The following is a 1153433-nucleotide window of genomic DNA, read 5'->3' as shown; positions in this document are numbered from 1 at the left end:
ATGTGCAGAAATTCTCTTTTTTACAGTTTCTTTGTTATTCCTGAAGAGCTAAGCTGTGGGTGTTTCTCAGACTCACAACATGTTTGAGTTACAAACATATAGCAAAATTTCATAACTCCATACCCAGTGTTGATGAATACATTATAATGAGTTAATAATACTCAGCAGATTACAACGTTTCCAATGATACCTTACAAGGCATACTTTGTACAAGGTTTATCAAAATTCTGTAACAGTGGTGACCATATTAGTGTAGATGGTCACCTTCCCCTTTAGACAGCATCTCACTGAGGACAAGGTGAGGCTGCAGAATGTTTACATATGTGAAATGAGGGAGTGTGGCCTCGGCTTTGAGGTTGACGGGAAGGAACCACTCTCCATCCCCTAGTGCAGTGTTTCCCAAACTTGGGACGCCACTTGTTCAGGGAAAGCCCCTGGCGGGCCCGGTTGATTTGTTTACCTGCCGTGTCTGCAGGTTTGGCCGATCGCTGCTCCCATTGGCTGAGGTTCACTGTGCCTGGCCAATGGGGGCTGCAGGAAGCGGTGGCCAATACGTCCCTCGGCCCGCACCATTCCAGCAGCCCCCATTGGCCAGGCACAGCAAAACGCGGCCAGTGGAAGCCGCAATTGGCCGAACCTGAGGATGCGGCAGATAAGCAAACCTCCTGCTTGCAGCTGTGCCTGGCCAGAGCCCTGAAACTGCTAATCCCCGATTGAGCCTTATATCCATAGGCGCACGGTAGTGAGGGGGCATGGCTCCCTTTGAGACTGACGGGGAGAGATGGCCACAGACCTCTACAATATGGTCTTGGCTTGTGCTGTATAGAACAGCTGGCAGGGTCAAGCTCTGCCAATACTTTGTTTGCAGAGTTTTAGGTTTTTTCTTGTTTACTCAGATCTTAATGATGCAAAACAGGATGAACGACTTGTCAAAATCAGATCATAAATAATTCTGGTTTTAACAGCCAACCTTGTATTCATCAGCAAGGTATTAAACTCCTAGCTGGGGACATGAGGTGTTCTAAACCACGGTGATGTAGGCCCAGCTGCAGTCAATGGAACTAGTCAGCTAGACCTGGCTACAGGATATTCCCTAGATGAGTATCCTTCGAGGGTAGTGCTTCTGGTTTCTTGCAATTATTTCAGGTTCAAGAGGTCAGGACCATTTTGTTTCCTTCGTTTTGTCTGCTACAGTTCTAGTCTGGATTAATGTGGCTGAACTTTCCAGGAAGGTGCCATGGCAAGGTAGCCTACAAAAGGGCATAGCTGGTATAGGAGTGCGTGCATAGTAGAATGGTGGGTGTTCAGTGGGAGGCGTTTTGTGTGCGTTTGTCATGTTAATATCTTGTACTGCTATAGATCCTGTGGTGGACCTTTGAAAAACTAGTTTTTTCTGTCCTTAATTTCTAGTATACTTCAGATGAGTGAGATCTTATCAGAAGTTAGTACAATCCTGAACCATTTAGAGGAGATCAGATAAATAGTGTTAAGTAGAGTTTAGTGCTAATGGAGTGTAGAGAGTAATGCTGGTCTAAATTTGATCATCCCCATTATGTTTTGCTTATGTATGTAAAACAGGATAGAAATGTTAAATGTTATCATTTATTTGTCTGCTGGGGGAGGGAAGGGGGGAAGTGGTCCTTGAAAGAGGCCTTTGATGTGACTAATAATTATGTTGCATTTTATGGTTTTTACTGGAGATATAACATATTAGTTAAGACAGAATTGGTCTCTGGGTTCAACAACCTCTTTAGATCCCGGATTGAAAGATGCGAAGATGCGTCTGTTGTACTTCTCACATGCAGAATACTAGGGGCCAAAAACAGATTATGAGGCTAACTGCCTGCCAGAGAGAATAAAATAGAAAGAGAAGAGCACTTTCTCCATTGCCATTAAGGAAAGGGCAAAACGAGTTTGACACAATATCAATATTAATCTCATGAAGATCCGATTTATTTTTAAGCTGTGCCACCACTGCTATTTCTCGTTTTCCCCAGATTTCTTCACCTGCAAAGCATTCTTCTGCACTCTTAGCAAAGGCACAGTGGGTCCAGTTATAGGGCACAATGCCACAAGAAGTTGGCACCTCTGAGTCTCATCACCACCTTTCATTGGATGACAGCGGTGACACTGCTGCGAAGTTTAGTAACAGGATTTTTTGACAGCATTGCCTGCAATAGCAGGGGATTGGGCTCAATAACCCAAGAGGTCACTTCCAGGTCTCATGTTCCTAAACTAGAAATGATTTACACAAATCCTCTTCCATAATGATGGGGCCATTATCACTGAAAAGAGCATGTCTTTCTCGCATTCATGTTCAGAGAACGACATTCATTAAAATGAGCAAATGCCTGTTTCCTACAAATATGCCTTGCAGCAGGTCTCTGATCCAAGGATTCAAGTGAAAGAGGAGATGAGAAGGGTAATGATAATGAGAAAGTGGATGGAAGTTAAAAAGCTGTTGCCATTGGCATGTTGTTGTTATTTTTGGGGGGGTTAAGAGGAGAAGGCTGGTGTGTGAGTGAACTTTCAGCGCTGCACTGAGATGAAAGTAGAAGTTATGGTAAATAAGTGTAGAAGCAGAATTACGCAGGCAATCATTCAAGCTGATGATACACAAGATTTATTTGAAAAGTAAAAATTAACCATTTTCTAATGTACTATAGCTGCTTTTTGGGGGTATCCCATTAATAATAATAAATACCTAGCTCTCTTAGCAACACCTCCCATTGCAGAATATGTCAGCTGTTGCAGGTTGCTCTTTAGTATAGTTATGTAGGGATGGGAGGAGACAAACACTTTGGGTCCAGTTACATTCCTAACTTATCTTTTGTAATATTGGAAAATATGAGCCTACAGTTGTTCTTGCACAGGATGATAATTGTATGTTATGCTTCCTTCAAATACATAATAAACCAAATGTCAGTATTTTGATCAAAATATTTTACATACAGAGATTTATTGGTTTTTTTTTTTAATAAACCTGAATAACTTTCACTTATACCACTCTTATTTTCATGTCATTTCAATGGAGTTTGGTAGGACTAATTCTCACTGATGTAAATCAGGAGTAGTTCTGTTGCAGTAAATAGAGTTTACGCTAGAGTAAAACTGTTGAAGATGACAGGAGACTCAGGTCTGATGACTTCAGCGGATCTACTCCTGCGCTAATTTTGTGTAGGAAAGAGCAGAAGCAGGCCCATTATTTTTGTATAGATGTGTGCCAACATATGACAGGGTGTCACACGTTTGTGTTTGTGGGGAGGGAAATCAAAAACAAAGAGTAGATAATTATGGATTTTTAGAAAGACTCGAGAGATTGTTTTCTGTTTGTAAGGAATCTTTGCTAAACTAGATGACAAAGTGACACCTTGCAGGAACCCAAGTGCCACACTAGTGGGCTAGCTTTGCATTGTAGCAAGCAGATGCACACTGTCTAAGAAGAACAATCTGAGTATAAATCAAGGTGGCCCTCTTCATTTACTGCCAAAAGAATGACCAAATATTACACCCATAATGATCCAGTAGAAAAAGCCACTTCAGTCAGTGCACGTTGGGATTTATAGGGCCTAACTTTAGTTTACACCACTCTGGCAGCATAATTGAGGATGGGGCGCATAGTCTATCATGAACTGCATGTCCACTTTAAGGATGAGGTGGCCGTCACCTGTACTTTGGACAATTCTGCTCTGGCACTAAAGAGGAATAAGGAATTATATATATATTCCCCTTTAGTGCCAGAGCAGAATGTATATATAAGTTATATATATAGAAGTTGCGCTGCAAATAGGGGAAAATACATATTTCAGACGGTAAATTGCCTGCAAAAGATGTTCATTGAAATAGGTTTCTTGCAACATCCAGTATTCTAAGGGGAGCAAACCAACTTAAAAGCATCAAACATAGTAAGAAAATGACAATGGACATGCTTTAACGATACCATCAACATGACTTTCACATCAAGTGATAACATGGACACCACCTGGAAACAGAAAAAGAGGGTGATCTAGAGAAACTTTACACAGAACAATAAAGAAGTAATCCAGATCCATCAACATGACACTCAGAAGCCTGAACAGACCAGCACAACACCAAAATAAATGCCCTCTGCACCCGAGGGTGCTGGAAGATAAAGAAGAACATGCATAGCAACATTTTCAGCTGAAAAATTATATTCAGCATAATGAACTCATGTTAGAGTTTACTTTGTTCATAAAAGCCGTCCAAATAAAGACACTTTCTTTACATCCAGATTTTCTTGTAAATTAGAAATTGTGAATGTTTGAGACACAATTTCCCTACTTGGATTGAGTGAACATTTATGCAGTGAGCAGGTGGGGTGAATCCAGAAAAAGTTAAGATGAATCATTTTCCTGAAGGACTAGTTCAATTTGGATCTCTTTGGCCAAATTAATCTTTGGTGTAATTCCAGTAATTTCAGTATAACTTCACTGATGTTACATTAATGATGCATTAGGGCATTTGGTATTGTTAGATGTAAATGAGCTCTCACGCTTACTGTAACAAATGTAGTGAGATGGGTATTGAAGATCAATAGGTTTAAGCGTGACATCGTGTTTTTTACCAAGCTTAGCTCTGCTACCTACCAACTCCATTCTTCACTCTATCTAAATAGGACTACATGGAAATGACCTTCTCTATTAGATCTACAATTTATATAGTATTTTTCTAGTCCCTATTGGCTTTCATGGCACCCCAAGAAGTTCTTCCAGACGAAATTGACTTCACAAATTAAATATCCCCATCTAGCAATAAGAGTCATTCCAATGACTTCAGCGAACACTGGATCAGGCCCCAAACCAAGATGCTAATGTGAATTCCATGTAAAATTCGAACCCTTCAGAACTCAATGGGGAAAAATTTTCAGGCCTATCTTGCCACATTTGCTACAAAGGAGCACCCTCATTGTTCTTCTAAATCAGTGTTTCCCAAACTTGGGACACCGCTTGTTCAGGGAAAGCCCCTGGCGGGCTGGGCCGGTTTGTTTACCTGCCACATCTGCAGGTTCGGCCGATCGCGGCTCCTACTAGTCGCAATTCACTGCTCCAGGCCAATGGAGGCTGCGGGAAGTGATGGCCAGTACGTCCCTCGACCACGCCGCTTCCAGCAGCTCCCATTGGACTGGAGCAGTGAACCGTGGCCAGTGGGAGCCGCGATCGGTCGAACCTGTGGACGTGGCAGGTAAACAAACCGGCCTGGCCCGCCAGGGGCTTTCCCTGAACAGGGTGCATCCCAAGTTTGGGAAACACTGTTCTAAACAATATAGGAATGATATCAGGCCTCTGAAAGATCCTTAGGAAAACAAATTCTGCTCCAAAAGGATTTGTATTGATCCTATCCATGTCAGGTGAATCCTAGGAGTTGAACTCTTAGTCTATGTCTGCACTACACAGCTTTTAGTGACATGGCTCTCCTGCTGACAAGAACTTCCATGCCCAACAAGTGGGGTTTGTGTTGTCAGCAGGAAAGCACTCCTCCTGACAACTCGTTGTTCACACCGGTGCTTGTTGCGGAAAAACTTTTGTCTTTCGGGGGTGGGGTGGGGGTGGAGTTAACATCTCTGAAAGACAAAAGTTTTGTCGTTCAATTGCCAGTGTAGACATGGGTAGGAATGCATTGCTCCCTCTCATCTTGTCTGGGCTGAGAGAAAAAGCTGAGCAGAACTTCCTTGTTGACTTAACACTTGCTTTGAATAGCTCTCATCACACCAGTTAAGGTAAAATCATAAGGCTCTTACTGTGTCTCCTCTAAGACGAGGCAGGGAGAGTAAATCCTTGCGTCTGGGAGCTGGGAGGGGGGACTCTGGTAAACAGGCCAGTGTTTAATGTTTTGATTTTGACTGTAACTGTTAACCAAAAGGTTGAAAATACAGTGAGCAAAATTCTACACTTACACTAGGACAACCCCCATTAAGTCAATGGGGTGGTATTATGTTTTACACACACAAACTACATATTTTCACTCTGAATTACATTAATTTTAGACTAAGGAAAACATCAAATCAGGGCACAAACTTAAAGTCTCCAAGTACAGCGTGTGCTCTCTGTAACATGTTGTAAAACTCTGCAAGGGGTGGGGCCAGTTTGTGAGGCAGACTGTTGGAAATTTAAAGATACACCACAGAAACATTCATAACAATTACCTAGCCATATACACTGCAGATTCACTGCTGTAATTTAGACGAATAGGCCTGTTTCTCCATTGCTTCATTTTAAATGGGCCACTTCACCTTAAATGGTCCCTTGACATATCTGTTAATTACTTATGCTAAACAATCTGTTCCACATAGTGTTTAGCTGTGACACTCTGAGTACATTTCCCAGCCCTAAAGAAGAGCACTATGTAAGCTCAAAAGCTTGTCTCTCTCACCAACAGAAGTTGGTCCAATAAAAGATATTACCACACTCACCTTCTGTTTCTAATATCCTAGGACCAAGGTGGCTACAACACTGCATGTAATCTTTTTTCATGTAGTTAATTAAGTGGATGTAACATGCAGGTTAGCTTGCCTGCATTTTTATATTTATTCCTTACTCACTTTGCACAGATGCAAATGACTTCACAGATATAAGGCAGAAGAGAGTCATGCCAAATGATTCCAGGCTATTATTGTTATTTGAAGCTACAAATAACAATAGTATTTATTACTAGTAAATAAGTAATAAATAAGTAGAATAAGCCAGAAACTTATAGTAAATAAGCCAGAAACTCTAAAGTTTATAGTAAATAAAGCCAGAAACTCTAAAGGATTTCTTTTTGCAGCCTTTATTTCTTGAGTAGTGTGTCTGTCTAGCTCAGTTGACCCCAAGGAGTTGTCACCTACACAAGAATCTAAAGATCCCTGGAGGTGGGGGGTGGGGGAATGGGGGAGGCACCATGGATTAGTTTTACCATTGTTTCTTATCTGAAGACCTGAGCTCATTCTGTTTAGGTGACAAGTGAAATTATGCTGGTGGCTTCATCCTAGTTCCCCTTGGTGCATGACTGGTAGTGTTATCGCAGAAGTGCCAGGATTGGGATAAACAGAGGCTGTGCATATCAGGAATGATGCACACTGGCAGAGATGTGTGTGGGGAAGCTTGAACAGTTTTCCCATCATGTACAGCTACTATCAGTGGCTCGTTGTTCCCTGTTGTGATTAGTACCATATTATTATTATATGAAGATACTACACATCAGCCTCAATCAGGATCTCATTGTGACAGGTGCTGTATGAACATGAAAGATAGTGTCTGACCCAAAGAATTTATGAACCAAGAAGACAAGCAATATATGCAGGAAGAAGGAGGCAAATATATATATAATTGTATGTGCATATGTGTATTTGCAATTTTTTGTTTTATTCATGTTTTTATAATAAATGATAAAATAAAACAATGGCATCACTTTTTTGAGCAGCACAATGGTGTTGCATGTTTGAATTTAAAGAGAACTCTAGATTGTCAATGACAGACTCAAATGAAATTATTTAACCAAAGTTTATCAATCAGACTAGTACAGCACTATCCAGAAAGAACAGATATTACAACTCTTGGTGTAAGGTAACAAGCTTGCCTCTGTGTGTCTCTCCTCTGTAACTGGTGGGATGCTGGCAGTTTGTATTCCCCAACCTAAATTCCAAAACCTCTGTCTCTTCATAGGGTATAAGACAAATCTCTTTTTTTGGAGGGAAAAATACTTTCCCATGGTTAAGTTTACCATGTGGTTTTTTTAAATTATTTTTGGAATGGAATTTTATGGTCCTCAGTTTACCTGATTGAGTAAAAAAGAATCTCTCATCCAGTCATTATTGACTACTGTGAAAACAGTTCTTATTGAGTTCAAAGCATCTTTCAATGGGTCATTTTTTCATGTAGTACTGAACCCACCTGTAATGACAATGATTCCTTACTGATCACCCCATTTTGTTTATAACATACTTCTGTAGACACCTTTTAATAGTTTGATAGGGTCTTTTCCTTGAACACCTCATAGAACCATAGACTATCAGGGTTGGAAGGGACCTCAGGAGGTCATCTAGTCCAACCCCCTGCTCAAAGCAGGACCAATCCCCAATTTTTGCCCCAGATCCCTAAATGGCCCCCTCAAGGATTGAACTCACAACCCTGGGTTTAGCAGGCCAATGCTCAAACCACTGAGCTGTCCCTCCCCATCTTTAGGTCTGTATTCCCACAGACATAAAGATGCTGAGGATAATTAGATACAGCCCAACACTTAATCACATAAAATTCTTGAAAACAACAAGGAGTCCGGTGGCACGTTAAAGACTAACAGATTTATTTGAGCATAAGCTTTCGTGGGTAAAAACCCCACTTCTTCAGTTGCATGGAGTGAAAATTACAGATGCAGACATAAATATACTGACACATAAAGAAAAGGGAGTTACCTCACAATTTGAGAACCAGTGGTGACAGGGCCAATTCAATCAGGGTGGATTAAGTCCACTCCCAACAATAGATGAGAAGGTGTCAATTCCAGGAGAGGCAAAGCTGCTTCTGTAATGAGCCAGCCACTCCCAGTCCCTATTCAAGACCAAATTAATGGTGTTAAATTTGCAAATGAATTTTAGTTCTGCTGTTTCTCTTTGAAGTTTGTTTCTGAAGATTTTTTGTTCAAGTATAGCTACTTTCAAATCTGTTATAGAATGTCCAGGAAGATTGAAGTCTTCTCCCACTGGTTTTTGTATGTTACCATTCCTGATGTCCGATTTGTGTCCATTTATCCTTTTACGTAGGGACTGTCCAGTTTGGCCAACATACATGGCAGAGGGGCATTGCTGGCACATGATGGCATATATAATATTAGTAGATGTGCAGATGAGTGAGCCTCTGATGCTGTGGCTGAGGAACAAACCATCCCGATGTGCAGAAAGAATAGCAAATATGGCAGGTGACCAGCTTGGCTTAACGAGAAATCTTCAGTGAGCTGAAACACAAAAAGAAAGTTTAAAAGAAGTGGAAACTTGGAGAGATGACTAGGGAGGAGTATAAAAATATTGGTTGAGTGGCCAAACCACAATTGGAGTTGCAGCTAGCAAGAGATGTGAAGGGTAACAAGAAGGGTTTCTAAAGGTCTGTTAGTAACAAAAAGAAGGTCTGGGAAAGAGTGGGACCCTTACTGAATGGGGGAGGCAACCTAGTGACAGATGATGTGGAAAAAGCTGAAGTACTCAATGCTTTTTTTGCCTCCGTCTTCAGAGACAAGGTCAGCTTCCAGACTGCTGCACTGGGCAGCACAGTATGGGGAGGAGGCTAGCAGTCCTCAGTGGTCAAAGAACAGGTTAAGGACTATTTAGAAAAGCTGGATGTGCACAAGCCCATGGGTCCGGATGCAGTGCCTCTGAGGGTGCTGATGGAGTTGGCTGATGTGATCGCAGAGCCATTGCCCGTTATCTCTGAAAACTCGTGGCGATCAGGGGAGGTCCTGGATGACTGGAAAAAGGCCAATGTAGTGCCCATCTTTAAAAAAGGGAAGAAAGAGAATCCAGGAAACTAAAGACTGGTCAGTCTCACCTCATTCCCTGGAAAAGTCATGGAGCAGGTCCTCAAGGAATCCATTTTGAAGCACTTGGAGGAGAGGAAGGTGATCTCCATTGATTCACCAAGGGCAAGTCATGCCTGACCAACCTGATTGCTTTCTATGATGAGATAACTGGCCCTATGGATATGGGGAAAGTGGTGGATGTGATATACCTTGACTTTAGCAAAGCTTTTTGGTATGGTCTCCCAAAGTATTCTTGCCAGCAAGTTAAAGAAGTATGGATTAGATGAATGGACTATAACAGTGATGGGCAACCTGCAGCCCGCGGGCCGCATGCGGCCCATCAGGGTAATCTGCTGGTGGGCCACCAGATAGTTTGTTTACATTTGCAAGGCTCCCTGCAGCTCCCAGTGGCTGCGGTTCGCTGTTCCCAGCCAATGGGAACTGCAGGAAGCAGCGGCCAGAACATCCCTGCGGCCCACGCCACTTCCCTCACCTCCCATTGGCTGGGAACGGTGAACTGCGGCCACGGGGAGCTGCGAGTGGCTGTACAAATGTAAACAAACTGTCCGGTGGCCCATCAGCGGAGTACCCCAAGGATCGGTCCTCGGACGGGTTTTGTTCAACATCTTCATTAATGATCTGGATGATGGGATGGATTGCACCCTCAGCAAGTTTGTGGATGACACTAAGCTGGGGGGAGAGGTAGATATGCTGGAGGGTAGGGATAGGGTCCAGAGTGACCTAAACAAATGGAAGGATTGGGCCAAAAAAATCTGATGAGGTTCAACAAGGACAAGTGCAGACTTCTGCACTTAGGAAGGAAGAATCCCATGCACTGCTACAGGTTGGGGGCCGACTGGCTAAGTGGCAGTTCTGCAGAAAAGGACCTGGGGATTACAGTGGACAAGAAGGTGGATATGAGTCAACAGTGTTCCCTTGTTGCCATTAAGACTAACGGCATATTGGGCTGCATTAGTAGGAGCATTGCCAGCAGATCGAGGCTCAGGGATTCTCATTAATGATAATGATGTCTGTGTGACTGAATCCCCATAGGCTACAATTAATATGTATGCCTTAGAGGCCAATAGCCCTAATTTCAGAACTGAAGAATACAGGACAATTGTCAGAGTTATATAACAAAATTATTCCACTGTTCATGAGTTATTTTTGTTACAAAAAAATTTGAGCGGGAGAAAATGAAAGGAAAAAAGAATACATTTGCAAGCCAGTTTGAATTAGAAGGAGAACATTTAGTTTGAGATTTCTTTGTAGAAGGTTTTTGGAGTCCAGGAACTTACTATCACTATTAAGGCCCTAGCATGCAGGTGGGAGTATATAAATAAATATCAACTGTTAGCAGATTCCAGATACAACTTTACCATGATGAATGCGGAAGACCAGGGCCAGTTGTACTATACAGAACAAATAGATTATTTTAAAGTGCTTTCTTGTGTGTCATTCTCACTTGACCTTTTGACCAGATACTGTGATCCAAACTCTTAAGTGGTGCAAAATGACCTTAAGTGACCTGAGATGACCAAAGACTCCTCCCTGTGCAAAAGGATTCTCTGTTGACATAAATCTGGTGGAGGAGGTTCTGTCACTTCTTATGCTACCTGTCACCCTATCCCTGGTTAAGGAAAGGAAGGGGGCAAAAAGGGGCATTCTGAGAGTGGGATGTGAAAGGGACAGGGAGGGGAACTTACACCAACTGCGTAACTTAGGACTGTTTCTGTGCAGCCCTAACTTGTGCCAACTCTGGATGGCTCTGAGTCTGACGGTTCTGCAATTGGCTCCCTGCAACTGCCACTATGCACTATGTCGGAGCACAGTTCCGGTGCAGTGGAGAATCAGGGGCTGTCATAAATATAAAGGGAAGGGTGTCATAAATATAAAGGGAAGGGTAAACACCTTTAAATCCCTCCTGGCCAGAGGAAAAACCCTTTCACCTGTAAAGGGTTAAGAAGCTAAGACAACCTCGCTGGCACCTGACCAAAATGACCAATGAGGAGACAAGACACTTTCAAAGCTGGAGGGGGGGAACAAAGGGTTCTCTCTGTCTGTGTGTTGTTTTTGCCGGGACCAGAGCAGGAATGCAGGTCAGAACTCCTGTAAAAAGTCAGTAAGCAATCTAGTTAGATATGTGTTAGATTCTGTTTTGTTTAAATGGCTGATAAAATAAGTTGTGCTGAATGGAATGTATATTCCTGTTTTTGTGTCTTTTTGTAACTTAAGGTTTAGCCTAGAGGGATTCTCTATGTTTTGAATCTGATTACCCTGTAAGATATTTACCATCCTGATTTTACAGAGGTGATTCTTTTACTTTTTCTTTAATTAAAATTCTTCTTTTAAGAACCTGATTGCTTTTTCATTGTTCTTAAGATCCATGAATTTGGGTCTGTGTTCACCTATGCAAATTGGTGAGGATTTTTATCAAGCCTTCCCCAGGAAAGGGGGTGTAGGGCTTGGGGGGATTTTGGGGGGAAAGACATTTCCAAGCGGGCTCTTTCCCTGTTATATTTGTTAGACGCTTGGTGGTGGCAGCAAAAAAGTCCAGGGGCAAAAGGTAAAATAGTTTGTACCTTGGGGAAGTTTTAACCTAAGCTGGTAAAAATAAACTTAGGGGGGTTTTCATGCAGGTCCCCACATCTGTACCCTAGAGTTCAGAGTGGAGAAGGAACCTTGACAGGGACGTTCACCCATTGTGCAGAAGTAGTATAGACTGTATCATAGGTGTGCTTATGCTTTTCTCAAATTATGACCATGTTGTGAAGAGGCACACTTTTATCTAGTTTGCATTAATTGTAATAAATTGCAGCTGCCCTCATCTTTGTCCATGTAGAGCTTGTGTAGACCCCTGCCTGTAGCTGTCTTTCTTGAACAGAGCAGCTTGCACTGTACATTGCCATGGACTGCACTTGGCCAGTGGTGTTATATCATTAAATAAATTCACACATATTATGGTACAATAAAATAAAGCACAAACTATATATGCTGAGATTGCAGATGTATTACACTCTGGGCAATTTATAATATCACTAAACCAGCTCTGAGATCAGAATTTCATTCAGTTCAGATTTTCTCTAAACCATCGGACCTTGGATTGTTAGCTCCTTGGGGCATGAGTGTATCTTCCGTTATGTTTCCATAACAGTAGTACATGAATAGCCATCAATCAATAATAGTTACTACAGAAGAAAAGAAATATTATCCAGAGAAAGTGTTACACCATCTCTATGAAAAATTGGTATGCAAGTTCCTGTTAACCCTAGTAGATTTTAACTTTGTCATGTAAGCACAGCCTCTAATTAGTGAGGGTGTTGAGCAGCGGCACCTAATAGGAGCATTCTGCCTCAGGAAATTAGACTGTCTTCCAGGGCTCCCTAGTATGCAGAGGCTGTGAGCCTGTTACTTAACCCCATTTGTGGTATGCAGCTTATTTACCTTGCACAGATGGCCAGTTTTACTGGCTGTTGTGGGGGAGTTGGAGTTTATAGCCTTGCCACCTTCTCACTCCATTTAGGGTGTTATGTGCCTTTCAGGACTAGGAAGAGAGCAGTCCCTGCATTCCCTTAAGAAGATAGAGAGAAGGTAGTAGGGCAGGTTCTTTACAGCAGTGGCTTTCAACCCTTCCAGACTACTGTACCCCATTCAGGAGTCTGACTTATCTTGTGTACCCCCAAGTTACCCCTCACTTAAAAACTACTTGCTTACAGAATCAGACATAAAAATACAAAGTGTCACAGCACACTGTTACTGAAAAATTTTTTACTTTCTCATTTTAAACATATAATTATAAAATAAATCAATTGAAATATAATTATTGTACTTACATTTCAGTGTATAGTATATAGAGCAGTACAAACAAGTAACTGTTTGTATGGAATTTTAGTTTGTACTGACTTTGCTAGTCCTTTTTATGTAGTCTGATGTAAAACTAGGCAAATATCTAGATGAGTTGATGTACTTCCTGAAAGATCTTTGTGTACCCCCAAGGGGTTCGGGTACCCCGATTGAGAACCACTGTTTTACAGCCTCTGCTCACCACAGAGCACCCATGACAGAACCAGGAAGCATCTGGCCCGCAATGAAAAGTTCTCATTGCAAAATGGATGAGATAATGGAGATTAAACATACTGTATAGATATTCTGGTCTGGTGTGCACTTTGGTTTATAAATCAGATAGTTCTATGACTCAGACACAAATCAGTGTAATTCTGCCCTTTTTCTGTATTTTCCAGAAATAATTGCAGAGATCTGACCTTCCAGTAATGCCACAAAATACTTTGCTGAGTTCTACAGAAAACAAAACATTGGTTTCCATCTCAAAATTCATAATAATGCAGAGAGATACTCTACTAGAGACCTTTAAAAAGATAGTTCATGGGTTGTTGTAATTTTTAACAAAATATTTCTAATGTTGCACTTTTAAATTGCTTACTGAAAGCGGTACGCTTTTAAAGGAGATCAGTGTGACTGCCTTATATTGACGGGGCATTTTCCTGGTTATGTCTCTAACAAAGTATACAAGCCACATTTGTATCTGGCAGAGACGACAGAATCGGAAATGAAAGGAAAGCACTTTATTATGGTGGTACCCATTAACTTGTCAGCTTGCTGGAATTATTTTAATGAGAGATATGAATCTGTCAAGAAATTCATGCTTACAAAACAGCTACTGAATACTTGCAAAATCTAGTTATTGTTTTGGTTGGCATGAAATGTGGTATGTGGACAGCTTAACCTAGCACAGACTGTGTTAAAACTTTTAGACAAGTTAAGTAGCAAGTAACATGGGAAAGCTAAGAAAGGATTGCTTAACATTCAAACAGATAAATCAATATTAGGGTGTCAATTAAGCGGAGTTAACTCATGAGATTAATTCAAAAACATTAATAGCGATTAAAAAATTAATCACAATTAATCACACTTATAACAATAGAATACCAATTAAAATGTAGTAAATGCTTTTGGATGTTTTTCTACATTTTCAATATTGATTTAAATTACAACACAGAATACAAAGTGTACAGTGTTCACTTTATATTAGTTTTGATTACAAATACATGCATTGTAAAAATGATAAACAAAAGAAATAGTATTTTTCAGTTCACCTCATACAAGTACTGAAGTGCAATCTCTTTATCTTGAAAGTGTAACTTACATATGCAGATTTTTTTTTGGTTACATAACTGCACTCAAAAACAAAACAGGGTAAAACTTTAGAGCCTACAAGTCCACTCAGTCCTACTTCTTATTCCAATTGCTAAGACAAACAAGTTTGTTTACATTGATGGGAGATACTGCTGACTGCTTCTTATTTAATATGTCACCTGAAAGTGAGAACAGGCATTCGCATGGCATTTTTGTAGCTGGCATTGCAAAGTATTTACATGCCAGATCTGCTAAACATTTGTATGCTCGTTAAAAAAATGTGTCAATTAAATTTGTGACTGTATTCCTTGAGGGGAGAATTATATGTCTCCTGCTCTGTTTTACCCACATTCTGCATATATTTCATGTTTTAGCAGTCTCGGACGATGACCCAGCACATGTTTGTTTTAAGAACACTTTCATAGCAGATTTGGCAAAATTCAAAGAAAGTATCAGTGTGAGATTTCTAAAAATAGCTACAGCACTTGACCCAAGGTTTAAGAATCTGAAGTGCCGTCCAAAATCTGAGAGGGACGAGGTGTGGAGCATGCTTTCAGAAGTCATAAAAGAGCAACACTCTGATGCGGAAACTACAGAACCCAAACCACCAAAAAAGAAAATCAACCTTCTGCCGGTGGCATCAGACTCAGATGATGAAAATGAACATGCGTTAGTCCGCACTGCTTTGGATCATTATTGAGCAGAACCCATCATCAGCATGGAAGCATGACCTCTGGAACGGTGGTTGAAGCATGAAGGGACATATGAATCTTTAGCACATCTGGCGTGAAAATATCTTGCAACGCCAGGTACAACTGTGCTATGTAAACGCCTGTTCTCACTTTCAGGTGACATTGTAAGCAAGAAGCAGGCAGTATTATTTCCTGCAAACTGTAATCAACCTTGTTTGTCTGAGGTATTGGCTGACCAAGAAGTAGGACTAAGTGGACTTGTAGGCTCTAAAGTTTTACATTGTTTTATTTTTGAATGCAGGTTTCTTTGGACATAATTCTACATTTTTTAAGTTCATAGATTCATAGATATTTAGGTCAGAAGGGACCATTATGATCATCTAGTCTGACCTCCTGCACAAGGCAGGCCACAGAATTTCACTCACCACTCCTGCGAAAGACCTCTCACCTATGTCTGAGCTATTGAAGTCCTCAAATGACTTCAAGGAGCAGAGAATCCTCCAGCAAGTGAACCGTGCCCCATGCTACAGAGGAAGGCGAAAAACCTCCAGGGCCTCTTCCAATCTGCCCTGGAGGAAAATTCATCTCTTTCATGATAAAGAGATTGCACTGCAGTATTTGTATGAGGTGAATTGAAAAATATATTTTTTTGTTTTTTACAGTGCAAATATTTGTAATCAAACATAAATATAAACTGAGTACTGTACACTTTGTATTCTGTGTTGTAATTTAAATTAATATATTTGAAAATGTAGTAAACATCCAAAATATTTAAAATAAATGGTATTCTATTGCTGTTTAACAGTGTGATTAATCGTGTTTAATTTGTTTAATCACTTGACAGCCCTGATCAATATACCACCATGCAAACACCTGATAGTTAAGTACTGTAATAATTTGAAATCTCTAAGTGATACTGAGTTGTAATATGTTAATATAGGAAAATATTTTTACTTTCAGTTCTAATTGCAAATGTTTCCATATTGCCTTGAAGTACTATTACTATTACTCTTTTTTGCACACTATACAATAGGAATGTAGTACTGCTCTAATACCAGAACCATTTTCCGTACTTGCTTTTCTCTTGTATGCTGTCATGTTGAAATTCACCGTAGTACAGAGGCTCTGCACAGTGTGTTCTCTGCATCACATAAGCCCTTAACACCTCTGTGCCTGTCTGTAGATGTTATTAGGAATAAAGAGAACCATTGGTGAAAACCAGAAGGCATGGAAAATACATTGTGACATAGCCTGCAAATGAAGACCCAGGACCAGACACACAAATGGGATGTTCGGGGAAAATATTGTTGTCCCAAGAGGTTCTTGCTCCTCTCACCTTCAGGGACTCGCTGTTGTGGATTGCTCACAAAGAAATCAATAGTAATGCTTTTACATGGATGTGTACAGCGTGCTGACCTACCCTATATCTTTGTTTGGAAGCTACCACTTTTTAATAACCATTCTCAAACAGGCCTCATTCAGTGTCCATTCAAAAGAACAGCAAGATTCCTATGGACAACAATGATCACTGGATCAGGCCTATAAGACTTGACTCCATGGGGCAGTGCTATCAATAATCATTAATGTCAATACGTCAGCCGTAGATTTACTGTGTAGTTTTAGCACCCACATCAAGATCATACCACATTTTTGCAAGTAAAGCTGGCTGAATAATGTGAACAAAATCCCATAAATACTTGTTAGGATTTTAAAAGAAATTTGCATTGGCTAAGATCATGATCATACTGTATTCACATCTGCAGGATGTTGAATGAGCTAATGGGCATGAATGTTCACCAAAACAGGACATTATAATCAAGTGTTGGAGAATATTCATAGAAAGGGAATTTTGAAAGTATAAAGATAAGTATTTGCACTGCAAACTTGACTAGTAGTTATTCGTATACAGTCAGGGTATAGAAACATACCTGTGCTGTACAGTATACATCCAATCAAAAGTAACCAACACAGCTCAAATTTTTAATAAGGAATACCTGCAAAGATCTAGGTCACTGAAATATTACTAATTCTAAATGCCTGACATAGATAAATGGGTCATGTCCTCAGCTAGTGTACCTCCTTCAATGAAGGGGTTTTCAAGAGACCTACACCATTTTAAACTAGGTAAGGAGCTGGCCCAATGTCTTTGTACTTTATGGCAAGTGATCTACAGACGAAGAATTATTGGCAGAAGATATTCAGTGACTAATTCTGAATACCAAATATGCCTGAGGACAAGAGCAATCATCTTCATGAACAGATGGAGGCAAAATGGGTTGAGTAGAATGCTTTTTAATGATTAATCTATTTACACATATGACACTATAATCCAGTCCCCTTTAGGTGTCACTGACTGCTGTAGTAGAGCAACCTTTTTCAGCTAGCTAGCCGTGAGTTCAGAGGCAACTACTGTTTCACTAAAGCTACTAGCCTTTGGTGAGTTCCCAACACTCAAACATCTGTTAAATTATAGATTTATATATATGTTTACCAGATTTTCTGGCAGAAAAGAAAGGATGCAAATAACCTATGCACAATTCTTAGACAAGTACAGTCACACACCCAGTTCAGTTAATTTCTGTGGCCCAGAAGCAGAAGCTAAGCCTGATTGGTAACCTGACTTTTCTTTGTATTTTTTTACAGAAGGCCTCTGTATTCTAAAAGTATGACAAACTAACATGTTGAGAGGCTGCAGAGTCTAAGGGTATGTTTTCACTACCCACCAGATCGGCAGGCAGCAATTGATCCAGCGGGGATCGATTTATCGCTTCTAGTCTAGACATGATAAATCAACCCCTGAGCGCTCTCCTGTCAACTCCTGTACTCCGGCGCCATGAGAGGTGCAGGCAGAGTCAATGGGGCAGCAGTCGACTCACCGCGGTGGAGACACCACAGTAAGTCGATCTAAGTACGTTGACATCAGCTACATTATTCACGTAGCTGAAGTTGTGTAACTTAGATTGATCTCCCCCCACCCCAGTGTACACCAGGGCTAAGCAAAGGCATGCTATAAGATATTTGTGACTTGGACCGTGAAAATGAAGAGGCTGGGTAGTTTTAAGCTGAGTATAGCTGAGCAATGAAAAAGAAGAGCAGGTCCAGCCTGTACAAATTGAGTCCTTGATCATCTCAGTGTTTGTGACTTAGCCCTGGTCTACGCTAGGGGTGGGGATCGATCTAAGTTACGCAACTTCAGGTACATGAATAACGTAGCTGAACTCAACGTACTTAGATCAACTTACTGTGGTGTCTCCACCGCGGTGAGTCGACTGCTGCCACTCCCCCGTTGACTCTGCCTGCACCTCTCGTGGTGCTGGAGTACAGGAGTCGATGCGAGAGCGCTCGGGGGGGTCAATTTATCACGTCTAGACTAGATGCGATAAATCGATCCCCGCTGGATCGATCGCTGCCTGCCGATCCGGCAGGTAGTGAAGATATACCCTATCTTTCATCTTCTGCATGCTGACAAAGGTTTGAAATGTAAAACCAAAGCAACAGTTCTTGGCTGGAGCCTGAATATCCAATCCAAAGTAAGTGACTGAAGTGGCACACAAGATCTTATCAGTGAATTTCCTAGCTTTTGTTTGTGTCCATCTCAAAATACAAAATACAAGCAAACCAAAACAAAAGGTCCTACAAATCATCCTCCTGCATAGGAATTATAGAATAAGGAGTACTGGAGATCAGTGATTCTCATTATTTTGTCTATAGCTAACCAAAAGAGACTTTTTGTGTAAGTAACATGTCTTTACATGCCTCTGTTGCTCTTTGCTGCTGTACCTGACACTGGGGAAGGTCACTGCAGAAGAACAGAAGGCCAGATCAGGAATGAGAGAAGGAGGGTCCCTGAGGCAGAAGGGAAGAGCCCTAGGAATTTGTATCAGACTCTTCAATGAGTCCAGGGTCACAGTGGAGCTTGAATTTCTATGTGAGGATGGTGGAAGAGACAGGACATCAGGCCTGTGGGGCTGTCTTTGCAAGTCAAAGCACACCCTGGTTGATGTTCATGGAACCAGATTCTGCTTGATAGTTGTTCTGAAGCTCTTTCCACTCTTCCTCCTTCCTTCCAAAACATGAAACTGTAGACTATGAGTGAGGTGATGCTCCAAGTAGGGGGCATACTTGGATTCTTGGGCTCTTTGACATGGGCCTGGCTGCGTTAGAAACATAATAGTGCTCTCAGTTTAACAGGACTCTTGTTTGTTTATTTAGTCATATTTTTTCAATGGAGCCTTATATGTTCTCCTATCCACTAGTACATGAATGGCCCTTCCTATATTTCTATCTTTTAGATGCCAGGGTCTAGTTTTCAATAGCCACAGAACACACTTTACTTTTATCCTAAGTGTCTATACTATGGCTTTCTGGCCGTAATCAAGAAAGATAAACTCAGACTGGAGCAGGTGCAGAGAAGGGCTGCTAGGGATGATCAGGGGAATGGAGAAGCAATCTGACAAGAGGAGACTTGGCTTGTTTAGGCTGGCAAACCGAAGGTGGAGAAAGGAGATGATTGCCTTCTATAAATACATCAGGGGGATAAACAGCAGGGAAGGAGAAGAGCTATTTAAGTGAAAGGACAATGTTGGCACAGGAACAAATGGGCATTAACTAGCTATGAATAAATGTAGGCACAAAGTTAAAAGGTGGTTTCTAACCTCAAGAAGTGTGAGGTTCTGAACTGCCCCCTCAGTATGAGTAGTGGGGCAAAAAGCCTAACTGGCTTTAAGATGGAGCTTGATAAGTATATGAAAGGAATTATAGGACAGGGTTGCCTGCAACATCAGGGGACTGGACTCAAATGACTCAGGATTGGTTCCCTTCCAGTCCTATGTTCTTATGTTCCAGCTATGTTATCTTTTAGAGTCAGCTGCAATCATTGCCCTTAAATGGGCAGCACTACCCTTCACCTTTACTAAGTTGACAGATTCAAATGGGTCTTGGCACTGGACTTTGAGCACTGTGGCAGAACTTTGAACTACAGATAACAGGAAATCTGATAGTGCCTCTGTGTCCTGGTGCAGCAGAATTACACTTGGCATAAGAAGAGAATAAAGTATGGATGGGAAAGAAACATGCATTAGACTAAAAGAAAAGAAGTATTTGTGGCACCTTAGAGACTAACAAATTTATTTGAGCATAAGCTTTCGTGAGCTACAGCATACATCCGATGAAGTGAGCTGTAGGTCACGAAAGCTTATGCTCGGATAAATTTGTTAGTCTCTAAGGTGCCACAAGTACTCCTTTTCTTTTTGCGGATACAGACTAACGCGGCTGCTACTCTGAAACCATGCATTTAGACTGCCATTGCACTCGATGAAACAGATGAAACAGAAATAAACTAAGGGCTAGGGCTGTGCCAAGTTTATTTATACCTATTTTCCCCAAAGGGAAATTCAATAATTAAAAAGCACATTTCTCTGTGTAAAGAAGAGCCACTCTCATGCATTACAGATTGAAGAATGGACTTCCTAACAGCTAAGCTGGCCCAGATGGTGGCATGTACACGGGAGATATATTCTGGGCAAAATTCACCTCCCCATTGCCATGGTGTAAATCCTGATTACTTCCATTGAGGTGAGTGGAGCTATTCAAGATTTACACCAGTGTAACTGAGCATAGAATTTAACTCACTCTTTGTTTTTTAACTACACTTTTTCCCTTTCTCTACTCCATTTTCACCCTACTTGTTAATTAGATTTTTCTCTCTTCCTCCACAGTTTCTCCAAACCAGGCTGTGAATTCCAAGAGAATTCATGTATTCAATGAACTTTCAAACCTGCAAAGTTTGAATGGGTTTGAAGTTAAACAAAATGAGTTCACCCATCCCTAATAATAAAGTTGGAATGCAAGTGGACCAATGCACAGAATTAGGATTTAAGGCCTGCTCTATCTTTAATTCAGTCTTTTATCGCTTTTGTGCATATTGTAGAACCTATGGTGCATGAAATTCTGAAATGATTTAAGATCCTTTTAATCACAAGATCTAATCAGTGAATTTCCTGGCTTTTGTTTGTGTCCATCTCAAAACACAGAATACAAACAGACAACTCCTCCTAGCTAAATTGAATTAAAATCACATAACACATTGAATAATCATTATAGGGACTTTGTACAGGTGCACCACCCTATTGGGAATTCCTGGAGGAAGGACTTTCTAGTACTCGGAGGCACAATCCTTCCCAGAGTGGCAGGGAGGATTATACAGGCCACACCATCCTGTAGCATAGTGCAGCCAGCTACCCTTGATGTAACAGGTCCACTTTGCCTTGGCGCCACTTCCTTTTGTTGCTCTTGTGTGTTGACTAAAAGTGAGCAGTCCCTGAACTCTCTTCCAAGCCTCGGGTCTGCAGTTGTGACAATCCCTTGGCTGTCCACACTAGGGGAGAGACTCCTCATGTTCCCCACCCCAGACCTCCTGTATCAGGGCTTGTTACTGTCTGGCCCTTGTCAAACACATTGATACATTCTATAAATGCACTAGAAGTAAGAAGGAGGCAAAGGAAAGTGGAAATATCTTCATTACTTAATGGATAAGCAGAGCAAATAATGGATGACACAGAGACGGCTCAAGGGCTTAATGCCATTTTTGCTTCAGTCTTCACTAAAAAAAAAGGTTTAATTGTGTTAAGTATCTGGTCACAATTAATATTACTAACAACGTGGGTGAGGGAACACAAGCCAGAATAGGGAAAGAACAGGTCAAAGATTATTTAGATAAGTTAGGTGTATTCAGGTTGGCATGGCCTGATGAAATTCACCCTAAAGCACTTAAGGAACTAGCCAACACAATCTCGAAATCACTAGCAATTATCTTTGAGAACTCATGGAGGATGGGTGAAATCCCAGAAGACTGGAGAAGGGCAAGCATAATACCTATCTTTAAAAAGGGGAACAAAGAGGACCTGAGGAATTACAAACCAGTCAGCCTAACTTCAATACCTGGAAAGATACTGGAACACACTATTACACAATTGATTTATAAGCATCTAGCAGTTAATAAGGTGGTAAGCAGTAGCCCACAAACCATGCCAAACCAATTTAATTTCCTTCTTTAATAGAATCATAGAATATCAGGGTTGGAAGGGACCTCAGGAGGTCACCTAGTCCAACCCCCTGCTCAAAGCAGGACTGATCCCCAACTAAATCATCCCAGCCAGGGCTTTGTCAAGCCTGACCTTAAAAACTTCTAGGGAAGGAGATTCTACCACCTCCCTAGGTAACGCATTCCAGTGTTTCACCACCCTCCTAGTGAAAAAGTTTTTCCTAATATCCAACCTAAATCTTCCCCACTGCAACTTGAGACCATTACTCCTTGTTCTGTCATCTGCTACCACTGAGAACAGTCTAGAGCCATCCTCTTTGGAACCCCCTTTCAGGTAGTTGAAAGCAGCTATCAAATCCCCCCTCATTCTTCTCTTCTGAAGACTAAACATCCCCAGTTCCCTCAGCCTCTCCTCATAAGTCATGAGTTCCAGTCCCCTAATCATTTTTGTTGCCCTTCGCTGGACTCTCTCCAATTTATCCACATCCTTCTTGTAGTGCGGGGCCCAAAACTGGACACAGTACTCCAGATGAGGCCTCACCAATGTCGAATAGAGGGGAACGATCACGTCCCTTGATCTGCTGGCAATGCCCCTACTTATACATCCCAAAATGCCATTGGCCTTCTTGGCAACAAGGGCACACTGCTGACTCTGCTGACTCTGCTGACTCTGTATCCTATCCCTACCCTCCAGCGTATCTACGACTCCTCCCAGTTTAGTGTCTTCTGCAAACTTGCTGAGGGTGCAGTCCACACCATCCTCCAGATCATTTATGAAGATATTGAACAAAACCGGCCCCAGGACTGACCCCGGGGCACTCCACTTGATACCGGCTGCCAACTAGACATGGAACCATTGATCACGACCCGTTGAGCCCGACAATCTAGCCAGCTTTCTATCCACCTTATAGTCCATTCATCCAGCCCATACTTCCTTAACTTGCTGGCAAGAATACTGTGGGAGACCATGTCAAAAGCTTTGCTAAAGTCAAGGAACAACCCGTCCACTGCTTTCCCTTCATCCACAGAGCCAGTTATCTCGTCATAGAAGGCAATGAGATGAGTCAGGCATGACTTGCCCTTGGTGAATCCATGCTGACTGTTTCTGATCACTTTCCTCTCCTCTAAGTGCTTCAGAATTAATTCCTTTAGGACCTGCTCCATGATTTTTCCAGGGACTAAGGTGAGGCTGACTGGCCTGTAGTTCCCCGGATCCTCCTTCTTCCCTTTTTTAAAGACGGGCACTACATTAGCCTTTTTCCAGTCATCCGGGACCTCCCCCGATCACCATGAGTTTTCAAAGATAATGGCCAATGGCTCTGCAATTGCATCTGCCAACTCCTTTAGCACTCTGGGATGCAACGCATCCGGCCCCATGGACTTGTGCTCGTCCAGCTTTTCTAAATAGTCCCGAACCACTTCTTTCTCCACATAGGGCTGGTCACCTTCTCCCCATGCTGTGCTGCCCAGTGCAGTAGTCTGGGAGCTGACCTTGTTTGTGAAGACAGAAGCAAAAAAAAGCATTGAGTACATTAGTTTTTTCCACATCCTCTGTCACTAGGTTGCCTCCCTCATTCAGTAAGGGGCCCACACTTTCCTTGACTTTCTTCTTGTTGCTAACATACCTGAAGAAACCCTTCTTGTTACTCTTAACATCTCTTGCTAGCTGCAACTCCAGGTGTGATTTGGCCTTCCTGATTTCACTCCTGCAAGCCCGAGCAATATTTTTATACTCATCCCTGGTCATTTGTCCAATCTTCCACTTCTTGTAAGCTTCTTTTTTGTATTTAAGAGCAGCAAGGATTTCACTGTTAAGCCAAGCTGGTCACCTGCCATATTTACTATTCTTTCTACACATTGGGATGGTTTGTCCCTGTAACCTCAATAAGGATTCTTTAAAATTCTTTAAAAATAGGGTAGCTGGCCTAGTGGATAAGGGGGGAAGCTGCAGATGTGATATATAACTTGATTTTAGTAGGCTTTTGACAGAGTCCCACACGACGTTCACATAAAGAAACTAAAGAAAAAATGGTCTAGATCAAATGGTCCCTCGGCCTGCGCCGCTTCCAGCAGCTCCCATTGGCCTGGAGCAGCGAACCGCGGCCACTGGGAGCTGCGATCGGCCGAACCTGCAGACAACAAGGTAAACAGGTAAACAAACTGGCCCGACCCACCAGGGGCTTTCCCTGCACAAGCGGCAGAACAAGTTTGGGAACGACTGGTCTAGACCATTGGTTTTCAAACTGTGGGGCAAACCCACCTGGGCTGCATGATGAGGTTATTGGAAGGGGGTGGGTGCAAGGACCTGTTGTAGTTTCTGCTGCTTCTGCCAGGCTGGAAGAACAAGGAGGAGGAAGGGATGGATGAGGAGGGAGGGGTGTTACCTTTCCCAGCACAGGAGGCGAGGAAGGACCCATTCCTGCTCCTTCGCCTCTCCAGAGGATGATGCACATGCGCCCCCTTGGAAGGTAGTTTCTCCCTGTCCACACAGGATCTTGCACATGCATCACACCAGGGCCAGAGGAGCCTGCAGTCTGTGAACGCGGATAGGGGCATGACGAAAGGAAAGGGGCTGTCTGTATCCTGCTGGCACAGCCTACCCGGAGCGTGTCCCGGGGAAGGAATGCTCACAAGCCACAGAGCAGCAGGCACCCTGGCCAGGATGGCCTCCTGGATCCTCGGCATTCATGGAAATACTGGTTCTTAGAAAGAAGGGGGTGCATATGCGACATGAATCTCTGAAAGGGAGATCAGCAAAAAGTGTTCAAGAATCTCTGGTCTGGGTGAAATCACTATAAGGTGGATTCACAGCTGGTTTCAAAAACATATCAAAGAACAGTTACCCATGGTTCTCTGTCAAGGGGAGGGGTACTGGGTCTGTCTGAGACTGGTAATATTCAATATTTTAATTAACAACTTGGATGACAGAATGAAGGGTATGCTTATAAGACTTGCAGATGATTCCAGGCCTGGGAAGAGGTCGCAAACACATTGGAGGACAGGATTAGAATTCAAAATTATCTTGATAAATTGGAGAATTGCTCTGGAGAATAACTAGCTAGGCATTAGTATGGCTGAAAAGGATTTGGGGGCAAGTATTGACTCATGAATTGAATATGTCAAAAATGTGATGCTGTTGCAAATCAGGCAAATGTCATTCTGGGATGTATTAACAGGAGTGCCATATGTAAGACATGGGAGGTAATTGTTCTGCTCTAATTAGCATAGGTCAGGCCTCAGCTGGAGTACTGTGTTTAGATTTGGGCACCATACTTTAAGAAAGTTTTGGACAAATTGGAGACAGTCCAGAGGAGAGCAACATAAATGAAAAGAAGTTTAGAAAACATGATCTACAAGGAAAGGTTGAAAGATGTGGGCAAGTTTAGTATACAGAAGAGAAGACTGATAACAGTCTCCAAATATGTTAAGGACTTATGAAGAAGATGGTGATCAATTGTTCCCCATGTCCCCTGAAGGTAGGACAAGAAGCAATGGGCTTAATTGTCCTGGGTTTAATCTGCAGCAATGGAAGATTTTAGGAAAAACATTCTAACCATAGGGATAGCTAAGCACTGGAACAGTGCTACCTAGGGAGTTACCTAGGGAGTTTATTGAATCCCTGTCACTGGAGGTTTTTAAGAACAGGCTAGACAAACATCTGTCAGGGATGGTTTAAAGGTGTTGGACTAGATATACTCTAGAGGTTCCATCCAGCCCTACATTTCTGTGATAAATCCTTGGATGGAAGGTGCTGTTTATAATAGGATCAAGTCCTGAAGTTCTTTCTTAGTCTTTATTTGAGTCAATGGGAGTTTCATCTGAGTAAGGAGTAAGAACTTGAGAATTTGGCCCATTAGGTTATTAATATCTAATAATACAATATCCACTATGGTTTGCTTTATTTACTTGCAGAAAGCTTTAAACTTGTCGAGGCATCAGCAAGCAAAGCATAACTGGAATAATTCAGTTTCTCATGCATGTGTTGGGAACCTGATCATAATTAGATATGATGCATTTTCAGTCAAAGCCACATTAAATCCTTGTCTATATATCAGGTTGGAGTAAGGAGGTTATTTAGGATTTACAAAGAAAAAGATTTAGATTGGATAAAAAATACTCGATTGATGATTCATGATCACAGGTATTGTGTTTAGAAATCTGAACCTAAGCTTGCTTAAATATCAGGCAGATGTTGTTTATCTGTAGGATTAAACCTTCAACTATTTCTTCAGGCAATTTTTACTGAAACCCACAGATTACCTTTGCTTCACAAAAAGGCTACTGGTTACTAGATATACAGTATGTGCAAACAGCAAATTACAAACAGAGACACATGTCCACCGCATAACAAGCTATTTTTAATACTCTCTAAGAACTCACCTAAAGGTTGCAACTGGTTAACAAACTGATTGACAGTACATGTAGAAAAGTGAAAAGGAAACCCAAAATGCTGAGCTCTGCACTATCAAAAACTTTTAAAAGCATATGAATTTTTAAATAGCATAAATTGCCTTGCCCTAAATGTACATGCATAAAACAGCATCCATAACATGGTTAATAGATTACAAGAGGGCTTAAAACAAAGAGCTGCTGACACGAATTTTTAAGACAACCGCAACATTACAGTTCATTGAAGGAAATTCACTTCTGAGGTATATATATTAGGGCAGGTGAATAACTCAGGCAGGAATATCAGCCAGCTTGAACCAGCTACATTCATGCTGTACAGTGCCTCACCATTACAAGCTGGGTTCAGCGGACAAGGGATAACCTTTTAGCAAACATCACCACATTATAACAACCACTTTTGCCCTGCCAGCCCAGTGAAGCCCATTCTTTAGGCAGGTCTGACCCTGACAACTTGTAACCACAGGAGGCTCTCAATTCTCAGGGATCATTCAATGAAAGGAGGTGTGGAAGACAGTACAATATGTGCAGGGTGTATTCACTCCTGATTTCATAGAATCATAGAATCATAGAATATCAGGGTTGGAAGGGACCTCAGGAGGTCATCTAGTCCAACCCCCTGCTCAAAGCAGGACCAATCCCCAATTAAATCATCCCAGCCAGGGCTTTGTCAAGCCTGACCTTAAAAACTTCTAAGGAAGGAGATTCTACCACCTCCCTAGGTAACTCATTCCAGTGTTTTACCACCCTCTTAGTGAAAAAGTTTTTCCTAATATCCAACCTAAACCTCCCCCACTGCAACTTGAGACCATTACTCCTTGTCCTGCCCTCTTCTACCACTGAGAATAGTCTAGAACCATCCTCTCTGGAACCACCTCTCAGGTAATTGAAAGCAGCTATCAAATCCCCCCTCATTCTTCTCTTCTGCAGACTAAACAATTCCAGTTCCCTCAGCCTCTCCTCATAAGTCATGTGTTCCAGACCCCTAATAATTTTTGTTGCCCTTCGCTGGACTCTCTCCAATTTATCCACATCCTTCTTGTAGTGCGGGGCCCAAAACTGGACACAGTACTCCAGATGAGGCCTCACCAATGTCGAATAGAGGGGAACAATCACGTCCCTTGATCTGCTGGCAATGCCCCTACTTATACATCCCAAAATGCCATTGGCCTTCTTGGCAACAAGGGCACACTGCTGACTCATATCCAGCTTCTCATCCACTGTAACCCCTAGGTCCTTTTCTGCAGAACTGCTGCCTAGCCATTCGGTCCCTAGTCTGTAACTGTGCATTGGGTTCTTCCGTCCTAAGTGCAGGACCCTGCACTTATCCTTATTGAAACTCATCAGATTTCTTTTAGCCCAATCCTCCAATTTGTCTAGGTCCCTCTGTATCCTATCCCTGCCCTCGAGCGTATCTACCACTCCTCCTAGTTTAGTATCATCCGCAAATTTGCTGAGAGTGCAATCCACACCATCCTCCAGATCATTTATGAAGATATTGAACAAAACCGGCCCCAGGACCGACCCCTGGGGCACTCCATTTGACACCGGCTGCCAACTAGACATGGAGCCATTGATCACTACCCGTTGAGCCCGACAATCTAGCCAACTTTCTACCCACCTTATAGTGCATTCATCCAGCCCATACTTCTTTAACTTGCTGACAAGAATACTGTGGGAGACCATATCAAAAGCTTTGCTAAAGTCAAGGAACAATACATCCACTGCTTTCCCTTCATCCACAGAACCAGTAATCTCATCATAGAAGGAGATTAGATTAGTCAGGCATGACCTTCCCTTGGTGAATCCATGCTGACTGTTCCTGATCACTTTCCTCTCATGTAAGTGCTTCAGGATTGATTCTTTGAGGACCTGCTCCATGATTTTTTCGGGGACTGAGTGGCCTGTAGTTCCCCGGATCCTCCTTCTTCCCTTTTTTAAAGATTGGCACTACATTAGCCTTTTTCCAGTCATCTGGGACTTCCCCCATTCGCCATGAGTTTTCAAAGATAATGGTCAATGGGTCTGCAATCACAGCCGCCAATTCCTTTAGCACTCTCGGATGCAACTCATCCGGCCCCATGGACTTGTGCACGTCCAGCTTTTCTAAATAGTCCCTAACCACCTCTTTCTCCACAGAGGGCTGGCCATCTTCTCCCCATGTTGTGATGCCCAGTGCAGCAGTCTGGGAGCTGACCTTGTTAGTGAAGACAGAGGCAAAAAAAGCATGGAGTACATTAGCTTTTTCCACATCCTCTGTCACTAGGTTGCTTCCCTCATTCAGTAAGGGGCCCACTTTCCTTGGCTTTCTTCTTGTTGCCAACATACCTGAAGAAACCCTTCTTGTTACTCTTGACATCTCTTGCTAGCTGCAGCTCCAGGTGCGATTTGGCCCTCCTGATTTCATTCCTACATGCCCGAGCAATATTTTTATACTCTTCCCTGGTCATATGTCCAACCTTCCACTTCTTGTAAGCTTCTTTTTTATGTTTAAGATCCACTAGGATTTCACCGTTAAGCCAAGCTGGTCACCTGCCATATTTACTATTCTTTGGACTCATCGGGATGGTTTGTCCCTGTAACCACAACAGATTCCTTGAAATACAGCCAGCTCTCCTGGACTCCTTTCCCCTTCATGTTAGTCCCCCAGGGGATCCTACCCATCCGTTCCCTGAGGGAGTCGAAGTCTGCTTTCCTGAAGTCCAGGGTCCGTATCCAGCTGCTTACCTTTCTTTCCTGTGACCTTCTTCACAGAGGTCTACATTTGGTCACAGGCCAACATTACCTAAAGGGTGGTAAGGAGAAGACTAACTAGTTGATGATGGCCAGGTGAATGGCCACTCTCCACCCTCCAGATACCAGCATAGATTTCCAGTGTAAATTATGCTCTTCCTCTTCTCAGAATGCTAATGTACTTTTGCCTGAGCATTGTATAATTTGGCCCATTCTTCTGTCATGTGACAGACTGTACATTGACACAAATTCCTACTGTGACCCTGACCCTCTACATTTTCCTTGCTCAGTTGTCAGGTGGGTGAAAAATGCATGATGTTATGCTGGCATATATTTTTGGAAGGTGGAATAAAATTTCAGAACTTTCTGAAAAGTACAAACTCTGAACAAATGCCAATTACTGGTGATGGCATGAACTTTTCATACAATAAATACAGTGTTTGAGACCTGTACCACTGACAAGGGATTGGCATTGTTTGGGAGGAGCTCCTTTTTTTATCTCTGAGTGGTTTAAAATGTATGATTATTCCTGATATATAAAAGATCACTTTGGGAATCTGTAGGGAACCTGTCTTGGCAAGTTAGTAAATAGGATAGACAATCCTTGGTTTTAGACTGGATAGGTACAGCATTTCATGTGTGATATTACTGGGCTTCCATTCAGTGGCTATAAAATGGTTCATCCCATATTTTTGGAAATGTATGTACCCAAGAGGTCCCTGCTCAGATACAGCACCTGATTTTCAATGATATATTGCTTTTACCCTGCTCTCTAGCTTGCCTGACTAATACACACAAGATGGTAGCAGAGACTTGCCCAATACCGTCATGTAAGTGTCTCAAAACAGATTACAATCAATACTGCTTCTGTGTCTGAAATCTCTTTCTGTGGCCATGAAGCCATATGGCCCCCTTTGCACTCTTTATATTGTTTTAAGTGGATTTATTGCTTAGGAAAAGAGATGGATTGATAGCCTTGGAACTCAAAGTTTTCTATTTCTCCCCAAACAGATGTAGCATGGATAAAAACAGTGCATATTTCCGCACAACAATATATTTACTTTTAGAAGCTCAGATTTTATGTCTAATAACTTTGAGCAAGATTGTGCAATTTATGCACAACCAATAAGGGGACATTTTGGAGCTGCAGTATCCCAGATGGAGCACTGTAAGGCTCCCAGGTGCATACAGGTGCTGTGTTTGGTACAACATTCATTTATGGGGGTCAGTAGCTGGAACAAAGGGTGACTTGCCCCCCTCAGCTCTGCTGAATGGTGACCAAAGGAGGCATCTCCCTGTTCCCTTTGGGATTCTGTGTGCCCAGGGGGAATGGGGAGTAGGGACAGGGCAATCCTACACTCCCCTGATTTCAGAGCCTACTGTGCCACCTGGCCCTTACACAGGCTGTGAAAAGGAAGGAAGGATGCTTCTTCAGCCACCACCGCCCCTTGAATGTGCAACTGCACAAGAGCCAGTCTAATCTGTCCCTTTGATAGTTTCCCTTTTAAGTACCAATACCACATTTAGGGCCTAAGCCTGCAAGCTTTATTCCCATGAGTATTCCCTCAAGTCTCATTAAAGTCAAATGTTGAATGCTCCCGAAATCAATGGGACTATTAACCTGGGAAATATTTTCAGGATCTGGCCCTTATTTTGTACAACACATTACCAAAATCCTTTGCAAGATTGAATAATAACTAACTGTAGATGGAGGCTATGATATATCAGGGCACAATCCAGACTAATGAGCAGCTGTGTCACCCCTGCCCTGCAACCTTAGAATGCCTTACAATGCTTGGTGAAGTAGCTCCCACCTGGGCTGCTCACAAACAGTCTTCCAGCCTGCAGGCCACACCTTGAGTATCTGCATGTAATTGCAGCCTGCCAGCCACACTTGGGTTACACTCTGGATTTCACCAGCCTTAGTTATAAAGCAGGGTGACCCCAACACCCCCAAAGGCTGAGATATCTCCCCAGATCTGTATGTCCTGAACTACCCATCCCTCTCCCAGGCAGTACAAGTTATATTAAGTCTGTTATTCCTTTAAGAGGATAATATGCACACAACTCGTCACCCCAAATGAAGTTACCCAGGCACTTCAAGTTAAACACACTGGATTAGATAAAACAATAAAACAAGTTGATTAACTGCAAAGAGAGAGATTTTAAGCGAGTGCAAGTAACGATACTTAAAAGTCAGAAATGGTTACAAGAAAAACAAAGATAAAATGCTTATTAATGCCTAACTTAACAAACTATGTAAGATTCAAGCAAAGTTTTTCACCACATGCTTTGACCAGTCTCACTGACCAAACCATGTGGGTCAGGACTTCTCTCCCAGAGTCCAACGAATTCTTCCTTTGTCCTTCAGATGCTGTGAATACGATAAGCGGGCGGGTGCAGGAGTGTGTGTGTGTGCTTTGGGTGTGGTTGTCCCTCCTTTTTATAGTTTCAGTCCCTCTCCTGACAAACATTTCTAGCTGAGCACCAGGAGATGGAGAGTCTATGTAGGAGGATGTTCCCTGTTTCTCACCTGTTTGAGCTTTCTTTATTTCCCTTCCTGCTTGATGATTCTGTTTACTGCTTAGATGCAAATTAAGCAAAGCATGGATTCCTTTTTTAGGACTCTTTGCCAATTTCTGTTGGGCAGGGCTGTGGGGTTTGGGACATGTGTTAATAACATCATATAGGGATATCTTATAACTTCACATGCAGTGTTGACACAAATTTTACCAGGACAATAATGACCAGCAAATTATGATTTTACAGATGACACCTCACAAGACATAATTTGTGCAAAGAATATTACAGAAGTGCATAGGGTGTGAGTACAGGGAAGTATTCTGTCACAGAGACAAAAAGCTAGAAGTGAGAAAACATATGGTCTGGGTGACATTAGAAATGAGCTGGAGAGCTGAGAATGGAGGAAGATAAGGCAGGCTTTTCCAGGAATCAGGAAAAGCCCCAAATTTTAAACAGTGAGGGTGATTAACAATTGGAATAAACCACAGCAGAAGTGATTGCTCTATATTTCTTGATGTCTTCAAATCAAGATTAGATGCCTTTCTGAAATATATACTTTAGCCCAACACAAGTTATTGAGCTCAATATAGAAGTAAACTTGATGAAATGTAATGGCCTGTGGTATACAGCAGGTCAGATTAGATGATCTAATCATCCTTCTGTGAATCTGTAAAATACAAGATTGGAAGGTTCCTGCATTATCAATGGCCAGATGATGTGCAGGGGTATTGTGATGGGGTGGACTAGGTCTGGAGGCCCCCTGCTGGAGGCAGGGAGAAGAGCAGAAGAAAAGACCTCCAGGCTGCCTAGAGGGGCTGCAAGGGAGCAGCCAATCAGAGGGGCTGCTAGAGCAACCAGTCAGTGGCCAGGAGCATATAAATAGCTTGAAGATGGAGATCTGGGTGACTAGAAGAGCAGCGGGACTGTGCACAGCTCACTGCAGGCAGAACTGAGCCTAGGGAAGGCTGCCAAAGAATGGGCGCCTGGGTGGCCGGAAGAGCAATAGGACCATGGATGGTCAGTGGAGGTAGGCTGAGCCCAGGGGACTGAGCCCAGAACCTAGCCAGATACTGTGATGGGACCTGCTGGTATGGTTGAAGACTGAGCCAAGGGAGGGCTGCCGAAAGGACACCAACTGAGAGTACTGATGGGCTGTTAAAGAAGGCAGTGTTTCCAGGGAGGAAGCCTTAGTGCTACAGTCCCATAGCAGGGCCGCAAGAAAGAGCTAGAGACTGTATACCCCTTAAGGTGAGACAGTATGTGTGAGTCAGCCGGAGGGCTGAGTTGTTGAAGGCCTGCTGAAAAAACATTGGCTGCGTGGGGAGGAGGGGAGTGCTCGCGAGAGGCGGATGCCATCCCGTTGTAAGAACTGGGGAAAAAAAAACAGGCTCACACGCAACCAGAAAGGGGTGCCTGTGAGAGGTGGGTGCCACAGGGTGAAAAAGACTGAATGATTGCAGGCACATATTGGCCAGAGAGGGGGTGTTTGCAAGAGGCGGGTACCAATGCTGTTACAGGAAGAAAGGAAGCCAGTGCAAGATGAGTGGAGAGAGCAATGAGCAGAGAAGAGGTAGACCAATTAATACAACTGTAAATCAAGTGATTTTGCTGACATCAATAGTTACACCAGTGCAACATGAGAATCGGGCCTACCGTGTGTGTGTTGACAAGGCTTTCAAGCAAAGGAATAAAGGTTCTGTTATGACTTTTAGAAAGGGAAACCTGAGAACGTACATTGATAATACTGTCTCTTTTTAGATCTCTTAACACATGCAAAATAACTACTTACGTGCATTATGTGAACTGTTCAGGGAATCTGGTATCCCCTGGATGAACATGTGTTTTTCCCCAGTATCAAATGATCTTTGGGTAAACATAGTATTTTTTCCATTTACCTACTCATTGTTAGTAGTACTGATGATAATATATGTGAACACTGCAATAACACAAGTTAAAATATTGCAGTGCATATTGCAGAAAACCAATAAACAGCTTGTATGTATGGATAGGTGTGAAATTATTGCTTACTCTTCAACCATGCTCCAGCAAAATTGTGATTTCAGATATCTGTTCAGTCAAATTAAAGTTTGGTGACCGCCTCCAGATATCCATTTATCATCAAAAAACAAATCAAACAGAGAGAACGGTCAAGAATACATAACTGTATTCAAAAGCAACAACAACAGCACCGGTGGGTGAACTTTCCAGCAGTAGGCAGATAAGAGAAGCAGGAAATAAGAGTACCACAATAGATCGCATTAGGACAGGATATTATAGGATCTCAACCTTATTCACTAATATAAAATTATGAGCTACAGCTTTCATAGCCATACCTGTCAAACTATATTAAAAAGCTAGAAAAATGTGATTATTTCCTTTCGCATGTGGTGATTTGGTCAAGAAATTAGGTGTGTATGGTAACAAAAATACAATATGTCCTGCATAATTCAGAACTGCCCCCCCTCCCCCCGCATCATATTATAATACTAATTTTGTATCTCATCAGGTCCCCCTTGGCTCCATTCACTGTATTCAGATGAATATCTTGCAGACCTTTTCTTCATCCTTAAAGCTGAAGATCCACTCAGTGCAGGAACTAGGAGTGCTGGGGGTGCTTCCGTACCCCCTGGCTTGAAGTGGTTTCTGTTATATACAGGATTCACAGATTGGGTCAATGGCTCTCAGCACCCCCAATTTACAAATTGTTCCAGCACCCCTGGGTACACTAGTGAGTAGAGTTGTGCCAGTAGAACATAACCATCTGGCTCTTTGGACTGTGGTACCAGTTCATACTCTATAGAGTTGAGAAGACTGCAAAAGCTAAAGAATTTGCAATCCCTCTGTTACCGTAAGTAACTTATTTTCACTTAATCTATTTTATTAGCTGGGAGATGTCTGAACCTTTTTATATTCTTAATCTTAGGGTGTGAAAGTCTGGCTGGTGGCATGCATGTGTGTATGAACTCCCCAAAAGTCCTTATGGGTAAGGCACCATAAAGAAATTCTCCAGTTTAAACAGCCCTAAATTGTCTCTTATGAGATTAATCATTAATGTGTGTTCTATATTTAGAAGTCCTGAGAGATTGTCATCTGACATTTCTGGTAAATAGAACATGTGAAATTTCTGTTTATCAGGAATGTTCTGTTAAAGTGGCTATTATGATATCCTTATGAAGGGGGAGAGAGGGAAGAAAGGGTTAGCCACCATAGGAGTTTTAAACTAACAAGGAAGCTTTATAATTGGTTCTGAGACATATAATTGGTTCAGACATAGATAATAACTTGGTTTCAGAATTAAGATATTTAACCAGCTCCAAGGTTTGATTTTGGGAAAATTTCTTAGTTAGGATTTGTAACCAATTGGCCAACTTCCTCCTTAGACTCCTTCTTAGAATTTATAAGGATTTATTATTTTTGGTATTACTTTGATATAACAAATGTGATTTTACTACAATCCAAAATTGAGACTAACTTGTTTGCTATATTGGTTTAATTTTGCTATTAAATTGATAGTTGTATTCCTTTATTTCTAGTTCAATTTAATATTACTAGCTTATCTTTTGTGAGGTTTCCTTGATTTTTATGTAGTTTGTTTCAATGAAATATTAAAAAAAAATACTGAATCACATGTCTTTCAACAAGCAATCCAGATCCAGCCCCTTTAAGGACCAGAGTGGACATCAACTGGACAGACAAAAAGCCTGACAAGCTCCCTCCATGACCCTTCCTCCTCCCCGGTAGTGTTTGGTTCTCACAAAGGTGTAATGTTAAAATGTCCCGGCATCACACTGAAAATGTATTTCATAACCTTGCATTAAGGTAATATTTTCTTTGGGGTTTTGTGTGTGTGTATGTGTTCAAATACATTTGATGTGCTACTGTATGTATCACAAAGAAAATATGAAGCAGTAGTAACTGAGGAGATTTTATGTAGATTAGTTAAACCGCTCAGCAGGTAGAAAAAGCAGAGACTAGATAAAAAATGTTTATTTGAACCAAACAATATGGATATTAAAATGCCCATATATTTTTAGCTAGTAACTGAAAAATGGACATGGATTTGAGTTGCCTAACCTACTCCTCTCATGTCTGCAAAAGAGTCTGTATTTATATACCCATAGGGTTATACTAACATGTTTGTAATTAAAATCCTATTTTAATCCTATTCCACTTGGTAAGACTATGATTTATGATTACTATTCCTTATTTGGACACTTTGTCTATTGCTTAAGCCTTCTTCTTTGGAATACTTAAGAGATGAAGACAATGAAAGAATCCCAAGTGAGAGTTGGAAACTATACATGTGCTATCTTGGAAAGAAAGCAAAAGTCAGTTTGCTGGAGGTATTTAATCATCCTGTTGAGCATATAATATGTGCACCCTCACAAAAAAGCATTTTAATTAAATGCTAAAATGTAGGATGAATGCTAATATGACAAGTATTGAAGTGTCTTTTTCCTTGTGACAAGATCATATTGTTGTGGAAAACGAGTCACACCATCTGTTTGGTTCAAACAGTCTGAGGTCCTTTTATTGAATACAAGCATGCAGGGAGATGGAGATAGAGATGGTCACACGGAGGTGCCATCCTGGTCTCTCTCTGCCCTGCCCCTATAATACCAGACTTTATATAGGTCCAAATTCAAGCCAAATGATACATCTCCTCACCACTCAAGCATTATTAATAAAGCCTTATAAGGAATTAATGGAAGGGCAGTTTCATAACTAGCACAGTGCTGATGCACCGTGTTATTATCAAGATCTGCGGTTTGCTGTGGCAGTGTTTTGACTGGGGACTTTTGCAGGGTGGAGGGTGCACATAATGGACAGCTAGGGACTCTTTCTGAGGCCCTTTTGGTTCTTTTCTAGTTAGAGATTGGCCTAGTCCATTATCTGGGTCAAGTGCCGCAGCCTAGCACACATAAATGCTTTAGTTTAAGCCAAGTCTTACAGGATACAGCCCTGTAGGCCTCTTGTGTTACAGCTCTTGTATATGTTGCATATAGTACATAGATTTTTGCCGCAGAATGGGATGGGGTCAGTTTCAACACCAAGGTTAACAGCAATTTCCCCCACAATACCATTGTGAGCACCATGCTATATAGCTGCACATAATTATATGCATATTGAAAAAGAAATGTTATCAATACCTTTGACAGCTTGATGTATGCACTCATCTGTGAATGACCTTTAATCTCTTTTTAAGCTAAAAATTATATTAGAGTTGTGCAAACAATTTTGCAACACAGACAATCTTTTCCAGGACTTTCTGGTAACACAACTTACTGCTGAAAAGTATTTCACCCTCCCCCCAGACTCTTGTTGGCATCTGGGGAGTTGATTTGCACTGCACATCACTGAGGTGAGCTGTTGTGAGGCTGAAAATTCAAAAATTACTCTGCTTTTGGTGTTGCCTGGTTTGAATCTACAACTTTCCAAGATAAGTAGGGTTTACTCTTGCAGACAGACAACACAAGGAAAGGAGCTAAACTGAATGAATGATGGGCTAATCAGGGGAAAAATGCAAGGAGCACCACAAATTTGTTTCCTGATTTAAAAAAAAAAATCACTTAATGGGTGAGATTGTTTAGTACACAGATGGTGTAAAAGATCCAAATAGCAGCCAGAACTGCCAGCTCAGAATTCCACAGTGCATGGGAGCTCTCGCTTGGTAAAGAGATGGCAGGCAACATACTCCACCTAACCCTCACATGGGGTCAGAGAAAGGCATACCCAGTCATTCATCTGCTCAGTCTATACTGAGCTAATTTATTGCCTCCTGGGCACTCTTGCCAGCTGGCATAGGTTAAAATAGCCCCACTCTCTTTACCTGCCTCACACATTTGTTTAACTCCTCAGAGGTCCCCCAAACCCATATTTCCCTCAGCCCATAGCCATACTTCCTGCTGTCTGGTCTGGCTCTCAGGCTTATTAGGAGTGTGTGCAGATCCCAATCAGTGAGACAGAGGCCAGTTGCCAGGATTGTTCAATGGAAGTAGCTAACAAACCAGAGAGGTTTTAATAGCTAATCTTTGCATCGCTCAGAACCATTATTCTGAATAATAGAAAAAGCTTCTTGCACATAGGCCACTTTCAAATGTTACCATTAAACATGAAGAGTTATCAGAGTACATAAGAATGGCCATACTGGGTCATACCAAAGGTCCATCCAGCCCAGTATCCTGTCTACCGACAGTGGCCAATGCCAGGTGCCCCAGAGGGAGTGAACCTAACAGGTAATGATCTTGGGATCTCTCTCCTGCTATCCATCTCCACCCTCTAACAAACAGAGGCTAGGGACACCATGCCTGGCTAATAGCCATTAATGGACTTAACCTCCATGAATTTATCCAGTTCTTTTAAACCCTGTTATAGACCTAGCCTTCACAACCTCCTCAGGCAAGGAGTTCCACAGGTTGACTGTGAGCTGAGTGAAGAAGAACTTCCTTTTATTTGTTTTAAACCTGCTACCCATTAATTTCATTTGGTGGCCCCTAGTTCTTATATTATAGGAACAAGTACATAACTTTTCCTGATTCACTTTCTCCACACCACTCATGATTTTATATACCTCTATCATATCCCTCCTTAGTCTCCTCTTTTCCAAGCTGAAAAGTCCTAGCCTCTTTAATCTCTCCTCATATGGAACCTGTTCCAAACCCCTAATCATTTTAGTTGCCCTTTCCTGAACTTTTTCTAATGCCAGTATATCTTTTTGGAGATGAGGGGACCACATCTGTACACAGTATTCAAGATGTGGGTGTACCATGGATTTATATAAGAGCAATAAGATATCCTCCGTCTTATTCTCTGTCCCTTTTTTAATGATTCCTAACATCCCATTTGCTTTTTTGACTGTCACTGTACACTGCGTGGACGTCTTTAGAGAAATATCCGCGATGACTCCAAGATCTTTCTCCTGATTAGTTGTAGATAAATTAGCCCCCATCATATTGTATGTATAATTGGGGTTATTTTTTCCAATGTGCATTACTTTACATTTATCCACGTTAAATTTCATTTGCCATTTTGTTGCCCAATCACTTAGTTTTGTGAGATCTTTTTGAAGTTCTTCATAGTCTGCTTTGGTCTTAACTATCTTGAGCAGTTTAGTATCATCTGCAAACTTTGCCACCTCACTGTTTACCCCTTTCTCCAGATCATTTATGAATAGGTTGAATAGGATTCGTCCTAGGACTGACTCTTGGGGAACACCACTAGTTACCCCTCTCCATTCTGAAAATTTACCATTTATTCCTACCCTTTGTTCCCTGTCTTTTAACCAGTTCTCAATCCATGAAAGGATCTTCCCTCTTATCCCATGACAACTTAATTTACGTAAGAGCCTTTGGTGAGGAACCTTGTCAAAGGCTTTCTGGAAATCTAAGTACACTATGTCCACTGGATTCCCCCTTGTCCACATGTTTGTTGACCCCCTCAAGGAACCCTAATGAGTGAAGCTTGGAATTTGCAGCAACTGTTTAGCTATAGGAACCCAAAGAAATGTGAGGGGGAAATAAGGCAACATTTCAAACAGGGAGCACTTTTAAATATTTCCTCTGCAAAAGCTAGCAACATTTCACTAAAAATTACAAAGAAATTAAATCTTCCTATGACCAGTTATTGTGCCAAATCCAGGGATTAAACTCCATCTTCAACATGTGAAACAAAGTGATTTCAACTCTGCTTTAAGTGCAAATCACAGTGCAGTCTCAACTATGGAGTCACTATTGACATGTCTATGAATATTCAGTCTTGTCATCTAATTCTCGTGTATATGAAAGCCACTTGTGACAACTCACATTTAGTGAGATGACTAGATGATGTAATATTCTTGTGTTTCTTTAGATCGTCTTGAACATCGGAGGCAGGGTACTGCCTGCTCTCTCAAAGTCTTGAGACAGTGGAATGCTCTACTCTTCATCATATGTCAGAGAGAACCTGTGGCATCCTTCCAGGTACAGATGGGTGGATATTACCAAAAATATTCTGGTTGAATGTTTAAATGTTTAGGCCATTCTCATGCCATCTTTTAAGTTCACACTAAGCACACATGCTGGAAGTACTTGCACAGTCATTCAAACAGGCATGTGACTTATTTGACCAATCAGAACAACCACTGATCAAATAGCAAATGTTAAATACTCTCAGAGTCTTGTTCATAATGAATACAGCAGTGGGGGAGTCAGAATACAATTTTTTTTTGAATAATTTCACACAACAAATAAAATCAAGGCGGTCACAGTCTGATCTCGGATATTCCAGGAGCAAAGGAAACAGCTAAGTTTATTAGATAAACTATTTATTGCAAATGATTAATCTAGCTTGACTTCAAGTTGGAATTGTTCTAGTTTTGTTGAGATGTCATTTTATTTTTGTACATTTTAAGATGGGTCATGCCAGGTAATATCTGACATTATAGGTTGTTTGTTTGAACTCTATACTGGATAGGAGATGTATTTATTTTGGCCATGTTGCCATTGTTTTTCAAATTTGTTTTATTTTATAGTTGTGATAGGTGCTATGAAGGTTTGGGACACCATATAATTCAATCTTGTAACGTTAATTATGTGCATGCGCACATACATAAAACTACATTAAAAGCAATTATTAAGGTGGGAAAGTCAAGTACTCAAAAGTTAGGATATGGCAGAATTAAGGTAGCCTGTATAACCTTTAATCTGGTCCCTTGTGCATATGCATTACAATACAGTCTTTAATTACATGATCTCATTATTTTTTTTCCACCCTTGCCTTATTCAGCACACAGAATGGACATGCTCTGGTGGTGGAGCATGGGTGTGCAGTGTCATAAATATAAAGGGAAGGGTAAACCCCTTTAAAATCCCTCCTGGCCAGAGGAAAACTCCTCTCACCTGTAAAGGGTTAAGAAGCTAAAGGTAACCTCCCTGGCACCTGACCAAAATGACCAATGAGGAGACAAGATACTTTCAAAAGCTGGGAGGAGGGAGAGAAGCAAAGGGCCTCTGTCTATATACTGCTTTTGTCGTGTATAGACCAGGAATGGAGTCTTAGAACTTTTAGTAAGTAATCTAGCTAGGTACTTGTTAGATTATGATTTCTTTAAATGGCTGAGAAAAGAATTGTGCTGAATAGAATAACTATTTCTGACTGTGTATCTTTTTTGTAACTTAAGGTTTTGCCTAGAGGGATTCTCTATGTTTTGAATCTAATTACCCTGTAAGGTATCTACCATCCTGATTTTACAGAGGGGATTTCTTTACTTCTATTTACTCCTATTTCTATTAAAAGTCTTCTTGTAAGAAAACTGAATGCTTTTTCATTGTTCTCAGATCCAAGGGTTTGGGTCTGTGGTCACCTATGCAAATTGGTGAGGCTTTTTATCCAACATTTTCCCGGGGGAGGGGGGTGCAAGTGTTGGGAGGATTGTTCATTGTTCTTAAGATCCAAGGGTCTGGGTCTGTAGTCACCTAGGCAAATTGGTGAGGCTTTTTACCAAACCTTGTCCAGGAAGTGGGGTGCAAGGTTTTGGGAAGTATTTGGGGGGAAAGAAGTTTCCAAAGAGCTCTTCCCCAGTAACCAGTATTTGTTTGGTGGTGGTAGTGGCCAATCCAAGGACAAAGGGTGGAATATTTTGTACTTTGGGGAAGTTTTGACCTAAGCTGGTAAAGATAAGCTTAGGAGGTTTTCATGCAGGTCCCCACATCTGTACCCTAGTGTTCAGAGTGGGGAAGGAACCTTGACATGCAATGTAAGAGACTCTCGTCTGCAGGACCCCTGCTTCATTTGTTGCAGAAGTTGGAATTCAATAAAGTGGGAGATTGCAGGAATAGGAAGGATGGTCTCATGGTTAAGTGAATTGAATGCAGCCGTGGTCAACTGGATTCTATTCCTGTCTCTGCCACAGAGTTCCTATGTGATGCCAATAATGCAGATAAAATCAGTTCAGAGTTCTGTTTAGCTACCTTGAAACAAGATTCTGCAAACAACATCATGTGGAACATAAACTATTGTGTTTTAAAGGTATATTATTAATCTTTCAAAACTAATATAATGAATTACTACTCTGTAGCTCTATTTACTAACATTCCAAGGCAAAAACAAGAAGTAAATGATCTAAGTACAGCTAGTACCAAACCAACTGCCAGTTACTTATCCTAGTCAGCCTTACTATTTTAACTAAGGCAAGCCTCCACGTTCAACTCAGGATAGTTAGTCAAAGCTGCCATTTAAGTCACTGACAGAAGGTCAATGCAATGACCCTATACTATACAGTGTCATTAGAAGATGATTGCAGGGCAGGAGCTCTGCTGTTGTACGCTTTCATAAGCAATATGTTTCTCATAAGTAGCAGTTCACTTTTACTAAATGCACTAGAAGAACCTGTTCCTGGTCTTTTGGTATAAGACAGGATATACCACTCAAGGTGGTTAAGCAGCATAGAGTCATGTGACAGCTGCAACATGAGCTGTGTTTTCATCTCTGCCAATCCTCCTATGAGATATGGCTAAACGTATTCCTCCTTTATGGAATATGTGCAATTCAATAACTAAAGCTTCTGGCATTTCTGTTTAGACCTGATTGGAAAATGGAATTTCCACTCCACAATTTTTTTTTTAGATTTTGAATTTGTTTTGTTCAAAATTAAGATTAAGAAGCCATTTTTTTAAAAAAACTGAAACAAAATTATTTATATATATATTTGGAAATCAAAATGCTTTGTTTAGATTTTGAGATTTTACATTTTTTAATATAACAAATTTTGAAATTAGAAGTGTTTTAGAAAAAACACTGACATTTGTTGAAATTGATACAATTTTGTGCAAAAAAAAAAAAAGTTTGTCAAAGAGCATTTTCCAACTGATTGAGCCTGGTATAAATACATAGATAGACATGCCAACCCCATATGTTTAAAAGAAAAACAAAACACCATGAGTCACAGCCCCAAAATAAATGGCTTAATTTTTAATTGGGTTGTTTTTATTTGCCATGTAGTTTCTGAACCTTTAGAGTGCACTGGCCACACATTTTCAGGCTTTTCTCCGCACTTAGGAGCGTTGGAAACTAACTTCTTCAATGAAAGCTGAGTCTCTTATCTAATCACAGGATTTCAGAAGCTGGGGTTTTGAGAAACGCATCGCATATCACAAGACCCACGATGAAGTTGTGAGAACTGCTGGCAACTCCCTTCTGCAAATCCTCTCCCCGTTGCCTGCTTAAAACAAAGGTCTTTGAACAGCACTTTGGGGCGGCTAATCTCCCCCCCCCCCACCATGCAACCCCAATAAATGGACTGAATGTTAGGGGAAAGGGTGGGGATGAGCTAGAAGCCTCTCTTTTGGGCGTGAGATCATCAGCAGTGGAGTGATTGTGCGGGAAGGGTCTCCTCTTCCAACCAGGGAGGGGGAAAAGGAAGGAATGAAGGGGTGGCTCCCCTGTCTCCACCCTCCCTCCCTCCGTGCCGGGAACCACCTGCTGTAAGAGGTGTGCGCCCCCCAAACCCTGCCCAACCCCACTCCTTGCAGCACTTCCACAGCTGCAAGGACTGGGGGGGAGGGGGAGACTGTCCCTCAGCAACCCTCTCTCCTGCTAGGGCCGAGCCCTCTGCGCCCCGCGCTCACACAGGCCGGGGCAGCGCAGCGCAGCGCAGCTAAGCTCCCTAGTGCCCTTAGTGGGACGTTCCCAGCCCGGGCAGCACGCGCTCCGCCCCGGCTCCTCAGCTGGGCAGCACGTGCGCATGCCCACCCCCTGCCCAGCGCCGGGATGTCACGCCGCCCGCCTGGCCCGGGCCGGGGTTGAGTCAGGTCACCGGGTCAGGGGAGGTGCCCCGCCGCTAGGGTTTCAGTCGCGCGCCTGGGCTCCTCTATATACAGCCGCCTCGCGCTTCCGGGCCACTCAGCGCGCGCGCGCGGAGCCAGAGGGGCGCTTGATGCTGGGGAGGGCTCGCGTGTGCATCCGGAGCCCCGTCCCGTTTGCTGGCTGGGCGGCAGCGCTGCAGAGGGGGAAGCCTTTCTGGGAGCGTGGGCCATCCAGGTAAGGGGAGCAGGATTTCTTCTTCTGCAGAGGCAGCGGGGAGCGTGGCTGGGGGCTTACGGTCAGAGCAGCCCGGGCGGGCAAGTGGGGCAATTTGCCTGAAGCCCCGGGCCAATATACTATACTATACTATAGTATTGCAACTTTTTTTTATGGACGGGGCCCCCGAAATTGCTTTGCCCCGACCCCCCTGAATCCTCTGGGCCGCAATGCTTACGGTTGCTTTGCACAAGCCGCCAGGATAGCTGCTGGGGCGTTAAGTTGGGTTACCCAGTGAGTGCTGTTGGTGCTCCTTAGAAGTCTGATGCGTTGCAGATTGGGAAGGACCTGCAAGCGTTTTCTGGCCTTATACGTTTAAGGTTTTTTGGGGCCATATTTTCCCCTTCCCTTACACTGGTATAAATCTGAAGTTTATTTAATTAAAATCTGCTGAGTTTCATCAAGGTTAGAATTAGCCGAAAGATCAGAAGGGCCCCAATAAAGGTGTTGCCCCGCACCTTGGTGCGAAAGACACTTTACACTGGAGATCATTATTGTCAACATATTTATTTTTTTTCTGTTGCTCTCCTGCAGATTGTTCTGAGCCAGTCTGCTTGACTTTTGCCCCAGTCCGTGCCTTTACTATGGCATCTGTGCCTTCAGCTGGCTGCCTCCTGGCCAAGAATCAGTACTACAGAAGTAAGGTGTTTACAAAAAAAAAAAAAAATCTTCAAACAAAACCTGGTGCATGTTTCCTGTTTCGTGGCAATTTCTTCTTGTTTATGAAGGAAAGAGTTACATGGCTGAAAATCCTCCATTCTTTGGATAGGAAACATCTCAAAACTGATGCTGATTCTGAAAAAAATTTCAACACCTGTCTATACAGTGTTTAAATCACTTCTGAGGGTTTTGTAGGTTTGAGGACTGTTCTATTTATTTTGTTATTGTCTACGGAGGCGGGGGGATAATCTTAATTTTTAGGGGGCTTGTATATTTCTGTGACGTAGTCTCCTACTTCTCCTTCCTCATATTAAGGGGAAAGACTTTTTCTTCTCATGAGGCATGTGTAACTTGCATTTGACATTAATAAACATCAAAAGGAAGGATGTGTAATGAGTCTGTTGCAGGTCCCCCTCTTTGCCAATCCCTAGTGGATATGAGTTCTTACATTAGCCAACTGTAGAGTTTTACTTCTTTAGCTCAAGTTGTAGCAACTTTTGCTTTGAAATCTGGAGGTCCTTGGTAGGTCATTACATAAAATCTTATGGTTAACGCAGAGGACTAGGAATCAAGTGATTTGGCTTTTGTCTCTGTTCCAGACTTCCTTTGTGGGTGGGTCACTTAATGTCTCCATGCCTTTGTTTCCTCATCTATAAAACGGGGAAGTGCTACTTGCATGCCTCTCACAGGTAGTTGAGACAAAATGTTCTGATGCTTTGAGATTCTTGGATGACACACTGTAATGTAAAGCATTATTGGTATTAATTTTATTATGAAAGCATAAGGAGAAAAAAAGTTCTAGTATAATGTGTCTTATTTCTTATGTGCAGCGTTGTTGTAGCTCTGTTGGTCCTGGGATATAAGAGAGACCGTGTGGGTGAGGGAATATCTTTTATTGGACCAACTTCTGCTGGTGAGAGATAAGCTTTTGAGCTTACACAGAGCTCTTCTTCAGGTCTTTGGAAGCTTGTCTCCCTCAACAACAGACGTTGGTCCAATAAAAGATCCACCTTTTCTCTCCTATTAGTTATATCAAAGGTCAGTATTCTAGAACTGAATCTCTTGTATTAATAGCAATATATATGCCTGATCCTAAAATACATCTTGTGGCCTTAACTTTCATTTAGCTTCAGTGAAAGTTACACCAGCAGATTACGTGTCAGCATGCCTCTCTGGTGAGGAATAAGTGGTAGCAGTAGGTGAACTCGTAAAATATTTATCCTGCTGTCATGCAATGTCCATAGCGAAATGGGGATATAAAAATACTGGAAAATTAGGTTTACTTACATTTTTTTTTTTTTAATCTTTAGCTATACAGTGTCGTCTTTGAGGCATCGGGGGTCTGTAAAGTCTTGAAAAAATCTTTAGTGTGGAATTAATGTATATTCTGTAATTTGAGACCATTGCTTTGTTTTCTACACTCAGCTCGATTGAATTCTGAATCCAGTGTTTCATCAGGCAGTTCATCATTCTGTTCTGATCCTGTGAACTTCTCAGACCAGGAAAAAGCCCATCATGGTATTGCCTCTTTCTTTCAAACATACGTTTTTCTCATTTTTGGCACTTTGATTAAATGCCAATCACTGCCATTATGTCTCCTTTTGTAGGGTTACCTGAATTATTTGATAAATGCTGGTGGATAAAAAACTTTTTACACTCTGAAACATCTGCTTCTCCAAATATGAGTGGAAAAACATCGACCAGCAGGTAAGTCTTGCTTTTTGAATGATTGAGATAATTTACTTGTTTTATTTTTCTTCTTTACTTTTACTGATTGGAATACCCCTCTCTTTGCCCTGCCCTCCACATCAACTTTAGGAATACAATATCTTGGTATTGATTTAAGTGAAATATAGTGGAAATGCAAGGTCACAGCTGAATGCCTGTGGAAATTTCCAGTTGTTTCTTGTTAGTGAAGTTAGTCAAGTCCGTACAAAAGTTTACAGTAAGGAGAGAATAGTGACCTTAACTTTTCTTTACTTTTCTGATTGCTTGAAGTGATAAAGCAGTGGTTCTCAAACTTTTGTACTGGTGACCCCTTTCACACAGCAAGCCTTTGAGCCCTTATAAATTAAAACCACTTTTTTATATATTTAACACCATTATAAATGCTGGAGGCACAGTGGGGTTTGGGGTGGAGGCTGACAGCACACAAGGCCCCATGTAATAACCTAGCAACCCCCTGAGGAGTCCTGACTCCCAGTTTGAGCCAACTCCCAGTTTGAGAACCCCTGTGATAAAGCAATATTTTGTTTGTTGGTATGTTTGTAAGATAGTGCTTGGCTACCTAGCAAGGCTTAGAAAATGTACTGATATAGTGTCTTAGCTAGAGGCCATAGAGTACAGTACAATACATACAAATGTTAAAATCTATTCAGTTCAGTAAAATTAATACAATTTTTAAAAATACAAAAGATAAAAACTTAAGGTCAGCCATTCCCCTGGATCAGTTACACTTTAAAATCACAACCTCTAAAACAGTATACGCTTGGGTACCTAGATATCCATTTCCTCTTCACCCTAACTTAGTTGACTTAAATACATATTTCATAATTTTGTTTACACTGGATATTATCCTGTTAATAACTTGTCTTTATCTGTTTACAGTGTTGCAAGTTGACTTTACCTGCAGTAGTGATACGTATACAGACTACTCCTTTCTCTAAAGCTCAGGGTCTTTCAGATGGCTGCATTCAGCTGTGTGAAGAAAATACGCTGCTTGGAACTTCATTTCCACGCGAGAAATTAGAATTTCACAAAGATTTGTCAGTAGCTTAAAAGGAAATTAAATGGATTTAATATCCTAATGACTAACGCGCATCACTAGAAGAAATGACGGTAAAAAGTAAGATCAGCATAAAGTGGCCAGTGACTATCTAGGTTTTATTTCTGTAAGTTGAAAAGCTTCTGTGGACTGTCCGTGTTAAAATTTTTCAAGGGTGCTGTGACTTAAAACAGACAAGTTTGTGTTTTGAAATGTCTATTCAGTAAGTAGTATTTTTCCATAAGTTTACATTTTACTATATCAACTATGCTGACATCAAATGGATATAAACTAGTTTCAGGCGAACAGATTCCTGTTATATAATGGATCTGGCACATCTTTCCCAAATGCCCAGTATAGCAGTTACATACTGTTAAGAAGGAAGTTTACAGAACAGTTAATAGCTTTAATTGTGGAAAATCCTATTAAACAACAATCATAAGCTCTGTCCCCTTGTTATGGCTGAATATGGATTCTGACCTTAAATACAGGTGTGTAATTCTCATTCACATGCATGCACCTAAGTATTTGAGGGCAGAACATGAGGACTTGGTAAATAGTCTGACTTTCATGGATTTTGACCTTTTGATTTGCAGCCATACTTCACTTTTTTTATGCTACTCTTACTTGTTCTAGTGTTGGTTAAAGAGCCTCTTGTTTTGTATTAAGTGCTCTCTATAAACTAACCTTATTGGTTGTGAACTCTTTGACAGTTCCAACTCCTTAAATAATCACAATTCTGGTATTCACAATCATTTCTGTCCATTAAATATATTTTTACACTAATTATGGTTTCCCTTCTTAACATATCCCAAGCTGCTTAAATGAATTATTAATATAATCACTTAACTCAGTGATGAATTGAAGCCCTCTCTGGTGTGAAGTATGGTAGTTTAACAGTGCACAGTTCTACAACAGCAGTTATGTTTTGTGAGCAAAATTGCTTAGGTGCAGGGGGTATTGCAAATATTTGTCTTGAGCATTTCATATCCATAAGTTTCAGGACTATTTCTCTATGCAACTTTATGATGCATCAGGTCTGTTCAGGTCACTTACTGAATTTATCTGGTACATTTTTAAACTCTTCAGGTATTAAGTAACAATGTATTCTTTTAAAGTAAACATGTAAACTTTATCATGACATACAGATAGTGCTATAGATGTCCATGGCACTTGAGAAAATAATGAAGTAGTCCCATCCCCAGAACATTTATAATCTAGCTTGAGACAGTATACACAGGGTAGGTGAGAATAAGGATGAAGACAACTGTTAAAAGAAATAGTGTGTTGGAACTCTATTACATGAAATATAAGAAAAGCAATTTATCAATTTACTTGTTTAAAATGATTGCATGATTTGATCTTAGGATTATTTTTAAATGTATGTTATAAGCTACTCTATTTTTATACTAAAATTTTATATTAATAAAGTTTAATTATTATGAGGTCTGAAATGTTTCTTCTCTAATACAAAATGGTAGTCACTGTTGCATGTGAATTTGTGGCAAAAATCTACAAAATGACCATGAACAGAAATTAAAGAAGTCATCTTTCAAAGTAATTTTTGAAACAATCATAACAGGAATGTGAGAGGAAAGGAGGAGTTTAAATAAAGAAAGCAAAACCAGGAGGGGAAAATTGCTTTAATGTCTTAGTGAAAACAAAGTAAAAGAATATGGACTTGTAACTACAAGTTTTGAAGATGATCTTCTCCTAATTTGTCTTTTTCTTTTCACAAAATGTGTGCAGGAGTTGGAAGAGGAAGTTTGCCTACAACTGCTAGTAGCAAATATCCCCAATGGCCAGAGATGGGACACTAGGTGGGGAGGGCTCTGGAGTTATTACAGTGAATTCTTTCCCAGGTATCTGGCTGGTGGATCTTGCAGAGATGCTCAGGGCTAGCTGGTCATCATATGTGGGAGTAGGAAGGAATTTTTCCCCAGTTCAGATGAGCCGAGACCACACAGGGGAGAGGGGGTACACCTTCCTCTGCACTATGGGTCACTTGGTCAACATAAGAACGGCGATACTGGGTCAGACCAATGGTCCATCTAGCCCAGTATCCTGTCTTCCAACAGTGGCCCCTGCCAGATGCTTCAGAGGGAATGCACAGAACAGGGTAATTATCAAGTGATCCATCCCCTATTGTCTAGTCCCAGCTTCTGGCAGTCCGAGGCTAGGGACTCCTAGGGCATGGGGTTGCATCCCTGACCATCTTGGTTAGTAGCTATTCATGGAGGATGGGTCCATCTATTTATTTCTTTTTTTGAACCCAGCTATAGTTTTGGCCTTCGCAACATCACTGGCTACAAGTTCCACAAGTTGACTGCATTGTGTGAAGAAGTGCTTCCTTTTGTTTCTTTTAAACTAAAGCCTGTTGATTTCATTGGGTGACCCTTGGTGCTTGAGCTAGGTGAAGGTGTAAATAACACTTCCTTATTCAATTACTCCACATCACTCATGATTTTGTTAGACCTCTATCATATGCGCCCCTGCCTCTCCCCCGAGTCGTCTCTTTTTCCAAGCTGAAAAGTCTCAATTGTCTTAATCTTTTCTCATATGGAAGCTGTTCCATACCCTTAATCATTTTTGTTGGCCTTCTCTGTACCTTTACCATTTCTAATATATTTTTTTTGAGATGGGGAGAACCAGAACTGCACACAGTATTCCAGGTGTTGGCGTACCATGGTTTTATAGAGTGGGATTATATTTTCTGCTTTATTATCTATCCCTTAATGATTCCTAGCACTATTAGCTTTTTTTGACTGCTACTGCACATGGAATGGATGCTTTAAGAGAACTGTCAACAATGACTCCAAGATCTTTCTTGAGTGGTAACAGCTAATTTAGATCCCATCATTGTGTATGTATAGAGAGGATTATATTTTCCAAGGTGCATTAGTTTGTATTTATCAACATTGAATTTCATCTGCCATTTTGTTGCCCAGTTTTGTGAGATCCCTTTGTAACTCTTCACAGTCTGCTTTGGACATAACTATCTACAGTAATTTTGTATCATCTGCAAACTTTGCCACCTGATTGTTGATCCTTTTTTTCCAAATAATTTATGAATATATTGAACAGCACTGGTCCAAGTACAAATACCAGGGGGACACTGCTCTTTACCTCTCTTTTCTGAAAACTGACCATTAATTCCTACCTGTTGTTTCCTGTCTTTTAAGCAGGTACTGATCCGTGAGAGGACCTTCCCTCTTATCCCATGACTGCTTTGCGTAAGAGCTTTTGGTGGAGGACCTTGTCAAAGCTTTCCAAGTCCAAGTATAATATTTCTGGTTTAAATTAGAGTAAATCGTGGATTCTCTGTAATTTGAGGACTTCAGTACTCAGCCAGAGGTTATTGGTCTATTACAGGCATGGGTAGGTGAGGTTCTGTGGCCTGCAAGGTACAGGAGGTCAGACTACATGATTATGATGCTGTCTTCTGGCCTTAAAATCTGAGTCTAAAGCTGCTTTATGCCACTGGTAAAGCTTCCTACCTTAAGATGAGCCAACTGGGGACAGCTACTTCAGCTTTAGGCCCACTTTATGATGCAATGCAGTGCAGGCCAGGATCAAGTCGAGCATATCTAACTGATGATAATTTGAAGTAATTTGTATACTTTCCCCAAGTATTGATGGAACAGAACACATACCCTTGATCAAATCTGCAAAACACATTTATTGCCACCCATCTAGAAACAGTTAACAAATAGCAGAGAAATTCAATAGGAAATGCAAGTTAAGTCAGCATATTGCTATTAATTTAGATCTTATTCAGAGGACAGGCAGCTTGGCAACTGAAATTAAGATCTTGATTTTCCTCCAGCATTCCAGTATCAATGGTATATAATAATTCCTCCCAAAAGCAATAGCCAAAGCATAGCTGGTTGATCCTTGTAAGGTCCCTTTTTGGCACTGATACTTACAAACATGCTGCTATCACAAAAGTCAGCGGAAAAATACTATTCACTTCAACAGGAGAAGGATCAGGCCCTATTAATGCATTTTAGCTATGGTAGCTCTGAGCAGCTAAATTCATAACCCTGATACGGTTTCCCAGATCGTATATCAACTCCATGCCATTCTCAGCATCGCCCAGGTTAATATTAGGTTACATGACTGACTCCTGCATAATATAAGGGTCTTTCTGCTTGCCTACATTTGAGGGGTTTTTCCCCATCAAAACAAGGGTTGAGGTGCTGTGCATATTAGACCTGGAAATCTGCAGAGATATTAAGTTCTTGTGTGTGAAATATATTACTGGCTGAGTTTTAGCAATTCTACATTATTCTTGGATAAGTAGTGAGTACATTGTTTTAATGCATTTAACTTGAGAAGTGTTAACTCCAGTACTACAGATTGTGGAACATCGTGTAATAATATTGACAGTCACCAGATAGCCCTAAACAAGTTCTAATTAACAGAATGTGTAGACAGCTAGAACTTGGAAGAAACACTGTACTGCTAACAGCATTTTCCCTACAAGATCTAAATGCCTGTTAAACAGAAATTGTAAGAGTATTTGTAATAGCATTGTTGCATATTATGTATAAGAGAATGAGTTTAAAGGGGGGCAGGGAACTACTGCCGTGATATAAGTTTGTGTTTCCTTCTTTGTACAGTTCTCTGCATAAGAGTCTTAAATAAAAAAGATTCTAAAATAGTTTTTATGAAAATGCAATAGAAAACTGCAAAGGGAGCTAGTGTAAGGTGTTTGAAATAAGCATATCCTTTTCTGCACATGTGCAGTCATAAAGACTGTCACAAATAACATTTTACATCAGGACTTATTTGTAGCTTTCCCAGAAGGGCCATGCCACCTATGCCTTCTGGTTAAGGTATAAAGCATCATATACATCAGTATGAATTCTGCATTGTTAATGAGTTACTGTGTCAGTAAACTGCTGAGAATGCACTAACCCCAAAAGAAAAGGAACTATAAAAGCTAGCTAGTTTTGTGGCTCCTTGACACTAAACAAAGAAAGGCTTCAACAAATCTGAAGCCTAGGATAGATTAGCTTTAGGGTGTTGTAATTTATGCAACAGACACTTATGTGGCATCTTACTTTAGTGTTCACTAGCACTGGCAGTTTTATATGGGTGGTGTTTTTTTGAGGATCAATAGTTATTACACTACTGTTCCCATGTATGGATTATTTTTGTACAAGTTACATGAACATATTGCCTATGTCTCCCTCACACCCTTGATGCAAAGCTTCAACAAAATCTTTCTGAATAATGAATTTGCATGACAAAAAGGTGAACATGAGAGAGCAAGTATGTATTTTCTACCATCTGCAGAAAGAATTTCACACTCTCCGTACTGATGTTCATTTTATTGGTCTTTCATACCTTCTTCCAACAACATGGAAAACTCTAATGGATTTTACTAGACCAATATTTTTAATGAGAAACTTTTATTTTTCTATTTGTGATGACACTGCAAAATTATGTTACAAAATAGAAGAATTCCTGCCTTAATTTATGAGATTCCCCCTGTTCAGGGGGAGGGATAGCACAGTGGTTTGAGCATTGGCCTGCTAAACCCAGGGTTGTTAGTTCAATCTTTGAGGGGGCCATTTAGGGATCTGGGGCAAAAATTGGGGATTGGTCCTGCCTTTGAGCAGGGGGTTGGACTAGATGACTTCCTGAGGTCCTTCCAGCCCTTATATATTTTATAACCTTTATAAAAGGGCATTCAGGACATAGCTAATTGGGTATTTTCTTTCTGGAGAAGCAAGATGTGTCTAGCATTCTCATAGCTCTGCAAATGAAAATCTGGTTCACTGCTCTTCAGTTTGCAACAGGATTAACATTGTTTGGAAAATGTTTCTCAGATTGTGTTTGGCAGCTGGCCACTGAAAATTCTGACCATGTTAATGCCAAGTGCCCTGCCTTGTCTTTGAGTGTTAGAGGATATCCAATTTCATGTGCTCTGTCATCTTGCCATTTTAGACTGCTCCTGCAGTAGCAGATCTGAAATATGCTGTTCAATAATCACAGGAAGATATGTCTGTGCAATAGGAGGAGGAAGCTATTCACAACAGGGGAGGGAATCCAGTCAGAATATTGGGAAAGGTGGAGGAACAAACTTTTTTATACACCCTTTGTCTCTGACAGTTATTAGGTAAAATACATTTGTTCTCCACCTATTCTGAGCGTATGGGTTACATTCTGATCCCAAATGCTGTACATGAATGTAAATCCAGAGTAACTCAAATGGCTTGGACAGCATTACTCCATTTCTACACTTGTATAACTCAGATCAGAATCTCCCCCACCGGCTATGCCTGGGCTGGTCGTGTCAGGTGCGAGGGGATATTCTTTGTCTGCTAGTGTGTAGCACGAGCTGCAGACTCCACAAGGACAGCCTGAAGATTTATAGTCTGTGTGGTAGCAAAAGGAGTGGGTCAGGGCATCCAAGATAGATGTGCAGTAGTTGGAAATATTTTGTGTGGTTACTAAAATTTCCTTTTGTCCTTTGCAGCAACTGAAATCACTAGCATATTAGAATGTATCTGATCCATTTTGCAGTGTGTATGTGGATGATAATTTTTGAACAGTAGTCAAGAGATTAATCAAGAACTTGTGACACAAATAAGAGATTTTTAGAGCCTGATCCAATGGGAGTCTATATTGATTTTTCAATGGGAGCTGTGTTATCCCACTGATTTTCTGACAACAGTAACAGCTATACAGTTAATTGTTGAGCTTACAGATGACAGTGAGGATGCTGCGCTTAGATATGGCATTTATTATTGAGCACATTTTTAAAGCATGTAGGTGTTCTATACAAATCTGTTCTTTACTAACCCTTTTTGCTACTATGTGCTAAAATGAAGAACCAGTTTTTCCAGCGTCTAATCTCTATATTTAACCCGCAGTTTAGATCACTTGGACAGCTGAATGACAAATCAGATATGTACATGGCCAGTGACCTAAGCTGCTGGCAAAAATAATTGCAGGTTGTAATATTGCAACCACAGCCACAAAAATGGAGGACAGACTGAAAGTTGGGCCTTAAAACTATAAATTGTTGCCTGCAGCCTGCTTCACTTAAAGGTAGGATTTAAAAATCTTGCGGCTTCAACTGCACAATAAAATAGTGCTAAGGGCATGTTTGTATGACCATAAAAAAGATGCATCTAAATACATAAATTGTTTTACACCATTGAACCCATTTCATCCCACTTGCCCTTACAACACGAAGGATTCTATGCAGCTCCTTCCAGAGACCTTTCAGTGCTGCTCCCAAAACAATAAGAGCCTCTTCCAAGTGCAATGTTCACTCTGTTCACAAGGGTACATCTACACTGAGGGGGGTGAAGAGTCAGGGTCAAGCCGGAAAGTGTATTAATTCACGTTAGTGAACCCAAGCTCCCCTCTAGGCTTTAACTTGAATTGCTAACCCAAGTTAAAAACTGAGTTGCTGTGTCTTCACTGCTATTTTTAACCAAAGTTAGCCAAGCTCACTGTTCCCACAGGTCTCTTGGCTGGGCTGTTGAGCTGGTTGCCTGATGTAATCAATCTTGTTGAAAACTTTTAAATTATATTACTGTAATTGCAAATGATTCAGTGTTTCATAAAAGCAGAGAAATTAAAGAATATTTTTAATGGCAGAATATCTAATGAAGTAGGTTCCTTTAAAGAGGTATAGTTCCATTACATTTGAATCAGGTTAATTTAATGCTAGCTTGACTCCAGTTCAGATCTGCAGTACGTTTTAAGTGTAGGTGAAATCTAGAATTACTATTTGAATTACAACCGCCTGGATTTGTTTGTGAATGTCTAGTACTTAGCTATGCAATCATAGCAATACAACTGAAGTTTTGAACATACAAAGCAGACTAAATATAAATTATACTTGGCAACTCCTTTGTATTCTATCAAAATAAAATGCCTGCCCACAAAATGTATGATCTATCTTTTAAAAACTCTTTTCTCATTATGTTCTTTTTTTATAAATATTCCTTTTTCCAGGTGAAGCATTGGTTGCTTCATATTTCACACTGAATTTACCTAGTAAAGACCAAGATGAATGGATAAGGTAATATCTTTTATTGGACCAAATTCTGTTGGTGAGAGAGACAAGCTTTTGAGCTTATATAGTAGATTATTGCTTTCTGTCCTTATTTGTTTCAGTTGTCATAATTTTTGTTCATATTCTGTCATTTAATGTATTTGGTGAGGGAGCTATTTGTTCTGTTTATTGCTATATAGTTCATGTAGCATCAGTGGTATTGGAAGGAGACAGCTCTGTGCTTTCTACATCAGGTTTTAAATACCTAGACACCTTGGAATTACAGCTTCAAATCCTAGGAGGGTCAGATCAGACCTTCAGGCTTCTGAGATAAATGTAATTAGACTGTAACTCTGGTGCAGGGACTGTCATTAATTCTGTGTTCTTACAGCACCTACATATAATGGGGATCCTGAGTGCTATGATAACACATAATAATATTGTCATGTATCATACTACTGTGTCGATTTTTTTCTAATTAAACCTTTAAATGGTAGCCCTCTATGTAGGCATTAAAGACTCCATGGCACTTTTAATAAGAGAAGGGTTTTGCCCTAGTGTCCTTGACCAAAATTTCTGTCACCGTGCACAAAATTGTGGGCAATTTGTAATATGGCTATACCCTTACAGTATCTCATAACCTAAATGTATTTATTGTTGTCACTGATTTCTACCATTTATCTTAGTCAGTAAATTAACTTTTAGTTTTCAGTGTTTAAGACTGAGTGCTAATTCAGTTGCTAAATCTCAAGGTCCACTGGAGTAAAGGCTGCTGTTCATAATAGATTGATGAAAATTCTTTGTTTCAGTATAGAAAATGAACATAGCTTATCATGGGCTCAGTGGTTGCTACCCACTCCCTATTACTTAAGGTCTTGAGCCCACAAAAATTAATGGCTTCAACAGAAGAAAGTCACAGAAGCTAAATGTGCAGGGTAACTGCACATTTGACTCACTCTGCGGTCTGCTCTAGGAATGCCTGTAATGCTTCTAGCCATCACCTTTCTGTGGGTAGAGACCTGCATCCCTTCTCTCTCCAGACCAGAGTTTCAGACAATATGGTCCCTAAAGGTACTGCATGTGGTTGCAATATCTGCCACAATATCCTCTACCCTTAGACAGCTAATTTATTTTGGATAGGGCTTCCAAGCATATTAAGATGTGGATTCAGTTGGGAGGCAGAGATTGCACCAATGAACTCTTTCTTCCCTGTACATAGTTTTTTGTTTTTTAATTAACCCAAGCACATTCTGGTTGCCCACAGAATATAAATTGGAGTCACTTCAGATCTGCATTAGGGTATCTCCTTAGCTCCTCCATATATAGGTGATACAGAACTACTATTTTTACCTTGCCACATCCTGTCCTCCTCTGCACAGCAAAACTACACAGATTCCTTTGCTTCCTGGGCCTTCTCCACCCATGGAAAGGATCAAGGACTGGAAGTATTCCTCAGAGCTGCAGGATAGGATTAGCACATCTAGAGGACATACATTTCTTCCTGGCTTGTGTTAGAAATAGACCCGACAGTTTCCCAAGGAAGAGTCCAGGCCTACATTTAGAACGCCACATACACTTCACTGAGCACGTCCTAGGTAACCTTTATATTCAGCCAGTTGTCATGGATAAAAATCAGATTCAAAAGACCTATAGTCTGTTTAAAATAATAGTGGGTAGAACTGGATGGAAGATATTCCTCCCCCCCCCCCCAAAGTCCCAAGGCTACAGTATCTCCTAGGAAATGAGATCCAGTTGAGGGTTCATAGACCAGTTGGGGAGTCTGAAGCAAATGAACTACAACTCCCATGGGACAATATCCAAATCAAAATAATTTGGATTTTGGCAGAAATATTTCAGGGTTAGAAAAAACGTTTTTCAGCAAAAGTCAGTTTTCCATGGAAAGTTGACAACTTAATTTTCCATTGAAAAATAGCTTTGATGGGCTTTTTGTTTTGATTATGTCAAACAGTGTGGGCTAATGATGTTGGAGAGAAATGCAGTGTGATGAGTAAGCCTAATATCCTGTTCAATTGCCATGTCAAAGAGGGGAAAAATTTTAATTAGGAGAGTAACGCTAACTTCCGTGGCTATCTGCATATGTGGTTATGTCTACACTGCACGTGGGTAGTGTAGATGGACTCATGCTAGTGGGACGTTAAAAATAGTAGTGTGAATGTTGAGGCTTGGGTGGCAGTTCAGACTTTTCAAGCCCACCAAACCTACTAGGTCTAAGCTTGGGTGTCAACACTGTTGTTTTCAGTGGATTAGCTCAAGCCCCAGTAGCGTGAGTCTTTCTACCTTGGCTGGAAGGCTCGCTTCTATCTGTCATGTAGACATACCCCTGAGCCTGATTCTCCCATTTTTTTTTTATATGCAGAACTGGTAGCTATGCCTATAATTAAGGTTGCCCCCACACTTTCCATTAAAAGACCCTGTTTTCAGTTCCTTATAACTTTATCATACATTAACAGTTTGGGCTGAAATTTTCCATGCCCATCGTCTCTCTTAGGCTGAATTTATTTTTGGAAAAGCTGTTGCACAGGCAACCCTAAGCCTGGCATTTCCTAACTTTGGATTGCTTTACTTTTCCACCCAAATCCCAGCCCACCAGTCATCCTCATTTCCATTTCGCTTTTGTGTAGAGGAGTGGTCTATAGAGAACATTGCTTATTTTTAGCTTTCTCGGATACAGTCTTTCCAGTTTAGGAGGAGGAGTTAATCACATGTAGTCTTCTATTTCCAAGAAATGAAAGAGCTGTGTAAATATTACATAAGCTAGCCAACATACCTTGGTTAAAATCTCTGCTGTGTAGCTTGCATAACTATATTCTATAATTAGCTGACAGGTAAGTAGAACATTTATTACAAGAACATGAAGGAAAAGCAGATTCATAAATAGATCATGGGGATGCATACATTGTCCAAACCCATTTGTTTATATAGTGGTTTTAAAATATATATTTTTCACTGAAAGCATGGACTTGCACGTTTCTGCTTGCAAGCCAACATATTGCAAGTATTAATTTTTTATTTCAACTACTATGTTTGCAGTTAAAATCTCACATGATCCCTCATTCTTCATATTTATAGTACTGTACTGTACAGTAATGTTTAAAAGTGCACATTGGAGGGAGGGAGAGAGCCTTGTGTACCTTGATAGAATTATCCACAATCTAGCCTTTGAGATTTGTTGGGGGAAGGCAGGTGGATGGAATTTTAATAACAAAAAGTTATAAGCTGCTGAAACATTGATTCTGAGTACACAATATTTCTTTTAGCAGAAGCTGATTAGGCCCTGTTCTCTTTGTGCCATCATCCGGGGGCTGCTACTGTCAGGCTGCTCCTGGCATAGTTTGTGAGAGGGAGATTGGAAATGTTGCATTGGATCATTCATGCAGAAATTAAAAGGAATAAAAGAAAAACCCTAACCTTCCTTGGTATCTAAACCAAGAGAAAATCATAGGTGGGGCAGGAGGGAATGCAGATCCTATGACTTTTAGTTTTAGTTTTCCAGTTTTTGCTTCATCCTGAAATATTCTGCACATTCTAAAATTGTCAATTAAAAGTAAAGTCTGTCTTTTTCCATTGTTAAGTTATAGCCATTATAATAATTCTACTGTTTTGCTAACCAGTCTTTGCTGCCACCAGCTAAACAGCACCAGCACACTCCCCCCACCCTTAACCTCAGTGATTTGTGAAATACAAAATCTTAGATCATTTAAATGCTAACATTATTAAGCCCAAACATTTTCTCTAAAATAAAAATAAGATAAATGCAAAAACTACATTCACAAAAGGATAAAGTTACGCAGTTAAACTTTAACAAAATGAAAAAAATAGCACCGCTCCCCGTATACTAGCTTATGCATTTTACACAATCCTCTGTATTTTATGGTGCATATTAAACACAGATATGTATTGAAGTTTGTGTGTGTATGTAATACACACACACACAAGAAAAAATAGTATTGAAATATTACTTATATACAACATAGTCAGGACATCATCATTGTAGGAATTTGCATTTACTGATAAAATGTTTACTGTTCAATTTTAAAATTGTATTAAGATTTTTTTATTTAAAATGGATACTAATGTGTGTATTTCATAATGCAATCTGTTTAGTCTTCTATATCATGTCAAGTTGCCAAAACCACCACCAATGATACTTTTTCCTAATTAGAGGACTTCAATTAGAACAAGTTTATATCCAAAAATTGCATTGCAATGGTGTCTGCATTTCTGCAGGGAGAATAGTTTCTGAATACTGTAAGTCATTATAATACACTATTACTATGAGAGATTTTCTTTTTTTCCACAGAGAATTGTCTCAATTTGTGTACCATGTATGTAAAATTTATTTCAGAGGAGACCATTGAGACATTTTTTTTTACATTTTTCATTTTATTATAACTATTTATTTGGAAATAGTTTCTCCTTTTTCTTCTCAGGTATTTGCCTTTCCCTTGGCAAATATCCCTCCCCCCTCCCTCCAGTGTTTCTACTGAACTGTTTAATTTAAATAAAACTTTGGTTTTCATGTGATTGTCCATGTCATATCATCTCTGTCCATACAACAGCATGGTTAATGATGTCACCACAGCTCTGGGAATGGTATTTGTGAGTTAATAACCACTGCAAAGCCAGCAGAGGGAGCACAATAAAAATTTTCATGTTTTCGGTGATGGTGGTAGATTTAAAAATGTATATATTCACAACTGTTGTCTGAGGTTCTAATGATGGGGTGAAGTACTTTGGCCTGTCTTAGGCAAGAGGTCATAATGGTCCCTTCTGGCCTTAGTCTATGAATTTACAAACCTACAAACTAACATATTACACGGCAGGGGCACTGTTTTTTAGTTTTTACAGATGTTTATCCCACTGATTCAGCATGGCTGCACATTCTGAAAGGGATCCTAGCTTAAAAAATGAGGGGATCTCTAAATAAATATGTGGCTATGGGATCCGTCATCAAGTGAAGAGATTTCTGCAGCATGTTAGGTGCAGTGATCAAGTCCAAGCAATGGTGTTCCAATATTCACATCATGGCACTATGCCAAGCCATTGCACAACAAATACTATATTTAAAATCAGCAACCACCATGGCATCATAGGGGGAGTTATTTCAGACACTGCAACAATGCTGTGATTAAATTAGCATCACTGCCAGAAATCTTCTGGCCTAAGTTTTATTCCCTGTCTCTGCTAGTTGGATTTGCAACCTGTTGTTCAGTACCATAAGCATCAATCATTATAGTCAATGCATGTGGCCTGTGTGCATTCCTTTCTAAGGGTCTCATCCTACTTCCATTAAAATCAGCAGCAGGACCATGCGCAGGAATTTAAACTTAACCACGTTTGGAGGAGTATGTTCTGGGTTTCTGCCACAGCCCTGGGGCCAGAGGAGCTTGCTCTCTCCTCCCCAGCCCTGGGGGTGGAGGAGTTCTGCACCCCTGATTATTGCGGGAGCCCATGTCCCTATTCCCCTCCCCCCCACCCCCAGTGCATGCCCCTGATCAATAGTAAAACTCCAACTAACTTCAGTGGGGCAATCCTATAATAACGGCTATGCAGGAAGGCAAAATCTTTGTAGAGTGAGAATTCATCTCAGCAGATTTTTAACTGGCCTTTCTGTGACTTAATGCAATACACTGATTTAATCTTGAATATATGATTTGCCCTTACATTCGTCATGGGAAAACATTCTTTTTTACATAAGAAGCCATATGTGTATTTAGGGCAATTTGCTAAACATGGCAACTTCATGAGGCTGGAAAGGCTGATGTTCCAGGCACTGAATACAGCTGTAGATCAGTTACTTTGTCTTCTTTTCTGAGCAGGCATAGCACTCAATGGTTGTATCATCAATCATCATCAATAATAATAAATACTGAATATTTATATGGGACCAGATTCTGCTGGGTCTTTATGCTGCTGCTCAGAGGAGAGAAGCATAGCTTGTACAATGACCAGGCAGAACTGCAGTCCCAGCTATATAGTATTTAATAGAATATGCTGTTGTGTAACTATTTTTACTGTAATGGTGCTTCACTACTTTTTAATTTCCTTAGATGTGGACCTTGTCTTTTTCCCAATGGAGTCAATGGGAGCAGGAAGCAGGGCTTTTGCTTATAGAGTCCATGTAATGTTTTTATGTATGGTTGTTTTTTTTTTCCTACAAATGCTTCAGTTGATTTGTCTTTTGGAAAATATGTCACTGAGGACTCCCTCGTCCGTTTCAAGCATTCAAGGTGTTCTAAATGGCAGTGGGGAAAGGAGTGAATTTAAATAGAAATAACTTCACGTTTCTATGTCATCTCCAGCCTGAGGGATTCTAAACCACATTCCATACAGGAAAATCTGCAGCAGGTTTCTTTTGGGAAGTGTAGTAAAGAATAACTTCTCTAGTTTAAACCAGAGGGGAAATTATAGGTAAGTAGAATATCAATACCCAAATTGGATTTTTTTCCAGTATGTCAGGGTCAGTGCTGCTATTATTACATTCTGTACTATTTATTAAGTGCTGACATTGTCCTCAGAACTGTGCAAAATGCAAGAGACAGCATTTACCGATCCCAAAGTCTTAAAATCAAAACAAGACAGATACAGAGAAGATTGAATGCCCAGGAAAGCCCCAAGCAGAAAATAATTTGAAGTTTTATCTTATTCACCTACTTATTACTCTTATGAAAAATACCCCAGGATCTTTTAATGATAATAATTGTTCTGGGTCTTGATTTTACTTCTTATCTGAAAGATGGCACCTCCTGGAGCACACTGCCCTCTAGTGTCTATGTTAACTCTAGTGTCCAGAGTTTCAAAGTAAGATATGTACAATTTCCCACATACATGCCTAAATTATGCATGAAGCTACCGAATATAAGTGAATTGCACACTCTGCCAGCTACAACCTCGTGCTCTATGTACCTGCACAGATACCTGATTTATACACACACACAGTGTTGGTACTTAGAAGTGAGGCACATACAAATGTATGATGGGAAGTTGCACCTTAGCTTTGAAAATCGGACCCAATGGGTATTACCAAAAGGTAGCTGCAGATGGTAGCACTGGGAGCCATCAAAAAAGGGAAACCCAACAAAAGGGAAAGAAAATATACCTTTAGATTTTGAGCATCTTTGCTCTGGTCAGTTTTAGAGCTGTGGTTCAGCTCAAAGAATTCACTGTCAGACTGAGGAAGGCCTGCTTCAGCCAAAGGAAATAAACAGCTTTATCTCAGGGTACGTCTACAATGCAATAAAACACCCGTGGCTGGCCTGTGTCAGCTGCCTCAGGCTTGTGGGGCTATAACATTTCAGTGTAGATGTTTGGCCTCAGGCTGGAGCCCAGGATCTGGGACCCTGCGAGGGAAAAGGTTCCTAAAGTCCAGGCTCCAGCCTGAGCCTGGATATCTACAATGCAATTTTATAGCCCTGGAGCCTGTGTCAGCTGACATGGGCCAGCCATGGGTTTTTTATTGCAATGTAGAAATACCCTCAGTGTCTCTCGCGCAAGATGTACAGGCTCTGGTGGCAATGGTATAGTCAGCATCCCAGGTTCTCCATGCTCTTAGACCAAAGCATTGTCTGGAAATCTCTTGGGTTTCTTTACTTTCCTGAAATTGGAGGCAAAGAAGAATACCCCTTTCGAGTGACTAAGCAATCAGTTTCCCACAAGTTTCATGCCAGCGTATCAGGGCCTGCTCTAGGTTTCTTTTGTGAGTATTGCCTTCCTAGACTGGATGAAAACAGAGGGTGAAATTTTGTCAATAGCAAAATTCCCATTGGCTTCAGAGAGGCCAGGATTTCACCTAGAAATAATTCCTGTCTTCCAAGAACTCTTGGAAGGGAATTAACTTCTTCCCAACCTGATTTAGTGTAGAATATGCACACACAATCCCTTATCCCTTAATTGGAACAAGAGTATAGTTGGAACAACAAATATATGAAATGACTGAACACTGTACCAATCCCATGACTGAAAGATATCACATGAGAAAGGCATAATACGATCCAATGGCTGGAAGTTGAAACCAGACAAATTCAGACTGTAAATGAGGTGTACATTTTTAGCAGTGATGGTAATTAACCATTGGAGCAATTTACCAAGGGTTATGCTGGATTCTCCATCACTGGCAGTTTTTAAATTGAGATTGGATGTTTTTCTAAAAGCTATGCTCTGGGAATTATTTTGGGGAGGTTCTGTGGCCTGTGTAATACAGGAGGTGAGACTTGAGATCATCCCTTCTTCCCTTGGAATCCATGACTCTATGACTGAGAGAAAGTTGTAAGTCCATTTCTACAAAATTAACATCTAAAGGGTGATCTGTCATTAAGAATTTAATAACCAATTTTGCAAAAGCCACTAATTAAGGGATAAGATGTGAAAGTCAAACAGCAATAAAATCACACATCTAAAAAATGTGAAGAATAAAACATCAGATTAGTCAAGGGACATCTGGAGGGGAGAGCTGTGATCATGAATTATTAGTGCTAGCAAAGCAAGAGGTTCAACTTATTAACAACAACAAAAACCATCCCACTGATGCTTGTTCAAGATCATAAGGTAACTCCTGCATTAATTATCATTCAACGCTTCCAAATCAGGTGCAAAGGAATTGAAAGAAGGGCAACTCAGAATGATAGTTTGTTTGCATTTTAACTTTTCAATTATATATATCTTTACTAAGTAATAAATAATGACATTATTAAAACTCCCACCAGGGAACTTAGTTCTTTTGAAGATTGCTCATTATGAGCTATTTTACATTTCTGGTAAATGTGATGAACAAGATTTTCTTGTCATACCAGTTAGTTGTTAGTGTAACTCCATTGATTTAAGTAGAGCTACTCCTGCTTTGCCCCAACATGAGAGACCATACATGTGTTTTTCACTCGGGCTGTGTTTGTATCAAACAGATGAACTTCATAATAAAGGGAGTGGAGGGCAATCAAACCTGGGAAGGGCAGGAAGGGAGGGGGAAATTAGTCTATTTGTTTTATCAACAACTAAAAAAATTAAGGAATTTTTGAATAAAATGAATTGTTTTAAAATGGAAAATACAATTTTTTTGACTAGACCCTAAACATGAGGGGTTTAGCTCATAGGAAAGGCTGTTCTCTACAGTATTATACTCACAAAGGATTTCCCAGCTCAAAATAACACTGATCCCATCATCATTATCTTTCACAGTGATCCCTCTCTGTGAGCCCCTTGAAATAGCACTAAAAGGCAGCTGCTAGCAGCCCCTGAATGGGAGCCTAGCCCTGTGGGTGTTCCAAGGTCTATATACCTCTCCGGACTCTGTGGGTTTATGGGACCAAGCCCCCGGCTGCTCCTAAGGAGATGCAATCTCTACCCACCAGTGGGGTGATTCAGAAGAAACTTTGCAAGGCAGGCCTAGCAGATTTTCCACCAAAATGCACCCCTTTCACAGGTTTTTCCTTAGAAAAGGCTGATAATAGACCTAGCTCATGGGATAAAACTGAATGTTTACACTGTGGATTTCTTTCCAGAATTGGAAAGCTATTCAGCTGTGTACTGTCCTTCCAGTGGAAGTTCCCTCTTCCAAACTTTTGCACACATTTTTGTCAATAACATGGTCTGATGGTCAAACATACTTGTGAAGGGGTGTATGTCCCACAATGACAGTAGAACAGGGAAGATGAGCTGAAAAGCTCAATTAGGGCACCTGCTAGGAAATACAGGGCATGACAGGACCAATTAAGAATAAGACCCAGCTGGGGAGGTAGTGGGTGACTATTTTAAAGGAAGGACCTCATCAAAGGAGGTAGAAAGTCTAGGGGGAAAGATGGGGAAGTACTGTCTTGTATGCTTTCTTGTATGGGGGACCATACTAAAAAGTCAGGAGAGCTATGGAAAAGCCACTGGAGTGTGGTAAGCCTTGGTTAAAGGGCAATATTTGGATCTTTTGGGAGCTGTTCAGCTGAGGAACAGAGCACAGGGGAAATTTAAGAGGGCCTGAAGTTATTGCCTGAGGAGGGCAGAAATGGTTTGTCTATATTTTCATTTGGGATTTTTGGGGGGACTTCAGGTTGGAGCCCCATGTTGGAAGGAAAAGTGTGCCTTGAGGTTGTGGTGCCTGAGAAGAATACAGGTGCACAATAGACCCAGGATGGTGTGTGTGAAAATCTTTCAGGTAGGGTGAGCTGTGATGAGAGATGGTGAGAGTCTGAATAGGCTTCCCTTGCCTGCTTATTACAGGGTTCCTGTGCCGGAACCCAGAGGAGAGGACCGGACTGGATTCTTCTCCAACCTCACTGGGAAAGTTATGTGAAAGTCCTGAGACTAGGTATGGAAGGACTACTGAGTTTGGACTTTGATCAACAATTCAGCATGAGGCTTTTAGACTCTTGTTTGTTGCACTCCATATTACCCTAAAAAGGGTGGGACAGAATATGATCTAGCCAGAGAGCTGAGTCTTCTGCACAGGCAGACCACAGAGCTGTAGGGAGTGGGTGCCAGAGGAGGAGAATATGTCCCAGCCACAAGGGGTTAAAACAAACAAACCTGTTTTAAAAGCTTCTATTTATTCTTCTACCACTAAATGCTGGGAAACGGATATATGATGATTGAATTCACCTTGAACTGTTAGGAAGAAATTCAGGTCCAGTTGAAATCAATTGGTAATGCTAACTTCAGTGGGGCTGCAATTTCACTCTGGATGCTTGATACTTTAACCACCCCTTTAAAACAGTGTAACTCCCTGGACTTACACCAAGGTGTACAAGAAGAAGATCAGGCTCATGAACATCACCTCCACTTACTGTAGACAGGGAACCAAAACTAAGCAGAATTTATATTTCTGGAGCCTTCTGCCGCATAATAATCCTGAAGCCTAAATTAATAGATTTGTCTTTCGGGGTTATTAAACAGGACTCTTCTTGCTTGTTTGCAGTATTGTTGTAACTGTTGGTCCAAGGATATTGGCACTAAGGTGTATGAAGTAATATATATATTTTTTTTATTGGACCAACTTCTGTTGGTGAAAGATGCTTTTGAGCTACACAGCTCTTCAGGTCTGAGAAAGATACTCTGTATCACAGCTAAATACAAATTGGAACAGATTAAGTATAAAATCTTAACATGTGTTGCAAGAAACCATTCAAGATTAAGTGGGTGATTAACAACTTTGTAGTCACAGGACAAAGGAGGGTCTGATGGGTTACAGATTCAGTAGAAATGCTGGTTTTATACCAATCTGATTTTTAGTGCCCAAACAAAGTTAGGAATTTAAGCTCACGGGCTTGTCTTTTGGAGCTGATGTGAATGAGGACTCAGAGGTCAAATGCAAAGAGATTGCTTTGTCAAAAGTGTTCAACCATTGGTGATAGACTGTGTGTGTGTGTGTGTGTGGGGGGGGGTTCTGTTATTTACTTACTGTATTGCTTTACAGGACTCTATTTCAACCATGTACCCATCTTACGATTTAACTAAATAGCCACAGGACATAAAGACAAGTTCAATGCCACATTGGTCCACAGTATTTATGGAAAGGTGGCATTTTCAGGAGTGAAAATGTGCCGGTAACATTTGGACATGAGTTCCTTACTGCTGCTGGAGTGGAAAAAGCTATTGTGTTGGAAAGTCCACAACAGGTAGAACATGTACTGTGCTCACTTCTTGAGAAATACAGTGAAGGCAACAGAGCTGGTCAATGTAGAGACAGCAGGACCTTGCCATTGAAGAAAGTCTGTCGTGAACTAGCACTTAGTTGTTTCCTCCTATTATACCTGGCAGTTTGAAGGTGATTGTTTTATGGTATGAGGATAGAAGAATACACTGTCCCATCCACCAAAGAATTTACAATCTAAAAAAAGATGGATAGGAGGGGGTAGAAATACAAAAATAAATAGCAATTGTTTTTATTTTTTTTCTCTACCAATAAAGGCTGCACTTCTTATCCTGGCAACTCAGCTTTACCCATCTCTTCCTGCTAATGTTCATTAATTCACCACTGCTTGCCTTCCCTGCCTTCTTGTCCCTACTGATATTGACTGAAGGCTGAACGACCAGAGAAATTACAGCTAATTCACAACTGTTAAAGGCCCAATTGTCCAAAGGTGCTGCAAGTCTGAGTCCCACAGACTTCTGCCATTCCTCACACCAAACTGGAAGGTGGGGGAAGCTTAGCGTAAGGGTGAGGGAATCCTCCACCTTCCAGCTGCCTTATGCTGGGTGAAAGGGAATGTACAGACTAATGGTGCCGTATCTAGCTGGGGGAGTCTCTACAGTTCCTGTACCAGGGGAACAGCTATAGGGCTCCTCACAGAGACACGCAAGCCCTGGCATAGGAGCCAAGGACAAGACTGGGAGGGGTGTTTTGGAGGGTGAGGCCACAGTGCACAGAATTGTGGAGGTTCAGAGGGCAGCCTGGCAAGGCTGCTGTCACTGGGCTGTCTGTCTGCCTCTTGGGCCCTTGGAGCACCCTAGAATTGGCATGTTTAAAGTCACTCTAGTGCTAGCCTCCCCTCCCCTGGGCTGTGAGTGCTGTGCTTCTTAAGGTACATCTACTCTGCAGTGGGGTGGTGTAATTCCCAGCTTGGGTAGATGTATGTGAGCTAGCTCGGAACGGCTGCCCTAAGATTGGCAGTGTGGCCTCAGTGGCCTGGGTGTCTGTACTTGGGCTGCTAGCCTCAGTAAACCTGTCTGAGGTGCTAGATGCACACTCTAGGCATCGCTATTTTTCACATGTTAACTCAATCAGAGTCTGATTGTGATTATGAGTCTGTCCGAGCTGTGAATTACACCTCTCAGCTACAATGTAGATGTACCCCCAAAAGTACAGCATAGGCTCTTACAGTGGCTCTCAATATATGGTTTGGGTAGGAGCCTCTATACCGCCTCTCCTGCCCGACAGATCTTAAAAGCAACACTTCCTGCTGCTGTTCCTGAACAGCTGAGACCTAATGTGCAGTGGTTACAGGATGGAAATCACACCTAGGATTTTTATGTGCTGCTCTGCTTTGTCCTTGTCTGAGAAATTAGCAGTTAACTTCCTTTTTCTGTGTGTGTCAAACACAATGTGTCAATCATTTATGATGACAGTTGTGCTTGTCACAACAGCAATAGTTAGAGGGCTAGATTCACTGTATGTAGCACACCAGCCTGTTGTGCTGCATCAGAGATTCACACAGAGGAGCAAGAGGTCCTACCTGCCCTCTCTGAGGATGTCCTCAGTGGGGAGGTGGTGGTTTCTGTCTTCTGAAGTCTCCATGAGAGCTCTACTGGTGGAGGCTGCACTGAATCAGTGCATCTTCAGCCATAACAGTGACAGCACCCCTTGCTGCCCCATCATCTTTACCCAGAGATTAGATTGTGGTCACTTTGTGCTGCGGTCACCCTTCATTGTGACTTATTAACCACCAGGGGTTTGATGATTGAAGTTATTCTAGGCAGGAATCCTTCATAAAACTCTCAGTGTTAGCAAAATGATTTCCATTCTAACTCCATGGTTTCAAATGCTTAACAGTCTGAAAATACTAGTTTTGTCTTGAAATTTTCATGCTTGGTGTCTGCCCAAAGATGAATCACTTTAGAGAGTTTAAGCAATAGATCTCCAGCTGTTCTGGCATAGGCTGAACATGAAAACCACAGTCTAGATGTGTAAATATGAAAAGATGTATTCCTCAAACTCCTACCTGTTTTCTTCCCAAAAGTCAAGTATTATGAATATGCACCATGAAATTCAATTAAGCTATGAGCTCATCTATTTACCTAGGCATATTTAACACCCAGCATCTGACCTGTCTCCATAGGAGCCAAAAGAAGAATCCTCCTTCCATGACAACAAAGCAGCTGTAGAATAACTCTGCAGAGGTTCCTACAGTCAAACTAGCCTTGCCTTGCCTCCCCAACGGTGGCAGGATCTGTACATCGGCTGTTTCTGGTCCTCCCTTGGGCATCACATGTCCTGCACCTGCTCCCTCTTGCAGGGAGCTCATGGAGAGCCAGGCTCCACTGCACTGCATGCTCTCTGCATACCCCAATCCCTCTCCTGTTCATCAGCCTCCTGCCACAAAGGAACCACATGGGTTTTTCTGCCATGTGGTCACCTGTGGCTGCAAATTAGAGGGGGCTTCATTTGTCCCTTAAACACTGCTTAATTTGTGCCAGGGCTTGCCAGTTCATAGCCCGGGCACCTCTGGGCTTGCTGCATCAGTTACAAATGTAAAAAATATTGCTTGAGCCCCAGCACCTCTTTTGTTACAAATTAAGCACTGACCTAAAAGATGGATGTAGTGTGGTTAGCTAGGTAACCGCAGCTATTTGTAACTTGTAACCTTCTTTAAAAAAAATTGTAGTAACTCAGAGATGGAGTCTTAAAATCAGATGGCAGAACTGTTTTGGGATTTAGTCCTCTGTTTGCAGTCCCCAGCTCCCTTCCCTCTCCCTTATATCACAAGAATATATGCCTTTAAAATATTTGCATACAAAACAAGAATGTGGTGATTTATCTGCACAGTTTATTAGTTGTGAGATTATGACCTCTGTCTGTGTCTCCATCAAACTGGAAACTCCATTTTGAATGTGCAGCCCTGTGCCTCCTCTCTCCTTTTACTTGTTGGACTGAAACTCCAACAAATAGTGCGACAGGGCTGATAACTGAAAGTTGTTAAAATAGTGCGGTCCGCAATTCAAATACAAACCTCCTAGAACAGGGGTTCCCAAACTGGTATGTTTACTCCTGGGGTATGCGGGGCATCACTGGGAATGAGAGAAATTGTGTAATAGTGGATTTTATTTATTGGATTTTCATAATATGCTACTCGGACAAAGCTTTAAACCTCTGGGAATTTGTTATATTAAAATACAGTAGTTAATTCACTTCAAGCTATATCAGTGAGAACACAGACACGGAGCCCTCACCTCCAATCACCATACAACATGGGGTCAGTTGTCTAGCAACTGTCCTGTCTGAGCTCAGAATTTAGGGTTTTTTCAGTTGTATACATCTCACTATAACTAAATCTGTACATGACAGATAGCTAAAACATTGTGTTCTTAACACTACCTGTCATCTGGGTACGTGGACAACTGGTAGATCTGGAAGTGGGTACACAATAAGAAAAGCTTGGGAACCTTGTCCTAGACTTAGGCTGGCTTCCACCGGAGAACTGGTTTGTCAAAGGAGAGGTCACTTAACAATGAAGTCACCTAGAACAGTGGTTCTCAAAGCTGGTCCTCCGCTTGTTCAGGGAAAGCCTAGCTTGCTGGACTGGTTTGTTTACCTGCTGTGTCCGCGGGTTCGGCCCATCGCGGCTCCCACTGGCTGCAGTTCGCCGCTTCAGGCCAATGGGGGCTGCAGGAAGGGTGGCCAGCATGTCCCTTGGCCCGCACCACTTCCCACAGCTGCCATTGGCCTGGAGCGGTGAACCACGGTCAGTGGAGTTGCGATCGGCCGAACCTGCGGACGCGGCAGGTAAACTGGTCTGGCGTGCCAGGTGCTTTCCCTGAACAAGCAGTGGACTGGCTTTGAGAATCACTGACCTAGAAGGTGGCTAATCTGGGAGGTACCTGACAGAGGGACTAGAATATTATAAAAGGACAGGAACTGGTTTATTCAAGTTCTTTGGCCACGTTCACCAGCTCAAGCAGAAGGAATCTGCTGCAAGAGTCTGAGGCAGGGGAACCTTGCCTATGTGAACTGAGATGGTCTCCTAAGAGAAGAGTGAGCTAGAGTGAGGGGCATTGCATTCAGGCCATTTGTTTTCAGTATGATTTGTGCTCCCTATAAAACTATCATGCCACTAAGTAAGGAGCAATGGTTTATAATTCAGTGCAAAGCATGCCTCTGTGTTGGGTATGTATGTGCCCCTTGAAGAGGTACACTTTTGGCCCAGAACACCATCTTGGCTGGAATAGTGGGAGACTGTGGTTAAGCTATGGGGAGATCCTGAGGGGTCCGCACTGGTTGTAGGGGCTAGGCAGTGGGCCACATAGTTGTAGCTCTCAGGAGCGGGTGCTAGGACGGGTCTGTACCTTGAGCCTAGGGACCCCAAGACCACTGGACTCCATTCAGACTCAGGGGACTTAAAACACACAGGATCTAGCGACTGTGTCCCTCACATTAGTCTGGTGAGCAGCCAAGAGGGGGCACTTGACTGGAGCTGTGGCAGTGCAGTTTTTTCTCTGAATGTTGCCTTTCATTACTCAGCAGTCCTACTGGGTCTTGAGCAGGAAGAACTTTGCCTTTCTCATGAGCTTTGTGGCCCAATTTGCAGTCCTTTTGTTAGGATTTGTTCTTTTTCAAAGTGCCTAATGGATACACATGTACTTGTCATGTAGAGTGAAAAACTAGGCCCATGGCCATCCAGTGATGTCTCAAAGCCTGAAGGGATTACTGTTCAGTAGAATTAACTGTTGGCCTCTTGATCAACTTGCTTCATCTCTTGCTTTGAATCAAACCAGAAGCCTTATTCTTTCCTCCATCTGTAAACTATCTTTTTCTTTTGCCTTTCAAAGTCATAATGAGAGAAGGGACCTGGATGAGCAGAATGGACTCTGAAATTCCCTATTTATCCACTCACTGAATTGTTGCCATCTTGTCTAGAGCTGGCCAGAGGCTGACAATTCCATTCTGCAACAACTTGCAAGGTTTCAAAACTTATCTTTGTTCCACACTGGAATGAAAACAAAACCTTTCAGTGGGTTTTGTGAAATTGAACTGTGTTGAAATATCTACCTGATCTCTTTGATCTTGGTCTCTCTCAGAAGTGGCTAGAGAGTCAGTCCACCCTGGACTTCTGAAACATTTCTATTGGAAACTTGATCAAAACTGATACATTTTCAGGAAATTTTTGACTTTGATAAAAACAGATTAAAAAGTACACCCAGTTTGTAACAGCTCATGTTTATAGGGATGTTCTGAAGTGGTCATTTTGTTTGACCCTTTTGATGGTGGTGGTTTCCTTCTGAACATATTCTCTACCACCTTTCTTCATTCAGTGTTTCTGAATGAAGGATTAGCTAATATATTCCACCTTTCAGCTAAACTCAGTTAAGTAGAACCTTTTTAATTGTTTTAAATGGAGTGCTTCAATACACCTATCAATGGGGCAGAAGCTTGGTCCCCCTAAAGCAGTGCATGCATGTACCTCCTACCTCACATATGTCCGGCCTTGGTAACTTCCACAGCAATGTACTGCTCTTGGCCACTTCTACAGCACTGTTCTGCCCTCCCCATGGAGGGCACTCAGCAGGTTCAGGGTCCACAAACAGGAGAGGAGGTGGAGGCTTGGTAGCACAGTAGGAAGAGGAATGGGTGGGGCTAAGGGAAATGCACATCTCTTCCCTTTTATCCCTGTAGAAAAAGTTAGCCAAAGGAGAGTCTGTGGTAGGGCAGCTTTAAGATACCTGTTCTGCCAGGTAATAAGTGGAACAGCTGGGCAAGACACAGCTAGCGAGGAGGTAACTGTCCATTTTGGGTTGCCTGGTCTCCCTCAGATCCCTGAGGATCTGCCAGCTTTGGGTGCCAGGCATTGTGTCCTTTTCCACAGGGGAGCATACACCACCTCTGATGAGATGGATCAGATTCTCCCCCCCCCCCCCCCCCGCCATTTTGTGGCTTTTCCTCTGAGAGAGGAAAAGATAAAGGCATGGATTAAATTCTGCTCTCAAACAGGTGTAGAACTGAAGTAACTATTAAAGTCAATAGTCACTCCAGATTTACACTGGTGTAACTGAACTTAATTCAGACCTACAATTTATAAACTAGAGGATCAGTTAGTGACAGTTTCTGGTGGTAGATTTAATGATATGAGCACTTGTCTGCAAAGAAATCAAGAGAACCATATTTAATTTCCCACTGGACCACAAACAGCTTGCCGATGCTAGTATATATGTTGAAGATGAAGAACAAGTCATCCAAAATAGATTAGATCTTATCACTTTAACTGTGACACGGCCACAGAACAAGAGATTTGCAACTTGTTGGAATAGTTTTAAACTGGATGAGCACAGGGCAGACTTACCTGAAAATACTTTCTTGCACTGAGCACTCAGCTAGTCTAGATTCAACCACACATCTACTTATTAAAATCATTAATCCCAGGGTTTTTTTCTATTGCCACCTTATTCCTGAAAACATTACTATCACCAGATTAGATTTAGGTGTTTGGCAGCATTGATTTATGTGGGTATCCCACTGAAATAAATGTTTGAAAGCAGAGTGGCAGCAGCTTGAATAAGAGGTTTCTGAAGCAGATTTTTTTTGTTTTGAGAAAATGAAAATTTCAGCTTCATAAATATTTATTGTGGAATGCTCTTCTGTTTCACCTAACACAACCATGGTTGATGCAGTGTTCTGAAGTTACACCTTGTTTAGAATTCTGCATTGCTCAGATTGACTACACCCAGTCATCTGTTAGCTTGACAGACAGCGGTAGCACTGATGAGACACTTATTCTGCAGTGCATTGAGGTTGGCTTTTCTAAAGAACAGACAGCAAGTTATTTAACCTCTTATCTTTTTGGTCTTGTACACATCATATCTATGGGCATTTCTTAACTCTAATTGTCAGTATCTGCCCAGAGAAGTAGAAGAGTGAAATGTTAATCTGTTTCTTGAATTCAGGTGCAGAGATCTTTCCAAACACTCTCAAATCACAACTTGCCTACTAGCTGACTCAAAATAGTCTGTGGGAAATATTCTGCTAAATGATCTTCTGATGCAGATCCTGTCAGAATGCCTAGGAGAAAAGAAAATCAACATTACACAGAGGTGTCTGCGAAGAGTTAAATGGGTCAGGGTGGTTTGAGACCAGCTGTGATATTAACCGAAGACAGGAATTACATTAGAGTGCTCGGGGACTGTGAACAGACACTACCAGTGCAGAGGTGGTGTGAAGTGCCTCACTAATACCCCCTTTAGGGTTACAGTAGCTGAAGCTATCAAAAGCCAATCAGCCAGAAGTAGTAATTATGATTAATTGAGAACACCCTATCATTGTCACATTACAGTCTGGGAATAACTGGGAGAAAATGGCTTTGCATTTATACTTTAGGCTTCATTAATAAGGGCACCAATCAACTATGGTGAGTTTGAGGATTAGGTTCACATTGGAATGGTTTCTCCAAATAGAAAACCAGGATTCACAGAAGTGTTGCCTCCAAAACACTCTTGCAGAATCTTATAACACAATTGTTGTCCTAGGCTCTGATTCAGCAAAGAACTTAAGGACTTGCTTAAACTTAATCATGTCCTTAAATCCTATTAACTTCAATAAGCATGCTGAAAGTTAGGCACATACTGATGTACCTTACTGAACTGGAAACTCACTGCTCGCATACTCTTTGAAAGAGAGTTTGGGTACATGTACACAGCCCGAGTAGCAAGCCTCCCAGCCCCGGTCACCAGGCCTTGTACCCGTACTCTAAAAATAGCTGTGCAGATCACACTTTGAGGTTGCGGCTTGGGTTTGGAAGCCTAGGGAGGAGGCCGCAACCTGAGTGCAACTTCAAAATGCAATCTACATAGCTATGATTAGATTGTTAGTATGAGCCCTGCCAGCCCAGGTCTGTCCACCAAGCTGGAAAGCTTGGTGCCACAGGCTGTGTGTGGACAAACCCTTAAAGCATCATGACAACACTTGTATCTGAGGGGACGGGGAAACCTTCACATTTTCCTCTTTTCTCTTTATGAAATATTTTGCTTGAATTTCAGAATGGTTTTGGAAAATAGGCACTCTTACTGGAAGGGTAAAGATAAAGCATACCTCATGTTTCAAGTAAAAGTGTTGTGGTGGGAGAAACAAACCCCAGGGCCTTAATCTCCACTGCCTTTTACCCTCTGGAGTGTTACACCCATGTAAACTGAACATGCCACTCAGAATGGGGGTGTCTTACACCCGCTAGTCAGGTTTAAATCACCAAACAAGTGGTAGAGCACTGAAGGAGTAGGCATATGCTCTTTTTGATTGGAGCATCTGCAAGGAGTTGCCTTGCTGATGATTTGCAGTGTGGACCATATCTTGACATGACAAGAATGATGGTGGCTTTTTGGTAGGTGACCATATTTCCCAAAGGGAAAATGAGACACTGTGTGGGGCTGGCCTGAGCTGCTCATCCAAGCTCTGCCCGTCCCTGCATGTGGGGCTGGCCCGTTCCTTGCCTCCCCACACGTGCAGGGCTCTTGTCTGAGCCCAGCCTGCTCCTCCCCCACAGCACAAACCCTCCCCCCCAACTATGTTACCAGGGTCCCTGCTCATCCCCCTCACATTTCTCCACATCCAGCTAGGTGTGCATGTCCCACTTTTTTTGGCAAAAGTGGACATTTGTCTCATTGGTTCTTGCCAACTGATCAATGCCCACTTATGCCAAAAACGTCAGGATGGCTGGGACAGGCCTTAAAAAAGGGACTGTCCTGGCCAAAATGGGAGGTACAGTCCCCCTAGTTTTTTGTAATTTAAAAGTTGCAGGTTTGAAAAAATGCTAAATATTAACATGTTTTTTCCTTGTTCATGTAAAATTTGTTCTGCTTTGCACTTCTTTGGCACCTTCAGTCCAGCAGTCAGAAAGCCCTTTACAAACATTAATCTGACAGCACTCTTGTTGATCAAGTTGTCTACCACTGAAGTGTATCCATGGCATAGGGGCAAGACTATGACATGTTTTAACAGTGTACAGCCACATTAAATAACAGGAAGTGAAGAAGAATCCTTTCCCCAATAAAACAGCAGGGCTTGTGACACACAACTTTCAGATCATTAACCCTTAGCAAGCTGGCTAAACCTTAAGCTTCCTACCCTTTAAAGACTAGTCAACTGGGTCACTGCTTGCTGTCCAGCCCTATTCCATTTCTTAGCCTTCCTTTTTCCCTGCATTTAGTTTCTCCTGAAGTCCTTCCATCAATTAGGAAAAATTAAAGTACATCAGCACTAGAAATCAAGGAGAGAACTGGGTCCAATCTTTTTTTATTTAGGATTTATAAAAAGACAAATTTAGGAAACCTGGTTACCTTTCACATGATATTAAGTTTTAGTCAGATATGCTAGAAAGACTTCTCTGAGTGTGTTTTACTATGTACCACATAGCCCTAGAGAAGCAAAGTCATTTAATCTACTGGAGATAGGCATTAATGTTTTCCCTGTAGAAGAAAATGATAGTTCTTGAAGTTAAAATTATGAAAGAGGAAAAAATTAACTTGTCAGTTAAATCAAATAATTACAGTAGGAAGTAAAGTGATATAATTCAGCTTTACAGAATGAGAATCCAGGAATTTGGAAATAATAGGAAAGCTATCAGTGGCTTATTAGTTGTTATAGCATCAGGGAGCCCCAGTTATGGGGGTCAGCCCGAGGACCCTGTTGTGCTAGATGAGTAAAAAAACATAGAACAAAACGAACAAGGTGGTGGTGAAAGCAGGCATCTCTACATAAATGTCAGGTGTATCTCTGGACACTTGGAGGCTTATGACAACTTCAGAAGTGCTGTCAGAGAAACAGCAGGGTCTATCATAGAAGATTCTGGTTGGAAGAAACATCAATAAGTCATCTAGTTCAACCCCCTGCTCAAACAGGACCAACCCCAACTAAATCATCCCAGCCAGGGCTTTCTCAAGCTGGGCCTTAAAAATCTCTAAGGGTGGAGATTCCACCACTTCCCTAGGTAACCCATTCCAGTGCTTCACCAACCCCCTAGTAAAATAGTTTTTCCTAATATCCAACCTAGACCTCCCCCCACTGCAACTTGAGACCATTGCTCCTTGTTCTGTCATCTGCCACCACTGAAGACAGTCTAGCTCCATCCTCTTTGGATCCCTCCTTCAGGTAATTGAAAGCTGCTATCAGATCCCCCCTCACTCTTCTCTTCTGCAGACTAAAGAAGCCCAGTTCCCTCAGTTTCTCCTCATAAGTCATGTGCCCCAGCCCCTTGACAATTTTTGTTGCCCTCCACTGGACTCTCTCTCCAATTTTTCCACATCCTTTCTGTAGTGGGCCCCCCAAAACTGGACACAAAAAAATACTCCAGATGTGGCCTCACTAGTGCCAAATAAAGGGGAATAATTACTTCCCTCGATCTGCTGGCAGTGCTCCTACTAATGCAGCCCAATATGCTGTTAGCCTTCTTGGCAATAAGGGCACACTGCTGACTCATCCAGTTTCTCATCCACTGTAATCCCCAGGTCCTTTTCTGCGGAACTGCCACTTAGCCAGTCAGTCCCCAGCCTGTAGCAGTGCATGGGATTCTTTCTTCCTAAGCGTAGGACTCTGCACTTGTCTTTGTTGAACCTCATCAGATTTCTTTTGGCCCAGTCCTCCAATTTGTCTAGGTCACTCTGGACTCTATCCCTACCCTCCAGCATAGTGTCATCTGCAAACTGCTGAGGGTGCAATCCATCCCATCATCCAGATCAGGGGTGGCTAACCTGAGCCTGAGAAGGAGCCAGAATTTACCAATGTATGTTACCAAAGAGCCACAGGAATTCATCAGCAGCCCCCGCATCAGTGCCTTCCACCCACCGGCAGCCCCACTGATCAGCTCCTACCCCTCCCTCCCTCCCCACACCTCCCAATGAGCTGTTTTGTGGCATGCAGGAGGCTCTGGGGGGAGGAGTGAGGGCATGGCAGGTTCAGGGAAGGGGTGGGGTGGGGGCAGAGCCAGGGATTGAGCAGTGAGCACCCCGTGGTACATTGGAAAGTTGACACCTGTAGCTCCAGCCCCGGAGTCAGTACCTATACAAGGAGCTGCATATTAACCTCTGAAGAGCCACATGTGGCTCCGGAGCTACAGGTTGGTCACCCCGATCCAGATCATTAATGAAGATGTTGAACAAAACCGGCCACAGGACAGACCCCTGGTGCACTCCACTTGATACCGGTTGCCATCTAGACATCAAGCCGTTGATCACTACCCACTGAGCCTGATGATCTAGCCAACTTTCTATCCACCTGCTCCATGATTTTTTCCAGGGACTGAGGTGAGGCTGACCAGTCTAGTTCCCTGGATTCTCCTCCTTCCCTTTTTTAAAGATGGGCACTATATTTGCCTTTTTCCAATTGTTCAGGACCTCCCACAATTGCCACAAGTTTCCAAAGATAATGGCCAATGGCTCTGCAATCACATCAGCTAACTCCCTCAGTGCCCTTGGATGCACTAGATCCAGCCCCATGGACTTGTATATGTTCAGTTTTTCTAAATAGTCCTTAACTTGTTCTTTTACCATTGAGGGCTGCTCATCTCCTCCCCATACTGTGCTGCCCAGTGCAGTAGTCTGGGAGCTGACCTTGTCTGTGAAGACAGAGGCAAAAAAAAGCATTGAGTATTTCAGCTTTTTCCACATCATCTGTCACTAGGTTGTCTTCCCCCATTCAGTAAGGGTGCTACAGTATCCCTGACCACTTTTTTTTTTTTTTTTTGCCAACATATCCATAGAAACTCTTCTTGTTACCCTTCACATCCCTTGCTAGCTGCAACTCCAATTGTGCTTTGGCCTTCCTGATTGCCCCCGGCATGCTCGAGCAATATTTTTAAACTCCTCCCTAGTCATCTGTCCAAATTTCCACTTCTTGTAAGCTTTCATTTTGTGTTTCAGCTCACTGAAGATTTATCTATTAAGCCAAACTGGTCACCTGTCATATTTGCTATTTTTTCTACACATCAGGATGTTTTTTTTTCCCCCTGCATGCTCAATAAGGCTTCTTTAAAATACAGCCAGCTCTTCTGGACTCCTTTTCCCCCTCATATTAGCTTCCCAGGGGACCCTGCCCATCAGTTCCCTGAGGGAGTCAAAGTCTGCTTTTCTGAAGTCTAGGGTCTGTAATTTGCTGCTCTCCTTTCTTCCTTTTGTCAGGATCCTGAACTCTACCATCTCATGGTCACTGCTGCCCAGGTTGCCACCCACTTCTACTTCCCCTACCAATTCTTCCCTTTTTGAGCAGCAGATCAAAAGGAGCATGGCCTCTAGCTGGTTCTGCCAGCACTTGCACCAGGAAGTTGTCCCCAACACTCTCCAAAAATTTCCTGGATTGTCTGTGCACTGCTGTATTGCTCTCCCAGCTGATGTCAGGGTGATGGGAGTCCCCCATGAGAACCAGGGCCTGTGACCTGGAAACTTCTGTTAGTTGTCTGAAGAAAGCCTGGTCTACAGTCTGAAGAAAGCCTGGTCATCCTCCTGGTCTATAGCAGACACCCACCATGACATCACCCTTGTTGCTCTCACCTCTAAACTTAATGCAGAGACTCTCAACAGGCTTTTCTCCAGTTTCATACTGAGCGCTGAGCAGTCATACTGCTCTCTTACATATAGTGCAACTCCTCCACCTTTTCTCCCCCTATCCTTCCTGAACAGCTTATACCCATCCATCACAGTGCTCCAGTCAATCATTAAAGACCATTAGAAGACTAACTTCCAGATGCTTTTGAACCACATAAGACCTTATTCTGTTAAGTGTCTTTAAAACAAAATTTAGTTTGAAATTTACTGACTGCTCTGGTGATTAAACTTTCCAGGCAGTGTTATCATTTAATTAGCTATGTTGAGCAGCTTTTCTCCCAGCCCAGGATGCAATCATGAAGAATTCATTTTGTGAAAATTCTCATGATGTACAATTAAAACTGTTTAAGAACTGTCCCCTCAAACTTATGGCAGAATGACACAGCTCAACTGTATTCCATTACAAAAATTATATAAAATAATTGGAATTTATATGCAGTAAGCTTTTAGACCTTTAGGTATCCAGTTTGATAAATTGTTTAATCATAAAAATGTCAGGAACCTAAAATTTGATACAGAAGAGTGATATGACCATCTTGTACACAACAAATTTCAGGTTTCCCATACATTATTTTCTTAGCATGAAAATACAGCTCCAAGAACTGACAAGTCTCTTTATTGAAAGAGGAACATTTTGATTAGCTTTCTTCCATCCTCCTATATTATTTCAAGTGTGTGTTTGAACACAGCAGCATGTTTTGATGTCAATGTATTTAATAACCTATTTGAGGGTACCATCTTGATTTTATTTTGCTGTGTCATCTTAAAGGTGAACCACTTTGTTTTTGGTTTTATTTTTTTACTCAAAGGCCCCAATCAAAACCTGGCTTCAGAGTTAAAATAACTTTGTAATGGCATTTAAGAGTAAACGTAAGCATTGCAAATAAACACATTTTTCAAAGAAAATGTCTCAAATTCAGCTCCTCACCCACCTTCTCAAGGATATCCCAACTGCTGCTGATGTCATGTGATGATCCTAGTGGATGTCGCATGCAGCTGCATGTCCTGCATGGAACCAAGGACTGGCTTTGCTGTCACATGGTGGGCAGTGCTCTGGCCTTATGCTGAACAAGGCCAGTATGGGATCTGTATGCCTTTCAAGTAGGCACCTCCAGTTTCAGGGGAGCTATCCACAGTTCTGCAGTGTCTGTATGTTCACACATTAGTGTTTTTGGTTACTCTGTCATAACAATATTTGGGAGTGTGCACCCAGCCATTATGTATGACTATGTAATGGGGTCAAATTTCATAACACATAACTACCCACCTGCACATGTATTTGATCCTTTGCCAAAGAGTCCTGTGGATGCTCTACCAATGGAAGCATGAAGGTATATAGTCAGCTATCCACCATAACATCTCTGCTGTCACATATCTATGTATGTGCATGTCACTGAGGACAACTTAGCATATTGCATTAACAGGTGGCATCTGGGGTAGGAGTTGAGATTGGCTTCCTCACAAGCTGCTTTGTGAGGAGATCAGTTCTTTGTGGTTGCCTGTAATCATCTCCCACCACAAATATCTAAGTTTAGCTTCTGTTTTAGCACAGATTCCCGCAAGCACCCTGGCAGGTGTGTCCAGGATACTATCTGAATACAGTGTGCTTTCCTGTGAAAGTAATAGGAACATCTTCTTCCTTTCTGTCTTGCAGCTCCTGATTGTGGATAGACTCTTAAACCAAGATGTGATGATCCATGGGCTCATTTTTAGCTTCTAACTTTGCCAATGACTTCCTCCTTGAACCAGGACAGCAACTCTGGCATACATTGGCATATTATGACTGTATCTACATATTATTTTAAATACAACTGCCAAATCATAGATGTCTTCCAGTTTACTTCATACTCAATGTAGCTGCATTTCTCTTTGAAATGTCATCTGCAGGGGCTGCCTGTCTACTTTCTCTGTGATACACTGATCTTACTGGATTCTTTAAAAAAATCAAGGCCCTGACCCTGCACTATGTCCAAGCAGAGCTGAGTTTCCATGCTCTGATACAGAGCCACCCAACCCCAGCAAAAGTGAGGCTGCATAAGGGCAACCCTAATTTACACCAGAAAAGGATTTGGAATAGCCAAGCTCCTCTCCACTCTGTCCCCTCTCCTCCCCATCTTGCCCATTCCCTACCCCTAGAATGCTTCCAACATGCTCCCTCCTTCCTCTTACACTGAGACTGGTGAAGGGTGACTGGCTTAGAAGCCGAAAGCTGCCTCTGACAACTTATGCCAGCAGAGGGTTCCAATTCACATGTGGAATTTTCCACTAGTCAACCCTGGCTGTATTAATGCTGCTTTACCCTGGCTGCATTAATGCTGCTTTACCCTGCTTATGTGGTACAAAGTAGCATTAGTGGATTGGAGAATATGGACCTCACTGAGGGCCCACTGTGCAGGCTTTAACTGAAATCAGTGGGAGTTTTGCCTAGTACTGAAAAGCCGTATCTATGCAACAGTTATAGGAAATTCCTTTCCTTTCTTCACACTAATGGATTCTGGCTGCTGCCTAGGTAGAGAGAATATAGAAGCTGATGTGCACATTTACCAAATATAAACAACTTTAAGTGTGCAATTTGTTGATCCTACTGAAGTATAAATCAAATACCATTTGCTTTCTGAGAGTAGTTTAGATAAGGATCAATAAGTCTGGAAGTTCACATTACAGTTAATGTTTTTCTTTTTTTATCTCATCTGCTTCTCATATATTCATATTTTTTTCTTCAGCTGCTGATGGTGAACATTGATTACTTAAAGAAACAATATTAAGGAAAAATTCTTCCTACCAGCCCACACTTTCAAGGTATCCAAGATAAGAGTGTGACACATCACTCTTCTGACATCTGCACTACTTAGAATCACATGGGCCAAATTCTTTCCCTGAGTAGCATGGCATTAAAGTCAGTGGCGTTTCATCAGCAATGAATTTGGTCCTTTGTCCCTAGTCTTGTCTTTTGCTTTCCTTCCTTTATCTTACTGAATGTCTCATTTGCATCTGCTATAAGTAACATCTGTGTCCAGACTCTGTTGATGTAATTTATTTCATGCTGTTATACACAGTATTTTGTATATAATGATATATGCATCTTACCATCCTTAATTTTATTCTATTCTAATCTGTGAGCTTCCCAATACTGATAGATATGAATGATAGTTTTAATTTGATTTATGCCATTCAAGCTCTTTCTTCCAAAGAATCCTATCTCTAATGAGGTGAGTTCATCACCATCTCTTTCTTTTCTGATGCTAACACTATTCCATTTTCTTCTATAAGGAAACCTATTTAACTGGAAGCATTTACATGCTTGACAAATGAATAGCTGCTTGTAGTTGAAATAAGAGCTGTGAATTTTCATGTCTCCTTGGATGGGCAATGGAGACCTTGCATCTCATCAGCTAATTCTAACAAAGACCTTTTAAAATACACACTTGAATTTGGTTATTCTGAAAATGAAGGACTAATACTGTAGCATTAAGACCCCAATCCTGCATCAATTAAATTAGTGGAGATATGCCATTCACTTTGATGGATGACTAATCAGGCCCTAGAGGCACAGTGATCTAAATTCTGCTTACATTTTACACCCTCCCAATTTCATTGCCTTCACTGGGGTTGCATCAGTATACATGAGCGCAGACTGTGGTACAGAAGGGATAAGTGCTTTGGAAAAGGAAGCATCGTCTAGTGTAAGCACTGGACTAGGAGTCTGCAGAATTGCATTCTATTCCTTGCTCTGTGACTTTGGGTCAGTCACTTCAGCTATGAATGTCTTGGTTTCCCTTCCCATCCTTTTGTCCAGTGTATAGATCTTCTTCTATTCTAAATAGATGGGGAAGGGATGCTTCCTCTGTGTCTTTTACAGTATTTCACACAACAGGGCTCCAATCTAGGTTAAAGCTGTCCTACAGTGACTCTAGAGCATGAATACCAACCTCAGCGCAGACTGTTAAGAAGCAGGGCACAAACCTCAAATTGGTTGTGAATTCTATATTTAGATTTCACCAACCAGTTATAATGTATGAACTCCTCAGGTATAGTAACAGCCTTAACACACTGTCCCCTTGGGTACACAAGCCTATCTTTGTGACAGATGGTCCCTTACACCAAGAATCACAGCAATTTTCAGGTTAGCCCCAATTCCAAAGGACCAGTCACTTATTCCAGGTCAATTGCACCTTAGATCTCACATCAAAGACAATGTTTGTAGTTTATTATAGGAATGGCTATCTAAAAATTTAAATAACTCATTTCCTTTCTGATTTACAAGGCTAAAGCAGGTTAACACTTTTTTGTGTGTATATATATGTTTCAATTTTAAGTTTCAAAAGGTAATATATTAAGCAAGCTCTAGGGCTAACCTAGGCTAAGTAGCTGGCAATCCCTTGCTTATGCCTAAAAACCTTGCCCTCTAGAATTAAAGTGACATAAAGATACAGATCCTTCTTATGAGGGGAATAAAACCCCCTAACCCCAGTTACTCTAAGCTGTGAACTCAGCTGATGGGAGGAATCCACTTGCATGATCCATCTTCATGGAGAGGTAGAAGGAGAACAGACCGAAAGTCTTTTTTCCTCTTTAATGTTCCACAATAGTCAATCTGATATTAATGTGCCTTCCCTGTTGGCCAGGATGTAACCTCTTTAGTTGGAGACCAGCACTTCACACTATTTAGGACAGGTCTAAGCTACAAATGCTGCATGGGTACAGCTGCACTACTGTAGTGCTTTGATGAAGATGCTGTAAGCCAACAGGACAGAGCTCTGTCAGCTTAGTTACTCCACCTCCATGAGAGGTAGTAGCAATGCCAGCGGTAGAAACTCTTCCACCAACATAGCTCTGTCTACACCAGCATTTAGGTCTTTTGCCTGTCTGGTGATCTACACAGTCAGGGGCTTACAATACAAATGTTTAAATATTACATTACAATATGGATACAGATGCTGTAAGTGAGACTATTGAATACTTATGAGTTGCTGCATGCATTATAGTCTAAACACATTCTTATAACCTAATAGGGAGGAGGGTGAGCTTCAGAGCTTGAGCTCCAGTCTCAGCTGCAACTTCAGCTATTTTAGCAAGGTAGTGCAAGCCAAACTTTGTTGACTCCCAGCCCAGGTCTTACTGCTGCAGAGTGTGTAGACATACTGTGGCCTGATCTATAGATTATATATTAACTATATTGATTAGTTAAGAATCCCCAGATATCGCTCTGAGGTTTGACAGGTTTTTGTCGCAAGATCAGGCCCAGTATTATCAAAATTACTGTTTAGTTGGGAGCCCTGATGTGCACAGCTACAACACTCACACTATAGGAATCCTTCTGTATTTACAATAGTTTGCTAATACATTTAGCAAAGCCAAACACTCTAACCTGATAAGATACCTAGAGATACTACAGAAAGTACATCTGAACATCCATATATTCAACCATCCCTTGCAGAGCAACCTGAAATGTTAGCTGTTATCTTTCTCATCACCATCGCCTTCCTCCTCGTCACCAGTGGCCATCATTCTGGCACCTCCCAAGGGCTACTAAATCTCTCCTTCTGTATTCAGGCTGGGGCACAACTTTTATAATATGGTATGCTGATGCCACTATATCTAATGCATATTCAGTAGGGGGTTCTCCCTTCTGACTTATTTCTATTTTCTCATCCTACTAATGTTAGTGTCCTTCTCTTGTCAGGTTAGTAATATTAATGATCTCAACCTATTATCCTATCTGTCAATTCATTGCTGGCACTCTTCTGGTTAGATATCTGTAGATGTTCTGTCCAGAAGCTGGTGTTAGCTCATGTTCCTGTGGTTGGCTGGTGTCATCATAGGAAAAAAAAAATCCCCCTTATGCACTCTATTTTCAGTTCCCCAAATGTTATGGGTGACCACTAAGCCATTTATTTGTGCCAAAGTTCACAATCCTCAAGCCTTATGCTAATTGCTGAAGTTAATATTTTGGGTCTCTAGGTTCCTTGCATTACTGCTGAATAAAATAAATACTAAAGCTAGCTCTAAGGACTACAATACCTGAATATCCACTGTAATACAAATAACAAGATCACATCATGTATAAGCTAGGACAGAAGTTGGCCCTTATACAGTATCTCCTTACGAGAGCACCTGAGCTTCTGTGTAATACTTCATTTAAAAATGCATAAGACACAATAAAAATAAGGGCATAGTACAACCACACTTACAAAACTGCAAACAAAGGAGATGCATTTAAAGGAGTCATTCAGATGAAGGGGAAAGGTTCTAGATATTGGGGCAATGACATGGAAAAAATACAACTGCTCAAAACATTTCTGAATTTTCCTGATGCGGAAAACAGGGACAGCATTTTGGCTAAAATGTTTATGGAAAAAGTCTGTCCCCCCCACCCTTTGTTTTTTTGGGTCATTAAAGACTTAAACTTATTTTAATGTTTTGGAAACAAACCCCAGATCTCTTCTGGTGAAAAATTGTGGCCATGGTTCTCAACACCTGCCCAGGGTACCTTCTGCATTTACTTAAACTGTAAGATGTTTGGAGGCAAGGCTGTTGTCATAAATATAAAGGGAAGGGTAAACCCCTTTGAAATCCCTCCTGGCCAGGGGAAAGCTCCTCTCACCTGTAAAGGGTTAAGAAGCTAAAGGTAACCTCGCTGGCACCTGACCAAAATGACCAATGAGGAGACAAGATACTTTCAAAAGCTGGGAGGAGGGAGAGAAACAAAGGGTCTGTGTCGGTCTGTATGCTGGGTCTTTGCCGGGGATAGACCAGGAATGGAGTCTTAGAACTTTTAGTAAGTAATCTAGCTAGGTATGTGTTAGATTATGATTTCTGTAAATGGCTGAGAAAAGAATTGTGCTGAATAGAATAACTATTTCTGTCTGTGTATCTTTTTTGTAACTTAAGGTTTTGCCTAGAGGGGTTCTCTGTTTTTGAATCTAATTACCCTGTAAGATATCTACCATCCTGATTTTACAGGGGGGATTTCTTTATTTCTATTTACTTCTATTTTTTATTAAAAGTCTTCTTGTAAAAAACTGAATGAATGCTTTTTCATTGTTCTCAGATCCAAGGGTTTGGGTCTGTGGTCACCTATGCAAATTGGTGAGGCTTTTTACCAAACCTTGTCCAGGAAGTGGGGTGCAAGGTTTTGGGAAGTATTTTGCGGGGAAGGACGCGTCCAAACAGCTCTTCCCCAGTAACCAGTATTAGTTTGGTGGTGGTAGCGGCCAGTCCAAGGACAACGGGTGGAATATTTTGTACCTTGGGGAAGTTTTGACCTAAGCTGGTAAAGATAAGCTTAGGAGGTTTTTCATGCAGGTCCCCACATCTGTACCCTAGAGTTCAGAGTGGGGGAGGAACCTTGACAGCTGTCTTTCTGTTTTGTGCTTGTAAAGTGCCTAGTGTGGTGGGATCTGTGACTGGGGCTTGTAGGCTGTACTGCAGTACAATAATAAATACTAATAGGAAAATTATTGTGCAGAGCCTCTGTAATAGATCCTCGTTACCCACTTTCTGGCTGTCATTGTATGGGATGTGGCTGGGAAAACAGGAGTGTAAGCAGGCCTTCCTTGCACCCAAAGGACAGAGAACACCCAGCTGATGGAATAAACTTTGGGACCTCTGACAGCTGTCATAAATTAAATCAGCCCTTAGGCTGCTCTATTTTAGGTCAGGGACACAAACTTGCACCAGATAGCCCCAATCTTGGGGCTAGCAAAAAAGTGGGTTAAAGCCACCTTTGTATCCCCCATCTCAAACTGTGCTGAGTGCTCCTTGGTCATACTCCTGCATCTGATCCTGTTAATATTAACCAATAAAGATAGTAGATCTTCAGATTATGTTTTTTGGCAATGCTTGCTGTGCCACAGTGGAATGGTGCCATATTTCATGCTGTTATATAGACTCTTTTGAATGTATATTAGAAAAAAATGTAAGTACATCAGAACCAAGAAGCCCACTAAGCAATCAGTGGGGCCACTGGATAATCAAGGTCCTAAAGATGCATTCAAGGAAGATAAGGTAAGTGTGGAGAAACTAAACTATTTTTTTGCAATGGTCTTTACTATGGAACTTTCCCAGATTGAGGTGTCAATTGAGAAGGTTTTGGAACAAATTAAATAATAGTAAGTCACTAGGACCAGAGGATATTCACCAGAGTTCTGAAATAACTCAAATATGAAATTACAGAACTATAACCGTGGTATATAACCTATCGCTTAAATCTGCTCTGTACCTGATGACTGGAGGATAGCTAATGTGACAACAATTTTATAAAAAGGCTCCAGAGGCGATCCTGGCAATTACAGACCAGTAAGTCTAACTTCAGAGCCAGGCAAATTTTTTTGAAACTATAGTAAAGAACAGAATCATCAGACATGTAGTTGACTACTATTTGTTGAACAGACAACATGACTTTTGTAAAGGGAAATCATGCCTCCTCAATGTACTAGAATTCTTTGAGGGGGCCAACAAACGTGGACAAGGGTGATCCCATGGATACAGTGTACTTAGACTTTCAGAAAGCCATTGACAAGGTCCCTCCCCGAAGGCTCTAAAGCAAAGGAAGCAGTCATGGGATAAGAGGGAAGGTCTTCTCATGGATCAATAAGTGCTTAAAAGATGCTCAATTCTCAGAAAAGAGTGGTAAATGGCAATGTCCCTAAGGGATTTGTACTGGGACCAGTGCTGTTCAACATGTTCATAAATGATTTGGAAAAAAGGAGTACACAGTGAGGTGGCAAAATTTGCAACTGATACAAAACTACCCAAGATAGTTAAGTCCAAAGCAGACTCTAAGAGTTAAAAGGAACCTCACAAAACTGGGTGACTGGGCAAGAAAATGGCAGATGAAATTCAGAGTTGATAAATTCAAAGTAATGCACATTGAAAAACATAATACCAACTGTACATATACAATGATGGGGTCTAATTTAGCTGTCACCACTCAGGAAAGTTCATGGAGTCATTGTGGATAGTTCTCTGAAAACATCTGCTGAGGCTGCAACAGTAGTCAAAGTTAACAATGTTAGGAACCAGTAGGAAAGAGATAATAAGACAGTAACTAGAATGACACTATATAAATCCATGGTACACCCACATCTTGAATACAAAAGCAGTTCTTGTCTCCCCATCTAAAAAATGTATATTAGAATTGGAAAAGGCACAGAGAAGGGCAACAGAAGACTCCACAGTGTGGAACTGCTTATATATGAGGTGAGATTAAAAAGACTGGGACTTTTCAGCTTGGAAAAGGTACAATTAAGGGGGGGATATGATACAGGTCTATAAAATCATGAATGGTGTGGCAAAAGTGAATAAGGAAGAGTTATTTACCCCTTTACAGAACACACAAAGCAGGGGTCACCCACTGAGATTAATAGGCAGCAGGTTTAAAACTTTTTAAAAAGGAAGTATGTCTTCACACAATGTACAGTCAATCTGTGGAACTCATTGCCAGGAAATGTTGTGAAGGCCAAAAGTTAAACTGGGTTCAAATAAGAATTAGATATGTTCTTGGAGGATAAGTCCATCAACTGCTTTTAGCCAAGATGCTCAGGGTCAGCAACCATGTTCTCTGGGTGTCCTAGCCTCTGATTGCCAGAAACTGGGACTGGATGTCAAGGGCTGGTTCATTGGATAATTGCCCAGCTCTGTTCATTCCTTCTGAAGCACCTGCCATTGTATCCTGTCTAACAGTGAGTTTGGCCATTCTAATAGAATAACCAGCTTGAAGGGCATGGTGATGTGTTAGAGATGACTAAATCCTTTACAGACAGAAGAGCATGAAGGATGCAGAGGGATTGTAATGTAGATTTAGTTAAAGGAGTAACACGCTCAACTGAAGTTTCCCATAATAGCTTAGTCACCATTCACTGTAATTTTGAGAATTCAGATAGGGAAGGTATGTATTGTTTGAAATACCTCTTTCCACCAAATCCCCCTCTGCTAGAGTTGCCATCAGGGGTTTTCAACCATTGCCTTCAAAATTTTCCTTGATCTACTGTGTGGAAAATAGAAAGCCAAAGATGCATCTCAGAACTGGGGAAATAAACTTCTTCGGGCTTTTGGGTATCCCAGACCATCAACCATTTCAACAATCCCAACAACTCATAGAAAGAATCTTCATCTTATCTTCCACAAGCACTCTGTCAGTGGAGTATCATGAGGTTTAAAAACACAATTATCTATTTTGCAAAGAAAATATAGAATTTAGGGTTCATCTAGGTATGTTAACCTGGACACATTCACACATCAGGGGTTCTAATGCTACAGTATTAGTTGTTACTTATTAATATTTAGCTTAATACATTAATAGGAAAAACAAAAATCTCAACTATTACGTATGTGCCTCTTGCTCATTTTAAGGTACAGTTGGAATCTTTTTGCATTTCCAGATGTTTTAATTTAAATTTGCACGCAACATTGCACTGACATAGCATTTTTATTTTAACTGAATATCCTACTAGCCAAAGGATGCTGTTGTACAGAGGATAGTGAGTTTAATTGCAGAGCTATGCAGACAACAAGGTATTCTGGTAATGGCAAAGTAACCACAAAAACAAGATCGCCATATCACATACTGTCACAATTTTCCTATACTTCTCCTTTGGTTTCATAGGTGAGTATTGTATTCTTAATTCATTCTTTTATTTAGCATGTGCATAATCATCTAGCCAAGTTATAGCATCTAGGCCACCACTGAACCTAGTCAGCAGGCATTCATTGACAATGTGCATTATTGTCTATATTGAACCACAGCTGCACAAAGGGCTGTCACGAAGGCCCCAGCAATATTGGTTGGCTGCACAGAGACCTTGCCCAGTCTGGAAGCTGTTCAACAGGGACCACTGGCAACAGGGCAGGTCAAAACCAGGTGGGCAAATTGTGGGGTCAGCGACAAGGGACTGGTTGGGGATTATAACTGATATCTATTCCTCTCGCCAGAGCGTTTCCGCCCTCTCATCCTGGCATGGCAGATGAGACCATAATGGGCAACGTGACTGCAAACGTGCAGCTGGTGGTTTAAAAAGGTAATTGTGCAGTGGCAGGCTTGGGCTGGAGTGTATTTTCTCTAATAACTTGCCAGTGGCAACCTCTTGTCTGATATGAGGAGGAGCAATATTGCTCTCAACTGGAAGTCATGGGAGTGGAGTTGGACGCAGGGTGCCGGATATGATGCGCATGTGGCATGGGGGCAATGGATCAGCATCCTCCTCACACCACCCGCCAGTACCTGACAGCAGTCAGGGAAGCTAATGATCCAACAAGCTAGACGAATTCCACAAGCACCAGCTCAACGAATCCTAGCACTGTCATCACCAACAACCCCAATGTGCAGCCTGGTGACTTTTATGTCATTGGTCCAGCTCTGTGCGTGTTACAACTTAACATGGAGGGTTTGTCAGTTGCCAAGCATGATTTACTCGGTGTTCTTAATTCATTGAATCAATGTTATGTTGAATTATGTGCTTTTATAATTAAGGTGAGCAGTAGTTACTGTAAACTTCAAAAGAAACCTCCTTCTGGAAATCTACTGATTACACAGCCATTTCTGAGCAGTAAGAGCTTTTTTCTTTATTTTACACAGTGACGGTATTATATTTAGTTCACATGTCGCATCAAATACCACAGGTGTCTTAGTAAAGTAGTTGACTTGAGTTTATAATACAATTAAGGTGATGTACAAAGGCTTATGGGACTGTCACCCAGTTGTTTCAGAATGTCTGTGGAGGACTTGCGGGGAGGGGAGACAGAGGAAGCAATACAAAACCGATGAGGAAAATCTGCTAAAGTACAGGACCATTCTCTTCAGACCTATGAAACTGGGATTAGTGTGTCATTTTAATTGACTGCTTGGATGTAGCCTTTCACACATTAAAGGGAGTGTGTCACAATGACACTGGCCCTTTAAAAGGGAAGAAGCCATTGCATCTGTGACTGGTCAGCTGACCCCAAATGGGCTTAAAGGGCACCTGGGCCCCATAAAGAATAGAATATGGGAGTTCTCCAGCAGATGGCCTGGAAAGTGGAGCCCTGGAACAAGGGCATAAAGAGTCTAGTTTTCCCTCAGTCCAGCCATAAAAGGAATAGAAAGGCGGATGAGCTTGTTGCGCCATATACTGCTGATGGAAGGCACTGCAGGAAGGGGTTGCCTTATGACAGTGTTTATGAACAATATTCATGGGGAAGTATTCACAGTTTAAGATGCATGTAGAGAAAGTAAGAGGTTGGCTGCCAAGGAATCTGCTTTCTGGATATTCGATAAAAGGGAGTCACTACAGAGATAATCTCCGATAGTATCTTTGTGTGATCTTTTGGAGAAACAGGACCAGATGCTCTGGTGCCATGTAGCTGCTTTGCACCTCAGCACTAAGATTTTAATCTATATTGGCATAACTAGTCGCTGTGTAAGGGGAATATTCTGATAGCATAGAACTGGCAGAGAAGACCCTAAGCTACTCCCTTCTCTGTCAGGAAGGGAGTGTGGGAAGAAAAAAAGGGTGGGGGATGATTTCCACTGACCATTTTGGCCATTTACAGCTGACCTTGAAGGCACCCACTATACTGCCCTGGCTTATGCCCAGGGAATAGCACTGCACACTGTGGTGAGTTTTTGAGCCATCTTTTTACACCCAAATAGTGCTATGTGCATTGTCGGTATAGCTGAAGGTCTTGGCCTCAGTTTGCAAGTAATGTATGGTACATGCAAGGGTGGCTCTTCTGTTTTACAGAGAGAGACAGCTAGTCATCTAGATATGACATGAAATCCTGGGTATTCCATCCAGTGGAATTTGGGCTTCCTGTGGTTAGCCCTACTTAGCAAAACTCCATATTTCTATAAGAATTTTCCAATTAAAAAAGTACTTAAAGCTTCAGAACAGTCATGGAAGACTTCGACCTCAGTGAGGAGAATCCAGGATGGTTGCTGTCCAAGAGATGCCATAGCTGGCTTAAAAGTTGTAAAAGTGTGTGTTTTTAAGTTTCACTTTCCCTGGAAAACTTTTCAGTTGAGCATTAGTACTCAACTAGGATTGCAACAGTGAAAGTTAAAGGTTTTAAGCTTCAAAAACAGGCATGTGGCTGTTCTCCAGTTCAGAAGCCAATCCAACATGTCCCCTCAGAGTGCAGTGGAGCGCTCTGGGAGACAGTCAAACTATTAAACTGACAACATGCAGGAACAAAATGTTCCTGTATTTGCTTCACACTTCAAAAATGCCTAATAGCGGTGTCCATGGAGAGCGTATATGAGAGCTAGTGAATTATAGTTCTCCGAAGGCATTGCAGATCTAAAGTATAGTTTTTCTTTTGCTGGCAAGCTGTGGGGTTTGGGCCTTTTTAATTAAATTTGGAATAATGTGCACTCAGCTGTATGTAGCAAGGCTGTAATTCCATCAAGGAGTTATGCATCAAGTGAAACATGAGAGAAAACACTGTTAATATTAACCCTACTCTAAGGTGGAATAACAATCTTTACACACATTCTTGTTGTATGTAATTACTTTTACATCACATTTCTGTTCTATTTCGATCTCTATAGCACACTCATCACCATAGTATGAGTGCCTTCTAGTTGGACATTAAGTAATATGACTACATATCTGTCAAGTGTGTGTTTGTACTCTCATCCTCTCTCCAGAGGGAGAAGCTTGTGCAGTGGAGTGTCTTGTTTTGGAAGGGTTTTTACTTATTTAAAGAGATACCTCTTGCTATGTCTTTGTATTAGAGAAAGCAAAGTCAAAGAAATGTGCCTTGCACTTGGAGCAGAAAGTGGTGAGGTTTGTGATGGTCTTCAGTTCCTGGGGGTGGGGGAAGTTTATTGTATAGTTTTGGACTACCTCCAGAGAAAGTTCCATCTCCCATACAGACGAGCTTTACTCTTATTGCGGAACATTCTATTGTGCCAGAGGAGCGAAGCTGTCAACAATACTTCATCTCAGAACTTTAGATGTCTTTGAGGTATCCTTGGACCAGGATATGGAGTGCTTTGAAAATAAAGACCAAGGCATTGAACTTGATTAAAAATTCTAAGGCAGTGTAGAGAGTAGCGGATAGGTGTGATGCTCTCATGATAGCCTGTGTTGCTGAGGAGATGCACTTCAGCGGTTTGCACAAGCTCGAGTTGCCTCATGTCGAAGGTTTCATGTCCAGGTATAGTGCATTGCTGTAGTCCCAGTCAAGAGGTGATGAAGGCATGAACAACTGAGGCCAGCTCTTTGTCAACCAGGATGGGATGGAGTCTCCTAGTCAACTGGAGAGGATAGGAAACAGTACCTGTGGCTGCTGTGATGTGAAAGCACAGCATCAGCAAAGGATCGGAGTGTGCACTACACCACCACAACCTGATCTGCCCAGTTGGTTTCTGCTGCCAGGGTTGTCCTCCACCATTTACGTCTGTGTAAGCTGAGGTGACCCACTGGGCAGTTTGGCCTATTGTTTCTAGTATATAACCATTATTTAAGAATTTACAATTGAGACCTTACAGATGGCTATTAACAGCAGTTAGTCATTATTTTCCAGAACATAATTTGCAATGAGATTATTTTTACTTTTATGGTCTGTAAATAACTAAAAAGGACCAGCAAGTAGAGCTGGGCAAAATTTTTTGGCTGAAACTCTCACCAAAAAAATGCAGACTTAGGTTGACTGAAACATTTGCAAATTTGTGTTGGATTTCCCAAATTGTTTCAGTCGGGGAAAACCTCTTAAAAATGTCAAAACATTCAATTTTTGACATTTTTTGAAACAAAACATTTTGCTATGTGATTCAAAATGTATTTTAACTTTTCCATTCAAAATGACTTTTCATTTTGAAACTTCACTTTTTATTTTAACTTTCCTTAAAAGGGTCATAGATCAAATGAAATTAACTTGTTTTGGGTTGAAAAAAAATATTTTTTTCAACCCCAAAACATTTTTTTAGTTCACCAAATGAGTTCACCAAATGAATTTTAAAAAAAAACAAACAAAACCCACCTTCTTTCAGGTTCATCTAAAACAGTGAAAGTGTCCTATAATTCTCTTTAAATACAGAGGTTTCTGTCTGAGGATTTATTAGTCTCTTCCAGTCCTGCGGAATATCTTACTCATTTCCCTTCAGAAAGAGCAATAACTACTAAAGCTAAGATTGTATGATCTAATTTTTCTTAATCATTAATACAATAAGTTCTCGTTTTATATTTGCATAAAGTTTGAACTGGTGAGGGCCAAATCCATCTCTCATTTATACTAAATATTTCCAATGGCTTGTGATGGATGCTAGATGGGCACAGCTCTGCATTACTTCAGAGAATTCTTGCCCACATGCTCAGGGTCTACCTGATCGCCATATACACAGTTGGGAAGGAATTTTCCCCTGGGTCAGATTGGCAGAGACCCTTAGGGTTTTTTGCCTTCCTCTGAAACATGGGCTGCAGGTTTAAACTAGTATAAATTGGTGGATTCTCTGTAACTTGAAGTCTTTAAATCATGATTTGAGGACTTCAATAACTCAGCCAGAGGTTAGGGATCTATAACAGGAGCAGGTGGGCGAGATTCTACGGCATGCAATGTGCAGGAGGTCAGACTAGATGGTCCCTTTTGGCCTTAAAGTCTATGAGCATAACATAACTCCATTGACTTCATTGGCTGTACTCCTGATTTGCTCCTGTTTAAAAGAAAATGGAATTTGGCTCTAAATATTTAACATGAGGAATCTCTGCTTCCCAGTTATCTATCTAGATTTATTAAATTGTTTTTAAAATAATTTAACAAGAACTCTTATTCCCTGTCCCTTCCCACATCTATTTCCCCATCTATTGGATCACAATGTTGACCAACCCATATCTGATTGCTTATGCACACAGTTCTCCTGGTGCAACTTCAAAACATATGTGGTGGTGCAGAAAACATATAAGAGCTTGTATACCAGATGCTGGTCAGGTCTGTTTATATGCATGAATAAAATCCTGAGCACCTGCAAAATGTCCACAACTCCCACGGAAGTCAATGACTCAAATCCTGAGGTCCTTGCTCAGTTTTCATTCCTTACTCAGGCAAACTTCCCATTTTCAGAAAAACAAAACAGAAATTGGCCAAAATCTGAAGTCATTACTCAATGTATGTTGCAGATGTTCAACACTTCTTGGGATCTGGTGCTGTAATCTTTCAGTTTACATTAATACTATCTCTAATGTAATGCTATGAGCTGTGTCCGCAAGGCCTAGTCCAGTAAGCCTTCATCTTCAAGACCACCCTGAACTATAATTGCTAAATTGAGGGTATCAAAGATCATAGAAAACACCCCTTCCTGGATACCCATTAGGACTGCAGTGAGGGGAATCCAAGCCCCTGTCTCTCAATTCCCAGGGGTGTGTTAAGCTCCTGGAGCCTGAATGGAGCCCAGATACTGCCCTATCTCAGGGTCTGTAAGCACAATCCCAGGGTGCAGATCTTCTATCTGGCACACACTGCCCCCCACTCCCCAAACATGGGGTGGAACTTGCTGTCCAGCTGCCTATTCCCTCTGGAAACAGCTTTTGATAAGAATTTTATGAATTTCTGTGTTTTTTCCACAGGTTGCTTTAAGAATTCTTTAAATAGGTGTGCATGACTCAATTTTTTAAGTGTGTGCATTGTCCTGTTAATGTAGTCTAGACTGGCTAGTGTTGAGTTTATCCTTTGGCTGTTTAAAAGGAAACTCTTTTATAGTTGTGTGTAGTGCATGTACATTTTCCCAGTTCCCCATGCGGCTCCTAGGATGTAGTCACTGCTGTCCTATACACAGTGTACAGAAGTGGCCCCCATTTCTCTATTAAATCCTTCCTATCTCAAATTCTTCATAACCATTCCTTCTTTTACAGTCCATTGCCTTGGACACCTCACACATCTAGAAAGCCATTCAATAGATATTAGTACTGGGTTACATCTCAGTCTCAACCTCTGGCTACCTTGCCCATATTAGTTTTGTAGCATTTTCTTAAATTGAATAGATAGATCTGTGTTAAACCACAGTGTTCCTAATCAATAATTCTGGCTCCTGTGTTCTTACAGTTTTAAGATCAACAGGTTCACAGTCGCTTTTAGCAATTATCCTAGAGTCAGTCAACCTAGGAGTATATGAAGAATGAATACAGTGACCACAAACACATTTACAAGTAAAGAATCTTGTTTGCATTATAAATTACTCAATACATACATACAAAACCTGAGAGAGCCCATATGATGGTCAATGTTGTATTCATACTGTGATACAGCATGGCCAGAAGGTGGCAGAAGAGTGATATAGGAGAGATATGCAAGTCCCAGGATGAGGAGAAGCCTTATTCCCTGTAGAGGGAAGAAAGGTTTCTATAGATTAATGAAAAGCACAGAAGCCAATTAGAGCACCTGAAGCTAGTCACCTGATAAAACCCCCTTGCTTCAATCAGCCAGGGGAAGGAGTTGGAGCAGAGTGCAGTTTGAAGGAGTTGAAGTAGAGGAGAATTTGGAGAAGTGGCATGGCTGGCTAGAAGACCAAGACCCTAAGTAAAGAGACACCCAGCTTGTGCAGGGGGGCAGGAAGCCCCACAAGCTGATGAGCAGGAGAGGGAAGTAGCCCGGAGGAAGGAAGCACTAGTTCAAATGGCTTACCACTATTCCTAGGGCCCCTGGGCTGGGACCTGAAGTAGAGGGCAGGCCCAGGTCTCTCCCTCTCCACTACCCTTCTCTGGGTTACTAGTGGGACAGTAGATACCCTAGTTCAGGGGCAGGAAGAGGAAGCGTGGGACCCATCACAATTGTACCGGCAATTTGCCACAATACTCAAATACCCAAAGATATCAAAGAGTTGGGTGAATCTCTCAACAGGGAGTCAACTATAGAGGGGTCTTCCCTGATGGAGTTTTTTCCTTGGTGGTCTTACCTTATCTATACCAGAGAACCCTTTTTATCCTCTGTTATGACCATGCCTATCGCCTTATGCATATGCCTTATGCATATCTCCTTTTCCTTATCTGTACTTCCACACCCCATAAATGTCAGGGTGCCTTGCTTTTCATAGGCTGCTTTTAATTCTTTGTTCTCATTAGCCTCTTGTTAACATGTTTATTCTCATGGTAACCTTCAGTCAGAGCAAAACTTTCCATGATTTAACAATCAAGTGTCTTGCAGTCAAGATGGGTAAATTGTGGCATATTTTCCTGGACATCACATATTGGCACTTTCTTTACAGTAATTTTGTAACTTTTACTGCACCAGGGCTATTCCTGGGTCACCTACTAACGACAACCCTCCTGATGCCTAAGCAGAAATCTTACAGACTTTAGCTTGTAGGCCTCACATTAGAGCCTTACCTTGCATACATACCTAATACACACTCACCATGCATAATACTTGTCAATCTGGTATTCCTATAATCCTATCTACTTGTATCTATATCAAGCTGTCTGGAGTGGCTCTAGAGTGTGAGTACCAACCTCAGAGCAGACTGTTTAAAAAAAAAAAAAGGCACAAACCCCAAGTTGTGAGGCTGATTATGAGTTCTATACTTGGTTTTCTCTAGCCAATCATCAAGCATGAACTCCTCAAGCACTGTAGCACCATAACCGTGAAGTCCCAGACAGTGCCCTTGGGTAGCTGAGTACCCATCTTACCACCTATGCAAACTTGCCTTTGTGCTATATGGTCCCTTACACCAACACAACAATATTCAGGTTAATCCGAGTACCAAAGGACCAGTCATTTACTCCACGTCAATTGCATTTTAGATCTTACATCAAAGACAAGGCTGGTAGCCAATCCTGTAATAAACTAACTGAAGATTTCTTAACTAAGAGAAAGAAGTAAGTTATTTATAAGGTTAAAGCAAGTAAACACACACACACACGAGTCTTGGGTTCCAAAAGGTAATAGAAGATTCTATAATAAGTAAGCTCTATATGTTCTTTAGGGCTAACTCAGACAAAGTATTGTGGATCCTTTTCCTTATGCTTAGTAATTCTTGCCCCTCAGAGTCCAAGCAGCATAAAGATATAATTCCTTCTTGTCATAGATTTTTATTCCCTTCCCCCAGAATTCAAGCTTATGGGAGGAGTCCACATGCATGTCAACTCTTCATCAGTGTCGGGGGAGCAACTAACAAAGTCTTTGTTCTTTGATGTTTCACAATGACTCGCTTGGTTTCAAAGGCCTTCTTGGTGGGCAGGACCAAACATCTTCTGTAGGAAGCCAGCATTTTACATTAGTTAATGCCTCTTTCCTATTTGATGACTTACACAGAGGTTTACAATGCAAACACTTTAGTACCTTATAACATGAGATACAGATATTATATGAGATTAATGCATGTAGCAATTTAAAAGCATTTCATAACATCTAAACACATTTTTATAAATCTAATACCTATTTTACCAATACTAACACACAGGTGAGCTAGATGGGCTTCCAGCTATACATTTCAGTGTTCAGTTGAGGCTTGGGGGCCTTGGCATGAATTGGCACCTGGTCTGCCAGCATCACAATCTATACCTTAAACTTTAATGTATTCATCACACATTGATCGCAAAAGAACATGAGTTAGCTATAACAATAGATAACACAATGAAATGATATAAACAACTAATTAGCTACAGTTTCCACCACTGAGATTATGAACTTCAACAATGTATGGCATCTCTGTAATGTCATTTTAATTAATAATTCTGTAAATAAGGTCTTGGTACACTGCTAGGTGCATGCTAGCCATTGTGTGCACAGATTATCCAACAAGTTCTTGGACTGTATTGGAGGCAATTTTTTATTTCAGAAGATGGAGAAAGCCACTAGGGGAGACGCTGTTCTAGATTTTATTTTGACAAATAGGGAAGAACTGGTTGAGAATTTCAAAGCAGAAGGCAGTTTGAAAGTGATCATGAAATGATGAGTTCATTATTCTAAGGAATAATAGGTGGGAAAACAGCACAATAAAGAAAATGGATTTCAAGAAGTCAGTCTCTAGCAAACTCAGGGAGTTGGTAGGTAACGTTCCTTAGAAGGCAAGTCTAAGAGGAAAAACAGTTCAAGAGATTTGGCAGTTTTTTCAAAGAGACATTATTAAGGGCACAGGAGCAAACTATCCCACTGCATAGGAAGACAGGAAGTATGGCAAGAGACCACCCTGGCTTAACCAGGGCATTATCAATTATCTGAAACTCAAAAAAGAATCCTACAAAACGTGGTACCTAGGTCAAATTACAAAGGATGAATAGAAACAAATAACAAGTATGTAGGGACAAAATGAGTATAAACTAGCTAGAGACATAAAGGGTAACAAGAAAATTATTCTACAAATACATTAGAAGCAAGAGGAAGACTAAGAACAGGTAGTCCTGTTACTCAAGGGGTGCGGGGGGAGGACAATAACAGAAAATGTGGAAATGGCAGAAGTGCTAAATGACTTTTTTGTTTCCGTTTTCACCAAAAAGTTTTAGTAGCAACTGGACACTAACTTAATGAATTACAGTGCAAATGAGGTAGGATCAAAGACTAAAATAGGGCAAGAACAAGTTAGTTAGATGTCTTCAAGTCACCAGGGTCTGATGAAATACATTCTAGAATACTCAAGGAGTTGACTAAGGAGATATCTGAGCCATTAGCAATTATCCTTGAAAAGTCATGGAAGACAGGTGAGATTCCAGAGGACTGGAAAAGGGCAAATATAGTGCCAATCTATAAAAAGGGGAATAAGGACAGCCAGGGGAATTAGGGACCAGTCAACTTAACTTCAGTACTGGGAAAGATAATGGAGCAAATAATTAAGGAATCAATTTGCAAACATCTAGAAGATAAGAACAAATAAAGTCAAACCAACCTAATATCTTTCTTTGAAAGGGTAACAAGCTTTGTGGATGGTGGGAAAATGGTAGATGCAGTATATCTTAAATTTAGTAAGGCTTTTTGATACTGTCTCACATGACCGTCTCATAAACAAACTAGGGAAATACAACCTAGATGGAGCTACTATAAGGTGGGTGTATAACTGGTTGGAAAATCATTCCCAGAGAGTAGTTATCAGTGGTTCACAGTCGTGCTGGAAGGGCATGTTGAGGTGGGTCCCGCAGGGATCAGTTCTGGTTCCGGTTCTGTTCAATATCTTCATCAATGATTTAGATAATGGCATAGAGAATATATTTATAAAGTTTGTGGATGATCCCAATCTGGGCAGGGTTGCAAGTGCTTTGGAGCATAGGATTAAAATTCAAAATGATCTGGACAAACTGGAGAAATGGTCTGAAGTAAATAGGATGAAATTCAATAAGGACAAATGCAAAGTACTCCACTTAGGAAGGGACAATCAGTTGCACACATAACAAATGAGAAATGACTGCCTAGGAAGGAGTACTGCAGAAAGGGATCTGGGGGTCATAGTGGACCACAAGCTAAATAAGTCAACCATTTAACACTGTTACCAAAAAAAGCAAACATTATTCTGGGATGTATTAGCCAGGAGTGTGTTGTAAGGAAGACATAAAAAGTAATTGTTCTACTCTACTCCACATTGATTAGGCCTCACCTGGCATGTGGTGTTCAGTTCTGGGTGCCACATTTAAGGAAAGATGTGGACAAATTGGAGAAAGTCCAAAGAAGAGCAACAAAAATTATTAAAGGTCTAGAAAACATGACCTTTGAGGGAAGATTGAAAAAATTGAGTTTGTTTAGTCTGGAGAAGAAAAGACTGACGGGGGGGACATAACAGTTTTCAAGTATGTAAAAGATTATTACAAGGAGGAGGGAGGAAAATTGTTCTCCTTAACCTCTGAGGATAGGTCAAGAAGCAATGGGCTTAAATTGCAGCAAGAGTGTTTTAGGTTGGACATTAGGAAAAACTTCCTAACTGTCAGGGTGGTTAAGCACTGGAATAAATTGCCTAGGGAGGTTATGGAATCTCCATCATTGGAAATTAAGAACAGGTTATATAAAAACCTGTCAGGGATGATTTAGATAATACTTAGTCCTGCCTTGAGTGAAGGGGAGTTGTACGAGCCTATGATTCTCAAGGAAATGAACAAATGCAGGTGATATTGCTTGGGTTTTGTGCATTGTCATTGTAGTCTCAGCTCCTGCGTGTTTTTTGTGCACATAAAGGTGCAATTAGGCCTACAGTAATGGAAGTAATCTAATGAGAACAATTTAATCAACTTTCTTTTTCTCATCTTATTTAAAAGCAAATGGGCTTGCAAATTTAATTTCCAAGTGGTTTCATCTGGGCGGAAACAATCTTTTGATAACAAAGTTGGAGTGATGTTTTAATTAGTGGATCCACTAGGGACTCTGAAGTAAGTACCGGGTCTACAAATGCACCTTCAGTTAATCAGTATAATGCACTGTCATTTTTTTAAAATGAATTTTTTTCTCTAAATCAGTAAGATTTACAAAGGAAGAGTAAGATGAGGGTTTTAATTATACACTTTGTGGAATTTGTTCTTAGACTGTCCCAAGAATGATTGAGGATGCTAAAGTTTGACCCTGAGTTGCCAGGCTCCTTCTTCCAGTGTTGTCTATGGGATTTAAAAGTGCTCATTACCTTGACTGATTTGGCCTTCAATCAATGTCTGTCTAAATCTACTAAAATTACTGGATGATGTAATGTTGGATGATGTGAGTGTATATATATATATATGCTGCATCTTCTAGGACTGCATATATATGTATCTATTTCTTAGTATGGATCTGAGACAGATATGTAGCTATGTGGCTAATTATATGGTTTGATCATACCCAGACTGGTATAACACTCAAGTATTGGGTTAATCATGGAGAAAGTGTGAGGAAACAGGCATACTTGAAGATCCTGAGATGATGGAGATAATACATAATGAGTTCATTTGATACACAATAGTGGAGAAAGTGACTAGTAAAATGGTCTGTGAAGCCGCTAAGTCTGCATTAAAGGGGAAATTTATTAATGTTGTTTACATAAAAAGAAAAGGAGAAATACTAAATCAATAGATGGAGGAGTTAACAGCTTTGGAAACTGAACATAAAAATAAGTCAAAAGAAGGCCGTATATAAAATTGTAAAGGTGAGGTGCAAATTCAATTCTTTTATTATGTAAGACTGAGAATTTCCATGAATGCTTGCCATGGATGCTTTATAAGGGAGAGAATAAAGCAAATAGGATCCTAACTTGAAAACTTAAGGCCAAACAGAAGCATTGGACAAAGATCATAAACGATTTTAACACATGCTTCTACACTAGAAATTAGCAGAGTGTCTGTAGAATTTTATTAAGATTTCTAATCCTCTCCCCTGTAAGGCTTCTGTTGGAAACTAGAAGTCTATTTGTGAGAGTCTAGTTTGAAAACTTTGGCTGAAAAGCAGGCTGGCTGTCAAATCAACTACTGAAATTGAAGTCGTAAATGCAAATGTTGGGGACATCTGGTGCTTATAGATACACTAGTGATGACTTGGATGTGGAAACACACACTTTAAAGCATTTGGCTATATATAATATCTATTTATATTTTAGGCAGGGTATAGTGCAGATAAAGACTCCAAAAACCTTCTCAGAGTCGGGAATCACATTTTCATGAAAATATGGAAAAATGTATCAAATTTCTCTTTCACCTTGTGTTCCTTTTTAGTATTTGGATACTAATATTTTAATCAAAGTTAATGTGGGGATTAAGGATCATCTCCCTAGTCTGATAAATAAAAATAAAAAATAACCCATCCAAATCTTTTCTCCATCTCTGAAATGGAACTAAATTTATTTGCATACTTGATTAACGTGTGTGTTTGCATTTTAATTCTTCACTGGTTGTGTAAGTAGAAGGGATGAATAACTAACTGTAGAGGAAAACACTGTTCCCATGGTATTTATGTCCCAATCAAATTGTAATTCTTTATAAGCCTATCTTTATAATCATTGCCATTTAGGGGCAAATCTTGGGCCAGTTCTGACTATTTGGCATGGGTTGAAGTAGAACGTAGTCTCTACCCTGAGCCGGAGAGAGTATGAAGCCACTCGGGGCCATAATTACTGCCTTTGCTTTGTAGCCTGTTCCCTCTCCATGCCATCTTATCAAACACCTTCTGGAGAGGAACTACACCACAGCTGGATTTGTTCCATGTTACACAATAATGCAAAAAGTTGCCCATATTTTTCATCAAACCACGTTTTTTCCCCCAAGAGAAATATAACAATCCATGGATTATTTTTTCATGGGTTGATTTCTTTTTAGTGCATCCAGTATCAATTTTTTCTGTCTAAAATTATTTTAAGTGTTTTACTTGTTAGAACTGTATTCACTACAATGATGATGCCAATGTTATCATCCCAAAATGGAGAAAACATTTTCTATCAAATCTAGGATTACATACAATTGCACCAGTCAAGAATAGCCCTTAAACCAACTTGCATACTGCTGTTAATAGTGTTTCTTAAAAATACTACTTGTGTATAGAAGAAGGAAAATGTAACAATCTAGGCAAAATTTTGGATTCCATTGCATTTTAGGGCCTAGTTCTCCTTGCTTTTCAGCTGTTGTAAATCAGGAGTAACTCCAGTGGGGAAAAAACAGCGTTACATCAGAACAAAGGATAGAAAACACCTATGAAATCACTAGGCTTATTTTGGATCTGACCTACCCCAGTAGTTCATTATTTTAATTGATTTGAAGTGCTAACAATTTGTGTGGTGCTATTCTGAATATTAGTTTTTGTTTTTTATCTGACCTGTTTCCTAGAAATTTCATATATTTCTATATTTATCTTTCAGCAGAGAAATATTATGGCTCATCCCCAATGAAGTTATTGAACATTTTGTGCCATATTCACAAGAACTGATTAACAACTACTTTAAACCTTCATTGGTACAAATCAATCTTAAACCGCAAGGGTCATGGGTTCCAAAACTCTGTGAATTGAGAGAGGCTGGGGACAAGTATTAATACTTGGTGGTATGGGCGCCTTGGTGAGGGCCTTACATGCTAATTGCACTTCCTCCTCTCTCCACTGTGGAATATCAGAGCTAGTTTTGATTCCATTAGGAGCCTAGTCACAGGCTGCTGAGCTCACTTTGGGGCTAATGGTGCACCAGCACTGAGGCTCCCCTAGTACAAGCTGAATTCACCAAAGAGCTGAACAAATAAATGAGGCTGACTTTTGAAGTGTATATTTCACTGGGGGAAAAACAAAACAAGAAACAAAGAAAAAATATGCAGTACCATGTCTATCTCAGAAGTAATTTAGTCTCATTGATTCCCAATTTACCATTAATGTTGTACAACAACATTCATGCAGTACATCAACAAACACTTTGAAAAAGCAATGTACAGATGTTAGTAATCCACTACTACAATTTCACTATCTCACTAGACTAAAATTCCTAAACCAGAGTGCCTAAAGTTAGGCACTTAAATATATATTTTGGCACCTAAATAAGTGTCCTGATTTTCAAAGGTGCTGTACAACTCCCATTTAAGTCACATCTGAAAATTAGGCCACGAAATTAGGTGCCTAAATATAGATTTACATGCTTGCCTTGAGGCACCTGGGTGAGATCCTCAAGCCCCTTTATGCCAGGTAAAAGAGCCGGAGCTCTGTAAAAAGTCTCTCCAAGCCCCAGATCTGGCTAGTAGAGGATTCTCTTGGCTCAGAAACTGAGGAAGACAGCCATAAGGATGCCTTCTGTGGACTCTTGAAAGCCATGGTGTGGAGGGCGAACCAGGGGCATGGTGAGGCTGAAACTGCAGCATATGATACTGCAAAGTTTCCAGAAGGTGCTGGAGTCCATAGGTAGAAGGGGACAGGCTTTATAACTTAGACAATCTTGTATACCTAAATTCTGCTGTGGACTGTGGAGAAGCCCAAGATCAGGTGAGAACAGAGGTGGCTGAAAACCCCAGGTCAGTGCAGTGTCACCCCAACATTTGAAAATATTCACCATTATATCTAATCTGCATGGGAGATTTTTCAAAGGTACAAACAGGAGTTAGGCACCCTTGACTTCCAAAAGGAGCTGGGGTCCTAGCTGTCCATTGTGTCTTTGGTAATTTTCCCCTATGTCCTTTTAGCATTAAGGCAAAATTGTGTATTTAAGCTTGTCAACGTTCCTTCCCCACTCTGAACTCTACAGATGTGGGGACCTGCATGAAAGACCCCCTAAGCTTATTCTTACCAGCTTAGGTTTAAAACTTCCCCAAAGTACAAACTTTGCCTTTTCCTTGAACTGTATGCTGCTACCACCAAGAGTTTTAAACCAAGAACTGGGAAAGAGCCCGCTTAGAGACATCTTCCCCCAAGCCCTACACCCCCTTTCCTGGGGAAGGCTTGATAAGAATCCACCAATTTGTACAGGTGAACACAGACCCAAACCCTTGGATCTTAAGAACAATGAAAAATCAATCAGGTTCTTAAAAGAAGAATCTTAGTTAAAGAAAAGGTAAAAGAATTAATTAAAGTAAATACCTTACTGGGTATTCAGATTCAAAACATAAAGAATCCCTCTAGGCAAAACCTTAAGTTACAAAAGACACACAAACAGGAATATACATTCCATCCAGCACAGCTTATTTTACCAGCCCTTACACAAAAGAAAATCTAACACATTTTCTAGTTAGATTACTTATAGATTACTTACTAACTTTACAGGAGTTGTAAGGCTGCATTCCTGATCTGTTCCCGGCAAAAGCATCACACAGACAGACCAAACCCTTTGTGTCCCCGCCCCTCCAGATTTGAAAGTGGGGGCAAAAGATCTATCTGGCTTTAAGATTAAACTCGATAAGTTTATGGAGGAGATGGTATGATGGGATAAGATGGTTTTGGTAATTTAAATATTCATGGTAAATAGGCCCAATGGCCTGTGATGGGATATCAGATGGGGTGGGATCTGAGTTACCCAGGAAAGAATTTTCTGTAGTATCTGGCTGATGAATCTTGCCCATATGCTCAGGGTTTAGCTGATCGCCATATTTGGGGTAGGAAGGAATTTTCCTCCAGGGCAGATTGGAAGAGGCCCTGGAGGTTTTTCACCTTCCTTTGTAGCATGGGGCACGGGTCACTTGCTGGAGGATTCTCTGCTCCTTGAAGTCTTTAAACCACGATTTGAGGACTTCAATAGCACAGATATAGGTGTGAGGTTTTTTGCAGAAGTGGTGGGTGAAATTCTGTGGCCTGCGTTGTGCAGGAGGTCAGACTAGATGATCATAATGGTCCCTTCTGACCTAAATATCTATGAAAGAATCTTGTCCCCTCATTGGCCATTTTGGGTCAGGTGCCAGTGGGGTTACCTTAGCTTCTTAACCCTTTACAGGTGAAACGGTTTTGCTTCTGGCCAGGAGGAGATTTTATAGCACTGTATACAGAAAGGTGGTTAACCTTTCCTTTATATTTATGACAAAGCTACTGCCTGAATTGGGGAAGAAGGCTGGCAGAAACTATTCCTTAATGTCTTCTCCACCCTTCCCCACCTCCCGTCTAATGCTACCTTCCAAAAATAATGGTGAGGGGACTGTTTAATCTTTTCCTGAAAGATTCATTCTGTGTTGTGTCCACCTTCTTGCTGACTTAACTTTTTTCTCTTTCCTAAATTTGCTATTTTTGACCCTAGTCACTTAATTGTCCAATTCCCTAACATTCCATTTCTTTCCCTGAGGCCAATTAAAACATTCAGATATATTGTATCTATCACTTTTCGAGGCAATTCACAAATCAGACTATTAGCTAATACCTCATTAACTTGAGATGTCTCTCTTCACTTTGCCATACACCACTTTTTCATATATAATACCCCCAAAATATCAGTTCACCAGAGCACAACACAAGCTAATCCTTACTGATCTGTAAGGATTCCCCGGCTCCACTGCCCGATGTGGAGAGCACTATCAGGTGGAGAGCACATGGAGCCATGCTGTAATGAGGACCGGGAGAGACCTCCTCAAAGATTGTTGTGGCCTCTAATGGATTTCCAAGATTCACAGATTTCAATCCAAAATTTGTTCTTTGGGGATGGGTAAATACTGTCCAGTTGATAGCAAAATTGCAAGGAAATTCTGAAAACAACCTATCCCTTATCATTGTAGACAATGATGAGGATAATGTGGCATATGTTTTTATACTTAGTTGTGTAAAGTTTGCTTTAACACACATTTAGTAGGCAGCACGCACTTATTGATGGGTTCTGAATAAACTGTCATGCACTCTTAAATTTACAAGAGGTAACACTGAGAGACACAAAAAGGTAAGGTAACCTCTCTTATTGAAAGAGGTAACATTGGAGTTTGCAATATTGTGTGCAATTTTTCTTTGTATTTGTAATTATTCAGTGGGAGCAAATTAATTCTAAATTATGTTGGGCTTTTTTGCTATGGACTGGGTGTTCTAATCCTGTGTTGAATATTGTAAAATATATGTGCTACCAAACAAACATTGCCTCATTAAAACATTATCTCCATAATCATTCTTGCTAATCTAAATTCAAATGATCACGAACTAGCATTACTTAAGTATCCTACTATAATTGCATACATCTTTTAATTTTAAAATATTAACGTCAAAGCACTTAAGCCCCAATCCTGCCATTTTTGCACATGGCTGGACTGCTGTATCTCACACAGATTCCCATTGACTTCAGTGGCCTGCACACTCAGAATTTCAGGAATAGGACAATATGCAGATACTTTGGGTGAAATTCTGGCCACATTGAAGTCAATGGCAAAACTTCCATTCACTTCATTGGGGTCAGGATTTCACCCTGTATGATTTCCATTGTGAGTTTAGCTCTTGTCATACCCTCAGTAAAATCATTCTTAAATTCCCAGTGCCTTATTAAAAACATTCATTGACTTCTCCTTTTTATTATTAAAGAGAAATGGAGATGATTGTACTTGTTTGGCGTTAATAGGCTAAATTTTGTTACATCAAGGCAGAACTTACCTTTCTTAATCCTATATTCTCTTGTTTTGAGCTCCGTTCTGCAGGACATCGAAAGCTGTTAGATCCATCAGGATAAATAGGAACTGAAGGTTCTCAGTACCTTAACAGGAGGTATTCAGGCTAGGAATACAGGTCTTTTCAGTAAATCATTAGTAATGCTGTTTGCTATGATTTTTTTTTTTCTTGTCAGTGAGGTGCAATTCATCTGGCTTTTGGGTACAATCTGTCTTTAATTTAGTTTAGATTATTTTTGCCTTTTTAAATGTTTCTTTTCTGTCTTTAATTTAAATACTAATTCTTCACCCCAAAAGAATAATAGAAAACATTTATTTTTTTTCCTTTTTCTTTAAAGGAAAATTGCTTAATGCAATTGTCTCAAACTCTGATGAGAACACAATCATTAAAATCTGCTCCCAAATAGTCCATGGTATTTTTTTGTAAAATCAGTACATAATTTCTGGAGAAGAGTTACAATTAATTGCGTTTTCCTAATAAGTTAAAAGAGAACATTATCTAAGCCAGTATATATTTGATGCTAAACTTCAGATTTAATATCCCATTTTAGGCTGTAAAATTCTTGACTAGAGCATTTAGCTATCTAAATTGTGCTTGGATTTCTAAATTTAGTTAACAATTTCAATCTTTTGTTACAGCAACGACATCCTTCAGTGTCTGCTTTCTATATTTTGATTTATGCAGCTCTAATCAAACTCGGCATGATTGTTGCGGGTTTTTAAATATAAGATCTAATGGTTTTTTACGTTCCTCTTTGCTACAAACATGGTACCAGGTTCATTGTCTCAAATATATGCATTGCTGTTCTACCATGTCAATCTTAATTCTATATCTTCATATCTGGGATCAGCCTACTGGCATATCTACTGGGCCAACACTGAATCTTTTGGTGCTTTCTGAAACCCTCTGGCAAAGTCTGCATTTAAAAAAAAAATTCCTAATTTTGCTGTATATTTTTGAACTTTTGTTGCTAGAGAGAATCACAAGCCAAACCCTGGGTCAGAGCATGCCAGACTCTATACATGTTTAGATAAGATAAGGAGAACATAGCCCCCACTATCCAATTTCATTGGTCAAGTCTTTCTCTACCTTATACTCTGCATGGTGCTGTTTTGGCAGTGCTATTTTTTGTGGAGTTTTTTTTGTTTGGGGTTTTTTTGGTCTGCAATATACTTCAGCTCCATTGAATGACTAATATATTAATGTATGTATCAGATGTCATCCTGTATATGCAACATCACCCATGGTGCTGAATGGACACCCACCTTCACTGTCCTGTAGAAAAAGTGCCAAATCTTGGCCGTAGTTGATATGGTGGTAAACGGCATGTAAGTTCCATGTGTATCAACTCAGCAATGGGCTGAACAATTCTGAGGATGATTGAGCCTGTTTTGCAAGTGGAAAGAAGGAGACCGCCTGCAGGGCAGTGCAAAGGTACACAAGGAGCCAGGGAATTTATGCTCCCTAACCCAGCTATTCCCTTCGGAGCAGACCCATTCCTGATTGGCTCTCTTCCCTGCTGGGGTTGTGGAGGGGTAATGTGGTTTTACTGTAATTAGCTATGGAATAAATCTTTCCACAGTCCTACCAGCCTGCAGAGAAACTGCCTTTCAACATGACAGAAGGGTTTGTAAGAATCTGTACTTATGCCTGCATCCTGCTAGCATGTGTCTGAATACAGGAAATTGGTAAGTGGCTTACACATTATTTTACAAGTTTTTAATACATGTATATTGGTCAATACAACTAGTGCTCGGCACAATTTTTGTATATAGAAAGCTATGGGATATGTATAAGGGGAGTCTTTGAGACTACATTGGACGTAGACAGGATCCTATAGTTCTGCTTGGCTTTTTAGCTCCCAGACTTTAAAACAAAACAAAAAAACCCTTGTGGTTCCTGGCTTCGACTTAATAGTCAGCCAGCACTGTTGATTACATTATGGTTTTTGTTAAGCCCAGTGCTTAATATTACTTCCTGTGAATAAGAGTTAGAATCATAGTTATGAAGAGAGACTGAAACACTCCATAAAGAAATGGAATAGGTCAAGTAAAATTAAATGGATTGTAAATGTCAATATTACGCTCATCAGGTCCTGGAGCCTTCCCCATCCTCAATCTTATTACTACCTTGTAAAATTTGGTTTATGCAATAGCTGTCGTTCATCACTTACCACGAATATTCTTCACACTGTCCTTCTAGGATAAGAATGGAGAATGCATTGCTTACCTTACAATTCCATAGGAAGGTTCTCAGATTTGTTTGCTATTCTCATTAATGTGATGTATACTGAGGTTGTGGCCACATCCCTACAGTGTGGTAGGCATGCTCCCAACACAAATGAAGCCCTTGCTCTGAAGAACTTACAATCAAAATTGCAATCTATTGCTGTGGAAATAGTTCCAAACCCATTACTTTGTTACTGCTGGGTTTTGGTGTGTGTATGATTGGGGTGGGGGTTGGTTAGCACTGGAATATTTGCCATAGTGAGCTGATTAATAATAACTGTGTAATTGTTCAACTGGGTTAAAAGAAAAGGAGTACTTGTGGCACCTTAGAGACTAACCAATTTATTTGAGCATGAGCTACAGCTCACTTCATCGGATGCAGTGTTCCAGTTTTCTCAGGGCTAGACTGACTCTAGGCACAGTCCTGGGTATACACCTCTGATAGATGGTTTCAGAAGCAACATGGGCCAGGTTCAAATAGCTAGGGGTCCCTCTTAAAAGTAACAAACACTGCCGGCTCAAGCCCCCAGCCAGAATTTCTGGGATTACTAAGTGTTCTTAATGGGCAATACTTCCCCCATTTGCAAGCACAGAGTCTGTCAGTTTATGAAACAAAAAAACAACTTCATTGGGGGGAAAAGGAAACATAGATCAACTTGGTTGAATGCAGCAACAATCTATATGAATGATAAATAAAACAGTGGTACATTTGTCAGTAGTTTAATTCAGTTCCCCACCTGCTGGTTGGAATCCACTTAGGCAAGTATTCTTTACCACAGGTTTCAGAGTAACAGCCGTGTTAGTCTGTATTCGCAAAAAGAAAAGGAGGACTTGTGGCACCTTAGAGACTAACCAATTTATTAGAGCATAAGCTTTCGTGAGCTACAGCTCACTTCTTCAGATGCATATCGTGGAAACTGCAGCAGGCTTTATATATACACAGAGAATATGAAACAATACCTATTCCCACCCCACTGTCCTGCTGGTAATAGCTTATCTAAAGTGATTTCCAGCACAAATCCAGGTTTTCTCACCCTCCACCCCCCCACACAAATTCACTCTCCTGCTGGTGATAGCCCATCCAAAGTGATAACTCTTTACACAATGTGCATGACAATTAAGCTGGGCTATTTCCTGCATAAATCCAGGTTCTCACATCCCCCCCACCCCCATACACACACAAACTCACTCTCCTGCTGGTAATAGCTCATCCAAACTGACCACTCTTCAAGTTAAAATCCAAGTTAAACCAGAACATCTGGGGGGGGGGGGGGGTAGGAAAAAACAAGAGGAAACAGGCTACCTTGCATAATGACTTAGCCACTCCAAGTCTCTATTTAGGCCTAAATTAATAGTATCCAATTTGCAAATGAATTCCAATTCAGCAGTTTCTCGCTGGAGTCTGGATTTGAAGTTTTTTTGTTTTAAGATAGCGACCTTCATGTCTGTGATCGCGTGACCAGAGAGATTGAAGTGTTCTCCGACTGGTTTATGAATGTTATAATTCTTGACATCTGATTTGTGTCCATTTATTCTTTTACGTAGAGACTGTCCAGTTTGACCAATGTACATGGCAGAGGGGCATTGCTGGCACATGATGGCATATATCACATTGGTGGATGTGCAGGTGAACGAGCCTCTAGGCATGTGCCAGCAATGCCCCTCTGCCATGTACATTGGTCAAACTGGACAGTCTCTACGTAAAAGAATAAATGGACACAAATCAGATGTCAAGAATTATAACATTCATAAACCAGTCGGAGAACACTTCAATCTCTCTGGTCACGCGATCACAGACATGAAGGTCGCTATCTTAAAACAAAAAAACTTCAAATCCAGACTCCAGCGAGAAACTGCTGAATTGGAATTCATTTGCAAATTGGATACTATTAATTTAGGCTTAAATAGAGACTTGGAGTGGCTAAGTCATTATGCAAGGTAGCCTGTTTCCTCTTGTTTTTTCCTACCCCCCCCCCCCCCCCAGATGTTCTGGTTTAACTTGGATTTTAACTTGAAGAGTGGTCAGTTTGGATGAGCTATTACCAGCAGGAGAGTGAGTTTGTGTGTGTATGGGGGTGGGGGGGATGTGAGAACCTGGATTTATGCAGGAAATAGCCCAGCTTAATTGTCATGCACATTGTGTAAAGAGTTATCACTTTGGATGGGCTATCACCAGCAGGAGAGTGAATTTGTGTGGGGGGGTGGAGGGTGAGAAAACCTGGATTTGTGCTGGAAATCACTTTAGATAAGCTATTACCAGCAGGACAGTGGGGTGGGAATAGGTATTGTTTCATATTCTCTGTGTATATATAAAGCCTGCTGCAGTTTCCACGATATGCATCTGAAGAAGTGAGCTGTAGCTCATGAAAGCTTATGCTCTAATAAATTGGTTAGTCTCTAAGGTGCCACAAGTCCTCCTATTCTTTACCACGTCACTTCCCTTACCCATCTGCTAAACCCCACTTGTGGTTTGGTGTCAGTGGCTAACACAGTCCCAGAGTCCTGAGGTCCACAAGGGCAGGCCTGAATCCAGTCCCTTCTCTGGCCCCCTGGGGAAGGCTGCTTGGTCCTGTCTTAAGGCTCAACCACCTAACTCAGTGATAGAGATTTGAGCTTTATTTAGGGGCTGCTGCTGTCCTTGGCAACTTCAGCAAAGAGATTACCCCAACTGTAACCTCAAATGTATAAATTATATAAAAGGTAATAGGTAAATGAAATTAATAGGTAGCTAGTTTAAAACAAACAAAGTATTTCTTCACACAGCACACAGTCAACCTGTAGAACTCTTTGCCAGAGGATGTTGTGAAGGCAAAGACTATAAACAGGGTTCAAAAAAGAACTAGGTAAGTTCCTGGAGGATAGGTCCATCAATGGCTATTAGCCAGGAAGGGTGGGAATGCAAAACCATGCTTGGAAGTGTCCCTATGCTCTCTTTGCCACAAGCTGGGTATGGGCATTAGGGGACTGATCACTTGATAATTATGTGTTCTGTTCATTCCCTCTGAAGCACCTGGCATTGGCCACAGTCAGATGATAGGACACTGGACTAGATGGACCATTGACTTGCCCAAGTATGGCGACTCTTATGTCTTTTGCTGGCCTGTTTTGGCTGGGAATGTTCTGACTTGCTGGGAATATCACAGTACATGCAGGGAACTGTGCAGCCTGCAAAAAATTCAGTCAGCATGGAGAGAGATGCAGGTCTGTGCCTAAGAGAGGTGCTGGCTGAGGAGCCAGAAGCCTAGAAAGGGTTGCCTTAAACCCTTTCAGTTCTCACTCTATGAAATCTGTTTGCCACAGTGATGAATTCATGTCCCCCAAATTGATAACCCATGTTCTGGTTTAATGCTACTCAACAAGAGGTTCTTTATAGCCATAAATGTAGCTCTCTTCTTGGACTTAAGAGAAGAACTATGTGAAGTCTTACTCCTAATGAAGGTGATGGCACTAAGGAAAATGGCAACACAAACAAGAATACAGACCAAGCTAGATGCATGCACACACAGTATTCCAATCTATACTTGTGTTGATAGAAAACCAAGTGAAAACTTAGACTTTTTAATGTTTTACCATAAAGAAAATTGCTCTAATGGAGGATGATTATTTTAAATGAAATTAGTATGAAACCATAAGCACAGAAAACTGCTGTGATTGGATATTTTTCAGACCTTGTCATTCTGGAATAGCTCACCACTGGTACTACAGCTGGGAAGAGAAAAATAATTTTTTTTTGTAAAGGATTTTGATATTGCAAAATTTGGTTTTGTTTCACTTGGGGATGAAACCCTCAAAATTTAAAATTATCTGTGAAAGGAAATAGATCCTGTCTTTCTGGTCCGGAGTTAACAACTGGTGCCAAAAGCACAATATCCAGGAATTTCAAACACTCTGGACTCTCTCCAGGCAGGCATAGACAGAGGCTTTCAGCCCAGTACCATTGTACTGCTCTTAGTAGGGTGCTATTCTTAGGATCCTCAGGCTCCCTGAGAGACAATCCACAGGTAGCCAGATTCCTTCCAACAATCTGATTAGGAAGACTGGCGATCAGGCCACTCTTTCCAAAATGGGGCCTTCAACTAACTTTGAGGGTCCTGACAAGTCTTCCCTTGAAGACTTTGACTTCATTCTCAACCTTTTGTCCATTCATTAAGACTTGTTTCTTGAGTAGCTATTGTGTCCAGCAGACACATGTTGGAGCAGATAGCCTTATCTACACAGGATTCTTAATGCATGTTGGACAAGATGGTGTTCATGACACCAGAATATTTTATTCCTAAAGTAAATTCCTCCTGCCATAATTCCCAAGAGGTTATGCTTCCTTTGTTCAGGAAACAAAACATCCAAATGAAAAGGTATGGCACATCTTTGTGTCAAAAGAGCATTGAAAATCTATCTCAAACATACAGAATTCATTAAAAGATCAGATTCCCTATTCATGTTCTTCCACCTGAAATGCCAGGGACTCAGAACTTCCACATTCTCCTAGGTGGATTAGACTATGTTGTGGAAGCCTACAAATAATCAGAGGTTCCTGTTCCAGAAGGGATCAAGGCACATTCCACAAGATCCTTAGCAATTTCATGAGTGAAACAAGAAAACGCATCCACTTTGGAAATTTGTGCAGCAGCCACTTGGAACACCTTTAATAAGGACTACAAGGTGGACCTTTTATCTTCCACAGAGGCCTCCTTTGGCAGGAAGATGCTGCAGGTGAAGATAAGTCACTCCAATAGAACTTTTGTTCACTGGTCATTACGTCCCAGATGTCCAGGTCTGTGGGAGATGCTGGGCTGCAGAACAGAAAATGTCTTACTGATTTTCTTTCTGCTAGCAGTGTGTTCCACAATTCTATCCAACCCCAGATGGCTCATGAGTCGAAGATCAGTTGCTAGGTGGAATCATTATCACATGACTGTCTTCCTTGGTCTAATGCACATAGTTATTTAGTTATCTCTGGAATATTTGTTAATGATGTTTTACATCTTGGGAACCACTCATCCAGCAGCAAGCAGGAGCAGAGCGGGTGTGGCCAGACAATGGCACCAAAACGCTGATCTGCTTCTATGAGCTGTAGAGAGGAAAGCAGCAAGGCATCCAGAACTGTGGGAAGCACTGGCAGCAGAGAGGAAAATACCAGTAAGAAGTCGTCCATTTCTCTGTCAAGGGGGTGGGGGGGAATTGTGTTTTGGATTTTCTCTTTATGATTTGCTATGTTCTGGTAGAATAGTGGCCAAAAAATAGAGACTTTGCACTTGGTACAAAGCAAAGTTTTGAGGTGTTTCTTATTCCCTGTGGGAGTAGATTAGTCCTTGAGAAACTAGTGGGAGCCAGTGTGTGGAGAATAGGTTTGGTATACTTTGCAGTAGCTCTTGTTGCTAAGGAGCCAGGCAGATGCATTCTTTGCCAGTTGCAGTTTTCTTAGGGTTGTAGCTTGCATGCACATCTAGAGTATATCTACATTGCACAAATCTTGTGGCAGCATGCATACACTTCAAGCCCCCCTTATCACAAGTGAGGCACTGCTGAGGTGAGCAGAGTTCAGGCACACTACAACCTTAGAGTACGTACTTTCACAGCTCTCTATGCATCTTCCCTGTCTACACGGCTATTTTTAGCAGTGTAGGGCCCTGTTGCCTCCCCTTTGCAAGAGCCTTTCACTACCATGTATACCTACACACCAAAGCTGGCTTGTCACTTTTTTGTGTTGCTACAAGTATAGTGCCTGTAGCCTACATGATACCACAGTGTAGTACATTGCTATAGTCCAGCCAGGAGGTAACAAAGGTGTGTATGTGGAGACCAGATCATCATCTTCCAAGTTAGCATGCAGCTTCCTCGCTGATTATAGATTGGAGAACATGTTTCTTGTGGATACTGTGATGTGAAATCTTTGTCAGTGAGGAGTCCAGAAATTTTGAACTGTGGACTGATGTCTTCAGTTGTGAGGATGTGTCTTCAAGTAGGAAATCCCTCACCATGGCTGCAAACTCTTTAGTGTTTTCTTTCTACCAACCATTATAAATTCTTGCTACTTAACCAGCTCTTCAGATCTCTTCATTTTCTTATCCCTGTTCAGAACAAAATCCCAGGAAAATGGACCAGAGAAAGTATCTGTCCCACCTTTATTGGTGATTGCACAGTATAAGGATGGCAATGTAATGTGTTTTTGAAGAATTTTGTCATGATTTCTTTCTCTATTATGTGGTCTGAAATGGAAATTTGAACCAGATTTTAAAATTGAAATAAAATGGGCATGGGCATGTGTAAATATCTATCTGGTAACTTTTTGCCCTCGTAAATCAAATTAAGAGCAGTGGACTGGAGTCGCCTCTCTGAGCGGTGGTAGTTAATATATGTAGAAATCAATGCAGGTTTAGACAAAATCTTTATTCAGCTAATGCAAAATGTTAAAGCAACAAATTAAAATCATGCCTGCTGTTGCTAGCAGCAGCAACATCAGAGGAAAAACAAGGCTTAACAAGCCTTCACTTCTAAACAAGATCTAAAAAGCATCCAGGAGAACACATGAACGTAAAATTCTCTTATAAAACTTATAAAAGTAATAGACTCAGTATAAATCAAATTGCAAGTAAAAACACAGGTACAGTAACTTTATAAGTGCCAGAAAACAATATTAGAGTTAATGTAATAGGAAAAAACAAATTAAAATTATGCCTTTTTGTAGTAGCATATGCTCACCACAAGAGAAGCAACAAACAGGCTTAATTGGGGTTCAGATAGGGAATACATGAACAATCTGATGGACAGGAATATAACACAGCTGGAGAACCTGCAGTCATGTATTGGGCTACAATTAAATTATGGTCTCTCTTACAAACATTCTGCTTGTGTGTGTTTTACCATTAAATCAAAATTACATCAAAACATACATCAAAATTCATTTCTTCCCTTTCTCCATCCCTAAAAAAGAAACTCTAAAAAATCAGGGGCAAAAAGTACTCTGAAATAAAATAGCTTAATAATAATAATAATAATAAATCTTGTAACTTACTATCTTTTTTCTTTTTAAAGCTACATTAACATCTTCATATTTCTGTAACATCTCATAATTTAACAAAATAAATACAGAGTTAGTATCTAACTGCAGGCACAGTCCTGAGCAATGGCCGGCATATAACTTATTTTTCTTAGGCACAGTTCCTCCCTGAGCTGCCAAGGGGCTGGGTAACATTTCACCAGGCCAATGGCTAACTTAGACTCTTGAGTTTGACTGTAAAATGCTTTGTTTGTTCAGAATTATTTTGCTCAATTTATTACAATAACAGCATTTTTATTGCACCAGGTTTTTCTGTAGCAAGAATTTCACTACAAGCTCTGTTTCTTTTATGATCGTATCCATCTTTCCAAATCTCATATGAGAATAAAGTAAGTAATCTTGTCTGCTTTCTGTGATAGATTTAAGAAGGTGGCTGCTGCCATAGAAAGCAGTGGAAAACAAAGCAATAATTTAAACACTGGTATTCTGAACAAGAGGTACCATGGAATATGAATATATCAACACATGAAAATACTAAATAAGACAGAAGTTCCTTTACCTTGCAGCATCCTAAATGATCCCCTCAGTTCATGACACTTTCTTATCAAATACCAAAATGATGTTAATGCAATATTTATGATTATAATTTTAATCACTTAGAGGTCAATACAAATAAAAGCTAAGGTTCTAAGCAACATTAACTCATCCATATTGCACATATTTGAGGCCCAATTTTGCCCTTAGATACAGGCATACAGCTCCTGCCAAAGTCAGCTGGAGTTCTGCAGATATATCAGAGTACAGGACCAGGCACCTTAAGTATTAAGATATGACTAGTGATAAATTGTGCCTGTTCCTGCATAGGTATAACAGAAGAAGAGGGCACAAGGAGCACTTTTCCCTGTAGTGCACTTGCACAGGACGGTTTAGTTTCTAGTGCTATGGGTGGCCAACAGCAAACCGCTACTGGGTGGGAAAGCACTGTGGCCTTAGGGTATTGGTATGTGACTGCATCACACATAGACTTACCTGAGCAAGCTTTGATCTAGGTAGCATGATTAACTGTAGCACTGAAGCCACAGCAGAGCACACACTAGGTGCTCGGGGTCCCAGGCTGGGCTGCCTCAGTTTCACTGCTGTCATGGCTTGAATGAGCCACATCAAATCTAATTCAGAAATGTCCATGTGTGCTGCAGTCAAACGTCTAATCACAGTGGCTACACCCAAAGTCCCACCAAACGTTAGACAGTGCGAGGATGGCTGCTCTGGAGAAACCATATACTACATCTTTTTAAAAGTACGTGATAGCAGGGGCTGTCTCTCACCAGACACCCCTCAGCACCTCTATCCGTGTTGACTCAGATAAATCTTATGATAGAGAAATGTTCTGACTGCTATTTGGAGCCTGCACCATGCAGAACCAAATTCCTTCTTGGCTGCCTAGGTATTCTGAGCCTTCATGTTATGGACTTAAAAACTAGTCAGCACCCATTTATGTAAGACTGACACATGAGATATTATTGCTATTGCTACATGCAAAGTGTGCTTTCCAGTCACACTCAGTCCCTTTTCCAACCGTGTCATCTATCCACAGCCGCCGCCTTTTTCCACTGCCACCAGCATTTTCAATATTGGCAACTTAAACTGCCTCCAAATCCTAGGTCAGCACCTCAGTATCTAATATGGACTTAGGTCCCTAGCTTTAGGCATCCAAGTTTGAAAATTTTGGCCTTAGATTTATACCTCTGATCCATATTCACTGGATATAGCTGAGGCTTGGTTAAATAAATCCAAGAGAGGTCATAATATAGAGATATAGATAAATGATGTTGCCATCTTTTCTATAGCTAATTCTTTCACCTCTAGAGGACTAATAATTTATATAAGCCCCCATAAAATGACTGTTTTTTGAGAGATGAAGCAATCTCTAAAACTGTTAATTGTGAACACCCATTCATCCAAAACCTGTTTCTTTATGAAGCCATATTCCGGCATTTCATTAACTGAGAGTTGTTCTGTGAATTTATTACTCCCTATCCTAATCATAGTTCATCTGCTTGGAGTCCTGGATAAGGACATGAATAAATCTAAGAATTTAGTTAAACTTTCCTTTGATCCTATATATTTCTTAGTTCAGTAATGACTAACTAGTCTTAATTTAAACACTTCCATGAGTTCATCTTTAACTGATTTAATCCTTACAAACTCCTCTACATGTATGTCTGGATGTTTTTTGTCAGAACACAATGTTCACTTAAATACCCTATCTATGTAAAAATCTGACAGAAGTGTCAATAAATTGTTGTTTTAGTTATTTAGGTGTTTCTAAAAGTTCCTGGGAGAATTATGTGGCACTAAATTTTAAATTCCATCAGCTGAAGACTCTTTGAAATGTGTCTTTTCTATGCTGTTGTTTAAAAACATTTTTTAAAGATTGTTGGATGTTTTTGCATTTATGAGTTTTGCAAAGGAGATGACCTACAAAATTAGAAGAGATTTGCTTAATTTCTAAGTATAGCAGAAATAACTGGAAATAATAATTAGAGAAACTGATCTTGTAGTGCTGTGAGTAATTTACAATTTTCTAATCTATTTGCTATTCAAACTGATTTATTTACAAAAATCTAACAAAATTATGAACAGAACTGAGGTCAAGATTGTGTGAAGATTTATTTCTTTACAAGTAAATACCTACCAGGATTCAGGATACTCCTAGTGCACTTTAGAATATTACATCCAGTGAAAATAAACCCACTTCATTTCTTTTGCCTATAATTACTTGCAGCTTGAACTGATGTTGGTTGTCCCTAAGAAGCAACAGATGGTAGAGACTTTTTTAGTATCATGCCAGTCATAGTTGCGTATGAAGATGACGCTTGGAATTCTGATTTGTCTGAAACTAGCTATAAAGGATATCTGTCATCCCTAGAAATACTTTAAAAAAATTATTTGGTACTTGATAGCCCCACCTGCAACATGCAAAGCCTCTCCCTTCAAACTGGATCTGAAGGTGGGACAAAAAAATTATTCTAATTAAAGGAACGGTCCAATTTCCTTTGAAGTCAAAGGAGTCTTTCCATTGCCTTCAGCGAGCACTGGATCAGGCCCTAAATATTTAATATTAACAAACTCAAAATAAAAAAACTCAATAAGGTTTAGGGCTTGATCCCACAACTCCTATTCATGTGAGTAGCCAGTCTGAGGTCAGTTACTCACCTGAGGAAGGGTCATAGGCCAGGCCTTTAAATATGATGGATTTACCATTTAAAAAAATATTCCCAGTGACAAAAAGCATAATCTCAAACAAAGAGGGTTGAATGGAATGAATAGCAATTTTTAGGGCTGTTCATTAATTGCAGTTACCTCATGTGATTAACTCAAAAACATTAATCGGATTAAAAAATTAATCAAGATTAATCACACTTATAACAGTAGAATACCAATTGAAATGTATTAAATATTTGTGGATGTTTTTCTACATTTTCAATATTGATTTCAATTACAACACAGAATACAAAGTGCACAATGTTCACTTTATATTACTATTTTTGTTTACAAAAATGTGCACTATAAAAATGGTAAAAGAAACAGTATTTTTCAATTCACCTCATACAGTACTCATACAAATACTGTAGTGCAATCTCTTCATCGTGGAAGTGCAATTTATAAATATAGATTCTTTTGTTACATAACTGCACTCAAAAACAAAACAATGTAAACTTTAGAGCCTACAAGTCCACTTAGTCCTACTTCTTGTTCAGCCAATCGCTAAGATAAACAACTTTGTTTACATTTATGGGAAATAATGCTGCCTGTTTCTTATTTGCAATGTCACCTGAAAGTGAGAACAGGCATTCACATGGCACTTTTGAAGCTGGCATTGCAAGGTATTTACATGCCAAATATGCTAAATACTCTTATGTCCCTTCATGCTTCAGCCACCATTCCAGAAGGCATGCTTCCATGCTGATGACGCTTGTTAAAAAATGCATTAATTACATTTGTGACTCAACTCCTTGGGGAGAATTGTATGTCTCCTGTTATGTTTTGCCCGCACCCTGCCATATATTTCATGTAATAGCAGTCTTGGATGATGACCCAGCACATGTTTGTTTTAAGAACATTTTCACTGCAGATCTGACAAAAAGCAAAGAAGGTACCAATGTGAGATTTCTAAAGACAACTAGAGCACGCAACCCAAGGTTTAAGAATCTGCAGTGCCTTCCAAAATCTGAGAAGGACGAGGTTTGGAGCATGCTTTCAGAAGCCTTAAAAGAGCAACGCACCAATGCAGAAACTACAGAACCCAAACCACCGAAAAAGAAAATCAACCTTCTGCTGGTGGCATCTGAATCAGATGATGAAAATGAACATGCATCAGTCCGCACTGCTTTGAATCATTATTGAGCAGAACCCGTCATCAGCATGGCTGTATGTCCTCTGTAATGGAGGTTGAAATATGAAGAGACGTATGAATCTTTAGTGCATCTGGCACATAAATATCTTGAGACGCTGGCTACAACAGTGCCATGTGAACACCCTGTTCTCACTTTCAGGTGACATTGTAAAGAAGAAGCAGGCAGTGTTATCTCCTGCAAATGTATACAAACTTATCTGTCTGAGCAATTGGCTGAACAAGAATTGAGTGGACTTGTAGGTTCTAAAGTTTTACATTTGTTTTATTTTTGAATGCAGGTTTTTTGGTACATAATTCTACATTTGTACATTCAACTTTCATGATAGAGACTGCATAAAGTACTGGTATTAGGTGAACTAAAAAATACTAATCTTTTGTTTTTACAGTGCAAATATTTGTAATAAAAATATAAATTGAGCACTGTACGCTTTGTATTCTGTGTTGTAACTGAAGTCAATATATTTGAAAATGTAGGAAACATCCAAAATATTTAAATAAATGGTATTCTATTAATGTTTAACATTAATTGCATGATTAATCATGATTAATATTTTTAATTGCTTGACAGCCCTAGTAATTTTAAATTTTTTATGCAGCCTATGTTCTTTCTGAGCTTCATAACTCTGTCTCAAGAAAATCACCAGGCTCTGACAAATTTGATGCCGTATTCTTTATTTGCACATACTGTATTTGAAAAAAAAATGTAAATGTCACTTCCATTTGTGAAGCCTTTTAAAGGAAAACTCACTTGTAATATCCAAGAGATTTTAAACACTGCACCTATTAACAAAGTAGAGTAACATTCTGCCATCTGTAAGTAGAGAACTGGTCAGTTCAGCAGTTGGTATCACAGATCCTGGCTTAACCCAAAGAAAGAAAGAAATGGATCCAAAGAATTTGCCACACAGCAGCTTTGAAATGTTCTGATTTCATCTGGCAGCAGCTGTAGGGGAAAGTACACATGGGAAGTAAGGGCCATGGCTGAGTGTGCCACCCTCAGGAGCTCACAGAGCCATTTTGTCTGCACAGGCACAATGGGTTGGGGAATTTCCACTCAGGTGCTACAGTTCCAAATTCTCTTCTCTTCTTGTCATGGGGAAAAGCCAGAATAGGGCAGGACCTCAGACATAGCAAATTACTGTAGACCTAGAACAGTCACATCCAAAATTATGGAAAGCTTAGTTTAATAGAGACTGAATTATTAAAAAGCAATAATCTTTTGAGATAATCAGAGTTTAGAGTTAATGTGGAACTATAGCACCAGTACATTAAATTAACAATATTAATGCTTTTAATAAAACTCTAGCCAGTACAGCCATCTTCTTACATAGCTAAAGAATTAGATACAGGAGCCAATTCTAGTGTACTATATTGACTTAGGCTACGTCTACACTACACACCACTTTCAGTGGCATGTAGTGAACGTGTAGCTATGTGTCTCAGTGAAAAGCACACTGAGTCCACATCATAGTGTGTAGCTGTACATGTCACTGAAAAGCAGAAGCAAAGGAGAGGCAGGGAGGAAAGGCTTCAGGTGCTCCCCACTGCCAAAGTCTTTCCATGCAGCGGTGAAGGGCTCCAGCAGCAGGGAGCCCTTGCCCCAGTGGAACAATGCCCCACTGCCTCCCTGCTGCCAGAGCCTTTCCATGTGGTGGGGAAAGGCTCCAGCAGTGGGACACTACACTGTTAAAAATGGTAGTGTAGGATTCATACAAGGTTTATGTGCTTGGCAACATTCAGGGCACACCCGGAGTGTTATGCTGGACCTGTGCACACACAGCTCCTTTCAAGGGCATCAACCTTGGAATCTCGCCCAGATGTTGTGAATCGTGGGAAGCCTCCCAGGACTGGGCTCAAGGCCCGAGAGCAAGGAATGCGGTTGATAGAAACTGGTAAATAAGAATGTTAAACAAAGCCAGTGTATTCCTTTTATCTGTTGGAGAATGTAATGCACGGGGGGAGAGAAAGAATAAAGGGGAAGGTGGAAAGCTGACAGGCAGAAGCCTGTTAGCAGACCAGCCGCTTGCTTGCTAAAAGCTCTGTGCTGTCTTGTCATTGAACCGCCACATGGTAGTGTAGATGGGGAAGCATGGCTTGGGCCAGTAGAAAATATGTAGGGTACGTACCTTGAGAACACCCTTCAGGGATGTCTTTGCTCTACATGGCCATTTATACTTGTGTTGGGGGGAAAGAGGGCATGCGTGTATGTATACGACATGCTGACAAAAAGAATCCTGCAGTGTAGACTCACCTTTAAGGAGGCATGGCCCATGTATTCTGGAGATGGCTCACAGGCTATTTGAATCCATATTAACATTAAACTGGATCCTGGAGACTAACTCTTCTGTACTTTGGCACTGTGAGACATGTGTGCTACCCACCTAATCCTCAGCAGTAGGATGTTGGTCCAGCCCTGAGAAGTTTACAATAGCTGAAGAGCAGCAGAACTGCAGTTCTCAAAGCCTGAAATACTTGATCCTCCTTGATCCCACCATTTCTGTAAATAGAAATCTGAATAAATAAAAGTCAAAAATGTCAGCAGTAATTCTTTGCCCAGAGACAGCTGGCTTATGGATCCATTAGCCCATGTGATTGATCACACTGCCAGTGCAGAATCATTTCCTATTTACTAGCATTACTTGCAGTCTAGCTTTATATCTTCAAGCAATTGGCCTGCCACTACTCCTTTGAGTGTTCAATAGGCTAATAGATCATGTCAGGAAGTTTTTCCTGATATTCACTGTGCCAAAGCCAGGCCAGACAGATATCAGAGAGTGGTGGAAGGCAGGTATATCAGCCCTAGAATTATCGAGTCTCTTTTCCCTGTGAGCTGAAAAGAGTGTACCTCAGGTCAGCTAGGGATACCTGATTCCAGTTAAGTGCTGCCTATGACCTTTAAATTCCCTTCTTCTAGTGGGAAAAAAAGGGAGGAGAGATGAGCAACAAGCTGCAACAAGGGTAATGGCAACAGGGAGAAAAGGTATTACTGTTGCCGGCACCCAGTGCCGAGAGGCTGAACAACAGCTTGAGTTGGTTCTGTCAAGGTTCCTCCCCCACTCTGAACTCTAGGGTACAGATGTGGGGACCTGCATGAAAAACCTCCTAAGCTTATCTTTACCAGCTTAGGTCAAAACTTCCCCAAGGTACAAAATATTACCCCCGTTATCCTTGGAATGGCCGCTACCACCACCAAACTAATACTGGTTACTGGGGAAGAGCTGTTTGGACGCGTCCTTCCCCCCAAAATACTTCCCAAAACCTTGCACCCCACTTCCTGGACAAGGTTTGGTAAAAAGCCTCACCAATTCGCCTAGGTGACTACAGACCCAGACCCTTGGATCTTAAGAACAATGAACAATCCTCCCAACACTTGCACTCCCCCTTTCCTGGGAAATGTTGGATAAAAAGCCTCACCAATTTGCATAGGTGACCACAGACCCAAACCCTTGGATCTGAGAACAATGAAAAAGCATTCAGTGTTTTACAAGAAGACTTTTAATAAAAAATAGAAGTAAATAGAAATAAAGAAATCCCCCCTGTAAAATCAGGATGGTAGATATCTTACAGGGTAATTAGATTCAAAAACATAGAGAACCCCTCTAGGCAAAACCTTAAGTTACAAAAAAGATACACAGACAGAAATAGTTATTCTATTCAGCACAATTCTTTTCTCAGCCATTTAAAGAAATCATAATCTAACACATACCTAGCTAGATTACTTACTAAAAGTTCTAAGGCTCCATTCCTGTTCTGTCCCTGGCCAAGACGACTACAGACAGACACACAAACCCTTTGTTTCTCTCCCTCCTCCCAGCTTTTGAAAGTATCTTGTCTCCTCATTGGTCATTTTGGTCAGGTGCCAGCGAGGTTACCTTTAGCTTCTTAACCCTTTACAGGTGAGAGGAGCTTTCCCCTGGCCAGGAGGGATTTCAAAGGGGTTTACCCTTCCCTTTATATTTATGACACGCCCCCCAAATCTCAGCTAGGGTGAAACACTGGCTGGGATTTCTTCCTGGAGCTCTAGGAAAACAGAGTTAATAAGACACATGCATCTCTAAATATACTACCAAGTACATAAAGACTAACAATATTTTCCACATCTCAAGGACGATTTTAACCAGTTGATTCTGGGAAACTTTCACGGGAGAGTGCATCAGCCACTTTGTTAGAAGCTCCTGAGATGTGTTGGATGTCGAAATCAAAATCTTGGAGAGCTAAACTCCACCGAAGAAGTTTTCTGTTAGTTTCTTTGACGGTGTGAAGCCACTTTAGTGCAGCATGGTCGGTTTGCAGGTGGAAACGCCGTCCCCAAACATATGGGCGTAGCTTTTCCAGAGCGTAGACAATGGCATAACATTCTTTTTCAGTGACTGACCAGTTGCTTTCCCTCTCAGACAGTTTTTTGCTGAGAAACACTACAGGGTGGAATTCTTGATCAGGTCCTTTCTGCATTAAAACTGCTCCCACACCACGCTCGGATGCATCTGTGGTTACTAGGAACGGTTTGTCAAAGTCTGGGGCCCTTAGTACAGGGTCAGACATGAGTGTCGCTTTAAGCTTGTTAAAGGCCTTCTGACACCTTCCGGTCCACTGAACAGCATTTGGCTGTTTCTTTTTGGTTAGGTCTGTCAGTGGGGCAGCGATTTGGCTGTAGTGCGGTACAAATTGTCTGTAATAACCGGCCAAGCCTAAGAAGGATTGAACCTGTTTCTTTGACTTTGGGACAGGCCACTTTTGGATAGCATCCACTTTGGCCTGTAGGGGGCTGATAGTTCCTTGACCCACCTGGTGTCCAAGGTAAGTCACTCTGTTTAGGCCTATTTGACACTTCTTAGCCTTAACAGTTAGTCCTGCCTCCCTTATGCGCTCAAGGACTTTTTGTAGATGTTCCAGGTGGTCTGCCCAGGAATCTGAAAATATGGCCACATCGTCAAGGTAGGCGACTGCATATTCTCCTAATCCCGCTAGGAGACCATCTACAAGTCTTTGGAAAGTGGCGGGTGCATTTCGCAGCCCGAAAGGGAGTACATTAAATTCATACAGCCCGAGATGTGTGATGAAGGCTGACCTTTCCTTGGCAGATTCATCTAGCGGTACCTGCCAGTACCCCTTGGTTAAGTCCAAGGTAGAGATGAACTGGGCCCTTCCCAGTTTCTCTAATAGTTCATCTGTGCGTGGCATGGGATAGTTGTCTGGGCGAGTTACAGCATTTAGCTTACGGTAGTCCACGCAAAAACGTATTTCCCCATCTGGTTTGGGAACTAGAACCACTGGAGATGCCCATGCACTTTCAGAGGGGCGGATTACACCCATCTGTAACATATCCTGGATCTCCCGTTCTATAGCAGTTTTAGCTTGAGGAGACACCCGGTAAGGGTGGACCCTAATTGGGTGAGCATTACCTGTGTCAATGGAGTGGTATGCCCGTTCAGTCAGTCCTGGGGTGGCTGAGAACGTTGGCGCGTAGCTAGTGCACAGCTCCTGGATCTGCTGTCGCTGCATACGCCCAAGGGTCATGGAGAGGTTCACCTCTTCCACACCACCAGCACATTTCCCTTCGTAGTAAACACCTTCAGGCCACTCAGCGTCGTCTCCTCCCTGGGCTGTAAACTGACAAACCTTTAATTCTCTGGAATAAAAGGGCTTTAGAGAATTAATATGGTACACCTTAGGCTTTCGGTTGGAGGTGGGGAATGTTATGAGATAATTAACAGCTCCCAGGCGCTCCTGGACCACGAATGGCCCTTCCCACGATGCTTCCATTTTATGGGCCTGGAGCGCCTTTAAGACCATGACCTGGTCTCCTACTTTGAAGGAACGCTCTCTGGCATGTTTATCATACCAGGCTTTTTGCTCTTTTTGAGCATCCTGTAAGTTTTCTCTAGCAAGGGCTAAAGAGGTTCGGAGGGTGTTTTGTAGGTTGGTTACAAAGTCCAGAATGTTAGTTCCTGGAGAAGGTGTAAATCCCTCCCATTGCTGCTTCACCAACTGCAATGGCCCCTTAACCTCACGGCCATATACAAGTTCAAATGGGGAAAACCCTAAACTGGGATGTGGTACAGCTCTGTAGGCAAAGAGCAACTGCTGCAATACTAGGTCCCAATCATTGGAGTGCTCATTTACGAATTTACGTATCATGGCCCCCAAAGTTCCATTAAACTTCTCCACCATGCCATTTGTTTGATGATGGTAAGGAGTGGCAACCAAGTGATTTACCCCATGAGCTTCCCAAAGGTTTTTCATAGTTCCTGCCAGGAAATTAGTCCCTGCATCTGTGAGGATGTCGGAGGGCCAACCTACCCTGGCAAAAATGTCTGCTAGTGCCTGGCACACACTTTTAGCCCTGGTGTTGCTTAGAGCTACTGCTTCTGGCCATCGGGTGGCAAAATCCATGAAAGTCAGTATGTACTGCTTTCCTCTGGGTGTCTTTTTCGGAAAAGGACCCAGAATATCCACAGCTACTCGCTGAAATGGAACTTCAATGATGGGGAGTGGCTGGAGAGGAGCTTTGACCTGGTCTTGGGGTTTTCCCACTCTTTGGCACACCTCACAAGACTGGACATAGGTAGAAACATCCTTGCCCATTCCCTCCCAGTGGAATGACCCCCCCAAACGGTCTTTGGTCCTGTTCACCCCAGCATGGCCACTAGGGTGATCATGGGCTAAGCTCAAGAGCTTGGCCCGGTATTTAGTTGGAACTACCAACTGTCTCTGAGGATGCCAGTCTTCCTGGTGTCCCCCAGAAAGAGTTTCCTTGTATAAAAGTCCTCTTTCTACAACAAACCTGGATCGATTAGAAGATCTGAGAGGCGGTGGGTTGCTCCGTGCCGCCGTCCAAGCTCTCTGGAGGCTTTCATCTGCTTCCTGTTCGGTCTGGAACTGTTCCCTTGATCCTGGAGACATCAGTTCCTCATGGGATTGTGGACCTAGGCTTGGTCCCTCTGGAAGCGATATAGGGGATGGAGCTGTTTCTGTTGACTGTGAACCGCTCTCCGCTGGTGCACTATGTTGGGATTCAGGCTCCGGCTGAGCCTCTTGTGTAGGGTTATCGGCTGCTGCCAGTTCAGGTTCGGTGGGGCCCTCTGGTGTTGAGGTTGCAAGTACTGGATTCAGTGCTGACACGGGGTCTGGTGTTGGTTGTTCGGCTGGTTCCGGTTCTGGGACTGGTTCCGTCTGGGTCTCTGGGACTGGATCCACTACTGCTGTTGCAGACATTGGCCTGGGGTCCAGGTCCATCACCTCTGACTGGGTCCTGATAGAAGTTTCCGGAACAGAGCTAGGCCTCACGGCTTGTTTAGCCTGGTTGCGGGTGACCATTCCCACCCTCTTGGCCTGCTTCACATGATTGGCCAAGTCTTCCCCCAACAGCATGGGGATGGGATAATCATCATAGACTGCAAAAGTCCACATTCCTGACCAGCCCTTGTACTGGACAGGCAACTTGGCTGTAGGCAAATTGAAAGAGTTGGACTTGAAGGGTTGAATCGTCACTTGGATCTCTGGGTTGATTAAATTGGGGTCCACTAAGGAAGCATGGATAGCTGACACTTGTGCTCCGGTGTCCCTCCACGCGGTGACCTTCTTCCCGCCCACACTCACAGTTTCCCTCCGCTCCAAGGGTATCTGGGAGGTATCTGGGCCTGTGGACCTCTGGTGTGATTCCGGTGCAATGAACTGTAATCTGTTGGGGTTCTTGGGGCAGTTGGCCTTTACATGCCCCAGCTCGTTACACTTAAAACATCGTCCAGCTGACGGGTCACTGGGACGAGGAGGGTTGCTGGAGAACGGGGTGGTGGGACGATAAGGGGTCTGGAGGGTTCTTTGGGAGGTAGGTGGGGCTTTGGGCGGCCCCCGGTAATAGGGTGTGGTCTGGGGTGGTCCCTTCTGGTCTCCGCTCCAACTGCGACCAGTTTTCTTCTTCTCTGCCACCTCCACCCATCTGGCTCCAATCTCTCCTGCCTCGATTACAGTTTTGGGTTTCCCATCTAGGATGTATCTTTCTATTTCCTCAGGAACACCCTCTAAGAATTGTTCCATTTGCATTAGGAAGGGCAAATTTACTGGAGATTCAACACTTGCTCCTGATATCCAGGCATCCCAATGTTTCACAATGTGGTAGGCATGTCGGGTAAATGACATGTCTGGTTTCCACCTTAGGGCTCGGAACCTCCGACGAGACTGCTCGGGTGTTATCCCCATTCTGACTCTCGCCTTGGATTTAAACAGTTCATACTTGTTCATGTGTTCTCTAGGCATTTCAGCTGCCACCTCAGCTAAGGGTCCACTGAGCTGCGGCCTCAGCTCTACCATGTATTGGTCAGTAGAGATGTTGTACCCAAGGCAGGCCCTTTCGAAGTTTTCTAAGAAGGCCTCGGTATCATCACCTGCCTTGTAGGTGGGGAACTTTCTGGGATGGGAAGTGGTACCTGGAGAAGGATTGTTAGGGTTTGTTGGTATGTTCTGCTGGGCCTTTATTCTCTCCATCTCCTCCACATGCTTCCTCGCCTCCATTTCCCTCTTGTGGGCAGCCTCCTGTACCTCCTTCTCCAGCCGCATGAGTTCTATCTGTCTTTCATGTTCCCTTTGTTTTTCCTCAGCCTGAAATTTGGCTAATTCCAGCTGTAGTCGAGCCGAGGATTTGGCCATTCTAACCTCTCTGTTTTTAACTAACTTTACACCCGAGGTTTAGAAATAAACAAACAAAACTTGGCTGTAATTTTTTGCTGTGCTGGAATAGAATACCTATTCTCTGATAGTGATTGTCAGCCTACAGAAAAAGACAATTCCCTTGTCTCTGCTCTGGGCCCAAATTAAAGCAAAAAACCTCGAACTACTTGGGAACCTGCTTACCCAGCCCAAAGAAAAAAAAATTTCTTTTCAAACCTGTGCTCCTTGTAAAACAAAAAAAAAAATCAAAATCCTAAAAAAAACCCTGCCACCTTTGTCTCCAGGCAAATGGGTAGAGCACACACCCCCTATTTACTTTTAGGAAGAAAAGAAAAAAAAAAACAAACCTCTGGGTTGGAAGACTGTGAATTTCCCTGCAGGAGTTAAGTACCCTGCCTCCAGGCAAATGAAACCTGCAATTCACAAGATAATCCCCTTTTGTCTCTGCTTGGCCACAAAGCAGAGAGAAACCAAGCTGCTTTCAGTTTCAAAGCTGCCTTCTGGACTTCCTAAAAATTCCTTTTTAAAATCTGTATTTCTAGTTCAAAAAATCTCAACTGGATCTCAAAATGATTTCAGGTTAATCCCACCGCTGCGCCACCATGTCAAGGTTCCTCCCCCACTCTGAACTCTAGGGTACAGATGTGGGGACCTGCATGAAAAACCTCCTAAGCTTATCTTTACCAGCTTAGGTCAAAACTTCCCCAAGGTACAAAATATTACCCCCGTTATCCTTGGAATGGCCGCTACCACCACCAAACTAATACTGGTTACTGGGGAAGAGCTGTTTGGACGCGTCCTTCCCCCCAAAATACTTCCCAAAACCTTGCACCCCACTTCCTGGACAAGGTTTGGTAAAAAGCCTCACCAATTCGCCTAGGTGACTACAGACCCAGACCCTTGGATCTTAAGAACAATGAACAATCCTCCCAACACTTGCACTCCCCCTTTCCTGGGAAATGTTGGATAAAAAGCCTCACCAATTTGCATAGGTGACCACAGACCCAAACCCTTGGATCTGAGAACAATGAAAAAGCATTCAGTGTTTTACAAGAAGACTTTTAATAAAAAATAGAAGTAAATAGAAATAAAGAAATCCCCCCTGTAAAATCAGGATGGTAGATATCTTACAGGGTAATTAGATTCAAAAACATAGAGAACCCCTCTAGGCAAAACCTTAAGTTACAAAAAAGATACACAGACAGAAATAGTTATTCTATTCAGCACAATTCTTTTCTCAGCCATTTAAAGAAATCATAATCTAACACATACCTAGCTAGATTACTTACTAAAAGTTCTAAGGCTCCATTCCTGTTCTGTCCCTGGCCAAGACGACTACAGACAGACACACAAACCCTTTGTTTCTCTCCCTCCTCCCAGCTTTTGAAAGTATCTTGTCTCCTCATTGGTCATTTTGGTCAGGTGCCAGCGAGGTTACCTTTAGCTTCTTAACCCTTTACAGGTGAGAGGAGCTTTCCCCTGGCCAGGAGGGATTTCAAAGGGGTTTACCCTTCCCTTTATATTTATGACAGGTTCGTTACCCGGTGTGCTGCACCCAATAATCACAACGGGGTGGAGAAGCAGAAAAGTTTATTTGAAGCTTCAAAAAGGTACAGGGAGATTTGAATCTCAAATCCTGTACAACAGAGCAGGAAGTTACACAGGCTTTTATACATCCCTTTTCCCAGCATACTTATCCAATAGCAAGCTGCTCCAAGTATCCATATAGCCAGCCAATCCAGTTCCCAGCTAGTTCCCTGATTCTCTGTATCGTTTGTTAAACTATACATAAAGCTGCTTTATTCAGCATTGTTCTTCCATATCTCCCCTGTTTGGCCTTGCTTAGTTTCAGGCAGTCTGACTCTGCAACATACTGTTGCAGATTCTTAGCATAACTGCTGTGTGTGCCTCCAGGCTGGGGGGCCAAGGACACTTGGGCCTAGCACGCAGAGCTGCTGCGCGTGCCTCCAGGCAGGAGGGGGGGGGGGCAAGGACACCGGGGCCTAGTGTGAGGGGGCTTCATCGACACTCGTGGTCTTCCATCCCCTCGAGTTACCTAGTGGCCATGCCCCAGTGTTCCCAACATTACCTTTGTGGAAAGTTTCTCTCCTCCCTACAGCAGAAGCAACCAAGCTAGCTGACTGTTTGGGGAAGGACTGGCAATGAGAAGCCAGCATAATAAGGCAATACCCTACAGACTGGGCAGGAAAAGGTATTCCCTTTTTTGTTATGAATGTTTTTCTTTGGCTGAAGAGTATTGCTTGGGCCTTCCCTGAGACCCACCTTGTAAATATTGGAAAATAAACCCAAATGAGGAATAAAATCAGTCTCCAGACTGATTTACTCCAGGCCCTCCTCCCCCCCCACTGCCAGACGGGCAAACGCTGAGCCTGATGAGGTGAAAGAAGTGCCTTGCAACATCACTCATATTTTTCCTTTCTTAATTTCATCTCCACGTTTTGACCCATTTTATCATGCTAAATAATTCATTTCCTTCACAGGTCTTTACTAAAGATTGACAAAATATTTTTTACACACATTTTTTCAGAGAAAAATGTAGATTTGGGTTGACCAAACTATTTTGAGAGTTTGTGCAAGAATTCACAGAATTGTTTCAGCTGGGCGGGAAAAAAAACCTTAAAGAATCAGAAAAAATCCAAAACATTTCAATCGGACATCTTTGAAACCACAAGTTTTGACTTTTCATTTGAAACAATTTTACATTTAGAAATGTCGCTCAATTTTATTTCCGTTAAAAATATATAAAAATGAGTGGAAATTGAATCTGTTTCAGGTTGACATAAATGTTTTAGTTGATCCACAATGAAATCTTTCAACTTTTTGATTCACCTAAAATTATGAAAAATATTTTTGGGTTCACTGGAAGTTTTTTGTATTTTTAGAATTGCCAGTGAACTGAAAAATCAGCTGTAGCCTTTACAACCTTCAAAGTGTGTGTGTGTGTGTGTGTGTATATATATAAATAAATTTGCTTATCAGTAAGCCAAGCCATCCATACCAGCATTTAATTATAAAACATTTTCCTCATAAATCAATCTTTTCAACTCACTAATTGTTTTTATTACTTTTCTCTAAACTCTCTCCTGTTTGTCAGTATCTCACTGGTAGTGAGGTACCCAGAGCCAAACTTTGTTTCTAGTCATATCAGTATTAAACTGCACTTTCCTTGTGGCACATTCCCTCACCAGAGCTGTAGCTCAGGACCCTGATGTCTCCATTCTGCCTTATGCACCAGCTGAAAAGGTTCCCTGGCAGGATTACATCTCTAATGATCTAGACTCTCTCTTGATGCACCATGCAAACAAAACATTTCCGATCAGTTCAACAAAACAAACTATTTTGATGAGAGTCTGGCTGACCCAAAACCAAATATTTCAATTTGATTTTTTCCCAATGGAAAATTGAAAACTTCTGTCAAAATTGAAATTTCCCCTTGCACAATTTCCCTGTTGTAGAAACTACATTTTCTGACAGAAAACCATTCAGATGGAAAATTTCCCAACCACCCGAGGCATTGTTTCCTCTTTGATATTTTGCTAGAGACAGAAGTTCGATTTATTGTGATGGTAGCTTTCAGGTTAACTCTTCCTTCCTATTTTGAAGATTGATGTTATCTTTCTTCTTCTCAGATCTTCCATGTCTTGTCCAGTTTCCATGGTGTTTCAAAAATAATTCTGAGGTTCAGAAAGATCACTTGCTAATTCTCTTAATCCCTAGGATATCTACTAACTGGAATGCCTGATTTTCATATTTTAAAGGAGTCCTCCATATGCATTTTATAAACGGCTATTTTTGAATGGCGTTTCTTATTTCCTAATATCTAAACTCTTTTTTTTTCTTGGTGAAGCCAGATTTTAAAAAGTAGTTCAGTAACTTACTATCAACACGAGCTCCCTGCTGGAATATTCTTGTATCTTCCTCGGGCTTAATTAGCAGAAAAAAGAAGAGCCAGTTAGGCATTAATAACAGAATAGAGTTGAATAGCTCACAAGTGACAAATTAGAGGATTGGGCCAAAAGAAATCTGATGAGGTTCAACAAGGAAAAGTGCAGAGTCCTGCACTTAGGACAGAAGAATCCCATGCAGCGCTACAGAGTAGGGACCGAATGGCTCGGCAGCAGTTCGGCAGAAAAGGACCTAGGGGTTACAGTGGATGAGAAGCTGAATATGAGTCAACAGTGTGCTCTTGTTGCCAAGAAGGCCAATGGCATTTTGGGATGTATATGTAGGGGCATTGCCAGCAGATCGAGGGACGTGATCGTTCCCCTCTATTCGACATTGTTGAGGCCTCATCTGGAGTACTGTGTCCAGTTTTGGGCCCCACACTACAGGAAGGATGTGGAAAAATTGGAAAGAGTCCAGTGGAGGGCAACAAAAATGATTAGGGGACTGGAACACATGACTTATGAGGAGAGGCTGAGGGAATGGTAGTCTTCAGAAGAGAAGAATGAGGGGGGATTTGATAGCTGCTTTCAACTACCTGAAAGGGGGCTCCAAAGAGGATGGATCTAGACTGTTCTTGGTGGTAGCAGATGACAGAACAAGGAGTAATGGTCTCAAGTTGCAGTGGGGGAGATTTAGGTTGGATTAGGAAAAACTTTTTCACTAGGAGGGTGGTGAAACACTGGAATGCGTTACCTAGGGAGGTGGTGGAATCTCCTTCCTTAGATGTTTTTAAGGTCAGGCTTGACAAAGCCCTGGCTGGGATGATTTAGTTGGGGATTGGTCCTGCTTTGAGCAGGGGTTGGACTAGATGACCTCCTGAGATCCCTTCCAACCCTGATATTCTATGATTCTAAGTGAAATGGGAAGAAGACTAAAATATAACATTTTCAACAAAGATATAGGGTCTTATATTAAGATCTGCCTATGAGTTTGCTAGAGAGGCTAAATTAAAACTGAAGCAGTGCAAAATTCTTCCCCATCTTCACTGATTAACAAAAAGATTTAAGCAGCTTAACAGCTATGTTCTACTTGGTGCTGAGCATCTCTTGGTACTGAGTGCCCTCAATCCCAACAAATTGCAGTGTGAACTGAGGGCATTCCCCAGCTCAGAAATACAATGCTGTAGGGATTAAATGTAACTAAGATTACTCTAAAAATATATAGGGCGAAATACCCAGCTGTGATAGGACAGCTTTGTTCTGTTTCCTAAATTTGAGAAGAAACATATTGCATGTTGCCATAGAAGGCCGCCTCTCACTCTCCTCCTCTGCCACAGGTTATGGCAATAGACTGTGGACAAAATACAAGGGAGGTTGTATGTGAACCCTGTTGCCCATTGTGAATGGGTAAACCAGTTAGAAAAAAGGTTAAGGGCTATCTACCTGTCACATGACCCAGCAGAGGATTGAAAGAAAGGTGGCGTCATCCTTCCCTTGGCTGAAAGGCAAGGGCAAAGCCTATGTGGATGGCAGCTCATATTTGGCAAGAATTGCTTTGTTTTGGTGTTACCCATGAGTTTTCTGTTTAACAAACAGAATTTTTGCCCTGAAGCAAGGGTTTGAAACAGACTAGGGTATGGCATTGGTTCTCTACTGGTTTGGTGAGATCTCCCACCTGCTTTTACCCCTGTATAACTTGCTTCATTCATTGCCTCCACCTAGTGGTGAAGGCATCTGTGAATGGTGTGAAAGCAAACAGTGTTCTTGGATCTCTGCCTGTTTCAACCAGTCACATACACTGTATGCCATGTTCTCCAAGAGCTTCCTTACCATCAGATGAAACAGGAAATGATAGCATGATGCAATTATGTTGTCCACACCTTCATGAGCAGTATACTGTTATCCAAGACTTCATGCATGTGGTTTCACTTAAGCCCAGGAAGACAGAGGATTGCAGTCTGCACTGTCAGAATGGCCACTAATGATTCAGTAAGCCATCCTTGAAGATTGGGGTTTGTCATTGGAAGGGACAATGATGTTAGGTCATTCTATTGATTTGCCTACTGGAAAAACCCTCCAGGTGAAATCCTGGCCGCATTGAAAACTCCCATTGATTTTAATGGGGTCAGGATTTCACCCACTTTCTCTATGACAAAGCAGTGAAACAAAGAAAACAGACAACACAGGTCTAGTACTAGTGGAAAAAATACTGGATATGTTTGACAAGTAACCACAATCCCAGAGAAATATATGAATGGGGTGTTTTATTGTGGCTATATGTGTTCACTCTGGTTCTAAAAATACCATGTGTTCCTTCCTCTTTTCCGAGGAAGAGAAACAGACAGATGAACAAAATTCTGGAAGGAAAGACTAATTTATCTGGCAGTTGAGTGCATTCATTCAGGCCTTACTGCAAACCCTAGGCAGTCTCATCATTCTTGAAGAGAAGCATAGCAGCAATTCAGAGGGGAGAAGTTCCCTGTAGGATAGATTTGGAGGACTTTGGCTTTGTCAGCCAAAGGAGGATTCAGCTGATGCTAGGACCAGGCTGATGTTAACAGATCTCTTCAAGATACTGTTGTGGTATTGGTGTTTATTATGTGTATTACATAGTGCTTAGGATCCCTTAGTCAGAGACGAGGCTCCTATTGTGCTAGGTGCTGTACGAACACAGAACAAAAAGATGGTCCCTGTCCTAATGAGCTTACATTGTGCTAATACAGACCTTCCATCGTAACGGCAACTCAAGAGGGATCTACAGTTGGCCCTATGTCTTTTTTAGCTCTTCAGTATCTAAAACTCTCCCCCCTCAAGCTTTTATCCTGTGAGTGGCATTTTAGCACAGCAGGTGAGATAATCCCCAATAGATAGAACTGTGTCTCCACTGATAATGTGGAGAGACTGGCCTTCATGAAATGGATAAACAGGTGCTTCCACCCAATTACTGAATGCCACACTATATGGCTATTAGTAGTTGTTGAGAATAGTGGGACCTAGAGGAAGAAGGTTACATAAGGGACTCTTGAAGCACCAGATGTGGGTAAATATCTTGTGCACATTAAATCTGATATGTTTGCAACCCTTTTCAACTGACTCTTCATGAACATTCATGGGAGCAAAATTTTGTTCATACAAATGTCTGCCTAAATGATTTTCAGGTCCATGGTTGAGATTAATTTCATGATGAAACTTGCATAAATTACCAATGCACTTACTGTGCAGATCCAGTGAACGTGCACTTGACACAGCTTCTTTTTTGGTTCCATGTAATGTTTAATGAGCACTTAGTGCTCCAATCAATGTGATGCCTATTATTAGCTGCATGAGCACTCCACTATCGCTGAGTCTGCCAAGACTTCTGGAAATGTTTATATCCTATTGGTCATGAGTTCCCAATTAACGGTATATTATCTTATGTAGCCACCCCAATATTAGAAACTCAAATACCTCTCTTTATGCTGCCAGTATGCCTCAGCCATGATCAGTAGATGGCAAGTTACAATTCAATAGGAACATAACTATGATGACTCCTCCAGTGTGCACTCACCAGTTTACATTCATTATAACAGTAGGAAGCTGTTGAGAGCTTGCCAGAAGACAGATATTTGGAGGCATCTGTGCAAGACAATTTTTATTTTTAACAGAAATAGCTGTCTAGGAGGTGGACCAGCATTGTAGTAGCTTGCCACTATTTTTTGTTTTCCTAAGAGAAGTTCTCTCTAAGGGCAAACTACTCTATACTGCCCTCATTTTTCATAAATATATGGACCATAATTGAGCACAGTGACTGTATAGCTTACAGGGGGTATTTTAAGGTGAATGTACTACTCCCTGGTTGGCTTCAGAAATAGTACTGTATTCTGTCTGGGTGAAGGAACAGTAAATCTATACAAATAAGATCGTTTTCTCCATAATCCGATTTTGAGGCTCAGAGCCAAGAATAAGGATCATTATTATTTAGCTATGACTTTACAACCTCTAGGACTGTTTACTACAGAACTCTGACATTTATGAAGCCTTTATACTTTTTCTAAGGCTGCTGCAATAGTAAAAAGATAAAAGTATCATTGCTAAATACATCATTTTTTGCTGAAGCCACAGTGCTTGCTTCACTCTGGTAAGTATCTACAGTTCCCCACTCCGGGTTTTTTTCATCTAAAAGAAGCAGAGTTTTTGAGGAATGACTTGTGCTGAGATATGACACAATGATGTACTCTTTAGAAAGAAAAAAAGAGAGATTATGGTCCTGAAATGTATATCCGTTCACCTACAGTATTATTTAGAGGTCTTCTTAAATGCGGGAAAGTGCACTTGATGACAATTCAAAGATTTGCCAGTGTAGGAAGCAATTCTTTTATAAAATTGCAAATAAGGTCTGCTGTAACTTCATTGTTAACTTCTATGCACTAGAGAGTTTTCTAAAAATAAAAGCACCATGATCTATATTCTATAGACATTCCTACGGATGTGTTGCTTTCCTGTACCATAAACACAAGGTGAATTACTAGCAACCTGCTCCTACCCATTTGTATGTTGTTTTATTTACATTTCATATTTAACTGTAGGATTGTTAAAAATTATAGACAAAAACTAGAAATGATCATTCTGGGTCTAAAGTAACAATGACACTATTACTCAATAACTCAGTAATCAGTGCAGTTGAGCAAATAATTAGTTTTGTTCCATTTGTTGTGTGTTTGATCCAAAACGAAGGGATTTTCTTTTGTTTTTGTTAAGTTTTCCCTTTTCAAAAAGTAAATATAGTTAAATTTTCAAATGACATGTTTCAAAACAAATAATTTGACACATCATTTTGTCTTTTAAAAAAAATCACAGTTTTCAACTAAGCTTATTTACTGAATTCAGACTGAATTTGTCATTAGTTTTGGTGGCCTCAAAAATGCATTTTTTTTTTTTTTGGCAAACTTACTATTCACTGAAAAAACGTGCCCAGCTTTCATTACAGGACTCTGGACTTCTGAAACTAAAATAAACGTATTTTAAATCACTAGAGACAAAGTGCTGACATATACAGCAAGGAAATCTGTTCTCTTGATATTTTCTGCAAAGTCAGAGTTAGAAAGTTCTGGGAAATCTTATGACAGGGCTTGTTCTTCTAAGATTTTTCAGTTCAGTTGTGCAGATTCAATAGGTTTAGATAGTTTCTTAAGCTAAGAACATTTGAAAAAATGATCAAATAAATATTAAATTAACATTGACTTCAGTGGGAACAAGCAGGCCTATACTGAATGCTTTTGATAATCCCATCCTTAGGTGCATATCTGAATGGAACCCAAATTTTCAATTTTAGGTTCACCAATATCATTTAGAAGTTTAAAAGCAGGTAAACTGAGATTGTATTAATCTTCCTAGGCAAATTTTCTCTCATATTGTTTCTTTATTGTCTTTAATCTCTTTGCCCTGTAAAACCCATGTCACTGTGTGAGAGAGGATTGGTGTATGCACCATCATCAGAATGGTTGACTAGACTCCAAATACTGAATCATTTTAGCTGGTGGTGATGTATGAGCCAGAAAGAACATAGCTTGATTGTCTTTCAGATCCCAAGTTGAGTCTGCAGTTCTGGCAGTTAAAAAGAACATCCATTCATTTGTAAATTAAATATGTTTGATCTGGAAGTTACCTAAAAGCCACAGAAATGGAATCCCAGATTACCATGTTTTAGAGAGTGAGATTTAGAGAGTCACAAATTGTTCTTTTTTTCTGTCATTTGTATTAAATATTTATCATATCATGATGTTATATAATATATCCTCTTGTCTGCTTTGGGAAAACTTGCCAAAAAATTTCCAGTACTAATATTTATCACACAAATTTATACCCCAGACCTTTTTTAGCCTTCCATTCTTCACACCTTCATTTTGTTGTTTTTTAAAAGCTATTTTTATAGTAATTCTTTTTTCAATACATATGTCTTTAAAGACTGCTCTGGCTAAAAGTCTCTTTTAAGCTATTACCAGCAGGAGAGTGGGGTGGGGGGAGGTATTTTTTCATGCTTTGTGTGTATAAAAAATTTTCTACACTTTCCACAGTATGCATCCGATGAAGTGAGCTGTAGCTCACGAAAGCTTATGCTCAAATAAATTGGTTAGTCTCTAAGGTGCCACAAGTACTCCTTTTCTTTTGAACTAGTCTAGCTGCCTCTGGTGTTCGAAACTGAAACTGCTAAGGATTCACTAAGCTCTTTTTGAAAAGTAAGTTATGCATGGGATCAAGTTCCTGTTTGTTTTGGAGAGAGAGATTCCCCATTTAAATATTTTAGAGTAAGAAATATCACACATCCCCAGAGAGGTCAGCCGTGCTCCATTATGTTTGCCTTAATGGTGATATCAGTAATGTCACAATTCATCATATCACTTCAGTAATTACATTACTATATACAGTACCTGGGAGCCTGTATGATTTGATTTAGCTACCTGCAGTAGCTGTACAGAGTTACCATCCGTGACCCCAAAACTCCTCAGCGCCAACCAGTGAGTGGGTTGCAAGAATAAGCTGATTATCTGGTGTGTGCTTTATGGTTCACCAAAGAATGTCATGTGAGATCCTTAATGAAAGTCAGATCATTTAATATCATTGTGACATGTATGTACAGATAGTATGCAAGGAGTTATGTATGTGTACTGAAAATTTGTTCATAGATTCTGTGTCACAAAAGAGATGCAGAAACAGGTTTGCTGTCAGAGAAAGGATGCTTATTCACTTGTGTCTCTGTCAACATGTAAATTAAGCATTGTAAGCTAATACAATGGAGGCACATTTACATACAAAGTCAACAGAAATATGAGATTAGGAAGAAAGAGCACACAATAGGGGAAGAGAACCTTATCTGAGATTCACTTCAAGGTTTGCTGTAATATATTTGGGGAACAAAGAAGACACCCCAACATCCTGTGTCTAGGAAGTGAATGGGCAGTGTATTCCCATTCATGAAAATGGGATCACAGCTAGCCTTGGGTGATGCTGCTGCAAAAGACTTTGAGAGAGGTAAACTTCATTAGACAGGGGATTAACCTAATAATTAAGATTTGTCTCTAGAAAGCATGTTACGATTTTGCTTTTATATGTAACCCTTTTGTTTCCATTCTTCTTAGTCCCTATTTTTGGAATCTTGAATCTTTGATGATAATCTTATTCTTACTACAAAGATATCTCAGTCCTGTCATATTAAACAAGGGGCTGATCCTGAGTTGAATCATACAAGCTGGGGTGGACACTGTTCCCTTGGAGACCGCACATCTGATGTGTCTGTGAGAGTTCAGTGGAGAAGGTGCTGAACACTATTGGGGAATGCTGCATGGAGACTCTGTGTCTGGGGTACATTAATTGATAACCTGCATGGTAAAGTAAGGGCTGGCATAGCCCAAAGAGTACTTGTGTGGCTGACAGGCAGGCGGTGTCAGGGAGCTGACACCCCGATAAGCACAAGCAAGTCTTCCTCATGCTGGAGGTGGGGGTGGGATGAAGGTGTAACAAGGGGACTCAAAGAGTTGGGTGCCTTGAGAACCATCACACCATCTTCTTCTGGCTTATATACAATTTTTGATGTATGGATCTTTCTGTCAGGTGAAAACCTGAAATTAATTTTATATGCATAGTCTACAAAATTCATCCAACATTCAGGCTTTGTAGTGTGTTTTGTTTTTCATTTACTTCTGACTCTAAATAAGTATTCTCTGAACTGATTTCTTTTAAATGAATATACTTAAATGTATTTTTAAGTTTTTCAGTTAGAGATGCTGTATGCTTCCTTAAAGTAGGTAGTGAAAATCTTGGAAATCATTGCCAAGGCCATAACAAAGAATATGTTCCTCATCTAAGCGCAGTAAAAGACTGACAAATGTTGCCTCCTCCTGAAATGTTTCCCTTCTGTTTGTACTGTGGGAGTGGATTCTTTGTGCATCTAATGGGTAATACCATATGGCACATGCCACTATTCTGGTATATACAACACCACAATTGAACATAGGATCATGGTACAATTAATCAATGGCTTAATATAAATGTTTCTAAACTAAATGAGAAAAACATATCTGTTATCTGTTAAACTGAAGTGCATCCTAAATACATAGGCCAGAACCTTAGCTGATGTAAATGGCCACAGCTGCATTGGATTGATGGTGAAATCCTGGCCCCATTGGCTTCAAAGGATTTCACTCGTTTGTGTTACTGTAGCAACAAAGGGCCCCAGCGATGGACCAGGATCCAATTGTGCTAGGTGCAATAGAAACAGAACAAAAAGCTAGAAAACTAAATATAAGATGAGACAACAGATGAATGCAGACTGACCGAATGTGGAGTACAAGAGATTGGGAAAGATTTTAGTTTGGACCTTAATTCTGGTTCTCAAGTTTGACTCTCATCCAGGGTACATAACTGGTTTTGGTAGGATATAAGTGGAAAGATTTAACCCTTGATATGGGATAGGGAACACTTGAGAAGCAGATAAATGAACAAAGTAATGATGACAAAGAACGACAGTAAAGAAAAGGCACAAAGGAAAAAAATCAAACAAGCAGAGAAGAAAGACAGTAGGTTAGAAAATGAAACTTGCAGAGGAATACAATAGGAGGAATATGGAAAAATGGAAAATGATTGATTCTATGGGACTTTTCAAGGGTTGGTTAGTATCATTGTCCTCATTCTGCAAATGGAGAAACTGAGGCATAAATAGGCTGAGAAATTTGACCAAGGTCATATAGCCTATAAGTGGCAGAGCTGGGAATTGAACTCAAGTCTTCTGCCTCCCAGTGTTGTGCCCTGTACACTGGATCATAAATGGATGCCAAGGAGTATAATGAGGATGAAAATGATCAAAAGAACATAACATTGAGTATAATGGGGTATACTGGTCCTTTAAGTTGAGACTACCCTATTTCAGGAATTCCGGTGTAGATGAGGGCCTTAGAAATGGCAGAGACAGGTGCTGGGAGAGATGAAGTGGTTTCAGGATGGGATAGTTAGTGCCTAGGAGAAAAGCAGGTTACTATTTCTTTAAGGGCCCAGGACAGGAGCCTTGTGGTTTAAGGTAGGAAAAGGGTTTCCTTTCTATTTCTCAATCCCTCACTCACCAAACCAACCAAGATATACCACAGAGAGGGAAGAACAGCACAAAGGGCCTCCCTGCTTTCACTAGGTGTGGTAGGGAGAGGAGAGAGAGACCTAGCCCTGGTCTACACTAGGACTTTAGGTCGAATTTAGCAGCGTTAAATCGATGTAAACTTGCAACCGTCCACACAATGAAGCCCTTTATTTCGACTTAAAGGGCTCTTAAAATCAATTTCCTTACTCCACCCCTGACAAGTGGATTAGCGCTTAAATCGGCCTTGCCGGCTCGAATTTGGGGTACTGTAGACACAATTCGATGGTATTGGCCTCCGGGAGCTATCCCAGAGTGCTCCATTATGACCGCTCTGGACAGCACTCTCAACTTAGATGCACTGGCCAGGTAGACAGGAAAAGAACCGCGAACTTTTGAATCTCATTTCCTGTTTGGCCAGCGTGGCAAGCTGCAGGTGACCATGCAGAGCTCATCAGCACAGGTGACCATGATGGAGTCCCAGAATCGCAAAAGAGCTCCAGCATGGACCGAACGGGAGGTATGGGATCTGATCGCTGTTTGGGGAGAGGAATCCGTGCTATCAGAACTCCGTTCCAGTTTTCGAAATGCCAAAACCTTTGTGAAAATCTCCCAGGGCATGAAGGACAGAGGCCATAACAGGGACCCGAAGCAGTGCCGCGTGAAACTGAAGGAGCTGAGGCAAGCCTACCAGAAAACCAGAGAGGCGAACAGCCGCTCTGGGTCAGAGCCCCAAACATGCCGCTTCTATGATGAGCTGCATGCCATTTTAGGGGGTTCAGCCACCACTACCCCAGCCATGTTGTTTGACTCCTTCAATGGAGATGGAGGCAATACGGAAGCAGGTTTTGGGGACGAAGAAGATGATGATGAGGAGGAGGTTGTAGATAGCTCACAGCAAGCAAGCGGAGAAACTGGTTTTCCCGACAGCCAGGAACTGTTTCTCACCCTAGACCTGGAGCCAGTACCCCCCGAACCCACCCAAGGCTGCCTCCTGGACTCAGCAGGCGGAGAAGGGACCTCTGGTGAGTGTACCTTTTTAAAATACTATACATGGTTTAAAAGCAAGCATGTGAAAGGATTACTTTGCCCTGGCATTCGCGGTTCTCCTAGATGTAGTCCTAAAGCCTCTGCAAAAGGTTTCCGGGGAGGGCAGCCTTATTGCGTCCTTCATGGAAGGACACTTTACCACTCCAGGCCAGTAACACGTACTCGGGAATCATTGTAGGACAAAGCATTGCAGTGTATGTTTGCTGGCATTCAAACAACATCCGTTCTTTATCTCTCTGTGTTATCCTCAGGAGAGTGAGATATAATTCATGGTCACCTGGTTGAAATAGAGTGCTTTTCTTCAGGGGACACTCAGAGGAGCCCATTCCTGCTGGGCTGTTTGCCTGTGGCTAAACAGAAATGTTCCCCGCTGTTAGCCACAGGGAGGGGGGAAGGTTGAGGGGGTAGTCACGCGGTGGGAGGAGGCAAAATGCGACCTTGTAACGAAAGCACATGTGCTATGTATGTAATGTTAACAGCAAGGTTTACCCTGAAAGAGTGTAGCCACTGTTTTATAAAATGTGTCTTTTTAAATACCGCTGTCCCTTTTTTTTTCTCCACCAGCTGCATGTGTTTCAATGATCACAGGATCTTCTCCTTCCCAGAGGCTAGCGAAGATTAGAAAGAAAAAAAGTTCTCCGAGCTCATGCTGTCCTCCCACACTGACAGAGCACAGACGAATGCGTGGAGGCAAATAATGTCAGAGTGCAGGAAAGCACAAAATGACCAGGAGGAGAGATGGTGGGCTGAAGAGAGTAAGTGGCGGGCTGAAGACAGGGCTGAAGCTCAAATGTGGCGGCAGCGTGATGAGAGGAGGCAGGATTCAATGCTGAGGCTGCTGCAGGACCAAACCAGTATGCTCCAGTGTATGGTTGAGCTGCAGCAAAGGCAGCTGGAGCACAGACTGCCACTGCAGCCCCTCTGTAACCAACCGCCCTCCTCCCCAAGTTCCATAGCCTCCACACCCAGATGCCGAAGAACGCGGTGGGGGGGCCTCCGGCCAACCAGCCACTCCACCACAGAGGATTGCCCAAAAAAAAGAAGGCTGTCATTCAATAAATTTTAAAGTTGTAAACTTTTAAAGTGCTGTGCTTAAAGTGCTGTGTGGCATTTTCCTTCCCTCCTCCACCACCCCTCCTGGGCTACCTTGGTAGTCATCCCCCTATTTGTGTGATGAATGAATAAAGAATGCATGAATGTGAAGCAACAATGACTTTATTGCCTCTGCAAGCGGTGATTGAAGGGAGGAGGGGCGGGTGGTTAGCTTACAGGGAAGTAGAGTGAACCAAGGGGCGGGGGGTTTCATCAAGGAGAAACAAACAGAACTTTCACACCGTAGCCTGGCCAGTCATGAAACTGGTTTTCAAAGCTTCTCTGATGCGTACCGCGCCCTCCTGTGCTCTTCTAACCGCCCTGGTGTCTGGCTGCGCGTAACCAGCAGCCAGGCGATTTGCCTCAACCTCCCACCCCGCCATAAATGTCTCCCCCTTACTCTCACAGATATTGTGGAGCACACAGCAAGCAGTAATAACAGTGGGAATATTGGTTTCGCTGAGGTCTAAGCGAGTCAGTAAACTGCGCCAGCGCGCCTTTAAACGTCCAAATGCACATTCTACCACCATTCTGCACTTGCTCAGCCTGTAGTTGAACAGCTCCTGACTACTGTCCAGGCTGCCTGTGTACGGCTTCATGAGCCATGGCATTAAGGGGTAGGCTGGGTCCCCAAGGATACATATAGGCATTTCAACATCCCCAACAGTTATTTTCTGGTCTGGGAATAAAGTCCCTTCCTGCAGCTTTTGAAACAGACCAGAGTTCCTGAAGATGCGAGCATCATGCACCTTTCCCGGCCATCCCACATTGATGTTGGTGAAACGTCCCTTGTGATCCACCAGAGCTTGCAGCACTATCGAAAAGTACCCCTTGCGGTTTATGTACTCGGCAGCTTGGTGCTCCGGTGCCAAGATAGGGATATGGGTTCCGTCTATAGCCCCACCACAGTTAGGGAATCCCATTGCAGCAAAGCCATCCACTATGACCTGCACATTTCCCAGGGTCACTACCCTTGATATCAGCAGATCTTTGATTGCGTGGGCTACTTGCATCACAGCAGCCCCCACAGTAGATTTGCCCACTCCAAATTGATTCCCAACTGACCGGTAGCTGTCTGGCATTGCAAGCTTCCACAGGGCTATCGCCTCGCCACTCGCTTCTCAACTGTGAGGGCTGCTCTCATCTTGGTATTCATGCGCCTCAGGGCAGGGGAAAGCAAGTCACAAAGTTCCATGAAAGTGCCCTTACGCATGCGAAAGTTTCGCAGCCACTGGGAATCGTCCCAGACCTGCAACACTATGCGGTCCCACCAGTCTGTGCTTGTTTCCCGAGCCCAGAATCGGCGTTCCACAGCATGAACCTGCCCCATTAGCACCATGATGCATGCATTGGCAGGGCCCATGCTTTCAGAGAAATCTGTGTCCATGTCCTGATCACTCACGTGACCGCGCTGACGTCGCCTCCTCGCCCGGTATCGCTTTGCCAGGTTCTGGTGCTGCATATACTGCTGGATAATGCGTGTGGTGTTTAATGTGCTCCTAATTGCCAAAGTGAGCTGAGCGGCCTCCATGCTTGCCTTGGTATGGTGTCCGCACAGAAAAAAGGCGCGGAACGATTGTCTGCCGTTGCTCTGACGGAGGGAGGGGCGACTGACGACACGGCTTACAGGGTTGGCTTCAGGGAGCTAAAATTAACAAAGGGGGTGCCTGTACATCAAGGAGTATTTCAGGCAGGACTTCACGGAGGGTTCCAATAAGAAATGGTGCACCTAAGTTATCGTTCTTATGGAACAAGGAGGTTAGCCTGGCCTCTGATTGATACATGGCTAGATTTACCTCGCTGCACCTTCTCTGTGAGTGACTGCAGTGTGACCTAGAGGAATGAGTCCCCTAGACAGGGGAGGAGGCAAATGAGTACAAAACAAATCTGGTCTATTTCTTGTTTTGACCCACTCCATCTATCTTTTACATCTTTGGCTGGCAGCAGACGGTGCAGAAGGACTGCATGCCATCCACATCTCATGGCTGCTCGGCAGAAGATGGTACAGTACGACTGCTAGCCATCCTCCTCTCTTGCCTGCCTGGCAGAAGATGGTACAGTACGACTGCTAGCAGTCCGTATCGCCTGCCCGCTCACCATAAGACGGTTCAATAGGACTGACTGCAGGACTAAAGAGAATGACCTGGTCAAGTCACTCCAAATTTAGTCCCTGCGCCCATGTCTGCCCAGGCACTCCCAGCCGACGTGGCCAGGAGCACCTCAAACACGACGAGGACGACTACCAGTCATATTGCACCGTCTGCTGCCAGAAGGCAATGGGTTGCTGCTACTGTGCAGCAAAGCCGTACCGCGTCTGCCAGCACCCAGGAGACATAGGGTGACGGTTACCTGAGCGGGCTCCATGCTTGCCGTGGTATGGCGTCTGCACAGGTAACTCAGGAAAAAAGGCGCGAAATGATTGTCTGCCCTTGCTTTCACGGAGGGAGGGAGGGAACGGGGGTCTGACGATATGTACCCAGAACCACCCGCGACAATGTTTTAGCCCCATCAGGCATTGGGATCTCAACCCAGAATTCCAATGGGCAGCGGAGACTGCGGGAACTGTGGGATAGCTACCCACAGTGCAACGCTCCGGAAGTCGACTCTAGCCTCGGTACTGTGGAAGCGCTCTGCCGAGTTAATGCACTTAATGCACTTAGAGCATTTTCTGTGGGGACACACGCACTCGAATATATAAAACCGATTTCTAAAAAAACGATTTCTATAAATTCGACCTTATTCCGTAGTGTAGACATACCCTTAGAGAGTCTGTTGTTTTTTTGCCAGGGGATCTTCATACCCCCAGGAGGAAAAGGGGTGACCCTGATTCTCCTTTCTAGGCTGTGGATGAGGGATGGAACTCCCTCCACCCCAAAAATTACAGGGAGGGAGGACTTTGGCGATTAGGTTTTCATGTTTGAGAACTTTATTTTGGAAGATTTTTGTGGTCAGCCCAGGTGGAGCTGGACCTGGGAAACTTAAAGGGCTTGCTGAGAAAGAAAAGTGGCTTGGCATAGTAAGCCTGTAACATCAAGAAATAAGGGGAGAGGGAAGAGAAATACAACTGTATCAATAGAAATGTACTTGTGTGGGCATGTATCAAACACCAACATTTTTTACCTGGGATTCATGTGGATCTTCCAGCAAATCATGAAGCTGGAAGATCCAGGATTTGGGGAAAGACCATGATGTAGATGCCAGGAGAAGAAAAGGGCAGGCCTTCAGGCAACATACAAATAGGGTCTTTGGACCCATTTCATATACTGGACCAATAAAAGCTCCTGTTGGATGTAAGCATGAGGAGAAAAGGGAAAAATATGGTGTGGTGGCAGACAGAGAGAAGTGTGTAAAAGGGGAAGTGTTGGTCCTCAAGGGACAGAACATGTAGGGAGAGACAGAAAGGAGGAAGAGAGAGAATAATAAAATGAGGGGGTAAATTACAGAGGTGATGAGTTGGATCACAGAAACACCCTTGGGAACTGCCCACTGATGTGACGAGACTACTTCTGCCCCTGCTTTCCTTGCCTGGCAGCTTGGGACTTCAGTGCCCTGCCTAGTTTGAGGCAGACCCGCTAGCCTGCTGCAAACCCAGACCCAGGTCTGAACCATGTCCCACAAGCTGCAAGCTTAATTAAAGCAGCGTAAGAAGTGTTTCTGTCTTTAACACTCAGGTGCCCAACTCCCAATGGGGTCCAAACCCCAAATAAATTCATTTTACCCTGTAAAAAGGTTATACAGGGTAAACTAATAAATTATTCGCTCTCTATAACACTGATAGAGAGAGATGCACAACTGTTTGCCCTCCCCTCCCCCGGTATTAATACATACTCTGGGTTAATTAATAAGTAAAATGTGATTTTATTAAATACAGAAAGTAGGATTTAAGTGGTTCCAAGTAGTAACAGACAGAACAAAGTGAATTACCAAGTAAAATAAAACAAAACACGCAAGTCTAAGACTAATACAGTAATTGTCATAAATATAAAGGGAAGGGTAACCACCTTTCTGTCCCCAGTGTGATAAAATCTCTCCTGGCCAGAGGCAAAACCCTTTCACCTGTAAAGAAGCTAAGATAACCTCGCTGGCACCTGAACAAAATGACCAGTGAGGAGACAAGATACTTTCCAAGCTGGGTGGGGGGGGGAGAACAAAGGGTCTGTCTGTCTGTGTGATGCTTTTGCCAGGAACAGATCAGGAATGCAGGTCAGAACTCCTGTAAAAAGTTAGTAAGTAATCTAGCTAGAAATGCGTTAGATTTTGTTTAATGGCTGGTAAAATAGCTGTGCTGAATGGAATGTATATTTCTGTTTTTGTGTCTTTTTGTAACTTAAGGTTTTGCCTAGAGGGAGTCTCTGTTTTGAATCTGATTACCCTGTAAGGTATTTACCATCCTGATTTTACAGAGGTGATTCTTTTACTTTTTCTTTAATTAAAATTCTTCTTTTAAGAACCTGATTGCTTTTTCATTGTTCTTAAGATCCAAGGGTTTGGGTCTGTGTTCACCTGTACAAATTTAGGTGAGGATTTTTATCAAGCCTTCCCCAGGAAAGGGGGTGTAGGGTTTGGGGGGATATTTTGGGAGGAAGACGTCTGTAAGTGGGCTCTTTCCCTGTTCTTTGTTTAACACGGTTGGTGGTGGCAGCATAGGATTGAAGGACAAGGCAAAATTTTTACCTTGAGGAAGTTTTTAACCTAAGCTGGTAAGAATAAGCTTAGGGGGTCTTTCATGTAGGTCCCCACATCTGCATCCTAGAGTTCAGACTGGGGAGGGAACCTTGACAGTAATAAAACTGAATACAGATAAAATCTCACCCTCAGAGATGTTTCAATAAGTTTCTTTCACAGACTGGACACCTTTCTAGACTGGGCACAATCCTTTCCCCTGGTACAGCCCTTGTTCCAGCTCAGGTGGTACCTAGGGGATTTCTCATGACTGCAGTCCCCTTTGTTCTGTTCCACCCCCTTATATGGCTTTGGCATAAGGCAGGAATCTTTTGTCTCGCTGGGTTCCCCCCCCACCCCCTTTCTAAATGGAAAAACACCAGGTTTAAAATGGATTTCAGTACCAGGTGACATGGTCACATTTCCTGTGAGACTCCAAGCCTTCATTCCTCCCAGTCTGACACAGAGGAAGGCCTGCCTGCAAACAGACCCATCTACAGTCAATTGTCATGGCTGTTGGGAGCCATCAAGATTCCAAACCACCATTAATGGCCCACACTTTGCATAATTACAATAGGCTCTCAGAGTTATATTTCATATTTCTAGTTTCAGATACAAGAGTGATACATTTATACAAATAGGATGACCACACTCAGTAGATTATAAGCTTTGCAATGATACCTTACAAGAGACTTTTGCATGAAGCACATTCCAGTTACATTATATTCATACTCATTAGCATATTTTCATAAAATCATATAGAGTGCAACATCACAACAGAAAAGTAGTAAATGAATAAAGAAGATAAAGACATGGGAAAGGCAAAACATTCAGCAAGCAACAAAGGGGATTTTTAAAACTATATCAAGGAGAATGCAGGGGAAAGGATAGGTGCTCCTTTTAACTGAACGAGTGTATAAATCAAAATGTGTAAATAAGAATTTTACCAAAATCATATTAAAATTGATTGATTTCATTTGTAGTTTATAAATTGTTTTCCTGGGAAAGTGCACCTCAAATATCTCTAAATAAAACAATCCTCATGCATTGGTTCTCATGACAACCTAGATTTTAAACTCATATGGAAACACCAATAAACTCTGCAAGTAACTCTGCAAAGTAATTTCCAAATGAAAACCTCTTGAATGTAACTTGTAGGGTGGTTTGCTGGTGGAGATACCATAGCTAGTAGTAATGGATGGAAGACACTTTAGGCAGGCCCCTCTTCCAGTATCCTATGCTGAAGACTAACTTTTCATACCTCTTTGTAATGTTTACTGCTGTTTGTATCAAAGCCACTACATCTTTGTACCACTGAAATGTTGCATAGTGTGATATACACTTATCACACAAGCACAGTTTTCACCACCTTAAAAATACCCCAGTTTTGAATCTCATTGTGTGCTCTTTTTTTTTCCTTGGCCACACTAACTCTTATTGAAGAATTAAAAGATTAAGGATCTTTACCCCACACTTTATACAAAAATGAGTTTTACTCATTTTGAGTTTTATTTTTTATTGGTGAATTAGCCACAGGGGAGAGATCAAATTAAACTGATTAAAGGACTGCATCTGCTACATTTTTAACTAACTTTTCTATAGGTCTTTCTTGTTGCCTCTCTGATGATCCTCCACTCTTGTGCATCTTTCCAATGTCAGGGAATTGAGTAATACTCGAGGAGAAAAAGCTTCATAAATCTAGGAGGTTATTGCTAAAAATCTGAGAGAGTGAGCTTAAAACTGGAGACTTAAGTGTAGGGTGTTAGCAGAAGAAGCAGTCATGGAGTACGGTCCTGAGCAACAGAAATAAAGGCACCTGAATCTGGCTCTAAGGGAGTATCTTTAAGGAAGAGGGGAAAGCCTGTCTTTCTGTGAGGCAGGGACAGCTCAGGTTTTCAAAGACTTAGCCCCATGTGCTTAAAATCCTTATGTCAATTTATTTTCCATTGATATTAAGACTCTAAACTAAAAATCTAGATGCTTTTGGGGCATCTGTGGCATCATGACCTTAAAGTTCACCAGCACAGAATCACAATCTTAGAAAATTCTAGAATCCAATTGTATGTTTTCTGTTTGTGATGATCTCTTGAGATCCTGTTCTGAAGCTTTTGTATGTATAACTTTACTGAGCAGTGGTTACAGAGTTCCTGGACCTCCACAAGTTACCAGAGAGGACCAGCCAGTGCTGCAGTTGCACTGGGGAGCATAATAAACTTAGGAACTTCCCAGTCAGGAGTTCTCTAGTTTCTGCTCAAAGCATGGCTCTTTGTGTTTGTCCTCACACTAGATTGACACTTGCTGGGGAATGGTGGTGGGTAAAGTTTATGTGGAACCTACAGAATTGAAATTTTCCCTTCTTCAGAAATCTAATGATTTGTATATTCATCTCATGCTGTTATAAACGTGTTAGATATCTCTCTCTTTAGAATCTTAAGTATTCATCCAAAACACAATAAGATACAATAAGAAACACAAGACATAGGTATTTTTTAGGCTCTATGCACATGAACCCCTCATAGGCTATCATTCTCCCTCCCCACCAGTCTTCCATTTCCCCACAACAGGGTTACTCAGACAGGGCCTCTCATTGACTTCAATGAGCATTGACTGAAGCCCCTGTTCTCCAAATATCTCAAAGGCTCCTAGCATTACACAGCTCTCCCATCCTCCTTGGTAGGCTCTGGTACCTCACAATGATCCTTTCCCTTTCTCTGACACACAACCAACAGGCTTCTGGGGATGTCACTCGAGCATTTCCCTACCAGACATTCTGCAGCAACTTCTTAGGATTCAATATTTGTTTTCATTCTGAATGAATGAAACCAAAACCTTTAAAACATTCTTACCAAAACTGATTCATGTTTGAAATGTCAGTTTTAGCTCAAAACATAAGCTTTTCGATTCGGGATTGTTTTTTGAGTCCAGGGCTATCTGATCAGATACAGACACTCTCAGTGACCAGAGAGTGCTAGACCAAAAACATTGTAAAAACGGAAACATTTCAGCTTCGGAAAATGAAACTTTCTCAACTCTACTCCCTACATTTGAATTTTGTAGCTCCATTTTGACTCTAAATCTTCTTCAGAGAGGCAGCTGAGGAAATCAGGCTAGGAAAGAACAGTTCAGCTAAATAAAGACATTGGGCCAAGTTATCAGCTGGTGTAAATTGGTGCACCTCTATCAAAGACAATGCAGCGACTATAAATTACTTCACCATGGTTTGACCCATAATATCTTTATATGAGAGAGGGGAAAGGAGCACTATCTAGTATTCATTGCACTGGACTGAGTTAAAGTTCTATTCTGATCTCTGTGAACAGGTGTACCTTAGCTTCCCCATATGTAAAATGAAGGTAATGATAATCATCCACCTCACAAGGGGGTTGTTGTTAATGCTCAGAGAGCTTTAATTACCCTTAGATGACAGATGCAATATTAGGGTACTGTTATGTATAAAACAGCCATGTTCAGAAAGGGTTAACTCTTGAACTGGTCAGAAATTTTTTTGTGGAACATTTTCTTTCAGAAAGTGCCATTTTGTTTAAATAGAAATGTTTTGCAGAAATGTGTCCGTTTTCAACACAATTTTGTTTTGTTGATAGAAAAACATCAATGTGAGGTATTTAAATAATGAGATTATCAACATTATTAGAATGGAATATTTAGGTTTTTCGTTCTGTAGCAACTTTTCAATTCAGTTTTTTATTACTTTCTATTTTTTTAATAAAACTTGAAACAGTGTTTCACATGACCTGAAATTAGATGTGTTACATTTTTATTTTGTGGGAAATTTCTAAAATGTTTTTGGTTTTGTTCTGATTTGGAAGGAAAACCAATTCCAAAGTATTGGAATTTCCTGTGGAATGGAAATTCCAACTTTTGACCAGCTTTAGCTAGCTGTTTAAACTTAAGAATGGACTTTCTTGGATAATTTGGTTTTGCACATAAACCAAACATAAAAGCCCTCAATTAAGGAAGCAGATCAAGTTATCGCTAACTGAGTTTGGTTTAAATGAATAATATGCCTATTTAATAATATGCCTATTCACAGATATGACTGTAACCTAATTTGATTTTTGAAATATTTTGATGTAGACACAAATACATTTTTTTGCTTTAGATAAGTGGCGAGAATTAATCCATAATCTGAGGGGATATTTATAAAAGTGATAAAAGGTATAATAGCTTTGGAATATGAAGATACTTTTCCCACTAAGGTACATAATTGTGTACCTAAATCTGTAAAAATACCTGTATGATATTACACTGGATTATCTAAGAAATGGTATATGATCACTTAATAATATACTTTATCAAATGTGTCTGGCCTATTATTATCTGTATTGCATTAAACTTAAAATGTGAATGTTAGTTTTCCCCCACACAAACAAGACAGGACAATCCAGACTCCAAAGAAATTCCAATGCAAATAGAATAGACAATCAAACAACAAAGTAGCAAAATGGATCAGGTGATGTACATGTCTTGTTAGGGGTACTTTTTGGAGGGGTGAGGGGAAAGTAAGTGGATAATGGGTGAGGTGAGAAGAGACTAAGAATGATGGAATAAGGAAGGAGGGAAAGGATCAAGAAAGAGGTGGGAGGCAGGACAATGTTGAGGGAGGGAAGAGATAGTGGAAAGAGACCATGGAAAGATCAGAGTTTACAGACTTAAAAAAAGTCCAAGAAAAGATTTGTGGCCTAAAGCTGGGAGGCAGGATTGTCTGAAGGTTACTTTTTAATTCAGCTGCTTTAATCATGAATATGAGGTTCTGGGCCTTCTTATAGGCCTGTTGGAAAGCTCCATCCCCTTCAGACTCTGTGGATGGGGTCAAGGTGGCCTGTTGCCCTGCAGCTGTGTCCAGTGTAGGGGATGGGTTGGTTACCCATGACCTCACATTGCCACCCCCCACTGCTTCTGTGGTTGCTGTTGCTGTAGGGCACAGTTAAGGTTGCTCATGCAAACATAACTTTGGCATTTACTGAATTCTGAGTACTTAAGCATTTACTTAATGTAGCTTTTGTAAGGAATTATAATTCAAACAGACTATTACAATATGTATTTGTTTTTTATAATATTACCAATGTAATGAGATTGAAAAATAACATACAAAGGTCTTGTGCCAGAAGACAACTGAATATGTCCATGAGAAAGACGAGGTTGCAGTAATGGGCACGGTTATATATTCAAATCTTGAATGAGCTCTTGGAGCCTTTCACATAATGCATAAGATTTTAGCAGTAAGAGCAAGCCAACATTTGTTAGGGAAGAAGCTTGTAATGAAACTTTTACCTATTAAATAATGTATTTGCACTCCTCCCAAGAGTGGTGTTTGCATAAACTTGTGGCCTTGCGTCTCACTTTAAATTGCTTTTGATTTTACTAGCTTGATGATCACGAAGGATGATGAGTAATGCAACGATCTTACATTTGTAAATCCCTCAACCTTGAAGTATACAGTTCTGCAGCCTCATGAATGTTGTATCAGCCTGTTTTCAAGTCATGTTTAGCCACTCTAAGATGATCCTTCTAATAGTTTCACTTGCTGAAAACAATTTATCTGCATCCCCTCAGCCCCTAGAGACCAGCATCAATACATAGTTGCTTATTTGGCACCAAATGGGATTTATACAAATGCTTCAGCTGTATTGAAATCTAATGATTTTAGATCTTCAGTATTCCTAATTCTCTTCTTGTGTTCATTATATTACTTACTGAGAAAATAACTGTCTAACCAAGCATGCTTTTCTGCAGGATTGACTCTTTGTCCTTAAATAACAATAATGCCAAAGAGCATGATATTGCAATGTTGCCCATTTCTAAAGTACATTATGAAAGTGTCACTCACCTGAATCACATTGACAAGCAGCTTATTTTGGGAGCTTGTAGCTAGTGTATACTTTTAAAACCTACTTTTTGCACTATTTTTACCACTGACCGTGTCTTCAGGTAGGTAGTGGCTCCCTGACTTCCACCGCTGTTGTTCAGTGCAAGAATCGTTCTTTCTGAAAGCTTTTCTTAATATGGGAGCAGATCCTGAAGTGGTGTAAATCAGTATTTCAGCAGTGCTTAGGAGCCCCAGGCATAGACCAGGACCCCCTTGTGCTAGGCACTGTACATACACAGAGCAAAAAAGATGTCCCCACCCACCCAAAGAGCTTACAATCTAAATAAATGGAGCGGCACTGAAATCAATGGAGCTGTGCTGACTTACAGCAGCCTGGGATCTGGCCTCTGGGATGCTTTTGTTAGCAGTGTATTCTGTGTCTGTATGCGGTACTCATACATACCCTACACAGTACAATGCAGCTTTAATGTGTACAACTTCGGTATCCCAAAAGACTTTACTGTGAAATAATACAGTGAGGGTAATTGCTTTTTAAAATCTGAGAGAGAATTTAAGAGCTATGGAGGATGAAAAGGAAACATTTACAGATGAGATTTGAATACAGAGAGAGCGAGACAAGGAGGCTGCTCCAGATGGAATGTTCTGCACTAATGGCAATGAGACTGTAGGTGGTCTAGAAGTCTATGCCAGGGGAGGCACAATGGACCCATAGCCTGCCTGGAATACGCTTCCTCCCTGCTAAAAGAGAGCAGTCAATGCTTCCCTATGGAAGTATTCTCATACCCCCCCTGAAACATGCCCCTATTATTAAAAAAAACCAAACCACATGATGTGACATTAACTCCTTGTCAGTAAGGCTTCCACAGCTGCACCTGCTCAGTACTCCTGACACCCTAGCGAGCTAGGTGGGCTGCTGATGGACTGCCCTGCCTGATGGCTGAGGAAGCTAGCAGGCTAGGTCTTAAGCTCAGCAGCAGCAGGTCACTGGCTGCTCAACACACATGGCCCCAGACTCTCTGCCTTCCTGTGCTCATCTCTTGCCAAGCCCTGCTCCTGCTCTGCTCCTTCACAGCTACAGCCCAGATTCTGCCCTGTACCCAGCCACGATCCCAGCATTGCTCCTGTCTCAGAGCCCTGCTCTTGCGCTCCCTGATGCCTGGTAATCCAGTTCTGACCCTCAGCTCTGAGTTCTGACTCTTCTGACGCTGTCTAGATCCTAGGCTCTGGTGTTCAGACTCTGATTCCAGTTCTGACCTTTGGCCCTGATTCTTGGTTCTGGCCCTGTTTCAACCCCTGGCTCTGGGATTTGGACTCCAACCACTAGGCTTGTCTCCTGCTCCTATGACCTGGTCTCCTGACACTCCCTCACTTATTACCACCCAGTTTCTAATCTCCCAATTCCTCAGCAAAAAGGCAGCAATGAGAGATCCAGCCGACATCTGCTGCTATCTTAGGTTTTTCCTAATAGGCTGTAAATCAGGATATAGCATGGGAAAAGATCTGGTTGTTCCCATGGATGACCTCTGATGGCTCAGTGCAGAGGTACAGCATCTCTGATAAAAATACTTAATGCATTTGCTGCTCTTGACACCTTCGGTTGCTGCTGACTGGCCCGTGAAACCTGGTGAGGGTGGATGGGGCTGTTTTTGTTTGACAGAACCTGGAGAGCACATCAGTGCTGATCAGCTACTTCTGCATCCTGAAGGGCATCTGTGAAGTCCCACCGGGCCCAATTTCATCTCTGCTCTTAATCAACATCCTGGTGAAACCACCATCGAAGACAGTGAGACAAGAACTGTGCAGTGCTAGCAACACGATGATGTTACACAACTGATTCTTTCTCAGCCTGTGCAGACAGGACTATTTCTTAGCTACTCAGTACATGAAGACACGGGAAAGTGAATAAAAGACAAGTGGCTCTTCCTAATCCCAGGAAAGACTAGGAAACTGATTATTCATGGCCTTGAACGTTATACAGCCTTAATGTCTGTGCAAATAGTGCAGGGTGGTTGCGAAATGCTACCATTCTGATTTGCAAAGGGACTAGAGAGGAGCCAATATGTCATGCACATGATTTGATTCATGCAAGTTGAAATTCAGGAAGCTAGTATAGTTGTAATAAATGAACTTTATGTTGGTGACCTGTGTTGTGGTTGTTTGGGTGGGAGGAGTGGCACAAATCCACTTCTCCAGTCTGGGGAATGTGGCTGACCTGAACTAACTAACTTTCTTTTCTTTTCTTTGATGGCTTTATAGTGTCCCTTCTCCTTCTGTGCATTCCACTTCAGGGGTTGTGGTCATTGGATTTACATGACTGTAGATGGAATGGTCTTTCCCCTTCATCCTCCTAGTTTATTTGGAGCTAGCATGAAGCCTACATCCCTGATGTGTAGAAAGCATCATGTCTAGATGTGCTGCCTGCAGCCTGTGTGCTAACAGACAAGCAATACATTGTAAGGCCAGAATGGCTCATTATGTTAATCTCATCTGACTTCCTGTATAACATAAGCCATGGATCTTCTATGGCACATAGAGCCTGACACAGGCTCTCCACAATGCTGTAGATTTCCCCCTCCTCTATTGCCTCATACAATGTTCACTGCGTTCTGTGACTGTATCTATTTCATGTGCATATTTCAAATGTCAGTGCACTTACCGTTTTGTTGAATGGAAAGAGTTGATTAACTTCTAGGTCAAATTGGTCTGTAGATGAACAAACATCTTCCAGGTATCCTTTTGAAACACAGGTTCAAACCGCCACCCCACCCCACCCTGGACTTGCAGTGGTATTGCCTAAACTATTTGATAGGTATACATTTGGAAGACACTCAAGGAGAGGGAGGATGTTCTTATGACTAAAACACAGAACTGGGAATTAGGAAAGATGCGTTATTCGCAGCCCAGTCACCAGCTTCCTGTGTGACCTTGGGCAAGTCACTTTAAATATGGTTCTACTCTGAAAAGTATCTGTCTAAAAACAGCACCTCTGGCAATAGACCAGCTGCCTGGGTATATTCAGACAAATAACTGCTGACTTCAGTGACAAAAATAAGCTTTTCCTGTGTTTTTAAAATTTTATTAGCTCTGAACAGGAATTATGGTATGGGAAGAGGGAGCATGAGTGTATTCCTTCTTGTGCATCATGAATTACTGGCTAGATGGCAGCACTGCTGAAAAGGATCTGAGGCCTATAATGGATCATAAATTGAATATGAGTTAACAATGTAATGCAGCTGAGAAGAAGGCTATTGTATGTAAGAAATGTTGTAATCTACAAGAGTGTTGTATGTAAGACATGGGAGGTAATTGTTCTGCTCTACTTGGCGCTGGTGAGGCCTCAGCTGGAGTGCTGGGTCCATTTCTGGCTGCCACTCTTTAGGAAAGATATGGACAAATTGGAGAGAGTCCAGAAGAGAGCAACAAAAGGGATTAAAGTTTAGAAAATCTGAACTATGAGGAAAGGTTAAAAAAAACTGGGCATGTTTAGTCTTGAGAAAAGAAGACTGAGCGGGGATGGGAGGGGGGGAACCTGATAAGTCTTCATATATATTCAGGGTTGTTATAAAGAATTGTTCTCTGTGTCCACTGAAGGTAGGACAAGAAGTAATGGGTTTAACCCGCAGGAAGGGAGATTCAGGTTAGATGTTGGGAAAGATTTTCTAACTATAAGGGTAGTTAAGCAGGTTTCCAAGGGAGACTGTGGAATCCTTGTTACTAGAGGTTTTTAAGAGATTAAGCAAATAACCTGTCTGTCCTGCCTCAGTGCAGGACTAGATGATCTCTCCAGGTCCCTTCCAGCCATACATTTCTATGATTCTATCTATTGAATGTTCGCTACATACCAACTGCAGGGCTGATGTATCTTGAGTTAATCTTAAATTACACCTGTTCCATGTTTCAGGTACACTCACATTCACACCTTACCCCGCCTATAGTGGCATTTTGAGATGGGGCCAAACCAAATGCTCTGGAACTGAATACACTCAAAATCTGGATTTGGTAACCCAGTTTGAATTAGACTGGCAAAAGGGAAGAGTCTCCCAATCAACTTTGGTATTTTCCTTTGTGATTAAACCACCAATATTGCCACTATAGTGATTACAAGCCATTCTGTTTGTGTACAGTATATGTACTCTATATTGTCCCATATTTTATTGTGTCACATTGCTTTGTATTATATTGTAGCTGCTCATGTCCCACTCATTTTAAACATTTCAGGGGCCAGGGTTTTGTTCAGTACATTCTGTATTAAAACATAGTACATTGGCTGGCACTGTATAAATAAAGTTAATGCTTTTCATGGCTATAACCAGGTTGGATCATAACAGACAGTATCTATGAAAGGCAACGAAATGTTACCTTGTTCTAAGCAGATGCTGTACTGTTTCATGCCACTGGACTAACCAGCAGCTAGTCAAAATCAGAAGAACTCTCCCCACTAACAAAAATGAAAAAAAAAATAAAAACCTGCCTTTAAAACATGACTCCCAGCATATTTATTCCAAGTAGAAATATATAGAGAGCAAGGGGACGAACAAAATATGCAAACTTCAGTACTAAACTTGAGGAAAAGTCTAGAACAATGGAACAAACAGCCAGTCATGCCTTGTACGCAAAGCAGGTATGACATTGATTGATTGATTGATCGATTGATACACCTTTTACAGAATATGCACTCTACCACATAACATGCTTTACAAAGCTTACTGCTTTAAACAGTCCCTTAGAGACAGGGGCACCTGAAAAATCAAATGACTGGAACTGATGGAAGTTTTTCAAGAGAAAAGTTCTCCTGATGAAAATTAACATTTTTCATGGGAAAATCACTGATTTTGATGAAATTGTCTTACAATTTTCTCACTGAAAAATTAACATCTTGTTTTGAAATGATATTTCAAAAGAAAACGTTCTGTTTTGATTGAAAATCTAAAAATAATAGTCTTGATATTTCCAAATAGAATTTTTTTGGAACTCCTTATTCTGTGGGAAAAAAAAATCTATTTCTATTTATCCTGTTTGGGGATCAATTTTTTTCCATAATATCAGAATTTTCCAGAGGATGGAGACTGTATTTTCTGAACAGTTCTAGAAGTGACTATGCAAATTCTAGAAGTGAATCTATAGATTCATTTCGACAGGTTTCAGAGTAGCAGCCGTGTTAGTCTGTATTTGCAATAAATTGGTTAGTCTCTAAGGTGCCACAAGTACTCCTTTTCTTTTTATAGATTCATTATTAGTTTTGACTTTTTAGAATTGATGTTAAGTCATCTAATATTTTACACTGAAGAGTGAGACTTACATAGAGAGCCTATGTTTTTTTTTCTTTATATATACAGAATGGGCTTTTCATTGCTAAATGAGCTTGTCAAGTTATACTGTGAGTTACAGAATGTGAAGTAATTTGGTCGAATGAATTTTTTGTTGTCATTTTTTTCCTTGTGTACCGTGCCCTGTATTTTGATAGTTATTTTTAAATAAATGTTACAATTATTACTAATTCAAATGGTAATCATGAAGATATGGAAAGAGTGATCAGGAAAAAAATACTTGACCATCCAGGCAATGTTTCCAGTTTTGATTACATTTTGGTTTTGGGGAGACATCCAGATGTGGCAGGTGCAGAAAGAAACAATGCCTCAAGGAAAGGAATTCTACTAATTGCATGTTCTATCAGGAAAACTTCAAAGTTGTTTCAAGGAAAAAACTATTGCTCTAAAGCTGAAACCATTGCTCAGGAAAGTCCACAAATAGAGCATGAAATAAAACTTACTTCAAGAAATGGACACAGATTTTCTAGGAGAAAGAAAAAACTCATTTGATGATTAGGACTTAAGGCTCAGCTTTAGCTTTGATATATCCTCCTTTAAATAGATGAGATGTGTGATGGTGCTAAGGGCTTTCAATGTATGGGTACCAATAGGTCCAAATTATGTAAATTTGTGAGGGTGTTAGAGAAAGTGGGGCCAAATTGACTAATATATTGATGTTAATATGCTGTTCCAGAGTTTCAGCACCGATTTTGATGAAAGTTTCTGAGCATTATTAAAAGTTGAATCCTAATTGGCTTGAGCTTTTATTGAATGTCCGGTGTAAAGGCATATGTTACTCATATATTGCCTTTATTTTGTCTACTAAGGAATGAGGGAGACAACTTGTATGTTCCTTCTTGGATGGATAGTTAGTTAAAAAGGACAAGAATACTGCATTTTCAGGATAGAGAACTTTTTCATTTTTCTGCTCTGAGTAGACACTGTTCAGGTGTGAATTTAGTCAGTGTTAAAGAACTAAGAGGAAGATGTTATATAATATATATGGAGTTTGTTGTGTGAGGGGGCTAGAAACATTTGCTGAAGTGAGTACATGTTGCTGTAGTGTTGGAAGTCACCAGATGGATAGGACCCTGGATTTCTGTAAAACATTTTTGGAGGCTGATCAGTAAAGACAAATACAGTTTGGTGAAACACTACAAGTATTTTGAACTTGATATGCAGTTCTACAAGAGGGACATGGTTGAAGTGACAGACGAGATTATTTTGGCAGCAGGCTTTAGAAAGGACTAGAGTGGGACGAGGTTAGAATTTAGTATGTCAGAGCCTTAGGCTCATGGGACCGCAGTAACGAGCAAGTGCTGAGAGAATGAGGAATCGGTCAACGCTACACTCGACTGATGCAGCAACTCATGGTGTTGGATGCCATCAGGTGGTCGAGGGACACGTACATAGAACACATCACTGAACATCGGCAATACCAACAGGGATGGGCTGGAGTGCTGATGAGAAGCGCAGAAAGTAACAAATACTTTTCTCATGGATTGTATTTTCTAAATGGATAACCAATCTAATTCTCAGTTACTGAGGGACAATCTACACTCATTGATATATTTTGCTTTCTATAACCAACTCTTGTATAACTTTTCATGAGTGATGTACCCGAGTATTCGGATTCTAAACTGTATTGTTAAATCTATTCACCTAAATTTGGGTTATTGCTGATTATGTACTGTGATAACCCAAATTTAGATACATTTAACAATACAGTTTAGATATTAGAATCCGAATACTCAGGTACATCACTCATGAAAAGTTATACAAGAGTTGGTTGTAGAAAGCAAATATAGGAATGAGTGTAGATTGTCCCTCAGTAATTAAGAATATAGGATGGGTTGTCCCTTAGTAGATATAAACCATCAGAGAAGTATTTCAGTTACTTTCAGATTTTGCTTCTCATCAGCACTCCAACGCATCTCTTCTGGTATTGCCGATGTCAGGTGATATGTTCTAGATAGATGTCCCTCGACCACCTGATGGCATCCAACACCTTGAGTTGCCGCATCAGCTGAGGATAGTGTTGACCGATTCCGCATTCCTGCAACACTTGCTCATTACTGAGGTCCCATGCACCCAGGGCTCCAACGATCAGCACATGTGTCTGAACCTGGTAACCCTTAGCTCTAAAGGTTTTGGCCAGAGTGGTGTTTTCTCCACCTTTTGAGCTCGGGTGTCATGGAAAGCCAGGATCCTGTTCTCAAAGGGCACTGTGATGTCCACCATTATGATCTTCTTCTGGTCCTCGTTGGTGATGCCTATGGCCCATCGCAGTTGGCTGTCAGTTCTGGGGATGGCAAAGTTCATGGCCACCTTCCCTACAGGTGGCAGGATGGCTCTGACTAGGTGACCTTGGATGGCGTTATGTCACAGCTGCCAGGCTCTGGAATGGGGCTTGCAGCTACACAGGATGTTAGCATAGCTGCACTTCCTGCATCGCCTGTCCCAATTTTCATGATGGATGGCTCTGTTCAGTGGAACGCAGTTGAGCTGGGCCCTGTGGATGAACCTCCAGTAGGCAAATTGGGTGAAGCTGCCCCTGGGGAGGAAGTGGATCTTAATTCTGGAACCTTAATTCAATCTCTGTGGTGTATGAATTAAGATACAATTTTTAATTACATGATCACTTACTAGTTATTCCTGGACCCATCTCATTCAGTGCACAGGATGCACAGTGCTCACCTTTTGAGCAGCTGTTCAATAATTTATTTTCTCCTTGTTCAGTGTTTGTCCCTGGGCCCTATTTATTTCACGCTATTCAAACCCTGCTCTGAAGACACAATTATTAATTTCCTCATGGATTTTTCTATCATGCTTATCAATATAGTGATGTCATCCAAGTGCTTCACAATTAATTTATTTTCACAACACTCCTGTGAGATGAAGGGCGGATGGGGAGGGATATTAACCTCATTTTACAATGGGGAACTGAGGCACAGAGAGACTATGGTCAAAAGTATACACCATAAAGCTCATTGCCACAGGAGGTCACTGAGGTCAAGAGCTGCTGTCAGTGAGAAAGGGTTGGTGGGGGGAAGGCAGAGAGGCAGGGAGAGCAGGGACAGTTTATGATGAACCCTGTACTTATCAGCTCAACCTCTACAAATATTGACTCTGGAAAGAGAAAGGTCCTGTGGTGTGTATGTGGAGGGAAGAGGGAGCAACTGCCAGCCAGGGAGGAGGGGAATTCTAGTAGGGTAGGGCAGTGAACTTTTGGGACAAATTAACAAGTGAATAGAGGGTAGGTAAAAGATAAAGCACACGCATTATATATATAAACGTTGGTCTTAGTTGTTAAGCTAACCAGCTCGGCTTGCTACAATTAATCTAACTGTGAATATAGCATGGATGAATGATATGCAGTAAAATGATCATTCTTTCTATAAAATCAGTTTAGATCATTGCAGTTTGATGCAGCTTGGAAACACAGACTGCACTATCTGACTGGAGCAATTGATAAGAGTGTCTGGGTCTCAGCCTGAGAACAAGCAACAAATTGATGAGCAACAAGCGCAGTAAGGAAGGGAAGAATGAGTACTGAACAAAAGATGTGCCTCAAATGAGCTAGTAAGCCAAAATGGGAACAGGGTCCATCAACATACATTGGAACCAGGTCTTTGCTCATATACCTCTGGTAAACTTTTGATCATTTGTAAACTACAGTACTATTAGCAGACAGTAACAGAGTAGGCGAAGAATGTCATTTAAACATTGAACTTGTATAAATACAAAGCAGCCAAAATGATTTAAGCTTTTAGAATGTGGTTGTTTTTTTAAAAGAGTGTACATGCTGGCTTAGACCTTGTTTGTTTGTTTCAAGTTATTGTAACAGAAGATTATAATGGACAAAGGTGCATTCCACAGCCTGCATTCACTACAGTGGTAATAGGGAATTCTGAGCATTGTTTTCTAGGTCCTAATTTTGCAAATTGATACCTGTGTATGGTCCCGCTCACTTCAGATTACAAGACTGGGATCTGAGATTGTGGCAGTAAAAGGCATAGAGGCAGGGAAAGGCTTAAAAGACCAGTCCCCATACATTAGTAGTTTACCACAGAATTTTTTTGCTTAGTTATACTTTGAAGACTGCTGTGATCAGAGGCAGATTAAGGTTTCCTGGGGCCCTGGGCCAGAGCAAGTGGCCCCCTACCATCTGCAGCCCCACCCCCATTCCACCCCTTCTGCCTATGGCCCTGCCACAGCCCCACCCCTGTCTGCCCCTTCCCCGGGACCTGCCCCTGTTCCACCCAGCTTCCCCCATTCTGCCCACCCCCCCCACACTGCAGCCTCCTAACTCTATTTGCTCCTTTCTGCCTCCCCACACTGTGGCCCCAAGACTGGAGAAGCTCGGTCCCCACACCACGGCCCGGGGAGCAGCAGGGAATGAGAGCTGCACCAGTCCCAGGGCTGCAGTGGGGGGTCCAGGTGCAGGGGCTTCCCCTGCCACCCCCGCGCTTCTGTGGGAATCCAGGGTCTGGGCGCTGGAGCTTCTCCCGCCTCACCTGCCTGCTGCATCTACTGGAGAGCGGGTCGGGTGCAAGGGCTTGCCCAGCCACTCTGCAGCTTGGGACGGGGATGGTGTCTGCTGGGGTAAGGAGGCTTCCCAGTCCCACGGGGTCGGGTCCCCGGTCTGTTGCAGTCAGGGAATTGCTCATGTCCCTCTGTGATTGCAGGGTTGACGCACTGCTCTGTGCACCCTGGTTTGTTATTGTAGGGCTGATGACTGGTGCAGGGATACTGCAGGCTGGTTGCAATAGCATTGGGCGGTTGTTGCTTAGGGGTGCAGGGTTGCTTATGGGGGCCACTGGGGGGGATTCCCCGTTCCACAGCTTCTGCCGAGGATGGGGTCATGAGGCCGCTGGGGAGGGCTTCCCCTGTCCTGCGGCTGCTGCCGGGTATGGTGTTGGGGGGCCGCTGGGGAGGCAGGGCTTCTTCCCCAGTCTCACAGCTTCTACCAGGGATTTTTTCTGCCCCCGCCCCGGGTTCCTCAAGTGTTGTTTTGACTTTCTACTATCCTTTTTTGTTGTATTTTTATCTCTGGCGAAGATATGAATAAGATCCTTTGCGTAGCACTGAGAACAAACCAAACCAAGCACTAACCTTAGTTTAAAGTGTAGCCTAAGGTTTTCATTTTATTAATTGTACAGTAGGTGATACTTAGACTGAGGCTTGGGGGTGGTAAGTAGCTCTGTGCTGTGTCTTCTGCGGCTCTTTGCAGAGCATAATATAAAAACACTGTTTTAATTATTAGCCAATCAGGATGCTTTTATTATGTTATTAACCAATTCTAGCTGATAAAATAAGGATACTTGGTCAGTCATTTTGCTGTGAGAATAATATATAATATAAATATGTCCCCATCATACTGTTTAAATATGAATATATACTACTATAGTAAATCATAGAATCATTGGACTGGAGGGGACCTCAAGAGGTCATCTAGTCCAGTCCCCTGCACTCAAGGCAGGACTAAGTATTATCTAGACCATCCCTGACAAGTGTTTGTCCAGCCTGCTCTTAAAAATTCCCAATGATGGAGATTCCACAGCCTCCCTAGGCAATTTATTCCAGTGCTTAACCACTCTGACAGGAAATTTTACCTAATGTCCAACCTAAACCGCCCTTGCTGCAATTTAAGCCCATTGCTTCTTGTCTTGTCCTCCGAGGTTAAGGAGAACAATTTTTCTGCCTCCTCCTTGTAACAACCTTTTATGTACTTGAAAACTGTTATCATGTCCCCACTCAGTCTTCTTTTCTCCAGACTAAACAAACCCAATTTGTTCAATCTTCCCTCATAGGTCATGTTTTCTAGACCTTTAATCATTTTTGTTGCTCTTCTTTGGACTTTCTCCAATTGGTCCACATCTTTCCTGAAATGTGGCACCCAGAACTGGACACAATACTCCAGTTGAGGCCTAATCAGTGTGGAGAAGAGAGGAAGAATTACTTCTCATGTCTTTTTAACCTTTTTACAATACTCCTGCTAATACATCCCAGAATGATGTTTGCTTTTTTTTTTTGCAACAGTGTTATACTGTTGACTCATATTTAGCTTGAGATCCACTATGACCCCCAGATCCCTTTCTGCAATACTCCTTCCTAGGCAGTCATTTCCCATTTTGTATGTGTGCAACTAATTGTTCCTTCCTAAGTGGAGTGCTTTGCATTTGTCCTCATTGAATTTCATTCTATTTACTTCAGACCATTTCTCCAGTTTGTCCAGATCATTTTGAATTTTAATCCTATCCTCCAAAGCACTTGCAACCCCTCACAGCTTGGTATCACTCACAAACTTTATAAGTGTACTCTCTATGTCATTATCTAAATCATTTATGAAGATATTGAACAGAAACGGACACAGAACTGATCCCTGCGGGACCCCACTTGTTATGCCCTTCCAGCATGATTGTGAACCACTGATAACTACTCTCTGGGAACGATTTTCCAACCAGTTATGCACCCACCTTATAGTAGCTCCATTTAGGTTGTATTTCCCTAGTTTGTTTATGAGAAGGTCATGCGAGACTATATCGGAAGCCTTACTAAAGTCAAGATATACCACATCTACTACTTCCCTCATCCACAAGGCTTTTTACCCTGTCAAAGAAAGCTATCAGGTTGGTTTGACACATTTGTTCTTGACAAATCCATGCTGACTGTTGCTTAACACATCATTATCTTCTAGGTGTTTGCAAATTGATTTCTTAATTATTTGCTCCATTATCTTTCCAGGAACAGAAGTAAAGCTGACTGGTCTGTAATTCCCCAAGTTGTCTTTATTTCCCTTTTTATAGATGGGCACTATATTTGCCCTTTTCCAGTCTTTTGGAATGTCTCCCATATTCCATAACTTTTCCATAACAAAGATAATTGTTAATGGCTCAGATATCTCCTCAATCATCTCCTTGTTAATGGCTCAGATATCTCCTCAGTCAGCTCCTTGAGTATTCTAGGTTGCATTTCATCAGGGCCTGGTGATTTGAAGACATCTAGCTTGTCTAAGTAATTTTTGACTTGTTCTTTCCCTATTTTAGACTCTGATCCTACCTCATTTTCACTGGCATTCACTATGTTAGACATCCAATCACCACCAACCTTCTTGGTGAAAACTGAAACAAAGAGGTAATTAAGCACCTCTGCCATTTCCACATTTTCTGTTATTGTCTTTCCCTGCTCATTGACTAATGGGTCTACTCTGTCCTTGATCTTCCTCTTGCTTCTAATATATTTGTAGAATGTTTTCTTGTTACCATTTATGTCCCTAGCTAGTTTGATCTCGTTTTGTGCCTTGGCCTTTCTAATTTTGTCCCTACATACTTGTGTTATTTGTTTATATTCATCCTTTGTAGTTTGACCGAGTTTCCACTTTTTGTAGGACTCTTTTTTTGAGTTTTAGATCATTGAACATCTCCTGGTTAAGCCAGAGTGGTCTCTTGCCATACTGCACCTGGAGCTGCAGCTAGCAAGAGATGTCAAGAGTAACAAGAAGGGTTTCTTCAGGTATGTTGGCAACAAGAAGAAAGCCAAGGAAAGTGTGGGCCCCTTACTGAATGAGGGAGGCAACCTAGTGACAGAGGATGTGGAAAAAGCTAATGTACTCAATGCTTTTTTTCCTCTGTTTTCACTAACAAGGTCAGCTCCCAGACTGCTGCGCTGGGCATCACAAAATGGGGAAGAGATGGCCAGCCCTCTGTGGAGATAGAGGTGGTTAGGGACTATTTAGAAAAGCTGGACGTGCACAAGTCCATGGGGCCGGACGAGTTGCATCCGAGAGTGCTAAAGGAATTGGTGGCTGTGATTGCAGAGCCATTGGCCATTATCTTTGAAAACTCGTGGCGAACGGGGAAGTCCCAGATGACTGGAAAAAGGCTAATGCAGTGCCAATCTTTAAAAAAGGGAAGAAGGAGGATCCTGGGAACTACAGGCCAGTCAGCCTCACCTCAGTCCCTGGAAAAATCATGGAGCAGGTCCTCAAAGAATCAATCCTGAAGCACTTGCATGAGAGGAAAGTGATCAGGAACAGCCAGCATGGATTCACCAAGGGAAGGTCATGCCTGACTAATCTAATCGCCTTTTATAATGAGATTACTGGTTCTGTGGATGAAGGGAAAGCAGTGGATGTATTGTTTCTTGACTTTAGCAAAGCTTTTGACACAGTCTCCCACAGTATTCTTGTCAGCAAGTTAAGGAAGTATGGGCTGGATGAATGCACTATAAGGTGGGTAGAAAGCTGGCTAGATTGTCAGGCTCAACGGGTAGTGATCAATGGCTCCATGTCTAGTTGGCAGCCGGTATCAAGTGGAGTGCCCCAAGGGTCGGTCCTGGGGCCGGTTTTGTTCAATATCTTCATAAATGATCTGGAGGATGGTGTGGATTGCACTCTCAGCAAATTTGCGGATGATACTAAACTGGGAGGAGTGGTAGATATGCTGGAGGGGAGGGATAGGATACAGAAGGACCTAGACAAATTGGAGGATTGGGCCAAAAGAAATCTGATGAGGTTCAATAAGGATAAGTGCAGGGTCCTGCACTTAGGATGGAAGAATCCAATGCACCGCTACAGACTAGGGACTGAATGACTAGGCAGCAGTTCTGCGGAAAAGGACCTAGGGGTGACAGTGGACGAGAAGCTGGATATGAGTCAGCAGTGTGCCCTTGTTGCCAAGAAGGCCAATGGCATTTTGGGATGTATAAGTAGGGGCATAGCGAGCAGATCGAGGGACGTGATCGTTCCCCTCTATTCGACATTGGTGAGGCCTCATCTGGAGTACTGTGTCCAGTTTTGGGCCCCACACTACAAGAAGGATGTGGATAAATTGGAGAGAGTCCAGCGAAGGGGAACAAAAATGATTAGGGGTCTGGAACACATGACTTATGAGGAGAGGCTGAGGGAGCTGGGATTGTTTAGCCTGCAGAAGAGAAGAATGAGGGGGGATTTGATAGCTGCTTTCAACTACCTGAAAGGGGGTTCCAAAGAGGATGGCTCTAGACTGTTCTCAATGGTAGCAGATGACAGAACGAGGAGTAATGGTCTCAAGTTGCAGTGGGGGAGGTTTAGATTGGATATTAGGAAAAACTTTTTCACTAAGAGGGTGGTGAAACACTGGAATGCGTTACCTAGGGAGGTGGTAGAATCTCCTTCCTTAGAGGTTTTTAAGGTCAGGCTTGACAAAGTCCTGGCTGGGATGATTTAACCGGGAATTGGTCCTGCTTCGAGCAGGGGGTTGGACTAGATGACCTTCTGGGGTCCCTTCCAACCCTGATATTCTATGATTCTATGATTCCTATCTTTCCTACACAGTGGGATAGTTTGCTCTTGCGCCCTTAATAATGTCTCTTTGAAAAACTGCCAACTGTCTTCAGCTGGTTTTCCCCTTAGACTTGCTTCCCATGGGATTTTACCTACCAACTCCCTGAGTTTGCTAAAGTCTGCCTTTTTGAAATCCATTGTCTTTATTGTGCTGTTCTCCCTCCTACCATTCCTTAGCATCGCGAACTTTACCATTTCATGATCACTTTCACCCAAGTTGCCTTTCACTTTCAAATTCTCAACCAGTTCCTCCCTATTTGTCAAAATCAAAACTAGAACAACCTCCCCACTAGTAGCTTTCTCCACCTTCTGAAATAAAACATTGTCTCCAATACATTCCAAAAATTTGTTGGATAATCTGTGCCCTGCTGTGTTATTTTCCCAACAGATGGCTGGTTAGTTGAAGTACCCCATCACCACCAAGTCCTATGCTTTGGATGATGTTGTTAGTTGTTTAAAAAAAGCCTTGTCCACTTCTTCTTCCCGGTTTGGTGGTCCATAGAAGACCCCTACCATGACATCACCCCTGTTTTTTACCCCTTTTTCCCTTACCCAGAGACTTTCTTATTTCTATCTCAACCTCAATGAAATAATGAATTAATGAATAATAAACCTCAATGAAATAATGAATTCACACAACTGTGGCTCTTTTGGATAATGTTATCGCTAATTTGGCTCCTGAACCACTGAGGTCTGAGTAACGGCTTGTGTAAAGTAAGGATGAAATAAAAAGGATGAAATAAACTGTTGTATGTTAAATACCAATTTATTTGTAAAAATATATTTACTAAGATTTAACCATGCAGGTAATTATCTACCATATTGTTGTTTTCAAAAGCATTAATTTGACAGCCCGGGAAACTTAAACCCTTTATTTAAGTTTATTGGGTAGTGATACTGGTATGCTCAGTTTCATTTATCATGTGAATATTTGCCATGTTTTTTATGCTATTTTGTAAAGCAATCCTTGAGCTACGTGACAGTTATAGTACACATCATGAAAACAGATGTCCGTTACATGTCATATTTTCTTGTACTGAACTGAGCCTACATGAGTTCTGTTCTGGCCTTTATTTCCATGATCCATCCCCATTTGGGATCTGATTAGTACTAGGGTTAGAGGTGCAATGGGAGAATTGGAACCTTTTTCATTATATTTCATGAAAATAAGAACACATGTGGGACCAGATGTTAGGCTCCGCTCCACCCACTTGGTAACACTCCAACCCTACGAAGGAAGATGAGGATTCCCCTGATGTAGCAGTGGTATATAAGTAGCATAGTTGCCCACCCCTTGGTAGCCCTCAACATAAGGCGAGTATGATCAGGAAGAAGGCAAGGTTGGAGTGCTGTTTCATTAGCATGATCTTTGACTTTGTAAGAGCCCCTTGTCACCCATTATGAGCTGGTTTAAATTACAGCTATCAGTAAATTGCTCTAACTTCTGCTGGGGGGCTAAACTGGCTTGCCTCAAGGCCAGGAGTGCATAAAGGTGGTGTAGAGCCACCTTTACTACTGCCTTAGGACCTGTGACAAGTACAGCTTGGCCAGATCTAAGGAGCTTGACTATAATTTCATTATGTCTTCCCTCTTAGTTATCCACAATGTATATATATAATATGGGTCCTGATTCAGCAAGCATACTTAATTTTGAGCTTCAATGGGACAACACATATGCTTAAAGTTAAGCATTCACTTAAGTCCTTTGCTGAATCATGATCATATACAGCAAGCAACTATAAAACATGTGGCTACTATGGAGGTTCAGTGTCAAACTAAGAGCATGAAGCTCAAGTGATCTGCATTTCCCCCCAAATCTAATGTTGAAGTTGTAGCTCCAACTCAGAATTATAGATATTTAATACACACTACAACATAACTGTTCCTGGGGCTTACAAACTCGCATATGGGAGCTCTTGACTGTGAAGAGTGAACAAATTAACCATAAACAGACGTGACATCTACGGGGAAAGAAGAATGCTAGGCAAAGGTTGTCTAATTAAGATAAACCAAACATAACTGGGATTTAACTCAGGTGGTACCCCGATGCAATGGAGATTGGGGCAATGCAAGTGGATGGATTAGAAACTGATTAGAAATTGCTACTTAGAAATTAGAAATTGCTACTTTTAATGTCATTTTTATATGTGAAAAGGTTTTGGATTGCATTTTTATGTGATCCAAAACCAACTCTAGTTATCAAGAAAACATATTTTATGGCTTGATGTCATCAGAATTTATGCCTTTATTTTTGCATTTTCCTGCAAAATTTTGATGCTGATAATTTATAACGATCAGACAGCACTATATGAAGAATTAGGAAAGCCTCTCTGAACTGGCAGGATACTTTCCACATCAAAGAACTTCAGCAAGAAATAGGATTCTTTTAAGTAGTATTGAAATATGAGGGATGGAAGTAGTTTATTATCTAGGATGGGCAGCATCTGTTTGTCTCTGTCGTATCTGAAAGATTACTTTTGTGATGGAATAAGTGCACTACTTCTTCTCTTGTATGGTGATAGTGAAATAGTGAATGCAACGGCGTGACTATAGTTGGATCTCAAGGTCTCTTATCCAGTCCAAAGCAGAGGGGGTAGCCATGCGAATGGCTGTGACACCTCCAGGAAGAACATAGATTGCACAATCATCCGTAATGTGTCTGGCAGTTTGCACCACACACAGTTGCAGTTTGGTGATTCCCTCACTTTCCATCTATGGAGTAAGTATGCCCACCTTCCATGTCAGGTGCGGATGTGGTGTACAGCTGTCCATATGCACTGTGGGGAGGAGAAGCCTGGTACTTGCACAGTTGGGTTGTTGATTAGATTTTTGTTTGGAAAGTCGGCAGTCACTCAGGCTTCAGACCATCTTCTGTGAACATCCTTACCTTCTGCAAGGAGAGCTGTGGTCTGAGGCCAGAAGAGTTTTTTTCTTAATTTTGTTGGTGATAAGGTGTGGGGGGTGCTCTAGGTCATGGTGGAGCAGTAGTGTGGTGTTTGCCATGATCTTTACGTACTCGCTAACTGTTGTGTACTGACATCTAAATACTTGAAATAACTTTGTACATAGGAGTTGCCTTGCTGGATCAGAGCAGCAGTCCAGCTAGTCCACTGTCCTATTTTTGACAGTGGTGAGTACAAGCTGCCTCAGAAGAAGGTGCAAGAAACTCTAAAGCAGGAGTTTATGGGCTAATTGGACCCTCAAAAAAGTTTCTTCCTAATCTCCATAGAGATTGGCTTATGCTCTGAAGCCTGATGGTTTTTATTTTTAATCTTTGCTATTACCATTTTATATATGCTTGATATCCATATAAACATCCTGTGCTTTTATGAATTCTGCTAAGCTGTTGTCCTCAATGATTTCTTGGGGCAATGTGTTTGAATTTCTGTGACCATATCAAAATTTTGGTTTTGGTTTATAAACAGGAAGTTCAGTGTGGAAATAAATATATAGCCACACAAAGACACCTGGAAAAAACACACATGAAATGACCCATTTTAGCCCTGGAAGGATACTAAACAAGCCCAGGTTCTCCATTTGTCACACATTTAAAACTCTTGTTGACATCAATGAAAGATCTGAACACACAGTAAAGTCAATATCCAAAATACTCAAAATAGTCAAACATTGTTATTTTATAGTATGTGTTCTCTCTTCCTCTGATGCCTCAATATGATGGGCATTTCATGTTTGCCAAGCTCCAGTAAGGTAACTACAAGAAAATGGTTTTCTACTAGTAGTATGAGACTCTATAATAGCTCTTGGAACTGTGGGATCCCCTATGTATATTTGTTCCATAGTTCCTAACTTAGTGACACTCATGTTGACCATTATAGGAAATTGGTCATAGTGTTCTCTGAATTTGTCAAGCAAACGGAAATGAGCATTGGAAATTATGACCATACTTCCCCTAAATCCCTGAACACTGACTTCTGCCTAAATTGAAGTACTTTAGAATCACTGGCCACATCTCTAGCACTTTATGATAGAATGGTTATTTGCACTAAAATAACATTCATAGTTGCTTTTTATAGCACAGAAAGCTGGTCACTTTCTACAGTGCAGGCAGTGAAGGGGGTGGTGTTTTGTTTTGCTTTTTTTGGTAAGGGATTCATGGTTAAGCTAGATAAATAACTGTAAAAATAGAGCCCTAGAAATCATGCATTTTTAAGAAGTTAACTTAATCAAACCAATAAAATCAAATTAATAACAAAAACGCAAAAAATCCTCCCTCCCCTCAAAAAGCCATAGGCTTATACCCTTCTCAGATACAGCAATTAGCCACAGCATGCATGTGTATGAGCCTGATTGCTCACTTGCACCAGTTTTACACTGGTCTAATTTTATTGACAATGGTTCCCAATTTAAAGAGGTGTAATTGAGAGCAAAACCTGGTCCATATTTCTCGATTGGCATTGTCAGGGCGTGATCTTATGAAATTCCAAGAGCTCTAAATCCCTCCACTCTCACTGACTTTTCACAATCCTTTGGCCTATTCTTCAGAAATGCTTAACATCCCCATCTCCCAGTGTTGGGAGCTGTTGCTGTTCTGGCACCATAAAAAAATTGGCCAAACAGTTACATCACTGGGGATAAAGTTGTCCAGAACCTTTCAAGAGGCTGTGACAGCACCCTCAAGATCAGGCCTGTAGGATCCATATAGTTTTATCTGATAGAATTACTTAGTAAAGTTTGGCCTATTGTATGCCTGAACAACAGAGTGAGAAAAAATGATCTATGGTGTTTTGTAACAGCTAATAGCAATAACCATTTAACCTCTTCTGCTTATGCACTTACACCAATAATGCCAGCATTGTGATGTCTATATGTATAAAACCAGTCCTCAATAAATATGGTACTACTATTAGTAATAATTTTATTCATAAAGCACTCTTCCCTCATTAAGGCACTGTACAATGTAATCAATTAAATTCCTTAAAATTAGAACAGATAAATTCAAACTGGGGTGTGACGGGTTTGGTCACAGAGACCCCCTTGGGACTGTCACCTGATGTGCTGAGACTACCTCTGAGCCTGTTTTCCCTGCCAGTTTGGGCCTCCAGAACCCTGTCTTGTTGAGCTAGAGATGCTAATCTGCTGCAACACAGACGCAGAGTCTGTCTCACGCCCCCAAAGCTGCAGACTTAACTTAAGTGCTTAAGAAGTGCTGCTGTCTCCAGCGCCCAGACACTCAGCTCCCAATGGGATCCAAACCCCAAATAAATCCGTTTTACTCTGTATAAAGCTTATACAAGGTAAACTCATAAATTGTCCACCCTCTATAACACTGATAGATATGCACAGCTGTTTGCTCCCCCAGGTATTAATTGCGTGCTCTGGGTTAATTAATAAGCAACAGTGATTTTATTAAGTATAAAAAGTAGGATTTAAGTGGTTCCAAGTAATAACAGGCAGAACAAAGTAAGCTACCAAGCGAAATAAAATAAAACACGCAAGTCTAAGCCTAATACAGTAGGAAACTGAACACAGGTAAATCTTACCATCAGAGATGTCCCAATAAGCTTCTTTCACAGACTAAACTACTTCCTAGTCTTGGCCCAATCCTCTTTAGACCAACGTTATGGTTTATGGCCTGGGTCCAGCAATCACTCACACCCCTGTAGTTACAGTCCTTTGTCCCAGTTTCTTTCAGGCATCTCTTTGGCGTGGAGAGGCCATCTCTTGAGCCAGCTGAAGATAAAATGGAGGGGCTTCCATGGCCTTTTATATTCCCTCTCTTGTGGGTGGAAACTCCTTTGTTCTTCTGTGCAAAATCACAGTAACAAGGTGGAGTTTGTAGCCCCCTGGGCAAGTCACATGTTCATGAATGATTCATTGTTTACATGTTAGTTTGAACATTCCCAGGAAAGCTCAGGTGTGGATTGGCATCTCCCAAATCCATATCCCAATATTCCTTTCTCAAGAAGCTGACCAAATGCTTTACTGAGGCTACTTAGAATCAAACAGATTGAGATACAAGTACATAGCCATTATTCATAACTTCAAATACAAAAATGATACACACATACAGGCAGCATAATCATGACCAGCAAATTACAACCTTTCTATAGACACCTAACTTGACCTCTTTTGTACAAGATTTGGTGCAACTATAGGACCCTGGTTGCAACAATAATCTATACAGTCACAGTTCATGTCAATAACGTTACATGGGGGATCCAATTAAAAAAAGAGCTGGAGAGTGATGTGGGAGGTGATATAGTAGATGTACGGCCAAACTGAACATAATTAAAATCACCTTCATGTAGTTTTTCTAAAGTAGGGAGAGCTGGAGAAATATGGATATTAAAAGGGAATATATTTCAAATATAATAGAGACAACAAAATGCAGATAATCAGAATACATTTCAGAATCATCATTTTAACAATGATAATATGGAGAAGTTATCAAACTAAGACAAACTCTATCCTGAGACAATTATGTGTTCTAGTCTCTTGTGTCTTAATCAATACACAAGTTAGTGCATGAAATATCATATTCAAACTGAATATAGCACAAATTGTAATGCATTTAGATCTACAATTAGTTTTTTTCCTCTGGAACTTGACTCAGAGCTTATCTGAATTCAAAACTACTGCTTTGTCAACCTACATCTTAAAATGAATAAATAAAGTTTACATGGTGGGGCAAATCCTGTTCCAATTGACCTCACTGGGTATAGCTGGGCTTTCTCTTGTCTCTTGGTCTGGATGACTCCAGGAAAATAATAACAATAACAACAATAATATAATACAACAACAATAATTAATAAATAATAAATAATTATTAATAAAACAACAATAATGTTTAATAAAAAATAACTTCTTCCTTTGGTCACAGCTAAGAATGATTCGGTAAATGTGTAATGACAATAATTCTTCAAGCAATTATATCCTTCAGGCCTTTCCCTTAAGGTAGCCAGCAGTGGAATAACAATACACAGTAAGCAGGATATTCAGAATGATAAAGAAGAGGATTTACTTCAAAACTACTTCCTCATTAACTCCACAAATCTTGTTTTGTATGATTTGATTCACCCATAGTATGATGTGTTTATACCAAGGCTTATTTTCCTTACTTTGCCTACTAAATAAAGTCCTTACATTTGATTAACTGTCAGAAATTATTATCTAAGGCTGTGACAAATAGTCGAACTCATTCAGGTTTATGATTAATTTCTTTTAACAAGCACAGAAAAGACTTCTGTGGTAAACAGGGATCAGTGTCATCTATTTATGTGTTGCTATGCTAATCTGATTGTTTTGGGTACAATCCTGGTTGCTGATTTTAAGTTTCTGTAATAAATTGATTTAGGGCCAAATCCTGACTTCACTTACACTTTATTCAGGCCTATTGATTTCAATGTGTTTGCATGGTATAAGAGAGCAAAATGTGACCTTTGACATGACCAAACTATAATTTTGTAACCATATGCACCCTGTAAAAATACCAGCATTAATGCAACATTTAGAATGAGAACCCAAACACATGCAAGAGTTGGGAAAGAAACATCTGAAATTCCTAAACAGTCATCCTCAACATCATCCCCTTCTGTATATACTTTAAAACATGACAAAATCATTCTAAATTTATCAATTAATACAGTACATAATAGAAATGGGACTTTCTTATAAAGCCTTATGCAGTCAGAGACCATTGCAGAAAATACATTGTTTTGTAGACATTGTTTGACATTTAAGTCTCAATGAGATCTATAAAACAAGCCAAGTTTGAAGAAAAATAGTTCAGTAGATTTAAAGCAATGAAATATGAACATTGAACACAGTGATTGAACATAATTGTCTGAGAATTGGATGCTTAGCTAAATTTCACTTTAATGATTGGAATTTTGATGAGTGTACAAAACTGCTGGATATAAACTGTTACTGTTGTTTACACTGTTGTATAATGGTATGGATGAATCCAGCACAACCACATTGTAGGGAAGTTTTCCCTATATATATGCCTATTCATGTTTGTGTCTTGGCTTACATTGAATTTACTGTGTTTCATAGTGTTGTGTTTGTAATAATGTAGTTGGTTGTAATATGTTGTGGTTAATGGATTCCATTTTCCAAGATGGTGTCAGGCCTGAAGGAGTGAACAACAACATAGACTCCATCTTTGCTACCCTCCTTCACAGACTTTCACACCCTTTTTCCTTTGGCGGGAAGCAGAAACTGCCTCTGAGGAAACTGGGTCAAACTCGTTGGAATTGGAATTTTCGGGCCACAGAGGCTACAAAAGGACTGTGCACCCTGTCAGTTGGCCTGTCTATCAGAGAGGCAGCCAGTAACTGTCACTTTGCACAGGTGTCGGAGGATTCCTTCACCTGCCACCTGATCCATATTATCAATTGAGACATTTAAACACCTGAGTCTAGGTACTGGTTCCTGGTTCCAGTGACTTGCCTATATCATTGGTTCCAGGTTCCAGCTGTGAAGGTCCTGTGTTCCTCCTGTCCCCAGCAGCCACTGGAAGACAGTTGCAGGTCGAGGATCCAACGCACCCTAGCAGCAAAAGAAAAGACAGTTACTTACCATCAGCAGCTGTGTTCATATCCAGTTAATCCGTTCATCTCGCAAGGGTCCAGAGGAGACTTACAAGTACAGTTTTAGAGTTTTACTTTGTATTTGCCATGGGTCATTCGGGGACCGGGTTTCAGGCCCATTTTGGGACAACCACAAAGTTGTTTTACTGTTTATCTGCTTTTTCACACCCTCCATTATATTGTTAACATTCCCTCAATAAGCCCCAGTTTTGTTTTCAAAGTACATCATTCTGTCTAGTCTTCTGTTACTTACCTGGTGGGTTTTGGGAGGATTATTGGTTACTTACTCCCTAGGTGATCAAGATACTGGTTTGCCAGTCCAAGAACCTGGCCCTGTTACTGAAGAACATGTAACAGTTGTGGCAACCACGGCAGGACTGGCAGAGGAGTAAGTTCCGGCATTAGCCGAGTATCTGCCAGTCGGCTTGTTTTGATTTTGTCTTTTCTGTACCTTGTTGTCTGCTTTGTGGTTATGTTTGGTCCAACGACTCAGGGAGGGAAACCCGCAGGGTTTGGGATCGGCGGTTGCGGTGAACCGCCAGGTAGTTACCATTCTCCTACTGGATGGGCAATTGGATCTGGTCACCCTTTGAGGTTGCCGGGGGACAGTCCCATCAGCCTTGTTGGCTGACAGGCTTGAATCAGTAGTGGCCGGTGGGCATTGGCCCATTTGGATTTGGAAAGGCTTGGGTCCTAGGGAGCAGGCTTGGCCAGCCTGACTGCCTGTAGGGGCTTGGTGAGCCATGACGCAGGTTGGGTGAGACTCCCACTACAGTGCTGTTGTGAAGTGTTTCAGCCCAGGGCGTCTGAGAGATGCAGACTGCAACCAGGATTCTCAACAGAGCCCGGGGGTTGGCAGTTTATGCCCCAGCTGTAAGCGGCTGGTGGGCTAAGGTAGGCCCACACGTCTGGGAGTTACCTGTTAGTACCTTGTAATGGCTGGTGGTAAGGCGACATCCACATGGAGAAGGTGTTCAGGATCTCAGGATGGACACAGCAGCTTAATAAAACTTCCCTGGAGTATTGTCTCCTTATTTGGGAAAGGACATAACGCATGGGAGGAGGAGTTATTCTCAGTGGAGGATGCCCTCCAAAAGCTTGGACATACCTGGGAGTGGTGTATGATGTACAAGCCACTGCCCAAGAGAAAGGCACAAAAGACAGCATTGTTGTACAGGCTGGCTGTGGTGGGGAAAGAACTTGATAGGCAGTTAAGTTGCAAAAGGAGGCAGCTACCCAAGGAAAATGCCAAGGGCAAGACCAAGCCCAAATAAAGGAAAAAGATCTTGAGCTAGAAAAGCTATCACTTAAGCACAGTGCAGCTGCTGCCCAGGTCACTAACCAGACTCTGCAGCTGACTCAGCTTGAAGAACAGCTGAGGGATTTAAACAAAAGACTGGTAACATCAGAAAGGGAAGGATTTAGCCTCAGTAAAAAACTGGAGGAATCATAGGCCACTGTGCGTCAGCTGGTTAAAGAAGCCAAGCGGTCTGGGGAAGGTATTGTAAATCTTGATGCCTGTTTTAAAAGGCTACAGGAGCTCAAAGATCAGCTTCAAAGGTCACAAGGAGTCATTCATGCAATCGAAGCTAGTCCTCTAGCTAGGTGTACTACTCATGGGTCAGAGTCAGAAGGGGAAGGCTCCGAGGGTGAAAAACTACACTCACCACCTGGCTATTCTCCACACATCAGTGGTATTGGCTCTATACCATCAGCCCCTGTTAGCCACGAGGAGAGCCAGGAGGGGAGGCAATGCCCCCCATATGCCCCCATCACTACCACTGCAGTGCAATATGGCCCAAATTCGCTGCCTGAGACCACGTAGGAGATCAAAATATTACACCTGAGCAGGCAAGAGCTGTTGGAAAGCAGATGGGCCTCTCAATAGAGAGAACACACTTGACTAGCAGCACTCCTGCGCTTAGCAAGGAAGATATCATTACAATGGTTAAAGAGGGTACTGGTACAGATGATTTCAATGCATTACCAAATGAAATCCCCATGGGTAATGTGGCAAAAATGGTGGATATCTACATGGGTATCATTAAGCTGTGATGATGTAATGAAAATCTAATGGGGAAGTTGTATTCAGAGCGGCAGAAGCCTTCTGAATGACCAGAAAGATACTTAAGTAGGAAAATACTCCTATATTGGTTAATAGGACTTTCCCCTCTGGTAAACGGGTTTGCCATGCCTGACACACCAGAGTTCAGGGAAATCTATATGCAAGGGCTTTTACCAATCTTAAGACTGTCCATGGGTCCAGTAAACCACTGGTAGTGGGTATTAAAAAACTGGAGGTTATGGCCTGTGCAGCTTATAAACTAAACAAGGAGGCTCATCCTGGGCAAAGTAATAAAAAGAAAATAGCATCCCTTAGTACCCCTGCTGCTAAAATGCCTGACTTCCAGAACAGAAATCTGAATAGCAGCAGCTATAATCTGAACTGCAAAGGGAAAAATCCCTTTGATCAAGGAGGGTTTGCAAATCCAAAAGACATGAAAGTGGATGGTCCTTACCAAGCCACTGCTGATAAGCTAAAGATATTTAGAACTATGCTTTGGAAAAGACTGCTAAAATATAAGTGAAAAGCTCAAATTGATGGCCTACCAAATGAGGAGCTGTTTAAAAGGCTTTCTATACATGAAGGGAATGGAAAGTCAGGGATTGGTGCCCACTTTGATCCAGGGGCACCACCTCAACATGCATTTTGAAATGGCCAAGCTCTCCCTCCCCCTGGATTTGTTGTCCATTAAAGAATGACAATTGGGAAAGGCCAGTAACAACCATCACATTGGCAGAAGGGTTTGGAAAATTACAGCAGGAAATGCTGGTGGATACTGGGGCCTCCATATCCTTGATTTGTACCCGAGCTGCTCCACAAGCAGGAAAGATCCCAGTAAAAGAGATGATAACTCTGGAGAGCTATAACAAAAAGGAGAGCATTATTCCATTTACCATACCATTACAATGTACTGTGGGCTCTCTTATAACACAAGCCTCACTGGGACTGCAGGCTTTAGATGGCTATGGAATTCTTGGAGTTAACATCCTGAAGGATTTAAAAGTAATTGTGCACCTACCCAACAAGATGCTTTGCATAAATCCTAATGAGGAGCATGGACTGAGGGACACAGAGTGAGTGCTCTGAAAGTGCCAACCAAATTGGACATACCTATCTGGGATAATGATGTGATGCTGGTTATCAACAGACACTGGGAAGTGTTTGCAAAGGATAAGATGGACTGCAGGAGAATTGATGCTGCTATTAGAGTGGAAGGTCCAGACCCTAAGCCCTAGCATCAGTACAAATATCTGCTGGAGGCCAAAGAAGGCATCAGATCCACAATAGATAAAGTGAATAAACTGGCCAAAGAGGCAGCTCTATTGGGACCAGGAAGACTTTGGAAAAATGCTGAGAGTGCTATCAGCCAGATCAACCTGGTTGATATCCAAGTACAACTGGACATCAAACAATTACAAATGAAAGACTGAGTTACAAGAGCTTCTGCAGAAGCAGCATTGCAGAACATATGTCATCTTTCAGCACGAAAGAAGCTTGGTAATGGCTAGTAAAAAGGACAGAGAAAATAAGGTACTAGTGTTGGTGATGCCATCCTGTTTGAGGAAAGAGCTGCTAACTTTGGCCCACCAGCAAGGACACTTTGAACCAGAGAAGACGGTCCAACGAGTGCTGACCATTGGATGGTGGCCTAACATTATGAAGGATACTGAGGAGTTCGTAGAAAACTACCTTAGATGTGCAGAGAACAATCTGGACCACCAGGTAAGAAAGGGTCCTGTCCTGCACCAACCACTGGATGGACCCTAGCAGAGGAAACAGGTCGATTATATAGGACCATTGCCCAGAACAGGAAGAGGTCATGTATACTCCCTTGTCATCGTCAACCCCTTTACGAAATGGGTAGAGGCATATCCAACCAAAAATAATACTGCCACAACAACTGCATGTGTGCTCCTTGAGCAATCTTTCACCAGGTTCGGACTGCCACTTGTTATTGACTCGGACTAAGGGCCCCATTTTATTGGTGAATTGATGAAAAACGTATGTGTAGTGCTGGGTATCCGTCAGTATTTTCAAGTTGTAGGTCACCCAGAGTCATCTGGGTTGGTCAAACGGACCAACAGGACCATTAAGACTGCACTACATTAAGTTATTGAGGCATCAGGAAAAGATTGGGATAGAAGGTTACCCTTCGTACTGATGGTTATAAGGTCGCTGTGGGGGCATGAAGTGTTCACCAGAAGACCAGTGAGGACCCCAAAGCTTTGGTGGATCCAAGGAGGGGTGCCACTGGATCAATACAGGTCCAGAGTTAATATGGACCAATATATCAGGAACATGTTGGAAACCATCAGTGAGGTCCAAAGACAAGTTACAGTAAACCTTAAGTGCGATATACGGCAGGTCGACTGTCATCTGAATAACAATCTGCACTTTATTGAATGGGATGTGGGGGACAATCTGCACTTTATTGAATGTTAATGTTACTGTTTTGTCTAATGATTCTGGAACCTGGTATATCACTGGACCATATGGTGTCAGAAAAACCTTTGAGGTCCTGGTAGTTCCTAAGCCATATACCAGTAAAACGGGCCCATTTTGGGGCAACCACAGTTATTTCACTGTTTATCTGCTTTTCCACACCCTCCTTTATATTGTTAACATTCCCTCAATAAATCCTAGTTTTGTTTTCGAAATACATCATTCTGTCTAGTCTTCTGTTACTTACCTGGCAGGCTGTGGGAGGATTACTGGTTACTTACTCCCCTGGTGATAGAGATACTGGTTTGCCAGTCCAAGAATTTGGCCCTGTTACCGAAGATCACATAACAACATAGGGCTGTATGGCTCAACCTGATCAAGGTGACCCTGTACTGGAGCGAGTTTCAGGAAGAACTACACAAGAACCAGTCTGAAAGGAAATGGGAAACCGCAGTCAATTATCTCAAAATAAATAACATAGACTTATTCTACCATACGGTTTTCTATCCATTTCCCATTACTATATAGATATAGTCCCACCCTTGTCTAGATTTGGGCATGTTATTGAAGACAAAAGGAAAGCATTTATGTATAGGCATAGTCTTGTAATATTTACAATAAAAAAAGTTAAAAACAAAGAAGAGTCTTTCTCATGAGAGATCTGGCACTTATGCTTCCTATCCAGCTGGAAATACCATAAGAGCAGCTTTTCTTATGGTAATTCATAAAAGCTAAAGTGTAAGAAAATGGAAAAATGAAGGGAAAAGCATCTGACTGCTTCAGAACCTCCAGTTTGAGTTCAGTTATATTCCCTGGTGAAGGTCTGGGGTGAGGAGTTATTCTCCTTGGAAGCATTTCACCTATCCATACAAGAGCAAGCTTCTTACAAACAAAACCCACAAAAGACAACACAGTGACAGCCATATCTAATGATGCTAAAAACAGAGGGACCAGATCCCCAGCTAGTGTAATGTGACATAACTGCACTGGTTTCAGTGAAGCTGTGCTAACTTACAACAAGCTAAGGATCTGTCTAGAATCTTTAATCATGGGAATTCAGTTATAATTTTAAAGCTGTCCCTGTTCTGTTGCTCCAAAGCACCACTTTCTCACATACCTGTCTGATAATGTTCACTATATTTCATAATGTTGTGAGCCATAACAAAGTGCTTAGTATTGCCCTGGTCTGCAATTGCAATCTCTGTAATTCACTTCCCCTGCAGTTTCAGAATCAGAAAATCTTAAAAGATTATATCTACCAGGATCTATAACTGCCAACTTTTAAAACAGACTGATCTCAGTGCTCAAGGCAACAATTAACCTCTGTCCATTCAACATTCTGGTTAAGCCTTTTCCAAGAAGGATTATCCACAGTTATTTATTTTTCTTTTTTTCAACATTAAAGTCAAATAACTAAAGGGCTGCAAAGGACTTTTCTGAACATTTTAGAAATCACACCAAATCTTTGACTGTCAAAATTGGAGCTGGGCTAGTTATTAAAATTGACTGAGAGGTGAAAGTTACCATTTGCCACACCACAGTGCGTATGGTAGTCATCTTCTCAACATAGGAAGAGCTGGTTATTGCTAGTATTTGGGATGGTGAATGTTGACATTTTAAGGGACTCACTATGAATAGCTATTTCATCCATTCAATTACCTGTTTGTGCAGGTTATAAATTATTGATCTCTGTGTCCAGAAATATTATTTATGACCAGATTTGGATTTTGTATTGAAGCCGGTTGCAACATGACTTCAGTGAGGTCAGGATTTCACACCTTAGGTTCCCCCCAGGGTTCACCTAAGAGATCCCAAATACCTGTTTGCTGCCTACAGGGAAATAATTGTAATCTAGGAAGAGCTTACTGTCAGAATCTCAGTCCTGGCACAATACTTCCATAGAATTTTATTTTATTTAAAGTGTGTGCTTTTCACAGAGAAGAACCCATATAAAAACTAACCTTGAAATTTCTTATTTTTATCGCAATGTATTTGAATTTCTCAATTTTTTATATTGATTCCAAACTCTGCACAGTTTATCTTTCTCCTCACCTTGGATAGCAACACATAGCTACTTGTTATTTTCTCTTGAGTTAGAGCCAGCCCAGGACAGATGCTTGGCATTAACTCTGCACTCTGGTATCCATGGAAATCACAAATTCTATTAAACTGAGAATAGTCTACAACTAAGATTAGATATCATCTATTCAGTTGTCTTCTCCGGTTATTTATAACTCGTCAGAGAATGAGCTACTGTACTTACTTGCTGACAGTAGGACTCTTATTTAAACTAAGACCCTGAAGTGGCATAAAGGCTTACTCATCATGTCTTTTTTAACTGCAGTCACTATTTATAGGATCTTTCCTCTTATACTGTTATTACCTATCAATGCCACAGCTTTCCTGATTTTCAGGGCTTTTCTTGTTTTTTCTGTCTCTAGCCATGTCAAGGTTCCTCCCCCACTCTGAACTCTAGGGTACAGATGTGGGGACCTGCATGAAAAACCTCCTAAGCTTATCTTTACCAGCTTAGGTCAAAACTTCCCCAAGGTACAAAATATTCCACCCGTTGTCCTTGGACTGGCCGCTACCACCACCAAACTAATACTGGTTACTGGGGAAGAGCTGTTTGGACGCGTCCTTCCCCCCAAAATACTTCCCAAAACCTTGCACCCCACTTCCTGGACAAGGTTTGGTAAAAAGCCTCACCAATTTGCCTAGGTGACTACAGACCCAGACCCTTGGATCTTAAGAACAATGAACAATCCTCCCAACACTTGCACCCCCCCTTTCCTGGGAAATGTTGGATAAAAAGCCTCACCAATTTGCATAGGTGACCACAGACCCAGACCCTTGGATCTGAGAACAATGAAAAAAGCATTCAGTTTTTTACAAGAAGACTTTTAATAAAAAAATAGAAGTAAATAGAAATAAAGAAATCCCCCCTGTAAAATCAGGATGGTAGATATCTTACAGGGTAATTAGATTAAAAAACATAGAGAACCCCTCTAGGCAAAACCTTAAGTTACAAAAAAGATACACAGACAGAAATAGTTATTCTATTCAGCACAATTCTTTTCTCAGCCATTTAAAGAAATCATAATCTAACACATACCTAGCTAGATTACTTACTAAAAGTTCTAAGACTCCATTCCTGTTCTGTCCCCAGCCAAGACAACTACAGACAGACACAGACCCTTTGTTTCTCTCCCTCCTCCCAGCTTTTGAAAGTATCTTGTCTCCTCATTGGTCATTTTGGTCAGGTGCCAGCGAGGTTACCTTTAGCTTCTTAACCCTTTACAGGTGAGAGGAGCTTTCCCCTGGCCAGGAGGGATTTCAAAGGGGTTTACCCTTCCCTTTATATTTATGACAAGCCAGCATTATTTTCTATGTGGAGACTTAATAATTCCTTGTGTAGAATTTTATTTTAAGATCTTCCCTTCTATAGCTGCCTGGCTTAGTTTGACTTATTTCCCATAATCTCCATGACCTTCTTCAAATATGATGATGATTCCTTTCAGATTTCCAGTTATTATTGACCTCAATGTGTCATTCATCTTCTGATATGCCTATCCATGAATCAACTTGGCCAATATACATTACCAATGATCTCTACTGTCTTCAGTGTCTGCTTTTTCATTTTATGGGAAAGTATATCTTTTTGATATCATCTGGCTATGATTTTTCTATCCTATGTATTTTTTCTGATCTCACTCAAGCATGTCCTGACAATAAATCACTCCAAATAAAAAGTTATTTTGCAACTAGAAAGTGAAGCAAAAAAGTTCAGTGTAGAGAAAACAAACAAACAAGAACCCTCAAATGCTCTTGAAGTTTGAGAACCTTGAGTTTTAGCCAATAAATCACTCAATAGCTTAGATTTCATGCTGATGTTGAAAGTACACTAAATAGCCTCCAGTCTATTTATTTTATAGCCTTCTTTGCCCATACTACACCTTGTAGATAGAGCAAAAAGCTGGGAATCAGGAAACATGGATGCTCCTCCTGACTTAGCCACTGACCTTGGATAAGTCACTTAAACCTCTCGGTTATCCCATCTGCAAAAAAACAGAAATACTAATGATTACCCGTCTTTGTAAATCACTGTGAGATCTATGTGAGTAGAGTTCTAATTAGGTGCAAAGTAACAATATTATTATGTAGTTGTTTTTGCTGAAGATGCAGGAGAAGATGGATGAAAATAGATATAAGCTATACATAGAGACCTTTGTTTTCTGTTTTTATTTTATTTTTCCTGGGAACTTATTGGTGTTTATTACTACAACAACAAAACAGGCGAAAATTGGTGCAAAATATTAATAATTTTAATTATTTTGGGTCTATTTTGGTGGACAGAAGGATGGAGAGGAAAATTAATTAGATTAATTCTTTGATGAACAGAATTCAATGTAGTTTGCTGCAGAACTAAAACAGAACTCAAAACATAATGCCGACTCTGAGTTTAAGAAAACAATATATCTCTAATCCCCAAATAAAACTTTCATTTCAGATGCACATGAACTTCAGAGCTCGCGTGCGTGCCTGTTTGTTTATTGGGTGTCTTCTAGACTAATACTAATACATAGCCTTACGTCAACAGGCAGCTTTGCATATACACACAGACTAATGTAACATCAAATACATATATCTCATCCAATGTATTTTATTTTCCTAATAAAACAAGTTTTCTTTACATATTTGAATGATAAAAAAAGTAGAGTGAAAATCAGAAAAAAAACCTTTTTGTAAAACCCGCGACTTTTTTTTATAAAAATCAGTTTAAACTGAAAATGAAGGGGCTTACCTGTACAGTAATAATAATAGTATCTATAGTAAAGTGCTTTCTAGCTGTAGATTTCAAGGGAGGTAAGTATCATTATCTGCATTTTACAAATGGGAAAATGGATGCTCATCACTGCTGTATGAGAAGATTGAGTAAAGGGCCAGGATGTTAAAATGCCGAACAAAAGAATTATATTTTTCCAATGGTACAGATCAACCTACTTCCATTTTTGGCACTTATAATGTATAGAAGAACCAGTCATTCTTATTTATTTTTCTACCATTGTCTCCTTGTGTATGCCAGATCCCATCTAGCTAGGATCTAGGCAGGACCACCTATTAGCAATACTGAAATGGCAGGATGGCCATAACACCCAGGTAGATAATCCCTGATCTATCTATCTATCTATCTATCTATCTATCTATCTATCTATCTATCTATCTATCTATCTATCTATCTATCTATCTTAAAAAATGGGTTAATTTCATAAAACTGAAATTATATTTAAATTTTTTAAATATATTTGAATTGTTGACTCTTGGCTAATTAAGAGAGTCCACTCCTATATTTTATAGTTACAGAACTACTCAATTTTGTTTTGAGGTCCTCTTACCCTAAATTTCTGAGAGAGCACAACTATTGCTGGGAGAATTTTTTTTCAGCAAAAACTGTATTTGTTATACCTCTTTTGTCTGTTGATGACACAACATGATTCTTACAGGTATTTTTTCCATGTTCAAAGTGATCTCAGAACTGTATTGTACAAATTTAATTAAGGTGATAGACTGCTCAGAAATTAACAATGAGTATTACATATTCATAGTTCAGAATTTGAGCTATTTCATTGGGCATATAGGTCACACAGGGTGTTTTTGTTACCTGATTAGCAGTATGTAATTCTTAGAATCAGGTTTCCAGTGCAGATACTCATAAAAATGAATTTGAAACCTGTTTCTCCAATATTTGTTTATCCTATCCTATTTCCAAGCACATCTTGCGCCAGAAAATTCCCTGTGCTAGGTCATTTAGAGACACAAAGACTAGAAATCAAATGTATATTTCTCCCATGGGTCAGATTCACATATATTGTATTTTTAAAACAATCACAGTAGTTGTCTTTAACATTAAATGTTTACCATACTGTAGCATATTGTGCTATATATCGCAGTATACCATAGTGTGGTATCCATTCTAATATAAATATAATAAATACCATGGCAAAGTCATTATGTGTGAATAATAAAGGAAAAGGTGTGTGGCTTTTTAAAAATTATTAGAATTACATTAAATACCTGTGTATGTATGTGATGAATGGACTTGGGGACTAAGGCTTCAATGGGAATTACAGAGATGTTTAAAGTAAGGTACATGCTTAAATAATTTATGGAATCAGGATTCAGATGCCTCAGCATTTTTATCCTTATACAGCATAACAGTTGTTTCATATAATTTCCATGAAAAAGCTGTGCAAATTTGTGGATTCACTACTGGTACATCATAATCAAAGGCCTGTTCATTCTATGTGCTGAGGGCCTTCTGCTAGAGTATGCGTACCCTCAACTTCTACTGAATCATCATACCATAAGTTAATGGGAGTTGAGATCACTCAGGACCTTGAGGGCTTTTCATTATGCAGTCCCAGTTAGGGTATCCATAAATTTACATGGCTTTTGTAATGGAAGTTATAGGAAACAACCTTCATGCTTCAAGGATTTTAAAAAATGAGACATCTCGTTCTAAAGTGCCCAGTTCTATTCAACACATTCAACATGCCGTATGTATGATAGCTATACTAATTACAGTATAACATTTTTCTTTAATAAGACATTCAGTTGAACATGTGGTTGCTGAAATGATTCTTCTGGAGCGTAGTTAACAATATCTAACTGAAAATGCTTAAAATGGGGTTACATGTTGCCACTTCCATCTATTTCTATTAATACGGTCTCTTTTTTAAATCTAAGTTATGTGTTGACATTTATGTGCTGTGTAACCTAAATATTTGTTGGTTGTCTTTTGAGATTCAATTTTGTACCAACACTTTTGAAGTATCCATACTTTATCTTTTCATTTGCTACAGGATGTCAAACAAAGCCATTTATGCCATGGTTTACAGTTTTGCCACAAACTAGAAAAGCCAGACCACAACCTTAGTGACATATGATGGGATATTGTTCTTAAAATGTGTAATAACTTAAGATGAATAGTGTCACAGTTCAGGGCAACTTCCCGTTTGTGGTCCAGCAAGGGCACATACTCTTTTAAGGGCTTTTGGGTCCCCAGCCATCACCTAAGCAGGCCTGCTCTGCTTCTACTCAGTCTACAAAGGCTATAAACAGTGTAATTGCCACAATTATAACTTAGCACACAGCTCTTTCTAAGCAAGTACTTTTACTTAAGGTAAAAGCATTACAGAGACAACATATATAAACAATATGAGAACCTGCATGTATAAGCTTACCAGAAATGAACCCATCTTCAACAAGGGCTCTGGACTGTAAACAGACCTGTAAACCCTAGCAAGGGGTTTTCTTGTGGTCACAAGTTTATTACTGTTTTGGCTCAGAACAGCCACACCCAGGAATCTGAGAGTCATTCTTTAATTCAGTTAAGGCCTTTTTGATCTTTCCGCATGTAACAGATGATCAGCAGACAAAAAGTCCCCTCCTTCTCACAAATCTTCAAAGGCTGAGTTCTTGCATACCAAGAGGAGTTTATAACTGTATACACCTCCCCCTATAGTCTTCCTGGGAAACTCACTTAACTTTAAAAAACTCATTTTTGTTTCAAATAGTCCTTTGGAGCTCATAACACTTCCCAGGGTTTTACATTATTCAGGTCTCCTCCTTAGAGATGTTACACACATTTGCATTTTTAATATAATGAACTACTAAGATACTTAATTCAATAAAGTTTGTCCAGGATGTTGTAGGAAATTGTCATATCACTAATAGTAATTGCCATGTTTCGTAGAAATAGTTAGCTAATCTAATTAATTGCTTCCATAGGAAAAAAATGATGCATGACACCACCATTGCCACTGCTGTTTGCTGAATGAGTTCCAGAATTCTCATCTCAAAGGAATTATCAGGTTCTTAATTTAGCTGTGTTCAAGAGCCAGCTTGACACAGAAGTATTTAGATAGATAAACTGTTCCTGTGATGAGCTCTTTTAGGCTTCTTAAACTGAGGCAAAGTGTGTTTTTTGTAATGCATGATTTTCTAATATGTAGTGTACAGGACATTCACTTTTTGGGAGGAAATTTTTAGACTTTTTCTTAATACTTTAATACTGAACTATCATGTTGGCAGCTACAAAGTGGTAAAAGCTGCATATATAAATGTTACAAATATTTAATTTTAATTAAAAGTACACTCATGAGATTTTCTCCCTTCAGAGGTACCATTTATGCACATGAATAAACCCAACACCCTCTCCTCCCCCAAAGCCACTATTTTACTGGTCTTTAAATTCCTCCTTAAAGATTCATCTCTGCCATGATACATATAAAACACTTCCAGCTGAAAAGGGCTAGACAACAGGTGAACTAAGACTTCATCTTATTGTACAATAATTTGCCTACTTTAGTGCTTCCTCATTCCCTCCTCAGGCCCTGTTTGTTTCATCCACATATTACATTTTATCATAACTTAGATGGTGAGTATTCTACGAAAGAAACTTGTCTGTACAGCACTTACATTTGGAGGGTCCTAAACCTTTACAGTGCTGTTGTAATACAAATAATAATGATAGATGTGTCATGTATGGGTAGAGAGCAATAGAGTCTTTATCTGTAGGTTGCCAAGTCAATGCCATTTTAGGTTGTTGCTAACCAAAAGTTGCCATGGGACGGCAGTTTAATGTCGCAATTTGGGGACTTTGGTCTGGTTAGCAGTGGCCAAAAACGGCAGACACAGTTTACCAAATTAGATAGTTCATTTTCCATGGTCCAGTTTGCCCTATCGCCTCATGTTTTCAGGTAAAAATTGAAGAAAATAATATGAGTAACCTTGTAACCTCACTGAGAATGCTCCCACCTGTTCTGGGGTTAAATACTGGGTTTTAATCTCTAAGGTTGTCAAGGGGATGCTTCTCATCAGCGTGAGATTCACACACAATCAAAATACCATGCTGCCTTCCTCCATCAGCAGTACCAACAGAAAAAAACATACTCTGGCATTACTCCACTTACTTTTCTTGAGGCTTTGAACTCGCAAAATATCAGTGGTACAAGTTTGTAATTACCTGGTGTGACAAGACTATAAAGTACAGTGTTCTACTTTTAGACCAGCACAGAACTTGTTAGAAAATCTTGATTGTTTTTTTCCCCCCAGAACAACTTTTAATTCTTCTCCTAAGGGGAAAACAGGATGGCATACAGAAGAGTCATTGCAAATCTGAGCTTCCAGTTGCTGCCAGTAAGTACTTTTTCTGCTGTAACAGAGCTACTTTGGAACTGTTTCAAAGAACAGACCTTTATCTCTGCTGTTCCCAGGTAAAACAAACTTGGATTTTAAAGAACCTCTCATTCTTCTGTTATAAATAATTGAACATGTTGGATTATTAATGCACTTTTATGTCACAATGCGCTGACATGCATGACATGACATTGGCTATAGTTTTGCATAACACATAATGTAAATATAATGAAAATTTGCCTAATCTGGGCAGGTATCCTCATGGCAGCAAAGAGCCTTATCCTGAAGACATCCTAGAAACACACAGCTACAGTAAAATATATTATTTAAAAATATAGAGATTTAAGAAGCACTGTTAAAAACTAGGTTTTTACTGTGTAGTACTCCTCATACCTAGATAAAACACCTTTTAATATTATGCCTATTATGAGTGAGAACCAAATAGCCCTGATACTCCCAGAGCTTCAGACCTCAAAATCCAATAGTACTCATGCTACATGATCCACTCTTCTTTCTACCCTAGATAAGGGTTGTCCCACTGAGGTCACCATTATTCTCTGTTTATGTTTTGAGGGTGGTCATCTGGGCCCAGATCCACAAGGAGACTTAGGTGCTGTCTCTGGCCTAATTAATATTTAACAATTTAGTTAAATTGGAATGGATTCAACAAAATAGAATGAGAGAGAAATCCACATCAGAATATCCCATGGTCCAGTGACTAGGGCACTCACCTAAGAGGTGGAGTATCCCTATTCAAATCCTTTCTCTTCATCAGGCAGATGAGGGGGAAGCAAACTGAGGTCTCCCTTGTCCTGGGTGAATACCCAAACCATTGGGCTAAAGTTTATAAGGGAGGCCAACTCTTCTCTCCTCCCCCCCTCATCTCCTTTTGTGTAGAGTTAGGTCTACTCAGATCAGGCCCTGGGTGGGAAGGTAGTCATCGCTCTGCCTATCTTGTGGCCCATGATCAGACTTAGGCATGCAGTAAGTGTCTGGGCACCTGCCTGAGACAGCAATGCATATGCTCAGTACCAGAAACTTAGATGTCTTGGGAGCTGTCACAGCAAAAGCATAGGCACCGAGAGAGTTTAGGTGCCTACAGGGTTTAGTGGCAGCCAAACAGAGGTTTTGTGGATCTCAGTGATTTCTAAAACTGGGCTTTCTGTGCTTCAGCCCCTTTGTGCACCTGGCATCTGAGGCCCCATCACTGGGGACCATGTGAGAGAAAGCTGCTACCAGTTAACATAACTGAGGTGGACACCTTGGAAGAGGAGGTTTCCCCCTTTAAATTGTAATCATAACATAAAAGTATGTAGTTCAAACAACTGAATGGAAAGAAATAGTTGTGACTAGATTGGAGTGAAACAAGGTGAATGAGGAAATTTGATGGAGGGTATGGAATGAGAGTTGCAGTTGCAAGTCTCTGAGGCAAAGGGATAAACTGGAGAGTGTGAAGAAGCATAGAGGGTAGGGAATGTTTTAAAACTATTTGGAGAGAACAAATACGGGCTAATATTTTGAAAAAGTGTGAGCTTTACACATAAGGGTTTGGCAACTTGATGAAGTTTGTGGAATAATTAGTGTCATAGGAAACAAGTGTAACGAGTGCTTGGCTCAGAATACTTTCACTGAAGCAAGTAATAATGCTAATTAGCAATTTACCAATCAGAGCCATTAGCCCTATGAAGGGTGAGCATGAATGCGAGCTGAACACCACGCTAGCCCTGGAAATTTACTGTTAATATTTATATCTGTATTATAGCCAGATCTCAGAACCACCCAGCAACCTGAGCACTATTGAAAAATCTGGCCAGTTTAAGTTGGTGCCCAAATAGGAACTGAGCTTTTTTGAAGATCTAACCTCAACTGAGCACTCTGGAAATCTTGCCATTTCATTTACATTATGGGACAGGTTCCAACAGCACAAACTCCTCAGTAGAGAGGTGTCGGTTTTGTTGAAAACCTGTCCCATAATGTCAGTCCTGATCATTATTGTTATGGGCTGAAATATAGCCTGTTAAAAACCAGAAGTAGACAATTTCTACCAAAATCTTAATGATCACATACTGTATCATTGCATCCACTTAAAACTTCAGATCCTGTCTATCGGTATTAAGGAAGTCTTCTCACTTCACTTTGTGCACCTGGTTACATAGCTCTTCCTTTATATACCTGCCCTGGGTTCAGGCATCTATGAATCTCACATTTAAATAAAAGAAAAAAAATAAAAATGTACTTGAAATTAAACTCAAAAACATAAACAAACTGGAAGTAATCTAATTAAAACTTTATTAGGATGAAAGTGCAAAAAACTAACTTGTTGCATTTTTTCTTGTATTCTTAACTCGCTTAATTTAAAACAAAACAAAAACCAACCCTGCAATTTCGCAGATCATTTGTTTAACAGGAGTTAGTATTTTGCTTTGTTTTTATTCTGTATGGTTCGAGATCAGTGTTATAAATACAAGAAGTGCTATTCTGAACAGGTTACTTCCCCTTCCCACACCCCCGCAGTCAAAAATTCAGATGGTTTTCAGTTCTTGAGCTACATGTAAGTAATAGCCAAAGAATTTGCAAGGTCTTAGAAGCCACACAAGCGGTGGCATGATAATGTTTAATAGTGCTAAAGAAGTTGTTACAGGCTTTTGGATCATATCTGATTTGAAACCATCTCTAAACATTAGCAGCACAGTCTCAGCCTGCAAGTTGCTCTATATTCGTACACTTTGTACCCAAGAAGAGCCCACCTGAAGTCACTGGGTTCTAGGGTAGGCAGGTGTCTGCTGATTGGAATAGTTTGCATGATTGGGGCTATGGACGATAGTAGCTGAAAATAAAACTCACATTAAAGTACTAAACTCTTAAAAAAATAAAGAGAATGAAGACATCAGAGTACTTCAGAGACATGACAGAGCTTTGAATCAAGTTTTAAATGCTAGGAAAAAAATAAATAAAGCTGGCTAAAAATAGCAACTGTTTTTTTCAGAAAATTTAGATTTTTTTCATGAAAAACAACTTTTTGGTTTTCAGGATTTTTTTTTTAACTAAAAAACCTGAAACTTTTAACAAAAAAGTTTCCCAAGACAAATTTCAGTTGAGAAAAAAGCCATTTTTGATATTAAAAAAAAGGTTTGAGAAAAATGTTTTGACCAGGTCTACAAATGAACTTCTGCTTTAGCATGTTGTTCCTTCTAGTTCCCAGGATCCTCCTTCTTCCCTTTTTTAAAGATGGGCACTACATTAGGGTTTTCCAGTCATCTCCCCCGATCGCCATGAGTTTTCAAAGACAATGGCTCTGCAATCATATCCACCAACTCCTTTTGCACTCTCGGGTGCAGCGCATCTGGCCCCATGGACTTGTGCTCGTCCAGCTATTCTAAATAGTCCCGAACCACTTCTTTCTCCACAGAGGGCTGGTCACCTCCTCCCCATGCTGTGCTGCTCAGTGCAGTAGTCTGGGAGCTGACCTTGTTCGTGAAGACAGAGGCAAAAAAAGCATTGAGTCATTAGCTTTTTCCACATCCTCTGTCACTAGGTTGCCTCCCTCGTTTAGTAAGGGGCCCACACTTTCCTTGACTTTCTTCTTGTTGCTAACATACCTGAAGAAACCCTTGTTGTTATTCTTAACATCTCTTGCTAGCTGCAACTCCAAGTGTGATTTGGCCTTCCTGATTTCACTCCTGCATGCCTGAGCAATATTTTTATACTCCTCCCTGGTCATTTGTCCAATCTTCCACTTCTTGTAAGCTTCTTTTTTGTGTTTAAGATCAGCAAGGATTTCACTGTTAAGCCAGGCTGGTCGCCTGCCATATTTCCTATTCTTTCTACACATCGGGATGGTTTGTTCCTGTAACCTCAATAAGGATTCTTTAAAATACAGCCAGCTCTCCTGGACTCCTTTCCCCCTCATGAAGTGATTATCTCCTCTCCTGTCCTCATAACAGCTGTGTGATTTCCTATTTTCTTGTTTCTAGCCTAGAGACGGTGCTTTAGAAGTCATTAAAGTTCCAATTTTCAAAGCAGTGCAGGGGATTTAGCCCCACATCTTCCATTAATTCCCATTTCTGCAGATCACATGATGAAAAACAGTGCATGTAAATTATAAGACATATAATGGGGAATTTAAAATATAATTACCAGTGAAATGTTTTTGCCAGATAATAGTTGGCATCACTAAAAGCACATTTCCAATTCTCTCATTAGTAATATTGTTATGGAAACCAAAATCAACTCATCTTCTTTTAAGATTATTTTTTGCAGTCATGAAGTTTGGGTTAAACAGTATTTGCTTATGTGGTAGGAAGAATAATTTACTCCACTGTCGAAACAGCTGGGTAAAAGTCTATGGCCTGTGTTATGGAGGAGGTCAGACTAGATGATTATGATGGTCACTTATGGCCTACAAATCATGTAGTAATTCTGTAGATAGGTAACAGAATCAATGAAAAATAAAATAAAGAATAACATAATCACCATGTTTTCTGTTTTGTGCAGTTCCTCCTCTTTTATTTAAGTCTTATAACTAACGAGTTAGAAAGATACTTTGTCATATAGATAATATGGCAAAGCCCTGACTTTTTTGCCCAGTCCTGCCTTTGCACATGCAGTCTTGCTACCTCTTATGCACAGAGTAGCCTCACAATGTATATTTGTGTAACCCTTCTGCCTGTCAGAGTTGGTAGCAACAAGGGCTGGGTTCAGTATCTAGGGGTTCCATTCCAATAACAGAATGCAAAACCGGCTCGAGCCCCCACCCAGTGACCTGAGACAAATATATACCGCCCCCACTGGGCGCCTCCAAGAGACAATAGTTCCCCTCTCGCAAGCACATAGTCTGAGTGTAGCAAAAAGCCTTTTAATAACAGAGAAAAACAATGTGGCATTATGTTGGGGAAACACCACCAACAGGATTCATAACACAAGCCATGAGCAAAAAAAAAAATACCCACCCCAAGCAAATTGGGGCATGTCCTTTCCCTTTGGTTCTTGAGTCCAGCAACCCAAAATCACCCAAAGTCCCAAAAGTCCAACAACCCAAAAGTCTCTATCCCTGGTCAGGGCAGCCCCAGAGTTCAAAAGTTTATCTGCAGAGTCTTACCTCCCAACCTGGGTGGAGATTGGGGCGGGGGGGTGTTAAGGGGCACCTTACATGGTCCAAAACTGATGGCTCCACCTCTCCATGGGGCTCTGCTCTGCTAGCCACCCCCATGAGCTGCTCTGGGCATCCAACAAAACCGCTCTGCTCTACCAGCTGCTCCACTCTGCTCGCCATCCCGCAAACTGCTCCGCTCCAGCAGCCCCTCTGCTTGTCATCCCGCAAACTGCTCCACCATATATCTTCAGGCTCCCCCACTACTTAACAAAACACTCAGTGATTTCAGCTCTTAGTAAGTTTAGCTCTTTTGTGATTTCAGCTTGTAGTAGGGGATCCTCAGTGCTAGTGTACCATTAGCCCAAAATGAATTCAGCTCAGCAGCCTGTAACTAGACTCCTTAATGGAATCAAAATTAGCTCTGATATTCCATAGTGGAGAGAGGAGGAAGTGCAATTAACATGCAAAGCCCTTACCAAGGGGCCCATACTACTAAATATTAACACCTATCCCTAGCCTCTCTCAATTCACAGAGTTTTGGAACCCATGTCCCTTGCCTAGCAAGTGCTACTTCGTTGATGGCGAGTCCCTCCATCATAACAAAAGGCCAAATACAGTTCCACTGTCCTTGATTCCCATAATCAGGGTAATAACAATTTATTTTTCCTGTCCCAATAACAGAGATACTGGGGATCCCACAGCAGCCAAAGTGACCATTTGGGCAGCTATGGCCTCATTCTAGGCGGGGTGGGTGTGCCTATGCAAATGAGATCAGCCCCTGAAGTTCTTTTCCACAACTTGCCACACCTCACCACCAGATGTCAGAGTGGAGCTCATCCTGACTCTGCTTACATTTGACAAGCACCCTCCAAGTACTCCTTCCAAAAAAACAATTTAAGTTTATCCATTCCATGAAATATTCCAGCTATGACACTCACACACCACATTGTTTATTCTGTTTTCTATTTCACTCCCTCATGCTTTTTGTCTGTATAGTCTTTGGGTCATGGTCTTTGACTCCCCCGCTCCTCCATTTTGGGCACAACTAACCATTGTGTAATGTGTTGTACAGCATGGTGCATTATACATCTCTCTCTACATATTCCCTCTTACAGTGTTCATCAGGATAATTCTGACAGAATGGTGTTCTACTTAGGCTCCTGTCCTGTCACAGTCTACTATAAACTCCTTCTTTATGGTATATATTAATGTGCAACAATCACCTTCCATCTTCCCTGCCCAAAAATACAACAAAAAATTGCAAATGGATAGCTTTGTCTCTTGGGGAAGTGTGGGCTTGAGTTTAAGTATAAGAGAAACATTCCAAGATCTTAATGTCTCCTAAAAATAGCATCTAGAAATGTCATTTTACTGAGCTGTTGTTTTAGACCAAAAGGCAAACTTTTTATTTTAAAAGAAAGTTAACAATCTGGGCACTTGTGATTATAAATAACGTTCCATGTTCTGCTGGCCCTAAAACCTGAATAAACAGGGGCTTTTAAATTTTCAGGGCTGTGATTGAGTATGAATTGCCTGCAGGACTGAAAATGGAATAGTATCGACCCTCTGCATCTTTATTTCAATTTATAAAGACCAAAAATTAAACACACATAGAGCAAGGTATTGTAGATCCTTTGGCTTGTAATTATAATCTCATTCTTTAGACCTCACATAAAATATTGCAATTTCCTAATTTGTTAAGAAGTAGGAGCTAAATTGATTTGTACGGAACTTTTGGGGGGAGCATTTTCAGAAGTTTTAAATGTTTTCTTTTATATAGGCTGCAGAACCTAAGCAAAAGTGTTGGGAGGAGGAAAGTATATGATTGGCTAAATACTAGAGCAGTGATACTCAGACTGAGGCTCATGAGTCACAAGTGGTTCTTTAATGTGTCTCCTGTGGTTCTTTTCAGTACATGATATTAAAACATGGTGTGATTTAATTATTAACCAATCAGGATGCTTTTACCATGATAAAATAATAATATTTGGTCAGTCATTTTGCTGTGAGAATACTATATATAAACTAAATATTTCCCCATCAGACTGTTTAAAGAAGACTATATAGTACTATGGTAAATGAAACAATGAATTGACACAACTGTAGCTCTCTTGGGTAATGTTGATTGCTAATTTGGCTTCTGAACCACTGAGACCTGAGGGCTTGTCTACACTTACATTTTATAGTGCTTTAACTTGCTGGCTCAGGGGAGTGAAAAATCACCCCCCTGAGCGCAGCAAGTCTGAGCGCTTTAAAGCCGGGCTCCCAGCGCTTTGAGCTAATCCCCTCATGGAGGTGGATTACTAGGCGCACTGGGAGAGCTCTCTCCCAGTGCTCGCACGCAACCACATTCACACTTCAAAGCGCAACTGCGGGAGCGCTCCCGGGGCAGTGCTTTGAAGTTTCTAGTGTAGCCATGCCCTTACTATCACTGCACTAGAGCTAAGATGATCAGGCAGATTGGCTCATTCTGTGCATTTACTTTAACGTTGCCCAATCCACTTCATGCTTTATTGAAAGCCAGAGAAATACGCACCTGCCTATTTATGGGGCCCAGTCTTCCTCCTAACTTCAATGGCACTATGATTTCAGTTCCTTCTTCATTTCTATTTTGTTTTTATCTATCAATTTTCCTAATGCCACCTTTCAATCTTATATCTTGCAGTTCCTCATGGGGTATAAGTAGCTGAAAGGAAATGTTACCTCACTGTTTTCCCTGTTTTGTGTGCAGGATTCCTTGGCTGCTGAAGGGGCAGCTGCCATTTTGTGTTTCAATTCAGTTGCAGAATGTTACAGAGTGAGGTACTCTGTACATATTCTCTCCTATCTCATGGTGACTTTGAGTAAGATCCTCACTCCTGCCCCATCCTCTTTATGCTGTGTAAAAATGGCAGAGTGGCATAAAGGGGTCGTGGAAGCCTTGTATCTAACCAGAGGCGGATTCCTCTGGCACAGACACTGTAGAAGACAACTATGCCCTACAAGAAGTCCCTCATAAACCCAGGCATAGTATAGCCCATGATGCTAGTCTGCTAGCTTGCTATATTGCATATCGTGTTTTTTTCATTGGTTTGATTGATTATATTGTTATTTTCTCAGGGTTTAGTTTATATTGAATTCCAGTATATATTACTCATAATAGTTGACTGTAATGCAAGGAACCTACAGGCCTGTATTCTGTATGATTAAGCTAGAGCAAGTTATCATTAAGTGTTTATAACCTTTGGCACAGATAAATGGCCTACCGGTTACCCCCTTGTCTTTGGAGAACTGAATGGCGAACCAAACAGGGAACTGAATGTGTTTACCATGAGTCTGGAACAGACCAGTAACCACAGGGTACACCACAGAACATGGAAGTCATGATTTAGGCCAAAGGTAATGGTTTCGGGGATGAGATAATTGATATTAACACATATGAATATATGTCATAAAACTATTTCACTAGGAGGTTGGTGAAGCACTGGAATGGGTTACCTACAGAGGTGGTGGAATCTCCATCGTTAGAGGTTTTTAAGGCCTGGCTTGACAAAGCCCTGACTGCAATGATTTAGTTGGGGTTGGTCCTGCTTTGAGCAGGGGGTTGGACTAGATGATATCCTTAGTTCACTTCCAACCCTAATCTTCTATGATTTTGTGTTAGCCTGTAGGATAGGTGTACCTGAAAATTTATCTGAGTGAGGAAATAAGATTTGGGCATGGTAGGTTGGGCACTGATATGAATATTCAGGGCATTGCCAGGACCCTATAAAAAGGAAAACCACCATGTAGAGGGGTCGCTCTTTCTATCTTCTGCTAAGCTATCAGCTCAGCTTTGGCAATATAGCTTAGCTATTCAACACTCAAACCTCATCTCTACCAACCAGGTCTCCAGGGAAGGGTGTGAGTAGGATAGCTTAAATAGTCATTTAGAATAGAAATGTTACCACCAGGGACCATAGAATTGTATTACTTCTTTGTGACTCTGTGTTTTATATCTTTGATTATCCTTTCATTCATTTTAAGAAAGATATTGAAATTTTGGTATTGTCCTCAGTATGTGTCCTTGTTACACACCCTGAAAGTCCATCCATGACATAGAACTCTCTGTTTTCCCTAATCCTGTAGCCTAAATTGGGACAAGAACCTAAATATCTTCCGTTCAGATCATTGGCAATCTGTAATGAACTAGCCCCATAAATTCATGGCACAGTATGGGGGCGAGACTGAGGTCAGGACTGAGGCGGAGATTCCAGGCAGTGCTGTGGGTTGGCCATAGGGCACTTTGGAGGGACTGCCCAGGGGGCTCTTCAGCTTCTGAGGCAGCCCAGGGTCAGGGAGTGCAAATTTGGCTTCAAGTCACATTAGCCTTCACTTCCCCTGTGCTGGGAGTTCTATGGTGCACTTTTCAGAGGTACAGAACAGAATCTCATCCTTTTATATTGGTTTGTTCTTTGTTTGGTTGATTTTCTGTGTCTCCCTTCACTGGAAATAAGTCAGGTAGGCTGCGATACCTGTTTTGTTCTTTGTACCAGAGATGGGGAAACATTAGTGCCTTGTGAAATCCCTCTTCAGATTAGTTCCTCTTTTCTTCCAGCTTTCCAAATGACTTAGTCCTCCAGCATCTCTCCTCAATGCGATTAACGTCAAAATTGGATTGTAATTATTCTAAATTCATTAGAACTTTGTACTAACAAAGTTTGCACCCTTGCCACCATATATTCCCCCTTCTGCCTAGGAATTCCTTAGGTGACCAGGCTGGGTAGCACCCTCTATCAACAGCAATAACTTGCTCTTTCTGCCAGAGCACCCCTCCTAACATAGCCACACACACACTGGATGATGCTTCTAAATGTAGCAGTCTGATTTTTAAGCATCTTGAATCTTTGGCTTTAACTTTGTTTTAATGAGACCTAATCTATTCAGGTCTTGACAGAATCAGCAGGAAGAGAGGCAGAGTGGCGGCAGGGGAGCAATCGAACCAGTAATATGCTTTTCTATTTGCTACCTTTTCTCCTTCATTCCGACAGTGTTTTATAGCTCACTCCTCCCTCCCCTCCTCTCAGACATTTGGAGAAAAAAAAAAGTGCACACATTAGCATATCAATTTAGTAAATGCTTTAAAATGAAATGTTGGAACAAATATATTTAATGAAGAAAAGAGTGCGTATATATGCAGCTGATGGTATCCTAAAATGAGCCATCTTCTAAGTGAAGTGCATATGCTACTTGCTGAGCCAGAAAGGGTTTATAGTTCTGTTTTCAGTCCTTCAGGGATAGAGAATGGCTTTGGCAGCAGCCTATGTTAGAGCAGCACTGGGAGTTTAGCTGGCTAAAATTTTCCTGCCCCCCAAAAATTGCATTTTTTTGAAGGAAAATGTCATTTTTAACAAATTATTAGGAATTTTTTCCAATGGAAAATTTCAAAACAAATATACATTTTGGACATTTATTTTGAACTTCATTTTGTTTTTGAAAACCAGATTTAAACACTTGGACTAAAATGAAAACAAAATGAAAATGTTTACTTCATTGTGAAATTTTGCACAAAAAAATCAAAACATCTGAATGCAAATTTTTTATTCTAAGTTTTTTTGAAAGCCTGTCTCAGAGATCAATGTGTGACACCTTTTTAAGCATACTCTATTGTCTCCACTACATGTCACGTAGGAGGCAGAGACATGACTCTCCCTACTTCTCCTTGCAATAAGGTGCACATGCAGAGAATATTTCAGTAGCACTCCCCAGCATTCCCTCAAGTCAAAATGAAACTGGCCTTTTCAATAGTCAAACAGGAGAAGGAGGTTTCTTAGTTCCTCCTCATCCCATCCAACTATATAGTCATATAAGGGAGGCCCACAATATAGCCCTGAATGACTGTAGAACCAAAATGCCCCTCCCTCACCCCGTACTCATGCTGAGTGGTATCTCATTACATAATCCCATTGAAATGACTGGGACTGTCTGCTTGAATGGTAAGGTTCTATTCAACATGATTATGGGTAGCAGAATCAAGCCTGGTAATTCCTTACATGATCAATAATGTCTTCTAACCATTCCATTCTTCCAAACTAGCTGATCACTAATCAGAAGACAGGAGGAGGTACCTGTTGCCATGTTATGGCTTTTTACCCCTCTTCATCAATCATGAATATGTCCTGAAGAAAGAAAACAATAGTATAAGTTAAATTGTGAGGCATTCAAGTGTAGCTCAGATATAATCAATAGCAAATTCTGAATACTTCTGAAATTTGCTATAAAAGTTCCCAGGTCCTATACACTGCAGAAATCCAGGAAAGTGTACAGTCATACTCATGAATGAGCTGTCTAGGTGAAAAGATGCTCAATAAATAAATTAAAAAGTAAAACTAAACATGTCCTGAGGTTTAAATACATTTGCGGCCTATTTCTAGGTTACTTTGTAATTATTATTTTTGTTCTCCTTTTATATTCAAATTGCAGTTTTGAAATATGGTCCCAGATGTAATTTGTGCTTAGCCTAATGTAGATTATCTCACATCAGCAATTTTATCAAAGCAACACACAAACATCAAAAAGTGATTTTATTTGACTTTTATAACATATCCCTTCCTTCAGCTTCTCACTGAATGGTGACATTTTTTTCTGCCATTGCAAAATTCTGTGATTTTACCATGTAATTGAGTGTATTCTAGTTGAGGTTTTTCCATTCTGGGGACCACTTCCTAAGTGAGATCATGTCATAGACTGCTTTCCCCCAGTCACAATCTCACTCCATCCCTGTCCCAAGTATAACACATACTGAATTTCTAGAAGTACAGGTAACGTTAAAATCCAAGCATTTGATCTCATGAATATGGAAAGATACAGGTAATAAACTTTTAAAATCAAATTAGTTCTCTTTCTAAAAATATATTGTGCTCTTTGTTAGAATCATAGAATCATAGAATATCAGGGTTGGAAGGGACCTCAGGAGGTCATCTAGTCCAACCCCCTGCTCAAAGCAAGACCAATCCCCAATTAAATCATCCCAGCCAGGGCTTTCTCAAGCCTGACCTTAAAAACTTCTAAGGAAGGAGATTCTACCACCTCCCTAGGTAACACATTCCAGTGTTTCACCACCCTCCTAGTGAAAAAGTTTTTCCTAATATCCAACCTAAACCTCCCCCACTGCAACTTGAGACCATTACTCCTTGTCCTGTCATCTCCTACCACTGAGAATAGTCTAGAACTATCCTCTTTGGAACCACCTCTCAGATAGTTGAAAGCAGCTATCAAATCCCCCCTCATTCTTCTCTTCTGCAGACTAAACAATCCCAGTTCCCTCAGCCTCTCCTCATAAGTCATGTGTTCCAGAACCCTAATCATTTTTGTTGCCCTTCGCTGAACTCTCCCCAATTTATCCACATCCTTCTTGTAGTGTGGGGCCCAAAACTGGACACAGTACTCCAGATGAGGCCTCACCAATGTCGAATAGAGGGGAACGATCACGTCCCTCGATCTGCTCGCTATGCCCCTACTTATACATCCCAAAATGCCATTGGCCTTCTTGGCAACAAGGGCATACTGTTGACTCATATCCAGCTTCTCGTCCACTGGGTCACCCCTAGGTCCTTTTCCGCAGAACTGCTGCCTAGCCATTCGGTCCCTAGTCTGTAGTGGTGCATTGGATTCTTCCGTCCTAAGTGCAGGACTCTGCACTTGTCCTTGTTGAACCTCATCAGATTTCTTTTGGCCCAATCCTCCAATTTGTCTAGGTCCCTCTGTATCCTATCCCTACCTGCTACCGTATCTACCACTCCTCCTAGTTTAGTATCATCCGCAAATTTGCTGAGAGTGCAATCCACACCATCCTCTAGATCGTTTATGAAGATATTGAACAAAACCGGCCCCAGGACCGACCCTTGGGGCACTCCACTTGATACCGGCTGCCAACTAGACATGGAGCCATTGATCACTACCCGTTGAGCCCGACAATCTAGGCAACTTTCTACCCACCTTATAGTGCATTCATCCAGCCCATACTTCCTTAACTTGCTGACAAGAATACTATGGGAGACCGTGTCAAAAGCTTTGCTAAAGTCAAGAAACAATACATGCACTGCTTTCCCTTCATCCACAGAACCAGTAATCTCATCATAGAAGGCGATTGTTCTCTTCATTCAGTGCACCTTGCTTACAGCAATTTTCTGACAAAATAGAGTTTGGTTGGAGAATGCCGATTCATCAAATCTGAGATAATTTCACAGAATCATCACAAGTGTGATGAGATTTTGTCAGATCACAGCCAGGATTCCTGGCAGGTTGCTGGGGAGCCTGGGTTCCAAGGTCTGCAGCTCCAATTTGAAATGAAACTAAATTTCAAAAGATCAGAATTTCCCACAAATCCCAAGTTTTTTGGCCAGCTCTGTCCTCACTTTTTTGTTCTGTTGGTTCCAATTTCCCCTACCCAGCATCTCCTCCTTGTTACAGTCGTGCCTTCCCTGTTCTGCTTTGCAGTGCCTTATTGAGGGTCCATTTGTGCAATCCTTACACAGGGTAAGCATTTATTCATGAAGTTAACATTGAAGTCAATGGAGCTATGTGTACAAGCAAGTGCTCACTGATGCATGTAAGGGTTGCATATCTGGGTCCTGTGGAAGCTCCTGGTTCTGGCCTTATTGATGATTTTTTGGCAGTTTTTCTAATAGTGGCTTTTCATTGCTTCTCCTCTAATGGTTGCAGTAATCCCTAGTGGTGGCTGATAGGCTTTCAGCTCTTTCTTTAAATCTGTTTCTATAGCTAGGTTTGCAAGGATGCCTGCAGGAGTAGCTGTAAAGAAACAAACCCCAACAGCATGTGACCAGCAGACCCCAGACTGAAAACCATCTGTCTAGTTGTTAGGTCAGAAGGCTGGGAGTCATGAATTCTGTTCCCAGTTCTGAACAATGGCTTGTGTGGCCTGGAATAATGGGTATGATTCTCTGAGCCTAGGTGTAAAATGTGAATAATAATACTTTATCTAACATGGGTGCTGTGAGGCTTTGTATTTATAAATACATTGCACTTCCATCACACTTTCCATTTCAGGCTCTCTCTCTCACTCTCTCTTTCTCAGAGTTTTGGTTTCCCATAATAATGTCTACAGTCCCACGTTCAACAGTTTCTGTACATCACTGGAATGTCAGTACTTTGATGCATTAGTATGGTATATCATGACAATGAGGCACTCTCAGCCAGTGCCACTTAAAAGATGATCCCGTTCAGCAAGGATACCCAGTAAGTTTGAATATATTTTGGTTATTAAGTGAAGTGGGAAACATAAAATGTGTGAGGATCATTCAAATCGTTTAAACAATACACTTTAATTCTGCAGAGTTAAATCTGCCCATTATTTAAATGTTTTGCATTTTTAAATTTAAATTTAATATTTATCTCTATGTAACGTGCATACACACATGTGCGTATATATGTGTGTGTGAGTGCATATAAATATAACACAAACAGTAGCAGCTGCAACCACAGTAAAGTTGCGGATGTACTAACTGTTCTGCTAATATGTTTTTTTATTTAACTAAATTATGGCCTACTAAAATACATTTTCTCTTAATGCACAGTAAATTTTTCAGTTTTCTTCCTAGGCTTTTAAAAGATTCTAGCTCAGTAGGATCACCTCACGCATGCAAAGCTAATTTAGCTACGTAGTAAAAAATGCAGTGAAGCAGCACGGTGATTGAGGTTGGTGCACAGGAGAGAGGCTCCTTATTTCAGACTTCATAGGGTTTGTGGGATAGGGGGGTCTGGTAGTATCTAGCCAAATAGCTTAATATTATAGAATTGATTTGTCTCTTTCAAGAAAACCTAGCAAATAAACAGACTCAAATTTCTGAATGAGATAAAAGCAAGGCCAAAGAATTAGTATAATACTGAGCGATACGGGGCCAGATATACAAAGGTATTTAGAGGTCTCAATATGCAGATGGGTACATAGTGAGATTTACAAAAATAGCTAAGAAGGTTAGGCGCTAACTCCCATTGATTTTCAGTGAAACACCATCATCTCTTTATTATTATTATTTTATTATTATTTTTTCAGAAGTGAAAAACTGAAACGTTTCTGCAGTCGGAATGTTTTGGTGTTTCCAAAATGAAATATGTTTCCTGGGAACTCTGGCTGTGCAGCCGCCTGTCAGGTTAGCTGCTGAGAAGCCAGAAGCTTGAGAACTGGTGTGCTGCAGCGACCTGCCAAGCAAACTGCTAAGGAGCTCAGAAGTTAGGAACTCAGAAGCCCTGGGAGCCCTGGAGTTTGGGAAAAGGCAGGTGAGCTGGCAGGAAACACGAGTTGATTCCACTGGAAGTTTTGTCAAAATTGACAAGTTCCCATGGATCATTTTCATTTGACAAATAGGCATTTTCCAACAGAAAAATGTTCCCTTGGACAATTTCCCACTAGCTTTACATAAGTATAATAAGATCCACTTCTTCAATCAAATTCCAAAGTACTAAAGTTGTGAGAACTATTTCCAGCAAATACTCTGTTCAACCAACATAACCCCTTTTACTGTTTGCCACTATCCATTCACTTTTTTTCTAGATTTGCTTGGAAATGAAAAAGACTTAAGAAGTAGTTTATGTAACAAGAGCACTAGTTGCAACCTATATTTACCATTTTATTTGAGCATAAGCTTTCGTGAGCTACAGCTCACTGAATGCATCCGATGAAGTGAGCTGTAGCTCACGAAAGCTTATGCTCAAATAAATTTGTTAGTCTCTAAGGTGCCACAAGTACTCCTTTTCTTTTTGCGAATACAGACTAACACGGCTGCTACTCTGAAACTTATATTTACCATTGTAATCCACTCTTTGTGTTTGTGCGATTGGTCACCAAAGTTATCTGTTATCGTTTCAGCTTCCTGACTGGATTATTCCAAAGCTCAAAAAGAGCTCCCAAAATGACCATATGAATATTTCCATCACATATTCCCATAAGTAGTTACAATATATTCCTTTTTTCATTAATATCATTCAAAAAAGTGACTAAAAGTGGTTATGAATATTGTTGTCCTAAATTCATGTTTTTTTTTAAAAAACTTGAATGAAATATTTGTGAATACTTACAATATTTGCCAACTTCTAGAAGGCAATGTACAGTGTGTCTTATAATTTGTCAACAATAATTTATGTTCTAATTTATCACATCTATCACCATTGCTAAACGCAGATGCACCCCCCCACACACACACACGTAAAATGATTAAATCATAACTGAACAACATCAACTCAAAGCAAGCTCCCCAGACCACAACAGCATCTCAGCAGAAACACATGTATGCTTCAGACCATGAACCCAGTTGAAATCTGGAATAAATAGATAGGTCTTGCAGTGTTCCTAAAGATCAATTTACTTGGTCTCTGTCATACCAATGCGTAAACTGAATTCCAGAGTCAAGGTGATCTTGGAATGCTTATCTTCCACCAACTTTAGCATCAGTCGGTGGAGAGGGAGGCGGCCAGATTCTTTACTGCATTATGGTCTATGTGCATTGCTCATGCTATCCAAAATTATTGGAATATGGCTACAGATTCCCAGCAGAGAATTCCTCTGTGGAAAGGAAAATCCCTGCTAGCACAAATGTTCCACAGGTAACCCTATGCTTATGTTTCACCTCCCAGGCTATGCCAGTCATCTACTGGTGTAGGGTCACTCTATTATGTACCTTATAACAGTGACACAACTCAGAGTAGCCTAGCTGCTGCTCTAAATTGTGTGAGTCCCTGAAAATTAGGGTGCTATAACTGGTTTCCTGACATTTCACACACACAAAACTGCTCCAGGGCCAAGCAGAGCTCTAGTGCAGGAGAAAAATCAAGACTTTTGAGTGCTGTGAACAGTAAAATACTCTTCAGTGCTGTGAACTTAATTCGCAGCTCAATGTGATCAATCCTGAAAATAGGGTTTATAATGGAAACAGAAAAGTAGCCCTTAATTGTAGATGCAATGCTTCAATACATCTGGATACAAAACGTTATTTGAAGTCGATGGATGCTGAATTGTAATTTACAGTATCAAGAAGTATTATTTTTTCAAATAGCCAAAATATGCATTACCCTAATAAACTGAAGCAATTGTTGATGAATACTAAGATTATGGAGGATCACATATTATTATCTAGGAAAGATATTAACAAACTGTGCAGTACAGTTGAGCTCTGGCTCACTGCATATTTGCTACTGCTTCTATTCTTCAAGAGTAATGAAAATCCTTCTATTGGTGTCAGCTCCTTACTGGCGGTGTTCTCACCACAACAATGCCTCAAAGCCTTTTGATATGCTGAGTGCATTTTCCTTCTGAATAATAATGCCATCTAAGTAGTCCACTCAGTTTTGCGTTTTATTCAATATTTCACAAACTGGAAAGGGCTGTGTGTTCCAGAATAAATTATATTAGGCTCATACCACAGAACCCAAAGGATGTCTGAAATGATTTTATTCTTAAATATGTATTCTGTTCAGTGGTAAATCTAACAGGGAAGCTCACTTAAGGGTATACCTGTTAGCAGAATAAAGAAGTTAAAAGGAAGTACTGTATATCTGTGTTTTTTAAACCCCAAGTTATCTAAAACAATATAGAAACCTCTTGAACATAATATAGTACCAGTTAAAAGACTAAAATATCTGTCTAGCCAAGTTACTTACATTTTGTGTGTGTATGTATGTACATATAGATTCAAGCAAAGATTAATGGTATGATGGAACAGATATTAACTGATTTATATTGTTGCTGACGTGCCCAGTGACACTCAAAACAAGCATACATACCCCCTCTGTACACACCACTGATATGAAATAAGATACCTATTCAAACTGGTAAATCTACTGTCTTTAACAGCTATACAAGGCCTATCGGTTATTTTACCCTGCCTACTTCCCAGAAGTGGAATCCTGGATTGAACCGGTTAGTTATTCAGAAATTGCATTGGGGGATTCTCACACCAGTGCTGAGACTTCCAATGCAGGGGAGGACAGATCCTTCCCCAGATGATCACATATCATTTAGCCTAGGAAAATGCTTAAAGGGACAGCATTGTATAGGCATGAAAACAACAGAGTATTTGTAATACAATACAGAGCCTTTCACTGCCAGCTCATCAGTTCAAATCCATCCCTAGTCAGTAGTTTACTCTTGTGAACTATGAAAAATAAGTTTGTGGTTTTAGTCTATTCCTCATTACATAGGTGTCCATGTCACAAAACCCATAACTAACTACTTTTGTGAATAAAGTCTTGGTCTGTAATTTGTTCACAAGCAACTGATTGGAAGTAATGATAGCCAAAATGTTTTGGTTAGCTTACACTGGACTCATTAGTCAAGTGCTTAGACTCATGTTTCTGGTGCACATACTCACATTCAAGTTTAAATTAATTTCCTGTGAATATTTTCTATTATTCAAATTAAAAGTGCTATTGTCATAAATATTCCTGCCAATAAAAACTCTGTCTCTGGAATTTTCACACTGGTAAACAGAATGCTATTTGTTTTTACTAATGCTAATGGTGTTTGGTTGGTTGATCATACCACAGCACCGCACTAGAAAAATCTGAATTTCAGGTTGATGCTACTCTGTCATCAGAAGTATACATATTCTTCAAGACTGGAGCACTGACATTCTCCCTTGGAAATATTCCTTTTGATTCATTGTATGTAGTTATCAAATTCTATAATAACAGTGAAACATTCTTTTTTCATTAATAGAGCAAAGGCACCAAAAATCCCTTCATACCTATCCACAGAGAAATTTAATAAATTCCTAAGTTTATTGTGTCTCCACAGAGAGCTTTGGTCTGTTACTTGGATTTCTGACAATAAAAATTGTGAGCTCTTAAAAGACATCATATATTTTACTTCAATATAATAAGGTCGGAAATTCACATTGACAAAAGCAGCTTATTTTTCTATAAAACATATGAAGAAGGTATAGAACAATAGCTTGGTCAGAAGCAGCATCAGCAGTAAAGTTGGGTGAAATTTTTTTGACAGAATTTTTCTTCAACTGAAAAATGCAGATGCAGGTTGACCGAAATCTTTTGCAAATTTGAGACGAATTTGCCAAATTCTTTCACTTAGAACAAAAATTCCAAAAAAATTGAAACATTTTTTTCAAGGTTTTCAAAATGAAATGTTTTGATTTTTGATTAAAAATGACATTTTATTTTGAATTTTACTTCAGCTTTTGTTTATTTTTGTTTTCTTAAAAGTAAAAAAAATTCAAACAAAATGACATTTTATTTTGAATTTTACTTCAGCTTTTGTTTATTTTTGTTTTCTTAAAAGTAAAAAAAATTCAAACAAAATGTTTCATTTTGGGTCTAAACAAAATGATTTTTTAAAATCTTTTTGGTTTACCAAAATGTGTGATTTTTTTTATTTTATTTTGAGTCAGCCGGAAATTATTTCTTTTTCGCTTGGCCACCGAACTGAAAAATTGTTTTTCAGCTATCAAAAAATTTGGCTTGGCAACAGTGGCAAAGAGAGGTCTATTTTTAAAGTAGTTGCTTCATTATCAAGGCTAGTTAAAATACATCACCTTTCCTTCTGTAAATTTAATTTTGTAATATAGTAATATGCATCAAGTTCCATTTTGGGGGTAGAGGGGATGAGTGTAGATAAGAGACACCTCAAAAGACAGAAAGCAGCATATAACCACATTCCTTCTTTAAGCTTAAATGAAATAGGCCCCAATCCTACAAAGAATTACTTCTGAGACTGTAAGTCAGTACACTCATATTGTACTTATCAGTAGTGGCTTCAAGGAAAACAAAGAGCTAACATTGCCACAGATAAACCAGGGTCCCACAGAGTCAGTGGATTATGGTGTGTATATGTGTGTGCATGTTAGGGGGTCTCATATATACAAATGCCAACCATGGACTATGTGAATTTACGCTGGAAAGAATGTAGAATTTCAGGACCATTGGCTTCTGTCAATCTAGAGATTGATTTTTGGAAAAAGTACAAATCCAAATGAAAGAAATTACTTATCTGTTAATTCTACTCTCATCAAAAACTTTAAGAGAATGTTGAGAAAAAATCCTCAAACTGTAGAGGTTTATGTTTTAACTCTGGAAGTCTGGTTCAGTCTCTGTGCATAACCAAAATGGTGGTCATTACAATAGCACTGCTGCAAAGTGTAAAGGATTATTCCTGATTATTTAAAAAACAAAATATCTGATTTACGCTGTATATAACTTCTGTCATCACTCAGGTGGTGGTATACAATCCCCTGGTAGAGCCCTTTCACAGGGATGATTTCTGCATGGCTGCTCCCCTCTTCCATTCTTATCCTTGTGCTTAGAAGAGATGGCCTTCTACCTCTTTTCCCTCTGGTATCTTCCGGGAGATGCTAGCCCCTACTCAGTCTGTCTAGATCAGGGGTGGGCAAACTTTTTGGCCCAAGGGCCACATTTGGGAATAGAAATTGTATGGCAGGCCATGAATACTCACAAAATTGGGGTTTCGGTGTGGGAGAGAGGGAGGGCTCTGGTTGGGGGTGTGGGATCCGGGGTGGGGTCAGAAAGGAGGAGCTCAGGGTGCAGGAGGGGGGCTCCGGGCTGGGGCGTGGGAGTGGGGTGGGGGCTTCAGCTGGGGGTGTGGGCTCTGAGGTGCGGCTGAGGATAAGGAGTTTGGCGGGTATGAGGTGCTCCAAGCTGGGACTGAGGGATTCGGAGGGTACGAGAAGGATCAAGGCCGGGGCAGGAGGTTGGGGTGAAGGAAGGGGTGCAGGTTCTGGCTGGGGGTGCAGGCTCTGGGGTGGGGCTGCAGATGAAGGGTTTGGGGTGCAGAAGAGTGCTCCGGTCTGGGATCAAGGGGTTTGGAGGGTGGGAGGGGGATCAGGGCTGGGGCAGGGGATTGGGGCATGTGGGGAGGCTCAGGGCGGCACTTACCTCAAACGGCTCCCAGCAGCAGTGGCATATCTGTTTTCCGGCTCCTCTGTGGAGGTGCTGCCAGGAGGCTCTGCACACTGCTCCATCTGCAGGACCATCCCTGCAGCTCCTATTGGCCATGGTTCCTGGCCAATGGGAGCTGCAGGGGTGGCCTTTGGGGCAGGGGCAGGGGCAGCATGCAGAACGGAGCCCTCTGGCTGTCCGTACCTGTTGGAGCCAGAGAGGGGCCATGCTGCTGCTTCTGGGAGCTGCATGGAGTGGCCCCCGACCCTACTCCCTGCTGGAGCACTGGAGGGGGGTCATGCCACTACTTCTGGGAGCCACGTGGAGCAGCACCCAAGCCTGCTCCCCGGCTGAAGCTCTGGACTGGGGCAAGCCCCAGACCCTGCTCCTCAGCGGGAGCTCAAGGGCCAGATTAAAATGACTGGTGGGCCAGATTCGGCCCCCGGGCCATAGTTTGTTTACCTCTGGTCTAGATTCATATTTGGCCTCCCTCACCATTGTATGCAAGTACCTGCCATGTTTTAGAAAAGAGTAATGGAATACTTCTCTTTCTTTCCCACTTGTAGGAATAAATGTTATAGTTAGGAGAGGGTTGTTTGTGTGCATGAGAGAGATTGAAATTTCTGCAACTCAAGACTTTGTCTGGACTGGTAGGAAAAAAGAGTAGTGGCTTCTTTAAAGATAGTCCCTCCTTTGGGGATTTGGAGGGGGCTGGCCAGGAAGTGTGGGGAAGGGATCACTTGAGCTCGTGGGCCTGCTAGTAGGGCTTAGGTAAATGTGTGTGTAGGAGGGAGGGTATACAAACCCTGTCCCCTCTCATTCCTGGATTAGCAGCTCTCACCATCCCACCCCTGGGCTTAGCATATGACTATGTTTTTATCTTGCTGTGGGGGGTTAGGAAGGAATTTTTTCCTCACTGCCAGCCTGGTTTGAGTCATGTTTTTTTTAACTTTCTCCACAGCAGCTCACAGATCCATCAGGCTAGTCCAGTTGGTTAGAATCCAGCTGTCACAATTTAGCAGGTGGCAGGTGTCCAGTTCAGGTACTCGTTCCTGGTTCTCTGATAAACTGGAATTGGAAGTAGACATAAGGGAAGGCATCCCCTAAAGAAGTTGCGGAACAGGGTTTGTGCTCCTAACCTGTATCTGTCTGAAGATCTGGTACAGTGAGGAGACAACCAGCTTTCCTCAACTCTTAACCCTCATATGCGGGGAAGGTGGTGGGGTCCTGGTGAGGGGCTGGAGACCAGCTGTTGGGGGGTGAGTGACTGCTGGCAGCCCTCCACCAGCTAAAACAATTAAGGAAGGAATCATGACCTGACCTGTATAAGTTATTGGAGAATAGTTGCCAGATGAATTAAAGTTTAATCTTGTCTTTCTTCTCCAGGAAACAATGGGTGTATCTGTCTGAAGATCTTATTAAGGACAAACTTAGTCAAAAAGATGAGTTTTGCTTTATTTCTGAACACACTCAGGGCATGTCTATACTTCAAGCTGGGGGTGCACGAAAGTTAGAATGTAGGCATGTTGCAAGCGGCAGGAAGGGCTAGCTGCCCCAAACATGTGCTTTTCAGAGACAGAAGGTACGTACTTGGTGTGGTAACTTCTCAGACCACAATGGCTACAGCCTAATTTTCTTCTTTGACAGTGTTACTGGCCTAGTGCACAGAAGGGAAGAGGTAGACATGATTTTAGAAAGGCTTTTGACAGTCCCACATGACATTCTCACAAGCAAACTAGGGAAATGTGATCTAGATGAAATTACTATGAAGTGGGTGCAAAACTGGTTTAATGACCATACTCAAAGAGTAGGTATCAATAGTTCACGGTTAAACTGGAAGGATGTATCTAGTGGGGTTCCACAATTGTCAGTCCTGGGTCTGGAACTATTCAGTATTTTTATTAATGACTTGGATAATGGCGTGGAGTAAATATTTATAAAATTTGTGGATGACACCAAGATGGGAGGGATTACAAACATTTTGGAGGACAGGATTAAAATTCAAAATAACCTTAGCAAATTAGAGAATTGGTCTGACATCAACAAAACGAGATTTAATGAAGACAAATGCAAAGTACTACACACAGGAAGGAAAAATCAATGCACAAATACAAAATGGTGAATAACTGACTAGGAAGAAGTATTGCTGAAAAGGATATGGGGGTTATAGTGGATCACAAATTGAACACCAGCCAACAATGTGATGCAGTTCCAAAGGAGGCTAATATAATTTGTGGCTTTATTACAGGACTATTGTATGTAAGACACAGGAGGTAATTGTCCCACTCTACTCGGTTCTGATGGGTCCTCAGCTGGAGTATTGTGTCCAGTTCTGGGTGCCACATTTTAGAAAAGATGGACAAATTGGAGATAGTCAAAAGGAGAGCAACAAAAATAATAAAAGGTTTAGAAAACCTGGCGTATGAGGAAAGTTTAAAAACCTGGGCATGTTTAGTCTTGAGAAAAGAAGAGTGAGGGGGGAACCTAATAAAAGTTTTCAAATATGCTAAAGACTGTTACAAAGAGAATGTTGATCAATTGTTCTCCATGTCCACTGAAGGTAGGGCAAGAAGTAATGGGCTTAGTCTACTGTGAGGGAGATTTAGGTTAGATATTAGGAGGGCAAACTTTCCAACTGTAAGAGTAATTAAACACTGGAATAGTCTTCCAAGGGATACTGTGGAGTCCCCATCATTGAGGTTTTTAAGAGCAGGATGGACAAACACCAGTCAAGGGTGGTCCAGGCTTATTTGGTCCTGCTCCAGTATCCGTGGCTGGACTTGATGATTTCTCAACGTCCTTTCCAGCCCTACATTCCTATGATTCTATAAATGTAGTGAATTAGAGAAATGAAAGCTACAGCGGGTATGTCTTGAGCTGGGAATCACACCCGTAGCTCAAAGAATAAACATACCATCACTCTAGTCGTCATTCTCATCTCTTTTGGGAGTGAGTTCCTCGTGTTGTGAGGTGTTTGTTTTAGCCAGCAGACTGGCTGCTGTATCTCCATCCCTGGGGAATTATCTTCAGGGAGGCAGAAGGCCTCCTCAGCCCCCTGTTCTAAAGTGGAGCTGGCAAACACTACTTCAGGTCCCTCTGCGACAGGCACTTTAAACTGCCTAGGACTATAATCTCCCAGAGAACTCTGCACTAATGGAAAATCTAGCCTAGCCTAAGGGGAAAATATTTGAAACATATCTGAACAATTACTGGTGAGGTAAGACAGTTTACAACTTTCCTTGGAACAGGAGATGGAAGAGATGTCTACAATAATAATCTATCTGAAAGAATGTAAACCAACAAGATGATATAAAGGTAGTAGCTCTGGCTCTAAATTTAAAGGGCACTGTTCCAAACTGTTGATAAAAAGTATGTTGCTGTGGAAAAACATTGAGAGCTGCTAAAAGTCCAATACACTCCTGATAATCTAAATCCTGCCTGGGAATGAGTTGCCTAAAGGGTGATATTTACCACCTTTTGCTCACCCTATTGAATATAAACATTAAAGGTAATATGCTTTGTGCAGGGAAGAACTGTCGAATTCCAAAGAGGAAGCAGGATGTGAAAAACTCGAGGACCATTATTGTTTCATTCTTAGATGCACCAGACTGTGAATGACTTGCTGTCAGGGCCTAACGGCAAAAACAAATTAATCTATGAGAGAGCAAAAGAGTTTTTTCCCCTTGTTCTTAATCCTGCAACACAGGCCTAAAGGAATGACTTTAAAGAAGCTAAGCAAAGTTTCACTGTAGAAGACATGGAGACAGTGCCATTATTCCCTAACTGTAACCTTCCAGTTGTTTGGAACAACAGTCCTTTCCTCAAAAATCCTGAATCCTCTCTTGAGTGGAATCCGGGTGGAAAACACAGAAAGTGAGCATTGGCTGGTGGGGACACCTCAAATGGGGTGGATGACATTTCTTAGAGACTGAGCTTTTTTGATATGTTCATGTTTCAAAATGCTTCTGAGAGCAGTATTTCATATTCAACAATTATAATCAACAATTTAAAATTTGCTTGGCCTAAAAGTTGGGTAGAAAATGAATGGAGTATGTTAGGTTAATACGACTGCAGGAGCAACAGCAGCATGAAGATGAAGAAAACTGGTATGTTGCCATCTTAAAATTATGCTTGATTAACTAATTTCTGTAAAGTGCTTTGGGAATGGAAAATGCTGCGTAAGTGCTCAGTATTTTCTACGATGAAGATTGCTAACTCTTTGATTGATCTGCTTATAAGGAAGAAACATTGTTGAGATTCAGGAGATTATGATGATGTTCCAAAGCAGGACATAACATGTGACGATTTGTCACTCTCCTAACAACACAGACATCCATTTATAGAAAGAGTTGATTGATTTGTTCATTTCAGATTAACCTGTGTTGCTCTGGACATAAAATATGACTGTTGATCTGAAAGATCAATGCTAAAATTGATGCTATACAAGTGTTACATAATAAGAATGGGAAGGATAATTTAATGGGGAAGCGCCTATATACTGTGACACAAGATCCCTTGATGCCCCAGTGAGGAAAACAGGTATTTGCTTTTTTGTTTTTTTAACAGCACTCCTTTGAATGCACCCAATCTGAGGGGAACCCTCTGGTGCTACGTTAAAGCACTGTTTAAGTGCAGACCAAAGGGGATTGTGATGGGGTGGACTAGGCCCAGAGGCTCCCTGCTGGAGGCCTCAGGGTCCTGCCACAACCATCCCAGGAAAGAAGCAGAGAAGCTAAGTCCTCCAACTGTCCTAGAAAGACTGCAAGAAAGCAGCCAGTCAGGGGGGAGGCTTCAAGGGGCTAACCAATCAGAGAGTTGCAGGCTAGGATAAAAGGAATTGCAGTGCAGACCACGGTTCCTTGTTGGGGGCCAGAGGAGCGCACATGGTGCTTCTGGCTGGTCAAAGGGAATTGAAGCACCATGGACAGCTTAGTGTTGGCAGGGACCTGGGGAGCAAGGACCAGCGGCTTTCTAGCTTCTGGGCCTGAACTTAAAAGAGCCCTGAAGTCAGAGTGAAGCTTTTGTGAAGGCTGGGGCTGTGGGGAAGTGGCCCAGGGAACTGAAAGCATTTTTATTAAAGGGACATGGTGGTGTGAGGCTGCTATTCTGAGTGTCCCTGGGCTGGGGCTCGGAGTAGTGGATAGTAGTGAGGATCTAAACTGCTTAGTGGTCCAGCTGGGGCCAGAAGGGCCCAGAGAGGGCAAAAGCATTGCCTCTAGGGGTTCTGGCTGGATACCAGGGCTGGAACTGTTTAAAGACTGTAGATGCACTTGACCAGAAGAGAGCACATGCAAGAAGTGGGCGCCATGCTGTTATATGGATGTAGGAGGGACCTTTCCATCTCTTTTATCTGTGTACAGGTCATTAAAACATCCTGTTTTTTAGAAGCAGCAAGTGCACACAACAGCCACTGAAGCTAATAAAATCTGCAAGCACTCAGCACCTCTGAAAATCAGGCCACAAGCTTTATTTATTGTAACTTTAAAAATGTGACTGTAATGGGGTGTACTGGCCTATTAAGCTTAAGGGTGTGGGGGGGGGGGGAGGGGGGAAAGATCCTGTTTCAAGGATACTGCTGTGAGCACAGATTCAAAAATTGGCTGAAACCAGAAGAGAGGAGGTAGGACCAAGGAGTTGTCAGTGGGATGGAAAGATCTGAATATAGTTGTTTTATGGGCTGAAGATCAGAAGCCCTGTAGTGTAGGGTAGGGCAGAGTGCCCCTCTCTCCAGAAACTGGGAGAAACTTTCAGAAGAAATGTATTATATATCCTTCCTTGCCTTGCAGAGCAGAGAGTGTGTGTGTGCTAGATGGTAAGGTTTTTGCTGAGCAATCTAGGGTCTCTGTGGATGACAGGAGCATTGGAGATGGCATGAACTATGGGATTATTATGATGAACTTTTTGAATTACTTTGGACTACTGACCCAGTTTTGTGGAGAGATGGTGATAGCCCTGAAAACAACTACGTGGTGCTCCCAAGGGATCCTGGAAAGGAGAAGCAGATAGGGAGGGTCCTGAAGAAACACCTCTGGGCACAAGTAAGAGTCTGGTAAATGGTGACTCAGCTACAGTGAGATTTGTTAAATATAGCTTAAATAACACAAGTTTATGCCATGGAAAAACAGTATTAGATCCTACCCAGAAGCAATTTGAATGCTGGAGGATTAATCGCTTGGTAAATGGTTCTTAGCAACTTTCAAACTTGCTTTCCTCCTGAGTCTAATAGATGAATGGCAGTGAGTTTGTGGGCTTTTCCAATAATAGATCTTGGAGGACCTCATTTGCAAGAGTATCAATCTCCATTGAGCAGTTGGCTGCAGATTGACTTCGGTTCATATTCTGGGATCTCAGGAGAGTGAAGAGTGATCGAAAATGCACTGTACCTTTTATCCCATGGCAGAATTTCTGTAGAATAAAATTTGCACAAGGGAATCGCAACCCTCAAGTTAAAATGAGGCTCTTTCCATTCATAGTCTTCCCTCAACCGTAGTTTCATTTTGTGCATGCTGTACGTTGCCTATCATTCCTTTACAGTTATCTACACTCTTCTCAATTTCTTCGCCATTTATGACTTGCTGTAATGATGTAAAGAGTAGACTTTTTATCGTCTCTCTACAACACTGCAATTTGGGATCATGATTTCACCTATGGTTTAGAGACTTATTTGTATCTTTTCCTTTCACAAAATTACTTTTTCTGTCTTTCATTAAAACAAATGTAGTGCTTCTGATAATGAAAGCCCTGGTAAATGAAGTTCTTTGTCCAAAAAAAAAAAGATATCATGAGCAGTGGTGATGTAGGCTTCCCATCTCTGGCCTATTATGGGCTTTAACTCTGTCAAAAGGGGCCACCTCTAAGGAACCTCTAAAGATAGTTCAGTGAGACAGTGGAGTGATGCCAATTATAGTGGCATGTTTTGTGATACTGACACCTACATGCTAAGGTATGGCTTGAGATCACCAATGCATTTCATGTAGGAAAATGAACAGACAGCACATGATAATGACTTTTGCTAACAGGCTCGTTTCAAATAATAATCCATCACCCCTCTTGCCTGTTATAATATTTTCTCCCTATTGCTGTCCTGTATGCCAAAGAGTCAGTGGACAAAATAACTGGATCTGTGCCAGCTTATTCAGGCTTGAATTTGGCCCACACCGCATAGTCGAACATGGCGTGGGTCTTACATGGTGTGACTTTTCTCACAAGCTTTGTTGGATAAAGATAAAACTAAGATATAACTCTTTTCAGACAAAAATGTTGTTACATGAGGTTAGTTTGCCCTGTGAATCCTCTTCACTTCCCCTGTTTTCCTCTTTCACAAATGTCTCCACACCCTCTCCTGTGCTGCCCATTATCCCGGAACGTCTTACCTTTTCATATGCACCATACAGCTTCCTCCTCCACTGACTAATATCCTCAAAACCCACCTTTCCTCTGTAATATCTTCAACAAGGATTCTCCCTTCTGTGCTAAACTTCTGAGCAGTTGCTGATTATATAAAGAATTGCTGTGCAAACATAGCAACTTCAAACTTTTTTTTGTTTTCCTTCCCCTTTCTAGATGTCTTTGTGTGTGTGTGTGTGTGTGTGTGAAGCCATATCATACCTAACCTAAACCAGTGGTTCCCAACCTTTCATATGCTCCCTGTTACAACAGAGTCTAGACAAAGTTTCAGGAACAAACTCCTATTTAGCCATAAAGAAGTGGAGGGTGGGTGCAGCCCCTCCCACCAGATGTGTTTGCAACACTGCCCTGAGGATCACAACCCCCATGATGACCTTGACTGGAAGCTCCAGCCTGTCTGCATTATATGTGTAAAGCACAATTCACATGATTGGCCCGATATACAAATGTTAAATAATTCATGTATTGACAAACTAGCTGTCCCAGTCAGGCTAACATAAATAGGCTTTGCCAGTGTGGTTTGAAGATGCACATTTTCATTAGTTATCCTCTGCCCTCCCTTGGGAAGTCATGTTTGGAAAATTTTCTCTTTTAAGCCTTTATCTTCTAATTGAATCCATGGTCAGGAGTCCTGCTTGAGCCAATAACAAAAGCTTTTCCATTAACGTTGGTGCAAGTAATGAGCAAAACTTAGCGGGGCATGTGTATATCTCCATTTTCCTGCACCATGTTATCATGGTAACTATACAGGTCTCTTTTTACTTTCACTTTTGGGGCTTGATTCATCTCCAGTGGAAAGGGTGTATAGTTTGCACTCCTCTGCCAGCAAATACAATTGTGCTCCTTGGAGGATTAACCGCAGGAGAGGACAGTTTGCATTTCCATCCTCTGGAGTGTACTGCTAGGGAAAGCATCCTTCTTTATCTTTGTATATGGGGTTCAAAAGGAGGCTTGCTTGTGGAAGCCATCTGGATGTGATGAATCAGCTGTGCAAGGGATACTGTGAAGCTGCCCGCAGTAGCTCTCTGGTATAATGAGGGAGGCAGGTGGATCTATCACTGCTTATGCCCACTGCCATTCTCCTCTCCCCTGGACCTGAGTGCAGTAGGCACAAAATCTGCCAAAGCTACTTCAGCCCAAAGGCTGGAGTAGCAACAACAGAGTGGTGTGTAAGAAAGATGGGGGTATAAAACAAACCTTAGTTAAACAGCCTTTCTTAGGGATCTTTTTATTTTGATTGCTTAACTAAAGAAAAGGACTCAAGTTTAATTTTAGTTTTATAGAGCTTTATTAAATATCCTTAACAAAAGTAACTAATAGTATAGGATATTAGAAGACAAGTAATATTATTGGACTATGATTTGGCTAACAAATAGAATACTGGCCAATACAGTCATTTGGGTTTTCAGTGACAAATCACAGTAGAAAATAGCATTTATACTCAATCACTGTGTTGGGAAGATTACTTTGTTTAGATTTGTGCCAACTGGTTATCAACTCCAGTGTTGCTAAAACAGAGGAAAAACAATACAAAGATAGATCATAAGACAACTTGGTCAATTACTTACAAGATTCACCAAGGTCTCCTTCACAATGGATCTACAGTAGTCTACCCTTGTTACTTTTGCCAGTGATTGATATTAGCCCCAAGATCTGATTAACACTCCTAACTACCAAAGATAAACTCCTATATTTATGAAACACTATATAGAATGAGTTCAGTTCAAAAGGCTTTGTCTGTTGTATGGGTGCAGACACCTACAACTCGAAAGGCAATGTAAAATCATTAACTATAACAGACCTATGTACAGTGTTCTACAAACTTAGTTAACAGTAACTAGTTCATTATCAAAGCTGCTTTACAACAAATTTGATTGGAACCTGTTACAAAACACGAACACAAATGTAAATCTATGACAATCTTTAAAGCACATACACTTGGTTAGGTACCCAGTTTCAGGAAGTGGTTGGTTGACTTTCTCTTGGGTGATGACCCAAAACAGTCTATGTGATATTTATCACCAGATCTTTCAGCCATCAGCTTTCAGCTTAGTTATCCTTCACAAAAGAAATTGACACTAGAAACGCAGGTGGAGCAAAGGACAGGCATGACTATAGTCTTTTTCCTAGTGTGCTAGTGGGCAACTTGATTTGCTGGAAAATAGACAGTCAACAGTGCCCATCCAAGACAGGTACTAAATGTCGCCATGAAGACTCTCAGGTAATGAGAAACTCCTTTTGAGGTTTATATCATCTTTAGCCTACAACACATTAACTTTAAATCAATTAATTTTTAAGAAAATGTAGCCTTTGTATGTCCTAATTATACATTTTACTGACTGTGTGGTTATCATTTCTCTCCATCAGGAGTGAGATTGATCTCAGTTTCTGAGTATCCCACTTCCATATTATTGTCCTATTCAGTTAATTTTGAAAGTTATTAGACTTGTCATGTAAGTGAGCAGTGAAGTTGAACAAAGATGCAAGAAGTCTCTGGTAAGTAATTAAGTTTCAAAGATGAAATGCATCCCTTGAAAACTACCAGTATATAAATGCTATAAATACCTTTTATTTTTTTCTTTCCTTTACTGCCATTTAGTGTGGTGTAATGTAGAAAGAGATGCTTTTGAATTTTCTTGGAAGCTATGCAGCATGTACATGTACATTCCATTAAGCTCTTTTGGTTAGGAAGCCTGACAGGTTTCATTAACTATGGCCCTGTTAAAGTACTTTCCAGTAGTTTCAATACAAATTTTGCTTTTCACCTCCAATCTAGTGAAGAGAGGTACTTTTAAGTATTGATTAATAAAATTCACCTAGCTACAGAAGTTTGGTTAGAATGACACCCCAAAATATGTCTGCTTATCAAAAGAATATGAACCTCTTGGAGCTGCAAAATTAGGTTGTAGATCTGTCAAGAAAGGGAATTCTTCCCTACCTGGAAAATGTGTTTCCATGAGAACTAAGTCCAATAATTCATAATAACGGGCTTTCCTCACTACACAGGCATTTGACAGATAGATACTTTAGAAGAAATCAATCTCCCACCACAAGGATTAATTGCTGCCTGTGCACACAGAAACCAGGACACAATTAACACAAACATCAGCACAGAGGTGCTGAGATATTACAATAGCAGCTCTATAAGCAGGGCTCCTACTCTTAATTCTTGATTTTGGGGATAAACTACCACTATAGCTTTGACTGAATGAATTAGGACTAGATATTATAATATTTGAGGCTTGAAATGCAGAAGTACCAAATGAAATGTTTATGATCAGTCTATTGACATGAAGGTGTTTCTCACTTCTTGATCACTGGCTCTTCAAAGATATCTGGTTCATGCGGGTGTTCCATTTGAATAGTCCTACGTCTGTCATTTCAATAGTCCATCTGGCATCTGACTGAACTGTCTGAAGCTGAGCAGATATGATTCAGCAGACCATGGTGTCCTTACGCCACAGAGAGAAGAGCTGGCTGGGAATTGTTGACAATTTTCTGTGTTGTAAAATGCTGATTCGTCAAAAGCGCAGAAATGTATTGCTGTCAGGTTTCACAGAAGGTTTCTGAGGTCCAGAATTTTTGATGTGGGAGATCCAGGTCCAAGTTCCTATTCTGCCTGATTTGGAGCAGGGACTGGAATCTAAAATAGCCTGAGTGCTTCCTGGAGGAACTAGTGATGTGGGGTATAGTATAAAAACCTATACAGAATGGAACCTGGATCTTCCCCATCCCAGGTAAGTTCCCTAACCACCAAGCTATTGGCTATTCTGGGAAGGGGCTCTCTCTCCCCCTGTAAAAATGTGAAAGGTCTAGGTTTTGTTCTGTTGCAAAAGAATAACAAATGTTAAAACCTCAAATTTTTTGCAAAAGGAGAATTCTTGTTTTCTGGCCAGCCCTAATGGAGAACTTCTCCAAAAAGTGAATGTATTTGTCACACTGCGAAAATAGAGAGTTAAGTAAGGATCTTCTCTGCAGGCAGGATCAAGGCACTAAATCAAATCAGGAAGTTATTTGGCTTAAAATGCCATCCCAGTCACTCGTGAAAAAATGTTCTGAAGATTTTTCTGATTAAAATATTAATAGCTCAGAGCATTGAAGCAAACTCCATCTACTGTACCCTGAGATGATTGCAAAGAACACACTTTTGAAGATTTACAATGAACCCCAGTGACGGAAGACCAGAAATCTCACAAAGAATCAGTAGCTCCAATAAGTCATATTAAAGAGCCCACTTATGAGTGATTGACAAAGCATATGAACAAGTCTAAAGAAAGAAGAGTCTTCCACCATTATGGGGTCACTGCAGTTAGTGCGTAATTCCTGCTCAGCCTCAGAGAGGAGCCTATGGCCATATACAGCTGTCCTTGGAAAAGACTTTTTTCTTCAGAAGATTAAAAAAAATAGTACTTCTGTTCAAAATGGTAGCAATTTTGCAAAAATCTCTTGATATGAATTTTGCTTCACAGGTTTCCAAAAGGAATGTTTTTTTTTCATTTATTCAGAAATGTAATTGAAAATTCTCAGTTTCAAGAGTGTTTATTTCTATTTTTCCATTGTTACTCTTCTCAACTAACCCCCCCCCCCCGAGTCTTGAATCCAAAAGGGGCAGATTCCTTGATTGGTCATTCCTTTTTCAGGTTGATCAGAAATAGGGAGTGCAGAGGTGGGTAAAAAAGAAAGAGTTATTTCTCAGACCTGAACACATTTTTTCCAGCCTTCGCAGCGTGCAAAGTGTCCCAAAAGTTATTTTGCACAATTTCTATTTTAAAAACTGTGTTTATTTCACATCAAAAGATGGGTGAATGTTAGAACCAGTTTGTCCATTCCTGTGTTGTTGGGCTGTGATAATAATGCAAATAGGCTGGCAATGACGGTTGGAATATAGTCAAAGTGACAGTACGGTACAGCCAATTGAGAAGGGGGCTGAACATGTGTCCATTTCTGAGGGAGCTGAGAAATCCTCACGGCCATCTTGAAAGCTCAGCCAGAGAAAGGGAAACTTCTCCATCCGCTTTAAAACCTTGATTTTTCTGTTACAAACATGTCTCCTTGAATGGGCCTTGTAACAAAACTGAAACTTTAAAGCAGCTGGGCTATTCTTTGTTGTTCAGTTATTTAAGTGGTATAAGCAGGACTGATTTAGTGTTGAAATTTGCTAAGAACTGCCAAGGCTGAGTGCTAGGCTCTCTTGTGATGGAAGGTCAGATTAAATGAAAGATGTTTTCTTTCACATCCTCTCCCATTGTTCTGATAACTGAGTTCCAAAGCCTGGTAAATTGTGCCAGAAAACAGCTTGTCCAAGGATTAAGGATTTGGAGAAAACAATGAATATTTGCTGCCACTCTCACACACGTGTTACAAGTCGTTAAATCAAATTCTATGTGAGCCTCAAAGAACTTAGTGATTAGCAGTGTTGGCTTTAGGTTGTACAATTTTACTGATTTGTATTTTTTAAAATTATTTTACTGAAGAGAAAAATGAAGAGACTGTGAGTGCCAGTCAGGACTAGAATAGAAAAGGGGGGAGGGACTAGGGATCCAGAAAGGGACCACAGGTCATAGTGGCTGCCTTATGCTTTTGTGTGTGGCAGCAATATGCATCAAGAGAGAAGAATATAAACATAGGCAGGAGAGAATGAGACCTAAATTGGCAAAAGCTTATTTGTGTGATTTGTTCTAGGGACCCATGGCATTACTAATGCCCATTTTGTCATGAATCAGATGGCCATGACATCTTCAAACAGTGCCTCCCCCTCTTCTACAGCAACAGCAAGGGTTGCAGTAGTCACTGCACCAACACTACATTATCCGGGACCATAGCTATTATATCTATACTACGCACCACCCAATGGCGTGTAGTGTACATGTAGCTACACACCACAATAAAAAGCAGGCTGTATTCACATGGCAATGTGTAGCTATGTGTGTCAGTGAAAGGCTCTGGCAGAGGTGAAGCAGTGGGGAAAGGCTTCAGCAGCAACCCCGTATGAGACCCTTTCCTCACTGTTGGAGCCTTCCTTGTTGTCTCCCCACTGCCAGAGCCTTTCTCTGTGGCGGCAAAAGGCTCCAGAGTGGGGAGCTTCCCAAGCCTCTCTCCCCCGCCTCCCCCATGCCAGAGCCTTTCCCCACTAGGGGAGTCTTTCCTGCAGAGGGTAAAGGCTCCAGCAGTGGGGAGGCAGCAGGACACTACACTGCAAAAAATAGTGTAAATGGGGAGGCAGGCTTGGCCAACCACAGAGTATGTTCTTGAATACATACACACATGCTTCTGGCATGTCTTACTGTTCTTGCCTATGCTGTGCCTCACCAGCTACACTGTTGTTTATACCCATGCTAGGGGGGCTATATGGCTGTGTATTCTACCCACTCCTGAAAAAAGCATGTGTTATAGATGTACCCATAGACAAGAGTGAGAATAGAAAACTAAGGGAAGGACTGCTTTTTGACATTTATCACAGCACGCTCATTTAGTATCAGTGATGATGCATAGAGCTATTTGAAATATAAGCTGCCCTCATGGGCACCACCATGGTGGCATATGTTGCAAGCTATCTTGACTGTCATTCTGTTCAAACAAGTCATCTCATTGTGTGAATGGTACAGCTGATGACAACCACCTGGGCCCAGTAGAAAATTGAGTCTGGCCTGGGAAATGAAAATATTTAAAAGGCTAAATTATGAGAATATACTGGTTTTGACCAATGGTCCTTTAATACAAAGAGAGCTTCTAGGGCTCTGTTGCCAGTATCTGATATTTCAGTATCTGGTAAGAAGGCAAACTACTATTAGTGCACCCAGGCAAATTGTGCAGTGCAAGTGAAGGTCCATTCAGTGATGGATAAGGTATTAACTTACACGGGTTGATTAGAAAGACAATTTCTTTTCAGGTTTCAGAGTAGCAGCCGTGTTAGTCTGTATTCGAAAAAGAAAAGGAGGACTTGTGGCACCTTAGAGACTAACCAATTTATTTGAGCATAAGCTTTCGTGAGCTACAGCTCACTTCATCGGATGCATAAAGTGGAAAATACAGTGAGGAGATTTATATACACACAGACCATGAAAAATTTCTTTTCAGAAGCTAAAAGGTGGACATTGTCAGCAAGGCCATCTACAAGGCATCTTGTAATACGTCTTTACAATGTTCCAAAGTGGGGGGGGGGGGGTTTAAATCTCTTCCAGAATCAGACTGACCTTAGTCCCATCTTTAGTTTTAGGTACCAACCACCTCATTTATGGATTTGTTCAGGTGGCAGGGGCAAGTGAAAATATCTTCCGGCTTCTCTTTAATTTGCATAAATACGGGTCTGTAATAGAAGCAGATAACTGTATTTCAACCATGATGACTACATTAATGTGCAAACAGAATGCCAGAGATACATTGTAATACTCGTTTATAGAATCATAAAACTTTATGGGGACACTGCAAGTACCATCGTCAGTACACACAGTTGGGACTGAACTTCATGCTAACTCCCCAAGTCAGATTAACAAGACAACATAAAAGACCACAACTTAACACTAATATAAGGATAGAGCACCATCTACTGGCGGAGGTGCTGTCTACACTAAACATTACAACTCCCCCAACCCCCTCCTGCCCCCTTCCACTTAAATAAGAATTTAAACAGTAACTTCTAGAAATCCAGGTAGTTTGCCATCCATTCAGGTTTTCATGTTTGTCTGCCCACTTGTGTCCTATTTTCAGTCATGGACGTTTTACTTGTAGTTGGATTTAGATTACCAGCAAATGCAAGGTTCATGTCCTCTAAATCAGGCTTATCTGTTGTGAACAGACTGTTGAAGGCTGCAGTGTGTTGAAATCCTGAGACTACCCCAGTAATTCCTCCTCCACAGCTAGTCTCCCATTATGAGCCTCAGGAACCTGCTGGAGTACCTCCAAATCCTCTTCTGCATCCCTCTGGGATAGCTGTTGAGCATCCTCGCTGTTTGCCCTTTCCCTTCTTTCAATAGATCTGTGCATTAATTCTCAATGCACTGCAAAGGGGTGAGTTCTTGCTTTTTGTATTAGCAAGGATATGGTTTTTTTAATCAGTGTGTAAACGCCACTCCAAAAAAAAGGAGCAAGTTTGGGATTTTCCCAGGGTGCTTTTTCCAGTTGCATAGCCACATCTCTCCTTCCTGGGTGGGCACATACGTTTTCTTTTTCCTGGCATCTTGTGGCTGGCATGCTTTTTTCCAGCTCATTTGTCTTCCACATTCAAAAATGCTGTCCTCAGGTCACTCATATCAGACTGCCACATTACCCTCCTGTGTGGATACTGAGGGCCTTGCCAGTTCTTCCTGCCTGACCATCAAGTCACAGGGAAGCATGGGTTTGTGGCTTACAAAAATAATCTCATATGTAAAGTAAAAGATACCTGAGTGATGGCTGGTGATATTTGCAAAGATGAGAAGGTGTCTTCATATCCCAGTCTTGTTGGTTTTCAGTGACTAAGGCTTTAAACATGGAGCCAACTGAACTCCTCCATTAGCCCCAGGGTGAGCAACACTGGTCCTCACCTTTGTTAACCGGAGTTGTCAGCAAACCTCATGTGATAACCATGATTCATTTTTTTCCCTTGATCACTGCATGTGCAGCTTGATGGACTGAACTGCAAACACCATGTGCTCCATCAGTGCATCCATAACTGTCTCCATCCTTCTAGCCTTTAGTGGCTGCACCACCGCATACTTTGAGACAGTGTCAGACACTACCAGCAAACTGGTTTCCATCTGGTGTTTCTGACAGCCAGCCTTTCAAATCAACAAGAATGGCCATACTAGGTCAGACCAGTGGTCCTCTAACCAAATATCCTGTCTTCCAACAGTGGCCAGTGGCAGATGCTTCAGAGGGAATGAACAAAACAGGATAGTTATCGAGTGATCGATCTCCTGTTGTCCAGTCCCAGCTTCTAACGGTCAGAGGCTTAGGGACACTCAGAGCATGGGCTTGTGACCTTGACCATCTTGGCTAATAGCCATTGATGGACCTATCCTCCAGAAACTTATCTAATTCTTTTTTGAACCCATTTATACTTTTGGCCTTTAGCACATTCCCTGGACAGGAGATCCTCAGGCTGACTGTGTGAAGAAGTACTTCCTTATGTTTGTTTTAAACCTACTTCCTATTAATTTCCCTGTTTCTTGTGTTATGCTAAGGGGTAAATAACACTTCCTTATTGACTTTCTCCACACCATTCATGATTTTATAGACCTCTATCATATCCACTCTTAGTCATCTCTTTCTCAAGCTGGACAATCCCAGTCTTTTTAATCTCTCCTTATATAGAAGTTGATCCACTCCGCTAATCATTTTGGTTGCCCTTTTCTGTACATTTTTACAATTCTAATGTGTATATCTAATCTAGTCTAATCTAATCTATCTATCTGTCTATATATATTTTGGATGGGGCAACCAGAACTGCATGCAGTATTCACGCATACCATGGATTTATATAGTGGCATAAAGCCCTTTCCTAATGGAGCCCAGCATTCTGTTTTAGCTTTTTTGAGTGCCACAGCACGCGAAGCAGATGTTTTCAGAAAACAATCTGTATGACCTGCCAGGACTCGCCATGCTGGGGCATTCCCCGAAAGGAGTTCCTGCCTCTTCTTGCCAGTGCTTTTCTCTCTTGACTGGTAAGACAGGAAATTACCCAGTTTTTAGCATCTGTACCCATGCGGAGCTTAAACAAATCTGTTGGATACCTGGCTCAATGTCTTTTCATACCCCAGATGGCCTGCCACTTCATGTTCCATTCTCTGTAAGCTTGCTGGCAAGACAATGCTGTTACCTTCACACAGCAGCAAGCTGGTAGCTGGATCACTGGATAATCATTCTGAATTGCACTGAACCTCACCCATCTGGATCTCATTTGGTATATCTGTTGATGCACTGAACATAACTCAGGGTCTTTAGATTGTTCTTGCCAGATGTCCTCAAAAGACCATGCTGAGTCTATTCTCAGTGCCCTTATCTGGCTGAGATAATTTGCAACCACATTTTGCTTTCCAGGTTTATAGTGTAGTGTGAATATATATTCAGACAGTTTGTGAATGAATCCATCTCCATAGGTGTCCTTGTTGGTTGTGCTTCATAAGGAGCCACACTGCAGGGCACTGTGGTCTGTCTACACTGTGAATTTTGTACCTAGTATAATATGGATGATAGGCCTTGAGGGCCTCCACAATAGTTAGACACTCCAGTTCTGTAGCTGAATACTTTGTTTCCCTCTTATTTAACTTGTGACCTCCAAATGCCACCATTTTGCATCTACTGAGCTGGTCATAGAATCATAGAATATCAGGGTTGGAAGGGGCCTCAGAAGGTCATCTAGTCCAACCCCCTGCTCAAAGCAGGACCAATCCCCAACTAAATCATCCCAGCCAGGGCTTTGTCAAGCCTGACCTTAAAAACCTCAAAGGAAGGAGATTCCATCACCGCCCCAGGTAACCCATTCCAGTGCTTTACCACCCTCCTAGTGAAAATGTTTTTCCGAATATCCAACCTAAACCTCTCCCACTGCGACTTGAGACCATTACCCCTTGTTCTGTCTTCTGCTACCACTGAGAACGGTCTAGATCCATCCTCTTTGGAACCCCCTTTCAGGTACTTGAAAGCAGCTATCATATCCCCCTCATTCTTCTCTTCTGCAGATTAAATAATCCCAGTTCCTTCAGCGTCTCCTCATAAATTATGTGCTCCAGCCCCCTAATCATTTTTGTTGCCCTCTGCTGGACACTTTCCAATTTTTCCACATCCTTCTTGTAATGTGGGGCCCAAAACTGGACACAGTACTCCAGATGAGGCCTCACCAATGCTGAATAGAGGGGAATGATCACGTCCCCCAATCTGCTGGCAATGCTCCTACTTATACAGCCCAAAATACTGTTAGCCTTCTTGGCAACAAGGGCACACTGCTGACTCATATCCAGCTTCTCGTCCACTGTAACCCCTAGGTCCTTTTCTGCAGAACTGCTGCCGAGCCGCTCAGTTCCTAGTCTGTAGCAGTGCATGGGATTCTTCCGTCCTAAGTGCAGGGCTCTGCACTTGTCCTTGCTGAACCTCATCAGATTTCTTTTGGCCCAATCCTCTAATTTGCCTAGGTCCCTCTGTATCCTATCCTTACCCTCCAGCATATCTACCACTCCTCCCACTTTAGTGTCATCTGCAGACTTGCTGAGGGTGCAATCCACACCATCCTCCAGATCATTAATGAAAATATTGAACAAAACCGACCCCAGGACTGACCCTTGGGGCACTCTGCTTGATACTGGCTGGTCAATTAGTTCAAGTGCAAATCTGACAGTAACCTTTGAGGCATCTGTGATGGGTTCTCCCAGGGTGCCACCTGAAACTGGGGTACCACCGAGCTCTCTAACCCACCAGCCTGGGCTCCCTTTTGACTGTACTCCTGTGACAGACCCTCAAGCCTCCACCAGCTCACATACAGGTAGGACACACCCAGCTGCAGCAACACACACAGATGATGAGATCAAAGCTCTGCATGGGCAGCTCAGTTGAGGCACCTCCCAGTTGCTAAGACATGCACCCCACCCTCCCTCTGGAGTGCAAAACCAAAAGTATACCATCTTGCACTGTACAGCGTAAGCTCATAAAATTCATCCCGCCATCAATGTGGAGAGTGATATGCAACAGCTTTCTGCCCCAAGTTATAATTTCCACACAATGGTTTTGACAAAACAAAACCAAGTTTATTAACTACAAAGTACAGATTTTAAGTGATTATAAGTGATAGCAAACAGATCAAAGCAGATTACCTTTGTAAATAAACAAAACCGCAAACTGATCTTAACGCACTAGATAGGTAGGGTATGAATTAGCAAATTCTTACCTGAGTGGTAAACAGGCTGGCAGATTCTTAAGGCACAAGCTACTTTGGCTTTGCAGCTTGAGTTTACCAGGTTTTCATACACAGGCTAAAAATCCCTCTAGCCTGGGACCATCACTTCCCACAGTTCAGTCCTTATTGCTCAGGTGTTTCCAGGTGTGTTGTTGTAGGGAGAGTGAGGTACCATCATGATGTCATTGTCCCCCTTTTGTATCTTCTTTCCACTTGCTGAAAAGCCTTTTTGCTGTGATCTGGGTCAAACTGTTCCCATTATGTAGTTCTATCTCTGAGAGGTTTCTATTATTCACAGTTCCTGGGGTAATCCTTGTGCGCATTTCCTCAATACGCCATGAACATTGTTTGGCCTTATTATGGTTGTAGCTGAAAGGCTGCTTGAGGGTGTTTTCAACCTGACAACACATTTTAGTAACACACACATAGCCAAACTTCATTACTTCACAGACGACGGTAGCTCATACAATCCAACGAGATATTAATGTCTAGCAGATCAAGACTTTTAGATTGATACCTCACAATGTATAATTTGTACAAAATATATTCTAATTAAATGATAGTGGTGAATATTGCGGTGCCAGAGTATCACAGCATCACAGCTTACCACGAATGGATTTGATGCATCCAGGAATTTAAGCATAGCATGGCTTAGAAATCCTTCCTTCAGTGACTCAAATGCTTTTGGTGTTCCTCCATCTAAAGTCTCTCTTAGATAGTTGGTATAATGGCAGTACCTGCTCTGCAAATTTTTTAACAAATCTCCTGCAGAGGTCTACACACTATTGTGCCTCCTCCAGGTCTGTAGGAATCTTCCAACCCTTTATAACATTCAGTTTCTGGGGATGGGACTCCAACCAATTCTTGCTGACTATGTGTCCTAGGAAGGTGATGCAATTCCTCACAAACTTACAATTTGTTTCCAGCAAGTTTAAACCCTGAGTCCTTTAAAACACTTTAGAATCCTTTCCACTCCTACCAGATGTTCCTCCCTTCTTTTTTGGAAACAAATGAAGTAATCTAAATACATGAGGATGTCTTCAGTTCTCAAAACTTGGGTTAGATCATTTACTACCCTCTGAAACTTACCTGGTAGATTTGTGAGTCTGAAAGGTGTTCTGTGGAATTGAAACAGTCCATTGGAAGTCACCAGGGCTTTTTTTTTCTTGATCCTCCATTGTCATTTTAATCTGATGCTATTTACATACCAAATCAAAACCAATGAAATATTTTTCTCTTGACATTTTATCCAGTATGTCTGCTATGTGAGAAAGTGGGTGGCTATCTTGAACTATCTGTGAGTTAAGTCTCCTGTAGTCAATGCATATCCTCAAGTTTCTGTTGGGATTTTTCACAATTAGTATTGGGGATGCGAAAGGAGATATCAGTTGCTTAGTCAGGCCATCCTCCAGCATGTGATTCAGCTTCTTTCACTGTGACCTGATACAGTGGGGATTCTGACAAGGAGGCTTCCTCACAGGAACTCCTCTTGGCCTAAGCACAAACTGATGTTGCACCCAATCATATATCTTCCAGACTTTTCATTATTCCAGCCTGGAGAAGACACTATGATATCTTAATCGCACCTGTTCTAATTGCTTCCTTTCATTGCTTGCTATGGCTGCTTCTGTCAAGTCAATCCCTAGCTTTTTTACTGACTGAGCTGCTTCACAGCTCTTGATCACTGCCCCTGAGAGAGGCTTTGGGACACCAGCTACATTGGACACTGTCCCCATAGTCTGAATTTTTTTTTTAACTAGCTGCACTTCCTGGTCTCAGTCACATTAATTGCTTTTACCCAGAACCCTGCCTTTGGCCCAGCTTGCTGGTTCTAAACACCAATCCTGACTAGATCTTGATATCTTCAAACACTCCTACAGGTTCACTGCAGCAGTCTTTTATCCTGAGGGATTTTACTGCATAATGACCTGTCTTCGCCACAACTTTACTCTGAGCCACCACAGGGAGCAGTTTCTCTCTATCACCCTTTAGGCATGGTAGAGCCATCTCTAAGGCCCCTAGAATTGGTCCCCAGGGTCCACATTTCCTCCTACCTACAGCGAGCAGGGATTTCTGGATATTATCTAGGGCAGTGGTTCTCAAACTAGGGCCGCCGCTTGTTCAGGGAAAGCCTCTGGTGGGCCAGGCCAGTTTGTTTACCAGCCGCAGGTTCGGCTGATCACGGCTCCCACTGGCCGCGGTTCGCTGCTCCAAGCCAATGGGGGCTGCGGGAAGCAGCGCAGGCTGAGGGATGTGCTGGCTGCCCTTCCTGCAGTCCCCATTGGCCTGGAGCGGTGAACTGCGGCCAGTGGGAGCCACAATCGGCCCAACCTGTGGACGTGACAGGTAAACAAACCGGCCTGGCCTGCCAGGGGCTTTCCCTGAACAAGCAGCGGCCCTAGTTTGAGAACCACTGATCTAGGGACAAGTGTGTTCTGTTAGCACCCCAGGAGTTCTCATGATGCCCTTTAAGGAAATCCACACTCTGTACAACAACACTAGAAATGCTGGTCACCACAGCAACAGTCCATTTAGTAGGCAAAAATCCCAAGTTCAGAGGGAGGTGGATTTCTGCTGTGGCTGATGATTAATAGCCACCAATTTAACTCCTTTCACACAAATTTTCTTCCTTTTCAGCACAGAGTGTTCACCATGGATCAGACTTATTTCAGATCCTCAGTCCAATAGTATTATGGTTTTCCAGCCGTTGATGTCTTTAGGCACATAGTAACAGTTATCTAGGCAGCTCTGCACACAGGTCATTCTAATACGTGCTGACTGGTGGGCCAACTGCATCAGCAACTTCCAGTTTCCCTGGTGTCTTCCCTCTGCTTGGGCAATTCATCTCCAATTGACTTTGTCTCCAGGCCACCTGTACGTGTGATCTAGTCTGGGACCCAGTCAGGAACTAGTCTCTCTCTTCTAACCCATGGAATACCTGCAAATAGCTTACACTTGGGCCACCTCCAATTTTATAGCTACTTCACTAGCAATCATTTCTTGAAATGCTGCATCTGGTATAAAGAAGTCACCCTAAGGCTGGGAATTAACAGCTGCTACCTTTAAAAACCCCAGTTTCTGCTTCCACATTTTGAATTCTGCCTATAATCTGGTCCATAAATTTATTCATTATATTATTATTCTTTACCAGCAGAAGATGTGAAGATCCCCTGCTAAACCATTTATAAACGGACTTTTCAAATAGGATTCTCTCATGGCTTGCCACTGGGCACATGCCCCTTTCTGCATTGCCAATTCCAGATTTAGCACAGTGGGTTCTGCTTCAGTTGAGGCATCTCTCAGACAGAGTGGTGCAGGGACAGCCCTATCAAACAATCTCCTTAATGTACACAAATAACCATGCAGGAATTCCCCTTCCTGCCTATGCCTGGCTTGGCATTCCCTCTGGTATTTCAAAAAGGCCAATCTCCCCCCATAGCGATCATGTAAGTGTTTGCATAATGGTCTATAAAACCCACGATTCACAGTGGGAAGCTGCTGGTAAAATGCTTTGGCATCACCATCCAAAATCATTACTAGGTATTATGCCTCTTGTCACTGTGCCTCAGTGGGTCACTGCTGAGGATGCCAAATTTAGGACAGACTGCTGACAAATAGGGCACACTCACCGCAAACTATTATTCGATTATACCAAATCAGTAACCAAACTAAACGTCTGTCTCACCACACTGGCTAACAAAAAGCCAAAAATGCAGTCTCCTTAGGCGTGTCAGTCCTTGGCTCACCATCCAGGCAAATGCCTCTCTGGAATTACCCAAACAAATTGGGAGTCATCAGTCCTTGTTAGAAATCCAGTCCAAAGAAATGAAGCAGGAAATGTAGACAAAATGGAGATCTCTCAGGGGTCCTTTTATATCCTCTGCCATATACATGTAATTTTATTGTCCCAAACAAAGCCCACAGTCCAACTGCATGGAAAATTACTGGCCCAAGATGAAGTCCAGGGTCACATGAGCATACCACATGTCCATATATACTTTGATGACTCACAGAGGCAGCCATTGCCATATTGTTTCTGAGGCTGCAGCGGGGAGTGAGACCTCCCCCAGTCCTGAGGCCACAGCAGGGTCTGGGCACTGAGACTTCCCCCGCCACCACACGCAATTCTGTAGCGGACGAGGATCAGGATGCTGGGGCTTCTCCTGGCCTGCTACACCCAGCACTTCTGCTGGGGACCAGGGTCGGGGACTGGGGGATGCCCCCGTCCCACCCGGCACTTTTGCGGAGGACTGGGGTCAGGGTGCTTGGGCTTCTCCCAGCCCCACCTGCCCGGCACTTCTGCCAGGGACCAGGGTCAGGGACCGGGGCTTCCCCTGCCATGCTCTGCCCCACCCGGCATTTCTGCAGGGCCTGGGATTGGAGACTGGGAGCTTCCCCCATGCCACCTGGCAGTTCTGCCGGGGACCAGGGTCGGGGGCTCTGCCACCCTGCCCTGCCCAGCGCTTCTGCTGCCCTGTGGTGGATTTCTGCTGGGGGGGAGTACCCATTTTTACAGCCCCCCCCAATTGGCCAGGGCCCCTGGGCACAGAACCTGTTGGCGCATTAGATAATCTCACTGTCTGCGTGGCCAGTAACTTTCTTCTCAGGCAAAAGTGCTTTTTGCCATCTTGGAGCTGCTGCCACCAGTTGTAATACTCACTTACAGAATAATAGAGATTTTTGGGGGCACTGCAAGTATCAACTCCAGTACACACAGGCAGGACTGAACTTCCTGCTAACTCCCCCCCATCAGATCAACAATGTAACATACAAGAAAAAACTGAACACTGAAGATAAAATGAAGATAGAGCACCATCTACTGGTGGAGGCTCTGTCTATGCAAAACATAATGATATCTCTTTTTCTCTAGTATGATAATGGCAGTTCAAATATTTACTTATTATATTTACTGTTCAAGTTAACATAAAGTATTCTGTCCAACATGTTAAGGCACAAATCACCACAAACATCCACATCCCCCCATGCCTCCCCACTAAACACTATTAAGGAATATAGAGCTATATTCTACCCACTGTCTTTACACACACATACTTCCATTGGCAACAGTGGAAGCCACAGGAATAGAAAAAGGAGTGAATGTGTTTATTTTCTTTCTGGCTTATACAGTACTTGCTGAATCAATTTTTAATCAAAATTAAATGCTTTTGGGATTATAAATGCAATAAAATCCACTTATCTAATTACAGAATTATACCAGCACTAAAAATCTTGAAGAAACGGGTAAGAAGACCCGAAAGATAATGCTGAATGACCAAGTGGTTATTTGAGGCAAATCATGCTTGTCTCCTCTTTTATAGCAAGTTAAGTAATATCTCATCAAACGTTATGTTCTTCATAATTTCAGAAACTCTTTTGTAGGGTACTTTGGTGGCAAAAAGACAGAGCTATGTCTTTATATTCAGTTTTACTTTCTTCCCCTCAATGCAGTAACATGAGTCAGTTTGAAATATTTCCAGCAGTATAACTAATGTACTCAGCCATTGCTGAGTACATTAGATTGGATATAGCTGCAGGTCTCTAAAAATCTGACACTAGCTTCCCAAGGCTCTGATTATCAGCTATTTATCTGGTGAAGACTGAATTACCATAACTGCAGTTTTAAAGGTGAAAAGGATAGGTGATCAACTGACTAATGGTGATGAGAGGATGCTATGGGTGCTACTGCTGTAAGTAGCTGCATATTAGCACAAAGCATTTAAATTAATGGATTTAACACATAGATGGAAATTACTTTCTAGGGGAGGAAGAGATTTTGCTTAAGAAATACTTATTTGAAATTGTTCAGGATTATCACAGAGTCCATGATACAAGCAATTGGAAGTGGAATGTTTATTATTATACTAGAAGAGTGACTGTGGGCTTTATTAGGTTAGATAACTCTGTAATCTCTAAAAGGTTTGAGGAAAATATCTCATTTTTCCACAGATGACAAAAAATTGATTATTCATAAGGGGAAAGTGTTAAAAAAAGTTCTGTTAAAACTCTTTTCTCACCTGTAGATTAATTTGATTAACATGATTAACCTGTGGTTAATGACAGAGCTGTGTGAAATGTCTGGGTTTCAATTTAGGAAAATGTCACAAATTATTTATTTATTCAAATTTCTAAAATGCAACTGTAGGTGCCCGCCCAGTACTCTGGGGGCCCATCTCAAAAAACATGCTGTTTTAAAAAAAAATAAAATAAAACTGTTCATAAAATATATCCAGGTCATCTCCCACCTCCCTCAACAGACTGAGAACATAAGAATGGCCATACTCTGGGTCAGACCAAAAGTCCATCCAGCCCGGTATCCTGTCTTTCAACAGTGGCCAATGCCAGGTGCCCCAGAGGGAATGAACAGAAGAGGCAATTATTAAGTGATCCATCCTCTGTCACCCATTCCCAACTTCTGGCAAATAGAGGCTAGGGACACCATCCCTGCCCATCCTGGCTAATAGCCATTGATGGACCTATCCTCCACGAAGTTATCTAGTTCTTTTTTGAACCCTGTTATAGTCTTGTCCTTCACAACATCCTCTGACAAGAAGTAGCACAGGTTGACTGTGCATTGTGTGAAAAAATACTAGCTTTTGTTTGTTTTAAACTTGCTGCCTCTTAATTTTATTTGGTGACCCCTAGTTCTTGTGTTATGAGAAGGAGTACATAACACTTCCTTATTTACTTTCTTCACACCAGTCATGATTTTATAGACCTCTATCATATGCCCCCCCCCATTAGTTGTCTCTTTTCCAAGCTGAAAAGTCCCAGTCTTATTAATCGCTCCTCGTATGGAAGCCGTTCCATACCCCTAATTATTTTTGTTGCCCTTTTTTGAAACTTTTCCAATTCCAATAAGACAGAAGAAAGAACAAAGAAAACAGAACAAAGATGATCCTTGGAGCCTGCTTGGAAGCTTTAATAAATCTGGTCTCTGGTGCAATAAGGTGAGGACCTGGATTCCGAAAACCAAGGGCCCCAGAACACCCTGCCAGCAGCTCCCTCTCAAGTGCCTCTTACTTATGGATTTAACTCACAGGGAGAGTCCTAATCTCCCAAATAGCCAGGTACCAAACAATTTAGAACTGCATAAATTAAAAACAACAGCTTGAGGTCCACCCAGAAGCTTATTGGAAGAAAGTCCAGATCTTGGAAGGCTGATATAATTATGCACCGAAAAAAATTGCCAAAGCTAAAATCTACTGAGTATTGATCTAATTAAATACCCGTGATTTCACTCCAATAAAGTTCAAACTTTCTGTGATCGTCTCATAATTTTGTGCAAACTTTTTTACCAGCAATTTTTTACACATTTTTTTCCATTTAGGGATATTGTCATGGACATTCAGTAGAGCCAGAAATAGGGCAGGAACCAACCCTTTTATAAACATAAGCCATAACATTTGAGAGATGATTCAAAGCCTATTGAAGTTAATGGGAGTCTTTCCACTGACATCACTGTCTTTGAATCAGGTCATTCGGATGTCTTCCCTTTCAACTGTTTTTGAATGATATTCTGTCAGTAAAGGAAAGAGAGAAAATAATGTAATAGGCAGTAGCCAAAAAGAAAACAGAGTAGTTAGACAAAGAAAAGGAAACCCTGGGCCTCCTGCAGAAGCAAAGGACTCACACACCTCCACCAGAATTAGTTTTCAATACTAAAAGCAGAATTATTATTTTTTAAAGGTCATTTTCCCTGTTCAGCTACAGATATCTGAATAATCCAACAAATGCAACTAGTGCACTCGGGTTAGGGTTGCCACCTTTCTAATTGCTGGCAACTGCTCCTCCAAGGCCCTGCCCCCTTCTCCTCAAGGCCCCGCCTCGATCACTCAGGCCTCTCCCTTCCTCCCCCTATTGCTCTCTGGATCATCTCCACTTCTGTCCCCCACCCACAGCTGAGCTCTCTCTGCTCTCAGATTGGGACAGGAGCTGCTGTAGCCTGCCTACAGGTAGGAGGTGGTCCTGACTGAACAGGGACCAGTGCAGGTTAATGACCTGGCAGCTCCTCCCGCCCTGCGCTAACAGACTTTTGGTGTCATGTTGATACATCTGACCGGACACTGCCAGGTATCATTTTTGACCGGACTTCAGTCAAAAACCAGGCATCAGGTAACCCTAACTAGGATGGTGTTTGTATGATAGTTATGTGACCCTTATTCTCATTCTCGTTTTTAAAAAACCTAGAAAATAATGTTAACTTGGTGGTAAACTTTTAAAGTAAATGCAACTTCAGTTACTTACTACTGCAAGATGCACAAAAAATGATGTTAAACAAATAGCTTAATAACTTCAGGCTTACAAAACCAGCAAAACAATGGTTTCTATAGTTGCTGCCATTCCTCATGTATAATCAAAGCAGGAAGTTGGAAGGCTGCACCTGCCGTATAATCATAGTGAAAGGAGACAGGAAAATGCTCACCATACCCCTGCTCTATAATCATAGCAGGAGGGGGAGAGAAGTTGCTCTTATTGTAAGTCAGCTGCTGCCATGTTCTCTGCAGAACTGTCTCTGCCCCTTCTGATCCTTCTCCTTTTTTATATAAAGGAGAAAACAACTTGAGCTCTATTTCCTTTACTCCTGTGTAACCCTTGACAGTGTTCTCTGCTGAATCCTGATGCAAATACTTCATTGACATCACAGGCACCTTAGAAGGGAAGCAATGCTGCCTTTTGTTCTATCACTAAGTTCTCAATCACGTATTATGATTAATTGACTGAGTGCTGACAGTGTGATTGCATTGTACAAACAAAAGGAGACAGGATCCCTCCCCCCATGAAGCTTACAATATACTCTACAGACATAGACTAAACTGTTTGGACACATTATACGGGGTAGTGGTATGATGCCTAACGCTCCCCATGATAGGCCTTTGTTCTAATTGCTAAAGACTTTGCCATAATTGTAAGCATTCACGCTAAAATGTTCCATGCTTTGTCTATTGCCTAAGGTGGCATTTTTGGTAGGTTTAAAAAAATCCCCAAACCCAAAAAACCCCGAAACCAAACCCCAAATCAAATCAAACAAAAACAAATAAAAAACACAGTGCTGGTTAAGGCAGGGGTCCTGTTTATTTTTTTTGATAGAGTATCATTAAAAATCTATATTGTGATGCCTGTGCACAAGGGGGAAGAATTAAGGTTGCACAGAACCATTAATTCTGGGATTTCCCAATTTTCAAAGGCATGGCTTTACTACTTTGAAAATATTCCTTTAACATGTTTTTGGTAGGTAATATAATAAATCAAGATGGAGGAGGCATCTTTCACAGATCACCTTTGAAATGGTGGGAGAAGAACTGTGTTTTGAAGAGGGGTTGGAGGAGAAGAGGAGGTTTTTGGTGTATGAGATGAAAACTGTTGCAAGTGGCACATGCCAAGGGACTTAATGAGCAAAGGATATAAAGATGACGAGCGAGGGAATCTGGAGAAAAGCAGAGGGTGTAGGACAAAATGTGAGCTCTAGCATGTAAGCAAGAGGGGAGCTGTGCAACACCTTGAACAGATGGTATAGATGCGTGAACCTCAGGCAAAGGGAAGCCAATGAAGGGTTTCAAAGAGGGTGGTTGCTTGATTAGAGTGGCAAGATGCAGCAATCACTTTAGCAGCAGAAAATTGGGTGTGGGAGTCTGAGGTGAGATGTCTCAATTTTACAGGAGCAGTACAGATATTCAGGGCTTTATCTTATATAGGCACCTATTATACCCTCCCCCCATCCCAATGCTTTCACACTTGCTATCTGGTCACCCAAGTAGCAGAGGAAGAGGTTGCAGTAATCTAGGTGAGATGTCACCAAGGGTGTTGTCACTGGTGTTCTAGAAATAGGATTGGGGATGAAATGTCACATTTTAAAAATATTGTATATGAAGGACTGAGAGAATGTGGTGAGAATCCTGAGATTCTCAGGGTCTGGTGAGAGGATTGTACAGTTGTCAAAAGAGATGGAGAAGGACAGAACAAGGGGCAGAGGGAGCTGAAAAGAAAGATAGAAACGTATTATTTCTCACTAATCTTCTTGAAGGAGATAGTCTAGTCCATAGTTTTAATTCCAGATGTTTACTGTGATTCCTTTGCTATTCTTCTTCTGTGATGAAAGCATTGTCATGACTCCTAGCCTCTTGTATAACTGCAGAATAAATGGGATGCTAAAATCAGATGGTACAGAAGGTACTTCTGCCCTTGGGCTACAGTGAATTAAGCATCATTCTTTCTGACACGTTTTTAAAATTTTGAGGTTTGAAATATTAAATATGAATATTTTACATGTTAAATTAGGAATGTACTATTTGTGCTTGGCTCCCTGCCCTTTTGCATTCTGTAGCTTTATAACTGAGAAGTCTCATTGCTCAATCATAAAACTGGAAAGTTTATTTGGTTGAAGCGAATACATTTTCCTGCATACAAAACCAGTGTTTGTTAGCATTTAAATGCCATTTTGTAATGAATTCAGCTGTCAGTCTTTGTAATTTTAATAAATATTTTAATGTCTAGGCTCATCCCTTTTGCACTTCACTTTCTAATTTGCTGAAAAACAGAGCCCTGGTCCTCGCACAGTTTGTTAGTGTATTCAGAAAGGGTGGCTGACAGCACCAATGAAATAAGCCAAAACAAGATTTGAAGCCTTTGAATTATAACCTTGTTGACATTCCGAAGTTGATTCAAATGTCAAACAATTGATGAAGGGATTCAGTGACTGTGGAGGAAAAATTATTTCTGTGAGGAACAGATCTCTAAAGCTTAATTTCATGAGCATGTTGCAGGAGTGTGATGGGGTGAACCTGGCCCTTTGAGACTCCCTGCTTGAGGCCCTGAGGTCCTACTACACCCTGCCCGAGGAAGGAACAGCAAAGGTGGGTATTTTTGTGGTAATAGGTAGAAGTTCGAGTCAGGGAGCAGATATTCATTGTACTAGGCACTTGATAATCATAACAAAAAGATGGTCCTCACCTTAAGAACTTAATCTGAGGTCAGGTCTATGCTAGAAACTTTTGAAGATACAATAATACAAGTTAGGCAGTGAGATTTTTTTTAATGACATTTCTGTACCACCAAAAAGTACTTTTGCTGGAGTAGTTTATTTCGTTGGGGGGGGGTGGGTATAAAAGTTATAATGGGGAAAGCACTTTTTTGCCAGAATAAAACAGCTTATTGTCTACGTTATGAAGGTGTCTACACTATGGAAACTTCACTATATCTGCACTAGGAGGGTTGCTGGTACAGTTATATCCAACTTTTCTAGTGTAGGCTAGGCCTGAGTATCCTACTGATCAGATTTAAAATCACCCATCTCACTCCCTACTTTTGATGAGACATTTTTTTCTCACATTAATGTATTGGGTTTTTTTCAATAATTATAAGGTATGCAGTACTTTGTTTCTATTTTGTGTATTTAGGCATTCATTAGAGATGGTCAGGAATTTTATATCAAATGTTTTCTGACAGAAAATGCAGTTTCTGTAGAACAGACATTTTCCACAGGAAAATTTCAATTTTGCTGATAACTTTTTTGACTGAAAATCAAAAGATATCTGATTTATGACTTGTGATACTAAATGAAACTCTTGTGAGTAATCTCAACATTCATCTCTGTTTGCTTGAGCTGCTCCTTTGCCTCACACAGGAGTTGTTGTTTGGGTGCATCATGCATCCATTCTTCTCTATGGGCTGGGCTCCTTGGTGGAACTAAATTTCCTATGATGCACTGCAGCCCCCCTTCGGCTGAACTGCAGTGCATCATGGGAGTACCATGGTCATGATGAATTTTGGGAGATCCTACTTTGTTTCTCACCAAAAAATTGATATTTTGACTGTCTTCCCAACTGAGGACAAAAACAAATGTCAAAAATTGGAATTTTCCCTGGCATGGAAAATTCTGATATTTGATGGCTCTAATGTTCAACTTATTTCAGAGGGTTTGCTTATTCTCCCTGAAATGTTTGAGGGATTTTTTTCTATATCAAGACATGCCTTTTTTTATTTTATATATGCTATATCTCCTGATCTTGGCATTATAATTTGTTTTTTGGAATAATATTTAATTAAAAACAAAACAAAGTAAAATATAATCCTGCTGTCACCTCTAGTGCAAACTCCTCTACTGTATTTCACTCTCTTGGATCTTTAGCAAGTCCTAAGCAAATCTCCGGTTTTAGAAAGGGATACTAAGTGATGAATAACTAATGTACCACTGTGGAGAATCTCCCTTTCGTCAGTCCATAACCACATGCTGTTAAATCTCATGCTAAATGCTCCTATGGCGTTTGTTGTTCTACTGTTGAACCTCATCACCATATGTCTGCGAAGTGAGACCAGACATTCTGCTGCATAGTACATTCTATATTAATTGACCTTCCTTGGGCCAGTCTTTTGTTCCAGAAATTCTAATATACATTAGTTACAAGTGTGCTGTAAAAATGAAACCCATGAACTGCTACTTCATTTTAAAATGGAAGCATATACATACATGTAAAACTGTTAAATGTCATATATAATACTTGTGCAAATAATAGACAACTATATAAGCGGTTTATACAGAACAACACTGAGCGATTTTTAGGTAACAAGGGTTTATTTAAAAATATTCCTGGAGAAATCTTCTCTGATATATTTTTTAAAAATGTAATAACAAGACCAGTTAGAAAAGGGGATTGGACTAGAGCAATCACTGATGTAACCTTTGTCTTCACAAAGTTACACTGAGATGATTTTTTCCTAAATCAGCTAGGTGGGAATCAAAGTTTTTGATATGGTTCCACATATGAACTTAATTGAAGAAACAAGCATTTGTTTGGAAAAGAAAATTGTGGAATCAGTATGTAACCAAATTCCCCAGTATAGTGTTAGGACATGTCTGGGCTCTGCTGGAAGTATTATCTAACAGACATTGTGCAAAAGAGAGATTCTAGCTGCTATGGTGTAGGGGCAACGCTGGGGAAGATTGGCGAGGAGCTAAGTGGAGGACTGAGTACATGACTGGATGTAAGCGGAGGATGCAGGCAATTTCAATGAAATTTGTCCTACAGACCCTGCCAAAAGGTATTGTAGCATAGCTCAGCATATTTTTGCCTATAAACAAGTTAGTTTATGTAATAAGCATAAATCATACATATAAGAATGTAACCAGTTTGACCCCATGTAACCCCGATATAAGCGTGGAGAATATAGCGCCGCAGAGGACTCCCGCCCGGCGGAGTCCTGCCTGGTCAGCTGTCCCGAACAGCCAGAGTCCCCTGCAGCCCCTCCGTGCGTCCTAGGGGCTCCCCACACAGATTGGAGGGTAAGTTCTTCCTTCCTTCCTTCCTTCCTTCCTTCCTTCCTTCCTTCCTTCCTTCCTTCCTTCAATAAAGCATAGTTTACTATTCTTAGGCCTGAGTGTCCTCCCCCCACCCCTTGCAGGCACATATGGTTATTAAAGTCGCATAGCAGTTTTCAAAATTGCAGGAAGGCTGGCCCTACTGCCCTGGTGAAATTTCTCTTTGAGTAATCATATTATGACTGTCTAAAATAAATTTCAATTATATATTTGCTTCCTCTTCTAATCTATAGCATTGTGTTATTGGGTTCTGTTTAATGACTTCATTGTTTCATCCCAGATGTGTTTGCATTTCAGTGGTGAGTGGATGAACTCTTTTATATATGCATATACCTATGCTGATAGTAACTTATTTAGAAAGAGTGGGATTGTGGAGGAAGCTTTTAAAGCACTTTAGGTTCCTCAGGGATGAAAACTGTTACGTAAATGTAAGGTAGTTTAGGGCACTGTAGTGTCTCACAGCGAGTTTGCCTAAGAAGAGCTCTGCATGTGATTTCTATTTAGTAATGTACTTTGGTTGGTTGAAAAAAAAATTTTTTTTGAAACATTTGTGTAGCTTGGAAAATCATGATGGCAAAATATTTCCTCCCTAACTACAAGTTCAGGTCAGATTATGACCTTGAGGAAAAGTCAGGGAGGGCAAAGACTCTGCACCACACTGCTTTCTTCATCACCACTTCCCTAAAATGTTGAAGGAGCAATGCTCCCGCCATCCTTTGTTTTTGCCAATACCACATGGCTCATTTTCCCCATCTTAATTTCCTCTCTCAAACAAGGCGCCAGATCCTCCGCTAGTGTAACTTCTTGTAGCTCATTTGTGACGATGACGTGTGTTCAGAGGTATCTCCCCCTTCCATAGCTTTAGTCCCCTGTTTTATATTTAAAGTCAAATATGTCTTTTCAGAGTAGAAATCTGGGGTAAATTGAAATCAATAGGCGTTTTGCCCTGACTCCAATGGAGCCAGGATTTCATTACTGATCTTCTCAGGGGGCTGATATTTACTTATGTAAGTGAAATTATAACAACAAATGTTATCAGTTGGGAAAAAATACTACAAACTTTGATGTACAAAGATTTTTAAATGAGTAATCATTTTGTAATCTGTCTATGATTAAAACATTCTGGCTGAGTGCAAAGAACAGACAGAGCGAAGGAAATGGTTATATTAAACTGATATTCAATTATGGAAAATTTAATTCTAACCTGAAGATGTAATATTCACACAGGGGCAAAAATAGTAATTGTTTCTAATTCATAGACATTAATTTCCCTGCTGCCATTAGGAGATGTGAATTGGCACATCAAAGAGAATATGATTTATCTGGGTTGGAATTATCAGTACATAAAGGAGCTTTAAAAATTCTTTTCTTATATTATTAGGTAAATAATCATCTCCTGTTATGTGACCTGTATGTCAGTTATATAAGTAAACAAACTTCAGAGTGCACTCTTTTCAGTCTAGAAGAAAGTACATAGTGGAAAGGTAGGAGTTCTGTATACTTTTCAGACAGTTACTATGGCTTACACATGAATGAATTCTTTAAATTTCGGGAAAGATTCATTTAGAATTCATGACAATAGAAAAATATAGTAAATGAGGAACAGTTTATTGTAAAGTTGAATCTAATAATCAAACTAGAAATGATTAACATAGAACTGATTTTTTCCCTGTAATGTACACAGAGAGTTTTTCATAAACGGTAAACAACTATAGACATTTGTATTTTTTTTTTTACTTCCAGAATGTGTGCTGCAGTGAAATATCTTAGGAGACTGAAAAAAGTTCAGTGCTGGCTGAAAAACAAACATATTTTCAGGAATGATTGTTTCAAACTTGATGTTTCTTCTTCATGTTTCATTAAAATGAATATGCCATATCTGTATCCATTGCTTTTTAAACTTTCATTTGATTACAGTATCAAAGTTAGAGATGGACCTGAAGTAAACCATCCACTCCAAACACCCTCAAAGTTAGAAGGGAAGGGTTGGAACCCAAGCTACGATCGGGTCCCAGATTTTTCTAGTTGTCCTTATCTCTAAAATGGGCTCCACCAAAACCCCAAATCCAAACAATCCGGGGGCGAGCGGGGGGAAGAGAGGGTGTTTTGCAATGTGGATATTAACTTTTGTTACTCAGGCCCCTCTCTAATCAGAACACTGACCTATTAAAACCATGCCATGTGTCATGGTTACAGAATTAGCTGGACCTTTGATTCCAGTCCCATTTCTTTCACGGGGCAGGCATTACACCTTCACACCTCTCATGGTGGAATCTGCACTTCTCCCACTTAGACTGGGTCCCTGGGCTACAGCATCCCTGTTTGCTAACAGTGATAACAGATGCAGCTGGGTGTGGCCCTGCAAGACACTCTTGTTTTCAAGCTGGGACCATTTCGTAAGTGCAGTGACTCAGCTTCTGCAAAAGCAAGTGTTTATTTATTTATTTATCCATAGAAACATGACAATCAGAGAAAGGGTTTAAATAGAAAAGGCCTACATGCATATGACTTATCTAAAGTTCTGTCAAACCCAGTTGCTTATGACAAATCTCATAGAGTCTCTCCCTCTACATCAGTCTGCTGTCCATGACCAATTCCCTCACTGAGGTTCTTCGGTAACCATTTGAAGTGAGTCTTTTTGAATATTGTTCATGTTATGGTAATATTCCCCAGCATACCTCAGTTTTCTAACTTGTTCAGTCTCCATAAATCCGAGCAGTAGAATGGAAATCCTTTGGTTCCCAAACTTGTTCCGCTGCTTGTGCAAGGAAAGCCCCTGTTGGGCCGGTTTGTTTACCTGCTGCGTCCACAGGTTCGGCTGATTGCGGCTCCCAATGGCTGTGGTTCGCTGCTCCAGGCCAATGGGAGCAGCTGGAAGCGGCGCAGACTGAGGGAAGTACTGGCCACCGCTTCCAGCAGCTCCCATTGGCCTGGAGTAGCAAACAGCGGCCACTGGGAACCGCAATCGGCCAAACCTGCGGACACGGCAGGTAAACAAACTGGCCTGGCCCGGCAGGGGCTTTCCCTGCACAAGCGGTGGAACAAGTTTGGGAACCACTGGATGATGCCTGGCAAGTAGGGAATTCAACTCTTCTTGCCTAGTCAAGTTCTTATGTTTGATCATCTTAGTTTCCAGAGCACTTCTGACTGTCCTCCATAGGCCTGCTCATCAGGGTACCTGATAAAGTACATGATCAGGATTATTATTATCCTAATTCACATTGTATTCTCTTTTCTTGATTCTGGGCACATGCACAAGTGCTATTTCAGATGTATGCATGTTTCTACAACCAAGATGGAGTGGAGAGTAATACCATGAGAGAGAAGAGAGGATTGCTGATAAGTGCCTGTTTTGCATTAACTGAAAATTACCTGGGTAAAGGCAAGATCTAGGGCTGGTGAAGTGTGGCCACTTCAATCCTATATGCACGAAGGAAAATATCTGCAGGTATTTCAAACTTGATGTTTCTAACTCACATTCCTTTAAAAATATAGCTTCAAATTCTCTCAAACTTTGAGCTAATCAATTAATAGAACTATACTACTTTAATAACGTCTGCTGAACAACCAACAGAAGGATTTTATTGCAAAAAGATAGATACCTATTTAAAATCTACATAATTAGTTACAAAAGAGGCAAATTAAAACAAACTGCTTCATAAAAATTCTGAAAATAATCTAATTAGAAAGAAAATCTGTACAGACAGGGAAAGCAAAAAAGGAAAGGGAAATTATAGACGTAAAGATGCAAATCTAAATGTATTGGGGTGTGAAACATTTTAATTTGCATGCAAATTAAATATAGAATTAAGAAACTTTAAGAAAATTAATGTGTGAGCTACAATAGAAATACGAAGACCAAATCAAGAAAGCTGAGAAATTTTTATGTTTCTTTTCAATTCCCCTTGGCATATATGTTTTGATGGTGATTATTCCCATTTCTGTTAAGGAAGAATAAAAGAGAACAGATTTGACTTGATAATGTCAACCCACTGGCAATGCAAGTATAATCATTAATACTTAGTGACTAATACAGTCTCCTAGATTCAAAACCCAAGAAGATTAAAAAAAAAGAAAAGATTAAGTTTGAAGAGCCTGGTCAGTTAGGGTAAAATCTGTATTTTGAATAAAACATTGAAAGGTTCACTGTATGAAAATATTTATTTTATTTATTTTTGTTTTAAACACACTTGAAAATGGCAATAAATAAATGTTATTGCCATTGGAAATTACGTAATGATAGTTGCTATGGAAAGGAATGTCTGTTAAAGCAATATGACTGATATTACACTTTGCCTGCTTTTACCTGTCTATAATATAAATTTATATCTATTGGCCAAGCCATTATACTTTATGAATTGCTCCTTTATGCAAAAATAAGACAATCTATTACTATAAACTGCAGCATTTTCAGTGCATGTACAAGAATATCTCTGTTAAGTCTATTAGAAGCCTTTGCTTTTGACTATAGAAAAATGATATAGATTGAATATGAAAATTAATAAAACATTTTCAGGGAAGAAAATAATGCACTGTTTAAAATATCCACACAATGGTCTATTCCTCCCCGAGCGTAAGTATGTTAATCCCATTAGTGTCAAGAGGAGACATATTTGTCAAGGGGAAAACAGCCCTGCAATATCATTCATTAGATTAGATTAGATTTTAGGCTTTATTTATTGGGCTTTCAGACTGTGAATGATTTACTATAGATGAATAATATTGCATGTTTTGTTGAAGAAACAAATCAGGATGATTAAATACAGTGATTATTATTTTATTTTCTACCAGATCCAACTACCATTGAGGTTTTCCGTTGGCTTCAGTGGGAATTGGACTGAGCCTTTGTGTTGTATCTATGACTAGAATAGACAGGAACTTATTTTCAATGCATAGAAAAAATACAGGTTGGCATTTATGAATCACCACAGTGGGTTCCGAAATATGAGCAACTGTTATGAATAAAAATAAACACAAACAGCAAAACAGACTGCAGCTGCAAGCCAAATTAATATGTCTTTCACTCTGGGTTGAACGAACAAAGACTATGAAACAAGACTCCAATGATGCAATTAGGTCAGTTTGCCCATTTGACCCCACCACAGCCTCAATGGGTTTATGAGTTTGTAAGATAGGGGCTTAAAGCTCTGGTAGAATGCCCTGCTGTTATTCCTTGAAAAGTTTGATACAAGGAACTGACAGCAAGACCCCAGTCTGAGGAGAAAACTGCTTAATGGTTGACTAGATGTTTAAAAATGCCTTGTATAAAATCATGGATTCATAGTTTCCTAGGTGATCAACTAGTCTCACCTCCTGTATAACACAGGCCATAGAACTTCCCAAAAATAATCACGAGAACAGATCTTTTAGAACAAACATCGAAACTTGATTTTAAAATGGTCAGTGATGGAGAATCCAGGATGACCTGTGGTAAGTTGCTCCAAAGGTTAATTACTCTCACCGTTGAATATTTATATCTTATTTCCAGTCTGAATTTGTTTCGCTTCAAATTCCAGCTATTGGATCTGGTTATACCTTTCTCTGCAAGGCTGAAGAAATCATTATTAAATAATTATTAATAATTAAATATTAAATAATATCATTATTAAATATTTCCTATGAGGTACTTATAAACAGTGATCATGTTACCCCTAAACTTTCTCTTTGTTAAAGCTAAATAGACTCAAGGAACTCCGTCTATCACTATAAGGCATGTTTTCTAGTCCTTTTATTGTTGCCTTGGCTCTTCTCTGAACCCTCTCCAGTTTATCAACATTCTTCTTCAATTGTGGGCACCAGAATTAGATACAGTATCACACCAGTGTGAAATATAGAGATAAAATAACCTCTCTATTCCTACTTGAGATTTGCCTTTTTATATATCCAAAGACTACATGAGCCCTTTTGGCCACAGTGTTGCACTGGGAACTCATGTTCAGCTGATTATCCACCACAAGAGCCAAATGTTTTTCAGAGCCACTGCTTCCCATACAGTCTCCCATTCTTTAAGCATGGCATACATTCTTTGTTTCTAGATGTATATATTTACAATAAGATGTATTAAAACACAATTTGTTTGTTTGCACCCAGTTTATCAAGACATTCAGATTCCTCTGAATCAGTGACTTGTCCTCTTCATTATTTACCACTTCCCCAATTTTTGTGATAGCTGCAAACTTTATCACTGATATGTTTTCTTACATGTTAAGTAGCATAGGGCCAGGAACCAATCCTTCAGGAACCCACTAGAAATACACCTGCTTATTGATGATTCCACATTTACAATTACATTTTGAGATCTATCAGTTAGTCAGATTTTAATCCACTGAACGTGTGCCATGTTAATTTTATATCTTTCTCATTTTTTAATTAAAATGTCATGTCAAGTCAAATGCCTTACAGAAATCTAAATATATTACCTCAACATATTACCATTATCAACCAAACTTGTAATATCATAAAAAAATAACAAGTTAATTTGGCAGGATATATTTTCTATAAACCTATATTGATTGACATTAATTATATTACCCTCCTTCAATTCTTTATTAAACAAGTCTTGTATCATCTGTTCTATTATCTTGCCTGGATCAAGTCAGACTGACAGGCCTATAATTACCCAATTCATTCCAGTTATCCTTTTTAAATATTGGCACAACAGCAGCTTTCCTCCAATCTTCTGGAATTCCCCACTGTGATAAGACTTATTGATAATCAACATTAACGGTTCAGCAAGTTCCTCAGCCAGCTCTTTGAAAACTCTTGAGTGCAGGTTATCCCTTGCTGATCATTTGAGAATGTCTAACTTTTGTAGCTTCTGTTTAGCATCCTCCTGAGATAACATAAGTATGGCCAAATTGGGTCAGACCAAAGGTCCATCTCCAGTATCCTGTCTTCAGACAGTAGCCAATGCCACGTGCTTCAGAGGGAATGAACAGAACAGGTAATCATCAAGAACTCTTTCTATTCCACTGTTATCATATGATATGACTATAACATCTGTTTTTCCCAAATACAGAACAAATATTAATTGAACACTTCTGCCTTTTCTGCATTATTGCTAATAATTCTGTCATTTCCACCAAGTAATGTACTAATACCATTGTTAGGATTCTTTTTGATCCTAAGTATCAGAAAGACAGACATGTTAGTCTGTATCCACAAAAACAACAACAAGTTTGGCGGCACCTTAAAGACTAACAAGATTTATTTGGGCATAAGCTTTTGTGGGTAAAAAGCCCACTTCTTCGGATGTAAAGAAGTGGGTTTTTTACCCATGAAAGCTTATGCCCAAATAAATCTGTTAGTCTTTAAGGTACCACCCGACTCCTTGTTGTTGTTTTTTATCCTAATATACTTTAAAAGCTCCTTTGTATTGTCCTTAACTCTGTTGGCCTTAAATTTCACCTTGTGTCCCTTTGCTTCCCTTATCAATTTTCCACAAATCCCAACTTCCGATTTATAGTCATTTCTATCAAATTCCCCTTTCTTCCATTTGTGTTATATGTTTATACCTGCCTTCACTTCCCATCTATACCAGGTCAGTTTTTTTAACCAATATGGCCTTCTTTCTCAATTGTGGCCTTTTGGGCATCTAGTAAAATTTTCTTAAATAATTCTCAATTATCATTCACCTCTTTCTGATTAAATTCTTCCTCCTAACTGAGCTGGCTCAATTGTTCTCAGCTTTGTGAAACTGAGCCTTTTAAAGCACTAAATATATATGTAAACTGGTGCGTACTTTATTCTGTTTGCGTGTTATAAATGTGATCGAGTCATGATCATTTGTATGTAAGCTTCCATTAATTTTTAGTTCCGTGATCAGTTCCTCTTTATCTGTCAAGATGGGCTCTAATATAGAATTTCCGGTTGTTGGATGCAACACTTTTTGAATTAGGAATTTGTCATCTATAATGTTTAGAAATTCCAAGGATGTTTTAATTCTGGCAGCATGAAACCTCAAACTCAGATTGAAGTCCCCTATGATAAAACAGGGTGTTTTTTTTCCTTTTCTTTCCCTATTATAGATAGGTGCCTAAGAACCTGGTCATTCTGTTCCCTAGTGTGAACTGAAACAGACACCAACTAATGCCCCATCTTGTGCTTTATCTGTTAGGGCATTGATCCATAAGCATTTATGATCACTGAATCACTTGGATTGCTGAAAGCCTAAATTTCTCTCTCTGTACTAGATTTCTAGAATAGTAAATTCAGTAATAATTCTTGTTAATAAGCATGGCATACTATACATAGTTGGATGGGTTATTAGACAATTCCTCATGAGTACTGCACTTTAAACTGTTACTCTAACTTGAAGAACCTGTTTCCCCATGCAGATAATAAAGCTAGCTATTAATATAAATGCATACATAAACAATAAAATATATTATAAATAAAATATTCACATATTGAAAAATATTTCAACAGGGTAGTAGGAATTATGAGGCATATACTATATTGTTTTATGGCCCTAGAGGAAAAAGGTCTCTCATTTTTAAGCATATGGACACTCAGACCTTAGAGCTGTATTTGCTAATAGAATTTTTTCTCCAGTGCCATCCTACAAACACCTATTATCCTTTATAGACGTTAAAATGGAATCTTATAAATAAAATCAGGAGATTCTTTAAAAAACTGCAATTGATCACTCTCTAGCTAATATGGGAAATGTGCCTCGATCTCTACATTTATTTAATTATAATCTGCCTATGGTGGATTATTTAAAATATAATTTTAAATTCATAATAATAAATTCATAAATTTTATATTCATAATCTTTCAGAACAGCATATATTTGGATTATTTTAGTTTAATTCTTTTTCTTTACAAGAAAATATTTTTTTGTTTTTTTTACAGAAAAGCACCAACTATGATATTATACCACAAACTGAAGATTGTTTTTGGCTGTGTGAAATCATACCCAAAATGTATGCTGTTCTGAAAGATTATGAATATAAAATTATATTTTAAATAATCCTTTAAAATGAAGTTAAATGGAAGAACAGGCCAATTCACCTGTGACCAACAAATTGGTCAATTCCTTCTCTCTTCAGTTTACTCATTTTGAAATTGTTAAAGCTTTTGGAGTTGCCACAATTTGGTTGGTTGAACAAATTGTAACTTACTTGGTTGCAGATATGCATCAGTTGTCAGTTTGGCACTGAATTACTTGCCACCTCAACGTGATATCACTCCACCAGCTCAACTCAATCAGGATTATTAACTAGCATGTCCCTTTAGCACCATCAGCAAGGTATAACCATCCTGCAATGTCCCACACCTAATACCCAAACTACACTGACCTATGAAAAAGTTTGGGAGTCCAAGATGTCTACTTAACTTAATCCGTTACAAAAATACCAAAACATCATAGACTTAAGCACAGAATGTATTGAATTACCGTCTCATGCTGCTTGTATTTTCCATTGGTGCTCACAAAATGTGTATTATACCACTTCAGTTCCTCTGGTATTTTGGGCCACTCCTTTGAAAGCAATTTTTTTGATACTACCATTGGACTCTTCGTCTCCTTCCACCAGACTTCATCCACTTCATTATCCCTAGAGAAAATGTCAGCTGGAGAGAAAGTTAAAAATCCCTGCTCACTGCCACTGCTTCCACTGGGCATACCTCCACTAATCCCTTCCTTACTAGAGACAATATATCAGAAGGAAAGGGGAATTAAAAAAAAATCCCTTTCTTCTCCTGAAATCTGGTCATCACAGGCCCTGCCCTCTCATTAATGCCAATCATTATGTCAGTGAGTGAGGAGTTGAAGCCCCTTGTCATGGGATGACACTGGCCCTTTAAGAGGAAGCAGGGCCAGGGCACCTGTGATTCATCAGCTTACTCCAACTAGCCTGGAGAGAGTTAGGGACCAAGGAACTCAGCTGTGTCAATCAGGAAAAGGTAGGTGAAAGCACCCAGAGATTGGGGAAGGTCCCAAAAGGAACTGAAGGAAGAAGCCTACCTGGGGGAAGGCTAAAGGCAAGCAGACAGCAAGAGGAGGTTGCTGGGTGACTTCCCCAAGCCAGGGTCACAGGGCTAAAGGCAGGAGAGCGGCGGAGGGGCTTATCTGCTGACATTTCCATGGCAGAGATCAGGTGAGAGGGCTGGGGGGCGGAGTGATGGGTGCTTCTTGCCCAGTTAGAATGTTCTCCCAACAAGGAGGCTTAGAAGGGAGGTGGTTCTCATTGGGAAGAGCAGGGTTGAAACACAGCTGGAAGAGCTGGGGTGGCTGTCCTGGTAGAGGAACAATGAAGAGTGCAGGCATGGTGGAAGACACAGGAGTGTGGTATGTAGTACACTGTGGGATTAGATGTCCTAAAATTTAAAGGACTATATACACTGGAGATGAGAAATGAATTGCATTGGGGCTCATGTTTTAGATTATTTGTGCAATGTTTTGTAAAAACAAACAAAAAAACAGCTCCAAGGAGGCATATTACTGAGGCAAGAGATCCCGATACGAAATTACTGGGGTATTTGAAGCAGGGAAACTGATGCAGGCACACTTTTCATGCCAGGGCCTGTGCAAGGAAGATGTTCTAGGCAGGGTATCCTATCACACGCCTGCTCAGTTCCTGTGCTGCTGTTACATATTTTACTTAGATTGAAATTATGGCATTGTTTGTTCATTTTATTGTAGGAATTATCATTATCTGTGTTTCATTTTATTATTTGTGTGTATTTATAGGAATAAATTCATCAGCCAAGGCTAGCCTATTTAGTTTTTAATCTCCTTAGCGACTATCTGTTTGTTATGTTTGTATATCACTCAATGGGGCTTGGGCTTCTAGGTGCTACCACAATACAGCTAATAACAATTCATAATGTTTTGTGCCTAGGCATTGTAAAATTTCTCTTTTTGTATCATTGCACTCTCACAAGGTTCCTTTCACCTCCTTCTTTTTCCTAAAGAGAACCCCAGAATAAGCTACTGGAATTAAGAAGCGAGGTGTGACTGGCAAATGTTTATCTACATACAGAAATAACTGTGGGAACTGCTGAGATTATTTCTGCCATCATTGCTACAATTTCTGCTCTTTGTAACTACTAAAGAATCTATTCAGTCAGCAGAGAGGATCTTCTTCTGAACAGCCAACTAGAAGAACTATTTTATACGAAATTCAATAATAGCTAGGTACTATAAGTCTCTGATTCTTTTAGATATAAAATAGGTTTTGTTTCCCCTAAAATAATCTTCAACACAGTGAATTGAACAAAAAAAAAGGCAGATTTTTGATTAAGGATTAAATTTTAGGATACAGGAAATATGAGGTATGGGCAATTTCTGAGCAGGTTTTAATCACAGTGTAGAAATCACAGTGTAGAAAACCCTGACTATGGTTCGTCTAAGACTACTTTTGCAGGAAAGCTACACCCAGTGCCAGTCCCACTGCACCTGTTGCAGATGCCTGTTTTCAGCAGGCAATTTTCTTAGTATAGGCAAAACTTGGATATTTTTAAAAGACTCTGCGTCTGGGTCTGAATGATCTTTCCCTTCTGTCCTCTTTTTCTTAGAGATAGTTAAATAATGGAAACTTTATTTGGAAAAAAAGCTAAAATTTTCAGTGAGTTATTCAACCAGCTCTACTCCCTACAATGTATGAATTGAACTAAATTCATTCATTTTCATCAAATGGAATTATATTTCCTCAAGCTTTGCTGATGCTTCTTTTTTAAAATCATCATAACAAGATTCCAGTTTTTTCTGAATTTCCCAGTCAAAATGACACCCTTTGCTATTCAAGAATCTGCATTTAATTCTTCATTCAAATTTTAGACTCAGACATCTAACTTTCAGTCTACTTTATTGTTTCAGCCATTATATCTCCTATTTGATTTGCGTCCTTCTATTCTCTTATGACCTCCAGAGCCCCATATTTCTCAACTACTGAAATAGACCTTGTTCTGGTCAAGGGAGTCCATTAACTTCAGGGTTCACAGATTCGGACTGCCCAAGTCTTCAACAGCACCTATGATTCCAGATACTGCAATTTCCTTTGGCATTTCAGTCAATGCTTTTATATCAACTTAAGATGGAAGCTTATATTTTTCCTCACTTCTCTTCTTTATCACTTTTTAATGAGGTTCAAATGATTTGGTCTTGATCTTCATTCTCCTCTTTACAATCTTTTAGACCTTATATTTTTGTATCCTGCTGCATCCATTACTGGCATCTCTTTCTCTCTCCATAAATGACTTGTTTTCTAACTCGCAGTGTTTGTTTTCATCATCCAATCCCACAAGGTGCCAATATTAACCTTTAACTTGGTAATCCCTCTTGTGAAGCAACTTGCAGATGGCACCAAAGGGGAAGGATATCTCTGTAAGTTTCTCCTCCTGGAGGTGTCTCCCCAACTGCCCCTTCGGTGTGGGTCCCTTGGGATCTGTATGTTTTCCTCCACAGCAGCAGCAGGAGACAAGGCTATGTCTCATACATCTATGCAGGCTCTGTTTTCCTGACACCTTCCACCCTCACTTCCAGTTCCGGAGATAGTCTAACATTTAAAGTGTGTACTGTGGTTGAGGAGTATGTATGTATACATGGGGGAATCTCAGTTACAGAGAGGGCATCAGAAAGATAATACAGCCTGGGGTCTGTATTATCCTTGGGGTAGAATTTCTTCAGGGCCAATGTTGGAATAATATGCTCCCTGCAACCTTACCTATTCCTTCCCATCCTGTCTTCTCTCCCCATGTGGCTCCCTGGACTCATGAAGAGTACCCTGCAAAATCCAAACAAAGATCAAATGCTGCCTTAAAGCTGGCCACTTTCTTTCATTGGAAGGAGGTGATTTTTCCATGGAGAAGCCCCTCCACACACAGATCTTGGTGGTTTGATCTGGTCCTTCTGTGTTTAATTTGTTTGGTATTGGACTAGCACAGTGGTTTCCAAACTTGTTCCACCATTTGTGCAGGAAGAGCCCCTGCCGGGCCAGGCCGGTTTGTTTACCTGCCGCGTCCATAGGTTCGACCAATCACTGCTCCAGGCCAATGGGAGCTGCTGAAAGCGGTGGCCAATATGTCCCTTGGCCTGCACCGCTTCCAGCAGCTCCCATTGGCCTGGAGCAGCGAACCGTGGCCACTGGGAGCTGCGATTCCCCGAACCTGCGGACGTGGCAGGTAAACAAATTGGCCCAGCCCAGCAGGGACTTTCACTGCACAAGCGGCGGAACAAGTTTGGGAATCACTGACTAGCAAATATTTTGACTTTTTCATGGCTGCCCCACATTCTCAGATTCCCTGTGTTTCAAAAAATTGAGCACTTCCAGGATTTTTCCTTGCTTGGCTACTTATGATGGAAAAATAATAACATGAAATGGTAGAGCATGGAAGTAAATATAGACCGATAATAGTGTCCACTCATAAATGAGCATTCTGTACATGTGTGTGCTGCTTATGCTGTGCAGACAAGTTACATGCATACTGGGGTATGGGGAGCTCCCTCACCAGCCAAAGACATGAGATTTACCTCCCCTATTCTCCAGACGAGAGTGGCTGTTGTATTCATTTAGATGAAATATAAGGGTCAAAGAATCAAACATCTTAATATGACTAAGAAACTGTCCAACATTAGGTTTCAGAGTAGCAGCCATGTTAGTCTGTATCCGTAAAAGGAAAAGGAGTACTTGTGGCACTTTAGAGACTAACACATTTATTAGAGCATAAACTTTTGTGAGCTACAGCTAACTTCATCGGATGCCTATAGTGGAAAATATAGTGGGGAGATTTTATATACACAGAGAACATGAAACAATGGGTGTTACCATACAGACTGTAACAAGAGTGATCAGGAAAGGTGAGCTATTACCAGGAGGAGAACAGGGGTGGGGAGAGACTTTTGTAGTGATAATCAAGGTGGGCCATTTCTAGCACTTTACAAGAACAGTAGGAGGGGAAATAAACAAAGGGAAATAGTTTTACTTTGTGTAATGACCCATCCACTCCCAGTCTTTATTCAAGCCTAAGTTAATTGTATCCAGTTTGCAAATTAATTCCAATTCAGCAATCTCTCGTTGGAGTCTGTTTTTGAAGTTCTTTTGTTGAAGAATTGCCACTTTTAGGTCTGTAATTGAGTGACCAAAGAGACTGAAGTGTTCTCCGACTGGTTTTTGAATGTTATCATTCTTGATGTCTGATTTGTGTCCATTTATTCTTTTACATAGAGACTGTCCAGTTTGGCCAATGTACATGGAAGTGGGGCATTGCTGGCACGTGATAGCATATATCACATTGGTAGATGCGCAGGTGAACGAGCCTCTGATAGTGTGGCTGATCTGATTAGGCCCTATGATGGTGTCCCCTGAATAGATATGTGGACACAGTTGGCAACAGGCTTTTTTGCAAGGATAGGTTCCTGAGTTAGTGGTTTTTTTGTGTGATGTGTGGTTGCTGGTGCGTATTTGCATCAGGTTGGGGGGCTGTCTGTAAGCAAGGACTGGCCTGTCTCCCAAGATCTGTGAGAGAGATGGGTCGTCCTTCAGGATAGGTTGTATATCCTTGATGATTCATTGGGGAGGTTTTAGTTGTGGGCTGAAGGTGATGGCTAGTGGCGTTCTGTTATTTTCTTTGTTGGGCCTGTCCTGTAGTAGGTGACTTCTGGGTACTCTTCTGGCTCTGTCAATCTGTTTCTTCACTTCAGCAGGTGGGTATTGTAGTTGTAAGAATGCTTGATAGAGATCTTGTAGGTGTTTGTCTCTGTCTGAGGGGTTGGAGCAAATGCGGTTGTATTGTAGAGCTTGGCTATAGACAATGGATTGTGTGGTGTGGTCTGGAGATTGTCTGGCTATGTAGACTCCCTCCTCAGGCCCTACGCTACCAGCACTCCCAGCTATCTTCAAGACACCACTACTTCCTGAGGAAACTACAATCCATCGGTGATCTTCCTGGAAACACCATCCTAGCCACTATGGATGTAGAAGCCCTCTACACCAACATTCCACACAAAGATGGACTACAAGCTGTCAGGAACAGTATCCCCGATAATGTCACAGCAAACCTGGTGGCTGAGCTTTCTGACTTTGTCCTCACCCATAACTATTTCACATTTGGGGACAATGTATACCTTCAAATCAGTGGCACTGCTATGGGTACTCGCATGGCCCCACAGTATGCCAACATTTTTATGGCTGACTTAGAACAACTCTTCCTCAGCTCTCATCCCCTAATGCCCCTCCTCTACTTGTGCTACATTGATGACATCTTCATCATCTGGACCCATGGAAAAGAAGCCCTTGAGGCTTTCCATCCCACCATCAACCTCAGCCTGGACCAGTCCACACAAGAGATCCACTTCCTGGACACTACAGTGCTAATAAGTGATGGTCACATAAACACCACCCTATACCAGAAACCTACTGACCGCTATACTTACCTACATGCTTCCAGCTTTCATCCACGATCGATTGTCTACAGCCAACCTCTACGATACAACCGCATTTGCTCCAACCCCTCAGACAGAGACAAACACCTACAAGATCTCTGTCAAGCATTCTTACAACTACAGTACCCACCTACTGAAGTGAAGAAACAGATTAACAGAGCCAGAAGAGTACCCAGAAGTTACATATTACAGGACAGGCCCAACAAAGAACCCCCTAAAGGGAGTGATGGGTGGATAACCCATCCATTCATTATTTTGTTCATCAGTTAGGTTCAATTTTCACTGATTTTAGTTCACTGATTTCTGGTCTCACAAAGTTCTTGTTTAACATTGCCAAGCAATATAATTCAAAGACTATCTTTGTCTCTTTTTTGCTTTTCCCATTAACACCTGTTGTTATAGGTTGTTACATTTTGTGAACTTTCACTCACTTTTAACGGTTGAATTCACAGGGTAAATTTGTAGGCCCAGTTACCACTACATGGCCCAATATTTTAAGTTTAAATAAAGTAACTATTGAGAAAAATTATTAATTGAGTGCTGTCATTAATATTAAATATTACCCATTTTTTGCACACAAGTATATTTTCTTTAAACTATTTGCAGATTATTAAAAATTGAGGTAATAAACATAATTGTAATTCATCGTAAACAAATCAAATAACGTTTGAGTTTTGTGATGCTCTTACCCACAGTCAGTTTAAAATCCCACTTTCCTTGTCTCCGGCTTCCCGCAGTCTTATAATCACATTTTTTTTCAGTGTAGCTGCCCACAGCCTCAGTCTCAATCACTCCTTTCCCCCTGCTGGTTGCAATTCCCGTATAGACATTGGAGTTTAAGAATCTGCACCACTCTTATTATTCTCTTTTCTGCTGCCTCACAACAGTCTGCTCCAAATGACCATCTCATCACTCTTGGAATCCTCAGGCCCTCAAGAAAGAGTATCATCAACATTTAAAGAAAACTAAAAGATGTTTCCTTTGTCATTATCAGTAGCCCATGAAGAGTTCCTGAGAAAAGAGAGCAAGAATGAAGAGGACATTACTAAAATAAGAATAGGTTCTTCCCTTGTTTCTTTCTTTTTAATGTACTCCTTCATTGCTGATCCTCCACTTACAAACACTGTGCTTCGGACATTCTATTAATTCAACTGAAATAGGTCCAAGAGCACAGAGGATGCTTTCTACCGGTGTCTAGAATCTTTGGCAGCAGTCAAGTATCTAAGTAATTCTGATGAAGGAAGTGCATGATTTTGCATCTGGAAGGCAGGGTGAAATCAGAAATAAAAATAAGCAGTTTGACAGTTATAGTAACTTTGTAGCCTAACAAATGAGGACACTCCATTCTTTATTTCCACAGTAATCTCACAGAATGCTTTTATATTCCAGTTTGATGCTCAAGCAACTTATCTTTTCAGTTAGTCCTTTTCAGCCTAATTCTCCCTCCTTTTAATGTTTCTATCAGCTAGAAGTTCTTTAGCCTAGTAAATGGCAACCTGTAACTTTTTATATCTTTACATGTTCCACAGGTAGTGATCAACAGCTTGAAGTCTAGTTGGTATCAAGCAGAGTGCCCCAGGGGTCAGTTCTGGGGCTGGTTTTCTTCAACATCTTTATTAAGGATCTGGATGATGGGATGGATTGCACCCTCAGCAAGTTCACAGATAACACTAAACTGGGGGCAGGGGGAGAGGTCGATACACTGGAGGGTACGGATAGGGTCCAGAGTGACCTAGACAAATTGGAGGATTGGGCCAAAAGAAATCTGATGAGGTTCAACAAGGACACGTGCAGAATCCTGCACTTAGGATGGAAGAATCCCAGGTACTGCTACAGGCTAGGAACTGACTCGCTAAGCAGCAGTTCTGCAGAAAAGGACCTGGGGATTACAGTGGATGAGAAGTTGGGTGTGAGTCAGCAGTGTGCCGTTTTTGCCAGGAAAGCTAGCAGCATATTGGGCTGCCTTAGTAGGAGCATTGCCAGCAGATCAAGGGAAGTGATTATTCTCCTCTGTTCAGCATTGGTAAGGCCACATCTGGAGTATTGTGTCCAGTTTTGGGCCTCCCACTGCAGAAAGGATGTGGACAAATTGGAGAGAATCCAGCAGAGGGCAACGCAAATGATCCGGGGGCTGGGGCACATGACTTACGAGGAGAGGCTGAGGGAACTCGGCTTGTTTAGTCTGCAGAAGAGAAGAGTGAGGGGGGGGAATTGATAGCAGCCTTCAACTACCTGAAGGGGGGTTCCAAAGAGGAGGGAGCTTGGCAGTTCTCAGTGGTGGCAGATGACAGAACAAGGAGCAATGGTCTCAAATTGCAGTGGGGGAGGTGTAGGTTGGATATTAGGAAACACTATTTCACTAGGAGGGTGGTGAAGGATTGAAATGGGTTACCTAGAGAGGTGGTGGAACCTCCATCCTTAGAGGTTTTTACGGCCCAGCTTGACAAAGCCCTGGCTGGGATGATTTAGTTGGTGTTGGTCCTGCTTTGAGCAGGGGGTTGGACTAGATGACCTCCTGAGGTCTCTTCCAACCCTAATCTTCGATGATTCCCTGTTTTATTAATATTCTCTTGTCTATTTATTATTCCACTCCTATTTGTAGAACCCTTGAAGGCATTTCTTTTCATATTTTATGGTTTGCTTTAGTTGCTATTGAGAAATACTAAAGTGAATACTAAAGAGAATACTTTATATTCTGCTCTATATATTTGTGTAGTTGAATCCCTGGTTCATTTCTCAACCTCCAGGATGGCTGTGACTGTGCTGCTTCTGCTGTTTTCCTCCAAAGATACTCGTGAAATTGCACTTTTCAGGCAGAACATTTCACTAGATTTTAATAAAGGCATAGAAATCAGGGATTGTAGAAGCACAATAAATAATTCAAGGAATGTAGTAGATTCTCCATCACTTGAAGTCTTTAAAATCAAGATAAGCTCTAGCTCAACCAGAAGTTAATGTGCTTGCTGACAGAATTACTGGATGAAGCTCTATCTATCTATCTAGTCCCTGTCTTATACAGAAGGTCTGACTAGATCATAATGGTCCCTTCTGGCCTTAAAATCTTGAAGCTGTTAATTTATTCATCTTCCTAGCAGTGCCAGATTTAGTTTCTTGCAGATCATTTTTAGGGTCAGTATCATTTTCACAGCATCTTGTAATGAATATCTTGACCATCTGTCAACCAGCCAACGTTTGGATTTATCACATCATATAACAGCTATCCGAATCCAGAACTATCTTGATTTAGCCATGGTTTGCGCTGATATTTTGCAAGGTTGTGGGCAGCCTTTGACTGAATGGGCAGCATCCCCAGCCTACTGTTGAAATAGTACAAACATTGAGTTAAAGTTCAGTCTTACCCAGGGGTTTGCCTTTATTGTTAACTTGACAACCAGCCAACGTTTGGATTTATCACATCATATAACAGCTATCCGAATCCAGAACTATCTTGATTTAGCCATGGTTTGCGCTGATATTTTGCAAGGTTGTGGGCAGCCTTTGACTGAATGGGCAGCATCCCCAGCCTACTGTTGAAATAGTACAAACATTGAGTTAAAGGTCAGCCTTACCCAGGGGTTTGCCTTTATTGTTAACTTGACTGACAATAAAATATAAAACCTCAACTTACGCTTTCTTCAGAGATATGCTGTTCCTTGGGTTTCAGCCTTCCGGTCCTGCTGTCCTTGACTTAATTCCTTTCCTTCAGAAAGAATCTCAAAAGCTTTTGTATATCCTCTAAGTTGGAGTTAATATGACTTGTCTGGTCTGCTGAGTCAGCAGAAATAACTCTTCTTTCTAGCCAGGATCTGAGAACCATACAACCTGTCAAACTTGGCTATGCATGGACAGCCACTGTCACAGAGCTCTAGAGAAGGCTTTGGAAGCTGGATCAAAATAATAGGTATCTGTCACTAGATGGCACTGTAGAGGAGTTTTATTGTATTTGTGTTAATGGTTTTCATTGCTTGTGTTCTATTCAAACCAAATAATTCAAAGGGTATGTCCACACTACCCGCCGGATCAGCGGGCAGCGATCGATCCAGCAGGGGTTGATTTATTGCGTCTAGTCTAGATGCGATAAATCAAACCCCCGAACGCTCTCCCATCGACTCCTGTACTTCAGTGCTGTGAGAAGCGCAGGCAGAGTCAACAGGGGAGTGGCAGCAGTCGACTCAACGCAGTGAAGACACCGTGGTGAGTAGGTCTAAGTACATCTACTTCAGCTACGTTATTCATGTAGCTGAAGTTGCGTAACTTAGATCGACCCCCTCATCCCCCATTGTAGACCAGGCCAAAGTTTTTTTCTCTTAGCAGAATCAAAATAATAGATCTACTAAATGGCATGAATATTGGTGTTATCAATTGAACTGTACAAATGAAGTCCCTCCTGCACTGCATGCCTCTGTGATGGGGTATACGAGACCCTCTGAGGCCCCCGCTGCAGGCCTCATGATCCTGCCTCACCCCATCCCAGAAAAGGACAGTGAAGAGGGTCCTCCAAGCTGCCTGGAATGGCTGTGTGGGACACAGCCAATCAGGGCTCAGCAGGTCAGTATAAGAAGAGCTGCAGGGCCAGTGTAAGTTCAGTTCCTTGCTAGAGCTGGAGGATAGTGTGCCTAGCTGGCTGAGGGAGCTGCAGGACCTTGGACAGGGCAGTACTGCCAGAAGCTGGGGAGAGCAAGAAAGAGCCTTGAGCTGGTTGCTGGGACTCCATCAGGAGAAGGCCCAGAGGTAAGGGTGAAGATGGTGTGGGGCTGGGGGGAAGTGACCCAGGGAATTGTAGCAGTGACACAGTTTATTTAAAGAGACATGGTGGATGGCTGCTATATTTAGGGTCCCTAGACTGGGACCTGACATAGATGGAGGGCCTGGATCCCCACTATGAGCCATGGGGAAAGTGGCCTGGACTTTGATATACACCAGAAGGGGAACTGAACTCCTTTAGTGGCTCAGCTGAAGAGTTGGGGCCAGAAAGGTCAAGAGTCTCCAGCAAGGGAGCCCTGGGGCACATGGCCCCACACCAGGGCCAGGACTGCTTGAAGAGCAGGGACAAATTGAAGGAGCCCAGAAGTGGCTGAGAGATGGTTTGAAGCAGGATACTGTGAGAGGCCCAGCTGGACTGATTGAGGAGTGAGCCCAGAGATAAGGCTGCAGATTGAATGACCTTACAGAGGGTCCTGCAATAGGCCCCCCTTTTAGACCCCTATGCTGGAAGGGGTTTGATTTTTATCTCCTACAAGCTATGTGACTCAACTGGAGGATTGAGTTGCTGAAGACTTACCACAAACAGAGAGTGTAGGCATGCACATTGAGACAGGGGCATTCACAAGAGCTGAGTGCACCCCATTACAGCTGCCTTCCCCTAATTCAGCTAGCCTACATCCTAGAAGCCCTGATATATATTATTACTTACTCCTGCCCATCTGTGTGGAAGAATACCCACCAATGGCTTCTGTCCCTCCAGAAGATGTTGTATTAGGCTTGTATTAGCTAAGAACTCTCTTCAAATTGTGGCCTCTTCTAGCAGACTTAAGACCTCTATTTGGACAATGTATCCTGAAGTCTGTCTTTACCTGGAGCTGTCTTCTGGACAGACTGATCATTGGTTTCCTGGGATTGCCTGCTGCCTCAACAAATCCATGTTGTTAAGGATTCAGACACTCTGGCCTCCCTGCCAGCATGTTAGAAACACTCTTTCAGGTTGTGCTGAAAATAGTCCTATGGTTTTGTTGTAATTATCAATCTCTGGTGTCTAAGTATTGTTCCTCTAATATTGTCTTGATATAAATCACATTATCTTTACAAGGAAATAACAAGTTTAGCTTTAAAATACCTCTATTGTGTTGTATCCTGATTTGGCTGCTCGGAATTATAAAATAGTCCAAATTAGAGCATAATGGACCAACAGTCTGATCCAGTTTAGCAAACTGGTCTTAAAACTTTTTCTTCTTCTTATGCATCCTGTGTCTCCCACCCCCCTTAATCACTTCTTCTTCTCTAAGAAGAGAGGAGAAATCAGGACTCCTTATTCTGAGGCTGGTTATCTTGCCATCCTGCCCCAGCCAAACATATTGAAAGCCAAACTGATTTAACTGTTCCATTATACATTCCATTGTTCAAACAGAGTGACTTTTGCCCCACATTCCTAAAGTATAACGGACTCTAGTCTCTTAAATTAAAAGAATATAGCTATATTAAGAACTTACACAGTGTATCATGATCTGACTACTGATAACTGGAAATACACTGTAGTGGCTACTTAAAGATGCAAATACAGTATAGTTCTGTGATAGATGGTCAGAACAGCCTGCTGAATTTAAGAAGCCAAGCCTGTGTATTCAGTTCAGCTCTGAGCCAAATACATCTGATGTAGGCCCACTGAAATCAATGGAGTTTCATAAGAGATTAGTTTATACCAATACCTTTTTCATCATTCAAAGGCAGCTAAAAAAAGTATGTAGAGAATAAAGATTTGAAGGATTACCTTTACTGCTCAGAATAAAATCCTTATATATTGGATATATTTGCCAATTCAATTTGTTCCTAGCATCTGTTCTAAAAATCCTTGTTTTGCAGTGTCAAGACTGAGGGCCTGCAGCTATACTTGCCCAGTTGCCAGACAGCCAATGAGTGCAGTTGAGCCACAGCAGAATGACCTGGTGGGCTAAGGTAGTTCAGGTGGCTTGCTCTTAAGTCCAGCAGCAACAGAGGATCAGTGGCTGCTCAAAGTACACACCTGTAGAGCCTCTGCTTCACTCCAAGCCCTGCTCCGGCATAGACCCTGCCCTGCATCTGTCCTTGTTCCAATCCAATCCTGTCCCAGCCTTGCTTCTGTTTCCGCCTCCACTGGCTCCCAGCAATCTGGTTCTGATCTTTGGCTCCAATCCCTGGTTCTGCCTTAACCTTGGACTTTGGCATTTGGACAACAACTAGACCTGACTCCTGACATGTGGTCTGGCTAGCTCTTTAAGGAGAGTTGGGCCCAGCCTGTGACAGATCAACTATTGTCCTAGCTGATCCTGATCAGCTAGAGATCAAATGGCTCTGGTCAGTTATTAGACCAAGCTGGCCAAGGGGTCATGGGAGATGTACAAAAGGGTCTTCTGCCGCTCTTGGGCTGAGCTCTCTCAGCTGGGTCTCTTGCCTTGAGGTCCTCAACTACCTCTTTCTCAGCATTGGTGGATACCGGTCCTTTCCTTCTGCATGATCTCAAAGATCAAGCTGCTCAAGATCCCAGATCTAGCAGCCTGCAGAAGGGATCAAACTGGGATGGTATCACAACCACAGTTGCAGGTTGTCTGGGATCTTTGTGCTCCCTCTGATTAAGAAAGGATGATGGAGCCAAAACGCACTGAAGCCTTTCTTGGCTGTGCAATCTCCACCTTCCCAAGTCAGAGTTTACAGGGATTGCAAGAGTTCCAGCTCCTATTTCTGGAGGTGGCCAAACAGCAAAAGCAGACCCATGCAGCCCATGTGCAACTCCTAGCAGCCCAGCAGATGCAGCAGAAGGCACAGTTAGATCTGTGGAGGTGATTGACAGTGCTTGAGGCGCAGCAGTGTTACCTTCTGGAGATCTTGTAGAAGGGTCAGTGTCAAGAGAGGGATTTGAGGACCAGAAGGCCAGAGCCCCAGCCAAGAGAGTTGAGCCCAGAAGGGGTGGAAGACCCTTTTGTAGACATCCCAGATGTCCCCACTGATTAGGGCTATCTGATCCCTAGCTGATCAGGATCAGCTGGGAGGATAGCCAATTAGTCACAGATGAGGCTGGGTCTGACTGCCCTGAAACAGCCAGCCTGCCTATCATAGTTGGATATTTTATGACCAAAGACAAATTCTCATTCTTCCCATTTCCCTTTCCATCTATTCCTGTTAACACAACTCTGATTACAAAAAACATAAATGTTCCTGTAGGATTGAAAGGGGTGGCTTTTACATTTTTGGATCCAAAGTAATTTCCTTTCAAAATTACTAAACATTTTAGTTTAGAGAAACAAATTGTAGGATAGCTCTTACTAATTTGTCTTCCTGCCAATTCAGAAGCATGACTCCCATTATTTAGTCACAAGAGTTCTTCTACATACCTTAGGGGACTCTATACTCAAGAAAAAAGCAAAATAATCACAATGATTTTTTTCAATAATAAAATAAATCCACAAATAACAGTAAAAATGATAAAACTGGTTACTTTTGTCACAATGTCTTTTGCATGCATTTCTGTGGAGAGCTTTTAAGAGAGATCCTTGAGCGAACCTGCCTTTGATGGGTCACTCTGCCCTTGGTAAGTTAAGACCAAAGTATACTGTCATAAAATTATTGTGAATTCGATTTTAGTATTACATTATTTTGCCACATATAAACAATTTTTTAAGTGCTAGTGATGCCTGTCAAGTTACTAATAACATGAAGAGTTCATAGTGGCAAAAGTAAACAGTCATCTAAATCCTATGAAATTGAAGACTATATTTAAATTAGTTCTCTTGAAGAAGCCATTTGAGGAGCTGTTTTAAGATAGGCCAGTTAAGAATATTAAGAATCCTAAATCCAATTAAATGCCACTATTTCTCTGTTTACCTAATGTATAGCCCGCATCTCCTCTCCAGGATTACATGATCTAACTTTTTGGTGTTTAACAGGAGCAACTGGAAATTAAGTTACAACAACATTTCAATATTCTAGTAATATCATTGCAAGAGATTTTTAATGCTAATCCCTTGGCAGTGTCTTGTCTTTATCTGACCAATCCATGTTGAAGTCTTGAGGAGGCTTCCTTGGATTGGTTTCTTCTTGGGTCTTATCAATTTTTTTCTTGCCTGTCTGTGGCAGTGTAGCGGGGTGGCTACCCGCTACTGCCTTGAAGGGCTTGAAATCAGCCCTGGGAGAGGGCTGAGGCTGCGAGAGGGCTGCTGCTAGGAAAAGCAGCAAGCCTTGGCTGATTGGGGAACCAGCCACCAGATAAGAGGGCAGTGGGCCAGGAGCAAATAGTCAGTCAGTGTGTCTCTCTAGATGTGGAGAGGGATGGGCTTGGCTGCTAAGAGCTAAACAGGGTACCAAGACTGGAGTAAGGCTGGGGGAAGGCAAGAGGAGCTGGGGAGCTTTGGCCTGGAAACAACAAGCCCCCCTTGTTAAAGGCCAAAGAAAGGTACTGAGGTTGCAGAGGGCAGCAGGTCCAAACCCCTCTTGCCGGTGATGAGTGGCACTTACACTGCAGTCTGCCCCAGGGAATGGGGGCTAGTTGATGACTGGCAATGGCCATAGACTGAGGTGGGGATAGGGGTTCCCTGGGGGAGGGAGACCCAGATCTGTGGGGGTACTGACAGCGGGCAGCACCCCTGCCTAAAATAGGTACTGGGGTCCAGGAGGGACTCTGGCCCAGCAGCAAGCAGGATGCCAGCCTGCCAAGGGCACTCCGGAGGTTGGAAATGCTAATTCTCTGGACGGCCAGTAGAAGGCACCACAGGGGTGAGTCCCAGCCCGCTACATCATGGTGGAGAATGCAGGCATCAGTGGTCCACCCCTGATACAAGGGGCAAGGGCACAGACTGTGGGACTATTGCCTGAATTCCAGAGAGGAAGAAACAGAAGTTGAAGAAAATGGACTTTTATTGAAGGGCCTGGGCAGCCAAGCTTGCCGAGCAGCAGAGGGGGATGCTCTGGCTGCTGCAGGGGTGGGCACCCGGACCCTATAGGAGACCAGGCACCAAGGGTGAGAGGCCAGGGCCTGGACTCAGCAGCTGTTTCGCCTGTGGGTGACTGGGACACTTCAAGAGGGAGTGCCCCTACTGGGAGGGAGTAAAGAGATCCCACTCAGTAAAATTGCCCCCGTGAGGGTAACAGGGATGTCCCAAACTTGTTGGGCCTGTGGGGAGCCTGGGCACTTGAAAAGGGAGTGCCCCAACAGGGCCCAGGCTAGTCCTGTGGGGAGGGCTAGGCCTAAAACAAGTTGTGGGAAGGCCGGGGGCCCTGGAAGATGCAAGAAGTGTTTCCAGTGACGCAATAAGGGTGATCTAAAAAGGGGGAGTGCTGATCCAGGGGCTCAGTCAGAACCTGACCAAGAAAGAGGGACAGGGAATGCTGGAGCTCAAAACAAAGAATGGTCGGGGGCAGAAAGACCCCAGACAGATATGGGAACCCACATAAGGGCCAAGAGGGCTACAGTGGGAACCCAGACAGAGAAGGAAATCCATGTGGGGCCAACACAGACCATGGTGGAGACCCAAACAGAAAGGGAAACCCATTTGGGAGTCAAGCAGGCTACAGTGGGCTCTCAAACCCTTCAGGAGGGAGGCCAGATGCTCCTCATGCTGGAGCACCTGCGGCAGGAACGGGATGTCCTGTGGGCCCAGCTGAGGGGAAACCTGGGCTCTTGAGGTGGGAGGTGTGTACTGGGGTGGGCACCCACTACTGCCCTGAAGGGCTTGAAATCAGCCCTGGGAGAGGGCTGAGGCTGCTTTATTGAGATCCAGGAAGTGGGCGGGCGAAGCTCACCCACTGCTAAAGGATCCCCCCCCAGCCTAAGGGGGAGATCCACAGGGCCTGGAGAGCCAACTAATTACGGGGGACAACTAATGAAAAACAGGGACGGGAGTGCGGTCAAAGGGTCAAACGAAGGGAACCGGACGGGGACACCGAGCAGAGAACCCCGGACAGCGCCCACCGCTCCTCAAAGGCGTCAAGGGAGTCGGTGGACGTCGCCCAGAGGAACTCCGCTCGGAGGCGTGAACGGACAGAGAATCGGAAATAGGCCCCGCAGTCGCAGGAGACTCCATCGGCCAACCTCCTCACCCTGGTTTTATAGATGGCCACTTTAGCCAGGGCCAGGAGGAGGTTGACCAGGAGGGCTGAGGCTGCTCCTATTGGGAATCCAGGACGTGGGCGGGCAGAGCTCGTCCACTACAAAAGGATCCCCCCACAGCCTAAGCGGGAGATCCACAGGGCCTGGAGAACCAACTAATTACGGGGGACAACTAATGAAAAAAACAGGGACGGGAGTGCGGTCAAAGGGTCAAACGAAGGGAACCGGACGGGGACACCGAGCAGAGAACCCCGGACAGCGCCCACCGCTCCGCAAAGGCGTCAAGGGAGTCGGTGGACGCGGCCCAAAGGAACTCCGCTCGGAGGCGTGAACGGACAGAGGAGCGGAAATAGGCCCCGCAGTCGCAGGAGACTCCGCCGGCCAACCTCCTCACCCTGGTTTTATAGATGGCCGCTTTAGCCAGGGCCAGGAGGAGGTTGACCAGGAGGGCTGAGGCTGCTTTTTTTTTTTTTTTTTTTTTTTCACTACGAAAGGAGCCCCCCCCAGCCTAAGGGGGAGATCCACAGGGCCTGGAGAGCCAACTAATTACGGGGGACAACTAATGAAAAACAGGGACGGGAGTGCGGTCAAAGGGTCAAACGAAGGGAACCGGACGGGGACACCGAGCAGAGAACCCCGGACAGCGCCCACCGCTCCTCAAAGGCGTCAAGGGAGTCGGTGGACGCCGCCCAGAGGAACTCCGCTCGGAGACGTGAACGGACAGAGGATCGGAAATAGGCCCCGCAGTCGCTGGAGACTCCGCCGGCCAACCTCCTCACCCTGGTTTTATAGATGGCCGCTTTAGCCAGGGCCAGGAGGAGGTTGACCAGGAGGGCTGAGGCTGCTGCTAGGAAAAGCAACAAGCCTTGGCTGATTGGGGAACCAGCCACAGATGTGGCCATGCCCCAGTCAGGGCCCAGCTGGCCCTTATAAGAGGGCAGTGGGCCAGGAGCAAACAGTCTGTCCCTCTATATGGAGAAGAATGGGCCTGGCTGCTAGGAGCTAAACAGGGTACCAAGACTGGAGCAGGGTTGGGGGAAGGCCAGAGGAGCTGGGGAGCTTTGGCCTAGAAACCACCCAAGGCTGCAGGCCTTGTTAAAGGCCAAAGAAAGGTACTGAGGCTGCAGAGGGCAGCCCAAGGGTAGGCTGAGGCAGCAGGTCCGAACCCCCACTTGCCGGTGATGAGTGGCACTTACACTGCAGTCTGCCCCAGGGAATGGGGGCTAGTTGATGACTGGCAGTGGCCATAGAGTGAGGTGGGGATAGAGGGTGGGGGTTCCCCAGCAAGGGGAGACCCAGATCTGTGGGGGTACTGCTAGGGGGCAGTACCCTGGCTTGAAAGGGGCACCCAGTGGCAAGTGGGACACTAGCCTGCTGAGGGTGCTCTGGAGGCTGGAAACACTCATTCCCAGGACCACCAGCAAGAGGCGCCGCAGGGGTGAGTCTGGCCCCGCTACAGGCAGCTTGTTTGTAGAGATGGACAGGATGAGTTGTGGAGGCTTGCTAGCTAAATAGAGCAGCAGGATGTGTGTGTGTGGGGGGGAAGAGTGGAGAGTTTGGGGGGTGTTCCCCTTTCAGTCTTTTATACACTTAGTTTTATAAAATATAAGAAAAAACAGCTTTTATGCCTGTTTAGAGTCAAATGTCATTAGGTTGCTGTCACCCTTTCATTGGCTCCAAGCCTTTGAGGTTGGTTCAGGTGACACTTTCAGCTCCCGAATATGCAGTCTGGTTAACAAATATTCAACATTTCTTTCATTGGCTTTGTTTTTCATTTGGCAGGAAAGATTCAGATACCTTTTTTAAAGTTAATTTTTAACTCTTTTCTTTCTTTGTATTCAGTCCATTTTCTGAGATTTTTATTAGTTTGACAGAAAATTGAAATTCTATTTTCAAAGTCTGAACATTCCCATTTTTATGAGTGTTTAGTTCTCAAAACAGTCTTTTAAAATTATACAACTCATACAAATTCTTTAGCCTAAACTGTTGACTCTGTGACAATTTTGGAACAATGATATATATTTGTGTTGTCGTCTTGCATTGGGTGAGGATTTGCTTGTGCACGGCCAGTAATTGATTACGCATTAAAATAAATATTCTATATTTAAATGGCTTCTTAAACTTTTTAGTTTAGCAAAATCACCTGGTGGACCATAAAGCACTTTACCATTTACACAGCATGACATTAGGAACTATGCATTTAGCTAACAGATTTGTAAGTATGCATTTTACAGAAGAGTTTGCCAGTACAACATTTAAGGAAAAAATAAAAGTTTAAAACCTCTCTAGCTACACAGGCTTTTTTTTTTTCAAAGCTTTTAAGAACATAAACAGGTTTTCTTGCTGGGGTGGGGGTGGGATGTCAGAAGAGCCCACTTCACCTAGTTTTATTACTCTGATAACACAACAGTGCCTTCCTTTCACAATCGGATTTCTCCCTAAAGGTGTTTACATGATTTGACCAAGTGATGTTTGCTTGACCTTGGGAGGTAGAAGCAGAATCTTCTAGAATGTCTGATTAGTTTTAACACTTTGTAGCATAATTAGCTAAATATGCACTGTTATCTCTAAGCATCCTGGCTATAACCTTCTTGCAGCTCTACTTTGATGTTCAGTAAGGTACAAACAAGTTTGTAACAACTTAAATGTTACAATCATTTTATTATTTTTGCATCAGTATTGAGGCCTCTTCCCCAAATTCCCATATAAGAAATTGATAGTAAACCAAGCTTTATTACCTTTTTGTGTTCTCTTGGAAGAAGAGGCAAGGAAAAATAGAGCAGTGATCTTTTGTTTCTAATGCTTTTCTTTAGTTCACAAAGGGGGGGAACCCAGCTACATATTGAAACACTTATTCCTACTATTGGCTCCCCTCTATAGGGTAAGCATAACATTTAGACAGTAGTTTTATATAGATTAGGCAAATACAATACTTACATCATGCACCTTTTACATGATGCAATCCAACTTTGTTGATATGCAATTGTTCACATGCACTGTATTGCAAGTCCTCAATCTTGCAATGTATCGTGTGCTGCAGCTGCATGGAGCCATGGAAATCATTGCATTTTATTCTTTTGCTTCTCAATTTCTCTTTCCCTCTGCTGTTTACCTCTGAAACTCAGAATTGGGTCAGCACCCAATCCTGCAATTTGCATCTAACCGTCAGACTGCTGTGTCTCCACAGAGCCCTATTGAAGCCATGCTGCACATTGCAGAAACAAGGCCGAAAACACTTGAGTTTACTCTGCAAATTAAGAGCAAGTAACTTGGAATGGGAGGTACTTGGTAAGACGTGGCTGATTCCAGCACCTGAAACAAATCTGCTGGTGGAGATTCTGCAGGAACTGTGGTGACCATTTCCTTGCCTCTCTCACAGTAATTGGACAGGACTTCAAATCTTGTTCTCAGTTGGCCCAGTTCAAGCCCCACCATGAGCTCTCTAGTTGTCTTCCCTTTCACTTCAGTTGTCTGTAAACTGTAGTGACCAGTGAGGCCAAAGCCATGAAGAGGATGCCTAGGGGCAGCTCCCTCAAAGGTTGAGGACAAGTGTTTTAACCCATCAGTCTGTTGCAGCCTACGTGGACCATCTTCTCCCACAAAACACTCAAGAACTACTCTGGTTCCATTGGGTTTCTGAGTGGGGACCACCAATACAGGGCCTTTGTCCGGACAGGAAAGTTGAGCCCCAATCTGAAATCAAAGCAGGCAATGATTGCTCCATAACAAGTGAATAATTTCAGCACTTTCCCAACTCCATTCCCATCCCAAGCACTAGACCAAGAGTGTACCTGCTGTATGTTTAAGTTAAAATTGTTGGGAATTTCACAATGGTGCTCTCAGGTGATGGGAGGCACAGAGGGGTAGGCTATTGCCCCAGCAGTGGCATGATTTGCTTAGAGGGACAGACAGCTCAGTGTTAGATGAGCAGAACAAGCAGGAAGGATGATAAATGATCATAAGATAAAGTGGAGTTAGTCTAGGGAGGATATTTTATTTCTAATCAGTGGATACTCAGATTTTCTTACATGATCAGCTGAAGTGATCTGCACCTTTGTGACATTCAGCTTGATAAGCTATAGTTCCAAATAGTTTTAGTGTCATTATAGTAGCATTTGGGGCTTGAAACTCTTGTTCTATTTCTATTCCCAGTTATAAGTAACAAACAACCCTCACCCCCAGACTACCACACAACTTGGTTAAATGTCATATCAACATTTTATCCCAGGGCCAGCTGCTATGGAGTTTCTATCAAACTCTTCTCTGTGACTTCATTTAAAGCAGACTAGCAGATGGTGTGGGAACCATCTCCTAAAGTACACTTAGTCTTCCTTTGTCTATAGGAATTGTTAAAGATTAAGCCTATAGATCACTATGAGCTATCTACTCTGTAAGAACAGAGATGTATGCTGAGTAGAATGATCAATTAATGGTAAAAATCCTGAAGACCTTGCTCACTTTATTGTACTTGATTCCTTACTTGAACAAAATTCTTATTGAAGTAACAAGCATTGCTGGAGTAAGGACTGCCTAAAAAATGGTGTCTAGAGTTCAGAATTTGCCCTAATGAAGATACAATTTTATCAAATCTACCTGCAGCTTGAGCATGGCTTATATGGTAGACTCCTTAAACACTTATTTTCAGAAGTGCCTTTTACCCTGAGAGCCAAGTCCTGGAGTCTTTACTGAAGCAAATCTCCCACTGATTTCAAGGTGAGTTGAAACATTATGCAGTTTGTAAAGGAGTCAAATTCCTAAAATACTTAGGGCTGCTCTATGCTAAGAATTTACATCAGTATAGCTATATCCCTCAGCGGTGTGACCCCCTGCTCTAGACAGTCCTAGGTGGATGGAAGAATTTTTCCTTTGACCTTGCTAATGCCTCCTGGGGGGGAGAGATTACCTAGGCCCTTGACATAAACCACTACAGCTGAACCACTGCAGCTGTGCTGCACTAATGTTTTTTAATTGTAGCCATATCCTTAGTCATTTTAAAAATTGTTACCACTGTCTATTAAGTTCTCACATGCATGTAGTCTGTAAAATGCTGGAATTCTACTGTTTCATAGTTAAACTTGGGCAAATGACTGTTTTCTGTGAATATTTGCTCAAATAAAAATGAATTCGTCATCTGTGTTCACACCTCTTTTCTGTTTACTTTTTGTAAATAGTCTGATGAATGAGGTTAGTTGTAGCAATATTTGCAGAAATAATTAAAATTAAGTGATTATTACAGAATAGTTAGAGTAAGTAAATTCTGACTATTCAGATCCAAGTGTGTTCATTAGGAAAACTGATTCCAAACATTATGTTCACCCAGTCAGGGAACAGTGACAATTTCGTGTCTCTTGTCCAACCAAATCTTAAACAACCCAAATTTTGAATTTGGGATATTGAATAATCAGTTTAACAGTTGATGAATAATATACAGATAAAGAATTATTTGCAGAGATTATTTTGCCAATTTTGAATAATGAACAAATCCAAGGGAAAGCTGGAAAATGCTAATATACAGTTTGAAAATCAAGAGGCTAAATTTATCAAGTTCTTTGCTATGGATTATTCCATCAGTTTTAATAGGGAACACAGCAAATGAATTTGATTACAATCAGAAGAGTACAGTGCTGGTTCATGACTGGGCCTCTAGGGAACTATGATATAAAAATTAATAAACCTGCTCCAAGCTCAAAATGAAACTTTTTATTTGGGTTTTAAACTTTAACTCTTTTTTAAATTCATTTTTTGCATTTGTTTATTAAGACAAGGATTTAGGAACAGTTCTAGTACAGAGAATCATGTGGCTTTCATATATAGCTGTGATCAGGAAGTCACTCCATAAGTAAGTTATGTAAGCAAGGACATAAAACACTGGCAGAAAAATATTCCAGCACTCTGCAATAGTCTAAATGAGGTTGTGGTACAAGTCTAACATGACCTGTTTTGAGCACTCTATTTAAAAAAGAGAGAAGACCTGGAAGAGTTAGGTGTGGTATTCATGGCACAAATGCAGATAGGTTAGATCTAACCTTCCAGCAAAATTAGTTTTATGTTTTAACAACTCTACTTGATTGCTTAGAATTCAAACGCTAACACACACGAACCCCACACAGACACAAAGCAGGCTGCTCCCTCAGGCAGACAGGAATAACTTACCCACCGTTTTCTAGGCTGGCTCTTTCCTTTCTGACTTTGATCACACACATCACTACACAGTCCCCTAGCCTGCAAGCAGGACAAGGGAAAGTGATAACTTGAAGTCCAATACAGTTCTCAATAAATCACATTAGGAAACATCTTTGAGAGGACATGGAATTAAGTGATGGGGCTTTGATAGTTAATTGTGCGTCAAGGCTAGCTATTTTGGAACTGTGTTTGCTGGAACATGGACAATTGAATCCAGACAAAACTGGAGTGTTCAAAATGTGAGAATAAGATGGTGTATAAATAAAAAAACAAGCACTGGAGAATTTAGGTCCACATTATAAAGTTTGTGGCCATTACTTGAAAATGCAAAACATAAATGATCTGATTCCCTTTGACGTCAATGGCAAAAATCCTATTGACTTCGACAGTGTGAGCCCAGACCCCAAATTAATACATGTAAGACAGGCATTTGAACATGTGCAACCCCTTGTATACTTCATTGGGTGTTTTGCTCAAGCAAACACTCTTCAGACTTTGGGGTTTAGTAGCTAGTGAGATAATGGTTGGATTGAAAAACCTTCTGATCTTCCTTTCATCATAAACAAAATGAAATTCTCTCCCCACTGAAGTTAATGGGAGTTTTGACTTCAATGGGGCCAGGATTTCACTCCCTGGTCCAATTTGTAGCTTAAAATAGAGAAAAATCAAACACTGTGTTCTAAATGGCCATAGGGATGGGTTAGTTTAACTTAAACCATCTTAGATCTTCCTATTAGTAGCTTTTCTTGCTATATCCCTCTCTTCTGAATCCCTCAGTGCCTTAGACTAGTTCAGACTACTTTACACTCCAATTGGGGACTAGATTCAGAGGTGTTATTTAAAGGAGCAGGGATTTAAACCAGAAGTGGGCGGGGGTGGGGGAGCGGGATGTCTAAGTAATTTATTTGGTCAGTCAAAGGAATCTAAAGGGCTGGTGAGTCAGAAGGTGTAAGTTACACTAACTTGAACTCACTCTAGACTTAAACTAACTTCATAATTTGTCCCTCTTGCATATAGGAAAGAAATTTGCACATGTGAAGACAAATCCCCTTAAAAGGAAAGTTTTTTTTTTATAGCCGAATCCTGTCACTTTACCTCAACAAAACTGATATTGACATGTCACAACTGAGTCAAATGAATGAATACTTTTTCCAAGGTACAGTTTTACTTGTATGTGTTTCCTAGAAACAGTTGTAGCCAATTAGTTCAGGTTATCAATCCTTTATTGTGTGTGGTATGAGTCACTCATACACTGTCATATAATTGTATGCTAAATAGATTTAAGTTGTAGGATCACAGAAGTATAAGAATGGCAAGTATTTAGAAGTGATGAGTGTATTAGGTATCTAAGCAAAGCTGGGCTAAAATGCAAGGCCTAGAGGCAGAGGCTTGTAAGATTTTTAGCTTAGCAATACTAGGCCATAGGATTAAGAAATGCTTGACATAAGTGACAAAAGACTGACCTTATGCCATAGGATCACAAGAACGATGTGCCAGTGGGTGGTGGTATGAAACATAGACTGCAACGCCCTGTTGTAACCGCTCTTTCAACATCTGTCCTGACAGCAGGGTACATGTTGTGCATAGATGCCAATGAGAATAAATATGAAAAACAGGTTCCCCAATATTCTGGGAGGGGGGCACAATACAGATAAGAAAAGAGGGTTGACACCTTTATGCACATGTGATAAGTGTGGTCAGAAACTTATGATAAAAGAGGGCTCCTGGATGGGGTAAAATGGGTTACCTTTGAGGAAAAGTCCAGCAGGAACTATCCCTCTACTAATGATCAATTGGTGAGGCCTCCATCAGGCCCTAAGGATATCTTTGAGGATGTGAGTATGACCATACTTGTAACTTGTGCATGGGTATTTGTAGGATTTATATATTCTTGGATAATTATAACCTTGCTTGTGACCTTAATAAAACATATTAGGCAGACTAGACTTGTAACTGTGGATGTATGTGTATCTTTCCATCGTCTTGTGTTCCTAGATGCTCTAAATTTGAAACAAGTGGCAGAGGTGACTTTCACTCTGAAAACTGTTGAAACTGTAGCAACCAGAGTTGAATCCGTGGTAGTATAACACACTTACAAAATTCACTTTTAAAGGCAAACAATGATATTTCCTCATGCTTAAAATATATCTATTTAAAAGGGCTTTTCCCTTTCTCATGTCAGGCTAGTTTTTCTTACCTTACCCGCTATGTGATTTGTTTTGCCCTTATTTTTGACTTGCCACTCTGCTGCTTGTGCACATTAACTCTCTTCTTGCAATACCAACATCCAACACCAAGGTTCAGAGACCAGAACTTACTGAAGCAAACATTCCCATTATCAACCCTCTATCTTCCAGTGGAAATGGGGGAATGGCTAGGAACTACAGTTTGTGGATATTAGTGTGTGGCTATCAGTATAGTTTCAGAGTAGCAGCCGTGTTAGTCTGTATCTGCAAAAAAGAAAAGGAGTACTTGTGGCACTTTAGAGACTAACACATTTATTTGAGCATAAGCTTTCGTGAGCTACAGCTCACTTCATCGGATGCATACAGTGGAAAATACATGGGGGAGACTTATATACACAGAGAACATTAAACAATGGGTGTTACCATACACACTGTAATGAGAGAGATCAGGTAAGGTGAGCTATTACCAGGAACAGTGTCCCCGATAACACTATCCCCAACAGCAAACCTGGTGGCTGAACTTTGTGACTTTGTCCTCACCCCTAACTATTTCACATTTGGGGACAATGTATACCTTCAAATCAGCAGCACTGCTATGGGTACTCGCATGGCCCCACAGTATGCCAACATTTTTATGGCTGACTTAGAACAACGCTTCCTCAGCTCTCATCCCCTAATGCCCCTCCTCTACTTGCGCTACATTGATGACCTCTCCATTATTTGGACCCATGGAAAAGAAGCCCTTGAGGAATTCCACCATGATTTCAACAATTTCTATCCCACCATCAACCTCAGCCTGGACCAGTCCACAGAAGAGATCCACTTCCTGGACACCACGATGCTAATAAGCGATGGTCACATAAACACCACCCTATACCAGAAACCTACTGACCGCTATTCCTACCTACATACCTCCAGCTTTCACCCTGACCACACGACATGATCCATCGTCTACAGCCAAACTCTGCGATACAACCGCATTTGCTCCAACCCCTCAGACAGAGACAAACACCTACAAGATCTCTATCAAGCATTCTTACAACTACAATACCCACCTGCTGAAGTGAAGAAACAGATTGACAGAGCCAGAAGAGTACCCAGAAGTCACCTACTACAGGACAGGCCCAACAAAGGAAATAACAGAACGCCACTAGCCATCTCCTTCAGCCCCCCAACTGAAACCTCTTCAACTCATCATCAAGGATATATAACCTATCCTGAAGGATGACCTATTACTCTCACAGATCTTGGGAGACAGGCCAGTCCTTGCTTACAGACAGCCCCCCCCCAACCTGAAGCAAATACTCACCAGTAACCACACACCAGAACCACTAACCCAGGAACCTATCCTTGCAACAAAGCCCGTTGCCAACTGTGCCTACATATCTAAGGGCTTAATCACATCAGCCACACTATCAGAGTCTTGTTCACTGCACATCTACCACTGTGAGATGCCATCATGTGCCAGCAATGCCCCTCTGCCATGTACATTGGCCAAACTGGACAGTCTCTACGTAAAAGCGTAAATGGACACAAATCAGACGTCAAGAATTATAACCTTCAAAAACCAGTCAGAGAACACTTCAATCTCTCTGGTCACTCGATTACAGACCTAAAAGTGGCAATTCTTCAACAAAAAAACTTCAAAAACAGACCCCAAGAGAGTACCAAATTGGAATTAATTTGCAAACTGGATACAATTAACTTTAGGCTTGAATAAAGACTGGGAGTGGATGGGTCATTACACAAAGTAAAACTATTTCCCCATGTTTATTTCTCTCTCTCCCCCCCCCTTATCCTCAGACGTTCTTGTCAACTGCTGGAAATGGCCCACCTTGATTATCACTACAAAAGGTCAACAACTCCCCCCCCCGCTCTTCTGCTGGTAATAGCTCACCTTACCTGATCAATCTCATTACAGTGTGTATGGTAACACCCATTGTTTCATGTTCTCTGTGTATATAAATCTCCACACTGAATGCATCCGATGAAGTGAGCTGTAGCTCATGAAAGCTTATGCTCAAATAAATTTGTTAGTCTCTAAAGTGCCACAAGTACTCTTCTTTTTGAGTATAATTTCGGTATTCTGGAAAGCACTCAGATACCACAGTGATGGGTAAAGTGTAAAACTGAACTGACTCATATAATTATTATTAATTACTTCTATTATTAGAGTGCCTAGGATTCCCAGACACAGACCTCCCTGTGCTAGCTGCTGTACAAACACAGAACAAAGAGTCCCTGCCCCCAAGAGCTTACAGTTGAAGTGTAGAATAGGGACAGATCCCTATAACAGAACTAAGATTTCAGTAGGTAAATTCCATCATGTTTCAAAGGCATTCTGCTGTACTCTCAAATACCCTATTTAGCACGAATTAAAACATTGACCCTCTAAGGTAAAAGTCATGTGTCTATTTCCTATTTGCCAGAGTGTTAACAATTTTATTAGGAGTAAGGTTCTTGCCCACATTACCATCCTCCAGTATTTCAGGAGGTGCTTATTAATTGGGATTTATACAGAAGTTTAAAACTACAGAATATAAATGATGCCTCTACTCCACTAAAACATTGGGTGCTACCCAGGTTTTTATCACCACGCAAATTTACTTTTTTGTAATCATGTGACAGTCAAAATATTCTCTTCACAAGCAGTCGAACAGGCTACACCTGTCAGCCTATGTCAAAGTGGGCAGATTAACCAGATTACACTGCTTGTATTGGGATAGCAAGGTCTCTATCATATCATCATCCGCTAATATAAATAGGCTACTAGAATTAATGAGAAATAAGACATACACAGAATTAATGCTATGGATCTATTCTGAAACATCTCTCTGCCATGTTCAAAAAATAGAAAATACAGTCCCTGGGTTTCATAAGGACTTTTAGAAAAGGTATGAGAATAATTTTAAGGGGAGGCAGTTTTCCTGAGTCCCTCACCCTTCCCTTAGTCTCCTAAATTTCACCCCATTTCCACCATTCTCTGTCATATAGGAAAATGTACTTTTTTGCTACTGCTGCTAGCCTCAGACACTGAGAGGGTACTAGGGGTCACATAGCACCATCTGACAGCTGTCCCTAAAAGTAACTGCTGCTAGGGGCTTAGATTTTGTTTTGTGCTAGTTTTCAGCATGTAAAGGATTCAGAGTGTGGAAGTGGCATCATTACTGCATTTATTCCAGGAAGCGTATTGAAGGGCTGCCTGGCACAAATGAAAGTTACCAACTACCTCAGATGAGGTTCTTTCAGCAAGAGTGATAAATTTCTTCCCAAGGGTATGGTCCTTCTCAGAATTTCTTTGAGCCTTGGCCTTTGATGAATTCCATCCCCATCTTTAGAGCTTAATATATAGGAATTGATGTAATATGTATATACATTTGCCACAGATTCAGGTTGAACTGCACCTTTGACCCTTCCTGCCCTTGGCCTCCTTCAAAGCCACTTAGGGTTTCAGGCTCCCAGCTGTCTCCTCTGAGTGGACACCTGCATATCTCTTCCTTCAGACCATGGTCTAGGCTTGCCATACCTCTGGGGTTGCTTGGCTGAGAAGCCCCTCTGCAGAAGCATCAGCAATGCCAGCATAGGGCTCATGCCGCACAGGACTGGCAGCCACTGAACCTGACTGTGCTCTCGAACTGATGTGCTCTCGAACTGTTCCTATTGCATGGAATTTGCTGATGCTATCCTCTGGCAGAGGTAGCTGCAAGGTGGTGTCATCAGAGCTGCAGGCAAAATTTCTTGTTCCTCTAGCAGAGCAAACTCTCACTTCTCAGCAGGGTGGCTGACATTGGAAACTGCCCCCGCCACAGACCTGCCTCTGCCGCTCTCCCTTTCGGTTTAAAAGCTACAGGAGGCTAAACCCCACTGTGTGAGCCTGGCCAGTGAGGAGCTGTTGGAAAAACCTGGCAATCCTGCTTCCATCTCTGGCTGCAATACTGCAGACTTGCTTGCAGCCAGGCTTTCATGTGGAGTGGGGTTACGAGGGGCCTGCCAGACTGCATGTGCACACATACACACACTGCAAAGTTGTCAATAAATGGCAAACCTGTTGCCAAGAATCTGGAGAGAGTCTTAACCTCCAACTTTATCAGCTATGTCATCTTGTGGAAACAAACTGCATGTGTGTGATTTCTACATTCCCATACCGTTGGATGCTTCTGTTGCAGTAGTGAGCCTCTTTATCAAAGTTTCCTCCCCCCTAAAAACCCAGTGGGCTCTTACACATTGAAAAGCACTTTTTTTTTTCTAGAAAGGGAGGTGCAATTTGAACATGCATTTTCATGCCTACAGTAAAATTGTGGGACCAAATCAGATGTTCTATGTGTATTTTCCAAACTAATTGGAGATTGAGGGGTTCATAAAATTGAACATCTCAATTACAGTTGGTAGATTTCATAAAATGCAGAAATATGCACTTCATTGCTGCTTTCATGTCTTGCAAGAAATTTCCAGTGGAATGCAAAGGCATGCCGATTTGTTCTTCACTGACAACTCTTTCAGGTTTCTTTTCTTTATATATATATATATATATTTTGCTGGAGAAAAATGGTTTGGTTTGTATAACTGGTCATTCATCAGTTTGGTGCTCATAAAACTGAGGTGCTACTGTAGTTAAAGTGCATGTTCTCAGATTTACTCCTGCAATACATTTTGTAAGCCCAGAAATAGGGGCACACATTTTGTGGGTGCAATTTGCACCCATAAACAAAGGAACATGAAACAACTGTCACAGATGAAAATAGACACTGAAGTAACAGATGTCTCTTGTCTCAAACATGGGGCCCCTCTAGCACATAAGGGGAAGAGCTCAAACTTAATTAACATGTAAAAAGTGCTCTGACATACTATTGTGGAGGTTTGCCATAAAAGTTAAAATTATACTAAATAAATTAAGAGAAATTTTACAATATGGACTTCTATACGTTACTTTCAGACCCCTGCTTTTCCTGCACAATAAATAAAAACACACAATTGTTGTTCCCAGAAAAATCTATAGCAATCTTTACAAAATAAAGTATTTTTACATAAATACCTTTGCAAAATATGGGCAAGATAATGGAGTGGCTGTTGCAGGACTCATTTAATAAAGAACTATAGGATGATATGGTGATCAATGCAACTCAACACTGGCTTGTGGAAAATAAATCCTATCAAACTAAATCTTTTTTTTTCCTGATAATATTACTAGTTTGGGTGATAAAGCTAATAGTGTTGTGGTATACTTAGACTTCTGTAAAACATTTGACTTGATACTGCAAAACATTTAGATTACAAAATCTAGAATGATATAAAATTAACTTAGCCAGTTTTTAATACATTTAATGCGTGCCAGTTGATAGGTCTCAAAACGTAACTGTAAACAGGGAATCCTTATTTAAAGCGGGTCTATTTCCAGTGGGTTTCCCGAGGGCTCAGTTCTTAGCCCTATATGCTATTTAACATTTTTATCTATGAGCTGTAAGATAATATGAATCAGTGACCTGTCCTCTTCATTATTTACCACTCCCAATTTTTGGGTCATCATCTGCAAACTTTATCACTGATTTTAGAGTGATCTAGAGTTCTTAGTAAGCTGGATGCAAGAAAACAATGTATTTTAATAGGTTTAAATGGATATATCTAGGAATAAAGAAGGTGGACCATACTTACAGGATGAAGGACTCTATCCTGGGAAACAATGACTGAAAAAAATTTAGGTGTCATGGTGGAACTAATGCAATTCTGGGATGCAAAATTAATCTTGAGTTGGAATAGGCTATTTTTATCTCTGTATTTGACATTGGTGCAGCCATTCCTGGAATACTGTGTCCAGTTCTGGTACCCACAATTCAAGAAGGATGTTGATCAATTGGAGAGGGCTCAGAGAAGAGCCAGGAGAATGACTAAATGGTTAGAAAACATGCCTTATAGTGATAGGCTCAAGGAGCTCAATCTATTTAGTTTTAACAAAGAACATTAAGGGGTGACTTTGTTACAGTCTGTAAGTATCTACATAGGTAACAAATATTTAATAATGGTCTCTTCAGCCTAACAGAGAAAGGTATAACATGATTCAGTGACTAGAAGTTGAAGCTAGACAAATCCACACTGTAAATTTTTAACAGTGAGAGTCATTAACCACTGGAACAATTTACCAAGGGTCATGATAAATTCTCCATCACTGACTATTTTAAAATCAGGATTGGATGTTTTCTAAAAGCTATGTTCTAGTAATTATTTTGGGGAAGTTCTATGGCCTTTGTTATACAGGAGGCCAGATTAGATTACAATGGTTCCTTCTGGTTTTAGAATCTCTGCATTTGTCATTTGAACAAATCAACCCTCCTAAAAGAGTTACATTTAGAATTTAATTCTAAGATTAATTTCATCTGTTTATGTTGTAAATTAGATAATTTTCCTTAGTGGAAAATGATCAGTTCAGCAGAAGTCTCTTGAGGGCAAGATGAGGGAATTGCTTTTATGTACTAAATTGTGCTGAAACAATTTTTTATCTAATCCTTCCTTTTACTCCACCATGGAAGAAAGGTGAAAGTATGTCAATTCCAAATACTGGTAAACTTTTTTAACTCTGTCAAAGATTTGCAGAAAGCTAGACAAGTTTGTGAAAATGCAGCATCTTAATCTTGCCTAACAATATTTTTGTCAAGAGTTTAGCATGTAAAACAGTACTTATCTAAGCCAATAAAAACATTACTATATGTTGTCAGAAGGTGATCAGAAGTAAGGGAGGGTCATTTTAGGAGAACTAAATCTGTCAAGTGTTGGCATACTGCAGCGTTATTTTTGCTGATTTATTCACATGTCCAGCCAGATGGGTTCTATTATTCAACTCTGAAATATACTAAGGGATGGGATTATCTCTAAAGCAGTGAGAACTAAGCATCTCCTCAAAGAAAATTCTAGTGATAGCTAGTAGTAAACTGCCTGCTGGGTTTGGCTTTATTTTGTTTTTGTTTTGTCTACCTTGGTAATAAAGGGAAGCCCCAGGAAGCTGGTACATTTGGCCTGTTGTATTAATTTGGATGAAATATATGGGCCCAAATATTCAAAGAAGTTAACATGACCCTGTCACTGCCCAGTATTAAACATTTTTAAATGAGGTCTGACAAACAGAGACTTCACTCTGCTTAGTACCATGGCAAACACCATTCTTTTAAAGCTTTTATTGAAGATACAGAAAAAAGGAAAAACTTTTACAGCATTAGAAATATGAAGTATTAAATAAACCTGTTGCAGTTCAATCCTGTTTCCTAGAAGAGTAACACACAAAGTCGATAGACAAGAACAGCAAAGATAGAAAATGCACTCTGTCTCTGGTGTTGACTGTCACTTGCAGCTTTACTGCTGGAAAAACACAGGCAGGCCACATAGTCTTATTAGCCACTCTGAAACATGACAAACTTGTAGCAGGATCAGACTTTGTCAGCCATTGCTTTTAGTGGCCTTTTTCTGGTCAGAGGCTCAAAGCAATGTTGCAAAATATACAGTCTCAGCCAGGTAAGCCAAACTCATATTTGACCAAAGGCAAAAGAAGAGGAATAGGAAGAAATAAGTGGCGGAGGAAAAGAAAAACAAGGTGTAGGTGTGTGTGTGTGTTCAGAATTTTGCCAAAACAGGTGGAGGTGACCATATCATCTGGGTCCTCTTTTTGGCTTGGTCTGATCTGGATATCTCCAAGATCAGGAGGACAAAGGTCTAACAGTGGTATAATAGATGATGTGTGGGCAGCCATGATGGTAAGGCTTGCTCCTTTCTTGTTCATCTGTCTCCAGCCATCAGTTGTTGTCAGGCAGATGCTTCTTGCACTAGTTTTCCCCAAAAAAGTATTTGCTTTTGAAGAATCCTTAAAAGGAGTTATGGGTTTAATAGCCCATCCCATCGTTATTTTGTTCATCAGTTATGCCTATGCCATATCAATTTAGGTCATTGATATATTTTTATATTCCCTTCCCCCCAGCCCCAGTCCCAGGCTTTTCTTGTGTACCAGGCATGATTTGAACAAGTTATATCAATAGGCCTTTTTGTTTGCACTAATTCAGACTCCCTTTTGCGCTTTTTCTCACCAACATTTGTTAGAAGTTATTGTAACATTTTATGAATTTTAATTCACTTTGTAGTTGAGCTCACAATTGGGGTAAATTTGTAGGCCCAATTATCACATGAGACCTAATAAGGATCTGACTAGTAGAAGTACATTCTGCACAAGCTAGAGTTTCTGCAGTATCTGCCTGGGACAGGCCACTGAACACATCCCCCTTGTGCTCCAGACTTCTTCTGTTGTCAGTTTACTGTCTTCGTCCTGATCTTCAAAGCCATCATCAGCTCCAGACCAGTTGTATCAATGACCATGTCAAGATCCGTGAGTTGAATAGACCATTTTGCTTTCCTTGAATAATGTAAAATATAACGCTCAGGCTGAAGCACGTTGGAGATAACATATTCTCAGTTGTGGGATTCTGACCATGAAATGATCTTCCAGAGGAGGTCAAACTAATATATAGTCTTTATTGCTTAAAATGGATTAATGTGGTCATAGGTCTGGTGCTAGCCTTCTGCATGAAGTTGAATTTCACCAATAGGGACTAATTCACCAGTCATTTTGAATTTATTTGGGAAGGGCCTATATACAGTGGCAGTGGACTCTACAGAAAACTCTAGGACAGAGGATGAAGTCTATGGAACATACTGTGGTGTCAGTGAGGAGTTCTGCCAAAAAATCAATCGCATGTTGATTGTGGTCCTTAAATTAACGGTGGTGGTAGTATTACGAATAAATTGATGTAGGTGTACATTGCAGATTAAAAACATATAGAAAGACAAGCTCCCTGCTTTGGAGAGCTGTCAGTCTATTTCAGGCAATAAAAGTACATGAGAGAACAGTTCAAATGCAATAACGTATAGAGAAATTGCTATTGAGGAGATAACATTCGTTGAATAATCCATGTAAGACTGTAATATCCACAAAGCTTCCACATACCAGAGTATTGCAATACAGAAGGGCGAAGTTAAAATCTAGTTATCTAATATACATAGTAACTAAGCTAATGAAAATTAAGTCATTTAATTGAGAGTTTCCAAACATTTGACATTCTTTTCACTGATATTTTAAGTAGGGAATAATTTAAAAGCTTTTAACATTAACAAAACTTTTTGTCTATGGATCACAAAATCTTCAGATTGCAAAAACTACTTTATAGACCCTCCCCAAATGGGAACTTGATTCCATTCTTCAATAAACATAGCATATGTAAATAAAATATTAACTCAGCAATACAGCAGGTAGCACTTCAAGGTGAACAGAGGATTAATGAATCAGTAGCCATAACAGGCACAGCATTATTACTGTCTCACAAACGTTTTTACTGAAAAATTGCTTGCTTTTTCCTTTTGTCGGTATGAAATTTTAGTTGTACTTCCTTTGCTAGTGCTTTTTATGTAGCCTGTTGTAAATAGGTAAATATCTAGTTGAGCTGATGTACCCCCTGGAAGAGCTCTGCATACCCCTGGTTGAGAACCACTGCTGTAGATAAACAGGGCAGCAGAATCAGACTTGTGTAGTCCTTAATCCAAAAACTACATGGATTGTGATTGCGTTCAGATCATGCAGAGGTGGAAAAGGAGGGCAGAGGTTTCTTTTTTTATCTGTTTAAATCTAATCTGTACAGAAGCTCTAGACATCTTGATGACTAATTACAGCCACAATCCACCTAGGAATACACAAAACACTCAGCAGCATAACACTTCACCCCAGAAAAATAGTCATTTGATGTGCCAATAAATCGAAATAGCAAAATATACATCATCCCACCTCACCAAAACCCCATTATGTTCTCTTCTCTATCTTGCTTTGTGCACACATGCAGGGCCCCTAGTTTCTGTACAGAGCTATTAAATGCTCAGATTTATAATCCCTTTTTTCAGGAGGTATATGTGAGATACAGGGAGTGATGTACCATGAACCACAGGCAAAGTGTAGAGGATCTTTAGGGTCACTGTAAGTTATGTTTCATACTATAAATAAATAGTGCTCAATGTTCTGCAGTGGAATACTGTATGCCAAGTATTATTCATCAATATCTCTTTTTCTAGCATTCCTGCTATGGTGATTTATAGACTATATTTGTCGATCACATATGGGTTATTCCTTTGGGGCCCATAAGACCGCTCTTGCTGCCGGCCTGATTCATACTTAAAATTTACCTCATTTTTGGAAAACAGTGGGGCAGCACTGAGTAGAATAAGAGGTAGGGGGTTATATCACACCTCTTGGCATCCCACTTCCATAACAAGAACTGCATAGGAAAGCCATGTTGGCGTAATCCCTTTGCAGCATGCTATTTTTAAAAGCAAAAAGCTTGTTCAGTATCAGGTAGAAATCAGGCAAATATGATTGTTTTCTTAGATTAAAGCATACATTTTGTGTGTTGGGAAGATTTATCTTTTGGTAACCAGTGCAAACTTGCATTTAATAGGACTATCCTGCCACAGATGGGAGTTTCACTAGTGGAGTAAATTAAGGTAAAGGGAGAACTGCATATTAAACTATAATTAATAGCTTTGTGTAATCTTGAATTGTTTCAGAGAGATGGAGACCACCACAATTCAAGCGCAGCATTAAAAATCCAGCATGCTCTGTGAACAATTTTTTCTAACACATATAAAATATTAAATAGCAGTACATAAGTTGTCAACCAAAAACCTGGCTATTCATATTGACTTTGTTTATATTACCTCTCCAAAAATTCTAACTGTATATCCTTCTGATTTGTGTATGACTAGTTAAAATTGTTAACACAGTGTCTTCTCTCAGTACTGATGATGGAGTCTCTCATTCAGGAAAGCACCCCCTACTCAGGGTAGCATTTGAGCAAATCCAACTAAATGGGATTTAAGTATGCGCTTAAATGCTGTCCGGAATGAGTATGGAATTACACATGTACTTGGGTGCTTTTCTGCCCCAATGCTGGAATTATGAAGCCAGTATTGGTCTACTGAAGAACATAAAGGAGTTTTAAGTGGTTTTTAGTCACAGGACTCGGAGAAGACAGCACACTTAGAATGATGTAGGGAAATGATAATACAGAAATGGCTGCCCACTGAAGCTGGAGCATATTTAGAATATCTAAAACTGTTTGTTCAGAGAGATGCTATTTCCTCTTACTAACAAAACTTCACCTAGTAGCTCAGTTTCAAAGTGCTCTGATTTATCATGTTTAGACTTGTAAATGGAAACAACTAGCTGCAGTGCAGAGGAAAAAAATCTATGAGAATGGAGAGTCATGTCATAGTATGTGTTTCAGTAGATGTCAGTTGCAACTGTGGACTGCATAATAATTACTAGCATGTTCATCTTGGCCCTGAGTCTTCATGGCTTTTAAACCTTGTGCAGAGTGTATTTAAAATGCTAGAAGATCAGAAGATTAGCATTTTGCGCCCACTTTGCAGAAGTACAACTGAGTACACAGGATACAAGGAAGAGGAGAATCAAACCCTCAGGTCAGCTTTTGTAGTCTGGTCCAGCTATACTCCGTTCAGGGCCATAGATGGGAAGGGGTAAAGGTGGCTTAAAGCCTGGGGCAGGTCATGGGCCAGCTTGACCCCTGCATAAATTAGGACACCTTGGAGGCTGCTCTAATTTTACATCAAGCTGCTTATGGCTCCCAGGAATTATTCTGGCAATGGGGAGTAGAATCACTTAGATCTACTCCTTTGCCTCGGTAGATCGGAAAAGGATGATATAGAATGATCCACTATGGCAGCTTTGCCACTCAGGATTCATTTGCACGATCAGTGGACAGATCTGCCAGGTTAATGACTACTTCTTGTCACCAGAGCTAGATCTCAATGGAGAATCTGCACCCCAATGTCTAGAAGTCCTTAATGCCTGCTTGTCAGGGTGTTTTTCTTTCAATTCTTTAATGTAATGAAGTAGCAGAATGTACTGAAATAATATACATCGATCAAAGGCCGCAGAAGGGGGAAGCAGACATTTTTGCTGCATGTATTGATTTTTCATGTGAAAACTGAAATAAATAGGATTTGTTACACTTGTTTTGAACACTGATTCTTCTAGTTCAGCAGTAGCTAAAATTTGCTTACAGGTGGATTGCAAAAGAAAAGGATGTAGCTATGTGACCTCTTTTGGTGCTTGGAGATGTATACAAATGGTCAGAAAGGTAATAGAGAGGGGGAAGGGTTGTTCGTTTATATTGAGCTTGGATTTTTACTTCAAAAATATCTGGAATGACAATTGTTGTCTCCCTTGTTTTTATTACACAACCCTTAGGGAAATAGATAACAGGAATGGGTGTTTTCTTAGAAGTTGATTCTTCAATAAAGAGAGCCTTTTCCCCAGCTACCTGCAAGGCATTCAAATTAAATAGCAAAAACAAACAAAATCCAGTGTTTTAAAAATAGTCTGTCTTCTAATCCTTTCCTCCTCCTATTGTTTCAAATCCTGAATGGTTGAGTTCATATTCCTTCTACTTCCCGTGTGTGTGTGTTTTGGGTTAAGGGTTAAGAATCTGAATTTCTAATATAAAAATAAGTTAACCTCCCCCCCCCCCAAAAAAAAACAACCCTCAAAACAACCCCTCATTCAGGCATTCCTTATACATCAGAAAGAAACAAAGTCCAACTCCTTTTCCCGCTTTGCTGGTTGGCTACAGCTCAACAGCCTTTACCTTCTGTCTCCCACTGCTATACCTTTGTTTTTCCTGTGCCATACATGGCAACAGGACTCTTTGCCTGTGTCAGGAAGGCAGAATCAGATGTATTATTAGGAATGAAACTTTTTTAAGTGAAAAAAGAGCTGGTATCCAGAACATCTCTAAATTCCTCTCTCTCTTGCTGGTTATTTTAAAACCTGATTCTCTCCCTTCCCCCTCTCCCCCCATGTGTTTCTTGTATGTAGCAGGAAATAACTCAATATTAAGGCCCCAGACTAGCCTAGGACCCTGCACCGATACAGAATTCCATTGAAGACAATGGATGGAGTGTGTCACCTCAATATCAAAGACTTAGATTGAGCATTTAGGGTCAGCCCTGAGCAGCGTGCAACATGTGCTGGCAGCTGCACTGAGCTCGGAGAAACTCCTGGAAGGGATTGTGACTCAGCCACACTTCCTTCCTGATCCCCACTTGCTACAAGTGAGGAAGAGGTTACTTACTGCAGGTCTGAAAAGGCTGCTGCTTGCTTCCCACCTCAAGCCCAGCCAGCAGGAAAGTGCAGAGCCATGGCTCCAGCCACTCTCCATCTCCACCCTGCTTGCTTGATGATGCAGGGAACCCAAGACCACAATCCCTGTAGCCCTAATACAGCTGCACTGAAGAATTGAGTCTTTACTCCCTTCAACTCTCCTGCATAGCCATGTTAGAGCAAGGCTTTTACACCCATGTAACTCCATTGCCTTCAGCGTGGTTAGTTCTGATGTGACTGAGATCAGGGTGTAGACCATTAATTATTTCTTTAAATCAGCAAAGTGAGCTGCTTGCTGCTATCCACTAATGTTGGATATTGCACATTTCTAGAGGCACCAGTACTTTACCTCCTAATGGCCTATTACAACAGCAGTGGATATCAATGAACATGGATGCTGTGCTATGAGACAATACTATGGGTGACTTGGCATAGAAAAAGGTAGAGCTGTTTAGAAAATGGCCCTTTTTTTTCTGAAGAAAATTTTTGACTTTTTGGTGAGAAGTTTAAATCTTAAGTCTTCAAAAGCAAGACAAAAGAATTGTTTGAGGAATGCCCCTAGAGTACTTCATGGGGTTTGTGGCTCATGTGCCATTCTCCTCCGTGAGCTGGGATACCTGGATGGAATCTATCACTCATGATGCACCACATTCTTTGGTCTTATTGAGACGCCAAGGATACATAAGAGACAAAGTCTGTCTGGGGAACCAGCTTGTAACACTGTGTGCTGACTCAGGAGCTAACTCAGTGCTCTCACTTAAATCCCCACCTGTTTACACTAGTTGAGCTCTGACTGAAAGATAGGCAATTGACTGAGGGTGTCAATTAACAGAGTAGAACTACAACTGAACAACTAATTGAGGGGGAAGCAAGCCCAACAGCTGGGATTATATAAGCAGACAAGAAGGAAGTGTTGTAGGAGGGCAGGCAGCCTGAAGGAAGGTAGAGTGGGCAGGACTGGCTGCTGTTAGTACTGTTCCCTTCACCAGAGGCAAGTGGGGAAGCTAAATACATGTAGATACCAATATAGACCAGTGGTGGGCAACCTGTGGCCCATGAGTGTAATCTGCTGGCAGGCCGCCAGACCGTGTATTTACATTTGCACGGCTGCCTGCAGCTCCTAGGGGCTGTACTTCGCCGTTCCTGGCTAATGGAAGCCGCAGGAAGCAGCAGGCAGCATGTCCCTGAGGCCCGCGCCACTTCCCACAGCTTCCATTGGCCGGGAATAGTGAACTGTGGCCACTGGGAGCTGCAGGCGGTCGTGCAAATGTAAACACTCTGTCTGGTGGCCTGCCAGCAGACTTCCCTGATGGGCCGCAGGTTGCCCACTACTGCTGTAGGCTGTGGGCTGCTGAAAGAGTATACTAAAGCATGGTGGTTGTCAGGAGTGCTAGAACAATTTGCATAGTGGGGGTGCTGAGAGCCATTGAACCAAACCATAAATCCTGTATATGATGCCAAATCCCCTAGTTGAAGGAGTTTTCAGCTCCCCAGCACCTGTGGTGATGGTGAAAGGAAAGCGGGAGTGGTCGTGGTCTGTGATTAAAGCATGAAACGATTCTCAGGGGAACACCCTATGACACCACCCCATTAAGGAGAATGGAGGACTGAGGCTCCTGAACAACATCTCCCATGAGGTACCATGACAATATTTCTAATTGAAATGTTTTGGGTTTTCACTAGATACTTTTGGTTTCTGTTCGAAAACCAAAATCTCTTTGTTTTTCAGCTATGCAGTTTTTTGAGGGAAATGTCAAAATTTTCCATGGTAAGCAGAGATTTCCCCCCCCACCATGGAAAAATTTTCTTTAATCAAAACCAATTTTCTAGTCAAAACAGTTTTTGACAGAAATTTTTTGACCAACCCTAACATTAGGCCATTATAATACCCTATATTGATATTCCTTTTTCTTGGTAAGCACTACAGACCATTATTTGTGTAATCTTGTGCATTTAATTCAATAGTAAGCAGAAAATGCTGAGTTTTTACTTCGGTTTTATTCAGGGAAACTCATTGTTTTATTGTGAGTCTTGCAATATTTGTAGTTTATTCTTAAAGCCACACCTCCTGTTGTCAGGTGGTTACATGAGAAACTATCTATTTAAAAAAAATAGTTGAGATTCTCATCTTCATGATTACAGAGAAGCTTAAAAACATGATATCTAAAGGCTCAGAGAAAAGCAAATAAAGAACTCCAAACTAATTTTTAATATCTCATGGATTTTGGGAGGTCAGACCTCTGATTTTTGAATACATGGGGCTGGTAACACTGCATTAAAATGTGCAGGACTTTGAATGAATACTAAGTAGTAGGACCAGCAGATTCAGCTCAATATAAGGAGGATATCATTCTACTTAAAACAAATAAAAACACAGCTATCTCTCTGTTATACATTTCTGAAACAGCCTTTTTAAATCAAAATGTCTTACACAAAGTTTTTAAACACCTGACACTTCATTCTGCCTTTTCCTCAGTGGTGACAAAAGGGCAGAACCAATCTTGTTGTTAAGAAGCAGAGAATACATTCAGTGTTAGCAAGTGGAAAGGCATGACATGAATAAGGACTCTGTGTACAAATAATCCCCACATATCCATTCAGCCAACTAAGCTTTAACATTTAACTGTACATGAAGCTGAAAAATAGAATTCTGTTCTTTTAAACTCAATGTTTAGAATAATTCCTTTGAATTTGCCTTCCATTAATAATACACTGAATCACAGCTCCCTTCATGAGCTTCAGACCTTAGTTTACTCAACTCCGAAGTCCATCATGAAAATACATTCATAGTTTTACTTGAAATAGAACTATTATCTAATTATTTTCATTTAGAAATGTTCCCTTATGCTTCATGCAAAATGTTTGCATCTGCTAGTGGGATATAAATGACATTTTATTTAAATATAAATTATACCTGAGACGCTGAGGGAAGCTGGAGCTTGGATAGTAATTATAGTGGTTCTGCAAGTATAAGGATTCACCAGTATATGTTCTGGAGCAAAGGCAAGGGAGGAATGGCAAGGATAGGGTGTAAATGAAAGGTGCACAAACATTTTCATAGTGAGGACCACTTATTAATGGATTGGCTTATGGACCACTTCTTCTGCCATACATTAATGTACCAACCACCTTGTCTCTCATTTCAGATCATATAGCACCCCTCTGACTACTACAGCAAGTGCTTACATGGAAAATTAATATTAGGAAAGAATTAGTGATCACATAGCATTTAGAACATCTACATGTAGAATATATTGGTGGCAGGTTGGAAGACATTTGCTCCCTAGAGCCCTGTGAACTGGAGTTGGAGACTCTCAGCCCCTCACAGGGGGTCAGACTGGACTGGTGCCCTTCCCATTTCCCCAGCAGCCCGCACAAATACTCATCTGGTCATCACCAAGGTACTGGCAATCAGCATCCAACACAATCCAACTCCCCCACCCCTCTCTCAGGCATCCTGCAAATCCTGACACCAGTGCCTCTAGGTTGGTGGGCTTGAGTGCCTGAACCAATCTCATGTATCTGGACTTTGCCCAAGCACACAAGAACCCCACCAAGTGTAAGGACTTCCACAAGTTACTGGAGTTCATAGATGGGTCACTCATTTTCTTGGGACTGGTCACTCACCAGATGGCTCCCATAGATGATATTGGCATTCAAGGCCATCAAGAAATCCTCCTGTTTGGGGTAATTTGTACATTCCATAATCACTACTTCTTAGTATCCCACTGTTCATTGCCTATGACCTGCTCACCTTCTGGCAGTCAGACCTGGTATGTTTTGAGTGCCTGTTTTGCTGGCAATCCTGTTTCCTGGGACCTGACTGGGACCAACAACCAGCACTGACCTGGGACCAGCAACACTTTGGTTTACTCGATCATCCAAAGAATTCAGAAACACAAAGACAGGATCCAAAGTCTACCTTGGCAACCACCAGTCTCCGATGGCTCCAGGGATTCCTGTTAAATATTAACACTATGCCTACATCTTTGACAAAAAAAAAAGCTTACACCCTACCATTCCATTGCAGTTATGACTGCTCCATCAACTTCCAGCCAGGAACAGATGTTCCCTTTGGGTGCACTTGCTTCCTCACTGAGTCCAAACTACAGGCATTCCAGAGCTACCTGCGGAAGGGGTGTGCTCCTCCACATTACCAGCAGGAAGCACTGCTCTTCTTAATTGCTCCTTCTAGCCTTTGTGTGCGCTACTGAGATCTGAACAAGATGATAATCCAGAACTGGTACCCTTAATGATCTGTTTGAAAAACTCTACTCTGCCAAGCTCTTCAAAGTTAGACCTCTGTGGCGTTTATAAACTAGTAAGGATCTGGGAAGGAGATAAGTGGAAGACTACCTGCTGTGCCATGTATGGCCACTTTGAGTATTTGGTTATGCCATTTGGGTTGCGCAAGGTCCCAGAAACCTTTCAGAATTTTATAAATTACATCTTTAGGGATACTCTGGAAAAATTTATCATTTACCTGGACGACATCCTCATTTTCTCCAAAACTCAAGCTCTACACTCTCATCAAGCGTACATTGTCTTGGAGAGACTGCTGAAACCACCTGTATGCAAGACTCAAAAAATGTGAGTTTGCTATGTTGTCTTGCCCAGGGAACTCACCATTTGACCTGCATCAAGTGGTGTCAATATCTGACTGGCTGCTCCAAGGATGCATGTGAGGTTCAGAGATTCCTGGGGTTTGCCAATTTCTACTGGTAATGTATTAAACTATTCTCTAGTCTAGTTGCACGCATAGTGGTGCTCCTTCAAAAGGGGGGCCCAGTTCAGATGGTCCACAGAGGCTCAGTCAGCCTTTGATTGACTGAAGAGGGCATTCATCTCAGCCCGATGTTCCCTCTAATTTTTTCCATCCATGTGCAAAATAAATTTTGTTATGTGCACTGAGGTAATGTGTGGATGGTGCCACCAGTAGAAACAAAAAAACTGGATATGATATAAAACTTTGAAATGGGAGCTGTGGCTTTAAAGCCCAACATCAGACCAACACATAATCCCAGCAACAGTTTGATGATTGCTCAAAGAATTTGCCCACAGCTGTGATAGCTCCTGTGCCTTCTTATTCCCAATTTTGTTCCGGCCCTGCTCCTGCCTTGTCTAACTCCAGGTTACCTAGCTCTGACCTGTGGCACAGGCAACGTCTATACTAATGGGGTAAATTGACCTAAATTACTCTACTCCAGCTATGTGAATGTAGCTGGAGTTGATGTAGCTTAGGTCGACTTACTGTGAAGGCTTCACAGCGCTGCATCAATGAGAGATGATCTCCCATCAATTTACCTTCCTCCTCTTGTGGCAGCGGAGTACCAGAGTGGACTGGAGAGCGTTCTGCAGTTGATTTAGCGGGTGAATTATGGCATCGGTAATGAGTGTTAAAAAATGCCTTTCAAATTACAAATTAAGTACTGGTTACATATTTAATCTGGACAGAGGAAATTTACCACAGCTGTTCAAATCCAAGGCAAGCCCCCAGTTAGGCGAGTACCACCATCTTAGCCAGAAATGGAAATTGAACTAGAAAGTGCTAGAGCTGAAAGCATAAGTCTCTTCTGCTCGAATTAAGGATCCCAGTCTGTAGCTGGGGGCTAAAACAGACTCCTCCTCTACGGATTGAGCACAGAGGGGAGCATAGAACACTGGCAAAGTAGGTTACATTTGTAGTACACTTTAAAATATAATTTCTCCATGTCACATCAGCTAATTATATATGTGCAGAGCTTGTTAAAGCTGCATGTAGCTCCCTGTCTAGAGCTCTGGTCATTGGTTTTGCATAGCTCTAGCTATGAAAGGGTTATTCATATCCCATTCTCTGTATTGTTTAATTATGTGAATGTCGGACCTGTGACCTGAGGTTTCTGGAACAGCACAGAACCTGCTGAGCTGAGAAGTACTGGGTCTCATCCCTTTTACAACAATATTTCATATCTACTTAGTGCTGAGCCTCTTACAACTGGACTGGCATGGTGGAACACCTAGATATCGCAGACCAGAGGCCAACACGAATGCAGGAGCCTGACTCTGGGTAAAGCAAGTGCCCTGGGGAAGGAACCCAGTGTTAGGAATGGAATTTTTTCTGACAATTTTCATAGGATGTAAAAACTGTTTCCTGCCAAGTTCTAAAATGAGTCTAATTACAGTTGAATGAGCCTGATGGCAAAAATAACAATTTTTAGAAGAGAGGGTTAAAGAAGAGAACTGAACTGAGCGCAGACTTTTCTGATTAAAAAGTAGAGCTTCTAAAACCAACTTAGAAATTGAAAAGACACTACTATAAAGAAAACAGAGGAAAAATGAAAGAGGTCAGACTCTGCACATATTCTCAAAGTTTCAGTAAATTTGAGCAAAAACAGATGAAGGTATTTGGGCTGCTGTCGAAATGCTGTTCATCAGCATATCTAAGAACTATTTTTGGATTGCTAACAGGTACATTAACATCCATTATTTTACAGTTTATGATTGAAGTAAATAGATATACTACATTATCTGAAAGTGAATGCATTGATTATGGAGATTTAGGATGAGTACATTTACAAGGTTGTATAAAACATTAAAAGCACAATATTGAATCATTTGTTATTTAGACTAGAACAAAAGATATGTCAGCTTGTGGTTAAAAAATTTGCTTTTTCATGCAAGCTAAGTTCAAATAGATTCTATTTTGAAAGAGAAAAGCCTGAGGAGAAAAGCAATTTTTATTTGTTATTTTTCAGTACATGCTGGGAATTCAGAAGGTCCTCCAGACCTGGAGCTGATGAAATAGCTTTGCATCTGTCTAAAGCAAATTCATGAGTAAAACCCAGATTATTTTTTTCAGATAATTTGTTGGCAACATTGATCACGTTTCATGCATCATGCACATTTCATACAAGAATTGTACAGTTATTTTCCGGAGAGATACACTGAACAGTGCAGGGAAAGTTGAGGAAAGGGGTGCACAGGTCATTGGCAGTGCAAAGTATTGTATTACATTGAAGACATTTTTATTTGTATGAAATATGCAGGCTGGATTATGCCATCTAAATAAATACTGTGTGGCAGGTCTGATGATGAAAGTATGTTTCATTGGTTTCCATTTCATTGAGTTATGCATGAGATCACACTGTTATAGGTAAGAAAATTTCAATAGCACTCAAAACCTTTCTTTCTCACAGTTTAATAGCAAAATTTTAGTCCAAGATACAGAGCACAAAGCTCACACCTGACGAGAGTGGCCTATCCTGGAGACTGTGTCAAGCGTGGGGTGGAATAGGAATGGAACTCTCTAACTGTGACTCAGAGAACTGCTCATTAGGACAGAGCATTTATGCAAATAAGGTTCCTTCCAGTTATCCCTCTTCAGGTTTTGGTCTCATTGTTTCCAAAAATGAGACTGCAATAGATCCCATGGAGCAGAACCAAGGAGGATGGGAGGGAGAGGGACCATGACTGATACCTTAATGGGGAGAGCTGGATTTGAATGGATTGTAAGGGAAAAAGGAAGAATGTTCTCACCCTCTTTCCTCATTTCCATATTGTGTGTGTGTTTTTTCTTTTTTTTTGTTTACCCTGATGGGGTCCACGCTTCACTCTCCCGGTTGACAGTCCTCTTCTGGCACTGTCAGCCCAGAGATCACTGTCTTGAGTTGTCACTCATTCAGTCTTTCTTATTATCAATGTGGAGGAAATCTCTCCTGTTAGGAAATGGGAAGATTCTGCATGCACAAACAAGGTGCCTCCTCAACATCATCTCCTCACTGTCAGAGGGAAGAGTTATGAATTCTACTCCACTGCAAGGGATGCGGATAATCATTTACAGCGATTCTACGGCATAGGCAGAAGGGTTTTGTTCTACAGGATGTGTGGGAAGCTCCAGGCAGATATGCTACTTGGAAGAGCCATGGGCTATATTTAGCCCTAAGATAATACCCTAAGGTGATGTGATGTATTTGGCAATCTTTTGCAGAAATTAGTAGGGTACTTTTTCTCCACAAGACATATTGCATATTCAGTATATGGAGTCTTCACTCTAGGTCAGAGACTGCATTAGCAAAAACATCTTCCACTCAAAATATCAGAAGAAATGAGTAAGAAGAAAACTATATTGACAAAATACACATGGAGAGAGATACTAGACACTCATTCTAAACACAAACTAATGAGCCTTTAATTCCATATGACACTACATCCCACCGCGGTGCTGAAAAAAACCAAGCGACACTTTCAAATGACTTACAGTCAATGTTTGGAATTACAACTACTGTATTTTTGATTGTTTAAATAGTAAAGTCTGAAACAAGTGAGTTGCAAACATTTTATTTTATGGTATAAAAAGTATCATGGTCTTATTTGGATTCCGCAGTTTAGGAGAAACTCAGTGAGTGACATGATACATCATTTTGGAATAATAATTCCATCTGTGTCATGAAGATACTCCTGTCCTTTCTGTCTGCTGAAGGAGCCCATTGTATTTTAGCATAAAATTTGACAAGGACATATTGCACAAGTTAATTCAATCACATTTAAATATTCTTCAGTATTGTCAAATTTTGGTTAAATAACTGAACTACCAAAACTCACAATGGTCACAATTTTCTTTCCTAAAGATCCTTTTCACTAATAGTTCTTTCAGGAAGAACAAGTATTTCATTAGAACATCAAAAGCTCAAAAGACTGACAACCTTTCATTGAGGTAAAAGCTTGTCCTGCAGTTCAGGAAAGTTCTTCTGCACTTCTTTACCCATGCTAGTGCATATTATGCATGGCAAACTCATTCGATTTGCTTCATAACATTGCTGTAAATATTCAGATTGTGTCACCACTCCTGTTGTTATAGCAAATGAAAAGTCGCCTGGATCTGTCTTGAATTTGTTGGAAGGTTTATGTCTTGGGAGAGCAGAAAATAGACTCTATTAAGAAGAGAGAGGAAATGTGGATTTTACTAGAGTGGTAGAAGAAAGTGTTATAGGAAACTCAGGAGAATGCTTGCTATTGACAAAGAGGAGAAGACTGTGTGTGTTTTGTTTTCAAAGCTGCAGAGGCAGGCTTCTGAGAAGAAAAAAGTTGAAGAAAGAAGCTATAAAATGGGTGGCAGATATTTGCAAAGAAAGAAGCCTGTGATAAACAAGTATTAAAGGTCTTTGAAAAGATTTTTTTTTGTTAATGTAACCATACAGAGAGCTTGCATAATGAAAAAATGTATTAAATATGCCTACAGGAGAAAAGAACTTGTGTCAAAAAGATGCCAATTTGCAATAAACATCTTCAGTCTTTGCATTGACGTTTACTTTTTCAACTTCCGTAAGATCTTGGAAATATCATACTGACATATGAAGGGACAAATTGCCTTTTAATTTTCTGGCATACAAACAGGATGTTGTAATTTTTGAGTGACTTTCCACTGTGTAGCACTTCAGAAGAGTTGCAGTAGCACAAATAATCTTTTCAGGGTTTTCATTGTGTCATCTTCCAGAGGCACATCCAGGGACAACACCCCTACCCCGGCCTCACCAAAATCTGCTTTAATAACATAATGTGATGAAATGTTGGATACACATGAGAAAGATACATGTGAATAAAAAGGGTAACTTCTCCCTTGCCTTTTAATTTCTCTTCTCTATAAAGAAGAGAGGAAGGATGGTTGTGGTCCAGGCACAGGACTGGGCTCCGATCTTGATTCAATTGGTGGGTCTGTCACAGGCCCTCTCTGACTTTCAGCAAGTGATTTAACTTCTGTGCATTCTGCTGCTCTAAAATTGGGATAATAGCTCTTCTTTTGTTATCTTAAGGTATGTTTACGCTGCAATCAGGTGGTATGATTGCAGCATGTGTAGACATACCCATTAGATCAAAGCTAGCTATTAACAATAGCAACAATAGTAACTTAGCCATGGCAGCAATATGAGTTAGTCTCCCAAGTACATACTTAGGGTCTTGGGAGGGGTTCTACTCAGGAGTTTATCCCATGCCACTCATAGGCATGGGAACTAGGGGTGCAAGGGGTGCTGCAGCACCCCCAGGTTTTACGCAGGGCTCCACTGCCAGCCCCACACTGCTGGCTGCCAGCACCGCACCCGGAGTCCCACACTGAAGCTGGGAGATATGATTCCTAGATCAGCCTGATCTAGCATGCTAAAAAAAAACAGGGAGGATCTTGCGGCACTCAGGTTAGCTGCCCAAGTGCAAGCCCACCCAACTGCCTGGGGCTGCCCAAGCTGGGGCTTCCACCTGCGCCAAAATGCCCACTGTCGTTATTTTGAGTTAGTGTAAGTCTGTCTACCTGTGTGGGAGTCACACCTCATATCCCCAGGGACTTGCCCAATGTCATGCTGACCCCTATCTAGAATCCAGATCTCTTGACTCACAGTCCTGTGCTGTAATTCCCAGAAGAACCAGACACTGATATCCTAGGATTTCCCTTTCGAATTGGTAATATAAGAGGCTAACAAGGTTCTGAGATAAAGGTCTGATGTACTGTTAGAACTATTCCTTCTCTGAGAAACTTTTAGATGAGGACACACTTATTTTGTGAGTTTGTGTTTGGCTTCCCCCTTGCTTGGATCCTCTACAGGGAGATAAAAACATACACGTGGAGAAGTGTTTTGTACTAAGTTCAGGATGTACCTTATGTTGATCACTTCTGTTATCCATTTTGCTATATTTCCCCTCTATTCCCCTAGGAAGAAAAGATCCTCTTCTCTCTTCCCTATTTGAATTTGACAGAAGGGAGCTGGAGGCTATAATTTGTTATTTGATAACACTTCCTCTCCATTGTTAGAGAGAAAAAGAAAAGCTCTCCACAGTATTACCTCCCACGAACTTGCTGATGAGCAATTGCTTAGTGTAATTGCTCTGCTTTTTATGTTAATACTGGTAGCTGAAATTGTCTACACTACATTTGAAGCAATGGCTCTTGCAGAGAACTTGATGGTGTCACGGCATGTATCTGACAAAGACTGCAGCAAGCAAAATCTTCCTTAACACTCATATTACCTTTTTGTTCTTAGTTGACTGGGAGCCTTTAGAATGGGTAAAGGCTGCCTCCACAAAAGATGTAGCAGTGATTGATGGTTGTGTGGCGGCTACTGAGGCTACAAAGATTTTCCTCAATTAACATTTTACTCAATTAACATTTCTATCTGGTCTCCAGCTGAAAAGCAAATGCCTTTGGCAAGTAATGCTAGTGGCTTATCTACCAGGGCTATATGTACTGATGTTTCTCTCCTCTTTTGCAGCTTGTAAAACTGTACTTGCCTGTTGGAGCTTTCAGAACTCACAGGTGTCTCTGTCATTTCAAATGGCCCTTTGTACGGAATTATCAATGGGAAAGAAATGACTGGTGCCAGCAACTTTGTATCTGATGGAGGTGGGACTTCTGAGGCTTCAACAAGAGGTTGATCCTTCCCATGATGGGAGTGCTGAGTGGTAGCTTGTCAGCTGTCCCATGTTAGACTTGGTGATTTTAACTCTACCTGAAGGAAAGCATGGAAAGGTAAGTAAATGTAGTTTTTATAAATTGAGGTGGTTCTGCAATTAAGAGAAAATCATACAAGTTGGTGTTTTAGGCCAATTGTATTATTGGGAGATGTAATATTCCAAAGTAACTTCATTTCTTTTCTTTTTATTAGTTATTGGCCTTTTCCCTTGTACTATAATAAAAACAACAACCTAGTCATCACAGGGGGAAAAGTGCTTCTGTCACAGTGCAAATTTTCAAAACAGAAAAAAACCGCAGCATTGCAATTTGCTACTTAAATGTACAGTCATCAGTAATAAGAGGGGGAATGTGATAAACCTGTAGAGATCGCACTAATTATTCAGAAATAGGGGCTGGGGAAGGTGAACTAGACTAATAGATTTGCAAGAACAAAGGAATGAGGGGGAAATATGAGCGTTATAAATACATAATAACGCAATATTCCTATCATAGCCCAACCAGGATTATTACATTAAATATCTTTGATGTTAGAATATGCTGCAGGTCATGACAGCCTGTGAAATATAGCATCTGTAAGATGAGATCCATGTATAAAAATTGGTTGAGTCATTTGTATTCTTCGTGGAGAAGTAGTCACAACACAAAATCCACCACGGCACTAACTGACTTCCTTGCAGGCAGTGTCAGCAGTGAGGCAAAGGATAGAATGGATGCAGAGACATTACTATCTTGTCATCCCTAAAAAGATCTCTCAAAATCAGGATTATGAAGTCATTCCTCAAAGTCATGCCTGACATTGCCATGTCAAGGTAGGAAAGGCCAGTCCCATAATTATTATGTGGAATTCATTTCCAGGACAGCTATTGCTATATCTTCTACAGAAACCAAATTCTCTTCATTTAATGGGAAAGAACTCCTGCAGAACTTAACATGTGAAGCACTGTGAAGGAAGTTCAGATAATTAGAATTACATGAAAGCAGAGGAAAACATTAACACACTAAAGAATAGGCTACATGATGTGAAAAATGAGAAGGAAAAAGCTTTGAATAGATCTGGAAACTCAAACTTTTGCAGTTGCAATTTGAGATCAAGGTCAATAAGATTAACTGTAAAGGCTAAAAAGAAAAGGAGGACTTGTGGCACCTTAGAGACTAACAAATGCATTCAGTGAATGCATCCGATGAAGTGAGCTGTAGCTCACGAAAGCTTATGCGCAAATAAATTTGTTAGTCTCTAAGGTGCCACAAGTCCTCCTTTTCTTTTTGCGAATACAGACTAACACAGCTGCTACTGTGAAACCTGTAAAGGCTAAGCTTTACTGAATGAACACAGCATGGGAAGTGTCTGCACCAGTCATGGTGAAGCAGTAGAACGCCATCTTGGAAATTGTGAAGTGCACTTACAGTTCCACGTAAGGAAAAAGCATGGATATCAGAACAGCTACACTGATGCCTATGGGGTCAAGGGTTTATAAACCTACATGGATTATCAGAGACAAAATAAATCTGAAGACATGAAAAAGTGAAGGTATTTTTTTTTAAAGAAAGAGCAAGAAAAACATGGCTTTATATCATAACAGAGAAATTGCCACAAGGAGGCAAAGCACTTTGGATACAGAAGACCCTGAAAGCTTTGGAGATAATCAGTATCTAGTACTCCTTAATAAACATATCAAAGTTAAAAAACCAAGAGAATATATAACATTGTGCATAGAAATGAGTAATTATTTTATCCTGCTTAGCCAGTTCAAATAAAAATTTCTGAAGTGCAGCGTAAAGGACTAACATATGCTGGCTCCCCAAATGTATGTCATTTGAAATATCCTAGCTAAAAAAACACATGAGCCATGTGCTGCTTCATACAGTGTCTTATTCAGATTTTACACTGGATTCATAATTGGTGCCACAGAAAAACCCATGCTGTAGAAAAGATCAGGGTATAGAACACTGTGAACTAAAAACCAATTTTAAAAAAAAGCATTGATTTGTAGTTGTTGTTAATACCTCATCCTATGAGGGAAGAGGAATTTCTGTTTCATGAGAAATTCCATGATTGCAACATTCATTAAATTCTGAATTGCAACAAAACCAAATAATTTTGAAACTTCGTGAATGAAATGAAATAAAATAAAAAAATACAATACGTAATTTTAATAAAATATTTCAATTTTGATAACATTTCAATTTTGACATTTGCATATTTTTACATTTTTAATATCAAATTTAAAAATAAATTTTGAAACAAAAAATCATTTCCAAACAAATCAAAATGTTCTGTTCCAAAAAAGTAAGAGTGGAATGTTTTGACCTTGTCAAAAGCCATTTTCATTTTTTTCCTAAATGAACTGTCAACAAAATGAACATTTTCCCACTGCAAGCTATGTTTCAGTGAAACATTTTCCAGTGGAAAAACATTCCCATCAGAAAATTTCTGATCAGCTCTACTATTAACACCAGGTTATCTAAAAGGGACATTGCATTAAATTTCTGTCTTCAAATTGGCAAGATCATGATTGCTTTTCCCTTTGTGAAAAGAATTATTCCATAGTTAGAAATGAGCGCTGCCTGTAGGGTTATGTATGTTCCCACAAAGTTTTTCAGAAATATGGAGTGAAGTCCCAGAAATGACCATTGGCTTCAATGGAAACAGGATTTCACCCAGGATCCATACCCATCAGATCGTGAAGCTATGTGTGTTCTAAAGAGATTTAATGTCCTCTAGTTGAGAACGAGCTAGGCGCTGCTTGGAGTAACATAACGATGATGGGGGATTTTATGTTCTTGAATTTCTAGTTGAAGTGCTTTAAAGAGGAGAAAGAAGCCAATCCCTGGTATAAAATAGAGAATTAAGTAGGCTCCCTGGTTCTGGCTCTGGTCTCTCATCAGATGCCTGTCAGGTCTAGTTCTTTCATTATGTTAAATGTGTTTGATCCTCTGCCTTCTGACTACCCAGTGAATAATCTGTCTAAAGAGGAGTATGGCACAGAATTAAAGTCCCAACCCCAAACGAGATTAAAGTTGCATTGGGCAGTGATGAATTTAGACTTCTCATTTTTTAAAAATGCAGGATTTTTATTCACTATGTATTTCAGCCCACAATGAGGAAGAACTCAGTTTTATTACATAGCTATAATATTAAAATAGCTTTCTTTACCATAGACTTTACAAAAGTAGAAGAAAGAAAATAAAGAACTTAAGCCAACAGGGCTTTTGTAGCCATAGTTTCCCTAAAGGAGACTGGTAATAATAAGGCCTACTGTCTAATTTGTGGTGTGCTTTTAAATACTATTCCCAAAAGCTAAAACACAAATTTACCTAAGTAATGGTTCATAATCACCAACTCTCTTTTGGAGATATGCACGTATTTCCTAGCAGTCCTTTTCTAGTGTTGAATTTGCAGATAAGTTTATTCAGTATTTAGAGCTGGATTCAGAACTCATTGAAATCTGTAGAAAGACTGGCATTAGAGCAGGCTTGTTGTTCCAGAAGCAATCACTTATTGGTACATTCAATGTAATATATGTTTAGTAGGAAGAGCTGTCCATGCTCACTTTCTCCTGGTACTCTGTCTAAAAGATCTGACTGAAACCTGGTTGTCTGGAAGGTATATATTCTTATTCATAAAACTATAACTATTGTTGAGTCAGCATGAGAGGAGTAGAACAAGTGTCCTATACAGCAACTTTTAATGGTGGGTTTTTTCCTGTGATTTCTGTGGTGATTTGCAATTTTGCTATGAATGCAATAGAAAATATAGCACTTTCAGATTATTTAACATTTTCCTTTACACTAGGTTATTCAGTTTCCTAACATTTAGAGTGATAAGTTTAGTCTGTCCAATTATCTATTTGAAGTGTGCCCAACAGGGCACTTTTTGACACTCAATATCACTCTCTTCTCTTGCTACTTGAAAGATGGGTCAGTGGGAGTGTGTCTGTCTCTCTAGCTCTTTTCTTCTCAGTTTCTCCCCTTTATTTGCCTTTGCCACTTGCAATGCATGGTGTTACACAAGCTGTTGGAACTCAGAACTTGTCTTGAATACTGGGGTAAGTCAACTTAAGTTACACTACTCCAGCTACATGAATAATGTAGCTGGAGTTGGTGTAGCTTAGGTCGACTTACACTGGTGTCTTCACTGCACTGCGTCGACGGGAGACGCTCTCCGGTCGACTTACCTTACTAAGGGAGCTGGAGTACCGGAGTCGACCGGAGAGTGCTCTGCTGTTGATTTAGCAGGTCTTCACTAGACCCACTAAATCAACACCTGCTGCATCGATTGCAGCAGTGTAGATCTTCCCAGTAGTGAGGACCAGCCCTCCGTGATTTCCACTGAGAGCCTTGATTGTGGAGCTCTCATTATGTTGGGTGCTTTTAACTCTCAGTTGTCAGGGAGCTGACTGTAGGAAGAATATTTACTCTCCGCTCTTGCTCCACTGTGACCAGCTGCCTAAGGTCATCCTATTGCAGAATGAGTTCTTTTTTCCCTGTAGAGGAAAGAAAAGTGCCTGGATTTGTTATGCCTCTATCCTCATACTGCTTGACTTCCTCTGTTCTGGTCTGGAGGGATTTCATTGTGTTTTATTCCATAGGCAATATTTCTTAATCCTTTGTGCTCCCCAGTCACTCCTTGTCTGAAGGAATGAATCTCCACTCGATGCACTTCACCTCTTCGATCATCTCTGTGAGTGCAGTCAGAAAGGCCATACATGTAACTAGAGAGCCTTGCTGTCACCATCACCCCGCTACTCTTGTGTCAGGAGATGTCACCCTTTTCAGAAACTGTTATCGATTTTTTTCCAGCTAGTCACAACTTCAAACAAGAGGGATCACTTCTTGCATGGGAGTGGCTTTATTTTTAGCAAGCTAGAAGGGGGTGATTTTAGACCAACAGTGGCAGGAGTGATTCCCTCGACCAGCTATCTTTTTCAGCTACACACAGCTAAATCTAAAGTAACCTTTTCGAAAGCACCTAAGTGATGTGAACTTCTAAGGGCATCAAGTCATTTTTGAAATTTTACTCTAAGACTATTGAGTCACTTAGCTGCTTTGGAAAATTTTACCCACAGTCATTTAAGAACAGACTCACTCCCTAACTTCCTGATCCTATGTAAAAATGTGCTTGGACATAACGAATTTAATTATTTATTGACCAGTTCATTTTTCTGTATGATATATTAATTTATTATTGGCATGTTCATATTCCTTATGTAAAATTAATTACTTAAATCTTTCTGGAGCTTTTCAGAGGTTAATGATTTGGGGGGGCAGGAAATCATCTTTTTTGCAGGGGAAACAAAACCAATTTTGTCTCATGCTCTACTGTGCTAGCAAGTGCCAAGTTCGCCAGACCTTTCTGGTTCTGGTCCATTTGTTGGAATGCTTTTTGCCCCACGATAGTCAGGTTGCTAGTTACCTCTTTAAAATGTTTTGCCATTCTGGGTGGGGCAGTTTATAGCTGGGCTTCCACATCTATCTGTCAATGTTGTAGCTGCTGATCAGCAAAGTTTGCATTGTTTAGCTGCCTAGATCTGATCTGTGCCATCAGGCAATCTCTCAGTCCTTTCTGAGAAACCTCCAGATCTTGTTTAAGTCCTTCTGAGACGATACCTGATTTCATTGTAGATCCTACTTTAATTCCATCTGGCCCATTTTGATTTATTCCAGTGACTCGATGATTTGTTTCATCACACTTGAACAGGGCAATGACAGCTCACAATTTCTCTCCTTGAAAACCCTATCACATAGATGACAACAGTGTTGCCTCTGCTGAACTTCAGCAAATTTTCAGGGGCTTATAAGTCAGTTTCCCATGTTGGAGCAGAAATTAGTGATCTAGATCCTGGTTAACCTCTCTGCAAAATTTGATTTTCGCATGTATGGAAGGCTTTTTTTTTTTAAGCCAGGACAGTCGCATATAGTCTACCCCCTTTGGCAGAAACATCAGGCCAGACTCCTCTGCCCAGCCCCAAAAAGCCAGATCGCCTCCTCTGCCTCTTTCCAAGGATCTATACAGCCCATATTGACTCTTAACATACATCATATTTGAAAAAACTGCTTACTGGTAGCTAACCATGTCTTCACTGGAAAAATAATTGTGTACATAAGTAGTTAGGTACTTGGGGTAAATATTTAATGAAGACAAGGCAGTTTGTAGTTTTCACAAAAGTTAATAGGTTGAGTTAAAGACTAGGAGGGTTGCCTAGGTTTCACCTTGTCCTGCTAAATCATGTAAAAACTACAAACTGTCTCAGTTTCACTAGGATTTTATCTCAAGTTAGTTAACTTGAATTTAAAAAAAACTCCTCCCCCTCCCCATGAACACAAGGCCTCAGTCTCCATAATTAGTGTTTGGATGCAGTGATTACATTAACGACCCCTAATGATAACCCACTCCTATGCCCCTTTCTCATCTCTATCCATCATCTGATGGTACCTAGGGCAAATTCACTATAATTTTCATTGGCATCCCCAAGAATGCATGTCACAAACAGAAGAGAATCAAATTAACAAATACAAATGCTAAAAGTTTAACTGTTTTTATATGTACACAGTGGTTTTTGCCTGCCCATGTTGGTCATTCCCCTAATCAATTTACTCCCATCCCAAATCTCTTTGGAGCCTTTCTTTCCCAGATTTTAATCTCAACATATGAGAGAGCAAGACTGTTGTGCTGTATACCCACTTTTTGCCACAATACTGGCCTGATCCGTCTTTAAATCCACTGTAACCAGTTCATCCAGGTAATCCTGCAGTGACATAGAGCCAATCCTGCAGTGACATAGAGGGACGCAGATACCTCTGAAACACACTGCTGCTCATGTATAGGGAAGTGTTGTGGCTGTGCTTCCTCTATGACAGGTACATTTTCAACTCTCTGTGCCCATTAGAGTCTGGCACGAGTTTGAGAAGCCTAAGGGCTGATTTAGCACAGTGCAAGGGATACGGCCATATGCAAAGTATCCTTTCACCGTGGATAGGTCAGTTCAGACTACAATACTGATTGCTATAACTGCACCTCGATTTGACAAATGTAGGGCCTGATTCTCCTCTCATGTATAGTATGCTGACAACACAAAGACTCCATTGCTATAGTGGAGTTACTCCTGAATTACACCAGTCTAAGGAAGAAGAGATTCAGGCTAGAACTGGAATTTTAGGACAAAACTTTTTTTTTTCTTTTGTGGAAACTGAAATGTTGTGTAAACACATATTGGTTTCAATGACACGTTCATTGGGAAGGTTTCTCAGGTCCAGGATGAGATTTCTGGAGAAAGACACCCCAGAATAGGTTAGGGACTGGCCTGGGATATGGGCGACCCCACTTCAAATCCCTACTCTGCCTGATTCAGAGCAGGGACTTGACCCTGTCTCTCCCATGAAAGTATCTTAACCACCACGCTAAAAGTTGTTCCTCTTGGTATAAATAATTAAATATTCTCTGGACTAGAAAGAGGGAGACTGACTCTACCTTGTAGTTCGGGCACTCACCTGGAATGTAGAAGACACAGGGCCATTCCCTACTTTGCCTTGCCTACTGGGCTATTGGCTATTTGGGAGTGCATGTCTCACTCTCATTTTGTCACCAAAAATTCAAAATATTGTGGTTTTGTTCTCCTAGCTGCGTTGGGTACTCACCCCTACCTGAGGGCTGGAGTCCTAGACTGGTGGTACCCTGGCGTGCTTCAGGGTCAGGATCCCCGGATTATTCACTGCTCTGCCCTGGGGTTGCCAAGTTTCTAATCACACAAAACTGAACACCCTAGTCCTGCCCCTTTGCAAGGTTCCCACTCTGCTCACTCCATCCCTCTTCCTCTGTTGCTCCTTATCCCTTACCCTCGCTCATTTGCACTGGCCTGGGGAGAGTTCCTTTTCGACCAGGTGTTCCTGCCTGAGGGTTTGGGCCCTAGACTGTGCTTGGTACCCTGCCCTGTCTGAGAGCCTGGGTTCCCAGACTATACCTGGCTCTACCCTGCCTGAGGGTTGGGCTTTAGACTGTTGGTGCCCTGCCCTGTCTGAGGGCTTGGGTCCTTGGGCCACTCATTGCTTAACCCTACTGGAGGGATTTAGCCCTGAAACTGCTAACTTTCCCCTTGTTGAAGACAGTTATTCCTGGGGCATGACAGCCAAAAGGCATGGCCTCCCTTGGAGACTGATGATAAGGGAGGGTCACACGCCTATGTGTTTACATCCACTAATGTAACTTTAGTGTTTGTTACATAAAGAACATAGGTACCATCATCACTGGTATCTGTGATATCACAAATGTTCAATCTCTTTTTATATAGAAAAATTACATTTTTTTGGTCTTGAAAGATGTTATAAATCAAAAGAGACAACAGAATAGAACACGCAGCTTTTAGAAAGCAGGGTCTTTGCAGATTCACATCATCTCTGAAATTTATTGCTTGCTAGTTGAATAACAACTAGACATGCACATATCTTGTTAGCAGAGATGAACTGCCATAGAAGGATTTGTGATATGCTGGTGTTACACTGTGGGTAGTTTGTACCTACCTGCAGCATAGCAGATCTTACAAAGAGGTTTTGCACTTAGACCTTGAACCAAAATCCAAAAAAGGAAATGTCTGAAAGTGTGATAATCCTGCTTTATTAGCGTACGCAACATTATGCAATGGGTGAGGGTGGTGATTGCTGAAGGTGAGTAGTGTCAAACCTTTTGACAAAATGTTTCAGAAATTTCGAGTCTTGTGGGGCCCATCATAGCTCCTGGATCTGTAGCCTATACTGAGTTCATAATCTCCAGCTGGCCAGGAAGCTGTGACCATTGCCTTGTAATGTGCATGTTCAGTGGTCATCCACACCTCCATAGGAAATCCCTTGAAACCTCCCTTGGAGGCTTCAGCATTCAACTGCCCCCCTCCTGAGTGGGAGGTGCTGCTGTGAATTTATAACACTTGTGCTCAGATCTTTTCACTGGCTCTCTGTTAATTTCCTGGTAATTCAAGGGGCTGAGGTGGTCTTTAAAACTCAGAATGATTTAAGACACAATTATTGTGCCTGAGAGTGTCTCTTGCCCTCATGGAGATTAAAATCAGTGAGGAGGCTCTTGCTGTGTGTTCCTGTGGTTAAAATTCCCTGTCACCGGTCCTGGGGTTTTATCATATGAGGGCACCAGCCTGTGGAACTTGCTCCCTTTTACAATCTACCAGGCCCCAGAGCCAGAGCATGTTACAAGACACTATTCTTTGGTGCATCATCTCTTACTTAGAATTTGTTTGAGTTTTATTGGGTTTTGGTTCTACTTGGATTTATTGCTAAAAAAACGACTTTCATTTTTTAACTCTTTTTAGGTGGTTTATTTTTATTTTTTTTTAAATGTGGAAAGGGATTTAGCTTCTATGGTGAATGGTGTTCTAAAATTTAACACAATGAGATTGTGGGGAAAATCTGCCCAGTAGTTGTGCTAGTTCAGGAAAAGGACAGACAGTGTCTCCTCCTCCCCAGCCCTGTACCAGACAACAGCACTAGTGCATCCAGATTGTGCTAGGTTGGAGGTCTGAGTAACACCCAATTTACTGCATTGTACCTCCAAGTGAGCATGCCCTGCTGGTCGGACTTAGATCTCCTTGTGTGCCCCCATCTGCTGCAGTTTGCAGCAAGCTCTAGAAAGTTCCTTTTGGTGCTTCTTTAAAAAGTAGCAGCACAGCATACCATGCTACGCCCATTTACTTTCTTTCTTCACTCCCACTACCTTGAGCCAATCTGTCCATCTCCTTTGTGGCCAGATTCCTCTGCTCTGCTGCCCTCCTTCCCTGGTGAGCTACTATAAGCAAGGGTATACTTTAACCCTACATTTAAATCTGCTTTGAAGGGCACTGACAATAGGAAGGTGATAAGGAAATGAAGTCAGAAGTTTTTCATTTTGGGGCAATGATTTTGGTGCTTGGTACTAATATGAGCTATGTTGGGGGCGGGGGGGGGGGGGTTTACTATCTGTTTAAGTTGCCTGAATCTGCTATCTCTGTACTGTAGGGATTGATCTGTGGTAGGAGAAAGAAAGAGACTGAAAGCCATTTCTTTGCCCAGAGCAAAGGCCCATGTTTTCCCAGACAGCCCTCAGACCCTGGCCACCACTAGATGGCTCACCCAGAATTACTGGAAGTGAGAGAGTAACAAAACTGACCCCTCCCAGAAGCACTGTCCATATGGATACTGACTGGGGACGATGATGGGCCCTATCAATTGGCCAGACCATTTTTGGCCAGACCACTATTTAAGCCAGAAGGAGGCACAGTAAGTTGTCCTAGCAACTGGGAGACTTCATGACTGGTTGTTGAACTGTACCTAGTTCTTGTCTGATTCCTGGTTTCTGATTTCACAGGGAAGAAAGGTAAGCAACAGGATATGGACCCTGGACTTCAGGAAAGCAGACTTCGACTCCCTCAGGGAACAGATGGGTAGGATCCCCTCGGGGACTAACATGAAGGGGAAAGGAGTCCAGGAGAACTGGCTGTATTTCAAGGAATCCCTGTTGAGGTTACAGGGACAAACCATCCTGATGAGTCGAAAGAACAGTAAATATGGCAGGCGACCAGCTTGGCTTAACGGTGAAATCCTAGTGGATCTTAAATATAAAAAAGAAGCTTACAAGAAGTGGAAGGTTGGACATATGACCAGGGAAGAGTATAAAAATATTGCTCGGGCATGTAGGAATGAAATCAGGAGGGCCAAATCGCACCTGGAGCTGCAGCTAGCAAGAGATGTCAAGATTAACAAGAAGGGTTTCTTCAGGTATGTTGGCAGCAAGAAGAAAGCCAAGGAAAGTGTGGGCACCTTACTGAATGAGGGAGGCAACCTAGTGACAGAGGATGTGGAAAAAGCTAATGTACTCAATGCTTTTTTTGCCTCTGTCTTCACTAACAAGGTCAGCTCCCAGACTGCTGCGCTGGGCATCACAGCATGGGGAGTAGATGGCCAGCCCTCTGTGGAGAAAGAGGTGGTTAGGGATTATTTAGAAAAGCTGGACGTGCACAAGTCCATGGGGCTGGACGAGTTGCATCCGAGAGTGCTAAAGGAATTGGCGGCTGTGATTGCAGAGCCATTGGCCATTATCTTTGAAAACTCGTGGTGAATGGGGGAAGTCCCAGATGACTGGAAAAAGGCTAATGTAGTGCCAATCTTTAAAAAAGTGAAGAAGGAGGATCCTGGGAACTACAGGCCAGTCAGCCTCACCTCAGTCCCCGGAAAAATCATGGAGCAGGTCCTCAAAGAATCAATCCTGAAGCACTTACATGAGAGGAAAGTGATCAGGAACAGTCAGCATGGATTCACCAAGGGAAGGTCATGCCTGACTAATCTAATCGCCTTTTATGATGAGATTACTGGTTCTGTGGATGAAGGGAAAGCAGTGGATGTATTGTTTCTTGACTTTAGCAAAGCTTTTGACACGGTCTCCCACAGTATTCTTGTCAGCAAGTTAAAGAAGTATGGGCTGGATGAATGCACTATAAGGTGGGTAGAAAGTTGGCTAGATTGTCGGGCTCAACGGGTAGTGATCAATGGCTCCATGTCTAGTTGGCAGCCGGTGTCAAGTGGAGTGCCCCAGGGGTCAGTCCTGGGGCTGGTTTTGTTCACTATCTTCATAAATGATCTGGAGGATGGTGTGGATTGCACTCTCAGCAAATTTGCGGATGATACTAAACTAGGAGGAGTGGTAGATACGCTGGAGGGCAGGGATAGGATACAGAGGGACCTAGACAAATTGGAGGATTGGGCCAAAAGAAATCTGATGAGGTTCAATAAGGACAAGTGCAGGGTCCTGCACTTAGGACAGAAGAACCCAATGCACCGCTACAGACTAGGGACCGAATGGCTAGGCAGCAGTTCTGCGGAAAAGGACCTAGGGGTGACAGTGGACGAGAAGCTGGATATGAGTCAGCAGTGTGTCCTGGTTGCCAAGAAGGCCAATGACATTTTGGGATGTATAAGTAGGGGCATAGCGAGCAGATCGAGGGACGTGATCGTTCCCCTCTATTCGACATTGGTGAGGCCTCATCTGGAGTACTGTGTCCAGTTTTGGGCCCCACACTACAAGAAGGGTGTGGATAAATTGGAGAGAGTCCAGTGAAGGGGAACAAAAATGATTAGGGGTCTGGAACACATGACTTATGAGGAGAGGCTGAGGGAACTGGGATTGTTTAGTCTGCAGAAGAGAAGAATGAGGGGGGATTTGATAGCTGCTTTCAACTACTTGAGAGGTGGTTCCAGAGAGGATGGTTCTAGACTATTCTCAGTGGTAGACGAGGACAGGACAAGGAGTAATGATCTCAAGTTGCAGTGAAGGAGGTTTAGGTTGGATATTAGGAAAAACTTTTTCACTAGGAGGGTGGTGAAACACTGGAATGCGTTACCTAGGGAGGTGGTAGAATCTCCTTCCTTAGAAGTTTTTAAGGTCAGGCTTGACAAAGCCCTGGTTGGGATGATTTAATTGGGGATTGGTCCTGCTTTGAGCAGGGGGTTGGACTAGATGACCTCCTGAGGTCCCTTCCAACCCTGATATTCTATGATTCTATGATTTCTGGCTCTGACCTCTGGTTCAACTACTATGCCTCATCACCCCTCCTCTGACCACTAGATCAGCTCTCAAATGTCCCAGTTCTGACATCCACTGCCACATCTCCAGTCTGTTTGTGTGAGCATCATCGAAATAGAAAAGGGCATCAGTCACAAGAATAGAACACAGAATGATCTGGAAGCTCCAAAGGGATGTATTAAATTTGTGTGTCACAAATATAACTGTCTAGCATACAGCTGATTGAGGTACCTCTTTATATCGTGCCTATATAAATAAATGCTGTACTCCTGTGGGAATTCTGCACCACTGTGAATGTGCAGAATTCATGCCTCAACAGATTTCTTTGCTTCCCCAAAGAAAAATTACCCCAGAAATCTCCCCTGGCTGCAGGAAGCTCTGCATTATCTCCCCCCCCGCTCCCTTCCCCCATCGCTCCTCAGCTGGGGGCAGGGGAGGAGGAGTGACTGTATGGGGAGCTGCCCTCCATCTGCCCAACCTCCTTGCATCTGGCCTCTCCACACCCAGAACTCCTGCCAAACCTCACCCCTCCACACCCAGAACCCCCTGCTGAGCCCCAACACCGCTGCACCTTGACCACCCTGATGAACTCTCCACACCTGGACCCTCATCCCACTGAGCCCAACCAGCTGCACACAGACCTCTACCCAACCAAGCCTCACTCCCAGCACCCGGATGTCCCCACTGAGCCCTTCTCCCCTGCATCCAGACTCCCATTCCTGTGTCCAGACCACCCCTTGCTGAGCCTCCCACACTTGAAATCCCCACTTCCCCAGCACCAGCCCCCCTGCCCAGCTCTATCTCCCCTGCACTCAGACCCCCCTGCTGAGCCCCAACCAGCTTCACCTGGACCCCCTGTAGGGTCCCATTCTTCCTATATTCAGAACCCTCTAATGAGCCCCATGCATCCAGATCCCACACAGACCCTCCCCCCCACACACACATGAAGCCTCTCCACACTTGGATCCTGCTGGGCTGAGCCTGCCTGACCCACACCTGGATTGGGGGCCAGGGGTTAGCATGCGTATGAGACTCTGTCCTGCTTGCTTGCTTGCTATCTTGGCCCACCTGGTGCGGAGGGCAGGGCCCCAGGTTGTTTCTGGGGCAGGCCTGGCCCTTGCTCTGTGTCAGGGTAGGGTGCAGCCTCACTGAGTCCATGTCCTGGGGGTGGAGTGGGGACTGCAAAATGATCTCCCACCTCTGTGCAGCCAGAGGCCTGTGCTCCTGTCAAGGTTCCTCCCCCACTCTGAACTCTAGGGTACAGATGTGGGGACCTCCATGAAAAACCTCCTAAGCTTATCTTTACCAGCTTAGGTCAAAACTTCCCCAAGGTACAAAATATTCCACCCGTTGTCCTTGGACTGGCCGCTACCACCACCAAACTAATACTGGTTACTGGGGAAGAGCTGTTTGGACGCATCCTTCCCCCCAAAATACTTCCCAAAACCTTGCACCCCACTTCCTGGACAAGGTTTGGTAAAAAGCCTCACCAATTTGCCTAGGTGACTACAGACCCAGACCCTTGGATCTGAGAACAATGAAAAAGCATTCAGTTTTTTACAAGAAGACTTTTAATAAAAAATAGAAGTAAATAGAAATAAAGAAATCCCCCCTGTAAAATCAGGATGGTAGATATCTTACAGGGTAATTAGATTCAAAAACAGAGAACCCCTCTAGGCAAAACCTTAAGTTACAAAAAAGATACACAGACAGAAATAGTTATTCTATTCAGCACAATTCTTTTCTCAGCCATTTAAAGAAATCATAATCTAACACATACCTAGCTAGATTACTTACTAAAAGTTCTAAGACTCCATTCCTGGTCTATCCCCAGCCAAGACCCAGTATATAGACAGACACACAGACCCTTTGTTTCTCTCCCTCCTCCCAGCTTTTGAAAGTATCTTGTCTCCTCATTGGTCATTTTGGTCAGGTGCCAGCGAGGTTACCTTTAGCTTCTTAACCCTTTACAGGTGAGAGGAGCTTTCCCCTGGCCAGGAGGGATTTCAAAGGGGTTTACCCTTCCCTTTATATTTATGACAGCTCCCCACTGCCATGTTGGAGCCTTGACATTTGACGTTTAAAATTTTGCAAAATTCTGAATATTTTATAATATTGTGCACAAAATTTTATACTTTTTTGGTGCAGAGTTCCCTTAGGAGTAATGCTCAATCAGTGTAATCATAACTACATTATAACTTCATGAAATGCTTACAGACATTCTGTGGATTTACAAACTCTGAGCTTGTCTGTGTCAGCATACCATCTCTCACAGCCATACTCTTGTTGACATGACATTTTCTCTTTTCAAATTGAGGTTTGCACTTTTAAATTATTTTTTTTATAATCTCTAGGATAAAAATGACAAGGTTTTAAATCAATAAAATGTTAATCATATACACCTTGGGGAAATGGTTTTTCACTACATTTTCACACAAAGAACAGAAGTGTGAACCTCCTCTTTCCCCGCTCCCTTGCTATTCTTTACTTAGTTCACTCAGGATTTGAAAAGCTTTCTACCATATTTTCTCTCACTTTGGAAACAAGTCTGACTCTACAGAGAGGTTTCTTCTCTACTTGCTAGCACAATGATAGATCCAGAAACAACAACATCAACATATTAGACTAAAAACATATACTAGAAAAAAGGTAACTTTTCTGGGAGAAAATTCCAAGTTTTAAGGGAATGTTGCTGAAAATAACATGATATACTATAAGTAATTCTCTGCAAAAAGCTTTTATGAGGTCCAATGCTTACTGAGAAACTTTGAATGTGAAACATATTTCTGGAGCCCTGATGCTCTTTTGCATTCATTATTCTAAGCTTTCAGAAAGGAAAGATGGCTTTTGATTTACGGGCTGTGACACCTTCTTGTTTCTTCAAGCTTCTATTTACAACTGAAATGCATTGAAAACTAAAAGGGAGGGAGAGAGGATGTTGACAAAAAAATCCCCTTATTTTCCTCAGCAAACACATTTTTCCCCAGGAGCACTTCACTTAGCAGCATTTTGCGCAGTTTGTTTTATCTGTTTGATTGTTGATATAGTACTCCTTGGTAACAGTTTGAAAAATAGAGAACAGTGATGCTAAGGGGCTTATTCTCTGCATTCATTTCACCCCTTTTCTTGAGAATTAAGTATTTTGAATATTATTTGTATTGCCAGAGCGCCTAGGCACTCTAGTCATGGACCAAGACTCCATTGTACTAGAAGCTGTGCAAACACAGAACAAAAAGACAGGTTTCAGAAGTAGCAGCCGTGTTAGTCTGTATCCGCAAAAAGAACAGGAGTACTTGTGGCACCGTACAGACTAGCCAATAAGTAAATTTGTTAGTCTCTGTAGAACAAAAAGAGACAACATAGGGATGTAGCCAGATAAGGGAGTACAATGAAATGAGACCATATTAGTCAGCATAACAGGCAGTGGTCTGAGCACACCAGCAGCCTAATCATTGTCAATATCTTTTGAAGGCATATTGGAAAATGAGAGTTTCAAGGAGAGTTTTGAAGGCGAATAATGTGTTTGTTTTGCAGATGTTTATGGGGGGCTCCTCCCAAGGTGTGAGAGAGAACATGGGAAAAGGCATGGAAATGTAACCCATGGGTGATTGAGGCTGGCATCATTGGCCAATTGGAGGAAGAAGTCTACTTCTCAAAAGTGAAAGAGAGATATTAGGTAGGGTGAGGATAGGCCATGAAGGGCCTTGAGAGAGAAGACTAGTAGATTATGCTTGATCTGATAGAGAAAAGGGAGCCAGTAGTGGGATGCAAAGAGAGGATTATCTGTAGGGTGACCAGACAGCAAGTGTGAAAAATCGGGATGGGGGTGGGGGGTAATAGGCACCTATATAAAACAAAGCCCCAAATATAGGGATTGTCCCTATAAAATTGGGACATCTGGTCACTCTAGTTATCTGTGACCCTAAGAGCATCCCAGTGCCAGAGGGAAAGTGGCTCACTTGTCTCAGATTTCAGCTGGCCTGACCAATTCAGTGTACCCCAAATCACTGTGGTTATAATCTGTATCTAAAATGTAATATGTCATTGGAAAACTAATAACTCACTGATCATTAATATTCTGGGGTGATGTATGTACGGGATATGTATTAAGAGCTATGATAATATGTTAGAATTATGACTACATGTGTTTAAGATTGACACGTTAGGGAGAGTTGGTAAAAAAAAAAAAGTCTGTGAAACATGGATCCTTCAACCAAGGGGGTTTGGGGTGGAAATCTCTGGGAACTAAATTATATATAGGTAAGCAACCTTCTTAGGCAAAGATCTTTCACCTAGGAAGACAAGGGAAGCCAGCACCTTGTATTTCTATGTAAGGTCTGACTGAGGGAAAGCCAAACATAGTTGGAAAGATGAATGATTTGTGACAGAAATCATCTTGAATAAAGCCTGTGCTTTCCTAGATTAATTTTTAAAATTACATATATATGTTTTCACTTTTATTTGCTTGTAACAATCTCCACTTTTATTTCTTTTATTTGACGTCTTATTTTTACTATAAATCAACTTAAAGCTTTGTTTGAAGGGAAAGGTTTATTTACCCCAGTGAAGTTACAAAGTGGTAATGTGCTTTTTGTCTCTTATTATTTCTCTGAGTGGGCTAGGAGAGGGCTGGACACTTCAGGCCACATGGTCTTGGGACAGTTTGGGACTGGGAGTATGTTGGAGTCACCCTACAAGTATAACACAGGCTGGTGGATGCCAGAGTGGGGCCGTTGTGCTGATGAAGGCAGGCTGGCTATAGGCAGGCTGATGAAGTCAAAATTGCTCATAGATTCATAGACTTTAAGACCAGAAGGGATCATCTCATCTGACTCCTGCACGTTGCAGGCAACAGAACCTCACCCAACTCCTCCTGTAACAGACCCATTACCTTTGTTTGAGTTACTGAAGTCCTCAATTCATGATTTAAAGACTTCAAGTTACAGAAAATCCACCATTTATTCTACGTGAAACCAGCCAAGTGATCCATGCCCCATGCTACAGAGGAAGATGAAAACCCCCAGGGCCTCTGCTGACCAGAGATGTAACCTACACACACACACAGAGCAATGGGCTGGGAAATTTATCTTTGCATCAGCCTTCTTAAGGGATGTGAGAGGAACAAGGTAGAGGAATTGTTTCTTGTAGCAAGGGTACTGGAATCAGAAGAAGTCCGAGCCAAGCTCAGAACAATGTAATGCTTTTAGAGCATTTCAACGGGGATACGTCTCACTAAAGAGAGAAGATATATATTGGCATAATTCATTTTAACCACTATATACAGCTGCTGTAATTAGCAAAACTCAATGGCTTAAAACTAGCAGCACATATCTTCAATCACAGTCTTGTAGCTTGAGAGGAAAGTGTGCACATTTTATCAGACACCATATTTAAAACCCTCAAAACAATAATCAGCTAGGTAAAAGTTGTAGTATTTCTGGTCATGTTTAATTGGAAGGGGACAACTCTCAAAAGTCAGCACCTAATTAAGCACATTGGGGTGGTGGTGGTTTAAATATTTAGCACAATAAAATAAAGCTCAGTATTTTGCATTAGAAAAACTACTTATTGTTTTGAAACTTCATGATTCCTCACATCAAACTCCATCTGAAAAGAAATCTGAAGTCTTTCTCAAAAGAGAAATCACTCATGTTGTTTACATTAGCAGTATGCAATTGGTCCAGGCTGAGATGCCTGACCGTCATCACTCCACAGCTGAGTGGAAATGCTTATAATCCCAGGAACTTGATCTAGATGATAAAGGCTTGAAGTAACGTTCTTGTTGGGAAAACAGAAATGCATGAATAACAAACCTTGAATGGATGATGGGCTTTTGGATTACTGCCATGGAAAGAAGCAGCAACAAAAGGTCCATTCCTTTAAAAATTATGAGCAAATTTCTTATAATGGGAAGCTGCTGATGACATATTTAGTGGCTCATATGAATTTTTTTCATATCAAAAGTCTAATGATAGATCTTTCGTATGTGTTCTTAAAACCTTGACTTATGACAGACTCTGAAAACTGAATGAGGGAACCATAGAAATCCCTAAAATGAAGACCACTTACAAATACACATACTTACTCTGGCTATCTTAGAACAACAACATAATGAACACAGTAAATAGTACATCTTGTCTTGACTACAAGGCCCTGATGATTCTTCCTACCAGGGAAGTTTAACTTTACTGTATGAGGTTCATCAAACGCACTTGGTAATTATCCACTCTGGGTATTTCTTTCCATTTTCTTTGTGCACCCAATTCACAGTTTCAGATATTCGGTGTGTGGCTTGATATGTAGTTAGAGGCTGGCAAGCTTTATTGTTAAGGAAAAAGCTCCCTTTCGTGGTATTTTGATGGCTAAATATGTGTATGAATAAGTTCACGAGTTTACATGAGTGCTATAGGACAATGATCCTGAATGGAAGATTATGCTTTCTAAAAGCCCTGTAGATAGTAGTCTTTCTAGACTTTTCACTTCTTGAATCCCAGCTAGGACCTTATTTTTAGCTTTAAATATAGTTGTCTAAATACATAATGCTCAAAACCAGGAAACAAAACTTTTGCAGGATTTCAGGCATTGGACACACATTTAACAGTGTTACGCACCATCCACTTTGGCACCAAGAACTAATCTGCTCTTTGTGCTGCAGTGTTGACAGTAGTCCAGAAAACCAGTGTATTGCCACAGTAAGAGATTTCCTCCATTTGTGGAAGATTCTCCAGCTAGTTTTGGCTTCTATACACTGATCTCCTGAAACACCCAACATAAGAGATGTATATGGAATGCTACTATCCTCCAGCAGTCCTCAGGTGACACCATTCCCTTGGAGGCCACAGTCAGTGGCATGGCTCTGAGGTATTCTGGGGCTCAGACTGGGAAGGATCAACTCTAGAATCAGGGTTTGCAAATAGCTTCTTTGTAATTCACTTCAGCTGCCTCCTGATTGATTAACTGAGAATTGTCAGACCTGGTGCAGAAAGAGGGCAGAAGGGATCTACATCTTCCTGGGAGCTAAGTGTGGGATTGTTCAGTGAGCACTGAGGGCTGAGTGAGGTTCTCAGCAACAGCAGAGCATGGGAAAGTCTCAAAAGGCACAGCTGTTTCCAGGAAATAGTCTACATTTGGAGCCTGATGAGAGGGCTGGAGGATTGCCTTTATATGGCCAGAAAATGTACTAAGAGCAACTGAGCAGGAAGTTGGTGACCTGGAGAACACAGTACAGATGAAAGAAGTGTTCTCAGTGATTGGAGAAAAAGCAGGAGGGAATTCAGAGAGCAGTGAGGGATCTGGGGATTACTGGAGTCAGTAGTGGAGAAAGAGACTGGAGCTGGAGAAAGAAAGTGACTTGCTAAGGGAAAGAAATAGTATGCAGAGCATGAGGGGCAGCACCACAAGAAACATTGCCAGCATCAACTGGAAACAGATTACATAGCCAGCATCCAAATAGTTTGATAAGTAGAGGTATAAACTGACATCTAATGTACAGTCTAGATAAATTGTTCCCTGATATAGTGACAGACAGTTGAGATGTTTACTGAAGATATTCAAAAGGAGGTGCACACAAAATGGTGGCGGGGAGGGGAGAGAGACTGAACTGGATATATTGAAATTCTCTTACTGAGCAATAAGATATTTACAGCATAGGTATACATGCACAGATGTCTAATGAGGATTGCCTGGATTATGGTAAATTTTAAACTGCCTTGAACTGCCCCCTGAGGATTATAGAAAGAAATTTCAGGTATCAGAAAATGAGTGATGAGATTTATGTTACATTTGCAAATCCATTAAAAAATACATAAAAGAGGTAGATGGGAGTGCAGTTTCCACAATACAGGGAACTTTAGAATCAGTGCTTATGGGACAATTTTCCAAACAGACTTCATATTTGAGAGCACGAACCAGTGATAACGCCGCCCCCCCCCCCAAAAAAAAAAACCGTGGCTCTAAAGTCTTAGATCCTGCAGTGCTTACTCTGACTGCAAGACCAGGGCTCATACTATTAATGCTGGAGATTGCCACCAGAAGCATCTGGAGGACATGTACAAAAGTGTGAATAAACCCTGCTTAAAATTGTCTACCCAAAAATGAATGGTGATGAGAAGAACTCTGAAGCAATATTACAGTTGTAAAGGTATTTTAAAACTTCACATTTTCATAGCACATATCTACTCCCTGTGTGTATTTTCCTCCCTTTTTTTCCTGAGTCATCATCTTAATGTATTAATGTATACTGCAGCCAGCAATTTCGCAAAGCTATTATAAGAATCTTCTGCTGTTTCAGTCTCTATTCTGCTTCTTGCAGGATCAGCACAATTACCAGCAAAGTCCAGCACCTTTTGTTATTAGTGAAGATGAGAGAATGTTTTTCTCAGCTTGACTTTCAGAGCTCATGATGAATTTGCAATGGAGGTGGTTAAAAATATTTGTTGACTTCCAAATAGAGCACATTTAGGATCGAAGTCATTTGTGAAGAATAAATATGGAACACCAATGTCACTTTCTTACAGTTTCTCATCTGCTTATGACTAGACTTTAAGATAAATTAATACCTTTTTTGGAAATTATGAAATGAAGGTTTTGAACATGACTGATCTAATAAAGAGGCAGCTTCCACAGCACCAAAGGACTTGGAAACGTAGAGATAACCATTGTTTGCCAATGTACTTCTTTATTAACAGTCTTTTAGACATTAAATGGGAATGGTCTTTTGGACATCAGTATACATGGCACACTTTAGGAAGATAATTCTCAAACTACAGCCTAGATAGGGGCAAAGGGGCACAAACCTCCCAATAAAGGAACAGAGAGGGGGCCAATGATTCCCTACATTTGTGCTGCTTTTCTTTGGTGATTGCTCTGCCACATCAACCCCATTGAGAGACCAGTATGGAGCAGAACCACCATTGACAGAGATCAACCTTTCTCATAGAAGGCTAAGCCCTGGTCTACACTAGGACTTTAGGTCGAATTTAGCAACGTTAAATCGATTTAAACCTGCACCCGTCCACACAGTGAAGCCCTTTATTTCGACTTAAAGGGCTCTTAAAATCGATTTCCTTACTCCACCCCTGACAAGTGGATTAGCGCTTAAATCGACGTTCCCAGCTCGAATTTGGGGTACTGTGGACACAATTCGATGGTATTGGCCTCCGGGAGCTATCCCAGAGTGCTCCATTCTGACCGCTCTGGACAGCACTCTCAACTCAGATGCACTGGCCAGGTAGACAGGAAAAGAACCGCAAACTTTTGAATCTCATTTCCTGTTTGGCCAGCGTGGCAAGCTGCAGGTGACCATGCAGAGCTCATCAGCACAGGTGACCATGATGGAGTCCCAGAATCGCAAAAGAGCTCCAGCATGGACCGAACGGGAGGTACGGGATCTGATCGCTGTTTGGGGAGAGGAATCCGTGCTATCAGAACTCCGTTCCAGTTTTCGAAATGCCAAAACCTTTGTCAAAATCTCCCAGGGCATGAAGGACAGAGGCCATAACAGGGACCCGAAGCAGTGCCGCGTGAAACTGAAGGAGCTGAGGCAAGCCTACCAGAAAACCAGAGAGGCGAACAGCCGCTCTGGGTCAGAGCCCCAAACATGCCGCTTCTATGATGAGCTGCATGCCATTTTAGGGGGTTCAGCCACCACTACCCCAGCCGTGTTGTTTGACTCCTTCAATGGAGATGGAGGCAATACGGAAGCAGGTTTTGGGGACGAAGAAGATGATGAGGAGGAGGAGGTTGTAGATAGCTCACAGCAAGCAAGCGGAGAAACCGGTTTTCCCGACAGCCAGGAACTGTTTCTCACCCTAGACCTGGAGCCAGGACTCCCCGAACCCACCCAAGGCTGCCTCCTGGACCCAGCAGGCGGAGAAGGGACCTCTGGTGAGTGTACCTTTTAAAATGCTATACATGGTTTAAAAGCAAGCATGTGAAAGGATTACTTTGCCCTGGCATTTGCGGTTCTCCTAGATGTAGTCCTAAAGCCTTTGCAAAAGGTTTCTGGGGAGGGCAGCCTTATTTCGTCCTTCATGGTAGGACACTTTATCACTCCAGGCCAGTAACACATACTCGGGAATCACTGTAGAACAAAGCATTGCAGTGTATGTTTGCTGGCATTCAAACAACATCCGTTCTTTATCTCTCTGTGTTATCCTCAGGAGAGTGAGATATAATTCATGGTCACCTGGTTGAAATAGAGTGCTTTTCTTCAGGGACACTCAGTATAGCCCATTCCTGCTGGGCTGTTTGCCTGTGGCTGAACAGAAATGTTCGCCGCTGTTACCCACAGGGAGGGGGGAAGGTTGAGGGGGTAGTCACGCGGTGGGAGGAGGCAAAATGCGACCTTGTAACGAAAGCACATGTGCTATGTATGTAATATTAACAGCAAGGTTTACCCTGAAAGAGTGTAGCGACTGTTTTATAAAATGTGTCTTTTTAAATACCGCTGTCCCTTTTTTTTTCTCCACCAGCTGCATGTGTTTCAATGATCACAGGATCTTCTCCTTCCCAGAGGCTAGTGAAGCTTAGAAAGAAAAAAAAAATGCACTCGCGATGAAATGTTCTCCAAGCTCATGCTGTCCTCCCACACTGACAGAGCACAGACGAATGTGTGGAGGCAAATAATGTCAGAGTGCAGGAAAGCACAAAATGACCGGGAGGAGAGGTGGAGGGCTGAAGAGAGTAAGTGGCGGGCTGAAGAGAGTAAGTGGCGGGCTGAAGACAGGGCTGAAGCTCAAATGTGGCGGCAGCGTGATGAGAGGAGGCAGGATTCAATGCTCAGGCTGCTGCAGGACCAAACCAGAATGCTCCAGTGTATGGTTGAGCTGCAGCAAAGGCAGCTGGAGCACAGACTGCCACTGCTGCCCCTCTGTAACCAACCGCCCTCCTCCCCAAGTTCCATAGCCTCCACACCCAGACGCCCAAGAACGCGGTGGGGGGGCCTCCGGCCAACCAGCCACTCCACCACAGAGGATTGCCCAAAAAAAAGAAGGCTGTCATTCAATAAATTTTAAAGTTGTAAACTTTTAAAGTGCTGTGCTTAAAGTGCTGTGTGGCATTTTCCTTCCCTCCTCCACCATCCCTCCTGGGATACCTTGGTAGTCATCTCCCTATTTGTGTGATGAATGAATAACGAATGCATGACTGTGAAGCAGCAATGACTTTATTGCCTCTGCAAGCGGTGATTAAAGGGAGGAGGGGAGGGTGGTTAGCTTACAGGGAAGTAGAGTGAACCAAGGGGCGGGGGGTTTCATCAAGGAGAAACAAACAGAACTTTCACACCGTAGCCTGGCCAGTCATGAAACTGGTTTTCAAAGCTTCTCTGATGCGTACCGCGCCCTCCTGTGCTCTTCTAACCGCCCTGGTGTCTGGCTGCGCGTAACCAGCAGCTAGGCGATTTGCCTCAGCCTCCCACCCCGCCATAAACGTCTCCCCCTTACTCTCACAGATATTGTGGAGCACACAGCAAGCAGTAATAACAGTGGGAATATTGGTTTCACTGAGGTCTAACCAAGTCAGTAAACTGCGCCAGCGCGCCTTTAAACGTCCAAATGCACATTCTACCACCATTCTGCACTTGCTCAGCCTGTCGTTGAACAGCTCCTGACCACTGTCCAGGCTGCCTGTGTACGGCTTCATGAGCCATGGCATTAAGGGGTAGGCTGGGTCCCCAAGGATACATATAGGCATTTCAACATCCCCAACAGTTATTTTCTGGTCTGGGAATAAAGTCCCTTCCTGCAGCTTTTGAAACAGACCAGAGTTCCTGAAGATGCGAGCGTCATGCACCTTTCCCGGCCATCCCACATTGATGTTGGTGAAACGTCCCTTGTGATCCACCAGAGCTTGCAGCACTATCGAAAAGTACCCCTTGCGGTTTATGTACTCGCCGGCTTGGTGCTCTGGTGCCAAGATAGGGATATGGGTTCCGTCTATAGCCCCACCACAGTTAGGGAATCCCATTGCAGCAAAGCCATCCACTATGATCTGCACATTTCCCAGGGTCACTACCCTTGATATCAGCAGATCTTTGATTGCGTGAGCTACTTGCATCACAGCAGCCCCCACAGTAGATTTGCCCACTCCAAATTGATTCCCAACTGACCGGTAGCTGTCTGGCGTTGCAAGCTTCCACAGGGCTATCGCCACTCGCTTCTCAACTGTGAGGGCTGCTCTCATCCTGGTATTCATGCGCTTCAGGGCAGGGGAAAGCAAGTCACAAAGTTCCATGAAAGTGCCCTTACGCATGCGAAAGTTTCGCAGCCACTGGGAATCGTCCCAGACCTGCAACACTATGCAGTCCCACCAGTCTGTGCTTGTTTCCCGAGCCCAGAATCGGCGTTCCACAGCATGAACCTGCCCCATTAGCACCATGATGCATGCATTGGCAGGGCCCATGCTTTCAGAGAAATCTGTGTCCATGTCCTGATCACTCACGGGACCGCGCTGACGTTGCCTCCTCGCCCGGTATCGCGTTGCCATGTTCTGGTGCTGCATATACTGCTGGATAATACATGTGGTGGTTGATGTGCTCCTAATTGCCAAAATGAGCTCAGTGGCCTCCATGCTTGCCTTGGTATGGCGTCCGCACAGAAAAAAGGCGCGGAACGATTGTCTGCCGTTGCTCTGACGGAGGGAGGGGCGACTGACGACACGGCTTACAGGGTTGGCTTCAGGGAGCTAAAATCAACAAAGGGTGTGCCTGTACATCAAGGAGTATTTCAGGCAGGACTGCACGGAGGGTTCCAATAAGAAATGGTGCACCAAAGTTATCGTTGTTATTGGAACAAGGAGGTTAGCCTGGCCTCTGATTGATACATGGCTAGATTAACCTCGCTGCGCCTTCTCTGTGACTGACTGCAGTGTGATCTAGACAGGGGAGGAGGAAAATGAGTACAAAACAAATCTGGTCTATTTCTTGTTCTGACCCACTCCATCTATCCTTTACATCTTTGGCTGGCAGCAGACGGTGCAGAAGGACTGCATGCCATCCACATCTCATGGCTGCTTGGCAGAAGATGGTACAGTACGACTGCTAGCCATCTTCATCTCTTGCCTGCCTGGCATAAGATGGTACAATACGACTGCTAGCAATCCTCATCTCTTGCCTGCCTGGCAGAAGATGGTACAGTACGACTGCTAGCAGTCCGTATCGCCTGCCCGCTCACCATAAGACGGTTCAATAGGACTGCAGGACTAAAGAGAATGACCTGGTCAAGTCACTCCAAATTTAGTCCCTGCGCCCATGTCTGCCCAGGCGCTCCCAGCCGACGTAGCCAGGAGCACCTCGGACACGACGAGGACGACTACCAGTCGTATTGCACCGTCTGCTGCCAGAAGGCAATGGGTTGCTGCTACTGTGCAGCAAAGCCGTACCGCGTCTGCCAGCACCCAGGAGACATAGGGTGACGGTTACCTGAGCGGGCTCCATGCTTGCCGTGGTATGGCGTCTGCACAGGTAACTCAGGAAAAAAGGCGCGAAATGATTGTCTGCCCTTGCTTTCACGGGGGGAGGGAGGGTGGGAACGGGGTCCTGACGATATGTACCCAGAACCACCCGCGACAATGTTTTAGCCCCATCAGGCATTGGGATATCAACCCAGAATTCCAATGGGCAGCGGAGACTGCGGGAACTGTGGGATAGCTACCCACAGTGCAACGCTCTGGAAGTCGACGCTTGCCTCGGTACTGTGGAAGCGCTCCGCCGAGTTAATGCACTTAATGCACTTAGAGCATTTTCTGTGGGGACACACACACTCGAATATATAAAACCGATTTCAAAAAAACCGACTTCTATAAATTCGACCTAATTTCGTAGTGTAGACATACACTTAGATCTGTGGGAATGGGATAATTTCCTATGGAAATTGGTCTAGTCACATCCCCATATTCCCTTTCCATCCCCAGTTCTTTTAGAGGTCCAGTGGAGCAGTGCTTTGCCTCCTCTCATGTCGTTGACTGGGCTTCCACTAGTCACCTGACTAGACCCCTTCCATGTGTGTGAAAACCCTAGCAGTGGTGTTACTGCTGCTCAGGTAACGTTTTTTTTAATGAAACTTTTCTTACTTGGGATTTACAGTGCACTAGAGAAATTTGACAGAGAATGGCTGTTCAGACTCCCAACTCCTGTCTACTCTTGTCCAACTCTAGGTATGTGGAACTGAGCTCTTGGGCTGCAGTAGCTCAGTGGCCATGCAGTCTGGTGGATGTATGTTTCCATCCACATAACTCCCTTGCTCACAACCCCTTTCCATTATCCTTGATTCTCTTCTTCATTGTGCAGTGGAGAGGGGAGAGGTCCACCAGAGAGCTTATAGAAATTTCTGCTCTTTTTATATAAAGCTGGTGAGTTTTTTGCATGTTCCCTATTTGACACCCCCCTCACGTTCCCCCCCTTGGAATTTGCCAGCTCCTGGAACGGAGTCTTTAGGGGTCCTACCCAATGGAGTGCAACAATAATGACTAGTAGAGTCCTTTGACACCATTTCCCAGCATGCTTGTGTAACCTACATTGAGGGGAGAAAGTCAGTTTCTTTTGTCTGACCTAAATTATTTGCACGGACCATGAGTTCATATACTTGAGAGGGACTACAGCTTGATTTTTCTATAGGTACCCAGTAACCGTCTTTATCATAAGATGCTTGCACACACACACAAGATTACTTTTACTGAATAACACTCCAAAAACAAACTGTTCCAGCACAGCAGTTGCAGTGCACCCTACCTAGACTAACATCACTAACAAGAGATTTGATATTTTCCTTTAAAATGAAAAATAAATATAACACAGGGCCTAAACCTTAATATATATAAACCTCATGAAATAAGTACAGGGCCTGGGGCATCTGACAATCAGAGATCTTCTGCTTTCACATAGGATCACCCTTGGTATTATATTGATAATTAGATAAAACATTTGGTTGTAAAACATAACCAGTTGTTTCAGCATCCACAATATTGAGCAAATACACAATTTTAAATAAGAAAAAGCTGACAATTACTGTAGCTGTTAGGCACAGATGGCATCTTTGGTTCAATGATGTAATAACTCATGAAGACATCTGGCCACCAACCTGAGTCCTCCTTTATGGTGTTTTCCTAGTCTCAACCCCACTGACTTCTGTAAAATTACAGGAAAACGTACTGAGATCCAGCCCATAGATTTCCCCCTGCAAGTCCTATCTTCTCCCTGAAGGGCTGGGCTGGTTCTGATCAGTTTTGCAACCCTGATAGAACTCACTATTGATTGGAAAGAGCTTCCAGCTTCTAAGTAAGGGTGTGGGACGTGTGTACATGCAGTCATGTCTGCCCTTAATGAAGCCTTGCACACGAGCTTCAAAACAGCTGCAGAGCATGGTTAACAACCTCCTGCATTCCCTCTAGTGTGCTGAAATAGCAACTGCTTGTGAGCAGTGACTCAAGCCTCTATACTGCCATCTTGTCTGGGAATGTTTCCATATCAATTCAGAGCAAGTAGAAACAGCAGCTGTAATTACAGCAATAAGGTTTTTGGCTGAACACCAGAAAAAAAAAAGACAAGGGGGTTCGATCAGGGTGGGGACAGAATAGACTAGAAACTCCTGCTGAGGAGAATAAGGAGGCTTTTGCATGGGGTGATAGGGACAAGTAATTTGTTGGGCCAATGATGAGCCAGGGCTGCTTAGCTTCTCAATGGGAGGAGACAGACTGACTCAGAATCAGAGATTAATTTTAGTTTCAGTGTTGAGCTTTGAATTTGGGAACTGAATGAGAAGCAGAACAGTCTTTGAATGCATAGGATCTGGTGTGTTGCTCAGGCAGTTCCAGGTCTGAGGAGACCAGTGTCCTGAGTTGCAGAGATTTGACCTGGTGCTGGCTACTGAAAGCCAACTGAGACCGCCCCAGGATTCCAGACCAGGAAGCAAGGAGAGAATGCTTTCCCAACCTGTGGCAAAGACACTGTAAGGGGAGGCCTTTTTTCGTTTAAGCCAGCCAACATTCACACTTCTGCAGTACTCCTCTCCAGACTATCCTCAGTGTTCCACCTGTCTGGGGTGGTTCCAGGAAGGGAGTTAGGAAGAGTTGGGAGTCTTGGGAACTGGGAAATTCTTAATATTTTAGTGCTTATTAGTTAACCTTAACTATTTCCTTCCTCAGACCCTATTTTCCTGCTTTCAATAAGGTCTCCATTTGTCTTATTGTTTTGGGGTGAGTCATTTCTTTACCAGGATTTCATGTTGATGTACTTTGTTTCTTGTGTTGTATTCTATACTCCTTGCCAGTAGAGAAATCATTATTCATTTTCCAAAGGGGCAGCACCTGTGTGTCTGAATCACAGTGAGGTGTTACCTTGGGTGGAGACACGAGCCGTCATTAAAAAAAACCCAGACCAAACCCATGCGAGAAGGGAGAAGTTGCTTTAAGTAGGAAGCACTAAAGAGTAGGCTTCAGCCACACCTCAGGGGATGGGCTGCACCTATTCTTAGTCAGCTTCACAAGTCTACACTCTTTAAAACCATGGGCACACAACTATGGGCACCCAAAACCACATTAAGTGGAGGTAAAAAAGCTTTGAATGTACTGTAAATGTATTCAGCCACTCCATCACCACATTCTATTGTTGAACAGGCAGAAGGAGATTCTATGCTGATGGGGTTTTTTTCTGCTTCAAGGACTCTGCGAATCCTCTTACCTCTGGTCTTATTTAGAGCAGTGAACTAGAGAAAGCTGTTATTTTTCATGTGTTTGTACATTCTTCCAAAAGCTTGTCCGAGGTTGCGAGGCATGTCAAAGCAAGCTGACATCCCAGAGTAGTAAGAACACTGATGAAGTTCACTTTAGCTTGGAGACCAGCCCTTGTATGGCCAGCATGAAGGAATCAGGTGGCTGAGAAATCTGAAGCTTGTTCTTCATTTTTCTTTGATGTACTCATCTACAGCAACTACACTGAGGGAAACTGTGAAACCTGCATCATGAGTGAAGTGGAGAGTACCTGAACTATACAGAAAAATCTATCAAACCCCAGGGTTAGCTAAAAGCTTCCTGAACAATTCAGACAACAATAGGTCAGACAGATTTCTGCAGCAAAGCAGGTTTGACTAATGTGAGGTGCTGCTTTTTGTCTTCTACAAAAAGGAAATTGATGTTTTTTGACATGTGAAATAATAGGACAGAGGATGACCTAAGTGAGTTAGAGCATTCAGTACGTGTCTAGGCAAAAAAAGGGAAGAATGCAATCATAAAGGTTCAGCAAGGGAGCATAAGGCATTTTGTCTGATAAAATTTGATGTAGTAGAAATTTGACTTGCTGCCCTGCAAACAAAGAAACAAGTAAATAGATAGTGGCTTGTGTTTAAGTATAGGCAGTGTCTATCAAACTAGCTCAAATACTAATTATAGTATGTCAAAGGCTTTTGATTGATCAGAACCACAAAGGTGATAATACTAATGCCACTATCAAATGCATGGCACCTGGGTGAAATAGGACAGGCTTTCCACAGCAAAGCTAATGGAACTGACTGCAGACAGCAGTGATAATGGCAGTGCAGAGACTGCTATTATTACTGATTTAGCCATTGCTAGCAGGCACTTGCTGTTTAGGATACAGCTGTTATTTTCTCCAATATAAGATGTACCAGTGTATGTAATTGTTGCAGAGGAGTACAGTTAATAGTAGCTCATTATTAATATAACAAGTGGTGGAATTTTTGAATGACTGAGCAATCACCCAGTGGCCAAATTATTTTCTAGATGCAAAGGACCTCTTAAAACGTTTGGTAGGAGAGAAGCACAAGAATGGTTGTTTGACTTTATTTTTTGAAAGCTAATAAATATTCCAGATAAATCAAGTGAATGGGATCTGGAATTGAACATAAAGGATAAGATCATACATTTTGTTTGCTCTATCAGGCAAATCTTTGATAGGTAGAAATTCTTATTTTGGAGAGTAAACTGTCATAAAGCAGCAGACTGGCCACCCTTGGGTACAAAATACGCCGTGTAATAATTCAGGCAGGCTTTTAGAGTATTGTTCCAATACTGACATTTATTTAAGTATGCTAATTTAAGTGTGAAGACTGTAACCTCCCCCATCTTACTGCTTAAGAAACGCCACCTGTCACACCTGACAGGATTCTTTTCTGCCACTCTGGACACCTTATGCTTGAAGGAGCAGCATGTGCATGAACACTGTATACAGTGTGAAAAGCTCTTGTTCAAAATCTCTTGGATGATACCTTCCTGTTAACATTGACCATTGCTTAGCATCTGAAATGTACTGCTTTGTTTTTTCTAAAACCTGACAATATTCTTTAAATTGTGGGGATGGTAACATTTTACCAGAGTAGAATGTGACTGAAGGAAAATATACCATCTAAGTAGAGAACCATTTTTGCATACTTCTGAATATAAAAGAGTGACTTGTCCAAATAATCTATGGAGTATTCCCATCTTATAGTACATTTATAGTAAATGTATCATTAAAAAGAGTGCAATAAAGTCAGGATGCTAAAATCTGTTTGGTTATAGAAAGTATGGGTGACTAGGTACCATAGCTAGGCATCAACTTGATATGATCTAACCAGTGTTTCTAAGATATGAAATTATTGTTGGAGACAAATGAATTACAGCCTTCCAAAACCACAAACTACACCCATTCCCTATCTGTCTCAGACCATTCGCTCCCTTGGGGGAGCTTCAGATTTCAGTCCCTACACCCTGCATGGGATCCAAAGCCAAATTTTATGTGACCTTTACATGCCTGTACAAGGGTGGAATTGGGATTTTACCCCTCTTCCTTCCTGGTGTGGCTCTATTGGGGTTAGTTACAATGTAAGCCTAAGAGTCCCAAACCCTTAACTCCAGCTCCCCATTTGAAACTATCGCAAAGCAGCCAGTGTCCTAGCTTCGTCATCCCTATTAGCAGAGATGCAGAAAAACCTTGGACTGTATAAATGTGTTATGGCTATGAAAATGTGCAAGACTTATCACACTGACAAATCTCACAGTGCAGGAAGCACGTGGACAGCAATTTCCTTCTTTTTGTGCAGAATTCAGCTGAATGCAACGGAGTTCTTTAACACTGCATTTGTATTTATTGTCTTGGAGCAAAACTAATTATTACACAATTCTGTATATGACCGTATAGAACTAAAAGAAGGGCAAAGTCAGGGAGCAGTCATTGTGCTCAGGGTAGAGCAGGGACTGCAATTCTTCCATTACACAAGCTGAATACAAACCCACACCACAAATGCAGATATGATATTCATGTGATAAGTTGGTGTGTGTTGAACCTTTGACCTCTTCATCTGCCCTGTAAGCCCTACAACATTTCCCTGAGACTTTAAACCCCTTTGAGTGGCTACGGACCATTTTCTTTCTATTCATTTTTCCCACAAATATTGAATTCACCTATGATCCAGACCAGGTAATATTCAGTGTACTACTGATAAGTTTCTATGCGTGTAAATGTCACAGCTTTAAAGCCTGTGTCTCGTAACCCTGTAGAATGTTATACAATTTGAAAAGGGAGTTTCTCAATGATTCTAGTCCAAGCTATTGGACTTTAAATTCATGGCATTCTTAGATATGGAATACAAATTTTAGGCCAGTTTCACAGATTTTTATAGTTTCTGCTAAGCTCTCTAGAGTTGGACTCCTAATAATTATTTGGCTTTACAGATTTAAAAATGAGAGATTGTCCCAATAACTTTTTTTTTAAAATCTCTACACTATTCTTAGTGGGTTTTATTCTGTAATGTATGTGGAATGTATAGAATACATGATGGTAAGGTGTGTAAGGTTTCATCAGCTGTCATTTAAAATGCATGTACAGTTCACGAAGGCACCCTCTGAGTGTGACACAAAAAGGGTCTCTACACTGGCCCTCATAGTGCTATTGCAGAAATACATGGTGGGACAGGCCTGTGTCACAGGATCTGCACTTATATACCTCTGAAACCTAAAGAATGCCATTCTGTGCTGTTCCAGTGATTTAAATGATCCCTCTCAAACAAAATTTTCCCGGGGCTAAAATATTCAAGGAGAGATTTTTTTTTAAAAGAACATTCTCTGAAGAAATCACAAGTTCAGACCTAGCAGCCACCATAATGTTAGCTATTTTTTATTTTATATCCTACCTTATTATTGTATGCCCTGTTGCTTATAGCTTTATACCCCCAAACCCTTCAAGTGTAAATTAGAAAAGGAAGATCTCAGGTAACAGTTATGGAGGATACTTTGCGGCAAGTTTCTGAACGTAGAACATGAGAACGACCATACTGGGTCAGACCAATGGTCAATCTAGCACAGTATCCTCTCTTCTGACAGTGGTCAATGCCAGATGCTTCAGCGGAAATGAACAGAACAGGTAATCATCAAGTGATCCATCCCCTGTTGCCCATTCCCAGCTTTTGGCAGAGGCTAGGGACACCATCCTTCCAATCCTGGCTAATAGCCATTGATGGACCTATCCTCCATGAACTTATCTAGTTCTTTTTTGAACCCTGTTTGTTTCTTGGTTTTCATGACATCCTCTGGCAAGGAGTTGCACAGGTTGATTATGTGTTGTGTGAAGAAATACTTCCTTTTGTTTTAAACCTACTACCCATTCATTTCATTGGTGACCCCTAGTTCTTGTGTTAGGAGGAGGAGTAAATAACACTTCCTTATTTACTTTCTCCACACCAGTCATCATTGTATAGACATCATCATATTCCCCTTTAGATATCTCTTTTCGAAGCTGAAAAGTCCCAGTCTTATTAATCTCTCCTCATATGGAAACTGTTCCATAACCCTAATCATTTTTGTTGACCTTTTCTGTACCCCCCTTTTTTTTTTTTGAGTTGGGGCAACCACATCTGCAGGCAGTATTCAAGATGTGGGCATACCATGGATTTTATAGAGAGGCAATACAATATTTTCTGTCTTATTATCTATCTCTTTCCTAATGATTCCCAACATTGTTAGCTTTTTTGACTGCTGCTGCCAATTGAGCTGGGCAAAGATAAAAACAAAAAATCTTTGAGTATTGAAATGAATTTGTTTCTGCCATGTTCTGGCTCCTTTAGACAGAAAGTGAATTTTGGTATTCACATTAGAAGTTCTTTTGTATTCATCCAAGTCATATGATTTTATTTACTATCTGACCAATCACAATTAATTAACACAGAATTTAGAATATTGATGACCATACATGTAAAGTTGAAAAATTATTTTAATCAATTGAAATAAATACATCCAAGGAAGTAATACTCACTCGTATTTTCACAAAGAAATTATATTTTGTTATCTTTCACTTCTTCAAGGAATAGTAAAAGTTCCTACATATTCAGCACAAAAGGACAAAATGTATTTATTCTAACAATGTCATTGGGAAGTTGAATCAACAGATGTCATACTTAGAACATTGTACTGACAGTATGCAATTACCAAGGAAACTTGGCATGCGGATTCTAGAAACTCTGGGAGAGAATGGAAAGACTGTCTTGGCTCAGTCTTTGCAGGGATTAGAAACAGAAGTCCTAAATCCCATTAGTGAATAGATGGAAAAGCTCTGTATTGTACCCAGCCTAAAAAAAGCGCAGTTGTCTTACCCAATGTGAAAATCAGGTCAAGCTGGCTGTGAGAGTATATAGGCTACCATGTGGAGGTATCTTCAAACCTGTAGACTAAGAATGGGGATAAAGTAAGGTAAATAATACCCAAATGTAGGTAATTTTATTATTCCTGTATTTTCCCTCAAATATTGGATTTTTAAAATAAGTTATTGCTGCTTGCTCTTGCCAACCCATTCCAAGTTTCCTTGTTCACTTACTTATATGTATCTCATTGTGCCCCTTCTCCTAGCATTAGTGTTCTGTTGTAACAATAGTGTTACTCCTCTGCTGAGCGCAGTACCAGGTGTCCAGGGCATTGGAGGTTAAAATTCCAGTGGAGGAGAAATCAGTGGTGTGGAGTCTGGGTATATTCTTTGTGTAACTTGCTTTAATTTACAAATATACATCAGACCTGAAATAAGATGGTCAAACAGCATGCAGGATAATCTTTTTCCAGTAATAATAACCCAACACCACTGCTCAGCTCCATGGGAGCAACTCCTTGACAAGAATTGATTCTAATCAGAGTCTAAGGCAGAGAGAGAACTATCTTGCTGCTTGCACAGATCCTCTCTTCCAATGCTGCCTCTACACACAGCCCTGCATAACGCAAAACAAGTTAGCATGGCTTCCTAAGAGTCAAAAATTGCATGCACACTAAGAAAAAGACTGCATGTAACATGTAAAAAGACTGCATGTAAAAAGACTCACCATGCAGTTAATAATGTTACAGTCAATAAATGTATCTGTCTGCCATGCACCTCATTTTAAAAACCTATTATTATATGGCACAGAAAGAAAGAGAGAGAGTCTAATATGATTGCCTTTACAGTGGTTTACTTGATAGTCAAAGAGGGACCACGGGAGACTTTTGTTAGTTTTAGAGAATTTAGAACACGTAAAATAAGGGTCAATTTGATGAAAGTGAAAACTTAAATTATTTTAGTTATTAACAAAAAGTTCCATTACACTGTACTGCATGGCCAGCTGATTGTGTAGGGATCAGTAGTCATCAGTTATGGGTGGAACTAATCTTTGATTTCTTGTCTACTAGAAAGCCAGAAGGTCAGGAAGGACACAAGTATGTATCTACTCTAAAACAAAACAAACAAAAAAAAGATTTTATAATGGAAACACCAGGGGACCTTCAACTGTATGTACACTCAAATCATAAGTAACCTCAGACTGGGAACAAGAAGACAATCAACTGTGCCATGAAAGAAATAGAATAATATGAAATACATCTTACCTACAGTATCATTTATTCCTAAAAGCTCTGCTCACCTTTTCAAATAAATGGCCTGCTGTTTAGAGGTAGAATAAGCAGTAACTCGGATTTATAGCTGAAAATGGTTATTGCTTTTGAAAGTTAAACAGTAGTTCCATTTTTCTTCAAAGTTATCTTTATGGCTTCAAAATGAACCACACCATGTTCTGTATATATTTCTGTTAAAATCAGTTATGAGAGATTTTACTTTTAATTAATCAACCACTATCAGATAACAATTTGCAGCAAAACAAACAAAAAACAAACAAACCAGCAATCAGTTTAAGCTAATGGATGCTTTAGTAATCCTTAGTAAGCTTTTTTTCTGTTTCTTGATTTCACTTTCTGTAAGTACAGTCTTTTCAGTAGTTAAAAATAAGTTGCACTGATTTTAACACCTTCTTCCTTGCAGCAGACCCAAGGTGTGCTAGCTACATGTAAACATGCTAGTGACATGTAAACTTTATGGGTAAACCTCCACCTTTTGATGATACTGGTCTTAAATTCTCTCTCTTCCTATGACATTTGTGAGAGCTTTTGTACTAATTATGAACAAGTTGGAACTCAGATAACCCTATGTGAATAGAATTTTGGATTTCACCTTAGTTTGTTTGTCTGTTTTAATAAATATTCCTTGAGTTATATGATTGAATACATGGGCATATTTTTGTGCTTCAATAGTATATTGGTCTGTTGAGGAGCATAGTAGTTTAGAAAATAATTTTATAGTTAAGGTGGAGTTATTTCCTTTCCATCTGACATAAATATCACACATATTTCAGTTTACACTGTATTAGAACAGGTCATCCAGCATATAGGTGGCAATATTTTAAAGTTATAATCTGTTGTCAAACTTAATTTTGGAATCAGTCTCTCTGTAAAGATTTTTAATCTTCTGAAAAAATAACTTTTGAAAAAAACAAAAGAATTTTAAAGCAATCTGAATCTGTGATGGTTTTGGTGGTTTGTTTTTTACATAGCGCTGAAAGATCACAAAAAGAGAAGCATTTTTCATCAGGTCTATACTCTCCATTGTACTTGGAAAATAAAAAGGCCCAATCTATTCCCACTTCATTTTTTTGAGCTCATACATCTCATGGTAACACTCATATGGAGTATCAAAATAATTCCTATTAATGGATCGAAGGTCCCCCCCAATTTTTTTTTAAATTTAATTTTAGAGGCAAATCACTCTCATTAAAATGTAGCCAAGGATGAAAATGTATGCAGTATTTTACAGTAATGGCTTGTTGTTTATACATTTAAACATCTTCTCTTGCTTGCTGCCTGTTCCTATACTATAGCTCTCTTGGGGTATGTCTACACTATGAAATTAGGTGGATTTTATAGAAGTCGATTTTTAGAAACTGATTTTATACAGTCGATTTCATATGTCCACACTAACAGCATTAAGTTGGCAGAGTGCGTCCTCACTATCGTGGCTAGCACCAATTTAGAGTGGTGCACTGTGGGTAGCAATCCTACAGTTTCCTCAGTCTCCGCTGCCCATTAGAATTCTGGGTTAAGCTCCCAATGCCTGATGGGACAAAAACATTGTCACGGGCAGTTTTGGGTACGTCTCAGGCCCGTCTCCCTCCCTCCGTGACAGCAATGGCAGACAATTTTTTCACGCCTTTTTTCCTGGGTTACCCATGCAGATGCCATACCATGGAAAGCATGGAGCCCATTCAGCTCACCATCACTGTACGTCTCCTGGGTGCTGCTGGCAGACGCGGTACTGCATTGCTACACAGCAGCAGCTCCTTGCCTTTGCTGCAGATGGTGTAGACATACCCCAAGAGAGCTATAGTATAGGAACAAAACAAAAACCCCACACGCCCTAAAGCCCCTAGGCCAATTGGCAGTGAGGGAAAAAATTCCTTTCAATCCCAAAAGATGTCTAGCATGATGCCCACAGCAAGGCTTAAAATACAGTCATACCCTAAGCCTGAGAGGAGGAGCTTTTCTTCCTAGCACAAAATGGAACCCGGGGAAGTGCTATAGCGATAGAATCTCCATTCCCAACCCACAAAGAGGGGAGGAGAGGAGAGGAGAGGAGACTGGTGAGGGATTGCAAAAAAAATAGAAAAAAGAAAAAAAAGGTCCCCACTGAGGTCATGTGCAGCACCTGAGGTCAATAAAGAAAGAGACAGAAATCAAGGTGGATATAATGGATGTATCGGTGTCTAAACATGAGTTAAACAAAGTAAGTTTTCCTGCCAGTTAACTGCATGAGCCAGTTGCAGTTAGGAATCAAGGTAGAAGTTGAATCCCTTGAGGCATCCATTAAGCAAATGTTTGGAGTGACTCTGGTTTTTTTTGATACTGTAAGTTTGGACTGCTACCAAAACAAAGGAGGTTTAGGCGGATATAAGTCTCTCTCTCTCACACACACATATATGCATGAACCCATAGAATAGTGCTTAAGAAATAATCCTTTTTCTAAAAGAATGAAAATTGAGTGCCCCAGCCATTCATGTCTGACCTCAAATTAGATGAACATTACTGGCTAAATTTCCATAAAGTTAAGCCTGAGTTTCATAGTCAAATTGTCCAACTGTATGTGTGATTGGGCTAACTAATGCACATCTGCACACTTGAATATTTTTAATTTATGAGCACAGAGCTCAGTCCTCAGGGTGTGCAACTGAGCTATCGGGGGATGAAACAGTCCCCAAAGTAATTTTGGCTGCTCTAAATTACACCTATGAGATCACCGTGCTGGTGGAGGATCAAGAGGAATGTCATGCAGTCCACCATGCACTCCCCCACACTGTTTCATCTTCTGCAAAGGGAATCCTCAGCTGTGCCTGTAGGGCAACTTGCTGATCCTTTACAGTGCTGAGGAAGTGAAAAAACAGCTGATGGGGTTAGGGGATTGTACCTACAATGCCTATTTTGTGATTAAATGTATGACTAAATAAGTGGGCCTGGTACCACAGCCTTCCGTTAAGCATGCAGTACATTTTCAAACCCTTTGCTTAGGTTGATGAGGTAAGATGAAGAGTAAAATGTTTTCTACCAAACAAACCTGAGAACCAAATTCAGACTTGTCTTCCTTTTTATTCAAAATGTGTGTGAATAGGTATACTGGTTCTTTGGATTTCAGGGGAGGGATACTTCTGGACCCACACCCCACGATGGCCCTAGGAAAGAAATCTTGCTTTGCCAAACTCTACATCAGCATTTTATCTAGGGTCAGCAGGAGTTAAACAACTGGATTTATTTGGCAGGTGGGCCTTGTTAGCCTTTCATGGAGGAGCTATTTAACCTCCTGATGTTGAGTAGGTAGGCAACTCAGAGAGCTCACAGCAATTTTTTTTAAGCTGCGAGTCTGCTATACCTTAACTTACTGCTGTTATTGTTTGTTAAAGAACCACTGCACCTGGGAGCTCAGGTAAAAGAAGTCAGTAGTGGCCCTTATGTTTTTTGGCTTGTTCTTTTAACAGCCTAAATAAAACCTAGTACCTCAGGAAGTGGGACTATATATCTTTATTAATACGGAGATTCTGGTATCTTTCTTCTGAGGGGGAACCTTGATTCCATTAAGATGCTGTTTTCAGTTGCTTTTAATATTGCTAACCTTAAAACCATTCAGGCTGACGTTTTCCAGGCTGGGTCTCTGCTTCCAGTGGAATCTTCTTGGGAAGACTCAGCAAAACTAGTCCCAGATATTTCTGAGAACTACATTGTGGGAGGTGGGGGAGAATATTGTCTTGGCCAGCCATTTCACTGAGAAGCTGTACAGCTCCATTGTCTAGATCAGGGACTTGATATTTGGCAGCAGGGGTTGTCCTAGTACCAGAAATGTGCCTTAACTGTTCTCACGAAAGACTACACACTTGGCCAAGTAAGACCCTTTTATTTTTTTAAAGTGGACAAGCTCAGAGTTGTTAGTTTGATGGCTAAAATCTCTGAAGATTCCCTCAGTCTGAGTGTGCTCCAGTCTAGGGAAGCAGTGGTTGAGCAGGACTCTCTTGCAATTGCAGTGATGGGCACAAGATCTGGGAACAAGGCCACTGTCTCGTGGGCAAACAGTTCAGCTTTTGCTGGTTCCCAGGCAGATTGGAAGAGAAGGAGGCAGCCTAACTACAACGTGGAGACAGGGGAAAGAGCTGGATGTGGGATGATAAGGTGGGGGTGGGAGGAGAGAGAGTACAGTGTCTTGGTTAAGGCAGTTGGATGCTACTCTGAATAATTGGATTCATCCCTCCGTCTGCCACAGAAATTTTATGTGAGGATAGGCAAGTTTCTTATACCAAAACTTTTCACATGTGGCCACAAATTGTGTGTTCCTCTCTTTCTGGATGCCTTTTTTTAGAGGCATTTACATCCTCTTTTAGAGGTTTACATCCATGGGTCTGATTTTCAGAAGTTCTGGGCACTCGTTACTGCAGCTACAGTCAATAGAAACTGTACTTTTAACATAAGTGCTATATAATGGTACGTATTCTGAAGAATGGGTCATGAAAATCCTCAAATTGGGCACCCAAAACTAGTGGATACTGTGACCTTACTCTTTATTCCTTGTCTATGAAATGGAGATACCACTCCTTCATCTCACAGGATGTCTGAAGAATTCAAATACTCCAGTGATGAGCGACATAGAAAAGTCCATAAGGAAATCACCGATTCTGCCTCCAGAGACAAGTTTGAATAGTCTGCAGTAAATAAGGTATCTGACCACAAGTTGAAGAATGGGGGGGGAGGGGGGGGAGATGGGGACAGAGGGCTGACAGAATTAGAATAGCAGTTTATTAACGGAGCATTGTCCACTCAGTGCACTGAAAGAGGTAGGGAGCCTGTGGAAAAAGTAGTGTGTGATCATGTAATTAAAACTGTATCAATGTGTATGCTTATAAGAGGGGCAAATTACAGTTGCAGAAGCAACCTTAATTTTGGCATTTCTTAACTCTTGAGTTCTCAGCCTTAATGATCTTTTAATATAGCTTTTGTCTGTAATTGTAGAAATAACCTGAGATGAGGAGCAGCAAATGTGATTTAATGTGTACTTGGATCAAGCTGCTCCCTCACTCATCTATAATTTGTTTCTTCCTCCTGTCTAAATGTGTGAGACAATAGAACATTGTAGTCTACAGCAGGCAACCCTTCTATTGTAATTCTAGCTGTCCAGAGAACTGTGGATTTAAAATCCTATAAATCCTGGATGTAAATGAGATCAGAATCTGGCCTACTGTTTTAGTCCACACAGTGTCATGAATAGTAAATCATCCACAAAATTCTTGAAAACTATAAAAGTCAGTATTCATGTAATGGTTATTTAAAGATATAGCTTTTCAAACAAGGAAACCTTACTTGGTGATAAAACTCAGCTACAGTTTACATTTAGTTACTTGATTTCTAATACCTTATTTAGCATCTTTGGAAAACACTGAATCTATGAATTTCTACATAAGCTAAAATTATCTCCCAAATTCTATTGGGGACAACTATACATCTGTACTGACCATGACTGAAGTATTGTATTTAATCTATCAAAATAATTGGATTGAAAGAATATCACTTTTGTTATAGAACAACAATCTTAAATAAGCATTGTGGTGGTTTCCTCAGTGAACCTCAGATGAGGGTAAATATTCCCAAAGATCAGACTCCTAAAGGCCACATTTTTGAAAGAGCTTTGCTCCTGTTTATTCTTCTAAATGAAATGGCCTGATCGTCAAGTGTGGTGAGCACCCAGCAGCTCCCATTGAGATTCAGCTGTTTTCAGAATCAGGCCACTTATTTGGGTGCGTAAATATGGGTTTGGGATCCAAGTTTTTGACACCTGCTTTTGAAAGTATGAGCTGAACTTTTCATAGGCTAAGGCTTCCTGGATTGGGAGAGAGAGAATGAACTCTGTCTCCCTCCCCCCACCACTAAACCTGGTCATTATGCCAGCAGATAATATCTAATCAGATGCATTTCTTGGGTTAGAAACAACTTGAATTCGTCTCTCCTTTGAGGTAGGAGAAGGGAATGCTGACTCATTACAATATACTGCTTTTTCTAACTGAATTCTAGTAGAGTTTAAATGCCAGACATGACAACTATTAAAATATATAAAACTTCGTACTATCACCAACACGCAAACATGATCACATAACCTTAATTAAGAAAATCACATTGACTTGTGTTTCCTCAAACAGTCAGAGAAGCTTATCCTTGTGTTAGGTATTTCATGTATCTTGCCTGTCTTAGAGGGAGCACTAGTAGATCTTAAACTCAAATTGATCAGCTTATCTTGCTCTTGTGAAGGAGACAACTTCTAATCTTCTGTCTAGTAAACATGCTCACAAGAAGCATTTGGTGTAGCAAGAGCAACACACTCAAATATATTTTTTTCAGAGTAGCAGCCGTGTTAGTCTGTATTCGCAAAAAGAAAAGGAGTAATATATTTTTCGCTCCTTTTAGCTTATAAGACTCAGAGTAGAATCTTGTAGAAGGGGGAATAGCTTGTTAAAGGCATTGCTGATTCATATATCAAACAAATTAATTATGCATTATCTAATTGGGCAAAAAAATGCTAGATTTTTATCTTCATGATATAATCAACATTGTAAAATTAAAACACTTCAAATAAAATTGATTCTGAAAGTGCAGGATTTGTAAGGCCTGCATCCACAAAGGGACAAAAAGAAATTGTGATGTTGAGTGTCACAACACCCAACTTCTAGGCACCTAAACTAAAACTTCCTGTAACACTGTAATCTACAAAACTCCAGTTAGGTGCTTAGGCTCCCTACCCAATGCATTGGAGAGGTAGGCATCATAGAATACAATTAACAAAAGCCAGCATGCTAGGCAGGGATCTGTCAATGAGCAAGCAGGGCTTAGGATACAATATCCCAAGTCCAGGCTGCAGGGAGGCACATGTCTGCTAGTAACCCACAACTGGAATCAGGTGGCTTACTCATCTAAACTGTTTGTTGCAGAACAAACTAGGTGCCTTCTTTACTCTGTGTAAAATAGCAAGAGGAATTGGTGATGGAAGCTGGATACTAACTTGGGATGTGAGAGACACCAGTTCAATTCCCCACCTCTGCCTGAGTGTGACAGGCTTTGAACAGGGGTCTCCTACAATGCCGGGTGCTCTGACCACTGAGCTATGGCATTCTGATAGGGGACTTCCTCATTTACCCCTGTTAAACTTTTTCCCACTGTGCATAACTACTTAATCATCAGACGAGAGAGTGACTCTATTGCCTAGTAGTTAGGGCACCCACCTCACCTACTGTAATTACTCTAATATTACTCCATATTGGAACAGCTTCAACAGACTCAGGAAGACCCACATCAAAATATCTTGTAACTTAGCAGTTAGAGCACATTCCTGGGACAATATGAACAAGGGTCTCCGCCCGCTGCCTGAAGAGAAGAAAGGTATGGGACTTGAACCTGGGTCTCTCACAGTTGAGTGTTCACCTTACAGCTCAGTATCTCCTCCTCCGGCAGTCAGATTCTGAAGAGGATCTGACCTAGCAGGCAACCTCTGAGCATGCCTACCAGACCGGGGCCCCACAGATAATGTAAGTGCTCCTCTGCCTATCTTCCACAGTTCATGGATTGAATGGGGGCTTAGGCAGGAGTTAGATACCTGGGTGGTTTGAGTGAGGCAGTAGCGCACATGCCAGGAAGCAGAAAGTTAGGGACCTTTACTAGCAGAAGCCTAAGCATGGGATGAATTTAGGTGCCTACAGTGAAAGGCCCAACTAAGTGGGGGGGTTGTGGTTTGCAGTGGAGCCTAAAACTGGGACTTGGGTGGATCTGGGCCTAAATCATTCTATTAACATGGGTTTGCTTGCGCTGCAAGGTACAGCTTTGTGTCACTACAGGAGGAGGATGCCTGCTGCTACACCCCTTCATGATGTGTACCCCCCCCTCACAGGACACCCAGCAAGTTTTGTTGCCTGGTGAATTGAAGGCTGCACCCTCCTGCCTGGTCCCGCTAGGTGTCTTATGCCCTCAGAGTTGTAGAGAGAGCAATAGCGGGGCTTGTATTTGCATTCCTCTGCTGTACAGGCTTGTCATGCTCTCCCAACTACTTGCGTATCTACAGAGCACCAGGGTGCAAACTCTTCATAAAATTAGAAGACTGCCACCTGCTCGAGCAGGTTCTAACGTCATCCAGTGGGGAACAGTTGTACCATTGTAATGTGAATTATTTAAACTATAACTTCCCAAGAACAGGACATTGTTTTATTGTTCCTTGTGAATTACAAGTTACCTCTGTTTTGAGAGGCATCAAATTGCTGTGAGAACCAAGAATCCTCCTTGGGTAGCTAAGTGCTGTCTACCATGTTAAAAGGGAGCAGTAATGGTGAGGACACAAGGAGAAGATAGAACAAGGAGTGGGGGGAGTCTCCCCGCATCTTTCCTGTTCCTGGCTCACTCTGCAGAACTTACAGCCTGTCCTCTGGAAGTAATCTTAGCCATAGTGCGTGGTGCGTTACATCCCACCATCAGCTGAAACAGTTGTAATTTTGTAATACTTTATATTAAACAACTTTTTTCTATCCATTGAGTCTTTTGGAAACCCTTATCCATTCATCTAACTCAACATTCAGTAGTTTCCAATATCCAATTAAAATTATGGCTAATTTAAGACTTAATTCCTATTTATTATCTCTTTATTCAACAGCCCTGGACCTGCAAAAACAAGTAGCTGTTCTTGAATAATTATCTTGTAACTCTTGACAGATATTCATAAAAGGACATTGAGTCAGTCTCACATCACTTCCATAAATCCTCCACTGCCTTATTGGACTCCCTCTTCGAAGAAAATTTAGGGTTGGTCAGGAATAGAGAGGTTATTTTACCTTTGTTCTTGGCACTGGTGTAACTGCTGCTGGAATGCTGTGTTCAGTTCTGGTGTCCACAATTCAAGAAGCATGTTGACAAATTGGAGAGGGTTCAGAGAAGATCAGCCAAGCAAAAGGCCCTGCCGCTACACCTGCTCAGTCTGACAGCCTAATAAGTACAGCTGAGCTGCATCAACTAGACAGCCTGATGGAATGCTTTGCCTGATTTGGCTAAAGAAGTGATCAGGCTTGCTCTTATACACAACAGTGGTAGTTCACTAGCTGCTCAGAGTATTCACCTGTTGCTGTGTTAGCATCTTATTTCTGCCTTGTTCCAGTCCTTCTCTTGTCTCTGACCTGAGCCAGCTCAGCCTTTCCTCGCCTCACTCCAGGCTACCTGGTTCTGACCCCAAGCTTCAATTCATTGCTGTTGAATCCTGGTTTAAGCATTAGGCATGACTACCCACATCCCAGTTGCCTGACAAGAGCATTGAGAATGATTAAAGGATTAGAAAACATGCCTTATAATGATTGATTGAGCTTCTTGAGTCTATTTAGCTTAAAAAAACAAAGGTTTAGTCTAGAAGTACCTAACTGGGAATAATATTTAATAAGGGGCTCTTCAGTCTAGCAGGGAAAGGTGTAACAAAATCCAATGTCTGAAAGTTGAACCCAGACGCATTCAGACTAGAAATGAGGTGTACATTTTTAACAGTGGGAGTAATTAACACCTGGAACAATTTATCAAGAGTCATGGTGGATTCTACATCAGTGGCAATCTTTAAATCCAGATTGTATTTTTTTGCTTGGAGTTATTACAGTGAAATTCTGTGTCATACAGAAGGCCAGACTCGATGAGTGCAATGGTTCCTTCTGGCCTTGGAATCTGTGAAGTCTGCCTTCTTGACTTCCAGCAGTGTGTGGTTGGTTTATTTGTGTGCCTCCTCCCCCTTACTCCCTGTAGACTCCTAAACATTTGCTGTTGCAATGCTAAGCATCACACCTCCTACGCCCTTTATGAATATGGTTGGCAGGGCTGGGGGAAGGACCCATACCATGTGAGGCATGGGGTGTGGCTGTTCTAAATATTGGCGATACCAAGCACCTGAGAGAGAGAAAAGGGAGGAGGCTTAAGCCACCTTGTGGGGAAGGGGGGAAATACATTTCACATAAGAGCTTAATGTTAACTTCATTTAGGTCTCTGCAGGAGATTCTATTGTGCAGCAGTGATCTCCATACCTCTTTCTGATCTGATAGATACATGAGAGCAAACATTTATATGCAAACTCTAGCATTTCTCAATCAAAGAAGATCCTGGGTTTACATTCTACTGTATGTTAAATAAAAAAAAAACATGTTTACTTTCAGATGCAAATTGATTTTTAGAATCATCTGGTTGTCAATTTATTAAAGACATGATGTAACTCCATAAAATACATGTCCAAGTACCTTTACCCTAACCCCAATACCTTTGGTAAATGGAAGAGAAGGGGTGTATTTCTTCCAACTTTATGTGCCCTAGCTGATTTGTGTGTGTGTGTCAGGAGCTCTTTCTTACAGAAGCAGGCCAAAATTCTGTCTCATACAAAAATGGATACTTAAATTTTTGTGGCATTAAAAAAAACAACCTGAATGGGACACAACTCTACAGATACTACTTAAGGTAAAATTAAAAATGGGCCCCTCTGAATAACAAACTAACTACCTCCAGGAAATATAGCACACTGGGACTAACCTGAGTTAGGGAGTAGTCAGTTACTGTTCTTTACACTTACAGGGGCTGTGAGAAATAGCAGTGAAGCCTTCATCACTTCCGTTGTCTTAGATCTAGCTCCCCCGCTCTCAAATTTTAATGCTGTAGAAAATTTCACTGAGAGATTTTCAGTTTCTTAAATCTTTGTCAGCCCTGAAGAAGAACATCTGTGTTATTGTAACTTATGTTGAATGCTGGTAGCTTTTTAACGAGACTGGCTTTCACAGTGTGTTATGCAAGCAATCAATCCATTGGTTAGCTGAAATCATAAATCCTGTTCAGGCAGTGATGTTCTCCATATGGGACTGCTGGCATGACGAAAGTATGTGTTCTGGCTTCCCTTTCTGCCATGTATCTGAAGAATTGACACTCACTTCTCTCATGGTCTGTCTCTAATCAGGCTCATAATATGAATTGTTGAGCTACTGTATATGAAGTTGGTGCTGTAAAAACAGCACAACTCCTTTTCCATTGTTAGTTAATATGTATCAGAAGCTGCAGGAAAAAATAGTGCTGCGTACAAAATCTTCAAAGAGATGACGGTCAACTTTGCTACTCTGACCATAATTTAAGTAATCAAATAATTCAATACATGGTAACTCTTAGTAGTCGTTGCTCCTATATTGTAGTATTAAAAAGACCTGGGTTGGGGGAGGGTACAAAACAACAGTGTTTAATTTTTGCCACAGTGCCCAAAGGCCAGAAATACATCTCTCTTTTTTTTTTTCATTTCTCTGTAGGTTTGAATCTGATCTTGTTTCTCTAGAAAATCTGGATTAAAACGGGCCCCTTCTTGAGGAGACAGATCAGTCTTTTTAGCCAAATTGCTTTCATTGTAAAATCATGTGGTATATGCAGCTTAATATGTCTCAATAAAAATTTGCAAAAGATGAAATTCTAGAGACACACAGGTGAATTGACAGTGAAGAGAACTTCATGGAAAAATTGTGTTTAAATTGTAGAAAGCTTTTATCAAATCCTTAAACAATATTGGTAGGGATCAACTTTGTTTTTTAATAGTCTGATGGGGTACCTAGGATGGCCCACACTCAGAATGCCACACTTTGGGAGACAGCAAGAATTTTGATAGGAGCAAACCACCAGTTTGGGGGGATTATCTATGATTAGATTCACCACGCCAGTAACAAGTGCTTCTGCAGTAACACACTGGTTAACCAGAAGCCAAACACAATCCCCTGTAGGCCATCCAGCCCTTGGTTCCCATCTAGACAAAGAGGTCTGTTATAGAGAGGGGTGATTGAAAATTGAATTCACCATATGTGTGGAGTTTTTTCCTAATCCCAAAGGATCAGACACTTACTCCAGGTCCATATGCATTACCCAAATATCACACTGTCACCATCCCTTAGTAAACTAACTAAAGATTTATTAATAAATCATAGACATACAAATAATTGCGAAGTCGTTATTTCACTTGTAGCAGTGATGGAATAGACTGCTGGCTTGCAAAAGTCTCTCTGGTAACTTTCAAAAGATTGGAAGGTCCTCAGTTCATAATTCAAGATGCTCCTTTTAGTTGTACATCCACAGTCCAGAAAATTAGAGCAGAAAAGAGGCAAAATGGAGTTGTCTGCTGTATCTCTCTCATAGCCTTTGCCATGTGCATGGAAACTTTCTGTCCCAAACACAGCCCACAGCCGCTGTGTATGGCAAGTTACTGGCCCAAGATGGAGTCCAGTATCACATGGATTCAACAAGGGCAAGTCATGCCTGACCAACCTGATTGCCTTCTATGATATAACTGGCTCTGTGGGTATGGTGAAAGCGGTGGATGTGATATTTCTTGACTTTAGCAAAGCTTTTGACATGGTCTCCCACAGTATTCTTGCCAGCAAGTTAAAGTATGGATTGGATGAATGGACTACATGGTGGATAGAAAACTGGCTAGATCATTGGGATCAACAGGTAGTGATCAATGGCTAGATGTCTAGTTGGCAGCCAGTATCAAGTAGAGTGCCCAGGGGTCAGTCCTGGGGCCAGTTTTGTTCAACATCTTTATTAATGATCTAGATGATGGGATGGATTGCATCCTCAGCAAGTTCGCAGATGACACTAAGACGGGGGGGGGAGGGAGATATGCTGGAGGGTAGGGATAGGGTTCAGAGTGACTAGACAAATTGGAGGATTGGGCCAAAAGAAATCTGATGAGGTTCAACAAGGACAAGTGCAGAGTCCTTCACTTAGGACGGAAGAATCCCATGCAGTGCTACAGGCTGGGGACCGACTGGCTAAGCGGCAGTTCTGTAGAAAAGGACGTGGGGATTACAATGGACGAGAAGCTGGATATGAGTCAACAGTGTGCCCTTGTTGCCAAGAAGGCTAATGGCATATTGGGCTGCCTTAGTAGGAGCATTGCCAGCAGATCGAGGGAAGTGATTATTCCCCTCTATTCATCAATGCTGAGGCTACATTTGGAGTATTGCATCCAGTTTTGGGCCCCCTACTACAGAAAGGATATGGACAAACTTACAAATGTACAATTATGTACAAAAATAACTGCATTCCATAACAAAACAACTTAAAACTTTACAGCCTACAAGTTAACTGAGTCCTACTTCTTGTTCAGCCAATCTCTCAGACAAACAAGTTTACTTACATTTGCAGGAGATAATGCTGCCCACTTCTGGTTTACAGTGTCACCAGAAAGTGACAATAGGTGTTTTGCATGACATTGTTGTAGCTGGCGTCTCACGATATTTACATGCCAGATGCGCTAAAGATTCACATGTTCCTTGATGCTTCAACCACCATGCCAGATGACATGTGTCCACACTGATGATGGGTTCTGCTTGATAACTATCCAAAGCAGTGTGGGCTGGCGTATGTTCATTTTCGTCATCTGAGTCAGATGCCACCAACAGAAGGTTGATTTTCTTTTTCGGTGGTTCGGGTTCTGTAGTTTCCGCATCAGAGTGTTGCTCTTTTAAGACTTCTGAAAGCATGCTCCACACCTCGTCCCTCTCAGATTTTGGATGGCACTTCAGATTCTTAAAGCTTGGGTCAAATGCTTTAGCTATCTTTAGGAATCTCACATTGGTACCTTCTTTGTGTTTTGTCAGATCGGCAGTGAAAGTGTTCTTAAATCAAACAACATGTCATCATCCGAGACTACCATAACACCAAATATATGGCAGAATGTGGGTAAAACCATGGAGCAGGAGACATACAATTCTCCCCCAAGGAGTTCAGTCACAAATTTAATTAACACATTTTTTTTTTAAACAAGCATCATCAGCATGGAATCATTTCCTCTAGAATGGTGGTTGAAGAATGAAGAGGCATACGAATGTTTAGCATATCTGGCACATAAATACCTTGCAATGCTGGCTACAAAAGTGCCATGTGAACACATTCTCACTTTCAGGTGACTCTGTAAATGAGAAGTGGGCAGCATTATCTCCCGTAAATGTAAACAAACTTGTTTATCTGAGCAATTAGCTGAACAAGAACTAGGACTGAATGGACTTGAAGGCTCTAAAGATTTACATTTGTTTTTGTGGGGTTTTCTTGGAGTGCAGTTATGTAACAAAAAAAATTCTAAGTTGCACTTTCACAATAAAGAGATTGCACTAAAATACTTGTATGAAGTGAACTGAAAAATACTATTTCTTTTGTCATTTTTACAGTGCAAATATTTGCAATCAAAAGTAATATAAAGTGAGCATTGTACAGTTTGTATTCTGTGTCGTAATTGAAATCAATATATTTGAAAATGTAGAAAAACATCCAAAAATATTTAATTTCAATTGGTATTCTTTAATTGTGATTTTTTTATCGCGATTAATTTTGAGTTAATTGCATGAGTTAACTGCGATTAATCGACAGCCCTACTAAAGGATATAAGATATATATGATATTTTAAAGGTAGAACTATTGGCTTAACTCAGCTTCCCATTGACTTCAAAGGAAGCAAAGTGATTCTGAAAATCCTACATTCCTTGTTAAATACAAGCAACACTTCTTATGTGGGTGTGGTATAAAATATTCTGAGTGAAACCATCCTGCTGCCTATTGACTTCAATTTCCTTTATTTATTATATATAATACATAGACAAAACACTGTCGGCCAAAGTTTAATACCACTGTGTTAGTTGCTGGTACTCTCCTCCCCAAGGATTGTTTGAACGTAGTAGTTCCCTCGATTTAATTAAGGGTCATATTTGCAGTTACTATTTGAAACACCTGTTTTAATTACCTGTAAAATGAGGGTAGGAGCTCCATTTGTAACCTAGCGATACATCTTTCATAGCAGATGTCTCCCTACACTTGCAGCCAGAGCTATAGCATCCAGTCCCATAGCAAGCTGCCAAGGGTGACCCAGACAGAATTTATTCCTGGTACTCTCAGTATACACAAAAAGAAAAGGAGGACTTGCGGCACCTTATAGACTAACCAGTTTATTTGAGCATAAGCTTTTGTGAGCTACAGCTCACTTCTCACGAAAGCTTATGCTCAAATAAATTGGTTAGTCTCTAAGGTGCCACAAGTACTCCTTTTCTTTTTGTGAATACGGACTAACATGGCTGCTACTCTGAAACCTGCCAGTATACACAGTTACTGCAGAGTGGAGAAGGTAGTAACCACATGGTAATAATAAAGCATGTAGCCAAACATTCTTTGCCCTCTGTGAAACAGGGCAAAAAATAAAAGGCTTAAGTTAGAAGTTATAATTTTTTCTGCATAATTAAATAGATAACACTAAAGAGATGAAACAGATCATCAAGAGAGGGCGACACCAGACTTGACTTCAACTCAGACAGTGAACCGGGGCTGTTCATAGGGGAATATTCCTCCTGTTCTAGAAGAAGAAAGTATTCACTTGTGTGCTTTTCTTTATAATCCTGCCCCCACACCCCCCAAATAAATTATAAATGAATTTCTACTCCTAAAATCTCTCAACAGGCTTACTGGAAGAAATAAAACTCAAAATTGAATCTGAAATCGATATTGAAGGGGTGAGACTTTCTGTGTAGGGCTGGTTGAAAATGTTTCAAACATTTTTTTTTCCAATGGAAAATTAGATTTGTTGACTAAATAAAGTCTTACCTAGAAAGTGTCTGTTTTCTGTGGAAAACTTTAATTGTACTGAAAATAAAACAAAACCAGTCTTCAGCACAATTTTTTGCCTAACAAGTCAATGGAAAAATCTGACCATTTTTCTTTATTATTAAAATGAGGGGGACTTAACTTCTACCCACTGCTATTGGAAAGAAATAACTCAATAAATGCTAAGTCATTATGCAAGGTAACCTATTTCTCCTTGTTTTTTCCTACACCCCCCCCCCCCCCCCCAGACATTCTTGTTAAACCCTGGATTTGTGCTGGAAATGGCCCACCTTGATTATCATACACATTGTAAGGAGAGTGGTCACTTTAGATAAGCTATTACCAGCAGGAGAGTGGGTTTGTGTGGGGGGGAGGGGCGAGGGGGTGAGAAAACCTGGATTTGTGCTGGAAATGGCCCAACTTGATTATCATACACATTGTAAGGAGAGTGATCACTTTAGATAAGCTATTACCAGCAGGAGAGTGGGGTGGGAGGAGGTATTTTTTCATGCTTTATATGTATAAAAAGATCTTCTACACTTTCCATAGTATGCATCTGATGAAGTAAGCTGTAGCTCACAAAAGCTTATGCTCAAATAAATTGGTTAGTCTCTAAGGTGCCACAAGTACTCCTTTTCTTTTTGAGAATACAGACTAACACGGCTGTTACTCTGAAACCTGTCAATAAATGGTGTCATTCTTGTTGCACTTGGTGCTGTAGAAAAATGTGATTCCTATCCCCCTGGGTCAAGCTGTGAGAATAAAGATTTTTCAGTTTGCTGGCAATTTCAGGCGTGGGGTGGGGAATGACCCAGAACAAACCAGTTTGTTTTGATTTTGAGCATACTTTATTTCTATATAAATTAAAAATAAAGGAAACTTCAAAACAGGCATCTTGAATTGAAAAATCAAAATGGCAAACACACACAAAAAAAATCTTGACCTCTTTGTGATTTTTAGGGTTGTTTTTTTTTTAACCAAAACAATCCAGTGTTGGTTTCACTAAGTTGCAAAATATTGTGTTGCCAAATCTGCATTTTTTCCCTCTTTGAACATAATTTTGATAGAAAACCTTCATCCAGCTTACAATCAACTCTGAAATAACTCACTTATGTGAGTAATGGATAATGGGGAAAAATTGGGAAAATGAGGATCACAATATCAAGCTGTTACATAGGTTAGTTATTGTATAATAGCATCTAGACAAGCTTGGTGGCTGTTAATTCTGTTTTTATTGTATCCTAAATAACTTAGGGTCACTTTTTTAAATGTCAACAACAAAAAACTTACCTTACAGGACTAATAATGACTCAGTTGTAAGAACATGCATGATGCAACATTGGACTAAGCAAGCTATCTCAGTGTCTGCTTGGATTCAGGGTATGAATCTGGGTATGCCATTAAGGCCATATCACCAGTTCAGATGTTATCCAAGGCCGTTAAAAAAGGATAAGACCCATATGATATTTAACTTGTAAACGTAGTGTTGAGAGAGCACTTTCTTGAACACTTTTATTAAATTCAACTAATTGTAGATATCTTAAATGTATAAAAGTTTATTAAATAAGTTTATAAAAGTTTGTTATATTTCATAAGATATTTAAATATAACTTATTAAAATAATTACTACAAATGGATAACCCTTATAAATATGTACACTGACTACATCCTTCTGCATGTAAAACTTATTAGAGCCTCTCACAAACTTCTGTGGAAAAACTGTTTTTTGGGGGTGGTGTGCGGTGGGGAGAGTATCAACTCTAAAAACTTAGTGTTCCATCCTCCAAGGCTGGATCCTACACTTCTTGAAATCAGTAGGAGTCAAATCAGGCCCTGGGAGGGCAAATGAACAGAATATTATAATGGGGAGAGGGGGGAACGGGGATGGATGTCACATAATAGCTAAACCCCTAGCACAACTTTCATGTTTTAAAGTTAAGCATGTTCATAAATGTCTGCAGATTTGGGGATTGTGACAGTTTAACAAACAGCTCAATATTAGTCAGAGCTTTTCAATTTCTTGGGTGGGATTCTGATCCCTCTGAAGTCTGCTGGAGTATTGCCATTGTCTTCAGTGAAGTCAGGATTTCACTCTTGTCTCTTCTTGGTTGTCATCGAAAACATCCTGTTAACTGCACAAGATACCAAACTGATAGAAACCTATATTATACAGTTTTATTCATTCTTAATTACATTCAGGTTGACTTGATTATAATATATATAGCATGGCTTTCTCTCATCTCAAACTCACAAATGTGAGTTATAAGCCCTTTTTGACCTCTGGGTTTATTTAATATATCTCCTCTCCTCTCAGTACTCCGGTATCTTTTCACTTGCCAAACCTCTTGAAGGACAGAGGACAAACTATGAAACTAGCAAAGTTTATCTTCTAGCTGTTTTTTAAAGACTCTCTAATGAGAATGGGTAGACATAAGAGCTGGGAAATCTATTCTACCTTAGATGCATGCATATAACTCCCATTAACTTTAATGGGAGTTATGTGCATTTTGAGGGAAGATTACATCCCTGGGGTCCTGTAAGTGAGAGTACTAGTTCAGTGGATGTGGGAAGTTTCAATCTTTTTCACTTGAAGGCATTTGTCTGAATTGCCTGTAATAAAAACAGTCTGTCACTTCTTAAACCTTTCTGTGCACTGTTGCATTATTTAACAATCCCCCCCCCCCGCAATAAATTCTTCATACCTCTTTCATTGAAGCTACAGATTAAAGACAGTAACTTCTATTTTGACTTCACATCTAAATTCCAGTATCAAGCTGTAAGTTGTTCAGTGGCATTAATCTTATTCATATGGTACATGAATGGGGTCCTGAGGTACTTTTTTTAGAGGTCATTCCCCATAATAGTAGTCATAGCACCTGGTTTTGACTGGAAATTCAACTTTTTCACCCCCAGCTTAGTTTTCTAAAGGCAGGCCAATTTGATTTTGACTACTTTGTTTTTAGTGAGCTGTTTCACAATGTGCCGTAACTGAAGATTGCATGTAGTTTGCAAGGAAGCCTAGGAAAAAAAATATTTTATTGGCTCTCTGTGCTTGTCTATGGAAACATATCACGGTTTTATTTTACCTTATGCTTTTTTGGGGTGGAGGGATGACCCACTTACCAGATAGTGTTTATATAGAAAGCATATGAGAAGCATTGCCTTGCAAGTAAACAAGTATTGCTTGCCTTATATACTAGATGGCTACTGGCTCTCATAAATGTTAGTCATAACATTTTAGTGTGTAACACTGCAGTCTGGCAATTCATGCTTCCTATGTAAATGAGATAGGTCATCCAAAGATCTGAACAACCCTCAGGAAGGCAATTGTGGAGAGATGTTCTACAGAATATAGGCTAAAGGAAATTAAAGACCATGATCTGTTCTTCACCTCTCAGGAGATGAAGGAGCACAAAGGTGACTTTAAGATATCCTGTCTCCTCCTGGATTCTAGACTGCTGAAGAGTTTGATGCAGCTCCCAGCATCAATGAGAAGCCCCAGAGCTGCTTTAATTAAAGCAACTTCCTCACAACTGCCCCCGTGCTGCTCCACAAGTCAGAATAGCAGAAGAACAGAACATTTGGCCTGCTCCCTCTTGCGCTGCCCTCTACTGTTCCGGAATGCTGCTCTGCCTGGGGCTGTGAGGTGGCTGGTCTAGGGGTGTTGCTACCTACACCACCGCTGTGCGGGGAGGTCGTCTCTGGAGGCGACTTCCTCTACTGTTTGTCTCTCCACAGCTCTGTAAAGCTTTAATGCGGGGGAGAGCATCTGACCTCAGATCTTCTTTTAGTTGTGATGCCTGGTGCAGAAAGTTGTTCTTGAAAGATTTCAGCCCAGTTTTGCAGCCAGGAGAAGTTTGAATAAACATACAAAATTTTAGTTTCTTAGCCACATTTAATCAAAACCCTGAATCTACCAATGGCCACCAATCACTGCTTTCTCTTGTGTATTTCATCAAGTGCACTTTTTCTTAAAGTTCGCAGACACCTCTCTCCTACCCCTACAGAGTAATTGGCTTTCCCAGCTGTTGTATGATTACTGCAAGGGACAGAGAATCCAAATTCAGCTGCCAGTATCTTGTGAGGCTCTTCTGTATGAAACAATGCACAGTGAATTATGACAGCAATAGTCCCTTTGACAATATTTGTTAACTGCTCTTACAGCAGTTTAGCTTGGCTTTTTCCCTCCTGGGAGTCAGGCAACAGTAACTAAAAGTAACTAATGCTTTGAGGTCCATATCCATAGAAGCTTAGGGTCAGACCTTCTTAAAATGGATCCATAGTAACTTTATCATGGTATAAACAACAATCACAGGAGCATACTAAAAATAGCACTTCATTTGATAAATTGTATATCTTCCTAACACTGAAGGAATTAGCATGTAACACAAGTAGTAACCACTTACACTTCTGTTTCCTGTCCCAAAAGTTCCTCAAAGACTTCCACTCACATTTTGTCCCCAATGTAAAACATCCCTCTAAGGTAATGCATCATAGTGACTTTTTATTTTTCAACTAAGAAGGGCTAGGTAATTTCTCTGGAGCCCAATAAGGCTGCTTAGAGATGAGATGGAGGTGTCAATGAAGTGGCACAAAATTACCTCAGTCCCTTGCAGCTCAGATTGTTTTAATTTTGACCATATGGATTTGACGACATTACTGTACACGTCCAAATGGTAAGACAAAATAGAACTCCCTCTAGTCATAATCTTAAACTTACAGTTCTTTAGAGTCTCTATTGTATTGGCTCACAAGGTCTTAAATGGTCACAATGCCTCAGTCAGCAAAACTCCAAAATGCGGGGAAATGCCATATCTAACTTGATCTTCCTGGGATAAGCAGGCTACTGAAAAGACACTAAAAAAGCTCTTTTCACTTAAGCCTAGCTGTAGGCAGGCATATGCTATAAAGCTTGGAATGTAACTGGAGTCTTGGAGGAGGGGGGGGCAGACTCTTTTGTTTCTGAATCAGGACCCTTAGTAACATGCTGTTGCTATAGATTTGGATAGCTAATTGTGCATACACTGAGAGTTGTGGTGTCTTTCCTCCGATAGATTGGATGGATGCTGCGGATGGGCTGAGAGAGGAAACAACCTGATCAACTAATTCGTGAGTTTTAAAGATTCTAAATTGCTAGCTATATCCCTGAACTCAGACAAAATTATATTCCCATGAACTGCTTGAAATGATAGACTAGTGCAGTTTCTCTCTGGTCTCTGTTGAATAAAGCATTTTTTTTATTTTTTTAAGTAGGTGTTCACTGGTCACTGAAAGAACTCTATTGCAATTTATTATCTCAATTTTCTGTGCTCTATAAAATGTCCTATCATTAAAAGGACTTTCCCTTGTATTTTATAAAATGACTTTTCTCCCTAGTGGGATGTGTCAGTTGAACTTCAGGCAATTAACCTCCACACATCATCATCAGAGTCCCGGTAAGAACTCATGGCAAACAGCTGTAAGTCTCATCATTCTAATCACAATCTATTGATGGACAAAATGCTGTGACCTAAATATTAAGTGCAGAAGATATGTAGCAATAAAAGGTAGTCTGCCTAAAGAGAAACACTGATATAGGATCAGGCTTTCGAAGAAGGCTGCTCAAAGCTTTTAAAGTGCTCTGTTTTTTCAGTTTCTCCACAAATTGCAGGAGGCAGCTCCATAGATCACCCAGAAATACTGGGTGAGAGTCTCAGATGGGGTAAATGTGCTCCAATCGACACCCAACTAAACCATATGAGAATCTAGCCTATTATTTAAAGGTTGTAGTACAGACTCTACCGCTGTTACAACTCAGTTGTGCCACCTGGATGGCATGAAGTGGTTGTGATCTAGTTACTAACTGCCAGCAGAGAAGTTCCCTGGAATAGGGATGCATTGATTGATGCATCTATACTTCTGGTAGGCCTTAGTCTGCTGCTAACTGCCTCTGCCCTCCCACTTCTGGCCTAGGGGCTTGGTGGCACTTTGTTTTGCCAATCCTTCACTCATGTAGAGGTAGTTATATGCTGCTACTGGTATAGTATCCTCAGAGATGGCCAGCAGTAGTTCTATGGGGTGCTAAGGCCAGGCCTCTGAACCAGAGAAGCAGAACCAGTACCAGCTCTCTGACTTTTTTTTCCCCATCCAGTCTCCTGTGCTGAGCACAGCTGTGGTACAGGGAGGAATCTGTCCCTACATTATATTTTAACAACAAACTATTAACCTTTCTCTCTAATTTGCCCCTTTTAATTTTAAAGTGGCTCTGAAGCAAGCAGCTGTCCCAGAGGAGAAGCTCTGTGCCTGAGGGCCCAAAGACTAAACTGCCCTTGAATTGACAGACTGTTCTCTCCCCCCCCCCCCCAACCTGTGCTCACAACTTTTCCAATTTAATAAGAAGAGTTTTTTCTGTTGGCAGTAGAATCTCCTACACCAGGCACCAAAGCCACCTTGCATTTCTCTGTCATCCTGCATCAGGAGACAATATGTCAAAAGGATGAACTTGCATCTGATGCTTGGAAATAGCTTAACCGTCTTAAACTTTTGGGGCGGGCGGGGGAGGAGGAATCTCTCTGACATGCCAGATTTCCACAGAAAGGCAAAACTTGGAGAGAGCTTTATATAATCGTCAGTTTGATTTCTTAGGACTTGTCTATACAGCACGTTACTGCATGGCAAGCCAGGTTGTGAATGCACAGTACCATTCTTGCTGCTACAGTGCAATGAAAGTCTGAGTGTTGAGCAAGTTACTGGGCTATAGATTTACACCCTGGATTGCTGTACAGTAACTTGCTGAACAGACAAGCCCATAAATATTCCATTGTAACCAACCTTAACTCTAGGTATTGCTATGTGCACCACCTCTTCTACAGAAATAAACCCCTCTCGCACCCCAAAAAGCCAGTCTTGCCAATGACTTTAGTGGAGCGAGGATTTCACCCAGGGAGGTCAATACAAAAAATACACTAAGGGTACAACGTGAAACACACAGACTACATGTGGTGGTGGTAGGGTTGTGTGGAAGTTGCTGAAACTTGTAATACATTTTATTACGAAATTCTGACCATCTCACCTGCCTTCTGCTCTCTCATGTCTCTCCCGGGGCCTGTTCTAAACTTCTAAATCAGCTGAAGTTTCATTTTATTGCTGCTGTTGCTTTATTGTTTCTGATTCTTAAGTCTGCTTTACTTGTATTTGCCACAAACGGTAGGGGAGGCATCGGCTTCAGAGTTTTCAGAAAGACATTAGCAAAAACTGATGAAAGTTCTACTAGGCTAACAGAGTACAGGAAAGTCCAATATTTAATATGTGTAACTCGCTAATCAATGGGAAAAACTCCCACAGCTGGGCAGAGGAAGGTATTTCATTTCACAGAGTTTAATTATTTTGAAATTTTGGTATCAATCCAATTCAGAAGGAAAAGCAAAAATTTCCAAATGGTCCATGAAAAGTGCAGCCCCAGGGCAACCACATGGTGGGTTATCCTGGAGCTGCAAACCCAGGAAGCCCAGACTCCTCACAACCCACCAGGTAGCTTCTGGGAGAACTTCATCAAAATAGAACCATTTCTGTCAAATGCTTTAATGTTGACCAATTGGAAAATCCTGAAAACACGTTTGTTAGAATTTTTCCAACCAGCTGTACTCATAGGCCATTCAGTCAATCCCTGGCACTGCTAGATTCTCTCCTACTTTAATTTCTAGTTCCTGGTACAGTCTAGTCTGAAACATCCTCACTACTGTGACTTCTATTATGCTATACAGCCCTGGTTGGAAGCTACTCCACAATCAAATGCCTTTCTGTCATGGAGCTTTTCTTGACATTCAGCATTTCTTCCTTTTTAGTTTTACTCCTAGTTATACTTGCATATCTTTAATTCCTTTCCATGGTGTTTTACACACTTCAAATATAAGGATGGCCATTATGTCACAACTTGGTCAATTATGTATAGTGTTACCTCTCAATTATGTATAGTGTTACCACCCAAGCAGTCAGTCAATATTTGGGGCCTTGTGGGCCTCTTTTCATTAAGAGGAAAAACTGATGATGTAGGAGAAAGAGAGAGCCTGAAGTACTGGGCCTGGTGCAAGATCTGAGGCCTGAACCAGAAGCTGTGACCCAAAGTTAAGCCGTATATTAAAGCAGATCTTTACAAGTTCACTATTTGATCTTGGCAAAAGTATTGCTAGCGTGGCTAAAACACAGGCACCCCTAAGAAGCAACAGTTCTTGGGTATGTGTGAGAAGACACTCCAGAAGTTTAGCCCAGGGACATCCTAGCCTAATACCAGATAAGAGGGTCTGCTAGAAGTAATGAATAAGGATTTGTGCCCAAGACACCAAGAGCATGATACAAAGGGAGGTAACAAGCAGATGTCATGAAACATGTAAGATGGTATGAGAGTTGTTTGTCTCAGTCTATAAATATTGGGGTGCCTTCCTTTAAGCCTTTGTGAGGCCCTGGGTACAGCAGAAATTCCCTCTGCTGACTGAGCCATTCCTTGCCACTGGACACTCATGTTAGTGTACCTGTAACCATAGAGCCAGGGTGCTAGTACTGTGTCTTGAGGGCAATAAACCTGGCCGAGTGTCTTTGTCATTGAACCATGCCTCCAAAATCTGTGTCCTCAGGACAAAATTTTAGTTTCTTAGCCACATTTAATCAAAACCCTGAATCTACCAATGGCCACCAATCGCTGCTTTCTCTTGTGTATTTCATCAAGTGCACTTTTTCTTAAAGTTCGCAGACACCTCTCTCCTACCCAGGAACCAGTGGTCCTTCTTTCTGAATAATATTATTGAGGTCTGCTGAACCAACTATCTGCGCAGGGCTTGGACGGCATCTGGAGAGAGCACAGACACACTTAACTGACAACAGATAATAGTCCAGTATTTCTTTGCTGCGATCCTGTTTAATTATAAAGTAGGTGCACAAAGTCTAGTTTCCCTGAATACAGTAAGAAGGTTCCTCATTCATAATTCCAAGCCTGCCTTTCCAGTCAGTAAAAAACCTTCTAGCTTTCTCTCCAGGCTATGCTACTAGTCTTCCTTTTGCTGCATCATATGGACACACATATTTCTACCAATCAGTACTCAGCCACTGCATTTGCTTTCAATCCTCCAGGGAAAAACCACAGATATGGCTCACCTTCTAATTAAGCTTTGCTGTGCAGGTCTGTGACTTGGGTGGTGGCTTCTATAGGTTTCAGCTCTTGCTAAACAAAGCAGCATTTAACTGCTTCCTAACTTAGTCTGAGTGAAAGGACTCTATCCTGCCTATTGGCTTCAACAGAACTGTCTCTGCTCATGGATCAAAAGCATAGCTGCTGAGAGCCACCCGACTTCTAGCATAGCATTAATTAGCTTATTTTTTTCTCACATAATTCTATGTGGCCCCTTAATCCTATAGTGCTTCAGTACCTCCTAGTCAATGCATAGTTTACTATGACAAAATACTGTCTACATAGGCATGGATGCATCAATGTGACAGATATAGTATAGGCATGTTGGCCATTTTAGAGCTTTAGCCAATGCTTATTTAAGTCAGTGGAAATACTTCAGATGGCATTGGATCAGGCCCTTTCTGTAGGACCCATTGGTTTTAGAACAGCTAGCAATGGCCAACACTTTTGGCTGGCTAACTCAGGCAATACAGATTAGACTGCTAGCAGTAGCCAACCAATTTTGCCCTCCTTTTTTTTTTTTGGGTGGGGGGGGGGGGCTCTTCTGGCAGGTGGCTAGTAGTTCCACTAGCAGCTTTCTCTGAGCTCAGCTGTGCAGGAGATGGTATACGGTATATTGTACCACATAAAAGAATGCCACTAGAACTCACTAAAATGGATCTCTTAACATGGAAAACTGCCTACTACAGTATTCTCTCTTGCTTGAAAAATCACATCATTCAGAGTCTTTCAGCATATGCAAACTCCAGGTTTCAATCTTAATGAGTGACTGTATTTTGGGAACAAGCAGTAGCTTGAATTAAGATTCATATCCCGAATGAAAGCTAGAGACAGAGCTGTGAAACAAAGCTGAACAGGGCTGACATTTGTACTGTGAGCTAAATGTGTTTATAAGAAAAGCAGTGCTGCTAGCACTTTACTATGCATTAATTAATGATTTACAATATTAACAGGGATTTTCCCCCCAATGGAAACAATTAATAGAAAATGACACTTTCGTTAGGCTCTTTTAAAGTGTTCTGCAGGATTAAATAGAAAACAGTATGTTTATGTAATACAGAAATCTGTAGCTAGCTAAATATTCACAGAAAGTATTTTATTTTCTAATTATGATGGGACTGCTCTTCTGAAGTATTCCACCAAGGAATAAACAATTTTATACTTATATATTGCTATGCAACTTCAAAATGTCTACCAACATTGCCGAGTCATCAGCCAAAACAATGGGGTCCTAACTTTAATTGAAAGCCTGGGGGCTGTACTACAATCTATGAAGTCTGAGGGGGTGGGAAGGGAAAGAGATGCAGTCACCACTTTAAAAAACTCTGGGGACCAAATTCCACCAGTGAAAACAATGAGGTTGCATTAGTGTACCGAAAGGAAGAATACAGGTCTGCAAATAGATCTTTCTTAACAACTTGTATTAAGATATCTCCATTTGAAAAGTGGGGACTCCACACAATTGTGGGCAGCAGAATACTGTTTATTTGTTGCTGAGTGAAAGGGACAAAACGGAAAAATAGCTCTAATTGTCAGGTAAGATGGCCAAGTCGTGAAATATTGGCCTCCTTATGCACATACATTATGATAGCCTTCAATTACATGAATACACAGTATCTTTTTCTACCTGCTTCATTGAGTCCACTGCCTCATTCAGTGCTCAGGCTAGCTGGTGCTCATAGAATAGATCACTGTTCAATATTTTTTCATCCTTCAGTGTGTGGCCCTGTGCATTATTTACCACACACCTTCAAACTTTGTATTAGACACAGAACTATTCATTTCCTCTTGGGCTTTTTTATGATGGACTCACCATAGGATCTTTTTGATTTCCTGACCACTCACTAATCTCTCTATTCACAGCACCCCTTTAAGATAAAATGTTATCTCCATTTCTCGGATGAGAAACTGAGGCATAGAGAATATGGCCAAAAATTGAGCACCCAGTGTTAATGGATACAACAATTAAAGATGTTAAGACTTTTAAAGGGTGCTTAGAGTTATATAATATATCAGATGTTCAGAGGTCAATGGGATCTGCGCACAGTAGCTGCTGGGAGTGCTCAGCACTTCTGCAAATCAGACTCCAGCTTCCTCAAATTGGGCACACAAGTGTGGCTCACTTGACTTGCCCAACATCACAGAGGAACTCTGTAGCAGAGGCAGGCATATAATCCAGTTCTTCAGAGAACCCTTCAACTGCCTTAACCAGGAGACTATCCTCTCCCTAATTCATTGACCCCACACCTTTCAACTTCCTCAACAAATGAGGCTGAGCTCCTACAAACAAGTCTACTTCACAGAGCACAGTCTGTCCTGCACATTGACTGAGGCAGGGGTCCTGTGGGGAAAAAATGGATATGGTCATATAATTAAAGATTGTCATACAGCATAAGATTAAGGATGCTGAATTAAGTTTGCACAGACAGCCTCAATTCTGGAACTTCCTAACTTCTAGAGTGGCTTGTCTCTGCAAGCTGAACATTCCTGTAAAAGAGATGGCTTTGGCTTTTCTATGGCTGCTTTAAAAAAATAACTAGGAAAACAAATTCTCTTATGTAGAACCATAATAACCCTTGTCTCTGTCATCTCAAAATCTGGGAGTGTTAGATCCACAAAAGAGCCCAAGAGATAGAGGACTGAAGGAATAACAGGCAGCAGTAGAGGCAGTTGAACTCTATCCACTAGAGGAGAATAAGATGCACGCTTTGCTAGTGGGTTTTGCAGCTATTTGCTAGACTCTGGAGGAGTGTAAATACTCAAGAATCCTGCAGTAAATTCCAAGTTCCAGAAGGGAGTGTATCCAATTAGTTTGGTACCCTTAGGCAACCTTAACTGTAAGCATCGCAACCAGCTCTGTCTCCTCTGATTTTTCTGATAAATGTATGGCTAGTATGGTCATAGCCTTCCAACTCATTTAGTTAAAATAAGGCCTCAGTAACTTAGGGTTTTATGCTGGTGCCCAAGTCCCAAATTCGTGCCCATGAGCTTGGCTTCTCTAACAAACTCAAAAGAACTCCGTGATTGCATAAGAATGCTGATTCTGGACCCTGTGCCTGATGCTTCCCCACCCCTCCTTTCCCTTCCACCTCAGTGTTGGGGGAAGACTGACTAGAGCTTATGCTCAAATAAATTTGTTAGTCTCTAAGGTGCCACAAGTATGCCTTTTCTTTTTGGAGAGGTAGTGTGTGGCAGGCCCACTCCATTTATCCTCCACTGTCTTTATTCCATTAAAGATCCTGTTTCAGTGACAGAAGCAGCTCTAACTCTCACTGGCACTCAGGCTGGCTCGGAGAATCAGGGCAGCAGAATCCACTCTGGTTTCCTCCTCCCATCCTATGCACCAAGCCTAGGAAAATATAGGAATAGGAGCATCAAGGCCAATATATTCTGCGAAGCAACAGAGAACTTGAAGCATCTGTCTTGTTCAGGATCAACAACAAAAATGTCATGTTACCAGGTAACTTGCCCCTTGCCTCTGTTAGCAAACTTAACTGGTGTATTGCCGGAGCTGTATTAACATCATTACTGATGCTGGTGAACTGAATAAAACAAAACTGCCATGTTAAACCCAAACCCAGTTACCTCATTTCTCTAGACTCTTCCTTTTCTTCTTTCAATATTTGTTTTGGAAGTGTTTACCAGTAATATAGTCCAATTGCCCCATGCCACGGAATTTAGAATCATCTAATAGGGAAAACACAGGAGTTCAGCAATGTTGCTTGCAAGCATAGAAATCACTTGAGCTATTCAGAGGGAGCTCTGGTACTCTGGGTGAGATCCTTGCCACTTCAAGCCCTGAGAGAGGGAGATGAGGGAGAGGTGCTGAGGAGTTTCAGGATAGGGTTGCAGCATGCAGTGCTGTACAAATTCCAGGCAGTACTGCAGCTTATGTGGCTTGCAGGGTTCAGCCCCTGGAACAGTGGAGGATCAACAGGGTACAAAGGTGGCTATAAGCAACTTTCCCCAAACCTCTCACTGCCGCAGGTTATGCTTTTTATGCTGTGCCTCGATCAGGTGCAGCACAGAATCTCATCATTCCTGATGGGGGATAAAGGGAGGGAGCTACTATGTATACGAAAAATGAGTGATCTTTGCAGAGAACTTTAGAGTAATACACCTTCCAGGCTGAAGATAACCACATGGAATCTTTAGGCTGGTAATATGGGACTTGGACCACCTCAGGCCTTGATTCAGCAAAGCATTTAAGCATATGCTTTGGTGAAGGGGTGCTTTGAAAATTTCACACTAAGTCTGACTCAACAGAGAATCTCATCATAGACTCTAAAATTGCAGGTGCACATTTTTTCACAAAGACTATCTCTAAGTTTTATAAGCAAATTGCATTTCTACTTACAAAAGAGAGATGCCTAACTACCCACTCTGAATCTACAAAGCCATTTTCTCACTATTCTGAGGTTCTGCACTTTGATTTTTAGAGCCTGCTATTGCAAACTTGGCCAGAAGTGCTCTCTAATTTCAGATTTAACCAGCTAAAATACTTTACATTAATACTGTAGTTGGAAGGCTTTAATGATATATTGTTAGTGCATTTTTAAATCTTTCTCTAGAATAATATAGACTTCAAATGAATCAGTAAAAACAATTCAGCCCCAAACAAATAAACTGTTTATTTCTGTTAAAGCAGTACCTAGAGACAACAACTGATGTCAGGATGGGCCTCATTATGTGAAACATTCTGGGAGACACAACCTGCCTGTAATGAGATATACTGGTCATTTAAGGAGGGGGGTAGAAACACTGTTACAGGAAGCTGAAACAAAGTCCCAGGAAATACCCCTGTAGCTGAAGAGAGAGAACAGTCTCAGGGAATTCACAGTAGGAGAAGGAAACCGTCCCTTTAAAGGCCTGGGGCCAAGAGCCCAGTAGTGTGGGGTGGGGCATGGCTTCCTCTCTTCCAGCCAATCAGGAAGCTCTCTGGAGGGGACTACATATGCTCCATGTGGGGTGGCAGAAGAGCCAAAGATAAGTGAGTTCCTTTGGTTTGCAGTAATGGTGAGGACTACTTGGAACTGTGGGCAATTATCAAACAAGCCCCGATGGAGAGTGGTGATACTCCTCTATTTTAAAAAACAAACAAACCCAAAACTATGGTGTTTATAAGCGCCCTGAAGAGGTAAAACAGAGAGGATGCTGCGGAGAGTATCTGGCCATGAGGGAATGTTCAATAAGCGGCCACCCTGTTACACTGCCCCAAAGAGATTGCAATTTAAATAGACAACACATCTATAGTAGTATCCCTATTTTACAAGTGGGGAACTAGGCCACTGGACCATTGTATATAGTCCTGTCCCTTTAAATGGTTGAATGCAACCCCTACCCCATGCAAAGCTTCATTTTCATCATAGGTGGTGGGTGAAATTCCCCCTGGGGGAGGCTAGCTCCTTACCCTGCCTCTTCTGCCCACGGCCCCATCCACACTCCACCCCTGGTCTTCCTCAGGCCCCACCCCCACTCCCACCTGCTGATGACTTGCAGCTCACCTCTTCACCCCCCGCAAGCTTCCCCCCTCTGCTCACCTCCACACACCCCCGCCTGCCATGCTGCTGGCTTGCCACTCGCCCCCTCACCCTGCCGCTGCCCCCTCCTGCCCCAAGACCCTCCCCACTTCTCACCTTAAAACACTAATAACATTCCCCTAGGGGAACTGAACAGCTATATAACAATTGCCAGATGGATTTTCCTCTGCATATCATGGAGTTTGGTATACATTGTATACAGAGACACGTGGCTTTTCAGGCTACCTGTGCCAAACTGAAGCCTAATCTCTCCTTTTTCAAGTGTTTGTCATTGACAGCCTGCATTAAGGCAGTGGTTTAATAACCTTTCTTACATAGAATTCCCTGCCAGACTCGTTTACTTAAACTGGGTTTGAATAAAACCACTAGATCAGAAATAAACTCGCTGGCTATGTCAGCTCCTCTTTCAGTGAGGTTAGTCAAAATTACTGCTGGGTACAGAGAATAACTCACATAGCATGGAAATTACTGATGGATTGTTTGGAAATTGTTTATAACCCAAATAACACATTTTTCTACAATATAAAAGCCAGCTGAATGTGGCCAAAGGGATCCTGCACATTGGCAACTGCCTGTTAAATTATTGCATTACCACTTTAATGGCTCCTTTAACAGTTTCAGTGATCTGCTGCTAGGTCTCTGGAAGGCTTTTTCACTTGTGTAAAGTTCCTCAGGGATCCCCTTTGCTTGCTTTTTCACACATACATCCTGGCTCCCGGATGGAGAGGGAATGAGGAGAAGGGATGCAGCCAGCTGCAGGGACCTCTGAAGGGAGGAGGTAGAGAGGAGGAAGACTCACCAGGCAGCCGCAGGAGGCAGTGAAGAACCTTGGGGAAGGGTCAGAGCAGGGAGGGGAAGAGGCTGGGCGGGTGGGGAAAGAGCACCACAGCACATGTGTCATGCAACAGGGATGGCTGTGCTAGAGGACGCACAGCCTAGGGTTGCCAACTTTGACTGAAGCTATTCCAGGAGGAGTTGTTCCCCTCCTCCCCCCCACAACATGATATAACGTCATTTTCTTAAAATATCCTATTAAAATCTCCCAGATTGCTTACAATAGTCACTGGGAGATCGATACCGATTTTGGGAGGCTCCAGGCCAATCCTGGAGGGTTGGTAACCCTAGCACAGCTTCCCCTTGCCTATTATACTCGCTGCCCATGATTTTCATGTTTGGTTTCAGTTTTGCAGTCAGAACAGTCGGCTAGCTGCTGTGGAAACCTAAATGAGCTCCCTGTGTTTGTATCACTTCCCCTGCTGCATCCAGATATAACATTTAGCAACAAAGGATTTATGCTAGGGTTGCCAATTTTGGTTGGACATATTTCTGGAAGTTTCATCACATGACAAAGAAAGCTGCAGTGTTGGTGTACAGCCAGAAGAGGCGGATGGAGTACAAATGGTGCACAGTTTTAAAAAAAAAAATCCCTGTGGCAGAAAACGGGTCCTGGAGGGTATGAAGTCCAACAGGAGAGCTGAGAAATGGCAACTTTTGTGGGCAATGTTGGTGAATTTGATGACAACGGCAAGTCGTGGGGGGTGTACCTTGAATGTTTTGAGCAACTTGTAACCTTCAATACCATTCCAGATGGCCAATGAATTTCAACCTTGATGACAAATATCAGGGGGTAGCTATGTTAGTCTGTATCCACAAAAACAGCAAGGAGTCCAGTGGCACCTTAAAGACTAACAGATTTATTTGGGCATAAGCTTTCTTGGGTAAAAAAAACAAAACACTTCTTCAGATGCATGGAGTGAAAATTACAGATGTAGGCTTTACATAATGACACATGAAGAGAAGGGAGTTACCGCATAAGTGGAGAACCAGTGTTGACAGGGCCAATTTGATCAGGGTGGCTGTAGTCCACTCCCAATAATAGATGAGGAGGGGTCAATTCAAGGAGAGGCAAAGCTGCTTTTGTAATGAGCCATCCACTCCGAGTCCCTATTCAAGCCCAAATTAATGGTGTTAAATTTGCAAATGAATTTTACTTCTCCACTAAAGTCATTTTGGCATTGAATAGATGAAAGCTATAGTCTGGAGTCAAGTCTGGTGGTCAGGGATTGTGACGGGGTTGGGACTCACCACCACAGCACCTCCCGCTGGCACATCTGGGAATTAGCTCTCTCCTTTGCCGGGCGCCTTTTGCCCCATTTGTTGTCTGCTCCCCCGTTGGTATCCGGACCCACGTTGCTCCCTGCTCAGTGACATCTGCTTCTTGTCACTGCCCTCTTACTGTGCTCCTTAGTCCGTCCTCTGACAGTGCCCCTTAGTCTGGGGTTGGTGGGGGGGTTTAACAGCAGTCTTTCCAGTTTGCTCCTGCCGCAGTGACCAACCACAACCCCCAAAGGTCTAGCCCCTCTGCTCAAGGGCCAGCTGTGGTCTATCACTGCCACTCTTCCACGGCCAGGTGCAGTACAAGGGGGAAAGGGGGGAACCCAAGCCTGCCCACCACTCTGGATCCCGACCCAGGGACCCTCTAGTGACAGCCTCTCTGCCCTCCTCCTCTCCCCTCGTCTATCCGTCCTCCCTGGGTCACTTCCCCTCTGGCCCCTTGCACCCTCTAGGCCCTTCTGGTCAGGTCCCAGAGTCTGACAGGTATAGAGCTGCTCTCCCCTGCTCTCCAGAGCCTGCCCAGCACTGTGCTGTCCAAGGTGCTGGTCTCCTTAGCTCAGGAGACTCACTGCTCCTCCCCTGGGCAGCCTTTTTATAGGGCCTAGCCTGTCCCTGATTGGCTTCCCTCGGCTTGGCACTGATTGGCTCCCCCACAGGCCCTCTCTGATTTGACTGCCGTTCCACACAGCCGCTCTGGCCTGTTGTAGCCCAATCTTTCCCGGGGGTGGAGCACCGCCCCACCACAGGGATCAACAAAGATACTGAGAGAAGGTGAGGTGCTGTTCTACTTGTCAGTCAATTCAGCATGATCCTAGCCCAGCTTGTCTACACACTTGAGCATAGCCTGAGTCTCCATGAGTGTGTATTCACATGGACTTTGCCAGATCACTAGAAGGGTATATGTTTTTGGTCAGTCAATGGCCGCTCAAAATGGCCAATGTTCAGAATGACTTCTACTACAGTGACCGAGACCATTGGACATCTTCACACCTGATTTAGCCAATTTTGGTTTACTGTTACAGTTCGAGTGACAATGGACCTCAATTCTGTTTTAAAGAATTTTGGAGATTTCTAGTTTCAAATGGAATTCAGCACATACAATCTGCTCCATAGCATCCTGCTACAAACGGACAAGCTGAATGCTTCATACAGATACCTAGGCAAGCCTTAAAAGCTAACAAGTCTATTTTGAGTCATCTGCAGAAATTGGATAACTTCTTGATTGTCCACTGACACGCACCATATGTTGCTATCCAGGAATCACTTGCAACTCTTTTTCTGAAGCAGTCTTTACATACCTGTTGGGACTTGCTACATCCTGATATTGCCTCATATGTAGCCAAATCCCAAACTATACAAATGGATTATGAGACTTGTCATTGTTCTTTTCAAGTAGGAGACTTAGTCGGGACTCACAACTATGGTTGTGGAATGAAATGCATACCTGAAGAACATGTAAAATACCACAAACTAAACAGGTCCGGTGCAAAACTAGCTGCTGGTATTATGGACACAACATATGGACCAGCTGAAGCCTTGATCAGGACCAGAGTGCCAGGATGTTACCATAGGACTTTCTATTCCTCCTATTGAACTCTCTGTTACAAGTCAGAACTTTGATGACATGTTGGGAGAATCTTTTTATTCCTTACCACAGACTATTCCTGTTGTTGAAGACGCTACAATGCCACTATCACCACATTATCCCAGGAGAGCATTAAAACCAGTTGTGCAGCTGAACTTAGAAATTTAGTTAGTGAGTTGCTATTTCAGGTCAGAATAATCCCTTGCAAGTTGAGTCTGTGGTAGTCCACCTGCAAGTTTTAGGAGTGTGTGTGTGTGTGTGTGTGTGTAGGAATGTGATGTCCTGTCCCTTTATTAATGTTTTGAGGTTCCCCCACCTCCATTCCAAAGCATCACTTTTCGTATGTTCAGCCAGAACAATAAAAGTTTCCCCAGCAGCTAGTTGTGTTTAAATGAGCTCCTCTGTGTCTGTATCTCTTTCTCTGCTGGGTCCAGATATAACACACAGGTTAGTGACTTGCCCAAGGTCACATAGGAAATGTATTGCAGAGACAAGATTTAAATCCATATCCCTTGAAGCCTAAGACAGAGCTTTAACTACAAAACCATCCTTATCCAGTACACAAAAAGAGGCAGTTATAAGTCCATGAACCCTCCAATCTAAAAGTATTGTTCTAATTAAACTTGGCCAAGAGAGTTGGTTCTAAATAATCTATTCCCCAATGTATCTAGGTTCAGTGCTAACCCCCCCTGAACTTCACTATATTGGGCATTCCTTCAGAATTCTGATGCCTTTTGAGCTGCACTCCATTGCACATATCTTTCATTTTTTATTTCCATTTCACTCATTTAACATGATACTGTATAATGTACTGTAAGCAATATGGGTCTGATCCTGCATTATTAACTTGAATGAGAGTTTTGCCACTGTCCTCAATGGGTGGAGGATCAGGCTTTGAATGTGAGCAAAGACTATCTTTTTTTTTCCCCTTCCCCAAAATATTATTTTCACTTTGGTCATAGACATGTATTCACTTTGCCTGCCTTCTCTCATCTCTACTCTTAGCCCTGGAGCTCACTTCAATACCTCCTGCAGCCAAGCCTTCCTCCCTGAAAAAACAGCAGCAATCTCAAAAGGAAACAGAGTGTGGTGTGTAATGGTCTTTATCTAATCTTATCATTGGAGGGTAGAGACAGGGTGAGGCTTTCCAACCCTGGGGAAGTGCCAAAAAATAACAGCTTCATTCCCATGGAAGGCCAGCCATTCTGCTGGCTCTCACTCCCTCTTGGAAGAATTGCTTCTGACCCTGATGATTCAGTCTGTTCCTCCCCACTCAAAAGGGGTGCAGATGATGAGCCTAAATCTTGATGCTATGTAAAGTAGCATTATCTTTGGGGTGGGTATCTCTACTTCTCTTGAGAGAAGCATAGGGTGGAGCCCCTCATGTGAGATAAATGTTGTGTGAAATCTTAGGGGCAGGAACAAACATGTTTTCAAGGAAGGAGGTGGCTGTAATGTTGAAAACTAGCTAACATCAATCTTAACGGTAAAGAGGTTATCATTGCTCCATAATGATTTTTTCTGTCAGACTAGCTGACACCAAAAATACCTGAGTTGGAGTTTATTATTGGTATTAATAACATCCCAAGGGCTTTACTTTAAAGTAATGACTTCATAAACCATTTATAACAAAGAAACTGTTGTAGAATGGTCATTTACTGTCCTGTTCATAGCTAGTATCACATCATTTAATTTGAGCCATAGACCATTTAAAGTCCATTAGATTTATTGTGGTTGTCTGTAATCTTGTTTACTTTATAAATTAGAGTCAAGTTATAGGTTAAAAGAGTAACTTGGTGTACTTGTGCAATATATATCTACTATATAAAACTACTTTTTTAAAAAAAAAAAAGCATCTAAAAATCAGACTCTTAAGAGCCATACAGTTCCACCTTGGGACATGATCTTACCACATCCTACGAGGTAAGAGCTAAGCAGCATTAAACCTGACCACTGCTTAGATGGGAAACCTGCTAATAATACCAATCCTGGTAGAGAATCAATGTCACAGCATAAAGGCAAGGGATATTGTTTCCAGGAATGCCTCTCTTCAGATAATATCCAGGCCATTACTGATATTCATGTTTGTTACCCCCTAGCCACTTGTGATAATTGAAGATAAATCTGCACTTTGCAAGAGTTGGGGGTGGAGGGTGTGTGACAGGTTGGATCACAGAACCCCCCTTGGGAACTGCCCACTGATGTGCCAAGACTACTTCTGCCTCTGCTTTCCCTGCCCTCCCAGCTTGGGACTTCAGTGCCCTGCCTGGTTTGAGCCAGACCCGCTAGCCTGCTGCAAACCCAGACCCAGGTCTGAACCACATCCCTTAACAGCTGTAGGCTTAAACTTAAAGCAGCTTAAGAAGTGTTCCTGTCTTTAACACTCAGATGCCCAACTCCCAATGGGGTCCAAACCCCAAATAAATCCGTTTTTACCCTGTATAAACTTATACAGGGTAAACTCATAAATTGTTCACCCTCTATAAGACTGATAAAGAGGCATGTACAGCTGTCCCCCCCAGGTATTAATACATACTCTGGGTTAATTAATAAGTAAAAAGTGATTTTATTAAATACAGAAAGCAGGATTTAAGTGGTTCCAAGTAGTAACAGACAGAACAAAGTGAATTACCAAGCAAAATAAAATAGAACACGCTAGTCTATGTCTAAGAAAACTGAATACAGATAAAAACCTCACCCTCAGAAGAATTCCAGTAAGCTTCCTTTTAAAGACTAATCTCCTTCTAGTCTGGCTCCAGCAATCACTCACACCCCCTGTACTTACTCTCCTTTTTCCAGTTTCCTCCTTTGTTCCCTTGAGGGTGGAGAGGCTATCTCTTCAGCCAGCTGAAGACAAAATGGAGTGGTCTCCCACAGGCTTAAATAAACTTTCTCTTGTGGGTGGAGACCCCCTCCTCTCTCCTATGCAAAGTCTAGCTCCGAGATGGAGTTTTGGAGTCACCTGGGCAAGTCACATGTCCATGCATGACTCAGTTTTTACAGGCAGCAACCATTGCTCACCTGCTACCTTGAACGTCCTCATGTAGACTTCTTATGTGGATTGGAACCTTCCAAGATCCATTGTGCATTAAGTGCTTCTTGATCGGGCACTTAACTTGCAAATTCCTTTCTAAAGAAGCTGACCAAATGCCTTACTAAGGTTATTTAAAATCAAACAAGTATACAGCCAATATTCACAACTTCAAATATAATAATGACACATGCATACAAATAGGATGAATAGATTCAGTAAATCTTAACCTTTACAGAGATATGTTACATGGCATATGTAGCATAAAACATATTCCAGTTATGTCATATATATCTTCATAAGCATATCTCCATAAAGCCTTATGGGGGGGGGGCACCATCACAGGGTGTTAATCCAACTGTTCTGACCAAGTTCAAATTTAGGAAGCTATAGGGGGCCTACCAAACACTCTCCTGCAGGGATGTACAGGCAGCAGCTGCAACTCACATCCACAGATCAATAATAATTATAGGTGTGGTTAAACAACATACTGCTTACCTAAGAGAAGAAAAAGAGACCAATAAAGAGAACCACTAACTTAATTTTGCAGATACACAACTATGTGAAACTGTTCTGCTGGGGGTTGGCAAACAAAGTACAAAGTTTATGGGTTTTGCCCTTTTGCTGCTAAGCAATCTGTTAGATTTCAGAAATGTAATGCTGTACTGTAAGTGCTGTATCTTTGGAGAACTATCTCAAATCATATACACCATTACATGCTGTCACAATGCTAAATCACCATTTTAGTCTGAGCAAATAACAGGCCTGCAGCACATGGTTCAGGTCATGTGCCCATGTCATGGCACAGATCTGCAGCACATGACTCAATGGGAGTCACATGGCCCAGCCAGACTCAGACACTATCATATGACCTGCCTAAGTAAGTTGCTGAACACCTCACTATTCTAGAAGTCTTATATGCCCCCCCCTCCCCCCACCTTGCAAATGACTACAAATTCCTGTTCTGGTTAGGTGTGAAGTCTTTGTGCTTTTGTCCCACTTGGTGACTTAGGTTCCATCCAGGCTGAAGAACACTTTCCATTTCCTATCCACCTCTCTGGAAAATCCAACAAAAGATGACAAACTCTGCCAGTCATATCTTTCACTTCCCTTGGCAGCTCTATGGAACTTCCAGAAGTAACTTCTATGGGTCCAGTGTTGGGAAAAGAGAGGGTCAATATAAAAAGGTGACTTACGAAAGTTTCCAACTTGATCCCTAAGCATGATGCATTCCAAATACAGGGAGCTGACCTCTTCCAGCACTACCATCATCTTTTCAAGCCTTCAGGATATGTTAGGTCAATGTCCTGCTGCAGTATATGGCAGGGGAGAGAGCGTGTCCCTTACAGCTTTGTAACCAATGGTCAGGATTTGTTCCTGTCTAACCTAGATTACTATGGCCTCTCCCAGTGTTTTTCAAATGAATTAGCTTACATAATTTTTCTTGCAACAGAACCTTCACTGCCTGTGATTTTTGTCCAACAAAAATCACATTTGAGTTTGTTTTATGGTTGCACTGTTCCTCTCTTGTTTGTATTAAAGAATTTGTTATATTATCAACACTGTCAGCTTATTATGTAGTATTGCTGTTCTGTCAATGTATAGTAAGTTAAATAACCCTTGTCACTATTTAAAACTTCCGGATTCATTCCAAAAGCTTTTCATTGAACAGGATGAAATGAAAGGATATCTTTATTTGTGATACCACAATAAACTCAGTACATGATAAAAAAAAAAGAATACTAAGAAATCCAACTCAGAAACACATTTACAGTTTTGTTTTATTCTTCAAGTCTTAAATCACCCTTCAATTGAATTCAATCGTACTCATACTTCTTAAGCATTTATCATGGCAATCATAATATTGTTATTTTCTGCACAGCATTTTTTCTCATGAATAGGAAATGTCCATATCTACTTCCTATACTGGACGAGACTGTCAGGACTGATTTAAAATTGTAATTGTAACTCTGGTATTATACAGTACAAAACTGAGTTGAAGAAATAGAAATCATTGCTAAAGGGGGAAATGGGAACAGGGAATGGGGGTGGGGAAATTGGAATCATGTTTGGCTAAGGGCAGGAATGGGAACAGGGACACAGGTGTAAGGCTCTGTGGTGTCAGAGCTGGGAAGGGGGACACTAAGGAGGGAAACTGGAATCATGCTTGCTGGAAGTTCACCCCAATAAACATCGAATTGTTTGCACCTTTGGACTTCGGGTATTGTTGCTCTCTGTTCATGCGAGAAGGACCAGGGAAGTAAGTGGATGAAGGAATAAGCCCCCTAACAGCAGGCAAAGCATGTCTATTCACCTATCCTTGTCTCTGATGTAAATTAAGCATTGTAAGCCAAACCCAATGGGAGCTACATTTGCATTCCAAGGCAACATGGGGGGCCATCACAACGGAGAAGAAACAAGAGGGCAATTCAAAGGTTTACTGTACTGTAACTGGGGGACAAGTAAAATATTTTGTTATCCATTCATGGAGGAAACTCCTTGAAGGTCATGGGGTGTTCATGAAAGTTTGGATCCTGGTTATAACTGAAAACGAGCAGCTCTGTCAAAGATTGAATCCTTGGGAGAAAATCTACTTTATTAAATAGGAAAGGTCACTATTAAGTGTAGACCTAGGATTACATTTTATGGTTTGTTTTATATGTGTAACTTCCCCCCCACACACACACACTTACTTGCCTTACTCACTCTCTAAGTTTCTTATCAAAGATTACATTTTATGATTTTCACCATTTATAAATTCCAGTGCTGTAATATTATGACGGGCTTGGTCATGAGTAGCACCAATCAAGCTATAGGTTCACTGTTCCTTCAGAGAAAGGTAACCTGGCAATTTCTGTGGTTGTCCGATGGTGGGCTGGACTCTACTTGGGGGAACTATAGTGGAACACGGGTAGTGGAGCACATCAAGGATTAACCATCCAGGGAAAGTTAAGGGCTGGTAAAGCCTTCAGGAGATTGTTTGGGTGGCTAGCAGAGTGGTGGTGGTGTGAGGGAGCTGACACCCAGCCTAGCACCAACAAGTCTCTATATTGCTGAGGCAGGGGGATAACACAATGACTCACTGTCGTGGGCACCCTGAGGAAGTGTCACAGGATCACTCTTGTGCTTTCTAAAAACTGTGGGAGATCCCTCTGAGTTACTGACCTCAGAACGATAACAATCAAACCTTTTTGTGTGCCTTCCTTGTAAAGCTATCTGTGAGTAGCTACGAGTCCAAGTGTTGTATGCATGAGAGGCTATTTGCTTGGCTTAAAGTGAGATGAGAGAAGAGGAAATTTAAAAGTTGCCTCTCTTTTTCACCTCATATCTATGGGTGCTAGGGCAGTAGAGGTACTACTGCCATTGCTGTGGCAATGGTGCTGATGAGAGACTAATCAAAACCTGACGAATTAGTTTTGGAATTAACCCTTAACTCACCATATTTTATTTTTTAATATACAGGATGGATCAAGTCATGTTATGTGGGTAGCAGTGAGTGTTTTGGTGTTGGCCGCGGGTATCAAGGCAGCTCAAATCTTTTTTCCCCCTAGCATTTTCTCTTTATTATTTATTTATACTACCATAATGCATAGGAGCTCTAATCAAGGATCAGGACCCTATGGTGCTAGGGATTGTACAAAAAGACTGTCTCTGCCCTAAGGAGCTTATAATTGAAGTATAAGACAAGAGACAACAGATGGAGGCAGATAAGCAGATGGAGTATTGTTTTATTAGCAGCCTTGCTTCTGCAGAGAAGATGGAAGAGGTAGGAGACAGCAAATCAGCTGCCAGACTTTTAAGAAATAAATATTCACAGCTCTTAATTTGTATTCTTTTTCATCCAAAAGAGGTTTTTTGTTTTGTTTTTTTTTTTAAGTTGAGAGAGCTAGAGGCATCTCATTAGTAACCACTGTATTGGAAACATTTCGCAATGCTGAAGTGTCACAGATTTCTAGTCCTGTGCTTTAATACAAAAGTTGAAAGTAGTAGTCCATTCAGGGCTTCTATGTAATGACCTATACTGATAAACCACTTATATTATTACAAATGCTTATTCTTATAGTACAGAATAGAGAAAACGTGCATCATCTTGAAAAATATATGCTGCCAAAGGAAAGGGCCTTGTGTTTTCTCTCTGCCTACCCCATCCACTGTTTACTATATACAAAACCTCATTTGCAAAGACACAGTATATCTGTTACACATACACACATGCACAAAATATGCAGTCTTGTGTAAATAGAATGTCCCCTAGTATTTTTACTGAGTGTGCAATCCTCAAAAGTACTTGCAAGTCAGGGATTTGTCCCACTGTAGTGCAGAAATTTTACTACATACACAGTACCCCGGCTGACCTGCCCACATTGCCTTTTCCTCATGACCCTATGTGAACAGGGCTCACGTCACACAGGGAGGAATGAGCTCAGAGGTTCCTGGGTGTTTACCTCAATCTCTCCATGGGCAACTCTGGGAAGAGACAAGGGTCCCCATATCCCATGATATTCTTGACTTATTACCCTTTCAACCTGTAATCACTCCAGTTCACTTCATAGATTCATAGATATTAAAGTCAGAAGGGACCATTATGATCATCTAGTCTGATCTCCTGCAAAATGCAGGCCACAGAATCTCTCTCACCCACCCATAATTTATTTACACGAAAACTGTTTTTTGGGGGGATTAAAGAACATTTTACAGGGTAAGCATTGTGAGGAAATGGCTAGGGTGAGGTTCAATGCAGCAGTATCTAAAGTGCAATAAACTTTACAGTTACAATCAATGTAGGAGTGTGGTGTTGTCTTCCTGGACCTGGATGTGCTGCAGTGATGCTGCTGCTGCAGCCCTACCCCAGGATAGGTTTGGACTTTATGCAATGGAACCCATTCTCCACCTTTTGGTTCTGGCTGCTGATGTTCCCCTCTGTGTCTGGCTCTTAACGTCCTCTGGAGCTGCTTTGGGAAAGGGACCCATCTCTCCCTAGATCGGTGCACATGACCCTGTGCAAGAGCAGGAGACTCACCCCACCACTATGACTCCAGTACTTTTTGATTCCCACACTGGCCTGCCTGCCCGTCAATCTGGCTGACTTGAAGTGCTAGCCTCTCCTCGTTGGCTCTAGGGTTAGAGCTCTTCTGATTCAGCTTCTCTTTGGCTCTTCCCCTTTCTTCTGATACAAGGACAGGGCCAGCCAAAAAAACCCCAAGTTTCATAAGGGGTCAACAGCTCCCTCACATACCGTGACACACAAAATCAGAGAGACAACATGGTTTAAACCCCATATTTGTTTTTAAAATACAAGCTTGGGTTAAAAAGGGGTGGTATGCCTTTCTCACTGGATGGGGGACTTTGGAGAAAACATTTGCCCAGTCTGTCTCCAGTTGATTTGCTTTTTTTGTTTTTCAAAATTGTTTGGCACATCATAAGGGAAATCCAGAGGAAAAGGCCTTTAAAGACTGTAGTTTGGGGCATTATTTCCATTTCCAGGCTGGTAAAACTGCTTCCTGGCTTGCAGGACCAGTTAACTTAAATTCCATGTAAATAGCATTTTGAAGAGTGGAGGGGGTGTAGAGTTTAAGGAGAGATTATATTCCTCTGTAGCATTGTAACCCCAACTACAGTGGTGCTAGCTAGTATAGGAAACCTACAAAATGAAAGTGATCATACACAAAAGTTAACCGTAATCAGTCTATTTCTTTTAGCCAAACTGGTAGGCATGGCCTACAGAAAGTATACTGCTTAGTCAACGACTAATTATGGTAGAAATTAACTTTTTCAGTTTAAGTATTTTCAGGTTTGAATAACATTTTTTAAATGTATTTTCTTTACAGTGTCCTTTTGAAGGCATATTTGAACACTCATTTTATTACTATAATAAGTTATATAAAAGCAATATAAATTGCCAGGAGAAGATAAACAAGATTTTTGCCAATTAGATGGGCATATAACAGTGCTTGTAATGTTTCAATCACTTTTCTAAATTTCCCATGTGCAAATTGTTGACATTTGTGAAATAATCCATTAAATCTTTCTTTATAGAGCTATTTCTTGGCTACCAACATATAGTTCTACTGCATACTGTCACTCGTTTCTAATGACTTTTTTTCCCCAGCACTCTTTATTAGCCCAAATGGGAGTCTTTGTAGACTGCTCCCATTATACTTCAAATTCATAGCCTAGCTATTGTGACACCCAAATTTCAGCATTGTTGGGATGATCTAGCGTCTGTTCAACGAGTTGAGTGCCTTCTAAGGAAAAACAAAGGAAGAAGTAAAAGTGACTTACAATCTTTGAATTTATGACTAAGAAAAATTATACCGTGTCCTGAGATCTCATCTTTCATAAACTATCATCTCTGCTCAGTGCTGTCAGTGTTTTATAAGATGCTTCAGTGTACCATGAGAGCAAGTTTAAAGGCTGCCACAAAACTATATATATTTGTGCATGTGCTGTGTTTTTGCACTGCCAAGATTTAAAGCACGGTATTACAGCTAAATAATAGCTGCTGAAGACAAAATCAGGGGGTGGGATGGGTAGAGACTGAGACAGTCTACCTGACAACTACCTAGCTCAATGCACTTTTTCACATAGGCTATACTGGGTTCAATCCAGATGAGAGGAAGGGTGATCCAATAATTAGGGCACTAGCATAGGTCCTGGGATATGTGGGTTCAAGTCCATGCTCTACCACAGACTTCCTGTGTGACTATTGGAAAATCTTTTAGATTCTCTGGGCCTCAGTTCCTCATCTGTAAAATGGGGTTAATTGCACTTCCCTACCTCACAGGGGGATTGTGAGAATAAATACAGGAAAGGGTGTGAGGCACTCAGATACTATAGGACCCCCATTTCCATAAGTACCATGGATAGGTAACCTCACTTGAGAGCTGACCATCAATTTAACTGTCTACCACCTACTTTAACTTATAATTATGAAGGCTTAAGAGAAGAGGGCAAACACGTATGTTGCCTAGGCTTTAGGAAGTTTAGAAGGACCCTCCTCTTTAAAATCTAAGTGTGGTCTGTCCTGCTGTATGGAACTCTGTAAACACACTGAATGAAAACTTTTTAACCATGTACGTTTTAGTCAGAGATTGTAAGACATAGAATCATAGAAGATTAGAGTTGGAAGAGACCTCAAGAGGTCATCTAGTTCCACTCCCTGATCCAAGCAGGACCAATCACCAACTAAATCATCCCAGCCAGGGCTTTGTCAAGCCAGGCCTTAAAAACCTCTAAGGATGGAGATTTCACACCTCCCTAGGTAACCCACTCCAGTGCTTCACCACCCTCCTAGTGAAACAGTTTTTCCTAATATCCAACCTAGACCTCCCCCACTGCAACTTGAGACCATTGCTTCTTGTTCTGTCATCTGCCACCACTGCGAACAGCCTAGCTCCATCCTCTTTGGAAACCACCTTCAGGTAGTTGAAGACTGCTCTCAAATTCCCCCTCACTTTTCTCTTCTGCAGACTAAATAAGCCCAGTTCCCTCAGCCTCTCCTCGTAAGTCATGTGCCCCAGCCCCCTAATAATTTTTGTTGCCCTCTGCTGGACTTTCTCCAATTTGTCCACATCCTTTTTGTAGTGGGGGGCCCAAAACTGGATGCAATACGCCAGATGTGGCCACACCAGTGTCGAATAGAGGGGAATAATCACTTCCCTCGATCTGTTGTCAATGCTCCTACTAATGCAGCCCAATATGCTGTTAGCCTTCTTGGCAACAAGGTCACACTGTTGACTCATATCTATCTTCTCATCCGTTGTAATCCCCAGGTCCTTTTCTGCAAAACTGTCACTTAGCCAGTCGGTCCCCAGCCTGTAGCAGTGCATGGGATTCTTCCGTCCTAAGTGCAGGACTCTGTATTTGTTCTTGTTGAACCTCCATCCGATTTCTTTTGGCCCAATCCTCCAATTTGTCTAGGTCACTCTGGACCCTATCCCTACCCTCCATCTTATATACCTCTCCACCCAGCTTAGTGTCATCCGCAAACTTGCTGAGGGTGGAATCCATCCCATCATTCAGATCATTAATGAAGATGTTGAACAAAACCAGCCCCACGACCAACCCCTTGGGCACTCCACTTGATACCGGCTACCAACTAGACATGGAGCCATTGATCACAGCCCGTTAAGTCCAACGATCTAGCCAGCTTTCTGTCCACTTTATAATCTATTTATCCAATCCATACTTTTTTTAACTTGCTGGCAAGTTAAAAAACCCATCTCTGAAGACAGGTGAGTGACCTTCTTATTGAGATCAGAGTAGTAACTTAAAAATGCTTTAATTTAAAAAAAACCTTAAATCTGTACTTTGACACAAGTATACAGATTTGGCTCCACTCTAACTTTTTTTCATGGGGTCAGAGGAGCTCCTGGGGAAATAAGGATTCATCCAGTTAAATCTTAATTTGGACCAGAAAGAGGAGCTGGTGCTGGGGAATTTCTGGGTGTCCTGTTCCTCCCCTTTGGAGGAGGAGCAGCACCAGCTCTTGATAAAAAAAGAATTAGCAAAGTTGAGAGTGCCCTATCTACCTCCTATGTCCTCCAACTGCCAATCCTTCCCAGTGCTGAAAGGTGGAGAGCCCACAGCCTCTAGCAATCCTTCCCTTCCAGGGAAATGGGGATACCCTGCCACCAGCTTCTTCCCCCACTTGATAGAATGAGAATCGTCCTGTTAGTTCCCTTTAACACTCAGGAGTGGAGTGGAGTGGAGTGGAGTAGAGTGGAGTGGAGTGGAGTGTGTGTGTGTGGGGGAGGAGAGGTTGGGTACACAAGACACGTTCCCCTATACAACTCCACTCACTGGCTGCCATCCTTCTCCTGCCTCTACTGAATTTTTTCCCAGCACCAAATTTAACACAAATGTATATTTGACGTTTTTGGAAGACTACCCCCCGCACCCCCAAATCCAAACTGATTGAAAAACAAAACCATCAATTTCAATGGAGCATTTTTTAACTCAAGATGTTCCTTATTATTTGTACAGTTTCTCACTTGGAGTTAGTACTGCAGCAATACTTGGTGTTTCAGCAAATTCTGGATCCACCATGTTCCTACAGTAGTTACAAACCCATTGTAGGGAGCGGGGGCAGGAATCTCCTGTAATTAAAATGTGCCAATGAGTCTTAGGAACACACGCATGCAAAAGGAGCTAGCATAGCATATCAGTCAGTTTAGTACCTGATATACATCCCCTTTCTGGGCACTACAGCATGCCCTGAGGAAAGTGGATGCAAACCTGGTGATTTACTATTGGTTCCACCTCTTACTTCTGTGAACCCTGTGATAACGCATGCAAACCCCACTCTGGCCAGGAAAGGATTAATGATCGATGGTGGGCTCAATCAGCCCAGCCCGGCTACACCTGCAGTGGGTGTCAAGCTTAGAGGGAAAGGTTAAAAGGGAGAGCACAGGTTAGTAAGGGAATGACTGGGAAGGGGAGCAAATCTTCAGTTCTTATCTATGGGGGAGGCCTGGCTGGGACTGCTTAAGAAATGGCTGCCTGTCAGAGCCTCCTGGGGGGAAGGTAGGCCTGATGCGTGATTATCATTCTTCTGATTTGCTACCAGTGACGTGCCTGCAATTACAGAAGCAGGTGATTGCAGAGGGTGCTCCATCTGAAAGTGGCAAGAGCCAAATAATACCACTTTTGTTTCTTTACCCCACCCAAGGACTTAGTAGTAGTGTAGCCCAAGCTCAGGTCACAATTTGCCTTCAAATGCTAAACTTGCTTGAACAGTGCCCAGAACCCTTACCTTTTTAAGGGTTAGAGTGCAACAAGTACTCCCTTGTATTTGTAAATAACCAGAGAACTACACTGAGGTCTCAACAGATCCATCAGTCACTGCTGGACACTGTACTGTCTCCAGATATTGGGCCCCAGGGTTTTCTCATCTGGGGACAGAGGTTTCATGTGGTTCTGTGGGAGTGTCTCCTTCTCCCATTTATTCTTGGGTGGTGCTGATTGGGGAATTTTATGTCACTTCCTTCCCTTCCCCATTCTTTTCTTGCCCCTTACCACCCTCCCTACCCACCCCACCCCCCAAAAGATCCTTAACATCTTCAAGGGAAAAATTCAGTTTTTACCAGAAAAGCTCTAAATCTTTCCCTCAGGGAAAAATAAAGTGAAATATCTCACTTTGTGTTAATTAGAAACAAAACACGCTTTCAGGTCCGTTTGACATTATAGCAAAAGGCCTATGTGGGGATGGGTATTACGTAGTTGGCTATTTTGGAAAAAGTTTAAGGGTATGTGTACACTGCAGCTGGAAGAATGCTTCCCAGCTGCTGTGGTAACTCATGGACCTTGCACTTGAGGTGCTGCATGCCTCCATTTTTTTCCTCAGAGTCAGGCTTCTGGGCTGGACTACATCAATCTTCCATGATGCACCACAGTGTCCCCTCTTGCTGAGCCACTGTGGTGCATTGTGAGAGATATAGGCCATCTTGGAGCCAAATTGCTGTCGGAGGCAATTTAAACTAGTGGACAGGATTAGGGCTGAAATCCAGCCTGTACTCAAGTGCAAGGCAAAACTTCAGCTGAATTCAGTGGGTTTAGGATTCAGAAAATCTGTGCTAACTTGAATTAGCTTTTCTGTGCTTCAGTTTCGCCATTCTAAAATGTGGATAATAGCATTACCCCATCCCCATGGGAAAGTGCTATGAGATTTATAGATGAAAAGTGCTGTCAGTATACTAAATTACAGCTGGAGTAAATAATTGTTTGAAGTTTTGTCTGCTCTCAGTCTGTAAATTTTGTCTTGCCCTCGATCAAATAAGTCCAGAGTTAACATTCATGTTCTGTGCGTGTTTCTTAGCATAAACCTATTCAATTGAAATTATGACAAATTATAAACAAACTTGGGCATATACATGTTAGGGAAATATATTTGCAGTTCTGTATAAAATACAGTTTTTCACTACACTTATTTACTTAGTGTTGGCAGCTATAATTTAACATGATTCATCTTTGAATAGAGACATTATTTAAAAAATAAGTCACTTTTTTTTTGCTTAATGGTGAAGCACTGACTTAATTTGTTTTTATATAACTTCACTGAATGAAATAAAGTTTGCTGGACATTAATAATGTACCAACTAAAATTAGACAGTAGTCTGGCAACCTTTTATTTGATAGAGGCTAGAGGAGTAAAGACCTAAGTTGTGTGCATGTGTACTGCGCCTGGGAGTGTGCTTCCCAGCACTGGGTAGACAGACATGCTCCAGCTCTGTTTGAACTAGTACACTAAAAACAGCAGTGTAGCTAAGGTTGCACAGGAAGCTGCTCAAGCTAATCACCTGAGTATAAACACACCCAGACCCTGTGCTCTGGTGGGCTAGCCTGAGCTGTTGTGCTACCCCCAGCTACACTGCTGTTTTAGTGTGCTAACTCAGGAGAGCTAGCACCTACCTACATGGGCTGGGAAGCTCTCTCCCAGCTACAGCAGCATCCACATACCCTTAAGCTTTTTCCAAAATAAGTGATGCTGTAAAATGTAATAACCTTCTCCCCCGCTCCCCAAGACCTTTCGCTGTGGGGTTATTTATTAGCCTTCCTAAATGATAATAGGTGGATTTTAGATCACACCACTCAGTGTATATTTTTCCTGTATAACAGGAACTAAATCTCTAATAACTGACAACATACTTTATATCAGACAAAATGGCATGTCTTCCCCAAACCCATTTTTAGCTGCTAACATAAATATGATTGTTTCCTTTTAAAAAAGAAAATTATTTTTAATAAATTTACAATAAATGACTTAACACCAAGTGAGTCACTTGCCATTTCTGAGGTGACATATTTCCAAAGAGAAAAGTTGTCTGTAAAATGTGATCCTGTGGTTTAAAAACAAACAAACAAACAAACAAAAAACCAGTTGAACCATTTTCTCCTAACTTTCCCCCATTCATCCCCAGACATACCCTCAATCTTTAAGAGCAGCCAATATCATTTTTACAATATATTTTGTAAAGAAAGTAGAATGACTAAGGATTTTGTTACACGCCTATTAAACGGACTTTTTGTTTTGTTAGCAACCTTCCCTAAATTTAGCCTCTTTGAAAACTGTGATCAGATTTTCTAATATGTAACATGGACTCAGCAAGAGTAGCTTGGTTTTCCATTATCCTTTGGGTGCTATACTCTTGTGAAAATTTTAGACCAAATATGTTAGAAAAATAAACCAAATATGGTAAGGTCAGCTTTACTACATGTCCAGTCATCAATCAGATTTAGCATTCTGATTTATTAATATATTTAATATTTCTTGAAAAAAGTATAAAACATGAAAATAAAAGGAACATGGAAAACAATGTATTGTGATTCTTGTTTAAATATTAAATTAATCCTAAATTTGGGAAATACCAAAGTTTCTCTTTTGGTCTCTTAATTTTTGCTTAACTGCACACCTTTCTGGCATTCTTCTGTCTTTTGCCTGCCACCTTTCCTGGTATCTTTTTTAAGACAGAGCCTTACACTGTGTCTGCAAAACCTTTGTGAGCATATATGGATGCATAAATGTATGGTGCATACATGTGCAAAACTCAGACTTGCATTCATAGACTGGGTAACTTTGCATGTCTGTAACCACCTTTTAAAGACTTAAGTCTTACTGAGCAGCATATCTTTTCTAACTTTGGGTAAAATTGTTTGGTTTCGTTTGGATAGCACTGAGCTATAACCTACAGTAGAGACAAAATAATAATATGATGGGACAAACCAGGGAATGTTAACTGCTTAAGTGTTACCCATTCCCACTCCCTGAGGGCACCTGAGGCTATAGCCTAGCAGACATTCATGTCCTTCTCATCTGGTGAGGGCCCATGGTAAATACAGCATCTGGTGGTGGTTGAAGTTAATTTCCCCTATATGGGAGCAGGGTGCCAGCTATAATTAAAGAAGCTATTATAAAATCTCTGCTAAGAATTCAATTCTTGACATTGATGGTCTTGGCAACTATCTCTAATTTGGTATTCTTAGGCTGGTCCTTGAGTGAGTTGAAGCAAGATAATGAGTTGCAGCAAGATGCTTCTGGCATCTCTGCTTTCCTTGACATCTTCCTCTTTCCTCCTCTCAACCCTGAAAATTGTAGATTTGGATGTGGGATAGAAACTGTACTGCTTGCATTGTTGACGATCTCCTAGAAATAGGTGTGGTGGTTTGTTCTTTCAGCTGCCTTCGATACCCTTGATGGCTAAGTTTTATTCATGTCTGTGATTCTTAACAGGTGTGGCTAGAGCAGTCCTTTAGTGACTTTTCTTTCTGAGTGGTCTTGGAGCATAGTTTTAAGTAATTACTGTGCTCCAGTGGGAGAGGTCCCTTGGGTCAGAAGAGAGAGAGAGAGAAAAAAGACCTGGTCCCTCTATGCCACAATAATTTGGTGCTGCCTTCTGGATAAGACTCAAATAATAGGTTGGGGAAATACAGCCAAATGCACAGTTAGAGAAAGAGAGACCACCATAGGACCAGACCAGGGGGTGCCAAATGGGGAAGAGTCTGCTACATTACACACATCCATGAGGGTGTGTTCTATAGTGGTGCATGAATTCTTCTCTGCATACACAAAAGCAAAGCAACCTTTCATAGTTGCATACTTTATAAAATTGGCTCGCTCATAATTAAAAATGTACTTCCTGTGAAGATGCAATGATGAATGGGTCCTCTGCCAAGTGATGCTTACTATTGACTGGAACACTGACTGGCACATTTTTCGAGTGAAGACTATTTCTCTGCAAAAGCTAAACTTTCTGGGTTAGTCTCAGTTTGTCTAAAATTACATAAGGCATCAAAAGAATTACACCAATTGCCTCACTTGTGATTCTGACCCTCTCTCCAGTTATTTTACTACTTGATTTTTGGGGAAAAATCACAAATGTCTGTTCATGCCTGGCACACACTTTTACCCCTTGTGTTGCTTAGAGCAAATGCTTCCGGCCATCGGGTGGCAAAATCCATGAAAGTCAGTATGTACTGCTTTCCTCTGGGTGTCTTTTTCAGAAAAGGACCCAGAATATCCACAGCTACGCGTTGAAATGGAACCTTAATTATGGGGAGTGGCTGGAGAGGGGCTTTGACCTGGTCTTGGGGTTTTCCCACTCTTTGGCATACCTCACAAGACTGATATAGGTAAAAAAGTCCTTGCCCATTCCCTTCCAGTGGAAGGACTTCCCCAAACGGTCTTTGGTCCTGTTCACCCCAGCATGGCCACTAGGATGATTGTGGGCTAAGCTAAAGAGCTTTATCCAGTACTTATTTGGAACTACCAACTGCCTTTGAGGATGCCAGTCTTCCTGGTGCCCACCAGAAAGAGTTTCCTTGTATAAAAATCCTCTTTCTACAACAAACCTGGATTGATTAGAAGAGCTCAGGTGGGTTTTTCTGTGCTGCCATCCAAGTTCCCTGGAGGCTTTCATCTGCTTCCTGCTCGGCCTGGAACTGTTCCCTTGATGCTGGAGACATCAGTTCCTCACTGGATTGTGGACTTGGGCTTGGTCCGTCTGAAAGTGATGTAGGTGATGGGGCTGTTTCTGTTGACTGTGAACCACGCTCCGCTGGTGCATGATGTTGTGTTTCAGGCTTCAGTTGAGCCTCTTGCGCAGGTTTAGCTGCTGCTGCCAGTGTGGGCTTGGTGGTGCCCTCTGGTGTTGGAGTTGCCGATGGAGTTGCAAGCGCTGGATTCAGTGCTGGCAATGGTTCTGGTGCTGGTTGCTCCGCCAGTTCCGGTTCTGGGACTGGCTCTGGTTGGGTCTCTGTGACTGGATCCACTACTGCTGTCACAGACGTTGGCATGGGGTCTGGTTCCACCACATCAGTCTGGGTCTCTGGTAACACAGACTTGGCCCTTGTAGAAGGCTCAGGAACAGAGCTAGGTGTGAAAGCTTGCTTAGCCTGGCTGCGGGTGACCATTCCCACCATCTTGGCTAGCTTCACATGGTTGGCCAAGTCTTCCCCCAGCAGCATAGGAATGGGATAATCATCATATACTGCAAAAGTCCACATTTCTGACCAGCCCTTGTACTGCACAGGCAACTTGGCTGTAGGCAAGTCAAAAGAGGTTGACTTAAAGGGTTGAATCATCACTTGGGCCTCTGGGTTGATGAATTTGGGGTCTATGAGGGATTGGTGGATAGCTGACATCTGTGCTCCAGTGTCCCTCCATGTGATAACCTTCTTCCTGCCCACACTCGCAGTTTCCCTTCGCTCTGAGGGTATCTGGGAGGCATCTGGGCCTGAGGACCTTTGGTGTGACCCGGGTGCAATGAAAGTAATCTGTTGGGGTTCTTGGGGCAGTTGGCCTTTACATGCCCCAGCTTGTTACATTTAAAACATTGCCCAGCTGACTGCTCACTGAGGTGAGGTGGGTTGCTGGAGAATGATGTGGTGGGATGATAAGGTGTCTGGGATTTTCCTTGGGGTGTCGGGGGGGCCTTGGGCTGCCCCCGGTGGTATGGGGAGGTCTTGGGGTGCCCCTTCTGGTATCCCCCCCCCCCCCAAACTGCAACCAGGGTTGTTCCTCTCTGCTATCTCCATCCATTTTATTCTGATTTGCCCCATCTCTCTGACGGTCTGGGACTGCTCCTATTGATCAGCATAAGAAGCAAGGCTTTCTGCTGAATCCATTTTCTTTTCCCATAAACACTGTTTTACATCATCATTGGTCATAGTCAGGAACTGCTTCTGGACAACCAAATCACACATTCATTCAAAGCTAGTTACACCCTGGCCTTTGACCCATTTATCTAACAGATTCTTCATCTGGTTTACATAAGTCACATTACTTAGTGACTTAAGGGCTAGGATGACAGAAAGTTCTTCTCGTAGGGGCTCTAAATTTCACTCTGTAAGTTTCAGGTATAATTTCAAATTGCTGCAAAACCAAATCCTTAAATTTACCATAGTCAGAAGCATCCTCAATAGCCATCTTGTTGAATATGTCTAGAGCTCTTCCAGTCAATTTTACTACCAATGTGGTCATCTTGTGATCTTCAGGAATGGCATGGAGGATGCACAGTCTCTCAAAGGTGATGAAATTTTCAGCAATATCACTTGATTCATCATACTGTGGACATAGTTGCTCCCATTTGTGGATTTTTGGGAAGGTGGAGCCAGCTGCTGAAGGGTTCTGTTGTTTCCACTCTATCACCTCCAGTTCATGCTTCCTCTCTTTTTTCTCTCTCCTTTTCAGCATGCTGCCTCTCTTTCCCTCTTCTCCCCAGCAGCTTTTTCTCTGGCCACTTGTGCATCAATCTCCATCTGTTTTAATTCCAGTTGTCTTTTGTGTTCCTTCTTTCTTTCTTCAGCTTCCAGTCTAGCTAAATCTAATTTCTTTTTGACATAACTTTCCATCATCCTAGCCTCCCTGCGCTTAGCCTAGCCTAACCCAAGAGCTAGAAAGAAAAAAAAAAAACCAACAGCCTGTGAATTCCCTTGCTGTAGCTTAACTACTCTGCCCTGAGGCAGAGTAGAAAGGGAAGAAGAAAAAAACGTTCCAGATGCTCTCAGCTTAAAAAAAGTGTCCTTTTAAAAACAACCAAACAAACAAAGAAACAAAAAACAACCCTCCCTGACTTCAAGCAGCCAAAAGAAAAAAATATTTTCTTTTTAAAATCCTAAGGTTTGTGCTTTTGATTCAAAATGATCCCACCACGCTGCCACCATGTCAGGGTTCCCTCCCCACTCTGAACTCTAGGGTAAAGATGTGGGGACCCTCATGAAAGACCCCCTAAGCTTATTTCTACCAGCTTAGGTTAAAAACTTCCCCAAGGAACAAATTCTTCCTGGTTCTTGCACGGTATCGTTGCCACCACCAAGTGAGTTAGACAAAGATTTAGGAAAAGGACCGCTTGGAGTCCTGTTTCCCCAAAATATCCCCCCAAGCTCCTTCACCCACTTTCCTGGGGAGGCTTGAGAGTAAACAAGGTAGGCACAGACCAGATCCTTGGATTTTTAGGACACTAAAAACCCCAATCATATTCTTAAAAACAGAACTTTATTGTAAAGAAAAAAAGTAAAAGAAGCACCTCTGTAAAATCAGGATGGAAGGTAATTTTACAGGGTAATAAGATTTAAAACACAGAGGATTTACTTCTAGGCAAAACTTTAAAGTTACAAAAAACAGGAATACACCTTCCTCTTAGCATAGGGAAAATTCACAAGCTAAAACAAAAGATACTCTAACGCATTTCCTTGCTATTACTTACTATTTCTGTAATTTTAGATTTATCATTCAGTAAGAGCTGGATTACTTGCTTGGTCTCTCTCTTTATCTTGGAAAGAACAACAAAGAGCACAAAACAAAACCTTTCGAAATTTGAAAGTATCTTCTTTCCCCATTGGTCCTTCTGGTCAGGTGTCAACTAGTTCAATGGAACTGATTAACCCCTTACAGGTAAGTGATTCTGTACCTCTGGCCAGGAGGGATTTGATGTTACTGCATACATAAAGGTTTTTATCCTTCCCTTATTTTTATTTTTATGACAGCTTTCTAGTCCGTAACGTGGCAGACATGGCTAAGGGCAGAACAGCATGGAGACACATGTGTTCAGTGGTATCTGTGCTAGCAACTGGTAGCATGAGAGCTAACCTAGTGTAGAGAAACATCAATAAATATTCATGAGAATGCTGCATATTTTCTCAAATTACTTGTAGGTCATTTGCATTGGGTTCTTCACATCAGACTTGTGTCTAGAAAAAAAGCAGGCCCTCAAAATCCTAAGAACAACTTGACATGGCTTATGATACTAAACTGTATTGTCTGGGTACAAGACAAAATATTCCAGATTAGACTTGCTGTTATTGGGGTTTGTCATAAATATAAAGGGAAGGGTAAACCCCTTTAAAATCCCTCCTGGCCAGGGGAAAGCTCCTCTCACCTGTAAAGGGTTAAGAAGCTAAAGGTAACCTCGCTGGCACCTGACCAAAATGACCAATGAGGAGACAAGATACTTTCAAAAGCTGGGAGGAGGGAGAGAAACAAAGGGTCTGTGTCTGTCTGTATGCTGGGTCTTTGCTGGGGATAGACCAGGAATGGAGTCTTAGAACTTTTAGTAAGTAATCTAGCTAGGTATGTGTTAGATTATGATTTCTTTAAATGGCTGAGAAAAGAATTGTGCTGAATAGAATAACTATTTCTGTCTGTGTATCTTTTTTGTAACTTAAGGTTTTGCCTAGAGGGGTTCTCTATGTTTTTGAATCTAATTACCCTGTAAGATATCTACCATCCTGATTTTACAGGGGGGATTTCTTTACTTCTATTCTTTACTTCTTTATGATTTCTTTAAATGGCTGAGAAAAGAATTGTGCTGAATAGAATAACTATTTCTGTCTGTGTATCTTTTTTGTAACTTAAGGTTTTGCCTAGAGGGGTTCTCTATGTTTTTGAATCTAATTACCCTGTAAGATATCTACCATCCTGATTTTACAGGGGGGATTTCTTTACTTCTATTCTTTACTTCTATTCTTTACTTCTTTATTTATTTCTTTACTTCTATTCTTTACTTCTTTACTTCTAACAGCTCTTCCCCAGTAACCAGTATTAGTTTGGTGGTGGTAGCGGCCAGTCCAAGGACAACGGGTGGAATATTTTGTACCTTGGGGAAGTTTTGACCTAAGCTGGTAAAGATAAGCTTAGGAGGTTTTTCATGCAGGTCCCCACATCTGTACCCTAGAGTTCAGAGTGGGGGAGGAACCTTGACAGGGTTGTTTTGTCACTCATCTGTGTAGGGTTGCCACTTGTTGTGATGCTGCAGTCATCCCTTCTCCTAAAGGATGATAGCTTATTTAAGAACATCACAGGCAACATCTAGGGCATTACTGAAGAATGTACCAATATCCAAAATATGTAGGGCTGCTTCATGGGCTTCAATACATACGTTTTTAAAACCATTACACCCGGATCCATGTTGTCGCATCTCAGAGGGGCAGCCGCGTTCATCTGTATCAACAAAAACAACGAGGAGTCCGGTGGCACCTTAAAGACTAACAGATTTATTTGAGCATAAGCTTTTGTGGGTAAAAAACCCACTACTTCAGATGCAAGGAGTCATCTTCAGTCTTCATGCATCTGAAGAAGTGGGTTTTTACCCACAAAAGCTTATGCCCAAATAAATCTGTTAGTCTTTAAGGTGCCACCGGACCACTCGTTGTTTTTGTTGTCACATCTGACATTTGGTTCTGCAGTACTATCTTCAGTTCTGGAGTCTAATCTGAAGCTCACTCCATCTGGGGATACTGCTTTGAAGTCACCTGAAGAGGAGCACCCATAGGACACTATTTAAAGAAGAAGGTTACTCAGTTTGTGCTGTAACTGCATTTCTTTGAGATGTGTGTTCCTCTGGGTGCTCCACTACCCACCCTCCTTCTCTGCTTTGGACTGCTCTTTAGGGAATGTTTGGGTGGAGAAGGAACTGAGGGCAGTTCACCCACATGCCCCTATATAGCCTTGTTATCCAGCCTGAGGAGGCATAGGGCACATGTGGGAGCTGAACAGATGCTGCTAACTGAATTTCCAATCAAGGGCTCGCAGCACATGCACATGTGAGGTGGAGCACCTTCAGGGGACACATCTTAAAGAACTGCAGTTCTTTTTCTATGAAAACTCCCATTCAGACGGGAAAAGGCAGTGTGGTTTAGAGCAGTGATTCTCCACTGGGGGTACGCATACCCCTGGGAGTACACAGAGGTCTTCCAGGGCCTACATCAACTCATCTAGATATTTGCCTAGTTTTACAATAGGCTACATCAGTGCTCTTCACTATTTTTGAAGTGGGGGCAACTTTGGCAAAAATCTTTCAATGTGAGAGCCACATCAACTATGTTGCTTACTAATTATTAATGATGTAATGTTACAGAGCTACTCGTGTAACTAAAACAGTCTACTTGTACAATAAAATGATACTACTTTTATAAAATAATAACAAGTAAAATATATGGAATTAAGAAGGCACTTATGCAAGTAAACTTTTTAAGAGCAGAATAATACAAAACTTACTTTAAAAACTGGATGAGCGAAAGTGTGCTTTCAGTTTTCATCTTCTGAAGCACGTATGGTTTTTTTTGTTTGTTTTGGGTTTTTTTGGCTGGCTCTGGGAGGGGGTTCAGTGCTGGGGCAGGCATTTTGGGTGGAGAAGAGGGTATGGAGGGCTGGCCCCGGGAGGCTGCAGATTGGCTGGTGGAAAAAAAAATGCTGGTCCAGCATAGCTGGGCCTGCTGTTCTCATGCTACTCCTGGTCTTAATGCTGCAGAGCCATTCAGAACCTGCCCATTGAAGAGGGTGGCACTTACTTTGGGCGGCTCCAGCCCCATGCCGCTCCTGGAAGAGGCCAACACTCTAGGGGGCACATGGCTCTGAGTGCTACCCCTCTCTGCAGGCTTTGCCTCCACAACTCCCATTGGCCACAGTTCCCTGTTCCCGGCCAATGGGAACTGCAGGGGTGGTGCTTGCAGGCAGGAGTAATGCGCAGAGTCCTCTGCTCCCCCCATCTGGGGCCACAGGGGCGTACTGGCCACTTCCGGGAATGGCATGGGGCTGGGGCAGGCAAGGAGCCTTAGTAGCAGCCCCGCTTCACCGCTGGGTATCACAATCGACAGGGAGCTGCACGTAGAGTTGATGGGAGCCGCCACTGGCTCGTGGCCTTGCAGTGAAGAACACTGAGTACGTAAAAAGCACTAGTGAAGTAAGTACAAACTAAAATTTCATACAGGCAATGACTTGTTTATACTGATATTGTATTTACATTTCAGTGTGTGTGTGTGTGTGTGTGTGTGTATACAGTAGTCTGTAAAGGTTGAGAGACACTGGTTTAGAGATGAGGGCCCTGCTTTGGGAATCAGGAGACCTGGATTTGATTCCCGGCACTCTCATTTAACCTGCTGCCTGACCTTGAATTAAGGTCACTTTTAAATTCTCTGTGCCCTTACTTCTCATCCCCAGATCCCTTTGTCTTGTCTATTTACACTACTTTTGTTTGGGATAGGGCACATGTAAACTGCATGACCCATTGGGTTCTGATCTTGGTGAAGACCTTGAAGCACTACCGTAATACTACTGGTAATAATTAGGAGTAAAAGCAACACGGACTTTCCTCTCTTGTGCGGCTTCTGTCACAAGATGAGATACCAAAGATTGTTCTGAACTTGGATAAACAGAATGGCCTACAGGAGATCAGACGAGAGGATCACAACGGTCCCTTTGGGACTTAGAATCTATGAACAATACTCTTACTACTAAAATAAAAAAAAAATCAAAATATTCTTTAAATCCTTGTTTCAGACCATACTAGAATGGTTACCGGCTGCAGTTACCAGAAGGTCCATCTTTGTAATAATTTGTAGTAAAAATGCATTATGCAGATTTCACACCTTTTATATGTGGATCATTGTCAACTGGGTTACAATCAAGATGAACTACATTTCTTCAATTTACCGCTTCATTCTCATTTCCTCTCAGTTACACAGTCCAAACTGAAGCAAATGCATGTAGGCCCAAATCCTGTGCGTGCTTCCATGTGTATATTAGTGCCAAAAGAAACAGGCCCAGCACTTCCACCTCTGAAGCCTCCACTGGGGACTTCCCCCAATGCCCCACTGTATGCTGTGCAACTGAGCTCACAGAGGCTTTCTATGTCAGAACTAAAAAGAAAAGGAGGACTTGTGGCACCTTAGAGACTAACCAATTTATTAGAGCATAAGCTTTCGTGAGCTACAGCTCACTTCCTCAGATGCATATCGTGGAAACTGCAGCAGGCTTTATATATACACAGAGAATATGAAACAATACCTATTCCCACCCCACTGTCCTGATGGGGTGGGAATAGGTATTGTTTCATATTCTCTGTGTATATATAAAGCCTGCTGCAGTTTCCACGATATGCATCTGAGGAAGTGAGCTGTAGCTCACGAAAGCTTATGCTCTAATAAATTGGTTAGTCTCTAAGGTGCCACAAGTCCTCCTTTTCTTTTTGCGAATACAGACTAACACGGCTGTTACTCTGAAATATGTCAGAACTAGTACTTCCTGTACCATCCATTTGTAGTTGCTGCCCCACTGTGTGCTCGCTACTGTAGTCTGGCTCTGCTGATTCAGTTGCTCAGAGCTGTGGTGTTAGACCTGCAATAGAGGTCTCCCTATGGGATGGGGAGCAGGCAGATACTGGACACAGTGTTGATACTTGTGTTTTAATACTTTAAACGCTCTTTATTGATTACAAAACAAACCTTACTTACTCCACATTCACACCCCAAACATATTATACCAGAGTCCAAAAAAAAGTTTTTCTATACCTTTTTTAATTACCATATTTTAATTACCGAATTTTAAATTTTACCTTGAAAGGTGGTGTTTTTTTTTTTAACATCGGTTTTGTTTGGTCCTGTTTTTCCCATTTTGTCCCATGAATAGTTGAATGTATTATTCCCTTTAATTCATATGTTCATTCTAGAGGTGCTTTTATATGTATACTTATGTACTCATAATTTTTAAAAAAATATTAAAACATAAAAGCCCAAACCCATATTTTACCCTTTTTGAATTATGAGGATTCTTATTATTGAAGCCATTACATAGGAATAATGTCCAATGCTTCTGGCCATATTATTTTAAATACCTACACTATCCTCTTTTATCTTTGCTAAAGGTCCGGTATTATTATTTTTTTTAAAATATAACGCGCACACAAAACAATATTTTTACTAAGCACAAAATGCAAAGCAAAGCATAAGCAATAAACCAAGTGCAAAAATTGTAGCACCATACCCACACTTCAAATCCAAGATCCATACAGGATAATTTCTGGTGTAATTGGGCATTTCTTTTCCTCTGTAAGATAAATTAAAAGAAAAAGAAAGGAACATTATTTAATTTATAGGCCATAACTTCAATTGTGATGTGTGAACCCATTTCCCCCTTCTTTTTCTTGTTAATTTGCACTAAAGTAGGTGAAATTTTATTCATGATGGAAAATGGTCCAACCCATTTTGACTCCAGGACATGATTTTTTTATATTAATTTTAAATACATTACTTGATCTTTGATTTTTTTTTATAATTTACTGTCCTGAGCCACATGAGACTTCACCCTTTTTTAATGGCATTAGTTAGTTTAAATTTCTTTTTTTTTTTAAGTTTTATTAGTAACTCCCTTATCCATTGAGTAACTGATACCTCCTCTTCTTTTTCTTCTTCTTCTGAGTACAAGAGAGGGCTTCACAATCTTATAGGCCTTCCAAAGAGAATTTGGTAAGGCTGCTAGCCAGTACCGAATGGATTACTACTTTGGTTGGCCGCCAACACCACTGGCAATTTATCGTTGCAATTTTTATCAGCTTTTTGCACTGCTTTGCTTAGAGCTTGTTTAAGAGTTGATTTATTTTTGTTACTGTTTCTGATGGTTGAGGAGGATAGGGGATGTGTAGTTGTTGCTTTCTTTTTAAAGCTTTTAGTAAACTTTTACTTTTTTAAAAAAAAAATACTGCACATTATCTGAATCAATTACTTTTGGAGTTTTATATTTACTAAACACTACTTGTTACAACTTTTTGGCAGTGGTTTTTGCAGTATGATTTCTGTTGGGAATTGTCTTTACCCATTCAGAAAAGGAATTTACTATTACTAGTAAAAAGAAAAGGAGTACTTGTGGCACCTTAGAGACTAACCAATTTATTTGAGCATAAGCTTTCGTGAGCTACAGCTCACTTCATCCGATGTGAAGCTCACGAAAGCTTATGCTCAAATAAATTGGTTTGTCTCTAAGGTGCCACAAGTACTCCTTTTCTTTTTGCGAATACAGACTAACACGGCTGTTGCTCTGAAACTATTACTAGTAAATACTGATTTTCCCTTTGGATCTCAGGCAATTTATTAATATAATTAATCTGTATTTTAGTTCATGGCCCCACAATTTTTTGGTGTGACAAAGGTTCCAAATTTGGTGGTCTATTTCCATCTGCTGCACACCTTATGCAGTTTTTAACAAAGTCTTTTACGTCCTTTTGCACCTGAGGCCATATTCCAATTAGTTTTACCGTAAAGAGAGTAGTTTTTATTTCTTAGTGGGTCATAAAGTGACACGGGTTAATAATTTTTTCTCTTTGAAGTTTGTCAGGTACCCACTTTCCCTTTCCTGTTTTTTCTTTTTTTGCTTGTTTGTTTTTTAATTTACAGCATAGCCACCTTGTATAGTTTAGTTTCCTCATCTTTCCTTAGGTTTAGCCTCCTGTTTTATGGCTTGAGCTTTAGTAACTACCATAACTTCCAAAGGTTTCTTTGCTGCTAATTTAGCTAAAGGATTTGCTTTATTATTTTAATATTTTTTATTTTCTTTTGGTTACCTTCAATATGTCTTACTCTTAGTTTTCCTGGGTGTTTTTTTTTTTAAACCAATTACAGATTTTCAGTTTTTCTTTTGGATCAAATTTTTCCCCTCAACTATTTCTCAATGATTCTTTTTCAAATCCAATTTCAGTATAACAGTCCTTGTATCACAAAGTCTGAATTCATATAGACATAAAGACAGTCTGCAACATTATTTTTCTGTTTCAGCAGATCACTAAGAGCTCTGACCTCTGCTTCCTGAGCTGAAGTTATACTTATAGGACCAGAAATAGTTTCCCCATTAATTTGTACAGCAACATATCCCGTATATTGCTTAGAGTTCTCATGGTATGAACTACCACCTGTAAACCAAACCTCTTTTTTTTGGATGCTTAACACTTCATCTGCCAAAGGTGCTTCTTCAACTAACTTTGGTTTGGTTTTTGGAAGTGGGCATTCATGCTTCTCTTCTCCGGTTAGGAGGGCATAAGGGAACATCATTGCTTGTTTATTACTTTAATAAGTAACATCTCTGCTAGTTAACATCAAGGTCCATTGGGCCATTCTAGTATTTGATAGTCCTTTCCTCCACAGTTTTTCTGATAAAATATACTTCAGGGGAGAGTGAGGTGTTTGTATTATAATAGGGGCTGTGCCAGTAGTCAAAGCAAAAGCTTTAATGGCCCACACAACAGCTAAACATTTTTTTTTTTACAGATCCCAAACTACTGCTCCGTACAGGTTAATCTTTTAGACTTGTATGCTACCAGTATTAACTTTCTGTCAATTTTCTGCATTAATACTGCTGATAAACTCTGTTGGGTTGCTGCCAACTTAATTACAAACAGCTTGTTTATCTTTGTGAATTTCAGTGCTGGAGCTAGCATGAAGGCATGTTTTAAATTGCAGAAAGCTTCTTCTTGTTTTGGCTCCCACTCGCATTCTACTTTTTTTTTTTTTTTTTTAGTAAACGCCACAAAGGTCCAGGTATAATGGCAAAATTCCAGATGTTTTAAACATTATTACAATAACACCACGGGGTATTTTTCCACCATTTTTTAAAACATATTTCTTACAAATTTTACAAATAAGGAGTCACCCTTATTAGATTTAAATAATGATTCCCCCAACACTGTAAGACCCCATCTCGAAATCCGGCACTCCTTAATATCTCTTCCCCCTCCACATTCTCCGCCACATGCTGGATCTGCAATAGAGGTCTCCCCTATGGGATGGGGAGCAAGCAGATACTGGACACAGTGTTGGTATATAATACTCTAAATGCTCTTTACTGATTACAAAACAAACCTTACTCACTCCACATTCACACCCCAAACATACTATACCAGTGTCCAAAGGTCAGAATGATCTCAATGGCCAGTCGAGATTCCTTCCGATCATAAGATGCGGGGAGCCAGCAAAAACCACATCTATATCCACAGAGGACTCTGGATCAATAAATGACTTTGATTTGCAGAAATCATAGGCAACCATTTATAGTCCGTTCCATCGTGTCATCAGTTCTTTGCCTTTGTTCACTAGGCCTTCAACCCACACAATTCCAAACAGACAATCCTGGGCGGGCCGCCATGATCCAAGATGTGCCGTTTCCTCCGATTCTTATACAATTTTATATCAGTCCAGCTGGTGTTTCCTTTTCTGCTAATTTTCTGTATTTTCCTCAGAACATAGCAAGATTGTTTTTGCACAAATAGTTCTAATAGTCCTTGAGCTTAAGTTCTTGCTTCGGTTGCCAAATTGCAATGCATGTATTCATGTCAAGCATGCATCATTCATACCAGGCCTCAATGACCTATAACATATTACACAAATACATGAATCACAATATAATAACAATAATGTGTGTGTGTGAGTGTGTATGTATATGTATGTCTATCCCAACAGTGGCACTCGACTGGATTGGCATTCAGAACAAAGCCTTTTTATTTGGGCTTTGCTGCCATGTTATGTAACTTGGCCCAGAGAAGAAATTCCCTAATTTCATTCTGACCTACTTGTAATACAACCAACAGCTAGCTCTTTGCGTGGGCTTCTTTAATAAAAATCAAAGGATACCCTGCAGCTATTAAGATTTGAACTAACCCTTAAATCTATTTTAATATCATTACTGGAATTGTGGCGCACATGTAGCATTTCTGGAATATTTGGTATAAGAACAAATTGTAACCAGTTGAAACAACCAATATGCATATCATAAATATTAATACAGTAGTAATTCTCCATGGAAGACTATTCACTGAGAACATCAATATAAAATATGTTGTAATCTTTCTTTCAAATGCAAGGTTTTAAAATATGCTTAATTAACATGGATTTTTTTTCCCCTGGTAACCATGACTTTGAGAGTTTTTACAGCACTCTTCTCCTTTATAATCAGGCTGATTAGGTTTTTAATCTAATTTCAATTTCAATCTTGTATCTAAGGAAACATAATATGATAATTTGAATGTTGTGTATTGCTTTGGTTTTTGAAAAAAATGTTATTTTTAGATGCTAATGACAGACAAAATGCAAAACTTTTTTTTTTTGCTTTAGCAATATGGAATGCTTCTCTGCATTGTACAAAAGTATATTTCCCCCTGCTAGCCATTTTGTAAAGAAAGTTTGGTCACAAACCCCCAGAAAGAATAAAGGAAAAAAAATTGTATTAATTTGTAGTGTGATGTGAATATATTCTGCACAAATTGCTTTGGTTTCATGTGTGGCTCTGGCATTGATGTGTAGGGCGAGTTGCATGCAGACTGATGGCAAGATGTTTCCTTTAATCAACAGTGTCCCATTACTTGCTCAGTTTTCATATAATGTGTCGTTACAGCTGTTCATTCATATCCATCCTGCCCTCAAACAACAAATTTCCAAAGTTTCAGCATACTTTTGTTCATAAATAACAAGCACAAAAGAAATTTCATTGAAGTCTAGGAACAAAGAATTTAGGCCATACTTGCAGGATGGGGACTAGATCCTGGGAAGCAATGCCTCTGAAAAGTATTAGAGGGTCATGGTGATGACCTATTTTTTGCTACCACATTTGGAACTTCAGTGAACAGTCCATTTCAACTTGCAGCATCAATCTATTTCTAGTATGAAATTAAGTAATTTTCTACTTATACAATAAGTTTTATCTACATCGTTCTTTTGATTTTGATGCATTGCAGCAAAGGCACTGTACATCAGCAGATCCACAGACTTAAAGATTTTTTTTAAAGCATTCAGAAAAAAAATAAAGTCACAGATCATAGCTCAGTTGAACATGAGCTCCCAGGGTGATTCTCTGGCCAGAAGGGCTAATGTGATCTTTGGATATGTAAACAGGGGAATCTGGAGTGGGAGTAGTCAGGTTATTTGACTTCTATATTTGGCACTGGTGTGACTGCTGCTGCAATACTGTGTCCAGTGCTGGTCTCACAATTCAAGAAGGATGTTGATAAACGGGAGAGAAGATTTAGAAAAGGCCACGAGAATAATTAAAGGATAAGGAAACATGTCTTATAGTGATAGAGTCAAGGAGCTCAAGCTATTTGCTTGATAAAAGGTGACTTGACCAGTTTATAAATACCTACATGGTGAACAAATATTTGATAATAGGCTCTAAGGTATGACATGATTCAGCGGTTAGAAGCTGAAGCTTGATAAATTCAAACTGGAAATAAGGTGTAAACTTTTAACAGCAAGGGTAACTAACTATTGGAACAATTTGCCAAGGTTTGTGGTGGATTCTTCATCACAAGCAACTTTTAAATCAAGATTACATTTTTTCTAAAAACTATGCTTTAGGATATGTTTGTTTTAGGGACTTTTATGGCCTGTGTTACAAAGGAGGTCAGACTAGATGATCACGATGGTCCTTTCTGACATTGAAATCTCTGAAGGTCAGAGGAAAGACACAATTTACACTGTCTGAGGATCTGGACCTTGGTAATATGTTCATTTAGTAGCTTTGCCATCCAAGTGTATGTGTACGTGTGTGTATCCATGTCCATCTGTTGGCTCTCATTTTATACTTTGACCTTTTTGTTCTGTTTGTACAGCACCTATCATAATGGGGTCTAGTCCACAACTAGGGCTTCTAAGTGCTATAGGTAGTAATAACATTACTAAATAATATGGTAATTGCTACTTATAGCACCAAACTTATGGCTATTCCATGAATTTCAGTCAGTCAGGAAGGTGCCCAATAGTTTTAAGGCAGGTATGGAAGCAAATCAAAACAAAGTCTAATAATTAAGTCAGACACCACACACATGGATTCAAAAAGGGAGGGATTTGGGGTTCCAAATGACCAAAAAGGTCTGATGATGTATTTCTGATTCTGTGTTTAATGTAATCATTGATATATAGTATTAATCAAAAGGACATAAAACACAGCATACACCTCCTCCTGCATCACCCGGAAATCTAAAATATCCTTTCCAGTAAACATTCCTGTGCTGGAGATGAGAAACTAGATTCTGAATTCCTCTAGACGGGTGTAAATCCAGAATTACCAAGATCTGTATCTGGCCTTGTGTATATAAACTCAAACTTTAACTCAGAATTTCTGGGAGTTACCTCTTATAGAACAATTTTGGATAAAGATAAAATGATGGAGGATATTAGAGGTCACTAAAATTTTCTGCTAAGACCTTTTTTATTGGGTGGTTGCTCAAGTGAAGAAAGTTCTGTTTTAAGGCATTTAAAAAGAAATTGATTGACCTACTGGTATAGCTACAGAAAACCTTTCATAAACGAGAAATTCATCATCTTCAAAGACCTCTGAACAGTTTTAATGAAGTGACACCGAGCAGCATTGTACTGTAAAAATTGAGAGCTCCTTTTCATCAGAGAGATATGGAAAAAGCTACAATGTGAGATACATAAAATGTGTAGCCAATTAGTTCGTTTTGACATTCATTTATCATTGTTACTGGTCAACATGTTATTTCATGTGTAATCAATGTGTGCAAAATAGATTTAAGTTGTAGGTATTGATAGAAGTAAGATAGGATTATAGAAGTATAAGACTGACAAATGTTTAGGAGTGATGAGTGTGTATTAAGTATACAAATAAAGTAAGGTTGTAATGCAAGGCCTATAGGCTGAGGCCTGTAAGATTTCAGCTTAGCCATGGTAGGCTTAAGGAAACTTGACATAAACGGATGACCTAAGAATAACCGTATGCAAGTAGAATCACAAGATTACTGAAAAGAATGTGCCAATGGGTGATGTTCCAGAACTATATTGTAATGTCCCTGTCTAGACCGCAAGACACCTGATTGTAACATCATAGATAGTTCTGTTCTGACAACAGGGTACCGTGGAAATAGGTTGATGCAAATGTTAATAAGATGCCAATAAGAAAAAGGGGAACTGAGAGTCCAACCTATGAAAAGAGGGCACCCCATAATTTATGGGGTGTGGAAGTACAGATAAGGAAAAGGAGGGTTAGAACCCTCATGCATATGCATAAGGTATATTAGGTGTGGTCAGAACAATAAAATAAGAGATTCTCTGATTGGGCTAGAGTGGGAAGACTTCATTGGGAAGGCTCCAGGAGGACCCACCCCTCTATTGATGACCACCTGTTGAGAGATCCACCCAAATCTATGAAATCTTTGGGTATGTGAGTATGGCTATGGCATTGGCCAACGCATGGACTCTCTCAAGTTTTGTATATGTGTAACACATAATACAAACAATATTTTTTACTTGTAACTGTACTTGTGGTTACCTTCCTTTTTCTTCATGTATTCCTACAGCCTCCAAATCTAAGGGTGATTGCCACCCTGTTTATCTGTGAACTGTAGCAGCAGGAGCCAGATTCACTGTAACTTACCATAGAACTATTGATTCATTCAATTTAAGTAAGTGGCTACAATGTCTTGTGTTTTAAACCTTAGGGAACTTCCATTGAACCATGAGTATGTATCCCTGTCTCTTCTTGCTCTGTGTGTGTGTGTGTGTGTGTGTGTTATTACAACTGACTTGAGAATATGGGTCCTATCCATGAATCTAAGTACTGGAATCTAAGTACTGGACCCAAATGAGAAGGACACAAAGATTACTTAATCACCAGTATGCTCTCCCCAGTTCAAAGGGAGCTAGGCATGTGGTTTGGCTCTTGGAGTAAATTAGAGCAGTTCAAGGACTGTTCTAACATACATGGGCTGCAATGGGGCAGTAGGAGCTATTCTGCCAGTCCAAGTTGCTTCAACCATACCCTCTTTAGCCCTCAATATGCCTGCTACATTATTGTGGAGGGCTGATGGGATTGCTTAGAGATACACATCTATGGCACCCAAGGATTCCCATATATAAAGGGAATCCACAGCTGTCTTCTTAGGACAGCTGTCTACTGGGTGCAAAGGGGGCTGAGTGTCTGTCCTGTTTTGTGTTAAAAGACTAGGGAAGCAATAAGCTATGTATTTGATGGTGATATCTTCAAAACAATTAAAGGGTGTAATAAGAAGCCGTATTTGCATTAACATGGAATAACGCAAAAGAACTTTTAAATGTCAGCCTTTTTCTAACACATTTATCGTCAAGTTTTGAAAATAATAGACTATCTCCCTATTTATGGTGCATATTTATTGCACCACCTACTCATAAGAGGAAAGACAAAATTTGAGAAGGTTGAGCTTGTCTTTTAAATGTCAATCTAATGCTACCTTGGGGGAGAAGTAACTTGGAACTATCCTTGAAATTACCTTGATAGACCTGAATTGTAACAAGGGAAGGTTACATGAGATAACTGACAGGCGGCTGACCTGCTTAGCTGAAGTAATAGTGATCAGAGAGACTATTTTCACTGGTAAAATTAAGCTTGTGAGAACTATAGACTGCAAAAGATCAAAGGTCACATTTGGTAAAAGTTCTCTTGGTGCTGGCTATGCACATAGATCCCCTAATAATTTTGGGATTTATTTCTTATCTCCTTGTCACCTGTCTTACATTGGGGAAGTAAATGGAATTACCCTAAAGTCACCCTTGATTTGTATTGATGTGCAACTAGAATTGGGCCCTTTGTCTTAAGTTTTTATCTTCAAAATGGTAAAATATCTGGACCTAAGAATGACTTCTTTTTATAGCCAGAAATGTGCTTGAGGTAGACATTCTATGTGATCTTTAAGAGACATCTAAAATCCCACTATTCGTGAGCATGTATTTCTCTGGACAGATTGCTGATTTTAAAAATGGTGATGATTTTGTCCTGTCCTGAATTAATATTTTGGAAAGGAACACATCCATATGTATATTCTTAATGGTTAAATTGATTTGTTGGAAATACCCATTTGAGATTTCTTTATGTTTAACAGGATTTTTGTAATGGGGTGGGAGGAAGCTTTTTCACTTTCAAAAATGGCCATGTAGAATTCTTCAAATTCTGTTCAAAGTAAGAAGAAATTACACTTTTTCAAATATATGCCCCATTAATTTTATGCCCTTTAGCATAATATATTTGTAATCAACAGTAACAGAAAGTAGCAACTTGATTCAAGCCCCTGAGGCAATAGCATTCTACCATCATTTATCCACATGCTTCTCCACCTTAAAGTTATAGAACCAAATTCATCCCTGGTGTAACTCCACTAAGTTGGTGAATATTTTCCAGAAAAATAATGTACTTTAAAAGATAGGAAATACTTGCCTAAATTCCGATGTTACGCTGATGCAGTACCATTGAAGCCAGTGGGGTTGCACTAGTTCAAAAGAAAGTAGAATTGGCCCAGTATTGATCAAGAAATTTCAAAATCCACTAATCTAAAGCTTCATGAATGCACTTATACAACATTTTTCTTGCTTCCTTTTTTCATATATGCATTTTTCCCTCCTTTCTGTCCATTTCCTTTGTTTTTGGTTTTTTTCCTCCTTTGCACTTTTTTCACAGGCTAGGCCTTGATCCTTCATTGGGCTGCGCCTATGCAGAATACTGCTGCCTTTGTGCAGGATAAGAACCCTAATATATGTGTGTCTTACATGCTTTCTCTTGCTCCTACACTGCCCTACTCCTCTCTCAGCCCTACCTTTTGCTGAGTCCCTAATAGCCCCCTTCTCCAGTGAGGTTGAGAGAGCTCTTCATTTACTGAGAACAAATGCTAAAAGACCTGTATGCTATACCAAGTCTATTTTCCACTTTTCTGCATCTGTTGGCTGAATCACTTTTCAGACAACCAAGAACTGAAGCTGGTTTGGACAACATATAAGACAACTTGCTTATTCCCATAGACATAATTGGAGTTATACAGCATGGTAGAATTTAGAGCAGCATGTATTTCTGCGCTTTTGGAATTTGTGTCTGTCCCTCCCTAATACGTTGTTTCTGGACAAAATCCTTAGCGGTTTTGTGCACCTGCACAAGGTCCAGATACCACAAAAATTAGACACTAAAGGCCAGTAGGAGAACCAAGCTGGGGAGAGCTTGTGCTGGTTTCCATGATGAATCTCCTCACTACCACACAGAGAGCAGAGGGAGCATATGTAGGGCATGGCTAATGGGTTCATGGGCAGTATAAATCCACAAGAGGCTATGTGGGGAGGAGGGCCAGTCTGTGCCACCTGTTACTTCTCCCATGCCCATGCAGTAGCCTCTGTGCCTATTATGTCAATATGAATGCCCTGGAGTGCTTGTTGGATTTTCTTCCTAAGCACCCAATAGGCAACATATTTCCCATGACTAGACAATGAGGAGGATGTCTAGATCTTAGACATCCTGCATGGTTCATGGTGGTGGAGCTGGGGAAGAGAACCAGGAAAACCATGTTTCTCAGCTTCACTTGCCAAAGGCCTCAGCAAAGAAGACTGAGGATCTGTGCTCCCATTCATTACCCAGCGAGCAGTCTCGTGTCCTGCTAGAGAGGGAGGTAGTGAAAAAAATTAACAGGTGAAACAATGGAAGGAGCAGCATTGCCATGGTGGTAATGCATAATCCTGCAGTTTCAGAATGAACACTGTGCAGTGATTATGGATGCAGCTAGTTCACATGAGAGTGCTTTGTAAGTGTGTGCACAGAAGGAGATGAGGAACAGCACACATGCTTTTATGTCTTGAGTTCAGTGTTCCCTTTCCAAAAATGTTGAACCCAATCCTCGTTAGTGCATCTCAGCATCTTGACCCCATTGTGGGGAGTGGGAAGGGGGAGATCATTTTGTTCTTATGTGAATAAGACCTATTTTTTCAAGTCCAAGTTTATCAGTAGCATAATTAATTTTGGTTACTCTTGATAAATTTTCCCCATGTAATGCTGACTCAGTGTCTATATGGTTAGATTTTTACATGACAGTTAAAGGGCTTTTAATAATACCACGTTGACCCTAGCAATAGTTCTTGTTCCTTGGCTATAAAGATGGGCCAATTTCTATTCAGATTTACATCAGCATAAATCTAAAGTTACAGCAGAGAGGAGAATCTGGTCCCACAATCTTTTTCTATGAAAACTTTAATTTCAGGAAAAAATATTGATTTTTTTTTAAAAAAGAAATGCAATATTGTTTCAAATATCTATATTTTCCTTTTCAAAATAAAGGACCTTACTTTCAGTCTTATTTTCTCATCTATTTATAAGATACATATTTACCACAATTCTCAAGTAAAAGTTCATGGTGAGGGGAAAAATCTAAATGTTGTAAAAGCTACAGGGTTTTAGTTCACAGAAAAGTGAAAATCTCTGTCTTGTCTTTGGGTTAAATTCTGGTTTAGATTAGGTTTATATTATTCTGTCTTCCATTGTTTTCCACTCTAGCCAATCTAAATTCTCAGCCTCATGTGACTTGTGATAAATCTCCCTTTTTGCTTCTTCCACTATAGGATCAGATTTAGAGCTGCTGAATCCTAGTCTTAAAACAATTATCTTTGTATTCAAATGTTTTGTACTCAAGTGTTTACAGGTTGTTTCCAATAGGAGGAGAAATTGATGATAGGCATTTCTTTGATATAATCCTGTTTATTTATAAATCATTACAAAGTCCTGTTTCCCTGAATGCAGGAGGAACTGACTGAACAGAAGACCGTTTTCTTGTTCAGTTTGAAACCTCTTTGAGCCAACACTTAACCAAAAAAACTCTTTTTTCCCCTCAGGGTCACACTAGGGCTTCTCTGGCTGTCTGGACATTTTTGTTCTTTTTCTCTGACCTTCTGTGTGCTTCTGCCACTTCTTTGCCTCACACATACACGGATGATTCAACTAATCAGTACCTTAGCCCCATCTGTCACTTTTCATCACCACAGAAAAACCTTGGGTCACATGGTTCAGCTTCAACGCAAGCCTTGTCATTAACCTGTGTTTTGGGAGGCAGTTCTCTGATTCAGCTATCTGGTTCCAGAAAGGAGCTTGATTGTTTCTTACATTTATTCTGAATGAAGGCCATGTCTATACAGAGAGTTAGTGCATGGGAAGCATTACAGCTCTCGAGCATGCCAGGCACTAACTGGCCCTGCACTGAAGGTTTTGTAGTACACTTTGACATACTGCTATTCCAAACAGTGACTTAAATTAAACAGCAAAGGAGTTAGTGCATCCATTCAGTGTGTGGCTTCTACTCTTGAAATACAGTTCTGCTTGTGTGAAAAAGACTGTTACTGTCTGAGATGGATGTGCCTTCATTGAAATAATTATGATGTTGAGAAGACAAAACTAATTTTTTTTTCATTTTGGTGATAGTTCATTATACAGACATAACTTAAATGCTTGATTAAAGTACAGCAGATTTAACACTAGATTTCAAGACACAGAAGACTTATGGCTTTTTTCCCCACAGATATTTTATAGGTGCTATTTAATTGGAATGAGGAAGAATTGGCTGAATATGCATATAATGTATAACAGACACTCAGTAACATTATTCAGCAAATAACAATGCTAAATTACTGTATAAATAACGCCATTAGGTTGGCCAGCACATATCAGGTTCAAAATTAAAATGGAATACTGCTGCTCAGGCTATATACCGAGTCTTAGATATAATTGCCATTCTGATTATTAATGGTCCCTGGATTACTTACTGTTTTGTCATGTTGCACTGAGAGTCTGAGCAGAGCCTCCCCTTTAATATGTAGTGCCTGTTAAGCCACAGATTAGGCAAATGGCTCAATTCTGCCAGTATTATTACATTGCAATATACTGTTAGATAAAAATTCTGTCATTTCTACAAGGTTCATCTGAATTGATGCATTACAAATGGCCTTTCAAACCTTTGTAAACTGCTTTTCTTAGTTCACCTGACATGTCTAGGCACATTAACTCTTTATTTTGTTCTGTTTTTTAATATAGGTCTCTGCAGCTTTTTTTTTGTATGCACGTTATATTTTCTTGAAAAATAAAATAAAGTATAAAACCAAAGTACTATTTATGAGAAATCAACATTTATTACAGGAAGCGTGAGACAAAACATCAGTCTCATAAAACAAGTTTATTTTCCACACATATCCTTCTGTTTCAGTCATTTGTCATCTTATATGCAATTTACATTCCGTTTGTGGAGAAACATACTGAGTGCTCCGTATACCTTATTTCTAATTTTATAAGGAGAAAGCGTAATCATATAAGTAGAAAACCTAAATAATTGCTGACAAAGTTTTAACAGTAAAGATCTGATCATTGCACTAACTTACTATAAAGTATTCCTGGCCTAAATGTAGATCTCTCATACTGTTATGATGGAGAGTGGATACAATGATGTTGAAGCTTGTAGGTATGACAGCTGTCATTCAGTCAGGATAAATGTAAGCAGCAGTTAAGCTCTTAAAAAAATAGCTGAAATCATAGGAGCCATTGTTCAAATCACAGGACACATACAAAGCCAGTCAGGAACTGAGTTGTGGGTGAAGGGGTTTCACACAGGGTGAATGCAAATGCAGAAGGCTGGGTATTGCTTCGTGGAGCAGTCTCTGTGTGTGAAGCAGCACCCAGAAAAATAGAGAAGCAGCAGGAAGCCAAGGACACAGTGAGAGAAGCACTCGCAGAGTGCGCTGTGAGAAAGCCAAGAGAGACTGCTCTTCTGGCAGAGTGCTGGCTGGAAAGAGGCTTGAAACTGTGAGCAATAAAGATACCTCCTGTTTGATTCCTACTGCGTTCTGTTTCCAAGAAGTTTGGGTACATTCTTTGATGCAGGTATTTCTGTTTATTTGCAAAGAAATAGCTGGTTCCATCATCAGTTACTCTTCCTAATGGAAACAACCAGTAAGACGCTGAATATTGCCCAACTGCTTAGGCCAAAGGGGTTGGCAGTATTTCACACTTTCCCTCTGCATTCCTGTGCAATATTCCAGATAACCTACTTTGGAAAGCCAAAGAAATACAAATATACACTACAAAAGCAATGTTAATATGTGCCCATGTTGTGATTGTCAGCACTCAAGCATGCAGCTCCACCTCTGCATGTGCTGCGGAGCATTGCAAAATGTCTTTCAGGGTACATATAGGCGTAAATGCCAAGTCAGGCCAGCTATAAACAGCAGGCACGCAATGCCACCTAAGCCATAAAGCAAATTGGTGTGGTTCCTGTAATGGAGGTTTGCTGGGCAGCTTCTCTGTGAATGTTGAGATGAGCTAGGAAAGCTCCTTGCTCAGTGAAGGTTTTCTGGTAGAAATATTTGTGCAGTATCAGTAATAACTAATTTGTAACTATTTTGACACCGAGGCATGAGGTTATGTTTGGTGGTGGATATTTTAGATGACTGCAGTACATTTGTGAAGGACTAAGGATTAAGGACTATAGTCTGTCCTTAGTTGGTAGAAAATGAATATGTATCAGAAGCCCAGGTGATTTGTTTTAAATTATATTTTAGGGGTTTGGCAATGCATAGCTAAGCCTGAGTGCAATTAATTATACCTTTTGGCAGGAGGGCTTCAATGGCATGGTCCAGCAGGTAGGGTGCTATCCTGGACTCTGGGAGACCTGCATTCAGTTCCTCACTGTACCAGAAGCTTCCTTTTGGGCTCAAGGCAAGTTACCTAGCCTCTCTGTGCTACTGTAAAATGGCGGGGGGGGGGGGGGGGTAATAGCACTTCACAACATCAGGTGAGGTAGGGAGGATAAATACACTGAAGATTGTATGGGCCTCAGACACTGTAGAGATGGGGACCAGAGATGTGGTTGAGACACTATGATAGGCCCCCTATCAGTGGGGGGACAGGAGCAGACATCAAGAAATGTGTATTCTAACCTAAAGACATAGTAACTTGTTCCCAATCTGGAAAGGCTGTTACCCAGGCCTTACACTAGACATTATTTTATACCACATAATTTGATCTACTGTGATTTCTCTGTTTCTAACTCAAACAACCCTATTTTTAACTTAAGATAAATTTGGAATGATTGGACCAGAAGTTCAGATGTGCCCAAGGAGAAGTGAGGGGCACAAAGGAGCCATTTACACCCTTCATTCTAAGGCTGATCCTAATTTCATAGTAGCAGCCATGTTGGTCTGTATTCGCAAAAAGAAAAGGAGTACTTGTGGCACCTTAGAGACTAACAACTAACTAACATCGGATGCATCCGATGAAGTGAGCTGTAGCTCACGAAAGCTTATGCTCAAATAAATTGGTTAGTCTCTAAGGTGTCACAAGTACTCCTTTTCTTTTTACTAATTTCATAGTTAGGCATGTTTAGATCAGCGTCAGGGTGCTGTAAACTATGCAGGTTTCTAATGACCCTCTAGGACTTTTCTGGAAGCTCAGGCTCATTGAGATGGCTGGGCTACACCATTGCCCTCCCCCAGGAATCCTCCCTGCATTGGGGAGTGAAATAGGAACTGATAAGGTGGCCCTAAGGAGGTTCCCATTAAACACCTGAACTCCACATTGAAGTCTGACTTGTGATGGGGAGATCAGCACAAAAGGGACTTCTTGGTCTCAGGCCAATTACCTACCTCCCCCACCCTGCCCTTTTTTGTGTGTGTGGCTGCTGACTCCTGAAGAAAAGGCACCTGTTCCAGACAGGTGCTGTTGAAATTTCTGGCTATCATGAGTTGAGAACAGAGCGCCAACATCAGAGCTTGATGAGCAACAGGACTGGGCCAACGTCAGGCTAGATTTTTTTTTTTATTTCCTCCATTTACCCATCTTCAAAGTCAATGGGAAGTTTGCCTACTATCAAATTATTGCTCTAATCTGAATTTATGGACAGTGACCCAGACTCTCAGCTGGAACAGTTTGACATTGACTTTTGTGGATCTTGGCTGATATATACTAGCTGAGGATTTGGCCTCGTAATTTTTTTTCTTTTTTAGAAACACCTAAGACAGAGAAATAACTAGTTAGTTTTTAAAAGTCTAAACAAATGATGCTAATAGTTGTTTTTATTTTTGTCTTTTGTCTCTGATGCTTTTCCCCTCTCCCAAGGTTAAATCAAATAGATTAGTCCATTGCCTGGTTAAATCCTAAACTTGTAGTATCCTCAGATTCCCTCCATGTGCAGCGATGTGTCCTCAGATGCCTTTAAAAACTTGTTCCATAATTCAGTTACTTTCTGTGTGCAGAAATTCTGTCTCAAATTTGCCTAATGGCTAGATTCTTTCTCAGCTTTAGTACATCTTTTGTTTCTTCTTCTTAGTGAATCTTTTATTATAACTCAGACTCCCGCTGTAATTTTGCTGTGCTGCTTTTCTGAGATGAAGGAGGGCTTTGCAGCTTCAGTAGCTAATGAACACCCTGCTGTCCCGCCCTGATGCAGAGGCCTGGTATGAAAATATTTAAAGAATTCATGTCAATATCTGGCTGAAGATTTCTGCAAGGGTTGTGCACAGCCACTTTCAGGAATCTTCATAGTTTTAAGGTCCTTGGAAATTACTGTTCCGTCTAATGGACACTTAAATGATCTAACACAATAAAGAGGTATCTGGATTTTGCACGGCAAAGAATTCAATAAATGTATAATCCTAAACTGGGCTCAACAGTTCTTCTAGAGATCCACTCCTCTCACCCTACGATAAACAGAAACACCTTAGTCATAAGTGACCAAAACAAGGATTTAACAAAAATCACATAGAATGTAATAAATAATTATGCACCATGTATGAGATGCTTTTAAAATACTCTAGCAGAGAATTGAATTCTTTTCTGTAGAATCTACTGGATTTGAATAATTTCTATAGAATCTTGTTCAATTTCTTGTAAGTGTAGTAAATTTTACAGGACTCATATTTCTTACAAAATCATAAGTTATTCCATATTTTTTCTCCAATTATTTTTGTTAATTTTGTTATTTTAAAAAATGAATATGCAGACTATAAAAAGCCAATTTCTGGAGGGCCAAATTTTGAAGTTAGGTATGCAGCACATATGAAAAACCACAGAAACCAGGTATTATATATAACCACAGGCACTTTGTATCAGCTGTTGTATTGATCACAAGAAACACCAGATTTGTACATTTAAGTTTGCTGTGCAAAATATATGGAGTGACTTCTACCTTCCTAACTTTGGACATCTGGACAGCATTGTTTTGTACTATTCTGTTGCACAAAAATTGAGGGGCTATAAATTAACAAACAAACCCTTGTCTCAGAACTGGGCAGAGATGTTAATACTGGTACACACAGTAACACTATGATGTTAGGGTCTGATCCTTTCAACTTCTACTGATGTGAGTAATCCTTTTTCTGGAGTAGTCCCTTGATGATTAACTGGACTACTCATCAGAGTAAGGATTACGGCATGACGAAGGGGTTGAATGATTAGACTCTTAATTTCTAACTCTGAAACACAGTCAAGAAATCATTTTTTGCCAAGTGGGCAAAATAGGAAATAATTTGTATCTAAAATGTAACTATTGAAGGACTTTCAGTTTTTTAAAGTCCCTCTAAATGGGGGGAAATGTTTGGAAATCATGATTCTCAAAGCTTTATTAAAAATAATTTACAGAACTCTCTGGCAGTTAAGTGGGATCCTATTCATTCTCTAGTGGGTATAGATTATTTAGAATCAAAGGAATATTAGGTTGTACTATGTCAGATTGTGAACAGGTTACCAAATGAATCTTACCTCCAGGCACCTATCAAGATGTGAAAAGAGCTGCCTAAGGAATTTAACCAAGGGTTATAGCTCTCCTGGAGACTTGAGCCCAGATCACAATGCCAGTTATACTTGCTTAAATCTGGTGTAACTCTCCTGAAGTTAACTCCCAGCTGATTCCTGTCTCGTTCTGATTCATGTTGTGTGACCTTCACATGAGCATGCAGGGTGGGGAGGAGGTGGAGAGGGACGGTATATGGGGCCATCCGATTGCCTTGCAAAGCTTTAGAGGGGCTAAACACATCAGCATTCCCTTCAAGGACTGCTCCTTCCAAACTCCCCATGGGCACAAGGCCTCCCAAAGAGGGCAGGACCATGCTGTCCCCTCCCTACTCTGCAGTAGTCTATGGAGTGGAACTGAAAAGCAGGAAGATACAAAACTGCACCCCATAAGAATATCACATTGGTGGAAGAGTGAGCCAAAGAACAAGTGAACATGGGGACCCCAATTTTAAAGTTTGTCTCCAGTAGGGCTCCCAGTGCTGTACTGCCATGGCCAAAATGGTACTTTGGCTCTACTAAAATACCTTCTTTAGGCACTTACTGAAATATACAATTGCAGAATTGCATGCTCTAGCTAAAAAATAACCTCTGAATTTTCCCCACAGCATCACTTTCAAATAAGTGGTTGTGCTCAATAATTTTGCTTCAGTCTGAAAAGATCCAGTATTCAATAGCACGTACTACCTTTTTATTTTTTATTACCATCAGTCCTCTGATGTTTAGAAACTCAAGAGGAAGGACATTTCAGACCCCTTAACGAATACTTTGCAGGAGTGCATTTTTCTTTTGCTTTCATTCTCCACTTATCAGGATGTATTGTTGGATTTCTGCATTTTAAATGAGACAAAGTAAGTTTGAAGGATGCTAAACTATAGAATCCATGTCATGCTCAGAAGGAAAAAACACAGTGTAAAATGTAAGAACAAAGATTCACTTTCCACTATGCAAAAACTGAAAAGCAGGAAGATATAAAAGGTGGTTTTCAGAAGAGATGTGACTAGCTACAACATTTGGGTTTAGAGACAAAGTTCAATTCCAGCCCAAAGTCTGAATGAGGGGGATTTTAGATCTATGATTTTTTTCCATCTCCTGAGTTAGGCTCTTTTAAAATGACTCATTCTGTTTTACTCATTTAATCCTGTTGCATTTGAGGTGTGTATATTTTGTTCAGAGTGTGTAGAGTTGACTGTGCCTACAGTTTGCATCAGGAACCCATTTACATGGCAGTTAATCTCAAATATTTCTATTGCCAGCTCTACCATTACATTTTTAGTGCAGAGTAGTAGTGTGGAGCTCCTTTGAAGTAAACTCATTAGTTTTCACACAGCAGCTCTTCCTTGGACATGAAGCCATGCATGTTGAAAAGTATTAACTTTAGCAGGTACTAGAATTATTCTTCTCCTACCTAATTATGTTATTTTTTAAAATGTGTTTATGATGCTTCTATTCTGATTAGACATACAGTGGCTCATTAGAGCTGAGAGTAATTGTTATCGTCTGGTATTTCCAGTGTTCATAAAAGTGAAGCAATGCTTTTTTCTCATCACTTTTATGCTACTGCTGTTGGTGAAAAGAAAGACACTGCTCCCTTCCCACTAGGGAACAGGGAGGAGGCGGGGAACAGCCCCTTAAGCCTGAGGAAAGCTTGAAAGACCTGATTCAAGCTTTGCTGTTTCATTTCTGTCCTTGTTACTTCTAACAGAAGCAGCACAAGAGGAAAGATGCCATCATTTAAAACAACCTCCCTTCCACACAGACAAGGGGCTCCTTCCATCCCACCATTCTCCCCCAGAAACTCCCTATGCACCACCCTCCCATTGTCCTCTACTTCATGGACTCCCTGAAACCTCTCTACGGCTTCCCTCATGCCAGGAGCTCTGTGAGTCATTCCCCTCCCTCATGCCAGGGTCTCCCATTCTCTTCCTTCCCTTTCAGGGCTCGCTTCGCTTGGCCAGTAACCTTCCTCCACTAGTGAGAAGCACCCAGCTTAGGAACTCCACCCTCCCCTACTCTGGATAGGAGGCAGAGTGAGCCCTCTGTCAGGGACCAGGGCATTTGAACTTCTTGGATTTGGGGGCTTTGAAGCCCTGACTTTAAGAAGCAATGTTATGAGTGTCCTAGAAGAGAGAGAGAGAGAGAGAGAGAGCTCTGAATATGTAATTAGTCATTTAATATGGAATGTGCCAATAGACAGTGGTCATACATTTTAAAAAGTGTCTTAGGGCCAGATCCTCAAACATATATAGTCAGGCAAGGAAGGATTAGACTTTTATTGGTAAATATCCATAAATGTCAATTTTGCAGTACACACACATCCATGAAAAAATATTTCCATTGAGATTATTTAAATTTATAAATAGGCAAAGTAAGAAAAATGCTGCTTGAGAGTGTATTGGAGTTTGATTTAAGGATGTTTACTTTCTATATTTTGTTGTTGACAATGTAGTTTTAATGGTTATAAAGTTTTAACTTTTTGAATCTCAAAATCTACTGTAACTAATTGTCTGACCTCGCATAATTTCTTGCATAATTTCTGGGAGAAATTTAAATAAAGAAAAATAGAAAAATGTGTAAGCATCAATATGTCAAAATGATAAAAAAAAAACAAATGTTGCCAAGCCTCTAATTGCCATTAAAAGTCAAGGGGACATAGTCACTGAGGCCCAGATCCTCAAAATGACTTAGATTCCTAAGTCCCATTGACTTTCAAGGAGTTCAGTGGGACTGAGGCACATCTGAAATTGTTGCCGAGTATCTGTTGTTTGCAATCCCATTACAAACACTCACCGGCTTTGCTTCTTCTCCAGTCATATCCTTGCTTTTCACCTATAAGAGTTTAGGAGCAGGGGGGAAGAAAGTGGTTGAGAAGACAGCATGCATAAAGGTTTTTTTTTCCTTTCGCCCTAATGTAATTGTGTTTCCATTTAACATGCCATACAGGTGTAACCTCCATAGGGTTAGTATATTCAATCAAACAGCAGGTGCAGTTACAGCATGTGAAGCACACTGGTGGAACTCTGCTAAAACCTAGCATGGGAACATTCTTATATGTGCATGCATTTTTATTTACTCTTCTATATCAGGGCTTGCTCCCCAAGCCTTATTATTCCAGCACCATCAAACATTCACCAGGCATTTGGCTCTAAATTACAGAGACCCTGTGATAAACTCCTTTGGGTTGGATTTCTATTTCAATGCATTCCACTCAAATTGAGGCGAAGGATTCAGTTTAAAAAAAACAACAAAGTGTTTATTTAAACATAGTACATTCTTAACCAGGTGTAAGTACAGGTAACCAGAGAAGAGTGCCTGTTGTCTTTTGTCCCCTTATTCCAAACTGCGGAGAGACACAATGGTTTTGTCTAATTTCCAACCCAATATAGATTCCGAAGTTTCACTGCAATTGTATTGTTTGTTCACTCAGGAGAAATGCAAGGGGGAGGAGGGAAAGTTTCCTAGAGACTGCAAAGAGGACAAATACCATAACGCTAATAATTAATAAAAGGATTAAAAGTGAAGCATTCAAAGTGGAAAGGAAACTACAGAGAGTATATGGAAAAAAGTAGTAGAGGGGAGGTAGACAAATTCCAATGAAAAGACTATATTCTGTGGAGATCTCCTAATCATGCAAGCCTAGTATTTAAAAGGGGTTTTAACAGTAGAGAAAAGAATGGCCCTGTGGTTAAGACACTGGATGGGAGTTCAGGAATTCGGAGTGAAATTCTTGGCGCTGCCACAGACTGTGCTTGACCTTAAGCAAGTCCCTTATGGGGCTTCACAATGGGACGTAAGCACTGTGATGCAAAGCATCAAAAAAACAACTTTTAGGTGTCTCAAAAATTGCAAAGCCTGAGTTAAGTGCCTAGGCTCCCTATACAATGAATGAGGTGACAGAGATGCCTTAGATTGCTCCTCACAAAACCCAGCAGGGTAGGTGGGGAGCCACCTAAGCTAGCCAATGGGAGATGCTGATGACTGGGGTATGTGCTAAGTCCTCTCCTTCTCACAGAAGGCGCCATTCTCTGGTAGCAATCCGCAGCCCAGAATCCCTCTCCTGGGGTCACGTGATTTAGGGCTTGTCTACATGGTGAAGTAAAGCATGCTATAATATCTAAAGCACTACATTAAAGCACACTAGGCAATCTTTAGTGCATGCCACCAAGGTCTACATGGGCCAATTAAAGTGCAACACATTAGTGTGCTTTAGAAATCATGTCCCCATAATGGGTATTACCACACTGTACAGACAAGCTCTTAGACCTCTCAGGGTATATCTGCGGGGTGGGGACAAAAAACCATGCAGCAGCAATCTCAGAGCCTGGTTCAACTGACTCCGGCTTGTGGGGCTTGCACTACAGGCTAAAACTAGCAGCGTAGATGTTTGGTCTGGAGCCCAGACTCCAAGACCCCTCCTCCCTTGCTGATTTTCAGATCCTAGGCTTCCAACCCAAGCCAGAACATTTACACTGCTATTTTTAGCCCAATAGCACAAGCCTGAAGTCAGTTGACCTGGGCTCTAAGTCTTGCTGTGATTGGTCTTTTTTGGAGTGAAGAAGTAACCAAAGGTGTTTGTTGTAAGAATGACTTAAGCAGACAACTAACTCCACACAAGTTGGGGTGGATGGACTTAAACTGTAATTAACTGAGAGAGAGAATATGATGCTGTAGTATGGTGGTTAGGACACTCACTTGTGAGGTTAGAGATTAAAAGTCCAGTCCCCCTGCTCTAATCACTCTTTATACACAGTGGAGCAACTTTAACAAGAAGAGACTGTGAGAGACCCACATCAGACTATCTTATAGTTCAGCATTCTCCTGAGAGGTGGAGGATACCTGTTCAAATCCCTTCTTCTTCCTCTGGCTGAGGAGGGAATTGAACCTGGGCCTCCCACAGCCCAAGTGAGTGCTCTAACCATTAGGGTAAAAACTATAACAGGGGCACCTCAGCCTCTTCTGGACAGTTTTGAATGGGACTGGATCCAGTAGGTGTGTTCAGCGGCTATTTACCCAACTGGGCCCTGCATGCAAGGTCGGTAGATGAATCCCTGTCTTTCCTGGTTCATGAATTTCTCTGGGGCTTGGCTTAGGAGACAGGCATGCGCTCACTTAGAGGGAGGCAGAAGTACATGTGCCCAGAGACAGAAATTCAGCTGCCAAGGGGACCTTTTCCTGAAACGTTAGATGCCTACAGGGTTCATGGCAGGCCTGTGAATTGCAGTGGAGCCTAAAACTGGGACTTAGGTGCCTAAACCTGAGGTTTAGGCGCCTATGTATGTGGTGAATCTGGGCCTTAATTTTTCTGTCCCTCCGTTCTGCATCAGAAACTGGGGATAAAACTTCTTTTCTCAGTCTTGTCCATTTAGATTGTCCCTGTCCTGAAGAGTTTAGTGTCTTATTATATTTATGTAGAGTACCTAGCACAATGGGATCTTGACTGGGGTTGGGGCCTGTATGTACCACCATAGTATAAACATCACAGGCATCCATTCAGAGTGCACTAAATGAGGGCTTGTTTGGTTAATATTAATTCTGTAGGGTGTGTGGGGAGTAGAGACACAGTTTGCTCTAGGGGAAAAGACTCAGTTGTGTACTGGGCCCCCAAACCTTGTGGATGCAATAAACAAAAATACGGCGACATAAACAAACAAACCATGAGTTTTGCTTGTCCCAAGTCCCAGTTCCAACAGTGCTCTTACAGATATGGTCCTGTTAAATAAGGATCAGAAGTCCATTACATTTCGGCAGCCTGCAGGTACATCAATAACACTATAAGTGGCCTCGCTGCAACTGAATTATATTTCCAGTATTAAAAAGCATTTTCTGCAGGAAATAAACTGGATAAAGTAATGATTGGTAAGAGGGCTGCCATGAACCTACATCCCCACAAAAATGCTGTGTCTCTTCTCCTTTTTGCTCCCCACTTTAAATTCTCTCTTTATTGGCTCCAATCTTTGGCATTCCTGCTTTATACTTTCTTGACTTTCTGATCCATTCAGTATGTGTGAGAGATTACAAACAAGATGAAATTGACTACAGTCCTTATATCTCTCAATTTCAATTTGTTGCTAGTCAACTCCAGACTGAACAGCAGGGGAACAGATGCAGGCAGGTGGAGGTTTACCTGTTTCTGGAAATTTGGGGGCATATATGCTCCTTGTTCCAATTACATGGCAACTCTGTTGGGGTGTATGTGAATCTAAAGAAGGAGCAATATTCTGCTTTCACAAATGCCACTAGATAGCTGGAGCATCTCTTTTGCCTTCAGTACACTCGTGTACTAGCAGAATCTGGTCTAAGGTACTGGTAGGCTCTGTAGTCATTGAAGCACATAAAATGGGAGTAAAGTGAGAGCATAACAGAGTTCATTTATTTATGAACTATTTGGCATTCTACAAGAGAATGTTATATCAACCAATCTACTCTGACTTGAGAATAAAACAATGAATGTATGTGAACTGTGAAAGAAGAGCAAATCCAAGACATGGTCTTCGTTCTTCTACTCCCACATTTATAATAGAAGTGACACTGTGTCAGCCTAGCATTTCTGGAAATGACTATTTAATAGGGGGCCCAATTCTCCTCTGGGTTACTCCAGTGTCAGTCAGACACAATTCCATTAAAATGAAAGTTGTAAATCCACTTTAACTGACAAGAGAATCAAGCCCAGGGAATGCAGCTTTGAAAAAGCCTTAACAGCAAGATCTTTTCAATTCAATAGTCTCTAACAGCATTTGTATCCTGATGACTGTCACTGTAGAGGGGCATTTCGGCAACCAGCCAGGTGTCCTACCCACGGCCAATTATTGGGATGGACTATCAATCTTCTGTTTGTTGCATTTATCTATCTAATAGGCTTTTGTAGGAATTTAGCATAACTAAGGCAAGCGGGGTGGACGGGGGAAGCTATCACGTGGAGCGGGCTTGACTCTACGCCCTTTTTGAATATGTAGGGGGAAGCGTCTGTGAAAAACAGAAAGTCTGGATATATTTTAGCACTGCTGTTATGGGGAAATATGACTGCTAGACTAACTGCTTGGAAACTGCTCACTTAGCAATTATTTTTTTTAATTAAATATTTTTGAAACACCCACTTTTTGCCTGGTTACTGATTCTGTTTGGTTAGCCATGTACATTTTTCTTGATTGACATGTCTTTGTAACTTTTCAAGTATAAGAGGGGAACTGTGTGTTTGGTCAAGCAGTTCGCTTCGTGAACACATGAATATATCCAGCCACAGACAGAAGACTGGCCACCAGAACTCTGCTGGTTGAGTCACCCGAATACTGGTCCAAAATCCTGAGGGGTAATTATCAATTTGGGGTGTTCTATAATCTATTGCGTGTGTGTTTGCTTGAGACTAAATAAAGCAGTGACTTCGAGTAAAGGTATTCCAATGGGAATGCTGAAGAGTAATAAATTTCTGGCTTTAAGTAAAAGATGTGGTTTTGATTTGTTTGTATCAGCCATATAGCAGATCAAAGTGCTGCATCTCCCTTGGTTTGTCCTGATACCACTTTGCATAAATTGAATTTACTGAGAGCTTTGGATTTGGGGAAAATACTGGTAACAACATTGTTCCCTGGGAATTAAAATATAAGAATGGCCATAATGGGTCAGACGAATGGTCCATCTTGCTTAGTATCCTGTCTTCTGTCAGTGGCCAATGACAGATGCCTCAGATTGGAATGAATGTAACAGGGCAATTACTGAGTGATCTAGTCCCAGCTTCTGGCAGTCAGAGGTTTAGGGACACCGATGCACAAGGTTGTATCCCTGACCATTTTGGCCAATAGCCATTGATGGATCTATCCTCCATGCACTTACCTAATTCTTTGTTTCATCCACTTATTCTTTTGGCCTTCACAGCATACTTTGGTAATGAGTTTTATGGGTAGACTATGTGTTGTGCGGAAAAAATACTTCCTTTTGTATGTTTTAAATGTGATGCCTATTAATTGCATTGGCTGATTCATGGTTCTTGTGTTATGTGAAGGGGTAAATAACACTTCCCAGTCGCTTTCTCCACACCATTCATGATTTTATATACCTATCATATCCCACCTTAGTCATCTATTTTCTAAATTGAACAGTCCCAATCTTTTTAATCTCCCCTCCTATAGAACCTGGTCCATACCTCTAATAATTTTTGTTGCCCTTATCTAATTCTAATGTAACCTTTTTGAGATCAGGTGACCAGAATGGCATGCAGTATTCAAGGTGTGGGTCTACCATGGATTTATATAATGGCATTATGATATTTTCTCTTTTATTTCCTCTTTCCTAATGGTTCCAAACAGTTTATTAGCTTTTTTGACTGCTTTGCACACTGAGCAGATGTTTTCAGAGAAGTATTCACAGTGACTCCAAAATATCTTTCTTGAGTGATAACAGCTAATTTAAACTCCATCATTTTGTATGTATATTTGGGATTATGTTTTCCAATGTGCATTACTTTGCATTTATCAACACTGAATTTTATCTGCCATTTTGTTGCCCAATCACCCAGTTTTATGAGACTTTGTGACTCTTCTCAGTCAGTTTTGGCCTTAACTATCTTGAGTACTTTGTATCATTTGCACATTTTGCCACCTCACTGTTCATCCCATGAAGTTTGTGCACTGAAAATACTTATTTCCAGATGATGTTACTGATCCATTTGTACAGAGTGTGTGTGTGTGCTTTATAAATAAATCAGTGCAAAAATGTGAGGTAGTGTTGATTAGACAAAAGTTAGGAAATTAAAAAACAAGGTCTCTCCAACAGCATGAACTCAGCTGCGTGACACACAATATATTTTAGTCCTGTTTTTATGGGTAAATGTGTGCTGTAAGACATGAGGAGCTATGTATGAAATATAGGCTACAGAAAAATTAGGATGTGCACTAGGCACATGTTATAGGAACCTCAACTTTTCACATTTTCTGACTTTAAGAAAATACAAACTCTTCAATCTTAAAGTTTATTTTTTGTAGCTTTTGCATTTAATTTTGTTGAATTTGCTTTTTAAAGGAAAAAAAGAAAAAAAGTAAATAATTTGTGTTTAACATGTGTGGATAGTGTCCATGTAACCATCATGATCTGGGGTACTTATGTAACCCTGAGCACCTTAAAATGTTCTGCTGCTGTAGCTTCCTTGTCTGGGGGCTCCCAGCCAGCATTCATTGAGTGTCTGTGTGATAAACCACCCTGGACCAGTAGCTCTGACTCCAACAGTCTACTTGTTATACTATAGCCATATTCTGGCCCTCGTCAGCTTTGGTTAAACCTGAGAAGATGACCCCAACACCCTCCAGTCCCAGGTTTTCCCAAAAGATGTGTTCTGGAATGTCCAGTCCTTTCCTGGATTAGTCAGAGGAATAATAAGGTTTATTTGCTCCTTGAACAGGACAAAGTGCACAATTTATCATTTTAACTGGAGTTAGCTATCGCTTTAAATCAAACTCAGCACTTAGCTGGTTTTCATTAAAAGTAAAAAAGTTTATTAACAAAAGAAGACGTACTTGAACTCACTTTAAATTCTAAAGATAGTTAGAAATAGTTTGAGGCAAAAAAGCTTTCTAGTGGCTAAAGACTTAACATAACAAGCTACAGCCTTTGTTCAAGGTAGTTTCCTTACCAATCAAACTTCCACCAAGATGGTTAACCAACCCTAGGATCTTTCACAAAGTCCACGGTGCTCACTTCCTTTGTCTTCTTCGGTGAAAGATAACTTGGGGTTCTTTATCCCTCTTTTATAGTCCAGTGAACTTTTGAAATAGATTTTCTGAGGATTACCCTCCAATATAGAGTTTATTCAAGTGATGAGGAAGGAAACATGGATTTTACTAGTGAAGTAATTTCTATGCTGGCTTCTTCCCCTGCTGGTGTTTGCTAAAATGCAAATGCATGGACACGTGACAAGTGTTTGCTAATTGACTCTGGTGACACCTGGCTGGAGGCATCTGCCTGTCCTTTGTCTGGAGAAACCTGTTTAGCCACTTCCCAGACTTGTCTGGTAAACTCATTTTAGTTCCACATTCCTTCACAGTTGTAAAGTCTCTGGGACATTTTACCATACGTACACCACACAAGAATATTAATAATCAGTGTTTTAGCTTTCTATTGATATCTTACATGACACCTTTTTAGACACAGGTTTCGACATTAGTCAATTGGGGTACACTGAATTGGTCGAGCCAGCTGAAACTCACTACTGCATACCAGTGAATCTGCCTCCCCCATATCTGACAGATGCAGGACTCAGAGGAGAAACTATAACAATTGGGGAGAGAGAACAAGAGAGAACACCCGTGAGACAGATTCAGCGAGGAGTAGGGCTAGTGGGTAGCTGCTATTAAAGGACTGCTTAGGCTGCAGTGATAGTGCTTTCCCTTAGAGCTGTTTCTGGCCTTCTTTTCTCCTTGACCCAGCACTGGCCGTGCTCAGAAAAATCCAGTTAAATGTCTTACTGTCATGGAGACAAGAAGTAGAAAAATGGTTTCTCTGAGAAGAAATAACTACTGGTGGTTCTCACTAGTAACATCTGCTCCTTCTGTAGTGGCTACAGCTGCTTTGACTAACCGGCTTCCCTGGAGAAGAAGAGAATTCAACTTTCCCCAGCACTTCTGTACTATGGTGTCAGTAATATAGATGTGAAGATAAAGGGGAAAGAGGGAGAGAGATTTTATGTACTTCTGTGTGTATCTGTCCCTTTGTTTATATATATTATATATATACCAGTATATAAAATAAACAAGACAAAGAAGTGCACACACAACAAAAAAATAGGTATAATTTGTCCTGCAGAATCTTCTTCACTACTGAAGGTGGGTAGGAAGGTAAAACCAAATTTAATTTTCAGATCCCAGGGTCAGATTACAAGGGTGGAAAATTAGGATAAATATATTTTAATTTGTAAAATGAGTATATTTGATCTGTAATCTACTGCAACCCAATGCATATGCAACCCCATGATGTGATTTGAACAGTCACTTTTCAGAGACAAAATGCACTTTGATATCTGCTCTCAGTTTCACCAATATATTGTTCCTCAGACTATGTGAAGTCCAGATATAGATGACAGAAGCTTCTCACCAGCCTCAATTCACCATCAGTCAATAATATTAAATTATATTTCACATTGATATGATGCCTTTCAGCCCCGAATAGTTTACAGATCATAGGCTATACATACACTGCCACTGAAATGCACTTCTGGGACAAAGAGTGCTAGCCAGAGAGGCAATGCACTGCACAAAAATCAGTGAAGATGGACAGTTCTCTTAATTCAAGTGCTTTTTTGTGGTTCCCCAAAATGTATTATTATTTCTTGACAACAAATGCCAAAGGTTGTCCAGGTCCTTTTTCAAACAGCAAGAAAAAACAAGGTCCCCGCTACTGTCTGAGTCCACGATTTGTCAAAGTACTTTGTCACATGCTTAACTTTCAGCAAGTGTAATCAGTGGGACTTAGGGTATGTCTACAGCATCTGGAAACAGTCCCCAGCGCAGACACGCTAGCTTTGCTCCAGCTAGGGCACTGAAAATAGCATGGTGGCTGCATAACACAGGCAGTTACTCGGGCTATGTACTGAGAGACTCGGGTAGATAGCCCATGCCGCTGCAGCCACACTACGATTTTTAACACAGTAACTCAAGTGCAACTAGTGTGAGTCATTTTACCTCTGCTGGGAAGATACACCCGTAAGCACATGCTTAAGTGCTTCACTGACCTGAAGTCTAAAAACCAAGCAAGTAAAGAAGAATGGAATGCAATGAGAGAGACCAGGAAAGTTAAGTGTTCATTTTGTTAGTTCCATGGGGATTTTTTTTATTGATTTTTATACGTAAAATGTTTTCTTGCTTTCTTTGTAAAGTGCCTGACAAATGTTTGGCCCTATAAAACAGCAAAAATAATAGTTTGCAGGCTGCACTGAGTAGCTCTTGAATCAAGTGGATATTGTTACCATCCTTCAACTTTGCACTGTATACTTGCCCTCATTTCAGTTTGGTAGTAAAACTTATTTTAGTCTCTGAAATAGGTAGATCTGTCTCTCAGTACCCTCCCAGAGCAATTTTATTGAGTAAGAAGGTGCCATTTTCAGTCAATTTTCAGAATAGAACTGCACTTTGAGAGGTTTCATCTGAGGAATATATTTTAAAAATGTAAAACTAGCTATGTTTAGTTAATATCAGCTCACTATGCATGATAGCAAATGTATCACAATGATATATTGATGTCCTCAGTTTCATACACACAGTCCCATAATTTTGAAATCCATATGACTGCATGGTGAAACTCAAGGAGGAATCTGATCTACAGTTTGAAGTATACCAGAAAATTTAAAGCATTGTATGTATCATGGCATGTTCTATATATATATATACCTGAATATATACTATTCTATATATATACTACTATAGTATATATACTATATATACCTGAATCTGTAGGCACTTCACTGCCACAGTGATGAGTGGCTTGGATACTTATATGGGCTTTTGCTTTTTCTAGACAAGTAAATTGCCAGTGTGTTCAATTTTTATTACTGTTGTACTTAAAACTACTTTTGTTATGTGGTACACAATCTCTGTAGGCATAAGAACAGAGGAAAATGGTCTATTCTTAATATGCACACACACACAGTATTTAAAAAGAAAAGATTGATAGTGAAGAAAACAGTCTTAACTCATGTCAACATTCTGTTCTTATGTTATGCAAATATTTACCTTGTTGTTCAGTTAGGAAAAAGTACTTTAATGTCTTTGGGACATTCCTTGTTTTGCCAGTGAGCTACTGAAAGTTGCTTTAAAATAAAAGGCTGTCATGTACAGGGAGGAACACTGGGAGCTGAAATGTTTTAAGGAAAGGACATGATTGATTTAAATATTTTTGCTTTTTTAAGCATTACCCTTGCAAAATAAGTTTTACAAAGCAAAATAAAAATGCATGATAAGGAAATAGGGCACTCTGGAAGGAAGGAGAGAAAGAGTGAAGTGAATGAACATGTTGGTTTCTTTATAGAGCTACTATTAACAGTTTCTTTGATGTATGCCCCTGTTAGTGCCTGATCTAAAACATAAACTGAATGGATTTTCATTCTACTGTCACTAACACCAGTTTTACACTGGTGTATTTCCATTGTCTTCAAGATTTATTACCACTTTACACTAGACCAGGGTAACTGAAAGGAGAATCAGGCCGATAGTGATTTTTTTTTTTATCATATAAACTATGCAGATTGCTCCCCTAAGAAACACACTAGCATGTTGTAGTTTTTAATTCCATGAGAGAGACTAAGGGAAACTGATTGAGATTATATGGAACATTTGAACAAATTAGTGCAGTTAGAGAGGTGAATGCATGCATATGTATATTGCCTGCAGGATTAATCAGTGAGTTGAATGTCTAGTAAACCTTAGCAGACTTTCAGAGATGCATGAGAGCTTAAACAGGGGAAAGAGTTGAGATCATATATATATGTATATGCTTTCATACATCTCTGAAGGTCTGCTATGTTTTTAATTTTAGACATTCACCTTATTAACTAATCCCACCAGCACCACACGCACACATGTGTGTGTGTTTATCTGCACTCGTGTGTATATGTATGTTCGGCATGGACATTTAGCAGATGAATCAAAATGTTTTATAATCTAGTACGTTTTAAACCAGGCCTGTATGTTAACTGCAATATTTGACTGACCTTGTAACAGTCACATACAGGAGATAAAATTGGTTGCCAACACCTGGTAACTTTATTAAATAACTCATTTCTGAAGGTTGGTAATTATCCAGAATCTTCTGAAGTTTGAATTATCACTACCCAGCTGCAATGACTTGAATATATTTTTGTTAGTCTGAAAAGTTTAATGTCAAAGAGGGTTCTTTCTCAGTATTAACAAAAAAGGACTCCTAGTTCTTTAACTTCTCTTCGCTGCAAAGGCTGGTGTTCAAGGTAATCTCAAAAGATCATCGAAGTGTTTGATGCTTGTTTTGACTTGCAAAGTCCTCTGATAGAGTTTTTCAAATGGCATTTAAGTGACAGCTTGGATGTAGATGTTGAGAGCTTCTCAGCAGATTTCCCCCCCGGGAGAAAACTGAAAAATGAAAATAGGTGATGTGAGTCCTAACTAAATATTTTTGAAGTGATATGCACGCACCTGACCCTGTGAGGTGCTGAACAACCTCAATTCCCTCTGAGCTCAGTGAGAGGGTTGGACACTCAGCACCTTGCAGGTTTGGGATCTAGGAGCATGATATTATTAATGCTGGTCAGTGAAAGACTAGGGAACAGCACTTGGGAGAGGAGATCTATGCTCTCAGCCCTGCGATCCATGCTCTAAATTTTGTGTCTCTAAAGGCAGTGGTAGCTCCTTGAAATTTTACACTATTTCTTCTTAGCCTTGTTTGTTTTGTGTCTTCATTTTGTTAAAATTTATTTTGATTTCTCCAAAGCTTTGCAAATTCAAAAACTGTGAAAACCCTATTCATGTATTTCCCCAGGCTTTAGCAGCTAGTTGAAAGCTGCAAACAAATGTCCCTTTGTTTACATGCACAGGATTTATAGGACATGTGTTTTGGGAGTGAGGGAGAACTGGAGGGTACTGCAATTAGGAAGATTCTAGACACAGAGTCTGATGCAGTTAGGGCCATAATTGCCATAGAGGAAGCTGGAAATTGGAACAGTAGGGGGATGTCGTGTTTTGATGTGGCTTCAGTGGATTCAGTGGATCCATTTCTCTGGTGCTAATAATAATAATAATAATGATGATGATGAAAGGGGGGTCAGTTCCTCAGCTGGTATAAATCCATGTAGCACCACTGATTTCAATTAAAGTCCACCAGTTTAAACCAGCTGTGGATCTAGCCCCACATACATGCCAACCAGTGGAGCATATTATATGAGAGCAAAGGCAAGTGAATTCAAAGGGATCAGGAGTATTTTGATCTGGATTTCTGTAATTTTCAATTATTTACCAATTTGTATATTTATGCTTCATATACAGCATTGCTCACATGGATATTTTGGTTTTAATTTACAGAAGGTACATTGAGCTTACTCCAAAATTAAATCCTGAACCACAAATAGAACCGTGTTCTACACTAGGATACTTGTTAGAGCAAGGCAAGTTGAGTTTGCTTTAAGAGTTAGAAATCCAGCAGAGTTATTAGATCACTTATTTCACACTGCAGAGGTAGTGAACTTGTATGGATATGTGCATCAGTGCTTTAATTGTCACTGACTGTGTGACTGATGATATGGGCTGGCCAAGTGATTGACTTCATGTTTACATGCATTGAAGTCAGGCAATAGATAACTGTGAAGACTGACAGCATATTCAAGGTAATAGGCATAAAATATACAAATGTGGTATTAAAAATGGTAAAAATGTCAGTGTTTTGGGAGGAACAATTTTCTATTTGTCTTATAAACTAAAAGTTCCAAGGTCTGAGTTTCAGTTGTGATTGATGGAGCATTACTAATTTGCATAGCAGCTCTGCTTGTCCTGCCCTCACCATACCACTGTGCTACATGGTTAGTTATGAGAAGCCAGTGGCAGCTACAGATGGCTGGGGCACATAAGTTATGAGGAGAGGCTGAGGGAGCTGGGCTTATTTAGTCTGCAGTAGAGAAGAGTGAGGGGGATTTCAACTACCTGAAGAGGAAGGTTCCAAAAAGGATAGAGCTCGGCTGTTCTCAGTGGTGGCAGATGATAGAACAAGGAGTAATGGTCTCAAGTTGCAGTGAGGAAGGTCTAAGTTGGATATTAGGAAAAAAAACTATTTCACTAGGAAGGTGGTGAAGCACTGGAATGGGTTACCTAGAGAGGTGGTGGAACCTACATCCTTGGAGGTTTTTAAGGCCTGACTTGACAAAGCCGTGGCTGGGATGATTTAGTTGGGGTTGGTCCTGCCTTGAACAGGAGGTTGGACTAGATGACTTTCGGAGGTCCCTTACAACCCTGACCTTCTATGATCTACATAGGATTAAAGTAGGCTTAGTGCAAAATTCAGTGTCAGAGTCATCTGTGCTTTTAACACAATTCAGTTTCAAGGTCAAAGGAGATGATGTGATGGTATTGCTCTGGAAGATTCTTCTCCTCTAGTGGAAGAAAGCTTAAAGCAGCTTTTTCTGTAACTGTACAATAGCTCATAAATCTGAAAAATGGATGACATGTCAATAGTAATGCCAGTTGCTCATTGATTTAGGGCAAAAAGAATAGGCCTGTGGCAAGAACTGTGTGGGACCTGAATCAGAATACTTGGGATTCACATGCATTCTTGTGTCTCAGGAAGAACGAAGCTATAAGTTATCATGCGTGCAGCTCAGAAAGCTGGTAATAATAGCAAGATGCTAGCTGCTGATGCCTGAAGTCAGTTATCACATGACAAAGATAGTTACACTGGAGAAGCCTTGCAGAATTGGCACAGTGTGTCTTTTAGCAGACTGTGAATTCCCAATGTCACCAAATATCTTTTAAGAAACAAACTAGGACATACAGTCTTATTTTACTGTTTCTCTCCTATATCTGTCTTGGTTTGCAGGAAAAAAAGAGGCTAAAGACTGATGGATACTTGTGAATACACCTCAGAAATTTAACTTGCTAATGGTTGTATTCAAACTGAGAGAGCTGCCATTTTGTTTAATTGCTCATTTGACAAGTAGTATCTCCAGGCAGGACTTTGAATTGTCCCAATCAATGTCAACTGCTGCTATGACATCATTACAGCTTTCCTCATGGCAGTTCTTCAGTGTCATTATTCAAGCTATTTGGAGGTAGATGAACTTGTCAAAAAATAGGACCTCTCTGAGAATCCTTATATGCCTGAAAAAATGACCGAATAGATTTAGAGAGATGGTGGAGTTCTTGTGAGGAGTCAGGAAATCCAGAAAGAATAACAAAAACAGAATAATTAGGCAGGTGAGATGAATAATAATAGTACCTCAGGGTGCGATCTAGTCAGATCTCACAAGCTAAGCAGGGAGTGACTGAGTACCCTGCAAGAGCTTGTTCTTAGGTGCTGCTGCACATAGTTTTGGTGTAGTAAAGTGGTCATCAAGGGGTTAACTGGGTTAATCAGAATATTATCAGTTAGCCCTCCCTTATTTCCTGTTCAACCAGTGAGTGTTTACCACTCTGTTTGTTGTGTAGGTGAAGGAAGCAGCATGTTCCCAGCCTGCAGTACTGTAAGGACAGGGTGTTTATTGTGCACTGAGTAGGTGGCACTCTTCCGTTGGAGTAAGTTTAGCATGGTAACGATGCCAGGACCATAATGCACCGCTACAGAGGTGCCATTTCTTATAAATGAGACAGAAAACTAAGGGCAGGATTGCTTGGTACTTGATGTAAGAATAAAGAGGGTTTTTTAGTACTGCTATTTTGGGCATATTCTGCCTCCCTAAATGTCTTTGGCTGTTTAATTTTAAAAAATATATATATTTGTTTCTTACTTTCCACTTGGGTAGTGTTGCTGTACACTGTCAAAAATTACTGTAGTTCATTGACGAGGTAGGTACATTCTAGTGGTAGATTGTTCCTGTTAAAGCCCTGTGGTCTGAAACTAGAGAGGATAGGGAACTCTTTGCTCCCATCTGTTGATGAACAGGGGAAGAATGGCTTCACAGTTGCTTCATCTGTATAAGCTATTTACTCAGAACTCCAGTTAGCCAGACCATCCACAGGAGAAGAAGCAATTGGCCCCCATCTATAGGTGAACGGGGGAAGCACAGCTACGGAGAGCTTCATTTGCCTATGATTTCTACCCAGAGTTCCTCCACTGATGTTCCAGGAGTCACCATAGCTGGACACAAACTCAAAATTGGTTGGGTAATGGAATTGAACAGAAAGAAGAGGGCAAAAGGGCTTCTGTGAGAACTGTGCATAAGAGTCTTATGGTAATGGTTCTCCTCTACTTAGGGTCCTGTATTTTGAGAGAACTCTGTAGTGAGATGATGCAGAGGCAGCTCTGTGATGAAGTTGCAGAGAACAGCAGGACTGCCCTAGCGTGCCTCAGGACTCGGACTCTGATACCCACTGACACCAAACTGTGAATGGGGTTTATCAGTTGGGGAAGTGATGTGGTGAAGAATACTTGTCAGTGGGTGGGTAACAGAGTTAACAGACTACTACCAAAGGTACTGTGGGGGAGCGTTTTATTTGTCATTTGTATAGATGGTTGCGGTGTTCCCTTTCTCTCTACTATACTTTTTCTTGTTTCATAGACAGACTCTGTGCTTGCAACTGTGAAAGCATTTCTTATTAAGAATGTCTAGGAAGGTAATTAGTGATCTCAGAAATTCTGGGTGGGGACTCAAGCCAGTACTGCTTGTTTTGTTTAAGAGGGACCTCTAACTATTCAAACCTGACTGTTGTTGCTGCTGATAGTCCGGTGGAAGGATTATAACTGTGTATAGTTTTTATGATTTTAAATCTGTGAAGTGCATTGGGATGAAAGATGAATAAAAATAGGAATTCTTACCCAATTAGAAGTGAGAGAGTGAGAACTGAAAAGAAAATTAGGTTTAGCTCTGCCTACTTTAATGTAGCATTATTTAATATCATAGTTAGTTTACTTATGCATTTATATGTCTATATAAATTACTGTATTCAAAGGGTCAGACTTCTTCATATCCTGAGAGAGCTAATTAGGACTTCAGACTCAGATTATGATAGTAATTGTTTGACTGTGTAGGGCTAGAGTGTCTTTTGCTTGGCAAAAAAGTGGAAAATACCATTCACCTTCTTCAGCTGCTGTGCCAAGGAGATACTGTGTTAAGCTGTGAGGAACAGGGGTGGATAGGGCAATAGTGGAAACAGACTTTCTCAGAGATGCTGCAGGAGGGAAGGACATCTTTAAGTCCATGTCATAAGGCAAATAGACTGTTTTCACTACCAGACAATATGGATAAATCTGAACTTCAGAATGAACCACCAGTTTTAGTAGACTGGATGAATGAGATTTAGGAGGGGGAAAATATATGGCATTGTCATACTGTAGGCTGAATGGTGTGTTTAATAGCTTTCTTAACCCAGGCTGCTTGTTCTCTTTGTCCTGTTGCAGAAGTCGTGGGTGACACTTTTTTTTTCCCCCAAGGTTAGCTGAGCTAATAATGCTCCCGTGTAACATTTTTGTACAAACCATGTATTTACTTCTGTTATTAAGGAAACTGGCTAACTGGCATTGCCAAAATTCTCATGTTGTATGTATGTGTTTAATAGTTGTAATGGAATAATATGCTTTCAAGGCTCTTGCTCTGAAATTAATTCTGAATGTTTCACTGTGACTCACTTTACTGTGAATGACTAGTATCTTTGACCAAACATTTCAATTTAGATAGATAGCATAGATTGCAGTTACAAATGTTTACAATTGCACTACAGAAAAGTCAGCATAAAATAGGATTATATTGTTAGGGTGATCTTTCTAACTAGCCTAATTTTCCATTGTAATGTCTAAAAATCCTCAAAAATAGATGCGTTTACTCTCTCTCTCTCTCTCTCTAGGTATTCCAGGGGAAAGAGTGTTTCAAATTCAGCCCAACTGTAAACCTGTGCCATTCAGTTGAAATGAATAGCATTGCTATTAACCCTCTTCCCCCTAGAATTTAGTCCAGTAATCTCTAGTAAATGAGGTTATAACAATCTCTTTGCATATACAACTTCCCTGTTTCACAACAATCTGTTCAGTTCATTGCAATAGAGTTACACCAGGGATAAATCTAACCCAATTACTTTAGTGAATTTTACAGTCTTATTATTCAGGTATGTTATGATGTCTCCAGCCAAACAGTAGAAGCTGAATGAAGAGGGAGTTTTGGGGTTGGGTTTTATTTTTTTTCTCCAGATTTCAAAATCTAACAAAGGCTTTTAGTCCTGCTCTGCTCCATCTCTAGTAAAAGTTTCAGCCTTAACAGTCTGTTCAGAAAAAAAATCCTGCCAGCTCACAAATACGAGCTTGGGGTATAAAGCTCCAATATGTAAAAGCCTGAGCATAATGATGAAGAGCCTCTTCCAAACCTGGCATGGCATATCTCTGCTGTGTCTCTACAGAAGTGAGATAATTTTCTCCATCGGGATAGAATTCCCACCCTTTCTCAAGCTCCTCTTACAAATAACCTGCACTGACACCCACTCCCCTAACTCTGTCTCTTGAAGATCCCTTAAATTAGGCTGAGGACACTGATAAATGTTTGGTTACAGTGAAAACTAGGGCACCTTTACTTGGTACTAGGGATTTTTCAGGGCAAGGCTACCTTTTTGCTTATCTGAATTAGTTCTCTTTCTTCCCTGCTGCAGGTTCCTCTTAGTCTCACAGTCACTTCAGTATTTTTTGTAGATATTTGTTCTTCCTATCTCGTCAGGTTGATGAGTGAGACCTTAATTCCTTCTATCCCCAGGAACACCAACACTGCAGTTTTCAATGGAGCCCAAATTTCAATGGGAATGGGCACCAGACTCCCTTAGGCTCCTTTAAAAATCTCAACCGTAAATGTTTTTTTTTTTTCATTACAGAAGTTTGTTTGCCTTAAGAGACTCTTCGGTTTCTCTATGCATTCACATCTGTTTTTTTGGCCTCTGTCATTCATTGCTAAGGCCTGGCTGCCTTGCTGTGGACCTTGCCGGAGATGCCTCAACTTTGTTCCGCTGTTAGTCTCTTCTCATTGTTTCACAGCTTGCTCTCTTCATAATTCATTCAAACGTCATAAAAATCAAACCCCAACTAGTTTGTTTGAAAGCAGTTACAAGTTTTGTATTGCAGGTGGATGTTCATGAGAATAAGGGAGCAACAGCAATGGCAGCTAGAGTTAGGCAGTGAAACATCCTTGCTCTTTCAATTCTGCCAATTCATGTTTAAAAGCGTTGTGGACCTCATTCTAAAACAACCACACCAATCTAATTTACACTGTAATCTAAACAGAGGTTATAGTCCTAATCATAGCACAACTTGCATGAAGAGATGCAGCTGTGACTGTAAGCCTTCCTTGTGCTTCCTTTATTTTGAGCAAACTGTATTGTCCCCAAAGCATAAATTAGTGGGCTAAAGGCTGCCAACAACCTTGAATTAGGGAGACAAGGTGGTCGAGGTCATATATTTTATTGGACTAATTTCTGTTGGTGAGAGAGAAGCTTTCGAGCTACACAGAGCTCTTCTTCAGGTCTGGGAAAGATACTCCCAGCTTCACAACTAAGTACAAGGTGGAACAGATTGTTTAGCACAAGAAGTTAACACATTCAAGGTGAAGCGGCCTGTTAACATCCCTCCAGTAATCAGGGGGGAAAGAAAGACATGGGTGGGGAGCAGGGAAGCAGCTGGGGGGAGGAGGTTATTAGTGGATTATAGATTGTTGTAACAAGCCATAAATCCAGTGTATATTCAGCCCATGATTTTTAGCGTCTAGCAGTTATGAATTTAAGTTCCAAGGCTTATTTTTTGAAAGTGTTGTGCAGGTTTCCTTTGAGGCTAAGGACTGATAGGTCAGATATAGAGCGATTGCTTTGTGAAAAGTGTTCACCCACAGGTGACATGGTGTTTTTGTCTTTTATCATTTCCTGTGCTAGTTCATTCCAGAATGTAGTGATTGTCTGGTTTCATGTTAATGGTCTACTTCACCTTGAGTGGTCCCTTGAAATGTTTAACTACTTATACTGTTCCCCTTTGTACTTAGCTGTGACACTCTGAGTATGTTTCCAAGATATGATGAAGAGCGCTGTGTAAATTTGTCTCTTTCACCCACAGAAATTGGTCCAATACCTTGTGTCTCTAATATCCTGGGACCAACAGGGCCACAGCAACACTGCATATAACCACCTCAAATGGCCACTACAACAACTGGGGAGTCCAACCACAGATAAATCCCAGATACACCTTTATGCTGGAACCTGGGTGTCAGAGTGATGTAGGAACCATGCTATGTTGGCCCTCAGGAAGAGAGATCTCTCAGGGCTGGCTTCACTGAGGGCTGTTTTGCACCAGTAGGTTGGTACAAAGTGGCCAGATGCAATCTAGGATTAGGGCCTCTGATTTTAAAAATTGGCATTTTTACCTTGCTGTTTTGTCTATAATAAAGGCACGATCAAAAATAAAAATCATAACAATTTCAAAAATGTTGACTTCAGGGAACGTTTTTCCCTCTGACTCATCTTTTTTTTTCCCCCTGTGACATTAAAAATCATAATGCAGCTAGAGAGCTGAAGAAACCAATAAATGCAAAAGATGTTAAATTCTAGAGTTTATTTAATTAGAAACAGTTTTAACTTTTAAGTGCTGGATAGCTTCATTACTTAGATATCATCTAATTTACATTCTTCCCTTTCTGAGAAAAAAACCTTTGTAAATTTATTTTTTATTTTATTTATAGGAAAATTAGAGCCTTTGGCTGAGCCAAATCCTGTTTTTTCAACACACTCACTTGCATCTGCGATTTTCTCTTTTATAAAGTCTAGATTATTCAAGCATGTAGTCTGCAATGCTGTTATTTACCTGATAATCTGCCTCTGGAACTGAATGCTGTCAATACAGACTATGCTTCCTTTGAATACTTATCTTCACTCATCTATTTTGATGGACATCACAGCTCTTTATAATCTCCTACAGTAAATCCTACACTTATTTTAGATGGTTTTGATTTTCTTCTTGCTGCCTTCGGGCTGAAGGCTCACACTAGACAGCCTAGCAAAGAATGCTATAAAGAGTGTAACTGCATGATTGATATCTTAATATGGATCATAAATAAACTGCCTTTGCATTCTGTTTCATGGAAATCTGTGCAATGGGTTCTTCAGGGTCTGCACACCTAGGGTCAGCCTTTAAACTAGTGTAAATTGTCATCATGCTATTGAGTTCAGTGGCACTACAAGTATTTACACAATCTGAGAATCTGAGCCCTTACGTTTCCCTTTGTCCTGCAGAGGAGCGGCACGGTTTTTTAGTTAATATTGACAGATGGTATTAGGAGCAATATTTTTTATTTATAAAATCTTTTTGGTTGATTAGTAATATTCTCTTTCTGTCAGTCTTCAAGATTTTGGTATTGTACATCAATATTTTATGTCTTATCAGAGTTGGTGAAATTATTCACTGTAAATAAATTATCTGATGAATAAAGAAGCCTTTTTTTCCTGTTTGTAGGTTTGTTAGTAATCTGATCTCGATGTCTGTGAATATATTCATAAATATTTCCTGAGTAGTTTGTATAGACAACTTGCAGCCTCTGGGATGTTTGCAAACTGTTTTACATTGAGTGTTCGCTGTTCACGTTGTTTGTGATGTATAATTGGTCACAGAGGTTTTTTTTTTTTTTTTTTTAAACCCTAACTGGATGATTGAATCTTTTAAAACAGAAGAATAACGGATAACCAATGGCAAATTGAGATGTATTTATGTTATTTTTATTTATGTCTGGGATTTACAAAGGAGCCTAAGGGAATTGAAATTCACTGAAAGTTGGGTACCTAGTTCTCTTTATGCTGCTTTGAAAAGTCCAGTCTCTAGAGTGCTGTCATAATAAGATCTCAATCAGGATCAGGGCCCCGCTATACAAAGACACAGGAAGATGCACTCCTTACCCCAAATTGCTTACAATCTAAGCAAAAACCGGAATGAACAAGACAGCATGACTAACAATAGGAGAGAGGATGTGATTCACAGTTATAGACCTGGGTTGGTAACATAGACTAGCCATATGCACAACCTGAAGGCTCTAAATTCTGTAATAATTTTTTTAAATTATAATTTTAGTGGGCGATTTTCAAGTCCACTGAAGGGAGTTAGGAACCCAAATCCCAGTAAAAGTCAATCTCACGAGCTCCAAAATCCCTCATTCACTTTTTTTCAAAATTTCCCTTGAAGAATGTCCTTCTTACCCAGGACTCCCTGTATTCTGTCAAATTCTTAGAAAAAATGGCCGAAAGTACCATATTTAATATTTAATCTTTTTTTTTTGTATTTTCCCCTTCTATACAGGTTGTCTGAAACTGCCCCTGTACCTATTATTAGTTCCTATTTAAAATATAAATTAGCCCACCATTCCCTTAGAGTCAATGGGCCCCCTTTCTCTCCATTAGCTCTTTCCACGATGTCCCAACCTCATCTAGGACTTGGAGGCTTTGATGCTTCTCCATTCTGCTGGTGTTGAATGGGTCCCTACAGCATCAGGTGCAAGAAGACAGAAGGTCCAATAATCAGCTCATCTTACTGCAGACCCTGGGGCTGTGAAGCTGCCACCGGAGCCTCCCCCAAGAGCTCCTTTTCCAGCCCCCATTTTTTTAAAAAAGAGTTCAGAGTCTGGAGCTCCAGACTACAGATAGGCAAATAACTGGTGGTTCTTTTCACTGGCGGTTCCGAAAAATTGAAGAGAAGTTTTGGGTTCTATCAAACCCCCAAATTCTGAAGAAAAAAAATCGGTGAATTAGAAAAAGTTGAACAAAATATTTAGTTTCTGAATATTTCTTAAATAAAAAGCAAAAGGAATAAAGGGCTAGATTCACAAAATTGCCAGTGTTTCCACTGCTCTTATAATCTTTATCCCAATGATTGGAGCACCCTCCTGTGATGTGAGAGACATGGGCTCAATTCCCTCCTCCACTTGAAGTGGAATAGGGACATTGGATCTCCCGCCTCCCAGGTGAGTGCCCTAACCACGAGGACAAAGGTTCTCAAACTGTGGTCCGTGGTCCACCAGTGGTCCACGAGCTCCATTCAGATGGTCTGCGGATAGTTCCCTCTAAGGTGCACGCCTGGGCGGCCGCACACAAAAGAATGAAGGGCCACCCACCTAATTAGTGTAGCCTCATAGGCATGGCTCCACTAACTAGGTGCCTTGACCCTGGAGAAGACACACATGTAAGGTGAGGTGGTGGCCTTGGGGGGAATAGGGTAAGTGGGAGTGGGCAGTGGGGTGAGAAGAGGGAGTGGGGGAAATTGAGATGTGCAGGGCCGTGGTGGCCAGAGAAAGAGGCGACTTTCTCCAGCTCCAGGGCTGCAGCTGCTGGGGACAGATGGCCCTCCTTCCCAGCCTCAGCTCTGTGGCTTCTGTGGCGGGGGAGAGAGGGCTCATCCATCGCATTAGAAAGGTAAGACTACTGATATTAAAATATGTGGTGTGTGCTTTTATTTGTAGAACAAAAACATTAATTATTAAGTTTTTTAAATATATATAGCGCTTTTATCCAAAGCGTTTTACAATAGTTAGCTAATGGTACAAACAACATTTGGAAAGATCATTAAATGGTCCACCAAGACCCTCAGCAATTTTCAAGTGGTCCGTGAAAAAAAATGTTTGAGAACCACTGCATTAGGCTATATTAGGTAGTCTGGTTTGGGATGTGACTCAGTCTCTCTTGCTGAAGCGATTCCACTTTGTACAAAATATGTGAATAGTAATTGGGCCAGAGAATAAGCAAACGAGAATAGCTTTATACGGGGACTTATCTGGGAGTTGAGAGTCCCTGCTTCAATGACTGTTTAATTATGTATAGTTTTAACAGCTTCAAGAGGAGAGATTGAGACATCTATCACCCTATATCCCAGTGGTTATGGCACTGTACTGCATTGTGGAAGGACCAAATTCAAGTCCCTTCTCCATATCAGGAAGAGGAGGGATTTGAACCTGAGCTCCCCCAATCCTAGGTGAGTGCTGGAACCACTGGGATGAAAGATACAACTGAGTCACTTCCTTCTTTGGCTGGTTTGTGAATAGTGCCTAAATCCTTCTGTGAATCCAGCCTGAAAAAAAAGGTTTGGTCAAAACTACCAGACAAATCTGTGCCAAATTTTCAAACAGTTTTGGGTCTACCAAACTGCATTTTTCAGTGAATAGGTGTGTTGAGCTGGGGAAAAAATGCGGACAGCTCGTGACGGAATCCGGCCTCTGAGGTTCCATTGTAATCCCCATAACCCCAAACAAGTGGAGGAAATAATATACCCAAGCTGACGTACAAACGGTATGAAATAGGCCCATAGATTTCTTAGAATCATAGAATATCAGGGTTGGAAGGGACCTCAGGAGGTCATCTAGTCCAACCCGTGCTCAAAGCAGGACCGATCCCCAATTAAATCATCCCAGCCAGGGCTTTGTCAAGCCTGACCTTAAAAACTTCTAAGGAAGGAGATTCTACCACCTACCTAGGTAACGCATTCCAATGTTTCACCACCCTCCTAGAAAAAGTTTTTCCTAATATCCAACCTAAACCTCCCCCACTGCAACTTGAGACCATTACTCCTTGTCCTGTCCTCTTCTACCACTGAGAATAGTCTAGAACCATCCTCTCTGGAACCACCTCTCAGGTAGTTGAAAGCAGCTATCAAATCCTCCCTCATTCTTCTCTTCTGCAGACTAAACAATCCCAGTTCCCTCAGCCTCTCCTCATAAGTCATGTGTTCCAGACCCCTAATCATTTTTGTTGCCCTTCGCTGGACGCTCTTCAATTTATCCACATCCTTCTTGTAGTGTGGGGCCCAAAACTGAACACAGTACTCCAGATGAGGCCTCACCAATGTCGAATAGAGGGGAACGATCACGTCCCTCGATCTGCTCGCTATGCCCCTACTTATACATCCCAAAATGCCATTGGCCTTCTTGGCAACAAGGGCACACTGCTGACTCATATCCAGCTTCTCGTCCACTGTCACCCCTAGGTCCTTTTCCGCAGAACTGCTGCCTAGCCATTCGGTCCCTAGTCTGTAGCTGTGTATTGAGTTCTTCCGTCCTAAGTGCAGAACCCTGCACTTATCCTTATTGAACCTCATCAGATTTCTTTTGGCCCAATCCTCCAATTTGTCTAGGTCCCTCTGTATCCTATCCCTGCCCTCCAGCATATCTACCACTCCTCCCAGTTTAGTATCATCCGCAAATTTGCTGAGAGTGCAATCCTCATCATCCTCCAGATCATTTATGAAGATATGAACAAAACCGGCCCCAGGACCGACCCCTGGGGCACTCCACTTGACACCGGCCGCCAACTAGACATGGAGCCATTGACCACTACCCGTTGAGCCCGACAATCTAGCCAACTTTCTACCCACCTTATAGTGCATTCATCCAGCCCATACTTCTTTAACTTGCTGACAAGAATACTGTTGGAGACCGTGTCAAAAGCTTTGCTAAAGTCAAGAAACAATACATCCACTGCTTTCCGTTCATCCACAGAACCAGTAATCTCATCATAGAAGGCGATTAGATTAGTCAGGCATGACCTTCCCTTGGTGAATCCATGCTGACTGTTCCTGATCACTTTCCTCTCATGTAAGTGCTTCAGGATTGATTCTTTGAGGACCTGCTCCATGATTTTTCCGGGGACTGAGGTGAGGCTGACTGGCCTGTAGTTCCCAGGATCCTCCTTCTTCCCTTTTTTAAAGATTGGCACTGCATTAGCCTTTTTCCAGTCATCTGGGACTTCCCCCGTTCGCCACGAGTTTTCAAAGATAATGGCCAATGGCTCTGCAATCACAGCCGCCAATTCCTTTAGCACTCTCGGATGCAACTCGTCCAGCCCCATGGACTTGTGCACATCCATCTTTTCTAAATAGTCCCTAACCACCTCTTTCTCCACAGAGGGCTGGCCATCTACTCCCCATGTTGTGATGCCCAGCGCAGCAGTCTGGGAGCTGTCCTTGTTAGTGAAGACAGAGGCAAAAAAAGCATTGAGTACATTAGCTTTTTCCACATCCTCTGTCACTAGGTTGTCTCCCTCATTCAGTAAGGGGCCCACACTTTCCTTGGCTTTCTTCTTGTTGCCAACATACCTGAAGAAACCCTTCTTGTTACTCTTGACATCTCTTGCTAGCTGCAGCTCCAGGTGCGATTTGCCCTCCTGATTTCATTCCTAGATGCCCGAGCAATGTTTTTATACTCTTCCCTGGTCATATGTCCAATCTTCCACTTCTTGTAAGCTTCTTTTTTATGTTTAAGATCCACTAGGATTTCACTGTTAAGCCAAGCTGGTCGCCTGCCATATTTACTATTCTTTCGACTCATTGGGATGGTTTGTCCCTGTAACCTCAACAGGGATTCCTTGAAATACAGCCAGCTCTCCTGGACTCCTTTCCCCTTCATGTTAGTCCCCCAGGGGATCCTACCCATCCGTTCCCTGAGGGAGTTGAAGTCTGCTTTCCTGAAGTCCAGGGTCCGTATCCTGCTGCTTACCTTTCTTCCATGTGTTAGGATCCTGAACTCAACCAACTCATGGTCACTGCCTCCCAGATTCCCATCCACTTTTGCTTCCCCCACTAATTCTTCCCTGTTTGTGAGCAGCAGGTCAAGAAAAGCTCCCTCCCAGTTGGCTCGTCTAGCACTTGCACCAGGAAATTGTCCCCTACGCTTTCCAAAAACTTCCTGGATTGTCTATGCACCGCTGTATTGCTCTCCCAGCAGACATCAGGAAAATTAAAGTCACCCATTTCTTTGGTTTGTCTGGCTAATTTCTGCTTACTCCTTCAAAAAAATTGCACCCTTTCTACTCTGCCATTATCTGAATTCTGACAGCTCATTCTTCATTGCCTTTCTTTAGTTTCACTGCTAATTATAAGATTTTGGACTCTGTTATTCTGGTTAACCACAATGAAAACTTTGCTGTTTGGCTCCTTTTCAAAAATGAGATGTCGAGCTAAAATTCAATCCCCTTCCTCCAATTCACTTAATTAGGCTGTCCTCCTCTAACTAGATCGCCCTCTCTCGTTTTTGTCTCCTTGATATTCAGACCGTCTCAGAGCATGAAAGTCCCATGATAGCTGATTATTATAACTGAAGCAGAAAAACTCTGAATAAAAGATACATTATCAATTAAGGAGATATCACATGGTTTTTAATAGACTGCCCAAGATCTCTAGTTTGCTTTAATTGCCTGAGGATAAAACAATTCTGCATATTTTTCAGAGCTGGTTGCTACCCGTCTATTTCACCCAGCTAGAGCGCAACAGGAGAGTACTGTTGAAGAGAATTCATCTGGTAATGGTATTAGTTGCAACGCCGTGATATTTAAGACACAGTTCTGCACAGAGGGTCATGCACAGCTGTGCTGAAAACGTCTGTGTTCAGAGTGTCACCCAGGTGTAGATTTTCAGGAAAGCATTCCTATGACACTCTGTACCCCAAAGCAACACCCTGGCACCCCCATATTCACCATGGTGATATAATTATAATGTGTTTTGTACAAAGCATGCCTCGTAAAGTATCATTTTAAATGTCTTTAATATTATTATCCTGTTAGATTGTATATGCTATCATTGTATGGGAAGTTATGAAGTTTTGCTTTGTGTATGTTACTGAAATACATCTTAAAGTTGTAAACACCCACAACCAGCCTTTCAGGTACAACAGTGGAGAAGTCAGACAGTGCTGATGGCCCTTTAAGGGGAATCCACACTACTAAGGACTATCACAGAATCTGTATACAATGAAGGCTTCTCAGAAGGAACATGTAGGCAATGGAGACTGGTCACATGAATAGATGTTTCCAGCAAGCTGGAAGGAACTATAAAAGAGGGGAAGTGACATCATCATTTGGCCTCATTCCCCCCACAACTCAACACCTGGAAACATAGGTGCTGACTCCATGGGTGCTCTCAGGCTGGAGCATTTCCGGAAAAAAATAGTGGGTGCTTAGCACCCACCAGCAGCCCCATAGATCAGCTTCTCCTCCTTCCTCCCAGCACCTCCCACCTGCTCTGATCAGCTACTCAGCAATGTGCAGAAGGTGCTGCGGGGAGGAGGAGGGGGATGAGCGGGGGCAGGAAGGAGTTCAAGTACCCCCCGGGAACTGGGGAAGTTGGTGCCTTTGCCTGGAAGCACATCTAAAGGGAAAAAACTGAACTGGAAAGGTGGTCCCCGGCAAGAAAGGAGAATCCCAGCCTGTGTATAAAGGAACAATAAGGGTGAGACACTGCTTGATTCAAATCTGTCTAGTTTATAGAACTCAGATTACAGTTTTACTTTTATTTCTTAGGTAATCAGCTTTGATCTGTACACTTACTACTTATAATCACTTAAAATCTATCTTTCTGTAATTATCAAATTTGTTTTATAGTTTATCTAAAACAGTGTGTTGCTTGAAGTGCTTGGGGAATCTGCTCAGTGTACAAAAGCTGGTGCACACCCACTTTCCTTTGTAGAAGTGGTAGACTGGGTAATAAACTTACGCTGGTCAGACTTCTGACTCTACAACTCTAGGGTCCTAGGTTGGGGAGCTGGGGGAATTGCCTGGAGCCTCTCTAGTTTTAGTTCATGAGTGGTTAGGAGAGGCATTCATGTAACTCAGCTGGGTGTGTCCCTGCCTGTGGATGGCTGTGTAAATGCAGGACCTGGAGAGGTTTGCAGCTTATCACAGCATCACAGTGTAAGAGGGAGCCAAGGTTGGTATGACGGAGGGCTCAGTGGTACCCAAATATCCAGGAGAGCCCATCACAATCCCTTTCTAAGGAAACACATCAGCACATGGATAAGTCCCAGTGAAGTTAAAGGGGCTTATGCATGTGCTTGAAGGGATTTCTTGATTAGGGATGAACTTAAACATGTGCTTGAGTGCTTTCCTGTTTCAGGGCTCTGTGTTCCTACTTGTGCCTGGGAGAAGTTAAATCTACTCCAATCCTCTCTGCTCCCATTTTGGAGCCCTATTCCATAGGGGGAATTAACAGTGACCCACTGCCCAGAGTTTTGGGACTGCTGCTCAGCCCGTGTACAAGCACACAACGGGGGGGGGAGCTTCTTTCTCACTTTTCTGTTGGTGTGTGGTTGTGCAGGGGATACATGCAGTCTAGCACAAGGAATTTATGTAATTGAACAAGATGGATCATGGAGCCAGTGACATATCCTCTTTTCTAGAGCAAATCACTTAATTCTTCCGTGTAAGTTACCTTGCTCTCAGACAACTCAGAGGGTACTAATGAAAAATTATGACTTCATTCAACATTCTTATTTTATTATTGCTGCATCTATTATTTAGATGCTGGGTAATTTAAGGCTAATGTATCAATTGCTTCAGGTATGTCTACAGTACGAAATTATTTTGAAATTATTCTATTTGAATTTTCGGAAGAGATTTTCTACATTTGGTCTTGTGTCCCCCCACTAAAACACATAAATTCGGAAGAGTGCATCCACAGTACCGAGGCTAGCATCAAATGTCGGAGCGGTGCACTGTGGGTAGCTAACCCACAGTTCCTGCAGTCCCCGCTGCCCACTGGAATTCTGGGTTAAGCTCCCAGTGCATGGTGGGGGCAAAAACATTCTAGATACCATTAACTTGGGTTTGAATAGAGACTGGGAGTGGCTGGGTCATTACACATATTGAATCTATCTCCCTATGTTAAGTATCCTGACACCTTCTTGTCAACTGTCTAAATGGGCCATCTTGATTATCACTACAGAAGTTTTTATCTCCTGCTGATAATAGCTTATCTGAATTAATTAGCCTCTTACCGTTGGTATGGAAACTTCCACCTTCTCTTTATGTGTGTGTGTGTATGTATATATATATATATATATATATATATATATTCTTACTATATGTTCCATTCTATGCATCCGATGAAGTGGGTGTAGCCCACAAAAGTTTATGCTCTAATAAATTTGTTAGTCTCTCTAAGGTGCCACAAGTACTCCTGTTCTATTCTTGCGAGTGTTTCTGGGTGTGTGTTGTCAGTCGCTCCTCCCACCGTGAAAGCTATGGCAGACAATCATTTCACACCTTTCTGGCGTTCAGATGCCATACTGCTTTCAGCACATGGTGCAGTACAGTGCACCGCTTCTCTCCTGGTACTAAGAATCTACCTTGCATTTCCTCTCATCTTTCTATGTAATCTCTATAAGTATCTACTCTTTTTCTTCCTCATCGACCACTTCTGCTGCCAACTCTACTCGGCCATCATGAACCGAGCAGCACAGCTTCCGCCGCAACTCTGCTCTCCTGTTCTTGCCGCGTTACAGAGCTTCTCCATGTTGTCTGTCCTGGGCTCCTGCCTCCATGAAAGCTACAGAAGACGACCATTTCTGGCCTTTTTTCAGCTGTCATGAACCGAACAGTACCTCTTCCGCTGCAACTCTGCTCTCCTACGTATCTCACCCTTTATCCAGGATTGCCCATGCAGGCACCATAGCGCAGCAAGCATGGAGCCCACTCAGATCTCCACTGCAGTTTTGACCATTGTAAATACCTCACGCATTATCCAGTACTATGTGCAGTACCTGCAAAACTGGGCGAGGAAGCGACAACAGCGCGATTATGATAGTGATGAGGACTTGGACACAGACATTCCTAGAATCACGGTATGTTGCAACTGGGAGATCACAGTGGCATTGGGCCAGGTTCATGCCATGGAATGCCGATTCTGGTCCCGGGAAACAAGCACAGACTGGTGGAACTGCATAGTGTTGCAGGTATGGGATGATTCCCAGTGTCTGCGAAACTTTCGTATGCATGGGGCCACTTTCATCGAACTTTGTGACTTGCTGTCCCCTGCCCTGAAGTGCAAAGACACCAGAATGAAAGCAGCCCTCACAGTGGAGAAGCGAGTGGCCATAGCCCTGTGGAAGCTTGCAACACAGGACAGCTACCGGTCAGTCAGGAATCAGTTTGGAGTGGGCAAATCTACCGTGGGGGCTGCTGTGCTGCAAGTAGCCAATGCAATCATTGACCAGCTGCTATCAAGCGTAGTGATTTTGGGAAATGTGCAGACCATTGTGGATGGCTTTAATGTGCTGGGGTTTCCTCACTGTGGTGGGGCGACAGACAGAACGCATATCCCTATCTTGGCCCCAGAGCACCGGGGCAGCCAGCATGTAAACTGCAAGGGGTACTTTTCCATGGTGCTGCAAGCATTGCTGGATCACAAGAGACATTTCACCGACATCAACGTTGGATGGCCGGGAAAGGAGCATGACACTCGCATCTTCAGGAACTCTGGTCTGTTTGAACAACTGCAAGAAGGGACTTACTTCCCAGACCAGAAGATTACTGTTGGGGATGTTGAAATGCCTATAGTTATCCTCGGGGACCCAGCCTACCCCTTAATGCCATGGCTCATGAGGCTGTACACAGGCAGCCTGGACAGTAGTAAGGAGCCGTTCAACTATAGGCTGAGCAAGTGTAGAATGAGAATGTGCTTTTGGATGTTTGAAAGTACGCTGGTGCATTTACTGACTCGGTTAGATCTCAGCACAACCGATATTCCAATTGAAATTGCTGCTTGTTGTGTGCTCCACAATATCTGTGAGAGTAAGGGGGAGAGGTTTATGGCAGGGTGGGAGGTTGAGGCACCTCGCCTGGTGGCCAATTTCGCACAGCCAGACAACAGGACAATTAGAAGAGTGCAGCAGTGTGTGCTGCGCATCAGAGAAGCTTTGAAAGCCAGTTCCACGACTGGCCAGGGTATGGTATGACAGTTGTGTTTGTTTCTCTTGAAGTTACCTACCCCCTATATATATGAAAGGAAATAAAGTCACAATTGTTTAAAAAACATTCTTTATTATTTGTTGCACAACACATTGAGAGAAATCAGAAGGTAGACTGGGGGATGGGGGTACTGGGGGAGGGGGGTGGTGGAGGAGGGAAGGACAAGTCCAGAAACCAAATACAAATTTCAGATATGCCAGCTTTCTGCTGCTTGTGCAATCCTCTGGGGTTGAGCGTGGGGGTCCCCGTAGCCTCCCCCTCCCCCATGTTCTTGGGCGTCTGGGTGAGGAGGCTATGGAACTTGGGGAGGAGGGAGAGCAGTTATACTGGGGCTGCAGCGGCAGTCTGTGGTCTTGCTGCCTTTCCCGCATTATATCCACCATACAGCGGAGCATGTCAGTTTCCTCCCCCAGGAGCTTGACCACAGCATCCTGCCTGCTCTCATTGTGTGAGTCCCTCCTCTCGTTGTGTTCATTTAATGCTTTACGGGACTCCACAGTTGCCTCCACGCATTCAGCTGGGCCCTATCAGTGTGGGAGGACTGCATGAGCTTGGCAAACATGTCGTCCCGAGTTTGTTTTTTCCGCCTTCTAATCTGGACCAGCCTCTGGGACAGAGTAGATAGGGGCCACGTTGAAACATTTGCACCTGTGGGAGGAGAAAAAGGGAGGGTAGTATTTTAAAAGATACATTTTAGAGAACAAAGGGCAAACTCTTTCTCAGTGAAACAGGCAATTCATAGTTGACAGCACATGTTCTTGCTCTACAAGGTTGCATTTTGCCTCTTATACTGAAGTACCTGCCACTTTGGTGTGAGTTAGCCATCACATGCAGCCAGGCAACAGAATTCAGCTTGCAGGCAGCCATGGTAAGCCCTAGGGGCGTGCGGGGGTTCTGCTTCTTCCACATTCATTTCAATGCTTTCAAACTGCCAGGCCCCCTTCCCCATAGCAAGCAATGCCTGGTGGGTTTGCCATATAAAAGGAAGGTCTGTGGACTCTCTGGGATGATCGCGTCACACAACACTCCTCCTCCCCCTGTACCCACCACGTGGCTCCGATGAGGCTGTGAGCAGGGATGAGCCCTTTAAACTAAACACGAACAGCTCAGCATGGCTGGGTTTCCCCCTACCTCCCACCGAGTAGCTCCGATCAGGCTCTCACTCACCAGAAGTGCCTTCTCCAGGGTCATGGTCCGGGAGCCTGAACTGGGAGTAGGGGGAGGCTATTGGGTCCAGCGTTAAGAATAGTTCCTGGTTAGGGGAGGAAAACGGATTCCCCACTTGCCGTCTGTACACTGTCGTCCTTCTCCTCCTCATCATCATCCTCCAATAATGCTTTCTCCTCGCTCCGTGCAACTCCCCCCTGACAGGTGTCCATGGACAGTGGTGGGGTAGTGGTGGCATCACCCTCCATAATTGCATGCAGCTCATGGTAGAAGCAGCATGTATGAGGCTGTGACCCAGAGCGCCTGTTCACCTCCCTGGCTTTTTGGTACATTTGCCTGAGCTCCTTGATTTTTGTACGACACTGCTCTGTGTCCCTGGAGTAGCCTCTTTCCATCATGGCCCTGGAGACTTTAGCGTATGTATATGTGTTTCTTTTTTTGGAACGTAGTTCTGCCATAACAGGTTCGTCTCCCCAACATGCAATGAGATCCAGTACCTCCCGTTCGGACCAGGCTGGAGCTCATCTGTGAATCCGGGACTGTGTGGTCTCTTGTGATGGTGAACTCTGCATGGTCACCTGTGATAGTGGACTGTGCTGATGGTGACCAAACAGGAAATGAAATTCAAAAGTTCCCGGGGCTTTTACTGCCTACCTGGCTAATGCATTGGAGTTGAGAGTGTTGTCCAGAGCAGTCTTAAGGGAGCATTCTGGGATAGCTCCCAGAGGCCAATAACATCCAATTGTGTCCACAGTACCTGTAACTAGGAACTGCAATCTAGATTTTAGCGTTACTTACTTGCTGAGGTGGAGTACAGAAATCAGATTAAAAAGCCCTTTAAATCGAAAAAATGGTTTGGTTGTGTGGACGGAATCAATTTTATTTCGAATTAACTCAGCTAATTCCGAAATAACTGCGTACTGTAGACTAGGCCTTAGATATGTTAGTTATTTATCCTTTTCCTTAATGTTCCACCCCAGAGGTAGCTGCGTTTCATTGATGCACGGATAAAGTGATGTTCTCTACCAGTAACACTGAATAAGTAAGATGCTCTTGTAGTCAAGCAAAGCCTGAATTGGAGAAAATTCATTGAATAGTATAAGACTTATTTGCTTAGCCGGGCTCTTAATTTTGTTTGTTTTTAATAGGGGCTGTTATATTCTGTTAACTCTGTTTTCATTTGTTTATGCGAGGTGCTTCAGTGTCTTGGGGACTGGCACCCACACACATTTCTTAATTAGTTTATTTATAAAGGGTTTTGATTTCTTCTGATGAAAGCTGGTACTACTCCACTAATCATTTTCTGTGTTTCTTCAGCACAAAGAAATTGGCATTTAGGGACTTATCCAAAGCCCACTGAAGTCACTAGACAGGCTTCCATTGACTTCAATGGTCTTGGGATCAGGCCCTAACAGTAAAATGATTTTCAAAAGAAAAGTCTTCCCTGGATCCAAAGGGTTTAATCAGAAAACTATTTGAGAAGTTGCTTTTAGCAAATATTTCGAGTTCCATGGTTGTATTTTCAGGCAAGATGTGGCTTAAAATGTCACATTTCAACCAGAATTTTGATCACAGTGCAACACTGTAGCAGTATTTTGTGGATGACAGATGATTCATCTTCTGTATTTTTGTTAGCACTTATGCATCTATTCTTGAATGCAGCATTTGGCACAACTGATTGCAGCAGATAAGGCTGTTATGTAGCCATTGGAATTATGCCGTGCTATTTTAAAATATATGTTACATTAATTGAAGTTGTCAGGTTTCCAAACCTCTAAAGCAGCTTTTGCATTTTGCTTTTGTTTGTAAGACATACATGACAGATAATAGTATCTGGAAGTTAGGATTTCATGTGGTTAAAGCTTATTGGAACGATAGACATCATTGGGCTGCTGTTCTAAATGATTATGGTTTCAATAATTTTTTAATATTCCTTCGAATACTCTCATACCTGTGAAGCTAGTCTGAAATCAGAGGTTAAATCCTGAAATCCCCTCTGGTTTTACCTAGTTCTTAGGCAAAACTCTAACTGAAGATACTTTTACCCAGACTAAAAACGGATAAAGGACCCCGGGAAAGATCTACTTTTAGTAGCTGTGCAAAGTTATATTAGTACTTGAATTTCTAGAACTAGAGCAGGTTGAAAAATTTTATACTCAGAATAGTTTTCTGCTGGAAAACACAATTTTGTAAAAACTGAAATATTTTGAACTATCAATTTTTTCAACAGGCAAATGTAAAAACGAATCCTTGACATTCTTGTTTCGTTTCACAAGTGTCAACATATTTCATTTGACTATAGTTTTGACTCACTTTTAACTTTAATATTAAAATATTTAATATCCTACACTATAATACATGTGCATGTATGATGTATTATAATTAGAGCAGGCTGGAAAAAGTGACCTTTTTTTTCCCCATTGAAAAATGCTGTTTGGTCCGATCAAAAATGTTTTGCACCAACATACGAAAATGTAATGAAAATTCAGACTCGTCCTAGCATAACCAGTAGCTCGGTGGTTAGGCCACTCACCTGGGAGACCCAGGTTCAAGGTCCTGCTCCAAATCAAAGACAAAACAAAAGGTTTTAAACCTGTCTCCCACATCGCCAGTGAATGCCTTAAACCCCATGCTAACGTCTGTTCTGGGGTGGGTTTCTATCTCAGCCTCTCTCGTGCAGCTTCATGAAAAAAAAAGTTCAAAAGGTTTTGTTTTATTCCAATGTGCAATGAGAAAAATTTCAAAAACTCAGAACTTTTTGTGAAAGTTCCTAAGGCTATAAAGTGAAGTTATCAGCAGATATAGTCTGACTTACTCAGATTCAGTGTCAATATTGATCAGGTCCCCATATAGGAAGACCATAGCATGCAGCTACTAGAAATTGTTCAAAAATGGAAAAGCATTTTCTAATTTGGAAGTTACCACCATTTCACATAGTTTGAAATGGAACAATTTTTCATATTTTTCCTAATAGTTTTGTTAAATAATTTTTTGAAAAAATTCAGGTATTCAAAATTTATTTTCCCTCTAACCCTGCTTTGTTTAGTTTTTGCCAGTAAATGTAACAGAATGAATAATGTCTAGATTATTTTCCAATATTTTATTTTTTGCTTTTGCTTTTGCTTTTCCTTTCCCCCCCCCATTGCTATTCTGTATCTTTTCATAACTTCTTTAAATTTTTTAAGGTTACAGAGTGGTAGAATAAATGTTGTCTAGAGATTTTCCCACCACTTTTTTCTTTTCTTCCCATACTCTCTTTTGTTACATTCAGTGACAAAAAGGGTGGGGTGGAGGGCGGAATAGGACAAAGGGGAAAAACAAATATTCAGAATTTTGAAAATTATTCAGTTTCCAAAAAATGAAAATATCAACTTAAAATAGAATGAATATTTCACTTCAATTCAAAATTTCCCCTAGAAAAAAATGAAGTAAATTGAAAATATTTTTCATAAAACCCCATTTTTGGCAGGAAAATAGCAACATAGGAACTGCCACTGGGTATTAAAGCAGCAGCCTATCTAGTCTCCAACAGCGGTCAGAACCAGATGCTTTAGAAGAAAGTGTAAGAACCCAGCAAAAAATGTCACCAAGTCTACTCAATACAGAGCCCTATGATTTGTTTCTGTTAAATCTTGCACTATAGAGACCACATAGTTTGTGAGATCTGCATATGATATAAAGTCTTAACCCACAGGTCTTTCTGTCTCTTAGGGTACTTTTGCAGATCATTCGTGAGCAATGTGTTGTATTTGATGATCAAAATTCAAGCTGTGAATGGTCACTTAAGTGCCATGGTATGTCTCTGTTCCTTGACTAGATTAATTTAACTGCTAGATTCAGGTGTCTGATCTGAAGGCTCAAATACAAAATTTAACTTTTGGTGCATATTTTCTGATTCACTTAAAATTGGGTGTTTTCTGCAAATGTTCTTGCCAGTAAAGTATTTTGCTAGAACTTCCATAGAAAACACCCACAGAAGGGTCCTGAATAGAGTTGAAGTGAGTTCTATTGTTGTCCATAATGCCAATTCCACTGGCAATAGGGAACAGAAAAGAGGGACTTCTGCGCTAGTGAATTGTACATGAGTCTATACTACACTCTACAGTTGGACCCGGGCTTGTGGAAGCCCATGCTTATCCACACTGCATTGTGGACATGGACTCGAGTCTCACAAGTATGCTAAAGTGTCCATACTGCATTACACAGACCTTCTGACTTAGGTCTGCAGCTTGACTTGCATCCATGGTGCAAAATGTGCAAACAAGGGACTTGGGCTCTGACATATCCCCCAGCAGGGGCCTAGGCCCTGGGTCCTGTGTGCTTCCTGACCGAAGTCAGACTGGTTTTGTGTTTGGACAGAAGGTGCCTAAATACCTTTTTAGGATCTGGATGGACATGTGATTTAAATGGAACTACTCATGAATTTGAAGTTAAGTATGTGCTTATATGCTTGGTTGGATCAGGGTAAGAATGCTGAGCATCTGTAGGATCAAGCCCTGTTTAGCAACTTATATCATTGGTATCTGAGCACTGTACCTATGGTCACTAATAGAAACACAGACCAGGATCGTAGTGGCTATTAATTAAGTCACCAGAAGCCTCTGTGAGACTTCATCAACGTTGTAACAAGCTTTGGGTGCAGTGTTGTGTTGTTACAGCCATCCAACTGTATTTTTAGGCTGGTAGCACAAGCCTGAGATAGTTGATCTGTCTTCTGAGACTCACTGCCGTGGGCTATTTTTTCTTTGTAGATGTACCCTTAGGGGTCTGGTGTTGACAGCACACCCACAAATAGGGTCAAACTAGCATGAATTAGCATCCTTCTCACTTTCACAAAGAGGCCAATAATTGAATAAACTTCAGTTTCCAGTAGTGTCAATCTGTTTATTCTTCACAAGGACCTAATTCTCATTCCTTAAAACACACACACAAAAACCCTGCAAAAAATGAAACGAAATAAAATCTGACCCTCTAGTTTTTGTAAAACACATTATACATGCATGTAGATCGGACAGTGGGTAATTTTTATTGAGTGGATTGTATCATTATAGATCAGCTTGCTCATCATTTCTATTGTAAGCATCCAGTTTCAGATTTTAAGATCTTGGCTACAACAATTTAAACTATGCTAAAAATCAGATGGTTAGTTATAAGACAAGTCATCTATTTAGCATAAATTCTTGCTGTTTGGGGGGAAAATTATTCCAACACCTTCCACAGTTCCAAGTATTTTTTTTAACTTAACTCACTACTTGCTTATTCAATTTAATCAAGTTGCCAGCAAGAAGAATTGGGCCTTAACTCTCAGTATATTGCTGTAACTTTGGAGTCATGCCGCTAAATTTAATGGAGTGGCTCCACATTTACACAGATGTGCTTAGGGTAGAATTTGGCCCTTAGTTTAATGTCTATATTAAAGACAATGCCCCAGCAAAGCACTTGATATGTACTTAATTTTAAGCATATATTTATGTCCCATTGTCTTCCTCTTGACTTCAATGGGTCTTAAGCACATACTTAAAATGCTTTGCTGAACTGAGGTCTTAAACTCCATTGAGTTCACTTTGTCTCTTATTGTTTGGTATTTTGAATTTACAGAATTCAGTGAATGAGCATTTTTATAACTAACTACAAGATGGGTAATTCTATCTTTAGTGGATTTTAGTTCTCTTCCAGCGAAATAATATTTTACATTTATATAGTTCTTTTCATCATGAAGGTTCACAATGTGTTTTTCAAACTAGATATATTTAAATGGAGCTGCATCTGGACAGCAGCCAGGGAGGCAATTAGCACAGTGATCAGGAAGGGGACATATCACTATGTTAAGCAGCTAGGGTCAGCTGATGTGAACAATTCACCTGTCTTCATTCTTAAGTTAAAAAGTCCAAACTTATATTAACAAAGAGGGGAGAAAAAGATCATTGTATTCCCTCTGCAGATCATTCATGAGCAATGTGTTGTATTTGATGTTCAAAATTCAAGCTGCGGTTGGTCACTTAAGTGCCATGATATGACTCTGTCCCTTGACTAGAAGACTCTAACTGCTAGATTCAGGTGTCCGGTCTGAAGACTCAAGGAACCCAAATATAAAATTGAGCTTTTGGTGAATATTTTCTGTTTCACTTAAAATTTGGTATTTTCAGCAAATGTTCTTGCCAATAAAGTATTTTGCTAGAACATCCATAGAAAAAACACACACAATGGTCCTGAACAGAGTTGAAGTGAGTTCTATTGTTGTTCCTGATGCTAATTCCACTGGGAATAGGGAACAGAGAAGAGGGACTTCTGCACTGGTGAATTCTGTGTGAGTCCCCATATCATTCCTGATCAATGTTCTTGCACTCCATAGTAGAGTTGGCCTGTACCTCAACTTTAGAGTATGGACAGCCCAGGATGGTAGGAGACATTAGGACAAGACTGGCAATGTCGGAATCAGAGAGGCAGTCATAAAAGGCTTAGTGTGAATAATCTACCTGGTCCTGACATAAGCTTTTGAGGACAGGTAGTATTGAAAGAGCCATATAGCAGCAAATTCTATGGTCCTTCCCCTTAATCTCCCCCATGTTGTGCAGAAAGCCCCTGTAGATCTGGGCACCATTCTGCATAGGTCCATGTACACACACGCTACAAATCTTCCTGAACTCTGCAACAGAACCTTACTGGTTCTGCTTCCAGGAGCCTTCATCACCTTCCACATAAAATCAAATCAGTAACATTGAGTAAGGCTGCCCAGAGTGTGCAAAGTTAAATATGTGCATAAGTCTTTGCAGGACCAGGGCCCAAGTTTGTATTTTTCACTGTTCATATTTTTCTTTCCTTCTCCTTTCCTCTTTATTTCCCCCCTCCTTTTGCCAGGCACACACACAGTCTCAGTGCCAACATGACATCTTCCTGTAGGCAAGAGTGTGAGGTGGAACTGCTTCAGCACTATTCATAATAGCAGTTACAACACCACATCGAGAAGCAAAAATATGCAACTAAATTTGGTTCTCCCACTTGAGGATCTATACTATCTTTAATTGCTTTTGCCTCAGGATATGCTGCAAGCTATAACCTCTAGGAAGGCCAAATTCAAGAAAACCATCTCCTTCCTAGACATTGTAGACAATGAATCACTGTTTGGATACAAAACACAAGAGTTTCTATAATAGGTCTTAATTACTTTAGTGGAATTAGTATTCTGGAATTAGTTATATAGAATGCTGCTGATTGGTGTTATATTCTTCAATAAAACTGAAGTTGATTCAAATTTTATTATAAAATTTGAGTAAAAATGTTTACTTATAACAAGGTTATAGGCACAGACCAAACAAACAAACTGGCCAATGCCTGAGCTTTTAAAAGTTTTCTTACTCATCCATGTCAAGAAAAGCTGCTAGAAAGTATGGTCTACAGTATTCTGTTTTTTGCTTATTTGTCTTCTAGTTACTTGTGAATGATGATCCATGCCCTTAGCTCACCAGTGGAGTTTTCCAAACTGCTGGAAAGGACATGCCAGAAATATTAAATGTATGTCAAGCATGAAATTTTGGAAATAAAATATTTTGCCTGTTGTTGCAAAATTAATTTGTTGATAGTTTTTTTGAATTGTTTCAGTCTTTACTTAAAAAAGATGACAAATTTACCATTATTTCCTGAATAATGTATTTGATGTGTACTACTCAACTAGCTATTAAGATGGTTAAATGGTGCCAAAAGTATGTCAAAAGATTATTCAACAAAAAGAAGTTTAAAATTTTCCTCTAATAATATATGCAACAATTAGTATTCAGCTACCTTTGCTGTTCTTACAAGGTCTGTGTTTTTGAGACTGAAGACATTCTTTGGCTCTATATGATTTTATAAACTGCCCAAAATATGAATGAACCTCTCACTTTCTTTCCAAAAATTAATTGTTGGAATTATGGAAATTGATTTTAGGAAAGGAACTTTTACACTCATTAAATACTCAGATTTCCCTCAGTTTTTTTTTAAATTTATAATAACTTTATGCCAAATTGAAGCATAATTTGCAATCATTTTAATCTGAGTTTAAGGACACTAGTTTAGTACAGTACTGTGCCTGTGTACATGCCACATTGAAAAGTGTTGTGTACTCAGGTGCTTTGTGACACTGCAAAATGCCTATGTAAGAACTGATAGTGGAGTGGGGTTTCACTAGTTACAAAAAAAGTTGCAGTTTTGTATTGTCATGTCGATTAAATCTCAGGAAAAACTTCCTCACTGTAAGAACAGTAGGACAATGGAACAGACTGCCTAGGGAGGTTGTGGAAGCTCTTTCAATGGAGGTTTTCAAGAGGAGGCTGGGTAGGCAGCTGTCTTGGATGGTTTAGACACAACAAATCCTGCAACTTGTTAGGGGGTTAGACTAGATGACCCTTGCAGTCCCTTCTAAGCCTGTGGTTCTATGATTCTGTGAACTGAATAAATAAGATTATCTATCTGTTATCGACAACCTTGTGGGGAAATGCAAACAGTTGTGGATATTTTAGTCAGATTTTCAAATGCAAGTTCAAGCAGATATGTATGACCTGTGGTTGAATCTACATGCATGTGTATTTGTATTGTAGGCACATAATCCAAAACTTCAGTAAAGAGAGAGGAAATCTTGCCATTGACTTCAGTAGGCTTTAAATCAGACCCTAGACTGGCTATTAGGCCCTGATTCAGTAGTTCAGCTATATTCTACAAAGTACCAAACAAACCCTTACATTTTGTCCTCTCACTAATAGTCATGTGCCAATGTGGAGTTTTGTGTGTGTAGATCTTTGAGCACAATTGTTGCACCTACATTACCCTAAACAAGGACAGCAGCATTGCGCCTGATTGTGGCATTAAGCCTCAGCTCCATGTTGGAATAGTATGCAGGTGTACCTCCTTACTGGGAGCTCCCTGAAACATTTTGCCTCACTAATACACAATGCATGCCATGCTCCACAAAGTACACCTTTTACATGGTAAAGCAGCCATTCCCCTTCATCTAGAAGGAGGCAGCTTTTCAGCTAGAGGGAGGCTGAGCAGGTCCATGGCCCTATGTAATATATCCTGTGTGACCTCTGTATCCCTTCTGTAAAATGGGAAGAATAATTCCCTACCTCATAGGAGTGTTGATGTGTAGAAAGAATAGTAAATATGGCAGGCAACCAGCTTGGCTTAACAGTGAAATGCTTGCAGATCTTAAACACAAAAAAGAAGCTTACAAGAAGTGGAAGATTGGACAAATGACCAGGGAGGAGTATAAAAACATTGCTCAGGCATGCAGGAGTGAAATTAGGAAGGCCAAATGCCACTTGGAGTTGCAGCTAGAAAGAGATGTTAAGAATAACAACAAGGGTTTATTCAGGTATGTTAGCAACAAGAAGAAAGTCAAGGAAAGTGTGGGCCCCTTACTGAATGAGGGAGACAACCTAGTGACAGAGGATGTGGAAAAAGCTAATATACTCAATGCTTAATTTGCCTCTGTCTTCACAAAAAAGGACAGCTCCCAGACTACTGCACTGGGCAGCACAGCATGGGCAGGAGGTGACCAGCCCTCTGTGGAGAAAGAAGTGGTTTGGGACTATTTAGAAAAGCTGGATGAGCACAAGTCAATGGGGCTGGATGCGCTGCATCCGAGAGTGCTAAAGGAGTTGGGGGATGTGATTGCAGAGCCACTGGCCATTATCTTTGAAAACTCATGGCGATCAGGGGAGGTCCCAGACGACTGGAAAAAGGCTAATGTAGTGCCTATCTTTAAAAAAGGGAAGGAGGAGGATCCTGGGAACTACAGGCCAGTCAGCCTCACCTCAGTCCCTGGAAAAATCATGGAGCAGGTCCTCAAGGAATCAATTCTGAAGCACTTAGAGGAGAGGAAAGTGATCAGGAACAGTCAGCATGGATTCACCAAGGGAAGGTCATGCCTGACTAATCTAATTGCCTTCTATGATGAGATAACTGGCTCTGTGGATGAGGGGAAAGCAGTGGATGTGTTGTTCCTTGACTTTAGCAAAGCTAAATACACAGTCTCCCACAGTATTTTTGCCTGCAAGTTAAAGAAGTATGGGCTGGATGAATGGACAAGGTGGATAGAAAGCTGGCTTGATCGTCGGGCTCAACGGGAAGTGATCAATGGCTCCATGTCTAGTTGGTAGCTAGTATCAAGTGGAGTGCCCCAAGGGTCAGTCCTAGGGCTGGTTTTGTTCAATATCTTCATTAATGATCTGGAGGATGGCGTGGACTGCACCCTCAACAAGTTTTCAGATGACACTAAACTGGGAAGAGTGGTAGATATGCTGGAGGGCAGGGATAGGATACAGAGGGCCCTAGACAAATTAGAGGATTGGGCCAAAAGAAATCTGATGAGGTTCAACAAGGACAAGTGCAGAGTCCTGCACTTAGGACTGAAGAATTCCATGCACCGCTACAGACGAGGGACCAAATGGCTAGGCAGCAGTTCTGCAGAAAAGGACCTAGGGGTTACAGTGGATGAGAAGCTGGATATGAGTCAACAGTGTGCCCTTCTTGCCGAGAAGGCTAACGGCATTTTGGGCTTTATAAGTAGGGGCATTGCCAGCAGATCGAGGGACGTGATCGTTCCCCTCTATTTGACATTGGTAAGGCCTCATCTGGAGTACTGTGTTCAGTTTTGAGCCCCACACTACAAGAAGGATGTGGAAAAATTGGAAAGTGTCCAGCAGAGGGGAACAAAAATGGTTTGGGGACTGGAACACATGACTTATGAGGAGAGGCTGAGGGAACTGGGATCATTTAGTCTGCAGAGGAGAAGAATGAGGGGGGATTTGATAGCTGCTTTCAACTACCTGAAAGGGGGTTCCAAAGGGGATGGATCTAGACAGTTCTCAGTGGTAGCAGATGACAGAACAAGGAGTAATGGTCTCAAGTTGTAGTGGGGGAAGTTTAGGTTGGATATTAGGAAAAACTTTTTCACTAGGAGGGTGGTGAAGCACTGGAATGCATTACCTAGGGAGGTGGCGGAATCTCCTTCCTTTGAGGTTTTTAAGGTCAGGCTTGACAAAGTCCTAGCTGGGATGATTTATTTGGGGATTGGTCCTGCTTTGAGCAGGGGGTTGGACTAGATGACCTCCTGAGGTCCCTTGCAACCCTGATATTCTATGTTGCGAAGATCAAAACTAAGTGATTGTTAAATGGTTAGTTAGCTCAGGCCCATATACATAAATAGAAGATGAGAACAACTCTTTGCATTTTCAATTGATGCTGTTGTAGGCCTTAGCATAATAGTCCTAAAAAAAGAGGAGGGCAATACTCCACTCCACCCCTGAACAGAAGCACATGGACTGAGAAGAGAGGCCTCTGGCTGGTTGACTAAAATACTAAAGAAACTTTAAGGTGTAAATTTTGATCTCATAGATAGGGTTGGGGTTTTTTTTTTATGCAGTCTGTTTTCTGGGTATTTGGTCATATTTAGTGGCTAATAACAGAACAGTCAAAAGTTGTGGAGTTGGAGAACATTTCATCATTGGTGATGAAAACACTGCTCTGCTGGGCACTGCTTCTGTCCAGTATACATTTCCTCAGCACTACAAAGTCTTATCTTACTCTGTGCTCGCATACAGAGTTGCTCGGAGATGAATCAAAGAAAACATAAGGGTTATGTATCTACTGAATTAAGATTCTTATTGAATCAGAAGGCGGGCTATGCTGATCAAAACTAGTCTTAGCAAGGTTTACTAAAGAAAACTTTATTATATTGGCTCTCCACATACTGCAAGTGGCACACTAGACTTGTGTGCAGCTAAAGAGATTAAGGTGAGAGCACTCTAAGGAAAGCTTAGTGATCTGCAAGAATGCATTAGTTTCCTTTCCTCCTCAATCCATACAGATTAAAGCTCATTGGTAATTTTCAACAAAATGTTTTTCATCAAAAATAGCCCTATGTCAGTACTAAAACATCTTGTGGCAACACATCTGTTTTGATTAAACTTTCATTGGGAAGATTTCACAGCTCCACAGTGGAATTCTAATCAAAATAAATGAGAGAGAAAGACAAAGTAGCCAATAGCTCACTGATTAGGCCACGCTCACCTGGGATGTGGGAGAAGTAGCTTCAAGCCCTTTCTCTACCAGATACAGAGCAGGGACTTGAAACCCAGGTATCCTACATCCCAGATGTGTCCTGACCACTGGGCTAATGGATATTCATGTGGCATGCACATGCATGTGTGTTTTTCATAATGTTTTTTTTTTTTTTTTTTTTTTAAAGATCTAGTTTTCATTCTGGTGAGTAAGGAAACAAAATTTTGAAACCTCAACATTTTTCATGATACTGAATTATCATTTTCTGGCCAGCCCTAACAGAGATCAAACCTCTAACCCCTAACATGCATAGCTGCCAGTGGGAATGCATGGAGAAGTATTATGCCAAAAATTAAGGCTGTATTTTTTATTACATCTGTCACTGGAGTCATACATTCTGAGAGTGCCATTTTTTTTTTTACAAATATCAGTAATATTTGACATTTTGTATGTGTTTGAGTAGGTGGATTTGATAGCAAGCTGGGGACACTGCTTTGCACTGAGAGCTGCCAAGATAAAACCTGGACCGCATGGGAAGCCAAGAAAGCAGGAATGCTCATAATTAGGGCTAGTGGTTTGTCACGCAGTGAGGAGTCTGCAAAGTGCAGTTGCTCCTGCTGCTCTGAGAGTGGCTGAAGCAAGATGGCAGCTTTGAAAAATATACAGACAGCAATGACCCTCCTGCACTCCTGCTGCTGTGGGGCTGAAATAGCTGGCACAAGGATAGTGATTATAAAGTGGCTTTAAATTATCAAATGTTATTTTTGTTGCAGATGAAGGAACTTCGTGTCCATTGGCATTTCATATTTTGTATTGTGAATGTATGACTTTAGCTGCCTTTTCCATGATCAGTCTGTGTTTGTTTTCCACATAATTTACCATGACAAGCCATTATAACAGACACATTGTTACCAGCATAATTTATGACCCGACCCTCCATTGTGGATACTCAGAGTGTAATATAGGGCTACCACCCCTACTCATCCTCCTGAGTAATCAGGGCATAATGGACCCAGTCGTACCCTTCTGTGGGCTCAGAGCTCCACCCCTCTATGGGCTCATGGCTAACACAAATTCCCAGGGGGTTCAGAGTTCTACGGGTCTGTGAGGCCTTTTCCCAGTGAAAGAGCCTTCATACAGTGAATATCCTTAGACATGTACAAGTATTCATTAACAGTTAGCAATAAAGCAACAGAATACACATGCTAAGCATCTTATGCTCACCACTCCCAATAAAACAAATGGACATCTCCCGATGGCAAGTCAGAGTCATGTCAACTGAGCTCCGGCTTCTGCATAGTCTGGTCATCCAGGGGTTAAAAAGTCCTCACAACTTTTGGTCTTGACCTATATCCCGGAGTTAAGTTCTGATGAGCTTGTTTTCTGACCCTTGTTATATAGTTAAAATGACGATTTTTCTTCTCTATGGCTTAACCAATTATTTTATTTAAAACATAGCTATACAAAATAAAAAAAAAACACTAACCAATCATTTTCACTATAGAGGGGTTCACATGCCTAAAACTGCCTGATCATTAGCTTTTATATTTTTCAAAGTTAGTAAAAATATCTCAAGGTCCACTTATCTTTATGCTTCCTTTGTGGGATACACTTGCAACAGCAAAACCTCAGACTTTTTTATTATCAGGAAGAAGCTGCAGAAAGTCAAGGTTAGTTTGTCCATTCTCTCCCCATTCTCATGAGTTTGTGAATATATATTTATCCCTGTTAGTAATACTGCAGCTGATACTTTCCTATCTGTCTGCCTATGCCAAGGCCAAATTCCTTTGACTCTATAGTTTTGTTTCCAACTTATGGTGGCTGAGCATACAAGATGGTTGCTGGTTACACTAAGTCCATACACAAGATGGCTATGAGTCATGTCAAGTCCAGGCCTCTTGTAACAACATATATAGACAAATGGCAAAAAGGGCTTCATTCCCATTTTGTCTCATGAGACCTCTTTGTGTGTGTGTGTGTGTGTATGTATGTATTCTTCAAAATTCACAACCAGATGAAATAAGACATTCATTACACCCTTTCACCAGATGCAGATCTAAGGTAATCTACATGGTGTTAATTGTAGCCCTTGTTTTCCCTTCACCTTGTGTGTTATCACTGCTAACGTTATCTGTAAACTTGAGTTCTGATCCTGGAAATAATTCCATATAGGAATGGTTGCCCACCCATGCCATGCTCATTGCAGGACTGGGGCCTTAGATTGAAAATCCTTTGGGTCATGGTCTGTCTCTCTTCCATATTCTGTAAAGTGCTTAGCACTTTTTATTTACCACATAAGTACATGATTAATAATAAGATGAATTAGTTTCCTTGAAAATGCAAACCAATAGTAAAAGTCTCAGTATATGACAAAAAAGAGTGGGGGGGGAGAAAAATCAAACTGACAAAATAAAATAGGCTCCCTGCTCCCCTCTATTTTGCATGTGGAATTGAAGTTGCAACTCATTCCAAAGAGCAGCACCAGTAACTAAACAGTGAGAAGTCATGGTTCTCTGACATTGCTCCCCTCCAAGTGAGCATTTAGTTGGGCTGCTATGAGTTTGGAGGTATGTCAAGACAGGAGTGGAATTGAAGGAAGACCCAGGGGAGCAATGCTATTTACAGCTTGCTCCCCAAGTAACTATTGGATTTCCACTTTGAAATTCACCATGGGAGATGAACATCTGTCAAATGGATGTTCGGGAGTCCAAGTTGATACGCCTTTTGTGAAGAGGAGGCAGAAAAAAAGTGTAAGATAAAATAGCTCCTACCATATTTCTGGTGCTTAAGTAACAACAAATTGGACTCCTTACACATAGAATGTATGTCAAGAGGTTTAACATAGTGTATGTTAGCCCTTCTTACAGTTAGCGTATCTTATGTTACTTGCACATTACTTCTGAATTTGGCCTTCTGACCAATCACACACATGCAATCAGACAAGCTGACAGTATTTGATCACTTACAATTGGTCCTTTTTTCCCCACTACATAATCTACTGGTAGCTATTGTGTTCTCTAGTAAATGAAAATCTGCCACTTACATAATGTCAGGGTTTAGCAACACCCACACGAAGAATGGAGGCAACTCTTATCCATATTTTTGCTAACCTTAGAAGAGGCACCCGCAGCTGAAGAAAATATTTCGAAAGCCAAGAGAAAGGAAAGACAAAGAGCAAAATTAAAGGGAGGGATGTACAAGATTGGCAGAGTGTATATGCCCAGGAGAAGACAAATGTATAGGTCCCATTTTAACAATCACCTTCTTCTGTACCTGTAGATATTCTATATTCTGTCTAGGCTGCTCATGATTGTTTTGTTAAACAATTGCTGACAGGACTGTTAACATGAGCCAAATTCTTTGTACACTCCTACACACGCATGCAGTCCAAATCACAATCTAGCCCTATGCAATTTATAAAACTGTGTTATTAACTGCCAACAGAGTGTTTGTTTTTTGGTATAATGTGCCTGTTACTCTCATTTGAGAAAAAAAACCCAGACATTCAGCACTGTTTTCAGAAAGTCATGTCAACTCTGATTACCATTCTGAGCCAGGCCGTTCAGATGCACTTCCACAATTATAGATGAATATTTATGGTCTCTTAATGGTTCATTCATATAGAAAAGTCACTATCTTAGCATAACAACAACAGTATAATTGGTAAGAATATAAAAATAGGAGTGTATTAAAAACTGAATGAGTTTTTGGTTCATTAGCTATAAAATTGGTATCTCTGAATTTTTCACTAAACATTACATCTATTTACAAAACAATGTTTAAGAGGTAGCATGACTAATATTCATTAGGAGTACATAGGCTTTTTTCTTAATGTGACAATTTATTTGCCTGCATGCTACATTGATTTCAGTATGCTAAGTGGAAGTTAAAAATAGACTGAGAAGGAGGGGTCTATTAGCAATTAAGAAATGCATGGGGACATAGAGCAGCCAGTATGAAAAGGGTATACAAATTCATAGATGCCATTTGCATTAATATTTATGCATGTTACACCACAGAATGAACATGCTCTGAATGAGCATGTTTAGAGGAAAAAATGCCAGGTGAAGTAGCTGGCAATAGTTCTGTTATACATGAATGTACCTGCAGTTGCATCGAGCAGTGAGTGTGACAGACAGAGGTACTTTGCACAGCCTAATGGAGCAAACCATGCTGGGTTAAAAAATTAAAAGTAATACCTCACACCTTCCATCTGAAATTTAACTGGATGCAATTCAACAAATATTTTTGCACCTCAGTTAACCAATATGTATTGTTAAAAGAATATAATTGGCCAAACCTAGGGTCCAATGCAATTAGGTTGCCTTCAGCCTCTGAAGTCAGTGATAGTTGACAGAATTCATTATATCTCAGAAGTCATTTGGAAACTCTGTGTCTGGAGTTCTCTTGGGCCTATTGCTTTGAGTATACGCCCTCTATAGCCAAAATAAAATCAGACTAGTTTCCAGCTGTGTGCTTTGGTGATGTTGTATCTGTGTACCTATTCAGAGCCAGCAATTTAGGATATCCCATTTGCTTATTGTGATGTCTTTGTGGTTAAGGCAGTAGAATGTGACTCGAAATTGCCCTGTTCTGTTCATCCTTCTGAAGCATCTGGCACTGGCCGCTATGAGAAACAGGATACTGGGCTCAAATAAATTGGTTAGTCTCTAAGGTGCCACAAGTACTCCTTTTCTTCATTGTATGATGGTTCTTCTGGCAAAGTTAGGGTCTCTTCGTGACCCTGCTTAGGCCAAAATTTTCAAAAGTAACACCGTTTGGGGTGCCTCTGCTATTAGATGGAAAGCAATTTAGGCATCTAAAAATGGTGCCAACCAAAATTACTGGCCACTTAACAAAAATACTTTTTAAATTTCTCTGTCTCTATAACTGATGTTTAAGATGGGGGATAATAATACTTTTGCTACCTCTGGAGTTTTAGGAGGGAAAATCTGTTAATGTTCAAGAGATATTCAGATATTATGGTGATGAGCATCAGCCTATAAACATTTTAGCCATGTTTAGACAGCTGGTGAGAAATGATTGCATGCTTGAAAAGTGCACTACTACCATCAGTTCACAGCCCAACATATCTTATTAACACTTACAAATTGCATGTATTAAAGATTATCTGGAATCAGATGCCTAATACTTTGCTGCTATTTAATAAGCCAAGTAGGTTAATGTTTTATTATTTAAACTGTGGTAGTACCTAAAGGCCCCAATGAAGGATCTGGGTCTCATTGTGCTAGCCAATGTACACACTCAGTAAGACAGTTCGTTCTATATAGAGCTTACAGTCTGAAGAAGAATGTTGAGAGGAGCAAAATGTTGGTCAATACACAGGAGTAGATTTGCCTGATATCACTAAAACTCCATGAGGCCCTAAAAATATCAGAGTCCAAATGACTCCTTGATTTACTTCTCCCATGACCCTCAAACTCTCTTCTATATACATTCTTCCTCCCTGTTTCTTCCCCCATCCATTGGACTTCTTGATCTTCACCTCCCTGTCCCACACAGGCTTTTGATGACAAATTCTGTCCTCATTTACACCTAGGATCTCCATTCAATCAACAGAATTGCATGGGTGTAAATATGGAAAGAACATAACCCTTGATTCCTCCCTGGCTCAGTGCTGTGTTGGGCTCATTCAAAGCACTGATCCTTTATTCCAATGATCTTCTTTCTTAGTAGTTCTGTTGAAGTACTAGGTATATAATTTTAGCACACCACGTACAGAATGCAGCTTTACCGGTATACCACTGACCTGGTTACAAATGAACAAATTAATTTGTTTTAGGATTTGTTAAAACAAAATTTAAAATTGCCCTGAGGCTGAAACTCTGTCTGCTAAGTTTTGTCCTGGAGTGAATTCTATGGCTAACTTATATCCACCTAAAAACAAGGTTGATAATAGAAAGGTGGCAAACCATTGATGTCATTAGCTGTACATAATGTGTAACCAGCATCATTTGTGGAACCATTGCACACAAGTACGTATTACCCTGTTGACACTTTATTATAAGTGGAGTGCATAGCAATACCTATAAGTAATCTTTATCCTAAATTATCTCTTCCAAATACTTGCAAACTGTTACTACCGCAGTCACTAGTCTAGCTCAAAAGAAATATCTTTTTGGATCATCTTCTGTTGGTGAAAGGACAATCTTTTGAGCTCCATAGAACACTTCAGGAAATTTTCCATGTTTGCTCTTAAGCTGAGAATGATTAGGATTTTTGTTTGAAAGTTTGGACAAAAATGGTTTTATTAGTATAAAGACAGCAGAGAAAATAAGGCCCAGATTTTAAAAGATATTTAGGCATTTCTGTGCCCAGCATTTCAATGCCTAAATGACTTAGGGGCCTAAATCTCATTTTCAAAAGGGAGTTAGGCACCAATATCCCATTAACAGTCTGGGATGTAGGTGCTGCAACACCTAAATACCTTTGAAAATCTGGGCCTCAGTAACTAGCTCAAAGAAAACCTGGTGCGACCAGCTAGAGAATCAGGCTCATTATTGTCCTTTACTGACTTCAACGTTAAACAGCAGCTACTGCTTTCTTTTCTGTATACCTTACTGAATAGATAAGATTCATTCATTCACCCTCCCTCTTGATTTCCTGTTTTCTCATATTTCATCCCCTTCTGTTTGGTTTCTTTGTGAAGAGTTGACGTGTACATTATGTTCTGAGATTACTTTTAAACTTCAGTCAGGTCACAAGCTGGGCTCTGTCGCATCTTGTACCTTGAGAAAAAGCCCAGATATCTCAACTTTCCTTTGAATCTACTAGCAAGCTTACTCAATGCTCAGGATAGCTTTAGGAAATAGGTTGTATTTATTTCAATGTCAAAAGTGTCTGGTGACAGGGAAAGTTTCAAAGGTTTATAGGTATATGTGTCTCTGTACTCTGCACACTATTGTCTGAAACACTCTAGCAGACTAGTGTCTGAACAAAATAAAACCAAATATCCTCTGGTAAAGCTGAGGAGGAGTATTCTGAGTGAAATAATATCAGCTATAAAACTATAGACAAGGCTGTTGAAAGCAAATTAATTTTGAGGTTTGTAAGTATGTTGTTTCTGCTATTGAGAAATTCAAGCACTTGTTTACTTTGAATCAGAGATCTCTCAATACAAATCTTCTGCCCTAAGCAAAATGTCAGTGTTTCATTCCCTTCTTCTGAACCCTAGAATAGAGGCTCTCAACCAGGCTTGAGGCGTGGCAAGCCTTGTAATGGTTCAGTGTTTATGGGAGATGAGGGGGAGTCCAATTGCCAGGTTGCAGCACCACTCACTTGGATTTGTCCCAGCCACCCTTCTGTCATGACAGAGGGGCGGCTTGGTCAAATTTCAGTGAGTGGTGTTGTGACCTGGCACAGGGGGCCATAGCACTATTTAGGTTTAGCCAGGCCACCTTTAGCAGAATCTGCCACCCTAATTTGCCTATAACTAGAGCAGCCCTGGCTTGACTATACATGCTTTGATTCATATTTTTCTTTTGATCTGTCTGGTATGAAATCTCACATGCATGGAGAATTATCTTCTTTTAATACAACCATTAGTGCTTATTGTGAGGCCTAAAGGATCCTAAATATGCAATGTTGTTTTTTTTACTCAGAATTTATAAAGTAATGGTATAAAGGAATGCATAGCTTGAAAACTGGCCCTGAGCCAACCTAAAGAGTAAAACCACATTTCCATGAACCTTGGCTATTATAGACACTGTCTATTGCCTTTTTCCTCTTTCCTGAGTTACAGATACCTCTATAACCAGGGATTTGATTAGTAACGTTCAGAGAAGAAATATAGTGTGGGAACTTATCTGCTTACACCTCATCATATTTCAGTGTCTGAGGTAAATCCACTCCATCGCCACCACTTTGCTTAAACTCTTACTCTGAAACTATGATACAGAGCTAATATATCAACCTAATTAGACATAAGATTAACTCCATAAAGGTCTCCAATTATTATGTTCAATATTAGATTAACATATTCATCTTATCTTTTGAAATTCACAAAAGAAGGTTATACCTTGTCTTGTGTTAAAGAAGGTCCATATTGGCTGTGAATAGGCAATAAAGGAAATATTACTTGGGAATATGAGGCCATAAATATTAGAGCCTCCTAAATTCATTTTGGAAATAAGTCCAAATTGCTAAACTAAGCCAGATATTAGGGTGTCATTTCTGTAATTTAAATACATCTTAGACTGATGGAAGGAAGTCCATCAACTTAGAAATCTAAATCAAGGTTCCCAGATTTTGACATTAGAATTTTATGCACCAAATGTCTTAGCATTCTGAGAAACAAGGAACTATTGAGACCAAAGTAATTTATGGTCTCTGTTAGTTTCAAGGTGAGAACTTTGAATTCATTTCTGGTAACAAAACCTGAGATTTGAGTATAAAGCTACATTAGTTATAATCATTTATGTTCAATATTTTTACCACTTTAGGAATAATACTTAATACATAAGTTACTTAAGATCATAGAGTCATAGATTCCAAGGCCAGAAGGCACTATTTTGATTATCTAGTCTGACCTCCCGTATAATACGGGCTATAGAACTTCCTCAAAATAATTCCTAGAGCAGATCTTTCAGATACAACTTTGATTTAAGGATTGCCAGTAATGGAGAATTCACCATGACCGTTGGTAAATTGTTCCTATGTTAAAAATATAGGCCTTATTTGCAGTCTGAAAATTTCTAGCTGCAACTTTCTAGCCATTGGACATGTTATACCATTCTCTGCTAGACTGAAGAGCTCATTATCAAATACCTCTCTCCCAGGTAGGTACTTATAGGCCGTAATCATCACCCCTTGACCTTCTCTTTGCTAAACTAAATAGATTGAGCTCTTTGAGTTCATCACTGTAAGTAGGGTCCTACCAAATTCACAGCCATAAAAAACACATCACAGACCATGAAATCTGGTATTGTGTGTGCTTTTACCCTATACTATAATGATTTCATGGCAGAGAACAGCATTTCTCAAACTGGGGGTCCCGACCCACGAGGGACGGTACTGTAGGGGGGTTGCAGTATTGCCACCCTTACTTCTGTGCTACCTTCAGAGCTGCAATACCCCCTACAGTACCGCAACCCCTCTACAATAACCTCGCGACCTCCCCATGACTCCGTTTTGGGTCAGGACTCCTGCAGTTACAACACCATGGAATGTCAGATTTAAATATCTGAAATAATTAAATTTATGATTTTTAAAATCATATGGCCATGAAATTGACCAAAAGGGACCATGAATTTGGTAAGGCCCTAACTATAAGGCATGTTTTCTAATCCTTTAATCAATCTCAGGGCTCTTCTCTGAACACTCTTCATTTTTTCCAACATCCTCCTTGAACGGTGGGCACCAGAACTGGACATAGTCGTCCAGCAGTGGTAACACCAATGCTAAATAGAGGTAAAATAATCTCTTTACTCCTGCTTGAGATTCCCCTGTTAATGCATCCATGGATGATGTTGGCCCTTCTGGTCACAGCATAGCGCTGAGAGCTCATGTTCAGTTGATTATCCACCACAACCACAAAATCTTTTTCAGAGTCACTGCTTTCCAGGGCAGAGTCCCCTGTCCTGTAAATATCGTCTACAGTTTTTGATCCTAGGGGTATACATTTACATTTAGCTGTATTAAAACACATATTGTTTGCTTGTGTCCATGTGACAGGCGTCAGTTGGTCCTCCGAGCCCCTAGGGGCGATGGAGAGCAATGGTCTCCGTGGCAGGCCTCGGCCCCACCTCCCGGGCATTGGGGAATTAGCAGGAAGGTGTGCCGGCCCGAGTCAGTAGCGCGCCCCTCGGGCAGGGAAGCGCCAGCCCACCCTACTCCACTGCGTTCCAGCCCAGGGCCCTGACAGTGGTGGGAGGCGAAGGTCCCGCCGCTTGGTCAGCGGGGCAGTCCGCACCTGCTGACCAAACATACCCACTCCATGGTGTAGCTGGGCCCCTGGGCTACTTCCTACCCAGTCTCTCTCAGGCAGGTCACTCAGGTCCCTCCATCTCCTCCGGGTATTCCGCTGTGGGCAGCTCCGGATCCTCCATCTCCTCCGGGTAATCCGCTGCGGGCAGCTCCGGATCCTCCGGGTATTCTGCTGCCGGCCACCCCTGCTCCACTCAATTAGAAACACAGCTGCTTGATGTTGATTCCCCATTTACAATTACATTCTGAGACCTAGCTCTTAATCTACTTATTGTGTCCCTGTTCACTTTATAATTTCCTAGTTTTTAATCAAAATGACAGGGGTACCAAATCAAATGCCTTACAGATGTCTAAGTATATTACATCAACACTATTACCTTTATCAACCAAACTTGTAATTTCATTTTAAAAAAAAGATAGCTTGACAGCATCTGTTTTCTATAAATCCATGCTGATTGGTATTAATTATATTACCCTCCTTAATTCTTTATTAAGTCCCATTTTATTATTTTGTCCAGGATCAATGTCAGACTGACAGGCCTATAATTACCTGGGTCATCCATTTATCTTTTTAAAATATTGACATATTAGCTTTCTTCCAGTCTTCTGGAACTTCCCCAGTGTTCCAAGACTTATTGAAAATCAAAGAACGCCCCAGCTAGCTCTTTTAAAACTCTTGGATGCAAATTTTCCAGACCTGCTGATTTAGACTGTATAACTTTAGTAGCTGCTGATTAACATACTCCTCAGATACTATCGCAATCAAAAGCGTACAATCATATGATATGACTACATCATCTTTTTTCCTCCCAAAAACAGAACAGAAATATTGATTGAAAGCTTCTGACTTTTCTGCATTATTATTGATAATTCTACCATTTCCATTTGGTAATGGACTAATACCATTGTTAAGATTCTTTTTTGCTCCTAACATACCTAGAAAAGTAGGGGGGGGCAGGGATAGCTCAGTGGTTTGAGCATTGGCCTGCTAAACCCAGGGTTGTGAGCTCAATCCTTGAGGGGGCCAATTAGGAATCTGGGGCAAAAATTGGAGATTGGTCCTGCTTTGAGCAAGGGGTTGGACTAGATGACCTCTGGAGGTCCCTTCCAACCCTGATATTCTATGAAAACTTATCCTTAGAACATACCTAGAAAACTTGTCCTTATCTCTGCTGGCCACAGATTTTTTTCCTGTGTCCCTTCACTTCCCTTATCAATTTTTGCTTATGGTTACCACAAATATAAGTAAACTTCTAATCCAGTCTTTCTTTGATAGTGGATATGTAGATGAAAAATGGAGTCCTTTTGCATGCACACATGCACACATACACACACACATACCCACACGTATACATTTAAAGTTCATGTTCAGTTATTGAACATTTTGGTTTCTATAGCAACAGGACATATAAAATTAAAAGTGACATTAATTTATTTGAGGCTAAAGCATGTCTAATTAAGATGTAAGCTTCTAAAACTTAGATAAGCATGAGTGAAATTGATATCTGTCACAAAACTCAGAGTGGTAAGTGACCAAGCCTGTCTGATATTAAATACCATGGTTTTTCTTTAATGTCAAATTATTTCAGCTGCCAACACCATCAAGATGCCTAATTTATCAGGTTAGAAAATGTGATTTATATAAGGATCCTTGCATCATTAAATCAAAAAGCAGGAAGAATTCATGTTTGGCTAAGCAAAACCCTCCATGTTTTTTTGCTTTTTGAAGGAAGAATTCTTTTCCCTTGAGGGGAGGACTTAAAAGTTGTTTCCAAATTAGCAGTTTTCTAGGGAAAAGATCCTAGTTTAAAGTCACAGTGATGCTGAAAATTTGGTACAAGTTAAAGACAGGGTGACCATATGTCCCATTTTGGCTAGGGCAGTGTCTTTTTTATGCCCTATCTTTGACAAAGCAACTTTTTTGGTAAAACTGAGTATTTTTCCTATTTGTTCTTGCCAGCTGATCATCAAAAAAACAAATCAAATACCAAAAGAGTGAGGTGTGCCCCCATAGGGGGGCACGGAGGAACTTTAGGGGGGCAAGCTGTGATGTTTGGGGAGAATGTCTCCACACACACCCCCATAGGCAACTAAGGCCTGTGCCCTGCCCCCCCACCAAGAGGAGCCTGTGCAGAAGCCTGGCCGATGTGTCTTCACTATGCCCTGCCCCTCCAATAAGGGAGCAATGGGGTGTCACATGTTCACTCTGAAGCCCAATCAGAGAGCAGCACTGTTGGGCCTCTAATTCAAACTCTTCAGTTTCCATGGAGATGGCGGGGTCAGCCAAGCCATGGAGCTGTGACTTGTAGGGAACCCGGCTGGTAAGTGCCTGACTGGAATTTACAGCATATGCTTGTGCCAGGGCAACAAGCATGGCACGGCCCCACCACCCCTGAGCAGTCGCATGAGATCCCACCCCTTGTCTTTTGGGGCTGGTCCCTGTAGCTGTCTCCAGACCCCCTCCTCCCCTATTGGCCTCTTTCCCTCCCCAGTCCACCCACTTCTGCCACATCCCGTCCTCCCCCAACCTCTCCAGGGCTGTTCTCCTTGGTAGGGTTGCCAACTTTCTGACCGATCAAAACTGAACACTCTTGCCCCACCCCTTCTCCGAGGCCCTGCCCCACTCACTCCATCCCCTCTTCCTCCTTTGCTTACCATCACTCACTCACTCATTTTCACTTGGCTGGGGAGAGGGTCCCTTTTGACCGGGTGTTCGGTTGGACATCTGGCAACCCTACTCCTTGGTCCCTCCCTCTAAACAGAGCCTCCTTTCCGGCCTTCTGCTATCCCAGACTCCAAAGGAGCATCATGTCACTAGCTTGATCGTAATCCAATAGCTTCACCTTCTGCATCCAGGCCCCAAAGTACTCGCATGCTCACACTCTGCTTTGCTGCTCAGATCCCAGCCCATACCCATTTCTTTTCTCCCTACCCCCATGTCTACTAGTTGGTTCACCTGGGGGAGCGGAGGAACATTCTTAGGGAAGTAGTGGTGAGAACAGGAAGCTCAGGCCAGCCCCATGCATCCCATTTTCACTTTAGGGAAATCTGGTCGCCCTCATCAGAGGCCAAATCCTACAGGCCTTAATCAATATTTAGCCAGGCAAAATTACTATTGAAATAAATGGGAATTTTTCCTGAGTAAGGATTGAGGGTCTGAATCTCTTCTTCTTACTTTACGCTAAGGTAGCTCCATTGTCTTCAATGGTATTACATATGAGTTACACTGGAGTGAATGAGAGCAGAATTAGGCCTTAAGTGTGGACTGCAGGATTTAGCCCCTGATAAATAGGCTTCTGTGGCTTGTGTTGAAATTCTATGTCCTGAATTATGGAGGAGGTCAGACTAGAAGATCACAGTGGTCCCTTGTGGCTTTAAAAATCTACAAACCTGCAGAGTAAGCATCATTATGCAAATGAAAACAAGTGTACCTTTTTAATTGTATTGAACGTGTTTAGAGTTAGTGTTTGGGTTTGTTATGATATATTTGTGTACACTATAGTATGATTTCCACCTACTTTTTGAAACCAAGATGGCACAAAGACTGGCTGATATGGCAATGAAGAATTGGCCTATCACATTTTATTTTCTCATCTACTCCTGCCATTCTGCCCTTTCCCCAGCCTCCAGAGAAAACCCTAGACAATTTGCTCCAAAGTTCAGCACATCTATACTCTTGCAGTCACACTCTAGAATTAAATTCCTTCCCTTTATTCCTCTTATTGAGGATGCCCAGCTGGCAGCCGTCTTCCATCTAAGCCTGGAATTGGGAGGAAGGTGTGTGGAGGAGGAAGATGTTATCTCTTATTTAAACCCATGACCTTTATCTCAGCTGTTGACTGCTGCATGGGGAGAGAAGCAGAGTCTGAGTCCTCTTCTCAGCATATGTGCAATGTGCCTCAGGTGGCGTGTGACCAGGATTCATCATCAGATTTGGTCCACTGGTAATAAGGGTTTAAACCATTTATTGCTCTATAGGTTAAAAGTAATATCTTGAATTGCATCCAGATGCCAATGGGAGTTTTGGAATTAACTTCAGTGGAGCCAGGATTCCATCCCAAGATTTGACAGGACCTCCCACAAATCAAACCTGAGTTACAAAATTTAGCCAAACAATGTAAATTAAAGGAGCTGATTATTGCCTCCACAATTTCTTCTGATGTTATTTCCCATTCTAGCACCATTGCCTCCATCTTAACTCAGCCAGCTAGCTTCCACCCAAGTCTTAGTTTCAGCTAGGCACTTGGTGAGCTGATATACCATTCTGTCTGTTCTAATGAAATAGAGATGTAGAGCTGAGTGTCACCTGCATAACCTCCCCAATGTATGACACAGATTTGAGTGGACAAGAAACAAAAACAGACTATTTAAAAGGTTAAAATTGTCCAGCAAACTGCTGTCTCTCAGAGATTCTGCAGGGCAATAAAATTCTGAGGTCCCTTTCTTGAGAGAGAGAGAGAATGAGGCAAACTGAAAATGGCACAGAATTAATTTGTTCTCATGTTTTAATGGAAATGGGAAAGGAAATTAATTTAGCACATTCTTCCTGTAAAGAGAAGATTGTAATCTATGTTCATCCCTGAATGCTGAGCCCATAAAGGCTACAAAATTGAATTAAAGAGGGAAGTACAGTGATTATGCTGCTATTTGCACATCTTACTGGTTCTCTTTGAGTTCCAAAATGAAGTGCATGGTATACCACATAGCACTTGGTAAGGGAAGGTTATATCAAACACGCTTGGTTATTCTTCAAGACAACTGAACAATTTTATAATATCTGAAATAGTTAGAAAAGGAGGCAATCAGTAACACTTCTATCTCAGAGGGCAAGATTTTGCCACTTCTACTCAGATTGAGTACAACCTTTCTGAGTGTTCACCACTGAGTTCAATAAGACTATTCATGGAATAAGGTACTGATCAATTTACATAAGAGTGAATCTGTCTCATAATTAATTTTATATTGACAGCACAAAGCAAGACTGCATAAGATGGATGTGAATGGCACCATTAATTGGTTCTACTTTCACATTTTACAAGATGAACACTTTTTGATGTCACAAATTGCTGTCAATCATTATTATGCCATTTTTACCTTAAGTGAACTTAATTTTAAAGCTTTTTTAACTTGTTTTTATTAGTATAAAAAAGAAATGGTTTCAATGAGTTTGATACCACCAAAATTAAAAAACGTTTGGAAAAAGATTAGCTTTAAACCGCTTTGATCTCCTAAGGTGAAGCATATTTGTGTGTAAGGTTCTTTCCTCTGCAGCATATTAACAATGATCTGATCTGGAGAAAAAACAAGTGGGTGTTTGATGAAGAGGATGAGGATGAAGGAAATGAGGGTGTTTATAATGGAAATTAGAATGCTGCTTGTATTCAGGCTGCATTACCAGTCCCTTTCTATGTTTGTTTGAAACATTATGGAAAATTCCGATGTATGAAAATCTCTGAGGAAAGTAACTGCTTAGCTTAGCAGCAGAACAAGACTTTGTATAGAGTGTTCACACAGCGAAGGAAAATGTTTTGGCATAAGACAAATGCTCTTTTAATTGGGTCATTCTCAAGATTACAAGTCAATTAATAGTTAAGGCATATGGAAGGTCCAGTGTTGGATACAATTCCAAATATTTTTCTGTGTAGCAAGTTTGCCTGACAAGTCAAGAAAGGAAATAATTGTCAATTAAATACTAGTTAATGATTCCTCATTATTTGCATTGTGTTAGCACATAGCAGCCCAAACCAAGCAGTAGAGCCCAAGAGCCTAATCTCTGTGTTGTACATACATATAGTTAGGGCCCTACCAATTTTGTGGCCATGAAAAACGTGTCATGGACCATGAAATAAGCCCTTCCCCATTAAATCTGATCTACCCGTTGCTGCTGGGAAGGCTCCTAGCTGGAAGTCCTGGCTGGGCTGTGGAGGGACACAGCTTGTCCTTCCCCTGCACAGCTGCTCTTGCTCTCAGGGGGAGATAAGACCCACCTCAGAGTGCCTCCCCCCTGCTGCAGAAATCTCCCTGCCCAGCACCAGAGATTCCTGCAACTGGAGAAGACTTGTGGAGGTGGGTCCAACCTCACCCTGCTCCTGGGAGCACCCCAGCCAGGCGGCTACTAGTTGCGAGTCCCTGCTGATCTGGGGAGGGACAGGACTTGTCCTTCCTCTGCATGGCAACTTGAGGGGGGGGGGAATCAGACCCACTTTTGGGTACCTTTTGGGCTGGGAACGCCATGGTTACAAACACCCTGAAATTTCAAATGTAAACAGCTGAAAACATGAAATTGACCAATTTAAAAACCCTCTGGCCATGAAATTAATCAAAATGTTAGAGCCCTACATATAACACACTCCTGTCCCAAAGAGAGCTTAGGCCCAGATCCTCAAAAGGTATCTAGTTTTTTAATTTCAATTTAAATCAATGGATGTTAGGAGCCCAAATAGATTCGAGGATCGGCACTTTATTAGGTAAATAGGAACTCAAAAGGTGAGGCTCAGCAAAGTGGGGATAACAAGCAGTCAAGCTATCCTATTTGGTAGAGTTAGCAGCACTCACAACATCTCCATTTCATAACCATTGATCAAATGTTTTGTATGCATTACTACATGGGTGAGTTTTGAGGACTGATTGGAAAGAAGACAATGCAGTGGCTTTGCAGATTGTTTGCAGAGATCTTCTCCCAGGGTGGCAGTGCTTTGATAGTTTAATAGAGGAGGAAGGGTTTGAATTTCATATGAAAGTAAAGTTGTGATATGTGACCCTGATGAAAGCCACAAACGGGAGTTAGCCACTTAGTTGCCATTTGTGCCTTTGAAAATATCTCCCTCCATAAATAATTAAATCCATGTCAAAGAACTTTCGAAAGAACGTGTAGAACTATTGAAATAAAATTGCACCAGTAGCAAATTTCGAAGTATAAATTGCTTTTGTTTCAAGCAGGGACGGCTCTACCGGTTTTGCCGCCCCAAGCAGGACATCTGAAGACACAAGCTGCCACTGAGGAAAGAGGCTGCCACCAAAAATTGCCGCTGGTGCGGAAAGACGAGACACCGCCCTGACGGCACACAGACTGCTGCCCCTTTCACAGTGCTGCCCCAGGCACCTGCTTGGAATGCTGGTCCCTGGAGCCGACCCTGGTTTCACTAGTTTTCCCCAGCAAAAACGGTCATATTCTGCAATCCTTACTCTCACTGAGCAGTACTTTACTCTGCAAGTAGCGCTGTTGAAATCAAGGGGGCTACACATGGTATTAAGGTATTATGCAAAGTGAGTTAGGGTGGCAAAATCTGCCCTTAACAGTGGGAGTAGAGTAGATCAGCTATTTTTGTCTCCGGAATTTAACATAAAGGGAGATTGCAGCAGCAGTTTAAGAGCTGTCCCACAGCAAAAAGCAGCTCAACAGGAAAGTTAATGTAGCTTTCTAGCAGTGTTGCCAACTCTTGTGATTTTTATTGTGAGTTTTTGATATCTGGGGCTTTCATAAAGTCCTAGTTCTCAGAAGCATGCGATTGTCTGAGAATTTTAGCTCTCATTTTTTAAAAATGAAAGTTTTTCTCTCTCTCTTTCTCATGGTTGCTTGCAAAACTTGAAAATGTGAAACCCAAAGGCTGCGACACCAGAAGGTAAATAAAAAGCCCTTCAAAGTTATTACATTTTAAAATCTCATGATTTTAAACCAGTCTCCTGATTTTCTTTTACTTATTTATTTATATTTTATTTATTATGGTTTGAGTTAGCAATACTCAAGGGTGTCCATGGTCATATCCTCCCAACTTGTAGATGTGGGGCCCCAGAGAGGGCCCTCTGTAGGGTCCAAGGGAAGAAAGTGAAAGGACCTAGAGATGGATGCCCTTCTCTTCTTTTTGTGTGACCAGGGAGAGAGCCCTCTCTTATGGCAGGAGGAGCAGTAATTGGAAAAGAGGAAACCTTGTAACTTTATCTACCAGTGGCAGATGGGAGGAGGAGAAGTTCTGGTCTTTCCTTAACCCAGAGGGAAATGACTCCTGGCGAAGGAAGTTCCTCTGCTGGCAGGCACTGCTGAGTGTATGCTTCCTGGCAACAAGGCGCTCAGCTGAGATCATGACACCCCAGTTTCCTTAATTAAAAGGAAGTGACATTTGCTTGCAAAGTGAGATATTAGGATCCAAGTGTTTCTTCTGTTGCTCAGGGGAGAGGAGGCAGGACAGCTGTACCTGATTATCAATAAAGGAAAGTATAAAGACAGTCTCCTAAGGGAGGCACTGTTCTTCATTTCCTGAGAGCTTCAGAGGCCCTGGAGTGAACATTACAAGCCCGATTGATGTATGTCCCCATTTGTTTGTTGTGTGATGAATAAGCTGCCTGGATAGATTGAAGGTCTCTATGAAAGGACTCTGATTTGTGTTGGGACTCTGAAGGGTTCATGTAGCGTTCATGCACCTGGAAACAGTCAGGGCACACCCTGACTGTTGTGTAGGAGCAATGCACACATTGCTCTGTTCTATCCAAGGACATGGACCATGAAAACATGGACCATCTGGGAAGTCAAAATAAGGACATCAGCCGTGGGAAGCTTCCTCGGCCGAAACTCAAGGCCTGAGAATAAAGATTGTAGTAGATAGAGGCTAGTAAATAGGAATATTAATCAAAGTCATATTATTTCCTTTGTTGATGCCTTTTGCGGTCGGTTGGGGTATGTGATGCGCAGGGGGGAGAGAAATAAAAGAGGTGGAAAAGCTGACAGGAAAAATCCCATCAGCAGACCAGCCTGCTTGCTTGCCTAAAGCCGTGTCCTGTCTTGTATTGAACCGCCACAGGACTCAGAACAAATTAACACAGCTTTTTGTGCAAAAAACAGTTGTTATCCTTTTACCTCACAGGGGACTTCTGTTCTCTGAGAAGGACTCTGCAACTGGGACTTGGGTACAGTTGGTAAATTATCCATAAGCACCAAGGGGAATTGGCTGATAGCTTGCTAGCTGTAGGCAGCTGTTCTATCTGGATCACAAGAGCAACGAAGATGTGGGTTTTGAGCTGCGTTTTAGAATAGGGATGGGCAACCAGTAAGATGGAATGAGTTGGGTAGCCTGTTTTGTATAGCTGATGCACAAGTACTAGCACAAGGATCAAACTGTGACAGAACAGATGAAGGAACTAGGGGCGGTAAAGAACCCAGCAGTGGCAGGGCAGAGAGAGAAAGCTTTGTGTTCTCATCTTACTTTTTACCAAAGATAGACTGTGTGAGAAGGGGCATAAGCATGAGGGATCTTTAAATATATGGTTCTGAAAACTTGATGATTTGTCCAGAATAACCATGTCTGAATATTACCCTTTTCTTGGAGGGCCAATAAGAGATGCTTTTAATTTACTGGCAACTAAAATGCATATTTAGCTCCTTTAATCTCAGGCAAATGCTGTAATTTAAAGATGGGAGCCAGGAAATGTACATATCTATTGGGGAAATATTACACTGCTTCCAAGAAGCAGATTTGTTTTGTAATTACCAGAAGAGAGCACTGCCACTTTGCACAGTTGAAGACTTCTTGACAATGTGCTAATCAGCATACTCTGTTGTTCTTTCTGTATCGATGGATGTATCTTCTGCCTCCTACTTGTAGAAAAGAGGTGTCAACAGTGAAACACCTCAAGGACCATTTTATGTGATGTCGGTGCTGGTGTAAATATGAGATTGCTTGAGTTGATTAGAGCCAGGCACTTTCTATTTAAGCTTCCCTACATGGAACAGCTGTTCTGAGGAGCTGGCATTTGAATTTGGATTTAGACAAGAATTAGGCAGAGGTTTGGGTTTCAGGCTGTAGGCCGGGTTTCAGGTCTGGATTTGATGGTGCCAAAATCTTGAGACCGTTCCTTGAAAACCTCCAAAAAACTCATGCCAGACATTTTATATTACTGGATCCTTATACAGCATTTGATGCCATCAGTCTGCTGCTGGTTCCCCTTGGAAACCAAGAAGTAGTAAGTGTCAGCATCTGAGAGAGAGCATAGTAGTGAAAAGAAATGGCACTTCTCTCTCGTAGTTCTATAAGCCCTCACTTTCTTAGCTCACTCTGTTAAAATTTTATGTCAAACCACTGGGGAGATTGCAAGGTACCCTAGACTTAAATGCCAGCTGTACGTGCATGTACACACACACTTACTTAGCTGTACATGTGCTTAATACCAAATGCAAATAGTGCCATTTGCCAGATCTCCCCATGCCTTGCAAGACGTCAGCACCTGGGTGAAGTGCTGTTTGGCTGGAGCACCCAGAGAAGGCCAGGGTGATGCTGGTAGGAAGAGGAAAAATACTTAGAGCTAGCCAAAAATATATTATCATCCTCCATAAAAGGCTTCTGTTTCCATCCTCACTCCTCCTTGTAAAAGAGAATGCAGCCTCTTGTATCCTCTATACACGTATGGCAACAGCTGCAAAAAAGCACCTTTTCCTACCTCTGGCTGTCCAGGAAACTATAGATCATCCTAACAGATTTATATTAGGCCACTCAGATGCTATAGCATCCAGCTTTGATCACTGCAGTGCACTACCATTGTCAATGTTCCTTCCCCACTCTGAACTCTAGGGTACAGATGTGGGGACCTGCATGAAAACCCCCTAAGCTTACTTTTACCAGCTTAGGTTAAAACTTCCCCAAGGTACAAACTATTTTACCTTTGGACTTCCACTGCCACCACCAAACTTTATCTGGGTTCCTGAGAAAACGTAGTTTGGACACGTCTTTCCCCCCAAAATCCTCCCAACCCTTGTACCCCACTTCCTGGGGAAGGTTTGGTAAAAATCCTCACCAATTTGCATAGGTGACCACAGACCCAAACCCTTGGATCTTAGAACAATGAAAAAGCATTCAGTTTCCTTACAAGAAGACTTTTTAATAGAAGTAAAAAAGAATCATCTCTGTAAAATCAGGATGGTAAATACCTTACAGGGTAATTAGATTCAAAACATAGAGAATCCCTCTAGGCAAAACCTTAAGTTACAAAAAAGACACACAGACAGGAATCAGAGTAACAGCCGTGTTAGTCTGTATTCGCAAAAAGAAAAGGAGTACTTGTGGCACCTTAGAGACTAACCAATTTATTTGAGCATGAGCTTTCGTGAGCTACAGCTCACTTCATCGGATGCATACCGTGGAAACTGCAGCAGACTTAATATACACACAGAGAATATGAAACAATACCTCCTCCCACCCCACTGTCCTGCTGGTAATAGCTTATCTAAAGTGATCATCAGGTTGGGCCATTTCCAGCACAAATCCAGGTTTTCTCACCCTCCACCCCCCCACACAAATTCACTCTCCTGCTGGTGATAGCCCATCCAAAGTGACAACTCTTTACACAATGTGCATGATAATCAAGTTGGGCCATTTCCTGCACAAATCCAGGTTCTCTCACCCCCCTCCCAAAAACCACACACACAAACTCACTATCCTGCTGGTAATAGCTCATCCAAAGTGACTACTCTCCCTACAATGTGCATGATAATCAAGGTGGGCCATTTCCAGCACAAATCCAGGTTTTCTCACACACCCCCCCCACCCCCATACACACACAAACTCACTCTCCTGCTGAGTGAATTTGTGTGGGGGGGTGGAGGGTGAGAAAACCTGGATTTGTGCTGGAAATGGCCCAACCTGATGATCACTTTAGATAAGCTATTACCAGCAGGACAGTGGGATGGGAGGAGGTATTGTTTCATATTCTCTGTGTGTATATTAAGTCTGCTGCAGTTTCCAAGGTATGCATCCGATGAAGTGAGCTGTAGCTCATGCTCAAATAAATTGGTTAGTCTCTAAGGTGCCACAAGTACTCCTTTTCTTTTTACAGACAGGAATAGTCATTCTATTCAGCACAGTTCTTTTCTCAGCCATTTAAAGAAATCATAATCTAACACATTCCTAGCTAGATTACTTACTAAATTCTAAGGCTCCATTCCTGTTCTGTCCCCGGCAAAAGCATCATACAGACAGACACAGCCCCCTTTGTTTTTCTCCCTCCTTCCAGCTTTTGAAAGTATCTTGTCTCCTCATTGGTCATTTTGGTCAGGTGCCAGCGAGGTTACCTTTAGCTTCTTAACCCTTTACAGGTGAGAGGATTTTTCCTCTGGCCAGGAGGGATTTTAAAGTGGTTTACCCTTCCCTTTATATTTATGAGAACCATGGACGCTATAAAAGCTCTACCTGGTGTAACCTGCTGTCACTGACTTTCTAAGCATATTACTATTGTCCTGTGATCACAATGTAAGGGGACTGTTGCCCCCTTACTAACATTCAGTGGGGTGTTTTGGTTGGCTAGCTCCCAGTACTAAAAGGGGAAGGGTCTATGGGAAACCAGGACCCTGAGACTGATAGTCCCCAGGAACAATGGGGAGAGGCCAATGTTCCAGGTCAGCCTGAATGATAGGGTGGGCAGGCTAGTCAGGAGGCCAGGGAGGTCCCGTCCTCCGTGTGAGCTGGATTTGCCTGGGTCAGACAGAGTGGTGCCAAGCTAAGGAGAAGGCAGGGGCCCAAGCTAAGCTGGGGAGCAGAGCTGTGCCAGATCCAGAGGGACCAGAAAAGCAGCCCAGAGAGAGCAGACCCTGTCCTGGGAGCAGAGCTGCAGCCCCAAAGCCAGAGGCCCAGCCCAGAGAGAGCAGACTTGCCCTGAGAGGAGAGCTGCAGCAACCGGAGCCAGAGGGGCCAGAAAAGCAGCCAACGAAGCAGGTCAGTGCTGGGAGCAGAGTCACAGAAGCAGCCTGCAGAGCAGACCTGTCCTGGGAGCAGAGCTGCAGCAACCAGAGCTAGAGGGGCCAAAGAAGCAGCCCAGGGAGTTGGAGGCAGAGCAGCAGCAGCAATGCAGAGACAGAGTGGTGGAGCCGGGGCTGGAGCAGTCTGGAGCTGGGTGCGCTGAGCAGCTGGGGAGACCGAGGGGGGACCCTGGGCAGCAGGCCCAGCACAGGGAGATGCCTCAGCCAAGGGGCTCTGCAGGCCAGGCTGGGATCGTAACCCCGACAGGGCGGGGGCTATACTGGGAAGAAGGGTCCTACCACTTAGCGCCTGAGAGCATGAGGCCACCACCATTGCAAGTGACCAACCCGCAGCATCCCTACAGCACAGCCAGGGCCTGAGAAAGGGGCCTGGGACTAACAAGGAACAGACTGTGAACTGCCCTGACATTCCAGAGACACTGTTTGTGATGTTCCCTGCCACCGAATGGGTTAATGTGTTTCCTTTAACCTTTCCCATTTTTCCTTATTCTTTTTAAAATTAATTGTTGATTAAATAACTTGCATTTGCTTTAAATTGTATTTAACGGTCAGTGGGTCAGAGAAGTGCCCAGTGCAGACAGAGTACCCTGGAGTGGGACACCCTAGCCCCTGTCCTAGGTGACCACAGCAGGGTTGGCGGTTGAGCCCCCCAGGAATCCTGGGCCCAGCCTTGTTGAGGTTACGATGACTCTGCCAGACGGGAGAGTGGAAGGGGAGTCCTCAAGGGCAGGGAGGCTACTGGGTAAAAGAAGTGGGAGCGAGGACTCAGATCCTTTCACTAGCCCACTTCACTGGGGTAGTGCAGAAGCCAGGAAAGTTCCCCACAAGAGCGGGACTGTTCCCGCGCTTACAACAACACTAGGTTCCAGCTGAATACTGGATTGCTTAAAGACTGGGTCTTTGTCCCATTATCAAATTTCTGAGTGGATTATCCAGGGCTATGCTGGTGATCACCTCTCCATCCAGGACCTTCCGCATTGACGGCACTCCTCAAGGACAATGGATCTTTCTATGGCAGGAGTTAGACTAATAAGCATGAGAGTCAGAATCTCTTCAGTGACTGATATGTGACTGTAAAACAACTTTCCATGAAAACCAAGTATGACCACTAACTTTGCAGGCATCAAGAGGAAATGCAAGAACCGTCTTCTCACTGCTGCTTTCCTATCAAACATATAATAGTAACTTATTTAAATTATTATATTTTAAAAATATATATTTTTAGGCAGCAGAAAGGGAACCAAAGGGACAATGTGTGTTTAGACTTCATCACAGTCTGTTTGTTTTTGTAGCCAGTTGAGAAAATAGTGGCTGCTTGTGTGCATCTGGGAAGGCAGACTACATTTTGCCTTTTAACATGTATAGGGTTGGAGTTAACAAGAAAGCCCAGTAGACTGTAGGGGGAAGAAACTTGTGCAATCACTGTGGCAAGTTCAGCTATAGTAAAAAATAATTTTAATGGGCCTCAGGTGGGTATTTTTAGTTCTCTTCACTAAATCACTGAGGCAATCCAAAAGGAAAAACACAAGAGGGAAACAAAGCAAGACAGACACATAGAGAGAGGCCCATAAATAATTATATGTTATGGCAAGCTTAACCACAATACAGAAATGATTCTAGTGTATCCCAGTTTTTCTTTATTTCACATAGTTTTACATTTTTTAAAAAAAAATACCCCTTTTCACTCAACACGAGATTTAAATTTACCATGGGAAGTTGTTGAGGCCAACAACTTAACAAGATTTGAACAGGGATTGGATATTTAATGGATTTCCAGAATTAACATAACTAATGACAACCAAAATGTTGTAAGGGCTATTAAACCTTGTGCTTCAGGGTTTAAGCCAATGTCTAACTATTAGAGATTGGGAGGAGACTCAATCAGGGGGCAAATTAACACACACTTGCCTACTGCAGAGTTCTTAAACCTTCTTCTGAAGCATGTGGTGCTGGCCACTCAGAGAGACAGGAAACTGGTTTAGATGGACCTTGGGTTTGACCCAGTATGGCAATTCCTATATTTCCTATGTGAAAAGTAGAGTTGGTTGAAATTTGTTCAGTGATTAAACTATTTGCTGAAAATGCAGTTTTGGTTGACCCAAAACTGTTCCCATAGAGTTTGCTGAATGGTTTTGACTGAACAGAAAAACGCAATGTTTTGGTAATGCCAAAACAAAAGGGTTTTTTTTCCCTACCTGTCAAGGTTCCTTCCCCACTCTGAACTCTAGGGTACAGATGTGGGGACCTGCATGAAAAAAACCCTAAGCTTATTTTTACTAGCTTAGGTTAAAACTTCCCCAAGGTACAAACTATTTTACCTTTTGCCCCTGGACTTTATTGCTGCCACCACCAAGCATCTAACAAATATATAACAGGGAAAGAGCCCGCTTGGAAACGTCTTTCCCCCCAAAATCCTCCCAAACCCTACACCCACTTTCCTGGGGAAGGCTTGATAAAAATCCTCACCAATTTGCATAGGTGAACACAGACCCAAACCCTTGGATCTTAAGAACAATGAAAAAGCAATCAGGTTCTTAAAAGAAGAATTTTAATTGAAGTAAAAGAATCACCTCTGTAAAATCAGTATGGTAAATACCTTACAGGGTAATCCGATTCAAAACACAGAGAATCCCTCTAGGCAAAACCTTAAGTTACAAAAAGACACAAAAACAGGAATATACATTCCATGAAGCACAACTTATTTTATCAGCCATTTAAACAAAACAGAATCTAACGCATTTCTAACGAGATTGCTTATTGGCCCTTTACAGGAGTTCTGACCTGCGTTCCTGCTTTGGTCCCAGCAAAAGCAACACTCAGGCAGAGAGAACCCTTTGTTTCTCACCCCCTCTCCCCCCTCCAGCTTTTAAAGTATCTTGTCTCCTCATTGGTCATTTTGGTCCGGTGCCAGCAAGGTTATCTTTAGCTTCTTAACCCTTTACATGTGAAAGGGTTTTTCCTCTGGCCAGGAGGGATTTAAAGATGTTTACTCTTCCCTTTATATTTATGACACTACATGACCCAATATGTGTTTTGTTTTCAGTTTGGGCGTTTTTAGAAGACCAAAGGACTAGATCCACAAAGCATCAGGGTGACAGGTGGGTGAGGAAGACCTGTTTATATGGTGTTTAGTCCTGTGGTTAGGGTACTCTCCTGGGGTGTAGGAGATGCTGGTTTAATTTCCCCTCTGCCTGATGTGGAGAAGGGATTTGAACTTGGGTCTCTCATATAGCAGGAGAATGCCCTAACCCTGGGTTAGATTTATTCCTTAGAGGCATTTATTCCTAAGGCGAAAGCATTGCAGAGTAAATATTTTAAAACCATAAAAAAACCTACATGCATGCTAATAATCTTACAAGAGATGGCCCTAACCCTGGTTTACAGGATGTTCTGGTGTGGGTATTTCCTCAGGCTATTTATCCAAAATTCCCTTTTTTTTTGTCTGTTGGTCCTCTAGAGAACCATTTATTCATGTTCTCTGTGTATATATATCTTCCTACTGTATTTTCCACTGCATGTATGCATCTGATGAAGTGGGTTTTAACCCACAAAAGCTTATGCCCAAATAAATTTGTTAGTCTCTAAGGTGCCACAAGTACTGCTGTTCTTTTTGCTGATACAGACTAACATGGCTACCACTCTGAAACCAGTCCGAATCAGTACATGGGAGCCTCTCCACGTGGTGGAACCTCCGAGCAGTGTTACAAGAGTGAATTTGCCTAAGAACATCACACTGTTCTTAGTTCCTTACTGTGGGTCAGGGATTGTATGTAATTCTGTGTGGGAGGGGGGCCACAGCCCTCCAGGAATTAAGAACAGTGTGGTGTTCTTAGGCAAATTCACTCACGTTGTGCTCGTTCAGACGATTCTCTAGAGAACCAACAGACAAAGAAAAAAAGTTTGGATAAATAGCCTGCATGTAAACTCACTGATCCAGGAAACAGATAGTAACTTCCCTCCAAGAGAGGCCCCAGTCCTTCCTAAGAAGTGTTGGAAGGACTTGATCTATTCAGAGGTGTGCTTGTTCTGAGCTAATAGCTGTTATTAGCTTGCAACCACAAGAAAACTGAAGGACTGATCAACTGCCATAGCCATTGTTGGAGTTGGGTGATCTCTGGTAAGATTATTAGCATGCATGTAGGTTCTTTCGTTTTAATACATTTTCCCTGTAATGCCTTCACCTTAGGAATAAATGTTCCTGCTTAGAAAAGGTTGTATTAGTAACTTATGCCCTAGGGCAATTACGCTGTTTATAGACTCTCAAGAGAAAGCAAAGCAGGCCTACTTAAGCGGTCTGACTGGAGAACTCACAGCATAGGCAGGGAATTGTGTAGCCTGGGGGGAAAAAATGAGCCAGGAAGGAGATAGATGCACGTCTTTACCCAAGAGAGGTGATGTCTGACAAGCTTGGAGCCTAGAGTAAGTGCCCTTGCTGGACCACAGAGGAAAAAGGCAGGTGCAGTTACCCTGAATGGTGAGAAAAACTGAGGCCAGAGATGCAAACACAGTTGTTCATCTGTACTATGTTTGTAATACTTGTGTTCAATAGCACACTCAAACTGTGTAGCTCTACTATGAGGCAAATGGTCCTATTGATATTTATCGGCGGCATAGTGAAGTGTTAGAATCTTTGGCCTTGTCTACACAACGAAATTACTCCGATTTTACAGAAGTAGATTTTTGGGATATTTATAGACTGTATAAAGTTGAGTGCATGCGTCCACGCTAAGCATATTAATTCGGCGGTGTGCGTCCACAGTACCGTGGCAAGCATCGACATTCCGAGTGGTGCACTGTGCGTAGCTATCCCGCAGTCCCCGCTGCCCATTGGAATTCTGGGCTGAGCTCCCAATGCCTGATGGGGCCAAAAATTTGTCACGGGTGGTTCTGGGTAAATGTCGTCAGTCAACCCTCCCTCCCTCCCTCTGTGAAAGCAACGGCAGACAATCATTTTGCACCCATTTTCCTTGGATTGCCCGAGCAGATGCCATAGCATAGCAAGCATGGAGCCCGTTCAGCTCACCACAGCAGTTATGACCATTGTAAACACTTCGCACATTATTGTGCAGTTTATGCAGAACCAGCACCTGAAAAACCAGGCAGGGAGGCGACGGCAGCGCGGTGACGAGAGAGATGAGGACATGGACACAGATTTCTCTAAAACCGCAGTCCCTGGAGATCATGGTGTTAATGGGGCAGGCTCATGCTGTGGAATGCCAATTCTGGGCCCGGGAAACAATCACAGAGTGGTGGGATCGCATAGTGTTGCAGGTTTGGGATGATTCCCAGTGCCTCTGAAATTTTTGCATGCCTAAGGGCACTTTCATGGAACTTTCTGACTTGCTTTCCCCTTCCCTGAAGCGCAAGAATACCAAGATGAGAGCAGCCCTCATGGTTCACAAGCGAGTGGCAATAGCCCTGTGGAAGCTTGCAATGCCAGACAACTACCGGTTAGTCGGTAATCAGTTTGGAGTGGGCAAAGCTACTGTGGGGGTTGCTGTGATGCAAGTAGCCAACGCAATCATTGAGCTGCTGCTATCAAAGGTAGTGACTCTGGGAAATGTGCAGGTCATACCAAATGGCCTTGCTGCAATGGGATTCCCTAACTGTGGTGGGGCTATAGACGGAACACATATCCCTATCTTGGGACCAGACCACCAGGGCAGCCAGTACATAAACCGCAAAGGGTACTTTTCAATGGTGCTGCAAGCACTGGTGGATCACAAGGGACATTTCACCAACATCAACATGGGATGGCCAGGAAAGGTCCATGACGCTCGTGTCTTCAGTAAATCTGGTCTCTTTAAATGGCTGCAGGAAGGGATTTACTTCCCTGACCAGAAAATAACTGTTAGGGATGTTGAAATGCCTATAGTTATCCTTGGGGATACAGCCTACCCCTTAATGCCCTGGCTCATGAAGCCATACACAGGCACCCTGGACAGTAGTCAGGAGCTGTTCAACTATAGGCTGAGCAAGTGCAGAATGGTGGTAGTGTGCATTTGGACATTTAAAGGGTCGCTAGCCCAGTTTACTGACTCGCTTAGACCTCAGCAAAACCAATATTCTCATTGTTAGTGCTGCTTGCTGTGTGCTCCACAATATCTGTGAGAGTAAGGGGGAGATGTTTATGGCGGGGTGGGAGGTTGAGGCAAATTGCCTGGCCCCTGAATACATGCAGCCAGACACCAGAGCGATTAGAAGAGCACAGCAGGAAGTGCTGCGCATCAGAGAGCTTTGAAAAGCAGTTTCATGACTGGCCAGGGTACTGTGTGACACTTCTGTTTGTTTCTCCTTGATGAAAACCTGCCCCTTGGTTGCCTCTAAATTCTGTGTAAGCCACCCGCCCTCCCCTCTTCGATCACAGCTTGCTTGCAAAGGAAATAAAGTCACTATCATTTAAAAACCATGTATTCTTTATTATTTGATTATAAAAATAGAGAGATAACTCACAAGGTAGCCCGGTTGGGGTGTGGGAGGAGGGTAGGAGGGAAGGAAAAGGCCACTTCAAAACTTGTTGAATGACAGCCTTCTGTTGCTTGGGCTGTCCACTGGGGTGGAGTGGTTGGGTGCCCGGCACCGCCCCCCGTGTTCTTGGGCATCTGGGTGAAAAGGCTATGGAACTTGGGGAGGAGGGAGGGCAGTTAAACAGGGGCTGCAGCAGCAGTCTGTGATCCTGCTGCTGTTCCTAAACCTCCACCAGATGCCAGAGCATGTCCGTTCGATCCTGCAGTAGCCCCAATGTTGCATCCTGCCTCCTCTGATCTTCCTGCCGCCACCTCTCATCTCGATCGTCCCTCCTGTTCTCATGTTCATTGGCCGCTTTCCTGTATTGTGCTACTGTGTCCCTCCACACATTCTGCTGAGCTCTGTCAGTGCCGGACAACTGCATGAGCTCAGAGAACATTTCATTGTGTGTGCGTTTTTTTCACCACCTTATCTGAGATCACCTTTGGGATGGAGGAGAGAGGCTTGAAACATTTGCAGCTGTGGGAGGAAAAAAAGGGAGTGAAGTATTTAAAAAGATACATTTTACAGAAGAATGGCTATACTCTTTCATGGTGAACAACACTATTCACATTACATAGCACATGTGATTTTGGTACAAGGTCACATTTTGCATCTTATATTGAGTGCCTGCAGCTTTGGTGTTAGAGATCACACACGCAGTGCTGGGCAACAGAATTCAGCTTGCTGGCAGCCAGGGTAAGCCATAGTCTTTCGGCTTCTGCAACCTTCATAACAGCAGTGCCCTCCTTTCCCATACCAAGCAAAGCCGGTTGAGTTGGCTGTTTAGTGCTGCGGTTTTCATGTTAACGTGCAGCAGCAGAAACCAAACTAAGCCCCCGCATCCAATTCTCTGGGATGATCGCTTTACCCCTTCCTCCACTGTGTGGCTGGCATCAGGAAAGATTCCTGCTAGCCAAACGCGAACAGCTCAGCATCAATGCCGCCCCCACCACCACCACACATGCACACCGCCGTGGCTAACTGCGGGGAGGATTTCTTTTCAGCCACAGGCAAACAGCCCAGTAGGAATGGCCACCTCTGAATGTCCCCTTAATTAAATTCCTGTATTTCAACCAGGTTACCATGAACGATATCATTCTCCTGAGGATAACAGAGAGATAAAGAACGTATGTTGCTTGAATGCCTGCAAACACCAGGACCATATGTTGTTAGGCTTTGTCATGCAATGATACCATGCATTGCTACTAGCATGGCATGGTTAAGTGTCCTATCATGGAGGACAGAATAAGCCTGCTCTCCCCAGAAACCTTCTGCAAAGACTTTTAGAGTACTTCCAGGAGAGCTTCATGGAGATGTCCCTGGAGGATTTCCACTTCATCCCCAGACACGTTAACAGACTTTTCCAGTAGCTGTACTGGCCACGAATATACCCCAAGTCCTCAGGGCAAATTAATCATTAAAAATGCTTGCTTTTAAAACATGTATTATATTTAAAAAGGTACACTCACCAGAGGTCCCTTCTCCGGCTTGGTTGGGTTGGAAGGCTATTTCAGTCAGGGTGATAAAAAGATCCTGGCTGTCGGGGAGAACGGTGTGCTGTGTGCTCTCCTCAAGCTCGTCCTCCTCCTCATATTCTCCATCCACAAAATCCTCAGGCATGGCGGAGAGCACCCCATCACCGGAGTCCACGGACAGGAGTGGGGTAGCGGTGGCGCATGCAGCTCAGCATAGAAGCGGCATGTCTGGGGCTCTGTCCTAGGGCGTCCGTTTGATTCTTTGGTTTTCTGGTACGCTTGTCTGAGGTCCTTACGTTTCACACAGCATTGTGTTGTGTCTATGCTGTAGCCTCTGTCCATCATGGCCTTGGAGATTTTTTGAAATGTTTTGGCATTTTGTCTTTTGGAACGTAGTTCTGATAGCACGGATTCGTCTCCCCATACAGCGATCAGATCCAATACCTCCCATTCGGTCCATGCTGGAGCTCTTTTTCGATTCTGGGACTTCATGGTCACCTGTACTGATGAGCTCTGCATGGTCACCTGTGATGATGAGCTCGCCTGGCCAAACAGGAAATGAGATTTAGAAGTTCCAGGAGCTTTTCCCGTACACCTGGCTCATGCATCTGAGTTCAGAGCGCTGTCCAGAGCAGTCACAATGGTGCACTCTGGGATAGCTCCTGGAGGTCAATATCGTCAAATTGCATCCACACTAACCCTAATTCGAAATGGCAATGTCGATTTCAGTATTAATCCCCTTGTCAGGGAGGAGAACAGAAATAGATTTTAAGAGCCCTTTATGTCGACAAAAATGGCTTCGTTGTGTGGACGGGTGCAGGGTTAATTCGATTTAATACTGCTAAATTTGACATAAACTCATAGTGTAGACCAGGTCTTTGTTTCAGAGCCCCAAAATAATGAGCAGCTTAGGAAAATAAACTCTCATTTTATTTCAACAGGCAAAAAAAAAAAGTTATATGACTTTACAGATGGTTTTGTAAAATAACCTGGGTCCTGATCCTGGAATTGGTAGTCTGTAGGCTGACTAGTACACCACTACCAAGTCCAGCTGGTTTCAGTGGGTCTCTAGGCAGGTGTAGCAATCTTCTTGTGCACTGTCATATGCAGGATCAAGATCTTGTATCATAGTTACAAACACAATGAGCCCAGACACAATATATATATCAAGACCCTAGTCCATAAGCATGTGCAATTGCATACCTAAATCTGTACATGCACCAGAATTTCAGCAGTTTGGGAATTTTTTGCCAAAACACCTTTTTAAATCAGAAAATACTTCTTTATCAAAACTGAAACTTTTCTTGGAGAAGAGTTTGTTTTGACAAAACTTCACTTGGGAAGGCTGCTCAGTTCCAGGATGGAATTTCTGGTGAGAGAGAGACTGACCACCAGGCTATGCGCTATTCTGAGGTGGGTCTTTCTCACTCACTTGTTGGAGCTAATCCACTTTGTAGAAATAACTCTCAGATTCCAAAGCCAGAAGAGACCATTGTGCTAATCTAGTCTGACCTCCAGTATAACACAGGCCATAGAATTTCCACAAAATTATTCCTTGAGCATATCTTTAGGAAAAACATCCAATCTTGATTTAAAAATTACCAGTGATGGAGAATCCACTCTGACTCTTGGTAAGTTGATTTAATCATTACTTCCCTTCACTATTAAAAATGTACACCTTATTTCCAATCTGAATTTGTCTAGCTTCAACTTCCAGCCATTGGATCTTGTTATACTTTTCTCTTCGCTATTGGCTCTTTGACAGAGATACAGGCCTAGTGGGTAGGTGGGAAGCGATAGATGTGATATAGCTTGATTTTTATTAAGGCTTTTGACACAGGTCCACATGACATTCTCATAAGCAAACTGGGGAAAGGTGGACTAGATTAAATTGTTATAAGGTGGGTGCACTACTGGTTGAAAGAGCATATTCAAAGAGTAGTTATCAATGGTTCACTGTCAAACCATGTTGATAAATTGTATAGTCAGTTGCTTGACCACACTTTGGTTCATTATTTTGTTATGAAATATACTCAGTAGACCAAATAACCAGGGTCAGTCAGGTTTATTAATATGGTACAGGAAAATGGTTCTATACAATAGCAGTCTCCAGGGAGCCATCCCATGCAGTGATGTTGCATTCACCTTATGCAGAAGGTGTGCTCTCCAAGTTACTCATTTCAGCTTGTATTATTTATATTACTTTATAAGTTGCACATTACTAAAATCCAGCCCATCAGTTTGTTCCAATTCCCTAACTTGCTGTTCTGTTCCTTCCTTATCTTTGTTTTGGATACTGGTATTCCAGGTATTGCTCTGGTAAAGGTACTTCCCTAACTTGTAGTAAGACATAGAACAAATGCGTTCTTGATTTTGACAGGTTTCCTATCTTGTCCCAAATGTTTGTCCCAAAAGCCTCAGCAAATGCAAGGTATTATGGTATCCTTAGCATAAGGAACAGGATTATTGTATAGGTCAGTTTAGGCTATATCAGTGTTACAATATTAGTGCTTAATATTATTGGTGCTTTATGCATACTAATGGTGTGGATAATACATATTATTAATACAATATGTTTATAAGCTAACGAGCACGTATTAGTAAGCAGGTCCTGCTTCTTGCCTTGATGATAGTTATAGTCAAGGCAACACCTTTCCCAAATTAACATAAGGAGTGGTGAGTGACTTTTTATATGTGATTAAAATGTTTTAATAAACTGTGTAAGCAGCAAGACATAATTAACACAGCTAAAATGAATACACAAGCAAAGCCCTAACTGAAACTTTTATCCAAGTATTGGAAATTAGTATTTCAATATTCCCATCATGGATAAAGTCATTCGAGGCTTGTTTTGTCTTGTGCATGTCATAGCTAATCTGAATAATGTGTGTCATCTTTGTCTAGTAATGTTTTAAAATTGAAAGTGATTAATATGCACATTAAGACTGGCAGATAAGTTTCAACTTCATCCTGGTATGGGGGCTCATTCTGGATGATAGATTCATTTTGAAAAAGTGGGATAGGCATTATTATAGTGTGTCCCACAGTGCTACATATTTGAGGAGTGAAACAGAAATTTGGAGTAGAAATCATGGTACTGATTCAGTACATATTAAGCAATGTAACAGGACAGTACTTCACAGGAAAATACTGTATTTGGATTAGATGACTGTTATCTGAAAGTGTGGGATCTAAAGTGCAGCCAAGCAGATCAAAGCATGGAGCGGAGGAACTGTTAAAACACTTGCCATTTGAATCATTCTGTGAATTGGTTGGTCAATGAGACTTCCTTTTTATACCAATTTGCCTTCATAACATCAATGGTAGCATTTTTTTCTGAAACCCTCTTTATATAATCTAGAAATGGGAATATAAAATGAAATGTCTAGTGATGTAGTACCAGGCTAACAATGGTTCAAAAACATAGCAAGGTCAGTTGTTGACATCCCCTCCAGCTTGCCAACCTTTTCAGAAGGGGAATGGATTAAGAAGGGTGATGAGTTATGAAAGTCTAAGGGAAAAAACAGCCTTGGGGATATAGTTTGTCACTAGAACCTTATCAGTGAAATTAAACTGGATTCTGCAGGCTGACCCCTTTGCCATTCTGAACTTTGCTTCCTTTCATGGCCAAATAGTGATGCAGACCTTTTGAGGCATTTTTTTTTAACCTATTTAAAATGTCATGCAGAGGTAAAGCAAAAGAGACCTGCCCTCCACCTCTCTTTGCTTCTTTCAAAATGCTATACCTTTGCTGACCCTTCTATTTTATTATAGAATCAATTTGTTAGAGGGAGTATTAAACCTAATCAGGTCCTCAGGAAATCCGTAATGTGTCAATTTCTGGGGTAAGAGAAATCTGCTGCAGATTTCAGAAACATCTGTGACACCAATGTACAAAGATTCTTGGCAGAAGTCACCATATAGTTGCAGAACACCGGGATATATGGTTTCTCATTTCCCTGGCTATGTAGTTGATTACTTCGTGTTCAAAATACTATTTTTTTTAAACACCTTTTGATGGTCTCCTACAAGTCTTAGTGGGAAGGGCTGTTCTGTGAGGATTCATGTAATGCCTGTGATGTAAATAATCTGTCAAGTTTTATATTTTTAGTACCTGTTCTTATGAATTTTATTTTGTATTTGTAATATGTGACTTGTGACTGTTTTTTGCATCAGTTGAGAAGGTTCAAACTGGATTTTAGGAGCTTGTGAAAATCCTTTTATACATACACAAATCATAACATATATTTCAATCTTAAAATAGGTGTTTTTTCCAAATAAGCCTAAACGTTACCCAGGTCTTGCAATCCTTACCCCGTGGGGGTCTGATTCTGTTTGAAACCTCTGAGCACTACTTTAAAATAAATAGCAGTGGGCCATGGAATTACTTGCAGAAAAATCCACCCAGTAGGAATACCAGGCAAAACAATCTCTTTCTGCTCCAGACATATTGATAGATGGCAGTATTTTATAGCCAAGTGCTGCATTCTTTCTAATTCAATTATCCTCTGACAGGATGTGTCAATAAATAAACAGGATGGCAGAAAAACACTGAAACTGAAGGAAGTGGAGGGGACTGTCTTTTAGATCATGTTTCGATTTTAACTTTTTAAACCAGTTGTTAAGAGCTTCCCAGATATTTCTCTGGGAGGTAATATGGATGTTCTTTAAAAGGTGTCTGTGACAGGCCTTTGGCCCTGTTAAGTCCAAGATGATCAGCACACCTGTCGCTCCCTAGCTGGTCCTCTTGCTCAGTTGAAGAGAGGCTTTTCCTGCTATTCACAACTGGAGTAGAATCGTTTGCTATATTAAAGAAGGAATAGCAACAACCAGTGCAGTTCAGATTTCATGAGCACGTTCCATCTAGCCCTCTGGTTTCAATTGCTCACGCCTTTCCAAAATGTTTGGCTGTGGGGCTGACATTTGTCAGGCTTTGGGTATCTGCCTGAAGGTGATTGGTTTTGAAGAGAAATGGGGTTGGCAATTCTGAGTACGAAGACAGTGAATATAAGATACTGTTCCTATTATAAAGTAAGTCTTACAACTGTTTTTGAACAGCTCCACAACAAAAAAGTTAATTTTGGGTAAAAAGTTCAATTTTGGCATGAAAATGACCCTCTTTGGGTAGAAATGCCTCTGTGTATTCAGGTGAACATTAGTTTGGATTTAGCCAAGTTAGAACTACTTGAAAATTGCACTCTGTGTCAAACATGGTGCATTGTTCTTTTAAAAAAATATATTATTGGGGATTTTATTATTATATTCTTCCTTCTACATTCATGAAGTGCAGCTATGGAAGGCTGTACACCAAACACGTGTGGAAACCCAACTACGCACTGACAAGGCCATGGCTCCATAAGATGCTGAGGCCATGGCACCATAAGATGCAAAAGTGTTAGTGGGAACTACAGCCCACTTCGTAGGAGGAATTCCCAGTGTGGGCTCCAAAACCTCCTTCTGAATCCAGCCATATAATTCCAGGTCTTGGAATTGACACATGATATCAAATTATTGCAAATCTGCTATGATTTAAATTCCTGGGAAGTGATGATTCTCTTCTCCCCCACTCCCCTTCCTTTCCACTTGAAACAAACAAAAACAAAGAAAACCCCATCCTAGGTTAAGAGAAGGTAAAGGTCACAAGGATAAACTCTCAAAAAGAAGGAACATTCACATTTAATGCTTCATATACAATCTTTACTGATTCTGTTATGTGTAGGCATTGCTGTACAGTCTTTAATTACACAATCATGTCATACTTCTCAGATAATACAGTACGATGTTTTACAGTTTCTTTCTTGACAACCTTGGATTCAACCTTCTCTCTCTTTTGAAGGAGTTAGTTCATAGCTGGGCAGTGAACATGCTTGAGCTTTTTTGGGGGGGACGTGATTATGCAATGGAACTGTTATTTGTATCACTGTAGTATCTAGGGACCCTGGTCATGGACCAGGACACCAGCTGCTGAACAAAAAGATGGTCTGTGTCCCAAAGAACTTACACTCTAAATATAAGATAAGAGGCAACAGATGATAAAATATAGACAGATGGAGGAGTACAAGGAAAAATGAAATATTGATCAGCATAGCCTCACCACACCAGCAGCCTACCTGTTGTCTAATTTTCTGTAGGAATCAGGGAGAAGAGATCTTTTTGGGGGGTGCTGAAGGATAATGAGGTAGTTCTGTGGACTTTCATGGGGAGCTGCTCACAAGTGTCAAGGGGTAGCATGGGAGAAAGAATGAAGGTGTTTGTTTGAAAATGGAACATGTGGGCAACAGAGGCTGCATCATGGGCTGATCAAAGGCAGTGGTCAACATCTTGATAGTGAATGAGAGGTGATAGATAGGGTGAGGATAGGCTGTGAAAGGGCTTGAAATCAGAGGCCTCATCTATAGTAGGAATTTATATCGGTGTATATATACGTCTTTCAGTTGTGAAAAATCTACACCTTTGAGAGATCGTAGCTATTCCAACCTAACCCCTGATGGAAGAATTCTTCTGTCAGTCTAGCTACTGTCTCTTGCAGAGATGGAATACCTACGCTGATGGGAGAATCCCTCCTGTCAGTATAGGTAGTGTGAAAGCACCACAGATTTATAAGTGTAGACAAGCCCAAAGAGAAGTAGCTTATGTTGGATGAGATAGAGAAGGGATCTGTATATGCTTTAAAAAAAAAACACAAAGGGTTAAATCTTCAAACATCACCTCAGTTTGTGTATACAAACAATTTCTGGGTATAAGATCGGTCAGTTGTGTTTCTGTATACCTAATTTGTTGGTTCAATAAGTTAGATATCTAAATTACTTTATCAGAACCCATAAAATTGCAGATGCAAAATTCCACTTCCAGTTATTTGTATTCCCAAAGTGGCAGACACAAAAAGAGAGGTTCTTGAATTTTACAGCCAATACTGAATCCTGCATGACAGTTGCATATTATTACTACCAGTGCCTAGAAGTAACTTCCTAAATTACGATTCACTCATAATGCTCTTACTCTTACACCAAAAACTGGCACAGAAATAACACAGAAATAGGTGTTCTATGTTCTAGACAGAGAATATTGGGCCAGAATTCCTAGAGCTGTTGAGCTATTCAATGGAGGAACAAATATGTCTTAGATTTTCAGTTCGTTGTGATCACAATTCACCAATTTAAAATGTGCGTCCATATGAGAAGCAACTGAAAGACCTGTATAGATCCTACCAATCTCATTTTGAACAGCATAGGAAAATACAGCTCAAACGGTACATCTTTACAAACGATATTTTCTTACAAATCAGTTTCGCTTCAGGCCAAGACCATAGTCCCCAGACAACATAGATCAATTTGACTAACAAAACTTTTGTTGAATTTGATAAATGTGAGAAATGTAGCACAATGGCTATAGATTTTTTTAAAAAAGGCTTTTGAAACTGTAATCACACCATTCTATCAAATAAACTGTCACTGCAGGGCAGTCATGGGCGTTATTTATGCTGGTTGAGGTCTTATCTGTCTAGCGGGAAACAGACTGTAATATCACACATTCCCGTATCAGGTTATGCAATGGTGAGGAATATCAGAGCACCACTAGCAATGTGACAAATACTCTAAATATAATTTAGGTAGGCAGTGAACTATCCTGGTCTCCATTTGTGTGCTCACAGATTCTATAGGCACCTTTACTGTAACTTCTCCTTCTGGTTTGTTGGCTTTATCTGGCATTAGGTAGATACCATTGATAAGCATTAACATTGGCTCTGTGATCAGAAAACCATGCATCCTTAGAAACATGCCACAATGTGTCATGATGATCTGTTGCTCATGCTGTTGCTCGTTATTGTGTATAGCATCTGAATTAGAATATATATTTTAAAACCGCATTGTTAATACATGCCTTTCATTTTTATGAGTGAATACTGAAGAGCCCTGAGCTGATTAAACAGTTATTGAAAAGATATCTATAGAAATTGCGTAGTGTTGAGCACAGAACAACAAAAATGATCAGTGGCTAGAGGAAATGACAGAGGAGAATATTATAAGGGCTATGTATAACCAGATGAAGCAATGGCTAATGGGGACATAACTGCCTACATCAGAATGCTATAAATACTAAGGCTGAAAAAAAGCTTTAGGCTGCTCTAACTTACACTGGCTACTTGTGGCCCTACGGGCCATTGTGGCAATTGGGCATAGCCAAAATATTATTGTCACACCTCTTCTTCCCTGGCCATATCCCCACTATTTAATGGCTCTTAGCTTTGTCCTTGCTCTGTGTGACCTAGATATGCCCCTTATACAAAGGGAAATCTCCAGGTATTTGGTTACGATGGCTTTGCTAGCAGAGTGGTACAGGGCACTTAGGGGCCAGAAGCTGGTATATCAGCTGACCCAGGATCTGGGGATTACAAAATGGGCTAATCTGCTCTCTAGTGTCCAGCTATGGCACATCCATGCAGTTAAGTGAAGGAATCATAGGGTCATCTGGAAAAGGTGACCATGATCCTGGGAGATGAGGACGGAATCTAGTGGAAGTGAAATTGGAGGTTTCACTGACAGCGCCAGGGGAGAGGAGAACCAGTGCTGGTCGGCCCCTGCTGGGGCTATAAGTATGACTCCAGCCTGGTCCTGTCTTATTTTTAGCAATACCTTGGAAAAGTGTAGAGGAGCATTCTGGACCACATTAGTAAAAAGGCATCTGTCATGGAACTCAGTCTGTAGCCCTGTAGGAGCAGAACTGCTGACACTTTTAGTTGGACTTTGTCACAAATAGATCTACTTGTGGAAACTCCCACCAGTTCTAGTTGCCGAGTCTGCTATGTCCAGTCCTGCCTGCAGTGATGTTCTTGCGACTAGTCCCTCATTGACTAGGGAAGGGAAAGAGGACCGTATAGTGTTCCCCGGAAGCAGTACTCTGAACTTTTCCATGGAGCCCCATGAATTAAAATCCTACCATCCCAGCAGACCTTGTTGGATAGCAATATGCAGCTGCAAATCCCCTGTCTAATAAATCTTTCTGCCAGCTAAGTCCAGACTTTTAGCACCCTTTGATTTGGGAGTGGCAGCCTGGTGCCCTTGATGCCTCCTGGTGCCTTGACTGTCTCATAAACAAACTAGAGAAATGCAACCTAGATGGATCTACTATAAGGTGGGTGCAAAACTGGGTGGAAAATCGTTCCCAGAGCGTAGTTATCAGTGGCTTACAGTCATGCTGGAAGGGTATAACGAGTGGGGTCCCGCAGGGATCAGTTCTGGGTCTGGTTCTGTTCAATATCTTCATTGATGATTTAGATTATGGCATACAGAGTAAACTTATAAAGTTTGTGGACAGTATGAAACTGGGAGGGATTGCAAGTGCTTTGGAGAACAGGATCAAAATTCAAAATGATCTGGACAAACTGGAGAAATGGTCTGAAGTAAATAGGATGAAATACAATAAGGACAAATGCAAAGTACTCCATTTAGGAAGGAACAATCAGTTGCACACATACAAAATGGGAAATGACTGTCTAGGAAGGAGTACTGCGGAAAGGGATCTTGGAGTCATAGTGGACCATAAGCTAAGTATGAATCAACAGTGTAATACTGTTGCAAAAAAAGCAAACATTCTTCTGGGATGTATTAGCAGGAGTGTTATAAGCAAGACATGAGAAGTAATTCTTCTGATCTACTCCGCACTGATTAGGCCTCCACTGGAGTATAGTGTCCAATTCTGGGCTCCACATTTCAGGAAGGATGTGGAAAAATTGGAGAGAGTGCAGAGAAGAGCAACAAAAATTATTAAAGGATTTAATTTATTAATTATTAAATTATTAAAGGGAAGATTGAAAAAAATGGGTTTGTTTAGTTTGGAAAAGAGAAGACTGAGAGGGGACATGATAAGTTTTCAAGTATGTAAAAGGTTGTTACAAGGAGGAGGAAGAAAAATTGTTCTCCTTAACCTCTGAGGATAGGACAAGAAGCAATGGGCTCAAATTGCAGCATTTAGGACATTCAGAAAAACTTCCTAACTGTCAGGGTGGTTAAGCACCGGAATAAATTGCCTAGAGAGGTTGGGGATTCTCCATCATTGGAGATTTTTAAGAGCAGGTTAGACAAACACCTGTCACGAATGATCTAGATAATACTTAGTCCTGTCATGAGTGCAGGGGACTGGACTAGATGACCTCTCGAGGTCCCTTCCAGTTCTATGATTCTATGCTCTCTACCATTAGCTGCTGTCACAAGTAATGAGCCTGCTGATGAGTGAGTACAGAGATACTGTAAGCCTTGGGAGGGCAAGTGAGTAACTGTGGTACCAGAGGTTGAATCACTGGCAATGGTGATCAGGGCATACCTTGGTAGAAAAACCCCAAAGGGAGAAACAAGACCAAAACCTTTTTTTAGTTCTGGGTTTTTTTTAAACTTACTAACTATCCTAAGAACTAGACTTTTTGTTTGTGTGTATATACACTACGTTACACAAAGGCTGAGAGAAGAACTGCTCTGGTATAAAACTGAGTTCCAACAACAATAGCGGGCGGTCAGAAGGAACTGAGGGGCCTGGGGCAGCTCTGCCTTTATACTTGCGTTCAGAGGCACATGGTAGCGGGCAGCTTAAGCTTCCCAATGGGCATCCCTGAGGGAAAAAGTTTCTGATGGCCATGCACTGGGCACACAGACACCAAGAGTGGACTGTACATGTGCAATCACTCAAGGAACAAACAACATTTCTTCTTTCCTGGCATATAGACTGTCATAAATATAAAGGGAAGGGTAACCACCTTTCTGTATACAGTGCTATAAAATCCCTCTTGGCCAGAGGCAAAACCCTTTCACCTGTAAAGGGTTAAGAAGCTAAGATAACGTCGCTGGCACCTGACCCAAAATGACCAATGAGGGGAGAAGATACTTTCAAATCTGGAGGGGGGAAACAAAGGGTTCTTTCTGTCTGTGTGATGCTTTTGCCGGGAACAGATCAGAAATGCAAGCCTTCCAACTCCTGTTAAGTTAGTAAGTAATCTAACTAGAAAATGCATTAGGTTTTCTTTTGTTTAATGGCTGGTAAAATAAGATGTGCTGGAGGGAATATATATTCCTGTTTTTTTGTCTTTTTGTAACTTAAGGTTTTGCCTACAGGGATTCTCTATTTTTGAATCTGATTACCCTGTAAGGTATTTACCATCCTGATTTTACAGAGGTGATTCTTTTATCTTTTCTTTAATTAAAATTCTTTTTTTAAGAACCTGATTAATTTTTCACTGTTCTTAAGATCCAAGGGTTTGGGTCTGTGTTCACCTGTACCAATTGGTGAGGATTATTATCAAGCCTTCCCCAGGAAAGGGGGTGTAGAGCTTGGGGAAATATTTTGGGGGAAGAGACGTCTCCAAGTTTTCTCTTTCCCTGGTCTTTGTTTAAAACGCTTGGTGGTGGCAGCATACGGTTCAAGGACAAGGCAAAGTTTTTACCTTGGGGAAGTTTTTAACCTAAGCTGGGGAGAATAAGGTTAGGGGGTCTTTCATGCAGGTCCCCACATCCGTACCCTAGAGTTCAGAGTGGGGAAGGAACCTTAACATAGACTGGTTTCATTTCATTCTTCATAGCGGTCTAATAACACTAGCACAGAGCACAATATTAATTCTGAACAGTTTGCACTAATTGTTTCAAACTTGTGCTGAGATGAACAAGAAGAGTTTATATTTTGCATGAACTGAATCTGCAGGAAGGTGAGTAATTTGTACTACAAACACCTGTATCTAATGAGATGGGTGATTATTGAAATACATTATTTGTGAAAGTGCTTTGTCTCTTTTGTGTACATAATTTTGCTACAATGAATTCCCCAATTGTTTGATGGTTCAATTAATTTATCATAGGACTAGAATTAGAATAACTGAACTATTGTTACAGGGTTCTCCAGGTAGGGCAACGAATGCAGATCATTTCTATCACACAAACGTGAAATATACAACTTTGTTTTAGGGTTACCATATACAGATGTTCTAACATAGCTACAGGATTTGCATGAGAAACAGATAGTTTTAACATAGTTGGCAGTTATCATATACATTTGTTCTAACATAGCTACAGCATTTGCATGATTAATAGATGATCTTACTTTACAGCACTGATATTCAGCATATCCTTCCTCACGCCTTGACATCATGGACCTGTACACGTTTTCCTTAGAAACCCCAACTCTCTTTAGATTTGCCCAAAATTTTGTCGACATGGTCCACGTTTCAGACAAATTGTACTTACCATATAGCTCCAAAAAGACCATTTTAAGAATCAGGGAGTAGTGGTCCAATGCATTCTCCTTTTGATTGTTAGTTGCAGACCCGCACATTAAGATATCTCCCCCTACTGGACAATTGTAGAAATTCATTGGACTTTCTCCCACTACTAGAATAATTTGTATACTAACCTAACCCTTAGATATCAAGTGAAGGGTTTACTTTTAATCATTCTAAATTCATGAGCCAGTTGTCATACAGCATTAGCCACAGTAGTGACTCTTTGTTGTAAATGATTGTTAGTTTGAGTCTGTAAATTCACAAAGAATCACATCATGATGATGATACAATTTGTGTAAGAGTAGTGCTGGGTGATGCACCACATCAGCAGAAGTGGTTACTCCTTCTCTGACAGAAAGAGAGGTATGAACAGTCACAAGTCATTCTTCCCATGCTTACACTGAAATGGGATGGAGTAACAGACACTAGTAAGAACAGAAGGAACACTTAAGAGGATGAAGAGCATCCAGGATGATATATCAATTCACAACATAAATGTCTTAACTCACTTCTCCTGCTTGTAATATTAAAGCCACATGGAAACAACAGTTGGCTAAGAGAAACAGAGGTACTTCATTGCTGGAAAACTGGCAATTCAGAATGCTGATACATCTTCAAATGTGTCATCAAATCCTGAATGCAAAAGGAGAATAAGAAAAGAAAGAAACTTCCATGAAATCCTCTGTTTTAATACACAGATGTTCACAATAAAACCATCAAATACAAAGACCAGGATCACAAATACCACTTTTTCCAATCAGAGAAATAGAAACTGATGTGATGTACCCACTTCTTCCAAATCCTCTTGAGGTAGATGACAACGCTCTATGTTTCCTGCCATAGGCCTTGCAGGAAAATTTCTTCCTAACTACAAATCTGTGTCCAGATTATGCTTGCATATGATCTCCCCTGCTCTGCAGAGGATGGGGGTCCAGATCAGACACCTTCTCTCAATGATACCCTCCACTCCCTCTGATTCCTGCATCTCTTCCAGGTGGCAGACTGTGGGATTGGCAGCAAGTGCAGGTTGTAGTGTTTCCCCCCACTAGCTCCACATAACTTACCCTCTCTGGAGTAGCCTTACCTTTTATTAGTATCTCCTTTTTTATGGATCTCCTCCGTGTTTGGGGAACCCCTACCCTTTCAGGGAGACATAAGGGGGTAGTCATTGCCATGAGTATCAATTAGACCAAAAGCCCATAGCTTTTGTGGTCCAGGGCACAGATCTTTGGGGGGTCTTCTAGTTCCTCAGGGCAGCTTTTACTTACCACTCACAATATTTGGGAGAGAAATTTCATGAGGAACTGGTCTTGTTGAGTCCCCCACCCCATGCCTCTATACATCTAAGGCTACTTTTCAATAGTTTCTCCACAAGAGGGGATGCTCTGGGCCTCAGAAATCTATACTAAACATTAAGCATACGCAGGCATATTATCAGAAGTTTGCCTATCACGTAAGGAACAACAATTATACGCCCAATTTTGTAGTGGAAAATCATAGCCTTGTCAAGCCTATGCAGACTGGGAAGAAACTCAAAAGTTTGCATCAGTTGTTTCCAGAAATAGATTTTGAAATTCATGAATTTCAAAGGATAGAAAATTATTTGGACACTAACAGTATTTAGTGATAAAAAGGAGGTGATGGCCACAGTTTTCAGAAGAGTTTTCTCTTTGGGGTGGGGAAAGAATGTCTAAGCTTTTGGATGGCTGGTTTGATTCACCCAGTGCCTGACTTCCAGAAGTGCTGATTACTGATAGCTGGAGCAAGGGGGCAGAAAAGCTGAATATTTGAGGCAAGACAAATGTGGGAAGGGATGGAAGGAGCCAAGAGCTGTGTAAAGGACTGTAGGAGGATAATTCCAGCACAATAGAATAAAAATGGTTTAAAACTGATGTAAGAAAAAGGCGAAACCAGGACTAGCTGTGTTAGGATTAACTAGTGAGTATAGTTTTCCATCGCAAATATACAGCTATCCCAATTTAAACTCATGTGCTGCTTCTCTGTAAACCCAGGCTTGCAGAAAATGGGGTTGTAGACCACCAAGAGGAGCAGTGCAGAGATGAGCTCTTATCCACCGCCCCTTCCCCTTTCCTGCCACATTCACATCTGGTCAATTTAAATGCTAACACTACTAAATAGGAAGGTATTGTTTTAAAAGCAATCAAGAATGTAAATACAAAAAACAATGGGCAAAATTGCCTCTCTATCAGTGTCCGCCAACTCCAAGGAATGCCTCTGTGGGGGTGGGCTCTATGGGTGGAGATGGTTCATGGCAATGGAAACAGGTTCTCTTTGTGGCATTCTCCTCCCACCAACCCAAGAGGGGATTTCCTTTGTAATCCACTTCTAACTCCTTTATTCTCTCAGCAACATGAACACGCTGGCGGCAAGGGAGTTCTAGGGGAAGTCACTGGTAGAGTTGTCCATCAATGCACAGAAACAAGGAAAGCCAGGAGGCACTGCAGAGACACAGGACCTTCATGTGATGACTCTGACATGCCCTAAAGTCTGTGTGGATCCAAGCATTCTTTGCTCTAAAGGGCATGTAGGGCAGTAAGTTTTGAATGTATGAAGAAACAATATAGTCTTTGGAACAAGTAATAGACATACTAACTGACCCTGTGCATCAGTTTAAGGGAAGAATGAAGATTTTAATATTGTAATTAAAGAGTCCTGGTATCTGTGCTAAAAAAATTTGTGTAGAGTCTTGCCTTTAATTTATCAAATCAGGCTTAAAAGTAAAAAGAACAGGAAATGTGGGGTTTTTTTTTCGAAAGCCATCATTATTTTGTCACCTGGATACGTTGTGAGTCACCAGAAAACCTGGAAACAGGCTCATAGGAGGTAATAGTAATACACTGTTGGCTGCTGAGCATTCTTTCTCAAACACAACTACCTAAAGAGTGAGCTGCAGCTGAAAATAAAATGTGACTGGCTTAATCATCTCACTTGCTAACAGGGATTTAGAGTCTGAATAGCAACAAGACTTTGGTTTTGCCATTCATTTTTTTTTCCACGTGAGTCAGATTGCGAGCCATACGTGCTTTTCCTGAAGTATTCAGTGAGCACAAATAAGGAATATATTCAAAGAAAATCAGGACTGGTTTACTAATGAAAAAGGTGACAGTAGTTTTAATGAATCATAGACACACATAGTTTAAGCAGTTCTATGTATGTGATTTAGCACAGGCTGACTTAGTTATCTACTGTACTATGAAACTAACCATTTGCTTCCTAAACAACGCTGGAGGCTTCAATTCAGTTGCTGCCCAAACTATACTTTGTTCACACAATGTTAATCCCTTTAATCGTTAATAAAGAAAAAGAAGATTCTTGTCCATGATTAAATACGTGCCAAAGTACATTGTCAGACAAGAGCTGTCTCCATGCTACCATACTCTAATCCATTTCTATTGCTAAATACCTTTAAGCCAACACATGCACTCTTGGATAAAATGCCCTGATATTCATAAGCTTTAAAACCATTGAGTAAGGCCCGTAAAGTCAAGGAGGTTTTAATATCTTTGATGCCAACAATTTTCCTGCAACCCTGGAGTCCACAGTGTATTTTTATTTCAGACATCCATTTGTAGTCCGAGCACAGAGTGTATGTCAGAGCTGTGCTGCTGCCCTTTTTTTTTGGCTATCCATTGTAAGCCTCAGGCACTGTGAATCCTAAATGCATGTTCTTTTGTGAGGAAAGTGTGACAACAGGATCTTTTTATTTAAAAAAAAAATAGAAAAGGATTCTCAGGTAGTTCATACAGGAGAACATATAAACTGACTACAGTTTTAACTAGCATTCTCCAACTGATATCCTAATTCAGAATCTGTGTAAGTTATTATGGGCAGCTCAGTCCATGAACAGCTGTACATTAATAACATTCATAAGTGCAAATCAAAAGTTTTATGCGTTCCAAATTTTATCTCTGACAGATAACATACAGTAGCTCTTCCTGTTTAAGAGAAAATGTTGTGTTCTCAGGAATGGGTATCAAGATGTACATTTTTATTAATTTTACCACAGCTAAATGAATGTGTATGTTAATTTAAAATATCAGTTAAATATCAGTTAAATTCATGTGTATGTTAAGTTAAAATATCAGGCAAATACTTGTGCCATTGAGGCATGAATGTCTTATTCTTTGTGAATTATGACATTCTTATGTAAGCAGAGTTGGGTGAGCTCTACCCTGAAGTCTGGTGGTGAGTTGTGGTGGGTTGTGGAAAAGAACTTCAGGGGCTTATCTCATTTGCATAGGCACACCCACCCTGCCTAGATGGTCACTTTGGCTGCTGTAGGAGCCCCAGTTTCTCTGTTATTGGGGTGGGAAGAATAAACTGTTATTATCCTGATTATGTGAATCAAGGACAGTGGAACTGTAATTGGCCTTTTGTTACGATGAGGGACTCACCATCAACTAAGCAGCACTCACTAGGCAAGGGTCATGGGTTCCAAAACCCAGTGAAGAGGGGGAGGGGCAGTATAGGTATTAATGTCTGCTGGTATGGGCCCCTGGTGAGGGTCCTACATGCCAATTGCACCTTCTTCCCTCTCCACTGTAGAATACCAGAGCTAGTTTTGATTCTATTAGGAGTCTAGTTACAGGCTGCTGAGCTGAATTCACTTTGGACCAGTGGTGTACCAGCACTGAGGCTCCCCTGCTGCAAGCTGAAATCACTAAAGAACTAAAATTACTAAGAGCTTAAATCACTGAGTGTTGTGTTAAGTTGGAGGTGGGGGGCTGAAGATATATTGCAGAGCAGTTCGCGGGATGGCTGGAGCGGCTGGTGGAGTGGAGCAGTTATGGGATGAGTGGAGCAGTTCACAGGACAGCTGGAGCAGCTTGGGGGACAGCTGGTGGAGTGGAGCAGTTTGCAGGATGGCTGGAGCGGCTCATGGGATGGCTGGTGGAGCAGAGCAATTCGTGGGACGGCTGATGGAGCGGAGCGGAGCCCCATGGAGAGGTGGGGCAGTCGGCTTCGGACCATGTAAGGTGCCCCTTAACCCCCCCATTTCCACCCAGGTTGAGAGGTAAAACTCTGCAGATAAACTTTCGAACTCTGGGGCTGCCCTGACCAGGGACAGAGACTTTTGGGTTGTTGGACTTTTGGGACTTTGGATGACTTTTGGATTGCTGGACTCAAGAACCAAAGGGAAAGGACATGGCCCAATTTGCTTGAGGTGGGTTTTTGCTCATGGATTGTGTTATGAATTCTGTTGGTGGTGTTTCCCCAACATAATGCCACATTGTTTCTCTCTGTTATTAAAAGGCTTTTGCTACACTCAGACTCTGTGCTTGCGAGAGGGGAAGTATTGCCTCTTAGAGGCACGGGGGGGTGTGGTATATATTTGTCTCAGGTCACTGGGTCGGGGCTCAAGCCGGTTTTGCATTCTGTTATTGGAATGGAAGCCCTAGATACTGAACCGGGCCCTTGTTGCTGCCAACTGTGATGGGCAGAAGGGTTACACTTAGAATTGATGTTTGGATTCGAGGGTATTGATATGGTTTTCAGAAAGAGTATTTATAAGAGGCAGTATGGTGTAAGGAAATGAGCACAGGACAGCTAAATCAGAAACTTCATAAATTCTAATCCTCTCTCTGCCACTAACCCTGCAGTATGATCTTTGATCAATCTTTTAACATCTTGTCATAAATATAAAGGGAAGGGTAAACCCCTTTGAAATCCCTCCTGGCCAGGGGAAAGCTCCTCTCACCTGTAAAGGGTTAAGAAGCTAAAGGTAACCTCGCTGGCACCTGACCAAAATGACCAATGAGGAGACAAGATACTTTCAAAAGCTGGGAGGAGGGAGAGAAACAAAGGGTCTGTGTCTGTCTGTAGTCGTCTTGGCCGGGGATAGACCAGGAATGGAGTCTTAGAACTTTAGTAAGTAATCTAGCTAGGTATGTGTTAGATTATGCTTTCTTTAAATGGCTGAGAAAAGAATTGTGCTGAATAGAATAACTATTTCTGTCTGTGTATCTTTTTTGTAACTTAAGGTTTTGCCTAGAGGGGTTCTCTATGTTTTTGAATCTAATTACCCTGTAAGATATCTACCATCCTGATTTTACAGGGGGGATTTCTTTATTTCTATTTACTTCTATTTTTTATTAAAAGTCTTCTTGTAAAACACTGAATGCTTTTTCATTGTTCTCAGATCCAAGGGTTTGGGTCTGTGGTCACCTATGCAAATAGGTGAGGCTTTTTATCCAACATTTCCCAGGAAAGGGGGGTGCAAGTGTTGGGAGGCTTGTTCATTGTTCTTGAGATCCAAGGGTCTGGGTCTGTAGTCACCTAGGCAAATTGGTGAGGCTTTTTACCAAACCTTGTCCAGGAAGTGGGGTGCAAGGTTTTGGGAAGTATTCTGGGGGGAAGGACGCGTCCAAACAGCTCTTCCCCAGTAACCAGTATTAGTTTGGTGGTGGTAGCGGCCAGTCCAAGGATAACGGGGGTAATATTTTGTACCTTGGGGAAGTTTTGACCTAAGCTGGTAAAGATAAGCTTAGGAGGTTTTTCATGCAGGTCCCCACATCTGTACCCTAGAGTTCAGAGTGGGGGAGGAACCGTGACATGGTGGCACAGTGGTGGGATTAACCTGAAATCATTTTGAGATCCAGTTGAGATTTTTTGAACTAGAAATACAGATTTTAAAAAGGAATTTTTAGGAAGTCCAGAAAGCAGCTTTGAAACTGAAAGCAGCTTGGTTTCTCTCTGCTTTGTGGCCAAGCAGAGACAAAAGGGGATTATCTTGTGAATTGCAGGTTTTCTTTGCCTGGAGGCAGGGTACTTAACTCCTGCAGGGAAATTCACAGTCTTCCAACCCAGAGGTTTTTTTTTCTTTTCTTCCTAAAAGTAAATAGGGGGTGTGTGCTCTACCCATTTGCCTGGAGACAAAAGTGGCAGGGTTTTTTTTAGGATTTTGATTTTTTTTTGTTTTGTTTTACAAGGAGCACAGGTTTGAAAAGAATTTTTTTTTTCTTTGGGCTGGGTAAGCAGGTTTCCAAGTAGTTGGAGGTTTTTTGCTTTAATTTGGGCCCAGAGCAGAGACAAGGGAATTGTCTTTTTCTGTAGGCTGACAATCACTATCAGAGAATAGGTATTCTATTCCAGCACAGCAAAATTTTACAGCCAAGTTTTGTTTGTTTATTTCTAAACCTCGGGTGTAAAGTTAGTTAAAAACAGAGAGGTTAGAATGGCCAAATCCTCGGCTCGACTACAGCTGGAATTAGCCAAATTTCAGGCTGAGGAAAAACAAAGGGAACATGAAAGACAGATAGAACTCATGCGGCTGGAGAAGGAGGTACAGGAGGCTGCCCACAAGAGGGAAATGGAGGCAAGGAAGCATGTGGAGGAGATGGAGAGGATAAAGGCCCAGCAGAATATACCAACAAACCCTAGCAATCCTTCTCCAGGTACCACTTCCCATCCCAGAAAGTTCCCCACCTACAAGGCAGGTGATGATACTGAGGCCTTCTTAGAAAACTTCGAAAGGGCCTGCCTTGGGTACAACATCTCTACTGACCAATACATGGTAGAGCTGAGGCCGCAGCTCAGTGGACCCTTAGCTGAGGTGGCAGCTGAAATGCCTAAAGAACATATGAACAAGTATGAACTGTTTAAATCCAAGGCGAGAGTCAGAATGGGGATAACACCCGAGCAGTCTCGTCGGAGGTTCCGAGCCCTAAGGTGGAAACCAGACATGTCATTTACCCGACATGCCTACCACATTGTGAAACAATGGGATGCCTGGATATCAGGAGCAAGTGTTGAATCTCCAGTAAATTTGCCCTTCCTAATGCAAATGGAACAATTCTTAGAGGGTGTTCCTGAGGAAATAGAAAGATACATCCTAGATGGGAAACCCAAAACTGTAATCGAGGCAGGAGAGATTGGAGCCAGATGGGTGGAGGTGGCAGAGAAGAAGAAAACTGGTCGCAGTTGGAGCGGAGACCAGAAGGGACCACTCCAGACCACACCCTATTACCGGGGGCCGCCCAAAGCCCCACCTACCTCCCAAAGAACCCTCCAGACCCCTTATCGTCCCACCACCCCGTTCTCCAGCAACCCACCTCACCCCGGTGACCCGTCAGCTGGACGATGTTTTAAATGTAACGAGCTGGGGCATGTAAAGGCCAACTGCCCCAAGAACCCCAACAGATTACAGTTCATTGCACCGGAATCACACCAGAGGTCCACAGGCCCAGATACCTCCCAGATACCCTTGGAGCGGAGGGAAACTGTGAGTGTGGGCGGGAAGAAGGTCACCGCGTGGAGGGACACCGGAGCACAAGTGTCAGCTATCCATGCTTCCTTAGTGGACCCCAATTTAATCAACCCAGAGATCCAAGTGACGATTCAACCCTTCAAGTCCAACTCTTTCAATTTGCCTACAGCCAAGTTGCCTGTCCAGTACAAGGGCTGGTCAGGAATGTGGACTTTTGCAGTCTATGATGATTATCCCATCCCCATGCTGTTGGGGGAAGACTTGGCCAATCACGTGAAGCAGGCCAAGAGGGTGGGAACGGTCACCCGCAGCCAGGCTAAACAAGCCGTGGGGCCTAGCTCTGTTCCGGAAACTTCTATCAGGGCCCGGTCAGAGGTGATGGACCCGGACCCCAGGCCAATGTCTGCAACAGCAGTAGTGGATCCAGTCCCAGAGACCCAGACGGAACCAGTCCCAGAACCGGAACCAGCCAAACAACCAACACCAGACCCCATGCCAGCACTGAATCCAGTACTTGCAACCTCAACACCAGAGGGCCGCACCGAACCTGAACTGGCAGCAGCCGATAACCCTACACAAGAGGCTCAGCCGGAGCCTGAATCCTAACATAGTGCACCAGCGGAGAGCGGTTCACAGTCAACAGAAACAGCTCCATCCCCTATATCGCTTCCAGAGGGACCAAGCCTATGTCCCCAATCCAATGAGGAACTGATGTCTCCAGCATCAAGGGAACAGTTCCAGACCGAACAGGAAGCAGATGAAAGCCTCCAGAGAGCGTGGACGGCGGCACGGAGCAACCCACCGCCTCTCAGCTCTTCTAATCGATCCAGGTTTGTTGTAGAAAGAGGACTTTTATACAAGGAAACTCTTTCTGGGGGACACCAGGAAGACTGGCATCCTCAGAGACAGTTGGTAGTTCCAACTAAATACCGGGCCAAGCTCTTGAGCTTAGCCCATGATCACCCTAGTGGCCATGCTGGGGTGAACAGGACCAAAGACCGTTTGGGGGGGTCATTCCACTGGGAGGGAATGGGCAAGGATGTTTCTACCTATGTCCAGTCTTGTGAGGTGTGCCAAAGAGTGGGAAAACCCCAAGACCAGGTCAAAGCTCCTCTCCAGCCACTCCCCATCATTGAAGTTCCATTTCAGCGAGTAGCTGTGGATATTCTGGGTCCTTTTCCGAAAAAGACACCCAGAGGAAAGCAGTACATACTGACTTTCATGGATTTTGCCACCCGATGGCCGGAAGCAGTAGCTCTAAGCAACACCAGGGCTAAAAGTGTGTGCCAGGCACTAGCAGACATTTTTGCCAGGGTAGGTTGGCCCTCCGACAACCTCACAGATGCAGGGACTAATTTCCTGGCAGGAACTATGAAAAACCTTTGGGAAGCTCATGGGGTAAATCACTTGGTTGCCACTCCTTACCATCATCAAACAAATGGCATGGTGGAGAAGTTTAATGGAACTTTGGGGGCCATGATACGTAAATTCGTAAATGAGCACTCCAATGATTGGGACCTAGTATTGCAGCAGTTGCTCTTTGCCTACAGAGCTGTACCACATCCCAGTTTAGGGTTTTCCCCATTTGAACTTGTATATGGCCGTGAGGTTAAGGGGCCATTGCAGTTGGTGAAGCAGCAATGGGAGGGATTTACACCTTCTCCAGGAACTAACATTCTGGACTTTGTAACCAACCTACAAAACACCCTCCGAACCTCTTTAGCCCTTGCTAGAGAAAACTTACAGGATGCTCAAAAAGAGCAAAAAGCCTGGTATGATAAACATGCCAGAGAGCGTTCCTTCAAAGTAGGAGACCAGGTCATGGTCTTAAAGGCGCTCCAGGCCCATAAAATGGAAGCATCGTGGGAAGGGCCATTCGTGGTCCAGGAGCGCCTGGGAGCTGTTAATTATCTCATAGCATTCCCCACCTCCAACCGAAAGCCTAAGGTGTATCATATTAATTCTCTAAAGCCCTTTTATTCCAGAGAATTAAAGGTTTGTCAGTTTACAGCCCAGGGAGGAGACGACGCTGAGTGGCCTGAAGGTGTCTATTACGAAGGGAAATGTGCTGGTGGTGTGGAAGAGGTGAACCTCTCCATGACCCTTGGGCGTATGCAGCGACAGCAGATCCAGGAGCTGTGCACTAGCTACGCGCCAACGTTCTCAGCCACCCCAGGACTGACTGAATGGGCATACCACTCCATTGACACAGGTAATGCTCACCCAATTAGGGTCCACCCTTACCGGGTGTCTCCTCAAGCTAAAACTGCTATAGAACGGGAGATCCAGGATATGTTACAGATGGGTGTAATCCGCCCCTCTGAAAGTGCATGGGCATCTCCAGTGGTTCTAGTTCCCAAACCAGATGGGGAAATACGTTTTTGCGTGGACTACCGTAAGCTAAATGCTGTAACTCGCCCAGACAACTATCCAATGCCACGCACTGATGAACTATTAGAGAAACTGGGACGGGCCCAGTTCATCTCTACCTTGGACTTAACCAAGGGGTACTGGCAGGTACCGCTAGATTAATCTGCCAAGGAAAGGTCAGCCTTCATCACACATCTCGGGCTGTATGAATTTAATGTACTCCCTTTCGGGCTGCGAAATGCACCCGCCACTTTCCAAAGACTTGTAGATGGTCTCCTAGTGGGATTAGGAGAATATGCAGTCGCCTACCTTGACGATGTGGCCATATTTTCGGATTCCTGGGCAGACCACCTGGAACATCTACAAAAAGTCCTTGAGCGCATAAGGGAGGCAGGACTAACTGTTAAGGCTAAGAAGTGTCAAATAGGCCTAAACAGAGTGACTTACCTTGGACACCAGGTGGGTCAAGGAACTATCAGCCCCCTACAGGCCAAAGTGGATGCTATCCAAAAGTGGCCTGTCCCAAAGTCAAAGAAACAGGTTCAATCCTTCTTAGGCTTGGCCGGTTATTACAGACGATTTGTACCGCACTACAGCCAAATCGCTGCCCCACTGACAGACCTAACCAAAAAGAAACAGCCAAATGCTGTTCAGTGGACCGGAAAGTGTCAGAAGGCCTTTAACAAGCTTAAAGCGACACTCATGTCTGACCCTGTACTAAGGGCCCCAGACTTTGACAAACCGTTCCTAGTAACCACAGATGCATCCGAGCGTGGTGTGGGAGCAGTTTTAATGCAGAAAGGACCTGATCAAGAATTCCACCCTGTAGAGTTTCTCAGCAAAAAACTGTCTGAGAGGGAAAGCAACTGGTCAGTCACTGAAAAAGAATGTTATGCCATTGTCTACGCTCTGGAAAAGCTACGCCCATATGTTTGGGGATGGCGTTTCCACCTGCAAACCGACCATGCTGCACTAAAGTGGCTTCACACCGTCAAAGAAACTAACAAAAAACTTCTTCGGTGGAGTTTAGCTCTCCAAGATTTTGATTTCGACATCCAACACATCTCAGGAGCTTCTAACAAAGTGGCTGATGCACTCTCCCGTGAAAGTTTCCCAGAATCAACTGGTTAAAATCGTCCTTGAGATGTGGAAAATATTGTTAGTCTTTATGTACTTGGTAGTATATTTAGAGATGCGTGTGTCGTATTAACTCTGTTTTCCTAGAGCTCCAGGAAGAAATCCCAGCCAGTGTTTCACCCTAGCTGAGATTTGGGGGGCGTGTCATAAATATAAAGGGAAGGGTAAACCCGTTTGAAATCCCTCCTGGCCAGGGGAAAGCTCCTCTCACCTGTAAAGGGTTAAGAAGCTAAAGGTAACCTCGCTGGCACCTGACCAAAATGACCAATGAGGAGACAAGATACTTTCAAAAGCTGGGAGGAGGGAGAGAAACAAAGGGTCTGTGTCTGTCTGTAGTCGTCTTGGCCAGGGACAGAACAGGAATGGAGTCTTAGAACTTTTAGTAAGTAATCTAGCTAGGTATGTGTTAGATTATGATTTCTTTAAATGGCTGAGAAAAGAATTGTGCTGAATAGAATAACTATTTCTGTCTGTGTATCTTTTTTGTAACTTAAGGTTTTGCCTAGAGGGGTTCTCTATGTTTTGAATCTAATTACCCTGTAAGATATCTACCATCCTGATTTTACAGGGGGGATTTCTTTATTTCTATTTACTTCTATTTTTTATTAAAAGTCTTCTTGTAAAACACTGAATGCTTTTTCATTGTTCTCAGATCCAAGGGTTTGGGTCTGTGGTCACCTATGCAAATAGGTGAGGCTTTTTATCCAACATTTCCCAGGAAAGGGGGGGTGCAAGTGTTGGGAGGATTGTTCATTGTTCTTGAGATCCAAGGGTCTGGGTCTGTAGTCACCTAGGCAAATTGGTGAGGCTTTTTACCAAACCTTGTCCAGGAAGTGGGGTGCAAGGTTTTGGGAAGTATTTTGGGGGGAAGGACGCGTCCAAACAGCTCTTCCCCAGTAACCAGTATTAGTTTGGTGGTGGTAGCGGCCATTCCAAGGATAACGGGTGGAATATTTTGTACCTTGGGGAAGTTTTGACCTAAGCTGGTAAAGATAAGCTTAGGAGGTTTTTCATGCAGGTCCCCACATCTGTACCCTAGAGTTCAGAGTGGGGGAGGAACCGTGACACATCTGCTTCTTTCATTCCCCATCTGTAAAATGAGGTTAATACTTACTTTGTGTTGGCCCATGGGGGTTGAGAAAATGAGCAGAGGTTTGTACAGTACTTTGAGGATCAAAACTTCAATGGCTAAGGCTACGTTATGAGCTAGGTGGGAGTCTCAGCTCATGTACACATACTTGCACAAGCTCTCATTGAGCTAGCGTGAGTATAAATAGTAGTGTAGCCAGGGTAGCATGAGCAGTGGTGGCATGGCGAGTACAAGTCTTGAGCCATTGCTGCTATCACGGCCACACTGCTGTGTATACTCGGGCTTGCTCAATGAGCGAATGTGTGAATGCGAGCTGGGAATCATACCCCAGGCTCGTAGTGTAGACATAGCCTATACGGAGTGCTGGGTAGTAGCAGTATGCTGTGTCAGAATAGAATCCTTTATATTTCCCTTGCAAATTCAGGGTCCAACCCTGCTGTGGCTGAAGTTAATGGGGAAAAAAAAGTGAAATGCTAAGCCCCCAACTCCTGCTGGTTTCAATAATCTGTAACCCACAGTATTGACTCTCTTACATTTCTCTTTATGGTCTTATTACATGACACCTAGTAAAACAATATAGCCCAGAAACCTTTTCTTCTTAAGATGATGCTGATCCTATCTCTCCAGCAATCTGCTGAAACCTCTGTATAGATTTGGCATGTCTGTAAAGGTTCAACGATCTAAGCGAGCAACAATGTTTGGATCAGGTATGAGAAGGGTAGGAAAAGAAGTACTTTGAGAGGTAACTGACAGCAACGACAAGTTTGGGTCCAAGGAGAACTGTTGTAGTCAGAGGAGGGAAGAAGGAGGGAGGATCTGGGAGAAGTAGATATTTTGTATGAAATATGGCAATTTTGTATTCCAATCGATATTCTTGCATTCAAAAAAAATCACTCATCTAGCTTCACAACTTGATGAGAATGGCCTTCAAAACCTTATAGTTTGGCTATATCTAAAGTTCAAACAGATCAAAGTGATCTAAGAGAACAATGATGCAAACATAAATCTAATAATATAAGATCTGCAATAAAATCCTGGCCCCTTGCTCATCTCTGGAAGCCTTTGGCAACACCCAACTTTCATGTGATGTCAAAGTTGGATGTCATTCTAAAAGTTTGATCATTTTAGCCACTCTGAAAGTCAGTCAAAATTATGAAAATGTACATGAACATCTTCTAGTTAGACATGTTTGAATAGGTGCTATTCTTCTCCTGGCTTTTCATCTATTACATGCTTCATAGACTTCTGCAATGACAGTAGACTAGCAAAATAATCTGTTTCTGCTCTATGCACACAAAAGCAATGATACCTGACCTCTGAGGAGGCTTATGGTTCACTTGTGCCAGAATCTAACTTTCTGTAGAAAGCGAAAGCTTGAAATATTCCTGTTTTATAAGCAACACATAAATAAATACATAAATAAAAAACATAAATAAAAGGAATCTCTAACACTGTTAAGCTAGGGTTTCTCATGAAATTTGCAGTATTGTACAAAATGTCACTAAATCAGAAATAAACTTTCTTTAAAATCTTTCCTATGCTTTTCAGGCTAGATGGTGGCCTCCAGCATGGTCCTTTTGCTCTGCTCTGCTACAGCAGTCAAGCTGGCTTAATTGGGGAAAGCTGATATCTCTTGCTACGCAACCCCCTCCCAGTACCACAGGGGGCATGGTAGGTCATTTTCTTGGGTGGACCCAGTGACTGGCAGGTTCCCAAGCTCTGTATAGTTCACAGGAGATCCAAGTGTTCTGGAGGACTGAGCTACTGGCTTCCTGTACTTAGGGTTAGAGTGGGGAGTAGAAAGGAACCCAAGCCCCAGCCAGAAAAAAATTCCATGAGCCAGATCCTGGCCTCTTCTGTGGGCTATTTTGCTCCCCTTGAGTGGCACAAAGCAGCCAGCAGACCTGCTCCATTAGGATTCCCTCTAAATTCAGGAATCTTTAGGTATTGTACTATCCCCAAAGTAGCTCAATATACTGCCCCTTTCCTGGTCCCTGCTGAAGGGACATGTCTCGAAGAACAGGGTCATGGCTGGGTGGCTAAGCTAACTACAACTGCCAGAACAGCCTTTAAGGTTGTGGAAGCTGGCCTGAGGTTGCTCAACTCCTTCCCCATGACTGACCTGGTGGCTAGTCTCTGGATGGGGGCCAGGGGGAGATGGGGTGCATAGAATTGTCTGTGTAGCTCAGACACAGCTCAGGATCTGGGCCCATGATTCCAATGTATTAAAATAAGCAATACAGAACAGAATGCTGCTTGGTAAGTGCACAATGCACTTCTTGCCTTGAATCTTATGATTTCTGTGCCAAAGTTAATAAAAATCTATGATTTACTCAGGTCATTGTTGACCTGGGGTCATAGTTTGAAATGCTACAGTAAAAAGCAATGCATTCCCAATCTTACTGTGCCTAGCCTAGATTGCTCCCTTTCCTGAATTACTTTCTTTTATATGTACAAAAGATTGTATTCAGTATTCTAGAGTTTGAATAAAGTTTACAGATTTGATTATATTTTAAACTTTATTTTATCTCACTTACTGGAAAATGCACAGCTTTTTGTTGATAGCTTAAATTAATAATCTTGAAACTTAATGTCCTGTTAGGATGCTTTCTGGGGATATCGAGGCTTGTGAGGCACCTTGCGGCCTCCTGCCCTTGGCATGAGGGAGTTTGTCTGTACCTGCTCGGGGGGTCAGCTCCCCAATTCCACTGGCCATGGGCACACGATTTTAAGCCTCACAGGCCCCACTGTCTCTCTCTCGGTTAGCAATAGGCATACTCCAGCTCTTGAGCCCCACGAGCATCTCCATGGAGTGTCTAGCCACTGGTTCAGTGGACACTGGCAGTATTCACAGATTCGCTGCTTTTAAAGAAACAGTCCACCCCAGCTGACCAGTTCCACCTCAGATCCCCACTCCACTTACCACAGAGCATTTAGATATGTTTACAGTGAAAACAAGTACACATTTATTATAGAAAGCATAGAGATTCAAATAATAGCAAGTAGAAGTATTGGAAACAAATGGTTACATATAAAACAAAATAATAAGATGCATTCTAGAACCTAGACATAATTAACAAGACACTCCCATCTTTTGTAGAATATTATTCTTTCAAAATCCTTAGTGTTTTACAGCCAGGCTGACTGTGATCCTCCTTTTATAAAACAAATGCTGTTAGCTTGCCTTCTTGGTGAAGGATTCTGTGTTTTGCTGTATCTCCCAGATATACCCTAACAATTTGTTGTCTTTCATCATAAACAGGACACCCTCTGCTGTTTGTGTTAGCCTGTGAATTTCCTTTCTTGTAGATTTCACAATCTTTTCTCTTGTCTGTGGCTCATTATGCAAATAGGCCTACACCATGAGACCAACAATACATACATAACCAGACAGAAGATAAGCATCTGTTACGTCTTGCCTGAAAGGAACATGTCTGAGGCACATCACCTCCTGGGGACCTGCCTAAGCTTTAAGACTTTAAGAACATAATTTTCCGTACAGATACATAACTCCTTAAATATTATGTGCACATAGATTCCCCATGATTATGATAACCAGTGGGCTACTGGCGCTCGGTAGAGATCTCATATGCCCTCCTTCGGTAAACCATGAATATAGCTGGGATCCCTGTAAAACCCTGTGCATTCCCAGTGTTACCCTGAAATTTAGGCTTTGGGGCACCCCTAGAATAACCTGCCTATTGCCCTCTTAATCTGCTCCCTGGAGACCCATACCTCAGGAAGTAGTCAAGGAATTGTTTGAAGACACATATATAACCTTCCAATAAAGTGAATGACACAGGCAATATTCTTTCCAAAACAAAGTAACTAATAATCCCTGCTACAATGGAATCTAACGATAGAAATTAGACACAAATTCCTCATTGCAAGTTAAAGAGCATCTAAACTGCAATGGCATACAATTGAAATGATCCCAAGTGGAAGTAGTTTGCTACAGATGGCCAGTCTGCAATGAATTACTGACAGCAGTTCTTAAACTAAAGTATACATTTTACACAGGTAAATATCAATTAACACACACACACACACACACATTTCAAGCCTATGCATCCTAATACTATACTATATGCTAAACTATAGTTTTAAAAGAACAAACAAGCTTACACTATCTGTTGATTCTGCTGTGTTGTTTACTGTAGCTGCTGATTGCTGCTACTATTACTATAGCTACTTAGTCAGCTATTGCTGCCTCTTGGCTCACCCTCAGCAGCTTCTCTTGCTCTGTACTGTTGCAGCTTTGAATCTGTTCTTTTCTTTTCTCCAGCAGCCACTCTTCTAACTCCTTTCCAGCAGCTCTTCTCACCAGCACCTAACTGACCTGTGCCTGCTGATTGTCTGCCTTTTATACTGTCCTCACTGTCAGGTCTTTATCTGGGAATGTCTGCTGCTGCAAGAAAAAGCAGCCCCACGCTAGCCGAGACTGGAGCTGTTTGTTCTCTTCTTTGCTTCGTGCCAATACCCTTTCACCTAATTTTGTACTGCACATGTTCATTGTCAAGCATTTTTTTTCTTTCTGCACATGCTCACTAACGTTGTTTATATCAGAGTTATGACCTCGCCCTTCTCTGCTTTTGCCAAGGCTCCATCTTAGAAATCCTTGGCTTTCTGCCGATTAACTGAATTTTTCACCCCCACTTTTTGTACTGGGCATGCTCAGTAATCTCTCGGCTCTGGTCATGCAGCCTTCAATATCCAATGGTAAGTGACCTGCAGCTTTCAGTTAGTGAAGTGACTCTTGTTTATTCAAGAGGGAAGCCAGAGACAGAAAATGGAGTTTGAGGGAGTCCAGGGAATTCTTGGCAGGCACCAAGAGGTCACACACTTATTTGTTTCAAGTTCTCCTAGTTGTGGTTGATTTTTCTTCATAAAGCTACAAAAACTATTCCTCTAATTTTATGTGGATTAATAGCCACATAAAATTAAATAGTATTTAATCACAGAAGAGAGAGGATGTGGAAAGATTAGCTTTGCCTTGCTTTTGATATTACTGTTTAGCAACACACATTTTTTTTTGTTGTCATCAGGCTCGTCTTCAACAGCACAGGTTGAAAAATGGGCTACTCGTTATGTAAATCTGAAACTTTCCCCATGATTTCCAAGGCATAATATATCCAGTTTTTTCTCTGATAACCTATTTTCCTCAGATGCTTTGGCTCTTTCAGTTTTTGCTACTATTACTTATTATTTATAATTTTTGACCAAACAAGAATTCCTGGCATGTCTCAGAAATAAGACACTGAGTCATTTTTACAACAAATTTAGCCCTCTCTTTTGTTTGTAAATTATCTGTAAAGTTTGTTTGCTAGTTGCACTTGTTCAGTAGTTTTTACAAACAAATGGTAGCATAAAATGTACTCTGACTACTTGCTGTTCCAGAAATATGGCATTGTCTCCATTTCCTCATTGTGTGACCTAAGCATTATAAACAGAAGGCATCTTCTTTTCTGTTTGCATTATGTTTGCATTGCTGTTAGTTCTGTTATGTTCATAAGACGGCATCAAATGTGCAAATATTAAATGGCTATGAGATCATGTCAACTGAGAATGTTTTTAGAAGTAAAACCAGCTTATATTTAGTGTAATTTTAGTTTCCGTTAATGTTATTGAAGGAGAAGAGCCATACTCACCTCATTGTTCACAAATAAGTGTGTAAGAAGGGATTCAACTATTGGCTAAGTAAGTGAATCAACACATTTCATTCTCATAAATATCCATGGACACTTTTGCTTGTAATTGCTCAACTTTAGTTAACTAGAATTTTAAAATATTGGATTCCCACCCTTCCTTTGCAAACCTTGAGAAAGCAAACCTCGCTCACATAGCTTTGGTGTGGCTAGGCCACGGAGATGACGACAGTTATTCCTTTAGCTCAAGCAGCGCTTTGTGCTGGAAAACAGAAGATGCAGGTTTCAAACAGTGGTTGACAAGCTATGTGGAGGGTCCTGTTGATTAAACACGATTGAACTTTCTTCCAGTTTTTTTTTAAATTTAAAAATGATTTATTTAATTCACATAGTGATCAGATATCCTTAAAAACAAGTTTTATAATTAAAATCATTATAATCTCTCAGTCATGGTGTGACACATCACACAATAGTGGTGTTCCTCATTATGGTCATTTATCGCATGTTTTGATTGCTGTATTTCTCATTAGCAAGTTTGAATGTTGAGAGATATGACAGGGCAACGGCATAGAAGCTATTGCTCCATTAACACACACCCTTCTCTGCACAATCAATTCTTTATTGTTTTGCTTATTGCAATGCTCCCCCTGACAGGGACAACTGACAAAGCATGAACATTACTTTGCTTTTGTCTAGGGTGGTGTGTGATCTTTAAATCTTATTCACTTCATTTTTGAAACTACTTGGACAATTGTCCATTGGCATTTTTGAATCTAAAGAGCCATTGTTCTGATGTATGATATAATCTGAGCACAATTTTCTCCATGCAAATAATTGTAAAAAATGTTCAATAGCTTTAATTACCACCCAAAAATGGTGCAATAATTTCTCTTGGCAGAATTCAGATTTTAGTTGTAATATGCCACCATCATTTCCAGGTCTCATTCTTTACACAAAAGTGTTCCCAGTAAGCACTTGCATCTGTGTTTAATATGATAGGGGATTTGAAACAAGAGTGATTCAACAATGGAGTAAAATTAATGTGCAAATGCAAAGTCCCACTCTCGTGACGACTCCATTTTCTTTTAATTTTTTCAGTTGCTTAGGTTTATCTGCAAACTTCTAAATGACTCACATAAGAATGGCCATACTGGGTCAGACCAAAGGTCCATCCAGCCCAGTATCCTGTCTACCGACAGTGGCCAATGCCAGGTACCCCAGAGGGAGTGAACCTAAAGGTAATGATCAAGTGATCTCTCTCCTGCCATCCATCTCCACCCCTGACAAACAGAGGCTACGGACACCATTCCTTACCCCCATCCTGGCTAATAGCCATTAACCTCCATGAATTTATCCAGTACTCTTTTAAACCCTGTTATAGTCCTAGCCTCCACAACCTCCTCAGGCAAGGAGTTCCACAGGTTGACTGTGTGCTGTGTAAAACAGAACTTCCTTTTATTTGTTTCAAACCTGCTGCACATTAATTTCATTTGGTGGCCCCTAGTTTTTATATTATGGGAACAAGTAAATAACTTTTCCTTATTCACTTTCTCCATGCCACTCACTCAAGGACCTAGGGGTTACAGTGGACGAGAAGCTGGATATGAAGTGTGCCCTTGTTGCCAAGAAGGCCAATGGCATTTTGGGATGTATACGTGGGGGCATTGCCAGCAGATTGAGGGACGTGATTGTTCCCCTCTATTCAACATTGGTGAGGCCTCATCTGGAGTACTGTGTCCAGTTTTGGGCCCCACACTACAAGAAGAATGTGGAAAAATTGAAGAGCGTCCAGCGGAGGGCAACAAAAATGATTAGGGGACTGGAACACATGACTTCTGAGGAGAGGCTGAGGGAACTGGGATTGTTTAGTCTGTGGAAGAGAAGAATGAGGGGGAATTTGATAGCTGCTTTCAACTACCTGAAAGGGGATTCCAAAGAGGATGGATCTAGACTGTTCTCAGTGGTTGCTGATGACAGAACAAGGAGTAATGGTCTCAAGTTGCAGTGGGGGAGGTTTAGGTTGGATATTAGGAAAAACTTTTTCACTAGGAGGGTGGTGAAGCACTGGAATGCGTTACCTAGGGAGGTGGTGGAATCTCGTTCCTTAGATATTTTTAAGGTAAGGGTTGATAAAGCCCTGGCTGGGATGATTTATTTGGGGATTGGTCCTGCTTTGAGCAGGGGGTTGGACTAGATGACCTCCTGAGGTCCCTTTCAACCCTGATATTCTATGATTCTATATATCTCTATCATATCCTCCCCGAGTCTCCTCTTTTCCTAGCTGAAAAGTCCTAGCCTCTTTAATCTTTCCTCATATGGGACCCGTTCCAAACCCCTAATCATTTTAGTTGCCCTTTTCTGAACCTTTTCTAATGGCAGTATATCTTTTTTGAGATGAGGGGACCACAGCTGTATGCAGTATTCAAGATGTGGGCATACCATGGATTTATATAAGGTCAATAAGAGACTCTCCATTTTATTCTCTAATCCTTTTTTAATGTTTCCTAACATCCTGTTTTCTTTTTTGACTGCCGCTGCACACTGCTTGGACGTCTTCAGAGAACTATCCACGATGACTCCAAGGTCTTTTTCCTGATTCATTGTAGCTAAATTAGCCCCCATCATATTGTTTGTATAGTTGGGGTTATTTTTTCCAGTGTGCATTACTTTAAATTTCATTTGCCATTTTGTTGCCCAATTGCTTAGTTTTGTGAAATCTTTTTGAAGTTCTTCACAGTCTGCTTTGGTCTTAACTATCTTGAGCAATTTAGTATTATCTGCAAACTTTGCCATCTCACTGTTTACCCCTTTCTCCAGATCATTTATGAATAAGTTGAATAGGATTGGTTCTAGGACTGACCCTTGGAGAACACCACTAGTTACCCCTCTCCATTCTGAAAATTTACCATTTATTCCTACCCTTTGTTCCCTGTCTTTTAACCAGTTCTCAGTCCATGAAAGGATCTTCCCCCTTATCCCAGGATAACTTAATTTATAGTAGAGCCTTTGGTGAGGGACCTTGTCAAAGGCTTTCTGGAAATCTAAGTACACTATGACCACTGGATCCCCCATGTCCACATGTTTGTTGACTCCTTCAGAGAACTCTAATAGATTAGAAAGATATGATTTCCCTTTACAGAAACCATGTTGACTTTTTCTTCTATGTGTCTGGCAATTTTATTCTTTACTATTGTTTCAACTAATTTGCCCGCTACTGACGTTAGACTTACCGGTCTGTAATTGCCGAGATCACCTCTAGAGCCCTTTTGAAATATTGGCATTGCATTAGCTATCTTCCAGTCATTGGGTACAGAAGCTGATTTAAAGGACAGGTTAAAACCATAGTTAATAGTTCTGCAATTTCACATTTGAGTTCTTTCAGAACTCTTGGGTGAATGTCATCTGGTCCCGGTGACTTGTTACTGTTAAGTTTCTCAATTAATTCCAAAACTTCGTCTAGTGACACTTCAATTTGTGACAATTCCTCAGATTTGTCACCTACAAAAGACAGCTCAGGTTTGGGAATCTCCCTAACATCCTCAGCTGTGAAGACTGAAGCAAAGAATTAATTTAGTTTCTCTGCAATGACTTTATCGTCTTTAAGAGCTCCTTTTGTATCTCGATCGACCAGGGGCCCCATTCGTTGTTCAGCAGGCATCCTTATTCTGAAGTACCTAAAAAAAAACATTTTATTATTACCTTTTGAGTTTTTGGCTAGCTGTTCTTCAAACTCCTTTTTGGCTTTTCTTATTACATTTTTACACTTAATTTGGCCATGTTTATGCTCCTTTCTATTTACCTCACTAGGATTTGACTTCCACTTTTTAAAAGATGCCTTTTTATCTCACTGCTTCTTTTACATGGTTGTTAAGCCACGGTGGCTCTTTTTTAGTTCTTTTACTGTGCTTTTTAATTTGGGGTATACATTTAAGTTGAGCCTCTATTATGGTGTCTTTGAAAAGTGTCCATGCAGCTTGCAGGGATTTCACGCTATTCACTGTACCTTTTAAATTTCTGTTTAATTAACCTAATTTTTGCATAGTTCCCCTTTCTGAAATTAAATGCCACAGTGTTGGGCTGTTGAGGTGTTCTTCCCACCACAAGAATGTTATGTGTTATGATATTATGGTCACTATTTCCAAGCGGTCCTGTTATAGTTACCTCTTGGACCAGATCCTGTGCTCCTCTCAGGACTAAATCGAGAGTTGCCTCTCCCCTTGTGAGTTCCTATACCAGCTGCTCCAAGAAGCAGTCATTTAAAATATTGAGAAATTTTGTCTCTGCGTTTCGTCCTGAGGTGACATGTACCCAGTCAATATGGGAATAATTGAAATCCCCCACTATTATTGAGTTCTTTATTTTGGTAGCCTCTCTAATCTCCCTTAACATTTCATTGTCACTATCACTGTCCTGGTCAGGTGGTCGATAATAGATCCCTACTGTTATATTCTTATTAGAGCATGGAATTACTATACATAGAGATTCTATGGAACATGTGGATTCATTTAAGATTTTTATTTCATTTGAGTCTACATATTCTTTCACATATAGTGCCACTTCCCCTTCCTGCCCCCCACCCCCACCCCGGCACGACCTTTTGACACATTTTGTACTCCGGAATGATTGTGTCCCATTGATTGTCCTCACTCCACCAGGTTTCTGTGATGCCTATTATATAAATATCCTCCTTTAACATGAGGCACTCTAGTTCACCCATCTTATTATTTAGACTTCTAGCATTTGTGTACAAACACTTTAAAATCTTGTCACTGATTATTTGTCTGCCCTTTTCTGATGTGTTGGATTCTTTTTTATGTGAATGTTTCTCGTCTGTTCTGGCCCATACTTTGTTCTCTTCCATCCTCTCCTCCTGACTAAAACCTAGAGAATCTCTATCAATAGACTCTCCTCTAAGAGAAGTCTCCGTCCGATCCAGGTGCTCTTCTGCAGCAATTGACTTTCCCCCATCTCTTAGTTTAAAAACTGCTCTGCAACCTTTTTAATGTTAAGTGCCAGCAGTCTGGCTGCACTTTGGTTTAGGTGGAGCCCATCCTTCCTGTATAGGTTCCCCCTATCCCAAAGTTTCCCCAGTTCCTAATAAATCTAAACCCCTCCTCTCTATATCATCATCTCATCCACGCATTGAGACTCTGAAGCTCTGCCTGCCTACCTGGTCCTGTGCGTGGAACTGGAAGTATTTCTGAGAATGCCACTGTAGAGGTCCTGGATTTCAATCTCTTTCCTAGCAGCCTAAATTTGGCCTCCAGGATGTGTCTCCTACCCTTCCCTATGTCCTTGGTACCCATGTGTACCATGAACACCTTTCAGCACTACACATAAGTCTATCTAGATGCCTTGAGAGATCCGCAACCTTCGCACCAGTCAGGCAAGTCACCCTATGGTTCTCCCGGTCATCACAAACCCAGCTCTCTATGTTTCTAATGATCGAATCTCCCATTACTAACACCTGCCTTTTCCTAATGACTGGAGTTCCCTTCCCCGAGGAGGTAACTTCAGTGTGAGAGGGTACCCCAACATCATCTGGAAGGAGGGTCCCAGCTATGGGAAGGTTTCCCTCTGCTCCTGTTAACTCTCATATAATAGAAGAGCCCTAGAAAACTTTATATGAATCTATGATTGTTTGCTTTGTGGGATCAAATAATGGCATAAATGTACTACTTCAGAGCATCCATAATAAGTTCATCCAAAATAATTCAGTGTTCGACTTCCACAAAGGTATGGTTGGCCATAAAGTGACAACACTTCTGTGGTAGAGCTGAAGCAACAGAAAACATCTGGGATTTAGGCAGATGGTTCACCCATCTTGTCTATGGCTGAGGTGCAATGCAATAAGAATTTCATTTGAATTTAGGTATAAAATCTTCAGTCATAAAGTCTTTAATTGACTCAACTTGCTAAGATGGCTGATTCTGTGATATCATCCATTACAATGTTTTTCAATAATATCTTCCTAGCTTAAATAGGACTTTGAGAAATAAAATTGGGCTTCATAACTTCTACCACAAAACATTTGGGTGAAATCATAGCCTGCTGAAGTCATTGAGAATTTGGCATTGACTTCACTGGGGGCCAGGATATCCTCTCTAGTGTTTATTTGAACTTTTAACTACTTCATATTTCTTCTGCCCCAAGACTATTTCTGACATTTCAAGCTTTGGATCAGCTGCAAATAATCCTTTTTTTTTGTTTCTTTAAAAAAATAAATACACACACCCCACCATCTGTGTGTCTGTGTGAGATACTAATACTAATGTGATAAACTAAAGTGCCACATGACACATTAAATTTATAACAGTTTGCCTAAGTGTGTATATTCCCCTCTAGTGACTACTCCACACATGGATTAAAGCCTACTACTGCTGCCAGCTAAAAGGATTTATTACTTTTGCTTATGTAGTAAGGGTCTGCACTTTTGCTGCTGAAGGTTTTGAGTGCTGACAACATGTAGTGGGATCATTCTGCATTTACCATGCACCTTACGTTGCCTCATTTGCAATCTGCTCATCAATCCATCCCTCCCAGGACTATTTTGGATATTCCAAATATCATGAACAGCTTCAAAATAGATGTCAGTAAAAAAAAAAAAATCTGCTTAAAAATTTTATCTTCTTCCCCTCAAAATCCATCTTCTTCACCACAGTTACACTGGGCTGAGGTACTGCAGAGGAAATATTCATCCTGATTTTTTGACAGGTTTAGGACCCATCAGGACTAGCCCTAGCAGTTTTATAGCATGTGTAAATGATGATTCCTAGATTCCTCCACAAGACATCAAGAAAGCATCACATAATTTTCATATGTTTCTTATTTTATTTCTTTACATTTCCTTTATTTTAGTGTTACATAACATAGGTCTTCTAAAATTCCCTTGAAAATCCATAATCTCCCATAGATACTCTAGTTTTAAAGTCTGTAGTTAAAAATTGATAGAAAGCTTTCCCCTTCAGATAAAGGCCAGACTAAATTTTACCAATTCAAAAAACAATAGTAAAAATTCCTTCGCCTACTTGAAAATAGGATAATTAAGAACGTCATAAAGATACCAAGGAATCCCTTTGTTAAGGTGAGATCAAAACAGATTTAATTCATGATTATGCAATGAGACATTACATTCCCGCCAATGGTATAATAAATGACAAATCATTATTAATGTGTTTGGTATCTATTTAGGGCCTGATTGAAAGTCCATTGAGGTCAACAGGAATCAGATCAGGCCCTGACTGGATTGTTTTCAAAGATACAGACTGAATCTTCAGGTGCTGTTCCTGACATCACAAAATCCAGAAGTGGCACTTATAAATCATTTATGCTAGATAAATGAAGCTTTAACATTTTCAAAGCCCCTTGTAACATGCAGTATCAGATCTTTCTTATTGCTGCACTTGAGTTTCTCTTTGGTGAAAAACACGCTGTAAGTTTTAGAATCAAGGCGTCAACATGAAATGTGCTAATTACAGTGGTGAGTCCGGAAGGTGAAAGGAAAGTTTTTGAAGCTGAAGATTTAAAATGAGAATATATCTTATCTTCTGCCCACTAGGTATGCCTGTGACTGAATTCATATGGGATAGGTCTACACTTACAACTACACATCCAACTAGCAGTGTAGACAGCGAGGCCCTACTTAGTCGAGTAGGATAGAGAGATGTCACAACCGAGGGTATATCCCCTACGTGGCTCTGTATGTGCCGAAGCAATGACTTTCACTGCTATTTTTACCAGTGTAGGATTCTGCTGCTCCCCACTGCTAGAACTTTTTCCTGCTGCCTCCCCCGCCATATCCTGTCACTACATGTTGCAGTGAGCATGGCTGCAGCCTGCCTTTCACTGTGTTATGTAGCTATACATACCCTATACGCCACTACAAGTATAGACAAGTCCATGAAGTAACATGGGATGTTTCCCTCCTTTACTCGCACCCTAGCTGCAGTTCTTCCTTTTCCCACTTTTCAGTTTTAGTTATTGTTTTTCATATCTTTTCCTTAAAACGTTCTCTCTTCTTATCCTTTATTTCTTTTTTAACTAGAATGATTTTCTGAGCTTGACAGATGCCAACAATAGAGTGAATACTGGGAAATGTATTGATCCCATATCAGGGCTACAAGCCCTCATGGACTTGGACTACAAGCCGTTCAGGGGAATGAGAAGGTCTAAGAAAATTCTTTGTACCCTGCAAAGAATATCAGGAGGACTTTGGGTCTGTGAATGCAGGAGGAAGTGCAAACACAGTTCCTGTCTACCAAGCAGGTTGGCGTGGCGTGTGCAGATACTGCCATCCTTCCTGAGTCTGAGTAGAGTAGTGCTTTTTCACGAGAAGTCCTGTGAACTTCAGTAGAGAGTAAAAGTCCTGCTCAACTTAAGGAAGGACAGCAGAATGTCACCTGTAGCAAGGTGGTCTGTGTGGGTCCTACAGAATCTCAATTAAGGCTTCATGCAAAGCCCATTGAAGTCTTTCAACTGACTTCATGAGTTTTGGATTAGGTCTTAGGTCTCTTTGGCTTCATTTTTGAACTGACCCATTTGAGCAGTTAGCATTTTATAAAATCACTGGAGCTGGTCAATGTAGAATAATGCCCTCACCTCCTTTTTTTTTTTTTTTTTTTTTTAAAACCAGGTCTAAAATTGACTTAGTGTATTCAGCTGGCCAACGTTAACCTTTTGGCCTTTATGCTAGCCATTTTCAGAGGGAGATCATTCTATTTAAACTCCTGGCTACCAGTGCAAGGTACTATATGTCTAATTGGTCATGCTATTTCTGAGTATGCAAAGTTTGGTGGAGAATAGGTTCACCTAGTTTCAAAGGCAGTGTCAAATTTTGTACAACCCGAGTCACAAGCCATACCTTCCACCAATTGTGCCAACTCTGTACATACAACTCTGTGCCCTCTTTCTTACTGTACATACATTTTCTGAATGTCTGTTGTTTCACCAGGAAAGGAGATCAATAGATCACCATTAATGTAGATTTCTGAAGACAATTTAAACTGTTCACCTGTTTTCTTAGCATCCCCTTGATGATCATTACAGAGGAGAGAAATCCATCAACTCTCATGCTTCTGCCTCACAATGAGGTTGATCTGAATTACACTGAAGATAATGGGAGTCTTTCAATTCACTGAGTTCTTTTCTCTTCTCACCAGCTTATCTCATGTATATGTCTCTGTGTCCTCTTTGTAAAGAAGTTATGTTCCCCTTTTCTTAAGGTAGCATACCCCATATTTAACAGAGAATGGGGAAAATCTGTAGAAAACACATGGGCTTTAGTCTCTGTTGTATTTGCTCTTCTTGTATTCTTTTCTCACTCAAACCCTTACATTAGAGAACAGCATATTAATTATGTAGAAGCAGAATAGATCACAGATGGCATATGTAATAGTATAAGAAAATTATGGGTATTTAAGTGGTCTGTACAACAAGAAATAAAGAAAGACATTTGTCAAGGATTTACTCCAAATGATATTTTTAAAAGCACTTGATCAGCTTTCATATAAAAATGATGAGTACTCCACAGCCAATGTTAGTCAAATTTTGAGCGCATGTACATTTTTTAAATGGGCTAATAGTATAGATATTTTTAGAGCAATTATAAACTTGAGGTCTGAATTTGACTTTGATCAAATTACAGGTCAGATGATTGGCATTCTACATCCCACCCTAGCAGGAAAGTTGGCTCTCTGACCCATTCTAGACCTTTGGAACCTGAACAAGGCCCTTCACTTCAATTTCTTTTATCTGAGCCTGCTGGGCTCTGATTGGCTGCTTCCTTAGGCCCCTCTAGGCAGGCCTGGAGGACCCACCTTCACTGCTCCTTTCCTGACACTTTGTTGGTTTCTAGAGCAGAGAGTTGTTGGACCACGGGGCCTCCTGTATGGCGCCTCAAAGACTAGGGGTACCCCATTACAGGCGGCCAGTCCAAACCTGAGTGGGGCTCTGACCCTTTGTGCCAGGTCACAATGTCTAGACTGGGGAGTTGCCACTGTGAAGTGAGTTCACGATTGGCCTCCAATGCACCTTGGGGGCAGGTCCCAACCCACTCCCTCCATGTGGGTAAAATAGATAATTTATTTTTGAAAATTTTATATTATTTTATTAAAATTAAAAAGAATTTAATGGCCCTCTGCTGATAGCCAGAGATCTCATCACACAGCATCATGGCCAGGTGCTGCACCTCCAGGCATGGTTTGTCAGTTGTTAAAGCACAGGAGACTTTCTGCTCAGTGGCAGTTCAGGATGTCATCTTGAATATTAGGAAACCTTCCCAAAGTCTGCTTAATCTGAGTAAGTGAAAATGTTTGTCCATCTGGGCAGCCTCACATAATGTTACTTACTCAAAGAGTCACTCAACCCTAGACTACCTCTTGTATCTTAAAGAGTCAGGTCTAGCCCTCAGCTCCATTAGAGTGCATCTGACCGCCATCTCATCATGTCGCCTTCAGAATGATGGTTTTCACTTACCCTATCACAATAAGGTTCCTGAAAGGCTGAGATAAATTGTTTAGGCCTATCAGGGATCCAGTGCCAACTTGGGATTTGAATTTGGTGTTGCCATGCTTGTTTATACATCATTTGGTGAAAGGGGCTTTCTTAGTGGCCATCACCTCCAGTAGGAGAGTGGGAGAACTGATTGCACAGGTCAAGATCTGCCTTATACGAATTTTTACAAAGACAAGATTCATCATAATATTGCATGTTTTAATTTAATAACGATTAAAGATTGTCATATACCAGGCTCAAACAGCATGGGCGGCGGGTATAACAGGCCAGGGGAGGTTAAGCCTCCCCAAACCAGGCCCTGATTCTGCCCATGCTCCTCCCTCTTCCCCAAACCAGCGGGAGCTGAGCTCTGGCTGGAGGCCAGCGGGTGTACCCCGTGCTGCAGCTGGCACTGGGGCTGGCAGGCAACCTGGTGCTGGGGCTGGTGGGCAGCCCGACACTGGGGGCGGCTGTTGGGGGACCCGGTGCCCCACTGCTGGAGCTGGCTGGTGGCCTGGGGTGGTTTGCCTGGGGCTCCTCCAGCTGCCTGGGGGGTGCTTGGGGCTCCAGCACATGGGGAGATGTTAGAGGTGGGACTTCGGGAGGAAGGGGCAGGGCCACATGGCTAGCCTCCCTGAAACGAGTCTCACGTACGCCCCCTGTTCAACAGAATTATTTAATAAAAAATTAATAGTCAAAGATTAATACAGCAGTATAAAGAAGGAAGACATACTTTACCACCCTTATAAGTAGTGAAGAGAAGGTAGTTTGGTCCCTTCTTTTGTATGTGGTGAAATGCTGATAGTGTTCGTTCCCAAACTAACTTTCTGATTCTCTTTCCTCTTATAGGGTGTGAAACAAACGATTTTTTGGAAGGAAAAATACTTTCGCATGATTAATTTCACCATGTGTTCTGTTTTCCTGATTACTGATGCAATTTCTTTTATGGTCCTTGGTTTACTTGATTGAGCAAAAAGGAATGTTTAATCCACTCATTATTATAAACAGCTGTGACAACCAACAGTTCTTATAGTGTTAAAACCATCTTTCAATGTCATTATTTCATCAATTACAGAGCCCATCTGTAATAATAAGTACCCCTTATTAATCACCCAGTTATGTTTGTAACCTACTTCTGTAGATATTTTTTATTAAGTTGAGTGCTGTCTACCCTGGACACCTGGATATAATAGAAAAGTCAAGCTAAAAAGCAGAGTAAAAGATTACACACTCCATTACTGAGTTCATTTTCCCTTCTGCTAATTAGGTTCAACTGAAGGACAAAGAACTTTTTAGTTTCAATATATATGTAGAAACATAAATATATAGATACAATACAAAGGCTTTTGGTTGGCATACAAAAGAATTACAAGAATTTAATGTACAGAAATCATAAAAGTTAATATTTACTAACCGGCTATACCCTAAGTTCCTTTCAGAAATGGTGTCTGATTTTCACTTGAATCAGTCTATATACTTATGACTGAAAGAACCCTGTATTCACTATTGAATACACACTATTGAAATAGTCTATTGAAATATGGCTGGCCAATAATATCATGGTGAAATGTATGTGACAACATTACATGTAAAATTATGAATTCCTCCTGTATGATGTTGTTAGCACAAGTTCAAAACCACACAGCCTTGTCCAGGCAAAAATTGTTAAACAGGTCTATCCTAAACAAAGGAATGTGTATTTACGTAAACAAGATCCTTGAAACAGCATGGAGAGGAAATGGAGGAAACAGAACAATTTGAATTTCAGAAAAAAAAAAGCAGGGGGAAAAAGAGTGTGGAGCTTCCTTCATCATCAGATTTCTTGTTGCCATCTTCATTGCTTGAATAAACTTTACTTGGAGAGCTAACCTTCAGAAGAATTCACTTCAAAGGTGCACTGGACTATAAAAGAAAGGGGCAGAAAATCCCACATTTTCTCTTTCACCTAAGAAAGCAAAACCAGCTGCACCTTTGGGCCTCTGGGAGAGATCCTGACATGGAGAGGGTTAGTCGAACTTGCTGGAAGACTGTAGGTGAGAAAGACCATCTTGAACAAAGCTTTAAACCAACACTTGCAGATTAAGGTTGATATGCACATTTTCACTTTTATTTGCTGGTAAACATTTCTAACTTTAATTCTTATACATGAATTCACTTAAAATCCTATCTTCTTTTGTTAATAAACTTGGTCTTTTTAAATCTAAACCAATCCATTGTTGTAAAGTAGCAATATTGACCGTTTATGGGAGTAATGGATCTTAATATCTGAACTGTTCAGGAGAGGGCTGGACAGTGCAGAACACATGTTTTGGGGAAAATTGGGGATTGGGAGTGTGTTGGGGTCACCCTGCAAGTCGTAACCAAGCCTGGTGGAAGCCAGAGGGTGATCAGTGTGTTGCTGACTGATTGTTGGTGTCAGAGCTACTGAGCCAAGGGTGCAACTATACACAGACAGAGTACGACCTGCATGGTGGTAGGCTGTTGTGAGTGGCCGAGGTTGGGAGCTACAATAGGAAAGAATTGTATGAGACAACCCCTCACTGGTCTGGATTGCATCACAGAATGTGACAATATGTATGAGTTTTCTTTCCAAAGTCTGATGCCCCTAAGGATGAGTGAAGGCTTCACACCCTAAATGTTAGTCATGCTTAGGTTTTTTCCCTGAACAAGGCAAAGTCCTTTTGTGTTTCTTCCCAGCTGTTAATTTCATATGCAGCACATATGAGAGGACAACTATTTACAACCCAGAGACCCTCAAAATGGATCACCACCTGCAACTCTGTGTGCTATGCTGCCAAGTGGGTAATGCCTCTGGACAAGCTGACAGCATGCTCAGCTATAGCACAGTCAGCTTCAGCAGCATCGGTGGTACGTGTTCCTATTGTGAGTGTACACAGGACAGAGATATGGTCTTCAGTTTCTATATTCACCAGACACTATGCACTGTCTGCTGCATCAAGTGACGATGCAAATGTAGTAAAAACAGTGCTGTAATCTCTCTTCTGATGGTATTCTGAGCCCCACTGCCTGGGAGTCACTTGCAGTATAATGGACATGTGCAAGCACTTCAAGAAGAAAAAAATGGTTACCTGGTTATAACGTTATTCAAGATGAGTTGCATATGTCTATTGTATGACCCACCCTCTTTCCCTGACATGCTGAAGTTTGTCATCCGCTTTCCATGCATGAACTGAAGGAGGTGCAGGACAGCTTTGCTCTTTATACAGGGAGTCCTTGGACTTACGACGCCCAATTTATGGCAGATGCCACTTACACTTTCAATTGACTGCCCATTTCGTCCCTACAATGCTTGTTTCGCCCTTACGATGAAAGCCAGCAGGAAGAACAGCACACATCACATGCTGAGCCTCAGCCAATCACTGATTTCACTGTTCAAGCTTTCTGATTGGCTGAGCCCGGGGCTGGGAGCCAAACAAAAACAATCAGCAAGGCTACCCAGCAAGAAGCTACCATGGCCGTGGAAGCCAATCAGACAAGCAACTGAAAGGGGCCCCCTTCTAGCTCCATTCATTGTAAGGCGACCATGGAGTTATTTACAAGCAACTCTGTAAAAAGTTAGCCCAATTCTGCATAGTATGTTGCTGGAATTCTGAGCAGCCACCTGCCTCCCTGTCTGTCTGCCCAGCCTGCCTTTCTGCCCAGCCTGACTTAAGACGCCCAACTGCTGTTCTTTGTGGTTCTTCTTCTTCTTCTTTTTTTTTTTAATGGCAGAAAAACGTAAATCTGGTGCAGGTGATGTTTCTTTTTCGAAGAAACGCAGAACAGTTACTATGGAAACAAAATGGACATCATTAAGAGATCTGGAAAAAGGGAGACAGCAACTGAGATCAGCAGAGATTTGGATATCTCCCGAACAACTATCAAGACCATCCTGAAAAACGAGGTTAGAATTCAGGAACATGTCAAGGGCTTGGCTCCTATGCAGTCAACTATGATAACTAAGCAGCATGTTGGGATCATTGCTCAGGTTGCAAAACTGTTAATTGTTTGGCTGGAGGATCAAAATCAATGTCGAGCTCTTATGAGCTTGGGCATAAGTCAGGAAAAGGTTAGGAGTCTTTATGCAGCCGAGAGTTCGTGGAAGCCCCCAGCCAAGAGCCCTTCAAAAAGTTCTGGAAAGTCAAAGCATATGTGATTTTACATGTTTATTTGAATGATGTTTACCAAATAAATACATTGATGTTGCTACATTAGTCATCTATAATTGATTTAGTACAAAAATCTGGGTTATTGTGGTGAAAATAGTGTATCAAGCCTTGGTTCAGGAATCAATCCTCCCCCTTTATACTATTGGTTCCTATGGAAAAAGCGGTTTCAACTTACAACACAATTCTGAGGGACGAATTGTGCCATAAGTCCGAGGACCTCATTAGGAATGGTATGAGATAGGTAGGGTCACTCCTATGGGCACCATTAGGGAAAACTATCTGACATGGGGTGCATGGGGTGAACATACCTACAGTGTAATGGACATATGCAACACATCTCAAAGAAAAAGAGCTCAGAGAAGGTAACTGTTTTTTTTTACCTGATATTTAATTTGCTTGGACATTGTTTTCTTAGCTCATGGCATGACCCTGTCAGCCAGTATTGGCTATGTCTGATATATCTCTCTGAGTATGGTGAACAGCTGCAGTCCTTAAAAGGTTTGCATATGGGTCAGTGAAGACTGACATAAAGATCTCTAGTGGTTAGGGCAAAATGCGTATCATGTAAGGCAAAAAACACGCTAAATGTGAACATCTAATGTTCCATAGTAATAGAACATGAAACCAATTCCATGTTGGCAAAATCTCTTTAAAAATTATATTAATGTCTCCACATCACTGGGCTAGCATATCCAGCATGGTTATTGGAAGAGAAGAGATTAAGTCATGTTAGTCAGAACTGCATTCCAAATAACCTTTTTAGAAGTGCTCTAAAATCATACTACAAATTGCTTCCAGCAAGTTATGTCTAGGGCCAGGTTATGACTGGTCTTTGAGCAGATGTGCAGGGGTGTACATGCAAGGACCATGTTGTGCACTTTGTGCCAGGACCAGTCTCAACTTTAGTCCCTGTATTCAATGGAGTGTATTTAATGTTACTGTCCCCCGGGGCTCACATTGCCTAGGAGGAGGTGGGTCCATGGGTTCCCACTTCCGTAACATCCCACAGAACAAGTCATACTGAAGTAGAAGACTACGCTATATGACCTATGTGCTCCCCACTCACCCTTAGAAATCTCAGAGATGGATCGTTCTTTGCACGGTCCTTACTGAGGCATGGGTTTAAAAGACAATCTGGACCATAGAGTAGGGAACGGACTGAAAAGAAAGATATACTGTATCTGATTAAACATTCCTAGGCAAAGAATAAAAAAGGCTTTAGAGCAACAACAAAAAAATGTATGAAGCATGAAGGATTATTACTGGAGCCCTACATTTTGGAAAAACTAAAAGCAGACTTCCCTACTCAAATATTCAGCCATTTCCACATATTCTTCACCCTTCTGGCTTAGATTTCCCATTGGTCTCCTACCAAGCCATCAATAAAAGCTTGTTGATATCAATGGGAGATTGGGGTATGCAGGTAGAGCAGTGCATTGAAATTATGAACCACTGGGCAGAGAAGAGAAGTTTGTCCAAACTCTCTCAAGAATTAAGGTGAACTCTGGAAGCTAACTCTTCAAGGCAAAAACAACAAGGAGTCCGGTGGCACTTTAAAGACTAACAGATTTATTTGAGCATAAGCTTTCGTGGGTAAAATATCTGTAACTTTCATTCCATGCATGTGAAGAAGTGAGGTTTCTACCCACGAAAGCTTATGCTCAAATAAATCTGTTAGTCTTTAAGGTGCCACGGGACTCCTTGTTGTTTTTGTGGATACAGACTAACACGGCTACCCCCGATACTGTTCAAGCAAATGTTTACAAATTTATTTCCTGATTATCTTAAGTGAGCCAGTGGAAGTAAAAATAGTCACAGGGTTGCTGTGGCCATTCCTTATGTACATGAAATCCTCCACTTCAATCGGATTGAGTATGTCCATCTTGTATGTGAATCTCAAGATATGACTAAAAAAAATGTATATTGAATACCCCACTACAGCTTGCATTCCCTGGCTGGGTAGACTGAATTGTCTGTGCTGGTGTTGGAATCACTATTGTACTGTGAGACTTCAGAATGACTGTATTTTTAAGTCAACCATAGGATTAGGCCAGGTTTTTTTTGACTCTGTACACTGATTTCAGCATCCTGGTTCAGGAAAACATCCCAATTCAGGACAGTATTTAAATATTTGGGACTTAAATGATGTTTTCCTGAATCACGGTGTAGTTGGGCAAAAATATATACTTTTTATTATAGTCAGAAGAAAAATTCATTTTAATTATGGTATAAACTATAACTTTCATATTAGTTCCTCAGAGTCTGATCCAAAGCCCACTCAAGTAAATGGAAAGACAGCCAATGATTCCAGTGGCCTTTGCATCTTAAGGCTGACTGCTTAATGGGCATTATAGCGCACACACACCAAGGATGACTTAGAGATATGAAAATTCCTCTGGTAAATATTTGTCATCATTCATAAGTCAGTGTAGAACATTCAACCAGTGTAGAACATTCAGTCATTTAAACATGCATTTATCTTAACGAATACAATGGCATGTCTGAAAATCTGGTAGTAGCTGAAAACTAGGAAAACAGCTCTCAGAAAAATACATTGGAGATGAATATGCTTGTCAAAGTTTTCAATCAAGCATCACTGACTGAATAGCTAGTGGAGATCTTTATTTATCGCTTTAAATCCACCCACATTTGTCCTCAGATTGAAAGCAGCACAAAAACAGACTGCACAGAAAACAAAATTCTCTTATACAAATGCAATCTTTGCTATGAAGTAATGGAGGCAGTTACCACCATAAAAAGATCATTAAGAAAACTCTAATATTCTGATTCTCCTCTACTTCATCACTTTTCAAACCAGCTAAACTATATAACCACTTAACTTCCAAGAAAATTCCCTTCAATTATTTAATTAGACAAAAGGGGCTTATACCATCTCAACTTCCCACCATAACCAAGAGACCACAGCTGTTGGAAGTCTAACTTGCTATATACTGTCCACAAACAACATCCTTCCCCTACTTTGTATTGTGCTGCAAGTCATCTTCCCTCTTTATCTTATTTGCTCTTATGATATTGGTGTTAGGTCCAGACATCTATCTCCACAACATCCAGTTTCAAAATACTGGCCACAGAGTAAAGCTGGATGAAATAGTTTAGTTTATTCACTGAAAAATGCAATTTTGGTCAACCAGAAACGACATGCAATTTGACACCAATTCACTGAATAGTTTTAGCAGGAGTTCTGGGGGTGGGAGGAGGTATTTTGGAAGGAGGTAGCGATGCCGTGCTTTCAACTTTTAGGGTTGTGGTTAGGTCTTTGATTCAGACCTGGAAACACCATAAGATATATTTACCTACTGAATCATAAAGAGAATTTTCTTTGAAGTGGACACACAAGAATGTTGGAAGTCTGTTTCATTTTGAAGTTTCACCTGTGTTGCTCATTTCAAGCTGTCATTCAGTGAATTCAGCAGTGTCACCAATGTCTCGTAGTCTTGAATTTTTATAGATGCTTTAGATGTTGCCATAATCAGTTAGTACACTTGAAATATGTCAAGTACGCTTTGAAAAGTTTCCTATGCCTTCATTGAAAGGATTAATTACCCTGATTCACCTGAAGCTTTCAATAATGTATGGGTAAAGGGCTTTGCTGATGCACTTTGACTCAACTTTTAAATTTATTTCATAGAAATCATTTCAAGGTTAAGGCCACATTGTCACTCCAGCCTCTGATTTTGACTGCCTCAGTTTTTGGATACCTAACTTAAGAAGGGTGTAAGAACAAACATTCAGAAGTGCAGAGAACCCACAGCTCTGACTAACTTCAACTGGAGTTGTAGCTTCTCAGTGCTTTGGAAAATCAGGTCAAAGCTATTGTCCATTACACATCCAAAATCAGAAGCAGCCAAAATCTGAAGCCACCCTCGAAAATTTGGGCCTGCATACGCAAAAGAAAGGGTGGGGGTGGGGATAATGACTAAGGAAAAGTATAAGAGACAAGGCACGTAAGTGGGAATTGATACTATTCTTTAGAAAGCATTGACTTTAAGAAACTTGAACATCAGTCCCATGCTGTGTAGCATAAGGGATGGACTGCAGCACTCACATGGAGCCCATTGACTCAGTAGGTTCAGCAGTCTATCCATGTACTACACAATGCAGGACTGGGGCTCAGATAACATCTAGTGAAAATGGCATACACAGTCTCATTGTGAAAAAAATATACAAAATTATATCCCCAACATTTCTTATTGTTCTTTTTTTTTTCCTCTCACTTCTTTAATAAGACCTAGATTGAACAAGATACATGATGACCTTTTTAGCATGTGAATGGACCTGCTGGAAGTGATGAGACTGAGACATACTTAAAGTTAGGCACAACCTTAAGTACATTGCTGAATGGGGGCCAAAAATGCAGCCATGCACTTTTCTACAGATTTGGTCATTAAGTCCACTGCAGAATTCCTCATGCTGGAGTGAAGAGCACTGATGTGCAGTACGCTATAATGATGCTTGGAATCTGTAACCTTTGAGAGGCAGACCTTCTCCATAGGAAAAGAAAACAACATTTTTAGTTTTGTATTTGATATACTAAATACCTAGAGCGGTGGTTCTCAAACTTATTTGATCGCACCGCCCCCCCCCTTCTTTGTGTCTGTAGCAGTTTATGTGCCCCCTCTCCCACCACACGTACATATACTGATTAAAAAAAAAATCTCTGATGCTCTCTGGCTGCCCAGCTCTGAAGGCACCACTGTTGTGAGTAGCAGCAAAGAAGTAAGAATGGCACGGTACGGTATTGTCATCCCTAATTCTCTGCTGCTGCTGGCAGTGACGCTGCCTTCAGAGCTGGGTGCCTGGAAGGTGGATGCCCTTTCGTCCAGCCGTTGGCCAGCTGCCCAGCTCTGAAGGCAGCGTCGCCGCCAGCAGCAGCAGAGAAGTAAGGGTGGCAATACCATTCCATTCCACCCTTCCTCCTACGCTGGCGGCGGCGCTGCCTTCAGAGCTGGGTGACGGGAGAGCGGCGGCTTCCGAAGGCTGTGCCACCACCAGCAGCGGCACAGAAGAAAGGGTGGTATGGAATATACAACTGTATGAACACATCTGCACAATGTGCTCTGCATGCCCTGACCAACCGGCAAAAAATATGCTATTTCTCTGTGATTTAAGTAGACCCCTATTCAGTGCGGTGGGTAAAATGTGTGCAGTAAGGTATTTTTTTTTTCTATAGCACCTCAGGACTTCCTCCTGAATACATTCCATGCCAGTGTGAGGACCTCTGGCCTAGAGGATCAAACAGAGTTCTGTAATTCCCATTAGTATTCCAAATAATATTCAAGTTTACAAAGCAACTGTCCAACAAAGGGCCATACTGTGTCCCATCCTCCACATCTAGTGTAAAGGAGCAGAGGAGGTATAAGGTACCCCTTTACTCATTTGCCCCACTGTGCTGCTTCTCTCATGCAGGTGTCCAGGAGGGCGCAGAGCCTTGACTCTGCCCCACCCTTCGAACGTGCATCCGCATGGCATAGTTCTGCTGGTACATTGGGGTGTTCATGCTGAAACAGGTATAGAACCCAGAGCAGCGGGGAGACTGGGAGAGGGATTCCTCTGTGGGCTAGGTTGCACACAGATGATCAAGCCCAAAGTGTTAAACTGCTTTAGTCTTACAGTGTTTCACAATCAGTTGCTGATATAGATTAAAATCTTGCTATGTGGATTCTAAATCAAAGAAACCTTAATTTTAAAATGTTTAAAACAAGTTTTATCTGTTTATTGGGGGGTGGGCGGGTTGTTCTGGATTCTAAGACATTTATAATTCAGATAATCTTTCAGCAACAGCATGATCTGAGACTCTTAATTCTTTCCAAAAGATACTGCAGGGGGTGTTTTGATTTTAGTTTGGCTCCTGTGTTACATACAGGTAAGCAGTGATTAAATGTGGCAGAGATTGTCTTCTGTTCAGAAATAGTGTTACGGGGGAGATTTTTAGAGACACAAAGGGTAAGTTAGGCACCCATTGGCTTTCAGAGGGAGTTGAGTACGCAACTGACCTTAGTGCCTTTGAAAATCTCTGTTTACATGCTGCATGGAATATCTAAAAACCTGTCATTTTTCTGGTATTGGTGCTCCTAATTAGAGAGAGTTTAAAAATATCAACATACGAGGAAAATATTTCAATGATTATACATTTACTTTGCAGCTATGAACGGAAGCTTTCTGTAAGCTCAAAAGGCAAGTGTGTCGCAATTACTAGTCCTCTTGGAAAACGTAGGTCTGATAGCATCCTATTGCATCTGTGTGTTTGTTTTTAATATGTTTAAAGAGTGATACAAAATTATGGCCTCCACTAAGGTTGCCAATGGAAATAGAAGGCTGAGAAATACACTCATACAACGTGCTGGCACCTTCTCACATGCCGCTAGTTCTAATGGCTGGGAGGGCATTTCAAGTAAAGTCCATTTTTTGCTGATTTCGTTAGGCAAGCTGGCATTTTGCAGAATGTTATCGAAAGTCATTTGTTATATTAAATATAAGTGTTAGAGGAAGAGAAACAACTGTATTTTAAAGTATTCCACCACAGCTTTAAGGGCCTAATCCAAAACCCAATGAAGTCAGCGGAAAGACTCCCATTGATTTCAATAGGTTTTGTATCCGGTCTGTATAATATATCCCAGCTATTTACTTTGACTAAATGTTTATTTTTACCTGCACTGTTCTTCCCGCAGCCTCTGACTCAAACTTTTTCTTCTAAGGCTCTATGGAACAGATAATTAGTTGAGAGTAGGGCCACTTACCAGTGTGATGGGGAAGGGGACAGAAGAGGAGGAAAGTTGGCTAAACAGCCAAAGCCTAACCTAGAGATGAGGACTGAAATAAAAGCACCAAGGGAGAAGAAAAATGCAAAGGGGAAGAAAAGACAGGTAGGGGACATAAATGGACAAGGACCCTCAAGAAGCTGGAGTGAGCAAGAGGGGGATTGATAAAAAATTAAGGGAAGAGGTCGCAGGGAGATCATGCTTCTATAAAAAATTCTAGCTGTGGCCCCAATTCAGCAGAGTATTTAATTTTAAATGCTTTTGATATTTTAAGCAAATCTTATGAAATGCTCAATAAACAAGAAAGTTATAGGACCAGGAAAAAGGGTGAACTGGGTGTTCTCTTTCAGTAAAGTATTTAGGCACATATCTAACTTCAAGCACATGCCTGGGATTTGGGAGACCCAGGTTTGAATCCCTATTCCACCACAGATAGACCGTGTGACCTTGGACAAATAACTGAGGGACAATTTTTAAAGGTATTTAGGTGTCTACAGGTGTTTTTGCTAAGCTTATTAGGTTGCTGGCTGCATCTTTAGGTGTCTAAATACCTTTAAATAGCTGTCCTTTAGTCTCTCTTTCCCTCAGTTCCCCCCATCTGCAAAATGGGGATAATAGCACTTCCCTACACATTGGGGTGTTGTGGATAAGTATATTAAAGATGGTGAGATACTCACACGCTATAGTGATGGGGACCAGAGAAGTATCTTAGGTAGATAGATGTGTAATCCCATGGATTCAGAGAAGAGTGGTCCATTTGAAGATATGGTTCATTGCTTACCTACATCTCTGTGACTTCTGTCACAGTGATGTTGAACACTGTGATTCTTTTCATAAAGTTGTGTCGTTTATACTTTAAGAAATAAACAGAAGAATTCCTAATTTGTTTTGCTTTGAAGGGCTGAAAAAAAATTCCTCTCATTTTGTGTAGGCTCACAGGGAAAGAGAACAGATGGCGTTCTCTCAAAATCTGTCACTGTACATTGATGCTTCCTGCTTGTGTGGACAACTGCTATGTGGCATTGACTGTTCATGAATGTCGCTTTTCTGTCCCTGACATTGCCAACAGAATATTACCTTGCATCATACCCTCATCCAGGATATCTCGGCTTCTTGATACAGATGCTTGATATATACAGCATGTTAATTTATAGATTTTTTTTCTTCATCTAACATTCTTCATTTGCTCTTTATCCTCTTTCCTCTCTCTACATACACACAGTCTTTGCTTGTTGCTCTCTTGGTTTCCATGACTTTCCAATAAAGCTAGAGTTAAGATCTATGACTCAATCTCTTGCATATTTGCTAGCCAGCAGGATCCAACTTTTCTAATCAATCTGTCTAACTATTTAAGACTATTTCCAGAAAATCTATTACCTTTGGATCTTTGGATACTGTTGTCTTTTGCAACCGATCATTTTTGAAACCCAACACCCGCTCAAGCCACTCTCATTCAACAGGAATTTCACCGAATTTATACTCTTATCAATACAGATGGCTTCATAAGCAAAAGTGAGATTGGAGGAAGCAGGTGCTCTAACGTGAATTTCACAATTGGAGCCAACAGCTTCACACTAAATGTGTATTATCATCAAAGTATAAAGTTCAAACAGGTGTAGCTAACTACTCTATTATACTTTTTCTAGTCCTGATTGCTAGTTTCTGGGCATGATAGACAAGTTACCTAGAGTTAAACAAATATGTATGGAAGTTCCTTTAGTGTGACAAATTGAGTAAAATTCTCTTTCTCTTTCACAGGCTATTGAATGTGTCCACAGTTGTTGATTGCAGTCTTTTCCTTTCTCTGTAACAATCACAGGACTGTGCTTGCTAATAGTCCAGTATTTCACACACTTCAGTTAATGACTTTATACTGGTATGTGACCATACATGCACTGTCCTTCCGTTTCTGCATGTGCAATTGGGAGATAATATTTACCCACTTCTGTAAAGTGCCTTTGAGTCTATGGATTGAAAGCATAATAACATTGTTAAATATGTTTTTTTATGCTGTTTGTATGTTTTCTGCTTTTAGGTAGAGCACAGGGAAAAGGACGAGGGGACAGCTTCAGGGGTTAACTATCATATTTGAAATACCTATTTTAGACTCTTGGGAAACAGCTCCATAACTTGCAGGAAAAACAATGATCCACCCTTCAGAAAGTGATCAAGTTTCTACATTTAAAACATTGGTTGACACAGCTATGGTGCTCAGGAGTATGAAAAATCTGCATCCCTCAGCACCATAGCTATACTGTCCTACCTCCCAGTGTAGACACAGCTAGGTTGATGAAAGGAATGCTTCCACTGACCTCTAGTTACTGTTACTAGGGAGGTGGAGTTCCTACAGAAATGGAAAAATCCCTTCCATCCCTTCCAACACCAGACTTTGTCCCCACTGTGGGGTTACACCATCAAAGCTATGGTAGCCTAACTATGATGCTGTATCACCCACAGTGTAGACATGGCCTCAGTATGGTGTGATGATGATTGTTTTCAAAGCTAGGGTATGGCTAGCATGCTCACGGTTGAAAATAGTTGGTTGTTATTGCCAAGTAATGCTTAATTACCCAGCCGCAGCACAGCTCTTGAGACACAATATCTCCTACGTTAGTAATGGCTGGATTGTGTCCTTTCTCTCCTCCAGCTTTCAAATTCATTTCTCATTTATCTGGATAACTAATTCCATTGCAATATGCTGGCTATGCATATGAATGGAAATTTAAAAATATGTCCCCCAAGATAGACTGGTAGAAGAAATTATTTTCCGTGCCATAGCCTGTTTTTTGTTTAACATTTCATTGTCAGTACTTCTTGTTTTATCATTTGCCAGAAATCCAAATGAACGATTCAGGGCCAGAGTCACTAACTTCATCAATTATATCTCACCGTGACAGTGAGGAACCCCCATGGGGATTCAACCTACAGAAGATTAGCTGGTTTCTCTTTGTTTCTGCAGGCAGAAGGAGGAAGCAATTTTAGCTGCAAATATGCATGTGTAACACCGACAGACCCTGGTTGGCGGTGGACAGGATCAAACCTGGGACCTCTGGAGCTAAATGCATGAGCCTCTACTGCATGAGCTAAAAGCCATATGGCTGTTAGCTAAGGCTGTAGAGCAGACTCATTAATATCTCTCTAAGTCAGTGGTTCTCAAAGCTGGTCCGCTGCTTGTTCAGGGAAAGCCCCTGGTGGGCCAGGCTGGTTTGTTTACCTGCCGCATCCGCTCCCACTGGCCACGGTTTGCCGCTCCAGACCAATGGGGGTTGTAGGAAGGGGGGCCAGCACATCCCTCAACCCATGCCACTTCCTGCGGCCCCCATTGGCCTGGAGCAACGAACCGTGGCTGGAGGAAGACACGATTGGCCAACCTTGCGGACGTGGCAGGTAAACAAACCAGCCCGGCCCGCCAGGGGCTTTCCCTGAACAAGCGGCGGACTGGCTTTGAAAACCACTGCTCTAAGTGATCTCTGTGCCACTAGATGGGACAGAACACCACACCCAGAAGGTGTGTGGGTTACACATGTGCTTAGCTTTAAGTGTGTGAGCAGTCCAGTTGACATGAGTGCAACCACTTAAAGTCAAGCTTGTGTAAATGTTTGCAGGATTGTGGCCTTTTATTCTTGCTAGAGCTCCATAGGCATGAGACCATACAAGAAGGCACATATGCTGGCTGCTCTGACAACAATTCTTTCCCAGTCAGTGCTGCCCACTTCTTGGACTGGATGGCATTCTATGTCCCTCTCTCACCTTAGTTCAAGGAAACTTACAACTGGTTTTGTCCTCTGCCACCGTCTCCCTATTGGGTGCTCACTGGAGGTGGAAAATCTAGGCTCCTCATCTTAAGGTTACTTAGTTAAAAGGTGTCAGACTGGCTATAATGCATATTGATCCCGAGGTTATTATCAGCCACCAACACATCCTGGTTTTTTGACATATTCTAACTATTGGCAACCTGTTACACAAAACATATTGTTCAGAGTGTTAATGCCACTGGACATCGTTTTCCTAGAGGCAATGGGCTCAAACCAACTCCCTGAAGCAGAATACTTACAAACTGCGTGCATGTGTAGGGGTTGGAATCTGGATCCAGAACTAAATCTGGTGGCTCAGCCCCATCTCTCGTTTCTAGGATGTCATTTGGGATAACCGAATTACTATAGCTGTACTGTGACAGGTTTCAGAGTGGTAGCCATGTTAGTCTGTGTCATAAATATAAAGGGAAGGCTAACCACCTTTAAATTCCTCCTGGCCAGAGGAAAAACCCTTTCACCTGTAAAGGGTTAAGAAGCTAAGATAACCTTGCTGGCACCTGACCAAAATGACCAATGAGGAGACAAGATACTTTCAAAGCTGGAGGGGGACGACGACAAAGGGTTCTCTCTGTCTGTGTGATGTTTTTGCCAGGACCAGAGCAGGAATGCAGGTCAGAACTCCTGTAAAGAGTGAGTAAGCAATCTAGTTAGATATGTGTTAGATTCTATTGTGTTTAAATGGCTGATAAAATAAGTAGTGCTGAATGGAATGTATATTCCTGTTTTTGTGTCTTTTTGTAACTTAAGGTTTTGCCTAGAGGGATTCTCTATGTTTTGAATCTGATTATCCTGTAAGGTATTTACCATCCTGATTTTACGGAGGTGATTTTTACTTTAATTAAAATACTTCTTTTAAGAACCTGATTGCTTTTTCATTGTTCTTAAGATCCAAGGGTTTGGGTCTGTGTTCACTTATGCAAATTTTTATCAAGCCTTCCCCAGGAAAGGGGGTGTAATGCTTGGGGGGATATTTTTTGTGGAGGGAGACATTTCCAAGTGGGCACTTCCCCTGTTCTTTGTGTAACACTTTGGTGGTGGCAGCTTTTAACCTAAGCTGGTAAGAATAAGTTTAGGGGGTCTTTCATGCAGGTCCCCACATCTGTACCCTAGAGTTCAGAGTGGGGAAGGAACCTTGACAGTATGTATCAGCAAAAATAACGAGGAGTCCTTGTAGCACCTTAGAGATTAATAAATTTGTTAGTCTCTAAGGTGCCACAAGGACTCCTTGTTATCATAGCTGTACTGTATATTTGGAGATTATATATTTTGTTTTTCATGGGTTACACCACTAAAACATAAGTCTCTAAAAATTAGTATTCCCCCATATGTAGGCACAGACTATTGGTATATAATTTAGGCATGATATCTAAGATCATTGGCAGCCCTGTTAATAAGTATTTTAGGCCTGCTGATTGTTACAAAAGCCTTCCCTTATTAAAATAATACATATTTTGCACTTGTGCAGTCCTATGAGAAAACCAGTTAAAACTTTGGTCCACTAAGCTGAGTTGTCACTGGAGAGTTTTTAATCTATTTACTTATATTTATTTCGTTTGGAAGTGTTAAGAGACCAAATCTGAAACAGAAGGATCATTAGAAATAGTTTTTTGATCATTAAGCATAACCCAGCACAGTGTTTTGCTATTAGTAAATGCTAATATATCTGTTATTCAGAATAAAATCTTCTCTGGGTTTATCAATTATTTTTCTTTCTTTTATTAAAGACAAAATAAAGCAACTTTGCAATAGCTTGAGGTACATCAGTTACCATATAGTTAACAAATTACTAATATATAATTGAGTAAATATTCGGCAGTTGTCTGTAAACACTATGGCCTCAACCCTACCATTGGCCCTCTGTGGATAGATCCCTGCACTATTTGGAAGCTCCATTCTAAATTTTTGGTGCTTTCTCTGGCTAAAAGTGACTACTTTTTTTTTTCTTTTTTTTTGTGTGGAAAGTCTGAAAAAAAATCACTTAACTTGCAGAGCCCAATAACTCCTTATGAAAGTAAAATACTTTTCTCATCTTTGAATAAAAAAATGCCACACTCTTTTTGCACACAACTGAACTTTTAAATTTGATATGGTAATGATTCTCATACAAGAATATACCCATAGCCAAGTTTGAATAGATTTGATCGTACAGTAATAGTCATATAAGTAATAGAGCTTGTTGAAGTTTTCTGTTGAAAAAGTCTGATTCAATGGAATCAAAATATTCCATGGGAGTATGTTGAGTCCATCAAAAATGTAAATGGAAACTGCCTGCCTGGTTTCCTGTCTGGCCAAGTTGCCTGTCTCCCAGGTTGCTTGGGAGCCCGCTAGATGGGCTGTAAAGGACCATGGGACAACAAGGAGCTTAAACTGGAATTTTTAAAAAAAAAAATCCATTTTCATCCTTCCAAAATAGATATTTTTGACAATGTCCATCCTGTAGAAAATTTCACATATTTGATTTTTGTTCTAGCGTGGAACAAAATGTTTAATGGAAATGAAAAATATTCCATGGATGGAAATGCCCACTCTTTCACAGCTCTAATAAAAAAAAAGCCTTTAAGATGGCATCTATACCTGCAATAGAAAATGTCTGAATGTTTGCACTTACATGGTGATGCAGTTTTTGTGTGTACATCTCCCAGGGTTGCCAGCTCTTGTGATTTCATTGCAAGACTTTCTTAAAGCTTCAGTTCCTGGAGTGAGTTTCTAGCCTCAGAGTTGAAGATAAAACTTGATACAAGAATACCCTAAATGTTCAAAAAACAGAAGGTAAATTAATAGAACCCAAAATATATTATATACTTAAAATCTCATGGTTTTTAAGCCAATCTCATTAATTTGAAAGGCCTGACTAATATACTTTGCTTGTTGCTGGCAATACTAATTTTTCATAGATGTACACTTATCAAAGATCATTGTTAGTGCTTTTCCTTCTACCACGTCAAGAACATATTAGAGTATTTAAGGTGGGTTCTGAGTCTGATCCAGCAACCACTGACTTCAGTGCACTTCGGAACAAGCCCTGTGTGCAGTTGCTACTTTAAATTCTTATAGCATCTCCATGGAGACTTTCAGCCCTTTGCTTTCTTTAAAGAAAAAACAGGGAAATGTAAATACCAAAAAGTTACTAATACAACAGTCATGTTGTGAAGTTACACTAAAAAACAGGAAAAGTAAAAGTCATCAATGTGTTACTCCAATTCTATTTTGTCACTTCATGTTAACTTAGCCACGTGATGCATACAATCCAGTATGGAGTATTTTTTGTTCCTATGTACCTTGCTAAATTAATAGCAGACAATATTATATATGTACCAGGTTGCTGTAGGCAGCATGATTTTGCAATTACTGACACTTTTTGTTTTATGGTGCTACTTTAACATGGCATATAGATTTTTACATTTAATATATATAAGGAACAAATCTTGTCCGTATCTGAAGGTAACAGCAGTGTAAACATTGTCTAAGAAGAGAAATACTTCCAGAGACCATACATATTTCCTGAAAGCTGAGGGTATATGCATAATCAAAAGAATAACTTTCCACTTGGCATTATATTTTTTTACTACTATTACTTCTGGAAACAGTAAATACTTGTCTTGTTACACCTTTGGATTTTTAATAATCAAAACACTTATCTACAGAGGATTTATATTAAAATAGATAATTTCCCCATGGACACATGTTGGCGAGCCCAGCCAACATCTTGACTACTTTGTTCTCTGGTTAGACATCATTGGTGACATCAGAGGTAGAATGTTTTCCTTCTTGGAAGGACAATTGCAGAAATATTTAATTTTGGCAACAAAGTACATTTTAACCAAGCAGATTGAAGGAAGAAAATAATTTCTCATCAAGATTCTACAATATATAAAATAATGTTTGTATAATACCGTTTCACAGCACTCAGCATTTATAATACAGTGTATCTGTATTTAAGGATCTTAAAGCACATTACACCATGGGGATTGTCGCAGTTTTACAGATGATGAAATTGAATCACAAAGTTCATTTTCTTGTTTACCATCTCACTGTTGGTGACAAATTCAGAAATAGATGGCTGTTTCCTGCTTTAACCGTTAGACCACATTCCCTCTCTGTATGTGGATAGTTACATACGGTAGATAAATACACATTAGTCACCATTAAAATGTCAACATTTGCCATACTCTTATGTGAGCTATCAGCTAGTCATCCCATTTTAAGTATAGGGAACTACTGCAATATCTCTGATAGCACCATGTGATTTATTAAATTTCAACTTTTTAGGTTTCAGAGTAACAGCCGTGTTAGTCTGTCTTTGCAAAAAGAAAAGGAGGACTTGTGGCACCTTAGAGACTAACCAATTTATTTGAGCATGAGCTTTCGTGAGCTACAGCTCACTTCATCGGATGCATACCATGGAAACTGCAGTAGACATTATATACACACAGAGACCATGAAACAATACCCCCTCCCACCCCACTGTCCTGCTGGTAATAGCTTATCTAAAGTGATCATCAAGTTGGGCCATTTCCAGCACAAATCCAGGTTTTCTCACCCTCTGCCCCCCCCCCCCCACACACAAATTCACTCTCCTGCTGGTAATAGCCCATCCAAAGTGACCACTCTCTTCACAATGTGTATGATAATCAAGGTGGGCCATTTCCTGCACAAATAGTTTATGTGTGTATGGGGGTGGGGGGGTGAGAAAACCTGGATTTATGCTGGAAATGGCCCACCTTGATTATCATGCACATTGTAGGGAGAGTGGTCACTTTGGATAAGCTATTACCAGCAGGAGATTGAGTTTGTGTGTGTGGTTTTTGGAGGGGGGTGAGGGGGTGAGAGAACCTGGATTTGTGCAGGAAATGGCGCACCTTGATTATCATACACATTGTGAAGAGAGTGGTCACTTTGGATGGGCTATTACCAGCAGGAGAGTGAGTTTGTGTGTGGGGGGGGGGTGAGAAAACCTGGATTTGTGCTGGAAATGGCCCAACTTAATGATCACTTTAGATAAGCTATTACCAGCAGGAGAGTGAGTTTGTGTGTGTATGGGGGTGGGGGGGTGAGAAAACCTGGATTTGTGCTGGAAATGGCCCAACTTAATGATCACTTTAGATAAGCTATTACCAGCAGGAGAGTGAGTTTGTGTGTGTATGGGGGTGGGGGGGTGAGAAAACCTGGATTTGTGCTGGAAATGGCCCAACTTAATGATCACTTTAGATAAGCTATTACCAGCAGGAGAGTGAGTTTGTGTGTGTATGGGGGTGGGGGGGTGAGAAAACCTGGATTTGTGCTGGAAATGGCCCACCTTGATTATCATGCACATTGTAGGGAGAGTGGTCACTTTTGATAAGCTATTACCAGCAGGAGAGTGAGTTTGGGGGGGGGGGCGGAGGGTGAGAAAACCTGGATTTGTGCTGGAAATGGCCCAACTTGATGATCACTTTAGATAAGCTATTACCAGCAGGACAGTGGGGTGGGAAGGGGTATTGTTTCATGGTCTCTGTGTGTATATAATGTCTACTGCAGTTTCCACGGTATGCATCCGATGAAGTGAGCTGTAGCTCACGAAAGCTCATGCTCAAATAAATTGGTTAGTCTCTAAGGTGCCACAAGTACTCCTTAACTTTTTAGGTGTTGATTCCTTTGTGTGTGTGTGTGTGTGTGTATATACGGAAATAAAAATACTGCTTTTAAAATCCTCCTTATAAAAATGTTAGATATTTTCAGTGTTTACTGGCATGGAAGTCAATGTGTTTGTCCAGTAAATTGCACAAACCTTCAGAAGACTTTCATTTGGCAAGGCAATAAAGTCACAGAAATAGAACTATTGACAACTCTGTGGTATTAATGCCTTTATAGTATTACTATGTGTACTGATTACTAACCTGACTGCAGCATATCCAGTATGCTTCCACTAGGAAGGAAAAGCAGTATTGCTTCTATTCACAAGGAATCCCGAACAATAGAAGAAAACCAACTGACTAGATTCTAGTTGGAATATTTTTATTATTATTATTTTTAGCAGATTTTTGACAAATTATAACAAAAAAATGGAGGAGCTGGAATGTGGGTGTTGGAGCTGCTGACAGAGCATTTCTTCCTAGAACCTGCCTGTAAATAGAGCTTTCTGTGAAATATATTTCTCATTCATCACTTACTTTCCCTTTGCATTCTCTTTTCCTGGTGTTCACTGATAGAATATAGCAAAGCTTATTAGTAGAAAAATAATTTTAGCACTAATACTTTTTCTGAATATACCACTTTCAATTCAGCAGTCTGATCTATGTCACTGATTCTAAGGGCTTGTCTACATTAACAGTTAGGTCGACATAAGCTGACTTATGTCGACCTAATTATGTCAGGGTCTACACTACAGCCTTCCTCCCAGCGATGTAAGGCCATGTCTGCACTACAAAGTTACGTCGGTTTTATGTAAGTTGACAGTCAGCCTCTGATTTAACAAAGTGGATCTTGCGTGTCCCCGCTATGCTCATTATGTCAGTGGAGTGCCTCTTCACTAACATGGCTTGCGTTGCCGCATGGAGCCCTGCACTGTGGGTAGCTATCTCACAGTACATATAGCCAAGTAGAATTTTGGGTTGGGCTTGCAATGCCTTATGGGATCAAAACATATGCGTGGGTGGTTATGGGGACATGGCGTTAGCCTCCCAAGATGCACTCACCTCACTCTCTCCGTCCCTCCCTGAAATCAACGCAAACAAATCAAGCCTTTTTTGCACCTTTTTTCATAAGCCTGGGTTACTCGTGCAGATGCCATAGCACGATAAGCATGGACCCCGCTCAGCTATACACTGTTGTGAGCATTACAAACACCTCATGCCTTAACCTGCAGTATTTACACAGCCAAAACAGGAGCTGGCGCGTAGAACAATGTGATGCCAAGCAAGCAGCCATGCTGGAAGCCATGGAGCGGAGCAATTTGCAGTTGCTAGTGACAGTCACATGTCATCTTGACATGGTTGAGCGCCACTTCTGGGCCCAGGAAACAAGCACTGACTGGTGGGACCGTATTGTTATGCAGCTATGAGATGATGAGCAGTGGCTGCAGAACTTTTGAATGCATAAAGCCACTTTCCAGGAAATGTTTGAAGAGCTTTCCCCAGCTCTGAAACGCAGCAATACTAAAATGAGAGTGGCACTGGCAGTGGAGACATTTGCCATACTCTGATAGCTCTGTGGAAGCTTGCAACACCAGACTGCTACCAGTCAGTGGGGAATCAATTTGGAGTGGGTAAATCTACCATGGGATCTGTTGTGATCCAAGTTTGCAGGACCATCAACAGGCTTCTGCTAAGAAGGGTAGTGACTCTGGGCAATGTGCAGGACATAGCGGGTGGATTTTGCTGCGATAGAGTTCCCTAACTGCATCGGGGCTATAGATGGAATACATATCCCTATGTTCACACCAGACCACCTTGTCAAAGAGTACATAAACCAAAAGGGGTACTTCTCAATGGTGTTGCAAGTGCTGGTGGATCACAGAGGCCGTTTCACTGATATCAATGTGGGATGGTCAGGAAAGGTCCATGTCATGCACATTTTTAGGAACACAAGTCTGTTCAGAAAGCTGCAAGCAGGAACTTTCTTTCCAGACTGCAAAATAACCATTGGTGATGTTGAAATGCCAATTTTGATCCTGGGAGACCCAGGCTAGCCCTTGCTCCCATGGCTCATGGAGCCATACACAGGCAGCCTGGACAGCAGTAATGACTGGTTCAACCATAGGCTGAGCAAGTGCAGAATGGTGGTAGAATGTGCCTTTGGGTGTTTAAAAGACTGATGGCATTGTTTTCTTAGTAGATTAGATGTCAGTGAAAGAAATATCTTCATTATTATTGCTGCCTGCTGTGTGCTACATAATATCTGTGAAACAAAGAGAGAAAAGTTTCTGGGGGGGGGGAGGTGTCAAGGCAGATCATCTGGCAGCCAATTTTGAGCAGCTAGACACCCAGGCAATAAGAAGAGCACATTGAGGGGCTCTGCATCTCCGTGAGGCTTTGAAAACCAGTTTCAGCAATGAGCCAGAGTACTGTGACACTTATCTGTGTCGTTCCTTACCAAGCTGTCCCCTTCATTTCATGTATTCCCCTGTAAATTCCACGTCCACTAACCACTGTGTACTGAATGAATAAAGAGCCTTTTCCCCTCAATCTGTTAAGTTTTATTATGCACAGAGAGAGAGAGAGAGAGAGAGCAAAGAAAAGTAAGATAAAAGGGAAAAAGGGGTGATAACACTGGAGCGGGGCGGGGCGGGGGGGGGGGGGACAAGGACAGCTTGCCTACAGTTGCACTGCAGTAACAATCAAAGGTGTTGGAATGGGCGCCTTCTGGTCCTTGTATCCTCCCCTGGAGCTGAGTTCAAGGGATACTGAATTTCCCCCCCACCCCCGCGTCCTAGGACATTGCGGGAGGAGTATGTGGAACTTGGCGATGATGGCAGCAGGTTCAGCATAGGCTGCGGAGGGACTCTAGCATCCAGCTGCCTTTTTTGAATCTCAGCCAGACGCCTCAACATGTCTGCTTGCTGCTTCATAATCCGCAGCATCTCTTCCTGTGTGGCATGCTCTTGTTCCCTGCATGCTCTCCTGTTCTCCCTGTCCATGTCCAGGTTTTCAGACAGTGTAATCCTCCATATGCTGAGCTCCGTCTTGTCACTCTCGGAGGCATGCATTAACTCATTGAACGTGTCCTCCCGAGTCGTCGTCTTCTTTCTTCTAAACCGGGAAAGTCGCTGTCCCAGTGTGGAGGACGCGCCGACAGACAAGATTTCAGCTGCAAAAAATGCAAAGCACATGGGTAGCATTGACAGTGCATACATTGTTTCTTGTGCAAGGTTAATTCTTTTTATAAAAAAAACCCCACCCCTCAATGCACTTCACTGCAAGCCACAGTGTAATCACAACCGCTGGCTACTGCAAGAGTCAGTTCGCTGCTCCATCCATGGTGTGTAAGGCCATGAGACATGGGCGAGAGGTCTTGTGCTGCAGCTTTTGTGAAGACATCTTTGGGATCACTGGTTGCAACTTCAGAAAATCCCCCCATTTCCCTAGCAATCTGAATGGTGCTTGAAAAGAGGCACCAGTGTAAAACTCCCCAAATACTTTGATTTTTACAAAAGCAGCACTGGGATGGGGGGAAAAGGAGACAACTAGGAAGCCCTCCCCCCTTTTTTAAAATGCTGGTTGCATTACATGGTGATCCCTTCAAACCACAACCATGGCATGCTTGGGAAAGCATGGTTGTGTGACCCAGAATTCACCAAACAGAGATGGATTATTTGTTGAATTGTTTGCTGTTTCAGGGCTAGCATTCAAAACTTCCCCCATTTCCCCTAGGTGACCCTATGCAATATCACACTCCTTGAGGGTAACAGAGGTGGAAAGGGAGCAGATGCTGCAAGCATCTGGGTACAGACTTGGTCCTTATGCTGCAATGCTGTGTGCTACAATGATGCCAGCAGAGTTAATACTGGAGTGGCAAGGGAAAGTCCTACTGTGGTGGACAAAATAAGGCAGCCCTTCCCAGAAACTTTCTGCAAAGGATTGCAGAGTACCTCCCTGAAAGCTTCCTAGAGATCTCCATGGAGGATTCCTGGGCCATCCCTGTGCACATAAACAGTCTGTTTTGGAGAGCACCCTCTGCATAGCTGGAGTGGCCACCAATACCCACTACACCTACTTTTTTGTTCAGATTCAACATTAAAAATAATAGCATGTAACCCCCTACAGTTTGATTGGAAATGTGCACTAAGCAGAGGTGCTTCCCCGGCATCACGCTCCACCACCAACTGGCCCTGTGAAGGGATGGGCTCCAGGGTTAAAAGACAGTTCTTGGCTGTCGGGGAGAATGGATCCTCCACTTGCCTGCCTCGGATTCTCCTCCTCCTCCTCCTCTTCCTCGTCAACAATGTCCTCCTCGTTGTTGCTTGAGGTCACCCAGGGCTCCTGGGAGGTATCCATGGCGTGTTTTGGGATAGTGGTGGGGTCACCGCCGAGAATCGCATGCAGCTCCTAATAAAAGCAGCATGTCTGTGGGGCAGAACCAGAACAACGGTTCACCTCCCTTGTCTTCTGGTATGCTTTCTGAAGCTCCTTTATTTTCATGCAGCACTGCTGTGTGTCCCTAGTGTAGCCCTTCTCCCCCATGTGATCTTGGCATAGATGTCAGCTTTTGTTCTGCAGGATCGGAGCTCTGCCTCCATAGACTTTTCTCCCCACACAGCAACAAGATACAACTCCTCCTGTGTACTCCATGCTGGAGTGCGTTTGCTGCCTTGTAGCTCCATGATCAGCTGTGCTTACGAGTTCTCCATGCTGATCAAACAGGAAATGAAACTTCAAAATTACCTAGGGCTTTAACAGGGGAGCAGCTGTTCCTGTGTACCCGGCTGACATGCAGTGGAGTTGAAAGTGCTCTCCAGAGTGGTCACAGCGGAGCACTGTGGGACACCTCATGGAGGCCAATTCATTCAAATTACACAACACAGTGTCTACACTATCCCTATGTCGGCCCGTGGATATGGAATCAAGCGCAATGCCTCTCGTGGAGGTGGAGTACAGAAGTCGACTTCACAGACCACTTAAGTTGGCAGAAGGTACTCAGTACACCAGTAGTGTAGACACACGTTAAATTGACCTAACACAGCTTATGTTAACTTAACTTTGTAGTGTAGACCAAGCCTAAGTGCCCTACTATACTGACATAATAACTCCACCTCCACAAGATGCATAAGGCTTATGTTGGTGTAGTTAGGGCAACAGTATCTGTGTAGACACTGGGACCCTTACATCACCTGTCTTGTCAATTTCACAGCAGGAGCCATGAAATTGACAAGAAAGCCCTGGCTCTCCTGGAGAGCTAGGCAGCTGGATTGATCCCTTGGCCTACATCCACAAATGTACTTATGTACCTAAGTCCTATACTTAGGCTCCACTGCAATCCCAAAATTCCTGCTTGGCTGCCACCTAACCATGTAGGCACTTAAATTCACTTGGCACCTTAATTTTCAGAGTAAAAGTTTCCTAGCTGCATACGTTTCTGCACGTGGGCATGCACATTGCTGCCTCATGCTAGGTGTTTGGGTGCCTATCTCCTGCCTAACCCCAGTATGATCCATGAACTGTGGGAAGCTAGATGGGCAAATTCTATTTTACCTGTGGGGCCCAATCCAGGATTAGGTCCCATTCAAAGTCTGGCAGGTGATAGTATCCAACTTATAACTTTTAGCCCAGTGGTTAGAGCTCTTATATGGGATGTGGCAAAAAGAGAGAGAGAATTTGAACAGGGGTCTTCCACTTGTCAGGACAGTAAACTGACCACTGAGCCATGGGATACTGTGATATGCGCCTCCCTCAATCTCTCCGATTGAAGCTGTTTCACTGGAAATAATTAAATGTACATGTTGTTGGGCCAGAGAGAGAGAGAGAGAACAAGCATGAGAATTACTCTATATCCTAGTGGTTAGAGCAGCAATCTGGGATGTAGGAGACCCAGGGGCTATTTCCCCTGCTCTAATGACTAATTATTAATCCACACTAGAACTGCTTCAACAGGAAAGTTTGAGGGAGCTCCACATAATACTACGCCATTACTTGGTGTTTAGAGAGCTCTCCTGAGAGGTGGGAGACCCCTATTCATAAGCCTATCTTCCCCTTAGGCAGAAGGGAGAACTGAACCTGACTTGTAGATTGCAAGCAGACAGACATCCCTGTGCAGCCTGGATTTAGGTGAGAGAGGCGGGGTTTAGCAAGCACCCCTCTGGTTGGCATCTCCAATTGGTTATCTTAAACAGCACTGGCTTTTGTAGTGCCTGTCTCTTCACCTTAATTTCAAAGAGAGCCTAGGTGCTTAACTCAGGCGTTGTGAATCCTATTGTCATTCCTGTGATTTTCTAGGCTCCTATTTACCTTTCTTTCACTATTGCTTCATCGAACTTGGTTTGCTTTTCTTTAAAAGTAATTTATTTCTAATTGGTGAAAACATTGTCTTTCTTAGTGCTGATTTAAGGAACCAATAGCTGTAGAAGACAGTGAAGAGTTTGCCACAGGGTGGGATGCAGTGGGGTGGGAGTGTTCCTTCAGTAGACGTGGTGTCTGTGAAGCATAAGCTATATTTTTGTCATACTATGCAGTGAACATCCAAAGTAAATTGGATTATTGGAAAGGAGTCATTCTCACTTTAGTCATGATACAACATAAATCACTCCTAAGTGATTTCAGTATGTTAAGCTGCATATCACATTCAAAAGTCTTTTTGCATATTTAAGTTCCTTATTCTCAGTCATTTGATGTTTGAAGGTAACTTAATGTGTGAAAAGATTTAGAATGGTTTTTATTTCCTTTATTGAATTAGGTGGCTATTATGTTTCAGAGGTCTTGATCCTTTAGTGAAGTCAGTGGGGCTCTGCACTAATACAAGGTGAGGCCCTGCGTGATTCTCCATGTAGCATTGTTCCTAACAAAGTGGCCATTAAAGCCATATTTCCAACAACTTCTGCTAGATCAGGCCCCTGCATCATAATCTGGTGTTCTCTAATTCTGAACATTTAAGTGGTCTGATTCAAACTCCTCCTAGACTGTTATGCCATGACCTTCAATTTGATTTGAATAATGATTGTCCATAGATTTACAATGATGTATCAGATCTGACCTTGATGTCATAATAATTTGAACATTTTTACAATTCCTCTTTGAGATGGGATTTACATACTGGAAATACAAGGGTGCAGGAACAACTCTGGCCCCTGGAAGACCTGCCTCAGCAGGCCTGCTAGACATGCTCTAGTTGGAGAAGGAGCTTAAGGAGGGCTTGATGGAGGGGGCCCAGCTAGTGGTAAGAGTCTGTGGTGGAAATTCTGCCTAGTGGTAAGAGTCTGTGACAGCAGCCCCACCTAGCAGTAGGGGATGAAGGAACCTGGATCCTTCCATTCCACAAAGTTCTGACCCAACAGCTCTCTTGGGTGCCATAAGGAAGGCACCCACTACCTGAGGTCCAGCTTACACTGTCCTCTAGGTCTCTTCCTACTATTCTTTCCCTCCTCAGGGCATGCTGTAGCTGAGGGCTTCTACAGGTTTAAGAGTCCCAGCTTCATGCAGCACTCCTCCTCCTGGAGATATTTTCCTGGTATAACCCCTCCAGATCAGTGAGCGCTGGTCTGTCTCTCCCCACCCTGATGGCCCATTTCAGACAGTTGACAAGAAGGTGTGAGGATACTTAATATAAGGAAATAGATTCAATTTGTGTAATGACCCAGCCACTCCCAGTCTCTATTCAAGCCCAAGTTAATGGTATCTAGTTTGCAAATTAATTCCAGTTCAGCAGTTTCTCATTGGAGTCTGTTTTGGAAGCTTTTCTGTTGCAAAATTGCCACCTTTAAGTCTGTTACTGAGTGACCAGAAAGTGTTCTCCTACTGGTTTTTGAATGTTATGATTCCTGATGTCAGATTTGTGTCCATTTATTCTTTTGCATAGAGACTGTCCAGTTTGGCCAATGTACATGGCAGCGGGGCATTGCTGACACATGATGGCATATATCACATTTGTAGATGTACAGGTGAACGAGCCCCTGATGGCATGGCTGATGTGATTAGGTCCTATGATGTTTTCACTTGAATAGATATGTGGACAGAGTTGGCATCAGGCTTTGTTGCAAGGATAGGTTCCTGGGTTAGTGTTTTTGTTGTGTGGTTGCTGGTGAGTATTTGCTTCAGGTTGGGGGGCTGTCTGTATGCGAGGACTGGTCTGTATCCCAAGATCTGTGAGAGTGAGGGATCGTCTTTCAGGATAGGTTGTAGATCTTCGATGATGCGTTAGAGAGGTTTTAGTTGGGGGCTGAAGGTGATGGCTAGTGGAGTTCTGTTATTTTCTTTGTTGGGCCTGTTCTGTCGTAGGTGACTTCTGGGTACTGTTCTGGTTCTGTCAATCTGTTTTTTCACTTCAGCAGGTGGGTATTATAGTTTTAAGAATGCTTGATAGAGATCTTGTAGGTGTTTGTCTCTGTCTGAGGGATTGGAGTAAATGCAGTTGTATTTTAGAGCTTGGCTGTAGACAATGGATCGTGTGGTGTGTCCTGGATGGAAGCTGAAGGCAAGTAGGTAAGTACAGCGATCAGTAGGTTTCCGATATAGGGTGGTGTTTATGTGACCATCATTTATTAGCACAGTAGTGTCCAGGAAATGGACTACTTGTGTGGATTGGTCCAGGCTGAGGTTGATGGTGGGGTGGAAATGGTTGAAATCCTGGTGGAATTCCTCAAGGGTTTCTTTTCCATAATGGAATTCCTCAAGGCCACATATCTACTCAAGTGACCCATGTTAAGTATCCTCACACCTTCTTGTCAACCGTCTGAAATGGGCTATCTTGATTATCACTACAAACATTTTTTTTCTCCTGCTGATAATAGCTCATCTTAATTAATTAGCCTCTTAAAGTTGATATGGCAACTTCCACCTTTTCATGTTGTCTGTATGTATATATACCTTCTTAGTATATGTTCTATTCTATGCGTCTGATGAAGTGTGCTATAGCCCATGAAAGCTTATGCTCAAATAAATTTGTTAGTCTCTAAGGTGCCACAAGTACTCCTGTTCTTTTTGTGGATACAGACTAACACGGCTGCTGCTCTGAAACCTGTCTTTATGAAGGGAGTTACTTTGACTTCTGCACTTGGTACCATGTGCTGGACATCTGGGAAGGGAGAAAACCCTTGAGGGGATTACCACCGGTTCTGTTGGCTGGGCATTTGCAAATGCGGGAGGGAATAATGCATGTCCTACCTGGAGAGTCAGTTGGCAGGATACAAGACCACTCCAAGGGACCCCCTGACAACAATGCCAGTACTAGACTACTCCTTTGAGACAATAGAGTACATACCTTGAGAGAATAAACATGGATTTGATAGGACTGCTAGAGAAGAGCATGAATGGACACCAACACATACTGGTAATCGTGTTTTATTCAATGCAGTACCCCGAGGCTGCTTCTCTTTGCTCAACTAACAGGGCGACCTGAGCAATGGAACTCATGAAGGTCTTTGCAAGGGTGAGGAGCCCCAAGGAAATAATTATAGACATGGGGATTATCTTCATGATGAAGAACTGGTGTGAACTACAGAATATTGAAACTCTGAGGACATCTGCTTACCAACTCAAATGGATTGGCTAGTCAAACACTTCAATGGGAACCTGAAGGGGATGCTGAGAAAGTTCGTGTCTGAAGACTCTCGCCATGGAGATTGCTTGTTAACGCCTCTCCTATTTGCAGTGCATGAGATTCCCCAGACCTCAAAGGGGTTCTCATCCTTTGAGTTGTTATGTAGGAGACAACACTGGGGAATCATAGACCTAGTTCAGGAAATCTTGGAGAAGCAAGAGCCCAAAGGTACTGGGATAATAGAGTATGTTCTCCAGCTACAAAAGAAGCTGAAGACACTAAAGGATTTTGCAAAGGAAAGTCTCTGAAGGGCCTCAGACTGTCAAGAGCAAGCCTATAAGAGGGGCACCAATCCATGTAAATTCCAACCTGGTGACAAGGTATTGCCAAGCTCAGAGTCAAAGTTAATGGCTAGTAGGCAAGGGTCTTTTGTGGTAATACAACAGGTGAGGGCAACAGATTATGAGATATAGCAACTGGGAAAGAAGAGGGAGATCCAGATTCTCCACATAAACCTTCTGTAGGCCTGATGAAACTGTAAGAGCTTATTCATAACATCCTTCCCCCTTCAATCCACAGCTGGGCCCCCCAGGCTCTGTTACCCAAGGACCCAGACACTATTTCCTATAGAGAAGGGTTCCAGCCATCCCAATGGACTCAGATGTTGCACATGGTCCCTTACATGTTCTCATCACAGCCTGGACAAAACAGGCTGATTTGTCACCACATCATGATGGAGCCTGAATGGAAGGTCCAGAAGAGCCTACATCCCCCACTCAGAAAGATGTGGGACGTTGTATATCAGGAACTGCACGTGATGTTGGACCTCAGGGAGGTAGAGGAGTTTCACAGCAGGTGGCAGAGCCCTATTGTGTTAGTGCCCATGGTGGATAGGATCTCTCAGTTTTGAATCAACTTTAGGAAAATGAATGCAATATCTATGTTTGATATGTATCCTATATCATGAGTGGACGAGTTGTTGGAGTGATTAGGTGCTGCAAAGTGTATCTCAAACTTAGATCAGACTGAGGGTTACTAGCAGATCTCCTTAACAAAGGCATCTCAAGGTAAAAAGCAGCCTTTGCAACACCTTTCAACCTGTACCAGTTCAAGACCATGCCCTTCAGCCTTCATGGGGCTGCAGCTGCCTGCAATGGCTGATGAACATGGGCCTGCAACCACACAGCCAGTATGTGACAACCTATATGGGTGATATAGTTATTTACATTTATGATTGGGAGAAACATCGCAAGCATATCTTGGTGGTCCTATGGGCCCTTGAAGAAACCAACCACATGGTGAACCTGGCTAAGTGCTGGTTGGGGTTTCATGAGATAACATAACTTGAATATACCATCAGAAGAGACAAACTTAGGCCTCTAATTGGGAAGGCACCTCAGAGGTCCAAGGCCCAGGCCTTGACTAATTGCCCTATCCTGTCAATGAAGAAACAAGTTAGATGATGTTTGGGTCTGGCAGGCTACTTTAGATGATTCATACCCAGCTTTGCTACAAAACCCCTCACAGACTTAGTCCAGGTCTACACTATACACTTACTTCGGTTTAACAATGTCGCTCATGAGTATGAAAAATCCACGTCCTGGAGCAACATAGTAATACCAACCTTAACCCCCATGTAAATGCTTTTCCTGCCGACATAGCTACCGCCTCTCACAGAGGTGGAGTTATTAAGGTGATGGGACTGCTCTCTCATGTCGGCTTAGAGCATCTTCACCAGACACACTACAGCTGCAGAGCTGCATCAATGCAGCTGTGCCTATGCAAGTTTGTAGTGTAGGCCTGCCCTGAGTGAAGAACACTAGCTCCAAGAGGGTTGCATTGTCCAAGGTCTGTGACAAAGCCATCAGGACCTGAAAGACCATCTGAGCAAAGAACCAGCCCTCTTCCACCCTGACCTCACATGACAGCTCATACTCCACACAGATGCTTCAGACATAGGGCTAGAGTCCAGGCTGTCCCATGACTTTAATGGGGAAGAGCATCCAGTACTCTGTATCAGCTAGCAATTGTTTCTCCATGGAAGGCCTGCTCAGCTATGGAGGAAGAGGCCCTGGCAGCGAAGTGGGCCATAGAAATATTGCAATATTATCTACTGCAAAATCCTTTCCATTTGATAATTGACCATGTATGCCTCTGCTGGCTAAGTTCCATGAAAGATACCAACCCCAGGATAACGAAGTGGTATTTGGCCTTACAACCCTATGCCTTCTAGGTGGCCCACAGGCAGGGAAACAAATACCAGAATGAAGATTTCTTTTTCCAGGATGGTGGACTGTAAAACTTGAACTCGGGCACCCCAACACCAAATGTAAAGGGCGTGTGTGTGAATAGGTAGATAAACCTCACACTGGAGAGATAGGGATTCAGGAAAAACTCAGGGCCTGCGAAGCCTGATGGACAAGCTCCACTTGGAGGAGGGGATTAAAAAGGAATCTCTTCAGCACAGCAGGGATAGACAGATATGCATTCACTGCCACAGAGGGGTAACAACAGGAGGAGAAATGCGGCATGAAGCTGGGACTCCTCGGCCTGTAGAGTCCTGTGGGCTAGATTACAAGGGAGAACCATGAGCCATGTCATGCACCAAGGAGGGAAGAGCAGTAGGAAGAGATCCAGGGAAGGATATTAGCTGGACCACAGCTAGCAGACACCTTCTTTACAGTGCCAAGAGGGCCCCTGGATCTGAACCTGATGGAGTGGGTGGCCTGGGTTCCCCTACCAGGAGGCAGGACTGCTGTCATAAACTCTAACAGCTAAGTGGGAGCCTCCTTCTGCTTATCCTCTTCTTCAGACAGGTGCCTTCTCTGATAGAAAATAATTTATGCCATATACATTATAAGTAATGTTTTTATATACAGTAGAACCTCAGAGTTACGATCACGTCGGGAATGGAGTTTATCATAACTCTGAAATGTTCCATAACCCTGAACAAAACATTGTAAACTTTTGAAATAACACCCATAACTGAACATTGACTTAATACAGCTTTGACATTTTACTATGCAGAAGGAAAATGCTGCTTTCCCTTTATTTTTTTAGCAGTTTACATTTAACACAGTACTGTACTTTTATTTTATTTGGGGGAGAGGGTAAGGGAGGGACAGTTGGTCTCTGCTGCTGCCTGATTGTGTACTTCTGGTTCCAAATGAGGTATGTGGTTGACTGGTCAGTTTGTAACTCTGGTCTTTATAACTCTGAAGTTCTACTGTATTATGAATCTGTAAATAATATACACACAGAGTGAGTGCCATCTAAAAATTCAGTTTCCACTATTCCAGGTTTCTGTGACAACTGTGGTATCTTTCTATATTTAGCATAGGAGATACCACTTTTACCATGGAGCCCTAAATACTGATTTTAATAGCTTCTATTCCATATGTGCATTCAACTCCCTGTGACCCAAACTGTCTGCCATTTAAAAAAAGAAAATTTGCTCATAGACACCAGGCAGAGCTCTCTAAGATACCGCTGTTATTTCCTTCTATTTACATTCAAAAATAACAATGGTATCTCAGATACAATGGGATAGTAAATAAGGATAAAAGGTGACATATTAAAAGTGGAAGGCTGGAGATGTGGAGAGAGCCGGATTAAATATTGCTCCCACACAAGCGGCAGCAGTGAAGAAGAGGCAGCCACTGCAGAGGATCAAGATTTGGAACTGAGCTGCCTGAACCTCTGCCAAGCCATGGACAAAAGGGAATATTTAGGATTCTTGTTCCAGCAGTACCTAGAGAGGAAGCTAGGAGAATGAGAAGAGCATCTGAGCTGCCACTAACTGAGAACAGTGTGCAGGGAGGCCTATGGTCTGGGGCCAGCCCAAACTGTCTGTCTGTCTGCTCTCACAGAGGAGAGAAAAGACTATTGAGACCCAGCTGCTCCAAGGTAGCTACATTCAGGAGACTCAGCCAGGTACTCAGTTTCCCCAGGTTCCAGGATTCTACCCAGAGCAGGCTAAAACTATCAGAGGGGTGGAGCCATGGGGAGTAAAGCTGAGTTTGATGTGTGTATGTGGTGGTGGGAGGGGAGTCCAGAAGGATTTCCCTACAGGGCAACCCCCTAAGAAACCCCACTGTACATCTAAAGTGTCTGAGAGTCAGGTGGGAGCTCCATATTTGTGGAGTAGTTTTCTGTGGACTCTGATGGAGTCCCTCCCAAATGCCTGTCCCATGTCGTCCTGAAGGGCTTTTGATGCTCTGGGGAAGACACAAATTAAAGTGAAGACTACTGGGACTGTTTAAGACTCTAAAATATTAGATAGAGGACAGATGGACAGCTCTGTTTGAGGAGGAAGAAACAACAGATTATATGCTATAGTGGATGCTATTTGACTTTGAGATTTGTAGGTTTCATTTCTTTCCTGGGGCCAACCCATAACAGTCATTTTATCAAATGAAGGTTTTCTACTAGGAGAAGTATATTTCTATTCCTATAGTGGCTTCAGGAGAATGGCCTTTGCTCTCAGTAGTGGGAGGCTCAGGGTACTGATCCGGGCACTTCTGGGAAGTAGAAGTGCAGGTAATGATGGAAAATGTTTTATCCATCAGTAGCTGGGCTTGAATCCTTGTGTCAGCAGCTGCTCATGAGCTCTTCTTTGGCATAGGACACAGTTTGACAGAAAAGTGTAGCTTCTGACAGAGAAGGTTTCATGTGCATCCATCCCCATCAATCCTGGTTGGTCTTAGCCTCCCTCCCCCACCCTCCATCACTACATCCAGCTTACATACTGAGTGCATAAACTTTCAGCCATAATTAGAGCTGGTAAGACATTTTTGGAGGGAATATTTTTTCATTAGAAAATGCTGATTCACTGAAAACAAAACTTTTTGCAGAAGCGTGTCATTTTTGACAAAAAATTGTTTTGAAAGAAAAAATTGAAAAAAATGTTTTGACATTTTTGGAACATACTGTTTTGATTTTCTGTTTCAAAGTGACTTCATTTCAATTTTCAATTTAAATGTTTATATACTATGATATCAGAATAACCTGAGCAATGAATCGCATTGTTTCCTGGGACACATCAAACACATTTGTTTTGCATTCTGTTTTAGAATGGAAAATAATTAGAAATCAGAAACTTTCCTGAAAAACTAAAAATCTGATTCCCATCCAGCTCTAGCTAGAGTGTGAATAACAGCTAAAAATCACCTTAAATCCCACTTTAAAAACATGTACACATTGCATCAGATCTCTTAGGATCCACATCTCTAACAAGTTTTATGTAGATGGACAAGGGTGCTGTTAAGAGCCATTCATTAACAATGAAAAGTAGGCCTGTCATGGAAAAAATTAAACCAGATTGAAAATTCAAAGTCTTCCTACTAAAATAATTATGAAGAGAAACCAATCAAAGCTGAATGGAAAATTGTGATGGGAGTGTACTACCTTTGAAAGGCTGGCCTGGAGCTGCAATCAGAACCACCTGCATATAGTTAATGAGGTTCCCTTCCCCGCCCCCCTCCCGCAAGGGCTGACCTGTTTAAAACTGGAAGAGATGGCAAGGGAAAATGTAGTATGGAGACTAGAAGATGCATACCTGGTAAGGGATGGTGATAGCTAGCCTAGCTCTTGGAGATTTTTTGTTTGAAACTTTTTTTTGAGTAGCCCAAACCTGGGCTCTCAGGTAAGAGCCTTTAAACTGTTGTGCAAGTGCTCCTTTCAGAGGGCTTATTTAAAGGGAGATATGCTTATGTTAACTAGAATGTTTGTTTGGCTTCTCTTTGCCTCAGCTGTTAAAGTGAATCCATTGCTGCCCCACTGAAGGGGAAACTGAGGCAGGCTTCAGCAGATCCATGTTTTGCCAGACAGTGGTGCTACAAAACAGGCATAAAGACTAAGGGGAAATTTCACAGCAATTGGACACTTACTTTTAAAGAGAGACAAGAATTCATGGTTTATTTTAACCCCATTTTACAATGCAATTCTAACTATGAGAGTTGCTACAAACTGCCTCCATAATGCTATATTTGTTTAGACCGATTTGTACCTAGACTTCTCAAAATCACACCCACTGTGAAAGGAGAGGTGTGTGTGTGTGTGCCCACCCAGAGCCCAAAGCTAATTAACCTTAGAAAACAAAACATGCAGGAACTTTCTATTGACACAGCTATTCAATCAGGAGCATATTTTGTTAAATGTCTGAGGAGTTGGTGTTTTTGTCTATTCTAAGCCACAACTACAAAGAAAAATATCAGGTTGGTAAATGAGATGCATTACCAAAGGAAGAAATAGGTTCAAAGTATGCCGAGGAGTCATTTATCATAATACAGAGCATAAATTAATAAATGTATGCTTCTAAAAAGCAATAAACCTTCTAATTCAATTTTATTTAAATAATAGTTAAATTGTTGCCCCAGTCAACCTCTCACTGTGATATGTGCAGTCTACTAAGACAAAAAGTCTACAAAAGAGGATAAATAAGTTTTGTTTTCACTAAATATGTATATGCTATTTGTATCAAGAAAAAAGCCTCTTTATTAGTTAATGCATAACCCTTAGTCACAGAGTGAAAAGGTGCAAAGATTTCCATTCAAGTTCAACACAAAGTGGAATGTCTGAAGTCAGCCATGAGCCACCTACAATACAGCATGGAACAGATGTTATTTTTAGAGAAAATGGACTTTTATGTGCATCATACAGTTGTGAGGCTAGATTCAGTGAACCTTTCAGTGGGATTTTTTCCCCACAGAAATACCTACTGATGCCTGTATGCCTTTCCAGATGTCTTGAAATGTCAAGACAATACCCCAAGAGAACACTCCAATTTGTTAAATTGATATTTTTAAAATGGTATCAGTGCTCACTCTGTGTAGTAAGTGCTGTTACATCATGTCCAGAAATGCCCCTTTTAGAGGCTGTACTTCCAAAAAGAGGAAGGATAATGTAAGAAATGGGATAGTATTGTTAAGGTTAAGATTTTTTTCATGGGTATTGTTGGTAAAGTCACGGAACGGTGGCAGGCAATAAACAAAAATTAATGGAAGCCTGTGACTTTTACTAAAAATACCCTGGGGGAGCTACCAGTTGGAGCCCTGCCAGTGGCTGACCGCTGGCACCTGCTTCAGCCACGGGGGACGACTCAGCCTGGCCATGATGCCTGCTCCTGCTCTGGCCCAAGAAGCTGCTGCTCGTGCATCGGGGTCTCACCGCCAGCCCCTGTCCCGGGGGCTTCTATCTGCTCAAGCAGCACTGGGGGCTGACCGCTAGCTGCTGCTCTGGCCCTGCCACCGCTCCTGGGTGCGGATTGACAGCTGCTCCAGCCCTGCAGTGGGCTGAGTCAGCCGAAGAAGTCACAGAAGTCTGTTAAAGTCACAGACTCTGTGACAGAATCGGATCCTTAAGTATTGTTAATGGACTTGACTGGGACTCAAAGTTCAATTCTTGGTTCTGCTCCAGACTTCCTGTGTCCCCTTAGGCAAGTCACGGAGCTTCTCTGTATCGCAGTTCTCCATCTGTGTAGTGGGGATAATACTTCCCTACCTCACAGCCAGTGGTGCTGGAATAGTTTTTGGAATGGGTGTGCTGAGCTGCATCCCTCTTACCCTTGTCCATGCTTGCTGGAGCTGGGGCTGGGAGCAGGGCTGTGGCTCCAGTAGTGGGGGAAGCAGAGTAAGGCAGCTGGGACCCTGCATGTGGGGCTGGCAGCTGGGCGGGACCCTGGAACCAGCAGTGGAGCCCCCGAGCATGGAATCTGTGGCCGAGTGAGACCTGCAGACAAGCAGGGTCCCAGGCTGGCGGCCAGGTGGGACCCTGGGACCGGTAGCAGGGGCATGGGATGCCAGGTGCAAAATTTGGGGGTGCTGCAGCACCCCCAACCCCACACCTCTACTTCCCACGCCTTTGCTCACAGGGCTGTTGTAAGGATGAGTATATTAATGATGGTGAGGGACTCAGATGCTACAGTAATAGGGGGCGTTTACGTATCACAGTTCCACGCAACTACACCTGTATTTCCTTCTTGTGGTCCAGCAAGGGTAACCACTCTAGGCTTCCTGGCTAGTATTTCCAGCTGTATGGTTCCCTGCCTATGCTGTGAATTCCACAGTACACAGGCCTTCTTTGCTTTCTCCTCAGAGGCTGTGAAAACTGTCATTGTCTGTACCTGTAAGCTACCAAACAGCCCTTCCTCAGTAAGCATGTTTATTCTTAATGTGTTCTTAAATACATACATAAACTTACCAGAGATCACCCCCAGCTCCAACAAAGGATCTGGTAGGTGCTCAGTCCTTCAAAGCCCACCAAGCGGGATCTCTGTGGTCATAAATTCATAACAGAACAAGCACTGCTTCAAATTGTTCATTCTTTCCTTTGTATGGTTTTGGCTTTTGATCTTGTCCTCATTTAACAAGTAATCAGCAGACTAAGGTCACCTCCTGAAGGTGAAGCTTCAAAAGGCTGAGTTCTTGCATGACAGGAGAGGGTATATTTGCATAGACCTCCCCATAGAGATTTCCTGGGAAATCTCCTTCCCTTTTTTGCCCCGAAAGTTCATTCGTCTCACACTTTGTTTAAAATAGTCATCTGAGGTACATAACATTGGCCATGTCCTTCCCCCACAGAGAAGTTATACAATCCCACAATAATACATAAATTTTGCATTTATAATACAGTGGACTTCAAAGCTATTTACGTTTAATTCAATAAGATTGCCCAAAGATATTGCAGGAAACTGCCATACCTGTCACTATAAGTACCTAAAACAGACAGATCCCTTTGTGACTTTGGAAAAGCCACTTAATTTCTCTGTTCCTCCGGCAAGGTTGGGTTGTGTAAGTGCTTGAGAGGCACTCAGATTATTATTGTGATGGGGGTGATATAAGTAGATAGCATAATACAAACATCATTCTGAAATTATGATGCCACAGACTACAGCTTAAAAAAAAGAGCACTTCAAAAATACCATGGCGATGCATTTTCACTTCCCCAAAATGAGCACATATTTATGTGAGTCTTGCTTTTACTGCTAAATTATGAATTTCATGTTTTCTGAATAAATTGCTGTGGGTGGTTTATTATAACTTTAAGCAACCCTAGTTGGAGTTGCATGAGTGCTTTGTTTGCCCTGGAGTCTGTAGCTCTTGGGAAATGTGGAATCAGAGCTAGAGCTTCATCTCAGATATTTCATGTTTTTGTAATGAGTGATAATCTTCTGTTATATACACAGCCCCCCCCCACGCAAAAAAAAACCAAACAAACAAAAAAAAACCCCTTTTCTAGCAGGAATGTTAGATTCCTGCTTATTTCACATAGTTATAGTCCCTCTCTCCCACCCCGCAATGATTCCAGTCACTTATACCGAAGTGGAGAATAGTTCCATATATACAGTCCAGGAAACTACAACTCCAAGAGGATCCTACACCAGCAGTCTCATGAGAAGGCTCTTGAGTCTGTTGGAACAGCTATCATCCTGTCTCCCTCTTCCCCTCCCCCCCAGGATATCTATACTTTCAGGAGAAGTAGCAGACAATAAAACAGGGTGGAAGGAGGGCAGTATTGTAGAGAGAGGAAGAGTCACCAGGGACTTGCTGGGAGATGAAGCAAGGGCAGAGCCCACCAGGTTTTGGGAGGTGAGAGTGAAAACATAGGGTGGCATGAGTAAATTAGGAGGAACTTTTCAGAGGGTGAGAAAATGAATAGGGCATGAGCAAGAGGCAATTCAAAGGTGTATAAGGGGGAGAGGTATTTTGCATGTGTGTTGGGAGTCCATCTGAATATTATGCCACCAGGTTACGAAGGGGGAAAAAAGAGGATACTTTGGGCCAGATTCTTATCTGGTATAAATCTACATAGCTCAATTGACTTCAGTGCAGCTGCGTTGATTTATGCTAGATGGGATCTGACTCAGACTTTATCTGGCTACTTTTTAACTATAAAGTAAAATGTGAGCTTATACATTCACCTGCTCCAGTACTTCTAAGACACAGGGGACTTTCTTAAAAAAATACATCAGATGACATCATGGCTCATATTCTCACCCCCTGTTCCAGCCACTCTGCACTGTTCAGATGGCACACTGGTCAGATGCATATTTCCCTCATGTTTGGGAGAACTGATGAGCTGAGATGTTGCCCAGACTAGGCTGTAATATCCATTTTAGGATTGACTACAGCATTAATTACTGTCCTATTTAAATATGTATATGTGTAGGAGTTCACAGGGCAGTGGATGCTTTCAAACCTTTGGCAAAATTATGTCCTTCCTTACATCCACACAAACCAATTGAAGCGATTCTGTATTTGTAAAGTGCACACTAAAGGTCTACACTTAGATCTGTAATGCCAGGAGCATGGTCATCATTTTACAAGATACAGTTACAGCCACCTGTTTCACAATATGTGTAGTCCATTACACTATTTGCAGATGACATTCTATATTCCATGATCACATCTTTTAACTATCACATTAAAAGTTGATACAGATTGAACTAAGATTTCTCTGCCTTCACAATCCTTTTTTTTTTTTTAGGTCCTTTGTGTAGACAGCCTACTTACTCACTACTTACACAGCCTATTTACTCTTACAAGTTAGTTATTTAAAATGACAAATGCCTTCATCAGTTATATGTTAACCAAAATCATAAGGAAATTTTGAAATGTTTAGCGCTTAGGATATTTTTAAAGCCCCAGAAGGCAATTTCATTTTCTTATGATGAAGAAATAGTGATTATGAAAATAATTAGATAGTAAAGATTATTTAGAAAAATTGTGGCTGATAATTTTCTTACTGTTCCACTATTTATACAGTGTGAATTGTTCATTTGCTCTTATTTTTGATAATTAACAATTTATCTCTGTCTTTATTTATTATAAAAAAGCAGATTTTTTCCCCTGAAGCTACTGAATTGTTTTGTTATCGATTAAGAAATTATGCATTAATCAGATTCAAGACAACCATGGATTGGCATAAAGGAAATATAGAAAGGTAGCAATAACAGTCAATTAAGGCAGTGTGCTGGAAGGCACTGAGGGCCTATGGCATTTGGAACCAGGAACTAGGGCTCCAGGTTGAGAACTTGACAATGTTGCTTTCTTAGTGGTTCATGAAACTCTTTCCTTGCAGATTGAACTGGAAGGGTTTACCTAATCCAAATTTAACTCTGAATTTTAGTTTTGAACAAGTGCAAAATCTCCAGGTGAAATTCAGTCAGAACTGATGAGTTCCACCTGCCTTTATGTAAAAATAATTAATTTTACCTCATAATCATGCAAAATTCATCAACTCAGGTTCACACAAAATTGGGTCCACGTTTGGTTATGCACCAGTGTGAGTTTCCAAATGGATTTAAGACGGAGTTCCATGTAGAGCACATTTCAGTAGTGTAATCTCAAAGTAATAGACAGGAATCAGAGTGGCACGGTCTGTCACTGAAAAAAATTGTTGCAATCTCCTGGGCCAAACAGATTCCAAGAGGCTGTTTTGACCACTGTTAATTACCTAACCAAAACTCCAGATTGCAAGCCTTGGTGACAAATGACACACACATTTTATAAAAGTGAAAAATAAACTCTTTACCACATATTCTAGCTGCTTTACCCAGCCTACAGGGATTCTTAACCCTTTTTGGTCTAGAAATTGTTCATTTTTATGGAAGACATTCTTGGTGGAACCTTGGAATAATGTGAATAGTTCAGAATTTGGGGATACTATCTGCCCTTCTTACATTCAGGATAAACAATACCTGGGACTTCAGACCCATTGACAAAATGGTAAACTGTTTGATATAGGGCATATGTATTCCAATTGCTGTTTAGGGAGATACACTGGCATCCTGCTTACTAAAATAACATTTATCATAATTATTGTCAAAGCTAAACAAATATTTTCTGATACAGATTGGGGGGGTGGGGAATAAATCAGTGCTCTAGGTTTCATTTCACTTCTCTTGTTGATTACTTAGTTATATTTAACCAATTAAGACAGACTGACATTTTCTAAGAATTAAAAACATATGTATTCTAAGATACAATTAAGATGTTTTATTGCTAAAAGAGAACAGTTATTTGTCAATGAACATCTCCCCTGGCTACTTCAGCTATAGCCTGTCATGCTCAAAGCAAGCATTTATTTTTTCCCCCTCAGATTGGAGTACATATGATGCCAGTGGCTGTTTTAAATTGATGACAAGGGCTTCAATCTGTGAAGTCTCCATCAGAGAAAGAATAGGGGACACCCAACAAAAAAGAACCTGACACTTGTGCTTCTTTAAATGGGCCTGATCTGAGGCCTTTTTGAAGTCAATGAAGAGACTCCCCCATTGTTTTCCATGGGCTTTGGGTCAGGACTATTTTTTTCACTTCCTACAGTGGACTCATCTTGATTCCTGAATGGATTTTGTAATTTCTTCCTAATTTGTTCATCTTGAATGTCCAACACTGCAGATAACTTTTTCTCATATGCTTTTTCTCATACGCATTATCTTTATTTCCCCCCCCCCACATACTTTCTGGTTAATAACCCTTATCCTACAGAATATCCAGCTTAGTCTCACACTGGAATATTCAATAAATTTGTGCACAAATGCCAGACAGTGAGATGTCAAAATCACATCCCACATTTGAGATGAACAGCTGTTTAGCTAGAAAGCAGAATGTGTCCTCTGGTAATGGAGGCAGAAAAAAAATAGGAAATACATGACTATGGAAAGGCAGTCTATATAATTTTATAAAGTGTATCTTGTCATTGATTCTTGAGGTGACATGAGTTCTCAGCAGAGTTTGTGAGCTAATGCTGAATTTTCTTCCTCTTTATTTTCTGTTTCCTATATGTTTACTTCTCATCCTCAGAGCTGTCTTGGAATTTTGTCATCCTGTTGCAGCTGTAGAAACTGCAATACCAGCTAAACTAACAGTGATTTATCTTTTATTCAGTGTCATTAGTTAATGGGAGTGATCTGTTTTTATGCAGGAAAAAATTCCGGTTTATCTAATCTGACTTTAAATAGTGGTATACATGCTTGATAACATTCTGATCTTACCTGTAATGTGATTTCATCCTGTTGCACTTACCATTGCTGAAAGCATAACTTTCTTTCTTTAATTTTTAGCCTGGTCATCTTCACATGAAAGAAAAGAGTGACCATTGCTATTGGAATCCCCATGAAAGATTTTTAGATCTTTTTTCAGCAGCTGGGAATAAACACATCAATTTGTTTATATCAAAGTTTGTGAAATGTACAGAGAGGTGGCTTCAAAAAGTCAAACATAGGACAGACCTTGCTGGAATATATCTCTACTACAGAATCCCTGTTCAACCCCCTTTTTATTGGGACAGTCTATAACGAAACATTCCATGTTTCATAGATTCTGATCCACCCTCCAATAAATCTACTTAGTTTAGAAATTGTGCATTTAAAATTAAATTATGGGGTTGTATGCTTCATAGCTTGTATAGGCCAAGCTTATTGTGCATACCAGGGGCCTCTTGCATCTCTCCATTCTCCCCCACAAGATCCCTGGGTGCCATCCTCCCATGCCCCTCTGTTTTAGGGGCTCCCTGCAACAACCTCCCATTTCCCCTGCCAGGGGTTCTGTGTATCCCCCATTACCCCTCTACACATACCAAATTCCCCCATACCAGCAGCTCTGTGTGCACCCCCATTTCCCTTCTCTCCATGACAGGGGCTTTGCATGCACTTCCATTCCCCTTCCACCCTCAGTTCTGGGGTCTCCCAACCTTTGCTAGTGGCTCTATATGCCCCATTCCCCTCTTTTTCCCTCCATGGTGGCTCAGGATCCCCTATTCTCTCCCCCCCCCCACACACACACACACCCCAACCAGGGATCATGTGTATGACCCCTTTACCCTCTGGTCCAGTTCTTCTCACTACCATTATTCTTTCTGTCTAGGAGATAAGTCATTGAGTGTGTCAACATGTTAAACTGTATTGTGAGGATAGGCAGAGATTAAACAGGAGTATGTTTATGCTGGAAGGCAATAATGGGTTTCCATGAACGAGTTATTTGATCTGGGTAAACAATTGCAGGAATACTTGAAACTATAGCTGTGCTAAAGAACTGGCAGGGACTTCATATGTCTCCCATTTCCCACGTTTTGGCTTTCCATTTTTCTCACAAATCAATATATTTCTGGCCATTGATGGCTAGAACATTCCCTGAAAACTTGGAATTGATCAGATGTGGCATTGAAAAGTAATTGCATTAGCCAGACAAACAAATACAGAAATGCTGTTAAATTGAGCGTAAAGTCTTCAAATGATCATGTCCTTACTGAAAACACTGTGAAAATGATTTGTTTGAGGAAGGGCATTCATTGTCAAACTCATGGGTCTCTTTCCATGTATTGGTTTAGCATATCTGAGCTATAGTTGCAGTGTTGCAATCTCAGCAGATCCATTTAATTCTCAACTCAAAGATACATATATTTAGACTTGGATAGTAACAGATATAATTGATTACTTTTCCAGTACTTGTGTGGAGTTAAAAAAAAACAAACCAACATGACCAGAACTGTCAATTTAAATCATTCAAAATTTTTCAGAGGATGAACAGTGGGACTGTCATAAATATAAAGGGAAGGGTAAACCCCTTTGAAATCCCTCCTGGCCAGGGGAAAGCTCCTCTCACCTGTAAAGGGTTAAGAAGCTAAAGGTAACCTCGCTGGCACCTGACCAAAATGACCAATGAGGAGACAAGATACTTTCAAAAGCTGGGAGGAGGGAGAGAAACAAAGGGTTTGTGTGTCTGTCTGTAGTCGTCTTGGCCAGGGACAGAACAGGAATGGAGCCTTAGAACTTTTAGTAAGTAATCTAGCTAGGTATGTGTTAGATTATGATTTCTTTAAATGGCTGAGAAAAGAATTGTGCTGAATAGAATAACTATTTCTGTCTGTGTATCTTTTTTGTAACTTAAGGTTTTGCCTAGAGGGGTTCTCTATGTTTTTGAATCTAATTACCCTGTAAGATATCTACCATCCTGATTTTACAGGGGGGATTTCTTTATTTCTATTTACTTCTATTTTTTATTAAAAGTCTTCTTGTAAAACACTGAATGCTTTTTCATTGTTCTCAGATCCAAGGGTTTGGGTCTGTGGTCACCTATGCAAATTGGTGAGGCTTTTTATCCAACATTTCCCAGGAAAGGGGGAGTGCAAGTGTTGGGAGGATTGTTCATTGTTCTTAAGATCCAAGGGTCTGGGTCTGTAGTCACCTAGGCGAATTGGTGAGGCTTTTTACCAAACCTTGTCCAGGAAGTAGGGTGCAAGGTTTTGGGAAGTATTTTGGGGGGGAAGGACGCGTCCAAACAGCTCTTCCCCAGTAACCAGTATTAGTTTGGTGGTGGTAGCGGCCATTCCAAGGATAACGGGGGTAATATTTTGTACCTTGGGGAAGTTTTGACCTAAGCTGGTAAAGATAAGCTTAGGAGGTTTTTCATGCAGGTCCCCACATCTGTACCCTAGAGTTCAGAGTGGGGGAGGAACCTTGACAGGGACAGATATCTATTTGGCTTGCAGATGCAAATTGCTCAGTTAATATTTCACTATTAAAAAGGGACTTTGTATCTCCAGATCTGAAATACAAATGTGTTCAAGTAGGCATAAAGCCTATCAAACTGCACGTTCTTATGCATTTATCAACTCACCACTTGTTTACTCTTTCTAGAGTAACTATTAGCTTTGCATTTAATCTGCATAAAGTTGCCTTCTTTAATGTTGCTTGATGGCTCACTGCACGTTATTGCAGTTAATATTTATGAAAGTAATAAATAACATGAATAGTGCTTTTGTTTGCATCAGCTCCCAATTTACAGCTGGAGATCTTTCAACAATAAAAATTAGAAATGAAATAATATTGTGTCAAGAACGATCTAAGTAATAGTATGTGGGGAAAAGTTCAGTAAAATATGAACTAGCAGAGGGGTTCTTGCAACAAATTTTTTGGTGGCGTCAGAATGTGGCTACCAACTCTTCCTGGTGGGTGCTGTGACAATTTTTCCTAAAATAATTAATTTTAGGAAAAACAAATGTGCACATTATACATGTCCCAGTCATAATAATGCATTAAAAAAAACCACATACATAAACCGAATAATAAAAATAACATACAGTTGTCTCTACTTCTTTACAGAAAAGAAACACAAATACAATACCATTCAAGCATTGTATGTTTTTGTTGCTGTTTCTTTTGCCTTTGTGGTTGCTATTTCTTTCTTTCTTTCTTTCTTTCTTTCTTTCTTTTTTAGACTTGCTAGCTAATAAGTCTGCTTCCCTGGAAAGTAATATTTGTACATTTCTTAATATCACTTTTCATAGCAGCAGCTTTGTTAATTAGCTGGCAGGTAGTGAAAAGTGATATTAACAAACATACAAATGTTATATTTCACAACAACAGACTTACTCAGCCCTGGCAAGCCGGGGGACAACTTAAGCCTGGGATGGGGAGGTGGGTAGGGAGGCCTGGGGGGGAGAGGGGGGGGACGGAGAGGCAGCCTGGGCCAGGGCCCTGAGGGGGACGGAGCCCGTCGCTACACGGCCAGAGCCCGAAGCCCCAGTCGGAGCCTGCCAGTGCGTGGCAAGAGCCTGCTTCCCGACACCCCAGGGCTGAAGCCGGAGCCCCACTGCTCTGGGGAAGGTGGGGAACTCACCCTGGCTGGCTCCAGGGGTGACAGGGCCCAATCCCTGCTAGTGGCCCTCGCCCCCATCACTGCCCAGGAGGCTGCGGCCCCAAGCAAAGCCGGGTGCCGCCTCTGAGAAACGCGGAACTCGCAAATCATTTTGAATCTGTTCCCAAATAACCTCCACTTCCTTAACTGTGTGGAATTGCCTCTAAAAAGAAAATGGGGGTGGAGGCGGAGTGCCTGAACCTCTCACCTCCCCAAACCCCGGAGCCTGTCGCCCCAAACCCAGCCCGAGAGGGTTAATTTCAGCCTGCTGCTTTAAATTGTTGCCCCTTTAAGAGGCGAGATTTCCCTGGCTGTGGCGGGCCGTGGGCTGGAACGAGGCGTCTAAAGATGCCCTGGTCCCTCAGCGAGCGGGTTCCACGCGGGGAAAGGCGGCACGGGGCTCTCCTCGCTGCTAGCCTAAAATCAGGGGCTCGCTGCCCGGCAGCCCCAGGGCGGGACTAAGTACGGCTGCGATGCCCAGGGTCTGCGTGCCTGTAAACGGCTCCGTTTCCACCTGGTTTACAGGTCGCTCCCCTGCGCGGCGGCGTGCCCGGCGGAATCACCGTTCCGCTGGAAGGCAGCACGGCTCCTGCAGCGCCGTCTTCGCGGGGAGCAAAGGGGCTGAGCGGGACAAACGCGCAGCTCCGGGCCCGACGGCTGGGTAGGTGGCTTCTAACCAGACGCCTTTCCACGGAAGCAGGGGACGGGAGAGCGGGGAGGACCCGCCCCCGCCCCCCCACCTCCCCCTCATGGGCACCCAGCGGGAAAGTGCGCTTGAACTCCGCGCGCGGGGAAGCGCCCCGGCTGTGTGACAGGGGCGAGCCGCCCGCGATCACCGCGCGGGTTCGCGGCCCAGCCTCCGGCCCCCGCCCCGCCGCGGTGCTGCCGAAAGGGCACAGCAGCCCGCGTGTCTGCGGCCGGGGAGCGCGGGGCTGGGTGGGGGTGGGGAGACTTTACCGAGTGCCAATGTATTCCCCGCACCCGGGTGCGCCGCCGCTGTGCCAGCCCGGGTGTCGTGTGAGCGCCTGGGAGTGCGGCGGCGGCCTCCTTCCCTGAGCACCCTGGCAGAGCGCAGTTAGCCAGTCCCCTGCTACAAGCGCGTCCCGCCGCGTGGGGTGTGTTCACCAGCCCCCCTGACGGTGCGGGCTCGCTCTCTCCCAGCCCCTCCTTGCTGAGCCCGGCACCGGAGCGATTTCCAAGCTCTGAGCTGGGGCAGGAGGGGCGAGCAATCGGCAATGTACAGGGGTCCACCTAGAGCAGCGTCTTTAAAGATGCGACAAGCGTCTCATGCCTTTCCCAGCAGGGACCCGGTTTCAGTCATCACTAAGACCATTGCTTTGTCCAGGGATGTGTGTGCGTCTGCTCCACTCTGCCCCCCACTTCTCCAAGGGTCTGTGCACCTAGCCTCTGTTTGTCAGAGGGTGGAGATGGATGGCAGGAGAGAGATCACTGGATCATTACCTGTTAGGTCCACCCCCTCTGGGGAACCTGGCATTGGCCACTGTGGACAAACACGACACTGGGCTGGGTGGACCTTTGGTCTGACCCAGTATGGCCATTCTTATGTTCACCTCGATTCCCCTCCTCCCTCTAGAAATGCAGTCTCCTATATCCACAAACTAGAAGGAGAGGAAAAGGCATGTATCCTGGGAAGTGAACAGGTTTGTCACTGATTTATTCTCACTTTTACTGAGCCGTTAAAGGTGCTCTCTGGAAAGGCAGAATTCTACCAGATCCTACCATTTTTGGCTCTCGACCCTCAAATTCCTCTGCATAATTTCTCCTACTTCACACCCACCTAGGCACTCTGAGGCATCCCCCCGGCCACAACAGCCTGCAAAATCCCGGATCCACCACTTGGATCTTGTTAGATCCAGCAAATGTGCCCCCAGCATTTCTACCCCGTTAATATGGAACAAGTGTAGGCACTCTTCCTGTACCAACAATAGTCTCGACAGGGCCGCATCCTGACGCAACAGAGCAGCAAATACCCAGATAGGGCACTTGGGATCCTGCCAGATCATGCCATGTTATGGCCCTCCAATGTGTAAGTTACTCACAGGGAACACGTTTACCTGGTCTTGTTGCACGGAAAGACCTGGGAAGCCAATGCACCACTACATTCAAAACCCGGATCTGGATCTTGCCAAATTTTGGCCAGGAACCCTAAAATACAGAACAAGCTTGATTCTATTATTCTACCATTCTACTATTCCTCCCCCCACTCCCTAAAACAAACGTCCCCTCCCTGTCCCCAACAAATGCTAGTATAGAGCTGCACAAACTCTAATTTGGCACCAGGTTATTTCTTTTTGCACCCCCCTGGTTTTCTTACCTAAATTTTAGTACATGTGCAGCTCCCCTAATCTACAGAATCCAGGCCCAAATGTATCATGATGCACCAACACTGCCCCCTACCCCCCCCCCCCCCATCATCCCTAACAATTATATAGAAAGCCATAAATAAGTTTAACCAGTGAAACTGCACCAAGTTAGGAATATGTATTTTAAATGTTAATGATAAAAGCTGGAGACAAACCTCAGATCTGCGATGTTCCATAAATGATCAGCCATGCAAATAATGAAATATGGATGTCTGTTTATCTAATTCCTGTCAAGAGTAGTAGTAATCAGGGTGTTATTTCCTTAGCAGATGGAACGACAACAAAATCAAAGTACCAGAGTCCAAATTAGAAAATAGTCAAGGGTTTCTAGACTATGCGATTTAATTGACAAGAAACGGGATGAAGACTATAACGTTTCCTTTAACATTAAAAAAAAAAAGTCTCTGTAGCTTTAAATGAATCTATTAAAAAAGCCGTACATAACTTTTGCTGAATATAGAACTTGATGTATTATGGCTTTCCATCTGCCAAGGAATAAATACACGACAAGCTATACAATGGGGAAACATTGCATTTCATGACGTATAGTAAGAGTGGAGATGGTAAAACGGCATATACAAGCCTAAATTAGCCATTTCTAGCACTATATATGTGCCCAAATTAAAATATCTGCCCTTACAAGATTTTCTGAAGTCCGGATTTTTGATGGAAAAGTAGAAATAATACCTTTTGCTCTGTTTTCAGGGTACAAGTTCTGAGTGTTTGGTGAAACTTTGGCAAGCTCCAGATGTGGGATCTAAATTTATGTGGTGTCTTGGCTTTCGGACACATCCATGTGGAGTTTTAAGGTACAACAGGAGACGCTAAATGAATTCTCTGTTTAGACAATAGAATGTGGAGGTTCCAGGGCAAAACCACGACCTGCTAATAGTCAGTTGCAAGGTTTTATGGTTGATGTGGGAAGCACTGATGTCCCTGATACAGATTTAGGTAGGGTAGGTAAGGAGTGGGTCGTACAGTAGAGAAGCCACATTTATTCTCTATCCCGGTGGCAAACTTTGTACTTATACAATAGTATTTTAGGGGGGTAGAGCCCCCAGATTGGCTGGTTCTCTTAGCATCCAGGTGGAGGTTGCAAATTCTTGTGGCGCTGTTGCACTGGGATAGGTGGGGACCAGGGTTGTTTTGAAATAATAGGAATGCCTGGATTTGGACTCCCTTTAGGCAGTGTAACGTGGGCTTCTGGGGCCCCAAACTGACAGGATTTTGCAGGATCCACTTTCTCCCTCTAGGGACCCAGCTTTGCCTTTTTTCCCTTTTAAAGAGCTCTCCCTAGCAGCATCAACTTCTCCTAATCACGTGTGATTTCCTTTTGGGGGCTGTAAGGGAACTGAGAAGCCGCCTCTCCCAGCCGGGTCTGAATGGAGGACCGCAATCCCTGTCCTCAAGCTGTATTCCACCATTCAGGGTGCTGCTCCCAGGTGATACCCCCACAGGTTCCGGACAGAGCCCTGCTTCCTGTCTCCTAAATCACGCGCTGGACTTTGCAAAGGCGCGGTGTAAGTTTCCTGCTTCACTCATTGAGTCCGCCTAATCGCCATCTCGCTCTCGCTCTCTGATAGGGTCTGATTAGCGAAGGAGGACCTGGCCAGGGACCTGAGCATCGCTGGATTTTCTCCCGAGCTCCACCAGCGGAGAATGCGCTACAGATAAAACCCAGCGAAACCCCGCGCGGCGAATCCTAGCGGGAGCCGACGAAAGGGGGAAGCCACTGAGGCGAGACAAGCAAGAAGCAAGCTGGTGGGTTGGAAGGGAGGTGGGCAGCTCTGGGGGCTGGCAGGGTCTCTCGGTGTCTCTGCTCAACACCAGCAGGGATGGACAGCGCCTCTGGACCCAGCCGGCACTGGGACACAGCGCTGCTGTTGCTGCAGGTGCTTATACACCGGCTTGCCTCTCCCTGCTGCTAAAAGGGCGGCGCTCCCTAATCTCTCGCTCCCCCTCCTCCCCTCTGATTTATTTATTTATTGTTTTGGGTGGACTGCAAGTAACCCCCCTCCATGCAACCGCAAACAGGGACGGTGGCGTCGTTCCGCTCCGGAGTTTGAGATCTCACCAGCGACTTCAACCCGATTTTAATTTTTTTTTTAACACAAATCAGAGTGTAACTTTCCGGAGGCTTTGATTTAAATCATGGGCACTGAGTTCGGGGGCCAGGTGAGAGATTTTCTGTATTACGCCAAATAACCGTGGAGATGTGCCCGAGTGGTTTGGAAATACTTTGGACAGAGGTCTGAGAGGAGATCCGAAGAGTACAAGCTCTGCAACGTTTCTGCAACGGAGAGCAGATCGCCTAACGCTAGCATATTGGCAAGTAAGTCAGTCATTGCTTACAATCCTGATTGCCGTTGTTAGTAAACGTATTACCTTAATCTGTTTGCAGCTGTTGGTTTGAAACTCCTTGTCTGGAGGGAGGACGGGCAGTGGAGCCATCTGCAGTTTTAGATTTCGAGGTCTCTTTATTTGAGAGGTTTGTGATAGTGAGAGGGGATCTGTTGCAACCCAGCATTGGTCCAACTCTGTTGAAGTGCATTGTAAACATCCCTTTTACAGCATCTATGTTCCTTAGCTTTGCAAGAACAATCTTAAAGAAATAGGGTGGTGACCACTTGTGCAACAACAGCAAATGGAAATGATGCCTTATATTTTTATTAACATATTAAATGTTTTTTTTTGTCTCTGTGTTCATGTGTAACTAAATATTGAGAGTCTCTTAACAGAGTGCATTTTAGCAACAGCTCTTGTAGGACAGCCCTGTGTGTCTCTCAGGCATGCAAGACAGTGATTGAATTTGATTTGCATACCTTTTAACTTTTAGCCATGTCATTTGGTAATTTTGTTTTTCTCTGATGCTCCTTCTCTGTGTGGGTTTTGCTTTCCTGTCTTTTTTAATGTGTGTACATTTATTGATCTTCTTCTGGTAACTGACATTTGTCACAAAACAAAAGTTGAGTCTGGTATGGTCTCAGTTTAACAGGACATACAGAAAAGGTGTAGTAGGTGAGGTGGCCAGTCCTGCTCCCATGGAAGACCATGGCAAAACTCCACTTAGGAGGCAGCAGGCCCAGGAAGCTGTAATCTCTTCCTAAAAATTCAGTTGAAGATAGTTTACTCAGAACTAATCTGCCACACTGCAAAACGCCAAATCTCCTGTTCACCTTTCTGCATAGCTAGTGCATAAACTAGCCAACCTGCCTCACCATAACTACTTCCCATACATCTCTGAAATTCAGGAGCTAAAGATGTGATTCCACATGAAATTGGCAAACAGCAGACTTCAAAGCATGTTTAATTGTGTTTGTGTTTATTGATTTTCTTAGCCTCTTCTCTGCCAGACTGAAAACCGTAATCTCTTACAGTGACCTTGATGAGCATCCTGCTTTAACATGAAGGTTTCAGGGAGAAAAAACATTTACACAGATTTACAGCCAAACACTGACATTTTGCTTAGAGCATGATCAGTTCCAATGAGCACGTGAATTACAGTAGTGGTAGTGGGGATAGGTAGGGGGCAGGAAGGGGGGAGGAAGGGTGGATGGTGTATTTACTTAGAGGAATGAACTTTCTTTTTTCACCATTACAACATAAATAATACTATGTACCAGTTGCAAGTAACATGGAGGGATTTGCTTTTATAGAAAAGTAAATGGGTATGAATAATTGTTGATTTTTATGTTTTTTTGGTCTCATTTTCTGATCAGAAGTCTCCAGTAAATGGAGATGGATACAAAAAGTCCCAAACCTTTCCAGGTTAATGCACTTTGATTTGTCAGCATTTGTCAACTCTGAGGGTTTAGAAGAGAGATCATTTTATATGGAGCTACCTACACTTTTCGCATATGAGGAACATTAACATAATAGGATAAAAAGGTGGTTATACACTGAACGCATGTCTAAACCCACCAGTTTATAGCAAAAGGATGAAATAAACCTTTCACATGTTGGTGGATGATTTACATACAGTATGTCTGGGATAAATAATCTGAGATGAATGTCAGCTGTTTGAATATACTTTCAGAAGAGCTCTAATATGGTTTCGACTTCTGACATGCCCAAGATACTGTGAAGTGTGCAATAAGACTACTAGAACTATTGTTAGCTACTGTAACTAGCTAGCCTTTCTTTTAATTGAAATAGATTCCACTCTGTGTGTGTGAATCCAATATATTTCTAGTGAAGTATACCTGTGGGTTTACAGTAGTAATTCCCTCCTCTGTTGCAGAGTGGCAGGCTTTCACTAAGCATGTGCCAGAGAAATTGTAAAACACTGAAGTGGGCATTGAGCTGGAATTCGTTTAGGATATATTACTGTGGTCCCTTCCACAGTGAACATAAATGACAGCTAATGGCTGATTATATAAATGAATGATTTTCCAGAAATCACGTCAGCTATGCCACCTTAGATGCAAGCTACACGGTGCTTTGTTTCTCTTCCTTTAAGTCGTGCAATTTAACTTAATGCCTTAAAGTGAATTCATTAACTTCACTTAATCTCTATTTGCCTGGGGAAGAAGAAAAAAACACCATTTAATGATTGGTCATTTGGCTTTTGCAGTATGTTGTTTGATTGCTATGAGATAATCTAATGAGATGTCCTCTTCACTGAATTAAATAAACTGTTACTGTTTATCTCTTCACTTTTTTAGCTATACTATTCAGAAGAATTATTGTACTGCATGGCTTAAAACAAATTTTCACTTAGTATGACAGAGAAAATTATTCAGTTATTTTCTCTGATAAAACTGAAAACTAAGGGGAAAGTTAATATTAGGAGTTGAACTATTTAAGAGTGTAACTAGAGTATTAACCACATACAAGAAATGTATTAAGGAACTGATCAAAAATCTCCTTTACCTTTTCTGCTTGACTTGCTTGATAGTCACTTGAACATCTTTCCATATATATGTAATAAACATTTATAATGTTTAACTATGAAGGCTAAAGTACTGAATGAAAGTCATACACTTTTCCACAAGTTTTATTAGACTGGTACAGTAGCCTAGCTTACTTTATGTCTTTTAAATTACAGGTTTCCAAAATGTAATGCATATTATGCTCAGCTTTAAAGTTAACATTTTTATTTTAATACTTCTTGGATAACACAAGTCTCTTTAATGTAGAAGATGGTGATTTGATTCAGGAAGCCTGAGGCACAAACAAACATTGCAAGTCCTTCCTAACTTTATTATGCTTGTTCGGGAATGCTATTTGCTCATTAGACGCTACTTTCATGGATATATATAAACTATAAGTGAAGTTGAACATATTGCCAAGCAAGAAAGGTTCATATAGTTATCCAACTCATAAACTCTGTCACTCTTTTCTGCACATGTTTTGATGAACAAAAGACTACATGTTTATAGATTTGATCTCAGTCTTCCTCAATCATGCAGCACTCAGAATGTACAATTTCCAGAGGCTAATAACTTAGCACTACTCCTAATGTTTCAAGTACTGGGAAAGCCATTCTTCTTTTAATGCCACTTCCTAGCAGTCATGGTTGGGTTTCTTGCCTTCATGCATTTTTAAGAGGAAGAAATGGTAAAGTATATAGTGGAATTCCACATGAGATAAAATTAGTAAATAGGGGTCTTCACTTCAGATTACAGGGTAGAAGAGTAGGAAGATTGAGTCCCAGTTTACAGCATTGACATGCACCGCTCACACTCAGTTCTAGTCACAGCATGGTGACAACATTCATTGTTTAAATGTTCCCTGAGTTTCTCAACATGGGTTGGCAGCAAAATCTGGCATCAGAGCCAGCTATTTTTGCTAACCCCTACCCCATATCAGAAGAGGAAGGGGGAAAGCTATCATTATCTACAATATTTAAAAAAAAATAAACATAGGTTGTAAGCATGTGAACTATCCAAAATGTACAGGAAATACAGTGGAGAGTTCTGGTGGTAACAGCCTATTAATACATTGCATGTGTCTGTGTGTGAAGTGCATATTATATATAATTACTAAAGGGGCAATAATCCAGTGGCAATAGTGCTAAATCAAGTTTGGACTGCCTCCACACTATTCCTTGAGTCCTTCCCAGCTTTTCATCCTCAGTAACAGGGAGGTTAAAGGCCCAGCACCAACTCAACCTAATTATGCATAAACTATACTATAATGTCTGAACAGATCTGCCTCTTTCTTGGTCTTTAGGAAGTCTGCATTTGAGAGGGTAGTTTGTGGCGAACTATATAGGCCCTTGATTGGTCACTTAGCTCTAGCAGGTGTGTCCCCTTCAACAGTCACCAAGAGAAGTGAAAAACACAGTTGCATGTTGAGACTATAGAGACCCCAGGGGTGGGGGTTTTGGGCAGGGCTGGTTTTAAGGGCTTAGGTCCCCCAATCTCATTGGTAAGAGGAAGAGAAGGTAGGACATAGCCCAGAGTCAAGATGATCAGCCTCAATTCCATTGTTGTTGTATTCCATTGTAATTAGTCCTTAATGTGTATGATGGTTTTGGGCAAGAATCTAGTATTCACTGTATGCTGATTAATGCTTGGATGGTAGTTAGTAATAGGTTTACTTTCCTTGACTTGCTCAAAGATGAGAATAACCCAAACATGGTTGAATGACACTGGTGGACTAGTTTTGCCAATGCTGACTCCAAACAGGTATTCAGGACACCATGGACAGAAGGAGAAATGGATGGGATGTGTATGGCTGCACTGCTGCTTGCATCTAGTATGATATGCCGGAGTTCTTCCACCCTAAAAGTGAATCAAATACAGTATGTCCATTTTATGAAAGTCTTGGGATGGAGCTAAAATGTAACTGGTGTTTAGTATACCAATTGCCCCACTGCATTGTAAAATCCCTACAAGACTATTGACATTCCTTACTGGGATGGTACTATATGGGCAGTGGGGCTGATAGTACTTGATGATTTTTAACATCTGCCTTGATAGCTCAGGATTTCGTGGTTGACTTAATGACCATGGATTGTTGGCTCAGTTTATACTGCTAGTAATACTCGTGATTTAATATTTGGGTCAGGATTAGAGGTGAGGCAACTGAAAATTTTAGCTATGTGGTTTGAGTTGAGGTGCTTGTTTTGATGGTGCCCTTTTCGAAGCTAATGGTCCCTGATCATTTTGGGAGTGCTTTGAGGAGACCTGGGAGGAAGAATATTGGTCCTCGGATAGGCCTGTTGATTGGTTTTTGCTCAGTCACCATCAACATGTTTTGTTTCAGGTAATGGACAATCTAGTTAATCCAAACTGTCTTCATTTTGCAGCTGACCCAAGTTCCTCCCATTTGTAAGGACATTTCCTGTCACATTGTTGATAAAATTAAATCGACTTACGTTGAATTGTATGTAAAGACCACATCAGACAAAAGTTATTGTTATCTTAAGAAATAGGGAGACTGTTCCCTTAATTATTTTTTCCTTCAGATGTTATATTAAACTTATTTAATAATGCATGGCTATCTATAACTGGGACCTAAATGACTGTATAATGTTTGCTTCCTTTTCCTTTCCACAATCAAAGTGATTCTGTTCAGATGACAGAGTCCAGGCAAGACAGTCGTAATCCCTTGACTCACATTTTTTCCTTCTTTTTGGGGGTCTTGTCCTGTGTCTGTTGAAGTCAATTGCAAAACCTCCAGGGTTTTCAGTTAGAATAATATTGAGTCCTCTGGGATGTTTAAGGTTCATATGTTTTTTGTAAAATTGTTACAACTTTATTTTAAAATAAAACATTGCCATTGTGGCCTTCAACTTAAAATACATAATCAGTTGGTGTTCATTTTCTTCTTTTATATTCTGAAGTAATTAGCACCAAAAAGTTGTGTGCAACAGCATTACATACCTTAGCAATAGTCATGCAAGTCGCACAATATTTTGATGCACTTTTTAGCAGCTGTTAATAATGAATCATATGGTTAAGCTTCAGAGCACAAATGGGCATTGATTTTCTTTGGCTTCTTTTTGAACCTAAAGTAGTCACACAATTAGAATTATGCCCATAAGATAATTCACTTCCAGCTCTTCATATGATTTTGTGTAGTAAAAGAAAGATAGCATTCTCCAGGAACAGCTTTTGAAAGCTGATCTAAGTTAATCAAATGTTCTTCAGGTGAAAGAGGATGGGAAAATATCAATTCTCCAGTGTAGAGGGGCTGTAGATGCAGTTTTCATCAGATACAGTTGTCTTCCTGTGCTCATTCCTAGTTTTATGTTAGAGCTGTATTTACATGAGTAGACTTCTGAACAGCATTGTGGTAACTGGCTATTAGATTTCAACATAAATCTTCACAGTGTTTGACTATAATGCAGATCAGCTGTTGTCCAGCATTAAAACTTACATCAAGCTGTGCAGGGAAATCTCCATTGAAATCTAGAGGTATTTCTTTCTAAAAATCAGTGGCAGGATGTGTCCCTTTAAAATCCTGTAAATCTTGAATACATTTTGGAGTGTCTCTGTAGTCAAAATACTACGGATTCTTTGTTTTATTGTTCTTGTGTGGAATGACTTTGAGAACACTGGGGTGAGTGTGTGTGGGCGGGGAGGGAAAGAGTGTGCACAGACATACATTATAAAGAGACATACTCTTTTCAAATCTACCTTTAGACTTTGCACCATTGAGAAATGGATTTAAAAGCGCACTTGAATCATATGGTTCTTAGGAATCAAAGTGTTGATGTACTAAGAATGTGACGTGTTCAGTTGCCATAGAGGAGACAATCCGTATTCATGCTCCTGCTGGCAAACTAAGGACAGTGTTGGTTGTAGTTGTGAAAATAAATATTCCCTTACCTTTTCAGCAGAAGCAAGGTTTCATTAAATATTGTATCATTCACAAAATGACCCCAGTGGGGAAAGCTTACTTGAACTATCACCTCTCGTTGTCCATCTAATAACTAGGGTTGGAAAGGACCTTATTGAGTTATAACAGTGGTTTCCAAACTTGTTCCGTCGCTTGTGCAGGGAAAGCCCCTGACGGGCCGGGCTGATTTGTTTACCTGCTGCGTCCGCAGGTTCGGCCGATCGCAGCTCAAGTGGCCGCAGTTCACTGCTCCAGGACAATGGGGGCTGCTGGAACTGGAGGCCAGTATGTCCCTTGGCCTGCGTCGCTTCCAGCAGCCCCCATTTGCCTGGAGCAGTGAACTGCGGCCACTGAGAGCCGCGATCGGCCAAACGTGCGGACGCAGCAGGTAAACAAACCGGCCCGGCCAGGCAGGGGCTTTCCCTGCACAAGCGATGAAACAAGTTTGGGAACCACTGAGATATAGAGTTCATACCTCTCCACAAATAAAGGATTGCTTTCTACACCAATGTTTTTAATCTTTTATCTAGTGTGTTCTTAAACATCTGTAGTGATGAGGCTTCAGCTACCTCCCTTGGCAAGTTACCACATTAGTGCAATTGTTAGTTTTTTCTCCTAATGGTTCAATTAAATCTTCTCTTGCATTAATTTTGGGCCACTAATCCTTTTTATGGAATAAATTTCCCTCTTTGCCACTGTAGTGAGGCGTAAGCTGGGCCCTTCTGATTTCTGCTCCTGCTTCCCTCCCAGATCAGTCAGGGCCACCTCAGGTTGATGCAACACCAGTGCTCTTTATTTACAGCTGTTTCCCACCACCGTACTATTCATGTACAGGTTTTTCTCAGCCAAACTTTGCCAGAAACAGACCTGGCCAGCAGCAGACTAGAGGGCCGGGCCGGGCCGGAGTTGGCCCGGCCTGGCCCTGTCCTGCCCCGCCCTGCCCCGCCCCTCTCTGTGTCTGGCCTTTCTCTTTCCCTCTCCTCCCCTAGCTTCCATCCTCCTTCCCTTTAGAGCCTCTGGCTAATTAGGCTGGCAGCTGTTTCTCCTTGCCAGCAGGCACAGGGCAGTTCAACCAGCCCCACTCCATTCCCCTTGATTGGGCCTGGAGTGGCCGGGGGCTGATTAAGCACTCCTTACTCAGCACCCTGTCACAGCTACATTAAATAATCCCTTCCCATCTTATGTTGCTTTTCATCTCCACATAACCAGTGATCATATTCCCTGTTTGTTGTATTTTTTTCCAAGCTCTAAATACTACATTTCTTTAGATTCTCATAATATCTCTCTAATCCTTCTAACATTTTTTGGAGCCTAACTCAGTTATTATTGTCTTTTTTTTTTTTTTTTTTTTTTTGGAATAGCAGAAAGCTCAGCTCTTAGTACTATAAATTTGGTATTCCCATTTTTCTCCCTGTTCCTAAACATCATGCTCTTTCATATACCTCCTACTATAGCTGTTTATTTTTTTCCCAGTGACATTGTGTTGTGATCTTTATATCTAATTTACTGCTCACTAACATCACTAAATTCTTTTCTGCATTACTCTTTTCCAAGATAGCCTTTGTATTTCTGCTTAGTGTTATATCTCTCCCTTCATTTGTTGTCTGCATTTACATCAATAAATCATCCCATTGATATCTTTCTCCTATCTGATTCTGCAATGTCTACCATTGCTAATATGATTAATTTATAACACTCTTCCTAGAGTGTGAATTTAGATATTAAATAATACTAAGTCCATTATTGATCTCCTTTGAAACCACACATAATATTTCTCCTCAGTCTGATCGACACTTATAATTACTTTTTGTTTATGGTATGCCATCACATTGTGTAGCCATAGCAATGGCAATTGATTTAGTAACATCCATAGGCTTGTGGGAAGCAGAGAGGCTATTGGAAAATAGGAAGGAATGAAATGAGAGTGAATGGTTTGGGGCAAGTCTGCCCATGAAATGAACAGCAGTCTATCTTGGATGAACTATTCATAAAATGCATGCTGGCTTGTCTTTCTGTTGACTTCCATTGACTTCAATGAATATTGGATCAGGCCCAAAGTGCCCATACTTCCTTGATTTCAATGGAGTTTTGGCCACTTAAATACTCAATTTGTCCTTTAAGTGGTAAAATCATAATTGTGGGGAAAAGGACCTTCCTTACCAATACATAAAGAACACAAATTACTTTACAATTACAAATTACTTTATAATTACAAATAGCTTTCAAGCATGTTGTGCAACTTAATCTCAACTTGAAAGAAAATACAAAGGTTTCAGTAGTTTGTAGTAGGTGGCTTCTAGTTAAATGTACGTGGCTCATGGACAAGTACCATTAGTCACAAGGGCAAATATGGCAGCTGGCCCTAATCCAGTGCCTATAAATCAGGCCTTCAGGTGGTCCTCCTTACTCATGGACCCAGCATTTTCATGATGAATACAAAAAAATATTCATCTAAAGGAAAATCCCATTAAAATGAGCTATAGGGATTGGTGGCTGGTTGAGAATGGGATTAACACAGAGACTTTTTAATGAAAGATCTGTCTTCACAAAGTGTTCTAAATTGTCACATTATGCAGGTTTACTGTGTCATGGCCTATAATATGGCATAGTACTATACTAGAACTGGGCAAATAAATTATTCACTGATTTAAAAAATATTTTAAAAGTATTGCATGTATATGTGAACACAAATATATGTGTAGAACACACCAAATGGCCCAATTTTATGATTCAGTAGCTTAAAATGTTCTGCAGCAGTACTTTACAATTCATATAACTTTCATTCAAATTCACCAGCTTTGATATTTCAGCCTACTGACTATAAAATTCAATTGTAAGAAACAAAGTAATTCATGAAAGCAGTTAAGCACATGCTTAAGTTCCATTAACTTCAGTGAAACTTAAGTGCATGCTTAACTGCTTTCCTAAATAGAGATGCTTTCCTGAACTGGGGGACAAGGGGACAAATCCTGCATATACTTACTACTGGGGGTAGTGCTTACTGCCATGAAATCTAATGAGTTTCCGTATGGTTCTAAGTGTTATACCTAGTAGTAAGTATTTGCAGGATTGGACCCTAAATTAGCTTTACAGTTACAAAGTCCACAAAACAATAATTTTGTTTAATTTATCTATCAGAAAAAGGAGTACAAGAGAAATTTTGGTAGGCTACAGAAATTAATAAAATTAATACCCAAACAGACCCTTCTGAGGCTGATTTCACCAGTGATGCTATCTTTTTAACAAACTGCTCCTCTAAGGGTCGTACATTACCCTAGATCCACACCAGAATGACTTTTGATGGATGTAAGGTTTCCTTCATGGGTGGTACAATATCCTTTAGACATAAAAGGCCAAATCCCTCCCGCTCCTGCAACTTTGCACCACAGTGGAGAAGATGTCATAGGAAGTCTCTCTTTGAGTAACAGCAGGAAAGGATTGTAACACAGTACTGAATGCATGCTTGGCAAATGTTCCCAAATCTACTGATGCACTGTGATCCCAATGGGGGCAAGTCCTGATGGCTAGGAAACATGGCAAGGCTCTCAATTGGATAGTGCACATACTCCCATCAGCAGCTGTGCCAGTAGAGGAGTGCACGTTGGTGCCATTGCAGAGTAGCAGTTGTGTGAGTCCTGCAATGGGGTACAACTGCCCATGTCATGCCCTCAGAAATGCTCCTGTGACGAGCACGTACTTTGCACATCTCCACTCCTTTGCCACGTTAGCAATTGCAGAGCTCCAGCTCAGCTGTGCATCCTATAGGTAATAGATCACATTATCAAAAGGAGAAAAAGAATTATGAATCCCCACCAAGACCCTCTAGGCTACTGATAACATTTTAAATAAGGAGCCCATTTATAAAAGCTTTCTTTATATTTCGGACATGATTACTAGATGCAGCTACAGCCTTTAATGGTTTATTATAAAGCATGTTATAAAATGCATTAGTAACGAACATTTAACAGATGACAAGCTGTTAGAAAGTGTTATAAAATATAGATTACTTTGTTAAACCAACATATATTTATGCTTAATGCCTGAATTTCAGTTATCAAATTGAAAGCATGTATAAGGTGTTCTAATGACACAAAGTGATAAGGGATGAATGCTGCTTTGAGATCTGTCCGTTCTTTCATTTACTCTGTCTACTATCAAATAACAGCTTCCCAGCTAATTAGGATTACTTGGAAACATGTAGCTACACAATAAATTCTTCATGGTTCGGTAACAATCACAGGACTCCGAGCCTGGAGCTGCCAATGGGGGATAGGTTGAATCATTTAAGTGGTCTGTGTGGGAGGAGAGGGAGAGTAGAATGAGTTTGCTTTTGTGTTCCTTATGCTGTGACATAGGGAGGGTGTATGAGTATGGTGGAAAGGAAGAGTGAACTGTTGAATTTCTGGGGGAGGTGGATGGAGGACTATTTGAAGGGCAGGAGCCTGCTGTTAAAGAACGCATGGAAGTACTGTTTTTGGGGGGAATATGGAGTATATGTTGTTGTGAGGGCGGGCGGGGAGGATTTTGACTTGTGAACTACTGTTAGTTTAATATTAATTCAGTTCCAGTAAACTTGTTCAAGGAAACTGTATATCAAATGGATATAAATTTTGGCTTTCAGCTTTCTGAGATATTATAAACCATTCTCAAATATTAAATGACCATAGCTGCCAGCATCTTTTTTTAATGAATGCAATGAGCTATAGTTATATGAGCTCATCCAAATGCAGCATCACAATAAAGGGTATTTGGTCAGATTGTACCTTTCTTATGAAATCTCTTCAGGTACGCAACAGGACTGAGGCTTTGTCTACACTAAGAAATTAGGTTGAATTTATAGAAGTCGGTTTTGTAGAAAGCATTTTTATACAGTCGATTGTGTATGTCCCCACACAAATGCTCTAAGTGAATGTAGTCGGCAGAGTGTGTCCACAGTACCGAGGCAACCGTCTACTTCCGGAGCATTGCACTGTGGGTAGCTATCCCACAATTCCCGCAGTCTCCGCTGCCCATTTGAATTCTGGGTAGAAATCCCAATGCCTGATGGGGCTAAAAACTTTGTCGCAGGTGGTTCTGGGTACATATCGTCAGCCCCCCCTTCCCTCCCTCCTTCCATGAAAGCAAGAGCAGACAATCATTTTGTGCCTTTTTTCCTGAGTTACCTGTGCAGACGCCATACCATGGCAAGCATGGTAACCGTTACCGTATGTCTCCTGGGTGCTGGCAGATGCGGTACTGAATTGCAACATAGCAGCAGTTTATTGTGTTTTGGCAGCAGACAGTGCAGTATGACTGGTAGCTGTCGTCGACGTAGTCCAGGGTGCTCTTTTAACCAACTTCAATGAGGTCAAGGGCGCCTGGGCAAACATGGGAGTGACTCAGCCAGGTCATTTCCCTTTTAAGTTTCGTCTCATGGCGATTCAGTCCTACCGGCAGTGCATTGTCTTTCAGTCAGCAGCCAGGAGAAGACAATGGCCAGCAGTCATACTGCACCGTCTTCTGCCGAGCATCCAGGAGATGACGATGGCTAGAGGTCTTACTGCACAGTCTGCTGCCAGCAAGATGTATAAAGATAGATGAAGTGGATCAAAACAAGAAATAGACCAGATATTTTTGTATTCATTTTCTCCTCCCTCCCTCCATGAAATCAATGGCCTGCTAAACCCAGTTTTGAGTTCTATCTTTGAGGTTTTGAGTTTTATCTTTGAGGGGGCCATTCTGTTTCTCGCAAAGCCACCCCTTGTAAGCCATGTTTGCCGTTGCTCTGACAGAGGGAGGGGCGACTGACAACAATTGTTTTGCGCCCTTTTCCCTGGATTGCCCAAGCAGGAGCAGATGCCATAGCACAGCAAACATGGAGCCAGTTCAGCTCACCGCAGCAGTTATGACCACTGTAAACACCTCGCGCATTTTTGTGCAGTGTATGCAGAACTAGCACCTGAAAAACCAGGCGAGGAGGCGACGGCAGCGCGGTGATAAGGACATGAACACGTTATTCTCTAAAACCGCATTCCCCCGCAATTTGGAGATCATGGTGTTAATGGGGCAGGCTCATGCCGTGGAACGCCGATTCTGGGCCCGGGAAACAAGCACAGAGTCTGGGATGATTCCCAGTGGCTCCAAAACTTTCGTATGCGTAAGGGCACTTTCATGGAACTTTGTGATTTGCTTTCCCCTGCCCTGAAGTGCAAGAATACCAAGATGAGAGCAGCCCTCACAGTTCACAAGTGAGCGGCAATAGCCCTGTGGAAGCTTGCAACCCCAGACAGCTACCGGTCGGTCGGTAATCAATTTGGAATGGGCAAATCTACTGTGGGGGTTGCTGTGATGCAAGTAGCCAACGCAATCATTGAGCTGCTGCTATCAAAGGTAGTGACTCTGGGAAATGTGCAGGTCATACTAGATGGCTCTGCTGCAATGGGATTCCCTAACTGTGGTGGGACTATAGACAGAACGCATATCCCTATCTTGGGACCGGACCACCAGGGAAGCCAGTACATAAACCGCAAGGGGTACTTTACAATGGTGCTGCAAGCTCTGGTGGATCACAAGGGATGTTTCACCAACATCAATGTGGCATGGCTGGGAAAGGTTCATGACGCTCGCATCTTCAGGAACTCTGTTCTGTTTACACGGCTGCAGGAAGGGATTTACTTCCCAGACCAGAAAATAACCGCTGGGGATGTTGAAATGCCTATAGTTATCCTTGGGGACACAGCCTACCCCTTAATGCCCTGGCTCATGAAGCTGTACACAGGCACCCTGGACAGTAGTCAGGAGCTGTTCAACTGTAGGCTGAGCAAGTGCAGAATGGTGGTAGAGTGTGCAATTGGACATTTAAAGGGCTGCTGGCGCAGTTTAGTGACTCGCTCAGACCTCAGCAAAACCAATATTCCCATTGTTATTGCTGCTTGCTGTGTGTCCACAATCTCTATGAGAGTAAGGGGGAGACGTTTATGGCGGGGTGGGAGGTTGATGCAAATTGCCTGGCTGCTGAATATGTGCAGCCAGACACCAGGGCGGTTAGAAGAGCATAGCAGGAAGTGGTGCGCATCAGAGAGGCTTTGAAAACCAGTTTCATGACTGGCCAGGGTACTGTGTGACACTTCTGTTTGTTTCTCCTTGATGAAAACCCGCCCCCTTGGTTGCTTCTAAATTCCCTGTAAGCCACCCACCCTCCCCCCTTTGATCACAACTTGCTTGCAAAGGAAATAAAGTCACTATCATTTAAAAACCGTGTATTCTTTATTAATTGATTATAAAAATAGGGAGATAACGCACAAGGTAGGCCGGGTGGGGTATGGGAGGAGGCTAGCGGGGAAGGAAAAGGCCACTTTAAAACTTGTTGAATTTGCTTTGGCTGTCCACTGAGGTGGAGTGGTTGGGTTCCCTGAGCCTCCCACCCCGCTTTCTTGGATGTCTGGGTCGGGAGGCTATGGAACTTGGGGAGGATGGAGGGCGGTTAAGGAGGAGCTGCAGCAGCAGTCTGTGATCCTGCTGCCGTTCGTGAACCTCCACCAGACTCCGGAGCATGTACATTTAACCTTCAGTAGCCCCAGTGTTTCCTCATGCCTCCTCTGATCTTCCTGCCGCCTCCTCTCCTCACGTTCATTGGCCACTGTCTTCTACTCTGCTATTGTGTCCCTCCACACAGCTCTGTCAGTGCCGGACGACTGCATGAGCTCAGAGAAAATGTCACTGCGCTGCGTTTTTTTCGCCGCCTTATCTGAGATAGCCTTTGGGATGGAGGAGGGAGGCTTGAAACATTTGCAGCTGCTGGAGATAAAAAGGGAGTGAAAGTATTTAAAAAGATACATTTTACAGAAGAATGGCTATACTCTTTCACGGTGAACAACGCTATTCACATTACATAGCACATGTGATTTTGGTACAAGGTCGTATTTTGTATCTTATATTGAGTGCCTGTGGCTTTGGTGTTAGAGATCACACACGCAGTGCCAGGCAACAGAATTCAGCTTGCAGGCAGCCATGGTAAGCCATAGTCTTTCGGCTTCTGCAACCTTCGTAACAGCAGCCCCCTCCTTTCCCATACCAAGCAAAGCACGTTGAGTTGGCCATTTAGTGCTGCAGTTTTCCTGTTAACGTGCAGCAGCAGAAACCAAACTAACCCCCTCCCCCCATCCAATTCTCTGGAATGATCACTTTTCTCCTCCCCCCACCACGTGGCTGGTATCAGGGAAGATCCCTGCTAGCCAAATGCAAACAGCTCAGCGCCAATTCCCCCCCACACACACACACCACGTGGCTAACTGCGGGGAGGATTTCTTTTCAGCCACAGGCAAACAGCCCAGTAGGAACGGCCACCTCTTAATGTCCCCTTAATCAAATTCCCCTATTTCAACCAGGTTACCATGAACGATATCACTGTCCTGAGGATAACACAGAGAGATAAAGAATGGATGTTGCTTGAATGCCAGCAAACACCGGGACCATACGCTGCCAGACTTTGTCATGCAATGTTACCAGATTACTTGCTACTAGCATGGCGTGGTAAAGTGTCCTACTGTGGAGGACGGAATAAGGCTGCTCTCCCCAGAAACCTTCTGCAAAGGATTTTAGAGTACCTCCGGGAGAGCTTCATGGAGATGTCCCTGGAGGATTTCTGCTCCATCCCCAGACACGTTAATAGACTTTTCCAGTAGCAGTACTGGCCATGAATGCATCCCAAGTCCTCAGGGCTACTTAATCATTAAAAATGCTTGCTTTTATTACATGTATTATATTTAAAAAGGTACACTCACCAGAGGTCCCTTCTCTGGCTTGGTTGGGTTGGGAGGCTATTTCAGTCAGGGTGATAAAAAGATCCTGGCTGTTGAGGAGAACGGTGTGCTGTGTGCTCTCCCCAAGCTCGTCCTCCTACTCCTCTTCCCAATCTGCAAAATCCTCAGCCATGGCGGAGAGTACCCCATCATCAGAGTCTATGGACAGGGGTGGGTTAGTGGTGGCGGCCCCCCCCCAAGATTGTATGCAGCTCAGCGTAGAAGCGGCATGTCTGGGGCTCTATCCCGGAGCGTACGTTTGATTCTTTGGTTTCTGGTACGCTTGTCTGAGCTCCTTAAGTTTCACGTGGCACTGTGTTGTGTCCCTGATGTAGCCTCTGTCTCTCATGAACTCTGAGATTTTTTGAAATATTTTGGTATTTCGTCTTTTGGAAAGTAGTTCTGATAGCGCAGATTCCTCTCCCCATACAGCGATCAGATCCAGTACCTCCCGTTTGGTCCATGCTGAAGCTCTTTTTCGATTCTGGGACTGCATGGTCCCCTGTGCTGATGAGCTCTGCTTGGTCACCTGTGGTCGCCTGGCCAAACAGGAAATGAGATTCAAAAGTTCCCGGGGCTTTTCCTGTATACCTGGCCAGAGCATCTGAGTTCAGAGTGCTGTCCAGAGTGGTCACAGTGGTGCACTGTGGGATAGCTCCCGGAGGCCAATACCTTCAAATTGCGTCCACACGAACCCTAATTTGAAACGGCGATGTTGATTTCAGCGCTAATCCCCTCATTGGGGAGGAGTACAGAAATAGATTTTAAGACCCCTTTATGTCGAAAAAATGGCTTCGTTCTGTGGACGGGTGCAGGGTTAATTAGGATTTAACGCTGCTAAATCCGACATAAACTCATAGTGTAGACCAGGCCTGAGAGAACTTTACAGTGGTGTATATACTGAAACAGGTTGGCTACAATATTTCTAACCGAGTTGTCTAAATAATATACCATACCTACAGAAATGGTGATTTGGGAAATCGTGAACTTCACAGCTGGCTCCCTATTAGCTTTTTTTTTCTTTTTTTTTAAAGCCTCAAAATTTTAGAACTCTTGTTGGTCCCATATTCACTATTTATAGGTTTACATAGGAAAATAAATGGAACAACTTTCTTAGATAACTTTTGTTTGTTTTTTCCATTTGGTCATATACCAGTAGCACAGAGTTTTGTTGTCTTTTCTTTTTTTCCCCTCTCAGGTGTACATAGGCATCTACTGGGCATGGAAATAAGTGCCCTTTCAGTTTTCAGTTGGGTCCAGTTCATCTTTGTACTGGGGTTGCTTACACTGGCTCCACGGCTATAAAGATACCACAGAGATGGTGGATCCAGACTCCAGGGGATTTTACTGACACATGGGACTTCCTTGGTTGGCATATAGCCAGAGTGTTCCAGCCATGCCCCCAAATATCCCTGCTGTGGGGAATCCTGCAGTGATGCTGCTTCTGACTGGCTGTGTAGGGAGTGTAGGCAGCTAGGTATAAGTTAGGGCAGCCAGGTTAGTGGAGATGCAAAGGTTGTATAAAACCACCCCTTCTCCCACACATCTACCTTTCTGACTCTACCCCAAGCTAAGCTTCAGCATAGGGATAAATGAGGCCTGATATGCACACCAGTCTTACAGCATATTCTCTACATTGCTCAGAAAAGTGGGTAGAGCTATGACTCCTGCTATGCAATTCTAATGTTCCTAAACAAATTGTGGAGGTAACTTCCTTTCCAGTTGAAGAGTTTGAATGAAAACAACTCCCTCTAAAATCAACTTAATAAAAATGCATAAATTATGATAGGGATGCTTCTAATTACCTATCTTCACTTCTCAGAGCATGGACTAGGACTCTACTTACATGACTCAAGTACCACACTCACCACAGTTCTAAAGTGATACACAAGAATAGAGTAAGAAATCTTGTTCCTCATTTACAATAGCACAGGAACCTGCTTCAGGTAAATGTATGTTGGAAAAGCTATTCTAGATTTCTGTTTAGGAATTTGAAGTGTCAAACACAAAAAACCCTGTTTTATCTGTAATGGTAAAACTTCTATCATATGTAACCTTAAGCATCAGGATGATCTATCATAACATAACACAGAGATAACATTTTAGGGAGAATTAGTCCTTTATTTGTTTTCCTTTTAAAATATACATCTGGAATAGTAAGTCATGTGTATATTAAATCTTTTTATACATTCAGAGACCTATAGAGTTAACCAAAATATCCATCAGTTTCAGTCGCCAATGTAACCAACTTCATTCATTAAAAATTAAAAGTATTTTAAAATGTCGTGCTTTTATTATAGAATGTTTTCTAAAATCAGCCATACAAAGTAAACTGTCATATTGAGGAACTATATGAAGGCAGACAATTTGAAAACACGTTTTGTAAATACTGCAAAGTAGCTACAGACATCTAAATTATTGTTTTTGTACAAGTTGATTTGCTTTCACATTTTGGGGCTTATTTTGGATACAGATTCAGGGCAATATTTGACCTTAGAGTTTGTGACTTTGCAAACAAATTTTAGCACAATGAGCAGATGCTGCAAGATGCAATATAATTGAGTAATATTCTGTCCTAATGATTTTTATCTAAGCAGCATATGATTTATAGTGAAGGTCCCTATCCAGTCGATAAGTTAGTCTTCTGGAGTGATGGATTGTTTAAAGTTGGCAAAGCAAAGCAAAACACAAATAGTTTTCTGCAGTCAAATATACTGCACGTACAATTTCTTGTTGTAAGCTGCATTGCAATGTAAATAATAACTGGAGTCAAAGTCAGAGGAACATTAGCCCTGCAACAGAGAGATAGTCTTTTGGGTCTAGCATTCTGGTCCTATAATAATGGTACTATGTGACATTCCCAGTATTTCCAAGCCCAAACACTCAGAAAGCATTAGTACCTTTTAAAATAATGATTTAAAAAAAAAATGGAAAGCTGAGATTCTCATGTATGTGCAAGACTCCTGGAGCTGAGGCTTTAAGAAAATTGCCAAATATCATGAAACTGTTAATAAAGTTATGAGTTGTGTGCCTTAAATTTAGGCTTGGCAAAAATTTTAGTTGTTATAATTTCAACAGATATCAATGTTTTAAAATAATTTTTAATTTTTTTATCATTTTAAATTTTAGTTTTAAGCATTTTTGTTTTATTATTAAATGTTCACATTTTGGGACATTTTGGGGGGGTGGGGTCAGACAATTAATTATTTAATGACAGTAAACATTGAGATTCAAAAAGTTAAAGCTTTCAAATGATTAAAACACAAAGTGTCAACATAACATGTCAAAATATGCATTGTAGATATCCTTAAATCAAACTGATTTCTCAAGCAGCAGTTTCTTTCTTTGCCTATCTATACTTTCCAATTGTTATTGATACAAATATTTTTGTCAGTTTGTGTGTGTACGGAGTAATTGACATTTACTGATAAAAATCTAATCCTTTCAAGCCTACTTATACTAATGTGTTTGTGTTTGTAGATGGAAGGAAAATTGGTTAAGGAATTGCGATTGGTGATAAGAATTTCCACAATCAACAACCCTACCTAAGCCTCCAGTGCTTTTTCAGAACATAACGGGCTTCACTCAGTCATATATGCAACTTTCTGCCTTTCACCAAGACTAGCAGGCTCTTCTTCTGCAGTAAACACAGTTTTCATTAGTCTGGAAAATAAGAGCCCATTAACTTCTTCTAACTAGAGCTCAAACAGTAATCTTTAAACAGGGGAATTGTTTCTTTTTCACACTTTCTTCAGAAACAAGTTATTTTATATTATTGCACCTTTTGCCCTGAGCAGGTTGCCAGTATTCGGGGCCTTGCTGGGTTGTTTCAGTTAGGAAGATAAATTGATAGTCAGATATTTCTTTGGTGCAATCCTGTTTATTCACAAAGAAAGTACACAAAGTCCTGTTTCCCTGAACACAGTAGAAAGAAAGAACAGGAGGCAGCTTCTTTGCCCAGAAGTATAAGTTTGCCTTTGCAGAGAGTACGGTGTTTAAAAAGTTATTTTGGCTTCCTCCCAGGGCTACTTTCACCATTGCTTCTCTCCCTTTCTGCCGTTCAGTCTCCCTCATTCAATCAATCAATCAATCCCCTAGTTCCTGCATTTGCAATGAGTCCCTGGAAACCCTTCAGTCCACATGGTTTAGCTTCTGATTGGTCATGCTATGCAGTCCATGGGCTTGGGAGGTGGCTTCCTATCGTTTCCAGCTATCACTATATAAAGGGGCATATAATTGCTCCTTCCACTTAGCCTGTAAGAAAGATGGTCTACATACCTATCAGCTGGAATGAGTCTGTAATTGTCCATAGATCACAGACCAGCATGATGGCTGTCATTAACCTTTCTGCATAACAGCATTATAACAGTGATAGTGCAATCCCATAAAATTCTGGAAAAATAAAGTCCAGAGTTTATAAATTCTTTGGAGCAGGGACAGTAGTTTTTTGGTATATATGTGTGTAGAGCCAAACACATTGGGTTCTTGATCCTAGATTGGGGTACGAGGTGCTACCACAATACAAATAATAATAATACTGCAAATTTACAGAGAGGACCATCAACCCATTAATAAAAAGTTGGGGTTGATGTGACCTTTATTCCCTTCACTCATTGCACCTACATTTTATATGGAGAATAAGTTTCCCTTAAATCCCCATCATGTTGAATTCTTGCTTCTGAGCCCAAGTTTTAATTCAAGGAAAGACAAAATACATTTGTAACTCCAGACCTGTAGGTCCTTATGGCTTTTTTAATGCACGGATTTAATTTTAGCATAAAATTTATGATGCTCTCATTAAACTTTTGTCAGTGTTTCTATTGCAACCTCCTGGCAAAAACATGGTGTGTGTTTTTTATATTCAAGTAATCCACTAGTCTTAATAATAATACACTGTTAGTAACTTAATAGCAGTCTTTATTAGATACATAGTTAACATATATGCAGAGCATTTTAACTCAAGTCAATCTCTTAATCTAACCTAAAATCAACTGAGGTGATGTCTGTCATGTTTTTTTTTGAAATATTAATTAATGGTTTATGATCTGTTTCTGCCAATACAGATCTACCATATAGAAAAGTGATTTTTTTTTGCATGGAAAAAAAAATGCCAAAGCCTCTTTCTATTTGAACGTACGGACATTCCATTTTTAATATAGCTCTAGATGCATAAGCAACTGGTTTCCCTAGATCACCATATTTTTGTGTAGAACTGCTCCTAGACCTTGTTTGGATGCATCTGAAAACAATTTTGTAAATCTGTTACTATCAAATAATTTTAGTACTGGAGCTGTTTTTATTAGTTGCTTAACCTGCTTAAATTCTTGTTGATGTTGACAGTCCCATGTCCGTTGATTGATTATTTTTACAGAGTAAATCCCTTAAATGTGTTGGGGTTTTTTTCTGCTAAGTTAGCTATGTATTTGCCTACAAAATTAACCATACCCCAAAATTTCTGCAATGTCCTTATCTTTTGGATAAGCAATATTATCAATAGCTTGTATTCCTTGTGGATCTATCTTGTAATCCCTGATGGGTCAGTTTTTCTCCTTAAAGGTTAATTCTTACAATCTAATTTTATATTTATTTTTGATTTAGTTTCAATCCTGCTTCTGTTTTAGTTACTCTTATATCATGCTCTTTTATAGTTATTTCCCATATTATATCATCTATGTATACTTATGTGCCATCTCTATTTTCAACTATCTTTTGTAATGCTCTATGAAATACCTCTGGAGCCAAACATAATCCAAAAGATGATCTTTTAAAACAGTAACATCCAAACAATGTGTCAAATGGGCATAACACTGACATTTTTGCTCAAATGGTATTTGTCAAAATCCATTTGATGCAGCGAAAGAAGAAAATTATTTTGCTCCAGACATTTGTCAAAATATTTCTTCCCTGATAGATATTTTAAAATGTTGCTTTTTAACATACTTAATTTATTCTTTTAGATCTAAACATAAATATAAGGATCCTTCTTTCTTTTTTTCTATTACTAATGAATTCATCCATTCAGTCGTCTCTTCCACTCTTTTCATTATATCTAAATTAATCAACCTTTCCAATTCCTTTTGTACCATACCTCTTAATGCCAAGGGTATCTTTCTAGTTGCATGTATAACTGGTTTCTTCTTTTCATTTAACTCTATTATATACATTGTATCCTATTTACCAATGCCAGTGAATAACTCTATGTAAATTGATGTTCTGTTTCCAGCATTTCATAATCCTTAGTAGTCTATATTCCATCAATTAGATTTACTGCTAAACATGTTTCTAAATCTAAAATAGAAATACCTTATCCCTTAACCACTACAAATCTTATGTTTTCTAAATTATCTTTAACTGTGACCTGTAATTCACAAATACCAATAACAGGACATTTTTCGCCACTAGAAGATTGTAAATTGATCTGTATTTGTTTTCTTACAATAGGTTTTATGTTTAGACATTTTTTAATGTTAGAAGAAATTAGCTTGTGCACCTGTACCTATTACACTATCGACTAATGGAACATTTTATTTTGTATGTAACTGTCCAACCCTCCCTGTAGTTTAGAGTGACTGTTTCCAAATAGTCAGAAACAAATTTTCTTCATATGTAATGTCAGCTCTGTATTCCTTATTCAGTAACTTCTCTGAGACTTTTGAATTAAATGTATATTTCTAAGTTTTTGCAGACTTCTCTACTTATAGACTGTTGCAAAATGATTCCGTTTCTTGCACATATGACAGATTTGACCATATGCTGGACATTGTCTAGGCTGGTGCCTCCTTCCACATCTAGAGCATTCTTTCATATGCTCATATGTTTTAACTTTAATATTTTCACTCTGTTTCCTTCCATAGACTTGTTTTTTACTTTTTCGTATTAAGTCTATATTCATGTCAGTTTCTTTTCTTTCTAAAATGTGCAGTTGTTGTTGATTAAGTTCAGCAATTTGGTAAATTCTCACTGCTTTTTCTGGATTTATATCTGGCATGTCTAACTGTTGGCTACACTTACCCATCACAATTTGATATTCTATCATTGAATCAGATTCTGAAAATTACACGTCTAATTTCTTACCTTAGATCTGTTAAAAAAGTCTCTTCCTCCATTTTATTTCTTGAGTGTAACTGAAATCTTTCAAATGTTTTATTTCTTTTTGGTAAATGATATTCCTCAAAAGTTTTTTAAGGCAATCTCACAGATAGCTCATCTAACATTAAGTTCAAATGAACTATATAATGAAATTGCTTCAGTATGTGCAATATTGGAGGGGAAAAGGCAATCTAATGCTCATCTTCCTTGTGAGTATATTCTGATGCCCTCAGAAATAAATCAGATTCTTATTTAAATGTTTTCCAATTTTCTGCAGCATTTCTTGACATTTTTAGAAAAGTGGGAACTCTTAATTGATCCATCTTTTTTTATTAAAACTTATTTTTCTCTGCCGAGCAACTTTTACCTCAGCTTGTGGGTTTTTTTGTTTGTTTTGTTTTTTAATTTCTTCCTCTTTTTTTTAACCACTTCATTCACTCCTGGTACCATGTGTTGTTTTATATTCAAGTAATTCACTAGTCTTAATAATAGTTCATTGCTAGTAACTTAACAATAGTCTTTATTAAACACATAGTTAACATACATAGAGCATCTTAACTTGGGTCAATCCATTAGTCTAACCTAAAACCAACTGCCTGATCCCACTGTCAGCTCCCACATCCTAAAGATTCTATTCATTCTCTTAACACCACAGTAACACCACCCATGGCATGCAAAGAACTATCACTGTCAAGTAGGATGTAAAGGAATTTGGAATTTTTTTTAACCAAACCCTCTCTAGCCTTGATACCAGCCATGTTATTCCCTGTCCCCTCAAGTCCATTCAAAACTCTAGTGCTAGCATCATCATTCTGAGCATATCATTCGCCTTTTTGCAGGGCCGGATTAAGACCTTTAGAGGCCCTAAGCACTGAAAAGATTATGGTGCCCCCGCATGTTTAATTCAAAATAAAAACAATACTATATTTTATTTTTCGAAATGACACAAAATGACACAATTTTATTTTTCGAAATGACACAAAACTTACATGTATGCTGAAATTAAAATAGCTTCTTTCTAGATTTTCTGATTGCAAAATTCTGGATAAGTTCATCGAAGCTGACTCAACGAAGCATGTCCGCTTCCATACACAACAGAGAAAGTGAATCAAATCTGTCCTGACACATTGTTGTTCTCTGAGGGTTTTTTATTCTTTTCAGCTGAGAAAAAGAGCATTCTGCGGAGCAGTTAGTAATCATCAATGTTAGAAAAATACATAGTGTGATCTTTACATTTGGAAATACACATTGTATTCCGTCTTTCAGTATTGTGTCATGAAGATCAATGAGACTGAATTTCATTTTTCCTGTTTCATTACACTTTGCGCGCATATAACAGTGGAACTGCCGTACTTCTCCACAGAGATTCATGTTCAAGTCAACAGGATATGAGTCAACTAGCTTTTGGGAATCTTGTGAATATTGTTCATCAGATAAGTCCATATAGTTTAGAAAAGAAAATCTACTTGTTAGTTCTTTGTACACTTCACCTCTCCTCTTCATATGAGCTTCAATTGTACCAATTATAGCGTAGTAAGTAGATACGCAAAATTTGTCTCTAGGATTCAGTGCTGTTTCTGTTGCACTGTTATCATTTGCTTGTTTTTTTCCTGATTCGCTTGCGGGACTGGGCTTCTTTGTAGTTAGTATCAGGCAAGATATCTTTTGATATGTCTTCAAATCTTTCAAAATCATTTCTCAAAGTGTGTAAGTGGTCTGCTAATGATTGACACAGGTCTGCACGTTTTCAAATCCAATTCTTTTTCTTGACTTGTGTGGTAAAAGTGTTGTAAAATTTCATTCCACATGGTCAACATGAATACAAACTCTCGTTCTTGCATCTTGTTTGCAATGTTTTCTGCCTCTCGTAGAGTTTCCCCCTTTTGTGATTGGTCTTCAGCTATACTTTCTAATGCATCCACAGTCTTTGATTAGGACTCCAGAATTGCACTTGTTGCCACTGCAGTGCCTCCCAGCAAGTCTTAGAAAGAGATAGAAAGAGATAACAATTGCACTTGTTGCCACCCTTCAACACATGATCATTGCCCAAATATGTTTCAAGAACTGCCCCGGTGTGTTGAGGCAGAGAAAAATGTATAAAGTAACCGGACTGTTGAGAAAAAAATTACTGCCACCAGACAACAATCAACAGCACTGCGGCCAACAAGATTGACAGAGTGTGCAACACATGGTATGAATATGGCATATTTGTTCTGTTCTAAAAGCTTCTTCTGCATTCTTTGATAATGCCCTGACATGTTGGTAGCATTGTCATAAGACTGACCTCTGCACTTTGAGAAGGACTGTGTAATGGAGTGTAAGGAAGTCTAACAAAGTTCTGATTTTTCCCATGATGACTACTTAGATTTTTTTTTAAAATTTAATATTTCAAAAAAAGCATAGCTTTTTTTTGTGCCCCCTGCTTTGCTGGTGCCCTAAGCACATGCTTAGTCTGCCTATGGGGTAATCCAGCCCTGCATTTTTGTGTCCCTCTGCTGGCTCCCGCTCCTTCATCTTCTGAAACCTCAACTTCTTGTCTGCATTTAGCTCCACCCTATTTATTTGATTTGTGTGTGTATGTGTGTGTGTGTTATGTTATATTGGCTTATTGGGACTTTCCCAGTGCTCTATGAGTGATGACAGCTTTAATTGCTCAGATGTCTGTGTCTCCCTCAAGCCCCTCCATGCTTTACATTTTGCCGTCCCATATGCATGGGAAGACTCCCTATTAAATTTTGCAAAACTGCCGCCTTAACCTTTTTTAAATGCCTCCTGAAGCCTTCCTAGGCCATGATGCCTACCAATCACTACTGCCCAGCATTGATTAAGGAAGGGCAAAGCCCAGACTTCAAATTTTCTGCTAAAGTGTTCATTTTTTTTAACGTTTTCCTCCAACACCCTTCAGCCTGTCTGACAGTTTTGTCTACCTGTCTAATCCTGCCTGAGTCCTAGATTGTAAACTGTCTGGGGCAAGGCTTGTCTGCTTTGTTACTTGTCTATACAGTAGCCCAGTTGGACACTGATCCTTGATTGAGGCTTGTATGCGCCAGCATAATATTAATAAAAAATCAATTGAGTTATTTTAAGTAGTTATGTTAAAACTGGTGTGCAGTGACTTAAGTACTTTAAAAAAAAAACCTGGTTATATAAAATAAATACACGTATGGGCCACAGTCTTGCAACTGGATCTGTGCAGGTGGAGTCACAACAAAGATTGACATACAAGATTCTGCCCAGTCATTAAGGCAGATCCTGACAAAGCTGTAAATCAGAGCATATTTTGGTCTACTGTGTCCTACAGTTCGTCAGCACTTCAGGGAAATAATTAGTGGGATGCTTTGTTATTATACCTATGTATTGGAAAACTATGACTATGAATTTTAACCTTTTGTACTTCAGTATCTGCTGGAAAACAAAGTACAGAAAAGCTGCAGGAAAGGTTCCTGACTGAAGCTAAGTGCTAGAAATTTCAGGCAAAAGCGGATTTCCAGGCAATTCCCCAATCAGAAAGATTGTAGATTAGTGACTTTGGATAACTTTTAACTTTCAGAAACTCAAATAAATCAAATTTAACTTTTTAACTTTTGAACTTTTGAGGTACCCACTGTGCTATATTGTTTTCCCTCCTAATTTTTAACCATCTTTCTATGTAATGTAATTGCTTAGAAATAATAGAAATATTTTTTGACCAAATTTTTTTATAACTTAATTAGAGCTCATAGCCTGCTTATACCAGGTCTGATTTTGTCCCTTTGCCATTTTAGAATTTGACATATTTCTCCCCTTTTTACATCAGAATAAAATCTACCTATTCTAAGATGTTGTGTATTAAAAATCCTGTCATGGAGCATGAAATTAAAATTTAACCATTCCAGTGCTATTTAATATACACTTGATTCAGCAAAACCATTACTACCCTTTGTTTTCTGTCTTTTAACCAGCTGATCCGTGAGAGAACCTTCCCTCTTATCCCATTATTGCTTGCTTTGCTTAAGAGCCTTTGGTGTGGGAACTTGTCAAAGGCTTTCTGAAAGTCCAACTATGTTATATCCACTAGATCACCCATGTCCACATGCTTATTGACACCCTCAAAAAATTGTAATAGATTGATGAGGCATGATTTCCCTTTATAAAAGCTGGGTTGAGTCTTCCCCAACATATCGTATTCATGTATGTATCTCATAATTCTGTTCTTTAATATAGTTTCAATCAATTTGTCTTGTACTGAAGTTGGTCTTATTGTCCTGTAACTGCCAGGATCATCCCTGAAGCCTTTTTCTTAAAATAAATAAATAAATAAATAAATCGGTATCACATTAGCTATCTACCAGTCATCTGGTACAGAGGCTAGATTTAAGTGATAGGTTACATACCAGTTAGTATTTATGCAATTTCATATTTGAGTTTCTTCAGAACTCTTGGGTGAATACCATCTGGTCCTGCTGACTTATTACTGTGCAATTTATCAATTTGTTTCCAAACCTCTCCTATTGACACCTAAAAAATGCGTCACCTAAAAAATATGTCTCGGGTGTGGGAATCTCCTTCACATTCTCTTCAGTGAAGACCAATGGAAATAATTGATTTAGCTTCTCTGCAAGGGCTTTGTCTTCCTTCAGTGCTCCTTTAGCACCTTGATCATCCAGTGGCAACTTCCTGCTTCTGATGCAGTTAAAGAATATTTTTCTGTTTTAGTTTTTGTGTCTTTTGCTAGTTGCTCTTCATATTATTTTTTTTCCTGCCTAATTATGCTTTTACACTTCACTTGCCAGAGTTCATGCTCTTTTCTATTTTTCTCAGTAGCATTTGACTTCCAAGTTTAAAAGGAGGCCTTTTTGCCTCTATCTGCCTCTTTTACTCAATTGGTTAGCCATAGTGGCATTTATGGTCATTTTACTCTTTCTTTTATTTGAACCTCTATTATGGTTTTTTAAAATAATTTCCATGCAGCCTGTAGGCATATCACCCTTGTACCTGTTCCTTTTCATTTCCATATAACTAACTTCCTCATTTTTGTGTAGTTCCTATTTTTGAAGTTAAATAGTATGGTGGTGGGTTTCTTTGTATCTGTGCCCCACAAGGACGTTAAATTTAGTTACATTATGGTTGCTATTATTGAGCGGTTCAACTATATTCTCCTCTTGGAACAGATTCTGTGCTGCACTTAGGACTAAATGAAGAACTGCCTCTTCCCTGGTGGGTTCTAGAACTAGCTTCTCCAAGAAGCAGAAATTTTATCTGTGCATTCCATAACGAGGTGACCTATAACCAGTCAATATAGGGGTAGTGGAAATCCCCCATTATTATTGGGTTGTCTGTTTTAATAGCCTCTCTAATCTCCCTGAGCATTTCACAATCACCATCCCTGTCAGCTGGTTGGTAGTATATTTTTACTACTATACTCTGATTATTTGCACATTAAATTTTTATCCATAGAGATTCTGTGGTACAGTTTGACCCATTTAAGATTTTTACTAAGTTTGAGTCTATGCTTTCTTTTACATGTATTTCCACTCCCCCACCAGCACAAACTACTCTGTCATTCTTATATGTTTTTGTGCCTTTGTGATGCCTATTGTATCAATATGCTTATTTCATAACAGTCATTCAGGTTCATCCATCTTAATATTTAGACTTCTTAATATTTAGACATTCAAGTTCACACAGCTTAATATTTAGACTTCTAGCATTTGTGTATACGAACTGATACAATTTGTCAATATTTAATTGTCTGCCCTCATATGAGATACTTGAATGGGACCTTTTTTGTTTGACTGTTTCTTTTCAGTTCCTACATATACCAACTCCTTTTCTATCCTCTTTACTAGAATATAGAGAATGTCCTTTAATAAATCATCCCCTAAGGGATGTGTCTGTACAAATCTTGTGCTCCTCTGTACCTGTCTTCTTTCCCCCTTTTTAATGTTATTTGCCAACAATCTTGTTTCATTTTGATTTAGGTGGAGGCCATCCTTCCTTACAAGCTCCTCCTTTCCTGAAGGGCTCCCCAGTTGCTAATAAACCTAAATCCCTTCTCCCTATGCCCTCATCTCATCTGTGCACTAAGACCCTGTAGTTCTGCCTTTCTAGCTGGCCCTGCCATAGAACTGGGAGCATTTCAGAGACTGCTACCATGGAGCCCCTGGACTTTAATCTCCTACTTAGGAGCCTAATTTTGGCCTCCAGGATCTCTCTCCTCCCTTTTCCTGTGTCATTGGTACCTACATGTACCATGACCACTGGCTCATCCCCAGCACTTCATGTAAGTCTATCTAGATGTGTCAAGAGATCAGCAAGCTTTGCACCTGGCAGGCAGTGCACCATGCAGTTCTCCCAGTCATCACAAACCCAATAATCTATATTTCTAATAATCAAATCCCCCATTACTATTACCTTTCTCTTCCTAATATACTGGTATTGTTATACCCAGAGGGGTATCCTCAGTGTGAGGGAATTCCATGACATCATCTGGAAGGAGGGTCCCAACTGTGGGATCATTTCCTTCTGCTCCATCTTGATGTTCTCTTTCCCTGAGACTTTCATCCTCCTCAGCAGCACAGAGAATGTCAGACTGGGGATGGGACTGCTCTATTGTGTCCCTGAATGTGTCAACTAGTTACTCTCTCTCTCTCTCTCTCTCTCTCTTTCTTAGCTCCTGTAATTCAGCCACTCTGGTCTCAAGAGCCTGTACATGGTCTCTGAAGGCCATGAGTTGCTTGCACCAAATGCACACATCTGTATATACTGCATTCAGTACAATACACTAGATAGCCCCAACTCTGCTGCTGGACATCTGTGTGAATGGTTTTTTACCTTTGCAGGGTGTTTGTTAGTTAGTTAGTTTGTTCTCTGGCATTTGTGTGTGTGTGTGGGGGGGTATGTTTGTTAGAGTTATCTGCCTCTCACATTCCCTCTCTAAACTCCATTGCAAACCTCTGCTGTTTGCTGCTCCCATTCACTAGCTCCTCTTATCACTTAGGAGCTGGCTTTTTAAACCCCTGTGCTCCCAGTTAACCTTTAGACCTAGTTGTGATCAGTGTGAAGTGTGTAATACAACAGGGGAATATACTTCATGAGTACATCAGGGCAAAATGGATATGCCGTAGTCCATCAATTTGGATGGATGTTCTTTAAAAACTGTTGATGAGACAGAGGGGATTATTTCTGCTATTCAGTAAATGGGCTAAGAAAAGGTATAATCAATGGCACCAGATGTTTTGCCAAAAAAACCCCTCTCTGGTTGCATGAAAGGGTGAAAAAGTTTTTGCCACAAAATTCTGGGCTTCTCAGTTTGTCATTATCCCATCAACGAGATTAAAAGAATTTAGAGCTTAGAACATTTACATCTGAGCTGTCCAACACAATGACCAGAGATGCTAAGGAGTCTTCAAACCTCATTCAAATGCATAGCAATAATATTTCAGAACTTCTACATGTAACTAAACATTTAATATCATTTATACTTTTTGCTTCCCTGTAGTTGACATATGTCCCTCTTCCATGGCAGATTTCCAGTCTTTGTAAAACTTTTAACAGATCTCATATTCATAAACAGTGGTCATACCATTTCATACTGTTTCATTGTCATGCCAGTGATGTACAGGATTATATAGTGAGATGTTTTGCCTTGCTCATTGGAAATATAAAATATCCCCCTCTGAGCTTCACTGTTTTGTTGATACCCAACACACTAGGATTAGCTTTTACTACTCCTATATTTTGGGGAAAAAAAAGAGTTCCTGGCAATACTATATTGGTCTAGAGTCCTCAAATATTTATGTAGTGCTTTTGAAAATTAAACATAGTATTCATACTTTACTTGAATTTTTAAGCCATGCAAAACTGGCCTATTTTGTGGCTTGGCTTCACGTATTGTGGTGGTTCCTGTGAAAATGGAAGGCTGTATATTTTCTGCAGGTGAAAAATTTCCCTTTTGAATTGGGGAATGTTTGGTACAGAATGGTCAAAATGGTAAAATTCAGAATTATGTTTCTGGCAACATGTTACTACTAGAGCTGGGCAAATAACTGATTGTTTTCAGTTTGCTTACAGTTAAAAAAATGGTTTAGGTGAAACCAAAACCAAATTTTTTCAGAATTATCAGTGACTCAGAAGTCAGAAAAAAAATCATTTTGCATAAAACTGAAGTTTCATTTTTGTTATTTTGAATACAAGCAAAGGAACTGAAGGGCTACATTCACAACAGTGGAGGAGGAAATGGGGCTTTCCTTCTACCCAAGGTTGTGGTGACCAGGGTCCTCACCTGGGAGAATATGGGTTCAAGGTCCTCTATTGGCTATTCTGGGATTGATCTCTCTCTCTCTGTCTCTCATATTGAGGCTCTTCTGCTTTGTCCCCCTGCTCTCAACCACTAAGCTGCATAGTCATTTTCACTACTGTTTTTCTGTTGCCCAATGACTATTTAATTATTTTATACAAAGTGGAGCAGCTTCAATAGGAGAGACTGAGAGACACCCAGCCCTTAATAACCTATAGCAGTGGTGGGCAACCTGCGGCCCGCGGGCCACACGTGCTGGCGTGCTGCAAGACAGTGTTTACATTGACTGTCCGCAGGCACAGCTGCCTGCAGCTCCCCGTGGCTGTGATTCGCCGTTCCTAGCCACTGGAAGCTGCGGGAAGCGGTGCAGGCCACAGAGACATGCTGGCCGCTGCTTCCTGCGGCTCCCATTGGTTGGGAACAGCAAACTGTGGAGACTGGGAGCTGCGGACAGCCGTGCTTGTGGAAGGTCAATGTAAACAAACTATCTCACGGCCTGCCAGTGGATTACCCTGACAGGCTACGTGCGGCCTGACAGGCTACCACTGACCTATAGGCTGCAGAGTAGAGCACTCACCTGTGCAGGGGAGACCTGGATTCAAGTCCTTGTTCAAGAGTGGGGATTTGAACCTGTCTTAAGCACTGGGCTGTTGCGTTTAAGGGGGAGGAGGGTGCCTACAGTGGATTTGTGAATGGTGCCTAAATCCCCTTGCGAGTGTAGCCCAAGAAAACTACATTTCATTTTGATACTGTTGAAAAATGGTTCATTTTGACATTTTTTGAAATATTTTTTGTTGTGACTGAAACAATTTGTAGAAATCAACACACATTCACAAAATGATTCAATCAAACTGAATTTGCATTTTTCAGTGAAAAAAAAGTCTCAAAATTTTTCCCCAGCTCTAGTTACTCCATGTTATATGGACTCCGAAGGAAAAGGACATTTTACCCTGAATCAAAGTTGGGAATTATTAAAAATACTTGCACACACAAATGCCCGTGAAAGAACAAAATACTTTTTCAATCCCTGCTCCACAAACTTTTGCCACACACACAGTATTGCACAGATCGACATTGAGAGCAAAATGGAATCTGGGAGAAACCACACTGCAGAAATATAAAAACTGGTCAAAAGATATTTAGTTATCCTTTGATAACTCAGGTGTTATATATATTGGGGTTTCTCTGAGGCCTCTTCCACTCGGTTCCCCAAGAATTCAGTCCAACTCCAGTCTTGTCATTCAGGTTCCTTTATGTGCCATACAGCAAAGATACGCTGACTCAAGCATAGGGGGTGAGTATAAGGCATACTATGCATCCAGTGTTACATAGCAAACCTCTTTCTTTATAAACATTTATGCACTGCATTTACTGCACATTGCATTACACGTTTTGGGTTTGGCTTGGTCACTTTGTAGGAACAAGTCCCTGTACAGCACACACTACCCATGCATGACTTATTCTTTACTTCATTTTACCTTCCAGGCTTATCTTGTACATTGTTATCTTGTCCATTGAAAATGGTTCCCTGGGTGTTCTGCCTTGTCATGGGTTGTATATATCCCATGCTGGCCTGGCAAAAGAGGTTAATGCAGGAACTGCAGGCCAATGTTGATTGGAGTCTCACAGCACCTGGGAGAATAAAAAAGCTGATAAGCAGGGGGCAGAGTAACTGCCAGAGGAGCAAGCAGGCTGGAAAAGGAAACTCCTACCAGCAGGCTGCTGAGACGCTGCTCAGAGACAACATCCCGAGAAGGGGAACCAAATCTACAGCTTGGAGAAGCTTACAGAACCAAGGGAGGTAGAAAGGAACTCAGAGCATAGCAGGAGTGGCTGCTGAGGCCTGATTCTGCCTCCCTGGTTAAAAGGCCCTGAGCTGAACCCAGTAGAGTGGGTGGGCCTGGGTACCCCTTCCAGCCCCTCTGAGACTTAAGAACTGAAGTGGTTTCCAGACCACGTGAGTACCAGGGCCAGCCTGCAGACCCCAGTGGGACTGAGATTAACATACTTCATAGCCCACAATGGGGCTACCATAGAGAGACAGGTAGACGAGCAGACTGACCGCCCTGCCAACTGAGCAAATGTTGTACAATGTTCAATATGACCAAAGGGGGCGCCATCACATCAGCACACCAGCTCATGCTCTTTATTTTATCTAGTAGAGACACTGTTTTCAGCCTGCCCTAATCTTGTCTCCCAAGAAATGAGGTCTTACCCATGTCAGACCAGGCGTACAGTATGAAGAGAGACTGCTGGCAGGGAGCAGAAAATAAGACTTGAAAGGGTAAATGTGAATAAAGAATTAGTCCTCATGCAATTACTTACACATTAAATGAGTGCAGACTCCAAAGTAAAAGGTTAATGCTCTACAAATAACAGACTAGTCTTGAGCAAATCTCATAAGCACATCAATCTAAATAAGAAATAGGAGCATACTGTTTTCAGGAATGTGGTTATTGTATAAAAACACACACTGTCCATCCATGTATAGTAAGTATCACAATCCTGTGGTGAGGTCTTACCTAATAGAAGGTGACCTAATAGCTTCCTTTCTCATGTTTTCCACCCGCTCCCCCCTTTGCTATCCAATCCCTATGCTTGGCATTCAGCTGGGGAAAAAAGGCAGTTGGCTTTTTTCTGGTGACAATGTCAGCAACTTGCCAGGACAAAATAAACAAATAGATAGGCACTTTTATGTAGTGGCAAAGGATGTTATTCTGTTTATCAGAAGACTCAGCATGCCACCGCTTCCTCTACCACCTGAAGCTTGGGAAACAAAGTCCAGCTCCTAAGTTTAAGTCAGTCCACAAACAACAGTAGTGAATGGAGTAGAGTAAACCCTTAGTTTCTCAGCAACAGACATTGATTAGAACCTGTCAATGCCATTTAGGGGAACATATACTGGTCTGACATCATTCCCAGCACTGGTAATCTATTATGTTGTTATATGAACAAGTGGTTAGAACAATTTCATGTAACACCTATTGCTAGGATCAAATGTAATTATAATTGTATTAGCTGTATTTGAAGTTTTACCCTGTTCTTTTCTCTCCTTCAGTTGTAATGAAATTATTTCTTAAACAAACAACAAAAAATACTAAGTAAACATATTATTTACCTCAGAGGATAATGAATGTTTGGATCTAGTGCATGAGTGTAGATAATTATCTTTTTGGCAGAAATAGATACGTTCAATGATACCTAGCCTAGGGCCGAAAACCAGCGAAGGGCGAATTTCTCATTAAGTAATAATGACATTGATCATATTTAAAATCCACTCTAAAAGAGACTGAGGTCCAAGGTTAATCAAAAGCTGTAATGCCGTTATCTCCTGCACATTTTTTGTTCTCTACTGGAGGAATTTATTAGTATTCACCTTAAACTGAGATCTTGTCTTTGACAGTGTAGCTGTAGGTTGGTGGTTATTGAACAGTAATTGACTGTGAAATGGGGAGCTGACACTTCACAGACAAGGAAGAATTTTGGGCCTGATTCTCTACTGCTTTGCTACCTTGTGCAGTCACTCAGTCACTTAAGGAGTGAGCCTCCCATCTGGTAGATAGCAGTGTGGACGTTGCAGCAAAGAGGAGGCTGGGGCTAGCTACTCAAACTTGGAACCTAGGGTCATGTGGATTTGAAAGCCAAGCTCCTGTGAGTCTGTGTACCTGGGCATGCTCCCAGCTGCAGTGCAAACATACTCTTACACTTGTGCAAAGTGGGTGTGGAAGGTTACTCAACGAAAATGGTAGCATTTTACACCCAATTTGGACATTCTTTTGTAAATAACTACATAAGGAGCAAGGCAGTGGACAGTTAGGCCCTTTGTATTTTAGTATCCAGCAAAATGTGCTTCAGAAGAATGTGAATGCACAAAACCCAAAAAATTCAAACCCCATTTTACTCTTGTTGATTTTCTTCTGGCAGATCAATGTAATCCTTGTTTGCCCCATGGTTAACACATTGACTTTGATTGAACCTTTGCATTTCTTGGCTCCAGCAGGTAATAAGATCTAGTGGTATTTTTATAGTTTAGCTGTTATTTGCATGAAATTTCCAGCACCAATACCGCTGACCCAACAAGTCCAGAAAAGCTGTGTGTGCATCTAGCCAAACTGAATTTTTTGAGGCTCACCCATTGTGCTTCAGATTGGCAGTGGTAGACCTCAGACTGGTCTTCACTCATGATCTTTACTTCCTGAATTTGAACCCTTCCTGAGACCTCGATTAGTTGTGATTAAATTTTGAGGTACTGGAATATTTAGCAGTGTAGTAGACAACATCTGCTAAAAACAGTATTATGCTACTTAATCAATGCTTAAAAATATTTTTATTAGTCTGTGTTGCAATCTTTTCTCTCATGTGATGGTGGTAACTTAACTTGCTAGATTTTCATTTGTGTGTTCTCTTTATTATTTAACTCATCAATCCTTTTCTTGCATTCTTTCCTTATCCTGCTTTATCCTGATTTCTGTTTTTCATATTTTTTTAAAAATTGTGATCCCTCATTTTATATTTTTTTTTAATTTTTTTCCTTTCTCTTAATTTGTTTTATCTCCTTTCTTTTCTTCCTCTGTTTCTCTGCAACTCATCTTTCCACCCTCATCTAGTTACTTGTTTTGAGCATTGGCAATTATTATAAAAATGTTACAGTTAAAAGAAGATCCTTCTGTGTTTTATAGAATGATAATATTTCTAGTACTAGTAAAACTTCATTACTGAGTGACAGTCCGAGAACGTTAAACAGATGTCACTATTCATTTGACCTTGTGGTACCAGAGATGAAGAACAGAATCAGTCACCCAATACTAATTTAGATTTAACAAGACAGGTATTTAAAAGAACGAAACAAAAACAATCAGTGATCAATAAGAACTGATGTTAAAATTGTAGATCAAATGTGCTGCTTTACAACCTTGACAATGTCCCTTTACCTTGGTTCCTGTATTTGCTGCTTACTTCTTATGAGCTTCCAATTATCTTTTGGATGTTAGCTAGGATTTCTTTTGGCTTACTGAAAAATGTTGTCAGTCAGAAAATACTTTTTTCTTTTTACAGCTTCAGTAAGCTCATCTGCATGCTTGTCATTACAGAGATTGATTTCTTTTCATTTCATGATTGGTGAGTCTAGCAAGAATGTGCTTTTTTAATACTTCAGCTGGACCACGTTGCTGAGGCAAGGTTACTTGCCATTGTTAGGTCAAAATGGTGTTCTCATAGACGTTATGTTCTTATAGGTCTTTAAGTATCAGTCACTCCACAGGTTCCCTGTAAACCTTGTCTCCTGTTTTTTTTTATTGTATTCCTGTTTTTTATTGCAAGATCTCCCTGTATGAGACTTCAGTTCCTCTTACTTGCTGTAATTCCCCCTCTACATTTCACCTCATGGCATACAGCATTTGGGTACAGGTTTGTTAACAATACTTCAATATGGGACAATACAATGGCATCAAAGTAAATATTAATCATAGTAAAAGGCATGAGACTAACAAACTGACATTGGAAAGACAATGTATGTATATTTGTTAGTAATTATTTTCAATGCAACTTGGTTGCATTTCTGCCTCCAGAACCCAGGCTTCAAGGGCAGTAGTCAGTGATAAGGGAGCTCTTGGGATTTGTCTGTTTTTCTATTGTTTGTGCCATCTTTTACTGTGTTTGTGTTCTCTGTATGTATAGCTTATGTTACGCATGGTGTTAAAACCATATGATAAATTCTATTTATTATGCACCTTTGCAAACTCTTCTGCATTTTTCCAAATAGTCCATCTCCTGCAGGATATATTCAAATATTCCAAACTTTTCAGGAACTTCAGAGAGCTGCCATTAAATGGTTGAAAAAGCCAAAATTATTGTTAGTTATTATTTCTATTATGAGAGCACCTAGAGTCCCCAGCTGACATTGGGGGAGGGGGAGTGGGGAGAGAAGGAAGGGATCAACTGACATGTACAAAAACAATCCCTTACCTGAAGAGTTTATAGTCTAAAGAGACATGACAGATATAAAGGGTGGAATAGGAAAGTGAGGCACAGAGAGATGAAGTGACTTAATTTAGGTTACACTGCCGATCAGTGGCAGAGCCAAGTATTGAACTTTGGTCTCAATCCATTAGATAACGCTGTCTCTTGTCCCTGAAAAGGGAAAATGTTTCCTTTCTCTCAAACATAGACTTTTTTTTTAACCTCCAAATCACACTAGTCTGATGTGTAGTGTGGGCTGTACCAAATATTTGTAATTATTGTCACACAATTGTTACAGGGCATATAACTTTGAAAAGGGAAAACATTTCTGAAAATAACCTTGTTACAGCAAAAGGCTAGATTGACTGTTGACTAGATTCTTACTGATTACCCCACTAAGCTCTATCCGGACTGATGGTAGTATGATTGTCTGGCTTTAAGGTAGAAGGAATGAAAAATGCTTTCAATAAATATTTTAACACTCTCTACAACATTTTAAAATATGTTTCTATTTTAAACATGTGGTATATGCAAAACACACAATGGTGTTGTATAAAGGCTTTACTGGTACATGTTTGGAATGGCCTCTCATGTCTGTCTGTGGAGGCTACCCTCTTGACTGGCACACACACTGAAAGAGCATCCTCCAGAACTAGAAGCATGAAGCAACTACAGAGCTCAGAATAGATTCACAGCTTCTGTGGGTCAGGCAGAGAACACCCACTGACCAGAGGATTGCATTTGTATTGTAGCAAGTGCATTTCAAAAACACAGTGTGGGGAACCTTGTACAGTTTCTTGCCATAGTCCGGTAAAGTGAGAGGTGTTTTATGGGAGGTGGTGTGGGGAGGAGACATGATCCTTCCAACCTCATGCATGGAGGCAGCCAAAGGAAGGGATGACGGCTCTGTATTACTTCTTCAGTCAGTCCTTCTTCCTTACAACATTGTGCTGCTAGGTATGATGACGGTGATTGAGATCCCTGGAGTTGTGCAGCAGCAGCTGCGTAAGGGATGTTGTAGGAGTCAATGCTACTTAAGCACTCCAAACCCTATGGAACCCAAACCCCAGGAAGCTATTATGGATTGTGGACAGTTAGGGACACATTTCTATTCTTCTCTCATCTCTAATCTGTCTAGCTTTCTTTCCTGTAAAGAAGGTGGAGGGGAAGATCTGGTCAAGTATAAAGGCTAAATTCTCATGTATACCCTCTTCAGTTTATTAACTTCAGTAGGTTTGCACTCTGGGTAAGTCAAAGAGTTTACCTTTGCCTCTTTCTATAGTAAGTTAATGTGCTCTGTAACTAACAATGAACACCTCACTTTCCCTTTTAGTGCTCCAATCTTATTCTCTCAGTTCTCTTGGAATTCCATAAGTGGTCATCAGAAAAGCTCTTGTCAGATCTAGTAAAATATATATATTTTATTTATATTTATTATATTTAGTAAGAATTTATATATATATATATATATATATATAATTCTTACTAGTATCTTTCTGTGTACCACTATGACAGCTTTTTCACCCAAGTAATTTACCAAGCAGGGAAGATGCAATGAAAGTGTGATTCTGTTGTCCATTCATCTTGGAAATTTATGACATCCTACAAAATGTTTATTTTACTCTCCTCATGCACAAAAACATACCCAGGGCCAGACACTGATCTCGGTCACACCAGTGGAAATCTGGACTAACTCCATTTACTTCAGCAGAGTTACTCCAGATTTACACAGGTGTAACTGACAGCAGATTCTAATCCTAGTCAGATTGTATGAGATGAAATTTTAGAAATCCTTACATTCTGAATATGTTATAAAACAGTTAAAACACAGTCTATTCAGCACAAAGTAAGCTGTTGCTAAACCTTGCTGGAAACTTATCTCGAAAAATGGTTTCCACAAAGACATTAAAGTCCCTGTTGTGACAGTAATTTTTCACTGTTATTTTACCCTGTTGATCAGAAAGCTACAAAGTCCAATTTAAATGCTTCATCATTCTTTCAGTTGCAGTGGAAGTTTTGAGGTTGGTTCTCTTTTATCCTAAAGTAACATTGTTTCATAACATGGTTTTGAGAGAGAAATGGACTAATTAAGCTATGGATGTCTTAGATTTCTATATATGTGGTGAAAGTCTTTGTCTCTCTCTACTTAGTTAATAATAGAAGTGCAGTTTATTTTTTGGCACATCTCTCTTGCAGATCTGCAAGACTGCACGAACAGGTTGCTGTTCTGGTAACACAACCTCAGCATTGTTTAGGTCCTATTCATGGTCACCAATTCTTGTTTTTTTACAACTGGAATGTAATGCACCTCAAGTAGTTTCCCCCACTCTTACTTTAATGAGTCATTCAGACATAATTTGTTCGCAAGTTTTGTCTACGCATTGATTTCTGCCGTTATATCGTTATTAGATCTGTAGGTATCTTCATGTGAACCTGGAATCAGCTCTTTTAGTGGCATTTGTGGCAAAGTTAAAGATGAGGAGGCCTGAAACCTGCTCTGCACACATATTTGCACCACTTTAAAGTTGTATTTTAAAACGTATTTGGTTAAACTGGTGCAAAACTGTGTTGCATGATCTTTTATTGGTTTAGTCCTATCTTATAGCAGTTTAGCTTGAATCAGTAAATTTACAGGCATGTGCTAAAGTGTTATAACTAGTGTTAAAACAATATAAGAATGTCTACACAGGGATTTACACCAATTTGACTAACTCACTTTTAAAACAAATTTTAGTTAAACTTCATTGTGTAGCGAAGACCTGATTCTTCACTTCCTTGCACTTTTTGTGTTTATATGTACCTGAGTGCAAAGTGGGTGTAAATGCTACCATTCAGAATGCATTCACTTTGCATTGGTGGTGGTGGAACCTGAGGTTCACCTCAGACAACTAACTCATGTTAAAAAGCAACTTACATATTTGCACTAGGGTTTTAAAATGTTCAGGTTAAAAGAGCTTAGCTAACATTAAAAAAAAAAACAAGAACAACCCCACACATCTTTTTTCTAGTGTCCAAAAAATCTTTGTTTGACAGCCTTAAAAATGTCAACATTCTAAGGGTTTAGAGTTCTCTCCAGATGTATCGGAAGGTCAAGGCTCATCTGGTTATAACAGATCAAACTCAAGAGCTGCTTGTTTAATCACGTCACATAGCATGAGTCCAAAATATTACATAAACACACTGGGCCTGAATCCCAATTGCCTTACATCATGTGTAGTCATTTACACCTGTGCAAAGTGAATGCATTCTGAATGGGCATCAGTGATTCTCCTTGGGCAGATAACAAGAGTTAAAATACAACTTTCCCTGTCTACACTAGGATTTTATAATGTGTTGTGTCTAAATCTAGAAAAGGTCAGATTAGGTTGGAGCTACAACCCCTTGGTTAAAACATAGTTGATAAAACTTTAAAATAAAAACAAACAAAACATATTTTTATTGCAGTTATAACAAGGCCCAGAAGAGCTGGGGTTTGAGTCTTGGTCACAGTTTATATCTCCACAGCATGTGGAAGTTTTAACACCAGGCTTGTCTACATGGCACAGCAATGTGCCAGAGGGGTATCATTTGTAAAGTGCACTAATGTGCTGTGCTCTAACTGCCCTGTGTTAGAGCCTGCTGGCAGACTCTAAGCATTATCTAGTTCACATTCTGGGATGTATTAGCAGGAGTGTTGTAAGCAAGACATGAGAAGTAATTACTCCACACTGATTAAGCCTCAACTGGAGAATTCGGTCCAGTTCTGGGTGCCACATTTCAGGAAGGATGTGGACAAATTGGAGACAGTCCAGCAAAGAACAACAAAAATGATTAAAAGTCTAGAAAACATGACCTATGAGGGAAGATTGAAAAAAATGGGTTTGTTTAGTCTGGAGAAGAAAAGACTGAGGGGGGACATGATAACAGTTTTCAGGTACATAAAAGGTTGTTGCAAGAAGGAGGGAGAAAAATTGTTCTTCTTAATCTCTGAGAATTGGACAAGAAGCAATAGGCGTAAATTGCAGCAGAGGTTGTTTAGGTTGGACATTAGGAAAAGCTTCTGGACAGCACTGGAATAAATAGTCTAGGGAGATTGTGGAATCTCCATAATTGGAGATTTTTAAGAGCAGGTTAGACAAACACCTGCCAGGGATGGTCTAGAATAGATAATACTTAGTCCTGTCATGAGTGCAGAGGACAGGACTGGATGACCTCTCAAGGTCTGTTCCAGTCCCATGATTAACATAGAAACCGGACTATGTTAATGCAAACAAGGTACCTTTTGGAGCATGCCAGCAAGGTGTATATGGGGCAGTTAGATTGGAATGCATTAGACCGCTTTACAGATCACATACCTATAATGAGGTTTGCCTGCACTGTGTAGCGAAGCCCCCAGTTAAGATAAGGAATGAGATAAAGACTTGAAATTACTTGTCCCACCTACCTACTTCAGGCTGCTCAAGCGGTTTGCTTTTCAACAGTAACTGCTTCTAGCCCCACTCTTTTTCCTTTGCTTTTTCCTCTCCTTTTTTATCTGTGTGCACTAAAATCCTTTTCCAAGCAAATAATAATTCTGCAGCCCAGCTACCTTTCCTGGTTTCTATCACCAATCCTCTGCACCTTGTCTCATGCTGCCTCCAACACAGGAGCCACCTTCTGATCTTGTGCTCCGTGCAGCTCCATTCTCCTCCTTGATTACCCTTCCAATGCTGAGCTACACACACGTCTGCTTGCTGGATTTTGCTCAAACAATCAATATTATAACTGAAGAAAGACAAACAAAACTACTACTAAAAACTACCTAATCCAGGGTGGGCAAACATTTTGGCCTGAGGGCCACATCTGGGTGGGAAAATTGCATGCAGGGCCATGAATGTAGGGCTGGGGAAAGGGAGTGCGGCGTGTGTGTGGGGGTGCGCTGTGCAGGAAGGGGCTCAGGGGAAAGAGTTGGGGTGCAGGAGGGGTGCAGGGTATATGAGGTGGTTATGGGCAGGGGGCTGGGGGCTCAGGGCAGGGGGTTGGGGTGCAGGAGGGGTTCAGGGTGCATGCTCCAGCCTGGCACTGCTTACCTGGAGCGGCTCCAGAGTGGCAGCAGTGCGCAGTGGGGCTAAGACAGTCTCCCAGGAGCAGCTGGCATCACGTCCCTACAGCCCCTGCGGGAGAGGGAGCAGAGGGCTCCGCACACTGCCCTCACCTGCGGGTGCCTACCCCGAAGCTTCCATTGGCCATGGTTCCCTGTTCCCGGCCAATGGGAGCTGCGGGGGGGGGGACAACATACAGAGCTCTCTGCCCTCCCCTTCTCCAGGGGCCGCAGGGAGGTGGTGCCGGCCACTTCCAGGAGTGGCATGGGGCTCATAGCACCACAGGGGTGGCAATCCCACTGGCCGGATCCAAAGCCCTGATGGGCCAGATCAGGCCTGCGGGCCATAGTTTGCCCACTCCTGACCTAACCTATTCCATGATTAAAATGTATACATGCAATTAAGATGTGTATGTAACTAGTGCTCCAGCCCTATATTTCAATGATTCTATAGGTTATGATCTTTTTTTGTGTTAAACCTTGCACTTCCCATAACGCTTTGTCATCCTTGCTTGCCATGAAATTAAGAACTGCTCCTGCCACTGTTGGAGTCAATGCAAACCGATCCTGCAGTGAGCTCTGTACAGGTAAATGCATATACCAGAGGGGAGTCCCGTGGATTTCAGTGGGGCTCTGTTTGGGCTCTCCTGTCCCACCCACACAGAGCTCATAGCACTGGTGTCTTAGCATCATGCATGTGGTATATTGAAAACCAAAAAATGTAGGCTGTCTCTTTCAATTTCAGGTGGTTTTCTTGGTCCAGCTTGCAGGCTAGGGGTTCTGTCGGGAAGTGCATGATACGGGTGTAGCAACAGTCAGTCTTCAGCCAGCGAGGCTAGAGTAAGGTGGGGTGAGTTGTGCTTCTCTGTTACAGGGAGCTGCCTGGTTTGTGTCTCTCTGTTTTGGGATTGCTGTGAATTATCATTCTAAATTCTAAGAAATAGTAGTATTTCATTGCAAACTTCCAGAAAGAGCTTTTATTTTTAAACCTAACTCTCTGTGTTCGCTATGAAGATAACAATGCACACCTGTATATGTTGCGGTTCAGTGATGAGACAGAACACAGCTTTATGCAAGCAAACAAGCTGGTCAGCGGAGATGGGCTGTTCTGCCCCCCCTGCCTTCCACCTTCTCCTTTTATTATATTTCTCCCCCTAAGCATTACACACTGCTACACAAAGGAATGTATAACGTTGATTTATATGCTTAGTTACCATTTTTTATTTACTATAATTCTGGTTTTTAGGCCTTAAGCCCAGGCTAAAAAAACCTCCCACAGTTGCTGTCCAAACAATTAAGTTCTCAGGGTTCATATTTAGCCCTTGTCCTTAAATAGAGCAATGTGTGCATTGCTCCTAGGAAACAGTCAGGGTGTGCCCCGCCTGCTTCCAGGTGAAATAGCTAAACATTAACCCTTCATGTATAAATTATAGGACACCATATATAACTATGCAATAGCTGCATAAACTTTCACCGAATAAGGCACGGCAAATGCTGACAAAATACTTTAGTAAGACATCCTAATGGCATCATGAGGAAAGTGACTTGTAAAGCTTTTGGTCGTTAAGCAATTAAGGCTCAAAAACTGCACTCTAAGTTACAAGAAAATACTTGAAATAAAATTAATAAAGTAACAAATCTCCATCCATTTTTGGTATTTTACCTTCTCTGTGCCCAAATTCCAAGATTTTCCTATTGGGAAAATTAATGGTGTGAAGGTTTAGAACTGAGGTTGCTGAGTTTCATCATAAAATTCATATCCAGTACTCAGTTTATAAACCCAAGAATTAATGTCTCCTGTTTTTGTGCCAATATACATGTTTATGTAGCATACACCAAAACAGTTTTTTATATAAATAGTTACTCAGAAGTTCGTTAGATGAGAGGTCCATGAAGCAAAGCTTAGTGGTTCTGGCACCCAAGTGTCTTGCAAGATGGCATTCCAATAATTGTGAGACAGGTTCTCCAGACACATTAATCATTTGTGTTCAGCAAGAAAATAACTATTAATTTTCAGTTCGAAAAGAGGTCTAAACAACAACATGGCATCCTTATGGTTTCTCTGGCATTTTTAGACACATTGAAGGCATTTGTACACTGACAATAAACACTGAAATAATTATATCTTCATTTCTGATGCTAATAAGATGCCCATGGGAAAAGTGTGGGATGTGATTTATTGTGCCCACATTAGCTCCTTTCAATTCATTTCCTCAACTCTGCTCCTTGGACACAAATGAATAACTCGGGCATACACCGGACAACAATCAAGAGGGAGAGAGAGAGAGAATATTCCTTTATTAATTATGTTGGTGTCCTGGAACTCCTTTCAAAAGCAATTTGAGCAGTTGTTTTTAAAAGAACCCTGTTCACACTAAGCTCTCTAAAACCTATTTATAAATCAAATGGAAATACGTTTTATATGCAAAATCTCAGGATGCCTCCCGAGCAGCTGCTGAAATTTTCTTTAGAAGAGCCAGGTGTTGCATATGTTATATATAACCAAAAGTTATTTATGAAAAACAAGCTGTAAGTTGATAAAAAGAAACGAGAAATGACTAAGCAATAATAGTTTGCCCTCTAGGCTGGCCAAAGATTTCCTTTAATGAAACCCAAACAGCTACATTGTGGGTGAAATCCTGTTCCTACTGAGGTCAGTGGGAGTTGTCACCCTGTATTTTTCACGTTGCATGTTATGACTGCATTGCTTTGACTAATGGAGGCATAATTCACAGTAGTTCAGTTACATGTGAGGTTGGAATAGGTTGTGGCCAACAATTTTTGTCAAAAAAAATTCTCCAAAGAACAGCTTCTACCAAAACAAATTTCCATTGGTGAGGGCCTCCTTATTTTCCCCTGCCTGCATCATGCAAAGAAGTCTAGAATGTTGTGGTTGGCAAGAAAGAGATGGATTTTTTTACCCACAGTTTCTTTGTATTGTCATTTGTCCAGAATGAGGGCTGTATAGGACCATCTTTTCTTTTTGTATTGATGCTTTATATAATACCTGTGTTCACAAGTCCCGTAAGAAAATAGCTGCAAGAGTGGTGACATCTTTACCTCATTGCACCTGATGCTAATTATGTAAGAAAGGGCAAAAAAAGATGTTGTTAGGTTGCAAAGTCAAGCACTCAAATATTAGAAAATATCTATGCAATCTTAATTTAGCCACCATGTGGTATGCATTTTGATACAATCGTATTACATGATTGCATAATATTCTTTTCCAATAGACCCCTGTCTTATTTAATGAACAGGATGGATGCTGATGAGTGAATAAATTAGGATTCTCTAGCTAATGAGGCTGTTTGTTGCATCTAATTTTTCTGCTTTGTAATGAATGAGGCTGCGAACCACAGAAAGAGAATGGATGGATGCTGCAGTTGAATATCCTCCAGGAGAGCTTGGCTCTATCCGTAACTCTGTTCCACTTTGTATGCGATGCTGATAAAGTCCCTTAAACTAAAGTTTTTTAGGAAGTGGCCACTTTCATTTTCCGAGTTTAGTCTAAGATACCTGGCATTCAGAAGTGCTGAGCTCTCAAAACTGCAACAGAAGTCAATAGATACTATGATTGCTCAGCAACTCCAAACAAATCAAGCCCTCTGAATTTTCTCAATGAGTATTCCTATCACTGAGACCCCCCAAATTAGTAGATATGTTAGTGTTTGCAGTGTTGTTATAGCCATGTTGGTCCCAGGATATTAGAGAGACAAGGTGGGTGAGGTAATATCTTTTATTGGGCCAGCTTCTGTTGGTGAGAGAGACAAGTTTTTGAGCAAGCACCCCTAACAGGTATTTAGGAGAAAGCAGAAAGCCTAAAAGGAATGGAAGAGGGGGTAGATCAGCAAGGAAAGCTACTTCTTGGAGGTCAGAAAGTGTAGGGATAAAGTGAGAACTGCCAAAAGCCAAGCAGAGCTGGACCTTGTAAAGGGAATTAAAATCAATAGTAAAAGGTTCTATAGTCATAAAAATAAGAAGGAAAGAAGTGGGACTGGTAAGCATGGAGGATGGGGTGGAGATTAAAGATAATCAAGGCATGGCCTAACACCTAAACAAATACTTTGCCTCAGTTTTTAATAGGACTAATGAAGAGCTTAGAGGTAGTGGCAGGGTGGTTAATGGGAATGAGGATATGGAGTTTGAAATTACCGCATCTAAGATGGAATTCAACTCAAACAGCTTAATGCGACTAGATCAAAAGTCCCGGCTAATCTCCATCCACGAATATTAAAGGAACTGGCACATGAAATTGCAAGCCCATAGCAAGGATCTTTAATGAATCTGTAAACTCAGGGGTCATACCATATGACTGGATAATTGCTAATATATTTCCTATTTTTAGGAAAGGGAAAAAAGCAATCCATGAAACTACAGGCCTGTTAGTTTGACCTCAATTGTATGCAAAGTCTTGGATCAAGTTTTGAAAGAGAAAGCAGTTAAGGACATAAAGCTGAATGGTAATTGGGATAGAATACAGCATGGTTTTATAAAAGGTAGATCATGCCACACCAACCTAATCTCCTTCTTTGAGAAGATAACTGATTTTTTAGACAAAGGAAATGCAGTAGATCTAATCTATTTGGATTTCAATAAGGCATTGATACAGTTCCACAAGGGAAATTATTAGTTAAATTGGAGAAGATGGGAATTAATATGGGAATTGAAAAGTGAATAAGAAACTGGTTAAGGGGGAAATGTCAGTCTGGAGGAAGCTTACTAGTGGAGTTCCTCAGGGATCGGTCTTGGGACCAATATTATTGAATATTTTTATTACTGACCATGGCCCAAACAGTAGGAGTGTGCTAATAAAATTTGCCAATGACACAAAGTTGGGAGGTATTGCCAATATGGAAAGGACTGTAATATCATACAAGATGATATCGATGACCTTGTAAACTGGAGTAATAGAAATGGGATGAAATGTAATAGTGCAAAGTGCAAGGTCATGCATTTAGGGACTAACAAGAATTTTTGCTATAAGTTGGGGACTTATCAGGGGGAGTGACAGAGGAGGAGAAAGACCTGGGTGTATTGGTTGATCACAGGCTGACTATGAGCTGCCAGTGTGATGAGGCTGTGAAAAAGACTAATGTAGTCCTAGGATGCGTCAGGCCAAGGTATTTCCAGTAGAGACAGGGTAGGGTTAGGACCATTATACAAGGCGCTGGTGAGACCTCAGATGGAATACTGTATGTAACGCTGGTCTCTCATGTTAAAGAAAGATTAATTCAAACTGGACAAGGTACAGAGAAGAGCCTCTGGGATGATCCAAGGAATGGAAAACCGACCTTATGAGAGGAGACTCAAATTGCTTGGTTTGTTTAGCCTAACCAAAAGAAGGCTGAGAGGAGATAGGATTGCTCTCTGTAAATACATCAGCACATCCCTCAGCCCATGCTGCTTCCCGCAGCCCCCATTGGCCTGGAGTGGCAAACCGCAGCTGGTGGGAGCCACAATTGGCCGAACCTGTGGATGCTGCAGGTAAACAAACTGTCCCGGCCTGCCAGCGGCTTTCCCTGACGGGCCACGTGCCAAAGGTTGCCGATCCCTCGACTAGGTGATCACAATGGTCCCTTCTGTCCTTAAAGTCTATGAATCTATGAGTCTCCTTATATATTTTGGCATATTTTGGCCTTCAAACTGTATGTGCCTGAGTTTCTTATTTGTAAAATGGGGATAATAACACTTCCTTGTCTTACAGAGGAGTTGTGAATATGTACTAATCAATGTTTCTCAGCTACTTAGATACTATACAAAATTCATGAGGAAATTGATAATTCTGAATTAAATGTATGGTTTGGATGGTGTGCATTGAATAAGACATTGTGATCACACACTGAATTGGTTAGCATATAAAGAAATATTGAACAGCTGTCTCATTCCCTGAGCAAAGTTCATCCTCTGCACAGAATGAGAGAACCTGTAGTGACAATAACATTTTAATTCTGGCATTTCCTAACTTTCAAGTGCTTGACTTTGCAGCCTTCGTGTTCTTTTAACCTAGTTCTTCTTTTAATGTAACACACACACAGATATAATTTTATTTGGTTTGGTATAAAGCAGAAAATATTGAACTTTCTCTCAATAGCTGGACTGAACTTGGCATTTGTCATCTCTTTGCGTATTATTTTTTGAGAAATTAGGATAATTCAGATGTAGGCTTTCACTTTTAAAAAGAGAGTGAAACTGCCCAGATACATATTTTGATATCCTAAATCTAAAAATACTGCTCATCATATACTTACTTGACTAAAAGCAGTAGCATCCTGTGTTAATCCTTTTTTCAACAGATGGACGATTTTACTAATCTGTCCTCATTTTTGCTGGATCCTGGCCAATTCTTTAGGGTGGGAGGAAAGTGCTCTTTTATGCTGATTTTAAATATTTTTAGAAAATATCCAAGAATGGCTGATAGTGGGAAATTTACTAGAAATGTAATTTAGGGCAAAAGAACCAAAAAATAAATGTTCTGAACATACACACAGTCTCCCAAAATATGAACTATGTGTTACTTGTTACCTTTTGTATACTAAGCCTTCTAATATGTGCAGATGCCTAGAGTACTAAACACTCACGTTCCTGAAGCAGATTTAATGCATATTAAATATAGTTTAAAATGCACATAAATGAAATCAGTATGTTTAATATAGGGAAAAACAAACACTTATCATAAACTGAAACAAAGTTAGGAACTGGAGCAAAGTTTAATGTACTATGAAAACTCCAGTATAGCTTAAGATGCCAATGGGATCTGCTTCAATCTTAGCATGTAGAGATAAGAATTCATATGAACATTTTATGAAAGCAGATAAGGCACTAAAATTGAAACAGAATAACCCACTCAGAGGAATCTTTTATTACTGTGTAACATCAAATTAATTTTATATAAAGGAATTAGATTCAGAAGGCCTTTGGTGGAAGTAGGAAGTGCAGTTTAGTTCTTTAAATGTTTACAACATTTGAACATTAGTTATTGTATTTATTATGCTAAATTGTTCAGTGGGGGAAATTCACCCCTGTGTAGAAGACCAGCGGAGGGATTAAGTAGTGCATAGGCCTCTGTATGGGGATGAATTTCACCCAGAAAAAGAACTCCATAGCTGATAGCTAAGCCTACCCTAAAAACATTTTTGCCAAAGTTCAAATATCCCCACTGTTTCTGAGGTATATTTAAATAAATAATTACAGGGGACCTGGCAGTGACCCCTATATTTAGGTTGCTTAACACTTTCCATTATAAAGGATTCTTGTGGCTCTTTTTTTTTTTTAAGTAAAATTAACACCTTCCATTCAGAGGTGCCAACTTCCCCAGTTCCCGAGGGGAGCTTGCCCCTGGTCTGCCCTAGGTCCCACCCCCACTCCACCCCTTTCCCCAAGCCCCCACCCTGCCCAGCTTCTTCCCACCCCTTCTCAGCCCCCACCCCACCTCTTCCCACCACTGCTCCGCCCCACCCCCAAGCATGCCCTGCCCTCACTCCACCTCCTTCCCCCTCAGCACCTCCTGCATGCTACTGAACAGCTGATTGTGATGGGAGGGATGGAGAGGAGCTGGTCAGTGGGTCCTGCTGGCGGGCAGGAGAAGGAGAAGCTGATCGGTGGGGCTGCCAGTGGGTGTTGAGCACCCACTACTTTTTTTCCATGGGTGCTCCAGCCCTGGAGCGCTCACGGAGTAGGCACTTGTGCTCTCATTGTTTGCAGGAGGTCTTTGATATTCCTTGGGCATAAAGTATTGGGGCTAGATCAGTGGTCCCCAAACTGGGGGTGCAGCTTCCTAGGGGGGCATAAGGAACATTTTGGGGGGCACGGTGGGACCCGGGCCAGCCCACACGGGACGGGGAGGAAGTGCCACCCAGCCCTGCTCTGCTCCCAGCTCAGCTGCAGCCCCGGCTCCTGGCCGCGGCTCTGCTCCCAACCACAGCTCTGGACCCGTCTCTGACCATAGCCCTGCTTGCGGCCCTGGCTCCCGACCACAGTTCCTGCGGGGTGGGGAATGGATGGAGTAAGGGGGGTGCACAACATAAAATATTTGGGGACCACTGGGCTAGATAAATGCCTTTTCTTTGTTCCATTAAATTCAGATTTAGCTGAGCTGCAAAGTGTTAAAAATCAGCATTTCCCTTCAGGAAAATTTTGGTGTCCTGCCAAAAGCAATGAACATTCTAAAAAACCTGGCCAGTGCTGCTGCTGCGTACTGGGAATGCTTGGGAGATGGCGGAGCAGCTGGAACAGGGATGGAGCCAGGTTGGGATTTCCCTGTGAATCCGTCCCCGTTGGTCCCAGCATGTGACCACATTGTTCTATTTCTTCTCCCCAGGGGATAGGTGGCACTGCATGAAGAAGTTGTTAATAAAACAAAACCAAAAAAACCTCAACAATTACATGTAAAAATATCTTATAAATATTATTTAGGGTGCAGAGTCAAACACTTACCAGTTAGAAAATGCCAGCTGGCATTTTCTAACTGGTAAGTGTTTGGCTCTGCACCCTAAATATTTTGCATGTTTGCCCACATTTATTTTGCGTGTTTGCCCATGCAAAAATATTTATTTTCATGTTTGCCCATGCAACCTTAATTTGGCACCCTTCTGGGTATGTATTATAATCTTTAGTTACATTTTCACCCTGTAGTTTTTCTCCAAGACCCCTGACTCAGTCAGTGCACGGTTTGAATGCACAAGAGAGGCTGAATCAAGGTTGCACAGGTAACTGCAAATTTGGCATTTCCTAACTTTCCAGTGTTTGACTTTGCAATCAAAATAACTATTTTAATTTAGTTATTTTTATGGAATAGTAATAATAATAATAATTAATAATTAATAAAAGTTGGAATAGGACTGAGAAGGACTTCAGTCAACTAAGAGGAAAGTCAACAGCAAGAACCTCTTTTTACAGTACAGGTAGCACAAAAACAATACTATATGTTACCAAGGAAAGGCAAAATGCAAGTTTTTAACTTTCTTAACTATGGCAAGGTGATTGCTTTTGGTAGAATGAGATTTGGACTCTCCACTAGGATTGTGTAATCTGCAGGAGAACTAACCCCCAATTCCTCTGATAACATGTTGGTCTGATACTCTGCTCTGGTACACCAGCTTTAGACTTTGTTGACTCAGTTGCCTTTGTCACAGTTCAGGACTGCTTCACCTGTATTCCTTTTCCATTGTTCCTTCAGGGCAGCCTCTTTAGGCTCTCAGCTCCTCAGCCATAACTGCTCTTGGGTAGAGACCTGCATCTCTCTCCCTCCTTATCAGGTTTTGTCCAGGCTGCACAGTCCCCTGCCTACACTGTGATATTTCCAGCAAGCCAGGCCAGGATCTGCCAGGATACAGGCCAGGATCTGCACTTTGCTTTCTCTCCAGAGGCTACAAATAGTGTAATGGACCTCAATTATAAATTACCATGCAGCACTTCCTAGGCAAGCACATTTAATCTTAAGCTGAAAGCTTAATAGAGAAAACATATGAAAAACAATAAAACAACCTACACGAATGCTGAAAAGTTTACCAGAAGTCACCCCAACTCCAGCCTTGGGCTGGGGTAGGTGTCACACCTTCATTACCCACATCTGGGTTTTCCCCGTGGTTACAAGTTAATAACTGTCTCTGATTCAGAACCAGAACAGCCATTTTTACAACCTTTATATAGCTTGGGTCTTTGATCTTGGCCTCATGTAGCAAGTGATCTGCAGCAAATGGCCACTCCTCAGGGTATAGCTTTAAAAGGCTGGGGTTTTGCATAACTGGAGGTGGGGGATTTGCATTTATTTAACACTTGTGTTCCAAAAGTCCATTTTTGTCAGGCCTATTATTCAATATAGTCCTGTGAACCCCCAGCTCTGATGTCTGTCACATGTCCTGCCCTCAAGAAAATGGGTAGAATCGAGGCCCACAATAATACAAAAGCCATTCATTTAGTACAATGGAACCCAAAGATACTTAAACTTAATTCAGTAAAGTCGCCCATGGATATTGCAGGAAATTACCATATCTGTTACAGCCTTTATCAGCAAAAAAACTGGACTTAAAGAGTGAGAATCGGGCCTAGAAATATTTGGATCAATGGTTCCATGCTACCTGTGGATCCCATGTCATGTTCCCCTTCCATACACACACATACACAATCTCATCCAGTCTATCCTGATTCTTCTCACCATCCCTGCACTCCTGGTCAGAATTCTGGCATAGAACTCTGGTCCACAGGATGCAGGGTTGTAGACTTCCCCCTGTGTGGGCTCTTGACTGTAAGGCCCTTTGCATTACATTTTGTCCCATATATAGCTGTTGGGTTGAAGAAAACAGAATTTACCCCAAATGCTTGTTTTCATGCTCATATCTCTCATTTATTTCTGTTTGAATCTTTCTTGTATGTAGTTCCAGGTTAAAACACCACCTATTAACCTATCCATGTCATGTGTTGCTTTAATGCCATATCACACATACTTTTGGTATGCAACTGCAAAGGTTAAACAGATCAAAGGACATATTTGGTAGTAGTTTGACATTCATTTTTCATTGAAAATATTTAGTGTCCTTTCTACATAATTCAATTTGAACTACTGTAACAAAGATCTAAAAACTCTACATAACCCGATAATAAAGTTAAGTTTGGTACAAAAGGTAAAATGATTGTAATGTACTGGCAATATCTATATAGTTGAAGGAATGGGATTGGAAGTGTTATCTAGTAGCTACACTACAGGATGGGCAGCCAGGAATCCTGGATTCTATTCTTGACTGTTACTGATTTGCCATTTGGCTTAATATCTTTAGACTCTCTGCTTCAGTTCCCTCAACTGGGGGACAGGTACACTTCATTAGTCCTGGTGAGACATAATTAATGTCTGCAAAGTATCTTGAGATCCTAATATGAACTGAGCAATATCTTTTTTTGTTCCAACATTTGTTGGTGAAAGAGAGAGACTTTTGAGCCATAAACTCAAGCTTTTGCAATAAGCCATAAATCCAGTGTCTTTATCAAGACCATGATTCTTAGCATCTAGCAAAGTTATAAATTTAAGCTCCCAGGCTCATCATTTGGAGGTGTTGTGCAGGTTTCCTTTGAGGACAAGGACTGAGAGGTCAGATCATTTTGTGAAAAGTGTTTGCCCCCAGGTGATGTGGTGTTTTTGTCTTTTATCATTTTTCTGTGAGAGTTCATTCGAGAGTGTAACGATTGTTGGGGCATTTAGTGCAGTGGATGAGGTACCCCACATATTGTGATAGGCATGTGTAGGACACATGGATCCTGAAAGGTGTGTTGTTGGGGTATTGTTTATTGTCTTAACAAAGACAGTGGGTTTATGGCTTATTACAACAATCTGTAACAGGTCCTTTTTTTTGCAGAGGTGTTAACAGGCAACTTCACCTTGAATAGTCCTTTAGAACATGTATTAACTACTTATGCTAAGCAATCTGTACCATCTTATATTTAGCTGTGATCTTCTGAGTACCTTTTCCCAGATCTGAAGAAGAGTTCTGTTTAGCTCGAAAGCTTGTCTCTCTCACCAACAGAAGCTGGTGCAATAAAAGATATTACTTAACCTATCTTGTCTCTCTAATATCCTGGAACCAACATGGCTACAAAAACACTGCAAACAAATATAGATTAGCATGTTTATTAAAATAAATATATATCACCTATATTGTCTTTATTATTTTCCTAGTTTTGTTTAGTTTAAAATATTTTTACAGTTTTGTGTGTTTATAAATACATTTAAGAAACTGCTTTTTAAAAAAAGAACAAAAAATCGAGCAACTGTCTGTAATGAAATGTTTTCTCTATATGTTTCTAAAAAGGAAATATTTCAGTAACTTAGATTTAGTCCAGTATTATAGTTAGTCAGAAAAAACATCAATCCTATATCCATTTGGAAACATCTTGATTTAGGGAGAATGACTGAAGCTGACACTTCAGTTCAATAATGGAAACCAGTACTCTGGGTCAAAGCTGAGTGGAATACTGGATGGTAAAATTCAGTTCAGGAAATAGAAATTCAATCCATATATGAAGTGAAGAATCCCTCCACAGTCATGAATTGATTTTAATGTCAGCTTCAATTCTTTGTCAAATAGTGAATCATTTTCTGACAGACTTTGCCTTATTATCACTGATTTCAGTGATTTATTTTTCCTTCTGGTCTCTTCTTGGCTAACACATCTTGTTCATCTGTTGCGGACATGTTTCCAGCTGTTTTAAAAGGTTTGTGTGTGGGAGGATTCTGGTTGGAAGCTGAGAGAGAACTTGCCCGAGCTCTGAAAGTACTGCTGTTTCTTTGTAAGTTTTGTTGCTGATTATACTGTTTAATCACCTCATTCAAAGCATCTATAAGAGCTATGAGCATATTGTAAATAAAAAGAAAGACTGGGAGTGTTTCTCATTAGGGTTGTGTTTGCTCATTTCACTCCCAACAAAGAATGAACACATTCCAGAAGTCCAGATACTTCTTGACTTCTCAGAAACCAAGACAAATACTTACATTTCTGTTGAGCGTTGGGCAACTGGTATAATTATTGTAATTGGTATTTTCTTAAACATATTTTAACCTGCCCAGATCTTAGTTTAACCTATGGTCCTTGACCTTTGAACCTGCAAATTATGCCCTCCTCCCCCATCCTCTGTAAAGTAATCCCTGGATAGCCTCACTATAGGATTCATAGGCCACTGTGATCAGAACCATGCTAGAACAGCTAAACTTTTAGGAGCTGTATGCCCATTGAGCCACAGACCCGATCCTGCTTCCAGAGAAGGCAACGGCAAAATTAACTTCTGCTTCAATGGCAACAGGAAAGAGCCCTCACCCATTTAAATGATGTTTTACGAGCTCTGTATTTAGTTCATTTCATGCAGCTTCCTGCTCTCTTGCTGCTTCTTTAAAGCCACAAAAAAGTTGGTTTTAGCATAATATAATTTTGCTAAAAATGTTGGTGCTTCGGACTATGAAAACTTTTAAAACAATCTTAAGACATAAAGGTGAATATCAAAAAGCCCAGTGGGGACCTCTTTCATAGCAGGGACTTTCTTCCTCTGTGTTGGGATGGGCTTTGAGCACTTTTGCAATACAAATAACCATCATCAGCTTTGCCAGTCAGGGTTCGATTTAAGCACAGCTCCCTGCTGGAGGGAGAGCAGAGCTGCATCGCCCGTGTGGGAACCCAGGAAGACTTCCTCCCTGGGGCTCTGGGGAAGTGTGCTTGGTGCTATACCCTATCATGGGATGCCACTTACTACCCTTGCGGCACCAGATCGCCCTGGAAGGGGAAAGGTGGAGCTATGTTCATACTTTTCTTTCCTCCTCACCCACTTTGCAGAGCCCCTGGGGAAGTAAAGAGGAAACAGTTCCTGCACTCCTGAGTATGGAGACTGCAGTTCTACCTACTCCTTAAATGATCTGTGATAGTGAGGGGACCACACAACTTTCTCCCCATGAATTCAGATGAAGGCCAGATAGAGTCTAGTCTTGAACTGGCATCTTTGATTTTTCTGTGTGCCAGTGTACGCTATATTATTTCCATTTAAAAGACTCAGCTCCTATAGAGGTTTGATTTTAAAGATATAACAGATATGCTGTTGAATAATTAGGGCATGACTGCAGTATACATAACTCTCCACCCACCCCATTTCCTCCTAAAAATAGCAGGATTATTAAAAGATAAGATAGACATTGCTTTGAAATCTTAGCGTTAGTGCTTTGGCATATAGCTGTGGTGGAAGTATTTTGCACTTCAAAGGAACAAAATTCTATTTTAAATATGCATTGAAAAATAAAGACATGTAATAAAATTAATGTTTCATCCCTATTTAAGGAGCTTTGGAATGCAGTGCTTCACTGCCAGCAAAACATTAAAAGTCTGTTGTGAAGTAGGCAGCCTGAGAAGTCTTCAGGGAGGTGTTTTAACTACAACAGAAGGCAAGTAGCATCCATCAGAGAACAAGATTACAAAGGGGTATTTACATTATTCATCATGTAGCTGGAATACAATTACACTTAGATTCAATGATGATGGAATACTCATGAGGCTATTGATGAGATTATGATATGAAGGAGAGATTCTGTAACACAATCAGTTTCTAACCAGATTATCTCATGAGATCTGATGGCATGTGAATAGGACCCTTTGTAAGAAAGCTGTATGAAGTTCTTATCTTTTCCAAAAGACAGAGATGATGATAATAAACCCATGTTGGTGCAGGCTAAAACTAGATCTTGTTTTCTTTATCATAGAACAGCCAGCTAAATATAGGGTGACCAGATAGCAAGTGTGAAAAATTGGGACGGGGGTGGGTGGTAATAGGAGCCCAATATATAAAAAAAGCCCCAAATATCAGGACTATCCCTATAAAATTGGGACATCTGGTCACCCTAGCTAAATATGATTTTAAAACTGATCTGTGTAAATTTCCTTTAATCTCGGGGGTAGGTTAGGGGAAACTTGCTCCTTATTTATGCATGAAATTCAGTGCTCTGCTAGGACAACATTTGTGATTACTGAGGGATGCTTAGATATGTACAAACATAGATAATGTGGTGTTGGGAGACTATCAGTTTTTACTTGACATGGTAAACATTCACAAATTTAGTCAAGGTCTAATATTCCCCAATTCTCCTGAATTGTTGTTTTGTTTTGTTTTTATTTTGTGGGGAGGAGGGGTAGAGGAGAAGCAAAATTCCACTTGGAAACAAATCACAAATTTTCAGTTGTCTACCACACATGAAAATCCCTTGTTGTCATTTTATTATTTTTGTAGTAAAATTTTCTTTTGGCCTGCAATAATTATTTTTGTTACTGTGGAAGAGCGCAAACGTTTTGAGACAAAAATACTTTTTAATAGATGAAAAGATTACTTTAAAAAAATTAATTCTGCTCATGGAGTGAATTATTTTTCTTGCAGTTTTTAAAGTGAGAATATACATTTGTCTGACAATTCAACCTGTAGTTGGGGATCTGTCTATGATTTCCAATGCCATACCTTACTGATGTTCAGTATCAGAAAATTATTCACCACTTTCTGCAACTTAATCAGCAAAGCGTATAAATCTGTCTAGTTAGTCAATAAAGAAAGAAGTATCCATTGAACATATCTTCTTCAAAGTGTAATCTCAATACCACTGATGTAAGGAAGATTTTGTCACTCAAAGAATTCCCTCTCAAATTAGAATGGTGATACCTTCAATATTATGTAATAAAATTTTTGCATTAAAGTCTACTTAGGCTGAAGAACCCTCCTAGAAACATTTTGCATGTTTAATCAGGTAAAAAGGATATAATTTCATAAACAAATAGAAACTTCAAGGCTGTCCCAAACTTTTATATTGTTAACGATAGGCCCATTTTTGAACATCACTGCCTGAGTTGCTCCAGGAAAATAAATGAACTGGCCTTGTAATGTAGTGAGTAGTTTGCATGTACCACTGCCTTCCGTGATAGAATGGTATTCCTCCATAAGAGTGTGTCATAAGGCCTAATACGCTATAGTTATCTTAATCGCTGGAAGAAGCCAGTGATTTTTGGGCAGAAGGACTCAAAATTCTATCCTTGCTTATATCTGTGAAATCATAGGTTGGTATGGTGTAGTATAAGGAGAACTGGGATGTTACTAGGTGGCCACACACCTGTTATTGTCAAGGTTCCTTCCCCACTCTGAACTCTAGGGTACAGATGTGGGGACCTGCATGAAAGACCCCCTAAGTTTATTTCTACTGGCTTAGGTTAAAACTTCCCCAAGGCACAAAGTCTGTGCCCTTGGATTAGGTAGAACACTGCCACCACCAAGGGTTTTAGACAAAGAACAGGGAAAGGACCACTTGGAGTCCTGTTCCCACAAATTATTTCTCCGAGCCCAACACCCCCTTTCCTGGGGAAAGTTTGATAATAATATCCTCACCAATTGGTACAGGTGAACACAGACCCAAGCCCTTGGATCTTAAGAACAATGAAAAATCAATCAGGTTCTTAAAAGAAGAATTTTATTTAAAGAAAAGGTAAAAGAATCACCTCTGTAAAATCAGGATGGTAAATACTTTACTGGGTAATCAGATTCAAAACATAGAGAATCCCTGTAGACAAACCCTTAAGTTACAAAAAGACACAAAAAGAGGAATACACATTCCCTCCAGAACAGCGAATTTACAAGCCAAAACAAAGAAAACCTAATGCATTTTCTAGCTAGATTACTTACTAACTTTACAGGAATTGAAGGGCTTGCATCCTTGATATGTTCCCGGCAAAGGTATCACACAGGCAGACAGACAAAAGCCTTCCCCCCGCCTCCAGATTTGAAAGTATGTTGTCCCCTCATTGGTCATTTTGGGTCAGGTGCCTACCTTAGCTTCTTAACCCTTTACAGGTGAAAGGATTTTGCCTCTGGCCAAGAGGGATTTTATAGCACTGTATACAGAAAGGTGGTTACCCTTCCCTTTATATTTATGACAATGACAATAGGCAAATGGATCGTTACTCATTCAAAATAAATTCCAGATACACGTGGAAACAAGAGTTTTCATGCACAGTTACTAATTTTGCACACACAACCTAATATTTTGCATGCATGCACAATTACTTGTTTGTGCCTGCACTTACACAACTAGCTTTCCAGCTTTGTCTCTGTTGTTTACCAGAGACCACACTCCTCTTAGTACTCTATACAGCACTCATATTCATCTAATGGGTTAATAATACCCTGCCAGTAAACATTTCATTAAAATAACAAGTGTATTAAGAGGAAGTTATACACATATGTTGTGTATGCAACCTTAGTCCATTTTGAAAATAAATGTGGGTCTACATGCCGTGTAAGTACCCTTCTACCTGCAGGTTGGTCTGTTATTTATGCACTATCTCTCACTGTTAGTGGTTTGTAGATTCTAAGGCCAGAAGCACCTGGAATCATCTAGTATGATCTTCTGTAGAACACAGGCCATAGAACTTTCCTTAAATAATTCCTGGTTGAACTAGAACATATCTTTTAGAGATAACATCCAAACTTGATTTAAAAATTGGCAGGGAGGGAAAATCCACCATGACCCTTGCTAAGTTGTTTCAATAGATAATCACTCTTAGATAATTTGATTAATTCTCCTCTGAGGAGGAGGTGAAAGAGTTGTAGTGAATACGTATATTATGATAGTGGTCAGAAGAAGGTATACAATTCTGCCAAAACCAGGAGGGGTATCCAATCTAAAGTTCTTTCCACATCTGAGAATCCACTCTGTCTTTTGTATGCAAAATAACTTTTTGGCTACGTTTGGCAGTCATTTCACTTGTTCTCTAACTATTTGACAAGCAGCATTATTTCTAGGATGCATTTTTGTGGAGTCAAGTGGAAACAAGTAAACAAATCTGGAAAAGCTCAAGACCTGATGTTCTGATAAAAAAGAACTCAAAGACTTTGCAGGTGTTACATCTGTCTATCTAATTGCTGTGTGTGTCTAATGAATCTAATGCAAAGTGAAGAAGTGATAGTGGCTCACAGGCACAGCAGGAAAGGGCAAGCAAAGGTTTGTTCAGTGAATATAATGGAAGGAAGCAGTAACAGACATCAGTATCTGAAAGTATCACTACAAGGGCCTAAGAAGACTACAAGGCCCTAAGAAGAAGAAGAAATACTCATGGCAGGAAATGGGATAAAGTGAAATACAAACTTGGCTTTGCTTAAGAAATGGTACACATTGGCTCTGTTGTCTTTATCCAGTTATGATAATCCACAGTGAAAAAGAAATCACAGTTCGACAACTTTTCTTTTAATACACTTGTTATTGTAGTTATATGTTTACTTACAGTGTATTATTAACCAACCAGATGAATTTGTGTCCTATATAGAGTACCAGGCAGGGTGTCATCTCTGGTAAACAACAGAGACAAAGCTGGAATACACTTCAGATGGAAGCTTATTTGTTACCTTGTAGTTTGTAGTTGTGGTTCTATAATAATACATCCTGTTTCCGGAGTAGTGTGACTCCATGTTCAACATTTTGAGCTAGGCTGAAATAAAGATAAATACTGTTGGTGAAATTACATTACAGGGGACAGATTATCAGCAATGACAAATGACTCAAAAACAATAATGGGGGAACCAGACGACAAGGCTCACAGGGAAGGATGGAGAAATCATCTGTTTTTTCCCCTCATTTGTCTTCAACCCTCCTCATGCTTATTAGCAATTCTAATACTATAAGGCATTGTTTAATACACAGTGTCCACAATAGGTATTTTTTCTTTCTATTTCCCTACCATCAGTACATTTCTTTCAATGATAAAACTGGAGGAAGTACTACTGCAGACAAGGCCACTAGCAGTCAAACCACCATGCTTTGAGCAGGTTTAGATTATATGGTGTAGATCAGCAATACTTAGCACAACCAGCAGCCCAGTGGCTCCACCTGGGTATGTGAGACAGATTGAAAGGAATTACAGAGAACCTGGGGAGAAGAGGACAAATGTACGTTAATGGGACAAGTGCTCAAATATTGGACTAAATCATATCAATCAAAATGCATCAGGCATTGTTCCAGTCTGTCAGTTTCCCCATGGCATGTCAGCAGGAAACATGCCGAGCAATCCACATTTGGGTGAGTCACATCTTGCATCAGCCTTCTGCAAAAGCAACAACTATGATTTTGCTCAAGTTTGAATGATCAACTCCTGCATCTGCTCAGGACAACAGAGTTAACATCATCAGTGAAGTAATACTTGGTAGGTGTGACAGTAGAACCACAGAGTTACGAACTGCCCAGTCAACCACTCACCTCATTTGGAACCAGAAGTACACAATTAGGCAACAGCAGAGGGAAAAAAAAGAGTAGCAAATACAGTACAGTACTGTGTTAAATGTAAACTACTTAAAATAAAGGGAAAGCAGCATCTTTCTTCTGCATAGTAAAGTTTCAAAGCTGTATTAAGTCCACATTCAGCTGTAAACTTTTGAAAGAACCATAATGTTTTGTTCAGAGTTATGAGCATTTCAGAGTTATGAACAACATTCTGGAGGTGTTCGTAACTCTGAGGTTCTAATGTTCTTACTGCTTGAAGTTTATTTTCAATAGCCTTATAAAGGATCACTTTACTACTAGCAATGAGTTCAGGATGAACTGTGAACTATATCTTTCCTGTAAATGCTACCCTATCTCCAAATCCCACGATCCCCACCAATAATAGTAATAATTCTAACCTAGTTACAGGAGGAAATTAAATTTTAGAAACAGTTTTAAAGACAGAAGGCTAACTTTTTGGACTGCATGTACTTTTTGGACTGCATGTACTAGAAGCATAAATTTGGCCATATTTCTTGCACCCTAGCTCAAGGGCAGAATGAAATATTTTCATCTCCTAGAGCTACAGATTGCTGAAAGGATGTTCTCATAAATAAAATGCTGAAGGACGTGCTACTTGCTTCATTTCCCTTTCATGTTCTGCCTCCAGTCTAGATGACACAGTATCTTTAGAGACATCTGATCATACAAAATGAGGATGTTAAAAAAGTAATAATACTGATAACAGAAACATTGTGTTAACACACACACTATTTCTAAGTGCTTTGAACTTATGAAGAGCTTGAGCAGATTGGATTACCTAAACAAATCCAGTCTCAATCTCCCATTCTGTTAATGAAAAGATGTTACTCTGGCAAAGTCCATGAGTGCCCAGTTCTTTTACATGTCTTCATTTGAGAATGAATCACTGATAAGTGCTACCCATTTACAAGAGTCTGATTTATAATGTACCCTCTAATACCTGCCAACTCTCATTCAGTTTTCCATGCTAAAACACAGAGGTTCTCAAATGTTTCATGCTGTTGACAACACTTTGATGCAGACTGTCTTGTGGACCACCTGTCCTCCCATTTGCAAATCTGTAGGAAATAGAGCAATTGATTGCATGGGAAAGTATCTAATGTGTTTTAGTGTGGGTGGGTGGATGACAGGGTGAAAATAATGCAATTTAGCTGCTGGAAATAAGGGGGAGGAGACAGCACAGGATGATGTTAATGCCTCTCTGTGAACCTCAAATGGGTCCACAGATCACAGTTTGGGCACCTTTTATCCTCACATACAATGAAGGTTTGACCTAACCTCAGCATTGGATTCTCCATCACTGACTATTTTTAATTCAAGATTGGATATTTTTTCTAAAAAGATATGCTTCAGGAATTATTTTGGGGTAGTTTTATGACCCATGTCTGATGGGAGACTAGAATACATGATCATAACGGTTCCTTCTGGCCTTGGAATCTATGAATTATTGTCATTGCTTAGAACATTCTAATCAGCAAGCACAAGGGAATGGAAGAAAAGCAGAAGAATATGGATTGGGAACCAGTGCTTTTCTCTCTATGCATAGTCCATCTTCTAATGAGCAAAATGATGGGCAGTTTCAGGCAGTGTTAGATGAAAATAATGTCTGTAGTGTAATCAGTGAATTTAGTGCCTCTCTACCTGTCATTCAAAAAGATTACACTGAAAATCTTCTCAAATTATGTATACCCTTCTTATACCTCAGAGGAGAAGCCTGAGAAGGGCCTCTTCTACACTGCAAAGTTAGGTAGACCCATCTTCATTGCTCAAGGGTGTGAAAAGTCCACACCTCTGAGCAGCATAGTTAAGCTGGTCTAACCTCTGGTGTAGACAGAGCTAGGTCAACAGAAGAATTCTTTCATTGATCTAGCCACCGCCTCTCAGAGAGGTGGATTACCTACACTGATGGGAGAACCCCTCAGCGTAGTGTCTAGATTGAAGTGCTACAGCAGTACATGCGCCGCTATAGCCTTTCAAGTGTAGACAAGCCCTTAGTTAAGCCCTGATTGTTAGATACTTAAGCATGTGCTTGGCTTTAAGCATGTGAATACTTCCACTGATTCAATTGCTACCTAGTAGAATCAGGGCATTAATAAAGATAATGTCTTTAAATTGTTGGTTTCAGGGCTCAGCTTGAATGAGTGTAATATACTGACACTTCTCTCATGCTGTCTTTTTGTTTTCCAGAATTTAAGAATTTAAAAAAAAAAGATTGCTGAGATATACTCAGTTTATGTTTTCAAGTCTAACTGCAGTGACATCTGCCTGCATTTGCAGAACCTAAAACAATATCTTTGAAAAGAAAAGGAGTACTTGTGGCACCTTAGAGACTAACAAATTTATTTGAGCATAAGCTTTCGTGAGCTACATGAAAGCTTATGCTCAAATAAATTTGTTAGTCTTTAAGGTGCCACAAGTACTCCTTTTCTTTTTGCGGATACAGACTAACACTGCTGCTACTCTGAAAAATATCTGTGAAAGGTGTGACCTACCACCTTCACCTCAGGGGTGCTAACACAGATATCCCCCCCACCAACAGATAATACTTTAAAGGTAACTATTGTTGCCTGTTTCAAAACTCATTAAAATATATGTAAAAGGAGAGGAGTGGTTATATTACAAAGATCTGCACAATCCATTGTGAGAGAGGGCTCATTTTTGCACCACAAGGGAGTGGGCTTAGGAGAGGCATTACCACTTTTTTACCTTCAAGTCCAAGAGCCAAGGACAAGGAGCCTAGCAGAGTCCATGAAGTCATGCAAACTTCACCATGGGAGTTCCAAGCCTTAGGAGCCAAGCACAGTTCATTGGTTAATCAGATCCCACTGCAGAGAAGCAAATCTGATGAGCCCAGAGAGGATGCCTGAACATACTTAGTATTCATTATTCTTTTCATTTTCAAACTATACATTGTGATATTTGCATTTTAAAATATATTCCCCAAACACACTCCCTATTTAGTTATAAGCAGTTCATTGTTTTTAATGTTTTTAATTGTTATACGTAGCATTGTTATATTGTTAGCATTCTGTTTTCTTGGTGCTTACTTCATATGAAAGTAAACATCAAACATTCAAAGCTTCATCAAACGTACCAGTTTAAGTCCATTGAGCCTTGATCTTTAAGGAAGTGCACAGAAGCACTATGAAACAATATTCCTGTCAGTTTGACATACTGAATCACACTCTGTTCTTAAATTCAGGTTACATCATTTTGGGCTTTGACCACTTCTTTTAACAGTATAAAGCCAAAGGCATTATTTTGTTTTGTTTTGTTCAGGAATGATGATAGCGCAAAGGGTATTGTATTGGATTTATCAGAACAAGGCTGCAGGTTCCTTCCCTGTCTGTGCAACCATTGGCTTTTTCCAGAACCCTACAAGGTAATTTAGTCCTTTAGGGGATTCAGCAGCTCCTTTTGGTCCTTGTAGCGGGTGAGGACTTCCTGGCTCTCCAAGACTCTTGTCCAGGGATCGGCAACCTTTGGCATGTGGCCCACCAGGACAGCACATCCTGCAGTGGCCAGCACATCCCTCGGCCTGCGCCGCAGCTCCCATTGGCCTGGAACGGCAAACCGCGGCCAGTGGGAGCTGCGATCAGCCAAACCTGCGGATGCAGCGGGTAAACAAACCAGCCCGACCCTCCAGGGGGCTTACCCTGGCGGGCAGCATGCCAAAGGTTGCCGATTCCTGCTCTTGTCCTTGGGCCCACCATGGAGCACCTCCTAGCACTTTGTGCTCCCTGCAGGGGATCACCTGAATCCTGGCAAGCTTCCTGCTGGCCACCAAACTGACTTTACTGCAGAAGAGCCTTCTGACTCTTTCACTGTGTGAATGTGCATTCCACCTTATGGGAGACATATTTCTGGATTGCTGTTTTATGGCCCTAACAGCATCCCAGTGCAAGAGGGCAAGGGGCTCACTAATATCTGGTATTGAGTTTCAGCTGGCCTGACCGCTTCATTGTACCCCAACTCACCAATGTCATAACCTGTATCTAAAACAGTGTTTTCCAAACTTGGGACGCCACTTGTTCAGGGAAAGCCCCTGGCAGGCCAGGCCGGTTTGTTTATCTGCCGCATCTGCAGGTTTGGCCAATTACAGATCCCACTGGCCGCGGTTAGCTGTTGTAGGCCAATGGGGGCTGTGGGAAGCGGTGGCTGGTATGTCCCTCAGCCCGCGCCTCTTCCTGCAGCCCCCATTGGGCTGCAGCTGTGAACTGCGGCCAGTGGGAGCCGCGATTGGCCGAACCTGTGGACGTGAAAGGTAAACAAACCAGCCTGGCCCACCAGGGGCCTTCCCTGAACAAGCGGTGTCCCAATTTTGGGAAACTCTGATGTAGAATATGCCATGTAAGATATCAATAAAAACCCAATAATATCCTGATTGTTAATATTATTGTGCAGTGTATGGATGGAGGACAAATTCAACATTACAACATATTGGAAATTATGTTATCAATGTGTGTCTGCCAGGCAGGGCTAAAGTTACCCCACCCCAGACAAAGGAATGTGGTTCTACCACCTTGAAAGTGTTTCCAAGGTACATTAAGAGACAGTGGGAATGCAATTTACAGAGAAGACAAACAGGACCATCAAACCAATAAGGGAAGGACATAACCACTCAGCATCACAGCAGAGTGAGGAGATTGCAGGAAATGGACCAATTTGCATTTTAGGAAACACCAGTGGGGGAAGAAACCAGCATGGAGCTTCCTTCACCACCAGAACCCATGTCACTTTCCTCACAGCTGGAGTGCTCTTTGCTTTGGGGAATAACCTTCAGAAGAATCCATTTCAAAGGTGCACAGGGCTATAAAAGAGAGGGGCAAAGAAGTCCATGTTATCTTTCACCTAACCACGTTGGACTTTGTGGAAGATGAGTAGAGGGCTTTGTCAGCCGTTTTACTGGAAGGTAGTGTGGTAAGGAAACTACGTAGAACAAAGGCTGTAGCTTGTTTTGTCTTAGCCTCTAGAAAGCGTTTTTCACTTTTATTTGCCTGTAACCATTTCTAACTGTATACTTGATACCTGAACTCACTTAAAATCCTATCTCCTTTTCTTAACAGATTTGTTTTACTTTTAATCTAAACCAAACCAGTGCTATGTTTGATTTAAAGTCAGGGTTAACACCAGTTTATGTGGCAAACTGCTGGGTATTGCATCTTTAAAGGAACAAACAAACTTTAATATTTCTCTGAATAGTCTGGGTGGGGGCTGGTGTGATGTTATTAACATAAACTGGGACCTTATAGATCATTGTTGCAACTAAGGTCCTATAGTGGCACCAAATCTTGTATAAAGGGGGTCAAATAAGGTGTCTAAGACAAGCTTGGCTGGTTATGATTATGCTATCTGTGTGCATGTATCTTTTTTGTGTTTAAAGTTATAAGTATTGGCTCTATAATGTCTGTAGTTCAAACTTATGCTATGCTTCTGGGTGACACCCCAGACAAGTTGGTGTCAGCTCTGCCTAGCCTGCTTGATGGCCCATTAAGGACCATCAGTTATAAAACTGACCCATTGAGAGAAGGCAGATACACCTTGTGACTCAGCAAGACATGCAGGGACCTGCCTATGGACAGAACTCTGAAGTTTTTCCATGCCATCTGATGGACAGCTTGTCTTTGAGACAAAGAAAGCAGAGACCAGATGGCAAGAGACTATAAAAAGCTGCTGCAGCTCCTCTATCTTGTCTTCAATCCTGCTTCTTATCTCTGGAGGGACTTTGCTACATACAGAAGCTCTACACCAGTGGTTCCCAAACTTGTTTTGCCGCTTGTGCAAGGAAAGCCCCTGGCGGGCCGGGCCAGTTTGTTTACCTGCTGCATCTGCAGGTTCGGCTGATCGCGGCTCCCAGTGGCCGGGGTTTGCTGCTCCAGACCAATGGAAGCTGCTGGAAGCAGTACATCCCTTGGCCCGCGCCACTTCCAGCAGCTCCCATTGGCCTGAAGCAGTGAAGCGCAGCCAGTGGGAGCCGCGATTGGCTGAACCTGCAGATGTGGCAGGTAAACAAACTGGCCCGGCCCGCCAGGGGCTTTCTTTGCACGAGTGGCAGAACAAGTTTGGGAACCACTGCTCTATACAAAGGACTGATGGCCCATCCCAGCTGTGGATATACTCCAGAGACTTGATTTGAATCTGCAGTTTATTCCATTACTGCTACAAGCCTGAACTAAGAACTTTGCCATTACTGTATGTAATTGATTCCATTTAACCAATTCTTGCTCTCATCTATTTCTTTTTCCTTTTATGAATGAACCTTTAGATTTTAGATTCTAAAGGATTGGCAGCAGTGTGATTTGTGGGTAAGATCCGATTTGTATATTGACCTGGGTCTGGGGCTTGGTCCTTTGGGATCGAGAGAACCTCTTTTCTTTTACTGGGGTATTGGTTTTCATAACCATTTGTCCCCATAACGAGTGGCACTGGTGGTGATACTGGGAAACTGGAGTGTCTAAGGGAATTGCTTGTGTGACTTATGGTTAGCCAGTGGGGTAAAAACGAAGTCTTCTCTGTTTGGCTGGTTTGGGGTTTACCTTAGCATAGAAACCCCAGACTTGGGCTGTAAGTGCCCTGCTTTAAGCAATTTGTCCTGAATTGGCACTCTCAGTTAGGTCCCACCAGAACCAGCATCGTTACAGCTGGACATTGCAGAACACACCTTTTGGGGAAATTTTGGGATGGGAGGTGGCTGGGGTGTAACAAGCAGGCTGCTGGAATCAGAATTGCTGTGTCAGAGCTGCTTAACACAGAGATAGTCACTTCAGGCTTGTATGCTGGCTGGGAGTGTCCAGAGAAAGGCATTAGAGCATCAGAGCAATTTAAGGCACCCCAGATTACAGAGAAGGCAGTAACACAACCCCTCACTGGTCTGGACTGCATCCCAGAATGTGACACCCATACACAGGGCAGAGGTTGGGACCTTATCCCCTTGCCCAGATCATGCCCAGATCACCTTGTGACACCACCCATCCTCTACAGCAGTGTTTCCCAAACTTGGGACGCCACTTGTTCCGGGAAAGCCCCTGGTGGGCCAGGCCGGTTTGTTTACTTGCCGCGTCCACAGGTTTGGCCGATCACGGCTCCCACTGGTTGCAGTTCGCCACTTCAGGCCAATGGGGGCTGCGGGAAGGGGCAGCCAGTATGTCCCTCGGCCTGCATCGCATCCCATAGCCCCCATTGGCCTGCAGCCAGTGGGAGCCACAATCGGCCGAACCTGCGGACGTGGCAGGTAAACAAACCAGCCTGGCCCGCCAGGGGCTTTCCCTGAACAAGCAGCGTCCCAAGTTTGGGAAACAGTGCTCTACAGCTAAGTTGCATGTAACAATTCTGCTGGTTGTAATGACTTAGTGGTATGATGGGGACTGTAAACATGTCAAAAGTTTTCATTGGTAGGTTACTTAGCCCAACTGTCTGTCGCTGCTCTTTAAAGTTTCCATTGCTGCATGCTAGCTGGGGAATCAGTGCTTAAAAGCATCCCCATGGCATGGCTGCCTCTGCTCCACTGCACACTGGAGCAGCACTGCTAGGGAAACTGAGGGTGGCGGGGAGGAGTACAACAATATGAAGGGCAACATATGAAAAATGTACCTTTTAAAACTCAGTTTAATTTAATCTGGGACCACAAATGCTAAAATCCTTTAATTGTAATTATATTGACATTTTATGGTGCCGGTACAGGACAGAATTAAGATTGTTTGGGTGCCTTAACTGTTAATTTCCATTCCTTAACATGTTGGATTTCTTTTAAACATAACCTTTACTCTGAATTTACTGGATTTGTACGTGGCATTTGGATAACTAGAATATCCCCCCATCATGGTTTTTTACCCTTATGTTATATTGATAGGTATTTAACTTCATCTTTAACGTAATGTTTTCTGGGAATCAAGAGAAAAATACTTAGCAAAAACTGGTCTAACTTGCCACTAAACCTGCTGGTCACTGGTGCTCTAGAGAAATACTACTTACTTTCCTGGCTGTAAGGAAGGCACGCCTTACAAAAGACCATTTGGCATGCTCTGTTTTTATTTCAGTGCTTTCTTTGATCTTTTATGTTTAAATAGTACACAGGGGTATGACTATGCTGTCAGTTGCATAGTTGTATTTCCCAGTGAAATTCATCCGAGCTACAAGCTTACCTTTTCCATTCTCTAGCATAGGGATAATAGTGCTTCCTTACCAAAGAGGGGTGTGGTGAGGATAAATTCAGTAATGTTTGTGAGGTGTTCAGATATTAGACCATTGGAGGCCATATAAGAATGTATAGAGGTGTAATTTGTAGAATGATTGTACTACTGGAGTTAAATTTGTCAGTCTAAAATTAAGACTTTTTTATTACCTGGACAAACATTCAAATCACTCTGAACCTTCCCAGGCTTCAGAAAACGCAGTTTTCACTAGGTATGGTTGGAGACTTTGCCCAGACATTAATATATAGTCACTTTCATACTAACATGAAGCAGACATTTGCATAGTCACTCCCACATTAGTAACCTTTCCTTACAATCTCTCTCTTAGTCTGTTGGCACTATTGTAAAATGTTAAATGGGTCTATTTTGAATTCTGTAAAACGGAAACAACTTTGCAATTATTTTCCTAGTTTTTAGACAGCTTTAGTCTTTAACCTAGATTTTACCCTTGTTATGGGAGTATGGGTGGGCAGGAATACTTTGAAGTTGTTTCATGGTGATGAGTGGGTTTCATGAATAAATGAGTCACTTAATGGGTTGGAAAAGCATTATGACATAAGAAGTCCTTTTAGCTATTAATCAGTATTCTCTTACCCAAATAATTCTAAAATATTCTACATTAAAGCAAGTTTTTAGTAGTGATAAGACAGTGTATTGGGTTATTATTGTAGTCATTTAGGACCTGATTCAAATGAGTATTTAAGCATATACTTAGCCTTAAACACATAAACTATCCCATCACTATTCAGCAAAGCACCTAAGCAGATTCTTAATTCATACGTGCATTTAAATTTTATTGACTTTTACTACCCTATTTTTGTTTCTATTGGCTTCATATAGAATTTGTATTGATTATCCTACCACTGCAGCAACAAATTGCTTTCTCCTGCTGAAAGAGATTAAGGACAAAGTTATAGCCAGTGTCTGAGAAAATAAACTAAAATGGCTTCTGCTAACTCCTAACTATGCAGAGTAGGTTTCAGAGTAACAGCCGTGTTAGTCTGTATTCACAAAAAGAAAAGGAGTACTTGTGGCACCTTAGAGACTAACCAATTTATTTGAGCATAAGTTTTCGTGAGCTACAGCTCACTTCAGCTCACTTCAGCGGAGAGTAGGTTAACCAATCAGGGAACCCCAACCAATGTCATGTGATGTTTCTGACCAGTAACAACTACCAAAAGCAGCACAATGTAAAAATAAAACTGGAAAACTTTGTAATGCACTTTGCACAATTATTCTAACAACTAAAATATGTATTAATAACAAAATGGAAAATTTCAGAGTTTAGAAAAAAATATTCTATGTCTAGGACTCCATAAAAGGCAACTTTTGACCAGTAAAAATATAAATTATCATTATTTTACCTAGATGTACATTTTTTATGTAAAATTAAGAATTATTTATGCATGCAGTGCAATAGTATTTGATTTTAGTAGATATATTAAAAGTGAGCTGCATTTGCGATGTGAATATTGGAGTACAAATGGAGCAGTCAAATGGACATAATAGACTGTGGGCCAGTTCCTTACCTGCTGTAAGGTAATTGGAAGCTGTAAATCAGTTCAGCTATGTTGACTTCTGGCTGAGAATCTGGCTCCATAGCTCTAAAAGAGGTATTATAGTATACAAAATAGTCCAGTGATAAGTAAAGGTTTGCAAAACAAAGCAAAATGACATTTTAGAAACTATTTAATTCTCTCTGTTTCAAAATCCACTTTTAAAAAGATTTACACAATATGCAATCTGAGAGTTACAGTTATTCTGTTATTGCAGTTATTCAGTTATTGCAGTTGTTCTCAACCAGGGATCCAGGGCCCTTGCGGGGGGAAGGGGCGCAAGCAGGTTTCAGGGGGTCTGCCAAGCATGGCCAGCGTTAGACTCACTGGGGGCCATGGCAGAAAGCTGAAGAGCTGAAGCCCAGGGCCCTGAGCCCTGCCACCCAGAGCTGAAGACAAAGCCTGAGCAACTTAGCTTTGCAGGGGGCTCCTGTGGTATGGGGCCCCAGGCAATTGCACTGCTTGGTACCCCCTAATGCTGACCCTGGCTTTTATATGCAGAAAATTAGTTGTGGCACAGGTAGGTCGTGAAGTTTTTATAGCATGTTTGTGGGAGGGGAGAGGGTCAGAAAGAAAATGGTTGAGAACCTCTGATCTGTTGAATTAGGCTCTTGAAATCAAATGCTTTTCCAGATATTGAATCAATATATAACTATACTTCCACAATCACCTGGAAGATGCTACCTCATTAGTAAGCATCGCCTTTGCTCATAGAATTCAGATTTGCATTTCATACTTAGCATTTTTAACACTGCAAAATTTAGGAATTTTTTTGGGGAAAACAAATCTTGTCTTTTGTTACAGAGAAAAATAAATTATTCAAGATTGTTTGTTCTAAAACAAGATGAAGAAACATACTAATGCATACTTACCACAGAGAAATAATATTGGAAAACAAAGGCATGCACAGTTTGACAAACACAATAGCAACTATTAGAAGAGCATAACCAGTGGTGAGCTGGAGCCAGTTTGCACCGGTTTGCGTGAACAAGTTGTTAAATTTTGAAGCTGGTTTAGAACCAGTTGTTAAAGGGGTGGGCAAACTCCGGCCCGCGGGCCACATCCTGTGCGGCTGCCTGAGCTCCCGGCTGGGGAGGCTCCCCTGCCTGAGAATCCCGTTTTAATTTTTACTCACCCAGTGACACTCTGGGTCTTCGGCAGCACTTCAGCGGCAGGTCCTTCACTCGCTCCGGGTCTTCGGCGGCACTTCGGCAGCGGGTCCTTCAATGCCGCCAAAGACCCGGAGCGACTGAAGAAACCGATTCTTCAGATTTTGGCAGCTCATCACTGAGCATAATTTACAAAAAATGGATAGTGAAAGAATTGCTGAAACAATTCCTAATAAGTGATTACTTAGTGGATTATGGACAGCCCAGCAAGTGAAGAGCACTGGAGAAATAGTCTGACTCTGATATAGGGATTTGGTAATAGGTAATAACGTATGTGTAGCAGTAAATGATAATTAGGAAGTTTGTTCAGGAAAAAGAAAACATGGAACATGGTCAAGCACCAGAGAATTCTAACTTTGAGCTATTGCTGGAGTTCTATGTGCTGAATTTTGCCTCTGGCATAAGATCTTGTAAAATATGATGGTTTCACTTTGCAGGAGTTTCACTTCATGCAAAACAGGAGCCATCACTGTGAGGTGAGTGCAGGGTGAGAGAGCTCTCAAAACCACCTTCCCATCCCTCCCCATTTGCTCTCCACAGCTATTTATCTAGCCGAGGGGTGCTTGACCCCCGACTCAGAGCTAGGCCCCGCCCCCACTCCATCCCTTCTCCCAAGTCCCTGCCCCGCCTCTTCCTGTCCCTGCTCCACCCGCGTCCCACTTTTTCCCCGCCTCCTTGCCAGAGCACGCCCTGTCCCTGCGCCTCTCCCTTCCTCCCAGAGCTTCCTGCACACTGTGAAACAGCTGTTCGTAGTGGGCGGGAGGTGCTGGAAGGGAGGGAGTGGAGTTGGTCAGCGGGGCCGCTGGCAGGTGAGAGGTGCTGGGAGGTGGGGGGAGATTGTCTGTCTGCCGGTGGGTGCTGCTGAGCAGCACCTGCTAATTTTTCTCTGTGGGTGGTCCAGCCCTGGCACACCCACAGAGTCGGCGCCTATGGGGGAACCCTTCCCCCAGCCCCAACTCGGCCCTGGACTTGCTGTGGCCGGGGGAGGCATGAACCCAACCCTTTCCTGGACCTGACACAGCCGGGGCACCCCTCCCTTCCCCCAGCCCCAACTCAGCCCCAGTCTGGACCTGCCGCAGCCAGAGGAGGGGCGCCTATCCCATGGCCGCAGCCTCGGAGCTGCTGTGGCAGGGAGAGGCGCCTCTCCGCCCCAGCCCAGGTGCTGCCTTTGGGGAGAGAGAGCTGGGGGAAGTCCTCTCTCCCCGCCATAGCCCTGGAGCACCCTCCTGCACTCTAAACCCCTCATCACCAGCCCCACCCCAGAGCCTGCGCCCCCAGCTGGAGCTCTCACCCTGTGTACCCCAACCCTCTACCCCACCCCTGAGCCTCTCATCCCCGGCCCCACCCCAGAGCCCACACCCCTAGCCAAAGCCCTCATCCTATGCACCCCAACCCTCTGCCACAGTCCTGAGCCCCCCTCACACTCCGAACCCCTGGGCCCCACCCCCACCATATGAATTCTGTTATGTGTTATGTTATTCATAACAAAATTCATTCTGCAGATGTGTGGGAAAAATTAGAGGGAACACTGCTTGTAGTCCTGAAAAAGAGCTCTGTGTAAGCTCGAAAGCTTGTCTCTTTCACTAGGAGAAGCTGGTCTGATAAAAGATGTTACTTCACCCACCTTAATCTTCCTTTGGAATGCACTGAAATGAGACCTTTATGGCTAATCTACATAAAAACAAAGCCACGACTCTGCCAGTTAGGTTTGTGTCCTTTCTGTGATTTTGTTTTTCCTGCACCTCCACCATGAAATTTCCTAAAAATTTCCAAGACAAAATCAGAGCCTTAGTCTTAACTAAAGCGATCTAGCAAATGTTTATATTATAAACCTCTTAGGGAAGAGTCTGTGTCTTATATGATCTAATTCAGTAGTCATAGAGAGATTCAAAATAGACATTCATTAATACCCTGTGTTCACACTTTCATGCAAATATTTACCAGCAAATCCGAAGTGCAGGGCTGGCTCCAGGCAGCAGCTAAGGAAGCACATGCCTGGTGCGGCCCCTGTGAAGGGGTGGCATTTCAGCCAGTCTTGGGGTGGCACTTCGGCGCCTTTCTGGCTGCTTTTTTTTTTTTTTTGCTTGGGGCGGCGAAAAAGCTCAAGCCACCCCTGCCTAAGTGGGATATTAGCTACACGCGTGAATTTCTTGCAGTTACATCTTCATTCAGTATTTAGGCCAACATTTTCAAGCTTGGGTGTACACATTTAGGGACCTAAATAAAAGTGACTTGATTTTCTGAAAATTTGAGAATTCAGAATTTTAACTGAAGTCATTGGAAGTAGCAAGTGCGGAACACCTCTGAAAATAAGACCAGAATTTTATTTAGGTGCCTAAATATGGATTTAGGTGTTTGGGTTTAGGAACTCTTTGTTGTAAATGTTGAGCTTAGTCCACTTATTTTTACAATACAGGTGCATTAATAATACTCTAATATGCAATTACATTATGATTTTAACCCTTTGAAAAATGCTCATGAAAGCTTATCCTCAAATAAATTGGTTAGTCTCTAAGGTGCCTCAAGTACTCATTTTCTTTTAGTCTATAGAATACGTCTATGATTCTAAGTCCCATGCCTCTCAATGTAAGATTACATTAAAAAACAAGTAAATAAAAGTATAAATGCAAAGGGGACTTTCAGTTTGTCAGTAACAGGACTATTTTACAGAGACACAGAAAGATGTAGAGGACGTGATTGATATGGATTTGCTAATGTTACCTGTGAATGAGAGGCCACATTAAAAGTCATTACATGTCAAAAAGAAGAAGGGACTATATGTTATATGTGAAGAGTTGTTTCTTGCACTGTTCTACTATGTATGTAGATAAATATACAGGTCCATAAAGAGAAAATGTGCACATATAATGTAAGGACATAACAGAGCTGCATTTTAGCAGTTTAGAATACCCACATAGACTGTATATAAAAATAATATAGTGCTGTATGTATCAAAGTTAAATGACCATCTGTTACAGCAGGAAAAAACAGAAGAAGTGCATTTAGTACAGTACCCCAGTAGCTTTTAACATGTATATTATAATTATCAAGAGGTCCACATTGTTTGTATCCACATATAATTTGAACAGCTTGCCACATCTCTAAAGAATTTGTTTGTTACCATTGAAACTTTCTAATGTTTATTAATGTATTTTTGGATAATGCTATTTAAGTATGTAAATTACATTCACTTTGGGATAATACATTTGATATTAAATTCCATTTGATCTTTAAAATTCATTTTCATATTCCCTTTTCCTTGTGATAATTAGAGCTAATTCTTTAGCTGCACTTGTAAATCTGGTTTGTAAAGAGGCCTGCATGATACCTTTTACTGGTTTTGTTTTTCCTGCCCCTGAGCTGCAGATGATGATAACACACAAGAACATCTGATTTCTTTTCATACAGGTGTAATATCTATAGAGATAAGAGTTGTTAAAGTATATTGAAATGTAGTGATATGAACTGCAAATCCTATTCCTACTATTGTAAATAGAGTATTTCAAGCACCTGCAGTTTAGATTGTTGACATATGCTTGGTGTCTGTATGTAAAAGGAAACTGAGTGTAAGACTTGCTTTTCACTTTGTGTAGCTATGGACTATATAGGCTTCTTTGGAGCAAAGCAAAGGGGTTTCTTTGTGCAAAAGAGAAAATATTATGCATAGCAAATACCATATTGGATCAAACCATGGGTCAGTCTATCTCAATATGTTGTCTCTGATAGTGTTCGCTACCAAATGTTTCAGACATAAGTGTGAGAAACTCGCTAATAGACCAGTTATGATATAACTTGCCCCGAGGGAAGTTTCTTAACTCCAGGCAGCTAGAAGCTTGCTTATGCACTGAAACATAAAGGTTTGTATGTTGTTTTCTATTGTGTCTAATGTGACTGTGAAAATTCCTATTATCCATATAAGTGTTGAATACTTTTTGGAAACCTACTACACTCATAGTCTCAATAATACATTTCAACAATGAATTACACACATCCTTTCTCTCTCTTTCTTTTTACAAAGTGCATAAAATAATTTCTTTCTATTTTAAATTTCATTTTCCCCCTTTCATTTTCACTGTATGTCCCAATGAACTGTGATGCATTATATTGATGAGTGTCACATACATAGGCTGCTGGCAGGTTTTGTTAACTATGATAGAGTTTAATAATGTTAGTGGTTAGTGGTACTTGAATATATACCCACTTTCCTCCAAAATGGAAAAATAGGAGAATGTGGTTATACTCAGTGCATTAAACCATTTCTTCTCCCTATGCTGTGTTTAGAGTCCTTATGGTCCTATTAAGATTTCTGCTGCAGACCCCACTTTTCAAAGGAGTAATATAACTTGGTCAGAATTTGCTCCATGTTGGAATGTGACCTTATCTGATACTATATTAGAAGAAAGAGACAGATTCTTTACTGTGTCTTGTTTCTACTGGGCACTGTGTTGGGGCAAAGGGCTGTCAGTAAGTTGGTTATGGCTCTTTGATTTTCTACTCCATGGCCCGTAGAGACCATTTACCAGCTGGGGAAAGCCAGAATGACAGTCGTCATCCCTGCTGAAAGGCTGTCCCCCCACCCCCCATTCACTCTCTCTTTCTCTCGCTCTCTCTCTCACACACACACACAGAGCCAAATTCCTAGAACACCCACTCCACAGGGGACTGAAGGATGACATAGGAGCCTGCTCCACTGCTGTGCACCCACTGAGGGAGTATCCTCAGCATCTCAAAGGAAATAGAATGGACAGCTACTAAGGCTAATATATGGGACATAATGTGTGACACAGATGCAAAATGATGGTTGCCCAAAATTACTCAAAAATGCTGTGGGATTCCCTTAGCATAAACATTTTTCTGTACCCCAGTTTTAGGAATTACTGATATAATTTTCGGTAATTCAAGTGAGCTGGCACCACACGTGTGTGGAACATAGGGAACTTTTGAACTCCAATGAGAGATGTCCAGGTACTTTTGAGAGCAAAATCTTTTTTCAGAGGAGGATCTAGGGAACCTATCTGCTAGAAAATACATTTTCCTTGGACTTTGTCACCAAGCTTAGTGTGCTTTCAAAGTCAACTAAATTTCAAACTTCAAATTTTAAAAACTTAGAGAAGTCAGAAATAAAAAGAAAAGCTGAGAAGCTGAATGGGGTACAATAACAGTAAGGAATATAAACTGTAACAAAATGGCACTGAGGATATTGTGGGCCACCCACGTACCAGCTGCTTGACAATGCTGGCAGGCATGCTAAAAATATGGCATTTCCCTCCCACCAATTGCTACATTTGATATCCCACTGAGGAAAGGTGAGAGAGAAATATTATTGTTTCTTCCAAAGTGCTTTTGTGTGGCAGTCCTGCTGAGCTTTCTTAGATGTCTGCCACAAATAAGTAACCCCCTGTCATACTTCCTGTTCATATCAAGAAATACACTAAATAAATGCAGAATGACTGGCAGTTTTTTCATTTAGCTTTTCTCTCTCTTCTGCATGAATCAGGGTCTCTTTATGTAAACTCCAGCTACTGGAATTGGTGGTATTCTACTACTGAGAGCAGCCTACTGAGAGAAGTACACAAAGTACTATGGGAATGGTTAATATGGGAGAAATGTTGACTGCAAGTTTTGTCCTAATATAGATATTTTATTTAAATACTGGGATAAATTATTTAAAATATTTAAAAAGTAAAAATATATATGTTCAGTATATTGCAATTTATTCATTATTTGTATTACAATGGCGCTGAGATCAGGGTCTCGTGCTAGACACTGTACAAAAATGATGAGTCATCTGAGGTAATTACCTCAGAGTCCTAAGAATCTAGCCAGTCCACAAGCAAGGATTTAACCAAGTTACTCTAAGGCAGGTTCCTAGTTTCTTTAATTCACAGTCTGCCCAACATCACTGCCTTATCAGGGATACTGCTAGCTGCTTGGTGGCTCTGGTCCTGAGGTATGGTCCCTCACCCACAAAGCTTGTAGTCTAAAAAAGGAAGAGAGACAACAGGTGGGAGAAAATAAGATAGTGAGGCAGAAGTGCACAACGATCAAGGGTCAGATTTTCAAATATCCTTAGCATTCAGCAGCTCCCACTGAAACACTCTATCATGAGCATTACAAAGAACTTAGCACACAACATAAGCCCTTTTTAGAATTAGACTTATTTAAGTGCCAAAATGCAAGCTGATTTTAAAAATCTAGCTTATAAGTGATTTACCCAGTGTCATACAGGAAATCTGTGGTGGAGCTACATATTTAACCCAGCGCTCTCATATTCCAGGGTAGTGCCTTAAGCACAAGTCTGTCCATCCCACAATGCTTTCAAAAGGGTGAAACAGAGCATCCCTAACTTCCTTTCCCCAAAATATTTAAAAACTATTTCATAATAGAAAATCCAAACATCACCATATTTAGTTTCAGAGTAACAGCCGCGTTAGTCTGTATTCGCAAAAAGAAAAGGAGGACTTGTGGCACCTTTGAGACTAAGACATTTATTTGAGCATAAGCTTTCGTGAGCTACAGCTCACTGCATCGGATGCACCATATTTAGTGTTGCTCTTGTTTTGGTGCAGAACATGTCTGGTGATAACACATGGAGAGGGGTTACTGAATTAAATACTGAATTTACCTTAAATGTGGTCATACTTTAAGAAGAAAGTTCAATGAGTTCATTCTCTGTAGCGCTTTCTGAAGGAGCTATTGATTTTGAAGGATAGAAAGGAAGGATGAGCCAATAGTCAGGGCACTAGTTTAGGTGTTAGAGACCTGGGTTCAATTCCCTGCTCTGTCCCAGAATTACTAGATCAAGTTACTTAGCCTCTCTATAGCTATGTCTATGTTTACTGCAGTATGTAGAGTACATATATGGCTGTACATAGCAGTGTAGACAGTGAGGTGCTGTTTAGGTGACTAAAGACACACCAGAACCTTAAGGTATGTACCTTACCAGTCTCTCTACATGCCCAAGCAGCACCTCTCATGCCTACACTGTTATTTTTAGCAGTATAGTGTCCCACTGTGTTTCCACTGCCGGAGTCTTTCCCTACCTCAGTGAAAGACTCCAGCAGTGGAGAGAGACTCTGCTAGATCCTTTCACTGCCAAGTGTAGAAGCTACACACTGCAGTGTGGATTCAACCTGCTTTTCACTGAGCTACACACACCTTACACACTGCTGCCAGAGTAGACAAGGCCTGAGGCTCAGCTTCCTTTCTGTACAGATTGGGATAATAGTAGTATTCCCACCTCACAGGGGTGTTGTGATGATATATACATTAAAGATGGTGAGGCTCTCAGATACTATGGTGATGGGGATCTTAAATATATAGCGAGATGTGCTGTGGTGCTGAGAGTCAGAGCAGTTTGCTTTCATGGCGAGTGGGGGCGGGAGACGGACTTCAGGACTGACATGCCAAATCTGTGAAAAAAATGCAGAAATTGGGCTTGGTTTTGGCTTAATTGGCTTGTGAGTTGCTTGTTGGCTAGTTTTTGGCTTGTAGCTTGTTGCTTCTTCTTTTTTTTTTATTGGCTTCCGGCAAATAGGGGTGGAGGGGAGCAAACAGGGCTAAGGGGCAAGCAGGGGCAAGGGGGGAGAGAGAGTCAGGGGTGCACAGCGGGCCCACCACAGTCCCAGACTGCACGCCGGGGGGATCTAGTCACATAGAGTGTTGGGGTTCTTAGGGATTGGCTTGTTTGGGCCTTGTTTTGAAATGGGATTAGCTTGATTTTTGGCTTATTGTGAAAGTTGGGTACTTATTTAGCACGTGAAAGTTGGCAACTGTACTTAGGGACCCTTGTAAAATGAACATAATATGTAAGTAAACACTCTTAAATATAATATTCAATATTTCAGCTCTACAAAAGAGTGACCTATTAATTAGCACCTAGTAATGTGTAAGGCCCATCGTATCTTGAACCTAGGCCTGCCAGGCAGCAGATATCTCCATACTGCCACCCAGCAACTTTATATCCCGCTTGTGCTCCACTACCCACAATTCGCTGAGGACACAGCTCACATGAAGTCCCACTTCAAGGGGTTTGGCGGGCAGCAGCCTCATGGCTCTTGGTTGGTCCCTGCCCTATAAAAACCCAAAGGGTGTTCCAGGAACTATCCAGGCAACAGTGTGGCTTTCCTATAGCTGCCATGCCTTTTCCTGGATCCTGAAACCTGATTGGAACTCTGACACCATATTGACCCCAGTCTGGAACTTGACTATGAACTTCTCTGGTACGCTGACCCTTAGGTTTGACCCTGCTCTGACTCTTGGTCATGACTTTCCCAGTAAGAATTCTAACAAATTACAAGTCATGAGCAAGGAAAGTGTTTTCAGTACAAACATTTTTTATAAGTAAAATAAACCATCTTTTTGAGATTATTGACACCTAGGGGTTTCTCCTGTTGCTCTTTGTACTGCTTTTATTCCTTCCCACAAACATTTCACCCCTCCACTTCATTGACATCCCTCTTCTGCTCTCAGGTTAGCAATATCTCAGCATTACCTTATTCATGACCTGAATCTCATCTCTCGGTTTCTGGCCTTTTCTCCTTAAATGTTTTGTTTTTTTCATATTGAGAACATGAAATGAATTGTCCTTTCTGCTGTTGAATTTTGCACATGATACTGAAGTCCTGATCTGCTATGTGATCTTTGGTTTTGTTCTGCATTCACTTAAGGATTCAGGTTAGCAAGGCATTTTTTGGTAATCCTTCCCAAAATCTGTATTAGCAGACCCATTTTTAAATAGGAATCTGATGGTGTCTCCTGTGCTCAGCAGTCAGTCTGACAGTGTTTCAATAGATTTACCATAAATTCAATAAAAATATTTAATAGAGATAAGCAGAGCAGCTGGTAATTTAATGTGTTAACTCCCCACCAGTATTATCCAGTCAAACAGAACAATTGCAGACACTATAGTCTTTGCATTGCGGGTTGTATTATATTGCAGGTTGCAGTATCTTTGCCTGTCACTTCAGGATTCCAGCTGAACTGAGTTTTCCACCCTTAGAACATATAAGGCTATAGGCAATTGCACTGTCTGTGACCCCCTCTTGGCCCTGGAGAATAAATAACTTCTTCCAATTCCTATGTTTACTTCCCCACATCTACAGGCATAGTGTCACTCTTAGCTGTGTCTCAGCCACCTATCCTTCATCAAAACCCCAGTATCTTTTCTAGCTCTACCTTCGGTAGGAAAATTAGCAGCACTCCCTTTGCTGCAAGGAGTAGTTCTGATAGTATTAAAAAGGTTTGTCTGGTCTCATCCACACTTCTGAAACTCACTCTCTTTTCCCTCCTCACTCACTTTCCACCTCCATAATTCTCTATTGGTATGCTCCTTCTCTTCCCCGGCTTTTCCCAGCACCCCATCAGAGAGAATATTTCAGGCAAATAGTGTAATACTTTGGTTTATAACCAAAAATGAAAAGTTTAGTCATTGAACAAAATTGGGTTAACAATAAACTGAATTTTATTTACTTTATTGATGTTGGCTAGAGCAGGAATTTTAGAGAGATGAAACAAAAAGGATAGAGATATGTGATTTTCTTTGTGAAATAAAATTCATTGCTTTCCCTTCTCTAGTCCCGCTCTCCTTTTTCCTCCAGTTCCCTTTTTATGGATCTGTATTTCACAGTATTATTTGAGCACCAGTTACATCATTGGTTGCAACTGCTGAATGTATTTTTACCTCCTCTGTTCTTGAATATAAATATTTTTTCATTCTCATACCTTTTTTCATATCTTTGAAATGTGTCACAGTCATTACAAATACTAAGAGGACCAAAAAAATGCCACTATAGTAAACAGAGTAAAAGAGGTGATTAGAGACAAAAAGACATCTTTAAAAATTGGAAGTCAAATCCTAGAGAGAAAAATAGAAAGGAGCATAAATTCTGGCAAGTCAAGTGTAAAAGTACAATTAGGCAGGCCAAAAAAGAATTTGAAGAAAAATTAACCAAAGCCTGTGGAACTCATTCCCAAAGGATATTGTGAAGACCAAAAGTATACCTGGATTCAAAAAAGAATTAGATAAATTCAGGGAGGATAGGTCCATCAATAGCTCTTAGCCAATATGGTCAGGCACACAATCCCGTGTTCTGGGTGTTTTCTAAAATTGTGACAGCTATAAGCTGGGACTTGATGACTTGGGATGGATCACTTGATAATTGCCCTGTTCTGTTAATTTTCTCTGAAGCATCTGGCAGAGACAGAGTATGGTCATTCTTATGTTCTTAGTTATGGGATGACCTATTTGTCAGTAGTTTGCAAAATATTTCTGGCCTTTAACTCACTTCTTATTATTGTAGCAGGCGTATTGTACAATAGATGAGTGCGGTGTGCTTCTTTTAAAATGCTCCTCAAAATGGCACCCTCAGACTCAGTCCTACTATCCAGTAGGCTGTCCCACACAGCGGAGTTATACTGCTCATATGATCATACAATCAGCTGGTGCCAGTCCACCACTGAGCTCAGTGGGTTTTGGATCATGCTCTTTACTACTCATGTGTAAGCGTTTGCAATTTCTGACTTCATAAAAGAGATGTCATTCAAAAGGCTGGATTGAATTCTCTGGCCAAAATGTTCAGACTTTTGTTGGGCACCTAATCCTTTTTGGCACCTAAATAAAAGTGGCCAGATTTTCAGAAATGAGGAGTACCTACAACTTCCACTGAATGTAACGGCAGCCGTGGCTGCTGAGCACCTGCAAATCCGTTTGTTTCTATTATGGAGCCTAACTTTATGCACTCAGGGTTGGCACTTTTCATCAGTGTATTTTTATAAAATCAGTCATTTTTCAATGTGAGGTCCTAAACAGATTGTAAGCTTGTTGGAGCAGGGACTATTTGTTTGCATAATGCCTGCCCAGGGGGGCTTACTGCTGAGTAAAGCCTCTAGTAGCTGCCATAATACAAATATTAAATAAAATGGTTTTAGTCCAATTTTTCTTTTTCTTCTTTGCCTGGAAGGCTAAAAAATTATGCAACCAAAATAGTGGTATTAACCTTACCTTAAACCCCCTACGGTTACCAAGTGGCAGTTCTGTTTATGTAGTCATGCAAAAATCAATAAGATCAGGTTGGTTTCAATAAAACAAGTAGATGTGATTATCATGAAGCTTCCCAGTTTACACAGCAGGTGGTCAATTATTACATAACTGTCATTCATTTCAGTGATGGTAACTTCACTCCAGGTTGCTTTTCCAATTTTGTTTGTGTGACACTTCGTTTGCACAGCCAGCATATTTATTTTATGGAGTTTGCTAAATTGCCCGCAATGTTTTTACAATTGAACATTTTTGACAGTTATTTATTATATTGCAGATAGCAGGGTAGTTATGACTGCTGTCCACAGTGTGTAACAGGTTCTTGCTGGGTATAATGGACGGTGGCCTCATTCATTTTACCTCAGGCTTATAAACATAGAAAAGGAATGAAGGGATGACTGAGATCAATTATAGAAAAGAACCCAGATAGGCTTATAACAGTATGGAATTTTAATCTGAGCCACAGGTGATATTCTGAATAAGAGATACATGGTTATTAAAATACTCACTACCTCTGTCTTACAGAGTTTATGTGCACATGCATTCCCTTTTATCTGTATATCCAGCCAGAACATCTTTCCCAGAAATATTACCTCTAACAGGTATTACTTTTGGAAATAAAAGTAATAATTCATGCTTACACAAACTCTAGTACCACACAGTTAATCATTTTACACACATATACAGAATATGAAGGATGTTAAGCCATGGGCTCCATCTCCAAATCATGGGGCAAACTAGCAGAATTTCCCCACTAGCTTATTTTTAGACCTGCTTCCCACTAGCTGTTTTCTCCATCACAGCTCACCAGAAAGTAATAGTAACCATAAATATCATTAGTTACAATAGTGCAGGTTAAAGAATCAGGGCCAGATTCTCAGCCAGTCTAAATCAGTATGACTCATTCAGTGTCAGAGACAGAACACTGGAATAAGTGGTTCATAGGAACAGGACTAGATGAATGGTGCTATGCCAGTTTGAATTATGCTATTTTGAGCCAGCAAAGTATCCACCCTTTATTGTTTCCAGCACTTCTGGGAATGAAGTCCCAGTGTGTCCATGTACAGAAGGTGTTGCTCCCAGATGTAGGTGTTGGTCTGAATTGCAAAAAAAACCAAAACCAAAACAAAAAAAAAACAAAACAAACACTTTATCATGTAACTTAATCAGTAGACACTGCCATAGTTAGAACCACACAGAGTTTTTGAAGGTATGCAGTGCCTTTGGCAGCCTGCTGAGCTGAACCTTTTATAATGGATACAATCTGCAGAAGTGAAACATAAAGAATGTGGTGCACTTACTCATGATGTCGAGGCCTCATAAACCAAAGGTTGAAACTGAAATTTAATAGACGGTAATAGGTCAAAGGGATAAACAAGTTCAGACCATTATGGCTGTGTAGAGCCTGGGCTGGTGCATGCATTTCCCCGTGTATGATCAGATCCATAGTGAAATGGCCACTGAACACACACACTTATTTATATGCATTTTAGACGAAAGAACATAAATGTCACTGATCCATCTAGACGAATATCCCATCTCTGGCTGTCACAGATATTCAAGAGGAAAGTGCAAGAAACTCCAGGTGTGGTGGAACCTGGGGCGGTGGTGGTGGGGAGGTTAATGGCTCCACAATGGAAATATTGTGGAGGTTCTGCACCTGTGTAAATCCATGGACATGATGAGCAGGGGGAGAGAAGTGTGGAAAGGAGGCGAGAGCAGGACCCAGAAAGGCTGAAGTATCTGCCACAGTGCCCAGGATCAGGCTTGGGAGCAGAGAGTGGGATCTGCATGGGGCTGGAATGGGCCTGGGAGCACATGGGGACCCCTGGAATCCTTCTTCTCAGCCTTGAGCCAGCTGCTCCTTTCCCCTTGATTCACAGTACCTCCCTTTGTTCCCCCTCCTATCCCTCTGCTGCCCATATGCAGGGAGGTCCCTCCCTTCCCCCCACGGATACTCTGTAGTGGACAATTATGGCATAAAAATTCCACTTATGGGCAGGTTATCTTGCTTTTGTCAATTAGAGGTTGGTTTATGCCCTGAAGCAACAAGGATTTAGGTCTCTGCATTATTATTTATTCATTCTATCTGATGTAACTATGGCTCTTGGAAAACTGAAAGTCAACCCTTCAAGACCTTTAATTCCATTCTATTACTTTTCTCTAAATTCCTTCCAATATATCACCGTCTCGCTGGTGTTCTGGTGCCCATTATTGTGGTGATGTAATGGAATTTTATTATCCCTAGATATGTCATGTGATGACTGTGTAAGCAGCCCCAATTGGTGCCATGTTGCACTTTAAAAGGCTGTCTAATTTGATAAACTATTTTTTCTCCCACTGAATGTGTTCTGCATGACCATTCTTTAGATGTATTAGCCTGCATTTTTCTAGGTTGAGGCTATTTTCTTTCTTTCTGTCTTGACATTTTGTCTTAGAATTTAACAAGGTTTAAGATATTTAAAATCTCCCCATGCAGGGAGGCAAGCTATAGAAGTGAAAAAAAAAACATTCAGTCTGAGTATAACCAGCAAAGAGGGAAGATGTGTTAAAATAGTATGATTTGAATCAAGTCCATTTCCCACTCTGACATGGGGTGGGAGGAGATGACTAACATACTTGTCCCTTCTCATCTTTTTATGATGACACTCTTCAGTGGAGAGTGGTGTGATAGAAATTGTCTTCCTAGGCTAAATCAGTTAAAGAAACACATGGTGCTGTGCAAACTCACCTATAGAGACCAAACACATTTTTTAACAAGTAGCAGACATTTAGAGCTATCCTTTGGCCACTTCTAATTACTGTAGGCATCTCTTCACATATTCTTGCTTAATTGGTTCCAAGGCTCACCATTTACCTGGGGTAACAAACCTTAGGGTCTGAGGGACAATAGTAATATAAGACCTAGCTTTTATATAGGGCTTTTCATCAGTAGATCTCAAAGTGCTTTAAAAAAGGAGGTCAGTATCATTGTCCCTAGTTTACACATAGAGAAACTGAGGCATGGAGGGTTGATGTGATTTGCCCAGACATGCAAAAGACCAGTGGTAGAACTGGGAACAGAACCCAGGACTTCTGAGTCCAGTCCAGTGCTCTGCCCACTTGGTTACACTGCCCCTCCAAAGAAGTGTTTCATGTCATTATACAATTGGTTTCAGTGATGTAGCCTTTTGCAGATCTTGCCTTTCAGCAACAGAAATAATTGTCTTGCAGGGATCTGCTGTTGGCCTCAGTTTTCTGATGTTGAATCCAGGATGCACATTAAACCCATGTGAAATTGTCTGGCATGTTCAGCCACAAGATCGCTGCCGGCCATTTTTTGGGGAAATTACTGCATTTTTATCCTGGCTTTTCTGTATTGGGAGTTCTTAGTGGCCAGGAGCTGCTTTTAAACTGTTTCTTTGTGGTAATTTATTTCTACTCTAGTAAGATCTAGGAGGGGTCTCTGTGGTTTGGGGTGCTCTAGGACTATGAACCATAGATGCTGGGAGACCCACAGGACCACACGACAGCTCAGGGTACCTCAAAGGCTAATTGAACATTGCTACTTGGTTTAATTAATAGATGATTATAAGTTTTTGAAATTGTGCATTATGTTAATGCTGATTGTTGACTGTTATTGTTATGTTTGACTTGAGAAGGAAGATGTGGGGAATTGTACTTTTAAGAGAGACTGGCATGCGTCAATTGGAACCCATTCTTATTCTGTGTTATGCAGTGGCTTATGTTATACAAATTCAATACTGATCAGTTACAATTCAGACCCCAAATGAAAAGCAGACCACTGAATGCCACAGGGGACCCAACCAGGAGAAATACCATAGTTATGTAATCTAGAAAATAATCCCCTATAAGCAGAACCACCACCTGAGAAAGATGAATAATACTCACAAGCAGCAAAATTTCAGTCTCTTTTCTTCAGGGCTTGCTTTTATTGATTCACATGCAAAAGATTCCAAACCAAAATAAGCCACCCATCAAAGTGGGTCCCAATTACCAGAGACCTTTCCAGCTTCTTAACCAGTTGAAAGGGGAAAGGAGACACCCTCCCACTTCCCTGCCTCTCAGATAGCTGCCCTCACAGCCACTTCCCCACTGCCAGAGCTGGTCAGACAATGAGCTATTTTTCCAAGGAAAATTTTGACTTTTCATTGGAAAGCTGAATGCACAAGAACTGTTTTTCCCCCACATCGGTAGCAACTGAAAACAAATAAAAGCAAAAATGACCAGAAAAGCAGAAAATTATCAGTAATATTTTCTGGTTTTCAGTTTTCCAATGATCAACCAACATTTTTTCAAGGAAAGTAGATGTTTTATAGGATGGGCAGGAATATGGGTTAATCCCTTATGCAATGGGGCTTCTGAAGTGCCTTTCTACCCTATCACATCCTGCAATCCTCCAATGGCCAGCAACTTGGAGCTCGGGGTAGAATGATACTGAGCAGTGCTCTAACCATCTCTTCTTGACCAGAGGGACTTGATGGGTACGAAGAGGCCAGTTCTGCCTCCCAGCACAGGACAAGCAGTAACCACAGCTAACAAGCTATTCACATAGTTCAGGACAAAGAGCAATCAGCAGAGCCTCAAGGAGCCAGCAGAGTTACTTGGACATGCACCAAGGAACATGCTAGAGTCTACCAGGAGCATGGGAGTTTCATAGCCTCTCTTTGTACCATGCATTGGTCTCCTAGCACACATTCTTCCCCTGCACAGCTATCTTTATTCAGGTTTTGTTCAGGATTTTACCCTATGTACGTGAGAACATAACTACAGAAGGTTGAAAGTTAACTTTTTCCTGTGTTCTGCAGAATAATAAATTAACCTTAATGTGATATTCAATGCTAGTTATTCTGTGCAATTTGTAAAAAGATTTACACAGCTTCACAAATCAAAATAAGTGATGGGAACTTTGGTTTAAATAAAATGGAAGCCATAACTAAACTTTCCTGCTTTTGGCTTTCCAAAATCAAAACCTGACTGAAAATGTTTACAAAAATGGAACACAACCTGGTTTCTATATTAGAGGGCTGGGAAAAAATAGAATTTTTATCTGACCATTTCCCCCTTCCCCTACTCCACCTTCCCTCCAGCTCCCAGCTGTTGAGATGGTTTAGTTAAATAGACCCTGGGATTTTGAGTTTTGAAAACAGAGTTTTTCTTTTTATATATCTGCCTGCTGAAAATGGACATTGCTCAGTTTACCAAGCCCTGAATAAGGGTTCAGAATCCCCATACAATATGACAACACATAATCTAATTGCAGATCAATATGACCCAAGCTACTAATGAAATTTTATGAAATAAAATCCCACTAAAACCTCATTATCACTAAGTTTGACATAAGTAATTTAATATCCTAAGTCACTTTTCTGAGGGTCATACTCTTCTGGTAGGAAAACTAATAGTCTAGCATAGGTAGAAATAGGCATTACTATTTCAGTTTTGAAATGTACATTATGTATACATCAGCTATACTTCCATTGCCCTTTATGATTCATTTAAAATGAACTGAACTGTTTAAAAATAATACAGTAACTTCTGGAAATCCCTCATAAGCATACATGTGTCTAGTGGAATATTGCAAAATTGTTTTATGAATCAGTCTTTTTTTTTTTTTATAGCTGCTTACTATGACCTGGTTTAAGGCTATTATTTGTCGCTATATCCCTGGCTACCTATGATGACATCTCAAAACTCTAAATCAGAGTTAGGAAGACAGCTTCCTGACAGCTTTAGGGTTAAACTAGTCCATGAAACATATACAAGAAACACAAAAACCTGAGACCACAGATTATAGGCTTGACAAGCCTTTCAAATCACATTTTGGCAGTGTATGACTCAGTTCTTGGGATCATAATTAAGTTCTTTAAATCTTCAAAAATATTGTGTTCCTTTAGGGGGAAATGCTTCCTGTGTAGAGAGGCCACCTTTGGTTCTCTCTCTATATATAGGGATGAATTCCAGTGTTAGTGAATTGGGATTTTTGAAGATTTTAAAAAGTATTTCAGTTACATGATTAACTACAGATACACCTTTTGGCCAAATGTTTCTGCCTATTCTATAGTGGATGAAAAATTAAAATTATCTGGATAGTTTAAGCAACCTGCAATATCTTTTGGGAAATGTCTGCTCTTTCCTTGTCCCCTTTTCTCACCTATATTAACAATGTGAATGGTGTACACCTCACAGTCTTTCCTCAGTCTGAGCCCTGCTGGGTTTACAGAAATTTCAAAGAAAATCATCTTTATGCTCTGGCTAGTCTCTGGTTTCTATACCACTTTAACTGTAAAACAGCACAGTTAGTCTTTATGAAGATAAATATGCTTGCTTTGTATCTTTATTATCATACTTCCCTTGGTGTGAATCACTGTTTTTACTGCAGTGGATGCTCCTCTAGTTTTTGTACATATTAGTTTTTGAAGTTTGGCTAAGATTTATGTAGCTCTCTCCACCACACTTACTAGGTGTTCTATATTCCAGTATGGAGAAACATTAAATTATTGTTACATCTTTGTTGTCACAGGAGGTGCTTTCTGGAAGGAGGAGAGGAAGCATAATTGTCATGTGTCAATAAACAGAAGATCAACTAAATCCACTAAATAAAAAACAAACAAACAAATTCTGTATTCATAGAAAACTTATCAAGTGACTACGATTGAATATAGTCACCTAGGAGAGAGACAGAGTGAAATCTTCACGCTTTTTATATCCTTCCTCTCAAACAACTTTTAGAGTTCATTCAGAGAAGTACTGCTTGCTCGAACATATGCAAGCAAAGCTTTTGATGCAAGGGCTCACTTCAGCTTCATCTTTCAGTAACGCTCATAGGCTATAAAACTCCTATCTTTATTTTGTTATTGTTGTTGTTTTGCTTCTTAGAATATACAATAACTCCAATTCTGCAATTTCAAATCTGCCCCAATTCATTTTCTCTGCTACATTTATCACATTATGCCAAAAGTAAATTTATTAACAAACACTGAATAAAAACAGATACTGCTGTAGCTATCATTTCTGAGCAATGCATTAAATCTGGTTTTATGGTAGTTAACTTTGTGACCAAAATCATCAATTATTATAAGAACTGTCAACTTAAAATGCTTTTTTGCTCACTAGGGATATTAATCCTACTTCTGGGATTCTGTCTGTGGCCCTGGATTTAAATAAAGGTGACACCGAGCAAAAGACAGAGTGATTAGAATTGAAATGCATGGTACCTTAGTATTTGTTCCTACTTCCAAATACCTGAGTATCTCTGAGGATGCAGGACCATCAAACCATATCACCGTCACTCCTGAAAGCACTGACTTTGAAAGCTTCCAAAAATCATGTCAACAGCCCTACAGTTCCATTTTCTTGAGGCTTTTCTTTACAACTGCACCCTTTCCTGTCCTCTCTGTAGGGAATGTTAGAGCATTTGCACTGACAATTCAGTGGTTATTATTAAATAATGCAGTTGACAAGGATATGTTGAAGTGGAATGTATCCCTTCATTTTTACTACCCATATTTGCTGTGATGTATTTCCAGTTTCACAAAAGGGAAAAACAGTTTGCTGAAAATGTCCATTACATAATGACAACAAGCATGATACTTAACTGCCTCTGTGAAAAGTTAATTTTTTTGCCCTGTTCAAAATGGTCAGACGTTTTTGATTTCATTTTGTGTGCAGAATTTTTTTCTGTGCAATCTTTGTATGTTGCAATGCCTCTTTTTCCCCTTCTATATTATAGGTAGCTCACCTTTTCCACAGTTACAAGGTTGGTTTATGCTAACCAGTCATGCCATGCCCATCTTTGGCCTCCACATGTGAATGCTTGCTGACTCAAGGTCTCAGCTGAGAATATTAACCAGAGATATGCTGACCAAATATTATTCATACTGTCAGCGGTTCTTTGCTCATCGCACCTTTGCTTCATGACTATTTGGAGATGGCTATAAAACTTCTTTGCCAACTGAAAATGTGTGTCTCGGAGAGCAGATTCAGAGGTCTTGTCTTAATGTCATAATTCCCATTAATGGTTCTGATAACTGCTCTCATGCAGTACTGAGAGACAGGGCTGGATTGACCCATCACTGGGCCCAAGACAAACATGAACTTGTCTCCCTGCCATGAAGCAGAAGGAAACATTTTCTGTACCAAGTGCCATCTTCTCTCATGGAGAATTATGTGGAATTCTGCACCATGGTAGAGGGGTGGCCGGGCTAAAATTGAGTGGCATTGTGACCCCGTGTGCCAGGTTGCAATGCCTTCACTCGAGTGAAGTTCTTTCAATTAATACACAAATCCGCATTGGTTTAAAAAAATGCCTCCCCTCAGATTTGTTCCCTAGTTTGCCTATGCGTTAATCTGGCCCTGCTGAGAGAAGAATACACCACTTAGTAGGATGACAGCCTTTCAGTATTTGGGCCCAAATCATTAGGACCACTTTTCACTTGTCTATTGGAGGAGTACCTCAGCGTAGAGGATCCTCCCATACTCCACAGCCATTGCAGTTGCTCTTACACCACTCCACCTCCCTGTGATGGTACAGAGCTGGAGGGTGTTGGGTGTGGCTGGGATTCCTCTGAACAAGACAGAGCAGTCTGGTGCACAGAGAGTCCAAGATCAGGGGACTGGAAAGGTGACTTAAAGCTACCTCTGCACCCCTCCTTGCACCACCTCCTTGTCCATATTGTGCACATCTTTGCTTCCACTAAGAATCATGGCCTTTGAGTCTATACCTGAACTGTGCACTAAGCTATGTAGAATAAAGAGAGAAAACAACCTTTTTCCCTACGGATATGTTTATAGAAAGGATACACCTAAAAGGAGCTGTGGAAAATTTGTTCTGTATAGAGGGACAAATGCTGCTCAGCTTGTTTGCAAAATAGTCCCACTGTGCTACAGTGTTTTATAGGTCAAATCCTCCCCTCCAAATATTTGCTAGGTACTTTAGGCATAGTTGCCAACTGGTGAAATCATTGTCAACACAGCTTATAAAAAATAGTCCCAAAGATATAGAGAAAATATTTGTTTATCCCTTGGTGATAGGTAGCCTCTGTCCAATAGACAGAATACTTTAAGTATATTGTATACATGTTAATGCAACTGATTACATGAATAAGTCATGCAAGATTTGCACTATGAAATATTCTGGGGGAAAATACAGCTTGTAAATGCACGTGCAAAGCTTCTGTTGACTTCATTGGGAGCAGTATACCTTCAGTGGCCCAGTCTGGCTCTGGGCAAATAATCCAAGTCAATGATATTAGTGCAGTCAGTATTATTATTTGGTTAGCAGCTACCCATAGATATAAAGGTAAGCAAACAATTGTCTTACACTGCATATGTAACATACAGAAGCCAACCTTTGGACCTGTAATTTCTTATGAGTGAGATTGCCAATATTTTCGTCACTCTGCAACCACTCCCATCCCTAAAGTGCTTATTACACATTTGGCACTATATAACCAGTAAATACATTTAATCTTTTTAATTAATCGTATTATTGATGCTATATATTGCCTTCAAAATGTTTTCCTAAATTATTCATTGTACACAACTGAGGACTCTACTCATTTCGGCTATGTGCAAGAAGTAATTCATGTTTAATCTAGGGAGAGTAAAAAAAACTTGTAAAGCCCTTTTACCGGGTCCATGTGGTTTGCAATCAGTTAAATTTTCTATTCACAAAATACATATGAATCAGTTTTGCCTCCAGACAGCAGCCATTTAAAATAACAACTCATCATATGGGCTTCACATGATGTATTTACTTTATTGCAGAGGGGAAATTCACAATGTGAATATTCAGTACAAAATCACACACATTGTGGTAATGTAATCCAGTGTTTGGTGTAAGTTCATCTTTTTCTAGTGGCTGAGCCACAGAGAATCTATAGAGAATGAGCATATTACATTTAGGTACTAAAGTTGCTACTTCTTATCTAATATGATAGAAGGTCGTGCTTTTAGTGCTGAAGGTCCCAGGTTCTATCTGTAGTGATGACTAGAGCTGACAGAAAAATGGAATTTCCATACTATAGGAAACACCAAGATTTCAAATTTTGGTTTTGAAATCTCAGATTTTTTCACAAAATGAAATATTTTGAAATATTTTGTTTGTCTTAGAGATTTTTCATTTCATCTTTATCATTTCAACTTTTATATTTTATATTATATCATAATTTATAACATTAATATATAATAGCCAAAATGATAAAGCAAAAGTAAAACGTTTCAACCTTATCAAAACTGTTTTGCTAATTTCTCATTGCAAATTTTGACAAAATCAATACATTCCCATGCAACATTTTAATTTGGTTGAATCAGCATTTGCAGCCAGAAAACTGTTCCATTGGAAAAATGTCTACCAGCTCTAGTGACAACCCAGTGTGTCAGCTATTACAAATAGTGGCTTACCTGGGATTTGAATGGCTGTGGACCTCAGACACTCAGGCCAGCCTTACTATCACCAGGGGAAGTATGTAATTTGCTGGTCAGTGTTGCTATGAATACCTCATAAGAATGGTCATACTGGGTTGGACCATGGCTGGGCAATAGATGTTGTGAGTCTACTATGCTGGCAACCAATGGAGTGACTCCTTTAGCTCAGGTAGTAATGGTTCATTCTTCTGGCACTGAAAGTCACAGATTCAGTCCCCCATGAGAACTCACTGTGGTACTTATACTAGTCCCGGATGCACATTTTGCTTTGCTACTTCAGAAACTGAAAGTACCCTATTAGGGAAGGTTGACTCACGTTATATGCTTTGGGTCCAGGTAAAAATATGTATTTTGAATGAAGTGGACTCGCTTCAGGTTTCCTTAGACCAATAAGCAGCACTTTCCTAGAATGTATATGTGGGGGAAATTATTTCATTTTAAAGAAATACCCTGTCACTAGTTCCCTTGTGAGTATTCATCTAGAAAATCTGCTGTACTTGTTTATGAAAAAATGAACTATTTATATTTGACAGTTCCTTTTATCCAGTTATACTTTGCTGTAATTTCTAAGGCTGGGGAACTATGCCAAAACATAAATAAATCTGAGCCTACTTTAGTATGCATTTAAGGCTGTCAAAGTGAACTTGAAACGTACCCTTCAACATGTAAGTTTTGAACAGATGCAGCATAATTTTCCACCAGATTCCTGGGCTTCACTATAGTCTGTAGTGCAGGCCCTAATATAAATATGTGCTCTTCCTCTGGGCTCTTCAATGCTCCATGTGAAGGCTAGGGACACAGGGAGTACTTGATTAGACCCCAGCTGTTGGACACAGATGGCTCTTGATATGTCTTCAATGGATAAATTTGACACTATCAATTTGATCCTTGTCAGGATCATCCAACACAGAATCAATGACTGTTAGAGCTGATCTGGAGCAACACAAAACCTTGGACTTTGAACCCATCCCTAATTTCTGTTAGACTAATAGCAACTAGTGGATAAAGTAGTCGGGTCTTGAAAGGAGCTACAGATATGGGTTTTATGTAGGTCTTCCAAGTTCTAGGTCAGTACTTTTCCATTCAGAGAATGGGTAAACACTAAGATTGGTATGTATGTTACACTCTTTTTTAACTGCCTGTGAGTTCTACTTTGGATTCTAAAACTCCCCCTCCCCGACCTTCCCGCCCAAACTCTTGGCTAAAAATAGTAGCATTGTAAAAGTTTAGTTACAAAACCAGGAATGTCCTATAGTCTGTTACAAAGTAAAACTCAGCAAAGGTTTGCAAACTTGCTACTATAATAAATTTGCATGTGGTTCTAAGGCAAAGTCAGGAGAAATTCAACAATTTTGACTGAATTTTGCTTTGAGGTTTGAATGCCAAAATGCAGTTAAATTTAGCCTTTATGAACCAAGATAAATTAAACCCCAAAAAACCATTGAGAATCAGAATTGCTGCGCTTTGTACAGCTCTGTCAGTGGGAACCTCATAAGGTTAAATTTTGCTTTATAAAATAACTTCCCATTTCAGTACATTTTGTATAAAGGACTGTACCAGCCTAAACTCTGTTGTGTCATACTGGCCATGTAGCTGTACAAGCCTATTATAAAACTTTCTTTCCCTTTATGATTCAACATAAAAATGACATCCTAACTACAGCATAAGCTAAATAATTGGAAAGAATCCCTACTTTTTATATTATGCTACTTCTTGATTTTTTCCACATTAGTAAACTTTATTTACATAAAACACAATTTAAGAAAACACAGAATAATCTCATTATTTTAAATATGTAATTATATTTCAGTAAATAAAGGGCCCAGATTCTGTTAGAACCTGACTAAATTGAATGATATTATTCACATTAGTAAAGTTATTCATATGTTTAAATGCTTGTAGGTTTGGATCATAATTATCAGATACAGTAGTGCTAGTATGAAATTATTTGTTGCTCAGAGACCAGATTTTCAGCTACATTCCCTTTGAGCAATCATATTGCAGATACAAACAGAAGTAGTTACATATCTATCTGTTTCAGAGTAACAGCCTCGTTAGTCTGTATCTATCTGTGTGAGTCTATTGAAAACAAGTGGATGTCTAAATGCTCCTACCTGTGCTTGCAATTTATTGTTGGAGCAAAAATGTGGATGGAACTATTTCCAGCCTCAAGACAAGGTATCAAAAATTAGACCAGCGCCAAAAGTCTGACCCATATAACATTATTCTACCCCACACTTGACTCTGTTTAGCTTCAATGGGAGGTTCATTTATGGAACAGCTGGTGTCTGTTAGTCTGAAAAACTGAAGTGGGAAGAATAGGCTCAGAAAAATATAACTGTCTGGTTTTTTACTTGGCTTAATTTAAACTATTTCGGTTTTATTCACAGGAATAAAGTTACACATGCACTTAATTATTTATAGGTGGGGGGGGGCTAGGTTTGTAAGATACTAATTAATATAAGGAATTTCCATTAAATTATCCTAGATTTTAAGGCAAGAAAGGACCAACCAGGGTGATGATCCAGTTTGACCTCCTGCATTACACAAGCCAGAGAATTTCACTCACTCACTCCTGCGTCAAGCCCAGAACTTCTGGCTGAACAAGAGCATGTCTTGTAGAAGAGACCTAATCGTGACTGAAAGATGTAAAGTGATAGAGAATCCAACCTGAGTGGGTTTTCCCTCCAGCCCTGGAAACCCTGGCTGATAAGGACTCCTGGTGATTAAACAGCACACATACTCCACTGGGTACCTTCATCAAGTGCCTTTATTATTATTTCTTGCCTTATGCTCCAGAGACAATGCATTGCAAGTAGAAGGGGCGTGATCTCTGGCTTAGCCTTTTATACTGCTTGCTTTCTTTTCCCAGCTATCCAGCTGCTGAGCTAATTACCTCATTAGGCTCCCTAGAGGTGCAAGTGATCCGCACTAAACTTCCAAACCGAGGTTACCTAATTCCCTCCTACCCTAAGTACCCATTTCCCTGCATGTTGTAAGGATATGTCTACACTGCAGTTAGATAGCCATGGCTGGCCCATGTCATTTGATTTAGACTCATGGGGTTCAGGCTAAGGGGCTGATTAATTGCAGTGTAGACTCCAGGCTTGGACTAGAGCCCACCCTCTGAGACCCTGCAAGGTCTCTAGCCCAAGTCCGAACATCTTCACTACCATAAAACATCCCCTTAGCCTGAGTCAGCTGCCATGGGCCAGCAGCAGGTCTTTAATTGCAGTATAGACACACCCTAAGTGACCAGAGTGCTGCATCCCCAAAGGGGGTCTATTTATAGCTGCTAACAGCACCCTGTCACACCCTCATAGTTAAAATGTGCAACCTTATTTTCAGTTGAACTCATCTAGCTCCAACTTCCAGCCATTGGATCTTGTTATACCTCTACTAGCTATCAGGTGTGATATTTTATATTTAAAAAGGAATACTCTTCTACATAAATCTGAATACAAGTAATACTATCCCTGGACGGTTCAGCATTACTATATGAGCTCAAACTTAGTATCCATGAATGAAAATTCTGTAGTTTCTGTAGTGGTCTCAAAATGTACACATTGTGTGACATCTATCTAAGAACAGCTGTTTGTAACCAATTCAATTTATACTGAGAGAAAAATATTACAAAAAAATAGCTGGTTATCACATTATTAGGGATGATGTCTAAAAGATGCTGCAATTAAAATAAGTATCTAATTGTTTGGTTTCCAGTGACATAAATGTTGCAGGGGTTTTAAAGATTAGTCTAGGCCAAAATCCCTAGAATCACTATTAACATAAAAAAAATCAGTAAGAAATATACATAGTTTAGTTTTCTAATAAAAGAGAACTCATTTTAGCCATTATTGTAAAATCCAACTTTGCTTCTCCTGAATTCCTGGTCCAGCCCCCACATCAGGTTAAAGCTCACTGTTTCTGTGTACTCAGAGTTATTGAAATGCAATTGTGCTATCTCCTTACCCCGTTGCAGAAGACAATTAATTTACTATTTGCCATACACTTCTGAGAGTGGAGGGAACCTGTTTCCTTTCCAGTGCCATAGATTTTCAGTGTAGCTAAGAAGCAAGCCACCTCTTAAAACTGATCTTTTACACTGGGAAAAATCCTGCCTGCGTGAGCTGAGGAGGGAGAAGGTGAAATGAAAGTGGTTTCCTCTCTGGTTACAGATGATGCATAAATGAGACAGATTGTTCCCTTGAGTGCTAGGCAGTGAGGCCAGCCAGTGGGCCTTAAGCATGCCACAAGCTATGGGAGTACAACCAACTGAGTTGGAGGCCAGCCCAAGCCCTGACCCATGTACATATGCATGCTGTGTCTGGCAAGCAGGATGATAGTTATTCAGCTCTATCCATGCAAGGTTTGGGTATTCTCACCAGCTGTCACTGAAGTAATCTGGGGTTCTAATGTATTAGGTATAACCTTCCCCTGACTGATGGGTATCTGTAAAGAGGAACCTGCTGTAACTGAACCTCAAGTCTCCACAGACAGATATTGCCTTTGAACACAGGAGAAGCTGTATGTGTATTGAGCTGAGTAGGAATAAGAATACAGATCCCTTGCATATGAACACGGGACCCCACTTCAACCACAGCAATGCTGAAAAGTGCTAAAATGGGGTAATTTCATGGTTATTCTGAATTCCATTTAAGGATTCTTCTTACCAGAATCATTGCTAGGCTGGAAAGGGAGAGAAAAAAGGACAAAAAACCCTCGCTGGGAAGCCTCCAGCTGTTTTGTATGGAGGCACAATATGAGCCATAGAAAGTTCCAGTAAGGATTCAGCTTGATTAAATTCAGATCAGGGCTGCTCACATGGACAAGATAAAGTTACAGGTAAGGAAATTAATTTTATTACATCAGACTACTTTTCCTTGAATTATCAAAAATCGGTCCTCTCCGAAGTCTCGCATTCTGAGGGATGAGCACTAGGTGACCATGCACTGCTTAGCTATCATTGGAGCCTCTTCGCTGCTGTTAAGTCAGTCAGTCAGAGTTGGAAATTGGTAGATGCCGGAGCAGCAAACAGGCAAAGAACAACTTCATTTGAAAACATCAGAAGTGCTGACAGTTGGGTTTTGCTGAAATGCTCAGGGTCCAACTGACTGCCATATCTGGGGTCAGATTGGCAGGGACCCTGGTGGGGGGTTGGGGTTGCTTTCTTCTGCAGCGTGGGGTCTGGATCACTAAACTAAAGTAAATAGTGGATTCTCTGTAACGTAAAGTCTTTACATCAGGATTTGAGGACTTCAGTAACACAGCCAGAGGTTATGGGTCTATTGCAGGAGTGGTTGGGTTAGATTATGTGGCTTGCAATGTGTAGGAAGTCAGACTAGATGATCATGAATGGTCTCTTCTGGCATTAAAATCTATTAGTGGAAGATGTATATCTCACCCAAAATAGAGACTCCTGGACAGCAGTACTGAACTGGAGGTGTAGACCGACAAAAGGCATGAGCAGGAGTTCAAAAGAGTCTCTCATGTAAAGCTGCACATGGGCTCTATTGCCTACAACAAACATACTTTTAAAGAAGTATGTTTTAAAGAAGTGGAATAGGTAATAGAATTGAACAGCGGTGACAGCAGGCCAAATACTACTATGATACAACTTCCTGATTCTCAGATGGGACAGCCAGTAAGAGTACAACCAACACTTAACTACAGAAACTAGGACAGGTTTATGTATATAAAGAGTAGCACCAAGATCATGGATGGTAGAATTACAAGGACACCTCTAATGCTGTATCCAGCATTTTCTAAGTACCAGCCAAGGAACAATTGTCCTCAGGTAAGACCCAAATGAATCACAAAGGTCTAGCTTCATTATATTTGATTCTTAAATCTTAATACTCTATTGTGATGGATATGGAGATGCTTTGTGACAACCTAAGAATACTGATATATAGCCTAGCTATTCAGAGAGACTGTATAACTTATACGGTGGGGGGGGGTAGTGAAATATTTATTATATGTCTAGAATGCTTGAATTCATTGGGCATTATGCAGGAAGGCAACACAATGGCTCCCCTGGTAAGAACAACATTGCTCACACTTGAAGGATAATGGGAGGAAGCTATTGAGTTTGATTCTATGTCCAGTCTCCTCCGAAGATGCAATCCTTCCTTTTGCCAGTTTGGGTGCTCAGAGAGCAAAAAATTCTGAACAGTTAAAAGTCCTCTGAGGAGAGGGCAGCCTTTTCTATTGCCAGGGAGTGTCTAGGGAGTAATCATTGAGCTCTGAAATGGACAAGCTGACACAGAGGCAGGCTCTTCAGAGGAGTCTATAGGAAGTTGGACTTATCAGGATCCCCATGTGGAAGATGGTAAAACACCTGGTAAGCTAGACAAGCGTGCAGTCTGTTTATTGTTTTAAAATCGGTTTTCTCTTAAATGCATACATCATCTAAGTAAATAATACTTTGCTTTAAGGAGGCTGTTTGATCACTGATTACCAGTGTCATTGTTTCCATGGGGAACAGTCACTGTGGATGCATAAAAACACATCAGAAAGGAACAAGAAACTGTTAGGGACAATGTCCTCAGCTGGTGTAAATTGTGAATTCCCAAAATTTTGCAGTGGTATTTTGGAACTGCAGTGTGAGTCAGGCACAGGTAGAAGCAGCACGGGTCTGTGATGGAGGGCCGGCATAGCAGGTTATAATGAGTCTGAATGCTTAACTGGAGTTCATCTACCACTCAGCTGCAATGATTCATTTGTTCAATACAGTAGTATTGAAGGACTTTCCATTAATAAGCTGCCAACATCATCAACATTTTTGTTAGTATTTAAGCTCCTTTTATATCCTTTTTTATATCCCCACTAGCTCTGATTTCTCGTTCAGTATGAGCTACTGGTTTGCTTCACTCCTTTTTGCCCTGTGATTATCAGTTAGTTAATGACCCAGATCCTCAGATGTGGTTGGGGAAAGCTTGCGGGTCCTGGGGCCACAGGCACAAGGCAGAGTAGCCTAACAGTCCAACTTGCACCTGTTTCCTATGTGTAAGGGGCTATTAGAAGCTGTGTGACAAGTTTGCTGCTTAGTTTCATCATTGCTTTACTTCCCTGGCTGACCTGGGATTTTTCTGTGATATACTAGGAATTTAGATTCTGTTTTTAAACCCAGTAAACGGTATATTCCATGTTTTCCTCTTAGCTAACAGTAGGGTGACCAGACAGCAAGTGTGAAAAATCGGGACAGGGGGTGGGGTGTAATAGGCGCCTATATAAGAAAAAGCCCTGAATATCAGGACTGTCCCTATAAAATCGGGACATCTAGTCACCCTTGCTAACTGTTGCCTAAAAGTCTGTAATGTCTGACACAAGGTTTGGGTAGCTGTCATTGACATACACTAACTGAAGGGATATAAACATTCTGGTAACTGGCAACTCATTAGCTAGACCCAGGACTGAAATATTGAAATTGGTCAGAATCCTGAGTCTGCTTAATATCTGCTCTATCTAGTTCAAACTTGTCTCGAGAGCTGGTTGAAACTTGAAATGTCCATTCCTCAGGAAATTCTGATGTTTAAAAAAAAATTCTGAATTGCAACAAAAATTTGCGATTTTGAAATTTCCTCAGAAACAATTTTTGTGTGTGTGTGTGTGTGGGGGGGGAATTGTTGTAGGTCAATCAAAATGTTTTGATTTGGATTTCATTTTTTAATTAAGCTTATGTTTTCATTTTATTTGATATTATTTTTATTGTATTTTATATTTTAAAAGGAGGGTTTATTTCAACATGAAAAAACAAAATATATGTTTTTATAATTCTTTATTCATTATTGTTTGTTTTTATACCTGCTTTGGGCTCGTGTGAAAAAGGACTGCTGGTTCCTGAAATGTGACTTTCTCCGATCCTATTAATGTCTCCGTGGGGTATCTGAGAAGATAAGCCCTTGTTCAGATCCCACACCAGTGTTCAAGATAGTAAGAGGGCACTGTTGGTAATGGCAAACCCAGTTAAGGTCTTAGGCCATGTTTACACAACACTTATATCAGCAAAACTTTGTCGCTCCGGTGTGTGGAAAAACCCACACCCCTGAGAAACATAAGGTTTGCCATCATAAGTGCTTATATGCACAACACTATTTCAGCAGAGACACTCTCCTGCTAACATAGCTACTGCCGCTCACTGAGCTGGTTTTATCATGTCAGTGGGATAGCTCTCTCCCATCGGCATAACATGGTTACACGGGCATTCTTTTAGCGGCACAGCTGTATTGGTACAGTTGTGCCCCTGTAAGCTTCTAAGTAGAGACATGGCCTTAGATGGTGAATGGGGAACTCTGTAAAAAACAGCTACTTGATAGTCAAAGGCAGCGGCCTCTAGGTAGGGAGAGCTCCACACCTATTTACAGTTCAAAATTAAATATCCTTAGGTTTTTAACTTGGCTACTTCATCCTCATCCACAAGGTGTCTCTTTGTTATGTGTCAGGGGAAAAACTGACAAAGAAAAATAATTTTAAAAAAAGTCAGCCAGAAAATGAAATCAAGGGACTTTAAGATATCTGCAGCTGGTGTCCCAAAAATGGAGGCATCAAAAAATCACTGGTCATTCTTCAAAATTTGGGCCAAGGAAATAATATATTTTAAGTGATGCTGGAAAAGGGCAAATGTCAGGAGCTCAAGAACTGTGTTCTTTACAGACTGCCTATTTGGGACCAACCCTCTCCTCCTCCTCTCTTCTATTCAGTATCATTTTGACAATTGCAGGTCTGCAAGGCCTGACATTCTGGAAAAGGCCTGAGAATTTCACTAAAGTTGAAGTCCCTTGTTAAAAGCCTGAGGTAGTAACCCAAACTGGATTTATTTTACAGTTATAAAACAAATCTTATTTCTAAACAACATACTCTGAAACCTCCAGAGCAAGATGTTGAAGAAGTCCTGACTGAAACACTTTGTTTTTATTTTTGTGGTTGAACTGCCACCAACTGTGTGTCACTTAATGAAATTAAAATGACTATCCACTGTGACGGAGTCAGACCAGAAGGATATAAGAGAGTGGTGGAAGGCAGGTATATCAGCCTGAGGATGAGCAGGTCCCTGGATAGCCCAACAAAGGCTACTCCAGGCCAATCAAGACACTTGAGGCCAGTTAACCAGTTATGGTCATTAGGCTAATGGAGACAGGTGGATCCAACCAAGGTCTCACTCAGACTGTTTAAAAGCTCTCCTTTCCAGTTCCCTAGGGAGACCCCAGGTGAAAGGAGCTGGAGGAGGAAGAAGCATTGCTGTATCCTGAGGTAAGGGTGACGCTAGGAAGAGGGGACCACAGGGGAAGTGGCCCAAGGAATCAAAGCAGCATCTAGCGGTGAAGGGAAAACCACCAACAGCTGCTTCAATTAGGGTCTCTGGGCTGGAACCTGGAGTAGAGGGTGGGCCTGGGTCTCCCCCCCGCCCCTGCATCCTCTACAGAGATCCCCTTGAGAGGGGAAGTAAGACTTATTCCCTTCAGGAGGGCAAACTGTGCCTACTGAGCTCTACAGAGCAACAAAGACTGTGGGGTATTTCCCCTTTCCATCTTCCATACTGGCCTGTGATGAAAGTAACTCAATAGGTTGTGACTCTTGTCACTACACAGTGAAAGGAAGGTCACATGGGGGCCTTAGTGAGTTTCAGAGGCACCTGGATCTGCCAGGAAGTGTGGGACCCACAATTACAGGCTTGGAACTTAGTCACACCACATTTACACTGGTCTGTTTTCTAATCTGTTAGTTAGCTATTTGTTTTTTATTAGTCATTCTTTTTCATTGTGTTTTGGCTCCTCTGCTTTCAAATGTCAGGGGGAGGGAGAGATAGGTTATATCCAGTTTTAGTCAGGGTTGTATATTCTCTTCTTAATCTTCTGTCTGTCAAAGGATTTGACACTGACCCCCATCACCACAGTACATGGGCACCTTCCATTTCAATTATATTTGGAAAACATTGTCCCTAGTGACTTAATGAATCTTCTACTCTGCTCTTCTCTCTTCCTTGATTTTGAGGGTGCTGCTTGGAGTATATGTTTGGATTATTTTTTATTTTTTTAACCTTCTGTAATGATGCTGCATCTGGTGGGACACAACTGAGAGTATCAATTCAGGACAAATTGCTTAAAAGAGGGCAGTTACAGCCCAAGGCTAAGGTCCTTTGCACACCAAACCAGCCAAACAGAGAGGACTTCTGGTTATCCAAAGGGGTAAAACCGAAGTCATACAAGCAATTCCCTTTGATACTCCAGCTTCCCAATATCCCCACCAGCACCACTTAGGATGAATGGTTATGAAAACCAATACTCCATTAAAAGAAAAAAGGTTCTCCCGATCCCAAAGGACCAAGTCCCAGACCTAGGTCAATATACAAGTTGGATCTTACCCACAAATCACACTGTTGCCAATCCTTTAGAATCTAAAAATTTATTCATAAAAAGAGAAATAGAGGAGAGCTAAAACTAGTTGAATGGAATCAATTACATACAGTAATAGCAAAGTTCTTGGTTCAGGCTTGTAGCAGTGATGGAATAAACTGCAGGTTCAAATCAAGTCTCTGGAGTACATCAACAGCTGGGATGGGCTGTTCAGTCCTTTGTTCAGTGCTTCAGTTTGTAGCAAGGTTCCTCCAGAAGTAAGAAGCAGGATTGAAGACAAGATGGAGGAACTGCAGAAGCCTTTTATAGTCTCTTGCCATGTTGCCTCTTTCTATGTTCCAGAGACAAGCTATCCAGCACGTCACATGAAAAACCGTAGAGTTCTGTCCATAGGCATGTCCCTGAATGCCTTGCTGAGTCACAATGCGTATCTGCCTTCTTTCAGTGGGTCAGTTGTATAGCTGATGGTCCTTAATGGGCCATCAAGCAGGCTAGGCAGTGCTGATGCCAAATTGTCTGGGGTGCCACCCAGAAGCATAGCACAAGTTTGGAATACAGACAGTATAGAGCCAATACTTAGAGATCAGCAATGTTTGGCCTGCATCCCGGACTGGTTTGTTTACCTGATGCGTCCATAGTTCAGGCGATTGCAGCTCCCACTGGCTGCGGTTCGCCGCTACAGCCAAAGGGGGCTGTGGGAAGTGGCGCAGGCCAAGGGATGTGCGGACCACGGCTTCCTGCAGCCTCCATTGACCTGGAGCGGTGAACTGCGGCCAGTGGGTGCTGCAATTAGCTGAACCTGTGGATGCGCCAAGTAAACAAACTGGCCCGGCCCGCCGGGGGGCTTACCCTGGTGGGCTGTGTGCCAAATGTCGCTGATCCCGGACTTAACTTTATATACAAAAATGATACATGTATACAGATAGCATAATCATAACAAGCTAACCATAACCTTGTTGTAGGCACCTTATTTGACCTCCTTTATACAAGATTTGGTGTCACTACAGAACCTTGGTTGCAACAGTGATCTACAACAGTCCCAGTTCATGTCAATAACATCACACCTTCTCAGTTTGTTCTTTGCTCCAAATTAGGGTGACCAGATAGCAAGTGTGAAAAATTGGGACAGGAGGTGGGGATAATAGGTGCCTACATAAGACAAAGCCCTGAATATTGGGACTGTCCCAATACAGTCAGGACCTCTGGTCACCCTACTCCAAGTCCAAGCCTAGCTTATTCCTCTTGAGGCTCTTGCCAAGGAGAGAAAATACGTTCCGTTTTTATAGGGCTGTCCTAGTGGTTTTCCCCAAAAGAATCAGAATGTTACTGAGACCCACACTTAATCTGTTTGTTTGCCTCTCTGCTCTCCTGAAGGCTATTAATTTTTGAGGCATTACCATGTTTGTCATCTTAATATAAGAAGCAGAATATCCAAGTTTGTTTTTCAAACATTTTATTGCATCGGTTCTGTATATGGGATGTGTGTGTTTTTATTTTGGCTGTCAGCTTTACAATTCCTCATTGAATTTAATTTAGCATTGGCCTTGAGCAATACAATAGCTGAATGAAGTGAATTGTATTATGAAATGTGTGAGATGTGTACTGTTAAAATTTAGCAAAACATAAAAAGATTTTGGCAAAACATAAATCTGAAATTGTCTTGATATGAATTACGTCGATAATATTTCACCTCTAAGAATCCCCCTCCCCCGCCGCCCATTTTATCATTTAACAAAAATGGATGATTTAAAGGTCCTGCAAATGAAGGACAGACAACACAAGGTAAATCCTGATATAGCACTAGGAAGTGTTGTGTAAGCTTCCATACCTGGTTGCCCATGTACCTCAATTCTTGTCATTCCCAGGGACAATTCATAGTTCTTCATGATGACAATGAGTAGTCATTTGGACAGGGAAAAAGATTGAGAGAATCTATTGCTTAGTAGTTAGTTTACTCACCTAGGGTATAGGAAACCCATGTTAAAGTCCCAGCTCCAATGACTATTTAAGTATTTATATACAGTGGAATAGCTTCAACAGAAAAGGTTGAGGAAAAAATGACAATATCCTACAGTCCAGTGGTTAGGATAATCTGCTGCAATGTGAAAGACCTATGTTCTAATCCAGTGGTGGGCATCCTGTGGCCCATAGGCTGCACATGGCCCATCAGGGTTATCCACTGGTGGGCTGCAAGGCAGTGTTTACATAGACTGTCCAGAGGCATGGACGTCCACAGCTCCCAGTGGCCATGGTTCACCATTCCTGGCCAATGGGAGCTGCGGGAAGTGGTCGCCAGCACATCCCTGTGGCCTGCACAGCTTCCCGCAGCTGCCATTGGCTGGGAATGGTGAACCAAGGCCCTGGGAGCTGCAGGCAGCCGGGCCTGTGGATGGTCAATGTAAACAGTATCTCACTGACAATTTTTAAACCAAGATTGGATGTTTTTTTCCAAAAGATCTGCTCTAGGAATTATTCTGTGGAAGTTTTATTGCCTGTTATAAAGGTGGTCAGACTAGATGATCACAATTGTTCCTTCTGGCCTTGGAATCTTCACGTTTATTAAACCAATTACCCCTCCGCTTTCTCCACAAAAGAGGTACTGCACCAGCAGCTAGTATTCAAGTTACCTTCTAATGCATCTCAGCTCTAGCCTAAAAAGATACTCCTCTCTGTGTGAGAAGAGAGTACAGCTGGTCAAAAATGTTCATGTGGAAAACTTCCATTTTGACCTAAAAAAATTCCTTCAGAAACTTTTGAAATACATTATTTTGGTTTTAAATTAAACACGTTTTGTTTCAGTATCCAAAAACTGAAATATTTTGCTTCATTTCATAATTTCATGTGGAAAATGGAAAAAATCATTGGGAATTTTTTCCATGAAATCTTTCTTGGGAAACGTTTTGCTTTTCTGACCTGCTCTACAGGATAACAGCTGTCTTTCTCTGTCTGAACAATCACTGGTATTTTACAGAGCCTGCCAAGAACAGTGTTTAGTGCTGGTTGTGCTGATTTTGAGATGCATGCTTGTGCCCCTAGACACTGGACCATGATCACAGCTCATTTCTTGTAGATCAACAAAAAACCAGCAGAGATTAAGGACTTTCTGTCTCTACTGAATCTGAGTGGGATTTTCATGAACATCCTAGTGATGAAAAGCTTCATATACCACTACCAATCCCCTGAGCCATTCCGCCTGCAAACTCAATTGAAAATTCACTTCACTACACTTCACTGGAAGCAAATTATGACTTTACCTTCACACAAATTAGGAAGTTCTGATTTTGCTGCATGTCCTTGATCTTCAGATGTAGTTCAAACTGCAAGGTTCCTCTTTATGTATAGTTGCTATCTAGTCTTGAGTTCTCTCTCTGGCCCCTTCTATTGCCATTAGTAGTGTCCCTTTATCTATTTAAATAGGGCAGCGAAACCTTTCATTTGGATTGGATTATGAAATTACTAGTAAATATCTTTTAAAATGATCCATTGATAAAGGCTTCCCAGGTGAAATAAGACTGTCTTTTCTTCATAATTATATACAGTATAATTGAAGTTCATATAATTATGTGCAACATAAATTAATGATCTCACTCAGTCCTGTGCATGTATTAAAGTTCTTACTATGCTGAAGGGCTCATGAGCATTATTTGTTACTGAAGTCCTTTATAAGGTGGTAAGAATCCAGAGGTCTTTGATTTTTTTTTAATCAAGCATATGAAAAAGACAAATCTTGAAACAAAGATTGCATTTAAGCTAAATGAACAAGTAATATATCTATCACACATACAGCAAGCCTGCTTTTAACCCACATTTTGAATTTCATTATCCAAGTGTTCATTTTCTTAGTGGTGGCTTTCCATGAAAATATATAACATATTGCTTTTTTATAAGTTTTATCATCAAAGTACAAACTGTCAACTTAAAAAGTACAGGAGCCACATTTCATTTTTCATCTTGACAAACTTGTTATCAAACAGCTGCATGAGCTGTGAGGAAAATATACACTTTTTTGCTTTAATAAAAAGGATAAAAAGGTTGCAAGCTTATGTCTTCTTAGACATGTACATGAAAAGTTTGCTGTTTTGATACTAAATATTCTATTTTGAAAATCTAGAGTAGGAAGAACTAATTGAGATTTTGCAATTGATTGTTTACAATTTATTGCTCTTAAGACAGTAAAATGTTATACTGATATCATGTGGACTTATTCTTCTGGTTATGACTTCTCACAATTATAACAAAGGGGCAATTTTTCAGGATTTATTACAGTGGTTGGGATATTAATAAAGAAGGAAAACTTATTTCTTGAATTGTTCATGTTTGATTATCTTATATGGTCCTCATCACTAATACCTGAGCACCTCACAATCAAAAAATGTACTCTCCCCTCCCTGCATTACACTCCAATGAGGAACTGACATACTATTATCCCCATTTTACAGATGTGGAACTGAGGCTTAGAGAAGCTAAGTGACTTACCCAGTGGCACGTAGGAAGTTGGCAGTAGAATAATCTTCATAATTATAAATGTCTTTTAACAGAATCATAGTCCTTTGAGTTCATCCATGGCTCAGCATGCTTGTTGCAGAGACATAGCCTGAGTTTAAGGCCAGAGTTTTGTGTTCTAGTTGCCAGAATGAGCATAGTACTGAGGAGTCAGGTGACTGCCTGCAGGGACTGCATAAGAAATAGTGGGAGCTCAATATGGGAAAGACCAAAGTTGGGGAAGGATTGTGACTGTAGCCCAATTCTTTAGTGGTTGATAATTTTTTATTTCCAACTATTACTGACTAACAGAGTTGGGGGTGGTAGGGTTCTAGTCCCAGAATCCAGCACAACAAAAATCAAGATTATCGAGGTCAATATCTGGTTGGGAACCCTGGTGTGCACAATGAAGGCACTTACACTGGGGACAAAGCAAAGCTTTAGCCATTTTATTGGCACAATTAGTAAAGACAGAGAAGCTCCAAACCACAATATTAACTTTTTATTACTGTTATATATTTCTTTTGTACTATCCCTTGCATTTACTAATATACTCCCACCCTTCTGTGGAGATCTGGTAGTGAAATACAAAGAACTTGCTCTATCCCTGGCATGCCAAACAAGTCAGATGATCCAGACCAAAGTAGAGATTGACCAACCCTATTTACATGATGGTCTGGCTTATTATAGGGTCTATGGCCTGTCATGAATAGTCATTCAAACTGATTAATAATTTTAGCTTATTACCATATACATTAACTTGTTGCCAAGGCAAGTTCATGTTTAAGCATCAGCCAACAATTCTATCCTAAATTATCCATGCTTAGTATGAGTTCAATCTTCCTGTGGTTATTTGGTTTTGTTATGTACAAACTTCCCCCTTAAGCATGCTATTCCTGTTCCCCAAAACTCAGATGGGGAAAATGGTTGGGCCATTTATCTATGCCAGAGTTCAGAGGCTCACGCCTAATGCTATCTGCTTAAGCTAATATCTTACAGGATTCTGTACGTTCCTTACATTACCGTGAAGTAAAATAAAATGCTAAAGCTAGCTCTATGGGCTACAGTGACTGAGGCTGTCCCTTAGTCAAATTTGCTGCTTAGTTTTACTTCCCTTGTTGACTTGGGATTTTTCTGTGATATGCTAGGAATATGAAATCTTTTTAAACCTAGTAAGTGGTATATGCCATGTTTTTCTTTTAGCTAACAGTTGCCTTGAAGTCTGTAATGTCTGACACAAGGTTTGGGTAGCTGGGATTGACCTACACTGACAATCTGTTACCTAGACCCAGGACTAAATATTGAAATTGGTTATCATCTTGAGTCTGCTTAGTAGCTGTTCCATCTAGTTTATAACTTGTCTTTAGAGCTGGTTGAAACTTGAAGTGTCCATTCCGCAGGAAATTCTGGTATTTTTTAAAAAAATTCTGAATTTGAACAAAGTTGAAAGTTTGAAATTTCCTCAAACAAAATTTCTGTGGGGGAGGGGGTGGTTTCCTCAAACAAAATATTTTGATTTGGATTTCATTTTTTAAAACTATTTGTTTTCATTCTCTTTGATATTTTATTGTATTTTACATTTTAAAATGAGGGTTTATTTCAACATGAAACAATTTTTTTTATAATTTATTATTGTTTGTTGCTATACCTGTTTTGGGTTCATGTAAAAAGACTGCTGGTTCCTCAAATGTGACTTTCTCCTATTCCATTAATCTCTCCGTGGGGTATCTGAGAGGATAAATCCTTGTTCAGGTCCCAGACCAGTGTTCAAGATAATAAGAGGGCAGGGTGCAGAACTGCAAACCCAATTAGGATCTTCGGTCATGTTTACACAACACTTATGTCGGTTACTACACTGTCAGGGGAAGACAACAGGTTAGCTGGAGAACTAATCTATCAAGGGGAAACTGAGACACTACATGCAGGAAAATGGTAAATTACTGTTACATTTATTTTTATGACTCTTAAGTTCACTCACCTGAATTGTCAGTGAAGGTCCATCTGAGTAAACAGTTGTCACTACCTTCACTAGTAAGTTGACTACAGGATTCTAGGTGAACTATAATATTTACAAACTGCCTTTAGACTAACACAGTCAAACTTTTATTAAGAGAGAAACTTATTCATTTTAGATCTATTGTCTACAATAGAATATAGCCAGGTTAATTTACTATAAGTGTATGCATCAACTTGTTACCATGCTAGGTGCTTTCAAGAAAAGGTAAATCAAGTACGTGCTTCTAAATGCATGATTTGGGTATATATATATATAGTGACAAGATGGCCAATGTTTGTATGGTGGGTCCTGCGCTTTTCTTTGGGGGGAGGGGGGGCACAGCTAAGACAACACCCTTTGCCCCTGTTCTTCAGTGCCAAAGGTCCCACCAGTGGCCCAGGAAGGTGGTAGAGGAGGGAAGTGGGCTGCGTTTGCTCCATGCTCTGAGTCCCAGCCCCTCTCAACCCTTGTGAATTTCTTACCTTCTTCCCCCTTGGGTGGGGTTACCCTGGTCCTTAGATGCTGTGGGAGGGAGTCTCCCTGCCCTGCCAGGGCAGGCTCTCCCTTACTTTGGTTCTCTGGTCTTTCAGCTCTCACAACACATCTCTAAGCTCCCATCCTTTCTCCTTCCTCCTCTTCCCCTGACTGCCTGAAGCAGGGGGGTTTATTAGGTTCCTGACAGGGCTTAATTGACTACAGGTGCTCCAATTAACCTGTAGCAACCCTCCCTAGTCTACAGGGAACCATGCCTTAATTAGCCTAGGGCTTATATATTTCCCCTCTACCACTGCTTCCTGGCCCTCCTGTATCACATATCCTCGCTCTCCTGCTCAACACCACAGGGTTGGGCTACTTGGGATGAGACAGTGTTGTTGTGACATGCTGTCCACATTGCCGTGTTGGCTTCCAGCTCTATGCTGTATTGGAAGTGGAAAGGTTGTAGGGATAGAAACCATCTAGTCACTCATGCATTCCTCTCCTTGTTTGTGTGCATCCATTGGAGTGGGGCGTGGTTTGTCACAAGGGTGAACTGCTGGCCAAGCAGGTAGTACCGTAGTATCTCCATGGCCCATTTAACTTCTAGGCATTCTTTATCTACTATGGCGTACCATTGCTCCCTGGGCAGGAGCTTTCTCCTAAGGTAAAGGATTGGGTGCTCCTCATCCCTCACCGTCTGTGAAAGGATGGCCCCAAGTCCTACGTCTGAGGTGTCTGTTTGTAGGAAACTCCTTTTTGAAATCTGGAGCTATGAGCACTGGATGGCTGCAAAGGGCCGTCCTTAGGTCTGTGAAAGCTTCTTCTGCCGCTTCAGTCCACTTAACTGTCTCCGGGCCCCAAGCTCTTATCAGGTCCATCAGAGGCGCTGCCCTTGTGGTGAAGTGAGGGATGAACTGGCAATAGTTCCTCACTATCCCTAAGAATGCTCTGACTTGCTTCTTGCAGATTGGGCAAGGCCATTCCTGTATTGCCTTCAACTTTGTTCCATTCAGCCTTCACCAGGCCCCTTTCAACTACATACCCAAGGTATCTGGCCTTGGCTAACCCTATTGTATATTTGGATGGGTTAGTGGTAAGGCCAGCCTGTCTAAGAGTATCTAGTACCACTTCCACTTTCCCCACATGCATCTCCCAGTCAGGGCTATGGATTACCACATCATCTAAATAGGAGGCAGCATACTTGGCGTGGGGTCGAAGTAATCTGTCCATCAATCGTCGGAAAGTCGCGGGGGCCCCATGGAGCCCAAAAGGGAGGATGGTATATTGGAAAAGCCCATGGGGTGTAGAGAGCATTTTTTTCCTTGACCAGTAGCCTTTTGTCAAGTCCAAGGTGGTCAAGTATCGGGCCTTGCCTAACTGATCCACCAGCTCATCAATATGTGGTATTGGATAGGCATCGAATTGGGATACCTCATTTAACTTCCGGAAGTCATTAGAAAACCTCAGGCTGCCATCAAGCTTGGGGACCAAGAAGATAGGGCTAGACCACTGGCTGTGTGATTCCTCAATCGCCCCAAGTTCCAGCTTCTTCTTTACTTCTGCCCTAATTTCTTCTCTTTTTGTCTCTGGTATGCAACATGGTTTTATCGTCACCCTTGCTCTGGGACAGGTGATGATATGGTGTTGGATCAGCATCATACAGCCTGGTTTTGTGGAGAACACGTCTTGGTTCCGCTGGATCATTTCAATGACCTCTTTTCGTTGTTCCGGGGCTAATTTGGGGGATATCTTTACCTGCCCTTGTGGGCCATCTGCCTGGGATGGAGCCAGCAGGACGACCAGGTACATCTCCCGAAAGAGCCAGGGTTTCAGTAAGTTGACATGGTATATGTGCTTTGGCCTTTGGCAGTCTGGCTGCTTCACCTTATAATTCACCTCCGCAACGGCTTCCATGATCTCATAGGGTCCACGTTCCTTCCGCCAGAGGCCCCGCCCCTTCCGGGAGCCAGAGCCACCCCGGACCCCTACCAGTAAGTGTCCTCAAGTTACTTTCACCCCTGCTGTCAGGTAGCCAAATCTACCCTCCATGACTGCATGAAGTGGTAGAAACTCCATGGCCTCATATCTCCTGGCTTCCCCCCTTGCCCATGGAGGGGTTTGTAAGTGCCTATCTTCCATCTGTGTATGCTTCTTATCTCTTGTCTTGATGTTGTGGAGTGATATAGGAGCCAGGAAACAGCTGCCAGGTGTTTCCTGATGCTGTGTGGGGTCCAGGGGAGTGAAAAAGGGAGCTCAGTTAGTCCTCCTCCCAGATTCCAGGTATTCCAGAATGGAAGGGTGTATGAGCCACAGATGCTTAAACAGGCTTATTTTGTATATACATATTTATTATTCAGTGCAAAACATAAATGTAAGTACAAACAAATGGACTGGTAATGAATGTGTTACATTTAGTAGAATCTTCTACTTGAAAAAAGCATTCTAGAACATCTTCCAGAATGGAATGCATTTTTCAGTTAGGGAGAATTAATATGAACACTTATATACTGTTTCACTGTGTATCTTCTAGTATTCCAGTGACTACAGTAGCCTGATATGCTGCATGCTCTTCTATATAAAATGGATAGATAGCATAGGAATTTTAAATTTAAGGCACAGGCCTTCCATCAGAGAGATATTTAGGGCATCACAGTACAATTTGGCTTTTCATGAATATTGGTTTTGTGAGCTTTTTTTTAGGCAAAGCTTCTGAAGCTTCTGAAATTTAACATTTTACCTCCCTCAGAAAGAATCCAGACACTTCCATATACTAATGACAAAAGAGGGATCTCCAAGATACTAGTGGAAACACCTACTTGAACATTAATAAATAAAAGGCCATATAGGTAATTTGTTACTACTAATGCAGTCAAATTACTAGGGAATATATTTTTGAGACCTCCTTTTTGTAAGCTGAAGTACTAAAAGTATATGGCAAAAAGATAATCAATGTAACAAATAACAGATTTCTCTGCAGGACAATGTTCCCTCTAATTTTTGACAGGCCGTAGGTACAAAAAAATTCTTCTGTGCAAATTATTGTGCTTTTGTGCAAATTTTTGTGCACACTGTGTTTCGCTATGTGTACAGGTTTTAGGATCTGTGTACGCACATACACGCACACAGCTTAGAGGGAACAGTGCAGGACATGCTGTTTTTAATATAAATCTATGTTAATGCAGTAAATCTGTATGAATACAGTAAGTTTCACCAGCTTCATTGAACAGAAGATAAAAGTAGATTCAAAAAACCCCTCTGAAACTGGGTCAAATGGAACCTTATGAAGCTAAGAAAGGAACAATGGTACAGAACTAAACTGTCTCAATTATTGTGTTAGACTCTGGTATTTGAAACAGATTTTTAAATTCACATTTTAATTTGAGTACCTGGCCTAGTTGGAGTGAGAAGATGCCAAGACGTTTTGCCTTTTTTGAAAGGGGGAGGGTTTTCTTGTAAACACTAGACTTTCCTGAAAATCAGATAATGCAATTTTGATCATAATTCTCCATTATCTTGGCAAGATTGAGTTTGTTAGCTGTGTTTATCCTTTTACAAATCAGTGGTCACATTGTGGTTCTGCGAGCTTCAACAATGCTGGAAAAGGAGAAGTAACTTGAGTGGTCCACCAATGCTGGAGAAAAACATCATGGGAGAGAGTTAGACACAGACATAAGGTTCCTCTCCTCCAGAATATGCCTGGTGCAGGGGGCCCTCCCTATCATTTTGGAGCTGAGGAATTTTCTGTTCCTCCCATGTTTTTGACTCCTTGGGTAACAGTTAGGAATATAGAAACCTCCAGCCCCACTCACTCACTTTTCCCTCCCTTGGGGGTCTCTTCCCCATCACTTTACCTCCTCCTTTCTCTGTGCCCTCCTCTCTCTCCCTCCCCCCATGAAAAAGCTCTCATCCTTCTGTCTTCATTCTACATGCTCTTCTTCCATATTCCTTACATATCCTCAGTTCACCTCTGTCCATTTGCTGCCTGTTTGCTCCTGTTACATGTCCCTCCCTCTCAATTTCACCTTCAGGATCACTTGTTCTTTGCTTATCCCTCTTCAATGTCTCCATGCACTGTTACTACTGAAAGCAAAAGCAAAACTTCAGCTTTGTGAAAATCCATGTGATGTAGGGTGCAGGTAGGACCTGCTGCTTTAGGAAAGGGGTTGGCCAGAAACCTGTCCCTCCACCCCACCACATATGTGCCTCCCTAATTGGCAACCTAGTGTATCTATGATAAGTGTTGCCATGGTTTTTATACAGAAATGAAATGAAATGAGAACAAAGTATCAGGGAAAGAAGAAACTAAAAACAAGAGGAAGGTTGGTCATTTGCACTGCATCCATATCCGTTACGTAGTGACCTATTTTTTTTCATTGGAATTATCTCAATCTAGAGCATAGTCGGACCTTAAATAGGTCAATACTTTGCTGACTTCTGGAGAAATATTAATGGCTGCATTTTTAAGAGTTTTATAAATTCCCTTTATATGACTATATAATATATACCCATGTCTCTTTGGAATCACCACTACCATTTTTACATGGAACCTCAAAATACCTTACACAGATGAGCTTGAAACCATCGTTTTGAAATGGTGGCATGGGGGGAACTGACTTTCTACCCTTTTATATTTGAGGCTTAGCAATAATGTCACAGATCAGAAAGTGAAATTAATTTGAAACTAATTCAGCTCTAAGAAGATTGACTTTGTGTGGAAACCCAGCATGTGTAAAATGGTTAGCAACCTTTTCTGGCCTGGGATGTTTTCAGAATTGGGGTAGCAGGGTATATTGCATGGCAAAACTGAGTTTCATTAGCAGATCTACATAGGGAAGCTTACACTGTGGCTCCTCATACTGTAGCATACCTTTTCTCTACCCAGTGACATCCATTTTTCACTTTAGTGGTCAATAAAATTCATGCCATTTGTATTTGCAAAATATCTCAAATATATTGAATAATAATCTGATCGTTAGAGTAAATTCAGTATTAGTTATTATATGTTCACCTATTTTTCTCTTCCATTAGAGGCCAGCAGATGTTTTGTGCATTTGGCCCTCAGCATTTTTTAATATAATTGTTTCATTTTTGTTTTTTCTTAAATTATTTTTTCCTATTCTATAAATATATATTGGTGTTTATAGACATTTTGACTTTCTGCTTATTGTTCCATGTTATATTTCCAGACACTCAGAGCCATAAATAAATTATGCTTTGTTTTACTCTTAAAGAAAGGCAAATTGCATTTTAAGAATTTTATAATGTTGCTTGTATACATAATATGTGGCTCTCAACTTGTATAAAGTTATTATAACAAACTGATCACAAGACTAGAAAGACCCATAACATTTATGTTGTGCTGCAAATAAATGGAGATAAATTGTATTGGATTATGTTGCACATTAGCATTTCTAATGAGCTTTTCCAGTGTATTAGCTCTGTGATGGAGGATTACCAATAATGGACACAGAAGCAGTAAAGGCTATTTTTTCCTCATAATTCAATTTTATGCTTAAATGCTGAAACCTTGGGGCTACTTGGTAGGTTTCACTGATGCCACATCAGGTTTAATTTCTAACCTTAGTCTCCAATTCCCTTAAGTTTTCAGTGGTGTGGAACAATGGTGAGGTATCCAAGTAACAGCCCGTGTTAGTCTGTATTCGCAAAAAGAAAAGGAGTACTTGTGGCACCTTAGAGACTAACCAATTTATTTGAGCATGAGCTTTCGTGAGCTACTGCATTTGCTCCATCGCAGAGCTTGGCTGTAGACGATGGATCGTGTGGTGTGGTCAGGGTGAAAGCTGGAGGCATGCAGGTAGGAATAGCGGTCAGTAGGTTTCCGGTATAGGGTGGTGTTTATGTGACCATTGTTTATTAGCACTGTAGTGTCCAGGAAGTGGATCTCTTGTGTGGACTGGACCAGGCTGAGGTTGATGGTGGGATGGAAATTGTTGAAATCATGGTGGAATTCCTCAAGGGCTTCTTTTCCATGGGTCCAGATGATGAAGATGTCATCAATATAGCGCAAGCCCCTACTCTACACATATGTATCTACACATGTGATACACATATCCACATCTAGGATCCACATCTAGGATCCCACATCTAGGATACACATATCCACATCTAGGATCCACATCTAGGATCCCACATCTAGGATACACATATCCACATCTAGGATATGAATAGATATGTGCTGCCCACATATCTATTCAGGGGACACCATCACAGGGCCTAATAACATCAGCCACACTATCAGAGGCTCGTATACCTGCACATCCACCAATGTGATATATGCCATCATGTGCCAGCAATGCCCCTCTGCCATGTACATTGGTCAAACTGGACAATCTCTACGTAAAAGAATAAATGGACACAAATCAGATGTCAAGAATTATAACATTCATAAACCAGTCGGAGAACACTTCAATCTCTCTGGTCACGCAATCACAGACATGAAGGTCGCTATCTTAAAACAAAAAAACTTCAAATCCAGACTCCAGCGAGAAACTGCTGAATTGGAATTCATTTGCAAATTGGATACTATTAATTTAGGCTTAAATAGAGACTGGGAGTGGCTAAGTCATTATGCAAGGTAGCCTATTTCCTCTTGTTTTTTCCTACCCCCCCCCCAGATGTTCTGGTTTAACTTGGATTTAAACTTGGAGAGTGGTCAGTTTGGATGAGCTATTACCAGCAGGAGAGTGAGTTTGTGTGTGTATGGGGGTGGGGGGGATGTGAGAACCTGGATTTGTGCTGGAAATGGCCCACCTTAATTATGCACATTGTAGGGAGAATGGTCACTTTGGATGAGCTATTACCAGCAGGATAGTGAGTTTGTGTGTGTGGTTTTTGGGAGGGGGGTGAGGGGGTGAGAGAACCTGGATTTGTGCAGGAAATGGCCCAACTTGATTATCATGCACATTGTGTAAAGAGTTGTCACTTTGGATGGGCTATCACCAGCAGGAGAGTGAATTTGTGTGCGGGGGTGGAGGGTGAGAAAACCTGGATTTGTGCTGGAAATGGCCCACCTGATGATCACTTTAGATAAGCTATTACCAGCTGGACAATGGGGTGGGAGGAGGTATTTTTTCATATTCTCTGTGTATATATAAAGTCTGCTGCAGTTTCCACGGCATGCATCTGATGAAGTGAGCTGTAGCTCACGAAAGCTCATGCTCAAATAAATTGGTTAGTCTCTAAGGTGCCACAAGTACTCCTTTTCTTAATGGTGAGGTAGTATACGTTCATAGCCTGTAAGAATTAGAGGAATCATTATGATCATATAGTTTGACCACTGGAAGAACACAGGCCATAGAATTTCAAACAAGGATTCTTTCATTTAGTCCATTCCTTTTCTGGGTCATATAAAGAGTACTCTAGGGAGCCATCAAGTAATGGATGAAATTATTTCTACAACCAATCAATAATACTTTTTCATTGGCTAGAAAGATCATTATGGAATAGTGCACTGCATTGTATTGTCCAAAATTTCCAAACTTTGCTAATTAAAGTTATATTGGTATTTAGACAATAAAATAAAAATAACTGTAATTTGAGAACCACACACTTCATTGAGTACAATGGGAGCTTCAGGTGATGGGAGTTCCATCCATCCATTTCTTTTTGGAGTTCTTACAAGAATCCTCAAAATTAGGGGGAATTAAAGAAGTGAAAAATGAGGGAGGACTCATTGGGATATAGAAATACCACCATTGAGTCAGGGGGAACATCTAAAAGAACAATTTATTTCCAACAGCTCATATTGTAAATGCTTTGGCCTTTGAAAGTCTATTAGGAGGCAGTAAATATTTTCATAAATGCTTCTCTTGAGATTACAATATTTACAATGCTTGAGAAAGTCGGCTTGAAGACAGTATCCTGATACTGCAGTGCTGTTCAAAATTTTATAATGGCTTTGGATGTATAGGCCTGAGTCTTATAAAAATGATTTTTGCATTTTCAAGCTACAATACCTATATATTTTTTCATACTTGTTGCCACGATTGAATGTTGACATTGAAGTAACAACTTGCAATGCCAGCTATGGTTTGCAAAATATCTAATTTAACAATAAACCTCATTTACAGGTTGTCACAATTAATCAGATAAAATTAGGTGTAATAATGTCCAAGTAGCCCCTATGCAAAGCTATAGCTCATTATATTATAGATTTAAACCAGTGAGTGGATTATTAAAGTAGATGGATTTTTCTTCTTCTCTTTCTGTTCGTTGCCAAGGTAATGTTTTTTACTAAATGTAGCTGAGAGCTGGAGGCTTGTAATCATTGTTGCTAAAAAAAAAATAGAACTGCGGCAGTCAACATTAACGTGGCATCATAAATATTAACCCACTGCTTCACACTGTTCCGACCCTTTTCCCAATTACTTAGCACCAGTGTTATTCAAAGAAAGAGTAAAGACCGTGATAATTCATACAATAAAAAGTTTAGCAAACAAAAGCTTACCCATAAACAGTGCACCATACCAACATTTGATATTAAAAAAAAAAAATCAAAACTGTGACTTCACCAAAAGGACAGACAAATTCACTAGGGTGTAACGAGCTATTCTAATTAAGAGGCCCAGACATGCCTTACCCTTATGTTTTGGCACTTCAGACCTGCAACTCCATAAATAACAAGTCACTTCCAGTGAGGGATATTCGTGACTTAAAAAGAATTTTGGCTGTATTTGGGGACTATTTAGCATTAAGTGTTTTAAAGTTCTTAACTAATCTCTTTCTCAGAAATCTGTAATCTCACATGCATATTTTTAGGAAATGTAAAATACTATCTGAAGAGCTGTAATTTTTCAAGCGATCATCCATATCTTGAAATCCTTCCAGTATAAATTCTTATGCAAATGGGGAAAAATTCAGGTTTGTTTCCTCCCTAAGCTTAGGTGGCCTGTCTAGAGAATAATGCAGCTTTTTAGCAGAGCTGCGTGAATAACTGATTTTTCATTTGGTTGCCAAACAGAACATTAAAATAGCCACTTATGTTTGGTTTCAATGAAGCGGAGAGAGAAATCTCAACTTATTCTGATTTTTTTTTTAAAGCAAAGTTATGCAAAGCCATACAGATGGGCCAAATGCTGAATTCCTTAATCAGCTTTTACCTAATCCTTGTCCAGGCAAACTTCCCATTTAGCGTCATACTCTACCAAGCAGTAGATAATACATGTCAGTAAGACCGCTAACTCTAAAACACTTTTCAGGATTATTAGGAGCCTACAGACAATGAAAGTGTGTGTAAATAATATTCTCATTAACCAAATCTGTTTCCTATATGCAAGCATATTTCCCCTTGATTTCCTAATGATATATCAATGTGCTAGAGAACACAAATTTGCGGATGATACTAAACTGGGAGGAGTGGTAGATACGCTGGAGGGGAGGGATAGGATACAGAAAGACCTAGACAAATTGGAGGATTGGGCCAAAAGAAATCTGATGAGGTTCAATAAGGATAAGTGCAGGGTCCTGCACTTAGGACGGAAGAACCCAATGCACAGCTACAGACTAGGGACCGAATGGCTAGGCAGCAGTTCTGCGGAAAAGGACCTAGGGGTGACAGTGGACGAGAAGCTGGATATGAGTCAGCAGTGTGCCCTTGTTGCCAAGAAGGCCAATGGCATTTTGGGATGTATAAGTAGGGGCATAGCGAGCAGATTGAGGGACGTGATCGTTCCCCTCTATTCGACATTGGTGAGGCCTCATCTGGAGTACTGTGTCCAGTTTTGGGCCCCACACTTCAAGAAGGATGTGGATAAATTGGAGAGAGTCCAGTGAAGGGCAACAAAAATGATTAGGGGACTGGAACACATGAGTTATGAGGAGAGGCTGAGGGAGCTGGGATTGTTTAGCCTGCAGAAGAGAAGAATGAGGGGGGATTTGATAGCTGCTTTCAACTACCTGAAAGGGGGTTCCAAAGAGGATCGCTCTAGACTGTTCTCAATGGTAGCAGATGACAGAACGAGGAGTAATGGTCTCAAGTTGCAGTGGGGCAGGTTTAGATTGGATATTAGGAAAAACTTTTTCACTAAGAGGGTGGTGAAACACTGGAATGCGTTACCTAGGGAGGTGGTAGAATCTCCTTCCTTAGAGGTTTTTAAGGTCAGGCTTGACAAAGCCCTGGCTGGGATGATTTAACTGGGAATTGGTCCTGCTTTGAGCAGGGGGTTGGACTAGATGACCTTCTGGGGTGCCTTCCAACCCTGATATTCTATGATTCTATGATAAGCAAGGACAGCAGTGGGGTTAGTGGAGAACCGTCTCTGCCACTGTTGCACTCACGCCTATAGTAGGAGAAAAACATCTAACTTTGGTTGACTGGAAGAACAGAACCCAAGGTTATTCATTTAGATTCTGATTATGCTCTCAAGTACATACATGGGGCTGTCACTGAATTATCCTTCACTATTGTTTGCCTCCAACCTCACTATCTAGCAGTAGAAAATGGTAGTGTCTTTTGAAGTGTAATCTTTCTTTAGAAAGCTGGTACTTCAGAACAGAGATAACTGGAACCAGAGGATAGTGGTAGAGGTGCTTTTGGTACCCAACATACTGCTCTGTTAAACTTAACCATAGCTTCTGGTCAGAGATTTAAAAAAAAAACTTAACTATTGTCACTCTTAAAATTGTTTTTGTTTTGTTTTTATATTCACTGAATCGTGAAACTGAATGCAAGAGAGACATTTTGATGTGCTGTAAGAATAGGTCTCTTTTCCTGGCTACACAGATATTTTCACATCAATTTATGTAAACAGGTAGACATAGAATATCAGTAATTTATCTTACCTATCCACTTCCCAAATTACCCCTGATCTTAGAACTGAAGCCTCCAGCCTGCTTAAAAAAAATCACACGAAATTAGCCTCAAGATACCAATTTAATGATGTACTTTTAAAAAATTAACAAGCCATTGGAAAAGACATGACATGACTCATTAGAGAGCACTACAGCACAGACTGTGGTTGATCTCTTATTGTGTTCTGAGGACTGCCTTTTTTATTTAAACAGAAAGAGGACACATTCCTTCCTATATCAGAGTGGAATTAACCAAACCAGTTGTAGAATGATGCTAGTTCTTGAGGAAATAACTTAATTATTTTTATGCTTGTCATATCTAACTGAGACACTCTAGTGGATTGCAGTGCACCCAGATTAAATTAACTTGCTCAGGTTTAATAGAGATGAAATAAATGTCTGGTTTTTGTCTGTTTTAGGGAGGATTCATATGAATTTTTAATGATTGGCGAACCTCAAAACTCAAGGGTTTAGTGTGATTTTTAAATACTTTCAGCTCCCTTTTGGGATCGTAGGTAAACTTATCTGAATCCGTTTGGTCTATAAAAAAATAATAAAAAAGAAAGTTGTTGGATTGACTGAAAGTATGGAATGCATGAGGAAAGGGGAAAATATGACTCAGATCAGAATTGGGTAGGAGAAGAGAAAGGGTTCTAAGTGAATCTATCTTCATCTATAGCTACCACAACTCTAAAGACACCAACAACAGAGGCAGTCACAGTTGTCTGCTATACCTCGTATTAAAAAGGCAATGAATTGACTTGGTAAATAAAATGGAAGGTGACGAGCCTGCTTGATGACCCAGAATGGCATTGTATATAGAAAGAGAGCGGGAGGACTAATTTGTTTCTGGTTTGATAGTCCCAGACAGAGCTGTGCTTAGTTATAAAAAAAGAAGGTAACTGTGTCCTTGTGATGGGGTGTGTACCTCACACAGGCAATGAACAGGTTAATGTGGACCTGACAGGCCGGATATCACACCTGGTAGCAGCTATGAGAGAAAGAAAGCCAGGCTTAATTGATGAAGTCCACCTAGGGAGGGGCTGGGTGGTGATTATAAAACCAGAAAGTTCGTAGCAGAAAGAGGGCTCTGAAAATACTGCCAACTCTTACAACAGTATATGTGGAAAAGATGAGCTACCAATGGAGTGGAAATATACAGTTTAGTCCCAGTGTGGAAACCAGGAAAGCTGTGAAGAACACCTGATGCATACAGGACAATTGCTCTTACATCATGTGTGGATAAAGTCATAAAAAGAATGGTGACTGAGAGATTAACTATCTAGAGAGAAATGGATTTATGGACAATCTGCAAAGTGAGTTCAGGAGGGGAAGGAATACAGTTGAGCATATAGTAGACAGAAACACTCACACACAAAATGAGAAAAAACTTATGAGTAGCTTTCCTTGATATTGAAAATGCATCTGATACATTATGGAAAGAGGGCTTATTGAATTCATAACATCCATGGGCATAAGAGGAAGAATGTATAGGTGGATAAAGGATTTGTCAAGTAAAAACTATGTAGGTCAGAATTGGGAAAGCTTACTGTAACATATACACATGGTACTCCACAGAGGAGTGTCATCTGCCCTACCTTATTCAATATAATGATAAATGATCTCCCAAAAAGGATGAGTGCAAGAATAGGCACTTCCTCATTTACAGATGACTCTGCCATATGGTCTAAAAACAGGAACCAGAAAATAGCTGAGAAGTGAATTAACAAAGCAGTTAGGAAAAGTGTGGAATGGGAAAAGTAGGCCTTTAATTGTTCAAATATCAAAACTAAAGGAATGATTGTCATTAAAAAGAAAATTTTAAGCGTGTAAACACTCTGGACAGCAATTTTTGGTCAACACACTTTTAAAAGAGTGTAAACTCTATGTGGACAACAAATAGATATAGTTAAGAGCTACAATTCCTGGGTGTGACATTTGTGATAGCCAGCTAACATGGAAGGATCACATAGATTTTACCTTTACATTTATCTACAATATTTTCTATCTACTTAGAAGTATTTCTGGAACCACCTGGGACATGGATAAGAAAGCAATGGTAATATTTTATAGAGCATGAATAAGATCAATCCATTGAGTACAGATGCCGACATTTAGTTCAGCATCAAAAACAAACCTAAAGAAGCTAAAAGAAAAGGAGTACTTGTGGCACCTTAGAGACTAACAAATTTATTTGAGCATAAGCTTTCGTGAGCTACAGCTCACTAAGAAGCTAGACTCAATTCTAGCCCAGGCATTACACATTGCATGTGGTGCCTTCATCACGACTCCTTTGTGTGTAATGCAGATAGCTGCTAGTGAAATGCCTGTAGCATTAAGAATGAAATTATTGGTTTTAACCATTTGGGCAAAAGTCAGAGGAAACAGTGGTGATGGAAACACTAACAAATATATAAAGAACATGGGGAATTTAGTGGACAGCATGACATGGGGAAACCAAAAATGCCTAATGTTAATAAGATTAAAATATAGACAAAGGAACAAAGAAAATAAATTAGCATATATAGTGAAGGGAAAATGCATTATAGGTGGAAAATGCATTGTCCATAAGTCCATAATATAAATGTGGAACTATACAATGATATGACAAGGGGAAGGAGCGCTAAATACTGAAATATAGCAAATTGCTATATATATGGTAAATGGAACAAGCTTTGCCAAATATTTATGGATGGGTCGAATGGTGAGAGAACTGGGAGAGCAGGGAGAGCATTCTGTGTCCCAATGCCTGGACTAAAGAAATCCATTAGATGATTCAATTTTGTAGCTTTTATGACTGTCAAACTAGCAGGAATAATGTTGGTGTTATATTGGATAGTGAATCTGACAAGATGACAATGGAGACAGGTCTCATATTCAGTATCAGGAATACACAGGAGTAAACATTGAAATAGCATGGATACTAGTGCATGTTGGGATAGCAGGAAACGAGGTGGCAGATAAAGTAGCAAAAATGCTGTAACAACAACAAAAATTGACAAAGAGGTCCCTCTAAGTGAACAGATGTTTATAAATTTAATTAAAAATGAAGAGAATAAAAGAGGAGTGGCAGGAACTATGGACAAAGGAAATAAGGTGGAAAAGTTTTCATTAAATATGCCCCAGAATCAAAAATGCTGATCTACTGCAAGAACCTGAGAGAGAGTGAGATAGCTCTACTACACATACTTACTGTTTAAGCCACAGTGTTCGGTAACTTCTCCTTAAATAATAAATACAAAGCCAGGCTGTGTGAGACATGCAAAGTCAAAGAAGGTTGATCACATCCTCAGAGTCTAAAGAGTGTAACATTGATAGGGAGATTTTGTATGACAAACTCAGGCACCTAAAAATTACAAAGTTTACACTAAAATACCCAGTAAGAGCATCAGGAAAATGGGGCAACACTAAAAGCAACCTTACAATTTAAAAAAAAATATTGAGGAAAAAAGAGACTAACTATATTTCATGAAAACCAGCACCTGATGGCTATGGCCTCAGAATGTGAGTTTGTTATGTCATTAAATACAAGAAGAAGTAGAAGAAAGGGGGCTGTAGGGAGAGAATCTGCAGTCATTGTTTGGAGGATAGAAGAGATAGAAGTGCTCCGGGTAGGCAACAAGGAGTCTGAGGGAGTAGACCTTGACTGCCAGCTATGGTATCTCTGGCTGGAGCCTAGGGAAAGCTTGGGTTCTCCTATTGCTCACTGGGGAAGGTGGGATGACTCCATCTGAGGTAAGGAGTGTAAGGACCACAGAGCCCAGGGATAGATGGAAGACCTGCTATAAGGTCATTAGACTGTAGCTTGGTTGGATTCTGTTACCCCAGAAGAGGTGGACTAACCCTGGCTGGAGGGCTAAGCTGTGGGAAGGGAGACAACTGCGGTGATGGTGCAACCACTGACAGGCAACACCATATGAGGAGATAGCTACTATGCCGGGCCTGACCATAGGAGGTGCTCCTGCAGTGAGTGAACCCTTTTACAGTCCCTCAGGTATATTTTACTATATCACAAAAATCTTGGGTAGATCCAGAAGTCTGGGTCTAGTGTAATGCATTCAACCTTAAAGAGAAGTAGAAAGTTAAATCACAATACCACTTACAATGTTGAGAGATTGATCCTGTGAAATTCCTGGATGCATGTGTAGTTTACCAGATCTTGCTGTACTATGAAGTTACTTCCTGAGAGGCTTCAAAATTGACAGCTGAGTTTTTTTTTTTTTTTTTTTTTTTTTTTTAAACTTATATCCCAGAGCTGCCAGCATGATATTCTTCACCCTTGATGAGAGGCACACTCTGGGAGGTGAAATAACAGAGAACTAACCTTAAAAAATAAAAACCAAGAAAGTTAAGTGACTCAAGAACAGAGATCTATCTGCCTTCTGGGATTTTTATGTGAGTCTAAACAAATTAGGCACCCAACTATGACTGAATTTCAATGGGATCTGTGCACCCAACTAAAGCTGGGTGGGAAATGGTTTTCCCATCCCATGAAAATTTCAGAAAAAAAATCAAATTCCGCATCGGAATGAAACTGAGACCTTTCAAAATTGTTCATGAAAAATCAAAGTGAGGCTCATCTCAGAGGCCAATAACCTAATGATTAGGGCACTCTCATGGACTGTGAGACCCAGGTTCAAGTCCTTGCTCTGCCTGACTCAGACCAAGGGTGTGAACCTAGCTCTCACATCCCAGGTAAGTGCCTTAAGCACCAAGCTGTTGGTTATTCTGGGGTCAGTCTTTCTGTGGCTTCGATCAGAAGTTCTATCTTGGATCTGAGAAACCTTCCCTATAAAAGGTTCACTGAAACCGACCCTTTCCCACATAATGTTTGTTTCAATGAATTAGCATTGTTCACTGAAAATCTGTTTAGTTGAAATATTTCCAACCAGTGCTACATCTGCTCCCTGTGGGTGCCTCTAAAAATCCCAGCTGCAGTGTCATACTTTTTTGAAAAAATGTTGCTGACCCAAAAGGAAGGTTTCAGATATCTTTGTTTCCTAATAGCTGCATTTCAGAGCAGATTACGCTCCATGAGAGCTTTAGGCTTTTTATTAATGGAAGGGCCAAAAATCTGCAAACAAATTACAAATACTGCTTCCATAGTGCCAGTGTTAGATGCTTGCAACCAGGCTAGTTACATTTTAAAAGCTGTAAAGAGGAAACTTCACCCTAGCTTTTTCATCAGGCTGTGAAAAGGCTTGCTGTAAAGAGAGGGGTAAATTATCCTTCACTAACTGGGAGCAGAGGCAGTTTCAAATAATCCTAGTCTATAATTAAATTTTTTTGCTTGTCCATTACCTTCAACGAAATTCTGAAAACCTTGATAAATAGATGTTTGTAAAGTGCTACAAAACTGACACTCCCTTTGAAATACTAAATAACTAATAGCTGTACTCAGAGGGTGGCTGTCAAACCTGGTGTTCAACCCAGACCATTGAGAGGTTTTATCACCACTTGTCTTATAACCCTGAGTGCATTATAATGCTCTGCTGGTGTAGCTCCCAGTCAGCATTCAGCAGCCCTGGTTCAGCAACTCTGACTCCAGCAGCCCGCTTGTTACAGTAGAGCCACACACTGGTGACCACCAACCTTGGTTACTATTAGCAAAGTGATCCCAACACCCTCTCTTCCACACACAACCCCGCCCCCCCCATTCCTGAATTTCTCCAAAACCATCTGTCCTGAAAGGTCCAGCCCTTTCGTGGAACATTCAGAGAAGTAATAAGGTCTGTTGCTCCTTTAAAAAGACAAAAACACAGGAGCTTGTTCTGGTTCCTGTTCCTCCCCCACTGATGCTTGCTAGTGTGCAGATTATCTCTTCCTGCTGCAATGACCAATACAAATGAATAACGCATTGAATTTGGGTCATACCTACTTTGAGGTGTTGGCTTCTTTCCTGTGTCTGGAGAAAATCTGTTTATCAACCCCCTCTGACAAACCTGGTTTAAACACCCTTTTGTGAGAAACTTTAAAGCAGTGGTTCCCAAACTTGTTCCGCTGCTTGTGCAGGGAAAGTCCCTGGCAGGCCGGGCCGGTTTGTTTACCTGCCGTGTCCGTAGGTTCGGCCGATTGCATGTCCCAATGGCCGTGGTTTGCTGCTCCAGGCCAATGGGAGCTCCTGGAAGTGGCGCAGGCCGAGGGACGTACTGGCCGCCACTTCCCGCAGCTCCCATTGGCCTGCAGCGGTGAACCGCGGCCAGTGGGAGCTGCAATCGGCTAAACCTGTGGATGCGGCAGGTAAACAAACTGGCCCGGCCCGCCAGGGTCTTTCCCCGCGGAAGCAGCAGAACAAGTTTGAGAACCACTGCTTTTAAAGCATAATATTAGGGAGAATCCAAAATATCCCAAGATAATTCATTAAAGTTTGATGTTATTGCTATTTCCTTCTAGTACACAGTACATCTGCCTCCATCAACATTGTTACATATATTTTACAATGATATTATTGACCAGTGTGATATTAGCTTTCAAATGATACCTCACATGGAATATTTGTGTAAAAACCATTGCAGTATACTGCAGAGGTGCTTAGCTTCACGGTGGCATGCTTTTGCAAAATAAATACATGAACTGCCATAGTTTATGGTGCTAGCATTCAATTATGTTAACCCATAATTGCTAGTGTTTGTAGCAAATCCATGTGATGGCACTAGAATTTGTCAAGGAAATCTGATGTCCATCATTTGGTGTGTGTGTGTGGGGGGGCTTAACTCTGGGTGAATTATCCAGTTATAAGAATATTTTTGTTTTCTTTTTTAAAAATGTTCTCCCTTGTGTCTCACTGCTTGGAATTTCCTACTTTCCACCTATGCAAGCAATATACAGTTGAATGTTGGCTTAAGAACCGTGGTATCTATCAGTGGTACTGTTGCATAGAGCTTTTTGGACAGAGCTGAACTAGGCCAGCACATACTGGGCATTTCTCTATGCTGATGTGTTGAGAAATGGCATACATTTTTTACCATGTTAAAATATATTTTCCTCGATACGTTTGTCTTAAATGTTAATAGTAATAATTATTCACTTAGATGTGATAAATATTTATGGACAGTATTTAGGATACGAAGATTTATTGCTCAATATTCACGGTCTTCAAGTCTTAGGCCCAGACTACAAGTGGCATCTTGTGAAGCCATTCAGAGATGAGGAGGTAATTTTTTTCTCTCCTTTGCTTAGGGTCTGAAGTTTCACAGCACTGTGAGCCTTCTGTGAGATCTGCTGAGTGAACTTGTGTGTGTCTTCTCTACTGTAATCTTTGAAGATTTGGCCTTAAGAAGTGTTCTCTTTGAAGATGTTTTATTTACAATTTAACATATTTCAGTGGGTTGGTCATATAAATATCACTTACTGCCTCGTGCATTCAAATTACACAGCTATCAAGACTGAGTCTTGTATAAATACATAATTAGTGAATCTTATGTAGTTACTTTACATGTTCCAACTGATATTTTTTTAAAAAACCAACCAAAAAGCTATTCTCCATCCTGTAAACACTTAGGACCAGACTGGCTTTTAAATCAAAGACCCATAAGTAGTGCAGTGGAGCGATGAAGCCCTAGGAAGAGTGTTGTGCCTCAGATTGGGTTCCTTTTCCACTCTAGAGAAGGCAGATGCAAAACATTGCGCTGAGATGAGAGAATATATATACATACACACACACTTAGGACTCTTGCTCTTTCCCCCAACTTTAAATTCTGCATTTGGCTCTCTACCATGGATTTTATATCACGAAGCTGGTGGTTACTGGTGCTGCCATCCACCTTTAAATACTTTGGAGTTGACTCATTGTGTGTCTCAAACCTTAAAAATCAAAGGAAATATTTCAGTTTAATTTTCAAAATTAGGTTAAACAAAATGAACTAGATCTATCCTATTGATCTTGTATAATTGTGTATTCCATCGTGGCATGATCATATGAAAAAACTCATAACGCATGATAGTGTCCAAAACTAACCCCAACAAGAAATGTTTTGCACACTTCAGAGAACATCTAATTCTACATTTTCAGCAGGGAATAGCTATTTGTGAGAATTGCAATTTCCTGCTGTTGACAAGCTTGAATGATAAACGTGATGGCAAATCTCAACATACAAGTGTTTGTCATCTCAACTGTTATCAATCCCTTCAAAGTAATGGGTTTTTATTAACCACCAGCAGAATTAAATTGAGCTTTTGGTTCCCCCTCCCAAGAGATTACAAATACTTCTTAATTAAAATATAATAGAGCATCAAAAGCTAATTCGTTAAAGTTTGATGTTATTGCTATTTCCTTCTAGTACACAGTACATCTGCCTCCATCAACAGTCTTTTTAATTGGCCATGACTTGTGGCAGCAACTCTACAATGAACCTGGTTTAGGGATTTCAGTGTACTATGAGAGAGATCAAAGCTTTGGCCCTTCTGTTCCTTAAAGTTTCTCAATTCCTGGAACCTCCCTTGTGCCATTTATTTTATTTGAACAGGTGTCCTTTTCTCTTTATTTTACAGCCAGGCAAAGCAAAATAATAGCTTGGATTATGTTAGTGAAAGAGAACTACTTATTGTGGAGGTGTCAGTAGTAACTATGTAGTTTGAGGTGAGCCCAGTCTAAGTCTTGGTTTGGAATAATCTTTGTTTGCATGTAAGTATGAGAAGAAATCTTTCTGAAAATATGGAAAGTGCCAGTGTGATATCCTGCTTGGGGACACTCAGAGCTGTGAACCTCTGTGTTACCCCTCAGCAATTGGGAGTGTTGCTGTTGCTAGGCTATATGTCAGCTGTGTGATACACTAGCTCATCAGCAGACTCTTCAGGACTCTGCCAATCCCAAAGTAGGGACAATAGGTAACAATCAGTGAACCCCAATTCCTGAATTCCCCCGAGATGTCTCTCTGTAGTGTCCAGTCCCTCTCTCTGGACACTCACACAAACTATTAAGCTTGCTGCTTCCAAAGAGAGAGAACACCCACCAGCCTGTTAGATTATCTGCAGACTTACACTTCACTGTAATACACAGCACTGAGAGAGTTTTGTAATAAAACAAGAATAGTTGATTAACAAGAAACAAAGTGATCAGTAAGAATAAAAGACAGAAGTTATGCTTACAAGTAAACAAACAAAAAAAAACATGCTTTCTAGTGACTAAAACTTAATTTCAGCAGTTTGTGATCTTTGTCTAAGCAGGTTTCTCACCTATAGTCAGTTTCCAACTACTCTTATCCAGCTTTCATAGGCTGAGAAGGCACTGAACCCTAAGTCCCCTCAGTAATGAATAACCAGATTGGCTCTTTGCCTGTCTTTATATTCCCCAAATAGCATTGTCTGTCTCAAGATACAGGAAAGCTCCCTGGAATGCAAATCCCCTCCCCCCCAGCTTCATGATCATTAAACAATCTTCTCCCTGATTGTTAGCTTAATGCTTTGTTTTCCTTATATGTAGGGGTCTACTTACAGATCCATGAAATTTGCTATTTATTCCAAGACCAACTCACAAAAAATGTGTGATTTCTCTGCAGCGTTTCTCAACATGAGTCCTGACACAAAAGGGAATCACAAGCCTATTGTAGAGGGTCGCAGTATTACCACCCTTTCTTCTGCACTGTTGCTGCCTGACGCTGGGCAGCAGGAGATTGGTGGCTGCTAGCCAGGTGCCCAGCTCTGAAAGCAGCATCATTGCCAGAAGCAGCACAGGAGAAAGGGTGGCAATACTGTACCGTGCCACCTGTACTTCTCCACTGCTGCTGCCTTCACAGCTGGCTGGCCAGAGACCAGATTTCACGGTCTGTGATGCGATTTTTCAGGGCTGTGAATTTGGTACACCGCCTACTTATGTGTAAATGTACATCATTGTCCTCTGCCGGTGGTCAGGCTGGTCAGATATGTAAATATACATTCCTTTGCCTGAGGAGGCTGGGCTTACTTGCTGCCTGCCAAACACATTTTAAGAATATATTTCCAGGACACATCTATAGACCTTTGTATATACCCTGAACATATATCACACAATGATTTTTGGGACCAGCATGTTACCAGTGTGCATAGGATATCTTACATGAAACCTTTTACATACAGATTGTGACAATGGTGTACTGGGGCAGTGGGTTTGTCAGGCCTGATGTGAATTATTGTATGGTGTTTCCTCTGCTAGTTGGTATTGAGGGGCTCCCAAACTCACAGCCGGATCAAAGATGTAAAGTTTTGGTTCAGTAGAAAATAATGCGTGCTTAACATTTTTCCCATCAGTTTTGTGCCTTTGGTCTCCATGATCTTGGTAGAGAGAGAGAGTATCATAGAGCAAACTCCAGACACAGGTGCAGTTCCTTAGGTCATTTTCCCATCATGGTGCATTTTTCAGGGCAGAATTATTTAAGAATCTTAATTGTTATGAACAGAATCAAAAAATCCTTTATTCTCATTTATACTAAGTCCCCTTTGTACTACCAGAGTGGTGTCAGGGGGCCTTAGTGTACATGAGAATCACGCTCTCTGTCTTAAAAATATGTAGTTCATGCAATGCTGTTCATGATACAATGATGAAGCAACTTGATCAACAACTTTATTTACTAAAAGAGCTGTAAATGACTTAATATTTGAAAAATATTATTCATTTAAAGACAAACTTGATAGATTATCTTCTTCCCAGTGACTGACATACATTCACTGCCAAATTATCTGCTTAGAATCATTAGTTTTCTGTTTACAATTGTGTCTGTTAAGAGAAGACAGAGAGATTGTGTGTGTGTACATACCAAAAAGCATTTTTCAGCCTCCTGATCAATGCAAAGTGTGGGTGAGGACTTTGTGGAGTACCATCCTGAGAATATTACCCACAAACTACCTCTTTGCCATACAATATAGACAGAATCTGAAAACTGGTCCCAGATGTTGTTTATGCCACTTACATGTAAGAAAGGCAACCTTAACTTTCAACTCACATTTGAAGATTGTTTCCTTCATTCTTCAGTTAGAATAATTGAATCTGTCACTTTGGTCAGAGCAAGTTATTGGCTGGACTAGAAACTTGAGAATTGGATACAAGAGGAAGCACTGACAGATGATAGCCATTTATTGAACAATACCATAATATCATACTAAACAGCACTTCAGCAAAGTTTTTAGTGTTCTGAATCTCTACTTTTAGTACAAAAAGAAATTCAGTTTACAGACTGAAGCTGGTTTAGTTATGCACAAATGGCCAGAGCCTGGATTTGCATTTATTCTAGACTGTTCCAGAGGTTTAAAGTATCAGAAAATCCATTTAAGTGGCCAGCTGGAGATACCCCAGGTATGCTGAATCCCCAGGTGACACAGAGCTAGCATAGCCTACTCTACGCTGTCCCACCCAGCATAGAGGATGTGTGTAAGGGCCATGGCTGGAGCACTGTTAATCTAGCAAATTCTAGCTGGCAGAACAGGCCATTGGGGCCTAGTGCTGCTGGTTGTTCTAAATCATTCCTTGGAATTAATACCTAACACCCAAAGATCAGAAAGCTACAAAGGTGGCTTCGAGCTACCTTTACATCAGCCTCCCACTCTTGAGCTGTGGTGGCTCCAAAAGAGCTGGTCCCCAGGTTCCAGCCCACACTGTGTATTATAAATCAAGGAATACCTAATTGTGATTCAGATTAAACCACGAGATGTAACTATAAAAACTTTAGAATGTTGCCTTGTTGTGTTGTGGTATTGCCTGCGTTTAATAGGGTCATAGCCCTTCTAATTTCTGGGTTTATTTCTCACATATTCTGATACAATTTAAATTACTCTCTTTCTCAGATGCACACATGCCTTAATTTTATCAAGTCTACTTTCTTCGTTGTTACAAATAAGATAAATAAAGACTAACAGAAAGCTCTTGTAAGATTATGTATGCAAAGGAAGACATTATTGCAGTTGTGAGAAATAATTCACCTCCTGATAGCAACAAATTGTATTTTCTATCTACAGCTGTTGTACAGATACATACTGCTTGATTCCTCTTGTGATTAGTCAGGTGCAATTATTTGTTTCATGGCATACATATTAAATATTGGTGAAATACCTGATACTTTGTAAATTAAATCAGTTATTTTTGCTACAGTGGCTGCAGACTTACATGTCTCAGAGATAAACTATGATGCCAATGGGAGCTGCTGAGTACTCAGCACTTCTGAAAACACAGTCACTTATTTAGGTGCCTAACTATGGAGTTAGAAACCTACATTTTGAATTAGAAAAATCTTGGCCCCCCACTATAACTGTCTGCTTTCCATGTTCTGCTGTGTCATTTGCAATCAATTGCTTTTAGAAAGTGTTATTAACTAGCCTATCTATTGAGGTTCTAGGAAGAAAGTACTATTGTGAACCTTTTGGTTTGTATTTTATAGGTATTGCATGCAAATTATTATCCTAGCTCTTTCGTGATCCTGTAGACATAATGCTAACAATGTGCTTCAATTGTGATTGTGTTGCAAGAAACTTTCTTTTGTAAATCAACAACAACATATAATCCTATACCTCTCTTATTTGAAACCACTGTATTTCGGGAAGTGGAGAAAATATACTCTGTTAAATCACACAGGATGTTTGTGTATGTTGCAATATTAATGAAACTGAACAAAGCATTTTGATTATTATTGTTATGTAAATGTTCTATTGTATTCAGATATCTTTAGTAGACATGGGGCCCACACATAACCTTTGATCTAAACACTTTCTGGACAAGATCCTCAGCTGGAGCTAGGCTGACTTACACTAGCCAAGAATCTACCTCACTCTAGCAGTACCACTTGGTCAGTAATGTCTTGTCTGAGCCTGCCATGGCTGTAGTCCTGGTCTGCTATTTTATTGTTGCATTATTGTTAATTGACTCTGTTATATATTGCCATTAAGAATCCATGACGAACATAAATTCCAACTCTGGTTATTTAACGTTGTGTGTTTTTTTTTTTTAAAGGAACTATGACATCTCTGTTTTAACCTTGGTCTTTCAGTCTTTCCTGGTCATGTTTTCAAACCAGGGAGTAATGGTGTGCCAGTATTAACTTACATTTGTGCAAACTGCTAGGAATGTATTCATGCAAATTAGCTAATTGTGGGCTTTTATCTGATTTTTTTTCCAGTCAGTTTCTAGTTGTACCTGTTGTGCCCATGCAGATGTCCAGTTCACATGTGTACATGCTTATTTAGCTATCTCTAGCCATGTGTGACTGGTTCCCCTCGGGGCGCCACCTGGAACTGGGGTACCACTGAGCCCTCTGACCCACCAGACTGGGCTTCCTCTCACAGTGTGGTGCTGTGAGAAGTTGCAAAGCCCTCCCAACTTTCACTTTCACCAGCATTCATACAGGTAGGGACACACCCAGCTGCAGTTACACACAGGCTCTCTGACCACCAGCTTCCCAGCCTGGGACCCCAGAGCAGTACTGTCCTGCCCTGGTCAAATCTGGCCTAGATATGGGTTTAACAACCAGTCTGCCTCTCCTTCAATGTGAAGAGGACCATGCACACTTGTAGTAACCAAGCTGAGATTTCCCCAAACACCTTAGTCAAATGCACACTAGTTTGGATTAAAATATAAAATGTTTGACTACAAAAGAATAGATCTTAAGTGATAGTAAACAGATCAAAGAAGATTACCTAGTAAATAAACAAAACTACAAACTGAGTTTAACATACTAGATAGGTAGGATATGAATTAGCAAATTCTCACTCTGAGTGATAAACAGGTTGGCAGATTCTTAAGGCATAAGGTGCATTGGCTTTGCAGCTTGGGTGTCCCAGGTTTTCATACACAGGCTAGCAATCCCTTAGCCTGGGACCATCAATTCCCCCTTGTTCAATCTTTATTCCTCAGCTGTTTCCAGGTGTGTTGTAGGGAGAATGAGGTACCTAGATAATGTCATTTTCCCCCTTTTATATTGTCTTCCCAGTTGCTGGGAAGCTCTTTTGCTGTGACCTGGGTCAAACAGTTCCCATTGGGTAGTGCTATATCTGAGAGGTTTCTACACAGTTTCTGGGGTAATCCGTGTGCTTGTGTGCTTTTCCTCAATAAGCCATTAACATTGTTTGGTCTTTTTACAGCCTGAAAGGCTGCTTGTGGGTGTTTTCAACCTCACAACATGTTTCAGTAACACATACATAGCCTAACTTTACAAACAACGATAGCACATCCAATGAGATATTAATGTCTAGCAGATCAAAAGTTTTAGAATGATACCCCACAAGGCATACTTTTTACGAAATATATCCTAATTACATGACAGTAGTGAATACTGGGGTGCCAAGGTGTCACACCATGTGTGAGCAAATCCAGCAGTAACAGTTTAAATACAATCCAAGAAATGTATAAATGAACAGTCATAGTAGGAGTTAACATTGTGTGGTCAGACATGCTTCAGCACAGAGTCTGGCGGGGAGCCAGGAGCCCTCCCCCCCAGGGTGGACAGGGCAAGGAAGTATGTGAACAGGGAGATACCTAAATTCCTTTGGACCATTGGAGGGGCAGTAATTTCACATCCTGGCATAGTATATAGGGCAGTAGAGTTGTTTTGGGAAGATGGGGTTCACCTGTCCAACTTAGGTGCTGTCATGTTTTTAACTGATATAAAAGATGCACATCATTTGGAGATGTTTGGGAACCCAACTGGGTTTTGGGGGGAAGGCAGCCAAGCTAATTGCTGGAGCCTCCTTGTGGCAGATGTCCAGTGCAGGTACTCCATAGGAAAGAAATACAGTGATTGGATAAATGGCTTGGAAAAGCACTTAAAAAGAGGTGTTCATTAAAGGAATGAATGGGGTGCAATTGGGGACTCCTATGATTGGTAGGGCAGGGAGCCAACCCCCCATTCTTATTTAACGTTGTGTTTTTTTTTTTAAAGGAACTATGACACCTCTGTTTTAACCTTGGTCTTTCAATCTTTCCTGGTCATGTTTTCAAACCAGGGAGTAATGGTGTGCCAATATCAACTTATATTTGTGTAAACTGAAAGCATGCTTCCATCTGCCTAGTCACTGCCACTCAAGCAGGTAGATTTACTGCTTTGACAGAAACCCCCCTTCCTTCACTGCAGTAAGGATCTACTCTTCAGTTCTAGAGAGGCACAGCTCCAGCTGTGCTACTGCCGTGTTTGTAGCATAGACATACCCGTTGTTTAAGAAAGCTCTCAGACTATTTAGAAATCACCTATCACTTTCAACAAGCACCCTTTGCCACTTTGTAAGCGTTAACTTTTCCCGTTTGGTCTCTTAGGTATACTGTAGAATCTCAGCTGTTTCAATATTTACAAATATATGACAAGTGAACATATGCAGGACTAATGGATAATGAAGAATATACTTCATTGACTTACGTATTTGAAAGGAATTTTAGTTACTTAATTAACTCCCTTTTACAGATGACAAAACTGAAGCACAGCAAAGCTAAATGATTTACCCACTCCAACATACAATGCTGAAAAGTGACTGCAGTTTACTTCACTGTCAAACACACCAGGGTTGCTTTCTTCGTTTGCTGCACATTATGTTTAACACAGTGAGAGATGCTGGCTCCATTCAAGTTAATGGGAATTTTGCCACGGAGTGACTTCGGTGGAGCCAAGATTTCACCCAGCATGACGTGGCATGATGTAAAACAACCCTTAAACAAAATTGTTTTGAAACATTTTCTATTTAATTGTTATGAAACATTTTAAATTTAAACTCTCCCACACACAATAAACTGAAGATGTTTCAAACCAATTTTATATAATGTATACATATGCTGTTGAAAAATGGGAAAACTTGTCAAGGTTTTTTTATTTTTATTTTTTGCAAAGAACTGTCCATTTGTTGCAATGTGTTTGAAAATTTAACCAACTCTAATTGTTTTTATATGTAATATGCATCATTTCACATTTTTGTCCATAAAAAAGGACATTTTCAAAAAAGTCTCCCGTTTTGGCCCGCTCATATTTTGCATGCATGAACACAAACTAGGTAGTGGTGCAACGTGATTCTTTGAAAGGTACAGGAATCTCTACCTCTTCAACTACATTTCTGCCTCCCACTGTTAAGTCTCCTCTATCTACTTCTGGATCAGGTGTTGCCGAAAGCATTGGATTAAGAGAGCTAGAAACAGCATTCTCTGGCAGGGGTTTCCAGTCTCAGCTTGTAGCATGCTGTGAAATAGGCAGCAGGCAGAAATAGTAAAAATGTTCTATAATCTATGTCTTTAGCATATTAGAGCTGGTGTTTTATAAAATCAACCTGTAACTGAAAGGTTTCCAGTCACCTGCTCAAATGTTCATCTGCACTGTTAGCAAGCAGGGACCAATAGCCAAGCAGGGACCAACATAAGCAATATCTTCAGCTTCTGGTTATTTTCACCAGTGCAGCTTCTATCCAGAAATTATTGGTAGGATTTCCATCTCTCAGCTGTTTTTAAACTGGTGGGTGTGGTGTTTGCAGATCAGGTGCCAGCTCATGTCCAGACCTCACTTAACCCTTACAGATGCATAGCTGGTAACCAGTCTTGTCTACCTGTGTGTTAGCATCATCAACATAGATATTAGATGGTATGTTGATATGAATGTGTTTAGTGATTAGACTTTTTGCTTGTAGGATGCTGCATGTATTGATCCCACTTATCTCTATAGCCCATGGAATAAAGTTGACTGTTTGCATTGTAAACCCCTCTAATTGTGTAACTCAACAAACAGGAAAAGAAGCCATTTACTAAGGTAAAGTGCACACCCTGCATACAAGAATGGCCCATTGAAAGCAACTGACATGTTGTATAGCATCAAAGGACAGACTTTATTGACTGCATTCCTAACTCCCTCCAGGAAGGAGAGACCCCAGGGTCCTGGACCTAGGGATTCTGGGGGTGTGGAAGCACCCTGGTTGAAGTGCTTACCATCATATAGAGGGTTTACAGTTTTGTTCAATGGCTCGCAGCGCTACACTCCCAATACAAAAATTGTTCCAGCGCCACTAGAGAGATCTACACATGAACTCATCCATCAGTTTTGGACTCTGGAGAGGAGGGGATGATAAATCCCAGACAAGGAGAAACTGAATCTCTTTTATGCTGTCTGGACTCTGAGGGGGCAAGGATTCCTAAACATAAGCATGCAGTAAGACGAGGTTCTGAAACATAAGTCCTTGTATCAGAGGCCCAGTATGAGGCCTAAGACCAGAGCTAAAGTAATGGTCAAGACTTTGCTGATATAAAACAAAGTTAAGCTGTGAGCAAGAGGCAGGCCCTGCTCACAAAATCTGGCATGAAGAGGGCTGATGCTCCAAAAACACACATACCTAAAAGGTACTGGGAACAAGTGGTGTAAACACGGGCCAGGATGGTACCAGAACACTCCAGCACTAGCACGTTCCACAGAGATCACAGGAACATGCTGACCCAGGGTTAAAAGGATGATAGGATGGATAGAGTTGTTTTGCTCAAACCAAAATGTACTTGGTAAAGGTGGCACCTTGACATGTAGAGGGGTTGCACCTCAATACGTCAGGAGTGATGTGTAACTCGTTATCTGTGTATAAAAGTGTACCCCTGATGGGCTGTCTTTGTTTGGCCTAGCGGGCAGTGATAAATCCCACCACTGACTGAGCCGGTCTATTGTCAGGGGGCACACGTTCGTAGTATGTCCTGTAGAGTCTGGGGGAAATTATTCCTGTGCTTCATTTGACAATACACCTGGCCAGGTGCCTTCGTACCTTATCGGAGTCTGTGGTCATTGGGGGTTCTCTTGGGGTCTGCTGTGCCAGCGATCTACAGAGCCGGGGCAGCACACAGAGGGAACACACGCATGCAGCCAACTGTCATCATCATTGAACAGAGCAGAGCACCACACCGGTGACGTCTGATGACAAAGCATGGAGATTCCTATGTTGCTTGGCCCTGAAAAAAGGGTTAGCCATGAAAAAAGACATTTTAATTTGACCACTACAACTCTGTCACTCTTAGGATTTAGACTGAAACTCATTTGTCTTATATGCTTGTTTCTTTAACATATAAATAACTTTTATTTCTTTTCCCTAGTTAAGGAGTACTTGTGGCACCTTAGAGACTAACCAATTTATTTGAGCATGAGCTTTTGTGAGCTACAGCTCACTTCATCGGATGCATGCCGTGGAAACTGCAGCAGACTTTATACACAGAGAATATGAAAAAACACCTCCTCCCACCCCACTGTCCTGCTGGTAATAGCTTATCTAAAGTGATCATCAGGTGGGCCATTTCCAGCACAAATCCAGGTTTTCTCACCCTCCACCCCCCCACACAAATTCACTCTCCTGCTGGTGATAGCCCATCCAAAGTGACAACTCTTTACACAATGTGCATGATAATCAAGTTGGGCCATTTCCTGCACAAATCCAGGTTCCCTCACCCCCCTCCCAAAAACCACACACACAAACTCACTATCCTGCTGGTAATAGCTCATCCAAAGTGACCATTCTCCCTACAATGTGCATAATTAAGGTGGGCCATTTCCAGCACAAATCCAGGTTTTCTCACATCCCCCCCACCCCCATACACACACAAACTCACTCTCCTGCTGGTAATAGCTCATCCAAACTGACCACTCTCCAAGTTTAAATCCAAGTTAAACCAGAACATCTGGGGGGGGAGGGGTAGGAAAAAACAAGAGGAAATAGGCTACCTTGCATAATGACTTAGTCACTCCCAGTCTCTATTTAAGCCTAAATTAATAGTATCCAATTTGCAAATGAATTCCAATTCAGCAGTTTCTCGCTGGAGTCTGGATTTGAAGTTTTTTTGTTTTAAGATAGCGACCTTCATGTCTGTGATTGCGTGACCAGAGAGATTGAAGTGTTCTCCGACTGGTTTATGAATGTTATAATTCTTGACATCTGATTTGTGTCCATTTATTCTTTTACGTAGAGACTGTCCAGTTTGACCAATGTACATGGCAGAGGGGCATTGCTGGCACATGATGGCATATATCACATTGGTGGATGTGCAGGTATACGAGCCTGTGATAGTGTGGCTGATGTTAAATAAAGTCTGCTGCAGTTTCCACGGCATGCATCCGATGAAGTGAGCTGTAGCTCACGAAAGCTCATGCTCAAATAAATTGGTTAGTCTCTAAGGTGCCACAAGTACTCCTTTTCTTTTTGCGAATACAGACTAACACGGCTGTTACTCTGAAACCTTTCCCTAGTTAGTAAACTAACAAAAGGTTTATTGCAGAATTGACTGTAGGCCTTGTCTTTGGCATGAGCTAAAATACCAGTTTATCTAGGGTAAGTGACTGCTCTCTTGGGCCTGGAAGCAACCTGAATATGTTGTGTTTTTTGTTTGTTTGTTTGTTTGTAAGTAACCATTTTTCACTAAGTCCAGTTTGCCTGGGTGGACAGATAAACTGGGGAGCCTAAAGTGACTGTCTGTGATTCTATTCTAAGACTGATGCAGTGATCCATTTGTTTTCTGGTTTGTTGAATTCTAATTATAGAACATACCACCAGTTTGTGGTGTCTTCCCTGCTTTTGCCACTCTGCTGTGAGGGAGGCACTCATGGACATGAGCCACTCCAGGCAGCAGAACAGTATACTCCATTGATTTCAGTGGATTAACTCAGGTGTAAACAAATCCACAATCTGTTTAATTAGGCACACTGGGATGCAGAATCTCATATTTGAGTCCTGGGTGACAAAAGAAAAGTATACAAATACTGCCTCCCTATATACATGAATATAATGGTAAATGTTTTAAACAGAGTTGGTATACAAAGTATTAGTCAGTCATTTAAAAGTAAACACATGCTTTTGAAATGACCCTACAGTTGTAGCTTAAGTGCTGCAAAAAAAAATAAAAAAAGTTCATCTACCTAGTTTTCACCTTACATTTTACAGTTTTATAAAACAAGGATATTTATGAGCAGTGTGACTCATTTGACGGCAATGATCTAGGTATGCATAATCCTGCCTCTGAGTTGGGTGGGGGTGGACTATGTGACCTCTTGGGGGTCCCTTCTGATCCTATGATTCTAAGTCTCACACTGCAACCAGAGACTACTCACTCCACTGTATTTTAAAGGATGCTAGACTTCCATGGTCCTAACCTGAACATCTCTGCAATTGTTCTTATATTTACATGATGCCTCTCTCCTCTCCTCCTAGGGGCCACTTAATGGCCTTCCCATCTTCTTTATTCCTAACTCAATGGGATTGAGACTAAAAGATTAAGTGACTTGCCCAAAATCACACAGTAAATCTGTGCCAGAGCCAGGATCTGACTCGAGATCACTGAATAGAGCTGCTCAGGAGATGTTTTGTCCCCATAAAAAACCTTGATGAGGTTGTGGGGTTTTTTGTTCGTTTATTTGTTTGGTTTTTTTTACTTTTGTCTACATTTTATTAAAGTTGTTTTTGTTTTGTTTTTTTAAATCTGGAAGCTGATTTTTTTAAGAACATGACAAATTAACACTCTGCCCGAAGTGTTAGTTTGGGATTTTGAGCTGAAAATGGTCAGTCGCTGAAAACTCAAGTTATCAGTTTTCTGAAGGAAAGCCAAAAGAGTGGTAGAAAATGTCATGTCCCATGGAAATTTTCCATTTTGATGAAGCTATTTTTCATTGACAATACATTTTGAATGAAAAATTTACATTCAGCTCTACTCCTAAGTTCTAGTCCTGTCCTTTAATGACAAACCCCATCTCCCCTCTCTTGATGGAGCTCTTGGAAGAGCTGCTGAGACAACCTGTGCGGAAGCCAGTACATGGGAAATGCCCAGCATGCCTTTGAGTAAAAATTAATAAATGAATAGCACCATCTCCTTGCTTTCTGGTTCCTGGTCCAAAATTAGCACCTACATGAATAACAGCTGGTTAAACTGCACCCATGCAAAACTCAGAAACAGATAATTAATATTGGAACATCTTGTACAAATACTTTATATGCTAATATTTATCTAGGGAGGTTGTTGCATGTGAAATATAGGTTAGATTCAGCTATGGTGATGGGGTTATAGGCAGTAAAAGTCTGAGTTTTAAAATAAAAAGAAAATATGTACTTAATTTTAGGACCCATAGGAACTGTTATCTTAAGTTACAGAAATTCCTGTAGCATCTTCAAAATGTTATAGCTGCCAGCTAAACTGAAACCTTCCTGAGTTGGAACAAGCCTTTGTCCAGGCTAAATGAGATGTGTCAGGACTACTGCACCTCTCTGCAAGGCCTCCAGGCTGCACTCAGGCTTCCAGAGCTCCCAGGAAAATTGTTTCCTTAACTCCATCCATATTAAACCCAGTCAATGAGCAATCGCTCTCAGTGCCACACCTCTCCTCCGTAACAGGATATTAAAATACTACTAAAGACTTAAAGCTGCTGCATGTTTCATTCAGCAAATGAATGCAGTTTAGGTTGAACAAGTGGAACTTTATTAGACCCTCTGCACTGCTCTGTCCATGTGGCTGGGTTGCTTCCAGCCTAGCACCCCACATTCCCTGCACCACTGGTGTCCTATCTACAACAATCCGTGCAGGCAACATTGGCCTTCTGACTCCAGTCCCACTGATCTAGATACATCTTCCCTATTTTACAAATATTAATATAAACATTAAAAAAACAATGTCCAGGCCCCCATCCACCCTGCCCCTTTGGCCAGAGATTGCTACATATAGCTGAGTTGGAGTCTCATATTTACCACAGGTGCAGTTGGTTACATAGTCTGGTCTCCTCCACAGGCAGCCAGACTGGGAGTGCGCTCTCTCGCGCTCTCTCTCTCTCTCTCTCTCTCTCTCTGACTCCAAGTCTAGCAAACTATAGTTCTGTGGAGTCTTCTCCTCTTCTTGTGGGGTGGGCCTCCAGATGGTTCTCTGTGTCTCTGTTCTCTGATTATCTCAGTAGACTATCTGGGGGTTGTGTCTGCTGGCTTATAAGTATCTCCTTGTCCTTCATGCACAGCCACCTTGTATGACCTGGGTGCCACTGCACCCCTCAGAACACCTTTAGTCCGCCCCTTCTGGTGTCTCTCTCATGGCTGGATCCTCACAGGAGTGCCTGTTTCCATGGCTGGTAGGTCCTTGGCTGACCTGCTGAATTCTTCTGCCTGGTTTCTCTGGTTGTTGGCTATCCCCTCTCTCCGAAGTTGAGCCAAAGACAAGAAAAAGGTGCAAATTAAAATCAGTTTAGTTTATTTAATTTGTTACCAACCTTAGTTAAATTTACCTTAGTCACTTTTATTCCAAAAAGGTGTTCACATGTAGAATGTTAATGAAATACCATTCAAAAACTCAATCAGTTTTAAAAGGCTGAGGTAGTTATATGGTGCAAGTTTGTGTGTAGACCGGTCCTCACAGGAGCTCATTTTTTACTTAATGAGACTTCACTATTTTACGAATCCTGTACACTTTAGTACAAAGAGACCAAGTAGTCTTCCAGGAGCTGGGTAGTGTAGTTCAAATGAATGTGAAACATAATAGGACTGGGATGGGCAAACTTTTTGGCCCGAGGGCCACATCTGGGAATAGAAATTATATGGCGGGCCATGAATACTCAGAAAATTTGGGTTGGAGTGCAGGAGGGGATGAGGGCTCTGTCTGGGGGTGCAGGTTCTGGGGTGGGGCCAGAAATGAGGAGTTCAAGGTGTGGGAGGAAGCTCTGGGCTGGGGTGGGGGAGTGGGGTGCGGGAGTGAGGACTTCGGCTAGGGGTGCGGGCTCTGGGGCGGGGCTAGGGATGAGGAGTTTGAGGTGCAGGAGGATGCTCCGAGCTGGGATCAAGGGGTTCGGAGGACAGGAAGGGGATCAGGGCTGGGGCAGGGGGTTGGGGCATGGGGAGAGGCTCAGGGATACAGGCTCCAGGTGGCACTTACCTCAAGCGACTCCTGGAAGCAGTGGCAAGTCCCTTCCCTGGCTCCTATGCAGAGGTGCAGCCAAGCGGCTCTGCAGGCTGCCCCGTCTGCAGACACCATCCCTGCACCCCTGCAGCTCCCACTGGGGCACCGAAAGTGGGGCCATGCCATGGCTTCTGGGAGCCACGTGGAGCGGCCCTCGACCCCACACCCCAGCTGGAGCCCCAGAGTAGGGCCATGCGGCTGCTTCCAGGAGCTGTGTGGAGCAGCCTCTGACCTGCTCCCCAGCTGGAGCACTGGAACAGGGCAAGCCTCAGACCCTGCTCCCCTGCGGGAGCTTGAGGACTGACTTAAAATGGCTGGTGGGCCAGATCCAGCCCATGGGCTGTAGTTAGCCCACCCCTGTGATAGGAAGAAAGAACAAAGCAGTAGAGTTCTTCTGAGGGAAAAAAAGTTTAGATGGAACAGGGTTGCCTGATGATACTGCTTTGCACTTCCGTGGCCAGAACCATTTAATCACTGTAAATGAATTGTTGTTTTCATCCTCATCAGTTTTGAAAAGCTTCCTGTTTGTATAGAAGTGCTGCACAATAGATGTAAAGTAAACTGTAGTTTTCCTAACATCTTACTTAATTCAGTGAAGTTGCCTGTTTGCACCAGTGTAAAAAAAAAAAAAAAAAAAAAAAGTGGTGCGTTGTTTTTTGTGTCTGTGGAAACACTAGTTTATAAAGCTCTTTTGTATGTTTGACATACAAGTTAGGGTAGGAAAAATATAGATATAGTTTTAGACCTGTGCCTTAATCTTGGACTTTCCAACCATGTCTCTAGGGTAGATCAGTGATATAGGTTGATGATGTTTCATAATTCCCATTGCAGCTGATAAATGCTGGTATTCAGATCAGAAGTGGAACATCTTCACATAAATAAAACCTGTGAGTAAAGTTTAAGATATTATTTTACTCATATTTGTGTATGTGCCTATCCCCATACCGTATGGGAGATGAGACAACCCAGTACAGCTCTCAGATCAGAAAAGACAGTAACTAGAATGGAGCTAGGAGTTTTGCCACTGGGTGAAATATCTGTTGACACCAATGAGGCCAGGATTCCCCCTCTCCATGTATCTGATCAACCCCATTCAGCAAAGAATTGGCATGAAAGTTAAATCTTGCACTGAGATCTTGATTCAGAACTCCATCCCTTGTTGAGGTATTTATGTAGATACTTCAACTTAGATACTTTTTACATGCTTAAAGTTAAACATATACTGAAGTTACTTTGATTAGGGATGGAGCTAGGAATAGGCTTACATGCTATACTGAACTGATACCCACCCTCTTAAATCTAATACTTAGCCACTGATGAATTGCCAGAGGTAGCAAGTTATGCAGTCGAGGACCCTCTGTCATGATCAGCTTTACTCTGGTTCCTTCGAGTACACAATTAGAGGTGTCCACATGTTCTTGCGTAACAGTAGCAGAACACTGTTGGGGACAAAAGGTTTGGTAACCACCCAAGTTTTGGTATCCAGCTATGTGAATTTCTCTTGCACAGATGAACTTCTCTTAACTTTAGAAGTAACTTTCAGTCTTGAGATCCAGAAGCAGTGGTAGCTGAAAGGCAAGGAACTTGAGTTAATAGAATAACACTTTGTAAATAAATAAAAACGGCATAATATACATGCAGTTAACATCCCTTTAATGTTGTATTTATAAGGTATGGCTGTGTGACCATGTGCTCTTCAGTATCCAAGAAAAAACCACTGGACAGACTCAAGTGGGGTGAAAAAAGACTAAAGTTTGAGGGAGTTTCCTTGCACCCCTCCTGGGTAGGGGTTCCCTGCAACAGTCTTTGTATGTCCCTCCAGCCTCTGCCACACAGCCAAGCCTAGGACCAAAGTCTTTTTATTATCAAGGACAGAAAAAATAGTCAAACTTACTAGTCCTGTGTCAGGCCCAACTTCCTCCACCAGGGCTCTGGCCATTCAGTCACTACAGAAGTCCAAGGCTGTCTCTTCCAGGAAAGGAAGGAGGGAGGGGGGCAAAGGATGAAAGTTCTCTACTCCTTCCTTGTCAGTCAACAACTGAGCTGTTGTCTTCAGTTTTTAACTGCTCCTTAATTACCTGATGATGAGTGGGGGGTGGAGGGGGTAGGACAGGGCACAAAAACCAGCCCATTAACTCTGGCTCACTGTGGGGTTGGTATACCCGATCCCAGGCTGATTTTAAAATAATCTAGCAAGTACAGGAAACTTGATGATTGTTTAAGTTAAGCAAGTTATATTATCTTCCAACAGACTAACTATTAAAAAAAAATCTAAAATGATGTGTTGCCCCTTGGGAACAACATTACAGAGAGTGCAAATCCCCCAGTCTGGTCTTCCTCTTCCCACAGAGCACAAACCAACAAGTAGTACCTAGGGAGATTTTTCCACATGTTAGGGAATTATGTGACAGACACTGTCATGGAGGTTACAGTCCCACATTTTGTGCCTCCCACACCAGATCTGCTACATCCAGGGGTGAAAGCAACTTAAAGGACTTACCGGTACGCTGGAGTCCTGAGCGGGGGCATGGCCTCAACCGGAAGAGGCGGGGCCTCAACCGGAAGAGGCGGGCCTTCACATCAAGATTTAAAGACTCTGGGGCTCCAGGCTGTGGCTTGGAGCCCCAGGGCCTTTAAATCACCCCGGAGTTACAATCCGCAGAGGCGGCTGGGAGCCCCAGGGCTCAGGGGCAAATTAAAAGGCCTGGGGCTCCGGCCGCTGCTACCGCAGTGGAGCTCCGGGCCCTTTAAATCGCCAACAGAGCCCTGCTGCCGCTACCCAGGGGCTCTGGCAGTGGGCTCAGGTGGTGCTTTAAAGGGCCTGAAACTCCCCGCAGTGGCTGGAGCCCTGAACCCTTTAAATCACCGCTGGGGAAGCTGGTCCAGTACGCTGGACCGGACCGGACCGGCTTACTTTCACCTCTGGCTACGTCTGAGTCTTCTCCACTTATGTCCTATCTAAAGTGAAGGAACTCTTGGAAATTGCATTTAACACTTTTGCAGAATGTATAGGATCACATATACATAAGCAGCAGGCCAGCCTGTGCCACTAATGACCGAATAATAAGCTCTTGTAAGGGTACAAGTGGTATGCAATATATTTAGGTGCACAGTGGGTCCACATTATATTTGGAAGGACATTAGCAAACAATTGTGAATGTAACTTAAAATATGTATTGCTAAGCTCATGAATTCCACAATGCTGACATAACTGTATTCTACTTCAGCTCAACAGTAACATTTGAAAACACATACTGAGTTGTCTTGTACACTGTTGGGTGATATAAAACCCATTAGCCCTTCCTGTTCACTACCATTATCATTCATTATCTACGACATTAGACTTCTTTTCTATGTCTTAATGGATCAGATAGGATGCTCAATCATGACACCATGCTGCCTTTCACTCAGTAGTTGAGTATTGTCAGCACAGTAAGCTGAACACAACTGCAGCAGAGAAAACGATTTACAGAGAAAATACTTTCTTTTACTCCCAAATGGTCCTTCAGAAGGGGGGGGGGAAGCTTTGGTTCCCTCCAATTCCCCTTTACTTATCTAGGAGATGAAGCCTTAAAATATGCTTTTAAGAATTCAGTGTTTGAGAATCCAATTAGTTGTGTGCTTTTTTTTTAAAGTGCTTCAATGCAAGGTTGGTCTTTTTATCGCTAATCAGACTGAATGATTTGAGAGGGAAACTTGCCAGGACTGGGTGAGTAAAGTGCTATTTTCCAGGTTCATGTATTGTGATGTGATTTAGCTACTTAAAATTCAGCTAGCTCTAAAACACTTTTTAATTCATTTTTACCTCAGATGAAGAGTCCTCTCTGTAAAGGTGTCTAGTGTGACTCATGACTGTGTGCCAACCCTAGGGCAGACTGTTACAAACAAAGGCACAAACCCCAAAGTAGTTGTGTGGTCTAAACTTGGATTTCACCAACCAAGTATCAAGTGTGAACTCCTCAAGCACTATAACAACCTTAACAAGGAGTCACAGACAGAGTGGAGTGCCCAAGGGGACTATCTTGCCACCTAGGCAAGCTTGCCTTTGTGATAGATGGTCCCTTACACCAAAAATCACAATATTCAGGTTACTCCCAGTCCCCATTAACCAGTCACTTACCCTGGGTCAGTAGTACCTCAGATCTCAGACCAAAGGTAACCCTTGTAGCCAATTCTATAATACTAACTAAAGATTATTAACTAAGACAAAGGAGTTATTTACAAAGTGAAAGCAGGTAAACATAGACCTACTCATTTGTGTGTGTGAAGTTCCAAAAGATAATAGAAGCTGCTGTAATATGCAACCTTAATGTCCTTTAGGGGTAACCTTGGCTAAGCAGCTTGGGGATCTCTTGTTTAAGATTAGAAATATTGCCATCTCCAAATTCCAGGCAGCATAGTGATACAATTCCTTTTGGGAAGGCATTTTTCTTCCCTTCCCCCAGAGTTCAAACTGATGGAATACTTATCCATGCCTCTCCATGAAGGTGTACAGGTAGGTGTGTGTGTGTGTGGGGGGGGGCAATCAACACAATCTTTATCCTTTGTTTCAATGGCTCATTTGGTTTCATGGGCCTTCTTATGTGCAGGACCAGCACACTGTATTAATTAATGCTTCTTTCCTGTTTGAATTATACAATTACAGAAATTTACAATGCAAACACTCAACATAACTTTATACCATGGGCTACAGATGCTACAAGTGAGAGCAATACATGCAGAACCCTACAAGCATTTCATCAAGTCTAAACACGTGCTTATCAACTTAACATTTAATTTAATGATGCTAACACACAGGTGAACCAGACTGGACTCCAGCTATGTGTTTGCCAGTGATGGCCTTATCATTAGCTGGCACCTGGTCTGGCAGAGTCACAATTCCTTATGCTGCCAAACTCCAATCATGACTAACACCCTATTCTCAGCAGGGAGATCTTTGTTGCTACTGTGTGTATGGGATGAAAGATAGAGAAATTGCCCACCAGAAGCACCTATTCCCACAACACTGACTAATTCTGATGTAATCAAAATTGATAGAATTTTGAAATTCAGGATGTGAACATTTCAGAAGAACATACTGGGTCAGACCAATGCTACATCTAGACCAGTAGCTTGTCTTCTGACACTGACCACTGTCAGATGCTTAACAGGGAATGAAAGAACAGGGCAATTTTGAGTGATTTATCCCTGTCATCCAGTCCCAGCTTTTGGCAGTCAGAGGTTTAGGAACACCCAGAGCATGGGGTTGCATCCCTGATCATCTTGGCTAATAGCTATTGATGGACCTATTTTACAGGAACTTATCTCATTCTTTTAAAAACCACATTATAGTTTTGGCTTTTACAACATCTCCAGGCAATGTATTTCACAGGTTGACTGTGCATTGTGCAAAATACGTCCATTTCTTTGTTTAAAACCTGCTGCCTATTAATTTCATCAGGTGACTCCTGGTCCTTGTGTTATGTGAAAGGGTAAATAACATTTCCCTATTCACTTTCTCCTCACCATTCATGATTTTACACATCTCTATCAGATAGACCCCTTTGGTCATCTCTTTTCCAAGATGAATAGTCCCACTCATTTACTCTTTCCTCCTATGGAGGTTGTTGCATATCCCTAATAATTTTTGTTGCCATTCTCTGGACTTTTTCCAACTCTAATATATCTTTTTGATGGGGAGACCAGACCTGCATGCAGTATAAACATGCACTATGGATTCATATAGTGGTATAATGATATTTTCTGTTTTACCTATCCATTTCCTAATGCTTCCTAACACTGTTAGCTTTTTTGACTGTGGCTGCTGACAGAGTAGATGTTTTCATAGAACTGTCCACAGTGACTCCAAGATCTTTCCTAAGAAGTATCAGCTAATTTAGATCCCATCATTTTGTATGAATAGTTGGGATTATTTTACCACCATGTTCATTAGTTAGCATTTACCAACATTGAATTTCATCTGCCATTTTGTTGCCCAGTTACCTAGTTTACTGAGATCCCTTTGTAGTTAAATCCATAATTGAGTTCAGTCTTGAGTAATTTTGTATCATCTGCAAATTTTACTACTTCACTGTTTCCCACCCCTTTTCCAGATCATTTATAAATAGGTTGAACAGGAACAAGTCCTCCTACAGATCATTGGGGGATCCTCTATTTACCTCTCTCCACTGTGAAAATAATAATTTTATTCCTCCACTTTGTTTCCTGACTTTTAATCAGTTATTGATCCATGAGAGGACCTTCCCTTTCCTCCTATAACTGCTGACTTTGCTTAAGAGCCTTTGGTGTGGTACCTTGTCAAAGGTTTTCTTAAAGTCCAAGTACACTATATGCACTGGATTAGCCTTATCCACATGTTTGTTGACCTCCTCTAAGAATTCTAGTAGATTGGTGAGGCATCATTTTCCTTTACAAAAGCTGTGTTGAATCATAGTCATCTATGTGTCTGATAATTCTATTCTTTACTATAGTTTCAAACAATTTGTCTTGAACTGAAGTTCGGCTTACTGGCCTGTAATTGCTAAGATTGCCTTTGGAACCTTTTTTTTTAATGGTTTACATTAGCTGTCGTCCAGTCATCTGGTACAGAGGCTGATTTAAGTTAGTAGTTTCGCAATTTCATATTTGAGTTCCTTCAAAACTCTCTGGTGAATACCATCTGGTTCTCATGACTTATTACTATTTAATTTATCAATTTGTTCCAAAACCACCTCTATTGACACCTGACTCTGGGACAATTCCTCAGATTTGTCACAAAAAGGAATGGCTCAGATGTGGGAATTTCCCTCACATTTTCTGCAGTGAAGACTGAAGAAAAGAATTCCTTTAACTTCTCCACAGTGGCCTTGTCGTCCTTGAGTGCTCCTTTAGTATCTTGATCATCCAATAGCCCCACTGATTGTTTGGCAGGCTTTCTTCTCCTAAAGTATTTAAAATATTTTCGTATCTTTTGCGAGTTGCTCTTCAATTTCTTTTTTGGCCTGCTTAATTATACTCACACTTGACTTGCCAGAGTTTATGCTCATGGCTATTTTCCTCCATAGGATTTGACTTCCAATTTTTAAAGGGTGCCTTTTTGCCTCAGAATGCCTCTTTTACTCTGCTGTTTAGCCATGCTATCATTTTTTTGTCCTCTCACTAGTTTTTTTTCTTTGGGGTATACATTTAGTTTTCATACTTTTTCCGCTTGTGACTGTTCCTTTTATTTTCCATTTAACTTGTTTCCTAATTTTTGTGTAGTTTCCCTTTTTGAAGTAAATGCTACTCTGGTGGATTTCTTTGGTATCTCCCCTCCCACACACCCCTCCCCGACACCCACACACCAGGGTGTTAAATGTAATTGCATTATGGTCATTATTACTGAATGGTTCAGCTATATTCACCTCTTTCACCAGATCCTGTGCTCTATTTAGGACTAAATCTAGAATTGCCTCTCCCTTTGTGGGTTCCAGAACTAGCTGCTCCAAGAAGCAGTCAGTGGTGTCTATTTCCAATTCCATTCTGAAGTGACATGAACTCAGTCAATATGTAGATAGCTGAAATCTTATTACTGTTGGGTTTTCTGTTTTAGTAGCATCTCTAATCCCCTTGATCATTTCACAGTCACCATCACTATCCTAGTCAAGTGGTCAGCAGTATATTCCTACTGCTATACTCTTATTATTCAAGCATGGAATTTCTATCCCTAGAGAGTTTATGGCACAGTTTTATTCACTTGAAGATTTTGACTATATTTGACTTTTTTTCACATAATGCCACTCCTCTGACAAGTGACCTACTGTCATTCCTTTACATTTTTTCCCCTAGTGTTACTGTGTCCCATTGATCATCATCAATCCACCAAGTTTCTGCGATACCTGTTGTATCAATAGCCTAATTTAATGCCAGGCACTCAAGTTCACCCATTTTAGTATTTAGACTTGTAGCATTTTTATACAAGCACTTATAACATTTTTCAATATTTAGTTGTCTGCCTCCATATGATGTAACTGAATGAGACTTTTTCATTAGACTGTTTCTCTTCAGTTCCTATCTGTCCTTTTTACCAGAATATAGAGTATCCTTTATTTAATAAAATCTCCCCTAAGGAATGTGTGTCCAAACAGTGTACTTCTCTGAGCCTGTTGGCTCTCTCCCCACTCCCCCAAGGGTTCTTAGAGTAAGAACTGCTCTGCCCTTTTCAAGGGCAGACAGCCACAAAATAGTTCCACTCTTCCATAGCCCTTACCACAATATCACTAGATTGTTTGCATCACATACTCAGCACTGGATCATCTATCGGTACTGTGCTTCAGTGTTTTTAATCTCCATTCCTGTTTGAGAAGGAACGAAGAGACTGAGGCCCCAATCCTGGACATTTTTACATATGTACTTAATTTATAGGCCTGCCTGTAATTCCATGGACCTGTCTGGGACTATTCACATGCTAAAAACTAAGCATGTATATAAGTAAATGTTAGTAGTATGAGATCCTTGGAAAAGGAAAATAGTGGTGAGGCCAAACAGAGGAGCAAAACCCAGGGATGATGCAATTCTTGTATTACTCCTGGCCACAGAAATGTTGATGGGTTAGTTCATGTGCTTCCTGAAAGTTCCTTGATTATATTAAACGGCATAATGGGATACTATAAATCAGGAAGTAATAAACTACTTAGGCTGTTTGCCATTTATAAATGTCTTTTTTGCATTTACTGTGAAAATCATAGATTACGACTCAGGGCACAAGAGGAATTAATGGCATAAAAACTTCTACTTATTATGAAATCTTGATATCAAATTCCTTGTGTCAGTTCTGCTTACTGCTGTGTACTGTATGCATTTTCTCAGCAGGTAGAAAGAAAGAATTTTCTCTACTAGTAACAGTGTTAATGAACAGATGGAATTTTAGGTAAGCATGTAGGCAGGGAAGGCTTAGAAATTCAAGCAATCAGCTATCTGTCTGAAACTGTCATACTGAAAAGAAGATGGACTCTTGCCGGATGATTAAGTGCATGAGGAGCTGCAATTTAAATATAATGTTTTTTCTCTTCCCAAAGCTAGAAAATAAGCAGCAATATTGAAATGAGTTCAATGAAAGTGCTGAAGAAACTACACAAAAGTGACTTTACAAACAACTCGAGTCTTATGAATTTTTTTAATGAATCTGGGAACACAGCGTAACTCAAACATGATTTCATTCTGTTTTTATGAAGTTGTTGCTATTGTGTTTTTTTGTTTCTCCCCCTTTCCTTATGTAACACCTCAATTCCCACAGTCAAGCATTTAGGTATTAGTTGTTTTGCACCCTTTGCTTTGGAAAAGGCCTTATAAGCGAACATCTGAGGTATATTTCTTCACCTCATATAAACAAAGTATCTCTTGCTACAGTAACCCTTGAGAAAAGAAGGGAAAAGGATTATGGCCTCTACCTCTTTATAATATGTATAACTTGTGGGGGATAGGGAGAGTAGTTTGAGGCACTAGTTGGGCTGTAGTTAGTTGTATTATTCCTCCTTCCCAGCATGATCTTTAATGAAGCACAGGGAAATGAGGAATGTGTGTAATGACACAGACCAAAACAAGGAACTGCTATAGGGGAAGACAAGACAATTGAATTGTGGAGGAAAAATGCTGATTTAATGTGTTTAATTAAAACAAAAATAAATAAAAAAGCAACACTCTGTTTGTTTGTATTGGTAAAAACTATTGTTAAAATGCTCTTATAAACCCTTTCCTCTCTTCTTTCATCTGTCTCTTTATAATGTAAGATTTTTGGGTTAAGGACTACCTTCTCTTGGGTTTAGAAAGTGCCTAGTGCATCTTGGGTATTAACACACTCTGAATGGTTTGGTTATCAGACTGAACGTGTTGGTTTAAACTAAGCTGATTGTATTCTTTTTCATTGACAAACTGAGTTAGAAACCCTGGAAAACCTTCATGTAGATTATTGTCATCATGAAAATGTGTGCTTGACAGATAAACCGAAGTCAAATAGCTGAATACTGTAAAATGTTATAAATGGTCTGAAGTATTATGTATATTAGTAAATAGTAGACAAAGTTTACCAATCCACGATGGGTAAAAAGAAACCTTCACATTTGAGATCCAAGGAATCTGCATCCATGTAGTACAAGAATGTTACTCAAAATGTTTTCCAGCATATTTTATTGTTTCACACTTTTAATTTGATTGTGTGTCATTCCTTAGTTGTATGCTGTGTTCATTTTGCCCAGATTCTTTTTGTTCATTTTTTTTCATTCTTCTTTATGGATGTAGAAACCAACCAACCAACCACACTAGTTTTTTTGTTTGTTTGTTTTGGTTTGAACATTTGTCTTGAATTATTGAGAAGCATGAAATTGTGTTGTTCATTTTCTTACGAGTCAAGCATAGAAGGCTCACACAGGCTCATGTGTCTAACCAGATTGTAGTTCAGTGAAAACAGAAAATTAAACATCAACATCTATGCACAGGCTTATGCCTTTTTTAGCTCTTGTTTTTACATAGTTTCAGTACGGATCCTCCATCTCTTAGTGGCTCTGGTTAGCGTATCACTTTCCTCCTGAGTGTCATTAATATACATGGTGGTGTTGTCATGGTATAAGAGGTGTAAGATGCAACAATTGTCTGACATTCTGAACGCAGTTCAGCAGATCCAGTACAAGGCGTAGCCTGCATTATACACATCAAATACTAAGCATGTCGCCTCTGCAGGAGCCCTCAGGTCACTTGAAAATGACACAGCCAAATTTGACCAGCTAAAGTTTACCTTTTAAACATAAGAAATGTCGTGCCTTTACTGAACAAGAAATATCTGAGACACAGTTTGAGGCACTTCCAGCACTTCACTTGTCATAACAGACAATACACATATGAAAGCACTATCCTATTATAGGGCTCTAGAGTACAAGAAATTATTGTTACCAATGTGTTATGCCATCAAATTTGGACATTTAAGATTTTTTTCTAAAGGACACTACACATGAAAAAAATCAGACATTTCTCATTCCTGGAAATCATTTCTTGGTGCTGCATGGAGATTTTACAAATCAATAGCAAGCATATGAGGCCACTGCAGTAGCAATTTAGTCAGACATTCCCATTCCTGTATGAGTCCACTACATTTGATGAAAAAGTAATAACAATTGATAGAAAAGACAGTTAATCCCCTGATGTGTTTCTAATACATGAAGGGTGTTTCCATTGACTTCTGTGAGCTTTGGTTTGTGTTCTTACATATGACAATTGACCTGGCATACAGGTGTTCCTTAACAAATGTTGAAGCTCAAGGTAAAGAGAATTTATTTTTACTATGTATTTCATTGGTCCATTTTTGTGTATTTTGGTTAAAAAAAAAAATGGGTAGCCAGAAATGTGTAGCTTAATTTGCCCAAAGAGTGGCAGCACAAGTCCAGTTCAGTTTAATGGAAGAGGCTGCACGTGTCACTGAAGTGACAGGTGACTACCTGAGAGAGGGAGCTATTAACATAGTGGTAGAATAACTGAGGAGGTAGCCGCATGCGTGTGTGTGTGTGTGATGACTGAAGGAAAGGAAACAATCTATAATGCAAGAAAAGGAATAAAAAGCTATCATTTGTAAATGGGGCTGAAACAATACTAGAACTGTACAGTCAGATGCTTATTTCAGTAACTAGAAATACTGTGCTATAAAAATTCCTGTGAATATTTCTTGTATTCCTTATTTTCTTTTCTTAGGTGTGATATGTCACAATACAAGCTTTTTGGTTTTATTGACCTTCTTCAAGAGAGTCTGAGAATGTATCTTGCTATACTTTTGGCTGCGAAAAATGAACGTCCCCTTGGCAAAGCTGAAGGATATCATTTTCCTCTTTAAAATTGTCACAAGCCTCGTAATCTTTCCTTCTCATTCAGCTAAGTGATGTAGTTTAAAACTTGTTCTTTAGGTAAAGACATTAGCTTATCTTTTTTTAAAAGCTTGCCATATGTTTATTTTACTGTTCCAGGATAATGGAAGGCATGGATAGTATAGAGGGAATAAGTCACACACTACATACACACTTCCAAGTATTACAGCTAGATCATGGGGGGAAAAAAAGCATGAGAAAGAATTGGTGTAGTATTCCATAGGAGTCTGTGGTATGAACTTGAATCAGCTGGGCATATCTTTTAGCATTCTGTGACTACAATCATTTTAGCATTACAATATTATGGAAAGATCTGTATTTACTCTTCAAATGTTTTGTTAATCTTCATTAAATCATCTAGAACGCTCCTGTATTTGATATAGGATTACGATGAAAATCTACTTTTCTTGCTATGAATCCAATAACAAAACCATTGTCCGATATAGTCTGTTTTGTAGCTATGATTGTTGGCAGATATCCCTGGTGTATGTCTAACTACTCATCTGTGATTTTCCGCTGTGTTTTCTTCTTTCTGATTCAGTTACATACTGTGTAATCTGACTAACTTGCATATTCACTGGATAATTCATGGCAAACTACATGTTTTCCCTTTCTCATTATCAGCCTCGTTATCTATATTTTACCTTGAGTTCCTGTGACAAGGAGACATGTCCTTGCATGGGATTAAGGTGATCAGGACTGGGTGCTTACACAGTACAGAACATTGAATTTTATGACAGGGTTGATGACCATGTGGCATTTAAAATGAACTGCTGTTATAAAATTGGATTTGGCTCATTTCTAATTTTAATATTATTGGTTACGAATAATATGTGAAGAAATGCAATATAGTCCTATAGCTGCTTTTGACAGAGTGAAGAGCCATTTCAAACCTTCCTGGGCAAACCCTGCTACTAGCCTGAAATATGGCACACACTCATCGTAGTGCAATTGATTTAGGAATTCTAAAGCAGAGTGGACTAGATAATAAAACACTTAGCATCTTCACTGGGAGCAGCAAGTGTTCCAGAGGCTAAATATGCCCGTTGGGGCCTTCCGTGCCTGGATTTCTATGCAGATATTCATGGTACCTTAGAGGTCTAGTGGGCCTACAGGCAGGGGTGGCAGGTTTGTAGAAATTTTGGTGGTGCCTAGAACCTGCCCCCACCCCCCCAAACTCCACCCCCCCAAACTCCACCCCCCCCCCCCCGCCTAAGGCTCTGGGAAGTAGTTTGGGTAGGGGGAGGAGGTCGGGGGGGTGTAGGCCCTGGGCTGGGGTTTGGGGTGCAGGCTCTGGGAGGGAGTTTGGGTGCTGGGTGCAGGCTCCGGACTGGGGCGGGGTGCAGGAGGGGGTAAGGGGTGCAGGCTCTGGGAGGGAGGTTGGAGGGGATGCAGGCTCTGGGAGGAAGTTGGAAGTGGGAAGGGGTGCGGAGGGAAGGGGTGCAGGGGTGAGGAGTTTGCGGTGGGGCTGGGGATGAGGGGTTTGGAAGTGGGCTCAGGGCTAGGGTAGAGGATTGGAGTGAGGGCTGTGGGGTGCATGATGCAGGAGGGGGCTCAGGGCTGGGGCACAGGGTTAGGGTGCCGAGGGATGAGGGCTTTGGCTGGGGCCAGGGATGAAAGGTTTGGGGTTTGGGAGAGGCTCAGGGCTAAGGTAGAGGGTATGGGTGCAGGGGGGAGGGGGGGAGGGCTTTGTCTGGGGCTGGGGATGAGGGGTTTGTGGTGTTGGAGAGGCTCAGGATTAGGGAAGAGGGTTGGGGTGGGGGGGGTAAGGGCTCTGGCTGGGTATGCAGGCTCTGGGGTGGGGCAGGGCTGGGGATGAGGAGTTTGGGGTACAGGCAGGCTGCCCCAGGGCTGGGGCCAGAGAGGAGGACTCCCCCCCACAGCCTTCTCTCCACCAGCAGCAGTGAGATTTGGGGGAGGGGTCACCCTCTCCCCCTGGGAGCATGCTCACCCCGCACCACTGTCACCGCACATGCTCCTAGGCACCCTCTCAGATCCAGGAAGCCCCCTTGCCTCCCCTGTGGTGGGTGCTGGGGTGGGGGGGTCTGCCATCACATGTGCGCCGCCTTCCCTGCTGCTGCCCCTCACTGTAGCCTAACTGGGGGTGACGGATGGGGCTGCCCCTTGCCCAGCATGGGGCAGGAGCAGTAACTGCGGGTGGGGGGGCCCTGTGCTGGTGGAGGGTCCTGCTGGAAAATGTAAGGGTTTGAGCTAGAAAGGGAGGGTAAGGGCAGCCTGCCCTGCCACTGGTGGATGGGGGGCGCTAGGACCCTGGAGCAGCAGTTGATGCCAGGAGCCGGCAGAGTGGACACAGGATGCATCTGCAGGGGAGAGGCAGAGAGCCGGGGCCCCAGGGTGGGCGTGTGGGGGCAGCAAGTGGGGGCCGGGGGACACTTGGGGGAGGTGTGTGGCGATGGCAGGCGGGGCCGGGGGAGAGACTCAGCCCCAAACATTGGTGGAGCTGGGCCCCCGGACTCTGAATATTGCTGGAGCCTGGGCACCATAAAACTTGCTGCCCCTGCCCACAAGGCTAGTGGGCTTTCTTTGGGTCTTCCTTCAGAGCACCTATTTATTCTAGCTACAGTTACTTGTATTCCACTCGCAGATGTATATGAAGAGTCTGGGTTCTCTGGTTAAGATGGTAACAACAGTTATCTCTTTTATAGCGACTTGATAGGATGTAGCCAATCACTTGTTGATGGTATTGGACAATGCCGCGAGGTGTCATGAGGAGATCTACACAATCGAGGGTCAATCTACCTTCAGTATTAACTCCACTATGTATATTTTATACAGTATTCTGAAGAGTTAATTAAATAGTTAGGAAATACTCCCACCAATAAAAAAACTTTTTTTAAAAATCCAGTTAAGGTAACTTAACTTGATCACTTCCTTGCTTTTAAGAAACCTGCTTTAACATGCACATGGTGCAATACATCAATCAGACACTGCCTCTCCACAAGGAACTCTCATTCCCAACAAATAAAGAAGCTCACTACATACACCATATTAGTTTCATTAGCACTTTGAGGCATCCTTTAATTCCAGCCTCACCAACCTTACCATACTTACAGGAGACTTATGGGCACCAGTTAAGTGCATAAGTTATTTTTCATTTGTGGGGTAAATCAGTTGCCTTAATTGCCAGGAGTCCAAATGTGCAGGCTTTGGAATCTCAGAAAAAAACAGTATTAAATAATCCTATAAGGTAATCTATTGGTTTTTTTATAAATTACGGTTCACACTTGGGATCTGATTTCTTGTGGGTTGTCAGAGCTATAAACAAATTATTTAAACTATACAGCTGCAAAGGAGGCATTCCCACCTTTTCACTGACATAGGGCAGGCATTTCTAGACTAGAGTTCTCCAGTTATATGACACTTACTTGGCGATAGGTCCATACTGAAGTGTGTCTGTCTTGGGTGTTAGACAGGAGTAATCTTGGGGGGCAAACACAACATATGGGAAGACAGAAGAAAACATGGCTTGTGGGAGGTTCTTTTTATAAAACAGCTTTTGTGAAAGCTGCCCAGAAATTTAGAAGGTTGGAAGTCAGAAATAGATTAACAAGCAGAATAAAAATGGGATGATAAAGCTGTATTATCATGTGATTGGAACAATAAAGGAACATAGCACTGGATGTCATCACCTGTAAATGGTATATATTTGTTTAGAACATAACTGTGTGTAGTAGTACCTGAAGTTGAGGGCATGCTATATAGTTTTAACTGCCATTTGGGATGACTGCCTTGCTTACCAATGGGAACGGAGTTTACTTTCCATGACTATTCATTCCTTGCCTATTCTGCTTAGAACTAAAACCATTGTGTCAGATGTCATGATGATTTTTATTATGTGTAGAACTGTCCCCTGGGTACTGTACTGGGATCACTAACTTGTTTAACACAGGACCCCAAATGTAACCATCTTTTGGTAACTGCTAGTCATTTCTGATTTAAATCAGATTTGAACTAGTAACCTAGAGATGAAAGGTTCTGTAGCCCATTACCAATACCCTTGTACTATCCAGCCTTCCAAGATTTACAGGATGAAATTCTGGCTGTATTGAAATCAGTGTTAAGACTCCCCTTGATTTCTGTAGGTCCAAGTGAAAGTGCTCAATACATTGCTGTATTCATGGACTTCCTGCAATCAAACAGACCTCCATTTTTAAGTCACATTTTGTAATGTGTATTTCTTTTTTTTAAGGAAGTGGATGAGCTCTGCAAAAAGAAAAATAAAGCAAGATTTTAATTGACTACCAATTTTAATTTGTAGTGCATTAAACAGAACTGGAAAAGTGATGAAAGTACAATCATTTTGTAAAGAGCTTTTTATTTTGTGTAAGTAATTGTAGAACTAGAAGCCTTTAGAGTAATTTCAAGGGACTATATGGTTAGTCACTTAAGTTTGTTCAAATCAAGAGACTTACTTGCATAGTAGAATTACAGAATACTGAATAAATATGTATAGAGGAGTATCCCATGTTTTTAATAAGGACAAGCAGGACTTGGATTAGCTCAGCCCAACTGGGAAGTGGGCAGAGAAGCCAAGAGAAGACAAAAAATTATGGCTCCTCTAGACTTCAAGTACAAAGACGTAACTACCTGATAAAAGTAGGAATGGAAAAGAACACATTATTTGTAAAGAGAAAAATGACCACATAAACCTTTTCTATCATAAAAAGAAGCCAAATATTTGTATGATTGTAATAAGAATGTTGGGATATGATTGAATGCATAGGAGTTTGGGAACATAGCAGCCCTGTTAATTATTCATGCCACTGAAATTATTTCAAAGGTTTATCATTCTGCTATACACATCCTTTCAGCTTTTAATTTAATAACATATTAGAGACCAAGTGCTCAGTTCAGGAACAGCAGTTTTGAAGGTACCCAGGTTTGCATCCTATGGTATTTGCACACAAAAATGTGTCATGAACCTGTAAGAATCTCACTTATTTTTGTAGCCCAAGTGAAGAGAGAGGTTTCCAAAATGTGGTGACTGTGAGCTAGTGGATAACAGCCAGCATGTACACAAACATTTATTATCAGGAAAAAAACAAAGTTAACATGGACTATATGTATATCCCAGCTAAGACTTTTTTCTACCCCAAATAAACTATAGGCCTCTGTGACAGAAGCCATTTAAGTAACAAATAGTATCCAGGCTGCCTCAGTTCTTGCTAAATGAATCTTACTCACCTGTGACTCCTTAAATTAGCCATATCTAGGCTGGTCAGAAACCAATAACCACCACAACTATCAGGAAGTAGTTAAGGGATTCAGTGTCTTCCTTGCTCAAGCTAAGAAAAACAAACAAACCCTAAATACAACCCTATCACGTGCTCTTCTCTGCAATAAGAACGTCTACTTCTTTGAGCCAGGGAAAAAGGAAAAACTAGACAGAAACTCCCTCCCACCGTAAGTAATACGGGGTTCTTGTCATGTTAGCTGCGCCACCCGCAACATCCCCCAGAGAACATTTAATCCTTTAAATAGGGAAAGAACAATTTTTCCTTTCTGCTAAGAAGGAGGGTTGGAAAAGTTAGCCACCTGCTGCTCTAAAGAGAAGGAAAGGGGCATAAATCTTTTCTGTATCCTTCTGCATTACCTTCACTTGCTGAACTTCCACAAGAGCAAGGACTTTCTATGCAGAGAAGGAGCTACAAATTAAATAAAGAGCCATCCTCAAGCTAACATGGAGGGGAAAGAATAGAACTGCCACCACATCAGGAGCTCTGGGGTTATTTAACCAAAACAAACTAACACAGTTTCAAGAGCTCCTCTCCCCTGGAAATCCCCGAGTTCTAAATTCCAAATAAGTAAAAAGGAATGTTAAGAATTTCTAAAGCAGCGCACCCAGTCATGTTCTTCCCAAGGGCAAAATTTGGCCTTTTCCATTTCTGTATGACAAGTTTCACAGCAAAATAGTAAAACTCTTCCTTTGTCAGTTGTTTCCCAGTAAACAACTTAAATGATATGCAAGCCTTGTCCTAAGTTCTAGGAAATGAAAAATAAATCCTGCATCCTGGACCTTACCTAGGGACCCAGATATTCTCTTGAAGCTGATGGATGTCTATAGTGGTTATGACAGCTTCTGGGAGGCCACTTAGGACCATGTCTAATAAAAGTTAGCGTTAAGTATGTATGCATTGTTATTAATACTGAGTGTATACGTGGTTGAGAGGAAGAGGTATGAAACAGTCAATGGACCTTTCTTAGTAGGTAGGAGGAGAATGAAGGCAGGGAATTGATTGGTTTTGCACAATGATGGGAAGGAGAAAATAGATGGATCTGATGTTTCACTACCACCACTGATCTCCAGAGGAATATATAATCTCTAAATGAACAGAAAAGTATGCATGTGTAGTTTAGCTCCAGAAATCAAGAAATAGCAAAGTTGAGGTTTCTTGAAGAACATTTTCTCTGTCCTGTGTGCAGGTTTTGCAAAAGTCTTTCATTATATGATCACTTAATTTTTCTCCAGTTATCCAACGTACACTCATGCATTTTTTCTTACATGTCAGATACACATGTGGTATACTTTGTTAATATACATGTGGTTAATGTGGTATACTTTGTTGTTCTTTTATACTTATATATTTGCCAAGTTTGTATTTGATGTTTTCTCTTGGAGGAATGTTGTTTTCCATTTACTATCAGAGAACTCTATAGGAAGAGATGTGCATAGTCTGAGGATTGCAGCAGACAGGTTGACTTGAAATCAACAAATTGAAAGATATGGCACAATTAATGAACAGCCATAGGAATATTAATACCTTAAGATTGAAAGATAAACTAGTAGATCTGTTTGCAAAAAGAGAAAATCTCTGAAGATGGGGAAAATAATTATCTCTAGGTATTTCAGCTGCCTGGGTACTGAGAAGGAAAAAACTGTGGAAACACTCTGGCAGGGGAAATCTTACTGAATTCAGTAATCTCCTTACTAAAACCATGTACAAAACTAAACTGTGGTATCTAGACGATATGGTGGTTTTCTTTCCTGACCATCCTAAACTGTTAAGTGCTGTTATTTTCTGTTAAATAACTTTCTTCTACCCAAGAAGTGGGTTTATTAGTGGTGGAGAAACTATTCATGTAACTAGGTAGGCTTAGATCATCCCCTCTGGAGGAAAAACCCACAAGAAAGGATTTGGGGAGGAAATCTCAGTAAGAATCCCCAAACAGCCTTCCTTCAGCACTGTTTGGACAGGGCCATTGGTGTTTGCCCACAGTCCTCTCTATGAAATATGCAGCAGGAACTACCTCTCAAACCTGGCAGAGTCCCAGGATCTACAAAATACCCAGGTTATCCACATGCAGCCCTTGTGTCTCCACACATGGTCTGGCCCCAGGTCCAATCATACTCTTTCTGGCTGTAGTTGCCCCAGGAGCCTTTTGGAGGTATGGCTTAGTGGAATACAGACAGAGCATCCCCAGACTATCATCTTTCAGGCTTAAGCTTCACGGAGATGGAGTGGGAAAAATTAGTTTCTCTATCATCCACTCAGTCTCTGACTCCTTCAGACCCACAGTATGTCCTCTACAGGTTTAGAGCTCCATGAAGGTGGCTGACCTCCAAAATATGCCTCCCCCAGTAAATGAGAGATCTGTGTGCAGAGTCCAAACATAGTTCTGGCAAAAGCAGTGTGCTCCAGACCATCATTATTTGGGACCGCTGAAGATGAAATCAGCTATATAAATGTAATCATCTCATTGTCAAATAAGTGAAACTCAGCTCTTGGAAAGAATTCATACTGTCCTGAAAATGTTGATTGGAAATGAATATTTGTATGAAATAAAATCCCTTATAGAAGAGAAATGTAGATATTAGATAAAGGAAAAATTATTAATAAGCCACTAAAATCAAAGACCAAGAATAACAGAAGAAATAAAAGGAACAAAGAATACGAGGGAAAAAAATCAAAGCATAAAAATTAGGGCTGTCAAGCAATTAAAAAAATTAATTTTGATTAATCACGCTGTTAAACAACAGTAGAATACCATTTATTTTAGATATTTTTGGATGTTTACTACATTTTCAAATATATTAATTTCAATTACAACACAGAATATAAAGTGTATGGTGCTCACTTTATATTTTTATTACAAATATTTGCACTGTAAAAAACAAAAAAAAATGTTTTTCAATTCACCTCATACAAGTACTGTAGTACAGTCTCTTTATCATGAAAGTTGAACTTACAAATGTAGAATTATGTACAAAACAAACTGCATTCAAAAATAAAACAATGTAATACTTTAAAGCCTACAAGTCCACTCAGTCCTACTTCTTGCTCAGCCAATCACTCAGACAAACAAGGTTGGTTACAATTTGAAGGAGATAATACTGTCTGCTTCTGGTTTACAATGTCACCTGAAAGTGAGAACAGACGTTCGCATGGCACTGTTGTAGCTGGCGTTGCAAGATATTTACGTGCCAGATGTGCTAAAGATTCATATGTCCCTTCATGCTTCAGCCACCATTCCAGAGGACATGCTTCCATGCTGATGACGGGATCTTCTTGATAACAATCCAAAGCAGTGCGGGCTGACGCATGTTCATTTTCATCATCTGAGTCTGATACCACCAGCAGAAGGTTGATTTTCTTTTTTTGGTGGTTTGTAGTGTAGTTTCCACATCAGAGTGTTGGTCTTTTAAGATTTCTGAAAGCATGCTCCACACCTCATCCCTCTCAGATTTTGGAAAGTACTTCAGATTCTTAAACCTTGGGTTGAGTGATGTAGCTATTTTTAGAAATCTCAGATCGGTACCTTCTTTGTGTTTTGTCAAATCTGCTGTGAAAGTGTTCTTAAAATGAACATGTGCTAGGTCATCATCCGAGACTGCTATAACATGAAATATATTCAGAATGTGGGTAAAACAGAGCAGGAGACATACAGAATTGTACCCAAGAAGTACAGTCACAATTTCAATTAACACATTATTTTTTTAACAAGTATCATCATCATGGAAGCATGTCCTCTGGAATGATGGCTGAAGCATGCAGAGGCATGGGAATGTTTAGCATATCTGGCATATAAATAGCTTGTAATGCCGGCTACAAAAGTGCCATGTGAATGCCTGTTCTCACTTTCAGGTGACACTGTAAATAAGAAGCAGGCAGCAGTATCTCCCATCAATGTAAACAAAGTTGTTTCTCTTAGCGATTGGCAGAATAAGAAGTAGGACTGAGTGGACTTGTAGGCTCTAAAGTTTTACACTGTTTTGTTTTTGAGTGCAGTTATGTAACCAAAAAAAATCTGCATTTGTAAATTACACTTTCACGATAAAGAGATTGCATTTCAATACTTGTATGAGGTGAATTGAAAAATACCATTTCTTTTGTTTATCATTTTTATAGTGCATATATTTGTAATCAAAAATAATAATATAAAGCGAGCACTGTGCACTTTGTTTTCTGTGTTGTAACAGAAATCAATGTCAAAAATGTAGAAAAATATCCAAAACTATGTAATAAATTTCAGTTGGTATTCTATAGTCATAAGTGCGATTAATCACGATTAATTTTTTTTAACCACGATTAATTTTTTTGAGTTAATCGCCTGAGTTAACTGCAATTAATTGACAACCCTAATAAAAATGCAAAGAATATTGTAACTGAGGAGATTGTCAGAATTGTCAAACACACCTAGTGTTAAAGGAAGGATAGCCCCATTTAAGAATTACTTGTGGGATTTAACAAAAGACCAAAGCTAAAGTACTAGTTACTGAATAAGGAGACTAGTAGGGAACACCTTTCGGCTCTTGTCCTGGAGCCCTAAAGAGGAAGTGCTGTTAGGATGAAGAAGCAGAGAGTAAGAAAGCTACCAATGACTCCTGTGGTTTCACAGTTGCTGCAATCTGGTGACCTGCCTGTTTTGTGTATCTTAATAGCTTCACTCTTGAGAGAGCAGTAAGTTATCGTGAAACCTGGACCAACCCTGACATTTGCAGAAAGGCTATATAAACTGCCTCCTAACTCCAGTATTTGGTGGCCTGGAGGCTACGCCATCCTTCCTACCTTGTCAATCGAGAAAAAAAATCACTGGAGCCAGCAGAGCAGTCTAGGAAATAGTAATCTATTTTCAAACACAGGGAAGGAGAAATAAAGAATAGGGGGAAAAAAGGTTGTATGAGGGGATGGAAAAAGGGTGGTGTTTTCCCTACAATAAAACACTAAGCTTGAAAAAGAAAAAAGAAAAAAAACAGGCTCACAAGAATGGGTAGTGACTAGAGAATTTTAAATCCTTGAGCCAGTCACATTCCTGATAGCCAGAGCAGCACGCTGGGAGGAGCATCCTTAAGATACGATTATATTTTTTCCCTCCAGTTTGGGCAGTGCATCTTGCTGAGCACTTCCTATTGGGATATTTGGGTTTAGTATTGACAAAGGGAGAGGCATCCACATTTAAAAATGTACTTCTAAAACAGATAAAGTATTTATTACATTAATTTAATAGCCTTGAATAATATTCCGATATAATCCACAACCCATGTGGATCCCAGCCTCTTTGGGTAGCATCAAGTGCTACACACATCTTTGAATTCCCATCTCTCATTCAGTGCTGGTCCAAAAGCTGTCTCAGCTGCCAATCGGCTGTCACCCATAGCCCTTTTCTTTGACAGGTGTTACAGGGCAAACAGTATATGTCACTGGTAACTTATTCACTGTTAAGTGAGGTTGTAATAGGCTACATAACAAAAAAACTTTAGACTGTAACACATCATACAGGGCAGCAGCTTTTCTTTAAGTAGGCTCCCTTCTCAACAGCCACACTCCTCCTTTCTGTAGTCACCACAAAGTGTGTGGCATTACAGCCTGGAGGTGATTCTGGATGGTAGACACTGTGATGGCCCAAGTACTGGGGTGGAACTCACGAGACTTGGATTCTATTTCCAGCTCTGCCTGTTGGGTGATCCTGAGCAACTCACTTTATCTCTCTCTCTGCCAGTTCCCCCTGGAGCCCCACTATTCCTGTAATATCTGGATAGTGACACTGACCTCCCTTTAGATCTACTGATGAAAAGTGCTATATAAGAGCTAGGTGTTGTAATTCCCCTCTGTGCTGTCTCTTGGCTTGGTCTGCATGCACTTACCACCCATTTGCTCTCTTCTACCGGCCATGTAATAAAGGAGAATATTGAGCTCGTTATATGGGAAATCTTAACAGTTGGCTGAGGTATGGACCTCTATTAAGTGTAAACTGGCAGTTTTCTGAAGCAAAACATAAACCAAATGACTTTAAAAAGTTAGGTAAGATGATTCAAAATGCAGATACAACCTGGTTTGAGCTGTAGATATGTGTACAAATGGCATTGAGGCAAAAAGAACTAATATTTTGAAGAAGATATCCAGAAATCCTATCTGGTGTCTGACAGATATGAAATGTACAACAATGCTTTTCTCTGCTAGTGCCAGGTGAATCTGTAATTTGTATACAGAGAGAAAATGTTCAGTTATCTCAAAGGTTCAGGGCAGTAAATTGGGCATTTATGATCAACGACATTGAATTGGGGATAAAGATTAATTGTGTAGGACACATGCTCTGGAGCTGATTAACCAACAAGATTAGCTAGACTGATGGAATTTTGGTTGCCATTAAAAGGTAACCAAGGTAACAACTGACATAAAACTCAAATAATTTGTTCACACACACACATACACACACACACACACACACACACAGAGTTGGACTTTCCACTTTTCATGTGCTAAGATAATGTGGTTGGCTTGAGTTCACAACATTGTAGAGGTATGTTTAACATTATAAAGGCGGGCTTTTCATTTTCATGCAAAAAAACCCAACAACAACCTACTACACTTGCTAAATGAACCTTTTTTAAAGTGGGGAAAATATGTGCGAGTCTAAAGATAGACAGTGTCCCTTTTATATATTTTTATGAGTGCTTCAGAGGAATCCACAAACTGTGTGCTGGGTGAAATACTGGCAGGAGAAAGTACAGATCTGAATGGTAGTAAAAGCGATAGCCGAGGAAGAACAAAACAAACAAGGAATTAAATGCAACACTACAGCCTGTCCTCAGCAATAATTACGAATGGGAGTTCATCCCATGTAAGGAGGGAATGATACATTCTAATCAAAGGTTTAGGTCTGTCTTACTTTTTAGATCTGTTGGTCTTATCAAGCAAAATTCTATTGGCTCTTCAGTGGAAGTGTCATAAATATAAAGGGAAGGGTAAACCCCTTTGAAATCCCTCCTGGCCAGGGGAAAGCTCCTCTCACCTGTAAAGGGTTAAGAAGCTAAAGGTAACCTCGCTGGCACCTGACCAAAATGACCAATGAGGAGACAAGATACTTTCAAAAGCTGGGAGGAGGGAGAGAAACAAAGGGTTTGTGTGTCTGTATGTAGTCGTCTTGGCCAGGGACAGAACAGGAATGGAGCCTTAGAACTTTTAGTAAGTAATCTAGCTAGGTATGTGTTAGATTATGATTTCTTTAAATGGCTGAGAAAAGAATTGTGCTGAATAGAATAACTATTTCTGTCTGTGTATCTTTTTTGTAACTTAAGGTTTTGCCTAGAGGGGTTCTCTATGTTTTTTTTAATCTAATTACCCTGTAAGATATATACCATCCTGATTTTACAGGGGGGATTTCTTTATTTCTATTTACTTCTATTTTTTATTAAAAGTCTTCTTGTAAAACACTGAATGCTTTTTCATTGTTCTCAGATCCAAGGGTTTGGGTTTGTGGTCACCTATGCAAATTGGTGAGGCTTTTTATCCAACATTTCCCAGGAAAGGGGGGGTGCAAGTGTTGGGAGGATTGTTCATTGTTCTTAAGATCCAAGGGTCTGGGTCTGTGGTCACCTATGCAAATTGGTGAGGCTTTTTACCAAACCTTGTCCAGGAAGTGGGGTGCAAGGTTTTGTGAAGTATTTTGGGGGGAAGGACGCGTCCAAACAGCTCTTCCCCAGTAACCAGTATTAGTTTGGTGGTGGTAGCGGCCATTCCAAGGATAACGGGGGTAATATTTGTTACCTTGGGGAAGTTTTGACCTAAGCTGGTAAAGATAAGCTTAGGAGGTTTTTCATGCAGGTCCCCACATCTGTACCCTAGAGTTCAGAGTGGGGGAGGAACCTTGACATGGTGGCACAGTGGTGGGATTAACCTGAAATCATTTTGAGATCCAGTTGAGATTTTTTGAACTAGAAATACAGATTTTAAAAAGGAATTTTTAGGAAGTCCAGAAGGCAGCTTTGAAACTGAAAGCAGCTTGGTTTCTCTCTGCTTTGTGGCCAAGCAGAGACAAAAGGGGATTATCTTGTGAATTGCAGGTTTCATTTGCCTGGAGGCAGGGTACTTAACTCCTGCAGGGAAATTCACAGTCTTCCAACCCAGAGGTTTGTTTTTTTTTTTCTTTTCTTCCTAAAAGTAAATAGGGGGTGTGTGCTCTACCCATTTGCCTGGAGACAAAAGTGGCAGGGTTTTTTTTAGGATTTTGATTTTTTTTTTGTTTTACAAGGAGCACAGGTTTGAAAAGAAATTTTTTTTTTCTTTGGGCTGGGTAAGCAGGTTTCCAAGTAGTTGGAGGTTTTTTGCTTTAATTTGGGCCCAGAGCAGAGACAAGGGAATTGTCTTTTTCTGTAGGCTGACAATCACTATCAGAGAATAGGTATTCTATTCCAGCACAGCAAAATTTTACAGCCAAGTTTTGTTTGTTTATTTCTAAACCTCAGGTGTAAAGTTAGTTAAAAACAGAGAGGTTAGAATGACCAAATCCTCAGCTCGACTACAGCTGGAATTAGCCAAATTTCAGGCTGAGGAAAAACAAAGGGAACATGAAAGACAGATAGAACTCATGCGGCTGGAGAAGGAGGTACAGGAGGCTGCCCACAAGAGGGAAATGGAGGCAAGGAAGCATGTGGAGGAGATGGAGAGGATAAAGGCCCAGCAGAATATACCAACAAACCCTAGCAATCCTTCTCCAGGTACCACTTCCCATCCCAGAAAGTTCCCCACCTACAAGGCAGGTGATGATACTGAGGCCTTCTTAGAAAACTTCGAAAGGGCCTGCCTTGGGTACAACATCTCTACTGACCAATACATGGTAGAGCTGAGGCCGCAGCTCAGTGGACCCTTAGCTGAGGTGGCAGCTGAAATGCCTAAAGAACACATGAACAAGTATGAACTGTTTAAATCCAAGGCGAGAGTCAGAATGGGGATAACACCCGAGCAGTCTCGTCGGAGGTTCAGAGCCCTAAGGTGGAAACCAGACATGTCATTTACCCGACATGCCTACCACATTGTGAAACATTGGGATGCCTGGATATCAGGAGCAAGTGTTGAATCTCCAGTAAATTTGCCCTTCCTAATGCAAATGGAACAATTCCTAGAGGGTGTTCCTGAGGAAATAGAAAGATACATCCTAGATGGGAAACCCAAAACTGTAATCGAGGCAGGAGAGATTGGAGCCAGATGGGTGGAGGTGGCAGAGAAGAAGAAAACTGGTCGCAGTTGGAGCGGAGACCAGAAGGGACCACCCCAGACCACACCCTATTACCGGGGGCCGCCCAAAGCCCCACCTACCTCCCAAAGAACCCTCCAGACCCCTTATCGTCCCACCACCCCGTTCTCCAGCAACCCTCCTCGTCCCAGTGACCCGTCAGCTGGACGATGTTTTAAGTGTAACGAGCTGGGGCATGTAAAGGCCAACTGCCCCAAGAACCCCAACAGATTACAGTTCATTGCACCGGAATCACACCAGAGGTCCACAGGCCCAGATACCTCCCAGATACCCTTGGAGCGGAGGGAAACTGTGAGTGTGGGCGGGAAGAAGGTCACCGCGTGGAGGGACACCGGAGCACAAGTGTCAGCTATCCATGCTTCCTTAGTGGACCCCAATTTAATCAACCCAGAGATCCAAGTGACGATTCAACCCTTCAAGTCCAACTCTTTCAATTTGCCTACAGCCAAGTTGCCTGTCCAGTACAAGGGCTGGTCAGGAATGTGGACTTTTGCAGTCTATGATGATTATCCCATCCCCATGCTGTTGGGGGAAGACTTGGCCAATCATGTGAAGCAGGCCAAGAGGGTGGGAATGGTCACCCGCAACCAGGCTAAACAAGCCGTGAGGCCTAGCTCTGTTCCGGAAACTTCTATCAGGACCCAGTCAGAGGTGATGGACCTGGACCCCAGGCCAATGTCTGCAACAGCAGTAGTGGATCCAGTCCCAGAGACCCAGACGGAACCAGTCCCAGAACCGGAACCAGCCGAACAACCAACACCAGACCCCGTGTCAGCACTGAATCCAGTACTTGCAACCTCAACACCAGAGGGCCCCACCGAACCTGAACTGGCAGCAGCCGATAACCCTACACAAGAGGCTCAGCCGGAGCCTGAATCCCAACATAGTGCACCAGCGGAGAGCGGTTCACAGTCAACAGAAACAGCTCCATCCCCTATATCGCTTCCAGAGGGACCAAGCCTATGTCCCCAATCCAATGAGGAACTGATGTCTCCAGCATCAAGGGAACAGTTCCAGACTGAACAGGAAGCAGATGAAAGCCTCCAGAGAGCGTGGACGGCGGCACGGAGCAACCCACCGCCTCTCAGCTCTTCTAATCGATCCAGGTTTGTTGTAGAAAGAGGACTTTTATACAAGGAAACTCTTTCTGGGGGACACCAGGAAGACTGGCATCCTCAGAGACAGTTGGTAGTTCCAACTAAATACCGGGCCAAGCTCTTGAGCTTAGCCCATGATCACCCTAGTGGCCATGCTGGGGTGAACAGGACCAAAGACCGTTTGGGGGGGTCATTCCACTGGGAGGGAATGGGCAAGGATGTTTCTACCTATGTCCAGTCTTGTGAGGTGTGCCAAAGAGTGGGAAAACCCCAAGACCAGGTCAAAGCTCCTCTCCAGCCACTCCCCATCATTGAAGTTCCATTTCAGCGAGTAGCTGTGGATATTCTGGGTCCTTTTCCGAAAAAGACACCCAGAGGAAAGCAGTACATACTGACTTTCATGGATTTTGCCACCCGATGGCCGGAAGCAGTAGCTCTAAGCAACACCAGGGCTAAAAGTGTGTGCCAGGCACTAGCAGACATTTTTGCCAGGGTAGGTTGGCCCTCCGACATCCTCACAGATGCAGGGACTAATTTCCTGGCAGGAACTATGAAAAACCTTTGGGAAGCTCATGGGGTAAATCACTTGGTTGCCACTCCTTACCATCATCAAACAAATGGCATGGTGGAGAAGTTTAATGGAACTTTGGGGGCCATGATACGTAAATTCGTAAATGAGCACTCCAATGATTGGGACCTAGTATTGCAGCAGTTGCTCTTTGCCTACAGAGCTGTACCACATCCCAGTTTAGGGTTTTCCCCATTTGAACTTGTATATGGCCGTGAGGTTAAGGGGCCATTGCAGTTGGTGAAGCAGCAATGGGAGGGATTTACACCTTCTCCAGGAACTAACATTCTGGACTTTGTAACCAACCTACAAAACACCCTCCGAACCTCTTTAGCCCTTGCTAGAGAAAACTTACAGGATGCTCAAAAAGAACAAAAAGCCTGGTATGATAAACATGCCAGAGAGCGTTCCTTCAAAGTAGGAGACCAGGTCATGGTCTTAAAGGCGCTCCAGGCCCATAAAATGGAAGCATCGTGGGAAGGGCCATTCGTGGTCCAGGAGCGCCTGGGAGCTGTTAATTATCTCATAGCATTCCCCACCTCCAACCGAAAGCCTAAGGTGTACCATATTAATTCTCTAAAGCCCTTTTATTCCAGAGAATTAAAGGTTTGTCAGTTTACAGCCCAGGGAGGAGAGGACGCTGAGTGGCCTGAAGGTGTTTACTACAAAGGGAAATGTGCTGGTGGTGTGGAAGAGGTGAACCTCTCCATGACCCTTGGGCGTATGCAGCGACAGCAGATCCAGGAGCTGTGCACTAGCTACGCGCCAACGTTCTCAGCCACCCCAGGACTGACTGAACGGGCATACCACTCCATTGACACAGGTAATGCTCACCCAATTAGGGTCCACCCTTACCGGGTGTCTCCTCAAGCTAAAACTGCTATAGAACGGGAGATCCAGGATATGTTACAGATGGGTGTAATCCGCCCCTCTGAAAGTGCATGGGCATCTCCAGTGGTTCTAGTTCCCAAACCAGATGGGGAAATACGTTTTTGCGTGGACTACCGTAAGCTAAATGCTGTAACTCGCCCAGACAACTATCCCATGCCACGCACAGATGAACTATTAGAGAAACTGGGAAGGGCCCAGTTCATCTCTACCTTGGACTTAACCAAGGGGTACTGGCAGGTACCGCTAGATGAATCTGCCAAGGAAAGGTCAGCCTTCATCACACATCTCGGGCTGTATGAATTTAATGTACTCCCTTTCGGGCTGCGAAATGCACCCGCCACTTTCCAAAGACTTGTAGATGGTCTCCTAGCGGGATTAGGAGAATATGCAGTCGCCTACCTTGACGATGTGGCCATATTTTCGGATTCCTGGGCAGACCACCTGGAACATCTACAAAAAGTCCTTGAGCGCATAAGGGAGGCAGGACTAACTGTTAAGGCTAAGAAGTGTCAAATAGGCCTAAACAGAGTGACTTACCTTGGACACCAGGTGGGTCAAGGAACTATCAGCCCCCTACAGGCCAAAGTGGATGCTATCCAAAAGTGGCCTGTCCCAAAGTCAAAGAAACAGGTTCAATCCTTCTTAGGCTTGGCCGGTTATTACAGACGATTTGTACCGCACTACAGCCAAATCGCTGCCCCACTGACAGACCTAACCAAAAAGAAACAGCCAAATGCTGTTCAGTGGACCGGAAGGTGTCAGAAGGCCTTTAACAAGCTTAAAGCGACACTCATGTCTGACCCTGTACTAAGGGCCCCAGACTTTGACAAACCGTTCCTAGTAACCACAGATGCATCCGAGCGTGGTGTGGGAGCAGTTTTAATGCAGAAAGGACCTGATCAAGAATTCCACCCTGTAGTGTTTCTCAGCAAAAAACTGTCTGAGAGGGAAAGCAACTGGTCAGTCACTGAAAAAGAATGTTATGCCATTGTCTACGCTCTGGAAAAGCTACGCCCATATGTTTGGGGACGGCGTTTCCACCTGCAAACCGACCATGCTGCACTAAAGTGGCTTCACACCGTCAAAGAAACTAACAGAAAACTTCTTCGGTGGAGTTTAGCTCTCCAAGATTTTGATTTCGACATCCAACACATCTCAGGAGCTTCTAACAAAGTGGCTGATGCACTCTCCCGTGAAAGTTTCCCAGAATCAACTGGTTAAAATCGTCCTTGAGATGTGGAAAATATTGTTAGTCTTTATGTACTTGGTAGTATATTTAGAGATGCATGTGTCTTATTAACTCTGTTTTCCTAGAGCTCCAGGAAGAAATCCCAGCCAGTGTTTCACCCTAGCTGAGATTTGGGGGGCGTGTCATAAATATAAAGGGAAGGGTAAACCCCTTTGAAATCCCTCCTGGCCAGGGGAAAGCTCCTCTCACCTGTAAAGGGTTAAGAAGCTAAAGGTAACCTCGCTGGCACCTGACCAAAATGACCAATGAGGAGACAAGATACTTTCAAAAGCTGGGAGGAGGGAGAGAAACAAAGGGTTTGTGTGTCTGTATGTAGTCGTCTTGGCCAGGGACAGAACAGGAATGGAGCCTTAGAACTTTTAGTAAGTAATCTAGCTAGGTATGTGTTAGATTATGATTTCTTTAAATGGCTGAGAAAAGAATTGTGCTGAATAGAATAACTATTTCTGTCTGTGTATCTTTTTTGTAACTTAAGGTTTTGCCTAGAGGGGTTCTCTATGTTTTTTTTAATCTAATTACCCTGTAAGATATATACCATCCTGATTTTACAGGGGGGATTTCTTTATTTCTATTTACTTCTATTTTTTATTAAAAGTCTTCTTGTAAAACACTGAATGCTTTTTCATTGTTCTCAGATCCAAGGGTTTGGGTTTGTGGTCACCTATGCAAATTGGTGAGGCTTTTTATCCAACATTTCCCAGGAAAGGGGGGGTGCAAGTGTTGGGAGGATTGTTCATTGTTCTTAAGATCCAAGGGTCTGGGTCTGTGGTCACCTATGCAAATTGGTGAGGCTTTTTACCAAACCTTGTCCAGGAAGTGGGGTGCAAGGTTTTGTGAAGTATTTTGGGGGGAAGGACGCGTCCAAACAGCTCTTCCCCAGTAACCAGTATTAGTTTGGTGGTGGTAGCGGCCATTCCAAGGATAACGGGGGTAATATTTGTTACCTTGGGGAAGTTTTGACCTAAGCTGGTAAAGATAAGCTTAGGAGGTTTTTCATGCAGGTCCCCACATCTGTACCCTAGAGTTCAGAGTGGGGGAGGAACCTTGACAGGAAGTTTTGACAGATTAAGCAAGTCAGGATTTTGCCCTTAAATTCCAAAACAATAGAGAAGCATTGGGATGAATTAAGCGATTCCACTATAATAATTGATAATCTGAACCTTCCTCCTCCCCCCCACTTTTCTAAACATTTAAAAGTTCTAAATATTCTGCCTTTTTTAAAGAATACATTCTACATTTTTTAAAAAAAGAAAAGGAGTACTTGTGGCACCTTAGAGACTAACCAATTTATTTGAGCATGAGCTTTCGTGAGCTACAGCTCACTTCATCGGATGCATACCGTGGAAACTGCAGCAGACTTTATATACACACAGAGAATATGAAACAATACCTCCTCCCACCCCACTGTCCTGCTGGTAATAGCTTATCTAAAGTGATCATCAGGTTGGGCCATTTCCAGCACAAAGGGGGGGTGGAGGGTGAGAAAACCTGGATTTGTGCTGGAAATGGCCCAACCTGATGATCACTTTAGATAAGCTATTACCAGCAGGACAGTGGGGTGGGAGGAGGTATTGTTTCATATTCTCTGTGTGTATATAAAGTCTGCTGCAGTTTCCACGGTATGCATCCGATGAAGTGAGCTGTAGCTCACGAAAGCTCATGCTCAAATAAATTGGTTAGTCTCTAAGGTGCCACAAGTACTCCTTTTCTTTTTGCGAATACAGACTAACACGGCTGTTACTCTGAAACCTACATTTTTAAAAATTCTGTCTAAGTGCATACGTGGCTTGACTGAAAACACTTTAGCAACCCTTTGGCCAGGAGATTACTAGTCTGCTTTTTTCAGGCCTAACGAGTTCAAGGAGCATTTAACTTTTGGCTGAATAACTAAACCTTTTCCACATAAAACTGGTATAAATCAGGCTTACCGGAAGTCATTAAACTGATCGTGACAGTAATATATTGTACTGTTTCACTCAAACACAAATTAATATGTTCATATGTGTAAAAGAAAGAAGTTTGTCTGAAAACAAAACAAGTACTTTTGATTAAACAAAAGTACAAATAAATAAATAAAAGTTACAAATAAATGCAGTTTCACAAATAGGATTCCATGTAGGTACGGGGGGGGGGTCATTCTACACAAAGCAGCTTGCAGGATTGTAGCCAAAGCTTGGTAAGATCAGTAACCCCTCCCATAATTTAACTTCAAGCCATTACAGAAACTAAATGAAAAAAGGTCCGGGGGAGGGAGGGAGAAGGTGGAGAGAAGAAGAGGTAGGTTGAAAGACAAAAACAAACAAAACTCCACAGCAACACACAGATGGGCGAAGCTAACATTTCAGCAGAAGACTTACAGCTTCAGGAGAGCAATTGCACTTGTACTCCTCCAGCCTTCAACCCAATAGACTAAAAGGACATCATGCTTCCCAGCAGACATCAAGTCAATTAAGCAGGAAAAAAATGTAAATAAGATTACAAGATGCTAATGAAAATAAAGCACAAAAAAGGTAACAAATGCAATTTATAACTAACTCAACATTTTACAATTTCTAATTAAAATAAAATATCTTATGCTATAATATGTACCTTCTCAAAAGATTTTACAGCACAATAAGAACTCACGTTAAATTTGTCTCTCCAGTCCATATAGTTGCTTAGGATTTTTCCATTCTTCTGTCTTTAATGAAGCCTTCAGTTAAGTGACTGGGGATGATATCCTGCCCCCACCTAAGTCTATGGCAAAACTTCCATTGACTTCAATGGTAACTAAGCAATGGATCATCTGGTCGGAGATTTTGATCACTTGATGAGGATGATCAGGGAATCACCTGACAAAGGAGTCTGGAGGTTATAAAAGAAAGGGTCTTACATTGGCAATTTTAGAGAGAGAGAGAGGAAGAAGAAACCCGAGAAAGTCCATGATTTGTAGGAGAAGCTATATGTTGGAGAGTAGGGGGAGAGGGAGGATTTTAACCTAAGCCCAAAGATTACTCAAGAGTGGTGAGGAAACTGAGGCAGAGAATTATGTACAGGTATGTGTATTATTTTGTACAGAGCTGTTTATGTCCTGTACTATCTAAAGCAAAAGTGGTGTGGGTTTTTTGGGGGTTTTTTTTGGAGGGAATCCTTAGAGTGTCTCTTTGCTTCATTGTCATGTGTCCTTGAAGAAGTAACTATAAACCCAGTGTGGCCACCAGCCTGGAGATCTGGGAAGGGCTGTGATTAAGCTGCTGTGGGGTTGTTGCGATTAGGACTGGTCCTGGGGGCCAACGGCAGCTGGACTGTGAGGGCCCCATTCCTGTTAAGGGGTGATGGACAGTGTTAGTGCCCAGGAAATGTGCTAAAGAAGAGATAGTATGACAGCCTACTACTGAAGTGCAAAGAAGTTTAAGAGCACATGGGCCTAGTGTATGAGGCCCAAATGCAGCGGCCTAGTGAGTGTCCAGCCAAGGGGAGTTCTACTTGGCCTGCCTGTGACAAGTACCACGCTAAAATCTTGAGGACAGGATCAGTATGTTGTTATCTTGAGTTACCCAAATTAATATGCAGGTTAATAAAAGATGCACATTTCTGGAGGGAGTACTAAAACTGTTGTAATGCTAAATGTTTTTTGGACCTAACAAGAAAATAAGAGGCTTTTAACATGAATCCTAAGAAGGAAGTGTAGCAAAAGAAATGAGGATAAAGAAACTGAAGAAAATATAGTGATTGCAATATGTGACTTGAGATGGTCCCAAGGTACAAAATATTTGAAGCTATGCAAGAAGTCCTCACAATTTCAGTGCAATTTTTGGGCCAAACTCTGACCATTGAAAACGGAAGTAAATCCTTTACACTGGCACATATTATGATGTTTTTTTAATCACGTCTCTGTGCCCAAATACAAGCTGCAGAAGCCAGGATAGCTCCCCCTTGCTTGACACACAACCTGTACCATTTTTGATAAATGCTTCTATAAAATTGTAGTTTTGTGTGTATATTCAAGGTAGAGTGAATTTAGCCACCTGATTGGAAGTACAGTGCAGAAAAGAACTCACTGTACACACCTTTACATTTGTTCTTAGTTCTAACATCAGCATTGCTTAAAATAGCTGTGAGATGGAAGTACATTTTACTATTGATATGCAAATAAGCTCACCAAACATCCCACTTGCTTCCACAGTCTGTATGTCCTCTTCTAGCCACACAAGTAGCTTTTTACACTGGAGCAGCAGTATTCACAGTGCGTAATCCTCTTTAGCAAGACAGGTCTGAGCTAAATGTGCTAGTTTTCAACTGCACTCAGAGCTTCTTTAGATCTTTGAAATCCAGCCTCGCTTTACACTAATTAATAGATTATAAACTTTATGAGATGAATCTCACACTGCCACAGTTTTAAATGGCCTCTACTCTGCTTAGCTGCTTGAATGCCAATAATTTATTCAGTGGGAGAATACAGCAAGCCATAGATAAATAATTAAAGCTGCAGAAGAGCTTGCAATATGTCGCTACCAAATTTTAATTTCAGTGTGTGGATTATCTGCTACTTGTGTCTTCTAAATACATATTCTGTTTAGCATTTGCATCACTTAACTCTAGTATATATTATACTGCATTAGCTTCAAGTTTAGTTATTTTTCCTAAAATTTTTGTTTGCTGTGTTAAAATAAAATCCTAATATCTCATCACTCATCTATACTAATTATCACACTGTCTGGTGTGGCACATGACCATGAGTAGCAGCCTCAGGGCAGACATCCCAGATTTGTGGTATGTTCTGTGATTAGATTTCACCAACCCAGTAACAAATGTAAACTCCTAAAGCCCTCCACCCCAGAGTCCAAACTGATGGCATGAGTTCATGCATAGGGGTCTCCTTCCGGGAGGGAGTTAAGAATGCAATCAACCGGGCCTCTGTCCTTTGATAGTACACAATGCCTCATTTGCCTTCAGTGGGCCATCTTGTATGAAGGATGAGCACTTTACATTATGATTAGATTCTTTTTCTGATTGAGTTACACAATTACAGAGGTTTACAAATCAAACACTCACCAATGGCTATAGAGGTTGTAAGTGAGATCAATACATGCAGCATTTTACAAGCATTTCATAAAGTCTAAATTCTTTCTTATCAACTTAACATCTAATATCTATTTTGCTAATGCTGATACACAGAGAAGCAGGACTGGTTTCCAGCCATGCCTTTTTAAATGTTCAGTGAGGCCTGGGGCCTTGGCGTGAGCTGGCACCTGGTGTGCCATCATCACACTAATTAATTAATGTTTGGCTCTGGTCAGTAGCATACACTGATGGTACTTGCTGATGTACTTCCACAATTGGCATTATCTTACAGTTGGAGAGCTAAATAGTGCAATTGTGGTTTCTTCATTATCATAGATTCATAGATTCATAGATATTTAGGTCAGAAGGGACCATTATGATCATCTAGTCTGACCTCCTGCACAATGCAGGCCACAGAATTTCACCCACCACTCCTAAAAAAGACCTCACACCTATATCTGTGCTATTGAAGTCCTCAAATTGTAGTTTGAAGACCTCAAGGAGCAGAGAATCCTCCAGCAAGTGACCCGTGCCCCATGCTACAGAGGAAGGCGAAAAACCTCCAGGGCCTTCCAATCTGCCCTGGAGGAAAATTCCTTCCCGACCCCAAATATGGCGATCAGCTAAACCCTGAGCATATGGGCAAGATTCATCAGCCAGATACTACAGAAAATTCTTTCCCGGGTAACTTGGATCTTACCCCATCTAAAAACCCATCACAGGCCATTGGGCCTATTTACCATGAATATTTAATTACCAAAACCATGTTATCCCATCATACCATCTCCTCCATAAACTTATCGAGTTTAATCTTAAAGCAAGATAGATCTTTTGCCCCCACTACTTCCCTCGGAAGGCTATTCCAAAACTTCACTCCTCTGATGGTTAGAAACCTTCGTCTAATTTCTAATCTAAATTTCCTAGTGGCCAGTTTATATCCATTTGTTCTTGTGTCCACATTGGTATTGAGTTTAAATAATTCCTCTCCCTCTCTGGTATTTATCCCTCTGATATATTTATAGAGAGCAATCATATCTCCCCTCAACCTTCTTTTAGTTAGGCTAAACAAGCCAAGCTCCCTGAGTCTCCTTTCATAAGACAAGTTTTCCATTCCTCGGATCATCCTAGTAGCCCTTCTCTGTACCTGTTCCAGTTTGAATTCATCCTTCTTAAACATGGGAGACCAGAACTGCACACAGTACTCCAGGTGAGGTCTCACCAGTGCCTTATATAACGGTACTAAAACCTCCTTATCCCTACTGGAAATACCTCTCCTGATGCATCCCAAGACGACATTAGCTTTTTTCACAGCCATATCACATTGGCAGCTCATAGTCAACCTATGATCAACCAATACTCCAAGGTCCTTTTCCTCCTCCGTTACTTCTAGTTGATGTGTCCCTAGCTTATAACTAAAATTCTTGTTATTAATCCCTAAATGCATGACCTTACACTTCTCACTATTAAATTTCATCCTATTCCTATTAGTCCAGTTTACAAGGTCATCCAGATCCTCCTGTAGGGTATCCCTGTCCTTCTCTAAATTAGCAATACCTCCCAGCTTTGTATCATCTGCAAACTTTATTAGCACACTCCCACTTTTTGTGCCCAGGTCAGTAATAAAAAGATTAAATAAGAATGGTCCCAAAACTGATCCTTGAGGAACTCCACTGGTAACCTCCCTCCAACTTGACAGTTCACCTTTCAGTAGGACCCGTTGTAGTCTCCCCTTTAACCAATTCCCTATCCACCTTTCAATTTTCCTATTGATGCCCATCTTATCCAATTTAACTAATAATTCCCCATGTGGCACAGTATCAAACGCCTTACTAAAATCTAAATAAATTAGATCCACTGCGTTTCCTTTATCTAAAAAATCTGTTACTCTCTCAAAGAAGGAAATCAGGTTGGTTTGGCACGATCTACCTTTTGTAAAACCATGTTGTATTTTGTCCCATTTACCATTGACTTCAATGTCCTTAACTACCTTCTCCTTCAAAATTTTTTCCAAGACCTTGCATACTACAGATGTCAAACTAACAGGCCTATAATTACTTGGATCACTTTTTTTCCCTTTCTTAAAAATAGGAACTATGTTAGCAATTCTCCAATCATATGGTACAACCCCTGAATTTACAGATTCATTAAAAATTCTTGCTAATGGGCTTGCAATTTCTTGTGCCAATTCTTTTAATATTCTTGGATGAAGATTATCTGGGCCCCCCGATTTAGCCGCATTAAGCTGTTTGAGTTTCGCTTCTACCTCAGATATGGTGATGTCTACCTCCATATCCTCATTCCCATTTATCATGCTACCATTATCCCTAAGATCCTCTTTAGTCTTATTAAAGACTGAGGCAAAGTATTTGTTTAGATATTGGGCCATGCCTAGATTATCCTTGACCTCCACTCCATCCTCAGTTTTTAGCGGTCCCACTTCTTCTTTCTTTGTTTTCTTCCTATTTATATGACTATAGAACCTTTTACTATTGGTTTTAATTCCCTTTGCAAGGTCCAACTCTACTTGACTTTTAGCCTGTCTCACTTTATCCCTACATATTCTGACCTCAATAAGGTAGCTTTCCTTACTGATCCCTCCCTTCTTCCACTCCCTATATGCTTTCTGCTTTTTCTTAATTACCTCTCTAAGATGCTTGCTCATCCAGCTTGGTCTACAACTCCTGCCTATGAATTTTTTCCCCTTTCTTGGGATGCAGGCTTCCGATAGCTTCTGCAGCTTTAATTTAAAATAATCCCAGGCCTCCTCTACCTTTAAACCCATAAATTCTTCAGTCCAATCCACTTCCCTAACTAATTTCCTTAATTTTTGAAAGTCAGCCCTTTTGAAATCAAAAACCCTAGTTGCAGATTTATTTTTGTTAATCCTTCCATTCAGTTTGAACTGAATTAGCTCATGATCACTTGAGCCAAGATTATCCCCTACAACCATTTCCTCTATGAGATTCTCATTACTCGCCAAGACCAAATCTAAAATGGCATCCCCTCTAGTCGGTTCAGCAACTACTTGTTGAAGGAATCCATCAGCTATCGCATCTAGGAAAATCTGAGCCCTATTATTATTACTAGCACTCATCCTCCAGTCTATATCTGGGAAGTTAAAGTCTCCCATGATCACACAGTTTCCATTAGTATTTACTTTATTAAAAACATTAAAAAGGGCTCTATCCATATCCAAATTAGATCCCGGATCCATTAGCTCCCTTTGTCACCTCTTCCTAGTCTTGTAGCCCATTCACGCTGCCCCCCCCGCCATGTTTACAATAGTTTCCCATTTCCCATCTGCTAAGTTACTACTTCTTTCCCCAAACCCTCTTTAAAGCTACTTTAAAACCACTACTTCTAGGAATTCTTCCTAACTTGTTCCCCTGACAATTCTGTCTCTCCATATACCTCACTGAACCCTTGTCCCAGGTCTTGTCTTGTCTGTCTCTAGTGCAGGACATTTTGAAGAGCTTGCAGGTGATGTTTGTAAAATGCCATATACATTTACAATGCTGTATTAATGATTAATATGCTCAAAATTAATGTCATTTCTCACAAATTTATGAATCCTTATAAGATACTTATGCTTTTTGTTTGCCATCTCATCATGTTGGCTCTCACCTTGTAATGTACTTTCCAGTTTGCTGAAAGCATGATAATGAGGCATGCGTAATTGAAATGAAAATCTCTTTAGAGCTCCTTCTGATTGACTATACTGTGAAGCATAATCAAGGACTTCTGAAATTACACAAAAGTACACATGATGATGCACAGCAAAAATCGGTGGCTCTGCATGAGTTGCTTAGTGGTTGACACACTGTCCTTACAATTGCTTTAATTATGAAAAAAATAGCAGGGATACACAACTGGGCACTGAAACCAAATCAGTAATCTTGCATATGCACCAGAAAGGAACTTTGTGAATGAAATAAAATGAAAGTGCTAGACGTTGGAAGCCTTTTGTTCTGGAAATGGTCTCCAAATGAGCAGTTTAAAACCTGCAAGAACAAAGAAATTTTCACATTCTAGTTATACCTACTGCAAACAGAAGTGCTATCCCTGCTGATATCAATATTTATGCACTTATCTTGCAGATTGAAGATATTCTCCCCTAACTTTTGAGAGAGTGATTTCTGGACATTAAAGTAATTACTTTCTGACTATATGCATAATTCCATAAACATCTATGATGTCCTTTTCAAGGGCAAATTTCCTTTGTTTATTAGAGCACAGTTGAACATAGTATACTTTACCCCTCAAAATTATGTAATCTTATAGACTGTATTACAGAGACATATACTAAAAATGGACAATTATTAACAAATATTTCATCCCCAAAGCTGTGTTAAAAGAATGGGAAGATTGCAAAGTCAAGCTCTGATTAATTAAATGCCAGCATTTGGGTTGCCTGAACAACCTTAATTTGGCACCTTTGTGTATGTGCATTATGATCACATACTATTTGTTCCACAGGACACCTGTCTCTTTCAACGGAATAGGACAGAGAGTGCTCACCGAATGTGTGGTTATTTAAATGCTTCCTTTTCTCTTCATCATTCATTGTGCCTCCCCGCCCCCCAATGTCTTATTTACTGCACACCACTGAAACCTTGGACTACAATATTAATTTCCTTATGGGCTTTTCTATGCTGCTGTCATCATAATATCTGGTTGCTTCAAAAGCATGAATGGGTTTATCTTCACAACACATCTGTGAGGTGAGGTGCTATTTATTATCCTTTTTTTCCACAGGCAGAACTGAGGCATAGAGAGATTAAGGCCAAATTTGTCAAATGTCACCTAATTTTGGAGGCTCCGTTTGAGAAGGCTATGGCCTGACTTTTTTCCCCGGAGTATTGTATAGCATTTCACATGTTCAGAGCAGAACTCCCATTGACTTCTGCAAATCTTTGACTTTCCTGGGTATCTGGCAGTTGAATCTTGCCCATATGGTCAGGGTTCAGCTGATTGCCATATTTGGGGTTGGGAAGGAATTTTCCTCCAGGGTAGATTGGAAGAGGCCCTGGAGGTTTTTCGCCTTCCTCTGTAGCATGGGGCACAGGTCACTTGCTGGAGGATTCTCTGCTCCTTGAAGACTTTAAACCACGATTTGAAGACTTCAATAGCTCAGACATAGGTGAGAGGTTTTTCGCAGGAGTGGGTGCGTGAGATTCTGTGGCCTGCATTGTGCAGGAGGTCGGACTAGATGATCATAATGGTCCCTTCTGACCTTAATATCTATGAATCTATGAAATCAGTGCTCAGCACTTCTGCGAATCAGACCCCAGGTGTCTCAATTTGGGTAATCAGTATGAGGATCACATAGTAGCCACAGGTGAAAAGGTTAGTTTAAGTGATTTATCCAGCATCGTATGGGAATTCTGTGACAGAGGCAGGGATGGAATCCAATTTTCTAGCATAGCACTCAACTGCCTTTAGCACAAGACCATCCCAACTGCTGCAACTGAGGAGAGGCCCTACAGATAACAGGCTCATTCACTTCACAACTCTGGTTGGTCCCCAGGGCACAGACTGTCTTGTGAACTGAATCAGGCAGAGGTCCTGTGGAAAGAATAGTGTGATCATGTAATTACAGACTGTATTATAATGCCTACACACAAGAGAGATGAATTAAAGTTGCATGGGCAACTTTAATACTGACTTATTCTAACTTGTGGGTTTTTTTCCCCAATATTAGCATTCTTTTTAAATGGTTTTATTCTGGGATGTAACTTCCGATGTTTTTTAATGCAAACTGAAAAACCAGAAATCCACCACATAAAACCATGCTGCTCCCCACCTTGGGTTATCAGCAGAGTTGAGATGTCTAGATCCACAGTACAATCCTCTGTTGCTTGAGCTAGCGGAGTAACTGTTAGCAATAGAAATTTATCTTCTGTGTGGACCGGCTGAAAAAGGAGTAGAGACACACACTTTGCCTATTGGGTTTTACAGCTATTTGGTGGCCAGCATAGAAATACCAAGACCCTGGAATCCTAGGTTCAATTTCAGGTCTATAGAGGAATGTTACAAACCATTCTGCTACCAACCCCACTTTCCCTGTCCCATTCTGTCCCTGTCATCCCCCTCTCCAACTCCTGTCTCCTCCCCCCCGCCTTCTTCTATCCTTCCACTCCTTCCTTTCTCTGCCCCCTGCCCGTTTTCCTCAGGTCAGCTCCTATCCTCTCCTCCCTGTCTGTTGTGGCTCTCTTCCCCACTCCATGTGCTCCTTCTTCTAACCTCCCTTCCCTAGACTCCTATCCTCCCCCCCAACCTCGTATATTCCATCTTACTCCATTTAGTCTTTGCCTGTCTGCATTCCAATCAGGTTGCCTCCTCTTTCTCCTCGAAGCTACATAGGCACCTGAATGGGGGTAGAGGGGAGGGAAGAAGAGAGGGGAAAGAACTGAGTACAGTAGAAATGGCATGAGAATAGCCCCCTGCAACTGAAAGGAGCAATTTCCGGAAAAGTGCTGCTCAACCCCAGCAGCTGGGAGATGATGGAGTGTGCTCTGTGCAGATGGAACCTTCTGAGAATTTAGATGCCAAACTCTAACAAGCCTCTACTAAATACGTGCCAACTGATATTTTTTTCAGAGGCTCATAACTTGGTCAGCTTTGGTCAAATCTTCATGTGGATGGCAAAAGACTAATCCTTGACACAAAGGCACCTCCTTGCTTAATTTAAGTCCCTGCTCCAAAGCTTTGAGGGGATAGAGGTTCTCAACTAAATTCTTATAAAACATAATTAACATGGACAAAGCAACGTATTATTCTTTAACCTGTTCTCGGAAATGGCTGAACCACTGTCGGTGTAACTTTTAAAAAAAAATCACCTGGAGGCAAGCAACTGGCATGGTAAATTCCAGCTAGAACAGTTTACACAACTGAAAACAGGGTCTCAAGTGGAAAGTGTTGAGCAACATTAAATATAGGTGCTGCACCCTTAAACATTTTCTGCTCGCTCTACACTGAGCAATAGAGTTTTGTAAGTTTACCTCATCCCTGAAGGTTTTCAAATATTAGGTATTTCTGGGTTGAATTTTGTCCCCTGTATTGTTAAATACATGTAATTCTTGTGTGAAATGTTGGGAGGCAAGGGCTGTAACCAGTCTGAAGATGGCATATAGCTTTAACTTTAATTGAATATAGATCTGTCTGTTAGAGACACTAGTTGAAAGCTTCAGATATGGACATCTTCAAAGCTTTACAACGAGTTATAAATTTCGGTTCTAAACTTTGCATCTCAGTCCTACCTCTAGCTCTTCTGCTGCCTCAGTGCCTTCAGGAGCTTTGGCAATGGCTAGGAATATATTGGGTAAGATTTCATCCACACAAGGCTGAAGAAATGCACTGGGGTATAAAATTATCTGGAGGAATAGAGGAAGATTGTGCCTGGCCCTTCATTCGAGGGTGTTGTGCTGTCTTTTTCCGGCAAGGTTCAGAGTATCAGGGTCCTACTATTTCTGTATGGTTTCATGATATGCATTTGGCAGAGGTGGCCTCTCGTTCCTTTTTTCCATTTGAGACCAGCCATAATACAACAACCTTTCTCCCAGGTGCAGACATTGCACTGTGACCATGCTTTTGTCATCTCCATGTTAGTTTTTGTAGCTACTATAGTAATGCATCTGGCGCAGAATATAATATCCCACTGACATACTGTACCCCATGTTCATCATTTTCATGACTGATATATTCTGTACAAAGTATGCCTCATGAGGTATCATTTGAAATAACATAATCTGCTGAACATCATTGTCTTGTTAAAATGTGTGTACAGCTATGAGATTTTACGATGTTTGTAACTGAAATATATTGTAATTCTGTGAAACGCCAACAGACTAGCTCCTCAGACACAACAAGGGACTGACCACAGGTGTTAGAAAACTGTTAACTGCTGAAACAATCATTTGCCAGCAGGACAGACTGAAAAAAAATGTACTTGTCATGCCTGGTCTCAGCCAGGATGCACCCATTCCGCTTGGAGCCTGGCTTCCCCAGACTCCCCTCCAAGCACAGCTGCTGCCCAGAGGCTCCCGGTGCCCTGCTACACCTCTGACTCCCCAGTACTTCTGGCAGGCCCCCTCCACCTCGGTACTGCCGGGAAGCTCTCAGATTCAGTACTGCCCCCCTGACTGCCTGGTTCCCTGCTGCCAGGAGCCTGGCTGCTCTCCCCGTCCCACCCCGGTCTCTTGGTTTGGCTTGCCACCACATCCAGGCTCCTGGTTGCAAGCTCCATGCCCAGAGTCTGGGTGGCTCCCAGGTTCCTGGCACCACCGATAATAGGAGGGTAGTGTGGACATGACCCACCACAGTAATTATTATTGTGGCTGTAAGTCGCCCCAACATAGGTCAACTTCAGATTCTAAAGTAGACATGCCCTAAGAATGGAGAGCTCACAACACACAAATTAACTCCCCCTCAATCTCTGCTCACAGTAGCTACAATGTTTGAAAGAACAAAGGAAGCTTTTAGAACCAGAGGTTCTACCTGGAAGCCTTTTCAGCTAGTATATACTGCTGTAAGCTTTTGGATGAGGGGAAAAATTGTTTTGTTTTGTTTTCAAGGTCACTTAGCTTGGTAAAATTGAGGAATTAGCTTGCCTGTTTATCCTTTTATTTTTTTAACCAATTTTGACCTTTATTCCTCACCACTTATAATCACTTCAAATCTATCTTAAACTTCTTTGACTGTTTTTTCTCAACCAGTGTGTTTTGACTGAAGTGTTTCAGAAATCTCTACTCAGGTCAACCAGGCTAGTGCATATTCATTTCCAGTTGTTGCAATGATGGATTATGTATGAGCTTGTGCCAACCGGTGGGCTGCTGAAAAGTACAATTTGCACATTTCTGGGGGTAAAGACTGGGACTGAGGAGTATGCGGGTGTTACCATGTATCTATTCATGAAAAGCTGGGTATAGCATTTATGTATTCAGCTGGGAGTGACTTTGCATGTTGGTGGCTGTGAGTGAACAGGCTCTGTTCACTAGCAAGCAATGTAAAAGGTATCCCAGGCTGGAGAGGTAAGGTACACAGCAGTTCAAGTTGCACACTGGAGAATGTCTCACCCACCTCCTGAGTGGGGTGGGCTAAAGTGGATACAAAATACATGTGCCATGCTCGCAAGAGGCTATGCAGTTGCATTTACAAATTGCTTGTGATAATTTTTTTAAAAAATCCCACAATGTCTGGGTAATCCAGTTTTCTAAGAGATTACCTTTCTCCCTGGGCCCACTGTGGCAGCTGAGGTTCACCATGCTGTCCTGGACAGCACAACCTGGGGCAGCAGAGCATTATCAGTTCCATCCCCCTGCCTTTGAATTTACAAATCATGCTGATTTGAGTTACAAATCATGCTGCAAGGATTTCTCATTCAGTCAGGCTTTACAATGAATATTCCTCTGACTGCATGGCTTGAATTAGGCAATTTTATATAGAAGGATGTGACATTGTGAGTCATCTAATGCCATATTAAAGTATATCATCTTTTGTGTTAGGAGCTAAATAAGATAATTGTTTCTTAATGGGTACTAAGTCATAAACTGGATTCAAAAAGCATAATAGCCATAAAAGCGAAATGTGCAGTGGCTTTGCGCCAAATCTGATGTTTTTCTAAAAGATCTGATGGAAATCCTGCAGCATCTTCTACGTCCAAAGGCAGATGTGTACCTCTTGATAAAGGCTAGAAACTTCAGAGCAGTCAATGCATAAAGTATTTGATATTACAAATAAAAGTGTGAAAGCACACCATGCTACTTGTAAAATGCTGGTAATGTTCAAACAGCTTAAGGACTAAACTCTACATTTGTTAATAATGCATAGCCCCATGTAATTCAGTTCCAGTAACTGCTGGTTATAGTGTCCAGATAAGTGACCTGATCTTACGGGACCTTTACAGACAGAATTTCTGCTTTCAGAATCCTGGAGAGTTTACAAGATGGAGCTCATGATTTTGATCTGTTGTGGTGAGTGAGTGGATTGCCTTCAAGGCTCAATCGTCCAAGATGATGAGCACTTTTGTAGCTGTCATTGCAAGGTATTTACATGCCAGATAGGCTAAACATTTGTATGCCCCTTCACGGGTCGACCATCATTCCAGAGGGCATACTTCCATGCTGATGATGCTTGTTAAAAAATAATGTGTTAATTAAATTTGTGACTGAACTCCTTGGGGGAGAATTGTATGTCTCCTGCTCTGTTTTACCCACATTCTGCCTTATATTTCATGTTATGGCAGTCTCGGATGATGACTGAACACATGTTGTTCATTTTAAGAACGCTTTCACTGCAGATTTGACAAAACACAAAGAAGGTACCAACATGAGATTTCTAAAAATAGCTGCAGCACTCGACCCAAGGTTTAAGAATTTGAAGTACCTTCCAAAACCTGAGAGGGACGAGGTGTGGAGCATGCTTTCAGAAATCTTAAAAGACCAACACTGTGATGTGGAAACTACAGGACCCAAATCACCAAAAAAGAAAATCAACTTTCTGTTGGTGGTATCTGACTCAGATGATGAAAATGAACATGCGTCGGATCATTATTGAGCAGAACCCATCATCAGCATGGACACGTTCTCTGGAATGGTGGTTAAACATGAAGGAACATATGAATCTTTAGTGCATCTGATATGTAAATATCTTGCAATGCTAGCTACAACAGTGCCATGTGAACGTCTGTTCTCACTTTCAGGTGACTTTGTAAACAAGAAGCAGGCAGCATTATCTCCTGCAAATTGTAACCAACCTTGTTTGTCTGAGTGATTGGCTGAGCAAGAAGTAGGACTGAGTGGACTTGTAGGCTCTAAAGTTTTACATTGTTTTGTTTTTCAGTACAGTCATTTTTGTACATAGTTCTACATTTGTAAGTTCAACTTTCATGACAAAGAGATCGCACTACAGTACTTGTAATGGGGGCATTGAAAAATACTATTTTCTTTGTTTTTTACAGTGTAAATATATGTAGTCAAAATAAGTATAAAGTGAGCACTGTACCCTTTGTATTCTGTGTTGTAATTGAAATCAATATATTTGAAAATATAGAAAACATCCAAAATATTTAAATAAATGATATTCTATTGTTTAGCAGAACAATTAATCACAATTATTTTTTTAATCATTTGATTAATCATGATTAATTTGACAACCCTAATTCTATTATTTATCATGAGTGTATATATACCACTTATCACAAAGGTCAATAGCTACTTTAATCTACTGCTAAAAACAGTTAGGTTGCATACGTGCTGAAGGTGCTCAGCACTTTGCAGTATCTTTAAATGGTGAAGTCACAACTCCAAAGCCTTTAAACTAAGGTACTGGTCCTGCAAGCTGATGCATGCAGGCAGATAATTTCTCAAAGTTTTGCATGTACTCAAGTACTGACCACCTTTGAGATTTATTGATGAAAAGTGCTGGTATAAGAGCGAGGTAGCTTGGCGAGATTGGGACCTAAATTTTAGACAAGATGTGATAAAGTGGCAATGCAGAATGAATGAGGAAGGAGAATAAGGGTAAAAAAAATAGTAGGCTGTCACTTTAGGCCGCTATGTGCACTTTAGCATTAAAAGTTTGTTGGTACAGGCATTTAATTTACTTATTTCAATTATTTATTTGCTTTTGTATTAAAAATTCAGGGACATAACTTCAGGGTGCCAGAGGCAACATTAAAGATCTAAGAAGAGCTGCTGGTTCTAGGTACTGGAGGAATTGGGTTTGCATTTTCTAGCCAAATCCTTGACTTGCCCAGGGTCAGTGTCAGATGCTACTTCCCTGTCAAAGACAGTGTGCATGTGTGATGGTTCTTTGACTCTAGGGAACTGCAAAGGCCTTCAGTGTCTGACTGCCAGGACCTTAAATTGGCCATATATGTCAATGAAATAATGGGAAATGTTGAAATAATAATGTTGCACCATTCTATAGGCCTACAGAGGGAAGGAGAAAGAAAGGGTGTGTGTATCTGTTTGATGCCAAAGCCTAGCAAATGTCAGCTGTATTAAGGTAAGGAACAACTGAGGTCTTCTGAAAACAGGATGTTACTTTGGTTTAATAATTGTTTCCTCCCATGTGCTCTATGCAGGCAGTGCTTTTCCCTGGTTTCCAAACTCAAAGAGCTTTCATGATGACTGTTCAAACTCTTCTGGGGAGATACTCATGCAAATATAAAATTGCATGGGTATTCACAACATTTTCTCGATACACACATTCTGCAAGCAAATGTACATTCATATTAATACTTGAAAAGAAGCTGGGTATAGGGCTGTGAATATAAAGCAAATTCACACGAATGAATTATGTTTATGAATATGTTTTTGTTTTGTTTGAAATTTTGCCTACTTGGCATATAAGCAGATTCCTTAATATAGAAAGAAACAGTGCTATGATCATATACCATAATTCCCATTAATAGTAATGGAAGTTCAATTAATTATGGTAAGAGTGAATCCTAAAAAAAAATTGTTTCCTCAATATTTTGTACCACACTGTGTTTTCAGAAAATTATTGACACTATTAAAATACAGTATTCAAAATTGTCTATAGAAGTTCTAATTTGATGCTGAAAAAGCAATAAGCTGATGGTTTGGCATTCAACAATATTCTATAATTTGTTTCTATTGTGCACCCATAGAGCACTTTAAAATGCTTCACTGAAAGCCTTAATAGAAGCTAAATAAAACAGAAGGTCTCTGGATAGATAGACAGAGAAGAGATGACTCTGAAGGGGAACAATAGAGGAGCGGCGCAAGAGCTAACAGTCTTCAACTGTGAAGAATCACAGGGAAAAGGCAGAGGTAAAGACTGGAGAAGTGAATTGAATAAGTGAAGTTAGAGAGGTAGGATAAAATAAGTTCTAACATTTTTAGATTGCTAGGACTACAACTTTGAATTGGATTTTGGCATGGACAGGTGTTTACTAATGTAATACACATACTGCTCAATAGCCACAACCAAAATATCAGACACAATCTGGAAACAAGACAAACTATAAAACCAGTACTTCAGGATCTGTAAAATGAGTTGTGATGCTGTTCTATTTTCATTTTCCATTGCTATAGTAGGATACTTAAATGGTACTGTGCTAGCCTCAATTACATGATTCGGCACATTTAATAGTTCTCTGACACGTCTCAAACCTGTCATAATGCGGAGTAGTTGAGAATATACTATGGTCCCATTTTTCTGGAATGATAGTGTGGCCTACTTTCCATGTTCTAGACCCCAAGATTAGGAAATCAGGATTCAGGACTCCCATAACAAAGTTAATGGCAGCAAAAAAGACAAGAATGAATTTAAAGCATGACTACGAATTCCAGCAGAGGTAAGATTAAAAATAAGAGCAAACTCTGACAATATTTAAGACTTGAACAGGAGAGATGTAATAATGGGAAAGGATGATCTGAGTTAAGAAGAATGTTGGCAAATTCAGACACTTTTATTGAAAACACCTTGTGTGGCTCTTTCTGCTTGTTATGGTTTTCACCAAAAAAAAATTAATCCTGGTGCCTAAATTAAAGTAATTAATCAGAGGTTAATTATGTATCATCAGATTGTCTGTTAATTTGTATAATGTCATTGTTCTGCATGAGTTCATTCCAAAGCTCTGGCAGTTAGCATATTTTTCCTATTTCATATAATGACATAGCTGCAAAAGTGGAGCTTATTTATAGAGTTGGTATCCTCCACTCTTAATGTGTTTGTTTTGCTTTTAAGAACTAGATATATTAACTCTATTAAATGCACTTAGAGGTGAAAATCAGTGTGCATCCAATAACAATATTTAGTTTTAGTCTGTTAAAGAGTAGAAAAAAACAATGTTTAGTCTTTTGTACATATATTTTTACCTATTTTATACAATCTTATATCTGCTGAGTGTTTCTTTATTATTTACCACCTGGTTTTGAGTCTTTACAGTTCAGTTAAAGAACCTGTATATTTCATTAATAGTCTATGAGATGTTTTTATATGTACACTCGTGAATTTTTATCTTCAGTTATTACAGGTGGGGCTGGTAGTTTTGCCTCTTAAGGTTAGTTGACACTTCCCATTATAAGGCTCTGGTTTTGGTTGCATATATCTTTGCCAAACTTTAACTGTTCACTCTGAAATTTTCCATGCTGGGTGTCAGCATTACGCTCAACTTTTTTTCTGAATTTTCCTCCAAAATCATTCAGCCGTTTCTGAGAACAAGGCTAGGGAAAACATCACTGCTTTGCCAATATGAAAAAGATTCTAGTAACCTTTTCTTTGCACAGGTCTATGCCCCCTATGCTTTGAAGCAGAGACTTGAAATTTGGGAAGGTCTCTCACCAAAAGCTCTTAAGCAAATTAAGCAGTCTGGGATAAGAGGGAAGGTACGTTCATTGATCTGTATCTGGTTAAGACAGGAAACTAAAGGATAGAGATAAATGGTCAGTTTTCAGAATGGAGAGAGGTAAATAGTGGTGTTCTCCAGGGATCTATACTGGGATCTGTGCTATTCAACATACTCATAAATGATCTGGAAAAAAAGGGTAAACTGAGGTAGCAAAGTATGCAGATAATACAAAATTACTCAAGAAAGTTAAGTAATCTGATGAGGTTCAAAAAGGATAAGTGCAGGGTCCTGAACTTAGGACAGAAGAATCCAATGCACCGCTACAGACTAGGGACCGAATGGCTAGGCAGCAGTTTGGCGGAAAAGGACCTAGGGGTGACAGTGGACGAGAAGCTGGATATGAGTCAACAGTGTGCCCTTGTTGCCAAGAAGGCCAATGGCATTTTGGGCTGTATAAGTAGGGGCATAGCCAGCAGATCGAGGGACGTGATCGTTCTCCTCTATTCGACATTGGTGAGGCCTCATCTGGAGTACTGTGTCCAGTTTTGGGCCCCACACTACAAGAAGGATGTGGAAAAATTGGAGAGAGTCCAGCGAAGGGCAACAAAAATTATTAGGGGCCTGGAACACATGATTTATGAGGAGAGGCTGAGGGAACTGGGATTGTTTAGTCTGCAGAAGAGAAGAATGAGGGGGGATTTGATAGCAGCTTTCAACTACCTGAGAGGTGGTTCCAAAGAGGATGGTTCTAGACTGTTCTCAGTGGTAGAAGATGACAGGACAAGCAGTAATGGTCTCAAGTTTCAGTGGGGAAGGTTTAGGTTGGATATTAGGAAAAACTTTTTCACTAGGAGGGTGGTGAAACACTGGAATGCGTTACCTAGGGAGGTGGTAGAATCTCCTTCCTTAGAAGTTTTTAAGGTCAGGCTTGACAAAGCCCTGGCTGGGATGATTTAATTGGAGATCGGTCCTGCTTTGAGCAGGGGGTTGGACTAGATGACCTCCTGAGGTCCCTTCCAACCCTGATATTCTATGATTCTAAGTCCAAAGCTGACTGCAAAGAGTTACAAAGGGATCTCACAAAACTGGGTGACTGGCAACAAAATGGCAGATGAAATTCAATGTTGATAAATACAAACTAACGGCATGTTGGAAAACATAATCCCAAGTATAGATACAAAATGATGGGATCTAAATTAGCTGGTACGACTCAGGAAAGATCTTGGAGTCATTGCGGATAGTTCTCTGCAAACATCCGCACATTGTGCAACAGCAGTCAAAAAAAAAAAAAGAAAAAAAGAAAGCTATATTAGGAACAATTAGAATATAGGTAATAAAACAGAAAATATCATAATGCTACTATATAAATCCATGGTACGTCCATGCCTTGAATACTGCATGCAGATCTGGTCGCCCATCTCAAGAAAGATATATTAAAAATGTAAGAGGTACAGAGAAGGGGAAGAAAACTTATTCAGGGTACAGAACAACTTCCATATGATAAAAAAAAAAGACTGGACCACTCAGCTTGGAAAAGAGACAACTAAGGGGGGATATCATAGAGGTCAATAAAAACATGCATGCTGTGGAGAAAGTGAATAAGGAAGTGTTACTTACCCTTAGCATAACACATGAACAAAGAGTCACCCAATGAAATCAACAGGCAGCAGATTTAAAACAAGCAAAAGAAGTACTTCTTCACTTCTTCTTCGTCAGCCTGTGGAACTTATTGCCAGAGGATGTTGTGAAGGCCAAAACTATATCTGGGTTCAAAAAAGAATTAGATAAATTAATGGAGGATAGGTCCATCAATGTATATCAGCCACTATGATCAGGGATGCAACTCCATGCTCTGGGTGTCCCTGCCTCTGACTGCCAGGTGCTGGGACTGGATGGCAGGGAATGGATCACTTCATGATTGCCCTGTTCTGTTCATTCCCTTTGAGTCATCTGGCATTGTCCAGAGTTAGAAGACAGGATACTGGACTAGATGAACTCCTGGTGATTGGTGTTGACCATTATGTTCCCAGTAATAGATGCAGCCAACTGCTTTGGGATGGGCTATGGTTGAGAGCACCAGAGCTGAAAGCTTGGATCATGTCTCTGTTGTAATGACTTCCCCTCCCCACACAGGCACTCGGCCTGGCTGGTCGAAGTCTGATGGTGGGGGAAGAAAGGTTGTTGCTGGAGCTGGGTGGGGATGGGAGGCTGGGACTTGTTGGGCAAGGAGATTAGGACTGGGAGAAAGGGAGGAGACACTGATTGGGCCCAGGAGTTGGTGAGGGAAATGAGGGGGTGGGTGCTGGCACAGGGACTAGGTGTCAGTTGATGGAGGATGAGGGGGAAGGACACTGAGATAGGATGAGGAGCTGGGGGGAGGGAGAGTGAGACTGTCTGAATAAAGAGATTGGGATGAGGGAAACAGGGCAGGAGGAGACAAAACAGATATGGCTGTCAAGGAGTTAGTGTGCCAGGGAGAACTGGGACTGGCTGGACAGAGACTGAGATGCAGAACTAGGGAGAGAGTGTTGGTAGAGCTGAGCCAAGAACAATAACTGTTTCCTGGAGGATTTTGAATTTTGAAAATTTTTTTTCTAATTTGGAATGAAAAAAATTCCAAAATTCTTTATGAAACAGAAATCCAGATTTTTTTTTTAATTGTAACAATTTATTTTGTTAGATTCAAAACAAACTTCTGTCTGGTATGGCTATGGGTAGCCAGGAAGCCCAGAGAGCCAGACTCCCTGATTCCTGGGCCATGGCTTCCCTATTGCCTGATTCATGGAAGTGGGGCAGCCTAGGGAGGATGGTTCCCAGGGAATAAATGTGCGTGTGTGAACTTAGGGGAAAAAAATGTGCTAGTTTCTGTTTCCCCTCTGTCATTCTTTCATGGTAGGTTAGATGATCCCATGCTTCATACTGTAATCATATTACATAAAAACTTCTCACCATTTAATTAATGAACCCTTATGTAAATACATTAGATGGGTGTGAAAACCAAATGCAGATTGTATTCATATTGCCAATGAATACTGAGTTCCAGATGATGAACACATCAGTATGCTCTAAATGTTCATAGTGGTCTGGTCTAGCAGGCATGCTACAGATTTACTATCTTTGACATTTTTTTCCTATGATGTTAAATGACATTTCAGTTTTTTCCAATAGACTTGTCAATATTTTTGCTTGAAACTAAAATACCAACATCAGGTACTGCCACTGAGTGCCACTTAAAAATACATTGTTGTATATATTAACATTTTGTCTTCATTTACGGTCTAGATCATGTACTGGAAAATGCTTTGTATTCAGGTGCTTCATGTTTTACCGTCTACTGTATCCTCTCCATTTGATACAGTGATAAGAGGTAATTAGATTACCAATATGCCATTTCAACTCATTTGTAACAAATAAGAAAAAAGGTATTAAGCAGCAACAAGAGATCATCCTGAGAGATGGCCTTTAAGAAGGTTAATTTGCTATCTACAAAGCCCTACATTAAAATTAATGGGAGTCTTTCCATTGACTTCAGTGGGTTTTGGATGAGGCCCTAAATGTTTTAACTTCAGAGTTTTGCATGACTGAAATAAAGCACACCAAACGCCTAAGTAGACTGGTATTCAACAGCATAAGCACTGGGACCTGAGTTGTACTGAACTGTCAGGATAGCTGACTGGAGTGCACTCTGGACATCTCAAAAAGGAGCATTGTGTTTTCCCCTCTAGCATGTGTTGCTGACCTTAAAAAGTGTTAAGGGCCTACCCAGGCTCCCAGGCATTATAGGTTAGGGAATTTTCAGTATGTATGTTATTTATAACGTATTTTTTGTGGGCCTCTTGAATTATCTCAGACAAGGTGGGTGAGGTAATATCTTTTATTGAACCAACTTCTGTTAGTGAAAGAGACAAGTTTTCGAGATACACAGAGTTCTTCAGGTTTTAAATGACAGTAAGAATCGATTATAAGAATGGTGACAATACTAGCATGCTACATCAATGTATGTCCCAACCTTAGTAAGAAAAATGTCATATAATATTGTTTCTTTGGAGAAGGTTCAATGTGAAGGCCAATTGTGAGTGCCTCTTACTCTAAGGTTGCATAGGGCAGGGATCAACAAGTAAGACTTGTTCAGCCTCTAGGAAAAGCAATGAAAGAGGAGCATGGCTTCACCCTCCCCCCATCCTCAATGAGGGTGAGTAGGATTCCAAAAAGGATTAGACATTTAAATGGATAACAAGAGTATCCAGAGTTTATAATAATTAGAGTTTTGGAAGGGATATAAATACTGATGATTCGGGGTGAGAGGAAGATCTAGTGATTAGGGTGCTAACTTGGGACACCTAGGTTCAAATTTCCAGTGTGACTTGAGGTAAGTCGCTTAGTACCACTGTGCCTCCCTTCTCAATCTGTAAAATGGGGATAATACTTCCTTGGTGGCGTGTGAATACATACATTAAAGTATGAGTCTAAGACACTGTGATAATGTGGGTAGGGGACATATAAGTAGCATAGATAAGGGGGATATCTTCTTTACCCCTACAGTTAGGCAGTTAGGGGATTTTTTGCTTGTGGGAGGGGAAGTTGCATCTTCCTCTGAAGCATCTTGTACTCATTGCTATCAGGGACAGAATATTGGACTAGGTGGATCACTGATCAGAAACTGTATGGCAATTCCTATTCCAAGCTGTTGCCTATCTCCGCAGCCATAAGATTCTGTGGAAAGGGTGATTAGTCAGGGAGAAAGCATAATTCATGGAAAAAATAGTGTCATTATTAGTTTATCTCCACACCTCCCAGCTAGCTTTTTTCCTGAGTCAGTTCATCGGGGTAAACTGAACTCTTAACTGAGTGGATAAGTTAAGGAAAGGACCACACTTGAATGTGTCAGAGCCTTCTGTTGCAATAAATACAAAGTTAAAATCCAAACCAAAATTCCTTCTGACAAAAGCTGCAGCCTGTGTCAGGAGTGAAAGTTAAATAAAAGATGGATGTCTGAAACCAAAATGGCATTTCAGCCTCTCGGACACAATGTCATTTTTGCTGTGTGGTCTGTAAGTAAAAGCACAGACATCCCTGCCCCAGAGAAAATGTCTGTTCTTCAAGAACACACTTTTTTCAAATTGTACAAAAGACTTAGGTAAGGTCAGGAAAAAGTCACAATCACAAAACCTTATTGTGAAGACCCTGATTGGGCATAATGTTTCCTGCTTTGAATTCCCTCAGTGACAGCATAGATTAATACAAAGAAAACATGCCAATGGGGAAAATAGATTACTATTATTGTAAGGAAATAAGATTTTTAAAAAGTAAACAAATAGAGTTGAAAGGCTATATTCATTTGATATGGGCTACTATACTAGCACTGGATGGAACCCCAAAGATAAAATAAGAACATACTTAACCTGTTGGCTAAAACTGAAAATGAATCTTCTTATTTGGGTTTCAGAATAGCAGCCGTGTTAGTCTGTATTCGCAAAAAGAAAAGGAGTACTTGTGGCACCTTAGAGACTAACTAATTTATTTGAGCATAAGTTTCGTGAGCTACAGCTCACTTCATCGGATGCATTCAGTGGAAAATACAGTGAGGAGATTTATATACACTCAGAACATGAAAAAATGAGTGTTATCATAGACACTGTAAGGAGAGTGATCACTTAAGATGAGCTATTACCAGCAGGAGAGTGGGGGGTGGGGAGGAGAAAACCTTTTGTAGTGATAATCAAAGTGGGCCATTTCCAGCAGTTAACAGGAACATCTGAGGAACAATGGGGTGTGTGTGTGGGGGGGGGGGTGGAATAAACATGGGGAAATAGTTTTACTTTGTGTAATGACACATCCACTCCCAGTCTCTATTCAAGCCTAAGTTAATTGTATCCAGTTTGCAAATTAATTCCAATTCAGCAGTCTCTCCTTGGAGTCTGTTTTTGAAGTCTTTTTGTTGTAATAGCTCATCTTAAGTGATCACTCTCCTTACAGTGTGTATGATAACACCCATTTTTTCATGCTGTGTGTGTATATAAATCTCCTCACTGTATTTTCCACTGAATGTATCCGATGAAGTGAGCCGTAGCTCACGAAAGCTTATGCTCAAATAAATTGGTTAGTCTCTAAGATGCCACTAGTACTACTTTTCTTCTTAGTTGGGTTTCTTTGTTTTGGAGAACTGGGAAACAGGCATTTTTTTTCCTTATATTTATACCTGTCCTTGTTCTTTTGAGGATTAGAAGAAGAAATGCCTAAATAAAACAAGGCCTGTTCTCATATGTAATTCCATTTTAACTGGAAATATTAAATAATCTCAGAGAATAAACTATTCTTATGTCATTTCCAGTCCAATGCTGCAGACTCAAGAACTCTGGATAGTTTGGAGAATTTCAGCTGCTCTTCACACCTAGAGGTTTCCTATCACTATTCCTGCACACACATCCACCAGTACAAACACTATCACTGACCACTACACAAACAGCTATTATGTCTACATTTATGTATTCATCCCACAATTCTGATTCATGAAATGCATAAAGAACTCTCATACTCTGCTTTTATTCATACAAATACTGTACAAAGCTTGGATGCTGGTATAACAAACCATCCAAAAAGCAAAGCTACTGTAACAATTCCAGACTAAACACCATGCACACGGAACAATCTTTTTTCCCCTGAGCAAAATCATTCCATACAAGCCTTTTAAGATAAGTCTCATTAGACACAAAGCTCACTTATGAAAAATCCTAAATCTTATGCAAGATAATAAAACTGTCCCGTATGTGAGAACGTCAATTGTTGTTGTAACAAACCATTACAGTTAGTAATACAGAGCACATGTGTATCTAAACCCACTTATACAAGCAATGCTCTGTGTAAATCATAGTTTCAATTCTCCATATGTTATATAGAGTAGTGATTACAGATAGAACAAGGCATGTACAACACTAACAAAGCCACAGCGATAGTGTTAAAATTGCTATGCCCGTGGTCAGCAAGAAACTGTTTAATTGGTGGTGGTGGGGAGGGGACATGTGTGTGAGTGAAGAACTGGGTGTTAAGGTTGATGTGACTTATATAACTCTAGCTTTCCCTTTCTTCACTTCCTACACTTAACTTTAACATAGATTTTATTGGAGGAGGGAAGTGGAGATGTAGAGGATGAATACCCTCCATTTTAAAAGGGATCCAGTGTTAACCTTTTCAAACATCACAATGGTAGTTTGGATCTGGGCATACAGGGGAAAGTACCAGGAGGGAGTCCAGGGGTGTGAAACTGTCTTGGAGCCATGCTCTCCAGTCTCAGTTTACATGTCTGATGGGATTTCCAAAAGCTCTCAGCATTGGTCTAACTCTTTTCCCAGTGAAGTCAGCTGGCCAAACTTTTTGAAAACCCATCCTTCAAGTTTTTGCATAACAGTAGTGCTGTACGTTCTGACTTCTCTCATGCCATCCTATCACCCCACACCTTTCCTGTATCTCACCATGTTTCCTAAACCTCTTCTACGCCTACTTTTAGACTGCTGTTCTGGGAGCACTGTTCTCCAGTCCAGGTTTATATGTAAATATTTTATGTACATAAAATATGCCACATAAACCTTGAAAACAGTGCTCCCTGGCCCCAACACGTTCTAAACCCTTCGCTGCCGTTCCTTTATACTCCACCAACCTCCTTTCTTCCCCTTTCCAAGCATCCCTTTTTCTTGCCAATCCAGAATACCTCCATTATGAGAATGAGAATATATCTTCCATACTGGATTCATGACTGCACCATCCCACACAGTCTCCTCTCTTCCCATGACTCTTTCCAATGACTCAGTCCATCAGCTGCTGTGGCACAATTTGGCACCAGGTCAGTGTATCGTATAAATGTATTCTGGTTTACATGCAAAAAACACCTCTTCAGAACTTTGTATTCTACACCTAATCTGTCACCTGATTTACTAGTAACATTTCTCCCTGTCTTAGGAACAAAACTATTCTGGAATTTATAGCTCAAGCCATTTTGAACATATAAGGTGTGAATTAAGTTAGAAAAATCTTTAAATTAAAGGAGAGGGAAACTTTGAAAACACATTGGTCCAGTCTGTAGGCTAGTGTATTTTGCCATAGTCCCATTCATGGAGCTATGCCTTGTTTGCATCAGCTGAGAGCTAGTCCTCCATCTTAAAAACTCCTTGTGGGGCACTTCTGTGACATTTTGAAGAAAAAATTCTAAACTGGGATGCAATATAATGTGAAATTTTGAGGAGAATTTCTTACATTTCTCTTTGGGGGGTGGCTGGGGGGCGCAGTGGTAGATAGCATGGGGACAGTTGAAAATCAGACTTTAATTGAACTATTATCTAATTATAGAGAGCCTGAGTCCCCTCTACAATGCTGTTGAGCTCACTAATTACACATAGTGTGTTGAGCTGTTTTCTTAATCCCGCCACTATTTTTATTTTGCAAAGATGAGCTATTCCTTTTTTTATGTAAACTGAATGATTCTCCCACTCTGGATGAATCATCCAAAACAAATACTTTCTACTACAGTTCTTCTCAAATGTGTGCAGTCATCGTGTTACAGTAACTTGTGTTTTAATTTATAAAATAACTATCTGCAGACAAGTCCAAGAATATAACAGGTGGATTTAATTCTCAGATGCTTGGATATAGGGTTGTGCAGACCCTACAAGCTCAGTTTTGAGATTTTCACAATGGACCAGTCACATCTGCTGAGCAAGAGGGTGGATTCAAACTGAATTGCTTGCCAAGATGTGCTGCAAACTGAGTTCAAACCCAGGCTCATAAAAATTATTTTTCATTGCAAATGTTCATGCAACCCTTGTTAGTAGTCTTCTGCAAGATGGAACAGATTAGGTCAGATGCTCAGCTGGTATAAATTGACAGCTCCATTGGCTTCACATCAGCTGAGGTTTGGTCCTGGGTGGTGTTAGTTCTAGTTGCACTGATGCTGATGGCCCAGTGGCTAGGGCACTAGTTTAGCACTTGGGAAGCCTTGGTTCAAGACTGTATCTTGCCAGTCTTCCTATATGACCTTGGGCAAGTCACTTGATCTCTGTGCCCTATCTATAAAATGGGGATAATAGTACCTCATAGGGGTGTTGTAAGGGATAAATGCTTAACATGATTGTCAGGCACTCAGGTAAGGATGGGGGGTATATAAGTACCTAAAAGAGACCAATATAGCATCTCTCAACTTAAAGGATCCTAACAGCGGACTGCAAACTTCAGTTCTGAATAAAAATCACTTCATCATTGAGCAGTACCTACTACTGAGGTGGAGGATGTTATATACAGCACTACATAATATCAGATAGTGGAAACTTGGCCAAGGAGACTGGGGCTAATCACATCTTGGGTTTTTTTGCTTTAAGTCATGGGATCATTACTGCCCATTTGTCACCTTGCAGTCTCATCTGAAAGGCACAGTAAACCTAGAGTTGGTGCGGGAAAATGTTGACAGAATTTTATAAATAATTCTAGAAACTTTTCATTGATGATAAACATTTGGACACTTATGTTTAATTCTAAGTGTTTTATTTGGATTTACTGTCAGACACATGAAGGGTGCCCTGCTAAAAAGGGATGCAGTAGCACCACCTGACTCGAAGTAAGAATACCAGCCAAATGCCTCCAGGCTTTGTTCAGTGGCTTTCAGTGCCTCCACTAAAAAATTATTCCAGTACCCCTTCCTGCTGGGATTTAAAATGGTAATTATTGCTGTTTAGATTGTTAGTGCCAAAAATGTGCTCCGCATGCTTTCATATGTTCAAGAAAACATATTCCCAAAGAGTTTATAATCTACAATAATGGCATTTAATAATATTTCTCTTTTCTGAAGTTTTATGACCCTTGATGGTTCTGGAGGCCTTAATGATATGCCTAAAATAAATTAAACTAGATGCTCAGAAATAGACTTTAATCTTTGGAGAAGTTAAATATTGAAAGGCTTTTGTCAAAGCTCAGGATATATATATTATAAGCCAGTACTGTCTTTAATATTTTATTAATGTTTGTATTGTTAGGCAAAAAGATTATTTTCCCCAAGAATCAGGCAAGCCCAGACAATACTGAAGAGGGGAGGAGTGGTAGATACGCTGGAGGGGAGGGATAGGATACAGAAGGACCTAGACAAATTGGAGGATTGGGCCAAAAGAAATCTGATGAGGTTCAATAAGGATAAGTGCAGGGTCCTGCACTTAGGACGGAAGAACCCAATGCACAGCTACAGACTAGGGACCAAATGGCTAGGCAGCAGTTCTGCGGAAAAGGACCTAGGGGTGACAGTGGACGAGAAGCTGGATATGAGTCAGCAGTGTGCCCTTGTTGCCAAGAAGGCCAATGGCATTTTGGGATGTATAAGTAGGGGCATAGCGAGCAGATCGACGGACGTGATCGTTCCCCTCTATTCGACATTGGTGAGGCCTCATCTGGAGTACTGTGTCCAGTTTTGGGCCCCACACTTCAAGAAGGATGTGGATAAATTGGAGAGAGTCCAGTGAAGGGCAACAAAAATGATTAGGGGACTGGAACACATGAGTTATGAGGAGAGGCTGAGGGAGCTGGGATTGTTTAGACTGCAGAAGAGAAGAATGAGGGGGGATTTGATAGCTGCTTTCAACTACCTGAAAGGGGGTTCCAAAGAGGATGGCTCTAGACTGTTCTCAATGGTAGCAGATGACAGAACGAGGAGTAATGGTCTCAAGTTGCAGTGGGGGAGGTTTAGATTGGATATTAGGAAAAACTTTTTCACTAAGAGGGTGGTGAAACACTGGAATGCGTTACCTAGGGAGGTGGTAGAATCTCCTTCCTTAGAGGTTTTTAAGGTCAGGCTTGACAAAGCCCTGGCTGGGATGATTCAACTGGGAATTGGTCCTGCTTTGAGCAGGGGGTTGGACTAGATGACCTTCTGGGGTGCCTTCCAACCCTGATATTCTATGATTCTATGATAGGGGTTACTCACGGTACCGGGAAGACCTACAAGCATCTTCAAAGATATGGTGCCATAGTGACCAGTTATACACATTCTCTTATCAATTCATTTGCATTTATCTGTACATACAGAGACAGACATTGTTACAAGTCAAGAGAGAACCCTAAACAAAGATAAAAATAAGAACAGCACGTATGAATAGAGGTGAACCTATTGCATCAAGCATCTATGGCTACCTTGCGGGAGAAGGAGGTGGGGGGGTGGGATGAGTGCTTACAGACATCCAGTGGGTTGTGAAGGGAGGGTTAGCATTGTTCTAAGAACTGCGTTACTGGGTGGGCATTGACCATATAAGCTGAGCTAAGTTATCAGGTATTGACAGAAACTATGTCCTTGCTTCTCAGCAGTTTCTGGCTTTTCTGATGGCTGAATTTTAACTCCTTCCTGACAGTATGAAGAAAAGAAAATCTACAGGTTGTGGCAAATGACCTTAACATTGTGTTTTGCAGTCTTTTATTACCTTTACTTAATATTCACAGGTTATGACTTATGATAGCTAATGTTCTCATGGTATTTATTTGTCATGGGATGTTATTAAGTCTGGATTTAAATGATGCACGGGCATTCATTGCTTTGATCTTTATTCATATGCCCTCCGTTTAGACATAATGAACATAAAAAACCCTCAAGCTTTTTGGTACTGGAGGAGGGGTTTGATAGAAATTGTCATCTGTACTTTCCACAATTCTTTATCTCCCTCATAAAACAATGTTAGCAAGATTAAAGTTGTCCCTGAGAAGGGATAAGGATATGTGGTCTCTTCTTCAATCACTTATATGCTCTACACGGGATCACAGATTTTCATGTAATCTAAAATATGCCATGAAGTACAGTAGGACCTCAGAATTACTCACACCAGAGTTACGAACGGACTGGTCTACCACACACCTCATTTGGAACTGGAAGTATGCAATCAGGCAGCGGGGGTGGGGGGAGCAAATATAGTTCAGTTCTGTGTTAAATGTAAACTACTAAATAAAAAGGAATTTTTTAAAAAAATTGACAAGGAAATTGTCTCTGTGCTTGGTTCATTTAAATTAAGATGGTTAAAAGCAGCATTTTTCTTGTGCATAGTAAAGTTTCAAAGCTGTCTTAAGTCAATGTTCAGTTGTAAACTTTTGAAAGAACCATAACATTTTGCTCAGAGTCATGAACAACTTCCATTCCCGAGGTGTTTGAAACTCTGAGGTTCTAAAAGTGGGTCCCGTGTCTACCTCTACCCCTCAAAAGCTACCTGCCTGCTGAATGTTAACTACTTCAAGTTATCTTCCAGATTAATTGTATCAAACTCTTTAGGTCATTTGTTACAGACAACTTTTTGTTGGTTTTTTAATTTAATTAATACAGCAAAATCGTTATCTAGGATCAAACTTTCTCTCCATGTCTATTAGACTACTCATGGACTTTCAGTGCACATTGAAGTATCAAAATATGGTTTGCTAATATTAGACCCAGTCCTAAAATCTTTATGTGGGTAAATAATATGCAAAACTGCATCTGTGTGGGTTCAAACAGATTTAGTGCATAAGCTTAAAACTACAACTCTTCCAATTTATACAAGCATTTTTAAATGTATTGTGAGAAAACCAATTGTTTTCCCTTCATTATTAGTCAAGCTTTTGATTATTAAAATTAAGATTCTAAACATCCAATTTTCTTCTTGATGTTTTTGCTGTTTAGTTTTTTTGTCCTCATTCTAGAGAGGAAAATCAGTGGAGTCAGTGGAGTTTCCCAGTCAGGCTGATTTCCCTCCCCCCCCACCCCAAAGGGCCACACGTTGGGCATCTAGCTTCTTTGTTCCTCAAAAATCTGTCTGACATTCAATGTTTGGATCACCACAGAAATATTCATTTGTTTAGAATACTAATTTCGTTAGACTTCTCATTTTAATTCATGGAAACAATTTAACCGCCTTTAATTTAATCACCATTAGTTCTTCAAAATGCAAGTTTTGTCAAGTTGCATTCCTCTTAGCCTTGTTTCACTCCAAATTAACTACCTCTCTTCCCATTCTTTAAGTGGAAAGGATTCCTGTAATTCAATTTATAACAAAATACCAATTGAACCACATCTTCCTCCTACTACTTACTAGGAACTGGGTATAGTCATCAATCATTCTTTGCAGTCATTTTTCAGCATTGCATTTCAATACCAGTTGAGAAAATGTTTAAACAGATGTATCTACTGTAGTGACAGGCAAACCTCAAATGACTTGGAATTTACATTCAGGTAAGTTCCAAAAGTCTGCATGTTTGTTTGAACTATTTGGACCTCTTTAGTCTGTAAAGCTGAGTAAAGGAAAACTATGGGAAGGTTTTCTTATGATGTTTTGAAACTTAAGCATCTAACAAGAGCCAGAAAGTATGGAAGTGTTTGAGAAGCTCATTTTTTAAAGTTCCAAGTTTGGTTAAATTTTCGATCAGACTAAGGATTATTTCACCCTTTCCTAGTCCTAGGTGTGTTACCATCATTTTAGAACCCAGTGTAGTAGTAATTTAACTGTTTTTTTAGGCGGTGTCAGGAATAAATTAATGGGGACAAAGCTTTTTTTGTCTGATAAAAGCACTCTGGTTTGTATCAATCATTTACCTAAAACTACATTTTTTATTAGTTTTTAAGCACATAGACATATATGCTGTAAGATTACAGCACTCCAAATATAGTTACCCAAAGTCTGAGATGGTTTTGAATGATCACCAGCTGGGCTTCCGGGGCTCTTTTTCTGCTAGCTGATGAGGAGATTAGGAGATAGCTCCTTGCCCAAAAAAAAGCTTTTTTTGGACTGCTTTAAGGTATATATTTTTATTTAATATTTTTATAGTTAGCTTTTTATAAAATATATAATTTATAGTAATTTTAGTGGGTTATAATTTTTAGCTTCAATAAATTGCTTATTTTATTAGCAAATCATTTTTAGTATTTTTAGTTATTATAACAATAACATTTGTTAGGGGTATTTAGAAATAAGCTTGCTATTTACTTTTTTTATTTTTATGGTTTGTTAATTTTTTTATTTTGATTTGCAAAGCTGTAACCACAGCAATTTGGCCTTCCGTAGAAGAGCCTTAACAATTATTTTTAGCTATGTGGTGTTTTGCTTTTAATTAATGGTGGCTCTTAATACCCCAAATGGCTGTGGATTAGTTTGGTCAAATTTTGGGGTTACACTCCCCTCCTTGTGATGATCATATTTTGTTTTTACTATTAGAACCTTCATTCATACACAATGAGTTTAATTGGTTGCTAGTGAAAGGCCCCAGCATAGGCTCAAGGGTTTCAACCAAGACCAAGCAATTTTCTCACTGGCACTTTCTTTTCACCCCTTATTTTGCCTTATTAGAGATCAGACATTCTTTATTTGTTTTTGAGGCGTACTCAGGGTCTGCAGAAATACTGGTTTTTCAACCAGTTGATCTTTCTCCTTATCCAGCATGCCAGTGCTAGGAATAAAGCCACCAATGCCACATGAAACATCAGAATCACTACAATTGTATGTAAGGCTAAATTAAAGTTTCCTGTTGCTGTGCGGGACACGCCCAACAATGTCTCCCACCATTTGTGTTTTGAAATTCTGCTAACCTTTTTAATTACTTTTAAAATTTATTGGCAGAATAATGCACAGTGACCATAATCCTGCATGCTTCCTGTTTACTGACATATAAATAATTCCATAACTGGGGGTGCTTAAATAATATTTTTACTACAATTAAATTTATTGTAAAGGTACAGTCATTATATAAGAGTATGATGTATATTTTATTGTTAATTGATTTGTATTTTAATTTAGGCATTTAAAATTACATTTAATAGATACAATATGGCAAAACACTATTTTGAGGGGATTATAAATTATATTGTACACATACTTATGAGCACAGGGCACCAACTTTTAAGACATACACAGCTGTTATCCACATAAACAACAACAGATTTATTTGCAAAAGGATTAAAGGCAAAAGGTTTTTGGTTTTTTTGGTTACTTTAAAATATATAGTTTGTGACTCTGAACTATTTTTGTTACAAATATTCAATTTTTGATTTTTTAAGCAGGCTTTTATTTATTTATTTATTTATGTATTACCACTGGGCCTTTTTTATAGTCCATACTTTGTGGTTTCTGGGTTTTATTACTGCATGCCAGAGCCAAGGAAACATTGTCCTAGAGCACGTCAACAGTCAGCAAGAGGCAGAAGTGATCCTTTCCTTGGGATTGCTTCCATTTTTTCAAGACTTGTGTTGCCGGCACCCAGTGCCGAGAGGCTGAACAACAGCTTGAGTTGGTTCGTTACCCGGTGTGCTGCACCCAATAATCACAACGGGGTGGAGAAGCAGAAAAGTTTATTTGAAGCTTCAAAAAGGTACAGGGAGATTTGAATCTCAAATCCTGTACAACAGAGCAGGAAGTTACACAGGCTTTTATACATCCTTTTTCCCAGCATACTTATCCAATAGCAAGCTGCCCCAAGTATCCATATAGCCAGCCAATCCAGTTCCCAGCTAGTTCCCTGATTCTCTGTATCATTTGTTAAACTATACATAAAGCTGCTTTATTCAGCATTGTTCTTCCATATCTCCCCTGTTTGGCCTTGCTTAGTTTCAGGCAGTCTGACTCTGTTGCAGATTCTCAGCATAACTGCTGTGTGTGCCTCCAGGCGGGGGGGCCAAGGACACTTGGGCCTAGCACACAGAGCTGCTGCGAGTGCCTCCAGGCAGGAGGGGGAGGGGCAAGGACACAGGGGCCTAGTGCGAGGGGGCTTCATCGACACTCGTGGTCTTCCATCCCCTCGAGTTACCTAGTGGCCATGCCCCAGTGTTCCCAACACTTGTGCCACTTTGTCTTGTATGGAGCTTAACTGATTAAGGCAGTTGTGGGCAACCTGTGGCCCATCAGGGTAATCTGTCTGCAGGCTGTGAGACATTTTGCTGACGCTGACCGCAGGCACCGTCCCCCGCAGCTGCCAGTAGCCGGGAACAGAGAATTGTGGCCACTGAGAGCTGCGGGGGGCAGTGCCTGCGGACAGTCAACATCAGCAAAATGTTTCGCAGCCCACAATCAGATTACCCTGATGGGCCGCATATGGCCTGCAGGCCCCAGGTTGCCCACCACTGCCAATATTATGGGGTATTGCCAATATTTGTATGTGGTGCTCTACTGTGCTTATTGTATTTGCAATTATTTTTATTTATATTAAGATCTTTTATTTTTGTGCTAATTGCTACGTATATATAATAAAGCAATTAGCACAAAAATAAAAGTTCTTAATATGAATAAAAATAATTACAAATACAATACATTTGAATTTTGTGCAACTTGGAGACATTATGAAGATATATTTAATTTTTTTTAGCTCTTATATAATTTTTGGATAAACTTTCTGCAGTGGGATTTTAGGACCAAAATGTTTGCTAAAGTGAGATTTATAATTACTTTTTTTTTAGGGTGTGGGGTGGTTGAATTACCTATTGCTTTTTTATATTGGTTTGAACTACATATACCCAGACTAAATTGGTTACAGGGGGCTTTAAAATTAATATTTTTATGCCTATTATTTTATGGATTTTTGAAGGAGCCAGTTTTTGTTATATTGGGCTACATATTAATTTTATTAAGGCATTAATTGTTTTATTTATATATTTTTATTTTTGTTGTACTTCTTTTTGAGGACCTAGGACATTTGAAGTTCAGGGCAGAATAACCTCCCATTTTCCTTCTGGTAGTGTTATTTGTAGACTCTCCTCACCCTGACTTTATTGCCCAATGTTTGGGGGTAAAAGGGATTGTTTCAGTCTAAAATGAATTGACTTTTTCCCCAGTATTGTCTGCTTGGAGATGTCAGTCCATTAATTACTTTGGGCTTACTACAATTAAATAACACCTTGTCAGTTTTTACTCGGAGACAACCGTACCCAGCTGGATACCATCCAATTTGCCCCCATTAACAAATTTGCCCCCCCTCCCCACTAGCCCTTATGCATATATGAGGATGGTGGTATTGCCACCAAAATGGTAGGGATTCTGTACTTGCCAGCATAGACCATTTGCAACCCAAACCATAACACATTGCTAGTTTCGCTCATTTCCATGCTAATATTTACATTGTCCAAATTGAAGCCTTTCAATTTTACTGCAGTGGAATTATATTCATTCAAGGGGCCTAAAAAAGTGATTTTTCTCCTGGGATGTTGGGGTGAGTGATGTTAGGGGTATTGTTTACTTACATTTTGCTGTTATTTAAGGGAAGTTTCCCCATGCCTTGAACATAACAGGTTCCGCATTTACACCACTAAATAAGCAGGTTTGCAATCCAAATGCCAGCAAAAGCAGCACACAAGAGTGCACAGGTTCCAAGGTCTTTCAGCATTCACACAGTTAACAATTTAACACACAAATCAAAACAAACTTTTCCCTCTCCCTATATAGTGGGAGGTACTGCTAGACATTTAAGCTAAAATTCCTAACTTTACTTACTAATTACTACTAAATGTGTCTGAGTAACTCCTCCCCCACCTTATTTTTTGGAGAGGTTTTTTTTTTAAAAAAAATATTTTTTAACTGTGCTTTGAGCACCCACATGGGGCTCAGCAAATTCATCAGCCCTGATTTACTTATGGCTTGCTAGGGCTGTATATATAACCATTGTTAATTTTGCCAGTGAGCACATATTTTACTGGAGAGTGGGCAGTTTTCAGTAACACGGTACAATTCCACCAGATATTCCCAAGGGTAAGGGAATTCCCAATGCTTTTGACTGGGACAGTTCCTTTTTTAAGCCCTCTCCTGGCCATCCCTACTTTTTTTTGCAAAAATGGGCATTTTTTTTTTACTAAAAAAGTGGGATGTAGAGTAATATGTGTGAGTGTGAGGCCTGGAGTGGCGATGTCAGCCCGGTGCTAGCCCCAGCCTCATGTGGGGAGGAGGAACAGGCTTGGGCAAGGAACTTGGGCCAGCTCCATGTGGGTTGCGGGGGCTTGGATGAACAGCTCGGGCCAGTCCAACAGGGAAAGCGGGAGCTTGAGCTAGCCCCACACAATGTCCCATTTTTCCTTTGGGAAATATGGTCACCCTAGCAATGCTGCAAAGCCCAAACTAGTGCCAAAAATCTCCTTTTAAAGAGATTAGGAGGTTAGGAGGCATATCCCACAGGGCAGAGCCCTGTACCATGTTTTGATATAGTACAGCTCCCATCCCTCTCTTAGTAGTTGCCAGTTGCAGCAAAAACAGCTGTCCTACCCCAGGATATGCTAGGGCTGGAGCCTGAGTTAAAGCTTGTTTTAACTGGACCGTGGCTTCCTGCTGTTGAGAGCAACAATCCCACTCCACTCCCTCTAACAATTCATGCAGCGGCGCTGCCTTTTCTGAAAACCCCTTCATAACATTTTGGAAGAAATTAACCATTCTTAAAAAGTATTTAAGAGCTGATACATTTGTGGCAATCGAAGTTTAAGAATCACCTCCACTCTCTGTTGGTCAGGGGAATGTTCCTCCCGTCCCAGAGTCACCCCAAGGTAGTTTACTTGTTGGGAGCACAACTGGGCATTTTGGGGGCTTACCTTGAACCCTGTTTCCTGAATTTTATTCACTATACACACACACTAACACACACACACACAATCTCTTTCAGACATCCCATCCCACATCTTGAGCACATGTGCATGACAAAATGGTCATTATTCCAGGCTATGGGCACCCTCACAAAACACTCTTCTCTTTTTTTCCCTTTGGCCCTCACCTTCCTGTAGGGTCTATTTTGGGAGGTCTGTTGCTTTAATTGGGGTTGCTTCATGCAGAACCACATATCCCCTTATGGCCATGAAAATAAACAGCAATTCGTGAGCCCAGGAGGTTTTTTTTTTTTTTTTTTGGTATGCTATAGGTTAAAACACTTCAAACATAATTACCCAAAGTCTGAGATGGTTTTGAGTGAACACCAGCCGGTTTTCCAGGGGTCTTTTTTCCATCCAGCTTATGGGGAGTTTAGGTATCAGCTCCTTGCCTGAAGAAAAGCTCTCTGACTGCTTTGGGGCATTTGCTTTTACTTATTTTTTTATAACTAATTGTTTATAAAATACATAATTTATAGTAATTTTTACTGGGTTATTTTTAGCTAAAATAAATCATTTATTTTTATTAGCAAATCATTTTTAGTATTTTTAGTAAATAATAAAATTTATTCATTGGGGTAATTAGAACCAAGGTAGTACTATTCACTTTTATTTTTATGGTTTAATTTATTTTAATGTATTTCAATTAGCAAAGCTGCACCTGCAGCAATTTGGCCTTCCCTGTTAGAGCCCTGATTATTTTTATTTGTGTGGCATTTTGCTTTTAATTAATGGTGGCTAAATGCACCCAAAATGGCTATAGTTTAGTTTGGTCAGACTTTAGGGTTACAGGTGAACTGAGTCACTACTGTAGCTGAACTTCAGGTTGTAAATTAAAATTACATATTGGAGGGTGGCCAACATTTTCCAACTTAAGTCTCCTGGCCTGTGGACAGTACATGTTTTTGTCAGATGTCATAAATTGATAAAGAGGGGCCTGTTTATAATGGGAAATTTATCCTTATTTTCCTTTTTAGAAGCCCATTTTGTTTTGAAAACATTACATTTTTTTATCATGATATGAACTGCAAGCCACACACAGAGAGGACTGCATCTCCTCAAAATGTTATCATGATAGGAAGTGTCATTGCCAGACATAATTACACACATTCAAACTGAATAATTTTATCCATATATTAATAGGCATCCCAAACTTTACCAGGTTTGAGCTCAGTAGCAACATGCAAGTTTGTGGGTGACATTTTAATCCAGTCTTTCAACACTCACTACCCGCCCCCTCTTTCCTCCCCCCCCCACACATTTGTATCTGTAAATATGTGCTTGGGATCAAAGACATTTTTCTTAATTGGAACTTCCCGTCCTGATTATTGGGACACTAATGGCCACCCAGCCATATCTAGTCTAGTTCAAGAGGTTTAGTCTTCACGGTCAATCTCTCAGAAAAGTAGATCTCTTCTTTCAAGCCCTCCTAGTTCTCTCAGGAGGAATGAACTATTGTAGGCAAATTCTGTTCCCTCTGATTTCAATAGTGAAAAGTTCAATATTGACTTCACTGAGAGCAGGATTGGGCAAATCTGACATTTCTATAGAGTTGGTCAAAAAATTCATCTCAATCCAGAGATAGTCTCATGGAACTATTCTTGTATTCCCCTTCTTGTTTCTATTCTGTTTGGGTTCCTACACTATTTTCATCAGAAGGAATATCCAAACCCCTTCCAAAAGCGTATGAGTGAATGAATCAGCTCGGGCCATTTAAAAAAAATTCTCTTCTGAAAAGGAAAACTGTTCTTAATAAATCATATGTACTCTCTGCTAAAAATTTATAGTAGCAAAGGCAAGGCCAACAAAGTGTATCTTTCATTTAAAATGAAAAGTGCTGAGGGTGTGTGTGTAATCCCATGTACTCCTTTCCCTCCAATTCACGATTGCATAATATCCCTGTGGTAGCTACGACAATTGTTTACATGGAAAAGCAATAGGAAAATACACTCTGTAATTTTTAGTGTACTTCATGTCAGAGAATGGCTGAAAACAAGGAGAGCCAACCAGCAATATTGAGACCAGCAAGCTCTCCACACAGTGGTGACTGGTTGCCAAAATAAATGGTCTGGCGGCAGGTGGAGTGAAGGGTGCCCTTTGATACATCTTTCTATTCTCCTCTTCAGGAGGACCGTATTTCAAACCAGCAAAATTAGGATATTATGGCTGGGTATTACAGGGTAATGTGTAGAAGGGGGATAAAGCAGGCTTGTGAGAAAGCCAAAAGAAAAGGACTCTCCCTTCTTGTATCTACCGATTATTCCTCTCCCAAGCTTGGAACCCATTACAATGGAAGGAAGGGTTATACTATTGATCCCTCTTCCTCCCTTGTAGTTCTACCTGATCATCCCCCCCCCCCACACACACATTACCACTATTTGACTCAGTTCTCCCTGTACTCAACCTGTCCCCTTCCTGATTCAGAACCTCTTCAAGCCCACACACCCCAGCTCCCGCCAAACTTCTCTTCCCAGCATATTCCAACACTCTCAGGATGAGAGCCACTTTAGTTCTTACTTAGCTCACCCAAGATCAGAACCACTCCCTTCACCTGTAAAGCCTCTCCCACAGGACACCCCCATAATCAGAATACCATCCTCTGACACATACAACCCTCTAGACTCAGAAAACTCTTTTCCAGGCTCAAAATCCTTCCTTATTCTTCCTGACAACAAGCATCCGCACCACCAGGCACAGATCCTTCCTCCCCCATCCCCCGCTCCTTATCATAATCCCTTTTGTGTCCCTGTCAAGGTTCCTTCCCCACTCTGAACTCTAGGGTACAGATGTGGGGACCTGCATGAAAGACTCCCTAAGCTTATTCTTACCAGCTTAGGTTAAACACTGCCATCACTAAAGTGTTACACAAAGAACAGGGGAAGTGCCCACTTGGAAACGTCTACCCCCCCAAAATATCCCCCCAAGCACTACACCCCCTTTCCTGGGGAAGGCTTGATAAAAATCCTCACCTATTTGCATAGGTGAACACAGACCCAAACCCTTGGATCTTAAGAATAATGAAAAAGCAATCAGGTTCTTAAAAGAAGGTTTCAGAGTAACAGCCGTGTTAGTCTGTATTCGCAAAAAGAAAAGGAGTACTTGTGGCACCTTAGAGACTAACCAATTTATTTGAGCATGAGCTTTCGTGAGCTACAGCTCACTTCATCGGATGCATACCGTGGAAACTGCAGCAGACTTTATATATACACAGAGAATATGAAACAAAATTGTTTCATATTCTCTGTGTATATATAAAGTCTGCTGCAGTTTCCACGGTATGCATCCGATGAAGTGAGCTGTAGCTCACGAAAGCTCATGCTCAAATAAATTGGTTAGTCTCTAAGGTGCCACAAGTACTCCTTTTCTTTTTGTTCTTAAAAGAAGAATTTTAATTAAAGAAAAAGTAAAAGAATCACCTCTGTAAAATCAGGATGGTAAATACCTTACAAGGTAATCAGATTCAAAACATAAAAAAATCCCTCTAGGCAAAACCTTAAGTTACAAAAAGATACAAAAACAGGAATATACATTCCATTCAGCACAACTTATTTTATCAGCCATTTAAACGAAACTGAATCTAATGCATTTCTAACTAGATTGCTTACTAACTCTTTACAGGAGTTCTGACCTGCATTCCTGCTCTGGTCCCAGCAAAAACATCACAGAGTCAGAGAGACTCTTTGTTTCCCCACCCCTCCAGCTTTGAAAGTAACTTGTCTCCTCATTGGTCATTTTGGTCAGGTGCCAGCGAGGTTATCTTAGCTTCTTAACCCTTTACAGGTGAAAGGGTTTTTCCTGTGGCCAGGAGGGATTTAAAGGTGTTTACCCTTCCCTTTATATTTATGACAGCCCCTCTCCCCCTCAGTTATTTGCCACTGATCCTAAAGAAGAAGGAGCGGAGGCAGCAGGGAACATGTACAGAGTTGAATAATTCCATATTGTGGATTAGACTCACAGGCCTTTATTTGCTTCTGTTTCCTTCCTCTGCTGTTTTGCCCATGCTCCCTGCAGTCTGCAGCTCATGAAGTTCTTATAGCACAGCGGCATCAAGCAGATATATATATGTTTTTCAGATCTCTGGTAGCTCCACAGAAACTATATTCTGAACTCCATTTCTTTTCCCAATGGTTGCTGCAGTCAATGGGCTCCATGTACAAAGGATTCCTTCAGTGGCAGCCAAATGTAATGCAGAATCTGCTCCAAGCCAACCAGGATTCTCCAGGTAGCATCAGGCAGTACTGCATTAGCCACCTTGCACATTGTCTGGAGGTGACTGACAGCTGTGACCTTGATGGGATTTAGCCACATGAATCCCTAATGAGCAGCCAAACACTTCTGTCTCTACAAACGCCTCTAGCAAGAGTTCCAAAGACCATTTTCGAACCCCTGCTCCAAGCCTCCTATCCCTCTTCTGCATTTCCTTTTTAAAATTCCCATATACTGTTCATCATTAGTCTGGGCATCACTGTTTCCTGTGCTTTTTTGCTTTAGTAATTTAATTCTGCTTTTCTTCTCAGAAGCAGCTTATATAAGTAAGAGAAATACTTCCTGCCAGGCTTTGTGTACTACCATAGGTCAGATTCTAGTAGCCTTGCTTATTTGAGTAAAACCAACTCCATGAGTAGACCCACTGAAATCAATGGGACTTGTCAGAGAATAAGGTTTGTTGAAAATACGTATGTAAACCATGCATGCAAATTGTTTTGCTGGATCTCAGAAAACTTATATGAACTTTATTTGGAAATAGTCAGACATACTCAGTTCTTAAGATTTATTTTTCATGATTGTTTTTAACCAAGTCTTCTAATGATCAGACAGTGTGGGAGGGCTTTCTTCTGTTCCTCTTTGAACCTGCAGTGATGTAATGCTGCTAGATGAATTGTCCTTTGCTTGGTAATATATTATGATGAAATAAGGACCAAAGTACGATATCACTTCAAGTTGGAGAAATAGAAACTTAACTGCATGGGGAAACCTTCACTTATGTTTTAATATCTTCATTAATAGCCAAGAGAAATGGAAGTCAGTGTGCTGGCCAATTACACTTAATTTGGATTGAGCATTCTTTTATTATTCTCTGTGTGCTGCAGGCTGAAAGTTCACCTTTAGCCATTTCTGACAAAATGTACGAGGTCTATGATATCCACCTTACTTCCAGCCCTGGATGATGTGCCTGCCTACAAATGATACTCCATCTGCTCTGTGCAGTGAACATTTACAGCATCATACCTTTCTAAAAAACTAACTCTTAAATTTTGAGTATGAAAGTCTACTCATTTCTGGATTTCAAACTATGCCTGTCATATAGTGTATGTGTGCTTGACTCCCGAGACTATAGTTTGGATGTGGCAATTAGAATACTCCGATTTAAAGAAATTTTAAAAAAAGTTGCACTTCCATTAAAAAAAATGTTTTCTGGATTTATAAATGAAATTGCTACTTTCCAAAGGTTCAGTTTAATACTAATGTATTTTCTAGATTCTATCCAACTGTATGCCACTGATTGTAGTGACAGGATTCCATCAAAAACTTGTTTCTACTTTCCTAATATCCTAGTTTTGTTCTATTTCAACAATGTGACATTTTTGTATTGGTCTCTGACAACCTCTAACAAAAAGAATCATGATTTAGTACAAAAGTAATAAGTCATGTGGTAGCAAATAATGTTCTGTAGTAGGATTAGAGAATGGTGGTGGTTTTATACACAGATTCTGTAGCACAAAGAGGCATTTTATTGAACACAGTGATATGGTCCAGAGAGATAAGAGCTTCACTATTGAACTAGTGCTGAAAATACAGTGGCAGTACATGATTAAATAGATTTAATTTAGATTTATATAAAAGCATAGGCACTTTAAAGATTCACAGTGCATGTATCCAGTCATTGATTTTACCAGACTTTCTGAATCTTTTAAATTAATAATCAGTCTACCATGAGTTTCTTCATTGGTCTGAAATATAACTTGGCATTGCTTTACATCGAAATGTTGGCCAAAAATAATTGGCTTCCTGTGTTGTTTTGTATCTTCTTTACGTAGTATAGCTTGCATTTGCATTATCCTTTGGGAAAGACTTCTGTTGCCCTGAGGTCAGGCCCTAAAATCTTTTTTGGCATAGCATTCATATGGCTCAAAAAGCTCAGTGTTTGAAAGAGGCTTGTTCAGAAACCAGTGGTCTCAGTGGGTCTTGACCCTCCACTGCCAAATGTGGTGAACATGGAAGTGGCACCTCTGACTCCTGCCCCTCTAGGCAGTCTTGGACAGTTACTCCTCCCTGGAAGTGTTTGCACTTTGGGATGGAAAAATGGTTGCATAGCTTATATTTATTTATTCTGACCATTTTATTTAATCATTATAAATTATAGCAGATCTTCTCTAAAGAGTAAAACGAGATAAATGTGCTCTCCCTCCATCTTTAAAGGAAGTTAGAGCTATACACTGGGCTGGGAGAAGGGCTGCTGGATGCCATCTCCCAGTTATTCTAATGGACATGTAGCAGGGCACGTTAAATCTGAAACCCTTGTCTTGCAAGGTTGGTAGGGAAGCAATCTTAACATGGTGCTCACAGAAGTTATAAATGCTATAGATTTTCCATCTGTGTTTCTTTAGCCCATAACTTTCCCTGCTTCCCTGGTCAAAGAAGCACCATGAATATGGGGCCAGATGTTACCATATATCCTACCTCTGGGATTGGTGTGTAAAGATGCTGCCATCTGCCCTCCTGCCTCCTCCCCCCACCATCTACATGGTGTTGTATGTATACCACCATATATAACATTGCATGTCCTTTGCAGTTGTGGATGAGATTGAATGCTGGAGGAGAAATATTGAAGAAATTGTCCCTTGCTGCCTAAGGGGGATGAGGGAATCTGGTTTAGATGAAGTTGCTATGGGTAGGAAGCTGTGCACTTCAAAATCAGTGGACTTGAGGTATCAGCCTCACCTTCCATCTCTAGGATTCACATTTCCCAAAGTCTCCTCCTCACTACCTCACTGCAAAAATCATCCATGGCTATTGCTGCAAGGAAGGGGACCAGACACTGTACTTTTTTTTAAAACAGTAGAAGCTTAGGTAAGGTAAAGTTCTCAACCATTATAGGGCTTCACACTGACTTGGGAGACCTCATAACATTCAACCTTTAGAATGTAAGAAAATATTAATAAAACTGATCCTATTGATGAATTCCTAGAGACTAGCTAGGCAAGCATATTTTGAACACTTACAGAGAATACTGTTTTTGTTAGGACAGGACAAAAAGTAATGAGAAAAATGCATGGAATAGTGAAAAAAACAACAATTTTTTCCCCGAAATTATATTGTATAATTCAAGGAGCATATTGGATTTTAGTTCTAATTTTCCTCTGTGTTGGATATATTGTGCTTAGTATCTAGGTACCAGGAAAAGGAGATTGATAGAAATGTATGAGTGAGAAATTTCAGGATAAAAGAAGTGTACTTTGGTTTTAACATTGTAAAGTTAGAAAGTCCTCGAATCGTGGTTTAAAGACTTCAAGGTGCAGAGAATCCTCTAGCAAGTGACCCATGCCCCACACTGCAGAAGAAGGCAAAAAACCCTCAGGGCCTCTGCCAATCTGCCCTGGGAGAAAATTCCTTCCCGACCCCAAATATGGTGATCAGCTAAACCCTGAGCATGTCGGCAAGACTCACCAGCCAGACACCCAGGAAAGAATTCTCTGTAGTAACTCAGATCCCACCTCATTTATCATCCCATCACAGGCCATTGGGCATATCTACCACTAATAGTTGAAGATCAATTAATTGCCAAAATTAGGCTATCCTGTCATATCATCTCCTCCATAAACTTATTGAGCTTAGTCTTGAAGCCAGATACGTCTTTTGCCCCCATTGCTTCCCTTGGAAGGCTGTTCCAGAACTTCACTCCTCTGATGGTTAGAAACCTTCGTCTAATTCCAAGTCTAAACTCCCTGATGGCCAGTTTATATCCATTTGTTCTTGTGTCCACATTGGTACTGAGCTTCAATAATTCTTCTCCCTCTGTGGTATTTATCTCTTTGATATATTTATAGATAGCAATCATATCTCCTCTCAGCCTTCTTTTGGTTAGGCTAAACAAGCCAAGGGCTTTGAGTCTCTTTTCATAAGACAGGTTTTCCATTCTTCGGATCATCCTAGTAGCCCTTCTCTGTACCTATTCCAATTTAAATTCATCCTTCTTAAACATGGGAGACTAAAACTGCACACAGTATTCCAGGTGAGGTCTCACCAGTACCTTGAATAACGGTACTAACACCTCCTTATCTCTACTGGAAATACCTCGCCTGGTGTATCCCAAGACCGCATTAGCTTTTTTCACGGCCATATCACATTGGCGGCTCATAGTCATCCTGTGATCAACCAATACTCCAAGGTCCTTCTCCTCCTCTGTTACTTCCAAGTGATGCGTCCCTAGTTTATAACAGAAATTCTTGTTATTAATCCCCAAATGCATGACCTTGCACTTTTCACTATTAAATTTCATTCTGTTACTATTACTCCAGTTTACAAGGTCATACAGATTTTCCTGTATGATATCCCGGTCCTTCTCAGTATTGGCAATACCTCCCAGCTTTGAGTCATCCACAAACTTTATTAGCACATCCCTGCTTTTTGTGCCAAGGTCAGTAATAAAACGATTAAATAAGATTGGTCCCAAAACTGATCCCTGAGGAGCTCTACTAGTAACCTCCTTCCAGCCTGACAGTTCACCTTTCAGTGTGACCCACTGTAGTCTCCCCTTTAACCAGTTCCTTATCCAGTGTCATAAATATAAAGGGAAGGGTAAACCCCTTTAAAATCCCTCCTGGCCAGAGGAAAAATCCTCTCACCTGTAAAGGATTAAGAAGCTAAAGGTAACCTCACTGGCACCTGACCAAAATGACCAATGAGGAGACAAGATACTTTCAAAAGCTGGGAGGAGGGAGAGAAACAAAGGGTCTGTGTCTGTCTGTATGCTGCTTTTGCCGGGGATAGAACAGGAATGGAGTCTTAGAACTTTTAGTAAGTAATCTAACTAGGTCTGTGTTAGATTATGATTTCTTTAAATGGCTGAGAAAAGAACTGTGCTGAATAGAATGACTATTCCTGTCTGTGTGTCTTTTTTGTAATTTTAAGGTTTTGCCTAGAGGGATTCTCTATGTTTTGAATCTAATTACCTTGTAAGGTATCTACCATCCTGATTTTACAGAGGTGATTCCTTTACTTCTATTAAAAGTCTTCTTGTAAGAAAACTGAATGCTTTTTCATTGTTCTAAGATCCAAGGGTTTGGGTCCGTGGTCACCTATGCAAATTGGTGAGGATTTTTACCAAACCTTCCCAAGGAAGTGGGGTGCAAGGGTTGGGAGGATTTTGGGGGGAAAGACGTGTCCAAAGTATGTTTCCCAGTAAACCCAGTTAAAGTTTGGTGGTGGCAGTGGAAATCCAGGGGCAAAGGATAAAATTAATTTGTACCTTGGGGAAGTTTTAACCTAAGCTGGTGAAAGTAAGCTTAGGAGGTTTTCATGCAGGTCCCCACATCTGTACCGTAGAGTTCAGAGTGGGGAAGGAACCTTGACATCCACCTTCCAATTTTCATATTGATCCCCTTTCTTTTCCAATTTAGCTAATAATTCTCCATGTGGAACTGTATCAAATGCCTAACTGAAATCAAGGTAAATTAGATCCACTGTATTCCCTTTGTCTAAAAAATCTGTTACCTTCTCAAAGAAGGAGATCAGGTTGGTTTGACACGATCTACCTTTTGTGAAGCCATGTTGTATTTTGTCCCAATTATCATTGACCTTAATGTCCTTAACTACTTTCTCCTTCAAAATTTTTTCCAAGACCTTGCATACTACAGATGTCAAACTAACAGGCCTGTAGTTACGCGGATCAATTTTTTACCTTTCTTAAAAATAGGAACTGTGTTAGCAGTTCTCCAGTCATATGGTACAACCCCTGAGTTTACAGATTGATTAAAAATTCTTGCTAATGGATGTGCAATTTCATATGCCAATTCCTTTAATATTCTTGGATGAAGCTTATCCGGGGCCCCTGATTTAGTCCCATTAAACTGTTCGAGTAAGAGGTAACGATGGGATTTTAACAGAATCTGATTTCAAGCTTATTCTCATTTATACTAATTCTACTTCATACCCCTCAGGGATGAAATTTGGGATTAGGCCTGTAAAATCACTACCACAACATTCTAATTTTCTACTAATAGGGGGGTTGAAGCACCTAGTTTTCTCCATTGGATTCTAAGAAAGAGAGTCTACTGTGCACTTAAACAACTTTTTATTCATGAAAATTTCCAGGATAAGGACTGTACCTCTGTGTATACCTGCCTGGTATTGTGTGTGGGGCGTGTGTGTCATTTGAATCTGAACACATGGACCATATTTTTAGCTATCTTCACAATATTTCCAAGACCAGGGTTGTAGCATATCCTCTTCTCTCTCTTGTTTGGCTTGCATTATCTTTTGTTTCTAGATATATTGCAACATGCTATTTATTGCCTGTCTGTGGCCTTCTCCTCTTCTAGAAACTTCACAAACACTTTGTTAACATTTTTAAAATGCCAGTATTTAAAAAAAGAAAAGTATTCTAGGCCGTTTTTCCATACTCTTAACTCATATAACATTTTTGGATATTTGTTTTACTTTTCTGGTCAAGAAGGTGTAACATAGCATAAGTAGTGTTGTATTCTATCACTTATGAGGTGCTGGGTATTTATTTACTGTACTACATAAATTCTTGATGATAAAAAGGTAATGAATCTCAGAGAGGACAAAGTGTCCCTCTGTGCTGATAGATTTAGAACGGGGAAGCAAAGCACTATAGATTTAGAACGGGGAAACAAAGAAGCAACAAACTAAGATCTCAGTTTGGAAATACTTAAAAATGCTTCACTTTTAAATGCGAGTGGTTCCATTAAATTCAACAGGAGTATGTGCATTCTTAATGTGAAGTACTTGCCTAAATTGGCAGATTCAGTCCATACATCTGAGGAAGATTCTCAGTTTCTTGAGTCAGTGTGGATATGTGGCATCTGCTTGCTGCAGGGTCCTTCCCTCATAAACTAGTTAGGTTTCTTTCTGCCAACTTTGAAACAAAAGAAATGCCTTTTCATACATAAAAGGCAGGTGATGGGGTAGGAGGGATGGCTTAAATAATCTCCAGGTCTAGAAGTCTTCTATAGCAGATTTAAGTCATCTCTCGCAAGCTAATACTCTGAAGCAGTCTGCGAAACATTTTGAAAATCTACTCCAAAGAAATATGGGTTATTTGTGAGTTTATCCAATCTTAAATCTCACGTGAAATAGGAATCACATACTTGGTGCTTTTATGCGTCTCAACAGACATGGCTATCTTTTTCTTAAAAGTCAACTGTGATACTTTATAAATAAAATGGCACCCTGGGCCAAATACATCCATGGTGTAACACAATCTCCAGTGAAGTAAAAGAAGGTTTCTAACTAGTCACATATATTTAGTGACTTTTTAAAAATCTATTTGTGTATTGTCTTTCTAAATGTTGATATTACGGTGCTGCCATCTTTGCTTAGACGCTCAGCGAGAAAAGCTTTTAAATTCCAATTGAACTAAAGCCAGCACATTTCCCTTCTTGCTAACAGTGGAGTAGGTGTCAGAGGCAACTACATAACATTGTAAATAATATACTTTGACCATCACCGCCACCACCCCTAAAAAAAAATCTGTGGCACAGCACATAGACATATGGCTTGGATCATAGAGCTTCAATTAGCATCATTAGGTGAGGGTATGAGGTGGGTGGTACAGAGCACATTTTTAAAGGTCAACTGTACAATTTATACAATAGGGATGTGTCCCTATTCTGTCTCTTCTTTGAGCCAACTGGCTTGTTTGTGGGGTGCCCTTCACTCCTTTCCACGTGATTCAGTCCACAGCTAGCTAACCCCACAAGAGCTGCAGGAATACGCATGTGCGTATTTTGTGTAAATACAAGGAGAAATAGGAAGTAGATTTCTTTTCCCCTACTTGGCCTTTTGACACTGCTGCTACTGATGCTGAAGGTCTTCTGATCCTTTTGAGAAGTCTGCTTCCACATCCACAGCGGTTGGGACTTTTGCTAACGTTAAACCAAACCCTACATGCTGCTGTGTGCAGATGGACAGCTGGGCCTACCTGGAGTCCCATAGGCTTCGTGGAAGTCACCCCCACAGAGCAGCTCTGGATTGGGATGATTAACTTGGAATCTCATACTTTGTTAGAAGCAAACTTTATTAATGTCTGTGAAAATTATTTAAAATTGGTCGGCTACCTCAACATCATTTGGTGAAAGCTTTTAATTTTCCCTGTCCCCATCATTTAATTTGCACCATCTATGCATTTTTTTCACTTGGCCTGAATATCTCCTTTCTTTGGAGCATTACAGTATTGAGAGGATATGATTCTCTTGTGCTTGTAAGTTTCCATCATTAATCAGCCTGAACTTTATGCATCCAATGAAGTGAGCTGTAGCTCATGAAAGCTTATGCTCAAATAAATTGGTTAGTCTCTAAGGTGCCACAAGTACTCCTTTTCTTTTAGTTTTACAGTAATCTTTCGTTGGGCTGTTAATATAGTACGGATGGGGAAACCAGTACGGCAGATGAACAGAAAATAACATACACCTTAGTGCACTCTTAATGCTTAGCTCCCCTTTATGGCTGGTCTAGGAAGACTTGGAATCCCTCCTCCCTCTCTCTTCCCAGAAGAAAAGGATAGCCGAGACTAAGCTCAGAAGTTGCTGCATCCCACCTCCCACTTGTTGTTGCCTTCTCTAGAAAAAGGAAGAAGGCCTCCCCCTCCTAACCCTGCCACCTGGAAGATGGAAATGGGTGGCCCATCTAGGATTTACTTAAAGAGGAAAGGAATGGGCTGATTGTCTGACTCCCGCAGATCAACTTTCACTAGGACCCTTTAACATCAAATGTGTGGTTTGACATGAGTAGACTATCGAAGGAGAGGATTATTTAAAAGGTTTAGATAACAATCTGAATGATCAGAGACTAATACTAATTCTTTAAATTCACCCAGCACTATTTATCATTACCATTCACTTCACAGGCTGATGGAATCCTACCTATATTTCTTTAGTATTTGCCCTTTTTTAATCCGAAGTCCTGACTCTCTGTTCTTGTATTTATCACAACTCACACAGTGTTGTAGCAATCCTCACTTCATTATGTTCATGTTGGTAAGTTCTCTTCTTCCTGTAGAGAATACACTGAATTTTTCTCTAATCATTTTCAGTAACTCTCTATTAATCTAGCTGTTATCTCCTATACACATTCCAATTTTATAATATACTTAAAAAAAGAATTGCTTTTTCAGATGTGACCTCACTAGTCCCTGTTAAAGTGTTAGAATATTTTCCTTGACTTGAAGTAGAATCATAGAATCATAGAATATCAGAGTTGGAAGGGACCCCAGAAGGTCATCTAGTCCAACCCCCTGCTTGAAGCAGGACCAATTCCCAGTTAAATCATCCCAGCCAGGGCTTTGTCAAGCCTGACCTTAAAAACCTCTAAGGAAGGAGATTCTACCACCTCCCTAGGTAACGCATTCCAGTGTTTCACCACCCTCATAGTGAAAAAGCTTTTCCTAATATCCAATCTAAACCTCCCCCACTGCAACTTGAGACCATTACTCCTCATTCTGTCATCTGCTACCATTGAGAACAGTCTAGAGCCATCCTCTTTGGAACCCCCTTTCAGGTAGTTGAAAGCAGCTATCAAATCCCCCCTCATTCTTCTCTTCTGCCGACTAAACAATCCCAGCTCCCTCAGCCTCTCCTCATAAGTCATGTGTTCTAGACCCCTAATCATTTTTGTTGCCCTTCGCTGGACTCTCTCCAATTTATCCACATCCTTCTTGTAGTGTGGGGCCCAAAACTGGACACAGTACTCCAGATGAGGCCTCACCAATGTCGAATAGAGGGGAACGATCATGTCCCTCGATCTGCTTGCTATGCCCCTACTTATACATCCCAAAATGCCATTGGCCTTCTTGGCAACAAGGGCACACTGCTGACTCATATCCAGCTTCTCATCCACTGTCACCCCTAGGTCCTTTTCCGCAGAACTGCTGCCTAGCCATTCGGCCCCTAGTCTGTAGCGGTGCATTGGATTCTTCCGTCCTAAGTGCAGGAACCTGCACTTATCCTTATTGAACCTCATCAGATTTCTTTTGGCCCAATCCTCCAATTTGTCTAGGTCCTTCTGTATCCTATCCCTCCCCTCCAGCGTATCTACCACTCCTCCCAGATCAGTATCATGCGCAAATTTGCTGAGAGTGCAATCTACACCATCCTCCAGATCATTTATGAAGATATTGAACAAAACCGGCCCCAGGACCGACTCCTGGGGCACTCCACTTGACACCGGCTGCCAACTAGACATGGAGCCATTGATCACTACCCGTTGAGCCCGACAATCTAGCCAGCTTTCTACCCACCTTATAGTGCATTCATCCAGCCCATACTTCCTTAACTTGCTGACAAGAATACTGTGGGAGACCGTGTCAAAAGCTTTGCTAAAGTCAAGAAACAATACATCCACTGCTTTTGCTTCATCCACAGAACCAGTTATCTCATCATAAAAGGTGATTAGATTAGTCAGGCATGACCTTCCCTTGGTGAATCCATGCTGGCTGTTCCTGATCACTTTCCTCTCATGCAAGTGCTTCAGGATTGATTCTTTGAGGACCTGCTCCATGATTTTTCCAGGGACTGAGGTGAGGCTGACTGGCCTGTAGTTCCCAGAATCCTCCTTCTTCCCTTTTTTAAAGATTGGCACTACATTAGCCTTTTTCCAGTCATCTGGGACTTCCCCCATTCGCCACGAGTTTTCAAAGATAATGGCCAATGGCTCTGCAATCACAGCCGCCAATTCCTTCAGCACTCTCGGATGCAAGTCGTCCGGCCCCATGGACTTGTGCACGTCCAGCTTTTCTAAATAGTCCCTAACCACCTCTATCTCCACAGAGGGCTGGCCATCTCTTCCCCATTTTGTGATGCCCAGTGCAGCAGTCTGGGAGCTGTCCTTGTTAGTGAAGACAGAGGCAAAAAAAGCATTGAGTACATTAGCTTTTTCCACATCCTCTGTCACTAGGTTGCCTCCCTCATTCAGTAAGGGGCCCACACTTTCCTTGGCTTTCTTCTTGTTGCCAACATACCTGAAGAAACCCTTCTTGTTACTCTTGACATCTCTTGCTAGCTGCAGCTCCAGGTGCAATTTGGCCCTCCTGATATCATTCCTACATGCCTGAGCAATATTTTTATACTCTTCCCTGGTCATATGTCCAACCTTCCACTTCTTGTAAGCTTCTTTTTTATGTTTAAGATCCGCTAGGATTTCACCATTAAGCCAAGCTGGTCGCCAGCCATATTTACTATTCTTTCAACTCATCGGGATGTTTTTTCCCTGTAACCTCAACAGGGATTCCTTGTACTTTCCTTGTACATTCAGTACTTCTATTTCTACAGAACAGAATTATTTTACTTAAGTTCCACCTACTGCCGATATTTGCATCCACAACGATTTCCAGATCCTTCTCCAGCTCAGTACTTTTGTAGTACATGGCTGCTGTGTATTTATTCTATTTTTAAGAATGGTATCCATATTAGAGTTAATATAGTATACATCTCACTATCTTACATTGTAAGAAGCAACTTATCTGCCTCCGGAAAGGTTTTTTTTTTATTTTGCTTCCCATCCATTTTGCCTTGTTTGTTATCAAGTAATTTTGTCATTCCCTTCATGCTGCTGCTGCTAAGATATTTATACATTAAAAGCCCAGTGCCATTGACTTAAATTGGAGCAGAAGAGGGATCAAAGGAAGGAAAATAATTCACTGACAAGTTGCCCAGCCTAGCTTCCTGATTGACATCATAGGCCCAGTGTTAGATAATTCTGGCCTCATAGCCTATTTGGTTCCCAATAGACATAGCCCCTGACTACTGCAAACATACTAGTACCAAAGCAAGGATGTTGCCATAAATCATGGTACTACAAATCCTTACCTGCACAAATAGAACACTGGAATTATTTGTATGCAAGGATTACTCATGTAACAGAGGATTCATTGTAACAGGCTTACATTCTATAACTTTTTTTCCCCAGTCACACTAAATGCAGCTTTACACATCTGTATTCTTCACACACTTTTTTCTAGATCCATAACCAACTAAATGACATTGATTTATTTAGCTGATGTGTCCCTTTTGTCAATAAATACTTGTGTTCTGTTATAGTCCTCTTCAATATTCTCTTGTTTTGTGTTTAGAAAATATACCTCTGATGTTTGTATTACGCATGTTATCTCTTGGGCAGTCTTCATTCTTCATCTTTACTTCATGCTTTTTAACACTTAGTTTTATTTTCTAATCTCTCCTGTCCCCCGTTTCCACCGAATGTTATTGTAAGGCTACTACATACATTTAGTTATTACTGGTGTTTCTTTGGCAATCAACCTTGCTCATTATACCAAGAGTTGGTTGCTAGTTTATCTGTGTAAACATCAGGCATACATTAATTTAGTTTTAAACGTTTCCAAGGTCTCCTTGGTGTCCCACCCCTCCCTTGTTTCTTTCCATTCCATGGATCCTTTATGCTTCTTCCCAGAATGTATTAGGATGTAGTTTAACATCATTTGTCCTGCACTTTTTGTTAAACCTCCATTTACTTCTGTTTTCACATGTACCGGTGTAATTATTTTATGGTAATTGATTTTGTAAATCTCCTTCTCTGCCCCAAATTTTTTTAATTAAAATAAATTACATACAAACATAAGAATGGCCCTACTGGGTCAGACCAAAGGTCCATCTAGCCCAGTATCCTGTCTTCCGATAGTGGCCAGTGCTAGGTGCCCCAGAGGGAATGAACAGAACGGGTAATCATGAAGTGATCCATCCCCTGTTGCTCATTCCCAGATTCTGGCAAACAGAGGCTAGGGACACCATTCCTGTCCAATTCACGGTTTTCCCTTTCTATTCCCTTTATTAATATCTTATGTTATTTAAGGAGGCATCTACCATCTTTTTTTTACAATCTTGACTTTACATTCTATCTGGTTTAGATCCAAATAGATTTTAATTATTCTTTTTATAACAGATTTTATTTTGGTTATTTACCCATTATTTCAGTCCTTTGGAATATTTTATAATAAATTTCTAATATCAAATTACTTTCTTGATTTATTTTCAAGCCAAAATTATTCTACATCAATGGATTTCTTTCAAGTTCAACCACCTCAGTTGTTTTCAGTCTGGTTTTTCAGTATATAAAAAAGACTTTCTTCTCCTATCTTGTTCTTCCTGATTGTTCTAAATGGTCTATATCCTTCAGTATTGAAACCCCATATTAACATTTCCCACTTGTTTGCATCAAGCTGCCATGGCGCTGAAAATCCCTTGTATTTCCCTCTTAGCTCTTTTCATGCTTTTTATCTTCCTCTAGTCTTAAATTTGACTACATAACTATATATTCTACTGGTCCACAGGTTTATTTTAGCCAATTTCCCCTTCCTTTTCTCTGACACCTATATATTCTCCTCATATCATTATTTTCCTCCACAACAATTTTAAACTCTTCTAACAGTATTCTGCAGCACAGAGTAAATTGGAGCTTTTGTGGTTTAGCTGTGGTCCACTCTATCCATTATAATAATTAATTCCCAATAAACTAAGTATAAATGTTGCATACTTTCCTTACCAAAAATCTTTGAAAATTGGAATTGGCATGAAAATTAACCACTGGGTTTGACATGGCAATGGCTTTTTTTCCCATAAAAAAAAAGGCAGCTTCCAACATTCTAATATATACTTTGTTTCCCAGCTGGGGAAAATTGGATGGAGGACTCTCTCACAAGGGCTGATCTTCTAAAGTGTGGACCGCCATCTGCTAGGTGCCGAGTGTCTTTAACACTGCCCTGGCAAGATTGGACCCAAATCTGTTAATGCCATTACATTATATGCCTTGGGTTGCTGCTGTTGAATGATATGAGAAATTCTTTTTTTCCTGCCCCGCACTGGTGTTACTCATTTTATATCAGCATAACTAAGAAAGGAATTTATTCTTCACATTTTATTAATGAAGCACAACTGAAGCTGGGAGTCATGTAAATATAAAAGGTAGCTACTCTATATAATAATAGTAATAAAAATCGCAAGTTGGATATGTTTGAAGATTTGGGCATATTTGGTTTCATAATAACTTAGGGTTTTTTTTTGCATATTGTATGTACAGCAGAATTCTTTCTCTTCCCTAGTCAGTCTCACTGTGCGAGAGAGGCCCAGTGACAGCATGGGAGTCAGCAAGGAGAGCAGTGAGAACAGAAGAGGAATTGTCTACATGTTCAGCAGCCCAAACAGCCCCTAATATTCTATTCACAAGAAGGAACTTTAGAAGAAACTTTTCTTGCTCCCTGCAGCCCTGCTTATGAGTGATAGAGCAATAGCAGAGGCAGATACGTGGCTGTCACCTCAGATGAAGTACTTGGCAGTCATGACATTGCTCTGTCTCATGCTTCTGAGGTGCTATTTAAATCAAAGTAGTGAGACTCATAATTAGAGATAGACAAACTGTAACTCTGTGCTTCACTGATCATGTCTGCGTTGTAAAAGTATTCGGCCAGCTCAGACTCAAATTTCACCATGCAGTGGGCTCGTTGTAAACATCAGATGAGTTATCTTGCTCATTCAAAGTCCTAATAAAGGAATCTTGGGGCGGTAACAAAGCAGTGAAACAGAATAAGAATAACTTGAAACGAAAAGACTTGTAAAGCTTTGCTTTCAGAGAAGTTCCTGTTCATCCCTTCTGTGCCCTATGAATTCAAGCAGTGTGTGTTAGGGACTCCCTTGCAAACTTCTATATACATTCTCATTTTCTATTGCAGTTTGTCATGATGTAGTAAACTGTCTACTTCTGCAATGCCTCCACTTCACCAAACATGCCAACACTTCAATCTCTTTTCTAACCCATTTCTTGGTCTACAACAATTTTTCTCCACACCAGTATGTCCACACTTGGTAGGTGAGGCCCCATTTTTCTGGCTCTGCTGAGTAAGATGTGTTTGACTCAGGAAAAGTAGCCAGAATTTCTATTTTTTTATGAAGGAGAGGGAAAGGGACTTTATGCTTTAATAGTTGCTTAAAGATATTTCTTGAATTTGTTCTGTGAGGATGTTATGGTGAGCTTATCAGTGAATATGACTGGAAGTGGTGTTGGACCCCTATACCGGTGATTCCAATTATTAAAAATTTAAATACTGAAATCTTTAAGCCTGTCATTTTATTTATAATGTAGCATGACAAACACTTGACGTTGTGGAAATCTGGCTAGAATACTGATTTTAATCCAGTTTCTTCCTTAGCTTGTGGACCCTGTATCTGTGACCATGACAAGCTTAACATGCAGATAGCTCATTATTTTTTACTGTACACAAATAGTTTTCACCCTGCTTAGTCAGAGATCTGTTACTGCTTTCATAGAATTTGAATGCTCAGGAAAGACTTGAACATTCTTTTTATTGCTACTCCTGTCCTGATGTGACAGCCAGGTCTGCTCCGATGGAGCTGTCAGAAGAGAACATAAATTTAGAAATACGTTACATTCCCTCGTGGCAATTCTAGGTATTAGTTAGTTTGTACTGAATGAGAAAGTAAGAAAACACAACACACACTTAGTCTATCAGTGAAATAACCGGTTGGCTTACCTGGAAAGCTCATCCTAAAGGGGTTTGGACGAATTAAGAAGAAATGGGCTTTGGATTCAGAGTTGAGCTTCTTATTAGTAAATGGAGTCTCATTTTCAAGTCACAATTCTATTGGCTTCTTTTGGTAGCTATCCAAAACTCCTACCATCTGATGACCGTTCTGTGGCATATGCATAATAAAATGGTGGAATCACTCCAGTTCCTACTCAACATGTGTTCATGTCATAAAAACAACCACTATACAGTATGTATAAATTGGCATTCTTTGTGGCACTCTCAGCAAAGAAGGCAAGAATTCAAAGAGCATGAAGAGTGAACCAACTTCTCACCACCAGCGAGTGATCCATTCAGCTTGCAAGTCAGGTATGGTGGTGGAGTGTAAAGAAGCTTAGACTACCTGTTCTCAGATTGTATCTTTTCTGTGGTTCATTTCAGGTAGACAACCCAGTGCTTTGTACATATACTCCATCAATTAAAACTCAAGTTTGCATCTTATTGTCAGTCTGTTAAGGTACCTAACTATACTCTCAAGGGTTTCTGTCTCCCTCAGGAGGCCACAGATCAATAGTTTTAATCTTGCAAGCTGTTGCCTAATATGAAATCAATGGGCTACTGATAACAGCTTTTTCAGTCTTTGTTTGGAAACAAAGTTGTCATACCAGATCGCTATCACAAGCACTGATAAAAGTAAGTGGACACTTATGTGATACACCCCAGCTTTTATGGCTGTCAAGTTTCAGTGCCAAAAGTATCATTTTAATGGGAAGCTTGGGGATCAGATGGGGATCACATGCTGTTCTGAGTTCCACCAGAGCCAGTGATAGGCATAAGCAGACTAAGCAATTGTTTAGAGCTCCGAGTAGTTCAAGGGAGGTCCCCTATATACTTTTAATTATGTGTTGGGGGGGGGGGGCAAATATATTCCCGCTTAGAGCCCCCAGTGGGCTAGCACTGCCTTACACCCACCTTCTCGCTCCCTTTTCAGAGTTGTGGATTGCATGGGCATCTGTTTCTTATCTGAGCCTGGAGGCTGCCTTGTGCAAACGGTCAGCACTTCCAATGGCTATAGCCTTGAAATACTCCAGGTTTGCTAGGCCAAAGAAATGTGGTGATGCTTGGCATTTGAGTATTGAAAAATGGGTGGATCAGTTACTGCTTAGAGTAGCTGTTGCTTTCCACTGCTTGCCCCTCCCCCCCAAACAAACAAACAAAAAAAACAAAAAAAAACTTTTCCCAGTTAAGATGAAAGTTTGTCTTCAGGAGATATGAAACCTTTTACTTAAAATAAAGCTGTAACCATTTGGCTGAAAGTTTGTAATTCTTGTCTCTCTCCTCACTTTCCCTCTACCATTCACAAAAAGAACTTTATGTTTAAATGGAGCAAGTATGTAACTTGTCATGACCTTTATTCATGTCTGGTACAATTTTAGAAGACAGAATGGCTGGAAATAATCTGAGATGCCAGATTTATAGGTTAAACAGCTTTATAAAATGATCATAATTAGGGACTCCTGGATTTTAGGTTGTTTTTGGTTTTTTGTTGTTGTTGTTGTTTTTTGTTGGTGGGTTTTTTTTTTTTTTTTGGTTTGGGCTGCTGTTTCTACTTGGCTTCTTAGAACTTTTTGGACCTCCTAGAGAAATCAGGTTTTGAACTGAATTGAGATTTGTATAAAGTGAGCAAAAATCTGCTGCTTCATCACTAGCAATGAAACAAAAACAAAGGCTCAAACTTAAAAAAAAGAAAATGCATTAAGCCTGGCTCTCTTAATTTCTCACCTGATGTATATTTGTTTCCCCTCAGTAACTTCCTTGCTGAGCAGTGAATGGTTGCCAGCCTATAAACACATCAGTGGCTTCAATAATGGAATTTACTGAGTCACATTAGGAATTGCCTCAGGTGATATTCACCCATCTGGTGCAGACAGCCAGGACCATATCTCTGCCCCACTAAAGCCCTAGTTCAAAGGGAATTTTGCCTTTAATTAGCACATATGTCATGCAAACAGCAGAGTTATCCGCACTTTAATTCTGTTGTATATTTATTTGAATAATGCCACGAACATGTCATGGAAAAACAACATGATTTTTGAATTACCAGCTGCTAAATGTACATTTTGTAATGCCATTGAACAAAACACATGGGTCTTACATTTTAAACTCTGGCATAACTTGGTTTATGACTTTAAATGAAGCTGCCAGAGCTGGTTCATGCATTTCTGGTGTTTTGTCAATAGTTTAAAATGAATAGTCTTTTACTTGTTCCTTAAGAGACACTGCCAACTTGAAATCATAGAGCAGATCATATGAACAGGAATTAAATTAAGTTTGGATCTCTTCCATTTCAAGCTCTCCAGTGCTGTCATCTTAGCTGCACAGAACAGGGAGGGTAGTAGTAAGTAGCTTAGGAAACATTCTGCAAGTGCTCAACCCCCTCTTCCCCTCCCCCCTCCCCCAAAACAAACAAACAAAAACATGCCTCTGAATAGCCATACTGGTCAATGTATCCTTGCAGTGTAGTTTACAGTAGCCCTCATGAACAGGATGTGCAATGTTTTTCCAAGATCCTTTTTCCAAAAACCATGTCACTTCCTAGGTGTTATTTTTACCCCTTCTGATTTGTTTTAAAAACAATGCTTGGAAATGTTACAATTACATGTTTCCTTTGTTTTTGGTTTAATTTAAAACTGGAATCCATAACCAAAATATGGTGTATTTATAGGGAATATATCTATATCAAATAATTAACCAGTTAACAAATAACCTAGCACTGCATGTAGTGACCAGATGGTGTGAATATGGTAAAAGATGGACTACTTGCTATTACAAATAATAAAGGTGTGGATGAGAGTCATATGTAGTAAAGCCCCAAAAGAACTTGTGAGCAATCCAATCTGATTTTCCCACTGCCCCTCACCCTGGCATGTTGCAGAATGACTCATTGCATCTTTACTACCAATGCCTTTTATCTATTTTTATTATGGAATATCTGCAGTGTTGGTATCTTGAACTCCTCCCTTAGCAGTATGTTCCACTTTCATTCTACTTTTGCACCAGTAACTTAATATGTAGTCTACATTTGTTCTTTTAGCTATTTGCTCCATGTCCTGCAATCCTCTGAGAACATTAATACATATTTTTCTTCTGTTATGTTGATACCTCAATGATATAAATAAACCCTTCCAAGTTATCTTTTGTACACTGTAAACATTTGGCTTTGTTATTTTCTTCTTGTTTCTTGAACTCCAAGCTACAGCTGGAAACAAAACCTTTTTTCTATTTTGTCAAAATTTTCCTTCAACAAAAATCTTCCAGTTAACTTCCCTCCAAAAATGTGCATCTGTGCTGCCTTTCTTTTGCATGGTTTTTCAGTTTTGCTACAGTATATCCTTCATAAACTGAACTGCACGCAGTATTTTAAATATGGTTGCCCGAGGGATTTGTAAAGTAGCATTCCCTATCTTATATGCAATCACCTATATCTGTGTCCAAGAACAGAACTGGGCTTCATTACATTTTATTTAATTTGCTTTGCTTCATTTTTACAACAGTGGCACAATGCAAGATCTTGCTCTTTATCAGTCCTCTTTCTTTCTTTCTTGGGCTTGCAACTTTTCAGCTAGTTTCCCCTTAATTTTTATTGATGCTATTTGTCTCTTTTCAATCACATCTCATTACATGCAACCCATGGCTCTATTATTCTGAAGTGGCGTGGCACTTTGGTTCTCTTCTGAGTTTTCTACACCTCTGATTTTGGGAGTGTTGAAAAAGTTGATCTTTGTCAACTTTCAGCTAAATAATTAATAAAACAAGGTAACTAGGAATCTTGGTGATGAATCTTGAACTATTCCATATGATATTGCTCAACTACTCCATATGATACTGCGCAACCTGTTGAACTCTTTGCCAGAGGATGTTGTGAAGGCCAAGACTATAATAGGCTTAAAAAAAGAACTAGATAAATTCATGGAGGATAGGTCCATCAATGGCTATTAGCTAGGATGGGCAGGGATGGTGTCCCTAGCTTCTGTTTGCCAGAAACTGGGAAGGAGCAATGGGGAATGGATCACTTCAGGATTACCCGTTCTGTTCATTCCCTCTGGGGCACCTGGCATTGGCCACTGTTGGAAGACAGGCTACTGGGCTAGATGGACCTTTGGTCTGACCCAGTATAGCCGTTCTTATGTTCTTATGTTTATATTCACAGTAAGCAGTACATTAAAAGCTAATATAGGGCCAGATTCACCCACATAATCCAGCTCCTATGATGCAAATCTGTTATCTTTTTTTACTAGCTGATTTAATTGGGGTTATGACTGCTTTATGCAGCAGAAATGGTAAAAATAAGCCATTATGTATCAAGTCTTCTCATTTCTGTTAGTGTTAGGTTTCACTGCTACATCTCAGATTATGTCCTGTGTAATATAATGAGACATGACTTCATGTAGTGTAACCTGGCATGGCATGAAACAATGAAAAAAGATAGCGAAACATTTTTATCTAGCAATAATCTACTTCTCTAGATGTATCCAACTCAAAAGTAATGGGTATAACGTCTTACTAAGAAGTGCACATGGCAAAGCCTAGAATATGGTTGTGACTCAAACTGCCATCTCTGTGCACTTTATAATGGTTCGCCATATTCCATCAAGTATACTTTCTCCACTTAAATAATGAAATTGCCAACATTATGTTCTAAACCAAAGACAAAAAATACAGGTTCTGTGTTTGAAGTTCTTTCTTGCTCTGTTTCCTTGCTATGGAACTCTAAATGATCAACGCTAACCTGAAGGAACAGTCAGAAGATTTAAAAAAAATTATCTGGTTCATAAAATGTATAATGTTGAGGCAGTATAAATTTCCTGATGTTATGACAGGTTTATGTTAATCTCTGCTAAATGGGCATGACATTTGAAGCATGTTTGTTTTTCTTATGTCTGTTGCTCCAATACTTCTTTCTGACTTCTCTGTTTTTCTCTCTAAAAATGTGTTGGTTTTGAGCTGCTGTTTCTTTAACCTTTCTTAAAAACTTTACGTGTAAGATGTGCAGTTAACATTTGCTTCACATTCTAGTACCACACACACTACAGAATTCTTCAAGCGTACATTAATAATACAACACTGGGCCACCACTGTGGGATTGGGAGTGGGAGAGAATCTTGAAACCATCAGGCACCTTTGCTGTTTTCTGCTGGTGTTAGCCCAGCTTCAATATGTTCTGTTTGGGCCTGTTTAAGGATGCTTTCTGAAATATCCAGTCTATTCAAAGATATCTTTCTGAGATTTCAACTTGCTTAATCTTCTCCTACTTAGATAGGTTTTCTATTTGACTCCTCTACTCTGTTTATGTACCACCTATTCTGGATGCAAAGTTAGCTGGTTTAAAGAGGATGTAGTAATACTGCTACATCAAACAGTGTCATTTAGCTCAACTGGTACAGTGTTTGCTCTTTGGAGCTGAAACTTCTAAGTCTATCCTTGCAAGATTTTTAGGTGGTGTCTAGCATGTGTGCAGCCAAAGCATTTGTCATGTCTCCAAACTTGTGTGATTCTTTCCTTACTCCATCTTGCAATAATGCAAACGTACCAGCTTGTAGGTCTGTATCATACCTGATTTTTAAGATCTGTAGTAAGTATGTTTTTACTTTAACATCTAATTTTTACTTGAGGTCTTGTGACTCACAACACAAAGTTGGATATTACATGAAAGTTTCAAGCTATCTACCACTAAGAATTTATGTTTGAGTCCTCTTGACTGGCCCACTAATGCAGCCTTCTGTTTCTGAATTGAAAACTTTACTAGCAATTCATATTGAGGCTCATTACAATAGATTGTACAGTAGAACCTCAGAGTTATGAACACTAGAGTTACGAACTAACTAGTCAACCACACACCCCATTTGGAAATGGAAGTACACAATCAGGCAGCAGCAGAGAACCACCTTCCCCCCACAAAAAAGAAGAAAAAACAGTACAGTACTGAGTTAAATGTAAACTACTAAAAAAAAAAAAAAAGGGGAAAGCAACATTTTTTTTCTGCATAGTAAAGTTTCAAAGCTGTACTAATTCAATGCTCAGTTGTAAACTTTTGACAACAACCATAATGTCAGAAATATGAATATTTCAGAATTACGAACAACCTACATTCCCAAGGTGTTCGTAATTCTGAGATTCTATTGTATTCCCATCTCTGGAAAAAAGAGGAACTATGAAGTAGCTAGAATTAATGTCACAGATATTTGAGGTTTACAGTGTACTAAATGATTACAATGTCAAAGAAAAAATGCCAGCAGTACAGCACTATGCAGATGGAACAGCTGTCTTCCTGTGAAGTATGGTTAGTTTGTCCTCACCTAGTGTATAATTCTTCTTTGAACACAGTTAGTCTTGGTCTTCACAACGTCTTCTGGCAAAGAGTTCCACAGGTTGACTGTGCATTACGTGAAGAAATACTTCTTTTTGTTTGTTTTAAACCTGCTGCCTACTAATGTCATTTGGTGACCCCTAGTTCTTGTGTTATGAGAAGTAGTAAATAAAACTTCCTTATTTACTTTTTCCATGAGTCATGATTTTATAGACCTCTATCATATCCCCCCTTAGTTGTCTCTTTTCTAAGCTGAAAAGTCCCAGTCTTATTAATCTCTCCTTATGTGGAAGCTGTTCCATATCCCTAATAATTTTTGTTGCCTTTTTCTGTGCCTTTTCCAATTTATTTCAACGTGTATATACATTTGAGATAGGGTGACCAGATCTGCACCCCATATTAAACATGTGGGCGTACCATGGGTTTATATAGAGGCAATATGATATTTTTTGTCTTATTATCTATCCCTTTCTAACGATTCCCAACATTTGTTCACTTTTTTGACTGCTGCTGCATATTGAGTAGATGTTTTCAGAGAACTATCCACAATGACTCCAAGATCTCTTTCTTGAGCGGTAACAGCTAATTTAGACCCCATCATTTTATATGTATAGTAGGGATTATATTTTCCAATGTGCATTACTTTGCTTTCATCAACATTGAATTTCATCTGCCATTTTGTTGCCCAGTCACCCACTTTTGTGAGATCTCTTTGTAGCTCTTAGTTAAGTCCAAAGCAGACTGCAATCTTGAGTAGTTTTGTATCACCTACACATTTTGCCACCTCACTGTTTACTCCCTTTTCCAGATCATTTATAAATATGTTGAATAGTACTGGTCCCAGTACAGATCCCTGGGGGACACCACTATTTATCCCTCTCCATTCTGAAAACTGACCATTTATTCCTACTTTTTGTTTCCTATCTTTTAACCAGTTATAGATGCATGAGAGGACCTCCCCTCTTATCCCATGACAGATTATTTTGCTTGAGAGCCTTTGGTGAGGGACCTTGTCAAAGACTTTCTGAAAATCTAAATACACTAAATCCAATAGATCCCCCTTGTCCACATGCTTGTTGACCCCTCAAAGAATTCTAGTAGATTGGTGAGGCATGATTTCCCTTTACAAAAAACATGTTGACTCTTCCCCAACAAATTGTTTACCTATGCATCTGACAATTCTGTTCTTTACTATAGTTTCAACCAATTTTCTGGGTACTGAAATTAGGCTTACCAGACGATAATTGTCGGGATCACCTCTGGAGCCTTTTTAAAAAATTGGTGTCACATTAGCTATCCTCCAGTCATTTGGTACAGAATCTGATTTAAACAATAGGTTACAGACTACAGTACAATTTCACATTTGAGTTCCTTCAGAACTCATGGGTGAATACCATCTGGTCCTGGTGACTGATTACTGTTTAATTTATCAATTTGTTCCAAAATCTCCTCTAATGACATCTCAATCTGGGACAATTCCTCAGATTTGTCACCTAAAAAGAATGGCTCAGGTTGGGGAGTCTCCCTCACATCCTCAGCTGTGAAGACCGATGCAAAGAATTAATTTATTTTCTCCCCAATGGCCTTATCTTCCTTGAGGGCTCCTTTAGTATCTTGATTATCCTGTGCCCCCACTGGTTGTTTAACAGGCTTCCTGCTTGAATATATATATAAATGCTGTTACTTTTTGAGTCTTTGGCTAGCTGTTCTTCACATTCTTTTTTCGCCTTCCTAATTATATTTTTACACTTCACAAGCCAAAGTTCATGCTCCCTTCTATTTTCCTCAGTAAGATTTAACTTCCACTTTTTTAAAGGTTACCTTTTTTTTTTTGCCTCTAACTGCTTCTAATACTTTGTTGTTTAGTCCCAGTGGCACTGTTTTGGTCCTCTGTTTTTTTAATTTAGGGTATATATTAAAGTTGAGCCTCTATTATGGTGTCTTTAAAAAGTTTCCATACAGCTTGCATGGATTTCACTTTTGGCACTGTACCTTTTAATTTCTGTTTAACTTCCTCATTTTTGTGTAGTTCTCCTTTCTGAAATTCAGTGCTACCATGGTGGGCTGCTTTTATGTCTCTCCCCTTCACCCCGCACAGGAATGTTACATTTTATTATGTTATGGTCACTATTACCAAGAGGTTCAGCTATATTCACCCCTTGGACTATATGCTGTGATCCATTTAGGACTAAATCAAGAATTGCCTCTCCTCTTGTGGGTTCCAGGACTAGCTGCTCCAAGAAGCAGTCATTTAAGGTGTCAAACTTTATCTCTGCATCCCTTCCTGAGGTGACGTACCCAATCAATATAGGGATAGTTGAAATACCCCATTATTATTGGGTTGTCTTTTTGAATAGCCTCTCTAATCTCCCTGCGCAGTTCACAGTCACTATCACCATCCCGGTCAGGTGGTCAGTAGTATATCCTTACTGATACATTTTTATTATTCAAGCATGGAATTCCTATATAGAGCTTCTGTGGTACAGTTTGGTTCATTTAAGATTTTTACTTCATTTGATTCTGTTTTCTTTCACATATAGTGTCACTCCCCCACCAGTACAACCTATTCTGTCCTTCCAGTATATTTTGTACTTTGATATTACTGTGTCCCATTGATTATTCTCATTCCATCATGTGATGTGATGCTGCTTATATCAATATCCTCATTTAGTATGCATCCAATGAAGTGAGCTGTAGCTCACAAAAGCTTATGCTCAGATAAATTGGTTAGTCTCTAAGGTGCCACAAGTGCTCCTTTTCTTTTTGCAAATACAGACTAACACGGCTGTTATTCTGAAACCTCTCATTTAATATAAAGCACTCAAGTTCACTCATCTTAGTATTTAAACTTCTAGCATTTATATATAAGCACTTAAAAATTAGTTGTTTGCCATTATGTGATGTAATAGAACTGGACTCCTTTTCATTTGACTTTCTCATCAGATTCTAACCATATTTTATCATCTTCCATCCTCTCCTCCTTATTGAATATAGAGAATCTCCATTAATAGATCATTCCCTAAAGGATGTCTCAGTCTGAACCATGTGCTCCTCCATACCTGTCGGCTTTCCCCCAGCCCTTTTCTTAAAAATTGCTCTACGACCTTTTGAATTTTACATGCCAGCAATCCGGTTCTATTTTGGTTTAGGTGGAGCCCATCCTTCCTGTATAGGCTCCCCCTTTCTCCAAACATTCCCCTGTTCCTAATAAATCTAAACTCCTCCCTACACCACCATCTCATCCACACACTGAGACCCTGCAGTTCTGCCTTTCTGTCTTTTAATTTTCCTCCACAATTGAATGGACAGTTTGATCAATGGCTATTCCCGAATGATCAACGTGCTATTTCAGTAGCATTAAAAATAAAAATAACCTTTCTCCTGGAACCTCAACATTTTTTCCTGACCCTCTGTCTCTTCTGTTAGATGTATAAAATCTGCAATGTTTAGCTGCCAGTGAGAGCATTATTGAGAACAGAGTATAGTCATGAAGAAGCTGCACTTTCTAGTGTTAAAGTTGTGATTTTAAATATATTTCTCCAGCTATGGTTTTTGGAAGCCACAACCTGTAGCATTTGGCTACTCTGTTAAGGAACCTTCTCAATTCCACTTTGCACAGAAAGCTTTCCCATCAAGTGCGGTTTGCGTATGAATTGTGAACTGTACTTCTGCAAATTGTGTGTGTTCATGTAACCTAATTTTCTTCTTTGGCAGGGTTAATAGCCTAGCAGACAAGGGAGAAGCAGTTCATGACATATCTTGATTGTTAGTAAGGCTTTTGACCAGTGGCAGGCAACCTGCAGCCTGCGGGCCACACACAACCCATCAGGGGAATCCACTGGCGAGCCGTGAGACAGTGTTTACATTGACCGTCCACAGACACAGCTGCCTGCAGTCCCAGTGGCCACGGTTCACCGTTCTCAGCAAATGGGAGCTGCAGGAAGTGGCGCGGGCCACAGGGATGTCCTGGCTGCCGCTTCCCGCAGCTCCCATTGGCTGGGAATGGCAGACCATGGCCACTGGGAGCTGCGGGCGGCTGTGCCTGCAGACGGTCAATGTAAACACTGTCTCGTGGCTCTCCAGCGGACTACCCTGACGGGCCGCGTGTGACCCACGGGCAGCAGATTGCCCACCACTGCTTTTGACAGTTCCACAAGACATTCTCAAAAGCAAACTAGGGAAGTATGGTCCAGATGAAATTGCATTGAAAATGGGTAAACATCTGGTTGGAAGACTCTACTCAAAAGTACTTTATCAATGATTTGCTGTCAAACAGAGATGGCGCATATAGTGGGGTCTCCCAGGTGTCAATCCTTGGTCCAGTACTATTGAATATATTCATTAATGTCTTAGATAATACAATGCAGAGTATTCTTATAAAATTTGCAGATGACACCAAGTTGGGAGGCGTTGCGAGCTCTCTGGGAGACAGAATTGCAATTCAAAACCTTGACAAATTGGAGAATTGGTCTGAATTCAGCAAGATGAAATTCAGTAACGAGAAGTGCAAAGAAGAATCTTACAGACTACTTGTATGAGATCTTTCCCCCTTTTCAGCTGTGTACAAACTGTTTGAAAATTTGGTGAATATGAGAGGCCCTTCAGGAAAGGGACAGCTAGAAATGGGCTAGATTGAAGGAAAAGGTTGTTTAGAAGCGACACCAGCCCATTGTTGTCTTGGGATTACAAGTTTGTTGCTTCTTGAGTTTGCTATTTGAGAAGCACATGTTCTTTAAACCTCCTACTGCAGCCTAGTAGACCTCTGCTAATGGGGCAAGCTCACATTCCATCTCTCCACTCTGTTATTGTTTAAGTTGATTCTCTTTTATGTCCGACCCATGGTTATCACTGAAAGGGAGAGATTCTATCACGAGTAAAACATGGAAAAATCTCAAATATTTGGTTCAAAAAAGCACCCATATGTTTATCAGAATCTTATTCAAACTATTCTAACTGGTTGGGTCTGCTAAACTGAGTTGGAGAAACATCTAGGAGGAGTTTTTTGTTCTTGTGGTCAAGATAGACCTATTGCGAGGAGTGCATGTTTGTGTGTCTGTGAGAGAGACAGAACACTTTATACACCTGCTTCTGGTCTCGTAAGAACCAGGCAGTACAAAAACAGATGATAGAAAAACAGATGATAACGACAACCCAAACTTTTTCAAATTTCAGTTTCAGGTTTGATTTGGTTTGAGACTAGTGAAAAATAATGCCTTTCCTTGTTTATCAAATTGGTTTGCCCATGGATAGTTCTGATGGGATTAGTGAAAACAAGGCTTTCTTCTGAAAAGGTCTTGGGAGTTCTGGAGGTGGGGTTCTCCACTTGATTGCGAAATGCCTGTTTGAAAACTTTCTACAAACACTAATTAAGCCTTTTAAAGTATGTGAATTGAGGCAGCAACTAAAGTGAATTGCTCAAGGTTGCTGAGCAACTTAGTGACAGAGATGGAATGAGAGTTCAGGTGTCGGCCCCATCCCCCCTAGTTTTAATCTCTGGGACACATTGGCTCAATTCTGATTCAATTTCACTGATGTAAATCAGGAGGAAATCCATTGAAATAAATGGATTAAACCATCATCAGTGAGATTGAATTTGGCTCTGTGCCTCTCAAAACTAAACATGAAACTGCTTTCCAAAAAGAAGCAAATGCCAGAATTGATAATCCTAGAAACACACAGACACTGTAACCTTTTCATTAAGCTTGGTATTAATTGTTAGGATATAGATATTCAGGCCTGTCTGTAAAGGCCTGTACTCTAAGAATTTAGGTGTATTCTTATCACTTGGCTAATTATAGAGGTATAAAAGAATCAAAATCACTGTCTGCTGGTGTAAGGGCCTTCTCATATTGTGACAGTCTGAGGCCCTGTTCTTAGGCTAAGGCCTTTGGCTAAGCAGCAGAGGCAGCCATAAGCTGGGAAGCGAACGGTCACATCCTCACATTCCAAACTAGTCACATTGACAGAAGGTGCTATTGGGCTGTTAGGCACGATCAGGACAGGATTGTATTCCTATCACCTCCAGAGAAAGGGAAGTGCCTAGAAAATGTAAAAGGAAACTTAGTTTGATAGCATCCTGTCTGGCAAGAACTCACTTAGCAATAGCTGGGATGTGAAATCCTCACTTCTGTGTTGTCTTGTCATTGTAGTTCCCACTTTGCTATTGTTTGTCTGTATAATCTCTGTCTGGTTCTGTGATTGTTCCTGTCTGCTGTATAATTAATTTTGCTGGGTGTAAACTAATTAAGGTGGTGGGATATAATTGGTTACATAATCATGTTACAATATGTTAGGATTGGTTAGTTAAATTTCAGGAAAATGATTGGTTAAGGTATAGCTAAGCAGAACTCAAGTTTTACTATATAATCTGTAGTCAATGAGGAAGGGGGTGGGTGTGGGTGGGGGTGGCCATGGGCATGTGGTGTAAGGGAGATGGGAACAGGGAATGGGGGTAAGAAAATTGGAATCATGTTTTGCTAAAGGGGGAAATGGGAACAGGGAATGGGAGTAAGGAAGTTAGAATCATGTTTGGCTAAAGGTAGGAATGGGAACAGGGACACAGGCGTAAGGCTCTGTGGTGTCAGAGCTGGGAAGGAGGATACTAAGGAAGGAAACTGGAATCATGCTTGCTGGAAGTTCACCCCAATAAACATCAAATTGTTTGCACCTTTGGACTTCGGGTATTGTTGCTCTCTGTTCATGCGAGAAGGACCAGGGAAGTAAGTGGGTGAAGGAATAAGCCCCCTAACATTAATCATTAGTTGTAATAAAGGGACTTTTACAACCAGTATTAAATGTTACATGCTCTTTGGGGTAGGATGATCTCTTTAGATGTTCAGTCAACAATTTGTCATTTATAGTCATTAATCTGTAATTATAATCAATAAGTAGCATTTCATCTAAAAAAACAAGTAACATAAAATTATTCAGTTTTAACAAAATTAAATGTGCTTATTTGAGTGATGTTTCAAATTGAAAATAAGCACTAATAGAGCTAATCTCACACAAACATATAGGTGTTAACTAAATTCTTTATGAAGTGTCTCCAAATCAAACATTTTAAATAACTGTCCAGGCAAATAGTGTAGACATAGCCTTAGAGGACAGATTCTCCTCTGTTACACGGATGTAAATCCAGAGTAATGCCGCCCAAGTGGCTGAAAGTTTTTTTCCTATGTTTTAAATTACGGTATCAAAATATTCTAGATTTGTTTGAATTGGAACTGTAATATTTCAATACTAGAATTAAGGCTTGTTTTTATGGATTTTATTATACACCTAACTTGTCCAGACACTAAATATAATTTTGTAAAGCATAGGTATTTCTTTGATTAGAATTTTTTATCTATTGGAGCATGGACCAAAAAAAATCTGAGAATTTTAGAGATGTTGCTAAAATTTCAGAATTTCAGAGATGTTACTAAACATACTTACATGTGTTTATTTCATGTAAAAACCTCCTTCTTAAACAACTTTTCATCCAATCACTTTTTGTAATGATTTTCAACAATTTTTAACCTATTTGAGTAAGACATTAACTTCCTCTCCTAAATTGTTGCGTAGCACTGTGATCCAAATGGGAGTTGTTCCTCACCTCACATGTGAATGTATTCCAGTGGAATTTGAAGGGAGGAAGGAAGGTGGGAGGAAAAAGATTTACATGCAGCTGTAAATCATTGTGGTTGTACTTTTATTTAAAAAATATATATAGTTAACACTTATATGATGAGGCTCCATTGGTTTTGGCCACTGGACAAACATATAGTTCCTGACAGTCCCTGCTCCAAAGCGTTTACAGAATCAAAATAATTTTAATTTGTAATATGATAGCTTTAGTTAACCTTTACAATGGAGTCTCCTTTTATCTGAAGTGATCAGAGCATTGTGAAAGAGAAAATAATTCTGTTAGTTGTTCCGTTTAGATCTGTGACCTCAATCAGGTCTGCCCACAAGCAGCCAGCTGCACAATTTGGGCCACTGAGTAGTCTCTTACTCTTCAAGTAGCCCAATGATGGTACTACTCATGAAGTAAATGACTACTCAGTGAATAAGGGTGCCTTACTCTGGACCTCAGAATTGTGCTGGCATTGTAAGGATTAATTGTCCTTACAATGTCTTTCAGCATTCAGTTGTCACAACGTTGCCCAGTCCCATCTCTCTGGTGAGACACCCTGTCTGATGAGTGGACCCAACTTCTGGGTCTGGGTAGACCCACCTCACAGTTTGTAGTTCTGGGCCTCCAAAGAACACTCCCAGGAACAGACCCTTTGTCCGCCACCCTTTCTTAGTGCACAGAGCACATCAGCCCAGCCACCTTGGACCCTAAAACCATTACTTAGCCCTCCCAAGACACTGGTTGATTATACACATTTCCTTAGAATGCATCTCACTGTGGATGCTCTGAGCATCTCAATTAACCCCTTCAGGGACAATGTGGCAGGCAAGCAAGGAACGCAACTTTAGCAAAGGAATTTCTTAACCAAAGTCACTTGTACTCTTAAGAAAGCACGACTACAGAGTTACAAATCTTTGCAAAATAACAGTGCTGTGTTCACTTACCCCTCCTCTTCCCCCTTCTCCTTAGTCCAATCTCACCCCTTTTATGAGTCTGTCTGGTTAGCATTTTATGCACAGGCAGAGTCTGTTCAGTCTCTCTAGCCTAGTCTTTTGGCATGTGGATGCCCTCCTGGGTCAGAGAAGCGCTCCTTAAATACAATCTGCCCTTTTTTCTCCCCATGCTCCAGCTATGACATTCTAGCCCTCCCCCTTCTCTCTGGTCAGGCTTCTGTGTAGGGTCCATTTTCCTAGGATAATGGTCTGGTACTTGAGACACAAAGTAGTTAATGGCACTCAAAAGCATTATGATGGTTTCAGTCATAGTCATTCAACCAGATGCCAAGTGCCTTTTAGAAAATGGATGTTCTAATCCAAAATGGAGATTACACTATGAAATGAAGATCGCTCCAACCCAAGATGCAGGTTACAATGCAAAATGGAAATGACAATTTGATAGACATCCCACTTTGTCACATCAATGACCAGCAAAAATATGTTTAAACTCTAGCTACGCTGTATATACTCACTTGGCCAATTTCTTCTTTCAGCTATGCTGCTGTAAATCCGGGGTAACACTGTTTTGTCCAATGGAGTTGGTCTTGACTTTGCTGTGAATGAGACCAGAATTCAGCCCAGAAGTTTTTTTAAAGTATTTTGTTCTGTTTGTAAGACTGAAACCCACTGAATGGTTTGACATTCCCTGAGTATGTTATGCCATACTTAATTTTCAGTCAAAATCCCATATTAACATTCTCACTGTAATGCTTGAAAAGGAAATATCCTATTATCTTAACTGGAAAGTAGGCCATTTCAGAGACTTAATCCATTTTTCCCTATCTAGAGTCTGTATTGGAGGTTTCCTAAGTGAACTTAAGCTATGCTACAATTTCCATGTAAGATTGTGACAGTGTAACTTTGTTGTTCCTGCTAAACTCCAACTAGAATCACAATCTCCCGATTATTGTAGCAAACATATTTATAGTAAATTATATAAATTAATTATGCAGAACAGTTCCCCTTTTAACCTCACTTTCATGTACTTGTAAGTTTGAAACATTCACCCCCGGGCCTGAATTTTTCTATGCTTGGGTTATTCACGAAGATTAAATTAGTTGGCAAGTTTGAGCAAAATCCTATGATTGATTTTTAATGTAAGGGGGAAATTACACATTCTCATTTAAAAACAAACAAACAAACACACATTCTTTTGACAAAACAAAACAGCCTTTCTGAAATCTGAATGATGAAACTTGGCACATCATAGTAGTCATTGAAGATTAGTGTCTGGTTTGAAAAGAGTTGGTTTTAATGTACCGAAGTTAGGAGCAATCAAAAATTTCATACTGAAAACATAAAAAAGAATTCAGGGGCGGGGGGAAAACTTGGCAGGTGCATGCAGCAATTGAAGTGTGCTGTCTTATTTCTCCTGTCTCTTGGCCTGAACTCCAGGCCCTTTTGAAACTTCCCCCTATGAATTGTGTGGGGAGGGGGAGAGGAAAATGTGCAATGTGACTTGCAGTTTTAAACCAGTCTCCAACCTTAAACCAAAAGATCAGTATAACTTGCCTGAGTTGTATAAAGGCTGATAATTTTCTAAGTCGTGAAAAACATTCTCCCAAATCTCATATTCCTTGTCTTATGGTTTTTTTTTAGAAATATACAGTTTATAAATGCTCATGTATGCCATTTATAATTAGAGCCACATTCTGTCCTCAGTTACTTTTACAACCCAGCTGAATTAGTGAGCATTACAGAGGTGCAAGAGAGCTGAATGTGACCTTGGGTCTGTAGTGCTTACTTTTGATGACCTCTTGTTAACTGGGCTCCGCTGCATCTTCAGGTTCATAGCTTATGATCAACCTTGAATGGCAGTTGGCCACTTGTGCCTATTAGTAGGGCCTCACCAAATTCACAGTGTGACGGGATCCCTGGGGTATAACCTGGAACTGGGGTACTGCTGTGCCCTCTTAAGTCTCCAGCCTGGGCTGTCTCTCACACTGCTTTGCTAGTGACAAGCAGCAACCCCCTCCAGGTGCTGTTAGCACTCAGTACAACAGCATGTGGTGCCCCATACCCAGCTAGATTGCAAGAATGCTCCCTGAGCCACTCACAAATCACGCAGAGAAAAGCACCAGCAAATCTCCCAAACCCCCAGCATGGCAACCCAGAACTGTACTGTCTTGCCCTGGTCAGAAACCTGACTAGTGAAAGTTCATTACCCAGTCCACTCCTCCCTAGATGTGGAGAGGACACACACTAGCCTTTGTAAACTGAGCTGAGATTTCCCACACACTTTAATAAAAACACACTGTTTTAGGTAAAATATAAAACAGATTTATTAACTACAGACAGAGAGATTGTAAGTGATTATAAGTGGCAGGCAGAAAAGGTCAGAGATAATTACCAAAGAAAATAAAAGGTAGGCATGCAGCAGTGAGGGTGGCAATACCATACCACACCACCCTTTCTTCCGTGCTTCTGCCTTCAGAGCTGGACATCCAGAGAGTGGTGGCTGCTGGCCGAGGGCCCAACTCTGAAGGCAGCATTGCTACCAGCAGCAGTGCAGAGGTAAGGGTGGCAACAGAACCACCCTCCCCACATTAGTTTTGAGACTCCCCCTACAATCCCCTTTTGGGTCAGACCCCCACTGTCAAATTTCAGATTTTAAATATCTGAAACTATGAAATTCATAATTTTTAAAATCCTTTGACTGTGAAATTGACCAAAATGGACCACAAATTTGGTAGGGACCTACCTATTATTTGTAGAATTGATGTCTTTTCACTTTTTGTTGTACTTATATATGCAAATGTAACATGGTCACCAGAGGATTACAAGTCCCTCTCTGTGCTGATCTGTTTAGGAAATTGGCCAAACTGGACCACAGATTTGGTAGGGCCCTACCTATTAGTTATAGAATTAATATCTTTTCATTTTTTGTTGTACTTTGTCATAAATATAAAGGGAAGGGTAACAACCTTCCTGTATACAGTACTATAAAATCCCTCCTGGCCAGAGGCACAAAATCATTTTACCTGTAAAGGGTTAAGAAGTTCAGGCTGGCACCTGACCAAAAGGACCAATAAGGGGACAAGATACTTTCAAATCTGGGGGAGGAGGGGAAAAGGTTTTGGTCTCTCTGTTGTGTGCGCTTGCCGGACACAGATCAAGGAAGCAAGCATTCCAACACCATTAGAATTAGTAAGTACGAGCAAGGGAATGTGATAGCTTATTTTTGTTTTGGCTTGTGATTTTCTCTGTGCTGAGAGGAAGATGTATTTCTGGTTTTATTTTTGTAACCTTAAAGTTTGGCCCAGAGGGAAATCCTCTGTGTTTTTTAATCTGATTGCCCTGTAAGATTATCTTCCATTCTAATTTTATAAAGGTGCTTCTTTTACCTTTTTTCTTTCTAATAAAGTTCTGTTTCTTTTAGAATCTGATTGGATTTTTTTGTGTGTCCTAAAAAAACCAAGGTTGGTCTGTGCTCATCTTGTTTATTCTCAAGCCTCCCCAGGAAAGGGGGTCCGGGGGCTTGGGGGGATATTAGGGGGGAGTAGGAATGCCAAGTGGTCCTTTCCGTGACTTTGTCTAAATCACTTGGTGGTGGCAGTGTTACCTAATCCAAGGTACAAGGGAAAATTTGTGCCTTGGGGAGTTTTTAACCTAAGCTGGTAGAAATAAGCTTAGAGGGTCTTTCATGTGGCCCCCCACATCTGTACCCTAGAGTTCAGAGTGGGGAGGGAGCCCTGACTTTCATATGCAAATGTAACACGGTCGCCAGAGGGTTACAAGTCCCCCTCTGTGCTGATCCGTTTAGGATATAAGTTGGTACTGCTTTCTTTATGGAGCTTTAGCTCAAGCGGTGGCAGTTTATCCTTTAGCTGTGGAGGTCCCTGTTATGGCAGCCATCACACAAACACTGAAGTTCCAAAACCAACATTAACTTAGCCCCATTGTATATGTGTAGTTGTTTATATCTGCTTTAACTGTTAGAACACTATACTGTGCAGAATATACAATGTGGCAAAGTAACATTGAGTTAGTTTTGCAGCTCTCTTTCTTGACTCTTTTTGTTTGAATTTGTTAGCCTACTCTTGCATTAATGTAGGGTTTCACATTTTATTGATTTGAGCGGTTTTAGGAGGAAAATATGTGGTGAGGAGAAGGAATGCAATTTTCTATAGAAATTTGTCAGTGGTTAGACATTCTCAGTCATTGAACCCCTGCAGAAACTGTATTAATTAACAAAATAGTATATTAATTTGTGAGCCAACATAGATAAATTACCTCTTTCCCTACATAACAGTCCCGCTAACTGGTATTACTACCAAGAGAGTTCTTATAAACTCTTTGCAGTATCTGTCTAGGCAAAAAGCCTATGCTTTTCATTAATTAGAACTGACTGTACTTAGCTGAATTCATATGCCAGCCATACCGTTGACAGCTTCTGTCCCTGGGCTTGCAGCATTTAATTTCAACCTGGGTCACTATGGTAAAAGCATAGTGAGTACACTCCAACCATATGCTATTGACATCAGTTGTCCTTTGTGCCTGAGGATCAGGGAAAACCATTTCGGTCCCTAGACCGTTTCCAGTCTTAGTACAGAACAGTAGCAAAATGTGGCGCTCTAACAACCTAATATGTTTAATATTTTTGTGATTAGGCTCTTCTCAATAGAATGCAAAACCTGCTTCGAGTGAATGGACTTGATGTAGTTCTGAGAAGTCTGAAAAAAAGGAGATGGTAGAATTTAATGGGCTGCATAGCTTTAATCTGAAAGTGGAACATGTGTTTTAAGATGCTTTGTTCCATATTTTAGAACCGTACCTATGAAGGCTTCTACCATGGGATTACTGTGCTCTGTAGTGTGTAGGGAGAGTGGAGGGTGGGGGGCAGCAGGGGTGGAGCTTCTGCTTATTCCTGAAATAACAAAAATTATAAGAGCAACAGCAGACACGCAGCACCGTTTAAAACAAAATCATCTCTGCCTCATGGGATCAGAATATAAATACCCTCCCTCCACCACATTCCCATGAACTACTGGCCCACTTGAGACACTTCTGGTCCGTCCCTGGTTTGTGTGACCCACATCCCCTTAACCCAAATGAGGGGGGGACCCTTAAAAGAGTCATGGCCTCCTTTTCTTCCTCCTGGTCAGACAAAGCCCACATGAAACCCTCCCCCGCACATACATACAAAGTTTTGGGGAGAACATTGTCAGTGAATGAGAATTTGCAGCTGTGTAACCAAATTAATTATGTATTATTTTTAAATAAAGGCTACTGTGGAGTAAAAAGTGAAGAATTTGGCCCAGCGCCTAAATTCAAACTGCACTTTTATTTAACTTATGATGTCACAGTTAAGTTAAAGTTAAGGTTTATGTGCAATAGGTACCCTCCTGAACACAGCCCATCCATTGGATGTTTTTATATTAGGGAAACTAGTCCTTTGAATGACTTGAGACAGTGCTGTGAATCACATCAAGCATTAGCTTATTTTGTTTTTCCCTATTCAGGAGCAAGAACAGCGTGACTTTTGGGTTAGGTGTTTTCCAAATTTCTGCCTGCTGGTCTGGTCAGATCAAGATTAAATTGTTTTCCAAAATAATGCCTCTTCTGTTTCTGAACAACCATCTGTTTTTGAGAGATGATACCTAATGGCATCTTTGTATGTGTGAGATAAAAATTCTTGCTTTTTCAAGCAATTCTTAGAGCACAATAGAGTAAACGACATGATCCGCAATCTTCCCATAGTTGGGGAATGTGATGTACTCCCTCTTCTGAATTAAAAAATGAATTAGCTCTCACTAAAAAAGGAAAATTGCAGTTCTGGGTACTAATCCTGGAGAATAATCATTCAATTCCAGCTTTGGGGTTTTTATTGATCACCAAAGACTGTGTGGTCATGGTATGATCTAGGAAAGGCTGTTTAAAACCTAGTTTAGCAGCACCACTGAGCTTTTTTGATATAAACTAGGGCGAGGTCATAGGAATTTGGGGCCTATGAAAACTTCATCTGAGACAGGTCTGAACAGAAGGAGAACTACTATAGAAAAGTAACAAACAGGCAAAATGGATTTTGGAGGAATGACGGAGGGATGACTAAAAGAGAAATTGATCATGGAGTAGATAAAGACAAAAGTAAAGAAGGTTGGAAGATAGCAAGAGAAGCAGGTGTTTTGGTTTTATTTATTAATTATTATTTGTTGATATTGCTGACAGGTTGGGACAGTGCTGGCAACACTAAGAAAAGGGATGGTTATTGCCCCAAGGATCTCCAGTCTACATTTAACATAGGACATATTTCAGGTGCATGCTGTATACAGATCAGAGGTTTAACATCACTCTGGTCCAGGTATTATTAGTGAACATAATTAAACAGATTTATGTAAGAAGCTAGTCTTTTGAAGGAGGGGTTTCTGTTGAGAAAAGAAGTCCATTCGGAGTGGGGTGGGAGAAGAAGGTGATCATGAAGTGCGTTTTCCTTGAATAACTTCCACACACATCCAAAGGAATTATATATGTGCTGCACATCCAGAATTGCCACCTACCACAAGGTGATTGGCCCCAATAAAATGGAGCCACCCTGCCTGTGCCATAATTAGTTGCCCCCCAATCTGAGTGGGTTGGACTAATGTGGTTAGGTCATAGCCTGATGAACATAAAAATGGCTGTGAGAATTCAGAGTGGAACTATAGGAAGAAGGTTCTTGTAGAAGGCAGGGAACTCTGCTGAGTAGCAGACTGAGTGGGACTCAGGGAAAGCAACCTGGTAATCACCACTCTTTAACAGATAAGACAAGGGAAAGAATTGAAGGTAGCCCAAAAGGTGGGCTGAAGAGGATAGAAGAATCTTTTGCTTGTATGTCTGAACTTCTGTTACCCTGGAAGGTGTTATATTTTAATGATGTGGCTGGAGGGCCAAGTAACATCACTGACCCAGTGTGGAGGCTGAAGGTACCTACTAACTATACTTAGGGTTGGCAATATTGAATAAAGAAAATTCTTCCTTTCTTTTTCATCAGTGTGGGAGAAAAGTCAGGAAAAAACCTCAGTTCTGGCCTGTCCACTAACCTCAAAAAGATAATCAGATGTAACGTTATAACCCAGGGCTAGTTTAAACACTTGTCATATCACTTCTTAATCATCTCTGAGGATTGACCAATCCCAGTCTAATACTAATATCTCCTTCTACTACCATTCCATCATTTTACATACCATATTTAGTTTTATGCTATGCTACATCTAACTAAATGCTGACTTTTTTCAATATGGTGACCCAAAATACAAAAGAGCATAAGAATGGCCATACTGGGTCAGACCAACAATCCATATAGCCCAGTATTCTGTCTCTGACAGTGGCTTTGCCAGACATGGTAGAGGGAATGAATGGATTAGGGCAATTTCAAGTGATCATCCCCTCTTGATCAAGTGATCATCCAGTCTCGACTTCTGGAAGTCAGAGGTTTCGGGACACCGGGAGTATGCGGTTTCATCCCCGACCATCTTGGCTAATAACCACTGATGGACCTAACCTCCATGAACTTACCTAATTCTTTTTTTAAAATCAAGTTATAATTTTGGCCTTCACAACATCCACGTGGCAACAAATTTCACAAGCTGTGCTTCCTATTGTTTGTTTTAAACCTGCTGCTTATTAACTTCATAGGGTGACCACAGCTCTTGTGTTATATAAAGGGGATAAATAACATTTCCTTATTCACTTTCTCCTCACCATTCAAGATTTTATAGACCTCTATCATATTCCCCCTTATTCATCTCTTTTCCAAGCTCAATGGTCCCAGTCTTTTTATGCTCTCCTCATATAGAAGCTGTGCCATACCTCTAATTATCTTTGTCGCCCTTCTCTGCATCTTTTCCACTTTTAATGTATCTTTTTTTTTTTTTAAGATAGGGCAGCTGGAACTGCATGCAAAATTCAAGGTGTGGGCAAACCATGGATTTATATAGTGGCTTTATGATATTTTCTGTCTTATTGTCTATCCCTTTCCTAATGGTTCCTAACATTCTGTTAGCTTTTTTTGAGTGTCGCTGCACATTAAAGGGATGTTTTCAGAGAACTATCCACAATGACTCCAAGTTGTCTTTCCTGAGTAGTAACAGCAGCTAGACCCCATCACTTTGTACATATAGTTGGGGTCACTTTGCATTTATCAATGTTGAATTTCATTTGCTATTTTGTTACATATCACACAGTTTGGTGAGATCCTTTTGTAACTCTTTGCAGTCAGCTTTGGACTTAACTATCTCAAGTAATTTTTGTATTGTCTGCAAACTTTGCCACCTCACTGTTTTATCCCTTTTTTCCAGACCACTTAGGGCAGGGGTAGGCAATCTATGGCATATGTGCCAAAGGCGGCACGCAAGCTGATTTTCCATGGCACACATACTGCCCGGGTCCTTATTTACTTTACATACAACAATAGTTTAGTTACATATTAAAGACTTATAGAGTGAATAAATGAAGACTCGGCACACCACTTCTGAAAGGTTGCCAACCCTTGACTTAGGGAATATGTTGACCATCACTGGTCTCGGTACAGATCCTTGAGGGATCCCTTTATTTATGTGTCTGTACTGGGAAAACTGACCATTTATTCCAACTCCTTGTTTCCTATTTTTTAACTAGCTACAGATCCATGAGGACTTTCCCTTTTATCCTATGACTACTTACTTTGCATAAGAGCCTTGAGTGTAGGACCTTGTCAAAGGCTTTTTGAAAGTCTAAGTACACTATATCCACTGGATCACCCTTGTCCACATGTTTGATCCCCCCTCAAAATATTCTAATAGATTGGTGAGGCAGGATTTTACTTTATAAAAGCTATGTTGCCTCTTCCACAACATATCATGTTCATATATGTGTTTGAAAATTCTGTTATTTACTGCAGTTTTCAGCAAATTTGCCTAGTATTGAAATTAGGTTTACCAGCCTATAATTGCCTCTTTTAAAAATTGGTGTCATATTAGCTACCTTCCAGTCATCTGGTAAGAGGCTGATTTAAGTGATAGGCTACATATCACAGTTAGTAGTTTTGCAATTTCATATTTCAGTTCTTTCAGAACTCTTGGGTGAATACCACATTGTCCTAGTGACTTATTACTGTTTAATTTATCAATTTATTCCAAAACCTCCTTTATTGACACCTCAATTTGTGACAGTTTTCAGATTTGTCACCTAAAAAGAATGGCCCAAGTATGGGAATCTCCCTCACATCTCCTGTAGTGAAAACTGGTGCAAAAATTCATTTAGCTTCTCTGCAATGGCCTTATCTTTCTTAAATGCTCCTTTAGCACCTTGAACATCCAGAGGACCCCCCCCCCCCCCGGAATGTTTGACAGGCTTCCTGCTTCTGATGTACTTCAAAAAAACTGCTGTTAGTTTTTTTGTCTTTAGTTAGTTGCTTTTCAAGTACTTTCTTGGCCTGCCTTATTATACTTTTACTCTTGACTTGCCAGAATTTATGCTTCTTTCTATTTTCCTCATTAGGATTTAACTTCCAACTTTTAAAGAATGTCCTTTTTCCTCTGCTATTTAGCCAGGGTGGCATTTTTTGATCTTCTTACTCTCTTTACTGTGTTTATTTACCTACTGTGTGTTTTATTAGGGGTATACATTTAGTTTGAGCCTGTATTATGATATTAAATAATCTCCATGCAGTTTGCAGGCAATTCATCCTTGTGACTGCTCCTTTTAATTTCTGTCTAACTAGCTTTGTCATTTTTGGTATAGTTCCCCATTTTGAAGTTAAATGCATCTGTGCTGGGTTTCTTCGGCATTTTCCCCCCATACCAGGATATTAAATTTAATTACATTATGTTCACTATTAATGAGCAGTTCAGCTATGTTCACCTCTTGGACCAGAGCCTGTGCTCAATTTAAGATTAGATCAACACGTGCTTCTCTCTTGTGGGTTCCAGGAAAAGCTGCTCCAAGAAGCAGTCAGTAATGATGTATATCTCTGTATCCCTTTCTTAGGTGACACATACCCAGTCAACATGGAGATAACTGAAATCCCGCATTATTTCATTTTTTGCCTTTGTAGCCTCTCTAATTTCCTTGAGCATTTCACAGTCACTGTTACCATCCTGGTTAGGTGCTTGGTAGTATATTCTACTGGTCCACTCTTATTGTTCCATCATGGGATTTCTATTCATAGGGCTTCTATGGTGCAGTTTGATTTATTTAAGATTTTTATTATATGTTACTCTGTTTTCTTTCACATATAGTGCCACTCCCCGCCACCAGCATGACCTACTCTCATTCCTATCTATTTTGAACCCTGGTATTAGTCTTACATCTATTATCCCTAAGGCTGTAAGTCTGTCACAGAAGTCACGGATTCTGTGTCTTTCCGGACTTCCATAACTTGGTGTGGCTGACCCCAGGGCTGCTCAAGCAGCTGGCCCTGGGGGCAGTCGGCCACTTGAGGGCTGCCCCAGTGGCCATCGGATCAGTGGTCCCTGGGGGCCTCGGAGCAGCGGGTGGTGGGAGGCAGTCAGCCCCCACCACCAGATCAGGTGCTAGCTGTCTGCCCACGGGGCCCCCAGAGCAATGGTGCCCCACGGACCCAGGAGCTGCTAAGTTTTAGTCAGGGGTAGTTATAGTAAAAGTCATGGACAGGTAGCGGGCTGTGAAGTTTTGTTTATTGCCCATAACCTGTCCATGGCTTTTACTAAAAATACCCATGACTAAATCTTAGCCTTCAGTTTTTATTGTTGCTTATTCTTTAGTATCCTTACTGAAAGGGGAGCGAGGGAAATCATAAAAAATAAATACAAAAACAATGAGAGAAAAAGCATCCGTGTAGATATACTACCTTTTTTATTAACAGCCTTAAAAATGTCATATTTTGAACTTGAGTTCCTTTTGAGTCTCCATCAAACATGGACCCCTTGAGCCACAGCTAAAGCAATTACGGTGTTATTTATAAATTTGTCAGATTTTTTTTTACTCAGAAGGCATGCTGTAGAACAAAATTCTGTAAATATAAATGTTTCCTCCCTGAGAATCTCTAGAGTAATCATGTTAACCAGTGTGTGTTGGGGATTTTACATAATTTATTTATCTGGGTTACTCCCAAGTACACAAGTTCCAAAAATTTAGATGTTGGCGTTCTTCAAAGATGAAATGTTGATAGTTTTGACCCTAACCGCACTTAGGAAAAATCTTTTTATCCTATACCCAAAACTGTAATTCAAATATGACCAGACCAGTAAGTCTTAGGTTATGGTGGCATGTAGAGTACATATACTGCATGCCCCCTTAGCAAGGGTATACATAGCAGTGTACAGGGCGCGGCACTGCTTAGGCGAGCAGAGAAAAGATATGCCAGAACCTAAGGGTGCATACCCTACATGGCTCCCAAGCAGTGCCTCCCCATCTACACTGCTATTTTTAGCAGTGTCCCACTCCCCTCTGCCAGATCTTTTCCCCAGTATAGGGAAAGATTCTGGCGGTGGGGAAAGGCAGCTCCCTCCCTCACATTTCTCCTCTCCCTGGAGGGAGACTCAGGAGTAACTCCATTGTAACCAGTGCAAAAATGTGATGATGTTAGTAAATGTTAACGTTTTAGTCCTCTTTTTCCTGCATATTAGCTAATCCTGTATATTAGATCGATTTGCATATTAGCTATTCCCCTCATCATTTACAATATTAGCAAAGAGTGTCTGTCTCCTCGACCTGGTCTGAGCAACATGGTGGTCATAGCCACCTGGAGCTTCCAGGGCAGTGCCTCCCTGCCCAGCTCCTCTGCCCCTCATCAGGCATGGCAGAACAACCACACAAGCACTGGGTAAAACCAAAAAGGTGGCCTATATATGAGAGAGCTTTCTCACACTTGGCAGAGGCTCCGAGGCAACCGACTCTAATTCTGTCAGCTACAGGCCCTACCACACTTCTCTTTCATCTAGTTCCCTGTCTCCACTGATCCCACTAAGAGCAAACTGATTCAGAGTGAAGGAGCCATATGACTTCCTTCAAAGAAAAGTTCTCAGGGTTGTAGTCATCTTCTTCATCATTTGGAAGTGCATGGGGGAAGTCAGAGTCATTCTGGATCATAAAAGGCTCTAAAAGTGAATGAAGAAAACAAAATTCTGGATGGAGTTTCTAGTGCCATGCTGTGTCAAGGGGGTCTGACAATCTCAGTGGAACTGGCAGACTCATATCTCCACATACCCATCTGCCTGTTCCGTTCTTCTGTCCTGAAGAAGAGCTCTGTGTGAAGCTCAAAAGCTTGTCTCTTACCAACAGAAGCTGGGATAATAAAAGATATTACTTCACCCTCCTTGTCTCTCTAATATATCCTGGGACCAACATGACTACCCCAACACTGCATAGGGAAATTATTCAGGATCTGGAGAGAGCCACATAATGGACGTACTGCTTGCCAATTTTTTCTTACCCGAGATATTTGGACAACTTCTAAAACAAAGACATGTGTAAGCTGAAAGTTTAATCAGCATAATTAGATCTTGCATTTGAGTTCTTACTTGGTTGTAACAGAACACTTGTATTTATTTATGAACTCTATAAACTAGGAATTTGTGAGAGGCCTGTTATGATATCATGCAGTCGAGTTTATTTATTGGGAAGTAGCTTTTGTGGTGACACACTGTCAAAACGCATAGAGAATGTCAAATATGCAGATCACACAAGGAAAATGTAGAGCTTAAAATAATATAAATATTAAACAAAAGGAAGGGGGGGAAACCAGCAAGAAATGTAAAATAATCAAATGATCTATTCTCTGAGGCAGTGTTTCCCAAACATGGGATGCCGCTTGTTCAGGAAAAGCCCCTGGCTGGCCGAGCCAGTTTGTTTACCTGCCACATCCACAGGTTCAGCCGATCGCAGCTCCCACTGGTCGCGGTTCACCGCTGCAGGCCAATGGGGGCTGCGGGAAGCGGCGTGGGCCAAGGGACGTACTGGCCACAGCTTCCTGCAGCCCCCATTGGCCTGGAGCGGTGAACCACAGCCACTGGGATCCACGATCAGTCAAACCTGCGGACATGGCAGGTAAAGAAACCTGCCCGGCCCACCAGGGGCTTTCCCTAAACAAGCAGAGTCCCAAGTTTGGGAAACAGTGCTCTGAGGAATAAAACTTCCTGCATCAACACCCCTCCTCATCTTATTTCTTTTATTGCTTCCCTAGAGTCCTGTTATCCAATATTGTTTTGACATGCTCTTGTGTTCTTGATCTAATTTAGACTGCAATCTGAAAAGCAGTGGGAACTTGCTTGTATCTGTTTGTAGACTTCTGTACTCATCTATAATGCTATGTAAATGTTATAGGCAGGCCTGGTAGGTATTAAGGTTGCCCAACACTTCCCACCACAAGACTGTATACTCAGCTGCTTATAACATTTCCCAAACTTTAACCATTTGGGCTTTGATTTTTTTTTTATTATGGTATTTTTTCCCATTTAAATATTTGGTCTGTCTTTCTTTTGAAAAGCTCTAGCATCCTCATGCTTTGGAGCAGGGACTTAAAATTTGACAGGAGATTGATCTCTATAGGTATGTATACACTGCAAGTAGACACCTGCGGCTGGCTTATGCCTGCTGACTCTGGCTCGCAGGGCTCAGGCTAAGGGGCTGTTTAATTGTGGTGTAGACAGTCAGTCTTTGGCTGGAACCTGGGCTCTAGGACCCTCTCACATCATAGGGTCCTGGAGCCCAGGCCTGAGACCAAATGTCTACATTACAATTAAACAGCCCCTTAACCTGAGCCAGCTGCCCCAGGCCAGCTACAGGTGTCTAATTGCAGTGTGGACATACCCTGAGTCAGGGATGTACCTTTTACTCTTCCTGTGAAAATCATCCCAAAGTGGACCAAGTTATAAACCTTGGAAAAATCACATTTTGCACATGCTCCATCGAGACTTGGTAGAGCTTAACTACAAAAATTTCCAAAGATTCCATCCTCCATGAGCCTCTCTCAGCTCCTAGTGCTGACCAGACTGTGCACGTGCCATCCCACAAAGCAAGTGAGCATGCTCCTGTGTGTGACACATGTAATGCATGTAGAGAAGGCAATATGCTATGTATTATAGAGTTAAATCCTTGGTAGAAAGAGTGACAAAAATCTCTAAAGGAACACCTTTAGTAATTCATTATACATGCTACTTATGAAGAAGGGCAGTTTAGAGTCTCCTGCTGCCTCCACATGCCTGCAGGGGGCAGGAATGAGGTGTAAATTCCATCCACATGTTGTGTACCTTCCTCAAGCCTTTGAGGTTGGAAAGAAGTTCCTGTGGGACTGATACCAAAGTCTATTGTTAGTATGTCTGAGTCTACATTACATCATTTACAGTAGTGCAGCTAAATCAGCTCATTAAGCCAATAGAAGAGAGCTCTTTTGTTGGCTTAATAACTTCTGCCTCCATGAGCTATTTCGGTAGGAGAAGCTCTCCCGTCAACATGGTGTTGTCTACCCCAGTGCTCAGGTTGGTATAACTTATGTCACTCAGGGTGTGAATTACTCACACCCCTGATCAACATAGGTTATACTAAAATAATGTATAGTGTAGATAAAGGCTAACAGGAGTGTTTGAATGACTGAGTCTAAAGAGAAACTATGCAGTGTTGTAGCCCTGTTGGTCCCAGGCTATTAGAGAAACAAGGTGCGTGAGGTGACATATTTTACTGGACCAACTTCTGTTGGTGAGAGAAACGAGCTTTTGAGCTAAGGTGCTCTTCAGATCTGGAAAAGCTACTGAGAGTGTCACAGCTACATACAAGATTGAACTGATAGATTGTCACAAGTAATTAGTACATATTCTAGTCTCTAAGGTGCCACAAGTACTCCTCGGTTTTGTTTTGTTTTTTGCATTCAAGGTGAAGTGGCCCATTAACACCCTGTAGTCATAGTACAGAAAAAAGGGGGAGCGGGAGGGTAGTGGGTTAGATAGTTGTAATAATTCATAAGTCTAGCGTCTTTAAGGCCATATTTTTTAGTGTCAATTTAAATTTATAACTTTGGTAATTAGGCTCATCTTTTGAAGGTGTTGGGCAAGGGGAAAGAGTAGGAGATATTGAGCATAAGGAACAAGAAAGAGAGAAAGTGAACAAATGTGTAGGAAGGAGGAAGAGAACAAAACAAAAATAGAGATGTAAGAAGGCAGAGGAGTACAAAGTAGATCAAATTGTAATAAGAGGAAACATACTGAGAAAGAGACACCACAGAAAGAAATGAAAACAAACACACACACACACAAAGAGTGTAAGGAACAGAAAAGGAGACAGTTAGCAAGGGAGACAGAGAAAGCCTTTTAAAATGTGTTTAATATCAAGGTGTTACAATAAATAAGAAGGTACAAGTTTGATAAGTATGTAGCCATATGGCTTATAAAATTTCCACAAACTTCCCTCTCACTTTATCAGACTCTTTATCTATCATATGTCTCTGTATATTAAAGTAAGTCAGAAAACTGAATTTTTTTCCTGAAAAAAAAAAAAAGCAGCCTGCTTGAATTTTTTGTCTAAATATTAGGTTTCCTCCAGGAAAATTCAAAATGATTGAAATGAAAACTGGAAACAATTTGAAAATAGTAAGTGTGAGAAAGTGAGGAAAAACAAACTGCAAAAATAAGGTTCTCTCCCCCACACGCATGCACACACTTTCTGACCTCTCCTCTCCTTTCCTTTCCCTTTTCCCCAGTTCTGTCACTTGAGCTAACAGAGTAACTGATAGAGGGAATAGGTTGATATCCCCTATGGAACAGCAGCACTAGAGGCAAATTAGAGATATACTCTGCCTGTGGATTTCACTGATATTGCCAGTGAGGAGGGAAGAAAGAGGGGGAGTAAAATGGAAAATAAACAAGAAGAAGGAAATCAACTGAACCTACAATGGGAAGCCAAACTATTTGTTAAAAAAAACCAATAAAATATTTTGAATTTTGCCTATTGGAAACCACATTTTCTTTTGGGATTTTTTTAAAAAAATATTATTCATGTGCATACACATGGCTTTGGTGAACAGAGGGGGAATTTTTTTGAGCAACACTAAAGACACTAGCTGCATCATTTCTGCACACCCATATGGCCTCTGGAGGAGAGAAACTGTAGAACAATGGATCAAGGTGTGGGATAGGGACTGCAACATCAGGTGTAGGCACAGCAAGAAAGTCTTGGGGAGGGATGGGGGCAAGGAGTGGAGGCACTGGTAGAGAGTAAATTACAATATCATTGGTCAAATATCATCAGGGCATTTTCTACCTGGCAGCTTGGCATGTGCATATTATGGTGTACTAAAAAGCCTTAACTTTCATGTAATGCATTTTTGTTGCACACCGTTCATTTTCTTAGACATAAAATGCAGTTTGTAAGTACACTGTAGGAAAGCTACTGCTTCTCCCAAGGGCTTCTAATTCTTCCCTGTAGCTGAATTTGCTTCATCAGCCATGAGATGATGATGATGCCACATTTTCAATAGGGGTTCTTGTCACAAGATTGCTTGAACTATCAAAATTCACTGCTTCTACTATGACTGATGTAAACGAACAGGTCATTGAAGTGAAGTTTTTGGATACTTTGTGAATTTCTGTTGCTTGAAAGGAGTAGTTGTCACATCTTTAACTTAGCTATTTCTGTAAGGAGAGCATACTTCCTACGGAAAGCCAGTGACATATTGAATTAGAACAAGTAAAGTGAATATCCCTCAAATGATAACAGTATATGCTGAGGCAGGAAACATGAAACATTCAGGTAACAGGCACTGAGCCCCCTCTTCCCCCACCCCAATTAAACTCAAGTTCCAAATATCAAAACAAACCTCAGATAAAGGAACAGAATGTGTGTTTTGTGGATGTGTATGGGGCACATTTATGAGAAGTATTAATGTCTTGGATTTGGCAAACCTGTCACAAAAGGAATGATTAAGGCAGTAAGCTCAGCTTCAGAAAGATCATGCAGCAGAACAAAGGACAAGACTATTTTTGGAACTGTTGACGTCTGTGAAGCCCAGGCAAAGGGTTGGCTGCATGCTTTCACTGTAAGTGACAGCAATGGCATTGGGGAGAGCTGGAAGGACTTGTTGGAAGTAAATGGCAGGGATGTCATATTCAAGTCTGACACAGGAGCACAATGTGACATGGTGGCCTAGCAGATGTTCTATAAATTGAATGACAAGGATGCAGTTTCTCAAAAGTCTCAAAACATAGGCCATTGCCTTGCACAGGTAAACAAACTGTTGTCTGTGTTGTATGCAAGTCACTTATGCAAAGCCCTCCTCTCAAACAGTAATATGAACTTAAACCAACATTGAAAGTATGCCAAAAATTCAACTTGCAACTGAAGCTCACAAGTGTTAAGTTGTAACAAACTATGAAAGTACGTCAGGCAATATTTTATCTTATCCAGTACATTCCATGTATTTCCCAAACTTCTGGGAGCTGAAAAATGAAATCAATGATAATGGCAGTCACTCAGAGTAGATTGTGCAGATCTTCATAAGATACTTCCTCTTCTTTCTTACATTCTTTGAGCAGTGCAGTAGTTTACAGTGTTGACATTTAAATTGTCATTTGACATCTGAATGAGAATCAATTAGGACAAGTCAAACCTCTGAGGTATAGTTTCAGGCTCTCTGCAACTTGAGGCAGACATAAGAGCTTTGGCATTTGAAAGCTTATCTTTCACCAGCAGAAGTTGGTACAGTGAAAGATATTACCTCACCCACCTTGTATCTCATATCTCGGGACCAACACTGCTCCAACAACAATTACTGCATCGGTTACATCTGGGTCACATTTTCAAGGTTTTCTTTGCAACTGTAATAGCAAGAAATTTCCTTTCTTAAAAAAAACAAAACAAAACCCTAGAGTAGAAGTGAGAGGCCTATCTCTGTGACCACAGATAATCTTACCGGTTCCACAGATAGATGTTAGGAAACCCTTCTTTTCTTGAATAGTTAGAATTGTTTTGCAAGCTTCTGTCAGGGTTCCTTCCCCACTCTGAACTCTGGGGTACAGATGTGGGGACCTGCATGAAAGACTCCGTAAGCTTATTCTTACCAGCTTAGGTTAAAACTTCCCCAAGGCACAGATTCCTTTCTTGCCTGGGGATCGCTGCCACCACCAAGTGATTTAACAAACAACCAGGGAAAGGACCACTTGGAGTCCTGTTCCCACAAAATATTCCCCCAAGCCTACACCCCCTTTCCTGGGGAAGGCTTGAGCATATACCCTCACCAATTGGTTACAAAGTGACTACAGACCCAAACCCCTGGGTCTTAGAACAATGGAAAAACCATTCAGGTTCTTTGAAAAAAAAAAGGATTTTATTTAAAGAGAAAAAGGTACAAGAATCACCTGTGTAAACTTAGGCTGGTAGTTATCCTTACAGAGTAGCAGAAAATTCAAAGAGCACAGAGGAACCCCCTCTAGCCTTAGTCTCAAAGTTACAACAAAACAGTGATAAACCTCCCTCTAGCAAAGGGAAAATTCACAAGTTGAGAAAACAAAGATAAACTAATATGCTATGCCTTGCCTGGCTGTTACTTACAAGTTTGAAATATGAGAGACTTGTTTAGAAAGGTTTGGAGAACATGGATTGATGTCCGGTCCCTCTTAGTCCCAAGAGCGAATGGCCACAGAAACAAAGAACCCAAAACAAAATGTCTCTCCCCGCACCAGAGTTGAAAGTATCTTTTGTCCTCATTGGTTCCTTTGATCAGGTGCCAACCAGGTTACTTGAGCTTCTTAACCCCTTACAGGTAAAGAGAAATATAGGCTTCCCCTATGGTTATGACAGCTTCTGATACACGATCTGCTGGAAGCATTAGATATTTACAGATGCTGGTATTTGTTCAAAGTTTTGTGTTTGTGGGGTTTCTACTAAAAAAGAGAGTTTGGACAAGGAAGTTAAGATGTAACAAATTTAAAGCTGGATTTCCTTCATCTACAGGTTTTGGATTCCTGTACAGCTACTCATTCTTCAGCCATCAGTTATCAAAATCTTAAACAAAAGTCAACCTACAAGCTTGTGATGGGGGGGGGGGGGTAACCAGTGGTGATGCATAGTGATTAGGTCACTGGTTCCAAGCTCTCTCCCTTGCCAGCAATCACTCTGATGATCTAATGGTCCTCCATCCAGTACGTAGCAACTTGATCCTCCAGCCAGGTTACCAGTTGAGTTCACCCCCTTACACAATAACAGAGTCTAACAAAATATATATGTATTCTAATATCCCCAGAAAAAAGGTCTTCAGCTTGGCCCCTGTGGATGGCAAAACCTTGACTCAGGTATTACGTCTATGCCCCCCCCTTATCTTGAAGGTGGGGGGAAGGAGTATGTTCCCCCTTCAAGAAAGTGTGGTTGGTAGGGGAGCCTGGGGTCTCCCTCTCTACCAGGCTCCAGCCCTGAGCCCTAAAAGAGGCAGCAGTAGGAAACACCCTGGATGGCTTTGTGGCTGCCTCCCTGGGCCATTTCCTACCACTTCTTTTCCCAGTCCAAGGTGTGGTCAAAACCTCACAAAAGATCTACCAGAAGTTAGAGTGAAGGGCCTGGGGTAGCTGCCATTTGCAGACCTTTCCCTGCAGCAGTACTCCTGCTGTACCCTTACTCAGGAGCTCCCAAGACAGGTCTTCTCCTCCTCCTCCTCTGTCTGGCTTCCATCTGAGGTGTCTGGTCCTCATTTAGCTCTTTCTCCAGCTGGAGTGTGCTTGGCTGGTGCTGCGGGAGAGGATCATCTGGGCCCAGACCTGCTCCTTAATCTCTTGTGTCCCAGTGTGGCATTTACATACCCCAACACAAAGCTATTCTGAAGAATTAGAAGTACTGTCATGACAATTGGTAACCTACTGCTTGAATGTGAAGGAGACTTGGTAAAGATGAAGTGAGATGAGAACTGGTAGCCATCCCCACAGGTTCTATGAAAAATATAGGGGAGAAAACTCGCTGCATAAACTTTGGTTTCTTTTGAGATGGCAAGTTAATATTTCAGAAATTATAAAAGCCTTAGTGTAGCTACCCAACAGTGTCTTCCACAATCCGCTATATGCTTCCAAATGAGATGTATTAAGAAATCTATTGACAAGCAATCAAGTTCTGTAACCAAATGATAGTAACAGTTGAAAAAACAATGTATATGTCGAGAGCCTTTGCCTCACTGAATTTTGTTCACAAATGCAGTGATCTTTTGGACAGGTTAACATTTTCTGAACTGAGTCATATTATGATTTATTGAATACATTTCGTAGTGATCTGTGTTTAACTTATGAACATTTTCATTTGTCATCTATGGGAATGAGGAGTGTTGAAGCAAAACAAAATGTCCAAACTGTCCGCATCAACCCTCCCCCACCCTCATGGACAAAAGAAATGGGATGGGACCTAAGCAAACACCACTGTTTGCTTCCATTCAGGAAGATCTGTCAGCAAGCAGGAGAAGGAACATAGCCAGCATAAGCTGTGCTGCAGCTTTAAACTATCTTCAGAAGTTGCAAAGAGGAGAGCAGCCCATGTGTAGTACTGGGAGATGTTGGGCTGCAGAAACATCTTTTATTTATATATAATATTATACACATTCCAGTGGAAGTGGCGGTAAATCAAAATACACCAAGGACCTGTTAGTGCCTGTCAGCAGGGACACACAGACACCTAGTGTGTGGCAGGTACTGTGAGGTAGGTTTACATCCCAGCTTGCCCTGAACTAAGTGTTCATGTAAACAGGCCCTAACTTACACCAGCTAAGGATCTGGTTCAGTATCTATATAAAATACATGCATAAGGTGTGGTACAGTGTAAATGTTTTATCAGTATGAGTTGGAGATAATGCGGGATTGAACCCTAAAGTCATCATTGAAATGAATGGGATGTTTGTGATTGAATTGTATGAGAGCAGGATCAGACCCTTAGCGAGTTAAAAGTTAGCCCACACACACACACACACACATCAGTGTTCTGCATATGTTAGTTTATTCTGTGAAATATATATTTTAGGAATATTTTAGTGTGTATTTAATTTTTTATTGGTAATACTTTTCCCATCCCTCCAACTGGAAGCCAGTCTGCCTTATTTTCCATCAGTCTTACTGTCTTGGCCATGAAGGGATAGAAAACCTTAGATTTCCTAAAACAGCTTTTCCATCCATCCTCCTGAAATTCAAAAGTGTAGTACTCTAGAGGTTCAAGGTTTAAATGCATGTGCTATGTGTTTCATTAGAAAGCTGGATTCTCCTCTTTCTAGCTCCTGTTTCTCATCAGGTTGAACCAGACATATAGACAGTAAATCTGCCAACAAACAGTATAATCTCCTCTTTTGGACCTTAGTCCAGAGTAGTTTTAAAGAGAAAGATCTGTATTTGGGAAAGAAATAGGAGCAAAGGCTCCTATATTTGTAAGATCTACTTAAGCAACTCCCAAGAGCCTTATATATGAAAAACTAAAAGTGCTTTACAAATACTATTTTATTCTCCCAAATCCCTTGTGAGATATTTAGGGAAACCAAAACACTCCAGAGTGAGATTTTTACCCTCACCCCACCCTCTTACACCAGATATAAGGGACAGAGTGGCGTGAAGGGGGTCTAACAGCCTGGATCCATCTGTGTATGTGTATGTTTTGTGGGCAGGGATGGAGAGGAGGATTCTCCTGGTACAGGAACTGAGGAAGATGGTCACAAGCTGTTTTCCAAGGACTCCCTTGTATACCCAGGAGGACAGGAGGTCTGGGTGTAGGACAGAGGAAGGGCGGATGTAACAGGTGGCCAGTTCAGCAAATGCCAGCGGGGCCCCAGGTAATGTAAATGGTGTTGGGGGTGGGGGGCACACTCAAAGAGCACTACAACCCTTTCATTAAATCAAGGCCTAGCTGAACAACTCTGCAGTTGCTTTGGGTGGGGCCTCTCCTCCTTTCCACCTTGCTGGCCTACTGGCTTTTTTATTGGCCAGCCCCACATTCTCCGCCCTCCAACTTCTCAGACAGCATTCTTCCCCCACCTCATGCTCTCCAGTCTGCTTCCACCCCACTGCTTTTGGTTTCCAGATACATGCTCCTTCTACTTTCCACATTCCAGGGCAGCCTTCCTAAGCAACATGCCATATGTGCCCTACCAATGTCCATCCTCTCAAGTCACTCTAATTTTTAAACTGCTTGTGAGAAAGAGTTTGGAATATATGTGTGTAACCCTTCTGCCCGTCAGAGTTGGCAGCAACAAGGGCCGGGTTCAATATCTAGGGGTTCCATTCCAATAACACAATGCAAACCGGCTCGAGCCCCCACCCAGTGACCTGGGAAAAATATATACCACCCCCGCTGGGCGCCTCCAAGAGGCAATACTTCCCCTCTCGCAAGCACATAGTCTGAGTGTAGCAAAAGCCTTTTAATAACAGAGAGAAACAATGTGGCATTATGTTGGGGAAACACCACCAACAGGATTCATAACACAACCCATGAGCAAAAACAAACCCACCCCAGGCAAATTGGGGCATGCCCTTTTCCCTTTGGTTCTTGAGTCCAGCAACCCCAAATCACCCAAAGTCCCAAAAGTCCAATGCCCCAAAAGTCTCTGTCCCTGGTCAGGGCAGCCCCAGAGTTCGAAAGTTTATCGGCGGAGCTTTACCTCCCAACCTGGGTGGAAATGGGACGGGGGTAAGAGGCACCTTACGTGATCTGAAGCTGACCACCCCATAGCTCCATAGCGGCGCTCCGCTCCGCCAGCCGCCCCACGAACTCCTTCGCTCAGCTGCGCTCCGCTCCACCAGCCGCCCCACGAACTCCTTCGCTCAGCTGCGCTCCGCTCCGCCAGCTGCCCCACGAACTCCTTCGCTCAGCTGCGCTCCGCTCCGCCAGCTGCCCCACGAACTCCTTCACTCAGCTCCACGGCCCACAAGCAGCTCCTGCCATCCACACACTGCTCCGCGTCGAACTGCTTCACCAGCCGTCCCGCAAACTGCTCCACAATATATCTTCAGGCTCCCCCACTACTTAACACAACACTCAGTGATTTCAGCTCTTAGGTGAATTCAGCTTATAGTAGGGGAGCCCCAGTGCTGGTGCACTGTCAGCCCAAAGTGAGCTCAGCAGCCTATAACTAGACTTCTAATGAAATCAAAATTAGCTCTGATATTCCACAGTGGAGAGAGGAGGAAGTGCAATCAGCATGTAAGGCCCTCACCAAGGGGCCCATGCCACCAAGTACTACTACTTGTCCCCAGCCTCTCTCCATTCACGCAGTTTTGGAACCCATGACCCTTGCCTAGCGAGTGCTACTTAGTTGATGGTGAATCCCTCCATCATAACAAAAGGCCACGTACAGTTCCAAGCACAGTTCCCATAATCAGGGTAATAACAATTTATTCTTCCTGCCCCAATAACAGAGACACTGGGGATCCCACAGCAGCCAAAGTGACCATTTGGGCAGCTATGGTCTCATTCTAGGCGTGGTGGGTGTGCCTATGCAAATGAGATCGGCCCCTGAAGTTCTTTTCCACAACTTGCCACACCTCACCACCAGATGTCAGGGTGGAGCTCATCCTGACACTGCTTACATGTGTGATAGTGTCTTCCGGGGGAGGGGGTAGAGGGGGCAAAGGATTATCTTAATTTGACAGAGTGAATTTAATTATATAATAAAAATTTGCACTAAGTTAATTATCCTAGGTCAGAGAAGAATTAGAACAGAGTTCTATGCCCCAGAGATCTCCTGGCCGGGCTGGCCCCCATCCGGTGCCATGATCATAAGACAAATTTACCTGCGTAAAGTTGCCTCGTCATGGCTCATAGATTCATTACTAGTGAATTTTGCTGTTCTAGATTGTTCTCAAATCCAGATTTTTTAAATCTGGATTTAGGTTTTAATTATTATTACTTATTGGTTTGATTTTACCCAAGTTTGACAAGCCAAAGAAAGTTTGAACTCCAGAATAAATCAATTTGTGAATGTTGAATAACCAGTCCTAACCAGGAGCCCAGCATAATAGCTACTGCAACATGTATTAAGTCTTTCAATATTGCCTTGTGCCTCCTTGATTCTTACCTGACAAACTTTATGTTTGTACAGTGAATTCTTAATTGGGCCTGCTGATTAAGAACACTTGCAATTAAAATAATAAATTATGACAAGTAAATGTTCTTCTTCTTTTAGCCAATTTAAAATGAATTAAACACTTGAAAAGCTTGTTAGCGACTAATTGCCAACTTTGGTTCTTTTGAAGCATGAACTTCTCTAAGAGCTGGACATTTCATGAAAAAGCTTTATCAGTTGATTACAGTACTTTCTTCATCACTAGAAGAAGAGCTCACAGCATTGGTGAGTTTGCAGAGTTCATCTAAATTCCAGCACTATAACCAGAGACCTTAAAGTACATAAAGCTTGATAGCCTCAAACTTTGAGGGCTTGTCTCTATGGCTATTTAATGCATGACAAGCCTGGATATAAATCTACAGTGGCTTAGCCTGATGCGGATGCCTGTGTGGATCCTGCTGCCATGCGTTAACAGTTCTGTAGCACACCAGTATGTCAAAGTGCATCATGGAACTTCTAGTTCAGGATCCATATGGTCAGTTAGTGCATGGCAGGCGAGTGTGCTGCAGATTTACATCCTGGCTTGCTGCACGCTAAATCGCCGTGGAAACAAGCCTTGGGTATTTCGGGCTGTGTGTGGGTGCAGTGATCTGTCTATATAAGTCTTTGTGGGACTGGAGTCTAAATCTTGAAGTAAGTCAGAGCAATAGATTGTGCTTAAAATGATCTTAATGATAGTAAATGGCTTTGATAATTAAACGTAAAGGTTACATATTTAAAAAAACACAAAAGATATGGTACCTGTAATAACGAGACCTGGTTGAAAAATAATGTTTAGATATGTAAATATGGATTTGGAATTTCATGTTAGGCTTCCAGATTTGAGAAAACCATGACCTTAACCTGGTTCTTTGGGAGGACCGTGGTGTACGCATGCTCCTGCAAAGTATTCTAGCACCAATCCCTTGTGCTGTTAGGGCAAATTGGACATTGTGGAGAGAACTTCATTACAATTTCAATTAAAAATGCTCAGAAACTCCTGCCAATCTCCCTCAGTATTTTATAATTTAGATTATTTTTCCTGCCAAAACCTAAAAGAGGGTTTATTTTTCAAGAAGTACCAATTATATGTAATGTTTGAAGGGTATTTTTTTCCCTGCTTGGAGTAGTTTTTGAATTACTGTGGAGCAAGAAAGTTAGCAGAGTTCAAAAAAGGCAGTTTTGTTTGTTTTCACTCCCTAACAATTAAAAATTGGATGAAGGGATTTCCCTTCCTCCCCCCGCCCCCAAAGTCAAAGATTCCAACCAAGGCCCTGAGGGACCACTGTGATCTTCTAATCTGACTTCCTGTATGACACTGGCCAAGTCATTCATAGAGCATAGCTTTTAGAAAAACACCTAATCTTGAGTTAAGACCAAGGGGGATGCTGACAAAGGCATAAGTGCCAGTGAGTCAAATCTTTGAAAATCTCATCAAGACACCTACCCTGAAATGAGTTCTATCTGAGAAGAGAACCTAGTGACTTAATGGGGAGTGTGTGTGTGTCTGGAGATGTGTGTGGGGGGGGGGGGCATACCTGGTCGAAAGAGGTCTGTGTCTGCCTGTGAAGAAGTCATTGCTTGATCGGGTCCCAAATGTGGAACATTTCCAAAGGAGACTTTTGCAGTAGTTTGTGGTTCTGGGCATGTGAAGGCAGTGGAGGTTATATTGAAAATTCAAACATAACCTGAACAAGAGCTTTCACAATGACAATAAGCATGGCTGACTAAGTGCCAGGAAAATTCTACCAGCTGAGTCAAAGCAGTTGTTTCCCCATTCAGGAGAATAATGTGGGAGAAAATGTAATGGTATTTTACTCATCCCACTCCCAAAAAAGAATTACTATTCCCAGGGCAAGTGTATTATTCCCAGAGTAATGTAAGCTGTAGTTATCATCTAAACTTCATTTATCAATATATCACTCTATGTACACGTACTTGTGCAAATAAAATTGTATTCTGATTGTGTGATTGTAACCAAGAGAAAGATACTTGGCTAATGGCATGTTCAAAATTTTACATGTTTATTACTGCTACTGAAAATGCATGACATAATCTTTTGTCACCTATCAGTTTACTAAATTGTATTAAAATACCCTATCATGAAACTACTTTGTGAAATTATATCTTCTGCAACACTGAAATACGACCTGATTTATTAAAGGAAGATCAGAATAACTCAGTTACTTAGTGCATTATCCTAAATGAAGCAGAATTGCTTTGTCTACAGGGGCTGCCATAGCCTTCAACTACACTATTATGTTTTTAGTCATGATTTCCCTTTAGAACAAGAATGCTTGAATAAGGCAGTTCAGAATTTAATAAATGCTTGTTCTGCCAAGGGGTGCAGGGGCGTGTACAGAAATTTAACTTTTATCCCTTTAGGGGGGGCATGCTCTGTGCCCCCGCCTACGCACCGCAACAGGAGATCGCTCTTCCCTCCCCTTCTTCCCCCCCCCCCCCCGTGGCCATGGTGCTGGGAGGAGCTCTTCTGGTCCATCCTTCCCACCCCCCACTACTGCACCCCTGGGGCCAGAGGAGTTCTGTGCCCCCAATGATTATTGGGGGGCCCCATTCCCCTGCTTGCCCCCCCTTGTGCATGCCCCTGAGGGAGCGTCAAAGTCAGTTCCAGTATCTGTCATTTGTTATATCGTTTGCATATATCAGCAGAGATGGCCTGAACAAGTCTGGTAATTTAGAAGTATTTAAGTACCTGCAAGACACAAGACAACTAGACAGGAAAGAGAAAAATTTACTAACTTTTCAAAGTCTCTGTTTATTTATATATCTCTTCTACAGTTTCCCACTCTTACTTTCCCTGGTTGTTTTTTTTTTTTTTTTTTGTACATTTAGAAGCTCAGATGTTCCCTTAAGCCACTATTTAAAAAATAAATATTCAAAAATAAGTACATACTGTAGTATAACAAATGTGCTAGTTCATCATGGATTGCATGTATTTAGTACAGACAACTTATTCCCCAATAAATGTTTACATTTTCTGATGTCAAGAGCTCTTTAGCCAATTTATGTGACTTGTTAAGAGAGATTCCTATTCTCAAACTAGGATGTATAACATTGTTGTCTATAGCTCTATTCAGGAAGCACTTAAGCATGTGTTATGTCTATCCCTGTTCAAGGCAGCACTTAAGCACATTCTTAATGGCCAGTGCTGTCCTTAATAGAGAAACTTTCTAGAATTTAACTTCATTTTTGTGTTGTTGTGACTTGTGTGTTCTATGGTGAAGACAGCTAGCTTTATTCATAATGACTGTTCTGTCTCTTGAATGCATGTTAGTTACGGGGCTCAGAATCAATAACATGGAGTTATATCCCATGTACTAGTATGAAGAAAATGTTCAAATCTTCCCTATGGACCACATCTTGACCCTTTCACCCTTCACCTTTAAGATGGGCACAAGTAGTTCTAAATACTTCCATAGCTCATGCACTGACAATCATAGGACCTGAGTATGAAAATCATTGTACAACTTGTGTGGCAGTTAAAGGGACATAAGCCTATAGATTTTGGAGCACAAGCCTCAACAAGCAAGATTAGGTTTCAAAACACTTTTCTAAGGTGCGGTGGGTTGCATGCCCACTTCAGCTTGCATAACATTTGGAAAGGAGTACAGTAAATGAGTCAAGAGAACCTGTTCCACTGTATCTCTAACCCTTCAGTGAAGAAAGTCTTTAGGATTATGATAGCAATGGTGCTTTTACTGAGTACTGTGAGAACAAAACTATAAATGTATATGTCTATTAGCTCGTGGTGAGCTTGAAAAAAAGATGAGGAGGGAGTAATGATGTGTCTCTTTCAGTCCCCTGCATCATAACCTGAGAAGCCTAATAATGCTGGAAATTAATTTAGAGCACAAGTTGCGAGATCACAAAACAAACTGAGCACCATAAATAGAGAACATTAGCCCTATACCTGCATGTGTTTATTTCCAACATACATCACATCTTCTACCCTTTACTTAGGGGAGTAGAAACTTGTACATATTACCAGCTGGAGAGAATGCAGGACTCCATGTGGGGATTTGCCTGGAACACAAACAGTCCTGTCCCTTGCAAAAACAAATAATGCTACTAACAGGCAAAAGTATAAAACCCCTGGACAGAAGAAACAAAATACATCAACACAAACCAAAGCAAAAAGAATGATGTACCCAGAAATAACAGTATAATAAGGGGGTACTTTACTGGGAGCAGGAAAACGGGATCCGAGGAACAAAAAGGTTAGGGTTGGGCTCTGGGCTGGGAGTGCGGGCTCTGGGGATGAGGGGTTTGGGGTGCAGGAGGGTGCTCCAGGTTGGGGGGAGGGCTCAAGGCTGGGGTAGGTGGTTGGGGCTTGGGACTGGGGCATGGGCTTATCTCGGGGGGCTCCTGTTCAATGGCGCTAAGGCACAAGGTGGGCTTCCTCCCTGGAAGTGGCCAGGAGATCCAGCCCTAGGTGGTGCTGGGGGGGCGGGGCAGGAGGCTCCGCATGCAGCTCTGACACTCAGGCACAGGCACCAACCCCCCAGTTCCCATTGGCTGCAGTTCTCAGCCAGTGGGAATGTGGAGCCGGTATTTGGGGCGGGGACAGAGTGTGGAGTCCCATGGCCTCCCCACCTAGGAGCCGGACCTGCTGGCAGCTTCTGGGGCACAGCGCGGTGCCAGGACAGGTAGGGTCTAGCCTGCCTTAGACCCACAGCCCCACCGCCTGGACTTTTAAAGGCCAGGTTGGCAATGCTGATCAGAGCCACCAGGGTCTCTTTTTGACTGGGCGTTCCAGTCAAAAACCGGACACCTGGCAATCCTAGTGTGGAGATGAGTGCTGTGAACACTGGCTGGCTTACATAATAAAGGTGTCTGGACTGTGTCTTCACCCCTGGCTGGGGCATAGTCCTCTCATAGGTCCCTGGGCTGGAGACCTTTGTAAGTCATGGCTTTCTCCCAGTAGCTGCCACTGGTTTTTATCTCTGCCACTCTGGACACTGGTCTCTGCAGGACTGGAACTGCCTGACTCATGCACTAGATTCAGCAGCAGTTCCAAGACTCCCTTTGTTGGGAGGAGGAGTTAATCAGAGACTCCCTGAGCTGTTCTGCTTTTCTCTCCGCTCTCACAAGTTAAAGTTCAAAACTGAAAATAAAACTAGTCATCTTGTTTCTGAGTTGGGCTGTCCCCTCCCACTGAGGGTCTGAGCAAACCTGGTTCATTTTTGGGCCAGCAAACTACCTGCCCATATCCCCCCCGTGCAGAAGCTGATCTGTACAGACTTATGCATGTGCTTAACTTTGTACCTCATGAATCAAGGGCACCACACACACAGCGGGGAAAGACAAACATTGTTGCATGATTGTGGTCTTAGATTTTACACCATTTGGGGCAACAACTATATTTTATTATATGTTTAGACTTGGAAGGGTTAGAATGTTGTTGGTAAATGTCAGTAAATGACTTGACTGCACAAATCAGTGAAACAATATTTCCAACACTAAAAATTGAAATTTATAGCTAGACAAAGTGAAAAAAACAAACAAAGAAGGTACTTGAAAATATATTGGAATTTGATTTAAGGATGTTTACTTTGTATATTTTGACATGCCATATTGACTATTTGTGTTATAACCATTATTATAAAGCTTTAACTTTTTGAACCTCAGTGCCTACTGTCATTAAATAATTACTGATTCCCACAGTAATTTCCCACAGTTGTGAAAACTTAAATTGATTAAAAAATGAAAAAGCTTAAATGCATGATTTTGCACAACTGTGAAAATTTAAAAAGATACATAAAAAAAGCTTAAAAATAAACATTGATATTATCTATCAAAACTATAAATATAATTTGAATTTTGTCAAGCCTATATATGTTTGACAAAGCCTAGCACAAAGAAGCTGCAGTCTTGGTTGGGGCTTCTAGCACTACTGTAATAAAAATCATAAAAAAGAACTTCTTAAATGATTGAATTGCATGAGTCAGTCAGAATAATAGTATTTCTAGACTTGAAAATAAATGTCTGTTTTGACTAGAAAATAATTTTCTATAAATGCCTCTTTCTTTTGCATCAGTATTTATATTGCAGCAGGACACTATTATCCTCTAATAACTACTTATTCCATAAACATTATCTCATAAGTAAAAATGACTAAATGCATGCCAGGTGTGTATTGGGATGAATGTATTGTGGGTGCAGACCCATCATACCAATAATTTGAGTATCTGGTGTGCTGTGACATTTTACATATTCCTGATTTCTGTAACATTCAGTCCTTCAGTACTTAAATGTTTCACTAAATTCACTTCTCTGATAATTGAAGTTAGCTTTCTTGCAGAGATAATGTTCGGGAATACAATTTTGTGAGTCCAATGGAACAAAATGTATTCATGCATAAAGCTTTTTAATTAGGAGGAGAAAAATCAACTTTTTATAGAAGGGAACCTTATGAAAAGCAAAACTTAATTGTTTCTTTCTGAAAGATTTCTTTTCAAGTATTCTTACTTTCAAAGATAAGTGGGGGTGGGGGTGGGGACAACATTTCAGACAAAAGGTCCGTAATACAGAAGAGTACATTTGGATGGCTAGTGCAATGGAGAGGCTAATAGGAACATCAGCTCTCCCTTAATCACACTGAATAAAATCAGTAGGTGGACTTCATAAAATCCAGAAACAATTTCTACCAGCTCCGTATGCATCCTTACCCTCCTGCTGACTTAATCATTCCTGCTTTTAAGCAATGACTATAAACAAAGCTCACACAGAGGAATGCAGTGTCTTCCCACTTAATTTAGATAATTACCTTTTATGTTTTGCAATCTGTTTGTTCTAGTTTGTAGTACTGAGTTCTAATAAAATCTTTCTGTCTATTTTAGACAAATATTACTTGCTGTGCCATAGCACATGGATTTCAGGACCTCCTGTGAAGAGGTAGGATCAGAATGTTTTATTTTCAAAGAAGTGATATGAACATTAATATACTTTTTAGTCTTCTGTTTTCAATCTTTTATTTCTGAAGTGCAAGGAATTAGAACTGAGTCCGTAAACATGACTAGATAATCCCTATATGCTGGCGGCATGCTTTTCTAGTGGATTATGTGCCTGTTTACTTATCAGTGTTCAAATGAGGTAATTATGAGTACTGAGAAAATAAGACTGAGTTGGAACCTGATAATAGCCTTCAAATGTGTTAAGGGCTATTATAAAGAGAATGGTATGATCAACTGTTCTCCATGTCTATTGAAGGTAGACCAAGAAGGAATCAGTCTTCAATAAGGAAGATTTAGGTTAGATGTTAGGAAAAACATCTAATTATACCTTAGATTATGCTATACTGTATTACACTAGTCCAGCTATAAGGATAATTAAGCACTGGAATAGGCTTCGAAGGCAGGTTGTGGAGTCCCTGTCACTGGAGGTTTTTAAGACCAGGTTAGATAATATCTGTCAGGGATGGTCTAGTTTTACATGGTCTAGTTTTACATGGTCCTGTCTCGACATGGGGTGACTTCTCGAGGTCCCTTCCAGCTCTACAGTTCTATTATTCTATAATTAAAGCCCCTGATCCAGCAATGAGTTCTGTGTGGAAACACTCCCGTAGACCTCATTTGGGTTCCACACATGTGCAGTGTCTGCCTGCATTCACCTTGTGGCAGGATCAGGTCCCAGATGAGTGTTTATTGCTTGAAACCTATGAGGATTGGTAGCACTGGAGAAACAGGAATATGCTGGCAACATAACATGCTATCAAAATCAAAGGAGAATCCTTGGGGGTTTGGGGAGTGTTTTGGTTTTGGTCAACTAAAAAAAACTGAAAACTTGTTTTCATTTCTTAATTCCCATCTCCCACACCACCCCAGTAATACCAGATATTTTGTGCCAAAATGAAATGGTAGTTTTGATGCAAAATACACGCATTTTCAAAATTTCAATGCAAGCCAAAATAATCTCAACCAACCAAGATTTACAATTTTCCAAGGACAAAAACATGTTACTTTTTTTTTTCTTGCAAAATGGCAGAAGTTCTTCCAGAAATAAATTTGCAAATGCTTGTGCAGATATCCAGTTTCTCCTTTGAATATACATGATGTAAAAAAAAAAAAAAGTACATTCTCACAACTGTAGTGATTCATGAGCCTCTGTGTTTAGTTATTAGGAGTGGGCCAGTTACATCAACCTGGAATAGCCTCATAAATACATTATTATAGCAAAAATCAGAAGGGGAAACTGCAGTTTACAGGCAACAAGAAACAAGACAAGAAACAAGAACAAGAAACAAGAACAAACAAAAGGCTGAATAGAAGGTGATAACTGGGAACACTGTTTATGATCACAATGCATCATAATGTTGAAAACTCCTGCATTGTACACCTGAAAATACGAGGCTCTGATTAGTTTTTGTTTTCAGTATATATTAAATAAAAGGTACACATTTCGGCTCTGTTCATGGGACACATATTTTGTGATTAAAATTATAGGACAGCAGATGTTTCATATGAATTCACTTTATTTCAATCATGCTTGACAGCAAGTAAAGAGACTGTCATTTGGAAATTAGCCTCTATTGTTAGCAAAAATAAAATGGACACAATGATTAAGCTAGAATATTGCTAACCCGTCAATCCAAAGTAAAATTATTGGTAGCTTTAAATGTTTGTCATTCTTCTCCTTCTCACACACGACAGACAGGAAGGACCAGAAATCTCATGAGACAATCCACTCTTGCGGAACCATACTTGAACTTTTTGTTCCTCTTCCACTAACTGTAGCTAAAGACAGGTTTCAGGGTGGTAGCTGTGCTAGTCTGTATCAGCAAAAACAACGAGGAGTACTTGTGGCACCTTCATTACACAAGCTAAAAACTAATGTTCCCATGCTAATTTTCCCCCCTCCTGTTACTCACACCTTCTTGTCAACCGTTTGAAATGGGCCACCCTTATTACCACTACAAAAGTGATTTTTCCTCCTGCTGATAATAGCCCACTTTAATTGAATTGTCTCGTTAGAATTGGTAAGGCACCCCCCATCTTTTCATGGACTATGTCTATATATACTTCTACTCCACGCATCTGATGAAGTGGGTTTTAGCCCATGAAAGCTTATGCTTAAATAAACGTGTTAGTCTCTAAGCCACAAGTACTCCTCATTGTTTTTGTAGCTAAAGAGACACCATATCAACACTGGGTGAACACTTTTCAGAAAATGATCACTTCATATGTGACCTCTCATTCCTCATCCTCAAAGGAAACTTGCACAACACCTTCAAAAGATAAACTTCAGAGCTTAAATTCATAACATTTTTAGACACTAAAGACATTGGATTTATGGTTTATTACAACAATCTACAGCCCACTAACCCTCCTTTGTCCTACAACTGCAGAAATGTTAACTCCCCACTTCACCTTAAATGGTCTCTTACAACATGTTAACTCCTTAAACTAAACAACCTGTTTCACATTGTGTTCAGCTGTGACATTCTGACAATATTTCTCAGACCTGAAGAAGAGCTCTGTGTAAGCTCAAAAGCTTGTCTCTCTCACCAATAGAAGTTGGTCCAATAAAAGATATCTCTCTAATATCCTCGGACCAACGCAGCTACTGCAACACTGCAAACAGTTGTGTATCTAGTTATGAATATGTTTATTTTGTCTCAAAGGTCAATCCAAGGACTTCTGAGATAATTTCACTCTTATAAGGTAGAGGGGAGAGTCAACTGATGATAACAGCCACTGTCTTGTGGCTGTACCCATTGAGCTTCTTCAGTTTAGATTCTTCCATAGCACTTAGACTCAAAAATGTATTCTTATGTTAACCTAGTCTTCATTACCAACAGAGCTCAATAAATAACTTGTTAAGCACTTGAAATAGAAACTGTCAATTAAAACACACATTATCAGAGATCAATCATATTGAGTAATTAATGCTCCTATCCCTCTGGGAGATGGTTCTTATCCTGGTGGACAGTCTTATCATATGGTGTGAGCCAGCTGCTGCTTCTCTGCTTGACCAAGCAGCTGAAGGAGATGGAGCCATCTCTGAGAACTGCAGACCTGAAGTGCAGGTTTTTTATACTTCCTGGTCTGCCTGTTTGGGAGGGAGTTCGAGGGTCGAACTGACATCAATTTCTGCTGAACGGTTTTCAGCACTGGTGTCCCAGCATGGAAGGAGTGGAGGAACCAATTGTCTGAGAAACATGCAGAGTGTGGGAGCTCTTTCCATCTGGGATGTCAAGAAATGAGACTACAAACCAGACCACCTGCTTCACAATGGCAAAGTCAGGAGAATCCCCCATTGTTACAACCACAGTAGGAGTGAGTGGGGTCTCAGTTCCTGAAGGATGACTCTTCTGTGAAGAAACACATTGAGTAGAGCCACTAGAGGAATTTTTTCTAGAATGAAAAGGTCACTGTCTGGTGATTGACCTGTGAAGGTGATATGTGGTAGCGGAATCCCATTGATGCAGCATTTGCTAAATTCATGTATAACAAATATATACACAATAAGCTTCAATGATTTCTCATCAGCAGTTTTAATCTCTTGATTGCCACTGTGATGAAATAATCCAGTTTGAATGTCTTAAACAGACTTCAGAGATCACACTCATCTGGGCTAGATTGCCAGGACGGGAAGAGTTTTTATCTAAGGAAGTGCCTTAGTTCAGTAAGAACCTCCTATGAGTTTCTTATTATTTATTTATTTATTAGTAGTAGTAAGAAAATCCTCTACCCTTAATATGAAAGAATACTTCCCCAATCTATGTCTCATTTCAATATAGAGTTTATCTGACTGAAATAAATGTGCAAAATGTATACATTGTAAACAGTTCCTGGAGTAAACAAAGGTTCAGAAAATGCCAGAGCTTTTATAGGTCTGAACATTAGGTTACAAGTGGAGAATGAGCAAAGAGGAAGAAGAGTAATCCAGAAATCTAATGTTTTCCTAAGGTAGTTTTAGGTTGCAGTGTAGAAGAGGTGAATTAGGAAAGACTTTCTATCCTTTGTGGTTTGAAAATTCCAGTACATACAAGGATGATTAACAAGAGCAGGCTTTTAGCAGATCTTTTACAAACTGAGCACTGACACACTGAGCACATTCATGAGCCTGTGGGCTGAATCCAAATCTTCCTTGAAACTAAAGTGCTGTCCACTTAGGCAGACTGACAACATCCCAGCGGCATAAGTAGCTGGACCATTTGAAAAATATTCTTCATGTGTCATTGACATCTAGCGATGGCACCGAGCCTGCCTCCTGTACCCCATTCCTACTACCTCCTCATACGTCTGAGTCCATTTTCTATCTCATAATTACACTATACATTGTATAATGGGCATATCTGCAAATGTGAAGAAGTGTAAATATTTGTCAGATGCATACTATGCAGTTTTTTGGATTGGTTCCTGCAATCTTCTCTCCATACAAAATCTCCATCCCCTCACTGGTCCCAGCTTCTGACTATTGAAAATTGTATTTCATGGGCGTTACAGAAGTTTATTCTACAAGTATATGTAAGAGACATTTTGACCCAGACAAAAGCAGAAACTCGCCAATTTCTTTTCTCTTTGGGGGATGGCTGGAGAAATCGTTTTGGGGTTGGCTGGCAAGTTCCCTTTCTCTCTTTTTTTGTTGGTTCTCCTTGTTCTCTACTTTATTGAGTTGTCTGTTTTGTGGCTGCTGGAGAGACATCAGAGCATTACTGGTGTGAAATAGGAAGAGGAAAAAAAAACTATTTTATTCTTTTCAGAGGAAGAAATAGAGAAAATAAGAGAAACTTATATTGACGTCACAGATAAAAACCCATGGCACAGCACACTGAATAAATCTCCCACGGTCAACACATGTAAAGAATTCAATCACTGTGATTCTTGTTTAACATCGATGACAGGGGAAAATACAAAACAAAAACAAACAAACAAAATCCCTCTTGCAAAAAGAATGATGTCTTCCTAGCATATACCAAATTAAGGGGGGGGGAAACACTTGAAAACCTGTTCAAAATTAGTTTTGAACCCAATAATCATGTCTAAATCATCTCTCAAACACTAAAGATCTTTGCACTTGTTTCATAGCAGACCATGCTTTCAGTGATCACTTGCTCTATTTAGTGTAAATATTTTATTTTAATTATTGCTTTTTATTTCCTCAGATTATTTCTTAAACACTTTGAAGGCCTAAAATGTTACATCAAAATGTTATCTTTAAGTATTTATAATAAATATTATTTAAAAGTTATTAGGGCCAGATCTTTGCATATGGTTAAAATGCACATGTTGGAAATCAGATGTGGTGTGCAAAGATGGTTTAAAGCTCTTCTTTGCACTCTCTTAGTGCTGATAATGCTCTGTGCGTGGCTGTGCCCCCTGTGCCTTTAGAGCAGCTGGAGGGCTCTTCTAACCGTGCCAGTCTTTAGTGAGAAACCCAGCACCATTTGGTGTGGAGAAGTATCCCAGCTCCTCTTTTCCCACTAAACCAACTGAGGGAGGGCGAGTAGTTTACAAGCCCCGCCCCCTATGTAGGCTCTAAGACACTGCAGCATCAGTATTCCTCCATGGTCAAATTAATGGATTTATAATCCGATTAAGGAGGTGATGGTGTGCAAAGCAAAGGCACTAACTTTATTGCTCGAGGCACAGCTACAGATTTGTTCGCCCATGCACCCGGCTATTTGTTGGCCTACCATACACATGAACCATTCAATTCCCCTCCTCTACACAAACCCAGTCAGTCATCACTCACTGTTTTCTCCACATGCATCCAGCCAGTCTATCCCAGGCACTTCACAAACACGTACATCCAGCCACTCACTGCTCCCTCCCCGAGTACATGTGTAACTAGGAATAATGGAAAGTATTAATTTAGGCTGAATATTGGGAAACAGTTTCTGACAATTAAATAGATTGGAACATAGATGTCTGGCAAGGGAAGCAGTGGAACATCTTTTAGTGGGTTTTTAAAATTAGGATTTAAAAATATCTTGAATATGGATGAAACAATTCTGTACTGGTGGGGAGATAGAGAGCAATTAGGCCAGGCAGTCCAACTGCTAGGGTTCAACCAGGATCATACTGGGGGGAAAAGTATTGATTTTTTTCCATTCTAATTCTACCTTAAATCAAGTATCTGGGTCGTCCTCCATTGGTTCAGAGACTGACTAAAAATGTGAGAGTTCAAATGTTTTTTTCAAATCATATCCAAATTATCTGATCCCCTGCTAAAAATTTCCCAAGTAGTTCTTGTTCTTGTACGGTTTTGCTGCTTCCATTTCTAGAGCCTGCTGGCAGTGCAGGGGTGGACAAAAATGAGGAAAAATTAAATGACATTTTTGTGTTCTCAAGGGCTTGGTTTGAATTTATTTGCTCCATTACTAATTAAATCCTTAGTTGCCTCTCTGAGAATCTGCCATCTTTCAGTGCTCTGGTCTTTCCCTTTTACATATCTATTAACTCTGCTCACAGGTAGGAAAGGAAGGGTGACAGTGTAACAGAGGATTTAATTTGGAGCTGTATTGCAGACCAGCTTTCATGACTAGCTACTTGTGCTTCATTACCTTTTAGAGTGTTCTGTTGTAAATTAGAGCTGTGAGCATGTGTGATCAGTCTTCCAAAGGACCAAAATGTTTTGCTGTTCCCACAGTGGGCTTCCTTGTTCGGACTGAATAAACTCTGCCCGCATGCCTCTAGCTACTGACTTTTAATTTGATTGCAATGCCTAATTGTGTCTGCTACGGTTATGTGCCACTTAATTCACGCAAAGAAGCCCCTCTGTTTTGTGCAGGAATTTTCTCTAGAGATTTTTATCAGGTAATTGACCAAGTCAGAAATGTGCAGTCAAGTAAAGCACAACTTCTAAAAACAATGCATTAGAGGTAGAATTTACCCCATTGCCAGCCATAGATCTCCTACAGGCTGTGGGTACTTGTCCCACTGATATGTGCAGGTAATTTAGGGGCTGTGGGTACTTACGACTGGCCTTCCTTGGCCAACAGTAGTTATTCCTAATCTTCTGTGTTGAGCATTCAGAGCCACTTCCTGCTGCCATAAGAGATCCCCTAACAGGAAGCAATCCAGGGATCTGCCTGTGACATACACGTCAGGAAGAGATTTCTTCCAACAAGGAAGTAAGTCATAGGGAGAATATTTGAAGAGATTTAATTATCCCTTTAGTATAGACATTATCATATTCTGCAGGAAAGAGTTTCTCAGTGGAAGTTGGGGGCACCTAACTGCCTTGTTGTCTTTGAAAAATCTCCCCCTGTATATGTATTAGGCCATGTTTAGCCATTCCATTTAATCCATTCTGTGGATATTCCTTTTTTAAAAAAGAGAAGTAAATGTTTGCACAACCACATAGTGAATCTGCTCTCTGAAGGGCTCTCGAGGTGAAGCTCCCATTAAGTTCACTGGGAGTTCTTGATGTTGAGCACTTACAAAATGGTGATCTTTAATATTTCCTCTTGGCACTTTACTCCTGGGGGAATTCTGTGCCACTGTGCGTGCACAGAATTCTTGTCCCCTGCAAATTTCTTTGCTTCCCTGCAGAATAATGACTTTCTGACAGGGAAACAAAGGGAAGCTGCAAGAGCACATGCACCACTCTCTAGCAGCATAGGTACATCATTTCAGGCACCCAGAGCAGCTGGCAGAGAGGTAAATCACCACAGGGTTGTGGACACCCCAACCCAGTGGCTCCTACCCTGAGCCAGGATCATCTGCTAGTCTTGGCTGGGCTGGAGACAGGAAAGGATGGGACTTCCTCTTCCCCTGCAAGGAATGGCTGGGGCTGTGTCAAACCGACCCCCAGAAACCTCCCCCAGCTTCAGGAATCTCAGCATCCTCCCCTGCTTCCTCCTCCCATTGCTCCTCAGCTGTGGGGGGAGGGGTCACTGTATGGGGAGCTGCTCCCCCATCCACTCAACCCCCCTGCATCCAGACCTCCCACACCCAGACACCCCTGCCATGCCTCACACGTTACATCCAGAACCCCCCTAGCGCTCCATAACCAAACACCACCCCACTGAACCCCAACCCCTGCATCTGGAGCCCCCCTGCATCTGGAACCCCCCTGCCTCTGGCCCTCACCCCTGCACCCAGACCACCTCCCACTGAGCTCAAATGCCCACCCTGATACCCCATCTCCTGTACCACTGTGAGCCCCCAAATCCAGACCCCCACGCCACTGATCCCCAAATAGCTGCACTCAGACCCTCACCCCACCAAGCCCCACTCTCCCAGCATGCAGACCCCTCCACTGAGCCCCGACCACCTTCACCTGGAAGCCCTGCAGAGTCTTGTTGCACCTGCACCTGGAACCCCCCAATGATCCTCTGTGCATCCAGATCCCCCCACACCTAGACCCACCCACTGAGATGTCTGCACCCAGATTGTCCCACACAGAATCCTCTCACCCCACACCTGGATCACTCCACACTGAGCCTCTTCACACTTGGATCCTGCCTGATTGAGCCTGACTGCCCCACACCTGGTGTAGAGAGGCAGGGCCCCCCGGTGTTTCTGGGGCAGGCCCAGGCCTTGTGCTGTTTCAGGGTCGGGTGCAGCCTCACCGCTGAGTCCATGTCCTGGAGGGCAGGAGGGGGGCTGCAGGATGAGCTCCCACCTTCGTGGAGCCAGTGGCCTGTGCTTCCCACTGCCATGCTGGAGCCTCTGCGTTTATTTATTGACAAATAAAATGTGCAGAATTTTAAAATATTTTGTGCAGAATTTTTAATTTGTTGATGAAGAATGCCCTCAGGAATATCACTTGTACAAAACAAATGATGTTACGAGCTCAAATAATAATATTGTAGATTTGGTGGAGTTTAGAGCTCATTTTAACTTACTTGGTGGCCAGATTTGAGTACAGCTGGTCAAAGTTTTTAAGCAGACTTTTTTTCCTAAAAGGCCATTTTTTATGAAATGTTGACATTACAAGTGTTTTTATATCTTTTCAAAAGATATAATCTTTTTATATCTTGTCATGTTTTAATACATAGTTTTATCAAAAGAGATATTGAAAAGATCATTCCTTTTTTCATTTAAGAAAACAGCTTTCAGTAAACCAAATATGTCTATAGCCTATTCAATAATACTATAGAAAAAATTATGAAAGCCTTTGAAATAACAAAAAGGTGGGCCATTTGGAATGCTTCAAATACGAAAACAATGTATTACCCTCTCCCCCCACCAAAATAGAAAATGAAAGAAGAAAATGAAAAGCTTTGCCCTTTCGCCCCATCCTTCAAACATTCAAGGGCTTCCTAGCTGCTATTCTCAAATGACAGCAGCCATCTGTTCCAGGAGGCCTTGTCCTCTTGATAAGAGAAGGTGAGGTCAAGCACCAGCATCTCTGTATGTTTGATAACAGGAACTTGGTGTGAACTTACATATTTGGTTTTCCTCAATATTATGGAGGAGTTGGCTGGGTTGTGACAAAATTAGATCTATCATGGTCAATTATAGGTGTACTGCTCCTGTTCTGCCTCACCCATCAGTACTTGACATGATGCACTGCACAATAGTTAGGGGCTCCCTTCCACCTGAGCCAGGCTGCTGCTTAGCCTGGTTTTGTCTGATTATGGGCCTTGTTGTGATTGTGCTTGGTGTGGCTCACTGTGGATGTGATACCCCACTTGGAGGTAGGTTTGCCAATTTTGGTTGGACGTACTGTATTCCCGGAAGTTTATCTCATGACATCATCTTTAATTAAAGATGAATCTTTAATTCCTGGAGACTCCAGGAGAATCCTGGAGGGTTGGCAACTTTATGTGGGGGTTGAGGCCACATTTAACTGTCTCCCAGTGTAAGAGGGCAAGTTGTATAGGTTTGATTGCTGGTGTCCACAGGAAATCCATGATTGTGTCCTTTGTACTGCAGCAGTAACAGAACAGAGTACGTATCAGTGTGGAGCAGCATAGAGACCACTCTGCATCTCCAGAATCCCTTCTGGGCCTTGCAGTATGTAGAGCAACCAAATTCATCTCTCTTCTCCCGTCCTCTTCACTCAACTGTATATACACCCACGTACTTTCTGCACATTCTTGAAGTAAGGCTTCATCAATTTATTATTGGGAGCTCCTCCTTAAAACCCCTTAGTACTCCTTGTCTGCGAAGGAGCAGCTACAGTTCCCCTCATCAGATTCAACGAACATCTCAGTTTAGCCATCTCCTTGTCAGAGCATCTCATAGTGAGCTCTAACATTTCCCTGACTTTCACCCCTCCCGAGATTGAGGAAAAGAAACCTTTTTTATATCCAGCAGGTAGAATCCTGCACTTTTGAAATCAATGGGCATTTTACCATTGATGTTAATTAGGCTAGGATTTCACCTGGCATGTTTTATTAGCAGTGTATAATTCTCATGGTTTCTGGACTTTTGGAATTTCCCAGAATAATTCTGATTTTCAGAGCGAACTTGTTGCAGAAGTGAGCTGAACTCTGAACCTTCATAAAGATCCAAGCTCACCTTTTGATGCTATCCTAGGTCGTTACAAAAGGTGGGCTCCAGTAGCGAGTGAAGAGTTGCTTATTTACGCCCTAGAATAAGGACAATTTCATTCTGTAACACTTTCTCTCTCATACACACATGCCCCACCCCTACTGATTGATTTTAAGCAAGAACTGACACCTCGGAATGTGGTTACCTGCCTCTTGCCAGTTGCTGGAGTTGTACAAACATATTTGCTAAAAAAAAAAGAGAAAAGTAATAGAAAAAAAAGAATATTTGTTTGCCTCCCAGAGGATTTTTATCAAGGTTTTTTTTCTTTTAATTTTGTAAAATGATCTTGATAGTGTCCTTTTAATATCAGCTTATGAACAATTTCCTCACACCAAAAAACCCTATGCACACAAAAGTCCCGGGTTCCTGTCATTCTGGCTGTGGGCATTGCATGAAGTCTTGTACAGAGAGATTTTTGCTGTGTGTTTTCAACACAGACTCTGACGTAAAGATTAATAAGTACTGTATGCATACACTCCTTCAGCCACTTGACTTCCCAGACCTTTCATGTATAGTCTACAGGTAAAAGTGGTATAAGAGACAAGTCCACAATGCCACTGTGCATTAGGTTAAAAGCATGTTGATGGAAGTTGAATGGCCCTACAGATTTTCTGATTTGTAACACTGTTTTTTAAAACATAAAAAGTAAAAGCCATAGTATGAAGCAGAATACCAGACAAAGCTAGGTTCTATGATCAGTTTTTCCCTGTCTGTTTAACTGCAGTCTGCCTTGTTTAAAAAGTATGACAAAAGCACAGGGTGGATTAATTTAAATAATTGATTTTAATCATGATTTAAATCAGCAATCAGGAAACCTTGATTTAAATATTTGATTTTAATCTTGTTTTGAATTTGTATTTGTTAGTTATTTTGCAAAAGAAAGGTTGATTCTTCTAATTGGTTGGTAATCACTGAGACATGTTGATTTGCCATTTACTATAGCCTTTACACTAAAGTTAGTACTTCTTTTTGATAATCCAAAGATACATTATGTCTATACACATTGATTTAAGCAATTATTTAGCTTGATGTACATTATTCAGATGTATAATTTTTATTTTTTGTTTGAAAATGGTGAATAATGCATTTATTCTCATGATGATGATGATGAATATTTTACTTCTGTTTTCTGTCAAGATACATTTGGATAGAAATTGGAATTCAATTAAAATGTATAAAACAGTATTTTAAAATTGTATATATTATATAAAAATACTTTAAACATGTGGATACACAAGGAAAAAAAGGAATTTTATCAAAACATTTTGCATTTCAAACTAATTGATTTATTAAACAAAGGAAGTGTTTATTTGTAGTTGGAGCTGAGCTGATTGTTCCTCCTAACCATGTCCTTCAAGATTTTAGAACTAGTAGAACTCATCATCTTACACTGAATTTGTATTCATAAATTGGAGGAGGAAAATACACTTTCCTGCTTTTTCAATTCCCAATCATTTTCTCAACTTTGAATGAACTAATCATTGAATTGAAATAGTTAAATAAATTGAAATGAACAAAAGAAGATACAACAATATCAAAACTGGTCTAGCACTTCAAACTCTGGTTCCAGGTACTTAGCCAGTCATTTCCACCAGTTCAGTGAGGTTTAATTTTCTTTCAAACTTCATCAGCAAATATGTAGTGCTCAAATATTATTTTTGTTAGTGTAAATGATTTTTATCCACTCTGCAAAAGCATGAGTGAAGTACACTTTGTACAAACTAGATATTGTACATGACAGTAAAATATTGGCTTTTGTAAATTACTCTTTTTATTTATGTACAAATATTTTGGAGATGTTAAACTCAGTTACCTTCCTTTGGTTGGATATACTAGTAGATGGCTATTCTTATCTCATGAGCAGATGGATTAAGTATCCAGCAGTTAATTATCTGCCACCAAAGTATATGCTCTCATTGAAGCTAATGGCAAAAGTTTTCTTAACTCGTAACTCATGAGCAGGGTCAGGCTCACAGCATTTTAAAAAGTCAACGTTTGCCAACTGTTACAAATAATTGTGATAATTGCATATCCTCTTTGTGATAACTGTTGGAAATATTGAGTTACGTTATGGTGACTCCATTACTAATAACCCATCTAAGAAATATCAATTAATTTGCTTTATAATGTGGGCGTTGCTGATAATACAATTTGGAAACTAAGCAAACTTTTCTCTCTGTTCCTTCCTTTGAAGACAAAGACAGGGATTTGTTTGCTGCAGGATGGTAATCAGGAGCCTTTCAAAGTGCGACTGCACTTAGCCAAAGATATTTTGATGATCCAGGAGCAGGATGTGATCTGTGTGTCTGGTGAGCCTTTCTATTCTGGTGTAAGTAGTCTTTTATTCCTTCTATTAAGGATTATTTTATAAATGAAATAACAGTGTATATATTTTATAATTCACCCAACTTGGTCTTCCCTTTGATGGAGCTATGTCTAAGTATATGCAAATATACTACAGTTAATACTTACCAGTACTGGTCTAGGAAGTAGCTGTAAGGTGTGCCCTTCACTACTCAGTCATGGGGTATTGTTTGAATGCTGAGACCGTCGTATTTTGGATAACATATAAATGATATAGCTAATGTTTTTCCATGTGATACTATATGATCCAGATCCTTGAGAGCAATTGCATATGAGAGTAGCTGCTTTAAAGTCAATGGACTAATCACATTCTAAAAGTTATGCATGTTGTTAGATGCTTTGATGGATCAGGCTCTATGAATGGTGCTCTCTGCTGCTATTGGTTCCATAATATATTACCATGACTCTGGACTTTATTTAGGTTCAGTGTCCATGCAGGTTTCAGAGTAAAAAGAAAAGGAGTACTTGTGGCACCTTAGAGACTAACCAATTTATTTGAGCATGAGCTTTCGTGAGCTACAGGTCCATGCAGTGGCTATCACTTTGAGTTCAACTAGAACAGTGTATTATTTTAGGAGTCATTAACTCCCCTTCAATACTGTAACCACTGAGTCATCCATGTATGATGTATTACCATAGTTTTAGTCATGACAGTTTGTTGTTAGGCGATAGAAGTGCCAGAAGTAGTCTCACTTAAAAGTACAGAAGTACTCTCATTTAAATGACATATTGACTTTAATAGGCATGAAGTAATGTGGTTCTATAGTTTAATGATATGCTATAGAAATTACTTTAGAGACCTATAGAATTTGTTAGTTCAAAAACCTAGAGTAAGGATATTATTCTATAACTGACAGACTTCTATACCTGGGATATATATTTTTATTACATTTTAGAAGATGGTTCCAAAACTCATGAAACCCAGTTACTATTCATTTCTATTGACTTTTCCAAACAGACTATAATTATATTTTAAGAGATTTTTTTAGGTTTACTCCCAACAATTATAAATGCTTTCTTCTCCCATTCCGCTAAGTGAAGCTATCACAAGGTTTCATGTAACATCTTGTGAGAGAGAACTACACAGTGTCTGTATCTGTCAATTTTCTAGGACTGTTGTATGTATTAATTAATAATCATTGCTGTTGTTCCCCTATATTTTATAGCATCTCTAAATAAAATTGTAATAACTGTCACATTCTGGGGTTCAATCCAGACTAGCAAGGGGTTGTGTTACCACCTTCCCCGTAACCTTGTGTGCCCTACAGTGCCTTGCTGTTGTGGTTCCCAACCTGGGCTGCTCCCAACCCACCTACCAGCATGCAGGTCACACCCTGAGTGTCTGTGTGCTGGACAGCCCTAGTTTAGCAGTTCTGACTCTAGCAGCCTGTCTACAGTCCATAGTTCCACTCTGGTTTCCATTAGCCTTAGTTACTACTTGCAGGGTGACCTCAACACACTTCCAGCCCCCAATTTTCCCAAAAATCTGTATTCTGCAATGAGTAGCCCTCTCCTGGACCGTTCAGATATTAAGGCTCATTGCCCCTTTAAGGAGTAAATATGCAACAGTTTATTACATAAACTGGAGTTACCAAACAGTTCAGTTTAAACACAGTGCTAGATTGACCTAGATTAAAAATAAAACAAGTTTATTACCAAAAGAAGATAGGATTTAACATGAATTCAACTATAAGAGAGAAGGTTAGAAATGGTAGCAGCAAATAAAAATTCATTTAACAGTCGAAAACTTCATCTAACAAGTTTTGGTTTAAGGCTTTGTTGAAGATGGCCTTTCTCCCCACAGCCTTCCAGCAAGATGGTGACTGGATCTCTCCCAAAGGCTCAAAGGTGCAGCTGTCTTTTCCATCCTTATTCATCTCTCCTCATATGGAAGCTGTTCCATACCCCTAATCTTTTTGTTGCCCTTTCCTGTAACTTTTCCAATATATCTTTTTTGAGATGTAGCAACCAGATTTGCACACAGTATTCAAGAGGTGGGTGTGCCATAAATGTATATAGAGGCAATAAAATATTTTCTGTCTTGTGTAGGGTGCTTTGAGTCAGACCTCCTCCATTACAAAGCTGCAGGAAGGTTAGCCACTGGCTGACCCGGAGACAGTAGGTTAGAGCCCTCTTCCCCAGACAGGGAATTTGCCAACATATTTTATTTTCCCTTTTACATGTACAATTTCCATATCATATGTTTAGAGTATGATGCTCCACCATAGTAGCTTAGAATTGGAGCTTTTAGTTTTGTGTATCCTGACTACTGGAGAATGGTCAGTTAGTACCCTGAATTTTCTGTTAAAAAGATAGGGCTGTGACTGTTTGACTGACCACACAATGACATAACATTCTTTCCCTATGACAGAATAATTCAGCTCAGTGGGTGTCAGTTTCTTCCTTCAGGAAACAATGGGGCATTTCTTCTTGTTCTCCCCAAGTGCATTAGTACCGTCCCTAAACCAGTGTCTGATGCAGCCGTACACAGCGCAAACATTTTGTCAAAGTCAGAACAGGCTTTTCAGACAAGAAGACATTCAAGGTTTGACCTGCATGCTGGTAGGCTGGTTGTGAGTGGCCCATATTCAGAGCTACAACAACCAAACATTGTGAGGCATCTGCAGTTACAGGGCCGGTGGTGACACAGTCCCTAACTGGTCTGGATTGGAGCCCACCTTCCTGAACCGTGACACCTTGTCACAAAACAATATAAAAAGCACATACCAAAAATCAGCCAACAAAATGTCATCAGTACTAAAATAACTCCCCATGATCTCTCCACAAAGTAAATTACTCTCCTCTCTATACCCACCCTCTGAGAAAAAAATAAGTCTTTGGTTGAACTATTGAGAGGCGTATGGGAAACAGATTAAAGGGAACAGGGGTGACTAAATCACCTTCACTTCTTTAAAGATCTCAAAATGAGTAAATAAATAGGCTTCCCTATATGCACTGAAAGGATATGGACACAATCTCTATGAACAGCTTGGTTATTTGTATGTGTGGTGTGATTTCAGCTTTTGGCTGTTCAGTCCTGTATGAATGAAATGTGTACATCACTGTTTGCTGATGTTGGTTTGTGTACTGTATGAGGAGTGTGGCTGTCACTTTTATCAACCATGGAGTGCTGTATAAAATCTGTGGCTGTGCCTTCCATTTCATAGACTACCCTCAGCAGCACATTGAGCCTCCATGAACCCAGGCAGAAGGGAGCATAAGTTCAAACTCAGGCTTTGGTTGTTCCCTTAATAGCACCACACTGCAGCACTGCCCCTTCACCAGGACAGTTCTGGGTGTATTTATTAAAAGATTTTATCACTTCCAAAATGACTTTCATTAATATGCTGTGACATCTATTACTTATGCTGAACTTGGCATTTTAAATAACTTCATGACATGCATATTTAATATTTTTCATTAAACATGAAGGCTCTCCCTTACAATTGTTGTCTTCTGTCTTTTCAGAAGATTATTGTAAAAGTTAGCAAATGATTTGCTTAATTGATTATCCTGCCCCAGATTAATTGCATAGTTTATATCAATATGCATATGCTATATATCAATGTGGTGATGAGGATTTTCTATTCTCTTGGCAGTGCCACTGTGGGGCTAGACACTTTTGAGCCCTTTACCCTGATTTCGTCTGGGATTAAGACAAGGTACTAAATCAATAGGTTCATTCTAACTAAGGATGATAGACATTTCACAGATTGTTAACTATCCTTTTGTCATAGGCCATTTAAATCATCTTGAATCATGCGCTCTAGTTGTCTAAGCTGATTAAACTGGTCCAGTGGGGCTCCTCTTCTTTTACTTGTCAGATTTTGTTTTGTTTTGTTTAGTTCTTGATGAGTGTTGGGTATTCTTTGCATGTCATTCTAGTTAATATGAATGATCTAAGCCTTTTTAAAAACATGGGTACTATAAATGGATGTGTTCTGGTCTGTTTCCAACACTGAATCATTTATAAAATGTACTATAAAGGAAAAAAATATTTATTGTATGTGAAGAACAATAATACAATTAAACTTTTCAAACCAGTAGACATAGTAGCTTGTGATCCTTTATAAGTACATATTTAAAATTAAATTTAAAATGCATGTTAGGATCAGATTATGCTACCCTTACAAATGGAATAATACCTTCCTTTGGTCCCAACTCAGCAACTTTCTTATTTAGGAAGTCAGTGTAAGCACATTCTTAACTTTAAAGTGAAGAATATGTTTACATGTCTTCCTGTATAGTGACAAACTTCAGCAGGTCTTTAAGTGATTTCCTGAACTTGATCCTCCAGGAACAGTACCATAGAAATCAATGGGACTAGCTGTGCATTGAGTTACTACCTCATATGAGTGAGTGGCTATTAGAAAGTAGGCCTTAATTAAGTCCGTTTAATGTTTATTGCAGAAGAGGTTTTAATTTCAAAGTGCTAGGGAGATATGAAGGAACCCTGTACCTTCTCTTGTTGTGTAAGGTTTCGAATATGTGGCTAAAACAAAATTTATTTTTAAAAATCAACTGAATGGGAATAAAGTAGCACTAATCTTTCAAGAGAAGTTTTCCTGTCCTCTAGCACCCTGTACTAAATGTATTAGTGTTAGGTAAGAAAGTTTTGTGAAACTCAAAGGGCAGAGGGTGGTAGCTTCACTAACCTAACTGACTCTCCTAGCCAATAGTTTTTTCTAGTGGTACTCATGGTTACCTGGGGTGAGAAAAATATAAAACTACGATTGATGATTATTAGGTAAGCTACATCCAGAAAAAAAAATGCTTTTCACAGTACTGGACTATCACAAAATGTCAGTTTATGATGTGGAACAGCATTGCAATCTTAAAAATAAGGAGAAGTACTTGCAGTTGGTAGAAACTTCCATGACTGCTGAAGACCGTGTCTGAGTAATAATCAGGATAATTACTCCTTTTTATTAAAAAACCCAACCAAATAAAAACTAAACAATATAAAACAAACAAACCCTCAGTTATGTCATACTATTTATGTAAGCATAAGAGTCATTCTTTGCTAGCAGATTGCTAGAATGGCAATGAACTTAAACTTGCAAGAGACTGTCTACTTGCTGTTCAAAGAAAAAGAAAAAAAAAAGAAAAGGCAAAATATTGCACCGATGGTACAAGACCCAGGCCTCTTAAGATCAGCTCTTAAGTCCAAAGTCCAATCTATTCAGGCATGCAGATGGATAACCTGCTTTAAGATAAATTGTAATAAATTGTTCTCCTTAACCACTGAGTATAGGACCAGAAGTAATGGGCTTAAACTGCAACAAAGGAGATTTAGGTTGGACATTAGAAATAACTTCCTAACTGTAACAGTAATTAAGCACTGAAAGAAATTACCTAGGGAAGTTGTGCAATCTCCATCACTGGAGGTTTTCAAGAATAGGTTACACTAATGCCTCTCAGGAATGGTCTAGATAATACTTCTAATACCCCTCATTGTGGGGGACTGGACTAGATAACTGTAGTGAGGCAGAGTGGTCTCTCTTTGGACTCTCCATGGTACATGGAGCCAAACTCACCTCACCTCACCCCCTCGCCGGAAGTACCAAAGTATAGAGGAAGGGCCCTGCAGCTCAGTTGAGGTTTCACCAGAGGAGGAGGCAGATGTCTCTTATAGGGAGCCGAGCCTTCTATGGGACTCTGAACCAGCAGCTGAGCAGATAGTGCCCTACTAAGTGAAGAGACAAAGGACCCCCAGAAGTGGCAGCCAACCAGCTCAACATGGTGAGACAGAGCCCCAGCTTGACAGAGCAACTCCAGCTAAGTGGGGTAGAAAGCAACTTGTGCTGCTGGAAAGCGAGGCAGCAGATTTTGGTTTCCCCACCAATCCAGTGGTGGAACCCCCTGCCACTAACAAGAACCTGGGCTGGGACCCAGTGGAGTAGGGTGGGCCCAGGTTCCCCCTACCCCCTTTTCCATTTCCCCACATCTGGGGATAGGCAACACACTCACTCTAGGCCTGAAGACCTGTGCCTTGATTGTTGTTTGCCCCACCCAGGACTCTGTGGGCTTTAGACTGTTGATTGCTGTCTGACTTAGCCAGCAGGCGCTAGGCTAAAGACTGCTTATTGCTCTACCCTGCCTGGGGGCCAGAACTCCAGACTGTTAAATGTTGTTTGCCACAGCCAGGAGGCTGCTAGCTATAGACTGCTTGTTGCTTGACCCAGCCAACAGGGCCCGAGCCCACCTACTGTTGCCTGATGCAGTGAGATAAAGTGCTTTTCCTCCCAACTTGAGAGTGAGGGACTACTATAGTAACCTATCAAGATCCCTTCCAGTTCTACATTTCTATGATTCTATAAGATGGCTGTACTGAGAGTGGATACATTGAGGGCCAAGGGAGAAAATAAGAAAAAAAGTAAAACCCCTTGATACAGTTTGTATTTGTTATAAATCATGGCTGTGCATCCATAGAATTATGATTTAGGTTTTATGAATTTTAGAATTCCAAGACCAACATTGTTAAGTTAAGCAAATGAAAATTCATAACATCCCAACACTTCAGTAGCACATCTGAAATTACAATAAAAGAGCTATAAAGCATAATTGTAACCGGAGTGGTCTGTTCTCATTAAGGATGGTAGAGCCAAGGGGCTAGCCAACCCTTAGTTCATGGCATGGTCCTTTAAGGTTTGGGGAGTTCTGATGTATGCAAAGGCCTAGGAAATGGCAGAGGCAGATACTGGTAAAGAGGAAGTAGTCTTGGAAAATATTTAGTGTTTGAGGGAGAAATCCTGTTACTGTCCCTTTAGGGCCCAGGATTAGCACAGGATGGGGCAAGGCTCCCCTCTCTCCCAGTCAACTGTGACGAGCCCTGAGAAGGAGGACAAGATAAATGTGGGAAACTGAGCCAACATGTGGAGAAGCTAGCTGAGATCTGTAGCTGGCCTGAAGTACAACCCAGCTCCTGGAGAAGGCCTGGAGACTCCTGAAAGTCAGGTTGGAATCCTACCTGAACCGTTATACACACCCCATAAGAGCTTGGACTTCAAGGGCTAAAGAGGGGCTAAAGTTTGTATTCTAAAAGAGTTAACAAATCTTATACCCCACAAAAGGGGTATCTGTTTGAGGTGTTCAGGTCTGAATAAATGATTGAAAGAACCAAGAGGGAGTAGAGGACAACACATTTCCTGGGCCACAAGAAGGTGTGCTTGATGGTGGCATCCTACAACAACAGTACTTTATGAAAAACACTAATTCACCAAGATGAGGAGCCACCAAGTTCTGTAGCATCGTTCTTGTTGTTTCTGTAATAGATGTTGTTGAATTACTAATTCTTACCGTGAAGGAGTTTTTTGCTGAAGTGCATCCCCATGCCAGTCCAGAAAATCAACAATATGAAAACCGAGTACTCTAAAACAATGGATGTTTTAAAGTATTTCTTCTTTTTTGGTAAGACTGCTATGAAAACAGTGTGTTCAGGCTGACAAAGTATTGCTATAATTCCGCAATACGAGACATTGATTACTGGTATTCTGTAGTGCTTTTCTGAAGTTCTGGGGTTCACTGAAAAGTCCTAGGGTAGTCTGAAATGGTAGTTCTTGGACTTATCCTAATTGTTAAATTATCACAGTAAGTATTACTGGTGGCTGTTAGTGATTTTCTTAGATTTAGTGGCAGAGTTACTGCTTTAAAATCCAAAGGGCATCTGTTCAAATACCACCAGAGTTCAAATTCTTTCCACAATTATAAAGCACAGGTGACTGATTCAGTCTGACTGGTCTGATTCTGTGTTGTTGCATAGTAAGCTATAATTAAATATCGGTAGGTACATTTTTGCAGCATTCTGTGAATTTTAATTTTGTTTTCCATGAGTATTTGAGTGTGGAAGCTTAAAAATTATGTATGTATCAATTATGTACATATGTATGTAGCCCAGTGAGCTAGTTTGCCTTTGCATTATATTCTGCTTTGCATTATATTCAGCAGTAATGCAAGAAACCTACAGGCCTGTATCCTATAATATGTTAGCTTCAGCAAGTTAGCATGAGGCTTGAGGCCTATGAACTTTGAACAGATAAACTTTGCACAGATAAATGGCCCAACAGAAAACCCCAAGTATTTGGGGAGCTGAAAATAGAGTTTAAGGGGAAGTTCTGACCACAGCTACATGAGTCCTGGCAACAAACTGATGTACATACCAGGTACATGAGATGCATCTAAGGCTACCTTGCTTGCTTGCCTAAATATCTTTTCTTATACATTTATTATTTTCTTATGGGTTTGTTTATTTGTTTTATTATAATAGGTTTATAGGTTTATATTATAATATATTTTGGCTGTAACACAAGGGACCTGTTGGCCACATCCTGTATGTTGAGGTAAGGCAAAATTAGCATACATATGTTTGGGAGCTTTCACCTGGATAGATAGTGATGAGCTAAAGCATAAGGTCCATATATGGCTGCAACCTTTAACATAGAGGATGCATTAAAGCAGGTTGGCATAGGGGCTTTCCTCAGTTAATACCCTTTTAAACTGAACAGATACACCACAATTTGGAGATTGCAAAGAACCAAAATAACCAGTTAGGACAGAAATAACAAATGTGATACCTGACCACAAAAGAGCCCTGGTAATGAACAGACGTATATGATAATAAGTTGAGATCACTGACCTATAGGAAAAAGACACTCCAACATTAGTAAGGTGAGGAAATACAAATAAGGAAACAGAGGAAAAATCCCCTACTGAATATGCATCAAACATAGAGGCATCAGTGTATTATAAAAGTGGCATCACAGCCTGGGGGCAGTAGGAGAGTGAGATGTAGTCCTTGGGAGGTACCAGAATGATGGTCATTGGTGATGATGGGGAAGGTGATGGTGATGAGGAAGATAATGGCTAACACTTCAGGTTGTTCTACAGGGGATGGTGTGATTATATGGATGTGTAGATGTACATTCTGTAGTATCTCAATTTACCTTACTGAGTTGGGGTGTTTGTGACTATGCTAAATGTATGAATAAGCTATATTTGTAAATATAAAATAGTTCCTATTTTGTGAGTGTTGCAACTGTCCACACTGGGGTTCCCAACTATATAATAATTTGAATAATACTGGACCTGATTGTGGGACAAGAACATGTCGACCATCAAAGTGATAACTGGGGATTCTTAAATAATCAATATAATGAATACATAATCTAAAGATTGAGCACCAGATATTTAAATTTAAGTCAAATTCAGTTACAAGAATGGTAAAAAGGAAACATTAGAGAAAGGTAAACACAAGTGAAGCAAATTTGTTCAAATTTTTTAACATATTTTTTTCTTAATATTAGCTTAGTTCTGAAGAATAATACAGCTTAGTGCCAGTGAAAGCTGCCTTAACCCTGAACAAAAAGGTAGTTCATCTTTGTTTTCTCGACTGAAACTGACAACAAAGATGCCAGTTGTGATGGTGATTTTTGTAATGTGGATACCTGTCAACTAGGAAGAGGACTGAGACTTCCAACTCTTTTCACAAAAGCCACCAAAAAGCCATCAGATAGTGGTAACTTTGGTTCACTTCCAGCTTGGACAGCTTTTAATGAATGACACAGAACTGACTGATCTAAACAACTATTATCTAGAGACAGTCCAATCCCCTCTATTTTTCTGCATCTATTGAAAAATGTGACTCATTATAACAGTGTATTGGAACTGCTATTTAGTAGGCCAAATCTGAGAGATCAAAATACCCTGCCTGTTCTCATAGAGATTGGGTCTTTTCTTTTATCAGACAGTCTAATGACAAAAAGCAACACAAAACTTCTCAAAAGCCAAAGCATCATTAATTAGTATAGTGTGTGAAAAGTTTTCTCAGTGAGCATCTGGTATTGAGGGGCAGAGTGACTTTGTGTTTTTTCTTTCCTTTGTTTGTTTTGTTTTTAAAAAACTAAGTACTGTTTGTGAAAGAAACTGGATTGACAGTTTCAACATTTTGGGATGTATACGTAGGAGGATTGCCAGCAGATCAAGGGACGTGATCATTCCCCTCTATTCAGCATTGGTAAGGCCTCATCTGGAGTACTGTGTCCAGTTTTGGGCCCCACACAACAAGAAGGATGTGGAAAAATTGGAAAGAGTCCAGTGGAGGGAAACAAAAATGATTAGGGGGCTGGAGCACATGACTTATGAGGAGAGGCTGAGGGAACTGGGATTATTTAGTCTGCAGAAGAGAAGAATGAGGGGGGATTTGATAGCCGCTTTCAACTACCTGAAAAGGGGTTCCAAAGAGGATGGATCTAGACTGTTCTCTGTGGTAGCAGATGACAGAACAAGGAGTAATGGTCTCAAGTTGCAGTGGAGGAAGTTTAGGTTGGATATTAGGAAAAACTTTTTCTCTAGGAGGGTGGTGAACCACTGGAATGCGTTACCTAGGGAGGTGGTGGAATCTCCTTCCTTAGTGGTTTTTAAGGTCAGGCTTGACAAAGCCCTGGCTGGGATGATTTAGTTGGGGATTGGTCCAGCTTTGAGCAGGGGGTTGGACTAGATGACCTCCTGAGGTCCCTTCCAACCCTGATATTCTGTGATTCTGTGACAGCACTGGAGCGATGTGTGCCTTTTTAAAGGAACTCTGAAAAACTGAGATGAGCAATTCTAGCTAAGGGCCTATGCTGTAGTAATGGCAATTATTTTTTGATGTGAGAACAAGCAGAGGGCTGAATGATCAGGTCCACGCTGGCCAATTTGCACTAATTATACAGCACATTAAGTAGTCTAGCCAATCACTCTCCTTACTCAATGTAAGTGTGGAGGAGCTGGAAGCTCCACTATGCCCAAGCCTCCACTGGTATAACAGGGGCCATCTGTCCCACAGAGTCCACTCTCAGACCCTTGCCGCTTAACCTGCCTCCATGTTGTGTGAGTTGAGCAGAGATGATGAGACAAACTGGCAGCATCACAAAATGGAAGTAGCTGGCAGATCTGAGCACTGCTTTTGGTCATAATCCAATGGTATAACTATGTATTTAATTTTAAAATATCACAAGTTACTTGTGCCCAAGATGTTCTCAGAGTAATTGTGAAGTTTAGAGTTTATGGGGACAGTGATTCTTCAGGTCGAGGAATCCAAATACATGCAAGCAAAAACAGGACAAAAATTCAAAATGAGAACATTTAAAAATGTTCCTTTTGAAGCATCTAGTAAATATTTCACTAAACAGACAACATGAACATTCAATTCTTGTGTAAAATTGTAGTGCTAGTAATGATAGGCAATAAATCCACTGAAGTATGAACACAGAGGATTTTAACTTCAAATGCCAATTCAGCTTTGGCTCTGCTGCTGTTGTCAACAGGTCCATTATATTTATTTTGTTGTATTCTTACAGTATGTGTGATATACTTTTTCTTCTTTTTAGTTATCTTTTTCTGTATTATTGCCATGAACCCATTTTTTTCTTCTTCAAATCCATTATCTTTTCCCCACATTCTTGTTTTTTCCTTCTCTTCCATGCACTCTTATTCACCACCCTTCCACGTCTATACACATTCACTATGAAGCTAACCCTCGTCTTCATTGTGAACATAAGGGAAATAACACTTAAGGGTGTGTATTGTATTCAATCATGTAGGGAGAATAACATTTCCACCATAATCACCAGTGTCCCAATTTGAAAGCATCATTCTTGTATCTTAACATGAAAGATATGAGAATTGGAGAATCAGTTATATAAAGAGCTCTGGAATATTGTGGTTCTTCAGTCCAAGTGAAATTCAAACAGTACCTTATAGGCAAATTAACAGAACACACTAGATTTACTGGCTCACCCTTGCAGGAGTTTAATACCCAGAAAATGTTACTGTGACAAAATTCCTGCTGTACCTTGGTGGCTCTTGCGCTTATTGGCGGATTTGCTCAACTTGGAGCTTCACGGCAGCCCTCAGCTTGGCCGTTTTTCTGAACCCACAGTCCAGGTCGACTCCTCCTGTGTCTGACCAGGAGTTGGGAGCATTTGGGGGAAACCTGGGCCCACCCTCTACTCCGGGTTCCAGCCCAGGGCCCTGTGGAATGCAGCTGTCTAGAGTGCCTCCTGGAACAGCTGTGAGACAGCTACAACTCCCCGGGCTACTTTCCCCATGGCCTCCTCCCAACACCTTCTTTATCCTCATCATAGGACCTTCCTCCTGGTGTGTGATAATGCTTATACACCTCAGTCCTCCAACAGTCCACGTTCTCACTCTCAGCTCCTAGTGCCTCTTGCTCCCAGCTCCTCATACGCACACCAGAAACTGAAGTGAGCGCCTTTTTAAAACCCAGGTGCCCTGATTATCCTGCCTTAATTGATTCTAGCAGCTTCTTGATTGGCTGCAGGTGTTCTAATCAGCCTGTCTTAATTGTCTCCAGAAGGTTCCTGATTGTTCTGGAACCTTCCCTGTTACCTTATCCAGGGAAAAGGGACCTACTTAGCCTGGGGCTAATATATCTGCCTTCTATTACTCTCCTATAGCCATCTGGCCCGACTGTGTCACAGTTACTAATTAATAATTACTATTGAGAACCAGCTAACTGCTGTCTTAATTCTTTTCCCAGAGTTTGTTCCCCACATCAGTTACAGATTCATGTGAATTCTCTTATATCAAGTACATACATAATTATTAATATTAGAGAACAAGAGAAGATTTGATAATTTATTTTATTAACTAATAGTAAATGTAATCATTAGTATAGGAATATATTTCATTTCAATGTTTGAATATTCCACACTTCAGTTACCCAATATTCAATTTGTTTAACATCTGTAAGTTGCCAACTGAGACTGTCTGCCATGCAAAATATAATCTTTTTTTACTTACCTGGTGCGCTCATTTCACTTTCCACTCTGGCTTGTCTATTTTATTCATGTGTTGCATCTTTTCATAACCCTAGACTATAGGTACTCTTGTTTGTACAATACCTAGCAGACTGGGTCCCTGGTCCTAATTAGAGCCCTTAAATACTACTCTAATAAAATAATAATTCAGTTTCAATAAGCTATGTGGGCAATATTTTCAAAAGTGACTGATAATGTGGTGTTGGTGCCTCAATTTTTGGCTGCCCATCGTGAGACACCTCTAAAGGGAATTAAGTTTTTAGAGGGTTGGTGGTCAGTACTTTCTGAACATCAGGCTCCATTAAAGTGTCTCAGTCTGGGTACCCAAAATCACTAATCATTTTTGAAAATCTTGAGTTGCTAGGACTGCTTCACAGGCAGACATTTAAACAACATGTGAATCTCTTATGCTTGTTGTGACGGAGTCTCCTTTCCATGGGTAAACTCAGTTCTACAAGTTTACAAAGAGTATTGTTCAAATATCAGACTTAGCTCTCATAGGTTTTCTTAGACCTGTGAAACTTTCATGACACATTAATCTGTGATGAATAACTAAAAATTATAATGTTTCTTGCTTCAACATTATATGTTTCTAGTATAGGTGTCTGTCTGACTTATGGATAAACATGAGCTCCTTTCTTGTGGTTTCTGCAATCTTCATCTTGCCCACAAATTCACCTTGTTGCCTTGGATACTGCATTCTGGCTGTTCTTCACTAAATGATACCTATCTGAGAGAGGTAGGCAGGGTATAATATAGAACAGCCTCCAGATGTAGAACTAGCCTGAGAATGGGGAAGCCAGAAGCCACTGCTTTGCAGCCTCCCAACTCTGTTGTGCCCAGCAATTACTGCATGTAGCACACAGTGTAGACCATTATACGCATTCACTCTAAGTTACTTGTAAATAGCATTGGTTTAATTTGGGGTGGGGGGGGCTGAATTTCTACTACAATTTCCTCTTTCTCGTTCTGCACTTACTTACATTTTACTGTGGGCCTACATACTCCTTTGATACTTTTGCTTTCTCCCGTAGGACTAGAATCACTTCTATGAAGCTACTCCTGTTTATGCTACTGGAGGATCTGGCCCTTAATTGTTAGCTTGTCAGCCTTACTGTCAGCCCTAAGAGGCATCCACAAAATACATCTATACTTTTAAATTCATATGCATAACTTAAGGCTTTAGTAGCTCAGTAACCACATGTTATGATAATCTTCTATTTTGGAAACCTTAGTGTGCAGGACAAATTGCAAGTTAGAACCAGAAAGAAAACTAAACAGAATTACACCAAACAAAGAAATAAAAACAAATGCAAAAAACAGCCTCTTTTGGGTTACTCTGTGTTTTATACTACTCAGTCCATGAAAAACTACTAGCTATTCATACCAGTCCTTCCAAAATTTTCCATTAATTCTCCTGATTTAAATAACTTTCAGTTTGCAAACAAGTCAACCTTAATTTCACTCAAAACATATCTCCCTTAACAACCAAATTTATGAAGTGTCGTAGCTGTGTTGGTCCCAGGATATTAGAAAGAAGGTGGGTGAGGCAATATCTTTTATTAGTCCAATATTTTATTATTTATTGGACCAATAAAAGATATTATCTCACCCATCTTGTCTCTCTGAGCAGTCCACGCCCAGATCTTGAAACAAAAGTTCATTCAAGAATCCCGCATGCATCGGGTTCTTCTTAACATGACCCCAGTTACATGATTTTAGTTTTTTTTCCCCAAAGTTTAGCGTTCTAGTCCATTGGTCTTAAATCTGTAACAGTCAGTTTCAGAGGTAGGCAAACTCACTTGGTCTGATTGGTATAACAGGGCCTTTTGCCCTAGACAATACTGGAAAAAAACACAAGACACTGGGAATATGGTTTAACTAGGCTGTAACTTTATTAAGTAGCTTATCGGGGAACTATCCACCAATTACTCATCCAGTATAGGTCATTCTTTCTTTGCAATCCATGCTATCTGGTGGGGCCTGCCATCAACCCCCTGATCCTCATGCTACATCTGGTCCCTGCGCTATTTCAGTGCAGCGTATTAGCCTCCTTTGGGTGCAGTGGATCCAATAAGCTTAGGCTGTACTTTCTCTCCAACCCATCAGCCACAGAGCCCATCTCCTCCCCTTTTCAAGACACAAAGAGGGGTGGGGATTTACAGTCCTTAAAGGGCCAAGACACAAAGAGGGGTGGGGATTTACAGTCCTTAAAGGGCCAGAATTTTTCTTTCCCCTACTGGTCTACACACACCTCTAAAGCTCAGGAGGGTTGTGGGAAGCATTTGCAAAAGATATCCATCCCAATTTTGCAGACTGAAGAGGTTTGGCTAGGTTTCTGATAAAAACCATTCAAATATTCAGATTCTTGGTCAAATCAAATCAGCTTGAAATCTTTTGATATTTGCCTGCCCCTAATCTTAAATTTGTTTTTTGTATAGATCTTGCTTTCGCTTCCATTTATTTATTTTTACAGAATTTTGTCTATCTGTGTTGGAAAAAAAGGTGTTTTTAAAGTGTTCTTCTCCTGATAAACATTAAGGACTGTCTTCAGAAGAAAATATGTCCAGTTTCCTATCAGATGCCTGTGTGAGGTCATACAAGTCCCCAAATACTGTTTTGTTTTTCCTGTTTTGGTTTGGTTTGGGTTTTTTTGTGGCTTTAGTGACCCTGCACAAGCTTATATAATGAGGAAGCCAGAAAGAGCTTTCAATGATTTTAACACTAAGAAGGTGGACAAAACGAGTCACAAATATTTTGGAGAACAGTTTTTCTATTAGGCTTCTTAAAGGTGTAGTAGAGTTCATTTAAAATAATACAAAATACTGCCTTTTAAGAATTTATTCTGCATAGAACCACCATTTACCTTAGACCACTAGTTCACTAAGAACAAACTTCCTACAACAGAAAAGATTTCTGATGGGTGAACATTGCAAATTAGCAGTTTTAGGAGGTAGATTTGTTGATTTCCTCAGTTATACGTACTCCATCCTCCATTTATTATAAGCAAATAATCTCTTATTTGCCATTTCCATTTATGAATGGCAGTTTTATGGGCTGGAGTTTTTATTTTAACTTCGAGGAGTGGAACCAAGTGGTGTGAATTTGTTTGTAATATATATATATATATTAATTTTGTAACGTAATTTAGGCTTTGTACACTTTTATATAAAAACATTTAGAAGAGATTTTCAACCAGGCCTCTGTGCATGTGACAACTGCATAGTTACAAAAACTAGAAACAGACTGTGTTCTTTAACATCTGCTGACTCTGGTGATTGATAGGAAAGGAAGTGGGGGACAACAGAGATACCACAATTGATACAACCTGATATACATGTGAGTAATCTCACTGGATGAGCAGTAATGCCCAACAGATCACACAAATGGAAAAGCTAAAGATGAGGAGTTCTGGCCCAGATTAGTTTTTGTTTCTATGTTATCCTTATCAGGTATCACTATAATATCTTGGTGTCCAAAGGCTTTTTGTGAGAGCAGTTTGCTGGCCTAAATGAAGTAAGTTTGTGGTCTCAGCCCAGTTCCTAGTGTACGTGTATTGGCATCATAAAAATTACATCCTAGTGAGAACTAATTGACACCCAAGAAGGCAAACTGGGTAGAGAGGCCAAAGAATTAATGGGTTTGGATAGCGAATTATTCCTTCATCCCTAGAGTTGCTACCTAACCAGGAGAAAGTCACAATTATAGGGCAGGGTAGGCAAGTGTGTTTATGCTGTACCTGGTAGTGACTAAATACAGGGGTATAGTCTTCAGGCTTGCAATCCAGCATATATCACCGGAACATTTTAAAAAGTGTAAACAAAATTAAATAGCCTTTACCCAGAGATGACAAAGCCCTGGCTGGGATGATTTCGCTGGGGTTGGTCCTGCTTTGAGCAGGGGTTTGGACTAGATGACCTCCTGAGGTCTCTTCCAACCCTAATCTTCTGTGATTCTATGATTTTATGATTAACTGATGTTAACACGTTGGAAATGAGAACTTACTGTGTCAAGTATTAGAAAGATGAGGTGAGTGAGGTAATATCTTTTTGTTGAATTATATGTAAAGTATTAACATGCAGGATTCAATCCATCCCTGCTGTCTCCCCATCCAATACAATGGATTTGCTCATGACTGTTCTTTCTATACTTACATCATTCACTTTGATCACAAATAGAGAATGTACGTGGCATATGTATTTTCCCCGACACCCTAAATTCAGTAAGTCCAAATTCTCAATGATTTCAGTGTGTTGACCTTACCTCACACATCATTCCCTGCCTTCATCTGTCCACCTGTGGGGAAGGAAGAAAAGCAGAGGCTCTACAGAAGGCTCTACAGAAGGCTCATGAAGCGTTGCCCTATGTCTCTTTACACCCTTGCATGGGCACAGAAACAAGCCTGTAGTTTGGCTCTTTATTTAGGCTATTGCCAGATTATTTGTTCTACAGATTAGGCAGAAAGCTAATAGGAGACCTATTCACTTTGCAGTGTATGTGTCCTAATTTTATATTATATTTATATCAAATAGACACACACACACATAAATACAATAAAATCATAAATACACATATAGATATATACACGCACACATACACAGGAGTATGTGCATGTGTGTACCCCTGTGTGTGTTTATAATTAGATGTGGCTTTTGAGCTGTGAATTTTATACACTCATAGATGTAAAGGCATCAAAAGTTGTGTGTACATATATATATGCATCTCTGTGAATGGTATATGTGTACAAGTGAAATATAATGGTCAAAATTATGTAAAGTAGCTAATATTAAATGTTATCCCAGAATGAAGATGGGCAGACGAGCCTATAAAATATTTCGTACTTGTCTTTTTGTAATTATACATAAGCAAGACTAATGTATAAGTCTGCAGTATATAAGCTCTATACATTGAGTTTTAAGAAAGCAGAATGCAGGGAAAATGTTGATGTTATGTTATAAATATTGATTCACCTGTTACTCAGGCAAGATTATTTCAGTCATTGCTGTTCATTCAACAGTATCATAAAAATGAACAAATGAGTTTTAGATTGGGACAAGAACTCCATATTTTCTCTTCTTGTTTCACCTGCAGCATGAGTTTCTTGGGATTTGACAGTTTATTATGACAAGACAGGATGATGTGGGGGATGTAAACTATTCATAGAAGAATTAATGTAGATATTGTGGCAGGAAATATTAAAACTAACTGAACTTGATTTAACTTTTTCAGGAAAGAACGGTAACAATTAGAAGACAAACTGTAGGAGGATTTGGATTAAGTATAAAGGTAGTATGCTTTTTTTGTTTGTTTTATTTTTCCACAGGTTGCACAAAACATGTTTTTGTCTTCTAGTTAATGTATTTTAATGAAGGCAAACTGTATTTCACAGTACATGAAACAATAGCACAAACAAATTCTAAAAGGGTTAGTTAAAATATATATTTACTATCACAATAGGCAATCAGTGGAAACATTGCCTGGTGGAATGGAATGGATGGAGGTCACATCCCCTTAAGATTGAGGATGCGGGTCTCTCTAATAAGATTTTACATGAAAATGAAACAGGGTATGCAACTGCACCAGACTGTTCTTTTGTTCAAAAATACTCTAATTCAAGTGCTTGTTAATGAATGCTAAATTACAGTGGCAGGCACAGGGAACCACTAATGAGTTCATCATCAATTCTGTTACAAATAATATCACATTAATTCACTTTTAGTCATTAATAAGACTGGAAGTGTTATTGTTTCTTCATATTGTTTATTTTGCTGTAGATGAGACAACAGCAGCAATTTATCGAGCAACTTTATTTTCTTCATTCCTTAGGAAGATTTAAGGGACATTAAAGGCCTGTGTGGGCTCTTTCTTAAAAGAGAGGGAAAGAGTTAAGCATTTTGAATACCTTACTTCAACCTTGAATCACAGTGTAGGTAATATGTCATTAATTTTATCTTTATTCTAAACACAGCACTCTTCAGCTTTAAGATAGCAGTGGAGAAAATCAAATATACTATGTATGAGTGCAAAAGAGCCTTAAGTTATGCATATGAATTTAAGAATATAGACTTATTTTGTGCATGTGTCTTAGGGCTGACATTATGTCCCAGAGAAAGAGAGGAATGTGCCCTTCCTTGTATTGTCATTGATAATAAAATTGCTGAATAGAAATATTAGTTCTTAAAATGTGTCTTGATGCTTTGCTTTTATCTTATTGACCCCGAAGGACCCCCACACACACATGGAAAACTAATTGCTATTTTGGGCCCAAAACTGCTTATGAACTAAGTCAATGGCAAGCAAGTTGTTCTCCTGAAATGTTGTTATGTGTTGTTGTTTACTCAATAATCATAAAGTACGGCATGTCATTGTCAGGTTACTAATAGGATGAGTGAAATTGTGTTGCTAGTATAAGAAAAAAAACAGTACCTGGGCCTAGAAGTCAGGATTTTTGAGATTTGGAAGGTGAACTTTGTATGAAAACTCACAAAAACAGGTTTTTTTTTTTTTTTTTAAGTATACAGTACTATGAAGTCACTTGTAGAATGCAAAATTTGGGGGTGGATAGGTTGCAATAATCTTATTATTTAAGTAACAGGCAAATAGTAACAAATAAAATAACATTACTGAACATAAGTGAAAGAGTCCTTGGGAAGTACATTATCTCCACTGAAATATGTACATTGCTCTCAAGGAGTTTTCCTGGAGAGTACATGACCATTCTAAACTACTAAATGAAAAGGTTCTACTTTAGAATATCTGGAAAGTTTTGATCTCTAAGCTTGTAAACTCTTTTGGGCAGGGACCATATTGTTGTTGTGTTTGTAAAGTGCTTACCCCCAGTGTGTCCCAAGCCCCTGATTAAGGCCTCAAATTGCTAGTGCAATACAAATAATAAATAAAAATCATATGCCAAGGGAGTTGGAACAAATTGTAGTAAAGTTGCTGAATCATGCATTTAAAATACAAGATTTTTTTTTCAGATTATATAACGTATTATGTTTTATTTGTATCACACAGAGAATGTCAATCAGAATTGACTCTAATACAGGGGTGGGCAAACTTTTTGGCCTGAGGGCAACATCTGGGCGGGGAAATTGCATGCAGGGCCATGAATGTAGGGCTGGGGCAGGGGGGTTGGGTGTGCGGGAGGGAGTGTGGGCTGCAGGGAGGAGTGTTGGGTGCAGGAGGGGGCTCAGGGCAGGGGGTTGGGGTGCAGGAGTGGTGCAGCAGGGGGCTCAGGGCAGGGGATTGGGGCACTTACCTTGCAGCAGCTCTGGTGTGGCAGCGGTACGCAACGGGGCTAAGGCAGGCTCCCTTCCAGCCCTAGGCCTGCACCACTCCCGGAAGTGGCCAGCACCATGTCCCTTTGGCCCCTGGAGTGGGAGGGGGGCACAGGGCTCTGCACGCTGCCCTCGCCTGTGGGTACCTCCCCGAAGTTCCCACTGGCCACAGATTGCCATTCCCAGCCAATGGAAGCTGTGGGGGGCAGTGCCTACTGGTGAGGGCACCACATGGAGCCATCTGCCCCCCCCACCCCCCCGCTCCCGGGGCCACAGGGACGTGGTGCTGGCCACTTCTGGGAGTGGTGAGGGGCCCACAGTGACACGGGGGTGGCAATCCCACAGACCGGATCCAAAGCCCTGACAGGCCGGATACAGCCAGTGTGCCGCAGGTTGCCCACCCCAGCTTTAATATCTGCTAGCTGATGGTCCATAATTTCAGACTAGAAATAGGACCTGTATTTTTAAGATAGGGACATTAACCACTGGAACAATTTACAAAGGAATATAGTGGATTCTTCTTCACTTGAAGTCTTTAGATAAAGATTGCATGGCTGTGTGTTTAAAAAGCTTTTGCTCAACCACAAGAGATGGTCTTGATGCAGAAACTCCAAGGCTGAAGTCTGTATTATGCAGGATATCAGAGTAAGTGACCATAATGGTCCCTTCTGACTTTAAAATCTGTGAACTGCGGCTCTATTATATAACGTAGTTTATAAACATATAGGAAGACAGAGAGTCATAAGATTCTTAGATTAAGAAGACAAGGGTTGTAGAGAGGGTTGGGATAGGGATACAGTCAAATATTATATGCACACATAGCGAGATAATATATATTTTATCTATGTTTGATAATGAATCAAATATCTCCAGGACTATACCAAAATGTTTCTCAACTTGATCTGGGATATTGGTATTCCATACAAAGGTTGCTATCTATCTAGTTATTCTTCTTCCTGTTGGTGGACAATAGTGTTTTTCCATGACTCCCACACTTTTATTAGCCAACAGGTGAGAGTAGGTAGGATTCTTAACTCTTTTTTTTAAAATGTGTGCTTTAGCTCTTCCTGAAATACAGATAGAAATATTGACAACATATCCAAAAATCTTCTATTCGGACCCAACTAAAAGGAAGAAACTTTGGAAATCGTATGAGATCATGTTCTATCCTGTGATTTCCAGGCCTATCCTTGAGCCTTGGACAGCTACTGACCATTTGTGTTTCCCTTCATCTGTGGTACAACACAAAGATCCTTCTAACCACATTGATTCATAGATTTTAATATTTTAAGGCCAATAGGGACAAGAATGATTATCTCGTCTATGGGAATAACACAGCCCACAGAATATCAATCAGTAATTTCTTCATCGAGCCCATAACTTCTGTTTGAAGTATAGTATATCTTTTAGAATAATGGTTAGTCTTAAATTTAAGACTTCAGGTGATGGAGAATCCACCACATCCCTAAGTAAGTTGTTTCAAGGTTAATTACCCTAATGGTAAAAAATTTGCACCTTATTTCTAATCTGAAATTGTCTAGCTTCAACTCCCAACCACTGGATTTCATTATACTTTTTGCTGCCAATTTTTTTTAAAGTGCTATATACTATGAAAAATCTTTTCTCCGTATCCGTAATGGTAGAGCATGACCAATTCATCTCTGAATCTTCTCTTGGATAAACTAAATGGAGCTTCTTAAGTCTTTTACTATATGGCATATTTTCCTGGCCTCCAGACAGACCTTTTTCTTATGAGCAGAAGGAAGATAGGTTATAATCCCCTTGGAATTCAGTGCTCCTTGCCTAGCTGTTGGTTAGTAGTCTTTGGGGAAAATCTCCCCCATTGCATTACCACTGGTGCAGCTCCATCAACAATTGCAATAGAGGGAGAATTAGTTTAGCTCAGTGGGGGACTGCATGAATGACTAAGTACTTCTCAGTGTAATAGCATAAGAATGAAGATTTTTTTTCATATTTTTATTGTCTACTTCTTTAGTTTTGACATCACTTTGAGATCAATTGTTTTATGTGTGACTAAAGGAAAGTTGATGTGTTTCTTTGCAGGAATGCAGACCCAATTTCTCCTTAGACCTTAGACCTGATCATGATGTCAGTGAAGTCAACAGCAAAACTTGAATTGACTTCACTTGGACTCCTTATGTAGTCTCTGAGGTCAATTATGTGAAACAAACTTCAGTCAGTAGTTCAGATGGATTTATTGTCTAAAACTTCTACATCTCCTTCCAAACACCCATTAATGAATAGTTGTGATAAAGGATGAGCTCGGAGTGAGATTTAGAGATTGATGAATGAACTGTAGTAGGTCAGTCATGTTTTCATATCTTACTGAGAAGATTAAATTGCACAGATTCGGAGAGATATGTTGCGAGGTGTATAACTTTTGAAAGGACATTGTGCTTCTCAGTAATCTGACAGAGTGTAGCATTATCACTGAAGGAGGCAATAAAATTGATAGTTCATTAAAGACATTAAGCCTTACAGTTATAATATTACTCCTGGCTCTCAGAGACCTGTACAATATTCTTTCCTCCCTTGTTTTGATTATTCTTTTTTACCAAATATTCTGCATAAGAAGGCAGCTGAGTATGAGTTTGTTAACTAAGGGAGGTGTTTGGGGAAGAAAATGCACATCACAACAGACTAGAGACCAGTTATTAGAATGATTTTGAGGGTTCAATTGTGCCTGGCTCCAGGCCAGTGGTACTAGATTGCACAAAGCTAGCAGAGCTTTGTTCCAGTCAGAAGATCCAGCCTCATGTTTCACAGAGCAGGGAGAGAAGTTCATGCTGAACCTTGTCAAAGAGCATATTAACAGCCATGCTCCTCACTGCTCTGAGGCATTATGCCCCAGGCATAATAACCCCAGTAGCTTCCATGGGTTGTTACTTATAAGTAGAATTTAAACCTATATGTGTGTGTTGATCTACTAGGGAAGTTTTGGGGAGAATCAGGGTTAGTATTGCAACAGCGTCTAGCAAGATGCCACATGGAACATCTGCAGATTTCCAAAATCACTTACAGTATAATCTGATGCACAATATTATATATGAGAGGCTGGCCATTTCCCGTCTCCTTTGAGATTCTTGTCTCTCATACTATGGGGCTATACCTCCTTTGACTAACCTTTAGGCTGGTGTCCTCTGGTGCCTGTGCCATGACTAAGACACAGAGAGGGATGTTAATTGTTAAAGATTGGGATAAAATTTGTTGAAGCAAGTGGGTGTAACTGTTGCCTTCATTGAAAATCATAGAAACAGGTTTATGAATAATATCAGTCTGGAAGTATTTGAATAGGTGTGTATGCGGGGAGACAGCAGAGAAGCATACAGAAACAGATAGAGAAGGAATCTGCAGACAACCTAGACAAGCATTGTGTGTGGCTCTGGGAGAAGCCGAGAGAGGTTCTGGGTCAGGTACAGGTTGAAAGAGGCTTATAAGAATGAGAAAGGAAACTGTCTCCTGTTGTTTGATTCCTCCTATGTTCAGGGAAACAGCATTTTGTAAATAAATAAATCAAAATTGCATCAGAGAAATACTAACTCCATCACCAATTTCTCCTTCCAGTTGGAACAACTTACAAGGCCTAACATGTTTGGCCTGCTGCTCAGGCCAAAAGGAGTAATATTATTTTACTCTCTGAAGTATTGCTTTATACTCCTTTAAGCACCTATTTATATAGTGTTAAACAAGTTGTAGGATACTGCAAGGCCTGGTCTAGCTGGTCCAGAGGCAGCCTCCCTCCTCCCTGTGGACCAGTGCTTGAGGGAGGGAGGCAGGCAGGCAGGTCAGGCTGCTGTGAAGGAGGAATTGATGAAATATCTGTGGCAAAGGAAAACCAAAGTCCTAAGCACTGTGCCTCAGCCCTAAGATGCACTGGGCGCAAGGGCGTGACTGATTTTCTGTGTACTCGTTTTGTCGAGGTTCCTTCCCCACTCTGAACTCTAGGGTACAGATGTGGGGACCTGCATGAAAAACCCCCTAAGCTTATTCTCCACAGCTTAGGTTAAAACTTCCCCAGGGTACAAACTATTTTACCTTTTGCCCCTGGACTGTATTGCTGCCACCAAGTGTCTAACAAATATATAACAGGGAAAGAGCCCACTTGGAATCGTCTTTCCCTCCAAAATCCCCACAAATCCTACACCCCCTTTCCTGGGGAAGGCTTGATAAAAATCCTCACCAATTTGCACAGGGGAACACAGACCCAAACCCTTGGATCTTAAGAACAATGAAAAAGCAATCAGGTTCTTAAAAGAAGAATTTTAATTGAAGAAAAAGTAAAAGAATCACCTCTGTAAAATCAGGATGGTAAATACCTTACAGGGTAATCAGATTCAAAACATAGAGAATCCCTCTAGGCAAAACCTTAAGTTACAAAAAGACACAAAAACAGGAATATACATTCCATTCAGCACAACTTTTTTTATCAGCCATTTAAACAAAACAGAATCTAATGCATATCTAACTAGATTGCTTATTAGCCCTTTACAGGAGTTCTGACCTGCATTCCTGCTCTGGTCCTAACAAAAGCAACACAGACAGAGAGAATCCTTTGTCGTCCGTTCGTCGTTTCCTTCAGCCCCCCCCCCCCCCCCCCCCGCAGCTTTGAAAGTATCTTGTCTCCTCATTGGTCATTTTGGTCAGGTGCCAACGAGATTATCCTAGCTTCTTAACCCTTTACAGGTGAAAGGGTTTTTCCTCTGGCCAGGAGGGATTTAAATGTGTTTACCCTTCCCTTTATATTTATGACACATGTAAAGGAGGAATATGGGCTGGGGGAGTTGCAAAGGCATTGGTAGTGAGTGATTTTTGTTTTGAGGTTGTGGAGAAAATTATGTGTGCATGTAAGTGGCAGTATTTGAATGTGAGACCTGTAAAGTTAACTGACTTGAGCTGGGTTTTCTTAGCCAAAGAAAGCTCTATTACTTTTGTTGATGATGATGATGGATGAGAAAAACCAAAAAGGATATTTAAAACATAAAGGTGTACATTTATTTAGCAGTTTTGAACAGTTCAACTGAATCCCTGAACATATGTGAAATCGAGGGGGGGTTAGGTTCTCTATTTACTTACTGAACAATCAGCTCACACATATGGCAGTTTATGCATTGTGCATACCTGTAGTAGCTTCCCCCATTCACTGGCAGTAGAAAGCATGGGGATTCCCTCCTTGCATCCAGTTGCTAGGGAATGTCTATGGGTTCTCTAGCTTACAGTCAAATCCTGAAGAAATATTTGTGTTCTCAACCACTGCCAGAAGCCTTAATCCTCTTCTACTACTCCAAGAAAATTTCAGGCCACTTCCCATCATTGTCACAATGACACATTTGCATTTTTGAGAATGGAGATGATAGTGTCTCTTACCTGGCAGCTCCTATTCTTGTCTCCACCTCCAAGGAAGCTACAGATATGAAGAGAGACCATCTGGCTATTCTGAGAGATGGAAGTCAACAAGACCCAAGAGGGCTTGGAAGAGGAGAGGGACACAGTAAAAATTTTTCAAGGGACATTGCCCCAAATAAGTTGGATAACCACGAGGAAGGGCCAGTGGACTTAGAATGCAACATCTGGTTCTCATTTCCATGCTTAGGCCACTGGACCATGTTATTCACATAAGAGATCAAAGTAACTGCTCAGTAGAGGAGACCACTCATCTACAGGCATACATAGCATCCCTAGGCCATCAAGAGTCGCCCAGGTGGTAATGCTGTGCCCTATAGCTGTGAATTAGTCTGGGGTGATCCTCAAACTTGAGGGACCCAATGCAGTGGGTGTCATGGGTCCCTTGGTGTTGTTAAGGGCAAAGTGATGACAAAGTCTTTAGGCAAAAATGACAGTGACAAACTGTCAGTTTTAGTGATTTGAGTTGCTATCGGTATTAATCAGATTTACGTTTTTAGGGTGACCTCCACAAAGAAAAGAGCAAGAAGGTTATGATTAGCCTTGACCTTTGTAAAAAACTTCCAAAATTGGCCAGGGTAGGACTTGCAGTTTTGGGGTTGGAAGCCCCCAAATTTCATCTCTGCCTACACTTGCCTACTCTTCGTTCCTTTACTGTATCTCTTTTTTTTTTATTTTACCTTTATTTTTAATGTTAGTCAAAGCACCATACAGGTCTATAAACCCAACAGGAAACACTGAGTGAAACAGTAAAGCTGAATGCTTCTTTATACTAGATGGTCCAGTTTGTTTTCTTTAGTGAATACCTGCTGCTCCATTACATAGAGCCCCCTTTTTTGTTCCTTGTACTTATTCTACTGCGGGCTTACTTTTTGTGTGCAGTGACAGACATAAAAAAACAAAATCTGGTGTCCAAACCTCTTGCTTTTTTGCATTTTGTTTGTCTGTTTCTTGCCAGCATGAAAATAAAAATTATCACAGCATGGTTGCCATTACAGCATTATGCCCATTTCCCCTTGTATAACATGGATTTGATATACTAATTTGTAGAAAATTTGGAGAAACCTACAGTGAGTTTTATTTTACCTTTATAGACTATGGTCTATCATTCAGTTAACAACCTGCTCAACTGATTTTCTGTAAGGCAATAAGTAACTGATTGCCATCCTATTAGAAAAACAGAAAGAAAGCTATTACACAGAGTCAGTGCATTTTATTTGTGTCTGGAAAATGCACAAGATGCATTAGGGGTTATAAACATATTTATGAATGAAAATAATTTCAGTGAGATATAATTGTTTTCTAATTCTAGGGTGGAGCAGAACATAATATTCCAGTGGTCATTTCCAAAATTTCCAAAGAACAAAGAGGTAGGTGCCTAATAACAGGTGCAGTTTTATGGCTTCAACCCATTACTTAAAGCAGTGGAGTCTTAATTTTTTTTGGGGGGGGTAGTGTTGACTGATTTGAGATATCATACTGCAAATTGTTCATAACTCTGCTTTGATGTGTCATTTGTGTATGTGTGACATAATGAACTTTCTCTAAATTAAGGTTGCCCAGTAAAGTGCAGAATGGGGGCCAATTTTTTATGAGTGAAGATATCTTTTCACAATGAAAACATGCAAAAAAATCATACTTCTGCCATTTCTCCTAATATGAAAATTATCTTTTTTTTTATTTTGCTAAAAGATGATGATCCAGATTGTGGTTCTTTTTGCATCCGTTATCCCTCTGGAACGGATACCCACAGTGTGGGCAGTGGCATGGGGTTGGGGAAATAGCCTACACAGAGCTGTTGTTGGTTTACCTGTGCTGGTTGGCTTGGGAGTGGGCAGTCAGGGATGGGAAAGGGCAGAGCCTTAATTCTGTCCCCTGCAAAATTGGCAGGCACCATAGGCAGCACCATGTTTGGTGCTGACACAAATTATGCATAGAAAAGCTGTCACTGGTTCAGGACTTGATGTTGGCCCCTGGATCTTGGAGAGGTGTAATTTTGTGGTTAAATTCCATTTTTTGAGGGAAAAAGAGACAATGTTCTCTGCTACACTGTTTGTTTTTCATAAAGTGGCAGTGGTGCAAAGCTGGTGGAGTGAGTCCCACAGAGACAGATTAGTTGGTGGAGGGCAGATGATGTGATCAAAAATATATGATAAAGTAATTGATAATTGTGTGTGTGTGTATGTTGTTTGTTTGTATCTTATATACATTTGTGTGTGGAGGGGGGGAGATGTATAAATAATAATATGGTGTTAGGCTACCTACACCTATCTACTAAAATGTCATCAACCACAACAGGGAAAATACAATACTCTGGATTTAAGTTTAACCTAGTATGTTAAGGAGGAAAACATTTCCTATTCTTTTTCAACTAATGTTTCTTGAACTGCATTTGCCTAAACATATGCAGTGTTAGTGGTATGGCAACTTGAATATTTTTTAAGCCTTAGGAAACTAGCTAATTTCCAGGATATCTTTCCTAGGGAATATCTGTTCTTACCAAGGTGTCCACTTGGGGGTGCCCTGCCCTGGATGGGTGATGTGAGGCTGAGTTGGGGTTCTAGGGTGGAGGAAAACCTTTTTCATCCACCTGAAACCCATGACTCTTATGCTTTGCAAACCTTGTCCATCCCTACAGTTCCTTTCCAATCCTTCTCCGAGGCCAATGAACAGGAAGATAATGGTAGGTCTCATCAAGTGCTGCAGAGGCCAGAGAAGATCCAAAGTGACACTGAGAGAGGAACTCTGGGGGAAAAAAAAACAGGTTTAGTGCATGAGGCCACTAGCCCATGTGTTTTCAGGAAGGAAAGGCCCTCATTTTCTTTGAGGAAAAGGTGATTCTATTGGTAGAATTAAACATCTGAGATACTGAAAATTAGGGACAGGGCTATTGTTTAAAACTTTTCAGTTAAGCTTTAAGCCCCATGGCCTGGATCCACAAAAGGGAGAATTGCAAGGCCTATCTTTTAGACACATAGAAGAACCACAGCAATACAACTGTCATCCACAAAGCCTGAGTTAGAAACCTAGGCTCTCTATAGAATGAATGGGGCAGATGCCTAAGAATGTGATCCACAAAAGCCAGCAGGGAACTACCTAAGCTAGCCAATGTGAGATGCTAAGGAAATGGGTGTGTCCTAAACCCGCCCCTCTCATGGAGATAGGTACCTAAGTCCAGGTTGCAGAAGGATGACTATCGTTGCATGTGATTTACCACCAGGAACCTTTCTGCTGAAGTCAGAGGCCTTAGGCTTCTTAGTCATTTCTTGTGAGAATGAATTAGACACCTGTCTCACTGCACACCAAATGACCAGAAGAGGATACACCACCCACCATCTAATTTTTAGCCAAGTGGTTGGAGCTCTCACCTGAGATATGGGAGTCTCAGGTTCAATTCCTCTTTCTGGTTGGTGGGGTGGGGCGGAGAAAGGAGTTGAATAGGGGCAAGCTTGGCTTATAGCGCTGGTATTCTAGTCAGTCAGGTAAAAACTACAGTATCTTTATTGATTCTGCCCTTCCCCATTTTGAAAGGAAAAGGACAGAACAATAAATCATCAAGAGACATGCCAGAGGTTGTCAGCATTAATAATCTCACTCTCAAATCCTAGACAGTAACTGGCCCTACCTCCTTACTGGCTTTGTCCTTTCCTTTATCCCATTTATAATTCTATCCTGTTGCCTTAATGGGCTAACCCGCTGCAGCTGCTGCAGTCATTCGTGGTCCTTAATAACACAAACTGGTTCCCAGGTGTGTGTATTTGGGTTACAATCACTCAGACCTATAAACTAAATTCAGAGGGAAAAGAGAGAACAAAACCCAGGCAGCTTCTTAAGGTATGTAATTACTTTCACACAGGTGTCCAATTTGGGATCATAAAAGGGTCCTGACTTTTCAGGAATGCTGAACATCCACCCTTTGAGTTCAATTCACATATGTGAAGCTCATCCCATGTATGAGAAACAGTAGGCTCAGACCCTGAAACAGAAAAATTGAGGGGAAACTCCCAGTTCCATTGAAATCAATGACAGTTTAGCTGTTATCTTCAATGAAGTCAGGATCTTGCTCATGGTGACTTGTTTTAAGCCTTTCTATGCTATGTCTAATCTGGTGATCAATTCTGCAAACATACAGTGGAGTAGCATTATTTATATTAATAATGTTGCCAGCAGTGGCACTATTCATGTGAGTAAAAATACTTCTATACATACATATTTGCAGGATTAACCCTTGGGTTGCAAACTCTTCTAGGTAGGGATTTTCTTTTATTTCTCTATAACGTGCCATACAAACAGATGGCATTGTATTATCATTCATTCCTTCTAAAGGTATGGACTAGTAAGTGGTTTGGGTTAATTATTAAATACAGGAAAAATAAAGTATCTACAATGTATTTCTATTATATAATGTATTTACAGTCCGGCTCTGGTCTGGGATTTAAAAAAAAAACTAATCCTGTGCATTCTAGTACATGCTTACCAGTAGTTCATACCCTTTGGCATTAGGATTAAGAATACACATATTTGGTGATTTTGTTCTCTCTCCTTCTGTGTGTTTGTTTATTCAGGAGAGAAGGTTTAGAAAACAGTAATAATTATGGAAGTAATGAAGCAGTCTCTGACTGCCCTGAGTACAAGCTACTAAAACATTACATTGGGATTAGGCAGACAACCCTTTGTCTAGAACAGAGTGTACAAGGTGTACACTGAAAAGATGTTTTCATCTTTGTATGGCTAAAAGAGTAAGACATTTCTTTCTAGTGTGACCTGGCTACCATTTGCCACCTCAAGTCCAGACCACAAATAGTAATACACTCTACATGCATGTTAAACTGGGCATCATAGAGGGAGCTGGGATCAAGAAAATCCTTCTGTGACCTACTTGGAACCCAGAGGCATTGGTTTATGATATGTTTCTAGATGTCATTTGCAGTGCTTATTTTTACCATAAAAAGCGCTAAGTGGCTTGGGTCCCCATTACCTGAAGGCCCTCCTCTCCCAATATATAGATGCAGCTGAGATTGACAGAAATGCAAGACCTGGAGTTTGCTTGATTATATGCAAAGGGAAAGTAAAGTGTTTGAAAGTGATTTCTATAAGGATTGGTCTTTCCCTTCATGGTTCCTTGGAGCTTGGATATGTTAATCTTCCCCATTGCAAAGTCCGTCTTTTCTCAGTCATTGAGGGACCAATGCAACAGTTTATCTAGATTCAGCAAAACACTTAAACATCTGCTGAACTTAGGCTCTAAGGGAGGTTGGAGACCAAGAGATGGTCTGCTGGGAGTCTCCTGATAAGACTGTACAGAACATCTTTCTCTCCCTCTCCCCTCCACTTTTTGGTAAACTCTATACATTGGTATTTGTAGTTAGAAATATTGGTGCAGTAAGAAATCTGAATCAAAACCATGTATTGATATATTTTAGGGTTTTTTAAATTTTCATTATTCATTTTACATTTTCAGAGCTGACCCAAGCTGGGCATATACACTAGATAAATTGATAAAGTGTGTGTGTATGTCTTTTCAATATGCTGTATTGGACAAAATATCTAAGTGAAAAATATGCTCTCTGTTGTTTACAGCTGAACTCTCAGGTTTGCTCTTTATAGGAGATGGAATTCTACAGGTATGTAAAACTGTTAATGTTTGTTTAGAATTTTTTTCCAGAAAAGTAAATTACAATCTGTATTTATGATATACAGAGTCAGTCTTGTCTTTCTTTCCCCTTAACAGATTAATGGAATTAATGTAAGAAAATGCAGGCATGAAGAAGTGGTGAGCTTGGATTCATTTTCTTAATCATTGGGGTTGTTAAGAACATTGACATTCAGTGTACCATCATTGCGTTAAAGAGTCCTGTGGCACCTTATAAACTAACAGACGTATAAGGTGCCACAAGTCTCTTTGCCGCTTTTAGAGATCCAGACTAACACGGCTACCTCTCTGATACTTGACATCATTGTGTTGTTCATCATTACTCTTTCTTCACAGATCGGACTATGCCTCCTAGGTTGCCAAATGGCCCTGCCCTTAATACAATTCTTTCTCCATAGATTTTCTTTACTGCCCTCAAATCTGTTCTCCTCGAGTAGAGTTGGGCACTTTATTACTGGAAGTTTGGATGAACTTATTCCAAGCTTGCTCTGTCTGGCTGTCTCTATTAAACTTCATCAGTACTGTTGCTTTCTAGCTTTTCATTTCAGTTTGAAAAGCTTTGTCAATCACTCCAGATTGGCGGGAAGTTCCAAGGAAGGTCATTCTTCTGTCTTTCCTCCTATGGATATCAGCTTTCAAAGAAGCCATCCTTCTATTAAACCAATAGCTCTGTGGAAAAGCAGGACACTAAGGAGAAAAGACAGGCATAGTGTGTATTTGAGAGACATACAATGTCCTCTCTCATATCAAGACTGCCTTATAAAGTCTCCTATATTTTGGCTCCTAATCTATTTGCCAGTCCCCTTTGACCTCCACTTTCAACTATAATGTAAGGAGTTTGGCTCCTCTAAGTCCTTTTAGAATGGGGAAATCTGTATTGTAGAGGGGAGACAAATATGATTATAAAAGAGTATACCTAAATTCAATTTAGATCCAGGGAATTTATAGGCAAAGTTTTACAGTGTTGTTGTAATAAGGACATGTACAGAAGTTTAGTCTCTATCACAAATACAAAGAAGCATAAGTGCTGGAACTAGGGGTGCTAGGGGTTCTGCTGCACCCCCAGGCTTGAAGTGGTTTCCGTCATATACAGGGTTTACAGTTTGGTTCAATGGCTCTCAGCACCCCCACTATACAAATTATTCCAGCACCTCTGCAAAGAAGATCTATACTCATTTAACAGCCTGGTACATTTTAAAACTATTGTGTTGTGGTGTATGGTAGGCTGTTGAAGATTTGCCATTGAAATGCAGACAGCATGGCAACAGACAAATTGAGATGAAGTTTTGATGAAACAGATTAGTGCCGTGTGAAAGATTAAACCATTCTACTAATGCCACTTGTCAGAGTGCACATTCACTTTTGGATTTGTGCTTGGGATTTGGGATGGAAATGATTCACCATCCTTCAGTATATAGCTTCCTCTAAGAAAGGCTTAATCATAACCGCTTTTGTGTGCATAGGCCCTTATTTACTGTATTTTCCAGCTTCGGCCTTCCAATAGTGATCAGATTTTCATCTTGTCACGCGCTTTACTGTAATCATCATTTAAATTAATGTGGTAAATCCCTCAAGGGGATTGAAATGAATTATTGGAATTTCAAGAATGGAAAACAAGGGACTAGTAAAGGTGAGAACATTCACACATCCACACACAAAGAAACATTCAAACCTGTGGTGATGTGCTGCCAGTCATTTCTGTTCTGAGACTGTGATCCAGGTAGAGCTGCAGTTTAAGGAACATCTGATTATGTAAGTAGGATATAAAATGAAAGTTAAGCTGTGTTGGCTCCTGTTAGCTTAACAACACTATCCCAGATTGATCTTTATTTCTCTCTCTCTTAGTAAACCTATATGTTTGGCCTTCACAGTATTTCTTTCCTGGAAAGTGTGTAAATATAACTTGTAAACAAATAACTGACATCTGAGCATTTTTAGTGTGTTAAGAGATTACTTTATATGTCTGTTTTCAAACTTTTTACTACTTTGATAGCATATACAAATGAAAGAACCATGAAATAGTCTTCCATGCAAATAATCATATCCATAGCAATAGATGGTAGATAAACCTAGCTTAAGACCCATAAGATAAAGGAGGCATTTTGTCTTAGATACAGCTTGAAGGCAACATTGCTCCCGCATTCCTCTTTTGCAATGGGGAAGGAGATACTACAGCTCTTTGCGGGGTGCAAAATGTTCCCCACTTGTATCCTACCAGCTCTGCTGGCTGGGGAATAGAGGGAGTGGAGTCACTTGCTCATGAGGAAAAGTAGTAATGGAACCTGAACCACTTTTGTGCCCCCTCGAGCCCAGTCACAGCAACAGGGGAGGCGTGAGTAGGCCTACACTGTACAAGTTTGGTGGAGCTGAGGGCTTGCCGCTCTCTAACTGCCTGTGCAGCAGTGTAAGACCTCGCCACAAGCTAATGGTATGACAATATGGTAATTTTTATTTCTATGTCTTAGTAGCCGTTAAAATATTTTTTTAAAAAATAAACCAATATAATGATTATTCTGTGATGCTTCCAAGTGAAGCCAAACTTGAAAGATTCAAATATGTGTAAATAACAGCAAACAGCATTCTATATGTTTTCATTCATGTCATTTCTCCTTCCCTCTTTTTATTCATGAAAAGTTTCAGGCCTACCAAATCTTTTTGCAGGATGCTGATATGTTTTAAACAAGGGTCTCATCTACATATTTGAGCAGTGAATGAGCCTGTGCAGCACAGGGCGACAGGGGATGGTTCACTTGATGATTACCTGCTCTGTTCATTCCCTCTGAAGCACCTAGTGTTGGCCATGTCAGAAGAGAAGGTACTGGGCTAGATGGACCTGTGGTCTGACCCAGTATGGCCATTCTTATGTTATGTTCTTATATTGTGTTACGTCAATGATAAATTGTCCCTGGAATGTCACTGTGCTTTACTGACAACTGTACTAGGCAAATAAAAAAATGATTTAACATGAACATGTTTATTAAACTGTTTAACCAAGTGAGTGCTGCCTTATGTAGTAGGTATAGATCTATTCATACTTTCTTAATAAACTTAGCTGGTCTCAGAGCCTTGGAGACAGAGGTCCTCTTTTGAGGAACAGACTGGTACAGCATGCAGTAGGGCAAAGTTCATTCTGCCCCACCAATGTGCCATAGCCTGAGCCTGGAGGGATCAACAGTAGAGGGGAGAGGTAAGGCTGTCCGGTGGTTAGACCACCAGCCTATGACTTGGTAGACCTGGGTTCAATTCCCTGCTTTTCCACACACTTCCTGTGTGATCTTGGGCAAGTCACTGAGGTCCAGATTTTGGAAGGAGTTTAAATGTTGTACAACTTGGCCTTGCAATGCCTAACTGACTAAATCTCTGTTAAAAAATGAGATTTGGGCTCCTAAATTAGTTGGGCATTGCAATGCTGAGCTGCACTGCTTAAATACTTTTAAAAATCTGGACCTACGTTTCTGTGTGCCTTCAGCTCCCCATCTGTTAAATGAAGATAATAGCACTTTCTTACCTCACGAGGGTGCTGTGGGGGGTTCAAGTGGGGTGACGATGGATATTGATGCCTAAGATAGGTGTGAGAGGATGGTTCAGTCTTAATGATCTTTGAGGGTAAATATATATCCCATTGTGGAGGTTATGTATGACTTAAGCCAAAGACCTTTGGGTTTTAAGTGCATGGAAACTTTGGCATGTTCTCTGCACTGTGATGAATACATCTTTAGGAATCTCCTCCTGCTCGCATTGGTCCATATCAACATGGGAGGAGACTTATGGGAAGGAAATCTGTATGTAGAACACCTCATAGAGATCCCCCACATCATCTCTTCAGTTTGCCTCCTCACCTGCAGTAGCACCTGGTGCACTGTAGGAATTTTCTAAGATCATGGTGATCTTTCTACCCCTGACCTCCCCATTACTCCTTTTACCATCCACTTCTATATCCCTTTGCTTAGTCTGGACTCTTTCAGGGCTGAAATTAGGGGTCATCAACATTGGCAGCCATCTAGGGTGCTGTGACACTCTCTGAGGTGCCCAGAAACAGCAGCCACTGTGTAACCTCTCTGCCTCAGCAGAAGAAAGCTTTGCTGGAGCTTAAACTGTGTGTCAGCTCCCTCCCATGCCAGTATGTCCAGCTCACCAGCAAACTCCTCAACACTCTGCCAGTGAGTGTTCAGTGAACCCCAGTTCCATAGTTCCCTGTAGTGGTCCAGTCCCTCTCACTGGACACTCACAGAAATTATTAAGTCCACTGTCCAAAGAGACAGTACAAATGCACGAGCCTATTAACCCAACTGAGGATACACTATTTACCTTGATACACAGCACTGGGACAGTTTACAGTAAAACTAAGCATGAGTTTGGTAATAAAGAATAGAGATTTAAGTGATATTGAGCAGAGATAATAGAAACAGAAATGGTGATGAATAAAAACTAAATAAAACATGCTTTCTAGTGTCTAAAATTTAACAGATTACAATTCTTGTATCAGGTAATTTCTCAGCTATAGTCAGTTCTCCACGTCCACATAGTTGAGAGATCCACCCTTTCAGATTCCAAGAGTGCGGGTCCCATTTGTGCCTTACATGATGGATAACTCTGGGGTTCTCCTCCCACCTTATTATAGTCCAGTAAATCTTTGAAATGTATATGTTTGAAGTTTATCCTCAGAATTTTTTTTTTCTTCCCTGGTGCCTATGCTCCAGGAAGTAGATGCCATCCTCTCTTCCTCACTCTCCTCTCAATTATCTTTTCCTGTGGACTGAGAGCTTGTCTACACTTAAAACACTATAGACATGCAGCTGCAGCTCTGCCATTGTGGCGCTTCAGTGTAGACACCACCTACACCAACAGGAGGGATTCACCCATTTGTGTAATTAATCCACCTCCCCAAGAGGTGGTAACTAGGTTGACAGAAGAATTCTTCTATCGACGTATCACTGTCTACATGGGGACTTAAGTCAGCTTAACTAAGGGGATTTTTCCACACCCCTGACTGCCGTAGTTAAACTGACCTAATTTTCTAGTGTAGACCAGACCTCAAATGCAAATGAACTTCCATTGTCTCTGGCATCACTTTACTCAATTTACAATGGAGACACAGGCAAACAGGCAGAACAAATTTCCTTTGTCTATGACAAACTTGTTCATCAAATGCCTCCATCATGCATTTTAAGAACATATTATCAGTATTCGTACATAACTCTTCGTACACATCACACAATGATATTGATAACGAATAGGTCACAGTTTTTATACAATATCTGACCAGACACTGTTTGGCTAAATATTCTGATAATAGCATGTTGGGTGTGCCCGTTGCCAGCTTGCATAAAGGGGCAGTTAGGATCACAAAGGTGCCTAACTTTTAGGGGTAGCTCCTGGCTGGATGTCTCTTTCCTCCAACACACTACCAGCTGGAACACTGCTGGTGCATATGCTTGTCCTTTTAAGGGCCCCATACTGTACCACTGGGGCAGCAGCGGCCATGATTGGGAGCCACAAATGGAGTTCTGGATACTCCATCCAAGATAGCTGCAGACAGTTTTCCTTTGAGAGTACTGCAAATGTAGCACTGGCAGCCAGAGGTGTAAACAGCCATCCCAGCATGACTCTAGCCTGGCCCACTCACCCAATCCCCACTAGTCAAGACAGATTTGGGAAGAGGGGGTTCTGTCCTGCACTCCTCCCCTGGAACCATCAGGTAGTAGTGACATACGGTCCTGAAGTGGTTAGTGCCAGCTATGCCCCATACCTTGCAGAGAGTCCGCTGCTGGATCTGCTTTACAGGAGGTAGGTTGGGATTGCAGTGGCATGGGGCTAACTGAGCCCGTTTCATGTGGAAAGAGGAGTCCAGATGGGACAATATGGGTCATTGAAGTCCACAGCAAGACTCCTCTTGACTTCGGCAACAACAAGATTGGACCGTTAATCCTTGGCCTCTGTGTTGACACTATAAATAAAAGGAAAAGGAGGACTTGTGGCACCTTAGAGACTAACAAATTTATTTGAGCATAAGCTTTCATGAGCTACAGCTCACTTCATCAAAAGCTTGTGCCACAAGTACTCCTTTTCTTTTTGCGATTACACACTAACACAGCTGCTACTCTGAAACTATAAATAAAGGGTATTAATGATCGCCAACAGTGATGGTGGTTTCTGTGATGTGGCTACGCTGGAAATGGATTAAGACAATCCATTTGTTTCCATAAACAGCCATTATTCTGCTTTCTAACAAACCCATTTCTTTCCTTTGATACTTTTGACATACTTTCTATATTTGTATTAGAATACTGCCAATGAGCCCCAGTCACAGATCAGCACCCCATTGTGCTAGGTGCTGTACAAACATAGAACCAAAAGGTGGTTCCTGCTCCAATGAGCTTACTTTATATTAGATTGTGTGTGCTTTGCTTTGACTTTCTAAGAGTCAAATCCTGTTTGAGGCTGAGCATTTCGCAATTCTCATAGCAGTTAATAGGAGTTTCCAAGTGTTTATCTCCTCTAGGGATTTGGTCATAATTTAGGAGGGTTTTTTTCCCTAGGAGAGACAAATGGCTTATTGTTCCTCCTCACATACTATATTCACTATTGGAAATTACAGCTGGAACTGGCTTGTATTGAAATACAACAAATATCCTTCAGTCTCATTTAGAGGTAAGCAAGTGAGCAGAATTTTGTTTCAGGTACTATTTTTCATTTTCCCTCTTGTCCAAATTCCATCTTGAATTTTTGTTATGCCAGAATCTAAAATATATAAGAACTATAAGTTATTAATAAATTCTAGAGTCTTGTCTACACTGCGAGCTACTGCACAGCAAGCCAGGGTTTGAATCTACAGCACACTAATTTGCCGTGCACCAGCTCGCCATGTGGACACTGCTACAACATAGTGAACATCCTGAGCTGCTTGTAACAGTGATCATATAGGACGTTAGTGGACAGCATGTTGTGCACGGTAGATTCACAACCTGGCTTGCTGCACACTAAATCCCTGTATTGACAAGCCCTAAAATAAGTTACACAACTGTCTGTGATTTTTTTTTATTTGCAGATATCAATCTGAATCCCCAAATGACCTCTCGTTCTGTGAGTCCATGTAGTACAGTACCATAAGATTGGCATTTATGCAGAAGTTCGGGGGGGGGGGGGGGATAGCTTCATGCCCTTAATTGACCCCAGACAAAAACTTTTTATGTGAACATTAAAATGATCATCATTCAGTCCAGATTTGATTGGAACAGTATACATAAAAGAGAATGTGCAAATGCTGAATGCACCAGATGTGCTTAAGGATAAGTGACAGCGACATAAAACTATTTTGTTTAGGATGTTGCTTTTTGTATTTTCTGAAGCTTGTTGTGAGATGAAATCTCTGCCTAATATGCCAAAAAGGCAGAAAAATAATAATAAAATGTACCATAATAGAATTAGAATTTTCTCCTTTTTCTTTTTTTTTTGGTATTATTGTTATGTGTTGGGAAGGAAAAGTTCAATTCCTACCCAGAATAAAGAGAGTTCTGTGTAACTTCTAGAGGGGAAGGTGGTGATATGTTGCAATTAGGACTGCAGTTTGATGTGCTATTTTAGTGCCTAGGCACTACAGGAACAATTGCTGGAAACATTTTAATGATACATGGATAATTCAAAAATATGACCATGCATGTAAAAAGAGATGGTCAACATCCACTTTCCCAAAAAACAAAACAAAGAAAAAGAAACATGAATGCAAATTTGTACACATGGATACTTTGCATGCACAATTACATATTTGCATATTGATCTGCAGTCATGTGAATAGGGTGTGTATGTTTACTTATTTTTACACTTGGCCCTCATCCTCTTTTATTATCTCTGTTAAAAATGCAGTTAGAAAATCCTTCTAAACCAATTTGACCAGTAGGCAAAAACAAATCTTCTTAGACATTCCTATTCCTATTCCTTCTTAGACATTCCTGTTCCTTAGACATTTCTGTTCCCCCCTCACCACTGCCAGTCCTATAGCATGTGTAATAGCATTTGCTATTATCCTTTCTCTGTTGTTCAATGCTGGAGTGCAGTCAGTGCCATTACATCACTAGCACAAATGGGACATACAGGATCCATGACATGCATCTTGAACCTGGTTTGTAATGCATGTGACGACTAAAACATTGCTATGTTAATCTTTTAAAATTGTCACTCTGTATATATCACTGCTCCCCAAGACATCTAGATGTCTTGACTCAAAGGAGACCATAATGTAGGCGGTTAGGGCAAGGACCTAGTATTCAAGCCTCTGGAGTCCTAATCCTGACTGCCACTTGACTCTCTCACTGTGTTACTTTGGACTAGTCACTCAACCCCTCTTTGTCTTCCACATGAAAAAGGGAGTAATATTTCCTTACCTGATGGAGGTGTTATGATCAATAATTAAAGTCTGTAAAGATCTTAGAGCCTGGATAAAAGTGTAAACTATTATTATTCAAAGGAGAGATTTGGAAGGTGGTAGGACAATTCAGTATGCTTGTACATCTAATGCAAATCTAGACAAGACCGTGTTCAGACACACTAGCTTCCGCTGCCATTGTGCCAAGTACTGTATCAATTAAAACGAGAGTTCCACATGTCAATATAGGTGTTTTGACTTCATAGCCTGTAGTGGTTCCAAGGTTGCAAGGCAATTGTTGTCTATTGTTAGAATCATTCTTATTTTGTGTGTTGTTGGTTACAAAGTAGCAAATACAGGTTTTGAAATGAAGCCCATAGGTTGAAAGTTCTTATCTGATTTTGTTTTGTTTGGTTTTTTAAAAACAATGAGTTAGTCTGTGCTGTTTAAATAAACAAAATGTAATTCTTCCTCTGTCTCGGTAACCGCTTTCCACAACCATTATTTGGAGAACAATTGTCATGTAGTGGTTAAGGCACAGGACTGGGAGTCCAGAGATCTGGATTCCATTCCCAGATTTGACTTGTTGAGTGATTTGTCTTAGCCATATCCTATTTCCTTTCTGTCTTCATTTTGTTGTCTGCAAAGTGGAGATAATACTGACCTTATGGGACTGTTGTGAAGCTTCATTAGTATTGTTTGTAAAGTGTTTCGAGATCATCTAATGGAAAAGGTCTCTGTGAATCACCTATGATTCATGTGTTATATGACCATGGTGATGACAACACTTTTTAAGTACACCATCTTTCACTATTATGGTGTTGATCTCTATGCTATATTGCATAGGTTGTATCATATAATGATATATTTCCCTTTTCCCAATTTGATAAAATTAGACATGAATTCTAAGACCTCTTGTATGTTGGTATTCTGTACTCAGAACATTAATAAGCCCCAAATTTATAATTGAAAATAAAAGTACTTCTAAGTTATACTCCAAAAGATATGTATTCACAAGTAGCTAAATAACTCCTCCCCACCCCCCAGCTCTTCTTTTCTATGCTGCCACCACCTCAACTTATTGGCATGACCAATATATTTACAATGTATTTAGTACATGGTATTTGAAATTAATCATAATCTGCTAAATGTTTCATAATTATCTGAAATGAGTGTATGTAGACTGGCAAGGATACAAACTGTTGTAAATAATTTGCCATATTATTCTATGTTGTATACATTGTTTTTAGACAATCATTCATACTGGGATGATTGATTCTGCAGCTGTAATCTTGCATGTGTGTCTTTGACTCTTTTTTTTTTATAAAAATCCAAATCTACCTATGGTGTGTAAATTGTCATTTTAACTAATCTTGTGCCAATCTCAGGTAAAGTCTGATATTCATTCATTGCTTTCATTGATTCTGTAGAGTTAAAATACATTAATCAGCATTACATGTTTTCATAATTTATATTTATTTTATTCCCCCCCTCCTCAAAATATTTGTAGTTAAACAAGAGTTGTGTTACTGAGAATCCATCTGTTTCACTACTTGGCAGTCCATTTAACAACCTCTAATATAAGAAACTTCTTCATCGTGAATTGGATTGAGTGAAACAGAAGCAATGAGACATACACTAGAAATAGCCTTCCAAGGGAAGCAGTGGAGGCAAAAGACCTATCTGGCTTTAAGATTAAATTCGATAAGTTTATGGAGGAGGAGGAGATAGTATGATGGGATAACGTGATTTTTGTAATTAATTGATCTTTAAATATTCATGGTAAATAGGCCCAATGGCCTGTGATGGGATGTTAGATGGGGTGGGATCTGAGTTACTACAGAAAATTCTTTTCTGGGTATCTGGCTGGTGAATCTTGCCCATATGCTCAGGGTTCAGCTGATCACCATATTTGGGGTCGGAAAGGAATTTTCCTCCAGGGCAGATTGGAAGAGGCCCTGGAGGTTTTTCCCCTTCCTCTGTAGCATGGGGCCTGGGTCACTTGCTGGAGGATTCTCTGCTCCTAGAAGTCTTTAAACCACGATTTGAGGACTTCAGTAGCTCAGACATAGGTGAGAGGTTTTTCGCAGGAGTGGGTGGGTGCGATTCTGTGGCCTGCATTGTGCAGGAGGTCAGACTAGATGATCATAATGGTCCCTTCTGACCTTAATATCTATGAATCTACTAATAAAATTGTTTCTTCATTGATTAGCTCGGAAAATATCTTCAAGGATTAAAATGATTGTTTGCATTTAGTGCTCAGAAAAGTGAGGATCAGAGAGTAGGAGCTAAAGTGAAGCCTGATGTGAGCAGGTAGCATACTGTATTATTCAAGAAGTTTTGTCATTGCTCTCCGGCCCCATTTTGATATACAACTTCATTACTCTGGAGTCTGGTGGCACCTTAAAGACTAACAGATTTATTTAGGCATAAGCTTTCAGGTAAAAACCCCACTTCTTGAGATCTGAAGTGGGTTTTTTACCCATGAAAGCTTATGCCCAAATAAATCTGTTGGTCTTTAAGGTGCCACCAGACTCCTCATTGTTTTTGTGGATACAGACTAACACAGCTACCCCTCTGATACTCCATTACTTTATTACTGTTCAACTTTATTACTGAGCTTCTTTTGAGCAGACTGATCACTGATTGGTTTGTTGGTTTTGTAGTGTAGCCTGCCTTATCTACACTACAAGTGTAGACCACTTTGCTTGTGACCTGGTTTACATTGATATACTATTTTCTCTACAGTTTCCTTTTGTTCCCGCAAGAAATCAACACGAGTAGTTTTTCCAAAACATTTTTGCAAGACATCACTTTGTAAATACAGAGCTGTATTTGATTTGACTTTGGGCTAGAGACTCCATGTTTATTTGCTTTGAAAAGTGCTATGCATAACTGTAGTGCCATACAAGTAAAAATAAGAATATGCATAAAGAGCACCAAACCTCAGTTAACCTAAAACTGCAAATGTGTGGCTTATATTTGAGAATACACAGCCACCTCTGTGTTGTTAACTTGAAATAAATACACCATAATAATCCATTGGAACTGGACACATGGACACAAACAAGCATTATCAGCATTTGGCACCACGTCCAGTGAACAGAAAGAAGAACAAATCAAGGTATAAAAGCATTTTGCAGATTGAAATGAAAACAAGTGTGGGAAGGGGAAAAATCTTTTAATGATCCCTTAGAAACCATGTCTACGTGAAGCAATTTACATGTACGCTGGTCACCAGCAAAAAGTTAACATTTACAAATACTCACCACACAGCAGTATCTGAGATACAATGACTGTTGTTCCTCTAACTTGAAACTGTGTGGCATACTATACTTCTGATGGTGATTGTTAGTAAATGGGCAATTGTTCTGGCCACAATTAATTCAGAAGGGCACAGGGAGGGAGTACTTACACCTGAAAGTTCTTTAGGTCTTTTTTTTTCTCTACAATGGGTCTTTGTCTTTTGACAGTTTTGTTCGGTGGAGGAGGAAGAGGAAAGGAGAATGGACCCTATGTATTTTTCAATAGTATCCAGTGTTGGACTGTTCCAGACAGATACATGGAGGTTTCCAGAAGGCCCACCCCATACTTCTCAACCACTAGTATGGTATAGTATGGTACTGGTGTATTGGTATCAGTATGTCAGCACTGGTCTCTTAGTACCTATTTTCCAGATGTGTACCCTTCTTCCACTCTAACCCTGATAGCACTGGTGTTTCTTTATACAAGTTTAAAAGCTAGCACTTGCTGTTCTACATGAGGTGTTTGTTTTTCAAGGAAGGGACCAGTGGAACTGGATGCAGTAGTAAAAGATTCATGGATAGTAGGTGAAATGCTGGTAGAAACAGGATGGTCCTCTCATTTACTGTTTACTAATGATGCCCATTTTGTAAAACTTCTGGTACAGAGTCCTGCAGCAGTTGCTGTGACCATTGCCTATTCATATTGTTACTGTTTTTCTCTGATAAATATTTGAGACTAATAGCCTATGGAAATAGGCTAGAGAGAGAAGATTTTAATGAGAAAACACTACCCCCAAAACAACAAAACATGTTGTTTAGTAAACTACAGTCCTATATTACTTTATATGCCCCGGCTGAGTCAACAAAGACATTGATACATAAGACAACAACAGTCGTCATCAGATAGACACCAGAAAGCAAATACCTAAATGATAAATTTCCATAAATAACAGCATACTGGTGTGTGTTGGAAAACAATATGCACACTTTTGGAATCATTGCAAAATGTTGTTCTGAATTTAAACACCTTTTACATAATTAATCTCAATATAGTGCATTCGTATACTGCAAGCTTCTACAGACACTTTGAGTAAAAAATACGCTTACCACATCTCTCTTACCTACTCAAGTTCTTGTACAAATATTTACATAAATAAATATCTAATATCAAATTTGCTGTGTTCATTAAATTACTTCTGCATTATCACTATCTGAGAGAGAGAGTTATAGAATAAAGCATGTGTACAGAACCTTTCTTCCTGAAGCATCCAAAAATTTTACAAAGTCATAGAATATCAGGGTTGGAAGGGACCTCAGGAGGTCATCTAGTCCAACCCCCTGCTCAAAGCAGGACCAATCCCCAAGTTTTGCCCCAGATCCCTAAATGGCCCCCTCTAGGATTGAATTCACAATCCTGGGTTTAGCAGGCCAGCACTCAAACCACTGAGCTATCCCTCCCCTATGGAGGCATCACTCCATCTGTCATTGAATGCAGGCATCTCTGAGGTAAAATGGATCAACGATTTACCATTCCAAGAAACATCATAAAAGATTTAGGACAGGGAGGTCATACCTTTCCCAAATGAAATGGGTGGGGGGCAAGATGAAGAGGGCTTTAAAATTTGTCCAGGATGTGGTAAAATCCTACTTTTACAAATGCTAAGGACATTAATGACACAGCAGTCAAATCTTGGGTTTGCATCTCATCCAAAATATGGTGCCTTCAATAATATAGTTCATCTTGGAGTCATGAATTAGTTCAATAATGACTCAAAAGGAAAAGTCAGTTTCTTGAATTGCCAGCAGCAATTGCCTAATATCTAGGTGTCCTTTGGAGCTCTCATATCAAGTAGCATCTCAACCTGACCTTGCTTAGCTTGTCAGATCTCACAAGGTATGTCAATACAAGGTGATCTGGGATCTCAGATTCAGCAAAGCAGTTAAGTACGTGCTTAAAGTTATGCATGTGAAGTACTTTGCTGAATTGGGGTCTTTTAGTGCTTTGGACATTTTGTTCTTTTTACATATTTGCAATCTACTTCAACTAGATGCAGTGCAATTATTCATCTGTGCCTGAAATGCTGCCATCATACAGAGTGGCAGTAAAGGGTATTTACATGGCTTTCAGGTGACAATATAGTTCTTTTGTCATTTGACCACATCTAACTGCAGAACTAAAAATGCTTTTCTCAACAGAGATTAGAGCTTGGGCATCTTAAATAAGTGGAGGTAGTTCCAAGTATTGATCTAAAGCAGGGTTTCCCAAACTTGGTTCACAACTTTTTCAGGGTAAGCCCCTGGTGGGCCGTGAAATGCTTTGTTTACCTGAGCGTCTGCAGGCAAGGCTGCTCGCAGCTCCCAGTGGCCACGGTTCACCATTCTCGGCCAACGGGAACTGTGGGAAGTGGTGGTGCTCAGGTTAAAAAAGCGTCTTGTGGCCTGCCAGGGGTTTACCCTTAACAAGTCGCAAACCAAGTTTGGGAACCCCTGATCTAAAGTATTGCTTCAAACACAAGATTGTCAAAAGATTGTGCTTTATGTAAGGTGAAGTTCCAATAACATTTAGAGCTGAGCAATAGTAAAAGACTTGTCTGTACATTTTGATTCAAATTTGAAAATGGATTTTGATTTCAACCTCTTTAATAATCTTATATTCACTTTCCATAAATATGTATGTCTGGGTTTCTCAAACTGGGGGTCGGGACCCCTCAGGCGGTCGCAAGGTTATTACATGAGGGGTCACAAGTTGTCAGCCTCCACCCTAAACCCTGCTTTGACTCCAGCATTTATAATGGTGTTAAATATATTTTAAAATGTTTTTCATTTATAAGGGGGGTCGCACTCAGAGGCTTCATATGTGAAAGGGGTCACCAGTACAATAGTTTGAGAACTACTGATGTATGTGCTCATACTTAATTAGTGCAAACTCTTATGAAAAGTAAATGTTGAGCTCATATTTCCCAAAAGCAATTTTCACATTGGAGGCTTTACATTTTAATGTTCAATATGCTCTGTATGTGACCCCAGTCCTACAATGGGAGTTTAGCATGGGCAAGCCCTTATGTCTTCATGGATCTTTTTTAGTATCAGGGTGTTGGCTTAGTTCCACAAATCATTCAGACAAAATTTCAGGAAAGTCCTCAAGCATGTTCTGAAGTTCCTTCCTATTCAAACAGCACTTAGGAGCATGTTAGTTTCCTAATTCAGAGCTTCAAATAGGAACAGAAATAATGTCATGTGGTTCATGTAACAAACCAATACGTGCACATTTTGAATATTCCTTATGACTTCCTCAGAAACCATGTGCAGAACAAAAATTATTCACTTAATAGATTTGCTGAATAATTTCAAATAGAACTCCAGTCCCAAAAGGTGCTGTGCATTAGCCCTGATCAGGCAAAACACATAATTGTACACATAATCTGAAGCATGTGAGTAGTCCTGTTGATTTTATGGGACTACTCACAGTTTTAAATTAAATGGGTGCTTAAGTACTTTGCTGAGTTAGCGTTAGAGAGCTCAGACCTTGCAAGGTCAAGCCCATAGTGAATAAACTAGAATTTAGTCATCTCTAATTTAGTTATTATTATTATTTATTATTTATTGTTTGTTGCAAATTATTAATCAAATGCAATGTTTGATTTGAATTATTTCCTCATTATAGCTGTCCCACATGTTATCTGGAGCACTTGCCCTTTTAGAAATTTTAGTCCTACTTCAATGACTGCTAGTTATCCTTAGTCACTATTAGAAAATGGTTTATTTTTCCCCATGGAAAATTTTGACTTTTTGTTGAAAACTTTAAAACTTTTAGCCAAAAACTGAAAAATGATTGGTATTCAGTATAAAATTATATTTTTTCAGTTTGTCATTTAATTGAAAACACACATTTCTGTTAGAAGAGGGTTCTGATGGTAAAATTTTCAATCAGCTCTAGTCACTACCCATTTCTATCATGCCATTAATTGGTGCTACAGAAATCCTACAGCCATATATGGTACGACTACTATGGAGATTCTGTGGAGAGGTAGCTGGAATATATACATGATGAGCAGCAGTACCACAACTTAACTAGCCTACTTATGGGTTTAGTCTTTTCTTTCCTCTGAGTCTTGTATGGTACCCTTTCTCTGGCATAACCACTTATGTCTCTATGATCATTTCCCCATATTTCCTGACTGATAGTTGAAAAAAACAAAAGTTAAGAACTACAATGGCTTTTGAAGAGACATGCCATCACATTTCCCCCAATCCAAGCACTTTTCAGACTCTCTGCTCCTCATAAAAGATTCTAACAATGTAATTAATATTGTCTCTTTTAAATTTCTCAGTCACTGCCAACTTTTCATCACTGGTCATATGACCAAGTAAGTTCAGGGTATGGCTAAGACCTAACTCATTATTTAGCTTTCACTCATTTTCTTCACCTAATACTTTAATAGCTTGCTGAGTGAGATAACTGAACCTAATGATACTTTCAATACTGACTATTTTAGTGGCAGCTAGAGGGTTTCAAGATCAGCATACTGTATTATTTTGCTTTTGGTTACACCTTTGTAGTCAAGAACATATTTAACCATGCAATAGGAAAGTTCCTTTTGGTATGTATGAACATATATCCTAAATTCATTGGATTTTGGATCTTTTGCTGGATTCAGGAAAGTGTCTCAAGTTTTCTGTTAGTGGCCTATAAATGAGTGCAAGTCTTGCTGACATTCCCAACAGGGTTGTCACCTGCATTCACTGTCAAGAAAATGTGTATGATTGAACTAAGATAGGTTCTCAAACTGTGATCTGTTGACCATTGGCAATCTGCTGAGCAGTTGCCAGTGGTCTGTGAAGAGCTGGCAAGTCATGTGGTGCTAGCTTCTTCTAATTGTTTCAGGGGCTAAACTGCATTAAAAGGTAGATAAAATACATGAATATCTTTCCTAATATTACTATTCTACATAAGCAGTTGTAGTTGCCATAGGGATGTTATGCAGTTGTGTGTGTGAGAGTAGCTGTCACAGGCAATCTGTGTATGAAAATATGGTCCAGATTTTGAAAATGTAGAGAACTCTTAAATTCAAATAGTAGATTAAGTGGCGGATATTTTGAGGTGAGAATCCTTAAGTATGTTTTGTTATATAGCTATCATTGTCTGCGTGAACAAGACATGTGCAAGGCCTAGGAAAGTGACCTAAACTTTCTCCAGATATTTCAGCTTCTTTGTATGTTCTCAGCAATGTCTGTTTGAGAAAAATGTACAACTTTCAGCACTTTCTCATTAGCAATGTATGCTGTTGCTGATGCCTCTGATGGGTGGACAGAGTCATAGACTTGCTTATGAATGGTCTCAGAAATTATGCTTAAAATAAGAAATCTCTCTTTGCAGGCTAGTGGAAGATAGCCAGTTGTGTACCTACATTATCATAATGCTGGTAAAATTCATGAATTTTCACTTTACTTATAACAAAGCTTTCCTGACTTTGTAGTACAACTCTCTATATAAACAATACTTTCTGTTTTAGTTTAGTTCAGTTTAAAGGTTTTAGTATCTATCACCATAATATCTGGTGGGATACATTAGGAAATATCTAGCTGCCTTTTCTAGATCTGTGTAAACTAAATTATATTCACCTATTCCATCTTGTTAAGCACTTTTCTCGTGCTGTGCAAAAAGTTGATGGTTGTACTGGAGATTGTGCAGAACTTGTAAGAAGACCACTGGAACTCAGAGAGGAATATCTCCTCTAGTTTTTTCAATTTCATTAAATGTTTTTTTTTCTCTACTGCCATTCAGTGATAAGTATAGCACACATTTTCCAAAGAAGCTTTGAACATAAGAACGGCCATAGTGGGTCAGACCAATGGTCCATCTAACCCAGTATCCTGTCTTCCGTCCCTGGCCAATACCAGGTGCTTCAAAGATAATGAACTGAAGAGGGCAATTATCAAGTGATCCATTCCCTGTTTTCCAGTCCCAGCATCTGGCAGTCAGAGGCTTAGGGACACCCAGAGCAAGGGGTTTCATACCTGACCATCTTGGCTAATAGTGATTGATGGTCCTATCCTCCATGAATTTATCTAATTCTTTTTTAATCCAGTCATAGTTTTGGCCCTTCAGAGCATCCTCTGGTAATGAGTTCCACAGGTTGACTATGTGTTGTGTTAAGAAGTCCTTCCTTTTTTTGTTTTAAACCTGTTGCCTATTGGTGACCCCTGGCTCATGTGTTATGTGACGGGGAAAAGAACAGTTCCCTATTCACTTTCTGCACACCAGTCATGATTTTTTAGACTTCTATGATATTTCCCCCTGGCCCCTTAGTTTCCTCTTTCCATGCCTATTAGTCCTGGTCTTTTTAATGTCTCCTCATATGGAAGATGTTCCATACCATTAATAATTTTTGTTGCACTTCTCTGTACATTTTCCATTTCTAATATATCTGTTTGAGATTGGATGACTAGAACTGCATGCAGTATTCAAGGTGTGGAAGTACCATGGATTTATATAGAGGCAATATGATATTTTCTGATTATTATCTATCCTTTTTCTAATGGGTACAACATTCTGTTAGCTTTTTTGACTGCTGCTGCACATTCAGCAGATGTGTTCAGAGAACTATTCATGTTGACTCCAAGGTCTCTTTCTTGAGTGGTAACAGCTAATTTAGATCCCATCATTTTGTATGTATAGTACAGATTATATTTTCCAAAGTGCATTACTTTGCATTTATCAACAGTGCATTTCATCTGCCATTTTGTAGCCCAGTAATCCAGTTTGTAGTCTTTGGACTTAACTATCTTGAGTAGTTTTGTATCATCTGCATACTTTCATAGAATATCAGCATAGGAAGGGACCTCAGGAGGTCATCTAGTCCAGCCCCCTGCTCAAAGCAGGACCAATCCCCAAATAAATCATCCCAGCCAGAGCTTTGTCAAGCCTGACCTTAAAAACTTCTAAGGAAGGAGATTCCACCACCTCCCTAGGTAACGCATTCCAGTGTTTCACCACCCTCCGAGTGACAAAGTTTTTCCTAATATCCAACCTAAACCTCCCCCACTGCAACTTGAGACCATTACTCCTTGTTCTGTCATCTGCTACCATGGAGAACAGTCTAGATCCATCCTCTTTGGAACCCCCTTTCAGATAGTTGAAAGCAGCTATCAAATCCCCCCTCACTCTTCTCGTCCGCAGACTAAACAATCCCAGTTCCCTCAGCCTCTCCTCAGAAGTCATGTGTTCCAGTCCCCTAATCATTTTTCTTGCCCTCCGCTGGACTCTTTCCAATTTTTTCACATCTTTTTGTTGTGTGGGGCCCAAAACTGGACACAGTACTCCAGATGAGGCCTCACCAATGTCGAATAGAGGGGAACGATCACGTCCCTCAATCTCCTGGCAATACCCCTACTTATACAGCCCAAAATGCCATTGGCCTTCTCGGCAAAAAGGGCACACTGTTGACTCATATCCAGCTTCTCATCCACTGTAACCTCTAGGTCCTTTTCTGCAGAACTGCTGCCTAGCCATTCGGTCCCTAGTCTGTAGCGGTCCATGGAATTCTTCCGTCCTAAGTGCAGGACTCTGCACTTGTCCTTGTTGAACCTCATCAGATTTCTTTTGGCCCAATGCTCTAATTTGTCTAGGGCCGTCTGTAGCCTATCCCTACCCTCCAGTGTATCTACCTCTCCTCCCAGTTTAGTATCATCTGCAAATTTTCTGAGGGTGCAATCCACACCATCCTCCAGATCATTTATGAAGATATTGAACAAAACCGGCCCAAGGACCGACCCTTGGGGCACTCCACTTGATACCGGCTGCCAACTAGACATGGAACCATTGATCACTACCCATTGAGCCCGACAATCTAGCCAACTTTCTATCCACCTTATAGTCCATTCATACAGCCCATACTTCTTTAACTTGCTGGCAAGAATACTGTGGGAGACCGTGTCAAAAGCTTTGCTAAAGTCAAGGAACAACACGTCCACTGCTTTCCTCTCATCCGCAGAGCCAGTTATCTCATCATAGAAGGCAATTAGATTAGTCAGGCATGACTTGTCCTTGGTGAATCCATGCTGACTGTTCCTGATCACTTTCCTCTCCTCTAAGTGCTTCAGAATTGATTCCTTGAGGACCTGCTCCATGATTTTTCCAGGGACTGAGGTGAGGCTGACTGGCCTGTAGTTCCCAGGATCCTCCTTCTTCCCTTTTTTAAAGATGGGCACTACATTAGCCTTTTTCCAGTCATCCGGGACTTCCCCCGATCACCATGAGTTTTCAAAGATAATGGCCAATGGCTCTGCAATCACATCCGCCAACTCCTTTAGCACTCTCGGATGCAGCGTATCTGGCCCCATGGGCTTGTGCTCGTCCAGCTTTTCTAAATAGTCCCGAACCACTTCTTTCTCCACAGAGGGCTGGTCTCCTCCTCCCCATGCTGTGCTGCCCAGTGCAGTAGTCTGGGAGCTGACCTTGTTTGTGAAGACAGAGGCAAAAAAAGCATTGTGTACATTAGCTTTTTCCACATTCTCTGTAACTAGGTTGCCTCCCTCATTCAGTAAGGGGCCCACACTTTCCTTGACTTACTTCTTGTTGCTAACATACCTGAAGAAACCCTTCTTGTTACTCTTAACATTTCTTGCTAGCTGGAACTCCAGGTGTGATTTGGCCTTCCTGATTTCACTTCTGCATGCCCAAGCAATATTTTTATACTCTTCCCTGGTCATTTGTCCAATCTTCCACTTCTTGTAAGCTTCTTCTTTGTGTTTAAGATCAGCAAGGATTTCACTGTTAAGCCATGCTGGTTGCCTGCCATATTTACTGTTCTTTCTACACATCGGGATGGTTTGTCCCTGTAACCTCAATAAGGATTCTTTAAAATACAGCCAGCTCTCCTGGACTCCTTTCCTCCTCATGTTATTCTCCCAAAGGATCCTACCCATCAGTTCCCTGAGGGAGTCAAAGTCTGCTTTTCTGAAGTGCAGGGTCTGTATTCTGCTCCTCTCCTTTCTTCCCTGTGTCAGGATCCTGAACTTGACCATCTCATGGTCACTGCCTCCCAGGTTCCCATCCACTTTTGCGTCCCGTACTAATTCTTCCTGGTTTGTGAGCAGCAGGTCAAGAAGAGCTCTGCCCTTAGTTGGTTCCTCCAGCACTTGCACCTGGAAATTGTCCCCTACACTTTCCAAAAACTTCCTGGATTGTCTTTGCTACATAATTGTTTACCACATTTTCCAGATTATTCTTGAATATGTTGAACAGTACTGGTCCCAATACAGACTCCTGGGGAGCACTGCTATTAACCTCTTTCTGTTCTGAAAACTGACCATTTATTGCTACTCATTGTTTCCTATCTTTTAACCAGTTACTGATCTAGGAGAGGATCTTCCCTCTTATCCCATGATTGCTTACTTTGCTGAATAGCCTTAGGCTTATTGGCCAGTAGTTGCCAGGATCCCCTCTGGAGCCTTTTAAAAAAATTGGTGTGACATTTAGCTATCCTTTTGTTATCTGGTATAGAATTTGATTTAAATGATAGATTATATACCATAAGTAATTCTGCAATTTCATATTTGAGTTCCTTTAGAACTGAATTATCGCCTGGTCCTGGTGACTATTATACATAAGATGCATTCATTTGTTCCAAAACCCTCCTCTATTGACACCTCAACCAGGGACAGTTCCTCAGATTTGTCACCTGGTCAATATTTGAATTGGAAGTGACGTAGTAGCACTGTCTTAGTTCTTAGTCCTAAATGGAAGAAAAGCTCACATTTCTATAGAATTTTGATATCTGGATTTGGATGTTTAGAAACTGTGATATTCTACATTTTATATTGGGCCCACATAAGGCCTATTGGACCCCATGTCAGTTGCAGAACATTGGTATTATCACCACATACTTTTCACCTCTCCTGGGACAGTACTTTTATGATGTTTAAGTATACACTATTGGTAGAAAGTGTATCTATTATAAATACCAACTTAACCAAGGCTAGAACTTTGATTTAAAAAATGTTGATCGCTGTTGAGACTGACTAGTTTAATTTTTTTGTGAACCAGTGGATTTCAGAAATTTATATTTTTATGCTAATTTGGGAAAAATTATGGTGAGAAAAATAATTTACAGCTGAGTTTCAACCACACCAAGGACCTTGTTATCTGATTTTCTTAAGCATTCTCAATACTTTTTTGAGTCACTTACTGGATTCTTCTTAGTATCAATTTTAGAACTGAATGACTAGCAGGTTACCAGTTATGAGTGTTATTTGTCTATGTCTCTTGAGAGGAAGTTCAGTCTAATTGTTAAAGTGGGGAATCAGGCTTGGAAGGCAGAGGATCTGAGTTTCATTCTTTGTTCTGTCAGTCTTGCTGTGTGATATGTGGCAATTGGTTAACCTTTCTGTATGTGTTTCCTGTTTGTACAATGATGTATAAAGATCTACTAGTATTATTACTTTTAAATCCAAGAGCCTGCGGATATAATACTTAGCTACAGCATCTCACAGGGGTACTGTGAGGCTTAATGGGTAACACTCACCTATGCAGAGGACCAACACAAGGGTTATGTCAATGCTCAAATGAGGGCTACAGGAAGACTTCAGAAGCACAAAGACCTTGTGCAGGATTTCTACATGAGTTTGAGTTTCACCCTAATGTTTAGTGCCTTACAAGCCTTTGAAAAGAATCTGTATGGAAGAGACAAGTGTTTATTTCTTCTGTGATTATTCTTAGTTAATCAGCAAAATAATGAGGACACATTAAATCAGGGATTAGCAACTTCTGGCACGTGGCCCATCAAGGAAATCCGCTGGCGAGCCGGGATGGTTTGTTTACTTGCAGCATCAGCAGGTTTGATCAATTGCAGCTCCCACTGGCCGCGGTTCACTGTTCCAGGCCAATGGGGGCTGTGGGAAGTGGCAGCCAGCACATCCCTCAGCCCATGCCACTTCCCGCAGCCCCCATTGGCCTGGAGTGGCAAACCGGGGACAGTGGAAGCTGCAGTTGTCCGAATCAGTGGCTTTCACTGATGAGCTGCGTACCAAAGGTTGCCGATCCCTGCTTTAAATGTTCTTAGGGTTCTACTGTGGCACCCATTCATAAGCTGTGCAGGAGGTAATATTGGAAGCAGATATGGAGCAGGAGAGGGTAAAATAAATTAGATGCCATCCTAAAAATTTGTTTCATATCTGGCATAGATCCAGTAACTGGGTACATTCTTCTTAATTTCTTAATTTTTCATTAAAATTTTGGGCACTGGAAATTCTCATACTCAAATTCTTATTAAACTCCATGAAAATGGGCAAAGAATTATTTGTGTTTTTCTCCTGGTGACACCTATATTTGTCATAGGAGCAATCTGAGAGAATCCCCTTTTACGGATATATGCACATCTATTTTGAACAGTGAAATGTGTAGTCTTTACATGCCTAGTAAGTATTTAATTCTTGACAGTTAGCCTTTCACTAGAAAGCATAAAATAAGATAATTAGTTAAAATATATCAGTCTCAGCACTGTATATTATCCTTGTCCTACACAGCACACCATACAGTATTATACATTAGATTTGATTACATGTTGGTAACTAGCTGGCTATCAAGCTCGATGCTCACTGTACATGTGTGTGTATTCAGGATTTTTGAAATAAATTTGATTCAGTGGGAACAGTCACCAAAACTGTAAATATTAAAAAATATTGCAGAAATTCACAGTAAATGAATTTTAAATTCTTAATTTCAAGTATTCATACAAGAAATCTGATTAGAAGAGCTTTGTCTATCCAGTCATGGAACAGATTTTGAGTGTTCAAGCAAAATGGTACACATTTTTAATCATGAATATCAAATACCCATTGCCATACATGAAGCGAAGAGTCGGTGAGCATTCCAGAAGCTGAAATATATTCACATAAAACCTTTGAACAGAAAATACATTTGTAAATTGTGCTCTGTTGATGGACAAAGAATGAACATACAGAGAAAACTAAATTCAGTGAATAACTTCTTTGTTGTGAAAAGTGAGCCAAACACTACTTGTTTTGTTTTCATTTTGTTTTTAACGCAAGGCTCAAATTCTGGCCTTGGAACTGTGCTGTGTGCATATACCAAGAGAAGGAAAGTCCACATCTGGCCAGAAAATATTTGATAAATTTAGCGGATAGTTTAGCACATTCATGAAAAAATGAATAACTACTCTAGCCCAATGTTTGGGAGAAACTGGAACATGGACTAGAATTGGCAGGCTGAAACGCCAGTCCAGATCGATGTTGGAAGCAACTAAAAGTATGGTAAGACTGATGATCCCCAGCCCCTTTTGTTGAGGGTGTTTGCCCACCCTTTGTTACTCCAGTGCAGAATCTGGACACTGTGTTGGATCCTCATCTATTATAAGATCATAATTTTGCATCAATAGCCAAGAGTATTTCTCTATCTGCAGCTGGCCTGGCGATTACACCCATTTCTTTCAGATGCGGACCTTGCTACTACTGTTCATGCCTTTGTCACTTCAAGTCTGGATTATTGCAGTACAGCCTACATGTGGCTTCACTTTAAATCAATCTGGAAACAAACGGTTTCAGAATGTAGTAGCAGGTTTATTAAACAGGATCTTGCAGTGGCAATATGCATTACCAGGGTTCTGTGATCTGTGCTGGCTGCCTGATTGTTCGAGTGGAGTATAAGGCGTTGGTTATGACCTATAGAACTTTAAATGTCTCAAGTCCTGCCTCTTTCCCCATGTCAAACTGCCTGCCACAGCAGAAGCTCATTTGAACCCCAGCCCCCTCATTATAAAAGAAAGGGGCTGCTGACAAACTGTTCTCTATAAGGACCTCTTTCCTTTGAAATGGTTTCTATCTGGTTCTGCAGCCCCCGCCAGGGTCATCCAAAATCACCTGATATTTTTGACCTTCTGGACAAGGTGCAAAACATGTCAGTCTGACTGGATATTGGTAAAGAGCTGAAGCCGTTGGGAGTGGGATTTATGTTTGCTGGGAAAGTGTGGTGAGGGGTTTAAGGAGTTGTTAAGTTTACATGATGAAATGGTGTGTGCTGGGGAGGGAGGAAGGAGAAGTGCTGCTGTTTTGGGTGACTTTTGTTTTGTAACTGCCAGGTTCTTATTGCGTTTAAACATATGGTTCAATTGTATGCCAAGGGTGTTTTGGATAGGTGCCCTTTGGGGTGGAGTTTCTTGCAGGCCAGAATCTAAATACATAACTTTTAAACTCCTTGGTTTTCATAATCTCCATATGGAGCTGATGGCCTGTATATGGTTTGAAATACTATGGAGGTCAGTGAATACAGTATTTAGCAACTCAGAGCTAGTATTTAGAGTACATGATGTGGGAATGTGTTATCTGATTACAGCGATGTTCTTTGGGATGACATTTATTAATGGTATCAAGCATTAGTAAGAGAGAAGCATGGAAAAATGATGTCACAGCATTTTTTCATGCTTCTGTTTTACAAAACTTTTATTCTCATTTGCGGGCATTGTTCTTTTTTGCTGACACATCTCTAACTTAATGTTGAGAGCATAAACATGTAGCTAATCAGTAATCACAGTTCTATTGCTATTATGATTTGAAATATTACTGTACTTTGTAATGCTGATTGAGGTGTATAATACTACTTAATTGAAAGGGTTGAGCTGTCTGAAAGATTTATCTCAATAAATACTTCACTAAGTTTTGCAGGCTGTTCACTGGTGAGTTTAGAAATAGTTGCTCCTTTAGAAAAAACTAGCATATATAATATATACCCAACTTCATTTGCTGGAATTTTTAATTGTCTTTTGGAATGGGTGTACCTAAAAAGTGGTTGTATATTTCTTTGTGGACTTCTGTTGTATATGATATTTGCATTCAATCATTGTTAAATATTAATAAACTGTCCTCCTTCCACTGAATGTACTCACTCATTCATCTCAACATGCCATTACTGTGATGATACCTTATAAGCAAACCTGCAGTCTTATTATCCATCAACTCCATGACCTGATTTGCATGGAGGTCATGTGGGTCTCTTTAAATGTGACCTAAATAGAATTGGATTTGCAAGTACAAACTAGGTAATTAAGTAGACTTAGCTGGCTGCCCATTCGCTATCCGAACAACAGATTGGTTGTCACACCAGAAACAAAACTTTTATTCATGAATGTCATTTTGGAAGGCTTGAGAATAGTCCCACTACTCTCTTCACTGTAACCTCTGCTCAAATATTGTCTGCACTACAGGCTCAAATCCTTTAACAGATCTGATATCCTCAGCCCAAATATGACAACTTGCTCCTTTCTATGGAATTTGGAAATCAGCTGAAAATCCATTTAATAAATAAGCTGTGTCCATCCTTTTAGAATAGTCTATAATGCTTGTGATTTCACTGGGGAAAGGAGGCCTTTTCCCATAAGTGCTACATCCCCCCATTGCCTCTGCTGAAATATTGCACCCTTCTTGACTTCCTTTCTTACCACCTTATGGAGCCTTTCCCTTGCCTCTATAGCAAAGGAAGGCACCTTGCTGACCCCAACACTTCCTACAGTGGTGTTGAACAAAAACACTTCCCACCATTAAATGCAAAAGAAACTATCTTAGTGCCTGTGGTTTTGGCACTGACAACCCACTGTCTGTAGAAGCCAGCTAGACACAATGATAAGGAGCAATATACTCCAGCCAGAGGTCCTGGTCTTTTAATTCCGTGGTAATTCTGGCTCCTCTTTCATCTTCTGTCAAAATTCTTTATCATATCTTGACCAGGTTATACCCCTGTATGAAACATGAGCCTTTGCTATTAAGTCCTCATGCTTGAACAAGCTAACACTTCTCTCAGGGATTCTCTCACAAATTATGCTTGTATATATGCAAAATGTCACAGCCCAGTTTCCAAGGATCAGAGTTAACTTAGGTCTGAAGGGTTTGTCATCATCTTTCTTTTCCCTTTAAAGTGTTCTCTGCCTGAACCTCACAAAAAAATAGGGTGAATACATCCATAAATTCTCCTTTCCATATTTTTTTATTTTCTACCTATTTTGCTAAATGCATCCCAAGAGGTCGATCAGTCCTCACAAAAGATCTTGGAGCATTGGCTCCCATGTCTCCTGCTTGTGTGTCATCAGAGATAGGTACAGTGTATCAGGCCCCAGAGGGTGTGCTGGTAACTGGAGATGAGTGTGTCTCCTGCCCTGATTGCTCCATGGCCTGCTGAGACATGGGCTCCACCCCAAGCCTGTGATAGTGTTGTCTATCTGACTGGGGGTGGGGGGAAACTTTTTCTGGCAGGCTGCCTAGTCTTTGGGCAACCAGGGCCAATGGTTTAGCCAATTTACCCCACATCCCTTGTTGGGCAGGGGATGTTAGTCATCACAGCCAAGGTGGAAGGACCTGTGTAGCTACCCTGGCATAATGGAACGAGACATTCATCAGATCCCTTCCCTCCTGTGGGCCACAGGTGAACCCCATCCTTGGGACCCTGGGGCCTACACTGGACTAGTAGCAGGCTAAGGGCTAGGGGCCCAGGGACACTCTCTCCATCCTCCAGTTCAAACTCAATTAGGCTGGAGTCTTACTGTCCCCAGACTCCAATTCTGAGTCTTACCTGTGTGCTTCTTGTATAAGGGAGAAGGGGATGTGCCTTTCTGACTCACCAGCAGCTGCAAAGTGAATGGTCCCAGCTGGGATCTGAGTTTCTGTCCATCGAGATCTCCCTATCATACTCTGCTCTTCCATCTGGGATGAAGGGCATGTCCTCCTTCTCCCCTCCTCCTACAACTCTTCATCCACAGTGGAGCATTGATGAGGTGGGCCTCATCTGCTTCAAATCATGGAAATTGAGACTCTCACACCCATGGAGCAGTGATCCAAGACCCATGTTCTCCAGCAAAGCTGCACAAAGAAATGCTCACATACCTCAGAGGCAATGACTCTTAATGCATCCAGAAGGGTCAGACTGAGCCATCCCAGGGTATGAGAGGAAAGACTATCTCTACAACCCTGGAACTCAGCAAAAAGAGGCCCCAAGTGGACCAGGTTAAGGTTTACATTAATAAAAAGTGAGGATGAGGGTCCAGTTATCTCCTGTCCTCTCCAAGCTTGCCAGTGACTGGCTAGAGATGCTGAAGGAGTGGGACACTCCTGCATTCCCTCAGTGTGTGTTCCTCCCCTGTTTAACTAGGACCGTGCCAATTGTTGTTGGCTCCAATATGTTTCCCTATTGAAGCTGGGGGAGGCAATCTCTAGGGACTTGGAATAACCCCTAACCTTACCCCAACAGGTCCATATAGGTCCTCCACAGTTCTAGGGAAGTTATTTACCTTACACCAACTGAGGGTTTTTGAGTTCGTGTATCTACTACTTTTTGATTCTGGTTCTGGTGGGTTTATTGAGGTGAGTCTGTTCATCATACAGGCTGTTGTATAAGCTGCTTGAGGCATTGTGGCATACTGGGGCACAATTCCTTACGTTACCTGGCTGAAGTGGCTCCCATGTGGGGCGCTCACAAACAACCTTCCAGCATGCAAACCACACCCTGAGTGTCTGTGTGTAACTGCAGCCCGCCAGCCACATTTGGGTTACACTCTGGCTATCACCAGCCTCGGTTATATCACAGAGTGATGCCAACACACACCCCATTCCCAGATTTTCCCCCAGAAATGTATGTTCTGTACTGCACAGCCCTCTCCTGGACAGGACAAATATATTAAGTCTTTTATTCCTTTAAGGGAATAATATGCCAGTTTATTACCTTAAATGGAGTTACCCAGACACTTAACTTAAACACATTGGATTAGAGGAAACATTGAAACAAGTTTATTAACTACAAAGAAATAGATTTAAGTGAGTACAAGTAATTAGGCATAAAATTCAGAAATGATTATGAGAAAAATGAATATAAAATGCTTACTATTGTATAATTTAACAAACTATATTAGAGTCAAGTGAAATTTCTCACCACATACTTCCAGAAAGGTCACTGTCCAAACTCTTCAGGTCAGAACCCTCCACGCCAGAGTCCAATGGCTGTTTTCCTTTGTTGTCTTGGGTGCGATGCCAGAGACAGACAGGGAGAGAGAGAGAGATGCATATCTTGTTTGCCCAGTGGTTCTCAAACTAGGGCACCGCTTGTTCAGGGAAAGCCCCGGCCAACTGGGCCGGTTTGTTTACGTGCCGCGTCTGCAGGTTCGGCCGATCGCAGCTCCCACTGGCCGCTGTTCACCGCTCCAGGCCAATGGGGCTGCAGAAAGCGGTGCAGGCCGAGGGATGGGCTGGTTAACATTCAGACTAACATTTGAACTGGTTCTTATAAGAACCTTTTTGTCTCTCCATAGAATATACTACAGATGGATGACCCACCAAGGGTTCAGGTTAATTTCTGGTAAATGCCCAGTACTTTAGATACTTAGCTACATGATCCAAATGTTTTGAGGAGACACCCAAGTTATCCAAATCTGCTGTTTCATTTTCTGGAAACAGGTTGTCATCTTGCTACCCACTTTAGTATTCGGTCTTTTGAAAAAATTTGTGGAAATAATAATGCGTAATATTTGCCATATTTTAACTCATTTGATGTTAAAAGGAGAAGGAACTTAAATTACTTACTTTGCTAGCCACAGAATCATGGACTGAATAGAATTGACTGGAGCACCAATGAATTCTGAGCCAGCAGATGGTTGCTTGGGCACAACTGAGCCTAGGTTAGAACAGCCATGGCTGAAGATGAATGAGACAGAGAATTGGGGAGCTGTAACCAGCTCCTTTACAGTGCAACTCTCCCATTCCTGCATCAAGCATATGCTGGTGCATCAGTTTGGCTTTTTGTCTGCTGCAAACTGACAGCATTTTTAGTTTGGTTAAGGATGCATAACCACATTGTGCACTGATAAAAATATAGAACCTTAAACTGGGTTAACTATATTTTCTAGCTGACTCTGTTGAAAGAAGTAATTTATTTTGTTGAACAGGTTTTGTGTGGCTTTAAAAATAAACAAAACCCCAAACCTTGCTGCCTTAGTCTTATGTTTTATGTTATAGAGAATGGGCCAAATTCAGGGCATACTCTGTGTTATGGTAGGTGAACTGTGACTAACACTAACAAAAATAGTGCATTTCTTGTGTGATCTGTACTTTAACCTGATTAAACTCCCATGCAGAGCCCACTATGCCGTACAAGTTATTCTAAGTAACCTGAATTGGTGTTAGCATGACCAAATCAAAGAGTGTATTTACTACTGTGGCCTGATCATACACAGGACAATAGGCTTTGCCCTAGAACCACATCTCTGGTTACTGCACAGGTGGAATGAGAAACAGTGTGGTAGCATGCAACTAGTGCACCCAACTTGGAAACCTCTTTTCCAAATGAGAATTAAGGTGATCTGAATTTGGCTCAAGGAATTATATGAAATACTTATAATTCAGATTATCTGCAGAACTTGGCGTCTTTAGTAGTTCACCTGTTCAGTTATTATGCAGTGGTGTTTCTTAAAATAGCCACTTTCTGTTTTAAATTAAGGTAATTCGTTATGGACTAGATAGCCCTTCATCAGTTAAACTGCTGGTTGTGCTTTAACAAGACACAGAAAATGAGCATTTCATTAATGTATTCTGTCAACTGTTGGAGTAGTTTTACTAAGAAAGATCAATGGACTATTGGTATAAAGGAGTGGAGGAGAAGTATAGAATTTAGCAGGCTACTGGAAAATTTATCCACATACCTCTACTCACCCTTTTAAGTGTTTTAAACTTCCATTTAGAGTTATGGTTTAGTCCTACATTTTAAAAGATCTATATAGAGAGATGCAGTGTTGTTGTAGCCATGTTGATCCCAGGATATTAGAGAGATATCTTGCATTGGACCAGCTTCTGTTGGTGAGAGAGACAAGCTTTCGAACTAACACAAAGAGGAAGGTGAAGGTCACCGAAAGAAGAGCTCTATGTTAGCTTGAAAGCTCCTCTCTCTCACCAACAGAAATTGGTCCAATACACGGTATTACCTCACCCACCTTGTCTCTCCAATACATAGAGAGAATATTATTAAGCAATAGAGCTCTCAGAACTAAGTAAGTAGTAATATACACATTTTACAAGTGACCAGATAGGTTAAGTGACTTGCCCAGCATCACATAACAAACCAGTTGTATGGCTTGGGGTAAAGCCCTGGAGATGCCATATCCCATGGATGATGAGGTCCACCTATTGTTTTTAAGCAATAGCAAAATCAAGTCAGCTGCACTGTAAGCTATTTTCTTCTACACAATCATAGTTTTAAAAACTAGTTTTGTTTTCCCTTTATGATTTTATTTTGAAAAGTAAAGCAATTACCATTGGAAGAGAAAGAAACTAATGGCCAGCAGGTAGTAGTCTAGTAAATATTTACTAAACAATATTTGAAGACCAAGAAATATAATTTATAGTATGTAAAAATCCTAGAAAATCCATTGGTCTCCCTTTCCCCACCTTTTTCTTCCTATATGAAGCAAAATGTTCATTAATGCCATTTTTATTTATGTTAACTTAATATTGCTATATTCAGCCTTTCATTTTCATGCTTTTAGGCAATCACAACTCTCTCTATTTATTAGAAATGCATTCCATACTGAAACAATGTTTTATAGCACTTAATTTAAATTATTTTCACATGTATTGCACATTTCACCCACGGATTTCAAATAACTTTTCAAATACTAATAAATAGTTTACATTACTCTTCTGAGGTGAGTAATTATCATCCCCATTTTACATGTGTGGAAAGGCACAAAGAGGTTAAAGTATTTGTTCCTGGTTGTAGTTATTGCAAAGCCAGTAAGAAAACCCTGAAATCCCAATTCTGAGGGCCAAACTCACCCCTTGTAAGTCACTGCCGGTTCCCAGTTGAGCTGTACCTTACTGCACAAAGCAGCATACAACTCCTAGTTCTGTGCTCCCCACTCATTACTATGCTACAATTAATGCACCGTAGGTACTGGCAATGGTTCAGCAGAATTTGTTACTGTGATAATACCAAAGTGCTCTAAGATGGCCTGAGAAATCAGTTAATATTCTCTTACTGTGCAAAAGATATCCTCTTATCTTACATTTCAAAGCAAACTTGAAACACTTCCTAACTTATCACTGCAATAGATATAACTGACAAATCCACTGAAAGAAACTTGATACGTGTGGTAAGTCCCCATTTTCTTCATTATGATGGTTGGATGGCAGAAAAGATAAAATGCTTATCAATGACTTTATCACTGACAGCTGGATTCTCCTTCACTGTGTTCATATATATGAATAAAAAATATCCTGGGCCTAATCCAGTAACTTATTTTTTCATCGGTACAAACACTCCTTTTCCCAAATACATACTTACATAAATAGAAATGTTAAAGGTTCAAGCTCATCATAAGAACATAACGACCATACTGGGTCAGACCAATGGCCCATCCAGTCCAGTGTCCTGTCCTCCATCAGTGATCAATGCCAGATGCTTCAGAGGGAATGAACAGAACAGGTAATCATCAAGTGATCCATCCCCTGTCACCCATTCCCAGCTTCTGGCAAACAGAGGCTAGAGACTCCACCCCTGCCCATCCTGACTAACAACCATTGATGGACCTATCCTCCATGAATGTATCTAGTTCTTTTTTGAACCCTGTTATGGTCATCCCTTCCTGCTCCGATGAGATGGCCCAGCATGCACAACAGTATGACATCATACTTATCCCAGAACTTCACGGAGCTAGGAATAGACATTTAGGGAGTTGAAAGAGGAAAAAATAATATGCATTTTCCCCTTATATAATGTGCGCACGTCCCTCATAGACTAGCTGTTGTGGGAATTCAGCTCCTATTGGTAAATGCCTAGACCAGGGATCGGCAAACTTTGGCATGCAGCCCATCAGGGAAATCCGTTGGTGGGCTGGGACGATTTGTTTACCTGCAGCATCCGCAGGTTCGGCCGATCGCAGCCCCCACTAGCCGCACTTCTCCGTTCCAGGCCAATGGAGGCTGCGGGAAGAGGCGCGGGCTACACCACCCCGCACAGAGAGTGTGCCAGGATCAAGACACTGCTTTCTGGGAATCCCTAGCTAGCAGAAAGGCCTCTTGAGGGTCATAGCCAAAAAGGCTTAGTTTAGAGCAGCCACAGTCTAAACTGTGCCAAGAGATATGGGGGAACAATGACAGCACAGCACAATTGCAAAGTCAGTTTTAGATACTGCATCTAATGTGTTGTGATCCTATCATCATTGCTTCTGTATACCCAGTGCCCCAGGATGGGATTTACACACAATTCCTGTAGATTTATGAGGAGCTCATGGAAGCTACAAATATAAAATCTCTGTGCATTGATGGGAAAGGTTTACAAAATAACACTTGATAAAAACAAAGTTGTTTAAGGACACTGGAGAATAGACTGTGGTAGGCTTCATGATTTTGTTTCTTTTTTTATGTGTCTTGTAGTAAGTCAGAGAGCAAATATGAGCTGTGAGAGATAACTTGGGTTTTGTTTACAACTGTTACTGTCTTTTTTAAAAAAATGTATTGATGCCTTCTCTATTGAATCTTCAGGTTCAGGTTCTTCGGAATGCTGGAGAAGAAGTGACCCTAACAGTGTCCTTTCTGAAAAGGGCGCCTGCTTTTCTCAAATTGCCTTTGAATGAAGATTGTGCCTGTAAGCATTTGTGATTAGCCACAAGAAAATTCTATTCATTGTTCACGTGAACCTCTACCGTTAGTTTCCAAATTTCCTGTGGATGGTCAGTAATTGGCAGGAACTGTTGCAGCCACTTTTGTGGCCTGACTATGAACTTTTAATATCACCAGGTGCTGTGTTGACATTCATTGCAAGCTAATGCTATCTTTGCTGGAGAAACAGGAGGCAATACTCTCAACTGGTGTGAATCAGCATAGCATTACTGAAATCAGTAGGGCTACACCAGTTTACACGAGCTAAGGTTTGGGCCCAAAGTATTTAAAGATCCTTCTTTCAAACATACAATGGCATTGAAATTGGAACGGTTTATATATTCTAAATGTAAAACTGAGATTGCACATTTATATTTTAAGGTCTTATCTTCTCAATTTAAATTTCATTCAGGGGCTTTAGTGGTGATATACCTTCAACTCTGAGCTCAATAGTATTTTGTTTTAGTGCAACAGAAGTTTAGTTGACTAGCCCCAATGGGCATCTGAAAGATGTGTATGGAAGCAGCTGCCTGCTTCTAATTATAATACATTATAATTGTTGGTACACCTTTGTAGATAGCTACAGTATATCAGTGCCGGTCTATATGTGTGAGTATGTCTTTATTCACCTCTGCTTTCTTTCAACTTCCTTTTTTCTGAAAGTGTGAAGATAACGTTTAGTTTTTAATTATGAGAACAAAAAATAGTTTTTAGGTCTAAAACCTATTGTGTGTGTGTGTGTGTGTATATATATATATATATATTATGTGTGGGTGTATGAAATCTGTTCTAAAATATTTTAATTTATTTGCATAGATTCATGATCAATTCCTTATTTCTCACAAACTTCGTACAGGCAATGTTTTTGTTCGCAAACAGAACTAATCAAAATATTTTCGAAACTTTTCCATTGAAAAACAGTTGTCTTGTCAAAACCAAAATGTTCTGTGATACATTTCCTTTTCAGTGATTGTTTTGCACGAAGGTTTCTCAGGTCTAGGAAGAACTCTCTTGCCTGCTTATAGGCGCTGTCTGGAATGTACAGTGAAGCAGAGTGGGGACTTGAACCCTCAGATCCTAATCCACTTCCTTACCACTGGGCTATCCAGTGAGAGTCTCTCTCTGTACTAATCAGAGTGTGAATGATTAAAAGCTAATGCTCACAGTAATACTTTGTGAAAAATCCATAGGCTTACTATTTGTGTCAGTATTCATTGGCTAATTTTGAATAACAAACACATAAAAATCAGTCTGTGGATATTTCACAAGTAAGAAGAGAAACAAACAAACTGTTGTCTGTGAATAGCTTAGTTGTACCCATGACAGTGCTTAGGACAAAAATGTAACTGTATGAATACAAATTCTAACATCCTGTAATATGGGACAATGTTATATGCATGACTATTTTTATTAGGTGTCCCTAGTGACCAAAGCAGTGGCACATCATCTCCCCTCTGTGACAGTGGTTTGCATCTCAACTACCATCCCAACAATACGGTAAGAGATTGTTTTACCTTTCAGTGCTAACTCATTAATGAGGTGATGGATAATATCCCAGAAAAGGCATGGGAAAAGATGGGGGTCACCTAAATAACACTGGATTTAGTTGGTGAATAAGAGTTTCCTTTAGTCTTGGATATACCTATAGCATTTTTGACTCATCCTGTTCTGAGGCATCCTATATTGATTTTCAGTTAAACTTGTCTAAATGTATAAACCGGTGAGCTAGAGACTATTTTTTTTTTTGGCCCTTTTTGAAGAGTAACTGCCAAAGAAACAACATGCAGCATGGTATAATTACCATGAGACACACACAGAATATAAAGGAACGTCAGTGTTATATATTTAGAGAAGTGGATCTGGCAGCTCTTCCACTGCTGCCTTAATTAGCTACTAGTGAGAAAACAGATATTTTGAAATTAGAGAGCATTCGTATTGAATATTTGTATAATCAATTAATTTGTGCCCCTTGCATTTCAAATGCTTCTTAAAAAGTAAGGGTAAGAAAACTTTCAAAGTCACTCCGGATGTTGCTGAACTATAAAATAGTTACAGCTGGTTGTGAATTTGTCAATTAAATGGTTTTCACCAGAAAATGCTGATTTGTCAATATTGAACCTTTTTGAAGGAAAAGGTTCGTTGTGACAATTTTTTTGGTTTTGAAAAAAAAATGAAAAAAGTTTGAAACTGTCAAAACATCCCATTTTGACCTTGTTGAAACACAAACATTCTGATTGGGAGTCAAAATTACTTTTCATTTCAAAATGTATAGGCAAAATATAAAAATTGAAATTCAACTTTTTGAAATTATTGAAATGTGTCATTGACACAATCCAATTTTTTTCCAGATTACCCTCCCAGTTCCCCACAATCATTTTTGAAAATTTCCATGGCATGGGAAAACAGTTTACAAGTTCTAAAAATAATCCCACAAAACATACATAGCGTATACAAAACAAAACATTTTCAGTATTTACTTTGTATTTATATTTTAACACACAAAAATAGAGCCTATACCTTGAAAATAATTAAAAATACTACTGAATTCTGCCCCCCACACACACACACGCCAAGAAAGCAAACCAACTACTATATTCCTGAGAAAAGAAATGTCTCCCAAAACAAAATTTCCCCATCTCATCTCTCTTGCTAAGCATGAAACATAGATATCTGTCTCTTGTCCCCCTACACTGAGCTAAGTGATGTGGCAGAGAGCTGCTGAGCCAAGGAGAAACCACTAATTACAGAAGGCAGTTAAGTAAAATCTTCTCCGTTCTACAGAAACCTCTTTGTGACTCACCAGTGCAGAAAATGGGACATGGACAGGAATGGTGGAGATAATGAGGCAAATTCTCAATTGGAGGTCAATGAAGCTATGACAATTTATACCAGCTGAGTGTCTGGCCCTATGTACCTTAAAAATTCTATGCAGAGATTGAGAATATAATTTGTTATGCTACTTAATGAATTTAAACTATACCCCTTTTAAGAAACACGCAAAAAGGTACACTTAAATATTCCACTTTATGAAAGAAAATCTTCTTTTGATTGTACCAGAAAATGAGTTTTTAGAAGTGACAACGAAAGCATGGTTTGAGTTCAGCTGAAGGTTTGGGAGATGGTCCAGAAGAGTTCTTATTTTATTTGAAGAAGGCTGCCTAGCTCTAATTACTAAGGTAACCAAATATAAGCTCAGTTGACTTGGCTACACAGTTAGTGCACAGCAAGCCAAGGTGTGAATGTACAGCACTCTAGCCTGCCGCACATGCTGTGTGGACGCTGCTACTGCACACTAAAAGTTCTATAGTGTAGTCTGACATACTGCTATTTCAAACTGAAGTAAATCAAGGCATGCTAGAGAATGATTGGTGTACAGTACCAAGGTCCACATGGCTTGTCAGTGAGCAACAGGCTACAACACTGTACATTCACACCCTGGCTTGCCGTGTGTAGCCAAGTCAACTGAGCTTATATTTGGTGACCTTAGTAATTAGAGCTAGGCAGCCTTCTAAACCTCTACATATGCAATAAAATATCAGAGTTTGAATTGGAAAGATAAGTGCTTATGTATACTCCATCCTCAAGCCACAGTCAGCTGGATTCTGACTTCACTGGGTCTCTGCACTGACAAAAAAGGCTGCCTCCATGAATTATTTTTGAGTACAATTATGTAACCAAAAAAAAAATCTACATTTAGTTTCACTTTCATAATAAAGAGATTGCTCTACACCAGTGGTTCCCAAACTTGTTCCGTTGCTTGTGCAGGAAAAGCCCCTGGCGGGCTGCGCCGGTTTGTTTACCTGCCGCGTCTGCAGGTTCGGCTTATCGCGGCTCCCAGTGGCCGCGGTTTGCTGCTCCAGGACAATGGGAGCTGCTAGAAGCGGCAGCCAGTACGTCCCTAGTCCCGCGCTTATACATTATTTTCTGCAAATAACCCCGGGGTTATTGGAGCATTGGGCACACTGGATGAGATACACTACATATTGTAATAGGCATGTGTAGGACCCATGTATCTTACAAAGTGTGTTGTGGTGGTATTGATCATTGTAGCAGTGAAGATATATCTGCTGATTTTTCATCTGTTCTGGTGGGGTTTGATGCTGCTTTAAGTTGGTGTCTCCTGGCCTGTGAGGAGTTTGCTTGTGATGATGAGTTTGGAGATTGGGGAGTAGTTTTGAAGGCCAGAAGAGGGGGTTCAAGAAAGATTTCTTTCAGGCTAGGGTACACATTGAGTATGGGTTATAGTTGTTTGACGATACCCTGTATAGGTTCCAGTTTGGGGTGATAGTGACAAGTAGGGGTGTGGGGTCAGAGAATTTTATTTCAGTATTAAAGCAGGTTCTCTCGGGGTAGTTGGGTGGCCTGTTCAAGGATATAATCTACTTCTTTGGCGGAGTGTCCTTGTTTGGTGAAGGCAATTTTGAGTGTTAATGTGCATATCCTGGACTTTTTCCTCAAAGCATATTCTGTGGTGTCTGAGTGCCTGGCTATAGATAACACATTTATTGGTGTATTTGGGGTGGTATTTGGGGTGGTTGCTGAATCTCTGAAGGAAGGTGTGGTGATCCAGAGGTTCTTGTATATAGTTGTCTGTAGGGTTCCATTGTTGCAGCTGATAGCGGTGTCCAGGAAGTTGATGTTAGTGTGGAAGTGTTTCAGAGAGAGTTTAATGAACAGGTGATGGTTCTTGAAGTTGTGGTGGAAATCTATGTTGAGAACAAAATTTATTACAGAACCAAAGGATATGAAGAGAAGAAATTCTTTAATTGGCTTCACACCAGTGCTAAGATCCTGGGTAACAAATGAGGAATTAGAATTAGAAATTCTCTCTAATTGGTATTACTGAAACCTGGTGGGATGATTCACATTACTGGAATATTAAAATCAATGGTTGCAACCTATTTAGGAAGGATCAAATGGTTAAAAGAGGATGGGGAGTGGCACTCTATGTAAAAATGGTATTACCTGTTCCCAAGTCACTCATAATTCAGAAGAAAATTATTTTTAATGCTTATGGATCAATATTCTAATAGGTAAAGCACATGAGGAGGGTATAAGTTTTTGTCTGCTACAGATTACCAAACTTCACTAGAGAACAGGATGACCACTTCTTATACACCTATCTGGAATTTGTAGAGAAAAACAAAGCTAAATGATCATGGGTTACTTCAGTTTGAGTGACGTATGTAGGAGGTTTCATGCTACCAGTACTAAAAGATCCTTGTAATTTTTAAACATTATACATGACAATTTTCTAACTCAAGAAGTGTTACAACCAACTCAGAGGAATTCTTTATTAGTCTTTGTCTCAACAGATAAAGAGAAACTGATCACAGAACTGAAAGATTAATGATTGCTTAGGTTCATGTGATCATGACTTGAACACATTTATAGTGTGCAAACAATATATATAAAATACTTTGTGCTTTAATAGGCCCAATTTCACAAAACTGAAAACAATTATGAGCCAAATCATCTGAGAGAGATAACTTAATCACAAAAATTTGTATGATAATTGGGAATCATTTAAGAACACCTTAGGAGATGCATATAAAGCAACAACCCCAAAATCGAGGAAGAAGGCTACACTGGTTAAAAAACTGACCTAGTTTAAAGGGCAGGGCATATTGTGACAGGGTCGGGCCAGATGGCTACAGGAGAGTGATAGAAGACAGATATATTAGTCCCAAGTTAAGCAGGTCCCTTTTCCCTGGGTAAGGTAACAGGGGCAGTTCTGGAACAATCAGGAACATGCTGGAACCAATGAAGTCAGACAGGCTAATTAGGACACCTGGAGCCAATTAAGAAGCTGCTAGAATAAATTAAGACAGGCAGGCTAATCAGGGCACCTGGTTTAAAAAGGACCTCACTTTAGTCAGTGAGGGGCGCACAAGGAGCTGAGAGTGAGAAGGCATGCTGCTGGCGGACTGAGGAGTACAAATGCTATCTGGCATCAGGAGGAAGGTCCTGTGGTGAGGATACAGAAGGTGTTGGGAGGAGGCCATGGAGAAGTAGCCCAGGGAGTTATAGCTGTCACACAGGTGTTACACGAAACTCTGTAGACAGCTGTGGGCTGGAATCCGGAGTAGAGTGCGGGCCCGGGTTCCCCGCATCCCCCCAACTCCCTATTGGATACAGGAGGAGTTGACCTGGACTTGGCATCCCACCTAAGGGGAAGGTCCCTGGCCGGCCCCCCACCCACTAAGTGAACCAGCAGAGACTGTGGGGATTGTTCTCCTTCCTTTTCCTCATGCTGGCCAGTGATGAGGTTAGCTGAGTGAATGGCAGGTTTGAGCCGCTAGCAAAAGTGGCCAAACTGAGGGCCGCTGTGAATCTCTGAGGGACGGACATTGATGCAAGCCATGGCTGCCCAGCAGGAGGCTACCCGTGTCCAGGCAGCCGTTCAACAGGAGGCAGTGAGGCTGTAGCAAGAGACTAATCACCTACTGATGGACCAGGCTGCTCAAGACCGGGCTATGTTGCAGGAACTGGTAAACTGCCCTTACAGAGCTGAACCGTGTCTGTGATGTGACGCAGATGATTTGGGCCAGCAACTGGCTGCAGAAAATGACGTGAAATGATGATGTAGAGGCGTACCTCCTGGCCTTTGAGAGAACAGCCCTGCGGGAGGCTTGGCCCCAAGAACAGTGGTCTGGCATCCTCGCTCCATTCCTGTGTGGGGAGGCCCAGAAGGCCTACTATGATTTGCCTGAAGAGTCTGTGGCAGACTACCTCCAACTGAAAGCAAAGATCGTGGCCAGATCTGGGGTAACAACCGCAGTGCGGGCCCAGTGATATCATGAGTGGAGGTACCAGGAGAACAAAACCCCGCAGTCCCAATTATATGACCTCATCCATCTTTCACGAAAGTGGTTACGAACTGAGTCCCTGAGTCCAGAGGAGATACTAGAGCAGGGGTCGGCAGCCTCTCAGAAGTGGTGTGATGAGTCTTCATTTATTCACTTTAATTTAAGGTTTCACGTGCCAGTAATACATTTTAACGTTTTTTAGAAGGTCTCTCGCTATAAGTCTATATATTATATAAGTACACTATTGTCGTACGTAAAGTAAACAAGGTTTTTAAAATGTTTAAGAAGCTTCATTTAAAATTAAATTAAAATGTTGATCTTACACCGCCGGCCCGCTCAGCCTGCTGCCAGCCTGGAGTTCTGTTCACCTAGGCCTGTGTGCGAGTTACGCACACAGAATGGGGCATTGATGCACCTGGTATTACATTCTGTGGCCCTATGCCATGGTATGAATTATATCTGGACAGTCTCTATGTAAAAGAGTAAATGGACACAAATCAGACGTCAAGAATTCTAACATTCAAAAACCAGTCGGAAAACACTTCAATCTCTTTGGTCACTCGATTACAGACCTAAAAGTGGCAATTCTTCAACAAAAAAACTTAACAAACAGACTCCAAGGAGAGAGTGCTGAATTGGAATTAATTTTCAAACTGGATACAATTAACTTAGACTTGAATAAAGACTGGGAGTGGATGGGTCATTACACAAAGTAAAACTATTTCCCCATGTTTATTCCCCACCCCACCCCCCAGCTGTTCCTCAGATGTTTTTGTCAACTGCTGGAAATGGCCCACCTTGATTATCACTACAAAAGGTTTTTTGCCCCGCTCTCCTGCTGGTAATAGCTCACCTTACCTGATCACTATCCTTACAGTGTGTATGGATAGTTTCATGTTCTCTGTGTATATAAATCTCCCCACTGTATTTTTCACTGAATGCATCCGATGAAGTGAGCTGTAGCTCACGAAAGCTTATGCTCAAATAAATTTGTTAGTCTCTAAGGTGCCACAAGTACTCCTTTTCTTTTTGCAGATACAGACTAACACGGCTGCTACTCTGAAACCTGTCATTAGGAAGGAGGTGACAGAAATTGATGGGGTCCCTGTGGAAGGGAAAACCCAGGGACCAGGACCCTACTTCATAATGAAAAAGCATCTCTTGGTCTGCTGTGGTCTGATAAAAATATTTTTGACTTGGCTACATTTTTAAAACACAAGTTTCTGCCTGCATGGAATATGCATAATGATAGGGGTTCTTTCAGAAATGAACTCCTTCCATTCTATTGGCACTATACATGCGTACACAACACAGACCTCTATTTTTCCATGCGAGTTACACACACAGAATGGGGCATTGATGCACCTGGTATTACATTCTGTGGCCCTATGCCATGGTATGAATTATATCTCATTCATAATTACCAGAGTGTAACTCTCTAGAGTAATACAATGAAAATGTTATATTTAATAAGAGCATATTGAAAACAATATTAAGCAGAAGTAGATTCATTACACATTCATTATGCAATTAGCAATTAAAAGGCTGTTTTCCCTGAGTAAATTATACATAGGTATAACTTAAAGCATATTGGGTTCTTGGTAGACAGAACGGACAGTGATTTCCTCAGTGATATGTAGGGGTAACAAGGCCCCCTGCGTCATTCAGGCACAGGTTAAACATAGTATGTGATTATGTGATACAGTATAGCTTTAGGACGTGATCGCTGTTGTTAATCTTGTCTGTGTATTTCCATTATAACCCCTTTTTCATTCATAACTTTCTGAAATGTTCACCAGGTCTGGGGTGAAATCCTGGCCCCTCTGAACTAAATAAGAATTTTGCCATTGACTTCATTGGGGTCTGAATTTCACCTCTCTCAGCTTTAATGGTGTTGTAGTTTTTGTTCATTTGTTTGTTTTCTGTAAGTAGTTCTGCCTTTTTTGACTAAGAAGGGAGTGGGGAATAATATGTGTCTCCCATTTATAATGTTAATATAATTAAGTTATTAATTATTTATTATTATTATTATTATTATTCGTGGTAGTAATAATATCACAGTGGCACCTAAAAATCTCAAATCAGGGATTTATGTCCCATTGTGCTAGGCACAGCACAAGCACTAATTAAAAAGACAATGCATGCCCCAAAACTATTCTTCAGCATTTTGGAAACAACTGAAGAACAGAGAGTAGAAACCTAAAATTTGACAGTAAAATTACTGTTGTAGAAAATTGCCTTGGGGTGTTCTAGTAAAATGTGTTGTATTCTGCAGGTCAAGGGAGCATATGCAAAACACATGTACACATGTGCATGCACACACATTGCAAACTGTGAAGATATTCTCTTTGCTTTCTTTTAATGTCATTTTAATTATGTCCATACGATCCTAGAAATATAGGTCTGCAAGGGACCTTGAGAAGTCAACAAATCCAGCCCCCTGCACTGGGGCAGGACCAAGTATACTTAGACCATGCCTGACATGTATTTGTCCAACCTGTTCTTAAAAACCTCCAATAATGGGGATTGAAGGAACAGAAATGGACACCATGTAGAGTCAAGCACAGGAGTTTATTACGCACAGCGCTGGAGGAGTGTCACTTTGCTTATTTGGCTCAGAGACACTGCAAAACAATTGATTACAATAGATTATATAGAATGCTCATTGGGCGGAGAGAAGTGATGGGGTGGGAGTCCCCAAGCCCCTGGATAGGTTCTAGCAGCAAGACAAGATAAGCACAATAAGACAATGGTCTAAAAGATTGCATAATGGCTCCACCCATGGTTTAGATTAACATATTGCTGATACACAGGTGATTACCCTCAAACTATCTCTATTAAAGTATATAGGTTAAATCCTAATTTTGGGGTCCAGGGGAATGAGGTAGCAGCTCTCACGGTTGATCAACAGGTACATTCCTGGAGATTTAAAGCAAAAAAGCAGTAATTAGTATTTAAAAATAACAATTGTTTATAGTTTTACCCTTGCATTTCTATGGACTAGGATTGGCATACATCTGTGAGGGGAGGGTGTCATTACTAATGTCAATCATGTTAGGCCTCTTCCCAAACTCTGTTCTGGTGTCTGAGGGGTATTGTACCACTATCTTCTTCCTGCACCAGGGAGTTAACTTTAAGACCCTTCTCAGCGCTTTGTGTGTTTGTAACTCGCGATAAGGACACCCAATTACGGCTCACCCTCTGGAGTCATGCTGACTCTGCTCATCGACTTGAAACACACAAGGTTGTCTGTCTACCCCAGCTTTCTCTTAGCCATGTATTGTTCTTTGTTAGCTAGCCCTCATGCCCCAGGCCAAGTTGTGGACTTCGGGCCTATATTAAAAGTTCTGAACAGAAACTGTGGTAAAGATTTTTCATCCACAGCAATGGATTTTGGCCCTTCAGGGATTCTATGCATTCCTTTGGAAGCCTATTACAGAGCTTAACTGCCCTTATAATTAAAATGTTTTTTCCTCTAATATCTAATGTATATGTTCCTGGCTGCATATTAATATAACACATGATAAGTGGGAGGAATATGGTGACCCCTTGAAATATAAGACATTTTACAATTTGGTACTAAAGCAATTGCAGGTTGTCAAACATGAGAATTTCAAAATATTTATGAAATATCGTATGATAAGCCTAAATTGTGGCATTTTGAATAGCTACTTTTATATTCAACACTTCAAAATATTGTCCTTTACCTTTGAATTTTGAACACCTTCCTTGGCTATTCATTGCAATAACATGATTCAGTAACATTTGATTCTGTTCTTTTGTTTTCCCCAGGCTTGTAATATTCATTTCTATAGTTTACAATATAGAGCATTGGTTGAGGGGATGGCAGTTGTTCGCAGTTCCTACAACCATACTTGTTTCAGTTTTTGTTTTGCAATCAAAAGTGAAAAAAAAAGAAGCGTGGGATCACTCCACAGCTTACTAAACCTGATCAAATAGAATTTTCAGGAAAGATTTTATTACATAAAACAAGGCACCAAATACTTGAAGGAAAAAAGTCTGTCTCTCTCTATGGTAGATGATTATGATGAAGGCCAAAAATCAGAAGTGTTTAAAATTTCTTCCAGGATACGCTATCATGTTCCTCATGGCCAACATCACCAGGGCATAGGTGGGAGAAGAGATGGTGTGATCTCCGATTAATCCCGCTCCTTCATTCCCGTTTTTCCCAGTACCTCCCAGGATCAGACTTGTGCAGGTAAATAAGTATGTATGTTTGAAATTTGTCTTGCTTGTGGATAGATATAATCTTAATGGTAACTTAGTAAATCAGCACTTCAGTTGAAAAGATAAATATATATTTCCCCATAGTCATGGGCCATAGAGCTGCTTGATTGTTCAGTCCTCTGACTACTTGTCTCGGTTTAGTTTAATAATCATTCTACTGTTGATCATGGCTCTCAAGCCAATTTTAATAGACATCAGCAAGGAAGTTAAAAAAATAATAGTTATACTTGAAAATCTTCCCAAATATTTTGCATTCAAGTTGATTTTTGTTCAGGAATCTTATAAAGCAAGCTTAATAAGCTCATCATTTTAATGGTCTGAACACCTAGATATCATTGCTTTCAGTTCTGCCAGCAACATACAGCAATAGACATTTTCTAATAGGTGTCAGTATGAGTTTTACTCAAGTAACTAAGAGGCAGCTGTGTACATGCACACTTGCCCAGTACATGTCCATACTTCAGTCTGCCACCTGTGCCTCCAACCAACTAAGACAAAATTGTTCTTAAGCATTTAGGAATCACAGGAATTAAACTACAAAACTCTGATGGAAAAAGTAACAAATCAGTTACCATGTAGATTTCATGATTGGCTGGTATTCCTGACTAGAACTGAGCAAAAATATTTTTTTTGGTTCATTGGCTAAACCAAAAAAATGTGAAAAAAAAGGTTGTTTTGGGTCAAACAAAATATTTTCCTGTGTTTTCAGGTGGTTTTATTTTTTTATTTATTTATTTTGTGTTAAATGTAGGCACATTTTTAAACAAAACATCATTTCAAAATGAAAAATCGAAATGTGTTGTTTTGAAATGTCAAAATGTTTTGACTCTCTTGGAAATTTTTTCCCCATTGCTTTTTCTTTTTTCCTTTTTTGCTTGCTTTTGGCTGAAACAATTTGCCAAATTTTAACTGAATTTGCCAACAGTTTCAGTTGACCCAACTGTTTGATTTCACCTCCTCTGTTCCTGACATCAGCTTCATTTACTGTTCTTCGGCTTGGTGTAGGAAGAATGAGGACTACATCATACCCTGACTACTCATTACTAGGTAGTGATGGATGTTGAGAGAGAAAGAGAATTTTAAAAATGGGAATAAAATGGGGACAGGAAACTTCTCTGGGGAAATGGAAGGCATGTCATTACTTCGGTCAAATTTGAACACTGTTTTGCTGTAAACTCAACTTAAGGTATGGTCTTCACTACCCGCTGGATCGGTGGGCAGTGATGGATCCAGCAGGGATCGATTTATCGCATCTAACGTAGACATGATAAATTGACCCCTGAGCGCTCTTCCGTCGACTCCTGTACTCCAGCGCCACGAGAGGCGCAGGCAGAGTCGATGGGGGACCGTCAGCAGTTGACTCACCGCTGAAGTTGTGTAACTTAGATCGATCCCCTCCCCTCCCAAGGTAGACCAGGGCTAAGCAATTGACTTCAGTGAGGACTACTCACATGGTTAAAGTTAAGCACGCATGTAACTAGTTGTTGGATCTGGGGCCTTAAAGTTTAATTTTGAACACTGACAAAATACAATTATATTCTATTTGTTTTGGTTCTAACATGCATAGACTTATGGAGTTCATACTTAGGTATAGCAGTTTCTTTTAAGAAAGTAACCATATATCTGAGATTTAAATCCAGCCCATGATTTCCAGAAAAGAAATTTATGAGTATGTCTAGGTCAAAGTAAAATAATGTTATGTGTTTTCATCCTAGAATAATTGCACAATCTCCTGTATCCGCCTATATTAACTATGTAATATGAACAATTAACTATGTAACATGAACAATTAACCCAACACAATTTATATGGAAGAAAGTTGAGCTGGCAATGAGAAAAAATTATGTTTTGGTGGACAATTGTTTAAAAACAACTTTTAGTTGTGTTGGGTAAGCCAGATTCTGGCCCTTCTGATTACTGAAAATTACTCTGGAATACAATAGTGTCTCAAAAGTGTTATCAGAAGAATGCAGATAAATTCATAATAATGATTGAAAACACTGAAGCTATTGAAAGCAATATTAATGAGAGGATATTGAAAACAATATTGAGTAAAAATAGATTCATTGCACATTATTTAATTAGTAATTAAAAGCCTGTTTTCACTAAACAAATTGTATTACATGATGTCTTTTTATGTCTCAATTAGTTCATATTTGTGTTTTGAAAATATAGAATGATATATAAGTATTAACTAAGTATCATTATTGTATTCATTATCATCATCATCATCACTTATCTACTTGTAATGGACCACTTTATGCACAGTATTGGAGAGGAACCTTCTAGTAATTTGAAGGTTAATTCAGGACAGTGTTCAAAAAGACTTTGATATGCTTTCAATTGTTTGGTTTTTTTACACCACCTTTTAAAAATGTTACTGTACAGAAATATTCTGTTTCATACACATGCTCACATTTATGATTACCCAAATTCTTGCACACAGCCTTGATAACATGGATTAAAGTATAAGCTAATCAAAGAGCAACATTTGCAACATACTAATACTTTAACCTTAAAATAAAGCCACATGCTGCCAGATTTATGCTTTTTGACTTATTGATTTAAAACCTTCCATGAATTTCATGCTGCAGAAGCCCAGGAACTCAAATTCTACTCAGGCAACTAATTCAGCAAGAAATCAACTGGCAGACAGAACCAATGTTCTTAAATATTTTCTGTACCATAGAATAGAAAAACATGGTGCAAACCAAAGGGTATTTCAAATCAGGTTTTTTCTTCTATATATCACAAACCCTGAGTTTGATTTATTTGTGTCTACGTGATCATGTATATGAACAGCAAAGGGATTCCAACTTTTCACTGGGGTTAAAGAAGAGATTGTTATCATCTCAACATCCCCAGGCCTGGAGGAGAGTCCTTTATCTGATGCTCATTAAGCTTCAGCCAGTAGAAGGCCTTGGTTTTTTTTGTTTTTGTTTTTGGGGGTTTTTTTGGCTTAGGAAAAGCTGCATTTACTCCCTGATGATAAGAAAGGGGTCAGAACTGGCTTCCCTGAAACCAGGTGGTCAACCTTTTTATGCGTGTGTATGCATGTGTTTGTGAGTGAGTGTGTGTATCCCAATATCCTGCTGAAAAGGGACTTTTTCCCCTTGTCAAGAAGGAATTTCCGATTATTTTTTCCATGCCTAAAAGAGAGTCAGAACTTCTCTTTGACTCTGTTTTGGATGAAAAATCCTTTGCCTTTTCCCTCCTTGCAAAGAAGAAATAGGAAAATTCTATTTTCACCTTGCTAAGAAGGGACTCGGACTGTCTGCTTGCCAGGAGTCCTGAAGAAAACATTCTCTGCTCTAAACAGAGAATCAGTCTGTTTTCCTGAACATGGTCTCTGTTGAGTTTATGTGAAGTAAGGGCCTGACTTTCACAAGGGGTATTTACAGGGAAAACAGATGTGTCTTTGACCAGAACAATCCAATCATGGGAAGGGGGCTCAGGCTGGAGGAACAGGGCTTATATACAGTCCCCTGGATGCACAGGAGCCAGTAGTTTACCCTAATCCCCACCTTTTCCAACCTAAATGGAAGAGGAGAGAACCTTCAAGGAACTGCTATCCTTTTTTTTTTCTGGATGGTTCAGAAAGACTCCATGCCTTTGAGGTTATGATGGGGGCATTTAAAGGGAAAACAGGCATGTCTTTGACTGGCTCTGCTCTTAGATGTGGATGAAGGCAACAGTCACCCTGAATATGGGAGTTACTAACTCACTAAAACAAAGAACCCTCGTGTACTAGATATACAGCAGCTGGACATTCCACAGAACTATAATGCAGTTTTAAGAAGTAGAAAGAATCTTTACAAAATATTTTATGATGTCAGCAACTGATTTCATTACGTGAGACCCAATCTTCCTCTTAAGGATGACTGATTGTGGATGAGCTACTCTCACAGTACCTGACTGACACATGCCTAATTTTGAACTATGAATTTAGTGCTGAAGGATGGAGTTCTCACAGAATGCCAAGTTTGGGATGCAATAGTCTCCATGTGCTTTGCAATTTCTTGTTCTGGGAGATGAAATGAGGCTCGGCTTCGGTGGCTGTTAAACCAGAGACCCAGGAGCCTCCTATAGGCTGCATTCCAGAAAGGCTCTTTACTGAAGAAATTAAGTCCCTTTGTACTTAGTATACAAATGTTCTTTCTTGCTTTGTAATTGCCTGGCATTCAACTGCAGTAAATCAGTCTGTAATGCATGACAACACATTATATAACTGGCCAGATTAGGCTACTTGGAAGGCTTCCACTTATGTCAATAAAAAGGAGGACTTGTGGCACCTTAGAGACTAACCAATTTATTTGAGCATAAGCTTTCGTGAGCTACATCAGTTGCATCCGATGAAGTGAACTGTAGCTCACGAAAGCTTATGCTCAAATAAATTGGTTAGTCTCTAAGGTGCCACAAGTACTCCTTTTCTTGTTGAGAATACAGACTAACACGGCTGTTACTCTGAAACCTGTCACTTATGTCAATGAGTATCTCATAGACTTCCATTGTATTTAGTTTATGCTCAAATATTGCAGAAAGGTAATATGAAAAAAATCATTGTGGATCAATTTTGAATTCTCCAATCCTTTCATAAGTAGTTTAGAACAGGATAATTTTAAAACAAAAACTCTATCACTTATAGGAACCAGCATAGACCAATTTAGACACTAAGCTAACTTCATTTAAAGAATGGCTTTAAAATCAAAACTTTTAGGGATGAAATTTTTATTATATGACATTTCAGGAAACCTTGCTTTCAATGTTTGATAATGAATTTCTTACACTTATACTTTTTCACTTCATATAACAGTTGTTAAACTTCCAAATAATCCCAAATACAGTTGTATAAATATTGAATTGTTTTTAAAAATGCACCAGATATTCTCATTTATTTAGCTTCTGAGGCTATTCAGGTAAGTATTTTGAGGAGACTCTATGAACTGGAATTCTGAGGGGAAAACATTGTTCTATAACTGATGTAGAGGCATCATAAAATTTCCCAGAACTGAGCGATCATTCAGTCTAAGGGCCAACACTTTCAAACCTGGGTGTCTAAAGTTAGGCTTCTAAATCCATATTAAGAACTTAAATCAACTGCTTAAATACAGATTTAGGAATTTAACTTTAAATAGTCAGGTTTGAAAATGTTGGTCAAGATTTCCAAGCAACCATTCTTATCTTTGTAGCTCTGCCATCTATAAAAGTTAAATATAATCTCGATTGACCTGTTATTATATTCATTTTAATTAAAGTTAGATATATATAAAATGAGATAACTAAGATGAGAGTTCAGCAGTGGACCATTGTGGTTGAAAGAAAAGCTTTTCTACATGTGGTGTTAAGATGATATGTTAGAACAGATGACTTTTTCTGCTGACCTGATCTGTTATGAAATGTCTATAGGCAAAATGCATTCCAAATAATTGCTGTGGATGGAGTTTGCAGTGGAATAATTCAGTCTCTCTCTGCTGAAGACTGTATGGACTGGCTACAAGCAATAGCAACTAACATTTCCAACCTCACAAAGCACAATGTAAGTATAGATCAAAGTGGTTCAGTGGATTTCCAAATCATATTTGACCATCGCTATTGTAAAATGTCTTATAGGTTTAAGCATAGAATTATCTGTTCATAAACAATGCTTGAGATTTCCTCAGGGAAGTCAGCTCAGTCTATCATAAAATCAGACTTTTTGAAAACTCTTTGAAAGGGAAATGATTTTCTCCCCAGCTATACTGTCCACTTCTTCACTATCAGGATTATTTGCTTTTTAGTAGTACCTACGAGATTTAGAGAAACAGAGCTTGAAATTTAGGAAGATCAGGTGACTTGGTTATGCATGTCTGCAAGTAAAAAGTAAATGTTATTTTTATACATTTTGAAAAACAGAAATACATTTTTCCTTGTAAGTCCATTAGAGCAGGGATCATGCCTACCTTTGTGTTTGCACATCATCCTAACACACAGGTGTCCTGATCCAGGCCTCTGGATGCTTCCATCATATCAACACATAACATTAATAATGCATTTGTGCTTCATGCTCTTTACTTTATTCATGGTTTAATCTTATGTGAGAGATGTTTCATATTCTACTGAGGATACATTTAATGCAAAAGCTTTTCCAAACTACCTTACTGATAAAATGGCAGGGTATTTGTTAGATTAGATAGCATTTGTGTATCAACTTTTGCATTGTATGTTTTTCTTTACTCAAGGGGGGCAAATACACATGGGGCTAAACTTATCCATATTATAAGCCATGTAACTCACCAATGAACAATTCAGCCCATTGGGTTTTAATTTAGGTCCCATAAGATTTCCTTCCATCTGAATTACCTTCCCCTACCTGCTTCAAAATTTGTTTTTATTTCAAATGCTGGGAACACATTGAAGGTGATTTATATTCTAGTTGCAAAACTATGTTCCAGCTGGCAGCAATATGTAAAAGTCAGTGCATTGGAAAAAACATGATAGACATGAATTCATCCACCATCTGTAAGCTTCCATGCGATACAAGCCAAATTTCTTGGCTATTTATTCATCCCTGTAATGTTGTTGCTGCATAAGACTGCTAGTCTCACCAGGATCCTGACAAATGAGGATGCTCTTTCTTTCTGTTACGAACTTTAGATCATACTATAAACTATTTTTGCTATTTACAATAGAGCATTTGTTTTCTCATAATAATGCGTTGTTGCACACAACCATCTGGCATCACTTTAAATGGCTCTGATTATGCTGTAATCACAGCTACCTAAAGTAACTTCATTTTGCTAAAACATTGTGGTTACATGACAAGTCTTATTTCAATATTTTAAAATGAGCACAGTATATAATTCCACAGTAGATTCCATAAAACACTAGGAACAAATGTAGGCAACACTCTACAGTAAGAGGTAAATGGATAATTATTCCTTTATTGTGCAAATCTTAGGATGTTGTTTTAGCACCGCGGCTCACAGTGGAATGGCTTTAATTGAGGGTCTGTCAGGGTTTATAATCCCTCTGCGTAATAATTGTCTATATGTATATCTTGAAGTCCAGCCTGCCCATGGCCAGGCTGAACTCATGGGAAGTGATAAGGACTCTGTTATTTATAATGCGGTCATACTGTTCTTTAAAAAATATCAATTATCAGTAAGAATTACAGTTGACATCATACAGCGATGTGTGAATATACGATCATTTGGAGACACAGATATGAGGAAAGTAACTGCATTGCTCTGCACAAGGATCAGATGAGATGAGAGGTTCTTCTGATTCATCTCCATACAGAATGGATATTGACATTCACATACTGTTGCTGTTAACGATGTTTTTGCCTGAGAAAGATAAGACATTTAGTTGCGGTCACAACTGATTCTATTCTAACTTGACATGCAAGGCTACAAATGACAAAAAGGTTACAGGCCTTCCTATAAACGAGAAGACAAACAAATAGATATTTACTCTGCTGATTTTTTGGTTTGAATTACATTCATACTTACTCCTAGTGGTTGTGTCAGTGCATTTACCCTTTACTTTGAGGCACAGCACTGAGCAAATGTAAGTAATAAGGGTCAGAAAAGTCTTAATAACTCCTGACAGCCTCTTCCATAGAAACTGTGCGTGGCTGAAGCTCTGTTGGTTAGTGTTTGGGTACAGGTAAGGAACAGCGGGTCAGTGTAGCATGCTGTAGAATAATGGTCTGGCAGAAGTTAATACTTTTCTCAGCCAATAGAACTCAGCTGGAGAACTTTTAATTTATGACCCACAAAATGGCAGAAAGACCATTTGGTGACTCAAATCCCATAAACCTTTGCATGGGGGAGGATAAGGCTTTCCCCTCTCCTCCCTGCTTGCACAATGCTTAGTTTGGAGATGTCAGAAGCAGTGATCTGCGGCTCCAAAACACCTGGAAGCAGCCCTCTGGTCTCTTCTAACTGAGACCTGTGTGGGTGGAAGGAGGATGGGAAGCTGCCAGTTTGGATGCTGGGCAGGAGGGTGAATGTAAAGCTGGAAGTAGCAGGAGCATGAGGAACAAGCAAGCTGATCCTTCCTTCCTTTACCCAGGTTCCCACTGGGACTTTCCAACAGGAGATTTTGCTGTTCTCAGCAAGTGGGGTGTGAGCCACAAGTTTCTTCAGAACTATAGCTGAGCAAGCAATTGATATTTTCATTTAGTAGCAGAACTAAAAAAATCCAAAAAAGCCCCAAGTTGTTGAACCAAAGCTGAATTTTGTTTTTTCTTTCAGCAAGAAATGGAAAAAAAATAATTGGCATTGAATGATGTTTCAAATGTCATTTTGATTGCTTTTTAAAATTGAAACTGTTTCAATATTTTTGAAATTGTTTTCCTTATTTTTTTTATTCAGCTGAAACTATCTGCCTAATTTGACGCGAATTTGTGAATAGCTTTAGTTGCTCTAGAACTGGATTTTTGACTGAAAAATTTCACCCAGTTATACTCCTCACCTGGTTCTTGGTTGCCCTGTGCTGTTTGAGTAGTTCTGCACAAAGAAATGTTAACTTCTGCTCATTTACTTCTGCTGAATATCTACTCCTGTGGAGGGGAAGTTGTGTAGTTGTGTGAAGGTGGCAGCAAATAGCACCTTGGCTTTTAAGGGAACTGTGCTGTAAGGAGCCAAGGGACTGACTCAGGGGTCATGTTCTTTATGAGGACCTTTTGTGTCCACCACTTGCCAGGGCCTCAATCATCAGTACAGTATATTCTCGAGGGATTCAATCATTTCAGAATTCTGAATGACTTCAATGGGGACAGAATTTCAACAAAGATCATTATCAAGCTCAGCTCAGTTCAAAATAATTCTGTGGCACAATGAGCTATATGAGTGCTGCAACCACAAAAAAAAAGACAGAAGCTTTAAATCTTTGTTACAGGTAAATACAGTGCATCAGGTATCTGCCTAGAGTAGGGCTGAACAGTATGTTTGGTGGGTTATCCTCTGTGTCCATTTGTCACTCTTGCCCGTTCCTCTTTCTGTGAAATATTTCTACATAGTGTGATAGTATCTCTGCCATGTCTTTCCTTTCCCCTTTCATCATTTCCTTGAAACTCTTCAGCAAAGTAATAGTTTTGCTTATGACTGTTACCTTAGAGCTAGTACTTTACGATAAAATATTTTGTCAAACATTAACTCCAGAAAGACAGCTAAACCTGCGTACGTCATCCAAGAGATAAAGTGGTGACAAAAAGTAATTGTAAATGTACGACAGAAACGTGTATAAGATCTTGTGAGATTTACTACAGTATCTCAGTTTATTCAATGGGTAAAAACGGTGATATTGCACACTTTCCAGGTAAATCTTACAAGATGTCACATATCTGTGAAATTACTATGTCACAGCCATACTGCCCTGCAGAGGAAGAATGGCCTTGTGGTTAAGGCACTGGACTAGGATTCAGCAGATCCTGAGTGACCTTTGGCAAGTTATTTGCCTGTGTTTAAAATTCAATTGAATTCAATGGGACTTGAGCATGTTCTTGAAGTTAAACACAAGCTTAAGTGCTTTCCTGACTCAGCAACCTCATCTCTTTACCTCCATTCTTCTTTTGTAAATTGGGTATAGTTAGGGCAGCCAACCCTCCAGGATTGTCCTGGAGTCTCCAGGAATTAAAGAGTAATCTTTAATTAAAGATTACGTAATGTTATGAAACCTCCAACCACAACTGGCAGCCCTAGGTATAGTAATACTTTCCTGCCTCCCAGATGTATCTGAATCAGGCAGAGCAGGGACTTGAACCTGGCTCTCCCACAGCCTAGGTGAGCTTCCTAACCAATAGGTTATTGTCTATTCTGTGGGTCTTTCTCCTTCCTCTGGCCTCCTCTGCTCCCCCTACACCCAGAATCCATCCTGGACTTGGGAAAATCCTGACAAAAAGTGTGTCAGGAAACATATATATTTCCACAAAACATTTTGGTTTCAGTGAAAAAAATGCTTTCTAGAAAAGTTTTCAACCAGTTCTAGTTGACAGCCTGTAAGGAAGAAATGGAAACCTAAAGATGAATGTGGCCGGTCTGGAAGTGGGAGAAATGTTATGTACTGAATGATCCTAAACTTGTTATCTGGCATTTTCTACCAAGGCAAAAAGTCTGCACATTTCATGTAAAACAGGCTCTATTTAGTTTAAAGTGTTTCCAGCTGTCCCCCAAACGACATACATCTTTGTGACTCCAAAGACCTTGCGACCTCTTTCCCATCACCCTGTCTGTAATGGGAAGAAGATCCTGAAGGCCCTCTTTCCCATACTGTTTGCCCATTCCTGTTATGTTCCTTCTGGAAACATTTACCTCATCTGAGAGCTCAAAATTGAACACACTCGCAGTACAAAGATTGGATGTACATTTTTGTTTTCATAGTTTCTTGAGACACGATGACCTGACTGAAAGTTTTCATGCATGCAAAACACTCAAAATTATTTTAATCAGCTCCTCCTCCTCCTGTTCTTCCACTTCTTGTAAATGCTGGGTCATACTCAATCTGCCATTTGAAGACTCATGTTTTTGTGTCATTGATGTGTTCCTATGGTTTGCTTTTATTTGTTAGGTATTCACTTACATTTTCTGTAATTTGCTTTGAACTATGGTGTAATTTACACCATTTGGGATGTAGTTCTGACTGGTTGATCCAGATTTACATTATGTGCAGCCGCAGAGCAAAGGCATGAAATTCAAAAATTTCTTGATAAAATTACAGTATGTTTCACTAGCTTACCCAGAAGCCCTTTAATTTGGGCAAATAATACTACCAAGTGGGAAGAGTGTGCTTCTCACAATGGTGGTGCCAGGGAACAGCTTCAGAAAATGAAATGTAAGTGGCTATGCTTCTGCATCCATAACACTGTAAACTAGCTTTAACATTGTCTGGGATTAATGCGAACTCGCAGTAGGTCCAAGTGCTTTCATGAGTACTGCAGTTGTTATGTGTTCTAATCACAGTGACAGTGCAAGATGACAGGTCTTGGATTTGGAATACAGCTTTGATTTAGTCACTGTAGGCATTCAGGCAGCTCATGAAGCCCCATTTTTACCAGAGTTCGCAGATAGTATGCTTTTCATTTGCCCCTAAATGTTCAAATTATTTTTTCACAATATGTCCGTTTTTATTATGAACTAAAAGGAAAGAACCACTCTGCAGTAATGTTACTTATTAGTCTCACAGCTATTACAGTGTCACTTGATGTAAAATATTATCATTCATGCTTCCATATATTACTACAGCCCCAAACTACAAGCAGTATGAGAGCAAAACACATCCGTAGAGAGGATAAACTGAAAAAGCCTTGGGTTTTATTAAATATATCTTCAAACAGTAGAGCCATAATCTACCTCTAGAATGTTGTAAGCTTTAAAAAAAAATACATTCCATTGCCAAACCAGCTGCATTACACTGATGCAGAGGGAATACCTTTTGTGTTTGTTTTGTGAGTGTTATTTCAATTGTGCTGGTTCAGAGGTAGGAATAGCTGCTCCTTCGCTAGTATGTAGTCAAATGATAAATGGTAGTATTATGTGCACATTGAGCTAAAAAGAAAAAAGTGAGAATACTTTTTCTTTGGCCCCTATGTGGGATTTAAAGTATAGCGGTAAGGCTATTTTCCCTCCATTGTCTAAGTTGAATTAAAGTTTGTCTGCAGTTACTGATAGTCCAAATGCATATTCTGATTGGTTGCTAAGTCCTTTTAGATAATGCTCTTCCCACACAGCAACCCCCAGTGGAGCAGAGCTGGGACCTTATCACTGAAAAACAAAACCATAATCTCTAAACTCATTATATTAAATACTAAAGGGAGATTTAATGGGGAGAGGGACAAAAATGTTAGTACCAGCCTGGGAGGGAATGAGGAAAGGCAGCTGGGATTTTACAGAGAGGGAGTGAAGAGAGGGGGGAAAGTGATAATTTTAAATTACTCTTTCCTGCCAAATGGTCAAATTGACCTTTCAACAGTAGAGTGGGGACTTCTAGACAAAAAGAAAAGGAGTACTTGTGGCACCTTAGAGACTAACCAATTTATTTGAGCATAAGCTTTCGTGAGCTACAGCTCACTCCATCGGATGCATCCGATGGAGTGAGCTGTAGCTCACGAAAGCTTATGCTCAAATAAATTGGTTATTCTCTAAGGTGCTACTAGTACTCCTTTTCTTTTTTTGCGAATACAGACTAACACGGCTGCTACTCTGACTTCTAGACACTCACCCCAGTTTCAGTTGTATTGGGAACTGTTTGGTACTCCAAATTGAGTTTCTTGTAATAGACAGTGTTGAAGGTGACTGAATCACTAACTGCTGTTGATATAGTATCCAGGCTTCTAGGACTAGACGGAGAGAGAATAACAAAAATGCCTAGTTGTTATGTAGCACTCTTCATATGTAGGTCTCAAGACAAATCAGATTATACCTATTTTTTTCAGGTAGGGAAACTGACTACATAGAAGTTAAATGACTTTTAGTCCCTCTTTTCTCTTATTCCTCCAGGAAATATGTCTCCTAGTGATAGATACATTGGAAGTCTCATCCTTCTCCTCACTAACAATTTTAGAAAAAAAAAAGATTTTTAAAGGATAAATTAATGAGAAATGTAGCAATAAGCCACATCAGGGTATGAATCATTAGTAGGCTATTATTAGACTTCTTGGGGTTGAAAGTACTCTTTGCTTGGTCACCTACTACACGCGGGCTATAGATACCCACCATCGGTCTAGAAATTCAGGTGCTGTGGTGGCTTATTATTATTGTCAGATGGGCACAATGGGCAGATTCTCAGCTGGTGCATATCGACATAATTCTGTTTCACTGGAGTTAGACCAATTTACAACAGCTGGATATCTGCCCAATCACTAAAACTAATTTTAGACAACACAGAGCTGGAAGTGATAAACTGCATTTAATCTATAAAGGGTCCAATCTATAAAGAGCTATTGAATAGTTACTCATGTCAGCATGTCCCGCTAATATTTGCAGATTTACAAAAACTTCCTATGATGGGGCTGTCAAAGTTCCTTCCCCACTCTGAACTCTAGGGTACAGATGTGGAGACCCCCTAAGCTTATTTTTACCAGCTTAGATTAAAAACTTCCTCAAGGTACAAACTTTGCCTTGTCCTTGAACCCTACGCTGCCACCACCAAGCGTGTTAAACAAAGAACAGGGAAAGAGCCCACTTGGAGACGTCTTCCCCCCAAAAGATGCCCCTGAAACCCTATACCCCCTTTCCTGGGGAAGGCTTGATAAAAATCCTCACCAATTTGCATTGGTGAACCCAGACCCAAACCCTTGGATCTTAAGAACAATGAAAAAGCAATCAGGATCTTAAAAGAATAATTTTAATTAAAGAAAAAGTAAAAGAATCACCTCCGTAAAATCAGGATGGTAAATACCTTACAGTGTAATCAGATTCAAAACATAGAGAATCCCTCTAGGCAAAACCTTAAGTTACAAAAAGACACAAAGAACAGGAATATACATTCCATTCAGCACAGCTTATTTACCAGCCATTTAAACATTCCTGTTCTGTTCCCAGCAAAAGCATCACACAGACAGACAGACCCTTTGCCCCCCCCCCCCTTCCAGCTTTGGAAGTATCTTGTCTCCTCATTGGTCATTGTAACCTTAAGTTACAAAAAGATACAAAAACAGGAATATATATTCCATTCAGCACAATTTATTTTATCAGCCATTTAAACAAAACAGAATCTAACTCACATATAACTAGATTGCTTACTGACTTTTTACAGGAGTTCTGACCTGCATTCCTTCTCTGGTCCTGGAAAAAGCATCACACAGACAGAGAGAACCCTTTGTTTTCCTCCCACTCCAGCTTTGAAAGTATCTTGTCTCCTCACTGGTCATTTTGGTCAGGTTCCAGCTAGGTTATCTTAGCTTCTTAACCCTTTGCAGGTGAAAGGGTTTTGCCTCTGGCCAGGAGGGATTTTATAGTTCTGTATACAGAAAGGTGGTTACCCTTCCCTTTATAATTATGACAGGGGCGGATAAGCCCCACACTGGCAATGAGAGGGTTAAGAAGAGCCTGTGGAGCCAGCTGGCTCTGCCCCACAATACCTGCAGCAAATGTCAGGCATGGAGAGGGGGGTTAAAAGGAGAGGACTACACCAGTTCAGGGCTGACCAGGAAGGAGAGCAGAACTCTCCTTCTCTTGGTGAGAGAGAAGCCTGGTTGTAGGTCAGACACTGAGCCAGCTTGTCAGCCAGAGGAGCCACTGCTAGAAAGGAGAGCCAGACCTGGAGGGATCAAGAGAAGTATGGACTGTTTGGAGACAAGCCCTGAAAAGACCAATGCACACTTCAGTCCTACCCATTTTGGGGTGTTAAGGTCCAGAAAAAAATCCAGAACAAAAAAACACTACAACACAAAACAGGGTCAACCAATAAACCTTGTGTCATAAATATAAAGGGAAGGGTAAACCCCTTTAAAATCCCTCCTGGCCAGAGGAAAACTCCTCTCACCTGTAAAGGGTTAAGAAGCTAAAGGTAACCTCGCTGGCACCTGACCAAAATGACCAATGAGGAGACAAGATACTTTCAAAAGTTGGGAGGAGGGAGAGAAACAAAGGGTCTCTGTCTGTCTATATGCTGCTTTTGCTGGGGATAGACCAGGAATGGAGTCTTAGAACTTTTAGTAAGTAATCTCGCTATGTATGTGTTAGATTATGATTTCTTTAAATGGCTGAGAAAAGAACTGTGCTGAACAGAATAACTATTTCTGTCTGTGTATCTTTTTTGTAACTTAAGGTTTTGCCTAGAGGGATTCTCTATGTTTTGAATCTAATTACCCTGTAAGGTATCTACCATCCTGATTTTACAGAGGGGATTTCTTTACTTCTATTTACTCCTGTTTCTATTAAAAGTCTTCTTGTAAGAAAACTGAATGCTTTTTCATTGTTCTCAGATCCAAGGGTTTGGGTCTGTGGTCACCTATGCAAATTGGTGAGGCTTTTTATCCAACATTTCCCAGGAAAGGGGGGGGTGCAAGTGTTGGGAGGATTGTTCATTGTTCTTAAGATCCAAGGGTCTGGGTCTGTAGTCACCAAGGCAAATTGGTGAGGCTTTTTACCAAACCTTGTCCAGGAAGTGGGGTGCAAGGTTTTGGGAAGTATTTTGGGGGGAAAGACGTTTCCAAACAGCTCTTCCCCAGTAACCAGTATTTGTTTGGTGGTGGTGGCGGCCAATCCAAGGACAACGGGTGAAATACTTTGTACCTTCGGGAAGTTTTTGACCTAAGCTGGTAAAGATAAGCTTAGGAGGTTTTCATGCAGGTCCCCATATCTATACCCTAGCGTTCAGAGTGAGGGAGGAACCTTGACACCTTGGGAGGAATCTTGATGTGCTATAAAGGGGTACCATAGAGGCAACCTGCTCACAGTTCCTTTGTAATGATTGCCATGCCAACACAAACTCAATTGGACTACATATGTGTTTGTGAGGCTGGGTTTTAGAATTTCATGATTTATTACAAATATGCTTATTTTAGTTATGTGAGAACTGTTATACCCAACTAACTCTGTTACTGTACCTAGGATAAACATAATCTGAGACATTATGGGTCAGGTCTTCAGCTGGCTGCATAGCTCCACTGGCTTCTGTAGGGATACACTGACTTTCTCCAGATGAGGGCTTGGCCCTGTGTGACAAATACAGGGATGCCCAGTGATGAATCTGTATCTAAATCTAAAATATGGTGTGTATATATAGGATTTCAGAGATTGTGCAGACAATTTTAGCACACTCCCACACTTGGGAGACTTGTAATGGTAAGCCATTAAGACTGTGAACAAGTCTAACTGTCAAACAATGGAACAATTACAGGGGCATTTTCCTAGATGTCCTGACTGGCCCACTGGCAGAAAGCAGCAGAAGGCAAATGGAAGACTTCATGCCTAGGCCCTGTAACAAAAGCCACTTGGCAATATGTCAGTTGGGCTCAGGAAGGGGCTTTGAGAAAAGAGATTTCGTTTTCCTGATGGGGTAGGATAGGCTGGGGGTGAGGGGAGAGATGTGTGGAAGGAAAACTGACACCAGGCTGGGTCTCAAGAGTTCCTAGGCTTCCATCTCATTCTTTTTTGAACTCAGTTATACTTTTGACCTTCACAACATGCCCTGGCGATGGGTTCCACAGGTTGACTGTGTGTTGTGTGAAGAAGTACTTCCATTTGTTTCTTTTAAATCTGTTGCCTATTAATTTAATTGGGTGACCCCTGGTTCTCGTATTATGTGAAGGGATAAATAATACTTTCCCTTTCACTTTCTCTACACCATTCATGATTTTATAGACCTCTATCATACCTTCTGTCCTTCTTAGTCCTCTCTTGTCTAAGCTGAACGGTCCCAGTCTTTTTAATCTCTCCTCTTATGGAAGCTGTTCATAGAATCATAGAAGTTTAGGGTTGGAAGAGACCTCAGTAGGTCATCTAGTCCAACCCCCTGCTCAACTTAGTACCAACACCAACTAAATCATCCCAGCCAGGGCTTTGTCAAGCCAGGCCTTAAAAACCTCTAAGGATGGAGATTTCCCCCCCCCCCCACGTCCCAGATAACCCATTCCAGTGCTTCTCCACTCTCTTAGTGAAATAGTGTTTCCTAATATTCAACCTAGACCTCCCCCACTGCAACTTGAGACCACTGCTCCTTATTCTGTCATCTGCCACCACTGAGAACAGCTGAGCTCCATCCATTTTGGAAACCCCCTTCAGGTAGTTGAAGGTTGCTATCAAATCCCCTCTCACTCTTCTCTTCTGCAGACTAAACAAGACCAGTTCCCTCAGCCTCTCCTTGTAAGTTATGTGCTCCAGCCCACTGATCATTTTTGTTACCCTCTGCTGGACTCTCTTCCATTTGTCCACATCCTTTCTGTAGTGGGAGGCCCAAAACTGGACACAGTGCCGAATAGAAGGGAATAATCGCTTCCCTCAGTCCACTGGCAGTGCTTTTACTAATGCAGCCCAATATGCTGTTAGTCTTCTTGACAACAAGGGCACACTGCTGACTCATATCCAGCTTCTTATCCACTGTAATCCCCAGGTCCTTTTTCTGCAGAACTGCAGTTTAGCCAGTCGGTCCCCAGCCTGTAGCGGTGCATGGGATTCTTCTTTCCTAAGTGCAGGACTCTGCACTTGTCCTTGTTGAACCTCATCAGAATCCTCCAATTTGTCTAGGTCACTCTGGACCCTATCCCTACCCTCCAGCATATCTACCTCTCCCCTTAGCTTAGTGTCATCCATGAATTTGCTGAAGGTGCAATCTATCCCATCATCTAGATCATTAACAAAGTTATTGAACAAAACCGGCCCCAGGACTGACCCCTGGGGCACTGTGCTTGATACCAGCTGCCAACTAGACATCAAGCCATTGATCACTACCCATTGTGCCCGACAATCTAGCCAGGTTTCTATCCACCTTATAGTCCATTCATCCAATCCATACCTTTTTTAACTTGCTGGCAAGAATACTGTGGGAGACCATATCAAAAGCTTTGCTAAAGTCAAGATGTATCACGTCCACTGAATTCCCCATATCCACAGAGCCAGTTATCTCATCATAGAAGGCAATCAGATTGGTCAGGAATGACTTGCCCTTGGTGAATCCATGTTGACTGTTCCTGATCACCTTCCTCTCCTCCAAGTGCTTCAAAATGGTTTCCTTGAGGACCTGCTCCATGATTTTTCCAGGGACTCAGGTGAGGCTCACTGGTCTGTAGTTCCCCAGGTTCTCCTTCTTCCCTTTTTTAAAGATTGGCACCATATTTGCCTTTTTCTAATCATCTCGGACCTCCCCCAGTCACCACAAGTTTTCAGAGATAATGGCCAATGGCTTTGCAATAACAGCAGCCAATTCCTTCAGAATTCCTGGGTGCACACCATCTGCTCTTGGTGACATATTACTGTTTAATTTATCAATTTATTCCAAAACCTCCTCTATTGGCACCTCAGTCTAAAACAACTCTTCAGATTTGTCACCCAAAATGAGTTGCTCAGGTATGAGAATCTCCCTCACTGAAGAGGATGTGAAGACCAACGCAAAGAATTCATTTAGCTTCTCTGCAAGAGTCTTGTCTGTCTTGAGTGCTTTTTTAGCACCTTGGTCATCCAGTGGCCCTACTGATTGGTTGGCAGGCTCCCTGCTTCTGATATACTTAAAAAAACCCAACACCCCTGCTGCTAATTTTTGTGTCTTTTACTAGTTGCTCTTTACATTCTTTTTTCGCCTTTTTACACGCCCCCAACAGCATGACCTACTCAAACATTTCTGTATATTTTGTACTCTGGTATTACCGTGATCCATTGATTATGTGGCCTAATACCTGAGGGGGGTGCACTCAGAGAGATGAAAAAGGAGACAGAGGTCCTAGTAGCCTTGTAACCATGACACCCTGTGTACTTAGTGGAATATTCTCTCAATGGCTGCTTCTACCCTGGAAGCTAGGGGTGTGGTTCCCAGCCTGTGTAGACATACTCACAGTAGCTCTCATCAAGCTGGCATGTAAATAGCCATGCTAGCATTGGCTGAAAAGACTGGCAGCATGGTTTATCCGCTTTTTCCTATATTTTGTGTGCAAACTTGCCTGAACCCTATGCATTCATACTCAGAGTGGCTTGCCCGGGATTCCACTTGCCCCAGCATGCTGTCAGGGCTACTGCACTATTCTTAGCATGCTTGCTCAATGAGAGCTAGCACAAATAAGTCTACCCAAACTGAGAATCAGACCTCTACCTCCAGTTGTAAATGCAGCCTCTATTTCTATTGCAACCTAAGATGAGTTTTGTCTTCTCTCAAAAGTATTTATTTTCTATTTAACCAGATATGAGATCAGATTAAAAAGGCGAATCTGGATTCAGGGTAAGATTCCAAATCAATCCAAAATTTGCTAGGATTGTGGTTCAGGTTTACTTATATTACAGAATTTAAAAAAAAATTCTGAAGTGTATATGTAGCACATATTAGCTCTGAGAAACTGAGATAGTGAACAATATTTTGGTTCATAAAATGTTATTAATACAATTTTTTTTAAATTTTATCCAGCTTTTTAACCTAGTTTTCTGGCAAACAGAAAATTAGAAAACCCAGTAAAAAGGGATGCATGTCTGTAATGGAGCTGAATGCCCATCACCTGCAAGGCAAGGAAAATATGACACTTCACACAGATACCCAGGGTTGTGAGGCACCTTGCTACCATCTGCTCTTAGCCTGAGGAAGTCTTGTCTGTTCTCGCTGTGAATGAGTTCCCTGACTCCACCAGCCTCTGGCAACACCTCCACAGTCCTGGCTCTCTCTGGATAGGGAACAGCCACACACCACTGAGTCCTCTGTGCGTCACTCTGGAGTTCCCAAACCCTGTTCCATTGAACGCTCATAGAATTCTCAGATTCATGACTCCCCAAAAAATAGTACACACCAGTTTACAGGGTTCAAGTCAGGATCATCACTAGACACACAGCATTTAGATATACTTATAGGGAAAACAAGAATACATTTATCATCAAAGGACAAAGCTTCAAATGATAGAAAGCAAGAATATTGGAAACAGATGGTTACATATCACACAAAATCATAATATGCTTTCTAGACGCAAGACTGTCCCCAATTTCTATAGGGTAGCTTACCCCAAGACTTTTTCCCTAGCATTTTCAGCCAGAGATCCTCATTTCACAAAACCAAGCCTGCTGGGGGTTTGATCTCCCAGATAGAAGAATGTCTCTCTGCACCTTCAGATGTACCAGACCAGACCTTTGATCTTCACCTAAAAATACGGTCTCTTTCATCCCCTGCTGTTTACTTTGTTCTTTTAATTTCCTTCTGAAGTCTCTGCAAGCTCTTCATTAGCATTTGACTCAGTATGCCAATAAACTTCTATTGTAAAACACACAATAAACAATAATCCACCAGGGCGATAAGTATCTTCTACCTTCTGTCTGGAGAAGTTTGTTTCAAGATATGTCACCTTTGAGTGACCCGCCTTTAACTAAAAAGTCTAGAGAACATAATTTTCAGCATATATACATAAATCTTCATATTTTACATACAGACATCCAGCAATGATTATGATGACGAAGGTGACACAGGCTTTCATTAGAGCCCTTCCATGGTACTCTTTTGGTGAACCCAGGGCATCTATGTATTCCTGTACCCTCTGCCATTTAACATCCAGAGATCCTTGGGTCACAGAAAAGAACTCCAGTTAGTCATGCTCCGCACCTGCAGTGACAGAGAGATTAACTCATTGCTTCCTGGCCAGATGAGGTGGAACTAGGCCTTATAAGTAAACGGAGGGATCTCAGTTGGGGAGAGCTTGCAAAAGAGACAGGTCTCTCTGGCAGAGAAAAGCACTGGGATAGGGTTTAACAGGCAGGATACAACAGAGGAAGAAACAACCAGTGCAGGTTAGGTGCCTGCAAAGGAAGCCCTGTGGTAGGGCAAATGAGGGAACTACAGTGAAACCTGAGAGGGGCGGAAGGTCTGTTAGTTTGAAGATCCATTTGGACTTTCATTTGGACTTGCCTGTGCTGCCCTGGAAAGGGATTAGACTTTTATGTGACTTGGCTGGAGAGCCAAGCCACAGAGCACCCAGAGAGGAGTCTGAAGAGACAGGCTGATAAAGGCTATTGCATGTCCAGCAGAGAGCCTAATAGGGGCACCAGAGACAAGGACCCCATGTCACACGATGAGCAGAGACAAAGGGGTGCCCATGAAGTGAGGATGCTCAGCTACAACTTCCCAGGGATAGTTTTCAAAAATGTTGTGGGGCAGGGAGGGTCATATGTTAAGTAATCCCAGGCTTCTAGGTGTTATGGTAATACAAATAATAATAATGTAGGGAAGTTGAGCATGCTGAGTTTTTGGCACGGTTAATAAAACATGGAATATATATGTTTATATATAGAGAGACAGAGCGTCAGGGCTGGTAGCAGCACCATCTAATATCACTTGGGCTGAAATTTTCATGCCATGTGTCTGTCTCAGGCTTTTTATTTAAATGTCAACCAAAACAATTCAGCCGTTTCTTAGAACAAAGCTAGAGGGAAAAATGCTGGTAACCTCTTACCTGAGAACCCCATGCTTGGGAGCAGGAACTCAAAAGGCACTCAGAAGTTAAGAAATGAGTCAGGGTTTCATAATGAAGGAAATAGTTGGAACAGACTAGGTCCTACACACATTTGTTGCAGAAGTTAGGTTGTAGTGAATGAAGCAGAGCATGGCAGGAAGGGAAGGGATGGTCTCTTGGTTGAGGCAGTTCAAAAACTGCCCTCAAAAACTAGATTCTATCCTTGCCTTTGCTCCAGATCATCCTGTGTGATGCTAAACAATTCACTCAAACCAGTTATTACATAGGTGGTCAGTAATTGTGTCTCATTTTTGGTTGCCTGATTTTAGACCCTGGGAGTCTGATTTGCAGAAGCTCCCATCAGTCATAGCTCACTGCTTTGAACATATGAGTGCTTTGAACATATAATGTGCTATATAATGCTGTTTGCTGCTAAAAGTCCTAACTGCCTCAAATTAAGCACCAAAAATTAATGGCGACTTTTTGCCTTAATCTTTGTGCCTCTGTAAAATGTATAGATTTTTTTTAAAGCATATGGATACTATATTGATGAACACCCAAGAAAAGTCCATGAGGAAGTTAGTAATTCTGTCTTCAGAGCAGGGTTTGAATAATGTGCAGTAAATAAGACCTGGGGCCACACACTGCATCATGAGGAGTAAACAAAATATTGAATAGCTGCTCCTTCAGTGAGCACTGTCCACCTCGTACACTGAACGAGGCAAGGGTCCTGTAGAAAAAATAGTGTCATGATGATGTAATAAAAGACAGTTTCAAAATGCATACACACAAGGTAGCTGAACTGAGGTTGTACAGGCAACTTTAATTCTGGCATTTCCTAACTTTTGATTCCTGGACTTTACAACCTTAATAATGTTCTTTTAATGTAGGGGTTTTATGTGTGTAGTAAATATAAAATGTGTTATATGCAAACCTGCTTGCCTTTATTTTCTTCATGAATTCAAACTGTGTGTTGCTTTGCTAAATAAATACTTCAGGGTTTAATCCAGAAAGCATATTAATCTGATGTATTTGGTTAATATCAAAGTAATTGTTAATTTTTATTTGGCTCAGATAATGGACAATTTTAGGATCCATCATATGCAATAAATTTGGCAAATTTTAAAGTAAAACTATAATTGAGAATAGATGTTGATCAAGATTGATCTTTCAAAGTCATCAAATTTACGAATTTAATCAATAACCAAGCTTTAAAAGAGAGAACAATAAAGAGAACGTGAATATATTACAATGACCTAGAAATAAGTTTTTTTTTTTACTTCACTAAAACAATGCAATAAGCTAACCAGCATAAAACAGAATACAGAAACAAAGCTAAAATAGTAAGAGAGTATTTTAATTACACTTTGTAGTCTGGTTTGCTCTGTTGAAAAGGAACAACAGACACTATATGTCCCCCTGAAGAGTGCATTAGGTTTTGTATCTTTACTTGTGGGATTTTCAAGTCAGAAATCTTTCTTTTTCTTCCAAACTACGACTTGAAATGTGTTCTTTATAAACCAAACCCTTGGGATGTTTTACTGAACAAAAGCTTCATACACAACCACACATTTTATCATTTCTATTTATGCTTCTTTCTACTTCAAACTTCCATGACCTCCTAACTTTGTAACATAATTAATTCATAGCTTTCCAACTCTCTATATGTAGACTTTCTTGTTTTGAATACAAACTGGTGTGTCTGGATTGGATATTAAAAAGCATCACTGTGAGTGAAGAAAACAGTAATAAAAAAAACAGTCCACAAAGCCCATGTAGGTACCACAGTATCTCTTTGTGTGGAATATGCTTGAATGGGCAAAGAATGAGTTTAAATGTTAGAAGGGCTAAGTATGTTAAAATAGTTTGTTAAATTCTCACAAAAGGAGAGACAAATCACAGACATATTTAAATGGCTGAATCTGGCAATCCGTAGCAAATAGGTATTGCAAAAAGGTGACCACTGGGCTGTGGTTGATAGCAGAGAGGATAGAGGAATCTGTTCCAGAATGGAAATCCCAGATTTTGGTTGATAAAATTTGTGACCAAAATTTGGATTTTATCAGTAATGGAGGCTGATAAAATGAATTCATAGACTATGTATGGAAGGGACTTTGTGCATGTCTCCTCCACTTGTCCTCTTCCACAGCAGCATTCCCAAATCTGTATATTAGACTCTCCAGGGATCCTCGAGTTGGCAGAAGAAGGTCGTAGGGAGCATGCATCATCTTCTACCAGCTTCATGGAGCCCAGGAAGCAAATGTGATATGGCTAGCGATTGTATTCTGTTTCTCTTGGTGCTCCTTCACCTTTAAGCAGCAGTGGGAGGGTTCTCAAGGAATGACACTGGCTTCATGCGCCCTCTCAGCATGGTTCTGTTAAAGTCACGCTGTCCCGGGTCTGTGTCAGGAGCATTGGAGAGCCAGGATCAGTACAAAGTGACAAGGTTCAGTGGAGTGCGCTGGTAGCTTCTGTGGCTTACATAAGATCTGAATTTGCCCCACAGTTCTTAATTAATACTTCTTTGAGGTAATTTTACTAGCAAGAAGTTAAAAGGGGAGCAGATCATTCTAGGCTGGAGATTCATATTATAGGGTTGAAATAAAATTAAAAAAATAATAATGTGGCTTTTATTTACCTACGACTGAAAAACAGCAGTTTTTATTTTATTTTTATTTTTCTATTTTAATGTCTATTTATTGCATTTTTAATATCTAACTATTGCAATTTTATGAATTTACATTAATTCAATATATGTATTACTTTATAGAAACTATACCCAAAATAAATAGAACATAAATACCATAATAACTGGAGCCACAACCAGTATTGCCAAATTAGTGACATCAGTTCTTCGTTTTTCCCAGTATGCTAGTTTCTTTACAAAATCATTATCTCTGAAGACCTCTGCTTCAGGGAAAGGTATTTGAAATACTTCGAAGAAAGAGGCTGCATTTCCAAGTGTTATACAGTAATCATTCACTAATTATTGGAAATATTTAAATAGATTAGTTATTATGCGTGTTCGTATACTTTTTAAAATTTTTATCTTTACATCTTTAAAAATTAATTTTGTAAAAAGTGTCACTGAAATAGCAAAAAACAAACCACAGACTATAGGCTTTGAGCACTACAGTACTGAAGTTTTTCGTGGTGGTTTGATGAAAAATAAATTGATACAAAAAGAAGAATTAAAATATTATCCCCTTTGGTGATTATTCACTAGATTATTCACTGGGCTGCTTTTCTTTTTAACACTTGTGTAAGAAATCTAACGTTCTCTGGGACCCGGCCTTTGTCCACATTGTTACTCCTCATGTGCCAATTCCTAGAATATTGGTTATGCATGGGCAGTGTTTGTCTACAGAGCATTTCATAACTTTTTGTCCATAACAGAAAATGTGTGCCAAACTGAAATCAAAGGATTTTAATTTGATGACAGATCTGCTGTGCTGTGAGTACTGTCACTCATGTCTGGAGCAGAGAGACTGAGAGATTCAGCAAATGTCCAACTGGCCTAGGGGAAAGTTGCCTGAGCTGGGAAAGAGGCAACTGACCAGTCAGATCTCATCTCTTCTAACTGTTTGAATTCCCATGCAATTCACCAAGATTATGAGCCCCAACAGAGAAGGCAGTTCGGAACTGCTGATGAAACCTATTCCCTTCCCCCTACTTCTGTTTTTAATTCATTATCAGAGAGCTGATAGGTCAGTGAAAGCACAGAACACAGTCTCTCATATGAGAAACCCCAATCTGCCTTTCTGAGTGACTAAACCTGTTTGAGTTATGATATCTCTAGCCACTATAGTCCTCTGCTGAAGAGTAACTAGTTGTGTAACACACTGGGAAAGTGTGTGCCATGACCTCCTCCAGGTACTATTCAAAGGGGCTAGCACTTAAATCTAACATAGGGATCTGAAAGTCAAGGAGGTCAAACACTGCTGCTGATTCAGGGGGCCTGGCGTTGGTGCATGTGATGTACTCGGTGTACTCTCGAATACACATTTTCTATGAAAAAACTGTGATAATCTGCAAACTATAGTGTGAAAAAGCAGAACACACAAGATTCACATTTCAGTCATTTGCAACACATTTGACTGTGTAACCTACTGTTCAGTGTGCTATGTGTTCCACTCTCCCAGTACCCATGCTCATGCCCCCAGTACCCAGTCCACAAAGGATAGGAGTCTGTTATTTTCCTTTTCCTGTTTGAGATTTTGGCTTTTTAGGACAACCTACAAAGACTTATGATTTTAACTTTGGAGGTCATTTATTCAGCTCCCAATGTTGGCCAGCCTGACAGCTCTCATATTTGAAGGTGTCCCACACTGGCATTTTTGTACATTGAGAAAGATTTGTCATACTGTCAGGCATAGAGGCCCAGAGGAAAGGGATCGCAATGCACACTGCATGCCTTCTGGTACAATGCAGCACACATCCTGCTTCTGCGGCTGTGTCTAGTTTCCAAAAAATTGTGAGAGGCTACAGAGCATCTAGGGAAGAGAAGGATGTCACAGTCTCCTTCATGTAGGTTCCCTCCAGCTTAGAGGTTACATCATCACTGTTGACCATGGAGGGTTGCTCTGGTATCTATGCATCAGCATAAAATGTTTACTGAGGCACGTTACAGCCTCCCCCTCCCGTCAGAAGGGTCAAAATCTTCAGGAGCAGCTTCAACAGTGCAGTTTTTCTCTCTGATTACCAGGCAGGTGCCGTTCTCCTACTTCATGACACTGGGAATCTATGGACTGAGGTACACCAAATCTGCATTAAAAAAAACCCCTAGGAAACTAGCTAATGAAAACTGTTTTGTGGCTGTTGAGGTTGTGGTAGGACATGCACCACTCACCCAAAACCTTAAAATAATAGAAATAAGACCTGAAAAGGAAAGACTTTTCCATCTTTGTATAGCCTACTGTGATACAGGAGAGCCAGGGAGCAGTGTTAGAGGGGAAATATATAATCCCAAGGCTAATTAAGGTGTGGTTCCCTGTAGACTAGGGAGGGTGGCTACAGGTTAATTGTAGCACCTGCAGTCAATTAAGGCCCTGTCAGGAACCTAATAAACCCCCCCTGCTTCAGACAGTCAGGAGGAAGGAGAGATGACTGGAGCTTGGAGGTGTGCTGTGCCCATTTCCCTCCTCTACCACCTTCTCGGGCCACTAGCAGGGACCTCAGTGGCCCAAGAACAGGGGCAAGGGGTGGCGTCTTAGCTGCCCTGCCAAGAAAAGTGCAGGATGCACTATACTAACGTCGGCCATCTTGACACACTTACAAAGTTACTGATAACGCATTCCAGTGTTCCAAAGGGCTGTCACTCCATCTTCAGTAGACATGAAAAGGAAATGTGCACCCTAACTTAATCAAACTTGTACTCAAACACAAAAGCTTAACAGTGACCTCAGCAACTTCCTGAATGCTTGGAATAGATGACATTCAGTGTGTTGATCTGTTGACACAATACATATAAAAGCATAAGAAGTTACTGTGAAGGGTTTTTAGTGTGTGCAGTTTTGATGAAGTTGGGGTACATTGTTTTTGCTATTGGTTGTAGATGGATGCAGAAAGTTCATGGAGTTGCATCATGAATAATATTGTAGGTAATATGAAGGTGGAAAGGAATGCACAAGTCTTTCTCCTTAGCTTCTTGTTTGCATTCTTTTAAGGTTTTTGGTAAATGGAGCGTGTCCTTTCACAACTTCAGCTTCTACTAAATGTAGTTTACGTGTGTATATATAACATTTCTGTGTGTTAGCATATGGCCAAATTCTTGCTGATGCCACCAAAGCCGGACAAGTGGGCCCCATAAAGCTGTTTTCAACTGAGCAGCTGAGGATTGCCAAAGGGTAGAGAAATTCATGGCTGATATCGTAAGTTACAACTGCTCTTTCTCACCTGCTGCTATTCTCTAACAATCCATAGATGGCTGAATGGCCCCTTGAGGCTGCTCTAACTTTACACAAGAGACTGAACTGGAGCCCAACAGCTTCATGGGGTTATGGGAATTCAAAGGAAACGTATGGCCACCAAGTATGGCTTGGCCAGACCTGAGTATTGAAGCCCACTGAGTTTGAATTTGTGGCCCACTGAGTTTGTGAATTAAGTATCCTATAGCTCATATAGTGTTCTCAGTTTCTTTTCATTCAGTGTTTTACTAGTGGAAATTCCTCAGGGTAGGCAAAGCCAATCCAGTATTTTCCATTTGTTTGAAAGCAGTGGCATCAGCCACATAATGAAGTAGAGAAGGACAAAAAAGGAAAGCAACTGTTATTTTCCTTTTCCTGTTTCTCCATTCATCCATCCATTGTAGTTGTTGCTTTTCTCACCTTCTGAGTGTCTGCAAGTGAGCAGATGCTTTGCACATTGGGATTTCCCAGCAGAAAGGTTTGAAGCATGCACTAGCTTTGTCTTCCACAATAGTGCTGACCTCCAGTTGCTCAGGAAAGAACTCTTCATCTCTCTCTCTCTGCTGTTCAGTTGATTATGACCCTGAAAGAGAAGGAGGAGATAACAAGGGACAGAGTGAGAGAGAGGATGGTAGTACAGAGAGAGGAATAAACACACCCTTGCTTGAACATTAGAAGAAGTATCACAGACATGACTGGCACCTGGACATGGCACATGATTAGCACCTGGACAGTGAGCTTAATGATTCTTACTTCTGTGTCATTCTATGTTCCTAGTTTTCTAGAAAGGATCCTTGAGCCCCTAAGTTTAAAGCATGTAGAACTGATCAGAAAAAGGGTGTTTTTCCTGTGAAAATTTTGACCAAAGAAAGGGGGGAAATGTCAAAATTTTCCACTGAAAAGTTCAACTTTTGAGTGAAAAATCAAAACCAAAATGTCTCAGTTCAGAAAGTCTGCCATTGTGCCTGATGAGAGTTGTAGCGTGGTTGCCTTGTGCTCCCATTCTCTTCTACAGGCTGGGCTCCCTGGTTGGACTATATCTTCCATGATGCACCAGTTCTCTCTTCCCATGGTAAGGGGAGGCAGTTGCATCATGGAAGATGTAGTCTGGCTGGGGAGCCCAGCCTATAAAGGAGAAACACACAACTCCTAAAAGTAAACATGGCAGTATATTCAAATTGAAATAGTTCAGAATTCTCCATGGAAAGAAAATAATTCATTGTATCTCTCTCTCTCTCTCTCACTCACTCACGCCAAACCCCATTTTCCATCAAAAGCAGTTTTGATGAAAACCTTTTGACTAGCCAGTCAGAATATCTGCCACATGCAACTAACAAATTCTGGCCTTGGTCCATTTCAGTAGACTATACTGAAAATCAAAACATTTGTTAATCTGCCAGATCACTCCCTTGTTCCAGCCAGTTTAATTTGGTTCCCCACATTCCTTCCTTCCATCCTTCCTAAAAATATCAGCTGTAATGAGTATGGTCTTTTTTAACTGAGTTGTAGAATATAGATTTACTTAGTTGTAAGACTCTGAGTAAATCTATATTCTATTGTGTAATATCCTCAAGAAAATAGTAAGGCCAGGTCTACACTACTGACCTATATCAGTATTACTGTGTCATTCGGGGTGGAAATAATCCACACCACTGAGCAACGTAGTTATTCCGACCTAACCCCCCACATAGACAGTGCTGTGTCGATGAGTGAGCTCCTTCTTTTGACATAGCTACTGCCTCTCATGGAGATGGATTAGTTACGCTGATGGGAAAAGCTTTCCCATTAGCATAGTAGTATCTTCACTGTAGCGCTGTACGTGAAGATGAGTACTAGAGATGGAGATGAAATTGATACAAAGAGATAAGCAGGGAGGCAAAATTCTTTACTGTTAGAACAGCAGTTTGGGTGTCAGGAACCCTGTTGCTAATGATACTGCCATTTCATATATGTGGGTGTCTCTACCCCCCCCCCCCCAAAAAAAACCCGAGTAGGTCTTTATTTCTGACTCTACTAGTAGCTCGACGGGTGGTCTTAGAAAATCATTTAAAGCTAGATTCTGATACCTTTACCCTCACTGAATAATGCTTATTCATGGAGTAATTTATCTGTCTGCCTCAGTTCTTCTATTTTTAAAATGGGGATAAAGTTGCTTAACCACTTTTGTAAAGTACTTAGAGATACATAGATGAAAGGTGTTATATGAGTGCATGATATTATTTTTGATAACTATCCTCATGATTTTTTCTGGGTTTTCACCAATAAATAATGCCAACACCTAGAGCTGGTCAAGGAAATAGTTTTCCCATCCCATGAACATTTGAAAGACTTTGGAAGATTTTTCTATTCTAAATGAGGAGAAAAAAATTGAAATTTCAATAATTTCTTGGTTAAAAAAAATATCAAAACCAACCTTTTCCCATGAAAAGTTTCAGTTTTGATTAATCTGCATTTTTGATGATAAAATCTTGAGTCAAGAAATTCCTGATTAGTTCTACTAATGTAGCTTCTACATTCTGATACAGGATACCCTTCTTGAAGGGAGTGAGCAATATGGATGCAGCATTCTTTAATTTTCAGTGTCATAAATTTTCATATATAACACATGAATATGCCTGCGTACAGTGGAATCCAATACTCAATCAGTCACATAATAAATAATCTTCCACCACTCAGTTAATTCTCTCGTGTTAAATACACAGGTTACTCATTAAACCAGATGGTTTTGCTTATTTTTATGGAATTTGCATTCTATTAAAATATTTATGCTTCATTGTCTTACAATAACAGTACTTTTCTAATGGTATGTTTTCCTGAAATCATAAACAATGGACTTCAAACAGTAGCACAGAAATGTGCTTAGGCTAACATAACCCCCCACTGTATGGTGAAACTAAATGTTTTGTTAATATTTTCTTTAAATAATTGATATACCATAGTCTGTAGTGTTTCTCTTTGATATTAGAAGTCTCTCCCAGTACAGCAGCTGAACATAAATGGCTCTCGGGGTTTTCTTCTAAATGTAATCTATGTGTACTCAAGCAAAATTACTACCATAAAATTATAACAGTTACTTTTCTTTGATAAACAAGTTCTAAAACAGTATAGTATCTGTACTCCCTACAGCCATCTGAAAATTGGAAGAAAAGTTTCATTAAGTTTCAATACAGAGAGTAAGGAAATAACTCTAAATAATATTCACCTGCAACTTTCCAAGGTTAGCATGAGGCCAGAAATGTGGGCATGTTTTAAGTCTGAGTGAAATAGCCCAAATATTTTTGAGATATAGATATATGAAAGTTTATGGGTATAGTTTTCAGGAGTCCTCTGTCTTGGCCTAGTACAGCTCCATTGAATTCCATGAGAGTATTACTTTTGACTTCAGTGGGAGTGGTGTTAGAACAGCACTAAGCCCTTTTGAAAGTCCCACCTGAATGTTTTAGAAATTGATCCAAAGTTTACTGAAATCAACTTAAAGATTCTCATTGACTTTAACAGGCTTTGATTTAGTCCCCTAAACATTTTAAAAGACTAACACTTTATGGGAAGTTTATAACTCAACTGGATCCATTTTAATACTTGAAATTAGAATGCTAATACAATCAAAATAGTGAATAGCATAATTTTGGGAAAAATGGTATTTAAATTATGCAATTATACAAGTTTTCTTGTGACCAGAGACTTGTTTGCACTCCAGATGCTCACTGAAAATAGTATAAGAGAAATATTTTTTCACAAGCGAAGTTCTGTAAGTGGGAGGATTTTTGTATGGTAAAGAAGGGACTGGTTTTCTGAGTTTAATTTTGCTTTATTATTAGAGTTTAGAAACTTGCATGTAGCATATTGTAGAATAAAATGAATGGCTAAACAATAGTGATGACAAATCTTTATGAAAGAGTCTGATTCTAAGACATGATTGTTGACTGAGAATTATTTTAATGGCAGCTGAATAATATTGGTGAAAAAAATGAGGCTGAAATTAATCACCAACATTAAGAATTAGGAGATGAAATATTGTAAAATTCAAAATTGGCATTAATGTGGGTCCAAAGAAGAATTGTAGATGAAAATGGACTTAAAATGGAGCAGCGTGGGGATCAATGGGTGAATGATATATGGGGACAGTGGCAGATGCTCATTAGTAGACAAATATAAAATGAGGGTATGGAGGAGGGTAGCTAGCCCTGACGGAAAGGCGAATGGCAGTGGATGAGCTGGGGAATTATTTTGAAGTGAACTATTGTCTGTCCCCATTAATGTAGAATTATTTACTTGGTAAACAATTTTCTGTGGAAATTGATTTAGTCTTTGAGCCTTTTCTATGTGGTTTTAAACATAGAAGTTTTACTTTTATTTCAAGGGAATAAAAATGTCTCTTATGACAGTGACCTGACACTGAATCATAGAAAGGTAGGGCTGGAAGGGACTTGAGGTCATCTAGTCCATTCATCCACACTCAGACAAGAATAAGTGTACCTAGACCATCCCTGACAGATGTTTGTCTATCCTGTTCCCTTGCTTAACTATCCCTATAGTTAGAATTTTTCCCTAATATCTAACTGAATTCTCCCTTGCTGCAAACTAAACTAAATGCTTCCTGAACTATTATATGAATGCAACGTACTTTGGCATTCCAATGGGTAAATTTTTCAGTTACTGGAACATTTTCGATCCAATAATAAAGTGCAGTGAACCTAATTTTGATACTTTCTTCCCTAACCCTTGCACAGCCTCATGTACTCGCCTCTCGTTGCACCCTCCATCTCCTCTTCCTTCCCCACAGGTTCCCAAAATACCAAGTATATCCTTCTGCTAGGTCCTATCACATCATGTGCTTTCTTCACTAGTTTCTCCTTCATATCCTAGACAATACCCAATATCTCTAGGTGAGACCTAGATGGGTAAGGATTGTATTTTTGGAAAACTGTTGACCAGGATAATCTTGAATACATTTCACATTACATTTTGAAAGTTAGTAAATATTCCTTGTAAATTGACTAGTTAATCAACAATGTTTGAAGCAATAGTATACCTAGTTATAATCAATTTGTTGATTAACTACCTCGATGTCAGCAGCATTGATACCTAAGTATCATTGTCAGCTTGAATTATAATGTGCCAAAAAATCTGTTCAGATTTCAGCTGGTTTTACGTGAAATGCAAAATGCAGTTAAAATCAGCAGAAGAGAATGGACCTCCTGGTTGGATGGAGTACCTACAGGAACTGTCAGGGGAGCATTAAAAGTTTGTAGCAGGTCCTGCCAGTAAAATAGGATACATTTTTAGAAACTGGAGATCTTGTAGGGCAAAACCTAGTCCCAAAGGAGACATAAGCCTTTGTCGTCTTCCTTTCTTTTATAAATGAGATGCACTTCCAGTTACATTAATAACTGTGGAGGTGGAATCCACCTTTAGAACAACATTTCCGACACTGCTGGCTCAACACCATTAAGTCTTTGTGTTTTAGTGACTTGGAAGTTTCTTTGCAGCTTTATCAAGTCGTCATGGAAGTGCTATGGAGAAAATTGCCCTTGCATCATATTAATGATCCATAAAAAGTCCCTGAATTTGGTCCTTTTATCTGATCAGAAACTTTGCAGTCTAAGAAGTCTGTCTCTGCTGAGATTTGAACAGAAGAGAAAACCCTCTGATCCTAAAGCATTTCATCCCTCTCACTTCAGCTAAAAGGCTTTAATATCTGAGCATTATCATGCCTAACCTCTAGGCACCTAGAAAATCACTGAGATTCACATAGTCTGAGTTAAGCACCTAGGCTGAAAGATATGAGGGAGGTCCTCCTTTGCTCTGCTCCCTCCCAACCTCTCACGGGCCATTTTATGTAATCTCGTCTATAGGGACCCAGACCGGCAGGTGAGCTCTGAAGGTATTTACGGGAGTGAGCCCCACAGGAGAATTAGGCACAGGATCACTTATCTTCCCCCAGTTCATGCACTGCTCTGGGGCTTTAGACGCCTGAATGCCTGGTGTGGGGCGTAGTGCACATGCCCAGTTACAAATAGGAACCTCGGAATCTTTGACTGCAAAAGGCAGGTGCCAAGTGAGCGTACACATCTCAGTGTTTAGTGGTAGCTGAGTGGGGGCTTTGAGAATCCTAGTGGGACCTGACTCTGGGACTTAGGCAACTAACTGCCACTTAGGTGTCTAAGTTCTTCTTAGTTATTCAGAAACTGATAGATGGTGATATCTCGCAGTATGAGATACCTGCACGATTACCCATCCTGCTCAACCTGTATTATATGCTTCTCTAAAAATACTGTGTCAGCCATGGCTGCAGCCCAGCTAACACAAAAGCCAAGGGGCAGCCCCAGAATTTTCTGAAAAAGTGCATGCATGGGCAGCATTAGCGGGTACGTGAACTGCAAACTGAGAAGACACCCCTGCATTCAGAATCCCAGTTCCCTCACAGAACATGGGCAGCTTCAAAGACCTGAAGCCTGGTGGCCTTGAAAAACATGTTCTTTCAGACCCAGTGTAATGTCTAATGGCAGGGATACTACCCCTACGACTACAAGACCATTTGAAGTAGTAACAGTTTAACAGGAATAATTTTTAATAGTGTAAATTCTTTATAATTGAATCTAGTACAAAGAGAAAAGAAATACTCTAGAAATCAGTAGACATGTGGAAACCATTTCCTGATTACACTAGTCATAAGGTGTAAAAGGTTGCATCCCTACTCCAAATTTATTTGCTGCGTATAGAAATTTGCAAGGTCAAACAAAATGGTACTATGAGACATCCTAGCCTTTGTATATGGGTGGATGTGGTTTCTGCAATATAAACTCTTTTCATTTGGTTATGACTGCATTTAATTACTTGTTCATGCAGTTATTAACAGCTCAAATGGAAAATCCTTTACTAATTGCATCGCATGCACAAATGCCTAATTGCTGCTAGATAAGTCATTACTCAGACTGGGAGAATAAAAGTGCTGGCACTGTGTCCTCTTCTGCCTTTACATACAAACTTCTGGTCCTCATTGAGCTCTGACTATTTTCTTTCCCACCCCTGAATAAACACTGGGCTCTCTTCTTCCCATCAGTTCCCACATATGGCCATATTTCAGCAAAGCACCAGAGCACATGCTTTGCTGAATAGGGATGGGATTACTCAGGTGTTCAATTGGTTTGCTCAAGAGAGGCCTCTGTTCTGGAAATACAACACAAATCTAGTTATAAAAAAACCCACCTTTTTAAAAATAACGTTAAGGCTGCCTAGGTAAAAACTCAAACATTAGGACACACTAGAACAAAGGTTACACTGTGGTATAGTTTACCTACATGCCATTTCTCAAAGAACATATAATTTTTTTCCTGCAATGTTAGACACACAATTATTTTATAATTCTTGTATTCTTACACTGCTTTCATTGTTGTGGTCCAGTATATCTTTACTGACACTTTATTATATAATTTCTCTCAGAGGTATTGTATTGTAGTAATGTCCACAGCATGCATGTACTGTGTGCTTTCTTTTTCAGTATGAGGTAGTATTCTGTGCTTAACTACAGAAACTTCATTAGCACAATGAGAAAGAAAGCATTATATAAAATATTGCTATGGAGCACTGGATTCATTGTACATTCATTCCTTCAAAATATATAGTTGTCTAATAAACTGGCTGCATAATCCAAGACAATATTACTTGATTTTGTGATTCATGGTTTACTAAGTTGTTATGAAGAAATGAGGAAGATGAGTTGGTTTACACATTATGATATCCTGAAACGATAGCCTGCATATGTTTATTAACTTACGAGACTTTTTCTTCTGGAAGACAATAAGAGACTATTGCTTCCTACTGAAATCAAAATCTTTACTTTTGTCTAAACAATCTTTTTATTATATTATTATGAAAAAATTAGATAACGAGTTTCTGCTCTAAAAACATATTGAGACAAATGGACATATGGTGAAAGGGCTTAAACTTTTTTTCAGGTTTCTGACAGCCCTCTCTCCTGAGGAGGTGCATCCTTTTACTAAAATGCTTTTTTACAATTGTTTTTCCTATAAATAAATTGTTCTCAGTAGAGAGGATTTTAAGGAGCTGACATTGTGCCTGGTGTAATGCAGTGAAATGTAACCATTAGTATATTGCTTTATCATAGTTAAGTCTGAAATGTGCAATAAAGCAGAACTCTTCTTTAAACTTCACTTCTAAGATGGCCGCATTCATTTAGGACCTGAAGAAAGTGGCAGAACCCATGAAGTTTTAGGCCCTGATTTTGCAGTTCTTAAGCAAAACTGTTCCTGAGTAAGGATTGCAAGAACAGGTCCTTAAGTGGAGAAAAAGTAAACTGATATATGTCTCTCTGACTAAGATAGAGAGAGAGATTCACTCAGCTAAATTTACTGGCAGTTCATGCCAGCATACAAAGTAACCAAATTGCCTGGAGACAGAGATATCACCAGAGGACCCATCTCTGGATGCATAAAACAGTCACAACTCCACTTGTTTGAACGAAAGGGCAGAGGTTCCCTAACTCTGTGCCAACATCTGAAAATGGGATGTGGCCAAGGTAGTCAGAGAGTGAACTGATGCAGTGGATTTCTAAAGTAGGTCCAGTTGCCAGAGTTCCAACGGGGTGCTGACACAGCTTTCCTCTTCCCTATGCCAGTTCTGCTGTATTTAGCTCGTCAAATGCAAGTGATTATTTATACGTAAATCCACATCATCTTTTTTCTGAAACTTACATTACTCTGCGTTTTACAGTGCAATAGTATTCATCCCCTCTCACTGCCAAGTACTTTGACAAATTAAAGATTTGTAATATAAAATTAATACACAAAAGCACAACCTCATGTAATTTAAGGTTGCTCTCTCTATAACATACCTAACACAAAATGACAAAAGCAAGAAATGAACATTTAAAGCATCTAACATGGCATGATGTTTACTCCTCCGCCCAGCGGGAGATGTCTCACTGCTCAAACAGCCAACAAAGAACACAGCACAACCTTCTCTGTGCCCCAGCCTTTCTCCCTATGATCTGTTCTGTACAGCTCTGGAAAATCACTCATGATTGAGAAAACAAAGATCTGTGTACAGTTGTACAGAACTCCTGATCCAACAGCTACTGCATTTCAACAGACCCTATTAATCACAAAGCATGGTAACTGTTTTGGGGGTTTTTTGTTTGTTAAAATAATAATTACATAACACCAGAGACCTCAACCCATCTTAAATTAGAGGGGCTAAACAAATCATGACACTCAGAATGTGAACATTTTTAGAGTGGGGCAATTTTGTTATTGATTATAACTTGGGAACTAACATTTTCTTGAAACTCCTCAAAATTCAGATTTACTCAGAGATGAAAATAGGGGGAAGATACACTGCGTTTTTCATATACAACAAAGACCTTGAACTTTGGGTTTAGTGGCAGAACCAAGTACAATCCTAACTATGATGGCACAACACGGACCCTACAATATATGTAACAAAAATAATATGGTAAGTAATATATAGTCAGATTCTGCTACACTTTCTTCCACTGAGTAATAATTTAAAGAACAATAGCTGCCATTTAATGGACCACTACAGTAAAGATGGTATAGGTAAAAGGAACATGATTTCAGTAGGACTGCTCACAGAACAATGTGTGTAAGAGTGACAGAATCTGGCCTTGTATTAATCTGTATATTTCATTACAATTTGTGGAACAATTGGCAGTGATAGGCGAGGTGTACTGCAGCACAATAAAGGACAAATTTCTTCTAGCTATCTTCAAATTTCTCTTAGGAGACACTGTAAACAGACAATTTCTATATTGAGCATCTGAATGTCAATTTAAAGGTTTTTTTTCTTTTTAGTGCTGATCAAAATTTCAACAGTATTGTTTACTTCATCATGTGGAAGTTGTATCCAAACCTTTGCATATATCACTTAAAATGTACGTGGAATGTTCAAAATTATTTGAAAGAAAAAATAATTAAACATGCCAAAAGAGACAATGAGTAAAAGCATATAAAAAGAATTCAATAAAAATTAAACACATGCTACTAACCAATAATTACCTCCTTAACATTTTTTCCTAGCCATTAATGAGGGCCAGAGGAGTTGAACCTGGTCATTACTTGTAAGAGCATGCTTGATCTGGATTGTTGTAACATTTGTAAATATAAAAATTATCTATTGCTGAGCTGAAAAGTTCAGCTCCAAATTGATATAGGAATATAAGGAGACAAAGCACTCTAGTGGTAAGTGCAGGAGACTTGGAGCTGAGATTTTGTTTTCATTCTTTGTTCTACCACTGACAATCTGTGTGACCTTGCACAAGTCACATAACCCTTGTTGCTCTAGTTTCCATCATGAGTATAATATTCTTTACCACTAGATCTGTGCATAGAAGAGTAATCCATTTCATGGAGAATTTCAATATTATGGCATTTGGTTTAATTCTGATTCAGAATGAAAACCAGATTCCAAAATTCCCCACAAAAGGGTATGGAGCCCTATCTTTGGGGCAGTCCACCTGGCAGGTTGTCATGGAGCTAGGCACCTTGCATCTTTGAAACCCTAGAAATCCAGGATGCAAAGGAACTGTGAGACTGGGGGGTAGACTCCCAAGGCTTCTGGGCTCTCTGCACCATATCTGCCTGGATTGTTGAGGAGCTGGGAGGGTGGATAGACACATTGGGTAGACAAGCTTTCATCAGAACTTTAAAATCTACCCCTCTCTGAAACATTGCAATTGCAACAAACTGGCAAATTTCTACAACAACAACAAGTTTCATTGGAATTTTCCCAATTAGCATTTCCACATTTGCAAAGGACTTTGTTACTCTTAGAAGTAAAATATATTATACAGTGCAACAAAACACTTAATCAGATGCTTAACTTTAGCTATCTACTTATGTCCATGACTATCTGGCAAAGTACTTAAGGACATGGATAAGTCTCTCGAAGTCAGTGGGAATTCATTCCATTTTTAATTCCATTACCTGCTTAAATGCTTTGCAGAATGAGGGCCCCAGAGAATAAAGTTGTAGAGACCACTATAGGTAAGGCTGCATAAGCACATTCATTCTAATGCCCTGTTTTAAATCACTTATAACTTTCCAACATTTGTCTAGTGAGCTGAAAAATTTCATTCTTTCTCTATGCATGAAGCTGAACTTTGAGAAGTTTGAACCAAACAATTTTGCCATATTTGAATAAAAAGGAGAGTGGAAAGATATTCTCCTGATTTTTTTTTAAAAAAGTTTGCAACTTTTTAAAATCCCTATAGGCAATCATCTCGTACAGCATCTGACTCTGAACTCCTTTTCTGAAATACCTTCTCTTTACCCATCCTAAATTGGGACCTTATCATGGGGTGTGTATGCCCCTTCTGCCATGGTCACTAGGAGGCTAGCCAGTAAGCTAGCTAGATGAGAGGAGAGGTACAGCTGCCAGAAAGGACACTAAACCTTTAAGGAGGGAACTAGATTCAAGGCATCTGAAGCTAAGAGTTTAGTAACTTTTCTTTATTTAAAAAACAAGCCAACTAAGGGGAATCACAGTCTCTTCTCATTAAGGTAGTGCAAAGATTTCCTTCTTAGGAAGAATTCTCCTCTGAAATGACACTCTCATGGCTGGATAAGGAAGCAAAAGGTGGCTGTGATTCACTCAAATGCCAAATGCAGCAAGCCCAGATGGGATTTCTTATGTTACCACTCACGCCTACAGAAAAACTCTTTAACCTTGTTGCCTCAGATACAGACATTTGTCTATGCCAATGGCAATTGCCAAATGTATTGGAGTTTAGCAGCAGAATCTCTTGTACACCCAGGCACCTCTGCATAAGTGTTACATATATTTTAAAAATCACCAGCCGAATTCCTACAGAGTATCAAGTTCAGTCAGGAAGTGGAGTTTCATTGGCCTATATTTTATATTATTGTGTAAAATACTTCTCTTTTTTAATGTATTTCCTTCTATTGCCTTTTGTCTTATAAAACATTGATGCCAAATTGTCAAATGTCATTGATTTACCAAAATGAAAACTCCTGAACTTGCAAACCTGAACACACTGAATATAAAGCTGGTCAATGTCATAGTCCAAACCTGTATGCTTAAATGTCTGCTACTGCATTTTTAAAAGAATTTGAAGTAAGGTCATTTTACTCAGTTTACTAAAGACATTTGGCCAAAGCTTGTACTCAGTTTACCATGGATTCTGTAATAGCAAACAAGCCCCTGAAAGCAAATAAAGGTGTGTGGGTATAAGCAAGAGAATGTGAGCCGGCTGTTAGTTTTTTATTTAATTCCATGCAGTCATGAAAGCATCAATTATTCTAAACAGAATGCAGGAGGGATACCCATAAAATCCTAATCCCTTAGATGTTTTCAATTGCCAACTTCTCTCCCCAAAATCCTGCATCAGACCAACCCTGTATGTGGGGGACATTCAAATATAGAAGTGACTTTTGCAGCATGACCCTCCACCCATCTTTAGTCTGGAGCTACAAACTCATGAAGAAAGTGCATAATATAGAAGATAATTTTCAAGACACAGTCCTCCAGCTCTCATATGTGTCTATGTAAATATCTGTTGCTACCCTTTAAACCCGTTTATATTAAAAGCAAAAGTACTATAACAGATTAAATAGTAATCTGTACCACAAAGTAATTGTAAAAATGTGGCATATATATTTACATTTTTTAAAAAAATATTGGCCCCAGCTTCAAAGACGACTAAAACAAATTTGATCAGTGACATTTCTTAATCCTAACATAATCATTAAATAAGAAGAAGAATATTTGGCATTTTCATAGCATTTTTCATCCTTGGGAGCTTTCATATCCATTACAAAGGTGGGTAAGTTATTATTGTCATTTTACAAATGAGGAAAATGAAACAGAGTGATTAAATGACTTGATTAAGGTTACACAGTTAATCAGTGGCAAACTGGGGAACAGACCTACAGACTCCCAGTGTCAAATCTTTTTGCTCTAACCTCTAGACAAGCTGCATCATATTCTTACTATGAGAGTTTAGAACTGTTAGATGTTCTAAACTGAACTTGGGTCATGGACTTTCATTCCAATAATAGAAGAGTATAACAACCAACTAGGTAAAATATCATGCCATTGAATATAAGGTCAAATTTTGATGGGAATTTTTCCTTACATTTTTAGACACAATATTGAGCTTTTGGAATTCAAATAAAAAAATAACAAAGTATTTATGAGGGGCCTCTTACTGCCTCCAGAAACTAGTTTCTCTAGAGAATGGTGCTGCAGCTCCTGTGTAGGTTAATGAAAGTATCCATGGATAGTGTAGTGTACATAATTTGAACATATGTAAAGCAGAATCCTATTTCAAATAAGAGGCCCTCACGCATGAAGTGAAGCTGATTGGATTGGAAGTTGCTGTGTGTACTGCATCTTGACTCAAGGGTCTATATAATTTTCTTCATCAAAAGCTAAAAGGAATGTAGCTCATCTACAAATCATTTACATAAATTTTCATTGTATACTGGTTTTTTTAGGCATGTAGTAAAACCACTTTAAATTACAAGTTTGGATACTCGAGGAATATATTACACACACTGTGAGGTGATGTTTTGCTGTGTTGCCTTTGCCTGCTTCTTTCCAGTCAAAATGATTGATACCTTTAGTAACTAAGCTACCAGCATTATGATATAAACTACAATTATTCCATTTCATCTGTCCAAGGTATTGTCTTGACACTAACTGTACTTCTTTCCAAGGTTAATCTAGTATTTTTTTTCATTTGTTTGCAACTCATAGCATTGGCTGTCCTCTTAGCACATCTTCTGAGTGAATCAAACATAACGTGTTTGTCACTTCCAGAAACAGTCAGGGTAGCTTTCTGATATGGTACATTCAATAATGTGGATGCTATCGGGTGTAACTGCTGGTATTTCCGTTTATGTCAAGTATAGAAAGTCAGGCATCCTGACATACAGTGGTACTTACAGTACAAACACGTTTATTATGATTAAGGCTATGATTATGTCACGGAGGTCACAGAATCTGTGACTTCCATGAACCTCCATGACATTTTCTGCCCTGGGGCTGGAGCTCCCAGCCTTCCCCCCATCACTCAGCTTTCAGCTACCATGGGGATGAGGCAACCCCACAGCAGCCCAGCCCCCATGGGTACCAAAGATAAAAATATCTCTCTACTCAACCTCAATTGTACCAGTACCTGCCTCTGGTACTATAACATCTATGGCTGTTCCTCTTTCTACACCTCAGGGCTCTTCTCCACTGGAAGAGTTTTATTCATCTTCATTCTCTACTCTGCATGGTAGTAGGCACCCTTCTTTGAGGAGGTCTCCCCCCCCCCCCCACCCAGACTGATTTCTGGGAGTGCCCATGGATAAAGTCCCTCTTTCCACAGATCCCATGGTCCAGAGTGATCACACAGTTCTTGGTTCCCACCTTTGTGACACCATGTGCCCTTCCCTTATGGGGCACAGGCCTGGCCCTAATAGTTTCCATGAAACCTCAGCCTATGTCATCTGCTCCATATCTGACAACTTCAGAATAAGGTCATTTCCTCCTGCATTAAGGTCATTTCCTCCTTCCTGATAGGAAGTCCCAATCATCCCTTCAGGAGCTACTTCAGTCTGATGAAAAAGAACCTCTTAACGAGGAGGAAGACCTCATGGAGGAATATGAGGATCAGCCTATTCCTCATGCCATATAATCATCAACTGACAAGGCCATGATTACATCTAACACACCCATGATAGATTATTTCAGGGCCTTCCAGCATCTCTTTACAAGAATAACAGACATTTTGGAAAAAGAAAAGGAGTACTTGTGGCACCTTAGAGACTAACCAATTTATTTGAGCATAAGCTTTCGTGAGCTACAGCTCACTTCATCGGATGCATACTGTGGAAAATGTAGAAGATCTTTTTATACACACAAAGCATGAAAAAATACCTCCCCGCTCCCCACTCTCCTGCTGGTAATAGCTTATCTAAAGTGATCACTCTCCTTACAATGTGTATGATAATCAAGTTGGGCCATTTCCAGCACAAATCCAGGGTTTAACAAGAACTTCGGGGGCGCGGGGGTAGGAAAAAACAAGGGGAAATAGGTTACCTTGCATAATGACTTAGCCACTCCCAGTCTCTATTCAAGCCTAAGTTAATTGTATCCAATTTGCAAATGAATTCCAATTCAACAGTTTCTCGCTGGAGTCTGGATTTGAAGTTTTTTTGTTGTAATATCGCAACTTTCATGTCTGTAATCGCGTGACCGAGAGATTGAAGTGTTCTCCGACTGGTTTATGAATGTTATAATTCTTGACATCTGATTTGTGTCCATTTATTCTTTTACGTAGAGACTGTCCAGTTTGACCAATGTACATGGCAGAGGGGCATTGCTGGCACATGATGGCATATATCACATTGGTAGATGTGCAGGTGAACGAGCCTCTGATAGTGTGGCTGATGTTATTAGACCCTGTGATGGTCAAACGTGCAAACGTGGGGGGGGGGTGAGAAAACCTGGATTTGTGCTGGAAATGGCCCAACTTGATTATCATACACATTGTAAGGAGAGTGATCACTTTAGATAAGCTATTACCAGCAGGAGAGTGGGGTGGGGGGAGATTTTTTTCATGCTTTGTGTATATAAAAAGATCTTCTACACTTTCCACTGAATGTATCTGATGAAGTGAGCTGTAGCTCACGAAAGCTTATGCTCAAATAAATTGGTTAGTCTCTAAGATGCCACAAGTACTCCTTTTCTTTTTGCGAATACAGACTAACACGGCTGTTACTCTGAAACCAGACATTTTGGAGATCTCCTGGAGGTCATTCAGGAGAGGTCTCCTAAATTATTTGACATTTTACACCTGGTGTCCCAAGGTCATCTAGCCAGACCCAGCCAAAGATCCCTGTCTATTTGAGCCACATCTAAGAGGTCTGATTGCAGGTACCAAGTTCTGTCTAAGGGATTAGAATAGTCATTTTAGATATCTAGCACCTGGGTCTTCGATTATAACAGCCACTCATGAAAAATCTAAGTTTCCCAGGCCCCCTAGAGCTACACCCAGGTATAAGGAGCCCACAGTGATGAATCTTCTGGGGGGAAAAGTTTATTCATCTGCCAGTTTGCACATTTGAATAGCCAATTACCAATCTTTACTGGCTAAGTATGACTTTTCTGCAAAGTGTTAACAGTAGTCTGAGAGACCAGAAATGTATTGAAAGCAATGGTTACAGAAGGCTAATTGATGGCAAAGACAGCTCCACATGTTTTGTTGGATACATCTGATGCTGAACCATCATAGAGGAGACATGGGGGGAATTCAGGGTTCATATGTAGCCCCAACAGACACAGCTGGTTACGGGAATCTGGGCTCATGTACATGAAGATGTGTGTGGACAAAAAAATCTTGAAAAACTCAAGTTACTGTAAAGTAAGTAAGCACTCTTTACATCCTCCATAATTTGCAATATTACAATGCATTTATTAGAGAGTATCAAATTATGAAGAGTAAGTAGAACAATTAATTATAATGGAAAGAAAATATTTGTTATTACCCAGAGTAAAATAATTCAGGCAATGTGTGTCTGGAAAATGTAGAACTTGGTAATTACAGCAAAACTTCTTTAATAGGAAAATATTTGTTACACACACAAAATAAAATCTAGTTAAACTTGTCTGTGCATTTATCAATGCAGGAACTTTAATTAAAGTAGTTCACATTTGCAGTAAGCGGTTTCTTATTTAACTGGAATATTTTCAAAGTCACTGTCACGGTTCCTCCCCCACTCTGAACTCTAGGGTACAGATGTGGGGACCTGCATGAAAAACCTCCTAAGCTTATCTTTACCAGCTTAGGTCAAAACTTCCCCAAGGTACAAAATATTACCCCCGTTATCCTTGGACTGGCCGCTACCACCACCAAACTAATACTGGTTACTGGGGAAGAGCTGTTTGGACGCGTCCTTCCCCCCAAAATACTTCCCAAAACCTTGCACCCCACTTCCTGGACAAGGTTTGGTAAAAAGCCTCACCAATTTGCATAGGTGACCACAGACCCAAACCCTTGGATCTGAAAACAATGAAAAAGCATTCAGTGTTTTACAAGAAGACTTTTAATAAAAAATAGAAGTAAATAGAAATAAAGAAATCCCCCCTGTAAAATCAGGATGGTAGATATCTTACAGGGTAATTAGATTCAAAAACATAGAGAACCCCTCTAGGCAAAACCTTAAGTTACAAAAAAGATACACAGACAGAAATAGTTATTCTATTCAGCACAATTCTTTTCTCAGCCATTTAAAGAAATCATAATCTAACACATACCTAGCTAGATTACTTACTAAAAGTTCTAAGACTCCATTCCTGTTCTGTCCCCGGCCAACACGACTACAGACAGACGCAGACCCTTTGTTTCTCTCCCTCCTCCCAGCTTTTGAAAGTATCTTGTCTCCTCATTGGTCATTTTGGTCAGGTGCCAGCGAGGTTACCTTTAGCTTCTTAACCCTTTACAGGTGAGAGGAGCTTTCCCCTGGCCAGGAGGGATTTCAAAGGGGTTTACCCTTCCCTTTATATTTATGACAGTCACAAAAGGGGATTTAGGTACCCACTTCCTGTTGACTTTCAATGGAAGTTAGATGCCTAAATTCCCTTTGTGCCTCTGAAAATCTCTCCAAATTACTCCAGATCAATAAATTACTTGGCCACGTTTGCTTTGTTCACGTGTTTGTTACGTTCATCAAGGAGTTAAGATCAAATTAGTGTAAAGTTTTTGGTAGGTTGTTTATCTTTTTTACATTTTCTTCCAGGCTAATGGTAAACATTTTCAAAAATGTCTAAGTCCCAGGATTTAAGAGCCTAAGGTTCAGATTTTTTTAAAGCAGTTTAGGCACATTAGCAGGCAGATAGATTACTAAATCCACTGTGTTGGCTCCACTGATGTTTTCAAAGACTCAGCTCAGGCACCCCTGGTTCCCATGCCTGTGGTGAGTTCTTGCATGAGGAAGGTCAGATGCAGACCACTGATAGGGAGGGGCAGCACAGCACACACACACAAGACAGCCAGGGGCAAAGGGAAACAGAATGAGTGTGAGAGAGAAAGAAAAGTAATTTTGGCTGCTATGACATGGGCTAATTAAAGTGTCTGACCTGGCTCAGGGGCCTAAATCCCAGAAGGTGTTCATGGCTGAGGATCCTGAGCAAAGGGAGGCATCTCTCTCTGTCCTGTCAGCCACGTGCACCTAATCAGCAACAGTTGGCTAGCTTAGATGGTTCCCAACTCAGCTCACCAGGTTCTGAAAATCCCTTTCTTAGGTGCTTAACTATCCTCACATATTCTATAGGGAGGCTAAATTTGGGGCTGAAAACTTCTTGATGAAGAGGGCGATCTAGGGGTTAGGCATAGCTCAGCTGAGCAATGCCTAAATCCTTTAAAAAATCTGGCCTGAAGCACGTAAGGATATGTCTACACCAGAATAAAAGCATGGGCATGGCAGGCCCAGGTTAGCTGATTTGGGCTTATGGGGCTTGGGCTTTGGGACTAACATTGCTGTGTAGATATTTGGGCTTGGGCTGGAGCCTGGGCTCTGGGACCCGCCCACTTCTCAGGGTCCCACAACTCGGGCTCCAGTCTGAGCCCAAACATTTACACAGAAATTTTACAGGCCTGCAGCCAAAAAGGAGTTGTGGGGGTCACCACATTATTGGATGGGGAGTTGCAGTACTGCTATCCTTACTTCTGCGCTGCTGGTGGTGGTGGCGTTACCTTCAGAGGTGGACAGCTGGAGAGTGGCAGTTGGTGGCTGGGAGCCCAGCTCTAGAGGCAGAGCCACTGCCAACAGCCACGCAGAAGGATGGCATGGGATGTTATTGTCACCCTTCCTTCCGTGCTGCTGCTGGCAGCCAACAGCTGCCGTTCTCCAGCTCTGAAGGCAACACAGAAGTGAGGGTGGCCCCATAAAATACCATGGCCTCCCTAAAACAACCTTGCAACTTCCTTTTGGGTCAGAACCCCCAATTTGAAAAACGCTGGTCTCCCCTGTCAAATCTGTACAGTCTAGGGTAAAAGCACACAAAATATCAGATTTCGCAGAGGGAGACCAGATTTCACAGTCCGTGACTTGTTTTTCATGGCCGTGAATTTGGTAGGGCCCTAATTATGGCAAGACTTTAATGGTACCTACAGGTAATGACGAACACTGTTATTGTGGGTGTCAAGTTTCCCTTCCCACTCTGAACTCTAGGGTACAGATGTGGGGACCTGCATGAAAGACCCCCTAAGCTTATTCTTACCAGCTTAGGTTAAAAGCTGCCACCACCAAAGTGTTACACAAAGAACAGGGGAAGTGCCCACTTGGAAACGTCTTCCCCCAAAATATCCCCCCAACCACTACACCCCCTTTCCTGGGGAAGGCTTGATAAAAATCCTCACCAATTTGCATAGGTGAACACAGACCCAAACCCTTGGATCTTAAGAACAATGAAAAAGCAATCAGGTTCTTAAAAGAAGAATTTTAATTGAAGAAAAAAAGTAAAATAATCACCTCTGTAAAATCAGGATGGTAAATACCTTACAGGGTAATCAGATTCAAAACATAGAGAATCCCTCTAGGCAAAACCTTAAGTTACAAAAACAGGAATATACATTCCGTTCAGCACAACTTATTTTATCAGCCATTTAAACAAAGCAGAATCTAATGCACATCTAACTAGATTGCTTACTAATTCTTTATAGGAGTTTTGCATTCCTGCTCTGGTCCCAGCAAAAGCATCACACAGACAGAGAGAACCCTTTGTTTTTCCCCCACTCCAGCTTTGAAAGTATCTTGTCTCCCCATTGGTCATTTTGGTCAGGTGCCAGCTAAGTTATCTTAGCTTCTTAACCCTTTACAGGTGAAAGGGTTTTTCCTCTGGCCAGGAGGGATTTAAATGTGTTTACCCTTCCCTTTATATTTATGACAGGGGTTACTCTATAGAAGTTGAATTTAGGAACAAAACCCATAGGGATCAAAATCTTTGTACATCATCTGTTATATGGCTATGCCTACACAGACAGTGGCATGTAGAGTACAGACACTATATGTGTAGCTACATGCCACAGTGAAAAGCTCTAGTAGGGGGAAGGCAGGGGGGAAAAGCTCTGGTTGTTGCTTGCACCTTTCATCACTGCCTCCCCCTGCTAGAACTTTCCTCCACTGCGTCCCCCCTTCCCCACAACCTTTCCCCACTGCTGGAACCTTTCACTGTGGTATGTAAAGTCTCTGACATCAGGGATGCAGCAGGACACCACACTGCTAAAAACAGCAGTGTAGATGTGGGAGGCACTGCTAGGGCATGTAGGAGCCGTGTAGGGTATGCACCCTGTGGGTTCAGGTGTGTAGGGCACTCTCTTCTACTCACCTAAGCCATGTCTGACCATCTACACTGCTATTTATATCCATGCTAACTGGGGATCTAGGGTCTGTACTCTACTCACTGCAGTAAGTGTAGATGTAGCTTATGTTTAATATACCCGCTCTTGTTAAAAGTGCTTTAAGATAGATAAGTGTCCAATAATTGTATTGAATATTTTGGAACAGCTGGAATATTCCTCTTCCAACTCTCTTTCCCTGAATAAGGATGAACCCAGAAGACAGAGGATACCAAAACTTTTGTGGGGAGCCTTTGCTTTGAGACTCATGACATTTTGGAGTCAGGGTGAACCAAAAATAAACTGAGCAGCTGCTGGCAAATTTTTGACAGTGTTAAATATGCTTTGATAACAAAGCTGTGGGAACTGCCTGTTCAAGACTTGCAGAGTGTTTAATATCTGCTTGATAAACTGGTGAGGGGGTTGATACTGTGGTAAAGTACTTTTTTCTTTTTTAAGTTTACCCACTGAAGTGCTTCTTTCAGCTTTATGTGTGGATGTTTATTTAGATGAGATTATAAACTTTGGCGGAAACACGTTCTCTAGTGATTCATCTTATGTTCCCATAAAATGTCATGCATTACATTGGAGTAGTGTAAATGTTATGTTCTGGTTTGGGGACCTGGCTGGCTTTGCCGTTGATGTCTAGTTGACAATATGGTTTATCCTTTAATGTTTGAATTGCATTTTTCTCATTTCCTCTAAGACACAGAGGCAATTGGCAGTAAGATGGTTTAGGAGAGAGAAAAATAAACTCTAAAATCAATTCTAAAGTTTCATCTAAGAATGCAGATGGTAGAGTTGCAAGATTTGCTCCCTTTAAGCTTGTTCTGAAAGTATACACACACACGAATGGATGGATTTACTCTTCTTTACAGGAACAGCTAAGTCTCTTGCACATTCAGATTCTCCCATAGTTGGAAGTGTTGTGCTTTGGGCTTTTGGTGCTACTAAAATAGAAGTAGCAGCTAGCCATGACATCTAAATTCCCCATGATTCCATGGGCTTAGTGTGCGCTTATCTCTACTTTTTAACGTGCGTTTTTAGGAGGGGTAGGTATTTGCTATTTATTAGATCAATGTAGCTTGAATGACTTCAAGGACTGAGAGCTGTTCTCATGTTGTTAGACATTTTGATGCTTCCCAAAAGTTATTTTTACCCAAATATAAATATTACACAAAGGTTACACTTAAAATTAAGGTTTGTGAATTTCTAAAAATAGAGATTGTTTTCCATTGATTCTGTAAAGTTCAGAAAGAAAGTTGCATGTATTGTAATTTCTATAAGCTTGGACAATTGTTTCACTCAATCCAATATACTGAGTTAAGGAATTCTCCTTTCATTCACAACAGTTAGACACTGGTATCACTCCATTAACTTCAGTGGAGTTGCTCCTGATTTACACCAGTGTAATCTGGAGGACAATATCTCACAAGTGTTTCACATGTCATCCACAATGCCTTTTATTGTTGCATTTATTTAGTATATTTATTAATCAATTATTTATTCATTTTTATAGATAAAAAAAATCAACAGGAATTTTCCCGTAAACCAGCAGGTAAGAAAGAGAAACATTTGGAAAATTAATAATTTGCATAGCATCTGTGTTGGAATTGTTTTGTTGCTCTGTTTTGTTTTGTTTTTTTTCAGAGAAGATAGGGATGCTAGCTCTTAATCGGCTTCCTTTACACTAGATCATTGAAATGAAGGGATGTTGAGGTGTTCAAGAAAAGAAGGATTTTGTCCATTGTTTCCAAAATGCATCTACGTTTGTTTCTACTTTTATAATGAAAAGAGGAGTGGGATTATTATATTCTATATACTAATATATTGTGTCTTGAGAATGAAGACATTCTGAAAAATTCTCCTCTTTGGTGACACTTTAATTTTTAAAGCTGACCTGGATTTTTAAAAGAATTTTCCCTCCCTCTCACTCTTCCTAAAAGATTGTTAATCATCCACAGAAGTAGAGAATGCATTTGCACCATAAGTATCTATAAGAAATCTGTTTGCACTGAAGATGTCAATTCACCTTGAGCTTCTTCAAGAACAGCTACTGTAAAATCACTTAGTATTCAGTAGCATAAAGGCTGCTGCTGACTGATCTGAAAATAAGGAAAGACAAAATTGCTTAGTAAACAAAAGATAACTAGCAAGTTAAGGTTTTAATGATCGGGATTTTTTTTTCTGAATTCATCACTCAACTTTAATTACCAATCAACAAAAATAATACAAATATAAATAATAAATATAATGGTTCAGCAAGCTAGTACATACGTATGCAATGCTTTCTGCTATTCTGGACCTCCTGGCACCAGTGATTAGAATGGCATTTGGTTCCTCTTCATTAGAGTTTCATTGGCTTAAAAATAACTTTCTTGACTTGAGTAGCTTGTTGGGCATGCTATCTATAAAGGAGTCTGCAATTAATTCATTCTTCCCTCAGGACTTACTATAGAGAATTTCAGGGAAGACAGCCAAAATATCAATTTGAAAGGAGGTAGACAGATTAGAGAATTTCATATATAGAAAGAAAATAATTTACTGATCTATGAGGATGCAGGAATTTGGGAGATCAGTGATTTCAAAATCAGATGTCCTTCCTGGCTTGATTTGAACTGAAGATAAATATTGTGTGGTCTTAATTGAATAGTGTATATCTGTTTGGTGAGGAAAAGATTCCAGTAACACACAGATTTAGGGCTAATTTCTGTCTTCTAATATATAGCTGGCACCAGCATGAACTTCAGAGAAGGATCAAGCCATTTTGTTGTTCCATTAACCTCACATTATTTATCTGCTAATTAAATTACAGTCTTGTGTACCTTTGTCATTGCCACATTTATTTTAGTAAAATGAGTTATTGTCTATCTGAAGTTGACTAACTATGGGGATACAGGAACTAACTGGTTTGTTTTATGAAAGTACATTATTAATGTGCCCATGTAATAAGAAACCTTGAACTCTGAAATTGTTCTGACTGGGAAATTAGTTTGGGGGATTTTCTTAACAATATCATATTTTAGCTATAGTGATTAGCTCAAACTTTGTATATTTTTATTTGTTTAGTATGCAAACACTTTCAGGGAAATAGCTTCCTCATTTTTTATGTCCAATTAAAAACCCATGAACACGTAAGGTGCTATATAGTAAACAATAACAGAAACTAGGATAGGGCTCTAAACGGCTTACTTTAATACATGTGAACAGCTTTACACACATGAAGTCCCAATGAAGCAAATAGGTCTACTCAGGTGAGTAAAATTACACATGCTTGCCCTGAGCCCATATTGATCAGCTATTCTAATTTAAACATCTTTATCTGACTTCTATTGCAAATAAACCGGCTGACAAACAAGTTATGGAGAATATTCTATTTTACTATTACAAATAAGGAATGGCTTGTATGAGTATTTGGCTATCAAAATCAGTTGCAAAATTCAAAAATATTTGGCTGAATATATAAAGATTGTTTGAATGAGATTCAAAAAGATATTGCTGGTTTTTCCATACGGAGGCATTTACTTTCTCATCAATATCCTCCTTTGCTAAAATTTCAGCTACTAAAATAACTGACTTTATTAATTTTAGACATTATTAATGCTTCAGATGTGCATACATTAGTTGGCTTTTTCATCTATGTTGATCTGGGTGTATAGAAGCTTCATACAGAATTTTCCCTTGGCAGTGAAATTTGCAAATGTATTAGGTGTTTGTTTTTTCATAGTGCAAAAATATGGACCAAAATGTGCACTTTTTTTAAATATAGACTCTGAATCTCATCTAAAGAGACTGAGTTGATGCCACAACTTTACTTTGTAAAAACTAGAAGGGGGAGAGGGGATTGAACAGGTCATTGTCACTGAAAGTGATTAAATATATTTATATTAGACTATCATTTTATAAAAGCTATAGCTAAAATAGCATTAGCCCTTTTTGAGCTAAACAGCTAGCCAAAAATTTGGGGTCTCTTAGGTTGTTCCAGTTAGGCAGAGAAATTGGTGCAATTCTTTGATGCTGTTCTGTTTATTTACAAAGAATGTGCAAAGTCCACAGACGGAATCAAACAGCAAAAAACTTGCTTTTATCGCAGCACCAGAAACACTCTTTTCAGCTTGCCCCTCTGACCCCAAAACCTCACCTTCTACGGTCAGACATTATGTTTTCAGCAGGTCCTTCAACCTGTCTGTCTCTCTCTTTTTCATTCTCTGTATTCTGCTCAGGTTAAAAAAACTTAACTGTCAGGGTAGTTAAGCACTGGAACAAAATGGTGACAGGCGTTGTGGAATCTCCATCACTGGAGGTTTTGAAAACATATTAGACAAACACCTCTCAGGAATGGTCTAGTTATTATTTATTCCTGCCTGCTGAGGTCCTACTGAGGTCCCTTCCAGTCCTACACTTCTATGATTCTATGATGGAAAAGGGTCAGAGGAATAGGATGTGTCCTTAAGGGGCTGGGTGTTAGGAAGGTTCTGCGAAATGGGGAGAATAAAGTTAGGGGAGGCTGAGGAAGGAGAATATAAAAGTAGTGTGGTGATGGCTGTAAAGAAAATACCACTGTAAAATAAGCACAATCTTAGAACCGAATGATATATTTTTATTTTCTCGGAACCCTAACCATTCTCCATATCTAATGCTATCTAATAAAATAAATACAAGTAATTGAAGAAAAACCTAGATTTAAATTACAGTTTCATACATTTTGTGCGGAAATCCCTTCAATGGAAAGAGGATCAGGCCCTTTATCAGATAGGCAGGAAGGTTAGAATATCTCAGGGTGATAGCCAAGGGCTTCTATATTTGACCTGATCCTCCTTGGCAGGAAACACAGATGTCACCTTTTCTTGGAGCTCATCACTGTTTTGCAGCTGTTGTATGAAGCACTGACAATGTCAGCTCCTGAGAGAGATAGGAGGCTAGAGTGAGTTCAAAAAAGTAACACTGACTTCTTTGTTGACCCTTACAACACTGCAGACTAATATACTTTTTTTTCCTCGGTAAAAGGACATGTAGTGTATATCCATTTGTGGGTCCTGATCTCATACACTACCCCTTCATGAGTACCCCAACCCTCCTGTATGTTGTTCATCCTAATAAGTCTGTAACTTCTTGCCAATGGACAAATCTCAATCTGAAATCTACCTCACAGCCTGCCAGAGACCTCCTGGATTAGAGATCTGAAACAGACCTTCCTACCAACCTCCCTTCTTGGCAAGGGGAGCCAAATTCACCTGCCTCCCAGCTGCTGGAGATCTTGCTGCTAATTCTGGGTATGTTCCCTCACCAGCTATTGGGACTCTCAGTTTTCATTTGTGATCCACATGGAATGTGCATCATGATTGGAGAGTTAACAGGGTGTTGAGATATTGTTCAGATGAGAATTAGTTTTAAAATGGAATTAGGGTTTAGATTTAAGGCTGAATCATAGCTAGCGGCTGAGTTTGGATTCAATGGTAACATATTCAGTGTTGCCAAGTGAAATTTTTGACTGAAAATTTCAGAGACCTGGCACCTTCTTAAAGAGTGAAACTTTCAAAATCCTTTGTTCTCATGAATTTTCAGCTGCACCCAAACTTTTCTAGTTTTGTATCCATCCTAGATCCATTCTAATACCAGTGAGAGAGGGCTTGCATTCATGGTTTTGAATCTAATCATCCTTGAAAATTATAAAGGGCTGGATTCAAAGTTAGTTTTGCCCCATATTGGATTAAAATCTAGCAGTTTCTCCCCCAATTTTAAATGTATACTACATTTTTTTTATATCTCATGCGTTAAAATTACTCTGGATTATTTACATGATGCTAAAACACAGGCAGTACCATGTTAATCATGAAACAGGTGTCCCTTCTTCTGCCCATTTGTAAATACTCTCCAATTGGTAATTCAAGGATTCATCACGCTTTTCTGAAGATAGTAACCTGATCAGTATTCCCTTCTTTTTTTGAGGATCATATTTATAGACAAGCTAAGGGAACATTTCAGTAGCTTTCTGAGCAGTTATTACATTATTGTAAAGTACTTTGGAGGATCACTTTGAGTGTTAAAAGTGCTATGCACGTAAAATCAAGTCTTAATCTATTTTATATCTACCTACCGGACAGTTTGCAAAGAAATACCTGAACTAATCTGCATTGCTGCAATTTTTTTATAATCTCAGTTTTTAAACTTATTTTCTCTTAATTACAAAAAAATATTGTACAACTCCTCAAAGATCAAGAGACTTAAGCACAGGTAAGAAGAAAATGCTTGTGTCTTTAAAGGACAGCCCTGTGCTGTGGATGGTAGAGAACTGTGCAGGCTCCAAGGGAAGACTGGGGAGAAATTTAGTCTCCGGTACAGAATTTCCCATTTTCTTGGAGCAGGAAAGCATCCCTCCTTGTGCTCTGTGGAGCACATGGGGTTACACAGGCTGTACCACACTAAAATGGGGCACATTTGCTCACCCCAGTATGTCCAACCTCTTTGATGGTGCAGTGCAACCTTTGAGGTGTGCAAGGGAAGAGTCTGCGCTCAGGAGAGTGCAGAGGCTGTGCTGTGCAAGGAGATGGTGACTCCTTGGGTTCCCCTTACTGCACTCCCACACAGAGAAGTAGCTATAATATTTGGTTAGGTTTGTACAATATTTGGTTATATTCTGCTGTGGATTTCCTTTACATACCCTCAGACTTGTGTGCCTTCACCCCCCCGCGTAACCTTGGGGGTAAATTCAATATCAGGGAGTATATTATAATCAGCTGAGTAATTTTCTATGTTATTGATTTACTTCTACATTAAATTTCACTCTCACCAGTACATTATGATCATCACCCTTCTGTGCTATAGAGGCAAAGCACAAATTGCAATTACATGGTATTAGTGATGAGCTGACCCACTTAAAAAGAAAACGATATGTACATGAGACGCTGCTATTGAGTGATATAATTGATACTCTGTTTAGAGGAAATAGCCAAGATTAACCTTTTATAAGTAAAACAGATAACTGCTCTTTAAGTAATTATACTGAAGAAAATAGCACTGGAATATACTGTTCAATATTTGCACATTGTGCTTACACACTACATGAATGTTTCTTTCTGTTTTAAGAGGCAAATTTCTGTAGCAGGTGAAAATTCATCCAGTCATCCAAAAACTGCTGGAGCTTTACCATTCTTTCTGCTATATTGCCATTCCATTAGCCATTTCATTAGCCACCAAAAATGCCAGCTTCAGGAAGAAATAAAGGGACCTTTACACCAGTCATAAAGGTGAATGTCATTACTTGGACAGGTTGATAGGTTAACATCTGTTTGAGTGATAGTCATCTGTGCTGAAACATACAAATGTTTTGCTTGTGGGATTATAACCTCCCAAAAGACATCACTTTTATAATATTTTAAAAAGTGAAATGATGGAACAGGATGTTCTGCTAAAAAGTGAGATGTTACTCAAATAAAATACCCTTAATATGGTTCTAGCAGCACATGGGAGACCGTGTTTATTTTCTGCCTCATTTGGGGTTTTCGACTTTGCAGGTCTATTGAGTTAATTATTTTTCAATACATCATAATTGTTGCTCCTCAGAATTGCCACTCTGAATCTCATGACTGACAGTTAATGAACTTTCAGGTCCTATGGTACATCTGTACTATCACCATCTGTTGTCACAGTGAAGTTTTTGATCGGGTTTATTTGAGGGGGAAGAGTCTGTAATGAAGCTCCTATTGTCAAGTGTTTATTAAAACTCTGAGGGGAAGCTGAATTCGTGCTGTTGAATTAAGCAGAAATGCACAATACGGTGTAAATTCTGCGGTGATCATTGCCTTCTATTACATTGTCAGCCTTACATGCAACTAGGCATAGATTACTCCATGACTTAAGGCCTAGAAATTCTTATATTGATTAAGTATTTACATTTCACTTGAACAAAAAAGGAAATATACATATATTTAAAACTTACACCCCTCTTTCTCTCCATGGAGGAGATGGGCTGTAAAGTAGAAGAAAAGATGTCTTTATTAGAGTAGGTTTGTAAACACCAACAAATGTTATTTGTCGGTATGTCTTTTAAAGAAAAAAGTATTAGATGTTGTATATTGGCGTTGTTAAGTCTTCAATGAAGTTGGATGCTTTCATTGGAAGTGTAAATAGTACAATGACAGGCCCATTACAAATGACTAAGACAAATAAAGGATTTCTATTTTTTTCTAAAAAGTGATATTTGGAAGATGTTTGAGCCAACAGTTGATAGTGTGAGCAGCATTTGGTAAAGCAACAAATGTTCACTTATGATTTTAATAGTTTTACGTTTGCATTCTGGTCACTTACATTTTATTGTTAGATTTTGTTTTTTTAACTCCCATCAAAACAGGCACTGAAGCAGGCCTGTTTCACAAAGAAATAATGTTGTGCAAGCAGAGCATTTGTCTACAAACAGATGTCCTAAATGATGGCCATGTGGTGGACCTCTCTGTCCTCACACAAGGTGCCGAAAAGAGGTGACTAACCCAAAACATGAACTTGTCACAATAACACTTCAACTTAAAAGGCAGGTTTCTCCATTATATCTAGGCATATTTAGAAAGGCCAAATATGGGGACAACACCCAACTCTCTGTAAAGCTCAACTTAATAAACTCAGCTTAGAGCGTATTTACCAGATGTGGATTTGTTCTTTATGATCATTTTCGAATTTTCAGCTGAAGATGATGTTAGAACTAAAGTCACTGAAACCACTTATTGTGATGCCTTCTTTACTGCATGGAGCGAGAGTCTAAAAGTTCCCAAGGATAATATTATTTTTATTAGACAAGAATGAAAATCTTCAATAAGTCTACACAAATATTATTTCTTGGGGAATTGTGTCAATTAAATAAACTAATTGGAACCAATTAAGCAGATACTTTAACTAGTAGTATCTGCTCTTGAAGAAACACATGGGACTCCAAGAACCTTTTGAAGTTATTTTTAATTACAATTTACCGGGGGGGGGGGGGGAGTGGGAGGGAATGTCTACAATGGCATCTTATTTTTTTCATTCCCTGTCTTATATGTGCTCAGATAGTTGGATTGCACCTTCTATAATATTGTGGCGTCTATGAAAACCTAATCTGTCACTTCCCTTCCTAACGCCTAAAAATATAGCACTGCACAGCTTTACCTATCACAGTCAACTATTGATGTTCCTCTTTTCTTTAACAAGTGGGACAAGAAATACAATTGTGAGAGATTTGTGTAATTGTAGGCAGTGCACCTGTCACGGTTCCTCCACCACTCTGAACTCTAGGGTACAGATGTGGGGACCTGCATGAAAAACCTCCTAAGCTTATCTTTACCAGCTTAGGTCAAAACTTCCCCAAGGTACAAAATATTACTCCCGTTATCCTTGGACTGGCCGCTACCACCACCAAACTAATACTGGTTACTGGGGAAGAGCTGTTTGGACGCGTCCTTCCCCCCAAAATACTTCCCAAAACCTTGCACCCCACTTCCTGGACAAGGTTTGGTAAAAAGCCTCACCAATTTGCTTAGGTGACTACAGATCCAGACCCTTGGATCTTAAGAACAATGAACAAGCCTCCCAACACTTGCACCCCCCCTTTCCTGGGAAATGTTGGATAAAAAGCCTCACCAATTTGCATAGGTGACCACAGACCCAACCCTTGGATCTGAGAACAATGAAAAAGCATTCAGTGTTTTACAAGAAGACTTTTAATAAAAAATAGAAATAAAGAAATCCCCCCTGTAAAATCAGGATGGTAGATATCTTACAGGGTAATTAGATTCAAAACCATAGAGAACCCCTCTAGGCAAAACCTTAAGTTACAAAAAAGATACACAGACAGAAATAGTTATTCTATTCAGCACAATTCTTTTCTCAGCCATTTAAAGAAATCATAATCTAACACATACCTAGCTAGATTACTTACTAAAAGTTCTAAGACTCCATTCCTGTTCTGTCCCTGGCCAAGACGACTACAGCCAGACACAGACCCTTTGTTTCTCTCCCTCCTCCCAGCTTTTGAAAGTATCTTGTCTCCTCATTGGTCATTTTGGTCAGGTGCCAGCGAGGTTACCTTTAGCTTCTTAACCCTTTACAGGTGAGAGGAGCTTTCCCCTGGCCAGGAGGGATTTCAAAGGGGTTTACCCTTCCCTTTATTTTTATGACAGCACCCCATTGGATAGGGCACTGGATTGGGACTAAGGTGACCTGGTTTGTACTCCCAGCTCTGCCATTGGGCTGCTTGGTGAATTAGGGCAAGTGATTTCACCTATTTTTGCCTTAATTTCCACAATGGTAAAAGGAAAATAATGCTACCTACCTCCTTTGGTAAAGTGCAAGGAGATCCACAGATTAAATGCTATCAAAAAGTTAATATTATTCTTTTCAGAGTAACAGCCGTGTTAGTCTGTATTCGCAAAAAGAAAAGGAGTACTTGTGGCACCTTAGAGACTAACCAATTTATTAGAGCATAAGCTTTCGTGAGCTACAGCTCACTTCCTCAGATGCATCTGAGCTTATGCTCTAAAAAATTGGTTAGTCTCTAAGGTGCCACAAGTACTCCTTTTCTTTTTGCGAATATTATTCTTATCATTATTTTAATACCAGGAGCAGAAACTCAGTAGACACTAGACATTTTATTGGTGTATCCTTTTCACACTGTGGCATATTTAAACTTCATCATCTAATTGAGATAAAATATTTATTCCATTTTTCATTTTCTTAATATCTTTTATAAAATATTTGGCATCATTTTATTGTATCATCATATTAAAATATTGATCATCTGAATTAAATCTCTTCAGTCTGGTGCCTAGAACGTACAAATATACAGCTGCCTACAAATAATAGTGTTGTTTTTCCTGGGAGGCCAGGGAAGAAAATCTATTAAGGCCCTATATCAATGCACTTTTAAAGTCCTAGTTATTGATCTCTTAATGAAATACTGCATTTACAATCCTAACTATAGTTTTATCTAGCTAAACAATGTCTTTCTCCTTCTGCGTATGTATGTTTTACATAGCACAGAAATTAGAAACTTCTCAGTAGACAAGAAAAAAAACAGTTTGTGTAGTCTGTATATGTGTATAAAAACGACACATTGTCAAGCTTACACAGTTAGGCAGGCCAAAGGCAGAAAAAGTTAAAGTTCAGGCTGAAGGCAGTCTTAACCCTGCATGAGTGTAGGGGTTTTTTGGGGTGGAGGCATTGCCACCCCCCCTCCCACAACAGGGCTGGCCTTATGCAGGGGTGCTATGGTCGGGGGATGCCGTGGTCAGGGGGGCAAGGCTCAGTGCTGCAGCAGCCCCCCCCTCCCCCCAACTTCCTCCTCCTCCCCCCACAGCCGCTCGGGGTGCTGGCTGGATTGGCGGTGGCCGGTGGAGCCCACGTTGCTGTGTGTGTCCGTGTGGTGAGGGAAAGCGGGAGCCTGGCATGCAGCATCCCCTTGGCAGCAGCAATAGCCCCAGCAGGAAGGCAGCAGCACTGAGTGACACCATCAAGTCCAGCTGTGGCAGCCTGTGCCAGAGTGGCTGCAGCTCCTGGGCTTAGGTCTATGCAGCAGCGGCGGTTGGGGCTCCTGTCCCCCACCCAGCACTAGCCCCCCTCCAGATATAACAGTCAAGCTATGCCTATGAGTATATGATTCCTAAAGTAATATGGTAGGCAGTAGAAATACTTATTGTAATGTTGGTTTATGGAGTAACTGCAGAACAAAACAAAGCTGAGAGGCAATAATTAGTAAAGATATCCCAAGTGGAACTGACATTAAAAATAATAGACTAGCTAAACAAATACTATGTAAAAGATTTTTTTTTAAAAGTCACTCTCAATTCATAATGTGCTACATAAAACTTTTTGTCCCTTTTAAGCAGTTACTGCTAGTAACAGAGACTGTAACAGGAATGTCATTTACCGAGCAATAAATATGTTGTATAGGTTTAGCACACAGAAGAACATTTGGTTTATATATTCTTGGGCAAAGATTTATGAAGCCCATGCTATTTTACAACACATAGAATACCAAATTTTCAAACCCCCAGTCCTCAAAAGATTGAGGCATTTATTTTTAAATCCTATTGCCAGACTGTCTCCTAGTGACATGCATTTAGAACATAAAAATCAGACTAGGAAATCCAAATTGTGGTTATAATGATGAAACCCTGTGCATTTTTCAAAAAAATCTGATTAGATATGATTGCAATGGACTCTGATGCTGTTAAGGATAATTTTTGTCTCATGCTCAAGGCAAAGCTGAGGTTTTTAATGAAAATAAATATAACAAATTCAAGGTGGGACTTCAAAGGCAGTGGAGAACAGTCAGAGAGATTTGAAAAAGTTCAACGCAAGGATGCCTTCAGCATTTCCCCCATTCGTGATGGAGAAGCAATGGTGGGATCAGTCCTTCATGTTCCAGAGCTTGCATATGTGGAGGCTCAGACTGGTGGTGGCATTCCTGTCACTCATATCCCTAAAATACTTCAGCTGGTAGTGGTACGTAGGAAGAGCTCCTCAGAGTATCTTCCACAATGGAAGTCTGAAAGAGAAGAGTTGACCTACTGAACAATTTCAAATAAATTGGTTGTGATTCTTAAATTACCTAGATTATTTTAAGAAATCTGACTTTCTGGGTTTGGTGATATAAGTGTCATAGAAAAATAGATTTATAATATAATCATCAACAGTACCATATTTGGTTAATAAGCTATAATAAGTTTAAGATACATGACAGACATTGCGGTGTTTTTAACCACCAAAGAAATGTTTTAGGCTCCAACTCAGTAAGGCAGACATTACTGAATAACATTCCTTCCTTGCAGTTGGTGAGATACATTTTTAGTTTCATTTTCTGCAAGTACAGTTGACAAATATGTTTAATTTATTTTTATAGAACTGGATTCATTGTATTTCTCCAAGCTATTGTCATATAACGAAAATGCTCAGCTCAAAGTCCTAAAAAGAATGGCTAATAATAGTTTCTCCGTTTAATTGCAATGGGAGCTGAATATTCTATGGGGCAATATTGTTAATAAGCCATAATAGTTTTTCTCTCTTCACCCTGACTAATTTTTTAAAAGAAGGTCTTCACAGCCTGTGATAGCAAGTCTCTGTAGCTTATGAAATACCTCAATAGGGTGAGAAACTATCTGTGGGGCAGGTTAAGGAGTATGAAAGAAACCTAAATATAGACAGTAGGATTCATTGAAACATATTGATTATTTCATAAGCTTGAATAGCAGTGTTTTCTTCTAATCTTATTTGTTTTGTGATATCCCGTAGCATGTGGCAGTCCACCTCCGGCACCAGGCACTCCTGCACCAGGAACTAGAAGTACTCAGTGTTTCTATAATTTGCAAACTTTATTGTAAGCTGCTTGAATGGAAATTCAGGACAATGCCACCCACCTGCATCAACATGTGGGGGAAGTTGCTGGGATCAGCGGTGAAAGGGGGATAGTCCCAGTGGCAAGAAAGGGAGACACTCACGCTGGGACGATAGTAGCTCCCCCCACCCCGGGAGTCTCTGACGCCCACGGGCCGCATAGGGGAGAAGGGTGCTGACTGGCCAGCATTCCCCAGCTCCTAGAATTTAGCCCAGGGCAGGGGCCATGTGGAGCCTCCCTTGGCTCTGTTTCATCAGCCCATACTACTCATCCAAACTAAGAATGGGAACCTGGCCGAACAGATGCTGCGGGTGTAGCTGGCCACCCAGTACTTAATTTGTACCAGGGCTTGCCAGGGCTAAGCTCTGGCACCTCTAGGCTTGGCCGTTCATAGCCCCAGCACCCCTGGGATCACCACGTCAGTCATGAATGTAAAAAAAAAAAAGTTGCTTGAGCCCCAGACCCTCTTTCACTAGAATTAGGCACCTGGTTTGTGGATCAGGAAGGATTTCCCCCCCCCGCCTCCATGGGCCAATTAGCCGAATGCATTTTTTGCCTTCTTGGCAGCACCTTCAAGCCAAAGTGGGTTGTGTAGGACCATGTTTAGTACCTACCTGAGGTACTTGAGTGATAGTGTTTGTTAGCTGCAATGTCTGGCTGGTTTCCATCACAGTTAAAAGAATGAAATGAACAGCTCCCAGAGGTAAAAGTCCTAGGATTTTGCTGGTGGGCCTTGGGCTCATGTGATAGGTTGAGACCTGGTGGCGCTGGAGGTTCCCACCCTCCTGCATCCTGTATCCCCCTCATGGTGGGGAAGATGCTAGGACTCAGGGAACGCTGAGTCCTGCAGGGGCAGGCTGAGCTGAGCCTACCCCACATTATGGGTGGTATGGTAAGGAACCCTGTAACCTCCACAGTGGAACCAGTTAAATGCCTGGTGTAGGAAAGTAGGGTGATGGGCGGGTAGCTCCCCTCCTTTGTGTTAAAGTTGTGGCCTGCCACTTAATTCCATGCATGTGTCTGTCCTCATTTTGCTGCTGTGTCCATATCAATAGATTTCATATACTATATCTGCATTCTGAGGATTCCATACCTTTACCTGCAGTATTTATGCATTGCTTCATATTCAGTGGATTACAAGTGGCTAACCAATAGATCTTAATGAAACTGTAAATGGGGAATCATGACCGATGCTGTGTGGTATGTTTCCAGTGGGGTCCTGCAGGGTTTGGTTCTTGCCCCTATGCTGTTTAACATTTTTATCAGTCACCGATAAAACAAAATCATCACTGGTAAAGTTTGTAGATGACACAAAAATTGAGTGAATGGTAAATAATGAAGAGAACAGGTCACTGGTTCAGAGCAATCTGGATCACTTGGCAAATTGGGTGCAAGAAAGCAATATGTGTTTTTAATATGGCTAAATGTATATATCTAGGAACAAAGAATGTTCTTACAGGAGCGGGGGACTCTATCCTGGGAAGCAGTGACTGAAAAAGTTTTAGGAGTTGTGGAGGACAGCTGAACATGAGCTCCCAATATGATGATGTGGACAAAAAATCTGATACAATTCTGGGATGCATAAACAGAGGAATTTCAAGTAGGATTAGAGAACACTGTACCTTTTTATTTGGCATTTTTTCAACCACTATTAGAATATTTTGTCCATTTCTGGTGTCCACAATTCAGGAGGATAGTGATAAATTGAAAAGGGTTCAGAGAAGAGTAACCAGAATGATTAACGGATTAGAAAACATGTCTTATAGAGATAATTTCAAATATCTCAGTCTAGTTGGTTTAGCAAAAAGAAGGTTAAAGGGGTGATTTGATCAGACCATCAGTATCTACATGGGGAACAAATATTTAATAATAGGCTCTTCAATCTAGAAGAGAAAGGTATAACACAATCCAATGGCTAGAAGTTGCAGCTAGACAAGTTCAGAGTGGAAAGAAAGCATACATTTTAATAGTGAGAGTAACTGACCACTGGAACTATTTACCAAGCACTTAGCATTTTAAAATCAAGATTGGATGTTTTTCTAAAAGATAAACTCTAGGTTTTTATTTTGGGAAAGTTCTATGGCCTGTGTTATAGAGGAGATCAGACTAGATGATCATAATGGCTTTGGAATTATGAATCTTCTTGTACACTGAGAGCTCTCCCATTTAAATAGCAATAGTAGAGGGTCCTGAAATTATATCTTTGATAATATTCTCCCGTAATTAGAGATTATGTGTGTGTGACCAAGAACGAAGTATGCTATGATTATAATAGTGTGTATTTTCATTAGTTATGAGATTTTTTTATCTGTTAAATTCAGTGTCTGTTACAAGCATGGGATAAGAGCATTATATAGCTTTTCAGGCCTATTAAAGTTTTATATTTGTCTCTCTAATATCTTTCCTTCCAGATGTTTGGGTGAGGTTATACTATTGCCTTCTTTGATTGTTTTCTTCCAACATAGTTCACTTTCACAAAAGGTGAACAATTGAAAGCTGTGACCTCTGTTTCACCTAATCTGCATTATACAGTGGACACCAATAATAGTAATCATTAGTAATGCCAAACTGTGGCATTTAGTCACTGCTTTGTGATTTTTTTTAATACTATACACTTTTCTCTCATTTCATCAAATTCACTTTCCATTATCAAATGCACTTGCTTGCTTTTTAAAATTTTGTCCAAAGCTACAACTTCTTCATTTAGATCAAAATTGAGCACTGGAAGAAGACGGCTCTGCTGATGTGTTTGAGGTTAGTGAGCTCTCGCCAGGAATTGCTGCCACCGCATCCTGCTTCCCAGTGCAGTAATGTCTTCTGTCCCTCTTGCTGATGAGAATTTATTCCCAGAAGTCTTTGAAATGTACTTTGACTCAAAAGAATATTGGCTAAGTGTTCGGCATGCCTCGGGGTGGATAATGAAGCTGCGACAGATCAGCAACTCCTGGATATGGAAGTAATAGATTTGGTTGTAATGTGTAATTACTGTTAAGTGAAACACACTAAGAATTTTTAAGATCAAGAAAGGTACATTGTATTTCCTAGTTAGCAATCATGCTTAAGTAGAGTACCATAAATTATTTTTAAAACTGAATACCTCAGTACAGTAATGTGTGACTGTTTTGGCTATTACATTTTTATCTTGCCAGTTTATGATAATGCCATATTTTTATTGTGGCATCAGTGATGGTAGTGGAATGAGAGCATACTGTAGAGAATTTAGAGATGCAAAGAATATCTTCACATCTGCTAAGCTTTTTATAGTTTATGGGTAATACTTTGTGGCTGCAAACTGTTACTGCAGTAATTCATCAATAGGACCTAACCTCTTCAATATGTCACTCTCTTAGCAAACCTGTCTGGAAGATGGTTATATGCACTTGGTGGAAGGAATTGATGCCTGTAAAATTTAACTTCAATGAGATAATTCTATAGAGATTTCCATTATACTTTGTATAGCAAGAGAACTGCTGACTTTAGTCTCTAAGGTGCCACAAGTACTCCTTTTCTTTTTGCGAATACAGACTAACACGGCTGTTACTCTGAAACCTTACACCCAGATGTAGTCCAGTGTTAATATGGCCCAGATTTTAAAAGGTAATTAGGCATTACTCCACTCAGTCTTGCAATGCCTAACTGATTGAGGAGTCTAAATCTCATTTTCAAAAGTGGGTTAGGCACTTAGAACCCAGATCCTCACATGTATGTACGGATTTGGGTCCTAAGTGCCTTCTATGATGAGATTACTGGTTCTGTGGATGAAGGGAAAGCAGTGGATGTATTGTATCTTGACTTTAGCAGAGCTTTTGACACGGTCTCCCACAGTATTCTTGTCAGCAAGTTAAAGAAGTAAGGGCTGGATGAATGCACTATAAGGTGGGTAGAAAGTTGGCTAGATTGTCAGGCTCAACAGGTAGTGATCAATGGCTCCATGTCTAGTTGGCAGCCGGTGTCAAGTGGAGTGCCCCAGGGGTCGGTCCTGGGGCCAGTTTTGTTCAATATCTTCATAAATGATCTGGAGGATGGTGTGGATTGCACTCTCAGCAAATTTGCGGATGATACTGAACTGGGAGGAGTGGTAGATACGCTGGAGGGCAGGGATAGGATACAGAGGGACCTAGACAAATTGGAGGATTGGGCCAAAAGAAATCTGATGAGGTTCAATAAGGATAAGTGCAGGGTCCTGCACTTAGGACGGAAGAACCCCATACACAGCTACAGACTAGGGACCGAATGGCTAGGCAGCAGTTCTGCGGAAAAGGACCTAGGGGTGACAGTGGACGAGAAGCTGGATATGAGTCAGCAGTGTGCCATTGTTGCCAAGAAGGCCAATGGCATTTTGGGATGTATATGTAGGGGCATAGCGAGCGGATCAAGGGACGTGATCGTCCCCCTCTATTCGACGTTGGTGAGGCCTCATCTGGAGTACTGTGTCCAGTTTTGGGCCCCACACTACAAGAAGGATGTGGATAAATTGGAAAGAGTCCAGCGAAGGGCAACAAAAATGATTAGGGGTCTGGAACACATGACTTATAAGGAGAGGCTGAGGGAACTGGGATTGTTTAGTCTGCGGAAGAGAAGAATGAGGGGGGATTTGATAGCTGCTTTCAACTACCTGAGAGGTGGTTCCAGAGAGGGTGGTTTTAGACTATTCTCAGTGGTAGAAGAGGACAGGACAAGGAGTAATGGTCTCAAGTTGCAGTGGGGGAGGTTTAGGTTGGATATTAGGAAAAACTTTTTCACTAGAAGGGTGGTGAAACATTGGAATGCGTTGCCTAGGGAGGTGGTGGAATCTCCTTCCTTAGAAGTTTTTAAGGTCAGGCTTGACAAAGCCCTGGCTGGGATGATTTAATTGGGGATGGGTCCTGCTTTTGAGCAGGGGGTTGGACTAGATGACCTCCTGATGTCCCTTCCAACCCTGATATTCTATGATTCTATGATTATTTCAGCAGGAAGGCTCCCAAGTCAGTTAGGCCTTGCAAAGATGAGCAGAGCAACACCAAAATTCCTTTAAACATCTGGCTCTGTGTTCTAGATTCTAGAAGAGGTTTGTATTATAGTGATTTGTGGTTTGTTTTAACAAATTATTTATTGGTAAATTGTCTCTGGAAGCCATTGTACTGTCTGGGTAACTATGAAATGGATTCATTCAAACTATATTTGATTCATTATACACACTTTTGAGAATGAACCTCTTCCTCAAAGGGCCTTTTTACCTGATACAATAATGTGTAATATTTCCTTTCTTAGATATTTGTGTGGTTTAAAAAGCTTATGGTTTAAGAAATTAATTCCTGTCCAGTAGGCCTGTATCATATTCATTGTATAGCTTTCTTTCTTCTAACCACCGAATGGTCTTGTCGGTCCTCCCTTCCCAGCTGTGGTTTTCTGACAAGTACTGCTCTCTGGCACCTTTTTGTGTTTTCTGTGCAAAGGAGTATGTAGGACCTATCCATGCCTACTGAAGAGTCTATAGAACTCTTCCCATTCACTTCAGTGAGCAGTGAATCAAGCCCACATGACTTTACCCCAGTTATATATCATTTGCATTTCGGAAGGGGCTCAGCAACCTTAGCCAAGAATTTTTAGCTCCTAAAAGCTTCTCAGAGTGTAAAAAACCATTTTGACCTTTAGCCTTCCAAATAATTTGTGGGTCAGAAAAAAGTACCAGTAATACAAGTTGTATTTAAAGTGACATTGCCAAGTACATGTTTTATAGTGTTCAGTTTTTTCTTTTATTATTCATGGTTTGTACTTCCCTCTGATAGGCTTGAAAGTGAAATTTCATTCCTTGATTACTTTGTCCTCGTTCATTTACAAACATTGATTTCTCTTTCAAAAGATGAATCAGCCTCAGCACTGCAATGTAATACTATGGGTAATTTTGTTTTATATTTATACATTCCAAAGCTCAAAAAATGGTGAATTTGAGCTCTTATTGTCTTAAAAATTAAAACTCGTTGAGCTTACAGAGTCTTATGTGTCTATGCACAGGCTGCTACAATGGATGTCCCAACTATGGCAATATGCCACAGCAGAGTGTGTGAATAAGTCATTTCCCTTATTCCTAAACATCATAAAAATGGCAACCTCTTTAACAGCTTTGCAGCTAAAATGCCTGAGGTTTAAAAGTCAAAATTTGGCTTGCCAATGGTCTTCACTCAGGAGCAGTTTATGGTATTATTCCAGAGAAATTTGATTTTGGTTTCACCAGAGTATGGACATTTGAATATTGGGTTCTGAAAATGAACAGTTATATACACTCAGGAATTGCTAATCGCATCAGTGCCCTGATCGTGCAAACATTTAAGCACATGTATAACTTTACTTATGTGAAGTCACTGAAGTCTATGGAATTGCTCATGAACAGAGTTACCCAGGTGCTTAAGTGTGTCCAGGGTCAGTGCCTAAATTGGGACCCAAGGAAAGGATGTGCAGCTTGTGCATGCTCAGATCGGTTAGCTTTGGAGCGACGAGGCATCCACTTATAAACACACTGTTGTGGCTTGTTGTTGTTATGGTTATTTTTATTTTTTTAAATACAGCAAGTAAATCATGTTACAATAAACTTTTTGAAGGAGACAAAGTCATGGATAAATGCGGACAACTCTTCACTAAATATATAAGTAAGAATTCTGCAGTGTGTACATGTCGGGGGAAAGACTTGTGAATGCTTTGAGGTTGGATAGTACTAAACATGATCAAAACAATTTCTGAAGTTAAGGGGGAGTACCTTTATACTACTCAGATACAGATTTTTCTGTCTATTTTATCTTTTATCTTTTTTGAGGTGTAGTCATAGGGCAGCCCCTCCTGGAGCATGCTCCACAGCACAACTGGCACACCTGTCTCAGTTTATCTCCTTCTGAGTCCCCAGTAACTCAATCCCAGGCTCTTTTGCCATAATAATACTCTACCTGAGCTGCTATGTTACAGACACACTACAAATGTAACACCGACAGACCCCGGTCGTCGACAGGCGAGGTTGAACCTGAGCTCTCTGGAGCTAAATGCATGAGCCTCTACTGCATGAGCTAAAAGCCATATGCCTGTTAGCTAAGGCTGTAGAGCAGACTCTTTTCTTTCTCTCTCTCTTGCTCTCCCTCTTCCTGCCACTAGATGGGACATAGCACCACACCCAGGAGGTGTGTGGGTTACACACATATTATAAAATATAAGTCCCCACAAATAGACTATTTGTCATCCCCTGTGCATATAGTCCCTAAAATCCCAAGACTTGTAGTCCCTTGATGGTCCACATACCACACGGTGTCTTCCACCATACCTGTTTTTTTGTCAGGTCTTTCCTCTCTGTGTGTCAGGACAGCCACGCAGGCCCTTCCAGGTGCTGTACAACCCTGTTCTTCCCAACAGGAACCCCACAGCCACTTTGCAGGGAGACCATCCTCACCCAAAGAGCATTTATCACTCCCCCTGGACCATGAGCCCACTCCATTCCTCTGACCCAGCTGTCCAATGTGGAGAGATGAACGAGTAAGCCTCTTCACCAGTCCTCTGCCTTCAGCCCTCTCTGGCCCTCTGCTTCAGTTCTCCAGCTTAGAGGCATCAACAGGCAATTCTCTCTGCTGCTCTCTGGCCTGTCTCTGGGTAGGTCAGTTGGCAAACCCCTCTTGCTGCTTTCCTACTTTCAGCCTTTCCCAGGAATCTCTTCCAGTCTTAGTCTCTGGCAGTTCTCACCTACCCTTTTCCTGACTGACTTCTCTGAGTCACCGGGTCTCCCTATTTCTGATTCTCCCTGATGTCCCATCCTCTTAACTGGCCAAACTGGGAACACCTGTTCTGGCTCAGAGGGACTGGACCTGCTTAATTTATAGTGGCCAGCCACCCTGTGACAGGCCACAAGAAAATCACAAAGCTTGTTCTACATTAAATATCAAGAACCCTGTCACCTTCTCACAACCATACTTAACTCCATTAATAAGTTCAGTAGATGAGAAATGGGCATGCAGTCAGTTCAAAATCTGTCCTTATTTTACAGAGATAATTTTTTTCAGTAGAAAATACTTTACCATGGCTGCAGTTGTGCAGCAGCAATGAGAGAGGATGATGACACTATGATATACAGTAAGTTTTTGTAGCCAGAGTGTATGGGGATCCTCTCATTATCAAAATGTTGACAGCTGCTCTGTTGAGAATGACAAAGAATGTCTTGGAGTCTTCAAGTTGGCTGTAAAATTCTTTTGAAGGCAGAAGGATGGGATCCCTTCAATGATAAAACTAGCAGCCTAATTAACCTGATCAAGGGTGTATTAAACTGCTATGAAGATGATGTATGTGACAAGTAAACAAGAAAAATCTCCACAAGAAGAAAGGAAGTTTATGGAAGTGAAGAAGCCAGATCACTCTAGAGAAAACAAAAAGTATATTAACTTCACCAATTGGCTCTTTAACTATTAACTAGGCAAGTGTTGCATTCTAATTTCATTTTGACCAGACACAGAGAGAATTTTAAGTAACTCATGCTGTGTTAAGACACATTCAGCACATTTGTGCATAAGATAACTGCCCACTCTAGTTGGTGTATTTAAAAATGATTCAGTCATTAATCCTTAAGGCATAACTAGACCAAATCTTTTTTTTACTGCCATCTCCTATTACTTTGAGAAAAAGTGGCAGTATAAATCAGTGTCCAAGCCTGCTGCTTGCATCAAAATTTGGCTCTGCAAAGAAAGTTCCATTCGAGTTTTCTGATGTGTATCAGGAATGGTAAGTATTTTTTTTCCCCTTTGGAAGAATCCTTACCATTGGGAGCCATGCTTCCTCAACGCTAATCTGTCCTGTATTAACAACAACACATTCATACTGTAATGAATTTTAACTACATGAAATTGGTCATTGACCTGAACAATCCTTAGGGGGAAAACAAGTTCTTGTTTCAATTCTGTCATTTTGACAAATGCATGTGGTTATCCAATTAGTCTTCAAATTGGCTTTGTCATCACAGGAATCTGTTGCAATGAGTGAGCACTTTAAAAACTTAAATGAGGGGGAAAAAGACTCTTTTGAAAATACATTCTACCTACTAACCTGCAGCCACTGTGAGGGATTGAGGTATCTTCATCTCCTTGATTAATAGAGACAGGGAGTGAAAGCACTATGGGACGGATAGGCAGGCAAATTCTGTAGCCAGTAGCCTCTTTAAGCACCCAGCTTGTAGAAGACACTACTCCAACTACTTGATGGATGTGAAAGGAATGGCTAACCGTACTTGATGTGAAAAGTAGGAAGGTGCAAAGAGGGCCACCCAGAATTTTAGTGAGGGAAGTACAAGTCATTTGGACTTGTTAGGGGATGGCAGAAGGCCAAGGGGCATGGGAAACAACCTGAGTTTATGCTTGTGACCCTTTCACAAATGTGGGTTTCAATTAGCAAACACAATGAGCTTTGAACTAAGGTTACATCTGAAGTTGCTAGAAATGCACTGCAGGAGTGTCACAGAGCTCAGCTATGAAACATAGTACAGTAATAAACTGCAAATATCATTCTGGCTGGTTACTCTGTGTTGTACTACCTGTGGTTCTCCGTGTAGTAATTCTTGCCTGCTTAAAATGTTTACTCCCTCTGTGATTATATTCTTCTGTGTTCAAGTGAGCAAATATTATGATTCAATTTTTTCATATTATGATAAGTCTATTTTTCAGTTACATGGAGAAGAATGGGAAGATCCTCCTAATTTAATGTGCAAATAGCTGAAAATTATTTTCTAGTTTTAGTTTAAATCCCCATCATATTTTTCAAAAGTTTACTTTATGCTTAAAAATGACCCCTATTTTCAAGCTACCTATGATAATAGGGTGAAGAGGAAATTAAATTCTTACCAGCAAGGAAATTCAAGTACATTAAATACATTAATTTATTTAATCCTTTGATCCCCTTGTAATGGGAATAATGAGTTCATTTAAAATTAAATAATCTAGCAGTAAGCAGCTCATGTATGAGGGGGCTACTCTTCCATGGAGGGTTCCAAAACATAAGGTGTTGAGATGGGTATTAGGCTAGGAGAAAACAGTAGGGAGGGGAGAAGGATAACCCCTCATAATGTCAGTAATTACTTTTAGTGCTAGTGTCTTAGTTATTTTTCATATTTCTTTTTCTTTATTGTATTCCAGGGTTTTACAACATTTTTTTGAATCACGCCCCATGTTAGCCTTGGTTTTTTTTTCTTTTTTTCTCTGATCTCACCCCGCCTTACAATAGCGAGGATACTGCCACCTAGTGTTGCTAATGCATTGGATCAGGCGATATCAGTCAAATTACTTAAATCAAAATGCAAGTCGAGTGGTACTATAACAGTACCTCTTACCTTTACACGTGAGCGGTGCTGTGACCTCGTATGCCAGGTGCCAATGCTGCTTACTCAGATTTGGTTTGGTCCCCGCTCTGTCTTGCCAGCATGGAAGGAGGTCTGCCCTTACGCCATCCAGCTTGTCAGGGGCCAAGGCGGAGGGGCACATCCCCTCCTCATTGTTCCCCTGTCAAATTCAAGTTCTCAAAAGTGTGTGTGGGGGGCATAATTCCCCTGTTTAAAAAGGAGGAGGGGTATGGTCCTTTACCCTCCCCCACACCTCTGGTATCTGTAGCCATGCCTCCCTTGAAAGTTTGACGCAGTCCCCTCACTTGAGAACCTATGTTCTATGCCACTGACCACACACATAAGTATCTGCTGTACCTCATTGCAATGCAAAGTGAGTGCAAAGGAGTGAGAGACTCTAAAGTGCACTAAGTCTGTGCTACCATACAAAGCAGTTCCTACATCAAGTCAGATTTTTAATGTCAATAAAGCAGGCTGTAATACTTCCCATTAAGTTTAAAATGGCACCATGCAAGATTAAAGATACAGCTCAATTTGTTCACTGTATTTACGTTTTTACCAGGTTGTCCCATATACGGATTGTTTTAAGAATCATATAGTGAGAGTACTGTAGAAGCCTAAATGTTTATCTGATTTGAGTACTTGTCTGCAGAGTTTAATAAGCCAAATCATTGTTAGGTCAAGGACTGGGGGAAAGAATTCTCCTTTGCTTTGTCAGGAAAACACAACAATCTCAATCATAATAAATTACTGACCTAGTATATTGCTTAGAACTGAAGACAAAATTGTCCAGTAAACAATTGCTTTTGATAAAATATATGGGGGGAGGTGTTAAACACATACAAATATTCCCTGGGACTATAATGAAGACCATCACAAAATACATATAAAAAACCTTGCATGACGAATACTAATGATACCTGACGCATTCCTGTCAGTGGATTACTTGAGAAAAGAATACACCTGTGTTGAGCAGTGAAGGATGAAGATTGCCAGCTCTATTTGAAGCATCATCTTAAAAACAAACAAACACACACACACACCACATGCAGTAAACCCTTGTCTATTGTGGAATGTCTCTGTTTTCTGCGAAACATTCTAAACAAATGTTGAAAGGAGAAAAAGCTTACTTAAACAAGGGATTTACACCAATGAATATACATTTTCAAAGCAACGAGCTCTGGAGACTTAGCTGCACAATTCCCAATGTATTTATTTGGAATTGTGAAGTTAATGCTATGAAAATATAGACATATGAGTCTCTATTATGTGAAAAAAAGGCCTCATCCGATGAAGTGAGCTGTAGCTCACAAAAGCTTATGATCAAATAAATTGGTTAGTCTCTAAGGTGCCACAAGTACTCCTTTTCTTTTTGCGAATACAGACTAACACGGCTGTTACTCTGAAACCTGTTATTATGTGAAGGATTCTTATCATAGCTACTGCAAGAATCAGTCCTATTATATAAGAATGAGGCTTAAAATTCTCTGGGGTGAGGGGAAATGAAAGAATAATTCTCTAAAATGAAATAAAGCAACAACTTTGTGAAAATAATTCCCCTCCACACACATGAACAAAATGGCAATTCTTTTTTATTAAAATAAGTATTTTACCCCTCTGTCAGCTTTGTCATATCCACGTTGAGACTCAATCAGCTGTGTTATATGCACCATGCAATGCAGAATTTTAGCACTGAGATGGAATAACAATGATCATATAGGACAGTAAGATAGATCATCTGAGTATCTGCAGATTGAGGATACATCAAGGCATGCTGCCTTATCTGTTCTCCTAGTGACTTTGCATACACATTGCTGCTGTTGTTCAATATGATCCCTGAAGGACTCCATATGAGGGGGCATTTGGAGTTGGTGATTAGTTATTTAACAACAAAGATGGGAATCTGCCCAAAAGAAATTAACAGAATCCCTATAAAGCAATTGTATTCACTTCACTTAGTCTCATAGATCGGGTGGACCTTACCTTGTGACCGATTCAGCAAAGCACTTACCTGTTTTGCTGGAAAAAATCCTGACCAGCTCTAATTATTAGCCATTACAAAAATTAACGATGTAATTGAGGCCATAAGCCCACTTAAACCAGAGTGTAAAACATTTAAAAATCTCATCCTTTTCTGATTTTCTCCAATGTGTTGCTCAATCAGCATCCCCCTTAAAAGGTAGGCCTCAGACTGGATTACAAGCAAACAGATCTTCAATATCAAGTAGTTTGAGAGGTAATTAAATCTCCTTATAGTTTAGCCTTATTGGCACCCCACATTCCATAGCAGAAAAAGTAAGAATAGAATGCATAAGAATCACTGAGAAAGGATCATGGAGATGGATGTGTGGCCTTTCTCTTTTATATATTGGTAAACCTGGCCTTCTGTTCCTGGTGCAGAGAACCTGTCTTTAATAATCCTGTTTGCTTAGTGAGGAAGACAGAAAATCATTTACAGATATAAAATGGCAAGACTGCTTCAAGGAACAGATTTTCTGAATGAGCCAGACTTCAGAACCCTGGCCAGCTCTGCTAGGCATTTGTTTTTCCATGTCTACATGTGAGCAAAATATTTTTCTTCATATTTATTATTGATCTTTTATTCACTCACATACAGACACAATGGAATCTTTTGATATCTTTAAAAACAGTTATTCACTTGTGGGGGAACCCTGACCCTATTGAAGTCAATGCTGCTTTTGCACTGACTGTAGCTGAACCAGGCTCCAATCTTCTTCCCAGCTGTTTTGTTTGAGTGAATTTTCTGTTTAACCATAAACCATGATAAACTCTGGGAGTACTAAGCTGGGACAAGAATGTCGGTAGCAGTGGGGCGACAGTTATCAAAGCTCTTCACCAAGCCATCAAGATCTACCTTCCTGCTGTATAACATGTTCATTTGTCCTCTGGCTGTATCTTTGTCCTGTTGCCCCACTCCACTGCTGCGCATAATATTTTGTTAGTCTGAGAACTCCCAGGGAAAGTGGCAGTAATTCTGTCCTGATCTTTGAATTGCTTTATTTTCAATTATCAAGTTCACCTTTATTTAGCATTATTTTGTCATAATTTTCTTGAGTTTAATATCTTTTCATTCTTTATAAAGTAAAATTAAACATTCACGTTAAAACTGTGAAAATGATACATTAGACAGAGAGACTCTTTTTAGACTATGTAAGTAAATAATTTTAACAACATATTGGGAAGATATGAAATGTGGATTTAATAAATACATGTTATCAGGTTATGAATTATTGTCCTGCTCAGCTACAGCATCTGCATCCTGTAAATACATTTTGAATTGGGTGTATATGGGTTTTTGACTGAAAGGAGGGTTCTGGTTCATTTATCATGTAGCTATAGAGACTTTTTCAAGTGTCCATGGTTCATCTGAGAAGCCGTAATAATATATTGAGTCCTTAATGCAGAATCAACTTGCACTTAATTAATAAATTTTGCATCACTTATTGCCTTTGGAAATTACAACAGCTGCAAAAATTGCTTTGTGGTTGGAAGTTTATCAGAAATAAGACTTGTTCTCTTTTTTCCATGTGACAGGACTGAGCAGGTTGGCAGTCCTCAGACAAAGCTGCTGCTTCTTGAAGATGAAAATGCTATTCAAATGTCTAAATGTCCATAGCATTTGGTCATGCCTTATTCCTTTAGGGCCTCCACTCCTTTTCTCTGGGTGTGCAGTATCCATACCACTTACGACACATGAAGTTGCCTGATGTGCCACTCAGTTCCCTTTACTGGCTGAATTAGAAGTGATACTCCTTCAGCTCAGTGGATAGATATTTAAATTATATTCTACATATATATGATTGGATATATGATGAGTTCAGTGTTTGTATGTATGCAGCCAAGGATCTTTAGGTCCTAGTTCTGCAAAGGGACTCAGAATCATTGTTCTTTCTTTCCATGTGGAATCCAATTAAATTGAATGAGATTTTGTGATGGAGTCCATGCTTGCAGATCCTTGTGCAGGATCAGAAGGACCTGCCGTGGTACATAATTCCTTGATTTATCTTTTGTGTTTTAAAGTTTTTCTTTATATTTATCACACTTCATAAATGAGCCATCGATCTCCAGAATTAAAAACTGTCCATTTTAAATTAATGAGCTTCTCATTGTTGTTCAAGATTTTGTTTTTGAATCAAAGTGAGCATGTTTATCAAAATCTAAAATATCACAAGGCTATGGATTCCATTTTATCTCCTGAAAGACAGGATATTTATCCCTTTCCCATCATCTTAATGCATGCAGCACCTATGCTTTCTCCAGTTTCACATGTCTAATTTATTCATAAGAACTTGAGGCCACTGTGTTAGAAAATAATTTAAAAAAATAAAACACTCATATATTGGGCCAACCTTTCTATTCTTTAGAATCAGTATTGCTATGTTTCATTCATTTAAATCACAGTAAAGTATTATAATTATACTTACTGATAATCTGATAGTGTTTTGATTAATAGTTCCTCTGTAGGTTTGATGGTGGTATTTTAGCTTGAAAGAGAAAAGCCCTTTTTTGTTAATAAATCCTCAATAAAGGATATTGTCTGCAAAATCAGTTTAACTTCTTCTCTTCTCTTAAGATATAGAGTCAAGAGGAAAATATCTCATGGCTGCTTTAGTATCGAAGTAATCAAATTTAAAATATCAATACATCCACATAGCACGGGTGACTTTATCCTGTTAGGCTGATGAATAGTAGAAGTACAAACTTTATAAAATGTAATCAGAGTTGTGGGAAAAAGAAACTATCAGCTGAACACAAATTACTTACCATACTACAAAAATATTAAATATCTTCAAGCCAGGTGGTTGTCACATTTTGGGGTGGAATCCATAACAGTGAGTGACTATGTCACTACCTGCCCTGTAAACTTGTATGCCTCACGGTGGGTGCATTGCTGATGTAGCTCCCAACTTGGGCAGCTCATAAACAGCCTGACAGCGTGCATATCACAACCTGAGTGTCTGTGTGCTAAACAGCCCTGATTCAGCAGCTCTGACCTGAGCAGCTGGTCTACAACCCTACTCTGGCTCCCACCAGCCTCAGTTACTACTTGCAGGATAACCTCAACACACACCCAGTCCCAAATTTCTCCAGAAAAATGTGTTCTGCAATGTTCAGCCCTCTCCTGGTCAGTTCAGAGAAATATTAAGGTTTGTTGCCCCTTTAAGGAGTCAGTATTCAACAGTTTTTCTTTCTTTTTTTTTTTTACTTTAACTGAAGTTATCAATCCGATCAGTTTAAACACAACACTGGATTAGTTTTGATTAAAAATAAAACAAGTTTATTACCAAAAGAAGATAGAATTTTAAGTGAATTCAAGCATAAGAGATAATGTTAGAAATGATTACCAGCAAATAAAAATGAAAACACTCATCTAAGAGTCAAAAACTTAATCTAGCAAATTTTGGTTCATGGTTTTATTCAAGATGGCCTCTCTTCTCACAGCCTCCCAAAGGCACAGCTGCATTTGTCTTCTTGGGTGAAAGAGAGAACTTGGGGGTTTCTGCCCCTTTATTTTCTTCTGAAGGTTACCACTCCAAGTAATGTTTATTCAAGCAGTGAGGAAGGTGACACGGAGTCTGGTGATGAAGGAAGCTCCACACCCTTTCTCTCACTTACGTGTGCTGAAATGAAAATTGTTCTGTTTACTCCATTTCCTCTCCCTGCTGTCTTAAGGACCCTGTTTACTACTTATATGTAAATTGAGTAAAACACACATTCCTTTGTTTCGGATAGACTTGCTTAACAGGTCTTTTGCCTGTCTAGTGGTATCTCACTGTGTATCCAATTCCAATGAAACCAATCAAAAGCTAGAACCTACTAAATTCAGTTTAATTCCTTCCAACTGTATCAATCTCCAGAAATCAACAATCATTTTGCCATTTATCTGACACCAGCAAGAATATTTTGCTAACTCTTGTCACAACCTTATACAAAGTCTTATATGTGTGAATAATTTTACTCACTTGAGTAGTGGCATTTAAGTCAGTTGCCTCCTCAGGTTCCTGAGAAATCTCAGACACATACATCTGATTTTTCTGGCACTGTGAATGACATCCCAAGTACCATTAATAAAGGGAAATAAATTAGGGTTTTCAGTGGAATAGTTCTTTAAACCTTGCCTCACTGTACTTCCGATCGTCTCTCTCACTTCTTAGGAAAAATGTGTAATATAACTTTTCCCTTGGAATCTTACAAAAAAGGATTAGGCTTTATGCTTAATTTTGCTCATTGGACGGGACCCATTGAGTTAATGGATTTTAAGGCCAGAAGGGACCATAATGATAATTTAGTCTGATGTCTGACAGAACACTGGCAACAAGAAAATGAAGCAGAAACACATTTAAACCCTATAGGATATGTCTACATTGCCCGTGTCATCTGACTCAGACTTGTGGGGTTCAGGCTAAGGGGCAATTGCTGTTTAGACATTCAGACTTGGGCTGGAGTCCAGGCTCTGGGACCCGATGATGTGGGAGTGTCCAAGAGCTCGGGCTCCAGCCTGAGCTTGAATGGCTACTATAAATAAACAGCCCCTTAGCCTGAGACCCAGGAGCCCAAGTCAGCTGACACAGGCTAGCCATGGGTGTTTAACTGCGGAGTAGACATACCCCTAGAGCTGGTATTAATATATAGACCCATTAATTTTGGAGCAATAAACTTGTGTATGTTGTTTCTGCTCTTAAAAAACAATGGAACATTCTCCATCCAGGATCCTGAAATAGCATAGGTTGAGTCATGCCCAAACTGTGCAAACAGGAAGGTGAGTCATTTTACTCACATTAGTAATTTTGCTGTACTTAGGTAGTCCTATTGACGACTAATGTGTATAAAATTACTCATGCGTTAGCATTGGCCAGACTGGGGCCTTTGTATCTCCCTACTCAATCTGTAATACATCAGAACCCTGAACAGAGAAAAGTCCATGCTTTATTAGGGTAGAAACAAATTATACAATCTTATTGCTCTAAAATTAACAGGTCTATTTCGTTAACAGTTCTATATGAAATACATATTGGTTTGTCTATTTTCTGTGGTATCTTACTTTCTACACTGGAAATTAGTTTATCAGGTGTTCATGGATGTCCCTGTGCATGGTTTCTCCACAGCTATGGATACCAGTACCCTGGAAATACTCTGGTTCTTCTACTTTTGGTCTTGAGTCATTCACATACCATAGATGGGTGTATAGTTACATTCTAATTTAATGAATCAATTTCCAAAGAGGAGATAGTGGTTTTAAGGAATCCCCAGCTCTCTAAATACAGTGTAAATATAGGCTAAAATTTTCAAAAAGTGCCTCAAGGCAGACTCCTAAATCCATGTTAGGCACCTAAATAAGGGGTCTGAGTTTCAAAAGGGTTGATCCACTCAGTAACTCCCATTGAATAAATACAGTAACCAAAGGTTGTCATTAGACAATCACAAAATTGTATCTGGTTCGTGTAGCTGTAGTTATACCATGAAATAACAGTGTTACTCCAGTGTTCCTTCTTTTTCCTTGCTCTGCCTTTGGTGATGGTGAAAGGGGAGTTGGCCTATTTTTTTTGTTTGGCAGAGAGGCCATTGGGTCTATCTCTGTTTTTCATAGTTGTTACAGTTCTTAGAAAATGTTCAAATATATTATGCAGGAGGAAATAATATTATCTAAGCAAAAACTAACAACAAAAAGAAAAACCCTGAAACAAAGTAAAAATTAGGTAGCATTCCTTTCTTAACCCAATTATTTAAAATTATAATTATACTTTCCAAGTTTCAGATGGGCATGTTGCTTCTAACTTAAGACTTTTGAACTGGAGTACATAGTTAAAGTAGATAGTATACTAACAACATGAATAATTCTATGCTGCATTCAGTTGATGAGGTGTATACAATATTTCAATTTTAATATGTATACATTATATTTGGGTGGTTTAGCTTGTATTTTTTCATTCATACTATAGTGGAAATCTGTTTTATAGCGATAAGTGAAGTATACTGCTACTGTGTTTTAATTTACAACTCTGTCAGTTACAGGCTGTGTAGTTTGGGGTAAATCATGGAAGTTTGCTGACCCTTAGTTTAGCTGTATGTCAGATTGGTAAAATAATATCAACCAAATACCATGATATTTGATTAATGTCTGATAATTATGTTAAGGTCCTTGGATGAAGTTATAAAATTGTGAAATACAAATAGCATGCCTTCTCTCTCATACCGAATCCCTTCTTTCCACAGAAGGTGACAGACCACCACCCAGGATTACACAAATAAGAGCTTTTAACCGCTACTTGATATTTACTCTAGCTTTACGGTTACTTAGTTTCTTACACTTCAGTTTCATTAAGGTCCTTTCATTTGAATTTTCAGCATATTTAGAATGACTCCAGCAATTTTTTTATGGGATGATAAACCTCTGATATCTGCTGAATATATATCTGCCTTTTACTTTTGTTTGTACAATGAAAGTTTGTTCTGGCAGTTTCCCATTTGAATAGGCTTTCTTTACGTGATTATGTAATTATAAATGAATTAAAAATATGTAATTTTGAGTCACCTGTTCAGGATCTTTAGTTAAATAGGATTTGAAGGGCATCAGCATAATGTGTATGATGAACATGTAATGTATGTGGAATTCATCAAGACTACTGATTTTTCCGTCAGATAGTCTATATGGGCTGGACAGAAGAACGGGAACAAGATTCCCTTCAGGACCGAATGTACACACCAAAGTTTCTAGCTCTGAGGGGTTCCTCTCTTTACAAATTTATAGCACCTCCAGTAAGTATATTTCTCATATTTTAAATACACTTTTCCCCGCTAAATATGCATACAAGTGTTTTACACAGTGATAGGTGGATCTTTCCTCTGTGTACCAGGATGTCTTCTATAATAGTGAAAAATTTTGGGGAATAAAATGTTAAAGTTCTGTAAAATAATTATCAAAGGTATGAAGTGCAGCTAGTAAGCACCTTTCTGCCCACTTACCTGGAGCACTTGGCAAAGTTGGAAGGGAAACACATTGTTTGCTGCTAACTATGGAAAGGTCAACCAGCCTGAAGCAAACTGGTTAGATTTGTGCTGAATGATAGCCAGCCTTCCAGATTCAGACAGCTGAAGGCATTGGGACTACCAGAGCCTTTTGCATGCTGAGGAAATGAATTTTCAGAACATCTCTGTCTCCAGATTTTATCCTGAATGTTACTTTTTTATACTGTGTGTGAGCAGCAGAGGGGAAGGGGAAGGGAAAAGTGGACTGAGTAATATCGTTGATGTAATTTAAATTTAACCAGCAAAAGGTTTAGAGCCAATTTTTACTACTCTTACTCATGCTGAGTAGTGCCTCACTTGAGCCCTAACTCAACAAAGCATTTAAGCAGTTTTTTTTTAATCTCTGTTCAGCAAAACATTTAAGCAGTCCTGAGGTCCCATTACAGTAAAACACACAGTTAAGGGTTTTATTGGATAGGAATAGATTTAAGCATGTGCTTAAGATAAGCACATCAATTGTCACACACATTGGGAGTGGCAAGGGGAGTTAAAAATTCAAAAGACAGACCGAAAACACAAGAGGATCTCATGATTTTTGAACTTTTGGAATTAGCTATACTGCCTATGCTTAGGTGCTTTGATGAATCAGGACCTGAGCAAGAAGTCTCAATTATTTCAGTGGAGCTGCTCACAGGCCTTTGGTTCTGAGATGAGGTGGAGAAAAATTAAAGCTTAGAACCGGAGGAAAAAAATGTCTTTTCTCTATGAGCTGGGAGGGAAAGAGAAGTACATTTCTATGTCCTGTAGAGCAGATTGAAAGTTACCACTCACTGTGAATAAGCGTGACTGAATCTGACCCCGAGACAGCACAATCATTCACTTGTTAGTTTTGGAGGGAACTTTTTCAATGAGATCTGATTTTTTTAAAATGTTTTTCATTCAGGACCAGATTCTGAGGTTCTTACTGGTGTGGAGAAGCACCTTATTCAAGAAGTAGTCCTACTGAGTTCAATGGAATGACTTATGAAGTTTTTTTTTTCATAAAAATATTATACTGTTCTGCAGGAGGTGGGGCAGTGGGGAAGACAGCCAATCGGAAGGGGTCTGTCCCCCAGGAAAAGCTGGCATTTGCAAGAGGGCTGGAGATTCTCACATCCCTGACTGCCTCCAGCCCTGGGCCAAACTCACATAGAAATCATGAGGGTTGACATTGGATGAGAGTTTCATTGCTAGTCTGGCCCTTTCACACTGGGTAAAAGGCTCAAGAAGCATAAAGTGGCTCTAAAGGCTCTGGATCTAGCCATGGAAGGATTCTCTTGGCACAGACACTTGTAGAAGATGGCCATAACCCTTCCTCCTCACCCCATCCCCGACACACACACAAAGCGGATATGCTAGGGGCAGGAGGGACCACAGCACTCAGTATTGCAGAGATTCCAGGCAGTCGTGCTGCACTTAGGGCAGCCCCAAAAGGCTGGTGTAACTTGGACAGTTCCCAGGGCTTAAAGCCACTTTACCCCTCTTTTCTCCTGGACTGCAAGTTCTGTGCAGCAAAGTATCCCACCCAGTAAGAGTATCAGAGGGTATCAGACTCTGGCCCTTGTTTCTAAGACAGGCAAAGCAAAATTAGAGTTTAGAACCAGAGAAAAAAAGGTCTTTTCTCCATGAGCTAGGAAGGAAACCGAAGTAAAATTGTATGTCCTATAGAGCACATTGAAAGAGAATGACACTAAGAGTGTGTTAAAAAAAAACAACTTTGGGTGAGTCATTTTCACCAGACAGTAAGTGCAATGCATGCATGTTTGGGGGTATTGGACAAAATTGCTTTATTTTCAAAGATTGCAATAGTTATAAAAATGTCACGTTTTATAACCACAACACATTTGTTCACAATGTTATGTCTGCAATCAGACAGCTATGTATGTTCTTTTTTTTCTTTTAATTTTCAAAGATTAGTATCAAACTGTTTCAATACTACAATTTTTCAGCTTCTAATTATGGGTTACTTAAAAGGGAGTCATAAAAGGACTATAGTTTTTTGTAGCGTAAGCTCCCTGAATCAAGTTGCTTTCTAACCAGGGATGTGCTGCCAATATTTTTACAAGCAGCTCTCACAGAAAGTTTCTTTTTTGGCCTGTGATAAACTATGTAATACCAGGAGTGCATGTGCTGGCACAGAGTGAGTTATCTGCTCTTTTTTCCCCCTTCCCATTTGAAAAATAACACTTTCTCCTAAAAAGCAGCCATGGCACTTTTTATCTTCTTTGATTTTTTTTTTTTTCAGTTCTAAAAGGTAGGTAGTTTTGCCTCTTTAACTTATTTCCTTGCTGCTTTTTATATTTTAGAATGATCAAGTGTGTCCGGTCTCCTTGATTTTACTGTTGAAGTGTTGGAGGTCTCAGATATAGATTTTTAGCTGTAAGTGAAGAGAGGTGTGTTAAGGCTTTAACAAAGATATCATTTCTCCTAATTGATTTATTTGAGCATAAGCTTTCATGAGCTACAGCTCACTTCATCAGATGCATACTGTGGAAACTGCAGAAGACCGATGAAGCTCACGAAAAGCTTATGCTCAAATAAATTGGTTAGTCTTTAAGGTGCCACAAGTACTCCTTTTCTTTTTGCGAATACAGACTAACACGGCTGTTACTCTGAAACATTTCTCCTAATTGTTACTCAGGCAATTGTGTTAAATAGATATTAACAAAACAGGAAAACAACAGTTTTCCAAAGCTCTTGGAACTATTTGAATTTACAGTTACCTTTTGCTTTGAATACACATTGTTCAGAATAAACTCTGCACCTTAAAAGAAGTCTCTCACTAGGAAAAAGGCCATCTTCTTCTCCAAACCAATCTTCATTATAAGACTGGCCTTTTAGACTGAGCCCTGGATGGCCACCCCAGGAGCAAGTGCAGAAAGGCGTTGTGTCTCAGACACTCTCTGAGTTCACAGTTCTTCCTCTGCTCCTGAGAAAGTATTCTTGCATTTAGGCAACTACGCTGGACAGTGTTTGGGAGGAGGTGAAGCCAGGGCTCTACCTATTCTCCCTCTTCTTGCTCAGAGGGTAAAGTGTCCTATATGCCATCCCCATGCGCAGAGCTGGGGTCTGAGTAGGTTCTGTATGGGCAGTGTGTGCTTCACCTGTCCTTATTCCTCTGTGTAGCCAAGTAAGATTCAAATACAAAGTGATTATATATTTTCACATAATTCCCTATTTCTCAGTAGTAGCACTCTATCAAATATGGTTTGTCAACTAACAGCATCTAACTGTCCTCATGTACGTGTACATATGCTGACGTATTTATAACATATTTGCAGTACATTTTATCAAACATAAAACATATGGACCTGACACTATGAGAATTTTTATTCATATGAGTAGTCCCATTTACTTTATTATGATTACTCATGTGAGGTAGGGGACTATTTGTATGAATAAAGGTTTGCACGATGGTAACTCATACTAAGGAAAGCTTCCTTTGTTGGGCTTCCTGTATGGGCTTCGCTGATTGCCACCCATAAACCAAGACTTTAATAGGCTACAGACCAGATAAGAAATTAATTATACTCTATGCAGTGCTAACACCCTTGTTCCCTACTAAATGTAATTAAGGATATAAAAGAGAGGTTTAGAGAAAACAAATAAGGGCCAAATCCTGCATTGTTTACACAAGCAAAAGTCCCTTCCACAGAAATGGGGTTTTTGATTGAGTAAAGACTGCAGGATTTGGATGTATATGATTGAATCTAAATATCCTTTTTATCGTTTGTTGTAATAGAAACGGGGGGGAGGGGGAACCATGTAATGTACAGGACTGCAGATAATTAGAACTCTATAAAAAGAGCAAATATAACACTTTAATCTTTTTGATCTTTTCATTACTGAATTTTATTTTAGTAAAATAAAGTGATTGGCTAGTGCTTCTCTTGTGTCAGTTTCAATTATTTTAATCAATATGCTCAACAAGATTTAGTACTATTAGCACATTTGTCATGCAACTCCATAATCAAATTAACCATAAAGACACGGTGTTATCCTTTAGCAGGTCTCATTTATGTAGAAAACAGATGAACAATAGAAATGTATATGATACCAGCAAACATCTTGGTGTTTTAATAGTTATCTTGAAGTAATCATTATAAAATAGTTAAGCAAATTGTGCATGATACAACATAAAAAGTGGGGAAACACTTTATAAAGTCCCGGATTGCTATATTACCCAAGCCTTCCCACAATAGCACCTCAACAATCTAACAAACCTCTCTCATGCATGCCTGTTGTTTCACTTAGGTAAAGGGTTAAGTTCTCTCAGACATTTTAAAGGATATTTTTATTTTCAAGTCTTGGAGACCAAATACATTTGCTCTGTCATTTGTCCTGTTCTTGAATATCAATAGCAATTATGTCTCAACCATTTTCATAGGGTTCTGTTCTACTGTCCAATTTCTTTTACAGTTAAGAACTTTTTTTCAAATATAAAACCTCAACTTTTCAGAACATTGTTCCTTGTTCCTCTGTCTTCTGAGACTATGAATAGTTCCTTTCTTTCCTTCTCTCAGTTTCCTTGAATGTATTTGTAGAGTGTGATCATATCTTTCTTGATTCTTCTCTACACTGTATAAAGTTAGCTGTCTCTTTCTGTCCTTTCTAAATCCTATTCATTAACCCTTATATCATTTTATTGGCTCTTTATTATAATCTGTAATGTTTCTGTGTAATACAATTATTTTAAAATTAATACTTGTAATAATAAGTTTTATATCCTGGGATAAACTTTTAGGTAGGCCAGAAGTATTTTTCAGAGCTTCAGGTGTGAAGGGGTGCAAGAGTAGACACTTGTTAGCACAAATATGATTCTCCATCTGTTATCTGTCGTCTTTATCTTAAATTCTGGATTGTAAAAACTTTGGGAACTGTCTTTTGTTAGGTGTTTGTACACCGCTTAGCACAGTAGTGTCCTTGTGTATATTGGGGGGCCTCACCACAATATAAATAATAAAAATAACACTACATAGGGGCAGTGTGCAACAGGCCTTTACATGTCTGCTCAGTGAGGGGAAACGCAAAAATAATTCCCTTTTTACAAGTCCTGTGCAAAGGTCTATTAGGAGAGCTCAGGGACTGCTCAGGGACTGCATCAGCAGCAGCCAACAATACTCCAAAGGCAGCAAAAAGAAAATGGAGGCTTGGCCCCACCCCACTCTCTATCAGCCAACAGACTGATCCTACAGAAAAGCTGGTTGCACCACCTTAAAGGATGACACTGCCTGAATAAAGTCCCACTGTGCTTCAGGATACTCAGGGAGGGACAGTGCTTCGCTGAGGTACAATGTCTCTTTGGGCTCCCTGTGGGGTAGTGTGCCTTCTCAGCACTGCCTACCTGAGGGCTAAATGTGTCAATATGGCTGGTAACAGTTCTCTAAGGCAATGTTCTGTATCTCTTCTGTGCATACACAGTGTATCAATGAAAGAAGATCTTTGGGACAGGATGAAATGGTCTATGAACTGTATCAATAAGAAAAAAATACATTGTTTACTGTATTTTTGTTTGGTTTTTCCAAGGTCACCACGTGGGATTGGACACGAGCTGAAAAAACATTTTCAGTTTATGAGATCATGTGCAAAATTCTCAAGGTATGAGGAGCAAATGTAAAAAGTTATGGAGGTGGCAGCTGAAAGGCAAGGGGGAAAACATCATAGCTAGATAAATTGCACAGCATGCTGTCAAGAAGAGCTTGAACCTTCTCCCTTTGGAGTCAATGGTGAAACTCCTATTGACATGAGTGGGTACATGATGAGCAAAGTTTCTCCAAAGTGCTGCAGGATTGGATGTAAAATGAGTTTAACTGGGTTACTGTCCACGTGGGAAAGTGTTTTTTCACCATGATCTAGTATGTATTTTACATTGGCAAATCATTTTATACTTCACAACCAATATAGCGAATATAAATAATTTAAACTGAGCAACTACAAAAATTGGCATTGATTCTGCCCTCAGATACATGAATGCAATTTTCATTGACTGCCACAGAAGGTTGCACCCATGTACCTGTGGCCTGGATAGAGCTCTGAAAATGTATACATAGGTGTTCTTAAAAACTTGTCATTTACCACTTTTACTATAATTTACTCCATTTGCTATATTCTCAATACATAGAATGAGCAACTAAATAATGTTTAAACAGTTATCTCTGCAAATGGCAAGGTTTAAAGGGGATCACATGTTGCATGTAACAGTATTGCATATTATATATTTAATGTCATTTCAGGCTTATTATATATTGACATTCTATGTTTTAAACATCACGGAAATTGAACATTCTCTAGGGGTGTAATAATTTTCGTTTTTTTTTAAATGCAATGTAAAAATTGGAGAAAACAAAACAGAGATTATGGAAATGTTTCCTTTCCATACATTTGAAACGATACTTTCCCTTATTTTTTTTCTCCCTGATACATGTGGAAGGGAATTTGATCATTTCTCAACTTTTTAACATGGCCTCTATTAGAAGTCATTTATCATTTGTCAGCACTGTGATAGGACAACAATTGTGATATTTCCATGGCGTGGCAACTTATCTGAAATGTTGACTTTTTAATAGCAACCTTTGTAAATACTGTGTTAGAAAAAGTTCCCAGTTACATTATATTAAAATGTTAGTTTGGTGGAAGTATCAAGAATTCTGTCAAATGCAAATATTTGCAGTAATGTTAAGGACATGAGTAATTTTTCTCATACAAATAGTGCTCATGAAGTCAGTACCAAGACAATGTCCCATCCAAACATTTATTATACAAGTTTAATTAAAAACAACAAATACAAATATTACATAGATCCTTTTAGAATTTTTAAACTTATTCCTCCATTCCCTTCTTTGCTAACTTGCTCCCTCCCTCACTTGCTTACTCTTTTCATCCTTTTCCCCATTAACCATCTCTCCTTTTCCCCTATCTTCCTCTGTTCCCTAGGAGGTCATCCTTGAACATCTTTCCAAATGATACAGATTTCTTCACCCCTTCTCTCCCATGAATAGCAGAAGCTAGGCTTCCATAAAGAGAAAATTCAGTCCTGTTAAGTCACCTTTCTTCTTGCCTGGCTGCTGAGGCTGGCTGGGGTTTAAAACAGCTCTCTGCCCATGTTAGAATAGCTCTGCACCCACTCTAATGTATGCCAACTGGAACAGTCCTTTAGGAATCATTTGGCTGGCTAAGGAGCAACAGACTGCAGGCTTATCTGGCCATACCCCTCTCACTTCCCGGCCTGCCTGACAACACCATCTATGTGCAGGGGGAAGGAGTAGATGGTATAATATGTGCCATACTGGCTGTGTATCACTAGAGGATTCACCTAAGAGAGAGGGTTTCTCTAAGGGCAACTTTTAAGTTTTCTTTATGCCACTGAAACAATGCCAAGGGAACTTAATTTGGGCTGATGGCCTTACCCAGTTATTGCCTAAGATTTTTTCAACTACTCCATAATAATACAATTAGAGCTAAAATAAAATGGGTGGGTGGGTGGGTGGTGGAGAAGAAAAGAGGGAGAGAAAATCTTCAGTATATATTTACTACTTAATTAATATTTAATTATTTCTGTGTTATCTGCAAGCCTGGGCTAGCTATTGAAGTCTGAAACTGAGCCAGAGTGGATTCTTTAGGTGAAATATTTGTGGGGGAAAAAATAACAGTAAAAATCACCTTACTCTTCCATTAATCCATTTTTTCCCAGTCCTGCAGTCTGTACCATGGATTTTGCCTCTGTTATGTCTAAATATAAAAGCATTAAAAAATATGCAGTTTCAGCTTCACATTACCAATGGCGCAGAAGGTCTCTGTAGAGATTGGAGGTTATTCAGGATTTCTGTCAGCATCATAAATCTTGCTTGATTTTAGCAGTGCATGCTTCTAGACACACTCCATGGATATAACTGAAATAGATGCAGCTAAGAAAAATGACTTAGTTACATTGTCTATTCTCACATCCAAACTCCTTCCCTAGTACATTGTGTACTTTTGTTGTGAATTTGTTTTCCTTAAGGAATGAGTTTGGGTGAGGGGGCAGGAATGTCAGATGTGAATGCAATGCCTTAGCCTAAGTTGTTTTGCTTAGCTTTCAACATAGAGAAAAATCTCCTTCCTTCTGTGACAGCCACCCTCTCAGCACTATATACCATCCTTCCAAAAACTGCAAAGGCCTCTTCATGTCATCTGGCTTCTGTGTCAAGAGAGGGGTTGGAAACTGGGTGGACCAAAGAGAGAAATGGATGGCCTATGAGAAAAAAAAACCCTCCAACCCCACAGTCTCTTACCTGTACCACAGACCACTCCCCCACCCTGCACCTTCTTGTGGTTACAGAAGCAGCTGAATCCAGGGGGTTCTAACACAACTATTCTTCTCAGGAGCCAAGGAAAGTTACCCTGGTCTTCTGTAGATCCCTGGGGATTGGTCAAGTTTATGAGCAAGCTGTGGACCTTTCCATAGGGAAGCAAGCCTTGTCATTTGATGGGATGATATGCAGAAATTTCCACAAACATATTTTTCCCCCTTTGGATGGAAAACAAAAATCTTACCTACTCCATAATTTACACATTGAAATGGGGTGTAGGCCTTTTCATTCATTTAATATGAGAGGTGAGTCCCTTCATCTTGATATCCATAAAGAACTGCAAAATGGAGGGTTAGTTAGATATATATTGGAATGATCATGAAAGTTAATCAGCACAAACCATGTAAAGGGAAAACCTAAAGGAATTCTAAGATTTGAACAAGATGCAAGATGAGAGAAGAAGGAAGTTTCCATAGAGCAGTGCTCTATTAAAGGGGGGAAAAGAGAGTAGATTACTTGTCATGATCAAATGCCCCAAGGGTCGGTCCTGGGGCCGGTTTTATTCAATATCTTCATAAATGATCTGGAGGATGGTGTGGATTGCACTCTCAGCAAATTTGCGGATGATACTAAACTGGGAGGAGTGGTAGATACGCTGGAGGGGAGGGATAGGATACAGAAGGACCTAGACCAATTGGAAGATTGGGCCAAAAGGAATCTGATGAGGTTCAATAAGGATAAGTGCAGGGTCCTGCACTTAGGACGGAAGAACCCAATGCACAGCTACAGACTAGGGACCGAATGGCTAGGCAGCAGTTCTGCAGAAAAGGACCTAGGGGTGACAGTGGACGAGAAGCTGGATATGAGTCAGCAGTGTGCCCTTGTTGCCAAGAAGGCCAATGGCATTTTGGGATGTATAAGTAGGGGCATAGCGAGCAGATCGAGGGACGTGATCGTTCCCCTCTATTCGACATTGGTGAGGCCTCATCTGGAGTACTGTGTGCAGTTTTGGGCCCCACACTTCAAGAAGGATGTGGATAAATTGGAGAGAGTCCAGCGAAGGGCAACAAAAATGATTAGGGGACTGGAACACATGAGTTATGAGGAGAGGCTGAGGGAGCTGGGATTGTTTAGCCTGCAGAAGAGAAGAATGAGGGGGGATTTGATAGCTGCTTTCAACTACCTGAAAGGGGGTTCCAAAGAGGATGGCTCTAGACTGTTCTCAATGGTAGCAGATGACAGAACGAGGAGTAATGGTCTCAAGTTGCAGTGGGGGAGGTTTAGATTGGATATTAGGAAAAACTTTTTCACTAAGAGGGTGGTGAAACACTGGAATGCGTTACCTAGGGAGGTGGTAGAATCTCCTTCCTTAGAGGTTTTTAAGGTCAGGCTTGACAAAGCCCTGGCTGGGATGATTTAACTGGGAATTGGTCCTGCTTTGAGCAGGGGGTTGGACTAGATGACCTTCTGGGGTCCCTTCCAACCCTGATATTCTATGATTCTATGATTCTATGAAATATAATAATCAGTGTCATTATCTTTCTATACACCTATGCCCTTATATTGGTATAGAGAATCATAGAAATGTAGGGCTGGCAGGGACCTCAAGATGTCATCTAATCCATCCCTTGTGTGTTGAGGGGGGACCAAAGTATACCTAGACTATCCCTGACAGATGTTTGTCTAACCTATTCTTAAAAACCTCCATGACAAGGATTCCACAACCTCCCTTGGTAACCTATTCCAATGTTTAACTATCCTTATAGTTAGAAAGTTTTTCTTAATATCTAAACTAAATCTCCCTTGTTGCAGATTAAGCCAATCACTACTTCTACTACTTTCAGTGAACATGGAGAACAATTGACTGTGATCCTCTTTAAATAGCCCTTAACATATTTGAAGAGTTATCAAATCCCTCCTCATTCTACTTTTCTCAAGACTAAATGTGCTTAGTTTTTTAACCTTTCCTCATTGGTCATGTTTTCTAAACGTTTTATCATGTTTGTTGCTCTCCTCTGGACTGTCTCCAATTTGTTCACATCTTTCCTAAAATGTGGCACCCAGATGGAGCTATTATAGGGTGGGTGCATAACTGGTTGGAAAACCATTCCCAGAGAGTAGTCATCAGTGGTTCATAGTCAAGTTGAAAGGGCATAGTGAATGGGGTCCTGCAGGAATCAGTTCTGGGTCCAGATCTGTTCAATATCTGGATCAGTAATTGAGATAATGGCACAGAGAGTACATTTACAAAGTTTGTGTATGATACCAAGCTGGGAGGGTGTCATGGTGTGGCGACTCATGACTGCAGTACCTCCTGCTGGTCATCCAGGGAATAACCATTCCAGCCTCCGGAAAGCCCTCTTCAGGCCAGTGTCCCACTTGCCGCTGGCCCCCCGTATCCCTCCCAGACCCTGGTGCCCCTTTTACCCAGGGTGCTGCTCCCTGGCAGTACCCCCACAGTCTCTGGGTCTCCCCTCCCCAGGGAACCCACACCCACTATCCCCACCTCACCTCAGTCTTTGTCTACTGCCAATCACCAATGAACCCCCACGCACTGGAGCAGACTGCAAGGTATAAGCCAATCATCACAGGCAAGGAGGGTTTGGACCTGCTGTCTCTGCCTACCCATGGGCTGTCCTGTTGCAAACCTAGTACCCTGTCTTAGGCCGTCTGCCAGGCCTGCAGCCTGGGGCTTTTCCATTCTGGAGCCTCCCAGCTCCTCTGGCCTTCCCCAAACCTGCTTCACCTCAGGTACCCTGGTACACTCCCCAGCAGCCAGGCCCATCTCCCTCCACAGCTAGAGGAGACTCTCTCTGCTCCTGGCCCACTGCCCTTTTATAAGGGCAAGCTGAGCCCTGATTGGGTCATGGCCACAGCGGAGCCTGTTTCCCACAGTCAGCCTGGGAACTGCTTGCTCCAAGCCACAGCCCTCTCCTTTAAGGCCACAGCGGGTGATCACCCCACTACAGAGGGTTGCAAGTGCTTTGAAAGATAGGATTAAAATTCAAAATGATCTGGACAAACTGGAGAAATGGTCTGAAGAAAACAGGATGAAATTCAATAAGGACAAATGCAAAGTACTCCACTTAAGAAAGAACAATCAGTTGAACATATACAAAATGGGAAATGACTACATAGGAAGCAGTACTGCAGAAAGGGAGCAGTGGGTCATACTGGATCAAAAGTTAAATATGAGTGAACAGTGTAACACTGTTGCCAAGAAAAGCAAACGTCATTCTGAGATGTATTAGCAGGAATGTTGTAAGCAAGACATGAGAAGTAATTCTTCCACTGTACTCCATGCTGAGTAGGCCTCATCTGGAGTATTTTTTCCAGTTCTGTGTGCCACATTTCAGGAAAAAGGTGGGCAAACTGGAGAAAGTCCAGAGAAGAGCAACAAAAATGATTAAAGGCCTAGAAAACATGACCTATGAGGGAAGATTAAAAAAAAATGGGCTTGTTTAGTCTGGAGAAGAAAAGACTGAGAGGGGACATGATAACAGTTTTTAAGTACATAAAAGGTTGTTACAAGGAAGAGGGAAAAATGGTTCTCAATCTCTGAGGATAGGACAAGAAGCAATGGGCTTAAATTGCAGCAAGGGTGGTTTAGGTTGGACATTAGGAAAAACTTCCTAACTGACAGGGTAGTTAAGCACTGGGATAAATTGCCTAGGAAGGTTGTGGAATATCCATCATTGGAGGTCTTTAAGAGCAGGTTAGACAAAGACCTGTCAGGAATGGTCCAGATCAGTGGTTCCCAAACTTGTTCCGCCGCTTGTGCAGGGAAAGCCCCTGGCAGGCCGGGCCAGTTTGTTTACCTGCTGCGTCCGCAGGTTCAGCCGATTGTGGTTCCCAGTGGCCGCGGTTCGCTGCTCCAAGCCAATGGGAGCTGCTGGAAGTGGTGCGGGCTGAGGGACGTACAGCAGCTCCCATTGGCCAGAAGCAGCAAACTGCGGCCACTGGGAACTGCGATCAGCTGAACCTGCGGATGCAGCAGGTAAACAAACCGGCCCGGCCCACCAGGGGCTTTCCCTACACAAGCAGCCGAAGAAATTTAGGAACCACTGGTCTAGATAATACTTAGTCCTGCCATAAGTGCAGGGGAGTAGACTAGATGACCTGTCAAGGTCCCTTCCACTCCTACAATTCTATGATTCTGTGATTCTATGTCTACTACTTCCTCCTATCCACTAGGCTGGTAACCTTATAAAAGAAGGAAATTAGGTTATCCTCAATGAGTTCCTGAAAATAATTGCTAATGCTTCTGAGATTGTTTCAGCTAGTTCCTTAAGTACCCTAGGGCAAATTTCATTAGACCCTGCTGACTTTAATACATTTAATTTATCTGAATGTTCTTTAACCTTGTCTTTGCCTAATCTGTCTTGTGTTCCTTCTCTGTTGTTGTTAATATTATGTTTATAGCCACTCTAAATATTTAAACCAACCATATTTTTCTAAATACATTCTATGGATTTTGAAAGTCGTGACAATTTTTAGGAAAAAGTTCCCTAACTGTCACAGACTTGTTTTATTATTTTCTCCAGGCCATTTAATATCTTTGACCTTCAGATTTCTCATAGGTGGCACTATGCCTATTTTAACCAATCTTACAGCAATGTTGAGAGATTTAATCAAATTATGTTTATAAAGCAGTTTTAATACCACAAAGGGAAGTACTGCAGAACTATAAATACCACTGATTTACACAAATATGTAAACCTTATTTTTTCATGAACTGTGTCCCACTCAGGAGTTGTCGTAGGAGAACAAATCATTTATCAAATAGGTTGAATCTGAGTCAGGTTATTTTATTCTTCAGAGGAGGCACAACAAAAATCTTTTAAACCATGATTCGTTAAAAGCACTTGCTCATGCTTAACTTTATGCACAAGCTTAAGTTCATTCCTGTTAAGAACATGCATGGTGCTTTGCTCAATAGAGATGGAGGATTATTAAGTACTCTTCCAACAGGAATCTTGATGCATATAGCAAATTGTACATCGATAAGGAATGGAGGTTTGCCTTGTAGGTTTTCTGAGAGAAAATCATGGAATATATATGCTAAAATGTCAGATGTATTTTGGAATTGCCAAATTGTCTTTTATTCACACGGCTTTCCAAATTATAGAAAATGTTCCGTTTATCTCAGGGATGGGACAACTTTTATGCTTTGGGAATTAGAGCTGCTAGAGCCCAGTGCTTTGATTCCTTGCGTCTCTACCAGTTGTTTCTGAACTCATGTTTTCTATTACCATGGAGTTCAGGGTGCAGCTTTGCAGTCCTAAGGAATTTTGTTTTGCTGTAAGTAAAATCCATCCTCCCACTCATTTGCACACAAAAGTCCCAAAATCTCAAAAGCAATGAATAACTTCTGAAAATCTGTAAATGTCTTGACTCTCATGACAGCTGTGACAAAAATCCAACTTTATTCATTTGGATAGTAATTTGACAGATGGATAGTAATCTGACAGTCTTTCCTCCCCAGTGCTGAGGATTTATTTATTTGCCAGTATTACCAAAATCATGTATTTGGAAAGGCACATTTAAAGCCTCCCACTTTAACTTATTTGACTGATATTTTTATAGCAGGCAATTCAACATCTTAGTGATCATATCAGACTCACCTAGCTAAGTCTCTCTTAGAATGAGTTATCCCTTAAAAATGTTTTCAGTGTGTTAGGCTAAAAAACTTCGGTCACCAGCATATACATAATTTTTAACTTTGAGTGCTATACTAGCATTTTTCTCCTGATATATGCTGGCAACTTTCCCCACTAAATATCCCTCCTATAATTCCAAGGCATACCAATGACACAATGGGAGAACCTGTTTCAGACTTGTCCCAGGTCATCTTTAGTTCTCCCCTCATTTTTCCCAACTCTGACTACAGCTCTAATGAGGCAGCAGCAAACTAGTTGTGATTAGAGACATCCACCACAAGTTTCTCTTTTAGGCCAGAACACTGATTTTCCTCATGTGGGAAAGTTTAGTTTCTTCCTTATCACATACAAACATATAGAGTGGTATAAGTGGTTGAGGATGAACTACCTGATCCTACAAAATATACACCGCTATTACAATACTTAATATTAGAGGAGAATATTGAATAATATATTCAAAGTACTATATAAACTTCAACTAACTAATCCTTATAATACCAAGAGGTATGTAGTTATTATAATCCTCTTTTTTCTGTGTAGAAAATATACCTAATTAAGTTAGACGACTATTAAATGCAGCTTCCATTGACTTTCAATTAAAATATGTGGCCCATTAATTCTAATTCCAAGTTTTTAGAATAAAATAATTATTTCAAAAGCTGATGTGAATATTTCATCAAGGCAATAATATACATCAAAATAAATATGAACTCTGTGCTAAGTCTTCTAAATACCCTGAAAAAATCTGCATTACTTTATAAAGACTATTCATATTAAAGAATTTCAATTTGGCATATTAGACTTTACCATGTAATACAGATGTTGCATAGTAGGTCCAAACTGCATCATTTATCAAACAAATTCCAGTTAAATTAGAATGAGTTGTTCATTATGAAATATGTAGAAGAGTAATATTGAGCCCCATTAAAAGGATATTAAGTCAATATAAATATATGCGGCTCCAAAAATTATTCAAGGACTGGGGAAAAAAAGCCATACAGTGAAAGATGTAACTGTTCAATCTGCTTAGTTTATCAAAAAGAAGATCTAGAAGTGTCTTGATTATGATATATACGTACCTTAGGAAGAAAATACCAGGTACCAAAGGGCTGTTTAGTGAAAAGCATAATGGGAAACAATAGCTGGAAGTAAAAGCAAGACTGATTCCAATTAGAAATAAGATACACATTTTCAAAAGTGAGGGGATTAACTGGATTCTCCATCTCTTGAAGTCTTCAGATTAAGACCAGATGCCTTTCTGGAAAATATGGTTTACTCAAACACAAGTTATTGGACCCAATATAGGAGTGACTGGATTAAATTCTATGACCTGTACTATATAGGAAGTCAGACTAGATGATCTACTGTTTGCTTCTGGTGTTAAAATGTGTGAATATTATTTTCCCAAACATAGGTCTAGACTTTCCCAACTACTACACTCAGGCAGGTTTGCCTTGCACTTGTGGTTTTGTCCAAGATAAAGATGCAGCATTTAGAGTGTCTCAAAATCTGAGAAAGACAAAGAATGGAAGTAGGTAGGATGGGATGTTTTCAATGATGGAAGCAAGAAGAAACTTATTTTAACAGATTCTGTCTTTTCTGTGTAGTGCTCTGCCAACTACCATCCAATTCTGGCTTTCTTTACACGCAGCAGGATTGACCAAGAGAAACCCTTAGACCAGGGATCAGAAACCTTTGGCACGCGGCCCACTAGGATAAGCCCCCTGGAGAGACGGAACAGTTTGTTTACCTGCCGCGTCCGCAGGTTCGGCCGATCGCAGCTCCCACTGGCCGTGGTTCGCCGTCCCAGGCCAATGGTGGCTGCAGGAAGCAGTGCAGACCGAAGGATGTGCAGTCTGCCGCTTCCCGCAGCCCCCATTGGCCTGGAGCGGTGAACCGTGGCCAGTGGGAGCTGCGATCGGCTGAACTTGCGGCCACAGCAGGTAAACAAACCGTCCCGCCCCGCCAGAGGGCTTACCCTGGCAGGCTGTGTGCCAAAGGTCTCCGATCCCTGCCTTAGACCAAGAAAGGGGTTGCTACAGCACCACTATAGAGGTAGGCCCATATTTTCAGCCCAGACCTACAATGTGGATCCAGCTAAAATGGTGGGTGCCCTTAGGGAATGTGTTGTAAATATTAGCCTGTGTAAATATAATATGCTTTGAGGTTCTGAGATAAAAGGCACTACATAATTAAACATTTTGTTATGTAGACCATTTTTTAAAATTTTTAATCCAGTGTGGTATAATCTTTTAGGCAGGTTATGCAAATTAGATTAAAATATTATATCCAGGACAGTCAAAATTGCCTTTATTTCCTAAAGTTAATTTTTACCACCATAGAAGTCTTCACTTTCAATCAAGAGTAAATCCCTTCGTAGTCTGATCACCTCCTCTCTAGTTCCTGGGTGTTAAATCACAGATATTTTGAGACCTACAGTAAAAATGCTATTTTATTTGGCATGGAGCAGTAGTTGTAGTCTGATGGCAAATTAGCTCTGAAATGAAATAGAGGACGATTATGTCCACACAGGCAAGGTGTCAGGATGGTGAACAGCTGGAGTTTATGCACGGTATTATTCATATCAGTGCAGTTATTTCCTTACTATCTTCCTAATCAGCTCCAACCTGAAGGCACAGAAGGCTCATGTCATATTTCAAACTCTCACTTCCCAACTATCCCTGTGTGCATGACTCACTAAATGTGTTTCTTTTCATTTTTATCTTGAGTGCTCTAATGATGCATTCTTTACTCAAATTAAACTCCTAGTTAGAACAGCAGCCTCTGACCTTAATTTTTTCAGCACAGAATAATTACTCTTGGTGGTAAAAATAACTCATTTTACTCCTTCAGTATATTTTTATTATATAAATAGATATGATGAGAAAAAGGGAGAAATACAGGACACAGCTGTGCATTTAGCTAACATGACACACCAGTGCAAACAAAAATACATGACAGATAGATATAATCTATAGATATAAGACTGGATTCTTCGCATACTATTTGACAATCAGCATAGCTTGCTGTGGACCAATTTGGTCTCAAGAAATAACTTTAAACAGCTTCAAGGCTGCTTAAAATACTACCACCTATGAATACTGCCAAAGGGATATTCAGGCAGGGAGGAATCATTTGCCACAGCTCTGATGCCGAGGGATGAAAAAGCAAGGATGAAGAGCTGGCTATACAAGTTGTGTACATTTGAAAGAGTCCCTGATGCAAAGAAAATTCTCAGCTAGGCACTTCAGCTGCCTTTAGTCTGTTTTTATGCTGCCAGAGCAATGTAGACAACCTAAGGATCCAACCCTAGGAGGCTCTATTAATTGATAGCTCCAGTAACAGAGACCAAAGCCTTGTTTACTTTAGTTAATTTTCATGTTCTGTAGGGCAATGTTCTCTTCACTTCTGCTCCTGCCTGCCTCAGCCTCTCTTCTCCCTACCTCCTCAGCTCCTGCTCTCGTCCCTTCCCCTGCTGCTATCCTCATGGACTCTTGTGTCACTTCCCTGGGCTCCCCCTACTTAGTCTGCCATGTTTCCTTTCTCCATAGTTCCTCCCTTAACCCTAGTTATCTCCTATCCTCCCCTTTCCCTCTACTCCCTCCTATATTCCCCCTGACAGACCCAAACAGTTATTTGTCCCCTTCTCTTCCTGCCCCTATCCCTACTCCAACCTTCTGGCTCCTGCTGCTAACTCCCATGTACACTGAACTCTTGCTTCTCTTCCCCAGCACATGCCCTGCATCTCTTCACCTCCAACCCCATTCCCCAGCACTTTGCATTCAAAACAGACTGCCTCATCCTTCTTTCCATGTTATCTGGGGTTCATCAAGGAGATCACTGAGATAACAGGAGAAACATTCTCCTCATTCTCAGTACCTGGCTATACAGCAGCCCCCAGAAGGCAGGAGGAGTAATGGCAGGGAAAGTTCTGCTTGTCAACTGCAACCCTGCGATGGAGCAAACTCAGTTGCCCTATGGGGAGTGAAGAGCATGCTCAGTGTGCACTCTCTGGAGAATTTAGCTGTCAAGTCTCTACTGATCGCGTGTGAACTACCATTTTGAAAATGTATGCATCCGATGAAGTGAACTGTAGCTCATGAAAGCTTATGCTCAAAGAAGTTCGTTAGTCTCTAAGATGCCACAAGTACTCCTTTTCATTTTGAAAAAGCAATTAACGTGACAAAATTATGACAGATTTTAATGGGTATGGCAAAAGGCACATCCCTGACATCAGTGCCACCATCACCACCCACCATCTCTGAATTTGAAGTTCATGCTGCAAAGCATGGAAACGAGAGCTTGTCAACAACACAGTTGTACAAAGTTCTTTAGTATGGGCAAAACAACATAGTTTTTGTAACCTCGTTCTCAGAATTGGATAAACTGTTTTAGCTGACACTTAATAAGAACATTCCAGCCTGAAGCAGATACCTTTCATGGAAAATATCAGCTCAAACAGTTAAAGACTGGCAAAGTTATAAGCAACTGAAAATAGGGTCTTATAAAGGAAAGCATCAGGCAACCTTAATGTTGGATGTCACTACTTTCTCCACCTATACTAATATGTAATATTCAAGGGCCTGATCCTGCAGCATGCTGCCCTTCATTGGGAGCTCAGCACCTCCGAGGTAATGTTCAGCATGTTGCATCTCACTGCACCAATCATCTGTACCAAGGCTTTTCTCAGATTTCCATTTGGTGAAAACCGCCATGAATGCTTCTTTGCAATGTTAGAAGAATTATATAATCTCAGCGTATTCAAACACACACAAGCACGCACACACACTTCAGCATGTTTCTCAGCAAATAAATACCAGGAGCTATTTTCACCAAACAGAAATCTGAGAAAAGTATCTGTACAGGCAGCAGATCCTGGGTGCATATATATGTGCGTGTGTGTGTGTACACACACTCATTATGTTATGCCTTCTCTTCCCTATTATTTATTAATAAGAATGTTTCATGAAACAATATCTTTGTTACTCTGAAGTGAATCTGCTCTTGCTGCTTGTAAGTGCTATCAAAATCATCTCCATAGCAACTAATTGTGATGCCAAGGAGATTGTTCTTAAAAAGAGGAATACAAAAGGAAGCATGTGAACCACTTAGAAAATGGAGTTCTTTATTCATGCAGATATACCCAGCAGCTAAATGTGAGGGAAGATTAATATCTAAAATAATAGTAAACCAGGGCAGAGAGTGTGAAGAACTAATTAATATTCAGTGACTAAATAAATGATGACTGGAGGTGGAAAATTCCTGCTAAATGGTTTTTTTAACTTCTCTTTACACCTAATGTGCTCTAGAATTAATGCTTACATTTGTATAGTGCTTTTTATCTTTAAAGAACCTAGACAAGTATTGGGCCCAATTACTGTGTCTGGTAAGCCCCTTTTGCATTTCTACTGTGATGCAAAGAGGTCATTGAGCTGGCTTCACCAGTCAGCAGAGGAACTTATCAACTTTTTCCCATCTACGTAGTATAAAATTTGATATAAGAAAATCATTTCCATTAATGTGAAGGTGGTAGCTGAACTAAATATCTATTTTAAAAAATGAAATTAAAGTCACCTGATACCAAAGAGTCTGTTTTGCCCAATAACTCTCATTGGGACAGACTGTGAACCCCTTACTCATGCTGGTGAGTGTTGCCATCAGTGGGACTGCAAAAATGGCTCACCAGCATGAGGAAGGGATTCCGTCTAGCCCAATATGATCCATGTGAGTGAGGCATACTTTGGTCACCCAGTCTTGGAAGCTGTTGCTGAGTAGGTACTGTTAGGTTCTGAATACCTTCAGCTCCCACTGACTGTCGTGGAAGCTCAGGCCATTCACATATTGGACGACTGGCCCAAAGAAGAGGTTACCTACTAGTGTTTACCAGCTACATTTTAAGTAAAATAAAAAGTAGGGAGTATTTCAAAAAAGGAACAGTGTTTATCTGGAGAGCATGGAGTTTTTAAAGAAAATAGACTTTCTGGAGAAATATGAAGATAATGCCACTATCCAATGATTGTGAAGTATTCCACTTTCACTTGATCTTTTAAAGTTAATGAACCATGCTAGTTTCCCTGGGAGAAATGTATTGCTCTTATTTAATATGTACATCATTATTAATTGGGCAAACAGGAGTCACCCCTCCTGACAGCAGGGATGCTGGATTACACAGCATGTGGACATGAGCCAAAGACCTTCCTGACAGTCAGTTCTGCTGCAAGGCTGTTTCTTTGGACTTTCTGTTATAAATAAATAAATGGGTAGATAAAATGACCTTTTTGGAGTGGAGAGTCAGGAGACTGGTACAACTTTCCCTTCTTGTGACAATTCTTTCCCAGAGAATTTGTTTTTAATTGTGCTCCCAGGCAAATACTACAATTAAATCATTATTAGTCTCATACAGCACATATGAAGTCATCACAAAGTTCAATAAAAGCCGCCACAGACTAATAAGTGATAATAAAAGAACAAGATTATGATAATCACTAGGCGAGTGTCTGAATGCATTATAGTTGTACTGAAGTGAAACATCTTATCAACAAAACAGCTTCCATGAGATGAAAAGTTAGTTAATAAGAATGGCTTCTTAGTCCAACTCAGTGTACAAGACTCCAGACATTGTTATCTCATATTTACAGCATCCGTTAGAGAATTTCTCATGCTTTCTGGGGGAGGGCATACTACCCTGAACTAATATCTTATATGGGACAAGCACATAGCACTTTTGTTCAAAGAATTTATACACACACTGGTCAGTCCATTGACCTGCTTATCCATTATTTAACAGAAAGTACAATTAGATACATAGGTACAGGTCTGGAGTGTTGCACACCTATGCACAGGTGAAAAAGTAATAAAAAGGGCAGGGAGTGTAAGGGAACTCAGGGAGTGTAAGGGAACTCAATCCTGCATTGAGGAGTGCTGCTCAGCTACCGGATAATTTTTGCCTAGCAGAAGGAAAATGGCCAAAGGAATAGCTATAGCTCAGAGTCTTGTTAGCATGGTGAGGCTCACTCTTTGGAAAACTGCATATTTACATGTTTATTTTGTCATGCCCCTTGCTGAACAGATCCATTGACTTATCTGAGTGTGGCCATGAAACCCTGATGAGTTAAATCCAACCTTGTGAAGACAGGCACTACTCTCCTGTCCCTGTGTATGCTATTCAGTGCTTAATTTGTGGGGGAGCTTGCCTGGGCTCAGTCCCGGCACTGCTAGGCTTGGAACTTCATAGCCCTGGCACATCTGTGCTTGTCATGTCAGTTATGAAAGTTTTGAAAATCTCTCCTTTTTGCTCTGAAATATGTTTTTTTTTAAAATTCTCAACACAGTTGTATCCATCAGGGCCATTACCAGGGTGGAGTGAGTGGGGCAGCCACCCATGGTGCAAAGCTGGGGGAGTGGGGGGTGTAAAAATAGGATGAACAAATAAAATGGCAGGGGGTCCCATGGGTCCCATTAGCATACCATGCCATTCTTACTTCTGCACTGCTGTTGCCAGCAGCGCTGCCTTCAGAGCTGGGTGCCCGGCCAGCAATCACCACTCTCCATCCACCCAGCTCTGAAGGCAGCACTGCCATGAGAAGCAGCGCAAAAGTAAGGGTGGCAGGTATGGGACCCGTGAATCCCTGTTCCACTGCAGGGCTCTGCCTCCTACTGTTTCTTTTTTCATCCATCCCATTTTTCTGCCTCCCTCCCCTGGCTTTGCGCCCTGGGTGGCTGCCCCACTCACCCTGCCGTGGTTGCTGCCCTGGTATAATATGTGGTGTGAACCTCTAACACTAATACACTTTCAAATAAACTTATGACTGAACGTGCAGCGGTATTACTGACATTGATAATGACCACCACACATTCAAAGTCATAACCAGGTTAAAATCTGAAATTAAATCATTGCTTGAGCCCTGGGACAGGAGTTGCAGACTGTGCTAAATGGGTGTCTAGCACTTTTACGCATCAGCCCCTTACTGATGGTGATTGCATCATTTCCGGTGCTTGAGTTCACATTGGCTGAGAGTCGTGTGTTGCTATGGCAAATGGACACTCATTGGGATAAAAACCTGCAGCAATGTAACTGTAGCTTTGAGGGTGAATGCCAAATTTAGGATGTATGTGGTTGACAGTCCTCAGAAATCATCTTCAGTTGCTCACCAAATATGAATATAGAGCCATTATTATCTGTTTTCTATAGACTTCATAGTGCTGTGTGAGACATGCCAGAAACACCCAGAAGCTTTAGCATTAGCACAGGGCACTTCATTGGACAAGAGTTACAAGAGTGTTTTCAATAAGCAATATGTTATTATTTATTAGTAAGACTACGATTTAGTCACAGGGGTCACGGTAGTCACGGATTCCATGACTTTACCGGGCCACTGTGACTTCTTCAGCTTCAGCTGTCCGCAGCTGAACCCGGGGCTGGAGCCATGGCTGGGGCTGGAACTGTGGCTATGCTCCCCACATAGCTCTGTGATGTGGGGCGCAGCCGGGGCCGTGTGCTCCTGCCCCATGATGGGGGCAGCTCCAACCACAGGGCTTGTGGCAGGGGCCGCAGCTGGGGCCGTGCACTCCTGCCACACAGCGGGGGGCTGCAGCCAGGGCTGCGCACCTCTGCCACGCAGCTTGTATGGTTATCTTTAGTAAAAGTCACGGACAGGTCACGGACTCCGTGAATTTTTGTATGTTGCCCGTGACCTGTCCGTGACTTTTACTAAAAATACCTGTGACAAAATCTTAGCCTTATTTATCAGTGTTCTAAATATGATGGTGATAGATTCAATTCCAGGTACCTTCTAAGTTGTTAGTAATATGTGCACATTATGGGATAATGTTTATTTTTAGTTCTTTGCTACCATCCAAATATAAAAGTGTTATGCTTTGCCCTTCTCACCTAGGGGTGTCCAACCTGAGGACTGGGGGACACTTATGGCCCTTGGGCTCTAACTTCTGGCCTTTAAGGTGGCTGTTAAGAAAATTTGTATTTGATTATTATTGAAAAATGAGATTGCTAAGTGGTGCTCTACACATTTTTAAATTGGAATGTTTTCACTATGGGGAGAAGCATAAGGGTTGTCACCTCGCCGGTTGTCTCCCACTACTTCCCTGCAGTTCTAGGAGCAGTTCTAGTGTGAGCTTAGGGCGGTCTTGAGCAGCTGCTGTCCCTTCCCTGGTTCAGCTCTTGTGCATCTTGCCTGGTGTCTGACTGGTCCATCAAAGGGAAAGGAGGGAAGTAGTTCAGGCAGCTCCCATTGCCTGCTTACCTACCCATCAGTGAGAGCCCCAGAGTCAGCAGGATAGTTCAACTGGCTCTGTGAGCCTGGCTAAGGATAACATCCTTCCCTCCCTCCCTCAGCCATCTAGAGCAACACAGTACAGCAGAAAAAGAGACACTGAGGACCAACAAACAGATTCTCTCCCTCAGCCCCAGTGCAGGCTAGAACACTATAGGGTGCTGCCCTAACTTGTCTCTGTTGGCTGTGGTCCCTGAAGGATCAGGCCAGAGTGCCGAGCATTGCAGCCAATCCCCTTCCCTCACCCTCAATACACCCCCTGTACCAGAGACTAGACGAAGCCAGCTATGTCAGCTCTACACCCTTTTGGGAGACCCTTTATGCCAGGGGACATCCCACAAAGGGACTGATTGGTGGGCTTCACACTTTTTACACTGCCTGAATGGTGCAAAATCAAAGGAACGGGACAGTGATTCTGTCCCAAAGTAATAATTGATTTTTTTTTCAAATGTTGTGTTCAGTTCTCAGGCTCTAACCATATATTACCATGATAGTTTGGGTAGATAATCAATCTTACAAGTCCTACATAAATACGTCAATTCAGGCAATTGTTATTTTGTGAGAAGTTTGAAACATCCTAAATAGTCGAGTATGTGGAAGATCTATGTATAGTTTGTAAATGTGCATGCACAAATGTTGTATTTTGTACATTGTATTTTCACACTGTGCTCTCTCACATGGAGAGAACCAGATCCTAGGCTGATGTAAGTCATCATGACTCCATTGTCTTTTAAAGATCTATGCTGATTTACACCAGTTGAGGATCTGAGCCTCCAAGAATGTATGCAGTTCACAACTGCCATCACATTTCCATGGTATCTGAGTACCTACTCCCTGTGTTATTGTGGTTCAAATGGCTGTGATTATGTGCCTGATCCATTGCTATCTGATGTAAATGGAAAGATTCCTTGTGGCTTCAGTAGGTTTTGAATCACATACTAAGTCACTCTCTAATATCTGGCCTACAGTGCGTGCAGATGCTAATAAACTATAGCTAACTGAGACTTCCCTTTAACTCAGCTGGTAGAGGAAGAGCTCTGTGTAAGCTTGAAAGCTTGTCTCCCACCAACCGAAGTTGGTCCGAGATAAGATATGACCTTACCCACCTTGAGAGCCAAAGGCATTTCTTTTTATTCCTGATGCCATATGTGCTCAGTTTAAGTGGTGACCTTGTTGCCTGTCATTTGTGACAATGAATTTATTGCACTGTGATCCTTTGGGGTGCTTCTTTTCTTGTTTTCACAAGTGTGTTTGTGTGAACTGTGTGCCAGAATTTTAACCACGATGTTCCTGTTTTTCAAAGTGCTTTTTAAAAAATTAATTGATACATTTTTTTAATGGTGGATTTCATTGCAAATTTCTCAATTATAAATCCTGTCAACTATTCAATGCTATATTTTTTTACAGTCTGATATCAAATGTCTTTCTTGGTAGTATATGTAATCTCCTCTCACTGGATCTTAAATTATGGACAAACAATTCTAAAAAGAGCAACTCTACTATTGGGATGAACAAAAATCTCTTCTGGCTGGCTGTAACAATGTATACCTTTTAATACTGGATTTAGTAAACTAGCACAAATATGGACTCTTTCCTGGTGGTCTCAGTAGAGAGGCCAAGGACAGAATTACTATTTATGCTGAAGTATTCTGTCACTCCATTGGTGGGGTACAATGGGGTACATTGGTGAGGTTGGCAGTTTAAAGAATCTCTCATTTTACTCTGTGCTTGACCTCTTCTGTGGATAAATAGAAGACATATTTTATAGACGCTTCATTACTTTAAAAATAAACACCCAGCCTTTATGAGAAATGGCTTGTTAAGATGTTGAAAGTTATGCTTGTGGTTTTCTGTAAACCCTAGTACAGTATGTTGTTAAAATGCACAGCTCTCAACATAACGTCTTGTTTCAAATTCCTTCAGATGTCAACATTTAGACCCAAGCCTTCCTTCGCAATTCCTGAACTTTCACCTACTAATGCAGTATGTACAAAGTTAGCAATGCTCAACTATAATGTTAGATTTGAGGCATAGATATTTACAGTAAGAAATATAAATGATGTATGCCAGATTATATAACTTCAAGCTTTCATCAGGACAGTGATCTGTTGGATCGTCGGAAACACTGCTTCGGTGTCCAATCTGAATCTGGAGAGGACCTCTACTTTTCCGTGGAGTTAGAGTGTGACCTAACCCTATGGGAAAAAGCCTTCCAAACAGCAACTTTTTTAGAAGTTGAACGAATTCAGGTGAGATAGCTGCCATAATGCCTGTGTTTTGGAGACTTAAGTGATGGTCAGTGATGAAAATGAATAAGAAAAAAGCCAAAGTGAGATGGAATCATCTAACCGTCTAATGGATTACTCACATTATTATTATTGTAACTATACAGTGTCCTAGTTGTTCCTGGTGTTTTGATTATATGTCTGTCTAGCATTTCTCTATATTGCTCAGCTCTAAGTACAAGAAGATACTGTCACCTTTCCCATGGAGTTTGTAATCAAAGGCTCTTAGGACATCCTTACCCATCTCAAATTTCTGCCTTTAATTACCATGGATAGGTAACTCAATAAATAATGACAAAAGGCAATAGGCAAAGTAGGGACAGAAGGAAAACAGGAGAGAGAGTCTTTAAACAATGGGGAGGTAACACAGCTGTTTGGACAGCATTGTTGTACAATCAGATGATATAAAGGACCCAATTCTGACCTCACAAGGATTAAACTCTCATTGCAGTTAATAGGTGCTGCACCAATATGAGGGCAAAACTGAGCCTAACACTTTTGTTTTGTTTTTTCCATACATTTCTTGTTTGTTGCCATTTCTTTTTAATTATCAGATGCCAGAGTGAGGAGTAGGTGATACCAGAGTAGAGATTAGTAGTGGACTATTCTATAGCTATACTTATAGAGCAAGCTGGGTAATATTAGTTGCCCAGTCAGCATTTTACTGTGAAATTAAGGTGACCAACAGTGAATGATAGTTTATGTTAAAATATAAAAAGAAGTTCCCAGTTCTTTCTGATTCACCCATTCCTAGCTGTAATGTTGATATAGCAATCAGAAAAATATCTTTTTGGATACATCTGCAAAGATGTTGTCATGATTAGTCTTCCAGCTGAACACATAAAAAATCATATTTGCATATCAGTAGAATATTTGTGCATCTAAGTGTTAGATGCTGCCCCTATTTGGTATATGTAAATGCTGGTTTGTGCTCAAAGACAAGTTTCTATGCATACATCTTTTTTGTGCCCTCATTTGAACATCGGGCGCTTATTGTTTAAGCAAAATGTTAAATGTTTATATATGGCAATACCCTCCTGATCTCAAAACCATCAGAGCTGAGATGAAATATGTTTAGTTTATAAAACTGGTTCCCATATGGCAGAATTACACATGCTGTCACTTTTCATGCATATAGCTAATTCCGTTAATCTCAGAAATGCCAATTTTTAACTTAAAAATGTTACTCTCTGTTACATTTTAAAGGAATAGTTTTAACTTTTATTACTGTGCTGGAAAATGTAGACGCAGTTACTATTTAAAAAAAAACAAAACAAAAACAAATAATCTCCTAATTCAGAAACATCAAGATACCTCTTACTTCTCATATCATTACCTGAGGCAATGTTTGTAACTGCACTACAGGGCATTCCACAAAAGAAAATATAACAAAACATCTATAATAACCATCAGCACTCAAGTTACTTCAATTTTGTCTCTTCTTATAGGGGTACCTGCTGTTCCACTTCTGATTTTTGGCTCTACCTCTTAGATTTTATACTTCAAATGTATTTAATGTGCTTCAGTGTCCCCAGTAATACCTCTTCTAACAGTCTTATTCCCACGTCTCCCCACTGTGATCTTGTCTTTATTGAGCTGAAAGTATTTTTTTACGTGCCAAAGTTACATTTTGGCTATAGCACATGTGAGAAACTGAACTATCAACAGTAAAATATTTTATCATTTGTGAAATTGACAGAAAGCCAAAATTCACAGAATCAGTTTCATCTTTTGTGTATACACTTTTAGTGTTGTATGTGAACTTCTTCCTACATCCCAATGAGGGGGGAAAGGGGATGGGCCAGATGCCCATTCCATTACCTGAATTACTTTTAGTTTGCTCTAATTTTCTTTCAATAGTTTGTGACTTAATCCTTCTTCCCACAGTTTTGTTGCACATTTATCATCAAACACATAATAGATTTTCAGTGGTAGTTGAGAAGTGGCATGATTGGCCTCTACAAAGTGCCAATGAGTCTCATCATTCTGTGACAAGGAAAGAGCCAGGTTAAAATCAGAATGGGGTCTCATGGATGGATGATCAGAAAAATATAAACGGGCACTCTCAAATAATAATTATATTGATATTTATAATCAAGTCTCTATGAAGTCACATCACAAGCAAATGGGTAACTGCATTCAGTGTCTTATTTGCATATACAATTCACTTTCAATGCAAACCCACGTATATGCAGATATTTCTGCATATAAGCCATCCATATTTTTTACATTTTAATTAAATTTGGGATTTTGTTAATTTTTCATTTTAAAAAGATCATCCAAATGTAGGCTGGACTCTACTATAGTCACACTTATTGGCAAAATTTCTCTACTGGTATAAATTAACATATCTCCATAGAAGTCAATGGAACTATGCCAATTTACAACAGCAAAGAATACAGTCCATAGAGTTTATTACAAATATAGTTATTTAAAAATAAACCTGGTTAAGACCACAATTCAGCAAGATACTTAAGCACTTGCCGCACTTCTAGCATGTGAGAAATACCACTGAAGTCAAAGTCAATGAAGTCAGATAGGTACCTTGCTGACTTGGGACCCAAGTTCATAGCTTCTGCAGCTTCTAACACACAAGTAAAGAGCAAACTTCCCTTAGGAAAAAATAAGATTTCAGGAAGACAAATAAACAATAAAGCTGATAGCACTTTGACATTAACATGTCATGCAATTTATAATAATGTAGAGGTGCCATTGTAGAGTTATGTTATACCTATGTTATAGTTAATTAGTTTTCTATAGAGCAATAAGGAACATCCATGCGTATAATTAGATATTTAAAGAAAAAACAGAAGTCACATAGATAGTGGGGGAAAAAATCCTTTTCCCTGTTGTCTTATAGCATTTTTTTTAAAGTGTGAGAAGAACCCAAGACATCTGCAGCATTTATAGTAGTGTTCAAATTAACTGAAGTCAACTGAATGCGGCTGACAGTCTTTCTTGAAGTCCCTACTATTTTATGTTGAATGTTGCATTCCTTGCTTTATGGGCTTCCTTTATGTACTTTCTTACTATTGTTCTTGTTTTTATGTTAGCTGTTCACTCCAGAAGATGAGCATTATTGTGTAGCCTGTCTTGTGATTACATTGTAAAGTTTGCCCCCATGGAAGTTCTGTGCTTGAAAAGTTGAGTTTTAAAGTCTGAATTGATTCTTGAACCTATAACCCAAGTGTTTTCAGGTTCTCCAAGCTTCAGAAATAGCTTACAATATGCTCATAGCACATCACGCCTTCGATAATTTAAACACCTCCTTGGAACTGTAGTGTGAACTGAGGGCGTAGGATCTGAGGAACATAGTACTTTGGGCTGTCATCTTCTGGAGCTGAGCTCCTGAATTATTCATGATCCCAGTTTAAGATTCCATACTGTGGGAGTGCACTGGGACTGAGAGAGGAAATATTTTGTGGCTGTTTTTTTGGGACACATTTTTGACAAGGTTTCATGTTTTTGTGTAGGAAGCCAATAATCAATGTGAAATCATTCCATGGTTTGTTATGGTTTTTAGTACACCTTTAAGGGTTTTCCTTAAAGCTGTAATAACTTTGGCATTATCCATGCACCTGGGTAGTATTCTTCATTTTATTCTCTCCAAGTTCATGAAGGAGGAGCTGAATTAAAGATTGCAGAATAATTCAATATGAAGAGACACCCAGAATAAATAGAGTTAACTAGGTTTACCTTTATCCTATAGTGCATATTCCAAACTTACTGCAACAATTTAATAATAATGAATTATTACTTAGGATTATTATTTGTATTACCACTGTCCCTGTGAGCCCTAATTATCCTGGATCAGGACCACATTGTGCTCGCTGCTGTACAAACACAGAAGAAAAGATGGCCCCCGTCCCAAAGACCTTAAAGTCTCATTTGGTCAAAGGCCATTATAAATTTTACCTGTTTTTATGTTTGTTTGTTTTTACTCTGCTAATTGTGTTTTAGATACCTCTGCAAGATTTCTAGGAGTTAAAAAGATGAGCGGAAACCTTAGGCTGAAGTGATAGATTGAGACTGATCTTCCATATGGGTGGAGTTGATGATTATGCTGTTGGAATAGGAGGTCAGCTCCGTTAGAGCAGACTGTTATTCCCAGTCTGAGATATTGTCTTTTTGACAAATTTTAGTCCTCAGTGTAGTGTTCGTGTTTACTTAATGTAGCTGGAGCAATGTAAATAAAGCAGCTGTTGTTTTATACATGTTGTAGTGAGTTAATAATAGCACTCTGCCGCTACCAGTTTTTGCTTTGCATGTTAAAAACCTGAGAGATTTTCAATATTTGGGAATTCATAAATCTGATCGAGTGTGACATGTGCTACTTTACAAATGTGAACCCATTTTTCCTTCAATGGGATGAAATGTTGCCAAAGCCAAAATCATCTCCTCCCCCGCCCCTTGCCCCCCATATTTGACCCATGGGAAAAAGATTTAATATTTATAATATAATAGCATTTTTACAATACATTTGCAGTGAAAACTGCCTCTCACTTCTGAAAACACAACAACAAATAAAATATGAAGGTAAACCTACAAAATGAAACCCTGATTTTTGAATAAAAGTGGGAGTTTTCTTAACGTAGCATTAGTTAACTTTTTTAATGAATGGGACCACATCAAAATAAATTGCATTTCACATGTTGCATGGTCAAATGGTTGAAGTGTGTGTGTACAACTTCTCCCTACAGGAAGGAACTAGAACTGCTCTCTCATTTCTCACTCTCTCTAGTGACTGGCAGAAAAATTTCATATCTGCCCTAATGACAACTAATGGAGATTTTACTTTAGTTTAGGTGCTAGAAGTCTGCATATTTGAAGCTGAAAGCCTTGAATTATGTGATGTGCTTGTACAGTTTATCTAACAACTATGGTATGTGTCTTGATGCAGCCATCACCATATTCTATCCTGGAGAGAAAGGTAGTGCACCTGTATATCAGCCAGCATATTAACTGAACAAGATGCAATTATTTCAGTTCCACAAAGTGTACTTAGCTTAAAGTTTTCAAAATGTCTGTGTTCAAATCCGAGAATAATATATCAAGTAATAAATGTTTCTTGCAATTTAAGAAGCAGGTGTACATGGTTCATCTTTTTAGCGCAGAAGAACCTTTCCACAAAGAAGATGTAGTTTGTGGTCCTTGTCTTCAGGGGGCTGCCCATTTAAGTGTGCTTCAAAAAGTAAAGCCATTCTGTTCATAGCTGTAAATAAATAAGTGTGTGTGTGTATGTGTGTGTGTGTGTGTTTATTTAGGGTGCCCCTTATGTGGTACAATGTTAATGTCGAAATAGTACTTCATTCATGTGAATCAATGGCATTTACAGTAATAAAAATGTCAAAAAGATGTGATATGAATATCTGCAATGCATATTTTCCACAACCATCAAATACCCTAGCTCTTGACTTTATTGTGTTTGTACTATGAAAATTACTCTGTGTTTGTCATTGTCAGGTTTCCTGCTATATAACATATTTCAATGAAAATTGTTTAAAGATGCAATAATACACCAGGACACATATAACTACTAAAATATTAAAGGTAAGATTTTCAAAAATACTCAGCGTCAGCCTAACTCTGCTCCTCCTGAAGTAAATGATAAAACTCCCATTGTCGTCAGAGTTAGGCCAACACTGATCACTTTTGAAAATTCTATCCTAAGTTTCTTTATTTAAGGAGACAATAAGGTCAACATTTCCAAACCAGGATTTCTCAAAGTAAACCCCTAAATCCATATTCAGGCACCTAACTAAATATGGCCTTGCTTTTGGAAGCTCTGAACACCCACAACTCCTATGCTTTTACGTTTTGGGGAAAAAGTCTTAGAATTGTTAAAAAAACTCATGAAACAATAATAAAGATGTTCCAATTAACTTTAGTGGGCCCAGGAATTTACCTATGGTGTCCACACCTGGGGTAGCTCTGAAGCCAGCACCATGAGAAAAATAAGATAGTGTTTTGGTGGAGTGTTTCTTGGTAAAGAGAAATTTTAATAAATGCTATTTATTTTAGATTCATTGATAGTCACAGTTCCATAGAAATAAGTGTCTTCATAAAAACAGTACAACAATAACCGATTTACGTCAATATTAATAATTAATATTCAGTCCTGTGACACAGTGTGCACATTGTATTAACATCCATGAACTGGATGAAAATGAAAAATCCTTCAATCTGTGCTCTTGCTTAGGGTCTTCAGGGCGAAGATTTTGGGGAATTTAATTGTCTCTGACTTTAATCTGAAAAGTAAAATTCCCATAAATAGTTCCCTTGTGATGCAGCTGTGTGAAATATGGTCTTTTAAAGCACTTTGGTGCATCAGATTTTGACATAATTAAATATTTTTGACAAGGGAAATCAGAATTTGTGTTGAACATTGCAAGATTGCCATTACGAACCTGAAGCCGGCTTTGAAGTAGAGAGCTCAGTTTGATCAAGAAAATGTCACTAATTGATTTCTCATGTCGTATATCAAAATGCCATGTTCTTAAAAAAAGAAACCAAAGAACGAATGCCATTTAAAATGTCAAGGTTTTCTCATAAAAGCTTATGGTTAGAGCTACATATTGTGTGCTAGTCGACAATGAAAGTTCTCTTTTGATTGCATAAATTCTTTTTCACCATATTGTACCACTGAGGTTGAGCAGATAACAAAGAAGCAAACAGCATCTCAAACAGATTTTCTTTGCAAACACAGTTATTTATTCTAAATCTGGATATAAGAAGGTTTAGTGATGGTACTCTGTTTTATCTTCTAAAATCATTGAAAAATCTGGCTATAAAATGAGACTTTCTTTTTATCAGTTGCTACAGTAATCCGTTAAAATTACTGTTGAATTATGTTTTTGTTTTTTCAAAATAAAATTAAAGACTCTTTCTAAAGGCACAATTTCCTCTCTGGTGTAAATCCACTAGTTTGAGCTACAACTGGGATGAAATTGACCTAATACATATACGCAATCCTTTCTCTGACAATAATTTTGAGATGTGTGCATTGGAGCAAACAAAAAGAATTTACTGGAGCTAACAGACAAAGTGCAGTGCTACTTAGTATAGTAACTGTGTTTTCTGATTTTTGCAGTGCAAGACATATGCCTGTGTTTTGGAGAGTCATCTTATGGGGCTTACTATTGACTTCGGCATGGGTTTTGTCTGTTTTGATGCTGCCACAAAGGTAAAGATCTGAGACCTGCATCCAATACGGTATTAATATTCTTCTTCCAAGTATTATGTTTTGAGATGGAGAGTTAAGCCATCCTTGAAATGTGTTCTTTCAGTATTTTGGTAGGCCATCATATGTCAAATCCCTTGTACTTTTTTTGTAATCCTGCGGGGTTGTTTCTGAATGATATGGGATGTTGCAATCTGTAATGCAGTTGTTACAGAGAAGCCAGTGTCAACCCTGACCAAGTGTCAAATCCTCATACTATAATTTAACAGGATATGGATACAGGTTGATGTCATTCTCCTGGTGTTGCCTGGTTTTCATCAAATTTTAAAGCAAAATCATCCTGTAGGAATCCATAGTGGCACAGGAATTCCTCAAAGAGAACCCATCATGCCCCATCTCCCATTGCACTAGTAGAAAGTATGATTATTATTGCAATTTCATATCTGTATTATTTCATATTTATATGTGTAGTGTTTGTAATTTTATAATACAAAAAGTCATCACACAAATATCTTGATCAAAGTGTACCTCTTCTGGCTTTCCCATCAGGATAACACAGGTACATCAGCCACCTAAAAAGGAGCAGACAGCAGCCACTGGATTCAGCCTCTGTCTGTATGCCTTGTAATATTTCCACCGAGCCTTAAAAAAAATCTACTCACTCAGTCACCTGAGGCGAGTAATTTGTTTTGACAGACAAGTTGTTTCATTATCATCAGTTTTCACATTATGATTATTATTGGCCTGATCCAAAGCCCACTGAAGTCAGATGGAGTCTTTTGACTGACTTCAGTGCACTTTGGATCTAGTTCTCATAGAGCTGCACCAAATATTATGAGTATCTTTCCTTGACTATTTGCTTGAATTAAGGAATTAATGTACTTTGGTCTATCCAAGTGTCCCTTTTGTATTCACTTTCCATGCACATCAGATCAGTTGAGTTTTGCTTAACAAACATTTTAAGACTTTGAGATAGTGAGTTTTAAATGTGCTTTGTATGAGCATTTGTACATTTTGTTTGTAATTGCTTTGTGAGTTTGGGAGTGTCAGGGGAGGAGGTAGGAGAGAGGAGGTAAGAGGAGAAGGGAGAGAATCAGAGAGGGATAATGAGCCCAAAAACAATAGCCCTAGCAACAGTATGAGGCTGAATGAGGCAAAGAGTGATCCTGCAAGAGTAGCCACAGCTATCTGCTGTCATTAGCGTTTCCTGTTTTGACAGGAATCTGAGACTATGGTTTGGTGGGGAATTTTAAAGCCAAGCACAAGTCCATATCCAAGTGTGGCACAGTAAATTATATGTGAACCTGTGTACCTCCCACCCCATCGGGCCACGTGCAAAGGAAGAAAGGAAAGCACTAGGAAGTAAGAGTCACCAAGCAAAGGGGTAACTCCCCACAGTAATGTCTGGGAATGGGGGCAGAAGTAGCAAAGGAAGAATGAGGGCTCAAAGTAGGAAGGTGATGGGTAGGATCTTCCTGCTATCTATAAGTGTGGCCAAGGTGAACTGATTTGCTTATCTCTGAATGGCAGTTGTCAGAGTGCCTGAGCCAGATGGTGGAAAAAATAGGCCCAGAAAAAAGGCCAGCAGACCTTGACAAATGTTGACAGATGGAACTGCCACACAACCTTCTTGATTTTATAACCTTGACTGAAGCTGGGATATATATGGCTGCAGGTTCACTTGCTAGCCCTGCTGTTACTCAGAGTTCTGCAGCTTATACAGTCCCAAAGCTGCAGTGCTAGGGCCCAAGCCCGCATCTGGACCATAAAGCATATAAGACTGCTAGGTGCAGCCAAAAGAGAGGGTGCCGCTACCTTTGCTGCTACAACAATGAACACACACACACACACACACACACACACACACATTTTGTAACAATGACTGGGGGAGAATGACAGAAAATTGCCAGCTAGTAAATGTAGTGCTCTTGGTATATTGGGTCTGGATGGAACACTGCTTAACACCACAAGGAGACCAGTATCCTAAGAGATTTTCCACGCCCTGGCATGTGACCTAGGCAGTTAAATGATTAGACAATAATCTGACAGTACCTTTCACAACTAGAACCGCACATATACAGAAAATGTCTTTACGTGAATATAGTGAGAAAATATTTGCTGTAACCTCTGCACCCAGTAAATACATTTTACAGGAGCCAAATTATTCTAGGAAGAATCCCTTGAAAAAGGCCTGAGTGGATGAGAGAGTGAAATTTCTGAAATTCCATAATTCTATGTATCTGCACCTTCTCCCGAAATTATTGAGAGATTTAGAGCTCCAGAACTTCCACCTGATAAGAGAGATGTTCATCCAATCAGAGAACAAAAAGAATATCATGTAGCTTGTGTGACCCATCTCCAGGTAACTGACACAAGCTCAGATACACCAAGTGAACTGTTTGCAAAATATCCATAGGATTAAAGATGATGTTGAATCTCATTAAAAATGTGTCAGGTGAATTTGAATAATGAATAAATTTAAGGAAATCTCAATCTATTCACAGACATTCTGCACGCAGAAAAGTGGCAAAATTTCATGAGTTGAATTTGCTCAGCCTTGCTCAGCCTTTAATTATTAAGGTGAGAGCAGGTGACTCAGTTTTGAGCTAGTGTTTATAGTTTTTCAGGATAATTTTGCAAAGATGATTTAAGTTAAACTATTATATCTCTGCCTAGTGATCAAATTCATTTTGCTGGAGGGTTCAAATGAGCTTTGGCTAGGCAGGAAGGATGCAGATGGAAACAAATCAAAGCAGAGATTAGTATGCAGGGCAGCAATGTGAATGAAACTAAACTAAAAAAAACTTGTCTTATAAAAATGTAAACTGTAATTTTTTTTAAATTAGGATTTTTACAAAATTCCTTGTACTGCTCCAACTGCCACTAGGTATGTTCACTAATGAACACTGCACTGAGGAAAAATACTTTTCCAATATATTTTTATTTTATTTTGGCACAAGGATATTAATAATTTAAAGAATACTTGACTTTTGTTGGTTTTTAATTAAAAGACTTTTTCAAAAAGAAATTAAACTCAGCTTCGGACAAGAGTTCTGAGAACCTTTCACAAGAGAACCTATCGCAGACACTTGAGTTCATTTGTGTGTTTCACTACCAGCAAAAATGCAGATAGGACCCTATATATGAACCTATATATATATATATGCACCTGCTTGCATGTGCTTGTCCCAGTTTTGCTTCCACTAACACATACAAGTCATTTGATTCTGTTTCCACCAAGCAGACCCAGGCTCACATCCCTTTGCCATTTTCATTTTCAATCTCCTTCTCCCTCCCAGATATTTCATCTTCTTGGATGTGGATTGGCATGCAAACCCCTTTCATATATTCATAGACTTTAAGACCAGAAGGGACCATTAAAACATCTAGTCATAGGCCATTACATTTCATCATTTTAGCACTGTACTGAGCCCACTTCTTTTGGGGCAGCTGCCAATCCTCCTCCTCCTTTCAGAGTATTTCATGGGTGGGTACCTGGATAGCCCACTCTTCTATCTGCCACATCTTCAGAGGAGATGGCTGCCTCCATCCCTCCCTAGGTTGCAGCATCAGAACCCAGAGGAGCTCCAAGAGACAGCCTGCTTCAGCTCCCCTAGTTAAAATTCCAGCACTTTCCACTAGAATATTTCATCTGATCTTCTTTGGTTTCTACTAATCCCTTGTGGTTTCCACTGCAGAATCAATAGGACTACTGTTGTGTTCTGAAACTTAATGCTTGGAAACAATAAAAAGCAGTCAGAAATTTGAACTGAGTGCCCCCAAATGCTCTGATCTACAGGAGAAATACAGCTCCCTGAATTTGAAACACATCATACTCCAATTAACTGAAACCCCAAAGAAAATCTTTCTCAAACTTTTGTGGTTTGCTACCACTGAGAATTTCTCAGTTCCACTATTGACTTTTTTTCTGATAGGGCCTTATTAGGCTGTTACAGCTCCAGGATTCTATAGGACATTTTCATGCTAGGATGAGCCTTGATACTATTATAAAATGTATTTTCTTCAGTGTCTATGCTGAGCATATTTTAGTACCAATTTCATATTTGTATTCTTTGCTTATTAAGGCAGGTTTTCATTAAACTGAGATCCCTTTTGCCTATATCTGATAATTCTCTGGATATAAAGTTAAAGGTGCTATGATGTTTTCTCCAAAAGATTAATAACAAGAAACTCAGAGTTCCTTATTCCATTTTTACTTGGACTCTAGTCAGACAAACATCCATTTAAGTCAGTGGGTGTTTGCCTGAACAGGAAATGAGCTTTTTTTTAAAAAAAAGCAACACTTAAACTTGGATATTAGAATAACTCAGGAGTTGGCCTGGCTCTTAAATGCATAATGGCTGTTATGTGTGCCCGAACAGAGCATCCATCTAGTCTAATAGGCTGTTTGAGATGACTGATTCCTTCTTGCATCAAGATTTGTACTATGCATCAAGACCAAAGCGATAGATAGATCATAGAATATCAGGGTTGGAAGGGACCTCAGGAGGTCATCTAGTCCAACCTCCTGCTTGAAGCAGGACCAATCCCCAATTTTTGCCCCAGATCCCTAAATGGCCCCCTCAAGGATTGAACTCACAACCTTGGGTTTATCAGGCCAATGCTCAAACCACTGAGCGATCCCTTTCCCCTAGATAGATAACTGGTGAATTTCAATGCACATCTGTGCTTATGAATTTCCTACCCATTTGCAATTTTGCCAATGGTAAAATTTGACAGTTAAGTTATTTAAACAAGGTATCAGCATTTTAATTGTTTTGTTTCCTTACAACCTTAATCCCAAATTATCACACTTCCCATTGTTAAATTACTTGATTTTTTTGTGGATTAATAAATTTTATTCAATATGATGGGCAAATAATGGGCTAAATTTCACAAATGTGACAAAGAAGAAAGTCACTAGCAATACTTATGTGTGTGTTTACATGTAAGCAAGTCTCTGTGTAAATTAGGACTTCCAAGACAAAAAAGCATAAAAAATCTCCATGGATTGCTACATTGTCTAGTATCATTTAATGAGCAGTAATGTTTCAATTGTAGCCCTAACTCAGTGATATAGATTTTCATCTGTATCAACCCTATTTAAACTGGATCATGTCATATTTCAATAAAAATATCTAGAAAACATTTTTCTGAATCTGTGCAAAAACTTACATAAATATGGAACCTATTTAAACTGTGTTATTTAAAATAAATCCATAGTGTGAAGTGATTAAACAGTGTTGATATAAATCATATCATTTCTCTCTCTTAAATCTCTCCTGCTTTCTCTCATTCATTCCCTAGCTGACAGCTGAAAAACAGAGCCAACAGCAGTTTGTCTTTTTGACAGTTTATGTTGCTCTACAAACAAGCTATTTTGATTTGAATGAACAGACTTGCTAGTTAAATCTGATTCTTCCAACCTTACAGGAAAATATCAATTACCTACCAAAACAGTTTTGTAAACCACCAAGTAGCATTATGATGGCCCTACAAGATAAATAAGGAAGGATATAATTCTCTTGCCCCTTTGATATAGGAAAGTTATAACTCAAAGAAGTGTTTGTTCTTCTAAAGCAGTCTCTAGATCTAAAGTTCAAGAGCCAGAGATTTTTTTTTTTTATCATTCAAGATTTACAATGTAATGGAGCCCTACAATATATAGCTTAGTAATGATCTTAGCAAGTGTTTGATTAGGGTTAAATTCTACCACATGCTCACTTGTTCACAGTAATGACATAACTGTGGTGAAAAGGCAACCTGCTTAGTGGTTTATGTGGACAAATTCACAAGAAGTGCCAACTGAAATAGTCAGTATGCATATTGTGTAAAAATGTTTATTGTGCTAGTGGCATATATGTGAAGCTAATTCAGATGGTTCATAACTGTACTCACAGCATATCTGCCATTAGCAGCTTCACCGAGGAAAGTTTGAAAGCTTTATTAAGCTACTTCATTAAAATTATTTAAGATGTATGATGTCACACAGAATGCTGTTACTGAACTTTCTTTCTTTCTTTCTTTCTTTCTTTCTTTCTTTCTTTCTTTCTTTCTTTCTTTCTTTCTTTCTTTCTTTCTTTCTTTCTTTTTCTATTAAAATGAAGTTAAACAGAGCTCAAAAGACCAGTGCAGGACTCCTTCCTCTTGGTTGTCCAGGCACGTCTGTCAGACTACCAGCCAGTTGACATCTCCGCTTTTGCTACAGGTCTTCTTATTCTCAGGCATCTAATTTAGATGGACCACTGAAGTCCCAGAGGCTCCTTTTCCTTTCTGTAGGCTCTTAGGATATGTCTAGTATACAATTAAAATCCCGTACCTGGCCTGTGCCAGCTGACTTGGGGTCGCAGGGCTTGGACTAAGGAGCTGTTTAATTGTTGTTTAGACGTTCAGGCTTGGGCTGGGTCCTGCGAGGTGGGAGGATCCCAGAGCTCACGCTGCAGCCCAAGCCCAAATGTCTACACCACAATTAAACAGCCCCTTAGCCTTAGCTGTCTAATTGTGGTGTGGATAGACATACATCAAAGTTCAAGAGTGTAAGGCCAATGTTTTACTTTCTGTTTCAGTTTCCCAGCTGCTGCTGCCAGAATGTGTTTGTGGGAGATGTTTCCCTTGGTTCTGCAAAATGTTACATCAAGTTCTACATCTCTTTAATGTAATCCCAACTGAACATTTTGCTCATCACATCTTGGGTTCTTGATGTACAGTAAATGATCTGGATACACTTCTACATCCTTTCAGTGTAGCTCATTTTTAGCACCGTGAATCTTTCTAAATAGGATTGCCAACTTTCTAATCACATAAAACTGAACACCCTTACCCCACCGTTCCTTGCCCCTTACCCAGGGCTCTGCCTCTGCTCACTCCATCCTTCCTTTTGTCATTCACTTTCCCCTACCCTCACTCATTTTCGCCAGGCTGGGGCATGGGGTTCGGGTGCAGAAGGGGGTTTGGGCTCTGTCTAGGGGTGCATGTTCTGGGGTGGGGCCAGAAGTGAGGGTTTCAAGGTGCAGGAGGGAGCTCTGGCTGTGGGTGCGGGTTCTGGGGTGGGGCTGGGGATGAGGGTTTTGGGGTGCAGACAGGGGCTCCCGGCTGTGGCTGAGGGGTTCAGAGTGTGGGAGGGGGCTCAGGGCTGGGGCAGGGGGTTGGAGTGAGGGCTCTCTGAGGGAGTTAGCATATGGGAGGGGGTGCTGACCTGGGCCGGGGGTTCAGGGTGCAGGCTCTGGCCAGGCAGCGCTTACCTCAGATGGTTCCCAGAAGCGACCAGCATGTCCAGCTCCTAGGTGGAGGGGACAGGGGCTCTGTGTAATGCCTGAGTCCACTGGTGTCACCCCAGCAACTCCCACTGGCTATGGGTCCGACCAATGAGAGCTGCAGTGTCAGTGCTGGCACTCGGGGCAGGGGCAGAGCACGGAGCCTCCTGGCCCCCCAGCTAAGAGCCAGACATGCCAGCCACTTCCGGGAGCAACACGGAGCCAGCATAGGCAAGGAGCCTGCCTTAGCCTTGCTGTTCTACAACCAGACTTTTAGCAGCCTGGTCAGCAATGCTGACCAGAGCTGCCAGGGTCCCTTTTCGACCAGGCGTTCAAGTTAAAAACCAGACTCCTGGCAACCTTATTTATAAATGATTAACTTCAAAATTGCTTAAATATTCAGATGGGTTTCATTTATAATTTATAATTAACTTTTTTCAGGTTTATTTTCCTAATGACAAGCGTGGCCCATCAGAGATGAGTGGATTCAGAGTTCAGCTCATCCCCCTCAGTTTCATACCCATGTTACAAAAGGGAACAAAATAGATTTTTTTCCATTCTAAAGTGACTAACGCACCAACCCAATTCTCTATGAATTACAAAGTGCATGTTTACCTGACCTGTTTCCCATAATCTCCAAAACACCATCTCCAAGACAGAGCAGAAGACCTTTTCAACAATGCAATATTACTGACATATAATTTTACAGTGCATCAGATTCCATTTTGTTTAAAGTAATGTAAAGTGTCTTCGCCTTTTCCTAAGTTTAAATATGACAAAGGTCAGCAGTATATCCCTAAGACCTAAAGTTTCATTCTTAGACTCCTTGGACTTTATCCTGAGCTGTGGTTGAACTAAGTTCAGCATAGTTTGGGGGTGGGGTGGGGGTGGAAGAGTATTTATGCTCATACTCTTTGGTTATCTGGGAGTCAGTGCAGGCCCTGACTTAAGTTACAGCAGAGTCATCGCCACTCTAGCTTACACTCAACTGTTCACATCCCCAGGGGACTGGCACAAGAGAATAGGAATGCCCTGGTCATACCCCCTGTACTGGAGTTCAAGAAGTGGGGTGTCATAGGACCCATACCAGTGGCTCTTCACTCCTAAGGATTCCCCTATGCTGAAGTTGGTTAGTGCTGACTTAAGAGCAGTTTGGCAACATGGGCAAAGCAGACAGAGTACAGGGGAGGAACTGACCCCTACGTTCTCATTAGTAAATTTGTTAGGTACTCAGATACCAAAGTAATGGGCACAAAAACTAATATTGTATGTGTGTTTACACCTATCACCTTGGTATGCGACCATATCACTGCTGCACAATATACATTGCATTGTGTGTGTGTATGTGTATACACATACACACACACACACACATACATCATATTCCCCTTATCCCATCATCTGGGGTTGGGTCGTCATGCAAGTATCTTCCACCTTCATCTGTCCGAAGCGGCACTAAGGTCCACTTGCTTACCATCTTCTTTGATGCAATCCATCCATCACTTCCACAGCTTTGCCTGGGTATCTGTTTCCTACAGACTCTCTCCTGCCATGCAGTCTTGACCAGGTCCTCTTCATTTATCCTCTGTATGTGGCTGAACCAGTGAAGTGGTGCATCTTGGATTTTGTCAGCCACATCACATACTTTGACTTTATTAATTTAAAAATCAGTCTCTTCATGTAACTCTTTTAATAGAGCAAAGACATCTTGTCTCAAACACCTGTAGGCATTGAACCTGTCTCTTTAGGACCCATGCTTCTGCACCATTGAGCATTGCAGAGTGTCTTATTGTTCTGTACATCTGGACTTTCAGTCTTGGTGGCATACATAAGACTTGAATGTTACTCCACACAGTTCCAGCACTCCCCCGCACTGGATTGTGTTTCACATTCAAGCTTGCTGTCTTCCATTACTCCAGCTGCCAAGGTACTTGATTGGCCAGTATGGTCTAGTCTCACTCCATAAATCTCTGTCCAGTTTCCCCATGGCACTGCTGCTGACCCACATGACCTCAGTCTTAGACATGTTCATTTTCATTCTTTGCCAGTTTAGTTGGTCATACCACCAGTTTACTGTTTCCCCATAGGCTATTTTTGAGGATGCTTTTATTGCTATGTCATCTGCATATAGTAGTTTCTCATTTTTTTCCATTGGGATCTTCCTGCTGACATGGTCCATCAACATGATAAACAGTGGCAGGACAAGGGCTGACCCATGATGAGGTCTGAATTTCACTTCAAAAGGGCATGTCATTCCAAAACATGTTCACATCACTGTTTCACATCATCTATCAAGTGTATTCACCATATTTATTAAATCTTCACACATATTTCCTCAGCACTGGTGTGACCATCCTTTTCTTCTCTGTATTGTATACCTTTTCTAGGTCTATCAAAGTTCAGAAGCTAGCCTGTTGATACTCTAGCCACTTCTTTATCACTTCCTGAATTACAAACATAGCATCTGTGGTTCCTCATAATTTCCTAACGCCGAACTCTTCTTAGAGGACGGGCTATACTAGTCTCCTATTCCTCATATCCCAGATGTGCTCCACTATCTTCATCCCATGCAACAGTAACTTTATCTCTCAGTGGATACTTCCTTTCTTATGTATTGGAAGCAAGATAGGTGTGCGCCAATCTTGTAGAATTCTCTTGTCTCAACATACAGTTTTAACTATTCTGCTGATCCATTTTATGCTTCTCTTGCCCAAGACTTTCACCAGGTCTGCTGTCACTTCTTTGGGTCCTATTTCCCGACTGTTCTTCATTACCTGGACTGCATTTCTCTTCTGCTCTTCTTGTATATCAGACTCAGACACAACATTAAGATCACATGTTAGCAACTCCACCCAAAAGGGAGTTGCATCATTCAAGAGACTCTCAAAGTATTGTTTCCTCTTCTCCTTCACGTGTTTGGGTGTTATTATAAGTTTCCTCTGGTCATCATTTACAAATGGTGTTGCAGTACCATCCTCCTTTGTGGAGCCTTTTAGTCTATTTAATGTTAATTATACTGCAGTGGGTTCAGTTCTGGCAGCTACACTCTAAAGTTCAACAGTTTGTTCTGGATCTGAAGTCCATAGGAAGACATGAAACCATAGGCAAATAACATACAATTACAAGGACATCTACTTTTAGCAGTTTTATTAAGATTACCAAAAAAGTTATAAATGTCACAGCATATACAATTCCTAAAGATAAGTACCATGTACCAGTTATACCTACAGACATACTCTCATCCTCCTAGATGGTATTAGAGGCTCTCTAATGTATTGATCATCAATATGAGAGTGGTTCCTGCTGGAGTTTCCCATAGGAAGCTCAATTTTCCTACTCTGGGCACCCTTTTTATCCTGTGATTCTGTCTATACCTACATTCTGCGCATGTACATGAAAGTGTCAACCCTCTATTTCTTATTGGTTTGTGTCCCCTACAAACACAAGGGACCCCACATTCTATAGGCTGTGTAGGTTCTCATTAACATTGACATACCACTTTTATTTTGTGGTTAAGGCATATGTTGGAGACAATATTTACCGTTGCAGCATTTTATCATTTAAATTTAATTTTCCCAACTATACTTTCACAATATTACCAGTTGGTACCTCTTTTCCCATAATCTTTTGGATTATTTCTCAGTCATTGATTTATGCCATCATTTCTTGTCTCCAAGGCCCAAAAAAGCTAATCTAAAGGCTTGCAGCCTACCTCAACCTACAGGTTCTTGTGTAGCTTGTCTTACTCATGTCTAATACTTGATTCCTCTAAATACTGATCAATCTTATACTTTTATAATCCTACAAATTAACTCTAATAACATACAATGAAGATATATATATCTTGATATATATATTGATTGATATATATATTGATTGATCATAACATCACACTATAAATAGGAATTAAACGAAAATAATTGACTACATTCCCTTTGTGTCTACTTTTGCAATGCTATAGATCTTTTTGTCAGCCAGCTGTGGGTAGTTTTGATGCTTTGATTTTTTTGTATTTGCTTTCATTTGCACTCGATTTATTTCTTTTACATGTTATTTTATTGTTTTAGATTCCTACCTGCACTTCACAGGTCTGCTACCACTCCTTTCTCTCTCTGGGTTTTCCCCATCTGCATTGTCCACAAACCTCTGCTGATGCCACAATCCATGTTCTTCTGGGGTAGTTCCCTCCTTTTCAGTTGATGGTTATTCTTCCATAAGATATACCAAACCAGTAACAAAAGTAAATTTCTGTCTCACCACACTGGCTAACAAAAAGTCAGAAATGCAGCCTCCTTGGGTATTCCAGGCCTGGATTCAACACCCAGACACTGGACTTAATGATGAGGGGTTATTTAAAACCAGTTTCATCAAACAAAGGGTTCTTCTGTTCCCAAAGGACCAGCCACATACCCAGGTCTATATATAACTTAGATCTTACCTAATAATTGCCAATCCTTTAGCATGTTGTGAGCTGCGGGCAGCCATGCAAATACAAACAAACTGTCTGGCAGCCCGCCAGTGGATTACCCTGATGTGCTGCATGCAGCCTGCGAGCTGCAGATTGCCCACCGCTGAGTTAGAGCATGCACAGGAAGGTCCATCAGGCAGGGATAAAAAACTGATCACCATATTTGGGGTTAGGAAGGAATTTTTCCCCAAGTCAGGTTGGCAGAGATCCTGGGGGGTTTTCACCTGCCTCTGCAGCAGGAGCATGGGTCACTTGCAGATTTAAATTAGGGTAAATGGCAGAGTTTCTGTAACTTGAAGTCTTTAAATCATGATTTGAGGACTTCAGTAATTCAGGTAGAGGTTAGGGATCTATTACAGGAGAGGGTGGGTGAGGTTCTGTGGCCTGCAATGTGCAAGAGGTCAGACTAGAAGGTCATGACCTCAAAGTCTATGAGTCTATGTCATGTCTGTTTCCTGGTACTTATCCTGTACTGCTTCCGCAAACTTCTCTGCTGCATTTCCCCTTAACTTCCCATACTTTAATCTTGTGTCTTCCCCTTCTTGTCCGAAGCTTTATTTGCAATCTTTCTTGTGAAAAGCTTGTGATACCATCTAACTAGGTATCACTTTGCAGTCCATAACTTGATTCAACTGAAATTTCCTCAGGAATAACATGTCAATCTAGCTTTGGTATGCACCACTGATGACCAAATGACTCTTTCTTTTGGAACCATGTATTGGCTACCATCCATTGATTGGTAATACACATATCTAGAGAGTCCAGAGAGAGAGAGAGAGAGTCCAGAGAAGAGTGACAAAAATGATTAAAGGTACTATAAAACATGACTTGTGAGGGAATCTTGAAAAAAATTGGGTTTGTTTAGTCTGGAAAAGAGAAGAATGAGAGGGGTCATGATAACAGTTTTCAAGTACATAAAAGGTTGTTACAGGGAGGAGGAAGAAAAATTGTTTTTCTTAACCTTTGAGGATAGGACAAGAAGCAGCGGGCTTAAATTGCAGCAAGGGAGGTTTAGGTTGAACATTAGGAAAAATTTACTAACTGTCAGGGTAGTTAAGCACTGGAATACATTTCCTAGGGAGGTTGTGGAGTCTCCATCATTGGAGATTTTTAAGCGCAGGTTGAACAAACACCTGTCAGGAATGGTCTAGATAATATTTAGTCTTGCCACGAGTGCAGAGGACTGGACTAGATGACCTCTCGAGATCCCCTCCAGTACAATGATTCTATATCTAGTAACACTTTCCCTTTTCATTCATTGTGCCTAGACTGATATTTCCTAAGCACATTTCATACTCCCTTTGGTTTTTGCCTCTCTGTGCACTCATATCTCCACATACCAATATCAGCTCTTCTGGTGTTGCTGTGTCTGCTAGTGTCTGTTAGCATTGTTGGAAACTTTCTCTTCTTCATTGCCTCCTTGTTGAGGTGCATACCCTGATATCACAAACAGAGCACATTTTTTAACTTGGACTCATTCAGCTCTCAGCCTGTCATTTACTCTAAAAATTTCAGTCACCATCTTCCTCATCTGCTCCTCTTACTACCACCCATTGCATTACACCCATTTTTCACCTGTGTGGAAGAGTTCACAATCTAAGCTCAAATCCTTCACTGTGTTCTCCATCCACCATATTTCCTATAGGCACAGAACATCAATACCTCTCCTTACATCATATCAACTACTTCTACCCCTTGACTAGCCAAAAGGGATATATTCAGTGTTGGTCCTTTTATAATATGGGTGTGCAGGTCACTGCTTTTCATCTGACTTTTCATCCTGGACTCTAGAGGACAGCTTTGATGCTGGCTACCAGATATCCTGTTGGCCTCGGACTGCCAGGCTGGAGGGAGGCAAACTTCTGGCATAGGTATGAGACACCCTCCCACCAGCCCCTGGCGGAGAAACATATAAGCCAGTGTCACCTCTCTTTATATGTACTACTGACCTTTGATAACTTGATAACTTGCCAAAAATACAAAACTGCACCTACATAGTCACTTGTGCTAAAAAAAACCTACATTGTATGGCTGGCATCCTTGGTATACACGGGAGTCAGAGGGTCTTTCCCCAATTGAACTCCACTCTCTTCCCACGTTGTTACTGTAGACCTGGTGGACTGCTAACAGGTGGAAATGGGGTGTGTGGATGTGTATGCAGAGCATTATACATCTAATTGTACATCTGTTCATTTGTGTGTGTTTATTTGCACACATTCACATACAGAAGAATATGTTATACACATACACATGTGTGCATATACACATTTACAGTTACTCATATACATGTGTGCATGTTGTGTATATAATGCAATATATCTTCCTGCACAAAAGTGCTGTGTTTGCACTCTAGAGCATTTACTGGTCTTTAAAATGGCTGTAAAAAATGTCCATTTGTCAGAAGAAGAATTCATTCCTATAGAAAATGATAATAAATTGTAAATGCTGTAAATTATACAATGCTGCTGGAACAAAGTAAGAAAAGGCTCCATAATGGCCCATTAGGTGTATATCAACAAAACACATTGTGGTGGTCATCTGTTATTTTACAAACACATTGCTTCATCAAAAGAGACTACATTATGAGTAATAAGTAGCATGGTAAATACTTTTACGTTTTTTGTGCCAAATGGATACTTAGCCACATAGTACAGGACTTCTATTGTTCCTGAAATAATAAACTCTGTCTATGTTAAGGTTACTCATGATGAGACATACAAAAGAAGCCTACCATTTCTTTCATTTGTACTGACTTAATGTGCACTCTGGATATCCAAATGAATTGATCCAGTATGTATTAAAGTTCTCCTCATCACCAATATGACAATTACTATTAACAGCACAGATACCAAACAGGAACTTCACTTGGTTCACAGATGGGAAATTTAAAATATCAATTCTGTGTAACAATAATAATTCATTATGTGGCTAAATCATTAAAGTTGAATAGTGGTGGCTACAACTCTAGTTCAAAGAACCAGGCACTGTTGGTGTAGCCATATAGTCCAGCAAATAAACAAAAGGCAAGATCTTGTAGTTCATCACTCAACACTAAGAAAATAGACTGTACTCTGTAAACAGTGCATAGGATATTAGAGTTTGCCAAGATTGGTTATTTTATTAGTAGGGATTTTTCCTCTCTTTGTTCCTTTGTACCCCTTTGTTTTTCACTCTCCATGTCCTCTTCTGGTTTTCCCATTGTACTTATAAAGCCCTACCTGTTGACAAAGGTAATTGACTCAGATCATAATTATTTACAGTAAGGCATTCCTGTGAGATTGGTAGCAGTGTGAAATTGAGTAGGAACCAAATTTTGATCCTAGTCAGTTCCAGACTACTGCTAGTAATATGGATAGAGTGTCACTTCACAGGAATGCAATCTCTCAATTCCATATGGGAAGAAGCAATGTGTTGCCAAATTAATGCACATCCCAGGTGCCCAAGCTATCAATTACTTTTATCCTTGACAGGAAGGACCCACAGGACAGATGTATCTAGCACTGATTAGGTTTAAGTTGTAGCAGCACCACTTATGGTACTGAACAGACAAATAACATTAGCTTAAAAGGAATCTTAACTGCAACTGAGAAGAATTCTATATTTTATTTTGTCTTCAAAAGCTGTTCAAAAGTATGATTTAATAACTCAAAGTACTGAATGAGACTAAATGTGATTAAAAAGTACAGCTAAGTCTTTTGAAGGTATATTGTATAAAACAAAAAATAGAACTTATTTATTGAGACTAATATTTAAAAATATAGCGTCCAATTTTGCATCCTTAAATAATAAGCATGTTCTATAGCATTTGTACGCACAGTCTGGAAATTAGTTGTCTAATCATTGTAAAATCCTGACATACACCTTTAATTGTTTCCATGTACAGAATTGGAGGCCAAATGAGGCCCATTGTCATTATGTGTTGCATTCATGAAAGGGAGTGTTGGAATTGCTGTTCTGGGTGTATTTTCGTTTATATGCCTACAGTAGAACACTTCATAATATAGGGCCAAAATATGAAGTGTGTACACCTATGATTCATTTCCAGAAATTTTGTTTACCCCTGGAAACTGGTATTTGCATTCTTCGATTAGGTAGTTACTTACTTCAGCACATGCCGTTACTATACCTGATTTACCTGTGCAAATTCTACTTTACAGGCTCAGTTAGGGCACATTTTTTTTCAGATACAGTTCAGGGTTCTTGTAAGGTCTAATGTGACAGAGAAGAGGGAGGACTGCTGTAATGAATATGAAGTTAGCCCTTTCTGAAAACTACTGGACAGTTTAGAATTTTCTCTCACTCTCTAAGCTCCCAGCCTGACTAAGCATAGCTTTTGCTTCCTTGCATCATTAGGGAGGTCTTCTCTGAGTCCTTGCCTGGATCAAACAGTCATGGAAGGAGCTACTGATTACTTTATACTCTCATGTTGTATAATCTGGCTAGGAGTATGTTAAGTAAATGAAACACAAACAGACCTGATTATTCTGAGTTCTTTGGAGAATTCATATTTCTCTGGATAAAAAAAAACCTGAATAGTCATGAAACCATGATGGATTACTTATTATTTTCTGATATGTCAGGCAGAACAAACTAGTTTTAACTGTACCATTGTAAGAATGTAGTACCTCCTCAGAAGCTCACATTTTGTAGTACAAGAATGTGAAACGACTGTAATAAGTAACAAAACGCAGTACGACTCAGATATAACTGAGAACATTTTCTACGCATTGTTGAAGAACATGTCTTCTAGAATTAGAAAGAGAAAAGGAATGTAGCATTCATCAATTTGTGTGCTTGTGAGGAACCATGCCAAAATACCACAGAGGCTGGAGGCAGTAGCTTCTCTTGGTGCTTTGATACTGTACCTATAAAACAAATACACAACCAGTGAAAAGAGGTGGGTGAATTATAACAATGTTACACTGGCAGGACATAATAGGCAACACTGTTACAAAGAATATAAGGACACGCCACCAGAAAAGTAGATTTCATCATGAATCGGACCTCCCAAATATGCTAGGAGAACCTGCTTCAATACAAGGAAAAAAATATCATTGCACATTCCTAGTGGTCACTTGCCACAACACACTAGAGCTTATATGGGGTATCAAACAATTACAACCTATACTTACGGGGACCACATCCTGAAGAAATGTTTCCTGAAGCCCTCTTCTGAACTTCACACAATCCCCCAGGCTTGCCTAGCTCATCGTCAAAAGCAAGTTCCCCACAGACCAGGACACACCAACTCATGGTGGCACCAGACCCTGCCAAAACAACAGATGCAAAACCTGCACACATATCACCATTGCTGTGATGATCAATATCCCTTGCAACACACCTTTCAAGAATCATGGGTCCTACATATGCCTATCACAACATGTGATGTACCTTATCTAGTGCATCAAATGCCCCAGCAACAACTACATGGGTGAAACCAGACAATCACTATGCTCTCAAATAAACTAATTGAAAAATGATAAAAGACAAACACACCCTATAACCAATGGACAAACCCTTTTCACAAAACAATTACCAATTGTCCTCAAAGGAAACCTGCACAGCACTTTCAAAAGACAAAACTGAGCACTTAAATTCATAACTCTGCTGGACACTAAAAACCATGGACTTAATGGAGACATTGGTTTCATTGTCCTTTTAATCAATTTGCAACACCCTGCTGCCTATTCCATTGCCCTATGACTGCAGAAGTGTTTGCGAAGTTTTCCCACAGTGGCTCAAGAGCGTGAGCACCAACCTCAAAGGAGACTGTTAAGAACGAGGGTAGAAACCCCAAATTGGTTGTGAGTTTCATACTTAGATTTCACCAACCAAGTATCAAGGGTAAACTCCTTAAGCACTATACGAGCCCTAACATGGAGTCACAGACAGTCCCCTAGGGTACTGTGAGCGATCTTGTCTCCCAGGTAAGCTTGCTTTTGTGATAAATGGTTCCTTATGCCAAGAATCACAACAATATTCAAGTTACTCCCAGTCCCAATGGATCAGTCACTTACCCTAGGTCAATTGCACCTTAGATCTCACACCAAAGACAATGCTTGTGTAATAAACTATCTAAAGGTTTATTAACTAGAAATATAAAATAAAAATTATTTACAAGGTTAAAGCGTGTAAACATATGTACACACAAATAAGTTCCAATGTTAAGTTTCAAAAAGCAATAGTATATAGTTAGTCTATAATAAACAAGCTTTATATGTCCTTTACTGCTACCCCAGGCCAAGCGCCAGGTGGGAGGGGGTTTGCTTATGCTTAGTAACCCTGGCCCCTGGGAGTCAAGCAACATAAAAGATTCAGTTTCTCCTTGTTATGGCTTTTTATTCCTTTCCTTCTTTGGCTTAAGTTGCAAATTCAGTTTTTGAGAAGAATTCACTTGCCAGGGCTCCTTTTTGTGGGTAAGGGAGCAAACAATAGTCTCTTGTTCTCTGATGTTCCACAATAGCATAGTGGGCCTTCTTTTGGAAACTAGTATTTCACGCTTGTAAATGCTTCTCTCCTGTCTTACAGTTAACAGGGCAAACACTTAAATAATATCTTATAACAAGGGATACAGATATTATAAGTGAGATTAGTGCATGCAACAACTTACAAGCATTTCATAAAGTCTAAACACAGTCTTATAATTCTAATTCCTATTTTAACAATACCAACACACAGATGAGCCAGACTTGCTCATATATTTGTCAGCAGTCAGCCTTGGCATGAGCTGGCACCCGGTCTGCCAGCGTCACAGTGTTAATTGCCCACTTTATTTTGAGTCATCTCCTACAATGCTCAAAATCTTGTCTCTTCCACCAACAGAATATAAGACACACAAATGCTAAATGGTAAATTATAATGAACTCTTTCTTAATTAAAGTGTTGGGGTGAAATCCTGTTCCAATTGAAATCAATGGCAAAATTCCTATCCTATAGGATTTCATTTTGGGGCATTTCCAAACTGCCAGAATGTATCACCATTTCAGGGTATGTCTTCTATCTAGTTTGCCAGGTGCCTGTTTTTTTTTTTACTTGCTTGGATTATGTTCCAGTATTTATTGATGCTAAAGGTCTGAAATGATGCTATACCATTAGTGATAAAGTTCTAGGGATATTTGAATAATACATGGAAAAGGAGTTGCAGCATTTGTTTAATATGTTAAATCTAATATCAGATTTGTTTGTTCAGTGGAATTGTCTGCCATACTATACATTTCTATAAGAACTGGTTAACTTTGTCAGGTTTTCTGAACATCCAGAGTTTTGTGAATGTGGCCAGAACATTCATCTCAGAGTGGGAAGATATTTTACGTTTGGGTTGTTGATTATAGAAAAGTATTTAAAATACTTTGTCAAATCAAGTCTGTTAGAGTGAAACATGCTATACTGTTCCTAAAATATGTACTTACTTACGCTTATACAGTTTTTGTAGATTCATACAAAGGCATAGCCTTTTTTAATTTCTTGTTAAATAAAGGACCCCCCACACACACCAGAATTGACCATAGAGTACCTAGTAAAATAATACCCCAACTTGCCTGAGGTTTGTAGTCACTGCTATTGTACTTATAAGTAATAACAATAGAGTTGGGAATAGTTTATACAACAGATTTAGCCTCTCTTTCTATTTGTGAACAGACTTCAATTTTACAAACGTATTTATTATTCAAAATTTGACTAATGGCTCATGCAGACATATTTCAGCCTATGTTTCACTCATGAACAATGGTTGAATAAACTGTATACTTGATTTCCTATTCGATATGTGTCACATGGTCACCTAAGTCACATGGTATTATTTGTTTCCTTACCAAATGACTTCTAAATCCAAAAAGAAAAGGAGTACTTGTGGCACCTTAGAGACTAACCAATTTATTTGAGCATAAGCTTTCGTGAGCTACAGCTCACTTCATCGGATGCATTCAGTGGAAAATACAGTGAGGAGATTTATATACATTTATATATATCTTAAGTGATCACTTTCCTTACAGTGTGTATGATAACACCCATTGTTCATGTTCTGTGTGTATATAAATCTTCCCACTGTATTTTCCACTGAATGCATCCGATGAAGTGAGCTGTAGCTCACGAAAGCTTATGCTCAAATAAATTGGTTAGTCTCTAAGGTGCCACAAGTACTCCTTTTTTTTTTGCGAATACAGACTAACATGGCTGCTACTCTGAAACTTTCTAAATACAAAAAAGCTTTCAAGATGATCATGGGGCACACTTTTGATGTGAATCCTCGTTTAGAATTTGTACAAGTATTTATGTACCAATATATAGCCAGATGAATGTTCACATTTTCACAAACATTTTGCAAACATAACTTGCTTCATGTGAATGTCTGTGAAAAATGAATAAAATGTGAGAACAGCCATCAAAAGCAAATTGATTGCTTTGTGTTCGTGAATCCTTTTTTGCAATATTTGTGAAGATTCTATCCCTTACTACACAGGATGAGTAAGATATGGTTGCCTCTATTCAATGGGTTTTTTGAACTTTCAGTTCTAGGAATTATATTAAAAATCCTGATAGAAGAACAAGTGAAATCTCATTCTGACCACATTGTTCGGCTATGCCAGAAGACAGAAGGCACTGGATGTGGTTTTAAATGGGCTGAAACTTTATTCTTAAATATGTGGAAGTACCCTGCAGATAAATTTGTACAATACAGGTGATTCCATATATACTTCCATATTCCAGGGGAGCGGCTGTCAGCCTTTCCCCTTTCCAGTCCTAGTTCCATATCTCCTGCTGCTGAGACCCCACCATCCCTTCTTGTATAAGGGTTAAGGGGAACTAGAAAACGTGGGGTGGACTTCATCCCATACCAAGTATAGGAGCCCTGAACCCCCTTTCTCCTCCCCTTTAAAGGATGCCTCATTTAAATTCTTTACCAATTAATTTTATCTGATCACTATATCCATTGCATACAGAGTACCTGCACTAGACATCTGCCACAAACTTACATAATGTGTTGCATCATTGTAGCCTAACTCCCTTCCCCCATCCATACCCCACCAGGTCCATAACTCACTCTAGGGAAGGCAAGATGCCAACCTCGCCTCGACCAATGTGGCAGAGAGGGAAAATTCCTTCCCAAAGCCCCAAGAAAAGGGGCAACGAGTGTCATGTCTGTGGTGTATAATGACAAAAGCTGGTAATTTTACTATGCTGGTGGGTGTGAGGGTGGGTGCTGCTAGTCTGGTCTGGGTTAAATAGGGCTTTCCTGGAACTGTCCTGGGTATAATCCCACCCTGTATCTGGTCAGCTGGGGAGGAAAGGGACAGTGTCCCTGTCCCCGGCCCCTGCAACCTATTCTAGCTGTACGGCTTTCTGTCTCTTTACCTGGAATCCAGCAATCCTCTCTGGGTGGGCAGAGGCCTTAAAGGGGGCAATGACCCCCTTCCTAGCAGCCTGCTGGACAAGCCCCATCCCTGCAGTTAAAAGGGGGAACTCACTTTCTCTATCCAGCTAGCCCAAGGGCCCCATGGCTTAATGTGCTGTGAGAACATTCCGGCTACTAGAAGTCTTTTGTCCCTTCATTGCTATGGACCCTAGTACAGAAAAGTACATAAGCAGATGCCTGACTTGAAGTATGACCACCCACATGCTTAAATCAAGTGTGTGTTTAAGTACTTTTCTGAATTAGGGTATGATTTGGTATGACCTGCATTCTCTGTTCAGATAAGTGCAAGGACTGGACTAGTAGGAGTGATGCAGGTAGAGAGCGAGGCAAATTGACAGAGCTGTGTTGGGAAGCTTCTGAATACCACAATGCTATTGATCCTTCACTTTCATTAACACCAATTTCACCCAATTTTTAAAGTTAAAAATATTATTTTTAACAATTGCAAGGTAAAATTTTTGCTTAGCAATGTAAAGTCAATTTGAAATTAAAGTGCTTACCTATTTATCCAGAAGTCTGTGCTTCATGCTGGCTGTTGCTCATTAGATATGTATACTATTGTTAGGGGAAGTAAGGCCCGCGCAAAAAGGAAAAAAAAAGTTTACAAAATTCTGAGCTATCAAAAGGTTAACATTTATTTCTGTAGCAATTGGCAGCAAACAATAAGGATCTAAATGAATATTGAGATAAAATTTTCACCACTTTTCTGTATTTCTCCCTACAGCATAGAGGCATTCTGTTTAAGAAAATTATTCAGTTTGAGATTCTGATGGAAACAGTACAGTGCTAATGAAGGCAAAAGCAGAGGGAAAAAAGGAAGATGAATCTGATGCAGACACTACTGTGAATGTAAACAAATTTGGTAGATATGCAGATTTTTTAGTGCAGCAATGAGAAAGAATTCAGCCAATAGCAGCCAGTAGTAGTGTGAAGTCATATGTACAAGATGCACAGTGATTGTTCCGTAATGTTCCGTAATAGTTCTGCTCATCATTTACATTTCACTAAGACACATTCTTGTCCATCTTACTTACACATGAAATGTGAAATTGACTGTAGGCTGAATATTGATTTCAGGCTGATGGGTGTGATGCTCTGTAACATTACTAGTTACTGAAATGCAACAGACTTTAGGAACAATATTCCTGTATATTCTTCAGGAAGGTACTGCATCATACCAAGAAGATACATTTCTATGTATCTGTAACATTGAATATTTACTGCTTTTCTGTTTAGTTGATAACCTTATTACAAAATTTATAGTGGAGTGGGAAACTTTGTCATATATTGTCATCTTTTAATATTTGGATCTGCTAACACATTAAAGGTTCAATCCTGTAAGGGGCTGAGCATTTTGGTCCCAGTTCAGCAAGGTACTTCAACACATGGTTAATGTTCAGCAATTATCAAACACATTGACTCTTAACTACTTACGTGCTTAAACTGAAGCATGTGCATTAAGTGCTCATTTGGACCAAAGACAATCACTTTCCGTGAGTAAGTGCTAAACTGTACAGTGTCATTTTTATCTCTATTGTTTTGTTTATTTTTACTTTTAAAAATACATGCTTTATTTTGTAGTTCATATAAATACAGACTCACATACACGACTGGATACCTTCTTCTATGGAAATAAGTAAATCAATAAACAAAACAAAACAAAATAAAATAAAGTAATTCCATGACAAGTTAGCACTTAAGAGATGGAGTCTGACTTATCCTCAAGGGAAAAGGCTTTTATTTTTTGACATCACAGTGAATTAAGTGACCCTTTCTTCATTAACTAGGGTTGAATAAAGCTAAAGGGGTTTCAAAGAACATTTCACAAATGCAGTCTGACTGATCTGAATCAGACACTGCCAAAGTATAATACATCCACATAATCAAAGGGACTTCAGGCTAGATGGCACTACATTGGTTTAATTATGTACCATAGGCAGGTTAAAAAACTACCTAGGAAGAAGATCCTCTGTTTCTAATACACTTCTGTACATTAACTGTGTTGACTTTTCTGTGTATGTTTTGTTTCCTTTAGGCTGTGCTTTGGAGGTACAAGTTTTCCCAGCTTAAAGGGTCTTCAGATGATGGCAAGAGCAAAATTAAATTTTTGTTTCAAAATCCAGATACTAAGCAGATTGAAGCAAAGGTAAAAAAAAAAACATTGTGTTATAAAGCCAGAAGTATATTAAAACTGGTTGACAACAGAACAACCAGGGAATGAGAGAATTAAGTTCAGTCTAATTTACTGATGCTGAGAGGATGTTCAGATTAATGTGGTATGTGAAATAAGTTGAAAACACAGTAGATACTAAGCAGAGGTGTGTGAATAGGTGCACAGTGCAATTGATTAGTTAGGAATTTTAGTATGTTAAAAGAGGGGGTTTTAATCTTTTATTTAAATTAAATCAATATGTATGTTTTGTGCATGATAGTCAGCTTACTTTTTTATCACAGAAAGAGAGAAAGCCAAGACGCATGTCTCGTCATCTTGAACTGGTGTGTTCTCCACGTTACCGTATCTTCATGCTTCTCTCCATGAGCAGCAGCAATAATGTGTATTATGTTCCAAAGTACATGTGGACCAAAGTACATGTGAACTTTCTCAGGAGTGAAAGATATAGGGTAGCTTCTAATCGCCATATAAAAGCTTGTCATTACAGTTCTGGTTCCATGTCAGATTCAAAATTCAGAGATGTTTGCTTTCCAGTTCTGGTTTTGATTCAAAGAAAATGCATAGAAATAGTAATACCTGTGAGACTTCTGCATAGGTTGGTGAATGCCTTGTGAGAATAAATGATAACACAAGATTTCTACCATCCCAAATAGTCTAACCCTTGTAGGATGAGCTGATCTCACAAGAATTCTATTAGTTAGAATTGCCTTTGAATCTGAAACCTCACTGTGATTTGAATGAGAATCTCCAAACCTAATGTCTATCTAATTGTATCCAAACAGCACAGAATTAAACTTCTCCAGGCAGACACGATGCTGCAGTGCGGCACCACTAAAGCCAATGGAGTTTCATCCTGCTTTGCTGGAGGTGAATTGGCAAAATGAGTTTAAATAAGAACAGTACTCTGAATAATAATATGAGATCTGAAAGGAAACAAAACACATTTAAATTACTGTATCAAAGAATTATGACATGATAAATTATGTTAGGAAAAAGACACTGTTTGGGTTAGTTGTGAAATTCAAGAAAAAAACCTTGAGGTACAGTAGTCACAGTAAAAATCTAATCTTTTTCCCTACACTTTTCTTTCTTTTAGTAATGTGTATATTACATGATTATTGATACTATGAGTTACACCTATCTGTTCAATACCAAATCTTGTCCTCAGTTGGTCCGTGAAAGCTCCCAGTGAAATCATCAACAGTAAAGGGTGTCAGAATTTGTCCCTGAGTACATTAGGGTTTTAATGTATTTTAAAGGGAGACATTTTCCTAATTATTATTTCCTTCAAATAATGTAGTAATAGGTAGAATTTGTTCTCTTAGCTAATAGGAAAGCACAGCCCACCAACCCAATGCCATATGATATTTTTCCTTTCAGCAAATAATTAGGAACTTTTATCATACTTCTAAGTAGCTACAGTGCAAAATTAACCACTCACTTTTTGTTCTTATCTGTCTCTTACTGCTGTTCTAGTACCATAGGCTCTTCTTTTATAACTACTTAAATTAATGATGCAGTATTTCTTCAGGAATTTCTAGGAATGCAAAGATGGTTCTTGCTTTCAGATGAACTAAAAATAACCATGTTATGGATAAAATTTAACAAAATATTTATTACAAAATGTGCATTTTGAAGGAATACCACAGTTGGGCACTGAATATTTCTGTATGCCTACATTAAGATCATAGGGCCAGCTTTTTAAAGGCAACTAAATCCCCCTGAAATCAGTGGTGCCTAAATACCTTTAAAAACTGGCCCATAATGCTTACCTACCTTTGTGATGGCCTCACAAAAATGCTACATGAGTGCTAAGTATTCCCAAAAGCTAGATTCTGCCATTCTTACACATATTGATATAGCTTCTCCTCCAAGTGACTCAAGCCAATGTTTGTGGCTCAAACATTCTCCCTGCTGCTTGCTACTTGGAGTGCTTTCTTCCTTGTCCTCAAGTGAGTCCTGGCTTTTTTTGTGTGTGTGTGGTGCCTCCACCCAAGACAACTCATCACTGTGCACAGGACACAAAAGGTCCTCTCCTGTCTCCCTGTTCTGGTGTCTGTGAAGGTCTCAGCTGGCTCTTGGTAGCCAGTGGTGGGTTGGATCTCTGCCACTCTGGATGTTGGTCTCTGAAGGGCTGGAACTGCCTGACCCATGCTCAGCAGTTCAACGACTCCCTTTGTGGGGAAAGGCAGTTAATCAGAGACTCCCTGGGCTGTTCTGCCTCACTCAGCTCCCAAACACAAAGATGAAGCAAAAAACTAGTCAGGCTGTCCCCTCCCACTGAGGTTCTGAGCCACTCCGGCTCATCATTGGCCCAGCAAACTGCTTGTCCATATTGTGCAATGCAGAAGTCTCGCTATTGGCTTCAGCAGGAGTTTCTAGTCCATTCTTCCCTAACCCCTGACTCTAAGCATACTGGGATATTAGAGAGCTCTGGTAGCCATTATTGTGTTTTTCATTGAGTAGGAAACCTAGAGGTTCAGTCCATAGTTCCAGGAGCTGGGAAACTCCAAGTGGAGTTTACACTGAACGGTGCGTTTCTCTGTAATAAGTTCCACTGAAATAGTGGGACTTCTCACAGTGTAAGATGTTACTCATTTGAATGAGGGTGACAGAATCCAGCCATAATTTATTATCATCATCATTATATGTTATTAAATCCCTTGTTGCTTCATAATGTTTTCACTTTATCATGTCTGCACATTCTCAATGCAGCAAAATGGAAGAACATGTCTGCTAGTTTTATTGTATTTATTTTCTCCTAATGATCAAAGCATAACACAGATCATAGCATGAAGTTTATATTAAAGAATAAATAACCTTGCACTTTAAATTTTTGCAGTATAGCCTGATGTGTCCAGCAATTCTCCAATATTTTGGTGGACTATGTAGCACTATCACTTTTAGTGTTAGAAAAAGCTACAAAAACAATTTGCTGCCAGAAGATGTAGAACAGCACCCATTCATCAAAGTTAGCCTTTTTTTTTTTAACTGAATCATCCCGGAGTTTATATTCCCGCATGATAATGGAAAGCCCTTCAGTGACACTGATACCTAATATTTTTATAGTGCTGCTAGACTGTGTTTTTTATAGTGTATTTCATGCCTGACTTAACAAAATGCAAAATAGCATGCTCTGACGTCATGCACATCACCGTGTGCTATAGATTTAGTTACAGCTTTAGCAGAGGTATTTCTTTTCACCTGGAAAAATCATTTAACGTACATTTTAACATTTACATTACTCTGCACAAATATGCAAATATGGCTTACTTTTATTTAGTGTCTCTGTACTGTAGCTTTTTCTGGGCCAGTTTGTTAGTTGTTTCTTGATAGTTTGTTTCTTGATAGTCCTTAGCAATTTTACTCTGACTAATCAATCCATTAATAGGGCAAATACTGGAGTGTTCATGGAGCCTTGCCTAGAAGAAACCACCTGCCCTTGATGGGCTGCAAGGCAAAGCCTAAGTTTCTCCTGATGAGAAAATCACTCAAGGGCAACATTAATCACAGATACCCTCCAGGGGCTCTGATTCCTAGTGGCTATTTCCCAGCTGTCACTCAGCTGGAGAGACTGCACAGATCCAAGCAGCCAAACAGGATTTTCCTGAATAAGAGCTACAAAATAGAGCTGTCAGCTTGAGAAATTATGAAGCACAGGATTCTCTTTACTTTCTCCATTCCCTGAGAATCAGGAGATGAAATGAGGAAGAGAAACAAGGGCAGAGCTTACTCCTCCCTCTAAATTACAAATTTGTGGGTGTGCATGCCTGGGTGGCTCCTTAGTGTCCCTCTTCTCCATTGCAAGAGCTTCCGGGGTGTTAATGCAGTCGCCGGGCTGCAGTAACCTCAAAAGGCACTGCATTTCTCAGTTTAATTCAGTTCTGTAAAGAAATGATGAACTAATACAATGGAGACAATTCTGATATTGTTTTATGACAAAAACAAAGTATTTAAAATAATATGAGACTCTGTTTTATTAGAGGTATGTCCAAAAAACACAGTACCATTTGCCCTCCAAACTGAGACACTGACATTATGAGATTCTTTCCTCACCACACATCATTTCCATTTGAGGTTAGTAAGCAAAGAAACATAAAGATTTCATAAACTACCACTCTGTGTGCCCTGATAGAATTAAATGGGATTGCACAGTTTGTAAATTAGAATAGATTTTGGACCTATATGATTCAGAGGTTTACTTTTAACACATACTGAGTAAATAATATGTACCTTACATTTGTGCACTGTAAAGTAAAAGCACAAATTTATAATGTTAGTACAAAACTTCACATCATTCAACATTCAGATGGGGAATATACCCATTGAAATGCCTGCCATACTGGTGGGGATAAAAAAAAGCTATACTATACTATACTATAGACTATCTTGGGGTTTTTGTTTGTATTCTGTCATTTGCCTTTGTTGCCACTATTATCCAAGCCTAGATTTTTACAATTATATTATACTTGTGAGTATAGTTAGCAGAGGAGATAATCTACAATTAATGCCACTTCTTCTGCATAGTTTGTAAAACAGAGACTGAGTAATATAACTTGGAAATTTTATTTTTCCTTTGTTTTGTTTTAACACCAATATTGTAGATGTGCAAGTAAGAACACCTCAATGGCCCAAATTACTAATGGTGTACATGGTGGAAAGAGTTGCATCCAAACTTGCCAGTGACGAGTTTGGCCCTCTTTTTCAACATCCCTGTTATAAAACTCTGTGACAGGGAAAAGACCACTACCTAGGCCTGACCCTAATGGTTTAATGCCACAGCCAGTCATAGGTGCCAACTTTTCCTGGCACCTGTGGGTGCTGAGCCTCCCCCCAGCCCTGCCCCGACTCCACCCCTGCCCTCTCTCGCCCCTGCCCTGCCCTGCCCCCATTCGAACACCTTCCCCAAAATCCCAGCCCCAACTCCATCCCTCCCTGCCCCTATTGTACTCCTTCCTCAAATCCCCGCCCCGGCCCCGCCTCTTCCCCAAGCGCGCCGTGTTCCCCTTCCTCCCCCCTCCCTCCGAGCGTTTGCCGTATGAAACAGCTGTCTCGCGGCGCAAGCACTGGAAGCCAGGGGAAAAAGTGGAGACGCAGCAAGCTCAGGGGAGGAGGCAGAGGCAGAGACGGAGCGGAGGCAGAGGCAGAGGCGAGCTGGGGCGGGAGCTGCCGGTGGGTGCAGAGCACCCACCAATTTTTCCCTGTGAGTGCTCCAGCCTTGGAGTACCCACAGAGTCAGCACCTATGCAGCCAATTACTTCTGATCTATTAGCGGGAGCAGTGGAAACATAAAGGGCTGTCTAGGAGGTAGCAGGGAGGGGTCCAGCTGCAGCTATGCCCACAGGTCTGTATGATGAGACTCTTCGTTGTCGTGCTATCTTTGTTTTGCTACTGTTATTTTTTGTTTGTACTCCTTATAAGTCCTCATAAAGGTGGCCCTAGAAAGAAGGGACTGCGATAATTAGGGTCCAGATACCTTGGGAGAGAATAGGGAGCCTGAACACCAAAGAATAAGCAATTGAAGAATAAGTAACTGGTTGTATACGATATTACTGTGTTATAAAAGTGTCTCAAATAAGGTATTTTATGAACGTTGGTGATGCACTGGTGATTAATATCATTGTGAAATATTATGTAATATCACTATATGAGGAATCATGCCTAGTCATTGATATTATGCTTTAAAGTCTGTGACCAAACAAAGAGAGAAACAGGTTTTCTTCCAGACAGGAGTGAAGGTAGCTATCTACCTGTCTCCAATGTAAATTTAGCATTATGGAAGCAAAACAATGGAAGGCCCATTTATAGACAAATCTTCAGGGGGATGGGAAGTCAATAGGAAGGGAAGAACTGGGGGACCATCCTGACTCTGGCAACAAAACTATAAGTCTGGAATGGGGAACACAGCTGCTCAGATGGTAGGGGCAAGTAATATTAGTAATACTGAGAGCATAATATAGTAAAATCTAATTCCATGAGCAAGTTATAGATAGAAAGAAAAGAGAGGTGTCATTTGATTTGCAAAAATCTACAAATAATAATTCCAGTGGTGTCACCCTCTGTGGCATGGCAATGGGGACTCACTGCTCCCCCCAGGTCCTTGGCAGAAATTTTGATAATACTATTTTGTCAGAAATGGATCAAGTTGGGTATCATTCAAAAGCTCTTTCTCCATGAACACAATGGTACCAAACATGACAAACGTGGAACTATCATATGAAAATTGTTTAAGAAACAAACAATTGTTTGTTTTAAAATATTTGAGTTCTGGGGTTGTAAGAAATAACAGAGAGAGAGGATTTGGATATTGTGTTGTGCCCACCAAAACCCCAGCAATTTTCATTTATCTTTTTTTAGGTTCTAGGACTTTGTCAAAACCAAGTGCACAGAATGGAACTGGTAACCTTTTAACAACCCAATATCCTTTCTGAAATTCCTCCAATATTTCCTTTCTACAGACTTTTCTACACTTCTTATGCCAGTGAATTACCAGGCAATCATTGCAGAATAGCTGGTTACATCTAAAGCAAAAAAGTATTTCTTAAAACCTTCCAGTGCTGTGAGGTTCAAATCCCAATTAGCAGTCCCGACAGATCTCCTGAAATGGTTATTCTATGTCCTGGGTGTCTACATCATTTTCAGATATGTCATGCCTCTCTTCAGCTGAAGCCATGCTCAAGGCCTTTCTTGCAGCTGGTCTATATCACACTTTTGCACAATAACCAGCTGAGGTCAAGGCTAGTGAATGTAGAAAGATCTACTATAGTCTATTTGACTGCTGCTTCATTGAAAACTGGATTTCTTGGCTTCAGAATTTTCAGACCTTTGTGGGAAAGTAAGTGAGTCTTGAAGTCAGGAAGCTTCTTCAAGGAATAGTTCCTTGCTGGTCCAGACAGCACTTGAGGATCGGACTGGTCCCCTTTAGGATGCTCCTGATAGCTGACCATAACAGTAGCATGAGGGGTACCTTTGCCATCTGCTGTATCTTCTACGATATCTAAGTTAGCAGCAGCACAAAATGACAAGGTATACCATTGACAAGGTCTGGGGGAATGTACAACCCTTCATGCAGTGCCACGTAGTGAAGAACCTTTTTTGTAATTTCAGTCTCTAGGCAGAGTACTTTGTCATCATAGTCAATGGAGAAGCCAATGCTGTGCATCAGCTGCATGAGGAATTTGCTTCAGGTTTTGGAATGAATTGTTAAGCTAACAGCCACTCAGAGAGAAAGAAATTCCACATACAGTGCACATTTGTCGTGTATGTGTTGGAAACCTGCCTTTCACTCAAGCACTCATATATGAGGCTTTGTGATAACATGGGATCCTTGTGCTCCCCTTCCTTTCCATCATACTTGCCTGTGCTGAGGTCACTGCAATCACCAGTACACCACTTAGAGAAGAAGTACAGGTCCTTTTCAGGTTTGGCATTAGCTATGGAACCCTGAAACGCCCATATACTGCAGGACAAAATGCTTTTCCATAAAAATGTAACAGCTGCAAACAGTCTTCATACTACTGTTGACATCAGCATGTTCTGCTTTTGATGGTGATATATCTTTTTCAGTTTTTAAGGATATGTGCTATGATTGATTTCTGCAAATAGGATTGCTAAAATGTATGTCTCTATCCCACAGTTCATCTTCAATAAGTGCTTTAAGAGCCTTTCTGTAGCGACCGGAGCATGGGCAGTCAAGCCTAATAGTTAGAGTCAGGTGCCTGGAACCAGAGTCAGGGTTAGGGCTGGGGTCAGAGTCAAGTGCCAAGCTGAAGGTCAAAGCCAGAGTCAGTGGTACAGCGTAGGAGCAGGGGCTTGGAGTGAGGCAGGAAAGTAGAAACAAGGAACAGATTGGGGTCTGGAATAAGGAGGACAGGAACCAAGAACAGGCATGGCTCAGGAGTCAGGCAGGGTCTGTAGTAACAGCCAGCCAAGGATTCATTGCCTGGGCAACTTCCTGAGCCTCTTTCTGGTTTAAGTAGAGTATCCCAGCGAATTGGTGGAGCTGGACTTTCCCTGCCAGTCAGGAGCTTTGGGGCCAGGGAGCCTTTGCAAGCTAGAGCTTCACTGGCCCCCTATTGCACTAGTTCAGGTGAACTGCTCGAAGGCAGCTGTGGTCTGAGCCCGGCCTGGGTTTGAGGTCCATGATCCCTCACATTTTGTTCCTCTTCAATTCCATTCAAAGAAGCTATTTCTCTGTACTTAGCCTCTATATCAACCAATGCCACTGCTTTCCCATCCATTAGCGCTGTGAATCCAGCTGAGTCACACAGTTTGCAGTAGTAAAATCAGTATTCGTTTCTGTTCCTTTTACCTTTTCATGCAAAGCATTTAACACAGTCTTGATATAGCACTTGATGTGATATGCAGTGTCATATGTGTGGGCATCTTTTGGGTCAATACGCGCACTTAATTTTACATTTCTTGCAACATTCTCATTAAGAGCGACTGCTTCCTACAGTTTCTCACCTGTCTTGAAACTGTGATTAATTGATGCCATTGCGCTTCTGGTGGAAGAAGCAGGTATTCCTCTTGAAACACATGCCATGGGACCTAGTATAAGGTGAAACATGCCCACAGCTGACACTTGTCCTGGAATCTTCAACTTTTTACTGGTGCTTGACATAATTCCTCTCCAACCTTGCCAGATGAGTTTATGGGTGCACTTCTTATAGCATGTAAGGTGCCATTGAGCATAGTATTTAACCAGATCCTCCACAGTGGTATTCTCCAAAAATTTGGCTACTAGTCAGTGCTGTTCATCTCCCCATTGATGCCTAAAAAATCATCAAATTCAAAGTAAAACCAAGGATTTTGTTCTAAATTACTTTGGGATTGTAATGTATTATGTTATGTAATGTATGTTATGTAACTATGTGCTTACTGATTGCAGATAGATTCCAGTAATTTTTTGCTGTATGCTGACATGTTAACAAGTGCCTCACTACAACACTATTGGCATCATAAACAAAGCTGATAACCAGTACTACTGAACCACTTCCTTTTTGCCAATGATGGCAAATCAACTTAAAGTACTCCTTCCATTTATAGTAACCTGTAACATGGAAAAAATTAATCAGGCAGCATGTTCTGAGCACTAATTGATAACTCGGTAGTGTTGGGATATGTTAGGGTTAAGTGCAACAATAAGCTGCTAATGTGCTGACATGCTATTAGGGGACAAAGGCATATGTAGGCAATATTTTTGTGTCTAATACATAAGTTACAGATTCTTTAGTATTACTTTGTCTAATACATAATTTACAAATTCTTCAGTATTTCCTTGTCTAAAATATAAGTTGATAGATTCTTCCCTTCTCTGTTGCTTATAAAGATGGATAAGGATGCAGCTGAAAAGGAGACTTCAGGAATCATAGAATCATAGAATATCAGGGTTGGAAGGGACCTCAGGAGGTCATCTTGTCCAATCCCTTGCTCAAAGCAGGACCAATCCCCAATTAAATCATCCCAGCCAGGGCTTTGTCAAGCCTGACCTTAAAAACTTCTAAGGAAGGAGATTCTACCACCTCCCTAGGTAACGCATTCCAGTGTTTCACCACCCTCCTAGTGAAAAAGTTTTTCCTAATATCCAACCTAAACCTCCCCCACTGCTCTTGTGTAAAATGCTCTTTGTGTAAAAGAAGGTAAAAGGAATGTTATCGTCCCCTTCCTCCCTTTCCCAGCTACATAAACAAGCCCTGGCTTAGGGCCCTTTCCCCACCCTCCCCTGAGAACTGTTCACAGGCCCTCCCTCCCTCCCCTGAGAATTGCTGATGAGGGAGATTTATGGCAACAAATTGTTGCAAAGAAATGTATCTTCGAGGTAAAAGTAATGTGTAATGCTATAAGTAATAAATAGGGTTTACTAACAGTGGGTATTTCTATTACTTAATAAGTGTTTTGGGGTATTGTAACAAATTTAAGTGTGTGCATACTAATCTAAACAAAAAAAGTGTATTGTAATCAATTCAGTGCTTACTGAGCAATTGGGTCCAGGGGAACAAGTATCACAATAAAGGATTCCATCTACTCAATCCGCCTCTGGGTCAACCTGCTCCTCTTCCTCTAACAAGTAGTATCAGGTTTCAGAGTAACAGCCATGTTAGTCTGTATTCGCAAAAAGAAAAGGAGTACTTGTGGCACCTTAGAGACTAACCAATTTATTTGAGCATAAGCTTTCGTGACCTACAGCTCACTTCATCGGATGCGTACTGTGGAAAGTATAGAAGATCTTTTTATACACACAAAGCATGAAAAAATGGGTGTTTACCACTACAAAAGGTTTTCTATCCCCCCACCCCACTCTCCTGCTGGTAATAGCTTATCTAAAGTGATCACTCTCCTTACAATGTGTATGATAATCAAGTTGGGCCATTTCCAGCACAAATCCAGGTTTTCTCCACCCCCCCCCCCCCCCCACACACACACACACAAACCCACTCTCCTGTTGGTAATAGCTTATCTAAAGTGATCACTCTCCTTACAATGTGTATGATAATCAAGGTGGGCCATTTCCAGCACAAATCCAGGGTTTAACAAGAATGTCTGAAGGGGGGGAGGGGTAGGAAAAAACAAGGGGAAATAGGTTACCTTGGATAATGACTTAGCCACTCCCAGTCTCTATTCAAGCTCTATTCAACTGTGGACACAGTTGGCAACGGGCTTTGTTGCAAGGATAGATTCCTGGGTTAGTGGTTCTGTTGTATGGTATGTGGTTGCTGGTGAGTATTTGCTTTAGGTTGGGGGGGGGGGTGTCTGTAGGCAAGGACAGGCCTGTCTCCCAAGATTTGTGAGGGTGTTGGGTCATCCTTCAGGATAGGTTGTAGATCCTTAATAATGCGTTGGAGGGGTTTTAGTTGGGGGCTGAAGGTGACGGTTAGTGGCGTTCTGTTATTTTCTTTGTTAGGCCTGTCCTGTGCCCACATATCTATTCAGGGGACACCACCACAGGGCCTAATAACATCAGCCACACTATCAGAGGCTCGTTCACCTGCACATCCACCAATGTGATATATGCCATCATGTGCCAGCAATGCCCCTCTGCCATGTACATTGGTCAAACTGGACAGTCTCTACATAAAAGAATAAATGGACACAAATCAGATGTCAAGAATTATAACATTCATAAACCAGTCGGAAAGCACTTCAATCTCTCTGGTCACGCGATTACAGACATGAAAGTTGCGATATTACAACAAAAAAACTTCAAAACCAGACTCCAGCGAGAGACTGCTGAATTGGAATTCATTTGCAAATTGGATACAATTAACTTAGGCTTGAATAGAGACTGGGAGTGGCTAAGTCATTATCCAAGGTAACCTATTTCCCCTTGTTTTTTCCTACCCCTCCCCCCCTTCAGACGTTCTTGTTAAACCCTGGATTTGTGCTGGAAATGGCCCACCTTGATTATCATACACATTGTAAGGAGAGTGATCACTTTAGATAAGCTATTACCAACAGGAGAGTGGTTTTTTTGGGGGGGAAGGTGTTGGGGGGGGGAACCTGGATTTGTGCTGGAAATGGCCCACCTTGATTATCATACACATTGTAAGGAGAGTGATCACTTTAGATAAGCTATTACCAGCTGGAGAGTGGGGTGGGAGGAGGTATTGTTTCATGCTTTGTGTGTATAAAAAGATCTTCTACACTTTCCACAGTATGCATCCGATGAAGTGAGCTGTAGCTCACGAAAGCTTATGCTCAGATAAATTGGTTAGTCTCTAAGGTGCCACAAGTAGTATCAGGCAAGGGCCACAATTTAACTTCGCAAGGGCTGCACGTTTGACATTCCTGTATTAAAATAAAGCATAAAAAACATTTTCTTGAATATATATGTGCACAATTGTTCTAGTTTGCCATGTTTGGTACCATTGTGTTTGTGGGAGAAAAGGGCTTTTGAATGATATCCAGCTCAACCCACTTCTGATCACAATGTATTATCAAAATTTTCACTAACCAGAGGTCCTGGAGCATGCCATAGAGGGTGATTTCAAGCTGCTCCAAGATATCGTCAGAGAATCTTTCTAGCATGGCAGTATCTTCAGCTGGAATCTATTCTTCTTGTCCTTCCAGTATAGGAGGTGCTCATTGTAGAGGCTGGGAGATGGGATATTATGTATCACGGCTTCAGGCAGATAGCCAATGTGCAGTGAGCTCAGGTGATCCAAGCCATCAAAACAAAATCTTAGAGCTATTATCTGCTGACACAAGTTAGAGACAAGAGCTTGGTGAATTTTTCAGATCAATAGTTTATTCAGTTTGGTCCTGGGGAAAAAAAATCACGCTGGAGTAAAGAGGTGGTCCGACCCAATAACTTTTAGTCCAGTTAGGGCACTCAGCTGGGATGTGGAAGACCCAGATTTGAATTTCCAATCTGGAGCAGGAATTTGAATCCACATCTCCCCACTCCCACATAGGTGCTCTAACCACCACCAGAGGCTATACTCTCTCATGTCTCCTTTTGAGTATATTTCATTTTTCATAAAATAATTGAATAATCATTGGGCCAGAAGGATTAAGAGAGACTCTATGGGTGGTAATGGCACTCCCCTGGGACACAGGAGACTCAAGTTCAAGTCCCTGCTCTGATGTTTCTTGAAGTATTTTATACAAAGTGGAACAGTTCCAATGGGAGAAATAGAGATTCATTTAAAGTGTTCTTTAAGTCATCTACCAAAAATAACCTAAAATAAAACAGGTGAAATGAGGTGCTGCTGTTCAAGTGTGAATACTTTGCTTGTATATAGTATTTCAGATATTTTTGTGATGCACTCACCTTTTCTTCATACCCTATCTCTGCTTTTCTTTCCCCTATCTCAACCATCTTCTGTGTCCTCCAAATTATAACTCTCACTGAATGACAGCCTTGAATTTTTCTGTGATTTTCAAAGCAATCTTCAGGTGAGGAATAACCAATTCTAAATGGGTTGTAATTGTATAGATTTGGGATTTGTACAGCCTAATAACTCAAATTCTGATGGCTAGATTCCTAGCTCAAAGTACTAAAGTAGCTGTATACATTATATGACCAGCACTGTTAACCTCATCACATGGACCATATTTTTAAATCTGTGGTGTCATTCTCTTTATATAATGCCAGTTTTTATAGAGACTGAAATCAGATTTTAGAAAACAACAAATCAACCTACACAAGTCCTCTTTCTCTGTGTTTGAAAGAAGAGAAGATGTTTATTGCCCATGTCATTCATACTCAGATGCTTGAGTCCACAAATATACATTTACACACTTGAGACGTGTTGTCTTCTCTTTTACTTGGTCCTGTCAGTGTATATTTACTCTGAGAGTTATCCCAATTACTGTACACAGAACTTGCACAACAAACTTAATTTCTGCTCTGCTTTCACTCTTTTGCACACACCTTGTTACCAAATTAGATTTTCCCCTTCCATAGAACTGATGGATGTTTGGTGTAGTATTTGGTTGTGTTGGGAGAAGGTCATTTAGTAGAGGGATAGACAGAAGGCTGGCATCCATAGGAGGGCAAAGTTAAGGTTGAGGTGCTCAGTCTGTGTTGAGCAGTAGTTGTGGTAACAGTAAGGTGTGTAATTGTGGATGGACAAGTACTGTTGGGTGACTTTTATCTGGCAGCAGCTGCATATCAACCCTTCTCTCTTATAGGATAGGATCAGTCAGAAAAATGTAGCTCCTGATGGAGAAGCTTTTATGTGTTCCTGTTTCCATCAGTGAAGCTTGCATGAATCTGTGCCTCTCACTAGTCACATTTGTGTGCCTTCAGCACCGATCAATCAGGTTTGTGTGCATAATGCATAAATCTTCAATTATAATGTGAACAATAGATAAAGATGACCCTAACCTTTAAACAAACAAAAACTACCCATTGTACTAGATCTGTTCAAAATCCACATCTTTACCAAGTTTTGTGTAGATAGACAAACTTTTAAAGAGCTTTTAGTTATCAATGAAAAGTAAAACTGTCAAGCAACAAATTCATCCAGAGTCCAAATTCAAAGACTTCTTATTCATATGTTATTAAGAGAAACCAAACAAACACTACGTAGGACATAAAAACTAACCCCGTATGACATTTCACACCAAGTGGCGACCTTCTTTTAAAGAAACACAAGAATTTTGTCCCCTTTTAAGCACATTTTAGAATGCAACCCTAACTAGGAAATCACTGCCAGGTAGCTGCATGTTGATATGTTCATCATATACGTTTTTCTTTTTCCTTCAGTGGTTTAGATGTGGAGTTTTCATTGGCCCTTAATTGAATTATGGGCACAAGTCCCATAGAAAGTCAATGGGAGTTGTGCTCCTAAGTCACTTGTGTTGTTTTGAAAACCCTTTAGGTCTTCATCCATTCATTTTCTCTTTGTGTCTCTACAAATGCTGTGGTAGATCGTCATAACACGATACTTTCTCTCCTTTCTTATATGTTGTGATAAGCAGAGAAACCATTAACAATGTTTACCTTCTAAACTATTGTTCTTTATATCTGAGTTAGTACTCATTGATATGAATGGTGCAGTTTATACCTCAAAGCTATGTATAGGGGACTTGCTTCTGAAAGCATAAAATGGTACATTATTAAAGATACTTGGATCTTTTAAAAAAAAAATTAGCATTCTTATGCTTTTGGTGACTGAGCTATACAGACTTTATTCACAAAACATTTCTAATTAGATTATCTATTTACATATATGTTGTGTTTTCTAACTCGATTTTTATTAAATATATAAATGTTTTAATAGATTACTATCAACCATTGTAGAACCACTTATATCTTTTGAGTGCATTATGCAGGATTCTGTATTGTAACTTGTTCTGAGGTGTATTTCTAAAATCACAGCAGCGCCTTACATGAAAAGAAGTGTAAGAAATGAGAAAAATCCATCTGGTCCCCTCTATAATTGAACATTTTTCATTGCTTTCAAAATCACCTTCCAGTTCTTTACTATACTCCCCAATTCTCTCCCTCCCCAGAAACCAGAGTACCAGTAGGTGGCTCTTGAACTGTGCTTTAGTTGCCTTCCCTGTAGATTTTTCCACATTATTCTTGTTCAACAGTTCAGCCCAGGTTCTGTAGTTTTCTCATTTTAGTCTCCCTTTTACTATTGGGTGAACGCTTCCTCATTGGGAAAAAATTACCTGTCACTTTTACCAATCCCTTTTATAATCTAAAAAGCTTTTCCTGGATTACCACAAAATATCTTTTTAAGTAAGAACAAGCCTCAAGTCCTAGCCTTTCCACATATTTAGTTTTTTTGAAAGCAAGTGTTAGTGTTTTATTGTATTCTGTCCAGTAATTCTGCCTTCCTCTCCACAGTAATGCAAGGTAACTGCTATTAGCTTTCATATGTTGTGATCTGTGAATTAGTAACAGATTAAAATTAGTCAATAGAGTAACTCAGATCTAGTTACATTTTATTTAAAGGGATAGTAATTATTATATCCTATTGGGCATTCTTAGGGCAATACTCATCAAGGTTAGTCTATGTGATCAATATAAGTATCTAGTGATCTTTCAAGTAAAGTTGCAAATGCACTTACCTGGCAATTAGTCACTGATTCTTAGGGTATGTCTACACTTGCAGAGTTTTTGGGCTGTAAGTTTCACAGGTGAGAGGGAACTAGTGAAAGTAAAGCACTAGTTTGTGTGCTCGCTGAATTCCTTAGGCGTCAGAGAGTGTTTACGTTAGCAGCACTTTCACCGAGGAGAGGAGCACTCTAGGGCAGCTATCCCCCAGTGCAGCTCTCTCCAGTTTGACGGGTAGGGGAAAGGGGTGTGTGTGATCATGGGGCATCCTGGGTCCCTGCCCAACCTCCTCTCCCCAAACACTGACAAGCTCCAGTAGCTCAGCATTGCTCCAAGCAGAGGATCTTTTGCTCCCTGGGGCAGGCATTGTCACCTGGCCAGATAAGTGAGCACTTGTCAAGAAAACAGGAAGGGGAGTTTCAAAGTTCCCGGGGCTTTACAGGGGGATGGGTGGATGTCTGTTTACCTGGCAACAGAGCTTCTGGCCAGAGTGGTCACCTAGGCACCATGGGATAGCCTCCAGAGGCTAAAAGTCTGTTTAAACAGGAAGAACGTGTCTTCACTTGCACATCACCACAAAAGCATCACCTGTAAGAGCTGTACGCCTTTCGTGGAGGTGGTTTTCTTTTTGCGGTGAAATTTCTGAGTTTCACTGCAAAAAGTCATTGGCAAGTGTAGATGCTCCCATGGCTTTTGCACAAAAAAGGGACTTTTTTCGCTTTAAATGGCAAGTGTAGACATGCCCTTAGAGTTAACAGTTTGGGAAAGACGCGAACAGTACAATTTAGAAGTAGAACTGGCAAAACCAAGAATAAATCAGTGTTTTCCCTAGTTCACAAATAATGAAAAAGTTTGTGTGTTCAAACTAATTTTTATTGCACATTGACAGTGTTTATGCAGGTGAAAAGTATCATTCATGTTGTTGATGGTGGCAGGAAAGACTATAAGTAAGATTGGCCCTGATAAAAATCATTTTCTCCCTGATTGGTGATCAGGGACCATCTTCTGTTGATCCCTGGGTGGTGATCTGCTGACAGAAATCCCTCTGGGTCTTCTATTTATTTTGGGATACATGAATTCAGGTAAGCTCTTTGTGTGCCCCATGACATCCTTCCTGCTATCCATCCATGAGCAAAATTACAGTGTAATGTAGTATAATTCTCAGCAGCACTTAAATTCAATTAATGCTTTTTAAAATGCCTGCACATAAATCTGAATCAGTTTTTAATGATGCACAAACCAAGATTATCAGTTGTCCCCCTTTCCTCTAAGCAAATGATTGAATCCAAGGCTGTCTCACTGCCATTAATTATTATTATTATTATTATTACAAATATACAAGAACTTTGACACAAATCGTTTAGTTCTGTGGCATCAACATAACTTATATGTCTTTTGCACCCTGATCCTGTCTATTCATTCCTGCTTAGCACTTTGGAAAATGCTGTTGTAGACCATCATAACATGATACTTTCTCTCCTTTCTTACATGCTTTGATGATCAGTGAAACAGTTAACAATGTTTACCTTTTAAACTATTGTTCTTTATATCTGAGTTAGTACCCATTGATATGAATGATGCAGTTTATACCTCAAAGCTATAGCTTCAGGCTCTTTGCAAACTCAAGTAGACATCTTTGCACCTGTTGATCTCAGATAATATTTAGAAGGCTTTCTTCACAACCATAGCAATTCAAGATTTTGTTTTTAAAGAATAGAGATGAAAGAAAAGCTGAGTTTCTCGAGAAGAACTGAGTCTGTCCACACCTCGATCATTAACTATTTTGGGGGGGAGGGATATTCCACAACTCATATGACGCTGCTTTAAAGCATTGTTGTCTTCACATTTTCTTAAGTTATTATATATCAGAAAATTTAACAAGGTTGTTTGACTGCTCTCATTTGCTGCATGGAGTTTGGAAACTCTGATTTGCTGGCAAATGGTGTGAAAACAGAAAGAACTGGGACTTCCTGAACGTTGGTTGGAATCTTTAGTTAAACCTCTCATATGCATTATGATACATTCCTTTATTACATGATCACATACTATTTTTTCCACAGAATCCCTGCCTAATTTAGTGTACAGGGTGGATATACAAGGGGATAGAATTAAGGTTACACAAACAACCATAAATCTGGCATTTCCTAACTTTTAAGTGCTTTACTTTGTAACCTAAATAACTTTCTTTTAATGTAATATTTATGAATAATAATAACAGCAGAATCTTTACAAGGTCTTAATGAACCTCACAGGTACCTGTTTGAGGCCCATGAACAATGAATCTTTTCAGGGTTACAATTACCGAAACACATGTGCTAACTGATAATATTTATGCTAATGCACTGAAAATGTAATGTCCAGTAATGATAATTATGAAGCATATAGGAACATTCAGCTAGTAAGATTACTGAATTGACTTGAAAAATTCTCAGACTATAATATAATAATTCTCAGACTATAATTCTCAGACTATAATAATAATTACATATTAAATTAAATTAAATCTTAGTCTGTTGAGAAAAAAAACAGGGAAAACTATATGCTTTGTACTCATAATACCTAGTATCAATATAATAAATATTTCAGTGTTCCAGTGTAGTATTGGTTTCTGCTCTTGAGTTTTAGGTATAATTTAATTGTACTTGCAGAAGTAGGGGTAGAAAAGGAAATGGAACACTACTTTATTATAGGTTTCAGAGTAACAGCCGTGTTAGTCTGTATTCGCAAAAAGAAAAGGAGTACTTGTGGCACCTTAGAGACTAACCAATTTATTTGAGCATGAGCTTTCGTGAGCTACAGCACGAAAGCTCATGCTCAAATAAATTGGTTAGTCTCTAAGGTGCCACAAGTACTCCTTTTCTTTTTACTTTATTATAGTGAGTGTTGGTTCATGTTGCAAAGCAGCTTCTATGACAACACCCTGTTTTCTCATGCTCAAAGCTTTCTGAATTTCCATTCTTGGCTTCCATCTGAAAATAATTTTTTGTTGGAAAATTGGAGTAAAATCCCTGGCAGAGTGGTGACAATTCACTTCTCCCAATGTTTAAAAACAAAAAAACACTCTAAACAGATTTTTTTTAAAAAATAAAGCACAGATGGCAGATGTGTGAAACTTGGCATAAACTTAGTCATTTTAGTTGAGAATTAGTGATTTGGGGAGTTGAGAAAGAACTCTGGAGCAATTAAAAATTCACTTCTGAGCATGGCCAGATTTTATCTGCTCAGATTTTAACAGAGATTAATGAAGACCCACCCATTTATTACATCACTGCACAATCCCCCGAGCCGGGGTTTCTACTTTCAGGCTGTTTCAGCATTTGGCACAAGGTTGTAAATGTTTCATTGAATTACACAAGGCAAAATTATCTAGATAAGTTATCTATCCCTCAACGTCATGGACAGGAGAAAATGACAGTCTTAAAAATATGAGAGATACAGTCACTTTGGGGGGATCTGGCAATTTTTGTTGACTCTACAATATTCTCAGCATTCTTAAAAAAAATCTATTCTAGACACCCTAGAAATACCGTCCAGAGTGATCAAATAAACAGTCTGTAAACGGACCCTATATATTGCTTGGCAATGTGGAAAAAAGAAGAAGCCATCAAAGTGTTCTCTTTTTCTCCTTTAATTTACACTGAACTAGATGGACTTTTACATTTCAGTGGGAATTTTGAATGTATTCAACTCAGAAATTCAACCATATTTGCCACAATGCACAATTCTTTATGCATGGAGCAAGTTCAGTGTTCAACTTTCCACCATGAAAAAGAAAGCCAGCCATGTTAGTAACCTTCTGTCATACAATTAAGACCACTTATGTAAGCTCAGTAACGGGGGTGCCTTTGTGATGTATTGTTTTGTTTCTTATATTTAATCTCTTTGCTTTCACTTTCAGGAGTTGGAATTTTCCAATCTGTTTGCAGTCCTTCACTGCATCCACTCATTCTTCGCTGCCAAAGTGGCTTGTTTGGACCCATTGTATGTAGGCAGTCAAGCTGCCACATCTGCTGTTGCCACGACTTCTGGTACTGGCAAATTAAAGTATACTACTTGACATCTTGCATTTCGGCACTGCCACTTACCAACAGAACATAACAATGTATAAATATTAATCAAATTTAGACCTTTGGGGACCTGCGAACATGGAAACCAATCCAAAAGGCAAGCCATGCCTCAGTTTCAGCAGAAAAATGGTCACATGGGATCATACATTCATCTCTGTTCTGCAACTCCAGTAAATAATCCTAGCTGAAACCCTGGAATAGGATGGATATGCTTTTAGTATGATCTGTTTGTACTTACATAGTGCTTTAAGCAACACTGGAGGCAAAAGGGGAAAAATGATACAGTGAAGCACTTAAGTATTAAATAAAATTTTCAGCTGTCTGTAATAACACACAACTAGAATTGTCATTTACTTGTTTTCAGATGTTTTTATATGACAACATACATAGCTCTGAGTATGAACGTAGGGCAATATCATAATAGTATAAATGACACAACAGCAAGCAAGAGGCATATTGTTTGTGACAACAAGGACATAAGCATGAAAGGGCATTTGTGTAAGTATCTCCGCAAAGAAGAAAGCACTTTAAACACTCTTGTAAATTCATACTGTTTTCCTATTTGGAAACCTGCTATTGTTGTTTATTTTGTTGTCATTCTGTTCTAATAGTAATGATAAAGTTATAGCCATATTGGTCGAGCACATAAAGACAAATATAATGGAGAAACTTTTACAGACACAGGACCCTCTTCAAGTCAAAATAGGTGGGATATGATTTTGATTTCAATTATAAATTAAGTACAAGTTAGAGATAGATCTGGTACAACAGTTGCTTTGTTCATTCTCCTGTTTTAAAGGGAAGGAGGTCTTGTCAGCTAACGGTATTTGTACACAAAACCTAAGTATTGAATTTTGTTTCAGATATACATCTAGCGGATTGTTTCAGTATGTAATGTTGATTTCATATCATAAGCAAGGAGGCAAGAACTCTGTTCCACTCAGGCTCTTAATAAAACAGGCACTAGCAGTAACACTAGAAATATGATTCCACACCTTGAATTCTTATCAATTAAATGGCATTATTCCTTTCTATTTATGTATTTATTTAGTTTAAGATAGGAACAAATTAAATAAACTGCAAAGCTAGAATAATTGACATAATACACAATAGCTTTCTATATTTAAAATATGACGTAATCCAGGACTACATATTATATATATTATTCGAAGAGCCTCACTTCATGATGAATGTAAAACTCAAAGAGTAAATTTGGAACTACTCTCCACGCATCCAAAGATACATTACTTGAATACCCATTTTTTGGAAATGACTTTAATTTTGAACTAGCAGATATATCTCTGAATATGATCAAATGTTGGGAATACGAGTGTGATGTAGCTGAAACCTAGTAAATTGAGGGTCTTTTTTTAAAAAACATGACCCCATAACGCAAAAGAATCAAATATTTATACACCTACAGTAACACACACAAATTTTATTGCAAAAAAAAATATATATATATATATATATATATATATATAGCCTGCTGCAGCTGTAGCTTATGTACAATGTTTTAAATACTAATCATTATTCTGTTGTTTTTTGTTATTTCTGGACTATGTTGGGGTGGCAGTTAGGGGGAGGAAAAGAAAAGTTCCCAAGTTTGGAAAAGGATTCAGCCGTTTAAAAACAAAAAACTTGAATACTTGAGTATGAATGTAAAGTAACAATTCTACATTTAGGTCCCAGTCCTTCCATTTAGAATGTATGGGCAGACCCTTGCACATTTGCTGGGATCCATCTATGTGTCATAAATTGCAGGATCGGTCTAACTCCTCCATGCGTTCTATCAGCTAGAAATGTACATATCAGGTGAGAGTTATGGACACACTTTTTAAAGCTCTGCCTTATGTGCCAGACAGGTTAAATCCATCAGTGTTCCAGGTAATGTATATTATTTTATCTTCATACATACATTTAGAGGAACTTTTTTTTTTCAGAAGGGGCACAATTCAAAATGAATTTTTGGGACATACCTGATTGCTTGTTTCTCTATGTGTGTGTGATTTTTATCACCAACACTTGGCTTTACCCACATAAGAGGGAGCCCACCTTTTTGAAAGTCTGCCCATTATACTCACAGTAGGGCCTGACTCACAGAACATTAAGTACAGTTACGTTGATTGCCCCATTAAAAAAACTGCCAGCACATTTTACCTAGTTAGCATGGTTATTTCTCATACTAACTACCATACTGTGGTATCTCAGCTACTTGTTGGCAAAAAATGATTTTTTAATAACTATTGTGTGTGTATATATTCTCAATACATTGAAGAACAAATTCTGTCCTTGTTGAAACCTATGAACAATTCTTATGAACTTCAGTGGGACCCAGGATTTGGCCCTTAGATAACATGAACTCCAGATGTTTTGAATCTGAAACTGTCACCATCTCAGGGGTTAAGCATAGTAATTGGGCTTCTTTTCCTGTCAAGAAAGCATCAAGTGGAAACATTATAATGCAACAATGAAAATTTTAAAAACAGGAGACAAGTTTTGTTTTAAGAATAGTTTTACTGCCCCCCCCCCTTTTAAAAATCATTATTATGGCTCTCAGCTATTGCAGTAGTGGTGTAAATAAATACCTAGATAAATAGATTGCTAGTGGTACCAGAACTAAAAACCAATCAACATATATAGAGCTAAAGTCTGTCCTCAGTTTACACCAGTACACATTATACACAGGATTCTACTACTGGAATTGAGAGCAGACTTTGGCTCAACTCAATTTACGAGGTTTTCTTTAAATTCATATAAAACTCTGAATATAGTACCATATATGAAACATAACGGATAGCATTCCATGTGAAAGCACTAAGATTTGAAGAGTTTCATATGACAGAATGTGATTTGAAATCAAACACATTCTACATAGTGCTGAAGAGGATCAGTGAAATGTTTGAGGCAAAATCCCCCCTTCCAAGCTACACTGGAGATTTGTTACATAATCTGTATATAGAACTGCCATTATCACCAGAGGGAGTTTTGCACATGTAACAAGTATAGAATATTTAAAAGATGCTGCAGTGAAAATTGGAAAGCAGAATTTTTCCTTGGTTTGGAAGATCTAAATGGACTTATGGGATTCATCAGTATTTTTTATTTCAAAAAGCTGAAGTCATAACATTAGCACTGACTGCATTTCTGTCTTGGTATACAAATACAAGAATGCTTGCATACTAATGACACAAGGTGAATGGGGTAATATCTTTTATTGGGAGAAGTTGGTCCAATGACAGAGATATCCTCGTCTTTCTTGTGTCCTGGGACTGGCATGTATTACCCCACCATTACATACTAGTGTCACAGAAATAAATCTTTTCCCAATTTATTCAGCGATGGATATGCCTGTCAGGTTGTTCATCCTAGAGAGGGGTAACTGGTAATTGGAAAGTCAACATTGGGACCAAGGGAGGCAAATTTCAAAGTATATATTACACAGCCTATAAAAGTCATGAGAAATGTGAAATGCGTTATAAAAATGTTTAAGGGCCATTAACTTCTCTTGGATACATTTATGAGTCTCCCATTTTAATCACTTCATGGACATGTGTTCAACCCCAAAATGTATGTATAGTAGTATTAACACAGGAAATATTACAGTCAAACAATTGGATGCATTAAAAAGTTTATAATTCTGTGCATCCAAGCAACTATAAAAACTGTATACAAGTAATGAAACTATCATTTTCTGGGAAAAGGCTGTGTTACAATTGATACCAACCTTTCTGTTACCAAAACAAACAAAAAAACAAACTCTTGGAATAATATGTGTGTTGTACTATCTCTGGCATTGAGCCTGGAATTAGTTGGATCAAAATATTTCTTTACACAAAATGTACCTTGTCTATCTTATAAGATATACAACTGTTAATTGTAGGTTAAAATACTTGATTTGAGTCATGATGGAAAATTTTATATTGACCTGAACTTCACAGAGTTAACCATAGGCTGGTATGTTTCATGGGTATAATATAGATGTAATTCTGTTATAAAAGTATTGTAGATTCTGATGATACAATGTTCTGTATTTGACCAGTGAAGAAATTATATGTTTCACTTTCCTAAATCTATTTACAAATCTAGGACCAGATTTTTGAAAGAATTTAGTACTCAGCTGACTGAGATCTTTTGAAAATAGGGCCCCAACTATGGGCACTCAGCACTTTGAAAACCCAGCTCCTAGCTTTCAGTTTGGACTACTCAAACCAGAATTCTTAGGAATACGGTGAGCCTCATTCCTTAAAATTATAATATACTGTATCTATAGCATTTAGAGTTAGACACCAAAACACTTTCTCACCAAATTAGGCCCTGACTTACACATGCTTAACTTGACTTCAGTAGGACTTCTCACAGTGCATAAAGTTAAACATATGAGTAAGCCTTTGCAGGATTGGGGTCTTAATGCCTGATTCTGCTCCCAATGAAGTAAATGTCAAAATCCCTTTGGCTTCACTGTGATTGGAACAAAAGTGTCAGCTCCCTTAACTAAGGGTATGTCTGCCTTGCAATCAGATGGTATAATGGCGGCATGAGTAGCCATGCCCGAGCTGGCTTTGATCTAGCTAGATCTAGCTGGATCAAAGCTAGCTTGAATAACAATAGCAGTGAAGCCAAAGCACCATGGGAGGCTGCATGGCCTACCCCCACCCACCCAGAACCCTGGGAATGTACTCAAGCAGGTACCACCATGCAGTCATACTACCTCCTGTGTAGCTAGAGCAAAGCTGGCTCGGGTATGTCTATACATGCTGCCTTCACACCACCTAATTGCACTGTCGACATACCCTGGCCATCCACAGCATATTGTTTTAAACAAATGATGTTAATTCCTTCAATGCCTTAAGATGTATCTTGTGTCCAATAAACTGACAAAGAGGCATAAGATCATGCGAATGTACAGTGGATGCCATTATAAAGGCAGCATCCAACACTTACATACAGTGGTATCTACGATACCATAACTTTTCCTGTGTTTAAAAATATGAATTAATTCGGGCAAGTGTGTGCTGACTCCATGGAATCATTTGGCAAATGCTGATGAATTAATAGTGATCACGGTACATTATATTGTACATTTCACTGGCTTCGAGTTGCAGAGTGATGGTGGAATCCCAATACAGCCAATGTTTGAGCCTAATATGGGCCCCTTTCCCTTTACACAAGGTGCAAAACCTGAGGAGCAATGAGTAATGCTGCTCTACCCAGCCATTGCCCTGCTATAAACATACCCCACCCAGAAGCACTGCATGCCTGCAGAGCCCCTGTGCAGCCTTCTAAGCTCCTATCCCTGTCATGCGGAAGAGCTATACTGCTTCAGCTACACATAGAACTCGCTGTACCTGTGGAAGAGGGGACAGTATGTGTCCTTAATAAGGAGTATGGTCCTGATTTAGAAAAGCATCCCTGTTCTGGGAGGGTGCTTACGCCTGTGATTAACTTTAAGATCAAAGTGATTAAAGCTAAGCATGTGCATAAGTGCTTTCCTGATTAGGAATGGTCTTAAGCATGCTATTCAGTGCATTTCTGAATCAAGGCCTATAATTTCAACTAAATTTTGTGTACAAGTTTCCGTTAAAAAGTCACCATTTTCTAGCAGTGGTATCTGAGATGTGGCAGTTGTCTTCTGTTGTGAGCACTGGAAAATACTGTACTATCTGCATTATAGTGCTGTAATTGGTGGCAAATGCTAGCAACCACTCAACTCATGTTAGTTATCACCTTTTACTCAAGGGAATAAAAATATTTTCTATTTGGATTCTGTATATTATAACAGAACTTCCCTGTATCATAGTCTAGATAAAAATAGACTGGGCCAAGGTATAATCTAACCATTCTCCTTCAGATAATATAATCAGTTGTCACTTCTGAGAAATATGTATGACCTCCAGCTTCAACACCTTCCAAATAAAAATCCCAGCCAGTGTAATATATATTAAGAAAAAATATATCCATTGGGCACAACTTACCAAAGCAAGCATGAAGGCATAAAATATTATCTTTTAAACACTTCACGTGCTAAGAATATACATTTAAAGTAATAATATGTATATTAGTTCAAGAAATGACTATTGTTGAAAAAGGTGCACAATCTGGATATGGAATAAATAAATTGATTTTCATTAGCAATCTCATTTTCCCACACCTCCAAAAATGCTATTTTTGAATTATTCTTATCCCTTCGCACATCTGCAGTATATCTCATGAGTTTTAATTTCTTATGGAAAGAAATGACTGAACAAATGTAACAGAAATTGCTATATATTTCTAAATATTAAAGATTTAAAAATGAAGATGAAACCATTCAAATTATTTATTTCATTTTAATTATGTTTTTGTGGCTGTTTGTGATTATGTATGTGTGACAAACATAAGTCACATAGTTGTTTAAGATCATTAATGTACCACTAATAAAATTTTATCTCTGTTTTGTTTTGGGTTTTTATTGTTTGTTTTCTTTTTGTAAAGGAACATACCAGAAAAAATAGAAAATAAATACTTTTTAAATTATTTTTTTGTGTTCAGTTGTTCAGTGTGTGTTGTATTGTTCTAAGCAAGTCTGAGAGACCATCAGACTATCTAACCATTTTGGGATAATAAACTATTTCTGAAAGCCTAATACTATCAACTGGAAGAGGTAACTTGATGGAAGTATTCAGAGTAGCAGCCGTGTTAGTCTGTATCTGCAAAAAGAAAAGGAGCTGTAGCTCACGAGAGCTTATGCTCAAATAAATTTGTTAGTCTCTAAGGTGCCACAAGTCCTCCTTTTCTTTTTGATGGAAGTAGTCATCCAACACTCAGATCATCATACCCACTGTCCTACATGATCATATATCGTTTCATTACTGTTGATGGCTGATCATCATGGTGGTGTGGTTTTGAATTACTTTATTAAGTACATGTATATATATTTTTGCCCAGTTTTTCAGGGTTTTTTTTTTTCATAAGAGAAATTCCCATAGATTTTGATAAGAGTTAAAGGCATGCAAATACTGAAGGAGGGTGGTGCTTCTCTGTGGCTTTGTGCATGCAGGCACACTCTGCCAGATGTGGTACAGGGATTCTCTGCATATTCAATAGCTATTAACTATACCACAGGGTTGCCAAAAAATCTCGAAATCCAATTAATAGAATCACAGGGTCTGATCCTGCACCATTCAAATCAAGGAGATGTATAACACTGAGTTCAGTGAGAGCAGTTTACTTAATAATACAAGCCGTTCATGACAGGGTGCTGTGAGCAGCTATAAAATAAGCCCATTGAAAGCCAGCACCATGCTCATTTAGAGCACTCGGGGCACCTGATGTAGTTAGAGTAGGAGGGCCGTAGGGAGTCTGGGTTTAGAAAGGTAAAAGGGATCACTTGTACCTATAGGTTTCAGAGTAGCAGCCATGTTAGTCTGTATCCGCAAAAAGAAAAGGAGGACTGTGGCACCTTAGAGACTAACAAATTCATTTGAGCATTAGCTTTCATGACGTACAGCTCACTTCATCGGACGCATTCAGTGGAAAATACAGTGGGGAGCTTTATATACATAGAGAACATGAAACAATGGGTTTTACTCTACAACAAAAGTGGCGGATAGGCATTGTTTCACTTATGTAATAATTTATTCTAGCTTTATGTAACATAAAGTATAAGCTAACTGTTAGTTTATTTGAGCAATAAAATAGAGACAGTATGTATTCCTATCTCACCATTGAGTCACCTGTAAACTTCTCCAGTGTTTCAAGATTGTATTATTATTTTTTCAGTTATTTAATACTAATTCCTATTCCAGTGACTTAGGAAAAATAAGCAAGTTATTTATAAACTTTTTATTTTCCAAAAGCATTTCTCTTTATGGTGCAACCTGTATTAGGTACAGCTGGAGAGCTAAACCATTTAATTTCCTTATTGAAAAAGATAAATTCACTCTCTGCTTTCTATGTGCCTGTGTGGTGTGTGTATGAGAGAAAACAGAGCCACATTATCTGATGACTATAAGTCAGAGGGAGGGTGCGTGTGGTGACCTAGTGTAGGGGCAGAAGGGGCTTGGACCTGATGAAAGGGGTAAAAGGGCACCTGTCACTCTCAAGCTAGAGCTGCCAGCTTTTTTGGTGGAAGGTAGAAGTGGGGAGCAGAGCAGATGGGGGCATTTCCAGAAGGGATGATGTTGTGGGTACAGCATGCTCTTTTTGTGAGGTGGGAAGAGCCCCAAGAGGGTTGATTAGCTGGCTGGCCAATTTTATTTAGCCAAAACACTCTTTTTTTCCCACTGGAAAGCAGGTGGGCGGATCTATATGTGAGCACCAGTCCCACATTGCTTTTTGGTCCCCAGCCACCACTGGGTGGAAGAAAATAAAATGGTCTGTAAAGAGCAAAGGAGCAAGGAAAGACGGGTCACAGGAAAGCTTCTGTAGAGGTAATAAATCTCAAGCATTTACCAAAATGTGCTCTAGCTTTACCCTCAGACAGTTTAACTTTGAATGATTAATCTTTTTTGTTTTAAGAAAAGGAGTACTTGTGGCACCTTAGAGACTAACCAATTTATTTGAGCATAAGCTTTCGTGAGCTACAGCTCACTTCATCGGATGCATACTGTGGAAAGTGTAGAAGATCTTTTTATACACATAAAGCATGAAAAAATACCTCCCCCCACCCCACTCTCCAGCTGGTAATAGCTTATCTAAAGTGATCACTCTCCTTACAATGTGTATGATAATCAAGGTAGGCCATTTCCAGCACAAATCCAGGGTTTAACAAGAACTTCGGGGGCGGGGAGGTAGGAAAAAACAAGGGGAAATAGGTTACCTTGCATAATGACTTAGCCACTCCCAGTCTCTATTCAAGCCTAAGTTAATTGTATCCAATTTGCAAATAAATTCCAATTAAGCAGTCTCTCGCTGGAGTCTGGATGTGAAGTTTTTTTGTTGTAATATTGCAACTTTCATGTCTGTAATCATGTGACCAGAGAGATTGAAGTGTTCTCCGACTGGTTTATGAATGTTATAATTCTTGACATCTGATTTGTGTCCATTTATTCTTTTATGTAGAGACTGTCCAGTTTGACCAATGTATATGGCAGAGGGGCATTGCTGGCACATGATGGCATATATCACATTGGTGGATGTGCAGGTGAACGAGCCTCTGATAGTGTGGCTGATGTTATCAGGCCCTGTGATGGGTGTCCCCTGAATAGATATGTGGGCACAGTTGGAAACGGGTTTTGTTGCAAGGATAGGTTCCTGGGTTAGTGGTTCTGTTGTGTAGTTTGTGGTTGCTGGTGAGTATTTGCTTCAGGTTGAGGGGCCGTCTGTAGGCAAGGACTGGCCTGTCTCCCAAGATTTGTGAGAGTGTTGGGTCATCCTTCAGGATAGGTTGTAGATCCTTAATAATGCGTTGGAGGGTTTTAGTTGGGGGCTGAAGGTGACGACTAGTGGCATTCTGTTATTTTCTTTGTTAGGCCTGTCCTGTAGTAAGTGACTTCTGGGAACTCTTCTGGCTCTATCAATCTGTTTCTTCACTTCCACAGGTGGATATTGTAGTTGTAAGAATGCTTGATAGAGATCTCATAGGTGTTTGTCTCTGTCTGAGGGGTTGGAGCAAATGCGGTCGTATCGCAGAGCTTGGCTGTAGACGATGGATCGTGTGGTGTGGTCAGGGTGAAAGCTGGAGGCATGTAGGTAGGAATAGCGGTCAGTAGGTTTCCGGTATAGGGTGGTGTTTATGTGACCATTGTTTATTAGCACTGTAGTGTCCAGGAAGTGGATCTCTTGTGTGGACTGGACCAGGCTGAGGTTGATGGTGGGATGGAAATTGTTGAAATCATGGTGGAATTCCTCAAGGGCTTCTTTTCCATGGGTCCAGATGATGAAGATGTCATCAATATAGCGCAAGTAGAGTAGGGGCATTAGGGGACGAGAGCTGAGGAAGCGTTGTTCTAAGTCAGCCATAAAAATGTTAGCATACTGTGGGGCCATGCGGGTACCCATAGCAGTGCCGCTGATCTGAAGGTATACATTGTCCCCAAATGTAAAATAGTTATGGGTAAGGACAAAGTCACAAAGTTCAGCCACCAGGTTAGCCGTGATATTATTGGGGATAGTGTTCTTGACGGCTTGTAGTTCATCTTTGTGTGGAATGTTGGTGTAGAGGGCTCCTACATCCATAGTGACCAGGATGGTGTTATCAGGAAGATCACCGATGGTTTCCTCAGGAAGTCAGTGATGTCTCGAAGGTAGCTGGGAGTGCTGGTAGCGTAGGGCCTGAGGAGGGAGTCTACATAGCCAGACAATCCTGCTGTCAGGGTGCCAATGCCTGAGATGATGGGGCGCCCAGGATTTCCAGGTTTATGGATCTTGGGTAGTAGATAGAATATCGCAGGTCGGGGTTCCAGGAGTGTGTCTGTGCGGATTTGATCCTGTGCTTTTTCAGGGAGTTTCTTGAGCAAATGCTGTAGTTTCTTTTGGTAACTCTCAGTGGGATCAGAGGGTAATGGCTTGTAGAAAGTGGTATTGGAGAGCTGCCGAGCAGCCTCTTGTTCATATTCCGACCTATTCATGATGACAACAGCACCTCCTTTGTCAGCCTTTTTGATTATGATGTCAGAGTTGTTTCTGAGGCTGTGGGTGGCATTGTGTTCCGCACGGCTGAGGTTATGGGGCAAGTGGTGCTGCTTTTCTACAATTTCAGCCCGTGCATGTCGGCGGAAGCACTCTATGTAGAAGTCCAGTCTGCTGTTTCGACCTTCAGGAGGAGTCCACCTAGAATCCTTCTTTTTGTAGTGTTGGTAGGGAGGTCTCTGTGGATTAGTATGTTGTTCAGAGGTACGTTGGAAATATTCCTTGAGTCGGAGACGTCGAAAATAGGATTCTAGGTCACCACGGAACTGTATCATGTTCGTGGGGGTGGAGGGGCAGAAGGAGAGGCCCCGAGATAGGACAGCTGCTTCTGCTGGGCTGAGAGTATAGTTGGATAGGTTAACAATATTGCTGGGTGGGTTGAGGGAACCATTGTTGTGGCCCCTTGTGGCATATAGTAGTAGTTTAGGAAGTTTAGTGTCCTTTTTCTTTTGTAGAGAAGCAAAGTGTGTGTTGTAAATGGCTTGTCTAGTTTTCGTAAAGTCCAGCCATGAGGAAGTTTGTGTGGAAGGTTGTTTTTTTATGAGAGTATCCAGTTTTGAGAGCTCATTCTTAATCTTTCCCTGTTTGCTGTAGAGGATGTTGATCAGGTGATTCCACAGTTTCTTTGAGAGCGTGTGGCACAAGCTGTCAGCATAGTCTGTGTGGTATGTAGATTGTAGTGGATTTTTTACCTTCAGTCCTTTTGGTACAATGTCCATTTGTTTGCATTTGGAAAGGAAGATGATGTCTGTCTGTATCTGTATAAGTTTTTTCATGCAGTTGATAGATTTCCACTCCATACGGCTAAATGCAGTGCCTTGCATAATGACAGGTTTCAGAGTAACAGCCGTGTTAGTCTGTATTCGCAAAAAGAAAAGGAGTACTTGTGGCACCTTAGAGACTAACCAATTTATTTGAGCATAAGCTTTCGTGAGCTACAGCTCACTTCATCCGATGCATACTGTGGAAAGTGTAGAAGATCTTTTATACACACAAAGCATGAAAAAATACCTCCTCCCACCCCACTCTCCTGCTGGTAATAGCTTATCTAAAGTGATCACTCTCCTTACAATGTGTATGATAATCAAGTTGGGCCCTTGGAATTCATTTGCAAATTGGATACAATTAACTTAGGCTTGAATAGAGAGTGGGAGTGGCTAAGTCATTAAGCAAGGTAACCTATTTCCCCTTGTTTTTTCCTACCCCTAGCCCCCCCCAGACGTTCTTGTTAAACCCTGGATTTGTGCTGGAAATGGCCCACCTTGATTATCATACACATTGTAAGGAGAGTGGTCACTTTAGATAAGCTATTACCAGCAGGAGAGTGGGTTTGTGTGAGGGGGGGGCGGGGGGTGAGAAAACCTGGATTTGTGCTGGAAATGGCCCAACTTGATTGTCATACACATTGTAAGGAGAGTGATCACTTTAGATAAGCTATTACCAGCGGGAGAGTGGGGTGGGAGGAGGTATTTTTTCATGCTTTGTGTGTATATAATAAGATCTTCTACACTTTCCACAGTATGCATCTGATGAAGTGAGCTGTAGCTCACGAAAGCTTATGCTCAAATAAATTGGTTAGTCTCTAAGGTGCCACAAGTACTCCTTTTCTTTTTACGAATACAGACTAACACGGCTGTTACTCTGAAACCTTTTTTGTTTTCTATTTTTTGCTGCAGTAGGAGTATAGCCATCCAACACTGGCTGGGCAAAACCGTAAATATGTGTGAAAAGGCAGGCCTGATGCTTAAATTGCACAACTTTTGTTTTCTCATGAGCACAAACCAAACTACTGTGTATCCATGGATTATAACAGCTATTTTAGCTGAATCAAGGCTTTTAAAAAAGAATTAAAAAAACAGCCATAGGTCTCAAGAATATCCACAGTTGGGAGACTGAGAAATCTGCCTGAGGCTATTACTGGAGCAAGTATTTGAAATACATTTTATTTGAAACATCAGTTTTAAATTAATCGTAGAAATAGATCCAGACAACTGTCTACATACAAGGCAGCTTTAGTGTCATGGTGTATTCCTATGCAAGAAAATAACTTCTTTATCCTTCTGAGTCATAAGACATTGGAATGTCTCATGGCAAAGACACAAATGGTAAGCAGTAACAGGCGAATGATATTCCTTGTTTCCTGCATTCCTTTACAGCCAAAGGCAAAAGCAAGATAGAAAAAAAAATGTTCCCTTTATTAAAACAACAAAATTATATCCCCTCGTTTAGTTTATTAAATATATTCAGTGGCCATCACCATTAATAACTTACCTTTCACCAACAGTTACCACAGCCTTTCCCTTTATACAGAATAAGAACTAAATATCGTAACTACAAGCTAACTGGGTGTTAGCTGTTAGCAAATGTTGACTCTAATGTGGCCCACTGTTTATTTTTTTAATAAATGTTTTAAATGTATTATAAGATTTAATTTCAGCTGTGATTATTTTTAAATCTAAGTTTCATTTTCTTTTTCAGTTCAATTAATTTAAATGTGGTGTTTACATATTAATATCTTATCAACTTCACGTACTTGTGCACTTTAATCTGTGCACTGTGCACCGCCTTGTACTCATATTGTGTCAGAGAACAATTTATAAACAACACATTTTTAAGATAGACTGTGAAATAGTTGTAATCTGGGTCAAGTCATAGAACAACACAGAAAACACTGGGCCAAATTCTGCCTTCAGTTACACCAGTGTGCATCTGGCGTGACTACATGGACTGAGTTGAAAGGATGAAAACTATTAGTGAATGATCTTGAGTAGCTAAAGAAGGAATAGTTAGGAATTGTACTGTCCTGGGACTTATTGGCCAAAAGTTTCTCCCCTCATCTTCCATCAAACAGGGAAATACTTGAGCTGACTTTTCAAGAAGTTTCTGAAAAGTACATATCCATATAGATACATGGCCCATCTGGAAGATGCACACTAGAAGTAAGTTAATAATAATAATTACACAAACACATTTAATATATATACTATATTGAGCCATCAAGGCATGCACATATCAAAACCGAACAACCGTATGAGTTTGTTGCTTTAAATCTATCCTTTTTCATCTCATATCCTCCCTTGTATTTGGTAGCTTCAGTCCTCATGTTATATTTAACATTAGGCCCTGGTCCTGCAATGATATTCACCCAGCTAGACAGCTATGCCCAGTGTAGGCTCCCCTCGAATGCATTGGGTACACAAGGGTCTCATTGCAGAATTGGGGCTTAAATTGTAACCTCCTCAGCATAGGGTTTCCATACAGCTGTTGCATTCCTAAGTGACGCCTAATAATTCTTAACTATTTTCACTTTTGCTCCGCATTGCATAAATTAATGATTTGACCAGTATGTCACCACTTTCTGTATTAAATTTCATTATGGTTTGGAATATGGTGAAGCACTTCTGCTCTGGCCATTTTATGGCTTTATCACCCAGAAACTTCTCGTGGAGACCTGAATTTTGCCATTATTTTTTCCTTTTATTTGGGTCAAAATATCAACTTCTGACCCCCTTTCATGAGACAATGGAAAAGAATCAGACAAAGAGTTGCTTTCCTCGGATAGCAAATCAAGAGTTTAGCAGGAATCAGGAAAATAGACTTATTCTAAAGCTGCATAAGCTTGGTATTTTTAAGGTGGCGGTGGAGAATGAGGATGATGGAGATGAATTGCTTCTCTGAAAACTCTTAGAAGAAATGTCAAGTATCAGAGGGGTAGCCGTGTTAGTCTGGATCTGTAAAAGCAGCAAAGAGTCCTGTGGCACCTTATAGACTAACTGACGTATTGGAGCATAAGCTTTCGTGGGTAAATACCCACGCATCTGAAGAAGTGGGTATTCACCCCTGAAAGCTTATGAAGAAATGGTACATTTACATAGTTTAAGTACCTTAGAAGCAATGGTACATTTACATAGTTTAAGTAAGTGGACATCATAGCCTGTTTTGCTGGTTTAGTTTCTCATAGGATGCAGAAAAAGCAAAGTCATTATAAGTGCCTGAGTGTATTTTTTCTTGTTTTTCCTCTCAGATATTTAAATTGGTCCTCTCACCAGCTCAGCTACTCGTTATTGATTGTGAACAATTTTTTGATGATTACTCTTTACTTTGCAGTTTTCTCTCATGCTTTTGTCCCAGCTGGATGGGATGTCTCTGTCTGTATATCTAACCTAGGATTCTCTTCTGCATACCTGTTATATGTTTAATATTAATTAAACACTGCCTCTGCCTTCTCAGCTACAGAAGATCGCTTCCCGCCAAACCAGTCTGGTGCTCTTGTGAAATAATGGCTATTAAGGTCCTAAAATAAAAGCACCCCTCAGAATGCAATGAGCAAGATTACTAACAAGTTTAAAATATACATATTTTATATGTATAGTTGTGTATATAGTTTTATATGTATATTATGTATAGTTTACATACATAATGCTGGATTTTGAATTGAAATGTCCCTAAAAACCCATCTTTAAAAAGAGAAAGAAATATTGACCCCTTGATGTCAAGGCACTTTCTAATACCCCCAAATAAAGGTCATGATAATATGCTTGTGTGTGTCTATACAGTGTGTAAATATACTGATTTACAATATTAAAAGAAAGAAATTAAAATTGCTGATTGATAAGATTAAAAGGTCTGTTAGTTATTATTCGCTAATTTATAATTATGGATAGTAAATGAAGTAATACTTGGATCAAGGCCCAGGCTAATGTTGCCTGGCCTGAGTATTGTCTTTCCAGTTCTTCTCCTCTTACATAGATTTGCTGATTTGCTTAAATAATGTCACTGCAGACAGAAAAAAAGTTGCTATGTTGTGTTGGAAGATTTTAGGTAAAAGGAAAAGTTAATTAGTAAAACAAATACACAAACTTTAATGCTCAAAGTCCCTTTACTGGGAAAACAAGACTAAAGTAACTTGGAAAAGACAAGACCACTAAGGTGACATGGGACCATCATGATATGAAAATTGTCTGAACAGCAGAAGTTGTGCAAAATAAGACAAATGCTTAATCCTGATTGGAGAAAAGTTGATGAATATGTAATGTGGACATGCATAAGAATTCGTGTGAAGGAGGGGCCCGAATTGTAGAAATACTGGACCAGAAACTGAAGGAATAGAACAGACGGATCAGACCAGGAATCATAGGTGGCAATGATGATCATGAAGTACGGAATAGTTTCTTGGTACCCTGGAATTGGGAAATTTGGGTCCCTACCTTTTCCTTCTTATGTGTGTATTATCTGGCATAAATGTGTGTTCAGACACTATGTGACAATAATTCTGATGGAAAATAAAGGTTAAATGAAGCCTAAATTGGGTGGATTTGTGCTCAGTTTCCCATCTTATATTCCCAATAATTCTACTTGGCATGAAGGAGGGACATTTAGAGGTGCATGAACTGCCCAGAGCTGCATAACAGTTTCCTATAAGCTGGCAAGGAGGTGTAAGCAAGGGGAGATTATGGGAGGAACAGAACTAGAAGATCTGTCTCTATGCAGATCTTTCTGTGTTCTGTCCTACAGGAAGGCTGCATAAGTGGCTGATATGAACAGAGTGTAACCATTGGACTGACAGAGTCTGTTCAAAGTGGCTCTGTGGTCACAGGGGGAAAGTTCTCCTCCTCCATTTCCATGTGCCTCTGCTTAGCACCTTTCCTACCTGTTTAACTTCCACTGTGAATATGCATGTGTTTCAAGATAGGTTTGTCTGGTATCACATTATACTAAGATGTTCTGGATCCAGCCAGAACAGTACTGTTGTAGATTAAAGGCACATTAAACAATATAACTTCAGATATGCAAATTACTGTATTAACCTTGACAATGGAAAAGAATTTTTCCTAATATAAAGTAAAGTTTCATATATATGAATGGGTCTCACGCACCACAATTTCAATTCACATTTAATTTAAAGGGAGAAAAGTACTCAGTGTACCAAAAATGAATTGTGTGGGTGCCATGCGTTAGGTCAGAAAAATCCATGAAAAAAGGAGAAAATATTCTTTTTCTTATATTCCCTTGGCTTGTTTGAATTCTTCCCTAGGAAAGACGAAAGTTTCCCCAGGGAGGTCAGGCTTCCAGTTTGATTTAATTCTAATGCAGCATTTCTCACTGTAAGGCAGAATGGTAGATCAGAAGACATTCCCTTCAAGAGTGTAAGATCCTCTCTCTGGTAACAATGTATGATATATTCCTTTGAATTATCAGCAGGATCTCACAGCACTTCTACATTTCTCCCCACAGCAAATTTCACTTGTCTTTGGATTCCACTATTGCTCATCAAATCACATGTAAAAATTAAGATTAAACTGAGTCTGAACAGTATGCTTTAAGATTGTATTTGACTTCCTCAAAAACAACACATAGTCCAGTGGACAGGGCAATGGACTAAGACTTGGGTAACTGAGGTTTTAGTTCTAAGTATTTAATTGTCTTGCTGTGTGATGACTTTTTCTCCAGCTGTAAAATTATAATTATACCTTTTTTGTAAAGTGTTTTGAGATCTGTGGATGAAAAGTGTTATATAAGTGCTAGACATTTATATTTAGTGTTGAAATGCCTTCGGATCTGCTTTTCCACCACTTACACTAGTGTGAAAATCAAGAGTAACTTCATTAAGGTCAACGGAATTACACTGGTGTACATGAGAGGAGAATCTGCCAAATGTGTTTTTGTTTTCTCTTTCATTTAAAAATTTGAAAAATTAAGTTCCAGGGAAGGGAGATAAAAAAAAACAAGAACATGATAGCAGGAAAATTTAGAACAGCAGTGATTTGACATTTGTATTAAAAAACATAGTTTTTCTCATTTTTTAAGTTTTTTACGACTGTGGTTTGGATGGCGGACTGTGTGACGTCTCATTACAAAATATATACTATAAATACAAAAAGAAAAGGAGTACTTGTGGCACCTTAGAGACTAACCAATTTATTTGAGCATAAGCTTTCGTGAGCTACAGCTCACTTCATCCGATGCATACTGTGGAAAGTGTAGAAGATCTTTTTATATACACACAAAGCATGAAAAAATACCTCCTCCCACCCCACTCTCCTGCTGGTAATAGCTTATCTAAAGTGATCACTCTCCTTACAATGTGTATGATAATCAAGGTGGGCCATTTCCAGCACAAATCCAGGTTTTCTCACCCCCTCCCCCACCATACACATACACAAACCCACTCTCCTGCTGGTAATAGCTTATCTAAAGTGATATCTTTATCTAGAGAGTGGGTTTGTGTGTGTGGCAGGGGGGGTGGGGTGAGAAAACCTGGATTTGTGCTGGAAATGGCCCACCTTGATTATCATACACATTGTAAGGAGAGTGATCACTTTAGATAAGCTATTACCAGCAGGAGAGTGGGGTGGGGGGAGGTATTTTTTCATGCTTTGTGTGTATATAAAAAGATCTTCTACACTTTCCACAGTATGCATCCGATGAAGTGAGCTGTAGGTCACGAAAGCTTATGCTCAAATAAATTGGTTAGTCTCTAAAGTGCCACAAGTACTCCTTTTCTTTTTGCGAATACAGACTAACACGGCTGTTACTCTGAAACCTGTCACTATAAATACAGTTGTGCCTGCATGTGAAATGTTTCACTAGTTGAAAATGATCAGCAGCTCACAGGCATGGGTCTTTCAAGCACTCCAGTTAAAGAGGGACAGTTTCCCAAGTTATTTGCCATGCATTTTACAAGCAAGAGAAAAAAATGATATTGGTCTATCATTTTTGGTCCTCTAAAAAATCAGTTTGTAATAACGAATAACTAAAAGCCCCAACCAAATTTGGTCTCCATTATAACGTTTATAAATCTTAGCAAGAAATATCATTCCATTGAAAGTAAAGGTTTGAAATATTCCACTGAATAATATTGGTGTGGAAATGAGCAGCACTTTTAACAGAATTTAATCAATGAATTGATGTAAAAAGGTTTTGTCGGAATGCCATTATAAATTAAATTGAGAAAGTTTATATGAAAATAATTACAGTCTATTGTGTTTTTTAACTTGTTCTGGGCCAAATTCTGCTCTCAGTTACATTTCTAAATCTGGTGTAACACCAATGAAAGTCAAATGTTAATAACCATAAAGTGAAACCTATATAGTCACAACATAATTAGGACAAGAATTTGCAGCATTGCCTGTGGCAGCTGTCAAATGAAAAAAATAAAAATACAATGAAAAGCAATGAACCTTAAAAGGAGTTAAAATTCTTTCACAATATATTTTACAATTCAGCATTGACAAATGTTTTCAGCAGATCACCACATTTCCCAGCTAATGTCACAGTTTCTGGCTCGTTTTTGGCATACAACATAGGATGTATGTGCATATAGTCAAAGCTGTCAGCTAATCTAAATTCATAATTAGGATAATAAAATAGAAATAAATAATACTCAGGGCAATTGATACAATAATTTGGCTTAAAGCTGAGCTCTGAAGGAGTTTCTAAAGCCATGTAATTAAATTCCATGTGAAGCTTTGGGGATGAAGTGAGGCAACAGAGAAGACCTGAATAAAATCAGTTCCTCAGCTATTTCCAGAGCAAAAGCAGCTCTCAAGCTGTTATAGGTCTATAGTTGCCCTCCCCAGTTGCCTCTGTCCTGTGACCTTGATGCCATGTGAAAGATTCTGTCACAAACCACTGCCACTTTATTGTTGAGGAAGTATACTCCCCTCCCCCAACAATTATTCCCTGTTTGAATCAAAAGTGATGCACAGATTTGTCAAAGTTTTAATTAAACCCACATGCAAAACCAGTACTGTGTTGCCAGCTCTCACAATTTTATTACAAGTATTGGGTTCTGGGCCAGACTGAAGAAGTTAAATGTCCTCGGCACATTGTGACATAGCGATCCCACCTGGATTTGCCCTTGGGGTTCTGTACTGCACCACCCCTTCTTAGAGTACCAGGGTCTTATTCTCCCCAGGAGAAGCAGAAAGCATAAAGGGAGTGATATGAGGGCAAATAAATGGAGGGGATAAGTGCAGGACTGGCAACTGTGAGGGAACATTCAGGTGGAATGAGAGCATGATGACTGGTCATCCTGTCCAGCTAGGGAGTGGAGAAGAGAGGGATAAAATGGTAGCTCTCTACACCCATTGAGATAGAAGAGTATGTTGAATCCCCAGCATTTTTGTGTGTAATTAAGGTGGAGTTTTGACCTGAGATGACCACACACAAGTTGAAAAAAAAAATCAAAAGGAAAATGAAAAACACTGGTGTTTTCTTTTTTCTTTTAATGCCATGACTTTTCTGTGTGGGAGGGACTGATTCATGATTTTTGAACGTTGCAAGTTGACAATACAGCAAATACATACTAGAATATCAAATATAAACTATTAGCCTACAGGCTTTTCAGGCTTCAATGATAGCTATGGGTGTGTAAGACTACAGGATCAGGGCCATAAATGTCAAATGCATGACAAATATAGGCCTGATGTTGCAGATGACATGAAGTACGTACCCCACTTAATGCACTAAGTGCATGTTTGTCCTGTTTCTGGTTTCCCTGAGTATACTCAGCTCACATCTTTGACCTCTTTCACATGATAAAATCGTGGAGTCTTCTGTATACCTCAATTACGTAATCTCCTTTGAGGTCCAACTGGATTTCAAGCACACACATTTTCTCTTTGCAGGAACTTGTGACCAGGTATACTGACTGTCACGGTTCTTCCCCCACTCTGAACTCTAGGGTACAGATGTGGGGACCTGCATGAAAAACCTCCTAAGCTTATCTTTACCAGCTTAGGTCAAAACTTCCCCAAGGTACAAAATATTACCCCCGTTATCCTTGGACTGGCCGCTACCACCACCAAACTAATACTGGTTACTGGGGAAGAGCTGTTTGGACGCGTCCTTCCCCCCAAAATACTTCCCAAAACCTTGCACCCCACTTCCTGGACAAGGTTTGGTAAAAAGCCTCACCAATTTGCATAGGTGACCACAGACCCAAACCCTTGGATCTGAAAACAATGAAAAAGCATTCAGTGTTTTACAAGAAGACTTTTAATAAAAAATAGAAGTAAATAGAAATAAAGAAATCCCCCCTGTAAAATCAGAATGGTAGATATCTTACAGGGTAATTAGATTCAAAACCATAGAGAACCCCTCTAGGCAAAACCTTAAGTTACAAAAAAGATACACAGATAGAAATAGTTATTCTATTCAGCACAATTCTTTTCTCAGCCATTTAAAGAAATCATAATCTAACACATACCTAGCTAGATTACTTACTAAAAGTTCTAAGACTCCATTCCTGTTCTGTCCCCGGCCAAGACGACTACAGACAGACACAGACCCTTTGTTTCTCTCCCTCCTCCCAGCTTTTGAAAGTATCTTGTCTCCTCATTGGTCATTTTGGTCAGGTGCCAGCGAGGTTACCTTTAGCTTCTTAACCCTTTACAAGTGAGAGGAGCTTTCCCCTGGCCAGGAGGGATTTCAAAGGGGTTTACCCTTCCCTTTATATTTATGACACTGACTAACAGCTTTCTTAAAACCAAGTGCTTTTCTTTAGACCCCTGCCCCCAGCATGCTGTAAAAGCTCCACGGCCCACAAATGCCACAACTGTTTTCTGCATATAAAAGCCAGGGCCAGTATTAGAGGGTAGCAAGCAGGGCAACTGCCTGGGGCCCAACCACAGGGGGCCTCACAAAACTAAGTTGCTCAGGCTTCGGCTTCAGCCCCAGGTAGTAGGGCTCAGGGCTCCAAGCTTCAGCCCTGCCCAGTGGGGCTTCGGCTTTCTGCCCTGGGCCCCAGTGAGTCTAACAGTGGCCCTGCATGGTGGACCCCCTGAAACCAGCTTGCAGCCCACCCAGGGGGCTCCGAACTTCTGGTTGAGAACCTTTGCTTTAGACAAATCATTAGGAAAAGAAGAAAAAAAGACTGTAAAACAAAAGAATGGTCTACAAAGGTATTCTTACCTAAAGTCCTAGAGGCCCATACTGGTGACCTAGGAAGGCCTAGTTTCGCTAGACAAGCTCATGGGTTCCTGTTGCTGAATGATTTTTTTTTCAATATGGTTTCCTGTTCGTATCCCCAAGATTGTTCTTTTAAATCCTGGAAGGGTTCTTTGTTTCTCGGTGGTGGCAGGCTTTTACCCTCACCTGGTCAAACTACTTCCACAGGTTGAGAAAAGACTGAGCCAGAAGCCAGAGTTAATAGTCTGGTATTGTCCCTCAGTGACTCTTAAGTGGACACTGATGGTAACCATCTTGAGACGTCCTCACTTCGCTGCCTAACCCATCTCAGACAGACCTCTAGCGAGAGGCACTTAAATGAAAATATTTGAACAGAAAACAGTAGGCCAGAGTCAGGCCAACATACAGTATTAACAGATTATTACAAAACAGCTCCATAGGCAACACAATAGGACTTCTATATCTGGGAGGAACCCGACTGATGTTAATGGGACGCTATGTGAGCATAATGGTGTGTCCAAATGGTGTCAATTGCAGGTCCAGGGCCATTTTTAGGATATTAGTATAATTATATTTCCATAATGAATCCCCACTCAGTATTGAGTTCTGTGTTTGGAAAGTCATGTCCTGTACAAAAACCCATTCCTGCAGGCTGTACCTCTGCATAACTCTCATAGAGGCCAGTGGGAGTGGAACATGGTTCAGGACTGCAGGAGAAGACCCTAAGTGTTTTTTTAGGATCAAATCCTGCTCCTGCTTCCCTAGCCGTGGCGTGTTCCCTTGCAAAGGAAGGGGCTAGGTGGCTCCTATTTAACTTCTACAAGGCACCAAAGAGAGGGTGAGTGAAAGCTACTGAAGCCTCAAAGCTACAGTAACAGCTGTGGAACTGGTCCAAAGCCACTTCTCTGCCAAGGGGGAAGACACCCTTCTCCTAAGTGCCATGGAGTAGACAGTAGTGTAATGTGCGGTACTCAGGCTTAATTAACTCAAATTAATTATTTCAACTACTTTGAGCTCAGTCTTCCTCACTCTTAAGGTTCTAATGTTCCTTAGCATTAAGGTGGTTTGCTTGACCAGAACTCTTTTGTGGCTGACCCCAAGCTCCATGTGACTAACCGAATAGCTCATTGTGTTTCATATTGATTTTGGAATGGTACAGTTGCATTTCCATAACGGTGTTACATAACAGAACAATGAAGCACTCTTAAGTCATGTAATTCAGCAAGAGTGGTTACCATTAAAATAGTATTCATCAAGTTTCTATGTTCTAGCATCTGAGATTATCACAGTTTTCTATTTATTTATACTAGGGCATCTTTGTAGTAACAGTGTGGAAATGACTGGTCAATGCTGAATTTTAATAAGGGCGTCTACTGTATATGCCACATAAGTTAAATAAGCAGCAAAATGTCTTCAGAGTAAGATCCTGTAGCTTTTACTCAGGAAAACGTTGAAGCCCCAGGTTAAGGCCCTAAGAGTAAAAAGTGATGGAGCCATTATGATAGCTTCACTTATTTTAAAGTTACTTGTGTTTGTTTTTAAACTGAATATCAGCAGATAATAAATAACAAAAGTTTGTGGCCAAGTCTGGCAAAATCATTCATGTTTTATCTAAACTTTTGCAAGAAAACCAAGAGTTTGATGTGAATCTGTACAATGTCACATCAGTATTACAAAGGCACCAAACACTATCAGTCATCCAAGCTAGCTCATACCTCTAAGGAACAATATATAATCAAAACCAAATCACAGAACTGAATCTCCGTGCTTTATTACAGCTGAAGCAAGCAGGAAATTTTGAATGCTTCAAGTTAATAGAAATGCCCAAGACTTCAGTACTTCTGCTTTTTTGCCTCCATCCTGAAGTGATGTTGAAAATACACATCCAGTACAGAAGTCAATGTAATCTGCCAATTATATTTTTGTTGGAAAAACTACATAGCTGGATTTCTCAGAATTCACCAATCTCCCACACTGATACAGTTAACTTTCAGTAAGAAAGAGATTGCTTCTTTTAAATCCAGATGCACATTGAATTCTATTTTAAGGGTTCTATTAACAAACATGTAGTACTGTTCACTAGTTTGCAATGACTCTCAGGGGCTAGAGATCTCCAGAATGGGCTTAATCCAAGGCCCAGTAAAATTAAAGGGAGTCTTTTGTTTGTAGTCAGTGGGCTGTGGATCATGGGCAATATATTTATTTTTATTTATTATGTTTATTTAGGCATAATTGTTTCTATCACATATTCAAGTAACTTAGAATACTTTTCCTGTGCATTAACACAAAATCACACTCAGAAATCAAAGTCCTAATTAGAACTGAAACAATTGTATAATATAGATGTTACAAAAGAAGTGTCAATGTGTTTGTGTTGTAAGCTTATAGACATACATATTTGAAAGCTCATTGTTTTTTACATAAACTAGTGACTGTTACCATGATAATCATTATTGCTGGAGCTTAAGTCTCCCGGGTCCCTCACATTGATGGAGGCATTGTGGCAGGCCTTTGCAGGGGGAAGGGAAGCAGACAAAGAACCTCCCTTGGAGGGCCTGTTCCAGTTGCAGTCCTTATAATCAGGGGAACAGAGGGATTGCTCCTTCGGTGCATCTCAGAGGCACACAGTCTCAAAGAGGGCAGGAAGGAGGCAACGCCATGGCTTTCTTGTTACAGGACTACAGCCTGGGTCAGCTGCAACAGAGGGAGAAGGCTGCTTCATGCTGAAAGTGGGGCAACCTGCATTGTCCGCTTATGCATTGGGCTGCTGAGGCAGGCAGTGTGTTTCCGTTCCTCAGCTCTCCGGGGGGCAGTACAACTCTGCAACACCCTCTATGGTACCAGAAGCTAAATGACAGTTGGTCTTGAAGATTTAACTTGCCAAGTACTGGGTGAGAACCCGATATACAGTAGTAATGCAGTTACTGTTGAATGTTGGATGCTAAGTTGCTCATGACTGCCTTTGTATTTTTATCTAAGCATGTACATGGCCAGAGAGATAAGAATATATACCAGAGCTGTTAAACAAAACTCAGGCTTAAATTTTTGAATATAAGATGACCTCACATCATATGTAGTAGAATTAGTACCATTACCATGAACTGTACTGTAACCTTCCATTAGTTAAGAAAGGTAAATGAACAGACCAATATAACAGCTCTCCCTGAGACACCTAATGAGGACAAGCGAAGCAGCAGAAGTGAATGGTGGTCTAATGCTGCAGTGAGATTTAAGCAAGAAAACTCTCTCCACCTAATGATAAGGCTGTTAACGTTTTTAATGAAGCAGTCACAGTTACAGTGTTGCGAGCCATATCCTTTCTCAAACATTTTAAATGCATCATTCTGAGACAAAAACTGAGACTTTTACAGGCAGAAAGACACCAGCTCTGGTCATGATAAAAAATATTTTAGGGAATTCCGATTATCAGCCTTATTCCATATACAGCATGTGAACTATGCTTTAGTTTTGTAATGTAATAATCACAGTGTTTTGCAATTCCATTGCTGCTTATACCCAGTTATCTACAGCAATTTATAAACAGGAATGCATTTACATTCATAACATCTTTGTGTTTCTACTTAAGGAATACTGCAGCACATGGGAAGCCTGAAACAGAATTAGAACCCAGCTCTCCTGAGTCATGGTTCTGGGCTTTGCCACAAGACATTTTAAATTGGTTTACCCAGATGAAGAAAACTTCTTCAGTTGCATCACACAAAGTACTAGGTTACTTTAATATATAAAGCCTTCTTGAAATCTGAATGGCAAGTCATAAACATCCAAGCTGCTGCTCTGTCCTTAACCCCAGCACGGCTGCTTGCCTCTCTGCTGTGGATTGAAATGGAGCAGTGAGTCAAATGAACGGAAAGCCAGGTTGCACAATGAAAAATGTAGATAATGATGCTGCTGAAAAAGAAAACTAAAACAGTGTGAGTTATGAATGGAAAGCATATTAGGAATTCAGCCTTCACTCTCAATTTCTTGTTTTTTGTATATTTCAGTTACTTTAAAGTGGTCTTTTGTGGTTTAGCTTTTGGGGAAAGGTGTATGGTAGCTTAGAGAACCCCATAAACATGAAAAATAAAAATAAAACCAATGGGCTAGGGAAATTAGGTTTTTATGGATGGATGGGTTTTAAATGTGTATAATTTTCACAATAATTTTCAATACTTTCCAAGTCATCAAGAGCAGTCCCTGGTGGCAGCAACAGCAGAAGCTTTAGAAATTCCAATGGCTGCTGTCAGTGACAGTACTCTGAAAAACTCCTTCTCCACAGCAAAGTGGTGGGGTATGCTGGCAGGCAGATTGAGAGAGACAAAATTTGAAATGCTACAGTGCTGCATTAGCATGGCGCACAAGCTCAGCCGTCTTGACGGGTGATACCTATTGTAGCAACCAGGCTAGGTACTAACAAACTTCAACAGGACTTTATTTTTAAAGTGGAAACCTCTTTACCAAGCTGCTGCTGCCCCCTCAGTTGCTCTCACTCTGCCTCCTCAACTTCCCCACCCCTCCTTCCTGTTTCCTGTCCTTTCAGACTCCCAACAGCCAGTGCTCCCAGTTCTAATAATTACAAGCAGCATCTAAACACCACAGTACCCTAATTCTTTATAAGGTTGGTTTAGCTTTTTCACAACATAGATGGGGAGCTACAAGTCTCCCTTAACAGACGTTTCTTCACTAGTACCTCACATTGTCTCCTTGTCTTATTCCTTTCTCAGCTCCTTGCTGTGGACTTTAACACGCTCTCAGGAGTCATAGCATAGCAACTTGGGGCAGGTGGGGAATCAGACACACTGAATCTTGATTGGGCCTTGTAGATTAGAGGGAGAGCCTCAGGCAAAGAGTTACGCTTGAATCTAAACTGCCTGCAGTATACCCTCAGAAACCCACCTTTAGGCTATAATAGCAGTGCTATTATATCATGTATCTGTGTCTCTCCTGAGTGCCATAGCGTGCACACTGTGTCTTTGAAAGGTACGTTGGCAGTTCCGTTAGCTAGGTTTTTAAGCTGATAATTCCAGTGTGTTTAATGGTATTCATGGTTGTACTGTTAATGGAAAACTTTTGAACTCCTCCCTAGATTAAAAGATGTGCAGGATGACTCTGATAAAATTTTGGCTTTTTTAATGTAGCTGCTTTATGTGCTGTACAATAACTTGATGTTATTAGTGTCACCACGTATGCGCAGTTAAATAGCACCTGCTTTCCTCTATTGATAGGCGCTGCTTAGACAACAAGAAACTGAACGGTGCTGAATCTTTATAAACCTGAGAAATGTCAGTATAATTGCACCTGACTAGAGCCGACTGATACATAGGTCTGAGCGCTAAAGTGAGGATCCCAAAGCAAACTTTTCCATTATTAAAGGATTGGCCAATCCAATTATTTGGCTGGCTTAATATAGAAATAGAGACCAGCTGCGAAGTTCAGCTTCAGACCAAAACTATCCAATATAAAGAGAATAAGAAGAGTTCAAAAAGCATCCCTTTTGGTGACTTTTTCCACTGGTTGGCTCCTTTTTCTTTGTACTCCTTTTGCAAGAAATTGAAACCCTCTGGGACCTGTCGTTTGGCCACGTTGTGGCTCCTCATGTGCTAAATACTTAAATATCAGTTCTACAGTTTTTGTCTACAGAGCATTTTACAATTTTTAAGCCACAACTGCTAATTTGTGTGGCAGGATGAGCCTGCTGAAGTAGATGACAAGACTGTTGCAATGTGAATATTGCCATGCACTTCTATGGGCAACAAAAAAGGAAAGCGAGAGAAGGAGCAATAATTTTCTTACCAAGTTCTTGTGTAACCTAGGAAGAAGCTTCCTGAGAAGGGAAAAAAGAAGCCAGAAGTTCAATTACAAAGAGCCTAAACCATTTGGGTTACCCTATCTCTATTCACTATATACAGAATTCTACTCCCAGAGCCAGGGTTGGAATCCAGGATTCCTGATAACTAATATTGTGCTGCTGACTAGTAAATAGTTGTGTAACTCACTGGGAAAGACCTGTTCCAGTGACTGGTCTGTAATGGAGCTGATAATTATTCCTGTAGCTCAAACAGTAAGGATCAAAACTAAGTTCTTGGAAGTCCAAAAGGTACTGTTGATCTATATGAATGGGATACATATGACTCACAACAAAAATACCTCTTTCAAAACAGATTTTCTACTTAAAAATGGTTATAACCTGTAAATTATGGTTACAGTAATTATGGTTACAGTAACCTGTAAATTATGGTTATAATCACCAAAATATACATTTATTATTTCAGTAATTTATCAGACTTTGCCCCACTCAATCCACCGAGGATGTGAGTCAGTAACAGCTATTAGCTTAAGGTCTGGGATCTTAGCAGAAACTGTGAAAATGTGTGCTTTTAGCTTTGGAGATCACTGGTTCAATCCCTTAGCATGGGCCAACCCAGTATCTGCCTCACTTGTTGGTGTCCAACAGGGGCACAGTTGAAGGGTATGCTTCATATTGGAAAGGCTGGGGAAACTAGAAGTAGAATGCAATAGCCAGACCTGCTGGCACATGCATGCTGCAGCTGCTCCTGGATATAGTCAGTCGCCAGAAGTTCATGAGAGGCAATGGAGTGTCTTGGGAAATGAGTGATGACACAGGCTTTTCCACAGAAGTTCCCTGCAGCTGACAGGTTATGCCATATATAGAGGGTTGCTCTTGGTGTGTTTATGTCTGGTAACTTTAAATGGGCATAAAGTATTTTAGACAAAGGGCCAGATTCACAAAAGGAGTTAGGCCACTAAATGCCACTTTAGGCACCTAAGTCTAACACTTAGGCATCACTGACATTCAGAGAACCCCTGTTCAGCTGCCATCTAACCCTGGCAGCACTTACAGTCCTGTAAGAGCCAGACTTACTTTCAGCAGCTATGCATACAGACAGCCACCTCAGTCCTGACCCCGCCCAGCAACTTGGTGCCTAAGCCCCAGCAGGAGTCACCAACTAGGTGTTACCCCACCTCTCTTGCTTTTGGGGGCCTGATCCAGTGAACATTCCAGAAAGGACTAGCAATAGTGTGAGAATGACAATAGCCCAGTTTTAGGATACTCATCTGGAAGGAGGGAAACACAGTGTCTGCATATTTAATTTTTGAGATTGAAAAATAGCTGCTCTAGAATATCATATAACCCACTAAGTAGGGCAAGAGGTAGAAGACCCAAATTCAAATCCCAAGTGCCTCCAACAAGTAGATAGGGGAAATGAACCTAGCTTTCCAACATCCTGGCTGAGTGCTATAATCAGTTGACTAAAGATTATAAGGGAGGCTTTATCCATCTCAACATAGTTGCTACTGTAGGAGAGGATTCATGGCTGTGAATCTCAAGTGGATATATCCAGCACTATCTGCTAGGACTTTGCATCCCTTGAGTCCCTAACATGTTTACTCAGGGGCACTTGAGTAGCCACAAAATCATTCCCTGGGCTTTACAGAACTGAATAATGGGATTGGAGACAAGATAATTGAAGGAAGGTTGGTCTCTCCCTCTCTCTCATTTAGGGGAAAACCTTGAGAACCACTGCTTTGAGTAACCCCTGGGACAGTCCAGTATGTAGGGCTAAGCTGAGTGCCAGCTGAAGTCTGAGCTGTGCTCCCATTTTGTCCTCTAACCTTTTAGGATGTCTTGACCAGATACAGTCTGCCTGAGTCAAACCACCACTAAAATCCCACTGCACTCACCTCCTGACCTTTCCTCTCAGGAGGGAATGCCTTTCAACCCTTGTGGGGCCCTTGATGATTCTTCCTCTTTTCTGACCATGGGTCAGGGACAAGACATGCCAGAGGGTTTTTGGGTCAAGATGACTCCTTGGACTTAAAGACTTAGGGAATGGAATGGGAACAAAGCTCAGCCTTTAAATGGCGCTCACCTTCAGTAGCATCTTTCAGTTTCATTAAATGTGCCCTTGTGTTTGTCTTATGAGGAACCATTGAAGAGCACAGATACCATGGTGAGGAATGAGGCACGGATGGATGTATAGCTCAAGTGCATACAATGGCATGTAAATGGACTTGTACTCCAGTGATTTTCATAGTAAATGAACTGTTTTAAATACATAATAAAATACATCCTGCCAAGGGACTGCTGGCTAAGTGTCGGGGACTCTGCAACCCATTCCCCTCAAGACACATGTGAGTAGGGGGAAGGGAGAAGATGACCTTTTCAGTGCAAAGGGAAAAATATGCCTCTCTTGTGGTGGGGCAGAAAGGCTTTTCTGCGATGCTTCTCTGGGGTTGTGGTGCTGTAATGACCTGCATCTCTTTCTAACTACTTAAAAACCACCTTTGTTCCAATAGAGAACAGAAAAAAAGCAGAAACACGAGATTGGATGGATGGATGGCTACAAGGGTATGTACGGTAGATGATAAATAGAAGGATATGAATAGTACAGTGATAGATACAGGAAAACCATAACACTAAACTATTTTTCACTCAGGATGAAGTCACACACCTTACAGAACTATTAATGAAGTGGGCAGGGGAGTTGCAGTTTGCCTTCTGCAAGTACCTGGGAGATTGAGGAGTGAGGAGGGATAGATATAGCCCTCTCAGTGCAGAGGTTGGAGGTGGGGGTAGGAAAGACAAACCAGCAATTACAAACTCTGCTTATTCCAGGGCTTGTTTGAGGGCTGGGACTGTAGTTCTGTGGTGATTCTAGTCTCTTGAACTCATCTTTGTTTTTATAGAGTTCAAGAAGGAGAGAAAAAAATAAACAGGTGACTGTCTATAGGTTCTGAGCAAATATATACAGAAAAGAGGGTTGCCAGTGCTGACTGACAGATGTTTAATCATCAAAGTAACAATTTTAATATAAACTATTTGAATTCAGGGCCTAGTCAAGCTGTTCAAGAGGTAGTTCTCCAAGTATGAGTTGGACCCACAGGCTGTCCTCTCCAGGTGTGTTGAGGGAGGAGATCTTGCAGGTGTGGGGGAAAGGAGGTCCACTAACATCGTTACTCATTCTAGAGTTCCCCTCAGTGGGTAAGGGAAATCCTGTGATGATCCTGCTTTGTTTCTTCCACAAAGCCCAGGAGAGAGAGAAGAACCACCTAGTGAGTTACTACATGCTCAAAGCACTGAGGGAAGGAAACCAGGACTATGTGGGCAGATGTGGACTACACTGGCCTGAAGGATAGGAGCACTGCCTGGGACAGAGCAAGAGGAGGCCACCACCATCCCAAGGCTCTGCTCTTCAGCCACATGGGAACTGAATGGGATGTCAGCTTCGTCCCTGTTCCTCCAACAACCAGCAGTTCAGCCTTTCTACAAATGCCCCTTCCCACCCATTGTCCCAGTTCAGGAGCTGTGGAGCTTATTTAGTGACACTTCTGCACTATGCCATCGAATCAGCACAGCGCTTCCATGTGCATCAGCTCCTTACTGCAGGAGGCAGGTCTCATGGTACAAAAGAAATTGACTTTCATGCTTTGTCACAGGAAAAAAAATAGGTCTGGATCAAGGAACATTTAGTTTGCAGCAAACAGGGGAGTGAATCTAGCCTGAACTAACCCCGACAGTCTGTTTATGTGCATCCCACTGATGTACATTAATAGTCCGCAAATGCACTTTGATCTCATCCTGTTTCAAAGAGGAGTAGATCAAAGCTTTCTAATGAACTGTTATGGGGTGTCAGCAAGGTGCACACAAATAGTTAGACTGTGGCAGACTAGTGATGCCACTGTCCAATTGTTTGTGTACACTAAGTACAAATGAACAGGCTTCAGTGCAAGAGGGGCAACTGCTGTGCCCTGTTTTTCTCTCTGTCGGCCATTTATTTCCTCCCACATCCAGGACTGTTGTCATTAGGAGTGCCTCTTGTCTCACAGCCTGCAGTCCCTCCTAGTCCCATCTTTCTAGATCCCTGTGAAGCCCTGTTCTATCCCCCGTGCATGTTTGCTGCCCTCTCTGGTTTTTGGGTCATCACAGATTTGCTCATGGTGACTTCACACCAAAGAAACACGTGGTAAGGACACACAGCTGCCATGGTTTGAGGAGTTTTTAGCTCAGCTGGTAAGCCTAAGAAGGACTTGATCTGTGTTGCAACCAATCAGAGGGTGTGGCTATCTTTGTGATAGAGGCTTCACCTTTAAGTCAGAAGCAGGTGTCCAGATCTCAGTCAGTTACCACCTCCTCCTAATGCCTATACCCATAGCAAGGCCTTGGCTAAGGCAAATTCCACCCCGAACTGAGAGTTTACACAAATACAACTTTTTTGCAAGGACTATGAGCCACTGAGAAGATTCTAGTAGATTCATCTTTATATTCCAACATGGATAGGTAAGGGAATTTAACTGTTATTGATTATATAGATAAATGCAGAAACTCAAGAACTTAAAAGTCACCTGGAGGGATTTCACAATGCTGTCCTTAGCAGGCATGTCCAGGGTGAAGTATAAAAATATTGCTCGGGCATGCAGGAGTGAAATCAGGAAGGCCAAATCACACCTGGAGTTGCAGCTAGCAAGAGATGTTAAGAGTAACAAGAAGGGTTTCTTCAGGTATGTTAGCAACAAGAAGAAAGTCAGGGAAAGTGTGGGCCCCTTACTGAATGAGGAAGGCAACCTAGTGACAGAGGATGTGGAAAAAGCTAATGTACTCAATGCTTTTTTTGCCTCTGTCTTCACAAACAAGGTCAGCTCCCAGACTACTGCACTGGGCAGCACAGCATGGGGAGGAGGTGACCAGCCCTCTGTGAAGAAAGAAGTGGTTCGGGACTATTTAGAAAAGCTGGATGAGCACAAGTCCATGGGGCCGGATGCGCTGCATCTGAGAGTGCTAAAGGAGTTGGCGGATGTGATTGCAGAGCCATTGGTCATTATCTTTGAAAACTCATGGTGATCGGGGGAAGTCTTGGACGACTGGAAAAAGGCTAATGTAGTGCGCATCTTTAAAAAAGGGAAGAAGGAGGATTCTGGGAACTACAGGCCAGTCAGCCTCACCTCAGTCCCTGGAAAAATCATGGAGCAGGTCCTCAAGGAATCAATTCTGAAGCACTTAGAGGAGAGGAAAGTGATCAGGAACAGTCAGCATGGATTCACCAAGGGCAAGTTATGCTTGACTAATCTAATTGCCTTCTAGGATGAGATAACTGGCTCTGTGGATGAGGGGAAAGCAGTGGACATTTTGTTCCTTGACTTTAGCAAAGCTTTTGACACAGTCTTGCACAGTATTCTTGCCAGCAAGTTAAAGAAGTATGGGCTGGATGAATGGACTATAAGGTGGATAGAAAGTTGGCTAGATTGTCAGGCTCAACAGGTAGTGATCAATGGCTCCATGTCTAGTTGGCAGCCGGTAGCAAGTGGAGTGCCCCAAGGGTCAGTCCTGGGGCCGGTTTTGTTCAATATCTTCATAAATGATCTGGAGGATGGTGTGGTTTGCACCCTCAGCAAGTTTGCAGATGACACTAAACTGGGAGGAGAGGTAGATACGCTGGAGGGTAGGGTTAGGCTATAGAGGGCCCTAGACAAATTAGAGGATTGGGCCAAAAGAAATCTGATGAGCTTCAACAAGGACAAGTGCAGAGTTCTGCACTTAGGACGGAAGAATCCCATGCACCGCTACAAACTAGGGACCGAATGGCTAGGCAGCAGTTCTGCGGAAAAGGACCTAGGGGTTACAGTGGACGAGAATCTGGATGTGAGTCAACAGTGTGCCCTTTTTGCCGAGAAGGCCAATGGCATTTTGGGCTGTATAAGTAAGGACATTGCCAGCAGATTGAGGGATGTGATCGTTCCCCTCTATTCGACATTGGTGAGGCCTCATCTGGAGTACTGTGTCCAGTCCCACACTACAAGAAGGATGTGAAAAAATTGGAAAGAGTCCAGCGGAGAGCAAGAAAAATGATTAGGGGACTGGAACACATGACTTATGAGGAGAGGCTGAGGGAACTGGGATTGTTTAGTCTGTGGAAGAGAAGAATGAGGGGGGATTTGATAGCTGCTTTCAACTACCTGAAAGGGGGTTCCAAAGAGGATGGATCTAGACTGTTCTCAATGGTAGCAGATGACAGAACAAGGAGTAATGGTCTCAAGTTGCAGTGGGGGAGGTTTAGGTTGGATATTAGGAAAAACTTTTTCACTAGGAGGGTGGTGAAAGACTGGAATGCGTTTCCTAGGGAGGTGGTGGAATCTCCTTCCTTAGAAGTTTTTAAGGTCAGGCTTGACAAAGCCCTGGCTGGGATGATTTAGTTGGGGATTGGTCCTGCTTTGAGCAGGGGGTTGGACTAGATGACCTCCTGAGGTCCCTTCTAACCCTGATATTCTCTGATTCTATGGGGCAGAGGATCACCCCCTCAGTTCATTGAAGATATTTATGAACATCTGTTTTTAGATTGGTTGGGTGAAGCCCAAAGAGGTGCTAAGCCAGAACTGTAGACTCCAAATCTAGGGATCATCTCCTTCACTGTAGGTTAAATATAGGGAAATGGCTATTCTCTTCTCCTTGAAGATTGGCTCCAACAACCTGGGCATAGGGTAGAACTGCCATCCAAGAGGTGAAGAGCCTCACTCTCCAGCCCCTGGAGCTAGCCAGCTCCCAGTTTGTATGCATGTTCATTATTTTGTTACAAGTCATGCCCCCCTGTTTGCCACCACTTGTTGTACTCATTCAGTCTCTCCTGCCCTCTCTTATAGGATATAGAGTGAAGTGAATCAGAATACTGCTCTCTGGAAGGCACAGAAGGAGGGTAAAGGTCAGTTAGGTGAGACCATGTTAGGAGTGCTGGTAATGTTAATGTAGGATTGAGGCCTGAATATTCACCAGAGAGAGAATTTTGGGTCTTGTTTGCCCATTTGATTTTTTGATACTCTTATATCCTTACTAATATGTGTGAACAAAGAACAAAGACACTGTGTGTTGCTTCTGCCCAGCAAGATGGGTTTGTTAGTATAATGAGAAAAAAATAAGAACAGAGCTAAAGGATTTCTGGGTATGGTGGGAGTATAATATACACACATACACTTGAAGGACAGTTCTACCTCAAACTCCTCTCCCGAGATAAGGTCAGGCAACCAGTAGGGAGGGGGGGAAGGTAGAAGAAACACTAAAAGGCTAAAGAAATACCTGTCCCTGAGTGAAACATAACCTCACTCCTTACCCCTCCGATAGGATACAAAAGAGGTGGTCTGTAGCCCCGAGACTCACAATCCCCCAAAACGGAACATGACCATGAATTGTAAGAGGTGGGACCAAGAGTGTGCACTAAGGTATAATTATGCTTGCTAAGGAGGGGAGAAGCGGGAACACTGGGAAAAGGCTCTGCAGCATCAGAGCTATGGATATGCTTGCTTGTCACTAACCCCAATAAACATTGCACTGCCTGCACTTCGGACTTCTGCTTTCTGTCTGAATCAGGGGAGGGGTGAATGGAAAGCCCTTAACAAAGACTCAGAGTGAAACCTCATAGCATGGAGTGATTCAGTAGAAGTTGCTGAGTCAATACTGATCTCAATGCCCTAGCACAGTGATATAGGATGTTCTGTTGCAGGAAGAGGTGTGGGTGACTCTCTTTAGGATATTCTTCCCTCTGAGATGTTCTTGAATTGATTTCCTAGTATAGTGTTATTTGGATTTGTGAGGCATAAACTGAGGCTCTAACCATTGGTCTTTAGCGCTCCCGTGGAAATTTCCCCAAGATTTTAGCTCCTACATCTGGGCAAAATTACAACTTGGGTGAAGACATGTTGACTAATTAAGTGGAAGACATGTTGCCTAATTAAGTTTCCTTCCTGATCTAGACTCCTGTCTAGCATTATTGTGTGCTAAAAAGCTTTCACACTTTGAATGGCAGAGCTTGATCATCCTTCCCCTGTCGGCCTGGAGGCCCATTCTCCCCAGAGTTTGGCCTGTAAAACTGTGGGTTGGTATGTCAGAAACTCCACATGCTTGGGGAAAATATGGGTGATTCTATCTGTCTCTGGCCCAAGATTTGCATGAAGAGGGAGGTGCAGGAGGCTAGTCTGGTGTTAAAAGAGGACTAGAGTCTTTCAGCTACACCTTGAAAATGCTCAATAAATAAGTGAGCACCAAGTTGGGTGAAGTAATATCTTTTGTTGGACCAACTTCTGGTGAGAGAAAAGCTCTGTGTGAACTCAAAAGTTTGCCTTCTCACCAACAGAAGCTGGTCCAATAAAAGATATTACCTCACCCATCTTGGCTCTCTAATTTTTTGGGACCAACACAGCAACAGCAACACTGCATACAATAAATATGTGCCCATTTATCTTTATGGTACTTTTTCAGATTAAGAGATTTTATAATGGCTACTACTTGTCATTTCTGTTGACATCACTAACATGTTCTTTACCTCTCTCAGCCCAAAGCTATCATAATACGCCACAAATTTCAAATAATTTACGTATCTACTGACTATTCCAGGCAGCATCCTCATTTTAGCCCATATGCAGAACCATGCTACATATACCAGGAGATAGATTTTCATCATGGATTCTGAAACTGGCAGTTTTCAAGACAGGAAGAGTAAAATAGTTAAGAAATTGCCTGTTCCCTGAAACTTTGAAAACTGCAGTTCTCAATCACTGAAGCTGAGATAGAAAAGAAAAACCAAATGGAGATGATATTCTACAACAATTTCTCTCTTCACTGAATTCTTTCAATGACCAAAGCAAAGACATCAGATGATGTGTTCCATTGATGCAGCTGGTTCTCATTGACAAGTCCTTTCTACATCCCTTACATACTGGGGATACTTACAGCTATTGTTGGATCTGCCACCTCCATGTTTTAATTCAATCAGATGCATCTTCCATTCCATGTATTAATCAGGGTAAAATCCTTTTTTCATTTTCACAATAAAAGAAAGAAAGAAAGAAAGAAAGAAAGAAAGAAAGAAAGAAAGAAAGAAAGAAAGAAAGAAAGAAAGAAAGAAAGAAAGTTATCAATGAAAACAATACCAATAAATTTTAAAAAATCTTAATTAGTTATGGTGGCTAAGGGACAACACGGTACTTATCATGTCAGTTACACAACCCAGGTGCTTTAAAGAAAGAAAATGACTGGTTAAAGACATCACTGAGCATACCTTACTCATATAATAAGCATCAATATATTATTCCAATTGAAGATGAAGGAATACATTACAATGCAACAGCCATAATGGTGACTTTTTTTTAACCTGTTATTTAGTTTTATTGACTTTATTGTCTATAATATTAAAGCTGTATTCTTCATGAGCTCTTCATTTGCTGGTGCTTATGGAAAATTACACTATATCCATTTATTGTGTATACAAGTTCTAGTTATAATCAGGACATTCACTGAAACACTGTTGCCAATGAGAAGTCATCTTTATCTTTCAAAGAGGTAAGATTAGTGGGTACCGGACACCATAACAACTGGTCCCACCTTGAACTGTTGTTCAAGGTGGGATTACTCATCAGTTTGAGATCAACTGGGGTTCAATGCTCGCAATGGACTTTGAGGGTACAGTTACTTATTCCAGGCTATAGATGTAAAAGTACCTTCAGAGCCTTTTACCTGTTTGTTTCATCTAACAATCATCTTTAAGAACACATTGTAAATAATTTCTGTGTGAGGCTGCAAATGTATTAAATCACTGGTAAAAAAAAAGGCGCTAAAAACACATGAATGGTTTTATGCGTGGCGATAACCTAGAAATAATGCACAATGGGTAAAAATAGAAACAAAGACTCAAGAAAAGTGATCGCAATGAGTACTTTAAAATTCATGGGGGTGAATACTGGTAAATGCCAGTATTTTCATGGTACTACTACAAAGAAGCAGGTAGCCAGCATTTCCCATTTCCCCAATTACAATTTTCTCTTTATGTATATAGCACTAATGCATTACTACCACAGAGTTTATTTTGTCTGTCTTGTTACTGTGTCTATTGCTTCTTCTAAACATGTATTTCAAAGTTCCTTGTCTCTGTGGCACAAAAAGAAACCAGTGTATTATTTAAACTGTTTCTTCAATATCTGATTCCCCTCAGAGCCTGGTAAAATGTTCTACTCACACCATTGTTGTTTAATTCCATTCATTTCATTTCTTTCTGGATTCAGTTATAGTATAGGCTCATTATCTCAATGGGCTTCTTGGAGAAAAATTGTTTTACTGATCTCAAGTGACTTACCTGCAAACATTGAAGGGTTAAAAGATCACTTGTCAGCATGGGAAACTCCTTTTGGAAACTAAAGAAGGGATTTTCAAAGGAGCCCAATAGAACTGGGTATCCTGGGATCCTTTGACAAATACCATCCTGAGTTGGATTTCATCCAGCTACAAGTGGACTTCACCAGTTTGGATTCAGAAACTTTAACACGAATAAAAAAGGTAACAAAGGACCATATGAGATTTTTTTTTTGTTTTGGGGTTTTTTTCTTTGTTCTTTGTTGGGTAGATTTACAACAGATTTAGGTGCATAAATCCTATATCAGGTCCCACTGGGATTCACAAAATCCCCACTCTGCTGCCGCCACCAAACTCTGTAGGCACCTAAGCTCATTTGGCACCTAAATTTTTGCAGTAAAGTTTTTTGAGACCTATGTTTCTGCTTCTGACCATGTACACTGCAGCTCCAATGACGGGCTTCTGGACACCTTAGCCCTACTGCAGTATACAAACTGGAGGAAGGTAGGTGTTCCTCTGCCTAACTGACATGTGGGGCCCAATCTGCTACTCAGAGCTCATCTACTGGATCAGGCCCTGTATGCAAAATAGGGAGGGGGGGGTGGTTGTAACTTTTAGCCTGGTGGTTAGGGTACTCACCTAGTATGTGGGTGACCCCAGTTCAAGTCCCCCCTCCACTTCAGGGGGAGAAGAGATTTGAACAGGGATCTGCCACCTCTCAGGTGTGTGCTCTAACTATTGAGCTACTGGATATTCTAATGGGGTGGAGCACTTCCTCAGTCTCTCCTGTTGAAGCTGTTCCACTGTGGATAAATAATCAGAGAGAGGGAGCAAGAGCATGCACAATCAAGAAAAATGATTCTGTAGTATGATGGTTAGAGCAATAACATAGAAGAACCACGATCGTGTCCTCTTGCTTCTATGACTTTTTTTGGTCTATACAAAAACATATTGGTGAGACAGCATGATCTAGTGGACAGTGGACTGAAGTGGGACACAGACATGTGTGCTCCATTCCTGGCTCTACTATTACCAGCTGTGTGACTTTAGGTAAATCACTTCCCCTCTCTGTGCCCGTGTTTCTCCTCCCACCCTTCATCTGCCTCTTTGGGGTAGGGACTGTTTCTCACTCTATATTTATGAAATGCTGAAGCGCAATAGCTTGATAGCTGCTTTCAACTACCTGAAAGGGGGTTCCAAAGAGGATGGCTCTAGACTGTTCTCAATGGTAGCAGATGACAGAACGAGGAATAATGGTCTCAAGTTGCAGTGGGGGAGGTTTAGATTGGATATTAGGAAAAACTTTTTCACTAAGAGGGTGGTGAAACACTGGAATGCGTTACCTAGGGAGGTGGTAGAATCTCCTTCCTTAGAGGTTTTTAAGGTCAGGCTTGACAAAGCCCTGGCTGGGATGATTTAACTGGGAATTGGTCCTGCTTTGAGCAGGGGGTTGGACTAGATGACCTTCTGGGGTCCCTTCCAACCCTGATATTCTATGATTCTATGATTCTAATAGGTGCTAATCTATGCTGGGAGCGCTAGATGCTGCTGGAACGCAAATAAGTACTAATCTCTCTCCAACCAGAGCAGTGTTTTGAGAGAGGCATAGTGCCGGCACAGGACTGGGAACCAGGAATACTTGAATGTTAATCCTGACTCTGACATTCTGTTTTTGGGCAAATCACCTAAAGACTGTTCTCCATTTCTTATAAAATGTGACGAATAATAATTATTTATTCACAGTACTTCATGGTGGGTGGAGGGACGTGAGGATTACTTAGTTAATGCTTTTACAGTGCTTTTACATGGAACTTAATTTTCAGCCCAGCTTTAAGGGCCCAGTCCTGGAAATGCTTATGCACATAGAGTAGAACCATGGAGGCGAATGGGACTACTCATGGTAATGAAGTTACTTATGCATGTACATGTTTGCCATATCTTATCCTGAATGTATTAACTACTAAGTATTAATTTACACTGATTTTTCCCCTTTAATCATGCATAATATTTTGTATATATTTAAGGCCATAATTTTGGAGTTGCATGTATCCATCTGAGGACCTTTATAATTTAGCAGGTGACATACAATACTCCTTTTTTCCTCTCGTTTCATATGTTGTAACCTATTTATTTTGCCTTCATTATAACTATTGACATCCTTATTTTATAGAGGTGGGAACAGCGACATAGTAAAAATAACAGAGGGAGTGACTGTCAGAGCTGTGATTAGAACTCATGTGTCCCTAGCAGCCAGTCCTGTCCTCACACCTTTAGTCAAACCTATAAAAGCACTTTTGGCTTTAGGCTGCTGATCTCTGGAGTCCAACATTTCCAGTAGCTTTATAATTCCAAGGAGGCAAATTGCTCATTTAAAAAAAAATGTTACATGCTTTGAGCTATTCAAAGTGTCTTTCAGACCTGTGCACCATAAATTGAACATTTAAACAGCTGTGGTTTTTTTAACATTGTGATTGATGATATAGGAGAGAAGGTCTATTGGAGCGGGAAAGTGTGGGGAGTATTAAAATAGTTGGTTCCCATTTATCTGAACAGCCTGGGGGACTCTGAAACTTTTGGATAAAGGGGCACTCATATAAATGGAATTACTATTTTGAATTGCAGATTCACTGGTATAGAAATACATGGAAAGAAGGGAGTAATGCTGATGTTTGCTTACTAGTTTGTACTTTAAAAAAGGGAAAAAATTTGAGTTTATTAAAACACCAAAATTGAATGGACATAAACTGCTGTGGCCATTGAAATGGAATTAGGTTTGAGAAATTGGTTAAAAAACACTATAGAAATAAAAAGTTGTTGATTAGTCCCAGCAGGCACTATGAGGCTAATTGGAAAGTTACAAGTGGGTGATTAAGTAACATAAGGCTAGGGTGGAATGAGATAGCTAGGATAAAGCAATAAATCAGATAAAGAAAATTCAGACACCTGGAAGTATACTTCATGTCTGTGTTATTAAAAGGTGATAAATCACAGACAGCTCATTGCTTTGTGTTTACCCTGTAGATATTTTTTATAGCCAGTCTCATAAACTTGCACCTTTTGATCAGCATTTGCAAAAATCTTAATAGCACTTATTGACTGACAGTGAGTAGAGTAATTACATTAATGTAGCCTATGTTATGTCATCATAGATTCATAGATACTAAGGTCAGAAGGGACCATTATGATCATCTCGTCCGACCTCCTGCACAACGCAGGCCACAGACTCTCACCCACCCACTCCTGCAGAAAACCTCTGACCTATGTCTGAGCTATTGAAGTCCTCAAATCATGGTTTAAAGACTTCAAGGAGCAGAGAATGTGATGTATATGTCTACATTGCAGTGAACTCCATATTTCTGATCTACAGTTAATCACTGGATTAAGTCTCCAAATCTGGCACAAGAACTCATCATAGTACAAGTGAATTTTCAATCTAATTTTAAATGCAATATTTTTCATCGCTTCCAGGATAAATATTTTATAATGTTTCCTTTGCGACATGTTCCCTGTTTTCCTCGGATTTCTAGCTAAAGAACTGAAGTCACCAAAGTCTTGAAAAACTCCAAAATTCTCTCTCTCTCTCTCGCACACGCACACACACAAACAAAAAAAAATCTAAAATACTGCTTTTTGCCATCCCTTTCTTGCATCCTTTTCTTCGGGATGACCTAATTGAATGTCAAGCACCATCAGCTGCTTCATTTTCTGATGCTGTCAGCCTACCTCTCTGAGCTACCAGCTCTACTCAGTATAGACCCTGGGGAGACAGAGAGGCTTCATGGACAGCATATGTATGGTGTGTGGGGGGGCATCTAGGGAGCATGGAGGGATGGGGGGGTCAAGTTGATGATGCTCTTGTGAGGGTATAGGGAGCAATGGGGCTCAAATGGGTAAGGTAGACAGATGGGACTCTGAGCAGTCAATGAAAGAATGGGGATGTGAAGGTGAACACTAACATGCAGGGGCTGGTGTTGGCTGCTGCCTCACAGGCAGACTGATTCCCTATGGTACACCAGAAACTATTACCTCATGTTTCTGCAGAGACAAGGCAGAGGTAATCATTCATCAGAGCAATTCACAGTTGGAGGGAGATAGCAGGGAGAGCTGTGGATTTGGTTTCCCTAATAATGCTCCTCTCTATGCCTCCTTTTACATACCTGCATTCATACTTCCCTTTCAGTATTCCCATAAAATATCTAAGAGGTCTTTGCTCTTCACCCTTCCAAGTTGTAGTCCCAAAGTGGTGGATCTCCTCAAGCCTGTCAGAGCTTGTCTCCGCACCAGTAAACAACAGGAAGATTACAAGAGGGAGAAGCTGCCTCATGAGTAGAGTTTGTAGCTGCACTCTGGAGGCAGCTTCAGCAGCAAATCTCCCTCTCCCATCATAAAAAGAGGCATGGGACTGGGAGGGAGGGAGGGAAATACTTGACACTGAAATAGCTTCAGGACAGAAACTATGAGCTTCACTCAGAAGGCAACTCTTTTCTATGCTGAACCTCCTGTAATTCACCACAGGGCAGACCTGATTTAACTGACCTGAGAAGGCCCAATACTCTGGGACTACAAGGAGAGCAGATGAAGAGCTCTCCCAATCCCTGTAGATGGGAGGACATCTATCATTCCTGTTCACAGCACAGCTAGTTCCCCCACATGGCTGTTCACCCCCTCATACTACCCTATGGTTCTGTTAACCTCTCCCAAGCCTCACCAACAGGGCTATGTACCCTGAGGAGCATGACGGTGAGGGGAGGGGGGAATCAGGGTTGTCTGTGCTAATGTCCTGGCACTTGAAGGACTCCTCCTGCATAGCTTTATCAGCTCCATGTCACCTCAAATTCCCTAACCTCTAAGGCTTCCTATCACTGAAAAGTATGAGAATGACTGACAGCCAGAGTACTAAATGGGAGAAACAAGGCTCTGTGGACAATCTGGCATGAGGAGGAACTGCATGTTTCTGTGCTGTGGAAAGTGCTTGATTTGCTAATGCCAGAGCACTGCTGCCTTGGCGTACGGGGGCAGAGACAAGGGGGCAGAGACTTCTCTGTGTAGAAGTAAGTGGTTGCGTTTTGTTTGTTCAATAGCTTTGTGCTTGGAGTGCAAGGTACTCTGGTATCTTTCATGCAAGTGGAGGGAGGAGCAATGTGTGTTATGGGAAGGGAAAAGTGGCAAAGGTTAAATTTCAGTTCAAGGAGTTAAGTTAGGACTTAACTAGTATTTCAAGACATTATTTTTGGTCCAATATGCACTTGAGAAACCTTAACTTTTTTTTAATGATTGTTTTGATTAGAGCAATATATATTAAGTACAGATGGCCAAAAATGATATTCACCTGTGGTTTTATACCTTATCTATGTTTCTCTTTTGTCATTACAAGAAATCATATGCAGCCAAGTGCCATAATCTGGTATTTCACTGCCCCCATTTTTTAGGACTGCAAAATAACTCTGTGTTAAGGGGAAGCAAGAAAAAAAAACATAGAAAAGATAGTATTTAAATGGAGGTGTGCTATTATTATCAATTCCGC

The 1153433-nt window shown here is 40.8% G+C and overlaps 3 protein-coding genes across 22 annotated transcripts; all 3 read left to right on the top strand.

Moving 5' to 3' along the window:
- The first annotated feature begins 43764 nt into the window (after window positions 1-43764).
- PPDPFL (pancreatic progenitor cell differentiation and proliferation factor like) lies at window positions 43765-49333 on the top strand. 2 transcript variants are annotated; one of them, XM_073331235.1, is made up of 5 exons: window positions 43765-44070; window positions 44644-44748; window positions 46195-46287; window positions 46377-46476; window positions 47377-49333. In XM_073331235.1, the coding sequence occupies exons 2-5, from the start codon at window positions 44694-44696 to the stop codon at window positions 47387-47389; spliced, it is 261 nt and encodes an 86-aa protein (XP_073187336.1). In that variant the 5' UTR covers window positions 43765-44070; window positions 44644-44693; the 3' UTR covers window positions 47390-49333. The 2 variants fall into 2 exon arrangements, with proteins under 2 accessions (XP_073187336.1, XP_073187338.1); XM_073331237.1 differs by lacking the exon at window positions 43765-44070 and having other exon boundaries at window positions 44081-44748.
- Window positions 49334-328120: 278787 nt separating this feature from the next.
- Window positions 328121-329898, top strand: LOC140906109 (myb/SANT-like DNA-binding domain-containing protein 7). Its single transcript, XM_073329617.1, has 2 exons — window positions 328121-328703; window positions 329291-329898. The coding sequence occupies exons 1-2, from the start codon at window positions 328121-328123 to the stop codon at window positions 329374-329376; spliced, it is 669 nt and encodes a 222-aa protein (XP_073185718.1). The 3' UTR covers window positions 329377-329898.
- A 254546-nt stretch (window positions 329899-584444) lies between these two features.
- On the top strand, window positions 584445-1111290 carry SNTG1 (syntrophin gamma 1). 19 transcript variants are annotated; one of them, XM_073331226.1, is made up of 23 exons: window positions 584445-584712; window positions 585646-585712; window positions 587141-587244; window positions 588019-588767; window positions 866146-866200; window positions 878951-879085; window positions 897168-897224; window positions 905952-906009; window positions 910220-910263; window positions 910371-910412; window positions 943428-943530; window positions 944959-945041; window positions 951389-951517; window positions 954442-954572; window positions 960008-960137; window positions 1003468-1003506; window positions 1034303-1034419; window positions 1040195-1040266; window positions 1060003-1060155; window positions 1067282-1067374; window positions 1090540-1090650; window positions 1107187-1107273; window positions 1110090-1110169. In XM_073331226.1, the coding sequence occupies exons 5-22, from the start codon at window positions 866174-866176 to the stop codon at window positions 1107223-1107225; spliced, it is 1563 nt and encodes a 520-aa protein (XP_073187327.1). In that variant the 5' UTR covers window positions 584445-584712; window positions 585646-585712; window positions 587141-587244; window positions 588019-588767; window positions 866146-866173; the 3' UTR covers window positions 1107226-1107273; window positions 1110090-1110169. The 19 variants fall into 19 exon arrangements, with proteins under 19 accessions (XP_073187327.1, XP_073187329.1, XP_073187325.1 ...); XM_073331228.1 differs by lacking the exon at window positions 1110090-1110169 and adding an exon at window positions 1103538-1103574 and having other exon boundaries at window positions 1107187-1107235; XM_073331224.1 differs by lacking the exon at window positions 1107187-1107273 and having other exon boundaries at window positions 951389-951436; window positions 1110090-1111290.
- Window positions 1111291-1153433: the final 42143 nt, after the last annotated feature.

The sequence above is a fragment of the Lepidochelys kempii genome, chromosome 2, assembly GCF_965140265.1.
Source record: "Lepidochelys kempii isolate rLepKem1 chromosome 2, rLepKem1.hap2, whole genome shotgun sequence".
NCBI classification, from domain to species: Eukaryota; Metazoa; Chordata; order Testudines; family Cheloniidae; genus Lepidochelys; species Lepidochelys kempii.
The sequence above is the reverse complement of the archived record's forward strand: the minus strand, read 5'-3'. Positions and strand labels throughout refer to the sequence as shown.

Excerpts from the sequence above, each read along its gene's own strand:
- PPDPFL (XM_073331235.1), top strand. The coding sequence starts at position 44,694 with ATGGCATCTGTGCCTTCAGCTGGCTGCCTCCTGGCCAAGAATCAGTAC. Across the intron at positions 44,749-46,194 it reads CAAGAATCAGTACTACAGAA|CTCGATTGAATTCTGAATCC; the intron begins GTAAGGTGTTTA and ends TTCTACACTCAG. Across the intron at positions 46,288-46,376 it reads CCAGGAAAAAGCCCATCATG|GGTTACCTGAATTATTTGAT; the intron begins GTATTGCCTCTT and ends CTCCTTTTGTAG.
- LOC140906109 (XM_073329617.1), top strand. The coding sequence starts at position 328,121 with ATGCAGAGCTCATCAGCACAGGTGACCATGATGGAGTCCCAGAATCGC. Across the intron at positions 328,704-329,290 it reads AGGCGGAGAAGGGACCTCTG|CTGCATGTGTTTCAATGATC; the intron begins GTGAGTGTACCT and ends TTTCTCCACCAG.
- SNTG1 (XM_073331218.1), top strand. The coding sequence starts at position 866,174 with ATGGATTTCAGGACCTCCTGTGAAGAG. Across the intron at positions 1,034,420-1,040,194 it reads ACAAATTTATAGCACCTCCA|GTCACCACGTGGGATTGGAC; the intron begins GTAAGTATATTT and ends GGTTTTTCCAAG. Across the intron at positions 1,090,651-1,110,089 it reads CTAAGCAGATTGAAGCAAAG|GAGTTGGAATTTTCCAATCT; the intron begins GTAAAAAAAAAA and ends TTTCACTTTCAG.